Consider the following 929506-nt stretch of genomic DNA (forward strand, 5'->3'; position numbering starts at 1 on the left):
TCTCCACCTCCAGATTTATGTCCAGTAGTGCAGCCATTCTTTTTCTTTTGCTGTACTATCACTTTAGTGAGGCAAAACCAGCCACAGCAGGAGCTGGAAAGGTCCCCATCGGGATCTGGCTATGACCAGCACTGTCCTCGTATTGCTGACTGACACTGGTGGCAAGAAAGGCACCACCCATACCGACCCTGGCATACCTGGGTGTGTTTGTGGGCTCAGGTGGGGAAAGGGGGCAGTCCCAGTGTGAGGAAAAAGCCCTTTTTCATAAAACTGCCCATTGCAGCAGCTGCTAATGGGTCTAACCCCAGTGGCAGTGGGGGCTGCAGGAGTGGGTGGCTTGGTGGGCCCACTGGGGAGCCCAGCAGCTCCACACAAGCAGCACGTCTGGAGGGCAGTGTGTGGGCAGGGCTACCTGTTGGGCACAGGCATTTGCCCTGTAGGAGCTGGCACCTCAGTGTGATGAGCCCCACAGCTCTTGAGGGGCTGTAAGGGGTGCAGGGGGCTCCTGAAGTGGCTTGCTGGAAAGAGAAGGCCAGGGCAAGGCTCTGCCTTGCTGGCCTGACTCCTTGGTGCCACTGTGGTACACCCAGGGGTGCTGGTGTGGCTACAGATGGGGATGGTACAGAGCTCAAGGTGAGACCCTGTTTGCTTCTGTAGCTGTGGCATCCCTACTCCTGGCATGTACCCCGACAGTGCCAGGACACCCAACCTGCCTCAGGGTGACAGATAGCTGTGGGGTGCCAACGTGTGCACTGCATGGCCAGAGGCTCTTCTTCCAGTACCTCTGGTAAAAACAGTGACCAGAAGCTCTTCTTCACATCCCCGTGAGTTGCCAGCATCTCCCTGATTGATGGCCAGGCCACTGCAGCTCCATTTGCAGTCTCTCTACTCACACATTCTCCCCACAGGTCTTGCAGGGAGAGGGGTTTCTGGAATGTAGTGTAGGGCTGCAATTCACACCAAACATGACATGATGAAGCTTAAGTATCTATTTAAAATATGCCATATATTTGTTTTTAACAAGATGGTACGGAGTAGTTCATACAAAAAAAAAAAAAAAAGGAAAAATGGGTGCTCCCCACCCATTGTCCATAAAGCTCTGTGAGAAACGGCCCATGCCCACCAGCCAGGAATGCCAGGCTCAGGGCAGGGGGCTGCTTGCCCTGGGACAAGCAAGGACAGCTTCAATGAGCAGGGCAGTGCTGCTCCAAGGGGAAAAGTGCCTGTTTCTTAGCTGCTTCTGCAGTGAAACTAGCAGGCAGTGGGCAACATACCCCCTTCTCAGAGGTAAGTTCACTTCTAGACAAGAATCTGGATGCTGTGCTAGCAGTGTTGTGAGGGATCTCCTCAGCAGAGCTGGCATTGCTGCAGCTAACTAGTCAAGTCCTGCTACTTCCCATCGTCCAGTTGTGTGTCACACTACTGCAGTTCAAGTTAGGTGCCACCATGTCCTGCCCCTGTGGTCCCAGTCAAGGACCACCCCTGAGACCAGGAGATGCTGCCTCCCTGCTGGGAACCACTGAGAGCCCTGTTCTGGCAGGGCTGTGCCTGGGCTGCTCTGGTCCTGGGTGCTCAAAATCCTGGCAGCTCCCACTGAAGGACAGGCAGACAACAGACTGCTCTCCTAAGGCCAGATCTGCCCCACCAAGCCCTGTGCCTCCTGGGGTCAACTACCCCAAAGTGGCTCCATGGGAGGCAACATGATGGTAAAATCCAAGCCATGCCAACAGCCTTGGCCATTGAGGCTGGGTGCTGATGGCTGGAAGGAGCATCTCAGTAGGTGGTGTGCTGCAAGCCGACCCTGCCAGTCCTTGCAGAGGCCTTTCGCTGAGGGATTTTGAAGGAGGAAGCAGCTTCCATGGTTGGCGCCACGCTGGACCTTGTGGTGAAGGACACAGGACATGCTGCGCTATGCTGTTAACACCTTGTCTTCCCGTGGAGCTGCAGTGCGCATCCTGGAATGGCCTGTGCCTCCATCTCCTCCTCTCCTGCTGCTCCAGCCAGCGGCAGCCCCTTTCTTCCCAGGTCTCTGCCACATAAGGCGCGTTGCAGGCAGTTTCACCATCGCAGGCAGTGTCACCGTTGCAGGCAGTGTCACCGTTGCAGGCAGTGTCACCGCAGGAGCAGCGCCAAGGGCAGGAGAAGCAGTGTTGGTGAGACGGAGACCTCGGCAGCGCCACCACAGTCTTGCGCATTTTCCTGGCAGATGGGAGAGAAGGCGTCAGCTTGCTTGCAGCCTGGATGGCTGCCTGCAGAGGGAAGGGAGCCTTTGGAAGGTGGGACCAATGCCTGTGGCAGAGGGGCAAGAGGAAGGATCACCAGGGCCAAAGGAAGGGACTGGTTTGATGCCCCTGTGCCATGGTGTCCACCTGTGAGCCAGGAAGCCTCTCACCTTCTTGGTTTTTACCATGCTGTGCCCCACACCCTGAAACACATCCCTGGGCCTGGGAGGCTGCAGCTGGATCAGCTCATGCCTGCAGGTCCCTCCTGCAGCTCCTTCCAGAGTCCCCTGCCTGTGAGTGTGTCCCCATGCCTGCTCCTGGCCATGTGGTGCAGAGACAGACAGCTGGGCTGCCTCACGTGCTGTGTTACGATGCCTGGACCAAACTCCTGCCAGCCCAGCAGGCATGAGAGGTGCCTGGCTGCACCAAGCTTGGGTCACAAGGCGTGGTTACAAGAATCATGGCTCTTCCAGCAGGTGACCCCCCTGAAGAAACCTAGCAATCCTCTGCCAGCCAAGCTGAAGCCCTTCCCAGGTTTCACCAGTATGACCATCCTCCTGCTGGGAACCTCTCTGGGCTGCATCTGGGTCCAGACAGAGAGATGGACATGCCACGTACACAACACAGGGGTGCAAGAGGGGATGTGTGTGCATGGGCACAGGCATGTCTGTGGTGAAACCCAGCTGTGTTCCTTCCTTCCTTCCTTCCTTCCTTCCTTCCTTCCTTCCTTCCTTCCTTCCTTCCTTCCTTCCTTCCTTCCTTCCTTCCTTCCTTCCTTCCTCCCTTCCTTCCTCCCTTCCTTCCTCCCTTCCTTCCTTCCTCCCTTCCTCCCTTCCTCCCTTCCTCCCTTCCTCCCTTCCTCCCTTCCTCCCTCCCTCCCTCCCTCCCTCTCTCCCTCCCTCCCTCCCTCCCTCCCTCCCTCCCTCCCTCCCTCCCGTGTTGTCCTGGGGTACCTCGGGGTGAAACGCGTGGCACGTATCCGGCCGCCGCCTCAGCTTCTGGGAGCGCATCCGTTCACACTTCACTGAAGCGTTATGTGCGAGGCTGTTAAGGACACTGGCAGCAGCAGGGCAAGGGAAAAGGGGGATGAATGCTGCATGGACTCACAGGGCTCTGATGCAAGTTGTGCAGGTGTAACTGCACAGCCTAGGGGACAGAGTGGGGAGGACAAGTCAGCCTGCATGGGCTGGAGACATCTCCAGCACTAGAAGGTGGCAAGAAAAAATGGCAGTGGCCAAAATGCATGGAGAGGGCTCACCATCACAGTGACAAGCTGTGCCGTATCACTGCCCTTATGAGGAGTAAGGGATGAAGACTCAGCAGGGATGAGTGAGGGAAGCACCTGGGAGCACTGTCAAGCAGCCAGCCTGGCTGTGCTCACCCCACCACTGAACCTTTCTCCTGGCCTGTCCCACCCTCACCCTCATACAGCACATCTGACAGCCTGGCTGGGGAAGACTGGCTTCCTCTTCGGAGTCTGGAGGGCAGGACCATCAGGGAATGCACAGACCCACTGTAGTCCCTCCCACAGGACCTGAAGGAATGGCAGGAAGATGTGGCAGGGAGGTTTAGGTTGGACATCAGGAAAAGGTTCTTCACCCAGAGGGTGCTGGAGCACTGGAACAGGCTCCCCCGGGAGGTGTCACGGCCCCAAGCCTGACAGTGTTCAAGAAGACACTGGACAACACCCTCAGACACATGGTGTGAACTGTGGGGTTGTCCTGTGCAGGGACAGGAGTTGGACTTGATGATGCTTGTGTGTTCCCTCCAACTCGGGACATTCTGTGATTCTGTGTTGACTGTTACCCTCTCTCCACCACACCTCAACCCTGCCTGCTCTGTGTCTTCCTTCCTGGCTGTCTCACAGGTCAGGCCATGCTCTCCACCCCTGTGGCAATTGCCACAGCAGCAGATTTTTCCACCCTAGCAAAGAGGGAGCCATGCATCCCTGCTGCGTATGGAAGGATATATTTGACCTCTTTCGCATCCAGCAGGACGGGTGGGAAGACACTGCAGTCACAGGTAGCATCCGTGACGAGGAGCAGGAGGTTACTGCTGGTGATCTGTTGTGCCACAAACATCCTGCAAGAAAAGAGTGGGCAGGAGAAAGCACATCCCTCCAGCTGCAGGGCCAGGGCGGCTGCTCCCGCATCACTCGGCCCACAGCAAAGAAATCCAAGGAAAACACATAATTGGAAACAGGATCTCAGGAGGAAATGGGAGAGACACAGCGAGCAGCTGTGCACATGGGGAGGAGGCTTTAGCACACCTTTTTGTTTTTTGGAAGCTCTGATCTGGCTCAGATTTACAAATCCATGCTGGGCACAAAAGCCAAAATCAAACCCACAACCCAGCCTACCAACCAAAAATACCAACCAGCCAATGAAACCCAATACATGCCCTCCGCAAACTGGGCAGCATCTTGCAGCAGACGATACCTGAGAACACCTGGTTTTGTCCAGAGGTCTGCCAATGTCCATTTAGCATACACTTACACATATGCTTATACAATGCAAGGATGTATGTACTATGTGGTCCTGTAAGGGGCAGAGTTTTGCTACATTGCATGTTGCTGGAGTGAGAGATGGACGATCCCAGTAGCATCACACCTTACTTTGGTGTGATGGGACTACCAGCTGGTGCTTGGTCTTGCCCACCACCATGAAAAACATGCAGCATCACTTGGCAGCCACAAGTTCGCGTGCCCCTTCCCCTTCCTGTCAGACAAGGGTGCGGTGACGAGCACTGGCACGTGCTGGTGGGGCTGTGTCTGCACGTCAGCATTTGCCCCAGGATGTGCACGTGAGGGTTTGCAGAAGCGTTGCTGCCCGGTTATGCAGGTGGTGGAAGGCTTGCGTGGGCAGAGCAGGCTGAGGGCAGGTACGTGTTCAGGCTGTGTGCAGGGGTTTGTGCACATGCATGTGTGTGCATGGGCAGCTCTGACGTGGCTCACAAGGCTGCATACACCCGTGGGCTTGCTCACTGGCACATGCTCATCTGCAGCCCCACCCCAGGTGAGCATGAGGGGATGGCAAGGCTGTGCTGCCCACCCTGCTGTCCTGCCTGCTGCCAGGCTGCGCTGCCACTGTACAGCCCTGGCAAGGAGCCAGCAGGCTGGCCTGGGGCCACTGGGCGCAGGGATGGCAAGCTCGGTGTGCCTGCGCTGGTGGCCCAGCTGCAGTACTGCAGCCAGTACGTGGCTCTGCACATTCCTGGTCCTGTCAACCACCAAGGAAGAGGCCTTCTGGGTTACAAATACAGATTTGTGAGGATGTGTCCACTGCACCAACCAATCTGACTGCACTAAAGGCCTGCCATGTCTCCCTGGTTATTCACCACTGAATCTCAAATCTCGTGCCTTCTCGCCTCCAGGGATTTCTGTATTCACTTGTAGAGCTGTTGAATGTCATACACTGCAGCTCACAACCATTTCATTAGTGTCTCTGGCAGATGACTGCTTTGGGAGCTTTAACATGCAGATTTTAACCCATGCAAAATTCAGGAACCAGGACAGAGTGTGGACCGTGCATGAATCCACAAGCTATTTTTTTGCCCAGGATGGAGTACCCAGCCTATCCTTGCTCTACTGGGAACCACTTGAGCTTGTGCAACATGATGGGGAAAGCCTGCATGGCCAAGCGGGCCACTGGCTAATGCTCCACAGAGGCTGTGTGGGGGTGTATGTCTCTCCTGAGCATAAAGATGCACAGGAGATGTGCCCAGGGCCCAGAGGCTGCAACCATGCCTGTAACTATGAAGGAGCTGAGCAGCACTCAGCGGCTGCTGCTGATGGTACTGGTGAGGTGCTGCCTCACCCCTTGTACCACATGGCAGTGAATCAAGTGGGATGAGCAGTAGGAGTCTATTCTGTAGTAGAATACAGTCACAAAATAATTTTGGTTGGAAACGACCCTCAAGATCACAGAGTCCAACCATTAACCTAACACTGCCAGGCCCACCTCTAAACTGTGTCTCTAAGAACCTCATCTATGCATCTTTAAACACTTCCAGGGATGATGACACCACCACTTCCCTGGCGGCCTGTTGCAATGCCCAACAACCCTTTCCATGAAGCATTTTTTCCTAATATCCAATCTAACCCTCCCCTGGCACAACTTGAGGCCAATTTCCTCTTGTCCTATCACTGGCTACTTGGGAGATGAGACCAACCGCCTCCATGCTACAACCTCCTTTCAGGTAGTTGTAGACAGAGGTAAGGTCTCCCCTCAGCCTCCTTTTCTCCAGGCTAAACAGCGCCAGTTCCCTCAGCCGCTCCTCAGCAGACTTGTGCTCCAGACCCCTCACCAGCCTCGTCACCCTTCTCTGCACTCTCTCCAGCACCTCAATGTCTTTCTTTCAGTGAGGGGCCCAAAACTGAACATGGGATTCAAGGTGGGGGCTCACTGGTGCTGAGTACAAGGGGACCATCACTGCCCTAGTCCTGCTGGCCACACTATTCCTGATACAAAGAAAAAATGCTCATCACCCTGAGATTTTTCAACACCCCTCCTAGCTCTCACCACTCAGGGATTGCTGTAACCACAACAGTACAAAATCCCTGGGGAGGAAACCTCTGCCAGCTTTCACGGGGAGGGCGGACGGGTGCCGGGCTCCAGTGGGATGGAGGCACCGCAGCCAGGAGGGGTCAGTCCCAGGCTGAGGTCTCTGCAGCGACATCTTAACCCACAAACAGGTCAGAAACAGGTCAGTTTGGGCCACTTATCTTCTCCATATCCACCCCGAGCTCATTGTACCTGCACAATCCCCTGATGTCACCACTCTGCAATCTCTTCTTCTAAAACAGTGTTTGGCAAGGCCTGGTCATGCTGAGTAGTGCAGGCTGTTTTCCTAACCTTTAAGTCTTTCCTGCAGTTGGTCCAAGACTTAAGTCAGAGTAGGTAGGATTATTATTATATATTTTTTTTTAAGAGGGATTCCAACGAGATCTGTTTGGACACCTCGTGTTACGAAAAGCTGGCCCAGTGGATATTCATCCTTCTGTCACCTTTCCACACATGATATGCAGGTGCTGAAAATGGCCTCTTTTCCCACTGACTTTTCTGTTATTTTGGACTGTTCATTCTCTTAAAATGAAAACAGAAAATTGGATCCGTGTTCTAATTTCTTACAGTTTAACACTTCTTGTTTTTTCCCTCCCTACTTTTCTTTTTCTTTTCTTTTTTTTTTTCCTTTAGAAAACAGAAAAGAGGGAAAATTTTAAAAACAGGAAAAGGAAAGGTGAAAGCATTGCAAAAATGAAAATTTTCTAAGGAGGAAACTTTTGCCAGAAACATGAAAAACCAGAAAAAGTTCCTTTCTGAAATCTGTGGAATGGAAAGAGATAGATATAGATATAAATATAGATATAGATATATTTAAATGCTCTTTCCCTCATTCTGCAGCCACCTGTGTTTATTAACAGATGTTTTTAATTTTTTCAGTCTTTTATCAATAAGTTGTAACCCAGTCATTTCACCTCTCTGTTGTCCAGCTGGCTGTTTAGCTTTACTTTGTGGCCAGAGCTGTGGATGCAGCACTGGCCACACCATGGGGACAGTGGCAGAAGACACTTTGCAAGTTACTGCCAGCCCCAGCTGGCTCATGTGCTGTCACACCCTGGGGACAGGTAGCTCCCAAATTAAAGAGAAGCTGCAGTTCTTACTTTTGGCAATCTCCGCACTCGATCAGCCCGTTGGTCTCCTTGATGGCCGGCTCGTACACAAAAACAGGGTACTCCGTGTCGCAGGGCTGCAAGGTGTCGTGCTTCTTGTGCTTGTGAGCTGTGGTGGTAAGGAGACAAGATGAGAAATGAAGGGCAGGGGATTGCATCGGAGAGGGTTTGCACTGGGATGGAAGCATTTAAGACTAGAGGTGCAGGTTGGAGGACCAGCCCTGCGTACCTCCTCAACAGCAGCCAAGAGCAGGTGCTGACCAAAGAAAGGGAAGGAGATACGGCAGTGAGCAGCATGGCAGTGATCTCTGCTCCCACTAGGTGGTGTGGGAAAACCAGCCTATGTGAAAAATGTGCCTGCTATTCCCTCTCACCTCCCCAAAGCAAGGCTGAACCCTGTCCTGCCCAAGCCGCAGCAGCTGCAGCACCCCAGGCACCCCGGTGGTAAGTTACGCAGGAGAATTTGGGCACTGGTGCCCTTGTGTTTGAAGTGGGGGGCAGGAGCGAGGGTCACATCTACGGAACCAGCAGCATCAATAAAATCCCTCCTGTCTAACCCAGCCCATGTTCATGCACTTTTTGCAATATTCACAGCTGTGACTGGGTTGTTCTTCAGTGCCCATGCTGAGGGACCTGCCCCTGCAGGGACCATGGGTGTCAATGGTGGGGTTCTCCATCAACCGCTGATTATTCCCAAGCCCTCGAACATGTCAGAGCAAGCCCGCAGCAGACAATTTGGGAGGTGAAATATGTGTCACAATAAAAAAAAAAAATTGCTGGCAAACAGATCTTGCCTGAGACCACAGAGAAACTGACGATAGCTCTTGAGGACCAGCAGCGACCTGGCTAACTCATGGCAGTGGCTGGGGAGAGCCATCCGTGCAGAGGTAGGGACCAGCTGCTCCACCACTCATCACTCACACTCTGTGGGACTCCCAGACTAATTTGGGGATGAGGGGGAGCTGAACCGCCTTACTGAGCCTCCCTCAAGAAGCAAGGGCATCCTTTCTCAGAATTCAGCAAAGTCTGAATTGACTGAAACTACTGCCTTGGGCCTTTCTGGCAATTATTTTCTGCAGTTGGAAGTAGCAAAGCCAGCTCCTGCCTCTATAAGACACAGGGGAACGTCGCCGATGGAAATGCGAGGCTTTGTTGCTAGGGGAGAGGTGGCTGCAGCTCAGCCAACAACAAGTACGAGAAATGGTTTCTACATCAGCTTTGGGTCTGAGCACAAAAGACTCGCTCTGCAGCCCTCCACCCACGCAGCGGCTGCAGGCAGCCCTGCCGGGGGGGACAGGCAGGGCTCCGAGTCCTGATTTGGAGGACAACCAACTTATCCCTTGCAGCAGCAGTGCTGAAGATGTATAGGAAAACCTCAGGAACGTGGGCTTTAATCAGTGAATGGATGGTAAGAAGGCACCCAGAGGGTATCGATGATCCTGATTTGCATCACTGTAAAACCCTCCCTGAGATCTGTGGTCTCCTCTCCCCTGACACTGTCTGAACACGCAGAACAAGGCAGGTGCCACTCTGCGAGACTTGCCATCTGAACAATGTGGATTATGTGAGAGAGAGAGAAAACCTGTATGATTTTCTCTGATTTTTGTCTCCAGTGCCACAAGACATCCATTTAAGAGCCAGGAACTGCAGCCCAATCTCTCCCGTCTGACGCCTCACCCAGGTAAATATGACGGGCACTCAAACACCTCCCTGCAGTCCAGAGTCTCCTGTAGTTGTGCCTTGTGCTTTTCTTTGGAACTCTCCAAAATGTCACTCATGAGGCAGCCTCCCACTTAAACCCTCCCAGATGGTGGGATCCACCTTTTGGTATCATGGTTAAGTTCATTTTGCACAGATCCAAAAGCACACAGGGCCTGATTTCAGCATGATGCCTCATTCCGTGTTCACCCTGGATTCACACTAAATTAATCAAACTAAACTCGTCATTTCAGGGTCCGGCAGCAAATCTACCACCAGCCAGGAGCTGCCTGGCTGTGCTCTGTCACCATTTGCTGTCCCCCTCTGCAAAACCCATGCTGCACGAGCATGGAAAAGCCTCTGCCTTTTTTTTTTTTCCTCTGGCTAGTACCTGTCACAGGGGTGAACAACCCTGAGGACATTCGGCATGAGCAGAAGACCCTGTTGCTGAGGTGAATTTCAAAGGCTTAAACATTTCTGATGAAACACACAGAATAAGGAGAGAAGCTGCAAATGCTTTCTGGCTCAGAGCAGCTCCAGGCCTGGTAACCATATTCTGAGCAGTGAAGTCCTGATGGACAAAAGGAGTGTGAGGGCCAGAGCGGGAGTTCTTTTCCTTCAGCCTTAATTCACTGTACTCGTAGCTGGGAAAACAGTTCCAAACTCTGAAACAGGTGGCCAGACAGTTGTAGTATGGGCCAGGGACAGACCTTCTTAGGGACATGCTTGCAGCAAGACCACGCATTGGTCCCTCAGCCATGAACCATCCAAGTCCTGTTGTGTTACCCCTGGATTTGAAGCACTGTGTGACCAGGGCTGTCATTGCAGCAAAGCTGTTGGCAATGGACTGTGACAGTTCTCGCTCAGAAGAACATCTGTGATGACCACAAAGGTTATCTGATAAAACTGGGCCACAACGGCTTGCAAGAATTCAGCGTATTGCTCATGTCAGGAGCGGCAAAAGGTCCTGACATAGTAGACACTTCAGCCAGGTCCTCATTTTTCCCCTACTCCTGGCAAAGAATTACATTTTCCACTATCTCTGTGTTCCTGATGTAGTGCCATCAAAGCAGACGGAGTTAAAGCCATATAAAAACCAATGGTGTGAAGGGAGGGTGTGAATCAGATCATTGGCTTGGAAAACATGGGATGGAAGGAGATTTGAAGCCTCCCAGTCCCAGTCAGTGTTGAATCAGGGTCATTACGTTGGACTTGCTGGGCTTGGAGAACTGGGCCTCAAGGGGAAAGGCAACTACAGAGCCTGCACAACCCACATCCAGGACAAACCCGGCCAGCACAGCCTCCTGGCCTGACCCACAGACATGGGCAAGAGCTATACCTCGGCTCTGGGCACAGGACTAGAGAGACAACCTTCCAGCAGTAATCCTGGGCCAAACTGTGCCATGATGGCATTCACAGGAGCAGCCTGGGCATCCGGAGGTCAGGGGTGGGAAGTGTACGGGGTTTAGTTCCTTCAGGGGCACTTTTGCCACTGGCAGTAGGGGCTCGGTCTCAGACAGAGGCTGCGTTTCTATTGGAACCTTTCATGAACATCTGCAATTTGACTTGCTCTGGGTTAACCTCATCATGTGCACGAAGATGTATTTTTAAACTCTGCTAAATTGGCACAAGTCCTCTGCACAGACCATCTTAAATCAGTTTCTTGGCACAGGCTAAATGAAAAGAAGCTACTTTAAAAACCTCCTAACTTCTGCACAGAGACAAGACCTATGACAGAGATTATGCTTAAGCCTACTGCCACTTAATTTGCTTGGAAGCAAAGCAGCTGCAGCAGTATTGAGAAGTTCAGAGGAGCCCCGTGGCATGTACATCATCAGCAAAACGCTTGGGCTGAGCCTCTGTGGGCACGTGCTGGACATCAAAACCTTATCAGCGCTCTGAGAGAGTCTGGTGGTCAGGGATTAGCAAACAGTCAGAGGAGTCGATAACAAATTGCAAACTTTATAGCAAAGAGTGAGTTAATTCCAGGCTGTCGTTGCTACCATCTGCACTTCCAGAAAGACTCTGTCAGACATTTGGCAACCGATCCTTCTGAGTAGCAAAGGCAGCCGCCGCGCCTTGTTATGAACCACACAGGCCAGATTGTGAACTCATTCCCACCAGCATAAGTCATGGATAAATGCACCCAAGTCAATGGATTTACCCTGGGACACATGAGACAAAATCTGCCGCTTAGTTACAAATACAAAACACAGAATTTAATCAATTACCTTGTGAAATATCCTTTGTGTACAGTACCATGCAGTCAAAAAGAAACTTTTCTGAGCTACAGAATTCTAGAAACAGTCTTTTCTGGGCTGCACGCCTTGACTGGAAGTATTTTTGGTTTAATTAAAGGCTTTCAAACCTGTTCTGGTGTCCATAAAAGCAGAAGCCCTTACAAACACAGAGAGGAATGAGATGCTGAGAGCAGTGAAAAATCTGTGTAAGCAAACATGTCTTCTCACCACCTCTGAAAAGCAGGTTTGTGTGATGAATGCAGGCTGAATATATCATGTCTGTATTCCAATGGCATGTCTTGCCTTCCCAGAAAGCAAGAGAACTTGAGGGGCAGAAACAGGCTCTGCGCTGCAGAACCAGAGGTGTGCAGCCAGACAAGGGTGAGCATTAGATCCCCTACCATTAATTCCTTTGCGCATATCCCTGAATAAATGTGTGCTCAGTTTCTCTCTCACAAAATGTCTTCTTCTCTCCATACTTTTTGCATACACCAGCCTTGGCAGGCAGTCAAGAAAATGTTAACATCTCTGGCAAAAATCTACAGCCCATTCTTAACAACATGTGCAATCCATTTCTTCCAGCCCCAATAGTATTCTTCCACCCTGCTACTCCCTCCCCCACACATGGACACTGATTTTTTTTCATCCATAGCCACACTCTTTCTTTTCCTCTTCTTCATACAGTAAGACACATTCCAACTGTCCCTGCTTCTCTATCTCTGTCTCTGCTTCTCTATCTCTGTCTCACACATACGTCTTGCTGGGCAGAGGGCAAATCAGCAAATACGAGCTAGATATGGAAGCAGGGAGATATACAAATATAGCCACAGTCTGGACTCTGTCTTGGAGGGATTTCTAACTTGCCTGTAGGAGTGGATTTGTGAGCTAGAGCATACACTTATCAGTTGAACTGCTTGAAAGTTAATTCTGCATTATCCTGGAGCTGGGCTGGAATTCATCAGAAGGAGCTAAGCCATGGGGTGTGGAAAAGAAGACTTAAGTTGCCTCTTAGTATCTGAAGTCTATGAGACTTGTATAGTTTTTCCTGCAAGAAGGCACGTGTTGGTCTTTAGTTTTGGCATAACAACTGAAAAGAATGGTGCAGCTGGGAAGCAAGGTGAAGAACACAGGCTACAGTCCCATTTATGCCATAGTATTGAGTGATAGTGCTGTCTGTGCCCACAGTCCCTGAGGAGGCTGGTGTGTCACTTTTATTGATTTCTCAGCGACAGACCTTCAGTCACCAGCTCAGCCAGCCAAAGGAGCAACAATTTTGCAGTGCAGGGAAACAGAACCAGACACTGCCTTGTCCCTGTCACACCTTTCTGCAAGTCCCCCATTGTCCAAGAGGTGGAAAAAAAAATCTTTCCTAGCCTGGGATTTCTAGCTAAATCCTCCTCTTTTAGCTGCTACATGTTTCTACTTACAGTGATGGAAGACAGCCTTGGCTGGAAAAGTCAGATGACACACACAGACACACAATGAAGATGGAGCCACGCGGCAGTTTCACACGATGGCAGTGCAACGAGGAGATGAATTTGCACACAGCAGTCACGGAGGTGATGAAGGAAAGAGATGAAGAAAGCACAAAAGGAAATGGTGATGAGCGGGTCAGCAGTGAGAACCTCTCCCTCCCTTTTTCCTTACATCTCCTCAAGCAAAGACTAAAACAAACTGCGGTCATTTAGCATCCACAGCAGCTCCCAGCAGGAACACCAGGTCGGTCTGTCCTTCAGAAAGAGCAGTCCCTCCCGCATTGCCACAAGTTCTGCACTTGCTCATCTGACTCTTCCTCACCACTTTCTGCATGGGGCCACTCCCATTATCCTGATGCCTACTGAGCAGCAGCCAGGGACACGTAGAGGAAAGCTGCAACTTGTGCTGCCATCTTTGGGGACCCTCGTTGGAGGAGGTGAGTGGGATCTCAGCATTATCCAGACATTGGGCTGATTCTCCAACTAGAATGAAATCTTGCTTTCTAAAAATGACTGTTTCCCCGTTATGCCAGGTGAGTTCAGTGCAGAAGACTCAGGTTCACAGTTAGCAGGGAAGGTACCACTGTCTCCACTAAAAACACCATTAGCACTGAATAATTAGTGAGGATGTAATAACAGCACCTACGTGGCTGTGCAGAGCACTCCTCACCTTTCCTTTTGGGTTGCCTCAGGGTCATTATTATCCCCCCTGCCTGCAGGGGCAGGGATGGGACCGCAGGGACTCCCGGGATGTTTTTAGCAGGGAGCACTGCAGTTGCACGGTAGGTCACTGGATTTCAGGCCAGACATACCCCTTGCTGTACTCATGTGCCATCATCTCCTCTATTCTAGAGCCTGGTGGGCAAGTGAAAACCTTCAATGTGTTATTGAACCTTACTGTTTTCTGGCTAGCTCCCTGGGACCCCTGCTAGGCTCTGGAGAGCCTGCTGCTCCAGCCCTGCCCTGTCCCATCCTATAGGCCACCCTTGGGAAAGACTGGAAGGGGATCTTTCCAACTGAAGGCCTTTTCAGCTGAAGGTTGCTCTTATCCCACTGCACATGGGGTGGAGGTCCCTGGAAAGAAGAGCTTCCCCTCATGCCAGTAGTTACCCTGAGGAAAGCAAGTGGTGTGCTCTGAGCTGCACACACCTCACCCCAACCTTGCTCTTGGGGTGCCTGAAATGGGGGTGGGAGTGTGGGGAGATGGGTAGGGGCAAGATGTGGAAGCTGGATGCCAGGGTCCATGGAGGGAGAGGTGGCAGAGCGGATGGTTGACTCCTCGTACGAGGACAAGCTTCCCTGTACAGCTTCTTCTGCCACCAGCGGCCGTAACACTCACATGCTGTGGGGTGGCTGGACTTTTGTGTACTCACCATCTGCCAAGTTGTCTGAGTGCCAGAAGCTACTCATGTTAAACTCCAAAAGTAAGCTGTCAAAAGAGCAAGAACAGAGGATGCTTTTTCAGCAGCCTGGAAGGATGCAGGTGTCAGGGAGATGGCCCTGTCGCCTGGCAAGTATCAGTTCTAATATGTTTACTACGAATTCACTGGCAGTGGAAGTCTGAGGTTTTTTTTAATTCTTTTTCTCCCCTCCACATTATAAGAGTGTAGCTCTGCATCATGGGATCTGTACTGTGGAATAACTGAATGGGCTTTTACCTGAAGTGCATACTGTGTGGGGCCTTCGCCAGCCAAGAAAGGACTGCCTACGGCAACCGCTGAGGTTGGGAGGGGATTCAGCCACCATAAGTCCCACCTGAGGAGCAGGCACGGATGGCCATCAGGGAGCCTGTACACTGGCTACACAGAGGTAGCTACACATCACGTTGAATTATTCTGAATAATATTTAAGCATGAGGAGCTGGATCTTTGCCATACCTTGCCTTTTGCACAGCCAGCAAGCTGAGCAGCGGCACTTTCATCCTCATTTGAACTTGAACTCTGATTCCCCCCAGCAGTTTGAGGTGAACCCGAATCCAGAGCTTGATTCATGGCCTCCTCTCCCTCCTCCCTTGCCTATCACTCAGACCTGAGCTCCCTGGCTTCCTTCCTTCAGCCTTCACCTTCTGCAAAGCAAGGTTGTGCATCTGCTCACCACGGGTGAAGGAGACAGGCGAGAGGACTTCGCATCAAGGATCTGCACGGGGCCCCGGGAGACCCGAGTCCTATTTCTGACTCTGCCACTTTGTACTGAGTGACTTCAGGTAAATCCCAGACCCGCTCCGGGCCTCTGCCTCTCAAAATGGGAATAGTAATAGGTTTCTGTCTCCCGGGAGCAAGGCGCTGAGCTGAATGTCAGGAGAAGGCTGAGAGCAATGCCCTACGCAGGGGCCTCGGCTTGTAGCTTTCTCAGTTCTCTCCCCCATTGGTCTGAGCCTCCCAAACACCCACATCTTTTGGTACTCACATGAGGAAATCACTTATCAGCCATTTCACTGCAGCTAGAAAGGCATATATTGGCTGGAGAACAAAAGAAGAAATGAGAAATACTGTAAGAACCTGGTCAGAGAGTTTATAATTTTTATGCAGGACCCCATATTTCTGACCAATTCCCTCCACTGATCAGAGCTCTTCAAGACAGGCTGGAAATTCAAGGCCTGAGCATCACTGGAAAATGTTCAAAATACATCAAAAGCCAGTGGAGCTGCCTTGCTACTAATAATATCTTCTCACTCCCACCCTGTCAGGGTCAGGGAGTTTATCACAAATGTATGAAGGACTTTGAAGATGTAATTGCTTGATGATTTCTCTCCAGTATGGATGACCTTGAGAGCTCAGAGCAGAAGAGAAACACAGCTAAATGGGACACCACCAGTTTAGGATGCTTTTATATTCTGATAGCAAGTGGTATTTCTGGGACAAGCAACAGCATTACCCAGGATTTAGTATTATCTGCCATTGATTGATTATGCTTAACTGTGCTTTCATCCAGCTTTTCCTCAAGATGGCATGACTTCTGTCATCTTTTCAGCTACAAATTGGGAATCCAGCATTGTCCCAGGGACAATTTATCTGCCAAGGATCCTGCTGCTTCTTTTCTTCATGGTAACCATGTCTTATTTTCATCTCTCCCTCTCATAATCATACCCGTATCCTCAAACCCAAAACAGATGCAGCAGTCACAGGACACAAGATAATGTTCCATTATTACTAACTGACTTATCTTCAACCAAAGTAAGTCAGCAAATAGTAAAATGCATAGATGGCTGGGAATTTGACTGATTTTTTTCTTTGAACGAGGCATATGAACAATGGACTTTTTTTGATTTTTTTCATTTTGGAGGGCTTTGCTAAGAGGGGAAAGGAAGAGATGAAGGCTGAATGCTCACCCTTTTATTCTCTTCCCAATCCACCTGTTTTTTTGGCAGCTCAGATTTTGTGACATGTCTTTCAGTCATCAAAATTCTCAAGGATATGATCAAGCAAATATTTGCACTGCAATCACAATATTTTACCTATCCAGCTTAAGTATAGCTATTACCAAAACTAACATATTGTTAATATATTGTTAAAAATAAAACAGATTATTGAAAGTTAATATTTTGTTGAAAATTCTTTGACTGAAAAAAAATGACCATGTGATGCTGTAGGACATACTTCTAGCACACCACATTTTAAAGTATCAAACAATCACAACAGCAAGAAACACATCCCTGTTTAGGGTTGCTTCAACTAGTCTGAAGTGGCCTGAGTGCTGACTAATTACTTAGTTCTACCTGTTCGAGGCCAGTTTAGGATGGTAGAGTGGGATTAGACTTTGCATCACACTAAAGAGAGATTGCATTTGGGTACTGGCAAAACTGTTCACTCTGATAGCTTGTTCCCTGGGTTATCAGCATTTCTCAGCAGCTTTAGCCCCTCTCTCTGTGGCTCCAAGCCCACTCACACTTCCCTGAGAGGCTGACAGCTTTCTCCCAATGCTCTGCTCCCTGACAGTGCAATTTTTCTTTTTGAGCTGCTGGGTAAAACTATGCCCTGTAAAAGCATTTCTGTTCATTTCAGTTGCAAGCTGGTTCTTCAGCTTTTAGGAGGAGCCTGGCATAGTCTAGATCGTGTCCTCTCCCTGGTGCTTCCAATTATCCGTGAGATTCTACATGCCAACAGAGTGCCAAACTGGAAACCACTGGCAGTGGCCACCAGTGCCTCAGAAACCTGCCTTACTTGAGTCTGGACATTCCCACCACTTCAAAGCAAACAGCTACTAAGCTCTTTTGGGGACTGTGCTACATCAAGGTGTTGGAGATGTCCTAGGAGAAAGCTTCCAGAGCCAAGCCCAGATAGGGCTGCATGCCGACAGATACGTACGCTGAGCAGAGGCCGGGCACCGCTGTGGTGGTGGTAGGGTACTTTGCACATTGCTTGATAGTCATACATGGTCACCCTGTAATCAACACAAAACAAGCAAGCTGTCAAAAGCAAACAGTGCAGCTGCCTATGGGATGAGCACATCGGCGTGCGCTGCTTTTTCCGGAAATGTTTCTGTGTGGAAGAACTAAAGCACTGGTCTGTTCACATGTGTCTTTGCTGTTTGGTTGGTGCTGGATTTTGCAAAGCGAGAAATACAGGCCCTGGATTAATGTAACTGGGTCAGTACAGGAGGAAATATGTCCCTAATTTCAGATGGTGAATAAAGCAGGCTGCAAAGCATGAGAATTATAATTGTAGCTATCTCAGGTCCCCCTAGTTGCCATTTTCAAGCCACTGAAACTCTCTTTCGACATGGACTGGGGGAGTGGAGTGAGACAGAGGTATTTTTAGGAGAGAGAGAGAAATGTGCTCAGCCAGCTGCCATGCCACATCTGGGAGGGCTCTCAAACAACTGCTCATAGAAAGGCTTTCCAAGTGGCAGAAGGAACTGAAGCACTTAACCCAAAACACCAAGAAGTGTTTCCCATAGTGTCTTGCCCTGAAAAAGACAGAGGAGCAGCTGCTTTCTGTCAAAACAGAGATCAGGACTTACAGTCTCTCTCGGTGCTTTGCAGCAGGTGGAAGAGCAGGAGATGAGGAGAAACAGGGTGTGTGGTGATGGCTGAGTGAGTCAGGGAAGAGGGCAGGTAGCTAAAGGAGCTCTTGTAGCCAGAGAGCCACGTGCACCAGCTCAGTGGTGCTGCTTATAGGGACCAGTACACTCTGACCCACACACCAGCTGAAGAAAGAGAAGTACAGCACAGGGATCCGCCACTTACCGCCTGAACATGCCCATGTTTAGTAGCTGGGTCATTACTGAGCCTTCCACTGCACCAAAAAATTTTCCAGTCTGCAAGCACAAGAAAGGAAAAAAAAAAAACCGAACAGAGTGTCAACAGCGAAATTTCCAAATGCTCGATGGCTCTAGCTGATCCAGTCTGTCTGTAGGCCTGCTACACATAACGAGTGTTTCATAAGGAGGTAAGGCTGAGCTTTATCCCTTGGCTGGCTGGAAAGCTTGAGGGAGGACTTCCCCCATCACCAGCTGGGCATCCTGCACCATTCCTACTGCGCTCCGAAATGTTTTAGCCCACGTAAGTCCCTGCAGCTTGCAAGAGAAAAAGGTAGATTCTCAAGCTGCAGAGACCCCGCATGTTGATTCCCTGGCAGCCTGGGCTCTCCTGTGAGTTTTTGTGAATCCACATTTGCTGAATCTGAGTGCCCGAGTCTCCTTCCGCTTGAGTCTCTCTGCCCGCCTGCGGCCACAGCGGCTTCGGAAACCTCTGCTCTCCTGCTGCCTGAGGCGAACTGACTCACCGCGCGTGCACACATTTATTTAGGTAGCAAACACAATCTGACAACTCACTGCTGTGCAAGTTTGGAGCAGGCAGTAACCCAAACCAACACAACACATGCTGACCCATCCCTTTAGCTGACAAACTACACCCTGGCATGGCCAGAGCTGTGCCAGCACAGGCTCCACCCTAGCACAAGTTGCATTTGTGGGGGTAATAACCCCCAAATCTCGCTTGCACGCCTGGACTAAAAGTGGAGCTCATGGCTCTCTGGTCCCATTTACGTTTTAGAGTCAATAACCTCAAATACAGTCTTAATCTCAAATTTGGAAACCACTGCTTGAAAGATTTGTTCAAATAAACAACAGCTCTGGCTTTCCTGATTACTAAGCCATGACAAATCTATTACAAAAAATGCTTTGAATCTGCCAAGTCCACTGCTCTGTTTGCAAGCAAGTAAATAAAATACTCGTAAATAATAAAAATGCAGATATGAGCTGTCCATCTATTTTCCTGACCATGGGTCTTGACATAGTAAATAGCTTCTATATGTTATGGAACTGCTCATGCAGTTTGAGGGGCATTTTACATTTCCACTTATAGGCTAGCAGCCATTTAGCACGTATTAGGAGATGACAGATGACTTCATTTATCTAAGTGGGGCATTTCCACTAAAAAACCACACACACAGAAAACTTAGGCAGATTTACTTAAAATCACACGGTAATCATCTAACAGTAGTGTTACATGGTTATGAGCCTCTTCCCAACAGGCTTTCGAAGGCATTTCACTGTATAAATTGATACATAACAGCAACTCTGCTTTGAGCATTTATGTTGTAATCATCTCAGACATATAGCCAAATGTGTCTGAGCAAGCCCTAACTTTTTTTTTTATCTCCCTTGCTCTTTCAATCTGATTAGGGTGGTGAGGAGGCCAGCTGCTTCCATTTAATACCAGTCTGCAGCCCCAGCAGGAGCTGGAGCTGTGGGATTTAATGCAGTGCAAGCTGCAGCTGGTGTGGCAAGGGCAGGGGGCCACTGCAGGACTGCAAGTGGGCCTAACCCTGTCCAGAGGTGCTGATGTTTGACTGAATTTATCCAGGTAGGATGCCATTCCGATAGGTACAAGTATGAGGAGCTATTAGTGTAATTGCAAGTAAGGCCTAGGGAATGTGCTCAGAAAAGCATCAGCAAACTGGCCTTTAACATTGAATCAGACATTGAAAGCTTGCTGCTGTTTTAGGTACCCTGTGCAGGTGGTAACACAGGAAAGCATCACTTGGCAGAAAACAAAATGGTCCTGTACTGAAGGGACACCTTGCAAAGCAGGTGTCATTACAACCTGCTTCGTCCAGTGACTGGCTGCTGCTCTCCCAGACATGCCTCTCCTGTGCTTTTCCTAACTCCCAGCTCTGGGCAGATTTCCACAGGCCCTTGCAATTCCAGAGGTTCACAGCACAAAGCATCACCTCTGTCATCCTGCATGACACACACTGCAACACATCCCCCTGCAGCTGAGAGCGTACAGGTACATATGCAGGCTAAGCATGGGAAGGAGATGCATCCTGGAGCACATATATGGCTCAAAAGGTACATCACCGCTCACAGACATATATATGTCACAGAATCATAGAATAGTTTGGTTTAGAAGGGACCTTCAAAGGTCATCTAGTCCAACCCCCTGCCATGAGCAGGGACATCTTCCACTAGATCACGTTGCTCAGAGCCCCATCCAGCCCAGCCTTGAATGTCTCCAGGGATGGGGCATCTATCACCTCTCTGGGCAGCCTGTGCCGGTATTTTACCACTCTTCATGTCCATGCTTTGCTGGCTCATTGAGCAATTTGCACTTTTGGTAACACAAAAGCTGTAGACAAACAAATGGGCCAGGCCACAAACAAAGCCAGCCCTTACTCCTCCAGAGCCTGGGTCCAGCCATGGCAGGATCTTGGCTTTTTAGCTGTCACCCTGCACCCTGTCCCTGCAGTCCCCCCTGGGCAGAGCTTGCAGACATACCCTGTGAGATGCCTCAGGCAGAAGGCAGCATCCTAGAGAAAGAGTTTTAGTGAGTGAGGGGGCATCTGGATGCAGCATGTGGAGGGAGCTCCAGACCTGTGATGTGCAGCTGTGTCTCCATCTGGCAACAAAACGCAGTTAAAAACTTGGGGGTGATTGTGGGGCCACAGCTACAAACATCAGCAGAAACGTAGGGCAGAGAAGCCCTCACTGCAGCACAGCCTGGGCCTATTACATATTTTCCCTTCCTCCCCTGCCCTAGATTGCCTGGTCCTCCTCCTCACCCACTCCCTTCTCCTGGCCCTGGCTAGTAACTCTCTGGTCCCGTTGTGATGAGTTGGATAGGGGGGATTAGCCCGAATTAAGAGATTTACTCATTCTTTCACAAGTAATCCTACCGGGAGCTTCCAACTCGTCACTCATTAAAATCCTGAGTCCTCCTTTCTTCTGCAGTGGCTTCTGGCTACTGGTAAGCTTCCTGCTGCCTTCAGGCAGAGGATATTAGAGCTGATCCCCCATCCCAATCCCCCATCCCAAGGGCAGAGTGGAGCACAGCCTGAGCCAGGCTGTGGGCTGAGCGCACTGTAAAGCACCACAGACCCAAATGAGCAAGCAAGGAGATGAAACAAAACATCTCAGAGTCCCCACACCGGGTCTCTGGTACCAGCTACTTGCCCAGGGGCCCTAAGGACACAAGTACTTCGGCACCTCTCTGCTATTCTTAGTGGAGCCACTCTTGTTGGTCCTGGTGTCAGGTACGAGGCAGGAAGGGAGGGCAGCAAACTAGCTGATTTCTCCAGAAAGGCAAAAACCCCACAAAAATCCAGGTACGGGATTTTTTTTTTTTTCATTAAGTTAAAGGATGCACTGAGGGAAGAGTGTGGCATGGGGGCAGGAAAGACCATATAGCAGCAAGTGATTCTGCACAGCAGCATTCAGGTAGCAAGGTTATTAAACCTGGGGTATGGATTTAATGCTGCTGCTGTCTTGAATTCCCTGTAGGGTTTAACAGTCTGGACACTCATGGTACCACTGGGAAATAAAAGCAGTAACTGGAAAAAGATAAAGAAATCAGCAGAAAAGTAGTGGTAAACTCTCTGAGGTCAGGGGAGGTAACAGCTAGAGGAGATGACAGCTCTGGTGCCTGCCAAAATTCCTGATCTCGGAGGCATGTGGATGATGTTTATAATTTAACCAAATCCACTATAATACCATGTTTTTGCTAGTCAGGTCTTTCAGAGACGAGCTTTTTGAAAAACCCATTTTCCATAAGATGCAGGAAAAATACAAAGATAGAACCCAGGAGGCCAGTGCTTCTTTTTTTGACGCACCTAGTCATTGCAGGGGCACTTTTACTGGAATATTCATTGAGTGGGGTAGGTCACTTTCCCGACAGAGAAGAGGCTGGTTATTCCTTGCAATATGCCCTTCTTGCTATCTGTATTACCCCTTGGTGCCAGTATGTTGCTGATGCATTTTGCTTTGTGAGCCTCAGCAGTTCTTATCTTGGCCCCTCTGAACTCACGGTGTAGTGGCTGCAGAATTCATCACCTCACCTTTTTCTTTTGCCAGTCTATTCTGAAAATGCTAACCAACACAAGTCCAGATGGGAAACCATGGCACTTATATTGGTGACGTTCTCTGCCTAAATATCCACCTAAAAATGTATTCTTTCTTTTCTGTCCCAGCTGCTTTGAGATCAATGCCACTTCATGCTTCACTCTTTAACAGACTCTTGTAAAGGATGCTGTTAAAGGCTTTTAGAAAAACTGAAATGCAATAGGTCATCCATTCTCCCTTATCTCCTGATTTACTCACACTTTCAAAGAACAACAGCTGATAAGATAGGTTTTCTTCCTTTATAGAAGCTGTGCTGCTTGTTCCAGTCACATCCATCGGGTGGTTCTGTTACTTTATATTTAATTGCCATTTCAACCTGCTTGTCACATCTTGAAGAAAGTAAGTTCTGGGATCAGATCTACTGCTTTTTGGAAATACGCATACAGTATTTGTTACCTCCAGTACTAGGGCAATTTCAATGAAATTCCACACTTCTGTCAGTAAAAAAACTGCTTCATTTCCCATTTCTTCTATGAGCCCACTTTTGCTATTGACTTATTGCTTTGCAGTTTATGGAAGTGTTCCAACACGTTACTTTCTGACATCCAAATCTATGGCCTTTTATTATTTTGAAACAAATAGCTCTGTGATGAATTTACTGGAGAGCAGAAAAGTATAGCTAAACCGTGCAGTGGCTGGTAGTGTTGACTTTACCCAGGCTGCAGGGGATGTCACATCACAAACTGTGCCACTTCAGCTCCCTAAAAATGGTCATGGAGGCAGTAGCAGCAGGAGGAAAAGGAAGCAATTTAAGTTGCTTTTATTTTTGTCAGTATTCCGCGTCTTTTTCCTTACTTCTTTCACCTCCACAAATCCACTAAATCATCCAGTTCTTCAGGTGTGCTCCTGTTTCCAATTTGCTTCAATGATTTTGTCTTCATTTTTGCCTTTGGCATTTTGCTCTTACCATCCCATAAGTTTTCTTTCCTGAAGAATGCCTATCTCAACTTCAGAGGCGTCCAAGAGTGCTGCTCCGCTCCCTTCCCTTCCCTTCCCTTCCCTTCCCTTCCCTTCCCTTCCCTTCCCTTCCCTTCCCTTCCCTTCCCTTCCCTTCCCTTCGTCAGGTCACACCTGCCTTCTGGGGCTGTCTCAGATCATCTTTCAGTAGCACCTGCACCAAGGAAAAGGAGTCTGATTTCCTCACTTCTGATAAAAAGATATTTTGGCTAGTTCTTTCCTTTATGACTGCAAACTCCTTCCTCACCTAGGATGTGCTGTCACTCTGCTGGGAGGTTCCCCCCTCACCACACAGCTGAATTTAAATTTAAATACCATGGCCACCCTTATTACACAATTGAAGTTCATTTGTTTTAACCAGCTCTGGTGGGTTATTTAGGAACAAGCCAAGCACACTCTCCTTCTGCTCTTATGCTCTCTTACCTCTGCAAGTCTTTTGGAAACAAGTATAAAGCCATTATTATCAATGAGGAAGCAATTCAGGATCTGCAGAGATGAAAGAGAAGCAACATTAAAGACAGTTTTTTTCCGTGGTTGTCTGGTATGTATCGCTGTGTGCAGGATAGAGTGGTGTGGGCTTGTGCTTATGGCAACAGCCTCAGCATTTCCACACCTCGCCCCACGGCTCACCTACCACGGATTTGACACAATTGACTTGTCCTTCTCTGCCTCCATTTTAAGGTATTTAGTTTGTGAGCTGACTATGACAGAGATTGCCTCTTACCAGGGCTGTGTGCAGGCCTAGCAAGCTCTGAGCCACACTTAAGAAGACAAGACATCCTGCAGGAAGCGACAGGATATTTGGAGAGCACTTCTCTTTAGTAAAATGCTACCTAATGCATTCCATCTTTAGATTTCAGAGTTTTATAACCACTCATGAAATAACTCTTTCTTCACCACTGAGTATCAGTGCTGGTCTTTATTTTGCAGAGCAGGAAATAGAGGCAAAGGGTTTAGATGAAAACTTTTAGGTCTCACAGGGGAAAACAGGGGAAATCCTACATGAATAGAGAAGGAAAATTCTCTGGTGATCCCACTCTCCAGAGCAGAGGAGCCCCTGTCCCAAATATAGCTGAGACCAAGGTTGAAGCATTAGAATAAATGCAAAGAGGGGTGTCAAGAATGCATGCCATGCTGACAGACACTCTCTGTGGCAGCCTTGGGAAGCCAGTGAGACAGCCTTAGAGGACATGGACTCGCCTTAGAGTCACTAGCTGGAATCCCCACAGCCCTGCCCAGGCTCAGCTCACAGCTCATAGCTAAGGAAGATCTAAATTGCAGGTTTGTCTCAACAGCATGAGGTTCTGCCCCAGCTGTGCAGCCTCTTGTGAGGAGATAACAGGCTACACCTGACTTTTGGGGAGACAAAGACCTCCAAAGAACAGGTGATCAATCACACCCATCACAGGTATAGAGAAGAAATCTGGGTAACTTACCTCATCCTGACAGCTTAGCGGACAGGCACCGTCCAAGGCACTGCACTGGAAAGGAAAAGCAGGGCATTAACCATGGTATGATCTCATCTTATTCTCCTTCTTGGGACTGCTGAGCTAAAGTTCTCCATACCAGCATCTCATGAAACTCTGCAATTTAGCTGGCATTTCCAAGACAAGCTCTACAGCATGCATCAGTACCACCTCTTGGGTCGGCCACTAAGTGGCTCTGCCAATTCCCCACCTCTCTGAGCAACATCCCCTTTGCTGAGGGCTGTGATCCTGCACATGCCTCCCTGGTGTGCTTCCAGCAGCCCCTGTGCACCTCAAGCAGAGACTCACTAATGAAGGGGCAGTGTCGAGTTCTCTGGCTGCGAAAGCAAAGATTATTATGCACCATTGAGAAACCGGCATGCATTCCAGCCTCTGCAAGTATCTGGACTGAACACATGGCGTGATATTTCAGATTCTTCTCAGGCAGGGATTTTTGTTGTTGTTGATGTTGGTTTCTTTATTCTGCAGATAGCTAATGATAAAATAGGATGTGAATGGTGTTCCTGTAGTAGCCCAAGGCACCATCCGTTTGTTTCATTTAGAATTTCTGTGTACTGGACTTGACATGTGTTTCACAACATTGAACCGGGTGGGGATGTGAAGGGTTAAGTGGTGAGTAACAAAGCCCTTCAGGTGCTTATTGATTTCATAATTGTTCTGAGTTTGCTGTGGCTGTGTGTGTCTGTCTCTTTGTGTTATTTTTTAATGCTATTTTCTCCAGCAGCAGAGGCAAGAAAGCTGACATGGTGTTGCCATTTCTGTACACGGGGTCCCTTTCTTGCCAGAGGTTTTCTGGGGTCAGGGAAGGACGCTGACGTGTCATGTAGCCTGCCTGCTCTCAGCCAGCTGCCCTTTATTTCTGCAAAACCCTTATAAATAAGCCTCAGCCCCCTTTCTGGATGATTCTCAGTAAAAAAAGGTGAATTTGCCATGTCAAACCACAATAAGCCATTATTTTCAGTTAGGATTTGTTTCTCCTCTTGAGTTTTGCAGACCAGAGCCAACAGATTCAGGGTTCTGTCCCTCTGCTCCACTTCAGAGGAGTCTCAGAGATGCCTGAGCTTGCTTCAACCCCTGTGGCTTTGCAATTTCACATGCTCGCACTCTAACTCCAGCTGTTTTTTTGAGGGTCTAGGGATGATGGTTTAAAAACAGGCTTTTGCCCACAGTTGCAAGCATCGTCTCACCCCTGCCTCACCGCAAAATAGCATTGGGTTGTTTTGTCTCCCTGGATGTACGCATAGAGGTGGCACTGTACTTCATCCCTGGTGTGTTCCTTCCTTTGGTCAACAGAGAATTATGGCTACACCGAACCACTATTACAGCCTTGGGGGTTAACAAATACAGAGTCCAGAGCTCAGAAACCCAAGTGAACCAGAGTGGTACCCCGTAAGAAGGGCCCATGTCTCACAGCATCTGCCTCAGCAGTTTGAGGACCGAGTCTTGCTGCCACTACTCTTCCAGACCTGGAGAAGCTCCAGCAATGCCCAGTGCCGTGCTGGACATGCAGCATTGGGAGTGCGGTGAGGAGACTGATTTGGGAGTACCACCAGCTTGCAGGGAGCCCCTGAGAGGGTGCAGAGCTGAACCTGAGCTCCCTGGATCCTCTGAAACCACATCTACTGCCTTATGGGCAGTAGAGACCAGCCTACCTCACAGCATCCTCCTGCTGTTGATCAGGTCTCCGAAACACTGCGACCCAGAGCCCTTTCAGCTTTGCCAAAGACCCTTAATTACTGTGAAGACAAACACAGCCTATGACAGGCTTGGACTATCTCCAGTGACTACAGACAAGGGACAGTGCCTATAATATGCTGGCACACAAACGACACAATTATGAAGCCACGCTGCACTGAGCATGCTGGGATGCCTCCCCGTCCCCAGCTTTTGTCTACTTACATCACTGTCATTGGGCTGGGAGACGGGAAGCACAGCATGGACATCCAGAGGGCCACAGTATGTGGTGAAGCAGGAGAGAGAGAGAAAACAAAATCTGTTAGTCATTCCTCTGTTAAACAGTGGTCATGTCCTGCAAAACCATACGCAGGCTTTTTTCATGCCAGCACCTGCCAGGGCTGTGGCGTGCAGGCACTTGGTACACAGGCCTCCTTTCAGCTTCTTTAATAAGCCTTCCTAGTCTCACTTAACGCCCATGTGGGCTTGTTTGTGTGAGAACTGCCTGGGTATGGCCCTCAGGAGATTTTTTAAAATGAAGCTCTCTGCTGATGCTTCAGGATGTGCTCATGTGTTTTGCAGAAGTATTTTTAGCTCAGGTTAGGTTTATGTGATCTCCCACCTGTGAGGATGCTCCCAGCAAGCAGCCTCCTGCCTCCTCCTCTCTGTTACACCCATCTGATGGCAGTTGCCTCTCCTGACAGCAGAGAGCCGCTTCTGCCCTGCGCTGCTTCGATTCTTCAGTCTCACCTCTCCAGAATACCTCCTCGAAAGCAAAGCCCGGGGCCAAAACCCCTGGGTGGTAAAGTGTTTCACTTTTCCTGCCTCTCAGACTTGGTGGGGGGCTGTTTTAATTATTTCACTTCTCTCAGTCCAGCAAGTGTCCAAAATTAGGACAATACTGAAAGCTTATCCCTGAAGCAAATAATTTTTACTTTGGCAAGCTGGTAGCATTTTGTTACCATTAGCAAGCTGATAAGAGAGGGCAGGGGATTTTTTTTTTCCATGTACCCAAAATTGCAGGTTTCCATGAGGTTTCTGAAAGGCTGAATGAGCACAAACATATTTCCACAATTAAATGTGTCATGTGCAGCAGAGCTAATGCCAGGCCAGGATGCTGACACCATCAACATGGCATTTGCGGAACAGACTCATGGCTCACACAGCATTAGTGCCGTCAAAGGATTACGGAAATGTGTGACTTCAAACTAATCTACTTCATAAATCTTTTAATATGAATTCCACAAAAGCCCTCATCAAAATGTCATCGGATATGATGTAACATAGCAGTGACCTAGCTGAGAAAGAGCATTAAATTGTTTGTGTCTGATTGCTGATGCTCCTACCTGTTGCATGGCCATCCAAAATTTGCGTTGGAGCAACTCCAGCTTAATTTGCACACCCACCGCTATGAGAAACAAAAAGGGGGGGGGGGGGGGTTAGACGAATGTGCAAGAGAGAGAAAAGACAAGCACAAGTTAGGAAAGGAGGGGTAAATATTCACCCAAAGTAATGGGATGGAAATCCCAATTGCAACCTGCTTCCAAGTATGAAGGATAAGCATTGGGGGATCAGCGCTGAGTCAGACTGCCAAGTGAGAGTCAGAGGTTTAACAAAGTAGAGGAAAAGGGGACACTGGCTGCTGTGCCAAGGTAACGACATCCCCCTCCCACTAACCACTACAGAGCTACAAACAAATTAACAAAAAAAACCCCAAACCCAAATAACAATACAAACCACCAGAAAAACCTCAGGAGAGTGAGCATGTGAGCTTTAATCTTTGCCTTTTGTAGCTTTGCCTGGCCAGAACAGATGTTGTTGATCACCCCAGCCTCACCTCCAGCACCACACTGCATCAATCAGAATTAAAGCAGGTCAGCATGAGGAAGGAATTCAAAAACCCGCCTGTCTCAAGGAGAGACCATAGTGATTTAGATTGCTGCTAAACCACTACGGAAGTACAGAAATATGAATGCCACTTGATGGAAAAGCGTCGATTAGAAGTAGTGCGTCGTTACCCAGTCCCAGCCCCGTGCATGCTCCACTAAGCAGAAGTGTGTGTGTCTTTCTTAATGAAGAGCGTCCTAATTTCTCGGCTTAATTTCTCTTCTATTCCCAGCATCATGTTCCTGAAGCAAGGCATAGCTCCACGTGAGAAGAAATAGTGCAGGGTCTCCCTGACAGAATAACCTGGCTGTCCCTGGGTAGGTTGCCTACAAGTACACATAATAACCAGTGCAGTCATGCACAGCCTGGCATGGCGACAGGGAACAACAGGGCTGTGTGTCAACTAGTTGAATCCAAGAGCTCTGCAGGAATTGCAGCCTCAAGCAGGACTTTGAAATAGAATATAAAGTGCAAGTAGAGGGAGAAAAAGGAGTACAGAGGGAGAGTTAGAGCCTTTTTCACAACAACCAATATCAGGCAGATGAAGTGTTGCTGTTTCTACAGATTTCCTCTGAATTAGCAGGAGCTTCAAAGCCTGGAACAGATCCTTTAAATCTGAATCACACCGTGTGGGTGCTTTTAAGTTAACAGTATGATCTGGTGCTCTAATTCAGATGGGTATGAATTAAAACCAGAGTATGCAATAGTGTATTTTTTTTTGCAGCATGAACAGAGATCTTGGCACCTGGCATCGGCTCCGCCTTTTATACCAGTGTCAGTGTCCTTCTTGTCACATTCTCACTGCTAGTACATCTTACAAAATTCTGTTCACAGATGCATTTCTCATCCAGCTCTCCCTGCTGTAGACTGAACCTGACTGCCTGTACGTGGGGGAAATTAATGATTTTGTAGAACTGCCTTGCCCTAAGCCTCGCAGAACACAAACCAGACACAACAAGGAATGCAAACAAGGTAGAAAGGATGGGGCTGAGTCCAGTCCAGGTGAAGATTCATCAGCTTCAGTGGGGCTATCGCAGGCACGGCTTGGCTTGGTGCCTCTGCTGACGAACTGGCAGTCCACAGCAGAAGGTAAATGGTGCTGTTACTGCTGAGCCCAATGAGATTCACGTGTCTGATTTGGTATGCAGCTTTAAATATTTTGTTGTCCTCTAAAACCACCTCAAGAAAGAGTTATTCCTCTTATGACAGCAGATCACACCAACGGGACTGAACATCATCCAGGACTTGGAGTTTTTATGATACCTTCAGAACTACCTTATGATACCTTCAGAACTAACCTTGCAGCGCAGAGCCCTACTGAGTCCCCCACGTTTGTGCCAGTGAGAACATCTGTCCTCACATTATTCTTCAAAGGGAGCTTTGCCCCTGGTTGTGAATCCTTGCCTCTGCCCAGGAGGCATGTGTAGCATGTACCAAACTTGGACACAGCTGACTGCAACATGACGAAGGAGAGTACCTGGGGGCTTGCAATAGTGGCTGGTGGCAGGGACAGAAAGCAGTCTCTCCCAGCTCTCTCCTTCTTCTTTCCACATTGCTCACAGCCATGTCTAACCGGTCTGTGCCATCTGTCAACAAGCCCCATCCTTTGGATGCAATCTTTGCAGCTCTAACCTCTCCAGAGGGCTTGAGCTTACTCACCTTCTCTGCACTAGTCCTTTCTTTCCTTCCCAATGGTCCAGGACACATTTCTAGCTATTTCCCTATGGAGCTGCATAGAGCACCCCTCTCCTCCTCACATCACATCACAGCACAGTCTGAAGAGGACAATGAAAGCAAAGCTGGGGCCTTGCCAGACAGGTTTGTCTGTCTGAATGGTGCCCATCACAGGGAACTGTTCAAGAGGGATTGCTCCATGCTTCTGCCTGGCAGCCCCACTCCTCACCAGTCGTGGTGAATTGGCAGCACCTGGCAAGAACTGTAAGAAACTTCCATGCATTCAGGTGACCCGCGGAAGATGTGTATGCTGAGGAGAAACAGGCCACAAGCACCCTTCCAGTGCTAGTAACAAAGAGTTTTGTGAGCACCTTCAGGTTGTTGGTGAGGACAGGCAGAAAGGAGGAAAGCAGTGATTCAGTCTGAGGTAAGGATGATGCTATAGCTCGGGTGGGAGTGAGAAAATCAGAATAACCCTTGCCTCTGCTTGTTCCAAAGTGCAACTGATTGTTAATCAGCCTTTTTGCTCTGGTGTCAAAGAGCATGCTGCAGGAGCAGGAAGATCTGAGGCCCGTGAAATGATGTGTGGCCCTGGGGTGCAGCACAGCAACAACCGTAGAGTCCTTAGAGAGACCGTGGCTAATAGTTATATTCCTACTAATGTGCAAACAACCTGCGCAACTGCAGGATCCCAGCAGTGAAATAAAACACAAGGACAAGCAACGCTGCACACCTCGCCTAGTCAGACATTCCTTCATCATGTCAGTGAGCCACCCAGCCCTGTGCATGACTTCTCACCAGCAGGCACTCTGCCTGCAAACCAAAGCAGCGCCCGCTGCATGGCTGCAGCCACTTTCTCCGGACTCGTGTGCTGCCATTCACTGTGGAGATAAGAGTCTGCCCCTCCACCTGTTCATCCCTCCGTTGAGCATGTCTGCCTCATTAGCTCATCCTCTGCGTGTCTCTCTTTCTGTCTGCCTTCCCTGGCTCCTCTCTTTGATGATCCATATGCTGTTCTCATAAGGAGCTTTTCCCCAAGATTTAATTCTTGGGCCTGCCACACGACAAAAAGGCACAACGAAGAGTCACAAGATTACATCCTGTAGAGTGCTTATCAAGATGTACCTTGCCATTCATTACCTGTTTGCATGGCAGCCGGTCCAATGGCTAAATAAAACCCATCATTCAAGGGAAGAAGGTGCCAGAGCAGCAAAGCAGCCCTGCCTGTACTGTCTATTTGCATTCCCCATTCCCTGTTTCTGAAATATTCCCATTTTCCCTCTTGAGCCAGCAGTGGAGCTGCCCTGCTCAGAATTTTACTTGAGGTGTCCTAAAAATTTTACTTTAAAAATAACTTTCAGGCAAATTAAAATTAACAAAAGCCCAAACCAAGGGCAGTATGTCTATGATGAACCTGACAGAAGAGGCAGTTCAAGTGGATCAGTAAAAGAGAAATTATTGCAAATGTGAGCTGCCAAGGTCCTCAGCAAGCTGGAGGAAGGCAAGTGAGGGGTCAGATTTTGGGGGGGCAGGCTGCAGGAGCCCATGGGAGAGCACAGAGGGAAGCCTGACAGAGGCAGTGGGTTGGATTCAGGTGCTTACAGCACCCCTGTACCAACAGGCTGTGTCAGGGAGGGCAGGGGATGCCTTTGTCATGGTGTGGATATAACCACACCCCACACTTACGCTGGACTTAGGGGCTGAGCACACCAAATCCAGGGGAGCAAACTGTGGGTGCAAACCCATTCCCTGTGGCCCAGCTACCCCCTACCAACACTTCTCAAGTTTTCCCTGAATCCCCAAGGAAACTGACACTGGGTTGTGCTGCATCCAGGCAGGGGAGCATTACAGCAGCCCCGGTGCTCAGCTGCTGGGGATGCTTGGCGTGGCTGGGCAGGATGCAGCCAGCCCTATGTCCGCCGGCACCTCTAGCTTAAATCTCTGTCTCAAACACAGTGCTTCCCCCCGTCGTCTCTGGAGCACCAGTGAGAAGGGGGTGCCCTGCTCCCAAGCCCCTGGCTTTCTCCCCTGCCTCCTTGCCTTGGCTGCAGCCGCACGCCTAACCCCGAAACTAAACGCAAGGCTCATCTCTCCTCCTCCTCCTCCTCGTGCCTTTCTCTCTGAGTTTATTGTCATCAGCCATGCCAGGCAGGGGAGAGATGGAAAGAGGGGAGGAGGCGTTCAGCTCGGTGCCTCCTCTCATAACCTGTGCCTGACCAACCTTCCTCCCAGGGGGCTGCGAGGAGCTCCCCCCATCCCAGCATCTCCTCACCCCTCCTCTATCCCCTTGGCTCCCTGCACCCTGAGAAGGATGGCGGCAAAGCGGGGAGGAGGGAGAGAGAGGGACTGACAGCAATTGCCCTTTCTCCAGGATGGGTTGAGAGAAATGAAATCCTCCTGAGCTCCTTCCTCTGGGTGTTTGGGAGCAGATCCTGCCTGCCTGGCGGGGTGACTCCTCAGCACTGTCTGTGCGCGCTCCTGTGTGTGTGCTGTGCCACCGCAGATGTACCCCCAGCTGTCACTTCCCTGCGCGCAGTCGCTCCCTCTCCCGCCTCTCTCTCTCTTTCCCTCTCCCCCTATTTATTATTTACGGAGGATTACAGTCCCTTTCCCATGCTGCCATCTCACCGTGCGGCTCCTCTGCCCTCCATGCGGGGCGAGTAGCTGGCTAGGAGGGGCTCCTGGAAAGTAGGAGAGCCGAGAGCCCAGCTGGCAACCGAGGGACTTACTGCTGGATTTGCTTTGGGATTGTACCGGGTTCGCTGGAAGAGCTGCTGTTCTCACAGGAGGTTCCGTTCCACACAGAGAGAGGTAAGTGGAGATGTCTCCCTTTTGTATTTCCCCCACCCCCTCCTTGGCTATGCGAGATCAGTGGGGCTGCCCCCCAGGAACCGGCTCCCCTGGGGAGAAAAGCAGTGGTTGGGGGTAGCACTGTGTGCCAGACGGCACGGTGCAGGAGTCTTGGTTGTGTGAGGCTGATGGGCAGCGAGCTTCCCGATTAGGCAGAATGACAACCCTGCCGCAGAGGCTGCTGGTACTGGTTCCAGTCCAGTTTCAGCACGGGTAACTGGGAGCAACTTCTCCCAGCTGTCAATGGCACCAGCGCTTTTTGCTGCAGCTCGGGCAGCTCAGGTGCTGTGGTCATTGGGTGCCTGGCAGCTCCCGGAAAGCTCTGTCTTCTGTCCCCTCCTCAGGGCTGTGAGAGGGGCCAGCACACAAGGTGCCACTCACCTGGCCCATGGTGGCTTTGCTAACTCTCAGCTGTCTTAGTAAAACCAGCCTAAAATAGAGAAGGGAGGATCAGAATTGGATAGGTCCAGCATTCAGTAAACAGGCTTTAGGCTGAGGAGTGTGTATATATGTAGCTGTGTGTATGTGTGCATGTACAATTTCACTCACAAAGCTCACAGACATGACCACAGGACATGAAGTGAAGGATATCGTTTCACAAGTGGAGACAAAAATAAGTCCCAAGTTGCTCCCAGCATCCCTGCAGGCTGAGCGTGCGATTTCTGAACTTTTGGGCAGAAGGTACAGCACTGAGGGTGGGGGTGAAACACAGCACAGAGAAACTTCACAGCCTTTTCCAGCACTGCCTGGGACGCAAGTGGGAGAATGAGGTCCCAAATGAGCTGATGTGAAGCCCCCTATGGATAGGGATATGTATGTGAGCATTAGTGTGTGTGTGCATGTATATACATGTGCATGTATACACACGCACAGACACGTGCAGACATACATCCCACTCAGGGCATTCTGCCCCCCTTCTCTTGCTGCCTGCCCAGTATATTACTGCCACTGCACCTCATGCTAATTAAGAGAGACATGTAAAATTGGAGCTCTCCCATTTTGGGGAGAGAGGATGCCCCAGGCCCACCAAATGGACCATCAGGTAGCCTAAATGTGGCATGTCCAGTGCATCCCTGATGGCAACAGTGTTGAGCAGGGTACAGCACTGCTCTGCTGTCAGTGCCTGATCTGGCATCCAAGGATGCAGGAAGAAATGAAGATGTCATTTGGGAAGGACTGGAGCAGCTGCTATTGCAGGGTTTAAAGAAGAAAACCCTTAAAAGACAGTGGGACCCTTAAAGGCACACAGAGACTTGTCACAAAGCAGGGGACATTTCTGGCAGTGAGGAGGAGGGAGCGCCTTTCCAGAATTGCAGACCATTTTTCTTCTGAGCTTTGTCACTCAGGTCTGTTGGGGAGCGGGGGGTGGATCCCCCTCTAACTGCTGTGGGCAAACAACATTTGCAAGGGAATTATTCCACATGAGCGGAAGGCTTGCGGGAGTTGTCTCCCCGTCAGACATCAGTGTTGTCTCTGTTAGCGTATCTTGCCCACTTGGGGGAATTATGGTAAATCCTGAGTAAAGGGGCTGTTTGCAAAGAGAAAGGGGGGAAGCCCTCTTATGCAATTTTCATACCAGATCATAGATTTACCCTTGCCTCCAGCAAAGTGAATGCCACATGCTAGCAAGGTGCACCCCCAGCTCGGATATCTTCATCAGCTATTCCAGCTCCCTGCCCTTCCTCCGGCTTTTCTCAACCTGAAGTGGAAAGGATTTTCTAGGCTTTTCAGCACCACAGAAGGCTGATGAAGGCAGACCCACATCTCGGTGCAGCAGGGAGGGCCAGCAGCAGCACAGGGCCATGAGGATACCTGGAGAGGAGCACCCGGAGAGCAGCAGAGGCTGTAACAGGGTGGGGACAGGCTTCAGCCTGTGTGAGGGCATTTCTAGGCAGTTCTTCAGTGACTCTTCAGCATTTGCCTGTTGCTGATTCAAAAGAGAGACCAAGCAGTTTCTTTCACTTGCCATGTTTGGTTACAAGCAGCTGCTTACACTGCTTGACATCTGTCCCAGCCATGAGTGTCTCAAGCCATAATTCAAATGACCATGCTGGGATTCTCCTGCCAGCTGGGTAATGCTCCAGAGTGCGACACCATGACACACACTCCAGTTCTCAGTGGGAAGGAGCTGGAGTTGGAGTCCTGGGCTGTTTCTGTCCCTACTGCATGGAAATACATTGTAACACATACTTTATTCCTGCCATGGCTTTATCAAAATGCTGGCTCACAAAAATGCTTTGTGTGGCTGAGGGCATCCTAATAGCAAGAATATTTTTTTTTCTATAAACCAGTCCAATTCCAGGCTGGAGAGATGGAAGGAAAAGTTGCTCCACCTGCTAGGGGTGGGATTACGTGAAATAGGGTTTTATTCACATTGCAAAAACAAGCACTTGAAAGTTAGGAAATGTTGGGATTCAGGGCAGCGTGCCATCTGCACCGGGTTGCAGCCCTCACTGGTGGGATCACACGCTGTATTTTCAGAAGCTGCCTCATTCAGGGCACCAGCTACACAATGCTCATGGAGTGAAGGAGGGGGCTGTTGTTTTTCTTTTTTGGTATTGCAAAGTGTTTGCCTGTTTTATTTGTTTACTGCCTGCCATCCAAGCCCTGCAGGCAATACATCATTATTCATTGTCTTGTGGTGTTCTGAAGATGTTCGCTGCTGCAATTGCCTCGTAGCTGATGATAGAGAATTTACGCTTTTGATGAGGCAAAAGAGAGTAGTTATTTTCCTTGGTTTTGAAGGGAAATGAGACTTCCCATTTAGCCACACGGGGAAGGAGCAGCAGGTGCAGGACCAGAGCTTGGGGCCTCTTGGCTCTTGGTGCCACTGAGCTCTCCAGACTGTACCAGTTTGCTGGCAAAGCTGCCAGCATTTTGGAAAACAGCTGTGAGCACTCAGCAGTTCTGCAAAATGGCCCCTAGGGTCTCATGTTGGGCACCCACAACATTAGGAATGTATAGACTGTGGCTACATGCCAAAACTGAGGGTTGATATTTAATGCTGACCATATAAAAATAGCCTTATTTATTACAACATCCTCATTGTAAGTAGAAGTATCATGTGTCCTTTGCACTGAGTATGGGACGTGGTCTGGTGAAAAAAAGAAACAGGACCTGCTGGGGTAAGCAAAGGCTGTGTTGTAAGGCATACATGCAAGTGGCTGAATTGAGATTGTGCAGGTATTAACTTACATTTAAATGCTTGGCTTTGCAAGCCAAATGGCATATTTTATCATATGACAATAAAAAAACCAAACCAAACCAAACAAAACACTTTCTTGATTATTTTTGGATGAATGGGAAAACTAGAGACTTTCCATTATTTATACACTGCAATGTCCCACATCCACCCCAGGAAGGACTGAGACTTAAATTTACAGCAAGGCCATACAAGTCTGAACGTCAAGACTGACTGCAAGCAAAGGCTGTTACTTTGAAGAGAAGCCCTGCTACCACATTTGTCCTCACTCCAAGGAGGCTGGGAAGCCGGGGAGCTTCCTTCCCCATGGACCATGCCCTCAGATGAGGAGTAAAAAAAATACGACCACACCCTCAGTCTGGAGAGGAGCTATTACAGGCAGCTTAGCACTCATCACTCAAGTTCTCTTTCCAAACCCGATGAGGGTCTCAGCTGCTGGTGCTCCCCAAAGCAGGGTGTGCTGCTGCTGTGGCTGTGAGGTACCTGAGAATTTTGCTGTGAAGGTACCTGAGTGGGGGCAGAGGGGCTGAAGGTGTGCCCTGCTCTCCACACCACTTGCATTTACTGATTTCGATGAGATTTGAACATTGCCCTACCTGTATCTCTTCTGTGGCTGCAAACCCTCCAGAAAACTAAAGTCACATCATATGTGAAGACCCTCCCCAGCCTCAGCAAGCTCTGCAGCATGGGCTGTGGTGTGCGTGCTAACCCAGATGCATCCAAATAGCCTGGTGGGAGCTCTGGGTTGTGAGAGCTGTCACCACATCTTGTTGAGCTATAGGCAATGTTCCCAGCTTGTAAAGAGCATGTGTCCCAGAGATACTCAGGCACCCCTGGAGCTACAGGCTGAAGCCCAGACCCCAGGCAGTTTGTGTGGACTTTACAGGGATGCCCCTCTTGGATGCTCTGGGAAGGTGATGGGCATCAATGGAGAAGGGCAAGAAGAGCTCCAGGCTCTCTCTTACAGGCAGCGTCGCCAACTTCATGCCACAGTGGCAACCAAGTGAAACAGATCTATGCAACTTAGGAAGGCAGAAAGAGGTCTCCTTCAGAGTTCAGTATAAATGCATCGTGTGCGAACAATGAGAGTCAGCCTTTCCTTGGGAGGTTTGCCAGGAGCTGTGTGCGTGCTGGGTCGCTGATCCCCTTATGATAAGAGGCAGAGAGGATTTTTACTGCTGGCATCTCATTCTCTGCCCCACCGCTGTGCATGCATTGATGATCCCCGCCCCTGTGCACATGCCTGGGGCTCAGGCTTATGAGGTGAGGCAGCAGTGAAGTTCTTCCCTTGTCCCACCACGTTTTCTACCTCCTTCATCTCCTCCTGCTCCTACTGCCAAAGTGGCAAGTCACTACCCTCGCAGCCAAGGGTCTCATCCTGAGAGGCCTGCAGCTGAGAATGAACAGCCAAGGTGCTGGGTGAGGAAGAGAGGAAGGGACTCTCTCAGCAGCTGCGGTGACAGCAGTTCTCCAACACGTTGGCTTCTCCACCAGAAGCAAAAGTAACAAGTGTCAAGCACTAGGAAGGCTAGTGAGCTTGCAGGCCTGGTGTATTGCTATGAAAAAAAGCAAAGCCAGTTCTTGGGCTAATGCAGACGAACGATGGCAAACAAGCAGGTACGGGACATTTTGTGTGCAGAGGACCACCCAAGCTTGCAGAAGCTCATCTGATTCTAGGAATGAGGAAGCACAAGGAGAAAGGCTTATGGCTGAAGTGCCTTGGCCCCCATAAGATATAACAGGGGTTTCTTGGTAGTGATCTGGAAGCCTCTTGATTTGGCAGTCTGGCCACACTGTTTGACAGATGTCTGCCCTAGCACCCCAGGGAGAGAACTGTGAACTGGGAGCTTACACTAATAAAAAGCTTACGTTTTCCTGTTTCCCTGCTAAATTGATGCACCTCCATCTACTGCTCTGTGCATGTAAATGTATGTCTCATCTCAGACAGGCCTGCACCTTCCCTCTTACAGACCTGCTGCATCCTTTGCCCCTAATAGGAGACCCAAGGAAGGTGCTGGGTCATCTCAAAATTTCTGAGCCCTCAGAGAATCCTTCACAAATGTGGGCCCATACATACCCTCCTTCTTGAATATCACCTCAATAAAAACAAGAAAGAGATTACTTTGGGATTCAGGGCACCAACCAACTAAGAAGTGTGGAAAACACCTGTGTGTGTGTTGGGGAGGGGAATGAGGACCACAGAACAAGGATTCTCACTCCAAGCCACTTTCTCTGCCCGGAGCCTCTCCCTGGGCTGTGCCACCCACCCACACCCCTGGGGTAGGCTCAGCAGGAAGGGGGGAGTGGCATTTTAAATGCCAGTGAGCTGAAGGATACTCGTGAGGTGTAAAGGAGAAATGGGGAGCAGAAGTGTGGCTCCCTCAGACCTGCTGGGTCAGGAGCGGCCACAGTCCTTCTGTCAAGGATTAAGGGCATGAGCTGCTGTTGACCACAGGATTAACCCCTGCAGGAAATTAAAGTCATAGAAAAGGCTCTTCACTCCACAGCTGAGAGAATGAGAAAAACTGGGATCTGGATTAGAATTGGCAGGGCTGGTGACAAGCCACCACCCACAGCCAACTGTTCCAGACTGGATCAGAAAATGTTATCTCTGTCTTTATGTAGAACCCCCATCCACATCTCACTCAGTCACCAGTTTTTGCCAACAGAGTGAGAAGAATGACAACATCACTCTGTGGCAAGAAAAAAGAGCAGGAAACTGGGTAGCCAGCTCACATGTCCCTCCTCTGAGCCCCTCTCCCACTCCCTCACCCACTTCACTTCTCAGCTGCCTTCCTTTCACACGGAGGAAACATGCACGTGGTCTGTCGCGTTTGAAGAAGATGCTGGCACACACATGGCTGGATTTCTTCCTGTCAGCTGCCCCCTCAGATCTCCTCCTGCTGCTGCTCTGGGCCTCCTCCATCTGCCGCACTCTCACTGTGCTGGGACTTTCCTGTCACTCCTGTGTTGGATATCCCACTGTCCCCACCTGCTTCCACAGCTTCCCAAGGAATCCCACATCTCCGTGGCAATCTGGGTCTTTCCCATCGGTGCCACCCGCCCTGGCTTCCCTTCAGATGCCCTGTGCTTTCTCAGAGGGTTTGACGGGGCCTGATGCCTTTGATATTTCCAGCCCTTCCAATATCTCCAAATTTCGCTATTGTGCATTGGTCAAGGAGGTTTGGCATGCAAATAATGTTTCCTGCTTAAGGTACGAGACAAGGAATCAAGAAAACTGGCTTCTCTCCTGATTTTGGCACTGGCCCATCAGGAAACTTTGGGAAAGCCCCACCAAAACTCCTTTATTCTATGTAACTTCGATAAGGCCTATAAATAATCACTGCAGGACAGGAGAGTATTTACAAGCCCAAGTGATCCAGTGCAAGCCCTGCACTTGGCAGCTTTGAAAATCTTGAGTGGGGAACTGATATGGGCTTCTGACAGGGTATCAAGAGCTGGGGAGCTGAAATTTCAGCCAGCCAAACTCATCAGCCAGTTTTACCTCTATCGTAGTTTACCTCTCCATAAAATAGGGATAAAATTGATTTTTCTTGGAGGGGCTTAGGGCAGAAGCATTTCTAAACACCAATCACATTTGCATTTCAGAGGTACCTACACATTGCCATTCCAAAGATCAGAAGCTTTTTGACCTCTTCATATCTCAGAGAACAGGGTAAAGTTTTTATTCACACCAAGTCAAGAATGTGGCAGAGTCCCTTACAACACCAAGGAGATTTTGCACGCTTTCTACTTTACAGCTTTCTATACGAAGTGTTTTGCATAGCTGTGATCGATCACTGCAAGTCAGATGCCACCATTTCTTCTGCAGCTGGGTTTCTCGTGTGAATTTAAAATGTGCTTTCCATTGATTGTGACAGCACAACACTAATGAATCCTGAACACATGTTAATCAGCAAGTGCTGGAAATGAAGCCTCCAGCTATTTAGCTTAGAAGCTCACTAGGGCAGCAACACACACTGTATGTTTCTACAGAGCTGCTGAGCTTGGCTGCCACCTCCGGGTGCTTTTGCAGTCCAAATAAACAACAAATGGGGAGCTGAAACAAGGTGACCTCTTGTGGTCAATAATTTGCTAGACTGACCTTCCAAATTGGGGGACCAAGAATGGGCATCATCTCCATGTCATCTAAACACACTTGTGGTACTGTCAAGGGCACAATTCCCCACTAGGACTCAACAGACAGGTTACTTAATTAACTTCGGGTTGCTGTGGTCAGACCCTATGGCTGCTGTGTCTCCCTGCCCTCTGTGTGTCAACTCTTCTCCCCCAAGGGCTGATGCAGGAACTAAATACACAACAACACACTTTAATCACTGGACTCTGGAGTACCACTGTCCCCCTAAATTATGGGTGATTTTAATAAACAGGAATCCTAAAAGCAACAAGGAAAGGGGAGGAAAAAAAAGAGAATCTCCTGAAAGTGTTCTCCCTCATCCTGCTACATTTCTGATAAAGGCTAAAGCAATTCAGCATTGGAAATGAGAAAGGGACTTTGCCACCTCTTGTCAAGGAAGAGTGTGGGAGAGGGATGAATGTCAGCGTATGCTTCCTGATAATTTATTGCTGGCATCTGTTGCAGCCTCTGGTACCTACCCTTTTGTAATATAGGTCACCCGCATGCCCTGCCACTGCTCATAATCCAGGCTGTTAACGGGGAGTCTGATCCCTGAGCCATGATCCAAGGGTTAGTGCTAGGGACTAGGAGAGATAATCAGAGACAGAGGTTGTTGGGCTCTGTTTCTGACTGCGACTCATCCAAGTGACACAGTCACCTGTCTCTCTAGCCTCAGTGTCCCTGTCTGGAAAATGGGATAGCTTTATCCACCTACCTAGAGCAGAGACACTACTGGTTACAACCTCAGCCTTGCTTCTGGGGGATCATTAAATATAAAATAACACAACCACCACCTACAACTGTGATAAGGGCCATTCGTAAAGTAGATGGAAATCTTTGGATGAAAGGTATCACGAAATTGGGAAGTGTAACTAAAACAGAATGTGGATGCAGGGAACCGAAACCCTCCCTACCCTCACAGTGTGCTCCTTGAGACCTGGCTTATGAAAGCTTGGGCTTTAGAGTGATGCTGCAAACATTACTGGTATCTGGGCAGGGGGAGGTGAAGCACAAGAGAGTGGTAGTGCTTGCTGTAGCTTTTATGCCCTGGCAAGTGCAGTAGAGTCATTACAATCTCCTCAGCATCTCCTCCCCAGCAGTAAAGTTCCCTGTTCAAGCTAATTAGGGGAATCCTCATTAGAGAGTCCTCTAGAGTCTGTCAGCAGGCCAAATGTCCAAGTGGCACTTCAGCTCAGTGTATTTTTGGCCACCAGAGCCCATGGGCCAGACATTGATGATTTCATTCTGTTGCTTTGAGCTGAAATTAAAAAAGTTGTCTTTTACTGTCCTATATCAAATGGCAAGAAGAAAAGGCCATCACCAGCCCCACAGGCTGCCCTGTTCATTTCTCCAGAATCTGGGAAAAAGAATCAAATCCAAGCACATGGAGGAAAGCTCAGGACTGTGTGTCCCATGGATCACAGGGGATGCAGCTGACACTGCTTCAGGGAGAAGGAACCACCTAGTAAGCCTGGAAAAAGACTAATGCTTGGTTATGGAGCCCTTGGGTGACTTTAGAGCATTCTGAGCTTCTGCGATGCAGATCAGCCTTGAGCCCCCAAACCCAGGCAATGCCACGTTAGTTCAGAATGGATGGCATGGTGCCTCTCCTCTTGGGCTGGGGGTGTATGGGGGCCACTCCTAGGTCTGGCAGAGTCCTTGCTGCTGGAAAAGTCCCTGGCTGTCGGGCTGAAAGCAGCTGGATAGATTCAGTGGTGCTCTGGAGAGTCTGGAGGTGTGGGCAGGTGTTAGTTGCCCCAGGACTATTGGGGTTCCCAGTGCTGCGTTGGCAGTGAGCGCAGCTGGCCTGGTGCTCTGCAGAGCAGAAGGTATCTCTTGGGCCACAGTGAAACAGCTAATTAAGTCAGAATTTAAGACAAGTCAGAGAAAACCTTTTATAAAGACACTCTCAAAAGTCTTTTCTGTCTCCTTGCTCTCTCCTGGCTGCAGAATATTAATCTCTAAGGGCCTAAAGTGCTTATGGGTGATAGATGCATGGGAGAAACTGTTTTTTTTTCTGCATAGTTGGAAATAAAATTGCTCATAAACTTACTACTTCAAGGCCTAAATGCAGAAGCTTATTGTCCCTTACACTTCAGCAGTCAGGAACCGTTACCTATCCCAAATCTACTGTTCTACCACTTGAACTTATTATTGGAGAAGCAGGTAGTTTTGTGCAAGTCATGGAAGTCACAAAAGAGTTCCTGGCATGTGTGCAGGCCCAACTCTTTGTACACGTTTGTAAAAGTAAACTAGATTTGCACCTCTATCTGCATCCGTATATGAAGATAGCTGCTTTAAAGTCTTATAAACGTGTATGAGTGCACAAAGGGTGGCTGCTATCTATGGGGCGGGGAGTGTTGTGTTTATGTGACATGCATTTAAAATAATCTTGGGTTTATCAAGGCGCCTCCATCTTCGTGTGTGTTGCAGCGCAGGAGACAGCATTAAAGCCTGAACAGGTGTTAATCACTATGCACTGTAATAAATTCTAAACATAGGGAAAGGGCTTATTTATACACGGCTGCTCCTCCCACCCTGCACTTTGTGCTTGAGCCTTGGTGCTGCTTGAGAGGGAGAGGCGCCAGTGAGGTACCAGAAACCAGTGCCAGAGCTGGACTTGCCCTGCCAGAGCACCAGGAGCGAGGGGCAGAGACCCTCACCCTGTCACCATCCTTGCACCCGGGTATGCTGGTCCTGCTCCAGCCCCCCACTGTCCCCTGGGGATGGTGTGGCCAAATTGCAGAGAGTAGCAAGAGGAATGGGGACACCAGCCCATGGCCTGAGTGGGGGCCTGGGCTGAGGGGACCCCACAGAGGCAAGCTATGTCACAATTCACCCAAGGAAGTTGTTTTGTTTCGTTTTGTTTTAAAGCTTAGCCCCCGTGATTGGAGCCAAGCCAGCTGATACAGATGGGGTGTTACAAAACAGAGCCAAAAGGCAAGAGTGCAAGGAACAGAGCTATCTATAACCCTGACAAAGTTAGACGGAGTGAAGGTGGGGAAAGGGGAAAGACAGAGCATGGCTGGCAGCCCCTGATGCCGACAGCAAGGACGCGATCGTTTGGCGACGGGATTTGGAGCTGATCGACTCCCGCTATCCAGCAGGCAGATAAGGCTCTGTGGCTGTCAGCTTAACTCTGCCGTTTATTCCTGTGCTGTAGGGAGTTAAATAGAGCACACTGAAAGCCTGCAGCCGAGGAGAGAAAGTCAAGGAGGGAGAGGGAAGGAAGAGGCTGTAACTGGACAGTGCCCAGGCAGGCGGGTGGCGGTGGCTGTGGGCAGAGCCCCTCCAGGTAAGTGCTCGCGGCTTTTCATCCTCCTTGTTGATACTGACAGCCAGGGACAGGAGACTTGAGGGGTGGCATTTATGATGGAGGCATTGATATGGGGGAGGCTGAAAGTCTCCTCCTCAGCCAGGGTGAGTGCAAGCACCGACTGGGGACAGCTATTTGTTGCGGCTTCTCCTTTAGCAGGGACTACAGAGAAAGGGCTCCAGCTCGGTTTGGGGAACAGGGGGTGCAGTAGGTGAAGGTTGGATCAGTTTTAGTGCCATGAGAGGTATTAATCTACATGGTGCACTGGCATTCAGGTAAATGATCTAAATAGCCTTGCGAAATGTACTAGTCTAGGCACCGAACCTACTTGTCTTTCTCACTGAGATGCTAATTTAAATATATGATTTACATTCCTATATAATATAAATCAGTCACGGGAGCCTGGGGGAGGGGGAGCAGCTGGCACGTGTGTGGGGAGAGTGTCCCGGTGGGAGTGCAGCGCCCAGCTAAAATAAAGGCTGTAGATGTTGTCAGAGCCCCACAGAGGGGATGGAGGATGGTTTATTTCTGTATCTTGGTTGAAATGTGTCCCTCTACCTGCTGCTGTGTCTGTGGGTGGCATGTCAAAGAGCAAGCAGGGGAACAGGAGGGTCTGCGGTGTTTTCCCTTTTCCTGCTTGCCTGTATAAAAAAGGGAAGCAGGAGAGAAGGAGGAACCTGTTGTCAGTCTTTTATTGTCAAGGGAGAGTTTATGGTCTTTGGATTTCTAATTAGATTGAGCATTTTTCCTTCTTCTAATTAAGATGTAATTCCTCTCTTTGCAACACTCCCGTTCAAGTCTCCCCTGCCCCAGGTCCTCCTTTCTCCTCCGAGGCTTGCTTGCTCCTCAGCTCCTGCAGTTGCTGCAGTGTGGAATCCCCAAGCTGGAGCTGTGTGTTTGCTCAGCCCTTCTCTTGCCATCACATCCATTTTACCTTCAAACAGAAAGGAAGTGCTGGTGGGGAATTCGGGGAGGGGGGAGAAGTGGCTTCGCAGCTGCTGGTGCCCAGACCTCAGAGAGCCTGAGCCGTGCGTCAGGGGGAGGATGCACAGGTGGTATCAGCCTGCGTTGCGGTGAGAGGGAATAAGCTGGAGTCTGCTGCCCTGGCAGCAGCACCTCAGCAATTCATCCCGTTAACCTTGAGCATGAGGCTAATGTAGCTCCTCTAGCAGGCGATTCAAGCACAGACTTGTCTCTTCGCCACGTAGGTGAATCAGGTCTTATTTCTGTACTGCAAGGTTCAGAGTGAATTAACGTTGAACCTTCATCATGCTGCGCCTCCTGAAACATCCCCCATCCTTCCTCCAAAACGCAGCTGATGCCTCAAAACCAACACTCTAGTTGAGGGGGGGGGAAAGGCAACACTGAGCCCAGCCCAGCCCCATGTCCTGCACCCAGGGAACTGAATCCCACCCGCTCTGCTCTGCTCTCCCCCTCCAGGACTCCGCAGGCAGGCTACAAGGTCATTCCTCCTCCCTCTGAGGCCGTGTGCCAGGCTGGCTGGTGGATGTGAAGACACGGTGGAGAAGACAACAATGCTGCCTACAACTGCTGGCCACCGGTGGAGGAGCAGGTTTCTCATGAGGTGGCAAGAGGCTTGTTGTAAGTAACACTTGCTCAGGTACTAAGTACAGTGATTCTGTATGTGAAGGGAGTGGAAAGAAAATAGGTCACATCAGGGTTAAGAATAGGGGAGAGGGACAGCTAAGAATGGAGATGTTTGAACTAATTCCTGATTCCTTTAGAGGCCAGGCTAGCTGGGAGGGAGAGCGAGACTCTAAAGATGAAGATGGGCTTAAAGTGGGACAGTGAGTGATGATTGCTTCTGAATTCCAGTGGGCCTGGCAGGTGAGAAACAGTGAGACAGATACCACCGCACAAAGATCCACCCCGAACACTTCTCAGATTGGCATCCTGTAAGCTGCAGACTCCTCTCTGTGGCAGGGGTTTACACGTAGGCTGCTGAGCAAGGGTCACGGCTCCTCACAGCAGAAGTCATGACAGATTTTAGAAGGGAATGCAGGATGCAAATGCAGAATTCTCCCACTGGGCACTGCCACATGTAGTGAAAATCAAGGAGTAAATAAAGAAGATCTCTTTTAAATTAAATTGTAAAAGTTCAGCCTATGCATCTTCCCAGTGGACTGGGGTATCTGCTACAGTATCCCTGAGCACAAAGCAGAGACTGCTAGGGTGGGTGATGTGGGCATCAGGGAATGTACCTGCACTTCATGTGAGCATCTGGGAACCGTAGCAGAGCAAAGGGAGCACTTGGAGGGTGTCCATCCATACTGCATGCCCAGGTAGCTGAGCAGGTTTTCCTTGTTCCTGCCCCCTGATCAAATTTGGGACTGCCACTGGGGAAACTGTTTCCTTCCTCAGAAAACAGGCATCCTCACAGACTAGACTGCTGTATAAATTATTTATAATGAATGCTACTGAGTCTTGACTTACTCTGATATACCTGGATCAGCTTTCTGCCACCTACTAGAGTCACCAAACACTCCACAAAGTAACTTAATCTTCCCGTAACACAAAAACACATGCTACACGTCCTTCTGTAGGGTCGGAAGACAGTTTCAAGTTCTGTCTATTACTTCCCTGCCTCTCTTCCCTGTGGAGCTGCATCCTAACCAGTGCAATGAATTCCTTGGTCTCAGCTTACATCCTAGTGGATGTAACTCTTGCAGGGACTGAAAATGAAATCAGACCATCTCTCTATGATTTTAGTAAAATATTTCCAAGAGCATAGAGCAATATATGGGTAACAACAAGACGTTTTTGGCACATCCTACATGGCTGCAGAAACTTGGCATAAATCCTGTTCCTGAACATAACCACAGCAGCTGCCTGAGACTTTGTTCCTACCAGCCGCTGCCAGCATGCATACTGGTGGAACCCCACAGCCACCCAGTCAGGGCTGGTGGTGGGTAGGCATTTTGAGAGATAAGCCCTGAACAGAATGCTACCCGTATAGCATTACACACAGTCTGCTCTTGCGTTTCTTGGTGTACAAAGCAGCTAAATGTTATCTCATCATCACAGCTGTCAATCTATTATTAATACTGTACTTTTGTTAAGCATCCAGGAAAATACGAGGTCACTTGAGTGACTCACGGCTCTCTCTCTTCCCCACTCTAGCTCCCATTCTTTTAATTCTCTCCCGAAACAAGAGTGCAATGTACTCTGAATGGAACTAAATATCAGTCAGACAGACAGTACCTGCACTGGGCCAGTCCATGGGCTATAAACTGCTTTCATGGCAGTCTCTGCTGTTGACCCTAACCCTTGCATGACAAGAAAGCACAGAGGTGCTCAGGGTAAAGATCTCTTTTGTATTCCACCATAAGGATCCGTAATTATCATTAAAAGAGCACAAAGACTGGCATAGCCTGGGCTGACATACACCTGACATCTCAACTGTAGGAGAAAAAAAAATCTTGAAGGAATTATAAAAGCTGGATGAAACGAAAAAGAGCTGACACACTCTCTCTGAACACTTATCCCTTGGTTCTCAGTAAAGTCGTATAGCTTAGGATCCAAACTGTGTAGTTCTCCTTAGGTTACCCATCCACAAATTCAACAACTCTCACAAGGATCATGGGAACACAAAAAGGCCCTATGAAGGATGACAGGGTTTGAGTGTGAAGGTAGCATCACTGACAGAATCCAAGTTGCTATAAAAAATTGGGCTATGGGGCAGACTAAACTCTAGAGAGAGTGGCGCAAGGGAAGAGAGGGAGAGCATGGCTGACTGCAGAGATGTTGCAGGCAGAGCTTCTCCAGACCATGGGACTCCACTGGCCCCCCCTCCTATGGCAATCCTTTCACAATTCCTTTTGGATTTAAGAAACAAAACACCTACTTGTTGGTTCTCTGGAAAACAAAAAAAACACAAAAAAAACCCCAAACAGGACAGAACAATCTGGTTTGCAGTCCAAGAAGGAACCACAAGATGATAAAGACATCCCCTTTAGCTACCATTCACCCCTAAAAAGACTCTACCAACCCCAAGTGATTGCCTTCTCCCAAGAGAAGTGAGAAAAGGAGAGGACAGGGCATGATGTACAGGCAAACCTGCTTCAGTTTTAGTCAAATGCTCAAACTTGTCACCTTAAAAACAGCGAGGGAGCTGAATTTACTTCCCACATTGAAGAAACTAATCTCAGTTCCACAAAAGGAATTAAGATGAAGGATGAAAATGTTTTACATAGTCTGCTTAAACATAACTCCCACTCCTCTAATGACAGGAGGCATAAAGCTTGCTTTCGTGTTGCTGATACTTCTTTGTCACAGAATTGAGAGTTTTAAAAGCTACTGGCTCCCAGGGAGGGTTGGGAACGAGCGTCCTGATGCTGCTCACAGGATCTGGACCCATGTCTGCAATGGTGATCCACAACAACTCTTAAAAATGCTGTTTTGTCGATTGTCTGACCTTGCCTTTGAGACACTGCAGGAGAAAGGGGGAGCGTGCTAACCCTTTTCCTAACAGCACTTTCTTCAACTAACAACCTGCAATTTTTTTCCTCATCTCCATTGCTACAGGCAGTATTGGTTAGAGGAGATACTTGCAGGGCTGTTGCTGTGGTATTCAGAAAATATCTTGAGAGCAATGGCAAGTACCAGGTGTCCAGTTGCTTAGGGTCTCCTTGTCACTTTTTAACAGCTTTCTTGGTCATCTCTTTGTAAAGTAATCTAATTAAAAAAAAAGCCTCTTGCCACAAGGCCCACGCAACGCACTGTGGATACGGAAAGCAAATGATACCCTGATTTAGAGGCTAACTTAGACCTGGGTCTGATCTGTCACAAAGATTAGGATTAAAATTGCAGGAGCACCACTGAGATGTAGGTTGTTTTGTTTTATTTTTTCTTAAAAGCTTTTCATTAACACGTCTATTTCTGAAAAAAAATATAGAGCTTCTTAAATACATACCAGTCCCTCCTCTCTCAACCCTGACTGTTTAGAAAGAGCTGTCTTTTATCAGAGGTGACACTTTCCACCGCTCTCTGCTCCATTCTCCTCTGACAGGTTCCAGTACTCCAGTATCTGGCAGCAAAGTCCCCTTGGATGCACCCTAACTTCCTTGTGAAACTGGAAGGATATTTACCTGCTTGCTCATGGGAAAATAAAAACAGGCTAAGAGGAAAGTCATCCTGCCGGGGTGCAGGCCAGCAGTAAAGGGATGTAGCTGTGTAGAAGCTCATTACAGTGCAGGACACTGCAGCGTAGAATCCCGCTGTGAGGGTAATGGTGTTGCTGTAGTGGAGCTCCAGGTGGTGGTGGGTGAAGATGGGAAAGCACGGCTCTAATACCTGCACTCTTTCTCCTCTGCTTTTCGCCTACCAGTGCTTGGCTGCTGGCTGTCGCTGTGTGCTGCCGAGTCCTTCTTTGCGTGTCCTTCCTCCTGCAAGTGTAACAGCCGCAACCTGGAAGTGGACTGTAGCGGCTTGGGCCTCTCTTCCATCCCTTCAGACATCCCCACAAACACCAGGACCTTCCTCTTTCTCAACAACAAACTCAGCATCCTGCCAGGAGCAGTGTTTTCCAACCTCTCAGCCCTACAGAGGCTGGATCTATCCAACAACTTCTTGGACCAGCTCCCTCAGAACATCTTCAGTGACCTGGGGAACCTCACAGAGCTCCAGCTGAGGAACAACAGCATCCGGGCCTTGGACAAGGACCTGCTACAACACACGGCGCTGCTGCGCCAGCTGGATCTCTCCATCAATGGCCTGGCCCAGATACCCTCGGGCATCTTTGACGACCTGCCTGCCCTCCGCTCCCTCTCTCTCAGGTCCAACCGCCTGCAGAGCCTGGACAGGGTGACCTTCGAACCGCTGACCAGTCTGCAGCAGCTCCAAGTCGGGGACAACCCCTGGGAATGTGACTGCAACCTCCGAGACTTCAAGCACTGGATGGAGTGGTTCTCCTACCGAGGTAGGTGCTCACACAGCGGGAGCCAAGCACAGAAGCGCTGGTTTTCCACGGAAAGGCAGATAAAGACAGGCAGGGAAGAAGCTCAGGCAGATACATCTGGCAGGTCTGGCTGACCCAGATGCCTGATCTTAGCCAAGGAGCATGAGGACTGTGCTGCAATGTTAAGAGACAGCTTAGTGCCACTGCACTTTCATATGGCAACACTACCAGGCTGAGAAGTCCTCTGCAGCCCCATATCTCCTATTTCCTTATTTTGTTTCTAATCTGAAAGATCACTGCTTGGTAAATTGTTGTTGGTTGTTTGGTTGGTTGGTTGTTTTTTTTGTTTTTTCTTTTTTTTTTAATCGGAAAGAACTTCCCTCAAGTAACATCAAAATTTTAGGATTATGGATTCCCCTCACCCTTTCTGCCTAGAGAGAAGAAATACTTTTCATGCTTGAAAATAACCATGACATTCTGTTCCTTAAGCCAGAAGAAGTAAAAGCTGTAAAGCATCAGGTTTGTTTTCAATAGAAGAGCCGTAGGAGACAGTGCCACTTGGGAAAACACTGCATCTAATATTAGCAAACTCACACTAAAGCTCCAATTAACAAGCCAGGCCTTATAATCTGGCTATAAAATCAACATTTCAAATGAAGCAGGTTTTGACAAGTTTGTGTTTCCAGCTTTTCCTCAAAATATGGAAGGCTGGAAAGGTGTGCATCATTTAGGAGGAATGTTGATGGGATGACACACTTTCAGGTGCTGAGACTCAAAGAAAGATGGCACTTCTTACAGGAATGACGACTGAAGGTCTGACCTTCTGTTGCTGGAGCCAATGAGTAGGAAAGGGTCTCAAATCATGCGGATAGCAACAGTCAGCTGTCACATCGCTGCTGATCACAGCCATGCTGCAAAGAGATTATCTACGCCTATGGCTACACTGCAGTCTGAAATATGAATTTGTGTGAGCAGAATCAAACAAGCATGGGAGTCCCACTTTCCTCCCCTCTCCTTTTATTTTTTTGGTTTGTTTTCTTTCTTGACTCTTATATCACAGAGTCGATGGAATGCACACGGAGTTCAGTTTCCTTTTTTCTCGCTGTCCAAAGAAATTGCCCAAACTTGCTCAAACATTTGTTTCAACATCTGTCACTATTTTCACGGAGGAGGGATGGATTAGTTGTTAGAAGATGGGACTGTGTGTCTGTTGTTATATTGAGAAGATACAGTCCGGTCCTATCTTTTTGCTTTAATTTCTCCTTTTCTAAAACGGTTTTGCTGACACATAACTCACTAAACAGTATGAGGCTGACTTAATAGATGGTCTCAGAGGGCTTTCATGTCCTGGCCTGGAAGATGTCTATGCAGATATCATACACTGTGAGCTCTACTGTCAAACTCAACATAAGCAGAAGCATACCAACCAGCTGCCATGGTTGAAACTGTCCCAGCTGTGGAGGGGTAAGGCATACAAAATGTCTCCAAGTTAGGCAAAACAATCATTTTAAAGGATACCATGTGCGTTCCTTCTGCCTTGTGCATGGAGGTTCCTCTCTCCACTTTTGACAAGCACTGAGGATCTGTCAGGCTCTCTTGAATACTCTCCCTACTCAGCAATGCACTCATTCATGAGGGACTGTATCTCCTGACCAGTTCTCCACTTGCTAACCATAATGCCGCTATGCCTGACTTCTGTAGGGCAAATGCTTAGAATCATAGAATCATTTTAGTTGGAAAAGACCTTGAAGATAATCCAACTCTTAATCTAACACTGTCAAGTCCACCTCTAAACCATGTGCCTAAGAAACTTATGTATATGTGTCATATACCTCCAGGGATGGTGACTCTACCACTTCCCTGGGAAGCCTGTTCCAATGCCTGACAATCCTTTCGGCGAGGAAGGTTTTCCCTAATACCCGATCTAAATCTCCCCTGGTGCAACTTGAGGCCATTTCAACTTTTGCTATCACTTGTTACTTGGAAAAAGAGACCAACCCCCTCCATGCTACAACCTCCTTTCAGGTAGTTGCAGACAGCAAGAAGGTCTCCCCTCAGCCTCCTTTTCTCCAGGCTAAACAGCCCCAGTTCCCTCAGCTGCTCCTCATCAGACTTGCGCAGGTGTGAATGAAGTGATAGGCACTTAGCTGTCACTGTATCTAGATGAAGCTGTGGTTCACTCCTACTATCTCTGTTGGCACAGGTGGGAAAATCGATCAGCTGGCATGTACCCTGCCCAAGGAGCTGAAAGGGAAGGATATGCGAATGGTGCCCATGGAGATGTTTAACTACTGCTCCCAGCTGGATGATGAGAACAGCTCCACAGTGCTGGACAATACTGGCCCACCTTGCACTAAAGGAAGCCCAACTCCTTCCAAATCTAAATTGGGCCCAGAAACAGAAGTGGAGCCCAGCGTGGGATGCCCTCAGAAGCAGCGATATAGGCCTGTGAGCGTGCGCCGGGCTATTGGCACTGTGATTATCGCAGGGGTGGTTTGTGGCATTGTTTGCATCATGATGGTGGTGGCAGCTGCTTATGGTTGCATTTATGCCTCCCTTATGGCCAAGTACCACCGGGAGCTGAAGAAGAGGCAGCCACTCATGGGTGACACAGAAGGTGAACATGAAGAGCAGAAACAAATATCTTCTGTGGCATGAAACTCCTCTAGGAAGGAAGGACAGCAATGAACAAAGGTACCTGAGAGCAGTCAAGCATGGGTTCTCCCAAAATACATCTTCCCAGACAGACAGACTGTGCTATTGCTCCACTCACTCAAGTAGTACAACATGCTTCTGGGGGGTCAGGGCACCTGGCTCAATTTCTGTTGCTCTGCCCCAGGCCCATTTTATGTCCTTTCACCCTTGGGCCCTCCCAGACAAATAAAGTAGAGTCAGACCTTGAGTGCTCGCTGTGCCTCATGCCCTTGCACAGAGCTCCCCTCGCATATCAGCTGTGGAGGCAGCTGGCACCTTCTGGGAACCTGTGTCATCCTCTCAGCTTTGGTCCTGAGTCACCTTGTATCCTGTCAAGAGGTCTCTGCAAACAGAGAGCAGCTCTGTGAAAGCTTATGATGTGAGGAACAGGACACCAGAAGTGTCCATGCCTCACTTTTAGGGTCACTGCTGTTGTGTGACAGTAAGTTGTTGCCTACCCTACAAGTCAGTGCTGCTGAGAGCACATCAGAAGGGAGGGAAGGTTCCAAGGGGATGACAACTGTCAGGGAGAGATTTCCCTTCTCACTTTTAAAGGTGGAAAGATACCAGTATTACCCTAACATGCTGCCAGAGTGCCGTGTCCCTCTTTTTGCTCCTGGCCAAGTCCAAATCTGCAAGCTGACACACACATCATCAGGTGCACAGATACAGAGCCGTCCTCCTGTATACACACAGCCTGACTCATTCTGATCCCACCACACACACAGAATCAGCCCCAGCTCCAGACACCCAGGCACCCCACCTGCACATGGAAAGCCACACGTGCTCAGACTGATTTGCTCTCTGCAGGCAGCCATGAATACGTTCAGCCATTTTATCTTACCCTCACCATAACTGTGCATAACACTTTCTGGTTCAGACAAAATACACGCACCCTGCCATTGAGGAGTTAATAAAAACATCTCAGCCATAGTGCAGAGGCAATGAAAATGGACAGGAGAGGATGGAGAGAGGCAAAGTTATTAAGGTTACAGCAGAAGTCTGTGGAAATGAGTACACAGCATGAAAAAAATAAGGTCTGCTCTTGTTTTCTATTTTACATTTTCTATGATAAATGGAGAAGGTATGGAGATAAAGCCTCCATTTGGAAATGTTTGACTGGCAGAGCAGAAGTGGGTCATCAGGAAAGACTAGAGGAAGAGGTGGCTTACCAGCCTCAGCGTTGTAGGGCATGCTAAGGAGCAGCATGAGCCTAGCGGAAGGTAGTGGGAGAAGACACACAACCCAAGAGCTGGTGTGGCTAGCAAGAGGGGCAACAACAGTGTTTGGAGTACGGTTATGCAGCTGGGGTGACAGAAGAGAGGCAGCAGAATTCTGGAGGTCCTTGAGGTGAAGGCTGAAACCTGGACCACAGGTGGGAGAGCCCAGGAAAGGTCCGGCATGGTAGGCAGCACAGCCCACATACTCTCCCCTTACCATCACTGCTGTGGTCACGGCCATTCACAGCTGCACATGAGTGTGCCCCCACACACAACTGCACACACTGCCAGTGTCACGTAGGGTGACTTCCCCCAAACCGGATTTGAAAGCCCTCAGACTGCAGCACCTCCTATTAGTCTCAGCTCTTTTCAACCTGACAGTAAAAAAAAAAAAAAAAAAAAGAAAGAAAAAAATTGAAAGGAACTCAACATAAGGACTCATTTTGTATCAGTGGAAGTGGGATAAAATGCTGTCTCCAAGGGAGAGCGCACATTGCCATGGTAACCTGCTCTAACCCGTCACAGTGGGTATTCCTGGGCAAGGAAGATGACACCGGAGGTCGTGCATCCTCATTGCCTGTGGATGGTGTGATCCCTGCCATCAGGAAACGAGCTGGCAGCCAGCCCAGCTTTGCAGGGTGTTTCGCTAGCAACCTGTGCTCAGAGCCGAGCACGCACTGCAGGTGGACCCTGCCAGGGCACTTCACCTCTTCCCCGTGCTCCAGCTGGATCCCGATGCCTTTGGATGTCTCACAGCTCTCCTGCTTACTGCTGCTGGATCCCCGTGGAAGTGATGCATGCCGTCTCCTCTCCCGCTTCTGGTCCCAGACAGGTGGTTGTCCTGACCCATGGGCACACAATTGTGAGTCGTTAATCAAAACCTGGAGTGGCAAACCCCCTCCTGGCCTACCCAGGGTGACCAGAAGCAAAGAGACAGGATGCTCTGGGTTGTTCTGGCATGACATCCCTTTGATGCAGGGATGCATGGGACAGAAAAGGACTCTCTTCAGGAAGCAGAAGACCAGGCTGTCCTGGAAGAAGGACTAGGAGAAGCAATCCACCCCCAAGTGTGCGCACACATTGTACCCCCACTCCCAGCTTGTGGGAAAGAGGAGGAGGAGGGGGGCGGTAAGATGTGAGGAGGAAGGACTCTTCCCCCATGCACTGTATAGCTACTCCAACCATCCCATCTGCTGCAACTGTAGCCCGCTCTGAAGGGCAGAACTGGTGCAGTGCAGACTCTGTACGCGTGTTACTGCTGCTCCACATTCCCAGCAAGCCAGGACTAGACTCTGCCTGCTGGATACAAACCTCTCCCCAACCTCCCTCTCAGGGGAACTTCTCCCTTTACCATACCGGACTCCGCGGTCATACTTGAAATGGGACTTGAGTCAGAGCGGTATATTTATAGATCTATATTTTACTTGCGTCAAATAATGGTGAGACATTGCACAAAACAAATGGAATCTATATAAGTGTGTGTGTGTATATGTGTGTGCGCGTGTGTGAGTGAGCAAGAGAATGAGACTGTTTTTAAGGGGACAGACTAGAGGTAAAATGAATGGGAAGGAGGCAGGGGACAATGCAAGGGTTGGGGCAGGGGAGAAATCCTCCTTTCCCTCCACTTTCCCTGTGACCTCCTCTGGCCCTGATCAATTTTTCTTTGTTGCTGATAATATTTTCTATATCTTGTGTCATGGGGCTGATTATGACCTTGCCCATCCTTTTCTTATTGTTTTCATTTATAAGCAGAAAGTTTGGATTTATCTCAACCCTAAACAAGGGACTGCTACATTTAGAAACCCATCCAGGAAAGGAGAAGAAGGGAAAGGGGAGAAAAGAGAGTTGCTGAGAAAGATGAAGGCTGGCTGCACTGGAAAGCAAATACTGTGCTTGGAACAATAAGGACCTGTCCTCTTTCACGCAGACCAAAGTAACAGGGTTCACTGGGAAATGTGCTCTTTACACTGCTGCTGGCAAACAGGCTCTTACCTTTTTCTCCAGCACACCTGGAAAACAGGCTGCCCTTGTGTGACTGAGCTGCTGCACCATCCACTGGCGCTCTGGGGAACACGGTACCCAGCCTGGTCAGAAACAAAGCTCTCCTGTGGGATGCTGGATACAGAATGTGACCCAGTGCTCCCTGCATGCCCAGGCAACAGGTTCCTCTGGTGTGTGGGGACAGGGGCTCCCACTGTCCCTGAGGCCATGGCTAGGCATGGGGGGACCCCCCTGAATGCACCCTTTGCTGCGGGCAAGTGTACTAATGCCATGTGCAGGTGCCTGCCCTAGGGAAATTGCCATCTGGGGCAGGAAGGTGCAACACATGCCAGGGCAATGTAGGGGCTGGGAGAGCCACCAGAAACACCTCTTCTACTCCCCCTGCTCCCCTAGGTACAGGCAGGCATATTACTTGCAGGGAATCGATGACACTTGTAATTTCTTTTTCTTTTTGTTACTGTTTGAGGGAAAGCAACAAGATTTTCTAAAAATGATTGAATGGAGGTTTCTTTGGCACGAGGCAGAAAATTTTTAAAGGTATACTATATTTCTGGCTTGTTGTTACAGAAGAATAATAAAGAATGTATTTTCCTATGCTCCTTCTTGTTTAAATGAGATATCTGACAGTAACCGTCCCTCTCCCCCTTACTCCCCACAAAAGCAAACACTGCAGGGATACAGCCAGTGAAACAAAAAGCCCCTGAATTCCCACATATGTGTATGCTTGTCTACACATGGTGTTTGAACTTGGAATGAACATGTACATATATACACACACACTATATCAGTGTCTAGGCAAGAATGTACCTGTAGTTGGAGTGACGCTGTAGGACTAAATACACAGTCAAGGTGAGACTCTATATGTAGAAACACAGACACACAGAGCTCCAGGGACACAGCCAGACAAGGGCGATTGTGTAACAAGGATAAGATATTGTGGCAATCAGTTCATTACATAAAAGTAGAAAGGGCCAAATTAATCCCTAGTGTAAGAACTCAGAAGCCAATGGAGTTATATTCAGGTCAAATTTGATTTCAAAAGCTTTTTTTTTTTTTTTTTTTTTTTAATTAGCGCATAATGTTCAATAAAACTTACAGTAACAAACAGTGAGCTATGGGTTCCTACATCTCTAGATTCCTGACCCTCCTGAGCAAGGTTATTTGGAAACGGATGGAAATTGTTGTCTAATCCTATTGCACCCCCAAGTACACAAGCTGTCACTCGTAGAGCTAAAAGAGTCTCTCCACCAGCTGTTCACTGGCTAGGTCTATCACACACAGCTAAGAAGTTTAAATTCCCCAATTCTCCACTTTTCACTGCAACATATACACAATTCATTGCATGCTCTACCTGTGAGAAAAAGCTCATCCGGATGCATGTGGAACCACAAAAGATGTTAAACTCCATCATGAACAAACCCTTCTGCCACCATACTCACACTGATATATTCAGTCTGATCTTCACAGGGAAACTGGGAGCAGAACCCAGATACTCCTAATCCGATAATATCTGAGGCATCTGTTCTGCTGAAAAGGTATGCACTGTGAGAGAATCACCATTATTGCTTAACAGTATGGTGCCTATGACACATAGTTTAATCTAATTTTGCCATGTAGGTAGAAGAGTGCACACAGATACTACTAAGAAGTTCATATAATACCAGAAATGTAGAGCAGAAAAATGCAAAGCCAACACACTCATTCGATGACTCTAGGCTTCTTCAGCTCATGAATTATCTTGGAGCAGGCTGTGATTTTCTGCAATTTGATTATCTTTCATTTGGCAAATGTATTTGCCCTGCATATATATCTGCTCATGCACACATATAACTCCGTATATATAAACACATAAACGTATATATGCACATATAACATGTAAAATATATAAAGTAGAATTCCTCCTCACTATCTTGTTCATTGGGAGCTTGCTGTGCCAGCTTGAAAAGCATTTGCTAGTACTGATTGGAAGCATGGGTCAGAGGGTCAGCTTCTATCCTCTGATTAGATAAGGGCAAGTCCTCACCTGGAATTTTTGAGGACTGAAAAGCCTTCCCTCCCAGAATACTGTGCAATACAGACAAAAGAATAAGCATTCCCTGACAAGTGTAGTTACAGAATGGAGTGGAATAAATAAAGATTTCCTGTGTCATTTTGGGGAGCTCCCCACATCAGTAGCAGCCCTGGAAATCCGGGGACAAGGCAGCATCCTCGCAGCTTTTTTTTCCTTTAGAAGGTGGGGAGAAGCAACCAACAGAGGCTAAACCTCTCCTTCCCATGGTGGCCTTGTGCTGCAGCCGGGCAGAGGCCATGTGCAGGGCACCTGGAGCTGAGGAGAAAGCAACGTGTGATTCTAAGAATAACTCTGCCTTGTGTGGAGCTTCTGGGCCAGGACAACAACACGCTGCTCTTTGCTTGGGGCTCCAAGTTGAGCTGTGACCCTTTGCATTTGTTTTTTCTGTGCCTTAACTTGGGAATAAACTTGTTTGTTAGAACAGCTGCAGAAAATCAACTCGTAAAGGGCATTGAATGAGTGATAAATGCAGGTATTTCATTTGAGGAAAGAGGCACAGACGATACACTGAGATATTCACCCAGGTCTGCATAAAGCTCAAGGGAAATATCCAGAGTAACAACAAGGCTTTGCATTTCTGTAGCACTTGCCTTTGGCAGCTCTCTGGGAGCTTGCAAACATTAATGAATTCACAGAGGCAGAGATTCAGAGAGTATAAAGGCCAGAAGGGACTTTAGATCATCCAGTATGACCTTCTGCATACTGCACGCTACTTGGAAAGTGTGTGGAAAAGAACCACAAACATTATTTGAGGGTAGCAGAAAAATGCCTTGCTGTGGAAGGCTTAAAGAGCTCAATCTGCTTAGTTTATGAAACAGAAGATAGAGAAGTTATCCTGTAGAAAGCCCAACAGTGAGTGTTTACATGCAGCTAAGGTGAATTTTCCAGAAAGGCATCCACTTTTGATTTGAAAACATACAATAGATGAAAAAAACTCTTTTTCCCTTGGTACCTTACTTCAATAACTGTTCAAGTTCACTGTTAGCATTCATGCTAAATATCTTATTTGAATCTGTTTGATTTCACTTTCCTGTCATAGGTTTTTGTTATGCTTCTCTCCCTTAGATTAAAACAACAAACATTCAGTAACCAGCATCTCTCCTTGTGAAGGTACTTCATACTCTAATCAAACCATCTCTCATTCTTCTTTTTGGTATAATACACAGATTGAATTCATTAAGTCTTTTGCTGTAAAGCATTTCCTCACCTCTGGAACGAGATTATAGCCTTTTGGCTGCACTCTTTCCAACTTTTCCTCCTCCTTTTAAAAGTATGCTCCTCATCCATCAAAATCTGTCCACTGTATTGTAGGTATTACCTGACTATTGCCATACACTTTACACCTCCTCACCAACCATGTCTCACAACACACTGGCTGTGTGAGCATTGTTCCTACTTTAAAGATGGAGGCATATAGAAAACACTGGGGCAAAACCCTAACAAGTCATTTGGAAGGAGTCAGATTACGGGAAACTGGTTCTGATCCCACCCATAAGCACATTTATAGTAGTATAACTGCACTGGATTTTAAACAAGGGCCTCCAGATTTCTTGTCAAGAGAAAAAACTAGCCCTTTATTTGAACTGATGGTCCCCTTCTAGCAGTCTCCACTTTCTGACCCACTCGTGGTGTCATACGGTTATCTTTCACATATCTCCCATCACACAAAAAATGTCTTTGATTCTCTAGTTATTCTTTCTCTCTTCTTATTTTCATCCTCTTGTGACTGATCATCCCCTTTTCAGTGACTGCCTCTGACCAGCTGCTTTTCAGATTCTCCCTTCTCTGATCTCCTCAACTGTCACTTCTCAGCTGCCACAAAACACACCAGCCCCCACATCCCCATCTGCTTTTTAAAGGCTTGTTGTCATAAGCAGGGGCTTCTCCGCTCACTCTTCTTTACTTTGCAAAACCCAAATCAATCAACAGAAACCACCACACTGTGAAAGGCTGAGAGAGGAGTTTAGGTCAGCCCTGACTCTTGGCCTTCTGGGTTCACTGAAGAGAAACCACCACACTGTCAAAGGCTGAGAGATGGGTTTAGGTCAGCACTAACTTGTAGCCTTCCAGGTGCTGCGCTGGGGCATTCAGCTGCATTAAAAAGCATATTTTTATTCAGTCATGCTGAAAATCATGGAGTGTGTGAATCACACCTTAAAAAGGCTCAGCCTCGTATCCAAAGGGACTGCAACAGGTAAAGGGGGAGAGCTCTGAGTGACTGCTCTGTAGCTTGCTTGCCTGCTGGTAGTTGTACTGTGGCATGGTGAGACAGGGGACTTCAGTTGTTCCCTGGTGATGCAGAAGGGACTGCAGGCTCGCAGAGTCTCATCTCTTTCTATTCAAGGCACCAACACCTAACAGACTTTACGAGCTCCAGCTTAAACCCATTTGCCTTTTTACCTCAGATTCCAGCTAAAGCTGCATTACATTAATGGCTAGAAATACACTTCTAGTTTTGCATCCTAAATATTTTCATGGCCTATATATACTACATGGGCTTCATACAAGCTGTGTCCCTTAGTTTAAATGTTTCCTCTACAATGCATTTATTATAGGAACCCTGTCTGCTGAAGCCTTGTTTCCATGTGGCTGAACAAGCTGGGTTCTCCCAGGCTCCTCCCATGGAGACAGGCTTCCCCCTCCTCTCGCCATCTTTCTGTCTAGTCTGTCCCTGTCCCAGCCCATACTCCTCTGGCCAAAACTGTAACACAAGCTAGAAGGAGAGGTCTCAGCGGGCTTTGGGCAGGAGCACTAACATATCCCCAGCTCCACAGGGAACACCTCTCCAGTTATATTCTAAGACAACTTTTGCTTCCTCCACAACTGCATCACACTACCACTTGACATCATCCTACTATCACTGCTCAGCATTTTTGTCCTCAGCTTTCTCAGCATATGTTTACAAACTCTATCTTGATGAGTTGGAAAAAAAAAAATTCCTTAATTTGGTAAACAGATCCTAAGAACATGCACATTTCAGAGCCAAAGGCTAGTGAAGAACAGGGTGGAGCACAGCAGGATGTGGCTGAGAAATGACCAGAGCTTCTGGGGACTGCTACCCAGTGTACCCAGCTGCCTTTCAGCGAGGATCTCAGGGCTGAACTTGGCAGAGAAAAGTTCCCTGAATTTTATGTAGGCATCAGGGGGCAACACAGCCTACACTGAGGATCTTCACCGAGGCTTGGCAAAATGGGCCCAAGAGTTCCCAGAAGACGAGGGCTGCCTCTAGTCCTGCTTGCTGTGCACTCCCCCTTATCTCACAGAGTTCCCAGCTTACAGAAGACTTCTAATATTAGTTCTCAAGCAGATGACCTTGTCTGTTGTACTACTGAAATTTGTTCTGTTTTGGGTACTCCTGCCAAGGTCAAATAAGGCTTTCTCTATGATATCCTGGCCCATCGTTGTACTAGCGGTGCCTTCTAGTGTTGAATCATCAGAGCACTTCTTCACTACCTACTGCTGTCTGTGTCAGGGTCTCAGATTAATGCTAGCAAAGACCAATCCATGACTGACCATGGGGAAGTGCTACAAGTGATTTTGCTGCTGCCACCATCCCACACTGATTTCTATATCTCCCTGCCCCTCACAACTCCCCCACCTTTCCCAATCTGCTCCAATTCAATTTATTGTTTCTTACATGGCAAGTACTTTACTGAAATACTGAGATGAGACCTTTGAAATGTCTTTTTCTTCTAGGAAAACAACCATCTGACAGGAAATGATTGGGTTAGCCTGGTTAGTCTAATTAGGTCAGCCCTAACTTGTGGCCTTTCAGGTGCTGTACTGTGGCTTTCAGCTGCATTAACTAGCGTATTTCTATTCGGTCATGACTGAATGAAAAAATCTGGTTAGTCTATCTATCTAGCATTGATAAACTAGTATTGTCTGACTCCCTTTTCCTCCAACCGCTTGATAATAATTATATTTTCCTTCAAGATCTCCTGTAGTGTCCTGCAGACATTACACTGGTCACACTTCCTAGTCTGAGACTGACAAACTTATTTCTCCCTCTATTCCTTAACTCTAACTGCTGAATTCTCAATTTTCCAGCTGGCATGGAGTCACCACTGCTGGTAGAGCTGAAAAAAAGATCATTTCTATAAGCCTGTGTTTCCATGTGCCAGCTCTCCTGGGGCTGGAGAGCACCCAGGCCCAGCACTGTGAGCGCACTAAGCAGCTTGAGCTGCTTATTCCCAGTAGTCAGCTTGTTTCCTTTCCCAAAGACGATATTGCTGTCCTTATCAACAACTTGGGTGCAGAGTCCTCTTTGCTTTTGGCTCAGATTATAGTCTCCATCATCTTGACTTCACTCTTACAGCCCAGAAGTAGACCCACTTCTTATAACTTTTTTTTTTTTTCCCCCAATAGCTGAAGAATCTTTTGCTGTTTGTTTTAATCTCCTTTGCAAGGTCTAACTCAGCTTGATTTGTAAGCAATTCTCACTTTATCCCTATATTTCCTGACCTCTAAGACACAGCTTTCTTTGCTGTCTGTTCTTTTTCCATTCCACACAGGCTCTCCACAGAGCCAGCTTAAGCAGCCTAAGTAGTTGCCTGTGGTGGCAGATGGAGGGCAACTGAACCAGGCATTGCTGTTTACAGACTCTTCCCAGAAACACTGGCTCCCCGGTGTCCCCAGAAGCTGAACTTCTCCTTCCCCAGTCCAAATTTTGCATTGCTGACTGTGAAAGGGGTGCCGAGAGCCAGCAGCAGACCACCCCTCTGCATGCCCTGGGTAAGCAGTGTTGTCCATGGCTTGTCTGTCTCTTGTACACACATCACCCCTGTCTTGCTTTGGGTAAGTGTAGTGCTGCTCAGGGCTTCCAAGCAAGAGCTCCCACCAAAGCTCTCCCACAGGCAGAAGCAGGACGGCCATCTTTCAACTCTCCTCTCACATCCTCTGTACCTCACCACCCAAAAATGGGCTCATACACACTGCAAACCACCTTGCATGAAGATTTGCTGATAGTCCTTGTACAGAGCAAGGATAGGGAGAGAAAAAGAGGATGGCTATCAGTACACCCTCTGCATGGTATGGACAGTGAGAGCACAGTGTATGAGCATTAGGAAGGAACAAGGAATATTTCTGGGAATATTATTGCAATAAAGCACTAAGCAAACTGATATGATCTCATAGTTGACCCTGCTTTGAGCGGGAGGTTGCCTAGAGGCCTCCTGAGGTGCTTTCCAACCAGAATTATCCTATGGTCCTAGGATCCTTCTGTATTCCAGTGAGGGAAAGAGGAGAAGCAAAAGGTCTTACGAGAGGAAAGTGCCAATAGTAGGAGTCCCATTACATAGCCTTATGATGAAGAGATTTGTGCCTTAAGTGCATAGGTAGTGAAGGAGAAGAGGAAGGAAACAGGCTAAGTTTGGCAGTAAAAGGAACATATCCTAGGAGCAGCCTGGAGCTGTCCTCAGGTCTGCTAAGTTTCTGTGGTTCTCACCCTGCAAAACCTGTCTGCTTGTGTTTTGGCTGAATTTAAACCAAACCATCTCACAAGATATTTCCCATAACCTCCTCTGCTGTAATATTTACCACCTTCATTCTCACATCTGCAGACTGCTGCTGTTATCCCTTTCAGCATCTTCTCAAACGACTTCGCACCTCTGCTGAACTATAGGTCCTAACACAGGTCATGACATCAATTATATCTATGCTAAGGCTGTGGTCCTTGCATGGACAACACCACTTTCCACTATATACCTTAGATGAATAGATGTGGGCTGTTGTGGGAGGACACGTGAAGTGAGGCAATGAACTGGCCTTGCAATCAAAAAAGATTTAGGTTTGCACCCTACTTGGTCAGACGTGTTAATGCCACTTGCTTGGCAACCGGTAGATCTTCACACAGCTCCAAATGGGAGGTCCTGGCCCATTCATGATCCTCAATCCTCCTGAACACTCAGTGCATATTGACAGATTCTACACAGCCACAACAACTACACCCTGGGTACACCTCCACGTCCACAGGGATTACTCATGTACCTACCTGTGTGCACACACAGAAAACACGTCACCACAGACAGGAATACATGCAAATTGCTCTGTGAATATATGCATCTGTGCACACACCTAGTTATACTCACAGATCGGTATCACAGCCACACAATACACTGCAGAGAAACTGTTTGCCTATGCAAATACACACTCATATGCACAAATTCCCCCACACAATGTGCATCTACACATACCCCATATGCAATGCACTCCTAAGGGCCCCTGTGGCCACAGACAGAGATAGAGGTCCCTGCTGATGCTGGCTCAGTAGGAGTTAATGCAAGAGAAGCTTGGGAAGGAAATTAAAAGAAAAAAAAGAAAAGTTGAAAGCCCAGCACATGATTCTTCTCCTATCACATCTGTGAATCCTGGAGCGCAAGAGTAATTGTCTGCAATGAGTCAGACCAAAAGGCACAAGGAAATGGTTGCTATGGCAACCCGCACACTGCTCTAATTCGGCTCAGAATTAGAATGATATCAAATAATTTGCACGCAAAGGGAACACAGCAAAGGCTCCGGGTGCCAATCTAAAAAATCCAGCTATATGCAAGCCTCTTCTGAGCCAGTGTCAAGGGCTCTTTTCCCTTCAAGCATGACAGCCGTGGCAATCAGAGGAGCTATAGAGACGGATAGTGACGGATAACCTCAGGCTAGAAGATTTCTGCTACACATGGGCAAGAATGGGCTCCTGGGCTGGAGCTCCAGCCCGGAACAGGCTCCAGGACTGGGGACGTCCTGGAGAGATGCCTTGGCAGACCTCACAAGAGAAATCCCATTGCTCACAAGTTGCTATGGTGCCCCGTTGAGAAAATACCCCAAAACAGCTGCTGAGTGCAGGGTCTGGGCACAGGCACCTATCCACAGTAGGGGAATTCGCACTGTGCTGGGCAAAGCACTGCCTGCACGGGCTGAGAAAAGGAGGGCTGATTCACTTAATCACTGGGTTTTTATTTTGTTTTCGTTTTGGTGGGGTTTTTTTGTTTTTGTTTTTTTTTCCCAGTAAGTGGTGCAGCATGCAAACGCTGGCACTCAGCTGAGACTGCAGGGAAATATTTATTATATAGAACCACCTATTGTCTTTGCTTTTCCCCCAACCAAGGGCTCATCCCCAAGGCTACAGGCAATGTCCACGCACACAAGGTGGAGGCATGATCCCCAAACTGAAGGTCTTGCAGACAATGCAGACAGCAGGTGCACCATGGAAGAAAAGGAAATTACTGATGTCCAGCAAGGGTGTGCAGAATGCTATGGAAGATGTCTCACATACCTATTTTTAGCATTCTTCTGAGGATAAAATAAACGTATTTGACCCCTTTGTCACAAGTTACTCTCTATGCATGGAGACATCTATATGGAGTTTTGCAGGCAGATGCTTGCTCTTTCTGCCTGTTCACTGACCTGGCTGGAGGACAACCAGCTCTGAGCAGGGAACCATGTGGCCCCAGCATTGATACCAAACCTTGGCAAAAGACAGAGTTTGTAAGATCAGAGTCAGTGCAAAATAAGGCAATCATCTCACTCATTTCTGGCTCATAGAACAGCTTGTGTCTACTCCAGGAACACCCCAAAAAGCAGCCTTTATGCTTGCAGGTCTCTCCCCCGAGGCTCAGCACATAAAGTAGAATGCAATGAATGGCAGACACATGGATGGATGAAGGATGCAAGAGACACTGGTTCTGGCACACCAATGGCATCATGTAATGTTGATACCCAGGCCTGTGGAGTATTGGCTCAGGTCTTAGGCCAGCCAAATGTGTACTGGCTGATAACAATGTCCACACAGATGTCCTGAGAGGTGGAGCTGCCACGGCTGCTATTAGTACTAAAATCATCAGCATTTCTGCCTTACCAAGTACTGTTAACAGTTTCTATGACTGAGCTCCAAGGCACAGACCCTGCAGATGTCTCTCATTTTCTCAGATAAAAGGGATGCCCAAGAAACTGCTTGGTCTTTGGGGACTGCCAGGAGGGAACGGCATCAGGCAGAAACCAGATGTAGCAGGTGATGGGCTGAAAATGAATTGAGTCTTCCTTCTTTCTATCCATGCTACCACTGGCTGTAGGGGAGGCTTTGATTTCCATAAAGACACCCAGCTGATGCCTCAGGAGCTCACAGAAGTCCCTGCACTGGGACAATGATGTTGGCACAACCTTCAGCACTAAAAGAGGGGCAGCATTCCTTCTGAACACCGCAGCACACATTCAAGAGATCAGGTGCTCTCAGGTTTTTCATGGGTAACATTATTGCTGGTTTCCAAGCCAGTCTAGTGAAATCCTTTTAAATTTCCAGCTTGGACACAGCTATTCCCATGAAAAAGGTGCTTATGCTATTTTAGCTTATTTCCTTGCATTTTAGCAGCTTCTACAGGTGCAACTGTAACTTTCTAGAGAGAAGGTTGAAACGTTTTATCCACCCAAGCAACAAAACTGTAGGAATACAGAATTGTGCATAGATTAGTTCGAAAAGATGCCACAGCAACAGAACTGCTGAAAAAAACACCTGCACCTCCTGTCCCTGTTTACTGGTAACAGACAGGAGGTAGCCAAAATTTGGGACTAAGGAAGAGGAAAGAGAGATGTCAAGCTGGCCAGTAATTGCTTCTCAAATGAAGAGCTTCCATCGGACTGATAGAGGTTGGTTGGATTTTACCCAGCAGTTTAAAGGCAAAATTTCTTCCCATTATCTATTTTCCAGACTGTTTGATTTCAAATACTTCTGAAAAAAAAATAAGCTTTTAAAAAAGTCTGTTCTTGCTGCAAATACAGAGCTCTTCTGAAAATGCTGGCCTTAATAACTCAGTGTCTCAAAAACCTCTGTAAAATAGAGACAACATTTCTCTCATCCTTGTTTGAGCTTGCCTAGGACTCTCCCCATACATGCCCAGGTGGTCAAAAAGGCCAACAGCATCCTGGCTTGTATCAGGAATAGTATGGCCAGCAGAACTAGAGAAGAGATTGTGCCCCTGTACTTGGCACTGGTGAGGCCCCACCTTGAATCCTGTGTTCAGTTTTGGGCCCCTCACTACTAGAAAGACATTGAGGTGCTGGAGAGAGTGCAGAGAAGGACGACAAAGCTGGTGAGGGCTCTGGAGCACAAGTCTGATGAGGAGCAGCTGAGGGAACTGGGGCTGTTTAGCCTGGAGAAAAGGAGGCTGAGGGGAGACCTTATCGCTGTCTACAACTACCTGAAAGGAGGTTGTAGCATGGAGGGGGTTGGTCTCTTCTCCCAGGTAGGAAATGATAGGACATGAGGAAATGGCCTCAAGTTGCACCAGGGGAGGTTCAAACTGGATATTAGGAAAAAATTCTTCATGGAAAGGGTTGTCAGGTGTTGAAACGGGCTGCCCAGGGAAGTGGTGGAGTCACCATCCCTGAAGGTGTTTAAAAGGCATTTAGACAAGGTTCTTAGGGACATGGTTTAGTGTTAGAGTTAGGTTATGGTTGGACTCGATGATCCTGAGGGTCCCTTCTGACTGAAATGATTCTATCCCTCCTTTCTGTTCTATCTGCATTTACTGTTGGTATCACGGGATAATGATTTCACTGTGGTCCCATCATTGCAGATAAGAGCTACCAGTATCTTTCAATATAAACAGAGGAGAGATGTATTGTATAAAATAAACGTGCATCTCTAAAGTGCCCATTTGTTCTCGCCTTTTTTTTTTTTTTTCAATCAGGTACCACAGAGCCTGTGCATGCCCCATGGTTGGCTGGTATCGGCTCTCTCCCATTCCTGAGACACAACCACCATGGCAAGGAACATAATGGAAAGAAACCCCGATGTGCTCCTGTTGGGACGGGCAGGCAACTAACAGCCATGTGAGTTGAACAACGAGAAGGTGAGGCAATGAGAGAGACATCACACACAGCCCAAAGTGACAGCTAAACTCCTGCACAGATTCCAACAGCTTCACTGGGGTTTTAAATCACTAAAAGCTTCTGTCAGCAGCTACATGTGATTTCTGCCGTGCACCCCGTGAGGACTAGAAAGCCCCAGGCTACTGACTCATGGGAGGGAGCAGATGACAGTGCTATCTGGGGCAGGACTTGGCTTGAGGAGAGTGTCACCACAATTCCTTATTTTTCATTTCCAACAAAGTTAGTGTACGTGAAAGGTACTGGACTGACATCCCAGGAGACTAGCTGCCTTCTAATTAATTATAATTAATCATCCAGGCATTACTTAATGTTTGCGTAGTGCTTTGACGCTCCAAAGTACAATATAGCAGGTAGATATTATTAATTCAAAGAAATGGGTATAGCCAAGCTAGGGGCAGGTTTGCCTGTGTGGATTCCCACCTAAGAGACCACACCAACTCAGCTTGCTGGAGCAGGTGCATTCCCCCTGCTTTTTTTTCATACATCAGGAACTTCTTGACTGATGGACCCTGCATGGTGACTCCAGCCATGTACGCACTTGGGTCTGGTGCTAATCATCATGTGCACACCTGGGTTTGGTGACTCTGGTCACATATACCCCTTGACTGATGGAACAGGAAAGGCAGGACCCCTCGGTCAACAGACAGGGCCCTTAGCCAATGAAATGCCTCGCTCAAGAGAAGTTTCTAAACTGCTAATCATATATGACCACAAGTCAGATTTGACCCAGGCTATAAGTGGAGCCCTACTGGAGACCCAGTTTGAGTTGGTCCTCCTGGGAGCAGTGGGTCTGCAGTCAGGGACTCTCCCCTTGGGTTGGGATGCCGCCCAAGGAAACTCCTCAAGGACTGAGCGCCCTTGTCTTCTTGGTGAGTGATCATATATTCTGGATTATCCTTAAGCGCCCTTGCCTGATGGGTGAGTAATTGTACCTTGTGGGTTACCCCTGAGAACCCTCGCCTGACTGGTGAGTGACTGTGTATTGTGGGTTGCCCTTGAGAGTCCTCATGGAGTGAGTGTACATTTTTAATTCCTGTGTGTTCATGTGTAGTAATAAGATCCCAGCTGAGCCTGTGGGTTGCTTAATGTTACTGGAGTATTGAATGATTTTGGATAAACCCCATTTCTAGCTGTTTTTCTGCTAAGCAATTTTGGTTAGAATAAAGTTTGTTCTGAGTTTATCGTCTGTCTGGTTTGGTTCTGGTGTGCCTTCCGTGACACTCGCACAAGTGGACCCTGCCTTGTCTTCGATATGTCCTCTGAGAGACATGCAGGCACTTCGAACCCTTTATTCGTCCCCCTCATGCCCTAGATCAAGGGCTTGTCCCACAGAGGAAGGAGTGGGATGGGTGAAAATGGGGGAGGGTAGGGCAGAGGACACTGCTTTTCCCTCCTCAATTTGGTGACCTCCCCCTATGTCCATCTGTGGAGCAGCATCTCCAGCGGTGAGAGGTACATCTTGGCCTCCCCTCCGACTTGTTCTGGGATTCCCTACAGAGCTAAGCCAGACCAAAATGGGAGGAAGGAGGCCCTTGTACTCCCCCTGGCTCCATCCCTGCTCTCAGCCCTCCAGCCTGGTTGCTCTCTAATCCCAGCTGACTGCTTCCTCATTCCCTGACAGCATACAGGTCTGTGTCATCTTCTGGACATTTGATTTTACCAGTTTGCCTTTCTTCACATTGGCTGGGGACTGCCATTCAGCTGCCAGAAGACAAGGAGTCCAACGCTCCCTGTCACTGGCGTCCTCCCCATGGGGGCACTGGGGGTGCTCCCACCCCACAGGCATGGCTGTAAATCCTAGAGCTTAATTTTTCACTGCATGCATAGTGAACATTTCAGAGAGCTTACAAATCCCTCCCAGCACCATCAAGTCAAACAAATGACAGTAACAATCACTGGCAGAATGACAGGCCAGTTCATACCACTTGCACTTTTACAGGGGCACTAGAAAGCCTTTGTTGTTCCTTTTTTACGGAACTGTAGCAGCATTTACCCAGAAATTATAAGCCTATCCAGATATTTGTCTTTCTGGGAAGCAGTACTAGGTACCAAACTGACTACTGGTAGTATCCTAATTCTAAACGAATATGTCATCAAGCCCACTAAGGGCTGACACCATCAGAATAACAACAACAATCTGCATCCCATTCTGCTCCGACTGCCTCTTGCTGCGTCTCCGCTCACTCACCCTCCTTTACCTCCCTCCTGTATCCAGGATTATGTTGCAGTACTGCCCAGCATCATTCATGCTGCAGCCTCTGCTGGGGGCTGAAGTTCCCTAGAACCAGGTCCCAGCCACCCAGGGTGGCTATATTAGTGTGAGGAGGGGTGAAAAGAGATCTACATCCTTACTTTTGAAGCTGCTGTCCTTAAGATCAAACAGTAGTGCAATAGGTAGGGTGACCACAACTATTTTTTTGTTTTTAGCCACTACTTGTATTATGGAAGATTCCAATGATGAACCTAGTCACTAGTGGAAACAAAGCAGATGATAATATAGATATAATACGTTTTTGCTCCCTGAAATCCGCAAAACATGTTATAAACATATGTCTAAGCCAGCAGATGGAACACACATCAGCAAACCCTTGCACTCCCACTGAAATCAATAGGCACTACAGCTGGAGGCCTGAAGGATTTTGGATCTTTTAGAAGAAATTATTTCTCTCAGTGCTGTCTTGCAGTACATACTTGGGATGAAATATTGGTAGTTTTCCTCAATGCATAAGAAATATGGCATGAAGAACACCCAGCTGAATGTACTATGTGTGGAAGTACGCAGGAGATACCCGTGGTCAGATCACCTAATGTGCCTTCTAGTGACAGGGACTGTGGTATCTTTAAGGAACAAATGTGACTGAGAATTCATTTCTGTGTCTCGACTTCTGTGGTTACCAGAGAGGAAACTGGTTTGTTCTGTATCATTTCCACAAATGACAGAAATTTTACCTTACTGTTATTGTTTTAACATGATTACTTTCCCTGTCCTCTGCTGGTTTCTTCACCCTCCTCTTCCCTCTGCAGGGGACCCTGTCCCTTCACAGCATGTCCACACAGACAGTTGATTCAGCATTCAGCATAACTGAGGGGGTGGAAATCTCCACAGGGGTTGTGAAAAGTGCTGCTGACAGAAGAGAATAGCTCTGTCAGGGGTAGATCCTCCTTCCACTTGTTCTTGCCCTAGCTCTTCCACCCAGAAGTTTCCCTCCTCGTATTATGCCGAGTGCCAGACAAACTGTGTGCCTCTGCTATAACCCTCAGGTCAGGAAATAAAATGAAAAGAAACATGAAAAACAACCTTGAAAAAAAGAAGATTTTTCTCCTCCCAAATTCTTGCTTAGGAAAATCATCTAGTGCTGCAAAGAGACCCTTTGAATAGTTTCAGTGCTATTTCATCCTCTGCTGAGTGTATTCATAAGTGCCAGCTAGTATCAGTTTTGGGAGCAGTTTGTATGACCCAAGCACCTGCTTAACGTGAACTTTATTGAAACCATCTCTATTTCACAAGGGTCTCTGGATAGTCTACATAATCATTTTCTGGCTTTGTTTGGGTTTGAAATGGTGGTATATTAGTGAAAAATGCTATTTCGTAACATAGCTTCATCCCTTAGCTTCAATACTTTCTCAATGCCCAGGTGATACGTACAGAGTACCACTGTCAACTGGGAGTTACTGAAAGCCTGGAAATGAAGGAATGCTTCATCAGATGAAGTGAAACTGCCATAGTTTTACTGACTAGTAGATTGAAGACTGTTCATTGTGTCCTACCCAGCATAGGCAAAAGCAATGTTGGACTCTCTGATCTGAAGGTATTTGCAATATGGCCTTCTCTGTACTGGGTATTCCTATAACAACTGGCACAATCTCATGATGAGATAAATATGGCACAATTTTTCTTTAGAGAACTAGACATCTACTATAATGCTACTCAGTACAGAAGGAAAATGTAACCGACTTTACTGTTAGAAATCAAAAGACATTACCATATAACTGGAAACTCAAAGTTGTAGTTCAGTATCTGTTCTACTCAGTCTTTCCTTCTACTATATGGGACTCCATTAACACTAACCTTTCTTTCACAGGAAGCTTTATATCGCTGCATGTTTCTAGTGATAATTACTCCATTACCTGTTCCAGCAACCTCTTCCCTTAGTCAGTGTTTCCAGTCAGTGCTTCCACTGAGCTACATCTTCTCTTACCCAAATACTCCCGCAAAGAGAGTTTAAGTTGGATATGATGCCAACATTATTAACATTGCTCTGTTTCATTAAGTGGCTGCTCTGTTTCACTTCTGAGTTTACTGTACTTCTGCAAAGGCTGAAGCAATTGTTGCAGAAAATGGTAAAGCTTTACAAGCTTTGGGGTTCTGTTGGAAATAATGTGTTCTACGAATTTTCCAAAAGTAAATGTAGAATCTAGTAAAGGTCTGCCAGAGCGGATTCAAAGCTCACATACAAGGACAAGTTTGGTGCTCTGTACGTCTGAGTTCAAAATTCAGCAACAAGCCCATTTCAGCAGCAAAAATTATTTTTCAGTGGAGATAACGATGGAGATGCAGGAATATGCTGTTCTTCCAAAACCAAAAGCGTCTCTTGCAAATGGCTCAAAACCTGCATGGACTTCTCAATCTACTCATGCTCCAGGGAAACAGACTCAATTCACAAATTCACCAGCATCAAAGATGTGAAGCTTCCATTGAAACAGCTAGTTTCCTTTTCAAAAGCATATCAGCCATTCAGTGCCTGTTCTAATATTCTCTGTTTAGTCTAGTTTTCAACATCACAAGCTATTGTGGCTCCCGTCACTTCCCTTGAATGACAAGCTAACAGCTCTCAGCTCCCACTCTCAATACAAGATGCAACCATTTCATTCAAGATAAAAAGAGAAACGAGCATGTCCTACCTGCAGCAATACCCATCTTCCCATCCACAGACACCGCCACAGCCGTGCTCACTGTCACCACTTTTGGCAGGCCACCTCCCTCTGTTAAGAAACAAATGCAGCAGGTTTGGTTAGCTTACTGCCAGAGAGGAGTAAAATGCAGTGGGGGCAGCTTGCTCATATACTTTCACATCTATGCCTCGACCCTGAAAAATCTGCAGGTTTGGAGGACTGCATCTTTCAAGACACATAAGCAACCTAAGGGGCTAATAAGTAGATTTTTTTTTTTTTCCTAAATAATGCTCCACGATAAAAGCAGCATCCTCAGTGTGACTTATAAAGGACTGGCCTCCTCTGTTTGGGGCATGTAGAACTTCTCTTACGCCAGAAGGCTGCTCTGCTTTGTGCACCAGCTAAACTTATCAGACAGAGAAACCAAACAGGTATTTCTGACACTGACTCTTGCAGAGCAAAGGCCAAGTTCACCTCTAGCTCTGTTAACCAAGCCAGGTCAGCGCTACAAACTGGAGAGACAGTACTTCCAGGTACTTCCAGGGTACGCCCATCTTAGAAATAAAGTCTTCTGGGATAGATTCAGCTGCCTAAACTCTGTTATGCCCCAGGGTCTCCTGCTTATCCTTTAGTTGCTGCTTTAAGCATCCTGTAGGTCCTGTGTCACATCTGCCAGCCCTGTGCAGATCTCTTGGCTCCCACAGGGCATTTAAAATAGCACGGCTGGATAGGTTCAAGCAACTGAACCCCACCTCCCCTCTCTTTGTTAGTGCAGTTGTTTCAGCCTGCAATTGCCCATGTGACAGGTTCCATTTCTGTATTTTTTAAAGCGATTAGATTAGCTTCAGCTGGGGCACCTCTTTTGGAACTGCCAGGGGACAGTTTGAAGGTCAGCATGATCGATTGAGCCTGCAGATGATTCTCTCCTTGCATGCTGTACAAAAATCTCCTGCTCTGACAGATGGGTCAGGGATTCTTTCCTTCCCAAGAGCTCCAGCATTTGTTACTGCTTTCCATTTCTGCCTTCATCATTCTAGATGGTACCCACTGCGTCCAGAGCACAATTCGGTGTCTACCACAGTCTAGCCTAGAGTGTCTCATTTTTTTTCTTTTTGACTGAAGCAAGGATATCTGAAATAGTCAAGCCCTTGTGAAACAAATACCCAGCCAATTTAAGCTCATGTGCCTTGAGCCTGACCCTGCCTTTATGGTGAACCCCAAATGTCTTGTTCTTCCTAGAATGGAACAAAGAAACAAAATACACTTAGCCCCTCCAGTAAACAAACCAAAAAATACTAAACACATGAGAGCTCCGGGCTGCAAGAACAGTTCTACTTGACTTGCAGAGCTTTTTCTTTTGGACTCTGGAAGGAGGTGACCTGGATAAATTATCCTAAGGAACTGCAGCCATTCCTGCTGTTTTCCTCCACAACTGGGAGGTCTATGGGCTCTTCCCTTTTATGTAATGGGAAGTGCATCTGCCATGAAAACCCCTTGTCACAAGGCAGGCATGTACTGAGTAACACAAAAAATACTAAAGGGGGACTTTGGCATCAAAGTATCAGGTATTTCTTTAGAAACTGCGTGGCCCGTTCTGGCCAAAAGGTGGTGCACCCCTGCTTCAGTGCATCTCAAAGAAAGGCCTGGACTTCACTCTGACAGTGAAACACTGTGTGTCAGAGGCACAAGTATTATTTCTTGTGTCTTCACAGGCATCTTGTGTGATCTCATGGATCACAGTCTCTCTAAGCCCAGCTGCTCACCTCTAAAGACACAGTCTCCCTGACAGCTCAGAGCACATAAGGTTTCCAGGCCCATGCACTACTTACAGTGTGCCTGTAGGGTTTTCAGGTGAATGGGGTCCTGGACTTGGTTGAAGCTTCTGACCAATAGCCATGTAATCAAAAAAACAGTGGCAGCTGCTTGTCTTTTGTCTTTATCCCTGCAGAATTACCTGTGACTTCTAAAAAAGTCACATCAAGCCACAATTCCAACGTTCAGCCAGCAGTGACTACTGGGGCCAGGGTAATGGCTGCCTTAGGAAGCTCCACAGTGTGTCACTGACTGTTTTTCTAACTTATACTCTATTCCAAAGAGTAAATGCCATGGCATGCAGGGGACTAAAACGTGCCTCCTGCCATGCCTCTGCTTCTCTCCACATTTGCCTTTTAAGTGAGATGGAAGGATACTGAGCAGAGAGAGGCTTTTGTAGAAAATTTCAAGTATTTTCTCTTTCCATCACTTTCCTGGTTCATCTCTTGCCTTCCAGTCTGGTTTTCTCCTCTTTGCTACTTGCTTTCGCACCCACCAGCCTCCCACCACTGTGCCACAAAAAGCTTTAACAGCTAAAGCGCTGAGCTCCATGACTGAGATGGAGTGTTAAGGGCCAGGGAGGAGCGCAGAGGGGATTTCTGCCTTCTATGTAGGAGTCTCACATGTGTATTTTGTTTTGATTTTTTCTTTCTAGGCTCTTCTGCTCTCTTCCAGCCTTTGAAGAGGCCCTGGTTGGCCCTAAAATCTCACAGGAAGCAACACCCTAAGCAAGAGAAACTGAAAAGTCACTCACTCCTTGCTTTCCTCTTGTGTTTGAGCTCCTTAGCTGGGCAAGAGATGCCATATTCTAGTAGTATGATGGGGAGGACACAGGGCATCGATGAGACACCCTCACCAAGAGGAAGCTATGGAAAAGCCTCCCCCTCTTTTCCTCCACTGCCTTCCATAACAAACCCATCCTTTCCTATCATGGAAAGTGGTGATGGAAAAAATGATCTAAACTCTTACACTGTCTGTTAGTGTCATCCAGTATGCCTGACAGTCACACCTGCATGTCTAATCCTTCTGTAATACCTTTACCTACCCCTTCCCACAGTCCATGATGTCCTCCAGGCCTGGAAGTACCTCGTGTTGTGCCATGCCCTGCATCCCTAAATCCTTCAGCCTACCAAAGCCCTTTGTTTCCATGTGTCCACTATCTCCTCTGCAACCTGATGTTACACAGCCCTGACTGCCTTCTCTACAGCTTGTAGCTTTGTCTTTCCACTGTGTGCAGTTCCCATATCTTGGCCATGACCCCTGTGCAAAGACAATGCCAAGAAGCCAGGACTCAGCACTTCAGTAGGAGGTGGCAATAAAGGGATTGGCATGGCAGGGGACACAAGATATGAACAGTTTTCTCTGCTCTGGTGTTCAGGCTGGGGTTACCTGAATCATCTTCTGAAACAATGCTGTAGATGAAGCTCCCAGGGGGATGCTCGGCCGCCCGGCGGTACCACAGAGGGAAGTGGTCCATGGTGAAGATGCTTTCCTTGTCCTTCCGTGTCAGGAATTTCCTGCCACGACAAAACCCAGGGCAGCCTTTTGTACGGGGTGCAGAGGAGCAGCATCCCTTCCCAGGGCTGGGCACATCATCTGCATCTCATCACCTGGCGCTTCCCCTGCCACGGAGGGAGCCCGGGGACGCCCGGGCGCGAAAGGGTCTCCGTGGTGCACCCCTCGCCCCGGGAACTTTGGGAGGGGGCGGGGGGGTGTGAAGCCTCCTTCGCCGCCGAAACACGGACACCGCCCGGGCTCAGCGGTCCCACCGCCAGCCGGGCGGGTCAGGACGGACCCCACCCGCTCCCCGCCGCCACTTCCCGGCGGCGCCCCCGCCCCGCTCCCCGCCGCCCCGGGGCCGACGCGGCCGCTCCTCTGCCCGCCAGGTGCCGCTGTTGCCCCGGCCGAGGCCCTCCGCGCCGCCGCCGCCGGACCCAAGGGCGGGCGAGGGTCCCGCTGGCGGCCGGGCCAGCGGGGAACTTGTGCCTGGGGACGGCGGGAGGGAAGATGTCTGCCAGGTCCGCCGGAGGCCGGGCAGGTTGCGCCGTGAGGGGCAAGGGGCAGGGCCGGGCACGGTGGGTGCGAGCGGGTGGGCGAGGGAAGCCAAGCTGGCGTGTGGCCAGTCGAAGGCTGTTAGTGGTCGTGGGAGAACGGGAAGCAGGTGAGAAAAGGGTATTAGTCTCCTACAAAAGGAAACAGAACCCAACAACAAAACCCAAACAAAGAAACAAAAACCCCAAAACACATCCCAAACCGAAGATGATGCTGGTGTGGCTAAATAGAGAACTGGAGATGCAGGGACTAAAGTACTTGAGGAAACAGGTGCTCCTGAGGGCAGGAGGATGAGGCCCCAGGAGAAGGCAAGATGCACAGTTGGTGCTCAGGGGACACCTCGTGAAAACCAGGTCACCGGCTTCCCTGGGGGTCCCTGCTGTCTTGCTTCGCAAATCCACTTTGCTTTCAGGCAGTTGTTTTGCTATATACTTTGACGTAATGACAATTACTCATTTATACTGTTCCTTCCTTTCAGGGGGTTCCAGAAACGCCTCTCGTGTGACACGCAAGGGGTCTGTCACTGCAGTGTGGTGACTGCGGCTGCTTAAAAGCACTGAACGATGCTCCTGATGAGCAGTGGGGGAGAGGGAATCATCATTTTGGCTTCCTGCAGCACACATTATTTTCTTCCATGTTGCCTGAACCTGACTACTCTGACTTTAATCCAAATTGCCTCAAAAACATGTCACCTTTCAGGCACAGCAGAGCTCTCTGGCTTGAATGTATGACTCGTGTTTGGGGAGCTCAGAGACTGTGAAACAGCTGCCAAGAAGCTAAGGACCACCACCAACACTGTCCCCTTCTGTTCCATCTGCTGGCGGGCCTCTGTGACCTGTCCTTTCTTACAGCAGCATGCACCAGCCTGCATATTCAAAAAGCAACAGAAATGCAAACTATACCCTTTCCATGTCAAAACCCTCCACTGAACACACACATTTGCCTTAAGGGAGAGGACAAGAGGATGAATCATATATGACAGATGTCAGTCACATCACTTAATGCCTCACTGGAAGGCACTGGGATACTACTGTGATGTGGTCTATGTAAGAGGTAGAACAGAACAAATCTGGAAAAGGAGTTGAGACAGAAATATCAAACCTAGCCAAGCTGGAATGTCACTGGGGCACTGGAGAGCAGAGCCTCTGCACTGCAAAATGGTCCTGGGGATATATGGTAACTGTGGACATTTTCTCTGTTAGCTGACAGAAGTAAGGGAATGATTGGAGGTTTTCATTGGAATGAATGCACTTTGGGACAGTGTTTTAAGAAAAACTCAAAAGGACAAGAGCAAGACAAAGGACCCTTACCCTGGCTCTGCAAATCGACACTAATACTATCATGTTGCTCCCTTCCTTTCTGTTTCTGTTTTCACAAATACATTTCTAAGGCTGGTGGTGATTTCTTGCTTCCTTTTCAGAGTTATTGAGAGAAACCCCTTAATGCAGTTTAGGGACTTACCTGTTGGAAATTTTCTCAGATCCAACATATAGGGCACTCCTCATAAGTCCAGCCCGAGTGCCCAGAAATGCCACCTCGACACCTGACTCAGTCTCCCTGTGGAACAGAAACACACAAGCAGAAGCAAATGGTTCTCAGAGCAGCAGCCACCTCCCTGCCCCAGGGTGAAGACCTTTCAAACCAGTAGCCACAACTGGAGGTGTGGTCCCAAGTTCATTTGCAGTATAACCCATTTACACCAGGAGAAACACTGGCTCCTACCTGCTAACAGCAACAGATTGTTACTGGCTAAGAATTGTCAGGCTTAGACTTGTACCTAGATTCACATCTTTAAGGTTTGCCCATTTGGCTCTCTTGTAGCTAGGCCATAAGCTCTTCTCCTCCTGCTAGCCCTGCTCCAGGCTGCCTGCATGGAGCTCAAGTGAAGGAGAGGGACAGCAGAGAGAGAAGGACTGTCTCAGACATGTGCAGGGTGGGCAGGGTAGCAGACTCACTCTGAAGCAGTAAATTGATTTGGACTCCTGTTGCTGGAGGCATCAAGGGCACAGATGTGACAGCCCCATGGTGGAGAGCTGGCTACAGCATGGTGGCCTTAAAGCAAGAGTGGAGTTGATTGGCGTAGCTGTTTAAAGATGTGCTGATAGTTGGGTGTTCTAGCACGATTGCTGCTGGCTCACGTTCTGTTAGTGGCGGGGGTGCTGGTAACCAAAATGTGGGCAGGAGTCCCGTGGCCATACATCTAAGTAGCGTGTTATCTGCTGAAAGTAGATCTTGTGACGTGATACCAGATACTACGAGCAATACGTGCCTCACTGGTAATTAGAAAGTAGGAAGTTGTTTACTGAAGCCAGCCTGTCCACTCCCTTCCTGAGGCTCAATGTGAAAGCATCACCAACAGAGACAAGATAAAACTCCCTTCTCTTTGCTGCCAGTAAGGGTGCCCTGAGACACCAAACTCATGCAGTGCATCTGAGTTAGGTGCTGCAAAGAACTGGTGCTGAACACCCCTTGCAGTGACACACCTGGTTCGCTGCTGTCCTGCAGTGATATTCAGACAAATTCATCAAACTAAAGGCTCCTCTGAGAAGGCCCAACTTACTGGAGTCCACTCCTAAGAGACATTTTTGAGTTATTTCTAAAGTTATTGAGCTACTTCTACCAGCTCTTTAAACTATTTCTGAAGTTTCTTATATGCTATGCAAGCATCTGTGACTGTTTCAGGCACTGCATAAGCCCATAGCATCTGGAAATGCATCTTCAGTGGTGTTTTACTCCTATTTGTTTCTCATACACTTACGTGGACATATTGAGAGCTAGTGTTGTCCAGTAGGCCTCCATGGGTGCAGTGACCACTGCATCAAACAACACTTCCTGGACCAACTCCTCATCACCTAAGAAGAAGAGAGAACAAGAATCAGGAGAGAAAGACATGTCCTTCCCTAAATGTCTTAGGGAGTTCCTTATTATGGAGCATCTGGCTGACCCAGGGCAGTGAAGCAACACAGCACAAAAAGAGGCGTCCCCTTTCAGGCCTGAGCATAGGATCTGCCACCCTCGATGGCAGAGAGCACAAGAACAGATGTTACTGCTAAGATTGTTAGACTGGTACCCCTGCAAATTCAGGGGAGGGGGTTTGGGTTTCAGAGTGTTGGCTTCAAATGAAATTATTCATCAGGCCTTCACTCTGACCTTCTTGATTGAACAGGCTGTCCACAACCATTGCCTCAAATCCCTGCTTTGACCTTTCTTCTAGATGCCCTGTAGAAGGGCACCAGACACTCCATTCCACTCAAGAAGCTTCTTCAAAGTCCCTAGTGACTTCTTCATGGCTTCTACTATGTCCTTGTGTTCATTGACTTCTCTGTTACCCCTCTGTTATTCCTGTAAATCTCACAAAACACTGCCCTGTCCTGGTTCCCCTCAGATCCTCAAGCCAGTCTACGCTACCAGTCTAGTCCAGCCTGGACTGGGATGAGAGGTGTTAGGAAGGTTCAGATATGCCATGTACTAAATAGCATGTTCTAAGATCCCATTTATTTGACCTGCTTCATTTCTGTTTTACCCTGCCTGCATTAATTTCATGCTGTGAGAGTGTTATGGCCACTGTATTGCAGATACACTCCTTTTAGTGCTGTTTGAGATGGAGCCACCCACCTGCCCCATTTCAGTGTTTCTGCCTCCACTTACTGGGCTGAGGTCCCAGGTCTCCTCTAATATTTTCTCCCAAGTTCTCCCAACTTTCATTCTCCTTTCTTTGTCAGGATCCATTTCTCCATCCTTGCTGTCATTTAGACCTCAAAACCAGAGTTCACCAGCAGATCTTTCCCTCCCCAGGCCCCATGTGTCTAGGATGTATCCCAAATCCTATTTCTTTTTCCTCCACAGCACTTCCTAATCTACATGTTTCTCATAGTCAGCTCTCCTGGAACTTTCCTCCTCCACCCTGGCCTCTTCAACTCATACATCTTCTCTTTTCAACCTCCTCCAAAGACAGCCAGGAGGGGTCTGCTTACACTGTGCAAGAGATAAACAATTATTGGATTACATTTGGGTTTAGTTGTAAGAGATATCCCTCTTCATGTGAAATGTTTGTGCCTCTTGGCTGGAGCATTACTTGCAAAAGCTTGTACTTGGCACAACTAAGGGATCTGATGCCATAGAGAGTGAAGGGGCTGAAGGACATCTTAAAGCTAAATTGCTATAGGGAGTTCCCATGCAGAGCTGCCCACCTCTGTTCCCTGACAGAGATCCCACTCTGTAGTGGTGCTATATCAGCTGCTTGTGTGGCTACACGTGGCTTGGAGAATGGGACGTGGTGAAAGGGATGAGCAGGAGGGGAAGCAGGAAAGAGAATAATTCTATATCAATTTTTCCCCCAAACCAGTTACCAGTTGTGTTTGGAAAACAGAATTAACAGTCCTTGTTCTGAAGAACCCATCTGACTGGATGACACCATGCAGCCCTCAGAGGATGTTGGCTGGGGCCCTGTGGAGCACAGAGTAGTCACAGCAGCTTTCTTGACTCCTCCTGCCATCACTCCCTCTAGCCCAGCAGGTCAGCCTGTCTTAAATGTGGTGTGCAGCCCCCACCAAGCTCCTTTCAAGCCTTTCACCTTTCAGTATTTCCTGTGCTGAGACCTTCAATACGGCTGAGTTATGTGACAGCTTTGAAATGCAAAAAAAAAAAATCCTCTGATGGCGACAAGAAAGTGGAACCTCAGCTCATTTCCACATGTGAATTAATCTGGGCTTGAGTTTAGTCTTGCCTGTGTGAGCAGGTGCCACAGGAGCTCAGTCTGACACCAACCAATTTGTCACTGTCCCCTCTCCCCCGTGATGGGTACAGGAAAACCCCAGCAAGGCCCTTTTGGTGCCTGGGACTCACATTCCAGGTCAGGTTCCTCTCCGGTGAGGAAACGGATCACAGCCTCCAGCTGGCTGAGCTTCCGATGGTCCGGATCAATGTCGGTGATGCAGTAAATCCTGGTGGGGAGGGGAGAAGAAGCCCACAGGGGCAAAGAAAAAAAAAAACCACAATCAAGCAAATGGCTTCTGGGAAATAATAACTGCAAACAAATTCATTGAGAAAGCTTGGGCTGCAAAGATTTTGCTGCTGCTGCATGTTGTACCCACTCAAAATCTAACAATTTGGCTATAAGTCAAACCCTACCAATAAACCAAACACCAATTAGTCTGACTGCTGCACTTAATGGGGCTGCTGTTGCGTTCTCCAACATAAGCTCACAACACAATGTAGCAGTCCCAAACCCTTCCAGCAGTCATTTGTATGACATGTTGTTTAAGATGTGTACCCGTGTCTGTATAAATAATAACAATGTGATGTAGAAACCTGAAAAGCGTACGGTCACATGGAATGTGAGTAAAACTGGATCGAGAACAGATAAATAAAATGAGGAATGAGATTGCAGTATGACATGGTGGCAACAAAAGCCAAAGGGATACAGCTGCGGGAGCCTCAGGACTCAGTTTGGGGATAAGTGGGAGAATGTATTACAAATGTGTTATAAAGGAAACTAGTCTTCTAATCCTGCTTCCAAGTTTGACCGCTTCATTGTCAGGACAACAGAGAGGAAGGGGTTATAAGAGAGAATTACAACTCGTAAAGGAGCTGAAAGAAATGATTTATGAGAGATGTCTAAGAGAAATGAATATGTAAAGTGTGGTAAGCTGACACCCCAAGTTAGGAGTGGAAGAAGGAGAAGTCACTGCTTGTGTCTCAAATGCGCTGCCTGTGAAACTTGACAGTGTAATGAGAGGTGTGAAGGGCTGCGTGGCTTCTTGAATATAGTTATTTTGGCACTGATACAAGCTGGGTTCATGTGCCTGAGTGTAACTGAATGTTGGGTTCATGAAAATCCCAAACCTCACAGCAATAAATGGAAAGTGCCATGCTTCACCCTGTTTCATATCCAAACCAAGCAAAACCATAAATTATGTTTGCTATTGGACCAGAGGTTATAAATCACCTCCATGTTCCTTAGAAATTAGGTCTAGTCTCAGTTCAGAGAATGCCAACCGAAAATAAGCTAGGATTTAAAAAAGCATTTCAATCTCTCACTAAGCTTGAAATGAAATTTCCTGACAGGTCTGACATACTGTAGGTTTTGTAGCACAATTCTGAGCAACATGAGGAGGAACAAAATGAGTTTGAGTACAGAAGACTGAGGATAACTCTCAGGAGATGTTTCCTAGCAGAGGGTTGTGCCAGGCCTAGGTGAGATCTTCCGAAGGAAGAGCTGGAACTGAAATGCCTGGAAACAATCAGGTCTTTGCAAGTACAGCCCCTGAACAACTTTTTTTTTTTTCCTCTAGGCCACAGAAGGTGGTGAAGTCAAGCCAAATTGCTGGGAGTTTTGCCAAAATCTCATGACAAAGTCCTGTGTCATAGACAGGATTTCTTCCACTTACCATTCATTTGCTAAGGACAAGTCTGGCTGGAGCAAGTCGTGCAAACCTGAAACCAGATAATACGCAGAGTATTCAGGTAGGTAGCAGACAGGCAGATACAGGCTGTGATGATGAAGTGAAGCAGCAAAGTGCAGAGTAGATTCCAAGTCACTTGGGACAGCGTGGCTGTTTCATATTAACCTACCTTCTTCCACTGAAGTGTTCCCCAGCAGAATGTACTCCCCGTGTCCCCTGGACAGCACAACACCCAGGCTGCAGGAAGGAGGGAAAACAGAGGGCTCGTCAGCAAGGAGAAGTGTAATCCCTAAACATGACACTGCATTCCTTGCAATTACAACCCTTAAAGACATTAACTCCCTCCACAGCTATTAAAGAAAAGAACATCATCAAAAGAGGATTAAGTGAGATCCAATTTTAGCACAAGAGGCTAAGGAACCTGTCCGTAGAGCTATGAGGCATTTTTGGTGACAATATTTTTGGGCAATGTTGTAGGTTCAAGTCAAAAATAACATTTCTCAAATCTGTGCCAATTTCAAACCACTTCAGCTAAGAAAAAACACACAAAAAATTTTGCTTGCTTTCTCATGTGATGTTTTATAATTTTCAGTTTATAACAAGGTTTTGTTTAGAGCCATACACCAGAACATAAAACATATTCAGTAGAACCCCAAATTGAAGATGTCTCATTTCTGTGAAATGAAACAACATGCTTCACCTAAGGTACAGATTTTGGACTTGGAACTTCAGGTAAATCATAATATTCCTTTTGAGTTGACCCCAAACAGTATTTTAATGTTCAAAGAAACAAAGAAAACAGTTATTCGTACTGCTATACTTCTGAGTCATAGCCACCTTTATGAAGAAAAGGGACCGATTTGCTGTCCCTGGTGGCAGACTCCTGATACACTGCTTTGGTGTCACGTAAGTCTTTGCTCACCTGAAGGGTGTGCCACTGATGTCCGTGAAGAAATAATCATTGGTGAGGAAGAGAACTCGTTTCTGGAATAAGAACGTGAATAAGAAAGTGAGAGAACATCTGACAGACCAAAGCATAGCGATGATGGGGACCCGGGATATACGTCCCCAAGGCTAAGCAAAAGCAACGGATCATTACCAGCACTTCACACCCTGCTAGGGCTGGCTGGAGGCAGGGATGAATGTGCAGTGTTCAGCATATTCAGCAACCTATGACTTTCAGGATCCAGGCAGCCACTCTGTCTTTCCATCTAGAGCTTCAGTCAAGCCTTTCTTTGCTCTAGGGCTCCTGCACAGGCTGTGGAGAGGGGTGGGGGGAAGCCACTGTCCCACTCTTGCACCCTCTGAGCCAACATGCTGGGGCCCTGCTGGTCTTTTGCTATACAGAGCAACCTTGATGGCTTTGCACATCATCATCATCCTGAGCAAGAGAATGGGGTTCAGTGTGGCAGGTAGGAAGGAGAGGTGGGAATCGGAGGAGAGGCAGGATGGCAAACCTACCCACTGCGTGGGTGGGCAGCTGGGGCCAAATATCCCCACTCCTGTGGGAAATGCTGAGATTCCTGACATTTGCTTTCATACCAAACCGGGACAAAACAGTGACATATTCCAATTTGTTAAAAAACATCAGTGAGAGGAAAAAAAAAAAGTTTTCAAACTGAAAAAAAGTGCTGATTCAAATCCAAGCTGTTTTGATTCACATGAAAACATTTTTTTCAGACTAACATTTCCACTGAAGACATTTCAGATTATTGAAAGCTGCTTCAGAACTTCAACTGTTTGCCAGATTGGGCTTTTCCTGTAGGAAAGTGTTGATTTCAGTGGAACACTTTTCCAAAGGAGAAAAGTTTTTGGAAAATTTCTATCCAACCTTTATGCCAGTATATGAACCCTAATATGTTTAAAATCCCAGCTTTAGTCTGAAAATGAGGTGAGAGGATGTGTGTGGGAGACAGGGAGTGAACACAGAAAACTCAGTGTTCCCCAGGGAAAGCCATGCCTGCTGTAAACTGCTGGAGCTGTGCAGCGGTGAAAGTGGAGCGAGGCACAAAGGGTGAACCTGCGCCAGCTCCACAGTGTGCCCCAAGTTTGTGCACACAGCAGATGGGCTGATGGGGGTTATTAGTGAGGAGATGGCAGGCGGCTCAACTCTTCCATCTCTCTCCATGCATGGCGATCACGTACTACTGGTCAATAGGGTCTTTTGCTGGGATAAGATATTCCCAAAGTGCTGTGATACCCCCCAAGGAGCATGGCATTGGTGATGTTTCGGTGGCTGTGGGAAAGATACAAGAGGTATTAAGCCTCCCTCTCCTTGCCAGTCTGATCTAATGGTGGAGAGGTTGAGGCATGGGGAAGGAGAAGACCAGGGGTTGTAGGCCTGCCCCTGAGGGAAAGGATGCAGTAGAAATTAGTGCCACTACTCTGAGACCCTTTCCTTCAGCAGGGCTTCTTCTGCTTCTCCTTTGCTCCCCTGACCTGCCCCTCTTCTGTACATGCAGCCACTCAGCATTGGTGGCTAGTGGGAGGGAGACCAAATCTCCTTCTGGACAGAGGGAGGTGTTGGGTGGCCAGCCCTCCTGAAGACAGCTGGAGGTATCACCACTCGTCTGTGGGAAGGGAGAGAAGCAGAGGCACTCTGGAGCCAAGCAGGGCTGAGGAAGATCAGGCAGGACTGTGCCACAGAGCAAGAGAGAAGACAAGACCATGAGCACTTTTGGTGCAGGGTAGGATGGCGGACTACCAGCACCTGTGGCCTGAGAACACGTGTATTTCCAGTTTTGGTATTGTCGCTGCACTAGACTGTCACTCCTGGCTAGTACCATTATCAGTGGTTTGCCACAGCTCCTACCCACATCCTTGCTCTTTTGCTTTCACGGCCACAACCCATTTGTACCCTGGCTGCAACCAAAGGCATTTCTGCCATCAGATATCTCTAACAACCGCCCCTTGTCTTTGGTCCTTATTTTTCCCTTTCTATCTCACTCTACTCTCAATGCCCTCCTGAGATCAACCTGGGGAATCAATGTTTGTGGCTGACAGAATAATTGCTGTCCCCTTCACTCAGCCCTTTTCTCTGCCACCTGACTGCCTCATTCTCTTTGTTTCAAGGCTCTGTCAGCACTTCCTTTGTTTTAACCACTGCTCTGCTTCACCATTTAGCAGAGTACAAGTGGGATTTGCTAAGTTTCACTTCTGGTCCCTGCTCTGTGGGTATTCTGATAAAAGTGAGACTGTCACATTCTCAGCTTCAGTCTACTATTATCCTTCGTAACACTTGCAGAATAACACAGGTGATATCTTTTACCAAGGCTACTTTTTGTTATCATTTTTTCCCTGGGTAAGAGAGCATAAGGATGTGTCTAAAATACAGAACTAAAGAGGGATCTTTGGATGACTCAGAAGAAATGTTATTGAGGGTGTACAGAGACAGAGAAAGAGGTTAAGCTACAGAAATAAGCAATCTAGACTTACAAAGAGTAGATCTTGCTGGAAAATCCTGATTGCTTTTCTGACAGAATAACAAAGATAATGGATGAAGAGAATAAAGGGCATATAATGTATCTGGATTTATATAAAACACTTAAAACAGCTTCTCAGGAAATTTTATTCTAAAGAGTCAGTTAAAATGGGCTTAAATAAGATGTGGAGCGAGAATCAGCTGCAGTACTGTAATCTAAAGAAACTATAAACAACAGGGCATGGAGGGAAAAAGATCTAGTGAGAGAGACAGACAGACTCTATCTTAGGAGCCCTGATGTACAGTGATCAGTAAAGACAAAATAAAACAGTATTTCTCTGCTTACAGAGAAAAAGTCCCTACAGCCCTAAAAATTAGAAAGACTGGACAAAAGAAGTAATGGGATTCATGTAGGAAAATGGCAACTGGTAAAAATAGCTAAGAAACATCGAAACCAAGACAGCCATTCCAGTGCAGTTGTGGGATGAAGAGAAAGTTGAAGGGACAGTGGGAAGGAGATTTGGGGCTCCCTGTTCAGAAATACCCTGCTGCAGAGAACAGATGCTCTCTACAGAGTAACAGGGAAACAGCACTCAAATAATTCACTGAAGCTTTGGTATTTCTGTACCAGAAATGGTACAGGAGACAAAGGGAAGAAAAATAGTTGCTGACCTGCTTGGACTGAAAAACGTGCAAGTATTTCAAATGCAGATGTTGGCAATGCCCGGGAGAGGAAGGGCAAAGCCATTGACTGGTAGTTGCAAACATCCGGAATAAAGATAACTTGGTTACAACATCTTGCAGTACAACCATTCAGAGGAAACAGAGGGGTGTCTTCATGAGGAAATGGCATCATTTCAGCAGTGGTTGTGAGCAGTTGGTTTGTTGGAATTGGTGTTGAGTGTGGCTTAGCATGGGAGCAGTTCATATAGCCTGGTTACTGAAAAAAAATGCTTTCTATGGAAGATGGAAAATTTTCCTGAAATATGGAAGACTTCTGGGCAGTGTAACTTGCAGGACTCTGGAATACTTCCTAACAGGAAATGATGAAAGCCAAAACCTTTACGAGAGTTAAATAAACCTGAATGAAAAAGTACCAGTGAACATAAATGTACATGACAATTTTGCACTGATTCCAAGGGAAGATGTATTACCCTACATTAGAGTTGGTAGGGAATGTTCTAAAGTCTCCATTTCACTAGAATTTTTCATAAGACATTTGTAAATATTTGCATAGAAATTTAATCCTGGATCTGGATGAAGGAAATCATATTCTGACAGTGAGGGACAAAGCTTTTGTAAGTGCTTTTGGGTAGGGAAAGAAAATTGCAAAATAGTCTTCAAACCTCTTTCTGTCTAGATCAGCTCAGCATAAACTCTTGAAGATCTCAGTTTCATTTCACAGCCCTATAAACAGCAAACAACATGGGTTTTGGCTTGGCCTGGACAATGTAGGGAGCTATGAGGCCTTTCCAATAGCTTTGTAAGAGTAAAATATCAGTAGGTATAAAGGGCACTTCTGAAGATGCTCTATTTTATGTCTTTAGCACATGTGTTTTGTATGTGGTGAAACAATAAAGTCCTCACACTCAGAAATGCTGAGCATCAAAACCACATCCTTTGTGGCTCTACAGCATTCATTTCCCATCCTCTCCCTCCTGTGATCTGAACAGAAGGATAATTTCTTACCCCTTTATCCACAGGGACCTTCACATCCATAGAGAGGTAGCCTGTTTCCCCATTGATCATGGCAGTTCTCAGCTGCAGAGGTTAAGAAGATTAGTATTAGTGTCTCCAGGCATTCCAGGAACTAATAGAGCCACTTGTCCTTAATGTACAGGGGCTGGCAGAAAAGAGTGATTGCAGGTTCCCCCCTCTCTTTCTTGCTTCTTTTAAACTGAAAACCTGTTCTCAGTGGTCAGGATGCTTGTTCAGTCAGGTTGATAAGTGACAGAAAAATAATGACTTATGCTGAAAGCTTGTTGATATGTCTTTTTAGTGAAAGGAAAGGATCTGGAAGCTATGAAATTGCCAGTCCAAGTTTCAGACTTCACCTTTTGGCAGACAGGAAGTCATTAACACCATGCTTTTAGAGCCTGGAAGGGGGGACACCTGAGAAACGCACTAACTCCCCCAGACTGATTCCAAAGATCTTAAACATTTTTAAAACTGATTTATAAATTATAGGCTGTATTCAGCACCACTTCTGAGGTACAGCAAACCAGCTGTTTAGCACAGCAAAGCAACACTGGCAAGAGTATACAGTGAGAAGACCACTTTATTCAACCCAGGTTCCAAAGGCAAAATGTAATTTTCACAGTGACTCCCAGTCCCTTCCAAGACAGAGACAGGGAATTTTTGCACAAGTGCAGAGGCTTTAACTTTACGTCCAGCCTGCCAGAGTGTATCGACCTATTGCTTCAGCCTGCATAGAAAAAAAAAAAAAAGGTGGGAAGTAGCTTATTCATTCACACAAATTGCTTCCTTACTTCCAGAGACAGGCCTCCATTCAGGTGCTGGCCAATCTCAACCGCATTTGCTTTACAAGGCCACAATTCTATTTATTACGGCTGTTTGATGTGGATTATTTACAGACCTAGAATATAAAGCTTGTGTTTCCCAAGGCCTACGTCTTGGAAATCAAAACACTGACTGGTACTATTACTCCTTTCTGGCTAGGAGCATTTGATCGCCTGCCAGAGCCACAGCATATTCTCTATTCTAGTCTGACAGCCTGCAACATTTTCTATGGGTTCTGGGTCTAGTTCAGATATTGTTATTTCATCCATATTTTCTTCTTGAATGTCAGGCATCTTTTGTTGCCTCAATAAGACAGCAGAGAAGTTAATTAGTGGATATCTGAGATCTCTTTGGAACTCCTTAGCTCCAGCTAGTCTGCAGACACACTACTTGTCCTGTGCCCAGCCCCCAGGTGGCAGTGGCTGTAGATTGGTGCCACAATCCAGGCTTGCTGCTTCTTCCTCAATAGCTTTTCTGGTGCTGAGAAGTCAATTACAGCCCTGGTGTCTGGGAGCCACCATCATGCTCAGTTCTTTTGAGGCAGCGGAGCCTGGACAGAGGGGTTGCCGGGTGCGTGCTGAAGCACTCATTCCCAACACCCCAAACAGCAAACTCTCCTGCTCCATGGCAAGAAGTCTGTGCTGTCCCTGTCACTGACAGTGAGCGCTTCTGACTCTTTTTCCCTGTCTGCTTGTGTAGTTTCCAACCACTTGTGAGAGTCGGTCCGAAGATGGAGCAGTATTTGCCTGAACATCGCCATCAAGAACTTAGAGAACTAAAGCCGAGACCAAAAGAACCCATGGACAATGACTTGGAGAGAGGCCCGAGGAGAAGCATTGTGTTGCACTGATTCTCTGATATGGGATGGCTCCTGCTAACAATGGCTGTTGTGTGGACTTTGCCTGCTTCTCCAGCCAAACCAGCCCCCGCCTCCTGAAAGCTATTGTTATGAGGGTCTCTTCAACCCAGGAACAATAGCTGCCATCCAGAAGAATGTGTTCTTACCTGCAGCCTCAGTTACACGTGTCCCTCACCTGCTCCCTCAAACAATGGCCAACAAAAAGGAGCATGCCCAGAAGCTCACCAAGGGTCCTAAGGTCACCCAATGGACCAGAGAAAGACCCCTGAATGCCGGACACATAAGCGTTGGCAAAAGAAAGCATGAATCTTTCGAGCCTGCACAGTATGAGCCTGGGTTGCAAAATCAAGGCGGAGACTGGCCTCAAACAATGGGAGCAAGCGGGGGGATGAAGAAGCATAAAAGGTGACTCCAGAATGGACACCGTTGAAGATCTTCTCGCCAGAGGATCCTGAACCACAACGGAGGACGGGCAGGACTCCATGGGACCGGAGACCAGAGGGATGCCTTTGGAACTCGACTGGTGATAAACGCAACCTCATTTCTCATCTTTACCTTTACTTTTCCCGTTTCTTTTTCTTTCTCTCTATCGCGTGCCACTTTACAGGCAAATTAATAAAGTAACACTGCTTGATTGAATTATAACTCCTTGGTATTTTGGTTGCCTTAATTTTGTGCTCTGAGATCAAGGTAAAAGAATCATCATGAGTCCATTGCCGAACAGACCGTGACACCACTGCAGGTACACAGTTTTCCTGAGGAGTTTCACAACATCTAGGCATTTTCATACTCAAGTTCAACATCCTTGCAGGCTAATTTCTTCTTCAGTGATTCTGTCAAGGCTGAAGAAGATCTGTTTGGGTGACAGCTCTTAAACTGCTGGGGAGAATCCATCAAGCTTTCCTTTTCCCCTCACACTGGAAATATCCCTGTGTTGCTTTCCAAGCAAGCCCAAACTTCCTTGCTGCCCAGCTGTAGTTAGTACTGTTGGTATTTTTCCAGACAGTGCCATCTTCCCTTCTCTCGATTTCTTTTTAGCAGCTGGCTGTAATACACATCATTAGCACTTGGGCATATTTTTCCAGTCTGAATTTGCTGCTTATCAGTGTTGCTGAGATTATACTGCAACTGATGTTCAGTCTGTCATTGATCTAATACCATAGCTGCAAATCTGAGTGTTGAAATGTTGGCAGCTTTCTGCTGCAGTGGGTGTATCTTGGGAGTCTCTAGACTTGCTGAAGTCACACTGCAGATATTGGTCACGTCACTGAATGTCTCTGTACCCTCAGGGACTGCAGCCTTTCTTTCTTCTGGAAGATGCAGTACAGGAACACAAGGTAGCTCTATTTTTCATGCCTCTTTTTGGCATTTTTCCCTACTGGATAGTTTTACAGACAGACACCTCACACTTAGCATCTTATTTACATTCAGGTATCAATATTATTTGGTCAGAAGGGAACCTGCTGGTCAAACAAATAAAACAGCAAATAAAAATCCTCTCATTTCCTGGATTTTTTTTTTTTTTTTTTGTAGAATAGCAGACTGGGTGAAGAGGAGCAGCTCTAAAAGCGGTTCCAGTGAGAGAGAAAACTACAACCATAGCAGAGGTCCTAGAAGACACCAGCAAACCCACACAAAGCCATTGGCAACCTGCATCTTGGTCGTTCCACTGCATGTGAAGCCTCTTGTTTTAGTCTTGCTTTCTACCTTACACGCCCAGTCCTGTTGTGTTTCCTTTCTCAATTTGCGGCTCTTCCACTTCCCATATTCCTTTGGTGTGGCCCTTTGTACTTGTCCTGCACTAAGGACAGCAGCTACTTTGATCCTCTTGCTGGGCAGTACATTTGCCCTACCTGTTTAAGCGGATATCTATAGCACCAGATCCGTTCATCTCAGCAGTCTCCCTTGTAATCCAGAAGCATGTGTCCCATAGCTAATTCTATCTTACTCCAAATTCAGGTCTTAACCTAGTAACTTAAGTATCTCTTCTCTCCTAACTCTTCTGAGTAAAAGAAAGCCAGCCACAGAGGAACCTCTCTACCTTCTCATTATATGTGGGTTCCTAGTTGTGCAACGTGGCAATGTGCAGCTGTTGAGGTGCATGCTGTTTCTTGTTTATCACTTTTTAATAATTTTGCTCAAAAGACAGTAGAAAAGGTATTTTCTAATATTTTCTCTCTGGTCAGCTATTGTTTTCAGCAGCTCCATACCTGTGCAATAATGTGGTTTCTGAATATTTGTTTTTTCCAAGTGTCTAAGTTCTTTATCTTATCCTCTTTGTCTATTATTAATAGTGACTGCAAACTTCAGCCTCTTTTTGAATGCACTTTTTTCCTTGTTGCAGATCTCATTAGTTGAGTGATTTCAGCAATCTCTCTCGTACTACATGTATGGGTAACATCATGGGATGCTGCCACACTCCTAAGCTGTCTTGGCTTTGTATTATGGCAGCATTTGGGCCATGTACACACAGACCGGCTCCCTGCAACATCCTCCAAAGTGCTTCCTTCCTCCTGCCAGCGCTTTCCCTCCCCGGTCCATGAGAAGGAAAACTCATACTGGGAAAGATAACAGACACTTTGAAGGGGAGCATCATCTTTGTCCGCTTATAGACCACCAGCCTCTCTTAGTCAGGGCCAGTTCAGCACAGAAATGAACAGGAGTGCATCCTGCCTGCTGCTCTCCCACCCCTTCTGTACAGGCACACACAGTAATAAAAAGGAGCAGCTACAAAAAAGGCTAAATTCACTTTCTGATACTCACTATTTCGTCCTGGTCTTCCCATTCCACTTCTGAGAGGTCTACACTGTTGTAGTTTGGCTTAGGCTTCAGTTTCTTTCCTTCTTTGTACTGGTGTTTATTAAAAACAAACAAACAAAGAAGTAAGCAGCTAGATAACTTCCTAGACCAGCCCTTTAAGGATTTATACGTAATTTGAAAAACAGGGGTGTTTTTTCTCTGACTAGTAAGGCAGTGTTTGAATGCAAGTACCTTCTTGGTCCCATGCCATGTATTTCTTTATAGGGAGAGTGTGGGGCTGAGAGACTCCTGGTGGGCGAGGCTGATCCAGGACCAAGGGACAGGCAGGAACACAGATAAACTTGGAGGTAAAGGCTACAGCCTCCTTTATGAGAATACTCTTCAAAATAGATCAATACAGTACCCTTGCCTCCGGGAAATCAGGTTTTTCCCACAACTGAAAGTGTAATCCCGTTAACACTGTAACACCAGCAGGAGATCTTCTCTGATGGGAATTAGGCTTTGGCTCCACTGACAAAAAGGCAGTCTTTTCACTCAGGGCTAACTGATGCAAGAGGCCCATTTCCCTGCAGTCTTCTGGGCGAAGGAGTAGGTGTGAAGCAGACTAAGAGAGACCAGTTTTAGGTGGCAAAGCAATGCCCTTGCAAAGCTTTGCCTTGCCCCATCCTGCCAACACTATGTGTCCCTTCTCTTCACCTAGTGAAGTAACTGCCTATGCTCATGGGTCTCCCTGTGCCTTTTTGATGACAGCTGCTGTGAAGCCCTGTGGTGGCACCGTCTCTTGCCAGTAACCACACTAGTGGTTCTAGCTGTGTGCAGGTGGATTTGTGCCAACAGGCATGTGTATGAAATGTAAAATCATTGCCTGCCTGAGTATCTGAGTAATGGGTCCAGCTGTGTGTTTGCAGACAGACATGCAGTCTGGAGCTCTGGGTGGCACCACAAAGGAGAAATCTTGTCCTTGTGTCCACTCCCTCAAGTCCCAGAAGGTCTTTGTAGCCTACTGGTCTCTAAAATGTTTCTGACTTGCCACACTAAGATTAGTGGTGCTGGATCCTGCTAAACTCAGATTCCCAAAATACCCAACACTACAGCTGCTAGGTAGCTATTCATGGGGTAGCTGCTAGGGTGTTATTCATGATGGATCTTCCTGCAGGAGTGTCCTGGTTTTGTTAAAAACAAGTTTCTCTTTTAGCGAATTTTTGCCTGTCAGCTAAAGCCTTCATATTAGCTGCATTTTCCTGGAGAACCCGACACATGTTTTGGTTAAACCTAGCAATGGAATGCAAACTTATTGATAAGCACGGATGGACATCTCGCGAGAGGGGCAACGAGAAACTGATGACCGAGAAACTGACCAACGGTGTATAACATTCCATTCACGTGAATACTTCATATAAAAGTGGGAGATCACGAGGATCTCGTCCCTTTTTCCTTTTGCCTTTTCCCTTTTTTCCTCATGGCTGACATTAGGAGAGGACCTTGCTGGTCGTCCCTGCGAACTGAGGCCTAGTGAGAGACTGAATCCAGCTCCGATTGGCTACAGAGTCTAATCCAGGACTTTGGGTGCTGGCTCTGCAGTTGCTGAGACTTACAAGATTGGTTTTGTATATTTTGTATTATTTTCTCTATTCTTATCAGTAGCATTAGTAAAACATCTTTAACTTTTCCAACTCTTCTCTCTCTGTCCTTCTTTCCCTCCCGATCGCCTGTCCTGAGTGGGAAGGGGGGAGAGGGAGGGGCAAAAGGGGGAAGTGGGGGGGAGAGGAGGTTAACAATACATCTGCCAGGGTTTGATTGTCACCCCGCAATCCTAACCCTCGACAGATAATTGGCGCCCAACGTGGGGCCAGAGAAAGGGGTAAATTTGGAGATTTTTGGCTTTTCTACTGCTCTGACGTACCTTTCAATTTTCTTGGCACGGTGCCAACTCATAGAGTTGTGATACTTGTGTGTCTGTTTACTTGGGATATTATTTAGTGGTATTAAGGCAAAGTGAATTACATTGATTTAAAGATGTTATGGCAAAAGTTGTATCAGTTATTTTCTACATTGTGCTCGCTGATCCCATATCTGTGTTGGTGTTTCTTTCTGAATCGAAGTATTCATTATATAACAACAAGAAACTGGACAGCGGTCATGATGATTCTGTGTGGTATGGCACTGGTTTATTTCATTATACTGCAGCCGCTAATGAATTTCTACTCGCTTCTGCTTTACCTTGAAAAACCTCCAGGAGAGATTAAAGAGCAGAATGGCTCTATATTTGCTAATTGGTCAAGCGAATCTTTAGAAAGGCTGACTAACAATACTTTTGTGATTTCGCTGGGACAGTTTGCAAATGTTTTAGAGAACTTTGAATATCCTTGGAGCTTTGATAGAACTGTGATGGTGTTATCTGGTTTGCTGAATGTGTGTCAGTTTGTGTTACTGTTAAGAGAAATGAGGTTCAATAGGAGGTTTGCGTCTCTTCTTAGTCCTGAGATTTGCGGTGCGTCTTCGGAAGCTTTAGCAAAAAGCACTCCGAGCCGCTCGAGAAAAGGCAAAACAGCCAAAGCTGCTGCTGCAGCCACTGCCCCCCCAACCGCGGCTTCACAGGCTGAAGCTACAGCTCCTACGCAGAGCTCCTCTGCCAAGGTCGCTGCAGATAACGTTACTTCTCCAGCCTCAAAGGCTAACAAGGCAGCCCCCCCGCCTTCACACACTGGGCACTGTTGCTGCTGTAACCACAGCAATCACTGTGACAGTCATTCAGACTCTGGAAATGAATCAGATGATGGTGAACCCATATCAGCATCAGTTGCTGGTTGTAAGAAAGTCACTAGAAAGACTACCCGTGCAGCAGGTGATGGCACAGGGCCAACATCAACCCAAGAGGCATCATCATCAGGACAGGGTGGAGATGAAGTGACCACCACTCGGTCCTTTTCTCCAGGTGAGCTGAGAGATCTGCGAAAAGACTTTAGTCGTCGTGAAGGCGAGAATATTTTAACCTGGCTGCTGCGATGCTGGGACAATGGGGCAGAAACAATTGAATTAGAAGGTGGTGAAGCCAGGCAGCTGGGATCTCTGTCAAAAGATTCCACCATTGATAGGGCAATTTCAAGAGAGTCTAATGCCGCTACTCTCTGGACCCGACTCCTGGCAGCTATGAAAGTCAGATTTCCCTACAAGGAAGATTGTATATCCAAGTTAGGGAAATGGAATACTATGGAGAGAGGTATCCAGTTCCTGAGAGAATTAGCTGTGCGAGAGATCATCTATCTAGGACCAAACAGCCAAGAGGGGACAGACCCAGATAGAATCAATTGTACAAAATCTATGTGGCGCAGATTTGTACAAAGTGCACCACCTGCATATGCTAAGTCATTGGCAGGAATGGTCTGGTCGGCTAGAGGTGTACAAGAAATTAATGAAGTGATTGAGCAGCTCCGGTACTTTGAGGACAGCCTTGCTGGTTCTCTACGGGCTTGTGTCTCCGCTGTGGAGAAACTGTGTGAAAAATCTGATGACCGGTTTGAAAAGCTGTTGCAAGAAATCAAAGAGCTCAGAGGAGACTCGTACCGTTCACGACCTGCACAAACCTATGTTTCAGCTGTTAGGAGAAGGCGTTTCCAATCTCGAGAGAGAGGGCAGAGACAGCCCACAAAAAGAGGTTCACTGTGGTTCTTCCTACATGAGCAGGGAGAAAACATGAATAAGTGGCATGGAAGGCCTACCTCAGAACTTCAGGAACGAGTACGTGAGATAAAAGGAAAAACTCCTAGGAAGGTGGCTGCTCCAGTTTACAAAAGGAGCAGAAGAGATTCTGATGCTCTTGAAGGAACCTCTAATTCACACTCAGAGACTGTGCAAAACAGGAATTAGAGGTGCCCTGCCTCCAACCAGGTGGAGGAAAGGGATAACAGAGTCTATTGGACTGTACAAATATTATGGCCTGGTACAACACAACCCCAGGAGTATAAAGCTTTAGTGGACACTGGTGCTCAGTGCACAATAATTCCTTCTAATTATAAAGGAACGCAATCCATCAATATTGTTGGAGTGACTGGGGGATCCCAGGAACTGACTGTTGTAGAGGCTGAAATGAGCCTAACTGGAAAAAACTGGCAAAAGCATCCCATTGTGACTGGTCCAGATGCTCCATGCATCCTTGGTATAGACTACCTCAGGAGAGGGTATTTTAAGGACCCAAAAGGGTATAGGTGGGCATTTGGTATAGCAGCTGTGGACACTGAGAAAATTGAACAGCTGTCTGATTTGCCTGGTCTTTCAGATGACCCTTCTGTTGTAGGACTGCTGAGGGTTGACGATCAGCAGGTGCCAACTGCTACCACGACGGTGCATCGCCGGCAATATCGCACCAATCGAGATTCTTTGATTCCTATCCAGAAGCTGATCCGTCAGTTGGAAAGCCAGGGTGTGATCAGTAAGACTCGCTCACCTTTTAACAGCCCAATCTGGCCAGTGCGTAAGTCTAGTGATGAGTGGAGACTAACTGTAGACTATCGTGGCCTGAATGAAGTTACACCACCACTGAGTGCTGCTGTGCCTGACATGCTAGAACTGCAATTTGAACTGGAGTCAAAGGCAGCCAAGTGGTATGCTACAATTGACATTGCTAATGCATTTTTCTCTATTCCTGTAGCAGCAGAGTGCAGGCCGCAGTTTGCTTTCACCTGGAGGGGCATCCAGTACACATGGAATCGCTTGCCCCAGGGGTGGAAACACAGTCCTACCATCTGCCATGGACTGATCCAGACCACGCTGGAGCAAGGTGAAGCTCCAGAACACTTGCAATATATTGATGACATCATCGTATGGGGCAACACAGCGAAAGAAGTCTTCGAGAAAGGTGAGAGAATAATTCATATTCTTTTGGATGCTGGTTTTGCCATAAAACGAAGTAAGGTCAAGGGACCTGCACGAGAGATCCAGTTTTTAGGAATAAAATGGCAAGATGGCCGTCGTCAGATCCCAATGGATGTGATCAACAAAATTGCAGCAATGTCTCCACCTACTAATAAGAAGGAGACACAGACTTTCTTGGGCGTTGTAGGTTTTTGGAGAATGCATATTCCTGACTACAGCCACATTGTGAGCCCTCTCTATCGAGTGGCTCGTAAAAAGAACCAATTTGAGTGGGGCCCTGAACAACGACAAGCCTTTGAACAAATTAAGCGTGAGATAACTCATGCGGTGGCCCTTGGACCAGTCCGAACTGGACTAGATGTTAAAAATGTGCTTTACACCGCAGCCGGAGATAATGGACTTACCTGGAGCCTCTGGCAGAAAGCACCAGGAGAAACCCGAGGTCGACCCTTAGGTTTTTGGAGTCGAGGATACAAAGGATCTGAGGCCAACTATACTCCAACTGAAAAGGAGATACTAGCAGCATATGAAGGAGTTCGAGCTGCTTCAGAAGTGATCGGCACTGAAGCACAGCTCCTCCTGGCACCTCGACTGCCGGTGCTGAGCTGGATGTTCAAAGGGACGGTTCCCTCTCCACATCATGCAACCGAAGTTACATGGAGTAAATGGATTGCACTGATCACGCAACGAGCTCGAATTGGAAGTCCCAACCGTCCAGGGATATTAGAAGTGATTACAGACTGGCCAGAAAGCAAAGATTTTGGGATGTCTCCAGATGAGGAGGAAGTAAAACGTGCTGAAGAAGCACCACCATATAATACGCTTTCAGAGACTGATAAGCAGTATGCACTGTTCACAGATGGATCCTGTCGTCTTGTAGGAAAACATCGAAGGTGGAAAGCTGCTGTGTGGAGTCCCACACGACAAGTTACAGAAGCCACTGAAGGACAAGGTGAATCCAGTCAGTTTGCAGAAGTGAAAGCCATCCAGCTGGCTTTGGACATTGCTGAACGAGAGAAGTGGCCAATACTTTATCTCTATACTGACTCATGGATGGTAGCAAATGCCTTGTGGGGGTGGCTACAGCAATGGAAGAAAAGCAACTGGCAGCGCAGAGGTAAACCCATTTGGGCTGCCACACTGTGGCAAGACATTGCTGCTCGGCTAGAGAGCCTGCCTGTGAAAGTTCGTCATGTAGATGCTCATGTGCCTAAAAGTCGAGCCACCGAGGAACATCTAAACAACCAACAAGCGGATCAAGCTGCTAAGATCAAAGTAGCTGAGGTGGACTTGGACTGGCAACATAAAGGTGAACTTTTCCTAGCTCGGTGGGCCCATGATGCTTCAGGGCATCAAGGTAGAGATGCAACATACAAATGGGCTCGTGATCGAGGGGTGGATTTAACTATGGACACTATTTCACAGGTTATTCATGAATGTGAAACTTGCGCCGAAATCAAACAAGCAAAACGGTTAAAACCTGTATGGTATGGGGGGCGATGGTTAAAGTATAAGTATGGAGAAGCTTGGCAAATTGATTATATTACACTTCCACAAACACGTCAAGGTAAGCGTTATGTACTTACAATGGTGGAAGCAACCACTGGATGGTTGGAAACATATGCCGTACCTCATGCTACAGCCCGAAATACTATCTTGGGCCTTGAGAAGCAAGTCCTCTGGCGGCACGGTACGCCAGAAAGAATTGAATCAGACAATGGTACTCATTTCAAAAACAGTATTATAGACAATTGGGCCAAAGAACATGGTATTGAGTGGGTATATCATATTCCATATCATGCACCAGCCTCTGGGAAAATTGAAAGGTACAATGGTTTGTTAAAAACTACACTAAAGGCACTTGGTGGTGGAACCTTTAAAAACTGGGATTCACATTTAGCAAAAGCCACTTGGTTGGTCAACACCAGGGGATCAACCAATCGAGCCGGGCCTGCCCAATCAGAAATTCTACGGACTGTAGAAGGAGATAAAGTCCCTGTAGTACACATGAAAAATATCTTAGGAAAGGCAGTCTGGGTTACTCCTGCCTCAGGCAAAGGCAAGCCCATTCGTGGGATTGTTTTTGCCCAGGGACCTGGCAGCACCTGGTGGGTGATGCTTAAGGATGGAGAAGTTCGGTGTGTACCTCAAGGGGATTTGATTTTAGGTGAAAATACGCAATGCTGAACTGTATGATGTGAATTGCCGCACTAACAATGTTTAATAAGTGTCTTTCAGATCAAGACAATGGTGATGAAACTAGAGCTAGCTTCTTCGAGTGGCGCCCGACACCTTCTTCGAAGTTGGTGTCCTTAACCCACAAACAGTGGTCATGAGATGCACTTGGACCATTTTCCCTGCCCTGGGAGACTGTTGTGACAAAATGAACTTCATGAACTTTTCAAAGGATGGTCCACTGATTAATTACTCCTGTGTATATATGTACATATGTATATATATATATAGTAGTAGTGATTAATTAGATTGTATTGATAGATTGTATTGATAAGGTTTAAGTATTCAGTGAATGTCATATTATAAGGGGTGGAATGTCCTGGTTTTGTTAAAAACAAGTTTCTCTTTTAGCGAATTTTTGCCTGTCAGCTAAAGCCTTCATATTAGCTGCATTTTCCTGGAGAACCCGACACATGTTTTGGTTAAACCTAGCAATGGAATGCAAACTTATTGATAAGCACGGATGGACATCTCGCGAGAGGGGCAACGAGAAACTGATGACCGAGAAACTGACCAACGGTGTATAACATTCCATTCACGTGAATACTTCATATAAAAGTGGGAGATCACGAGGATCTCGTCCCTTTTTCCTTTTGCCTTTTCCCTTTTTTCCTCATGGCTGACATTAGGAGAGGACCTTGCTGGTCGTCCCTGCGAACTGAGGCCTAGTGAGAGACTGAATCCAGCTCCGATTGGCTACAGAGTCTAATCCAGGACTTTGGGTGCTGGCTCTGCAGTTGCTGAGACTTACAAGATTGGTTTTGTATATTTTGTATTATTTTCTCTATTCTTATCAGTAGCATTAGTAAAACATCTTTAACTTTTCCAACTCTTCTCTCTCTGTCCTTCTTTCCCTCCCGATCGCCTGTCCTGAGTGGGAAGGGGGGAGAGGGAGGGGCAAAAGGGGGAAGTGGGGGGGAGAGGAGGTTAACAATACATCTGCCAGGGTTTGATTGTCACCCCGCAATCCTAACCCTCGACAAGGAGATATGCTCGAGTGAGAGGAGGTTTTTCTTCAGCTCAGTAGCCAAACCTTGAGTGGATGCAGATACGTGTATAGCAAGTGCACACAGATACAGCCCTCACATGCACTTTTATGGAGGACAGGCAGGGTGCCTTACACTTCATACATATGTATCTATATATCTCTGTATCTATGTATGCATATTGAATTAATTTATCTGGCCCTCACGCTCCTGGGTGCCTATATATCAGGGCCTGATAACCTTCACAGCTCAACAAAATGCGAGAAATCCCTGAAAGGCACTGTTTCCAAGTAAGCAAAGTTACTCAAATTCTCTAATACATACCAAAGGACGGAGGTCTGGGTGTGAAAGGATGTAGCCATTGTTGGTGTTGAGAAAGGCATATCCATGGACACCCAGCTGGAGAAAGAGGCATTAGAATAGTTAGTGCTTTAAGTAGAAATATTCCTGTGTAACAGGTGCCACCAATACCTTGGCACCACCAATATTCAGAAATATTTTCCTTTTAAAGGTATTGGCCAGCAGAAAATAGGATCCATCCCAAACCATTTATTTCTGGATCTCTGGCTGCTCTGTCAGAGCAGGCTGACTATGCTTGGAAGCACAAAAGGATGGGCAGGTAGTTGATTTCAGTACACATTCAGAAGAAGATGCCCTCCTAGAGTCTGATTGTCCTGGACAATTACAACCCAGAGGCAGAATAAGCTCTCTGCAGTAGGCACAGCAGTGCTGCACAGAAAACGGGCAACGATGGGAAATGTCGTAAGCAGTACAGAAACAGTGGTGACAGGTCTGTATGCCCATCACTGCATGTGCCCAGCAGCGAATGAACAAGTTAGTACAAATCTCACAGGTGGCTTCCCTGGAAACCCAGTTGGTCTTCAGAAGAGCTCTTCTCTCTGTTTCAGTGTTGACAAGAACAGACCTAGCCTAGGCCAACTGTACAAGCATGTAGTCTTAAAATGCTTTTTAAGGAACAGCATAATCTAACAAGAGCAGACACTGGCTGACCTGATCTGCAAGAGATTTCTGAGAGAGCAATTTACTCAGATCGAGCCCTTATATAACACAAATTCCAGGACTACAGCAAACTTCCTTGTTGGCCTATTAAAGCTGAAATTTCCCAGCCCAGTGAGCATGATCGTAAATGTATGAGCTCTCAAGGGCTGTAACTCTGGAACTTGCCCTTTGTAATGTGTATGCCAGGGTATTCAAGTTGAGGATCCTAGGTTTCCAAACTGGTCTTGAGCTGGAAGAGCTTCTGGGAAGCTGTCCTCTGCCCCTGATGTAAAGAAATCCTTCAGATAATTTTCTTTCCTTCCCTGGCACCGCTTGGAGGAAAGACCAGTGTCCCTCCTTGTCCCAGAAGAAAGATTATTGTCACACATGGCCTTTGAGTGACATGGAGGAAGATTAAAAGGTATTAGTTCTACAGAGAAAACAAATGTGTATAAAAATTGAATTTCCTAGACCAGGTTACCCCAGACCCAAACTAGCTGGCCTTTACATGCTGAGTGTATGCACCCCAACACTCATAATTCCTAGGTTGCCTGAAGGACCATTTCCTACAGCTGCATGTGAATGATCTGCCCGGCATCCATGTCTGGAAGCACCACACAAATTCATAGCTTCTGACAGCACTTTCAGTCCTGTGAGGCTCCAGCAATCATATTTTGGACAACTGCCTAACTGCTAGTAGTTGTCTGATAGTTATTTAAGTGAAAATGAAAACTTGGAATGATGGCTTAAGTTGCCTGATTTTTGGCAATCCTCAGATGTGCTTGCTGTCTCCTGGTGTGCAGGCTGATTGAACAAAAGGTCACTGCACAGAATTTACAACAGAAATCAAACTAAACAGTGCACCTCTGGGGAGTTTCCTGCAGATGAGTGTATTTTTTTATATCTATTGAAGACAGAGCTAATAGAAAGTTGTTGGACTAACAGTTCTGGAGGGCAAATACTCTATCTAGTTACAGCACAAGTGGGTGAGAGCCAGCTTCCTGTATACTGTTCTGCCAAGGAATCTTCATGCTGATCTGGAGAAAGGAACCTCGAGGCATGTCAGAAAAGTTGACTCTCAATAGTCCATTCAGTCCTTAGTTTTTCTGCTATGAAACCAGTTTAATGTTTTGCCAGTTGGCATGGCAGCTTTTGTCTACTGGGAACTGGGTATAAAACTTCAATTCTTCTGAAGTAGGCTGTCAGGTCTGTATCATCTCTGAGGGATCTAGGCTGGTGACCATCAAGATGCAAACGCTCCATGACCTCTTGACAATCTACTGGATCATCCCATCCTTGTGTTTTTGAGGCAGCCTAAGAGCTTCTAGTAGGGAATGATTTCCCTTGTGCTGTATAGAAACCACACATCACCACATCTCTTGCTTTATGCTCACAGTTCCTCCTATAGGAAGAGGAACTACTTTTTAGTCATGCCCATGGAAGAATGACTACTGACTTTGCTGTGCAAAATAATGAATTGCATTATCTCAGTCTTACCTTATACCGTGGAGCAAGTTTCAACAACTCCCTCAGTGGTACATCAGAGCCCACCACACCCAGGAGAATACCATGGGATCGCTTAAAACCAAAGGAGAATCCATTTTCAGAAGCAAAACGTGAGTAGCTTTCTACCTGAATACACATTATTGCCTTCCTACTAGTCTCTCACGTAACCTCTCTAGGTTTGTGTGAATATGTTCATTCAAAATCAACTAACATACCTCAAAAAGTCTAAAGGGATTGCTTCAGTGTTTAGGGAGAGGAGAATTTCTACCCAATACTATTCAGTGTTTGTTATGATTCAGAAGTAACGTAGAATCACTAAAAACAAGTTTTAAGAGCAAAAACCTGCATACATTATGTGTAAATAACAGAAAGGGCAAGGCAATAATGCAAAAGGATTGACTGATAACTAAACACCAAATACAAAATTGTTAAACTAGGAAAAAAGAATACAGGAAATCCCCACAAAATGAGGAACTAGTTGTTTAATAAGCATCCAAGGAACATGATGGAAAAATGACACACAGGCTCCCACTGCAGTGCTGTGCTAACATGGGTTAAAACCAGCCTCAGGTGGAAAAGGCATACAATTCTTCATAGGATCTAGTGTCTTGTACAGCAATGGTGAACTACCATCTGCCATTTAAAAAGGGTGCTGAGAAACTGGAAATGGTACAGAAGAGAGTGTCTAAAGGGTTTCAAAGCCCAGAGGAAATGCCCTTATCAAAGACGCCTAAATTGTTCAACCTTTTTCTCTTATCAAAAGATGGACAGGTTTGACTTTATTGCGGTGTAGAAGATGCTTCCCAGGAGAAGATACCAAATAGTACAGGCTTTTTAATCTAGCAGAAAAAGCCATTATGACAGGAAGGTGAGTCCAGACAAATTGGAAGTGGAATTTAAACACCAGTTTTTAACAAAGAGTGAGAAACCACAATGGAGAGCTCAGGGCTGGATGCCTGTCTTCAATGACACTTTTGCCAAGCACAGGTTATTTGGCTCATGAAAACCGTCTATATGAAATGTAAAGGTCTGCAATAAAATGCACAGACTAGACAAGGTAATGATCTCTTCCAGCCTGAAACTTTATGGGTCTGGGAATTAGTCTTAGTTTGAAAATACAAGGGATAAACCAGGGAGAAGTTGTCATATTTAAGGGCTATTTTGAAGAAATAGCATTCACAGGAAATGACAGACTATAATTTTGACAGATAAATATCAGCCACACATCCTGCCAAAGGTCCCTAAAGGCCAGCTTTTCTTTCATAGACCCATTGGCTTTAAAAACCCCTCAGAGGTTCGCTGCATCCCTTCACCTCTGCTGGCTGGAAGGAAAACAAGGTCCATGTTTCACTCACCGTCTCGTTCTTTTTGCTGAAGACTGGCATAGCCACTGTTGTCATGAGCAACAGACTTTGAGCTTGAGATGCAAAGAGCTGCCATAGAACAATGAGCCGCGTGTTAGCAAATGCAATATCACAGATAACCCGAATGAAAGGTGCTGGAATTCCCAAGGACCCCAGATGTTGATTACAATTAGCCACCTCCTTGCCTCCCACACCCTTCCAAAAACAGATGGCAGCACTTTTCAATACTCCGTATCCAAGAGGATGGTGGGATGGATGCTTGCTTGTGTGGGGTGATGAGGATGGGATGAAAGCCAGTGAAATGTGTTGAAGCAGGAGAAATTAAAGTGTTGTTTTAATGAAGAGACAGGAACCTGTAGAAGTGGTGGCACAATTTATACCCACCATACTTTGGGAGCATAGACGTGAACACTTATGCATCAAGTGTAAAAACCGCCAACACAAAGAGCACAGAACAGAAAAAAGCAGCACAAATATGCACAAAATCACAAACAAGACATCATCTATATTGCAAACACATGAATACAATGAATGAGAAACACCACATACAAATATCTGAAAGGCACAAATACAGAGCCTGCTCATGTGTACTTGTTACTCAAGCATCTAAGCTTAGGAAAAACAGAGACAAAATCATGATTCAAACAGATATAACGTGGTGAGCTATCTCTACAGGCAATACAGGACGTGCACATGTAATGAGCTAACAGATGCTCCCAGTACTGCAGAAGAAAGATGCTCTAAAACACACAGGAAAGGAGGTAGCACAGGCAAGACACATGCAAAGGGATCTCCCAAACATGCCCAGCTATCAAAATGACCTAAACTCCTTGATGCCAGTAGCATCCCCCTTCCATCTCTCATTTGGTCAAGTAAGTAGCAAGGCAAGAAATGACCTCCTGTCTCCATTACTGTGTACGCTATGAGCCATAAAGGAGCCAGTCAATAATCTGTGGAGTTGCTTGATAGAGATTTGAGCCTGGTATCTTGAGTTACTGGTCTGGATGATTCTGTGTGGAAATTTCCCATTCACAGCAACACTCACACCAACACACAGCAAGTAAACTTCTCTGGCACTTACTGGACATATAGAAAAAGAGATGCAGTGAACTAAGCTACAGCACAACAGAGACACCCCCAGCTACTCTGAACCAACAGCACAGGTCCCCAGTACATCCAGCATCTCCTCTTCTTGTCAGTGTAAGAGGGCTCCTTCAGCCCTGCAGCCTCCACCCCCCTCCAGATGTACAGGCCAGCTGTGGCTGTGGGCACTGACACACCAACTGGCACAAGGGAAACAGCACGCTCACAAAACACCAGGGTGCAGTTACCTCCTCAGACTGTGGCAGCTAGTGAGAGACAGGGATGAATAGGTGAATGAATACATGCATGGAGGAATGAAACAAATATGGGAGAAGCTGAGGCAGAGGAAGTGAAGAGCAAGCAAAGTGGTAAGAAATGAGATGGACCAAAAAAAGTGAAGCAAACAAATCCCTGTGGCTACCTTGGGAAGAAGGACACTACACATCAGTACCAGGGGTGGAATGCCTGCTATTAGAATTAATTTGTAGGGTAGCTAGCAGAATTTCTGGAGGTTTTGCTTAGCACACTCAAGTACCATGTCCCCAGATCTCACTTGGCACAGCTCCTGCAGCAGAAGACATGCCCATGTCACCCTCACAGAACTGGTGTGCCATGGCTGCAGCCTCCCTGGTCAGCCACAGCACTGAGGTAAGGGACAGACTCCTCCCTTAAGAACACAGCACCGATGCACCATGATGGTGCAAGCCTGGCTGCCTTGTAGGTATTTCCTGGAGTTTCTGTGGTCTTGACTCTGAACACAGTATCAAGCACTACCATGTGTGACCTGGACTTCGATGTTTCCTGCTGCAAAGCTAGGTTCAGTACCCCTAGTTTTATTTCAACTCAGAGAGTTCGGGTTTCTCACCATGGATCTTAAATGCAAAAACTATGGATTCTCCCCAGGGCTGTGGCAAACACCCTAAAGTTGCTGCTGCCCAGGCCTGGGCTAATAACTTCAGTCTCACAGTGGGATTGTGTATGGAAACATTCTCCATGTTTCTAGAAGATTTTTCCCCTCAGATAGAATAAACAGTCTTGAGACCTGAGTTATGTTTCTGGAAGAGGAGAATCTGACTTTTGGTTGGCTCTTTCACACTTACGTAGACATGGGGTGAAGAGTCCGGTGTAGGAAAAAACCCCTTTATCTCTCTGAAAGCAGAGAGAACCCCAAAAGAACTGTAACTTTCTCTTTTTGCAATGTAGAAAGGGATGAGATGAAGATTGAATAACATCTATTTTGGGAAGTGAAGGGAAAGGCTTCTTCAGTGGTGATGTACTCTGTTGTCCTTCGTTTCACTTCTCTGAATTTAAAGCTGCCTTGGCAGCACAACACTGTAATAGTACCTGCTCATGGTCCAAGTGTCTCAAGTCTTCCTGTAGAGCAGGCCTGAGACAAAGCAAGGGGTGTTGGGAAGGCTGCCTGTCTGGTCCTTTGCAATATGTCCTTTACCCACAGGGCTAGAGAGAAGGCCACTGTGGTGACATTAGGTCTTGCTAGCCTACAGAACAAAAGGGTGAGCCTGCTTCCCAAACTGAGGTCTCTATGAGTGGCAAGCAGTGTGCTGTTAGTTGCTGGGTTGGAGGAGATAAACCTATGTGACCTGTGTATATTCTTTCCTGTGAATAATCCTTTAGAAGATAACCTGCTTTCACGGAAGCATTGCTTAAGTCTTGCTGTGCCTGTGCGATTAGTCCTGGGCCCCCGGGTCACTGCAGATTCAGTCCTCAGTCTACATGTGCATCTCAACTCCAGGAGTGAGAAAAAAAGAAATTTTGTCTGTCTCAGCAACAGAGACCAGTAAATTCTATCAATCACCCAGCTCCCAGTTTTACATAAGTTTCAGGACTTTATTTGGTTCTGATACACGTAAGATATTTAGATGGAAAGCTAGGACAAGTTATATGCCTAACATACTAGCTGGGTGTCTAACACCTTTGCCAGTTTGGCCCATAGCCCCTACTGTTTGCTGACTTAAGTCTTGTGCTGCAGGTCCTTACCGCACTGTCCATGTAGGCTTCAGTCCAAATAATGTCATGGTCATGGTTGATGACCATGGGACGGCTGAGTACGTGCAGGTACTCCATCACATTTTCCTGGACATCCGCCAACGTGGAGATCTGAGTGTAGTAGCCTTCACAGAGAAACAGAGGTGTGAGAAACTCTTCTAGCACATCTTTGTTATTTTTAAATGAGCATTTGTGTGAAGCTAGAAAACTGAATGTCAAAGACTGTATCTAAGTCACCTGTTTCCAGAACTTTCTTCCTGCAGATGGGCCCATAACAATCCAACACTTTATCAATGAATACAGGGGAAGAATGTCTTCAAATTATAAAAAAGTCTTCTAAACTAGCTGCTTAGAAATGCTAGCACAGTGTAATGTCATGAGGACTCTTGTCCTACTTCTCACCACATGGAACTGATTGGTTGTACTTAGTACAGAACAGAGCATGGCAGATAGATGGAAAACTTTTGTTATCACTAGGAAAACACTGCCATGTGGAAAGGCTCATGGTCTGATAAGTTTTGTGATGTAGAAACAGATTTAGTGTACTTGAAAATTAGGACTACAAGAGCTATACAATGTGTTGAAACAGAAAAATCAAAACCAATGAGCCTTCTGCAGAGCTCAAGTCTGGTAAGTGAAAATTCAAGTGCAAAGAGCATATTTTTGTTTTGTTTGGTTATTCAGGAGGAGCCATTCTCACATTTTATGGTGAGCTAACAGCAACATGATTTCCCTGTCACTAATCTTATAGTTGAACATGCAATCTGAAATCCAGGAATTTTTTTTTATCTAACAAAACCTGAAAATGTTACATGTGATTCATAGTGCTAATAGACAAACATTTCAGCCTTGAACACCCGTAGTTCACATTCCACAGGCCAGCAACTCCTGTCTGTCAATTATCTTCAGTAGCACATGCACCCGTGCATTTCAGAGATTGCTGATGCAACTGGTCAGACAGGAAAAGAGTTGATACACCTAGCTTCAATCTTCCCTTCCTTTCCTTGTTTAAGATGGATACTGTTGGACCAAGCCTGTCTCCAGGCACACTAAGACCAAGTCATGTCCAAACAGGGAAGACTATTTTTTTTTTTTCCCCATCTCTTTCTTTCTGTTGTACATTCTTGTAGAACTAACTGGATGCTTTAACTGGCCCCAAATACAAAGAGGTGACTCACCTACCCTGAATGGATTTTCCCATTCATGCCATTTCATGCCAGCTAGAGAGAATATTGGTTTTGGGGTGTGATCAACAAGCTATTCTGATACCTCAGTGAAACCAGTGGCACACAAAGAATTTGGCCAGGATACCGGGATTAACCCACAGATCTTGTGAAAAATGCTGTAAAATCTTTAAAGAAGAGATGTTTTACATCCAGTCAAAAGATGTAAGGCTTTCTGAGAGAGGTTTAGACAGATTGTCTAAAGCCAGCAACTGGGACACAATAAGCACAGGGGCTTAGGCGGACAACAGCCAGCATGAATCTCGGTCACAGTGTCCGTTGGCACTGTGACAGGAAAATGTGGTGGCTCAGCATGGAGGACTTGTGTTAGTTGGACACGGGCATGCTTCATGGGGACTAGCAGGGTCTGCTTTTTCCTTATATTGTCTTCCAGCTGAGGGCTAGTGGGCCCCAGCTGTAGTGAGGAGGCCTTAGAGGGCTCCAGGGCCCTGTGACTGCAGCCCAGGTGTGAGATTGGGGATGGGAATCATTCCTGTACAGCACCTTTGTTGTTGCAGGCGATCCATTTCACATTGGGGGCAAAAGTGACCTCCCGTCCAATGAGGTAAGTGAAAACCCGGACCTGGGAACAATAATGCAAAGACAGAAGAATCAGACTGTAACATGCTACCAAACCCAAATAACCGAGGTTTGGCATCCTGCTCTACACTGGTGTGAATGCCTGTTTGTGGTGCACAGCAATAGCTCTGCTTTCACGCAGAGACAGGAGCCTCTTGCTCCATTTGTTTCACATTTTGTGGGCTGGAACTTCATTTCCAATTACAATAAGCCCTGAAAGCCAAGTAGCACCCAGGATCATCTGAATAACAAAGCAGAAGTGCAAATTCTGTTTGATTTTATGATAGCAGCTCTGCCAGGCAGTCAGCAACCCCATGCAGACAGGTTTATAGCTCACAGGAATCCTTTACTCAGGGGAACAGCTGGCCCCATGAATCATTTAGAGAAAGCTTCACCATTTCTCCTGTGTTTGACCAATAACAAGAGCCAATCCTGAAATAAACTGCTTTAACAGCCCCGTGCTCTGGTCTCTCAGTAGCCTGCTTCTCTCCCCCTTTGTGCATTGCTGCTAGCTGGGATGAGGTAAACAAATAAATCAAGAGGGTTTAGGATAAGCCATGGTCTATTCTACTTTCACAGTCTGCTCTGCTAGTACAAGCCTGTTATCACAGACCTCAAAGTAAATAGGACTGGAAGGCACCTAGCGAGGTTGTCTGTGTCATTCCACTGCCAACCATAAGAACTGGGAAAATTATAAACAGTTTTTGATGGGATTAAAATACTCTACTTTTTTAAAACTAAGAAAAAAAACACCAAAAAACCAAACCACAACACAGTCTTTATCATCTTATCAGGGGGATGTTTTGATTCCCACACCTTTGGAAAATGAGGTGTATGAAAAAAACTTCAATCCGCACTGACATACAGATATCCATTTGTGACCCTGCTACCTCTAAAATCACCATAGCAGGCTCCTGCCAGGCTGTTTTGTGTTAACAGCAGGATGCACGTGGGTATTGGAGAATGTGAATTCTCTACTCTGCCTGTCATCCTGGCTCACACTCCTCTATTCCCAGTGTAGCAGCATAGGACCTTTCCTTGCCCTTTCTATTTATCCCTTTCCAGACAAACCTTCCGATCTGGCCAGTTGTATTTTTCAAACACAGCTTCATAATCCTCCACTGCTCCATCTGTGATCAGCATGATAGCTTGGTTACACAAGCCTCCTTGACCAGCATCTCTGAACTACAAACAGAGAAAAAGAGCATTAGTTTGCACAGGCCATTTCTGTATAATTGCAGTGTGTTCATTCATGATGGGCCAGATCTTGACTTCTTCTTGCAAGTCTCACACTGTGCTCAGAAAGAGATCTGTTTAAATAAAGACTGTGTTTGTATAATGCTTATAATTTTTTTATTTGTACAGCCCTTCCTAGCACATGTGGACACAGAAGACTTTACAGTAAAGTATAATAGTAAGAAGAAAAAAAAGTGCTGTAGAGAAAGGGTGTGACTCCCTGCTGTCTTACATCTTGAACAGTCACATTCATTTATGCAAAATGACTATAAACTGACCATAAACACCGCAATCCTGATTTGACAGCAATAACTGTCACTTTTTATGACAGAAAATGTGAGAGGCAGGGGAAATCAGACTCATTATTTCAGGGCAAATCCATCAATCTGCCAAAGAAATAGCAGAGAAAGGCAGGAGCACATGAAAAAAAGATGGCTACTGCCACCAGTGCTGAAACAGGTTATGAATGTGCCAGACAGAAAGGCCATACACTGTAATGACAGACGACGTGTCATCTGTGCATAAGTGACATTTAAGGTAGAGTGGAAGTATGGCTGGGACTCTGAAACAAACGCTCCCAAGAGCACATGGAAAGGTGTTGAACAGCTGCACTTTTACAGGCAAATCAGACCCTGCCTGTCCATCAGCAAGGAAGACCAGCCCTTGGAATTACAGAATCACAGAATGGTTGGGGTAGGAAGGGACCTCTGGAGATCATCTAGTCCAACCCACCTGCTAAAGTAGGTTCACCCAGAGCAGATCACACAGGAATGTGTCCAGGCAGGTTTTGAATGTCTCCTGAGAAGGAGATTCCACAGCTTCTCTGGGCAGCCTGTTTCAGTGCTCTGGCACCCTCAAAATAAAGAAGTTCCTCCTTACATTTAGATGGAACCTTCTATATTTCAGTCTGAATGCTGCTAGTGTAGTGCTCCTGCCTGCAGAGCTGCTTGCCTCTCATGCCCTCAGTTACACTGGCTCTGGAGGAGAACCCAGTGCCTCACACTGCACCAACACAGCTCTGGAATCAGCAGTCACCAGAGGACATAGCAGAGGACATCGAGGCACAAAAAATGAGCATTTACTTTGCTGTGGTGCCCAGCTCAGTGTCAGTACGCGCTTCTCCTTGCACAGCATCTCACTGCTTTTATTGTCTGAGCAAGGAAAAATCTAATCAACAAAAGAGGATACAGAAACTCATGCAGAGTAAAAAAATATGGAGATGGAGATATGGCAACTCTGCACAAGAGATTAATGAGAGGTAATAGCATGAGATGGAAGGCATACAGGAGATTAACAGAAAGGAATCTAAGGTTATATGAAACACAGCAGCAATTTTAAACTGGAGAGTGTAGTTATATCTTCTAAATGAGGAAAAAGGTATCCAAGTAGCAAGGCTAATTGCATAAAATAAAATCAATCACCGGATGAGAGAACAAGAGCACAGGGTGTGAACTGGGATTTTTTAGATGCTTTAGGGTTCAATTCACAAGTCCCTTCTGGTTTGGTAAAGCTATGTTAGGACAGAAGGCAAATGCCTTTACTAACACGGATGGCACTGTGATTCCACGACAGGTTGACATCATGACCGTCAATACCTGGAAGCCAAGTTCAGATATCCCCTGTCATTTCACCACTCCCACAATTACCTCTGTGTGTATTTCTTATTAGGAAATTACCAGGTTCAGTGCTAATATCGCCATGTCTCCTTCCAGCACCATTTATGTTATCAGTGCTGCCTCCTTCAACATTACTCTTAATGTTGTTTGAGTACCTGTTACTTTACTGCAGTAAGCATGGATTCAACAGCTTCTGAGTGACCACACATATGAACACATCTCTCCCTGTTTCTTGATAATCCCATTACTTGTGGCAGTGACCAGAATCAGCACAGATGATTTTTGGGTCCTTTTGTGGCTGGCTGCAGCCGTAGCAAATGATCTGACAACATTCACATCAAGCTCTGAGCATAATTCCCTGCTCTAGCTGAAGTCTCAGGAGAATGAAAAAAGGGGAGATGAGGAACAAGATGTCTGAAAAGATGTAGTCTACAGCTGCGGTCAGCAAATGAGGCATGGAGCTACATATTATCCCATATAACTTCGGTCACATTGCCAGGAGTAACAGGCATGTTTTAATTAATTCATGGTCATGGTATTGTGTACTCTCTTGTTTGCTCATTGCCGTTTACTTTGCCATTGTAGCCTGACACAGAATTACTGGCGAAGCTGTAGGAACATCAGCATAACTCAGTGGGGGGCAGGCACGTGTGCTGATTATATACACATCTGGCCAAAAGTCTGAGCAGCCCCTCTGTCTTCTCCTGCCCCATTCTTATGCAGACCTGTCTCCAGAATTACTGAAAATTCAAATTCAGTGGAAAGCATCCCATGGGGAGAGAATTAGCAGCAGAGAAGGAAACAAAGACAGTGAAGACGAAATGAGAGATGGCATTAAGTAAAATAGCATAAACTGGTAAAAAGGAAGTCCTGAGCTTTGCATATCCTGAAAAATATGCTCCAGAATCCAGGTCTATAAAAATGTGAATGGAATCAAGAAAATATGTATAAAGATTTAGATAAGAAGCAAGAAAGGAAGTAAAATTACTGTGTTGCCAGATGATAAAAACCAGAGGGAAATAGCCAGGCAGAGATGCTTTATAACCTCCATATTCATCATCAAAAGGACAATATTGTAATGGTTGGGTACACGCTGAAGAGATAAGAAACAAAGAAAAGCATGAATGAATTACAGACAGGGTCACAGAGTGTTAGGATTAAATAAAAAGTTAATTGAAAGCATTTGAATAGTCTGTAGACAGCAGGGAGGGACAGAATTGCAGGAGGTGTTGCCAGACTACTTGCCTCATGGGCTGAGACTTGACTGGGACTATACAAGATCCCAAAGGATGAACAGGAAATAATCAGAAAACATGCTTTTCAAGAAGGGAAGCAACTAGATGGGAAGATTGTCCTTGAATATCCAGCATGTTGACAGAAGAATTAGTAACAAAGTCCTCTTTGAGTGCACAAAGGGAATGCATCCCCACACAGATAGGGCATAAGAGGCCACAAACTCCTTTGATTACTCACAGCACCAAACGGGTTTATTCTTTGTATGATACCAGTGTGCTCAAGTTATGCAGCATTTTACATCCCACTGAAATCCAGTTTGTTACCAGTTTCACCATTTTTTGATCACCCATTGCCATTTTGGAGTAACTACTCATAATTAGCCTTGAAATTGGTGTAATGCCTGAGTTCAACAGTGAGTCAAAATATCATTAAACCGTCTTGGTGTTAAGATGAAGTATCATTCCCAGATGGCCTCAGAGAGAACAACCTGGGGTTTATTTTCCTTCATGGGGTAAGAAAAACATCAGCTTTCAACATACCTACTTATTCTGAGTGGATCCTGAGAAAGGAGGATCCATAAGAGTCACAGATTTTGTACTACCTAATCCTAAGAAAGTCATATATATAGAATAGGATTAGGGCTTTGTGTTTGCATATGTATTTATATACACACATATATGCGCCATGCCTATGAAAATATATAAATATCCTTACAATTGGTTTACACTGGAAAGAATAGGTGGCTTAATACTGGCTAGAGAGGAATAATGCAGAGGTAGATCAGCTGGATAGGAATTAGCAATGTGACTGAAGAAATGTAACTGTTGTCTTATGCTGTGTTAAGAAGACTATAGTGTGTAAAACAAGGAAGGTAATTATTCTGCTCTGCTTAGCACTTGATAGCTCTCAGCTGCAGCACTTACATGCTGTTCGGAGGATGGTGTTTCTGGGAAGGCAGACAGCCTGCAAGCAGCCAAGAGCAGAGCAGTGGCCAGAACAAAGGGGTATAAATCCTACAGGAAAAGGGTGAGAGGACAAGATGTGTCAAGCTTGTTGAAACAAATAAGAGAAGGCAGCAGCAAGATAGGCTAAAACATGATAAACAAGAGCTCAAAAGATAGCACTTGATGTCTGAGAATTGTGAAGCACTTTCTAAATGTATGCTTAACACCGTAGTTTCCCTGGGATGCATATTTTACTGAAACCACTTTGTGTGTGGCTAAATTGAAATAGAGAGTTTAAGTGGTTTATTGAGCATGGCAGAGAGGGGTAGGGAAGGCTCTGACTAACTGTTCTCCTGAAACTGTTCTGCAAATTGCATCACGTATTAAAATATGCCTGTCTACCCCAGAACATAATGGAGGAAAACAAAGATGGTGCTCTTCTTCAGCCTCTCTCTGCTACTCATACCTCATTGAGTAGGTCTCTGCTGGGCTATTAAGTCTACGAGCAATTGGACTCAGGAAAATTACCAGGGAAATTTTGCAGTCACTTTCATTACAGATATTATTATTGGTTGTCTATTGTAATCAGCAAAGCCTGTTTCATCAGTGTGATGTAGCAATTTTCATTTTCATTCTCTTGCGTATGCCCCTGTGAACAATAACAGGACAGTCTGTGAGGAACGGCTGTGATTACAAGCTGAGAATGTGAATTTTGTCTGATGGGAAGGGGGTGGCCAATTCCACCAAAATTCCCCCTTCTCCCACCTGCATGACTGCAGCAGCACAGATTTGTTTTTCAGGGCACAACAATGAAAACCATTTTCCTCCCCTATTACTGACATAGACCTAAAAATCTCTAAGAGAAGATTTTGGAGTCCTTAAAGCCTATGAGCACTTGCAGGTGGTACACTTTTGCCTTAAGGAGCTTAGCTGTGGTACTTGCAGAGCCTGGGGTCTCTGAGCTGGTGATACCAAAGCACACTAGATGAGAAGGGAAGCTACAGTTTGGGGAAGACTGTTGCAGGACAACAGGTCTGATCCTCTACCTGCCTGCCTACGTACATGCAGCCTCTTGGGCTGCTGTGTGGGCACTGAGATACAATCTCTGTCTCTTCTGAATGTCACCAGGTAGACAGAAGTCCTGGGATGAAGCTGCAAAGTGACTGCAGGTTGTCCTGCAGGCCTCCTGCTGCACATACAGCTGGCCCACAGCTGGCTGTCAACAAGGTGCCCAGCTACTGGCTTCAGTGCCCTTGAACTGAGGTCCCAGTTTGCTGAAGAGAAGGCAATTATAGTCCATGGTATAGTAAATGATCTCTCTTTTGTCATGCTGCAAGAAAGCTGCAACCACTGTTGCTGGGAAAGGAAAACTGGGTGAAAGAGATACATAGCCCTGCTTCATACCTTTCTTTGACAAGAAAATCACTGTTTCTGAACTCCTGTTTCATGGAGAACAGTTCCCAAGATGCAGAAGAATGACACCAGCAGCCACACAGTGTGCAGCCACCTTTCCTCATCTGCAGATGCTCAAAGGAAAGATGCACAAATGGCTGATTCAACTACCCTCTCCCCAGATATGAGGTGATAAAGAAAGGCATGAGGCAAGCAGCGCCTCACCTTGTGAATCAATAACATCAGAAGGTTTTATCACCACTGGGTGCCATACACTCTAAGAGCAATTTCAGAACCATTTTGACCTCATTAAGCCACGGAAGAATCAACAAGGATCAAGATAAGTGATGACTACTTAAGCTGTTGACTGCATTTTTTATGCCAAATAGAGGGGAAAAATATTTTCTCTACCTGCCAAATAGCATTCTCTCTGTTACTGCAGTGGAGTTATTAGTCCACTGGGCTGCATGAGCACCACTCTTTTTCTCTGGAGGTATTTTTGGTCCAGCTGTGTTAGGACCAAAAACGAGGACAGTTTTTTCCATCTCAGCTGTTCCACCATGCACATGTACCTTCTATTTCCCAAGGGCATGCCTGACCCAAAGTACGCAGGATTTTTCAAAGGTCCTACCTCCTGGAGTCTTGAGGATTGCATAATGTCTAGTGAGTGAGCCATGCCTGCCAGAAAGGAAGTGTGAGGTCTCATCATTAGTGGAACCACCCCAGTTTTAGCACCTGTGCCTGCATGACTGGCTGTGCTGGTTAAGAGAGTCTGCAGTTGTACTGCACTGGGCTTCTTTAATATGTTGTCACTGTACATAACCAGTGTTATATTAGATATTAAGAAATACTTTTTCCTCTGGTGGAAAAATCATTTAAATATTCTGATTCATACAGTGGAGACACATATAGGCTGCTCTGGATCTTTGTTTTTAAAGATAATTTTGTCATAAAGTGCAAGGATACATATAGATAAATCTAGCAGCCATCTAGTCCATGTAATTGTTGTAGGTTTATATCATTACTGCTTCCCTATTCATCTTGGTAACTAATGCCCCAAAGACGTTGAACCATTACCACTAGCAGTGCTACCATCCTATTACTGGCAAGTCAAGACTACACTACGCTCATCTCAGGCTACCATGAAGGCCATCATGCTTCTACTACCACAGACAAGTCAGCTCAGCTACCATCATCCCTGGGTTCAGCACTGATCACGCTTGAATTGTCATAAATTAGGAACGGCATTACCATTGACAATGAACTTAAACTTTTAGTTTGTAAAATAAGTAAGAGTGGAGAATCTTTCCCAGGATGTTAATACCTCTAGCATGCTACCTTTAGCATCAACACCATCATTATGGCCGCTAGCACTGTACTACGTCCACATCTTTGTAAGCACCAGAGCCATTGATGCCAACCCTCTATGGATGGTACAGTGGGGGTGTTCAGTTGATTCTTGGTCATTTTTTGGATAATATTCCTTAAGAAACAGAGTTAAGTTGTACGTCTACCTCCAGGCTATAAGTCCCAATTGTTCACATAAGGCAATGAATCATTTATGATTCTTATCACAGGACATGATCAGACTGATTAATTCTCCTGTACCTGTGATTTCTCCCCCAAGCACTGATCCTCAGCAAACTGACATTGAAATAAATCTGGAGCCTGAGAATAATCTTTCATGTCTTCATCATAATCTACTTACCAAGGCTCACTAATAACATTACTTATGTCCAGAATTATTGCCCTTAGCTGATCAGTTATATTTTATTGCCACCATCTATAACCAAGGTGCCTAGGCAATGCCCAGTTATGGGGCTCATTAAAGAAACACAAAGCCAAAGCCTTGCTGGCTCCTGCAAAATTACCCCTGGGTTACTCCTTGTGCACTGAGGGGAGCAGATCCCAGCCCTTATAACTCTCACAGAAATCGTGAGACTGGCAGCAGGAGGAAATAAAAGCTTCACTCCCACTGAAATCCATGAAGTTTTTACACAAGAGCAACTCATTTTAGTCCAGTGAGGGCAGCTGGGTCAGTTGTTGAGTCATGTCAAGGCTTCTTGGGCTGCTTCCCTCATCTTGCTCAGCCAGCAGTCAAAATCCTCCTGTTCCAGGATGAGCTGGAACAATGCAGAAACAAGGAGGAGAGGCTGATTTGGTGGGGCCAGCCAAGGAAAGCGGGAAGGCTGCCGCTGCCCCAGCACCCCATCAGCAGGGCCCCCACACCTGCAAGTTCTGCTCTGCTCGTCACCCCACTGCCCGTCCCTGCCTGCGCTGCTGCCCTCCTGGGCAGGAATCGGCAGCCCCAGGGCATCACACACAAAACAACACCTCAATGAAGCCATGTCACCCCTGCACACTGCTTGTCACAAATTTGGAGCCCTGTGAGATCAGGTCACACAGCCTCCTCCCTGCAGGACCATGGCAGATGGACTAAATTGTTAGATGCACACATAGAGGGGAAAGTAGGGATGGGTAGGGACACGTGTGCCCTACACAAGCATTGGCACTGATTTTCTTACCTCCCTCAGGATTTTGAAGGCCTCTGTCAAAGCCTTGTTCACAGTCCCGACTCCTTTTGCCTGGAGTTCGTCCACCAGCTGCTTGAAGTGCTGACGAGAAGAGAGGCAGAAAGGCAGCAATGAGTTGCAGGTGGCAGGCAGGGCACACCCTGGGACCAGGGCGTAGGGGAGAGTAACCTGGAAAAGTCTGTGCCATTGGGCTGCTGATCCTTCACTGCTACTGGCAGGGCAGTGCTTTAAGTGGCTGCTCCATTGGCAGTGCCATCATGTTGCACCTATGCCCAAGCAGCCACAGCAGGACTGCACTTCTCAGCCTGTGGGCTGCGAACCATTGTTGGTCCATGGAATGTCACACAAAGGACAAAACTATTAGAAATCTCAATTTTCCTTATCTACCCTTTCAGGAAAAGAAAAGAAAAATAAAAGAAGTCATTCCTGTGCATGCAAGAAGAGCAGGATTGGGGAAAATGAAAGTAATGAAAAAGCATTCAAATTTTAACAGGCATTGATCTGGTTGTAAATGAAACCCTCAGAAAGTGCTCTCTGTAGGATGGACAGTACCCAAAAGACTAGGGGTGACTTTGGGAAACACTACAGGAGACATCACCCTGGAATCATACTCTGTGATGCAGGGTGAAGCTGGGAAAGAAATTTGGAGAGAAAGCTGGTTGTTGAAGACATGAAGGGATGTGCTACCTCTGTGTTACTAGTAAAAAGAGAAAAAGGAAGAAAAGCAGTAAGATCAGCTAAAAATACAAGTCAGGCCAGATGGTGGTGAAACAGCCTGATGCAGGCTGAGCACCTCAGGGCTGCTGAGCCCTCCTGGATCAGAGCAGCATAAGGCCTCCTAAGAGAAAGACTACTGGCAGTCCACTCTAGTAAAGGATAAGAAAGCATTCACCAGGAAAAGGCTGATTTTTCTCCTTTGTGAGGGCTGAGGACATGGGATTTCAAAGACGGAGAACCTTTGCCCCCTACATGCTGTTTTTCCACAGCAGTCTGGGACAGGTCCCCTTGTGCTTCGGCAGCGTGGTGGTGCCGAGTCTGTTGTGACACAGGGAAGCTGGTTGCTGCTGTTTAGCTAACCAGCTGACCTGGTGTTACAGAGGCTTCATGTGAGCAATGTGAACCGTGGAGCCAGCGTGAGCCACTGAACTGGTGCTTGTTTTTGAAATATCAATGCAAACCCGCAAACTCCTGGGAGATGGTTATTCCTTGTCACTGGAGTTTCATGACACAGAATCTTAACCCCCTGTACTTATTACATTAAGAGAACTACCTGAGTAACATCAATAGGAGCCTGGTACTCACCTCTCTGTTATCTCTGTCTGCTTGGACCAGGATACCCTTAAAACAGGGCTCAATAAAATGAACATAATCATTGTACTGCAAAGAGAAAATGAAAAGAAAAGGGTTGTGATGGGAGAAAATTCACTAAATGGATTCAAGTCCTAGGTGGATGTTCAGAAAACAGTATGGAGCAATATACCACCTATTCTGCTCAAGAATTGTTTGCACTGATTTTGATGAATCTTGTATTTGTTTAAATAATTTGTTAATTATGGTGTTTTGCTGAGTTCTATCTGAGCATATCTACACATACAAAGTTACCTTTTTTCCACTCACACTCTAGATATTTTCTCAATACTCTATTAGGTTGTGCTCCTGGTTTAGCTTCTAGCACTATTTGTACATGTTTTTGGCTTCTGGAGACTTTGAGCCCCATGTCACCAGATGAACCTGTGTAGCTTAATGTCTCATGCCTTTAGTGCACAGTCAAATGATAACACATTGAGTTATTGCACAACCACCAAACTGTGGTAATTAGTGGAGTGTATGCTTCTAGCCTGATGCATATGTGAGGTAAAACATGCCAGTGTAAACCTTTTCCTACAAGGTTCAGAAGAGCAGGATTCATAAGAATATGGTTAGGAGGTCACTGATGCGCAGCTGATCTTAAGAGCTTAGGTCATGCTACAATGTGTCTGAGCCAGTAGGTTCTTCCTGTGACTACAGCAAAGGAATATGTATTATGTGTTCTTTTTGAGATTGTTATTGAAGAACAGATGATATTTCAAACTCTTTAACGGCTTCCCTCAGTTTTCCTGCCAACACTGTTCACTCTTCCATCTATCAGCCATATAAAGACAGAGCTGTCACCGCTAGAGTTTCCAACCATCTTACATATTAAGTAGCTATCAACAAAAAGTAGACTTTATATCTCAGTGACTGTGCCCTGGCAAACTTTTACAGAAAGGAGCCTGGGGAAAGAAATGGTGCTTGAATTAGCTTTGAAAATTAGGAGGTGAGCAGCCACTTGCCTTTAACCTGGCAGCAAACCCCCAGTCTTGGCATGGATCATGGAAAAGTTTTGCTTTCTGTGGTTAGTGGTGCTGGTTCTCTGTGGGTAACTGGCCCATCCTCATCCTGGCCAGAGCTTAAAATGGGAGAGAGTAACACCAAGGCAACCTGACCAAACTCCATGCAGGCCTGTGCAGACTGACCCTGAACTGGATTGCACCCTTAAAAGATGCTGACGCATAAAAAAGCATATGGCAGTAATTTTCTAGACTAGAAACATTATCCTGAGGATTATACTGCTGCTGGGCCCAAACACAGTATTATGCTAGGCTCTTCTAGGTAGATTTATTAGCTCAGGTCCCTGTTAGCTCGGGTGTCTCTCTACAGCACATTGTTATCTGTTGCAGTCACATCCCAAAGTAAGCAAAAAGATGCAGTTGGCATCCTCCATAGAAGGGAGTGAGATGACTAGGCAGCCACCCTGCTGACCACACAAATCTCACTTCCCAAGCATAACTGATTTTAATCCTCTCCCCTACCTGATACAGGTACTAAGCATTGTAGTTACGCTGCTGTAATATCTGTAGTTTGTCGAGGGGACTGAAAGGTTGGTGTGAGGCACAAAAACGATAACTCAGGACTGGAAATGGGACATACTTACTGCAATGATGTTGACAAAGTCATTTTCTCCCAGAGTATCTAAAATGGTGATGATGGTGTGTTTAGCAATGGTCATCCGCAGGCCCTTCATGCTCCCACTGACGTCCACAATGATGACAATGTCCTTGGGAGATGTGGCCGCTTGGATGTACCTTTATAGAAAGAAGAATTCAAGGAAGCAGGGTGAGAGTATGGGGAGGAGGAATGCTGGATGTGCTGCTGTCACATGATGCTAACTACAGCATAATATGCACCATGAGCACAGCTATCCAGAAGGGTCAGGCTAGACATCCAATGGGTCCTGTCCTACCCACCTTCCTCTCCCACCAGCCCCAGTATTTCGCTTCCCACATTGGCAAGTGCTGGGCCTCCTGCAGACATATGTCCATATTCAGCAGAGAGTGAAAATTGCTAAAGCCTCCTTTAGCCATGCTGAGTAGACTGAGTGAATGCCCTGCATCTCAGGAGTCTGAACAGCCCCATCCTTCTGGTCACAGATTTATAAAGAGGAAGGAGACATTGGTGGTGATCTCCATGTGGTATATTTTAGATGCTGTGTGGAAAGCTGGTGCTGGCAGGTGGTAGGGCTTCCCAACCTGCTATTGCTTTTGTTTATGTACCACTCATCTCTCTCAGGAGCAGTATGGGGCAGCACCTGCTGATCAGCAACTCACTGAGGTGTCACCTTGGAAAAGAGGGAGAGAAGAAGACTGAAAGGTTCTTTGGCCAAGTCTGTCCAAAACTCTTACCAGCCACGATTCCTGCAGTCGAAGGAGATGACTCCGTTCTCATCTGGTAACCACTTTATTCCTGAAGGGAGCAGCAAAAGGAGCAATCAACACACACAGACAGGCAGACATCTGCTCCCTGCTACCCAGGCACCCTCACTTCTGCTGTTCACTGCTGAGATGTGGATACCCCACGGGGACACATGAAACTGGCCAGCAATAGCGGCAACCATTCTGCACAAATGCAAGCAGAGCAGCCATCTTTGGCAGTTCTCAGTAAACTATCTATTAATTTCTATTAAAAAAAATGTACCTAGACATAGTCTGTTTGAATTCTATGAGCAATTGCACTTATTTTGAACTTTCTGCTGCTTTGATGTAGTTTTCAACAACATCTTTTTCTCCCCAAGGGTTGTTCAGAGCATCAAAAAGCAGCAGCCGTGACAAGGACGTGTCCCAGATTCCCTGCTAAAGGCTCTGTTCACAGTCTTCTCTGCTTTCCTCTTCTGCAACATGCGACAGGTCACAGAACAAGGGCATGCAGTTGTCTGACCAGGCCAAGCTACAGCTGCGGAGGAGCTCGTGGGTTCCTCCGAACATGGGGCCTCCCTCTCACACCGTGACCTTATGTGCCACTCACAGCTGGCAAGTGGATAACAAATCAGGCTGACCAGCTCCATCTGCCATGTGTGGCCTCAGAGATGAAGAGAGGCTGTAGCTGCCACTAAAAACCACAAGGGAGAACGAAGCAGGGAGCCCTGCTGCAGCCTCTGCACCCCACCTGTGAGATTCACAGGTCCTGCCATGGGGTTTTGTGAGCTTTTTGGAGAAGTCTACCTGAGGCACACCCCTGCAAGCAGACTCCTCTGAGGTTGCAAAGGCAACATGTCTGGAGAGCTGGTCCACATGAGAAAATGGGGTTTATGCCTGCTGTGCACACTATTCCTTCAGCCTAAGTGGCAGCAGTCCACACACTGAGTATTTTGCTTACTGCAATCTTGCCCTTCCTGAGGCCATACTGGCCCCAGCCTTCCCATGGAGTTCTTCCATACCACAGACTCTGTCCTGCAAGATTTTTGCTTTGCATTGAAAGAGCAAAGCAAATCTCTGCTCTTTTACCTGGGTAGAGCCTGAAGAATCCAGTGGAGCTGCCAAAGTACTGCCAGGTCAGCGTGGGATCCCTTTCAAAGTTGTCCACAAAAATAGGATTCAAGGCTTCTGACATGTAAACGCCATTCAGGATGTCAGGGTCTGTGGGCAAAAGAACAGAAAATGGAGAAGAAAGTGTGCAAGAAAGGGGAGGACACCCACCAATGCCAATGGAGGAGGGGGATGGGAACAAAGGCAGCACCAGGAGGCATGCAGCCTTGTCCAAAGCTTTGACATTGGGCAGGAAACTGAATGCATCAAGAGGAGTGTAGCCATCAGGAATAGAGAAGTGATTTTCCTTCTGTCCTCAGCACTGGTGAGGCCCCACCTCAAATCTTGTGTTCAGTTTGGGGGCCCTCACTACAGGAAAGACATTGAGGTGCTGGGGGGAGTTCAGAGAAGGGCAACAAAGCTGGTGAGGGGTCTGGAGCACAAGTCTTATGAGGAACGGTTGAGGGAACTGGGGCTGTTTAGCCTGGAGAAGAAGAGGCTGAGGGGAGACCTTATCGCTGTCTACAACTACCTGAAAGGAGGTTGTAGCATGGAAGGGTGTTGGTCTTGTCTCCCAAGTAACAAGTGATAGAACAAGAGGAAATGGCCTCAAGTTGTGCCAGGGAAGTTTCAGATTGTGCATCAGGAAAAAATTCTTCATGGAAAGGGTTGTCAGGTGTTGAAACAGGCTGCCCAGGGAAGTGGTAGAGTCACCATCCCTGAAGGTGTTTAAAAAAAATGTATAAATTAGGTTCTTAGGGACATGGTTTAGCACTAGGGTCAGGTTATGGTTGGACTTGATGATCTTGAGGGTCTCTTCCAAGTGAAATGATTCTATGATTCTAAGTAAGTTCTGGAGGACAGATCACCACTGGCCACTACAGGTAATCTCAGCTTGGTCATATGCTGTCATCCTCATTTCTCTTTTCATCCTTGTCTGCCCTTGGGCTTTATGTTTGGTTGGAAGAGGGCTTCGAGAGACCCAGGAAAATCAGCACTGTGCTGAGCACAACTGGCGCACCACACAGACAGGGCTCAGCTGCTGCTGAGGAGGGGATATGTGGCTGTTGTAAGGCAGCTGCCTGATGCACCACTCAAAGGAACAGCCTTTCTACAGAGAGTGTTTAAATTTGTGCTAGATATAATCACCCAAGACAGAGCAGCTCTAGGATTTACATGCTGTTTGTCTCTTTCTCCAACAATTCTTTCTGTTCTTCTTTGCCTGTCCTTTCTTTCACAAAGCCTGAGCTGTCCTCCCCTGCCCCTGATCTCTTCAAAATCAATAGGAAGTTGCAGACTTGCAGGGAGCCATATGAGGCAGTGTATATTTGGTGTCTGTGTAGACTCATTGCCTCAGGAGATCAAACAGAGCAGCAGCAGTAGAAACAGGGAATAAGAAACCTGTCATTGTAGGATTAACTGTATTAATGTCGAAAGGCATGGAGCTTTGACCTACCACTTCCTGTTTAGTCACTTTGCTAAAGGCGGTTTTAGCCACAACAGGGGAAAAACTGAACTGTGGCTCCCCAGCCACGAGGCCAAAGTAACTCACGGAGGAAGGGAGCTAAATGAGCTGTGGAGAGCCAGGCTTGCTGCTGTTTGCAAGAGGGGGAGTGAGTTCTGCCAGGCACTGCTCTCAGGAGGAGGCTCAAGCATGGAAGAAGCCCTCGTCCTCCTCCTCCATCTTCTGCTCATCCTCCAGCCATAGGCAGAGCAGCTAGATGGTTTGTGTTGAGCCGTTGCAGCTTGGCAGTGCCTCTCTGCTGCCTCTGACAGCAGCCATTTGGCCACCTCTTTCTGTGTGCTGCTGTATGCTTGCCCAAAATTATGCAAGGGGAATAGTTGATGGGGAGGCAAGGAGGGACCCAGTTCAGGCAGCTTCAATTGTTGGCCAAAAAGAACAATAAACTTAGAACAATCACAACTGGTGTCTCAGCCAGCAGATCAGCAGTGTGCTGACCAGCTTGGACTAGTTTCTGGCATGTAACTGGAATGGTGTGATTGTGCAGGGGCAGAGGATATAGAGGCATAGACAAGGCCATGTGAGTCTCAGTACCTCCCTGGGCTCCTGGAGGTGCCAAACCGCCAAAGGTTTGCTGAGAATGGAAAATAGCCCAGAACAGTCATGCCCCAGTAGCAGCTGTGAATTACCCCCAGTCCTCTATATTCACTGGGACTTAGGAGTGTCCCTGAGAGGTGTCAGTGCCTCATAATACAAAGGTATTTGTGTCTAAATTCTCAGCTGAAATCAATGAGATCCTTGACACCTAGAGACACTGATAGATCTGACCCTTTGTAAAGAGTAAATATTGCCAATAAATTCACATCACAGTTTATTTTCACACCATCTTTGATTGGGTAGGTGAACTCTAGGAGACTATACTGCCTGCCTAAGATGGAGGACTGTCCATCATTGGAAGTCTTCCAAGAGCAAATTATACCTAAGCCCTGTCACAGTGAGGGACTGCAGCACAGACATGACTGTGCCTTGAAGCAGTATCTTTTCAGTCCTTTTTTCTGGCAGGTGTTTTTTTTTTTTTTCCTGTTTCCATCCTTTTTTTTTTTTTTTTTCAGTATTATTACTGGTAGTTTCCACAGCAACCTATTAGTAGTGAAAAAGTAGAGGCCAGTACCGGCCCTTACCTTTGTTGTAGACATTGGTGGGGAGCTGGATATCGCTGTATGTTGTGTTCACCAGCAGGTTATTGAAATGTTCATTTGGCTCCAAAATGAATTCATCTCCAAGCTCAACATAATTGTCATTTTCATCTTTCTCATTAATCAGTAGAGAGTTGTAGTAATCAAACTGTTGATGAGGACAATGGAAAAGAGAAAGGCAACGAGAGAATAAGACAGACTATTACCAGTACTGCCTGGAAAAACAAAACAAAACACAAAAACAAACAAACAAAAACCATAAAAAAACTACCACCACCACCACCACCACACAAGCAAACAAAAAATCCCAACAAAAAACACCACACCCCAAAACCAACAACAAACCACTTTTAAAACATAAAAAAGGATGTCTGGAGAATGCAGGCTTCAAATAGGATCAAGATGAGCAGCGAACAAGAGCCGTTACCAATTGAAAAGCATCAGGCTTCCCAGGTGATGTTTTCTGCCCTATTTCTTATTTTCAGGTGCCTATGTAACTGAAAGCATGGTCATAACCAGCAGCAGAAGAGCCACCTGAGAGCAAAGAGACACAGTGGCAGAGTCCTGTGGTCCTTTAGGGGTATTTAAGCGACTAGCCAGAGAGGTGGAGTGCCTCCCTGGGTCTGGTTCCCAGGTTTGCTACAGGGCATGTGGATGCTGACCTTACTTGCCCTGTCTCTACAGCTGTCAGAGGTTGCTAGAGTTAACTCCTGATGTACATCCAGCCAGGATTATCCCCTCACTCTGTCACGCCAAGCAGCAGGCACTCAAGAAGAGCAAAGGATAGAGCAGAAGGTGCTCAAAGATGATGCAGTCTTCTCCCTGTGAAGGCCACTGGGGCTTTAGCATCTATGATAACTTCGGTATCTTCAGGACGCTCCTCACCCTTGGATAACAGATGTTTTTAAGATGCTTTTGTTGACTTTATTTGAGGCCAGAGGTTATTTAAGAATTTATGTTCAAGCAGTAACTGTGCTTAGGGGGTGTGAACTGTGTGTGCAAATACAGGGTGATGTATCTCGATTCGCCCATGACCTTTACCATGAATGCAGATAACCCAACTAGCATGACTGTAACACGATTCTTAAATAAATACACAGGAGAAGAGAACCTGGTAGACAGCTTGATATCAAGAAGCATATTTATTCCCACCCTTTTCCAGCATGGAGGGGTGTTCTTGCAGGGGTAGCCTGCAGAGCTAAGCACTCTGCTTGTACTGTGGACTTTCTTCATCAGAGGTTTCACTCCAGCTCCCTTCACCAGCAGTAATCCCATAGCTTGGCTACAGTTTTTAACAGAAAGCCAATTATTCAAATCGCTTGGACAGCACCAAGCTTTCACTTAACAGAGTCCTGACAAGTGGGTGTCTGCATGGTGGAGAAAAGATTATGGGGGCTGTTGAGAGAGTTGGTGAGAAACTCAGCTCATTGGGATTAATGGTTTGCTGTGGGTATTTGCAACAGTGTCCTTCTCATTGCTAACACACACTCAATTTTCAGCTCATTTTCCAGTCAAGTAACCCACAAAGCACCAACTAATTTGGGCTAAAATGTCACATGATGACAGTGTTGGTGTGCAGTAAATGTAATGCTAATAACATCACACCACCCCCTATCTTCCCAAATCCTTCACCTCCTGGAGCCAAAGTGACTGACCCCCTAGGTGTTACTAGGCTTGGGATATGCCAAGAAAGTCACTTAGTGACACTGGTTTATGGACAAGCTGAGTGTCCTGAAGACACGGAAATTCCCTACCTGCCTAGGAGCCTGAGGTGGCTAGGTGCTGCTAGGCCTGCCTTTTGGCTAGTCTCTCTGAGGACGTGTGTCATATTTTGTCACCGAGGGGGATAAACTTACCTCCAGTGAGGAGTTGTACTCATGGTTCAGATCTGCATCTTCTGCTGCTTCCACCAACCTCTAATGCAAGCACACAGAAAGAAAGATGAGCGGCTGCTCTGAAGACCCCTCCAGAAGCTCTTCCAGCTGTGTCAGCCATTCATACATTTAGTGAAAAGACACATGGCTGCCTCCTTCACCACAACACAGAGTCACAGGGCTAAAAACTTCCCTCTTTCCCGCTGACCTGTCATTCTGCACCACAACTTTGCAGCTTGGAAGGTATATTCACACCTACTTATTCCAGAGTCCCTGCTAAAGCTGTGAGCAATCTTAGCTATCACAGGACGTATACAAACAGAAATATGTCCATTTAGAGAAACAGCAGCCAGAGATTTAATTTCGTTTTCCGTAAACTCTTCCAAAAAGCCATGGGAAAGGCATTTCAGACCCAGTCTGATGTCAATACCTCATCAAAGGAAAAGGCCTTGTGGGAGTCTCAGTCTGGTATTGTTAAAGAAGACAAAGACCATGAGTAGAGTTCATAAAGGGCTCAGCAATGCTGTGGCCATTTATAATCTCTTACCATTTATGGAAGGCAATATAATCAACTAGTATTCTCCAATATGTTGCTTTGGGGCATTAATTCTCAATTGGTATGGACTGGGAAGGAATCCAGCTAAACATGTACATGTTTTCAGAGTTGCACAATCAGCAACAGTCTCAGCAAAACTACTTTTTCTCCTTCACAAAGGATAAGGCAATCCAAATATTGGAAAGGTCTGGCTATGAATTTAAAGTTATGGGCCAGAGCTCTGGGTCTAAATATGTCCACATTTCACTTTGAGATTCAAATGATGTGTTTCTGGATGACTTTTCCACATTAGACACCTTAAACAGTCAAGGCTCTGTGACTACAGAAATATGCTTTTCATAGTGGGTAAATATAAGGGAATATAATAGATCCTTAGATGCAAGAAGTAAGAGGGGCCATAATGATTACCTGCTCTGATCTCCAACACAGCAGCAGCTAAAGACCTCTTGCCACCTCCTCCACGCTTCCTCATGTACACAGCTGGAAATCCAAGCACCTTCCTTGCAGCTCATGTTCAGGGGCTGCAGGAATTTCCCTTGAGCCACACACACAGCTGAAACAAGCTACCAGTCTTCAGTGGTCCAGAGGGCATTATGCAAGGATGAACTTTATTTTCACTTGTGAGAGGTTTTTTTTTTTTTCCTCTTTAAACAGCTATAGAATCAAAACCTCTTTGCTCCTAAAAGAGTGTTCCTTCCCTCATATTTATTCCTAGACTTTGTTTTTGTCTTATTTCCTACTTCGGGCTGAAGGAGAAGCCAGCATTATCTTGTCTGAACGCCCACATCCTCCCACCAGTATCTACTTAAAGCTCAAAGCAAGCCAGCTGCACCAGCAGGCATTTGGTTCAGCAAGGAAGTCCTCATGCAACCCCTGTGCCCACACACTCCTGGTATAGGCAGGAAACCAGTGTCTACTGCTCTGGGGCTGAAAGGAGAGGACTTCCTTCTCATAGCCCCCATGGTCATACCTCAACGGCTTCGACCTTCCTGCGGAGCATGCTTTCCATCTGCTCTGAGAACTTCTTCACCAGCTCCAAGCCATCCACCTCTTTGATCTTCAAGGTTGGCTCCACATCTTTGTACTTCTACCCAAGCAAAACCAGAAAACCCTGCTGAGCTGGAGGCTTATATGGAGAGGGGTGAATATGTATTATTGTTAGCTGGGTATTGTTTTTGGTGAAGACAGATGTGTTGAAAGAACTGGTCTGATTTACTAGCTGATTTACCACCTTCTCCCATCTTTGCCTTTCCTCTTTTTTTTTACACCATAATTTGGTTATGTGCAGATCACTGACCATAACACAAAACATTTTGACCAAGTAAAAGCAACTGAATCAATTGTGAGCTCATGGCTTTTAACAGCAGCAATGTAGCTGAAGCTATTGGTGCCTAAAATAAGGGATAAAAGCAGAAGGCTGACTTTCGAAAACCTAAAATTAACATTGTGCTTACATCCATAGTCGCATTATATGCATTGCATACCTGACATGTACTTAAGGCAGATGGAACTGCAAAGGAATGGAACTGTATGCTGTCATTACATCATCTCCTACGTCATACATGCTCTGGGGCACTAGTGGCAGAGATGTAATGCTAATATCCTGTCCTCCCACAGTGCCACCATATCTGTAGGGTAACCTGTCACGAGAAGGGTCTGCTCAGTGCTTAGGTGGGAGACTGCCAAGGGAAGGTTATCTAAACAGTTATGACATTACTTATTCAGCACATGTGAGCATGCTGTGGGCCAAGAGCAGCACAGAAGCAAGTCCCAGAAATTAGGAATTACAAGCATGGCTACTTAGTGCTACCTCAGCTGGGAGAGATGCTGTAATGAGGACGATCTGGATCTGACAGCTTTAGATATAGCCAATTTCTTCTGACCATGTTTCATATAATCTAGGCATTAAAAACCTCAGAGTAGTCCCAAACTGGGTAACTGTAATCTGCCTCCCTAAATCTGCCCTTTCAAGACAGGATACAATGGTCTTTATTTCTCCATTTCAAAAAAATCCCAAAGCTAACAGAGATAGGCAGAAAGAAAGAGTAAAAATGTTGAAAAAGGACAAAATACAATTAATCTATTTCAGGAAACATGGAGACTTATCTCCCTGACAATGTGGAAGCACAAAGGCAACCAGCTGAATTTCCCTCATTGTCATTTCTCTCTGAAGTGTACATACATCCCCTCCATCTTCATGTTGTATTAGCACTGCAGCAGCAATCTCAGCCAAGGCTGGACTTCTTGTGCTGATACAAAATGAGGGGGGTGAAAAGGGTAAGGGGATGGCAGAGGCTTTAGTGGCACATTTGAATTAGAAGGAATTGTGGGGGGAAGGAGTTTGCATGTCTTTAGGGTGAGCAAGCGGAGCTCTTTTTGTTCAAGAAGCTCATTGACTGTCCAGGAGGGTGGCTGAGCACAAGCGAAGTAAGAAATGCCTCAAGGTTGGGGCCAGCTGAGGAGGTCAGACAGAAATAGCAGCAGCATCCAGCCTGCAGCAGGCATGGCGGGGAGGCTGCTCGCTCTGCCTGGCGTGATTAACAGCGAGGGTTTTACTGGATTAAAAACGCCAGGCCTTGCATCCCCTCTGCTGCTCCTGGGAAGCTGGGACGGGGCGGGGAGGAGGAGGAGGAGGATGAGTTGAACACGAAGGTTTGCGTAACCACGCTGCCAAAAGAGGGATGTGCAACAATCACCCCCCTCCCCCCCACTGACTGAGGTTCCTGGCTGCTGACATCCCAGCTGGTGCCTGTCCCATTTAGCTCCATGTCATGGTTTCATCGGGAGGTTAGTGATCTCTGCCACGCTGGGCTTTAATCAGGCCCTCCTCGGGGGGAGAAGGGTAATCTCTCCTGGGAAAGCCAGCGACAGCGGGGGGGAAACAACACCAGCATGGGCAAGCACGGGCTTTACAAAGTGACCTGCCATTGGTTACCTTGGGTTGTCCCTTGAATTAAAAAGATCAGGGCTCTTTACCTCTCAATTATTTTTTAACGTGCTTTGGACACATTGACAAGTAGATGCTATTAGAGTAAAAGTAATCATGAGCAATCTGCTAATACCATACACACGTCTCAGCTCTGGGAACTAGCCAGAGCTGGGAAGACAGAAAACCCCCAAAAGACTTTCTGCAAAGTTTCAGTTGGCTGCAAGGAATTCACCATCTTTGCGCTCAGATCCAATTTGAGTTTTTTTCTGACAAATGATCCAGCAAACCATTTCGTATCTGTATTACTACACCTAAATTCTCCTACTATTAATGAATATTCCCTGCAAGAGTTCCCAAAGGTGGGAAACAGAGTAGTACCTGTGATTTCAGTACCGTTACCAGACATCATGTCTGGAAGTACAGAGCAAATGTCAACACAGGTCCTTGGAGCTGACCAAGGTTAACCTGCACAACCTGAGTCTAGGGTTCATGTTATCAGATCATCATAATTTACAGAACAGGCATCAGCTACAGGCTTGGGAGAACTGGCTGTAAGGATCTGTTGTTGAAAGGGATTGAAAAGTTAACTCTGATCTAATGAAATATTTTCATATTCGTCCAGTTTTTAGTGTTTCCTTAAAACAACAGAAACAACTCATTAAGATTCTTCTTCCACAGTGATGGGGGTGGCAATTTAGAAGTGGAATATCCAGGATTCAGTATCCTTAGTTCTATCTGTGAACAGAAATATGTCACCAAATATATTTTCTTGTTCCCACCTCCAAGAAATTTAGCCCATTGAAGTATACAGTGTTGCATTACTCACTGCTAGTGAAACTATATTAAGAGTGTGAAAGACATTCCTTTCATCTTCACCCAGGAAAATGTCTTGACTGAACTTCTTTAATTTGTCTGTTACTTGCCATATAGTTATTTGTCTTACTTTCTAGTAATTACATAGCTGGAGCTGAGCCCTGCTGTCCTTTCTCAGCCCTGTCCACCGGGGATGGCAATCAGCACTGCAGCTACAGAGGGAACCAGGAGGTAGTTCTCAGAAATGCTTATAATGCATCACTGACATAGTAGAAGAAAGAATAAGTTTGGGGTCTGCTGAAGCTGCTGGCGCTTCTGGCATTCAGAGGCCAGCCCTGAGAAACCCAGAACCACCATGGCATCCCCTCAGCATGGCTGCAGTCAGTGGCCCCAGGCCTTTGGTCACTGCCTGGCCAACTGCAGCAGCAGGGCTGTGGCAAACAGACCAAGCAAGCCACAGGTTCAAGCTTGCTTTTCCTTAGCTCTGGGAGATGCTACTGCCCTCCATCCTGCTAAGCCTTTCGTTTCACTTCTGGTCTGGCTGTATTGCCCTCAGCTGTCCTAGACCCTGGCCAGAATTTTAATACAGATCCATCATCTCTGAGCCAGGCTAAAGAAACGGGCTGAGAGAAGGACTGAAGAAATGGTCCTGGGAAAATGAGATGAAATGAAATTGCTGAAGGAGTAGGACTTGAGGGGTGAAAGGTAAACCTGAGCTGTTTAAACTGCTTAAGTGAAGTTAGGGCAGGACCTGCATTTACGAGATGGGTCTGCTGAAGAGTATTGACAGAGCAAGCTTGGATCAAGCTCATCTGTAGCCCCTACTGGAAGAGGTGACAGTGACTCACTGAAGGACAGTTTTGCTCTGAGCCACAAGTGACACTATGCCCCACTCAGGGGGGTCTGTGCTGCATTCACACCCAAACATGTGCAAGAGCAAACCAGACATGTTCACCTCTCTGAGAACAAAACCACAGGGACATGGGCTGGGACAGGTCAGTGTGATTATTTTACAAGGCTGTCAGACCACTGGAGAAATATAGCTCTGCCTTGGCTCCCCTTGACATGAATGCTCGATTGGTTTTGGTTATATTCAGGCTCCTTTTTAATCAGAAATTAGTTTTCTTTGTTTCCAGAGAATTACACCAAAACCTGATAGAGTTGTGAGTTTGTGTTCACAGTCTGGTTGTCATGACTGTCATTTTTAGTGGTACTATAGTAGCATGTACAGGTCTCATGTAACCTCTACCCCAAAGAGTTCAAAATCACAAGAGTCAAAACATAGTGTGGACAGAGGGAGATGAAACAACATCTCCAGAGGACCAACACAGCACATCTATCTTGATACCCAGCTCAATGCTGCATCTGCCATCCTTGACCTCCATTGTTAACTTTTACAACACTGGTATTTTCAGCTAAGCCCTGTTCTGCTGAGTCACACTGATATTTGGACGTTAAGAAATGTGTACTCCCTTAATATGTTAGTAGAAGTCGCCACAGAAACACCACAAGTTGGCTGTGTTGAAACAGTAAGAAGACATAGTGGCTGCAGTATGGCTTCACACAATAAGGGGACACTCTCATTTTCCAGAAAGAACTGGTGTCTGTACACTTTCTGTTGGACAGCAAATACCTTTACAGCATCAGACACAGATACAAATTTGGATTATCTGATGGTCAGGTATCTCCTGCCTACTGGAGCTCCAGCACCCACCAGAGATGCTGTAGCATGTCACTTTGCCTCTGGCACTACCACTTGGGAACCCCATAGAAGAACAGGCAATGCAGAAGCAACATCAGAACTTCTAAAAGCCAAACTTTTGACTGCATTGATATCCCACTACAACTGCGTCAATGATTAGGGCATGAAATACCTGCACTAGTGCTAATCATTTTTCATTGCATGGTGTCACATTCGTCCTAAGAAGAGCTGAGGATCAGTATAGACTTCTGTGATGGATGCTGAAGGTCTTTCTTGGCCAAGCCTAGCAAAAGTGATGCTCTCTTCCTCCAGACAGAAAGCAGGACTGTGGCAACAGGGAAACCAAGGGCAAGGCAAATGATATCCAGATCCCTTTTTTATACAGGGATAGGGATGTTATTACTAGTCAGAAGACAGAAATCAGACACCCAAAAGGCCAAAGAGTTAATGTACAGCTTGTGTTGAAGAGACTAATCAGAGAAAGAGTAAAGAAAAGGAATCAGACAGCCACATGAGGTGGAGAGGGGACTGGATCCCTTCAGATGTACTGAGCAGCCACCAGGCACCCTGAACAGCATTTGAGAGGTGCTGATCCATGAGCCAGCACTGTGTCCTTGTGGCCAAGAAGGCCAGTGGCGTCCTGGGGTGTATTAGAAAGGGGGTGGTTAGTAGGTCCAGAAAGGTTCTCCTTCCCCTCTACTCTGCCCTGGTGAGACCACATCTGGAATATTGTGTCCAGTTCTGGGCCCCTCAGTTCAGGAAGGACAGGGAACTGCTGGAGAGAGTTCAGCGCAGGGCAACCAAGATGATTAAGGGAGTGGAGCATCTCCCTTATGAGAAAAGGCTGAGGGAGCTGGGGCTCTTTAGCTTGGAGAAGAGGAGACCGAGGGGTGACCTTAATCATGTTTACAAATATATAAAAGGTGAGTGTCACGAGGATGGAGCCAGGCTCTTCTTGGTGACAACCAATGGCAGAACATGGGGTAATGCGTTCAAACTGGAACACAAGAGGTTCCACTTAAATTTGAGAAGAAACTTCTTCTCAGTAAGGGTGCCAGAGCACTGGAACAGGCTGCCCAGGGGGGTTGTGGAGTCTCCTCTGGAGACATTCAAAACCTGCCTGGACACATTCCTGTGCAACCTCATCTGGGTGTTCCTGCTCTGGCAGGGGGATTGGACTAGTTGATCTCTTGAGGTCCCTTCCAGTCCCTAACATTCTGTGATCTGTACATCCCTGCTGCCACAGTGCAGAGCTCACAGAGCCTGAAAGAATCATAGGATCATTTTTGTTGGAAGACACCCTCCAAATCATCAAGTCCAACCATTAACCTAACTCCGGCACTAAACCATGTCCCTAAAAAAAGAGAAGCAACCTGACTGAGTTGAAGATGTCCCTGCTCATTGCAGGGGAGTTGGACTAGATGACCTTTGAAGGTCCCTTCCAACTCAAACTATTCTATGATTCTGTGACTTCAGGAATCAAAGGTACCACAACGACTTCTCTACAGCTGCAAATGGAAACATTTACTTAAAGCACTTGGAGCCTTTAATGCTGGTGGAGAGTTAAGTCCAGTGGTGCCTGTTGTTTGGTGATCAAGCCAGGCACGCCAGGCTGGGGAGAGAGGCAGAGCTCTGCACCTCTGAAGGTCACACCTTCCAGGGCATCTGCCTCAGAGACTCTGTCTAAAGAAGAGTTTTAAAGGCACAATTCAAAGAACTGATGAGTTACTGGAGGAAGACAGATGAGGAAGCAGTAATAAACAAGAGTGCCAGCTGGAGAGCTGCAGGAGGGGAGGATGAGCAGGTGAGTGATGAGCAGGAGGAGAGGGACTGATATGCACTTGGGAAGGGAGGAGTGAGGGGTCAGTGTAGAAGGGCACGAAGTGATCATCAGAGGGGAAACATGATGAGTACTCTTAAATTTATTTATTTATTTTAATGGGACAGTTCAGCTGACATTTGGCCATGGCTAATGAAAGAAGAAAAGGCATTAGATGTATCCCCCTCTGCAGTTCAAGGGGAATGGCCACAGGGAATCACTCTTTGTGTATGGATATGAACCTGCATGGTTTTGCAATTTAGCTGGAGACGTGTGTGTTTTGCTTTTTGCCACCCCAGGGGAAAACTTTGGAGGACTACATGGGGAGATGACGCAAAGCCAAGGGAAACCTTCACAGCTTTTACCTACCTTCTGCAACAGGAGAGAGCCTGAATACTTAGTCACGATGGAGTACAGCTCCCCACCAAACGCATCTGCCCAAGACTTCACCCTAAAAAAAGGGGAAAAAAAGGAAAATCAGTGTTGACAATTCAAAGTCAGCAGAACTGTTTACTTCCTCGGACAGGGAAAACTCCATCTTCCCTAGTATGACCCCCCTCTATATATCTCTAAGCCACTGTAGTGATAGTGATGATGCTTTCTCCCCAGTTTGCTAGCCAGACAAGCAGTAAGGCAAGTAATGCTTCTGGACATTCTGCCCAGGACATCAGTCAGCAAGGAGAAACACTGAGTTCTGCTGGTCTTGGTCACTGCATTTTGACTGAGGGTGGAAATCATTTCATCTAACTTTAGAGGCACAAAAGTTGTATGTTTGGTCTTAAGTATCATCTGTTTTCCTCTGTTGTTAGCAAAGTGAAATAAATAGCTCTGCAAACATATATTTATCTTCACTGCTGGCAGACAGAGCCTGGGGTGAAGGGCTAGACAGTGTCAAGACTGCTGAAGAGAATTAAGTGTCAGACCTGAAAGGAATTGTCAAGATTCACCCCTTGGATTCAGTTACCAGATCTGCATGGGGCAGAGACTAATGAGCCATAAGAATTCACTGCTTTCAGTGAAGATACTACAGCTTGATAATGCCAGAGTAGATTATGCACCTCATAATTGTAAAACACCACTCACATTTTTGCCATCCTGTAAATAACTGATGATAGCAATACCACATGGAGAACATAAGGATGTTGAAGAGCAGCCTGAACACTGAGCCATCCAAATCAAAATAGATGGCTCTTGTAATTGACAGAGCACTTCATCAGAAATCTGTTACATGATTCACATTAGGCAGTTCCACCTACATACAGTTCCTTCAACGAGGATTCACTTAGGAGAGATTTATTTAATGGGATAAATAGCCTGCTCCACTTACCAGAATACACTACTTATTTATGGGGTGCAGAGTCTTACCTATGGCTTCCAGCAGATTTCTTCCAGTCCTAAGGAGACTTTAACCCCAGGGCCTGATTTCCTAGTGCATTGCAACACTTTTTTTATAGAATAATATGCCAACACAGAGACAAGCTCTGGAGTAAAGCCAGCACAGCAATGGTGGAATAATCAAAACAGCTAACTTTAGCCTAAGAAAGTCTGTTTAGGCTCCCCTCTTGCAATCAGAGACAGATAGGCAGCTATAGGGGATGATTTAGATCATACACAAGGCTTCTGCTCTAAACTGAACCTCTCTCTGCTGCCTAGAAAAGGAGTAAAATGAGAGTGGGTGTCCTTTTTAATCACTCCTGAATTGCCAATGAGGCATTAATTTCGAAGCACTGAGTGTGATCCAGCACCAGCTGAACTCAATCAGACCAATGCTCTGCATCTTGTTTTGACAGCCAGAGCTTTTATCTCTTCATTTTATTCTTACAGAAAAAAAGAAAAAAGTATTTTCTAGGAGACAAGGATTCATTGTCCTTATCAGAGTTGTGCTAGGGAGCCTAATATAAAAGAGGAAACCAGAAACAGGGACCCCATGGGAAGCTTTCCTGTTTGTTGTGGTGACTAACACATTCCCTGAGGTGTGTGGATCTCTGAATCAGCATTTAACTCGATGCCCATCTGCAGCTGCTGATTTTGCAGCTTTCATGTATAAGATGTTTTGTGCTGATATTAATGCATATTCTTCAGTCTCCTCACTTTTTACTGTAGAAAGAAAGCACCTAAACATGGAGTTTGGGTTATTGATGTTAGCAGGGAGGTTTATTTTTACCTCATTTCCCTGACAAAAAAAAATGAGGTACACGTGATCCTGGTCTTTCTGTTTTGTGTTGTGTCTGTAGCTGTGTGTGTGCCCCTATTCTTCCCAATTATTAACTTCAGCCGAGCGGGGCAGGAGAGTCGGTATATCAATTTCTGATTAGCGGATGTGGTTGGGCAGCTTCAGCAGGAAGATGCTATTATTGAGGTAAAAGGTCCACAATATGAGCTTTACAATGATCAGCCAGCAGAGAAACCAGACATAGACACAGTTTCATAGTAGATTCAGCCCTGCTGCTTGTGGAACTGCTTGTTTGAAAAGTCTTAAAGTCCATGATGACTGGGGATTCTCTGCTTTCATAAAAACAGGAAAAGGGGAGGTCAGCTTTTAGCCTTTGAGGCTGTGGAAAAAGAAGCCAAAGTACATCAACCTTGAAACTTTCACTAACAGCAGAATTCAAGAAAAAAAAAAAATCAGTATTTGTGTAATTTTGCGATTTCTACATGGGTGCCCTCGGTGTGGGATGCTCAGCTGGGGAGAGCTTTCCCAGCCTGCCTGAGGCAGCAGCCCCACAGCCACATCTGAACTGCTGCTCCAACCTGGGGGCTGATATTTCTGCTGATCTCGAAGCAGGTCTGCAAAGTACCATGCTGCAAAACCTGCTCGCCCTGGGAAGAGACAAAGGGTGTGTCGAGGGTTTAGATTGCGGAGTGACAATCAAACCCTGGCAGATGTATTGTTAACCTCCTTTCCCCCCACTTCCCCCCTTTGTCCCTCCCTCTTCCCCCTTCCCACTCAGGACAGGCGATCGGGAGGAAAAGAAGGACAGAGAGAAGAGAGTTGGAAAAAGTAAAGATGTTTTACTAATGCTACTAATAAGAATAGAGAAAATAATACAAAATATACAAAACCAATCTTGAAAGTCTCAGCAACTGCAGAGCCAGCACCCAAAGTCCTGGATTGGACTCTGCAGCCAACCGGAGCTGTATTCAGTCTCTTACTAGGCCTCAGTTCGCAGGGACGACCAGCAAGGTCCTCTCCTAATGTCAGCCATGAGGAAAAAGGGAAAGGCACGAGATCCTCGTGATCTCCCACTTTGATATGAAGTATTCATGTGAATGGAATATTATACACCGTTGGTCAGTCTCTTGGTCACCGGTTTCTCATTGCCCCTCTCGCGAGATGTCCATCCATGCTTATCAATAAGTTTGCATTCCATTGCTACGTTTACCAAAACATGTGTCTGGTTCTCCAGGAAAATGCAGCTAATACGAAGGCTTTAGCTGACAGGCAAAATTCACTAAAAGAGAAGCTTGTTTTTTAACAAAACCAGGACAGGGTGTGAGGAGGAGGAGAGGAGGAAGGAGGTGCAAAGGCATAGAGGAGCAGAGAGAGGAGCAGAGACTGGCAGTGTCTGGCTGGCTGGAAAGTTAGGGAGCACAGAAGAATGAGAGGGCACAGAGGTCCCAAAGCCCTGTGTGACAGGGCTGAAGAGTGGGTAATTAAAAATATATGGTGGCATTTCAGGGAAGCTGAAGATGTGGCAAGTGAAGAGGCAGAAATATGCTGGCATTTCCATATTTAAAAGACTATTATTTGTCAGGAAAGGGAGTGACCTAAGGGTACTGGTAGATTAAGGGCAGCCTGCTAACTTTAAAGAGGTTTCTTTATTTCATAAACACGTGAGAGAAAAAAGTCAATCTACAATTCATCAGGTTGCAGAGAAATTTCACCTAAGCCTGCTGGTTCCACAAACTCAGGAGCAGATACAGTGAGGCAGTAGGGACAGCTTGAAGAGGCCATACCAGGTTGACCTTCACGTCTCCCACCAACATTTGCTGATGTTTCTGGAACCACAAGTAGCAAAGGCTGAGCAGCCAGCCCCAAATCCTCACCATCCTCATAGCTGCCAGTGCTCTTGCCCATGCCATGGCCAGCTTACAAGCAGGACAGTGTCCAGGAGGAAAGAGGAGGTGGTTTCTGTACTGAACCAGCACCTCAGAAGTGTTGCTAGTAAGTGGATGTGCAGATTTTCACACTGCTGGCATTAAAGCAGAGTGAGCTTAGCAAAGATGTGAATAAGTTGGCGACGAACTGAGGGTGGTGCAGCAAAGCCAGGCACGACTTTGGGAGCAGCACAGGCTGACTGGGCCTTGTGTCACTTAACTGTGATTGAACCCAGCTGGTGTTTAAAGGCCTCAGATTTTGTGTCCTCAAAATGCCCCTGTGTAATCTATGGAGAAGGTCCATTTTCTACTGATTTACTCCCTTTGGCCCTCTCGCCAGTGTGTTCTTCTACTGAAATTTCATTCAAAAAGGGCAACTTTTATGTTTTAGTTAAATTCATGAGCATATTTGAAACACCAGGAACTAATTCAGCTCTTGGTCTGGTTTCGGTACCCCGGGAGAAAAGCTCTTTTTCTATTGTTTATTCTTGTACATGAATAAATTCCAGATCATACAAAGTGACGTAACTCTTTCCTCAGTAGTAAAGGGCTATCACATTATAAACAAACACATCAGAAAAGGATTTGGTCAGAGATTGCCTGCCTTTAATCCCCGCACTTGTATTCAGTGGTGAAAACAGCAGAAAGGACAGGCTGTCTTCTTAATGCCACAGATTTCAAGACCTAAAGGTATTTCCATGCAGTATTTACCCTGGGCACAGAAAGTTGATTTTTATTTTTTGCAGTTTGAAATTATCAGAGGTTGGATTTTTTTTCTTTTTCCCCTCTATAACCTCTGTGTCCTTTTTTGTGAAACCCAAATCAAAAGCACTTTGTTGAGGAAGGGTTTGATAGTGCGGCCAAGAACAAAATCGATGGCAAAGTTTCCTGAGATGAAGTCAGCACAATGCTTGGTAATCACATGGGCTGCACTGGTGAGCACATCTGCAAGGGTCTTATTGGCACTTTTTGAATACAAAACATTTTCTCAGTCTCAGGAAAGGGCTTGAGCTGACTCTGGTTGGTTTAGTGGCCATATCTCCTCCTGAAACTCCACAGCAGTGTTGTCTTCTCTCCAGACCAATCTGCTGTCCTGTGCAGACAGAAGCTGCCCCACAACAACTTTTTCCAGCCACAGTGCTGCCATTTTTAATCCTTATAGGATTTAACTTGCCTAAATCAGCTTAACAAGGTGAAGTTTCTATAAACTGGGTCTGCTGAGGGCTGTTAGCCTCCTGCCAGGCTGCTGCAGTGGGCTGCACTGGTGGTGGAGACCTTCCCAGCAGCAACCATGATGGGACTAGCACAGGGCGGGTGACCATGACGGAGGAGCCAGTTGCACACACCAACAGGCATATAGGCGCCCTGCAAGCCCACAGCCAAAAAGTTGCATCAAAATTCCTTATGTGCACACTAGCACCTGTCCCCAAATGCAGTGCCAGCACAAAACACAGCTGTTTAGGCTTTGTATTGCAGCTCAGATTTTCATTCCTATGCTCCAGAGCTCTGGAAAGAGCTATTGAGCCCTTTGTAGTAAGGTGGAGCAGGAACAAGCAAGGAAAAGTACCATGGCGTCTTTCTTCTATTTAGCCTCCCACCACTAACATCCACTGACATCCACACACATGAATAAACATGTGTGTGTATTATCCAGGCTGCATATATACACAAAAGCCTTTTTTCAGACTTCAGTATACCAGACCAGTGCACTGGATCAGCGCCAGTGACACATAATGCTAAAAAAGAGCTGCAAACCTTGCACTGCACAACCTGGATTTCCTGGAGATACCTTCCGAGGCCAGGTTCTGACCAGGGCTATGCAGTCCCAGGGTGCCCCTGGCAGGCTACAAACCAGCAGCATCTTCTGGAACTGCTCTGCTAAACTGAGGAGCTGCTAAACTGGAGCCATTTAAATCTGCCTCCATGGCTGAATCGCCACAAGTTGGACCAGCAGTGGGGTTTTATGGACGTGCCCTTAAACTTGTTTTGCCTTTTGCCACCCAGTGCATTAAGCAGAGCATTAATAGATGTCAAAGTGCTCAACTAAAGCAGATGAGCATCATTGCCTTGCTTGACGAAGGGGGGAAAATGGGGCATTGCACCCTTGCTAGACCTGAGAACTGAATTTGCGGCTCCCGTGCTCGTGTCTTCTTCCAGAAGCCATCACCACCATCGTAAGGAAAAGCCACCACCCCCCTGGCAGCGATGTGCCCATCAGAGGAGCCTGCATTCACAGTGCCTGCCACCACTGGGGAGGCACTCCCACCCACTCATGCCCACAGCATCACCCACCCCACACCAGAAACACCCCACGCCAGAGAGAGGGGAACACTCACGTCTCCAGCGGGATCTTCGTCTGGGCCCTGGTGGAGGGCAGGAGGCAGAAGAGCCAGAGCATCATCCACGGGACGGCCCAGGGCCCCATCCTCCAGCCGCCAACCATCAGCAAGGGGACTGGCTGGTGGGGTGCGGGGGCTCCATGCCCTTCCTGCTGCCCTGGGGGGAGTCCCACGCGGCCCCCGCCATGCTGCCGGGCTGGGTGCCCTGCTGCTGTGGGGCCCAGCTCCGGGGTGACCCCGGCTACCTCTGCCCCGAGAACGTTGCTCCTGATGCTGAGTGCTGTCAGGGGTCTCTGGCTCAGCGCAGGTGGCCAAAAACCCACCAGGGTCCTTCGTCAGCGGGGACCCATGGGTGCAGTGTGTCTCCGTGCCCTGAGGAGCAGCTGCGCCAGGAGGGAGCTCTGCGCTGGGAGCTGCAGCGGCTACGTAATCCCCCGCCAGCCCTTAATCCCCTCGCCGAGCAACAGCAGCCACAGATTTAGGGAAGTGGAGTGGGATAAAATCACCCAGGATTACTCTGATTCCTGAAGACGGGTCTGGGATTCTCCAGCTGGAGGTCAGGCCATGCCTGCTTTGAAGGGTTGCACCCAAACCCTTGAACAAAAACTCCCAACCTTTGATGTCTGTCTGGCAGGCTTCCTGTTGTGCTGTGGAATGCTGAAGGGTCACCCTGGCACCACCCCTTCCACTGGGGAAATGGGGTTGGGAACAAGAGCGTGGGGCACATGGTGGGCTCCTGCAGGCACCAGTGTGTTTGTGCCATGCTGTCACCTCATGCTGAGGTTTGCAGGGGACCGAAGAGACTCGGCAAGAGCTGGTGCCTTGGCAGTATCCAGTCCAGGTCACAGAATCTCAGAATGGTTGCGATTGGAAGGGACCTATGGGGATCATCCAGTCCAACCCATCTGCTAAAGCAGGTTCACCCAGAACAGATCACACAGGAATGTATCCAGGTGGGTTTAGAATGTCTCCAGAGAAGGAGACTCCACAACCTCTTTGGGCAGCCTCTTCAGTGCTCTAGCACCCTCAAAGTAAAGAAGTTTTTCCTCATATTCAGATGGAACCTCCTGTGCTTTAGTCTGTGCTCATTGCCCCTCATCCTATCACTGGGGTCCTGCCAAGGTGCTCATCCTCCAAGTCATGTCTGGAGACCTCACACAGGTGAGAGGAGAGGAGAGAAAATGGGCAGCGGGAGATAAAACCAGCATGAAAAAAAAGGACTCAGACAGTTAACTGATTGCCTCCTAATGTAAGCAATTATTTATTAATAGTTGAACCTCTCTGTTTGGGCAACATTCGGTTGAGATTGCCATCCCCTCATCTGTGTCTGGAGACCAATGAATCAAAGGAGCCCAGTGGCTGAACTTGATGAATAGCAGCAAGTAGCAAACTGCATGCTCAGATGAGGGGCACGCTATATAAGCTCATTATCATCATGAGAAGTATGAATTATAAATAACTATAGATACAGCAGTGTAAAGATTATAAATGACTAGAGCAGCCTGTTGAATAGCTTGACTCTTTGGGCTACGGATTAACTCGTTTATTAGAGTATCTTCCAATCACCTTTTGCACTTTTGCAAATGGCTTATTTAATATAAAATGCAAAGCTGTGGCAGATCATTAGGTTTCTCATAAGGATGTGGAGAAGAAAACTGGCTGTCAGAACACTGAAGTAAAACTAAAGCACATATTAGAGATGCGCTACTGAGTGCAGCATTGGTGCTGCACTTTAAATGGGATAATAGAAGCAGCGGAGGAAGTATAGAAAAGGGAATAAAACTGTGAAATGTGGAATGGAGGTTAAATTGTATGATGAAGAGGCTGAAAGCCTGGGGTGAGCAATTAAGTAGTTACAGTAATAACTCAACTCAGGATAGGATGGTTTCATTATTTATTACAATCTTTACTCTAGACTGAGTATCTTTTTAGAACTTATGATCTTGTTCAAGCAGAGGTTGTGGGCCTCAAGGGCGGAAATTTCCAGATGATGCTCTTAATCTGTGCAAAGGGTTACACGGGAAGGTTGAAATGCTTCTTTCTGACTTGAAAATCTACAAAAAATCAATTTCTACGCACACAAACACTCCAGAGACAGTGCCTTCAGGGCACCACATGGCTGTACAGCAAATGTCACAGTCAGTATGTGAAGGCAACAGGCAGAGCAGAGCTGGATCACAGTAATGCATTTCTCAAATGACCAAAATGCGGTGTGGGGGCTCTTGCCCTGGTATGTACAGACCTGGATGGCCACAGGGGAGTCTGGGGGTGAGGGCAATACAGAGAAATATCTTCCTTCCAGAAATGCTCGTTGCAGATAAGGGGTGAAGCATGTTCCCCATGAGAACAAAAGGGGCTGATCGTTCTTCCTTGGCTCTGGCCTCACTGCTGGGGCCAGGGACTATGGGGCTGGGCTTCTGCTGCCTCCTCCTTCCCCTGAGCCTGAAATTAGGAGAAGATTGCTCTTAGAGGGGCTAGGAAGACTGACCATCAAGGTTGCATTTCTCTGTGTTTACCGGGATTAAAAACGAGGGGTAGTGTCCAGCGCACCAGGCTTCCCTGTCTGGGTACTTCACGGAAGAGATAATAAAAATTCATGTTCTGAAAAAAAATCTGAAATGAGATCTGAAGGCAGGAGAATCAACATTTTAGATAGCATTTTCTCACCGCTTTGCAAGGAGTCATAAGCAAATAGTTATTGTGAGTGATTTTTGCAGGCTCTTTTCACTAACCCTTCAGGCCACTGTATGCTATTTGTAGCTGGGACCCAGTTTAATCAAGATGGGCTCTGGCAAGAGCCCTTGTCTGAGTACGTTTGGAAACGCTTGAAACACTGATAGAAAAGGCAATGAGACACAGCAACATGCTGAGCTGGGAGATCCAAATCCCTTTATTTGGATTTATCTCATTTAGTGGATATATCTCACTTAACCTCTTAATGATCCAAAGTTGGAAGGGAGTGGGATTTGAAGATGAAAACAGCAAGGAAAAGGGAAAAATCCCAGGTGACTAGAGGGTTTCTAATGGGATTAGTGTGCATCCAGTTACTTCTCCAGAGCTCAGCCATCACAGCGTGCAAACACAGTTGGAGCACAGGGAGGAGATAAAAGATGGCAAGGTCTGACTGGGGAAAAAGAAAATTAATCCCATGAGAATGAAAGCAAATACATAATGAACAGTGAGAATTTGAGGCTGCAAGAGATATGGGGTAAATACAGCAAATTAGAGCTAAATTTGCAAAGCCATGGGGCAATAAAAAATGCCAGTGTGATTTTGTGCTGTGTTTACAGGTGAGGGAAGACTTAGCACCTCTATTCATTTCTGGTTTGACTGTAATCTGATTTTAGTTTGGATTATCTTGTTATGAGAAGACACTGGCAAATGTCAAGACCAGCCAAAGAACAAATATAATCAAAACACTGGTGTAAGCAGTGGTGAGTTTATTAAAGGCAGTGGAAACCCTCATTTGTAAATTGCGTTCATGTGGTGACCCTGACCTGGAAATGTCTGAGCAGACTAATATGTAGTCTTACAGTGGGATAAATATGAGAGTGGGGCAAAATGAAGAAAGGGGATTGCACAGCCTCTTGAGGCAACTTGTCTCCATGCAGTATTGGTCAATAAGGCACATTTTGTAGCCGGCAAGTGTCCCTTTGTTAGAAAGTCAGCTGGAACAAGGAATATGGCAACAACCTTGAACACAACAAGGAGAAGATTATGCAGCTTAATGGAGACAAAGAGCAGTTGGGACAGTGTCTCGGCTTCCTTGGGCATCAAGCTCACTGTGATACCACTCCTGTTGCCAGGAGGTTTATCAGGCTGGTCACCGGAGACACTTCTTCCTCATGGCACCCGTGGTACTGGTATCCAATTGGCCCATGCAGAGAGGCAGGGGTGCTCTCTCCTATTTTCTGGGTACTCTGGAGCAGTGTCTAAGGGCCCATATGGAGGGAGCATCAGGGTTCTTTTTGCACTGTAGGTATCGGGACTAGGGAAGAGTTTGAAAGAGGTCAGCACTGACTTGTTTTTCATTCTGGAGACACTGGGATCTTGCTGTGTGCCTGACACCACCACATGCCTCAAACAAGTCTCTGCTCCATCATCATGTTGAACTTAAAACCTCTGGGACATAACCACTTAATAAGAATATTTTGCTTTGATTTTTAACAACTTAAAACAAGGCATGGTGGGAATAAACTATGTGGTCTTGTTCCTAGCAGATACATTTATTTGAGATCATAATCTTCTGTGTCTCATCTCTTGGCAGGACTCAGATGAGCATCTAGGTAAAAAAAAATCTCCTTTCTACCCTGGTCAAAGATTCTTCTTGTGAAACTGCTCTCTCAGCAGTGTTTGAGCTTGTGTCCTGTTCAGGAGATATGAGGTTGATGTCTCTGGCCTGCCTTGAGTAGATTTAGCTGTTCCTTGGGGTGGTTTGGAAAGCAGGCATGCAGTGTTTTGCCAGTACTAGAGAATATGATCTCCCTGTCCCAGCATCCTCCAGCAGGAGGGGGGCCCTTGCCAGAAGCGGCAATGGAAAAGCACTTTTAGCCGTGGTTTTACTGGCTGGGCACGCAAATCTCTTCTGATCAGGTTTCAGTGCTGTGGAAAGTTAGCACTCACAAGCCGAGTTTGCAGAGATGTGGATTTAATAGCTGAGCGGGGATGGGGAAGGGGCTGCAGACTCCCTTCTGCATGAGTGCTGGTGCTGCAGGCAGGGCTGGGCTGGGGGTGTCCCCTCACAGCTGAGTGCTGCCAGTCTGGGGCATGTGCAATCCCAGCTGAGCTGTGTGAAGCTGCATGTTTATAAATATCTCAAGGGTGGATGTTAAGAGGAAGGGACCAGACTCCTTTCAGTGGTGCCCAACAGCACAGACTAAAGCACAGGAGGTTCCATCTAAACAGGAGGAGAAACTTCTTTACTGTGAGGGTGACAGAGCCCTTGAACAGGCTGCCCAGAGATGCTGTGGAGTCTCCTTCTTTGGAGATATTCAAAACCCGCCTGGACACATTCCTGTGCGATCTGCTCTGGGTGAACCTGCTTTAGCAGGTGGGTTGGACTGGACGATCTCCAGAGGTCCCTTCCAACCCCAACCATTCTGTGAGTCTGTGGATCTTACTGTTTGGTCTAGGACTGGGTTGGCTGTGTGACCAGCAACGTGCCTTGGACCTGGGACATTTGGGTGGGTGAGGCCTGGCAGATGCGCAGAGCTGGGTGGTGCTGGGTGAGCTCAGCCTCTTCGAGTGTCCCTTTTCACCTCAGCCATTGTGGGAAAATGATACCTCCCTTACTCCCAGGTGTGTTTTGGGTTAAATTAGCTGCTTTTAACACCATCTGGGTGCAGAGGAAATGTTGAATACAGTCTGAAGCTGTGTGTTGAAGGGTTCTTCTGCAATCAGAGAGCAGATTGATGAGTGCCTGTGGTCACAAGGAGACTCCGTAGAGGAGGCACACAAAAGTCTGTTTACTATAGGAATGCAGCTAATACCTGAATTCTTGATATCTCAGTAGGATCTCTGGAGAGCTGGACAGACTCACCCCTAGTGTAACATCAGGGGAATATCCAGGGAAATATACAGGTACACCAACTGACATGTAGGCAGGTATTATGCCACTGACTTTCTTCATTTCAGGTTGCCTGAAATAATAATGGGTGAACACCTGGCCTGCAGAGCATTATGAAATGTCAGCAGGATGACTTGGACCAAACGTGTCCTTCTAGACCCCACATTCCACTTGGGTACTCTGTAAATATCTGCCTACAGACCCATTCATCTGTAAGCCACATGCATTCCCTGTTGTTTATAGAAGCAGCCACATAGGTGTCATATTAATTAATGCCTTTGGCTGGTTACTTTGCCCTTTTTCCTTTGTTTTTTTTTTCATAGCTCTGCTCTAAATTTAGACTTATTCAAATACTCCAAGATGAAAACCCTCATCAAGCACAGTGTTCTGAACAGCAGGAAATTTAGGGCACAGAGGGAGACACCAAGGGAGAGCAGAATGCACAGAAGACAAGGAGTACTGAAGCATCTTCCCACCATCTCTGAAGGGAAATAAAGGAAAAGGAAAGGAAAAGGAAGGGAAAGCAGATGCCCAGTTTGTGAAGAACTGTGAGCAGACAGCAGCTTTCCTGCCTGCTGTCACAAAGGCACCCAGAGAGAAAGCCAACTTCATCCTTATCTCTCTACTACCAAAGGGTTAAGCTTAATCTTTTCCATTTCAAGTCATGTGACCTGAAAGAATTTGATTAGGAGGGAAGGAACCCCTGTTTTAAAAGAGATTAAAGCCTTTTGTGATAAAGAGGCTGCACTAGAACAACTTTTTTCGAGGGAGGAGGCTTTGCTTCAAGAGGAGCCCCAGGAATTGTGGTGCCTCAAGTGACTACATAAATGATGCCACTTATTCTGCTAATCTCCATGGCCACAGAGACACTTGACTTCGTGTATGTCTAGCTACATCATTTATGTTGCCAAATCCTTCGTATTAAATGCATGATGCAATGACCCTATTCAGAGGACATGCTACAAATACTTGCTTCTCCCTACTCAGTGTGTTGATAAGGATTCAGGACTTTGCAAGGTTATCAGGACAGAGGTATTTGGGTCAAATTAGGGTTGCTGCAGCCCGGCTGTGCTAGAAAGAAGGAAGGTCCCTCCTCCCTTGTGTTCCCCTGCCAGGGTCAGTAGATGTGCAGGGCACAGAAATGAGTTACTTGCCTTTGTGATCTGACTTTATGGCCTCACCTATTTGCTGAAATCCTGATGAGGACTTATCTGGCAACAGCTGTAGGATGCTTTGGAAATCCAGGGTGCTCTCGAATTATTTGCATTCTGGCAAAGGGAGACAGCAGAGCCACTGCGGGGGGGCAAGGACCATTTTCTCCCTTATCAAGTGATCTACAGGGGCAAAGCAGCAAACCTCTCTGCTTCCTTCCCTTTCCCTGATTTATTGGGATCACACTGTCAGTGGTCCAGGGGTCTGACAGCGCCCACGGGGAGGTTTTATCTGTTCCCTGACAATGGGGGTGGGTCAGGGAGCCAGCGGAGCTGGGCTGCAGCACTTTGCAGACCTCTCTGTAGTGATCTGGGCATTAAGCATCTGCCTGTCAGGAAAAATGGCATCAACACAGATGAGCTGACTACCCCCAGTGCAGCATCTGTGGGCCACGGGCTCTGCGGTTGTGGATCTGCACAATATATACAGCAGTTGTGCCTGGGGAAGCTACTGCATGCTACCATACCATAAATGAAGGGCAATGTCTAGGCAAAAAGCCTTTATATATATATGTATATATGTATATAATCTATTTTTTTTTTTTATCTTTCAAAGGTTTTCTATTAATTTTATATTTTTGCTGCAAATACTGAATGTCCAGGCAAGAGCTATTTTAGAAATGCATATCAGCATTGCTGGAATATTCAGAAATCAATTAAAAATCTTAAAAGTTTGATTTCTTTTTCCCCTCCCTCCTTTTGATTTCACAGGAGGAAGCAGCTTTGTCAAAATTCTAGGTCACATATTATAACATTTCATGCTTTTCTCCTTTGAAAACAGGACTATTTTTTTCCCCACAAAAATGAGAGGCTATCAGTTTCAGTGTGATTAAAGATAAAAGCTGGGCTTTGGATACATTTTACCACACATTGATGTAGGTGTAGATAAAAACAGTCCATTCTTTCATGAATATTAATGAAAACATGTTTTGTGATTTTAGGCAGCCATCAATTGTTATTAAAAATATCCTGACAGTTTTGAAGAAGAGAGAGGATGGGGGAAGGGTCTGCAAGTCTTTCCACATCCCATTAACACTATTTTTGCAGGAGCTTGCTTTTTGCTCTGCAATGACCCTGCAGAGAGTGTTAAAGGTGTTTCCCTGACCTATGGCTGCTCAGTGGGCTGATGGGGAAAGGTCTTCAGCCCATCTGAGCACCGCAGCTCCCGCACTGTCTCCTTTTAACCTCTGGTTACAATTCCAGTCACTTCCCATCACCCTAAATTGCCTCTGAGTCGGTAATTAGCTCAGTCATCTGCCAACTTCCATAACACACGCTCACTCTTCCGCCCTTCAACATCTGACAGCATCTCGCACAGCGAGCAGCTTTCAAAGAGATTCCCCCTCCACCCCAGGGGTTTTTGTGCTGTGAGCTTGCCCTGAAAGGATGAAAATACAAACCGTGTTGTGCCCAGAAGGATCATTAAATGCCTTCTTTGATTTCCTTCAAGCAGCACAAATTAGCTGAGGAAGCATTTCTTGCTAGCAGTTTTTGCTGATGTTTTTTAACCTCCATCGGCGCGGGGTGATAGAGCCAGGAGAACCCTGCGCTGGGTGAGGTCTCTCCAGCTTGCAGCCATCTCCTCCTGACATGGGTGCTGGCCAAGGAGAATGTCCATACCCCAGGAAAGAGTGGCTCACGAGGATTTAGCCTGGTCTAGATACATAAGGCACAAGAGCAAATAGTTTCTTTCCTGCTGCTGGAAGGTGTAACTGCTGGGAAGTGTATGTCTGAAGAAATCAGTTTCTAGCAGCATCTGGGCAGCATGTGGGACAATTGGTAGAGAGATGGGGACAACTGGCAAGCCATTTTATTTGGTTGGGGATGGAGCAATCATCTGAAGCACTCTTGAAACAAAACTAAGAACTGCATTCACTGTCCATGACAAAAGTGGAATTTGGGATCACTAGCACAATAGATAAATAAATAACACATGCGTATGTTGCAAACAAGAAAATTTCAATTCCATTTTAGGATCCATTTTAGGATTACTAGCACTATAGATAAATAAATAATGCAAGCTTATGTTGGAAAACAAGAAAATTCTAATTCCAAGTTGTGATGTCTGTCTAAAATCATCTGCCATTTGCTAAAGCCCTCCAACTGCCTGCCTTCTGCTTGGTGCAGAGTGGAGGTTGAAGTTAACATCTTTCTGAGCCAGAGGCTCCTGAAGTTTCAGACGGAAGCCAAACAGCTGTGCCCCGAGGGATTCCTTCACAGGAAATCTGATGTGCATAAAGTAGGCAGAGCGGCACTGAAATCTCATTAGTGATGGTTGCTTGCTGCAGCTCTGACCTTCGCTTAATTCGTTCAAGTGATGCTGGAGTTAATTGGCATTCTCAGTTTGGAGTGATTCGCTTTTCTAGCTGCAGTTTAAACTTAGATCTGCTCTTCTCACCAGGCCTGTAAATCCCCTGGAAAGAAAAAGCTTTACCTGGCTCTTCTTGTACTCTAATGTACAGTCTCACATCTGACAGCCACTAAGCTACTGTATATCTGTGTAAGGGCCAAAATGTCATAGCAGGCAGTGGTAAAATGGGTGTTGCAGCTTGTATGCTGGTAATTCTGGTGGAGCACTTCCACTCTGAACACTTGCAACATCCATTAGACTGCAATGTTTATGTCCATTTTCAATGCGCTATGTTGCAAGAAATGAAGACCACATCTGAAAGACCGTGATGGATGGAGTCAGCAAAGCCACTCGGGCAATGCCAACCTGGGAGCAATGGCAAATGCTGGTTTGAAGGGGCAGGTCCCCATGGTGGGTCTCACAGGGTACACGGTACCTGCACCACACTGGGAAGGAGAGGGACAGCAGCCTCTGCCTGCACAGAGCATCCATCACGCTGTTGGTGTTGTGTCTTAGGAGAGCCCTAGGGAGATACAGGTGATGTTTCCATTGCAGGCCACGACACAAGCGCTGTCACCTGAACAGTCATGGCTGTGCAGAGGTGGCTGTGACCCGGCAGCAGTGCCATGTTGTGCTGCACCAGGACCTGCCTTTTCAGCATTAGCAGTGTACGTAGTCTGAATTATTGTATCAGGCAAGTCATGCTCAAGTTTACCCCTGCACTTCCCAGCTACATAAGACTCCACCAGATGCAGAGTGTCACCTACCCATGTGGAGCCCAGTGCTGGAGAGAAACCACACAGCAGCTGGGTTTTACAGCAAAGGCTGTTACGCAGCCTTATGGTTATCTGCTCTGCACTGCTGAGGCACAGGGCTGGCAGCCTCTGCTGGGACACTCCACCTGCTCTCTCCTCTCCCTGAAAATTCCCTTTACTCGGTTTGCACCTCCACTTCACAAGCTCCAGCTCACTTCTTAGGTGAATTCCTGAGACTGGCTGCGGTGGAGCAGCGCACAAGGCCATAGACCCAGTACTCATCACACATTGGAGATGTAAGAGTGCCCAGGATTAGCAAACAGTGCTGTGGCTGTTGCCACAGTCCTTAATTTCTCATCAGCTTTGTCCCATCTTTAAAGTGCTGTAAGCTCCCACTTGGCTTCTTGAGGTTTCCCAGAGCTCTGCTGATATTTTTTCCTGTGCGCTAATATCTGACTTCACATCTACCACCAGCTGTTTTCTCATCATCTACGCAGGCAGAAACAGAAACTGTAAAGGTTATCCACTTCCAGAGCCTCCCCTTCAAGAATGGTCTCCAGCAGCAAAGGGCAGGCTGGCGATGGTTTCTCATCTCACTGGCACAAACATGGTGATTGGGAGGGTGATCAGGAAAGAAAGGAGCTCAGTGCTTTCACAGTCCTTCCAAAATGCTGGGGGTGGGGCTGTGGGGAGGTGGTGGGGAGGTGTTGAACACTCCTGGTCATACCTGGGCTAAAAGATACTAATAATTAAAAAAAACAACCTAACACATCTAGTATGAAAGAACATGGAAGCAGAGGAGGCTGATGTAACCAAAACTCCTTAGACTTGATTGCTGAGAATGGCTAGGAGAGCTGACAGGCTAAAATAGTTGTGGAGCCCTTTTCATGCTTTTTGGCAGAGAAAACACCTATTAGCTGGATTTAGTAGGCTGCTGCACATGTTAACCAAGTAGAAAATTGTTATTAGCACCAGAAAATTGTGAGTTGCACACATAAGGGCAAATAAGGTGTAGAAGCAAATGTAGATAATGTGAGAACACACAGCGAGCTCAAATCTCTGTACAGGGGCTCTATGCAGATGAAGGGAAGAGTTGCATTCAGAAGTGAAGATGTTTCATCATGCACAGAAGTTTTTGGCATTGCTGAGCAGCGCTGTGCTGGGCCATCTCTGAAGCATGAAGACTGGGGTGGCAAAGGACAGGCAGAAACAGATCTTGATAGCTCAATAGTCCAACTTGTTCTAGCAAATTTGCATTTCGGGGAAGTCACTAACACATGGGAGGCTTTTCCTTTTCCTCTCCCACTGAAAACAGACTTTTTGTTAATTCTGGTCTTTTCTGAAATGCCAGTAGCAATTGCTTACCTCTGGACGGACCAGCAAGAAAACCTTTAAGACTCCCATTAAGCTGATGCAGTCATCTGGCAGAAGAAAAACATTTCAGAGGAGGAAGCGCAACAGCAGTTTTGTCAGCAGCACGTCGCAAATCACATCAGAGACTCCGAGAAAAGAGCTGAGGGAAGAGCAGATGCTAATGAGACAGGAAAGATAATGGGAAACTTGCACCAACTGGCCTCTTTAGCATGGTCTCTATTACACAGCTGCAGACAGTACATTTTGGAGCAAGAGTAATTTATTTTTTGATCAATACAGGAATTGCATATGACAACACTGTCGCTGTTCCATTCATTCCTTCTGGGTTTGTTCATTCCTCTGGCCCACGACAGGCACAGGGCACACCGGGCTGTCACACACCAGCCCGTGGGGTGCAGGAAGATGGGAAGAGACTCCTGGAGGGTTATACAGCATCTGCAAAGGGAAAAAATATAACATCAGAAATCCCGCATTTGTCAGGACCCTTTTTTGGTCGCTAGGCTGCTGCTGTTGCTTCTATCTGTTCTTTGCTTTTTCCAGTTTTCCCCACCTACACAACATGCTGATCTCTTATGAAGTGCTGCATCTTAGAAACAGAGAGGTTTGGGCTGGACTGAGGGATTTTTCTGTTTGCTGCAAACAAAAACAAAGTGATGGAGAAAGAAGAGAAGCCCCAGTGAGGCACAACTGAGCATCAAACTCTGCCTTTGCCTCTTGACTTCTGTGACCTCCATAGATCCATTATGGAACGACTCTTCATGACCATTTAAAATGGAGATAATATCTCCTCCTTTGCAAGGGTAATTTGTATAAAAAACACTTCTAGATACTTTGTATCTGTCTAGCTATTTTTGTAAAAGCTGTTTTAGAGCAATGCTGAAGATATAGAAATATATATGTAAAAGACATAGAAATCCTTTAAAATCATATGAATTCTCATCCAAATAAGTTTAAGTGGATTATGAAATCACCACTATTTTCATCCTTAAAAAAAAAAAAAAAAAAGGCATATTCCTTTGGGTTAAATATTGATCAAAATGTGTCCCTCCCTTCTGTACCTGAACCTGCCCATCTTCCCCACCCCGCCATCTGTATATTCAGACCTGTCCCCTCAACACCAGTGTAATGAAACATGTTGTTTTGGTGTGACAAGAAGAGCCCCCAACTTTTCTCCTTCTGTCACCTCCTAACCTGGTATTTTATCTCTGAAATCTTCCCATCTCCTGAGCTGATTTCTTCAAGTTATGCACAGTAGCACTTGCAGAGCCCTCTGCTCTGTTTGAGTGCCTGCTTGCTGATGTTCCAGAAGTGAGTGCATGTGGTCTTCAGCTTTGGTCATCAGCTGGTTCAATGCACTTGACACTGAAGAATGTTTGTTTGATGGATTTAGAAGTCTCCCCTGCAGTCAGGGATTCACTTAGCATTTCTTCTGAACTTCATTGTTCTCCAAATTTCAGCTTTTATACAAGGAAGGGAAAGTTTTCCTGAACAAAATGGTGTTGCATTTGTGTTTTTCCATCTCCCTGCTTCCTCTTCCAATTGCCACATCTTCACTGATGTTCCTAGAGGTGAGGCGAAATTTCCCAGCTTTCAATTCTGTTTATAATTATTCCCTATTCTTTCTTTTCTCACTGTATGTAGCCAGTGTTTCTTCATACCTCTCAGTCAACCAATTTAACTGAAGATCTTCATCTTCACGTTTTGACTCATTCCTTCTGATCTTCCCTTGATGAAGCTCATGTTTTCCTGCATGGACTTTTCTCGAAGATAACAAAGCTTTTATTTGTTATAGGAGTCATCATCTCAGCTTTTTGTTGCTGTTGCAACATTCTTGAATTGTGGCACACATTTTTGGTGGGATGTGATCCACTTGAAACTGGTACGTGGTGATGGCTTCTGCTTGCATGCCAGACACGGGCAAACATCCCTGCCAGCAGCTCCTTTGGAGGAACTGGAGGTGGGGTTTGTAGGAATTGAAGCAGTGGTAGGAAAGAGAGGACACATTACCTGGAAGTTTTGGAGATAGGAAGAGAAAGGTATGTGACAAGAGGGTGAGACAGCAGGGACAAGCAGTCGATCCTAATTGCAAATATAGCCCTGAAAGAGATGGGAATTAGACCTCTCTTGCTAGACAGCAAGTGTTAGATATGGGACCCCTGAATTATGTTATGATACCACAGGCTGATGGACTTCTAATTCAAACTCTCAGCCGCAGCTCGCTGCATCCATGGGAGAAGCCAGGACAGGACTCCCCTGACAAGAACGTGAGAGGGGAGCCTTGCACATAAAAAATAACTTACTTAGACGAATGAGAAATGCAGGTACTTTTACTAAGTGGTAGGTCTGGGGCTACTGCTCTAAGCGGAAAGAAGGCAGCTGGTAGTGAGCCAGGCTGCTAAGCAGCAGTAAAAAATGAAGGAAAACAGAGCTTTTGTTCCCAGCCTGAGTAGCCCTACGCTGGGAGGGCTGCCAAGAGCCTGCATGCTCCTTCCCTTTCTCCCTCTAAACATTTATCTACAGGCAAGTGCTGAAGAAGATCACACGGGTGCATCAGTTTTTGAAGTGACTCAATAATCATCTCCCTCCCTTTTTTAGTGTCTTTCACACACAGATTTCGGGTGTGGGCTGAAGAGATGCGGAGCAGCACGGCTCAAGGCAATGTATAGCAGCTCTGCATTCAGCACCTGGGCCTATGGAGCAGGCTGCCAGGCCTTGGCCAAGAAAAGCGTTAATATTTATCCAGGATCTAACAATGGAATTAGCATCCCTCTATGCATGCAGTTGCAGCTGTAGGACTTGGCCATCAATTCCCATACGTCCCTCATAGTTTGAAAGCGGGGTCCAACTGAAACACTTCATTCCACTCCATTCCATCCCATTCCATTCCATTCCATTCCATTCCATTCCATTCCATTCCATTCCATTCCATTCTTTCCTGATAGTAAGATGTCAACCTTTCTATTTCATGACTTTAGTTTAGTCACCACATGCCAGGGTTTTTTTTTCTTCTGCTTTTATTAGCGGGTGGTGTTCGCGAAGACCCATTGCTCTGATCTCAGAACTTAATCTGCTTTTTGTGGAATTTGTGTCCAAAGACAGTAAAAAGGCCTTTTAATTAATGTATGCTCCAAATACATTAAAAAATACTTTTAATACATGTATGACTGAAGCTGCTACTCTCAAAAAATGTGTGATGACTTCCTATTGAGTACATCAGATTTTTGTGCTAAATTTGTTCTCCTTGAAAGCTTCTATGATGTTGCTTACCTTTTAAAAGGAAGAAGCATGAAAATGAGTTGCAACTATTAATTTCCACAATAACTCTGTTTTTTTCTTTCAACAACAGCTATAGAGTAAAGGTGTTCATATACGGGACTTGCTTTCTCCTAAAGCTATTATTTAAAATGACCTAAAAATTTCCTTTTTTTTCTCACCCCTTTATCTTTCCAGTGCTTATTTCTAGTAGTTTTCTCAGGTACACATACAAAAGCAATCTTGTTCCAACATTTCACATTTGCTTCCATGCTGGGCAGATTTATATCTGAACAGTCTGTTCAGGTTTGATGGTAAATTAAAAAAGAAATAAAAAAGGAAGGGAAAATTCACCCAAAATTCTGCTGTATTGTGAAGAAAGGTAGGAGCTGACTCCAATGTCAGTACTGGTTCAGTACAAGATGGTGGTGGGGAAGGTGTTTGCAAAGCCTAACTTTAGCCCAGTCAATCTAATCTCCCAGGCTAAATTAGGCTTGTACTGAGACTTTTCCTCAAGAGGATCCCGTCTTTCCAGCGGCTCTGCAGGGAGAGGAGGCTCCTGCACCGTGGTTGCCCTTTGTGGAGGTATCTATCTCAAATGCTTTCCTGTGTTTCCACATAGAGCCAAGGCAGGGGATCACAACGAAGTCACATTCTGACCTTTGTGGCATCTTCTGAGTCTTAATGTCAGGAAAGAGACAAAGGTCTCTAGATCGCGATGTCACAGAAGCTTCATGTCAGGTTAAGGCAGCGCTGCAGCTCCTGCCTCGCATTCCTCTCCCCACACCCAAACCCACTTATCCCCATGGTTGCACCCCCTGTCCACTCACCACCAATACAGCTGCTGCCCGCTGAACTCCTCTGGGTTAAACCCAGCCTTGGCATGGAGGAAGTCTTAACCTGGACTAACTGTGCTGCAATACATTTTACCACATAGCTGTCTTAATTAAAATTAAAGAGCAGAAAAATAAAGGAAAAAGAAGGAAAGCCTGGTGTGAGGGCTGGGATGAGCAACAAGGAGTGTGTTGCTTTAAGTGTTTCTAAAGCCACAGCTCTTGTTTCTTCAGTATCTTGCAGAGCCACATTTTCCTCCTCCTGTTTGTATATGCCAAGCTCCCTCCTCCTATATTCGCGACACCGCTGTGCACAGATTTACATGTGGAGGCCAGAACAAGCTTGTCAGAGATATCTGTAGCAGCTCGGAAAACCCAACGACTTGTAAGAGTCTCTTAAAAGTCCTTAGGATTAGCAGTAAAGTTTACTGTAGGTTGACTGAGGATTAATTTTTTAGTGCATTATTCACCTCCAAGATTAAAATTTTGCCTTTTTCTAGGATTCAGGAATCCCTCTGGGTAAAACTGACATCTCATAACATTTTCTACATTAGAGCCTCAAATGCTTACTGAAAAACATATTTTAATTTTGCCTTCTCTTCAGCAAAGATCTCCAAGTTTGCTAAAACATTAAACTACAATTTTAACATCCCAAAGGGACGAAGATATCTAGAATACTCATTACTGTTATGACAAATTTAAAGCTCAACATGTTCAAAATAGGCTGTCAGAGGAGATGAAGCATCCTGCCTATTCAGCTGCATCCTGCTCCTGGAAAATTTTATTTTGCTGTACAATTTTAATTAGCCCCTTTGCAACTACAAGAAGCAGGAGTAAATAGAGAGCAATAGAGAGTTAATGAATAAAAATCAAATAAAGGATTTGAATTCTCTGTGAGAATGGCCCGAGGAAAGATCTGGATGCCTTCATTGAATAATATGGATTTTCATGATAAACACTGACAGACTATGCTTCAGTATTTCACTGACTTTCTACTCTTCATCTTCTAACTCTAGTTTAATATGTGTGGAATTTTGTAAGGAAGTGGGCAGTGGTTAAGTGAAAACACACTGAACACTAATTCAATGCTGAGAGTGGGATTAATGCATAAAGCACTGCTGCAACTTCTGGAATTCTTGCTAAGCCCCAAATTACAATGTATTTGTTTCACCGAAAAAACAAACAAAAAACCAACCCCAAAACTTAGCGGTATATTAAGGAATACACAGACAATAAAAAAAAAAATATTACACATGCATACTGTGGAAGCGTCTAAAGCAGAGTTTATATCATCCTTCCTTACCTTCAGATTTTCTGCTTGGTAATTTTATTTTCCCTTTTTCAGAAAAAAACCCCCACAAGCTCAAAGAAAGGCAATCCTATAGGCTGTGGCCTTTACCTCTCCAAAGGCCTTGGTAGCTTAAGGGTTTTCTAGTTCCAATAGTGTCTTAAAAAATAAAACAAATTAAAACAGGGGAATGGAGTGTTCAGAACCACTCTAGTTCAGAGGTGATCTATCAAACCTGAAATCAATGTTTTGGTATCGTGCACAGATCTGGCTGCATAAAGCGACAGTCCCAGCTCATAAAAAGGCTATCGAACAAAACACAACACCAAAAGGCAGACATGAAGTTTCCAGTATTATGTGAGGATCCTCCAGCTTTCCCACAGTATTGGAAGCCTACAACTATATATCTGGAAAAAGCCTTTTTTTCTGAGACAGATACTTCAGTCTGCAGAAGAAAGAAGACAGAAAGCGGTGCTGCACAGTTTTACATTCCAGTATGACTCCCAACGCAGTCTCCAGTTCCCAAATGCCTCTGAAGAAGCAGATCCTGCCATCTGAAATGGAAACCTAGACAACAAGCTTGTTGTCATTTCTCACTACTTTTCTGTTCATTGTCATAAAATTGAGAGTTTCTTTCTGAGCCTGCTCTATCTTCTTACCTCTGTTGTTCTTGGTAAGCATGCAAGTCAGCTAAAAGAGCACCTCTCTTCTTTAGCAACTACCCTCCTCTTCTCCACCCCACAAAAGGCAGGTTATGCCTCCTGAACAAGTGCAGGAATCCCTTATAGCATAATACAGTGAGAGAAATCCACCTCCATCAGTGTTACTTGGTATAGATGTAACCAGAAGAGAGGGTAGCGAGAAGAAACCCTGAATCAGCTCTGTCCTTGTCTGCTTTAAGATAAGTCGCAGTTTGTCAAACACAGAGCCAATACTATCGTCATAAACACTAAAAGTTAACAGATGTTTTAAAAAATTATGCCTTTAATTTTTGTAAATGATATGTTTCTCTGAAAAGCAACAAATAAGGATGCTTTTAAAATTTCTACTTGCCTTTTTTGTAAATAAAAATGTTTCTCCCATGACTAGAAAACCTACCACAAACACAGCTTGAGATGCTTAATGATTATTTTTACCTACCAATTACAGAAGTTCTGCAAGTCAAATCAGGTCTTTATATGTGTCCCCATCATCTTTAAATTGCACTCTCTGATAATCCAGCATCAGACACCAATTATTCATGTATTTAGCCTCACACAAACTCTTTTGTGTAGATTCCAATTTCTCCCATGCCAGTTCATTCAGAAATAATACTAATTAACTCAGTAGAAACCCTAAATTATAATGGCTACATAAATTATAATGGCTACGGGCTTAGAACTAGGACTTGCTATCGTTAAAGCCTGCCTTTCCCGATATCTGCTCAACATGTTCTTTTCACTGAATCCGCAAGAACTGTAAGCAATTGGGTAACAAAATGGAACTAGAATACAACTTGCTCTCTATGAGTTTAGGAAAAGTCTGGCAGTTTTGTAGGCATGCATCTCTTGGGGTTATTACCTTGCGTATAAAGTAGCTCTTGACTCTTTTTTTAATATTGATTTAGAGGCTTTCCCAAGGAATGTGAGCAAACCCCTCACCCCTTGCCTCCCCCCCAGTCACACTCTTACACTGGAGAAAGGCCAGATGTATGGGGGTGGGGGGCAGCTGTTGGAATCATTACAACTATACTAATTGAAACCTGCATCCTAATTTACACTGAAGAACCTTCGCAGATGAGGCTACTGCGTTGTGCCTACATCAATGCCCACAGTAGAGTGTACACTCATTTATGGGTTACTGATTGGGTTCTCTGTGCCCACAAAAGAAATGCCTCCTTGGCAACAACTCTGGGTTCCTACACTGTAGTAAACTGGCACTTTAGCAGCAGATGCCAATACAAATATACATAAAATTTATTTCAGTCATTTATTCTAATTGATTTTAAACCTCATGTGTCTTCTGCCAAGTGTAAAAACATTTTAAAGTCATACACATGCAAGTGACCCAACAATTCTAAATACATAGTTCATGGTACATAAAACCAAATTCAGCACATAGTGGGGATTATCCATTTTATTTTCTTTAGAAATAGATCAATGAAATCACTGTGCTCCAGGAACATACTAAAAAAAAAATTAATGGGAGTTTTATACCAGGTAGCCTTCCCCCGAACCAATTGTGTGTTGCTTATAATAATGCAGATTGGATCTGGAATATTAAAAACATGAATCCAGTGCCCCTCCAGAGCTATGATGATAGCAAGTACATTCACAAACAAACCCTCCCCACCCAGTTCTTCAAAACACGTGCAGAGTCCCATTTCTACAGCTAAAAATATTCTTGTTAAAATAGAAAAAGATTTTTCTACAAAAATGTGAGGGAAGGTCATGGCATTTAATCTAAACTGCTTTGCAGACAACTAAGTACGATGGTAGGTCGGCCTTCCCAAGACTTTCCCTTCCAAGATTTCACCCGGATTTCCACGTTCCTAAAAATAGTCCAACATTGCCACCCTGCGGTCAGAGATGGGCACGCTCATCGTGACAGATGATGCGACGTCTCCCGGCGAAAATCCACAAGAAATAGCTAGTCAATGAATCATCACTCTGCAAGTAAAAAAGGAAACTGAATTCTGACAACTGGGTCCTTATGCAGAGAAAGCAATCCTAAGTATGGAGCAATATAAGAAAAATAAGATATTTTGTGATTAAGTCTTCAGTATCGTGATGCTCCTCTCCCTGAAGGCACAATCCACTTCTGCTCCCTTCTCAGTACAGCACGCATTTGCCAACAAGCAAAATCTATGTGTATGCAAAATGCCTAAGACCATTCATTTCTTTAAACGTAAACGTATTTGGAAAATTTGAAACCTTTTTCCTGGAGTTCAGGAAGCAACAGAAACTGAATTTAAAAATCATCTTTCACATAGACTTTTTCATTGCCGCCTTTCTCACGCTGAAGAGATATGCTTCATAAATAATATTTAAGAAGTTGTCATCATTCTGAAAAACAAAACAGGTAATTGTTAGTGCACGATAGGTGTTTTGAGTACAGAGATTAGAAGGATTTTCTATTTCATGGACCAAATACTTTTCAACCTTACAGTTTTAAAAAGTGAGTAATAGGAAGGCTGTTTCCTTTACAAAAAAAAAGATATTATTTCTGAGCCTTGCTAGTAGCCTTAGAAGAGCTGGATGTGAATATAAATTTTACTGCAGCAAACAGGACTGTATCTCTATAAGAAGTAATGATGACAGAGAAAGTAGATTGTCCAAACTCTGGATTTAACTTGAATCCACTATTCTTGCATGACAATGCAGTGACAGTACAACCCTGTAATTTCTTCTCTTTGGCCTCATTTACCAAGGGATTTCCTTAAGTAGTTTCCACCATTAGGACAGTGATAATTCCAAGCATGTCCAAAGGAACAGTGAAACACTCTGGGTTTTGATCCTGTACTAAATCCTACCTAGGCAAATCTTTATATCTTCTTTAGCTCTTTCAGACTTAGTGCTTCTAACTGATGCTGCTCCTTTTGCTCTGATGCTTCTTTTAGTTTTTCCTTTTGAAGATCGTTTTGCAAAAGTGGGTTAACCCACATTAAGAAAGAGTGTCCTAGGTAACTCACATAAACATAGGAGGACAATTTAAATCAAGATATTACTTCAGGAAAATCAGGAGCATCCAAGACTGTAGTTTTATATAATGGAAAATAAGAGGTAAGAAATTGGCAGTAAATCATTCCCATGTAATTCAGTTAATCCTAACTACCACCAAGAACAGCAGGGTTAAATATACATTTTACAAGTACAGTTTCAGAGGGTAAAATCCAATTTTCCTTGACTAGTTTCCTTTTTACCTTCATATATGGTTTTACTACTGTCTAAATTCTTGAATTATGTAAAGACAGGATAATGTGATATTCTTACTTTTTAATCCCAAACTAAAAATACAGGCAAAAATGAGAAAAGTCTCTAATTTGTTAAAGATGCTATTTTATTTCTGGGTCTATAACTTAAACCACATTTTAAGTAATTCAACATTCCAATAATGACTTGTATTTTTATTTCAAAGCCATAAAGACACATAGTTTTGGTCTAAAAACTGGACTCCTAAGAACTTGTGTCTCTATTCCTTGTGCTTTGTAGCAAGGTCTTTAGTTACATAAACTCTCAACTTCTACTCTTCAGATATTAATCACATGGCAACTTAAGGAAAAAACCATTCATAACCACTCACATCACTCTAGAGCAGTAAATAATCATCTCATACATAATGTTGTTAATGCTTTCTTATACTTAAACCCGTAAAACTATAGCAAATGGAATTTTAGCGTTTGAACTATGGAATTACATTGTATAAACTGAGCTGCTATATTTTTAGGTTATCTAACCTGCATTTTAAAGTTGCTCACGCTCATCCTGCAATTTTAATTTCCCATCTGAGCTCCTCTTACTGCTAACACACATCGCTGAAACATTTGGCAGCTAGGATAATCACTCATTATTTATCCTCAGCTAAAAGTATAATAGATGTCTCTCTAGCTCATAGGCCAAGCTTATGAAGCTTTCAGTCATCTTTGTTCTTTTCTGTAAAATTTATTATCTTTCCTGAACCCAAAATCAGATGCATTAATCAAAACCCAGCTAAGCCACCATTGTGCAAGAAGAGGCCATCACATCCCCAGTCTATGTCATAGCACCCCGTTAACATGCAGCCGTACTTAGCACAAATTTCAACAGATATTTTAATTATTCATTTTAGCCTCTAGACAGACAGATCATACGCTGCTTATATCAAAATGGGAATCTGGATTTTAAGCAAAGTAGGAGAATTCTTGGTGCTTTACCTGGATCAGGTGTAGAAGCGTTTCCTGCAGCTGCATCTTCGTCATCGAGCTGCTGTTGACCACAGATGTCTCGGGGGGTTGCAGAGGCAGGAGAAGGGCAGCTGAGCCACCAGCAGGTTCTTGGTTTGCTGTTGGCAACCGCCCACTTTCATTCGCTTTTGGTGGAGCAGGTGTGGACTGAGTGAACACCATTGGGGACATCAGCAAGGTTGGAGTCACAGTGGCAGGAATACGTTGAGGTGAGATTACCTGTTCATATAAAAATAAAGTAATCAATTAAACCTAACTACTTAATTCTATGGGAATAAAGATGATGAAGACCGCGGACGAATTGGCAACAGAAACAGAGGCTGCTGGAGATTGACAGAATTCTGTGAAACTCCAGTTCAGGACCACCCATATGATTTATTTCCAGATTGAAAGGTTTTCTCTCCAATTTGAGACTGCAGCAATGGATTCAAGCATGATTAAGTAGGCAAACAGTCTAAGGTTGAGAGCATTTTATTCAAGAAATCAGACTACTATTAAATATCAATACTGTTAGAGAGTACAGCTATAAAGTCTTCTACACGGGAACAGTAAATTGTTAAATTTTATCTTGGAGAACATGCAAATACCTCTATTAAAGACTAATCTTTGTACCTAATACTATAAAGTATTGTCCAATTATAACTTTCAAATTACTTTATATATGTACATATCTTTTTGTTCACATTTTACTTGAGGAGAAGGAAAAGAAAACAGAGATTAAGTCATTTATCTAAAGAGCCACAGTGAGCTAGAACCAACCCCTAACCAACACGCAGCTGACAAAAACAAGGCGGTTCTCAAAGAGAAGAAAAACCTTGTTGCTGCACTAGTCCTGCAGGTTCCCTCAATATCATAGCCATGTCAACCTGCAAAGATAGGTATCAAAGAATTTTTACTTTTAAATTTTGTAACGTATCTCAGAACACGAAAACATCCAGGAAAAGCAAATACTATCAGATACAATATACAGCATAGCAGAAAGTTTCTTCTCTCTGTTTGCAGATATTGGAGCTCTCTCCAGATAATTCTAGTAATAAATCTTAATCCTAATCACCCATCTTCTTGCTATTCAAGTATCCGATCTTTTTTTTCAAATAATAGAACATACAAAGGAATTAGTATGAGTTCACCAAAGCTCCTTTCTTTTGGGCTGGAGCATGATCTACTGCTCCTGTGTGAGGGTGAAAGGCTGCTGCATCACTTCACTGCATGCCCTGGCTTACATTTGAATTTTGAAGAAAAATTTAAAATAAGTAAATAAAACTGAAGTTTATCTCCTAGGTGTGCAAAACAATGTAGTTTAATATTAAATAACACTCATATTTTTTGTAGCTTTTCTTCTTCCTACTTATGATTGTTCTAGCCAAGACATTTCTAAACAAGAAACAGAAAGAAATGAGGAGGACTGAGATCTCATGATATTTTATGCAAAATTTAAGGAAGCAGAAAGACTAAGGGTCAGGAAAGGCTCACGGATATTAGAAAGCATGCAATATGCACCTAATGCAAAAATATCCCAGTACACACTTTCGGTAAATGTTGTTTCAGTTTCTTAAATACAGAGTACTGCTTAATAATGAAACTCCTGACCTACAGCTTTTTTCTACATAATCATAACAGAAATCGTAAAGTCTGTGTTACACACTCTTGAATGAGTTAAGGTACTCCTAACTCATTGTAGCTTTGCTTCAAACAGTAAGGGAGTGCATATATTTGTGCACCTATGCTTGAAAAACAATGCTTATTTTAGAAGAAAAGCCATGTAAGGTCCAAAGTGACACCTCTATGGAGCAAGACCTTCAGACTGTTCTCCTGTGAGAAGATTGTTCTCCGGTCTGTGGAAGATTGACCAAGTCCAGACACAGCACTTCTGCTCTACTCCTCCATGCAGCTGAAGTAACTTGTCTTTAATTCAAGCAAAACTGGCAGGGTTTGCTTAAATCAGATGATTCTTCCTAATGCGATTTAAAGAATGCATACACAAGCTGCTCCCCGAGGGAAGGAACCTCCTGCAAAGGGATGGTGGTGAGCAGCTGGAGGAGATAAACTGTCCCACCAATACGGCTGAATTTACCACAGACTATGTCAAAGACCAAGATGACATGTCCTTCGAAATCCAAAGACATTTCTCTCTGGAGTCCAAGTCAAATAAACAAAACTCAAGACAAACTGTGCTCTTAATAATATACAATTACTACTGTCAAACACGTACAAAGTTGTGGTTTAAAAGACACATGAAAAATGGTGTTTTCCTGGGATAGAAATGGCTTTTTGGTAGGACTTGCCAAGTATATGGAAGCTATATGGAATGAGCAATATTGCCATCTACTGGTGACACAGCTAATATTTACAGGCTACTGCAAAACTTTTGTGTCAGAAGAACAGAAAATAAATGCATCATTTTTTTTCAGGGCATAGCATTTGTTTCTGTATGCAAACATTAAAATGTATTTTTTGCTAACAGTTTGTGCTCATAGCTTCTGCCATTTAACATTCTTTTACATACACTTTTTTTCAAAACACAAAAGGCAAATTTTCATTTTAGGTTTAGTCCATCTCACCTTCAGTCACTAGGAAAACTGACACCCACCCATAATTGGGATGCTGATCTTGGCATTCCTAGTGGAATTCTGCAGCACCATACTTTTGCCGAAAGCACTGAAAAGGCTCTGTAGGGACATAACAGCCTTTGGGGCAACTTTTAGCTTTAAGTAATTTCACACAAGGAATAACAGCCCTTCCAAAAGGCTGTTGGTCAACTTCTTTCCCACAGAATCTAATCGGAGTTGCTTGTTCATCCAGCCTCTGCTGAATTATCTCCAGCTTTATCAGGTCAACACTTAAATCTCTGAGACACTAATAACAGAGTAGAGGGTCTACCATCAGCAACGAAGTACAAACAATGAAAAAATGTGCAAAATAATCATTGCAGCATAGAGTATTCCTTCCCTGAAGCACAGACACTCACTAAGATATCTGTTTGATATTCCGCATGGCTGCTGGCAGCTACATGACAGGATAGCTGGCAAATTCACATAACACCATGAACTAAGGAATGTATTGGATCTCCTGTAACGCAAACTGACACCCTCCGTTGCTTCCAAGGCTTGAGGAATCCCACGTGCACCAAGTGCTCGTCTGGAACATCTAACTGGTTTTAGTGGCATTACTTAAAACCGAGAACATTTAATCTAAGAATGGTTCAAGAACCTTGAAGACAGTTAGTACTAAAATAAAGCCAGTTACAATGCTAACATTGCTTTGTCTGTCAAGTTTAATTCAGAATTTTTTAATCAATGTTTAACTACAGAATCTTAAATTGCTTTTCAAAACACGTTTATTGTACCTATTGCATTCCTCCTGTACATGTTTACAATCTCATGTCGGAGGACAATTAGAGAAGTAATGGTGCAATGCTCACGTCGAAGATATTAGGTACTGTGCATATATTCAGAAGAAGTAATGCTATGTACAAAAGACATTCTTGATGGAATATGCTCCAAGAAATGAGAAAAATGGGCTGTAAGATAAGTGGCCTTCTGAAGAAAAGATAAATTGGTGTCAAGGTTATTAGAAGCACTTTTAAAACCATAACTCTGATTAACATAAACACTTAAGCGTGCATGTATCTATAATCAGGATAACTCATGCCTAGCACTAAGCATATGCTTAGAAGCCCACTGCAGATTAATGCTTTTTTATTGCATCTTAAGCACACGTTACTCACTGTCTGCATTAGGAATACTTCACAGGATAGGGCTGGCACCAGACCAGATCGAATGCTTCCATGTATTATTCTTCAGTTCCTTTTTTTTTATTTGGTAACTGATCTCTTCCTTTCCATGTGGGAGATAGTTCTTACACCATATGGAGATGCAGCAGAAGCCAATTTAAACTTGGACTTGTAATGTGTCAATTGTGGAAAAGACTATTGCTTTCTTTGTCTTAATGCTGCTGATGGATCTAGTGTGTTCCTTTAATATGATTTTTCCAACAACAGACACTGTCCAGATACCTTTCTATTCCTGTCAGACTTTTTGGAATTTGCTTTTTCTCTATGCTGAATTGTAGTAAAAGCAGCAACACTGAAAGATAAATAATTACAGAGAACAAACCTTTTGCTGCATTTGTTGTCAGAATCTGCTTTGATCAATTTTGCATGAGCATGTGCAGATATATTTGTGCCAATTCAATTTCACTCGAATGTCTGTGTTTGTCTGCAGGCACGGCAGCACTTAAAGCCTTTGGTATACAGCAAGGATTGTATTATAACAAGATTAATGTTGGTTTAAAAAGTTGTTTCAAATTTTTATTTTGTTATTTTATTTCAAAAGTAGGAATATCTCATGTGGCTACTTCATGGCATTCTACAGGAGTACAGACTCAGTCCTTCATTTTTAGCCCCCTCCTCTTTTGTTGTTGTTGGCAATCTGCTGCACGTAAAAGAGGCCATTCCTTCCAGATTATACAGCTCTAGGTGTCCTAAACAATAATTAGCCGTATTTTCATTACCATTTTTATTCTATATACTAAGTCTCATTAACAATACTAAATGTGTCAGAAGAATTGCATCTAAAACTGTTTTGACAGCAGCTGTTGCTGCGTCAGCCCATAAAACCACTCCTAGGCAGGCTCAGTCTACCCAGTCTGCTCACAGCCACGCAAAGTGAGACTGGGAGTCTCCTTAGTTGCCTCTTCTATTTTTTTTTAAGGCAAACTTGCAGCAATAATTGCAGTGAATGAGACTTGTTCCAGTGAAGGTTTTTGTCTTATCTCAAGCTACTGTTCTACTCGTACTCAAGCATAAAATCATTGAAATTGCGTTATATCAAACTTCAGTAATGCCCTTCCCATATTGCAAGTAATGCTGCCATCATTTTCTTTTCCAAATATACAGAAAGTCATTAGCCATATCAGTATCAATATGGATTTTTCATTTGAAAATATATCAGCATATTTGCCATTTTCTATTTATGCATACTGGCACTTGCCTCATTTCACTTTTACCTTCAAAGCAGGAATGCCTTATGTCTCCAAGCTATCTACATCTACTAGTGAAACCAGAGAATTTAATTTATAACAGGCAAATTCCATTCCCAGTGAAAAGACAAGCACATTTTTTGTGACTCTGGATTCTCTTTTTATTCATTAGTACTCCACTGGAAAGTCAGAATACCATCTGTAAACAACTGATCCTGAATAATTTCAATGACTAATCCCCCTCAAACTCTTTCACACAGATTCAAAGGCATGCTGCTTTAATTAAAATAATAAAAATAATGATGGTTATTTGCTATATCAAATTCATCTTCCTTCCAGAATGAGAAATCTTGACCTGTCACAGTGTTAGTGACAGATATGGCCCTTAATTGTTAAATGACTGTTTCAGCCTCCTCACGTGTAGGACAACTTTCTAGAATAAGGAGGATTCTTGGAGCATGCTGAAGTATTCTGTAGTCTTTCGCTCAGCTTTTAAAGAAATCGCAATACAAGAGCGGCTTTTGAACTTTACACTGAAAAGGTGAATGTTATATCATTTGGATAAGTAACTTCTAACTCCAATACAAGTCAGACTCCAGTAGAACACAAGTCCCGTGGACAGTCTGTCCACACTAAAGGAAGTTAAAAAGGGCTGAGATGCTCACTCATCCCCAAACAGGACATTTAAAGATGTTCAAGTGCAGAAGATCCTACAGAGAATGAAGCTGTTAACAAAGACAGCACTTGTCCAGGATGGGACATTTTGAAATTGCACATGATGCTTTTCTGAGGAACAGAAAAATACACTCATGAGAGAGACAGAGTCTCCTGTTATCTCCTGAAATTTTAAGAGACCAATCTGATTTTTAAGGTCACAATTGCCAGAGTTAATGGGTTTCGGTTTTTTGACAGCATTCAGGCACAAAATATTTATTTCAAAATAATAGATAGCAAAAAAAAAAAAGCTAATGAATGCTAGAAGTAGCAGTTACAGTACAAGACAATTAATTCAGCAATATACAAATACTGCTGTTAGAAAACAAGTGACCTTTTAAGCACCTTTAGCATCCAAAGGAATGCATAGCTACACAGAGAGAGCTATGACTAATTTTGTAATAAAAAATAATTATGAAACCCGAAATATTACACTCAATAACCAGCAATTACACAGAAGAACTTGAGACCAAGTACAGCAACTGAAAACTAGGTGAAATTTCAAAGTCTCTGGAAAAACCCAAGACTGCAGTATTTTTGGTCATTATTGATATGCGAGAGATGTAGCCTTCAGTATTTACAGTATCACAGCGTGGTAAATCATAACCCACTTGATGTTATTAAATTATCACCCGCAAAATGAATTAGGTGCCAAATGTAGTAATATAATAACAAGAATATACCAGTCAAGACCTTATGAAACTCTGAGTTCAAAAGATTGCTAGATTTTTTAAAACTCATTTTAAATTTGGAAGTTGCCCATTTACCTGAAAGAGCGAGCTCTGTTTTTCTGTACCCGGTGCCTTCTCTATCCAGGAATCCAGTGGTTTCAGTGTGTTGGTATTCTGAGTAACAACAGGAAACTTAGCTGCCAAGGTTGGTCTGCTGGATACGTGCAACTGTTGCTCTTGTTGCACAATCTGGAGTTTTTTCAATAACTCTTGAGGTGAGATCACCCCAGAAGTAGCTGCTTGATTGCCAGAGAGAGAAAGTGGCTGTCTAGGAAGTTTGGATTGTTCTTTACCAAGTGTTTGAGACTCTAAAGTCTGGCCCGGTAGGGAACCATTGAAATACACCAAAGGTGGCTGGTTCATATTGTTTACTGGTGCTGCCGGTGCTCCAACAGCAGCCGGAGTCCTGCTGAACACAGAGGCTGTCGAGTTCACAGATCCTGTTGCACTGGGGTCCATCTTAGTCACTGACCCTGACTGACTCTGTAATTTCTGCAACAAGCTCTGAGTGCCAGCAGTATCCTGAACCACGTGAGACGTCGCAATGCCGTGAGAAGTCACAGGTTGGAAGAGCCCTGTGAAAGCCTCACCCACAGGGTGGATATTGCCATTTTCACAGAGTCTGTTCTCGGGAAACTCAGCGAGTGGGTGAAGGTCTGTCCCACGCACCATGAGCTTCTGAATGGCGGGGCAAAGCTGCTTCTCGGCAGAGGGCGAATGCCTGCTGGGTTCTTCGTAGGACAGGGACCGTACCACACCCTGCCTCACAGGAAGATTCTCTTGATGCTGTTTATTAAGCGGGTCTGAGACATCTGGCTTTTCTTGCTTTCCAAACAGTGCTGTCAAAGACAAGTGCTGCGGTTCAGGATCCACATTCTGTGAGGGCACAAATGAAAAAAGTAAACACAGTTCCCTCAGGCATAAGTTACATTAAGCAGTGATAATATTTAGCCAGCAGAATTCACGGAAAAGCCAAGAAAACAGCTATGTTCTTTTCTCCCAAGAGAATTTTTAATAGTTTTGTCACACAGGAAGGGCAAGAAGACAGTTGTCAAGTTGCTAATGTGAGAGAAAACCAGGGAATCTGAGATTCAGCAGTGGCTTCACTTTAAATGCCATGAAAGAACATCTTCTCTTTCAGCCATGCATACGATATTAGCGAGAGTCAGAAATCTCCCGTTGTGTAAAGCAGGGCCACTTCTTGTGCATCTTCCTGTCACAAATTAATTCAGTTTCTAGGATTTTCCAGTGTGATTTCGCTTAAATATATATCAAGATACTTTTCTTTATTTAGATTAACTGAATTCACCTAAAGAAAAATAACACAAAATATGTGGTCCAGCAATTGACAACTGACCAGCAGCTCTTGGTTGCATCAGCATAGTATGCCTGCAATTCACATGCTTCCACATCATACGGTGGGGGTTGGAGGCTTTTTTAGAAAACAGATTTGTTTTTTATTAAAGTAACTCCTTACGGTGGTTCCTCCTCAAATTCTGGCACTCAGCTTCTGATTCAAATAAATATTCCTACATGGCTCCTCAATTACAGCAGCGCTAGTCAGAAAACACACAAAGTATTTTACCTTGCTTTGCTGAGATATTCGTTGATGCTGGTTTTCACTTGGCTTCACTGGAATTGGTTTAATTAGGTTGGGGTTGTTATAGATTGCAGAAGAACTCGTTATTTGTTTTGGTTCTGAGCAGGTCTTACACTGCAATAGAAAGGAAATATTTTTTAGCAAGCAGGACACTATCTTTTCCTGTAGTTCTCCGCTATAGTAAAATCCAGACATAGCCAAGTACTCAATAACTAAAAATATTAGTTGCAGCACTGATTATGAAATGGTATGCTACTGAAAGAACTATAAGAACTACAACATAATTTTCTAAAACCACAAGGCACACGTAAAAATAAACACTTGATTCCAAGACTCCCTGAGTATAAGGCCTCCTTCTAATTTAAATCTCAGTTCTCTTTCTTACCTTCTGCTTTTGCAGCACTTAAAAAAAAATAAATTTAAAAGCACCATAGAAACCAAGCAACAGACATGTTTTTCCCACATCAGTAGGCAGCTAGGAGTAGTTTAGATACATGGAGTATTAAAGTGCCCACAAAGAACATTCTAAATGCTCTTTCTTAAAAGCTGGAATTCTAACTCAAACTCTTCTACATAAATATTCCACATCATGCGGACTTGGAGGATGCATTTATCTGCACAGAAAAATAATTAAAGTTTTAATCAGTTTGTAGAATCAGTAGATCTTCTGATTAAATATGACAGGATTAATAACAATATTTATAAAAAGATGGGCAGTGACCGATGACTAAAAGTGATCAAGGACATGGAATGACTAACAAGAAGAGAGAAGTGCATGACTTAATTCAGAAAAAATGCACAGAAAATGCTGCATGAAAGAGAAAAGAAATGGAATAGGAAAATGTCTTATTTACACTGTACAAAAAATAAGAATATACTCAATGAAACTAGAAAAGCATTGTGTATACAAGGAATGCTATTGTCAGTAGGAAACAAAACAGTATATTGCAAGTCATTGTCTCTTGATACAACTAAAACCAAGAAACCAGAAGGATTTTTTAAAGAATTTTCAAAGAAAAAGTTAATCCTATCTAACAAGAATATTCAAAGTTAATTACCTGAATTTGATGGGCCTTAAATTTTATGATGCAGGACTAATGGTTGCATAATGAATTATTACTTTTGGTTTCTCATTCTTTCCTCCCAAGGTCTCAGTCCTGCCCATTACTGGGGACAGAACTCTGGACTGGACAGGCTGACAGCAGGACACACAGTGAAGTCACTGCTGTGCAATTGTGAAAATGTCAGTGTCCTTTCCAGAATTTTCTGAGACAAATTCATTAGGATGCAAATGTGTTAGGTGAGAAAATAACCCCAACTTTCAACTACACAAAATTTGTCATTTAATCCATTTCTGGCACCTACTGCAACAGTGAACAGAAACACTGATTCCAGGGCTGCTCTGCATAACAGAACTTGAGCTCTCGAGGGGACTCAAGGAGGTTCTCAATGCCTTCTTTGCAACACTTGTCTCTGTCCATGGCGATATTTAGACCTTGACATAACCTGGCCCTGAACAACCCACTTGAGCTAATATGCTGTAAACAGGGAGGCTGGACTAGACTATCTCCAGAGGGCCTTTCCAATCTCAATGATTCTTTGAGTCTCTGCTGAAAAATGATTTGGACAGCCAAAGGCTTCTGCAAGGAATTTTTGAAGACACAATCTTGCAAAGTAGAAGTGTAGTCCTGTAAATGGCTTTCTTCTTTCGTATGACAATTTTTGGTTCAAATGTTGGTCTTAGAAAGAACTTGAAAGCATGCACAGGCAACCATGCCATCAGTTGGTTAGCTATTCATTTTGAAGAAAGAATAAGCATATGTCTCTCCTTTCCTGCTCTACCCCTACTGCATAAAGTGAGAAACTTCCTCAAGCACTAGATTGGAAAAAACATGAAGAACAAAGTACTGACTTTGCCAACAATGCAGAGCTTCACAGCAAAACTGAATTTCAGTTAAATATAAAACCACATAGCAAGCACCTCATGGCTAATCTCAGCAGGCCACATTCACCATGTAAATATTTTTAAACTCAGCAACTTTTTTTGCCCTCTCTGGAAAAACTAAATAACAAACAAACAAATAATTTTACTAGAATGTAGTTTCTCATTCACCAGAGCCTTGCTACCCATCTCACAGTGCAGTGCAAGTTTGATGGCTCAAGACGTCCCAAAATTCAAATAATGAGCTAAGTCCAGAGAGTACTCATGGTAAGCCAAACAGTTTTCTTTTAAAGCTAGTCCATACTTATTGCCCTTCTCTATGATTCAAAGCCTGATTAATGGAAATCCTCAACTGGAATTCACACTTTAGTTTCACTTTCTCTAAGCAATTCATATTTAAAATAGCTATGAATGGATTGCCTTGAAAAATCAGAACACAAAGAAGTCATGATAGTGTAGAAGACAAGCCTGTAACACTAACATAACTAAAGCTTTTACGTTAAGGAAAAGTTTTCTTTCCATTTACTAGCTCTGAGTTAAATTTATCAATGCACTACTCAACCAAATTTTCTTTGGTTCTTCTGAGCTTGAATTTAAGTAACTTGATTTTTTGTTGTTGTTCTCTACAAGCTTTATTTTCACATCATTTCAAGGCAGTTCATATGGACTTTCAAGAATGTATTGAGACTTCTGCAACCTTATCAACCTTTTAAAAATTTTAAATACACTGGGTCAAATGACTGAATTATTCTTAAATCATTTTCCCATCCAGTTTCTGAGTGGTGACCTAGCTTGTCCTTCATTTACTTAATGACAGTTAAGCATCTTGCCTAGTTAATTATCAGGTGGAAGTTTTGTTTTTTTTCATAGTACAAATAAGTGCTTACTATAGCCCCTATTTTATCTATACTAAAACAAGTAAAGATAATTTTCTTTTTTAGATTGGACAGATCCTACATGATACTACATAGACCAAAACCACATGGCAGTAAGATTAAGTAGCTTCTTTTTCTCCCAAACTTTTCTCTTTGTAATGATGCTGTCTTCAATATACCTCCTTATTGATATTTTTCAGCATAGCTTTTTGGGTAAAAAACATATAAGCACATACTTAAACTTTTTTCTTTAACATGATAGATAATATACTCTTCTATGTTTCACCATGAGTTTTGCAGAAATTAAACAATATTCGTATTTCCCCAGGGTATTTTAATAGGCTGAATTCTTCAGAAACCATGAGAACCTTTGATTCTACTGTCCTACACTGCCTGGTCACAAAAGCAAGCATTTAAAAATTAGGCAGGAAGCAGTAGAGTTTAGAGAATTATCACTATATAAGCATTTGTCAGATCAAATTTCTCAGCAAAATGTACAGCAGCATACATAAAGGCCTATAGAGAACAACATTGACCTGACCTGGTATCATTTCCATGGTTTGATAACATGGCTAGTAGGCTGGTATTGAATACAGAGAAGTATGCTGAAGAGAAAAAAAGCCTGTGATGGTTTTGAAGAAATCTGTAACTATTTGAGCTCAAAATATAAGGTCATTTTGGCAGATGGGTAGCTCGGCCTTGCCGATGAGTAAGTTGGGAGCAGCGGCATGACATTTTAAGCAACTGTCAGGTGGACAGGTAAAGAAGATTTCAGATGCCATCAACATCAAACATGAAGGAACAGCATGAAAGAAATGTCACCATGCTCTTTAGTGATAAAACCAGAAGGGTACTCATCAGCTACAACATTTGATGATTACTACATCTTGCTTCACACGGGTTTGTCCCTTAGTCATGTGTCTTGTTCAAAGCTATGCTCCTGCAAAAGGTGCATCAGAAATCAAAAGGTTCTAAGATCAAGCCAAAGAAAAGCTAAGCAACACTGGAAAAATATACATATGTGGTGAATGTCAATGAAAAAGAACAAGACCATGACAGGATGTTTTAGCAAGTTTGGTATAGTCAGAGACATTTGAGACGAACAACTGTTCTGTGTTGTGAGATTTTTCACAGCCTACCTGCACAATGCGAAGTTCTAGCTGAACAGAACATTGTCCAAGGAAACAGATAGCAGACAAGTGTCAGACCTCAGTATTGCAGCTCTCCTGAAGCAAATACCATGTCACATCCCAATCTCATGCTCTGTAGCAAAAACCTGACTTTGAGTCATATAAGCTGCTAAGATCTGTTAATTACCAGGAGGAGACGCTAGAAAGTCTGTTACAAGGAAAGAAGGTCAGCCAAGAGCTGATGGAACTTAGAAGAGCTTTGTAGATAAAAGTCAATACTGAAAGAAATGAAGAGGACTTTGAAGTTGTTAGAGCTAAAAAGCCCCGGAAACTGGGCATTTCTACCTAGCTGATGTAAAGTAGCCACACAATGACATTAATGAACAGTCGCATGAAGATGTCCAAGGTGCTTTGCAGAAGAGAGGAACTAAGGAGGATGAGAACTTTCTCAAAGAAGATCAGCAGCAGCATGGATTTCCAGTCAGAGCCCTACTGAAGTGAGACATGCAAAACCAATTCAGGCTGCTTAAGAATAGTAGAGTATACCGTGCATTGTCCAGTCTGTGCACGACACAGTGCCCTTGGGAAAGCTCGGCCTTCTGGGTCTGCTGTCGAGTGTCTCATGCAGTTAACAAATCAAAAGCTAAGGTGCCATTGGAACATTTTGCTGAAAGAAAGTGAAGAAGCAGAAAAAGAAGAGATATAGAAGTCCAGAGGCCATGCTTGTTTGCTACCAGAAATGACATTCTGATCAAATGGTTGTGTGTCCTTAGTAATGATGAAGGAAGCTTCAGTTATTTTGGGCACATCAAGCAGACACAGGACACCCACCTAATCTGATCTTTAATAAATCAAATATGGTATAGTAACGGGTAGATGATGTAGAAGAACTGTGCACCTAAAACAAAAGCTTGTCCTGTAGTACACGGCAAGGCACAATGGGTAAGAGAAACACATTTTTTCATGCTTGGTTCTGTACCCTAGCAGCTCTTCAACTGTTTATCTCCCCCGCTATTATTATGAGGCCTGTTATCACTTCTTCTCACCAGAGATCAAGAGAAGACAAGAATGTAAGTAGTACATTTTTCAAAAAATACTTTAGTCATTTAGCAACTTAAAGCTCCATTAGTAGTAAGAAAGGGAAGGGGGAGCCCATGTATTTTCTTTTACACATAACCTCTAAATGTGTAACTTAATTTGGGAATAAGATATACCCTTCAAAGTCAGTCACACTCTTAAATTCTCATCATAAGACTTTAAAATTGAGCAAAATTCCTTAGATGCTTTGAAAATTGATGTTCTTATTCTACAGTTTCCAACACTTTAAAACACCTTCTTCTCCAAAACCACACAGAATTCAAAAAGAGAACAACATATTTCGTAACTGATTTCAGCACATCAGCATTGTAAGTTGTAAGACATACACTGGCAAAGAAGTAGATGTCATAAAGCAGCCAAAAAGCATGACTGCTCTGAAACATACTGGCGTTACATACAAAAATGGTTGTCATTGCCTTTATTTGTCATACCCTTCTTGATTTTGGTATTACTAACAAAGCAAGAAAAAACACATATCCAGTTCTTAAGAGTCCAGATACTCCTAGCACTCATGTCCCACATGAAGAGGAAGTTTTCATGTCATTTCCTTAGCAATCCCTTAAATACAAGAAGATTAAAGATGAAGTGAGAAGCAAATTTGCAAAAGATCTTATCTGGAGGGAAAGAATTCAAGAATATTATTTAAACAGCAGGTCTTCTAGAATTTCCTCTTCTTCATCTTGATTTTCTATGTGCTCATGTAGAAATGGAAGGTAACCTTTTTTTTAGATGCATTACCTCCTACTCATAGAATCCAAAGACAGTCTAATACTTCTCCAGTTTTCCATTCACAGTATTTTTAAGGTTATTCATTTAAAACTGCTTAAACATTTCACAATATCTCAAATCACACTCTTATGCCAAGACTAGGTACTGATTCAGTATTACAACATAGAAAAAATACCAGGTTTTGGAGGTGTTTGTCCAATATAATACACTAAATCCCTACTACGGAAAATACGAAGGTCCTAAGCTTCAAAAGAAGCTAGAGAACAACTAGAAGGGCTACACTTCACCATAACTCAAATAGTTTGCTTTTTATTTCTGAGCATTGTATTAGTAGCCACATTTCAGAAAAATAACATTTTCTCTCTTTAAATTGCTTCTGTTTATTTATTTCTAGACTCAGAACCCTTATGAGCTTTATTATTGCATGGCAACACATAGGAAACAGCAGTAGGAACCTGCAGGCTCTGTAACAATTTGCAATGTATATATGAATAGTTAAATTTATTAGAATTCTATTCCCCAAAGTAAAAAGTTTTTGATTGCTCAATAATAGAGAACATTATTAGTCCATTAGTTACTTCTTTATTTAGAAGCCTCAGAAGACCAAAGCTGCACATGGGCTGAAATCATACTACATTTCAACCTTTCCATTTCCTTCCATTAGTGTTTGAAAGTAGCTAACAACCACAATTAAAAGCAGTAACTTCACTGTTAAGGGTCTCCTCTGAAGTCAGTAATTTGTACAAACCACAGAAACTATTAGCAGGTTTGAATACTTCACGGAGAAAGAGGACGCAACTTCCATGTGTTACTCAATAAGCAAGAAGCAGAGGAGCTCTAAGGGTCAAATTGAAAGCCAATTTATACTTGTTCTTACCTGCTAGCATCCAACAAATAATCAACCATATATGTGTTCTTTCAGAAGTTTTTATTTATGGCATTAATTGCTTTTGAATCTTTAGCAAACTCTGACAAAACTTTTCTACCAGCAACTTTTATACAAAATAAGAAAGCACACGGTCCAAAATCCACTTCACTTTGAGTAAAAGTATTTAAAACCAAACCAAACCCTTTTATGTTTTAAAATGTGAAATGTGAGCAAGCTGGCATCGTAGTATCACCAAAAAGATGCATCCTCTTTTTATAAACAGCAAGTCTCACCTTGGTATACTCATCTTTGGCCTTGGTAAGCATCCGTAAGATATCCACTTCTTTATTATTAGCAGAATTCATGATCATCGGGGACAGTCCTGTTCCTGTGCCCTGCTGTGCTTTGAATTGTTCCTGCTGAGTTAGGCTGAAAGTTGGAGGTAAAAGGAGAATATACAAGACAAAAGAGATAAAACACAGAAAGTTTAACCACAATTACTTTAAAATAATGAATCAAAACTCAAATATTTTCTTTTTTTTTTGCCTATCTACATTTAAACATCTGTAAAAAAAAAAAAAATAAATCTATATTAAAAGATAATTTGACCAGGCATGAGGTTCATTTTCTGTATTCTTGAATACACTCAGCTATAGACTAAAATTTCTGTAACTCAGTCACAATTTTTATACCCAAAAAGGCCAGGAAATTTATAGTGTTATTCAGTTCTGCTGGTGGCGGAGAATGGCAAACACACACAAATCAGTCATTAACTACTAGCAAATGACCGATTTCCTGCCCCAGCTGTTTTATTATTATTGTAGAATGCTGAGAATTAAAACATGCAGCCAATTGGCTGAGCGACAGGGTATTTTTTATCTATATGCAACACTGCCATTATAAGCCACTATATGTGGTTTACAATTGCATGAATCCTCTGAAAACTAGTTTTTATTGTAGTAAATTGCCAGTTTGAAAGTACCTAATCACCACCAACTGCAACTTGAACTAGTTAACTAAAATTAGCTGTCAAAAACCTGGGTTTTCCTAGGGTTCATTGCTTATTTCTGTAAATTCATCCCCATCAATTATTTCTTGGGTCACAACTGACTCATTTTAGAGCTGTAGGATACACAGCAACACCAACAAAAACCCCTAAACAAACCCCTACCATCGTCACAGTTTGTGTTTCACGATGTTTTGTCACTGCAAAATGAAAAGCAGCAGGTATTACTTGAAACAGAGATACAGAGGAAATATGTATTTTGTAACAAATCCAATCTGGAACATTGTGGTAGAAGATTTTAAAGCACTTTGCCATGGATCGAGACGTGTGAGGATGAGCCTTGTTTGAACTTGTATTGCAGGGCACATAAATGGGCTTTTGGGCACTTGGTAACTTTGGCAATCAAAATTGATGTCACTTCCCCAGCATGCTTCTGGCTACAGAAACTGTTAAGATGGGGATAGACGACCCGAAAAGGAGAGATTCACAGGTCTGGCAGTGCCTTTGCATTCCACTCTGTTAGTACCTAATGCTGTCAGCTTGACTGTATCCGCCTCCCATGGCTTTTCTTGGGATGAGAGAGACCTGGCTCTATGTCAGCCCTCTTCCTGCCCCTTATAAGAATTGTGACACAATGATGTGTCCAACCCTACATACCACAGGAAAGCACTATATCCAATCTCCGCCTGTTCCTATCAGGCCCTTTTACTATATCCTCCGCATTATACCTCTAAAAAAATTTAGAGTGCATGTGTTGACAAAAATCTGTAAGACTTCAGCTCCTTTGTCCTCCAAACAAACAGGAAAACCTGCAGAATATAGTCATAAGGCAGGGATCATTACAAAACAAGCCCATCACTAGGCCAAACAGAGGGTAGAGCAGAAGAATGAGCCGTGCCCATCCTGGACATGTAAAGAAAGCAGTGACTGTGAAAAACCTATCCATGATATTGATAGATTAAAATATAGCTGAGAATATAGTTCTGTTTAAAATGGTAATATCCAATTTGACTGCAAAGTTAAAGATTGTATAATGTACAAAATATTATTACTACGTAGATAAAAGCCATGAATTCATAGTCTTGCTTTATATTCCAAAAACAAAGTGAATTTTGTACATATTGGTAAGAAATGAGAAAGCAGGAATTCACCCATGATGTAGAAACAGGATAAAAACCACAGAAATCGTATTTGTACAGTATGGCTTCATGACTGCCTGCACTTACACTGACATAGGGAAAAAACAAACAGAAACATTAAAAAAAAACATCTCCCGAAACTGAAAAATATACTAAAACTCCAAAGAATACAAGTCTTCAAAACAGATCTCTGAGCCATCAGGAAATAAACCAGATGAACTGTAACACTCTGATGTAGCTGGAAAGCTGTGCAGCAAATTATGAAAAAGTACTGCAATACAGTAACTTATTTCTGATTATGAAAAGCAGGTTTGTGACAATTTTATTTGCAACAAAGTCTATAAATATAGGTTTAAAGTAGAAAGGTATGACCATCCTAGTAATATAATGTGCATGTATGTACAGAAATACATACATAAAAAAGCACAAAAAGTCTTGTTTACCCATCACTTACTTTTTCATGAGCTCTGCAATTCTTTGGCATTCTTCCTTATCATAAAACCAAATCCCATATATGGACACTGTAAATGCACATCAAACACAAACTATGAGCATCTTCTCAAACAGCAGTTCTACCTGGTACATCTTTAAAAGTGACCTGTAAAGGAATTTTTAAATTTATTTCTGTCTTATGTTTTCCCCATCTATAAACCTAGAAACGACACCTCCAAAATCAAAAACGATCAAAGGCATATCTCTAAGGATGTAAATTACAAGCTCTTGAACCTTCAATAAAGGCAGAGGTATTTGATCCTTCAGAACACTAAACCAGAGGGGTTTTTCTTTAAAATCTTTTCTTCTTGCCATTTTTTTTTCAGTTGCTGTATCATATCTGTTAGACTCCAGTGGCCATTATAATGCAAGTAGTGTTGCACACACATGTAAGGCAGCAAGATCTGTTTAGTTTTCAGCAACATTCAGGTCTATCTTATGTATCATCAAAGCTGTTAGAGTAGTATGAACGCACCTCTGCCTCCCTGTAGATTTCCTATAATGTTGCCCATTATTTTCCCCACCAAAGAAGTAATTGTCTGTAGTCAACCCCAGGATTAGAAAATCTATATCTAAGTTCAGACATCCACTAAGGTAAGTGCCTGCAGCTTTGCCCAGCAACAACAGATTTAAATTTACTACTAGTTCAAGATTCTCAAATGTGCACACCGCTAATGAAGCCATCATGATGGTAATAGCCATAATGGAACTGTAGTTAGTGCAGCTTCCATAATCATCATAAACAGGGAGCTTTTTTCCACTCACAACCATCTTATATAGCTCTTGTAAAAGCCTGGGAAAAAATATCTACAACACTGTCTCAAAACAATCTGTCCACATTTGTTGGGGTAACTGTCCTATTTTTAACCTCAGGCGCAAACTTGCCATGAGAAAAGGAAGGGAGAAACACTTAAAGGGTTAACATGGATCTTCCCTTCTCTATCACTGCAACCTTGAGTAACATTCATGTTCCCTTTACGTTATATGGTAGCAAATAGCAGTGTTCCTTCCCCTGCCCCCTCCTACCACACCACAGGCCAGAAATCTCCTTTTATCTTACTAAGAAATGGCAATTCCTAACATGTCTTCAAACACCGTAGGGGCAAGATTTTACTTAAAAGGAGCAGAAATGGATTGAGTACCTGTCTAATAGCAACAGCAACACTGACCCCAATCATGTAATATTTCCTTAAATTGGCAGAATCCAAAAGCAATCACCACTTCTTCAACTCCACAGAACCACGGCATACGAAGTATATGTTGGCTTTGTTAATGTTTGGAGCGAAAACAAATGTACAGCTCCTTCTAAGACACAAGTGTAATACTTATCTCCATTCCCCCTCAAATTTTCAGCCATGTGTTGTCTTTTATATAGCTAAAAATGGTTCAACTGTTCCATATAGCATACTGTTGAAAAGCCTAAAAAAACCCCAAAACCCAACAGCCACCATTTAGACATACAATAAATAACATTTAAAAGATCCACAGTCCTTTTTATGATTAACTTTTAGAAAGCATGATGATGATTTTTACAACTCACCTAAAAAAGGCAAGTAACATAGTACATTTGCAACACAGATATTAGCATTAAAATATGCGTTTAAAATAGACATTAACATTTTGACATATTGCAACAAGTATATAATAATAAACTGCAAACCTGTAGAAAAGTGTCCAAACAATTCACAAGGTTCCAAAACACTGACCTATTTGGCAAAACTATGCATCCTTCTGGTGAAAAACATTTGAAAACCATATTACAAGTAACCCTATACTCTTCAATGTGACAACATAGTAAGCAGACTGAAAACCCCAGACAAGTCAAACCTGTTTCTTTGTTATAAAAAAAAAACCTCCAGTGTAGAAACTTTGACCATCTGCTCCATCCTCTCTCTTTTTTTTTTTAAATGTCTGCCACAGCTGGTGGCATCACCAATATGCAAGACAGGCTGAACAGATTCACATTTTGGCCAATTGATCAAACTTGTCCTGGACTATTTATGAATATCCAACAAATTTGAAAGCTGACAGTCCCATGGAAATACCGCAGTGCTTCTGGCCATTAAAAGTTGAAAGGTGGGAATCAGCAGCAGAAGCAAGGTACTTCAGCTCAACTCAGTGACACACACAAGTAAACTGTCTGATTACCAGTATCAAAGACCATTTCTGATTTTACAGAACTACAACTGATACTTTGAAATACAATTCAAACAAATGCAGACTCACTTCAAATCGCAGAATAAGGACACTAATTACTGTTTGTCCCACCAGACCAAACCACCACTCGGCAATATATCACATCTTAACTGAAGCTTTAAGCCAGGATATTGCAGATCCAGAGACCTTCAGCCTAGATGTTACCTGAGCTTCGAACCCACCCCCACCTCCTTTCTTACCTCAGTTAAATGGTACTTCCAACCCAGCCTAGGCAGCACAGCTGAACATAAGCTAAAACCCAAACCCAACATCCTCTGAGCTTACAGCTCACCCATTCAGTAGTGAAATTTTTCAGAAGTGGACGGTCCTCTTCTTCCTCCCACACTTCTCCCATCTGTCCAGAACACATGAACACCTCAGAAATACACTGACAAATAATCACACAGCAGCTCCATTTGTCACAGCACAACGTACTGCAAGCTCTTTCATGCATGGCAAGAACAATGGACCAGGGAGAAGGACATAACTCAGTGGAAACTGGAGAAACCAGGTATGCAAAGTACATCAGTGTATGTTTTCATATTGAGTGCTCATCACCTGGAGTAACCATGCTGGAGATTCATACTACGGTAGCATATTCTGCTATAATCTATATTTAATGAAACCAAAATATAGTAATAAAATATGTATTAATGGCCATCTTCTTGATTAAAGCTGAACACAAAATGGCAAAAAAATGTTTATGTGTATGACACCACACAAAAACCCAGGACCAGGAAAAGAACCTAAGATGTTTAGAAACTGTAGCTGTCAAGCTAGGAAGCTGCTTAATGAAAACTAAATACGCACACAATATAAATTCCACCACAAGCTTTCTACTAGCATGAAAACACCGCATGTTTTATCAGGATTAAATCTAAATAGATTACTTTTATCTGCCCTCCATCTCAATCAGACTGTTTGACAGAAAGGAAATCCTGAATTAAGTATCATCTGTAGAACGGTAATTTCACTAAAATGTTCACATGTTAAAAATGAATCATCGAACAGCGGAGGCACAACTGAATCACTAAACAGCAGAGGCACAAAGCAAACTCTACTGCAGCATAAAAAAGGAAATATTAAGTCACTTCTAGGCCCAGCTTCAGAAACCAAGTTATCCAAGAAGAGATTATTGTAAAAAAACTCAAAACAAAACAAACAAAAAACAGAAAAAGAAAAAAACAAATCGAAGTCTCTTCTGATAACCCAGTGAGCCAGTTACATGAAAAGTAGCTAACAAAAGCCCAATAAGGAGAACTAGTTTTATACGGATAAGTCAGTACACATCTATTCATCCCCTTTCAACAGTTCCAAAGTAATTTACTAAAATAAATGGGACTTGGTAATGAATTGATTACATTAAAGAAAGACACCAAAGTTACGATGTTATTAACAAGATTACACAAGACTAGAAGGACATAATGCAGGTATCAAATCAACAAGAAAATCAATATTGAACAGAAATAATCTATACAAATTACTTCAATCATCTAATTGAAATTATTAAATATTAAGGGATATCAGTCTTTGGCATTTTTAGAATTTGAAAAAGGTAAGTTATTCATAAATCAAACTGAAAAATTTTAACAAAATCTGTGAAACTCATTTAATATAGCTCAGTGCTTGAATTTCAGGAAATATAATACTTAATTTTGAAATCACAACTTCAGAGCTAATTCTACAGTTTCCGCCTTACGATTTTCATTTTTTGGCTATGGATTTCTCCTGTCCTCACCAACACCAGAGCACTTGATACTATTTATAAGCAGAAGCTGACAGCTGCTATCTACCAGAATTATAGATGACAATTTCTAACCTCTCAAAATCTGAAACATTTATTTATTACAATGATCAAGAATTTCTTAACAACTTCCATAATTCATGCCAAGTATCCTATTAGAAAGGAAGGCATTTGCTCTAGGATTGTTTATTTTACTCTTCATTTGCCTAGCTTCGACTTCCAGCTATTAGATTTTTGTCTTCTGGATAGATGTTTCCATTATCAAAGTTTTGGGTTCACTGTATCTGCAACTTTGTATTTTTTAGATGTTGCTCTGCAGACTGCATACAGTATTGAAGCTTGGTAAAAGTAAATACAGAAATATCAACTACCGACTAGAGACTGCCCTGTACCTAGAATCTGTTTTACACTTGCTGGTATTAAAAATAAATACATAAATAAAACAATTCTTTAATTTTCTTGGTTTATTCTTGATATCACGCACCTTAAGGTACTTTATTCCCTACGTATGGCCTAGATTCTTGCTCCTAAATATATAAATCCACAATTTGCTATATTAAAATGCAGTTTCTCTATGCACATCTTACAAGGTAGTAAGACTCCTTTATGTTGTTCATCTTTTCTCTTGCTGCCTACCATTCATGTAATATTTGACTATTCGGCAATCTATCAAAGCTTGCATCTCTTTTTCTAGTACTTTCTAGACTATTGGAGCCTCCATTTTGCAGGATCTACTGAAAAAAGAACCAAAGTAGGTTATATCCACAAGAATAATTTTTAATGTATGAGTTCTGAGCTTAAAACATGAATTAAAGCATGTCTTGTTAATTTTGTGCTCTTCTACTCCAACGCAAATGTGATCCCTTTGTCCAAGATGCTGCCTTTACAATTATGATACAAGTCTACAATGCTTCTTCCACTTTGCTCAGGGTTGAGCAGTGAAGATTTGCCTGTTGAAGCTCCACATCCTGTTCTGCAGCATAAAGCAAGAGAGGACTGGAACAAATTAAAGTAGATATACAAACCCTGCAGCTGCACACTACCTTGGAAAGCTGAATTCCATCTCTGACGCTGTCCCAGAGATATTATGCAATGATACACAAGTTGTGAAATGTCATCTTAAGTGGCTGTCACTGAGTGTGTTCGGTTTATTTCCCAGTGTTCGATTTGAGGTCCTAGACCTGGGTGTAAGATTTTATTGCAAGGCCTGCAAAAACAACAGCTACTTACAATCACAACTGAAGTCTGTAAATGTTTTTGGACATACAAATAATAAATATATTGGAAAAATTAGGCCTGAGAAATTTAAAGTCAGACATCTTGCATTCAGTTGATCTCTGTAATTGTAACTACTTTGCCCTATGATCCTAGTTTGTAAAAAATGGGAAGAATACTACTTCTAATCTGAGCAAAGTACAACAGTTCAGCTTATTCACGAGTTATCAGCTATTATACTGATTTACTAATCACCAAAACCAAGAAAAAAACAATTAATAGTTCTGTTCCTAGTGCAGAACTTCAGTGGTATCTAACAAAACAAGAGGCCCACATACCAGTAATGAGATAAAAACAGAATACTGCGTAGCCACATTTCCATGAACGCTATTCAGAATATTTGATAACTGAAGCAAAATCCTTATTGCAAAAGAACATGATCATGTAATTTAAAATTCCATAAGCAAAACAGAGAGATCACACAAGCAACCTTAATTTTGGTATTTGCTAGTTTAGGAGCCTTGAGGTTCTTTTAGTTGTTTATAGCTTTAAAGTTCTTTCAGACAGAACATGTTGCTTAGCTCTTTAGGTATTTAATACCAAAACACTAGAAGAAAAATAATTTTCATCCTATTATACCATATTGACAGTGACATGGGTCATTAACAGGATTGCATCTTTCAGGTCTCCTACTTCTCTAGATTATGTAAAGCAGCACAATGCAAAACACATATAAACCAAATGTATTTGTTTATAAACAATGGAAATTCAACATAGATATATCCTGTTATTTCTGGAAGTTCTTAGAGGGGAATGAAAAGTTTTATGATCTCCCAGGCACAAAAATGCCAAGAAACTGAAGCAAGGTAAGAATTTTTCAAACAACCGAAACCTGTATTTTGATACGAGCTTAACTTAAATTCCTAAAAAGCTGGTGAGAAAAAACGAACCCTGTAAAATCACCAGACACTTGGTCTTTCATTTAATCATTGGTAAAGCTCCTGATCCACTTGCTTGGGGAACTTTTAATATAGACAGGGAAAAGGATGACTCAGTATTTTCGTTATTTCAAACATTATGCATGAACAAATAGGAAGAAAGTCAGTTATTAAAGAGAAAAGCATCCTGCTCAGAGACACCTTAATGCAAACTGACGATAACACGTAGAGAGTGAAAAAGCTGAGTTTGACCAGTCAAATTCAAGTCAGGAAGGAACTGTTCAAGCAACTTTCTTAAAAAAGAAACCCATGCTAAAATAACAAGAAAAAATACAACAACAACAACCCCAACAAAATGCAAAAGTCCCTCAAAACTCATTTCCCCAAAAGCAGATGGGTTGAGAGTGGGCAATGACTGGCAACACTATTGAAGACAAGAATAAGTTCCTTACCACCATGTGTTTAATTGTGCCTGGAACTATGCCTTAAAGCAAAGCAAGAAGCAATTTTTTGTTAGTCGGATGGACCCTGAAGTATCCCTGCCATCTCCAACCAACATGAAACTTCGGTGACCAGCTTGCAGACTGCCAGATACAGCCAGCAAATACTTCTGATTTCATGAGGCAAAAAGGGACAACTAAGAGATGGTAGATTATTTATTAAATCATATCTATGGCTCTACTGGGATAGCCTGACTTCAGGCAGATTTTTAATCAGAATTTATCAGAAAAATTTTAGGAAAAAAAACAGCTTTGTAGCAGACATTATCAACACTGTCTTACTAGAATGCCCCAAAGCTAAAGTTATGTTAGTACCGTAGGAAACTTTAAAGTGCATTCATACATGTATTTTCATAAAGCTCAGGAGATGTAAGTGTCCATAAGCAGGTTCTTTACTTGAATTTGCAAGAATTCTCTTAAAATTGCACTCTGTTGATGCTACAAGAAATTTTTAGTCATGACACAGGAATAGGATCTATGTTACGATCCATCTGGCTTAGTAGGTTTATATTTTCCCTCACCACTGGCTTTCCAGTCACATTCACTGCCGTTGCATCATCAGTTCCAAATAATTTTTAAATCGTGATGATGTGTGACACTGAAATTAAGGCAGGAAGTCTGCAGACGCCAGACTATCCATTTCTTAAATAAAAAGTTGTTCTTAATAATCCTTTATTGTTCTTATTTATAAGTTGTTCTTAAATAACAAGTGGTTCTCATTACTATTTCACAATAGACTTCTGAAACGTCCACATCAGATTGGAGCTCCATTGCCTTGTGTAATGGAAATGATTAAACAGTCTCACTCCAGGAATGCAAAAGCTAAGTGAAGTGGTATTAAGATAAACAAATGGTAAGTGAAAGTACTGTTCCATTTTTGATGTAGAAGAATGATAGACACTGACTTTAGAAAGGCAAATGAAGAAGTCTGCAGCAAAGCTAAAAATCAAATCAAATATCTTGAGTCAGCAAAAGCACATTTCCCAAGAAAAATATCCCATCAGAGAATGGCTCAGTGGAAAAGAAATGTAACACCTCAACATCTGAAACTATTACCTATATTAGTTTACCAGTTCTCTACATTCTCTGCTTTCTGCAGCAAATCATAAAACGTCTACTATGCACTGAAATGAAGTCAGGCCCTGATCTACAGGAATCATCTGAATACAACACAAAAATGACATCAGAAAAATCTAGGTTAAATATATATCCATGAATTCTATTAGCAGAAAAGCTTACTCTAACAGAACACTATCCCATGGAGAAGTGGAACTAGAAACCACAGTCTTTTCTTGATTCTATGCACATCACATCATACCTCATAGCTAAAAGCACTGAGAAGTCTCCTCAATCAAGGAGAAAGGGACAACACTGCCTTTCCAACCTGAAGACAAAAAAAAATTGCTTTTGTTTTCAATAATAGGAAGTAGAGCTGTGTTCACCTTCTCAGTTTCCAGCCTTTTTATTTCCACTCTGCCTTCACTAGGTTAAGACAAGCAGCAGCTTCTGTTACGTTTCTTGTGGAGTATCTGGGCTTCTAGTCCTGTGGGGATAAAGTTACTTCTACTGTATGTGACATACACCGTTAGTAGAGGACTCATTAGGATTAGAACATCATGGTTCTCATTTATAATTTAGTCAAATCTAAGAATATGTTCCCAAAGATTTTTAAAGTGCATCTCTGGGGTACCTGCCAAAGGTCAAAGTACACTTCCAGTTCCAGAGCTATGGTGAAGTCCAAGGTCAAGTTCTCCAAACTCTGACGATGTCATTTTTTTCAGTAAAATACGAAAGAATGGAAAAAAGAAGGAAGAATATTTTCATCTCAGATAGGTGTTCAATAGCATGTTATTTTATGTTATTTTTTCCTGAAACCTGAATTTTTACTATAATCAGTCTGATGACCTGTCACTCCATATGGTTTAACTCCCACAAAATTATGAACAACTTCAAAAAGGGCTTCACGAGGGAAAAAAGCAACCTTAACTATAGATGATGTTTCCAAATCTGACTGCTGTGATCTCCTCTCTTATTTCTTCATTGCACACCTTCAGATCCTACGTAACAGAAATATATTTGCAGATCTGGACTAAGTTCTAAACACGCAACAACAAAAGTTTCAGTTGCTTTTATATATATACATATGTATATGTATACTTCTTCTTATAACAAGTAACACCTAAGAAATAAGATAACTGAATTAAAAAAAAAAATTGTATTTTTTCATTTGTTTACTTTGTACATGCCATCATTTTTCCTATACATATCTATTTCTGAAATGGTTAGAAAAAGAATTAAAAAAACCCACACAGAAACAGGCAAAGGTAAAGTCAACTAGTCTTCCTGAAATTTCAAATGCTTAGTCCATATTTACAGCATATCTTATGCATTTGCTTTTATCGATTTGCCATAGCTTGTTAACATGTTATATTCAACACATTAAGAAGTCCTTTTATTCTAGTCTGTAGCCATTCCTCCTCTTGTCGGCTGTGAGATTGCCTTCAGTAACATCTGCTTATCTGCAGAGTTGCCGCTGTGAATTTCTATCTATGTACGATTTTTAGCCATACAACACAATTTCATGGGCACAGAAAGGACTTTCAATGTTCTGATGTAGTGACAGGCAGACAGTAATAAGTTTAGTCCAGTTGTGGGTAGGTTCATGCTGTGCTTGCAAGATAAATTTCAGTGGATGGCTGCATTTTGGACACTTTAATCACTACGTTTAATCTTAAAGTATTAATTAAAATAATAATTAAAATAATTAAATGACCTACTTTCTTCTTGTGAAAGTTGCAATTTCATAATTTCTTTAAGAAGATACAAATACCACCTCTTCAAACTACCTTACTGCTTTCTTTTGATTGCTTTAAATCTTTTAGCATATTTGTATATATTTTTAAAAAATTATTTTAACTATTGAAGTTAGTGTTTAGATTACTACGAATATGAACAGTTTACTGACTTTCCTACCTTCTCACACAGAAAACATTATGTGTGGGTATAAGTACATTGGGAGAAAAATAATTTACTCTTGAGATCAAGTTTGTCACCAAGAAAATACAACTTAAGCAGTAAGCATTTCCTAGTTTCAAACCTGTAATCCAACAGGAGGAAAACCAACAACAAACACACACAAGTAACAACAACAAAAATGCCACCCCCCCAAATGAACAACAACAACAAAAACCCAACCCAAATACATTTATCAAATTCATTTTACATTAACAGTTTGACATTGCACAATAGCACTACTGGGAAGTACACTGCAATTTTGAATCCCTGAATATGGAACAGATATACACTTAAATTCATATAAAAATCTGGAATTTTGCATTGAGTGATTTTCATTACAGCAGTTGTATTATTTTCACACAGAAAGTTAAAGTGTGTATTTCGTTTTGCTTCAGGAGTCAGCAGTATTTTACTAGCTCATGGATAATCCTTTAGGAATAAAACATATCAGTAATCATCTTCTGCTCTCCTCTCCTTCAGCTTTTAACTATCTCAGTGAAAATTCGAACCTCTACTTTGTTTTCTGTTTGAGAGAGATATGTACAAAATATTCATGTGAGATAAAACCAGAATAAAACCAGAAGAGTGATGACAACAACAAAAACGAGGTGAAGCACTGCAGGAAGGCATATGATACCTTACATAAAAATCCAGTGTTATTTCTCTCCTTTTCTAATTATGAGTTTTCATGAACCTCATTATTGTGAGAATCTACATGTGCCTGTGCAGAGGATTTAACACTCTATGTTGTTAAGCAAATAATACTAAAATTTTGCAGAAAGGCACTTTGTTTGACAGAGACAAAAAAATTGTTGGAGCTCATCAAACTGAAAGTCCATATCCTGTCTAAGACAATGACCAGAACCAGATGATTCACAGGAAGAATCTTCCTAGTCCCTTTATTGTTGACTTCTGACCTGAAGCATGTGTCTTACATCACTTACATTTTTTTTCCCCTGGCTACAGAATCCCTGGTTGTTTTTACTCATATAAATAATATTGCTATGCAAAGGGATTACTGTAACAGGCTCCAAAAGACCTAGGAGTATCTATGTCCAAATAATGAAGCTAGCAGGTCAAACCCCCACTTTTTAAAGACTGGTTTTAAGCAATACATTACAATACGAAGACAATATATTTTATTACATTTTATTAAAGCAAGCTCTGCATTGCAAACCCAACAACTAGGCTGCAGCCACAACCATTAAAGGACAGCAGATAGCAAGGAATAAGCCCAACGCTGTTACTAGTTTGTACGCCAGTTAAGACAAAAAGCAACACTGCATTTGCAGTCTTAGAGGAATTCCACTGGAACAGTTGCACCATGTTTCTGTATAGAACACATTCCTTGTCCTTTAAAGGGTATGCTATCTTATACTTGAGAAGGGTTTCTTTCTTTTTAACTCCTGTAATTGAAAAGTATTGTTTACTGCCGATTTAAGGCTTGTTTTGACGAAGAGAGAGCTGATGAGGCACTCAAGAGCTTGTATTAAATCAATACTAGTCAGAAGTGAGCAGCTTGTATATGCGCTGTGGGATACACTTGCTCACATATTTATCTTCCATGTTTTGAGAGAAGGTTACAAATATTTTTATATATATATATACACACATATAAAAGAGTGCCAGTGAGCAAGCTCACATTCCACAAGAAGTTTTCTGGCTATGTCAGGAGTGAAGTCCACCCCCTACTAGACAAACCTATTTTTTTTCAAACAGAAGAGGATATTATCAGAGAAGTCCGTGCTGATATACAGAAACCAGAGATCGTCAGGGCTCGGTGAGGTGATGAGCTGACGGGTGGATGGCGCCTATTATCTCCACTTCTCAATCCAAGTTTTCCTAAAAAACCACAGGGGGAGGAGAAGGCTCCAGCTCAGCAGAAGGCACAGAGGACAAGAAAAGGATTAGGAGTGAAGAGCAAGGAAAGGAAGGATAATGCAAGAGATATTGCAGAGGTTTCAAAGAGCTGGAAAATAGTTTCTAGATTAAAAGACGAACTTGTCAGTAGTTTAAAGCAACATTCGGGTTTTAACTTCTGCATGAGGCTACTACATAAAATAACTCTGAAGCAGGAAACTATTCACCGAAAGGAATTTACCTTTACTATATATAGAAAATATACTCAGGTTCAGTTGTTTCAACGTTTCTTGGAATTTTAAAATGTTTCAAGCCTTAGTTCGGCAAGCGTATCACCCTCTACCCAGCCACCAGCCAGGGGAACCCGAAACTAAGTACAAGGGGAAGCTGGTGCATGAAACTCAGCTTAACTGCTTCTACATCAAACCTGGAGGTAAGACAATATTACCTAGTTCTGTGCACACAAACTGTACTGGTATTTCCTTGCTTGGATAAGTATTCCCTTTCTATTTAAATAGAAGAGTTTATATAATGTATGAAATGATACTAATAACTTATAGTTGTGGATAATGTACTGTGAAGTCCTGTATGTGCGATCACACTACCACAGGATTTAGATAATTCTGTTAATTCTCAAATCTGTGGAGTCAAAAGATGGGTGGCTTCGCTTGGCAATATATTGTCTTTTGAGTATCTCATGAACATCGCTTTCCCACTTCTGCTTTGACATGAGAGAAAAAAAAAAAGGCAAGTAAGTATAAGGAATAAAAAAAAAAAGTTTTGTTTCATAGGCGATGAGGCTAAGAAGATTAAAACATACAAAAGCTCAAAATATTAAATGCACATGTGAAGGGAGTTATGCAAGAGGTTTCTAAAAAGCAACTAGCTCTGTAATATTTTCATTTGCAGAAAAAATATATATGCATTCATGTACATATTTACACTGATCTGGAAATATCTACCATTTTATACTATACAAGGAGGTGTGTATGAAGTAGAGGGTATACAGGTAGTCACATGAAAAGAACCTATTTAAAAAAATAATTATCTGTTCCAACTTGAACTCTTGAGCTTTACTGCATCATATGCCTATCTTATCTTGAAAAGATGTCCGGAATTCTCAGTGCTGGCAGTACACACTCAGCCCTAAACGTCCAGACAAGCTAATATGTTGCTTATATGCTGACATCCATAAATGGGAAACAAAGACTGTGTCTAGTAGATACACACAGTATTAGACTCCTTTCGTTCTATACAGAAACTCATCCGCGACTGCAGGATGGTTGATACATGCTTGTAATTCTATTCGATATACTTTTCCTACCAATTTGTTTGCCCAGGCAGGAATACAGTTCCACCACGCACAAAATAATTACCAGCCATCAAAAAACTACATAGCTTTGTTATCTTAGCTCCTTAGCCTGTTTCTTCTCACGTGACATATAGTTTCTCTGACTTTCAGATTGGATTCCATCATTCCACATAACTGAAAACCTACGTTAGGATTACTGCACTACTTTTCCTTACACCTTTTTTTTTTTTTACCACCTTCATCACACAACAGAAACACATCATTAGAGCAAAAAGGTGGCTGCAGTCATCATAGTTACAGCTGCAAAAAGCCACAGGACAAATGCAAAGCATTCTAAGCCCTTTGCTTTACTCAGGCTTCCACAACTGCTAACAAATCTGCAGGGCAGGAAGGCTGAGGAAGGAACAACAAAAATACCCTTTTAGGAAAGGCTGAATAGAAGTATCTGTGCTGAACTGGGTGGGGTGACAAGGGATACAGTTTTATGCATCAAAACTCATATCTTAAGGCCTTCACAACTGGCATGTACAATTCACACTGAAAACATATATTGTATTTAAAGGAAAATATTAATAAGGCAGCTGCAGAAAAAATAAACCCAGAAATACTTACTAGTACAAAAAATTTTGCTTTAAGAAAAACAAGCAAAAAAGGGATAACATAGTTCTTCCACTGCATTGTTTGTTTTACTTGAAACCTTAAAAACCTAAGTCATTTACTCTCCACAATAAGCACAAAAAAAATCTCAAACACTCTAAAGTAGAACTAACCAGTACCTGCTAATTCTAGAATCACATCAATGATTTAGTGTGGTTCGGGCCTTTGCGTGTCATTTAGTGCAGCCTTCTGCCCAAAACAGGGCTAGCTTCAGTGAGACAGACAGTTAGGAAAAGAAGAAATTATGATCAGCTACAAGTTACAAAAGAAGAATATATACTAGGGCACTTTTTCAATTATTTCTTAAGGTAATTTGCATATATGTACACTCTACAACAAATTATCCTGTCCTTTTCACTACATTAAAAATCCACTCCTGGTTCTATAGACTCAAGCAGAGCTTAGTTACAGATTTCAAAACCAGGCATATCAGGTTGTAAACTCTAGAACAGGGAAGCCAACTAACCACGAGACAGCAAGATCACGATTTCCCATCTCAAACACCACCTGCCTTCAGCCAGCCCTGCTGCATGTCTGTCCACACCTGACTGCAAAACAAGGTTTAGTTATGCCATCAAGTTACAATAATATTTTTATATCTCAAAAGGCAAGCATGAAAGATTTTTTAGGTATTCTTGAAAATTAAAATGAGAAATAGAAAGCATGAAAATATAATAAAACATAAAATATGTACATTTATATCCTTATAAAAATTTTAATATCTATAATAATTTCCAAGGGGCAGTTTATTATTTTTCTTGACATTCTGAAAATATTTATACCATCTTCTAAGCACACTAAAATCATTAGTGTGTTGAAGTATAGACCACAAAGTGAGGAACTATATGGGAAACGCAGTAGGTAATTAGTAATGCTTTTACATATGCTTTTATAAACTGGTCTAAGAACAGATAATTTCTGAGTGTAGGTACAATGAAATCAGTAAACTCAGTGCTAGACAGCATCTCACGTGAAAAAAAAATCATCACTGTGCATCTAATAAGCAAGTTTCTTCCTGCTCCGGTTTATTTGCTTCTCTCCAGAAAATTTACACATAACAAACTATAAAATAGTTTGTGGGACACAAAATGTAAAACGAGTTTCCAAAGAAAATAAGGCATGCAACATGCCAAGGCTCATGCTGCAACCTCAATTTTTGGGGTTTAGAATAAATTCTTATTACAAAATTTAAGTATTTTCAGTATGCATATTTTCCTTTTAAATTTTAAAAAGGAAAATATTATCTCTGCTTGGCACTGTTAACATTCCAATAGCCTCAGCAAAACTGAGGTTTCACTTTAAGGTCGGTAACATCCAGGGAAGGTAATTTTGACCGATGCTGCTGTTTTGTCTTGCTGGATACATGATGAATTTTTATAATGCTGATGAAAGGAGAGAAAGTGGAATGGGAAGAAGGAGGAACAATTTGTTTATTTCTCTGAGACAAAAATGTCCCCAAGGACAGAACCTCAGGTAAACCACAAGCATTTGTATTCTGAACAAATGGCAGTAGTCAGCCCATGCAGGCTTTAAAAAAAGAAAAAGGCTTTAGCCAAATCTGTTTAGCAAACAACAGGCTGAGAAGCACATACCTACACTGAGGGCAAGGCCCTTGTGCCAAAATTACTTTGAATTTCTTTAGTTGGAGCTTTCACTTTTCAAACACTTCTGTTCCAAATTAAAACTCTGAGAAATGTTTCTCAAACTACATAAATATTTTCTTCAACAAAGCATGAAGGTTCTAGCAGGCCAGAATAATAATTTTGCAATCAAACTTAACCTCAAAAAATTGTTCTTAAGTTATTCAGCTGTAATAAAAACAGAGTATTTTGTTTAACGATGCAGCAACAGAAAGCCATGTAATATTTCTGAACAGCAGACCACTGAGTTTAGAGAAATACAATACAAATTGAGTGAAGTTAAAAACATTTAAAGGTATTTGTTTCAAAATTCAAAGAGACAAATGTGCATTTGAGGAATAGTCATTTGAATACACAGTGTTCACCCTGTTGGGTTTTTTTCTGTTATTGGACCAGATACTGTATGTTGGCAGGTAGGAGGCTGATAAATAAGGCTCTCCATTTTAAACTGACAATTTTACTGAAACCAAAAACCAAACAGAAACTCTATTATATCATAAAAACAAAGCCTTGAATATCTATTTTGCTGTCTCAATGGAAACAATTGAGCAAGTAGTTGTTTATTGGTCAATATGCAGAAGGCTGAATCTAAATATATACACAAGTAAATTTAATCAACAAATGCTGTTTTCACACTTGAATAAAAACATACGTCAGAAGGAAGAAAATATTTAAAATACTGAATTACAGAATATACAGCATATTTCAAGGTAAAAAAGACACTATAGTATCCAAAAGAAGATTGTTTTTAATGACATATTCATTTTTACGTATCACCCAAATTCTATTACTGTTGTATCCTGCTTTCTCTTCGGAAGCAAATTTCTAATGGTCTTCAAACCAAGATGTTCTTCACAAGAGAAATGCTACTTGCAAGGTCAGTGGGTCTTTAGAAATGCCTACAGAAGTGGGACACTTGTTATCCATTTAGAATTTTTTACCAGGATGAATTTACTTAGAAGAGTGACCTGATATTAGCCACAACTGGTCTCCAAGAACGTGAGTTGTTCTGTTTGAGAGGGCTTTAGGACACTGTTACATAGGGTTTAAGAACAAAAAATGATAGTTTAAGAAAAATATACACCATTACCTTTTCCTGAACATTTTTCATTCACTTATCCCCAAGCATATATTTGGAAAAAATTTCACATATAAATGAATATGACCTACCGGGGAAAAAAAACCAAACAAACAAACAACAAAAAACAACCAACCAAACAACCAAACCAAAACAAAAACTCCCCAAACAAACAAAACCAAACCAAAACACAAACAAACCCCCAAACTTATGCTACTTCTTTAGAAACCTGGCAATCTTCCTTCTCCCTCCCATCCCATCTCATCTACTGGACATCGTTGCAGTGTGGGAATGTGCAAAAATGATACCAAATTTTCAGGGTTCTGGTAGACATATGGTGGCAAGTTAAACTGGACAACTGAAACTAGTATGAGGTTATGTACATATCACATGTGTCTAGACAGTTTTACCAAAACTAGGCATGCCTGGTCTGCTTTTGTACCGCTTCCTTAACCTCTGCAAAAGCTCAGATTCAGTAGAATATGCCACATCTGATAGGAAGCTTCATCCGGCTTCAAACCCAGGAGATGACATAATCAAAGGCCTTGCTACAAATGTAGCACAGAAATGAAAGTAACTTCTATGCCCAAATACGTATAGAATCTAGTCAGATATAAAATATTTGTTGACCTGTCACACAGTTTCTTTCTCCACTTGCTATATCACAAAAGCACCCAATTAACCTGCATCAGATCATTGTCATAATTAGCACACTATTTTTTTCTGGCAGCTGAAAAGCTCAAGCTGAAGTCAGCTCTAAGATATGCAACTTAACATTCACCAAATTCCCTGTGTCTATAAACATGAAAAACAATATTCAGTGATAAAATGATAAATCAGTCAACATCAGAAATAATTCAATGATCCAGCATACACCCATATACACCTGGCACAAAATACAGTTGAGAACAGTTGTAAGTAAATTATATAGTTGACCAGTGCTAAAAGGAGAAAATTAAGTTAGTTTAACCAATAATTTACAGTTATGCATTTCTTCTGAATTATCTCATATAAACCAGCATATCAAATATTAAGCAACGGGCTCTAAACATTAGTTTTCCCAATAAATATCACCAAGGATTAAGGAAAAAAAAAAAAAAGTACTAACTATGTAGTTAAGATTATTCAAATATAGAACCCAGGAAATTTTTTAAAATCCTTCAAATCACTAGATGATCTAAACAAAACCAGAATTACTGTCATGCTCTCACAAAGCAAGCATCTAAAAATGCAGTTAACTACGTAAGTTTAAAGGTCACATTGAAAATATCAACTTGACCCATAAACCTTCTGTTTCTTGGTGGACAAGGATTTCTGCTGGCAACAAAAACTGTAATTTGAGCTTCCCTTCCAGCTTTGAAATGAATAATCCTAGCTCTAGCCTAACAGATTTCCCAAACTAAACTTTTCTGTGAAACAGTGGATCAGTGGAAACATTAACTGGCACAGATCCCCAAATCCAGACTGAAAAGTCCTGGGATTCGACTGTAGGTGTCTGCAACATGGTGTTTAGACAGTATTTCAGCTTTACATGACCAAGATCATATGGAACAATAGAAGATATATGAAAACCAACAGAGCAAAAAGATTAAAATATTTCTTTTCTTATTGTAAGTAATAATAAAGCTTACATTTATTGTGCATAATTTTGGGAAGCTTTTTCTATTGTAATTGCAAAGCAATCTTTACAAAATGATAGCTAGAACATGACAAACTGTTGGCAGACTTGTCCAGAATGCAAGTACCACCTTCTGCTGCCAAGAGCATTTATTTAGTGTGATACAACCAGCCACAGATATTTAGCTGTACTGAAATGAAGTTGGTTTCAACAAATATTCAAAATATTGGAAGAAACAAAACACTGGGCAGGACTTCTTTATTTCTCCAAATGCTTGCATTTGAATTTTTTTGAAATTTACAGTCACAAAACCCAAAGGTATGTCCTGGGAAAGCAACCAGAAAAACAGAGGAAACTCTGCTAGCTTAGTTACATCTAATAAAAAAATATGTATGAAAAATAGAGTCAGAAGTAACCAACTCAAACACAAAGTTAGAAACAGATAACTTGTTTCCAGATCCTGTTAAAGTATTACTGCCAAACTGTCTACTGTTTTGCCAAGTAAACAACTATTACTGAGTACTCCTTGTTAGTAGCTAGAAGCAGGAGATAAAAATAATATTATAAGATTAGGACCTCAGAAACCCAGTTTTGGATGAATACTCCATTTATTAAGGAAGAAGTGTGAAGCCTTAATTTTGCAAAAATTATACAGGCAAGTTGTGAAGTCCATCAAAACACAAGGAAAAAATTCATACAGAAAATTCAAGACAGATATTCAGAAGAGTGTTTAGATGAGACCATAGGAAAAACAGATACTTCTATGAGTCTATGATACATTCTGTGATTCTATGATACATTCTATGTATTAATGTTGATGAGGCTCCTTAATTTTATGTAGCTTTAAAATAGAAGGAAGAAAGGGCTATAGTTATCTGCATCTTAGTGGATAAATCACCATGTGAACAATCTGTAAGGACCTAAAGAAAACCTGGAAAAGTCAAATTTTGCTAAGTAACTTTTCTTCTGTGGGTCTGTAATGCCGGCTTGCTCTGATAACATCCATATTTCTAAGAAAATCTGAGAAAACAACAGTTTTTCCTTTGAAGTACCAAGACCTCCAGTTTTCTTAGAGAACTTTGCAAGATTAGTTTAGGAAGGTAAATAACGAGGAGCAACATACCGCTAAACCTGGAGCACATCTGACACTAAAAGAAATACTAAACTAGTAGATTTTTTTTAGTAAAGCAAATATGAATCTTGTCTCAGACTAGAAAATTCTCAAATCAAATAACATATATATAGATAAACTCATGGGTAGATCAAACGGCTTATTGCAGTAAAAATCAGACTCACAGACCCAAGCTGAATATGCCTTTATAAAACTGGGAGTACCCTGGCTGAGGATCTTGTTATTTCTTTTTTACGGTTGCACTCAAGGGAATGATACAGTAAAGGGCACCACGAGGTCCAGAAGCTCTCAGATCTTGCGGCTGAGAGATCCTAAACCAAAAGAAAGGTGTTACTTTCATGTTGCCACTGGAAAATTGTCAGTGTAGGTGCTATGGGCTCACCCCAGCCAGCAGCTCAGCCCCATGCAGCCGTTCACTCCCTCCCCTCAGTGGGACGCGGAGAGAATCAGAAAGGCAAAACCAAGAAAACTCGTGGTTTGAAACTGAAGAGAGGTTAATAGGTAAACCAAAGCTGTCCATGCAAGCAAAGCAAAATAAGGAATTAATTCACTGCTTTCCATCAGCAGGCAGCTATTTAGCCACTTCCAGGAAACCAGGGCTCCATTGTGGAGGATGGTTACTTAGGAAGACAAAAACTGTAGCTCCAAACATCCGCCATTCCTCCTCCTTCCCTCAGCTTTTATTGCTGAGCACAACACCACACAGTGTTGGGTATTCCTTCAGGCCGTTGGGGTCAGCTGTCACACCTGCGTCCTCTCCCAAACACTTGTGCACCCCCAGCCTATTCACTGGCAAGGCAATGTGAGAAACTGAGAAGGCCTTGATGCTCTGCAAACACATGCTCTGCAAACACAATTCAGCAGTAGCTACCCTAGAAAAACCACACATTGCCTAGACAGAAGCCAGAAAGGAGCCTTCTGCATTTTGCTGTTGCACAATTAGGCAAAAAGCCCCAGACGAGTTACTTGAACATAGGTCCACTGCTCAGAAGCACCTTAGTAGTTATTTTTGAGACCCCGCAAATCCATGATTCTGACACTTCTTGGGGAACAAACAGCCTACACCTCCCAAAACTCCTATTTTTTTCTCCTAATAAAAAACCCCAAATGAATCACAGTTTACATGCAGTAATCAGACTAAAGATGATCTTACTTCATGTCAGCACAGTTATGACAACTTCTAGTTACTCTTTCTACACCAACCATCTCAACAAAAAAGAAAAATTAATATATTGCATTTCAAAAGGTAGATATTAGTATATACATAAATAAACTCCTAATGGAATTTCAAAAGGAGTTTAAAAAAGATTACATGTACATAGGAAAGGATCTTCAAAATCAGATGGGAAAAATAGGTCTCATGGTACATAAAATCCTAGCGTCTGGTCTAGTCTAGATTAACCTGGAGGTGTCCAAATGTCTTTTCCATTTCTTTGGTCATTTCAATTATTTGTCAGAATATTAAACAACCTAAACGAAACTTCAATTTTTGAGAGGATTCAAAATGTTGTTTCTCTATTGTTTCTAACACATATTGTGTGTGAACAACAGGATTCCCTCTTGATATACTTTCCCATGCCAAATTAGTTTATGAAGTAAAAAGGTCCAGGAGATTATCAAACCGGGCTGCCTTCTATGTCACAAATTTCCTCTGCTTTTACTTCATCCAGAGGGAACACTTCTGCATCACAGTTTACACAAAACATTTTTGCGACCTGATTCTATGCGTCAAGCAGAAAGTATACATCATACTACAGCTCTGCTTCCAAGTACAGATATAAACTGTATATTTAAACCTGTTCATTCTCATATAATTGCACACTGTAACAGTCCGTTAGTATATCTGCATGTAAAAGTACAGCTTTCTCTCGTCTTCCACTTATTTCTGAGTTTGCCTGACACTTGCTAATTCTTGTATAATCATGCAAGATAAACACAGAGCCCAAAGTAATAACTTTGTCTTTCGTCACGATTTAAATTAGGCTCAACACTATGTTGTCAAGAGTCACTCCTCATAATCGAGAAGTAACCTGCCTTCCAACTTGCTGCAAGGACAGTATTTTGTAGCTGAAGCAGAACACGGGCTTTGAATTGGCTCCATTTGTCTATTTTGATGCAGAAAACCAAGACTACAAATACCACTCCAGCTGTCAGTAGATCTGCTTTATGGTGAGACTTCCCAACACTGACTGGGGTATATTTAGAACAGACAATATTTCTGTGAGTCTCTACACCCATCACATACACAGGACCATAAAAGTCTACTATTTGTCAGTTAAATGAAGAGATTACTGTTAAGCACATTCTAATACTTTCTTTAGAAGGGTGGCATTTTAGGAAGCACTGAGTGACTCCTTCAGCATGCCAAAAAGCAAACTGTATTCCTTCAATTGTAACTGTTAACCAGCTAGTTTCAGCCCTTGAAAGCTGCAGTCTAATAATTTGGACTGCCTTAACCAAGAACACACTCTAAAGAGGGCCTAACTTCTTCAGTATTTAACCCAACATATCACATACTTACATCTGGCATTTCTGTATAGTAGAAAAGGGTCCTGCAGCTGGAAATCGAGGTCTTTAGTAATAGGTTCTGTTCGATTTTCCATGCTCAGTCTGTTCATAATTGTGAAGCCATGTCTTGGAGAAGCTGATCTAAAAATTATCAATTAGAAATCACATCAACTCAAGGAAAAAGAAACAACTACAATTTCTTCACCATATAGTTCTCAATTTTTTTTTTTTAATTTTATTTCTAAGAGATACTATGAAAGTCTAATTTTGTTGCCAAGGAAATAACAATTGACTCTTGCGGTGTTTTGTGCAATCCTTTTAATTATTTCAAACCCTTATATCATGTATGAGAAATAAGAGAAGCACCATTAGTCACACAATAGCTACAAAGAGTATGCCACATTGGTGATACTACCATTGCAGGTTCAATGATTTAGTCACAGCATAATCATACCTGCATGTCAGGTTTTCACTTCAAGTTATAAGGCTTGCAACTTCCAAACAGGCTAAAACATTACAAAACACCACTTCGCCCCACACCATCTGTATCACGTTGTCCAACCACCACCACCATCTACCCTATAGTTTCTCATGGGAGTAGAAAACAGCAATTATAACAATTCAGTCATAGGCCAGAGCAATTATATTTTTTTAACACTCAGGTTAATCACTGCAGATAGTAACAGTCAACCCAGGTAAGATTTTCCACATCATCAAAGCATAACAACAAAAGTGAGGGTGGTGAGACAGTGGAATAGGTTGCCCAGAGAAGTTGTGGATGCCTCATCATTAGAAGCGTTCAAGGCCAGGCTGGATGGGGCTTTGAGCAACCAGATCTAGTGGAAGATGTCCCTGGTCATGGGAGGGGATTGGGCTAGACAACCTTTAAAGGTCCTTTCCAACCCAAACCGTTCTATGATTCTAGGACTCTAAATCATTGTGCTTGTTCATGAGGGTTACACTTCAAGTCAGTTAGATAATTTTATAATGTGAGCTGTTAAACCTATCATGGTCCTGACAGGAGATACTACTTTCAAACCAAGTATGACAATAAAGAAATAGATGATAGCTAAATATTTGGGAAAAGTGTCATCTCTGGTAATTTCTGGGGAGTGGATTTCTCTATGAAATCCAACACACAGGAACCTGCATTACAGGACTGCAGTCAACAGAAAATTAAACAAAAGTGGAACCCTTACCAAGAATCCTTGTTTGCAACAGTCAGTACTTAAAAATATCCAAACGAAGAAACAAAAAAACAGCCCACTTCCACTGGTGTTATCCATATTGGAAGTCTGATTTTTTGACCATTCCTCAGAATTTGCAAAGATGTGACAGGCGATAAATGAGTCAGCTCAAGTAAAATGGTCACGTTACTTTACATCATCACAACAATAATAAGAAGTAACAAAGGCAACAGCAGTGGTCTCCAACCTATGGTCTTTTGGCAATGTTTTTACCATAAGACATCATGACTTGGAAATTTAAGTTGAAACTACTGGGGAGGCCAATGTATGATGTTACTCATGGCTCACAACCTGTTCCATACTGTTGCCTATAGGGCAGCCAGGGTAGCAATCTCTGCTGTAAATGGAAACTTCCTCAATCAACAAAAAGAACAGTGAAAGATCACAGATACTAGAAGTGCCAGGTTACATGTTGTCAGTTACAGAGTTTTAAAACCAACATACTAGAGAAATACTACTTCTGTTGTGCAGTCCACAACTAGCCACCTCCACCTATTGCTAGGACATCTAAGGGCCAGTTCTTTCTTCTTGTGGTGGTAATTATAACAGCATCTTATCTCCTCTTACCTGAAAGCAGCTTAAAAAAATTACTGATGACAATTTCCACTGCTGGTACAAAAGAGCTCAGAAGATTAAAACCTGCATTCCCACTTCACACAAAGCTCACAGTCTCTTGGGCCTCCCTGGCACTTCACACACACATCTCTTGGCTTCTCAAAACAGCCTCTTGCTTTCTCAGTTCTTCTACCAGATCCTCATAGTCATAAATGCTGAAGGAGAAAGTGTCTGTGCTGGTGACCCATCCCAGCAGCTACTGCAAAATCTGCTTACTGTATTATTTCCTGATTTTAATAATAGTCACAGGGCACACTAACTTGAAAACTCAAATAAAGGGAAGGCTGCACAGCAAATGTAAGGTACATGCTAGAAAAAATGATGTACTCAATGCTCTGAAAAGCCACAACCAGAGCTGCTGCTAAAAGAAAGCATTAAAAACATCCAAAATGTTGGATGAGATATGCATGAAAAATTAATAATCAGAAACAAGGAGTATGAAAGTACCCTAAGTAGGGAACATAACATTTTGTAAGTTCTACCATTTGCTTACTTTAAGGAACACAATTATTTATTTCACTATTTGTTTTTTGTTCAGATATCTTTTAAACTGCAAATGCTACCTTCTGTTGAAAACAACAGCACAGATTTATATGGTTTACCCATATTGAGATTTAAATCACATTTGGAAGTCTTATCCAAATACAAGGTGGTGCCTCCTTCCCAGCATTTTCTTCACTGCATTTGCCTCTGCCAATTTCAGTTTCTTTTCACCCTTGAACAAGGAGAAGCATTTAATTTCATTTCATCCAGCCATGCTCCATCCCAGCTAGCTTTTCCACATCCATGGGTTTCACCTGCAGACATTAAAACACTATGTCCTCACCTTGTGTAAACAAACAGTGTTCCCTCCACATCAGTCTTCTCCTGAAGAAAAGGAAAGTCAAGAAAGTTGTAATCAGGGCAGCGTTCTGCTAGCCATCAGTGAGACCCCTTTTATCTCTCGTTTTACCAATTCCATTAGTCACATCTCTCTCACCTAAGCCATGAAATATAATAGTAACCTGGTGGCACAAGACCAGAGCTAGCACAGCTCACCGTGCAGCTGACCCAAGTTTTATGACAAGATATGAAAAGGCTGAAGGCTCAACACCATGAGACTAAACACTGTGCTGGATTAACACTCTGCTATGGCCAAGGGTGAAGCACAGGCCAGATTCAGGGAGAGGATTTTCCAGCAGCTCCTGCCCTCAGGGGTGACGCACATGATGGGTAAGGGGGAATCACACAAAAGGCAGAATGTGCAGGTTCTCCAAACACAGGCCCTAGGCCCCACCACTATACCAAACCCAGAACCACATGCAAATAGCCAGAATGTTAAATTACTCGAAGATACCCCAGGTGAATTAATTTTAAAAATCTTTAATAGCCTTTTTAGCATTGGTAACTCCAATACACTTTTGCACATGTTTTAGTTATGCTATGGTTGTTCGGATAGCAGACGAGGTCCCAAGGCCCAGGTCCTGGTTCACACACTGATCTCCTACGGCCCTGCCCAGCAGGACAAACTTTTACAGCCCTGTGCGCCTTTCAGCACCCACTCGTGAGGCACCACAGGTCTTCTCATGCTCCCCACAGCAGCTGAGCCGGGCACAGCCCCTCACCCAGCCTGGTGAGGGGAGGGAGCGTCCCAGGACACCCTCCTTGACCGAGACGCAGGGCAGCCCCTTAGCACAACCCTCACACCTCGGCCACGGTGGCGCCCCCTTCCCGCTGCCATTCCTCATAAGGGGGGCGGGGCCTCATCGCCCCCGCCCCCTTTCCCGACGCCACGCCCCCAGCTATGGGCAGGGCCGCCTCTCGCCCCGCCCCCACCTCTCCCGTACGGAGGGTGCGGGGAGGGGCGGCCGCACGTACCCACTCGTTGGCGCGGTGCCCGAAGGTGTATAGCGCCACCTGGCTCGCCACGTCCACGATGCTGCTGATGTAGGGGTCGTGCTGCTGCAGCGCCGCCAGGCTGATGTCCAGCCCCTTGCCCAGCAAGGCGGCCCCGGACACCGCCGCCGCCATTTTGCCTCTCACAACAACACAGGGTTCCTAGTAGGCGCGACTAATCCAACACCGAGAGGAAGGGTGGCGGCTCCCACACCCCGCCCGCCCAGTCGGAGCGAGAGCGAGCGGGAGAGACAGTGTCCAGCCACCGTAATCGAGCGCCGAGCGCGGCCGGCTCAGGATTGTTGCCGTTGGCGACGGGGCAAAGCTGAGGGGCGGCATGGCAGGGCCAGGGAGGCAGTGGGGTACAACAGGCATCGCAGCAGCTCCTCTGGCAGCGACTCGCCTGCGCTGGCTGGTTTTCCCTCCGTGCTGGCACGCTTTGTTTTCAAGCCTCTCCCTTTCACCGGGGAGGCCACTGACTGTCTTCCTTTCCAGAGTGGCAGCTGCCCGCCCAGGAGACAACATGGTTCCTGCGGCTGGAGGCCAGAGAGAACCAGCAAAACTCGGCGGGATGTGCTGAGCAGGGAGTCCTGTGCCCACGCCACTTGTCCATTAGCCTCAGTGGAGAAGGTGTGTTGGTGTGCTGTGGTGTGCACCGCACAGTGTAGAGAGCCACGTCAGAGCAGGAAGCCACAGGCCAAGGTGGAGCTGAAGCCACTTTGGCTCAGGCTGGCGTAAATACAGGAGCGTTTGAGTGCACTGGTTTGCCTATGGAGGAAATGTACGGCTGGGACTGCCCAGAGTTAGCACGTCTGTAAGCACATGTATCTGTAAGGACGTCTGTGCTTCATGTGTGCTCACATGTGCACCAAGGCAATGGGTGCACGGCACTCCCAACAGGAAGAGAAGTTGGTTTGGAGTGATGAATATACAGAACCTGCATTTGCTATCGTACACTCGCAGACTTCTGCCTAGAACTTAAGCGAAAAAGAACACAAATACAAACTAAGCCATCATACAACCCTGGTGTGTGTGTATATATATATATATATACACATACATGTGACAAGCAACTGAAACACAAACAAGCATACTATGATATGGAGTTACCCAAACAGCAGAGAAACAGATGGACAAGAGCATGAATTTAGTTACCATATTTTCCTGTCAGACACACATATTTATTATTAATCTATTGATATAAACAGTTTACAGCAAATATATGAGCTTTATGTGGCATGCAGATAATGTTAATGCTTGCTTACATTTATAAGATTTGCTTAACTGAGCAGCCTGAACCCCCTGCAAGAGCAAAATTTTTTTTTACTTCATCACCTCAAGCTGATGTAGCAATTCTAGAAAGACCACCTTCTGTGTATGGAAGCAGCAGGGTGATATATGTTCTTCCAGAGAATGGGATTCCCTTGAAGAATGGAAGGCAGAGGTAAGGGATGCTATCATCTTGTTGGTTTGCAATCAACATTTTTACAAGCTGGACGTAGGGATGACGGCTGCCATTTTGTTTTCTAGCTTTTCAAATGGAGCCTGTGGGATAGAGTTCGCAGTAACATCTGCTCTGAGAGCAAATAGGCAAGCCCTGATAAAAAAGCTTCCACAGTGTGAAGTGGGGATAGGAGAGAACAGAGAGAAAGCAAGGCAAAAATTCGTAGTATTACATGTAAGGACAGTAAGTCTTTCAAGTGGAGTTAGGAATGGCCATGCTCTCAAGGCAAAAAGAAAAGCTGTTCTTTGGGACTCAGGAGATAACATGTAGGTTTCATTGCAGCCCAGAAGGCCACTGAAGACTGTATTGCTAAGAAGGACCTACAGCTTGCTCTGCAAGCATGTAGTGGGAGAGGAAACCTCTGTACATACGCTTTGATTATAATCTGTCTCTTTTTCTAAGGCCACCGTGTTTCAATTGAGGCTGTAATGAAACACAGCTTTACATTTAGAAGGGTTTAAGTGGTTTTTGTACTCTTGTGGTAGGAAAATGGCTCTAAGCAGTTCCATTGCAAAGCTCCAAATGACTTACAGATCCTATAACAGCAAGGAAGATATGTGGGTGCACAGAGGGCAGGGGAAACTGCTGTCCTTGGTCTGGAAATGACCAGAGTATAATGGCAAAAAAAAGAGTAGTAAGTAGAAAAGATAAGTCATGTCGCTCCAATAGTGAACAGATGCATAAGCATCTCTTTTTTCTGATTAGTCCTCAGTTCTCAGTTTCAAGGCACACCTGAAAGCACTTCTCCTCATGTGCTGGAGTTTCACATTATCATCTCATCTCCAATTCTTTGGCAATTCTCCTGCTTACAAAAAGTCCCAACTTGTCACCAAGGCATAGAAGCGTCAAACTCTTGGAGTCCCACTCCTGGAGTTTTCTTTTTCAGATGCCTTTGCTCCCTCCAACAATAATGCCCACAAAAAGGTGCCCTGTTTCTTTGTTGCTGTTGTTGTTGGTTGTGGGGTTTTTTTGGTGATGATGGGAACGGAGTATTGCAAAGTCCCATAAGGAAGAATATGTCATAGAAACTATATTTCAAAGGCTATTCATTTGAACTGAAAACAGTTACTCATAACTGTTATTGGGCAGGAGAAAGCAGTATGCAGAATTTAGACGTATTGCAGCCCTGTTCCAACTGAAAAATAAAAATGTTTGAAGCCCCTTTTGTTAGGTCAAGCCTTGCACATTTGTTATGGTACAGAGACACACTGACTAAGCGTGGCTCCTGTGCTCTTCTCTTGACATAAGGAGATTGTAGTGTCCTGTTTCCTTGAGCTCCATGGGAAAAAACTCAACTGTCAGGTTAAATGCCTTGAAGTAGGCTTGTCAAATTTTTTGCCTGGTTTTGGAGCCCTGTTTGTAGATACTTCTTTAGAACTACCTGCCTCCTTGACTACTGTGTCCCTTTTTAATATAGCTGGACAGACGGTTCCCTAGGCCTGTGTTTTGAGTCAGCAAGTGTGTCAAGCTTCTGATGAGGCGTTTTTGTATTTTCTCTTGCACTGTGAGGTAGCTTCTGATGGTTCCAGCTGTTTTGCTACATAAGTGGGATGTAATTGCTCTTTCCATTTAGCCTGAAGTAAAGGTACTTAATAAGGCCATTAGTTCTGCCCCACTTTATGAGATCACTTGATAGTAGACTAAAATTTTTCCCATGCAACAAGATCTTGTTAAAAGGAGAAACACTGAATTCTCACTGCATCTAAACAGTTAAAAGGACATTTTGGCAGAAATGTCACTGTTTAAAAAGGGTGATTCTTTAAACTGCTGTTATTTGCTTGTAGTCAGTAATCCAGTAGTCCATAGTAACTATCAAATTGAGTTAGAGTGATTTTGCTGTAATTTGTTTATGAAACAAAGTAATTTTCTAGCTTCCAAAATGTTGTAATTTCATGAAGTATATAATTAGAATGTCACATTTTTGTCTTCCACCCACCTGGATACTATTCTGTTAAAAAAAAACTCCACACCTATGCTCTTGACACAGAATAAAAGGGATTTTATGAAGACTGATTTAAGGCAAAATCCACACAGCATGACATTCCTAAGGTCTCCATTAATAATAAACATTAACATGGTTAGGCCAAACCTTTTCACAAGGATTGTTCACACAGATACTGTTTGCTTCACATTCAAGAATCTATGGCACTTGTAAAGACTAAGCTGTGCCTCTGACAGCAAATTATCGACACTGAGGATATAATTTTCTGTGACTACATTTGATGGCACTGCTGGGCACATACAGCCCCTGTCTCAGGTTCCAGCTGTTCAATCCTGCCATTCTGGCACCTTGGTACTGTACAAGGGCATATGTGGCCACAGAGTGAACCAGTCAGACTGGGGAAATGAACTGATTGAAAAACAAGTGTTCATACTGATGCTGAGATCACAGCCTCGACTGGCTGCTCTCTTGCCTGTTCACATTCAGGCCTTTCTCTAAGCAGCAGTTTTTTTAAGAATCAGCAGGAGTCACTTGAGAAAATGTGGTGTTGAGCACCTCATTTCCTTCACTTCCTCATCTCCAGCCCCTTTGGAGTTTTTGTTGCATGATAGTTGCCTTTTTATTCCTTCCCCAGGACTACCAAAATTTCTTCTCTGGTGGCACCACTGCTGGCCCAGCTAGCAGAAAGGGTGCTCAGGCAGTATTAATAACCTCCTCTTACTCCATCCAGGGCCATGCAAATATCTTTGCGTGGTGCTTTCCAGCATGATGGCTTCATGGGGAACACTGGGTTGCTCTTTTGGAGCTGGGATGATCCCACAAGGCTTGGTTGGCCATACTCAATGCCTTTCTGGGAATATACTCACAATACTGCAGTGTGGTGCCTCTCACTACTTGGGAACCAGTGCTCCTGTGGTTTGTACTGGAGGCTGGCTGCATCCCTTCCCAGATGCTGTTGAAATGTATGTCCTTTTCAGACCACATTTATTACAGACTTTCAGTAGCTAGCTTTAGAGTCCTTTCCTCGTGCTCAAAAGTTGAAATTGTTGTTTGTGCTGTTGGACTACTTCTTAACTCCAGTCCTAATGGTTAAAGCAATTTCAGTCTTCTTGTTCATAGTTTACTACTTGCTAAAGGTTCCTTAATGAATATAGGGTCCGAATGTATAGTTTCATCTGGTGCAGTTATTAAAAAAATCTCTCTCTGAGCTAAAACTAAATCTGGTTACTGTCATTACAATCCACAACAACTCCCCCTGCCTCCAAATAAACCCTGTGCATTAAATTATTTGCATGCTCTTGTGTGTCTATAGTGTTTCTCCCTGGTGAAGTTTATGAGACTGTTTTGAGATTTTCTGCAAATGTTAGTCCACACAGGAATAGTATGCTCTGGTATTGTTGGTTTTGAAATTCTGATAATATACATACTGTGTATGGAATAATTATCTATAATTTACTATGATTTTCTGTTGGAGGTTGTTTTGATGGGATTTTTGGGGGGTGTTTTTTTGTTTTGTTTTGTTTTTCTACATGTAAGAGCCTGGGTTTTTACCAAAAGACTGTTTATTTCTTTGACTTACATTTTGCTAAGTGATTCTGGAAATAACTCACTCTACACATTTTATTTTGCTATAGACATGTTTGCAAAACACAGAGCTTTACCTCTTGTATAGGCCCAGCTTCTGCCAGTGGCCCAGCTGGAGGAGCAGTAAAGAAAAGATCACTACTATTGTTAATTGAACTACAGGCTTTTTCTTTCTATCTTCCTATGTAGATATAATTCTTCTGGAGTTAAGAATTGTTTTTTATTTAACTTTAATCACTTCTCAGAGGGCATAATTTGACCTGAAAAAAATTGTAATACCAGGAAAAGACTATTTTAAGAGGAGAAAGAGAGAGGCTGTACCAGTATAATTACATTGGATTATAGTGTTATACAGAAAAAAAAATCTTGTGTACATTTAATCAGCAAAAAATCTGATTTTTGGTGTTTTAAGTGACTATATGATTTCAGTATCTTAACTTTCAGTAGAGTAGAAATGAGAAAATGATAAACCTAAAAAATAATTTTCTGTGTGGAATATTTTTTCCCAGTTATACTAGTTGATACGATAAAAGGTGTTATCTTTGTTCATAAACTTTGCGTGACTTCTTTAACTATACAATTGTGATTACTATTCCATCAGATCTCTTAATAAAATTCTAGATTACATCCTTCAGTCTCTCCCTAATGCTGATAATGTTCCAAACATACATTGTTTATTTTCCTGCTCTAACAAAGAAAAAATACTGTCAAAACTTGTTGGGTTTTTCCACCTTCTTTATTTATTTAATGTAGCAGAAAACACTGACTTCCTTCAGTAATATTTCTCATAACATTTAACTTCACAAGTTCCTTTACTTTCAAGTCTAAGCTACTTTAATTACAGTTTAAAAAAAATAAGACTGGATTTTATTATGAGAAGGCAACGATTTTGGGCCAGTATTTGAGTTTTTCAGTAGTTTTGTTACGACATGTGCTTATAATCAAGAAAATATTGTTGATAGCCATGACCTTATTGCCATCCTGATAAACTGCTATGAACTGATTTGGTCCATCAGCTTAATTCTTTACACAGTTCATTGGCTAGACAAACCACCAAAATGCTGATGAGGATAGCGCATTCCTGCTATTTCCCTATTTCCAGCAGGTTAATAACATACAATAGTAGTTATATCTCATCTAAGTTATAATAATACCTTTACAACCACATCTTTCTGGTAATCACCATTTAATTTAGCAGAATGAAACACCTGTAGCTCTAAAAGAGCTATTTTCCAACTAGTTACAGAGAAGACAGCCTCATTGAATTAATTCCTAACATGAGAAGTTCCATTAGATAATTACATAAAGTCAGGACCTCATTTTCACACCTCACCTGGCATAGGAACTCTTGCTATATTGAGGAGATGGAGTCATCACAAAGGTGTGCTGCTGCTGCTGCTGCTGCTGCTCAGAAGAAGCTGGGAGCAAGGCTGGTGGAGGACTTGGGCTGAGTCTGGTCAGATGCTGGGATGGGGTACACAGGGACTTGTACCGGTGGTGCCAAAGTGTCTTTTTATGAAAATTCTATACATTCAAATCAGCTTTTTTTTTCTTCCCCTTTCTTTTTTCTTCTTCCAGTTAATTGACAAAGTAAGGACAAGCTCTGAATAACTGTTATACCTGTAGTTGTCACAGTGTTACTTTATGAGGAAAACTTGCATTTTTGCCTTCTCAACTAACAGAAGTATATTGGGTTTTTGTTTGTTTATTTTGTGGTTTCATTTGGTTGGTTGGATTTTTGTGTTGTGTGTGTGTTTTAATGAAGAATGTTGGCGTTTATTAAAGACTGATGAAGGATTTCATAGCTTTAGGTGCAGCATAAGTGAATGAAGTTAGTGTTGTACCAGTACTGAAATTCCTAAGAGCTAGAACAGATAAGTTATGATATAAGGAAGAATCCTTAAAGTTAAAATAACCAAGAAAGTAAAGTGGGGTGCTTGCCTCAAATATTCCCCCAATCTTTTTGTATTTTTGATAGCTGCTTATGAAAATTGCCATGGGCAAATTCTTGTGATGCTAAAGACTATTTTGTATCTGGTCTCACAGATGTTAAGAGCTTGTGAAAGTTCTCACAATTGTATCTTCTGTAATTAAAGTTAGGCTTAAAAGCTATTGTATGTGTCTTTGAATGTGAGGTCACTTCATATAATAGCATGGTCTTTTCATTTTGGTATAATGCTTTGGGTGAGCATTTTTATTTGTTGGTGACTTATTTGGGTAGCAGATGTCAATTAGGTACTTCTTTTAAAGTATACTTCCTTTCAAACTGAAAATTATGTTTTTTTCTCTTGTTATGCACCATGTTGCAATAAGGATACACAATTACCTCTATGCTTTAAAAGCAATTAGTTGCTTCTTCCTGAAATTTAAGAATGCTTCATTTTGATTTTATTTCTTCATTTTGATTGTTGTTTGTGTTGCTCTAGGGTTTGTCAGTATGGGAAGAAAGGCCTGCATAGAAAAAGGAGCTCAGATTTGTGTAACTGTACCAGAAGATAAAATGAAACGTTTGAAGTGTTGCCCTTGGAAACAATGAATTCAGTCTGTCCCTGTTTTTTAGGAGGGATGGATTTGGGCAAAGGCACCTTCCAGCAGGCAACCAGTAGAAGATTTAAGCACTTTGAATGAGATTTTGAAGTGGAAACTAAAGGTATTAGCACCACAAACCTCCAGTGGGTATCTGAGTCTGGGTTTATTACACTTGTGTGAATTTGTTTCCCCTGGTGAATTCTGAGAGCTGTGAAGGCGTTTGGCAGTCCCTCTCCTACAATCTGATTTTGTCATTTTCTGGTGACACTGTGCTATGTCTTCTGTCAGATTAAATTTACAGGCTTATTACCTTGCTTGACAGAAACATGAACTATGTGGACTTTTCAAAGGAGAACTTCCATGAGCAGTAACAGGATGAAGTTTCTTTCTTCCTTTTACTTTTCCTGCTCACTTGCCTGTATTTGTTGATTTTATTATCATCCTAAATTAATCTTATAATCTTCAGATGAAGGTGCTTTGTGATCTACAGTGAAATTGCTCTGTCATTTAAGCAGTAGTAAACTTAACAACACTGTGTAAACCTAAACCAGATTCAGGGTATTTTTGTTAAGTGCTTCTGGTACTCTTGACTTGATACTCAACTTTAAGGGGAGATCTTTCTGAAACGGTTTTACATGGCTTCTGAAGGAGTTCAGTTACTAATAGATCAGATAATACATTGTATTTCATGGTGCTCTCAGAATCACAAAATGGTTGAGGTTGGAAGGGACCTCTGGAGGTCATGTTGTCCAGCTCCCTCAAGCAGGGCCACCTAGAACAGGTTGCCCAGGACCTCCAGTGCTCCAATGAGGCAGACACCTCAACCTCTAGTGCTTGGTCACCCTCACAGTTAAAACAAAACAAAACACAAAAAAACCCCCACAAAACCAAAACCAACCAAACGAAACCAGACAACCAAACCCACAACCAACCAACCAACCAAACCCCAGTGTTTCTTCATGTTCAGTAGGAACCTCCAGTGTTTCAGTTTGTGCCTGTTACCACTTGTTCTGTCACTGGACACCACTGAAGAGAGCCTGGCTTTGTACTCTCCATTTTGGTATTTATATATATTGATAAGATCCCTCCTGAGCCTTCTCCAGGCTGAACAGTCCCAGCTCTGTCAGCCTTATCTCATGAAAGAGATGCTTCAGTCCCTTAATCATCTTTCTGGCCTTTCGCTGGATTGTCTCCAGTACACCCATGGTTCTCTTGTTCTCCAGGTGTGGCCACCGTGCTGGGCAGAGGGGAAGGATCACCTCCCTTGACCTGCTGGCAATACTTTGTCTAGTGCAGCCCAGGATACCATTCAGCATCTTTGCAGCAAGGGCACATTGCTGACTTACGTTCAACTTGGTGTGCACCAGGACTCTCAGGTCTTTTTTCACAAAGCTGCTTTCCAGCTGGGTAGGCCCCAGCATATATTGGTGTAAGTGATTGTTGTTGCTCAGGTGCAGGACTTTGCACTTGTCTTTTTGAACTTCATGAAGTTCTTATTGTCCAATTTCTCTAGCCTGTTGAGGCCTACTTTGTGTCATTTGCAACCTTGCTGAGGATGCACTCTCTGAAACAGGAGTTCAACGTCTTAAACAATGCCTCTAGTCCTTATTCTAATAAATATGTTGGTGTGGTTCGTTGTGTTTGGTGGTGGTTTTTTTTTTGTTTTGTTTTGTTTTGTTTTCTGATGCAAGAACCAGCATGTTTCGTTATATCTCTGACTCAAAAAGAAAAGGTATGGGGTGTGGAAAAAATGCATGAAACAACTTGGAAGACTGGATTGTAAAGGAGAGATAAGGATTGGAAAAGAAGTAGTTATAGTATCTATTATTGTTGATAGAAGAAATTAGCATGCAGACTGGGGAAGCAGGATGCATGTGGAGTTACAGCTGATGATATGAGGGGACAGAAGACAGGATGGAGCACAGGAGGCAAAGCTGATGTGGGACAGTGGGACAAGGCTTGCCATGATGGAGTGGAAGACAGGATTAGCATGGGGGCAAAACTGGAGGGAGCTTATGGCCAGAATGAGATATCTGCTGCATAAAATGAAATGGAAAGGACAGAATTGTGTAGATCTTGGGGCAGAAAAATTCAGATAGATTTTATAACTGGAAGGAGAGTAAGAGGCGTGTTTTGAGGTTTTGATGGAATTAAATGCTGAGCACAAGGATGGGTAAACAGTGCGCTGTCATTACTGGAAACTGCCCTTCTGCCATGACCATTTTTTAGGTCACTTTAATCACTGCTTGTGACATGACCTAGTTGGAAGTGGTTGCTGTTACAGAACAGAATGTATGGAAAGTCTCTTCTCATGCAGCGCTGAGCAATTAGGAACCAGATACAGCATCACGTACATTTTTCTGTCTCTTTGTCTCTGAGTGGTTCCTGAGGGAGACAGAAAAACAGGCATTTTATCTGCCTGCTTGAGAAAGAAAAGGACATAGACTTGAGGGTTGTAGAAGTTAGTTGACAATCAAGAGAAATGTTTTAATGATTGAGGAAAAAATTATTAAAGGATAAAGCCTGCTAGAAAGCATCTCTGTTTTCTCTATGCTTGGCAACAGTCACCACAAGATGTAAAATCCTCCTGTACCATTCTGAGATGATATAGTCTAACATTTTCAAATGGTTTAATATCATTAATTCCAACTGATAAATAGCGGTTACATTTTATCCTAAAAGTAACTGTATGTCAATAGAGACTACTGTTTGAAATGTGGTTTAGGATATAGAGGGAGGAAAAGGCGTAGGGTACTATTTTTAACGTTCTATCTTGGATGTTGCTGTGTGTAAAAAAATTATGTAAACCAAGCTGTTTTATCTGAGCTTTAGGTAGTATATGTATGTGTGTTTGTATACAAAAAACCCCAAGCAAACAAAAAAACCCTAACACCACAAAAAAACAAAAATCAAACCCAAAACCAACACAGACCTGAAAGGGGAGATGGGTTCATTTTACTTGTCACTGAAAATTTCAAGCAATGAAATGATGTAAAGCATTTCTGAAGTTTGATTTCCTCTAGCATTTTGTTATCTGCATTAACTCTATAAATGATGCCTCCATTTTCATTCTGTGTAAGTGAATAAGATACCTTAGCTTATGGGTTTTTCCTTTCCCATGGCAAATCTGTATTGCTCTAGAAGAGCATTTTAACTATGTTAAGTTTGTATTTTCATTGATTCTCAAGTGTCCTGTGATGCTGAGGAATATGATCTTTGTTCTATGAATGAGGATACTGTACTTAAAGTGCTAAAGTAACAGAAAAATATCCCAAATTTCCTTTTTCCAAAAATGTGACTCTGAGCAGATCTTTGACTTGAAGCAAAAGTAGTAGCAACGGGAAGGGAGGTTCCACAGCGTTTCTTGGCAACCTATTCCAGTGTTTTACCACCTTCATAATGAAAACAATTAATATTTTCCTTATGTCTAATTTGTGACTTTTCTGCTGCCTCTCATCCTTTCACTATGTACCTCTGGCAAGAGGCTGGCACCAACTTCTCTGTAGCCTTCCCCTGAATACATGAAGACAGCAACAAGTTCTACCTTAATTATCTCCAGGCTTAACAAGCCCCGTTCTCTCAGCCTGTCCTCACAGTTCATGAGCTTCACCCCCCTAATTTTCTTAGAGGCTCTGGACTTCCTTCAGTATACCAATATCTTGTACTGGGTAGCCCAAAACTGGACAGGGTATTCCAATTATGGTCTCACAGAATGACTTCCCTGTGACTTACTGGCAACATTCTTGCTAATTAGGTCCAGGATGTGGTTGGCTTACTTCACAGCCGGGGCGTGTTACTTCCTCATGTTCGGCTTATTGTCTACCAGGACATCTGGTCCTTTTCTGAAAAGCTGCTTCTTGGCCTCCACTTATGTATGTGGGATTATTTTAACCCAGGTGCAGGATTTTGCACTTGCCATTGTTGAACTTCATGTGGTTCCTGTCAGTCCATTTCTCCAACCTGATGAAGTGTTTCTGGATAGCAGCCCTGCCTTCCAGCAACCCCCCAATTTGGTATCATCCACAAGCTAGTTGAGTGTGCACTCCCTCTGGAAATCAAGATTGTTAATAAAAGTGTTACACAATACTCGCCCCAGTTTCAATAGCTGAGGGACATATGTCACTAGTAGCTGGCCACCAGTAGGGCTTTACACTGCTGATCAGAACCCTTTGAATATGCCAGTCTGGGGAAATTTTTATCCTTCTTAGTTATCCAGTCCATATCTCTACAATTTAGCTACAAAATATTATGGCATACTGTCAAAGGCCTTGCTAAAGTCAAGGCAAGTGACATCCATTACTCTCCCCGTTTCCACAGAGCCAGTCTTCTCACCATGGAAGGTAGTCAGGCTGGTCTGGCATTGTTTGCCTTTGGTAAATCCAGTCTGGCTGTTCCTTTTTGTCTTTTGTGTGCCTGAATATGGCTTCTGGGATGACTTATTCCATAATCTTCCCAGGGACTGAAGTTAGGCTGACTGTGCTACAGTTACCTGGGTCCTTCTTGGAAATGGATCAGAAACCTCCACTGATAGTCATGACTTTTCAAAAATGAGTGACCTTGCAGTGACATTGGACACCTTTCTCCACACCTGCAGATACAGTTCATGTCATTCCAAGGTTCTGTGTACGTCCAACTGGCTTAAGTGCTCCACTCCCACAGACTGCAACTGGGCTGAGACCTGGAAGGCCTAAAGACAAACCTTACTAGGAGGAAAAAAAGCCCCAACAAAAATGTGAAGTAAACCAGGCATTGAGTATCCGAGCCTTATCCATGTCCTTTGTCACTAGTTTCCCTGCCAGACTGAGCTGTGGGTCCACATTCATCTCAGCCTTTTCTTTGCTGCCAATGTGCTCACAGAAGACCTCCTTGCTTTTTGTATCTCCCACTATTTCCAACTCCCTCTGAGCTTTGTTTTTCCTGACTCTGTCCCTGCATTCATGGGCCATGTCTGTGTATTCCTCCTGGGTACCTGGTTGCTGCTTCCACCCTCTACATGCTTCCTTGTTCACGTTTGAGCTCAGATGGTAGTTCCTTGTTCATCCATGGGAGTTTTCTGCCATGCCTGCTTCACTCCTACCTATCAGAATGGCTGTTCCTGTGCACTGAAAAGGGGTCCATGAGGACCAACCACCTGTCCTGGGCCACTTTGCCTTGCAAGGAAGTCTTCTGTGGGATCCCACACAGCACATTCCTAAACAAGCTGAAAAATGAAGTCCAGACTTGTGATTCAAATATTTCCCTTGTTCACTTCATTCAGGATGTTGAACTGCAGAATATCGTGTTTGCTGCAACCTAGGCAGCCCTTGACCTTCACATTACCCAGTTCTTTTTGTTGTTTTTCATGAGTAGCATGTTGAATGCCTCTCCTAGTTATCTTGCTGAAAATCTGCATCAAGCAGTTGTCATCAACATCTTAACATGATTATTCATGAGCAAGATTTGATTTCATGAAATGTCTAGTTCAGAATTACAGACTAAAGGAGTTTAAGTAAGTTTCCAAAACTACTGGGTGATTATCCAGACAGAACCGTTTAAAGCTCTCCCACTCCTTATATTAATAGGAGCCACAATATTCCCATGCTGACCATGAGGGGAAAAATCAATATCAGCAAACGCACATTCATATTGATTTATCTTCCCTTTTGGTTTTCTAATTTAGTAAAGGCTACTAATGCAACGTTACATAAAGATTCTCAGGAGAGTAAAAAGGCTAATGAGATCAGGTATCACTGTTTGTTCTCTGGAAGTGAACTGACTTTACTGCCTACAGTCAACTGTTGAGTTGCCCAGTACAGGAAGGCCAAGGAATACTTCGGAGCCATGTATCAGAGGGACTGAAAGGAGCCATCAAGATGAATCTTTGGGATGCAGGCCTGGCATGCTGTTAGGATATGAACATTAGAGAAGATTGCTCCAAGGAACAAAATACTAAGCATTTTTCCCCTATAAGTATTCCAAGAAATGTGCATGTATTTGAATGTCCTACTATACATATCTGTTCAGAGCTTATGCTGGTAACCTTTGTCAGACTAGATTAGAAAAGGGTTTTCTAGTCATGCGCAAGTTCTTATGCAAGTATTTGATTTTTAAGGTATTATTTCATGTGTTGTATGAATTAAAAGGAATGCTTAATGAAAATGATCAGTTTGCTTCACTTACTCATTCTAAACAAAGGGTAGCAAATATAGGCAGGGATGTTTTTATTAATTGAAAACTGAAGTTCCTGACTGTCCAGAACACCAGAAAATTGTCTCATGGGAAAATAAGTCAACTATATACATACATATTATATAATATTTAGAGATGAAATTAGGACATGACATAGTGCGAGCCATTGTGTGTTTGAAAGGATCTAAAGCTTCAGAAGCAAAACTTGTTCATTTCACAGTGTACACTTAACATAGCCATATCAATCTTTTATCACTGTTTATTGCACTGAATATTAAATCTCAAGATATCCAACCTTAGAATTAAAATACCTACTACTTGTTATGTTACAAACATGAAAGTGCAACATTATTGAAATCAGAACAGCATTATCTGTGTTCTTACTGTACATCATCTATATGCACGGATTCATGATTGGAAGTATTTCCTTCATTCCACATAGTTGGGTAGTTTTTCCCCCCCTTTTTGAGGACAGGACATTCATAAGGGCACTGTCAAAAAGTAGGACACTTCCTTATCCTACCAAAGGACAAGGAATACAGCAGATTACTGAAAAGTAACACTGAATAATTAGGTCACCGAAGGCCCAGGCTCATAGAGGTATTTAGTGTCACAGAAGAACAGCTGATAATCTGCAGCTGAAAAAAAACATTTTCAGGATGATTGTAAAAGTTGAGTTCTGTCTCCCAAGCCCCAAATTCCTAATATTTTCAACTTCTAATAAACTGGGCCATCAAGGCATTCTACTAGAGATATAAATACAAGAACAGTATTTGTCCAACTATAATTGATGGAAAATGAATTTTCACTTGTCACTTTCATTGGACCATCAACAGGTTATTGCTTATGAAGAAGGATTACGTCTTGCTTTGGAGAACAAATGATAAGGTCGTTAACTCCAAATGGCCATGACATAGTTTAAAAATAACTGTGTTCAGACTGCTCTTTCCCAGTTGTCCGTCAGCAAAGACTGTGACTCCTGCCTGGAGCTACACAAACACTAGTTTGGTTCAGTATAGAGATGTGTCGTTTTCCTAGGGACAGAGATTTTACTGTAAATATGACCTCTTTACTCAGTTCTTTGCTTCCAAAAGTAAAGCAGATAAATAACTATCACAGAAGGTATTCCAGTGGTCCTATCAGAAGGTAGTACTTGGACATAACTTAAATATTATAAGATATTACTCCATGGAGACAGAATTGCAAGGTTACTCAGCCAAGCTTAATTCTTGTTTCTTTCATGTCGTCTTTTGAATATAAATTTCTTGTAATGCATCTCCTGAAACACACACTTTCACTCACCCCCAAATTTAAATATATAGAATGTTATTACTGTACAGTTTATTGAAATAGCTGGAACACTTCTATTCATAGCCCTTATTTTGCCATTTGAAAAACAAGAGTAACTGATCACAAGTATAAGTGATCATACTGGAGAGAAAACAGGGACTATGCCTGCAGAAGTTGTGGAATCTGTTCTCTCTGAGCGGAAGAGTGCTAGAGATCCAGTTGTGGACTTCAGTCTAGCTTCTGAGGTCAATGACTCTTGTGGTCTGGGATGTTTCTGGCCCTATAGTTTGTTCTTTTTCCATACTGAGCACATGGAAGTCACAGTTCTTTTATGGAACTTGAATTTTACAAGATTCAAGTCATGTATCTTCAGGATACAAGGCCTTGAAATCTGGGCAATTTTGCTTGTCAGGTTGCTAGTCCTAGCTCTGAAGCATTTATTCCTTTATTACTCATTTTCACTGATAATTTCTAGTATATGATTTTTTTAAATATTGTAAGATAAAACACTTCTTACCCTTCTCTTAGAAATTACCATTGCTGTTGATTAGGGTTTTTTTTTTTTTTTGTTGGTTGGGTTTTTTGCTCGTTTTTGGGGTTGTGTGTGTTTTGTTTGTTTTAGTTAAATCTTTGCTATCAAAAACTGAAAAGGATCGCTTGTGGTATTGTTTCTTTGTATTTATGACGTGTAAAAGAGGGCCATTTGAAAATGAAAATAAATTTACAGGATACCATTTAGTAACACCATAGTTCACACATAATAATACGGATTTTCAGTTCTTTCAATATCTCAAATAACTTCACAAATATTATCTCAGTGAGGTGTAGAAATACTATGTTCATCTTATTTTTAAGTAAAAATATGGGAGAAAAAGACCGCAATTGGTCAATATGAGTAAAGAGACAAGATACATTTGAGGTTAGAAGAGAAATAACTTACCATGTCCTTCCTGTTAACCTTTGAAATGCTAGCTCTTCCTTCTGAAAGGTTCTTTACAAAAAACTTAGTCTTTCCATCTTTGTTTAGGATGGCTGCATTATTCACTGAAGTCAATGTGACCCTTTGACTTCAGTAGATTTTGAATTAGGTCTCTTATTGATGCTTGCACAGTCACAAAATCTTTCTTAGTGACAAGAATCTCTCTATATATTTTTAACCTCCGTGTTCCTTTGTAGGTAATGCTCTCCTTGTCCTGCCCAGGTGCCTGGTCAGTGAATCAACAAGTATTTTAAGTATTTACTTCTATCATTTTGGCCTGGTTAGTGCAAAATCATGAACACCTGTGACATCCTGTTGTCTAGAAAAGTGCTAATTTGGAAATAATGCTGGATAGCTCATAATATAGGACTGTCTTGGTGCCCTTTCTTTAAATAAAGTCTATTGACTGTAAGTTAAATGGACACTATCAAGCAATAATTTATATGGAGAATTTTTTTAATGTATTTTAGCCATAGGCGTACATCTTCCAGAAATAATTTTAAAAAGTCAACACTGATATATTTGTTTATTTTTTGCTTTTCATTGTTATGATTAGCGCCATTCTTCATTTGTAGTCACTTCCACCTTTTGTTCCTAATGCGCTAGTGTCCTGGTTTTGTTAAAAAAAACCCAAGTTTCTCTTTTAGTGAATTTGCCTGTCAGCTAAAGCCTTCATATTAGCTGCATTTTCCTGGAGAACCAGATACATATTTTGGTAAACGCAGCAATGGAATGCAAAGTTATTGATAAGCATGGATGGACATCTTGCGAGAGGGGCAACAAGAAACAGGTGACCAAGAAACCGACCAACTGTGTATAACATTCCATTCATGTGAATACCTCATATAAAAGTGGGAGATCATGAGGATCTCATCCCTTTTTCTCTTTGGCTTATGGCCGACATTAGGAGAGGACCTTGCTGGTCGTCCCTGCGAACTGAGGCCTAGTAAGAGACTGAATCCAGCTCCGGTTGGCTACAGAGTCCAATCCAGGACTTCGGGTGCTGGCTCTGCAGTTGCTGAGACTTTCAAGATTGGTTTTGTATATTTTGTATTGTTTTCTCTATTCTTATTAGTAGCATTAGTAAAACATCTTTAATTTTTCCAACTCTCTTCTCTCTGTCCTTCTTTTCCTCCCGATTGCCTGTCCTGAGTGGGAAGGGGGGAGAGGGAGGGGCAAAAGGGGGAAGCATGAGGGGAGAGGAGGTTAACAATACATCTGCCAGGGTTTGATTGTCACCCGGCAATCTAAACCCTCGACAACTAGTCAGTAGTTCTTCATCTCGTGTAGCTTGGTGAAGTTATTAACCTCTTTACAATCAAGGATTAATGAAATAGCTCTGAAGAGATCTGATATAACACTTGTCTGGACAGTTTTCTGCTGTAGATAAAATAATGAGAAATTTTTTCAAAAATATTTCCAGTATTCAGAAAGTTTGCCAGTAGAAATATTGCCAGTATTGCACTTTCCTTCACTGAGATGTCAGTGAATTATTAGGGTTTGTGGGGACACTACTTTTCACAAATCATCCTCAGGCTTCTTCAGAGGTTTTAGAATGTACGTTACTTTCCTGAAAAATTTATTTTCTGATCTTTAGTTTTCTAATCTGAGGAAGGGAGGCCTATTTGTATGTAGCTTTCCCTGTCACTGTTTATCCAAATGCCTGGGTCATATTAGAAAAATATATGAAAAAGATAATTCAAAATTCAGTCTCAGAGAGTAGAGAGGAAGGGATGGACAGAAAAAAAACAATGCAAAGAAATCGCGATGCACACTGTATCCTCCCATGAGGAAATCTGCCTGAAGATTAGAAGTGTTGGCAGCCTTGTGTTCTCCTAGATCTTTCATTGCTTTCAAAAAGCAATAAAACTTTTACTGCTAACCAAATCTTTTCCACCTGAGATTAGCAGGAAGACAGCATGTCCTCATGTGAAACTAAGGTTTAGTAATAGAAAGCCATGTGCATGCCATGGTCAGTTTTTTGTGTCTCCCTGCTGCTGTCTTTTCCTGTGAAATGTGGAGAATAGAATCTTTGGGAAGAGGAACACAGAGCATAGAGAAGAAAGATCAATTTGATTCTTAGTGTTACAAGAGGCTAAAGATTTTGGGGTATACCTAGGCAGAGATACAACTAGAAGTCGGCAAGGAGATGTCAAGTGTCCCTCTCCATTTTTGCAAGTTTCAGTAATAAATTACTCTGCGTTACAAATCTGCTCTTCCCCTCTCCCCAGAGCTGGAAACACACTGGCTTCCACAGTGACTCACAGATGGAGGGGAAAGATGGGAAGATGTCAGTAAAAACATCCTTGCTAACTGTATGTGGGGGTTGGGAAGAGTAGAGGACATGAAAGTTTGGCTAAGTCAAGATATATCTTGAAACAAATATTAAGGAACAAATTGTCTTTGTGGTACTTTAAATGCTATCTGAACCCAGGAAGCTAAGTAGGGACAAGAATGAAAAACTAAGAAGAAAGTATGCAGAAGATGCAATGCATACGTTAAATAGTGCAAAGTATTGAAGAAACAAAAGTAAAATACGTTACATGGTTTGGTTTTGGTTTTTTTTTTAGAGGCGGAGAGGGATAGACAGCAGGTACATCTCTTTTATTCAAATATATTGTATTTTAAGTTATAGTCTGTCTTATCTTCTAGAACTTGTGCAGTTTTCATGTGTTTAGTAAGCTACTGAATAAGAGAAAGTAATAACAAAGGTCTTGAGTAATGCAGAGGTCATTGATCTCTGATTATTCAACAGTCATTTTCACTTGGATATGAAGAATGACAACAGTCTTTTCCTCAGTGTTTTGTTATTATGAGAGTAAATGACTCAGGAGCACCTTCTTTATGTACCACTTGTAGTAACTTCCATGTGTTGGCCCCTCATAGGCTGACATTTTACTCAGCGAGTTCATGATACCCACTATTTTTTTCCCCCACCATGTAACCCATGGCTTACTTCACTTGGTGGGTGTTTTTTCCTTTCGGAGCTGAAGATAGTTTATTTAGAGAGGGGAGTGCAGAGTGCTTTTTGCTTTGTCAGTATTCTGTGACACAGATAGCTGCAGGTAAGTGGTACCCTCGGTTCCTCCTGGAATCCCTTCTTACGTTCAGAAGAAACAAGGTGATGGAAAATGTCTTTGTTCCCACCCTGCTGCACGTGGGTTTTCTGGTGGGAAATGATAATTCAATTGGTGACACATTCATGATGTGTGTTGTAGTTTTTTCAGGTCCAGCTCTGCCAGATGTGAAGACCATAACAGGCTAAAGGCATTATTTTACTTTTGTCTACAAAGAGCTGAATTTGGCTCTGGAATTAGTTCTAATTGTTTAAAGTTACAAAAGCAACTTTTTTCTTTTCTTTTAACCCTATACAAAGGAGAGGGCTGCCAGTGTTGCAAAATAATTGAGTCAGAGCCTGTCGCAATCAGAAGATGATTAGTTTCTTGTGTTTATGTGTGTTCTGATGTGAATTAAACCAATCTATTATGTCTGTTTTGTGTTCCTCGGGATGCACTATTTTTATGTGGAACTTGCAAAAGCACACACAGTTCACTGATGTTTATTAGTGACCTTGTCCTCTGAATTATGGACGGTCTGCTTTGAACATGGGGAAACGCTACTAGCAGTCATTATGTGGATGTTCGGGTTTTTTGTAGTTGTTTAACCTCTCCAAGGCCCTGCTGCAGTTCTAAATGTTAAAAAAAAAAAAAAAAAAAAAAGGAGAAAAACTGAATTATGGGTGTTTAAAGATGAAATATTTATAGACACAGTTTTTATTTAAAAATAGCATTTGTGCCTAAGATGATCAGATGTACTAGTTCAGTATGAAAAACAAAACCAGATTTAAGTTGATATTATTAATAGAAATTGCATGAGATTTGGTAATGTAATTTAGCTGAAAATATTTTCTTTGAGTCTAGATTTTGGAGTGGTTTTCTGTTACTAAATTTTATAAAGGAAAAAGAAAATAATGTTCTGTATTTTTTTATGGTTAGAGGTTTCAAAAACAAATAGTCGAATTACTGTTTATTTAAGAAGAGAATATAGCAAGTATCACAGCATACACTGTAGAAATTAGATCTTTCAAATTAAAACAGAGGCAAGTGATAGTAGAAACATAATTTTACTTGCTATGGGAAGATGGGATTCCTGTCTATCACCAACAAGGTGTTATCAATTAAGATGGAAATGTGTTCTAGAAATATATTAAAATTAAAAACTGGATTATTTAGGATTAAAATTTCCCTTAATTGCCTGTGAGAGCAGCTTACATGGACATTCAAAATCCATCCTTATTAAAAACAAAAAGCCACAATATCTGGAATCCTGAAGTCATTATTGATTTGAAGTCACTATTTATGTTGATTAACATTGTATCTGAATGAAGTCAAGTACTGCAGGATGTGGCCCAATTGATTTTGAGCTAGCAGCAATCATTAGTGCTCAGTATCAAAACTGTATCCAAATTTGGGTCATTAGGAAATGCTTCCTGATTTGAGAAATCATATACTGATGGGATTGAAAGTGTAAAAATGTATTATGTTTCTCTTCTAAGGCTCAGATGAAGAATGTAACATACAGTGGTGTTTTTCAGCTCAATGGAAGAAACTCTTCCATGTCCTTTGTAAAACGCTAAATTGTGACAGTAAAGTAAATGCCTATTGTGAGTTACTGCTTTGACTTTTTAAATATTATCTTGGAGCACAGGGAGAGGGGGAAGAGAGGTACCCTCGGAGCAATGATCCATGACTCCAAATAAAAAATGTAAATGTTAATGTGTTTTGAAGATGGGTTTTGCTCCACTTTCTTCAATATTTGAAAATATTCCCAGTGCTGTAACAACCCTCTTAATAAAAATTTGAAGAAAAAACTCTGTGTAAAACTTTGGGTACCACCTATAAAAAAAACAAAGCCTGTCTGAAAAAAAGAGAAATTCCTGCTTCATGTTTCTTTAGAATGACAGATCTCCTTGGCTTTGCAGCCTTCTCCCCCAAAACAGCGTGAAGCAGCACTCTTGATTAGTCAAGAGAAGGCAGCATGCAACCATTAATATTAACTGTATCACATCACACCATCTGGCTCCACCAGCTTGGAAATGATGGCCTGTATTCTTTAGTCATGGCTGACAGGAAACAACAAATTAATTGAAAGTACAATTGTGATTTACCTTTTACCCCTTAGTCTTCATTCCCCATGGTCTACCACTCATTTTGCCTTTGAAAGACATAATACTTCTAACTGTATTGGTTTATCTATTAAGAAGAGAATATTTATTATATACTAGAGCACTAAGTATATAAAGAAAACCAAAAAGTAGGTATAAGATGGTGGAAAAGTTAAGTTTCCTTTTCAAAGCACACAAAATTTATTTTTGTTTTTAAACTACAGAGTTGAAGGAATGTATTCTTCTGCAAGGGTCCATTTAACGTTTATTCTCAGAGGTATTTAGGAACAGAGAAAGGAATGTTAGCATGTAAGAATACTGCTAGGCAGACATCTACTCACCTTTTATTTCTTAACACATAGTTGACCTGGTACCCTTGTTTTATTTGAAAATGTATTTGATCTTACTTCCATAAGTTTGGTTTTGTTGCAGGCAAAGTTTCTAAGACCCATGCAATTTAGTCTAGTTCAATCTGAGCATAAAGAACAAGAACTTATGCACCGTCTTCATAGAGCTCTAAAGCTAAATTGGCCCGTGCTTTTCAATGCTTTAAAGAGTTAAAAATGCTATATAAACACTATAATTTGGTTGTCTCTAGCGTAGCCCAGCTTTTAATTGCTCTGCTTGCCATATTACCTGGAATTCAACTCTTGCAAAATAAGCAAAATCAGTCATAGTTATTAATTGGATGAGACTTCAAGTAGAGTTTAGAGTGACACCAGATGAAGTGAAGCTTGTGAGCAGATTGCATTCTTCTCCTGGAATAAGTACTAAGCCAACAAAACTATATGCTTTGGGTTTCACTGTGCTGTCTAATATGTTGCCTTTCTGTAACCGTAACATACATCTGATAGCTCAAGAATTTATGGTCATTATAGATGTCTCTGAACCTTTTTGTAAAGTTTAGAGGACCAAGCTAATTTCCTGTTCTTACAATTATATTCTGACCAAATTCTTACAACAGCTAAATAATTTCACATGGCATTTTTCATTTCCAGTCTCGAAGTACGGTGCGGTCTTAATCCAAAGTGAAGCTTAAACTCAAATGTCAATTCTATCTTTGTGACTAGTAGAATTATTTTTAAACAATTTTTGTGTGCTCTGAAGTTTTTTGGATGCAAGGCACTCTGAATATCATCAGTGACTGTATTTGCTGCTGCAGACTATGGGAGCTTCATCTCAAGGACTGAGAAACTTAGAACACAGGGAGTCATGAGTATGTTTTCAACTGGTGCCAGAACATCAGCTCAAGCTGATAGCTCCTTTGTGTCATTCTTAGGGCAAGAGTGTGATTCATCACTTCCATTTTGCTGAATACTGAGGTGCAGATGCATCTTTGAGGGTTAGATTTTACTTCCATTGAAGACTAAATGGCATCCTGATCTCATTTGTAATAATGTAAGTTGGGAGTAATTTGGTAAAACCGATTGACCTACATCAGTATAATTCTTGTGTGAGATCTTGTCAGATTCAACAGCTTCACTGGAAATAGGTTTGATCTTAGCAAATACATATATTTAGTGCCCTTGAAAAGTACGTGGATTTCTCATGCACCGGGGAGCATGTCGGGATTATGATTGTCATTTACCAGTAGAATGTTTGTAAAATAAATTCACTGTACATGTTTAAGCCATGTGCTTTCCTGTATGAAAGTTCAAGCATGATGTAGCTTTCAATGAATGGTTAGACTTGACCACCAGCCCGCTTCCATTTTGACAATAATACCATCTGCCATTCTTTCATCATGTGCTTGTTCCTCTATCTTTGTAACTCTCTTGATGACTACATTGTTTTGATATGCTAGGCCAGTTAAGCTGCAAAAAAAATCTAGTTTAAAAATAGCTTTATGATTTTAAAATGGTTTTAAAACTGGAGAAGCACAGAAGAAAAATTGTTTATACATGATTATGGATCTATTTCTGTAGTTCTATTTCTGGTAAACTGAAGATATCTGGTACACTATAGTAGCACGAAAATGAAGATTTATATAAGTATAGATACAGAGTCATTTTGGGCTGTGGTCAGGGTGATCTTACTGGCATGTCTTTGGGTCACGGGGCCAAACAGGGGTTGTTTCTTGTTTGGTTGGGATTTTTGTTATTTTTTTTTTTTCACTGTAGCATCCTTCTATCAACCAATTTTATTTTGAGAACAGAATTTCCTTGCTAGTTTCTTCCTCCTTCAACTAATTGCTGTCTTTCACTTCTAGACATCAGTTAGGCTGCAAAACAGCAGTACAGTAATGTACAGCTAAATAGAGATATTCAAAATGTGAAAACTGTCAGTCCATCCCCTGGGCACAAGTCTGTGCCTATTCATGTTAGAACAACAGTCACATGTCTTATTAAATCAGGTACTCTTTGTGCAGCCCATGTACTGTGGATTTACTCTACTATATACTGCATGAGCTCCACTGTTGTGCTTGTGCTGATAAGAGTTCTTTCCTCAGGCTGCAGTGAAAACCAGCAGCCCCTGTTGTGCATGGCAGCGATTGCCATAAACACCACAGACTTGAATGGAAGAGAAATAGAATCAGAGGGTTGTAATAGTCCCATATAATTTAAATATTCATTTTCTAAATTCTTAAACTCCACCAACCTGGAACTTGCAGGCTATGCTTTTCCTTTGGGACTGACAGGCAGCACTGACCAGTAGAAAGCTCAGAATGTCGATACCTCCATTTTTCTCTCTTCCTCCACAGTTCAAGCTGCATTTCTTCAGGAGATGGCAGCAGCCGATACAGTGATTTTAAAAATCATAGACTCTCCTCTGAGACTGAAGAAGGGAAAAATATCAGTTACTCAGTTAAATAAAAGAATGATCAAGCCTTTTACATTATGTTGATACAGATGGAACTGAGTAAGATTTTGAACCTCTTGTGTTCCTTTGATGCAAGAGAAGTACCCTCCACACTAAAGGAAGATGGTAAAGTACAGGTGAAAGTGAATGAACAGGTTTTTTTCATCTGTTCTTGTTTCACAATTGCAGAATATCAATACACATTTTATACCTATTACAATAAAAGACACACCAGCAAAGTCTCATAAAAATTTTGACACTTTACCCCTTTCAGTCTTAGAAACAGAACAGCTAATGTTGGTTGGAAAGGACCTGAGGAGGTCACCTACTCCAACCTCCTGCTTGAAGCAGGGACAAGATTGCTTAGGGTTCCGTCCAGCTGGCTTTGAAAATCTCCAAGAGATGTCCTTCTGAGAAATCTGGTCCAGTGCTTGACAGCTCTCAGGGTGAAGAAAGTTTTCTTTATGTTGGACCATCCTGTGTTTTAGTTGATGACCATTGTCACTTGTATCTGTTGTAAAGAGGCTGGCTTTGTTTTGCTCTGTAAGTCTAAAAGAAGAAACTAAGGAACTGGATAGAGAGACTTCTTCAGGGATTTAGTTGTTAAGGAGCAAGATCTGAAGTATTCATCTTGCTTTTACTCATCCAATCTTCTTCTGAAGTCAGAAGACTCAAACTGTCTCATGGAAACATAAGTAAATGACTTATAAAGAACATCTCCTGAAAAGACGATCAGAGAACAAAGTGAGAAGTGTGTCCTCTTCTGTTCTCTTTACAGCCTGTTGCCTGTGTAACATTGGGTCAGACATTTATTCTGCTTTTCCCAATTTGTAAGATTACTTATGATAAAAATTATTATAATTTATCAGTTTGTTAGTTTAATATCCAAAATTCTGGATCAAGATAGAGGCCTGAGTTCTTTACAACTCCTGTGTTTTGTTTTTTTTTTTTTTGTTTTTTTTTCTGGCTTAAGAAAACAATGCAGAAAGGTGAGGAGGACAGGACAGGAAGGAGGGATAATGGCTAGGAATGAATTATGCAATTGCACATGCTTGCTGTATGTGTAATTGGTATGAGCTTTCAATTCTCTTTTGATTTCATTTTTTCTTATTAAAAAAATGAGTAGTTTTTTTTCCCACAGTGGAAAAGAGGAAATTAAATAAAGGCTGAAATATTCCATGGTGCTCTGAAAAAGGGTGAGTTATGAATAACTGCTCAAGCAGCCTTAGCTGGTGATGTAACCTATTCTGAAACCTACCTATTTTGTTACTTTTCAGAATAGTGTAATCTTGATTAGCTGGTGAGAAGGCAACAAGCTTTCCCCTTGGTGTAAAATTATTACTATTTTCAGTTCCTGCAAAAGGTGGTCCTCCTCTAGTTCTTGGTTACTGTCTCACCCTAAATCAAAGAGGATCAAAGCTTACTTCTTGTAATGCATTTGTTTTAGATAAAACTACTTTTTCTTTTTTTCCACTTCTGGTGTGTGTGTTAGAATCTTAGCTTGGTCGTTCTTGGTCTCTTGGAGTTCTTGAGAGGCAATTCTTATAAACTAGTGTACACATTGATGGGATTATCAAATAACTCAACTCAACTATTTATGTTAAGGAAATACAAGTATTTCCTTCAGAACATGTGGAACTAGTGAGTATGGATTTTAGAGTTGTTTATTTGTTTCATTTTTCTCGTCTGCATGTTTAAGCAAAGATGGGAAGAAATGAAAGGGGAGACATAAATAAACTGTTGTGATTGCATGCTGGAGGGGTAGTTTAAATAACAGCATAATATTTTTCTGAGTTTCTAAAGCTACAGATTTTTTTTGAGAAACTGCAAACATAATGAACATTTCTTACACTGTGTTGATTCAAAACCTACCCCATTGTGTTACCCCCAAATCAAATAATGCTCTCAGCTTCACTGCCAGTCACTTCACCTATTTTACTACTTCTGTTCCACCAAGGTTCCATGGCAGCTAAGGAAGCTTTGGAGGACACATATTCAGGAAAACACCCATTACATATTTCTGCAAGTATTTGGAATATTCTGCAGCAGCTGTGGAGTTCACGAAGAGTGACAGCCACACAACCATTTTTAAATTAAAGCTATTTGAATAAATGTTGTGTGTAAGCTCAAATCCATGCAATTGGAGTGGATTTAATTCATACAGGAACATTCAGGAACATTTCCAGGATGCCGTTAATATCTCTCCAGCAAAATACACTTTGAAACACTTTGTTTCCTGCTTCCATAACTTCTGTAACACTTTATTAAAGTCCCACAAAATGAGCTTTGGATGTCCTAGGAGAAAGATTAGTCAAAATGGAACCATAATGAAATGCACAGTTTTAAAGTTGGTGATATAACCAATTCAATTAGGGTCTGTGCAGCATTTGCTTGTAGTATTTTGATGACGATTTTTATGAAAATTGAGCTATTTTGGGCAGTCTGTTGGAACTAATTGTGTTTTAAAGGGCTGTTTGCAAAGAAGGATTTTAGATCACTTGAATGCAAGGTTTAGGTGATACTGAAATAACTGTGGACTGACTACAGCCTCTAACCATATGATTCTGGAACCTGGAGTTGAAATCAGATGTTGCTACATGTGGAAGTTCTCTTTAACTTAGCACCCATTTGAATGGAACACGAAATAATTATTTAGCTAAACATAATTACCAGTATTTTTAACAGGAGGCAGTGGGAGAACTGCAACTTGTAGAACAGATTTTAAGATTACGTGAAATAAAGATGCTGCAGTTCAAACAGAGGCTGATTACTAGGTGAGTTGTGATTTTATGTGTTTCGGAAAGAAATAATGATGAGAAAAGCCAGAAGAACACCACAAAGATTACATTATAACCAGATACACTTACTAAGCAAGCTTAGTCCTTCAGTGTAGAAAGACTTATTATTCAAAATGAGATGTTGACATTGTGCGTAAGGCAAATATCACAGTAACTGACTATACCAATGAATTAATCTCACCATCTTTCTTGCGCCTGTTACATAAGACCATGTATTTTTTAGACCATTTTATCTCATTAGTGATTATTGTAGATGCCCCCAAATCTGTCAGAATTCCAAATTGTTGGCTTCCTCGAGTTTATCAGTAATTTTCCATGTCGACAAGGCGGATTTAGAAGTTCTGAGACTTGAAATGCCAAAAGAGAAGGAAGGAACTTAGTCTTATAGCCCACTCATATATTTAATTTGTTTTTCTTTTTTTGAGCTCAGTTTACGACTTTTATACGTGGACTTGGTTATACTAGTGAAACATATTTTTCTGCATTGCCTTCTTATTTTGACTTTGTGTAGTTTTCATTGTTTAATAATTAGATCCACTGAGGCTTCCAAATGCCAACATCCTGTAATCCTTCCAGTCACTGTAAAGGCTTCCTTAACACTTGGCAAAATTTACTTTTTGAAGAATGCATATCTTAAAAGAATCTTTGTACTTGCCCTAAATCTCAGTTTATGTGTGGTGCTTAGTTATGAACAAAATACAAACTACATGTTCCTTAGAATTTTGTAGAACTGTGTGAGATTAGAACGGTAATAATTTCTTCATCATTGTTGTGTAAGCAGTGGCAACTATCTAAGATACCCTCAACAGTTTGCCTGATGATTTTTTTCACCACAGTGTAGGCTGATTGGATTTAAAAAATAATTTTTCATCGTAGATCTCCTTGTATACATTATTAGGTCATGTCTTTTGTTTGACTGGTGATTTTAGGCTACTATAGCAGTAATTATTTCGCTTTTTTTTTCTCCTTTTTTTTTTTTTTTTTTAATTGGCAGTAGCTAATGATGAACTGCTGAGTTTAAATGTCTTTATATCAGTATATATCCAGTCTAGATTGGCCCAATTATTTCTTATCTAAAATAGAAACAGTGCAATGCTTTTTTTAAGTTTGGATCTTCCCCTTAAGCTTGTATGGCAAAGTCAACAATTGACCTTTTCCCTTCTTGAGGAAAAGTGACTACTCCTGTATTGTAATTCTGCAGAGGTGTTAGACCTTCCTGAGTGTGCTAATTAGCTCTGTGGCCGAGTGTCTGTGATGGCGATGGCATAATGAAAGCTGCCAGAAGTTCTCTTCAAGCCTGATAAGAATACCTGCATTTATATCTTACTTGGGATAAATGTCTGTTGTGTTGTTTCAGTGTGTTCAAGCATTTGTTAGCTGCTACGGTTCAAATTTGTGCTTGAATTCATACAATGCTACATAGTCATCATTAAATACTAATCACCTGTTTTCAAGTAGAAATGGCGACCTCTTTCATTTCTGCAGCTGGAATTAAAAAAAGCACCACTACCACCACCCATTGAAATAAGAGATCACAGCTGAAAGCTAAAATAGCTAGAAAGGTTTGAATAAGACCACACTTTCAGATACTCAGGTTACTTTCTAGAAAATTCTGCAGTCTAGAAAATCAAAACCTACTTAAAGGCTATCAATTTCTTCTACTTCCTTCTCTTCTGTGTCTAATGAGAGTTTACCCTAATTACTAGCTTCTTTCCTACCCAGTTTTCAGTTATTTCATTCTTTCCTTTTTTTCCCCTCAGATCAAATATTTTCTATTGTTTACCAATACTAGGCTTTAATATGCTTTAGTAGACCATACGAACATCTTGATAAATCTTATCATTTTCCTTGTAACTTTTTTCTAGTTGCTTGTTGACATTTGAATGTAAATATAAAAGCTAATGACTGAAATATCAAAACCAAGTAAATGTTCCTATTTATTTCAGTGTGAAAAATATAGCTATGTTTTCCAAGTTGACTTTGAAAATCAAATTTCAAAAGTTCCTGCGGATATGTCATTGCTCCAGACTTTAAGAAATGAAATCACCTAGACATCCTGATCATCAGCCTTTCTTTTCTCTTCCATCCTGGATTTCTTTTTCTTGAGAAAGTCTCCTGTGTTCTAGCTAGTCGGTAGTTTTGAAAGATCTGCAGTTTCCTGCCCACACTTTGAAGAGCTTTAGATAGGACTGTCAATTGTTTTCATTCCAATTAAAATTAAGCAACCAAAAAAATTAATCAAATAAAGAACATTTTTACAAATCCATATTCACAGATGTAAACAGTTATTGTTTTTTCAGTAACAATTAGGAAGATCAGATGGAGAGGATGATACTCACATTTTTAGATATGTAGTTCAAAAGAATCAAAAATAACTCTGAGAATAATTCTAAACAAAGCAGTCCCAAATCATGAGAAAAAATTGCAATAATCAATACTTGTTTAAGAAAAAAACAATATATATATATTTATATATATACATATATAGTAGTCATGCAACACCAGCAAATACCCAGTGTTTCTATTATGCTGAGTATGGATGAATGATGCAGCATTGTCAGAAATGACCGAAGTTGTTAAGTGTATTATGTTATTCATGCATAGTGATTATTTTAATGTACCCAGGACTGATCAGGCTATCACTTTAGGTTTGAGTATGCTGAAGGAAAGAGACACTAGACAGAAACCAGAATTATTGACATGGTTGTCTTTGAAAAAAAGAAAGTCAAAGTCTTTGTGCAAAGATTACGCTGTGTTTAGATCTCGTTTATTTAAATTGGGGACAAAAGAAACCCCACAAGACTACAGTTTTCAGTGCAAGAAAGTACTGATTCTGATGGGAAGCCTTCTCTGTCGACAGAGGTGCAAAACCTTAAATTTGTGGTGAAAAAAGTACCTTTCAGCAAAGTAATAAAGCGCTCTGGCACTGTTTCTCTGAGCGGGCCCTGGAAAGAATCACGTATGTATAGTGAGCCATAATACTATTTCTAGATAAATACATTTATTTCACACTTTTGAATAACTTACCTTCTTAATTTGTGGTAAAATGCATTATTGCCAGAATAGTGTGAACATAATATACTGCAACTAGATTGCTAGATAACTTATGCAGTAGGCCAAATGAAAACCCTAGATAATTTGAAAAGTACTGAGACTGCTTAAAAGAGCCTTTCAAATAATAGTTCAATACAGAATTATTGTACGCTTTTGTCTGTTTTCATCCCATTACTTTCTAACTCCATGTTTAAATACACCCTGACAGTAACTCTTCCTTTCTGAATCCAGGAGATGTTCTCATGTGCAACCTATTTGGGCAATTTCTGTGCTGAAGATGGATGTAGGTTCTGATACTGGATTTTGAAGAAGCTGTTGTGCCCAGTATATTCTATATATGGCTGGGTAAGAAGGAAGGAATACTACGTTGTACACAGAACAAAAAATTCCTGACATGAAGAATGGACTGTTGCATGTTCACATTATGCACCCTACAAATCATCTTTGACACTTTGCAACTTTAAATAGCTGTTTCTCAAAAAACTCTGTCTTGGTGCCTTGCATAGCCTTCATTACTATTGTTCTCACAGCAATTGGAGAACAATATTTCTCCTCGTAGTATTCCTGTGGGGTAGAAAACTAGTATCTCCACTTTAGAGCTGGTTTAAGGCTGAACATTCATTGGATCATTTGTCCAATCTATAGTCATCTGCTTAGAGGAGGTCTACAAGCACAGATTCAGCCTGGTGTGAGATAACTCTTGTGTCTGATCATTGTGCTGTTTACCTCTAAATCTGCTGGCTGCCATATCTGGCAGGGACTAGGAGCTTTCTAATTGGTTTTCTATTGAAATAATATTATTTCATAAATCTTTGAAGATTTTTCATTTATATACTCCTCTTTGGGCTGCATGTGTGGGCAGCTAACTCTGAAGAAAGCAAAGTGTGCTTCCCCCTTCAGAAGGCCTTAAAGCTTTTCAGAGCATCGGTCATTCAAAAGTAACAGAAAGCCTTCTAATTCACTTAGGCTGCACACTTTGCCTTTAGAGTCCTGGCTTAGAACGAACCCAATCAGAGAGCTCAGGATTCAGAGGGAAGGGCTGTTGTCATCCTTGAAGTCTCCAAGCTGGTACTCTGGAACATCAAATAAAATCCCGTTGCATTACTTCTAAGAAAAATGGAAAGAGAGAGTAAATGGAAAGAAATAAATGTTAGGCCAGTTGAATTTTCCTGGTTTGTGTAGAGGGTAACACCTCAGGTTCTTTCCTGAGGGAATTATTATTAAATGAGAATTTCAGTAATTACATTATTAATAAAAAAAAAAATCTTACAAGCACCTTTACTTCAAATGCCACCTCTTTACCCAACCTGTTTTCATGGACTACATCTTCTTGGTGTGCTTTGACAGTACAAATGCTTTAGGGGAAAGTGCCATGTTCATTCTTATGCCACCTTATTCTCCTTCCTTAGCAGGATCTTTCCATCTTAATCCTACAATCAGTTTCTTTCCACTTCTCTTGTTTGCTGAGTAAGGAAACCTCAAGTTATAGTAGAATTTTATTTATGCTGAAGAAATTAATTCCAGCTAATATTCTTGTTTCTTGTTCTATTTTTCTTCTGTATTTGATTTTTGGTAATCGGCCCAACTTGTGGCCCACTGTGGGAGCTTGGCAGAGAGAGAGGGATAAAGAACGAAGAAGAAGATTTGTAGGTGGCAGGGACAGCTTGTGTATGCGGCTGCATATGTATGTGAGCTGGCATAAAGCAAGGCTATGTGGATGTTAACCGTTTAATACTGTATATAAATCTATATCTAGCTGAGATTGCAACACAGGAAGAGCAAAAGAAATATTTACAGGTGTCCCACTGGTGTTTGACTTCTGTACAACAGTGATCAGCATGCACTTAGTTACTTCCCCAGAGATTATGTTCATGCAAGGGTAAACCATGCAACTCTTGGTCTACTTATAGCTGGAAAAAAAATGAGTTAGCACAATCCAAAATGGCAAGGATTTGTGGTCACAAGGAGAAAAATAAAATGTATATTTACACAACAAATGTAGGCAGTGAAGGCTTTGGTGTTCAGTCCTTTGTAAAATGGTGAAGAGATGATATTTTTAGGAAAAAGGCAACTTGAATTAAAAATTAAAGCTAATACATTGCCGTTCCACCTCTAGTTGTGATCTTGCTTGATCTGGTAAGTTAAACAGGGTAAATGCATGTGACATTATTAGAGAAGAAGTAGGCAATAGAGGAGAGTATTTTAATTGCTCAGAGGAACTCTTCGTCTTGAGTCAGAGATAAAACTGCGTCTCTACATGCTGTCAATGGCAATATGTTGTTGGTGAACTACCCTTTGAATAGCATGTAACACAGAAGTGGTGATGATCAGTGGTTATTAGAAACCAAAATGACCTTTTTTTAGGACAAGTGCTTTGGCTCCATCCAGTTTTAGGTAAGTGCTTTACATCTGTTCCAGTTTTTCTTGTAGTTCCGAGTGGATGTGTTGTTTTCTTGTTTCTTTGCCTAAAACTGTTAGGTGGTGTTGTTTTCTATTATATTTTGAGTTCCATCTGAGAGACAGCTCATTTAGAGTGGTGAGGGGAAAGTCTCAAAAAGAGACAGATATTTAATACATCCTACAGAAATCCATTTGTAGGGAAGGCACTAAGTTCATTCTAAAGCAATTCCTTTATAGGGGTATTACCCACTTTAGAATACTCTCTTTCTTGTTGAAATGGAAAACCACTTGAAAGAACCACTGTGTTTTAAGTTCCACAAATAGTATTGCATGTATGGGATGTTAAATGGATACTCTGTTAGCATGAGGATTTACAGCCACAGGTTTGCACATAAGGACATGATGTTCTGGACATTAACCTCCATGTATGTCGGAGTGGTTTAGTTTCTCAGGTTGTGGCAGTTTCTGCAGTGGTTCCTGAGGGGTGTTTTTGAACTCTGCTTCTCTTGTTTAACATGGCAGCTCAGCGAGTCCAGATGCATTTAACATGTCCTGCATTCAGTTCACATTTCGTTTTAAAGAAGTAATTTTTGCTCTCTGCAGAGGCTTCAATTATAGAGGGCCAAATGACAGGCATAATTAAGGCAAGCGGTGGGATACCAGCAGAGCACTTTGGTGTTTCCACCAAGGATTTTGCAAATCCTAGCTTGATTAATCTGTTTAAACATCTGTGCATCCTCTCGTCTGTACAATTTATCCCTGGGTATCTCTTTCCCTTCTGCTGCCTGCCTACCCTCCCTCTATCTGCTCGTAACGGATCAAACGCAACCGCAGCCCGTTCTGTCGTTTCGTTAAACGCATGCACACGATGCCGGCTGTAACGCTTCAGCAGATGAGATTGTCCTCCTTGAAATGCAGCTCACAGACGCATTCCGTAGTGGAACCGCAGGGCAGAGCCCCACAATATTGAGAAACCGGATCGAAGCGGGGCCGGAGGACGGCGGCGCCGGCTGCCGCGGGGTGCTGGGGGCGGGCGGGCGGGCGGGCGGGCGGCGGGCGCGGCTATCTGCCGCCGTGCCGCCCCTACTACCGTGCCACCGTGCTGCCGTGCCACCGTAGTACCGTGCCACCCTGTCACCGTGCTGCCGTGCCACCGTGCTGCTCCCCGGCCCGGCCCCGCCGCCGCTCCCCTCGCCTGTCCCCCCACTTCTCCAGGCAGCCGGCTCCAGCTCGCCTCCTTGACGTCATGTCTGTAGCAAGGTTTCAGCAGGCGCAGTGAACGGCAAAGGCAGCGTGCGTTCAACTTTCAGATCAAGTCCGGCGGCTCCTAACGCCGTGTGCAGGGGGGCTGCGTGCAGTCACCGCAGCTGGAACATCTGGAAGCGTTCAGTGTGTCTGTCTGTCGGCGAGAGGGAGAGAGCGGGGAGCGAGCGCGCTGAGGGAGGGGAGGGAGTAAGGGGCTGGGACTGTGCTCTCTTCCTCTGCAGAAACAGCTCCCTGCCAACACAACGCGCTCAGAATGGCTTTGAAGAGGAGGAGCAGCAGCGTTTGAACATCTTTTTTTTTTTTTTTTTCTTTTTTTCCCTCCTCCTTTTCTTACTCTGGTAGTTGGTGGACTTTAAAGGGACATTTAACCCTCAGAGCTTTGTCCTGGATGGTTTTGCATTTCGTTCTTTTTTTTTCTTCTTCTTCATTTTTTTTTTTTCCCCCTCTCTCTCGTTTCCCCCCTTCCTGTTCTTTTTTATGGTTTAACAGCCAGAGGTGCTGTGCTAAATTCTTGGAAGGGGCCCGGATGTACTGAGGATGCATTGCAATTTCACTAAAGGAGGCAGTAGTGGAAAGGATCAGTTTTTGGTGTTTGATGCAATAATGGGAATCAGGTAATAATAAAAGGGGAAATACTGCAGCTCCATTCTTCCTTGAATTTTACCAAGCCGATTTTCAGAGGGATTAATCTGGACTCGTTTTAAATGGTCAATGAAAACAAGAGGATGTACATTCCAGAAGAAAACCATCAAGGTAAGCCTGAGATTTACCTCTGAAGATCTAGCAACCATTCTCTCTCCTAGCCTTTGTCCGTCATCTCTCGGTTCAGTTCAACCGCTGCCGCCGCTGGCACAGCCAGCGGCAGGCGGAGAGGCCGGGGGAGAGGGACAGCCTTTGACACCACTTTCCATTCGGAGACCCTCGCAGCCCCTCGAGGAACGGGTGTTTTATAGGAAACCCTGGGCAGAGAAAAGTTGTATTAAGTCGCCGTCGTCGCCTTCCGAAGCGGAGGGGCGAGAAGGGGCGGCCGGCAATGGGCTGCGCGCTGTGGCCGGGGGCGAAGTGAAGGCGCGGAGCAGCCCGCTCGTCCGTGTCAGAGGAAGATTAACTCGCAGTGCGGCCAGGATTACGCGATCTTTCCCAATTAATGTCGTCCCGGTCCTCATAACCCTGGTCTGGGTACGGCTCCCTAAAGCACTAGGAGAGGAGCCCTTCGCTTTTCGTACGCTATTCTTAATATCTCACACTAAATGGGAGGGGAAGGGGGAATTATCTATTTACACACGCACGCACTGAGAGACTGAGGGACACTGGGGGATGCCTATATTAAAATTAAAGTTGGGGTTTACTTCGGGCAGCGATTTCTCGCCGAGCTCCTCTCAGAATCGCCCGCATCATGGATACCCACCCGTGCTGCTGCTCCTCGTCATTAGCAAACGTCCCCAGCTATTCCCCGTAGTAAAACTTTGTTTGTCCAAACTCCAGAAACCTTCCTTCCCCGCCCAACCTCGTTCCTGAAGTTATTTTTATCCTGTTACCTGCGTGTTGTCACCCCCTCCCCTCCCTTCCCCACTAGCCCCGGCTGCACACACACGTCGGGATTGCAGAGCAGACAGAGCTATTTCCTCCCCTCGGCGAGAGAGGAGCAGCGCTCCAGCGGCTGCGAGCCCCCGAACTGCCTCTCCCTCTCCAGCAGAAACCCCCAAGCCACCGCCAACTTCTTCCTCAGCTCCCCCCACTCGCCCTCGGCCTCGCCCTGCGGGGCAGCCTCTCCCTCCGGAGCCAACTTGCCCGCCCGCAAACGCGCCCCCGCCCACTGTCTGAACACCTGGTCTTGGTGCGAGGGTGCCTGGGGGGTGGTGGGGGCCCTCACCAGGCCGGTGCCCCCCCCCCCACAGGTAAGCTCCCTAGGTGCCCTCTACCCTTGAACCCCTTGTAGGGATGGCCAAGAATGCGACTGGGGAGGTGTATTTAGCCCTGTGGTAGCCCTGAACGGTGGAGGGGCAGTGGTTTTCAAAAATAACACCCCACTCCTTCTGACTTAATACAGATTAAACAGGAAAAAAACCCATCAACCCCACACCTCAAGCCGCTGTTGAAATAAGGTGGGAGGGGAAAGGAAGCAGACCCCAATCCAGAGTGTTCCTTCCAAGTGGGAGCGAGTCCACAGCACATGCAGGTGTAATTGGGCTGCTCTTCCTGGACCAGAGCTGATAAAGTGGACGAAGAGCTCAGCCTCCATAGCAATATGCCAACGCTATGGCAACCTAAATCCAGCTCCCTCCTTATCAGCTGCAGTGATTATATAATTGGAGGAACAGTTTTGCATCTGTCTCTTGATGCAGATTGTCATTACTCCAGGTGAAAGAGCAACTTCTAAAGCAAACAGAAAATCAGCCAGGTGGAAGAAAGTTCTGTTCTCTGATAGTGCTCAGGCTGCCATTTATTTACAATCTATTTTTATTTTGTGCAAACAGCACCTGAAAGGTTAAATTGATCAGTAGCCAAGAAAACCTGGTGGCAAGGAGATGGGAGCAAACCAATCACCATGTGGAATGAACTAATTAAAGCAACCACAGATGCCCAGTTGCATGGTAGAGATAAAAAAGACAAGGAGAAGGCAAAGCTAGGTCTGTGATCCTGATCCTCTCCTTGGCTATAAGTGGGAAGGTCCATTTGGATAAGTCCTTACTCTTGCATCCTTCTCTGTTACTGGCAGCAAGGTGAATGTTCCAGGTGCTACTGATGCAAGACAAATTTTTATGCCTATTCTTGAAATGTGAGTGACATGACTAGGCCTCTACTAGCATCTTCTTTTTGCACATGTCTGTTCTTGGTTAATCCCTTATCAGCCTACCTGAACAGCCTTATGCTCAGAAGTCTGGGCAGCAGGGGAGCCGGCATCATAGTGGTGTTATTTATTTATCTTAAGAAAGTATGCTCAAGGCCATTAGCTAGATTGTGAGGACTGTAGGGAAGAGAAATTGTATTTGAAAGTGCTTTGTTGACTTCTTAACCAGTAATTTGGGTAGGTTTGTAATAGTCTTGTTGTGTGCTTTTGAATGTGACTTGGTACACTGAAAATCTTTTGCCCCAAAGTAAGAATTTCCTAATTTTTTTTTCACATTAAAATGTAAGTCTACTGGGTTTCATTGCAGCTTCCTATTGCACAAAGGAAGGGGAGCTGGTGATATTTTTTGTTGATGCTGAGACACTTTTCAATGTTTATTTTTGCTATACAATGTGCTGTATTTTTATAACAATTAAGTATTCATTATTACCATAGAGCATACGCTTATCTAGAAGATTAAAACAACCCAAACACCCCACAAGAACCAGAAAAAGCTTTCAGAACTAACTACATCACATTTAATGCGCATGTGGGATTGGGTGGAACTCTAGATGGGCATCTTTAATGCGTTCCCTCATAATATTTTGAAAACTTGCTCTCATAATATAAAATGGAAAATCAGTTTGCAAACTCACGTTTCACAGCCCTCTCCAGGGAGGGACCAGAACGAATCAACCTGGCCTCTGGTTTTGCAAGTTTGATTTTCAAGTGTAGTTCAACCATCTAGTAAAATTGTGCTGCTTGCGATCCTGGCATTAGATGGGATCTTTCCTGGTGAGATTTGGTGAGCAGCCAGAAAATGAAAGAAACCCAGTAGTTTTGCTGTGTTTTTCAATTCCAGGGCTTAGGGAGACGGGGGAGCGGGGAGGGTGAGCGGGTGGGGGTCCCGGGCGGTGCCTCTCCCAGGAGGTGGCACTACAGGGCTGCAGAGCCCCAAGGCGTTCCGGAGGGGTTTGGCAGCAGACACTTCTAGGTCTGCTGTGTCCGTCCTCTGCTTTTCAGGAGGAAAGGCCAGATGTAGCACCGATAGATACATCTCTATCCCGGTATAAAATTCATTAGGATTGTAGAGCCCTTGGTAGGTCATTTATTCAATACAGTAGTGATCTTCTGAGTGAAAAGCCATTTCTCATGCCATGTCTGAACTATCCTTCCTTCAATTCCAGGCAATGCCTTTGGGCTTTGTCCTTATTGCATATTTTGAACAGATTTCTACCTGCTGCTTGTAAAAAAGAACCCCCTCGGGTATTTGTCAACCATAATTAGGTCTTCCTGCAACCTCCTTTCCTAACCTGCACATATTCTGTTCTTGAAATCTCTCCCTGTAAGACACTCTTTTTGTAGTCCTCGTGTCTTTTGTATCTGTTAAATTAGGAACTAATTAGTATTCCTTTTATTTCTCAGAAGCCTGTTGATAGTGAAACGGTCAAGTAGCAAGCATAGTCCCTGATGCATTTTCTGAGCTGAAGTGATGGTCAAACCCACAAATATTCCCCTTAACTTTGCAGGTATAAATGCAGAGGTGATTGTGTACACTTCACAGCTGATTTCAGTTGAAGGGGTTGAAATCTGTTTCATGCTGTGCTACAAGGCAAAACCGATGGGGATATGGACTAGAATTTGCTTTAATTTTCTGCTCTATTTTCAGAATGCCATTTGTATTTCCTGTAACTTTTTGGGACACTGCTTTTATGTGTAGGAGAAACTGTGCTCTTTCGAGGGTGATAAAGTGATCAGATTATCAAACTGAGTCTTCATTTTTGTGTATTTGTTTTTGTGTTCTTGTTTACCTGTAAAGGTTTGTCAGAATAGGCATTAGTAGTAGGGCATGAATAATACTCCTAAGTGGTTTGAAATGGCTTATCTTCAGGATTTTGGGGGAAGAAAATCTGAATCACCACTCTAATGCAGCACTAACATTCCAGTGCCCACTGACTTACCAATAAATGCTTGTATTTATAAAGTATGATCTCCTGTCTCAAAGTACTTGGAACATTAAGTAAGCATTAAGCATTTAATTCAATATAATATGAAATAGAAAAGTAATATAAAAAGTATTTAATATGATGTTAAATAACACTATTTAAAGATTCTGCATAATATGGTACACTGTGTTTACTTGTGGTAGTTGCCAGAAGAGTCTTCAGTAAAATAGTTAAGTGCTTTCAACCATTTCCTATCCTTAAAAGGAGTATTTAAGTATCCTGCTGAAGGCATGGAATTTAAAGAATATACTTTTCAAAGATTTTCTTTGACACGATCTTCAGTCGTAGAGTCCAGTTAGGGCTAGGTCGTCAGCAGTGTTACTGCTGCTGATTCTTCCTGAAGTTTATGAGTGTCTGCCATCCTGAACACTTTCTTGTGAAGACCAAGCTGGTGCACTCTCTGCAACCAAGACACCCTTACGAACCCACTCTTGGTTGCATCTCTGTTCTGCAATTGAGTATTTTTTGGGGGTTACATCTGTGTAATTCACTGCAGCAGCTGTGACACACCCTTACCATGTGGAATTAATTTATCCTACCGGATATTTACTTTAAGTTATTTGTCCTCACCTTTTTTTTTGTTTCCTCAAAATACTTTAGAGAACTTGTTGGATAACTGCAATGTTACCATGTATGCCTAGGTTTGGCTTACTTTTGATTTTGTGGAACATGGGTCTTGAAATGCTTAAACTAGGATTCATCTGAATGGCACTCACCCTTAAATTTACTTTTTTGGGGGGAGGTTGATGTGTATGTGTGTGTGCAAATTGTGATCATGGTCTTTTGACTTGTTAGGAACTGTCTTGTTTAACCCTTTCTGGGAATTAATTCAAGGAACAGACTCACTGAAGTTTGCGAAGAGCAAATAAAATATTTCCTCTGAGCAAATATTTTTTCTAAAATTATTTTCTATCAACCAACATAACAGATGTGACTATGTGCAGTAAAAGTCTCTCCTAAATTATTGAAAACAACAAATCAGATCAATGCTGAAGAAAGCTTTTACCAGTGGCAGATATATGCTTTACAAAACATAATGTTATTAAATGGTTCAATTACCTATTTGCTTTTATTTTTAAGACTGTAGACAATACCAATATATTTTTCGAGTAATTCATTTATCTGTGGCACTGTTTCTATTTAGATAGTGTGGATGAGATGAATCTGAATGAAAGAATACCAGTTAATGTTTGTTACTGGATTTAAGTATCATTAATTTGAAGGAAATAAAGCAACATTAGGCATTTAGACATATTTTTATGACTGAATTTTTTTTTTTTTTACATAGTTCATCTATTACAAAACATAGAATTGTCTTTTTTTTTCTTGTAATTTTACCAATGGAATTTTTTTGAAAGAATATAATTTTTAGACAATTTTTACTTTATTGGAGTAAAAACACCTTTGTGTGTTTAAGCAACTTAAGGATTCTTTTTCTCATCCTACCCATTTTTTTCTTATGGGACAGGAAGTCACAGTCAGTCTTCCATGCAGAGAGTATGGTGATGGGCTTATGGTGCTTCTGCCAGAGAGCCTGTGTAGTTTCAGGTGGTAGAGTGGTGCTGCTGGAAGCTATGAAACATAGTGATGAATTTGTATGATCACAAGAACACCTGTTGCTATTGCAAGGTTGTGAAATAAATCAGGCTGTGGTCAATAGGATATATAAGTCTTTATCTGAAAGAGTCCTTGAAATAGTTTCAGTTTCCATGGATGGGACATAACGATGAGAGTAATATAAACTTCATTAAGAACTTGTGAGGGATTCAGGGTAACCCTTTCGCAACTGCAAGAGTCACAGGTGTCTCTGTATTGTGTACAGAGATTTCCATTACAAAAGCTGAATTTCTCCAAGGAACCTAAATATAATATTAATAAATCTTATTGTTTGGATTATTTAAATTGATAATCCAATGGGATGTGGAAAAAAAGAAAATATTAATATATGTATCATAGAAGGTGACAGAAGATTTGATGGAATAATTTTGTTTTTATGTTGTCATAGTGGCAGTTATCCAGATATCACAGTGAATTATTGTGATATATAAGATCAGAGATTATTAGCATGGTTTATTCTCAAGAGATGCGTAGATTGAGGGCAACCCAATGATGAGGGCTTTGAAGCTGGTCTGCTCTGCATGTTGCCTTCCCAGGCATCTTTCCCAGAAAGGGTAGTTCAGGGAGACGCTGCTCTCACCGGTACTCATTTCACTGCACAGAATTGTATTTCTAAGGAGTGGGGATTAAATAAAACCATAATGTAGGGTGGAAGGGACCTGCAGTGGTCAAGTAGCTCAACACTCCTGCTCAAAATGGGTCTAATTAGATGAGATTGCTCAGGGCCATGTCCAGTCAAATCTTGCATGTCTCTGAGAACAGAGCTTCCACAAACTCACTAAACAGCCTGTTTCAGTATTTAACTACCCTCATGCTTACAAACAAACAGAAAAACCCAACACATTTTTCCTGGTGTCTACTCTGTATATTTAAATCTGTATATTTTAAGATGGAGAGCTAATTTACATATATCAGCCAATAGCTAAACTTACAACCATGTTTCTGTGTTTAATTGGACAGAGGGTTTTCATGTGTTGAAACTCTGAGATGGAAGACTTGAGGGACTTTTGCCTCAATGCATCACATCAGTTTTAGAATATGTTTTGTTTGTTTGGTGGTTGTTGTTGTTTTTGTTTTGTGTGGTTTTTTTTGTTTGTTTGTTTATGTTTTTGTTGTTGTTGTTGTTGGTTTTTTTGTTTTGTTTTTGATTTTGTTTCTTAATTTTATAATAGTTTATAGGTGGCATCAGACAGCCATGGAGTGTACATTGTTCTGATAGACACACAACGAGTTTGTGAGTGGGTTGTTTTCCTGCACTGTACTAGAATAGCTTTCATGCAGAATTGTGGCTAGAGGCAGAGACTGGCATGAGGTAGCAGAAATCTATGAGTAGTTCACTTTAATGTTCCTACACATGTCAAGATATCAGGTCGATTGATGAACCCTGCTATAATTTACGAATGTTTGGCTGAATCTAATTACTTACTGTTGATATATATATATACTGATGCATAAAATCGCAATGGAAGCGATTACTATAGGGCTTGGATCCATCCTAACTTCGATTTAGATTTCTTTTTCCCTACTGACTAAAGGCAATTGAGATAACTGTTAATGGATGTTCTATGGGAATGCTAAAGCTATATATATTCGTAGAGGATGTAATTTTCCTTTTTTTTTTTTTTCCTGTCTGTGTGTTTTTAGTCCCAGATGTTAAATTCTAAATCTCAGTGATTGTTTTAGCAGGCAAAAGATTCAGAATCCATTAAAAGAGACCAGCAGGTTGAGGAGGAGTTATCAGAATACCACTTAAAGCCTTGTTCATGGGGGTGGGGGAGAGGGGAAATAAAAGGTTATTTAATCTGGGACCTATAAAGCAATAAAAGAAATTAATGAGATTCATCAGTCTCCTGAGAAGGACACCAACAAACTTAGGACAGGAAGGACTTAGGGAGGAAAGACGTGCTTCTTTGCTAAAAGGCAGAAGATTGAAATCAAGTAATTCTTAAGGATGAGCAGAGATTTAATGGTTTTCAAACCAGACCTAGAAATGAGACAAAAATCTGGCTAATCCCATGGGAACTCTCTTTGCATCTTGTACATAAATTTTAAGTGTTTTAAGGAAAACGTTGTCTGAGATCCATCTACTGTTAAAGGGTGCTTTATCATATGTTTAAAATGTGCTTCTCTAAATGGTATTGTTATTTATTTGCAATTTTTTGGGTTTTCAGCTCCATGATGTGGAAGATGGTTGCCTTTGGGTATTTTGGAAAAAACAATTAAATATGACTGAACATGACATTACAATTACAAAGTAAATATGCTCTAATTGAGTAATTAACTCAACATTTCTTCCTAAAGGCATTGTAGGAATGAATTCATGTTACTGATCAGATTTCAGATTCTTTATTCCAAAGGAGAAGAAAAAGGCTTCCATTCTACAATATGGCTGGCTGGATGTAAGACTTCTTGAGATACTGGTTTTTTAAAATGTAATATGTATTTTCAATATATCAGGTGTTCTTCTAACACTTTTTGTCAGATGAAATAACCTTTTGAATATACAAAAAGAGTACCTGTGTCTTTTTGCTTGCAAGTCAGTCCCACTCTGTTAGGTACCAGCTATGTTCTGCTTCATGCATTAGAATAATAATTCTGAAATTTAAACCTGTATGATACAGCTGTTAATAGTAGAGTTCATGAATTTTAGATACAGAACACTACAAGGGACTGTGTGAGAAGCAGTGGAATCCAGGTGAATTCAGGAATTAAAATGGATGTTTGAAGACAGTGGAAAAATGAATTATTGTATTTAAATACACTACATAGTGTATTCATCTTAAAATTTATGTTGAAATCTGATACAGATTGACAGCTATCAGGGATCTGAAAGTTGACTGATATGCAATGCCACATGTCGCTGTGTTTTCTGTCTTGCAGCTTTCCTATAGTTCAGACCTTATGTGTAAATACTAGAAATTTGGATTTGGTTAAGTATCAAGGTGTCTGATTTCCTTGGGATAAATTTAGCATATTGACAGCAAACTTAGCAGATTAAACCAGGTAAGCCCAAGTGCCATTAAACAAACAGAAGAAATCCATACTATTCATTACTTTGTCAAGTTTTAAACAGACTCGTATGTAGAGAGGAAAGCTTCACCTGCATGCTGAAATTCCCATATGGTGGGTAAATTGTGTATTGTTGATTTATAAATTGTATAGATGTTCAGAGTGTTTTCAGGTGTAGTTTAAATTTGAATTGGTGTCTTTAGAGAGAATTAGAATGCATTCATGGAGTGAAAATTGAAAGTGATCAGGTATAATTGTAGTTTGAATGGAACTTTTGTATGACTGTATTCAGGAGCAACGGGTAGGAGCGGACTATAAAATTTTTACGTCACTTTTACCCGAATGAAAATTTTAAGTGAAAAAAGCAGAGATTTACAAATGTCAGTTAGATTTGGTGCAGGCAGCATCAAAATTGAATTCTTAAATCAGTAAATGGCCTGAGTGATATAACTCCAATACCTTTTGTCTGTCAGATTCTCACTGGCTTTGGCTCAATTGCACAAATTCTGTGAGTGTGGAATGTTTGTTAGCGAGTGTTTGGGATGTGGTAATCCTGTACAGAGCAGTACACTCTGCTGAGCTCTGAAAAACTTTACTCCCTAGTTTTCTTTGAAGATACTTGTTTGTTATTTGTTAAATGTGATGGAGTTTATTGTTTAAATCAGAAATGGGGGAATTCCAAGTTCCTGGTAATTTCATGAGGGACTATGTTGAAGCTTAATTCTTAAATCTGTGTGTGTGTGTGTTATTTATTTATTTAGGTTATGACCAAAAGAGTTATAGATTAATTTTAATTTTGGATTTGAAAATAAATGCAATGGTGAAGTAGTGACTGGAATAAACAGAGTATCTCTTGTCAATTTGGCCATTATAGCGAAAATCAGAAATAAAAGTACAGAGTGAAAGATTAAGATGAGCATGGCTTGAAGGCTTTTATCTGCTTTAAGGCAAAGGGTGTCAAGAAGGATCATAAGAGATGAAATCTTGTGTCCTAATTCTCATGCAGTGATAAAAGCGGTTATGCATGCCAGGAAGTCAGTCAAAAAATAACTAGAGGTACTTGGTACTGGGAGTTCCTAAAACAGCTTCTGAAGTGTTATAAAATAAAGAAAAAGTCAGATATCAAGTTTCAGATAATTAGAGCATGGAGCTCTACAGGTGTTTGGCAGAATCTCCAGAGAAGTATTTTAGCACATGGTCAAACTCCATAAAGGATCACATCTTAAAACACGAATAATTCAACAAAACATTGAAAAAAAAATAATGCTGATAATGCAACTTCCATTAGCAGTATGCTTAGACATCCTCTTAAATGCTTTTGATTTGCAGTGTGAGTTACACAACTTAAGAGTATTTCTGTCAATAGATATGTATTTGACTAGACCATACATCCTGCTGCCTTAATGCAAAGGTTATACTGAAATAAGTTTTCATTTGAATTTTATGGTACAGACGGGTCGGCAGCTTTCTGTCTATTTTTCTAGGACTTAACATTCTTGTTTGAGAACTTTGCGGTTATCTTGCTTTGCCTTAGTTTTGCTCTTATTTCACCAGAACACCTTTTTACTTTATTTTGGGGCATGCCTTTTGAGATTTTGTCTGGTGTATTTTTGAAGATGGTTTCTCACAGAAAATATGAGTGCATAGAATACAGAGCTGGGTTTGGGTGAACGTTGCTAAGGATGTTGGCATGAATGCTATGGAACAGAGAATGCATTATTTACAAGAAATAGGGATGCGGAAACCCTATGTGGAGTCAATTCTGCAAATATAAGAGGGCAGGAAATTTTTCCTTATAGCATCTATGAGTGAGATTTTGATAATTCAAAAGAAATGTGATGTAGGCTCATCCAGATGGCTTAATATATTGGTGAATTTTACTACTTGTCTCCCTGTGTCGGTGTTGAAATACTATTTAAAAAAACCCTAAAGATAAAATTACTGTAGAAGATGGAAAGCCCCACTTGTCATCTTGGGATTTAAACCTCTAGTTCATGTAGCTAGTTGTTTTAGTAACAGCAATAGAAAGTACCTAAACCTAATTCTGCAGATACCAAACACTGAGAGATTTGACAGATTGTCAGGTGCTATTTGGGAGATTAATGTAAAGACTAAAGTACAGAAATTTAGAGGATCAGACTGTATTTTAATTTATTTCTGTGTTACGATGTAGACTTCCAGAAAGTCTGTCATACCTCCACAAACGCTGTATTTCTTTCCTTTTCGAAGGCTGGCAAATGAATGTTTTCTGTGAAGTTATCTACCGATGTTCTTATGTATTTACACAGTCATGATCCCCCTAGTATGAACATCTGCCAGTGTTAAACATTTCAGTGCTCTTCCCAACATGCTAGGTCAATAGGCTTGGAAAATTAGTTTTCTTTTTCTCCATTAACTGTGTTGTGAGTGTAGTATGTGAAGATCTTACTTTGGGAGGTTCAGGCAAAGAAATTAATAAGACCTCTAATTCTAATGAGATGAGTGTTATGAAATGGTATGTAGTTACTGATGTTTTCAAGGCTGTAACAGACACTGACATGGCAATACTGGAGTGCTCAATCCATCTGTCTGGGTGTAAGCCAAGGAGAGCAACCCCTGCCCTGGTCCTCCTGACTGCACAAGCAGGTTTGAGTCTTGTGGTACGTTCAGAACAACAGGTGGGTTTGTTGTAGTGGTCCAGCTGTGGTGATAAAGTGCAGGGCTCCTGCTGGCTACCCCCATACAACTCTTGCCCCATGATTTTCACTGTACCTTTTAAGTCCTGCTGACTCTCATTTTCTCTGCCTTTGTGGCTGCCCTCTCTGGCCAGTCTTCTCCAAAATAAACAACCCATTCCTAGTTACATTTTTCCCCACTAGTCACAGCTTTTCTACATCCATACCCAAATTTGGCATTTCTGATACTAGTACTTGGTAATCTTGGCCTTATTTGGCATTACTGACACAGTTACGTGGATGCTGTTGGCCTTGCCATACTCCACAAAAGGACTCCAGTACTTCCCTTCAGCTAAATGCAAAGTTTGCTCATCTCTGACTCAACTCCCACCTAACCATGTATGAAATCTGGCCAGTCCTCACAATGCTACCCATAACTCTTGTCAGCTGCTCACTCTGTTGTCATGTCTGGTAATTTCTCATGTCATATCCAGTAGTTTTCCATGTCCAGTTCAGTTACCCAGGCCAGGACTGAGTCATCTGCCTGCAGCCCTAATACCGAGTCTTCTGATTAATCTTAACTTTGTCAAGTGAGTCCTGTGTGTTAATAAGTAAAGAGGATTCCCTTCTGTGTACTTACAATCTTTCCCTGATGATCAGTAGTTTTATAGTTCAGAGATGTAACGGTCGTGGAAGGAGTCCCCTATCTTGGGTAACTGGAAAGAAATTATCGGACAGGTTTGGTCAGAGATCCACAGGTTTATGAGAAATCAGTGCCGAGATCTTGGTATGAATTTTGGACCAGATACTTCTCATCAGTATGTGTGTGGTTTCACTCTGGATGTCAGTTTTAGAGATAGCGCACTTCTCTTGAATGTAGGAGTTGCCTTGATCACATGTTAACCTGATAGAAAAGGGGACTGCTGTCTGGTCTCTTTCTGGGGACTGCACATGGTAGCATGTGGTGTGCACACAGTGTACTTGGTGCTAATGGATAAGAGGAATTATGCCTCTCTTTTCCTCTCATCTCTACACACACTTTTCAGTAGGCAACACTGAAGCTTGAATAGCAATCTAACTATACAAACAATACTGGTTTTATCTGCCATCTTTCTAGTGTGTGTGCCATGAGACATTCATTTTTTGTTTTCGAATAGCTGGAAAAAATCGTCTACACTCTGTCTCTGAGATGTCTGCAATTGCACTATGCCTACACAGTTGTGTATATATACACATATATAGGCAGCCGTATAATTTGCTTAGTGGACCAGAATGAATTAATGACTGTGATTGGAAGGGATCTAGCTGTGTTATGAAAGATTTGGAAAGAAATAGAATAGTATTCAATAAGAGAGAAATGGTCTATGTTTTCAGGTTGTCATTCTTCATATAGTAAAACTAATCATTTGGCATAGATTTCATTTTACCTCTCTGTAGGTGTTTAAATTGTCTAGTTGGATCTAATTGTCTAGAGTCCATGTGTAGACAGTGGAGAGGAAGGCAACCATGGCCACAAAACACTACAGACATCTAAAATAAGTGGGATGGACTGCTTTTTTGAGGTGCTTAACTGTGCCTTGACTATATAGAAAAGGCTCTGAAGACTAAGTTAGACTAAATGTCAGATTTTAGATTACTAGAACTAACAAAATGAATTCCATGTTCTGCATGTGTTTTGAATTCTAATTTTGGTTGTCAGCAACAAAAATGTAGTATGAAGAAAGGAGTTATGTGCCTATAATAGATTTTAATAAGTCACCTCTTTCAGGTGACTTGTGTGAATGCAAATATGTTAAATGGATGGTTCCTGCCTGAATGTGTGCCATTAAATAAAATAGTTAAAGAAAAGTGTGACAAGAAAAACAATAAGACAGGAAAAATTAATTGGAAATTCAGGGGGGCTGCTACTTGAAGAATATCACTGTCTCTGTCTGGAGTGAGAACAATTCATTTTTCCCAAGACAATGTTTAGGAGTCACAAATACTGTGAATGCAAAATAGGTAGCCTCAGAAAGGAGATGGGGCTTTCCAGGCAGCATCAGCGAGGGATGGCAAGCATGCCAGAAGACACAACATCAGAGAAACCATGCTGTAATCACTTCAATCAACTTCTTGTAGCTAGCAAGTGTGGTTAGCCAGGCTGGCTGGAATGTACAAAATTTACAAGGAAAGATTAACAGTTAGGTAACGTAGAGACAGTTCTCTGCGTTAACTCTGTGTGTTTTGTGCTTGTGGATGAACAAATACAACGTGCCTAATTTCCAAAGTGCCAGAACAATTGCAAAATGGTACAGTAACAGGATCCGAAAGAGAAGATAAACTGAGGTGCTGATTCATTTGGTCTTGTCAACTTGGCAAATTTGTCCAACTTTGGACATGTTGGCAAACAGGCTCTGCCTGCCAGAGCCTGGAGTACCAGGTGAAGTGTACTGGGTCTGTGAATTTCAACCAGAGGGAGAGCCCTTGTCCCTTCAGGATGCAGCCAGAGGAGGAATAGAAAGGTATGACATTCTGGTGACATCAAGAAAGAAGGTTAACCTGTGTTGGCAGGACAAGTTTTATCATGGTAAATGGAGGGTGGCAAACACAATTTCTTTATATCTTTATAATACTATATAATCTCAAAGTACACGTCTTTTCAAAATTTGTTCCTCTCACTGCCACAAGCAGGAATACAAAGTTTTTATGTATCATCCTGTTTGTGTCTTCAGTGTGTCTTTTCCCAGAATTTATAGAGAATCACAGGATTGTTGGGGTTGGAAGTGACCTCTGGAGATCATCTAATCCAACCCACCTACTAAAGCAGGTTCGCCCAGAGCAGATCACACAGAAATGTGTCCAGGCAGGTTTTGAATATCTCCAGTGAGACTCCACAACCTCTCTGGGCAGCCTCTTTCTGTGGTCTGGCACCCTCAAAGTAAAGAAGTTTTTCCTCATATTCAGATGGAACCTCCTATATTTCAGTCTGTGCCTGTTGCCCCTCATTCTGTCATTGGGTTTCACTGAAAAGAGTGTGGTCCCATCCTCTTGACACCCATCCTTGAGATATTTATAAGTATAAATAAGATCCCCTCTCAGACTTCTCTTCTCCAGGCTGAACAGACCCAGCTCTCTGTCTTTCCTCATAAGAAAGATGTTCCAGATCCTTAATCATCTTTGTAGCCCTCCACTGGACTCCCTCCAGTAATTCCTTGTTCTTCTTAAACTGGGAAGCCTAAAACTGGATGCAGTACTCCAGATGCAGCCTCACCAGGGCAGAGCAGAGCAGAGGGGGAGGAGAACCTCCTTCTACCTGCTGGTCACACTTTTTCTAATGTATCCCAGGATACTGTTGGCTTTCTTGGCCACAAGGGCACATTGCTGGCTCATGGTCAACCCGTTGTCTATGAGGACTCCCAGGTCTCTGCAATGCTGCTTTCAGCAGGTCAAGCCCTGATCTGTACTGATGCCTGGGGTTATTCCTCCGCCGGTGCAGGACCCTACACTTGACTTTGTTGAAGAGGGCACCTGGACTCTGGCATGCTGCCCTTTGCATAAGCTATATAGTGACCGGACACCTGCTGAGCCCTGGAACAAAGGCTGTGTGGTGGCAGCTAAGATACATGAAGCAACTGTTGTGTAACAGCTTCCTGAAGCCCATCAACGAGAAATTCTCCTCAGAGAAATTGTCATCTGTGAAGGGGTAGAGCAGTGCAAAGCAACACCCTTCTTTTGAGGTGCTGATAAAATCATTGAATTCTTTGAACTCAAATTTGAAAACTGAATTTTGAAAATAGGAAGTTAGGGGAATTTTTGCTGAAATTAACAATTTTTAAAATGTAGCATTTTTTATCAGTGGATTCCAGTTTAAACTTTCTATAGAAATCACAAACATCTGCTATGCCTCTATGAGAAGCTATTCTATAATTTTGCATAGGGTTGTTTATGATGCTATCTGTCATCATTTCACCATTTGCTTTGAATGCTCTTTTACTGCCTGTGCCTGGTAATGATACAATGACTCAAAACTTGAGACAAGAGAATGTTTCAGGAAATGTATAGATTTAAGTGGGAGTAGTTTACTTAAAATAACATAACTGTTTTTGTAACACTACTTTTCTGATTAAGCCATTGTGCTGCAAATAGCTTGAAATAGAGACAACAATGGGGATCCCCAGTTTACGTGTGAAAACATTGCATTTATCCCACCATAGGCCTCAATATGTTGCATGTTACAGAGAAATTTCCCATTGATGGATTTTAAAAAATCATAGTAGCATTGTCTTTCTTACTGTCTTTGGGCTATCTGTGGAAAACAGATTTTTGAAGGTATCTGCCAAGCTGAAGAATGTTGCTCAGTGGTTTCTGCATCCTTCTGTTTGAGCCTCAACAGGGTCATAAGCAAAATACCCAGGCTTGACCGGCAGAGACAAAGTGGAGGTCACCCGTGAGATTTCACGGTTAAGTTTTCCACTGGTTAGGCCTCCTCATTGTTAGCAATGTGTACCTTATTAAACATCTGAGTTTACTTAGTTATAGCTATGAAATATTTAATCTCATAAGGTTTTTTTCCAGTTAAATTGAAGAGTCATGTGGTGTCAAATCTTTCACATGCTCATGCTGATAAATGCTGATCAATTTTTTTAACCATCTCTTATATAAGAAGACTAAATGATTCAGATGTATTTAATCTCACAACGTAAGGTATTCTCCCATCCCCCATTTTCTGCTACATCTTTTTCTGTGTTCTTTAAACAATTTTATTATTATTTTTGAGATTCTAGACCTGGGGCCTGCAATGTTTGATTCCATAGTAATGCTCTGTACTGCCACATTACATGGACATTCAGGCTCACATGTAGATTTAAACTCCTTGAGGATCATATTGTCTGTCAGGTTCACTTTGACCTTCAGATCTTGTCAACTGCCTCTCAGAACAAAGCAGCTCAGTCATGCAAAATGAGCTAACTTGCAAAGAATCATAGAATCATTTCACTTGGAAGAGACCCTAAAGATCATTGAGACCTAGCATTAACCTAACTCTGGCACAAAACCATGTCCCTAAGAACCTCATCTACACATCTTTTAAACACCTCCAGGGGTGGTGACTCCACCACTTCCCTGGGCAACCTGTTGCAGTGCTTGACAACCCTTCCAGTGAGGAAATGATTCCTAATATCCAATCTAAACCTCCCCTGGTGCAACTTACGGCCATTTCCTCTCTCCCTGTCACTTGTTACTTGGGAGAAGAGACCAACCCCCTCCATGCTACAGCCTCCTTTCAGGTAGTTGTAGTAAACTGTAAGGTCTCCCCTCAGCCTTCTTTTCTCCAGGCTAAACAGCCCTAGATCCCTCAGCCATCTTCATAAGTCTTGTTCTGTAGACACTTCACCAGCTTTGTTGCCCTTCTCTGAACTCTCTCCAGCACCTCCATGTCTTTCTTGTAGTGAGGGGCCCAAAACTGGACACAGGATTCAAGGTGGGGCCTCAGCAGTGCCAAGTACAGGGGGGCAATCATTTCCCTAGTCCTGGTGGTCACACTATTCTTGATGCATGCCAGGATGCTGCTGGCCTTCTCGACCAGCTGGGCACACTGCTGGCTCATGTTGAGCTGGCTGTTGATCAACAACCCCAGGTGCTTTTCTGCCAGGCAGCTTTCCAGCCACTCTTCCCTGAGCCTCTAGAACTACCTGTGGTTGTTGTGACCCAAGTGGATGATGCAGCACTTGGCGTTTTTGAACTTCTTACAATTGGCCTCAGCCCATTGATCCAGCTGGTCCAGATCCCTCTGTACGGCCTTCCTACCCTCCAGCAGGTCAACACTGCCACCCAATTTGGTGTCATCTGCAAACTTGCTGAGGATGCATGCAATCTCCTTGTCCTGATCATTGATAAAGAGATTAAACAGATCTGGCCTGAATACTGAGCCCTGAGAAACACCACTTGTGACTGGTCGCCAACTGGATTTGACTCCATTCACCACAGCTCTTTGGGCCTGGCCATCCAGCCAGTTCTTTACCCAGCAAAGAGTATGCCTGTCTGAGCCATCAGCTTCCAGCTTCTCCAGGGGAATGCTGTGGGAAACAGTGTCAAAGGCTTTACTGAAGTCTAAGTACACAACATTCACAGCCTTTTCCTCCTCCATTAAGTGGGTCACCTTTTCATAGAAGGAGATCAGGTTGGTCAAGTAGGACCTGCCTTTCGTAAACCCATGTGCTGACTGGGCCTGATCACTTGTTTGTCTTGCGTGTGCCATGTGATGACACTCAAGATGATCTGTTCTATGACCTTCCCTGGCACTGACGTCAGACTAACAGACCTATAATTACCCAGATCCTCCTTCCGGCCCTTCTTGTAGATGGGCATTATGTTTGTCAACTTCCAGTCCACTGGGACCTCCCCGGTCAGCCAGGACTGCTGATTAATGACGGGAAGTGGCTCTGCCATCTCCCTCAGTACCCTTGGATGGATCCCATCTGGCCCCATAGACTTGTGGACATCTAAGTGGTGTAGCAGGTCACCAGTCATTTCCCCTTGGATTATTTGGGCTTCATTCTGCTCCCCATCCCTGTCTTCTGGCTCAGGGGGCTCTGTACCTGGAGCACAACTGGTCTTACTGTTAAAGACTGAGGCAAATAAGGCATTTAGTACCTCAGACTTTCCCTCATCCTCCGTGACTGTTTGCCCTCACTTCCACCAGAGGATGAAGATAATCCTTACCCTCCTTTTGTTGCTGATATACTTATAGAAACATTTTTTGTTCCCTTTTACAGCAGTAGTCAGGCCCACTTCTAGTTGGGCTTTGTCCCTTCTAGTTTTCTCCCTGCATGACTTCAAGGCATCCTTGTAGTCGTCCTGAGTAGTGGACCCCTTCTTCCAAAGGTTATACATTCTCCTTTTATTCCCGAGTTCCAACCAAAGCTATTCTGCTGGTGCCACCAGTCCCACAGCCAGGTATTGATCTGATGGGTCTTCCTGTATCTTTCCTCATTGTACCCTGAAACTGGGGGGACAGAGAGCACTCCACTGCATATATGCTGTGCCTCCAGACAGGGAGGGCACAATACTGATGCCATACTCCAGACTCCAGAGGTAGTGAGAGATGCCTTCTCCTTGTAAATAGACTGGCTGTATTTTTTGTTTGGTTGGTTGGTTGGTTTTTTGTTTGTTTTGTTTGTTTTTTTTTTTGTTTCCCTAATGAGCAAGAAAAATGTAGAATCTCTTGCCCAGTGTTCAGATGGTATCAGAGTAAACAGTTTGTGGGAAATTTCTTGCCTCTTTTGTGATGCTGATCTGATGAAGTGCAGTGTCCTAAGAAAGGAACACAAAAGCCTCAGCTTTCGCTGACTTTGGTGTGAGCTGAAAACTATCACAAAGATGAAGCTGGAGCTCTAACTCAATGGCAGTGCATAGATATTGGCCACTGACTTCTAAGCAAGTGCTCTACAAACCTGCTGCCTCCGCTTTTGCCACCTTTGCTTTGGTACGTGTAAATTCAGTAATGAATAATGAATCTGCTTTTATATAGCAGGATTCTTTATTTTTAGAAAGAATCTATAAAGAAGACTGTCTCAAACATTTGTCTGCATCTGCTGCAGAAAAGGTCACAGAGAAGCTGGTTGACAATGTTTGTATAGACAAACAGTGACATAAGAACTATTTCAGGGCTATGTGTTACAGTGTTCAACCTAAGATGTAAGCCAGATGCTTTCCCCTTTCTCTCTTCTCCATCCCCATACAGGTGCTTACAAAGCTTGTGTCTTGATTTTTCTCACCTTGAATTATACATGCTCCCCCCTCCTGTTTTTGCTACAGTTGCGATATTCTGATTTAGTGCCTTATTTGGTTTGGAAATGCTCTTAACTAGCAGAGCAAGTCGAGAGTGCTTGTTTTTGCATCTGGATGTTACATATGCTTAATATTCAGTCTTGGAACATTCTCCAAGAGGATGCCAGTAAATAGAATGTTAGAGAAAAGTCTGCATGTTAGAGATAGAAGGTACCAAACAACTCAATGAACTCATTTTCATCTCTGTGAAGTAACTATAAAAATATGATTAAATCTGTTAATGTTGTGATGCCTCACAAAAGTCTAGTTTGTGTAAAGGTGTTTTCTTTTTTGTTGTTGTTTTTGTTTTTCTTCAAATTGCCTTTTAATATCAACTTGAAATGGAAACAAGACACTGTTTTCCTTTGTTGTATAGCATGGTTTATGTTCCTGCGGTTAGTAATTTTCTGTGTTGTTTCTTTTTTTTTTTTTAACGGAGGCTCATAGGCGCTTCCTTTTTCTTGCTTTGCAGAGTACGTTGCATGTGGAGCATCCTCTTGAGATCTGAGGATGAAAGGAAATAGAAAGATAGGACTGAGGTAGAATATTTTGCCATTTTTGAATCAGCTCTTTCTAGCACCTTAATGGTGCCAAGTTACAAAGAACCCACCTGTTTGAATGCTTTTGTCTAAAATCATTAAAAAGTAAGATAACATTTATCAGATTATGAAAATAAGGGTAGAATCCAAACTTACCTATTTTCATGTGCTTAATTCTTAGGATTTGATAGAACTTCTTGTATAGTCTCAGAAAACTTTCTACTTCAGTTGCTTTTCTGATGTTTTTTTGGTCTCACTCCAAGCAGCAGGGTAAAAAAAAAACCCACACCACAACACACTGCACTTTAAAAATAGAAAAATGTGGTTTTTAGAACCCTAAGATTAATAGCTGAAATTAAAGTCAGTTTTGACACTTGAAATACCTTTTAATACCTCTTCCTTTGGAACTACCTGCATTTCAAGAAGTGAGTACATCTTTAATTTATTAGGATATTGCATGCATAATCTAAAATTAGGTAAATGAAGTTTAAAATAAGTTCTAAGCTTTGCCTTACTGAAAAGCAACAAATAGTTTTTAGGTGACTGTTTTGTGTGGGTGCTAATGATATAATTTACATATGTCTGGTTTTCACGAAGTATAATGTAGTAGGTATCTCTTAAAATTAGGTATATGTCAAGTGGTATGGCCAATACCTGAATGAATCTTTGATTTAGGTGCCTGCTGTGATCAGTCCTTGCAACCCTACCCACAGACTCAGAGACAGAAGCAGTGATGCCAGGTTTCGTGCTGTCTAGCCAAAGGAGTTGATGAATTTTGACTACTTTGAATGAGTGGGCTAAAAAGGAGGAGAGGTGTGGACCAGGTGGCTTTCAGAGATCCCTTTTAACCTAAATTACTGTATGATAATGTGGGTTAATGTCTTCCTAATGGGGGTGTTACCGCTTGGAGGGAGGCCTGGCATGAAGTACTTATGGCTCGTGTAGGACGGTTAGACATACACTCTCCTTTTATGTACTTGCTAAGCACTTTCCAGCAAACTCTGCCTGCCATCTGGGTTTCTGCAGCTGAACATCGGCCCCATAAGCCACAAGAGGAAGCAAAAAACTCAGACTATAAGAATTGGCACTCAGTCTTGTTTATCAAGGCTGATCTGTATTTAGATATGGATATTAAAGGGTTTTTTCTTTGTTGTTGTTTTGGGGGATGTGTGTGTCTTTATTGAAATTTGTATTGTCTGTAGCTCAGATACAGATCTATACAGTGATCTCTTTGGACTCTTTAATGATCATCTGCTTGATGTAACTGGGAACAGACTGCTATTTCTGGACTGAGAATACTATGAGTTGTGAAAGAATTGTGATTGATTTTTCTAGGATGAAGAATCATTGAAATTGCAGGCTTTGAATCATTTAGACATCATACATTTGCACCTATTTTCCACTTTTTGTCAACTTTTGTGCCAAAAGCAGCTATAGAGTTGCTCTCTACCTTGTCCACAAACATGTGCGTGCATGTACTCCCCACACATAAGCGGGAGTCATCTCATCTAGTCCACTTAAAGTTGATGTGTAACTAGATATATGTTTTAGGTTACTTCTGTACAATCTGAAGAGAGATTGGCATTTCCAGCAGCTGGTTTTGCTTGTATTTCACACATCTCTCTTAATAATGGAAGAAATGGTCCTCTGTACTGACTATAGAGGGAGCTTAGATAAGATCCCTTTTTTAAAAATGGTTTGAGTAGGGTGAGGCAAATCACATTAGCAGGTTTGTTTATTGATTTCTATCTCACTCTGAAAAGAAGCTGCCTTCTCTGCTTTCTCAGACAAATAATCTGGACACCATCTAATACAGTAGAGATTATTTTAAACCTGCAAGATCTTAATTTCTATAAAGAAGTTACATTTAGATTAATCACTAAGTGAAGAGTAATCATTCACCAGTAGGAAAATAAATTGACAAGTTTGTCAGAAGAATCCAATCCATTGAATTACAGTTAATCTCCAGAGCAATTTTACTGAAGTCAAGGAAATTTTACCAAAGATGTGCTTGATCCAGGTACCCTTAATGACAATGACATTAGTTTATATGAATGGTGCAAACCCATATATTTAAGCAAGAAAACTCTCTCTTGGTGTCTCTGTCTGAGGATCTGTGCCTGGGAGGTGTCAAAGAAACATGTTCTTCCAAGAAACGCACCATGATGTGTATGCACGTTACTGCAAAGGTTTTGTACTGATAGGTTTCCTAAATTTCTTTAAAAAGATGTGTTAATGCACCATACCATGAGATGTGCATCTACAACTATCAAGTGAGGAACCTTGTTTTTTAATTTATGTGCCATTTGGTGTCAGAAATGCCTTTGTGCTTTGCGTTCTGTGGGGGACTGCATTACCACAGTAGAACTATGGTTTTAGGTAAAAGCTGTTGCTAGCCATTTCTTCGAATAGATGGCTAATTTGGTTCTCTAAGACTTATCTGAGATGAATACAAATACTGTTATTAGTAAAGACTATCTCTACATCACTGGTCCTCTGTTGCTATTTTTGAGTTTTATGAATGTTTCAGTGAGCTGTAGTTCAAGTAAAGTGTTCCCTGGTTTGACTTCTGAGAGCTTCATCTAGGTGCCACCAGAAACATGTCTCAAGAAACCAAAAAGGATTCTTTGTGAGTTTCTTTTTGTTTTCTTGTAGCTTGAAAACCACAAGAAAACACAAATGCTTCACAGGAAATTGGCTTCTTATCACCTTCTACACCACCCCCCAGCCTAATAAATTTATCTCCTAATAGAATTTGTAGTCCAGCTGAGTTGTATTATAGACTTCTCTGGCTCTTTTGATATCTACATCGATCATCAAACTTTTCATATTAGACACTTGCCTCGGGGCTTAACATTTTGTAGACTCCATAGTTTTTGCCTGTATTCCTCCTCTATAAAAAGAGAGACCAGTCTAGTTCTCTTGAATCCATAGTTACAGAAGAGAAAACCAGAAGCTAGGCAGATTTTTGCAACTGCTGAGGATTTTCAAACTTGTGGCTTTCTAGATTCTTCCAAGTAAGATTTTGACAAGGTGCCTCTTTGGTGAAGGAGGCAGAACAGACTGTTGCTTTACTTTATTTTTTTTTTTTTTTTTTCAGAATGGAGAGATAAAATTAGAGAAATAAAAGAAGAAACACTTGAGTGATTAAATCTTAGATGATAACTTGCTATCACCTGTTAATGAGAAGGGAAAAGAGAGGGGGATTCTATCATTTGTGTTGTATACTGTGCTGTAAAAACCCCAAATTTATTAGTAAATAAGAATATAATTTACTTTTACTACAACTACAGGATTGTATCTCTTATTAAAACAAACAAACAAACCAATGCAACCCAAGCATCCCCTGCCACAAAAAACAAAAAACAACCCACCAAACCCAAGCAAAACAAAACCAACAAAACCCCCCACAAAGCAAAACGAAACAACACAAACCAAAAAACCTCACCAAAAACCAGAACCCAAAGAAACAAAAAGCCTAACCCAGCCCAAACACCTGAACTGTGTTCATTGAAAACCATGGTATTTTCAAATAGAAAAGTAAGAGAAATTTATATATAGGTTCCTAGATCTTTTACATGCTCAAGTGTACATGGAGGAAAGGTCTTATCAGGAAGCGCTGGGTTTCCAACATACTGTGAAACAAGCTGTTTTTGCACAGAGAGAACTGTATACATAGTGATTTTAAGGGAAGAGTTGTTCCATGATTTATTCCAGTGTGGACATGGAATTATTACTGCTTGTATTCTTGTTGTGCTTTACCAATGAGCTAGGAATCTGTGCTGGATGTTCTACCAAAAAAGAATAAAAATCTGTCCCTTTCTCAGAAAATTCAAAATGTAAATAGTGTTGGCAAAGTTACAATAACTTACCATGAAGTGTCCACAGTTAATTTTCAGGTGTAAACATTTAACTTTGGAGTCATTCAATACTTGAAGTGAGAGGAGCTTGTGCACTTGCTCTTTTTATTGAAATGGACTTGTTTCTTCGCATTGCTAGTAGCTCATTGTCTCTTCTTATGTTTATGGCATTCAGCAAAAACCTTTCTGTTTGGAGGGGGGAGATAAAGGAAAACAAAGATCTAGTTGCAAATGAAGCATGGTCCTTGAATAAGATTTTTTTGTTTAGATTCAAAAAAATGTTTAGTCTCAATGATGGCAAATGAACTGTCCTAAATCATGCATCTCGTACATGTGTGTTCTGAAGTCCCCAAACAATTTACAAGAAAAATTCTTTAACTCTCTTATCTGGGCTAAAAACTACATACCGAATTTTAATCTGACGTGATGTTTAAAAGTGCATGTATATACTATAAATGTTGTTATAGAAACAGCCATAGTTCAAGTTGCAATCCAGCTTTCATTATAACTCCTATCTCTACTTACAAATTACCTCCAGAAAAATCTTCTTTTTGGAAAAAAAAAAAAAACAAACTATTGTCACTTTAGAAGTTACTTGTCAGAATTAATGTCTTGTCAACATTTTTTTTTTTTGATAGGCAAATAAGCAAAAGTATCCAAACCATGCTTTAAAGAAAGTGAGTTTTATGTGTGTACTACCCTACATTTGCCAGGGGAAATTTCCAGGGATGTCAACTGGAAATTTAATAAGGATTTTCAGAAAAGACTGTTTTCTCATACAAAGAAATGGATTTATGTAACTCGAAGATTTTAAACTTTGTGTATGGATATTTGTTGTAGTCCTGATATACTGAAAGGTCAATCATTCTGTGGTCTCTCATCTTTTCCACCGTGGAGTGATGAGCATGCATATGAAAGTCTTACAAAGAGCTGATGTAGCTGTGATGATCTAAAGGTCTGAATGAAACGGGGTTAATGCAGAGAGGTCGCTTTTGATAGATTAGCTGATGGAAGAAATACGTCCACTTTCTGTGCAAAGGACTCCCTTCAGGTCAGACTTGGTTCAGACTAACAAAAGAAACTACTGCTGACTATAAACCTTGCCTCGTGTATGTGATCCTGGAGAAATGTTTTTCTGGCCTTGTCTAAAAGAACTGGAGTGCAGGAGGTAACTGCCACCAATCCAGAAGTCAATAGATGTGCTTTATTGCAACTATGATTAGAAAGTGTTTTCTGAAGGTACATCCTGAATTTTTCTTACTGCAAAAGCTGTTGCTTGTTCTTATTCACTAAGGATATGGTAATAAATATTCCCTTTCTGTTGTTTGAAATAACATACACACATGTGTAGTTAGATATTTTAAACCTATATATAAGTGTTATCATACCCTTTTCCCCCTCGCATGTTCAGGAGCAGCAGTCCAAGCTCTGGCATTCCCATTTCTGTAACTTTGCCTCATAGTTCATGTCTTCTAGGCCTTTGGTCTCCTTGTTCTCTTCTGGGCAGCCTGAACTGAGCCACATCTTTCCTGAAGCATGGAACTTGAAACTGCCCGCTGTGTTTGAGCTGAAGCCCTACCAGTTCTGAGCTGAAGAAAAGCGTTTCTTGTAGCGTTGCGTAGATTTTTATCCCTGTTTATGTGCTACGTTGCGACGATTGGGAAGAAGGCAGTATGACAATATCTACTTCTGTTCTGTTGGGGACCCAGTATAAGCCTCAAGGCTTTTCTGAAAATAGTTTGGGTGGATGATTCATTTTGCTTAAATACTTTGCGTTTGTCCCTGCTGAACTCCATTCTATTTTTAAGACTTTCTCCAATTCATGAAGTTCATTTTGAATTCAAATCCTGTCCTTTAGTGTATTTGCTTTACTTCCCAGCTTCATAGTTACCTGCTTGTTTAATAACACCATTCACCATTTCATCATCCAGGACATTAATGAAAATAGTGAACAGAATCATATCCAGGGCAGGAACTTGGGTACCTGCATGTGACACACCCTCCAATTTAGACTGTACCAGTGCTCTCAGACATCCACTGGTTTTGTACTCGTTATAGCATTTTATTTTATATTTTTTTTTTCTTTATCATATGTGCCTAGCATCCTCATGAAATTGTCATACAAGACCTCGTAAAACTATTAATGAAGTCAGGAGACACAACAGTTACTGCTTCCACCTGGCCTGTGAATTCTGTTACCTGGTTCTAGAAGGAATTAGTTTTCTTCGACACAATGTATTCCTGGTAGATCCATATTATTTCCCCTCTTCCTCCTTTTTTTAACTGAGGTCTCCATTCACCATTCTGAGACTTCTCCTTCATGAGTTCAAACCAGCAGCCAACAGGTTTGAGATTACTTCAGAAATATTTTTAAATATTGTAGGATATTGTAGGGTATGGTACCTAAGTAGCTGAAACGATGGACATTATCAAAGTACTTTCTAACATGTCATTTTCCTTTTACAGTATGAAATGATACCTATTTTGGGGACTAATTGTGCTAGTGACCTGCTCTTGATAGATTTTTAGTAAAAATTAATGCAAAAAGGTCATGTAACACTTAAGCCTTTTTGCAATTATCTATCAAATTATCTCCTTTTTCCATTGGTTAATGGATCGATACTTTCCATGTTCTCCCTCTTATTAAAAGATGATCTCATACACCGACTTTTTTTTTGTGTGTGTGTGTATGTGTGTGATTCTTCATGTTTCTCATTAGGTACCTCTCACTTCAGTCTTTTATAACTTTTTCTCCTATGTGCTTGAATTGGTCTTATGTGACCTTAGTAGTGTGACCAGTTTCCTACTTTCTGTTTGCTTTCTTTCAGTATTCAGTTAGGACACTATGATTTAAGATTTAACCAGTTTTGTCTTTTACTGTACTCATCTCTCCTTTGCTTTGAGCAAAAATACAGCTCTGCAATGCAGTTTCAAGGCTTGTACTTTTATGATTCGGTTGTTTTTAAATTCATGGGGGAAAAAAAAGGTGACACTCCATGTTGGCATAGTTCTATTTTCATTTAAAGGATGAATCTAAGCACAAATTCCACTAAAATATGTGTGTGGCTAACTAGATGAAGTCAAGAAAATCAAAAGTTGCAATTCCATTATGTCATTAACTTGCTCACTTCTCATATTAGAATAGTCACTGCTTTTGAGGTAGTTAATATGCGGCAAGACAGGTAGATGTTATTAAAATGCAAATAGCACTTGTAAAGGTATTAATATAATCACCATATATTTTAATAGCGATTTTGGTGATGACCATTTTGGTGGTTTAGTTATAAGCTTACAATATCAGGTATTTCGTGCAACATGGTTCATTTCCTGTTGTTTAGCAACCTTATCTGTTACTTTTCTGATCTATTTCTGTTTTTGAGACCTGTATTTCTGTTGTTTTTTGTAATCTAAGTAGTTCTGCAAATTTGCATTTTGACAGAAATGAAGGTCTCCCTCAAAGACTTTGTCATCAAATTTGTTCACTCTTATTGAGTTTTACCTTTAATTACGATTCAAATGCTTCAGCACATGATCTATAGAACAGAACTACTTGAGAGATAAGAGGTTTTTTTTCACCAGCTGGACATAGTCAACAGTACAAATTCTTGCTAAAGGGTGGTAGGGATTAGCAGGGTGATAATACTGTGGATCACAGTGCTTAGTGAGTTATTGCAGTTGGGTAGGGGCTGAATCTCAGTTTCCCGCAGCTTAATAACAGTATAAACAAATACGACAAAAGTGATTTAGGTATCATGAAACTTTATTTGTAGTGGGGAAATCGAGGGAAGTATTTTAACTGCTACAATGCAGAATGAAAATAGCAAATCCAGTAACTGCAGCTCTTAGGTTGCATCACAGTTTTCTGGTGGGGGAAAAATGAGTGCTACAGGTGAAATTTAGCATGGTGCCTCACAAGTTCAATATGAATTGTGTGCTGTTTACTTCCTAGGAATTAACATTAAGCATTTAGATTATAGGGTAGAATTTCATTCTCCCTGAAACTTTGGCTATGCTGGCTTTGAAAATATGTTGCTCAGTTTTTGAATGTACTTTCTGTGAAGCTGTGTGAGCTTCACTCTTTAACTTATGCCGTTTCTATAAACTACCTGTAGATCAAGTCATTTGCCACTGCCATTTGTTATTTAGTACAGATAGAGTCTGCAGTCTCTGAGCTTCATAAAACAGACAGATTCTTATCTGTAATCAATATTTGTAATATTTGTTAATATAAATCTGTCATTACTGACTCATCTTTTGAAATTAATTTGAGACAAAGCACTTTATTATGGGACTGATGATCATGGTAGAAACAAAAGCAATGAAACCACCAGAAGTTGTATCCTTAAACTTGCTGGCACATCAAAGTCAAAATGCATAGACTTGAATGCTCATGTGAAACTTAATTAATAAGCAATAATAATGGTGAAGCCTGACACATTCCCAAGTTGCAGAAAAGTCTTCATTAAGATGCAGCAGCTGTTTACTTTCAGGACCACATGGTCTAGTCAGCATGATAAGAACACTGTGGTGATGGATCAGCAAGTTTGCTTTTATTGGAAAACACACATCTTTTTTAGCTGCTCTAATGGGTCAGTATGAAAGAAGAGCTGGAGTCAGAGTTGGAGAATAATTAGAATTAATTTTTTTTTCTTCTTTCCAGCGTGCCTTAGGGTAAGGAGGTCAAATAGAAGAACAGAAAAACTGCATCTGGAACTAGTATGAGAATAAATATCTATCCCATGAGTAGCGCTGTGTACGATTTGCTTAGTCTTAGAAAACTAAGTTTGTCTGCCAGCTGATTGCCTGCTTCATTGAAGGAAATCTGCTTAGCCTGTGCAATTCTGAAAGCTTTTTTCTTCAGTTTCAAAATCTGAGAGATGTGAATTAACTATTTCCCATTTCTTGTTTCTTTCAGCTTTCCCTTTCACATCAGAGTCGTATTACTCATCAGCTTCCTTTTGGCTGGTTTGCAACTAGGAGGTTTTTTCAGAGAGCAGAGATAAGCTCTAGATTTTCCTGCTATGCAATGAAACTATAACAGCCCAGAAATCTTATGGCGATGCCTGACACAAAGTAACATTTGACTCTGTCATGTCCTCCTTTGCAATTCAGTGAGATGAATTTCAAAATCTTGCATCCTTTCTAGGTAGAAGCATATCATGGTGCACTCTGTGCATCAATGTGATTGTATTTATTTTACCTCCTTTAATTCATCTGTAGTGCAGTCATTGCTGCCACATCTTGGTGCTGCACATCCAGCTATGAAATATACATCTACATTATTTCTGTTCAAGAACAGTTCACCAGTTCCTTAGTTATGAATGTCTGTCATCCAATATTTTAAAGAAAACAGAGTGTCGTGTTTATCCCTTTGTTTTTTCTAGTAGTGTATACAAGTCCATCTGATCTATTTAGTAACTATATTTGTATTAATCTAAAATTGAACATGGTCAGTAGTAGACTTCGAGCTTGCTTTGAAGTAAAAGCTGATCTAACTCCTTTACTGTGTTTCTGCTCTCTGTCTGTGGCACGTACACTCTTCCTGAATCAGTCATTGCTCACCAGATGTAAGGGCAAACACAATCTCTTGAGTGTGCAGTGTTTTGAAACTGAACACTGGTTTCAAAGCCTGTGAAGGAATAAGATCTGCAGGCTATTTGGGCTTCCTTTTACCTCTATCTCAACATATGGGCCACAGGCAAACTCGCAAGTCCGTAGAAAAGATAAGTAGTCTCTTAAATCTTATATAGGACATATCTAAAGAAGACATTCTTCCTAGTTGAAGTTTGCTGTTGTGCCTTTGTGTAGATTTTATGTTGCACGTTTCTAACATGGTTATATTTTCTTCTATGAAGTCTGGGTTAAAATTCAGTTAATCTTTCTCAGGTTCTCACATATCTCAGTTGAAACCTACTCCAAAGAGCAAGGGAATCTATTATGAAGTTTTAAAATTCACTCATTTTGAAGTTATTTAAGTTTTAATTCCAGTCACTGAAAAAACTTAATTGAAGAGGCATAAGTGACTTAACTGTCTTTACTGAAACAGTGGATCAATTGCACTAACTTGAAAGGGTGACTTCTACTTTTGTACCACTAAGGCCTTCTAAATATCAGCCAGATGTCACCTGACATATATGCTATTATTATGATCGGGCAAAAGCATATACTCCCTCAGTTTTGGCTAAAAGAAGTGCAAAACTTGGAACTGCTAGCTTGTAGCATTCTTGTTAATACAGACTTTTAAAGTAAGTGTTACTCCATTGATTTGAATAATTCATGTGTCTTAAAGTTGGATTATCAAGATCAGAAATCAGTCCCAGTTTTTAAATATGTGTTGTTTGGCCTAAACTGTCCACAAAGCATCCTACAGAGCACAAAAGCCATGAACTGTGTATTTGTGTTTGCATTTCTTCTTCAGTGTACCTTTGAGTCAGGCTGTTGTTAAGCTTATACCTATATAATGTTTGCAGAGAGCTCTTGTTAAAATTTTGCTGTACCTTGAGGTGATCTCGAAAATGTAAGCATTTTCATGATAGCACTTGAGAACCTTGTTTGGGTGCTGTGTCATGTACCAAATGGCATAGGGCTGCATGTCTGTGTGATAAAGTGATGCAGACTAGTCTCACCTTTTGAACCTTCAAACAATCCAACTTACAAAATGTGTGGGTAAAAAAGGGAAAGGACAGTACTTTTCTGTGAATGCCTGGAGACTCTATTGATTTGAGGCACTTCCAACAGCTCAGTATCCATTGGGTCTTGTTGGGAGGCTGTTGCAAGACAAATTATTGCGTAGTAGTTTTACTTTAAAATGAAGAGTTTGAATTGGAGGAACAAGCTGGTAGTAGGTGGATATCCTACACTTAACCTTAGCTGTTGATTTTACTCATACTTAAGATTTTAAAAAACCCTATTTCTCTTTTCTGCTGTTTAAAAAATGTTTTCACAATTAATTTTTTCTCTTCTTTTTTTCCTCCTTTCACAGGTTCCAACTATGGGAGTCCCCGTCCAGCTCATGCCAACATGAATGCCAATGCAGCTGCAGGGCTTGCCCCAGAGCATATCCCTACTCCAGGGGCAGCTCTCTCCTGGCAAGCTGCAATTGATGCTGCCAGGCAAGCCAAACTGATGGGTAGTGCTGGCAATGCAACAATATCCACAGCTAGCTCCACGCAGAGAAAACGGCAGCAGTATGGGAAACAGAAAAAACAGGGTACCACCACAGCTACGCGTCCTCCCCGGGCACTGCTGTGTTTAACACTGAAAAATCCCATCCGGAGGGCATGCATCAGCATCGTCGAATGGAAATATCCTTTTTAATGTTCTCATTTGGAAAACAGCAAATTGTTTGTGCCCATCAGGCGCTATTCATAAGTGTGAAGAAATCAATACACTAAGCTGAAAGGCACCACTGGGAATGTAAAGTACTTGAATAGTTTTTGGTGTCTGAACAGAATTTCTGCTGGGGAAAAAAAGGTTAGGACTGAAGCTCTAACAATACCTTCGTGTAAGAAACCACTGGAAGTTTAAATTATAAAGGTTAGGGGTTGAATTTTGCTCTTTTAAAAACATGTGGCCCAGGCTGAAATCAAGGGGGCATATGCAAGATATGAGGCCAGAACTAAACTGGCTCCAGGGATTGATATAATAGCAGCTGCTGGCTTTCCCTTCTTTTTCTTTGCAGGCACTTAAAGAGGTGCCATCAGTTGAACAGCTCTGGTACTTTGAATCATACACACTTTTTTGCTGAACACTTGGCATCACACTTTCTACAGTATGGGGACAAGAATGGGACAAACAGAAGAGGAAAAAACCCCAAGCTTATGTGATAAGACCTTGAAAGAGAGCTGAGGTCTTTTAATCATATTGTGATTCCTCTTAAACTAATAAGGCTTACTAATGTATGGTAATAGATACCGGTTATCTGGAAGCAGGGAAAAAGAAAGACCTACATATGCAGTACAGGGCCAGATCTAGTAGTTTGAACAAGAGACAGACTGTGTCACAGATGATAGATGGTAACCACTGACACAGAACTGCAGAATGTAAGGGTCAGCGCTGCTTCCCTGGAGAGTCAATGAGATTTTGGCCATTGGCTTCATCATGTGAAAGGAGCAAAGGCTTTTTAGTCACCCAAGTCTGATCAGCACAAGCTGGAATTCAAGAATCTGGTGTGAAACACAAACTGAAATAAAATATATCTCCCTTGCCTCCCCAAAGAGAAACCAGGACTAACACTGAACAGTAATTGTCAGTAAATCCCAAGCTAATGGGGTTCTTCAGTAAATACAAAAGAAAAAGCATGTTGTTAGGGGTAGGTAAGCACGTCAAGGGAAGGGAGTACAGAACTTGCCAGTAGTTAGTATGATAAAAAATGAATGTTGGCATTCAAGACAATGTGATAATATTGTTCTTTTGGGGGTCTGGTGGGATATAGAAGGATCAAAACAGAATATGAGTATATTAGGTCTTGCTGACATGGGCATATTTTTTAGATGACGAACATATTAAAAATGCTCTTGTCAGTTCTTACATGTCCTTAAATTACCTGCCTGCCTATTTCTTTTCTCTTTGGATGCTAATTTTTAATCCCTGCGATTAAGTTTGCTACTTTTTATCCCTTCTGGCATAGCTCTGATACTTTAAGCATAAGATGATGGATGATGACTAACAGGATGAAGCTGAATATTGGTTTACTTGCTAGCGCCCCAGTAACCACATGTCTTTAGAAAAAGAGCACAGAATGACATTTGATAAATGAATAAGATCAGCAATGAATGATGGGAATGATGTGTTATAAAACAGGACACAGCACTGCTGAGATCAAGAGAGGACCAAACAATGTGATTAAAGGATTAAAAGATGCTGATACTTGCTTTTTTTTGGTTTTGTTTGGTTTTAGGTGAGTTGATGGAAGTTTTTTTTTTTTTTTTCCATCAGAACCTCTCATTGGACATCTGGTGTTTATAAATGTGGAACACTTCAATGACAAGTAACTATATCAAAGGGTTGTCATTAGGTTTAATTTTATTTTCTACTCTGTCTTTTCCTAATTGCTAAAAACTACTGAGAAAAGTTTAGCTTAATTTGCTGAACCACCAAAGTCTAAGCATAGTAGATATTAAACAAATATCAGATGGTACTCCTGTGGTTTCTTATGCAAACATTATAGCATTAAGGGCCTGAAGGTGCAATTGCATATAAGAAAATATGAAATGAAGTAATTACTTATTTTGCAAAGATTTAGCTGTGAATTTAATTTACTGCTGTGTGTGCAATGTATCTAGATTTTATAGCATAATATTTTTACAGTATAAAAAGAGAAGCAAAAATGTATAAATAGTGATAATTTAATATATAATAATCCGGTGAAACCCAAAATCTAGGAAAGAAAGCGATTAAGAAAAGGAAAGCCTATGAAAATTCAGGGTTTTTTTGCAGTAAACACTATATATACAGCCTGAGAGATCTGAAAATTCCTGTTGATTTCACAGGTAGTCTACCTACACTGATCTGCTCTTCTTCCTCCATATTATTGCACATCTCCTATTATTCATAGTCTTAAGCATGGTAGTCAGGCAAGTTTGGAACCCCTGGACTTTTCCATATGTGAAATGCAGAACGTATCTGAGCATATACATCGGTCAGGTGACTGGGATTTGTGTATATCTTGCAGTTCAGGCTGCTGCACATCCTGATCTCCTGTTCTTTCCTGCTAAAACCTGCCAAGAACAGTAATCTGCTGACCAAAATCACACACGCTGTGTTGACATTTGCCAATGCTGCAAAGCCAGTCCCTTGGTAGATCGATTCATGCTCAAATGTACTCTGTGGCACAGGTTATACTTGGTATTCTCCTTGTCCTATTCTGCTCTTCACTTCCTTCCAGAGTATTGGTGAGTTACTCCAGACCTAGCCTCCAGTATATTCTTGCAGGCAAGTAGATGTAGACAGAGCAGAAATCTGGGCTCTAGTCTGAGCTTGGAGACACTCGGCAGCAATTAAGGTTAAGGAGTCCATACAGGTAGATTAAGTACAATGCCAGCAAACTGGTCAGTAGAAAAATGCTTTTTGATTCCAATGGAAAGTCAGTGGGGCATCAACGTGGTGCAGGATTTGTTTATTGAACATCCCAATTTCCCCCCCTTTCTCCCCCCCTTTCTCCCCCCCTTTCTCCCCCCCTTTCTCCCCCCCTTTCTCCCCCCCTTTCTCCCCCCCTTTCTCCCCCCCTTTCTCCCCCCCTTTCTCCCCCCCTTTCTCCCCCCCTTTCTCCCCCCCTTTCTCCCCCCCTTTCCCTCCCCCTTTCCCCCTGCCTTTTCCCCCCCCTTTCCCCCTTTCCTTTTTCTTCTCCCACCAAACAAAATTGATGCCAGTCTGAGATACCCCTGCATGGGTGCTAGTTCCTCTGTCATAAGGAGCTCTTAGCTTCCTGGAGTCCCCAATATACTGTGTAGGCATTTCACCCCCTGCCCGCCCCCAATGATGCCAAATGAAATGGAAAGAAAATAAATTAAAAAAAACCAACAAACAACCACCACCACCACACCCCCCCGCCTTGAAATATTTTTAAGCAAATCTAGGATATGTGGCAGTGTCTAGTATAAGCACATTTTAGACAAAGACATCTCTTCTTTTTGCCTTAAACTGTATCATCATTTACATGCCTTCTAACTAAACGTATGCATGTATTTTTTGGGCCCTTGCATTTGAGATGAGAAAGATTGAGAAAGGGGAAGAAAATTACAACAACAGCAAAAAAACAACAACAAAACTTTTGTTAAAATTGTTTCAGGATTTGTAAATGCAGATGGAAAAGACTGAGAAACCAATTGTAAGAGGAAAGATGACATTCCTTCTAGAACAGGCTTCTGCTATTAAAAATAGTACAACCACACTTGAAGGAAAATAGAGAAAATGCAATCTAAATAAATAAAAGAAGAAAAAACTTTAAAGAAATCTGTGTTTACTCTGGCACGCGACTGGCCTACACTGCTTTTGACATATTAGGAAGATTCTTGGCTGGGAGCTCCTAAAAGCACTTAAAAAGGCATATGTTTCTTTTCAGAATACAAGGGGCTTGGAATGTTTTCTTTAAACAGAATTCTTATAAATCTACTCTTTTTGATTTTTTTTTTTTAATTTTATTTGTGTATGCACGTTTTGGAACAATTCCCTTAACTCCATTCCTCAGACCATTTGAAATAATTATTTTACTGACTATTTTTGCCAATTGTGTGGCCTTAGCTATCTATATCCCCTTTCCAGAAGATGATTCCAATGCCACCAATTCCAATCTGGTAAGTCCTTGATGGTGTTTAGTCTTACTATTTTGAAAATCCTTCTTAAAAGTGACCAGAGAGACTGTTGAAGATAAGGAACATAAATATGTCCACCAACGATGAGAACATAATAAACTAAAAATTGGTTTTGAGTTCTACGTCTCCTCTATTCATGTTAGTACCTATTTCAGTTGAGCTGGCTTTAGAAAAGAATGTTCCAAAAATTGTGTGGGTGCTGTATGTGATGTTTTCATTAACAAATTTCTGCATGCTGCAAAAATGCTTGGTAAGTTCTAAACTGCAAGTATTTGCAGAAGAAATATTTTAATCATGGATTATATGGTGTTTTTTGTCTTACAAAGTGCCATGGTGAATTTGATACTGTCTTATTCTCAGTGGATATACGAGAGCACAACTTGACTGATTTCTAGGAAGTACATTAACGCTTAGATTTCACCGACACATGTTTGGTTGGACAATGTTTGTGGATTTGGGTTTGTGTTGGTTTTTGTGGTGTGTGGGTGTGTGTTGTGTGGGGTTTTTTTTGTCTTCTTGGGGAAAGCTTTTCCTCCGTCACCAGTGATAATGTCAGTGCTTTGTGATAGAGCTGTCCATGTAAAAAGGTGAGAGTGCTTACTTTTGGCTTAACATGAAGTCACAGCAAAGAATTCTGTTCAGTAAGGGCACAACACAAAATAGCTCTGGAACACGATTCACTGGATTAGCAGAAAATATTTTTTTTCCTCTCATATATGTGAACAAATCTCCTACTTGTCTGGTTGAATCGGGATGAAAACTTGCTCCCATAGTTTAAGAACTGGGATGCTATTTCCTGATTGAAATTTACTGAGACTCAAGAAATTTTAGACCAACAGGAGGGGAAAAGAAAAGCCATACTTCCAAAGTAGGGATAATTGGGATGGCTGACAGACATTGTAGTCAAAATGATCCATGCTGTTCTTGGAAGTCAATCGTTTGATTAAATATCCTTTGAAGTTGTGTAAAACAAATTACATACTTCAGAAGTTTGCTGGAACAGTAATTCTGTGTTTGTGGTTTTTTTCTTTGCCATATATATAAATATATATTTTTTAAAAAAAAGTTAGTGTGGTGCTTTTCCACTGTAACTCCTTAAAGAAGTTTAAAAATAGGAGCAGATAAGGACTGTTAAGCTTTAACTGTTTTCTGCATTTACAGAACACGAGTTGGTCTTTTTTCTCTTTTGCTGTTATCTCTTTGTTACCTTGATTTAGTGTTTAACAACGGTGATCTGTGGTGTGTATGTTCAAAACACTTCATTATAGCACCTTTCAAAAGTGAATATCTTTTATTTTTAAAAAGGCAGGTCCAATTGATCTACTGGTTATAAAAGATACTGTGTTGTTTGTTGTACATTCTGACTTGCAAGGTTGAAAGAGGAAAACAAAGCAGAGTTGAAGGCTAGAGACTCTTAATCTTTCTTGAATTTAATTGGGTGTAGGTATTTGCTTTATTTCAGTGATGAGGTTGCTGGCTAATAAAAGTTAGGAGTATATTCATGACGGAATGAGGTATATTTAAATGGCTCTACTATGGGAAAATAGATGCAACTTGTGAGATGAATTGCTATTCTGCATTTGTTTTCCAAGACATTTTTTACATCATTTGGTCAATCTATCAAAACAGTCATGTAATTCATGAGTAGGATTTAAAAAATTCGAGTCAAGCAAGAACTATCATCTTGGGAAAATGTAGAAATGTAGCAGCCTCGATGATGAGGAGGCATTGCTAATTTATCTAAACTGCTTCAGAGAAGTAAAGGGAGAAGAAAATAAAATGGGGAGTTTGCCTATTTACACTTTGTTCTTTGGGTGTTAAGGAAAAGAGTAGTTAATAATGGAAAATGTGATACTCACTATCCCATGAGTGGCTTGCACTGGTGGAATTAAGACTCTGTTTTATACTACAGACGAAATCCTGGAGCTCTGACTACTCAGTAGCCTTTTTTGGTGTTATCTCCTGGTAGTCCCTGTTTGTGGTTGTTGTTCTTTTCTGTGTTTTGGTGGTGGCGTTCTTCATTGTTTCCTGAGGGTGATATAGATATATCTTGCCATGTATATACTGCAGTTGGGAAACAAACTTTTTGAGTATATGTCATACATTGCATTCTGAATTTTTTCACAGAATTGTGACAAGTTGCATGTCATGATTAGTGAGTAAAATACTGAGCAATAGGGAGGGGTACTGGAGGAAAATTGGTGATAAAGGTGAAAAAATGTATTACTTGTGTTTCTTTGAATGGGATGAAAAAATAGATAGAACTCAGAGTTAAAAGAAAGATATTCCAGATGGCAAGAATTGCAGAAGAGTGGGACTTAACTCTGAACAAGCCAAACTGTATGTGGAAGTGACTAGAAAGAAGCTGGGTTTAACATGTTCATGTAAAAGCTCATGTGTTCACTTGATTTTTTATTTTTTTTCTACCTATGAGCATATATTTTGCCATGAGATTTCTTTTGTAGGCCTGAAATCTAGAGCTTCAAAGGCTATTATGTGAAACAGGAAAGGAGCGTATGTCTGCAATATGTGCACGTAGGTTAACAATGTGCACAGAGATGTGTACAGTGTGTACAGCGCAGAAGTGTGAGTCTGACTGAATGCATACAGAATCTTCCTAGCTGCTCAAAGTAATTTTTCACTTGTTTAAGAACTCTTAATTAATTTCTAATTTGCTATTTAGTTGATTTAGGAGTCAGGCTGCCACAGAAACTCCCACATCCCTGGTTTCCTGAGGCATCCTTAACTTCCTGAGACATGAAGAAACTATCTACAGAAAACACTTGATGGATAGTAACTGTTTTACAAGGTCTCAAAGTGACACTACAACAGTTTTCCAATAAGCTGCCACTTTTCCCTTAGGGTCCAAGCATTCTTTCTCTAGGTTTCATCATAACTTTCAAGCAATGTTTTCTTTGGGAGTTGAGGTAAAAAAATCAATCAGTTTTTAACAAGCTAATGGATTAAAGAATGGTGAGAAAAGAGAAAGAAATTCTGAATTGTGTGACAGATTTCCTTCTCTCTGTAAAAGTGGAAAAACGATAGCTAAATGATGTTTTGATAAATACTTGCACTGTATGAATTTCACAGATGTGATCAGCCATTGGTCAAATAGGTCAGACTTATTGCTGTATCTCTTCTACACAAGTCTTGAAGAGACACATGCCTCATTTGCCTGTACAAAACCAGTAACCCATAGTCATATCTCCAGTTTACTAAGCCTTGTCTTTAGGTGCAAGACCTATTTGGTCTCATACCACAGTAATTAGTATGAACACTGGAACTAAATACAGAAAAGTCTAATAAATAATTTCTTCCCTTTTGTGTTAGCAAGGAATTGTGACTAGTTGATATGAATTACGAGTTTAGGCCCCACACCGCATGGATGTTCTGACTGGTTCTCTACAATCTGGCTTCCTATAATGATAATTCCTGTAAATCCTCAAGCCATTTTTACCAAGTCTAGGGATAGTATTTTCGACTGTGAAGCACTTTCATTTTTCAATTGCACATTTATACTAAAAGCCAGATTTTGTATTTTTATGATCAATACAGTGTCTTTGTCACTGGTTTTAAGAAAAATGCCAGAGCAATATAATGTAGTAATAACAAATGCTTGAAGTTGTCTTCAGCAGTTTTTATGTTTTACTTCTACAGTGTGTTCACTGGAAAACTGTTGAACTAGCATGAAAGGAGGGTGCAAAATGTTTTTGTATTAATGAACTCTGCTGAGACTTTGCTTAAATTTACAAGTAAAGAAAACTCATGCATGACCCTCTGCAAAGAACAATTATGCATTCTCTCGATGCCGTCAGGAAAGTTGGAGCTAGTTTGAGTGGAATTAAAGTTAGCCTGCATGAGAGGCTGTAACTGATATGGAGGCTTTCTGCTTGTTATCCCTGCAATTATGCATTAGAACAGAGATAACGTGCATTTAGAAATAAAACTATAGACTGTCTAAGATAGGAAGCTGAGAGGAAAATGCTTCTGTCACTTTACCGGCAATTGTGAATGGCATAAGCCTGGTCAATGTCACAGCATGGTGATAACATAATGAGGTTAAGACCAAGGTTTACAACACGTCCTATGGATGGCGACTCAGTCAGTTGTTTATGCTTTGGATAAATAGCAGAAGAAGATTCCTTGTGGTGCTTCGATAGCTCTGCTTTCCCTACCTTGTCCTTATTACAGGAAGGAAATTCTGTTGTACACTAGTTAAATATAAAAAGTGATCTGTTGTGTTTATATGTGAGCTCATAATAGGATGTCACCTTCAGACTAATCTGTTAAACCTGAAATAGGACCCTGTGAAAAGGAAAGATGGGATTTCTGCTTGTTTGTCAGTGTTCGTGGGAATGCCTGCCTATGGAAAGGGGGCTTGCCTTTCAGGAAGGTATGGCTGCTTTATTAACTGGTGATTATGGTAGTACCCAGCTGAGCAGGTGATTCCTGTACAAAAAAAAAGAAGAAACTGTTTTTAATCATCTTTGCATTTTCAGCAGACTGACACAATGGGTATGGATTTAGCTATATATATATTACATTTCTAGATACTGGCATGACAAACTCAGCATTTTTTTATATCAGCGAATTCTGGAGTCAGCATATTGGGCAGCCTCTCAGTTTTTCCTGTGCAAAGTCAGAAAATGTTAGAGAGCAAAGTAGGGGTGAGGGGGTCAGGAAAAGAAAGTATGGCTTTTCTGGATAAGGATAAGGAAGAATACTGCACAAAAGCTTTTGGTTGTCTTGTGTCATTGCTATCGTCCTCCTGTGTGACAGTTCCCAACTAGTAACTGAACACAGTAATGAGATATGCTAACATTAGGGGTGAGGTACAGGGCGGGATAGACTGGATACCAAGCTAATAAGCTCTGATAGGTTTATTAGATTGGGCCTCTTGCCAGCACTGCTATAGCTGGAGGAAGTCATAGAATTTGAAAAGTGAGGAGTAAGTGACAGAAGCTGGCAGAGAAGAGCTGAGGAGGCCTGAAAGGAACTGGAGTCAGGGTGCAGAGAAGAAGAAGGGAGATTGTTCCAAAAAGTCTTTGAGGACTTCCTCCAGAAAGATTATGAATCACTGACCTATGTGATGCTAAGGAAGTCGATTGTGATGGAATTCAGGCTTAACCTTTCTCAAAGTCCCCAGAAGCCCTGCCTCTGGTAGGGAGAGACTGATACTCAGAATCTCTAGCAGCAGTGAAGTACAAGGTAGAAGAACAAGCACTGGGTTTGAGAGCAAGACATTCAAGTTTGTCTGCTGGTTCTGGTGTTGATAAACTGTGTGGCCTTAGGTAAGCTGCTGCCTCAATTTCACTACCTGTAAAGTGGGTTGTTTTCTGCTTTCATCATGAAGGTAGTCAGTGCCTTACATCACAGACACCATTACAGGGAATGCTGTAGAAAAGACTGTAAAGAAAAGCTAAAAGGCTGTAAAGAAAAGACTGTAGCAAACAATTCTAAGCCAGTGGTCACTAACTGAACAAGGATAAAAATGTGGGATAGAGGCCTCATTTCTTTGTGCTGATAGAGGATTTAATTTCTGCAGAGAAGAGCATAGGACTGCATCATCCCATTTTACTTGTGTGTGTCGAATTAATTTGATGGCGACTCTTAACTTTCAATACTTGCAGCCTTTAGATCTTTCGTTTAATGTAATAATGTCATTTCCTAGGCTTTGTGAAGATGAAACTAGTAAAGCAGAAATTAACGCCTATATGCGTTACTAGGAGGACCTGTTGGGTTCCTGGGCAGGCCTCTGCCGCTTGAGTTGTCTGGGTAATCAGTAGTGGTAAGAGGTGGTTCTCTGTGTGTAGCAGGTAAAGATAGGATTGGGAAAGTTTGGCAGAGCCATTCAGAGGAGCTCGCCCACAACAGAGGAATGCTGAGTTCTATTCCAGGCTCTAGAAGTGAATGTACTTAGAAGGCTCTTCTGTATCTTTGGAAGAAGGGCATTTTTTTCTGTCTCTTTCTTGCAATAATACCTCCTTTTGAACCTCCCTCCGTCTCGGCTATCATTGTCTTTTTCAGTTCTGCCATGTCTGTTTTCTTTACCAGACTTAGAGTCCATGCTTAAGGTTTCTTATCTTTCTACAATTTCATTAGCAGTTTTCTGTCCTACATAGGGCTTGCTGTTGAGTCCAAATCAAATCCCAGGCTTCTGCTTCTCTTTATACCAGTGGTCCCAGTGTCCTCACCCAGTCTGTGCTTGTTGTTTACCATCTCTTGATCTGATCTGAGATCTCTCATGTCTGCATGTGCGCATGTTTTTGTTGTTTTCCAAATTCATTAAATTCATTAAATACATCTTTGCTTTACCAAGCAATTTTTCTCCTTCCAGCACAGCTTCCATCAGACCTGTCTCTTTTGCTTTCCTTTTTTACTCGTAATTGCAGTCTTCTCCTCTATAGTGGTTTCATATGTTACTCATCTGTTTTGCCATTTGATCTCAGTACTATCCTCACTCAGCTTTGGCTCTCTGACCACTTCTCTTGTTAATTCTAGTCTTAGATTCCTTTCTGCTCCTAAACCTGGTTTCTGTAAACAAGGAATCCTAGTGCTCCTTTCAGCTTCTTATTTCTTATTTTCCAAGTCCATTCTCAACACATTGGTCTCCCAGTCTGAGCCTGTCCCTGGTTTGCCTTAGCCCTTTCACTTTTAAAATCAGTAGTGTCCTTCCCAGTGATGTCTGGATTCCAGCGGTAGAAATACTGAGAGGGCAGCCCCAGCTCAAAGTTCAGTTGCTTTATTCTGGCTTGGTTCAGACCAGTTGAAAACTGTTATTACCTGGGTTCTCGAAAGCCTTTGTAGCCCTTGCTCAGCTCTGTGGTTGAGACACATTTTTGTCTGCAGAAGCTGTAAGATGCCTGATTAGTATTTGTAATAAGAGTTCAGGTGTTAAGTCTTAGCAAGTCTCTGTGAAGCCTATGCAGATGGAGATTTTTAAAAGCCAGTCTGGTCAAATTTAAGTGGGTAGGCAAGGCAAAAGATGAAACCCTGACATAGAGACCATTAATTTGGCGGTTCATATGGCCTCATTGCGAAGAACATGATCGCTAAAGAAAATAATTGTTGAGGCTTATTTTTTTTTGAACTGGGATAAATCAATGGATATTGTTAAACTGTTTTGTCTGAAATAGTGCACAAATAGCCTGAGAGAGAAGCAAGCCTAGAAAACCGTAGTGTGCAATCACAATTAAAAGCAGCTGAAAACAGTATCTTAATAATGGAAAGTGTTGGGTAGCTTTAACAGAAGTAGTGCTAGAGATTCACCTCCTTTAATGTCTTCCATATTAAAATGTAGCACAGTGCTTCACTGAATCAGTGGCATAATAGGCTTTCAGAGTTAAATAATGAATTACATATAATGCTGTAACGATATCAAGTACATTTACCTTATGCAGTATATAATGTAGTAGAGAAGAGGATTAAGAGATACAGGCCAAGGGGGAAAAAGTAGGCTTCAGATAGGATTTGAAAGTGAAATGTGTGCCTTTGAGGCAAAATTCAACTATTCAAAAAGGGCTGTCCTGGTTTGGAGGATCTGCAGAGGAAGGACTTTTGTACAAACAGCTACAGAATTGGTAAAAGAAAAGGATATTCCTATTTGCTTAGAGCCAGACTGTAAGTGTAAGTTGAGAAAAAAAATGGCACAAACTAGTCCAAGTCCATGGAAACAGTAACTTGAAATTTGCAGATTGTGTGTTTCTGCGTAAGCGATTTGGAAATTTTAACTATAATTGCATGATGTAAATTGATGTCTTGATACTCACGATGAGCTTACTAATGAAGACCTTAGGCTCCAGTGCAGAACACCTGGCCAAAGCAGTGTACCTGCTCTTTGAAAACTGTTACACTCCTGTGGTTGCTGGTATTAGAGTTTCTTTATGGTCTCTCTAATAGTGGTGCTGATACCTTGAGCCCTGTGCACTAAGTTTGGCAACGTCAGGAGCAAGATGCCCAACTCCCACAACATAAGCTTTCCAGAAGCAGCATGGATGTGGTTCCCCAGCTCGCTGTGCTGGCAAGTGTGCAACTGGTTTTCAGGCTGTCCTGATGTAGTTACACTGATGGGAGAATTTGGGGTTTTGGAATTTTTCCTGTTCTGCTGGCTTGCTATTGTCTGTTGCTTGTAAAATTTATATTTAGGTAGCATATATTAGAAACTGAATCAATCTTTTGTGTATTATTTTCTTCATCTGGTATGTTGATATGTTTTTCTAGTTAGCAATAAATGTGCTTAATCTCTTAGTATTACTTTTTGATCTGAAGCATGGCGAATGCTTTTGTGCAGACATTTTGAAATGTTTTCATTCTATTACATACCCTCATCTAAAACTTCACACGAGAGTGTAACACACATGTTATTTTATTATATTTATTTTTATCCATTGAAAACTACTTACAGTGCTGTTATGCTTGTATGGCCTTATTGTTTGTTAGCGTCACTTTAAAACAATAATCCCTGTTTGGCTGCATAATCTCTCTTAAACATGTGGTCACAAAAGATTTTTAAAGATCTAGTTGCATAATTGTTTCACAATCTAAACTTCTATTTAAAACCAAACAAACAGAAAGCTTCTCCTTGTTATGGTCACCAAGATAATGTTTAAATTTGAACAAAAGGCACATCAGTGCCCTTCAGGAGTAGCTGGCTGAGATGAAAGACTGCAAGATGAAATAACATGGAAAAGAATGAACAGCTCCTGTTCACCTCCTTTAACTGTTAATACTAAATCATAACAGTGACAAACTAACGTAACATTTCTACCACGGTAGTGACAGATATTGGGGCATTTAACTGTTAAGGATTGTTTTTCTGTAGAACAAGGAAATCTGCTGCCTCTGCTCTTAAAACTATTGCTGTCCTTGCAACAAAGGGAAGGAAACAGAGGATTTCCAGCTTCCCACTTCTATTAAATGCCTCAGGTGCCTCCTGAGTTCAAGAACATAACTAAGCATTTTCTTGCGTAAATACTGTGTAAATCATACACTATAGTAATGGAGCAGCACTATACCTCCATCTGGATTTTACTATAAAATCCAGTGCTATATGTCAAAGTGGGGAGAACAGTAGGTAGAAGTTGGCATCTGCATGTAGGTATCTGGGATGAATGTGCAGCTGTGGTGTACACCTGATATTGCATTGATTTCTATGAGTAAGAAACTGATAAATCTCCTTTAAGACAAACAACTTGTATCATAATTTAAACCAAACAATTTGTATCCTAATTTTTATAAGTCATTAACCATGATTTGTTCTTCCCTTATTTAGCCTGAACCAAGTGTTAGCTGTGAATCAAGTCACTGACTTTTTAATAGCTCTTATCTTATTTAACATTTTTACTGTATCCTACTTCTCATTTGACAATTATATAACTTTTATCCATCTCAAGGATGTGATGCTTTCATCCTGACATAAATAGGTTCTGGTTTATAGCAGTTCAAACTCCAGCATTACCCTTTACTCACTCAAATTAAATGTTTAACACATTTTACAACACACTTAAAAATTACATTCCAGTTTTGGACTTTTTTTTTAATATTGGATATGAATATTTGTGTCCAAATATTTATGTCCAAATATGTTTTGTCTCCAGTTTTCATTGTGCTTATGATAAACCAAGCACTGCTGCTATTTTTTTTTTTCCTTTCAAGGCATCAGGCTGTTGCATGCAAATATTTGACAATCCATAGGACAGAAAGTAAGAAGCAGACAAACCAAAATTGAATGTTCTAGCCTTTCAGAGACCATGAAATATGAGAATGTGTTTGAGTCTTTTGGATTATCTTTAGGTACTGAAATCTTATGGAGTGAAAGGAAAAGAGGAGGAAAACATATATGCTGAAATGCATTTGTCACTCTCAGAAGGTCTAACTCTGCTAAGTTTTGAGCATGTACATAGCTGTCACCTTATAGAGAACATGGCTATGTTTTAAAGGTTCGAAGAGCAGGAGTTAATCTACAGAAAAGCAATGCATTTGAGAGAACTAAGTGCTGATACAACTATGGAAATATTTCTGATAAATATCTGTTGAAATAAATTCAGTCTTGGCTGACAGCTCATTTTGGAAATGTTTACCTTTGCTTTCACATTTCAATATTCTATTGAAAAAGGATGTCACAGAGATATTGATCCCCTTTTCAGAGGAAGAGAGATCACAGCTTGTATTCAAGCTGCTGCTCATGTGCTTCTCCACTCTATTCATCTTGGCTATTCAAGCCATTTTCCATGGGAGGCAGGTAACATTGTTGGGCTCTGGCATGGATCTAAAGGAGCGTGTTTAAAGCAGTCAGTGTTTTTTGTGGTTCATTTCCCATCTTCACTATCCAGATGTGAACTAACATGACTCCCAGGCTGTGTGCCTGTAGCTGCACTTCAATAAAATACAAAGAGAGGTTTCATTGGACGTTAACTTATCGTAACTTCTACATTTTTCTTTTTCTTAAAAGAATAATAGTTTCCAAAGAAGGATTTTTGAACCACTGGTTCTTCAGTATATCTTGGCTTTTTTAAAAAGTCTTGAACTAATACATTGAAGCAGAACTTACAAAGAGCCTGGTTCCACCTCTACTAAGTTCCACTTCAGAGATCTTGGAGGCCAGGGTTATGGATGTTTCTCAGTTATTCTCATAGCAGCTCACACAACCAAGAGGTAGCATGATTGTCAGAGCCTGGCCTTGTCCCTGTTGTTCCCCGTCTTTAACAGAAGTAGACACTCATGCTGACACAGATGCTCAGGGTAACAGGCACCAGTCTGGAGGCTTCTCCCTTGTCTCTGCAGGCAGACAGAGCAGCTGCTGCGTGTGTAGGAGGAGTTGCCTCTTCCCCTTCCTTGCACCTTCCCTCCTGTCTCCCTGGGGTGGGTAGCAGGTCCGTTTGGCAGCCTGTGCAGGAAAGGAAGATAGTGGCAGAGCAGGGAAGGCCTTTCACTGCTCTCCCGTGGGTGACTGTTTTAAGCTTTGATCGGGCGAGTGTTGAAAATTACCTCTAATCGATGCATTTGCATGTATGGACAGAGGGCTGAATGCAGCTAAATACAGTGACAACCACATTGCTCTCCATGCCTCTGACCATAGAAACTGCTGTGTTTTTACTGTTCCAGCCCAGAAGGCAAACTGGGCTGAGCAGAGCCTTTGACCTTTTGAAAGCATGAAAATCCATAGGGAGCTGAAAATGATTCCTTTTTCGTTGAACTGCTTAAAATAAAGTGGCCTATGACCTCTTGAAATTATGTCTGACCCTGTGGGACTAGGGATAGGCCAAATGAACTAGACTATAGCATGACCTAGAGATGAGCACAAACTCAAATTTGGAAGCAAACTCCATACATCAGACTATAATGTAAAGTGGGAGGTGGTGAATTCAAGCATTTAGTCTTGATTTCCACTGGTCATATATATTCATGCAGTAATTCTTCTATCGAGAAAAAGGAAGATGCATATAGCATATTTGTAAGGACAACCTCAATCCTAATTTAAAGCTGTTTAAGAATAATGTAACCTGAAAAAAATATAGTTTTTTTCATTGCTCCCTATATTCTTCTACTACTATGCAAACTGACACCAAGAAAGAAAATTGATTTCCTAACACCATGTAAATTCTGTCAGATTATGCTTGAGTTATGGCTTAATTATCCCTTTTATAAAGACTTTAACCTTTTCTATGCTTTCACTGTTTTCTGATGATTCTTCTTTTTTCTCCTGAAAATACTCATTAGCACCATCTTTGAAGGATGGACATTGGAGGTAGATAAAGTTTTCAGTAACGCTCTCACTAGCACAGCATAGAAAGTTAATAACTCTTCTCTGGTTCAGTTTTTCTCCTTGGGCATCCTAGATTCTTATTAGTCATCTTCATTAGTCATCTTCTCCTTATGCTTGCATTCAGTTGACCTTGGATGTGATCTGGAAGCCACCCTGAAGAACTATTGCTCTTCACTATGTAATGACAGTTTGATAAGTTTGGCCTACATTCCTTGATCTCAAACGTATGCCTTTGTTTTTGGCTGAAACACATTGTTCAATAGTTTCCAGTTCTCTGATGAATATACTCCTAAGCTTACCCTGCTTTACCAACATCAGAAGCCTTCAGATTGATGTCAGTGATTCTCACTTGAACAGCTTGTAAACAACATGTTGCTTTTCTTCTGCTGTTTGGCTACTGCTATCATTTCTCTATGTCCTCTTTCCATATTAACCTGCTGGAGCCATACATTGTATACAAGTAATTACGTAGTTATTCTGTTTTGCTATCAGTAAATATTATTTTACATCCCCTGCTCTGAATCAGAAAAGCAAGAACTGAAAGCTTGTAAACAAATCCAAGTCTTGCTTCCTAAGACACAGATGAGAACATATTCTCCCTCATCATATGTGAGAAAAGTGGTGATAAAGCAGACACTGAGGGGAAAATGGCTCATAGAATAATGTACAGAAGAAAAGCATCAAGTGAATTTCAAAAAGCCATCACATTATGCCTGGTCAACAAGGACTGCACAACGATTTTTTCAGACACTTAATGTCAGGAAAAGAAATCGTTTCTGCTTCAGGATATTTGCCGTTTTTTTAATAATAGTGAAATACTATATACAGCCCCAAATGTTTTGGAATCTAATCTCATCATGTCCATCAAATGACCATGCTTGAGGTATTTATTGATGAGGCTGGATAAATCCTAGCTGAAGAGAACATCACTTGTCGTGGAGTGAGTAAAATCCTGGGCATGATGCCAGACTCTCAGGGACAATTTTGCCTTCATGGTGTACAGTGATTTATACTTGTCTTTGCTTCCGTCACTGGGTGCTAGAACAGGGAGAAGGGGGAAGGAGGAAAGCAAAGGCACTGTATTCTCACAGGGATGTTATTTACTTAAAAATTAAAGTCTTCTCATTGCCTCGCTGTTTTCAGGCTGGGGGGAGGGGAGGAAGTAGATTCCTAACTTCGTTTGAAATGATATCATCTATGCTAAACATGAATCAGATATGACAGTTGTGATGATTCTTTCTCACCCTAAATTAAAAGTTTTTTCATGCTGAAATAGTCATAATCCTGTGACAACAGGAGCTAGTTCATGTTAAGTAATGTTATACTGGACTGCTAATAAATAGACTGATTTCTTGGTAGAATTTTTCTTGCTACTCAGTGATGTTTTGTTTCAGTGAGCAAAAGCTGATTTTCCAGTCTGCTTTCAGTGAAACATAGTGAAGTCTATACAGTTTAAAGATGGAAAATGACCAACATGACTTTCAGTAAAGCTTTTGGTTTTGCTAGCTTATTAAAATGAATTTTTGCACTTGGGAGCTGACTGACTTGTTCAAGGAACAGTAGTTTCCTCCTATTCCCTACAGCCTCACAGTTAAAATAGCATTCCCGGACAAAAGTTGAGTCAGGAGAGAGAAATGACTCATTCTCTGCACTGTTCCCCTCTGACATTACTTCATGAACAATCAAGAGGTTTAGTCTGAAGTATGACTGTTGTATAAGAATGCAGAAAGTTTACATTAACTGTAGGGGAGAATGGAACAAGAATTTGGAAGAGATGTCCACTGAGAGTTAATAAATGGACAAACTACATCAGGCTGAGGAAATCCCCTGAGCTGAAAATAATTGAAGGATGGGAGAGTATGCAGGAAAGGTACATGCCTGTCCTGTAGTTGTTCTTCCTTTGGTTTTTGAATATGGCCACCCTTGGAGGCACAATACTGAGTTAGATTAACCCTTTTTTGAGGTGGTAGGGAAGCCTGAAAAGCAAAACTTCAGGATTCAAAATCCAGAAAGAGTCCAAGACTTTTAGTTTTATGGTTTTGTGGCCAGCCTTCTGCTGGCGTGGAGGGGAAGGAAAGAAAAGGAATAAATATGCTTTGAATACCTAAGACTCATAATGCTGAAACTGTCTTTTAAGGTCAGTAGTCGTTGCCTCTTAGTGAACTTGGTTTGACGGAACATACTTGTAAGTGAAGGTGAAGATTTGCAGCTTGTTATTGTAATTAAATCTGAGGAAAAAGTGAGGTTCAAAGTTGTCAGCTGAGAAGCTCGTCCTGAGACAGTAATGTAGGAGCTGCCAAGCTCAAGTAGATGTCTGAAAAAGCACTTTTACCTAGATTGCTAATTTTCTTGGTAATAAGCTTTGGCTTCATACACATTGTTGACTTAGCTCTGAATGAAGCTGGGAAATGAAATCTAAATGTGACTGGTAAAACTATTCCGAAAGAATTTTCTTCTTTCACATCCCTTCACATGAGAGAACTCTTCCCAAGAACATCACTTCATTTCCCTCTTATTAGACTGCTCATCAAAGCTGTGACCTGTAAACCCAAAGCATCAATGATTCCTACCATGAGATAACACTGTCCAGATATGTTTAACGTGGTCTCGCTAACAGCAAAACTAAATTCTCTGCTTTCCTGAAACTTTCAGGATGCTGTCATGGATTGTCCACAGCACTGAAGGTGAAACTGGTCTTCTTGTTACGTGAAGAAGTCTTTGTTTTGGGAGTTCAGTAATTGTGAAAGAGTATTCAGCAAGAATTCTTCATCTCAGGGTGGTACAGAGAGTTGGAAGAGTGGTATTAAGCTGAGATGGCAATCTCAGCTAGGAATTGAGGAAGAGGGAGGCAGATAATATCACACTGTTGGTTTGTTCATTTGTGATACAGCGCTCAATTCAAAACATATCTTTTAAAATCCAATTTTGTTTTCATGTTGCAGTTAAGCAAGAAAAATTGGAAGTCTGTGAAGTGACACCACGAATCCTGCATTAGAGTCCTGGCAATGTAGTGTCACAAAGAAGCTGACAACTCACCTTCAGACTTGTGCCACTTTTTTCTTTTCAGTAGCTTTATTTCAAGGAGTTTTCAGTGGAGAGTCACACACAAGGACTATAAAGGAGATAGCAGGACCCAAGACATTTCAGGCTCTCTCCAAGGAAAACAGACCTAGCAGCACGGTCTAGATACTGTCCCTATTTTCATCAATTCCCTAGCAAGTGTGAGTCCAGATATAAGTGTCCTAGATATCAGAAAAATGGATCTGTCTAAGGCCTCAGAAACGTTGCCTGAACAGAATCCTCTCAGTCTTTCCAATAAAGTTCTTGACCAGGAAACTTTCTTAGAAGACAGCTTACAGAAACAGGTTATGCTTAATACTTAGGCACAATATCAACAAGTGCCAGCCCTAATCACATAGAGGTATTCTACCCATTTTTAACAAGGTTTTTGCTTCCCTTTTAATCTTTTCACTTCCTACGCAGGGGAAGCACAGCACCTGTTTGACATTTTCCCAAGGTGGCTTAGCCAGTTTACCAGCTGTGCAGACATCATGCTATAAACCATTCAAAGCTGGGTGTGTAAGGACTTTGAGGCAACTGCATTCACTCTGTATTGGTAATGAAAGGGAATTTCTCTGGGCTCAGGAATTAACCTGAGCTGGGTCAGTCTCTAGTGTTGTTTGAATCCAAGGTCTGGATGCTGGCTCTATGTTGGAAAATATCTTTGTGGTTTTGCATTTGTTTTTGGCATTTCTCAGATTCTCTAGTGAGACAGTTCAGGAAGATTATTCTGGAAGCCTATTAAAAAAGCTGATTTTTTTTTTTTTTTTTAAACACTCCAGTGTATCACCAGGATGCCATTAGGATCAAGACATTGATGTGTTTCCAAATAGAGGACCTTTGCTCTATGCAAACTTTTCTGTTAAATTATGCTGTTAAATTTTTCTTTTGTTGATAAGATTTCTTTTGTGGACCACTGGTGGTTGCTACTGATGTCCTGAGGATGTTACATAAAGTCATTTAGTAAAATTTGGAGTTGCAGTTCTGAATTTCTAAAGATGGGCAAAACTAAGCTGCTGTGTTACATAACCTGTGGCTGGATCTCCTTGAATGTTGCTCTCTACCAGTAGATGTGGAGGGTGATTAGCACGAACCATTTTCTGGATCAGTGGACTTCTGGGAAGCTCACATGCAAAACAGGACAGAAACATAGGAACAAATCGCATAGGATCAACATGATCCTATATAGACTCTTCAGGTCACCAGGTCATCTTCCCAGACTTACCCTAGGTTCAATTACTATGTGAAAATGTTGATGAAGCTGCTGCTTATTTTTTTATTATTATTTTAATGGCCTAGAAATCCAACCAGAACATTTCTTGTTATTTCGTTGCCGTTTTCACAACTTCTCCAATTATAGAACTGTCATGAAAAAAACAAACAAACTTCCAGTCACAACTAATAAGGAAATAAGGAATATGCTAATTGTTTTACTGCATTTACTTTAGCTTCCAGTATTTGCGTTAGTGACCTGGATTTAGGGCAGGCATCAGCTTCTTTTTGACTCTTACTTCTCAGAGAAGGTCACAGAGCCCATAGAAGTATCATCTGCGAGGTGTTACAGTATTTTCCACTTGTAGATTATAAGTGTTGTACCATGACAATGCCTTTGTCATTTTAATAATAGTTAATACAATGATTGGAAGAAAAGCAGTTCAGTTCTATTAGGAACACTAATTATACACCTTTGAAAAGACTCTGATAGTACATGGGACAAAAGAGTTATAAAATGGTTATAAAATCCTTGAGTTGAAACTTTCCGATAGGTGATTTAAACTGATAGTCCTAATTCAACCAGCAGAAATAAATCCAGCAAAAATATATATGACCTAGATTATGTGAATAACAATTACTATAGTCTTTGAGAAAGCTCTGAGTATAAATGCTGATAACCACTATTTAAAAGACTAATTTAAAACTGCAGAAGAAGATGTTTTTATTTTATCTCCAAATTATGTCATTAGCAGAAAAGTAGTCACTAACAATGTATATTATGTGTTTGTTTCTTGAAAGAACTTTACTTGAAAAAAAGAGGAAGCTGCATTTACTAATATTTATCTGGTTTGGTTTTTTTTTTTTTTTTTTTTAAGCAACATGGAACTATATCAAATAACACAAGCAATATACTGTGTAAATACTGATTTTTGCATTGTTACTGATTCTGAGTTGGTTTATTGTTTTTAAGTGATATCAGTGCTCTCAGAGGTGCTATGTCCTTTCCATTAATGATATGAACGTTTGTGGTAGGGTTGGCAAGATATGAGTTCTGGATGTATCTTAGTGCTTGCTGTTCAGGACAGCACGTCTATGTGTGTGTTTGGGAGGGTTGAGGAGAGTGTGGTTGTCACTGTTCAGGTGAAGGTAGTAGAGTAAATAACAGTCTACTTCTGGAGGGCGTTTCGGAATTGGAGGAGTGGGTTCAATTTCAATAGGCTGGAGCCGATTCTAGAAGCATTTTGTGTATCATTCTGAAAATATCTTCAATACAGATTTAGGTGAAGCTGTCTTCTTGGGTTTGCTATTTTGAGTGAGTGCAGCCACATGGTGAAATAATACTTGAGTAGCACATGGCATTTGCATTAGCATCACAGAGTAGCACACAGATTGATCTGGGCCATCTATGCCATTAGACTGCAGGAAAATTTAGAGAATCAAAGCCTCTAGGAGCTTAGGTGGTAGGCCAGACCCCATTGTGGTAGGCATTATAGAGAATAAAAGATGATCCCTGACACAAATCTTTCAGCGCAGTGCTTGGAAGAGGCAATTCTGTGTAAGGCAAACCATTTTCTCTAAGTGCTCCTTTTCCTGAATGTGAACAGAGAACATATATATCAGTACAAGCTGATATCTGAGTTAGTTTATCTAAGTATCAAGAGCCGTCTCACAGCAAGACATGTACCGTAGCAAGTGACATGTAGCATAGTGAATTACTGCTTTACATGCTTATATTTAATAATATGTGAGTTTACATAGTATTTCCAGTTCCTTAAGTTGTGCAAAGTTACCAAAACAGGAGGACGGTGTCTAGGACTACTCGGTCATAACACTATATCTGTCAATGTAAATAGATTTTTTTCTTTTTTAAAGCTATGTTTTCTTTAATGGTACAAATGGAAGAAGAGGTGTCTGTTGTCTCTTGCATGTCTAGAAGTAGGATAAAGTACCATTGCCTCAAAGAAAAATATATAAGAATATGAGAACGTCACTGAATTTTTTTTTGTGCTTTACAAAATTAGATCTGAATGATAGCTATGTTTTCACCTGCATCTAATGAATGTAAGGTAAAACATATGGAGAAGAAATTTTTAACTGAATGCGCAATATGATTCCAATGATCTTATAGTATTCTCAATAGAATAGCTTGTAGGCCATGTCAGATTCTCTGTCTTGTGACAAGCAAAAAAAATGGTGCTAGTGTTATCTTCAGATCATGTTAAATATTCATTTGCTTTTTTTCTTTACCCCACCAGAAGATGAATCTTTAATAGCTGCAACGTCTGACAGCCCACAGTAAAAGTTTTGTGACACCTTTACTGCATGTCACATTTAGATTTAAGGCAGCAGGCTGAGATTCAACAGACGGTATTGCTTCCATGCACTGTTAGGATTCTTGCTCCTGAGGTTCCAACCAGTGGCAAGTGCAGGTGTTCCTTCCTGTCTTGTTGTGAATAAAGTGAGTGAGGACTTTGAAATTGCTGCTATGTAGGTGTGGGACCCTCCTCTCCTATTTGCTTTCTATAACATTTAATATTCCAGTTGTCAACCATTCTGAAAGGTCAGCACGATGCACATGACCACTGGCTTAAAGTGGGGTTTGACAGAAATGGGCATGCTTTTATTTTAGAATTTCCTTATACTTATTCAGCTTCTGTATGGGTAGGGCAACACAGAATCATTTTGTTTGGAAAAGACCCTCAAGATCACAGAGTCCAACCAAAACCTAACACTATCACTAAACCATGTCCCTAAGAACCTCATCTACACATCTTTTAAACACCTCCAGGGATGGTGACTCAACCACTCCCTGGGCAGCCTGTTCCAATGCCTGACATGAATAAATTTTTCCTAATGTCCAATGTAAGTCCAGGGAAGAAAAAATGTCATTTACTTTTCAGAGAGGATGAGGTAGATTTAAAACAAACTAAACAAAACTGAAGAAACAAACAAAACCAAATAGAAACACACACAAAATGAAAACAAATAAAAAACAACAACAGAAACCAACCAAACAAAATCAGACCATAAAGTGGCATTTTGCTCGGGCTTTACTGATCCTTTCTCTTTGCCTGGAACAGACGTCAGGAGGCTCCACTATGTTACATTGCTGGCCAAGTTTTCAGAATGGGTGTATCTAGCCCCATGGTGGCTTACTGAGGTTTGGAAGAGAAGAGCATTCCTGCTATAATTGCCCAGCCCACTTCCTACAAAACATCTACTTAGATTTTGTATTCAGGTTCTCCTTGTGCCCCAACCTCAGTTTTCGTGATTTAATGTTTGAGAACTGTGGCAATGAGAACTGATAAAGCACCAAGAATCAGGGATATTGCCACAGTATTTTGAAATTAATTAGTGAGTGCTTGGTTTGAGACTGTCGTCAAAGGGTTATGTTTTTTAATTTAACAAAAGTTTCCAGTCTGGTGCTGGAATTAAAAATAAATCAGAAAAGTGATTGAGGTGGAAAGAAGGAACAATAGGCATAAGGACAGTAGTCTGTCATTGCCTTCACATACTTTACAGGATAATAATTGCAGATTGGATGGAACACAGTTTCTTATGAATTATGTGTTATGATAACTTTATTAAATAATAGTAAATGTGCCTGTTAAAAAAAGTGGTTTGTGACTAGCAATTCGGAATAAAGTCATCAAGATAAGCTGCATCCTTATTTCGTGGCCCTTGCAGTTCTGCTTTCTCCTCCCTTCCTCAACCTCTTCGAGCAAATGGGATGTATACACTTTATATCCTGCATTTCATTCCTGAAGTCTAAAACTTAGAAGTAGATTTGTTATTACATGTTGTTTTAGCACCAGGACAGAGAATGAGAGCTTTCTGCTAGATACAGAGCAATTCAAATAAAATTAAAAAAACATAATAATTCAGCTTCAGTCATTGTAGTGAGTCACTGTCCTGAAGACTTTGTTCTGACACAGTAGTGGATTAAGACAGACTCTTCCATCTTTTCTTCATGCACGACAAGTCATTTGGAAGAACTGTGCAGCTGGCAGAGAAGAGGTGTGAGCATGTCTATCTCCTTGACAGGTCTGACACTCTTCCAGCTACATTAGGTAAAATTAACTGTTTGACTAGGGGCAACTTCTAGTTTGTGCCAGGATAAGGAAGAACACCTTGAGTGTGACTTATGACTTACCTTCATTTTGTTTTCTGTAGACTTTATAATATGCAATTTTTTAAGGGCAAACATATTTGCTAGCAACACAGGTACGTTTTGTTTTCTTCACATGTAACTTTGAGCAGAAATTTGTGAAATGCTTATAAAGATGTTAAACTGTAGGATTTACTGATAAAACAAGGTGGTAGCTAGACTTCAATGCAATAATGTGATGACTATCACATTTTAATTATGCCACATGCTTTGACGTAAGAGGTGTGTATGTGGGACTCAGTGAAGTTCCTTGCACCTCTATACTTCCCATATATTCACAGATTTCTAATCTCATCAAAGGGTATGATGGAGATTTTGTGCTTTCCTATGAAATTTCAGAAACTGGCCACTGCCCTATATAGGTTATCAACTACAATAATGATTTGACTCTATTGGATATTACATGAGTTCTTAGGAGAAGTTTATTCTCTTCTCTGACTTCCTGCATATTGGAGGGGTGGAGCTTTCATCCTATGGTTGTGCTTGGAATTCAGTAGTCTGAATATCGTTGTCTTTGATCTGGAATGTCAAAACTTGTAATCTTGATAAACTCTCAGCTGTACATTGGTATTAAGACCACAAAGGAAAAATGTATTTATTTGTATGTTTGTATATGGTACAACCTAAGAAGAATTTTTGAACTTCAGAATGGGAACACAGGATTTTAAAAATGAGCATGGAGTAGTTCTGTAGTGAGCTTTAGAGTGCTTCATGAGAACATTGCAATTGCCACGTTACAAAAGATATTGGCTTTATTGTTTGCTGTCCTTCCTTTGGTAGAGGACTCTAGTGGTGTCTAAATAGAAGAGTGGAAGAGAAAAAGCCATTATGATGTGCAAGCTTATCTGAGAGGGAGAATATTTTTCCTCATAGCTATTGGTTTAGGCTCTAAAGACATTTTATTCCTGTGCCTTCTTTCTAAAAGCTCTGTGAAGTTCTCAACTCCCTAATATTTTTTTCGTGGCAATGAATTCCAGTATTGATATAAAAGCTTTTGTGTATTTAGTCAAGCTTTTCTGCTTCACCTGTCAAATTTTATAGCCGTATCATGAAAAATGAAAGCAAAACATGTGAAATAAACTTTGAAAAACATACTTTCTTAAAAAGAAAAAATAAAATCTAAATTTCAGTGCCCTTTATTATTAATCCTGAAAGTTAAAGTAGGAGCTGTATGCTCAGCTCTTTTGAAAATTAAACCAAGGCTTTAGATGCATAAGTATAGAAATAGAACGCTAACTTCAAGCAGTGACTTTACAAATTCTTGGCTTTGGTTACAAATGTTAGTGAATACAGGTAATAGCACAAGTATTCCACATCATGTCAGAATCTAAATAATGAAAAGATTTGTATGATAACAGATTAAAATCTATTATGAAAGCATGAAGGAACTATTATAATTAACCCAATATTAAATGACTGAATAACACATGAGGACATATTTTAAACAAATATATTTTTACAACATAATAAGTATTTGGGATTGGAGCACACAAAGGAAGAGGGAAGACTTAGAACTTTGTTATTGGGACTGATGGAGGCAAATAGGGCATCACAGAAGTTACCAAATGGTGGCAATAATGTGCCATTCCCTTGGCCACCCCTTTCAGCTTGGAAGGTAAACTCACCTGCCCTGGGAATCCTGCTGGTATGCTAGATGGTGAAATGTGACTGCTGAACCTCTGGCAGACACTCTGCGCGCTGCTGCACGAGCTCCGGGAACAGTTATCCAGGGCCATGTGAATTGGCAGACCAGATCACTTGATGCAGCAGCGGCTTTTTACATGGGATAAATTCGAGTTATGGCCAGAACCCGAGGGAATGTCAGGAAGATGTGCCAGGGGAGATTTAGATTGGACATTAGGAAAAGGTTCTTCACCCAGAGGGTGGTGGAGCACTAGAACAGGCTCCCCAGGGAGGTGTCACGGCCCTAAGCCTGACAGTGTTCAAGAAGAGACTGGACAAGCCCTCAGACACATGGTGTGAACTGTGGGGTTGTCATATGTAAGGACAGGAGTTGGACTCGATGATCCTTGTGGGTCCTTTCCAACTCAGGACATTCTGTGATTCTACTCAGCTATCTCCAGGTTTGCCTACGAAACCAAACTCTTCTTCCTCTCCTCCTGGGGCAGCAGTGAGTACAAGGCACCCGTCCTCCTCCGGTTGCTCCAGTCCATGCAGGTCCCAAGGGATGTCTCCTGCCCCTCTGCTGCGCTCCCCTGCCTCATTACCTTCTCGTTTTCTCTGTGGTAATACTGCTCCTGCCAGGATCACAACTCAGTCAAAGAACTGGTTGAAGAGCTGGAGATAGTAGGGTGACAACTATTTTTTAGAATTTTGGTAATTTGTACCGTTTTATAACAGCAGAAATTCATAGATCAACCCTCTCTACAGAGGTCTACAAGTAGTTCAGCTATTAAGTGAGGGTACTCAAATTTATTAGCAGAGGTGTTCTGAAGGCAATTTACCTGACTTTGTTATTGTGAGGCTTGAAGGAAAACAGTTAATGTGGTTGAAAGTTAGAATAATGAGAGAAAACTAAAACTATAAAATCATGCTCGAGAAGGCCATTTAAATGTGTTTTGCTACAAGAATAAATAGAATAATGAAATAAAGGTACTAAATTTGACACAATAAATCACAGAATAGAACTAATTCATTAGAGCCTAAAAAAACCTTTAAAATCCCTGAAATTCTGTCCAAACACCATTAGTAGATTGGAGCACAGGTTATGATACAATCTGAAAATAATATTTATTAAAATATAGGAAGATAAATACAAACGTGCTCTGAAAATATGATGTAAGGCAACCGATAATATAAACAGAGGCTTCTGCCCTAGTAGCAGGTGATCTAGAAAATTCTCTGTATCCCAGAAAATATTGAGGAAATTCTTTGTTTAAGAGCATTATTAATAGAGAATTTTAGTATGGCCTCAACCGAAGATAAAACTTTTGGAACAGAGTTCATATCTTTTTATGTATTTGCCATTTGATCTGCTCCTTGACTGGCTCAGGGTTGTTTGGAACTTTTTTATTTGGGGTGATGGCAGTTCGTTGAGTTTTAGTTATCTTTTATTTAAGTACCTATAGTAATAATCAGAATATAGGAGGAAAATGAAAACACCAGAATCAAGTTATATTCACAGAAGCATTTTGAACAGATGGACAACAACTGAGATGTTTGGATCTATATTCCATAATCTAGGATGATTTAGAATATTTTTTTTTTTCCAGTCAGTCTCTAGATCTAAAGCATGAAAGAAATGGCAGATATAGGTGAAGAAATGTCATGCATCCACAAAAACAACTGCGATCAAAGACTTGAACTTACAAAACAAAACAAAACAAACAACTAAAACAAACAAACAAATACCAAACTGTTCAGACTTTGAATCTATTTAAGGACAGAATTGTATAAAGACCTGAAGTCTGCTTTGAGCTCAGAGCCGATCTTTGAGTGGGAGGTTGGATTGGATGATCCCCAGAGGTCTCTTCCAACCTAGATTATTTTCTGATTCTATGATTCTCTCTGGTCTTTTTTACAGTAGGCACAGAGGGGTACATTTTACCATGGACTTGTGCTGGGTGAATTTAAAGGCATAGCAGCTCTCCTGGCAGTGCCCCTTTATATGGTACAAGTTAGCGCACATAAGCATCCCTCTAAGGGAACATGCTGGCTGGCATGGATGTCAGCGGTAGGCTCGATCACCCCAGCAAGGCAGCACAGGGTGGGTAGGCTCCCAAGATGTTTGGATGTACAGCAAAGAGCCGTAAAGATGAGAATTGCTTCCAGGAGTGAAGTGAGGATAGGTAGGTTCGGATTTGGATTCTCATGCTGCAGCAGATGCTTTGCAAGTGAAACACTGAGCTTGTGCTCAGTAGGAGTCTTGAATGCTGTTTGTTCTTCCTTTATTTGGGAATTAAGTATGATGAGTTGTGTGTTCATAACTGTCAGTGTGTTCACCTACATGGGTATTGTATTTGGTTTTGAAGAGTAAGCCAAGATGAAATAATTTTCCTTTTTGAATAGTCTGGGCAAAATTGCTTAAATCAGTCCTTGGTTTTTAATGACACTCTATGTTCATTAGGACAATATCTAAATCAGCTTGAAACTTGGCTTGTTGTAGTCCTCTCTGCATTGCTTGGTGCCTAGCAACCACCATCATCAGGGCCAGTATTTTCATCCACTTTCCCTCTGAAGTGTTTTCCAGTTTCTTCTAGCTAGGGTATGAAATAAAAACAGCCTGAGAGACACTTACCTCTGCATGTAATGGCAATAGCTGATTTTAAGTACTTCAGGGCAAGCTTACCATGGTAGGAAGCCCTCCAAATCATTCTTTATTATTCTAATATTATGATTTGGAATCCTTGCACTTAATCTCTTGGAAACCCTTCCTATGCATGTGGTAAGAAGATGCAATAATTTGTGTGTTCTTTATCATTTAGAAAAAAATCACAGGTCATCTGCAGGGAGGAAGAGAAATCAAAAAATAGTCCAAAAGCTTCATTTTCACAGAGCTGTTCTTCAAATGTATTATCAAGAGAAACAGTCTTGAATGCTTTCTAAATAAGCAGACAGCTTGCAGATATAAACAGTTTTTCATCTCTGTGCTGTTCAGACAATAATCCCATTTTCTCAATATTAATAACTGCAGAGGCTTTAGGGGAAAATCTACTCTTGCAGCAGATGTTAAACCAAAACTGCATAGCCTAGACCTTATGTGCAAACTACTCACTTCCTTTGCCAGGTTTCAGTTGGAAGGTATGTTGGTCAAGTATCATCCTTTTTCCCCCCCTCAATTAGGAAAGTATTGTGCCTGCATTAGTTGAACAGTATCATGAGACATATATGTATTTGCAAGTGTAATTTGTCTATTGCATAAGGCTGCTTTCCTAAGTAGCGGCTTAGCATGATTATTTCTCTCAGCAGTAAAGTGAAAGAAGGAAATAACAACTATGTTTGCTTTCTTTTTAATCAAGTAGCTTTAAAATTGACCATCTACATTGCTAGCTGTGTAGCATTTAATTTCTTTACAGGATAATAGCTCAGCTGGGGTATGCTGGAGCTTGTAGTTCTCATAGGTTCTGCAGAGGCAGTTCAGGGCATACTGCAAAACTTGCAGCTCTCTTGGACAATAGCAATATTTGCTTTAATGAAAACACAATTAAAACTAGGCAGGAGCCTCTGGACTCCCACTATAAGTTATTTAATTACAAGTCATGGAGAGCTAGTGAGATGAGATTATTTTCTGCCCGTATGAGACTCTAATGGTGATGAGCTATTTGTGGAAGATGAAATGGTTTACAATTAAAAAAAAAAAAAAAAGACCAGTCTCAGAGCTACATCCTCAGACTTTCAACTGGTGTAACCCCACAGATTTCAATGGGGCTAGGTCATAGCTGTTCAAAAACATGGCTGTCATGTTAAAAACAAACTTAGATGTGGCGGGGATGGGGAACAACCTGCCTATAAGCTCCTCTTCTCTGGGCCTTTCCTTATTTTACTACTTTCCTGCAGTCTTCCCACCTACATGGTCTTTTCTCTTTAACAGTCATACCAAGGAACAAAATCTATTTGTGTCATTACAATACATTTCGGGAGACTGTCCTCAGAGACTGGTTGATGTAGCACAAACATAAACTAAGGGTGTATTACCTGAGTCATATGAACTATGCTGTTTGAATGAGAAAAGATCTGCAAATATTCTTTCAGCTGGTGCCTGAACTTTGCTTACTGCAGGTTTGGGGTTTCTTATCTGATTACCACACTTTCCTGAAACATACTCCAAACCAGGGTTCAATAATTTTTTTAACAAATTGAGTGCTTACAGCTGTGAAATTAAATGCTATGATTTAAGATCTGGGTGTTTTATCCAATGAGAAATAAATGTATGTTATCTTTTACTGAGCCAAGGATTGTACTGTTTCATATGCACATACATTGTCCTGCCAGTATGTATTTGTAATTCATTTGGTATTTACAGCTGCTCAGTAACATCCCAGCTAAAATTTTAAAATAGTAACCCTAGGTACATGGGAGTAAAAGGTCAACTGGGCCATGTGTTTATTTTCCTTGAATTACCAGTTCTGCTCCAGAAGCACCTTCAAAAGTTAAGAAACATTGAAATATATAGCAAATTATATATAATATATATATATTTGATTTGCTTGCAAACTTTATTTTTTTAATGGCCTACTGTCCCAGTTTTGGCTATAGAGGAGAAAGAATTTAATGGTAAGAAGGACAGATTATTCCTTTTGGCAGTCACATAGCTCGTGTGGTCCTTAGTGCATGTGGAGCAAGGAGATTAGGAACAAGGTTGACAGAGCATCCTTGAAGGAAGGTGGATCATACTATTTTCCACCATATTTGTCATATGTGGCATCTTTTTACTTGGAACACCTACATTGTTGTGGTAGTCCGTTCACACAGAGATGGAGGAACCAAGGCAGCAGGTGAGAATTTTTTTATAGAAGCCTCATTTTTTAGACAGAGGACTACCAGCAATTTTGTCTTCTAACTCAGGTCCAGCCTGGAAAACATCAGTTTCTATCATATAGGCTACATAAATGTCAGACTGGAATTTTTCTATTAGCATTTTGTGTCACAATAGGCACTTTTTATAGCAATGTACATTACAAGTTTCTGCAGGAAAAGCTTTTCAGATTCAGAGTGGAATTTATAGTGAAGATGAGAAAACACACAACCTGAAACAACCTCCGAGAGGTCATTGTCCAGGGCACTCACTTGATGAGGGTGATTCAGATTCAAGTCTTCAAAAAGCTCAGCAACTTAAGTGGTGATTTCTCTACCCAACAAGTGCCCCAGCTACCAGGTTACAGAATTATTTATGGCTTTTTACTTGTCAGAGGTATTCTTGGTGAACATAATTAAATACAGTGAGGAAAAAGTGAATGGGATTGAAACCATGTCCTCAGTTAGGACAACCACTAGAGATGTGCAAAAGAGATTCAAGCCTGGTCTATGAGTCAATCATTTATATATGATATCTCCAACAGGAAACTGTGGGAGACAATAATTCTGTCATCTAGCTGCTAAGACATTATTTTAAAAAATTTAGAGTTACATCCTTAAATAAGCAGCGTAAAGATCTGTATTGGGATTTCCCAAATCCAAGAAGAATGCTGTAAACAGCTGCAGAGCTTCTGGTTATGCAGTGGATATGGGAGTTCTGTTTTTTCTTGTAGACTCCAGAACACATTCATGTTTAAGAAGAGTTTGTTTTGCTTAATTTCAAACTCTTGTGTTAGGAAACCAGGGACATGTTTCACATTTATTCAGTTGTTTGGGTCTAGATGGAGTATTACATGGTGCCTCAGCGCTGAAGATGACAGCTGGCTACACTCCATTTTATATGTATGTTCTTCTCTTGCTGCTGTTTCATTATGACTCTCTGTGGACAAGAGATGTGCATCTATGTACCAAACTACTTGTAGATGGCTCCTCTTTGCAGTTCCCCGTGTAAATGGTCAGAAAGAAAGATGAAAACCAGTAATAACAGCAATACAGTTTGCATTATTAAACTGCCTTCGTTGTTTTGAAATGCTGCAAGTGTATAGCAAGAGGAAAAATTTTAGAAATAGGCCTCTGTATGTTTCAATTACTTTAACCCTTATTTAATGAACTACACAAAACTAAGTGCTTAAAAGCCTTATAAATAGTCACAAAGATTGTAAGCAGCCTTTTTGAACCCAAAGCAGGCTAATGAGAAACATTGATTTAAAGGAACTGTACAACTTTGGCTCAAATTAGTAAGAGACAAGAGAACATTTTACTGCTTCAATAGCTTGTGTGAAATGAATTGGTGGCCCCAATCCAGTTTCTAGTAAATGTTTCACTGCTACAGTAATAGTCTCTCTATAAATCATGAGTAGTGCCCACATCAGAAAAGTCATCACTGATATTTGACCATAATTGGCTGAACAAACATGTTCATGCAGGATTGTCCTTAATGCCTTTCAAAGGAGTTTCTCTGTGCTTATGTTAAAAAGCATTGGCAAAGAATTTGGGGGGATTGTTAAGTGTTGCTGCAGATATTCTTTGGATAAAACCCTTTGATTCCTAATTCTGCAGAAGTTTCATTTTTGTCCAAACTAAAATTTCGTGAAAATGAAGTAGAGGAATGTAAAAAAAAAAAGGCATTAGACTATACAGTTCTGACTTCCTCCTGGTCTAATAGCTGATGTTCAATTATTCTTATGCTGCTACCTTTCAGTAGTACGGACAATAGTATCAGTAGTAATCCTGCTTCTGAGTGCTCACAGAAAACGCATTCTGCAGTTCTGTACTTTGTCCTAGCACTTTCTGGTGTTTTCTTTACCTTTAATACAGTAAACCTGTTGTATACTCTAAGAGTTGTTCTGAACTGGCTGCTGGTTTAAGTTCTCTTTATGAGGCATACTATTTTGCCTGCTTTCGTATTGCTCGCCATAGGGAATCTCCATAATAAGAACCCCTTAATGGGAGCTAGTAAGATATCCTCAGTCAAACTGTGAGTTTGTCAGTGAAAAAAATGCTTCAGGGTCTTAAGAATCTGATATCTGTGTAATAGCGCAGGACTGTGTTATTAGAGCACATAGGACAGCCATTACCAATAGGTGAATCAGTCTGGTTAAAATTAGAACTGACTGCTCTTTACCAAGTCCTTGAACTGAACCTAGATCAGATTACTTTTCAAGTAACTGTCAAATCTCTCAGAGATTTTTAATTGGAATCACTAATTCAGGACTCTGATATTTCCATTTTGTTAAGCTCTTAAAGTCAGTCCACTTTTGTCCATTTTCATGAACTCTTCACTTCCTTGTTCTAGTGATGGCCCTTTGTGCAAAATCTGCATTGTGGAAGGGTAGCTCTTCCAGCCACACCAGATTTGGGAGGGACCAAAAACTTCCCCATGGAAAAATAAAAATGAACCAACCAATTGCAACAAAGCAAGAAACCTACATTCCCCACATCTGCTCTTGAAAGACTTCCTTCTATGTTAAAAGACAAAAGGGTTTGGTAAAAGTATGAGGAATCAACCATTTGGTGTACTTAACAGAACCTTGACCATCCAGCGGTTTGACTGTCACTGTTCAGCCTTAAAAAGGCTTTCCTTGCTTGACTGTGCTATGTATACTTAGCAGCCAGTCTCTCTTTTAGTGTACTTTCAACACGGTAGTATGCTATTAGCATTAGCAGGCATATCTCTTAAAGGTCAGATGAAGTCAGAGAAGCATGTTCCTCAGTGATCATAAAATAAAGCCAGAGCTGACATTTCAGCAGTGCCAAGGAAAATGCAGTCTCTCTTTGTGTGCATGCATGCATATGCACCTGAATCAGAAAGCCGGTCTCTGCACTCTTTTAGAACACCGTAAGAACTTCATGAACAGTAGGTTCCTCAAAGAAACATAATACTGCTTCTTGAAATGAGGATTTTGTTTGTTTTTCCTGAAACGCTAATTAATAAGCATCAGTAATTCACACGCTGTGTCTAGGAAACTGTACAGCAAAGCCCATGCCTGTTGCATTTGTACGATGTTTTTGCTTTTGGCAAATTAAAAAAATAAAATAATTGGAGATATCAAAAGACTAATCCATCAGGAAGGAGTTTGATAAAATTGTGGTACTTTATATTTTGCCTCATGCTACCTTATTGACAGATGTTGTTCAAGATAATTAGTGAGTAAGACTTCAGAGTTGCATGACAGACAATGCTAGGAATGGTACTTTGGATTATTTCATATTTAGTCTACAAACATATTTAGTCTAATTGGAGCACTCAGGTAAAACTCAAAACAAGCAGGAGAATAAGAATGGCTCAAGGGCACTCCCTTCACAACAAGTCCTTAAAGGTTTGAATTTTGGAAGGCTGTTTTCTCACTCATCACTACTGATCACAAAGTCCTAACTGGAGTGAACTACAGCAATCCAACTCAGCAACATCTACTGGGTTATACTATAGCACATAATCTGGTTATGAGTTAAAAACCATAGGAGTCTCCTGCAGTGTAGAAGAATGAAGCCTAGGAGGTGCACAGAACTGGACATGAATTGGACACCAACTGCACAGAAGCATCAGTGGAGCGGAAGTAATCGTGTGGTTTTTCTCATTTGGAGGTAGGTTAGCAGTTGGGTGCCCATTGACTGTTTAAGAGAAAAACTATTTACTTCAGAATAAAGTTTGTTTACATTCCCCAGAGTGATAGTTAATATTATCTGCATTATTATGTGGATGATAGTGTGTACCTTGCGATCTGTTCTCCCTTCCCACCCACATCTAACATATTGGCAAATGATTATCTTCAGAAATTAAAGCTGCTTCCTAATGAGGCTAATCTTTGGAAACTAATGGAGTTTCTAGAACATTGATGATAAAATATATTATCTGTGTATCGTTCCTGCCTCTTCATGCATATACCTCTTATCTTGCATACTTGTTTGTGACTTCTTCAGCCAGGTTCAAACTGATGATTTTCTGATTTCTTCGGCTACACATCACCCATTTGAACCATAACACAGAGACATCTGTTCTGCTTCCGATGCTGGTGCAGATGCAATTGGCTGAATGGGACAGAAGCTCCCCGTTCATGCAAGGTTCCATCAGGGTCCCTCCTCCTTCAGGGCTCCAAGGTGTGTGAGATGATGGGTGCTCACAGAAAAGGTTAGAGAGGTTGGAAATATGTGCAAGCCTGGGTGATGACTGGCCAGAGAGAAGTGGTCATGCAATTTAAGAGCTGCTTTGAAAATAAGCCTCACAAAAAAAAAAAACAAACAGCGAGTGGAACTCAGTGAAGAATCATCGTTGTAGGATGGTAACTGCGGTCGTTACTCATGAGAGCTGTAAGATGCTTCTGTCCTTAACCCAGAAAGCTTGACTCAGAGAATAAATTTAGGTCAGTAGGGACTTCCTAGGGTCATTTGGTCTAAGCATTCACTCAAAGCAGAGCCAACTTTGAGCTTAGACTGAACTCCATAGTTAGATCAGATTGCGCAGTACCATGTTCAAGGTGAGCTTTGATCATAATCATGGATGGAGATTCCACAGCCTGTCAGTTTGGCCACATTTGTGACAAAGTGTTTTTCCTAATATCTTATTGGAAATGCTGTAGTAAGGTTCTCTACATATGTAAAGTCTGCTCTGAGTTACACCCTGCTATGACAGAAAGGATATATTCGTAGTTTTTTAACTGTTTGCAATTTATTTTAATCATTCAGAACATTTCAACACTTCTTTTTTTTTTTTTTTCCTTCCTCTGGTAAACTGCAATTATAAAAGTAGAGGAACTACTTCCATTCTAAATAGTTGTTAGTCACGTAGCTTTACGAGAGAAAGCAAATAAGGTATCTGACCTCTGAGGAACTAGATAGATGTTGAAGAATGAGTGAAAGCCAAAGCTATTAATACATGTTTCTGAGGGGCACCAAAATGGAAGCTATTATTTGTTAAAGAAAAGTCTGGTTCCTTTTTATTAGCATGAGTTTTTTTATGAACATATAAGGTCATGCAATCCCAAAAACGCACTAAAAAGATGAACAAAAAATAAAACGCTTAGATTTAATATTTCTATGCTAATAGATACCTGTGAAAATCATACTGTTCTCTGCAGCAGCAAAGCCTATAGAGAAAATCATTATCTAAGTATCTTTTCAATGCACCAGGAATTAAATATCAGTATGTTTAATTCCCTTATATAGGCAGTGAAGAGATTTCACGAGAAATCAAATTTTCAATTTTTATGCCGCATTATTCCTTCTTAGTGGTTTTTATACCAAAGGTTTTAGACAGGTGTTGTTTTCCATTGCAATCACATATAGGTAAGAAATGCTAGAAACATCTCCTTTTTCCCTGTGGGGTAGATATGTTTACATTATACAGATATTTCTTCCACGTTTTTGCTTTCTTGACTGCGATTCTTGTAGCCAAGTAGCTTTCCTTCCTATGTAGGCACCTTTTGCACTGGCTCCTTGATTTGACCTTGGATTACCTGTGCGACTGCTTAATCTCAATTTTGCTAAAATGTGCCTTCTCACTTTGCCCTTCCTTTAGGGAGCTAAGCATTCACTTCTTGTTAGTTTTATTTCAGTTCATAGCCACAGTTGTTCTTGGATGGTGTCCATGTCCTGGACATGCTGCACTCCTCCTTTCTGCAAACCTTCTGAGTAACAATAGTGTGGCATTTTTGTTTTTCCTTGCAATGGAACTGGTGTGAGTTGCTTATTATTTGAATGATCCTGGAAGGGAGAATATTATGATGCTAAAGTGACATTGCTTTAGGAATGAAGATGAAACAAATAGTGTGAAATAGAGCATCTGAGATGATGGCATTCTAGTTATGTGAGGAAAACCATTTCATGGTTAGAAACTGTCTCATAATCTCAGCATAAATACATTCACATCTTGATTATTCCCATGTCTTCCATCATCTCTGTCAGTTCCTTAAATCTCATTCAAGGCTGTTTTAGATGTGCCCTAGAAACACAGAGAGCATGAATGTCTCATCTAGATCTGATGAAATAGCAAGCATAATTAGAATGTTTTAACATGTTTGTGGTTGCCAGCACGTCATTAACCAAAGATTTAGCAGGAGTCTGTGGGATGTGTGTAAAAAACCCAACAAAGCCTTTTAGTGCTTTTGACTTTTGTGATTTTTTTTTTTTTTTTTGAGTGACCAGTGAAGAAAACATGCAGAGATCTGAAAAATCTGCTCTAGAAATCGAAATTTTATCTTCCTTTGAGATCTCATATTTAGTTAGGGAACAGTCCTAGTTCCATGGTAAAACATCCACAAAACAGGAAAGCACTTTCAAGATGGATGTATCAATTAATTATTTCTTCCATCAAACTGAAACATAATTTATTGGTTTAGAGAAGTCTACTGGCCTCAGAGATCTGTTTCACCCTGGAAATTGCTCATCATATCCGCAGCTCTTTTTATGTAACATGTTTTTCAAATCAGATGTTCTTTGCTGGAAATACCTCTTGTCTTTGTGGAATTTGTAGGTTTATTATGATTTTATACCTAAAAATACTTTCATTTAGAGACTAGCAAGGACACTACTCCCTTCACATTTGATAGTGCATAACATACCCTGGCTTGTATATAATGATTTGCACCAACCACGTGTGAGTTAGGAGCTGGGAACTGGCTGCAGGGCTGTGCCTGGCAGATATGTGGCAGGTTTAGCAAGCTTGTGTCATGCAGATGGGCACTAAAGGCATGCTGTTGCTACACTAAAGTGTAAAGCAATGAGCTTTTATTTTCAAGGTGATTAAGATTAGCAAACATTTCTCACTAGATGTACATACAGGTGTGGATATCAATATAGGTACACAGAGCTAGTCAGAACCCTGGATTTCTACAACAAATTTTGATTGAACTATGAAATGCATTCTCCACATCAGCATGCAACAAGAAGAGGTGTTGATTTGTTTGTTTTTAATTCACATGATGGAAATTGCCTGAAAACTAACATGTTTTGTTTTGTTAAGTATTTTCTTTATCATTACTGACTTTGATTTAAAACTCTAATAACATGCTGAGGAAAGCTTCTGGTCACTAAAGTTACGAGGCATTATCACTACCAAAGATGATCTGATATATGAGAAGAACTTGATGATTAGATTAAAGTAGTAAACATCAGATGTAGTCCTGTAGCACAAAAAGCCAGGTCATGCATTAAGAAGATTTCTGTTATCATCTGGAAGAGCATTTTTTGGAAAAAGCTATGATAGTTACAGTTTGTCCAGAGGATGAGTATGAATTTGCACTGTAACATAGCTGAGAGGAAGGTTAATGTGTTACTTGAGTCAACAGAAGTCTGATAGATTGAATGAGGCATTAACCTTGTCGTACATGGCACTCCACAGATAATGATCTTTAATGTTACATGTGAATGGAACAGAAGGTGGGGAAAGACATCATAGGAGGATTAAGGGAATGGAAGCCACTATCCACCAAGTTGACTGAAGTAGTTTCACTAGTCCCACGTACCAAAACAAAGCTGGAGAGAAGGTACAGTTACTGACTGCAGCTTCTCAGGAAAATACTTTGTTTAAAGGATAATTTGATGGTTTACAACATTTCTGGGGAAATGTTTATCACACTGTTCAAACTCTTTTTAAATTTATTCATTATTTTATATAGAAAAAAATAGACATTTCTTTCCATTCCTCGTTAATACCCAACCAACCACCACTTGTTTTTAAACAGAGAGGATAGTAACTCAATCAGACAGGAATAGCAATGTCTTCTATGTAGAACTGTGGGATTTCTAGTGACTGTAAATATTAGGGGATCTCAGCTGTAAAATGGTGCCTGTTGCCAATAGCACAGCACACACCAAGTTTGTGAGATCAGCCATTCAATTATTGGTTTATCGATACTCCTTGTGTAAGAGAAAGCCATGTGGTGAATCATGGATGAGATTTTCTGCAAATATCTCTCAAAGATTCTGCTGTCTGCTTTCCCACAGTTCTCTTATACAGCCAATAAAACCCCAGACAAACTTGGGAAAAGAATTTTTCCCAGATGCATGTTTCAAGTTGCACTATTGTGCAAGGTCATTGCTACAAGCTCTAGTACAAGGGGAATGGTGGAGGCTGAGATGAGCAGAGGGTGAACAGCTTGAGGAAGTGAAAAGAGCTCAGGTCTGTGGGTACTGAGGAATGTTCTGCTGTTATGTACAAGCGGTGACACATTTATAGCATTTTCACAGTCTGTCCTACTTAAATTGATGACCATGTTTCTCTTTAGAGCATCAGAAAGACTAATAGTATAACATCATATATTTGAGGTGTCCCATTCAAATATTGTGAACAGTACAACTGCTTTTATATCCGAATAGAATCCAAAATCCATTGCATTTGAAGGGATTAGAATAAATTGTTTATTGGTCACAATTGAAGTCAGCTCATCTAATAGATGTTATAGGTCTATAGGTTTCAAAAAAATCAGGCTGAATATGTTCTCCAGTATCCCCTTCCTTGCAAGCAATGATAGCATCCCTGAGGTACTAATACCTCAAGGTCACTTTGAAATTTTATTAGACTTTCCTAGTCCTCTCATTTGACAAACAAATATGGCCAGTGTTACAGGAGTACCGAAGGAAATACGAACTTAGCAGAGTGCTGATAAATGCTTGCTTTTTGGAGACTATTTTTTCATAAGGGTCTACAAATCCCTTAAAAACTATTGCATAACAACTGTGAATAGGGCTGCTCAGGACGTTGTTGTTGTTGTTGTTGGCTAAATGTTTCCATCTGAGTTCAGTGAAAAGAAAGCTTTTGTAGGAACTTAGCACTTCTGATGAAGCTTAAACCAAAAGGGGGTCTGCAATCTTGGATGGGATTCCTGGCTGACAGCACTTCAGGCATAGCCAGTGTTCTGGTGGATGAAACACTGATTTGGGACAGAGCAACCAGGGCTTCAAGTTCTCTGCTGTTTCCTACTGGGAATCAGAGACCGAGCTTCAGCTGTAATGGCTCAACTGCCAGAAAAGTGCAGTTCTGTTTGTTGCAGTGAGCAGGTGAAACTGGGTTATCCTCATCCCAGAAGAGACTCTTAAGGACTGAAGGCTGTATTTTTTTCTGTCCCTGCTATTACTTATTAATACAAAATAGAACTATTACAACAGGAGGTGCTAGAAAGGAACAGCTGTGGCTAAGTCCTCAGCTGAGTTTAGACTATCTAGGATTAAAACCTTTATTGCCCTGGCTATGTGTAAGGGTTTTAGTTCTTGCTTTCTACATGTCAGAGGCATTCTCTGCGCAGTACCTAAGTAGATCTTACAGTATAGCACTCTGATTCTTATTAAATGAAAAAAAAAAATCTGAAGTATTTTGCATTTTTAAGGCAAACAAGTTTTTAAATCTTAAAAATCATATATGGCAGGAAAGACACCTTAAAAAATTAATCTTATAAAATTTCTGTCATTCTTTACAGATGAAGTGTTACTTCTTGAAGAAAGAATATTTTACTCTAGGCCAATAAAAATGTATAATAAAACAAATGTTATACTGAATCTGAGATGAGTTTTATGCTGAAAGAATAGCACTGCGAATGACAGATCTTTGAACTGTGCTTTGTCATAGCTTCTTCAAGAAACAAAAAAGAATAAATTATAATCTTGTGCTAATAAATTTTGAGTTTGTTAGCAAATTTTAATCAAAATTAGCATGTAGACATCTCAAAGGTGTTAAGTTCCTAAAACAATTACCAAGAAGGGAGGCTGATTAAAAGAGAGAAACCCCGTTACTGGTTCCACACTCAACCATTATCCATTGAGTTTGGCAACAGCCAGTTGAGCAGTATACATCAGACAAACTCATGCTATGCCTTGCCCAAGCAAGAAAGGTCAATGAGATTTGGAGCAAATGAGGAGTATCACTGCTAGGAGATGGGGTAAAGGAATATTGAGAATAGTATGGAGAAATAATGTGAATATGGTGAGGAACAGAAGACCTTTTGTGGGTAGCTGGTATTGCAGGCATCTTTTTATTTTTCAGAGTGGAGGGAGTGGGGTGGTACACTGCTCCTCCTTTTACGCAGGGCTGCATATGGCAAAGGTGTAGTGCTTGCATCTCTGCATAAGGGGCCTCATCCCAAAGAAAAAATTGAGTTATACAAGTTTTATTTCAAATATTGTACATGTTTGCAGACTCCGTTATTGAGAAAGAAGATAATTTTTAGGTTTGACTCTGTTTTGCTTGTCACATTCTAATTTTCTTTGAAGATTGTAAATTAGAGATTTGTGCTATGTCAGAGACCTTTCAAAAGAATCAGAAATATCCATATTCAAGAACCTCATGTTCTTTGGATGCTGATCAACCTTGCTGTTTTTTTATCTTTGTGCCTCTTATTAGTTGAAGGAAATGGATGTGTCATGCTACCTTTAGTTTCCTTTTTTAATATTTTTTTTTAAAATTTTTTTTTACATCTTTGAGGCTCTGCTTGGAAGCCAGTGTTTAATCTATCATTTCGAGTTGGTTTATTCCTCACTTAAACTCATAACTAAAGCTGATTAAGTCTTTCTCCCCAAGAAGTAGGATGTTTCAGTTTTGATGACAGTTACATAAAATCTTGGATAGAATTTCAGCAAAACAAGTACAGATTAGTGTAAATTAGTGCACACAAAAGGCATGAGAGATGTGTGATCAAGTACTTTATCTGCCAGTTAAAAAAACCCACAAATAAATCAAAACTTCAAACACTTTCAATATGTAAATTTGTTGTTTTCTTCCCATCCTTACCAATATTCCATTCAGATAACACAGTTTGTTGTTTGAAGGTGATGAGCCTGTTTCAAAGAGGTAGTCTAGAATCATTAAAAGATAATAAACAGTAGAAAATATAGACCTCCATGTGATCTTAGGCTTTCAAAATCATCTGTTTGGTTTTCAAAATGTGTTCATTCCTATGTAGTAGCATCCTGAATAATTCAGAGAAAAAAAAAAATAGTGGTGGATCACTGTGGATGTTGAAGCAGTAGGATGGAGAGACAGGAATGAGGCTGGCTGGAGGCTGGCACATCTCCTGGCCTCTCTTACAAAGTAATCCTCAGGAAGAAAATGGTGCAGAACTCCTGCAACAGATCGACAGGCTGATTTCTGGCCCATTTTTAAGAGCTTCCCAGGAGGTGGGAGATGGTGATCATTCCCAAAAGACAAAGTTCCTCTTAGTTGTCCTGTGCATCTCTGAGGGAAAGCTACTCTTCCAAGGGGCATATAAGCTAATTGCCTTGAATCTAAAGATACCTGCTAGAACTTTGCTTGTTCATTATGCCCACTTTCTGCTTTCATAACTGACACAGACCTCAAAACTTGAAAGACTCCTTAAATTGTATTTCATCTTAGAAATGTGACTTTGTTTAAAAAGAAAAAAAATGTGATAGGTTGTCATGTTTCTCTCTCTATAACTTCAGATCAAATATATTTAGATTACAGATATTTTTGCTGTCAGCCTTACAGATTTAACAAAGACAGAGAAGCCTGATTCTTTCTTACTTGTGCATCATCACCAGCAATATTCTGCAGCATAGATTTGACTCACAATGAAACTTATACAAACTCGTTGTTTCAGTGTAGTTTTACAGGTGCCATAAACTTCCAGATCTAGCGCTTCAATGGAAACTTATGAATTGATTTTTAAGTCAAAAATGAACCTGTCTGACTTTGTTCCTCTTAGCAGAGTTATTTTTATGGGTTGCTTGGTAGATGAGAATCCGTAAAGAGAATAGTGAATCTTTCAAGTATATTTGAGTCAATTAGAAATTTTTAGTGGAAATTAGCTGCAATTCAATGATTCTAAGGAGGATTTTACTTCAAGTTTTAAGTTTAATGAGAGTTTAACTGGCCAAAAGTTTGTTAACACCAAAATATATATGTTCATGTAAAACCATTTTAGATGTGGATTTTTTGACCAGGAATTCTGCAGTTCTTGCCCAGTCAAGGGTCAAGAGTAGAGTATCCTGTAACTTACTGAATTAGTTACAACTGAGCAAAACCACAAAAGTCTCTGGTGAAGGAAAAGAATAAATATGTCCTCATGGGGAGGGTATTCCAGTATACCTATTTTACTTTAAATTGATGCTTTGCTGTTATAATCTATTTAACTTCTGTACATAGATAAGTGGTGACATATTAAAGAGATTGGGCCTTCTATGTCCAAGAGGTGGTCATGTTATAATACTTACCGGTTCAAAACAGAGAAAGTAAATGCAGGTGGCAATTCCAACAAATTTAGAGCAAAAGGTACTTTCTCGGATGACATAACACTTCTACAGTGTATTTGAGATGGTGTTTTCTCAAACTGAACAATGATCCGGTAGAATTTGAGAGATGACATCAGTGCATCCTGATTCTGGTGCTGCACAAGGAGGAGATCTGTGTTCTGTTTTGGATATGGGTTTCATCATCAATTCTTCCCCCAGTGTGCAATCTCTAATTTTTGAATTAATAGAGACCCACCTGTTGTTTTGAATGCTTCCTGGTGTGGGATTCCAACTAGATGCTTTCCCCTGTTTCTCTAGTGCTATCTGAATGCAAAACTTTTATTTCTGTTTTGAAGTTAAATAGGTTGATAGTATGGCAGCTTTTTTCATGTCTTTCTGGGGTTACTTGTTGTTTTAACTGTAAAATAAAATGTGGATGCAAAAAATAAAAAACAGAAAACGCTTCTTGAGGCTAGAAGGAGGATAGATACAGATTGATTTTAATTGATATTTTAATGCCAATATTCTGGAGGTAAATTAATAACAACTTTTTCTTGCATGTATTCAATTTAGCTAATGCTCCTGGGCTGCAGCTGTATTCCCCAGAAAATTCATGTGAATGTGTGATAATAATTTGTATCTAAAATTCTAGGTTTTCTCTCCCACGGGAAATTCAAAATTTGAGTAGAAAATAATGTCAAGTTGGAATATACATGCAATATTTTCTGAATGAAGATTCAAAATATAGCAATCACTTCAGTGGTATCAAAGCATTTTGATTGATTAATTTCATTTCCACTTTTATATTGTACTATCTCACTAAGTATGATACATATTACTTTTACATATACAGTTTCAATTAATAGTTTAATATGACAAGGAGTAGACTAATTGCTATCTGAAGTGGAAAGCTTTGACAATTTTCTGTTAAAGATTTAGTTGATATCCATGTGTCTGCAAAACATTGCAATTTTGATAAAATTATTTTTATGTGAAAGAGAACTTTTCTGCCTTTGTGGTTTGTGTGGTTTGTTTTGTTTTGTTTTGTTTTGTTTCGTTTTTTTTAAGCTTTTAAAGATACCAGAGGAAAGACTTAATATACGTAACAGAAGTGCAGCAGAAATAAAATGAGAAAGACATGATGAGACCACTTGATGATGGCTGTTCCTTTATTTTCCCTTAGTACTGCACATGTTAAAACTAGAAATAAGAGTTCACCTCTCCCTTTCTGACCCCCTGCCCCATCCCCACCCACTACTGCCTCTGTGATACCCAGTGAGGAAACTGCTCCAGCTTAACTTGTAGCCATTGCTGGGCTTTTCTCTCTGTACCCAAGGCAGTGTTCAGGCCCCTTGTTTAGGATGTTGCTGAAGGATTTGCCATGGAAGACTCATTGGGGTATCACTTCCCCATAACTAGTTAAGCTCTGTGGAGACTCATGCATGGCACAGAGAACAGAATGTCTTCGTAAAGTCACACCACTTTGTCCTCCTCTTCAAGGGAGCTGCTAGCTGGCACCTCACACAGAATCACAGAATGTTAGGGATTGGAAGGGACCTTGACAGATCATCTAGTCCAATCCCCCTGCCGGAGCAGGAACACCTAGATGAGGCTACACAGGAAGGCGTCCAGGTGGGTTTTGAACGACAGACGTGCAAGAACTTGGCTAAGGAATCCCTAATTATGTTTTAGAAAAAAAACTGAGAAACTCAGAGTTCAAAATAACTCTTTTGAACTTCATCTCTGGAAACCATTCCTGGATGAGTATTTGTGTTTCCCAAGGAGATGCAACAACAAGAGAAAATTAAGTCAAATTTTTTCAGTATTTGAGTTTGCGGTTTCCTTATAGGTTATCACCATATACTGAACACATATTGCTTTGTGTTTTTGTGGGAGTTGAAGGCCATCCAGACAAAAATCAAATTCTAGGCTGAAATCAGCAGAGTTAAGATACAGTTATATTAACTGTTCTATGTGTCTGGCTATGTTTGTATAAATTAATCTTATCTGATATTCAGTGAGTCAAAATGTATAAAATTCAGTGATGGGTGACAAAGGGAAGGGGATAAGAGTCATTTTTCTAACTAGAAGAGACATTTTAATTTAAGTCCTTTCTGAAAACAGTCACTAGTAAGAAATGCATCTCTCATTGTTTTAGCTTTCTTTGTATTGTTCTTGTTCATTTTTGGAAGTAATTTTCCACTCAAATTTGGCCTTTATTTAGTGCCATTGTAGGGTGTCTAAAAATTTATTTTTAGAATATTTTCAGTAAATTCGCTGCTACTTTATGTAACTGTTTCAAAGGTCCCTGTGCACAAGGAATATTATTTCAGTTTCTCAAATCCAATGTGCAACTCTTAAGTGTTTATTGTGACATTTTCCTCTTGTCATTGATTCCTAATATACACTGAAGAAGATTTATGTTTTATTGAAACAGGAAAAATAAAAGGCTGAAATGAGAGAATCAGTTTCATCATAATGCAACTGATGTGTCTCTTCTTTCTAAACATTGGGCCATGTACAGCATAGGATTTAGGGCGAAAATATTGTCTGGGCTGGGTGATTGAGGTAGGAGAGAACTAAATATTTTGATCAGACTTTACTGCTACTGAAGCATACAGATTTTGCAACATCAAGATGTTTTAGAAATTCCTTTTTTGTTGCCAAGTTATTCATTTGAAGCAACACTGTTCAAAACCCACCAAATGTTTCACTTTAGCATCTTAAGCATTGAAAGTTTACATATTTTAAACTGAAATAACTTTCCATTTCATAATTCCTTTTTGGATTATGACATTACATCTTGTTTTTAGTTTACAAAAAAGAAGAAAATAGTGTTTCCTAGTAGAAAGAATTAATGCTTCTTCAGACTTTCCTTACTTGAAATGCAAAATAATTCCTTATTTAGTTAACAGAAAGGAATTATTGATTTTGTATATTGAAATGGATTCAGACACGATATTTCATTCTTAGTCTGGCTTTTCTTGTGAAAGGAGGCAGCTGGACAAGCAGTTTGGCCCAACCCTGCTGTATTTCTGCCATGGTCTTATCCCTTGAAACCTCCAAGGAACAGTTCTGAGGAATCCAGTAGCACAAACCCAAGCAGATCTTGGAGTCAATAACTGGAATACACTGCTGATTACGATCAGACTTGATTCTGGTATTTTATTCTGGTATTTTAGTTTACAGAGGTTCTTACAGTTACCTGTCCTCTAAAATGATTGCTTCTGGGAAGTAAGGTGCTGCAGATCTGTCTTTTAATGTGACTTTGGGGTGAGTTGTGGTTGTCATGGGTTTTGTTTGTTTGGGGTTTTTTTTTGGTCGTGTCCATGTAGTGACCAGGAAGAAGCAGTGAAAGCTGCCTTTTATTTTCTTAGTTGAAAATTTTAGTAACTTCTGTTGAAGAATTTTTCACTTCAGTATTCTTTCCTTCCTTGGTGATGGGCCCTTGCAACATTTGCTTTCATAAACCCTGTTGCAGTTAGATGTGGCATATCTTGCATTCCCATCATGTCTTCAATCTGAGAATGCCAAAGCCCTCGATGTGTTCGGTTACACAATATTCTAAGTCGCATTTTCTGTTATTTTATAGGGCTCATGTGCATGAGGAATGTTTAGGAATGGAAATGAAATTCTTTTTTTTCCCCTCATCCCTTAAGTACAACACAGTTACTATAAAGATGATGTAAACCAGTAGAGCTGCCATAATTTCTGGGTCTGCTGATGTAGAGATTTGGAAGATTTTTAGTCTTTTATCTGACAATTTCTTTGAATATTCAGAACAGTTTATCTTTGTTTCTGCTTTTTAGTCTCGTGTTTTCATTGATTTGGAAAATCTTGCCACTGTCATGTTTTAGTTGTTTTTGTTGCTTAGAAAAATGTGCTAATTTTAAAAGGTGATCAAAGACTGCAGAATATAAACACCCTGTAACTGCCGAGCTCTTGAGGGAGTTTTATTATTATTTTGCCTGTTACACATGAACATCTAGGAAAAAAAGCCCGACATCTGTATTTTTAGGCCTTGCTAATTCTCAGTCTTCTCTTAGCGGCAGGCTACCTGGCAACAGCTCGTCGCCATGGCAACACCGTGCTGATGAGTGGGGCCCAGCCTGTCTGTTCTGTCTGGGTCGCTCTAATGGATAGAGAGCTGCAGTAGCTTTCTGGCCACCAAAGGGGATAAACCAACAAGCTCCTTGCTCACGCGAGGGGCTACAGTGCTGCTGGGGACCTCCAGCATGCTGTAGAGGTGGAAAGAGAGGGAAGGAAGGAACTTGTTGCCTGGAGTTCAGATTTTTGTTGGGAAATAGGGAGCTATTCCTGTCAAATTCTTCTCTTCTTTTGAGGCATCGTCCAGACTTTTGATGCGCTCGTTGTCTTTGCGCAGTTCACAACTGCAATTGCACCAGTACCTGTTTGTGTTCCATACTCTGCTTACTGAACATGTTTTTTCTTTTACTGTTTCTGAATTCTTTTGTCAGCCACAGGCAGCCAGCCCATGGTGCTAGAACATGTCCTGATTGCATTCAGATGGTTCATGTCCAGCATTGTACCTTCTGCAAACACCAATGGTAGTTTTGTCACTGATGCTAGAGTTTGACCTAGGATGTTAGTGCCAAAGCTGTAAGCCAGAGCAGAATTTTGAACATTTGATCTATTGAGGTTAAACTAGCACATCAAGAAAGAGCTATTAGTCCTTTTGTAAGTTTATGTAATACTTAGTGCTAATTCAGTGGTTAGATTTCTTATTATTGTTTGCATTAATTCCACAGAACACTCAGATCATAAAATTTATGATTTTCTGACTTCTGGAACCTAGACATGAAAGTTTGCCAGAGAAAGACTATTCTGTCCCCTGGATGTTAGGACACATTGCTAGCCTTGCTACCAGCTTTGGATTGCTCCAGCTTCCATATCTTGGTTTTAACTCAGTGCAGTATAACTCAGACCTGATTGTCCGTCTTTGCAAGGTTAGTGCAAATCAGAAGTGATTGGCATCTCTGAATTAGAAAATATTTTTTATTGAAATTCTCCTCAGTGCTGCTTGAGGAGGAATGGGTGGATCCTGCAGGTGAATAACAGGTCACACAGCTGATTTTGACAACAAGGATTCTGCTTCTGTGACCATGGGATCCTCCTTGAGTATCAAGGACTGCTGGGGAGAGATGGGATCCACCTTACTGAGGGGGTCAAAAGCATCTTTGCCAACAGACTGGCCAACTGGGTGAGAACTTTAAACTAAGAGCGATAGGGAAAGGAATGATGATCCACAATCAATTAAGGAAGGAGTGGACTGTGTTCTTATATGAAGGCTGCAGGGTTTTACAAACAGGAGAGAGCTCCTAATGCACAACACTGAAGGGGGCCCACATTGAGCCTATGCCTGCAATAGGGAAGTGCCTGTAGGACAGCATTACAAGTAAAATTTTCATACCTTTTCTGGGAAATCAGCATGACCAAGTACCTGTCTGTCTGCTAATACACATAGTGTAGAGAACAGACAGTAGGAGTTATGGGTCTGTGTGCAGTTTCAGGGATCTCCCGCAGATGCTCTGATCAAGACTGAGATGTTGATGAAGTCTTCTTCAGACAGTTGAAAGAAGCCTCATGTTCAAAGGCTCTGGTCCTCATGTGGGACTTAAACCACAACAATATCTGCTGGAAGGGCAATACAGGAGGCTACAAGCAAACCAAGAATTTTCTGGAGTGCGTTGCTGATAAATTATTGCCAGAGGTAGTTGAGTAGCCAACAAGATGAGGACACTCTGCACCTCATAGTTACAAAGCAGGAAAAACTAGTCAAGGATGTTGATGGGGGTCACCTTAGCTGCAACATCCATGAGGTGGTAGAGTTCAGGATCCTGAGAGGGAGCAAGATAAATAGCAGGATCACAAGCCTGGATTTCAGGAGAGCAAACTTTAGTCTGTTCAGGACCTGCTTGGAAGAATCCTATGGGAGACAGTCCTAGGGAGCAGTGGGCTCCAGGAGAGCTGGTTGATTTTTATTTTCTTTTTTCCCCAAGAATCACTTCCTCAAATCTCAAAAACAGTTGATGTCAGCATGCAGCAAATGCAAGGTGGCTGGAGGTCTGCATGGGTGAAAAAAGAGCTTCTGACAAAACTCAAATTTTGAAAAGGAAGCATATAATAGATGGAAACGGGGTCGAATCTACAGAGGCACTGTCCAAATATGAAGTGATGGGGTTAGAAAAAACAGAGTCTGCCTGGAGTTGAATCCAGAGAGCAATGTGAAAGACAAGAAGTGCTTCTGCAGGTACATTAGTTGCAAAAGGAAGAGAAGGGAAAAGGTGGGCCTGCTGCTGGTTGGCTTGGTCACAAAGGACAGGAAAAGACCAAGGTACTTGGTGCTGCCTTTGCCGAAGTCTTTACTGGTAAGACCATCCTTCAGGAATCCAAGGCCCCTGAGACTGATGGGAAAGTCTGGAGTGCAAAAGACTTAGCCTCGGTAGGGTAGGATCATTTTAGGGAGGATGTAAAAAAAAAAATTGACATAAACAAGTCCATCAGACCAGCTGAGATGCACTCTCAAGAACTGAGGGGGCTGCCTCTGTCATTGTGATTATTTTTGAAAGGTAATGGGAACTGGGGGATGTTCCTAATGACTGGATCATGCTGTGGTTTTTTCCTTTGTAGTGTGAAAACAGAGGATTGTACTAATCATAACAATAGAAGAAATAGTAAACTCAAGAATGCCCTCAAACTGGCAATCAGAATCCAATTTTCTTTTGGTTTTCCAAAAATCCGAACCCACAAAACATTGTACATGAAAACTAATCAGTGTTACCTACAGAAAAGCAGACTTTTTTTCCTTGAAAGTTTGCTGGTTTCAAAACTTGGCTTTCCTCACAGAAGTTTCTGTGGGAACTGAAAGGCTACTCTAAACAGCCTCCATTTAAACACATTACCTACTGGTTTGCCATTCCTTTTGGGTTGATGTCAGTGTAACTGTATTAATAAATAAGCAATCTGTTGAAGTTTTTTGATGTTGTCACAGCTTTTTGGAATGTGTAAGGTAGCTGTGGAGCAAGTTTCCTTAGAGCAAAGGGAACAGCCTATGGCAGGTGTGCTAATGATTGAACACAGTAGGTACTAAGTGGCACAGGGCAGAGCCAGCACAGAGGCAGATCTAGGACACCAAGCACCCTTCAAAAACATTTGTGAGGGCAAGGGCCTCCCAGGGCCTGCTTTCAGAACTCAGTGGGAGGCTTTGCCTTGTACTCATGAAGTGAGTGATAGCAAAGTCTCTTGGGTCCTGCTAAGTTTCCACCAGCATGTTCAAATATTCAACATTTTACCTGGGAAAGAAGCATGCCACTGTTCCTGGCAGGTAAATCACTGACGTTTGCCTTAAAATTTCTCATCTCGAATCTGGATTGGTAGGTTCGGGATTTTTTTTCTTTCTTATTGTTTGCATTTTCATGTATCAGTTTTTCTAAATGCTACTATTTGTTAGGTTCAGCAATACTACTTTGAGGGTTTTGGTAATGTACAAGTGAAATGTTTTTCATTTTTATCCAACGATAGCCAAATATACCCTATTAAAACCCAGATGTGCTTCCTGTTGTGTCACTTTGAGGACCTGTAGTTGCCCACAAAAGCACTGACTGATATGCTCATTTCCCTTACCTGTCAGTGGAATAGAATACTCTGTGACTGGTCTGGTATTTTAGTAACTGTCATCTTATACCTTTGTTAGCAGTAGCAAAACACCAAGTGCTTATGCTCATTTCTGTACTTAAACTTGAGTGAAATTCCCAGGTTGGTGCAAACTACAGAAGTAAGGAATTTGTAGAATACATGTCTTGATTTAGAAAATTTTGGAGTTATCTCATTTTGACATTTTGGGGGGAATTTGATTGTGCATATGTATATTCAAAGAAATGCTGATATCTGTTATTTTTACCATTTACTTTAGTTTCTACAACACTCACAATTGACTGAAATGCCATATTATCTTACATGTGACATATGTTGATGATTATATACATCCTAGAAGCAACTGCACTTACTAATTTGGATTGAGGTTTTTTTTATTTAAAAAATATTTGCTGTAAAGCTACAGACAAAATTCTGATTGATACTCACTGATTGAGAGTATTATGTTTAGCATCAGTGGGAGTTAAAACAGTTTCTTGGTGTCGGTGGGCTCTGCATTGTTGAACACTGTGAGTTAAACGATTTCCTAAATCAAGATAGTGACCTACTTAGGGGAGATTACTTTTTAAATAAAACCTTTGGAAGCAAAGTGTTATTGCAAATTCGTTAGCTATGTGCTATAGCAATCATTGCAGTCTAATTCCATCAGTAATTGGTCTTTACTCTGAGTGTAGATTTCACTGGTAGATTGCTGAGGTTCTTATATAAGAATTTGTGGAAGTCATAATAAATAGGAATTTTAAAAGAATTTAATTAGTACAAAAGAATTTAAAAGGTTCAATTAAATATTTATAAAGGGATTTCTTTCCTTTTTGATCCAAAAATTACAGTACAATTTGGAGCTACTGGGTGGTCTTTGCAATCCTCAGTAACGATTTTACAGCTCGTTGGTCCTATTCAGGCCACTGGAAATGTTAAGCTTATCTTCTGTTAAAGGCATATTTTACTCATTACATACCTCCAAGAGTCTTACCATTTAAACACTTAAAAGCTGAGGTTTTGATTTTTGTTGCATCTACTTCAGTTTCAGGGCTCCGGAAGTCATCTTAAGTCCTTAACACAAGACGTGGGAGCATCGAGAATCTTTTTGTTTATCTATAGAAATTGTCACTGGAAGCCTTAGGAAAACTTTGTAGTGGAAAAAATGTATTTGTTCTAATATTAAGAGTGAGGGAGCTATCAGAAAGAATACATAAACAAAAGAGAAACCTCTAATCATTCAAATGCTCTTCCAGGATAAGAAGTTGTCAGTGCTGGGCTGCATTGTGTGCATAGTGATAAGATAGAAGATGACTGACACCTTTGGAAGAAAGGGAGGAAGGGATAGGTTGCTGTGAGCTTTGCAGGAGAATATTTTTTTAAAGTTGAGATTATTCATACAGCCATCATTCTTTATTTTAGCACATAATTCAGTTTGGGGGAGAGATTTTATGAATGTTCATGTGGTTTTTTTTTTTTTTTTTCCTGGATGTAATTACCCTGCTGACATAGTAAACACTTTATTCTCTCAATAACATAATCTGTCCAACAAGCTGTTGGCAGGATGGGAGATTCTTCAGAGTACATCCAAGCTGCAACTCTTTTTGCAATACAGCATTGTTGCAGGTGGCTGTTTGTAGTTCATTATTCCTTTAGGAATAAAATCTTTGAAAATTTTAAGAAAAATACAACCATTACAAGGAGGACTGTGTTGTTGAGGGGGAGGACCATTCTCTATGTAGGCTTTTAGAAGTATATTCAGAATTGTAATTGTGGCTGAGCCACAGTTTGTTCTCTCTTAGCTCCCCAGTTCTTTAAACTGGATGCTTGAAAAATAAGAAATGCTGCTTCTCTCTCATTTCTATGGGCCTGGCAGTACCTTTCTGTTCAGAGATTCCCCTGCCAGCCACATGAAGGTTCCTACCAGTTCTTTCTGAATTCTGCTTTTTACCTCTCTTACCCTGAAGCCCCTAACCAGTAGCTGGGATATAAATACACCTTTGCAAATGTACAGCACTTCAAAACTGTGGGGAGCATTTAGGAGAGGAGAAGGGCATGGGAAAGTTTTGAGCAGAAATGGAACCTGAGGTGCATTCCAGTAGTAGCTATGAGGGGTGTACTGACAGATTTGTTAACTTCTCATCAATTGTATTTAAGAAACAAAAGCAGAAAATGAGAATACACTAGGATTTATGTTTTTTATTCCCAATCCATTGAAGTTCCTGGGTGTGTAACTCGACTAAAGAGACAGCCAGTGGGCCTTTATGATTCACAGTGCTAAAAAGAGGAATAAATACTGAAATTCTTTAGGAGATTGCGTCTATGCAACTCCTCATTGTAAACTACAATTATGGAGGAGAGCCTGAATCCTGTAATTTTTAACTGTGAAGACTTGACAATGTGTTATGCAACTTCAAAATATTGCCCTCACACTTTCCTTGAACATCTTTCTTAAAATCCAGGAACAAAAGCATATGAAAAATAAAGTGCTTTGCTGTGTTGTATCATCTGTACTGTGTGCTCCATAAGCATTGTCAGGCTGGACTGAATATGCAGTGCTGTGTACTGTTGCTACCACAGATGCATTTTGGCAATCAAAAATTGCCCCTTTCACAAGATGAAAAGATATTTTCTTAATGTTCATTACAGCGTATTAAGACATTAGTGCTCAGATCCTTTCAGTGCATTAGACAGAGCATTGTCATTCTTTTTTTCTCGTCAGATGAAATCGGTTATCTGAAATTGCATTACCTTCAAATAAACCAGGGGAGAATATGGGCTCAAGCTTCGACAATCAAGGCTTACTTCAGATAATGCAGTTAACCACTTGAAATAGCAGAGTGAGACATCTGAACCATTGCCACATAGCAAACCAGCAGAAAACGGGGCAGTGCTTTTAACTTGTTCTACAATACTGCATAGCTATTTTAAGACAAAACCTGAGGCAAAGGTCAGTCTACCTGTGATAAACTTTCAAGCTCACTTTCCATTAATAGGTGAGAGAAAGATGAGAAGCTGTTAAGAAAAATTAAGAACATTTTATTTTCATTAACTTTTAGATTTTATACAAAGACATGTATGTTTGTGGCACTCTTCAGGCAAATAAAACAACAGGTCTGGACAGTGAGGAATTAAGGCTATGGAGAAATGTTACTCAGTAAGGGACAACAATATTCACAGGGAGACTGGAAGTAAACATTTTCACAGGGGTGAAGTATCTTGAAGTGTGTTTATGACACACATTTTAACATCTATCTAATAAAAGGTCAAAGCAAAGCTATACTTAATACTGTAAGATTGTAACTGGTGTCCCAGAGTGAGAGTTGAGCTGAAGGTAATTGATGAAAAAATGCCTAAAAAATTCAGAGCCATCAGGTGTCTGAAGATAAAAGACGGGATGTGGGAGAAAACTGCAAGCAGTGGGGAGAGGGCATGGCAGAAGAAAATTGTATGCTGCTAATCAGCAGCAATTAAAACTCAGACTAGTATGTGACCCTGAAATTTTAATTCTGGTTGCCATCCCAACCTGAGGAAATGGATCTGTGTCTTGGTGCATGGTCCAAGGCTATTCAAAGACCCCATGCACTTCCACTCTCCCCTGAAAAAGTGTCTGTTTTCTCTCCCAGTTTCTTGTGAGTGAAGGGATAGTCTGTCGCAAGGTGACAGGAGTGACCAGGCAGTCAGTGGAGGGAAGAGCAGGAGACACCGATTATCTGGATTCAAACAATGAATTAAGGGAGCATTTAAACCATTTAGGCTCTCTGGATATATACACATTAAGCAAAGTGGGAGAATTTTCTGGTAACAGCCTGCTCGGCTAATCAAATCCCATAAACTTCAGAAAACTCTGGTTTAGGGAAAATGACTGTGTTCTTTCTGCGACATTGTAATGGGGCTTTTTTCTCTATGTGCTATGGAGGTAAACATGCAGAATTTGGTTGGAGTTGCTTGGTTGAGCCTTCTGTGAGTTTTATGAGTAAAATGAACTTGCTATCTTTCCTTGTGAAACAGAAGGACAAGAAAATTTGAATTTTACCTCTCATCTAGGAACTGAAAGACACTCTGTTCATAGAAAAAAAAAATCTACTGCAGAGATCTGCTGTTTCTTAAGAATCACTGCTTCCTGTTTGATAACTGCAGTGTTTAATGTCTTAAAAGTGATTTAATGGTGACGTGTAGTTTGTGTATTCTTTTTTATCCAAATGCATGAATTCAAGGCATTTCTGCATAACTTGGACAGTTCTTGAACTTGGACAAGGAAAAGAGTGGGATTATCAATTTTATGTACCATGAAATTGTTGGAGTTTGTTATCTTCTTAGTAGTACCTCTAAATTGAAGTGAGTGATGGGGAATGGAGTAATGACTGTATATTGCAAATGAAATTCTGAATCTAAGTGGACTTTGAAAGGCATTGAGGACTGGCTATCAGATGTAGTTTCATCAAAATAAATACATTAATCAACTTTAAGGCGCTGTGGTTAAGATATGTGGGTTTTTTTCAGGTAAGATCTTTTGGAACAAAATGGAAACATCATCCTGGATGTGCTTTCACCGCATGTATTTTGAACTCATGAATCTTTTAATCTTTATTTTAACTTTTTAAAATCAATCTGACTAGAGATGCTTCTGAAGATCTTGGGAATAAAAACATGTGTTTTGTTTCTTTGATAAGCTTAATTTTCCAAGTTAATAATTTTAGCTGTTTTAAAACCTATGTAAATACATTTGGCATGTGAAATGGCACTGGAATGCATGTTGTATGCTGCCAAGAGACGTACTTCTTAACTAAGAATAGTAAAAAACTAGGAACTTCCCTAACAATTGCACGCGAACAAAGATAAATTCTAAGGAAGGTCAATCCCTTCCCCCTCCACGTGCACAGGAAAATGCTACTTTCCTGGCTCAATTCCTTAAAGAGTTTTGACCTGGTTAGTATTTAAACAGACACTTTACTAACATCACATTGGCTGAAGAAAGAACGAATTAAAATGTGGGAACTTGCCTCTGGAGTCTTCTTTATGGTAATTTAATACAATGAAAGCATATTTTGGGATTAGGAGAGAATTCCATTGGAAGAGATGATGTGTTTTTGAAGTGAAGAAAGTACAGTTAGCTGTTATTCTCAATAACAGTTTGCATAACAATAAATAGTTTACACCTCTATAGGTCCTTTCAGTCAAGAACCATGAAGTATGAAAAAGGCCACATATTGCTATCCACACTTGGCAGATAAGAAATTGAATTAAATACTATTTAAAGTGCAGGTCCCAGGTCTCAAATGAAGGAGGCATATTCAAGTTCACAAACAGAACTTCGTTTTTAAACTGTGAGACCATCCTGCCAATCCTTATGACACTTCTTTTTAGCACACAAACTTCAGCAGATTGCAGTGAGATTTTTCTCAAGTAACAACCATTTGGGCTTTATGGTGGCTGTTCTTAATTATGCAAATTTGCAATCATTGCCTAAACTGAGATTTAGGACTAGTTGGCAATTATATCTTTTTAAAGTGCTGCTGGGCAGTCATGAATGCTTTTGAATGACTGAACAGATTCACACTTGGGCGATTGCTTGACCTCTAAATGTGAGGTTTTTCTTTCTTTACCGTCCTGATAGTTCTTAAGGTTACTCAGGAGTTTTCCAATTTGTCTTTTATAACTTTGGTATTTTCATGTACAATTTAATTTATTAAAATATTTTCATCAATAATTTACACATGAAAAAATTCATAAATTATACTTTACCTAAGAATGGCTGAAGATGAATCTGTCAAGAAAAGTTAAATTCTTGTTGCCTACTTCCACATGCTTCTAAGAAACTACACAGCACTACATTTAAATGGAAATTTTCAGATTCAGGTTCATGGTTCAATATTAAAGACAGGAGATCTAACTTCCCAAACCAGCAAAAAGTAAGAGCCAAAATTTAAGTCTAAGCTCTCTGGTACAATTTGTTTGAAGTCAATAGGAATGCAGGAGAGCAGATTACCCTTCCCTTTGCACTATTAGCATCCTTCAGCTCCACTTTCTTCTTTCAGCTGAAAGCATATTATATGTCTTTGGCTTACATTCTCTCAGTTCTCTTTCTGTCTGTGGTTACTGATACTGTTTTATTGCCCATGGTTATCTTGCAATTGTCTTCCTTGTCTATTTAACACTGTAATATCTTTGAGACAAGGACCATCTCAGCTGATGTAGAAATATGATTTCTGAAGAGATGGGAATTGAACTTCCATAACCACTCTCAGTAGGAAAAAGATAAAGCTTCAGGAAAAATAATAATTCCTGCATCTTAGATGCTATGGAAAAATATTATACAGACAAAAATGTCTACAAAACCTACTCAAGAAAGTACTTAAACATTGGTTTCAATGTCTTTGTAGAACTGCTGCACAGGCCTAAAGTTAATTGTATTTTTAAGCACTTTTCTGAAGCCAGAGCCTGAATTACATTTTGTTACTGTGTGATTATTTTTTTAAAAAAGAAAACCTGCATTTTAATGCAAGTTTTCATTACTCTTATCCTTTTTTCTTTGGCAAATTGCAAAGAGAAGTCACTGGAGAAATAGAAGCCAAAAGGACAGGTAAAGTGGAATAATTGACAAACACTGACAAACACCGAGAGAGCCCCACTGAGACTAAATCTCATTAACATTGTTGTAGAACCAAACTGGGTAATCTCTTCCCTGATTTCCATTTTGCATAGAGAGACAGTCGTCACATATGTTAGTAGCAGAGAAGAATCCCAACTATGCAGTTTAAATATTTTCTTTATTAACCTTTGAGAAGGTCTATTTATGCCCTGTATTGTTCACTTGTACCCAGCAAAGTAACAATGAGGAAATCACTTCTTAAAAACAACAAACTTCAAGCAACAATCCCTCCCCATCACTGTGGAGGTTTTTGAAGTTTGGAAAAGCTTTGTTTTGAGGCCAAACTGAACTGCATTTGACCTATGCATCAGCAATGGCTCTTTTCTATTCCTTTGCTGTTAGTCTGTTATTTTTATTAACTTAATAAAATTATTTTATTGGCTATAGGCAGGCTGTGTGATCCAACATCTTGATGTGACCATGATTGGCTAATCTGGGTGAGCTGATCTGATGGATGACAATTTATGACAATATGATAGTGATTTGTTAGATGTTTTGACATCCAGCCAAATTCTGCCATGTAAACAAGGCCCTCGTGGTTTGAAATGTTAAAACAAAATACATCAGTGTGTAAAAGATCAATGACACATTTGAATATCATCTAGATACACAGTTTATCACACATATTTCAATTCTATATATGCTTGAATGTAAAATACATATGATGTATCCTTCCAGACTTGTAAACACAAAACACTTTGTCATTAGATAAGCATTAGCAGCCTGCATTCAATTCAGAATGAGATTAGGTTATTCTTAGTGAGTTGATAGCATCTGGGATTAGGCATTCTTTTTCATTCATGGAAAACTGAAAAGAAACTCTCATTTGTCATCAGAAAGGATGACTTCTGTGCATCTGTATTATTATATAAATCTACCAGAAATTAATTGACAAAGGATGCCTGCAGAATGCTGCCACAGGAAATGAGGACCAAGGAGACCTTCTGCATGGTTCTTTAACATTAGGGGTGCCAGGAATCAAAATGTTGCATGCTTGTTTTCGTGGATACAAATAGAGAATCTGATGAACAGACCTTTAGCTTTTAATATGATCTCTCCCAGCTTTTATTTATCTGTTGCTCTTCAGTCTGCAGGTAGTGTGTTGAATTTGCTGCTATGGTAACTTAGGATCTAAAACCAGCAGAAATGTTTCTATTTTATAGATTTCATTTTGCCATTACCATTCTCTTCATACTTTTACCAGGGTCAAATTCTGGGATTATGGTAGAAAAAAAAGCAAAAATAACCCCAAATTTTGTTTATTCAAGTGAGAAGTAAGTAGTCTGAGAAACAACTGGGTGAGTGTGTCCAGACTGATGAAGCTGAGGTATAGAAATGCTTGCTGTATGTCTTCAGTGATGTGTTGTGACATGATTGGAAAACAATTCATGCAGGGTCCTTTCAAAGTTCTGTGGGGAGAGGCTGACACTAAGAATCATGTTTGCAGATCACAAGGATATCAGTAGGAATGGTAAGGTGCATGTACCAAATGGTACAGGATTGATTTGGACTAACCTTTATACTTTATTAACACAAAAAGCCTAAAAGCAACTGTTAGCATCTCCTTGTTTGATTCCCTTTCCTAGGAGAACAAGTAAGTATAGTTCAGAGATTCCTTTGCAAAATCTTTTCAATTAAAAAAAAAAAAGAACTTGTATTGGAGATGGAAGAAGGTCCTAGACTTTATTCTAACCTAATTAGTACACAAACAAAACGAGTTTAAAAAACAAATAAATTGTATATACATACATATATATATATAGATATATACATATATATATATCTCTAGTGGTTCTGTGATTCCCTGGGAGCTGATAAAAAGGAGGGAAGAAATTAAACAGAAGCAAAAACATGCAAAACACTACTGAACACATTCCCTAAACAATTATGTTTTAGGGGAGAACAGATGAAGAAGAATAATCTTAACAATGTATTTATTACTTGATAATTTAAAAATAGATACTGATAAATTTAAACCTGCAATTTCCAGTACTGTATGCTCACATTAGCATGAAATTGAATCAGTCTTTTTCCTGCCTCTATTCTGTCTATATTCTCTATGACTAAATTCTCTTAGTCAAAAATAATCCCTGTCTTATAATGATTTCCTCGCTGTTGTACAAACCGTATCCCACTTCACAGTGAGGTACAACTTGGTCTCATTCCGATCCGGTGTTGGAATACTTGCTGGAGGAAATAAGCCGATTTTATTTTGCTTTTTTCTTAATAAGCTTCATAAGACATAAGACAGGACTCTTTGTCTCTCAGAAGATGTTGTTTTCCCTGTGTGATGGAGATTGTAACACATGCCCGCTGCATATAGAAATTGTGAGGGTGAACACATTTATGTTCATGCCTTGGTAGGTGTTCTTCCTAAAGTTAGATGCTACCTGAAATTGAGAGTCCTGACCTTGAAATTGGTTGTAGTACTGTTATAGGCAAAATTTACCACAGAGCGAATGTGCCAGCCCTCTATTTATCACTTACCCAGCTGTTTTACTAAATTGCAGCTCCTTTAAAATTACACTCTGATTCATCAATAATTCAGCAGTGAAGTCTGATGAAGAAAACACTAGATGCCATTTTGAATAGCTCCACTATCAGATGATAAGCTATTCAGAGAAGAGAGTGGGAAATCTGCTGAGATACTCTGTTACCAAGGGAAATTCACTTAACAGTAGAGAAAGCTACAGCACAACAGGGCTCAGGAGATTGTTTCACAACAGACCTTTGGTAGACACGTAACAGAATGACGGGAAGGGAGAGGGAAGCCTGTGGGGTAAATATATCGATGTGATCTTCTTGCAGCTTTGCAGGCTTATCTGGGTATTTAAATCCCACACAAGAAAAGCAGATCAGTGCATAAACCGGCATATCGCGCATAAGCGCAGGGGATGGCAAGCAGCCACACTCTGCAAAGGCTGCAATTAGTGTGTGTGAAAGATGTGTCTGTGGTTTCCCTTTAGATCAGTGCGAGGCTTGACTTTTTGGGGATGGCTGGCACAGCACAGGGCCTGAGCACAGGGTGCTGGTTCTCCGCACTTGTATGTGGGTCTTTCCCATCTCCTGAATGTATCTTCTCATCGTACAAAATGCTGCAAAGGGGGTGGCTGCTGTGATGTGTTTACTTTTTCAGTTTTGCTATGGTAGAGTAATTTCAGTAGGACTTATTGGTATCTTAGAACTCTGTCTTCTCTCCTACTCCTTTTTTCTGCACCTTTTACTTGGGACAGACTTTTTATCAGGGCCTGTTGCAATAGGACAAAGGATAATGATTTTAAAGTAAAAGAGGGGAGATCCAGACTAGATGTGAGGAAGAAATTTTTTACAATGAGGATGGTGAAGCCCTGGCCCAGGTTGCCCAGAGAGGTGGTAGATGCCCCATCCCTGGAAACATTCAAGGCCGGGCTGGACAGGGCTCTGAGCAACCTGATCTAGTTGGAGGTGTCCCTGCTCATGGAAGGGGGTTGGACTAGATGACCCTTGAAGGTCCCTTCCAACACAAACTATTCTATGATTCTATTCTATGCCTCTACTGTGTGAGACAACATTTGTAATTATGTATCTAGATACAGGCACAGATATGCTATATGTATGCATTAATGCTCTAGTAACGCTTAATGGATAAGACAGTCCATGTTAAATCATGGCTAGATCAAATGGATTGAATCATGGGAAATTATTTAACTTGTACAGTAATTCACATGCCTTCATTTTTGGTTTGCACTGAAGTTCTAGTGGACTTTTCAGAATAAGTATACTTTTGAAACACATTCCAATGTATTATCAATTTTCTTCTGTTGAAAACATATGCATGAGATTATGAGAGGGCTTCAGTCAAACATACTGTATGTTTGAAGCTTCAGTCTTTTGTATGACAGAAGGTGAAGTAACCTTCTCAAAAAACTGTTTTCATGCTAAGTATATGAACACTGGAACCTACTCACAATTCCCTGCAATGCTGCAAAATCAGCCCCAACATGGAAGCTGCACCATCCATAGCATGTACAGGCCTGCGCACTCTCATATGAAATTTAAAGTCTTATGGAAGACAAAGTCATCTTATTTTCCAGTTTTGGTTGTGCTTGTGTGTTCACTTGATCCTGGTGATGCCGGTCTTTTGTCAGACATATTTCTCTCCATACTCTCTTCTTTAGTCCCTGAATTTTAAAATTTTTTCTACCTCTTTTTCCCTTAAGCTTCCAAAGGGATTTGCTTTTTCTTCCATGTCTTAGAGAACAGCCCTTAGAGTCTCTTGGTAGAGTAACAGCTGCTTTTCTTTTTCAGGGACCACCTTACAGTTATGGAATGAGCTGCTCTTTGCAGGTGCTATTTAGCTCTTCATGGGAAAAAAATCACCTTTGCTTCGGAGACTTGGGGCCACTACCAATGTTAACTGTGATTATTTATATACAGTAATCCCTTGGAACAGCGGCCCCATCCTGCCTAGACTATCATTTTGATGCCAGCAGAATTAGAATAGTGCTCTTATTTATAAAACACTCCATTTCTTGTTTTATTCTGTTTGCTTAAAAAAGAAATAATTAATTTAAAAATTCAGATTCAGTAATGCTAAATAAATAACATAGTATTAAAATGCAAACAGATTAAAAACAAAGGCAGCATCCCACTATCCCTCTCTCTCCTACACATTCACAGGCTCAGAAGGGAAGCTGGGAAAGCCATAGCGTTAATAAACATAAGGCCAGCAGCAGTCATTAAATAAATATAATTTAAATAATCCCCTTGATATTTAAAAAATGCTGAAGGCTTTTGTTTAATAAAAAATGGGTAGGAATATAAGATTAAATGGGTGCCGTAGAGTGTGAATTCTGCTGTCAAGAAATTAGCCCTGATAAAGTACCAAGACCGACCCCTTCAACAGGCAACAGTGGGATCCCTGGAACAAGGATGATGTCAAGTCAGTGCAGAGGTTTCTGTGTTAAATAGGGTCTTTCCAGTTGGGGTTTTAAAACTTAATGAGATCACCTTCAAGTCAAAATACCACTCTGAGCAGCCCACAGAAAGCACTCAGGGCACACTAAATCAAATAGCTCTTTGGTGAACAGAAGAGCAGACAGGCTGATGTTCTGAACAAGCTGCAAGCTTCAGAGATGCTCTGTAAAGACAGAATTAAAGCACTTCCAGCCACATGGTGACCAAGGCGTGTGAGGTTGCTATGGGATAAGTAAGCAGCATAAGCAAACTATGTAACAGTAGAAATATTTTCAATCGTGTATTCACATCTCTTTCCACAGAGAGTCAAAACTGATGTCAGGATTCAGCTCACTTGCTTTCAGCTTCTGTGAAATGTTGGAGGACCAGAACAGAGGGAGCCAGGAAGGGATTTGCTAAATTGCCTAGTTCCAAACTGAAGTGGTGACCTGATATGCTCTAATCACCAGCAACTTTAAAGAATACCTGTTTCTACATGTACTGAGGGTTGTAGAGTGGGAGGTATTTTCCAAATATACACAATGTGAAGACTCTTAGGAGTTATGAGACTCAGAAGAAGCTTCTTATTTAATCTAAATAGCTGACAGATCTCTGAATGATGATGTATATAACAGCAGCTTGTGCAAAAGTAGTGGAGCTAGCTTTAAAAATGAATAGTTTGGCTAGCAATAGCTTTTTAATCACAGCAGCACAGAGTTCAAGTCAAGTTAACTCCTAAGTATTTTCTGAGCTTCTCAGGAAAGCTTTGCAGCTCTTTTGGCATTCTGGAATTGCATAGCCATGCTGGGAGCTGAACATCTGTAAGCTGTGTTCAAGCATAACTCTGTGAACATGGCTGTGCGTGTATCTGCATACACGAAAACTAGTGCGGAGATGTGTATTTTGTCTGCTCCTGAAAACATAGTTCATAGATTTAGCAACACTTAGGAGTGGGATCTCTATACATGCATTCATTCTCTACAGAAAAAACAAAGTGGTTTGTGTTGTTCATTTCTCCTCTTGTGAAAGATAAGTTGGAATATTTTGCAGTTACTGTGAGCTCATGTGTAGTGAAAACTCCGAGTTCTTCCAAATTAATGTGTTGGTGGTATTCCTGGTATCATACAGGCAATGTTTGGTAACTAAGAGCTTTTTTGCTCATAGATAGTGTGAATCCAGACCATTAATTTATGATAGACCTTTTAGATCTAATTGACTTTTATTGTACCTACAAAATGGAAATGCATTAAAGAGCATCTGCATTTCACTTATAAGACCAACAGCCAATTTTCTATTCTGTGTCTTTTGAGAATCCGTAATTGTCTTCCATGATTAGATATTGTGAGTGTAAATGATTATATGACATAAGAGGATTTTTTTCAATACAGAGTATTGTATAAAGATCTAGGATTTAAGTTGCTGCAGCAGTGTTTCCTATTGCATTTCCTTTGCATTGATTTTTACTTCAGAATTCCTATTTTGTGTTCAGTTCTGTGTAATTTCTTAAAAAGTAAAATATTAACAAATATAAGAATTTCTAAGGTTTGCAAATTATGTGGTCATCACAATTTTTAATAAGTAGATATCAAGACACTCCAAAGGGACATCACATTTTTTAATGTACGATAGTTAGCGTTTCATAGCATCTGGAGACATCACAACCCATGGTTTTCCTGGTTTTTTTTTCTGGTTTTGGCTTCCCCTGCGAAAATTGCACTAGCAAGGTCGCACTGCTTTGCACTTTCCAGAACTATTCTGCTAGTCAAGGAACATTCATCTTACCCTCCAAAGCCAAACCTGGTAAAAGCAGAACTATCTCAAGGTCTTTTAAATGAAATGCAGATTTCATACTATTTGGTCTATTTGGATGCATGCAATATTTGAACTCCATAGCAGTTTGCCTTGAGTATTTGACTGGAATGACAGTGGCTCTCATTAGTATCTGAGACTCATTATGCAGTTGGTAGGAATTGCATTATATCCAACCTCACACATAACTCCTTAGATGAACTATCTACTGGAAGGCTTGGCTACAAGTCTTATATTCACCCTTATTCATCTCGGCTGGTTTTGAGAGACTAGTAATCCGTCAGTCCATCCTCTTTCACACTGAATAGATCATCCAAGCTGTGGAGCTGTAGAAAAGTTACTCAGGTAGAAGATCAGATAACATTTGGACAGCCACATGATATCACTTTGCTCTGAAGGACATACTCAGCTGTAGGAAGGAACAAATTAGTTCAAATAAGCCTTAAATTGGACTTGATGGACCATAGAGAGATCTTTGTCCCCTGGTACTTCACGTCGCTGTTGCTTTATAATGCATGCTGAAGTATGTGTTTTTATCAAACTTCCCCTTCTCCCATTTGCCTCTTCCTCCCAGTGTGTAGCAGCTGATTTCCACAGCAGTTATTAGGGCATGAACAGGGAAGACTTTGTGTCCCATGATGGATGGGCTGGTGCAGTGTGCAAAGCACAAGTTATATATCACACCTCCTCTTTTTTTCTTCCCACCTAAGCTCCTTACTGCTGTCTACAGTTTGTCCATATTTCACTACAGTTAATAGCATACTTTAAATGCAGCAGGCCCTGCTTACATCAGGAAAAAGACCTTTTTTTTTTTTTTTTTTTTTTCTGGAATGGCAGTTTTAATATTAGCAAGTGGCTGCTCCTGCGATGTTTGCAATATGTTGCTAATCTGTAAGTACCTGCTCCTGCCAGTGACTGAGGGCCTCCTGTGTGGTGGGTAGCGCGCTCCCCTGCCATTGATTTCAGCGGAAGCTGAGAATAATCAGTTCCCTGCAGGACAGGCCATGAGTGATCCAAGCAATGGGAGCACAGAAGGGTAATCACAGTGCTAACGAAAGCAATAGGTGGCTGTCTGTGAAATTTAGTTTCTCCTATTGAGTTTGTATTGAGAGATCAGGAAAAGTTTGGCTTGAATTAAGTGTGTGTACAAAAAAAAAAGGCAGGAGAGAAGACTACTTTAATTTCAATTTTCTGTTCTCAAACAGCCATACTCGAGTTACTCAAAGGAAAAGCCACTGGAAATTTTAGACACGGATGGAAGAATATTTTCCCACAATTATTTCTACTGAAATAATTTTAAAAATGCCCCTAAACTCAGATTGAGGTAGGATTAAAGATTTATATCAAGACAGTTACACATCAGTAATAAGCGGTGGAAAAGACTGTCTTTTAGCAGGATGTACTTAACAGCCTTAAATGAGATGTTACTGACAAGGATATTGCCACCTCTGGTAGCTTGTTTGTCTAATAGTAGAGAGCAAGTGGGGACACAGTAGAATGATGTAAATCTAACACTAAAGAGAACATTTTTAGGATGGAACTTAGAGAGTTAAACAGAGATAATGACAGGAAATTATAACAGGGTAATTTTAGACCTGAGGGGAATAGATTGTGGAACAGAGAAATGGTAGAACTCGATTGTTGACACATTTAAATATAGACTGGACAAAATGTTAATAAATGTACAATGGGGAACAATTTGACATTGTACTCAAGGAGATGGAAAGGATGCAGTAATGAGTCTTTTAAAAAGGACTGTCAGGTTATCTAATATACTTTATTTAACTTTAAACATGTTTATATTTAGTACAAATACAACTTAATTTGTCCTATTTATCAAAGAAAATGTCTCTCTTTTTTTTTTCTCTCATTCAAATGTTAAACATTTGATTTCAACCCATTGTCCTTAGTTGTCTTGTAGGGCATAGGTCTGTTTGCTGACTTGCACCTAGTGAGTGCATAGACAGTGATAATTTATTCTTTTGTACCCTAAAGGCCCTAATCTGTTCATTTTCAGTAAATCACTCAACAAGTAGCTCCAGAGAAGGGCATCCAAATATGGCCCTCTGAATCTGAAAACCCACTTTAACTATGAAAGAAAGGCATGTTTATTGTAAGCAGTCAGCAGGATCTGTGAGATATTGGTATTTTCTGAACCTCCTGTCAATATCCCACATTCATGAATCACCAATACTAAACTGTTGAAAACAATCAGCACTACCAAAGGTCATTTTTAATTTGCAGGCAAGACAGTGTGAGAGTGGGTGTAGTCGCCATCTAAGGAAAAGTTATATTCATATGAATGGGTTTTTTATGATTGAGTTGTGCTAATTTAGCTTATCCTTTCAAACTCAAGTGAATCTTCAGAAAATTGTGCTTGTTTTAGTATAACATGTTGAAAGATAACTAATGGTCCTTGACATCCAAGTTGTAGGTCAATTGTAAGAACTTACCATAAATCTGTGGAAAAGTGCCTTTCCAATGACATAGGAAAATAATTTATATTTGGTACTATTTTTCATCTTGGAGGAGGTCCAGGTATTTTGCAGCTATTAGCTATGTGATAAGGTCTTCACTTCTCACTGATAGGAATTTATTGTTTATAAATTGTTGGTATACAAAATGTCCTCTACATTCTATAGATACAGGAGAAGTCAATTGTTGTCCAAAGCGTTCGTATGGTAGTAACAAAAATGGTATAGCAAGGGAGACATACTAAAATGAGGCCACCCAGTCTTAAAGTTCTAACATAGCTGAGTAAATGTTTTTCATGTAGAAGTCTAGTAAGAAAATATTTCTCTTTACTATATTTGTCTCAGCTTGCTAAAATGATTTAACTTGAGGATTTCCTTCTTACTGATTCTCACTACTCACTCTGACATTTCACTTCTTGGCACATTCTTTGTACCACTCCCCCTCATTCTGCTAGCCACTGAGTTTGCTGCTTCCTTTGGGACACTACCACAGGTCTTTTTGAGTGAGGAATGTTACGTATCGTAGGTAAAATCCAGAAGTGAGGAGTTCAGAACAGATTATAAGTTATCCTCGTTATTTTAATGTACACCAGAATACTGCTGCCTTTCTGCAAATACTCAGCTTGGCTTTGCAATTGGATGACTTCATGAAAGAGCTAGGAAATTATAGATCATATTTGAGAACCTTATAACAAATCTAAGGGAATTGCCTTTCTGTGATACTGTGTTTTGAGATTCATAGTCATAGTGCTTAGGAGGAAAATGTGTTCTGTTCATAGGTAATGTTCATTATCTCTAAATTTTATAGGGCAGAAATGTTTTTTTTAATGCATCTTATGCATTTAGGCTGATGGGAGACCTTGTCGCTGTCTACAACAACCTGAAAGGAGGCTGTCGCATGGAGGGTGTTGGTCTCTTTTCCCAAGTAGGAAGTGATATGACAAGAGGAAATGGCCTCAAGTTGTGCCAGGGGAGGTTTAGATTGGATATTAGGAACAATTTATTCACAGAGAGGGTTGTCAGGCATTGGAACAGGCTGCCCAGGGAAGTGGTGGAGTCACCATCCCTGGAGGTGTTTAAAAGGTGTTTAGACAAGGTTCTTAGGGACATGGTTTAGTGCTAGAGTTAGGTTATAGTTGGACTTGATGATCCTGAGGGTCTCTTCCAAATGAAATTATTCTATGATTCTATTCTATTATTCTCTCTTTCTTAAAATATTTTACTAGATTACATGGTAGAAAACCTCCTTGAAATTTTAATACTTATCAACGAGAGAAGACTAAATAATTCTTATCAGAGGTGTAATAGCATTTATTTAACTCAAAAAGCAAAATAAAGAAACACAGCATGCCACTGAGTTTATTTTTTAAGAAATGAAACACTGACATAGTTCCACATATTGTTCCACAAATAGACAATCTCATGGAAACAGACTTGTGGAAACTTAATACTCTGTCTCTTATTCAATTTTTTCTTTACAGTGCTCCTTACCTTTCTTAAGGTCATACATTTTTATGAGAGAATATTACATGAGATCATGTGATTAAAAATAGCGGTAATGAGGAGTTTTTCCTACTTTTAAACAGAATTGAGCATTAAGACATGATTTGCTCATCCTAAATGGAAAATAGTGAATATTCAGCTTTTCTTGCTTCTCAGGAAGCACGAGCATCCCATGCATCAGTTCAGAAGTGGAAGGAACATTTCTTGTGCTGGAAGGGCTTTGCATCTCTGAACATTTAATCCATGGCCTCTTCAACAGTTGAGGTCCTAGTTGACATGTGTTTGAGATGATGGCTCTTCTAGGTATGTTTTCACCTTAGACATTCAGTATCAAGGGCTGAAGGAGTATCTGCCTCACCAATGTCATGTTTACATGGTATGATTGCTGTACTAAAGTGCATGTTACCGTGAAGTGCACGTTGGTTTGGTTTGGTGGGTTTTCTTCGTTGTTGTTTTTTTGTTTGTTCGCTTGTTTTTCCTTGGGGTGTAGGTGTTTATGGTGATTTCTGCCTTGGCAAACATGGAAAGAGAGGGTATGGGGCAAGCAGTTTGACCTGCTCTTCAGCAAGTCCGATGGAGCCGAAAGCAAATCTGAGAGTACGTACTTCAATTATTTCGATTCTTTTCTAGATTCACATAAAGAGAAGGAGGAAGGCTTGAGGATGGCTCTAGGCTCAGGACCGGTGACTGTCAAGTACGAAAGATATGCAGGAGGGAAAAAAACGAGTGGTGAAGAGCATTATGTAGGAAGAGGGAAAATGCTTGGGATGGGTGAGTGCTGGTAGCTGTAGTTAAGGAAGGGTAGGAAATTGAGGGCATCCTGAGTTCACAGGATACTGTATCAAAGAGGGTAAGACCGAATAAAAGGTTGTCTATTGCTAAATAGGGATTTCCGTAGCAAGGACAGAAGCAGGTTGAGAAAAGAACAGACAGGATGTGATGTTTCTTTTATTCTGTACCTTACATTAATTCTAAAAATGTGTGAAAGTGACTACGTAGCAGTCAATTCTTTGTGTCACCTCCTGTTCACCTTCCCTAGGAATATTATTTATTAAATGACCTACGTAAATTAATAATATTAATTAGAAGGAGAGGGAACATAACTGTACATGTGAATTCCTTAGCTGACAGAAGGAGAGGGACAAACAAACCTACAATGGATACTCAGCGTTGTTTTCCTTTTTGATAGCATAGTTGCCATTTGTAGTCTTGTTTGAAAGAACATCTGCTGCTCTTGAGAACCTTGTGATAGCAGGCTTTTTGTAGCATGGTGGTTAGACACAGCTTTGTTGCGTTTGTGTTTGTGTGCTGGTCGACTCTCAGTTGAAGGAGACAACCTCAGTCTGTCAGAGCAAAACCACCGTATCTCACTCTCATTTGCATTCCACATACCATGTTTCAATTTTCCATCATTAAATAATAATTTGTAGCTATGTAGAATCTTTTATTAGGGATCTCAGAAAGCTTTATGAATATTGTATGAATGAATGGAGCCTTGCAACATGCCTGTGAAGTACAACTAGGTAAGAATCATTATCCATGTTTTCTGCAGGAGCAAGATAGGACTTTGAAGCACAGGCAGATAATGGTTCTGAATTTCATCCCCAAATTGTGAAAGCACTGTCTCATAGCAAATCAGTCAACTGTTGAACATGTATATTTGTAAAAGGTTGATTTATGTATATGCAAGTAACCCGGGTGCAGTATCAAAGTAAACCCTTTTTTCTTCAAGGTCACATAATGAGTTTAGTCAGGCTGAGGAAGAGAGTTGATGTTTTAAGTCTCCCTGTACAGTGTTTTAAACGTAGAACTATTCATCCTCCTTGAAAGACTGAAATTAGCAGGGAAGTTGATATATCCCAGTGAGGATTAATCCTACTCGGGGGTTCATGTGGGCTTCTCTGATTTATTTTTTTTTCTCTCTTTTTTTTTTTTTTTTTTAATTTTCTCACATTGTCTTTTCAGTTGAATTGTTCCCCATTGAGTTAAAAATAAATGTCAGAAAATATGACTTAAAGAAAAATCTTTGTGTCTCAGAACTGTCTGCTTTCCATAGGAAATACAAGCCAATTAATAAAGCAAAATGAGGGATTTTGTCTAGGGAGCTATCATGAAATAAGAAGTGTGTATAAATACGTGCACATACGAACCCATTAAAAGAGCATTTCATTTGGGCAGGATCTACTTATCAGCCTGGAAATTTATGAGGCACTGTAGAGCATGGACAAACACAAATGATGGGGAGGATACTATTTTGAAAGGCTGATGAAGTTCTCCATGTATATCTTTTTTCTTACTGCATCAGGAAGCATGATGAAGACCACAAAACTGTTATTAGTTAAGTCTGTGCCACAGAGGTTCTGAAGCAGTTGTTTTTCCCCAAAACACTTAGGAAGATGTTATAATTCATTTATATACTACTGTTATCTGTACTAGAACTTTCCCTTGTCATGAAACTTGAGTCTCCCTCTCTCTGATTGCCTTCAATGACAGTTTTAACTTTCTCTGTGGAGACGTGCTTGAATACCTGGCTGAAATTCAAAACCAGATTTTATTTATTGACTGTGTACATGCTGCCTGTGATGTTTCTACATGATCTGTCCATGTTATGTGCAAGACATATTAATCTTCAGGTTACCCATCCTTGTCTTAATATTTTCCACCTAAAGGCTGTGAAGTACTCCTTGATGGAGTTATCACAGCCATGCCAGGTAGCAAAAAAGGCTTCTTAAAAGAAAGACTCACCATTACAAATGCCAAACTGTTAAAAGGAATATCTGACTTTCTGAAATGTTAGGGATTGCTTGTGGCAGAGGTAATAAAAATCATCTTTAAAGCGATTTGTGAATTATTAAATAAATTTCTCTCAAACTGCTTTATTACTCATAGGAATTGTATCAATCAACAGTGAGAGCTAAATTACTAGATCAGTCAGAAAATATTGTTGCTGCTGAAGAATCAATGCTAATTGAATCATTAAGGCATTATTACATGAAACACAAATAGCTACAGATGATAACTCTTTGCTCTGCTTGATCTATAGTCTACAAAGAAGACATAATACCAACAATTGTAATGCTTGATTGTTCTCCTCCTCAGCATCATGTTTCCTCAAACAGTATTTTTCACTGTCGGTGTCATTTTGCTCATAAATCTCTTACTAATGAATTTTAAAAAAGTTTACTTTAGATAAATGCAATATACATTTTCTCTGTAGTTCGAAGGCCAAACTTCCTTCAGCCAGACTCCTAGTCATTGCAATGAAGTTCAGAGCTGGGGACATTTTTTGCGTGGAGTATTTTTGCAATTTTGAAGAGGCTTGTCGGTGCTGCCCTTACTACGCTGGTTGAAGCAAGGTTGCGTCTGATAGAAACTTTTGGCAATCAGTAGGAAGATTGACACTGATTAGCGAACTCAGTGCCTTGGGTCTCCTCTATGTATGTGTTTTTCTGTGGTTCACTCTTCACTGGCAGCCAGGAAAGTTTGCTATTAATGCAGGAGATGAAGGATGTGGGTGCTGTCAATATCCTTGAATTTATCACGCTACAGTCATATAGGATCAACAAGGATGGTGTGGTATTTTCTGATTGCTGCCCAAGCCCTCTAACACATAAATAACTACGGTCAATTTGCTAGAGTTTACTCTCTTGATGTAAGATTCAAGGGATATTTTTCTGTCTTCTAGCTATTGTAATATCATTGTATCATTGATAAAGCATAGTGGCAGACCAAGAGCCCTTGGGTTACATGTGTATAAGCGAGAGAGAAAGTGAGTATACGTGAGTGTTGGTGCATATGTACTAGTAGCGGTGATGAGGATAGGATTTAGGTGGGTAGATGGAGGCTCGCTGGGGTAGATGGGAATAAGAGCATCCATGTGAGAAAGTGTGTGAATATGTAGGTTGGAGTAGGTTTGAGGTGGTGTTTTTGTTTTGATCTTCCTACTCCCTCTTTTTTTTCCATGAACAAAACAACTTTGGGCTTAACATATGTGCTTGTAGTCATAGCAGGATTTTGATATATAGGGTGTGCTTTTTTACCCATCTTGTCCCAGCTGAAAACCCTGCATCATGTGAGCCAAAGAAACATAGGGTATTTCCAGCCTCTTGATTTCTCATTTGTCTGGATCAGGAACATCATTTTAATGTATAAGATAATTTCTTTTGCAAATTGACATCATCTGCGCTCATCAAAGGTTTGGAGTAGTGTAAGTGCATATGTGTGTGTGTGTGTGTATATACAGTGATCAACTAAAGAGCTCTACAGGAGCTGAAAAGAATAAGGAATTGCAGAACCCATGACATATTACTTAAATCTGAAATTCATTGGTTGTGTTAAGAAGATGGATGACTGAAAGAGCTTGGTGCCAGCAAAGGCCTGGAGTGCACCTTTTGAATCTGTGTTAATGTAATTTAATGGGTAGAACAACACAGCTGCATAACTTTTCTGGTTTGTTTCTTTCTTTTAAAGTAAACATTCTGTTTTGTATTTATGCTGATGGCTTTTCCACCACCTTTCCAGGTGGTTTGCCTGCTAGTTCAGTGTATCAGTTGGGAAATTTATGAAGTGGGTTTTTTCTTTCTCCACCCCTTCTACACTTCTGCTCCTCATCAGTGCCCCAAGTGAGTGGTCGCCATGTTCTGTATTCACAGCACTGCAGATGCTCATCTCAGGCTGGTGTAATTTGGCACAAAAAGCAGTGGGGAGGTAGCAAAACACCACAAAATCATTTTCATTCAAGCCAAAAGATATCTGAAGATTTTTTCTTTTTCTTTTCTTTTTTTTTTTTTTTTTTCCTTCCCTTTCCCCACTCCATTTTCCAGGCCTATATAATGTAAGACAACGTAGTATGATAGGCACACATTAACATTTCACCCAACAAAGTACTTATCTTAACCACTGTTTGCAAAAGCTGGGTTTGTCTGTTTGGCAAACAAACAAATCCATGTGAAGTCACCTCCATGGTTGAATAGAACAATTGTTTTAAAGTACCCACAGTTACAGAATAATTTTAGAGGAGATCTTTCTGGGCATATGAGATATGAAATAATTCCCCAGGTTGAAATTTAGCTGGTGTGCCAAGCCAATGAACATGGTCTGTGAATATATGGGGCTTGTTAGGGAAGAGAGAGGTCTGATACAAAGCCTCCTGCTGCTACTGAAAAGTGGTCCCTACCTAAAACCACAGAATGCTTCAGATGTGGCCACATTCTTATACTAATGCACTAATGCTTCTTGCAGGACAGTCTCCATTAGTTAGTGACCTATTCCCACCTCACTGGGCTGGAGGTACTATTGGCTGATAGAGTGAAAACATTGTGACTGAATTGAAAGATTCACAGCCATTTGAGGTACTTAACAGTGATTTACTAGCTCATCTGTTTTGTGCATTTATTTTTTGGCTTTCCAATAGGGACCCATCAGCAGTTTCTTCAGACCTCTGAAGTTTACTGCTTGGGTTCTGTGGCTAAACCTACAGACATTATTGAGGTTTATTCCATGTTTTTAGTAGGGACACGATTTGATCTATAAAGAGCAGGAAAAAATAAGAAGGAAAAGAAAGAATCCTAAGATCTCTTTCAGGTTAGTTACAGGTGAAAAGCTCTAATACATAGAAAAGTGAGGCTGAGGATAAAATGGAAAGAAGGTCCTGCTCATGAATACTGAGGAGCCTAAAAATACCATACACAACATCTAAAGATAAAGACACAGAAATCAACAAAATCTTTTCCATCATTGGTGATTGTGACAAATCACAAATCCCAGGTTCCTTTTACAAGGATGATTCAAAACCTTCACGGCTCTAAAGCTTACAAATTTCTTTTATTAAAATAAGTATATTTCCCAGTTGATTTTAAGAGGGCTTATTTTCTCATGCAGTCTTCCAGGTTTGAATAGCAGGGCTCAGAAATACTTTCCCTGTTTGTACACGAAAAAGGAAAAAACAACTAAGAGGACTGAGATGTGCTTACCAAGAACAATGAAACAAACCAAGTCCTGTTTTGGAGCTGCAGCTTTAGAATGCTACTCCATGCTCATGTTTGAAATGTGGTGCTTAGTCCATCCTTAATAACATTCATATGAGAGCTGCTGGGAGGATTCAGTCTTCACACTCTGGTAAAGCTAGAGATGGTCTTGCCTCCTAATGAAGTCATACTTTGTGAACTTTATTCTCCTTGCTGCCTAGGTTCTGTTCGATATATGTATCATCTGCTTATTCTTGCCTCTAGAAGTGTACACTCTACTAGAAATGGGTTTGATACATAGCTGGATGATAGCTAACAGAAGACATACAAATCTAAGAAGTGTTCAGAACAGAAAAAGGCCACAGATTTCTCTGTTTCTGTTTTTATCCTCCATTCCTGATTTTTCATTCTGTCCCTTGCTTCTTCTCCAAAAATAAATTGGACATTTCTTCAGTTTCTGAAATGCTTTGATTTTAAAGCCCTCTTCCAGTTAGTTCCCTATAGTAAACCTTGAACAAATTCTCAAAGAAAACAGGTGATGAATTTTTTTCATTATTGAATTCTCAGAATCAATTTGACTGCAAACAGATTGTCTAGGCCATCCAAACCAAACCTGGCCTGAATACAAACCTAATTTCTAGGTAGTTTGAAAACAGTGGTTGAATTCTTCCACCACCATTTTTATTTGGTATCATCTTCTGGTCAGCTATCCCATATGGCCTTGCATGTCTGTCTTCCCTGCAAATTTTATCCCGCTGTTAAAAGAGCTGTTGACTGGGATCAGTGGAAGCATCAAGCTTTCTGCTCAGTCTGGTGCCAGTAATCAGCTCCATTGGGATCTGATGAAATTCAGTGGAACATAATGAGCTCTGTCTGAAAAGTGTCCTTTGGATCAGAGGTGTGCAACCTGTTGATGATGGTTCGAGAGGAATGTTTTGAATGGATGACAGGTGGAAAATAAATTTACTGAATTAGGCCTGATGATTTGTTAATGTTCAGATCAGCTTCAGTATTAAGGAGAGATAATAGCAAGCACTGACTCTCCATTTGTTTCCCATGACTGCCCCATGAGAGATCTGTGCAGCTTTGTCCCTTCCTAGCTGCAGCTGTATTACAGCAGCAGCAGAGAACAATCCATCTGCTCTCCATTCTACATCCTACTCCCTTCCCAGGCTGTGGAAGTCAATGGGAGAGCATCACCTACCTCTTCCTTGGGGCAGTGGTACCTCTGTCAAAATGCAGTCCACCTTCTCTTCCGGAGGCACCTGGAGCATCTAGGAATAGAGGACAGGAGTAGAACAGACTGATAACAGAAAATATGAGATATTTGAAGCAGTTCAGTTTGGTTTAGTCAGACAAATAGCTGTATGCTGGTCTGCATGCTGTATGCTGAGTGCTCTACCTGCTGCTGCTGGCCCTGGTCTGCAGAGGTCTGCCCAAGTGTTCAAGTTAGTAGGGAACTCCTCCATCCGCCCCACTTCAAGCTCAGCTCTGTGTGTGTGTTTGTCTTTGCAGGCTCCCTCTCTCTGCCCTTTCTTTCTGCATCCTTCTCCCAGACTGACTGATACTGTGACACATTCTCTATGTCCCTGAATCTTGGAAGAGAGTACAGCAGCATTCATGCTGCTCTAACTTGACCCTGTTAGCTGTGATTTGCAAGGGCTCACAGACTATGTGGTATACAGCATGCTGCAATTATTTTCTTCCCTTCGGCTTGCTGCAGTTCAGACCCCTGGTTGGCTGGACACTGGCCAGGGCAATTCTTTGCCTGCTGGTGGCTTCCTTGTTTAAATACTGTTCTCAGCAGAAGAGCAGTTTGGTGGTAGAGAATCTTTCCTAAAGCATTTACTGTGAGCTTTCCAAATCAGTTCTTTCAATGCTCACTGTGAAATTATTAACTTCTGCTTTTTACAGGATGGTATGACAGTGCATCGTATTGATGTTGGGACAGTGAGATTCTTCATTATGCAGAGCTGCATTTGCTGTCTTTGTTGCTGCATAAATATGTGGTTGCATAGAGGTCACAATCCTCAAACTCTCCAATAGTTTTTGCTTTGCTTGAAAATGGATCCTGTGACAATATTAATTAAAACTTATAGGTTTCAATAATTTAGGTACAGATTCTGCCTTCAGCTATCTGTGTACTTTTCACAAACAAGTAAGAGCTCTGTGTTTATTTTAGATCCATCTGTCCTCATCTCCTTCTGATTTTTCAGAAAGGCAGCTGCTATTGAAATTCAGTGCAAAAATAAGGAAGAGAAAAATACAGAAACCTTCTTTAAAATTCAGCTCTGGATAAGGCCTTGACTTTTCTCCTTCCCAGGTTTTACCAGGGCATCCCTTACTCACAGAAGCTTAGCTCCTACAGTCCTTTCTCAGGAAAGATTCACATTTAGACACTCCTGAGCTATTTTGAAACCTAGAAGCACCTAAAATGGTTCAGCAGAGTCTCCATTTCAGGATAATCATCCACACATTTCGCATTCCTCCTCAGATTGTTTATGCTGAACATTCTCTTAATCTCACTTGCTGTAGTGCCGTCTTCTTTGTAAGAAATAATAAATCAAGCTCATAGTGTTCTCTGCCCCTCACCTTTAGTCCAAGGCCTGTGCAAGAGTGAGCAGATCCAGCCGCAGCGATGGTGCAGGAATGCCTGGAATCTCTCTGATCTGTTTCCAAAGAACATTTCCCCATGGCATGACCAAGGAGCAAGAAAACTTTCCTTTGTAACAAAGCTGAAGCCCTTCCTCCGCTCACACTCCTCAATATATTTAGCTTCTAGCTGCAAGCGAAGTGTTGGGTCCCTGGTACCATAGAAACTGACAGGTGATATATGTTGCTAGTTGGCATCTTACCTAGGAAAATAGATCATAAGGGAAAGGTAGTGGCACTACCTGATGGATGAGAATTGTTTTCTTTTACTGGCACAGATTCTGTTATCTGCATGCAGGCTTTACTCTGTCCGATGAGAGTTACCGGGGATGCTCAGACTGTGCCTGTGATCCCTGAACATTCATGAAAGGGGAGTGTGAGGTAGGAGTAAGGGCAGATGATACTTCTTGCCCATTGCATTAGAGTCAGAAAGTAATGCTGTGTTGTGCCTGTGGAGGAGGGAAAGACTAGCTGATTTTTGAATATTCATCTGTACTTCCACGTGAAGTAAAATATTGGAGATACTCAGATGATGGAAAATTCAGTTGATCTCATTAGAAGAAAATCTAGGTCTGGGCCTTAAAAAAGTTTAAAGGTGTGATGAAAATTAGGCTGCTGCATCTTTCTTCATCCCAGATGGGGAGCTACCGAGATCAGTGCTTTGTAAAACCACACTGTCTTTCTGAATATTTAAATATGAGTTAGAAGCTTATTTTCAGAAACCTGGTTATTGAAACATGTAGCACAGTGATATAAACATTTTTCTTAGTCCTGCTTTTAATAAAGATGGCACTGCTTTGCAGTTGTTCAAATTATCTATAATGTCCAGCAGTTTGACTGCAAAACAAACTTCCTCAAGTATTTCACTGTCTTTAATACATAAATCTTTATCACATTTTGTTAGGCAAGCTAATATTATTATTTCTGTTTTAAGAATGAGGAACAGAATGATTAAGTTGATTGGTCGAAGATGCTGAGAAAGTCTATGGTAATGTTTTGAACAAGAAAAAAATCTTGGCTATCTTTTTTTGTTTGTTTTTTTAAGCCTTTGGTTGTCTCTGGTTTTAGAGTATTCTAAATGGTAGATTTTTTTAAAAAACACCTATTGCTTGTTTTATTTTAAAGAACTGCAAGTGAAATGATTTTATTCCTTTGCTTCAAAAATGAAATTTCAATTGTATTTATGAGTACAAATCGAGGAATATTTTAGGGGTTCCTCCTTATCCTTGTTATGTACTGAACAGTTTTGCTGTTAAAATGAAAGGAAGTAGAAAACCAAGGTTAGGAATTTGGCAGCAAGGATGGGTAACCTCTCATACTTGGCCAATAGAAAAAATCTAGGGGAAAATTTTAAAGTTTAGCAAATTAATTACTTTCTCTTATTCCGTTTGCATTCTTCTCACAAAAGAAAGTTTTAAAAGTTGTTTATTGTTTGTTTTTTTTTTCCTAGAAGCAAACACACTAAATAAAATCAGATTTTTCAACCAAAATAATGGATTTATTTTAATCAAACTTTTTTTTTTTTTTTAAAATATAAAATTAGCTGACATCTGAAGCCTCTGTCTAAATTGAGTCAGGAAATGTTATTTTAAAGTTACAACTTGTTCCAGAGAAAGAAAATTTTAACTAAGCATTGCCTTTCTATCAGTATTTTATACAATCGTAAGCAGCTATATTGTTGGGTATTAGCTTTAGTGGGTAAACGTTCACATAATTAAAGAATGATATCCAAAGATATTTCAGTAAAAAGCTTTAATTTATCTGCACTGAAAGTGATTTATTCTTGTAACAGATCTTCAAAATCAAGTCGTTTTCAGGGGAATGAGGGACCAGTGTGTTCTGTATAGGGAACTAGCTGGAAGTACCAGTTACATGTTTGAGCTACAGTAGTTAGTTTTCCATATCTAAGTTCACTGGAGGAAACAGTAATTGATATAAATTGTTGAAATTCAAGGCAATATTAGCCCCAAACAATCTAGATTCAAACTACTGAAAAATGTATTTGGTACATAATTTCAATTTTAAGAAACGAAAAAAATAGTGAAAGTCAAAATATTTCATTCTTTTCAAAACAGACTGTATGTATTTTGACATGTAAAATGATAGGAAACTTTTTACCTAATTTGAAATAAATTTTCAGTTCTTAATTTTGCTGGGGGAAAAAGAAAAAAGTTGTTTCTCAAGCTGAAAAAAAACGATGTTTTCAGCTAATATCAAAGCTAAAAAAAAAACCCATAAACATTTTCTAGGCCTAAGGAGAAGTCTGCTTTCCCTATACTAAAAAGAAAAAAGGTCAATTAGGATGCAAGGTCCACAGTGTAAACTTCACTGTCTCCCAATACCTCTCTTCTCCAGCCTTGTTGAGATTTCCTTCCTTGTATACCTGTCCATGCTTTCTGCTTTCCTGTGTAACTCTACAGAGTTGTACATATAAGCAACAAGGCAGCTGCCTGCAGGGCACCCAAAGGCATCAAAACGAGTTTTTCACCACATCAGATCCTCAGCGTCTTCATTTTGTGGTCTGTTGTGGCCAGTCAGAACTTCATGGCAATGGCTGGGAACATCTTGCAGTAAACCTGACCACTGTTCCAACGGCACAAACCAAATGAATTAAATGAGGCTCTGTTTCATATCGATGGAAGTGGAAGGCCTATCGCACACCCGTAAAGAAATTGCATTCTATTCAACAGAAAGCAATGGTGCAACATACACATTGAGAGCCAGTTGAAGACAGCGTCATTATAAGCAATCTTCTTGTTGGATACCTAACGCAGCTCTGTGACTGTGTCTTATCCTCTTATGTTATATTGAAAACCTGATTGTTCTGCTGCCAAAGGATAAAATGCTCTGGAATTTAGTCTTCCACCTCTTCTGTGATATTTGGAGTATCAAATAGCAGTATATAGACTATTTCAGAATCAAAAACATGATAGAGTAGTTCCTAGGGCTAGGTAATTGAAATGCTCTCCCAGCTTTAGCAGTTCCGTTTTACACACATCTAAAAATAATGTTAAATAAGAATTTATTAAAATGAGTTAATAATCATTTCCAAGAATCGGTGTGCTCATGCCACTGAAGTAGTGAAGCACACGTCTTTGTACCTGGCCATACAGCTTTCTGAGCAGGAACTCAGCTTCTCCCAGCTTGCTTAGGTGAAAACCAAAACTTGACGGGGGGGGGTGTAGGAGCCATATCTTCCCTTGTCATCAATTTTGTTTTAATTTTGTTCATCTTAATTTGCATCTTTATTGGGAAAGGTTTCTGGGGGCTTGCATGGAGCTTCCAGACAGGAGAAGAGGGAAACTACAGATTTTTTTGTTCCATCTCTGTCTGCTAAGGACCAGGTACCCAAACCTGCATCTCTCATATGCATGTGGCTGCTGTAATCACAAGAATTAGGGCAGGAAGGGGCTGTGTTTTGTTCTAATCTGGGACAGAAAAAATGAAGAAATAAAAGAAGTTTCCGTTAAACGAATTTATACTTTCTGTCTCTCCTGGTTAGAAGGTAGGAGAGAATGTCTTATGATATTAGAAAAGTTCAGTTATATTAAGCGTGACAGATATGGTGTGGAGGGAGCATCACCAATACCTTGTGTAAACATGGACTCTACAACTAGTTTTTGTTGCTCTGAGCTGTGAAAGTGTCTAAAAAAATTCACATATGTTTTTAGTTCAGTAAGAAAGTTCCACTGTTTCTCTTAGGAGAAATGAAAATGTTTGTTTAGGAAACAGAAAAATAGGGAATGAGATGGAATAACAGCCCTTTCAAGAGTCAAAAAATAAATATTTCTGTTCACTTTGCTCTCAAAAGGCATGTGCTCACACAAACTAACAAACACTCCTTTGGGAGAATGAGCTAACGAGGACATTTTTATGGCAAGCTAGTATTTTTTTGGCCCAGCTTCTGCTTTGGCACCTGTTTGACCTGGCAATTTAAGTCCTTTCTGAAAAATGGGGTTTGTCTGTTAGCTATATTGGAAATTGGAATTTCAGTGTGAATTTGTGATCCTGGCCTCTTCTAAACAGCCTTTGTCCTTCCATGTAGGTCTTCCTAGCCCCTGCACAAGTTAAGGTGTACTGAAGCCTCCTAAGTGATGACTTGTGCCATTTTACTGTCTTTTCTTCTGTCACCACAAGCAACAATAAAAGCAGGGAAATGAGAACTGTAACAAGCTGCCGCTTTGGCATAATAGCTTGGAAGTACTTTACCCGTAGTTAGTATGCACCTGGTGTGCTGTCAGATAAAAACCCCAAACAGGGACCAGAATAAAAAAATATACCCAAATATGTAACCAAAACCACCATAAATTGACATTTATAGGATCCTGGCTATGCTGCATGTGTGTTCCCCACTTCTGGAATGTGTTGGCTGTTGGTCATACTGCTCTGAATGTCATTTTACCTAGAGATTTGTTCCTGCAGCTCTGTTGGAAGGTAAGGAAGAGGAGGGATAATTGTTTCTAGATGAACAGATAGTGAATGGATTTGGTGCCGGGGGTATGGATCTCATATCTCCTTTACATTTTAGTTTTCAGTTACTCTGATAATTAGGAGCAATTTCTGAAGAACATAGGGAGAGTATGTTTGGATTTGCCACCCTGAATCAAGTTGTTGGTTCCTTAAGTCTAGTATCTTAACCTGGGAATAGCCTTTAATTGAGGCATCAGAGAAACAGAAAACAACCAACCAGCCACAATATAATGACTAAGCCAACCAACCAACAACAAATAAAGCCAAACCAACCAAACAAAAACCACAAACAAAACCCCTAGTAACAACAACAAACAAAAAACTCCACCAACAACATTCAAGAGATGCGGTGATCTTTCTGGGGTGAGGAGACTCCCATTGCCACAGAAGTACATTTTGGTCAATGATAATAGCCTACATTGTTCCAGATGTTATTGATAATGTTATCCAAATCTACTGCATATCTTTTGGCCTCCTCTTGTGACAAATAAATTTCTCAAGTTTAGTATAGAAAGAGTAAGAAAAAAATACTTTTAAGTTTCTGTTCAATTTATTGAGTTTTGTTTATAAAATGGTGCTAGGAGCTGTATAGTCCCTCTGATTTTTCTCATGTCTGCAGTAAGTAATACCTGTCTTTGCATCCTCTACTTCAAAATACAATAAGATGAGCTATAGATTTAGATCAGTTTGGATCAGAACTATGGATTTGGATTAGCAGTTTTTCTTCCTTGTATACTTGCATACTTTGGTCCAAGTTTCTGTTTTCAGTGCCCTTCCTGACTGTACTTTTGAACTGGTTTGTCTGTCTTGAATTATTATTAAGTCTCTGTATTTCAGCTTATAGTTCTAATTTTGGTACCAAATAGATTATTTAACGCCTAGAGACCTTTAAGCTCTTGGAGGTGTTTATTAGCATTTGGTGTAGACCACCTAACTTTGAATAAGAAAACCTCAGCTGGATCTAAAGTGTAGCATAGTCATTTACAGTTTGGTACTCTGTTGCTTTACCTCTCTTTCCTCCTTCTTGGAAGGTCATATTACACTGTTAAGTGCAAATTTCAATTTAGTGTTTTGCTAGTAATGTTTTTCAAGCTGTTATGTTTCCCATATTGTCCTTTGTATAGTGATTTGGTTGTGCTCTATAAACAGAATGACTCAGATTTCTTGTATTGAGCATAGACTTGATTGTGGCAAAACTGTCAATATGAGAAGTTCAGCCCTTTTTGGAAATATTTTTTTCAGACTTCTGCAGATTATTTGTTGAGCCAAACAGAAGTGGCTCGCTGATTTACAGAATCTCCTCAGCCAGTGTTCACAGCCAGCCTAAGGTCTGCATATCACATCCATCCCTCTTATAATGCTTGTAGTAGAGCTAAAGAAGTGCAAGGGCACAAGCTTCATGCTAAGCTTCCACACATCTCATCATCCCACTCAAAAGGAAACCTGCATTAGCACCTCCAGTAGCCTCCTTAATTACATTAATACACAGGAATTAATTTAAAAAGATTTAGAAACCAATTTTCTGTTCAAGTGAATGTGTCTATGGAAGGATGTGTTAAGCACTGTCTCATCTGAATTATGTTTTCTCCATCCTGCAGAATCACTGTGAGTCTTTTGAGAGTATAAGAATACTGTTTACTTAAGTTTTTCTTCATTCATAAAATCTGATAACAGGAGTTTTGACTAACATTTTAATATAGAAATAAAGGGTCAACTTGACCTCAGGTTAAGAAAAAAAAAATCCATGTTCTCTTTATTGCTATAATTATTTCTAAAAAGAAATAATTTTGTATTTCTAAAGATATTTTTCAAACAAGAATATTTTTGATAGATACTCTCTTTTTTGTGCAGACATCTCTTTTAAAATATTTTGGCAGTTAGCAATTCCCAGAATCACAAATCACTTCCAAAACTCAGCCAAATAATTTAGCTCTTACATACCACAATGTTTCAGCCCATCAGGGTTGAATGCCCTTAGCAAATATTATGGCTTTGTTGGACTGAAAAAAATGAACAACTTGGAAAACAAAGAGGGTTGAAAACTGCTGGATCACAGACTGGGAAAGTAATATTCCCATTAGCATATTCAGGCAACTACAACAGTTGGGTAAACTTCCAGGTCATAGAAGACTCTCTTTGATCATAAAATGATGCAGGACACATATATGTGAAATTTTGTTTGCATCTCCTCAGATAGTACTTTTGCAGCTGAAAAAATGGGTCAAAAAAAACAAAGATCGGAGTTCACTGTCTGCAATGTGACAGACAAAATAAATGAACCATAACTTACAATGAAGTGATGGGTCCCAGGTTTCCCATGTGACATAAATAAAGCCATGCAATAGTCACAGTGCTCAGGCAGAAGTCCCTCTTTTCACAGCTCTACGTTTTTTTATGTTCCTTATCCAATCCAGACATATTTCTGTTATTCAACTATTTTTTTCAGTGCTATTTTTTAAAATTTTTGATTATGCCATTACAGCCAAAATGAAAGGTGGCTCTATGTTAGCATTTTGATACAGAGAAGCAGGGCATTTTTTAAATGAGTCCTCTGATTGTCCCCACTTAACCATCTCTTGGTACATGCCTCTTGTGTGTTTTTAGTTCATGGTAAATAGATCCTCTTAGAAGAGCTATAACCAAAACCTCTACTCTGAGTATGTATCCAGAGGACTCCAATTCCAGAAGGGAGCATGGGTGTCTGAACCAAGGATCAATCTGCTAGAGAGCTTTACACTATATATATAGTGTGGATGTTTTGATACAGAAAAACAGATTAAATTCATTCTGAATTAACAGTGCAACTTTGTATGGTAGGGGCCTGAGTACCAACTGCTCTGACCTATTGATCTTCTTCTGTTGCTTTAGAAAACTTTCTCCTGTAAATGTAGTCAAAGAAAGCATTTTTTGAATCAGCAGGTTTTCAAAGTCTTGCTGTAAAACTATCACCAGCCATTCTCTTTCTAATTCTTCTTTCTACCTTTAACCTGATGGGATATTGTACTGTGTTCTAGAGCCACACTTGATAGTTGAAAATACGGAAAGCCATGGAAGATCAAAATGGAAAATATTGTCATAGGACAATAGTCTTTCAGGCTTTCAGCTCTGCAGGCAAAGAACAGATGTTATCTGCCACTATGAAACAAAATTAAATGACATATAAAACGCTAACCTGTCTTCCTAGTGAGAGTGCTCATAGTAGTAACACGTAATTGCTACTACTCCTGCTCTGGAAGGTCATTCAAGATTGAAAAAGAGATGCTCCCATCTTGTCCTTGGTGTGAGTACAGTTACAGCAGGAAAAAAAAGCAGCCTGGTTTAATGGAAGCCTGCTGGTACTGAACACCTACTAAAGGAAATTCAGGATAGTATGTTTCTGAGTGTTCTGCTACTGTGAAAAGAAGATTAAAGGATAAGTGGCTTATCCTGTTACGTTGACTTGAGCCTGCAAAACAAAGTGGCAGAATTTTTTTCTGTGGCAGTTTTGATATGCTGTTTATCAGTAGTGTATGGCTTCCATTTGAGAATTACAGTATGAAAGAAATAGATGGGAAAATGTATTTTGCCCTGTAAAGAGGAATGTATTCCAATGCAAGAAGTGAGAGAAACATAGAAATCACTGTTCTACCTAACTTGCTCTGTGACTTCTGGTAAATCATACTTTCCAGAATTAAAAGAAAAAAATGCCTGAAATTAGGTAATTGCAACATTGAAACTTGGCTAACTAAAATGAAAGAAATGAAGAAGGCTCAGAGCCATGCACACTGATGGAACAACTTCCTGGTTTACAACTTCAGTTTTGGGGAATTCACACCATTGCTGCTTTCAGAAAAATCAGTGAGTTTATGTTGTTGTCTGCTAATGGAGGCACTTTGAATCATCTGTTTGAAAATCCTATTACAAAAATGCAGCAAGTTTCCTGTGTGAGATGTGAAGAAATACTAACTTCCTAAATCATGCAGGGAGCATTTCTAATCCAGGGCTCTCATCAGCCAGTGGGTGGAGGCACACCTAATTGCCCCAAATCACTGATGATGTACTACATGGGTAAGGGGCAGCATGCACAAACAACCTGTAAATGATGTTGCTAAAAAGGACTTTTTTGATATGCAACATCAGCTTCCTCTTGCTATGATACAAGTGTGCGATTTCTGTTCCTGTCTGCCTAGTTCTGCTCTGCTGGAATCCACTTATAAATCCCTTGCTGTTTTCCTTGCAGGGGCAAGGTAGTTTCTTTCTGCTAAAACCGATACATGGACTCTCAAGGTCTCATTCGCTGAGATACAAGAGTGCTTTTATTCTTCTTCCAAAGATCTGATTTGTCTTCTGAATATAAACATTTATTTAATTCTTAAAAGACACATGAACTCCCTTCTTATCCCTGATAAACTCAATGCTAACTACAGTTCAGTGAGACTAGACCTAATGCATCAAGCAAAATTCTTATGGAAGCTACAGTTTTGTGTCTCTCTGGACAGCAATGGTCTGACAAAGTGGAAAGTCACCCTTCCAGACTGTGTTCATGTAACACAGTGAACTGGAACATTCTTTCTACCTGAACTTTTTGACCCATTTTTTTCCTTGCTGTGCTGATGAGTCGTTGGCCAACATGCTGCAGGCTAGTGAAAAAGTTCTCTAGGGTAAGAACAGAATAGAATTAAATGCTCATGTGCAGTCAAAATCTGACAGTTACAAAATGCTCCAGACAGTAACATGTTGGAGAGCAAGCAATGAGCAAAATGACTTCAATATGCAGAAGAAATTTAGATGCCCTGAGGGAATGCTAATTCAGAGAGATAGTGATAGGGATTACTGCTTGATTTATAATGTGGCTTGAAAGGAATCAACAAGACCAGATCTTCTGCCTGTGTGTGCTCTTAAGCACACAGTAAAAATTCAGAAAGGAAGACATTAACTGTTCATCTTGCCTTAATGCTGCCTTGTCCTCTGACCTCTTCTGCTCAAAGTCCAGGTGGTTTAGTTTCTGTCTCTAATTAAACAACTTCTCTGTGACTTCATCTGTCCCACTCATTTCCACCTTGCACCTTTTTTTTTTTTGCTTCACCTGAAAAGTTAGCGAGTTAATAATTTGCAGCTGTTGCCCCAGCTGCTGCCTCCTGTCTGATAACACACATAACTCACTTCAGTCTCTCTCCTTCCTTCTCTATTCTGTAGTAAGTGTACTCATTAAGGTCTAGAAAAGTTCCTTTGCAGACAAATCTCGAGTCCTCTTTGCCACCCAGAACTCTTTTGCTTGGATGTATCATTCATTTTCTCTGTTCTCCTTCCTATTCCCTCTGTTGCATCTTTCAGTTACTGCAGAGTTTTGTCTGGGCCAAATAACCTCCAATTTGGAAAAGGAAATTGCACTTTGGCATGTCAGCCTGGAAATACTGCTGACCTCTCATTTAATTTCAGCTGTCTGACATGCTTCATGCTCAGCCCTCTGTTCTTTTGCTTTGCAATGTTTCTTCTGCCACATTTTATGGAAAAGAGTCAGAAGATGGAAGGATAATCTGTGAGTCACTTGTGCAATGATGACTTGCAGATTTTCTTCTTTCCTTCCTTATTTTTTTCCATCCTGTCAATCTTTTATTTCAGTTTCTTCTTTAAAAGGGGGATAATTCATTTGTGAAATACATCGAATGCCTCAGCTCTTACTGCAAAGCATTTTTAAAATATTATCAATGCTTAGAGCAGAATTTTTCAACTTTCATCTGCAGTGTGTACCCATCGGATTTTGGGTTTTTTTTGTCAGAAAACATAAGCTTATCACAGAGATTTTAGAGCCCTATTCATGACAGCTCAGACAGGGAGATTATATACCCTTTGAACTCTGGTTCACTTATTAGAAGTTAACAGGAACATTTTGCTTGTGTGCTTATGCTTTTTTACCCCCCCCCCCTTTTCCCCTCCTCTTGTTGTTTCAACTATGTTAGACTACAGAGATACTGTAATATAATGATTTAGGATACTGAAAAATATTAGATTTGTTATTCGGGACCTGAGATGTATTATGTAAGTGGGTGGTTGAGTGGGGACGCATGATTTAGTATTGCTCTGGACATTTTTGTAGTGGAATGACTAAATATTCTGGAAGTCATCTTAAGTTTCTGCCTGGGGTACAGAGTTTCTGCGCTGTGTGTATTTATTAGTGATTGTCTAGTTGGAGAAGAGAAACAAAAGAGAAATGAGAGAGAATATTATATAGTTTTATTTTAATATATTTGCTGATAGCTTTGTTTTGAATGTATCTTTTGTTTTGATTTATTTTGATCTGCCCGTGAATTAGTTATTACCATATGTTCTATAAGTAGAATTTGTGTCACTGTTCAACAGTCATCATTTGACTATGAGACTTAAAAACGTTTTCAGTTTTTCTTCTTTGACATTTTTAGGGTAAATATGTTTTTGCAATGACTTGGGTTGTCATTTAGTCAAAGCTGCTGTCAGATAGAGTTGCCCAAGCATCTCATCTGTGGCACATGACATCTCATTACTTTAGTCCTGTGACCTTCACCTAGCTCTATGACCGTGTCACATTCAGATTTCAACCTTCCTCATTTCTGCTGTCCCACATATGTGCACTACCTCTACCACATGTGATCTTAAAAAGCCTTTTCTGTTCCTTTTAGAGTTTCTCACCCTTTATGCCTAAAGCGTTTCACTTCTGATCTGTGTAGTAGCTCTGCTATTTGAATCTCAGGCCTTACACGTAGAGACATTGTCACTCCTGTCAGGTCCTGCCAAACCTGGTAATAGTCCACAGTCATAAAGAGTGCATCCTAAACCACACTTCCGTAGCAGAGCAATTCCTGTCATACAGCTGGATTTGAAGCTGCCTCTAAAACATGGAATTTGTAAAATTAATAAATGGAGACTAAGACAATACCATTCCAGTCTCTTTCCCTTTCAGATATGATACATTCAAGGTCTCGGTAGAGAAACCATTTCTTTTGGTCTTGTGATGTTTAAGTAGAACAACAAATGCAAATTCTTTTCATCCTTATGAATGTTTTAAAACACTGAGAAGAAGCTGTAATCTTCTTGAGGTTTCCTGGGATGGTACAACAGTTCCATGCAACACGGGTTCTGACTTCTCTTAGGAATGCAAGAGCAGATCTGTGAACCCACAAATAATTGAAAACTGTAATTAAAAAAAAAAAAAAGGTCAAGAAATTAATGTCATTTTTAAAATAAAGGGGATTATTTGCAGGTTATCTCAGAATTTAATATGTAAAGAATCCAGGTTTTAATGAGGCTAACTAAACGGAAAAGATCTTAGAAATATGGATTGAGAGTTAAAAGTTGTTAGATAACTGATCTCTTTAAATTTTGTCATTCTCTAAGAGAATACTGGAGCTTTCACAGCTCATAGAGCATAAATCTGAAAGGCTGCATAAGGCTTTAATATTTCTTTAAGAAAGCAAAACACAAATAATAAAGGACACATTAAATCCGCTATTTTGATTTCTTTCTGAAATGTAATATATTTTATGAAATTCCATAATGCATATTGCAGTTGGAGTGAGTTACTACTTTTTTTTTTTTCTTTTTACAGGCTAGCAGTATTAGTCACTATCATAAAAATGAAATTTGTAACTTTTAATTAAAGAAGCTTAACACGTTCATGTTGCTAGCAACATGTGTTTGCACGGAAAAGTTGCTGAAAGCTGACCCCATACTGGGAAAGTTGCTAATCTCCAAACAGAATCCTAGACAACTTAAAACAAACATTTTACTGCAACCATTTTTAAGGTCACCTCGTGTTCTGAGACAGTATTTTATTGCACATTGGCAATGTGAATGGACTTGTGCCTTCAAAATATTGGGTTTTTTTTCCCAAGGAATCTTCTTGTCCCTATGCCTTACTACATTGTCCCCGTTTAATGTTTTCTCAAATGGAATACATCAGCCTTCCTTTTTGTGTTTCTTTGGTGATTTTTCATTGATTAATCAAAAAAGACATCGGCTGTCATTTACTTGATGAAATTTGGTTTTAGTATGGCATTGAAAGGATTTCATCATTTAGAATTAATATAATCAAGTTATAACTATGTTGTTATAATACACACTTAAATGTGTTGCATGGATATATATATATACACACTTACACTTCAGAAGTAGTGAATTACACCTTATATCTTGTGTCAACATGACTAGTATAATCTGCAGCCTCACAAGATTATTAGAAAAGATGCCTATCTGAAATATTCCATTGTAAAAAGCATCAATAGCTGAAGTGGAAATATTTTTCCACTTCAGGCACTTGTATGCAGACAAATAAATGGAACAAGCTGAAGGCCAGATTTGATACAGGTGGGTGCCCCTAAAGTAGGAACAAAACTCCAGTGAGATACTTCCTACAGGGAGAAGAGAATCAAAAACGAAGTGTCAGCAAGCCAATGGCAGTGAGAAGCCTCTAGCTTAGAAACAAAACAAAGCAGTTTGTTGTCTTCAGTAATTATCCCAAAGTCATGCTGATTTGCAACTCCTCATTATGTCTTTGGGAAAAATGTGCTCCAGTTCATCCACAAGAACAGATCTGATTGTCATAAAAGTCTCTTCTAGCCTCACAGTACTTAGTGAAATCCTAACTTTGAATGAAATTGGTGACAGAAGTTCAATACAGCCATGGCTTCTTCACCTGAATCTATTGTCTTTATATATATAAACTATTCTAAAAAAACAGTGATTCCTTATGTCTCAAAGGTGTGATGGCCTGATGCGTCATCTTCAAATATTTCAAGTTTCAGATGAAGGGTACTTTGTAGACATGAAATATTTACTCTTAATACTTAAGTGCATGTTAAAAATGTCTGAATTCCTCTTGTATTTGCCTAAATGAGCGTGATGATAAAGTCTCCTTACAGCCGTGGTGAGACTTCAGCAATCACATCTTCCCACAACAGTATCCTGGAGAAGGTGGCAGCTCATGACCTCGATAGGTGTACTCTTCTCTGGGTAAACAACTGGCCTGGATGGCTGAGCCCGAATCGTTGCGGTGAACAGAGCTAAATCCAGTTGTCGGCCAGTCACAAGCGGTGTTCCCCAGGGCTCAGTATTGGGGCTAGTTCTGTTTAATCACTTTGTCAATGATTTGAATGAGGGGATCAAGCGCATGCTCAGTAAGTTTGTAGACGACACCAAGTTGGGTGAGACTGTTGATCTGCTGCAGGGTATGAAGGCTCTACAAGGGGATCTGGACAAGCTGGATCAATGGGCTGAAGCCAACTGTATAAGATTACAGAAGGCCAAGTGCCGGATCCTGCACTTGGATCTCAATGACCCCAGGCAGTACCACAGGCTCAGGGAAAAGTGGCTGGAAAGCTGCCTGGCAGAGAGGGATCTGGGCGTGTTGATTGACAGCCAGCTGAACACTAGCCTGCTATGTGTCCAGGTGGCCAAAAAGGCCACAGCATCCTGGCTTTTATCAGGAATAGTGTGGCCAGCAGGACTAGAGGAGAGATTGTGCCCCTGTACTCGGCACTGGTGAGGCCCCACCTTGAATCCCGTGTTCAGTTTTGGGCTCCTCACTACAAGAAAGACATTGAGGTGCTGGAGAGAGTTCAGAGAAGGGCAACAAAGCTGGTGAGGGGCCTGGAGCACAAGTCTGATGAGGAGCGGCTGAGGGAACTGGGGCTGTTTAGCCTGGAGAAGAAGAGGCTGAGGGGAGACCTTATCGCTGTCTACAACTGCCTGAAAGGAGGTTGTAGCATGGAGGGGGTTGGTCTCTTCCAGGTAGCAAGTGATGAGAGGAAATGGCCTCAGGTAGCACCAGGGGAGGTTTAGACTGGATGTTAGAAAAAAATTCCTCACTGGAAGGGTTGTCAGGCATTGGAACAGGCTGCCCAGGGAAGTGGTGGAGTCACCATTCCTGGAGGTGTTTAAAAGGCACGTAGATGTGGCACTTTGGAACATGGTTAGTGGGACTTTCACAGTTGGACTCAGTGATCTTAAGGGTCTTTTCCACACTATATGATTCTGTGCTACCCCTTCCTTTCTGTATCCACTTGTTTTCATATTTTTGTGAACTGTATTTTTTTTTGTAAAGAAACTGTTTTCTGTGGTGTGTTGTGAAGTGCCTTGCCTCGTGAAAGTCTGAATCCAGCTGAGACGTCTGGGTGTTACTGTACTGTTAATAATAATTAGCAATACCACATTTTACTAAATGTTTATTTAGTTCTATACTAACAACATTTAGCACTCACGTTATATCATTGACACAATACTTCTATGAAACCAGTTAGAAAATATTCTTAGCTCTACAACATAGATAGAGAAATCAAATTGGAGAAACAAAAAGGTGTGGCTGGTGATAGAGCTGCATTCTCAAATCCTGTTCTGCTTCCAGGCTTGTGCTGGTTTCATAGGGCAGCCTGCAGAAGGAACTGTGCCACTAGAGTTTTCCTTTTAAATGGGAAGCACTCCATTTATAAAATAATACTCGACTGGTCTCATGGTCTGCATCTGGATATTAAGCTAATTAGGTTTGCCCATCCAGCGTTCAGGTTACAGTGGGTCTGGAGTTCGCTCTAGCGCTTATCGCCTCTCTCGTTAGCACATTAAGACTGGTTTTAGATTTCTCACACTTTAATTATATTGACAGATAGCTGTTTATATGAAGCCCCCAAATGGATTTGTTTTCCAGTGCTTCTCCTTTGTTGCATATTAATGTTTAATTAGCAAAAAGATCCCATTACCTCAGCACTAAAAGTGAGAATAGCTAAGGGACCTGGTAAATATAAAATTAGATGCACAGTCAACCTTTAATCTGGTCATAATGCTGTTACCTAAATATTATTATAACTCCTATGATAAACTATGATTTGATTAATTTTGAAATGTTTATACCCAGAGTGTCTGGCACAACTTGTTTTTGTGACTATGCTAAAGACAAAATGTCTGAACTAAAGAGACAGCTACTAACAAGCTTTATTTGGGGTTTTCTTTGGTTCAAGTGCTTGTTCTGTAATGTCCTTTCTTCAGAATGGGAACTGAGCTGGAATCCAAGTTGAACTTAAACCAAGAAAAACAATTATCTAAGCAATACTTTAGTCGCCCATAAATGTTCTCATGGCTCTGAGGACCATCTTTCAGTGGAATCTGTTTCTGAAGGAATAGCAGGTTTTCCCTCATCATTCTGGAAATTGTGGGTGCATAACTAAATGTAGATGTAACACGGAAATATATAGGAAAATATATTCTTAGGTTCCATTTTTGTTTTGGTGTGAAAGGTGTGAAGCCAAAGATTAGATGGGAGTTTTCACAATGGGATACATAAGGAATGGCAAATCAAAGTGCTCCTGTCCTGTCCTTCTGTGGCTTTAACAAGAGCTTTGCTATTTATTACAACTATTACCACAACAGTTTAAAAGGCTTTTGGCACCATGTCCTCTGCAAAATCTCTTGACTATTTTTTCCACTTAGTTTTTGTTGCTAAGTTGTGTTTCCATACATGAAATCTTTGTGTTTTGTTTTGTATTATGATGTCTCAGCAGCAGTATTTCATCACGGACAGTTGTTTTCATACTCGCATATTAATATAGCAATGGGCAACTAACACATTGCTCTGTTTCATATTTGGGTCTGCTGTTAAAAAAACGTTATTTGAGAACACATAGTAAGGTTGCTGGGATGCTGTGTGGTAAGACATACATCTGAATTTTTCTGAAAGCATAGATGTTTGATCCAGCTTAGAAAAGAGATATTTTTTTAAACTAAAATTTTGATTATGCTTGCCCTTATAGCTTCCAATAAGAAACTATCTTTGTTATTCTGATTTGAACTTTGAAGCTAAAATAGTTTGAAAATTGCACAAGTGATTTCTTTTTGTAGTTTAGGAACGAGATTTCTTCTGAGAGGGTTATGTTTTGCCACAGTTTTGAGCAGTTTGCAAATGAAAGAGGATTTCTTTGGTATGTATTACTATTTATTACAACATTTCCTGCAAACATAATTTTAACAAAAAACTTGTCTTTTTAAAAACTTACATTTTCCTTCAGAAAAATTTTACCAATGTGTTTTCTTTTTCTTGGGAGAAAAAGCAAACAAAGTATTTAATTTCAAGTCTGGTTAATAGGAAACAAAGTTTTTCATTGTGTTGAACTGAACAGGAACATCTTCCCTTTGAGTCTATTTGCTGTTAATTTCCTGAACTGGTTTTAACACATCACAAGAGAGGCAGTTGAGGAACCTGCTGCCTCCCTGCTTCTGTAGGGACCAGCCTTGGTCTACAACACACTTGAAGCCTGTTCTCTGGTTGTACACTGAGTGTCCATCACGGGAGATGCAATGCCTGGAGCATGGCCTATCACGTGTGACTGACATGAAAAACCAGAAACATATCTAAGAAGCAATATGACAGGTTGCAAAGGGTCACAGTAGAATCAAATGAAACTTGAAGAAAGTGTTTTCAGTGGGTAGTGTTAAAGAGAAATAGTCCTACAATTCCAAACAGTTTTTAACATCTTCCAAGTAATTTGAAGCAATTGCTGGAAAAAAAGTCTTAAAGCCTTATCCTTTAGCATGTTTTACATAATAAATTGTCTAAGTGGCAGTTCTTGGTTGTCATTGCGAGTGTAAAAGTATGAAAAACTAAATGTAAGAGGAACCACATTTCTTGATATGAAAGCTTGCAACACAGACTAGAACACCTATTAGAAAACTATAAATAAAATTTAAATTCATTTGACCAGCCTTCCTTGGCCGGTAGGCTACAATTTCTGAAGCACACAGTTGCTGTTAGTGTATTGATTTTTGTGGTTAATTCAATGACTAGATATTCTTGGAACTTTTCCAGATATTTGCCAACGTTATTTTTATTGTGTATTAATTAAGTTCTCACATTTGTTAACCTCTTCAGTGATGTTACTGGGACAGATCTAAAGCTTTTTCGGTAAGCACCAAAAAGAAAGCTGAATGAAACTGCTCATTCCCTGAGAATATGTTTCTCTCTGCACTTTACATGTTGTTTTGAGGTCTGGCTCAAAGTTAAAACTGCTGACCAAACACCCAAGATGCATTCAAGATTTCATTGAGGGTGAACCAGTTGATATTCAAGGGGGAAAACACTGAGCATGGCTCACCATGTGTTTGCCTGCCATGTGTGTTAACAGCTATGAAAAGCTCCCTGCTTATGACCCAGGCAACTCCACGTTTTCCATCTGTCATCGCCATGCCGTAGCACCACTGGTGTTAGTCATAGGAGATGTCCTGTGGTCATCTGTAAAAAAGCCAAACTCACCTGCTGCAAGGACAGATGGGATTAGTAGGTAACCTTGTTTGGACACAGGGGGACAGATTTAAGGAGAATACTCGACAGCTTCCAGCTGATCTCAACACCAACCAGCTCAGGTACAGATAAGCAGAGCCTTCATGTTAAAACACCAATGGCTGCAGATAGGATGGTTCCCTTTCTAAAGCATATATGATCTAGCTTGAATTACTTTTGTGTGGTACAGTATTCCTGAGTTGGTCATGTGTTTGTCAAATTTTCCTGTCTTTCTTCACTCTTGTATGACTTTCACTACAGTTTTCAAATTTGTCATGTCTGGGTTAGCTGTCCTGATTCCTGCTAGCACAAAGTATGTTTTGTACATTTGCTTTTTTTCTGTTTCAGTGCAATGTGGACAGTGATTCTGTGCGTATAATTTTAATTTTCCAGTTCTCTTGCATGAGCTGTTGTTGAGCAGTTTTCACTGTCATGGTGACCTCATTCCATCTTTAGTGAACTAGACTTGTTTGCAAAACTAGAATTTGGGGACTAGGACTGTATTCCTCTTCAGACAGGTTATTTAGAAAACAAGAACTTTTTTCTGCCACCCTAAAGATTTAAGAAAAGGGGAACTCACTGAGAAAACTCTTCAATCCACAGACAACAAATCGTTTTGTTCCTTTGTAAATGCTGTGTAAAGATCAGATTTAATTCAGATGTTTGGAATGTGAACATAATCTTTCAGGATAGTTAAGAAACAGTGTCCTCTTTGATATTACAGCTCTCCAAATGTTCAGGTTGAGCAGAAACACCTGGGAGTATACCACAACTTTTCAGACACTTTATCTGAGCTAAACAACTTGAGTTATTAGCCCTGCTTCTGAGGGAAGCAATTGAAATACCTGCTAAAGTAAACAAAGCAGGTAGCAAGGTGGAGATTTTCAAAGTTGCCTAAGGGATTTGGAGTACCAGAGGTGGCTTTGAAAAAAGTTATCAAAAAGAAAAGGGGGGGGGGGAGGGTGTGAGGGAGGAAGAAAAATAATTGTATGAACATCTGAGTAGAAATGGTCCTTCAGGCTTCACCTTTCTATTCCTAGCTCCCATAACAGATCCTTTCTCCATTTGGATCAGTGCTGCAGCAAGACAGTTGGCGTTGGAGGTGAAGCAGGATCCAGGGAGTCTCCTTCTGTCCTTTCCCACTGTGAGGCCTCTTCTGGTTCATCGTCTCCCCCCTCGCTGTGGTTCCTAGCTGAGACCTGAGCTGTTGCATTGCAGGAGCTCCCTCACTGTTCTATTACTAATTTGTGTGTGGAGTCCTAATTACAATTTACCAAAATGTTTTTCCATTTTCTATCTATCATGTTCTAAGTCTATAAAAGAGTGGGTGAGAAGACTTGTCAGTAAGTCACACCTCTTCCATTTCTTAAGCTTTATTTTTAGTTGACTGACTCAGATGGACTTTTGCTGTCAGAATATAAAAAAAGACTTTACCAGCATGTGTGTCTCTTCCCATGATCATTGATTTTGATTTCAGGATTTGAGTTCATGAGGGGATGTATTTGTATCCTCAACTTAACTGACTAATTTCAACTTACATGTTGCTTCATTCTCCTGAAGAAGGAGGGTAGATTTCATGAAGCTGTGAATGTCACATGTTGCAACCTAACAGTTGCTCCTTCCAATAAATAATTTCAGTAGTAAGCATACAGTATGTGGCCTGATTGCTGTTGATATGTAACCTGAAATTTAGCTCTAATTTTGTTGCATGTACTGATGATCTGTGGTCCCTGCAATGGCAGTGAACTTTTTATTGATCAGATGATTTATCTTGGACAGTAAAAGAACTTTGATATGCAATAGGATATGGAAGAGAGAGCAGTCACTACTCTTGTTTAATTGCTGTCATCATTCCTCCATGTCTAGCACTTTTTACAACGCTGCTAGGTTTTCATTTGTAGTATTATGTGACATTCTTTAACAATGCTCTCCTTTATTGGCAAACATCTATAATTGTTTTCTCTACTAATAATATTTTTTTCTTATATTTTACTTGCCTACTTGCATACACCCCCAATCACCTATGCATTTTTACACCCACCTGTTTACAGGAAATGCACCTGCATGAGCACACACACAGTTCTTTTTGTGGAAGATGAAAATGCTAGAAAATCTTCTTTAAATGCCAGTCATTCCGCATAATGGTGTACCAACGTTTTCCAAAGATGTGTTCTAAAGAGCTGCTTCAGGTTGAAAGCTCAGCTCTGAACATGCTGAATCTGGAAAAACTCAACTTTGCAGCTAATGAGGTCTTCAATAAAGAGGTACAGGGTGAGGCTCTGTTGTGAGGAACTGCTGCTTCCAAAAGTCTATGCCAGTCTTAATTTAAGTCACTTCCATTATGGTCAGAGTGCCTTAAATGTTTCATGCTGTAAACATCGCTAACAGGAAACAATTCATTCCTCATTGATCTTTCCTGGCAGCTTGCTTCCTCCCTCCAGTGGAGTGCACAAGTACACCTTTGGGTTTGCCTGCCATAGAGCTGCCTATTTCAAAACCAGTATTGACATTGCTGAAGCTTTACAGAGCCCATCAACCAAGGGGAGTTAAAGCCTAAGAGTTTGATGTCTCCTTAGCAGTTGTCACAAAGAGGAGCAAAACACTGATTGAGTGATTGCGGGGACGGGCTTGACCCCAGCTGTCCCAGTCAAGGACAACTGTGTAATATCACCATACCAGCTTTGTTTCTTCAATCTAATATTTTCTCAACTTCTTGCAGAAAGCCAGTGAATTTCCCCTTTTCCTGTTGTTCTGTCTTTGGTACCAAAGTTGCAGTAGATTTCTGCCCAACTCTATATTCTCCCTCCTACGTATATTTTTTTTCTTGTGTTCGTATGTGTTAAGAAATTCCTGTTACTAGAGTCTTTGTGGTCATCTGCATTTCACAAGGTTCCTACAAGTACATCGCTAATTTCCATGTCTGGTGAAATATGAAAGTGTAAGTCCATTTGCTACCCTTTGTGGCACAGCATGGCAAGTACCAAAAGGACTGAAAACCATGGTGAAGAAACTTCTGTCTTCATTCCTCTGGTTCTAGGACTCACAGAAGGTCACTGGGGTGACCTTCAGTGGGTATGTTCCCTGCAAAACCAGCCTCATTTCTAAATCAAAATGAGCACACGAGTTTGTGCTGATTTGGCCAGCACAGGTTGCTCTTGTCAGAGGAAATTGTGGCTGAGAGGGGCCTCCTGTGGCAAGTTCCCCCCAGGTGGGGGCAGGGGTAACTTAGGCTATTGTGCTGAGGGTCAGAGGCTGCCCAGGTGCTCTCCAGTCCCATTAGAGGTGTGAAAGAGTCCTCCTTGGGGCAGTGGTACACAAGGGTGGGCTCTCTTTTCTCTTGGTGTAGAGATGAGCTTCTTTCCTCTAAGACAGACAAGACAGACATCTATCTGCTAAGCAGCAGCTCCCAGCCCTCCCTGGCCGCTCTGCAGGAGCACCCATGTGAGTGCATCATCTGACTGGTAATCTATGAGCTGGGACATTTTCTGCAGCTTGTATTCCTCCTATTGAGATTGCTGATACTTAGCCTGTTAGCAGCGTTTGGTTGTTATCTGATATATGCATTTCTGGTGTATATTTAGTTTATGGAAAGCCTATATTTTTCCTGTGTTATGTTCCGTTTGCAAGTATTCCTTTGCACAGGCTGCACAGTGAATGTTAACACCACAGCTGCTTGTGTATGCAACAAACGGGTAGGGGAGAGGACACCGTCCATACTAATGAACAGACTGCTTGATTTGCTGCTATCTAGTGGCTCTCACAGCCTTTGCTGTGTAGTATTTAGGATATTTGGTTGGAAGAATTGTGACTGACAAAAGGTAGTGCTAATAGATACATCTGACCTGAGAATTATATATAAACTGCAGGGCAGTATATGTAGTATAGATAATTTTAATTAAACTCTGTTCAAAAGCTGTGTAGTTCATTAAAATGTGGGGATGCTAAGTTGTCAGCTTGCCAGTCAAACTAAAAGAGTTTGTATCTAAAAAGTGGACCAATTTGAAAAATATGGTTTATTGAAATTCCACACCTTTCAATAATTATACACTGAACGAGTCTGCCCTGTGAAGCAACACCACAATGGATGGAGTTGTGCCTGGCAGAATGAGGCTGAGAGACAAGTACGGTTTGTGTTTGAGGGCAGAGGGCAAGGCAGGAAATACCCAGTGGGCTGGATGTGTGAGGTCACCGTTGTGTGGGTTTCTGCTGATTTAACATCTTTTCAGCTCATAAACTTTGTGATTTCTGTATATGTCAGGGACTTTGTGCAGGCGTGACTGGATCATTTGAGATCATGTCTATCTAATATATTTGTATTTCTTGCTGAGCCATTTACATGAGTATGACTGTGCTGTAGATTTAAGGTAATACAATGGGGGTGTTTGTAGCAGATGCATTTTAATTGTGGCATGAAATTGCAGGTTTAACTCATTACCAGTTATTTTCAGTTTGCTAGTTGCGCTCTATGCAAAATAGTCTTAAAGGTGATTTACAAAGAAGTCTAAGGAATTCAACAGCATCATTTCCAAATATAGTTAAACTATTAGTAATGGAAAACACACTCTTTGTTCTGTTTTGGTTTTCCAAGGTCAAGGTTATCCTTAGGTCCCATGTTAACAGTTGTATCCAGAATTCTGAACATTTTGATGTATTTTATCTTTACTGCACAACTCTGAAGAAGGGTAATGCTGTGTACTCTGATAATCTTGAGAGAAAGGGGCTCTGGAAAACTTGTTACTGATAGCTTGGAAGAAGAATAAAAGAGCAAAATGCCACTTGTACTACGGTAACAACATTTGCTGTTGGCGTTTTCATGTGAAGGATGTTCTTCGGTATACACGATCCTACTGTTCGTTTTACAGACAGCAGGGAAAGCCAGTGAGCAGTTTTGCACGGAAGGGCTCTGATGTAGTAGAAAAGTGTGTATTTGATATCCTTGGTTTCCGACTAGCACTATAACTGCTGGACTTTCCTTCTTTTCCAGCAATTCAAATACCAGCTTATTTTCAGGTCTTTGGTCTGAAAATGCTTATGAGACAGTTTCAGGCCATCAAGAACATCTGAAAGATGTCAGCCTGCTCAGCATTAGCTAGCTAGAGCCATTAAAGCTGTGCAAAGAATGAAGTGTGGAAGAATCCAAGAGCAGTATGTGTTCAACTTATCTCGGTAGGTTTTGGATCCTTTTGTCCTTTTAACCTGTGTCAAGTAATTTAAAAAAAAATAAAAAAAATACTACCAGTATCTTTCAAATCTCAAAGGAAATTATTTGAAACACTTAAGAAGCTGTTTCAATTTGGTAACCGCAGGATTTCCCCCAACATGCAACTTCATAGTGTAATATTGTTGGGTCAGACTTCTTGTATTTACAAGCGAAGTCAGATCCTTGTATGAACTACAATTCATGGGTAAAAGGAAGGCAATTCTTCTGCTTCCCATGGTGATGGAGAATAATTACCATCTCCCAGAAGGGCCCAGAAGTGGCCATGTAGATGCACAACAGCTGGGGAGTTTAGCAGAGATTAACACATGTTCTTCTAGAACAGTGGTGCTAAGGTCACTGTGTGTTGCAAACTCTAAGAAACACTGAACAACAAAAAATTTCAGGATGTGGGGGGTACGGAGAGGTTGAATGCTCTAGGGCTTTTGTTTTGTTTGAGGATAGCAGACAAATAAAAGCAGAATCATAGTTCAGTGATATTTGTGATCCTCACCAAAGAGGTATGTTTGCCCTTTTCTGGCCTCTGGCTATATATTTCTGCCACATCTCTTGTGCTGGCTATAAACGTCTTTTGCAGCTCTGTGATGAGTTAGATTAGGCTGAAAGCTGAGCTTGTAAGAGAGCCATGACTGGTTTTCAGCAGAGCTGATCACTGCTCAGGTAAAAGGGAAGAGGCTGGGCAGGAGGAGCTAAGAGGACAGGGCTACCCCTTTAGATACCAGTGCGTGCTTAGATATTGGCACTGAGCTTCACGAACAGTTGCTTAAAAGCTACAGCATTCAACCTGGGTTTGATCATGAATTGCACTTCTTTGTAAGATTTGGAATATTAACCTCTCTAGGAAATATAGTCCACTTTTCTAAATCACCCTTTTGGCTGGATACAGTAAGCTTCACATATTGTCTTTTAGTGTTGTTACAAAGACTCCCTTTTCCCTGAATTCATGTGGGGACTGCTCTAGCAATGAGTGAAGTAATGGGGGGTTTTAGTATCTTTCCTGCTTCTCGGTAGGTGCTATGATACTCATGATGGAAGAATACTCAAACTGTTGAATCTAAGGCAGTGTGGGAAGCCTGAGTGCTCTTAGAAGATGGAATGAACCCCATTAATATGCCTTTTGCTAATTCACCCACAGAAAAATGATGGTTTCTCTGCCACATTTAGTAAGAAAAGTAATAGCAGAATGCTGCAGTGAGGTTTTCATATTTCTTAAGACTTCATTGTTTTTAGAAATAAACCACAGGATGTTTACTATTACATTATGAAGTATCATAAATAACTAACACCGTAAATGACATTTGGAAAATAAATGATTGAAGTACTCTGTGTGATACATTGTGCTTGCTTTTGTGTTGATGTTGTTCATTTACTTTGCACTTAAGAAAATTCAGGAATTTTCCATATGTTTCATAAAGAAAGAACTGAGCAATGAAAATTTAGTGTATAAATTTAGAGACTGAAGGCGCTGGTTTAGTCAGACAGACAAATAACTTCCCTACTTCTGTAAAGTTGTACTTAGGTGTCACACTGATTATGAAAACAAGCAAAAATATGAAGAATGTAGTTTTGTGTGTGGTTAATAATGTTTAGGTAACAAAGAAGAAACAAAACTTGTTTTTTTACTTCCTCCAAAAGGGATAATTCTTAATTCTAAAATATTGCATTATAAGTATAATAGGTTTGATCTTTTTTTAAAATGCTTTTTAAAAATTTAATGGTAAACTGAAATATTCTATTCTGAACACAAGTATTTTGACGTAATCAGTTGTTTGTGTTTTTTTTTTTTTTTTTTAAATTATTCTTTCAACCATCAAGGCGTTGATTGGATTAAAACAAACCATATTTGCGGTGTATTTTGCCACAAACTGGTTCTACCTCTGTCTTCTGTCATGTCTAATTGTTTTTCCTCCTCTTTCTCATTTCCTGCCAACGAGAGTTAGTTTCTTCTTTTGTGGTACACAGCTTACATGAAGATGTACCTTAGTCTTGGCCTTATACCTACATAAATATGTACCTTCCATTTCTTGGAGAAAAGATAAATAAAATGAGAAGACATCTAAAAATAAGTGAATTGGATACTAGTTTCTCCTGTTTCATGCATTCCTCAAGAAGCGAGTTCCCATTTCAATAAGATGTTACAATTGGAAGATGAGAAAAAAATCTGGTGCCTTGAAAGAAATAATATGATTTCATTTTGGCAGGCTAGAGATCAAATTTTGTAGTAGTATAGAATTTCCTTTCACTTTAAGGAATAATGGGCATATGCAATAGCAGATGAAATTTGAAAGTAGAGTGTTTGCTGGTATATGTGCAGGCAGCCACATACAAGCTGATGTTATCAGATGCATTTTTGCTGAAAACATTGGAGAATTTTTAAATCAAGGAACCTCAGTCATTTCAAAGGAAAGCAACAATTCTAATATATTAAATATAAGTGTGGTTTAGAAATCTGGTATTGCCAGAATATTTGGTTTGGTTCTGCTTACTGGTTTTATTATTATTATCATTTATTTAGAAATACTTATGTCAGCTATTTAGATAACTGGAGAAATTGCTAGCACCACCTATTGGCTGAGAAATCCTTCCGAAGTCTAAATTGTTCCTGTTAATTTCTGTTCAAAAAGGTGTGTATTCATTTGAAGCTGAAATATCTCTTAAACAGACAGCTTTCAATGGGCCATTTCATTTAGTCTGCCTTTCAATAAATATAGTAATTTAATAATTAGTTGCCAGAACTGAGAAAGACTAGGGTTTCATTGCTGCAGTATGAGGGCTTTCTTATGCTGGGAGTAAACCTAAAGCTGCTGATCATTTAGAAAATCCTCAGGCAGAGCAGACTAATACTATAGCTGTCACTTTGCGGGATATGAGGAAGTACTCAGAGCTTGGTGCATCCATTATTTTTGCCAAAAATTGCTTGTTGTTAAACCATTTCTACTCATCTTCTCATAAATAAAAGGTATTCAGGAAGGGAAAAAAAACCAACCCTCCTGCCTGAGCTGATTTATTTGAAAAATCCTTATGCTGAGCTAAAGCTTTGGCTCTTCAGTAACTATATTTAAAATAGAGATATGTTTTTCAGCCTTCTTTTTTTTTTTTTTTTAATAGATTATTTATCCTTCCATATACATGAACACAGTAGACATGAAAGGCATAAAGAACAGTTATTTATTTCCACTCCTACTCTCCTGCCTTTTCCCTATTAACATTATCTCCTTGGTAACACATCCCATGGATTGTGTCTATGATATGCTGGTTACTGCAGTTTGTCTAGTATCTTGCTACTTAAATGTATTTGAATTTTTTCTGCGAGGTCTCACCCTAAATGGTGAACTACTTAAAATTTCTTCCCTCCCCCCCATATTTCCTAAGTATGCTTTTTCTTTATTTTGTGACATTTTTTTCTCCGTACAGTACTTTTGTGAAAAAGCCTACTGATTTTTGTTTTAAATATTTGATAATGTGTAACCAGAATCCATCTCAGCCTAAAGTGTTACCACTTTTAATACCAATTACAGCCGATAAGGTTTTTTCTTTTGCAGGGGGCTGATCAGACAGGTTTATATGAAATTTTTGGAAAATGATTGAGGTCTGCTATATTTCTATAATGTATACATTCTGTATTTCATCACAACTGCTGAAAAACTAGTTCGTTGTTTGGAACAGGATCATATTAATCTCTGTGAATTTCTAAATGTGGGCTGCTTGAACTTGTTTGTTTTGGCACCAAAGAGAGAACCTCTTTAACTTCCTTGTCAGAATAATATTAAACTGCATCCTGGGGATCTATCTCTCTTATCTATTAAAAAGTTATTAAATGGCTTCCCAAATAAATACAAGGACATAGAAGTTACATCCAGGCCCTAAAAGTCCATTTGAAACCAGCCATCTTCTGTGAAAAATTTTGGCTTCATTAATTCAGAATTTTCTAGCAATTAGAAACTACGTTGGCTGGTTAAAAATTAATTTAGCCCTGCTAAATATCTCAGTGGCTCCCTCCCTTTTATAGTAATTAATATAGGCAGAGAAGTCAGGATTCTTCACTCCTGGTTCTGTGAAGCAGGAATTCTGCCTTCTGTGGTAGACACCTCCTTTGGTGCACCCCGTCCAGCCATGCAAAGCAGAGACCTCAGAGATGGTTTTGGACTCCACTGTGATACAGTCCAAATGAGCTCACAAAATTACTGGTCACTAGTAGTAGTGCTGTCTTTAATATACGTTTTATAATGGAGAATGGAGCTGATAATGGAAGTAATCTTTGTAAATTACATAAACACTGATATTTGCAAAGAGAAACCTTAACCAGTATGGACTTAGAAATGCAAAGTGTCGAAAATACACAGTAGTGAGCTGGAGACATTGCAGAGGACAACTTCTGTAATTTAATGCCGAGATTATTCTGGTGAGATAACTGAGTACTGGCTGTGTTAGGGGAAAGAAAGCTCGGCATGAATAACCCGCTAATAGGACTTGTATGTCTCGAGTGCTAAAAGCAGCTTAACAACCTGCAACTTCATGCCTGGCTGTGCCTCTGTGTGGGTACTCTGTGTGTGTCCTGGTGACAGCTAACACATCGCAAATATAAATGAATAGGCAAACTCCCTTTTTTGAAGAAGATAAGATTATGTTGAGCTGCTCCATTTGTCTTATCTAATTTATTCATTGGTGATAAAACTGGTTCTTGTCTGTATGTGAAGCGTCCAAAAATGGCTATAGTTTCTTGGCAAATAGACGAAGAAGTCACTCCAACTCCAAAATTAAAAGATTGGGAGTAGTGTTGTTGGTCTCAGGTGTCTGAGAGGTTCACTACTTGTCCACGTAGAAGTAAAGTCGTTGTACTTAAAGGTACAGTTTTGACAAACTAAAGGGTTATGCATTTATTTGCTTTGTCATTGTCAACACTCTGTGCCAGATGGTGACAAGATGCCTTATTCCAGTAACTTGTACAATGAAACTTGTGGACACTTTTCACTAAGTAATGCTTAATTTTCTAGTGAAATAGGGTTTTGTAAAATAGGGATTTGCTTCCAAGTTGGTAGAAGGATTTGCCCAAAACGTGGGTGTTTCAGTATGCAAATATACCTTAATATTCAATTATCTTTATGCTTTGTGACTGGTGTGGTGCTGTATGTACATGGGAAGCAGAGAAAGTGAAAAGAGCAGGATTGACAAAGAGAAGAAATTATTATTAAGCTTTTAAATGATTATTCTACCACATAGCTTAGAGGATATTAATAAACCAATCGAAGGAGAGGTATTTAAGTAAGCTAGCAACCTACAAACCTGCGCTTCTAAATAGCTAGGGACCCCAGTATTTTTGCTGCAGCAAAGCTGGTAAGAGGAATGTCAGATTCTTTTGTTCTCAGAAGATTTTTGAGATGTATAAACTAGGCTTATGCAACTTGGCTGCTCTGAACTTAGAGGAAAGAGCCTGAGTCTTCAAAGTTTCGAGTAGGATGCCCAAAATCTGTGCCAATACTTCTCAGGAATGACTTGTGAATGGCACAGTGATCTCGCAACCAGGGAAGAAATGGGAGTGGAAAGAGACATGTTAGTTTCTGGGAGAAAAAATGTTGATAATGTAATGAAGGCAAGTTGAATTTTGATTGTATTTGCAAGTTTTCTGAGCTCTTTTGTTTCTTCTTGGTTGACATGTCTAAATTCTTATAGTCAATTACTCACAATGATGAGGAGGGCGAGAAGGGGAAATTACCCTGGCTGTCAGCACAGAAAGCTGCACTATTGACAAGGAGCATTTACCAGATGTGTTTAAAGGTTGTTTGCTTTATCAGCCGCATTGGCTGTGTTATAAAAGAGATACAGTAATCTTTCACACAAGCTAAAACTGACAAAAATAAAGCCTCTGACAGAAACAGACACTGTTATTAGGTTACACATTCGTAGCAGGATTTTCTTATTATGATATCACCTATTTCAAGAGCATAAAGACTGCCCAGACGGCAGACGTGGGTTACAGGCTTTACTTCTTTTCCCCTGCCAGGGCAGGAAGGTGGTGGGCAGAACAAACCCTGAGGAGCTGGGGTTTGGCTAAGGAGGAGCACTGATGTAATGTGCTACTTCAGTACACCTTCTGGATATGACAGAAATCTGACCTCACGTCTCTGTAGGAGCCCTTATGATTTATGTTTTTTTAGTTTTTTCTTCCTGAGAATAAATTGCCCTCAAATTTCAGGAAACCCTTTTGGTACAAGATAAAATTTTTTGTTTTATCATTAGTTGCAAGTGCAGTTATGAATCTGGCCTTTGGGCTTCATACGTGCAAATGACTTGCAGTGTACTGAGCTGTGATACTTTCAAAAGTCTTGCCAGACTTCGCCTGTTTTATGCTGCACTTAAGTTCAAACCTCAGCACAACCATTCGAGTTAAGCTGTTGGGTATTATCATTGAGACAATAAATTTGAACTATCATAATTTTCTCAGAATATAACAGGAAATATCCTATGGACTTGGGTATCATCACTCTGGCAAACAGCATTAGATCTATATGCGCAGGATTTAGCCTCCAAGCACATATAAATTTGGCAAACTGTATGTGCATGTGTGTTATCCATGCAGAATTTTGCATGTGTTTTTATATTACTTTAGAGGTCTTTGGATGAGTGAAAAATATTTGCCAAGAAGCCTGGGAGGATAAGCTTACAGGGATACCATAAGATTATAGTTTGCATGAGTGGCAAGTGAAAGGGCTCATCCAGGTGTCAGGGAGGATTTAAAGAGCATTAATGGGAATGAAGAAATTGGGTCAGACAATCTGCAACCCAGGCAACAAGGACAAGACGTTTTACTGCCTTCCAGCTTCAGGAACTATTCTGAAAGTAGTACTTTTAGAAACAGGGATTTAATTTGTGCAATATAGTTATTGTTTTTCCTCAGGAGTCCCATCAAGATGCATGTAAAAACATGTACCCCTAGCAGTAATTGCACTGATACTTTGCAAGAAAATACCTAACAAAGAGTGACAATAGAGGCTTCACAGGAGCCCGCTTACAAGACTACTTAAGGAAAAATTTGGGTCAAGTCTGAAGTTGTGCTTAGAAAAAGCTTATATAAGAAATACTAGTGTAAGTGAAATACAAACACTCTTGGTTTTTAGTTTTACAATATTTCTAGCCACATACAATAAAGCAGTCCTAATTCCTGCCCTATTCAAACCTTTGCTTAGAGGAATTCCCCTGCTACATACCTGTGGCTGAGCAGAATAAATTGTCCAAGGTCATACCCTTAGTGGACTAAAATAATTGTTTTTTGTAAATTTTTAAAATATAAGCAGAAAGTTCCCTCTGGATCACAAATTGTCCTCAGATTAACATGATGACATGTCAAATAAATGTTCAGAAACTGTCAAAGCAGAGCTGTGTAGGCCTGTGTATTGCAGGGAATGCAGGCAGGCAATTAATTCTCTTAAGCACAATAAGAAACTAAACGAGAACTTGGTTTCCAAATTTTTCACTAGGAACAGCAAAATGAAGAATTGCACTGTTTGTCTGTTATTGCATTGACTACAGCTGTATCAGTGACAGTTTCCTTGATAGCTTTAAGTTAATACTAAATTGATGGGACTCTTTGGAAATCTTGAGTTGCTGGAGACCTAATAGTATGTAGAGATGCTTTTCTGGCCGTCAATGATGCCTCAGAACTGTTCGCGAGGATAAGAGCTTTGTACATATAAATGTACGCCAATCATGTTCTAATTCAGGAAAGTAAATTCCCCTGTCTGATTTTTTTTTTTTGTGAAGTTACAACTGCATACTGTATTCCCTTCTAGTCCTAAAATGCTATGCAGCGTTCATTCCTTGTGGTGACTTTGTCTGTCAGGACCTATCTTCTGAGCACATGCCCTTTCTGGGAAGGTCCACATGCCTGAATGTCCTTCAGCAGAGAACCCTGCAATTCCCCTCTGCCCAGACTCAGCATAACAGAGCTTTGGTTGCTCTGTTTCCTGAATTTCTGACCCTTCTAATTCCCACTGTTCATATGTTTCTAACATCCCCTTTAATCCCCTTTACTATCATCACTTTGTACCCTAGGAGTGATATATTTCAAGGAAGAAAGCAGTGTTTTCTCGAAGTATGCTTTGTAAGGTAATTTAAAATACTTTTAAGTAAAAGCTGTTGTTTACTCTGCAGCAAGTGTTATTACTAACATGAGGCATTAGAAAAATATTTTTTCTTCTCTTCAAAACACCCTGGTAACTCTACTATCTAAGCATTACATCACACCAGATTTTATCCAATACAATTACTGTTTTCTAGGGGAACTATTATGGTCTTTTCACTTTTGGCTATGCTGCAAATCGATTTGGTATGAACAATACTTACCTGAAAGCATGCAAGATGATCTGAGAATATCTGTAAACCCTCCTCTTCCCAGCATTGCAAGTGGATCTAGAAATAGAAACTGAGAAGATGAAGAGTGTGGTGTACTAATGTCTTTGTCACTTGGAGAGTAGTCTGCTTTGGTGTACTCTAGATGAGGCTGCATCTTAAAGCTGTTTGGAGATTACAGAAGCCCTTCCTGCCTTCAAATTACTGCAGTTTTTTTAATGAACATATTAGCCCTGTCCTTGTCAGTCCAAACTCTCTGTTTTTCAGATATATTTGTACATATATTTTTTGTGCAACTCTCTTTAGTTTGGGTCTACTGTCTAAGAAGCTCTCTTTCTGTAATGTTTTGTTATTATAGGTAGCAATAGTATAAAGTGGGAGAGAGGGAGTAAGTAGGTAAAGAAGCTTGGCTGGCCAGACTTTCTCAGGTTTCTTATTCTTCAGTGTCCAGAGTAAAACTCCTTTTTTTTCCCTCACTAGTGAGGTAATACATGCAAGTCTATCACATAAGTTCAGAACTCTAGGCATTGTATGATGGGATATTAGTCCATTATATTTATATTCACAATTGGAAGATTAGGATCCATTGAGAGTATTTCCTCTGACCTCTGGAATTACATGGGCTGCAGACTTTCTCTAAGTGATTTGATTTATCAAGTCAGGCTTAGATTAGAACATAGCTTCTAGTTTTCTAGAAAGGAAAGCCCTTGCTTGATGTATGACAACAAGGCACAGCAAATCTGTTGTGCCTCAGTAGTTTGAAAGGGTGTCAAAGGCAGGGGTTGAATCCTCTATTGAATTTTTACTGATCTAAAGGAATAATCATTTCTTCCAGTTTCAGGTCACTATTCAGGTTTTCATTTAAATAAGATTCATTCATACCTGTAAAGGTGTTTGTAAGATGCTTCCTTTTATTGACTGATAACCACAATGTAACTAGAAGTAATGCCTCTAAACTACATCCAGAATTTTACATTATGTTCTGTGTGTCATTTGTTTGGATTTTTAAAGCATTTTACTTCTGATCTTGCTTCTTTTTTGACCGTTGATACAGTGACACTTGTTTCCTTGGGGAAAAACTATCATTTTGTATCCAATGGCATTTACATATCAGGTAGTGAGCTGTAGATCTCTAGCCAGGATCCTGCTTAAATCCTTAGAAATATTAATGTTTTCCAAACTGTTATGAGTCAAACAAAAGCTGCAGGAAGTAGGCAAAACATTGCAAGGTATTTAATGGGTTAAAGAATAAAACTCCAAAGAAATATTGTGAGTTTGCTCACCAAAGGTTTTCAGACCTATTTTTAGTTGTTTGAACATGTTGATTCTTATGTAAGATTCATTCAGAATATATAAACTAGTTGGTAAATATTCCCAAATGTGAAAGAATCATATTTTCACCCATTTTGTTTCTGTCTTTCACATTCTAAAACAGGCCATGAGACCATTTGAGATGTATTTCTGTAATAGTTGCATGAAATTCTAGAATTGATTCATAAACATACATGATGTGTTCATACCGTTGCAGGAAGTCAGGACTTGGGCAAAGAGAGAGAGATATACTATTTGGTACATGTGTATATATTTAAATAGGTTCTGTGTCTTGATAAATGAGTGTATTGCTCTTTTAAAATCATGTCTGCTTCACTGCAAAGCTATGACTGTGCTGGTGAACCTTGCAATACAACTACTTGATCACTGAGTTACTTCATGAGGTATTTAACCATAGATATATCTATATTGGTTTTGGTAGCTGTGCTGGAGTTCAGGCTTGGCTACACAGAGTAAAGTTGACTTTTATCTAACTGCCCAGAAAGGTAGAGGTTGTGCTTAAATCCAGCCTTATGTTCCTGAGTTTCTCTGTCAGTAGTGGAAAAATCAGAACTTGACTAAAACCTGTTGAGGAACTTTGGTCTCAGGTGCAAGACTGATCTTTCTGGTAACACAAGATAACAATTTTATGTCACTGTTCTTACAAGGTGTTGAGGGTGCAGTAATGGCACTTGACTTTGCACAAGTGTAGCTCAGTCTCCTTAGGTGGACAAATTTACAGCTTCCAAAAGAGAATTTTTTTTCACTGACCACTGAAAACTACTGAACACTTAAAAGGATATACTGTGTTTTATTTGGTTTGCTACTTCTTAGGTCCTACTAATTTTAGGTATAACTGGAGTGTGGTTATGCATACTACCTGTCGAGGGTTTAGATTGCGGGGTGACAATCAAACCCTGGCAGATGTATTGTTAACCTCCTCTCCCCCCCACTTCCCCCTTTTGTCCCTCCCTCTCCCCCCTTCCCACTCAGGACAGGCGATTGGGAGGGAAAGAAGGACGGAGAGAAGAGAGTTGGAAAAATTAAAGATGTTTTACTAATGCTACTAATAAGAACAGAGAAAATAATACAAAATATACAAAACCAATCTTGAAAGTCTCAGCAACTGCAGAGCCAGCACCCAAAGTCCTGGATTGGACTCTGCAGCCAACCGGAGCTGGATTCAGTCTCTCACTAGGCCTCAGTTCGCAGGGACGACCAGCAAGGTCCTCTCCTAATGTCGGCCATAAGCAGAAGGTAAAAGAAGGCAAAAGGGATGAGATCCTCGTGATGTCCCACTTTTATATGAGGTATTCACATGAATGGAATGTTATACACAGTTGGTCACTTTCTTGGTCACCTGTTTCTTGTTGCCCCTATCAAGAGATGTGAATCTGTCCTTATCAACAAGATAGCATTCCATTGCTATGTTTACCAAAACATTTATCTGGTTCTCCAGGAAAATGCAGATAATATGAAGGCTTTAGCTGACAGGCAAATTCACTGAAAGAGAAACCTGTTTTTTAACAAAACCAGGACACTACTGAAGACCAAGAGTCCAAGAGAACCAGGGGGGTTGATCTGGGAACGGATGATGTTGCGGCAACAGATTTCACTCTGTCCTTTAATGGCATGTTATGTCTGAAAAGCTGCAGTGTAATTAGGATTAGCCTGCTCTTTTTAGGTTAAAGAAATAAGTTTTGCTATACTTTATTATTCAAATGTAGCACTTTAAAGTGAATAGAAAAATAGATTGTCCTATCTCCCTCTTGTTTACAAAAAAAAAATCATCAGCAACTATTTGGTGGCAACCCTGAAGAAAGGTAAAATAAATGCTCTGACACCCATACCTTGAATTTTATCACTGTCTTCCCTAAATTCCACTGATCTGGAGAGTTATATGAGTGTCACTGCTGTCTCCAGTAAGAGAAAAGAGAGGACATCCGAGATCCTGTACTACTTGTCTCATGTGCTGCTTCCTCCAGGCAGAATTAAGAGCCAGTCTGACATAGCTGTTTCTGAGCATACACAGAATAAATAATAGGGATGGGGAAGTGTTGGAGAGATTTAAAACAAAACAACCTTTCCAGCCTTGCCAAGCTAAATAATGTTAAATAGTTTTCCTTTCAGGAAACAGAGTTAAAGACCAGCATTGCAAATGAGCAAATACCTCCTGAATATTAATCCCTGTTCCTACTCCTCTTTACCTAGGAGAGGGAGGGGGGAAATTACTTCTGCTGCTGCTTCCCCTACCCACCTACTCTGGAAGTGATTGCAACTCAATGAATAAATCCTGTTCTTTGACATCTGCATGCTTCCTCACCTGGTTCTGCAGGGTACTGCAGAATATGGAAGTAATCAAAACTTAATTTCTCTTTCCTATGAGAAATTGCTTTATTGAACAGCAAATGTCCTCGGCCAGGTTCATGATGTCCCCCATATGTTACCAGTGGTAGTCAGTGCGACTGCATGGTTCCCAGACATCCACATACCGTAATTGTACTGGGGATTGCACAGGCCCAACTTGAAGGTGATTTGCAACCTGATCACTGCAGGGCATAAACAGGATTTAATTAGTGCTACCACCACCACCATGAGGCCTGTAAGCCTGCAATTAATTGTTAGTATTAATACAGAGCAAGGTAAATCAACTGTTAAAAAGAACAAATGCAATTGAGTGACTTTGTTCCTTTACCTGCAAGGGGGAGGGAAATCACTGGTGTTCTGCTATCATGTGTCTTAACAAAAATCATCATATGTTTTCCTTGTTACCACAATAATTTTGACTGTCGCACACTGGGGATGGAGTGCTGCTTGGAGAAAACCCAGGTGCTAAGATATTTCACTTCTATTATGAAATCAAGACATGTTCAGTATGTGGGCTGATATGATCTGAGATTACTTAAAGGGGTCACGACTGGGCAAAAACCACTAAAGCTAATTCTTCTTTAACATTAGAGGGACTTGCAACATCATATTATGTATCCTAGAGATGAAAGAGCATAGCTTAGGGAGCCACACAATCCCAACAAGTAGTGTGTTGCACAGAGGAAGCAAAACGCAGGGTTTCCACAGAAATGAAATGCAGAAAATCTTCCAGGGGAAAAAAAAAAAGGTTAAAATATTCTTAAGATGCAGGATAAAATAGCTTCTAATGAAAACAGTGAAAAACAAATGTTGACAAAAACCGGAACTTAGCACTAATTAACAAACATCAGCCTGCTCCTGAAAGTCTACAGGAGGAAACATAAGCTGCTGTGTGACTCACAATATGCATCAGATGAAGCAAATTCCAAGCCCATTTTGCTAGTGCCTGGAGATAAACTATTTCAAAGATGACAATTTTGGCAACAGCAGTTTTGAAGTCACATCCTGCATAAAGGAGGTGCTCCAGACAGCAGCCAGATTTTGGGAAAGATGCTGGGCCTGGAGCTGGCAGCAGCTGTGGTTTGGGTTAGGGCTGCAGGGCGATGCTGCCCCTCCACTGTATGGTGAGGTGCTAGGCCCCACCACGGGAAGTTACATCCCCCTTAATGTCACTGCCAGCCCTGCTTGACCTTTCTCTGCCACCTACTTCCATGGCAATCGGGAGACTATTCTACTCTGTAGACTTTGGGGAAAATGATAGGCTATGTCAGGAGATTATATTATAAAATGGATATTATAGATGTAAATATATGTATATACACACACTTCTTTTTCCTGAGGCATTAGCAATTTTCTACTAGTATGTTTTCTCATGAGGAAATCCACAATTTTGCCTGTATTCCCTGAGTTTTGTTTTTGGAATTTGAAATGATGTTTCACTTTATAGATTCATGCTATTGAATCAACGTGTTTCAGGTCAATTTGATGTTAATCTTCCTTTGTCTGAATTGCTGTGATTCCTTGAGAATGCTCCAATTCAGGTGGTCCATGTCCCTGTTTTCCTCCTGGGCTAGGCCTTGCCTTGGGGCACTCTCTGTTGTGATATCTTTTGTTTGACCATTGCAGTATTTTATGAGACTCAGATATTCCATTAAAACCAAAATCCTTTTATTCAAAGTATAGCTTTGAGTTTCAATCTGACATTAAGGTCTAAACAAAAAATATTGGCATTTCTAGTTGAAATTTTCTGGTACTTCATGTTCTACAAAATACGCATGATGTTTTGGCTTTTTGACTGAGTTTTGGCACACTTCTTCAATAAAAAGCAGTGCTGAAATATCAAATGACAGTACTGAACTTCCCATTTTTTACTTGTTCTAGGCTTTGTTTACACTATTCTAGCTTTAGGGTACTCAGTCTGCTCTGCAACATTACAGAAACCCATATTTCATATCAATCAACTCATCAAGACTTCAATATGTCAATAATAATTTATGTATACTCCTACCAGTCCTACTGAAACAGAAGGAAACATGCATTGCCGAACTAGTAGTAAGCAGATAGTAGCAAATAGTGAGTATTGATAGTAATGGCGTGACAGCATCCTCACCGCAATGTTACTTAGTAATGTGCTCACGTGTGTAACTTATATCACGTGTGATCTCTTTAATCAGAAGAGGTCATTTCATAAATGTATCTGTTCAGATAGGTCTATCCACATCCTCTCTCTTAACTCTTAAACGAAAATTTTTTCATCCCCGCCCCCCCCCCCCCCCGCCTTTGGTAGGATTTGCCTTGTATTTTCTTTTAATCTCTGTGTCCATCCCTGTATGTGTATTTACGAACCAAAGGCCCAAAGATGAGCCTTCCATGCTGGAGTCATACATTTTCCTGAATGAGTATCTGCATGTTATCAAATATTTCAGTCAAGGTCACCAATCTCTGCTGTAATTGCCACCAGTGTTTTTGAGAAATAAGAGTTCTGCTCAGATGGTCTTATATTTTGTGACCAGCACATTTTCTACCTTCCTAATTAGACTTGCAGTAGTGAAATAACATTCAGCTTCCAGGTCTCTTGCAAAATACCCACAAGATACAGCTGCACATGTGGTAAAACATGAGACATACATGTTTCATTCCAAGTTCTTATTGTATCTCTTTATACACTGTCAGTCTGACTGCAGCATGGTTCTAAAATTGAGATCCACTCCGGTGGTCTTCATGCTATTGTATGAGTTTCAATTAAAATGTAACTTTTCTGGACAGTCCAAACTGTCTTTTGATGCTCATTCATAATTTAGTTGACCTCACTGTAGTATAAGAGACCAGTTTAAAATATTAATAATACCAATATAAAAATGCATAATAATAAAAACATGTACATTAAAAATATAATAAATATAATACTAATACAAAAATTGTAATAATACGAAAAAGCTACCAAAACCCAAGGTAATATCTTTAAAAGGTTTTATTCCTGAATTTTCTAGAAAATTAGCCTTACATACAACAGTTGTCCCATAAGACACAAAAGTTCAATCATTCCAATGAGCCACTTTGAGTTTTTTCTGAATGATTATTGAAATCTCAATCTTTTAGCAGTCTCATCAAAACAAACATGGATGCTTCTGTAATTCGATGTACCCATTTGTACTTACTTTGTTGACTTGTATAGGGTAAGATTCAGCTGTCTATGTCTGAAATGAGATTCATCTACTTAAAGGTAAATGTCTCAAGTATTTGGTTGAATTTTAGCCTGGAAGTGTTTATTACTTGCCACTGATTTTAATAATAATAATAATAACAATAATGCTAGTTGGCTAGCTCAGTTACACACCTGCAATAAAGGTGATTCCTCTCATCCTCCTAAAAAGCTGGGAATCTCATGATGTATGTCATGTAATCTCTTTTGAGGAGAAGAATACTTTCTCCTGAAATGGAAGAATACTCTCTCCTGAAATAAAACAGCTCTGATCATATATGCCAATGGACCTGATTGCTGGTTGAAAACACTTCCATTCAACTTATTAAATTTTACTCAAAGGAGACAGGGAATAGCTATTTGGGCAGAATATGTTATCTGAGCACTTCAACACCTCTCTACCTGCTTGAGCATGCTGGCTGCTGCTGCTGCTGCCATTTCTGCTGCAGCTTGGAGAGAGAGACTGAAAAAGAGAGGGCAGATGCCACTGGGGAAATGATACCTCATAGCATCAGTAAGCATTCCCCATGTCCCCAGTGCTGGCAGAAGTGGCAGAGCTCTGCAATGTTGTGGGAAGGGATATGTTTGGCAGCTGATTGTGCTTGGCACAGATGGGAATAGGCTTGGGAAGGATGGGTTGGATGCCACCGGGAGGGATTTTTGGATACTGCAGGGATGAGTAGGGGGAAAGGCAAGGCCCTCAGATCTGTCCTCTTGTGGCTGGAGGACCCTGCTGTATGCTGCAAATGCCAGTCACATCATTGCCTGGCCTTCTTTTTCCATGTGAAAACAACACAGTACTTTTTGAGGAAAAGAGGTGGCTGGATGACTGCAAATAGGTCAAGTATGAGCTTATCTCTCCATTAAGTGAAACAGAGAAAATATTGACAGCTTCCTGCAGATTGCTTCTGTTTGTTTCTGTGCTGTGGCAGGCTCGTGTTTGGAAGAGCAGGACTGCTTCCATTCAAATTACCTTTGTCTAGGGACTCAGTTTGCAACTGTATGGATTGCTAGAAAAATCAGACCACTCAATGAAATTATCCTCTTCAGCTGCTGTTAAAAGGAATGGACAAGCGCATTCTTCCCCCTTTAAGCATTGTTTCGCTTAAGCTGGTCATGGATTTCTGACTTGTTTAGTAGTTTGTACTGTAGTTTCTTAAAACACGCTGGTCTTTTTTTTTTTTTTTTTCCTTTAAGTTCAGTAGGGTTTTTGGAAAGAGTTAAGGGCTATTATTCAGGAGGATATGAAGCCATAAAAGGTTTTTGTGGATGATGGACTGACAAAAAGGAAACTGAGAGTATATAGCCATGAACAGTGTTTCAGCTATGTGCCAAGACTAAAAACCAGCCAACACAACAAAGAATGAAAGAAGAATTCTCGAGAAAATAAAATATTTTGCTTACATTGGGCATTTCGTACAGCTGCTTTTATAGATTTTCCCCTCTTTTCAGGATTTATAGCTCTGACTAAACATTATTTTCCCTGCAACACCTTTTTTAATCTTTTTATAAGAACTCTATAACAGAACAGAAAATTTCCTGAAGCACAGGCAGGATTGTGACAGCACAAGACCATACGGATCAAGTCTTGACTGCTAATTGTCTCAGTCAAGAAAGAGAAAGGAAATGATAGCTATGAGGTCTTGGATGTTAGAAGCCTAAGTCCACTTTGACTGAATTCAGTTGTTTGTTTGTTTGTTTTCCACTGAATTCTGTGCAAGAGAAACCAGGCTCCAGGTGAATGACAGTCTGTGGATGGAGATAAATGTGAAAGTCTTTTACTTTGGTCTGACTTCCTGAGGGTTTTCTTTGTTTATCTTACAGTTGTCTTGGGGGTTTTGGCAAAACTAAACTGTCTGCTGCTTAACATGGTGTGACACATGTTTTAAAAAGTGCATCATAGAAATAAATTATCTTATACTGTCACGTTTACATTAAATGACATAATAAGCCTTTAGTATGTCGTGTTGGGTGTTGGTTGGTTGGGTTTTTTTGGTTTTGTTTTTTCCCTAAGTGCAGGTTAGTTTTTCTAAAGGCCTTGAACATTAGACAAGGAAATAGATATTCTAACAGCATAGCTTTGAAATTTTGGCTAAAGGTGATCATTATTTCTGGAGATTGGGTAAAACTTATGGTTTTAATGTAGGAAATTGATTTTTCTTTGTGTGTGTGTGAAGTGGTTAGATGAAGTATTTATTTTTTTAGTGTTTATAGCTTTGTTATACATACAATTAACATATGCTTGTACCATTTATAGGTAATATCTATAATACCACTGTCATGCTAATTACAAGCAGTAAAAACACCAATTCTTTTAGTACCTTCTCTTTGCCTTCAGCAAGTGAGAGAAACAGAGATTGTGCATAGGTATAATCAAAAGGGCTGGGAACCAAAGGGTGTTTTGGATTAGCGAGCTGGAAATGCATTCTTCCAGCTCAAAAATAATGGTCTTATAAAAGGTGTATTTGCCCTTGTTCTTCGAGGTCAGTAAATGCCAAAACTCATAACCTTACCTTCTTACCTTAATAATAGGATATAAGGAAGCTGCTTGCATATTATTTAAATATAGCCAGCTGTCTGGGTTATGAAGGAAGATGAATATGAAAGCTCCAAAACAGGACAAAGCAATGTTACCAAAGAGTTTGGGATGAGAGGTAAGGCTGAAAATACCATTTACAGCTGAAACTGCAGTGAGGATTTGAAAAGGCACCCTCTAATCAGCTGAGTGGGAACGGCGACCGTCCTACCGTATACAGAAAATATTGTCACCTCCTAAGCTGCCAATGCTAAATATGTTCTTTGAAGGACTTCCATTAAGGAACCAAGCTAATACAGCATTCTTCAGTTCCTAATGTGATCTAGCAGTGTCAGTGGGATGGCTGTAGGCTGTCAGTGGTGTGCTGAGATACTGGAGTTCCTGTAGCAGGGGAGGTGTGTAGCAGCTTTGCAATAGAAATCCGTTGCACTAGGATGATATAGGAGAGGTAAGAGCTGCCAGGGCCCATGCACACATCAGAGGGAGGCAACAGAGAAGGGAAGGAGCCCTTGGTCAGTAAACTGTGCACACATTCCCAGCAAGTCTGCTCTGCTTTCATAATTTGGTATTGTTTTTGCAATTCATACCCGCACAATCAAAGTAGTTTCTTTAATGCTGTAGAACATAATTATAGGCCTGACAGGCTCTGACAAGTTGGTAGAGACATTTATTCTTGCAGCCGGCAGATGCTTAAATGATTTTGTATTGGAAAATGCTGCCTGTGAAATGTTCTGTCTTAGTCTCTGTTACTAAACCCAGATTCATAATGAAGTCTAGCATCAAATATTTATATAAAATTACTTTAATCTGTAAATAGTTATATCTATAAAAGATAAAAACAGCTGAGAAAATCAGTCAGGGCAGTTTCAGAAGTTTGTGTTACAAAACAATGATGTGTTTCTTTTCTGGTCTCTTAAAATTGTTACCCAACTGATACTTTACAGATAGAGAAGTCCACAATATCCATTACTACATGAGAGATGTTCATGTTCTGATGTATTAATAGTCATGTTACCTATCCCTTTTGGGGTCACTATGTATTATTAAAATCCTTTCACAAGACCCATTTGGAAAAGCAGAAGGCTTTATATAATAACCATGAATCAGTCATAAATAAAACACTTTCCTACAGAGTTGTCCCAAACCGAAATTTAATCTCAGCAGGAAAAGACATCATCGTATACACTGACTTGTACCTGTGTAGTCCTCTCTACCTGCTAGTTTAAAAAACAAAACCAAGTGAGCAAACCCACATTTGCTATGAAGCGACCTCAAGTACTTGGAAAGCCACAAGGAAGAGAGGGATGTATTCAGCTATTTGAGATCTTACTCAGAGGTTTTGACAGTGATTGAGTTTCTTTTAATGTGTTGAGTCATTATTTGGAAACTTCAGTAGCTGGCCGTTCATCCACAGCATGGTTGAGTCTGAAAGTGACTGCAGCCTGATCATATGGAATTGCACATTCTCTAAATATTTTAATAACAGCAAATCTCCTTGGGTACACTTTTTCTAGCTTACACGCTCTCAGATGAAGGGCTCTGTGGAGGCTCTGCTTATCCCTACCACGAGGGACACATAAATCTCAACCACTGACTCTACTTACAATTTTGTTTTTCATAAGGTTTCTGAAAGTAATCCCTTCCTAGCCACTAATCTGACCTAGTTACTATAAACTGATTTCTCTAGGATGAAAAGTCCAGTGTTTCCTCTGGGACTACTGTAGTGGGACTCACACAGATTACTTCATGGGTCTTATAATCTCATCTATGACTGAGTGATTTGGAGACCATCCACCAAAGTGTTTGTGTAGCCTATGTGAATGTGATATCTGTATATCTCAAAAATGTTTTAAAAATAATGGTCTCAGTTGATTCCAGTTTGGAGAAAGAAATGGCTTGTTTCATTCACAGGAATTTGTTGTTATTTGCTTACTTGTTCGTGCTTGTGGGTGGGTAGAAATTTGTCAAGGGAAAGATCAACAGGAAAAAAAAATGGTTCTGAAACTAATAAGATTGTGATTAGTTCCCTGTCTTTGAAGTGTAATCTTACAAGATAGGCTTAGCTGATCTGAAAGTTGTGACATCATTAGTTGGTATTTAACTGTGTCAGTGAAAAGTAGGTGTTGTAGGAAGGCTTGGATGGAAAACGGTAGTTTTACAGTGGCCAAGAATAAACCCAAGAAGATTTGTTTTTCTGAATTGGGGACCTTCACCTCTGTATCTAGCAGACAATTGGAATACGAAGCAGAATATTGCAGGAAGTGCCTCTGTGATTTGTGCTTCCAACTGCATAAAGCTTCAAGATAAGCATGGCAGTGTTTCCAGATACTTAGGTGATATTTTTCTCTCTGGTCCAGTTTCTTTCTAGACAGGCATGCAAGTGGGCTTTCTTGCTACAATGGCTATTTGGGCAATGTCTTAAGGAATCCAGATGAGACTAGAAAACTCTGAGGATGAATGCCTTTGAGAGGAGAGAAAAAAAAAGCTGCTTCTTACCAGTGTTACTCAGTCTTGTGTAGGTTGTTCAGCTGTAGGTAGATACCATGCCTCCACATGCTGTTTTCATAGAGGCATGGAGAAAGCTGAGGGATGGTGCTGTTTACATGTGATGAAAAGGAGATTTAGAGCTGTGGGTTGGCTCACAGACTGCCAGCACAACAGTGTTTGTTATCTTACTGGCTCTCCCTGCAGCTTCATATAGACAGTGGCTAACATGGAGGAAAGATCTGGTTCTTGAGGGCTACTTCAATGAGGACTCTGGAAGTGATAGAGCAATTTCCCAGACCTGTTCAAGTGAAGCAAAACAATATTGGTGCTGACTGTTGTTTGCTCTCTCCGGCAAAGGTCATGGATGACCTTTGTGTGTGAGGTGTAGTGCTTTGATTCCTTTGTCAAAGTCTTAGAAGGATTAAAGATATCAAGGTCTCCTCTACTGATCAATACATTAGAAGTAAGCCCAGAACAGTTCATCCAGAACAGTAATTGTTTTGTTTTGGGGGTCCTCCATATAGTGCTTATTATTCATACACGTCTCATAAAGCTTTTGGTAGAAGACAAATTTTACCCCAAACTCAGTTATTGGAGTCAATGCTAGCATTTCCTTGCAAGCTGGAAGTTACCAGTAAAGAGGAAATAGTCCCTTGTGGATTGTATAGGAGAAGAACGTGGCTTTCTTTTTTTCAGAAATAAAAAATTAACAGAGACTTGAAAGGAGAGTTACAGAATACCACTTCTTGCAGATAGGAATAAAGTGTGTAACTGCCAGGTTTAGCCTAGCTTACGTGCACAATGTAGAAAACTCTTCCTTCTTATGCTTTATTGCTATACCTATTGCATGTCTTGGAGTTCTTGTATATCTGTAGGCACATGAGAATTAGCTCATAAAGAACATTTCTTTTCAGGCATCTGCCTTTAGTGTCTATGAAATTCACTGACAAGAACAGGACTAGACAACTCAAGAAGGAACAGCAGAATTATTGTCATATTTGCTCATAAAACACATGGTTTGGATTCCCAGCATTACTTGCAATATGCAGACATTCTTGATCCTCATGCACTACACAGTAACCTCCTGTGAGAATGTTTACTTGCCATACAACTCCTTATATCTTTTCAGAAACTTAAAAAATAATGATGTGGTCATTTCATTGAATGTGTACTGTATGAAAATTGTTCTAGAGTATGACAGCATTCATCCCAAAGTCTTGCTCAGGGCTATTGAAGTGTTTCCATTTCTGATGGGAGCTGCAGCTAAACCTCTTAATGTGATAAAAGGCATTAAGGATATAAAAAGGCAACAAGGTGCGTAAGGCATTGGAAGGTCTGGTTTTATAGCCTGTAATCACGTATTTACAGTGCTTTATTACTCTAAATTAAAGGTGTGTTAAGCAAAGCAACAGACACTTTCTGTAGAAGTCAAGCAAGGGGAGGGCTGCCTGCCTTGACGAAGCAAGTGACTATATTGTTCAGAATAACTAGCTAGAAAAGATGCATTTGTTCCACCTTCTGGGAAAAAATAAAGGGAATGAATTGAGGATAGAGGAAAGGAGGGCAGGGAACAGTGAAGGGAAAAGGAGGAGGAGAATGTATGTATCTTGCCAAAGCTCGTGTTAGGATTCCATAATTGAATACAGCAGTTAAGGAAACAGAAGTTTTCTATGTTATATATCAAGCTTCCTGCACAGTACAGACTACATACTAACTTGCATATTTCACTTAATTACCAGTTATGCAAAATGAGACGTGTGGTAAAGGTCAAATTACCTTAATATGGTTAACAACTGTATTTCCTAGCAAAGGAATGTTTAACATTGAAAAGTAAGATTGATTATAGCATTCTAGATTTTTGTATTTAATTTCCCAAAAAACAAATTTAAAATAATTAAGTGCAGAAAATAATTTTAAAAGGTTTGCAGCATTAGTCCTGGGAATTTACAGAATCATTGTTTTGACAACTGTGTAGCCTGTGTGCATGTGCCTACTGTAGATACGAGAAGAATACAACCAACCCAGAGCTGTATGACTTACTATTTAATTTGCCTTGCAGCTAGAGAAATGCATGATGGATTAATGTACCTAGAAACCTGTTAATGCTTTTGCTGTTGATGGTGGCTACTTACTCAAGATTAGGTCCTCCACTGCATTCTAGGCTGTGCTTGCTCAGTGCTCTTGGAGAACATAGCTACACTGTGGTGGAGGCTGGGAGCTGCTGTAGTTCCCAGTGTAAGCAGCTCACAGTAGGAGTAAATTATACCCCTGGTAGCTGGGGATGCAAATGGCTGTTCTGGCATTCAAAAGTTGTTGAGACGAAAGCAAGATGCATCTTTGACAGGAGAAGCAAGGAAGCTGATATTAGGAAACCAGCACAGAGCTATATAGCCCATTACGCTGTTGTAAATAGAGTAGATGTAATCTTGGATGCATGAATAGGAGAATGGGTTGCAGAAGAAATGGCAGAACCCTTAAATCTTATTGAGCATTGACAAGACTTTAGTTGAAGCACTGAGCCTAGTCCTGGGTGATACATGTTAAGAAAGGTGTGCAACAACTGCAGAGAGTACAGTGGAAGAATGATCCAAGCATGATTTGCAGCTTAAGAATGTTTAGTCTAGAGACAGGAAGTGCAGACTAGATATTAGGAAAGAAATTTTAACAATAAGGATGGGGAAGCATAGAAATACATTGCCAAAGAAGGCTGTGGAGTCTCTTTGATTGGAAGTTTTCCAAAAGACTAAGCAAACATCTGTTAAAAATGATGTAAGTATTTTTGATTCTCCTTTGGAACACAAAGAAGGAGTGAATTATGCTTAAAGAGATGAAATAAACTAGCGATTTTCAAACTCTGGGTCATGCTACTCTTGAATTCAAAGGAGTCTGAAAGTGTTAGCAGTGGCTACTTCTAATGGCATTTGACCTTGAAATTTCTGGCCCCTATTCACATAATTGTTGCGAGAAGATACATAACCCGAAAGGGAGTTGTGCTTTTCAGAACATGAAAATCATTGCAATAAATGGCTTTTGAAGCTTTGTCTTGGACTTCTGACTCTGTGATCCCACACAACTGCTACTAGAGCAATGCAAAACAAAGCGGGCAGAGCAGATCTGAAATTCAGATTTCAGTTTAGGTTAATCTCTAGCAGTCATTTTTAATGGATAAAAATATATAACGGTTATTGCTGTCAAAATTTAAGCTAAATAGCCATCAGTGTTTAAAGCTGTAGTAGTTGTTTATTATAGCTATTCAAAATATTTCTGCAGAAAGACATGCAAAAATATAGTATTTTTCTCTTTGTGTAATCTATAATATGTCCAGAAATATTAGCTCACTTCTGTGGACAAACAATAATTATAAAATCTTGTACCATACACATATTTCTTTAAAAATGTATTTATGTATGACAGAGCATGGCAAAACACAAGGAATTTCGAAAGTCTTCCATGAGTGAATCTCTCTTTTAGTCTTGATAATACAGGAAGGCTGCTAATTCTGAAACTCACACGCAAATGAAAATGTCTCTAGAGTGCACGAGTGAACCACAAACTAGTCAGTTTGTCTAGTGGAACAATGCCTGAGTGAGAATCACTGCCCATATCTTAGGAAATGTCCATGTATTTAGATCATTTAAACCTGGCATTTACAGTAATGGCTCATCTTTAGTACTGGCTTTTAATGTATGCACAACAGAAGAAATCTGCTTTTCTGAGAGAAAACAAACAACCAAACAAATACCAAAATAAAACAAACCACACACACACAATTTGTTAGTTGTCCTTTTTCTTTTTATGTAGTATAACAAAAGCACAGAATAATTTAGGTTGGAAGGTTCCTCTGTAAGTCATTTTGCCCAACCATGTGCTCAAGGCAGTGGTGACTTCAAAGTTAGATCAGCTTGCTCAGAGGCTTCTTTCATTTGAGGTCTGATTATACTCAAGGATGGAGATCCCACAAGCCTCTCTAGACACCTGATACAGTGTTTGATCACCCTTATTGGAAAAAAAAAAAAGTACAAAACCAAGAAGCAAGCAACCAAACAAAAATACCCTTATAGCAGATTTTTTTTCTTGCTATAATTTGTGTCTGTTGCTTCTTGGTCTTTAGTGGTGTAGCTCTGAGCAGAGTCTGGCTCCACTGTCTGTCCACCCTCACATTCAGTAGCTGCAGCTGAAGGCAGTAGCTACATCACCCTCACACCCTCACCCCAACTCCAGCTTTCTCCAAGCCTAAGGAAACCCAGTTCTCTCTACCTCTCTTCATATATCATCTCTCCAGCCCCCTAATCGTCTTGATAGGTCAGTATATTTCTTGTATCTTTGGTGGAGAGCCTGATGTAGCCTCACATGTGCTAAATGTGGAGAAATGACCACTTTCCTCTGATTTTTGCTGTCATTCCTTCAATTGTGGCATCTAGATCACTTTGACATTAGTTAAATGATTCATACTGTTAGTTCAATACTTGCCATGCCTGGCTGTGTGTCCAGGTGATGAGGAGCAGAAGGCTTCTTGTTCTCTAATGATTTCAAGGTAACTGAATAGTGGTCAGGGCTCCTTTTAAAGAGCTGTCTGTTTTTAGCACCAGACATCAATGTCTAGTTATCTCATTTTACCGCAAGGAAAAAAAAAAAAAAAGAAAATGGTGTTGAGAATCTGCTTACATTCTGACATGTACAACTTAGGTTTTGCCTAAGGGGCATGGTTACAGCTTCTGGTGTAGTCAGAAATGTGGAGTTTAAGATAAGTTTAAGTGTCTTTAAAAACAAACAAACAAACAAAAAACCAAAAACCACACCCCCAAAAAACCCACAAGTTCTCTCATTTTAAGTTCCTAAGAGTATTTCTGAATATAAGAATCTTAGAATGGAATTGTAGAAACACTTTAGTTGGAAGAGACCCTCAGGATCATCGAGTCCAACCAGACTTATCTGCTCATTAATCCTTAGTACCCCTCATCTGCTTGCTAAGATCAGAAAACTCTATATGTAGTTCTAACCACAAAGACATTGTGTTTTTTCAGCACTTGAGGTGTTTGGATCCACCATTACTATTTAGGCCTCCATATTATATTTTCAAATGAGATTTTAAAAGACTGTTTTTGCCTTTTCCCCCATCCTTTCTTTTGTCTGTTAAGAAGTCTCTTGATTTATTTTTTTTCTTTCTTCTTCTGAGCTTATCCTTTCCATTTGAAAGAATTACTGTAGCCCAGTATCTTAGGTACATTGTTTGAATGTTGCTGTAGTCATTAAAAAGAATCATGGCTTGCTTTATGCGTATTGATACACAAAATGTCCCTGAGAAACCAGGACAGATTTTGTATAGAGCAACTGATTAAATTATATTCTCCAGAGAAAAAATACTCTCTAAAAAAAGCTGACATGGATAAAACTGATTAATGAGTTCTTTTTTGCCTTTTTTTTTTTTTTTTTTTAGTGTACCTACCATAAGGTAATTTTGCTTAGCATCTGTGTAAGGTATTGATATAAAGTCAGACCCTAGCAATGTCTATTTCAGACTTATCCTAGGCAGAGAAAGAAAAAGGTTTGGTTTTATCTAGCTGAATTAATTTTTTTTTAAAACCTCTGTTTTATTGCAGGAGACTTTCATATCCATTCAGAAGGGAGGACAATATTTTTGTTGTGGCTTTTTGTTTATTTTTAAATACATATATGCTTCATTAAGTTTTTGTCACTTCTCTATTGCATCAATAACAAGGAGACAAAACAAGCAAAGCATTACTGCACTGCATGCTGGGCTTCCTCTTTCTGTGTGTTCCCATGTGCACATGTATACAGGCAAATTCAATAATTAATTGCAGCTGGGACTTTTACCAAGCTAATTATGGGTCAAAGTTTCTAATAGATGTGATGAGAAGGAGTTGGAGCAGGTGTAAAAGCTACACAGGGCTTGTCCCAGGTGTAAGTACTTGAAGTGTGACACATTGCTGACGACCAGATCAGTGCTGCTTTAAATACAAGATGTATAGGTTTTTTTTTCAGAAGAAAGCTAATAAAGTGAGATGGCAGAAAAAAACTTTTATCACTTCAGTGCTATAAAACTATGGTCCCAATGAAGATAGCAGAAGCTGTTTTATATGTCTTGGGACACAGGAAAGTCTTAACAATTGAACCTAGAAGCTCTGGTGAGTGGACTAAGAACTGATTGCATTTTATATAGAACCTAGTTATAGCCTTAATCAAAACATGAAGCCCTTTAGCTGCATTTGATTCTTGTCAAGAAAAGAGGTTCATGATTTCATAGATAAATGTTTAAATCTTTATTACTAAGGGTGTGCTTGGCATAATTATGTCTGGTTTGATTCTTTTGCAAAGAGGTTGTCTGGAAAATCTTATCTGCATGATGGTCTGATTCTGTCATTATTTGGATTTGTACGCATACAGTGATGAATACAGTGAAAACTTCATTCTAAAGTGTGTGGGGTTTGTTGTTTTGTTTGTTGTTGTTGTTTTATATATATAATAGTAAGATTCCTTAAAGATTAAAATATATTTGAAAAATATATTCTGGAATATGCTTAGTACTGGTACTTGACATGAGTTTTTCACACTGAACATATGCTTTTGATAGGATGAAGGGCCCAGGGCAAGTATGCAATAGTACAAATTGTTTCAGCATAAATTGCAAAGAAAGTATCATTACTGGCCTAAGAAGTCTGTCTCTTGCTAAGATTGCCAGGAAGAAGACCGGTTGGCAATAATAGTGACTGATAAATGGATAAAAGTGTGGTAGGAACAGAAGTGAGACCAAGAATTCACCTTATTTCTTTATAGTAATACCTCTTTAGACAGACTCTTTGTAACAGATAAGATCTCTTGGATTCATGATCCAAACATAGATGATTATAGGAAGTAGCTCAAATGTCTTCTTCCAAATACAGTGTAAGTCATGTCGGCAGAAAGATGGTGCTGCTTGCTGTTTCCAGCCATCAGTTTGTTTTCTGTGAATGACTGAGTAAGGATTTTCAGTGGACTTCTGCCCTTGTCACTTTTGTATCATCCCTTCATTTGACCAATGTGAAATTTGACAAATTTGACACTACCTAGTAATTTCTACAAGTGCCTTGTCTCTTTTTCTTAGTTGTAATTTCAGTCTTCTCAGAAGACAAAAAACAGGACAGAGAGGAGGGGAGAAAGAAGAAAAAAAAGGAAAAGAAATATTTCAAGGTCATTTAGATACCAGGTCTCCTGTAAGTTTCAAAATCTGGGAGCATGTTCTCAAGTGGTAACAAGGACTGTATCAGAATGAGCAAGCTTTAATTCTTGTGTTTAATTCATAGAATCATAGAATAGTTTAAAAGTCATCTAGTCCAGCCCCCTGCCATGAGCAGGGACATCTGCAACTAGATCAGGTTGCTCAGAGCCTTGTCCAGCCCGGCCTTGAATGTCTCCAGGGATGGGGCATCTGCAACCTCTCCGGGCAACCTGGGACAGGGTTTCACCACTCTCATTGTAAAAAATGTCTTCCTCACACCTAGCCTGAATCTCCCCTCTTTTAGTTTAAAACCATTACCCCTTGTCCTATCATAAGAGGCCCTGCTAAAAAGTCTGTCCCCATCTTTCTTACAGGTCCTGTTTAAGTACTGAAAGGCTGCAATACTTAAATAAAAAATTCCTTGAGTTCCTGAAAAAAATTGTGGGTTAATTCAGTGAGTTTCAACCTAAATTCCATCTAAAGATGATGGAAAGTTGATGTTCTAATCAACTATGAATGCTCTTCACAAATGCGGCATTCTTGTCTAGGATAGACCAATGCCTTAAGAAAGAGCACCTCAGTTTTGTTACTTGTGACATAAATACGATACCTTCTGCTGTTGCCAAAGGTTCTATGTCCAAATATCTGTCTACTTGCATCTCTCAAGAGCCAGTTCAATGGTGCACTGAAGAGAAGCAATTTTAGTCTGTTAGGCAATCTTTGATAATTTTTGGCAGCCACATGGAGTTTTCGGCACTCTTTTACAAAGCATTGTTGCCTAGACTTGACAGGAGTTAAGAAAACAGTCAAAGACTGGACTATTTGGCTTGCAGAACTCTCTTCTGGCATTGAATCACCTTAATCCCTGCCAATATCATTTCATTTTTCAGAATTCTATGGATTTTTTCCCACCTTTTCTTCAATATCTATTTTCCAGCTTGCCAGCTGTGCGTGATCACATTCTTTCTCTTTCTTTCTAGCTTAACCTCCTTTAAAATGCTACTCCAGGGGCCAGCAAAAATGGGTTGCCAGATAGAGCATTACCTCCAATCACAGCCAAAAAATACTCCTTGAAACAGTGTGAAATAACTGTTTTAAAAAGAAGCCTGCCCATTTGAGGCAGTCATGAGCACAGGTGTGAGTACTCTAGATAGGATAAGAAAAAAATTAAATATGTTTGGACAATGTTTTTCTGCTCTGCAGGTCTTTTGGTTGTGTTGTTTGGATTGTTTTGTGGTTTGTTTATTTTTTTTTAATATATATAATTTTTTTCAGATTACATCTGAAAATATAGAACCTGATTAAAGCACTGCTTTCTGAATTCTGACAATTTTTAAAATCTCTTTTTCAAGCCTAAAATTTTAGTTCCTAAGACTGGCAGTTTGGTAGGATTCTATGGAAATTTCTTAAATTCTTATGCTGAATTTTTCTTTGCAGATAGTAATACTCTAACCTTCCCAACTATTAAGTTGATCACTCATACTGTTTGGCATTGATAATAGTAGTTTCTAAGTAACCCATGCAGGCCATTTGACAAGATAGGAGTATACAGCTAGAGTCAAGGATATTGAGGCTGGTCTGCAAGTAAATGTGCTGATGCAGTTTAGGCTTTAGGAGTTCCTTATGATCATATGCCCCAGTTCTGTATTTGAACAGGATTATTTTCTCCTGTCAGTTCAGAAGACAGTTGCAGTTTCAATTCTGTGAAATTATATCATACAGAAAGTCTCTTTTCTGTTAATTAAAATGACTGTAATTGAAATACTAATAAAAATCCATCATGCTTATGGACTCACTATCGACACCAGATTCAGAATAAAAGATGATATATATCTGTGTATCTTTCTGAACTCTGATGTAAGCCAAGATATTTCTAATACGTTTGAGCATTGGAATGTGTATTCTGAGACACCTGTAAAAATCACTGAGGTTTAGGTGACAGGATAAGGTATCACTCCATTATAGGTTCAGGCATTCTTTCTTAAACATAATCAGGTTACTTCCAGTTATACAGGTCAGAAAGATAAATCGTCATTGTTTCTTGAGCTGTCTCTTCTACAATTGCAGAGGCAGATTGAGATCTTGTTTTCGAATAAAATTAATGAAATACAAGTGAAGAAACATAATGCAAACACTTTTGTTCATGTTTCACTGGTTGCACATATTTGGAGGAAATATGCTTGCATTCAGTTCCAGGGTCTACAGATCCTATTTTTAGAAGCCACACTCTATTGTTAATCTGAGATTTTTGACTATCCAATGAGTCAGAAGGTCTGACTGCCCAGAGATTCATGAGTCAGACAGGCAGGAATAGTCTGTTCTTCTTCAAGACACCAGGAGACATAGATTTAAAAAGGAGGTTTCATACTTAGTGAACAATACAAATGGAAACATGAAGTATAAATAGAAATCCTTTTACCCTTCACATTAGATTCTTTTCCCAGGAAACTCTTGTCCCAAAATTGCTACTTTACTACGCTACCTATTTGTATATGAAAAAGGGATAGCTTGCCACCCTTCTTATCCTTTTCATCTCTGTCTACTGGTTAGTTAATGTATTTCTAGGACACATAATCCTCTCACTGTGACATAGCTATTCCCACAGTAAAAGACGGAATACGTCAGAAACCTAGAGAAGGGGTGTGGGTCAGGGAGGAGAATTTCATAATCATTTAAATTTGTCTTCTGGAATTGTCTTTGGGAAGGGCAAATTCCAATAAACCACCAAAGACACAGGGGTGTTTGTGGTCCTGAAGTTTCCTTCTGCAATGTATTTTGGTTTTTATTCTCAGTTGCTAATACGTGAACTTTTCTGACCCTATTCATGACAGTGGAAACTGTTAATATCCATAGGGCTACATATAATATGTTATCAAGGTATGTAACAGTAGCTTTTAAAAGAATTAATGTTATGAATGGATGTTCACCCTCAGCCTCTGCAGACTTTTCTTGACGAAGGTGGAAACATCCAGCCAAATATAAAATTTGGTGGATTCTGAGCTGAGGATCAAGTTTAATAAGTAAATAGGAGACACAAATCCACACTGGAATGCCTACCAATGGAATAACAGTTCTTTGGTGGCTCAGCAGTTCAGGAATGAAACAAGGATAGTATTACTCAGAGGTAAAGGGTTTAAAAGCTACCTGAATTACAAGAGACTAAAAGGCATGGTGGTATTCAGAGGAACAGACATTGGTGATCTTCAGTCTAATTAGATGAGCTGGGAACATGAATAGCATCAGCTGGCTGCCTTTTGATCAATTTTAGCAGAAAGACATAAAATAGAGATTAAGGTTACCTACTGTTTGGGTGAAGAAAGCACATGAATCTCTAATAATCCAGAAATTATTTATCAGAATGAACTACGAAGTGATGCAAAGAAAATGCATTTTCTAGTTACTGTATATTTAGAGAGAGGTTCCGAAGACCTCTGTGGGCTTCTAAGTTAAGTGAGAGCTTAGAATGCTAAGAGATTTGCTAAGAATACCCTTCAGATTTGGTCTAAGACAAAGAAGTCTCATGAAGTTATTTGGAGAGCTAACTCATAGAGCTATTTAAAGAAATAGTGGCCTGTAAATGAAGCGGAACTGGATTAAATGCATAGTAAAATAGTTTCAATTATTAAAAAACAAACAAACAAACAAAAAAAACAACAAAAATACCCAAGAACAGTTGGCCTTTTAGTTAACCTGTAGTTTGATTTCTGTAACATTCATATCGTTTGTTGAGCTCTCTTAGGACTTGAAGTGGTACATGGTTTCTTTTGAGCCAAATATCTTCCACGTGACTAGGAGGCTAAAATAGAATAGTTCAATTGGAAGGGATGTACAGTGATCATATAGTCCAACTGCCTGACCACTTCAGGGCTGATCAAAAGTTAAAGCCTATTACTGGCAAGAATACCTGTTTGAAGTACCCGTATTCATGGAGTTGTCTGTTCTTAATGTCTTCAAGAACTACCTCCTATTCTGCCCCATGGTCACTTGGGTGTTATTTTCAACAGCATAGTTAGCTTTGCAACTGACAGTGCGGAAATGTCCAAACCGAAAGGCTGCCTGAATAAGGACATTGTAATGAGTACAACAGTTTTTCATTGCCAGAGGCGTCAAGATGTATGACAGAATTCATCCAAGTTTAGTATTTTCCCACATAACAATAGGGAACACACATCCAGACTCCAATGGATATGGCTCATCTGAATTTCAATTGTCTCTTCCCCCTCAACAAAAGTTTTAGAAAGCATTGCCTTTGTCAGGAAGACTCATTAGAGCCAACATTTTCACAAAGATATTGCCGACTGTGCTAAGTCAAACAGAAGAGTATGTACAACAGCTACTGATGGATGTCTGTATTGTTCCCAAAACTTAAACTTTTGTGCATTGTAATGCATGTTTTAGCATGAACTTGTTTCATGATAAGTGCCTTTAAATGTGGTAGTCATTTCAGTTCTTCAAGCTAAGGGTTGCCTGTTTCTGATGTTTGATCAACACATGGTATGCAGAGATTAATAAAGGGAAATTATCTTTGGATCCAGAGCTGAAATAGAATTCATACGCTAATCTACAATTGAGTATATGGTTATAATATTAATCCAGGTGTTCTAGAAATAGAAACAACACAAGTTGGTTTATACAAAATGGGAGGATAATTTTAAATTGAATTATTGTGTAGATCAGCAAAAATAGTTAACCATCAATTCATAAATTTGAAATAAAACCAACTGTTAGGGAAATTGTAAATATTGTAATCTGTGTGGGGCACAGTTCATAACAACTGCTCAGTTTCTTGAATATACTTTCTGTAATACAGATCTACAGTCACAAGTGTAGATTTGGAGAAACAGTCAGATTGGTATCACTGTGTTTTTCAATAAATGGGTGATTCCAAGCTATATTACATTACGTAGGGATAATAATGAGTTTCTTAAGTTAGAGAAGCCTCTTGCACCTCTTCAAAAGAGCTGTATACTTCTGTCAGCAGAGCAATATGGAACAAGGGCTGGAGAAGTAGAAATAGTGAGTTCAGGACGGTGGTACTTTGGAAGAGGTGTATGAAAGCAAGGAGTTGGAGGTGTAAGAGTGCTGGTTGTATATCTCTTGACAAATTTTCATACTAGCATGATATAGCATAGCAAAAAATGTTAGAGGAACATCATGTAGATGGCCAGAAGATCTTGCATGTCTTCATGAAAATGTTCAGAGATAAAAGTAATGGGTACAAGTTAGTCCTGGGGAGATTCCAATTGGATATAAGAAGGGAAATTTTTCATGATGAGAACCATCAGCCATTGGAATAATTTTCCCAGGGAAGTGGTGGATTCCATAATATTGGACACCTTTAAGATTCAGCTGGACAGAATGGTGGGCCATCTTGTCTAGACCATGCTTTTGCCAAGAAATTGAACCAGATGATCCTTGTGGTCCCATCCAACCTGGTATACTGTAAGTTTTTAGAAATGAGCCATTGCTGACCTGTGCAACAGTATGGCCCCCTTTTGTTTCTATGGGGAGCAAAATGTTTCTCAAACCAAACCAAACAAACCCAACAACAACAACAAAAGAAACCAGGGAAGGAATATGTACAGGAGAGGTGAAAAAGAGAACAAGTGTGTCCAGGCTAGGTCTGGAAAAATGAAAAATAAGGTCATGGACTCCAACTCAAGACATGGAGGGAGTACCTCTCCTCTTCCTTTGGGACTCCATCAGTTTGGTCCTTTGGTCTGTCTGGTCTAGTGCGATTGTACTGCCTGCTCTTTCAGTAGCAAGGTGCCTGAATCCATTCCAACACCCACAAGTTCCCCGGACAAAATGATTCTCCATCCAACGGGAAGAAATTCGAGCTGTGTTAATAACAGGAACCAATATATCTGCTAAAGAAAAGACAACCTAACAGATTATTTTCAAATATTAGACAAGTAGAGGGTTCCTTGCTATTAAATATTATCATTTCTGTCTCTTCTGTCCATCAAGCATTAATTTGTGACAATCTGTAGCTCAGAGATAATTGTTGTTTTATTGCAATTACATTTCTAACCCTGTAACTCATACAGTGTGTTATCTTAACTATCTAAAATGATTCTGTGGGAGGGATGGTTTTCAATTTGAACCAAGATTTTAACCTTTTTTTCCCCTCTGTTGTACAACATTTAGCATCAAGTTGTAACAGACACATCAATGATTAGAGATAATCAAAATTCTTGCTAAAAAAAAAAATCACTTTTCCTCTTCAATATGCTGTTCTAGTGTTCTTTAGAAATTGTTAGCTAATCTGATTTGGGAAAAGCATCTTCTGGAAGTTTCATTATCACTTGGTTGATGTTAACTTAGTCTTTAACTACAAAAGCATCTACTTTCCATAATTTTATCACTGTATGTAATTTCTTTTCCATGCCTAAAGATAAGAAAGATTTTAGAATTTACAGTTATGACCATTAATACTATTTTCTTTTACTGGAGCTACAGTCTGTTTCATGAGCAAAAGAAATGGTTGCTAAATTTCTCTCATGATCTGCTTGCCAAAAAGTTATAGTTTCCAGCTGGACTTAGTCCAGATTTTCAGTAATATAGATAGAATTAGAGTGAATTGAGAATGTTTCAAGATGGAAGAAGATCTTCAAAGTTTAAGTCTGAAATATAAAATTCTGATTTTTGTCTACAATGATGAGGCTTAGAAACATCCCTAATAAAACTAGCAGAAATAACACTAGAGACAAGTCTATGCAAACGATATTAGAATCAAGTGGAATGGAAATAACTCTCTCCTATCAGATCTAAAATCTGGTTTAGGCTTAATTTATGCCTGCGCTAGAAGCCGAGAAGATCTTTCTGATGAATATACAGACATTGATTCTGGGTTAAGGAAAGCAGGGGGTTTGTTGTCAGCTGTTTAGCAACAGCTACCTTGACTGTGAGTTGCTTTTAGTTAATTTCATAAATTTGTCCAAATAGGGTAATTTATGTTGTGATGGACAATATATATAAATCTATACAATTATTATCCAGTTGCTAATCTGGAGAGAATAAGATGGAAGCTGCAGGCAATAAGGAGGCGTGTGAAAGCAGCACATCCACATTCAGCCCCACAGAGATGGAGTAAACAGAATAAACAAATACATAAGAAGTATGTCTGATGGAAAGAGGTTTGCTCTACCACTGATGATGTAAAAATCGGAGTGGGATTTTATCCTCCATTTTCTTCCACTTCTACTATAGAAAGGTAAACGATAGCATTATTTTAAAAGTGACATTTTGTTGTAAGCCTTCATAAATATCAGCATAAACCTTGTCTGGAGCATTAAAATCTTTTTATAGCAAGAACACTTAGGATAATTTGATAAGGCGCACTTACTCCAGAAGAGCTTGAATAAAAACTTTAGAAAAAAAGGAAGCCAGGGAAGAATTGACACAGGGCCTACTTATCTACTGTGCTTTATTTCAGAAACCACTTCAGTGGTCTGACAGCTTGCACACATTGTTCATAAATCCTGATAGCCACATGGACTATATTTGTAGAAGGATTGGTACCATATGGAGAAGATTTAAAAGTGTCTGCTAAATGCATATTCTCATATGATATTTCATAACAAAAAATGTAAAGCTTTTACAGGTAGGGAATGAGAAAAATGTTACTCAAAGCCCGCTTAGAATATTGCTGCTCTTACTCCCATCAGCAAATGGGTGTGACTTTGACAGAAGTCCTTTACTTAGTCATTTTCAGACAAACTCCTGCTGACGGCAAAAGTTGGTAAGAACTATTTAAGGTTCCATTTAGTTTTTATTCTTCTTTTGCTTACTAATGAGGATAATTTTATCAAGTGTCTTATTTTAATTAATATATTTTGGATTCTGCATCCGTATCTGAAATTTGTGAGGTATTTATTATATACTTTTGAAATGAATGTGGTTTCCCAGAAGTTTCTGATCACAGTGAGGTTAAACATGATTAAAGGAGCTCCTGAAGAGGTAAATGACCATTATTTAAAAAAATTAACTAGTTATAGTTCTCTTAAAATCAAGCACATTTTAGTTATTTAAAAATTTGATTTAAAGATGTAAATTTAAAATTGTATTACAACCAGGAAAACCTAGTTGCCAGTTATATAGTTAATCAACTAGATCACGTGGTGGCTGAGCTCTGCTATTAAGAAATGTGTGTCTATGTAGCCTCTCTGAAATGGGACCTCCTGATGAGATAATGTATCAGGGAACAATGACGGGTTGTTACATAATGAAACCAAACTCCCTGTAATCTATGGCTGTGCTGGTTAAACAGGAAAAAAAAATTGCTGTTCGATCTGTCTGTTCAAGAGGTGTTGTTCTGTGTTTAGTTCCTCCTTAAAAAAAACATTGTAAAATAGCTTTCCAGGATCCCTTTTCCAAGGGAAAAAAGCCTACTGCATCTTGTTGTGAAAGTCTAGATATAAACAAGAGTAGGAAACGGGTAGGTAAAAGGTTGAATTGTCAGAGAACAGAGTTTCAAAATACACAGGTATCTGAAGATGCAGATGAGATTTACTGAAGTGCCTAAGCAGGTTAGGGCCTGAGAGATGTATACCTTATTTGGTTAGTTGTGTCTGAAAATCTCACTTGTCTCTATTAGCCCTTTTAGTGTTCTAAATAACTTTGAAAATTTGGCTAAGGCAGCTGAAAATCTGCTTTATCTCTTCTAGAAGCCTGGGAAGTCCTTTATGCCCTGGCTGTTGGGGAAGTTCCAGTGATTTCTAATGGGTAGATTTAGCTATCTGTCCTCTGGGTTTATAGGCATGTGTTCCAGACAGTGCAAGCAACTACCACAGCCAATAATTCCTCTTTCTTTTGTGTTTTTATAGTATCTGCTCAATGTGGTTAACTGTTTGTGAGGTACATATGCTGCCATAAGAACCAATGCGCAGGCATAAGAAAATAATATGTGCTATTGGTTCAGGAACACTCAGAAAGTGTGATGCATACATGTGTTTGCTTTCACTTGATCTGCACCTCAGCAGGTCACAGGGAGTCTAAAACCTGGACCTTTCCAAGCTACTTTTTTCACTTTCTAGGGAGCAAAGGCAGTCATACTCCTGTGTTTGGCTTCTCCAGTTCCAAGGTTGCTACCTGGTATAAATTAGTTCTTTTTCCCTATTTTTGTAAATCACAGATTCCATTCTGTCTTCCATTCCTAGCAAGGACTTCTACTTGTCACAATCTCCTTATAACCGAAGGAGACCAACTGATTTTTTTTTTCTTTATTCTTTTCATTAATAAGGTAAGACACTGCATGGTCTTGGTCCAAGAAAACTGGTCAGGGCTATCACTTTATAAAAGAGAATTACATGGGTTACATGAGCGCTTAATCATTAAAAATAAAAGCCACTAAATAACGAATGAAAACTGGAAGATAAAACCAGATCACTTTTTATTGGCCTTTCCATGAGTTTGCAAGTCAGCAAAATTAATGTTGTAACTGCAGAAGGCCTAGTGATAAGACAGGCCTTTCAAACCTCCCTTGCTGTTTCATTGTGCTGCACTTCTCTAATGCTAAGTATGTGCTTTTTCCATAAAATGTAACTGATCAAAGAAGACAGAGGGAAAGAAACAGAAAGTAATCCAAAGCCAACTCTGCTTTTTATATAGGATTTTCTAGCTGATTGGATTTGTATTAAAGAGGACTAGCGAGAGAAAAAGAAACCATTTAGTAACAATTACTTTTAAAACATTATTTTATGGTGGGGTGGAGACCATCGAGGCAAGAAGTCTATAAAATTCAAATGGAGAGAAAAGCCAACCAAACTCAGAAAAAGGCACTTGATTTGTGAGGGTCGAATGTAATTATACAAATTCTGCTCAGTTCTAGTCCTGAGATAGTAATCATATTATCTTAGCTACAGAGGCCTTAAGCAAGAAGGTAACAACAATAATATATCTGCTCTTTTACCCCGTTTTTAAAAATCAACACATATGGCTTAAATGGGTCTTTGGGTTGTTTACACTTAAATTTTCCTGAACAACACCGGAGATGGCTATTTCTCAACTGTCTGGGGCATCTGTTTTCACATACTTCAAATACATTAAAGATTTCCGTTGCATGTTTTGTTTGTTTTGAACTTCCTATACAACAAAAGTAGGAATGAATGTGAGTTTATAATTGGGTACCTCTTTTGGGTACAGACAGCTGGAAGAAAAACTGCATGAAAGAAATTTTGCCCTTAATTATTTTTAGATTATCTCATGTACCTTAAATTCTACAAGCGTAGAGACGAGACAAAACTATTCTTAATCATTCTATGTAGGGCAGATGTGTCTTCTAAGGAAACACTGGTTTAGTAATCCTTAGTCAAAATAACCTGGGTTTAGTATCTTCTTTCAATCTGTCTTGCAGTCAAGCTCTGTCTCTGCCATTTGTCATAGAGTTGGTGTCAAAATATTTGATTTGCTTGTTTTTTCATCCCTCTTTTGGAACTTGAATTATTTTAACTTTTCAATAAACTGCAAGTTGCTTTGGTAACAGGAAAAATACCCACAAAGTAGGGACACTAGACCATTAACTGTTTGGGGAGCTAAAAGCTCTTAAACTTTTGTTACACATAAACTCATACCAGTATCACAGACTCTTTGGGGGTTTTTTTGCTGTTGTTTTTCATAAGCTTTTCTTGGTGCTTGGAAACAAAGGCTTTTCTTCTCAGTAAAGTCATCTCGTATCAAGATATTTGTCTTCATTTTGCTAGTCAAATAGAGCTACATTTATTGTCTATTTTACAGTAACTTTGAGCTTCTCATGTTAAATCAATGGGAGGAAAAACTGTGCTATTATACTTGAAATGTTTCAGCAGTATTGCAGCCTATGTTTTCTCTTTCTGCTTCTGTAAAAGGTTGTAGTGAGTGTAATTAATTTTATTTATTGTGAAATTTGGAAAATATATGTTATGAATGAAGCAACGCTGACCATTTGAGGAAAATGCCCAACAGAAGCACGATGTTACCACACAGCTTGTTTTTAGTTTGTTTTTCTACATATGAGAAATCGTACTCTCTATTACAGTTTTTAAATATTGGTTTAGCGGTTTTCAGGAGCTTCTCTCTTTTTAGACTTGTGCCACTATGTGGACTATTGCTTCAAAAAGTAAATTTTAGACTCTAAAGAGAATATTTTTTCTTAGTTTGTAATTGTGATAAATTGCAAGGATTTGGATGTAACTGCAACTTTTCAGCCTACATAGCCCAACTTAGCTACAAACAGAACTACACAGAAGACTACACTGTCTGTGCTTCAGATAATTTTTTTCTTTATTCTGGATTTTCCATGTAAAATTCTGTCATTTTAGGCAGTTTCTAGATAAAGAATAATTTTAAAACTTTTTTTTAATTTGTGAAAAAAAGCAAGACGCCACTTTTCAAAGACAGATCATTTTCAGATAAGCTCAGCAGATCTTTTACAAGAAATAAACGGAGTGTGTAGAGAAGATAGCAAACTGGATGAGCAAGTATTTTTAGTACTGGGCCTAGTGCAAGGGGTTAAATATTGCTCCTATAAAATTTTTGTGGCTCCATTCCTCGTTCACTGTGAGTTCATAGAGGGATTGTCTTTAGAAACACATTAATGGAATAATTTCTTGTTTTCAGCAGAATTGTTCTTTTCTTTCCATTGTCTGGAACAAAAAATGGAGCATAGCAAGGTTTTAAATTAGAAACTTTCTTAGGAGAAGATGACTGGGTCTGGTATGATAACTCTTTTCTCTTTGCTTCAGTATTGTATTCCTTTTATTTCCCCATTAATATATATCATTGGACCAGCTCTGGTTTGAAATTCCACTTCATAATATGGAATGCTCCAGGACCATACACATAAAATCTCTGTCTAGGAGATAGATCTATTAGGGTCAGAGACTTTTTTTCAGAACTTAAATAGTTTTCTGAACTCATGGTTATCCCCACATATTTTACATAATGTTTAGCTTGTTTCTCAGATCCATGAGCATGGCTACAGTTTCAATAATCCATGGATAAATATACCCATGCTGTATGTTTCTGTGAAGCCTATTTTGCTTGAGTAATCTTTTGAATATAGTCCAGTGGGTGAAATTTAGTATGTGAATGGTGTAATAAGAATGGTTACTATTATATTCACTTCTGTGTCTCTACGCAAAGAGCTGTAGGCTGTAGAAGTCTTTCTGGCTATTTCTCATTTTTCTTATAATCAGAAGTTGTAATGCATTGCACACAGCAGTGATTCTTTCTCTCGATTCATTGCTATAAGACTTATTATTCCACTATACTTTTATTCCTAAGTTAAAAGAAAAAAAAAAAAGCTAATGATTGTTTGTGACCATTTTCCCCACCTTTTCCCAAATCACTATAATTTCTCTGACAACACACAGAAAAATATATGCGCTTTTATTTTTTTCTTTTCTATTTAAAAATGTTCCAAACTGTCCTGCCATGAAAGCAGTTTAGGATATATAAGCCGGTTTAGGTAGAATAACAGCTAACTGAAGTCCTTCCACAGAACTCGGATGGGGCTCTTTTTGTAATTTGAAAATGTTCAGTCACTTTTTTCTGTTAATTTTTTGTATTTTTCTGAGCTTTGTGCAGAAGCATCAAGAAACTGCAATAAAGACTATTCTGCAGCTTCAAGGGAATACGATAAGTATCATCCTGAATGTCTGCCTGAACCTTCAAAGTATTTGCGGTTTGCCCATGACTAATTTCTGGCTGGCTCTGGAGGGAACAGCTCAGAATGACAATTTTTCCCTAGTAATATACCTGGATGTACTATTTTTTCACCAAACAGGCCTTTAAGAAAGTTTTATTCCTCTTTCTGGGATGTTAGTTTGTGAAACATTCCTTTGATTTTTTACCACAAGATTACGAGAGGGGGAGAAACAAACAAAATAAAACAGAACACCTCCTCACCCCTCTAGCCCCACAAAAAACCCATGCAACAACAAAACCAAACAAAAACAACAACAAAACCCCTCTGTCATTTATTTTAGCTGATGCTGCTCATTTGCTTGCTTGAAGTGATGGTAGGGATTGCTGATGCATAATACAGGGTCTGCCAGTTGCCCTTTTACTGTTGATACAACTCTTAACAGGCATTTAGTGTAAACAGGTAAAATGTCAGGGTGGCTGGAAAGAAAAGAGCAGTAAAGTCGGTTAATTGGATGAAACACTACAAGGGAAATTCTACCTTTAGTCATACCTGACCCAGCTTCTGAGTGTCAGTGAGATGTTGGGTGTAATTTGTGGCAGACCGTGCCTGGATGTATTTTGCTGAAAAGCCGAATAGTAATAGCAGCTTCTCAGAAGAGACTATAGTTACAGGCTTCTGCCGTTGACATAGTGCTCGAAATCTCAAGGGAACACACTTCCCTGTAATAACGTGGGAAATCATCTCTTTTTAAGAAGACTAGTGTGTTTTGACAGTAGCATTTCTTATGGTATTTTGAGGATTAGTACAAAGTGTAGCAACTTGCAAGTGGCTTAAATGCGGGGCTCCTGACTGATCAAAAAGTAGCTGAGGAAGTTTTGATACTTGTTTTAGATGAGAAGAAAGGTGCGGGTAATTGCTTTTTGGTTAGGACGGTGTTTGCGTATGCCAAAATGACAGCTATTTAAACTGAAATTTCTGTGTCTTCAAAGTGAGCAATATTTTCATCCAGCTGTTCCTGACCATCAATTGACATTGTATTTAGTCAGTGGAGAAGGAAATGGAGGTGTGGTATTTTTTTAATTATTATTAACCTCCTGGTTGGTCCTTTATTTTACATCTGGAAAATTTCCACTTCTAGAATATTCATAGTACACAAAGAACTTGCAGGCAATTCCCCACATAGCTACAGCATTTCAGGATGCGGGATATTTTCAGAGGAGTATGTTTGACTTTATAATATGATAAAGAAGAATGGGTAGCTATTTTCAGGGACAAGCATACTTCATCTATCTCCGTCTGTTATTTAATTCTGAATCTCAAGAAATATAATCTGTGGTACAAAATAAGACTTGGTTTCTCTAGGTTCATTAGTGAAGCACAGATCCAACCTCCTAGCCAATATTTCAGTCTGTACTTCAGTCTGACATGTGCTTAAATCTGTTATTAATCATTTTGGTTAAGACAAACTTAACTAGCATCCTAGACAGAGAACAGAAAAGCCACTCAGAATGAAAATTTCCTCTTTTTAAAGAATTGAGAATGTAGTTACACATAACAGGGTATAACCACTGAAAGTTGTCCCTGGAGTAATAGTGTACAAGTAATTCAGATAAGACTACATTTAAGTGTATTCAGACCTTGTGTTTAAACACTGTGTTTAGACCACTTGTCTCTGCAATGTGGAACATCTTTGAAGAATCTGTTCTAACACCAAATGCCTATTCCACAATTTTATTTTCAAGGAAGTGTTTAGAAAACCCTTTAAAAATAAATTGTGCAGCAAATATAAAGGAGAACAGAGTATCAGCTGGAGACAGGAGTGCATTCTTACTTAGTTCGCTTCTGCTGGCTTCTCCTTCAGAAGTTGACTATAACATGTTGTGATTTTTCCTCTTTTGTTCTTGCTTCCACTCGACTAGCTGACTGGTTTGGCATCTTATACTCATGAGTATTTTTAGCATCTCTTGAAAAACTCTGAGATGGATTCCTGCTGCTGATCAGCCAGTGCTGTGTTCTCCGGTAGCTGCCATCAAAATATCTTCTGTCTGTTTCCTTGCCTACTCTTACTTGCTATTTTGCTTACTCTTTCTTTACTCACCTATTTTTTTTCTGTTCAGTGTCCATAATATTTGCACCGCAGTTAGGGTTTCCTCTTTTTGGGGAAGGAGACCTGCAAATTCTAGCTTGTAATCTGGATGTCTTTTGCCCAGACTCTTGACTCACTGTGTAAATACCTGTCAAAAACTTTAGGGGTGTGTTTCCACAGTGATTGCAACATGTTTATTCTAGCATTTTCCTTGTATTTTTCATGCATAAGAGGCCCCTTTCTCTCTGTGCATGGTGTTTTGTGAGGCTACAGGAATGTGCCTTACCTTAATTCTGACAAAATAACCTTTCTGTGTATTTAATGTAATGGAACTTTTTCTCTTTTAATTATTGCAGAATAACTAAAACTAAGAGAGGAATTGTCTTCTGAACAAAGACAAGGCTTCAGGGGTGGTTTTTTTTTAGACCTAGCCAGTACGTCTTTTCCTGATGCAATAACTGCCTTATATAGAAACCTGAGTTTGCTCACTTTAAACTCAGATAAAATGTTCTTAGTTATTACAGGCTGTTTATTAGCAATGGCATTTTGCATATCAAAACTCCCAGATTCAGTATCCTTCTGCCTGGCCTCTCTCATAACACTTGCTGGGAGCCCAGAGTGACTGTGCAGTGTTTACTGCTGTGTTCTGGGGACTTTTCTTGCTGAAGCTTTTGCTGAGGTCAAAATGAGTTTGAAACACAGGCAAACAAGTAAAAGGCAAACCTCTAAGTGAGGCAAGATTGGGTTCACATCTCTCATTACCTGGAGTGCTGTGCAACTGCTACTGCACCTGCCCAGTTTTCGGTCAAATGACCAGGTATTCATTTACAACTGGGTCAAACAAGGACAGTCTTTTACACAGTTTCAGTAGGACAGCTCTGCCATCTACATCCCTGAAATGAACAATGTGTTATTGATTTCTTCATAATTCTTCTCACTTTTGAGGGCCAGATTTCTAATCCCCAGAGTACATTAATTGGATTCATATCAAATTTCTGAATTAGCAGAATTTTCCGGGAAGCACTCTGGGAGGCAGGGGAATGTTACTGTTGACGTGAGCTCTCTTCACTTTAGCTTAGGGAGGCAGCATTGCAAACAGTTCCTGTCGCACTGGCAAGTATTCCTCAGGTGTTGCTTAGCCTTTTCAGCATTAGCCTGAAGAGTGTATTATTGTAGATACATTATTATCCCTGTGCCTGTCCACTTTGGCTGTTTCCTAGTCAAGTGAAAAAGATGAAGCCCTGTTATATTTCCTGCTCACTAACCTGAAGCAACAGCACCTACACACTGCACATTTGTCATGAGAGGATGGAGCAGCATCTTGGAAACTCCTGGTTTACCAGTAGCAGCCTCATGCAGAAAGCCCTGGATATCAAGTTTTACAATAAGGAGCATACATTTGTGATGCATGTGCTCAAAACAGGAGTAAAAAAAAAAAAAAAAACCCACAGAACCAAACAAACAAAAAACCAACCAACCAACAACAACAAAATGAGAGAGAAAATAAAGAATTCAAATGCATTCTGATGATATCTAGGAGTTTTCAGTCCACTGATATGACAGGTTACTGTAGAGAGAGGGAAGAGTCACTGAGCACTAAAGTGGGGAAACGGGCACAGAGAAGTCAAAGGACTGACTGATAATCTCCATTCTCACCAACCTGGCTATATATGCAGCTGATAGTTCCTGTATCTTGTCCAGCTGCCATCACAGCTTTATGATGTTTATCTTAAATGTTTTACTGAAACCTTGTTTATTCTTCTCTAGAAGCTTATTGCTTGTCCATTCAAAACTTGCAGTGATGTCAGACTTGGACATGCAAGGAATACAGCAGTGTGCCCCAAGGGAAGCTGGTTTAGCGCTGTTCAACCCTTTCCTTCTTCTAATTCGGTATAAATATATAAAAATTGAATTTCTTATGTGAAAAGATAAAGCTTTTGATTTTCAAAAACAATCAAATGGACCTCAGTAATAGCCTTAAGGTTTTGTTTTCTTCTGTTTTGCAAAGAAAAAAGATACCAACTAATACATATTACATTTTGACAGTGCCTTTCTTTAAACAGAAACCAATTTATCTGAACTCTCAGTTAATTGGTTTAAAAATATGAAAAAAGCTCAACTAGGGTGTGCAGCCAGCTTTTCATAGCACATCCCGGAGTCAGTTACCATGGCACTGCGAAAGATTTTTGGTCGCCATGGCAACCTCAGGTCGGCTTGTTGCACCTTTTATCTTATGCAGACTGAAAGCAGGAGCTTGTGGTATCTGGAGTTAATATGTCGAGGAGGAGGCTGATACGTTACCAGAGAGGTGTGGGTTGTGGTTTGTTTGTGTTTTTTTTTTTTTTATCTCTGCTTTAAACTTGATCAGTCTCTTAATTATTGCTGATCAGGCTAATGGCAGGAGCTGGCAGTAAGGGGTGAGTGAAAGGAGCACTGCCCAGTGGGTGGTGGGGAAGCAGGGTGCTCCTGGGAGCCCTGCAGCAGGGGGAAATCTCCCCCCTTCCCTGCTGGGGAACAGCCTGCAGAGTTGCAAAGCCATGGCTCCATGTATTTCTTGAGACACCCTTTGCAGCCAGTTGCTCCAGGCGGTGTTTTGCTAACCGCACAATGAGATGGGCTGTGTCTTCGGTCTCCTGTACGCAGCGTGTTCAGTCAGGTTGCTTTGGCTAAATGGACCCCACTGTTAGCATCCCTGGCGTGCAGCTGTGTCTCCTGGCCATTGCTCCATCCTCTCACCAGCAGCTTCAGCTCTTGCTGCATCTGTGATGCCTTAGGGCATTTTCCTGCAGCTTGGGCACAGCAAGAGGAGCAGGCCAGCCCAGCCAGGGGAGGGCTGGGGCATGGTTTCCATGCATGAAGCAGGGCAGGACAGAGCGCAGGCACCAGCTGGGGCACTGGGAAATTACGCTTCAATTGCTTTCTCAGGTACTAATCGTGTAAGTGCTGAGCGACTTACATGGGGAGGTGGAACAGGTGGTATCCTTCAGCTTTGCGGTCCAGCTTTGCTGGCTGTGGTGAATGGCTTGTAGTGGATTTGTTTTGCTCATGTTTGCTTACCCCTGTCTGAGCTAAGCACCTTTAGCCACAGTTATTACTGCTATTATACAATAGGCCCTTGGTAGCTGTGAAATCTGGGGCTGGAGGGAGAAACTGCCTTCTTGCTTTTCTGGCCCAAGCAAAGTGCAGGAACACAGTCTCAGCACTTCTGACTTCCCTTGTACCCTCTGCCTTCACACGCATTTCACAAGCATCGCTCTGGTAGATTGCCACATTCAGGCGACTGTTGTTACAGAAGATAGGGTGACATAGGAAAGTCATAGGACCACCTCTGTTCATTAATTGAGCTTGTTTTGCAAAATCTTGGTGGCAGCAGTCAGGCCCTGGTGCTGTAGAGCATGGAAGAGTTCCTGGAGCTGCAATTAAGGAAGTGTAACTCTGGCAACCCGGTGCTCAAAGCTGCTTCAAATGAACTTTCATACTCTCACTACTTGTTTACCTTGAAATTGTAATGGCTGTGGTAGTGGGCTGGCGAGGAAGATTGGCAACAGAGGCAGGAATTCACAGAATCACAGAATGTTAGGGATTGGAAGGGACCTCAAAAGATCATCTAGTCCAATCCCCCTGCAGCAGCAGGAAAATTAAGGCAATATTTTCGAATTCCAGAACAGATTTAAAACTCTTTATGTTGATCTTTTCAGGGCTTCTGTGTGCTCTCAGGGCGGAGAAGCACATGCAACCAGGAGACAGTTGTTTCACAATGGGCGTGTGTGATGTGAGGTGAAGCCACTTTACTTACACTGTTGACTAAAAATGGTCAATGCTTAACCCATATTAATAGTGATTTCTGAATGTCTGGTCTACCAGGACCTCCCTTCTTAATAGTCTAACACAGAGCTTTCTGACTGCCTGTTTTTTAAAGCAGAACTTACTACAAGCTGCAGAAGCACATAAGTTTTGCTTTTGATTATGAGAAGATTGTCTTTCTATGGAGCTGGCAGTCCTGAAAATCTTAGGTAGCTGATAGACAAATGAGCATTACAATACATTTAAAATGCCCCTACATTTTTCACACATATTGCCTTCTATTTACGCAGCTGTCTCCAAGATGCATTTATTCTTCCCCTCCCTCTGTTTGAGCGAGTGATGAAAAGAACCTCAAGAGGCCCATAGATTTATTCAGTAGGCTTTTGTTAAACCTCATTTGGGCTATAGAGTTTTCTGCTTCCTTAATGTGGAAAGGAAAAACTTTCCCCCCAAATCAAATCTTTTCGCAATTTTGCTTCTAGTTCAAGACCAATGGAATGAAAATCAGGGCATATGGAATATTTTGAGGTCTCAAAATAGATTTAGATTTCATATGGACACAGGCTTTAGCTAAGTTTTATTTTATCATCTGTTTTTAACCTAATGATGAGGCCAAGGAGCAAAGTTTGGATCCAGTTTTGGAGGAGGAAAGTATGTGTTGCAATGAAGACTGTATTTGTGATGGTGTTAAACTTTCTGGCTAAATTTAGAAAGTCTGTTTTAAGACTCAGAAATGACATTTTTGTATAAAGCATTGATACATAAATCCGTATGCTTTTAAATGTATGGATTTCATTTAGAAGTCTGACAGCCAGAATTGAAAACACTTCACTATGACAGAATATTACCCTGTTAAATAACAGGGAGAAAAGAGAGAAGAATTAGCAAAGATGGGAACCAGATGTAAGAGCATGTTTTAAACTGATCCCTGCATTAGAGTGGAGTGCTTGCTTTCTCGCCTGTGCACTGGCCATTCTGCACTGGAGTCGAGCAACTTCCCTGCAGCTTTCCCAGCAGACAGCTGCCCTGATAGCATCACAGTCCTACTGCCTTGAGGAGGCAGAGCTGTAAGGATAAAGTTCTTGTTTACATTTTAAACATTGCTCTGCCCAATACATTGAAAGACCGAAATATATACCCTTGTAAAAATCCAACAGCTTTTCAGGTTGGTCCTGATGCTGGAAGCTTCCCTGTTTATTTTGCCATAGCACTTGTTTTTGGGAGAAACCGGTGACTGCTGCAAGGGGCAATTACTTGCTCTGACTGCGGTGGTTTTCAGTGCTTAAAACAATGCTTAACAAGTGCATAACATGCCTGTGCAGTGTTTTCAGGAATTGGCTCTGTAGCTACAGAGCGAAGTAACAAGGAAAGGCAGAGTACGCTCTGTCTTCTGCCTGACTTGAGATAAATGACAGTCATCACAGAGACAGTAATGTGGCCTTTTCTGCTCTGCCCACCTGCTGCTGCTGCTGCTGTCAGGCTCTGCGCTCTGCTGCCATCCGCCGTGACAGCGGCGCCTCCAGCTTGGCACTGCTGGGAATAATTAGGGGTGGCACAACTGCTGCGGTGGGAAACAGGAGTTGGGGGGTGCAGGCAGAGGTGGGGGTGTAGAGAGCTGGTTTGGAGCACATGTAGCAGGAAATCAGCTGAGCTGTCATTCCTGCAAATGGTGAGTGTTTCAGCCCTGGTATTAGCTGAGGGCATGAAAGGGAAGTTTTTCTATCTGGAGGTCTGACTGTGTCACAGAGTGGAGGAAGGGGCATAATGAGAAATCACCCAGCCATAGTCAAAAGTGTAGGTTACCATAATGTAGCTCAGAGGGTAAGCCTTGGCATCGTTAAATTCAGCCACGGTCCTTCGAAGTTTCTCCTGTCCTTCCCAGGGCAGCTCTGGGCTGGGCTTCAGTGGGATTGTCCAGGGCAGAAATCCTCCCATGGACAGCAGGCTGTTTGAAAGGCCAGGCACTGTCTAGCTTTCAACACAGAAATGGCACGTCTTAAGACAATTTACCACATCCCAGCTGCACTTATTGGAAAAAAAAAAGTAATCTTTAAGTGTGTATTCTTTTTATTTAATAACTGTCAATGGTGAATTTAAGAATGCAAGCCCTACTGGATGTAACTAATTGAAAAGACTATGCGGATATGGAGACCAAGTAATGAGTGAGCTGGCGAAGGGAGCAGGGTAAACAGTAATGAGTTGTAGGACACAGAGGTCTCACTTAGCTCTGAGTTCATGGACTAAATGTAGATGTGATATTATGGCTAAGCAGTGGCTTTTAACCATGCAGAGGTCGGGGGACGAGGCAGAACCTGTTTCTAGAGATTTGAGGTGTTCCTATTAGTGGCATGTATCAGTACTCATACTGGGCTGCAGCATGTGAGGTCCTTATTTTATCCCATCTAGCTATTTTAGGCTGACCCTCTATAGTTCAGCATAAATAAGGACAGTTCTGAGAAATGTAAAAGTATTAGGCTTCTTCTGAGGACATAATAACCTACATTGTTTTGTGTGTGTGTACATGCATAAGTTTTTATGTATTTATATATATATACACACACACATATAGCATAAATTATAAACTGCCGTGACAGTGTCTCATCCTTTCGGGATGATTGATTGAAACATGTGTAACACTGTAGATAATCTAGAATTGATCATAAAATGAGAAATAAATAGGAATAGTTACTGTTTTTCTGCATCTTTATTGAAAGAATTAACTTGTTGCTATTTGGAGACATCTGATGTGGAAGATGCTTAGGAACTATCATCAGTGTCTTTGGTAGGCCTTTGTGCACGATGGTTTTGGGCCCTCCCATAGTTTCCATTGCTGCCTCTAGACTTTCTTCAGTCAGTCCCTATGGGGTATCCAGAAATGGGCACCCAAATCTGGTCTTCCAGTTGTTCAGTAGAACAAAAGAATAATTTTGCACATTAACTTTTCTTATTGATATTTTACTGTCAGTGACAAATATTCTTTGTATATTGGGAAGCAATCTCTAAAATAATATTTCTATCAGTTTGCACCTATTTTCATCTAAGTCTAGTTTTCTACATTTATGTAATGTAAAAGCACGTTATATACATTACTGAAGTCGAGTTGTACAGCATCTAATGTCTTTCCTCTCTTTCTACAAAGCCTGTTACAAGGTCCTAAAAAGAAATAAGATTGGTGTGACATGATTTTTTTCACAGTCAATCCCTGCTGGATGTTGGTAATTACCTTCTGTACAGCTACAAACATTTCATAATTGGTTCCAGAAATTGGAGTTAAGCTGACTGTTTCCAATTTCCTTGCTTCTTCTTTTGTGTTATTTAAAAAATGAAAAACTAGAGGAGGGTAAATATGATGTCTAGTACCTTCTCTAGTCTTGATGAGTTCTCAAAATAACTGCAAAAAGCTCTAGATTTCAACAATGAAACCTTTAGGTTTAGGCTGGAATGAAGCTCATTGGGTCTGGGCAATTTGAAAATAATTGAATTTAATACCTGTTAATCTGTGGAGTCTTTTTCTATTCCAAGACTTCGATCTTGCTCTTTTCTGTCTGAAATTAAATGTGATAGCTATCTGATGAAAGCTTATCTTTTGTGGTGCTAAACACACAAACAGTAAACAACTTGACGTTTTTGACATCATATATCAATAGCTTTCACTCAGTTTCATGGCAGACTACTCTTGAGCCTACCTTTATTGTGAATGTCTTTACTGAATGATTTCATGTTTCTTGCTGGTTACATCCAGCTTTGTAGCCTGAACACTCTTAGTGAATAACGCTCTAATATAATCTTGTTGGGCTTTTGTACTTTTGCTTGGCAATCTCAGTTTTCACTGCTGGTTTGCTTCCTTTTCATGCTTCAGGTCAATGAAGAGCTCACAGTCTAGTCAAGATTACTATGTGACTTTCATTTTCTCCATGGTGAATGAGCTGACATACAAGGCCATAAGAATTGTTTCGTTAAAGAGCTTCCATCTCTCCTTAATGCCTTTTTCCTTAGACCATTCCCTGGAGGTCTTTCCTGATGATCCTCTGGGTTTACTGAAGTGTCCTCCCTTGATATCCATTCCTTTGACTTCCCTGTTGTGCTACCTTTCCATCCTAAGAATTCTTTTAGCCTTTCCCTTTAAGTAACGCCAACCAGCTTTTTTTTCCTCTTCGTGGTTTGGTTGGTGCAAGTCCCCTCCAATTGTCCCAGATTTGACACACACGTGTGTAGTCATTCACGTCACCTGCCTTACTCAGGTGCCCAAGTTCAGAGGTTGATCTCTGTGTAGGTTCTTGGAACAGTTGATGTAAGAGTTGGGGTGTATATGTGTGTGTGTGTGTGCGTGTTAGCAGAATGTGATTCATGGGCCACTTCAGCTCTTGCTCTGAGTTGCCATCTAGCATGGCCCCTGTTTTTTCTACAGAATGTAAATGGAGACTGATAACCTAATTTAGGCTAATCAAGTTTGGTGCTGAAAATGAGGTGCTTTTCCATGTGATGCCTTTCTTCACTTTCCCTCCCAAACACCATTTTAGCCTTGTGCTGCATTGAATTGTCTCTTTAAGACAGAAATGGAGGACCTGTGGGGAAGAAGTGTGATCTGGAGAGTCACTGTGCACAGTACAATTTTCTGTATTCTGACTGATAAATTATTGTCTTCAGTGTGCTTTGGCATGCAGTGCAATTTGTCCATGTAGCAGTGATGATAGGTTGTCCTGAGCTAATAATCAAGACCGCTTTGTTTAGATTCCTCAGCCTTTTAGGGAAGTCTTAAAAAAGAGTTCTTATCTCTCAGTTTTTATTCACATTTTATCATAAATGAAGCAAGCATTTAGCCTTGAGAGTTTAGCTGTGATCATATTAAGAAGCAATTTAAGAAAAGAAAAATAATCAGCTCTGTTTGCAGTGACAGATTGTCTTTGTGCATCGCAAGAGGATACGGTTAATTGAATGTTGCAAAACGCTTAGGAAAGGAAAGCTGCTGTTCTTGTCGTACATCTGAGATATCTGTGCCACTAGAAAGCAACAATCTGGCTTTGCCCTGGAGTTCCTTCAGCCTTTCAGCAATGGCATGTGATTTCACACTCTATGTTTGTAGCATGTACCTAATCATCTTCATTCCACCTTCTCACCCAGAACAGTATTCCAGCATGTGCTCCACAGCCTGGTACCCTGTCTCCCACTCTTCATCTTCCATAACGCTTGCTTATTGTACAAGCTGAAAGGTCTCTTTCAAATCAAAAATTGGCTGTCAGGGTCGCAGGGGCAGTGCAATTAATTTGCAGAAAAATCTTGAAGGGAATTCATTTAGCTATTCAGCTTTAAGCCTGCATTACTACCTGCTTGCATCTGATTATTTACACCAAAACTATTAACGGGTAGTATCTCGTTCTTGAGGGACCAAGGCTGTTTCCTCATGGCAGAGGGATTATGGACAGAGCAGGAATTGTTCCATGACTATCCAATGGCAAAATTAAAGGAGGTTGAAGGTGGGTTGTGTCCTCTTGAGTGCTTGTAATAATAGAATGTTTTCACTTGCTCAGTGTCATCTGCAGCTCAGCTGGGTCGTCTTTCACTGCAAAGTGTAAGACGCCCTTGCTGATGTTTTAATTCAATTTAAGATGGTTCGTAATTTGTTTTCTTGATTTTATTTAATGGCAGAGATGTTTGGCCTTCAAGATTCCCTTGCTCTTGTTTTGGGGATTTGCTTGGTCACGTTAGTCCAACTTCATGATCGTTTTGAGATCACTTTTAAGTAACCAAATTAATATAGAGGCAATCCAACTTCTCACTCACCTAGTACTCTTAAAGAAGTTTTCCAACCAATTTCAATGACATTAACCTTTCAGTTTATTGTGAGAGGCCAGTTTAGCAAAAGCATTTTTGTTTTCCAATATCTTAATCCTTTTTTTCCTATGTCAAAAAAGCTTAGCTCACCAAGACTGATGATTCCAGCTTTGTGAGACATTACTATTTGCAACACCATGGAGCTAGTAATTAATATTTCCATGAAAACTATTTTTTTCAGAGCAAGTAGATTCATCAAAACTGAACCAGTTAACAGTCACAAGTTAGTTTTGATTAGTTTTTCAAGACAAATATTTTTGGGGGAGTGGAAATTTTCCAAATGTACAATACATCCACTTTGACCTTTTTTAGATTTAAAAATAGTGCTTTTTCATTTCAAAAATGACCTTTCGTTTCGAAAGCTAAGCTAATTATCATTAAAAATTTTCAAAACTAGAAAGTTTAGTATTAAATCTTTTCAGTGAGCTGAACTTTTTGGGTTTTTTTAAAATCCTCCAACTTCTGAGACCTAAAATTACCTTTCTGCACAGTCACAGATGTTGCCTGCCACTGACCATCATGGAAGCTAGAAGCTTGCATTGAAGCAGAATACACATTTTGGTGGGGGTTTCACGGAGAGGAACCTATAGTCTTGGCCTATTCACTTATATAATCTGGAAAAAGAAAGTAGTAGTCACTACACAACAAGATAACTACTGTGGCCTTTTTATAGTTGTAGATCAGCCACCTGTTTAACACAGCTAGCAACTTCTTGAGAAACAATCCTGACCCTTAAATCAGAAATTATGCTTGCCATAACTGCAGCACACATATCCAAGAACCTTCTTACTCCTCTCCCCTGCTTTCTTATGAGATTTCATGTGTGTTTTGTGGGTGCTTACCAAGCTGTGGACTGAGGGGGTGAACTATCATGTTAAAGTTTTGAAAAATTCCTGTGGGAGATCCAAAAGAAGAGCTCATAGTCTGTAGAGTAAATAAGCATCAGAAAGATGTGCAAATGTTTATTGCAGAAAGAGTTTTTCTACATGAACTTAGCTATCTTACAGCAAACACCACAGCTATTTTTATGCTTTCCAAAATCATGTACTTGTCAACTAACAGCTGCCAGAGTGAAGACTGACATCAGTTTTCAAAAGCGCTATGTCTAGATGTTATAAAACTTCCTTAGCCCATCAAACCATGGCTATTCAGCCTTGTATTTTCTTACCAAGATATGATACCCACATTCTGTTTAAGGCCTCAGCCCTTGTTACAGCTTCCTCATGTGAATGCTTGTGAGACTGCTGTGTTTTGATCCTACCACCTAGACCAGGAGTAGTTACATGTATACAGTCTTAAAATTACATTTGGCCCTTTGAAGGCAGCCACAAGGCTGATGTGGCCCCTGGTGAAAATGAGTTTGACACCCCTGACCTAGAGCCTACTTGTTCATGCACTCTTACTGCTCCTGATACAGAGCTGACTAAAGCTGTGAGCTCTGCGTTACTTACTAGGTACATGGCTGCTGTCTACTCCTGCTTGTAGACATGTTCCTTGTAACGTGCAGCTCAATTTGCCTTCTCTCTACAGGATCAGTGCTGACCACTTATTCCCTACCTTAAACCCAGATATTGTATGTCTCATACTTATTTATGCCCTTTCCTGTAGATCCACCTTTGATATATCTGCAAGTTCATGAAGGGCTTTTTGAGTGACATATAATAACGAAAGCATAGAGTCTCTCATAATATATATGGATTCTTCGTTGTATCTATCTGGTCTCTTTCTGCCCTAACTGGCCAAACTCCTTTCTCAGTGGGTTTCTTAGCTTCATGAGACCTCTGAGAGATGAACTCAGGTCCAGGCCTGCTCAGGATTTCTTGTGGATCATTTTATGTGTCTCACGTGTCTCTTGGGCCCCATGACATTCAAGATAAAGTCCCAGGTTCTTACCTCTTTATCTCTTTGTGCAGATGTTCACCACTGTTCACATCCCAGCATTTTGCACACAGTTTGGAGAAAGCTTCTTTCTGCCATTCCACCAAGAGAGGCATTGAGTTTTAATGAGTGTTCATTTTTGTTGGCCTGGGAAGCATACACAGTATCGATGACTCTGTGTGCTGAAGTATCCCCTGGATCACAAATTACAGAATTAGTAATCTGTACATAGATAGATTCCTTAGAAGTCCACAAGGTCCTAAGCCTGGAGGAGCCAAGATTGCTAATTATATACATAGAGGTCTAGATCTGTGTTCTGGAGTCATTACTAGGATCCTGGAAACAGTATGAAGAGATGGGGTTGCTGAGGACTGACAATAAAACAAACAAACTGGTAAAAACTGGTAAAAAACAAACAAACAAACAAATCCCCCCAAAATCCACAAAAAACACCAAACAAACAAAAAAAACCACCAACGACAAACAAAGAAAAAAAAAAAAGGAGGGAAGGAAGCAACTGCTGTGAAGTTCCCTTTCAACAACGTGGTTAGAAATCATGACTATAGATTCTACCTTTTTGCTCCCTTACTAAAGCCAGGCAAGTTTGATTTATGGACTCTAGTCTGCATTTTCTTATCAGCTATAGTACATTTGCAGTGATCTTATGAAATTAAGACAAAATCACAACATCAATGTCAAATAACAATGTTTTCTGTATTGCCTTTTTTGCATGTGGTATTCTATCACAGTTCATACTGTCCCACCATCTACTTTTCATTTCTACAGCATACTGCCTTCAGTGATAACTCTGACGTACTCTCTCTGTTATATTAAAAAAAAAAGTGAAATCACATAAACTATATTTTTCCTGTCTAATGCTTGCCAGTTTTTCCATTTAGTTCTCCATGCAACTTTCGTACGAGATGCTGTGTGCAGTGAGAATCTTCGTGATAGGGACAGGCAGGGACAGCAGCAGATAAGGCTTTAAGCCTTCATAAAGTTAAAGGAACTACAGAACTGTTTGGGGGACTGAATAGCTGAAGTCAGTGTAAGAGGAAGCCCAAGGGGGAATATGTTTAAAGCAGGGACATGGAATAATGCAGTCAGAGTAAGTATCTTACCTGAGAAGATAGTTGTACTGAAGTTATATGTCGGAAGACTTAGGAAAGTAGGTAGAGGAGCACCTGCTGCAGGTACGCACCTTAATATGCAATAGCATGTCTGACAACAGTGCTACTTGGGACAGATTCCTGCATTACTGAGGGGATCACACAACTTACGATGTCCAAAAATTTTGTCACAGCACTCTGGTTTCCAAGAGACATAAGATTACTTTACTGGCAAGAGTCTGGTACTGGAAAAATCAAGTCCTGGGTTTCCAGTTGGTTGGCTTTGTGTGCTAGGATAACTTCCCTGAACCTATGTTTAACCGTCCATAAATGAGAATAATTCTTATTCATCTTCCAGGTTGCTGAAATGTTTAATTAATTAGTAGTTTCAGAACTGTTCTGGACTACGCACATATGAGGCACAGTGAAGTGGTGCTATTATTTCTTAAGACTATACACATACCTTCCTTTTTTTTTTTTTTTTGGGTAACTGTAAAAACACCCTCTGCTGTAAGCTACTGAAGCTGCATGGTGTTTTGTCTATCACGCTATGCTAACCTTCCAGCCATAAAAAAGAACTGAGCCAGACATTGAAACGTTTACAGACACTTTTCGGTAATCGCTGCAGTTAATAGAAACTCCAGTTGCTTAAAGAGAAGTCTCAGTTTATGGCTGCGTTTGAATTTAACGTGCCATGAAACCATTCTGACATGTACAAAGCCTGAAGCTTTTGCTGCTCAAACCTTTCTCCGTGAAGCTGAGAAACCTAATGAGAAATGAAGGCCTCAAGCTAAGGATCTTGCAACAGGCTGTTGCTGTAAACAGGGCAGAAAATGCACCTCAAGGTGAGAAATCCTCTTTAAAAGATGACTCTGCTGTGAAGGTGGAAGGATGCCAGAGCTTTCTTTAATGACCGAATCATTTGGAGCTGGGTAGATGTTTTGGCAGCTGCTGTTTGATAAAGGGGGAAAACCCCACAGCACCCTGGAATATTTCTGCAGCCATGCTCTGTGGTTGCTACAGAAGATTGAAAGAAAAGCCTCTCCACTATCAGAGCTTCTCTTTCCTGATAGTTTATTTAATCCTCTCACTCACCAACCCTTTTTTCCCTCCTGAGTACATATCGACCCACAGGTGGTTGGATGTGCAGTGTCCTTTCTCCATCTTCTTTCTGCCACCTGCACCAAATCCAGACCAACCAAGTTGCACCCAGTCAAAGTCTATTTCTGGTATTTGGGTTATTTACAAAGAGAGATTCAGTGCAATGCAGCAAATCTAGCCTAAATTCTTGGTTTGTTAAGTTCCTTCACAAAGCTGGCTCTGGTCTGTGAGAGGTTGTTTTTAGAGGGATGGCTGCTGCCAACCAGGTGTACTGGTGTGGTAATGAGGTGCCTGTCCCAGCAACACCAACTCCATGTTTTCCAGAGGAATTAGTGTGAGGTTCTCAGATTAAGGGTGAGAGGGTTAAACGCAAAAGGCTAGTTAATTATAACCTCTGTTACCCTGCACAATATAACCTTGAAACAGATCTACTTAGTAGTATTGTGGAAGTAAAAAATTCACATTTAGCTAGAATGGGGTGTTTCTCGAGGCTGTAGCAAAAATCTTGGGCTGTGTGTGGATACGGCTAGTGCCAATTTAGTGAGGGTGCAGAACAGCTAACTTACCCCAGCTGCTTGCTGCTTCACATCAGAAACCTTGGGTATGATTCTGTCTTTGCTAAATGAAAAGGTTTAACAAACTGACATGTGTATAAATATATATATAATTATGCACACAGATAAATATTTAAATTAATGTGTACTAAATACATACAAAAGATCTGGAGGGAGAGAATTATTTCATATTTGTGTTGATGTTGTTGCCAAAACAGAATGAACACAGTAAATTCAACAATGGTGTCTGATCATTGTTGTAATCAAATTGAGTGTAAATATTTTGGCAGAGACTCTGATTTCTGTCAACAATTATTAGTCAAAAATATATTTGCTCTTTTACTGAAAACAATTTTCATTTATGTCACCAAACTTCGCTATTTCAGGGCATGTTTTCCGTGTTAGGTGTTTTTATGCATTACGCCTGCTGCAAAACTCTCAGTTCCCTTTAATAAGTAGATGTGAATTATTTAACAGTTGTTTGAATCTTTGTACCTATCCTATCTGATTGCTCACTGTGGAAATGTCCTTCTTGTTCTGTAATCTTTTTCATTTCTTGCCACGTAGTGGTATATTTGGGAGGAGAGAGAGACATACGTAATGGTGTTTGTCTGGAAAAGGGTTTGCAATCTATCGATCACCTGTTTGGGGGGTTATTTGTCCATATACTCATGTGTTGTTTACTTTGAATGCAAATAGCACAAATAAGATAAAAACTGTTCACCGACGTTTTGGCTAATAAAAATGAAAATTATTAATAGTCACCTGCAACCAGAGAGTGTCCATATAACCTGGGACTCCCATTCTACCATGCTGCCTGTTCCAGAGCTGCTTCTCTACACTCTGCACTAAGAGTTTCCTCAGTCTGGCCTTGACTGTTTTCAATACCTAGATGATTTAATCCAGCTGACCCACAACATATAATCTCCTATTATGTCCTCCTTCCCTGAGTGTCTCAGTTCTTGGTGGAATAAACGAGCTCATCAAAGACATGTGAATTCTTGTTCTCTGGTATAGCTGGCTTATTGCAAACAGAAAACATTGTTATCTCAAATTAAAAAGATTGCAGATATTTTTTGTCAAATGTGTTCTCAAAAAAGAACACATTGCAAAATTAATTCAAATCCCTTTACATTTGTAGGTTATTTCCAGTCCACAAGGAAAGTTTTCAGTTACAGAGTCGGTATTACCAAAGGCTGTGGGGTTGTCAGTAACATCCTTGTCTTTCTGAGAGAGGAATAAATTCAGTAAATCAGATTACCCATTAGCTGGGTAGAAGATCACTTTTAGAAATTGTTTATTTTCAGCCTTTCTCTCATAAAGGGAGAATGAGGTTTGGGAGGTGGTAGCTTTGAATACCTATGAAAAGAGTCATGAATCACCTCGTCATTGCTCCTGAACAGGGTGGTTTGGTTGGTTCAGGTATGTAGCTTGGCTATCAGAAATGATCTTCGCTTGTCAAAACTGTTCTAGTATCAGAGCTTTCTTCTGGATTTAGTGACACTGAATGACAACTTGCCACAAATTCTCTGTAATCCAGAGGGTACTTTTAGCCTAGTTACAAGCTATCATAGAAGTTGTAGGAATTTCTTTGGAGAATCTTTGAGTTCATGTGCAACAGAACTTCAGAGATTTTTGGTCTGTTGAGAAACCTTAACATGACAACCAAAAGGGAATGAAAATGCCCTTTTTCTGTTCAGCAATAGGAGTTTCTTACAGACATAGCAGAGCAGTACTTCAAACTTGCAGCAGTTTCTACAGGCAGAGCATTTCTTTTTTGCTGTTTTTTTTTGTAATGGCAACAAGCACTAGTCTGTAGATGTGGAATGGACATTGTAAACAACATTGCTGAATCACTTGGTAGGACATCTCCAAGAGAAAATAAATAAATAAATAAATAATTATCCATCACTTATCAATGGAAATGGAAGACTGTTGCTAATCTGAAATGCAGTACAGAGAAATTGCTGAGCTCTAGTAGCCCATTGGCTTTGTTAGCAACAAACATATAGCAGATGCCATGTTGTTTGTTATTGGTGACACCTTTAGAAAGCAGAGAATGGCGAACAGATTTTCTCCGTACTAGTGGGATTCAAAATCAGTCTATTGCAAGGCTGATGATAGCAAAGTGTGTATTTGGCACATATGAGAAGAAAAAGGAGTGTTCTTTATGTGCTGTCACCACTACCTCATTGAGAAATGCTGACAGACACAGGGCGGAGTCTGCAGTGTACATAGAAATGGAAGAGAGCACGTGAGCCTGGCTTGTGTGAAGGAGATAGTCAAATGGCTGTAAGTCAGCTGCAGAAAAAGGGGCACTAGATTTAACTCTGTAAGACAGCGAAGCAGAAGAGGATGAGCAGGTAGGGGAGATAAGATACTGAGCTGAAAAGTGTCTGGGGGAAATAGAAATATTGGGGCATCTTTAGTTTTTTTTATATGACAGACTGTAGGCTTCATTAGTAATTTTGCTTATTGTTAAATTTTTCGGAGGGAGGTTAAGACATGTCATTGTTTTAAAAATAATACAGTACTAGATTAATCATGCAATGCACAGTGTCCTGTGCAAACACTTGTTACATAGAGCTGGCCCACTTCCTCCAGCATTTTCTTTGGTTTTTTTTAGAAATTATACTATTGTCTGTGTGACAGTTATTTTCCAGAGTATCCTGAAAGGGGCAAGCAGTGAAAGTTTGATTTGGATTCCTTTCTGGTTTGGTTTAACTTTAGTCCATTCTGTGGGCCTTGGTTCTGCATTACATATGACATCACGTGGCAGCAGCATCACTGCCAGCCTGAATTAAAAAATACTTCATTTGATATCAGAGAGGCTTGAGAATGGATGTCCTGAATGGAAACAAATTTGACACACTAAGTCAAGATATTTTTCTGTGCAGTGTGCAATTTGACCTATGTGACAAATAGTTTACCAAAAGAAGATTGGACTTGGGTGTGAATAAAAATAGTGATTAATCTGTTTGGGTCAAGATTACAAGCATATCAGCTCCCTGAGTTTTAAGGAACTTTCAGCTGGCATCAGAAAGCAATCATGCATGTATGTGGCTGGTTTATAAGTACCAAGATATTCAAGGCTTTGTGTAGGTCAAGTACTTTGGATTATCTATAGCTCTTTCATTGCATTTGCATATGGAGTAGCTGACCTTGTTGTTGAAGAGTTTCTGTCTGTATTAATTTACTTGTTATTCTTGCGAAAGAAAGAGTGAAAACGAAATTTGGGAATATCGCAGGCTTCCATGATCATTGAAGCCAAGTCTTCTAGCGCTGCAGGCAAACCCCAGTGTAATTGCTTTTATAAACCGATCAAACCTCATTTTATAACAGTTTTTTCTTGACAGCCCTTACTTGAGAGGCTGTGCTAGAACCCCATTTATTTTTCTTGTTAGAAATCTTCTAATTTCTGCTTGAAATATAGGCATGTGCTGTTGCTTGAGCTACTGTGTCCTGTTGGTTAAACAGGTCTTCTCCCTCCCTAGTATTTACCATGATTTGTGTACAGGCAGCAATTACATTCCCGCAGTAAAATGTTATTACTGGCTAGCCTCAGGTGAAGAGATTACATACCAAACTCACCCCAGCATTAGTGCAAATGTGTTCCCTTACAAGAGAACATAATGTAGCCCTATAATTTGGAACTGTATGTTAAAGAATTTGAAGTGGTAAAACTTTCAGAGTTGATAAAGCCCATGTTTATTTCATTCCTCTAATCAGAAGTGATGAGTCATTCTGCTGAGCAAACCCAGTCCTGTGGCCTGTCAGCAGCTTCTAGGAGAGAATAATTTCTGAAGAAATATTGTCGCTTCTGTGGCGCTGCTTGTCTTGGCAAATCTAAAAGAAGTTTCCAAAATGATGTTGAAACTAGATAGGAAGGTTATTTGTCCACTCCTGAAGTGAAGCCGCATCTCTGTGGTGGGATATGGCGGTTCCTTAGCAGAGCGTTTTACTACTATCATGAGAGCAAATGAGGTGAGGATCAAATTTACTTAAAACTGCATGGCAGGCTTAGGTATTTTGAGGGAGATGCTGGGTCAGCTGGTGTACCTGCTGCTGCATTGGGGCCTGCGAGGTTTCCTCTTCCCTTTTGTTATTTTTGTCTTAATTTTGCAGCTCCCTCAGTCATGTCTGTTATACCCGGTGGAATAGGAAAAAGCCTTAATGGTAGTGCTGGGTCTGTTTTCCTTTCCTTTTGATTAATTTAGGCTTTTTGATTAAGTGACAGCTTTCATCACTTTCAGCAGTTACTCTCTGACAACACAATTTATAGATGCATTGGCATTATATGATTAGGACAAGAACAGTAAACAACAAATGAGAGTGACTTATTTTGAAATCTAAACAGATCGTCCTCCAAAATTCAATGTTCATGCTGTTTTAATATAAAGAAATAGATTTTATTTGTTTGCTGAGCATTCTAATACTCAGTGCACCTTTCAGGGATAACGACCGCTATGCAACAATGAACACAAAAGGCAAGATATTTAATATCACTGTGAAATTTGGTCTGTAATTCTGCAAAATCTGAGCTAGCTAGATATAAAGAAGTTAAAGTTCAAACCGCTCTTTGGTGTTTCCATCTTGCACCAAATCAGCTGATAATTAAATGTCATGCTCTGGTTAATCAACAGCAGTTAATCTCCAGCTACCAATGTAACTATCTCAAACTCATGGCTTACAGCCTCTCACTGGGTGCCTTAAGCCAGCTGTGCAGAGACAGACAAGTACTGGTGACTGACACAGCTGCTGGAATTGATCAGACATTTTCTGAAAGTATTTCACTTCAAAAAAAGTGATTTCAGCAAGCTCGAAATGCTTGAAAGATGTGTGTTAACTTAACAAAATAGATAAAACACAGAAGGAAGCGAGGCACCACATTCTAACACTTTATTTCAAAGTTTTTGGAGAAGAATATTTTGATTTTTCATTTTGTAATGTGTATTTGTTTTCAATAGCTCTATTGATGTTATACAATATAAACCAAAAAGATGAAATTGGAGTGAGAGATTTTATTTGCTCTGAAAATAGTTTGACAGGTGTAGGAAGATGCAAGAGTTTTGGGGTTCCTTGCTTCTGTTGAGAATGTGGTTAAGTGTTATGGACTAGGATGTCTCTAGATGCTGCCAGTAACACCAGCACTAGCTGCAGTATAGTTAGGTACAGGCCCATGGGGACAAGCTGAAGGATGTCCAAGATGAGTGAGGAAGTTTCTGGGATTATGTGACGCTACAGTCACTTACAAAATTGTATTTGGATGTGATACGTCATCTGGAGAGGCAGTAATATGAAACACACAGGTCCCAAAGCAGTACATTTTGATAGGTCTATTTTCAACCAAATGTTGAGGAGAAGGGAAGACAAAAGAGTCACTTCAGTAGTGGATGTTGTAGGTGCACTTAACAGAGCATGACCAGTAAATTGTCACGTATTAGTGCCTGATAATGGACTAGTTGCACCTCTTGATACTCTCTAGCAGCTGCTGCTCCAGCTCTCAAACTGCCAGCCCAGGACAAATTATAAGAGTTAGAAGCTCATGAAATTTTCAAGACTGAAACCAAAACATGTTCACCAACCTTTTATTACCTTCTTTGGGAATATTCTGAGCAGATCCTGTCCTTGTCCTTACTGAAGTGATTCCCTCAAACGTGATTTCTTTGCACTCTGCTTTTCTAGAGGTGGATGTTAGAGTGTAGTTCTTATTTGGTAATTGGTTATAAGAACAAATCTTGGGTCTTCTCATGCCTCATGAGAGACTCCTGGAGGGGTTTCATTTCTGTTCTCACTTCTGTTTCACATGTATTATACTAATTGCCTCATTTTGAAAAAGGCTGTTTGGTCTATTAGTCTTCTATTGGTTTGTTTGTCTCAGGCCTTGAAGCCTGAGATGAACAGGCAGGTTTCCTTATTTCATTTGATAAATAGGAATGAATTTGAATAGAGGATTGAAGAGAAATAATGAAAGGTTGCTACCAATCAAAAAATGAGGGTGTTTTAGTGTTTTTGAAAAGGTATGGTAATAGAACACTGAAATATCCTTAAAAGACTGGCTAAGACATTATACCCAGATGGCTGTGCATGTTTCTCTGCAGCCAGCTACAAAGGTCACCCAAGCTGCCATGCATGGATCCAGGGTTCTGTAATTCCAATGTATTTAAGCTGATTCATGAATTAGATTAATTTCTTTGTGAAATTCCTTGAGATCTCTGTTAATGATAAATTCTTCTTAAAAGCATTTTTCTTCCTCCTAGATAGCTCCAGCTGATACAAGACTATCTCTCAGGCCAAGTAACATTATGTTTTAGACCTTGTTCAGCGTATCTTTAGACCTCTCCTGTTCAGTCTTGTTCATAATCTACCCTCGATTTGCAGCCACAGAACTGGGGAGCAGAATTCATCTTCTTGTCACAGGGAAGTGCACGGTGCAGTCAGGAATTACTTAAATGGATATGTGCAGTTTCTATTGATTGAGAAATAGTATTTGCTGTGCAGTGTGGTGGGAAGTCATGGTATGGAAGATTACAGATCACTGTGGGATTTAACTCTGATTCACTGAAGGTGAGGGGAGGCACAATTCTTTGATAGGACAAGAAGAAATGGCCTCAACTTGTGCCAGGGAAGGTTCAGATTGAATATTAGAAAGAATTTATTCACGTAAAGAGTTGTCAGGCATTGGAACGGGCTGCCCAGGGAAGTGGTTGAGTCACCATCCCTGGAGGTGTTTAAAAGACACATAGATGAGGTTCTTAGGGACATGGTTTAGCGCCAGAGTTAGGTTGTGGTTGGACTCAATGATCTGAAACCTCTCTTCCAACCAAAATGATTGTTTGATTCTGTGAGCCACGAAGATGATGGAGTGGAGCATCTCCCTTATGAGGAAAGGCTGAGGGAGCTGGGCCTCTTTGGTTTGGAGGAGACTGAGGGGTGATCTTATTAATGTTTACAAATAAATAAAGGGTGAGTGTCACGGGGATGGAGCCAGGCTCTTCTCGGTGACAACCAATGATAGGACAAGGGGTAATGGGTGCAAACTGGAACACAGGAGGTTCCACTGAGAAGGAACTTCTCAGTGATGGTGCCAGAGCACTGGAACGAGATGCCTGGGGGGTTGTGGAGTCTCTTTCTCTGGAGACATTCCAAACCCGCCTGGACACATTCCTGTGTAACCTCATCTAGGTGTTCCTGCTCCGGCAGGGGGATTGGACTAGATGATCTTTTGAGGTCCCTTCCAATCCCTAACATTCTGTGATTCTCTGACTCTAAGTTAAATAGTTCCCTGTTAGAAGTGGGACTGATGGATATGTAAGCTAAACCACAAATGTCAGGATTCAGTAACACTGTTTAAGTTGAAATACCATGAAGGTTAGTAGCTGACTTTCCCAGAGTTTAAATGCAAGGGATCATGTTGAAACTTGTCCCTTTTTTGTGCCTTGATACATTGTATGCTGACCTTTTAACCACAAAACATAAATTCGTGCCCAAAGCTCCGTGCCAGACCCAGTGATTTCTAGGGAAGATCTATGTAGAGGCTTCCTTATGACATGTAGGGAAGGGAGGAGCCCACCCGCTGCCAGGAGTCAGCGATGCCCTGCAGCATTCTCGCAGCTTCTGACTCAACGACTCAGCCAGATAATCCTCCCTTCCTGCTGATGTGAGGCTGCATCACCACTCAGAGCTCTGGCAGTGGCTGGAGCTCAGCTTGGCTGCATGTCTTTTCCTCTAGCACACACTTCCCTGAACAACTCTGGGGCCTCTAAGACACTTCACAGACCTAATACTTTTACTCTCAGGCTAGCCACGATGGCCAAAAGCCAAGTGAGCCCTCTGTTTTTCCTGGTGGGCTGCAGCCCTTGCTAAGAGCAGCCATAGCCCTCCTGCTTGGAGATGCAAACCTGTCTGAGTTAAGCATATGTTTATTTGAATTCTCAGGAAGCTGTGAGTTGAAGGATGCATTTTTGTCCTGGATTCTGTCTGCCTGTCTTCATGGTTTTGCTTCCATGCTGCTGCTGTTGCTGTATGTGTTGGTTAGAGGCACTCAGACACTGGGACATCCGTGCTTGAGAGGAGATTGTGGGTGTATTGACAGAAGTACCAGGAGGTACTATACATGCTAAATCCCAAGAGGCTGGAATTAAGACAAAATTGCCTCATGAGGGCAAATGAGTTGATATGGGTGTGCTTTCCAGATGGGTATGCTACTTACAGGGCAGGCATAAGGATTTTATTTTTTCAAACTCTTTTCACATTTCTCATTCCAATGTGCCTTTTTCCTTTGTGAAGAGAGGAATTAGCTACAATCACAAACATTAAATTTATAGTGAGCATAAATCACAATCAAATTCATGGGTTTAAAAATCTGTGTACTTGTGGAGTTCTGGATACATTGTTAGCAGCTAATTCTTTTCCCTTTAATATATAGCCACAAGCCAGGACATAAAATAAGGATATATGTAAATCTGGACCTTTCAATCCAAGTTCATTTTTGCTTTTGACACTGGCTTTTAAAAGTCAGATTTTCAGGTAGCTGCTAAAAGTGTGCAGAATGTCACGCTTGCAGCACAATGCACAAATGCATTCAAGTGCACATTTGCACATGAAGATGCAATAACTGTCTCTCCAGATATTAGGTAGGTGTAAACAAGTAACAATTTCTGCACACATGAACTGAAAGGATTTACAGATAGTGGAAAAAATGAGTTTTCTGGAGGCTATTAGGAAATGTGATCTCAGATACCTCATTAAGCCAGCATCAGTTCAGGTTACATCTTCTGTCTCTGTGAAAGCTTAGTAAGAATTTATTCCAGATTTTTGGATCTTTTTGTTTCTGCTTAGAAGGATTTGGTGAAAATGTCGTTCTCTGTTATCCTCTGTATTAAGTAGCCTTGAGTATTGCAGTGTCAGCCACAGCAAGTGAGCTCTGCACCTCCCCGGCCCCTGAGAAGAAGGAGGTCTGAGAGCAGGAGCGTGGAGGCAGGCATCCAGTTCTTACTCTTGGTTTCAGCCCCTCTATTGCTAATTAATAATCCCATGCACCTCATTTTGCCTGCCACTGACTAGTTTTAAAATACGCTTTCATTTAAGAAAAGAGCCTGGGTTCTTAGAGAGCTGCTTTCCAGCTCTAGCTGTGCCACAAACTTCCTAGGGCAGGTTGCAATTGGAATCCTGATGGGGAAACTTGTGAGTTTAGCACTGCTGCCTTCTCCTGGCAGCATTTTTGTACACGTCATGTTTCTTAGATTTGAGAACTGACTTGGCCCCAGTACATTCAAGTAACGATTTCTCCAAAGTTGACAGGAATTATTGGTTCCCGGTAACCAACATTCAGTCCCTGTTCTGTTGATGTTTTGTACTGTATTTTGAAGAACAGCATTGGGTAGTATTTTCATATAAAATGAAAAGGATTAAAAGTTGTATTGTGTGGGTTCTATGTTGTCACCACTCGAGATCAGATCTTCTGATTTATAAGTAGAGAAACATGTTTATTTGTTTCTGACATAACAGCCAGTTCTGAAAATGTCATCTGAGAGCCAAGATGGGGTCTTCCTGGTTAAAGTAGAAAGTATTGTTCTGAAGCACAAATAGACCTTGGTTAACAGTTTTGTTGCTAGTTCTTAAGATACAGAGTACAGAGGAATGCAGCATCTTTTTGGGATGCTAACAAATGTCCTCCATTATATTTTAACAAAAATATTTCATTTAGACTAATTTGATTTTTTTGTTTGTTTGTTTATTTATGCATTTATTTTTACTTCATTTCACTTTTAGGCAGCTGTTTTTCAAAGTGCTTTGCTAGATCAACTAGTGTCAAGTATGGAGTGAGCCTCTTTGCAAACCAGTGCTATTACTGAAGGCACGGTCACCTACAGCTTTGTTAATGTCAAATGAGATTTGTAAGTGCTTAGGGACCTTGTAGTCAGTTCAGGGATATTTCTTTTTCTATTTTCTACCCAAGGTGGTAGGTAGACTTGTACAAGCTTTCCCTGTTGTGGTCCTTAATTAGGCATATTTTCTACCGTGGCTAGAAGTGGTCTAACCACCAAAGACCTCAGGTCCTGGAGCTCAATGTTTGGACCTAGCTGCAGGTTGCAGCCTCCTCCCCTATATAAGGAGCTGCTTGCCTCCTCCCCTCACATAGCAACAGCATATTCCCACCAGAGAAAATGCTTTCCTCAGTTGCTGGGCCTGCTCAAGTCTACAGCCATCATGTGGCTTTTTAGATTGGTGCAAAAGGAGGTAATCTGTAATTTGAATAGCCAGCTGCATTCAGTCACAGCTGAACTGTGTTTTTGAGAGTTATGCTGCATAAGCTACTGTGAGGTTTCATAGATTCTGCAGGCAACTGTGTGGAAAAGGGTTTTTTCGTTTGGTTGGGTTTTTTTTAATACTTCTAGGTAAATTTCTGTCTGTGTTCTGGCACCTTTAAACAGTACATAGCAGTTTATAGCCCATCAGGAAATGAACAACTGTGACTTAGGTTGGTACATATATCTATGGAGAGCTCTGACACGCTTTTCTACCAAAATAATGTTCAAAGCTGATGTAAGTCGGGCTGGTGAAGTATATTGGAACAGCGTTGTGCAAGGGAGCTGTGTAGGACAATGTTTTACAATGGGAGAATCTTTTTCTTTCTTACTCTTCTTGGGGTGAAATGCTAACCTATAGTCACTTCAGGCATTACAGGTTCATGTTTTCATCTTGTCGAAGCTATTACAAATAAGGAATACTTTGAGCAAGGAGACATAAGTGCAGATGGGACATGCAGGTCTTTGATGACAGTGTCTGAGGAACTGGTGTGCTATTTCAGCCTCAACAAAAGGACTTCAACAGTAAAAGTAGACCTTTGTATACTTTACCACTCATTTCTTCAAAAAACATGTCGGGTATTTCATATTGATTTATACAAGTTCAGCAGCTTTACAAAAAGCCAATAGGCCATATCTTGCCACAACCACGTTTCTTGACTTCTGTGCAGTCAAAATCTAATCTTTATGCCCATAGAGATTTTTAAACTGTCACGCATCTAACTATTTTAAAAGGTCTTCCACAGACTGCTTGATGTTTGTTTGGCTTTTGCTTATATTACTACTAGTAGTAGCTGACTGAAGATATATCAATGTCTTCTGGGGAGGCTTGTCCTTTATGCACATATGTATGCATGCATGCATGCGTAACAGTATACTTTCATCTTATTTTATAACACTTAGGCTGTTTATGTTGCTGCATGTTCACACCCAGTCTTGGTTTAAAAGCATTAAAAATTATCTCCTACTATGATTCCCCAAACTTTGAAAATAGGCATTGAGCAATACTCCTGATGGATGTTTTTAAAGTTATTTAAAAATTTTTAAAATTGTAGATTTCTTAGTAGTGGGGAAAAAAAAAAAACAACTTTTCTAATCCCAAGAAAATCCAGATTCAGTTACCGAATCAGCAGCTATAACTTCAGCTCCAATATGCTGCATACAGTTTGTCTCAGTAAGAGACTGTTTAGCGGATGGAAATGATTAGCAATGAAATGTATTGTAATAACTGAGCATGCTAAGGTTACATAAGTTCAAAAATACACAGTAAAACCACACTGTCATTTGCCTTCTCATGCAGGTGACCCAATTAAAAATGCTCGTTGTGTTGCATCACATGAGCAGCCATCCTCTTAGTTCACTCCACTTCTCTCATTTTCTTCAGTCTTCTTCCACTTCCATTCTTTTTCCTCTCCTTCCCTGATCTATCAGTTCTTCTCAATAAATGTTTGTATGTCCCGTCTTAGCCCCTGCTCCTCTGTTTCCACAGGAAATACTACATTCCTTCTCTGTGGTTCTCTGAGAAGGGACATGCAGAAAAGACAAATGCCTGGTAGATTCACCTCAAGGTGCAGTCCATGCCAACTAAGGGAGCAGTGCTGCCGTGCAGCATTGGGAACACATGTACGTTGGTACGGTGACAAGCGTGAAGGTTGTCCTTTGTATTTCCTTCAGGAACGTCCATACAACAAATGAATCAGTGCAGAGGGCAGGCTCAGTTAATGATAAATCATAGTTTTCCATTCCCACCCAAGACGTAGTAAAGCAACTTTTCTGCCAGAGCAGGAAACAGGCAGGTGCAAATGCTGGAACTAAGATCTCTTTTGTTTGGCAGTGCTAGTAGCAGCTGTTCCCTTATCTTCTCTTCAGAATAGCTGCTGGGGACAAGAATATACAGGTACTACAGACTGTGTATTGCATTACAGTAAGCCTGAAAAAGCCATTTTGAACTGGGTTTTTTAAGTTACAACTAGTACCAGGTGGGGATGTAGGGAAATAGCTGTCCGCCATCTTTGCCTATGCATGAATTGCGTAAGACAAAGGATTATGTGGAACTAGCAAGTAGTAGCACACGTTCAAAGCAGTCAAAAGATCTTGTCTTTTAACATGACCTGGGCTTGACCTGTGAAGCTCCTTCATGCAGGCTTTTGTGGATATTGAGAGTTCACAGAGGTTCAAGAAGAGACCTGGCTCATTCACAAAACAGAAACCCACCAAAGACCATTAGGTGCAAAGATAGTACTTGTGGCTTAGAAAGTTCTTCAGCTAAGAAGCACTACTGGGCTCCTAGCTGAGCAGATGCTGTTGGCCATCATAAGGGCCAGGCAGATCTTCCACTGAACTGCAGCCTAATATGGTTGCTGTATTTTTATACTCTCCTTATTGCTCTCAAGTATTACTCCTGTTATAAGCAATATGAACCTGTGCTTAAAATCAGGCTGCTCCTGATTTGAGTTGACATTTTAATAATATACCAAACCTCATGTGGCAGGTAATTGATCCAAGTATGTCTTTTTTCTTTGATGGGTTGCCCACCTTTGTACAGTAGAGGCTACCAATTTCCATGCAGTTCAGGCTTTATCATCTCACAAGATTCACAGAATGTTAGGGATTGGAAGGGACCTCAAAAGATCATCTAGTCCAATCCCCCTGCCGGAGCAGGAACACTTGGATGAGGTTACACAGGAATGTGTCCAGGCAGGTTTTGAATGTCTCCAGAGAAGGAGACTCCACAACCACCCTGGGCAGCCTGTTCCAGTGCTCTGTCACCCTCACTGAGAAGAAGTTTCTTCTCAAATTTAAGTGCAACCTCTTGTGTTCCAGTTTGCACCCATTACCCCTTGTCCTACCACTGATTGTCACCAAGAAGAGCCTGGCTCCATCTTCGTGGCACTCACCCTTTACATATTCATAAACATTAATGAGGTCACCCCTCAGTCTCCTCTTCTCCAAGCTAAAGAGACCCAGCTCCCTCAGCCTTTCCTCATAAAGGAGATGTTTCACTCCCTTCATCATCTTCGTTGTCCTGCGCTGAACTCTCTCCAGCAGTTCCTTGTGCTTCTTGAACTGAGGGGCCCAGATTGCTGGAGAATAAGATTTGACTCTGCTACTGTTCTCCATTTTCCTGATTCTCTCCTTTTCTTATTGAGTGTCTGACTCTGGTTTGTGGTCTTCAACATTTAGAGTGCAATTCAGTTTGGGCATGTTGTGTCATTCTAGGTATCCAGGGGATCCCATCTGGCCTCTAGGAGAGATTGGCTCTCCATTAGGTTCTGTGTCACATCTGCCAGCCCAACAGGGATGCCTCAGAAAATTTAAGTTTTTCAAAATGTCTCTGTTCAGAAAAATGAAACCCATCATTAAAACACTTGTGGGGTTTTTCTTAGCAGCTTTTAGTACATCTGCATTGGCTGTATGCTTTGAATTCTCTATCTCCTTCCTTCTTCCTTAATGTCTTTCTCTGTCCTTTTATTCTTCATACCCCTTTTATACTTTGCCCTCCCTTCCTAGTTTTTCCTTTGTTCTGTTCTTTTTATCAATTTCTCTTCTTTTCACTTCTTATCAATGTCACCTTCTCTTCATGCCCTCCCCCTTCCCCAACTTTGTTAATGCACTTGTCCTCCCTTTTCCACCCATGTTGTCATCTTTCCATCAGAAAGGCATTTTGGAGTATGGGAGGCACCTTCAGTTTGTGTGCTGAAATTAGCATGTGGATTGTATGGTGAGATCTAGGTGCATGTGTGTGACTAGAAACTGTTTGGATACTGACACTTCCCTAGGAGCTGAACTACAGAACAGAAGATAATCATTTCAGCTTTAAACAATGACTTTGGGCTTCTCACATGCCCACTAGCTAAGCTGCAATTGGGATAATTCATTAATTAAATCATCTTCCAATAATAGCTGTTTGTATTGAATCAGCTGCATTTCTGTACCTCTTCCTTCCGTCTGCCTTTTGTTTAGAGTATGACTCAAATGCTGGAGTGCTGGGGCTCTTCAGAGTACCTAGCCAAGTGTATCGGCTCTGTTACATGGTGGTGGTAGTGTCAAATGTGCGGTCTCTTCAGCCCTGCCACAGGTGAGTTCAGGGCAGACTGGTCCACGAGCAGTCAGGAGCCCAAGTCTTCCTATGAGGCATACCCAGCAGCTGCCCCTTCCTTGCTCTCTTCCCTCCCATGCCTCCTCCACCCTGGGAATCACAATAGCAAAGCAATTTCAAATCCACAGCACCAAGGAATGGGTTAAAACCTTGTTGAACTCCGAGAGTGAGCGTGTGTGTGTGTAGTCCCTCCTCAGACACCCGCTGCCTGAGCCCCAAAGGGAAAATCTTAGATCTCCTTATATGGGGATCTTCTTTTCAGAAGAAAGTGGTCAGAAATTCAACAGTGTCTGTGTTCAGTCTCCATGTGTGCAGTGCTGTCATCTACTGCATTACAGCTCCGCAGAGCTCAGTATAGACTTTCTCAGAAGCGGGGGGGGTCAGGGCAGCTCAAATACTACTGCTGTTAGTAGTATGGCACTGTTACAAAGAAGCGTGGTGGGTATGATCTTTACTTTTGCAGATTTATTTTTGAGACCGGTACATGACTTCCCTAGTTGAACCTAGTGGTATTATAGACTCGCTGCTCCAGCACTACTGCCCCAAATTATTCTTATGTTATTGTCTTTATTTTTTTTCTTTTATTGCTCTCCAGGAGTGAGTACATGTGTGTGTAAGAACACCCACACACTCAGCCCAGTAAAAGTGGCCCACTCATTAGCTCAAGGGTATCTGAATGTGCAGGGGGCTTGGGGTGAATATTTAAATTTCCTTATATGGGGATCTTTGTAAATGTAGTTTTATGGTGATTCATATTTTGGCCAGGGCTTGGTCTTGAGCCTTTTTCAGCTTTTTCATTAAAAAGACTGTTACATTTAGTTGGTACAACTATCAAATGAAAAGTAATGCTTTGCATTTTTCCCCTCCTGCCTGCCTTGACCTATGCAGTGCTGCATGTTGCACTGGTGGAGAGGAGAGAAGGAAAAGTGAGCTAGGACATGGTGGGGGGCTGATGAGTGCAATTAGGATTGTGGACCAAAGACCTGCTCAGTCATTTCCCAGCATCCTTCCACAGAGTGACAAAGCGGCTTCCATTCTCCCTGCCTGTCAGTCAGAGCCCTGGGCTTCTTGTTTAATTTCAGTGCTGTACTCAGGGAGAGAGAGGCTGTGGTCTAAGCACAGGCTCATCTCAGAGACATGGCCACCCTCTGCTCTCTCTCCTGTGACCCTGCTCCTCATCCTGCTACCTGGGGTGGCCGTGGGGTGCATCCTGGCAGGCAGCCACAAGCTGAGCTGGAGTTTGGCTTATCCCAGTCTGGTCTGCACTGGAGGGAGGTTCCTGTGGCTGCACATTTACAGCGTGTTCCTCTGGATATGCATTTTCAGTATATTCACTTTGGAGGAGCTGTGTGGAATAAAAGCAGTGACGTAGCCGGTCCTACAGGCTCAGCGTGGTGGCTGCCTGGCCCCATGGCATTGTAAAGAATATATATGAATGAGCATGCTTTGGAGGGGAAACTGAGGGTGAGCACAAGATAAGAAGGAATCAAAAAGGAGCTGGCAAACTGTGTAGCACACCTATTGCCAACCATGGACTCTAGTGAGTTAATGACTCCCAACAGCTCATGTGCTTCCTTTTCTGTGTATTTGTTGTATGTTTTATGATGTAAATAATGCTGCTCCCTCCACCCCACATTCTTTCAGCTTCCCTGTAAAAAGTGCTAAATTGAAGGAAAAGGCAGGTTTTGCAGAGACCAGAAATCCTTTAAGCCCAAGGCCAGAGATTCTTTCCCTGGGAGAAGTGAATTCTACTTTGCAAAGCAGAAAGAGCACTATGAGGATGGACTCTGGGGAAATGGCAGCATTGTTCATCCAACAGCTGGTACGACCACATTTTCCCTTGTATTCTCAGTCTCATGTTTGGACAGGAGAGTCAGGGAGCCATTTCTGCCCATGAGATAGCAGAGCGTTCCCATTTCTAAGGTGTGAAGGAGAGTTACTGCCCCCACACTGGTGTTGTGACTGGAGAAGCCATCAGAGAAAGCCTCATCTTGTGGAAATGCATACGCCACACCGTGAGCCTGCAGTCCCTGTGCCACATACCCACCAGCAATATGAGCACAGCATCACTTTGCTGTTAGAGATACAGGCACTAAGTTTAATTTCTAGGTGAGGTTACAGTAGTATCCTGTCTACTCTGTGTCCCCTTTCCCTAGAATCCTGCATTAATTTTCTGCTGCCTTAAGCTGCAATAGCTTCAGTAGTGTCCAGCAGCGGTACTTGGACAGCATCACGTTTACTGTGGAGACTTACACCACATGAGAGCCACGGGAAACTAGGAAGTGATCCAGTGGGATCCAGCTGCTGCTCTTCATTTCCATCAGTGAGCAGTGACTTTCAGCTGACGCTTTTTATTTGCATTGGTGATGCAATTGCTTCATCCCTTTAGAAGGTCTTGAATTAATTTTTGAGGGATTGGGCTCTTCTCATCAGCCTGCCTGTGCCCCTGACAGTACTAATACTGAAAAACCAGACTTGATTAATCATTAGGCTTTTAAAGGAGATTTCGAAGTCTAGCTGCCTGGATTATCTGCAGCCATTGCCAACACTGGCAGGACAACCTTTAGCAGAATGGGACATGTTTAAAGTTCATTGGCACATACAAGCATGGTATCTCTTCTCTATGACAATAAGGTTTGGGAAGTGCTTTTTAGGTACATTGAGTCTATTTTCACTAGTGCAAAGAAGAAGTTATCTCACTGAAGGTCAGAAAGGTCTCTGTTCAATTCTCCAGCATGTATAAAAGTCACCCAAATGCTTTCAATACTGGAATGTGAACATGCTTTGTGGATTCAAGTTGGGTCACACGAAACAGGTACAATTTTTCTACTATTGACCCTTCAAGCCATCAAGGTCCTGTTCATTTGAAAGCTGCTGTTATTACTTTTAATATAAAAATGTTCGTACTGCAGTTATCAAATTGCATTAATACAGCTAAATATGTCTGTTCCGCCATGTGACTGCTTTGGAGCTGAAAATGTATTTTACTTTCTGTGATTGTCAGTGTGCTTCTTAGTACTTCTTATAGCTTAGATATTGACCCAAAGTATATTTCTTTTAGCAGGAATGAGCTTTTAGTCATGACATGAGCAGATATGATACATGTCCCATAGATATAAGAAGAGAACCCAGAGTGCCTGAGTTCTCAAGAACACTCCTGGGATCAATTATTTGCTCTACCATTGTCTAGTTCTGGACTCTGAGGAAGTAATTTAAGCTGCCATTGCTTGAGTGTGTTTTTATCTCTGATTCCTTGTGGTTTATATCCTTCAGATATTAAATATCTGTTGAGTTCTCTTTCATTGCCTCTTTGCCAAGGTTTGTATATTCAGCTTTTTCTTAGTCTTTCCTTTTAAATCATTTACGCTGTGTTTAGATGTGGTGATGTCAAACAGTATCCAATAAGCAAAGTATAATACTTTTAGAATCTGTAGGATTTCTTTACCAAGAGAAGAAAACATTCACCGTCTTTGCGAGCTAGAGAATTTCATTCTGTTTTGTTTCAGAATAGATATTCAGAGAAGTCACAGTAAGAAGCAAACTTACTAAATCATGCAACTTCTCTGGCTCTCGGTATGGAATATTTTCCCTACAGAGCACTTTCAATTATTTGTCCAAAATCCTCCTAACTACTCAAAGCAATGGATCTTCTGAACTTTCTGTTGGAAGACTGCTTGATATCATCCTAGAACTACTTGTAAAGACAAATTGATGTTTCAGTGCAAGTTTATCTTTTCTTAATTTAATGTCATTACTCATAGGTTTTCTACTTCTTGCACAACCCAAAATTCCTCTCCTTTCTTGGTGTTTATAGCCTTCAAGTATTTGTCATTTCTTGTTATATTATTTTTCTTCATTGTCTCTGAGCCAAGGTCTGTGTACTTCATTTTCTTAGCATCTCCTTTTAAATCAACCCCCGGATGTTCTTGTTTCTCCTTCGCTTCTGCTTTAGCTAGACTTTTGTTTTAGTTAATGAGATGTCTCCAAGTGAATGAAATATCCCTGAGTGTTCTAGAAACAGGGACTGAGTCTCCTTGTTCTCTGATGTGCTGGCTCCAAATGCAAAACAATTTAATGGAGTTTTGAGAAGGTCAAAAGATCCCTGAACCAATGCAGGAATTCCCAAATGTCCTATTTATTATAGGATTTCCCATATACATAAAATATCTGCTGTAATAAGGGACTTGAAATAATTTTTCCTCTCTTTCATGGGAAGCCAGCACTCACAGCTTGCAAAGGCTGCTAATGTGCCTGTGCAAACAAATTGTGCATGCAGAGCAAATCTGGTGTATTGAATTTAGCGTGGAGGCTCCTCCGAACTGTCACATGCTGTGTAGTCAGACTTGCTGTCTGCACGTGTCTGTCTGGAGTTGTAAAGATGTTTAATCACAGTTGTGTCATGGGCCACCAAAATCCTGAAGGCAGTCCCACCTCACCCTCAGCTATGCTGGGGTTACTTTGCATGTCTTGAACCCTGAAACTATTTTCCAAGGTTATTAGAGGGACAGTAACATTCTTGCAAGGTTTTTGGAAGATAACCTGGCAATGACATTTTTGCACTGGTGCAATCCACAGCACCAGATACAATCCTCACAGCCAGTCTGTGACAGTGGCTAATGCTGCTGTATAGAGTTTGTTTCAGTCTCGTGTTTTCTAGTTGTGGTTCCAGCCTTTAAAGCTACCTTTCTTTTATTTTTCTGATTTAACTAATGTTTTAAACAATTTTTAGGTTTATAACTATGTCATTCTTTATTAATAGGCATTTTATTTTTTCTGTAACAGTGATGAAGACAGTAGGCAAATAGTGGACTAATATATTTACATATAATATTCCAGTAAAGTAGGTGTGCAAACTTGACGTAGTGCCAAAACCTGGCTTTTGTTTACTGCTATTCAGTCTGTTTTCACCTCGGTTGATTTTGTTCCCATTGAGACTGAAGTGAATTAATTCTGTAAGTAATATTTCCTGAGGTGCTCTATCACATGCTTGTAATTCAGGTACATCATGTATACTGCATTCCCTACAGCCACTAATTTTACAATTCTGTAGTAGATACTCAGGTTTTCCTGACAATCTTTATTCTTTATAAACTAGTGCAGCTGAAAAAAGTTCTTCTATTATTCTGTATATTAGAGCTGACTGACTATGATCTGCAAACCCTAGTTTTGTTTCATGTGGTCTGCAAAGAATTGTCTGATCAAAAAGTGCAGTCTCTTCCCCTAGACATTAAATTTCGTTACAGGGAGTTAGAGTACATTAAACACATTTCTTAATACTAGTCATGTATATAAGCTGTTCTTCTGTTTGCTACAGTACTGTGATCACCAATAAAAGGGAAAGTAATCTGTATAATAGCAAGAGGAAAGGGTGTTGTGTATTAATTAGCTTGCGTTAAACTGTTGACCTTCCTCCAGAACAGAATATATGCTCTATTAAGAAAGCTCAGCATCTCTTGGTCTTTGAAGATTTACATGGGGAACTACAAAGGACTTTTCTACACCTTTTATACCCACTGCCTTTGCTGGGAGTCACTGCAGCTCCAGTTCTCTTATGCATATGGGAACTTCTCGTCTGCATGTTGCTAGGCTTACATATTCTTCTTGGGGGACTAGAGAGCAGAGAAAACTGTGACACAGACCACTGTACTGGCCTCCTGCTAGTTGAGCTGGAGATACCTTGCTCCTTGAGTTATCCTTGCTCTGCGTGTGTCCTGTTGTTCCCTGGTGAGATGTAGTCCTTGTGATTGTTATTACCTCTTTTATTTTAGACTTTTTATGTTGATCTGTTCCAGTTCATTGCCATACAGAACAAAACAGAGTAATCATCAGTGCAAGCTGCATAGCTTGTGCTTTATAGGTGTGTAAGTACACTGCACACTTGCATTCATGTGTTTTCCTGCCCTGTTGAGCAATCTGTGTTACTTGCCCATTTCTTTTCAGTGCTGTGACTTTGTTCCCTTCTTGTCACAGTCTCTGTGCATTGTTCCATACCCTTTCTTCCTATGTCTGTAGTTTTTCACCCCTGGTTTCCTTCAGAGACCAGGTTGTTTCTTCAGTTTCTCTGTGTTGGGGCTCCAGGCATTCCTTCTGTCCAGGGGCTCACAGCTCATTTCTTCCCTTCTTGTGCCCTCCAGTCTTCAGTGTGGAAAGTATCTTTTATTCTCCCAAGTACTTATTTGCCTTATACCATCTTCCTCTTTCCCCTTGATCCTTTTTCGTCATGGAGACAAGAGAGAAGCCTTGGAGAGAGTCAGTGTTACCATGCCTAGATAGGAGACAGATAAAGGGAACAAAATACTGACTTTGGTGGTTCTTTGTTTTTCTGGAGACAATTATTGAGGCACTAAAGTGTGGGCTCTCCTCAGCTGTAGGTATTCTTCATTACCCATTTTTGACTTTGACTCATTCTCTATTTTTTTCTTTTTCCTAGACCAATACCTTTATTCCAAAAATGCTTCCTGAAACTATAGAATCACATTGCTCGCTCAGTCAGAAGTTCCCTTACTAAGGCAGGGCAGCTTGAATGTGAGATCTCTTGGTCTATTTTTCTACCTTTCCAGAAATCAATACTAGAACATTAGAAGTTCAGACACTAGAAGTTTTGCTTTCTCGTACATTTCTACATACTCTGCATTTTTTTGAATGTGTTTTTTTTCTATGTCACTTTGCCAAAAAAGTTGCTCTTAGCTTCTCACGTTGCAGAACATAAACATGTTTTCTTTGCTTCTCCACTTCTAATATTCGTACTTACAGTAGATATTTTATTCCGTTTCACCCGAGTGGGACAGGGGTCTTCTTTTGCAAGGTCTGTCTCTTGCAAAGAAATAAAGTGAGATTTGTTTTACTTTGTAATCCCTCATTTTCTTCGTTAAATATCCTCACATGAGGAGTCAGTGAAACTCACTGTTAACATCAGTTCTTTAAATCTCTGTTTAGGACATACATCAGTAAATTATTGACCTAGGAAAACTGTTGCAAAAGAAACTAGATAAGTAAAAAAATCTTATACCATGATGATAAATTTTGGGACACAGAGAAAAGTGTTTCTTTGCAAATCTTTGTCTTCCATTAACACTAGTAATGCACAAATTCTTTCACAAGTGAAGGCAAATAAGATAGCCACATAAAGCATATCTTTATATGGCTCTGACCCAGTTAGCTTCCTCAGCTGGGAGCCAGAATGCTTTTGTCATATTTTTTGCCGGCCTGTGTTTTTCTCGGTAAATTTTTCACCTGCTGGTATATCTAATTTTGTATTATTGCTCCTGTTACTGCAATCCTAAGAGATTTATCTAGCGCACATTAGCGTCCTCTCCTGTTGAACTTCAGCCCCTGCTGAGTTCTCACTGATGGAGAGAGCCATACTTCCCCAGGTTGCATTTGGCTTGTAGCTGCCCTATTTGCTTAAGCTGCATGATAGGAAGGAATTGCTCGTCTGCTGTTTGTGCACCAGTAAGCCAATTTCTCAAGTTATTTGTTTATACACCACTTTCCCATTCTCCACAACTTTCGTTGTTTCATGCACATATGTCACTGAGCTGTGACTTGTAAGGAGTTAGTGAAGTAGGGAGATATTGGGGAGCTCTTCCAGCTGGCTGGAGCTGCAGAACAGGATATTGTAATGATAGGGGTGTGGTATTACAGGAAGAACAGAAAAGGGGCCTTTTGTGAGACAAGAGGGAGCAAAAAGAAGCAGACAGATAAGAAGATCTCAAAACTGTAGTTAAAAAAAAACACCCTCATTTTGTTTATGTGCTACCTCAGAAGATATTTGTGCTCCTGTACGAGTTGTTTTTTTCTCGTCATGCTAGTCAGGATTTGAGGAGGAGAGGACAACTGATGCTGTCAAAAGTGTACCTGTGACCAAGCAACTGCCTGGTGTCTACTATCTAAAGGCTAAACTGAAACCTTCCAGCATCGGGCATGGCCAAGATGTCTCAGATTAATTGTGAAGGTCACACGCGGGCTTCGGACCAGGCAAGATGGAGTTAAACAACTTGGCGCATGAAATGTCCTAGATCTGTTCGAACAGTCCTGAGAAAATTCCCTCTGTTACCAGACTGACCGCGTTCACCCAGCCACCTTGGGACAGCAAAAGGAGAACAGCATGCCAGCGTGTTCTGCCAGTGCAGCTGCTGGGGTCTGGTATCTCTTGCTGGGAGGACTGGCTTGGAGCTTTCCCAGGATTAAATTGCTGGCACTCGCTGCGTTAGCAATGAGCCAAAGGAAAGTCCAGGTTGTCTCTGCTTTGTGCTGCTTTGTTTAGATCACCTGAGCTCCCTCTCTCCAGGCTGCACCTTTTTTTCATCTAAATGTGGAGATTCTGCATATTGTATTTTGCTGTCCTTGCACATGGTTGTTTTGTCCTTCCTCCTGCTGATGTAGGTGCGGGTGGTGGATGAACATGCTATTCTCCATGTGGGTCACTTTATCTCATCAGGAGCTGTGATGATAAGCCACATTATTAGAAATAATCTTCCTGCCTGTCAGCTGCCTATTAAGAAAATGCTGGTGTGAGTGTGCTTGTGTGTTATTGTAGAGAGAACATCGATGTATTATACTTGTAGCCAGGCCACATTGGAGAGTGAGCTCATCAGCTGTGACAGCCCCAAAGAGTCTGTCCAGAGGCTTCAGATCCCCCAACACACAATTTTTGCTAATGAGAGCCACCAAACCACCTACTGAAGTTGGTGAGAGACTTAATGTGGTTGCCTACTTGCACGGAGGTCATTTCAGAAAATGTGACCGTAGAGCAGGAGACCAGCAGTTTCCAGCCTCCCTGGCAGTCCTTAGGTTGAGACCTCACATGTGGGTCTCCACAGAGTTTCTTCTTCTAACCTTGAAAAACCACAAGCAGTGTTTCAGTTGAAAACAAAGTAAACTTCATCCCCAAGGCAAAATCAATTTTCAGAGCTGTGTACAAGATGCCTCCGCTTGTCATGGGAAAATGCACTGCTTTGACAAATGCAGCAAATTTCACATCACTACTGGTGCTCCCCCTTCAGTGTGCAAATGACACATAATGGTCCTCTCTGGTTCATTTTTGCCCCCATCTGAAAGCCATAATGACTTTAAATACAGCTTCCTGCTTCCTTTGATGATTGAGTGTCCAGAACAGTCCAGCTTGGAGAGGCTAAAGACAAACCAAATAACCAAACCCTGCCCATTTTTATTCTCCTTCCAATCTAGTAGTAGCCATCTCCACTGTGGTTAGTTGTATGACTTTCTCCAACCCCATAATCTTCAAGTCCCAAATTAAATGTATTTAATATAAATTTATGATGGACAGCTGTATTGAAAATACATTTATGGGCTGAATATCTTTTGTCCTTTTTGTACAAGTTGTGAGGTGCGTATACCCAAGACTGATTATAGTTTTGAAATGCTCATATTGCCCGCTTCAGATAATGCCATTTGTCTCCTCCAGGCCCAAGCTCCTGCAGTTTTTGAAGAGGAGGGGTTGGCTTCAGAAGGAAAAGGTTGATGCACTTGTCTATAAATTAATGTTTTCATCTGTATATTAAAAAAAAAAAAAAAAACAACAAAACCAACTTGTACATTGTACATAGCAGGCTTCATCTGCAGCTTCATGTATTTTCCACTTAGGAATAACCCAAAATTACAAGTTCTTAGCATGCAAAAGTACAGAGTAATACTTTATAGCATTACCACCACTCCAGACTGCACAAGTGTTGATCCAAAGGACTTGTGTTCTTTTGGGAAACAAAGGGAGAGAGGAAACGCACTGGGCAGAATCCCGGTCCTCAGGATGTTGCTTAATGCACATCCATTTTTGTGTTCATGCCAGCTATAAACAAACACTGAGGTCCAAGTGTGCTTTGCACTGTTTGGGTCTAAGAAGTGCATTTCCTGACTGCTTCCAAATCGTATGCTTGGAGGCATGCAGTCTTGCTCAGGGACTGAGAGTCCACCAAGGTCTGACGTGGACAACAGAGGACCAGAAGACTGAGTTGTGCTGCATAGTGCATCATGATTTCGCTATAGCCCAGTGATCAAGCCTCATGTGCTGGATCAAGGCTACTCTTCCATCCTGTCTTGATTGCAGCCCCGTGTTTGGAGTGTGCTTAGCTTCCTACAGCTGCAGTAGGGGTATCACTTGTGTTTGGATCTTGCTTATCCTGTCACTGATTTCATCCTTACACCAGCTGATAAACCTTGAGCCAAGATGCAATCCTGCAGCCCCGTTGCTTGAGCAGAACTGAGATCTTCCCTTAAAACATTATTCGCTCTCCTCTCTGAGAGGTGGTCTGCCTGTTTGAACATCTTGGGGTCAGCTGCACTCTTTCCTGTAATCTATCAGCCTGATAAGACTTGGACTGGCCCATGTAATCAGTAGCGCTCTGTGAGTTGCAGCTTGCATATGTGGACACTGTTTTGGGTATGTTAGTACATCCGATATAATATCCATTCCTGGTTACAGGTCTATTTTGCAGGGAAGCATGCCGTGTTAGTAAGGGAATGGTAGTTTCTAGTTAGACATCACAGGAATGCATCTCTAATTTTACTGCAGTGTGTGACTGTCTAATTTGAATCAAGGTGACTTTATTTGAACCTAATTCACTTTTCAATCTCATCTCTATTTTGCATACTCTGGGGATGCATCTGTCCTCCCTTTCCCACCCCAGTTTAAAAAATCTCCAATCCTATTTTGGTAGAGTTCTTTTTGCTACTAAGCACTGAATTAAACAAGGAGTTAATTTCTTAATGTGGAAAAAAAAAAAAAAAGCCACACTTCTGAAGCATTTGGTTAGTGGTTTTTTTTTTTTTTTCCCCCAAAGACTAAAAGGAGAACTCTTGGGTTAGGAAGCTCATTTGGAGGAAGGAAATGGAGTAAAAACTAGCAGTATTTGACAATCAAAATGATAACTCAAGTATTAGGAAGTATTCTAACTGTAAGGCTGCCTGGCTTGTAGAAGAGATTTGAAAGAGAAATTGTGGAACCTCCATCTTTAGAATATAAGAATAACAAAAGTAGACTGGACATTGTAGGGGAGAATACACTGTAGAGCTCAATTCTGTTTCTTCATCTGTAACTATTCAAATCTGAGTTTCCTTACCATGCTATTAGTAGCTTTTCTTCTGCCAAGACAAGAAGTGTATGTCTGTGTGTGGCGTTATCCACTAAATGACAAAAATGGGATTCCTTCAAGGCTAGAGGTGAAAAGAATGGGCAATATCTCCTTGTTTTCCCCGTTCATCTCTGAAGGCATTCCACCTCCCTCTTGCTTCCTCATTCTTCTCTACTCTTTGTCAACAATAGGAGCAGAAATGGAAGTTTTATATATAGCATTTGTGGGGCCCCGGTGCTCGGCAGCACATCCTCCTGTGGTTTTGAGGCTGGAAAACAATGGTTAATGGGGCATTGTGGAAGTTTTTCTGTCCGTGGCTGCCAGTGTTAATGTCTGTAAGAAATCAATCTTGAGAGAAATATACATATCTCAGGTCGTTATGACTGTGGCACTCAGGCTGAAACATAAGGGACACAATGGCTATATTCATTAGGTAGAATAAGACTTTATTAATGAAGGTGAAGCTTTTAAAAGTTTATATCATGAAACGTAAGAGTCTTTCTGACTCTTTATCACATACATGTGTTGTTGAGAGAGAAGTTAGAACATTGTTTTTCTTGCTCCAAAGGGATTTTTTCAAACATAAAAGTAGTGTTACTGACTTAAAATGAGCCTGCAGATGTGGGGGGCTCTGCAAGTGTCACTATTTCTTTCCAAGGAATCTTGAATGTTGGAAGGTTTTGCGCCAACTGTGAATAAAGCTCCAACTGTGTGCTTGCAGCAGTGTTTTGTGGATCTGCAATTTGTCCAGCTCTCCAGCGAACATACCTCCAAATTCTTGGATGTATATGTGTGCAGTTCACATATTTTAGCAGCTGTCACAGGTCTTGATATATGACCTCAAGATGTTTGGTAAAGCATTAGCCTTTAATATTCATTAGTTAGTCCAAAGGTTTGTACAACTGAGGGAAGACCAATTATTGATAGGTTATGGAAGTGTCTATAAACTAGATTTTAAAAGTGTTTAAGCAATAAAATGTTGTGTTTGTGGCCACAATATTAACTAACCATGAGATACTTGAATGGACTCCACTCTTACTTTGTAACTTCCCTCCAAGATAAAAAAAAAAACCAAACAACAACAACAAAACAAACAGACAAAAACCCCCAACAACAAACCATACTTGTGTGAAAGTGGTGCAAGGACGTGGAAGCTTGAGACTCGTGCATATAAGTTCACTGCACATATGTCATTAATAAACTGGAAAGCTGTGAATTGCAGTGATATGAATACCTGAGAGCAACTTTCTTTTCACATGATACCACAGCACTTGAAATTCACTGGAATGCTTTGATAATCACCTCAAGGTTAAGGCAGGATGAAGCTGATGGCAGGTTATATTTAGCCCAGGTCCTTGACTCCAGGGCTCACTTCCCTGCTGGTGCAGTTGGACCCATCTCTAATGACCTTCAGTTCACATAGCAAGATGGATTCAATTTTTGGGACCTTTGGAAATAGGAACTGGTTTTGGATGAATTCCCGTGGGCTATGGTGGATGTTGCTTGCATGCTTGGTCTAATCTTCATATCTTACTAAATGTCACAGTTTTACCTTAAGTTCCACAGTTGTTGATAATTTTGTAGTAGTCCAGTCTTGTGCAGTTAAGTTGCTCTCAGGTTTGATCTCAAAACCAGTAAAATTCTAGCCTGCATAGTATTTTTAGTAAAGTTTGAAAATGTGTGGTAAAGCCTCAGAAACTATGAATCAAAGAAAAAGAACTGTAAACATGCTACTGCTGTTCTTAATAGGTCCTTTTAAGGCAAACTCAGGGTTTGCGTATTTATTTCCTGCTAGTTATAGTATTTACTAGTTTGAAATAGATATAGAGTTTATAGAAAAAATCCTTTGCAAAAGAGCAATGAGCAACATACAAGAAACTGCAAAATGGAGAGTTTAACAGCTTATTTATAATCTCCTCTAAAATTTGCTTGACAAGGAACAAAATAGGGGACACATTACTGGGCAGGTTTTTTAGTGGCTGTTTGTTATGTTTTATAGATATATATGTATATAAAAATTATTCTTCTTGTCCGTTAATGTAGCTGGACATAGTGTTACTGGTAAATTTAGGAACTGTGCTGATTGGAACAGAATTGGGAACAGAATTCAGCCTTTGGAAGGGAATGAAACTGTAGATATCCTACAGGCATCTCCATTCTAGGCTGTCTCTCATGAAGCACGCTGGAAGAAATGCGTTGTTTCACCCGATTCAATGCACAAAATGTTTGGCTCCTTTTTTGGTATTATCAAAGACTTTATACTTTTCCTGTTGCTGTTTTCAAAGTGCTTTCGTAGTGTGAGCTGTGGGGTACCAATGGTGGAAGGGGCTTCACGTGTGATAGAAGCTTTGTTCTGCTGTCGCTTTAACTGGCAAATGGAGGTCTTAAAACCATGCTCAGTTAAGCTAGAGTGACTGGGTAATGTGTGTTTCTCAAATTGTAAGGCTGAGAAATTGAGTAAAAGTCTGAGGAGGCCCAAGTCCTCATACTGTATTGTTTCTGCATCGTTCATCTCATTCCCTGCTGTGCCCCACTGGAAAGGAAGGATGAGTGCCACAAGTAGGACCTGATATGGGAAATGAATAGCAATATTCAGAGGTACATCATGAGTGGGATCACATGGTTTTCTTTATTCCTGCTTTGCAGTATGTTCATTTAAATAAAATCTTACTGGGATTGCTGAAATCTGTTGTATGTAACTAGTGTTCCTTTCCCAACTGCTCTTTCTACCGCCGTATAAGTGTAGCCAGATCAGTTATACTAATGATAATGCGGCAGAAGCTCAAAGCCTAGAGTCATGGAATTTTACTTCCCCATTCAGTGTACCATGATATAAGCAAATAATTATGTTTTTATTATTTGGTACTGTCACCCAGAAAAATAATACTTATAAATTTCGTGACACCAAAATCAAATGCAACCCACTTAATTACTAGCAAGTAAACAATGATTCTTTCTCCTTAAAATACCCAAACATGTTCATAATTAGCTAATTAAACTACCCTATAAATGATTACTCAATATAAAAGAGCGATCGAGAGGCAGGCAGAGGAGGAAAAGCAGTGAAATCATTACCCACAGACACCCTTCTTTCTCCAAGGAGCCTAGCGAATTGTTACAGGAGAGATGATGGGTGGAAAATAATAAGAACAGCAGCAATAATTAACTTGACAGCAATAATTAACTTGACAATATCCACAGTTCGAAACCAACCAGTATGTTTGTTTTGCTGAGAGAAGACCACATGTGAGCAGATGTTTACCTGTTTCTCAGCATTTTTGCAGTGCGTGTTGCAGATGGCGTTGGCAGAACTGCAACTGACAGGGCCGTTTTGGGTTGAGCCTCAGCTCACCATGCATGATTTAGGTAAATCACATTGGCCAGAGTTTTCATTCTCGAATGCCCAGTTTTAAGCAACGAATTCCACGCATGTGCGAAGCTTTTGAGTGGGCCTGAAAAACTGCAGAAGGGCTACTAACAAAATCAGCCTTGCAGTGCTATTTTCTGCTGTAGACACAGTAGTTGCCCTAATTCAGTGCTTCTGTGGGCTGAATGGCCGATTTTAAACATTGCTGTGCCTGATGAGCCTTCACTTATCTATAGCCTAGGACAGAAAAAATCCCCAGCTTCCCCCTTCCTCCTTTTTAATATAATTTGAGAAATCCTTGAAGTTATGAAATATCCTAACATTTTGCTTGAAGTGGCTATTAGAGTGGAACTGCAGTTTGGTGTACCTTCTGCAAATTGGTAAGATTTGTTTAAAAAAAACCAGTCATTTCTCCTTGGTGACTGGATGTCAATGCTGAGTTTTTAATGACACCACTTCTAATATCTAGGCAAACCAGGAAACTTCTGCTGGTGTGTAATTTCATCTAGAAAAATTTGTTCATTCAGGTACTCATAACATACCTGCATAAAAAGTGTTTTGTTGTAAGGAGATCTGTTTGTTTCCAAATGTTACGTAGGTTTAATTTATACTTCTGTGGCATAGCAAAGCAACATTTCTTAATTCCTGAATCTTTTCTATGTTCCCATAGTCCTTGCCAGTCTGGTACCTGATCATTGCCTTACAGCTTCAAGATGATAGTGTTTCTCTCCTCTTTCCCTGCAGAAACCAGGCAAAGGGGATTTCAGTCTCTTCCCTCCTTCATCTACCCCATGTAACAAGCATCCTACATAGACGTTCTGGTTATTTCATGTTTCTTTTTTTAAGCTGAATGACAGTTGAAAAACAAAAAGACTAAAAGGACTATTTCTGAACAAGGCAACGAAAGCAAAAGTTGGTAATACTGTTCAACAGGATGAAAAATGTAGGTGCCTACCAGATTATGGAGACAAATGTGCTTTAGTAACTGTATGAGTCAGATTAATTATTTTCCAATATTGTAAACCAGTCTACTTTACTCTTTTTCCTTTAGCAGATTGGCAGAGGACATAGACGTATCAGTTGTCGTTCCTTCCTTAGATTTAATCAGTTTTTATAAGGTTCCTTTGTATTTTGGTGTTGGAGAAGCTTCTGGTTTCATGATCACTTGCGATGTACTAAAGTCGTAACATTTCTGGACAGGCATTGCAGAGATGAGGTACAAGTTTTGTGCCCTTCAAATTCTGTTTTCTGAGAGAACTGCCTGAAGTATGTGGACCTTGATAACTTGAATCAAGCAATAAACTGAAGTGATATCTTAATCACTGTTTTAGCTTTTCTGCCTTGGCACTGAGACGTCTGTAATGTTGGAAGGAGAAACATGCATGTTGTTTAGAAACTGCTTAACAAGAAAACTTCTTGGTGGCTGAGGGAAAAAATAGAAAAAAAAAAAATGGAAATGAAGCTTAGGGATGGGGAGTAGACAAGAGGGATGCCTGCAGAATTGATCGGTCTTCCCCAGGGCACCCAGCAAGCAGTTTCTTCTGGGCAATAAGATGAACAGCTGGGTTTAAAACAGGTATCTACCCTCTGTGTGTTGCAGAATCCTCTCTCAGGCAAAGTTGCCTTGACTCAGTCTCTGCAGTAAACTGCCTTCAGGCCTTTCAAAACCCCATTCAGCTGTCAAGTGCTTCCAGGAGAAGCTAGCCAAATAGTGCTGCTTTTCTTTTTTTTGCTTTCACATATTCCTTTTCTTAACTATCCTGAGTTCAAAAACCCTTCTGTATATTAAGCACATCTTATTTCTGTTTTCTTCTTCCATATTGTCTGTGTAGCTTTGTCATTCCTGGGTAAGTTTCACAGACAAGTAATCTTATTTATATTTTTATTGGTTTTGCCCATGAAAAAGGTCGTGATTCTGCAGAGTGGAACCCTCAGACTAAATTGTGTTTTCGTCTGTGTGCATGCACCACCACCCAATACAATGCTACAATCATCTGCTTCACCTTGAGACAGCTTGGCTTCCTTCTGTGTGCTCTTTCAGAAGCTGTGTTTGCAGTGCTGACTGAGAGCTGACGGCAGGAATGAGAGGGAAAAGGGGAAACCATATATTTTCATATAGACTGCCCCTTTCCCTATGTATTATACTTGGAGGCAGATGTCAAAGCTTTTCAAAGCAGAGGCAGCAAAATCCGCCCAGGTGGCTGTTCTCAGATACTAAAGGAGTTTTGGGAGTGTGTGGGAGCTAGGTATTTTTGAGGAAAATCTGAGGTGTAGGAAGGTTATCTACTTTAGGGTAAAACTAGTCAAGCACAATGAAAAGGAAGTTACCCTGAGCCTAAATTAGTATAACCAAGATGAGACCTACGAGTTTCCCATAAGAAAAATCTCAGTGTGAATTCTTCCTTCCCATGCCCTGGGAGTCTGTTTCTTATTGTGCTTTGGTTTAGCTTTTCTTTCTTTCTCTTCATTTGCCTGTAGCACTTTTGTCTATCATTCTTTGGCCTTTCTAGCCTTAACATCCCGAATTAATATAGCACAATGTAAATATCATGCACAACTCTACCTAATAAACAAATGTACATGCTAAATATTAGAATGCAGTTAAGCACCTCTGAACATGTCCTCTGTCCTAGATCTTGCATGACTCATATGTCATGACAGTTAATAACCAATCAGCTATAATTGAGTAAAGCAAGAAAAAAAGGATAATACCATAAAGGAGGGGGCTTGGGCTTTTTTTGTTTTTTTCAATAGTACAGGGATTCTTTTCCGTTAATAAAAGAAAATAGATTTTTGTGTCACCTCCATTTAAAGATCTGGGAGTGCTCTGCATTCCTTTCAGGCAGATTGTGAGTATACAGAGGGATTAAGACACTCTCTGCAGGAATGCAGGCATGCTGAGCAGAGATACAGCTTTCAAACGAGGCAAAACCACTTAACAGCTCAGGGTACAAAGTCAACAAAGCCTCTCCAGTCCAAAAAAAATAATGCAGAACATAGGAATTTCTCAAATCAAGGTGGGCTGTATTTATCTAGCAGAAATTAGTAGAAACGGAGAGAGTGACACTTCTAACTCATGAGGGAAAAGCCATTGGGATGTTAACATCACATCTTATTAAATTTTTCTGAAAGGAAAGTTTCTGAAGCAGATTTGGGGTTTCAGGTTATGGAACAGTACAGATGACGTACATTTTTAGGTCTTGCTCAGAGGTGGAAAAGCTCAGAGGCTAGATATAAGAGAAAAATGTATCAATTAAAATATGTTGATAGGCTTGTGTATGTGACAGCATATGTGTTTTTTTCCTTCCTAACTGTATTGAATTTCAAAGTGAAAATCAGAAATTGATAGTACCTGTTACTCTTGGTTCTTTTTTCCTAAGCATCAGCATATTCTTAAACAGTTAAGAATAACTGCTAAAACTGCAGTATTCTTCTCGGAAATTATTGCCTGGTAAAACCCAGCCCCATAAAGACTATTTTAGGAGGCTGTAAAGCTCCACTTGGGAGAGTGCAAAGTAGGAGCCCTGGTGAAGGAAGGGCATTGCGGACACATGTGGGGCTGGAACAACACAAAATCTCTTTCTGGGGACCCACTGCTCTTTTTGATGCACCTACCACTGGTTGCTATAGGCCCTGCTTTCTCTCCTTGTGAAGATTTTCCCTGCTCACACTGCAGTGGCCATGAGCACCAGCCTTAGTGAAAGCTTACTGGTACAGATTTGTAAGGAGTGTGGTAAGTTTACATTGGGGAAGAATGCTTACTGTCAACAGAAAGCCAATATTATCTCCTTTTATTTATGACCTGCTTAGAATTTCATCTCAGATCTCCATTTTAATCAATCTACCCACAGCATGAATTCTTCTGATTGCTTCTAAGGACGAGTGCCATGACCTTAGCAGTGAGCTATACTGCACCTATTTTACAAGAGAGATCTAGAGATGTGGGCTTTGTTGTGCACTCAGTAGGTACACAATCTTTATATATAATTGGTTTTTGTTCTGCCATTTAAAGAGCAGAGGCCGACTGCTTTACTTTGTCGCAGTCCTGGAGTGTGCATCCTGTCAGATACTCTTTTAGTTGAACAGAATCACAATTTTGCAAGGGATGTTTTGGTTTTGCAGAGAAAAACAAACAGAAACACCAGACAACATAGCAACAGGTAGGAGGAGTGACCGGTTGATGCACAGGGTCTAATTCAGCTTCATTAGGACCCTGGCAACCAGTCAAAGTCTGCAATTTATAAATGGAGCAGCAGAACTCTATTGTGCAGAAAGTATTACAGCTTCCTTTCTGGTGAGTGTAAATGCAGCTCATCTCTACCATGAGAGGAGCTCTGCAGCCTTCTGCACACAGGTCAGCAATTGATTGCAGGTTAAACAAGAGTGGTTTTAGTAAAAGAAACTACTTACTAGCTGCAATGCAATAAATTCATTATGCTGTGCTGTGTAATATCATGTATCATATCATATCCTCCTTGGTTTTAACCATTGTGGTAACAGAAGGCTACTAGGCTGTTTTTGACAGTTTTTTATTCAGACGTGATCTGCTGGTTGAGAGAGATTTTTGGCACTTCTGGTCCCCATCAGGGCTGTGGTTGCAATTGTGATGTCTTGGTATCATTTTGATGTTACAATGAAAATGTCACCGAATTATATATGTTGCTGTAGCACTATGTATCAGAATAGTTTACAGAAGTGATGCAAAAAGACCCATCTTAGATAATGACGTTTCTTTGGTACCTCATGAGCATTGCCTGGTATGTACACCTTATCTATGGCCTGAAATAGGGTATTATCCCCCCTCAGGATTCCACCATCCCACTCCTTATTTTATCACAAGGTGGTAATCAGGTAGGTCCAATTTCCAAACATGTCCCTCAGTTTTGAACAGCTTGGGCTTTGGAGTCTGAGACACAGTCACCTGCAGTTTCAACTAAACTTCTGGAAATCCTTGTATAAAATGAGAAGAAAAGTGGAGTGCAAAACAAATCAGCAACGACAAAAAAGAACAAACAAACAAAAAACTTGCAAACAAACAAACAAAACAAAAACACCACAAAAAAATTAGACAAAAGATAGAAAGGTGGCAAAAACAGGAGTCAGGAGGTGGAGTGGAAGCAACTGAGTGGGACGAAGAGGGGCAGAGACAGCCACATCTCAGTTTTCATCCACCAGGAATTAATCAAAGATTTCTAAACATTTAGACAAGGTCTTTTCATGCTTGTCAGAGGTTCATCTTCTCTAAATTGCTGTTAGCTCGTTAGCTGGTTAAGTCAGCCAAGTCAGTGTGCCAAGATCCTGTCCCTAGAGGCATCATTGCTCCAATTAGTCAACAAACCACTTGGTGTCTCTGAAAAAAAAATAATCAGCCTGTCATTGTCCTAAAATGGGTACTTAGAAACTGGCAGACCTCAGATCTTCAAATACTGTTATCCTATGTATTTCTCATATTTCCCAGTTGTGAAATGGAGGCAGTTTCTCTTTTGCTCATGTGGCATTCTTTGTATTTTAATTCATTCATTACTGTCTGCAAAATCTATTGCAGTCCTTGGATGAAGGAGACTGTATTTATTCAAGTTACTAGTATTGGTGCTTTGAAGACTACTCTCATCTATGGAAATCAGTAGATTCAGTGGCTTAAGCCAAATTCTCAACAAATTCTGACTCTTTCTCTGCTCCTTGTAATAAGGGAACTCCAGCATTGCTCCAGAGACATAAGGAGTTCAGTGATCCACTAATCCCCAAATTTCTCTAAGTCCGGGATTAATTAAAAATATGCTCAGCAAAGCTCACAGATTTCTGCTACAGGGCCTCTGTGGACCTAAAGAGATCAAAAGAAGGCTAAACATTCACAAGGTCACGTTCACAAATGCCCTTCAAAAGCAGATCTACTGAGGAAGAGAAACTTCCACCACAAATATCACCAGCCCAGATAAGAATTGGCCAGAACATTAATACTTGAGAATTTTCTCAGAGAGGGGAAAGTCCCTCTGCTTAACATAGCTTCTACAGTGTAATCTTAGAAAACCCTGAAACTACACCATCAGTACAGAGAGACACAATTGCAGTGACATTTCTAAACTGATCAACCCTGGGGAGAAGCTTGAATTCTGTTTCGCCCAAGAGAACCATTGAGCTCCTTTTCCAAATTATGACATACGGAGGCATTGCTTGAAATCCCAAACGGCTAACAGATTTCTTGTGGAGAACTGCTTTAGCTACATGAGTGTCAAAGATGTTTTAAAAGGCTCTTCACTCATGAATACAGGAGGACTGTCCCCTGGTGTCTTTCTGCCCAAAACCAATAGACAGCTGCCTCCCAGATGAGAGAAATCTCGCTGGATCTTGTGGCCATGGACATCTGGAATAAAAAAGCAAGGACTACAAGATACCTTGGGAGGCCATTTAGGTATTCTGCCTCACAGGAGGATTTAACCTCTAGTGATATAAAGTCTGTAACTTCCCAGGCAGTGTACTTTGGTGTGTGTCTCACCTATAGCGGCATCCCAAAGAAAGGTTTCCTTATTGACCAACGTAAACCTTCTTTGTGCCCATGTAAAGCCATTATCTCCTGCCATATTCAAAGTGAATGCAGACAAAGGGTTATTCACCACCTCTCTGAAGCAATCTATAGCCTTGTCTTACCTTCTCTATGCTGAACAATGTCACATCAGCCTTTCCTCTCAGGTCATTTTTCAAAGCTTCAGAAGATCCTTGTTCCTCTTCCCTGGTCCCTCTCCAGTCCCTCCACGTATTACTTCATTCACAGAATTTCAGCATAACTTTCACCCCTGCTGTGTATAGAGGAAAGATTTCTTCTTGCCTCTTGTGGTTTGTACGTTTGTTTACACATCCCAGCATGTTGTTTGCTTTTTTTTTTTTTTTTCATTTTGCAATAGCATGACATTGAGTCATATTCAGTCTGTGATTGACTATAACCCCTGGAGCCTTCTCTGCACATCTAAAGCACTAAGGTGATGAGACAAACTTATCCCTGGCAGTATCATCCTTTCAGTCAGCTCTAGAAGACTCGTGGGATAATTTAGCTCTACTGGTTTCACATCTGACAAGTCACACGAGAGATTTCACTGTCATTTCCTTTTTCTGTGTAACAGCCCAACTAAACATAATATAGTATAGTGAATCTAATGTCATCAGTTCTTGGTAATTGAACGTTTCATGAAGGGAACGGTTGCAGAAAGAAAGCTAATTAAAATTGAAGAATTTCTCTCAATTATTTTATTTTATGGCCTTTGCTATAGACCAGTGGATTCATAGCCCTCCTTACTTATTTTTTTTTTTTCATCTCCTTGTGAAAACAAATGAAGTTTGAAATAAAGCAGAGTTAGACAGCATGGGAGACCGAAACGGAGGAGTTACAAGTAACGGATGAGACTGGAAGATAAGTTCTGGAAAGCAGCTTGTGGAGTTGTGCTCAGGGGCTTGAGACAAGTCCTTGTGCCATCCTACCTTACTAATATTTTTATACATTTTCATGAATCCTGATGGATCCTATAAGGAGGGAATGGTTATGAAAGAAAAAAATTGCCTTGGAAAATTTCAGTTTAGACAGACTAGAACAGGACAATTTCATCAAAACATGAAAGTGTTTGCAAAAATTCAATCACAAAGTCTTTTTCCATCCATAAAATAGTAAATTTAAAAAGTTTTAGGTTGCTTTGTTTTGTTCTTGCAGCCTTTCAAGGGATCAGAACAGTCTCTGGACTGAGCAAAGCTTATTACCTGCAAAACTTGTTCTTTTTTCATCTGTGTGTAACTAGTGATACCAAAGATAGTCAAAACAGAATGAAAGAGTAATACTGAAATTATTCTTCATCATTTTTACATTCGATCATTTTTACACCCTTTTTGCTAATCTGTAAAGAATAGCAGCTTTTTCCATTTTATTATATTTTTCAGTTGATTCCACCATTGAGCTCAAACATTAACACAATGCTGCCTTAGCACAGTTTGTAGGCAGTTAAAAGAAAGCACTAAAATCCACCAAGTCTGCAATTTGATTTAATGTTACTGTAGGAGAATATTTCTGGTATCACTGGACTGAATCTCGCTGTACTTACTGGGTTTTTACTCAGTTCTTGCTCATGCAGACCTTCTAGAAATGGGTGGAAATTGTGTCCAAATTAGGACTTTATTTGAAATCTGTTCCATAAGAGATTCTTTCAAGTGTTTGCAAAATCTATGTTTTACTGTCTTTTTTTTTTTTTTTTTTTTAATAAAATGAGTATAAGTTTATTACACAGACATCTTAAAAGCTTTACCTGAAATGCCATACCATTCGTTTAAGGTATTACTTTTTGCTGTATTAAATATGTAGTTTGATTTGATGTTTGTGAATTTAATGTGATAGTCTCCAGCTAAACACAGTAGCACAGTAATCATTGCATATTTGACTGGGATGTAACAATATGATGGAAGAATAATTGTCTTAAAACAATATCTAGGAGTTCATCCAGCTCCTGCCACATTTGTATTGGCAACAATGAGCCTAACTTTACTATGCGTGACCTAAAAATGTACCAAAAGCAGAGTGGGGGAATGGAGGGGTAAAAAGCCAGAAAATGTCAGGGGGTGACACTGTGCAGTGTCTGCGAGGCTATGAAGAGTATGTCCTCAGCACAAGAAAACACTTGTGCCCCACCACAGCTCAGGCACAGGCATCAGCTGTCTCATTTCTGTGGTGTGAGCTGGGGCTTGGCCAGCAGCGAGGCAAAAGTGATAGGTATAGTGTTTCACAGATCAATTGGAACAACTAGTCAGGATGAAAAACTTGGAAGACATCCAGTGCAGTAGCCTATAATGCTAATAGCATTAAATATAATTTTCAGGCAGATCAATATGAATCCTGTTTGCTTAGAGGCTGATTAAGGAGAGAGGGAGCCTTGGGAACAGAGTAAGTGAAAACACGAAGTGTGTAACATCTTATTTTCATCGAGTGAACATGAAATCTTTGAAATCCAAGTCCATTTGGTAAAACGCTTGCCAGCCCCACAAGGTAGTCTATCCGACGTAAGAGGAAATGTGGCTGAGTTCTTAGAGATCACTTCACCAGAAGCAACCTCCCAAGTGATGGGTGTCATAAGGATTTGACTGTAACTGATGAACGGGAATTCTGGTTGTGGGTGGGATTTATATTTATTGGGTTTTTTTTTTCAGGCAGCCCAGCTGAAACCTGATTTTCCCTTTAGACAAAGATCCCGCAGCCTGTAATGCTTGCAGGAGATAAAGCCACCCCTGAAGCCAGGGAATGTAGGAAGAATATGCCTTTTTGCAAACTGGCCAGAAGCTAATCAAGCAGAGTTTAATTAAAGAGCATTATAGGATATTAATAACATTCCTGACCTTTCTTTGCCCAGAGACTAATATTTTTCTTAGTTTTTATTTTAAGTTTATCTACATGAGAATAAATATTGTCCTAAGGGTTTATCATAGTAAGAGAAAACACAGGTACACTGGCTGCCTCTCCCCTCTTCTGGCACGAAAATTCATAGCTCACTGTAGCTCTTTACGGACTTTTCACTTGCAAAAAGTGGCATGGGTGCAACATTCATTCCTTATTAATGCCTGAACTTCATTAGAAATCGTTCTTCCTTGTTTTTAGTGAATTAAATGCATTAGCATGCATGAACCCATTTCAGAGCTGTTTCTCTTCTTTCTGTTTTTCCTCCTGCTTGTTTGCCAGTCAGGCTGTTAGAAATCTGAGCATTGTCTGGGAAATTACAGTATGTCAAAGCTTGATTTCATTGAATATTAGAATGAAAAGTTGAGGTATTCTATATGTGATATTTCCCCTCTCTACTGTCTCTAAAGGAAAGTTCTCAGAGTGTTTCAGTGCAGAAATAGCAGGGCATTATGTTTAAACATTTTTACTGAACAAAAATGTTTTTACATTCCCAGATTCATGTGTTTGGCTTGCTTGAAGCAAATCCAACTATTTTGTTATTATGTGACCTTACATTACTCTGCACCCACCCAAGTGCTGCTGTGGGCTTTCTGAGGGTGATCTAGTGTCCTGCAGGCTGAGGTTACACCAACTTGACGCCTTACCGCAGCCTAATGGGATGAAAGGTGGTGATGTTTGGAAAGGTTAATAGTTTGCCCCTTTATTGCTGCAATATGCTCACATATCAGCATGAAACACACACTTGTCTTACAAGAAATCAAAATACATGTTTCAGTCTGATGGCGCGGGGTTAGGGGGGGGGGTGGGCAAGAATCCAAATTTGACTTTCCATCTTCTTGTCCCTGGGTCTACTTCAACATCAGCAGCCACTACAGTGAGGGGTGGCAGAGTGGCTGATGGGAGTTAACCAAGGAACGGAAGAACTGGCATAGAACACCAGGTTGTGTGGGTTTTTTTGGTTAGCCTAAATTAGAAAAGCCTTCTAAAACCTAAAACAATTCTTTTACTTCTCCTTGCCCAGAAGAAATCTTGCTGCTCTGCAGAGCTGCAGCCTTGTGAGCTTCATCTGTTTAAAATGAAGTCAATTTCTGTTCTCTGGGTATTGCACAGGTCGCAGTCCTGTTTTTAATTACCAATTAGACTTCCATTAAGGAAATAAAATGAGTTTTATGTGCTGGTTGTTGAAGGTCCTTATAGCTGCCTCATTTCACGTGCCCTGTCCGTTCAAGCAGCAAGAAATCGAACAGAAACTTACTCAAGGGTAGTATACAAAAACGAAAAAGCTTTGCCCCACAAAAGGAAGGAGAGAAGCTGAGATGAAGAAGCTGCAAGGACTTTTCATTTTCCATTCCCTTCAGTTGTTTTTTTCCTGTCTGTCATGAGCAGTGTGAACAGAATGTTAAATATGCCCTTAAGTTACTCATGGAGAGAAAAGGTCACATGCACATATACACTCCATCCCTTTCTTTCTCTCATGTGTGTGTGTACATCATGTGTTTGTATGAATGTGTATGGAGAGACCCCAACCCTAGAACATTGAACTGTGGGACCAATTATTTGCTTAGAACTTTCAAGAGGGTGAGGTTATAAATAGTCATCAATTCAATTTATTTATAAAGCATTCACTGTCAAGGCGTCACTGCACAAACAATTATAAAAGAATTGTAGTAGATTGAAAACATAAATTAGAGCATCATAAAATGCACGAGAGTGACTGGATTAAGATGCATTTGACAGAAGTGTTTTAAAAGTGGGATTTGATGAGTTCTTCTGGGTGGTCAGTCAAAGAAAAGTCTGTGCTTAGCGGCCCATTAAGAGAAAGATTCAGGGCCAGATTTCTGCAGGCACTCTCTTGTGGTGCTCAGGAGTTGAGGGTAATTCACAGAGGGTCTAAATTTTGCTGGATGTGGCTGTGGTTTCTTGAGGAGTCCATGTTTGCTGACATCTGATCCTGTGCTAGCTGCCCAAATACTTCTTCCTTCGGCTGTTCTCATCTTTCCCCTGCTAGCCATGTCCTCTTCTAAGGACATGTCCTATGTAAAGGACTCATGTCAGAAAGGCAACGCCGGTCATTTTGTCAGCTCAGTACATGGGGGTGCCCCCTTCAAAATGGGTTTCCACCTGCAAGGCAATTTAGGGAAGGTTTCTAATTCTTTAGTGCTACCTGAGGAGTTTTAAAAGGGGAATTCAGCCTGTAGACATTTACTTACCTAGTTAGAGGATAGCACTTTCCATGTTAAAGCTAGCAGTGAAATTCTTCCCAATTTAGCCTATGTTTTAGTCTAACCTGGCATGTACTAGAATTACTCAAAACCTTGTGTGATTAGACCTTTTTGTTGTCGTTTAAAAAAAGCCCTTTTTTAATTTAAAAAAAAAAAAAATTGAGAAAAAAGTTACTTCATTAAATTAAAAGTATAGAATGCAACTTCTCCACACCCCTTATCCATGAGGGGATTGTAAAAACCCTCGGCACACAAAAAGTCTCGTTATGGGCACATTTCCAAAGGAACTCACTATCCACATGTTGAGCTCTGTTATAAATTCAGTCCTTCATTTTGGGACCCAATTTTTGGTGATCTCTTAGAAAAGATGACTCAATACCAACATGAATGTTCTTCAGCATGCCTGTCTGTATGACAACAGTCTAAGCTCATAGGACAGACAAAATACAGTTGTGATAATGTCGATTCCAAGTAATTCAAAAATCATCAGCTCCTGAAATCATGTGACTGATAAATCTGATGGGGACAGGGTTAATTCTTTTAAGTAGTCAGATGCTTGGGGTTCACGTTCATTAAGCTTTGTTCGTACAGTTAAGTGTAGAGACTTGTTGAAAACTAATGTACTGAAAGCACCGATTGTGTAATGATGATCAGAATTAAACAATATAGTGAGAAGAACTTTGTACCTGTGACTTTAGAAACCAGGCCATAGATGGTGCAAAACAGTAAAATCATTAGAACAGTTATTGCTGAGGTCATGTAGCTTGTTTCCAAAAGCAAGCATTCCCATGTATTCTGCTTAGATGATACGCTCTAAAGATGACCTTTTAGAACTGTCCTAATGAGTCAATATTTAATTAGATAGGGATTTTTTTAGAATTCCTCCTAAACCGGGATATATATTTACTGTTCTGCCTGGCAACAAAATGCTCAATATTTAACACTAACATGGTTTTGAGCACAGAAAGATTAGGTTATGCTAGAGTGAACTGGTTTTTAATACTACTAATAAAGAAACATATTAGTAAAATGGAGCACTGAAATGTTTTATGGCTGATAGACTTGTATTTCTCATTGCGTACCTGATTGAGTTCAAACACCTGATTGTGGTGAACAGCCAGTTTCTAACTTATTCGAGTCATTTTGGGAGCTGGATGAGATACGCCTTCTGATGATCTATTAGATGTAGCTGTCATACCGAGGCTGCTCTGATTTAAATGGATGCTTCTGTCCTTAATCAGTGGTTGATAGACGGACAATTGACTGCGGTGTTTCAAATGGTTGTGTTAACCTTGGGAGAAGACACTGGACTGCCTCACTGCCTCTGAAACTGCATAAAGGAAACTAGTAAAAGCTTGCTTCTAGGGGTGTATTTAATTCCTAGGCATGGTGGCAACACACCACCTACCCAGCTTTTAATTTCCATCCAGAGATCCTAAATGAGACTCTCACAGTCATAAACCTTATGCTGTCTTCCCTAATGTTGCTTCCTCTTAGAAGGGTAATCTCGTATTGGTCTGATTGGAATACAAAGTGACAGTTCATTTCCATTTAATCAGCGTAGTGGACCAAAACAGAAGACACTAGGATACAACATTCTTTGCCTCTTCAAAGCTCTTCAGGTTGAAATGCTTGTACATGGCCTGTTTGAATGGCTTCAATTCTTGGTCATGCCAAAGAAAAACTGAACCCATAAAGAACATATTATCTGGATTTAATTAATATACAGGCAGGATCCTATTTTTCTATTTGAGTCCAAAAAAGAAAAAATCTTGAGCAACAATGCCCAAGAGATTTCTGCTACTGATAGCCAAAGACCGTAAAGAAAAATCTTATATGGGTTAGACATTATCTAATCGACACCAGAGTCCAAATTTTAAGTCCAAATGGATGCTTAATCTTTTATATGGATCCAGAAAGGTGCATGCTTGACTGTCTCTGTTGTGGAGAATGAGGTATCCCACTGGGAGTCATTGATGTGCAATGAAAAGGAAATACTGAGTTTTCTAGATTATTCTGGGGACTAGAGGTACATTTAGAGTGATAAAATATGCATACAGAGTCTCAGACAAAAATATAGGTTGAAGGGAACTTCTGTTGGTTTTCTAGTCTAAATTCCAGCTCAAAGCTCTAGTATACGGGTTTCAAAATAATTTTCCTCTCATATTGTGGTGCAAATGATATTGACATGTCAGCCCCTTCTGAAATGTAGGATTTGCAATAATTACATTATTCTGTATAGCTGGAGCCTCTTTCTCCACCTAATGTTAGTAAAAAACGTAGGTGAAATTACGATAAATCAGAACAGTAATTGCATTTATCATCCGTATTTTGATTTGAGTTAATAAGGAACATATGGCTCACTGAAGGGGAAGGTGTGTTTGTACAAGGTATGTAGCACAGGGAATTAACCCCTTGTGCCTTGGCTTTGTATTACAATTGGACTCGGACACAAAATGTAATTCCACTGAACCCATAAATAAATTCAACTTGATCCTTGTCAAAGCGTTGTAAGAAAAATAAGGAGCTTAGACTAGATCCCGCAAGAGAGCTATGCATGAAGGATTGGTTGATTTGCCAAGTCTTGAATACAGGATATGTGTATTGGATCTGTAATCATTCACAACTATTAATGCCCTCTCTTTTATTCATTTCAGTGGAAGTTCTTTAAATGGATCATGGGCATGTTATGAATTATCATAACTTACTGAAGGCTGGCTTGCACTATGTTCCTTTTTTATAATTACTCAGATTAGTGAGAATTCTGCCTTTGTCTGGTTTATTCTTTTAGCATTGAACACCTGTAAAGTAGCTGCACATGAGAGTATCTCCTGTTTACAGGTGTTAGTTAAAAGGTGGTATTTCTGCATCTCTCGGTAGGAATTTAACTCTGCTCATTGTAAAACCTGATGTTGTATAGACACTACCTTTGTTTGAGGCAACGGCAATACTAGTCATATTTGGAAATCTAACCTTTCAGCTGCTCTTCTGACTTCTGTTTACCAATATGGTGAGTTATGTTTAGTTGAATGATAGTCACCTACTTCCTCCTTTGGGCTTCTTTTATCCTTGCCAGGATTGATTTTTGAGAATACTCTTTTAGGGGAAGAGGTGGGACATTGTATTTTAGGACCAGCAGTAACAGTAAATGGAGTTACGTTCAGCAGTGTGCTATCTTATCATCCTTTTCTCTTTGTCAAATAAATGGATATGGCCACTTGTTTCTGCAATGACGGTAATTTTAAGGAGAAGGAAAGACAAAAATCCAAACAGGTTCCATCCTTTAAGTTTCATTCCCTCGTGTGCTTGCGTACTATTTTCACGCATACTTAGCTGGAAATGTCTCCTGAGTAACTGAATATGTTCAGAAGTAACTCAGTGTCAACAAACTTGTGTTAACATCTGCTTTATTGAATTGATCCTTCAAGCGCACACATGTGGGTGGCTCTTCCTTACTGAAGGTCAGAGATATTTAATGCTAACAGTAGCCTTCAGGTCAGCATATTTGCCAAGTGAGAATATCCATATCTTGGATGTGATGATAGGTTGTAATCCAGAAACACAAAACCTTTTTTCATGAAATCTCTGGGCCATTTTTCCCAGTGCTGCAGTTTAGTCTCCCTACCGCCCATCAGAAAAGATTGTTGTCCCTACTAGGAAAAAGTCTGAGTGCTTCCACTCTGACTTGTATCTTTCATAGCCTATTTATGCAGTTAATGCCAAAATATCCTATATGACATGGGTCCTTGAAATATTGCTGTTTTACTTGGAGTACTGAGTATTTGCATTACTGAAGAAATGTATTCTCTTGATGTTTAAGGAAGCACTAGGGAATAATAATGCAGACACTGACGTAACTTGGTCTAAGGTCAAACAGACAGATTCGTAAAGGTTCTAGCTGAGCAGTGCTTGCTGTACATTACTTCAAATATAGAAGATCTAGTTTTTGAAATGTGGCTTGCAACAAACAGAGCAGAATGCAAGCAGAGAGAGACAGCAAAGTTTGAGAAAACCTGTGGTGGCTGAATTTTAGGCCATAAACTGTTTAGACTGGGGTGTATGAGATGTGAGGACCTGATTGTGATCTGAGCCTTAAGTAACTCTTGCAAAGAAAATGTTATAAACATGTAGTACTGCTGGGTGGAAGGGTTTTGGAGAGCTAGGATCCAGATCCAGTGAATCATTGAGGACCATTTCTCAGAAATATCACTCCTCTCCTGATGGGAGAAAAGCCTTATGGCACTCTCCAGTAATTTGTTTGGATTTCCCGTTTTCAGACTCCTTTTATGAATGCAGGATGTCATTAGGTACAGTTCAAAAATTATAAACAAAAACAAACACATGACGTTTTCAGAAGGCACTTGGGATTAGAGGGGTTTTGTACTTAATACAGTAATCCTCTTTTGGAAATATATCTTAGAACCTTAAGAGTAAGTTAATGTTTGTTTCTTCGTTGAGAGGAAGATGATGTATGATCTGTTTCTTGGCAATGTTAGTGCCGGCTAATCCATCAGCTAGGGCAGCTGAGGCTCATGTCCTGTATCTACCCAAGAAAACCAAACCAACCAACCAAACAAACAAACAAAACCCCCAAAAACAAATAAAAACAAAAAAACACACCACCCCAAAAATGAGTGGTAGAGCCAGCCCCAGGATATCTGTGTATGCTTCAGAGACTGGCCAGTTTTCTAAAACTTTTGTCCTTCCTCTTCTTCCACTCATATGTTATGTTTTTCCTCTGGATTTTGAAACATTTTCATCACTATTTCCCAAGCAGGAAGTTCCTGTTTTATAATTCTGCAGCCTGCAATATGCTTCATGTGTCTCAGCTACATCAGCATGGTTCCCATTTCTAAGGCAGAAATGAAAAAACCCTGTTCTGTCTTTCTTACAGCTCCAGAATAAGTTCCCTCACCTTTGATGCTGTGGTTTCGATTTGCGTTTCAAGGGGCAGTGCTGTTGCTCTCTCCTTTCTCTCCTGTGAAAGCAGCGGGCAGATCCCTCCCTCCCTGTCAGCAGGGTGCGCTCTCATAGAGAAATATCAGTATTTTTCTAGCTTGGTTTCTTTTAAAATGGCACCAAAAGGGCTTCTCAGAGGAGTGGGAGTCATGGATACTTTGCAGTGCTATGTCCCTTGGAAGCTTGAAACGCTGGGGCCCAATCTGTCTGACCTGTGAGAGCACAGCTTCAAATGAACAGGCAGAAGTGTAGAAGCCCATTTAGCAGAGGCAACTTAATCATTCTATAGGTGCCAAGGGCAACAGGTCCGCCTTTCCTTTCCAACCTGAGGCCAGGAAGCAGTTGAGTCACGTCTGTGAGTTCACCAGGCAAGGTGGCATCAGAACTGGGACTGCAAACCAGGTTCTCAGGAGCCCTGTTATGCTGCATCACTACTGAGTTATGCTGTGTTCATAAAGACTCTTTAGTTTTATAGTATAAGGAGAAAGGAAACACAAATTAATTATTAGACTTTTCAAATTTTTCTTAAATGTAAGCAGGAGTAGCTTCCTGAAATGGTCTTGGAGTAGCTACACTGTTTGATCTCAGCAGTATTTTTCCTTCAGTTTTAGAACCTGAAATCATTAATTTAAGTGAAGAGGATCATAAAATCTCTCTCGTCTGCTCAGCATTCTGTATCTTATGTTCATTTTAGGGGCTTTTATAGAACTTTATTTTTTATGGATCTTTACACCTTAAGCAGAGAGTTGTAACGAATTTATTCAAACAGCTGGTAGTTGTATATGTGTATATGCATTTATTTATGTATAGGTATATATATTCATGTGTGTGTGTAATATTTTGACATATTATTATGTCAATAACATGGTTCAATAAACAGCATTATTACAATAACAAAACAGGAGTCTTTAGTCTCATAGGCTTCTTTAGAGGCAAAAAGATATGAGGCTTCTAAACCCAACCAAATGGAACCTGTTAGTTGTTGAAATACTGGCTGGTCTGTGCAGTATTAAATATTAAAAAAAAAAAAGTTCCAGAATTTTCGCAAGTACTTGATTTCTTGGACTTTGATTGTATTAGTGCAGGTATTTCAGTGAAATTCATGGAGTGGAATGGCTTTTCTGGCCAGGCAGGCCTGCACAGCACTGTGTCTGCAGAAGCAGCACGGATCCAGACACAGAGCTGGCAGCAGCATTTGTCCCAGGGCGCTGGGAGGTCAAGGACAGCATTTGCTGTTAAATTACTGGGCATGGGGTCAGCTTTAGGCCTTCCTCTTCTCTTGTTCTGCCAGTCTGCTTCAAACTGGACCTGGAGTTATTAAGCAAGAGGGCAGGCTCCTCAACATCCCCTTGATATCAATCTTATTTGTGAACTATTAAGAGACATTTTTGGGAAGGTCTATTTTTTAGGGCCTACAGCATTTTTGCATGAGCCTGTGTCTCTGTTTGCAGAATGAGATGCTGGATTTATTCAGTGCACAGGGCAACCTCAAAGACAGTCTGAATGAGAGAGTTGTCTCGGACCCACTGTGGCTCTTCTAGTGGGAAGGGAAGAGAGCTTGCTTACAACTTTGTAAAGCCTTTTGCTGAAATAGGGAGCAAGACTCAGTAATGGACAGGGTTGCAGCAAGAGAAATCTTTGTTTCCATCCTAAAATACGTTCATTCATCCCTAGTGAGGCCACATCCATCCCAGGCACAACACTCCCAACTCCTATGCTTGGTTCAGAGCAGGTTCTTCCCCTGCAGAGCACATTTCCATCTTCCTCCAGCCTCTACACAGGTTTTACCTTGTCTTTTCAGAGGTAGAACATCACCTCCCAGGTAGAGCTGCCAAGGCTATCTGCATGGGATGACATCTGGCCTTGCACCATTCTGGTAGAGGGATGTAGCAGCAGAAAGGTGCAGGACAATCAAAAAGACACTGCACAGACTTCCATCACACAATCATTTTGTGTTTGGTGGTTGTTTTTTGTGCTTGGTGGTTTTCTGTTTGTTTTTAGGTTTCATGATAGCTTATTTTACTTTACAAATGCGTGAACAGAGTTTGATCATTTGAGTCTGTTTGATTTGTACATCAATTAGTACCCATTCAACTGTCGGCAGCAGTAGAAGGAGAAGGGCTGCCAGGTTAGCCCCTTCTAGGAGTGTGCAAGCCATTATGGAGCTTTTTTCTGTGGCCAAGCCCACATGATGATGGACAAATTCTGTGTGGTGGTTGTGTTCAAAAGCATTATGACTGGTTCAGATAACTACAGAATTATACTTTTTCTTTTTTAGGTAATTCCCATAGTAAGCACTGCAAAATAATACTGCAGGCATTGTGAAAACATTGTCTGAGGGAAAACCACAATATTTTAAAGCGCAAACATGTGCCTGCTACTGTCAGATGGAATTTCTCAGTCATGTAAAATAAAATGTTAATGTAAACATGCAGATGAACTGGAAATTACTTTTTTTGGATCAATGGGTTGCTACTGAGTTGTGATTAATTACCTGGAGCTGAATGGAAGAAGTTCAAATGGGCAGCTGAGTCAAATGATGGAATGATTTTTTTGTGATCCTGCACCTTCTGTATTGCTCTGTCATATGAAAATATCATACGTGCATTCAGCTGGATAGAGGATCAGGGCACTTGCAGGTGGAGCTGAAAATAAAAATGAAGTAGTGACCTTCCTGATTGCCTTGCTGGGTACCCTGTAAGATATGACCAAGAATGCCTAGGCTGTTTTAGTTTATAATTATCTCACATTTTTATTTCTTTAATAGTAACTTTTAATAGCTTACTTTGTAGTTTAGCCTTGCAGGGACCTAATCTCCTTTTGCTGTCATCTAGTTTGCACACATTTTTTTCACACTCAGCTTGCCATGCAGCACTTTGGTAGTGATTACCTAATGCTGTAGTTTCCCTCCTACTCAGATGGAGGTCCCTACCATTTCTGCAATACTGCTGTTGTTATTCGACATTGGGGCCAAAAACCTCAGAGATGAGAGACAGTGAGCCTGTGTACTGACTCCAAAAGCCTGCTTGCTTGTCCTGAATCAGACTGTACTGTCACTGGAAGTGACTTTGTTTGGATGTGCTTAATTGCAGCCTGTATTTCACAAGGACATGTACATTCCTGACGGAATGACTAAAATCCTCCAGTATTAGTCAGCCTGATCTGTAAATCGTTTGTCATCAATATTCAGCCTACCTATTCCCCAGAAACAGAAAAGGGAATCCCAAAGAAGGCACAGTTTGACACACAGAGTCATAGAATGTCCTGAGTTGGAAGACACCCACAAGGATCAAGTCTAACTCCTGTCCCCACACAGGACAACCTCACAATTCACATGACATACACACATCACTCTTGGGAGGGCCCATCTATATTTCTCTGCATCTGTCTCCAGAAGTAGAAAAGGATTGGATGCAGTTCTGATGGCTGACAATATTTGGCAATGTACTCCACAGTGAGATGAGTGTTAGGACATGCCTGTGTTAATCCTCTCCTTCACACAGGCCTATGCAGCGGCTGGTCCCTGCCAAGGCAAGGGCAGCAAATTTCAGAGCCCAACCAAAATTTACTGCCACTGTCCTGTCAGGCTGGCTGCAGACAATGCCAGACTAAGGATAAGGGCCCTGTGGCAAGCCATGCATGTTAGATGTACCGAAGTGACAAGTCAGTGAGTTGGAGGCTGCATGGGTGGACTGTGACAGAAAAAAATGTCCTTATCCACAGTTATCACTCACACTAACCGTTGTCTCTTTTTTTTCTCTTGTCTTCCCCAGGAACGAGTGGAATATCTCTTTCTCATAATTTTTACAGTGGAAGCATTTTTAAAAGTAATAGCATATGGACTTCTCTTTCACCCCAACGCTTACCTCCGCAATGGCTGGAATTTACTAGATTTTATAATTGTGGTAGTAGGGTGAGTACCAGCATTTTGTCTTTGAATGCAAGGTGCACATGGGAACACTGGCAACATTTGTTAGCACGAAGGAGGTACATTACCTATGAATGATGTTAGAGGTTGTTGTCTATCATGTTCCTCCTGCAATCAGCATTTGTCCCTCCTGCGTTAGTCCCCCTACAGACTCTGTGTGTTTTGACAAGTTTTATTGTGTAACCTAAAAATACAGTTAAGTCACTGTTCTTCTGCAGGTGTCTAATTTCAGTGTGTAGCAATGATTTACCTGGAGGTAAGTATTAAAGACTGACAATCCGTTGATATACATATTCTGTCTGGTGTCCCTTGCTGCTTAGTCTTTTCCTAGGCTTTTAGTGGCTTGCAAGATATGGAAATTAAACTGGTCTTTGGGAACACGGATGAAAATAGGAAGCAGTGCAAGACTATTGGATAAAGTCAAATGCCTGATAATACTTAACTGGAAGAAAATCCCTTTGTAAATCTGTATGCACATTAAAAAATATCTAGGTAGGATCCTTTAGTGAAGATTAGAGTTAGATGATAAATAAATTCTGCCATCTTGTGAACTTTTACAGATTTTTCTCATTCTCAAAGATGGATGAAAATATTAAATCTCAGGTTTTCATACTTACAAATAAAAATAAGTTCTTCAGTTCAATTGTGTTGTTCTGCTGGTGATTTCAATACTTTTGATTCTGACACTTGTAATGTTTTAACCTTTTTAAATACTAATTTTACTATTGTAAATCAAATTGCCACTTTGAGCTGAAACCTTTCTAATCCCCTTGTTCCCCTCAGTGTTTTTCAAGCTTGGCATTTAGTTTGTTTGAGCAAAAGCAAAATAAAACACCTTCTGCTTTTTATACCTAAGGGTAACAGATAAGGGAGTTTAATTGTGGTTGTTGAAGGGAAGAGGTTGAAGGATAAACTATCCCTGAAGACAAAGAGAATAAGTATTTCTTTGCCTGAGTAATTTGTCCCATCCTCCCACTACTCCATTGTTAGAGAGTTTCATCGCCCACAAAAACTTAGTCTTTTTACCTCTTTACCAAGGAAATCATGTGTCAGCTCCTAGGGAAAATGTTAAAAGGGACACTCTGACATCAAAAACCCCTCCTTATTTCTACTCCAAACCAAAGTCCATCTAGTTCCTTGACTTTTTTTGTGGTGGCTCAAAAAAAATTATGTTAGCAAACTGCTGTGTACTACCCAATTCCTCCCACTTTCCATCATGGAATCATAGAATCACTTTGGTTGGAAGAGACCCTCAAGATCATCAGGTCCAACCATTAACATAACTCTAGCACTAAACTATGTACCTAAGAACCTCATCTGCACGTCTTTAAAACACCTCCAGGGCTGGTGACTTAACCACTTCCCTGGGCAGCCTGTTCCAGTGCTGGACAACCCTTTCTGTGAATGATTTTTTCCTAATATCCAATCTAAACCTCCCCTGGCACAACCTGAGGCCATTTCTTATTGTCCTATCACTGGCTACTTGGGAGAAGAGACCAACCCCCTCCATGCTGCAACGTCCTTTCAGGTAGTTGTAGACAGCGATAAGGTCTCCCCTCAGCCTCCTTTTCTCCAGGCTAAACAGCCCCAGTTCCCTCAGCCTCCCCTTATCAGACTTGTGCTCCAGACCCCTCAGCAGCCCCATCGCCCTTCTCTGAACTCTCTCCAGCACCTCAATGGCTTTCTTGTAGTGAGGGGCCCAAAACTGAATGCAGTATTTGAGGTGGGGCCTCACCAGCGCTGAATACAGTGGGACAATCACTTCCCTAGTCTTACTGGCCACACTATTCCTGATACAAGCCCAAGATGCTGTTGGCCTTTTTGGCCACCTGGGCACACTGCTGGCTCATGTTCGTCTGGCTCTCAACCAGCACCTCCAGGTCCTTTTCTGCCAGGCAGCTTTCCAGCCACTCTTCCCTGAGCCTGCAGTGCTGCCTGGGGTTGTGACCCAAGTGCAGGACCCAGCACTTGGCCTTGTTGAACCTCATACAATTGGCTTCAATCCAACGATCCAGCCTGTGCAGATCCCTCTGTAGAGCCTTCCGACCCTCCAGCAGATCAACACTCCCACCCAACTTGGTGTTGTTTGCAGACTTACTGAGGGTGCGCTTGATCCCCTCATCCATATAATTGATAAAGAGATTAAACAGAACTGACCCCAATACTGAGCGGTGGGGATCACCACTTGTGACCGGCCTCCAAATGGATCTGGTTCCATTCACCAGAACTCTTTGGGCTCAGCCATCCAGTCAGTATTTTATCCAGCAAAGACTAGAGACATCCAGGCCATCAGCTGCCAGCTTCTCCAGCTTCTGCTGTGGGAAACAATGTTAAAGTCTTTACTGAAGTCTAAGTACACAACATCCACAGCCTTTTCCTCATCCACTAGGCAGGTCACCTTGCCATAGAAGAAGATCAGGCTGGTCAAGCAAGACCTGTCTTTCAGGGAAAAGTGGGTGGAATGAGAATTCCCAGTAAGGAGAAGGGAGGACAAACTGGAACCTATTCTTAGTTCCAAGACCTCTCTGCCTCCATATGGACATAACGCTTCTCCTTATGGCAGTGCCTGGTTGTCTTTCTCCTTCATTCCTACTGGCAGCCAGAGGATCCCACAGGAAATTAGTAATTGGAAAATCCCCAACCCCTTCACTGGCATTGATGCCCAATTCTGTAGCTGGTTCTGCATTTGAATGCCCTTAGCTATCTCACCTGCTTGGGAAGTGCATAAGTTGAAGAACAATTGGAGAACAAAAGTCCTGTGAATATATTACAATTATTCCTTTTTCATTTTTATGAGAGAGAAACTTTTTAAAGGGAGGACACATTACCTCTTCTTCCATTGGAATATGAAAGAGCGGGGCTCCAGAAATCAGAGGGCAGCATTACGTCTAATTTAACTACAGTCCTTTTCAGTTTTTCTAATAGGATAGTTAATCAGCAAGATGGTGTTCAGCCTGAAATTAATTCCCTTGCCAATGACAGAAGCTGTGGCTCTCAGCTTGTCTATCCGTTCTTGCCTCCAGCAGCTCTCAGTCACTAGATGGGGAACAAAAAAATGTAACTGGGGAGGGATTACACGAGTATAATAAACATGGCCAAGACCCCAAGGTCTCTGTTAAATAGTAACAATCTCAAGTGACGGATTCCACTTCAAGGCCAGATGGGTTCCTTTGATGTTTATCTGTTTAAATGCACTCTACAGTACGGCAGCCTAGGCTGGTGTGCTGCTTTTTTCTCTCTACAACCCCTCTGCAAAATGTATATGGTGATACCGTCTGTTCCTGTTCTGCCCTATCTTCTTTTCCTAGGGGCAGTCTGAAACCCCTCAATTATATTATGTTTAAATTTCAGCGCATTTGAACATTTTGTCAAGGAGGAAGTCCCGTAAAAAAGGTTTAAAATAAATTTTAGAGAGAGAGAAAGAGGAGGAAGAAAGCAAGTGCTGGTAACATTTCATTTTGGTGCCTTTTTCTGTCTGTTGATGGAGCTATTGGAGAAAGCTGAGTAGTTTAGATACAGCTGTAGCACTGGCCAGAGGGATTTATTTGGTATGTGGGGCAAATTATGGTGTGGGACACATATTGGAAGCATCAAGACCACACCACCACCACCCCCCCCCCCCCCCCCCAAAAAAAAAGTGGTAATTCTCATTTGTGCTTGTTCTACCTTAGGAATCGTCTTCATTTCCAATGATGATTGCCCTTGCTACAAAAATTTGAAAGGTTAGGTAGGAAGTACTTCTTCAAGTAATGTTAAAATTTAAAGGAGAAAAAAAAAAAGTGGTTTAGATAATTCGTTTGTCTCTAAATCCACGTAGTGTATGATGCTTGCCCCTTATGTCTTGAAGAGATAATACAGCACAGCTAGCTGTCTTCCTTTGTGTTAAAACATACAGGTCAATAGAGTAAGAGGAAAATGGACATGTGTAGCACCAAGCATAAATTCTAGAGGGAAGTCTCGGTTTTTATAAAAATTCATATAACAGTGTGCCTCTATACTTTTCCCTGCCTTCTGAAGATAGATCCCCTGGTATCCAGAGGGATTTTACAGTCAGTGGTTCTAACAAGGCCATAGGAGTACACAGCAACAGAGGGGAGCACTGAACACAACTACTATGGTTTCTAGAGAAAGGATGCACTTCACACCTGTAGGCATTTAACAGCTTATCATTCCTGCAGTGTGGGAGATCTGCTTATTCATCAGCTAGGTCTTTTAAAGCTTGACTCTAGCTTATCTTTAAATAGCCTATGACCCTGCTATAGCAGCACCATTAAATGCTGCTTTGAAGAAAAATGGGGGGGATCTCAATCAGAGGCTCTGTGGATAAGAACATTATTAGTTAAGAGTAGCGATCTCACCCCTAAGCTGCCTAATGAGGCACAACCCACAAACACTAATGGGTAGTCAAATTGTTTTCTGCTTCCTTCAGTTTTACTGTTCTTCTTTCAAAAAACATTAAAACTTTCAGATATAACAGTGATGTCCTCTAATATTAGGCCGTTAGAGGAAATCTCTCTTGAGAGAAGACCAACTTGAAAATGTTGTGCTAGAAGGATATCTGTCTTTCCTGGCAGTGCCATGGTTTGTCTGCCAAGCACAGTCATTCTCCAAGGACCCACAGCTTCTGCCAGGAAACAAGAAACAGAAAATTAATTTGAAAGGCAGTCTAACTTGGGAAGGTAAGCGGTGAAGGTATTTGGAAAGGGTCTGAAATTCAGAGCAGACTGGAAAATGTGGTCACAGTACATGTCTTTCTCAAGACTTGTGGGGAGTTTCTAAAGGGCCCACACAAACACTTTCAGAATCACGAATCACAGGTGAACTGTAAAACACTTCGAAAAAAAATAATTGTATTTTACTGTTTATACCTGTGAGGATTCTTTCAGCCATGTTTCTCTGCTGATTTTTCACCTTAGAAATATCAAGCACTCTGTTTTTTCTATATATTCTGGAGGCCCTTGACAAGTTTTTTTTGTTTGTTTGTTTGTTTGTTTTTTTGTGCTATAAAAATCCGTGTGTCCTCTCCACAGAGGAAGAGATGAAGAGCTGTAGAACAGGTTACAGCCTTATCATGCTGCTGTTGGGCTCATCTAGCAAAGCAAAAACCTTTTGGATATTTCAGATGTCAAAAGGGAAACAGAAATATATAAAAAAGATAAACAGTGAAGCTGCTTCATACTTAACAACTAAACATTAAAAAAATAAAATAAAATAAAAGAGTGTGTCCATACATGCATGAGTGTGATATAAATTTTCCGCTTTATAGTCTGTGTCTGTCAGGTGATTTTAGTTTAGGTGTAGTCATGTCATAAGTGAAACTCAGAAATCAAGATGCTGTTAATTGTGCTTCATCAGTGGAAAGCACTATATGCAAATGAAAATGGAGCATGAATTTAGACTGGCAGAAGGTAGTTAGCTAGAAGAAAATAAGATTGATTTCTATATTAGTTTTCTGAAAAAATGTGAGATTTTCAGCAGCCACAAGAGATTATCCCTCTTTCGTTTTCATACTATCCATACTTTGATTTCTCTGTCAGTGTAATATTCTCTCACATGATGCTTGGTGCATGCATTTCAGCTAACTCACCTGTTGAGAGGAGAAGGAAAGAACTGCACCTCTCTCCACCATACCTTCTGTCAACTTTTCCCAGAGGTTTAAATCAAAGAGCAGATTTTCCCTTGTAAATATAGGGTAGAAAGACTCTGGCCTCATGTTTTATGTCAGTATCTTAATATCTGTAGTGCTTATAGAAACTACAAACTGTATATGGGTTGTGGGTTTTTTCCTAATGGAGAGTAATGAAATGAACTGCCAGAAGTCTTATCTTTCTTTTGCATCTTATTGTTGGTGCTCTTTCTGAACAGAACACTTTTTCACCCTCTCCTCTGGGACATAAGAATTTACAGGCAGTTGAAGCCTCCAAATCATAGATGTCTGCCAATGTGCTAACTCAGGAGGTGATAGGGACAAGGAAATAGGATTGGCATGATGTACTGTCAGTTTGAAGAGTTGAACAGAGATTCAGTAGGCCAGATTGGGCACAGTCCCCAATAGAAAAGGGGCAAGAGAGTGAAATAAATGAGAGAAATAAAAAGTTGTATTGCATTAGTAAAACAAGGATTAATACAGGGTAGATATTAAGCACAGAGTAAATTCGTTAAAGCAGGACTAGCAGGAGTAATGCAGTTAAAGTTTAAATGTAGGTTTTTAAATGAGGAGCAGTAGGAATTACTGTAAATTGCTCCTGAAGTACAGAACGCTGGTGGCTCTGGGTACCTCAGGGTAGCACGTTTAGCACGTCAATGCTGGAGCACACCAACGTGGTCAACTGGCCTGCAGTGGAGTTGCATTAGTCTGAGGAGGGAGGATCTTGCTCCAGTGGAGTGACCTGTCCTACTCGTAGAGTTTCTGCTCATCCTGAATTAATTTAGGGCAGGTATAGCTTTTCCCAGGATGCAGAATTCTAGAGGGGCCTATGGTTTGCTCATTGTAGGAGTGGCAGGAGAAATGCCCTTGGTGCCAGCTGCCAAGAGATGCTGCTTGGTAAAACATGAGACCAGTGAAAATGGGGACCAGCAGAATGGACCCACAGTTTTGGATGGTTTCTGACTCAGAGTTCCTTGAGTTTCTTGTCTTCAACATGGCAAGAGAACTGAAAAACATCATAAGAAACCTTTTGCAGTGAATTATTTTTCCTCCAGAGGATCCCAGGAGACTGGGACTGTTGTATAGGTATGTCACTCATCATCTAGTATGGGAATTGTGTTGACTAGGAAGATAGAAACATTTGAATAAGAAATAAGGCATGTTTCTAGAGCTTAATCACTAGCTTACTGAAAATACATTAGCCCAAATTTGACCTACAGTGTTTCTATTATGAAGACCAGCAGAAAATTGCAACTGTATAATTTGTGTACACAGCTCAAGAAATACATACATTCCAATAATTCAGTTTCTTTACATCAGCCCTTGTTTATCTCTCTCTGTGATATCTGCAGTCAATGCTGTACTTCTCTTAGGCTCTGGTTTTGTCTTCTCTGCATCCTGCTTCTCAGTCTGCAACACCTACAAGCTCAGCATCCAGCCTCCCCACACACAGTTTTTCCCACGCTTGTTACCTAGTTGTTAAATCTTTCTGCAGTGCTTGAAGTTGAGGCTTTGAATACATCCAGTTAGGAGTTCCTCAGTCACAGCTGACAGGTTTTGTAAGACTCTTCATATGAAATTTTTTAAAAGTTGCTTCAGAAGCTAATTTTGCATTTGCACTCCCCTAATCCATGTTTTTGTGTGGATTTGGTGCTGGGGAAATGTGTTGGCTTAGATACTTCAGTAAATGAATCCTCCTTTTTGTATTCAGGGCAAGCTCTGTATGTTTGTGACCCTATCAGTAGGTTTTAACTGCAGACTGCAGGCACTGGAACTCCTTGTAAAGAGATCAGGCAGCTCACTTTCTGCTTGATAGGCAGTTTGGGAGTTCTCTGTGGAATACATCAGAACAGGCAGATGAGATCCCAACAGAAGCCCTGCAGACTGCAAAATCTGAGAGAGAAATCAGTCAGTGCTGAATTGAGGCTGCTCCAACTAGGCTGTTTCTGATATCCCAGGTGGCTATTTTAAAGTTGTCTCTGGCACCTTCATGGTACGCTATGGGCCATGAGTCTCTACCAGTCACAGGCAAGCTTTTTCTACAGACCACCGAACATCCACTTACACTGGAACAGCTTTTAACCTGTACTGAATTTGGCTGGCTTCAAGCTGACGACTTCAAGGCTGAGAGCAATGTAATTAGTAAATTCATGAGAAATCTGTCTTCCCCCAAAGGTACTAATGTTTTACCAGAAAAATGGAAGCACTTCCTGAAAGCTAATTTATTAAATCAAGTTCTTATTAATACATAGTGTGAGCCTTCAGCTCTCTCACAGAAGAACATTGTCTTTTCTGCTTTGCTCTGCCTTTTCAAATGTGTTCTGAGTGAGACATCTTCTCCTTAAAGCAGCTACTCCTACTAGGCAAGATAAAGCATTAAGATTAGTATAATAAAACATTCTAATAATAAGACTCCTACAGTTTTGCGCTTCCCCTAGCCAATGCATCAGGAGATTTACAAATGGGTACACCAGCCCGTTATCTGAACATACTCCCTTATCGAAAAATTTGCACCTTGAAGGATCCCTGAGTTTTATACCTGCAGTGACCTTGGTGGATCTTAACTTCTTGTAAAACAAATGACAGACAATTAATGACTGGATTATTTATGAATGGTGATTTTTTTCTGCCTGCAAGTTGAATTGTTGGTTAATAAAGATAGCAAAATATTGGCAGCAGAAAGGGCAAAACATAAAATTTACGCTTTCTAGCCTTTCCACTCAACTCCTGCTGGGTTTGTCCAGACCATCTGGTAAGCACAGCCTGGGGGCTGCCTTTGAAATCTCACCCAGTTGCTCTGCTGTTGATGACCCGTTAAAATGGGCACAAGACATTGCTAAAATGGCCCTTTTGAGGCACCCGGCATGCCCCAGCACACGGGGCAGGGAACACACCTCCATGTGCCACCAGGCAGGCTGCTCGCAGTGGGTAGCCTATAGCTGCTGCAAGGAACCATTAGGCTGAAGGAGGAGCACATCGTGTTTATGTCTGCTCCAGAAACAAGTGTTTTGCAAATGGTATAGACATCACCATTAAGCTGTTGCATATGGGAAAAGTCTGCCTCTCCTCCACCATATGTCAATGTCGACCAAGATGTGTGACACCCTTCGCAGGTTTGTGAGATAGTTTGGGTGATATGATGACGATGATCTCTGTTCCTGTTTAGCCCAAGCCTGGCTGTCTGCCTACAGATTGTTTCTTCTTTCTTTTTGCAGGCTTTTTAGTGCAATTTTAGAACAAGCAACCAAAGCAGATGGGGGGAATTCAATAGGAGGAAAAGGTGCCGGATTCGATGTTAAAGCACTGCGGGCTTTCCGAGTATTACGTCCATTACGACTGGTGTCTGGAGTTCCTAGTAAGTAACATGATTGTTTTTATTTTATTTTATGTATGTCTGCTGTGTGGCGTGGAGAAGTGATTTGTGTAACAATTTTGAAGATGGAGAGTGATGCAGATTATTTTTCATGTGTGTGGGAGGCCTTTTTTCAAATTAATGTGTATTCATTATAAACATGATATTAATCAAAGGATGACCAAACCAGAGCTGAAGGGGAGCGGAAGTTTCATAGTATGTCTATCTTATTGTGCAACCTTTGTAAACAAAGAAATTGGGGGATCCAAGTTTTTCATTATTTCAAGCAAAAGATCCTTTAAATATTTGTGAAGTCACAGTGCATTGTTGGTAGTAAAAACACGTGACCTTGAGAGAAATGCTGTATGGTCATTTGTGTTGATTTCAGAAGGAGAGGAGCTTTTTCATTAAAATTGAATTTTCTTCTTTGCATGTAATGTTCTGATCAAGAGCGCTGGGAACAATTTAGAACCAACAGGACATAGGGCAATGACACAGTCGCGTTCTCTGTTAGTCTTATTTACTTAAATTATTTGTAATGCCTCTGAGAAAGTCCTCAAGCAGCTTTTGATAGTCTAACATCCGTTTTCTTATTTAAAAAGAAGGTATGAGTAACTGCAAGTCTGGTAATTCTATTGTGGAGGTGGAATATGGACATCACAGTATGGGAACGTTGTATCATTTGGCTTGAGAGTTTGTCACTGCTGGGTCCCACTGGTCTTTTTGAAAAAGGGTCAGTTGAAAGTTGTCATTATTTTCCAATGAGAGATGTAGTCAGCTGGAAAGGAGTTAAACTTTTCCAGAATAGCTGTGGAGAGAGCTTTACTTATTTTTACTTGGGGAGCTTGCTAGTTTGATACCTAAAAGTACTTCTAACCTTAGTCATTCAAAAACCTTGAGCCAAGTTACCATAAACTTTGTGAGATTAGCTTCAAAATTATTACTTATTTATTTGGGCGGGGGGGGTGGGGAGGGAGAAGGGAAGCGAGGTTCTTTCTTTTTGGCTTTTCTGACCCACTGGGTTGTATTAGAGCCATGTTTGCAGGCTTTTCTTTTCTTTCATAAAAGAGTAGAAACTTTTTAAATGAAAGATGAGAATGTCTGTTGGAGGAGCTGAAACACTGATAAAAGCAAGAAATATTAGGCAACTGACAACACTATTAATTTGGGTTCACAAAAAGCCATGTTTGATAACCTGTCTGCTAGGCTTCAGCTTGTGCCTGACTTGGGGTTACTTTGGGCATCTATGGGTGAGTAGAAAATATTGAAAAGTAAATGCTGTCTGTTAGGCAACTAAGGACCTTCCCCTCTGATACAAATCTAACATCCACTATTCTTGCTGCCTCTGTTAGGTATTACTGCAGGGGATGGTTTCATACAGATATGTGTACCATGCAGTACCTTCAGTTCACGCAGACCGCAGTGGCCAGATTTGTCTCACAAAGTCTTCAGTCTGCACTGACACTCATTTAATTACTGGCTGTAAATTAAAGTTTTGTTGTTTTTCCCTAGTCCTTCTCTGATCTAAGACTTCTTCTGGCACTTTCTAGTTGTGTGCCCAATGTATGGCAAGGGGAAGATACTTGAATTTAAACATTTATGAACTGGAGCCTTCTTGGTGAGATACAACTTAAGCTGGGGCATGTCCCAAGAGTTGTTCTGGCATAGGCTGAGCTTAACTGTGCTTATAGTTCTCACTGTTCTGGAGAACAACGCGTGTTTCCCAAGACAAAGTATTTGTTACTACTGTTACTACTACAAGTCTCTTGACTAGTTCTCTTAGGAAACTAGAGGAAGCTGTGGGAACAAAATCTGACACAGTTCATATCCCTATGCATTTCTGATCCCAGCATAGACTAATAGCACTTGTGTGGATTTTCTCGTTAATAAAAGTAGTTAATTTGCACCAGAACAGAGCCAGGGATCCTGGTGCATACAAGCAAATATTTGGTCTAGACAACGAAATGCCCATCCACTGTGAAGCAGGCAAACCATCAACTTGACCAGACAGACATTCTCCATTAGTCTTTATGGTTCTAAGGACCTCTTTATTGAACCAGGCGTCTTTGGGGCTGATGTGGCTTTTAGAAAGCCTACCGAGGTCTGCAGCTAATACAACCTCAGTCTTCACTGTGCATTTTTGTAATGTACAAATGCCTGTTGATTGGCCTAGATAGATACTATTACATCCATATGTATTAGAGCGTAACTTTTCTCATGAGGCCCTTTAGATAAGATTGCCTAAGCCAACCATAAATAGTACATTACAGGATTACATTGTTACATAATAAGTTAGTGCAGAGATTTAGAAGTCAAATCTCTGGGTCTTGTTCAAGTTCTGTCCCTAGGACGTTATAAAGAGTGCGTGAGTTACCAACATTGTATTTGCTGGTTTTTGCCATGCATAAAAAAATGCCTTTTGCTTCCTTTCCCCTTCCAAAATGTAGTAGACTTTTCCACTGTGAGGAGATGACCCACACAGATTTGTCCTAAAATTGCATGTATGTAATGTGCACTGCAGTTTCTTCTCAACAGACTCTGTAAGTGTATGGAAGCAGCATCTCATTATTAAGAGGAGATCCTCCAGGTTATTGGCAGCTGCCTTCTGCTTGGGAGGCTCAACATCTGCTGCTTGGCTTGAGGTCCAGATCTAACAACCACTATTTGGGAAAACAACAACAACAGCAACAAAAACAACAACGAAAACCAAACCAAACCGAAACAAAAAACCAAAGCAGTATAAAGTGCAATGATTCTTATAAACTAAATTCATGAAGCATGTGGTGAATTTTTGCATGCAAATCTTAAACTAACCAGGACTGGGGTTGAGAAATAGGTTGTCTGAGGTGGAGAGTTTGGCTTGCAGCATGGAATAATTTTTTTCTGAGTTGAAAGGAGTTTGTGTGGATTTTTTTCACTCTGACTCAATCTATAGAAAATAATCCAATTTAAGAGGTACATATTTTGTATTCAATGTTGAGCATTTAAAGACCTGTTTCAGAATACAGAGAGTTTCCATATAGGTATGATTAAAAGTAGGGGAAAAACATATGAATTGCCCTCTGAAGTAAATTACTAGTGTCTGCATTTTGCAGATGGAGAGACTAAAGCAAAAGTTCAAGGTTTAACACTTTCAGAATTCTAATTGGTTAATAATGGCTGCCAGTACTAGACACCTGGGTCAACATGACTATCTGAAAGCTTCAGATAAACAGAGGACATTGACCTCAGAGCTGAGAATCCCTTTCCTCTGAGTCCCATCCATGCTTAGTTCCTGGGATTTGTCTGTCCCTTGCTAGAAAACATCTCATCTGTCTAGTGAAGGACTCAAGGACCATTCATCCGCAAGTAAAGTTGGTGCACCCATAGGCAGACAAGCAAAGGTACCTTTGACAATCTTCGTTAGGATTGAAATGTCCCAGGCCCAGAATTACTTTATTGCCTCCTGAAATCAAAAGGGTTGGAGGTCGTGAAACCAACAAATCCTGAAGATTATGTCTGGGTGACTGTCATTGGCAGATGAATATTTCATATTCTTTAAGAGAACAGATTCTTTGTGGTTCTATGGACGTTCACAAGACCACTTGTCATAAGGAAGGAGATAGAAATTTTGTTTAAATGGTGAGACAGACTTTTTTTTACCCATGTCACAAAACAATTGTAGCGTCATGGAAGCAACCTTCAAAGTTACATCATTTAATGTATTTGAGTTCCAATTAAACCTTCAAAAATTGGTGCTATGTATTTATACATTTCCAAGCAGTGCAATAGGGATTGATTGGTGGGTTTTGTTGTTTTGTTTTTTTGGTTGATTGGTTTGGTTTTTTTTGGTGGGGGGGGGGAGGATGGTTGTTGTGTGGCTTTGGTTGTGTTTTTTTTGTTGAGTTCGTTTGTTTGGTTTTGTGTGTATGTGTTTGTGATTTGGTTGGTTGGTGGTTTTTAGAGGGGGTTAAAAAAGGTTGTTTGAGTTTCTTTCTTGAAAACTTTTTTGGAGCACCTTCTTTGTGAATAAAGTGAAATTTAAAAGGGATAATTAAGCAAACCATTTTTATTGTTATTACTATTATTTCTAACTCTTTTTGAAATCATATTGCTTCTGGAAAAATGAGCCACTCCCAGTCTGTTTATCCTGGTATTAATTTGTAAGTTAATGGTGAATATTTGCAAATGCACACAGACTATTTAGGTTGCAGTGATAAGTCACTTTTGCAAATTAAACATAAGCACTGTATGTCATTGATACAAGGGCCAGACTTCAGTGTTCAGCTATTGTTACTGGCATACTAACCTATTTCTTGTACTACATACTGTATTTCAGTTTCTGAAATAACTTTACTGCTGGTGTATCAAAGCATTCTCCTTGTGAAAAAAACAAGCACAAACCCCAAAAATTTCACATGTGCATTAAAACACCCATCTTAATGTAGCATTAAGATCAATATATTTGTTTCAGAAATGAGAAAGAAGGAAAACTATTCCCTTGACAGACGTAAGTAGGCAAGTGCGAAATCAGCATGTATACCAAAACTTAATCGCTTTAGTGTCTTGGAAACTGTCACCTAGTATCTTGTTTGACAGGAGTAAAGCATTGCAAAGCTTCCTAGGGTCAGAATCAAGTTAGCCCTTTTGTGTTAAGAGTTTTCTGTTGATTAGTCTTCTATCTCCGTTTTACATTATTAAACATTTTAAAACTCGTTTTCAATATTTTGTGCTTAAGAAGGGCAAAAAGAAACATCCAATTCAGTACCAAAGAAGCATAATCCAATTAAAAAAGAAAATCACCCCTGACTATTGGAAAAGGCAACCAGTTACTCCTATGCATGCAAGTTCATGCCTATTTAACTTATTAAATTCCATTTCTATCTCCCTTATTCATGCTGCTCATACCACTTCATATCTTCTGTCCATCCTTTTAATGTTGTACTTCATCTTCACGTAACTACATGGTGGCCACTAGTTATTGCCTATCTGATATTTGCCAAACTTAATTTATAAGCTTTTCTAATTAACTTGAAATCCATATAATTTGCATAGATGTCGTGCTCCATACTTGTATTTTCAATAAGATTCTCTGCTGACCAGCCAGGTTTCTGTGGGCAAAAGACTGTGATATGATCTAATCTAATTTTAAATCATAGGAGAATTCTGGTTTTATGATCTCATAATTCAGAGATATCTCCCACTGAAAGAGAAATATAAGGGGACTTGTATAGCAAAATATAGAGTAACTTACAGAACTTATGACAGTAGGGACATGTCAGACCCTCCATGGCAATCCTCCTAATGTTAGACTAAGCCAATCCTCTATTTCATGTTTGATTCCAGGACACTGAATTTGCTCTTCAATGGTTGGTAAAAAATGGGGGTTTGATGCCTGTTGCCTATCAGAAGGCCTCTTAGTGCTATGAACTAGAAACTGGTACTATGCTGCAGGCTTAGTCTTGAGCTACACCTGACATGGAGGTAGTGTACCTAACCAAGGGGGAATAGACATAACATTTTCTCTCTTGTGAATCCTTGTAAGCTGAATTTTTCTAGAGGCCAAACTGAACTCAGGTGTAATTGAAGCATCCTCATAGCCACTCTCTACCCAGTGCATGGAGAAGGCTAGGCCAGTAAACAAGTATCAAGCACCATGCAGAGAGCCCAGTTCCTTCTGCAGCAGCTCCTCTGCTGTATAAAGGAAGGAGAATGAAATGGTGATTTTAAACTACCTTCCAATGCTCTCTCCTAGGGGAGATTCACTGCTCTCATTTTCAGCACCATGTCAATTTGGATGTGCCAAACCACTTTACTGGAGGGTGAGAGTGAGACCTAGAGTAACTCTACGTGTTGTCAGTGCTTTCTCTATTTCAGTGTGCAGTGGTGACATTCACCTTATTCCATTCTCAGCACTCGACTCTCTGGCCTGCTATCGTCATTCTGCTTGGGCTTATGATGCCCTTCCCAGCCACTGAGACAACACAGCTCAATCTATTGCAATGATTCCATTTCTCAGCTGTTGAAATAAACACACACGATGCCATTATTTGGCTTGCATTTGAGATTTATATGGGGTGAGTTTTTTAGTGCATATTCAAATTTTTAAACTATATTTTCTCATTGTTTTCTGCACAGCCCAAGAAAATTAACACCGCTTTATATAGCTGAGGAAATAATGTGATTGAGAATTCAAGAAATCCAAAATTACATCTCTTTTGATAACCGTGCATTTTTGGAATATGGCAAAGAAATGTGAGCCGTTGCCTCTTTCTATATGTTGAATAGCACAAGTTAAGTTTTAAGTTTTAAGCAAATACTATCTGGCAGTCAGGAAGACAATTTTTTTTTTTCAAAATGTGCGTGCTTCTGGCAAAGTATAGTTGACAGTCATCTGTTTTGTACTTGGTTCATGTTTATACAGTGTCACTAGTGGAGCTAAGGGCTTAAATTTACCCTCCCGATGTATGTGAAGTTATGGTATAAAACAGCACACCAGTGGAGAATTCTGTCTTGCCTTCAATGGGAGGAGATAGGAGAAGTGACCTCATCAAGGCTTCCAAATTTAAAAGGTTTGTGTGTAGGTATAAAAGAGTAGAATAAGCTGGAGGAGACAATATACTTGGCAATTTGCTGTCACCAAACCTATGTGATGAAGGTCAATGACAACAGAGGGAATTGCTGCAAATAGATTTGGGCAAAATTTGGCTTCCAAATCTTAACTCTGCATTAAACTTTGTTGTTGTTGCATTTAATATTGTCATCTTCTGTCAAGTCCAGTTTTCCTTTTCTTTTGGGCTCTAAAAGCTGCAGAAAACATGCTTTCAAACAGATTTCTTACGTTTTCCTTCATTCTCAAACAAGACTTCTCGACCACTTGTGCCATCTCTCTAGCACATACAGCACCAGGCAAGGACAAGTTGCACCACCTTTCCCATGTCATTGCCTGGCTGTCTTTAATCTCAGCTGGCCAATTTATTTTGTTTTCATTACAAATGGGAAGGGAGTGGAGAAAAAAGGGGAGAACAGTCTGAACTAAATGTCCTCATTAAGCTTATTTCTTCATAGTTAGCTTAAAACGCTACACATGCTTGCAAGTCCTTTATTTACTTAGGTCATTGTTACTAATGGAAATAATTTTACTCCAGCATAACATCTCCCATAGGTAAAGATCATTCCTATGACTTAGACAATCAGGATCTAGAGCATGTTTCTTCGAGTGGTACAACCTGCAGAATGATGAAATTTATAGCAGAAAAGGCTAACTTGGTGTAGCAAAAAAGGGGTTTGTCTTAGTAAAAAAAGGTTGCTCACAGAAGCATGGACTTCTCGTTATAATAAAGATTTCTCTCATATTTAAGGAATGGCAATGAAAACACAGAAATATTTATTACTTGATCTTGGCCATGTAGCTCTTTTAAAAATAGCACTAACTACAAATGTACCCAGTAACTGTGTCAGCCTTTATCCTACCAATTACTGTGCATGCTGGCATGATTATTCAACATGTCTTCATGACAGAACAAAACAAAAAAAATCCCAATACTATAATGTGGGACCACATGAGGGTGTAGGCATTCCCTTCCAAATGAAGAAAATAAAGACCACACTGACATCAAAGTGCAGATGTGGGGATATTAAAACAATTCTAACTTGACTTACTAAGAGGATGTTCAGAAGTGCTCTGGATGGATCAGACTTTATTTCTAGCACCTTTTTTCATTCTTCAAGTAATTCTCAGAGCTTTCATTCAGAATGTTGTAGGGCATGGCTCTGAGAGAGAGCCCCTGCTGTCAAGACGTTTGTCCTAAAGCATCTGAAAATCTAAGAATGCCATCTGTACTCTCCTATGAACAGTGTACATTGTTGTTAGATATGCTTTTGTCTGGACCATAAAGGAGCAGAAGCACGTATACAGATTGTCACTAACTGGTATCAGCAGGAGTGTGTTGGGTTCCTGGTTGCTCACTTGTAGTTGTTGCTTGTTGCTGTCTCTGTGACAGGCAAGGGAAGATACTGCTGTTCCAGATTGAAACAGTGAGGATATGATCTACTCTGTTTTAGTCTTACATTCTCTCCCACATGACCTTTCTACTGCATCTGATGTCATCCCAAACTTACATCAAATATCATTTCATACTTTGATTCCAACTGGCTACATTTTACATTGTTTATTAATTTAGGATCTTGTAAGGAATGACTTGAAGTGCTTTGTTCATTTTCTCTAAAATGAATGTGCTGCTGAACTGTGTGGACTTTTTAACATGTCTGAATCTCTCTCATCCTCTCTCGAAGAGGTGATAAACACATGCTGGGTAGCATTTGTCTTGGAGGTGGGACACAAGATAGTGCATAAAAGCGTGTATTGCTCAGAACACAAGGTGGATGCTCTCTGACTCTAGCATCATTTGAATTGATTCTACTTGTCCTGGCCTTCCAAGAGCATTGGTAGGTGCCTGTGCTCATTGTTGTGATTTTCACAAAGCATTATAAAAGTATTAGCAAAGCACAGAGTGTTGGACCAGTCAGTTCTCTCAATGAGGGAATGTATTTTAAGTTTACCGTATAGTCTCCAATTTGGTTGTTTTGGTTTTTTTTTTTTTTTTATGTTCTGAATTTGTAATAATTCTGCATCTTGTGCAAGTTCTCTAGGAGGAAAAAAGTCAAAGCACACTGAATGGAGAGGAGGCAAATCTGAGGAAATTTATTTTAAAATTTCAATGGCTACATAAATCTCTTGGAGGCCTTCCCTCTTCTCTTTAATCCGGCTTCTCCAAAAAGAGCTACTTCCTTCTGAGTTACATCTACTTGATGTTACTGTGCTAGTTGAGAACATGGAAATATTTTCTGGTATGAACAACTAATAAACTTTTCTATGCTGAAGTTGCTCACTGACGGAACACATAACTTGTTCTGATCACAGGGAAGCATGGACCAGAGGCAGACTACAGCCCACCTAACTGGCTTGGTCTCTTAATATTTTATCAAAGTTTTCTTTCTTCCACGGAAAAGGAAGAGAGATCAGACATCTCTCATAATCTCCCTTTTTTCCAGAAGCAAATCCAATTCCTGTTCAACACATGTAACAATAACCTAGCCCATATGTGTTTTGCCCTTTGTTCCAACTGTTTTTTCTGAGTCGTCTGAATAGCTATGCCTCTTATTTTTTCAGTCTTATATTGTTTTCTCCTGGTTTGTCCTACCATATCAATCACAAATCAGAAAACATCTGCTATCCCTCTGCAAAGAATCTGCTAAAGCTCCTCAACATTTTTACATCAGAAGCATTTTTGACAGAAAGTAACTCATGGAATAAAAGAAAGAAGAAATTATTAAAAATCTGGTTTTGTCACTTTTTCCATAAGCCTTACTAAATTTTATTTTCCTTAGGAGTGGAAAGATCTATAGAAATTAAATTCATCAGATCACAAAGCTTCCTCTCTAAATTTTCTTCAAGTGTCTCATCTTTCAGTGAGATGCCATTCTTGCAGAGAGCTCTCATTTTTGAAAGTTGCAGTACACACCTGATATGAGAACTGGGAAATATCAAATGTCATGTATATTAGAGGTGTAACAGGTTGTTTTGTTTTCTTTGTATTAGTTGACACATTAAACTAGCAGCCTGGCTGACATTTCTGTCTTGTTGTGCATTGGCTGTTGGGTTTAGTGATTTATTATTTTTTTTTTCTGCAATACCTGCTGTTCCTTGTTGTTCAGCACATTTGTGCAATTGACTTTTTGTCATAGGTTGTTGCTGTATGATGTGTTTTAATATGTATTGGAAGTTACCAAAAGATAACATTTCTTTTAATCATGTTTGATGTCTCTGTCACAAATCAAACCAATATGTCCATGTATCCATACACACAAGCTTTACAAAGGCCTGCTTTAAATCTAGCAGTTTTGCTGTTTATTATAAACAGTGCCTAGTGAAAGAATTTAGGGTTGAGTCTCACCGTTGCCCTCACGATATAGGTGAAAATTTAAACTCAAGCTTTAGTCCATCTTTTGCTTTTCACATTCCAGTGTTGAGCTCACTATTTCACTTAAAAGCTTTACTTTGGAAGGGGCCAAATTCCCCTCAGGCTTTTATTTGTAGATTTCTGTACCTGTAAAGAATTTAATTTAGCTGTTCAGTTTGCAGCAGGAGAGCCTTATGAGCCCTTGACAGCATATTAAATGTAAAAAGAAATTCAAAATAAATAAATGTTTAGTTCCAGTACATTCCAATAATATATACACAGTCTGTACAAAAATCTTTTGAACTGTGCCAGTTATAAAGACAGTAAATATCAATAAAGAATGGTTATTTTGACTGATACATACGTCTTTGCAAAAGCTGCAACCATTAATTTTTATGTCCAAACATATTGGAACCTACCTAGTGAGGCATTTTCTTCCCCCATTTTCTATCTAATGCCTGCAAGCAGAATTTTAAGTCTAATCAGATTAAAAAAAAAAAAAATCAAAAGCAACAGTGTTACTAGTGTGGAAAAGAAAAAAAGCTGGAGTTTTAGATATTCTGAGATGGGACTGATTAACCACTGAATAGATGAGTCCCTAAATCCAAACTTTCTACTTAAAACTAAGAGGCAAAATTATTCACATATGTCTAGCCATGTCTTTTCAAGGATTTTGGCAACCTACCATGTGTTTTTATTAACAGTGTTTTTAGTAGTTTAAACAGAGAAAACAAATCCCACGTGTGCATCAAGACAGTAACATATCAGTGATCACATATTGTGTGGTTCGCATAAATTTATTCATTACCTGGCCATGTAACTTTCTATTTTTAGGTTATCAAAATACTCCTGAAAACCATGTACAACTGTGATTTTGAAAATACTGTGCTATGTCTCTCCAGAGCTTAGTCCCCACTATTTCCATTAAGCACTATCCAAAGTTAAGATGTGGAGTGAGTTTTCTTCAACAGGGCTATACTGCCTGTGTTTGTCACATATGATGCTGCACATCTACAGAGATAGCCATCTAAAGAGAGAGTTTTAGGGTCGATCCAGCATTTTGTTGTACTTTTTCTGTCATGAGAAGGTAAAACTTAGTGTAGCTCATGGTATGCTAGTTGTGATAGACTTGGAGCATTTAACCTGCAAAAAATTGTCTTTGTCATCAGTATATTTTTCTCAAAGTACTATAAGACTGTACTATTATCATCCATGGATGCACTTTTACATTTGCAGGATCCCTGGTAGCATTCATTACCTTGCTGGCTTTTACCTTTTCTAAACCTGTTCATGAGTGGTAAGTTAGGAAGAACATCAGGAGGAGCTCAGACAACTAAAAGACTCTCTATTGTTTACAAGACAGAAAGTATTATTTAGCAATGAGCATAAGGGGCTAATGTCCACTTACCTAGGGAACTATGAGAAAAAACAGTTAAAAATAATGCTATTCATGACCCTGAGATTTTGGCAGCTTCACAAAGTCATTTGTGACCCAACAGTCATTAGCCCTCCACTTAAATGCTGGTGCAGTCACAACTGAGACCTAAGTGCTCTGAGCCCATTTCTGTTACTGTCATGCTTTAGCAGTTACAGGTGTCCACAGTTCTTTGTTTCAAAAACTACATCTTTAGATCACGATAGTCTGTGTAGTCATTCCTCAGAGCTGTACATAAAAAGAATTTGGCATTCTGAAACACAGCTCTTTCATCATTATCTCAATTCAAAGGTTTCTTAACTGTTGGTTTGGGGGTCTCCCTTATAAGGAAAGGCGGAGGGAGCTGGGTCTCTTTAGTTTGGAGAACAGGAGACTGAAGGGTGTCCTTATTAATGTTTACATATATATAAAGGGTGAGTGTCACAAGGATGGAGCCAGGCTCTTCTCGGTGACAACCAATGATAGGACAAGGGGTAATGGGTTCAAACTGGAACACAAGAAGTTCCACTTAAACTTGAGAAGAAACTTCTTCTCAGTGAGGGTGACAGAGCACTGGAACAGGCTGCCCAGGGGGGTTGTGGAGTCTCCTTCTCTGGAGACATTCAAAACCCACCTGGATGCCTTCCTGTGTAACCTCATCTAGGTGTTCCTGCTCCAGCAGGGGGATTGGACTAGATGATCTTTCAAGGTCCCTTCCAATCCCTAACATTCTGTGATTCTGTTTTTATGCTCACTTGACCAGAGGAACAGCATTACAGCATTTTGACACATTCCTCTACAAGTTTTCTAACTGAATCCAGTGGCACAGGATTAGACCAAAATTTGCTTCTGTACTGGAGCTGGAAAGACTGTTCTCTGTCACAGCTGTGCTTGAGCAAGAAGAAATTTTAAAAGTGTAAGTGTAATGGATCATTTCACTGAGAACTGGTGTAAGCTTCTGGCCAGACTGTCTTTGGTTTTGCATAGCTGTGCAGTGTGAAGGCAAATAAAAGTTCTCCATATTTGTGATCCTTCACAGTAATTAAGCATAAACAAAACTTTGCAATGAACACAGGAGTGGTTTTCTCAGAGAGTCTATGAGTGTCTTGTCAGTAGAAAATCAAAGCTATTTCATGAGAAAAGGTGACAGCTGATCCTTGTTGGCCTGAGAACTGCCAGGGCTCCTGCATGCCCTTTACCTGCCTAACTTTCAGCCCATCTTTAGGAATCCTTGTCCAGCCATGAATACCTGACCTTGTTACCAACACCTCTATCAGCATAAGACTACATTACAGAGCACTGTGCTCCTTGCTCAAAATGGCCTCAAAGTTAATTTACTAAACTTCATTTCTGATTTTGATAAAAATAGTCGTCTCTTTTTTTTTTTTTTTCCTGTGATATGCAATTTTCAGTACAGAATTGCTGTTTTTCTCTCCATGCTCCTTCATTATACACAGGTAGCTGGATGGGAGGGACACAATTGGGGTGGTTTTTTTGGTGTGGTGGTTTTTTTGTTGTTGTGTTGTTGTTGCTGTTGTTTACATTGAAAGTGTGTAGATCTTGCCAGGATCTCAGCTGAATTGAACTAGGATCAAATGGCTGGAGAATAAAGATGAGCTTGTAGGAGCTACCTAATGTATTGGGACTGGAAAAATGTGCAAGATCTTCTGATCAGCAAACAGCCTTCTAAGAAAGTGAACACTTACATACTTTCAACAAAAAGCTATTAAAAAAGGTTAAAGCTCCCCTAGAGGTCAGAGGGACACTTGTACGAGTGGCAGTAGAGGTTTCTTCCAGCAGAGAGGCAAAGAGCCTAAGGCAGCCTGTACATTTATCCAACCATCCTCCTCAGGCACCCAAAAGCTGGGGCTGTGTGGCTATCATGCTGAGGGCCAGCTGCATCGTTTGTCTTAGCTGGGTAACTGATAAGCAAAGGATACTGAAGATCAATTTCTTCCTAAGAGAAAATTATCCAGAAGGAAGAGCTGAGGTTTGTTGTGGCTTTTGGTTTTGTTCTGCTGTTCCTTTCTCACCTCAAAGGATGAGGTATGGGTGGTATTGCAAGACTTGACAAATATAAAACAATTGTGTTGCCATACACAAGCCCATTTATATGAAGCTCCTTTTGTGTGGGTCTGTTTCAGTTTGAAAACTCAATGAAAACATTGTTTGAAAATAGAGGAATGAGAACATTGGGACCAGATGCCAAAACTTTATTTTTCTATTCATTCCAGCAAAGCAGATTTGAATTGTATGTTCATATATGTTTAAATAGCATTACTTACTCAAAAATAGTCACTGTTCACTGTTCAGCTTGAAAAGTGTCTTTCCTAGTTTTTCTTTCTTTTTAATTCAGCTAGTTTTCTCTCCTGTGACTTGTCTTTCCTTCCTGTTCCAAGACCTTCTCTATTATTCTTGAAATGACATCCGCAGCCCCAAGAATGCTGCACTACACCCACAGATTTTGCTTTATCTGGCAATATCCCACTAATATTTTGAGGCTCCAGAAGAACAGTAAAGGACGACCTCCCTGAATTGCTACTGTACAGCTGTCCTTAACTGAACTGTGCCATGTTATTTCCTTTTGCAATACTGGTGAAGAAAATCTTCAATGTTTCCCCTCACAAGTCCTTGCAGATGTACTTATCTAATATACCGTCCCATGACTGTAGACTCTTTTGTGATAAAAATGTATGTCATTTTCCAGACTTCCTTTAAAACTGGTATAAAACCTTTCATGTTTATGAATATTTAATGATTTTCAATTTTCTTAGCCAATACTTACATTTATAAAATTATAAACATCCACTTTGGGGAATATTATTGGTTATATTGCTTGTGCTTTGGAAATTGAGAGAACTCTAGTGGCAATCTTTTAGCGTATCATCAGAAATCTCTGTGATTTGTGGGTAGGCCTGGCTCATGGCTGGGGTTCTTGCACAAACTCCATCACTTAAGAGTGGTTCCCAGAAGTGATCTGACTCAGGCACTGTGCTGAGTCACAAATCCTCCCCTGTTTCCTCCTTGCTTGCAGAAGTAGTAGTTTTCTTCTGAACTATATTAGCAGAAAAATAATTACCTCCCACACCCTTGGCACCGGTTTAAGTACAAAAGTCTGTGTGTGTATCAGGAGGCGGAAGACGGATGGATGGAGTTGAAAGTCCTCTCCTTTCCCTTTTTTTCCTACTCGTTCCCAAAAGGTCATTTGTATGAGACTGCGCCTGTTCATGCTCCTGGTTCAGGCAACGCCATGGCCTTGGCAAAATACGGTGCTGCAAGAACAATGAAGGAGTAGGCTCAGGATACTCTTTCTCTGAAGATCTGGACTACTAACATGATTAGAATAGGAAACAGCACTGTCCAGCAAACCAAGTTTTGTCCAAAATTGAATAGACATGAAAATGTTAGAGTATGCTTGAAAAGGCCCCAATGTTGTTGGTTTTGGTGTTTTCTTGGTTTTTTTTTTTTCATTTGTTTGTTTGATTTTGTTGGTTTTGTTTTGGTTGGTTTTGTGTGTGTGGTTGTTTGGGGGGGTGGGGGGGCTTGGTTCTTTTGGTTTTTTTTTTGTTTTTTTCCTGAGACCAACCTACACATAGTTTCCTTAGATATGTTTCTACAGTGCAACAATGCCAAGTGCATTTTTGGAGCTGGGTCCAGTGCACTTTTTTTTTTTTCTTTTGATGCTATATTGCTGAGCATTGGTTGAAATCCAAAAAGGCTTGTAAGTACACAGTGAGGTATGCAGCAAATCCCATTGCTTTAGGTGCAGAGACTCACATGCTTAGAGATAAGCACATTCTTCAATAACTGCCTGCCTTGTTGAAACAGCAACCAGCCCCTCTCATGATTGTCTTCCTGAGAGGAAAATACAGCATCATATAATAGCTGTAAAGCATCTGTGATGTCCCTAGCAGTGTATTGCTCATAGCTTTGAGAGAGATCAGTGTCATTTGGTATGAGCTCTTTTTCTTCTGTCTTCCATATTCTCTTTATTCCCCAGTTGTGCCCTAAACCTTCAGGTTGATGCAGTCCTCTAGAGGCTGAAAATGGCTTGACCTGATATAAAAAGCAATGTTGTTCCCATGTAATAAATATTTTAAATGTTTTATCAGTGTAAATAAATGCTAAATTCTGTGAACCCAAGGAATGGCATTCAGGTATTATGTTTACTGAAACATTTATGGAGTCAGTGTCAGCCAACAGAATGCAGCCAAGGGTTTTCTCTTTTAAAAGTAAACAGAAGTGCTTTTAAAATAAATACTGAGAGCTGTTTAAGATCTTCAATTATTAACAGAAGAAAAGCATGGGCTGAAAACCTGCAAACAATCCCTTTTGTGGCACTTTCCCTACCCTCTGTGCAGTTATCTCTTTGTCCAGCCTGGAGTGAGCTCCTCAAGGCAGATGCTGTGCCTTCACGGATGTCTGGAGAGTGTCTAGCACATGGAGAGAGCTTTCGCAAATGAATAAGTGCATTTGAATGCCAAATATTTGAAACCCATTTAGTTGCCAGGACGTAAGTTCAGGGCTCTGCGTTAATGGTTGGCCAATGATGACACTGCCAGCCTCTGTATAGCAGTGTAAAAAACTGTTCTTCGTACTGCTGTGGGAAAGCAGTTATTGGCATTGCCTACTTGAAATCGAGAGGCCAGCTTTTCGGTCTGATCAGGTCACCAGATAATTGTGATTTAATTATGGTCATAAGCTGCACAGCTCAGTGCTAGCAGTGCAAGCTTTAACTTCACAAGGGAGAAAATGCCAAAGACGTGCAGTGGTGTATTAGAGGGGGGATCAGGTGAGCGGGACTGTATTGCCCCTCTGTTGTGAGCACCCATGCTGGGTGATATCTCTCTGTTGCAAAGATTAGGAGCATGCATGAGCTGGAACAGATAAGTCTTTTTTAAATAACTTCAACTGTCTTTTCTTCCTCTGTGCAGAGAAAGACCACGTAAAAGTGTGTGGAAGTTCTCAACATTGATTAGAAAAAGCTTTGTGTCTTCATGTAAGGGGGTGATTCACCTTGACATATCCAGATTGGAAATGCATCTGATCATCCACAGTCACTCATCTCCACCTGCAATATTTCAGAACACAGATTTGATGTGTTTTGAAGTACATGTTTCTTTATTTAAAAACTGTCTCTGTTTTACTTACCCATGGCTCTCTCCCAGTCCTTTAATCCTTCTTTATCTGCTCTCCCTGTTTCTTCTCCCTCGTTATTCTACTACACTAACTTTTCTGGTTGTCCAGGCCTGGTTCCTCATGACATTCCTTGCAACACCTGTTCATGCTGCAAGTGACTGCCTGAACTGAGAATAAAGTGACTTCCTGGCGTCAGCTATATTACAGCAATGCCAGGAGCATGGCGGTGTGCATATATCCCTTGCATTTCTACAAGTAGCATTCATTACATCTGAGAGGACGTTTCTAAAGTTGCTACATAGTTAGTGGTTTTAAACTTTTAAAAACTCTCTAAGTACTTTAACAGTAATGTATGGGAGCTTGCTAATTAGTGAAATCATCTGGATTTACAAAAATACTGCCCTAGCGGGGTACTGCACAGTGCACACATCAGTTCATGCTGACAAGTGTTCAGTGGCTCATCTCTTCCTCAAAGGTGGTTTATTATTCTCAAGAAGCTTTTTTCTAATTATGCTAGCTGAAGTTCCTGTAAGTCTTCTGGTGATATATGTTCTTCTTGACTGTCTAAACCATAACTATTAAATGTAACGAGTAGTTATATGTAGCTCCTCCTACATTTATACAGTCCTAAAATGACATTCAGCCCCTTGAAGGCAACCACAAGGCTGATGTGGCCCCTGGTGAAAATAAGCTTGACACCCCTGTGCTAAGCACTTTGTCATCTCATGTTTATGGTGCAAGCCTTTGATTTCAGAAGCACAGCTTTGTTAATGCAAAGACCATTGGTTTGTTGCAGATACTAGCTTCTCTGGACATCTCTCGTACATTGACACACTTTCATGGCGAGGCTGATAATGAAGCTACATTTAAAATGAGAGAGCTTTTTGTCCTTTATTGTGTCTGTCCTCAGTACCCTCTCAAGAGCACTGAATCTATCCTATGATGAATATTAAATCAATTAATAACAAAAATTAAGGGTAAATTATGTAAGACCTGGTATTAGATCTCTTGACCTTGTAATCCTGGTTACATTTTGGATTAACAAGGCTCCTAAAAACACTAAAAATGGAGGCCTTTATTTGATTTTGTGTAGATTTATTTGAAGCTACAAATATTTCAATCTGCAAAGCTTGTGGGCCTTTTTAAGGTTCATAGCCATCTGTAGTCTTTTAACTGTCTTGTATCATTGTACATTGTTTCGGAGAAGGTGGGACATTGTTTTAATTTTCTGGTGAATGTTTCATTCTTGATTGCTGTAAAGCATTGGAATGATGTTGATGTGGATTCTAATTCATTTTCTGTATAAATTTAGAATTATTAGACCAAGTGAGGCGAGCATCTAGGGGGAAATGTTGAATGTCTCATGTATCACAGCAATATTTTTTCCCCAGAGACATTACTTATCCAGAGTAAGTACCTAGAAGTAACTGAGTAAGAATGCCCCACTCTTGTATAGGATGAGTTTTGATCCTGTCAGTATTGTTCTTCACATAAGGTTGTCTTTGTGAAAACCAGAATGTTGCTTGCTGAATATTACTCCCTTTGGATAGTAGAATGAACCATTAACAGATAACTGAACTGACTCTAGACACCTGAAAAAAAAAAGGCTCTGACTGAAGGGATGCTAGTAGCCAGCTTTAGATTACTAGGAGGCAGTGAATGACCTTGCTGAACTGGCAGCAAGAGTACTTCTGCTGTGTTCCATCATGGCTGGGAAGGAAATGCAGAGTCTCAGCCTTAGCTGTGAATTGACAAGCGGAGTGCCTATGAGTGAAAGTGCTTGTCAAGAGATGTGTCATCCTTATTAGAAAGTATTTAAATTAGTAAAAAAAAAAAAGTAATAAAAATTAAAATCTAAGATGATAGATTTTTAGAAGTTAATGTTTATCACTATCTCTCTTGGCAGATGTATAAGAGACCTTTAGAACTTGTGGATCACATTTTTCAGAAATCACAGTTACTATCAACTTCTTTGAGGAGATGACAGCATTTGCAGGAGACATTAATGGCTTCTGGCTCTCAGTCATTGCAAAATCATGAGCTTGTAATTGTTCTGATCTGGCTGTTTGTAGTCTGTAGAGTTCTAGAGGTCTCTCAATACTTCCAACATTAATAACTTGCCTGTGACAGTGGTTCCCATCACTGCCGCTAGTGATAATAACTTTAAGACCTTTGTAAATGCAAATCCTTACTAAGGGCTTATGAGACTGGCTTTGTTATGCTGATTTTACAAATGAGGAGGAGACAGAGAGAGGCCCATGAATCTGCAGCTTCAGTTAACTGTATCTGAGGGCACAGCTGCTTAGTGCTTCAGCGAACTCAGCTACATGTCACCTTCTCCAAGCCATTCTGGGACTGTTTGGCTCACTCGTGCTTAGGACTTACACCAGTCTCATGCCTCAACAACAGACATTTAATAATATTGTGTTTGTGCTACTTTCTGAGGACCTCAGCAACCTCTGTTATAGAGCGATCTCTACACCTTGGGGCAATACCAGCACTATTGGTTCTGACTCTGTCCCTCCATTCAGACTGAAGTAAGGTGAGGTGGATTTGGAGTGCAGAGAGGAGTGCAGGTCCTAAGAGGGTGAGGAGCTCTTAATATGGGTTTGGTTGTCCATCAGCAGCTCAGGCTCCATCTGATCCTGGTTTGACCTCTGGAAAGATCCGGAACTGGAGTGGAAATGAGACTTTAGTTTGCCATCTCTCCCCATGCTCTGGGGTGCACCTCTGTGGTACCCCAGAATTTGGTCTCTTGAATGTCTCATTGTTCTTGTTCTGCTTCAGTTCTTGTTGTTCTTTGTTTTTCTTGTGCTTTAATTCTCCTAAATATGGTCTCAGGATTAGCTTGTGTCTGATTTTCTAGAACAGGCAAAATAGCTAAAGTGTTCCCTCCCCAAGGTGATGGTATTTCAGTGACAGGTAAGGTGATACCTGTTTTACTTTAGTCTGTGATCCAAGCTGCAATGGTTAATTTGTGAAATGTTGGGGATCTTCTGGAGGGATGACATCTGTAAATGTACATTTTTACATCATCAAGATAATAAGTTCAGGTGAAGGGGAATGAAATAAAAATGACATATTATTGTGCAGTTTATGGCCTCTCTAAATTTTGTTCTCTTGTTGATAAGTGCTTCCTTCTGTTCTCTCTGCAGGTCTCCAGGTGGTTTTAAATTCAATTATCAAGGCCATGGTCCCTTTGTTGCACATTGCCCTGCTGGTGCTGTTTGTCATTATTATCTATGCCATCATTGGACTGGAGTTATTCATGGGGAAGATGCACAAGACCTGCTACCATGTGCAAGGAGGATTGATAGGTAAGGGGAACAGTATATCATGCATATAAACCTTCTCTGAAGGAGGTTCTTTCCTTATATAATGGAGCTTTTGTGCTGGCACATGAGATGTGTGGCTCTTGCTCCCTGCTGTGTATCTGTTTGGGGTTTCACAGTGATGGTTCCTCTGTGCTGCTTCTTGGATGTGAATCACTATTGATGGAGAAAGACTGTCTCTAATGGTGAGAGTTTAGCTTTCTCGTCTTGGGCACACAGTTGTTGTGTCTGTAAAGGCTACAAGCAAAACTGCCTATTCCTGATGAACACAGTAGTGGACTTTTTAATGTGGACCTTTGGCACTACGAGCCAGCCTGAGCTCTTAAATGAATCTCCCAGAGGCTCAGGCAACACTAAAGTAGTGGTGATTTCACCACTAGCAGACTGAGCTGCAAATGGGATGACAGCACAGAAATTAACAACTCCTATATTTTATTATTAATCTTGTACATAAATACTTCTTCATTTTAAACCACTATCGTTGTAAAATATCTACTTGAGGCCCAGTAGCTTTTTTTTTTTTTTTTAATCACAGGCTGTAGCTGTGGTTAGAAGTGCAGCTAATGAGAAAGCAAAATTATATTAATGGGAAGAAACTTTTTGCACCAAATCCATCAGTAAAGAACTTTCAAATTATTGACAGAAAGATTAAAATTTTAAAATAATTCACTTTCATTGTCACTCACTCATCTAACCATCTGCACTTTTTTCATTTGATTTGTTCAACCTGAACAGCAGTGATTCCCCATGTGGTGGTGGGTGCCAATGTCCAAGATGCACTTCAGCTTGTAACTAAGAAAATATTGTACAGCAGGAAACTGTTTAAGAAGTTCTATATTTTCTGCTTGTATAACATGGGCAGATTTCATTTTCTGGAAACAATGCTAGAGCGATAATGAATTATCAGTCTAGTTTGCGTCTTTAAAGTGTATATGTCTTTCTCCATACTCTCTGTAACTATAATATGTTACAGCATTCAGTTCTAATATTGTTATTTCTGGGTTGCTTTAATGACCAGAATGTAATCAGAACTTTTGGAAAATTGCATTTTTTGCCATATAAGATAAGAAACAAACCTAATTACCTGCTCCCCCACAGATGCACACTTGCATCTGTTATAAATGTAGCAATAGGTGCTGAAGCCATATATTTAAAAAAGTCCTATTGCAGGAATTTTTGTGCTTATAAAAGTGTTTTCCGTGGCATTTTACATATACCAAAGCATCTGGGCAGGTTTGTTGTAGGGGTTCTCAGATCATTGGAAACACCTGTACAGAATAAGGGATGGATAATCAAGCAGCAGAGGCTTGTATAGATTCTGAGTGCCACTGGGCTGTTGAAAAAATGCCACACAGCTTCTAAACTCCAAAAGAGCAGAGATTCAGAGACACTCTGCTGCAATTTGTCAGTGGCCCTGGACTATACTGACCTCTCTCCACTGAAGCCTGTCTGCTGCAGGGGTTCAGTCTCCTTCAACAGAGTTGCCACTCAGTGCATGAAAACACTGGTCATAACATGCAGCCAAAGGAAATGTAGTAGACTTGATGTAATGTTCCCTCTCATGTTGAAAGACATTTCAGTTTTGACTGCAAAATTTGACAGCTTGGCTATTATTTTTACAAAAAGAAAGTGAAGCACAACAAAACATCCCTCTGCTCATTAAAATTAACACACTTTCTTATGTATTCCTAGAGAGAGCTGTCAAATTCACTGCAAAATGTATTTGTTAAATCAGATATCCTTCACTCACTTATCTGCATGTCAAACAGCAATTAGATCTCTTCATCTCCGTTTTCTCCCCCCTCTCCTTTAAGATACGCCAGCAGAAGACGACCCGTCTCCGTGTGCTCCCCAGTCTGCGCACGGGCGGCAGTGTCAGAACGGCACCGAGTGCAAGGCGGGCTGGGAGGGACCTAAGCACGGCATTACCAACTTTGACAATTTTGCTTTTGCCATGCTGACTGTGTTTCAGTGCATCACAATGGAGGGCTGGACAGACGTACTGTACTGGGTACGTATCTGAAAATGATAAGCTGAAAAGCCTGCTCATGTGCTCCAGCTATGTTAAAATTTTGGGGCTTTAGCCTTCTTGCTTTTTCTGTGTAAGTGAAGGCATGGTTGCTAGCATGGAGCTTTAATTAACTCAGAATATTAGTGGGTAAAATGGGGGGGTTTATCAGGCGCATTTAAATCAAATGTAAATGTTGACTTCCCATTGATATTTTAATGTTGAAATATGGCACATGGTTTACTGGTTTGAAGATTTGCAATGTACCTTTGTTGAGCAGAATGCCATGTGAAGACCCTCTCTGCAGGAGTGAAATATCTCATATGCCTCCAGATTACAGATAGCAGTGTGCCCTACCCATGGCATTAATGTTACAAAGGCACTACACTGATCAGTTTGTAGGTTTTGTAGGAAAGGCCTCACAAATCCCTTTTCATGCCAGCACTACTCCTAATTATTATTTTCATCATAATAATATTAGAATAAGTCTTCCTAACTCAAATGGTATCAGTCATGGTTACATGTTTAGCCAAAACATAATATTATCTTTAATCTAAATGCAGTCTCATCTTGTCCTTTACCCTAATTCTGTAAGTTTCAATAGCTTTAGTTTTTACCTTGCAATTCCGAACATGTTGGGAAATTCAGTGACAATATAGTTATGCTGTAGGTTTGAAAATCAGATTTAACCTTCACCTGTAAACCAGTGTCATGGTTTAACCAGAGCTAGCAATATAATCACAATAGCTACTCGCTCACTCCTCCACCCCTAGATAGGGGAGACAATTGAAAGGGAGAAACTTGTGGATTGAGATAAACACAGTTTAATAAAATAGCAAAATAACACTGACATACCATTACTACTACTACAACTACTATGTATTAAATAGAAACAGAATATAAAATAAAAAGATACTCAATGCAGTTCCTCATGAACTCTACCTGCACTGTGCAGCCAGTCCCAGGCAGCAGCACCCTGGTCCCAGAGGCCTCTGAAAAATGGCAGGATGACAAAAGGCTGAACTAAAGAATATCCTGAACAGAACTCCTCTGAACGGGTCATTGTCCTGACTCCAAGCTGCTCCCAGACTAGGAAGATCCCTACTCTCCTTAAATATGAAGCATGACACTAATAAGATGGAATACTTTTATTGATCACACTGGATGTCAGTCAATGTCTGCCCCATCTGTGCCCGGCTTCTGAGCTGCCTCACTCCTATGGGCAGAGCTCAGGGTCCTTGGCTCTCAGATCAGAGCAATTAAAAACATTAACTCTGTCCCAGGGTGTTATCTTCTTGTTCTCAAACTAAATCCAAGCAACAACCATGCTAACTATGGAATAATTAAAAAGGAGGTTTTTAACTGCATGAAGAATATTAACTCATTTTCAGTCAAACCAGCACAACCAGATATAAACATGGTTCTGGATTCAGCTCTTGCCGCCAACTTTCACAGCAATATGTTATGATCCAGGAATTGAATTCACACACAGCTCAACCTGTCTGTATAAGGCTATCCTGGACAATGACTAACTTTGAAGTCTGGCATTATGATACCTAATTCTCCAAGATGGTAGAATTTCCAGTGAAAATAAGGCTTGTGCTACTATGTGTGATGGAATTTAACTCAAGATGACCCAAAGCACACCAAAGGATAATCTGAACTGAAGCAGCTTGCACTCTGGATCAACATCAGCTTCTCTATTAATCGTGAGCCTAAAGCTGCATTCTACCCACTAACAAGTTAAATTTTACAAGATTTCCCTTTGAAGATTTAGCTTATCTGCAATAGCTGTTCTCTATGTGGAACAGCTAGCAGTTGTCTCTTTATCCTTGTAAATTTAGATTAGAATTGTGACTCTAGCTTCCTTCTAATGCCTGAGATAAAGGGCAGAGATCAAACCACAAGGGGAGTCTGGGTCTCGGAGCACAAAAATTGCCTTTACTTGAAAAGAGAGTATAGATTAATAAAATAATGAAGAACAACAGAAGTTAAGTCAGAAAAGGAACTGGGCAAAACTACTCCACTGCTCAGCTCTGGCTGTATATAATACACTTGTTCTTTTACCACATTTAGCTCACATTCCTCCAGTCTTTGTGTATTTGAGAGGATTTATAGTTAGTTTAGGAGAAAAATAAGAGAGTAAAACATATCAGAAGTAAACATGAAGGTAGCCTTAGCAGTGCATAGAATTTAGTATTGTGAAACCTATCCACAAGTTATCATTTTCTCCAAAAGCCCAAATTATGATAGATCCCACTGAGTCCCACACCTCTGTGTCCATGTGTAATTTGAATGACTAGATGTGCATCATTCATAACTAAGATATCAGTTATCTAATAACAGGACCCAATACCATATACTCACTGCTGAATTATTTTCTACCATGACTGCTGCAGATGGTCTGATTTGTTTTGTCATAGCCCTGTAGCAACCTGGATTTTAGCCATTGGATTTTGCTTGGTATTCAGCCAGCTTTTTTCACTGAATTCTGGAGCTTTTCTTTTTTCTCTAGAGACAGTGTGGTGAACTGAGACCTGATGCTCATTATTTTTAGGGTCATTCATATAGTTAGCCTTTTAGACTGTGGCTTTGATAGAATGCTTGCTTTGGAAACAAAAGAAATGTTCGTTATTGTCAGTTGTCATTTATTCCTAGACAAGAGTACAAAAGATAAGAGTTAGCAGTGCAGGTAAAATTTCAGGAATTGAGGAAGACAGATTTTAGTTTGCAAGCAACAAAAAAAAGCGCCTCACCTCTGTTTAAAGGCCATGAAATACAGAGTTTGAGTAGATTCCTGAACACCTGAGATGACAGACGTACTTGATTAAGCTCCTGCAGACAATCCTGAGAGTACTATTGTCCCATGTGACTTTTTGCCTCTTTGTGCTATATTGACAAAGTGAGATACAAGTCAGCACTGATCAGTGTTTGCCATATAGCAGGGGAAGGTGTTTGAGATGCAATGGGTATTTCCTTCTGCAGAGGGGTCTGTTCCACTCGGAGGGCAGATATTAACTGGGGAATTACTACAGGGCACACCTGTGAGAAGCATTATGGTTTTAATATTTATCTGTAGAAATAGTCTCTAAAAATTCACACTGTAATGTCATATGTGGATATTTCAAACCATATCTTCCAGCTTAAGGTAGCCAGATCAAAGGGAAGAGTAATTCAGGATAGTAAATAATAGAAAAGATGCAATATTTCAATTGCTGAGATTGAAGGAAGAATTTTAGTGAATGGGGTGGGACCTAAATATGTTTTAAATTTTGTGTGAGCCACTCTTTCTTTAGTGAGTTCTGACTCATATATAACTCTACCCCCCGGTCTTTGCCTTTTCAGCCAAGGAAGAGTAGACTTGGAGTAGAGAACTCGTTGGGGGTTGCATCTCCATTAGAGAGCAGGGATAGGAGGCTATACTCTTCTCAAGTAGATAACACTCTGAAAGATCTGGATCCATAGTGAGGTCATGGAAATTAAAATTTGCTATATTAGGAAATAAATATGCGTAGTTAATTAAAAATCCAGACTTTAAGATTCCCTCTCTCCAACTACATCCTGAGATAAGAGACCTGGTTGTCCATTTTATGCTGAAAGGAAAGTAAAGATTAAAGAATGTTATAAGAAAATGTTGTCTGTGAATTGGACAATGTTGAGGCTGAAAACTTTAGGTGGTGATTTTCAGAAGTCTTTACTTAATGATGTAAGCTAATGGGTTAATGTTAAAAGTCCTGAGAATTCAAAATTCAAGCAGACTGATAGGTTCTTAACTCCTCTGCAACTCAGGATAGATACCAAGGTTTGAATCTGTTGCTACTGAGGTCAGTAGCAAAATTCCAATTAATTTTGAAAGGTCAGGATCTCACCTTCCATTTTGCAAAATTTTTATCATGCTGTTGAGATTTTCCACAGGTAGTCACATGTGAAACCTGAGGACTTAGAGGTGACTAATCAGGACCTTAGTGTCTATTATGGCAACTTTCCAAGGGCATACATGTGGATGTAGGGAATTTTCTTTGCCCCCTCCTTAAATCTGAAAATAAGAGCCTCACCTAAAACTCAGCAGAACAGGTAAAGCTCTAAGCTGAATTACTTGGCTGGAAATATTTAGCCAATGGAGCAATTCCCTTGCTTTGAAATTTTCTGCAAGTGCTGTTCAATTATGTATTCCTATTTTCTGAAAAAATAGCTTTTGAAATGTACCTAGATCTCTGCATTCTTCTCAGTGGGAATGGAGGGACCTTAGGGCATTTCAGCATGTTGCCCTGAAAAATACGCTAGTAATTTCATGAAACCTATGTCTGTCTTATGCCACACTTTGCAAGGTTAAAACCTGCATGTTCAAAAGTTAGAAAGCTGTATGACCTTCTGCAAGCCCTGGACTCCTAATCCACTTAGTAACTCTTCAAATTTTACCTTCAGTTTCTTGCTTCCTTCTTCATGCTTCCTTTCATGCTGTCGCCAGCTTTTCACCTCTGTAGTGAAGCCTGTCTCCTCTCTCATGAAGTACTACTTCCCAGCCTGTGATCCATATCCTAACAAAAAGATAATTAGAGACAGGAAAGCAATGCACTTTTATTCCCTGGAAGGGCTGGACATCAATAAGATTGATACACTTTCCAGTCTCCTCTCTCACTCAGCAGATAAGACTTGCGATTAGATGAGGTTCTTTTGAAATGTGAAAGAAAAATGTTAGGAAAAACAGTTTGACACTACTATAGTGGCAGGTAAGATAATTACTTATAAGGAGCCAAATTATTAATGTAAAATAACTATACTGAACTCTTGGCTGAAGAATTGATCTTCTTTGAAAAGAGCATTAAGTGTTCATAGGAGCACATCTCACATACTGCCTCAGTTTTATAAGGTTTACTTTGTCCCGATATAACTGCCAGCTGTCTGTCTCCCATGCAGTCAGTTCATAGAATCATTTCAGTAGACAGGCACCTCTTATGATATGTGACATAATAATTTTCCTATGCATTGTAGAAAGATTGAGCTTATTATTCTCGAAACTCTCCTTCATGTATGACAAGCCAGTGTTAGCAGCTCGCTCCCTTGTGCAGGCACTAAGGCCTGTTTCTGAAGACTCCTCAGTCGCGCGAACTTCCAGCAGCAGATGCAAATCCAAATGTTACAAATTGTGTCATTTGATATTTTGTAACTGTGGTCTGTTATTTCGTATTGTCTTGTTGACTAAGGAGGAAAATTAATCCCTGTGCAGCTGGTAACATCTCATTTAAGTATTTGTAGGCATTTGTTGTCTTCCCTTAATCTTTTTCTAGTCTGAGGAGATTCAGTTCTCTCAACCTTCCCTAATGGGGCTTCTTTTTAATTATTTTTAATCAATTTGTTACTGTCTTTCAGGGGAAGCTTTGGTTCTGAGTTAAATACAATTTGGACAGTGCCCTGTCTCTAGAAAGGCTTTAATCTTTGTGTGAAATCTGCTTTCTGCAGCTGGACCCCTGTGACACTGCATGCAAAACTGCCCACTGCAGCCTCAGTTTTATGTGCCTGGTCTCTCCACTCCCCGGCATCTAAGAAATTGTACACATAAATTAAAACAGAGTGCAAAGCAAGTGCAAAATGCAACCATACATTGTGGTATTGGGCTATTCATACTGCTGGGTAGTGGAGAACCCGGTCCTGAGTTGTTCTGTGTACAGCTTGCCCATTAGAGCTTGAATTCTAGGACCAAGTAATTCTACTTGATCTTTTTGATGTAATAAGCAGCCTTGAGCCTGCCATTGTTTTTGGAGTATTGGCTTTGTCCCATGTCATTTGAACAATGTTTCAGAATACTCAGTTGAACCTCTGAAAATAACATGCAGTGCCTCCAGGGGCAGTTTACCTCACGGCTCTAACTGTAAACTAAAGAGTGTGGTATTATTATAGATGGACTAAAGCCAGGTCTGGATAAGGTCCAGGACAGTAACCTGTCCCTGGAAGAGATGCCTGAACTGGCACATAATAAGTTGAGTCCCTCAAATTTGACTGAACAATCCTTAGCAGGCAAGGCAAGAAAACATTTTAGTAGTCTAAAACAGTGCAGTAAAGCCACCGCAATATAGTGAGAGCCACAATGTAGTGAGATTGGATCAGTGGAAACATTCAGTAGCCTCACATCCTCAAGGACAGCATAGAGTAGCATATATAGATGCAGTGGGTCAAACAGGCTGTCCTGGAATATCCTTCCATCTCAATATGTGAGATCATACTTGCAGGAGTTACTAAATGAGTTTGAAACTGGAACTCACAGTCACCCTTAAAACAGAAAAAAAAACTGGACAACAGAAATAACTTACTCTGCTGACAGCATTGTCATATCTCATGAGCCTGTTGCAGCTAATGAGGAAGATGATGTGAGGAATACAAAGATATTGCCACAAAGTGAGAGATGTTAAATGCAGAGCTGCAACCCCCAATTTTCACCAGCTGTGTTTTTCCTTCCAACCCTTTATTCTTGCAGCACTTAGGCTTGAATTAGTAAGGCTTTCCACACAAGAGAATGATCTGATTCTAAGAATATATCTGTCTACATGTTTCCATGGTGTTCATTCCCCATCCACCCCCAGCCCTCCAAGAAAATGCTGGGCTTTTATTGTTGTGTGGTTGAGGTTTTTTAATCATCTTTTTGGCAGGGTTTTGCATGGATGTGAAAAATATACAAAGAATGAGCACGCAAGTATGAGCAACCCATCTCTGTGGTTGCAGAGGTTATTTCATCTCTATCTGCTGTAGCAGTGGTGGGTAAGGGGAGAGGGCACATATTACAGAGCACTGAAGGGCCACAGCATTAATGCACTGAAAAAGCAGTGTCCACACTTAATTTGCATAAATGCTGACATAAATCTGGTTTCCTTTTTCTCATGAACAACTTCATGTGCAACTGTCATGGTTGCCTGTACGGCTGCCTTGAAGGTAAGTAACAGCAGTGACTTGCTGATTGCCACCTGCCACAAAAACCTGCTGCTGAACATTTATTCAATGAAAAATAGGCACTTGTTGCGTGAAATTAAGCTTTCATGGGCCCTTCAGGTCTCAACTTTGGACCTCTCATCCCTCTTCTATATAGAAGTAAGATCTCCATCAAAAATAAGCTTTTTCAGATTGGTTATGGGGAGGTGTTAGTGGAGACCCTCTGCCCAGTGTTCCTGCATGGGAAGGACCTCTTTAACAGCCCTGTCTTTTTGTTGCCCTTTCTCTATTCTTTCATCTTTTGTTCTTCCTAAGACTGTTTCCTAATTGCTGCTGTCTAATCACCACAGAGACTTTTCTTGTCTTTAATCTTTTATCCTAGAGCTATAAAATGAAGAACTAAGATACTGGGATATTTCTGTATGACTTAGGATTTTGAGTGTCTCTGTTTGGGCCCTACTACCAGTTTTTCAAGAACTGATGATCATTGCCTTCTGAAACAATAGTTTTTGGAATTTTTAAGTTTGAACCCATATCCAGTAGACAGATTCGCAAATAATGGGCTTTGGTTCACTATCTAGACCCTGGGAAAAATAAAGACTGGGGAATATGCCCAAGCCCAAAACACAAATGGTGGCTCTATAACTGCTTTTTTATAAAACTCTTGTTTATTTTGAGTTAGATTTCTTTAAACACCTTGTTTTTAAGACAGAGGGAAATACAACCAGACCCTCATCAATCTTGCTGTGAGTAATAAGCCTTTCCTGTCTGGGAAGAGAATTGGTCCACTAATATTGGCTTTATTCATTGATTTCAGTGGGATTTCTGCCTGAGCAGGACCTGAGGACTCAGTAGTCGTACCACCATAAGCATATAGTTTAGCTATGTCTCTGACTTCCTCTAGAACTGTCTCCAATCCTCTGAACTACACCCAAATTGGAGGCCTAAAACCACTATTGAGCACATCTCCCTAAAGATGCAAAGTGTCCAGAAGTAGAAAATGAAGGTTTTAGGACTCAGTCAAGGGAATATTTACCACAGAACATACATGCTGTGAATCTTTCAAGCATATCTAGAAGTCAGTCCTAGACATTGTCCTGATCGTGCCTACTTGATGTTGCTGGTCTTATCAGCAAGAAAAAGCGAAGGGGCAGTCTTGTCTGCCAGTAATGCAGTTGCACCTCATTCAGGCTCTTTGATAGTAATTTATCCAGTGAACACCTAGTGCTTATACAATATCTGTGAGTGGCTAGTGTGCCTGTAAGATGAAGGTTTATTAGCAGTGTGCTATGAGTTCTAGATATTGTGCATTTTATTTGAGACTTTTAGGTGTGATTTCACAACTGAAAACAGGGTTCATAATCTAAAACGTAGACTGGACTTCTAGGAAAATCATAGATTGGGAACTGGCTAAAAAGGAAACTGGGATATACTGATCAAGTGTGAAGAAAGAATTGACAGTCATGCCTCCACTTAGTAAAGAAGGTAGTGATTATCTACAGCTTACAGTACTGTTTTTCATTATCTTTATTTTTAAGGACTTAATTGACTATGTAAATCTATGAACAGTATGTGCTTGTGTATTCCTGCGCATGAGGCAATCAGTGCTGTTCTGATATACTTGTGGTAGAATTTGCTATCAGTCTGCACTGAGATAAATAGAAGTGGTTATAAGACAGCGATACAGTAAAACAGGTAGAAAATCCTTTCTGGGTAATCAGCCATGCAAATGTAAATACAAAATAAACAGAGATGGGAAGGGAAAGCCCAGAGTTCTAAGATAAAATGAAATAGTTAGATTTGGAAACCCACCATCCTAGGGCATATTTTCATGCTTGAAATCAGCATTTTATTCTTTTGCAGTGAAATTTCCAAAGCCTTTAAAAGATGAAAGGTTTTTAAATAACTGAGCAGCAGTGAAAGATGGTACTGCTGCAGTAGCTGTAATGAAAGAGCTATCAGCCCTGTGGCTAAATAGCCTTTGGGCTTTTGGATTACTTTTTCAAAGATCAACCTTTTCCTTTTAAAGGGAAAAAAACCCATACACAGATACGTAGGAACAAGGCAACTCAGGTAAAGCACTGTGACTTTTGCCTCTGGAGGCCTGATTTCAAATCCTGATTAAGTCACACAAGTCAAAATAATTTTTGGAGGTCACTACATGATATTTCCGCAACTTGCAAATTCACCCAACAAGATAACCCACTTGTGTAATGGGTCATGTGAGAGAATGGAGACCCTTAATGGGTGCTATTATCTGCATAGGGACCTGACTTTGGCAGAACATTGAAGATGGATCAATGACATGAATCTCCTCTAAGTAGATTTACTGTTCAGTATCCAAGAGTAGAGATGTAATAAGAAGGCAAAGGTAATGTCACTATTTATGACAGCTATTGAGTAGTCAAGAGGTAGGGAAAATGTCCTGTCAGTCACCTATATCAACAAGCAGAATGGATCAAGAGCAAGGGCATGGCATACTAGACACCAGGCTATGTTTGTGGGAAGTCCTGAAGGCCCGCTCAGTCTGGACCCAGAGTCTTTAAGAGCACTGCCTAGGTCAGCATATGGCCTGCTCTTTCCCAGCTAGTCTGCATGACACAGTCAGCCTCAATGCAGACAGAATGACCTGAGCCAACATTTAAAAAAAAAAAACAAAACACACACCAGAAAAACCCGAAAACCACAAACAAACAAAAAACCTCACAAAACAACAACAACAAAAACCCAGTCAAACAAACAAAAAACCCAAACAAACAAACAAAAACTTTTGAGGGAATAATTTAAATATTTTAGAGGAAATTATTTACAACCTCAAAACGGAACAGCTCCAGCACATTCCAGAATTAGTTACTTTATCAGACTTCAGGGACAAACTTTTTAGCAGAGCCTGTTGTGATAGGATGATGGGTAATGGTTTTAAACAAAAAAATAGATTTAGACTAGAAATAAAGGAGAAATTGTTTACAGTGAGAGTGGTTTAACACTGAAACCTGTTGCCCAGAGAGGTGGTAGGTGCCCCATCCCTAGAGACATTCAAGGCCGGGCTGGACGGGGCTCTGAGCAACCTGATCTAGTTGAATATGTCACTGCTCATGGGAAGGGGTTGAATTGGATGACCTTTAATGGTCCCTTCCAACTCAAACTAGTTTATGATTCCATGATTGCTTCACAATAAATGAATTTCAGTATTTCACTTCGGGGTAACAGACCCCCTCAAAATCACATCCAAAATGCATCCACGCAAATATATGGCTGAGATTCCTACACAGAGGGATTCCGATTGCAGTTAGTTGTCTATTTGCATTTCTGTATTGGAAATTGTTTAGGTGTTTTTGGAAGTTTGGTTCCAAAAATTTATATTTTAGTCTACTATCATGGCTACAGCAGTGACTCAGAGTGAAGGGCAACACTGAAATCAGTGGGTGATTTCATTCAACCCTTACTTTGTTCTAGGAACACAAGATTCAGCTTAGACCTGCACTCATTTTGTTTCATTCATCTCTCTCCAGTGTTGCCCTCAAGGTCTTCACTGTACTCTGTATGCTGAAGGATGAGTCCTGATCTTCCACTAACATAGATTCTGTTCTCTGCCTTTGATGGGGTTAGTCTAGAACTAGCACCTTGGCGAAAGATATTTGAATTGGTCATGCATGTGCAGGAACACAGATACAGAATGTTGTGAATCTGCCTGTGTTTTCCATGCAGTGCTACAGGTTTTATGGGAAATTATTCATCCAGCTGAAACTGGAGAGGATAGCTGAGATGAACTGACCAGGACACTGATGCAGCCTAAATGATGGCAAAAAATCCTTCTTGGGCTTACATTTCTGAAGGTGTTTCTCCTCTAGCTTATTTTGTTCCTGCAACATCGAGACTTCTACACTGCTGGTGACCGATACACCAGATAAAATTATTCTTTCTGGGCTAACTATGGACAGAAGTAACCACAAGCATTCAATTATGATATCAATAATTCTTCCTTAATTCTCAGTGAAAGACACAGTCTAATTGATCCTAAATTATATGGACAATTGTCCTATACTAAACTGAATTATATTTATTTTTTTTCTCTTTTACATCTTAAACTTGGAGAAAGAGACTGAGGTGGCAAAGCAGGAGGCTTATTGGAGCTCAGAATTTGTCTATGATGTAAGGAATTCTTGGTGTGTAATTGATGTTTTCAGTGGGAGTTCAGAATCCCTGTATTGCCAAAATACTTCAGAGTTATGTAGCCCCCCTCCAGTTTTCACAGAAAAATAGAGAAGTCCAACAAGAAACCACAAAGAGTACAGGTAGTATGAGAGGAGGTGTAAATGGTAGCTTCCTGATTATTTCTGGTTTCCCTCCTCTAGTATAGTTGACTATAGGAGTTTCCCAGTGGTACTTGCACTAACAAAATTTAATATGCTGAGATTTTGTTAGCAAAATCCACCTTTCAGACAGTTGATTTGCTGTGGTAATCCATGTCCTTTTGGAACATTACTAGAGCTAACAAATCTTGCAACTCTGTGAAAACAAAACCCAGTAACACTGCTATTTTCTCTTAGTCAAGGGAGAGCCCAACTTTTTATTCCTCTGTTTTGAAATGAAAAGGGTGAAGTCAAATGCCAGAGTCCTTTGCTTTCAGTTGAAGTTGTACAGTAAGCTTGTGTGAAGGCCAACTAAAATTACACATTTAATTAAGACAGTAATAAACACATCCAAGTCTATATTGCCCCTCTAACCCTCTGGAAAGCACAAACTACCATGCCCCAGAAGTTTGGATCAGTAAGCATTTTCAACAGGAATAGTTTGTAGTGGAAAAACAGTTCAGCTCAATCACTTTGTTCCACAGACAATTTGACTTGCTGGTATTAAATACCCGTTATAGATCTCCTCCTACTCTCAGACAGAGACCTTCTATTTCCTGTAACAGCTCAGTCTGTTAAAGAACAGCTGACTGCAAAAAAAACAATGTGCACCCAAAGTGAAAACAGCTGAAATATGAATATAGAACTTTACTAAAGAATGAAATAATGTTGTGGAGTCCAATGGTTCTACATTGGGGGCTAAAAAACATAGTGGAAGGATTTAGTGTCAGCATACAGTATCAGTAACCCAGGACTAGGTGATTGAAAGCTGATTTAGTAAGTGTCTCTGACTTCATACAGCCTTTCCCAGTTGAGGAAGTGTGCACATCCTTGAAATGGTGGGGCCAGTATTTAATAAGTGATGAAAATATGACTCGGTGCTGTTATAAAGATATAAGCTTGGCAAATTCTACTGGTAGCAATGCACTTCCCACATACTGTATGCAACAGAAACCCAGTACAGTTTTCTTCATATCTTTTATGTCTTCTTCACCAAAGGGAATTCGTATAACAGCAAAATGCCATTGCATTGTGATTGTCTAGTTTCAGACAAGGTCAAACAGCTATTTTACATGTTTTCCCTTTGTTCTCAAGCAGCAGACATGGTTATAAGGCAGTGCTTCTAAATTTCTGCTCTAACCTTGTTCTTGCACAGGTTGCAGCAGCCTGAAGTCACACAAGTCAAAATAATTTTTGGAGGTCACTACATGATATTTCTGCAACTTGCAGATTCACTCAACAAGATAACCCATTTGTGTAACGTGTCATGTGAGAGAATGGAGACCCTTAACGGGTGTTGTTACCTGTACAGGGACCTGACTTTGGCAGAACACTGAAGATGGATCAATGGTAGGGCTCTTCTGCCAGACTCCTGCCCTTACACAGTCTCCCCAAGAAGTTCAAGACAGTCAAGACATATCTTGTGCAGGAGTGTGTGCTCTCATGGCTCTGAGGTTGAGCCTAGCACTGCTTTCACTTGGGAATCTTGATAATTTCTGGAGATTTCACCCTCTTGTTAGGGAGATCAGGTAGCAGAGCAATGAACTGCAACTATACCCAAAGTTTTTCTAAAATAAACTAGGAATTGGGAATCACCTGGATCAGAGCTTGGGTGAGGATATCTACAGCAGATTCAACATAGTCTTTGTTAGCAGGGCTGAAAAAGCAACCTCTGCAGACTCTGTCTTTTCAGATCTGTCTGCCCGCTTCCCCTTCTCTCTTCTGGACTCACCTTCCATTGCTACAGTTTCTTTGATTCTTTCTCAAGCGTTCTCTGTTGCAAATTAATGTCTTCCCTTGACGTTTCTGTTGTCCTCACCGAGGCAATCCTTTCTCAGTTATTGGCTCCATTTAGCTCCTGCAGAGAGTTCTGTACAAATTGTCAATATTTTTAGATCAGGATGGAATTTTAATTTGCTCTTTCTATCACTACCCCAGACACAGCGCAACTGGGCAACCAAGGTACACGTGGGAATCTTATAATTCTTCCCACTGCCCACATATGATGAATCTTGATGACGTTATTTGCTTTTATCCTGCAGTGACCATATAGAAGAACAACCTATCTGGAGCATTATCTGCCCTGGTACAGTATCCCTGTGCATTTGCCTTCATCCAGCTTGGTCTTGCCTTTCTCATGAAGAGACTGTGAGAAGAGGTTATAGATGTGAATGTGCACATGCAGAATAAAGGTCTATATGTACATATAGAATGCGCATATGGAATTTGTAGAATTTTGTGATTGAGGTAATACAGTAAGAAGAGCCTTAAAAATAAGTCCTTGCAGGGAACAAATGAGCTTAAAATTTGCCACCTTCTTCAGTACTTTAAAACAAAAGAAACGTGATTGTCAAAACAAATTATCTTTAGCAGGAGCAACTGATCAAGTGCCACGCTTTCCTTAGTCAATAATTCAGACTAAAGCTGAGTTGAACACTCCAGTCTCTCCTTTGCATCCATCTGATCGTGCCAGCTACAAAATGGAGAGTATTTCAGCACAGTCATAAGGAGCAACTGTGGCTTAGAGTCCCTTTAAGATTATAAGAATGTTGATGTTTAGAAATTCTACTCAGAATAAGAGCAAAGGCATCTGGAGTCCTTTGCTTATATTTTAAGCCATTCAGGAGAAATTTTATTCCATTGTTCCTAAGACGATAAAAGTAAGTCTAGTTTATTTTAGTGTTTACAGTTTGCTAATGAGAAGGTTTGGAGTTTTGTATTTTTTTCTCCCATCTCTGTCCTTTTGCCTTGAATCAGCTCTGAGACCTCAAATTTCTGCTTCTTATCACCTGTCTTACAAAATCAGGAAGGCTGAGAGATCATTTCAGGTCACGAGATAAATTATAATACTTCTTGTGATGCACTAGAATGTCTAGACTGAAATGCTTAAATCTCTTTGTCATTTCTTAGTCACTATGTATATTAAACTTCTTATTTTTCCCAGGGAACTTCAGAAAATGAGCTCCTTATTATATACTTCTCCCAATCTGGTGCCCCATCCTATTCAAGCAAAGCACTTATGTGTATTAGTTCATTTCTGCTGGTAACAATAATATTGACCATTGACTTCAATAGAATTACTTGTATGCCTCAAATTATGCACATACGTGAGTACTGGATTAAAAACCAACCAAGCAAAGACAATTAATTAGATTTTAAATATTGAAAGATCTGCAAGGTGGAATCTTCAACCTTAGGATAATAATGCATGAAGTCTAAATTCAGCTTTATGATTGGTAACAGGAAACATGATCCTTTTCTTGCTCCTTCTGCGAATGCTGAAGTCAGATGGATACATGCTGTATATAGACTTACTTGAGGTGTATGTGGAGACCAGCTAGGGATTTCTCACGTTAAAATGTTCTCTTTTCATATGTTTATTGACATGACATGCAGCAGCCTTGCATCATTGAGGTTCCAAACAAATCAGCAGATTCAGGACATGTAGGATTTCAGTGCTATAGAAGCAATCCCATAGTTTGCCCCACAGGTTGGAAAAAGTGTTTATGGAGCCTGACATACACAGGAAATCAATTTCAGCACTGTGTGCCCTTTTGCTGTACCTTCAGTTTTGTGCCCCCTCATTGTAATCTTTCTGGGGCTTCTTTCAAGCATTTATAGTTTTGCAAAAAAGTTAGAAATTCTGAAAAACTGTAAGTAACTTCCTTGTTAAAAGCAATATTAAAGACAGTGGGGAATAATTAATGTATTTATCACAAGTATTGCATGAAAAAAAAACAGTATAACACAAGCAGTGTGCTGCTCAGAGGTCAGAGAAAAATACAGTATGCAGGATTTATTACCAGAGCCAACCAACAGTTCTAAATTTTTGCAAATTTTGGGGTTGGTTTATTTGTGTCGTGATCTCAGTAGTCACAGTCCAATTACTTAAGAGTTGTTTAAGAGCATGACCGCTAAAGAGAGAGTTTTCAGGTATCCTTAGATCTTTAAGGAGAAGATGAGAGAAAGAAAGGAGTCAAACCTTCACATCAAAAGTCCTGTGCTTCTCTGATTACTAGCAAGAGTTTCCAAGGCAAAGACTGCAAGTACTGCAGAGCCAAGTTGTTCCTAAGACAAAATCAGCTCAGCAGCTGAGAAGTCAACCAGCAGAGAATGATTCATTGAACAAATAGTTTCTTTTTTATTTGCAGAGCAGCCTCAAAAATCATGCTATTGCCAGTTACAGTTGTTAGTTAGATGCTGCCAGCAATACCCATTTTTTCTTTTGGGATGAGTATTTTGTTCCTCAGCTATTTCTGTTGACATAATATATCTAGCAAAAGTAAAGATAAACAAATAAATATTTTGAAGTTTTGCTTCTTCACTATACAAATTTACTTGGACACTTTCTTGGAAATGCACCCTGCCTTAATTACTTCTGAAGGGTTACACTGGTTTCACGAGACCTTTTTTGTTCACTGATGGTATGAATGAGAGGCATTTAGTCAGTCTGTGAAGTTTCAGAAACAAAACAAAGTTTTAAGTATCATGAAAGTACCGTGAAGACAAAACAATAATTGAAGAGTAGGAGTACTTTCCTCTCTAGGGCACATAGTCCTTGCCTAAGATGTAGGATTTACTGTCTATAATGTAGATTATTTTTTTATTATTTGATATTGTAAACAGAGCTGTAGCTGTGAATATTGAAGTTCCATCCTCTGTTTATCTTAATTGTTTTTATACCTGAGTTCCAACTAAAAAATTTTAGGGAAAGCATTTTTCCCTTACATTGCAAAACAGGGTGTCATCCTATTTTAACAAAAAAAAAAATGTTTCTAGTATCATTTAACATGGAGTTTAAAGTTGTACTTCTGTGAGTACATGTGTGAGTGAAATGCATTCACCCAAATGTTCATGGGAAGAGAAGGAAAGAGGGAGAGAAAAACAGAAATGTATATATCAACCCAAACCTCTTTACTTAGTAATTGATCAGTAATAAATATCTAAATCTCACATCAGTGTATGCATGGCCCTTTATATATCACCTGAACCATGCCTGTCAGGAAGATCACTTGATCTTTGATCTAAGCTGAGGAAATAATTTCTATACATCCTTAAAGTTAGGAAAGTGTTTTTTCTGAAAAAAGCTGGTTTTCAAAATGAAAACTTCAAGCAGGAAGGTATACTCAGTGGCAATTTAGTGTTGGCCTTTTCTTTCTGCTGTCTCCTTCTCCCAGTGTTCTCTGATTTTGTTTCCCCATATCGTTACAGCTAGGTTTTAGCTAGAGATTTTGCTACTGGCCATAACCATTACATTTGGCCAGATCATCTCCTGAGGCAGTGAATTCCACAGATTGGTTGTAGGCTGCATAAAATAGCATTTCTACACAAAATTTCCAAATTTACTGCCCTTTAGTTTTATTGAGTACTCTGCTCTTCTTGATTAATGTTACTCTGTGAAAGGTTATACGCTTCATTATAGAATACTTGACTTGTATTTAAAGAAGGCTATCATAACGTTCAATAGTAATTAGAAATCAATTAACCATTCATTCAAGAAACAGAAGACTAGCCCTGGTGTCCTAGCTAACTTTCCATCAACCTTCAGCTCTCCAGTATTGTGTACTGAACAAGACAGGCTTCATTTTTTAATTGACCTTGCTGCTTTCCAGTGACTGCTGCTCTTCTGTGATGGATTAAACTTTTTCTTTAACTTTCAGTTATTTTTGAAAGATGTTTGGCACAAAGTGTCAGGGTGTGGATGTGTGAATTGTAAAATCAGAAGAATTTAGTGAATTGTGTCCACTCCTTCCATTAAGAGACTGAGAGACCTCCACTATGTCCTTGGTGGTGCTGAACCATTATCTTACTAGATAATATGCCTCTAACATTATCTGTGAACTATGATGCCTGTGTAATGAATGAGATACTTGCAAAATGTGCCAGACTATTTCCCCTGGGGAAAAAAAAAAAAATCTCTAAACAAGTAAAACATGCATGTCTCCTGTGACTTTACTAATATGTCTACACCTAGTTCTGAAGATCCAGAAGACAGAGGCACAAAGGTCTGTTTATAGAAATAAACAGACTTTTTATTCTTTGGCCTCTACTGAAACTGCTGGTTGTAATTGTAGCCAGCAAACTACAGAATTAAAAATCTTGGTGTTGTTTCTAGGACATTATCTGTATCGAGAGAAAGGCCTTCAACTGGAGCTTGAAATGCGATAGTCATTGTAGCAATTAAGGATGCTTGACAAAGGAAGAGCTCTTCCCTAGTACACAAGGTCCATCAGACCTCAAATATGCTGAAGTACCATTTATTCATCATGATGCTGAGTGGTTTCTTTTCAGGACCCAGTGAGGCAAGGTAATATATGTACCAGAACATGAAAAGGAATCTAAGACCCTTATCTCTGAGGTCTCTGAGAGATGACTTATTAATGTTCAGAAATGTACCAACTTTCTCACTCTTGAGAGTAGTGAGCTGTGTTGAGATGTGAGCTGAGAAAGGTTAGGCTGTTTGACTCAGAAAGCAGAATTATTTCCATAAATTGCAATCTGCAGATTCCAACCAGTGCTGTGCCTCACAGTTGTCTGATACGTGCTTAAGTTGACATGAGGTTGCAATCTCCTTGACTACTGTAGCTGGAATATTATAATTCAGAACTACACTGATAGTCTTTGTTCAGAACTGTATATTTATTGTAGGTGATGATCCACCTTTTCTGTTGAGATTCATATTGAGAACAGGAAGCACTCAGGGAGAAGAAGTGCAGTCGGTGACCAGAGAGCTGAACTGTGTATCAGGAGTTGTACTTGTCTGTCCTAGAGAGGTAACCTATAACTGAACCCTCTTGTGTTTACTGTAGACAACACCACAAAATATATGCTGCATATCTCATTTTCTGCACTCAGTAGTATGTAAATGGTAACACTCCTTCTGATCTTGTCATGACCCTCTGCAGCTTCTCCACTTCAATAGCATAATTAGGAGAAAATCAACTGTACCACCTAAGTTATGTTTGCAGAAAAAGCCTCCAGCTGCAGTCAACAGGACATGTGTATGCATACACACATGATTAATAGCTACATATTCACAGAATGATAAGTTTCCAGTAAACAGTTTCAATCAAACACAGGTGCAATGTTTTTAATGATGATTCTATGGGGAGCATTGTTTAGTTAAGGACAGTCTATCCTGGACTTCTAGGATACTTCCATTTTGAAGGACACATTTCCAGATATTTGGAATGATGCGATCTTAGCCAAGAATTTAGTGTTTCTAAAATGTTGATGTGTTGCTATTACTGTTCCGAGTAAATCTGTAAATCTGTTTTTTGTTGAGGTTTTTTGGTTGTTTTTTGTTTGTTTGTTTATTTTACCCCAACTTCTGCCAGGCAGCCTGTATCTCTGCATTTCTCCTGCAGATGTTGTTCAAGAGCAAATAGTAAGCTCACAGTGTACTGTCTCCTATTAAAGATATATTTTTAAACACTATTTACCAAATATCTAATGTTATATCAGTGTACATATTCCCGTCACCTGTGGCTCAGTCCCACAATGTGTGAAATAATCTCGTCTTCTACTAAGGAAAATGAGATATGAGAGCACCAAACACAGGGAGTCCAGCAACAGAGAGACAGTAAGTACTCAGTTGCCTGATAAATACTGATGGCTTCTTGAGAAGCTGTGACTGTCTCCACCTCTCTGTTATGTATTTGACTGGGCAATAAAAAGGAGATGAAAAGCTGACCTCCTAAATGTTCAGTTTGAGAAGTCCCAAATGCTCTGCTGTAGCAGAATGCAGGTCTGTTTTTCAGGACTAATTTGTGCTGATGCTAGCTTGTACAATTGTTATGCAATTGTACAGGCATTGGGAATAGCCAGAGTACACCATAGTCTTTTTATATGTTTTACCTGGCCATGATGGAAGCTTCTTGCCATGTAGAAATTTCTTGATGACAGATTTGTACAAAAGGACAAGCACTTGAATTCTTTACCCTTCACCCTGACATTTGCTATTTAGGATTCACTTGTACCACAGCTTAACAAAGTTCTGCTTTCCCAGCTGATGAAAGACTTGTCAATAGATAAATACTGTACAGCTGAGGCTTTTTTATCACCATCTATCATAATTAGAGGGAAGTCACGTCATCATTGTGCCTATGCTGGTAAATTCTTAGTTTTTCAGTCATCCATACTTATTGTTTGTGTGGATTGCTTTATATAGGTAGGGGTGTTCTTTACAGAAAAGGCAGTATGTTAGGTCTCATTTCTTTACTCAATTCCAGCTTAGGTAGTTATGTTTGCCTGCCTGACTTCTCTCTGATTTCAGGTGAATATTTGCTTTCATATTCATACACCGTGATGTTTTGTTCTCTATAAAGCACTGATGTGTTTCACACTAGAGGTGTCTACTTTTTGGTCATGTGGAATGAAATCTGGCTTGCCAACGTAAAGAATAATCAGTATTATTTATAAACCAACTGAACAATTCTGTGCAAGTATTCAAAGGGAAACTGGACAATATACTTAGGGAATGATTGAGGGACTCCTGAATTCCTGAAGGGAGTTGTTCAGGCCCCCACTTCTGACCACCAAATGTATTAATCCTGTGAGGAAGGAGCTGATTAACTGTTTTCACAGAGGCAGGCTTTGAGTTTACTTTTTAATGAGTCTACTTTAGTTCAGTCACAGCTGAAGGAACTCCAAGATAGAGCTCTAGATCAGCCCATTGACTGTGTACTATTGCCAGACAAGGACTTCGGTGACAGTACTTTGAAGGAAAAATCAGTAATGGACTTCCATCCACAAAAAACTTATTATGTTAGTGTTACTCTCCTGCCTTGTCTTACTGAAGGTCTGAAATTCTTTTCCTGAGTTGCTATGAATCTTGAGTCAGATCGCCTCCCCTGAAGTGTGTCTCAGTGCTCATGTATGGAAGAACATTTCTTCTGTGATCACAACAAATGCTTAGGTTGCAAAGCAGAGTGCATTTTCCTGGAAGGAGAGGACAACATAAGATTTTCAAAAGCCTGGAAAACAAATGAACCTGGGCTGCTTTATGATTTTAGGTACTTTCTAGTCTGCAATTTATGTTCAAAAACCATTGATAGTGCTCCTGAAAATGTTAGCATCATTAAAGAAGGAAATGGTGGTTACGTCTGGCTCAGGAGGTAACTGTTTATGAAAAGTAAAGAAGAGACTGATATTTTTGATACCTTCATGAAAGTGACATTCTATTACAGTATTCAACAACTTTCCAATATTTTGACCTGTGAAGGTGATTTCAAGATAAAATCATGTTTATGTACAAGATGCTTTTAGAATATATACAAAATGCTCTACACATAATACAGGTTCTGGTGCTAAAACAGTAATCTAGCTGCTTCAAATGCAGATTCCTATTGTAGCGTGAAAGCAAGATCTATGCTCATGCCATTCAGTTTACCTTCTCAAAGCCTCCGAGTATTCAGTTGTGTAGAAATCACATTCTGAAGGAGAGATTCATCCTTCAAAGGGAGAAAGGAAGTTTGTGAGAAAGCTTTAGAAAACATTTGAGCAGGTCAGGACATGGTGGGCCTTGAAAGAATCTTCCTCAAAAGCACACAGCCACTGCCCTCACGGTGGGAAACTGTGAAGATGACCAGAGCCTTGCCAGGGAAAGATTAATATTTTCCCACAGTTACCACATGCTCCTCTTCTAAGGTACATGTACCTGTGCTACAGATGGGAAGTAAATGTGATCTGACAACACATTCTGACAGTGCTTGGCAAAAAACAGCGATATTTTCACTGGCAGCAAGGAATCACATGTGTGTGCAGTGGTTAGAATAGAAGTTTAGAGGTTGTTGGGTGGACCCATGTGGTGCTGTGCCTAAAGTCCAGAAACTGACAGTCTGCAACTCTGAGCATCCAAAGTGCTGGTATGGCACAAGGTTATATCTCAGCTTATATTAATCACTGCCTGTAAGGAAACCGCTAGAGGAAAAAAAGCAATCAAAGGAGCGGTCACATCAGAAAGAACATACAGAAACACTTGCTATGATTATGTATAAACCAACCACAGGCTCTGTTTACAAACCTTTCCATCTGTTCCTTTGCCTGATCATTTCTGCTTTCCCTCTCTGTCTTCTAACTTTCCTTCATCTTTCCAGATGCAGGACGCTATGGGCTATGAGTTACCATGGGTGTATTTTGTCAGTCTGGTCATCTTTGGATCCTTTTTCGTTCTAAATCTGGTTCTTGGTGTGTTGAGCGGGTAAGCTGACAGTTTTGGTGTCCTTTTTCCAATGCTACAGGGCAAGACTCCATAATAAGGGTTGTTCCCTGTCACCAGGATTCTTTCAGAAGAATTCAAAATCTGAATCCAAGGAAGCTTCGTATCAGCTCTAAAATATTTTGAAAAAATGTTCAAACATTGCAAATAACAATACAGGTAACAAACGAGGTGTTGTTGTCTGACAAAGAAATTCAACCTCAGGGCATTACAGATAGCTAACATTAACCTGTCATAAATTTCCAGAAAACTGGCTATTGAAAATCTTGTTGCTGGTGACTTGGGATCTCTTTGGCTGGAGCCTTGCAATGCTCAGAATCTGAGCTTGTCTCACTAATTATCATTCCACTCTTCCAGGTCAATGATGCCATAGGAAGGGACTGGCCCTGGATCTATTTTGTTACACTAATCATCATAGGGTCATTTTTTGTACTTAACTTGGTTCTCGGTGTACTTAGCGGGTAAGCAGTACCAGGAAAATGTTTTATTATTGTTTATTTTTTTAAAATTTGTATTTCTATTCCTACTTTCCGGTTACTAAAACAACAGGCAGTGGCGGGTTGGTATCAGGAGCCTTAATAAAAGCCTGAGGCTATTGCTGTGCCAATAGCAAAATACGGCATTCCTAATGGCATGGAAGGAGTCTTTTGACTAAATCAAAGCAATGTAAGACAACTCTTTGCCTTTAACATGTTCCTCTACCTAAAAGCTCTACCTGTACTCTGTGGGAAGAGGACAACACTTTGCTCCCCTGTGGGTGAAGCACACCATTCACCCTAGGAGGGGCTCACAGTAAAATCTCTGGAAGAGTCAGTGGGACCGAAGGAGGAATGAGAGCATGAAACTGTGAAATTCACTTCACATTTGTGGGATGAGAATTCTGCCAAATTATGTCTTCCCACATGAGAATTTTTCACATTGCTTAGTATCTCTAAAGCACAGCCTCATGGGAGACTATTTTCCCTGGAGAGTGTCTTGGGCACATTTCTTCTTCAATAAGCAGAAGAAACTGTTGTGCAGATTACAAGCCTAGCATGGTGCAGGGAGAAAAGGTCATTTCCCTCTGACCTTTTCTAAGGATTAAGAGAGAAGCAGGATAGTTCCTTCTGGTGTTTAATCAACCCTAAGACATCTAGACATTTAGCTGTATTTCAGTTCTGCAGCATAACCATCACTGAAAAGCATCATTTTAGTATCTTTGATTAAAAACAATTGATATTGTCCCCAGTAGCTGAAAACTTTATTGCACCTGGGGGGCCACATAATTAGAGGAATCAAGCCAGGAAACGTTCCTCGCAATATTTTTTCTAAGTTCTCCTAGAATTAGGCTTCTAATTCCATATTTGGGCATGACTGGGTGCCTACAGCCATTCTGTGTACCTGGATAAATATGGTATGAGGACATTTATGCATCCTCTTTCTCTTTGTTTCTAACATCCTGCCTCTTAATGAGCTCTAAATGAATTTGATCAGAGTATGTACCTGTTGCCTGAGCCCTGAGTCCCCTGTCTTTTAATCATAAGAAAGGGAAAATGATCTCTGAGCAGAAGAAAGAACTTGATGCCTTACAGAAATTATGTCCTCAGTACTTGGACCAACAACATAGGAAAGGGCAGTAGTAGGACTGGAGAAGAAGATCCGCCATTGGCCATCCTGCAAAGGCACAGGTAATAAGCAGATCTACAGGAGGTGTTAATACTGTCTTCATTGCTCCGTTGAAGGAGACAAGCAGAAGAGAGCTGATGCAGAGAGAAGGGTTTCCAAGCAGTAACTGGAGAAGGAAGAAATCTCCGGTAATGAAGTGTGAAGCAATAGTCTGTGTTTGGACATCTGGAGAGTGATAGTCTCAGTACAATTTTAAAACATAAGCTACTAATTTCTCCAAGTGGATACTCTGATCAGCAGGTGAGGATGTCAGCAATAATGGAGGATGATGACCAGCTGACAGAGGGAAAGTGATCTGTTGTATCAGAAGTTCACTTGAGAACCATATAAGATAATCATTAAAGATTATATAGTACCTAATTGGATGAACCGTGCCTATGAGCCCAGCCCTGATGAGTGCGTACTGTTAAAGCAGTGCCAATTCAATTTACCCACACTCGGATTTGTGTCTGTACATATTTAAGAATTGAATTTCCTCTCTCTTTCATTTTTCAACTCAAGAAAGTGTGTTGGGGCCTCGATTTTCCACCTCCTGACAATACTGCAGCTAGACCACCACAGCTAGTGGTAAGAGATGGAAACAGTCTGTAGAGAGAACTGAAATCAAAGATGAAGTTCACCTTGCTTAAGCTGTGAGTCACTCTTTCTGGCTGTATTCACAGTGTTATGACAGCTGCACTGTTTCTGCAAATTTTTTCCCAACTGGAGAAAAGTAAAAAGAAGCTTAAGAATCCATGAAAAATAACACAGAAATGGTGGGAGAAATGTTCCAAATTTTCTTTGGACTAAATAAGCAGTTCTTAAACAATTAACTTTCTAAAGCAGTTCTAAATTCTGCTGAGTTGCAAAGTATATTCACTTTGCAGATTCAGCTTATTTTAGAGACTTGCTATTAGTTTGATCTATGTAGATTATGCACCTTTGCATTCTATGTAGATAAAAAGCAGCATTCCTGGGTATCCTTGTATATCCATTCTGGGCATCTGTGATTTCTTCCCATTTATTTATTTCAGGAGCTTCACTGAGCATGTTGTGTAGGTAGACTTCATCAATGACAGATTAGCTTAGTTTTTTTTAATCACTTCTGAATAAGTAAGTATAATTAATTGTACTCACAAAGACACTTTGATTGCACCTGCAAAATTGAATGCTGAGTTGTGCTCTGCCTAAGGAGCTCATCTGTAATTTGTTTTTCCTCAGGTATGTCATCCATTCATGGTCCTTCTGGTGAATTTACTAGTCACATGCTAAACTAAATAGTATGACAGATTATTTATGTGTAGAGCTATAATCCTCTTCTTGTCTTCACTGAGCCCAATTTAAATGTATTCCGAAGGAAATACCCAGTCAGAAGATCACACATTTCCTGAAGTCCATGCAAAAGGATTTCAGATCATTGCTGTGAATAGTGAAGTCCCTCTTAGAGGTCTCTTGAGATCAGAGATGTTCACATCTGTGTTACCTGTTTCAGTCAGTTACTGAGGTAAAAAAAAGGACAGTATGGGTTCAACGTTCAGAGCTGCTACCTAAGCATATTGATTCACATGTCTTTTGTATTTTGCCTAGCAGTGATCCAAATCACAGGACACAAGCCAAACAAGCAGTTACCTAGTTACTAGTTGCCTCTCATGGAGTCAGGAGAACAGCCTTTCCTTCTTGTTAGAGAGGATCCTGGAAAGCTCATTTGGCTGCTTTTGATGCTCTTACTGCCAAGGAAGAAGTAAGAGTAAATGGGAGGCTGTCTATTGTTGTATCTCCTCCTCGAGCAGTTTTTGTGGATTTTCAAGACTTTTTCCCAGTCTTCCATCTCCTCTTCCAACCTTCCCATTCCTTGGTGTACTTGCCAGGGTAGATGAAGTTTGAAGCCTTGCATTGCACTTTTAGTAGTCAGGAAGAGTTTTGTACAGCTAGACTTCTGCTGTTTTGCTCTATTTCCATCACTCCTCTAAAAGGAAGGAATCATGTTGAGATCACATATAGACAAGAATTACCGATATTTCATCATCAGGATGGGCACAAGAAATTTTCTTGTGGAACAGCATAGAATACAGAGCTGGGTGTTTATATTTATAATCTTGACCCACTCTAATCCCACACAGAGAAAACATCTCTCCAGAATACTCTGCTTTTTGATACTACCCTTGGCAGGTGTCTCTTATAATTTCCTATGAGAGGCAAAGGGAAGTGTCACAAACTGAATTCTGGTAAAAACAACTAGATTCACTGGCTCTTAAACTGATGTTCTTTTGTTCACTGACAAGAGATAGATTGCTTGGTAGTTCTGAAAGCCTTTGTCGACCTTATCCTGACGTGATATTGCAATCTTTTTTGAAAAGGCCACGTCCAGACTCAAGATGGCATTTCCATTAGGAAGCTTATTGGGTCCTTGGCCTCCCTGCTGAAGCTGCAAACAATGACCATTTATTGCCAGCTGTGATGGTGGCAGAAGTAATGTGCACACCTGCCTGCAATAGGAACTGGACTGAGGTCACAAACTCATTTCACATGGGATGGTAAATGACCATTGGTAGTAATTCTTTATCATGAACCACATTTGCCCAAGTACAGGCTGGCATTCCACATGGGATGTGGTTTAAATTGCACAAGCAATTTCCTGAGCCACCTGTTCTCAGTGGTTTAATGTTAGTAGAGCATAGGAATAGATAATTTAAATAAGTTATCTTCTTTGGAGAGTTGTCTGAGATGTGGAATATCACACACTGTACAGAGGAAAGAGATGTGCAACTGCAGATCATTTAGACTAGATGACCAAAGTATTTTCAGTTGTGCTATTAAAAAGCTAGGTAACAAGTTACCTCCTGTGCAAATAGTCAGTGCAAAGGCATCATGTTAAAATGTCACACTCGTTTAGTCAGTTCTCAGCCCAGCCCGAGTCCTATCTGGGAGAGACAGTAAGTGGGGACTAAAAAGACCCAAGTAGACACAAAGCTTAGATGCATCTAACATAAATGATCCACTTCAGTGCACAGTAGGAGTTTCACTTTCTGTAAGCTGGGCTGTTTCATGATGTTTTCCACTTCGGTTTCTAAAACAACCCTTTCAAGTTAAATCCATGCAAAGCTAAATAGTTCTCACTTGGAGTTGAGAGCTCAGTCCCTTTCAAAATTGGCCCCATTTGTTCTAGAGTCTAAAATACCATTTTAGGAGCCAAAAATTGAAATATTGGGAATTGATTTATCAAGCAGGCTTAATAATAAAAGCTTCTTCAGTGACTTCTTTTTTTGAGAGAGCATCAATTCATTAATTTTGATAAGGCACTAGGTCTGACCCAGAGGAAAGATGTAATCAAAGCAGAAAAAATAACTGGTATTGACTGGATTTTTAAAAATTTCTTTTTACAGTTTTTTATTTTTATTGTTGGGGAGTTGTTAGTTTGTGAGAAAAAAATATTTTTCACTCTTGCTGTGCTTGCAAAGGCTGTTTCTGCTTTGTGACTAAGTCTGGTCCTATGGTTGACTGTGATCTACTTCAGGGCATTGTGACAGGGTGATGACCACATAAGCATACTTTGTCACATATTTTGGCTTGAAATGAAGGCATCATCCTACTTTCATTCTGCTGCAGTGCTGGTTTCGTGCAGAACTCATAGTAATAAAAGCCTGACCCAAAGCCCATGAAGTACATGGAAATCTTTCAGTGCGTTTTGGGCAAAACAGAAGGGAAGTGAAGTACTTCATCATCACTGTTAGAAACTTACCTCCACCTCAGTTGCTTCAGGACACTTCACATATCACTAACATTTTGGGTAGGATTTTCATAATCCTAATATTATCCCACACAAGTTAGTAGTAGTTGGGGTTTTTTTGCTTGTTTTTGTTTGTGTTTTTTTTTTTTTTTTCCCAGGAGCAAACCTAAGGCAAGTATTAGGTGTTTTGGGTTTTTTTTGTTAGTTTTATTTCATTTTTTAAATCCAGTCACTGTTGACAGTCATCAGCAAGGGTAATGGATAATACATTGCAGAGAATGACTGCACGTTTCATTTCTATCTGCTGTGCATGCCTTGTATAGCAATCTGTTTCAGCAGATATAAGACTTAATGCTTAAGTACTCTTGGGCCAGGACTTTTTGCAATCATTAAGCTTAGTTTTTAAAATCCAAGCACTAAAACCTGGCCTAGAACCACATGAGAATCTCTAAACGGAGGTAGGTCAGCATTTCTAGAAAAAAAATAATGCAGTATAGGTGTCTCTGAAAGAGAGGGAAAAATGGCACCACAGGCAAAAAGAAGGCAAAATGAGCACCCAGTTTCATAACTAAGCAGCACAAAATACTTATTTCTATGCCCTCTATTTTAAGGCTATATTCCCAATAGTAGTCTTTCACAAAACTATCAAATGTCTACCCTAGTTCACTTTCTGGTAGAATATGTCAGGTTCATTTACCCAATTTAAGATTTGGAAAATATGTTTCATGTCAGATAACAGCCCTGTATACTGAAAGTCTAAAGTAACACATTGAGGTCTGATTTTTCAACTGTATTGTCCAGTACTGTGGGTGAAATTGCCCATAACTGTGTACAGAATTGTGAGTACCATTAATTACACTTACAATTAGCCCGGTTTAGTTATGATGGCACGTATAATCATAAGAACAGATTGAAACCTGGCTAAAAGTTAGAGCCACCATCTCCCTCTCCAGATGTCAGACTATTGTCAAACAGTTCATCATCGAATAATCATTATTCGTATAGGTATTGATGGACAACTGTTGGAGATTATCAAGTGGTAAAGAATATTAGAAACTGTATGGTATTGTACATAAATGTTACATGTGTGTTTTATTTGAACTGTCAATCAAATGTTGAGAATGAAAGGATTAAAAAAAAGGTATTCGTCTCTTCCTAAGCATTGGTAAAAATGTGGGCACTCCAGTTGTTTTTTACATGTGTATCTAGCAAGGATACTTCACTCATGTGTCCATCTTGGAAAGAATAGAGAAAGCTGGGTGTGCTACACAGGATGTGGAGACTTTCTAATGGAAATCAGTCTAACCCATTGTTTTTCAATCTCTTCCTTCCCTCTGCCCTTGTCCTGTCCCTCCCTCCCTCTTGCTAGGGAGTTTTCCAAAGAAAGAGAGAAGGCTAAGGCTCGGGGCGATTTCCAGAAGTTACGGGAAAAGCAACAGCTAGAGGAGGATTTGAAGGGATACTTAGACTGGATAACTCAAGCAGAAGACATTGACCCAGAAAATGAAGATGAAGGCATTGATGAGGAGAAGCCTCGAAACAGTAAGCAATTTTCTTCTGTCTCTCTCTGTCTCTCTGTGCTTTTAGCAAGGGAGCCTGTGCCCACCTGCTGTAGTGCTGAGATGGCTTATAAAGAAGAACAGGATCTTCCTGAGACATTCACTGTGCTTATACATTATTCCAGTTTAATTTCTGTAGGAAACTATGGGAGGGAGAAACACATGTACAATATTTGATATTGTTGTGCAGATCCTCAGTTTCTTGTCTGTGCTACTGACGGAAGATCCTGATATTAAACAGGAAAAGGATTAATACTTGCTGTTAGAAGTCCACTACTAGGATAAGTTTAAAAATATACATCTGTCTTCTGTTCATTTATTTAATTGCAGTTCAGTGTTGCAGGCTGTTGACACATGGTTAATTACTTAGAAAGCAAAGGTTTCTAGGCAAATCAGTGCTACAGTATGGGAGAAGGGCCAAATCAACCCTGTTGTACATTAAGTGAGCCATCTGTAACTCCATTGAAATCAGAGGACTTGTGTTTGCTTTTGCCAGGCTGGAATTAAGCTCTCAGACATTTCTTGTAAGGGAATTATCTCTTACTCTTTTGTTCTGGAGTTGAGAAGATGTTTGCACAAAGTGAGAATTCACCAACTATCTCTTCTATTAGAAACCCTGGAGAAGGAAGGGCTTGAAAAAAACAGTGATTCCCCACATTTCATTACCTGCACTGAATCTCCTCCTTCCACCTTCTCTTTTACCAACACAGGCTATGTAACATTTCAGAAACACATAGCAGTTGCCATTGCAGGTCCCACACTTGGGAAATGTCAGAGTTGTAACCTTTAGACAGTTACACAAGTAATGAACACTGGCTCTACTCTTTGCTTTCATTACTGAAATGTGCATTTCCTTAGTGTGATTTTGGAAGACATGTAACATTTCCTTGGAGATCTCCCATCCCACCAAATAAGCAAAATCCGTTGAATGATCCAATCAGAAATGTATATTCTAGTAACAGGAAAATTGGACATGGTAAAATTGTGTCTAAAGAATAAAGCACTATTAGTATCAGGTGTTCATGATCTTTTGGGGAGGAAGCACTCTTCTTTGTTGCTGACAGAATATATAAGTTACTTTAGAAAAGAAAATGTAAAGTCATTAATATCAGGTGATACCCATGACACTCAGGTTTCTGGACTTGAAGGGGTCACCAGGGTAACTTGCTCAGACTTTCCCCAAATTTTTATTACTTTTATTTTTATGTTGGTACTTCGCAGGGCATACAGATTACTTACACAATTTAACCTCAGTAATCACTCAGAAATTAATTTATTATTCATGGACAAAATTTGCTACTCTGGCATGTAATACATGGCAGACGATGTATGGTGATTCAAATTAATTTATTTGTAGACAGAATTTCCTATTTAAAACAAACAAACAAAAACATCACTGTGATGGTCTCTGGTTGGTTTACTCTTATGTCATCTGAATGGGGAGGCCAAGGACTGGGTTGACACACAACTCCACTGAAGTCACCAGAAGGCTTTCCCCTAACTTCAGTTGGAGTTGAGTGATTTTTATCACATCTCTTTTTAGGAACCTGCCTCCTAAGGAGAAGTGTAGCTATACTGCTAAGGTAGTGTGATGAGAACCTGCCTTGGTTACTAGCAGATTTGAAGTTTTACCTTTTCAATTAATACAGACATAATGGTGCTTTGGTAAAAGAGTTGTGGGATGTGTCAGCTGTAGATTCATTGCATGTGCTGTGGCGTGGGGTCAATCTAGATTTGAGCTAATAAACTCCTTTTATGGGTGATGATATTAAGAACTGAAAAATATCTTCAGGTTGCTTTGAGTTCTTCCTGTTCAGTTTAATAAGGTGAGTTTTGTAAGACATGGTTTATAAAATTAGTCGTTTTACATCTGACAAGTTCTCTACAGTTTTTCACCATTGGCTGTTAATGACAGAATTACATACTATTAGCAAACTGACTTGTTACCCATTTCTTTTCTGAACTATTAATGAATACACTGTTCTCAGTGCATTTGGCCCCAAGTGCCAGGTCTAAGTGCAGTGGTTGCAAACTAGTCCCTAAGTATCATTCTCTATGACATTGTGGCTTTGAATCACTATATCAGTTTTTGTTACATGACAGACCAGGCTTGGGAACAGATATCTGCAATGCATAGTGCTATACATTGGAATTACACAGCAATTAGATTATGTGGTATTCAAGAAGAGACCAGACAATGCCCTCAGACACATGGTGTGAACTGTGGGGTTGTCATGTGCAGGGACAGGAGTTGGACTCAATGATCCTTGTGGGTCCCTTCCAACTCAGGACATTCTATGATTCTACGCCTCATTGAGAGGAATTGCTCAGGATGTGAAGGAAGGCTGTGGGCTGATTTTGGCCATGTACTGGGATCAGTGGTCATGCTAACAAGTCTCTGCACAAGATAATAGCAGAGACAAGCAAAAAAGTCACCCTATGCCTGTTTTTCTGACGTGTGTGCTCCATCTAGAGCACACCGTTGATAGCAGTATTTGTCTTAGCACCTATGGCCTGCACCTATGAATGCCAGATTAATCCTTCTTCTAGCTTTGGTGTGCTGTCCAGTGCTAGATACAGATGGTAAAGAGCAGTGTTTTCCGCCCCCCCCAACCCCAAAGCCAATCAGAACACCTGGATACATGCTGCCATCTAGCAGAGTTGTGAACCTTACTTTCTGGCCCTTTGTATTTCATAAATTACATTCATTTTTCCTTTCCAGTAGGTTGTTGTAATTTACTTTTGCACAATTGCAGGTACCACATTGTTTAAACTTTATTGTATTTATTGATACTTCTGAATTTCAACCTTTATTCAGGTGAAAAGTGAGAATGCATTTTCAAAGAGCTTGCAGATGTCCTCTCCTAAGATGTCATATTCACTGTTTGACATGCTTATCTGTCATGTATGCCGCATGGGAAGAAACTCCTGATATACTTACTGTACCTACCTGTGTGATTCCACATCTTGCTTATCCTGCTACCTATGAACATACCTTCTGCAGAGCCATCTCAGCCAACTCGGGTGCTGGAGGCTAGTTTACTAACCAGCTCTGAAAAGGCCTCTCTGCTCTCCTGATGTTGAGTTACATTCAGTTGTGTTGCTCTTGGGGCTTGGTAGACCTGCTAGAAAATGACTTGAATGAACACTGTATAACGAAATCAAAAAGAGAAGTTGAGGTCTTTTCCTTTATATAATAGTGTCAGCTTAAGATAATACCACAGAAAAGCTGCCATGGGTAAGTGGCAGGGTGTTTTGCTTGGGTTTTTTTTGTGTGTTATCTTCTGTGTTGAATATTTTGGCATTCATGCCAGCAGTTAACCACCAGTAGGGTTAAACTGAAGGGAGAAAGATGATACTAATTCTCTTCCAAACACCATCTACAAAACAAGCTCAAACTATAAGGGACAGATGGTGCAGCTCAGGCATGGTTGTAAATGCCTCAGGAATCCCTTTGGCTTAATTGCCCCCAGGACGTTTAAACCCCACCTACTAGTTGTGCTGAGCTTGCATTGCTGACAGTCCAATGTCTTCCTTGTGTTCTTGTGTTTAGCTATTGCTGAAAGAGCTCAGATGCTTCGTATGTGGCTTCAGTGTGCTTCGCCCTCAAGTAATCTTCAAAGTTCATTGTCTTCTTTCTCAAGTACAACATCCTGAACTTCACAGAAGAGTGTTACTGCCCTTTCCAGAACACTTTGTTCAGTGACAAATTAATTAATAATATTGACTTCTAAGGTGTGAGTTTTGAGCCTTTCAGATAACAATTCGCTGAAGTACACAGCACAGTTCAGACATCCTAAAGCTGTTGTTTTAGTTCAACAAACTTCAGGAGTTGCCTTTACATCAGTTATGCTACACTAATGCTCAGGAGATGTGGGCTTCTGCATGAACTGACAGTGACTCACACTGTTACTTCAAAGAAGTCACATTAGTTTTTCCTTCATCATTTTTCTCCTTGGAGGTTATTTGCAGGTTAGGAGTTTGGGTTTTCTTGTAAAGGGTATCAGAAAAGTTCAGAAGTTGAATTAAAATATACTTATTAAACTATAGTCTCAGCTAATGTAAACTCTGAGATTCAGCAGTTTACACCATCTGGGCCCTGACCCAGGTAGTCTACATAAACTGAATCATCCCAAACACAGAGAACATATGTTTCCAGTCTCTGTCCTTGTCTGAAACGGCAGGTTTGCCACCTTCCTTCTCTGTAAAGCAGGCTGCTGCCTGCCTGTTAGCATAGGAACTGCCACCTGTAGAGGAGAGAACATAAAGTGCAAGGGAAGAGATATTCACTTGCATCCCCATTTGATTTGTCTGCCTATGCCAGTTAGGGTATCATCCATCATATTTAGTATATGCCACTGCTTTCCTGAAGCTGTCAAACCTTGCCCTAAGTCTACCTGTGTGTTTACAACGCTTAATGAAATGGTCAGCAAGTTCAGGGACTACAACAACGAGCATCTTAGTGGAGGAAAGGGTGAGAAAGGAAAAGAAATGCAGCCATATCTGGACAATCTATGCAGCCTTTAGCTGATGCTCTCCATAGCAGAGGTCTGGGCATTCTTCTCAGGCAGTTTCTTACCAGTTTTCTCTCACATGCATTGAGGGGTTTTCACAGAAGAGACTGAGTTCATTCTCTGCATTTTTGGAAGTGCATGTTTAAGGCTATTTTTCCTTGTTGTTTGCAATTATGGCAGATGTGAGGTGGGAAATGTGAAAAGGCTTCTGGGGGCTGTTTGTGTTGATGGTTTTCTTCTATATTCTTTCCCTGATAGGCCTTCCACATAGGAAGAAAACAGTAATTCAACAGTGGAGAGAGACCCATGTCATGGCACAAAACAGCTACTGAATTTCAAAATTATATGATAGCAAAGAGAACTGTCCTCCAGTTGCCACAGTAACTGGGAATTTGCCCTTTGTTTTCCTTCCTGAGAGTGGTCTGGAATGCATCTGTGTTGCTGTGGGCAGAGGCAGGAAACCTCAATCCAACCCAGATTCTCCTCCTATTGAAATTAATTGGCAAAACTCCTTTTGACTGCACTGGGATCAGAAAAAAGCTGTGAATGGGCAGGGAGAAGTAATTTTGTGTTTCTGACTGCTTAGAGATTGCCCTCCCTCTGTTTTCCTCTATTACAATCCTATCTGGTGCTGCCATCTGTAACACATGACCACATTAATGTCAACAGAGTCTCTAAGAGTTGTAGACCCCACTGTTTGGCCTGGAATCTGATAACAAAGGTGTTCTGTGATTCAAGACAACTCTTTCTTCTAGTGAAGTCATATCCAAGGCAGTACTGTAAATTCAAGAGCTGATTTGCAAGTAGCTTACCCTACAAAAATTTAAGCTCTAATCATACTCCAGGGGTCTATCATAGTGGGCCTGACAGCTGTAGATAATTAGGTTTTCATGTAACACAGCAGAAAAAGCAGTACAAATCAATGTATTGCTTATCAAAAGCACATAGCAATACTTCATACAATACATTAAATAATGAAAGGTATGGGTGGAGGTTTATCTCTATGTGCAGAATTATGCCTCAGTTAAAGTGGGAATAGAAATTGCCCTACTGAAGAGAAAAACTACAGAAATACAGGCAGGTTCTAAAATATGTAAAAAACCTAAGCTGTTTAAAAAGAAATAGTTTTGAATCTTCACCTTCAGTTTGTTAACATCTGAGTTCACTGCCTCTAAGGAATCATCTGCAACCTAACTTTTTGGTGGACCACAGATTTTACCTCAGTCCTACAACCAGTGTTACTTGTGAACAGCACTAGTCATGACTAGGCAGTAGAGTGCATTTAAACACAGGCTAACCATGTCTTCCCATGGTGTAAATTATTTTGAGACAAGGAGGAAGTTTTCAGCTGCCAAACTTAAACTTTTAGGAGAAACTTGGGCCTCATGGACCATTAGAACTTTTGGAAAATCTGTGTCTTTCATGGAAATACTTTGTGCTTCTGAACAGTGGGCCAGAAAGGAGAACAGGGGAGCTGGTGGTTCAAACAAGAGAAAAGAGTTTGAGAACTCTAGAAATAGAAGCCTCAGTAATTTCTACACAAACAGGGTTTAATTCCCAAGAGCTCCAACAGTAATTTGACTTTATTATATAACAGGTATCAAAGCATGACCACCTTTCTCTAAAAGTTCCTGCTTTTTAAGATTTATCTATCCAATTTCTCTTGAACTGACTTCCTTTTCCAAAGTCAGCTTTTATACCAGAAGGAGACATCGCTGGCTTCAGTGAGGCTATGTACCAAACATTTTCCATTGACTTCAATGAAAGTTGTCACTGACTGCTGTGCACCCTTTGGAAAACTCAGTGGTTTTAAGCTGTTTTGTGTACAGATCTAATCAGGATTCCAAGATAGAAGAACACCAATTTGTTCAAATTTTACATGTAGTAATTTCATATGTTAGCTTGCTCTGTGGTCTCTGAATCATGTGCTCAGTGTACTGACAAGGAAGTAGCTTATTACTTTCATCCTGAAAAAATAGCATGGTGCTGTGGGATAATGTCTAAGGCAGAAAGTACATGACAGGATTTTCAAAGGCTTAGTTACAGGCTAAAATCTCAGGGTGGCCTAAAAAACTCTTGGTCCACTTTATATGATGAAATTTAATAGGGAAATGCACAGCTAGGGAGTTAACATGGAAGAATCAAAGTGGAAAATGAGAGAGAGTATATTTACAAGATGTCTATTTTAAATTCAGTCTTGATCATCACTGCCATAAAACTCACATCTTTTCGTTCTATAAGCAAAAAAAGGTAGTGTTCTGGGTTAGTTTTTGTCTCCTCTTTAACAGAACGCACTTGAAACACACTTGAACTTGTCTGTTAACAGCAAATCAGTTCACCTTGATTTATTCGAGTTTCATCTGCAGAATTTGCCCAATGTATTTCACATACATATGGAGGGACATGGGCAAGCACCTCTTGATGGGCACGTGCAGCTTGATATTTTAGAAGATTTTTGCCTGTTGTCAAAAAGCAATTAAGAAAAAAAGCAAGGTGCTCGCATGGGATCTAAGATCATCTAAGCAAAAGCTGTGAGAGTCACAGGCTGGAAAATGAAACCTTTATCCATTTAGCTGCTCCAATATCAGTTGGTGGTTTGAGATATTATACAACTTGGTTTGAGACATCATACAAGCTCATTTGAGACATGCAACCTGGTTGCATTTTGCTTTCTATGCGTAAGTACAAGGGAATAAAAGCCAGTGTTGTAAAATGATTTATTGTCTGTCAAAACTTCATCTAAAGAGGAAGAAAGCACAATGTCATCTACTTTTATCACTGTCCACTGATGTGGAAAATAATCATCTGGTAAGAAAAGATTAGCTGCAGTGCCAACAATTGTAGGCATTTCACAAGGGCACCTGATAGGTGTTTCACAAGGAGTTAGGGAGCTGTGATAGATTTATTCTCTTTCACTTGGAGACAGAAGGACAAAATAATTGCTTTCTGGTGCTCACTGCACTTCCAGTTTCTTTTCAGGGAAGAAAAACCTACATGTACCCAGCTTCAGAGGTTCCAGAACATGGTTTGCTTGGACACAAGTGACAACTCCCAGCTGTGTGCTGTGCTCAATGCATGCTCTATAGAAAACAGCCCCAGTGACATTTTTCTACCTTGCCATCTTTTGAAGTAGCTCATCCACTGGTCTTAATATAAACATTACAGTTTAATGACACTTACTAAAAGACCTTTGTAAATAATAAGTCAGCTTTGTTTTTGTTGTGTGGTTGTTCTCATCTTCACAGAGAAGCTCAGGTTGCAAAATGCTGCATGGGTCTGTGCTACAGATGTCAAGCTTGAGTCTATAATTAGCATGCTGCCTAGAAAAATCTTCTGGGACATTAGTTCTCACATTGGGCTGAATCACTCCTGCAGTCCTCAGGCAAAAATCCTACTGAAGTTGCTGGGGATTTTGCCTGGGTAAGGACTTGGGCCTCAATCTGTTTCATCTGAGGTCAGTAACAAAACATGCAAGTGTCAGCACTTCAAAATGTTGCCTGATGTGAGGTCTTGATGCGCCAGAAACTTCTTTGTGCTCACACATTACTTCAATATTGTGTAACTGTCATCCACCAAAGGGAGAGCGTGAGATATTTGGGATCTGAAATTGCTTACCAGGGCTGAATAGTTCAGCTAGTACTGTTTTCCCAGTGCATAATTCCACTAGCTAAAATGCAGTTTTATCTGGCATAAATTTAACATACCGTCATTACAAGGGTTCTGCTTCCATACCTGTACTTAAGGAAATGTGGGATCGAATCCAGATAAACTTTTATATCCTAAAAATGGAAAACCACATATATCAGGAAAGAATGAGGAAGCATTTATGAGGCTTCACAATGGTCCTGTAGGTAGCTGCAGTAACACAGTACCTAGGGCAATGATATTGAGTGCTGCTGAAGTAAAGCTGCTATTTAAAAGCATCCTTCTCATTGTGTGAGTTTCTGTGCAGGTGAAGTAACAAAAGAAAGATGATTTAGAGTGATTCTGCTTCCACTTTTGCCTCATGTTCCATCAATGTCAACAAAACTATGATACCAACAAGTGACTTGTTTTTCTGGGCTCTTTTGCCTAATATAAAGGCACAGAAAGGCTAAACGATGTTTCCAAGGTCACCCACCCACTCAGTGTCAGTGCCAGAACATCTCACACCTCTGTTCTGCCCTCTAGACCAGAATTTTGACCTTGGTTTGTAACATATAAGGCATTTACTGGTTTGATGACGTGGTTTTGAACTATTTCCTTCCCTCAGAATTCACAGTGACCATCTTGATCACTTTAACAGATACAATTTTGTTGTTATCCTGAATGTGTGGATGGTTCGTTCTGTGTAAATTAACCAACACGTTTGTTGTTTTATTAGTAATATAATTTAACGACTCAGCTTTTATCACAAAGCAGCATTTAGGCTCATTGTTCTGTAGATTTCACAGCTTCACAGTTTTTTCTTTCTGGCTGAAAGGAAGCTTTGATCATAAAACAAAAAGCAGGTACTCTTTTGAAAGCCTTCTTTAGTTCTCTACTGATAGTTACTGCTGAGGGTAGGTAAATCCCATCTAACGAAATGAGATGTAGAAGCAGTTTAGCTCAAGCCTGCATTTTATGCCAAAGCACAATATGGAGAAAACAGTTTGTTTGAATGGAGACCAAGAGAAGAATGAACTGCTGGTATTCAGGAAGCCTCAGAACAAAGCTATGGCCAATGTTACAATTTATAATTCTGCAGTAATTGTTCCAACATGGTATCAGAAGGCCTGATACTGTTTGGTGAAGTGGGAAAAGCATGTCTAGAAAGCAGAGCAGAGTAACTCTTCAGTTTGGAGGAGGCGGGCTGAATTCAGGCATGTGTCTGACTCCAGCAGCCAGCTTCTTGAGTGAGTGCTGGTGCATAGTGACAGCTCCGAGATAATTAACTGACCCTGAAAGGGTCACTGCAGTGAGCATCTACCATATCTCTGTGCCACTTCTACTACTGTTGCATGAAAGAAGGGAGGGCGTTGTGGAGAGTAAACTCCAAAACTGTGCTAATTTCTGCCTGCAGGCTCAATTTTTATTCTTACTTCCCTTGGAGGCTTCAAAAGCTACATAAATTAGATAAGTTCCCAGGCTGCTGTAGTTCATATCTCAGAAAAAAAACCCCTCTTCTTATAACATCCCCTGTGACTGAGGAATGTTTGTGGGGATTTACACAGTCTTTTGTTCTCTTGCAACTGAGGATCTGGCTTGTTTTGTCCAACTTACAGTTTTTTACAGTTTTTCCTTTCCCTGACTCTTGTAACCTGGAGTGCAAACAACATTACAGTGAGAACTGCAGCAGCAGTGATGTGTGACCAGTTACAGCATTTGGAAGCTGACATTAATGTTGATAGGGTTTATCTACTATAAAAGCTATTTCCCTAGCAAAGACCTGTCTGGTGAGATAACACCTCTGTTTTGCCTGCTGGAAGAGAGACTTATGTTGATGTAGGAATCCTCTTATAGCACTAATATTTTACAGAGAAATATCTCTGAAGATAAAGCTTTTGAGAGAATCCATTGTTTATGTAGCTGGGGAAAACACCTTTCTGCAAATAAATTTATCTCCATCTGCCCTGTTGGGAAGTACTTCTTGAAGCTGTCAAGATTTATCCACTGACACCATTATTCCATTTTTCAAGAAAAGACATTAGAGGAAACAGTCTGTGAGAAAACTGCTATGCCATACCTTCCGACAAACTGAATGTTATTTCCTATGGTTAGAACAGCACAGAAAGTATTCAGTGCCAGGATCTCCACAGAAAATTTTAGGAAGAAATGCCACAAAGCTCCAAGTAATTTTTCAGATGCCTAACATGTGCCCTTAAATCTTTATAAATGGATTTAAAATTGTGGAGTATTCAATCAGTGAGAATGACCCATGATCAGTGTTTGAAAATCAGCTGTCATTGCGTATGGAGCCTTAAGAGTCTCTTTGTCGAGAAGAAAACATTGATGAGCCAGACTGATAGCCGCTGACACTCCGAGGATTTTTTAATGTGGTGTGAAGAATTGTTAAGAGAGAGGTTGTGATATTCGGTAATGGCAGCTGGGGGACATGGAACATGTGTTTGGAGTTAGAAAAATTATTTGGGGTGAGAATTAGTTGTATTGCAGTAATGCCAGCTGAGATCAAAGCCACAGTGTGCCTGGGACTGTATATACTCAAATTAAAAGTATGTGTATGTACTTTTTACAGGAAAGCAAAGCTAGTATACATGGGGTTCAACTGCCTAAACATACTTATCTGATGCCAGTTTAGACAGTTCAGCGTACCTAATCCCTTCATTGTGGACTGACAGATAAAACATAGCAGCTGGGGCTTGTACTGTTGTGGTGTGATAGTTGGAAGGGCATATCCCAGGTGGGATGTCAAAAATCCAAAGACATGGAGGAAAAATTTAGTGCAACTAGAACCTTCAATATGGATCTTGTAAGCAGAGTGTCTTAAACATGTTCTTAGCAGATAGAAGAATGCGATAGGACCAACTGTAATAGAAATTGTTCTGATGTGAGTTTTTTTACCCCTTGGCCTAAGCGTGTAGTCACTGTGACTTATCTACCTGTTATGTATTATATATTATAACTTGAAGATTCTTGTGCAGAAAGATAAATACTGAGGTCCAGACCTTTTATTCCTTGGCCCAGACCAAGAGCTCTGTGTGGGATAGGGTCAAACTGGGAAGCCTCCAAGAGACCAGGACAGGCTGAGGGATGCAAGAGGTACACTAGTAGAACTTTCCTTGGGAACCAGTCACATTCTCCACCTTCCCTGCTCCTGACTACAAGGTAGCTTGAGTAGCCCATGACTTTCTTAAATGGATTCACAAGCAAGCACACAGAAAGGCAAATATAATAGTATTTTGTTTCAAATGCAAGTGTGGTTAGCAAGCTGACCCTGCTGTTCTGAAGGCAGCACAGCGCAGCCATGCAGTGAGCTGTAGCTGACAGGAGGTCTGTGACGTTGTGATGTCCCTGTGGCAGAGCTCGGAGACAAGGAGTCTGGGTGACATTACACAGCTGAACTTGTATGTATATTACTGAATTCAGCCTGGAGAAGAAAAGGCTCTGGGGAGACCTTATTGCAGCCTTTCAGTACTTAAAAGGGGCCTATGAGAAAGATGGGGACAGACTCTTTAGCAGGGATTGTTGCGATAGAGCAAAGGGTAATGGTTTTAAACTAAAAGAGGGGAGATTCAGGCCAGACATGAGGAAGACGTTTTTTACAATGAGCGTGGTAAAACACTGGCCCAGGTCACCCAGAGAGGTGGTAGATGCCCCATCCCTGGAGACATTCAAGGCCGGGCTGGACAGGGCTCTGAGCAACCTGATCTAGTTGAAGGTGTCCCTGCTCATTGCAGGGCTTGGACTAGATGACCTTTGAAGGTCCCTTCCAACCCAAACTATTCTATGGTAGCCAGTGCTGGTGCAGCTGAGAAGAACTGACAGCTGTGAATGGCACCCAACCCTTCTCAGAGCTTTGGTGGGAAGCCTGGGATGCTTGCAGCAGGACCCCAGTAGAGGCACGGCTCTGGCAGAGCAGCAGTCACACTCTTGCTCTGTGCCCACTCACTTCTGTTTATGAGGTGAGAAACTTCCCATCCACTCCAGTACAGCTGCTGATAGGATAAAAATCTCTCGTTGTTTTTGCTCCTGGAAAAAAAAAGCAGGTCTCTCCATCCCAGCTATCTCATCAACAACATCAAACCTGGAGAGGTGGCGGGGGAAGGAAAATGTTTCCAACTGAGGAGAGGAACTGAAAATAGCTGTGGCACTGAGTCTGCCTGCTGATTGAAGCAGCTCTTCAGTTAGGAGGATTGTAGAGATAAATCAACAGATTAGAGAATCGGCCTTTCAGGTCTTGAGGCCTAAATTCAAATCCAACTTTGGCGCCCATGGGTGTTTGTAGCACTGCTCACACCCTCATTTCCATTTACAAAGTTTGCATATCACAGGATAATGCATATAACTTCTCCTTGTCCCCTTGAGGAAGGACTGCAGTCAGACATGTCCCTCCAAGTGCAAACTACAGAGGTCTTGTAGTGGACTCAAGGACAGGTAACATGGGAATCACTGGAGATCATGTTGAGGATGTTTCTGACTACATCAAAATCCCTAGGCTGAAGTAGCAGAAGGGTTAAACATCAGAACAAGGATGCGGTGGCAGATCTGTGTGGATCCTCACAGATGTGCAGATCAAAATGTAAGTGTATTATGTAGTTGTTCGAAGAACCACGAGCAGAATAACAGGGCTATGCCAGGTCACGAATGACTTGCTTTAACACAGCTGTGTGAGGGAAGCTTGCATAACACCTGCCCACACTAAGCTTAGCTCAAGCTGTTGTTATCAGTCCCTCACTCTCCTGCATGCTACAAGTATTTGCAAACTAGGAATCTGTTATTTCAAGGCCACTGTAAAATACCTGTTTCTTTGGCTCAGGGTAATTAACCTGTTCTCAATGCCCTACTCAAGAGGTGTGAAAGCTTTAATTACAGGTTTGACAAGCTGACTGTAAGGGCAGAACTCTTTAACTTCAATTCTTTGCTTTTCTCCTGGCTGCACAGTAACACACAGCCTGCCCAGCTAGCATGTCTCATGCTTCTGACTCATGATATTGTGATAATAGTGTCTAGTATCAGACTAGTCATTATGTTAGCAAAAGTGTCTGAAAGAACACCACATGCAGGAGCAGCACACAAAATCACAAGAATTTTATTTACTAGGCACAGAAGAAATGTAACAGACTAGGGTTTCAAAACAGAATTTTATGCACATTGCAAAAGAGGAGAGGTGATTTCCATTTCAGATCATGAAGCTGAATAGAATCATTTCACTGTGATCCATGAATGCAACTACAGGGGTCTAGCACTTTCACACAGCCCTGGCTCTGAAGTGACCTAGATCTGATGTGTGCGTTGCTGTACCTGTCGATCAGTGAATGGAATTGATTGGTTGTTTACCATCAGGGAAGGCCTTCCAGAAGCCTTCTCACACATCTCACATGAATAATGCTATCAGAAAATGTCTGCACTTGCCGAGAATTAATCTCTGTCAGGCACTACCTGTGCAACAGGACTGCTCAGGTAGGGCCTTGCTGCCCTCTTTTCTTGATAATATTAATGCTTAAATATTTTAAGCAAGTCACTCCTAAATTAAGTCTTCCCAGATGCAGAAAGCATACACTGCTCTTCGAGCTCGCAGAGTGGTATTTCAAATGAAAATATTCAGTCACTTGTTCTTTCCCACAGTCCCTTCACGTGTGGCCCAGCCTCTGCCCAGTTACCCTGCCTGCCCTTTGAAATTATACAGCCTGATTTCTCCCTTACATTCACTTTTCCTTTGTTTTTGTGATGTTCTGCCAACAAGGGCCAGCTTCCAGGAGAATAGTTTCCTTCTTCATTACCAGACATAGTCCTCAGAAAGACCTAGCACAATTCCTGCCTCAGGTCTCTGGCTGCAGGGTTGTGTGAGCTCCCTCCAGGAAAGATTTCCATTCTGAACTACCAGGGCATGACTTCCCACCCACTGCACCATCTGAACAGTCCCTGCTGTCCTCCCATATCCTGTTATGTTCTCTAGCTCACAAACCATAGGTCCCTCACCAGGTTTTCAGGCATCACACACCTCGAAATGGCTTGTGACACACAGGAATGTCATAAAACAGCTAGAGCTGTGTCTCAGTCGCTTTGAAGCATAGCAATCTAGGTGGCAAGCAGCACTCCCTGGAGAGTTTTTGATGACCAAAGCAGATCAAGTTGGAACTAGCTTCTGTAAATTTTTTTGCTTCTCTTGGGCACTGCAGAGAAGATAGATTCATAGGGCTGTGAACCAAAAGAACTGAGCTGCTTTTGCTGAAGTAGAGACCTGCATCAAAGTTAATGATTCACCACACAGGGTGTATATTTGTCTGGGTGGGCAGATGCAGAAGTTCCCCCATGCACAGGAATTTCAGGAAATACGTAGTCTGCTTTAAAACCACAATTGTGCTTGAAACTTGGATGCTGGTTGTTTTCTTTAATAACAATGAGGAAAATATGAATAGAGGCATGATTATTAGAGGGACAAAAGCCATCAAACCAGGAGGGATCTTTTTCTTTCTGTTGTCAGTTTTATTGTCTTGAGGGCACTTTCTTTGTGGTTAGGTATTTTGTTCATAATCAATGTTTGTATTACTTCCCAACACACCATATACAGTGTTTGCATCTCTCATGCTCATTTCTAAGGCGCCTGCCAGACCAGCATTCAGTAATAGAATCCTTCTGGTTTTCAAGTGAGATGCTCGCGTTTGTTGTTTGTGGGGTACACTCAAGCATGTATTTGGTGGCACTGCTGCTTGTCCAGCCTTCCTCTATTAAAAATCATAAAGAAAGAGAGACAAATATTGGAGAACCATTCAGAATGTGCTGTTGTGGTGTGTTCACTATCACAAAATACTGTTGACAGTGTCATAGATCCTCAATTGTTTTGCCTTTTCTTAATTTTTTTTTTTTTTTTAATGAATTGCTTCTGAATTCTGCAGGGAACTGGAGGGGTTGTTTAAAAATATTGGACTGACACCAGAAACTTACACTATAAACCATGTTCTGGCAAGTAAATGCCTTGCACTTTGGCACATTAGTTGTTGCTCCTAGTGAGGCAAACAATGCAAGTCATTTATCAGACAAGAAAGCCAGTTTAGGATGCCATAGGAGGATCCGGATTCAGGAGAGAGACATCTTTCAAGATCTGTTCTTGTAGCAGCTCTGTCACCCTGTGACCCAGCCCATCTGTCCCTCTTCAGCCCCAGGGATTAAGAGAGCTAATTGTATTGCACTTGCAGGCAAACACTGCAGCGAACAGACTCCTATCACGGACTTAGATGCTTGCTCAACAGGGCAACCAGGTACCCAGGGAGACTGCTTGGTTTGTCCTTTTTAGCAGAGTTACATGACTTTCTGTAAAGTCTGTTTTTGGATGAGTGCTATATCCTGTGTTTACAAGACATTTGAGATACCACAGGGTTTGCAAAGAATACCTTTGCCCTTCAGGAAGGAAAGTGCGAAGAGGATTTTAATTTCTTAATTTCAAATACAGAACAGAACATGTGTGAGGCATCTCTTGGCAGGACCAGGAGTTTGACTGTGCCCGTTACGTGATCCTCTGGGCAATGTGCATTCCCCTCGCTGGCTGAAATGAACAAATATTTCTGGAACACTGGGTGTTACTGTCAATATTGCTATAAAAAGAAGAAAAATGGCAGCTGTTTAAAGTCGCTGTGGAGTTTGTTATACTAAAGTAAGTCCTAAGAAGATTAATTAGTCGCAAGGTAATGCATTCATAGGTGCTCAGTAACCTGCATGTGATAATGACAGATCTGTTAATCACATGCCTGCAGAGTTGATACATATTGTCATCTCTTCTGTTCCTCTTTGTGTGTGGTATAAATTCACTTAGATATTTCTCCTCAACATCATAGGATGTGTATGTGCATATGGTGACACTCTGGTAGGGGAGAAGGACATGTAAAAGCAAGTCTTTATATATAAAAAAATAAACATTACAATTTATATTGTAAAATATATAATTTATCTATGAATGAAACGTTTGGTCATACAACACTCCATCTCAGTGTTGGCAATGTTTCTACTGTCTACTGCTCCATTCAGTAAAGTGTGCTACACTGCCTCAGTCTTCCTTGATGTTTCCAGCGCCCAGACTGGTTTTACTGTAATGACAAGCCTTGTAACATCTTTGCTGTTGGTTTACTGGTGTGATGATCTTTTTATCGAAAGCTTTTTTCTGTTTGACTGTAGTGAATACAACTGGCAATCACTTGATGGCTCTTCACTACTATCCTACATTCTGTGGCTGACCTTCAGTGAAAGTGTGAATCAAGCTCTCTCCTTCCAATTGCCTCACTCGTACATAACCCAAAATTAGGTTATACAAACCCTATACATTTCATGTATTTAATGTAATATTGTGTGTATAATACTTGTCTGTATGAGCATTGGCCTCTGAGCCCTTGGTAAGCATTTTCCAAGTATTTTCCCAATTTTTCTGGATTCCCAGTTTTCTGGATTTTTTTATTCTACTAGATTTACTGATGCGTTCTGTCTAACATTGGAAGGTATGTAACCACCAAGATCATACATATAGTTCACGTTTCCTTTTCTCTTCATCTGTGGAAGCGTTCCTATTGCAGAGCTCCTTCTTAAAACAAAAAAGGCGAAAGAGTTCCCCAGTCATATCTAGTATATTTTCCTGACAAAATCAGGTGATCTAGAGAAAACTAATCTTTTATCTCTGCTGTTTACTTTCTGCATGCTGCTTGCATTAAGAACATACTCATTGATTGTTCCCAAGACACTGTATGCATATAGTAGAATGAAAGCTGTATCTTATTTAAATTAACGAATAAGATGAATGAGTGCAGCGTTTCAGAAACAGGCAGTGAGAAGAGGAAAGCTAGGCAATATTCAGGTATTAATTAAAATGAGAGCTCTCCACTGAAAATATGAGTTGATTGATATTCTGACAGCTGCCCATAGACTCATTCATGAAATGATGGGCATGAGAGGCACCACGGGAAGCAGGGTTTTTACTGGAGACAAAGTCATTCACTTGATGCACATTCTGTTAAAGGAAGCAGCCAGGATATTGCAATTTATTCTTGTTGTGCTTGATGGAAAAAGAAATCTTAAATCCCAGCTGGAGAATTCACAGGACTTCTTTGCTCTTTAGATTTGCTTTATAGTTCTGCAGTCTCACTTGGGAGACATTAGCATCAGTAATAACTACAGTACTTAGCACTTATTGTAATGTGTTTCATCTGCAGATCTCAGAGAGATTTGCAAGGTGAGTGCAGAATTATAATTCTCCTTTTAGGGAAACTGGACAGATACATAGAAAGGCTTGGTCATATAGCCAAGGTGACACAATAAGGTGGCATGATGGTGGAGTGACCTCAGGTCCTTCTGACCTCAAATGCCAGCGTGGACAAAAGGGGTGATTTAGACTTATGTTTTGCAAAGTAATTCAATACCTATAGAAATTGGAGTGTTGGAGAACTTGGAGTCTAAGTGAGCAATTAGAAAACACAATCAAGTGTATTGTTGCTTTTTTTAATTTGAAAACCAACTACAGGTCTTTTTCAATATGAATGGGCATACTGCTGGACAGTCACACTGTTTCAAGTGAGCTACTTAACCCAAGGGCGTAAGGTAAATGCCCAGCCTGTCCATACAGTTGAGGGACACACCAGTATGACATTCAAAAAACTGGTGATATGAATCTGTCTGCCTCTGTGGCCTAACTCGAACAGCTAAACTGGAAACGTGGAAGTCAGGCAATGTGAATAGTCTCTGACATACACAGTTCTAAAACGAATGCCCAGATCTGCAAAGTCATGTAGTAACATGTCCCATTAAAATCTGTGGAAAATTTGTGCTTTGTCTATGTTTGTGGAACTGGGCACCCTTTGCCCAGGCGTGATCTTGTCTGACTATTAAATTGTCATGGTATTAAAGTGGGATTCAGCAACAACTGTAGCAACATACAATCCATGGAGATAAATCCGAATATTGGAATTACTTCCACTGCCGAGATGACAAACATGTCATAAATGCAAGATGCAACAGTGGTAATGATATTTCTGAACTCGGAGCAAATTATTCTCCAAGTGTGTAAAGGAAAAATTATCTCAGGGCTACACAGAAGGGTATTTACTTGTGCCAGCTTTCTGTTTCAGAGGTTGGAAACCTGCCGTCTAATAGTTCATTGAATGTCCATGGGGCATTTTCTTGGAGGAGGGACATATATTAGTACAAGAGTAGAGCTGGTATCAATGCTTGGTGCCAGTGACATGGAACAGAGGCTCTCAAAGGGTCTTGCACATCTGTCTAGCCAGTCACAGGCTGCAGACTCTGTCCTTACTTCTCTCTGTTGGATCTCAGAGGTAGAATTAACGTAACAAGAATAATTTCCCTGATTTATTTTTAAGGGAGCTGCTACATAGTTTTTGTTGTTGCTTTAGTCACTGCAGGAATGCTATGTAAGTAGTATAAAATTGGAGTTTAGGTAGTCCAGGAGAAAAAGGTTACATTCAGAGATAAGCCACACTGTGGCAAGATAAAAGAAGTGCAAAGGCTTCAGAAGCAACTGTAGTACTGGTGCTTATGGTTTGCACTCTGTTGAAACCATGAGATACTTGCATGCCTTTTAAAAGTTTTTTCACTTTCTTTTAAGAAAATTTCTGTGCTGTGCTACCTAAATAATATGTCACTAATGGGAAATTTCGTCAACCAGAGTGAATTTATGGACACAATGATAAATTTAAAAAAAAAAAAAAAGAAAAAAAGAAAAAGAGATTGTCATATAAGCAAAGCCACCATGATTTACCCCAGGAACAGATATGCTGGAACAGGCTGCCCAGAGAAGTTGTGGATGCCCCATCATTAGATGTGTTCAAAGTCAGGCTGGATGGTGCTTTGAACAACTTGATCTAGTGACAGATGTCCCTGCTTATGGCAGGAGGGGTTGACTAGATGATCTTTAAAGGTCCCTTCCAACCCAAACCATTCTATGTTTTTGTGAAATACGTAATATCTTCTGTGGCACCTGTCCCTGTGTTGTTATTAGTGATTCACTGTACTGGTTCTGTTGAAGTGAGCCACTCAGTCGGTGTGCATGTTGCCCTGTTAGCTGTATTGCTGCTCCTGCTGTCATCCGGCAAAGGCCAACTGCCTGATGGAAATGCCTTCTCTCGCCTTTGACAACCTGCAGTCACTTAGGATGGAGGGGTGAGGGGGCAGGCAGAGTTGTTCTCTGCTGTCAGGAAGTCACCTATATAAGACATTGGTATTTAGTTGCTTGACCTTAGGCTGTTAGCTGGGCAGGTGAATAGTATGCACAGGGATCAATCGCTGCCTTGCCCATGCTGCAGTTTGGACACTGAAGCATTTTCAATGCAAAGTACATGGTAGTGGAAGGTTTAGTGGTCTTCTTGAAGGCTGGGAAGTGTGGGGGACCCACAGAGAGGCAATGTGTCCTTTACGTCTGGCAGAACCAAGCCCCTTGGGGATCACTGATTTGGTTACAAGCAGTGGATTTCTTGAAACTGATGTGGAACCGCTCCTGTAAGAGTAGTCAAGTCACTGAACACACGTGGCACAGGAGGTGAGGCATGAGGATTTCCACTACTGAGATGCTCTGTGCCCAGGTGGGAGGAAATCTGCTTTTGCCTTTTTTTTGCTTTTATCTCAGCTCCCAAAATTACAAGGAGGAAGTAGCCAGTGAAATGGCATAATCTGTATACCATGGTCCCAAACATAACTCTAGTCTGGACTAGAACCCACCATTTAGAAAAAAACATCTCTTCCTGATTAAAACATTCCTGTGATGGATTTACCACCAGCATTCCTGGTACATGGTTCCAGTAATTAATTACCTGGACTGCAAAAAATGCCTGCCTGCTTCCTAGACCAGATCTGGGGTGTGGGCACAGGGTCTGTGTCTCTGAGAAGTGAGTCAGATAAAAAAGCCATCTGGGCAGTATTTGATTTATTTCCTCTCATGTTCAGTCCCAGTTTATACACACCTCTTGTGCAGCATCTTCGATTTTCAGGGTATGTTAACTGGCCTGAATGAGTGTCCCAGCATCTGCACTCATGATATCCCCTGATATGGAAGGTGATGCGAGGTGCCAGGTAAAATAAGTGATTGCCCTGCTGAGAGCATACCATGCTGGGGATTACAGTCCTAATCTCCTCTCTGTCCTGACTTTAAACTTCTAGACCATCATTCCTCTTATACTTGATACCATCTTAATACTTTTTATTGTCCTTAACATTTTCCATCAGTGCAGTGTAATGAATGCCCGTGAGCCAGTGCCAGCAAGCTAGCCTGAACCACAGGAGTCTGTTCAGCCCCTGTGCCGCTGCATCTGCATCCCTTGTTTTAACTTGGCTTTCTGCAGCAGTAAGATTCGGGAAGTGTGAAGTATGCTCTAAGACTTCTCTGTGCATGCACATCTGATCTGTGCGGACTGAGGACCTTCGTGCATAATAGGCAGAGGATCAACATTAACTATTGCCATGAAAAGCCACACAGGACATCAGAGGGCAAGTGCCATGTGTAAACTCAAATGGAAATTATTAGACGTAGTCTAGAGGTATCCTAGTTTGGGTAAGGCAGTGTACATCTGAGTGTTTGATGAAGATTATTTATCTCCAGAGAAGTAGAGAGAGAGAAACGTGATTACCCCAACAACTTTCCTTTAGGGACTCTGACGGTTGTGAAAGAGTTTCTAGGTATTGGAGCAGTTAAGGAGGGAAGCCAAGGAACCTCATTCAAAAACTGGCTAGTCCTGGTTCTGACCACAGGGGTCTGGAGATAACCTTGTGATAAACTGTGATCACCTTAGTCTCATCAATTTCAACAGGTCAGACAATCAAACAAGATGAGTTTTGCCATTGATATCACTGGAAAAAGGATTTTACCCATAAACTTAAATTCAATTTCATGTTCTCAAAAGTCAGTTATGAAAAAGAGCAGAAACCAAGGAAGAATTATCCTCTGATGATCTGTTATAATATTACATACTTCCATATACCTTTGGTTTTAATCTTGTACTTTTAATTCACGTTATGAAGTTTTCAGACAGAAGTGGATGTCATGTGTAAGCTGAGTTCCTTGTTTTTTTCTTTTGCCTGTCACTGGCTGCATGTTCTCTATTGATGTCTTGTTCCTGGTACTTGCCACTGACCCTCTTGTCTATGAAAGGAAGCACTCCAGCTGGCTTGCCTGATAAGAAGAAAGGAAAGTTTGCTTGGTTTAGTCACTCCACAGAAACCCATGGTAATGTTCCACTGCACTCTGTGTCCACACTGCGTATATCTCTGTGTTCGTGTCTATATATCTCTACACAGACTGACATATAATGTACTTTTTGCATACTTCTGCATGTGTGTGCCTTGCTTTTTCTGTTGCTTGTGCAGTGTCCTCTTCATGCACTCAAGATAATAAGCCGCCCTGCAAATCAATCTCTTGCTAATGTCTTCAAAATTGTTTTCCATTTGCAAATAAGCTCAAATACATCTTGAAAGTGCTTTACCTCATCTTCAAAGATGACTTGCGAAATATCAATGTTTTGGGTTTTTCCTGAAGGGTTTAGTCTGGACTGAAAATTTTAATTATGAATGTTGTTTTTTCTTACAGCTTACTTAACTGTTTCATGCGCATCAAAATATGAATTCAGCTGACTCCTTAATTAGTCCTTCCAAACAGATGAGATTATGAAAACATCTAGTCTTTGGAAAGGAACAAACACTATTGGAGTACAATATTTCGTAGTTAGGTCAAGAGTACTTGAGAGTCCATTATTTCATATAGTCCTGAGAGCACAACAGAAGAACTTTAGATTTCCCAGGACATATGTTGTAGGCATGTGAATTGTTGCGATGAGATAAAGGAAAGATAGTTCATTTTGAGGGGCATTACTACCATAATGCTTTCAAAAGCAGGAACCCAGGATGTCTTTGGAAGAACATTTTGATATCTTTCTAGCCTCTGGAAGAAGTCTTGTTCCCATGGCCCATTAAGCGTCTGCCCAACTGAAACGCAGAACCGATTTATTACTATCCTTTTGTGCCAAGGACCCACACATAGATATGTTCTTAATATTAAGTAACGTATTCTCACAGGCTGTTAGAAGCCTCTCCAACAGCTAATAATGCATGCTCTGAAGTCTCATCTGAGATATATATCAAAATTCTGATACGGGTCATGTTCTAAAGTTCTACCAGGCATATGAGAAATCTGTTTAACTCCTCCATCATTCAGTTTTAAGTATAATTTTTTCATTTGTTTTATGTATCTGAAAAGGCAGGGGGAGGAAGACACATATTGAATCCTATTCTTTGTCCAAACTTATGCTGAATGATTATATATTAAGGAGTTATTAGAGCTCATATAAGAGCTAGGAGCAACCAGTGGAATGGAATTGTGAATTTTTTTATGATCTGTAGGAAAAAAATTTTGAGGTTTGATAACAGGTAAGATATGTGACAGGCCCTTGAATCCAGATGTGATAGGTTCACACCTAGGGTTGCTTTATTTTGATGTTTGTTCCACGACACCTCTGTAAAAGCCTAAGAGATTCTGTCTGGTTCTTAGTTGGTGGGTGCCAACTTAAAATCTCCACCATATTTCATATTCATTAGCTCCTTTGTTGGTAGAATCTGAATGGGTCAGAGAGTCTGAATTCCCCTCTTATCCCTATAGATCAAGTTTATAAACATGAGGTTGAAACACATTAATGGTTAGTATCCATCAGTATTATTTATTTGGTACTTGCTAGCGGAAGCCATTATTCTGAATACCTGTCAACCTGGTACTTTTAATTTGCATTCTACTCATCACTCAAGAGATTGGGGAGGGCAGTGAGATGGTTGGGCTGGTGCAAGTAAAGGGGCATTTTTTTAAATGTCCCATTGAATCAAGCAAAAACTTATTTGTTGGTTTTGCCAGGTTCTCTGATTTTGGTTCTCAATAATAAAATTTCCAGGCACTAACTCTGAAAGAAAGAGAGCAGCTGCTTCTTTCCTTTTTTTTAGCCTTTGAGCAACCTATGTGTATTTCTAAAGTCTACCTGCCCAGCCTGGCCTGTGCAAGGGGCCACTAGACTTGGCCGGCAAATTGCTTAATCCTCAGGAGCTGCCGCTGAGGGTCTTCTCATTAAACCAGATCCTTCACTCATGTGATTCATTAATAGATGTGCCACATTCTCATGGACAACCTTCTCTTTTTCTTCCTCTTGACTCTTACAGTGAGCATGCCCACCAGTGAGACAGAGTCCGTGAACACAGACAACGTTCCTGGAGCAGATATGGAAGGCGAAAACTGCGGTGCTAGGCTAGCGTGAGTACATATACATGGATATATGTATGTAGGGATTGGATTGAGCTTGGTGGGTTAAAGCCAGGGCAAATGTCAGACTTTTTAAGGGGAAAAAAAACCCACAATGAATGAAAGGAGAGAGTGCAGAAGATCTGTGGATCCCAGTTCTTATCTTAATTGCAATGTATAGTCTCTCTGGACAGTGGTGGAGATCCTCTGGGTTTACATAGATGTAAATAAAGTATAGAATGCCTGGGATAAACAGGATAAACAGATCTGGGTTTACATTATAGCTAAAATTCCTCTTTGGTGATAGATAATTAAATCCAGGATAGGTAGACCAAAGAGTGGAAATGACTGGTCTATTAAAATTTCTCTAATGATACTTGTACACTTTACAATGTCTTGTAATAGAAATACACGGATGATAATGCCCATCCTACAGCCTGAATTACACCCTTCAAATGCTGAACACAATACTGTAGTGACAACGAAATACATGTTGGGAGGGAGTAATTCCTCCTTGAAATTGCATCATTGTAGTTAATGGAGATGCTCAAGAATGTGTGAGATAGCATGTATGGAATACCCTATTATATGGTGTATTTTTTAGCATCACAGAGAGCAAGAATAGGCAAGAGGAGTACTTTCTTCACTTTTGCACAAGTTGAACAAAAACAGACTTTGTGCTGTGGAGGGGATATGTTAGTCCCTCCAAATTTCCTTGAAAATTGGGCTAAGCCTATCGGTGCTATAACCTGTACCACTCTGGAGTATTTTGAGGCTCTGTCCTGTCCTTGGGCATACTTTGAGCCCTTCAGTGTTGGTCAAATGCTCCTCATAAGTACATAAAAAATGCTCTATGGTCCAGCTGGCTCAGTGTTCAGGTCTTGACAGTAACAGGAGGACAAGTGTGCAAGCCTGGCCATTTCCTACTTTCCAGTTTTCTTTTAGTGTTCTGTTATTCGTGCTTCTTGGACTAGAGATGTTAGAGGACACTCTTCTGCTTCTGCCTGTAGTGGCCATTTGTGGACTTGTCATCTATGGATTTATCTGAACCCACTAATGCTGTCTGCCCTCACAGCCTCTGTGGCAACAGGTTTCAGAAGTTCACTACCTGCTGTGTAAACAAGTACTTTCTCATCTGTTTCAAGCTGATCTACTACTACTTTCAGTCAACATGCTCTCCTTCTACTACTGTGAGATTTGGTGATCAGCAACTCCACATTCAGCTTATCTATCATTCATGATTTGTAAACCTTGATTGTATCTCCCACACATACCCTTGGCCCTCTCCTCTACAAACTGAAAAGGAAGAGATCTTATCTGCACTACAAGATGTGATGAGTAGAATATGTTGTAAATTCAATCTGCTTTCCTGTGCGTGTCAGCCAGCGACTTAGAAACCCCAGGAGAAATTCCTTATGATAGTTTTCCTTCACTTGCCTGCTGTTGCCTACATGCTGAGTCTGGCATTTTAGTATGGATTATGAACTCTTTTCTGAAAGAACAAGACTAGATCTATTCACAGGGCTGAGGCAGTTGTAGCCCTCCCTTTAGCACCCCACCAAGTTGCTTGTGCTCTTGTCACATTACAGGAAGCAGCAGCTGGGTGTGTGACCACTTCTTCCAGCTGGATCCAATTTGGAGAACTATCTCTATTCTGCAGTTATGGTTCCCAGCACAATGGGCCCCCTGGTGCTACACAGTGCCAACAACAATGGCAACTGTTACTATAAAGTTGCATATATTTTTAATATTACAGCTTGCATTCATTTAATGTCCTTAATCCCAAGGGATCCTAAAGCACTTTATGAAATTTAAATGCAGGGATTGTTTTCACAACCTGAGAGTTCAGCCACTTTCAGGGTAAACTGTGACAGATGTTTAAAAACAAAGGGCACAAGTGTATAGGGAGATGTATGAGGGATAGCTTGTTTTGCACTGAAACTGCATGGGGAATTTTGGCAAGCAGAACATAATTATCTTAGCTGGAATGTGGCCAGGAGAACTCAAGTTAAACACAACTCTAAACATAATCATGACTTAGAATGGAGTTTAATTAAAATAGCCCAAGGTGCCCACAGGAGAATGGAAGTACTGTGGTCTGGCACTGCAGTCACTATGTTCCTGGTGCAAGGAGAAGGGATGGCTGTGTCCAACACATTTTAGTGAAGAAGACATTGGAAAATGACAAGGAAAGAGAACTTCATTTCTTCTTCCTCTGTTATAAATGTTAAAACAGGGCTCTAAGTTTCACCAGAGCAGGACATGTAAGATTCAGGGACATAAACAGTTTCTTTGCCACTTGCCGCTTCATTTGAAAATGCATGATGTATAGTAGGGGAATTGAAGTCTGTTATTGAGAAGGTTTGTTTACCCCTTACCCAAGGACAGTTAAGATCCTCAAGGCCTCACTCAGATTGCTTTTAATCTCTAAGAGATGGATAGGCTTCTTCATCCAGGAAAATGAATGGCTGTATGATTGTATTTGAAATTCTGGAGTGAGATACAAATTTTGCCAATGCTTCCTGCTGTTGCAAAACGTTTGTTTCAAACTGCAGATTCCTTAGTTAATGGTAAATTCAGATCTGCCATTAATTCTGAGGCTTGGAATCCTTTCTGGTTTGTTTTGTTCCTGCATCACACACTCAAGCAGAGAGATAAACTAGTTTACCTGGTTTCAAGAAGTATTAAATCCTCTTCTTCTCACTGAGATCCTCATTTAAACCTCCCATAGGGGATTATTCCTACAGGAACATATAAAATGTAAGCAATAATTTATTTGAGTGAGCATCTTCTTGTATTGCAACCCAAACAGAGAATCAGAATTTGGCCTAGTATTCGTGAATAGAGATAATTCATGTGAGAAGTCAGTTGAGCTTTTCTAATAAGTTCCTCATCTAGTACTAATGACTTTGAGTAACCATTAATAATTAGAGTCATGCCATCCTGATTTATTCTAGCTGAAAATTAGGCCTGGACCTTTGAACAGTCATCTGCCCTCTGGGTTTTGGTTTTGGAGTTGAAACGGCTAGAAAAGGTTTTGTTAGATTTTTGAGTTTCATCTATTGCAGATGAGTCTTTATTTTTACTAGCCTGCTAAGATCAGCTAATGGCCATGAGTCCCCATTGCCTTGCTATAAACACATTTTTTCCCAGAGGCAGCACTGGGCAAGTCAAAACTGGGCATAACTGAAGCAATAGGGAGATTTCAAGTCAAAGGTAATATATTTATTTATTTAGTGGCATCAGGCTGCTAGGGTATTTAACCACCCCAGCACCACCACCATGGTGACAGACTGACCCTGCCATCAGAATGCACTCATGATAAAAGGAAGAAAAGTACCCAGGAGACTGAAAGAAAAAGCATTTTTACTGAGGGTAACTTAGAATTACTGAGTTTTCTCTCTGCTCTTATAAAAAGCTGTAGAGCTTTGAAACGTTGGGCCTGTGAATGACAGAAAGATCTGCTTGAGAAGCCAGGTTCAGGCACGTCTTTTGGAAAAGGAGATCTTCGCTGACAGCCTTTCTCAGCTCCACAGAGACATATGCTATGTAAGATCAGGAGAGTACCTCTCAAACACAAGCTATCTCCTATTGATGAATTGTCTCAAAGAAGCTTTTATTTCTATAGTATATATACTATAGAAACTGCCTTCATCAGCTGTGCTGTCTGGAGTAATGCCAATCTTCAGCAGAAGGAGTTTCAGGAGGAATCTGACATCTAATCTCTTTTTGCTTGTTTTGTACGTCCAGTTTCTTAGAACTAAAACCAAACAAAACAAAAACCTCATTCGTATTCATTCCTGGTGTAATTCTGCTGCCATCAGGAGAGCTGTGGCAGGGACTAGTTCCTTTCCTAAAATGGGTGTTAGCTTTATCAGGCATCTGAATCTGAAAAAGGTTTTGTAGGGTTCCACAGGACAATGAAAAGCATCCCACAGCTTTCACAGTCTATCATCCTTGTCATGGTATTGCCTTGTGCTACACTGACATCTGCCCTGCAGTAGAAACACAACACCTTTTATCCTCAAGGACAGCATTTGGAAGTGGAACTTATCTTACTTCTGATGTGTCACCGCTTTAATAACCTGTTGTCTCTGGGTACAAAGAAACATGCTTCCTCTGCAGCGAGCACTAGCAGGATAAACCAGAACTAGTAGCAATGAGTTTCAATTTACATGATAGCCTTATACCCAGGACTTTGCAATAGTGAGTAATTTCCTTGAGCCTCTATGGTTACTACTGTACAGGACTTAGATTCCTGAGTACAGACTATTGCTCATAATCAGTAGTAATCTGTTCTGTGCAGAATGTCGGCATATATAATCTTCCAGTACAACCAGAATGTTGATTTTCTAGTACAACCAAACAGATCTGGAGTGCCATAATAAAGCTTACTTTTATACATATGTATTAGCTTCCGTTGTGGGAACCAGTGTTCCATAGAGCCTCAATAAAAAAGTGAAGCACTTGAGCTCAAATGGGAAGAGAGCTTAAAATTATCTACTTTTACTGAAACAATAAGCCACTTGGCATTTTCACCTTGGCCAGGACTTCCATACATTTGAGGGACAGTTCAATTGCTTTTCCACCAAAGAGCGTTAAAACAATGAAATAGGATAAAACAAAATGAACAACCTACCCTGACTTTTCAACCGAAAACAGTGTGTCCTGAAAATATTATGGACAATAGAAGCTTTCCCTGGCAGCCGAACCATCAGTGATTTTCCCTTGGTGATTTTCTCACTGTGAACATAATTCCTATGCAGCTCTTGCAATAATCAGCCTAGGAGCCAGTGGTAAAGGCGAGTCTGTTTGCTTGGAGGTTCACTAGAGTAGCTGCTAGTTTTCACCTAATGAGAAGATAGCCACCTTCCATGAGGACCAAAGTCCCCATCATCTCTGCCAAAAGCTTCAAAACCACTCCTGACTTTAGCAGAAAACACACAGGATCGATCCTTATGTGTCAGCCTCAGCTACTGCTCTCCAATTTATTATGAGCAAGGTGGTTTTGATATTCACAGTCAGCTCTAGATATGTATCTGAAGGACAATAGCATGCCCTTGTTGAGGGGGAGTTATCTTCCTCCTGTGACAGGCCTTGCCTGTGACTTGCCACAGGGAGAGCAAGATTATTCACTAAATGCTGAGGTTCCACTCTGTTTTCCCAGCCTGTTGAATAGCAAACAAGCTCAATTTTAAGCTAGACAGACCTGGTTTTCTTAATTATATTCTATAGGTTCTAAATGCTGCTGGCCAAGAACCACCTCTCTCTTAAAACCAGTGTTGCTTCCTTCAGTGCTTGTGCAAAAAAGGGCAAGAATGGAAAAAAAGAGGCGAGACATTGCTGTGTGGACTCTGCTGAAATTCAGTGATTGCCTCAGCAGAAGGATCTCAGTCCACATCAGAGCACGATTTATCCATGGCCAGTCATCTGTTTTGCTGGAAGCTTTTAGTTAATGGTCAGAAATGAGAAATGGTCATTGCATGTCCCTGTACAACTCCCCAGTGTTAATTGTGTTACACAGAAGGTAGCGGCAGAGGGATGGAGAGCCATTGCTTCTGTGTGAGTTGCAGAGACGTAGCTGAGGGTAGAACTTAGCCCCAACACTTTATTAGGCTGAGAAATTACCAGGTATGCAGCATGCATTCCTTAAAAATTTCATGTCACTATATGGTCTTGTTCCAGTAATATGTGAAAAAAAGGCCCCTGGGGTGGGCATCTTCTCTTCAGGGCTGCCAGAATCCTGACTAGAAGGAATGAAATGTCATCAGCAGGAACAGAGAGAAGGGAAAAATATGGTGCTGCCTGACCAGTAACTGCATGAATACACGGTATTGCACCAAAACAGAATCATTATCACACCACGACTGTGTTCTCACAGTTCTAAAATCTGTAAGATTTGCACAGTGCAGCTCTTTGGATGTTCCACAAAGTTGTGTATGACCCAGAGGCATAGCAAGTAAATTTCTGAGAACTTTTACTAGTATCCAAGGACATTTTTAAGTCTTCATGAAGATAGTTGCCTATAGGCGGGATCATATAGTGTAAATGTAATTGTGACCAGCATGCCAGATAATTTAATGGTCATGTTTAGTAATTTCTACATCAGAAAACAACTATAACATGGCCTTTGCATCATGCTTGGAGACCTACAAGATTTTTCTAGAATTTTTTGTTGTGTGTACAATTATACAAAATCTTCAATCCGTGTTATACAACAGTGTCACATCCTTCACAAGCACATCATTCACAAGTTTCTCTTTTTTGGTGTCCACCACAAACAGAGAAATGAAGACTTTATCTCTCAGACTGCAGGATATCTTACTGTGTTTGAATTGTGCTGATCATCCTGAGTTTATATTGACAAAATATTTAAAACTATCTTATCTGCATGTGGTACATAACTGCGTAAGGTTAGAAGAGTTTTAGAGATTTTAAAAGATTGCTAGACAGACAGCAGAGGTTTGATTTTTGTGTTTGTCTTTCTAAAATATAATCTGAGTTACACAATTCCTACAATAAAAACACTCAGTAGTGATCTCAATTGGTTTTCAAATAGGCTCCTATACCATGGTTTTAAACACTAATTTCTCAAGACATTCCAGAGCTGGACACAAATGGGGATACTCACTTTCTCCCAATGACATAAAGCTCCCAGGACACAAGGGATGCAAGAGGTCCATGTTGAAACTCAGCAGAGAATCTGGTCCGCCCTGAACCCCTGGCAAGTGCCAGTATGGAACTTTCACAAAGAGGCCATGGCAAGGCCCAAATCCAGACTATTTGACAGCCCCTAGTGAAACCATAAAAGCATTTTTTATATGACATTGTTAGCCCTAATTCTGAAATATAAAATATTCTTAATCATAAGGGCCATTTGGAAAATGTGTTTCAGATTCAGGCATAATGTTTTCAGAATCAGTTATTGTACAGTTTGTGTTTCCAAAATTCCATTTCACTCTTGGATTCTGCCTCTAAATATAAATCTCTTCCTCCTTCCTTGTCCTGTTCTATATATATAGCACACCCACATGTGATAAAGCCTTCTGCCATAGCAGTAAGGCAAGGGGAGGGGGGTGGGGAATACTGTAGCTAACCTGTGGGAGCACTGAATGCACTTGGCTGCTGTTCATAATGCTCCAAAGATATAATTATCACATGCATGATGAGTACTACACCTGCTATGTCTCCTTTGCTTAAATAAATAAAAGATTCCTTAAATGCCACACAACTCCCTTACTGGGAAAACACTAGCCAGAGAGGTCACCAGAGGACTTCACACTCCCTGCTCTTCACCTTTCACAAGGCAGGTTCACCATGACGTCTCTCTTGCTCTCTTTTCCTACCCACCCCCAGTCTCTTCCTGTGAAAGTCCTCACCATCTCCTGTTCAGTGCCCAGCTTTCTCCTTCATTGTGATTTTTTTTCTTCTTTTTCTTTGCCCTATCATTGTCTGAGCCTTCTTTCCTGTTGCCTGTAGATATGATCCATTACAGTTTGTATGGTGTGCTTATCAAGCAAGAATTCTCAGTGAGAAGTTGGGATCACTTTAACGCTAAGGCTATGCTTTGTTTGGTACTTCACTCTTCATCCTTGTTAAAGCTTGCTTTGTCTTTGCAGCATAATTCAACATTCTGTTCACCCAGTGCATTATTTCTCCTTAGATAAAGAGTTCTCGTGTGTGTCTGTAACCACACTGCTGCCTAGTATGTGGCCTAGACAAACTGCCTGTGACACAGCGGGAATGATGTATTCAGTGAAAAGGCTTTTTTTTAATTATTTTTTTGGCTTGGACCATCTGCTGGTGAAATGTTCATATCATTAAAATCTCTTCCACATAAGGAAGCTGACCCATCACTGATTACTTGTCAGTGACCAATGTCCTCAAACAGGGACATGACCATTTTTAAGACTGCTACAGAAAGTAATGTTACATGCTTTGAGAATTACTTTGTCCCATGTCTACTAACAGTGAATCCATTTTTAAGCCAGTTCAGTAAGACCTTTGCTGACTGTTATCAAGGATGAATCACTTTCCTATCATAGAGGGAACCTTAGGAAATTCTTCAACTCAGCAGAAATATCTTGTTCATAGTCACTCCCCAGATTCTCATTTATTCTGTTATTGGTAGTAGATTTTGAAGTGTTCTGAATCACCTCTGACTCATGTCATTGTATCCACATACCTTTATTTCTCTCTGTGCGCCACTACGTATGTACCAAAAGGTAGCCAAGGACTCAAAAAGCTTTATAGGACATGTGTAAATCAGGGCAAGGTAGTGGTTGAGGAATTGTGGTCTATTTCTAGCTGTGCCTGTGACTTCTCACAAAAGGTTGATGAGGTGAATAAATCCAAGTGCAGGGAATTAGATATCTAAACACATATATAGTGGGCACATGGCCAAATTTTCAGGAATGCTTAAGTCCCAAAATTTCATTGATAGCAGCAGAATCTACTATTGTTCAGACCCTTTTGAATTCAAGCCAATTTATGTAGATAAAAAAGACAAATAAGTGTTAGTATCTAAGTTTGGAAATATCTACCGTGCACTGTTTTTCTTTCAATTGATGGGGGGAAAAACAAAAGGGCATTATTTTCTCCTATGGTTTCATAATGTTCTTATATATCCTGAAGTGACAGGTGATGTGTGAAATCAACAAGTCTGTCTGTATGAAGTCACACATATTTTAATATAAGAAAAAAAAACTAGTGACTAAAAGAAAAAAGAGTCATACTTGAAAAATGAATTGGGTAGCAGATGTAGAGTGCCCCTAGCATTAGTCCAGACTTTTACCCAAGAGAAAAGCCAGTTAGTTCACTTATGTCTGTAGGTGGTAGAATCCAATCATGGGATGACTCCTGCTTTGTGACTCCCACTGAAAAACAAGATTTGTGTATCAGGGAATTCTAGCCTACATTGACTTACAGGGGATTCAAGAGGAAAACAGCATCCATTACAAATTAATTAAATTTATTTCTTTCTATTGCTATTTTCATAAAAGCCTGGGAAGTATGAGACAGCTTCAGAGACTTTAATGGCAATTCTTATCTTTCAGGCATCGGATCTCAAAATCAAAGTTTAGGTAAGTAAACCTGACTTTCGCTTTTCCTCCTTTCCCCTAGTTTTACTCGTTACTGTGTGAAGTGGTTTACTCCTGCATCTGTGGATCGCAGTGGTGATTCTAGGAGATACTGCCAAACTTGTCAGATTTTAGTCAGTCATCTAACAAAAATCAAGATACTTCTTCTCAGTTTCATACTGAAATAAGGCACAGGGACTACTGACAGTATTTCACTCAGATGTACCTGATTGCTACCTACATATGTCGAGCCATAAAATGTAAAAGCAGAAGAAATAAGAGTTCAACCACAAAATTATACTACATCCATCAACATCAACCCTGTCAGCTCAAGGTTCTCTTTCCTGCACTTTGTTATACTACTCTGCTTTGCTTGATTGCAAATCTTTCAGTTGGCAAGGTTTGCATCTTATTTATGAAATTCTCCCTTTCACTATGGGACATGTGAAGTTTTTCTGGTGATATTTGTTTTTCTGTTGACTTTAAGCTTTTGAAAATGTGAAGCAGTCCCCAGGTGGTCATCTGTGGGTTTCCATTGGAAAGGCTGACTGAACTTGCGGAACTTGGTTGTTGAGGTCCCAGTTCATTTCTGCGTCTTCAGTAGGAAACCAGATGCCCCCTTTACACTGAATCCAAAGTCAATTTTATTAAAAACTAAATTAATTTTCAGAATAACTTGAACAAGTGGGCACCTAAGTCCTTCAGCTTACCTAAATAATGAACAATAATGTAAATTCAGGAATGCACATATGTGTACATACTGTGTATATGCATCCCTGTACAAAGAGTTGCGTCCATGATCACACTCTTACTGTCCATGGATTTATTTCTATGTAGATGTAAGCACAAAAACCCACTTGTATCATCACATGATCATGTGCATGCACATTTGTGCACAAGTACACACAAAAGTGTGTGGGATTGCTAATGATCTAATGAAAACATGAGTGTCTAAGTTTTGTGCCCATTTTGAAAACTGGGAAGATCATTTCTTGTCCCAAATCTACTGCAAAACACACAACCCTTATTAAATGTTTGTTATGGCTAGAGTGGGTGGCTTAATAAATTGCATCTCTAAAACAGCCCGGATTTGATTACCTGTTAAAACATTGTTCCAAAATTCTTGGCCAGTGTGCGATGTTCACGTTGCCTGGCTTGGTTGATATGGATACTGAACCCTGACCTCAAGCACAGCCGTAGTTTATCACTGGAAGTAACATATAAGAGAAGACTAGCCAAGAAAAGGTCTCTTTTCCTCTAATGTCATACATGCGTCTGTCTCTAAAGACATGCACACATACACATATACACGTATATAATATCTGTATAAAACTATTAGCTTTATTATACAGTGGCAAGTGTTGCCTGGAAACTGGTTGCTATGTAAGTTAAATTCTGAGGAGTAGGAGGTGTGTAATTAGCTTTAAATATCTTCTGTGGTTAGTAATTACCCTCAGAAATCAGTGACACAAGGGGATGTGTTCATGGAAGGCAAACTTTAAAAGGTCTGTTGATTAGCAAATGGTATCCTTCGTTCCAGGCGTGAAGGTGAGATGCTGAGGTCCCCTAAGTTTTGTTTTCCTGTTCAGAGTTAGTCCTCACATTGGGCCTACTCCTGAATATTGCTGAATGTTGGAAATGTTCCATGGATTTTATTTGATCTCATCTCTCCAAGGACTTAACCCAAAGGTCCATGGTATATAGTGGATTTCCTTTTGTTGACTACCCTGAAACTGGGTAAGGTCCCATTGCAGGCCACAAGCATCAAGTACAAGAGTAAGAAGATTTTTTGTGGGAACTGGGCTAAAATCCTCTCAGGATAGCTGTGATGGATGTCTTAAGAAGATTAGGACATAGCTTGAAGAAGTTTATTCACCCCTAAATGTTGCAAATTGTCTTAGGACTAGCTTTATTCCTGTGGCTAAAGGAAGGATGATCACAACTGTCGATTCAGATGAGAATGAGGGAATATTTCTCAGGGCGAACTTTAAAGGTATTCTCTACCACTCTTATACAATAAATCAAGACTACAGTCTCTCTCAACAGAGATTTGCAATAGCCTAAGGATTCCTATCTGAAAAGAACTTTCCATTTTCCAATTTTTCAAGTCGTTACTGGCGCCGATGGAATCGATTCTGTAGAAGAAAGTGCCGCGCTGCCGTCAAGTCCAATGTTTTCTACTGGCTGGTGATCTTCCTTGTGTTTCTCAACACCCTTACCATTGCCTCTGAACACTACAACCAGCCAGACTGGCTCACAGAGGTCCAAGGTGAGGAGAGGCGGATGGTTCTGTTTATTGTTGTCGGTGTTAAAAAAGGGGACCAAGGGACGAGCTGATGCATTAGACCACACAATGTAAAAGGAGCATACACAGCTTCAAATAGTCCTCTGTCTGTGCAGGATCCTAAATAATACAACAAAATACCTGCCTACAATGGGAGAAGTTTCAGGGAAAACATAAGTCAAAGCAACGTTCCACTGGGTGTAGGTGAAATCAGGAGCTTCTGTTAAATATATATTTGCAGTGACTGTATTTCCAATTTATGGATAGCTACTGGAGCCAAGGTTTTCCCTGAAATGGTATTTGTGATAAATTCTAGTTAGCAGGGAAGTGAGGAAGAGTGATTTGTAAGGTTCTTCTGTCTGCAAAACAGTTGAATCCTCACTGGAGGTGAGAGCAGCTGAAAAGCTTAATTAAGCAACAGTAGGTAGCACAGCAGCTCTTCTATTCCCACTCTCATCTGCAGATGACAAGCGTGATGGGAGATTGTGCACAGGAAGGCATGTTCCTGTCATGGAGGTTGTCTGGTTGTGTAATACATTGCAGCTGTATGTGCAATACATAAGAATCCCTGTAAACATCTTTGTAAAACATTTGCGTGAAAGAGATGCCCATGCTGATCCAAGCTTATATGGAGTTAACCTTTCAGACTGATCCCAGAATGGGTTTCTTATAGGAAGGGGTTGATGGTTAGCTGTGATAATCTTTTGACTAAGTTTCATTAATCTGTTTCTGTTTGTTTTTCATGAGACACTGCCAATAAGGTGTTGCTAGCTCTTTTCACGGCAGAGATGCTGCTGAAGATGTACAGCCTTGGTCTCCAGGCCTATTTTGTGTCCCTCTTCAACCGCTTTGACTGTTTCATTGTGTGTGGAGGAATCCTGGAAACGATTCTGGTTGAGACAAAGATCATGTCACCACTGGGCATTTCGGTGTTGAGATGTGTTCGACTCCTAAGAATATTTAAAATCACAAGGTACTTCTGTGCTTCTTTGGGAATGAAGGAGGGCTACTGCTCAATGTATAACATACATAGGTACAAGTCACTCACTTCCCTGTTTTTTTCACTTTTTCTACCACTAACTGGGTAGTGAGAATGCTAGGTTGACAGTCCTCTTCTTCTGAAATCTCTAGCAGGATGAGGAGGGCTGTACAGACTGCGTGGTGTGAGTGATGTGAGTGGTAAGGATTGGTGAGAAGTCTGACATAAGGAGATGGAGACACTTGGTACCATGCAGATTGTTAAACTGAAATCTGGAAGGATAATGTGAGCTGAGCTTGGGCTCTTATGGTTCCCTGCAAAAGACAAAGTGAAAACAAAACAGCAGATAGCCTTATAACCTTTTCTGTTGCTTTATGGTGACAGAGAGGAGCCTGAAAGTCTGCTTTGAGCCAAATCAACATTTGACTGAGAAACCTATGCCAGCTGCAGTAGACTCAACAGTGGCCTGAGTGATAGTGTCAACACCAGCAGCTATAGGCAAAGGATGTTGCCAGCCCTCCTTCTTCAGAGGACTCCAGCATGAAGCAGCAGCTCTACGAAGAAATCAGATTTTTCTAAAATCCAGTCTCATCTTTTTTCCTTTTCTTTCTTTCTCCTCTCCCTCTGCATGAGGACACAATGGTGTCTATTAAACAGCCGCTGCTTCCTGCAGTCAGGTACTTCCAAAACACCAGCTTGGTTTGACAGGAGTTTTTCAGCTTGAAGGGAGGTTGTAAAAGAGATCAGCTCCCAACTTAAGCAGATGGGAGCTTTGGAACAAATCTGTCCAAGGGCTCACCCAAAGCAGCACAGAGTCTGCCTTTTCCCATGTGAGCACCAGTCAGCACCTTATAAAAAGCTTGACTGAGGTGGTGAAAGAGTGCATTTTCTGCAAACCCAGCTATGAAGATGTCCCTAGAATGGGACTCTCCCAAAATAAACTCTCCCAAAGGAAATTTCTGACAAATTTGAGATAAAAAACACAACACATGAGAAAAACAAGACCAAAACTGGAAGGCAGTCAAGATGGCAGAGCTGAGAGGCAGAAAAAACAACAGACTTGGAATTGTGCGTTGTCCAAGATTTACCCTTAAAGCTTCTAAACCTCAGCTCTCTGGCAGGGTGGATGGTTTTCAGGGTTAGATAGCAGAGACAGAAAATCAGCTTACAGTCTCAGAGAAGCCAAAGCAAGGCTACACTTATTAAAAAAAAATAAAATAAAATAAAATAAATAAAGTGGTCTGTTTACACTTGTGATCATAGAAGAGGGAAAAATGTTCCAGCTAATAGGAGCTTCCAGCAAGAAAGGCATCTTTGCCCTTTCAGAAATAGTGGGGATCTCTGGTCTGGTGACTGTTTTTCCTGGATCTTTGGGTTTGAAAGCTATCATCATTGAGTCCCAGGCTTGGTTTCTGAGGAAACCAGTAGCTGGTTTAGGCATTGAGTAATCAGATACACCCAGGGCAACATACCAATAGCTATAAAAGCATAAGTTTCAACATAGCATCCTGGAGAGGTCATTGTTTTTTCAAGACATTTCTCCACTCCTACACAAAATATATACCCTATCTAAAAGAATTCTCTAGTAGAAAGGCAAATGCTGAGAGATTATCATTAATACTTGAGGAAGCTTGGACTACTGGACTACTCAAATATTCTGAAACCTTCTGGCATAGATGTAATGATGGAACCAACCAGCAGTAGGACTAGTTAGATTTACCTTAATTCTGCAGCAGGACTAAAATACAATTTTGCACAGAAGCAAATTTTACCTGGAATATATGTCCCGCAAATTGTAAATGGGTCTGTATGTAAAGCACGGAGCTGAGGAATAACTTGTAATGAATAATGTATTAATTGGATTTTGCTTTCTTCCTTGTTCCTAAAATATTGGCAAGTAGGTTGCCGTAGTCTCAGATTTATCTGTCATTTTCAATTATTTAGAATCTTCTTCATGATTTTTCCCCTCCGTGAGTGAAGTTCACCCTCATGTGGAAGGCCCTAGCACAAGCCTTCAAAGCAGTATTTTAGGCCCACTCATGTCTTACTGTGGGAGAAAATAATCTGGCATTAGAGAAAAACTTTTACGTCTGACATTCTCCAGTAAAATACAATTTGTATGTTTTTCACTCAGCTCCAAATATGATTTATTGACAATATTATCAATACTGGTGGAATACACCACCTGAGTGCAATGATAATTCAGAAAGACACAATCCTAGAAAGCTGGGAAGGGTAGGAGGGATAATAGTATAATGTTTTATGTCAGATATCTAGTCATGAGCAGTGACATGGGGACATACAGTGGAGATGGAAAGAGTGATAATCAAAGATACTAAAGAGGCACAGAGCAGGAAAATTATTCTGAGGAGAGCAAATCAGTAGGTAGCCTAATCTTCATATATTTGTGTGGATTTTCCATGGTAAACACCAAGCACAAACAAATTCTGGGTGCATCAAGATGATACACTTCTAGGAAAATCACAAATACATTTTCTTAATATAAAAGAAATAAATAAAGACACCATCAGATGAACAATGCATCATTTTGGGAAACACATTTAGAATTTCAAGAGCAAATGTTTCTTCCAAAGTTATAAATACTCTTCAGAATCATTTAGTCTTGTACATTAGACAAGCAGATAATACAATCTGTGTGTTTTATTATCCCTGTTTTTCGCAAGACTTTGCAGAAAATCTCCCTTTGCTATGAGAAGGCGAATTATTTTCTCTTTATAAATAGGCCTTTACGGCTTTATAAACCCCTATATTTAACCTTTTATAATTTTTATATATATATATATATATATATGTATTTGTAACAGCATACTGAAATTTGATATTTTATACCTAATCTAGATATATCACTGTTAACTGTAGGGAGGAGAGACAGGGCACCTGTTTTTTGTACCTGCTTTCAAAGTGGTTGTATATTAGATGAACAGTGTGGGAAGCTCTCCTATGATGAGACTGCCAGCTGTTGCTACTGTTTTAAGCTCTGGATCTGTGAATACCAGTATCATAAAGACATAGTGGAAGGCAATGGAGAGGAAAGGGAAGAGAATAAAAAGAACACATTAAGTTCTAATCCCATTCTGCAACTGATTTTTTGTGTGAGACGTTGAACAAAACATTTAACTTCTCTGCATCGTTCCTCCACTTTGAAAACAGGGATCATAACCTTGTCCTGCTCACTGGGGTTTTGAAGTGTCTCCTTGACTGGCACCCCAGTTCCAAGATCTGCCAGTGGGAGATGTCAAGAAGCACCTTCATTTCCCTCTAAGTCTGACACAGCAGCAGTGCTTTTTCTCATACCTCCCATTACATGCTACCTGGTCCAAACCCTCTGATTCCACCCAGCAGTGCCATGAGATTTATTGTAGCTGTATTTTCTTTGTAGTATATTAACCAAAAAGGACAAAGTAGTGAGAGACTTTTTCTTTGTCTGGGCTTCAACAATTCCTGCTTAAAAGCCTTGAGTGACCCCAGATCTCACTTTGAGAGGGTGTTCATGCTAGTTCTGCAACCACCTAATGTGACAGATGGTAACCTCAGGTCAGGCTTCTAGAACACTAAGATAATTGTTATTTTTCCTATCATCTCTTTTTTTTTTTCTTCTTTTTTTTTTTTCCCCCACTGATTGGTTTGTTTGCTTTTCTAATGGTGCTGTATTTCTAGCTGGCACTCAGTACACAGATAAAACAGCACTAATCTTATCACTGGGTCATCTCAGTTAATTGCTTTAAGTTTGATAGTTACCTAAGAAACTGAATCTCAGGTATCGAGCCATTTGTAAGAAATGCAGAGCTGATAAAAGTCTGTGCTCTGAGATAGCAGGGCATTAAGCTTAAAGTGAGTCCCTGAGACTATTCAGATGTATAACAGCATTCCTGTATGCCTCTAAAGAGCACTGCTAGAAAATGTGTATCCTGGCTGGCATTGGAGGACCTGGAGAGATGTTCTGGACCCCATCAATTTCAGGTTTAAGGATGGTAAAGTCAGTTGAGTTTCATCAGAAATGAATTTTTCTATTTTCCTGTGTCACTTTTCCTTCCTCCCAAAGTGTGACAGTATGTGAGCTGTAAGCACAAACGCAAATACAGTGAGCTGTTACATTGCACATTCAGTGCAGATATTTGGTGGCACTAAGCCCACAGTTACCATGCCCTTACCTTTGCTCTGTATTTTTTCATTGCTAATGTCTTTAATTGCAGTTAAACTTTAAAGCATTATAGTTTCCTCTGAAGTGCTGAAGCTGGGCTGGAGGGAAAACATCACAGTTCTCTTTGAAGCTCAGCCCTTGGAGATGAACCAGTTGCTGAACTTCAGAGGACATGGTGGTGTCCCTCTGTAGATTGGATTGCTAACCTTCATAAAGTGACTGGGCTGCTCAAACATTCCTGACTTCCATGAGACAAGTCTTCTTTTTACACTGATATTTAAAAAATATTAATTTAACTGGGATTGTAAGAATCCTTGTCTCTAAAGACCACAGCATCTTCAGAAAAAACAAAACAAAAACAAAAACAACACAAACAAACAAACCTGTATGCTGAAGGATCAGGCTTCCTCAAAGGATCAAGAGCACTAGGCATGTCTGCCATCCTTCTCAAGTGGAACTTTTGTCTCTGAGGAAAATGTGGCTAGATATTCAGAGTTCTTTAAGGAAAGAAAGGTTCAATGTTAAGGGCTTTGGCAGAAGGAAATGGAGGACACTGGCCATGGTGGAATCTCAAAGTATGGTGGTGGACCACAAGAGATGGTACTAGAAGGAAGACTCGGAGATCAAAGGCCAACATTAGTGGCTTGCTGACCCGTGAAAGTTGTTGAAGTTTGCTAGTAATGTGCATTCAAACTGGAGTGATTAGAACACAACAGCTAATCTTCAGCCCAGTCTGAATGCTCTGTTAGACTCAAAACTGCCTAAAAGAGAAGTTGTCATGACTAGTTAAGCAGTACACAAAGAGTGGTTGAGCAGATGCCAGACTGAAGTGGAAGTTGCTTCATCGGTAATGTGGTGGAGCCTTTGGCAGTTTTTTCTAAAGCTTTTTTCCAACACATGGCTACTCTGCAGGCTGGCAAAGAATTCAGGCAAACTGACATGCCACAGCAGAGCATGCTGCTGGCATCTCTCTCTTTGAACCCTAATGGGAGACCACAAGGGCGAGAAGATTCTTTCTCTGCGTCATACATCAGTCTGATGTGGGCACAAGCCTGAATACACTGGAAGAACAGGTCTTAGCCATCCTCCCTCCTGAATGAAGCCCTTCCAAGATGTTCTGCAGCGTGTTTAAGGAAGTACAGTGGATTTGATACCCAAAAAGTTGTGATGGTATGCTCTTCCAAGATCAAAGGAATCTCTGGACTTTACGGATGTAGAGAACTGAAATCTCTTTTAGGGTCCACGTAAAAGGACCTTTAATGTCTTTCTCATTCCTCACAATTCCAGAAAGTTTAGCAACCTCTGCCTGTGAGTGAGCCCAAGCACGTACTCACACACCAGATTTTGGACAACTTTGTATTTGCATCCAAACTGTTTACCCATCTGCTTTTGTTAGCTATTACAGGCCATTCTCTGGAGTGAGGTATTCTGGCTGCCATAACATCTGTGAGCGTTGTAATGATGTTGGTTAGAATGTAACTCAATGAAGCAGCAAGAACTAATCACTGTATATTGATATAAGATTTGCAGGGTGTGCATATGAGGTAGGGGGTGGAGGGAATTGTATAAGTACACGTGGGGTAGTAAAATTACTCATTAGCTGCAGTAGGTCTCATTATCTTAGGGAAGCACATCAATGATTCACTGCTTAACAGGGTGTTTGGAAATGCCTGCTTAGAGCAGAAGGCAGCCTCAACCAATATCCTGTGCAGTCCATGAGCACCTGCTTTGGACTGAAGGAATTTTAACTGCCTCTGTTTTGTCTCCCAGATACTGGAACTCCCTGAGTAACCTTGTGGCTTCGCTCCTGAATTCAGTCCGCTCCATTGCCTCCTTGTTGCTGCTGCTTTTCCTCTTCATTATCATCTTCTCACTCCTGGGAATGCAGCTCTTTGGGGGCAAGTTTAACTTTGATGAGATGCAGACTAGGAGGAGTACATTTGACAACTTCCCCCAGTCCCTCCTCACTGTGTTTCAGGTAAGCACAAGAGTGGTCCCAACGGGGCAAATACATTATGTTTACATGGGGCAAGACAGAGAGCAGGTCCTGCACCGTGCCCCTGCAGCCTGGCAGTCCCCAAGACTGACATCAGGCTAACAGCTCCAAAAGCAAAGTGCCACACTGTGCTGCTGACATAGAGGTATTCCTTCCCAAAGTGGGAAACCGAAGCCAAACCCCCTGTATGTAGCAAAGGCCACTAGGTCTTAGCGGGACAGGACAAGAGAATGGCCATAACCATGCCCCAGGGCAGCACCTGCACCACAAAGCCCAACCCTGTAGTCGCTTTCCCCCTTCCCACAGTACTGGGGGACAAATATTTGCTCATAGCACCAGATAGGTGATCAAATGGCCTCTAAACTGACTGCAGGCTTGGGAGTCATCAACCAAGAGCATCAGGATCATGATTTCATGCACAAAGCAAAGCGAAGTGGCAGGGAGGGCTGTAATGAGGGCTGTCTTCTGCGCTACAAGCTGTCTGAAACAGACACATAGGAGGGAAATGTCTGCGAGAGGCTGAGATACTTGAGAAGTGTTCTCTGGGAGAGCTTTTGGGCTTCAATCATCATCTTCAAGGGGACATCTGGGGTTTTTTTACACTTTGAGCACAGGCCCTCTTTGCATTTTCCTTGTTCTGTTGTTGTTTTGCTTTTTTTAAGAAAAAATTTGTAGATGGACACAGCCAGACTCTCCAACCATCCTGGGGGAGGGCATGTTCTCTGGGATAGCAGATATCTTTGTGTTAATGGGGTTTTCAAATTCTTTGTGTACTCTAACACTGTATCCCTTATTGGTGGGAATGTGTCATTTAGATCCTGACTGGGGAGGACTGGAATTCGGTGATGTATGATGGGATCATGGCTTATGGCGGCCCCTCTTTTCCAGGAATGTTGGTCTGTATTTACTTCATCATCCTCTTCATCTGCGGAAACTGTATCCTTTGATGCTACATTTTTCTCCAAGTGGGGCTAAATTTAAAGCCACTCTATACTGCTTTGTTATGTCAGAAAACAATGAATTTCATACCTCACATTTTTACCTTTTCCCTAGGAGTGAATTTTGGCTTTGCACTTCCAAAAGTTTAATGAGTTTGTTTAGTTTTAGCTAGTGCTAAGGCATAGAAACAGTTGGAAGAGCCAGTTATGTGCCAGTTTAACATGCTAGCTTTTTTTTAGTACCTTTTCACATTCAGTGCTTTTATTTTTCCTTCCCCTTAATCCTCTCATAGGTTTTTCCTTCCTGCCTTCTCCAGAAACTAGTCTCTGTGTGTACCTACTGTTCTTATTGCATATTTTTACTTTAATTGCCTTTTCAGTAATATATTCCGAGTGCTTTCATCCCAGCCTTATGTGGAATAAAAATATGTATAACCTACTATATGCTATATACAAATGCCGTAATAGGAGTAACATATGTTTGACATAATTGATTTATGTGAGATCATATATTAATTCATATATAGACTAACAGGAACCATGTTCTATTTCAGTTACTACAATCTGTGTGTTCTTCAGACACAAAATTGTGTGCTCTGTTATCTTCCAGCCTGTGCTGATGCTAACTTCAGTTCTCTCTGGCTTTAAGGTGAAGTGAGGCCACTGTACATATCCCAGGAAGTACAAAGCACATTGTATGATTAGGCTATGAGTGTCTTTTCACAGGAATTTGCATATAACACAGAGCTATGGTTCTGTTTCATCTCAGTTTGCTCCAAAATTGTTCATGTTTAGTTTTTGTTTCCCTAATAAATGGCCCTCCTATGTCAGAGGTGACATTTCTTTTTACGCTGATTCTTCTATAAAGCCACCTTGTAGTCTCAGCCCAGCTCTTCTGGCCTTTCCTCGTAATTCAGATGTCTCAAACCCTGTTATTTGACATTTCAGTTGACCTGCATGCCCTGTCTTCAAAATGAGATGGTGCAATTCCAGTTATCTGAAGGTCGAGGTAGGCAGTCTGCCTGACAGCTTAAAAAAAGCTACAATTTGGATTTGTTTGTGAACTGCAGAGGAAAGTGTGAGCCAGCTCTACATGCTGGCTGACTTTGGAGCCATTAGACCTTGGAGCCAGGGGAGGGTGGTGGCTGTATTTCCAGACAAAGCCTTGAACTGGGGTTTGCTTAAAAGTTATCATGATGTAATAAGACCCACCCTCAAGAAATTTATAAAATAAGCTGATATTCAGATTTGTAACTCTGACTGTCAAGGAAACAGTTGTGGATGCTTGCTCTGCAGTTACACGGTCATGACTGGCCATCCATGGGCTCTTTGCTAGGAGATGGCAGAGTTGTCTACTCAATCCTTCAATGCCCAAACTAAATTCATTTCTTTTTGATTGTCTCAGAAATCCGAATGAGAGTGCAGTGTTTGCCACCCATAAAATCCACTCGTGTCTATGGGAATACCTATTAATGAGGTTATTCAACTCAAGTACATAGGTCAAAACTGGAAAGCTTCGGTGTCTTATAGTACAAGGCTCCTGAATATGAGTGCTTTAGTAAAAGTGACCTAAACTGTCAAAAATGCAAAGCATTCAGTGCTCCATTTGTCTTCAGTGGGATTTGTTGCACAAAACAAGACTCTTTTGGGAAATCAGAAAATAAATATGAGTCTGGATATAGATGTTTTATATCAGTCATTCTGTTGTGAAATTGTGGAAACCCCACACAGTGTGTTAGCCATTTGGATGGAAGGTGTTTGTTTATGCATGCTGGATATGCACATCCTGAACATTTGTGTGAAATGGAAGTTTGGAAAATCCAAGAGATCTGATGACAGGTTGCTAAAAAATTTCAATTAAGAAACCTTCAGTGTAATGTTGTTCTGCAGCTTTTAAAGCCCATTTTCTTTAATTAGCACACAAACAGATATCCTGCTGAATGTATTTTTGGCCATTGCTGTGGACAACCTTGCTGATGCTGAGAGTTTAACATCTGCACAGAAAGAGGAGGAAGAGGAAAAAGAAAGGAAAAAGCTAGCGAGGTAAAGACATTTGCATACACCCATCTACGCTCATATGCATGCATTCCTGTGTGTATAATTACACACATGCACATATATATGTGCAAGTAAGTATGTGTGTATAAGTAATATTTCTGTATAACTTCTCTGTGTGTATAGATTATACATAGTGTGATTAATGTAATTATATATGGAATTATGCATGTATAATTTTTTATGTAAAAGAATTCAAACTCAAGGACAAGAAACTGTCATGAGCTGGGAGTCCCCACAATTGCAGTGATGTGAGCAGAGGAAAGGAAGCCTGGGTGACTGATGAGCTTTCAGGGCATTAGCAGAGAATGAGCATGAAATGATGTTAATATTGCAATCCCATTTGAGTCTCCCTGTTACCTTCTGATTGCTTTGGACCACAAGGCATATCTTCAGACTGTCATTCCCATTACAAGACTCAGCAGCTTCCTTCTCTTTCGATGCCACACGCTCTTCTTCTCTTGTCAGTCTATTTAGTGTTTCTGCAGACTTTTAGGAGGCACGAGCTGGATGTAGAGCTTCTCTGATAATCCCAGCTTCCAGCAGCCAGGAAGCCTCTCCTTACTGGTTATTCCTATCCACTGTCCTCCGAGCTGCTTGGAGGGGATCTCTTGTGCAAATCTTCCTGCTTCATCCTGCATGCTAGTCAGCAGGTTTCCTTGGCCCTGGGAGTGCAACGAGGGGCAAACCTTTGTAGGCAACCTAGTGGAAGTCCACAAGATATGGGTTGAAAATGGTTCATAGCTTTGTCATTGAGCGAACAAAGAAATCTCTACTGACGGGCCTAGAATATGCATGTGCACAAACACACAGGCACATACTTTCCCCAAATGCCCATGCAAACACGCACACCCCAACCAATACGCAAGGACATGCCATTGAGAAAGCTATAAAATAAAACTGTACTATATACAATGAAATCAGACTCTTTGCTTGCAGATGAGGATGAGATGAAGCCACTGGTATGTAAGCTGGACTCAGAATGGAAGTGCCAGTCAGCTGATCATTCTCCTGGTGTGTGCTGTACTACATGAAGTTCCTGAAAGGGAAAAAGCTTTTCACCTTTGTAACTCTTTGCTTTTTATCTTGTAAAATTGCCAGGACTGCTAGTCCTGAAAAGAAACAGGAGATAGAAAAAACAGCTGTGGAGGAGGAGACAAAGGAGGAGAAAATTGAGCTGAAATCAATCACTGCTGATGGAGAATCCCCGCCTGCTACCAAGGTAAGGTCTGCTGCCAGCCAGCACTATCTGTGCAGTGATGGCATGAACAGCTTGGGTTTCTGAGGGAATGAAAACCCTCTGCCTTGTCTGATAAAGGCTTTGCTGCTTCTCCTTCCATTTCTGTCAGATCAACATGGATGATTATCAGCCCAATGAAAACGAAGAAAAGAGCCCATATCCCACAACAGAAGCTCCAGGTATATGTCTTCTTACTCTTATCCCTGATTCAACAGAGATAATCTCCAGTTTCTAATGCACATAAAGCCAAATTCTGGTAGCAGGTGTGCTGAACGTGTAGTGCTTTCATGACAGGACAGGATGACGTGCTTGCCTGTATTTGTACAGCTGTGGACTTGGTCCTTTGCAGTCCCTATACTGATCAGTCATATTTTATTTGGTTCTCTATAAAGCTCTGTATTTGGAAATATGAAATAATACACAAATCTTATACAAATCCCTGTATCTGAAAATACACAAATCTCTACAAATCAAAATATATGTATGACTGTTTTCAGTCTATTTTTTCAGTACTCAGTGGTCAGAGAAACTCACAACAGATACTTACGAAAGGCAAAACGCTGAATGCTTTTTTGCAATTTTTTTTCTAATCAAAAAAGAGAGTGTGACTTCTTAACATAATTCTAAAGGCATAAGATCTCAGCCTAGAATTGGAAAAAAACAAGATATAGCATTAGTTAGGCTAGTTTTCAAGTCAGTTGGACCTAATTAATTTCACCCTCAGATACATAAAAGGTTCGCTGAAGAAATCACGGAACTTGAAACAGTTTTTCTTCAAGAGGTCTTGAACAGGGGGTGTGACTGGTGCAGGAGAATTATAAGCTAGTCAGTTCAACTTCCATTATTGGAAAAGTGCTGGAACAAATGATTAAACAAACTATATGACTACAAGATAAGAAGATGACTAGCAGCCAACATAGATTTGCCAAGAACAAATCACGTCAAACCACCCTTATTTTCTTCTAAAAGAAGCTGACAAGACTTGTAGACGGGAGAAGAGAAGTAGATGTCGTCATTGGCTTTGCTAAGGCTTCTGACTGTCTCTTATAACATTCTCATATGCCAGTTAGAAAAACATGGTCTAGATGACTGTGAGAGAAATTGGTCAGACCCTTTATGTGCAGAGAAGTGATGGCCCAAGTGAGTTGTACAACCCAAGAGCCTGTTCCAAGTTCAGTTCAGTTCATTGTTAATGGCCTGAATGATGGAAGAGGGAATATGCTTATTACATTTGCAGATGACATAAGCTAGGAAGGACAAGAAGCATGCTCTAGGGCAGCATTAGAATTCAAAGAGCTCCCAAGGAACTGGATAAATGGTCTAAATAAAATTGAAAGTGCCAGGCTCTGCACATGGACAGGAATAAACAACTCACAAATAAAGGATCTTAGGTGACAGCTAATTAGGTAACAGTCCTTGAGAAAAAATATCTGAATCTTGTGATCACAAGCTCAACAGGTGTCAGCAATATTTTGCTGTCTTTCAAAAAGCAAGTAGTGAGATTTATAAACAGTGAAAACATGACCCTTTACTCCAGTTATGAGTTTCTTCTAGCTGGCAAGTGAAAGCTAAGCAGAGCAAAGCAATTGTTTTATTCTGTTCACCATTGATAAGATCTCATCTGAGATATCGTATCTCATTTTGGGTGCTCTGCTTAGAAGAAGTGGGGCTGAGTTGGAAGAAGTGTAGAAAAGCACAGTGAAAACAGTGCTAGTAGGAAGCAAGAACTAAGATTGAAAGAACTATAGTATTTTGAACTAGGAAAGGCAGGAGGAACATCTTCAAATGCATAAAAGCCTGTTATATGTAGGAAGGGAAATATTTTCATTATGAAGAAGTAACAGATTTAACATTCACACCAGAGGAGCATTTTCCAATGGTAAGGCTAGAAAAGATCACAAAGGTGGTTGTGGAAGCCCAGCGTCACTGAATGTTGTTAAGAACAGGTCAGAAAAACATCTGCCAGAAAAGGCTTAGGAGAGGCATGAACCAGAGGGCCTTTTGTGATCCTTTCCTGCTCTGCCCTTCCACTTTTCTACAATTCTGTAACAGGCTGTAATAAAATACATTCTCGTCTATTCCGTGATTCTTAATAAATGTTTGACAGTAGATTGGTGTAATAGGTTAAAAAAAAAAGACTTAACAGTTCGTTTTAAATAGGTGAACAAGGATTTCAGACAAGCAAAAAGGAAAACTGTTCATTGCATTTGCTTTTCAGTATAAAAATCCCCTCATTTGCTCTACTTGTATTCATCCGTATTTATAGCCCATTTATCAGGAATAGTGTGTGGTTCCAACACCACTCAATACTGCTTTAACATTGCCTCGAGCACATCACTCCATCTTTAATCTTTCCAGAACCTCTGTAGGCACAGGCACTTACTGGACACACATCCCCAGTTGCTAAGGGGTTTGTGGGAGCCTTTAGTCAGAAGCACAAACTAAAACAGCTTGATACAGTCCTGTTTCTGCTTCTCAGCTGGCTTGATTTGCAGACCATTACATTTTTTTGAAGGTACAGTCACCTGTATATCAAATTTAAGCCTACTGACAATAGAATTTTGTTTTAGTTACATTCTGTGGACAGCTTATAAATAGTCCAGCATGTGAACTTTATGACAAAAACTGCGTCTACAATTAGTATCATGGACACTTTATCTGCAGCTGTGCATAGGATCGGAGTGTGGAAAATTAAGTAAAAACACTTTTAACTCCTCCCTTGGGGTGACAATCCCTGTTTTTGCATACTTTTGAATAGAACCTAAAATCTGAATGGATAGTCAGGTTTTCTCCTGTCTCCTAAAGTATCTGAAATGTAAAGGGACTATATCTTGATTATTTGCCATTTCTAAACAGGACTTTTCCCTGAATTGTTTATCAGTTCTTTGTGTATAGTGAAGCTTGTCTCTAACAGCTCACAAAATTACCTGACCCCAAAGTTCATGGAAGTCAACCACAAGGCTCGGATACAGTCAAGTTTTGTAAATCCCTTGTTAGTTTGGATTTGCCATAGTCATCTATTCCATTCTGCCGTATAAACCTCAGAAACACCAAGGCTCTCTCGTTGCTGATGTGATATGGACAGGCTGGAGAGTTAGGCGGGGAATAACCTGATGAAATTTAACAAGGGAAAGTGTAGAGTCCTCATCTGGGCAGGAACAACCCCAGGTTCCATTATAGGTTGGGAAATTACATATTAGAGAGCAGTGTAGGGGAAAGAGACCTGGGGGTCCTGGTGGACAAAAGGATGACCATGAGCCAGCACTGTGCCCTTGTGGCCAGGAAGGCTAATGGCATCCTCGGGTGTATTACAAGGGGGGTGGTCAGTAGATCGAGAGAGGTCCTCCTTCCCCTCTATTCCGCCATGGTGAGACCCCATCTGAAATATTGTGTCTAGTTCTGTGCCCCTCAGTTCAAGAAGGACAGGGAACTGCTGGAGAGGGTCCAGCGTAGATGATTAAGATGATTAATCAAAGGTGATTAAAGGAGTGGAACACCTCCCTTATGAAGAAAGGCTGAGGGAGCTGGGTCTTTTTAGTTTGGAGAAGAGGAGACTGAGGGGTGACCTTATTAATGTTTATAAATATATAAAGGGTGAGTGCCATGAGAATGGAGCCAGGCTCTTCTCAGTGGCAAACAATGATAGGACAGGGAGTAATGGGATCAAGCTGGAACACAAGAGGTTCCACTTAAATTTGAGAAGAAACTTCTTCTCAGTGAGGGTGACAGAGCACTGGAACAGGCTGCCCAGGAAGGTTGTGGAGTCTCCTTCCCCGGAGACATTCAAAACCCGCCTGGACACATTCCTGTGCGACCTCACCTAGGCGTTCCTGCTCCAGCAGGGGGATTGGACTGGATGATCTTTCGAGGTCCCTTCCAGTCCCAAACATACTGTGATACTGTGATCTGCCGTGTGTATTCAGTTTGGGGAACAAGGCTCCAGGGCTTTCCCTGGCATTAGCAAAGAAGAATTTCCAAATCTCCACACATATACCCTGTCCAATTCCCTTGTGGCCAACTGACCAGTCCAGAATCCTTCTGCTGATTGCTGATCAGTCTGGCTGTGGCACAGGAGATGGCATGCAGACATTTATGGCCCATCTGGGAACACACCTTTTCTTGCCCACTTGCACGTGGATCCATTTCAGCTGTGCTTTGAGTGAAGCACCCTATTGCTTCTTAGACACAGTCAGCTGGTTATACCTGTTTTCTGTTTATGATTTCAGCTGTTGATGCCTGTGCCCTCTCGATGACTCTGTACCATTCCATCCTCTGAAAACACCCTTTACCCTAAACCAGTGTTCAGAAACAATTTGAAATGGTTACTTCATTTGTTTTCCCTTTATTCTTTTGACCTACCTTGCTCAATATCCTATTTGTTTCCTCTGTCTCAGCCAGTTTTCTCAATAACCACTTCCGACTCTATTTGCTACACAGCGTTGCTCTTAGCTCCCAGAATAGTCTGTGTACTTGTAGCTCATCAGATCACCTATTCCCTTTGTTGGAGGCAGGGAGTAGTTCTTCCAGAGATTTGTGTACACTAGAAGGATTATTAGGATGATATGTTTATTATAGGAAGACAGGGAGCTAGTCTTGCAGTCTAGTACAGAAACGGACAAAGAATTCAGAACGTCAGATGAAGGTAAAGCTTGAGATGATTCATGGAAGCTTGAAGCAAAGCAATGTCCTTTAACAAGAGTTCTGGTCTTTGTACAGTAAAGAAAAAAAAAAACTCATAATCAAATGTTTCACTGATGCTGCACTGTAGCCTGTGTGTGCTTATAGCTTCTCAACCAAAGGACATCACCATTCTAATGAAGTATAATTCAAGATGACAGTCCCAGATTTGAATTTCCTTGAACTTTAGGAGAGTTGAAACTTAGAGGCAAACTTGGCAGCTCTGAGTCATATTTCTTTAGGATTTTGTGGCACGCTTGACTAAAAGGGTGACTTTAAACACAAATATACCTTAGGTACAGAAAACAGTCAAAGAACAAGTATTGGATTGCAATCGATGTACTGCTCACCCCATATGTGAACACCATGTTGGCCTTTGCTTCTATGGAAGCTGGCAACTGTGCAACATATGGTTCCTATATGCAGGTAGATAGCTTAGGTAGTGACATAAGCTGAGGCTGCAATCATGTTATTCTTTTCATATTTGGGCTTCACTGTTTCCTTACTTACGTGCCCTAGACCCTACTTTAAACAAAAAATATTTAGAACTTTTTTTTTTCTAGTGCTAGGGAACTGGACATGTTTTCCATTCTGAAGGTACATGTGGTTGCCAGAATCATTAATATATTTCTTACTGTATGGCAGACACAAGAAAAAGAGGAGAGAATCAATATTGTTTATGGTACTGATCCTTCTGCTAAGACCCCATTTTCCTGAGGTGTTGTTCCATACCCTTTTGAAAGTGTTTTTTTAAGCATTCCTCCAAGTAAAAGAATGATCTAATAGTGAAGGCACAGAACAGGGACTCAGAATGCTAGTTTTTTTTTTAAGAAAGGGCTCTCAAGTATTGTATGTGATCATGGGCATTGGTATTTTGGACTGTTAAAGAAGAAAAGTAATTTTCTTACTTCGGTCATTGTCAGCCCTTTCCAAAATCTACAGATAAAAAGTGCAAGTGCAAAGTATAGTAATATTGTATAAATATGAGTGTTAACATTAACACCAATTTTACAAGTACCATACAAAAAAATACTTCTGAAAGAATGCTTCTTTGATACAACCTGTAGAAAGAGTATTATAAAGTATTAATGTATTACAACAAAAAATTGAGCTGTTAAAAAATAGATTGGCTTAAAAAGTAAAAACTCTGTATACTAGCTCAAACATTTATCCCCAAATCTGTCAAGAATATTTGAGCTGAACTCTTGCTACCAGAAGTGTAAAGAAAGACTCCTATTTGCACGCAATAGTGTCACGCATTGAAAAGGCCAGTTTTCTCCTGTTTCCGACATCTAGATTAAGATCTCTGCTGATTCATCTGTTCTTTCTGATGTGTCCATTACTAGATCAAGTACAGTACCTGACCCTAAAGGAACAGGCTCATACTGGAATTTATCTCACTTTATGGATTCAAGATAAACCTTTTAACTACAGTTTCCTCCTTTGCATTGGCTGGAAAATGAATCAGTTGCATCTAAATTGTCATTCTCCCTTCTTAAAATATTTTTTCCTGTCTCGATGATTAAGTGAGAAGATTGGGATCTTTAAAATAGAAAAATTGTATCTCGTCATGTACACATCATGTACATCTACCTTCTGACTTCAGAAGGTAGAAGAAATCCCCAAAGGTGGAAGGTTCTCTTTCACGTACCACTTAGCCCATGCCTCTGTGGTTTTTCCCTTGGGGGTGCTCAGTGCCTGGAGATCTGCTCCATAGGCATCAGGTTTGAGAGTTTCAGCCTTGTTCCTGCCCTTTCAATTTTCCCCCCACAGAAGGATGGAAAGGGACAATGTTAAGAATTTCTGGTTGGTGTAGTCAAAGTGCCAATGCCCCGCAGTTGCTTTGTGGTATACATGCATTCAGCCAGACAATCTCAAATGGCCAGTGACTACATGGAAAGACTGTTGTTTTGCTCTAGGAACCAGAAAATTTAGCAGAGATATAATGATGGTCATGAAGTATGTAAAAGCCTTCTGAAAGAGGAAGGGAATTCTCTATTTTCTGTGCCCATGGAAAATAAGAAAAGAGATAATGGCTTTAGACAACAGCAAGAAAGATTTTAGTCGGTCATTAGAAGAAGCTTTTTTTTCCAGGAGTGTGAAACATCTGAAAAGACTGTTGTGAGGATATTGTGGGTTTACCAGCATTAGTGGTTTTATGTAGAGACTAGACCAGTATCTGCCAGGGCAGTGGATGCTGTCTTGAAGAAAGGAAGTGGACAAGGAACCTCAAGCTTTCATCATACTATTTCACTGATTCTTAATTTTTAGCTCTAGTTATGACGGGGACAAATGCCCCAGCACTCAAGAGTGGGTTGTATTTTGCATTAAAATACAAAAATGCTTCTTTGCAGCAGAGGAAGATGAGGAAGAACCCGAGATGCCTGTCGGCCCTCGGCCTCGCCCGATGTCTGAGCTGCACCTCAAGGAAAAGGCTGTGCCTATGCCTGATGCTAGCGCTTTTTTCATCTTCAGTCCTAATAACAGGTATTTAAGAGACTGCTTAGCTGGAACAAGGAGGTGGACAGCAGGTATCCCTTTCACATTGGGCCCCAAAGGTTATGTGGTGCAGAGTTCTCTTCCAGCAGTTCATACCAGAGACCCTCTTGACCAGCCTCTGCTTCAAAGGCCCTGGCACGCAATCCTCACAAAAGCACAACTGTAGGGAGAACCCTGACAATATTCAATGGGAGCTCATTGCACCTGCAAGCCTGATTGAAGACACAAGTCATTAAAGTTTTGGAATTAAGGGACTTGGAAGCAAGTCAGTAACTGGAATTACCCAACATGGTCAGGTCCAAATTACAAGCAAGTCATCATGCAATCAGTCACAGATGAGGTAGGAGCTTCCTGTCCTAATGGCTGCTCAAAATCCACCCCCAGTAGGGAGTTTATGTGTCTCTGCTCATTCCTACGCATCAAGAACAAGCATACAGGAGAATGGAAAAGGAGGTTAAGAGCCCATAGCTCTGAGAGGAGACTGAAAAGAATCATTCTCCTCTCACACTCTTCCCTCAGGCTCCTGAGGGAAAGCTGTGGCTTCACATTGCCTCACCTGTCTTTCCAACACAGATGTGTGAGACCAGTACTGTGACTGGAGGGCTGAGCTGTGACACAGAGGGGAATATATCTTTCCAAGGGTGCAGAAATGACCTCACAGCCCAGTGGTCTGTGCAATTCCATGTAGCCAGGCATCTCCCTTGAGGACTTGGCCTCCCAGCACAGTCCCAAAGTAAGGCAGGGCTGTAAAAGCACAATTGAATTCAGAGCCGGTGTTTCCACAGCAGGGCTTGTGCCACTCCTCCTTGGAGATGTGCAGGAGGGAGGGACTGCTGATGATTGGGACTCATGGACTCTAATGCCAGCTTTGCCACCCACCCACTGTCACTTGTTGAAGAAGTAAATTAACCTCTGCAATCATCTGTAAAATTGCTATAATAGGAACTTGGAGGCTTTACAGCCAAAAGTAGAGCTAAATAGATTAATGAAGTGCCTCTAGAATTATGCATAGGACTGTTATGAGGTTTAACTCCTCGCATCCTGATACCAACATACAGAAGGTAAAATGGTCTCCAGTAAGCATACTGCTCTTTGATGGGAGACTGCTACTTCTTTACCTGCTAGTTTCCCACTAAGCACACCTTACATGGTGTGATGTGCTCCCAGAAGCCCTTTGCAAACACCCGTCTGCCCTATATCCATTTGGCCAGGTCTGTGCCTTGTTAATAAGGTAAATCCCCCATAGCTCCTGTTCAGTGATGCTCCAGCCACAGCTCAGAAAGACACTGGCCACCCCAAAGCCTGTTTCTGCTGCTTTTCCCCTAAATGAATGGGGAATGGTTCTGTGAATGAAAGCAAGGGATATAATTTTGGATTGGCAGGTTTCAGACCATGTCTAAATCACAAAAGGCTCTGTCAAGAGGGAGTGACTGGTCTCCATTCAAATGCACGGAGCGTGAGTCCTGCAGGCCGCCCATCACTGTGTCACTACGTGAGGTGGAGAGCCAGGGCCGCCCAGCACCCAGGAGGGCCAAGCATGGCTGCCTGGGCCATCGTTCTCCCAGCTGCTGGGGTGGACAGGAGCTGCTCTGTGGAGCAATCCTCCAGGGCCAGTCCTGCTGGCAAAAGAGGAGGGGGAACTGTTTCCCAGGCCTTGCTGTTCTCTGAGAGATAAAGTTGTGCCTCTCCTCTCTCTTGCAGGTTTCGTGTCCACTGCCATCGAATCGTTAACGATAACATTTTCACCAACCTGATCCTATTTTTCATCTTGCTCAGCAGCATCTCCCTGGCAGCTGAGGACCCCGTCCGACACCTCTCCTTTAGGAACCAAGTATGCTTCCCATCCTGTGTATTGAAAGTGTGATACAAACAGGTCATGAGTTGAAGCCAGGAAGGGCAGAAAAGACTGCATCAGAGGTTTTGGGAGTGACTGTCTCCCCAGATCTGTGCCTTTTGTAGGCTGCGTGTGAAATCACTGGGTTTTGCAGGGAACATGAGTCAGTGCAGAATTTGGCCTCTAGTTCATTTCAGAAGCGTGTGTAGGGGAAAGAATGACAGGAGGCTGAAGCAAAATTATTGTTACCTGGGATTAAGGCATTAGAAATGGCCTGTCAAAACATTGATTGGGATACAGATAATTCTAATTTGGGGGATTTACAGGTTCCCTTTGGAACACTTGCTCTCCTGCCACGTGCTCTCTTTTGAACTAAAAAGCCCAGGGCCTGATTTCACTTTGTTTGCACTGGTGTAAATCAGGAGTAACATTCTTGAGTTTGCTGCCGTCAGTTTGGGGGAAATTGGTGTCAGCAAGGTTAGAATCAGACTATTTGAATGCAAGCTGCAAAACTCTCATGAAATTTGGGATAATCCTCAGAAAACACACTGTGCTCCTCTCCTCATCAGCCTAGGGGAAGGAGAGGAAGGCATTCAGCACACAGATACATTCTTACCATATTTCCTGACGGTTCTTATTAGCTTTTTGAAACGTTTAGTACTCCCTTAGCTATGCCAGTGGTTGTTTCTATTATTCTGGGGTCGTTGCGGAAGTCAGAAGAGTCTGCAGCCGTATGTGAGACTTCTGATCTCTACTGTGTGCAGTGAAATTCTGGTAACTTTATGCTGGGAGAGCTTGCTAGGCTTAAAGAGTAGGAAATTTTGTTGTTGTTTAATAATGAAACCCTTATTTAATGCTCAGTGTTTTACCTCCCTGAAATGTCCTGTCCTGGGCATACATTTAAACATACATGTGCATGCAGAGGAGGTGTTAATAGGGGTTTATTTCTGAGCTTATCTCATAGCTGCTTTGCATTTCATCCTGAAGGAGGGTACTAAATAATACAGTAAAACCTGTGTCACCAATGACCCATTTGTGCATGGCTGAGTATGCTCACCACATAGGGATAAATGTATGTCAATATGTGTTAGCACTATAGCATGTCAGCTGGCATACGGGCTTCTGACATGCCACAGAATCTGTAGCAGAGAGATTTGAATCAGGGAAAAAAGTAATCAAAGCTGGTTGTCCTGGATAATAGAGCTGAAGGCTTGGGGCAAAGTGTTGTCTTGTGTATTGAAGCCACTGATGTTGCATGAAAATCTGTGTTCAATTTTTGCAGGTCCAGATGTTTAAAATGTGTCATACCAGGGGACACTGACAAGATGTTTAGGTTGCAAATATGGGCTGCCTTTGCACTTTGACAGTAGAACAATAAGATTGTGTCCTGCCCTGTGCCCACATAGAGGCCTAGGAGGGAAAAAAGCAAACTAACTGCCTCTGCCTTCACGCTCGGACAACACAATCGGGCATTAACCTGTGCACAAGGACTCATGTGGACTAGTGCTGCTGTTGACACAAACTGTTGCAGAGCAAGAAAACAGGAAAAGAGAGAACCTCCTCCAGCAAGGGCTTAGCAAGGAGTCTTAGACACTGCTTCTGTCCCAGGGTGGGCTAGTGGCTGCATCTTTCTTATGTCACACAGGGCTAAGGCAGCAAGTTTTTGGAAGTACCTCCGCAGTCTGATCAAACAGCCTTCAAAGTCTAAGTAAATCCTAAGGCTTTATGTTCTTGCAGTATTCTCCTGTTTGCATCTTGGCAAGGCGTTAGTTCCTTTTAGTATATTGTAGACTAAATTCATATTTAGTTAATAATAAATAAGCCTGCAGATAAATAATACTGCCTGCACAGGAGGAGTGATGACCATTTTCATTACGGGTGATTTCATTTATAAGGGACCGTTTTACTAGCTGCAGCTTTGGGGCCACATTCACCACTATGCTCTAGCTGCTTTGCAGTGCTCTGGTGATGTAAAGCAGCTGCAGGTACAGCTTAATCATCCACTTTAATCAAGTTTATGGCTGCTTTATGTTGGTGGAATCAGGCAAAGCAGCTTGAGAGTACCCATGAATCTGGCCTATTGATTATAAAAATATTCAATTGTTATGATAACCCAATGTGCAGACCTACAAGGCAGCAATGCGAGGGGACATTTTCAGTTATAATATGTGTAAATTAGTATGGGATGAAACTGAGATCTGTCCATCATTGAAATTGCCATTTTTTAATTCTCGAAGTTGCGAAAATTAATAGACCCCAAGACAGTCTTGACGTGAAAACAACTTGGGGTCAAAAATTGAGCAGTGACCTAAAGAATTTTAAATTACACAGTAGCACTAAGTGATACATCCTCCCATTTGATACTTGGTGTTTGCAAATTAGTTTAGATTTGAATCATGCTTAAATAATGCAATCTAAAATAACCCTGTGGTTTGCAGTAGCTACCTCACTGCCTATAGCATACCAAGCTACAGGTATCTAGCCACCTATAAATCTGAGTTAGAGTATGGGCATTGAGATACAATAAACACTTGTGAGATGGAACAGGGGACTTAACTGCTGTATGTTTATTAGCATTTTAGCAATTAAGGTTTAAATTTCACCCATGATCTGTTTTGCATAGCTACCACATATTGGCCTTCCACTTTAGAACTTGGTTAAGCTAAAAAAACAGTAATCCAAGGGCATGATACTTCTGATTTTCACCATTTGTAGTGTAGGTAATGTTAAAAATGCTTGAGATATTGGAATATGTTGGAAACAAAGACTTCAATTCTGGTCCCATTAGTCAATGAGAAAGTTCCCATTTGCTTTTGCGGGACATCAATTGATCGGCAGTGAAAGATGTTTCTGTCCTTGATGCTGTTACTTTGGAAATCACTTTACACTTCCAGAGTTGCTGTTGCCTTTTGTGACACTCTAGGGCCACTTTTTGTGGTCTGCTATGCATGCCACCAGCACCCCCATCACCAGGTCTAAGTTTATGGGAATTATGAGTGTTTCAGCTTGCCTGTTATCCAGGATGCCAGTAGAAAGATGCAAGATCTAAGTTGGGCACCTTTAGCACACAACCAAATTATGCTTGCAATACAAGTGCTGGGATTCTGTTCAATTGGCAGAGTCTTTGTTATTCATCCTAATCCAGGGCAAATCAGGATAGAGGAAAAAAAAATAGCTAGAGCATGAATTTGCAGTTTGCTTTTCTTCCTTTGTGAGAGGCACAGAACAAGCCTGAATGGAAGTTAATAAGAAGGAATCTCATGTTTTCCACTGAGAGATCAGGCGTCCTTATATTCTCAGTTTGAAAGCCTATTTGGGAAAACCCTGGAATTGTCTGTTCTTTATCAGATTAAAAAAAAAAAAGAAAGAAAAAAAAAATCACACAGCAACAACCAAAAAGTTATTTTGCCTCTAGTGCCCTCATGGGATTGTAACTCAGAAAACATGTAATGTGCTGCTTGTCCTCTGTGCCAGGACCTTCACTGCATTCAACAGGACATTGTTACAAAACCATTTCCTATATAGTCCTCCTTGTTCCCTTGTTAAAAGGCATATGTATTTGATTTTGAACTGTGATTTTCCCGTTCAAGTGATCAGTCACTGATCTACCCTCCCCGCTCCTATTCCCTTTTGTTTTTACAGATTCTTTTTTATTTTGATATAGTTTTTACTGTCATTTTCACCATTGAAATTGCTCTGAAGGTAAAGTGCCCATCTTCTCTACCATTACCTGTTCAAAAGCTTACTAGTTTTCTGCCACTATCTGTTGCTAACACACACGCCTGTTTGTTCCTGGGTCACACTCAGTACCACTAACCCGATTGTGCTTATTTTTCAGATCCTAGGCAATGCAGACTATGTCTTCACTAGTATCTTTACATTAGAAATTATTCTTAAGGTAACCAATCTGAGCAATGCACTCGTTTTCTTCTCTTTCTTTCTTTCTCTCTCTCTTTTTCTTTTCTTTTGTGTTCTTTTTTTTTTAACCCCATTATTATTTCTACACAAAGGATTGTTTTATCTTTTGATTTTATTGTTTTGGTAGTTGCTTACAGAGTCTTCTGTGAAATTCTGATATTCAAACTTGTAATTCAGGACCTATATCAAACAGTGCTTTCTAGGGAATCACAATGAAAGGATGATCTTATTGGAAAAAACAAGAGGGGACCAAGAAAAAGGCCATCACCCTATAAATTTCAGAAACGGGATTTGTTTGCTGTGCAAGGAATCATGAGCACATACACTTCCTCTTACACATGTTAACACCCAAAGAGCAAATATCTTTTCTGCACAAGTCATGAGGCCAGACCAGACTTCAGCCAATGCCTTCTGTCAGGTTATAGGATGCACAGTCAAGTAAGAAGCAGGGAACACAGTGCAGGAGCTCACTTTTTAGGTGTGGAGAGGTAACCACGAATATAAATCACTGACACACCGATGACTGTAGCTGTGAATAAATATTGTTGCATTGCCTGTTTGAAACCTGGTTTTCCTTTTCCAAGGAACATGCTCTATACAAAGGGAAATGTGCAGGAGAATGGTTTAGCTCGGAAGAAAATAAAAATAGGCTGCCTTGTTCTTAACTCTAATTTTCCCAAATTGGTAGGCTAATAATTTAAATAACAGTAATTGAGCTAAGTTCTGGCTTTCTAAATGCTAGGTTCACTTGGCAGCTTGATTTTTTTTCTCAGCAAACCAGTTTTAAGTGCTGGCAGGCAGTACCTTAGAGTTGCTCAAATCTTGCAGCTCAAGACCCTAATAACAGTATCCATACTGAAGGCTGGCAAGCAGGGTGACCCCTGCACATTTTTGTAGAGAAACATGCTTTTCGATATGACTTAAAATCACTGAAGACATAACGTTCTCCAAAGAGTTGTACATATTATGCTTGTGTCAATGTGCATCTGTGTTTACACAATAAATCTGAACATGCACATATGAAATGGCTGATCAAAGAAGCCTGTCAAAAAAGGAAAACATCTCAACAGCAACATTTACAAATTAAACCACGGTTCAAGGCACATGTTTGAACTTACGATTACTAATTCTGCTCCCACTGAAGCAAATGGTAATGCTCCTAATGACTTCAGTGGAAGCAGAACCCAACCCAACCAATTGGCCTATTGCTGTTTATATCAGGAACTGCATAGTACCTGAGCCTTCCAGATGTCCTCCTGTTAACTTCAGTGGACTTACGTCAACACGCCTGGATATTCTCTGAGTTCAAGTGGGAGAGGAGTCCAAGGACTACAAATGTTTAAGAAATTCTTCTGTTCTTATCCTGTCAGTTCCTACCTCAGGAGTTGCTTCATTTCTCGGTGCGTTTCTCCACTGCCTTGCATTGAGCACAATGTTTTGCACAACAGCAAAGTTAGTGTAAATTATAAGAAAAAAAAAAAAATGTTCAAGGCTGTAGAGAAACAAGCATCACCTGCCCTTGTGTTGCTGATAACACCTGCAAGCCTCACACTGCCATGGTGGAGTCTGGCAAATGTTAGCAAGGTGACCACCAAGGTTTTTTAATGGGCATCCTGAATGCTTATTCAATGTCCCAGTTGGGATGCAGACATAGATTATACACTCTTTGAGAGTCTCTTCCAAGATAACAAAATCTCTCAACAGGCTTGAGAGAACAACAGTTTGTATGGAATTTAAACTCAGCGGAGCTTCCCCTCCTGATTTCAATGGTGTCTCCTTTCTTTCAAGACTGCCATACAAAATCTAACCAGTAAAGGGTATCTTTACCACCTTTGTTATGGCAAGAACCCCTCCCTTCTTCCCCAACTGAATGTGTCTATAAGTATAAATTCTAACCCAAGACCAGAGTTTATACTTCCTCCCCTTCTAAGTTCTGTCCGACTGATTAATAGTCAGTTCCCTGATGTCATGGATGTTTGGTGAAAAAAATAATCTGAAATACCATGTGCCCTTCCCCCCTCCTCTGAATAAAGTCGTCACAAGTAGGCATGGCTGGAAATCACTAGCAGGCACACCATCCTGAGCTATTTGCAGGAATTGGAAAACTCCAGTTTGAATTTCTAGTTTACACTTCTCAGCTGGGAGTCTGGCTAGAGCTCGTAACTGATGAACAATCTCATGGTGTCTGCTTCAAGTTATAATACTTCAGACATCTAACTTAGACAAAATCCAGAGGACCAACTTTAGAAGCCTATGTTCCTAATCCAGGTAATGGAGGACCATTAGCAGCTGTGGGGATGGGGTTTCTCCAAAGCAGCTACATTAGATTGCTCACTGAGTCTAAGGTAGGTGGTACAAATATCCCCATCACCTCATCCTCTTTAACCATGCCAGACTCCTTAAGTCACATTCTGTAACTAAGCTCAGTCTAGAATTCAAATTTTTAGCTCTGTTTAGGTCTGACATTGTGGCTGAGACCCATCTCTGTTTACACTGTCACTTAATCCAATTCTGGAACTGTGACATCCTCCTCAAGGCCAGCAGGTATTCAATACCTCCTCATACCCAGATGGGGCCGAGAGTCACTTGTAAAATATGCAACATTTCTCCCTTCCTCTGCTGTTTGATGTTCATAATAATTACCTTCACAATGAAACCATTCTGTCTCAAGGAATCTTACCTTGGGCTTTGTGAGGAAAATTCAATTGCCTCTAGAATAAAAGTGGAGGAAACTGGATAGGAAAAGGGGTGTAGGATTGAGCTGAATGGAAGGAGCAAACTGAAGAGAGCAGGAGTTTCTTCTGTTGCTTCAGTTCAGATCTAAAGCATCAAGTTCCTGAGGGATTCTGCTTTTTCTTCACAGAGGGAAGAGAGCTCAACTGTTCACTGCAGCTGGTCTAAGCGTTGAAAAACATTACAAAAGAGCCTTTTTAATGTTTTTTTAATTCAATTTAGCTAAAGAAGCCTTTATATAACACAAGCATCATACTCACAAGTGTCCTCTGCCATTGAAGAAAAAGGGAAAAACATATGATGCAAAGAATAGTTTTTGCAAACAGTCATTCTGCTGCTTTGCTGATTCTAAATATTACGTACTTTATGCACTCAAAGTGCTCATTTTCCCCACTGAACCTAGTATTGGCTTTCCCTAGTTAGGTCTTTCATGTTTATCTTACTGTTTTTTTCATTCTCTTTTCTTTCAATGGGGACTCAACTTCCCCTTTGGGGTCTGGGGGTAAATTGTCTGCTATGTTAGAAATACTGCCCCTCCTCAGTTATAATAGTCTGAGCACAACCAGATGGGTTTGGTTTCTGAACAGATGCTAATGCCAAAGTGTGGTTTTGTCTTCATGTGCCTTCCTGCAGATGACTGCATACGGGGCTTTCCTCCATAAGGGTTCCTTCTGCAGAAACTATTTCAACATCTTAGACCTGCTGGTGGTCAGCGTTTCGCTCATCTCCTTTGGGATCCAGTGAGTGCACTATTTTCAACTGGCTGTTTTTTGGGGATCGTAGGGCCAGGTTGGGAGGTGACGCCTCTGGGTAAGATTTTTCTCATGAGCCTGGAGGTATTTTTCTCAAATGAATCAACACCATTAAAATTCATCCCCAAGAGGGGAGGTAATAACTGGGAGATGCTGCACTAGTGACCTGAAGGGGGGACCTTCCAGAAAGAGCAAATGAGAACAAGAAACTTGGTCCGTTGGGAATCATGACACTTAGCTTTGTTCCAAGATCTCTGATTCACTGTATCTGCTCAGTACAGCTAAGTGACTTATTGTTCCCTCCTAGACCTCTCATGATCTCCTTGGAAAATGGAGTGATAATCTTTTGCTACTTATTAAGATGTTGTGGGTCTTGGTCAGTGGATGACCATCAAGTGCTTCAGGAGCTATGCAAGGATCTGCAGAGCAGTGGGGGCAGCAACAGTCAATCCTGCTTCTGTCCTACCACTTTGTCTTGGTTGATCTGTTAATTTGTTCAATAAGTTTATAGTTTACTTGACTATGTGGAACTCTGTGTGTCAGATAGGGAGTTTCCTAAGTAGTATCACATCTGATAACAAATAAGCTCCCAGTTGTTACCATGACAGGTTAGCAGCTCACCTATATTATGTTCCAGAGCTAAGTCAAGAAGAAGGATTTGTCAGGTCCATCAGGCTTTCAGTCGAGGTCTTGAGAATGGTACAGTGCTTGTTTTGACCTGCTATTTCTTTCTTGCAGACCTAGCTGGACTCTTAATATGTTAGCAAAAAACTGTTCCCAAAATCAGTAGGAGGGTCTGATGTCATATGGCATGGAGAATATTCTCAGAGTTTTAATCTGTGAAGATGCAGAGAACTCTCTTGTAGCACAGAAGTTATGTTCAGCACTAAAATTAAGTACCTAAGTCATCCTAATCAATTCAGTGGGAGTTTCCACATCCTTAAATTTATGTACACACTTAATTGATTTGCAAAACAGAGGCCAAACACATTGCAGGATCAAACTGAAAGTGGAGGGTATACCTTTAATGCTGGAGTCACCTGGAGTTTCCACTCTTCTATGAATATTTCAGTAGAATGCTTCTTTGAAGCTTATCTGAAAGTGTCTTGTGGTGACTACATCTTGGCAGAATTTCCATATCATAGACATATACAGAGTATTTGGCAGAGTACTTGCTCTGCTTAAAAAAAAATACCCTGCCCATGTTCTATTGCCCTCATTAATACAGCAGAGATAGTGAAAGCCAGGGGAATGTATACTTGAGCCTGTCTAGATCAGGAAGCAAGACCAATGAAGTTAACATCAGAGAGTAGTTTCCTTATTCCTGAAGTGCCATAGCAAAGAGTTGCCTCTCTAACTATCCTAAGCACTCTAAAGCTATGTAAGTTTTCAAACAAGAAAGAGCGTGTAAAATCCATCTGCCCTCACAGCACATCCCCTATATCCTGTATTTCTCAAACCTTCTCATACTTTCTTCCAGGTCCAATGCCATCAATGTGGTAAAGATCCTGCGTGTTCTGCGAGTCCTTAGACCACTGAGAGCCATCAACAGAGCCAAGGGACTAAAGGTTAGAAGAGTTTCAATGCATTGTGTAAATAGTAAACTCAATGTATTTCAGGCTACAAGGATTTATGTAGTGGTTTGAGTAGGGTTTCAGCAGAATCACAGAATGTTTTAGGTTGGAAGCAACCTCTAGAGATTGTCCTGTCTGACAAATGTGCTCAAACAGGGCCACCGAGAGCACGTTGCCCAGGACCATGCCCAGATGGTTTTTTAATACCTCTAAGGAGGGAGACACCACAGCCTCTCTGGGCAACTTGTTCCAATGTTCCGTCACCCTCACAGTAAAAAAGTGTTTCCCAATGTTCAGATCAACCTTCTATGTTTCAGTTTGTGCCCATTGCCTTTTGTCCTGTCGATGGGCACCACTGAAAAGAGCCTGGCTTTGCCTTCTCTGCACCCTCTCCTCAGGTATTTATATATATTGATAAGATCCCCCAAGAGCCTTCTCTTCTCCAGGCTGAACAGTCCCAGCTCTCTCAGACTTACCTCATGGGACAGATGTTCTAGTCCCTTAATCATCTTTGCAGCCCTTTGCTGGACTCCCTCCAGTAGATCTATGGCTGCCTTGTACTGAGGAGCCCAGAACTGGACTCAGGACTCCAGGTTTGGCCTCACCAGTGCTGAGTAGAAGGGAAGGATCACTTCCTTCAACCTGCTGGAAGTACTTTGCCTAATGTAGCCCAGGATACCATCTGTCAGCTTTGCAGAGAGGGCTCATGTTCAACTTGGTGTCCACTAGGACACCCAAGTCCTTTTCTGCCAAACTGCTTTCCAGATGGCTGGCCAGACATCACCACTAAGGTTAAATGATGAAGCTTGCAAGGTTTACAGATGGGCACACAAACCTATTTTAATGTAGCATTGCTGTATTAGATAAATTCTTTCCTGTGGGGCTGGTGGGTGCCCAGCTATGAAAGTCAGTGATGCTGGAAGTTTCAGAGAGCTGAGCTTTGGTATTTTGCTGTCCCTTTCTGCCTGCTTCTAAGAGTATGGTGAGGAACATAACAAGTTGGTTTTCTCTCCCTTTTCCCGAGACATTACTTAATGGGCAATAATTAAATGAAATTATTTTACTTGTATTTTTAGTCTTGAGCTTCTCCCTTAGCCAGAGCAGCTCAGAACAATCCTGCAAGTTACTTTGTTCCTATCTTCCATTTGCAGCATGTGGTCCAGTGTGTGTTTGTCGCCATTCGAACCATCGGAAACATTGTGATTGTCACCACCTTGCTGCAGTTCATGTTTGCCTGCATTGGAGTTCAGTTGTTTAAGGTAAAACCATTGACCCATTCATTCATCCATTACCCTGAGCTGTATTATGGGGTGGGAAGAAAAATAGCATGAAGAAACATGAAGGGGGATGGAGTCTTCTGTGTAAAACATTTTGGGGCACTATTAGTGTTACCTGGGCTCCTGCTACCAGTAGTTCACCAAAACTGCATGAGGCATATTCAGAACTCCTGGCCTTCATCTGTAATCATAAGAAATTATCAGTAACATCAGTAATTTCTTTCTTCCCTAAATAGCTTGTGGCATGACTTAGTGCCAGGGAGGTGAAGGGGGTGCTCTAAAGGATTAGTACTTACAGGAATGGGCATGCCAGATAATCATTGGAGGTTATTAATTCACTTATTTATGTCTGCTTTTATTTCTTTGCCCTTCACCACCCTTCTGACAACTAGTGTTCTGCAGCACTCAGTGGTCATGCGCCTCAGGATGTGCACATAAAAGTACTGTCCAAGCAGATAAAAGCCTGTGCTCTGAGCTACCCAGATGCAGGCAACTCTCAATCCAGTTTTCTCACATCTACCTGCAAAAGAGCATGTAAACATACTCATAGTCAATTAAACAAGTAGTAAATGCAGTTCCCTTGCTACATGATCTGCCCTAACCCTTGTACTGTCAGGAAAGGAAGTTTCATTCCTCTTTCTTCCTTTTCAAGGGCAAGCTGTACAGCTGCACTGATAGCTCCAAGCAGACAGCAGCAGAATGCAGGTGGGTGTGACCTTTCCCAGCTAGCCCCCCTCACTGTCCACCCACTCTCAGGCCCTCTTCCTGGAAGTGCAGTTCTACCATGTTCTCTCTCTGCTCTCCATCCACAGAGGATACTACATTACATACAAGGATGGTGAGGTCAACCAGCCAATGATACAACCTCGGAGCTGGGAGAACAGCAAGTTTGACTTCGACAATGTCTTGACTGCCATGATGGCCCTCTTCACTGTCTCAACCTTTGAGGGATGGCCAGAGTGAGTGCTTGTTGGACCAATGCAACACTAGCAATGTCCTCATTCATTTCAAAAGAGAAAATTCAAATGCAGAGCATAGTCTTTCTCATTCTGTGTATTTAAATAAGTCTAAAGCATTAAATATAGCAGTAGTAGCATTGTAGTATTATGTACTTTGTACATTCCTCAGGGCCTGCAAGAATTGCTGTTCCTGTACTTGCAAACAGTGCACAGCACTGTCACTAACTCCTAAAAAAATGATTGCCAGTAGTAGCAATGATATCAATATTTGTTACAAATTTTACGTATACAAATGGATATTAAATTTTTGTCAGGCACTTAGGAGTATTGCTAGGTATTGCAAGTTTCCTGACGGAGCCAGTAGGACAATATGAAACACAGCAGTGCTATCTCTACCATATTGGCAGACATAGGATATCTTACCAGGCTGTGCTGTCTGTGCCACAGGGGCCAAGGACTCCCACACCTCCACTCTGTCAGAGTGACATGTGCACACAGCATGTCAGGGGGTAATGCCAACAGCAGCGTTAACCAGTGTTAAAAGAGCTGAGATTCCTTTTTCTTACAAAATGCACTTCCCAACAACACAAACTCTCCTGTCTTCTGTTAACTGAAGGGCATGCTTTTGTTTTAGATTTCAATTGATCAACTATGGAAACATTTCACCTCTGAGCAGGTTTGAATGTGTAAAGTTGGTAAGAGCTATGTCTTCTCTTTTGTAAGAGTTCACATTCGGATCAATGCAGGTCTGCTCATCTGTGAGTGAATTAATCATGATACAAGTAGAAGAAAATCACAAAGTTAAACTTTATAATATCATCTATAAGGCCTCAAGGCAATTGCAGATTTCTCTGCATTGGGCTCCTGTTTGCTTTCAGGTTGCTGTATAGGTCCATTGATTCCCACATGGAGGATGTGGGACCCATCTATAATCACAGGGTTGAGATCTCCATCTTCTTTATTATCTACATCATCATCATTGCTTTCTTCATGATGAACATCTTCGTTGGTTTCGTCATCGTCACATTTCAGGAACAAGGAGAACAAGAGTACAAGAACTGTGAGCTGGACAAAAACCAGGTAATTTACAATGCCTTGTTGCCACTAAAAGTTGAAAATACATTGAGAATAAGCATTTAAGAGAGAAATACATACAGAGAGGAACATGTGAAGATTACCAACAAGATACAACACTATACAGCACTAAGCTGGCTTCACTACCATCTTTCAGGAGTCAGGTGAAAAAAAAAATCTTGCTGTAAGATTTGATGATGGGACAACATGTACTTAAAATGTGTGCTATTGCATTTGGTTCACTAAGATTAGATGAACATGACAGCATTGTCTGGCCAAAGTAAATGCATATGGAACTCTTCAACAGGTAGAATATGCGTATTCAGATTACAACCTAAAAGAAATTCTTCTACCAAGTATTTCCATTTCAGTAAAGAACTTGAAATACATTGTGTTCTTATTATATTTGGGGTAACTGACCAACTTTGTATTTTGTTTCTTATTTTTAAATCTACGCTGCCTCTTTCACAGCGCCAGTGTGTAGAATATGCCCTGAAGGCCCGGCCCCTGCGGAGATACATCCCTAAAAACCAGTACCAGTACAAAGTTTGGTATGTGGTCAACTCCACCTATTTTGAATACCTGATGTTCGTTCTGATCCTGCTGAACACCATCTGCCTGGCCATGCAAGTAAGTAAGCAAGCATAAAACCCTACAGGTGATGAATTATTAGATTTTATTGGGGAAAATGAAGAAATAGCCTAGTCTGAGACCTACTTTCACCTTCACACCGTGTATTGAGGTGGAGGAAGGAGAAGAACATGATAAAAACCATTGTACCGTGTTCACTCCTGATGATTTTTAATTAAAATAAGGAATCTGCCTCTCCTCCTCTTCCTGCTAATATCTGACACTTGCAACAATTTTGTTTTAACTCCTTAAAAACAAATAGATTTAAAAAAAAAAAAAAATAAAACCACAACACACAAACAGTTGCATCACAGACCAATTCAGTGGTCACTATAATAACAAGTGACTTTTAAAATCTGACTTGTCCTCTATGAAATGCAGGAATAAGCCCAGAACTGCCACTCACCTGAGATCTGAATTTTAAATTTTGAGTTTTTCTATGTTAAATAGTAGAAAGCAATTAGTTTGGCAAACAAGGCAATCAAGGAAACTGGGGATAGGGGATAGGAAGGTCCTAGTATTTCCTTTTTTTTTGCTCTGTGAAAAACCATAGAAACCATTTAGAAAGAACCTCTAGAGAGGGTGTATTGTCTATCCTGTCACCTAATGGTGGTATCAGTTCCACCTAAAGCATTTCTTGGTAGGCGTTTGCCTAACTTGCTTCACTACTGGTGCTACTGATGGCCTTACTACCCCCTATGCTGTGCATTCATTTTCCTTACTGTGCAAAGGTTTTTCAAACTTCTAATTTGAATCCACCAAAGAAATATTTACAGCTGGATCTGCAACAGCTAATAGAGGCAGTAGATTAACATGTGCAGATGGAACAGCAGTAAAGAGGAAGGAGTCAAAACCTTTACTAAGTAGCTAGCTTACGAAAAAGAAGTCTTACATTCCTTTCATTCGGGAAATGGACTCTCATAGACACAAGCTGTTCTGTACATTTCCCCAAGTCTGTACTTTCCTGGTTTGTTCCTTCCAGCTCATTTCACCTCAAAGCCTCCTTCACCTCCCTGTCATTTTCAGTCAGTCCCAGACTCCACCTGCTAACCCTGTCTCTGGAGCCCCAGTTTCTTTGGCCACTCAAGCCCTGTTCTCTTCTACACTCTGTCTGCTTAAGAAGTGGTCTGCCTGTCACTCTCCTCCCTAAAATCAATACTTTCTCCTCACCCAGTCCGGCTCCGAGCTCCCTTCCCTGGTCTGTGGCCTAGACAGTCCAGATCCCCACTCTTCAACCAGTCCTTCTCTTCACTCCACAGACACCCAGTTGCAGTTATTCCTCCACAAACATCCTTTCTGGTCTTTCTGCCCTTTCTATTTGATTGTCTGCTGTACTTTGTTCCCTTCTCTAGTTTGTCCCTTACTGTGGGTCCAACTCCCGATGCACTCCTACACCAGCTTCCCTTTTGAGATTAGCATCCCAGCACTACATTTTCCACTGGCTCAATTGCAGTCTGTCCAGCTCTCAGCCTCCCCTCAAGCATAGCTTCAGCCTCCTATCAGTCACTAACAGTCTAAGTCTGCATTCCTGGTTAATTTTCACCTTATTTTGTCTCACTGCCTCCAGTCCAATCTCAACAGATTTCTTGATCCCCCTACTTTTTCTGGATCTGGTCTAGCTCCTTCCCATCTCCATTGAAAAGGCTTCCTCTGCAGTTTTGACTTAAGGTACCAACAAGGGAGTGAGGCAGCATGAGCCCAAGAAAGCACTCAGCTCTCGAACTGAAATATCAACTGCCCTGCTGTCCTGAAGCAACAGAGAGGGACTATTATGTTCACTCTAAGGCTGTGAAACATGCTCAATTTCTGTGAAAATGGCACATACCCAGGGCAGTAGGGCTAGAAACTGTGAGATGTTTGTGAGCCCACAGGCAAGACAGCACCTCTGGAGATTCTAGGAAGTCTATATCCATCTTGAGAAAAGTACAGTTTTTCAAAGGCTTATACTGTGGCCAGATTTGGGTCAAACATTGTAAGGGACAACAAATACAAAAGCCACCTGCCAGTAAAATTCCAGGTCTTTAAGTAGAGTCCTGCAGGTACTAAAGCCTTTCAAGGAAAATGTTACGAGAGAAAACACTTCAACAATATATTTTTCCTTGGGCTGTCTTTCAGCTGCAGCTGAACTGTGTTAACTGAAACTACTTTAAATAAATTACCCTGAGCCAATGCAGACTATGAAAGCTCATCCCAGCTGGTTAAAGTTTATCAAAGTTAAGCAACTACAAATGGGGTCTTATAAAATGAACTGGAAGATGACCTTAGTCAATCAGTCTCAAGTATAATGATCTGTAAATGGGGTTATGAAGAGTGAGGTGGCAACATCTGCAGAAGACACTATTTGAATTAATTAGTAGAAGACAGAGAGTAACTTCATAGGATCTTAATAAAGTTAAGTGAATAGGCAGCATGATTGCAAATTTAATTCAGAGTTGACAAATGCAAGATAATGCATATTGGAAAGATATGATTTGAGCTGCTCATGTACTTTGCAGAATCCTGAATTAAGTGTAATTACTTGGGGAATGACTTGGTATAATTACAAACAGCTCAGTGAAACCCCTGTTGACTGTGCAGTAGCATCAAACAAAAAAGTAATCCAAGTGTTATGGAAGGATGAGATAGCAGACACAATTGGAGACTGTCTTGTACCATTATGCAAATTTATAATGAACCCTCAACTGGAATGGCAAGTGTGATTTTGGTAACCCTCACTCAAAAACATTTTTGAAAAAGGTAGGAGATCCAGAGCCAGATGGAAAAAATGGCCAGAGGCATGGAGGTGCGTGAAAGGAGATGGGAATTCTAAACTGAAAAAAAAAACTGGAGCGTGCTGGGGTTTTCTTTAGAGAACACCAACACGGAGGGGCTGCTGTGTCAGTTCCTCACGCTGCTGCCGGGATGCTATTTTTCAGCACTACGGTCAGAGCTGCATGTTCAAGGAAGCCATGAACATCCTCAACATGCTCTTCACTGGCCTCTTCACTGTTGAGATGGTCCTGAAATTAATCGCCTTCAAACCCAAGGTAGGTGCTATAGGCATAGAGTTTCCTGGCCTCTGTGTGTGTGTGCATGTGTGCGGGGCAGCTGTGAGGAGAAGGAGGAGGTGAAACTTTCTGATCTATTACCCCACCAATAACTGAGCTGGACAGTTGCTCTCTGGATTGGAGTCTCACATGTATTTAATAACTTTTTCACTGGAGAGTAGACACACTAAAAACCAAACCAACAAAAAAGAAAAGCCACATCTGCTAATAGAGAAGGTTTCTAGTTCTGTCTTTTCATTGTTATAATAGTGACACTATGTTATACTAGAACGTGTTTTCCATTCTGAATGTTATTCTAATGCTCTCTCTGACTTTTCATAAATAAATTATAAATAGCATCCCATGATTAGTCTCCTGGCCCAAGTGAAGTTAATCAAGCGTGACTCATGTTGAGTTAGTAGCTTTGAAAAAAATGTTTCTTCTGGGAGGGCTACATCTCAATGATAGTTTGGATTACTTTAGTTTTGAATTTAATGCTTCATTGATAATATTCAGTATCTCAGCAGGTCCTGACTGAAACTATTGTCATGTCCATTGGGCCATGGCATTCTAGTAGCATGGTTGCACCATGGATATGATTATAACCTTCAAGTTCTTCCAACTAAGTTGGCACAGCTACTGGAGGACAATGACAAAGATTCTGACCTCACATAGTTGAAGATTACATAAGGTTTTCTTCTTTGGGGTTTAAATTCAGTGATGTGTCATAAGGAGTGGAAGCCAGACACTTACGCACAGGTACCTCGTGCCATTTCGTATCTTCAATGATACCTTGATACATGGGGTTGTATCTTGAATGATACCTTGATACATTGGTATTGGCATATACCATCTGAAGCATCAGTTTTAACATCCATAAAGATGAGAAGAATCATGTCTGACATGCTTATCCTTTGTGTTAAACTTTTAGAGGATCACTGTAGTTAAGAGTTCCTCATAGCGCTAACCTAACATCTTCCTCATCTCAGAAGCTTTGCTCTTCAATTCTACTGAATTCAGTCTTACTTTTTCTTTTTAATTCTGTGTTGACTGTACTCCCACCCAGCCACTCTCTCCTACTTTCACACTTTCTAGGGCTTTTTCTTAGAGGAGTCACAACTTCATTTTTCTTCTGAGCCCAATATCACTATCCTTTCTCAGGTGTAGTTCTCCTGGAAGTTAGAAGCATCTTTTGCAGTCCTGGTGATGAACTGTGGTGTGGTTTGGTTTGGTTTGGTTTGGTTTTTTTGAGAATCTCAAACACTGTCTTAGGAAATTTAGAAGTGTCATCATCTGTTTCAGAAGGGATCATAATTTTCAGGAGGGATTTACCTTTCACTTTCGAGATTTTGCCATGTCTATTAACAAGCAAATCTTCTGGCACTTTGTCTCATCTGTACATTATATACCAAAAAATATATTTCACAGGCTTTGTAATGTTCTTCTGATTTTGTGGTTCTACTTTACAGGAGATTTTTGACTTTGAGAAAGATGAGGTTCTCAGCAGAATTTGTTTTGATAATTTAGGGAAAAAGTTCAACCCACTCAAATGTAGAGCTCTGTACATATACAAGGAAGACTTTACCTGACATGGTTGCTTCTAATTGTAAGGAATTGGACTTGGTGATATTGGAGGTCCTTTCTACTTCCTGTGTCTTACTTTTCTGTGTTCAATCTCCTTTTCAAGAACAACCAACTATTAGGTAGGGTAAACATGTATCCTCTGGATAACAAAACATTGGAACACGTTGCTTAAAGAGATTGTGGAATCTCCATAATTTGACATTCTATGATTAATTTAGAAACATTTTAGAAACAGTTTACGAATGTATGATCTGCCTCGGGACAGGGAATGGACTAGACCATCTCACAAGGCCTCTCTCAGTCCAATTTTCCACGATTCTGTAATTTCCAAACTAAATCCTCAGCTACTATAGTAAAAGTGTGATCAGAATAGTGGAGTATTAATAAATTCTTCTCAACAATAAGACAACAGACAATAACCTCAGGCTGGGTCTTGCCCATCTTAAAAGAATAGCCAGGGAAAAGAATAAAGCTGTTTCAAATCCTAGTCTTGCATGTATGACAAAAATAGTACTAACTCTTAAACGTCTATTTTAATTAAACACTTTCACAATAAATAAATAAATAGGAACCACTGGATTTACAGGGAAGGAAAACAGGAATGAACTTGTGAAAACAACTAGTACAGCAAAAAGACTTGCCTCCATCAGTATATTCACACTGGATTATGTTGAGCACCAATTCAGTGATTCAAGTTTAGAAACATCAAAATTCCTTGTGTAACTTGCCATTGGCTGTTCAGTACAAGGATTTGGCCTGCAGCCTTCATTGTCTGCTCCATATTGACTCAACCTGCTCTCCAGAGAAGGAAACCACCTCTCCCAGATGACCATTTGGACTGATGTGGACCAATGTTGGTGGCACAATCTGTGTCTCTTTAGGTTGCACATTGGGATTGAAACTGAACTTGCCCAGAACATGTTCTAATGTGGGAGTCTCCTGGCGTGGAGCAAGTTGTTACCTCAACCCTCTGCTTGGCAAGACCTTGTATCCTCCTATCACTCAAGGTATGAAAACACGCTACATTTGCAGATGGAAAGTGTCCTCAGGAACACCAGCTGGAAAAGTCACCTGGGTGAACATCACTACAGCACAACCACCAAGTCCCCCAGACAAAGAAATGAGATGCTAGGTGATATTAGTGTTTCCCAGATGTGAAATGGCAAGCTTAAATGCTCATGAGATCTCTGCTGAAGGCAGATTTGTCTGCCATTTCCTGAACAATAAAACACAAACCAGCCTTTGTTTTAGTTGCTTTGTCTCATTTTGAATTTGTGCCCAAACATCATTCTTTTTTATCTAAAGAGTACCCTAAAATGAGGGAGCTGTAAGCCTTATGAATGACAAGAAGAAAGCAGGAAACTTGGGTAGCTGAAGGTGTCTTGTCCTTACCTTAGCCACCAGCCCTAGGAAAATGTGGCAGAACAGAACTGGACACAGAACTGAAACTGGCAAAATCCTCTGTTTTCTCCAACTTGGTGGTGTTTAACCCAGCAGTGGGTGCTGCAGCTAACCTTCAGCTGCAGCAAGCAGTGCAGTGACTGACTTGTAGCTCTGAAGCAGCCGCCACAGAGCTCTCCCTTGCAGAGTCACTTCCTAAAGGCACCTTGGAAGGAATGGTCTGCAGCAGCAAAAGAGAATCACAGTTTTCTCCATCTGTGCAAGGTGAAACAAGCTCCTGTTTATTCATACTTTTGCCAGAGAGAATTGCTAAGGGAACTGGGAAAGGTCTCTGAGGTACTCAGAGCTGCTATCACCCCAGCTTCTTACATCACAGGGATGTACCCATGCAGAACAGCTTTGGGAGGAGTTCCTAATATGCAGAGTTCTTCCTGCAGGCAGTGGTGTGGCAATCACTATTGTATGAAGCAATGTAATGCACCACAATGCTACCTATGTATTAAACACTTAACAATAGAAAAGGTGGCAGCCTCTGACCAAATAGATTTTTTTATTGTATCCAGTTTTTGTTTCTTCACTCCTCTTCTGTGAGGAGACATGTCCTTCTTATTTGCTAGTCTTGTTAGTAAAGGTGAAAAAAGACAAACACAGTCAGTTGCACAGACATTAAGTACGATCGTATGTGTGCCTGACTGCAAAGAATCGGCACAGATAATCCAGCCCTGCAACTAGTTCTTGTGGTAAGAGCAAGGATTTACTCATTGAAAGGATAGCTGTAGGAATAAGAAGGCAAGTCTGAGTCAGGGCTCATCTCCTAACATTTACAGAAAGTATGTGAAGGGGGTTAGAAAGACAAGGACTTTCCTAACTAAACATACTGTCACTGTTGAGATTGGTTGCTCTAGTCAGCAAGTCCCTTTTTATACCTTTTTATTGGCCATCTTCTGTGGCCAGTGTTTTGGTTTGTTTAGTCTCCAGGGAGTCTGTAGAGAAGAGGGGTGTGTGTTTGCTGGAGCAGCTGCTGCTGGTATAATGCATGCTGGGCAGGGACAAGGCCAGCCTTCAAGAGCCTCTGAATTTCTGTGTGGTGCATTTTCTGAAGGAAAGGATCAGTTATCCCAGGTTTTTTGCAGGAGAAATCCAAGCACTGCGTAAGACAGCTCATCTATATCTGATGCAGCCTTGACAGAAGGGTATGCTAACAATGAGCAAGAGAGATTCAGGATGATTAGGACTGCTGATAAAGAAAACATCCACTACATGCCCTGCATCTCCTTACAGAGTATTAATGTGCTGCTCTGAAGCAAAACCCCCAAATGGACCTTAGTGTTTGTCTTGGCTGGGGCTCATAGTCTGATTCAAGACTAGTCACTTCAAAGAGTCTAAAAGTAACGCTGTTGAGCCAAGGCCTTTTGCTGCTTTGTTTTTCTAATTTTACAAATTCTCCAGCCAGTCTGGTGGGCTTGTTTCCAGTTCCTGCATGAAGAAAGCAGCTGCTGCTTCATGCTTTTTCCAGAGAAAACTACTAAAGGGAATGAGAGGTCCTGTGCTGTCTGGGATGCTCATAGCTACCACTGTTGTAGCTTCTTAAAGAATAAATCCCCACAAGCACCAGTCCATGAAGGACCAGCTGCTCTACAAAACCTGCTGAAGGTTTATCTTTTCAATTCAAAGACAATGACTTCAAATTCCTATTCATATGAAACTGCACCATCTGTCAGTGTATGTGCTAACATGGGTACGGATATTCCTCCAGGAATTTCAGATCTTTACAGCTCCCTGGAATATGCTGATTTACTGAGGAACCACATCTCCTTTTTCTTTCAGGAGACTTTGCATCTCTCCTCTCATTAGCTAGGAAAGGACTAGTAATCCAAGAGCTAAGAATTTTCTACCACTGTCCTCACCATCTCAAACTAGGGAAGGCATATCAGTGGAACTATTCCCATGCATAAAGTAAAGCACATGTTCATATATTTTCTCAAATCCAGGTCTGCATGTGGAAAGGGAATCTTGGGGACTCCCTCCATGGAATTATGACTGTCAGAGGGACTATGGATCACAGATCTATCCCATTCACCAAACACTGTCAGCAACTTTCTTTCCTGGGTGTTTTTGGCAGTTACTTGTAAAGCAGCCTGTAACAACACCATCTGTCCTGCCTCAGATAGTTCGTTCAGTCCCTCCTTTGTGACTGCTACTTTACTCTGAATTCTTGCCATTCTTTAATGTCATTTTCATGTAGCAGAGTTCAGGCTTCTGTGCACTGTTTCAAACACGTTTCACGTTCAGTACAAGGCATATAATCCCATGTGATCCCAGGAAGAGCTGTGACCCTGTGAGTAACAGAAGTCATGACTGTCACCCATGGTTATTTCTTAGTCTCCATTTGCTGATGGATCTACACATCCTTTGCGTTTCTTTCTCCTGTAATATGCTTGCCCTTCTTTACTCCTCTTTAAGCTCCTCTCAGCCAGCATTTATCATGCATTTGATGCACTGATATCTCTTCTCAAACCTGCAAAATGACTCATCCGTTTTTCTCCCCTTTTTACTACTCCATTTCCAGTACATTTATGCCTATAAACAGATCTGTGAGCAGTCTCTCCCTAAGTCACACTGGCTGCTTCATACTACTTGCATTCTAGTTTCTCACCACAACCAGAACTGTCATTCCTTTGTCAGGAATAGACATTGCTTCCAGCATTTTCATCAACTGAAATTTATGTTCAATGTATCCCCTTGAACCACAGGAACAAGGCTGGTTAATCTTGGAAAACTAATGGTTTTTGCACTTCTTCATTCTAGTCCCTTTAGAAATACTCATGTAGCTTACGTTCTGTCCTGGCATCATTCATCACAGTGTTTTATTTCTCCAGCTTATACAGAGAAAGCAAAGACATTCTGCACTGATACAAAAATGTCAGGAAAACTGGTTACAATCGAGTGATCTTTTGCTCAGCACTGAAAAACGCTTCAGGTCCATCCAACAGACATAGGAATCGTATTTAGTTAAAATCATATGGTCTGGGATGAAGTATAATGGTATAAATTGATAGTTCAGGTTGTCTAAATGTATACACGAGCCCATGGTGCAGGAAGCTGCCTCCATCTCATGGATGCCACACAATTGTCATTGTCATATAGCTCTTACTTTGGAGATTTTCTCTGCTGGTTTTGGCAGGTTCATAACCTAAGTAGTCACCTAAATGTTTCCTCAGCTTCAGTATTAACCCTTTCTGTTTTGTAGGGACAGCATCTTCACATGGCGCATTTGCTGACTGAGTTGTCTAGTGCAAAAGGAAGGGCCATTTCCACCCACCACCCTGCCTTCAGTTGGAACAAGTGAAAAAGTGGTGCGAGAAAGCTAATATGTTTCAGATTCTGTGGGTGGGGAAAAATATATACCTCATCCAACAAAAAGGAAGATTGAAGTCTGCATGTTGTTGGGTAAAAAATAGTGAGCATGGAGAGAACTAGAAATAGGGAAGAAAGTGTATGAACTGAAAAATGAGAGGAAACTAAAAAAACTGGAAGAACAACGTCTGGGGGGAAAAGAGAGAAATGAAACCTGAAGGGGAAGAAAACCACACCCAGATAATGAAGAGTGAGGACAGACAGAATACACTTAAAAGCAGAAAGAAAAAGAAAAAATAAACTGAAGACCCTGAAAGAGGAAAGCATTAATAAAATGAAGAAATGATTGGACAAAAAATGATGCAAGGAAAAGAAAAACAGAAACAGAATTGAAAGGAAATGTAAACACGGAAAGGGATTTTTAGAAAATTAAAACTGATGGCTTTTAAACTAATTAACATCTTTTTGTGCTTCTTCACTTTATTTAAGTTCCCTGGCAGACATCCCAGGTCACCATATACAAACACATCAGTATCTCAGTCACAGAGTTTCCCTGTGTACTGTCTAATCAGAATAATTTGCAATAAAAGTTAAGTGCAATGTATTACCCTACTTCTGCGGATTAATTTCAGCCCTGTTGCAAAATGCTTCAGTGTGTTTCCACAGAAATGCTTCCCTTTTTCACTCCAAATTTTTTCCTGGGTGATGTCTGAGTGCATTGAATATTCCTCTAGATCTTCTGTACAGCCAGTAGCCCAACTGGAATTAATCTCAGCTCCTCCAACAAGCCCAGCAGCCATCTGATCAGAAATCCCTGCCATCTCTGTAGCACACGACCAGACACTGTGCTGTATGGGTGCAGGCAGTCCAAGGCTCTCAAGGAACTGCTGAATCAGGCTCGATGGTTTTGGAAATATGCCAGAAAAGGGAAAAGCAAAAACTTAATCCCTCATTAATCACACCTCTGCTTTCTCTTTACTGTGACTACTTGCCTCCCAGGTGTTTCATGCATTTTGCATAGCATGCATGTCATGTGGAGATTTGACCATATGGTTTTTCACGTCCACAGGTCTAGGAGGAAGAATGAGCATCTTTTATAAGCCCTTTCTGCAGAAGTAAATATTAAAAGTACTCTATATCAAAGTAGCATATTTGGGTGACTTTGATGTGAAGAAATACTTGGGATAATTATTCTGGACGTAAACAATCAGGTCATTCCCATCCTTTATAACCATCAGTGGGTTAGAACAGAGGCATCAAGTAGACTTGCCCCTGGATGCTGCTTTCCTGACGGAATTTCTGTCTCCCTGTACATCCAGGAGAAAGAAGAGAACAGAGAGGCTAAGAAAGTAACTGAAACTCTTGCAGCACGGTCTGTGCCACAGCATTCTCACAGCAGCTCAGCATTGAGACTTTCTCACAGAACATGGAATAACATCTCACTAGCCTAGGGCCAAAGCAGCTGGTATGATATTCCAGGCCTGAAACTAAAACTAGTCAGGAGTCTCTGCTGCTGACGTGTTACAAGGCAGTGACATTAAAGGGAAGAGGAACCACATCCTGGTGTTCTTGAGCGCTGGCCCATGAAGTTAAACAGTACACCTGATACGTAGAGACTCATGCAATTGATCTTCCAATTAGTACAGCAAAAGAAATTTTGCAACAGAACTCTCAGGCATGAGGTTGAGGCAATTTCCACAAATGAGGAGTCAGCAAGTGAATAACTGCCTCCTCTGTCATATGAAAGTATGGGGAATCCTCTTTGATACTTCTAGATTTCACTGAGCTCCTCACCAGTTCCTGAGCGTGCGTGGGAGGGGAAGTCTGGCCGTTCCTGACACTTTGAAGGAGAAGAAAGTAGTGCCAGACTAAAGTTTTCTTATTGTGCATATGCTTATATTCTGAGATGGCATAGCGTGACTCCATGTAAACAAGTCATGCAGTGTGAAAAACATTTGGTAGGTGAATGTAACAGAAGAAACTAGGCAGATGATGAGAAATGGAACTTTGCAGTAAATCCTAGCTCATACCTCTAGTTGAATTTGGGTCAGGAAATATCAGTGTCTTCCTTCTGAACATTGGTTGACATACTCTACAAAGTATACTGGTCTCCCATTTCCTCATGGAAAACATATGTTGCAGAAAGTCATGAACAGAGTGGTTCTTGATTGGTTCCTTTGTTGGTATCCCCCAAAAGGAGGCCAAGAATGAAATGAGTATACAGAACAAACTTCCCTCTTCGTGAAAAAAACTTGTCCTTTCATATTGCAGTGGAAGCAATTTGTGAGGGACAAAAAGGCTTATTTGATCTGCTTCTTCCCATGTTACATTTGTTGTTTAAATGCAGGATGTTCTCCTTCCTGGAGGACAAGACCAGCAATTTTCTGCACACAAATAGATCATCTAATTACCATATAGAATGTGTGAAATTTCTAACACTGATCAGCCAGAGCTATGCAATCCTACAGCTTCCTGAAGGATCAACAGGGAATTCAGTACACAGAAAAAACTATTAAAGAAGCTGTATAAGAGCTTAAATGAGAGAGGACCTGTTCCTTGACAGCAAACGTAACCAGAGAATTTGCATATTACTGCAACATTGTGACAGATTTATTTTCAGTCTGGCACTTGGGGGTTTTAATGTCGTTATAAATGATCAAAAATAATTATATGACTGCACAATGCAACAGTGTGGGAAGTACTGTATTAGCTATTACACTTAATTATTTAATACAGAAAATTATTCACACAGTGTTAAAAGCCCAGTGGGATGGTGAACTGGGGTCTCATTCGCAACGGCACCGACAGCGTCAGCAGCAGCCTGCAAAGGGAACAGTTCCAGGGAAAAGTGACTTGCTCTCACTCTCAGAAGAAAAATCCCAACCCTCTATCACATCATGTGAGGTTATTTTAAAGGGTCAAAAGTTTACACAGATGTGAATCTTCTGTTCACATAAGAATGATACTAGATAAGAGACTGTGATACAGCCCCTTTTAAGGGCTGTTCATTATGTTAGGAAAGAACATTTCCACTGCCAAATGGTCACCTGGCTGAGGTCTAAGAGAACTGATTTCTCTGTCATGCATCTGGCTTTTGTAGGCCCTTGGAAACTTTCGTTTTCTGCATTTCACAGAATGGTTGGAGTTGGAAGGGACCTCTGGAGGTCATCTGGTCCAACCCAACATTTCTGCTTACCAAACTGTATAATCCTTAACAGCAAACCCCATCTTTTTGCTCCTTTCATAGAACTGTTTCATCTTGCTGGTTTGGTTTTTTGCCTTCAAGAGTTATTTGTTGGCTCTCATCAAGACCTGCTTTTTCTAGACCTTGCAAGTCTTTGAGCATTTGCAGCTTCTTCCTAATGGAATTTGACAGCAAAATTCTCACAGAATGCATTTTCTGATAAATTATCTGTTCAGACATAGCAAGCTATCACATTCACTTTTCAGTTTTTCTGGTAAAACTGGTGTTGATTTCGTTTCTCTTTGCTGAGAACAAGTCTGGTTTCTGACCGCAGGACAGTAATTGTTAGATGATTGCAATGTAATTACTGCTCATGACAAAAAGGGGCAAACTGCTCACAGGGTATCACTTTGCCACGACATACATGTAGGAAAGTAAAAAATGTTTATCTTATTTTTCTAGGTGGACAGCATATAAGAGAGCTTTCTGTTACTCTGCCTCCATTTTCATGCACTTCTATCAAGGACACCTCAGGCATTACCCTCCCTTCAAAGGCAGCTAAGAGGAATCCAGGCCAAAAATGACACCAGGGTCAGCTAGTCAAATCATCCAGTTTCAGCATGTTTTACTCTTATAATTTCCTCAGGCCTTCTCAGTGTGTTACTTAGAAACGCAATCTTTGCCACTCCTAAGAGATGCTTCCACAATAAATGCTTCCACATTGCCTTTCCATGCCTCTTTCCCAGTCTTTGGAGGACCTGGGGCCATAACATTGCACTTCAAGCCTTCCACATGGCTGAGCGCTTGTGGACTACCAGCCACTATACAGTAAATGAAATACAACAAGGTGTAAAATAACTGTACCACCATGTAGGTAGGTATGGAGGGGCTCACAAGACAATCTGGAAAATACAGTTCTGGTTGCAAGATCTGGAAATGGGAATTCTCAGTTCACAGAACAGGTACGATGAAGACTTTTCTAGGTTGTCTCCACGACATTGTCTATTATCAGTGGGCGTGGAGAGCATAAAAAAGGGTCTGTTGTGACACAAAAGGTTACATAGTTCCGTTCTCTGTAAATGTTTAAGTCTATCAAATGTTGGCTTGAGGACCTTGGTTCAGGCAGTGGGTTGGTTTTTTTTTTTTTTCTCTTTTTTCCTATGATGGAGGTATTTGTCCACTAGAAGCACAGGTGAAACCCGTAGTTTGCTTTAGGACCTACAGGATCTCAAACAATAATCAGAGGGTTGTCACTTTTAACCTCAGTTATCAAGCTACCTCAGTTTTATACCAGTGACTTAGAAATAAACATTTGGGGTATTTTTTCCAAATCACAGAGCCATTAAAGTCCTCCAGTTCCTTTGTTTCTGTCAAGCAGAGTGTCCAGTATGTTCCAGTTAGGCCCTCGGACCCCAAGGGACACCACTCTGCTTTCACCAACATCCTCATTGTGAGAGGAAGCGTGAAGCAGAGTGAGAGAGGGTAAAGGAAAATGTCAAAATTATTGAGCACCTATCTTGGTCTACAAGTTGGTCTTGTTTTCTTACGGAACAAGCAAAGAGAGGTGGGAGCCTTCTGTGGAAGTGACCAGACCTTTGGGAACAGTCTGGGGAGTCTCTCCTCACTCCCGGTCTGCAGAGAGATTTGATGGAGGACAGGGGAGCCTTATACAATTCCATGCAGCAGTGACTCATTACAGAGACTGGTAGGTGAACAGCAGGGAGTCTGTGTCTCAGAATCAATCCATCAATGGGTGAGAGCTGATAGATAGTATGCAAATAGATGCTGTTTTCCTGCAGCTTGTCAGGAGCTCCAAGCAGCTGCATCCTCCACTTTATTCCTTCTCTGTTAGGGTCTGTTAATTTCCCTGATTGCTGTTATGGCTAAATGATATCTTAGCATGACAGAATTTGCATCTGACACGTATCTACATTTGGTGTCAGGAACTATTGTAGCTTTGTAAGGTTGCTCAGGATACAGGCAAATCGCTCAAATCTGCTGTGAGAAGGTATGCTAAGAGTCACAGTACTGTGTAAATGTCATTTTATTCAATACTGTTTTCCAATGAAACTGTCTCTTTTGCAAAAATACTTTCAGGGAAAGCCTCTTTTAAAGAAGTCTGAGAACTGACTCTTACAGCTCCAAATAGCCTGCAGCATTTTCAGAAGTGAATTCACATACTAAGCAACTATCAACCAAACTAGTAGCTCATCTCATTTTGCAAATCCCCAACAAAATCTGCTTTGGTGCCCTTTACAATCAGCAGGCAATTTTTGCTAAGAAATCACACTGAATATCAGAGTATCAGCTCCTTTCTCTTCTTCCTATATACTCTTTCCAGCTGACTAAGGTTGGTGCTTCTTTTTTGTTGTTTTGACATGCAGGTTTATTTCAGATAAGTACTAGCAAGGTTCTTCTGTAGTTTGCTTTCCTTTTAGACTGTGTAGTTATCGATATGTCTTATTTTCTCCTCCTTGATTCATCATTTCTGTATTCACGCATACATACATACATGTGTGCATGCATGTCTTTCCCTTTCCTCCTATGACATTGCAGTATCTTCTTCTACTGGAGACCATCTAATCGACCTTCATATCCCACCCACTTAATAGCCTTGACCCTTGCTGTGCTCTTCTCTTTAGAGGCTTTTCTCTCAGACGAGTTTGTAATTTTTGCCAGCTATTTTATAAGAGCTAAAAATGAAAACCTGGGACTAAGCAGATAAATAACTGCACCTCAAGCAACACACAAGTGACCCTGCAGCTCCCACAGGGCTGGATGCTCAAAACCCAGCTGGTACCATGACTCAACAACACCCTTCCCCTGAGGATTTCTGTGCTTCAGCGTAGATCCATAGCTCTCCAGCCACAACACATTCTTACTGTGAGCCCCAGGTAACTCTGAGCTCAGACAATTTTCCTTGCTGTTAATGAGGCTTCTTAGATGCTGCTTTTAGGATCTTATATTCACAAAATCTAAAAGAAATGTTCCCCAGGGGTTTCAGTGGCTCCATGGGTACCAAAACAAACCCCAGCTTCTTTGATAATTAATCTCAACAACTAGGAAACCTACAAATTATTGGCATTTACTCATTCTGAAATGCTACAGTGTCTGCTTCCCTGAACAAATGAGATTCCATTCCAGTCAGCTACTGCATATTTATGCTCAGCCTTTCATTAACTTATTGATCATGTGATGATACACTATCCTTTGCTACCTTTGGGGAAATAAAAAAATGGGGAAAAAATGTGCTCTTAATGGTGGGACTATTTCGTGCTTCTTGAATATTCAATCCAATCCTCCTGGTCTCTTTCTGTCCTCCTTTCTCCCCAAAAGCTTCATGGATCTCCAAAGACATCCCACAAGAGAGGGTGACTACCATTGCCCAGTAAGCCCCTGAGGCTGCCATTATGTGACACGTAGTTATACAGCTGAATCAGGGTCAAAGTCTCCCTTTAAGGGTAAAATATGGTATTACACTCTAAATTCCTGTACTGCAAAAACAAACAGTGCCATCAATTCATTTCCAGTCAGACCTCCACCCCCTTGGGAAAAGTATACAGAACTTTCTGGTGGGAAAAATAGTTTGGAAATACAACCTCTTTATTAGAGTGAAGGCCCTTCCTTCATTCAGCTTGTCTTTCATTAGCCACCCTGGTACACTCCAGTGAGGAATGTGGCTTGAAGAGGTACTTGAGGTCGCAAGAGGCGAGTCCCCAAGGGGTGTAGTTCACTCCCAGTACGTACTCATAACTCCTGACAAGATTATGAGGTCTGATTCAAAGCTTAGTGACAACATGGCTGTTTGTAGGTAAATGTTTCTAAGGAGGGTGGCTTTTTAAGGAAGGATTCCATTACCTCTCACACAAATGAAGCATTCATGTTCTCTGTTCTCTTTGAGCTCACTTACTGTGAATAATATCTTCCTGTTTTTCACCCTTCTGTTTGAAAGACAGAGGGAGCAGGTGAGGAGGAAAGGAAGGTTTTTAAGTTCATGTGTTTCCTTAATCCAACATTGGCATATTGGATGTGGGGTTGAGTAAAACTGCATTCATATCCATGCTTCCTCTCTATCACTCATCTAAGAGCTACCGGAGGAAGAGAAGAGCCCTCTGAGTCCACCTTACAGCCACACAATAACGTATCCTGATAATGCTCTTTCTGTGATCCAAGAGCAGGGCAGCTCATGACTTTCAAGCAAGGAGCTGGCTGATAAGACTCAGCAGAGCCAAGCAACTCCCCAGAAGTTAGGAGAGTGACTCCAGATATGCTGTGGTGTCACAAAGGTCCAAAGCAGCAATTTGTGATAGCAATGAAAAAGGGTCCTTTTCTTTCCAGGCCTAAGTCTCTCCTGAGATGTGTCAACTGTGTCAGTGCAGTGTCCTTGCTTCCAGTGAGGTTACATTACTGCAACAGGGAGCAAAGGTTAATTCACTGACATCAGTTTTCGCCCAGATTTTGTACCAAAAGAAAATGCTGTTTTACCAACAGTAATAACTTTGGACTTTATGTCTGGAGTTGCTCAGTAAAAAGAAATTGTGCATTTGGTTACACCAAAAACGTTCTTGCAGTATGATGCCAATCATAGTAAACAACCACCTATCCATCATCAGAGATTTAAAAATAGTCATCATTTTCATGGGCAAAACCTGAACAACATTTTTTTGGATCTTCAGCCTTGCAGCTGCCCAAAAGCAAACTCCTTTTTTGGTGTTTTTTTGGAGGCTTGTTTGGGTTCCTACTAAAATACTTAATAGATCCTAAACTATGCAATTTGAGAAGGAAATGGAAGATAGCCATGCTATTGAATGCATGTGTTCATCTGGCATGTGAGCAGTGCCATTGCCTTCAGCAGGACTGTGCACATGAACTGGGGCAGGAGGATTGGGTCTGTTGTCTTCTACTCTGTTCTCTTTGATCCTGCGAGTGTACTCTCTGCCAAGGTCGCATCAGGCTGCAAAGGCACTTTTTGCAACTCTGTATGATCTGTGTCTGTCCTTTATTTATTCAAAATGTGTTTGCCTCTACAATTTAATCTGCTGTTCTCTCCCTCCCCTTCCTCTTGGTGAAGTCTAATTACAGTTTTATTCCAGGTCCATCTGGTTGCTAACGCTGGACATCACCACTGAATTCATTCTAATATTTGCTGTGTATTTTCTAGGCTGGACGCTGAATAATAATATTCTCTGAATTTGCTTTTGCTCCTGTTTCCTTCCTCCCTGTTGTAGCTAATTGTGTAGCTATGAGATTATTTTTCCTCCCAGTGTAGATCTGCTAAGGGTTGCCTATTTCAGGCTGCAGAATAAAGGTTGGGTTTTTTTCTACTTTTGAGAAGAAGATTTCGAAGTCCACTTCACCAGCTCCCTTCACTGGTGTGCAACCAGCTAGACAGTGGCTTTCTCTGCTTCATCTCTTTTTTTTTAATCTGCCCCAAACATAATGCAGTTTACAACTGTGAGTCTCAAAGCATTCTGGAGGCAGTGATTCAGCATTTTTACCAGCGCCTGCTCCATGTGATGGCTGAACCCACAGTAATTTCAGGTTCCCAAGCCTGGCTTGTGCAGTGCCAGTGCTGGGATTTTAAATTCTTTTTTTTTTCTTTTCTTCTTTTTGCTTTCTGCAGCACTGCCTGGGAACACAGACTCACACTTTACCCATGACCTGACTCTCTGGCTAAGAATAGCAGTCACATTGCAACTTGGGTTCAGTCTCACTGGAGACATGTTGCAGCTGGGAAACAGGGAGGTCAGATTAGCCCATGCTCACAAAACCAAACATACAAAAGGAGTACGGAGAATTTCGTATGCTCGCCTCCTTTTAGGACTGCAGAACAAGGGGAAGAAGTTGGCACAGGTGTTGCATGAGCCAAAATAAGTACTTTACTCATGACATTGACTTGAGCAGGAAGATTGCATACGGAAGCTCACCTCCTGGGCTGAACAGGACTTTTTCCAAAAGGGTCCTGTATCCTTACAGTCCCTCCAGCCAAAAATCATGCAGGATGGGGACAGCAGGCAGTATTGATTAGCATCTCCTGAGCCCTGCTGAAGACAATGAGATGTTTGAGATAGCCCCTGAAGTAATTCTGCACAGCAAAGTGAACGTATGAGTTTAGCACATGCTAGTGGATCTACCATAGCTTGTTCTAGACAGCTGGTGTTGCAGTGATGCTATGGCACAATCTTTAGCCTAAGTGAGCAACAGGCCTCTCCCTGAGCACATGCTAAAGCCAACTTCACTCTCGTTCTTACTCCTTCTTGGTGGGAAGCACCAGCACATGCTACGTTCATACGTTCATTTTGTGGTGCAGACATGCCTTCAGAGTAACGAACACACCAGTCCTGCTCTGCAGTTTTAAGACAGGAGCTAAGGCATTAGTAATAGAACCTCTTAGGCTGCTGACTGTTGTAATACTCATTGTGACTGGGTAAGGATAAAGGTGAAAAACAGTGAGGTTTAAATAGCACATCTGCAGTTTGACTGTGCCCTCTGCTCCATCGTGACGCAGCAGCCAGCTGTTCCCAGCACCAGCACAGAGCATTACATCTGGAACATGGACCGGGGGGTTGATATCCACACCAACAGAAGCACAGCAGTTTTGAGAGAGAACCCTTCCCCCAGTCAAATCTAAGCTAAGTGGGGAAGGGTGCTATGTTGCTAGGAATTGGAAATGTCTGGAGGAGCTTGTCCTGGAAGCCCCTACTCCTGTCAGAAGCCACGCTCAGCGTGATCCTTCTCTTCACCCCCCCGTCCCAGATTCAGAGGGGAGGTCTGGCTGCTCTGGGACCACGTTAGCTGGTTAGGGTCTGCTCACACAAGTCAGGGATCCCAGGACTAGGCTACATCTTGAGACACAACAAGGAGACTTAAGAGGAAAACCTCTTGAGGTATCAGGGCAGTAATTCTAATGGTAATTTTGAACTGTTTTTGTCTGTCTAACATTCCTTTTTAATCCCCATCCTGCCTGCCCCTTCCTTATGTAGGGTTACTTTAGTGATCCTTGGAATGTTTTTGACTTCCTCATCGTAATTGGCAGCATTATAGACGTCATTCTCAGTGAAACTAATGTGAGTATTACTCTACCCTCCCCAGGATACCACCACCTCCTCCTCCTCTGCTGTTCCTTCTCTCTTTCTCACTTTCTTTCTCTCTCTTTCTTTTTTTTTTTTCTGATTTTTTTCCCTTTAGTCATGCTTTTATTGAACTTGCCGTCGTCCTTCTCCTTCTCCCAGGGAAAAAAAAAGGAGGGGGGGAAAATGCCTCCTTCTTTTTCACTTGTCATAGCTCGCCCCAAGGCTGTGACTGGTGAAAGCGCACAGAGTTTGGGGTGTGTGTGCTTTTTTTCCCTCCAAAAGGTAGACATGCTTGAGTGTAACTTTTTGACTAACCAGGCTTTTGTTGATACCCTCCATCATGTGAAACGTTACAGAGGTTTTGAGCAACCAATACTGTAGAGTGGTAAGAGACTATTTAATATGCCCACGTAACCTCTTTCTTTTCTTATTTTTTTCCTCTTCTCTCCCTCTTTCATGCTTTGTTTTGTTTTGTTTTGATTTTTTGTTTTATTTTATTTTACTTTTTACTTTTTTCCCTCTTTTCTCCCTTTCACTCTCTCTCTCCCTCCTCTCTCTCATTCTTTCTTTCTCTTCCTTTCTCTCTCTCTCTTTCCTTGGCTTCTCTGCCACATGCAGCACTATTTCTGTGATGCATGGAATACATTTGACGCCTTGATTGTTGTGGGTAGCATTGTTGATATAGCAATCACCGAGGTGAACGTAAGTAGCTGGCGTCTGTCCATGATCGTGCCTGCTCTAACATTCATTTGTCTTTCCCGGGTTCTTTTATTTTTTCCCTCCTCCCCCTTCCTCCTTTCTTTTGAGTTTGTTTTCAGAGCTTTTCATTTAGTTTTTAAGTTCTCTCTTTTGATTTGTTTTGTTTTCTTTTTATTCTAATTTTTGGAACGACTTAAAGGACTTTTTGACTGTTGCATCATTTTCTTCCCTTCATAATCCGCCTGGCATGAATTAAACTGTATAGCAGGAAAAGTGATGGGAAATGTGGAGTGCAAGTGAAAAAGCTATTTGTACCATGGGAAGCTGCTAGAATAGTTCCAGGCCAGCACTTTGGCCTACCCAGTGTTATGCTTTGCTTCCCATGGCAGTTCAGTACTCTCCACCCCACAGAGATCTAAAGGTCAGTTCTTTCGAGGTGGAACTGCGGGAACCAAACCAGGAATCCTTCCTGTGCCTCCTCACTCAGGCTTCCTCCAAAAGATATAAAGACCAAATCATCTCTGTTCAGAGGAACCTGCTCCTAATGTTTAGCTTCTAATTTGAAAAAAAAAAAAAATGTAGATCAAATGAAAACAAAACAAAAAGCCCCAAGAAAAACAAAGCGCCAGAGTTTCAACCCAGTTATTTGGGTTTGCAACCAAGGTTGCTCCATCTTACAAATCCCACCAGCACAATTGACATTGATTGGCCCCACTAGTGCCCATCTCAGCAGACAGGTAGAGGATTGAATGAGCCACCGAGACTGAAATGAGCAGCTGGTGTTCAAGGAATAAATCACTTCAGACAAACTTTTTCCTCTGTCTTTTTTTAGAGGTGTATGGATATAGAATTACAGGATAAAGAGCCAAAGGACAGGCAGGAAGCACACGGATTCCCAAAAGAAAGACTACGAAGGACCCACTGAGTTTCTGAGCATGGCCAAAAATTGCACTACAAAATGCAGCTTAGTGAGACCAAGAAAACAGAAAGATTGAAAGAAAACCCCTGTAAATATGTTAACAAAGAGCACATGAATAATGAATTTGGAAAATTATGTGGCTATTCAATAAACATTCCAGCTTGGTATTGTTGTGTACTGTAGAGCAAGCAGAAAAGTGACAGCATAGTTTTCACTCAGTGCTGTGTTTAGGAAAAAATGTAGGCAATATTTTGAAAAAAATCAAAATGCCTTACTTTGAACTTTCCAAACAAAACATTTTCATATCACGGTTCTATTTTAATTTCTGTTCAACTCCTTCTTTTTTTTTTTTTTTTTAATTCTGAAACAGGGACATTCGTCCATGTTGCAATATTTTAATTTAGAATAAATGAAATATTTTATACTAGCCCATTTTCTTTGGTTTTTGAGAGAATGGAAAACAGTTTCTAACAAAAATTGAACTTTTATTTTACATCTCTTGAATGTCCTGCTTTCTGGACACAAAAAAATTGTTTGCTAGAATTTACCCTAGAATGTGGTAAACCATTTTGGTTACACTTTTACTAGAGAGATATTCGGATTGAGCTGACTTTGTAGAGGAAGGCTACAGTGATCAGCAGGCTGAAGTTGATAATTTTAAAGAATGAAGTGAAAACCTTTTTTATGCCACCCTTGTCGGAAGGAAACCAAATGGGGAACCTGGCAATAGCCTTCAGATTGTGCAAAAGTTAAATTCCCCTCCTTAGAGGCAGAACTGTACATGGTAATTGAGGAAATAAGTACAGTTAACTGGAGGTGAATTACACTAAACATCAACAAGACTTTTCTGACTGATGTGTTTGAATCCATACAAAAGTCTTTCAAGCATTCTTGAGTTTTGATTAATATCTGGAGGTCTATCATAGTCAGAAACCCTGTACTGGAGAGAAAAATCTAATGGATCCTTTTGAAGAAATTCACAGTAATTTCTTATAAATTAAAGAACTTTTTACATCATGGTTTAAGACACTTTAATATACATCTTATTAACTTTAGTCATCTAAGAGGAAGACAGATAGTCACTCAGGCTTTCTCTTAGTGGAAAGAAATGAATCGCTCCCCATACCAACTGATGCCTCTCTGTGCACATCTCTGACAGGGGAAATGAATTGCTCTTTGGAGGTGCCCATCCAGTGACCGGAGAGTGTCTAGGTTTGTTAGGTTTGTCTAGACACCCAGCTCTCAGATGCTAAATTTAAGCAGGATAAATCGCATTCGTTCTCAGCATGTTGTCGAGAAGGTCACGCTGCTGTTAATTGTGCTGCGTTCAGATCTTCAGTCTCCAGGGCTATCCATACTGGCATGTTTAATTACTGCTGACAAGGCTCCCTCTCCTTTCCATTCCCTGTCTAAATTTAAGTTTTTGTTGGCCAAGGCCCAGAAGCCAGTTTTTGGTTGCAGAAGTCTATGAAAAATGAGGGCATGCCTCTGCCCAAACAGCCATCACCTTTCTTAGTTGAGGAGGCAGCAGGAGCAACCCTGAATGTTTTAGTCAGGGTTATGAACAGCGTTTCGTGATGGTCCCTCTGTTTCCTCTAAAGAATCCTTTCCTTCTATACAGTTTTTACAGATTTCTGCACACATCTTTTTGTTACCTGGCATGTTTAAATCTTCTCTTTTTATCTAGGCAAGTACTTTGCTACTAGTTTCCTAATGTTTGTTACTAAAAACTTGCACAATCTTTTCATGCACTGGTAAATGAGCAGCAGCTATGAATGGAGTTTGTTCTGAAATGTTCTGAAATCCCTTTGCACTTATAACCCTTATTGAATAAGAGAATGTTTTGTATGTTGGTTTGTCCTGTCAGATTCCCTTCCTGCTAGCAGCACTTGATACATTACATCTGTAGCAGATGGGCTTTGGAAATAGCAGCCCATCTTGGATGGACAGTTGTCACCTTCCCAAGCAGTGTGAGGCAGTTTGTCAGATACACTTCTCCCTTTCTCCTCAGGAGCTTGTTGCTTTCTTGCTGTTTGTGGGTTTGAACAAACCCTGCCTTGTGTTTCTGTACACTGTCTTGTCTTGTTCCAAGAGACCTGAAGTCTGAAAAAGAAAGAAGAAATAAACCCTAAAATGCCAATAAACTCCAATACTTGGAGATGTTTAGCCTGGTCAGGTGCAGGTAAGATGTTTCTGCCCAACTCCTTAGAAGCTGAAGAACGTTTGTGGTAGGGTCTTGGAAGGTGCTGCTCTTGGGGCTAAGGGACAGTTGTCATTGTGGTCAATTAGGGAATCTGGAGACACCTGGCACAGGTTAGTTGGACATGTGGCCATAGACATGTAAGCCTGAAATCTCTGTGAGGTTCACCACACGCTGGCACTCAGGGGAAGCACACTCAACAAGTGGCTGCAATAGCCATAGTTGTGGTGGGAACCCTGACTGACGGGCTCCACTCTGTGCGTGTAGGTATGTGCTTGTGTTCATTTGTGCAGTTCCCCGTGCTCTGTTTTTTTCCTTTGGACAATTATTTTTGTTTCTTGAAAAGGAATTTCCCAGACCAAAACCTTCGTTAAGATAGATGTGAGCGTGCATGGGTGGGCTTTTGTGTGTGCGGTCCATTGATTGTAGTATATGTTCTTGAACATGTTTGGACACTTGCGTATTGGCTACAAATCCATGGGAGAATGTACAGACATGAATCCCTGTGTGGAGGAAAGAGAGTGTGTATGGACGCATACATATTTCATACATATCTGTGTTGTGAATGGTTGTTGATGGAGACACATGGGTGGTTGTGCATGTAACTGAGTCTACGAACATGTTTTCTGAGCCAATGTGGGTACCTTATTGTGCAAGTTTGAGCTGCTTATGGGTGGGTGTTTATATGTGAGAGTTTCCTGTATGCAGCCATGTTAATCTGCATGCCTGTGGGTGAGTGGACACTTGCATGTCAAGTTCAGCATATTTTTGTTAGCATCACTGTGCATTCAAAAGTAGTGAGAAGGCATGTACTCATGAGGTTGGCCCCTAGGTTACTTTCAGCATTTCAGCATTACTTTGGGAAACCTCCGCTTAAAACACCTCCGTGGCGTTGAGATACAACAACTGGTAAATCCAAATGCATCACATTAGGTCCACTTGCTTACTGTAACTTGGGAACATCTCGCAGGTCCCCTCAACCATCTCCACAGACATATGGACATGAATCTCACACCACTGAATAAGTGCAAGGGGCACAGGGCAGTTTAAAATCTGGAGGGTATGAGAACTTCAGAGAGTGGCACAGTTTCTGCCAAATTTACTTTTAAATCCCCTTACTTTTAATCTGCATTTTCAGAGATTTGCTTTTCAGTAAGTGTTACAAAACTAGCTTCCTAGCCAGAAAATTAAGATTTTTTTCAAAATTTTCTGGAAATATTCAATGTTCCTATTTTGGGTCACTGTTAAGCTACTTCTTAAATAAATACAGAGGGAGAGGAAAACATTTTAAATGTGCTATTAAAAAAAAGAATTTCCAAGACAGACACCACATCTACCATGTGTCAACTCTCTTTAAGTGCTAAGACCAAGAATGACTCTTGGGGAATAAGATAAAAGACTGTAATATATGGGGCCTGAGAGGTAGGGCCTGTGGGTTGTATTCCTTGGATTTTCACTAGATCCCTATACCTCAGTCTTCCCATCAGTATATTGGAGGTTGTTATTATTCCCTACATTAAGAAAGCATTGTCATTAGTGTTTACAAGACACTTTAAGTTCATTAGGAAAAAAAATCAAGGTGGCAAAAATTATTACTATCTATAATAATAATAATAGGAAAGAAAATGTTACAGGAGTTTAATGAAAACCAACAAATTTGGAATATACCAACCCAGAAGCAGCCCCAGGCACAAGCTTGCATTTCCTTCCTTTCCACATCAGCAGATACACCCTGGAGTTGAGCACTGTGAAGGTGACTGACAGCCTGCTGTCCCCTCCTCTAGGAAAATAAAGTTGCTCATGACTATTTGTTGTGCTGTATCAAAGGGGGAAATCCAGTTCGATTTGTGCTCTGTGCTACTGCACCCAAAGTGACAAAAGGAAAATGGTCAGATCCTGAGTCACTGGGAAAGCTGCTAATGTAACATCCTTCCTCTCGGTCGGAGAGAAAAGCTGGCACCTCTCTGCTCCACAGGGTCCTTTTTTCCTTCAGTCTTTCCCAGTGTAAGACCAAGGATTCAGTGTGGCTGAGTCTTTGTCTGCCACCAAAGTGATGCTCACAGCAGTGCCCGCTCAGCTGGAGGAGCTGGCCAGCTGGAAGGTTGGCCCCATCCAGCTGCAGTGGGCAGATGTGTGAGGGTGATGGAGACAGGCTCAGGTGGGAGCATGTGTGTCTGCAGAGCACCAGTGTAGGTACCAGTGACAGTGGGGATGTCATGTGTTTGATTCTGTCTGTCTTGAAAGTATGTCAGGGAGGGAGGGTTTACACCTACTTGTGAGCCTGACGAGGGATCCTGCTGGTGCCTCTGAGTGTGTCTGCATGTGTGGGTACCCCTGTGTTCATCAGCTGTGTCTGGGAGTACATGAGGATGACTGAGCAAAACCATCTGGACTGGTATCCATCCCACCTGTTCTATTCAGTGACTGTACTTGTGTGTCTGAATGTGTCTGTGAACACTGCAGGAGGTAAAGAAGAGGAGGAGGTACCTGTGACAGGTATGCAACATGATACAGCAGGTGTGACAAGCCAGGGGCATGTGCATGGGTACATGATGTGAGCTATCAGGGACAGAGAACTGGTGACTTGCAGGCTTTTTTGAAATAATGGAATATTTCCCTGAGTAAGTTGCCCTTGTGTTGTAGCACTATATGTTTTTCTAAGAGTGAGTGTTGTGACTGGTCTGAGGGTTGATGGAAATGGTGAGGGTTTTTTAATGGGAGAGGTAACAGGAGGAGAAAAAAGGAAAGTACAGCATTGCATGTGATCTGATCCACGGTGGCCTCTGGGATACCTAGGTGCTTCAGGAAGTAGCACTCCTATGAAGAAGGTCAGGGGAGGCCCAAAACCATCTTGCTGCATTCCTTCCACTATAAAATGTTGGTCGGGTCTTTTGTGCTTCAGCCTGCTCTGTAGTGGTTTGGTGTATATTTTGCATTTCTGAAAAGTTTTCCAAACTCCAGTAGTAAGTCAGCAGAGGGTTGCAGTTTGGTTGATTCCTAAGTAAGTTTAGGAAGGCCAGAGAGATACCAAAGCATTCAGCTCCCAAGAATACTTGGAGATCTGTGCAGTGATTTCTCCTTTAGTCTTTTTTTATTTCTCAAGTTAAGTAACTCAGGCTTAAACCAGGCGCATGGGGCCTTTCCTTACAGTCATCTTGCTTTTGGTGTCAAGAAGCTTCATATGATTTGTCATGGGCTCCAGCTCCCATTCTTTGGAATATCTGACAGTCTATACTCAAGTCTCCCTCTCACCTTCTCCTGCACTTCTCCCTTTTAACCCACCGCCTCCCTTTCTTCCTTTTCTCCCTTGCTTTCCTCTCCCTCGTCTCCAGCCACACTTAACCTCACGAGTTCATTTTCACCCTCAATCAATGTGTCTGAAGGCAGAGAACCAGTGGCTTAAATCCTGCAGTCCTTGCTCAGGCAGAACTGCCCCCAGGGGCATTTTGCCTGTGCAAGGACTGGAGCGGTCGGGCCCTGCCACACAGCCCTGTACACACACCCCCCCGCCATGGGAGCAAGGATCGGTGGAAGGACGACATACATCTTAGCCCACACCTCAGTTGGGACTGGCATTCATCTCTGTCGCTGCGTCTGTCTGTCTGTCTTTCTGTCTCTGCCTGTCTGGTTCTCTCCGCTTCCATGCCCTTTGCTGCTCAGATTTTGGCCATCAGTTGCCACTGGAAACAAATCTTTGCAATTGCTAGAACTTTCAATTTCATTTACCTAAACCTTCTGGAAGAGGCAGAAAACATCTCCTTCCCTCTCCCCTTCTCTCTCTCTCTCTTTCTCAAATGCCATCTGGGTAGCAGAGGCCTCCAAATTATGTAGCAAAGGGCTGGAGAAGCACAGTGGCTTCTTTTGACATCTTGTGTTGTCATATCCTTACTGCTGCCATCCTAGAAGTTGTATGTAGTCCTGAGCTATCCCTGTGTGTGTGTATATGTATGTATATATGACTCGTTTTCTTTTTTGAAAAAAAATGCTGATAAAATATATGGAGGGGGGCGGATTTGTTTGTGGGGTTTTTTGTTTTTTGGTTTTTGTTTTTTTTGTTTTAAATATCCAGTGGTGTTTTTATCATTAGATAATGGTGGCCTCAGCTTCTATACGTAGGAAACCACGTTGAAGCATGGTTGTGAGCTTTAGCAATGGCAAATGCCAGTTCACCGTGCTTTATTTTTAGTTTGGTGGGCTACTCTGAACTCTTCCTGAAATTAGGCTTAGATCAATTCGAATTTGATCACCTCTTATGCTTAATCAACAATTCTAGGGCATGTTTTTTCTCTGTGTTGGTGAGAAAGAAGTACGGTAAGACTATCCGACCACAACCATGTTTGAACAGCTTTGTTTTGGTTTTATTTACGTATATTTTTGTCAGGAAGACGGGGTCTCTTTTTTTCTCTCTTTTGGCTTAAAGATGATGATATTCTGAATGCATTTCCAGAATTCACAATATGATTTGCCCGTTCAAAGAGGTGATTTTGGTAACTGCACAAATTTTTCTGTAAGGAAAACTATACAAAATATGGGCAAATAGAAAAAATGTATGTTTTGCAGAAAAGAGAATGGTGAATGCAAATGACTCCTTCCTCAGTTTACCTGAGTATTTGAGCTGTTACTGATGACCAGCAATATTAGCACCATAAGAAAAAAGAATGTAGTTTCCATGGGGAAAACTGATTTGAAAGACTCTCCATACTGCTGTTTTGAGGAAATACCCCAATATTGTGGTTTCCACAAAACTACTTGTTATACTTGGCTTCTGACATTATTCCAGGTGCATGGAATAATCAGAATGTATTTTGATGTGGGGATTTAAGAGCAGCATAAAAATCAATTTACCCTACTGGATAAATACAGCCACACACATGCTAGTCAATTAAAATATGAGAAATGGAATATGAAGACTCCAGGAGAACAAATCCTTAAATCCTAATTGTAAAAGCAGCAAAAGGAAAGTTAGATAGCCCTATAGCTGTTAAGACTTGATGCACAAACCTGTCTGGAGTCCTTCTGAATGAAAATGGTTAGAGTTGTCTTCAAAATGCTGAGGCATAATATCTCAATGACTGCACTGAGGAGTGGATCAGGCTTTTAATCAGTGCAGGCTTTCACATACCCAAAACCCTGGTGGGTTTTAAGGCTTTTAGAGAGGGAATCTTGATTTCTTATTTGACTGTGAATTATTTTTACAATAACAATAATAGCTAATAGTAGGAAGACAAAGTACAACAGGCCTTGTCCTGTGTTGGTTAAATGGTAAAGTAAGTGTGTGACACGTACATTTCTGTACAAAGACTTATTTTAAAAGTACACATCCGGATTGTCTGAGCAGTATTTAATTTTCCCTGTCATTTTTCTATCACATCATTAAAAAAAAAAAAAAAAAATCTGGCATCAACATTTGTGATATAATACAGTTATATTTAATTTTCCTTTCAATTCAATATTTTTTTGCACAAAGCTCAAAAGAAAAAATCATATAAAAACATCAGAACTACCCCAAGCTGGTTACATTTTCCATGGGCTTCCTAGCCAGGATAAATCATTCCTTTTGCCTAGTAAAAGTTGCTTTTAACTTTCCCTGAACTCTGTTAGAGATTGTATCTTCATAAGAATCCATAGAAAAAATCTCTGACTCTGAATCCTTAGATAGTCTTTTAATATATTAAAGTTAATTATGATAGCTCCCTAAGCACTGTAAGTTAGATGGTCAGGCGCTTGGGTGAGTTCAAACACAGCTGGTTCTGCCATCTAAGGCAATTCCTTGAAGCAGTGAAAGATGTCTTCTGGCATTTAATTCCTTTTTCTAAGATCTACTTTGCTGAGAATGCCCAAGAATTTTCCTACATCGATGTTCTCCACATGCAGATTGCAGCAATAAAGGCTGCACAGTCTCCCATATTTCACTCACTCAGTTTTATTGTAAAAGCTTCTGTCCTTCATCCAAATTACAAGAGCTTTTAACATTGGTCCTCCAAGACCTCATTCCCTGCACCATCTCTTACTATTATGCATATTTAGAGATCTGCTAATTGGTTCCAGATTGCACTGCCAGTTGCAATGAAAGCAATGTAAGTGACAGAAGAAGGGAAAACACACACAAGTATTTTACTTGTTTTCCTCCTCAACTTTCTCTTCTCTGCCATCTTGTCCTCAGTCACTTTCTCCCAATGTTGCTGAAATCTTTGGTAGCAGAGATCACATCTCCCATTCCCAGGAGCATTAGGGGCAGTTTTAAGCAAGGCAGTAATTAGTTCCCCTCTGCTTACTGTGTCAGTGATTTTTTTCCTGTCTTTCTTCAGCCAAGATACCATCAGTCCAGGGGAAAGGCTGTTCCCCCTTGTGAAGGTTTTTGTGCCAAGTACTCAGCAGCAGTTCAGCATGGTGATGGGTACCATTCTGCAAACTCAAATGCACAGACTAACAGGAACATTTGAGGTTCCCATTAAATAAAGACCTGATTATGGGGGTTTTTTGCTGGTAGGCAAGACGATGCCACCTCCCAGCCAGATCTGTAATCAAAGGTACAAACTAATTTTACTCCTTCTAATACAGTCAATACAGCACCCTCATTTAGCTCCTGCCCCCCTCCCTCTATACTCATAAGAGTTTTTAAAATTTTTCACTAGATAACTGTTTTTAAAATGGCTGGTCTGTTCTTCATGGAGACCATCTGGCACAACATGCCAACAAAATGATTTCTGCTTCATGTATCTTCATAGACATCTGCTAAATGGGACCCATTCCCAGTTGCATCCAGATGACCTAGCTGTAGAGGCTGGTTTGCTGCTTATGGTCAGCTGATTGATAGCCAAAAATGTGGCTCTGGCTCTAATTGCTAGTAAAATTGACAATGTTGCAGAGCAATGGGACATCCCACCTGGTCACATCCCAGTTTTTCTCTCAAAATCCACTTTCAGACTTGGAGATACCAGTCAGTGGTGCTGCCTGCTGAGCCTTGTCTGAGTGACTGGGAGAAAATCTGCTTCACTCAAAGCCAGATCAAGTGACATCTTTTCCTAAGCTGAACAGACATGAAGGCAAAGAGACCTCAGCAGTAAAGAAACACTTGTTAATAGAAAGACACTAAAACAAATTGATATTTAGAGCTAGAGATTTTGAGGCTTAACTGTTTGCTCAGACTTGAACACAGTAAATCACACACAGCGAGTATAACATATCATCCAAACTGCCCTACTGTTTTTTTTTAACCAAAGAATTCATCAAATCAATAACCATTTATTCTTGAAAAGAGGTATAGAACAAAAAAGTGTTGCTTGTTAGCTTTTTAACAGCTAGCTTCAGTCTCCATACGACAACTTCTAACATGCTCTGATAATGCCTGTGTTTGGCATTTCCAATCCCAGAATGTGTCATAGGCTTTATTGTATCCCATATTAACATATAGAAATCCAGTATGACTCTGTAGGCTGTTGTCTTCTAGGAAACATTCTGAATCAAAATTAAATAATTTTGTAACTGGGCAATGAAAAGATACAGCCTGGCAATTAAATACGAACGGTTACAAACCTCAGATGCAAGTGGTTCATCACAAACTCTCTCTTTGGGCTGCTGCTATCTCTGGCTATCCTCTCTTGAGCAGAAATCCATTACTCAAAAGTAACAGGGGCTGCTAGTTCACCTGTATCTACTGTCTCTTGCAATCCACAGTCCTGTTGCATTCGAACAAAGGTAGATTAGGTTTTCAATGTGCAGTTTCTTTGAGCCCTTTCATCAAAGCATAAGATGGCTCATTCATCTTCACCCTCTCCCAGAGCCTTTGGATTTACCAAAGGAAGGGTCCTGGCAACACTGCATGCAGAGTCTTAGAGCTGGCAGCCTGCCTGCCTTCTTCCCTGGAAAAATCTGCTCATGATCTAGTCTCCATCTGGCTCCATCAGTGCCCAGAAGAGTTATTGTACTGAGGAGTGGGTATTTTGCTACAGACCACAGGTCTGTTTCTGACCTTGACATCACCGGTATAATTCCCCATCAGTTATAGAGGAGCCACAAAGATGCTACTGAACCTTCCTTCTGGATTCACATGCTCCTGCCAACCACATCACAGTAAACCCTTCACACTGGGCTCCCAGCAAACCTCTTCACAGATGGGGCCCAGCAAAGCCTGAAGGTCTCCAGCCTCCTTTTGTCCATAGGCAGGTGAGGCTGCCCAGAGAAACCCCAGTAACACCAATACACAGAGCGCAGCAAGTTTCAATCTGTTCTTCATTTTTCCTTCTTGCTTTTCCTTTTTTGACATCATGGAAACGTATCAGCTAGTTAATAAGTAATTAACAAATAGCTGTAGAAGTGCTCAAATGTTCAATGCACTGAAGACAAGCACAGCCACAACAGAAGGAAGATGTCCTTTTGGGAACTTGCTTATTTCTTCAAATCATCAGCCCCAAGGGAGGATGAAGCCAGTGGATCATACTCACCCTCTCAGTACTAATGGAGTATTGCAAGATGTTGGAGACAAGGAAGGTTCCTGCCAACCTATGGCTCAGGAAATTCATCTTAGAGAATTCTGATGCCATTATCCTTTTCAAGACTGGCTGTGGGATGGTACAAGGAATGGATAAAACTACCCCTCATACAGCACACAACAGCATGTCCTTAAAGTAGCCAAGACTGGTATGAATGCTCTGAACAGCCTCTTATTTTTCATTTCAAGATCAAAATCAGTGGCATGGTCTTAGTCTATGAGAACCTTAGGAGGCCAAGACATGTCAGATACCACCTCTCTATTTGCAGCCCACCAGAGAAGCTGTGCTTTCACAACCTGGCTACAGATAAGAAGTCAAAATTATGGATTTTGGGGTGTTTGGGATTGGAGAACCTGGATATGAAAAGAACTTTCATTAGGAAATTTTGAAAAGCAGCCCCACAGATTTCCCTCCCTCCATCTCTCACAAACAATGGGAAAAAAAAAAAAATAGAAGAATGACCAATGTAAGAGAGAACATTAATCTTCCTAAAGGTGTTCAGAAAAAGAAGACTGCGCTTTCCAGCACAGTGCTAAAGACACTGCTGGGTTTGGTGTTTAAAAGCCATAGTAATTTTGCCATAGGAAATAAAATGAGGCACGTTGGACTACTTAGGAACAGCAATGAGGAAAACATTGGCATGGTTGGTAATAGAGTTGAGGAAAGATGGAGACTTGTGAACTCCAAATTTTCACACTTGTTCTCGCTCTGTCTTGCTCAGGAGTCTGGTCTGGTCCCAGGGTCAACCCCCTCAGTCTGCTCTAGGCTGGGAAAGCCTGATTACCTCCTTTAGTAGCACTTGCCCTGACGTGGATCAAGAACTGGGCAAGTGAAAAGGCAAGTTGAATGAAAAAAGTCCACTGTCACACATGGCTTCTGGCAGAGATGTCCAAATCAGCAAAACCTCTCCTCAGCCAATACTCAAATTGGAATATTGTTAAAATCACTCCACCTGTAAAACAAAAGTAAAAGGTCCTGCACACAAGTGGCCTTTCAATATTTATTTGCATGGCTCAGTATATCTCCAGAGCCTTCCTATCCAGATGTTCTAGGGCACTTTTTTTGGCTACTTGTCCCACAAAACACAAATAACAAAACACAGGCAAAGCTGCACCTGCCTCTCTGAGTCAGACCAGTAATTGTACCTGAAAATGAGCAACACATCTCTGATGGTGTTTAATATCTACTTGTTCCTCAGGAGCCAGCCAGGCTTGATTACCATAAGACTTGAACTCATCATTTACCTAGAGCTAATGAGAAGGATTATTAAAACATCCTGAAAATTAAGAATAATTTGCATGGATATACTTTACCAATTGTTCTGCTTTCATGAAAGTTATGGGAAAAAATAGAGCTTTCAGCTGTATAAAAAGTGACTCTCATTAGCTATCCAGTAATTGTCAATCTAGGGTAATCTGCATAACCAAATTAAAGCAATTGACTTTCCTTATATTTACCTTAAGCACTTGGAACCATAAGATTACTGTCTGACAATTTCATGGATATATATATGAAATTAATTAATAAGCTATTCAAATTGGTATGATTTGCATATTTGAAGGTAATTAGAAAAGCAAGTTCTAGAATTTAAAAATCTTAGAATACATAGGAAATGAAGCAAAAAAAATGATAGCTGCAGGACTCATTTGCTTTAAAAGTTACCTTGACCTTATTAACTGTATTCGAAATGGGCTTTTGTTGCATACAGGTATGCTAATATGTCCCCCAGTATCTGAGATCATGTGGAATCTTTGTGAAGTATAAATGCGTATCTATTGCATTTATATGAGCTGGTACTTTATGTCTATTGACCCGCATGAGTTGGTGCAGGCAGAAATGTAATGGCAAACTTCATTGCAGGTGTCACATTTTTCCTAATTCTCCTTATTGCACCAAATGAAAATTTACTTCCCCAGTGCAAGAGATCTCAGTCTCTTCTGCAAAGCTACCTGAGGATTAGGATGTCACATTGCATTGGAACAACTCAAGGTTTTTTCCAGGGAAATCAGCAGGGTGTTCACCATTTGCCCCAGTAAAAGCGGCATCATACACCTTGATTTCGTGTTTTATTGTAAGACTGCACCCTTTTCTAATAGGCACTAAAACCAAACCTCAATTTATTACAATTATCTAAAAAAAAACCTCTGGTGCTTTACCCAAGTTAGGGTCATAGGAAGGCTTGACTATTTGTTTTGCAAAAGCTCCTTGATATGGTAATTTTTTTTCCATTTTTAAATGGAATCAAAATTTTAAATTGCAAAATTTTCAGTAAAAGATTAGTCCAACAGAAAGAATTGAGGAAAAGCAAAATATTTGCTTAAGTAAAACCAGATTAGTCTAGGCTTTATTTTTGTCATAGTTATATAACATTTCTAATTGAAACAAAAAATTAAATTGAAATGTGCGAGAATAAAATGTGAGATTTCAATCTTCCATTTCTTAAACGATTTTTTCAAAATTGACATGTTTCTATGGGACATTTCACTTTCAGCATCAGCATTCTTCTAACGGAAAATATTTTTGTAGAAAAAAAAATCTGACTAGTTTTATTCAAAATATTGCTAGAAATTCTCAAAGAACGGCACACTTGATTGCTTATTTTTTTCCTGCTAGTAATTGGATTTCACCATTGGGTTGTGGGAATTGAGAATTATGCCCTCTGCAAACCAGCAGTATTCTCTGTTAGAGAGACACCAGATACACTTCTGCCTGATTTTGTAATAACTTCACAGACTTTGGTGGCAGGTGGATTATCTCTTGAGCTCTTGTGATTAAAACCACACACAGCAGTGGCAGACAGATGACTGTGGAGGAGGTTGTGGTAACTCCCCAGTGCTCCCCAGGCTATTACCTGCCAGCAGCCAGGTTGATTTGAAACCCTGACTTTTTTTCAGCTCTCCACAAAGACTTGTGTTACTCAGCCAGCCTCGTGAGGTCACTTCAGAATTTTGACACTACAAACACCAGAAAATGTCTAGTGGGTTTTATCATGTTTCCATGGCACTGACAACCTCTAAATCTCTTTTTTTTTTTCTATACCTGGATAAATTCTTGTTCTTCTTCAAGTTATGTCCTTGCAGATCCCATCTCAGTTTGTATGTGACCCACATGTGTGAAAAAAAATCTCCAGAACAGTAGAAGTGTTGGCTTGCACTTGTCCTATTTGTGTCCCTTACATCCAGCCAAGATGGAAGTGGCCAAGCAACTGAAACAGCCCTTCAGTTCTTTCTCACTACCTGTAGCAACAAAAAAATCAGTGTTGCTTGCAAGGTATCCCTTAACGAAAATGCCTTTAACTGCCATCAAAATCTTATATATGTATGGCAAGTTCATTTCCCCAGAATGTGTCTTTCTGCCCTTTATTTTGTGCCCAAGAAAGTCACAGATGCGGTACAGCTAAAGTAGGCAGGACTCTTGAAGGACTTCTAGATAGAAAGAACTTGAGCTGGAAAAGACCAATGTCCTAGAACTGCAAAGGAACTACACAGCACTGTAGCCTGCTCAGGCCAGCTCTACAGAGTGGATTCTCAGAGGCATCCTTTCTGCAATGAGTAGAAAAAAGCAAGAAGTTAACATCTATCATGCATTCCTCATGGAAGAAGGCTAACAGACCAATGGGAAGTTTCCAACAGATACAGCATCTTTATGGTGAACTTTTCATTCTCCAAGTGTCAACAGCAATCAAGGAAACATCTTAGATATCCATCATCAACAGCCAACTGCTGCAAGTGGTCTCCTAAGGGCTTCATCCACAAGCCATATTTTCCTCAGTGGAGAAATGCCATTATAGATTGTCACAAAATGCAAAATAAGCATCTGACCATTTGTTTTCTTGAGAAATATGAAGATATTCTGTCATATTGTGGTGCCAAAGTCTCGAACACAGATTTCCTGTCATGTCTTCAAACCCAGGGCTATGAGACAAAATTAGAAGCCTGCCATTGTACCACTGCATTGACTGAGACAGGTCTGACTAACAAAGCAACCATAACACTGTACATTCAGCTGATTAAATGTTCCCCAGATCAAGCCAGGCCAAAGTTCTCCACAGCATAAAGGTTGGATTCTGTCTCACAAAAAGAGATTCTTCCCTACGAATGGAAGAAGTCTTATTAGAAAGTAAAAAAAACTATCATCAAGAAAGTTTTACCCATCAAATGTCAGGAGAATTCAGTTTGGATTTCCTAGCAAAGACTGGATCATCTGAAAGAGTTGAACTCATCATCTTGAGCATGTCCTGTAGTGTTGAAAAAAATTACTGCCATCAACAGTGCCGGTAATGGGAATGCCACCTGCCTGTACTGCCATCTCAGTGGCAGTCAGGCTTCTACAGCTACTGGAACATGCTTACTCAGCAGTCAAGCAGCCTCTTTGGATATATTTATTAAGTACGTACTGTAGAAACCTAATGGAGCTCCCCGCCAGGCATTTCTAGGTGCTGCTCTTCTGGATAGCCAGTATACAGGGTGTTTCAAAAAGATGGACCCAATTTTAAATCAGGTTGAATTTCAAATCAGGTCCATCTTTTTGAAAGATCCTGTGTAGTTGTAGCAGACTAGCCAAAAACCCCAGGGAACTCAAACCTCTCAACATGGTCCTCCATCTCCAGTGTTCCAGAGGGATGAGGTGGGATTGATATCTCTTCTCAGGATTTTTCTACTGGAACTTTCATTTGAATCTATCTATTAACACATCTTATTTTTTTTCTTCTAAATCTTTATCTATGCAGAAGATATTCTAAGCCATGGATATTTCAAGGGGCTTTGATACTACCATGATGGTGCAAAGTGTTTAGTCGTTTTGCTCATGTTTTTGCTTCCATCTTTACAGCTCTGAAAAGCCAAGTCATCCCTTCTCAGGATTTCAGAATGGATTATGTTATACTATAAACATTATATCATATTGACGGTTACATATTGCCCTTGGAACATAGAAACTGGTTCTCGAGTGCAAATTTTATTGTCTCCTAGCTTTCAAAGCATTTGTGCAGTAGCCAGGATTTGGAAACCCATAAACACGACCTGTTGCAAACTATTTCCTTGACTTGATGGCAAGATCAGACACCAAGTTTGATATGTGAGTCAGTATGGAGGTTCAGGAGACTTTGATTCTCTCTGTACCCATCTGGAGGTTCTTTGCAAATAGCCACCAGAAAGCCTCACTCTCACCTACCCACGTGGAGCACGATTAGCAGGAACACAGTGTTATCAGTTACCTTATTTGGTGCTGTGGTCTCTGAGTTTTTAGGTATCTCTCCATTGAATAAACCTGTCTTCTTTCCAAGAGACCTCCTCACCTGGGATCCAGAATTCATGGTAGGCATAAGCTGTGCCTTTCACTTTTGTGCCTGTAGAGCAGGGGTGTCAAACTCATAGAGCAGTTACATTTATACAGACCTAAAATTACATTTGTCCCTTTGAAGGCAACCACAAGGCTGATGTGGCCCCCCAGTGAAAATAAATTTGACACCCCTGCTGTAGAGGCTTTAAGGATGCACACAGTTTCGCAGCAGCTCAGGTAATGCATCTGTTTAAAATGTTGGTGCCCTAGTAAACATTAAACAGTTAACATGAGATATATGCAGGTAAAAATATTCTGAGGAGCTTTTCAGATGTGCTGTGGGGATCCCTCAGTCTTTAGCCTGTGGAATGTTTACTTTGGCCTCCAGAACATGCTTTTCTGTTTCTTGACCTCTTCTGCTCTTCAGCATTTCTATTACCTTTTTTAATATGGTGACATCAAGATTAAAAAAAAAAAAATAAAATAAAATAAATGGCCCAAGCAGTTTCATTGCTCTCATCTTCACTGAGTGTCTTTACATAGATGCAGCCTGCCTCAGACATTTCTCTTCCCACTCTTAGCATGCATGTTCCCTTCTGTGTCATTCTTAGTACACCCCTGGACTTGGTGGTGGTTTACACTTCAGGTCCCTGTTCTCTATGATGGAAATTGCACAGAGCATCATGTCTTGACTGATCTTGCTGTTATTCTTGTTGCCCTTTCCCATTCAGTAATGTGTGTGCTGCTGTGCCCCACATGTCAAGAGCAGGGTAGAATACTTGAAGTTCCTTTGCAGGTTAGACCACAGGCAGGTAAAACGGAGTACAGCCAAAGCTGCCTTCAGTTAAGTGGGGTAGATTTTCCAAAGGCTTCTTCAAAGACATCAAACTGATGAGGACTTGCTTTTGTACATTGTTCTGAGATTTCTAGAAATAAAATCCTCTCCATTTCAGATGGGAATTAGACACTGGATTTATTTCCAAGTACCTATCACCATGCCTCAATCCCTGTGAACTGATGTGACCACTACATTTTCAGGTGCCGAGTGCTTGTCCTTCTCCTGAAATCAGCATGCCCACATTACTTGCAAGGCTGAAGATTCTCAGAAAATCTAGCAATAGCTCTCAGCTTTATAGTTAGGAATGGCCACATTTAAAAGTCCCAGTAGCAAGTTCTCAGATACTTGTGCTCAGGTCCATATGGTGACTTTTTGGCAGAGGTGAAAATTGGTAGGATTTGGCTACTCGATGAAAGCTCTGTGGATAACAGAAAATGTATTCAGGAACCTGCAGCTGGGGGTTGATTTCCCTTCATATACTCAAGCACAAAATATCATATGCACAAATATATCAGGAACGTCAGCCAGCAGTGCTACAGTTTGTATCAATACAACCTGCAAGCATCAACAGAAACCTTCCCATGCTGCTTTTGAGCTTTTACTGTAGGTAGTGATATAATTTGCCACATATTTGACCCCAACTTAAAACACAGGCCAGTTAGCTCTGGGAATAAAAGAGGAATAAGTCACCCTCTGCTTCATTCTCTTAGCAGTGCCGAAGACAGCCAGAACCTTTGGTTTCTAGTTTTTCAATGTGATGCCAACTCCTCCAAGTTGAGCATCCCACATCAACAGTTCCTTGTATCGTGATATCCTTTTATATAGCTTTTTTGACTCTGTTACATTACTATTATCTGCACTTTCTGATTAAATACTAACAATATCAAATTAAGGTATAATATTCCACAGTAATTTACAAGGCTTCTTCAGCTGGTCAGTCACAGATGAACAAACACTGTCAGCCAGGGAGGATGGTGAATCCTGAAAAGTGCTGAAAATTTTTGGGCTTACTTCAATAAGTTTGAAGAGGCTTTGTACCTTCTACCAGGAATGCAGCAACTAACAGAATAAGGGTCATTCTATTGTTATAAAAGATGATTTGTAAAACTAGAGAGAGGAAGGGAGATGGGACAGAGAAACTCTTTGCTGGAAAGATGTTTGCCCAGCAACACAAAATCAAATTCTATGCCTGGTCTGTATGAAATGTCTCTATGGGCACCACTCCTTTATTTGGTATTCAAGCCAATTTTTGCCTGGATGTGATCTGAAAAGAAAACACAAGAGCAAACATGTCAAAGAGGAGGATAAAAGCAATGAAATCTGACACTGCCAAAACGAAGAGTTAACCCAAAAGGCTATTATATGATTAGGTGTACCTAGGGTTTTTAATTGTTCTCATTTGCCCACATCAACAAATAGGCTGTGCATCAAAACTACATTTTTGATTTAGGTAATACAATGCCAGATTGGTTACTGCAGTGTCCTTGGAGAAAAGGAGCACACTTCAGGAGTCCTCTGTGGCACTAGAGGTGAATTCTGCCATTGGCAGAAGAAGAAATTCATCAGTGTCAGCTTTGCTAATGTAGGCACAGGAAGTAATGACAGACAGGTTTGGCATATGGGACATAAGATAGAAGTTAGGCCTTAAGGATTATGTTACTGTTGAACTGAAGGACTCCCAATAAAGCTGGTTTTATTTGATTTTCAATTCTGCTGCTTACACCTAAGGGTATTTGCAGCCTTGGGTGTTTTTCAGAATTGTTCTCAGTATTGGAAATGGCCCCAGAAGTTAATCAAGCAATGTCAGGCAGAGTGTTTGCAGCAGCTAGGCTTTTCCAGGCATGACCAGGGCTCAGCTCAGCTTGGTCTCCAGTGACACATCCATTGGGTCCCTGGAGCTTTGCCATGAGGTGGGTAAAGGTACAGCAAGCTAACCAGTTTTACCAACCCATTTTCCACAGCTGGTGGTGGGTGTTGTAGGGTTGCCAAGAGCTGATTAGACTGTCCCAACCCATTGTCTTAGCAACAAGGATATTGCCCAGAACTATGTGTAAGGGAATGGGGATATAAAAATAGAAAGTGTTGCTTTAACACTGGGATGTTATGGGTTTACAAATCAGACTGATGCACTAGAAGCTGGCTGGTCCCTGTGCAGACATGGCCTGGATCTGAGCTGACAAGCTAAATCAGCCCCTGTATGGAACTTGACAGTAATCATACAAGAAATCTTTTAACAATATGAGTACCTGCACTGCCTGGATACCAGGATGTCTAAGACTCAGGAGATACTGAGTGCAATTCATATGTGGTGGTAGTGGATACAGCTTACATCAAATTCAATGGGAGTTGTACCTACCTCTGCCATGGCCAGCTTTGATCCTGGGCATCCTAGGGAATAAGCCCAGCCTCTTGTGCATTTCTTTCAAACTCCCTTTTGCCCTCTTCTGCCATTTTGTTGCTCCTGTATTAGCCAAGACCTAGTTTACTAGGGCTCTTGATTGGAGACTTATTACAGCTTATTTCTGTCTGCCTTTCTTTAAAGCCAGCTGAACATACCCAATGTTCTTCCTCTATGGTAAGACAAAAAATACAGACCACCCTCCCAGCTTCTGTGACACTCTTTCTAACACACTCCTTTATTCTCTTCCCCGTGATCACAAGTTCTCTCTCCAAGTCCAGCCTAGTTATTTGTGCATGAAGCTGCCATGTCGTGTATTGGTGTGAGTCTGGTGTTCACATGAGCTGTGAATATGCTGCACATATGTATTTCTTGTGCATCCTGAGCTTTCCTTGGTCAAGTTAACTGTCGTTCTGCCTTCTAATGAATCACCAAGAGAGAACTAGACCTGGTAAGATTTCTTGTTAGCAACAAACTATGTCACTATCAGGATGACACTGAATCAGTTTGCAATGTGACTTTGTGTCCAAGCCTCCATAATGAAAGGGATGGGAACTCTGACTTTCCTCTTCAATGAGGTGATGCTCTGTAACATTACAGTTCTTACCTTGCACACAAAAAAAAGCTGTGCCATGGTGCACAGTGTTCAAAGGCAGTTCCCACGCTACCCCAACAGAGTTGCAGTAACTTCCAGTCTCTCGATTGCCACTTTGCAGAACCTCCTTCCTCGGGCAAGGAGATGCCCTCAAAAAGATGGATGAAAGCCAGGGGAAAGCAAGCAAAGCTACTCAAGCACTGGCTAATCTGTAGCCACCTAGTTGTAAAATGATCATAATCTCCCAAGGCATTACTGAGTGTTTTTGGCTAAGTGGTTTGATGCCAGTAAATTGTAGATTTGCGTCAGAGAGGAGTCTGTTCTATTTTATCCACTGCTTAGATTTTGCCTGCTCCAGGACCCTAGGAGTGCAGGGATAATTTTCTGCCTAGAGCAGCTGCCTCCTCTTAGCAAGGAAAGACAAAAAATGCTAAAACCTTTGTTCAGACCCATGTCTCAGCTTGCTGCCATTCAAAGGGCCAAGTCAACAAGAGCAGCAGCAGGTAGAATAATAAAACACTTTTTTTTTTTTGTCACAACCACAGCAGTACTGCTGTCCAAATAACTTTTACATTTGGACCTCATCTCTCTTTTAGGTGCTGTTGGAGTTTAGCTTCTTACAGAAAGTGTAAGAGAGAGAGGCCATAGGAGTTCTGTAGAATTGGGAGAGGTGTGTGACCTTGTAGTTAGGCCTCTAGGACTGTGGTGCTCAGTATTGAATGCCATGATTTTTGATTTCTTGGAGGCTGTGTTCCCTCTTTCACCTCAGAGCAATTCCCTCTGATTCACTGAAGCCCCCAGTTTGCTGTCCAAGTTAGAAAACTAGAGTGATGTGAGATGCAAGGAGCACTCTGGCTTTTCCTTGACACAGGCTGTTCCCCTAATTTTTTCACCCAGTTACTGCACAGGCAACAAGCGTCAGCCTTTGCTGCAGACTGGAGGAAGCTACCCAAAATATCCACAGGTGATTCGCCACAGATAGACACACTGCAGCTGGGGTGCCATCCTGAACTATTGCACATAGCACTAAGCTTTCTGCACGAGTGGGGTCCACACACAGTAACAAGCAGCCTTGGCCCCTGTGTGTCCCTATGGCTGCACAGCAGGAGCTGGGGCACGGACCCGGCCGGGGGCCAACAGAGCTGAGCTCCAACCTGCTCATCCCGGGTTGGAAACAGGAACACACCCAGTGCACAGGTACATGTCCTCATCTGAACACTTAATCCCAGAAGCGTATACGCTGGCCTTGGGTTTCATCAGGAGCAGACAGACTAGCAACTGCTGTTTTCACTGCCTGGTGACAGGAAATCCAAAGGGTCTGTTCTCTCTTGGTTTACACAGTGGTGAGTAGTTAACAGCAGGGGTGATCTGCACTGTTTCTTCCTCCTAAATGTTGCTCTTTTGGTGGTGTTCAGACTGAAACTGTGGTCTTTGCAGCCTGGGTGGGGACAGAGAGGGGGGGTTTCTGTGCACTTCTTTGCTCCAGGATAGGTCAAGTGGCAGGGTGACAGTGTTATCTCCCCCTGCGACAGGAGGTCACATTCCCACAGTACTGCTAGCAGAAGCCAGCAGCACCGCAGGCTTTGCACAACATTTTAGGGGGGTGATGAACTGGGAAACGTGGCATTTTCTGTGCCTCATCTCCCCTCAAGCTAGGTAGCGGGTCCTCCACTGAGGTGAGCCTGCTGCTGTGGCAGCCCTCAGACAGACATGGCCTTCACACATGTGAACATCAGAGCTGGTTGGAGGCCCAGGGGAAAATGCTTAGGGACAAAGCAGATGCTGTGAGGGAAAAAAAAAAAGAAAAAAGAAAAAAGAAAAAAAAGGCTCAGAAAAGACTATTTTAAAATACTGCACGCTTGAACAGTAGCAGTGAAGCCAAAATAAAATGTTTTTAAAAAAACAAAAGTCAGTGCGCAGGCTGTGGGAAATACAACGGGGTCATGAGAAATGCGAAAGGCCTAAACAGAGAGCAGCAGGAGCGAGGGACCGCGGCCCCATCCCCAGAAGCCTGGCCACAGTGGCGCAGGGACAGCAGGGCTGCCAACAGTGCCGGTGACGCCAGCAGTGGGGAAGGGGCAGCACACACCATGCCCCCACAGGGTTTCTCACCCCAGGGCAGAGCTGGGACCTGCTACTGTTTCTCAGCAGAGCAAGAGGCATGCAGCTGACATCTAGCACCAGATTAACCAGAATTGCTGGCTGAGGCACTTGCTGGGGTAAAACATGCCAGTCAGGTCAGAAGAGAAAGTATCTTTCCCTCCCTCATCCCGAAGCACCGTGTCAAAGGAGAATTGCATCTTTCCACTGTAAGGAGGAGATGCAATGGAGGGGTTTATAGCATAACACATCCCTAATCCCCAAAGGCCCAGGCAACCTGAAGGGAGAGGCTGATGGCCACGAGAGCCCCCATAAAGTAGCCACACCACCATGGGAGAGAGGACAGGCTTGGCCAGTGTTGGCCCCTCCCTGGGCTGCTGGAGCAGTGCAGGCTCAGGGAGTGGTACCAGGACAAGGAACAGTGCAGTGAGCTCTCGGCGTAGCATCCTCTGTGGCCCAGGGCCCCTGTTCCTCCCGTGCTGTTGTAACTCCTGCCTCTGTGCCAATGGCTTCCAGAACGCAGAGGAAAACTCTCGCATCTCAATCACCTTCTTCCGACTCTTCCGCGTGATGCGTCTTGTGAAGCTCCTGAGCCGAGGGGAGGGCATCCGGACGCTGCTTTGGACCTTCATCAAGTCCTTCCAGGTATTCCTCCATTTATATCTAAGACCTAACTCTTTTCTATTTCCCCTTGGTGGCCCCTCAGGGAGGGGTTTCACCCAAGTGTCTGAGCTGAAAGGCTGCTGGTTAGAGCTGTGCGCAGCCATGACACGTGGCACAAATGAGAGTAAATGGGGCTTGCAGAGAATGACTGTCTGGGTACGAGTTTCATCTTTAAAGCATGAGTAATTGCTTGAGACCTTCCTGAACAGCCTTGATAGCTCAGTTCAACTCAATTACTGCCTGTCTGTAACCCTCGAATCTCCTTTTTTTTTTTTTTTCTGTTTTAGCTGTACTTTATATCTGTTGCTTTAAGCGAAATACACAACTATAAGGAAGGCCCGGGTCTCAATTAAGTTTCCCTTAAGCCTTGTTTTGAGGATTTCCAGTGAGTAGTAGAGGTGTGTGGCCCCCATGCTTTCATCCAGGAAGTATTTCACCTTTTCAGCCCCACACCTTTGGCCCTGGTAATGATGCCAAGTGATTAAATTGCTGCTGCTTTTGCCCTGGAGGAAGGTGCATTTCAGTGGTAGGTAAAGTGCCAGAGCAGAGAGGGGAAGGCGAAGGAGACCAGACTGGATGAGAATCATTACCTCTGGGGGAAATAAACACCAAGAGATAGCTACTCACTAGAAAAACTGCCTCCGAATCACTCCCTAACCAAGCCATGTATAGAGGAATGGTAGTTAGAGATGAAGCATGGCATGTTCCTGCATTTTACAAGTATTTGACCTAGGCTTACTGGGCCAGCATAACATGGATGTTAGCTGGGGCAGGTCCAGAGGAAGTGTGAGGGAAAGCCAGCACAGGACTACAAACAGTTGTCTAAACATGAGAAGAGATACAGGATGCATCACTGGACAAAAGCATGAAAGAGCAACTTGCACAACCCGGAAGTCTTGAAACAGCAACCGCGTATCCCTCAGACTGAGGCTTTAAATGGTCAAAAGCATTTGTATTCACTCAAATGGGAAAGAAGCTGATCCACACTTTAAAACTTAAACCTCATCAGCTACAACACAAGCTGGGACTAAAGCCTGCAGTGCTGTTCTTCTCTGCCTCAGCAGGAATAGCATGTGTGTACACCAGGGATCAATCTGGACCTTTTCCAGTGCAACTATCAGGTGGTCTCAGTAGCCAGACCCCCGGGCTCATGCAAAGGGCTCTGACTTTGCACACTCCTTGACGGTTAGAGAACCTAATATTGCACAGCAGTTTTCTGACACATCTGTACCACATGTGACTTTTTCCATTGCTTACGCGGTTGCTAACTTCCAGGTTGTTATTTGAGCGGCTCCAGTGGGAACCATTTTGTCTGCAGGCATAGGAATGAGATTCCCTTGGCACAGCTCAGCCACACCCAATGCAGGGGACAGAGTCACACTTTCCAGTGCCTGCCTCTCGTCCGCTCATCCCTGTGCCCCTCCAGACTCTTTAGCAATAGCTTTCTCTTATCCTGAGCTTAGCTTGCCACAGCTCTTAGCTGGACAGGATGAGATGGACGGGAAAGGGAGTGCCTGGTACTTCCGTTCAGTGACCTTCAGACCTCTTTGACTGGAGAGTCACTTTTAGGCAGAGTTGTAGGGTTATGGGAGAAAGTATCAAGGGAGGTATCTCCCACAGCAGGGAAAAAATAAATTAAAAAAAGCACTGCAAGCGAGTGCCTTTTCCCTTGAAAGCCTTTAGCCATTTGTAATACAGTATTCTCTGCTCCAAGCTCCTCCTCTTGCTACTACTGGGAGGCTTCTTTGGTAGCTAAGAATAGCCATAGCGCTCTTAACTCAGCCACTCCCACTGTCAAAAACTGGGTTCCCTGCAGACTTTGTTTGGCACAGGCTCTTCTCTGTGTCCCCACATGCTTCCAGGAAACATCTTTGCTCACACGGGGCAGCCTAATAAGCAGTGAACTTGCACTGGTGTTCAGTTGCCATCATAACTACCATGTGCCCTGCACATGGCTCATGGTCGTTCCATCCAAGTTGGGACACTGGTCAGGGGAGCATGTGGTGGGAAAATGCTCAGCGGGATTTCCGCCTGCAGAGATAGCACCAGAGCCCAGGCTGGCGAGGGGGAGGAGTAGGAAGTGAGAGGGGTGCTGAGGGCAAGGCAAGGCCGTGGGAATCACAAGAACAAAGTGATAAAGCCAGGGAAGGATGGAGCTGGAGGAGGACAGAGCCAGAAGAGTGGAGTATGGGAGGCAGGGAGCTGAAGGAGCAGTGGGGAATAAGAGGTAAGTAAGAAGGCGCATCAGTGGAGAGGAGTGGGCTGAGCAGAAGAATATGGAAAGACAGTGGAGGGCCAGATGACCAGGAGGGAAAACACTTTTCCCATCTCCATTTGAAAGACAGCAGAACCAGTAAGGTTATGCACCTCACATCCTGTCTGGACACTATTCCAGGGACTCTTCTTAGTGTGTTTATGAAGTCCCAACTAGATTCTCACAAAATGTTTGGAGCCCAATTCTGAGCTGGTGTGTCTCCACTGACATTGTCGGGTAACCATACAGATTTGTCTGACCCAAAACAACACAGAGGTATCAGTCCCTGAGCCTCAAGATGATGATTACAGACATTGTTTAAAAGTTTGAATTTTTGCCATTTTAATATTCAGATCTCTTTGAGATGACTTGTGCACATCTTAGTGAAATCTCCATAGTGGTCAGTGAAAATGTTTCCTCAATTTATCCTGTAGGATTTAGCCCTGTTGAATTTAGGCATAGATTTAGAATGCACAAATCTTATATTTAAAAATAATAATGTTGTAGGCTTTTTATGCTTTGTGAAATGGGGTGTTCAAAATCCAGATCAGGGACCGTACTCCCATTTTCGGGATGAATGTGTCCACCCATTGCCTCTGAAGTAAGGTCTGGAAATGTCTGGTCTAAGCAATATATGCTTCAAAAGCAACAGAGTAGAAAATTCCTCCTCAAAAGCCTGAGTCTGTGAGAACCCGAGCTGTGCCCTTGGTTTCTGCTAGTGACAGAGAAAACCCGATAGCAACTCAACACTTTGCTGATTGCACAGACCTTTTCCTTACCAGGCAGCTGTGCATATCAGGGCTCTGCATTTCCTCTTCAACAGCTGATCATGGACACCCGGTGCATTGTGTACACCATCACAAACACCTAACGCTGAACAGGGAACAAAGCTGATGCTGCTTTAGGTACTTAGGATGGTACCAGCCATTGTAGCAGGAGCCTTGAATTTGGATCTCAGCAGCTGTTGCTTTTTTTATTTCACCAGACTGGGTCCAGAAAAGAAATCACATTGCAGTCAGTGCCAGAATAATACTGGTTGTGAGGGTTTTCTCCTCCTGGTAAGCAGCTGTAGACACTGGCAGGACTGCTGTGGAGGCAGCAGAGCGACACCATTACGAGTGGGAGCAGAGTCAGAGCCGGCCTGAACTGGGTGGCAGCAGGGCGGGTGGCGGGGAGGACAAGCAAATGTGGGCCTGTAGAGGCATCTAGTGGCCACTTGCCCAAATTACAGAGTCCACAGTATCACAGTATCACAGTATGTTTGGGATTGGAAGGGACCTCAAAAGGTCATCTAGTCCAATCCCCCTGCTGGAGCAGGAACGCCTAGGTGAGGTCGCACAGGAATGTGTCCAGGCGGGCTTTGAATGTCTCCAGGGAAGGAGACTCCACGTTTGGGGCCAGTTTCCCAAAGCCAGGAGCAAGACCCAGGCTCCAGTGTGACCGGCTCTCTAGAGACACGGCGATTTTCTTTTTTCGTTTCTAGGCTCTCCCCTATGTGGCTCTCTTAATAGTGATGTTGTTCTTCATCTACGCCGTGATCGGAATGCAGGTAAGTGATGCTAAAGAGCTCAGCCGTGTCTGTCTTCTCCTGTTAGAGTTTTGGGATCTGACTTATAAAGCAACTAGATCAGTATGTGGTTGTAAAGGCTTACAAGAATGTTTTCACCCAGTAAGTTAAGATGGCAACTAATCTTGGTTAAAAAACATTGTTTACCTACGCACTTCCAACAGAAGCACAACACACTCCAGGGAAAAAATCAAAACAAAACAAAACAAACACCACAAAACTGACCCATTAACTGACCCATTTAATGGCAGAATGCAATATGCAAACAACACAGGATCATGCCTGTGCTCCACATTCTCAAAGGAATACCCAGCAGCAGTGGCAAAGCAGATTTGCTGCCTCACTCCCTGGTTCAAAACAGTTGCTTCCGTGGGCTTGTGGCTGTGCTGCACTGAACAAATCCAATTTTTGTCTTGCATCACTTTCACCCTGGTGTAACTTCCACTGAATTGTAAAAAGCAGCTTTTGATTCACACCCACGAAGGTAAATACGGGATCAGACCCAACGTACCGACTCTGTGTTTGTGCCAGCTCTTCAGGAAGCTGCGTCAATACAATATCCTATTCAGTTTGCAAAATGAACTTGGAACCCGCCTGAGCATTCATCTGTGCAAGGAACTGATTTTGCATACAGACCATTGAAGAAAGCATGTGATATAGGCACAGTCTGTGGCAGTCCCAGTCTCATTTGCTATGCTGCTTTTCAAACCAAGCTTCTCTTTCCACTTCAGTGTTAATCAAAGATCTCAGACAAGTCAGCCATCTGGGACCAGAGACCAAAGTATAGAAAGGCATGGCATAATTGCTTCCAGAGGTCTTCAAACATGACAGGCTTCTTGGTTTCACAATGCTGGCAGAATTTGTAATGGAATTCATCTGACCTCTGTGACCTTATTTTGTTTCCTGTTATTATAATGACATCTTTTCACAAACTCATCTACCCTCCCCCAGTTCGAAAAATAAAACTAATCTTTTCTTGAATTATCATAGGTTATCTCAATTGCCTCCAGTAATTACAGCTGTCATTTAGTCTACTAGGCTCATACTGTAAGTTGTCAGTTTTGCCTTTAATACCTAACTAGCTCAAATGGCCAAGATCTTAGAGGATTACCTGTACTATACAGAAAATCACTTGAGAGTATTACACTAGTGTTCTGTAGCTACACAAAGCATTAAAAATGGTTTCCAAGCACCCACACAGATCGGGTCTACAATGATCAGGGAACTGGCAGGACTAGATATTTTATTCCCTTTTCTGTCAGCTGGTTCTAAGTTGGCTATTTAATCCTTGGCTTACATTCAAGCCTCTGTTTTAATCATCTCAGCAGCCTGAAGATCATGTATCTGTCTTTCACATTGATCTAGATTACTAGATCTCTTCCTGCCCTCGTGTCTTCCAGTGAGAAAACCAACTTTTCTCATCTTCCCTCTTTGCTTAGAGCCAACAGACCTGTTATCATCTTTGCCCAAATGGCATCTCAGACATTTTGTGTACTGCTCTCTTGAACCTGCTGACACATAGAGTTCCCTCACACACAGGGACACATAGGAAGGAAAATCATCCCTCGCTCCATTAAGCAGCTACCTTGAAAGACTAGATGTACCAGATCTGATGAAAATAGAAGTATTTCCCACATAAAGGAGACCTACCACTTTATCTCAGCTACTGCCCTGACTTGGAGCGTAACAACATTCAAGCTTCACTGCCTCATGTGCCGAAGTGGAAAAATCCAAACTGATGCTGATGGATGAAGCCACTCATATCGTGGCCCAGGAGGCACAGTCTGGAGACAGGAACCTCTACTTCCAGTAGGTGCCTAATGCAAAGCACCCATAGCAGCTGCTGCCAGTGCCTTGAGTGTGAGGGAAGCTGCAGGGTCAAAAGGCAACTCAGACTTCCAGCATGGGAAGTTCCCTTGCCTACACTTGCCTGAAGTGAAAAATATGGGCTGTCTCAGCTCACCCTGCCTCTGAACATTTAAACTGTCCTCCTGCTCCTCCTCAGTGCAGCTGAGCTGTCACTGCTGCCCACGGGGTGGGGGCGGTCAGGGCTGGGGAAGGCCCACACACCCATGAGGAACCCCTGCAGAAAGCCTGCCACATACAGACCTTGCCTCCCATCTGGCACGGTGTCCCCACCATTGTCCCTGCACTTCTCTCCACGTCATCATTTCTCTTGGGGTGTTAATTATCAGTGACATTTGCTTGAAAAGAAGCTCCATGTTCTCTGGGAGCTGCTCTGCTCCTGCTGCTCATTTTGGCTACAAGATTACAGCTCTCAGTCCTTGAGATCTCTGTCACATTGCTATCGATGGGGAATAAATAGTCCTGACTGACTATGCTGTGCAGAGGGCTTTCTGACAGGTGAGGTTTGTTAAGCTCTCAGTCCTGGTGCCTGAAAATACCAAAGATATATAACACTTTTTCAAAGAAGCCTGCAACTCTTGGTTTCGCTTGGGACTTCACATCCAAGGACAGACCTCTAAAAAGGTTTGCTGATGGTTGATGGCTTCAGCTGGTGGCTGGATTAACTAGTTGGTGCAGCAGCGGTGATTGAACGTGGAAGGAAGCTGTTAGCCATCCTTGTCTGGGCAAATCTAGTCATCATCTTCACACTGCTTCATTCTGGGGGGCCTGAAACACCTCTGGGTGTCAAGCATGGCCACTGGAAGGGCAAGCATTTGGACAATCTCCAGATCCAAGGCAACATACTTTACATTTGGGAAGATCCAAGGCTCCCCACAGAATTGGAAGCTTAAGGCTTTGCAGCTATCATTTCCTCCTGGTGAAGGCAGATAAGCAAGGAAGGAGCCTTTTCTTCTGTGTTGTTGATTTCTTTCAGCTGGACCCCCACCCCGTATGACTACCTGTTAAAATAAGGGCCCATATCACATATTCAGTGTATGAAATAGAATGTTGTGTTTTAAAAAAATATGTCTCTTGTTACAAAATGAGTGCTTTTCCGGTGATGAAGCACAAACAAGAGAAGGAACAGCAAATATGAAAGACCTGTGGAAATGATCTTTTTAAGAGAAGAACAGATTCTATTAAAATCACAGTCAGGGTGAGGCCAAGAGCTACAGGTGACATGAGGTTTGGGGATTTTGCAGGGCTAACCTGAAAAGACCTCTGCTTTCTGCCAGGTGTTTGGTAAAATTGCGCTGAATGATACCACAGAAATCAACCGCAACAACAACTTCCAGACCTTCCCCCAGGCAGTGCTGCTGCTTTTCAGGTGGGTGTCTGACAGCTCTGGATTGTGTCAGTCTGGGAGCACAATTCCTCTGCTCTTGGGCACAGCTTATCTCCTTCTACCGTGACATGCTCGTGAGGTGAGTAGAAACATGTTGACCTTTAGTGAGTGAGCCTGGGAGCTGTGTCAGATGAAACACCCAGTCCCTGGAGCCTTATACCCTGCCAGCTGACACTGGTCGACACTCAGTGCTGGGGAGGGTAGCAAGTCCTCCTACTCAGAAGGAAGGTAGCCAGTTTTCAGTGCTCTCCAACACTGATATGCATCGCAAACTCCTCCTTTCGTTCAAATTGAGCCAGTGTGACTTCCAGCTTATTTTAGCAGGGAGAGGAACATGAGCTCCCACTCATGTTTTGGTATGGCCATGCCCAGCTCGGCTTAGCACATCGTACTGCTCCACCTGTGGCCAGGTGTGCCAGGGCCAGGGAGGGGTGCTGAAGGTGTGGGGAGTTGGCACAAGTTCCATACTTTCTCCTTATTTTCAATGAGTTTTTTCTTGAAATCCATGGCCATGTCACACACATCCCGATGACTCCCGCTGCTTGGAGCATGACAGCCCCATACCCAGACTAGGCAAAGCCAGTCAGGAACAACATGCTGATGACAGTGACCAAGCCAAAAAGAGGAGCAGAGTATGCCAGTGTATGTCAAAGAACAGTCAACAGCCTAACTTGCTTTTAATTGACCTCAGTGGCAAAATTCCCATTAATGTTAATGAGAGCAGGAACAGGTTGCTAATGTGCCAGTCCCTCTCACATTGAAGGTCACTGCTGTCTTCCCTTGTCCTTTGCCATGCCCAGGTGTGCCACCGGTGAGGCCTGGCAAGAAATCATGCTGGCATGTCTCCCAGACAAGAAGTGTGACCCAGAGTCGGAGCCGGCCAACTCCACCGAAGCCGATAACTCCTGTGGCAGCAGCTTCGCTGTCTTCTATTTCATCAGCTTCTACATGCTCTGTGCCTTCTTGGTGAGTCCACCCCAGCAACCAAAACCTGTCCTCTGTCAGACTGAGCCCCTGCTTCCCCAGACATCAGCACTGCACAGCAGAAGAATGATCTGAAAGAGGGAAAATGTCCTCATGCGGTGTTTTCCAACAGCACCCTTTCAGTGACAACACCTTCTTGGTCACTGCCACTCCTGCCTCCCTCCAGCTGTGGGGGATGCTCTGCTTCCAATCCCAATCCTTTGTGCATAGCAAAGGAGCACTCTTCCCCCCTCCTCAACAATGAGAAAACCAAATTAGCATGTTGTGGGCTGTGCTGAGGCTAGCAACGCCTCAGCCGCACATCCCACCTTCCCTCCTACCTTCCTTCTGGCTGCTGAGCAGGTTTTTACTCCGCTGCCAGCAGCGATGACTGTGAGAATACACATATCCCACTTGCATCTGCTCCGTGTTGGCAATGAGGCATTGCTCAGAGCAACAGCACATGCTCTGCAGCTGGCATCAGTGCGCAAAACTCTCCCAGTGAACAGCAGCAACAATTAAAAAGTTTTGGTCTTGGGTCAAAAGAAAGGACTTTTATCTCAGCCCCACTACTTACGGAGGATAAATCTCAGGTTCTTCCTCCACTACCCTACTCTGCTGGGCAAAAGCACAGGTAAATAAAAAGCCATCACAGCATGCCTAAACGTTCATCAAACTTGGGCCTTATCTATTCAGTAGAGAAGGGAAAAATGTGACTAGCTGAGAGTATCATGCCTCTAGGATCTTCACATTTAAACTGGGGGCTAGCATGGAGGAACAGAAAACCTACCACCAATGGCTTTCTAGTTTTTTGAGTCCAAATCCAGACCCTAAAGGAGAACACAGTAAAGTCTACTGTTACTTGCCTCATCCATCAAGTCATCTCTGTCCTTGTTTGCAGATCATCAATCTTTTTGTAGCTGTTATAATGGATAACTTTGATTACCTGACACGGGACTGGTCCATTTTAGGACCACACCACCTGGATGAGTTTAAAAGGATCTGGGCAGAGTATGACCCTGAAGCCAAGTAAGTAAACTTGCCTGGATATCAGAGCTCCTTGGGAGAACAGGATCATTATTTTCTGTTCTCTAAACTCAGTGCAGTAAGTGCCATGTTCCTCTTGCAGGAGCATTTTTTTTCTGCAAAAATCCTGAAATAGATACATCCACAAGATATTGCTGGTGAATCCATAAGCCAGCAGTGCAAGGATACACACAAAAATCTCAGCATTTAGTCTGCACTGTTATCTGGCAGGACATTGCTTCACTTTCAGTTGAGGGGAGATAGAGACTTCAGAGAGGGGCAGCAGGAGATTGAGGAAAGGAGGTTAGAGGGTTGTTTTATTGTTGCATGTGTTTGTGACATTGAGCAGTCACTCTTCTGTTTGACTTCCTATTCACAGGAGAGCTGCTGTGCTCAAGTCTCCGTTTTGTCATGTGTCATATAGGCCCATCACAACCTGTACCTTCACATGGCTGCATTACGTTGTCTACAGGGTTATTCACATCAGCAGACTTGCAGGGATTTAAAGTTACACAAGAACAACTCACGCAAGGGCTTAGCTGACATTCAGTATTATATGCTCTGTTTGACACATGCTTAGGCTTAAAGTGCATTTAGATCCCCGTGACATTACATTACAGCACAGTTGACAATTGTAATTGCAAAGCCCCCTTCATAATGCAAAGAGTGTGGAAAGAGATCTTGGCGTAAACTAAAAGCAGACCTCTTTAGGAGACACAGTGTCAAGATTAATTTGGGCTCAGTTTCTGCAATATGTGAGGCCATGTCACATTATCAGAGTGACACATAAATTGAAACTCTTCCATGGTGGCTGCCCAGAGAGACTTTCAATATGGATAGGGTATAAGCACAGAGTTCTAATAAATATACTGTTCGTTAACAAAACAGATGCTATGATACAATTCATGCTTGTTTAAAGGCAAGTCTACAGAGGCTGAAGCCGTATCGCAGATAGCTGCTCAATCCAGATGACAACCTGGTCCTTCCCATCTATAAATGGGAAGTTGTTTTTTTCCTCTTCCCCATCCCTGTCGCATGCTTGAAGCCCCACCTCTGGCTCTGGTAGCTCTTCTCCCTCCATGAGAGAATTCTTCTTTTGAGATGCCCATTTACAAAACTTAAAATAAACCCAACTGCTGCTGTGGAGGAAGTTCAGCACTTTGTTTTGCACAGGCTCCGGTGACACACCAAAGCATAACTAAGTATCAAAAGACAGTGGCTTGGGGCTATTTATATGGGAGGTAAAGTGTCAGGAAAATAGACCTTTTGCACTTCTAAGCCTGCTATAGCCCTGAGACTGACAGGTAAACAAATAGCCATAGATGGTGGGGCACAGTTGTGCTGGGGTGACAACCCCAAATTGTCCATTCATGCACTGAGGAACTGGAACATTCGAAACACTGGCATCAATTCTTGCAAGTGTTGACTCATGTATAACTGGTAGCTGGGTTTTCTGTACCAGTGGGAGTTACATAGTGCTGGGCAAATCCTGAGGAATGCACTGAATGCAAGATGCCTGAAATAATACCTTCAGCTATTCACATCCTTCAGTTTCACATCCTTCCACATTATACCCGGTCCCTTAGTTTTGCAGCTTCTACACAGGCATCCAGGACACATTGTAATCAAATTACATCTGTTGGCTAAGGACATGAAAACATTGTGCGTTCAACTACAGGTATTTTTCATATATACAGTTACAGTCTATTTTGGGTAAAGAAGAAATATGACAAAAGGACAAAAAAATGTTATACTTCCTATAACTTCAGGTAAATAAATTAAAAATCCTTCCAGAGTAAATGAAAGGAATAATGTTAGAAAGAACCATTACAGGAAAGGAGAAAACAAAAACAGAAGACCAAATGAAAGCAGAAAGGTCAAAAGGAACAGAAGCTGAAACAGTGATTTTTGTTGGTTTTTTTTTTTTTCTTTAATTGTTGTTAATGGTTTGTGTCATTACTGGGATTATGCTTTAAATTCATGTGGGTTTTTGCTTTGTTTTGGGAGTTTTTTGTTGTTCTGTTTGTTTGGGGAATGGGGTTGTTGTTTAGTTTGCTTTGATTTTGTAACTTGGCATTCAAAATGCCAATTTCACCCAGGCTACAGGGAGCGTGGGGCTGGAAAGGTCTCGCTGATCCTTCTAGCTGCACCCGCACTCCACAGGCGGCTCAGCAGGTCGCCCCATGCTGAGGATGTGACCCTCACTGTCTTCTCTTCTTCAGGGGACGGATCAAACACTTGGACGTGGTGACCCTGCTCCGGCGAATCCAGCCCCCCCTGGGCTTTGGGAAGCTCTGCCCTCACCGGGTGGCTTGCAAAGTAAGGCACGCCAGGGCTTGGGGGGAAAAGGCTGTGACTCACAGCGGCTCAATAGCCCGCGGTGGCATTCCTGAGCCAAGCCCAGTGCCATGGCTCCTCTGGGCAGCAATAAGCCAGCCCAAGGGCGAGAGAGTTGCCAGTAGGTGGGTTGTCCGCTCGTCAGAGACATCAGAGCCCAGCCAGCCTGAATCAACCACACGTATGTTTGTGGTATCAGACACACATCCCAAGACAGATAAGGACAGACAGAAATAACAGGGCAAGTAAAAGTATCTCTGAGATTTTCTTTGGGCTAAGCAGTGCACAAAAAGCGCAGTGCTATCTCTCGAGAGATCGAGAGAGGTTCTCCTCCCCCTCTACTCTGCCCCGGTGAGACTGCATCTGGAATATTGTGTCCAGTTCTGGGCCCCTCAGTTCAAGAAGGACAGGGAACTGCTGGAGAGAGTCCAGCGCAGGGCAACGAAGATGATGAAGGGAGTGGAGCATCTCCCTTATGAGGAAAGGCTGAGGGAGCTGGGTCTCTTTAGCTTGGAGAAGAGGAGACTGAGGGGTGGGGTGACCTCATTAATGTTTATAAATATGTAAACGGTGAGTGTCATGAGGATGGAGCCAGGCTCTTCTCAGTGACAACCAATGATAAGACAAAGGGCAATGGGTACAAAATGGAATGTAGGCGGTTCCACTTAAATATGAGAAGAAACTTCACAGTGAGTGTGATGGAGCACTGGAACAGGCTGCTCAGGGAGGTTGTGGAGTCTCCTCTGGACACATTCCTGTGTAACCTCATCTAGGTGTTCCTGCTCCAGCAGGGGAATTGGACTAGATGATCTTTCGAGATCCTTTCCAATCCCTAACATTCTGTGAGTCTGTGATTCTTGCTTAAATAACCAATAGGTATTAAACAGCAAGGTGTGCGTGGTATTAAAATACAGGAAAGGCAAGGACAGATTTTCTGTGAAAACGTCTCGCTCATTTCTCTGGTTGCAAGACTACAGATATGAAGAAGTACTCTCTCTAGTGAATAATGACATGTTTGTAACCTTTATGCTTCCTTCACTTGAAGTTCTTTGTTAATCTCCTCACAAGTCCCAGCGTTTGTATGTGACACTTGTAGTTGATTTTATATCACTCACAGAGCAAAACACAAAGCCTGAGGCCTGTACACAGAAACATATGACTTTTGTGGCACACTGCCGACCCCTTTCAGTCTGCTGTCTAGCAATTGTTTGTTGTCTCAATCTGGTTCAAACTCCCCAGTCTATGATTGCACTGGTAGTGATGGGGGATGACACCTTTTCCTTCAATTTGGTGCTAAACCAGGCCAGTTACATGAAAGTGGCAGAAGACATAGCTTGAACAAAATCAGCCCCTGAAAGTGTAAGAGTTCAACCCAAGTCTCTGGTGTCTCTTGCCTCCTGAGACAGAAGTAAGGACGTAAGAACTGGTGACTCAGCTACATCTGTTCCAGACATATGGTCTTGGTCTTACTGAAGTTCACCCTGCAGTTGCAACAGTACTCAGCACTCACTCTCTCTCCTACATGGCTTTACAGAATTACCGCAGGCACAGCCTAGTTTTAAAAGGGAGAAGGGGAACAGTTGGGAAAAGCAGACCAGTTTTCAGGTTCACTTAATCCCCTTTCTTCAAGCTTGACACCTAAAGAAAGACTCTGGCTCTCTGTTTATATACATTTGCAACTGGCACACCTTTAGTGCAGGAGAGTTTGCAAGTGCTTTATGAGGCATGAAAAAATCACTTTGTTCCTGATAAGAATAAAAGTTGTCATTTAAAAGCCAAATGTTTTGGGGACTGGAATAAATTTCTGTCCAGGTAATACACTGTGGGCAAATGCCCACTGGCCGCTGGGCAACACAAAGGTTAGAAAGTGATAACCCCATTGAATAAAACAGGGTATCTATTATAGCAATGTGAGACAGACCCCATGATAAACACATCATAGTCAAGATCATCAGTGGACATGACAAGCACTTATTTATAATTGTGTAAATAAATCCACAGGCTATGGATGTTCACATAAGAGGGATGGCAGGTCTGGAGGGCATCATGAGGGCACAAGGAAGAGCACGCTTCAATCCACGTATTGGCAGTATCATTGTTGTCTTTCTTCTTACTCCACAGCGTCTTGTCTCCATGAATATGCCACTGAACAGTGATGGGACTGTCATGTTCAATGCCACTCTCTTTGCATTAGTCAGAACAGCACTGAGGATCAAGACAGAAGGTAAGAAGCTTGCTGACTGCAAGGGTACAGAGGTAGTTGAGTGGTGTTCACACCGAAGTGTGCTGAGCTGGAATGCAATAAGGACATCTTGTGTAAAATGATCCCAATTCCTCATATGCAGCACATGGCACATAAAAGCAATATGAAGATGTTTGGAGGAATAATACCTTCTAGGGACTGAACAATGCTTCCACTTACTAGAAATCTGGTGCCTCACATGGTAGCATCTCAGATTATTGATCACGTTCTTTACAATGGTCTCAAAGTTAAAAGTTTTAGATCAATGTCTGCTTAAACAGCAATCAGGGGAAGGAAGAAGGGCAAAGAAGCCTCACCTTGTACAAACTGGTTAAAGAGCTGGGGCACTTTTTGATTGTTGCCACTTATCTTCCAATGTAAGGGAGGCAAAAGAGCTTGGACTCGGGGGTCTCACCTCACTAAAACTCCTCCTGTGCTTTCGTTAGCATGAGTTAACATCACATTGTAGTGACGGTGGTGTTGTAGGCCTGAAGACAGATGAGAAGCAAAGGGACTGTGAATAGCTTTGCACAGACCAGCAGGTGTAGTTGGGGAAAGTATACAAGATTTTGGGCTCAGCTTGTCCTCTTTGTTGCACTCTGTCACCTGCTGTGATGAAGGATGTTGGTCCAGAGTTAAAATGTGGTTTCATGTATTCACGAGATGCTCTAAAAGAGCTTGTAGGTCTGTGGTTCACAGCTAAACAACTTTGCCTCAGGAGTGGCTGCATCACCTTTCAGGCATGGGAAAGCAGAGACCAGCAGAGACCAGCTTATTGTGCCAGGGTTATAGTGACAGCTGAGCCAAAAAAAGTTGTAAAATTTAAAAATTGTATTAAGGCCTTGGTTGTCGTGCTAAACAGAATTTGACTATAGCCAAAGAGGCTTTCCTGAGGAAAAAGCCAACCCCATCCATTGTAGAACATCTTTGTGCCTTATGAAACAAAGACCCAAGAAGGACTTATTTTTCTGGTCCATCTTAGCCTCAAACTCCCAGAGTCATTGCCAGTGAACTCCTGGGAAACCACCTAAAGCCTCAAACTGCTTTCTTTTTTGCCTTAGCAGGGTCTTGTATGTGGTAAGAGCAGTGGTTTGGAATTAGCCCTCCTGAGTCAGATTTCTGCCTTTGATGCTGTCCACCTCTCTCACCCTCAGCAAGTTCCTTAGTGTCCCTGTCTTTACTGCATCCTATTCAGAGAGAGTTACTGCCACACACAGCAGAGGGAGAGCTTCAATTATAAAGGGTTTGAATGTATATAAATCAAGAAATAAAACTGAAAGCGAGTCGTTTGGGAGGAAATGGGTACCTAGAAGGAAAGGATATAAATCAAATCTGCTTCACTCACTCTCAAAGGGGTAGTGTGTAATTAATGCTTCATTTAGCTCAGAGCCCCTTAGAGGAACATGTAAAGTCTAAGTTCAGACAGTTACAAAAAAGGCTTGTTATAGCCTCTGCTATTCTTCAGAGAATAAACACAAACATCTTGGGACAGTCCTCTGAGTCAGATAGTGAAAGCCTTGCACATGCCTGGAGTGCCTTGTCAGGGTGCTATGCAGACTCCCCAGGGCAGACTCTTGGCATCATGTGAAGAACTTGATACCTGCTGGGAGGCAGAGATTGCAACAGGTAATTCTTGAGAAATGCTGCAAGCAGGCCCAGGTCTTTGTAGATGTATCTTCACCATCAACTACTAATATTTGCATTCTTCAGACTGTAGTTTTCCATTAACTGACCTCTATTCTCATCATATTAAACCTTCACTGGATCTCAGTTAAAATCTCAAGTGTTAGATGAGATCGTTGCTTTTGGGAGGAAGTAGCACTGTAGTCCTGTTGTTTCTGGCTGCTGCAGACTGTGACACAGTCACCTTCCTACCCTGAGATGACTATGCATATTTAGGAAGAAGACCTCTTGCTGTGAGGGATCTTTAGCAACAGTCAGAGCATTTCTTTGCCCAAAACTTTCCACTACTGAAAAAGCTCTGATATTTTCCTCCTAAGATTGCCATGCCAGACATGAAATTGCTCCTCTGCAGGGTCTGCTTAATTCCTATCTCTAATGATTTTTCACCCTGCAGGTAACCTGGAGCAAGCCAATGAAGAGCTGAGAGCAATAATTAAGAAAATCTGGAAGCGCACTAGTATGAAGCTGCTGGACCAGGTGGTGCCCCCCGCAGGTGGTGAGTGCAGAATCTTGTCCCAGTCTCTGAATCTCTTTGTCTTTTTCCCAACCTGACATGTCCTACCGCACCTCATGATCATCAGGTAGAGTATGGGAGACAGGCTTTCTTCTACAAGCTGTTACTTGCATTTCATCAGGCTAAGATCTGGTTTCGCCTGTACTAACATGACTACCATGTTCTTACTGCTAAGAAATCAGGGAAGGAAGAAGAAATGTATAAATAGGAGTTAGAAACCTTCATTCTGAGATCTTGCCCGAGTTTGATCATAGGTATTTGCTCACCTGGACATTACCTAGTGCCTGCTGGGGGCAAAGAAAGCAGGCAGAGCTAACTAGCTCCAGGGAGGATCTGACTGCACAAGAGATCTGACTTTACACTCAAGGATATAGCCCCTTCCCATAACCCCTTTGTATGTAGCAGATCTGCCTCTACTATGGTATATAGCTTTTTTAATGTAATGTTACTACTTTCTACTATGATACCTGTCAAAGACTTGTACCTGTACTTGTATCTTCAGCCAATCTGAACTGATGTAACTGATTGCTGTGGATTTCTGTGCAGTGTAGCTGATGGGCTGTAATTACAAGGCCTCTATGTGACCCATTTACTGACCTTCTTGAGAGTCCAGATAGATGGGCATCCGGTGTGACCTTCACTAGCCTTCCAGGTGGTCCCAGGGGCTATAAAACAAAACACAGTTGCAGCCACATCCTGAACCTTGCTCAGCCCACTCTGAAGTCAGTGGATCATGTCTTATAAAATTTCCAGTGGGTTTGGAGAAGGGAGGAGAGTTACCTGGATAAAAACTCAGTGTACATTTTGCCTCATTGAGAGTTCATATTGAGTGAGAACACAGCAAGGACTGAGCCATGACTGCATTTCTGGGGAGAGGTCATAATTTAAGTTCGCTCATACCCATCCTAGGCACAGCCAGGTAGAATTTTAATGCAGAGAAAGGCCAGATCGGGTCTGGGGTGGATGGTCAGTCAGATGCTGTGGGTGAGCCCAGACTCTGAATACCCGAGGCTATCACAAGACAGAGCAGCATGCATTGACGCAGACTGGGAGGCTGCTGCTAGCAAGATCCTACATAGTAAATCAGTACCAGAGACTGCAAAGGTTAGAGGCACTTCACCATAACCACTGTACATCCAAAGGTGCATAGCTATAGGCATTCTCTGCCAGCAGAGCCAGTCTATCCAGATGCTATATGCACCTCTCCTCCAGACTGTTTACAGCATGCACTGACTCTGGAGAAATCCCTTCCTTCAGCCCTGCATCCTGATACTAAAAAAAGCAGAGATGTACTGCGGTACCTAGTGTTTCTGCTGAGAATTGTGAGCCTCACATTAGCAAATACACTGTTAAAAATCAGTTGCTTTTTTAGTTAACATTTTTTTAATACCACTTTCCAGATGACGAGGTGACTGTTGGGAAGTTCTACGCCACTTTCCTGATTCAGGAGTATTTCCGAAAGTTCAAGAAACGTAAAGAACAGGGCCTGGTGGGCAAGCCCTCCCAGCGCAACGCTCTCTCCTTGCAGGTGACAAACGGGCATAGGATGGACAGGGGTGGTACAGTAGAGGCATTAGACCCCACTTCCCTCTCAGACATTCTGGGGGCTGCAATGGGTTATCCCTACTCAAAAGGAGCTTGTAGACCCTTTGAATTACCACATCGATCCTTTTGGATAAACATGTATGTACCACAGGCTACATCCCATAGCTGGAGGTAGAAGGCATGAGTGAGGTATATCCACAGTTTATCAGTCTGCTGGTAATATTTGAAATTTGGGTTCCTTTCAGAGAACTGCTATGAAGTGTTCAGCAGACACTTGGCTGATTACCACATTCATTCTACCCTTTCTGAGGGGAGTCAATATAACAGGGTCAGGGAGAGCATGTTGCCAAGAAGAAAAATCAGTTAAAAAGCACAAAGCATTACTGGATGCCAGGGCCATCCAACAAACAGGACATCATGCTCTAAGACCTGGGATTTGTTCCCCACTGTGCTACATGTTCACTGGGTGGCCTACCAGGCTATGTGAAAGAATGAGAAAGCCCCATTGTCCCTCGAGTCTAGAGTAAGAAAGAAGGGTGATTCTGGAGCTCCAGCAAGCTGAAAAGTGCTGCGATGCAGGCACAGATACAGACTGAGGTCTTGGCATACCCACAGCTTACCTCCCCGTATGAACTCTCTGGAACAGATTTCAGTCAGTGAGGGGTTTGAGGACTGTCCAGGTCCAGATGCCAGAAGTTTAGTTATTAAATCCATATTTAAGCTACTGATTAAAAAGAAGAGTACATGGTTCAGCTGGAACTGTGGCTGCTCTAGGGCTTCTGGTTGTAGATCTGAGAACCCAAAGTTGAAAGCATGCAGACTTGCTTAATCAAGCCTGTGGATTTATGTCTATGTCCTGTTGTGATGAAGCCAAGGGACTAGCAACAAACATTCCTGGGTTGGATTGCTAAAGGTTTCTCCCTCTGTAAGCTGGAGATGAAAGAACGGAATTTGTTGGTGTTTTTCTAGGAGCTGAGGATGCTCTATTAAGTAAAAGGACCCCACAGTGCTTAGAAAGAAAAAGTACTGCTTTTATTTCTCATATACCCACTCGGAGATATGAAGCTCTACAGTTTGCTGTTTTGCAGGCTGGTCTGCGCACACTTCACGACATTGGGCCAGAGATCCGACGAGCAATTTCAGGAGACCTTACAGCTGAAGAAGAGCTAGATAAGGCCATGAAAGAAGCTGTTTCAGCTGCCTCTGAAGATGATATCTTCCGGGTAGGTGCTGAACAAGGTTACACACTGAGGCTAGACCAGTAGCTGAGCTCAAAGAGTGCTGTATTCTCTTTTATGCACTCTGTATTTCAGCTGAGTCCTCCTTCTTGTTTTCTAGACCCTACTAGAAAACAGAGTGGTGGAGTCAGTGTGCCAGGTCCTGAGATCTTTGCATAGTTTTTATCCCATTTTCTTTCCAGTGGAAGTTTCCTTCATAAAACCTAAATAAAATCTGAATGAGAATGGCCAAAGACTTCCAAAAAGTACACCAGAATCCAACAGAGCTCCTATGGAAGGAAAAATTTTTCTGAGCAAGTTACCTAAACGTTCTCTTTCTTATTTCATTCCTATTCATTGTAATTGTCTCCTCTGGTAATATTTCCTCTTCTTTGGCATTTTCCTCCTTTCCTTACAGAAAGATGCTGTCAGACCTTTTCATTACTCATCATCTAAACAGTAACATAACTGGCTCATTAAATCTTTCTCCATTTGTTCCTTCAGGTGATTAATAGTTTCTGATGCTCTTCTTAAATTCCCTCTCATGCCAAAATGTTGCTTTCCAACCGCACTGTGAAAACCAGACAGCAGTTACCTGGTTCTTGCATCCCTACCCAGTCCTGCATTTCCAAGACTGGTGGGAGGTGTAGAGACACTGTTGCCTCACCTATGCACCTGGCCAGTCCTCTGAAATATCTTAGAAAGCTAAACCTTTCCCAGCCTGCATGTTCCCAGTTTCTCTGATAGAGAAGTCCCTGCACTGTATCCTGGCAGAGAGAGGACCAGTGCCATCATGCACACTTTCGTCCCCACATTTTTTTTCCTCAACAACAGGCTAAGCAGGAAACACCAGCACCCTTGCACATCTTCTCATGCACAAAGGGAAAATCATTTATGTTCTTTTGACAGAGAGCTGGAGGCTTGTTTGGAAACCATGTCAGCTATTACCAAAGTGATGGCAGGAGTGCGTTCCCCCAGACATTCACCACCCAGCGACCTTTGCACATCAATAAGTCTGGCAACAACCAAGGCGATACCGAGTCTCCATCTCATGAGAAGCTGGTGGACTCCACCTTCACTCCCAGCAGCTACTCATCTTCAGGCTCCAATGCCAACATCAACAATGCCAACAACACTGCCCTGTGCCGCTTCCCCAGCCCACCCAGCTACCCCAGCACCGTCAGCACAGTGGAAGGCCACGGAACCCCCTTGTCACCCACCATACGTGTGCAGGAGGCTCCTTGGAAACTACCTTCCAAAAGGTAAGCTTCACAGCAGACAGTGGGTCAAGGGACCAGGGAGAGAAACGTGCATGCAAGCACCAGCCTACTGCTGCCTATCTGCAGTTACCCACCAGACATTGACCCACCTGCAGCCTGGACTGAGCCTTCTGGCTCTCCACTTGTGCCCACGGTGCAACAGATATGCATCAGCTGACCACTGCAAAGCAGCAGCACTCTCACTGACCCACACACTTGATTTTGTTGGGCTTTATCGTGAAGAAACCTTTGTAAGAACCAAAAGGAGCCTTATTTATCCCTCCTTCACCCCAGGGAAGTGTTTTATCAACTGGTGACTGACAGAGAAAGAGACTGTAATTCATCTCTGAAGTGCCCAAGGGGGAGCTTTGTAGAAGTCAGTGGTTTTTCAGTCAGTGGGTCACATCTCTACAGAGGTCACCAAAGGCATTCTGGGAGGAGGGAGGCAAGGTTTTCAGAGATGCCATACTGTTCAAAGCAAAGAAAATCCCCTTGTCTGTATGGCTTTCAGCCTGTCTGCACACAGATAACTAATATGAAAGGAGTATCAGTTTTGTCAGTGGGGAGCTTTTTAACCCTTTCAGTAACAGCAGGAAGGAGCTGGATTTTTTTTTTTTCAGTACAGAGGGTGGACAATGTGAAAAGCTGGAGAAATGCTGCCCCAGTAAAGGACAGAGGAAATTCAATGGATGCAGGATTGCCCAAATAAACAGTCCAGTGATTTTTCTATTTCATGCCTTCCTGAGGGAGGCCACAGGAGTTGCACAACATGTTACCATCTGCCTTCCCCCTTGTTGACCTGTGCTGATGTGACACTGCTAACATGGTGTTCTTTTCTCTCTTTGCTTCCTTGGGCACCTTCCTTGAATTAGGACGCATTACTACGAAACACTGGGACGGTACGTGTTCTCCCTCATACTTCTAATGCTCTCTGGGTGTAAGACCCATTGTTCATCCCGCTAAAAGTCCAAATCCCCATAAATGCTGAATAAAGTTCTTTTTGGTATCAGTAGACCTGAAAAAGAAGTAATGATCACCATGACATCTCCAGAAAATACTCCTAACTCAGAGCTTTTCTGCCCACAGGCAGGTAGTGATACATGGACTGTTTCTAGCTAGTTTCTAGATTTTGGGGTAGCTTTTTGAGTTTCTAGCTGGGCTCACACATCTAGGCACTCTCTGATCACAGCACAGTGACTTAAACCATGGCATGTTAATACAAAAATCCTGTATGATTTTGGCTAAACAGAAACTGTTGAGTACCTTAGCAGTTTTACTTGCCTCCCACCTCAGCAGGAAGGTCACTCCCGCACTGTCCTACAGGCCATTTTATACCATGCATATGCACATTTCTCCCAGTGCTTTTTGCCTAAACTAAATAAGAAAATAACATTTCTTACCCAGTCCATGGAAGATGAAAAAAACCTGCCACACTGTTCTCTTCTGTGAATGCCAGTAACAGGCTGACATTGGCTCCAGTACCTTCATGTCAGTATTTCAAAGACTCACACTACCTTCAGTTTTTACGCTGCTCCCCAGAAAACACAAACTCAGAATGGCGTTAAATATGAGAGCTGAGACATGAAACAGAGAGACAAGGAGGAGGCAAGCGGGGATTTAAGGGCTGTCACACTTCAGGGTTTGAACTGAATTCAGCAGAAGAACTCTGCAGTGAGTGAGAAGAAAAAAGGGACCAAAGATGGGAAAGACAGCAAGGAACAAGAGCATGAACAGGAGGCAGAGGGGAGAGATGGTGCAGAGTACAGGATGTGGGAGGCAGAGACCATACAGCACAGACCTGACAGGAGGGTTACTGGTAGTGTTTAGGAGGCTTCTCTGAAATTCATAACCAAGGCTTCTCCAACAAGGGAAAAAGCTGTATTTCCAAGACTTCATCTCAGATTTTACTTCAAGTTCAGTGGGGTATATCTTTGGAAATGTGGTCAGTGCGATGTGCACATGTATAAAGTACATGTAGTCACAAATTACAATAATGTGTTTACGTTATTGTTCAGCATTGATTTAAGAAACTCTCCCTCTGGAAGAGGACACAGACAAAGGTGGTTTCTTTGTATTTGTGAACTCTGCAGCTCTGCTCAGTCATTGGTTTTTCTACGATAGCTCTTCAACATTATAATAAACTAAGACAGATGGAGCCTGTCATTCTTGTCTTTGTAACAGGTTGTCTTTACCATCTCCATATCTTGACTTGTCTTTTTTGCTCATTAGCTCCAGTTCCAGAGACAGCCAGCTGGCAATTGTTTGCCAAGAGGAAGTGTCTCAGGATGAGACTTATGATGAAAATTTGAATGAAGACATTGAGTACTGTAGTGAACCAAGTCTGCTCTCTACCGAAATGTGAGCTTTGCAGCTTTAGTCAAGGTGTTTGGGTGGTTCTTTAATTGAGGGGGAGAGGTGGGAAAAGGTGACATTTTCCTACAAAAATTTCAATTTATGGGTAAGGCCAGAAGACTTTAGTCAGATAACTCATACATCAGATTTTTTTTTTTTTAATGCAGTTCAGCCCTGAGAAGTAACATCTAAAAGATATTTCACCTAGAATTTTCCTTCTTCTCTGAATGAGACATCTGGATCTGCAGGGCCTGCCCCATGTTCCCTTCTACCATCTAATGTTCCCACATCTCATCTGTAGAGTGGTGTCTCCCTCATGGTCTCTTATTACTGCTCCTGGATCAGCTATAGCTTGAAGCTAGCTCGCTACTGCATCCATTTGATAGCATGATCTTCTGTTTTCCCTGCTGGAAGAGGGGCTGTTCTGTTCAATATCAGCTGCTTTTCTAGAATCCCTCTGTTCTCCTTTCCAGGCTTGCATACCAAGATGATGAAAACAGACAACTCACTCCACCAGAAAACAACAAAGGAGAGGACACCCGACACTCTCCGAAGAAAGGGTTTCTGTGCTCCTCGGCACTAGGTAACCTCCCAGCACAACACATGGGCTGCGCTTTCCTCTGCCTCTGTTGAGTTCTCACCCCTTGATGAAGGAATCCCAGTGTCTGTGGGCACTGGTGTTGCTCTTTGCTGCATGTAACTCATGAGAACAGGAATCCCATGGCGTGCATATGATCGCGATCATGCACATGACTCTCTTGACTGTGTGCTCAGTCAACAGATGAATCTGTGGCTGTTTGGATAGTCCATGGCTGTTTGGATAGTCCACGTGATCTGTTTGATTAAGCCCGCCTGTGAATTAGGGGAGTTTATTAGAACACCGGAGGCTCTCCAAACAGTCACCAGGGAGTCACTGGATGGGCTAACATTGAGCCTATGGTGTTCTACTCTGTGTGTATTCAGCAGGGAGGAAACAGAGAGTGTCTCTTTTGTCTGCTATAAAGAAAACAGTGACTTTCAGATTAAGTTAATACAATACAAATTTGCTTTCTGTTGCGTTTGTACCCGGAGATTTTCAGCTGTTTAAGTGTGCAGACTATGCTCAGGCGAAATCCATGAATCACAAGACTTCATGAAACTACCAGAACAAATGTGAGAGCCTAGAAGAAAATGAGCTCTTTTATGCAGAATATTTTGCAGCCTTTTTCCTGAGTACTGGGGTGGAGAAAAGGAACATCTCGGGGAGAAACTACAAAGAATCCTGTATATAAAAGATACATAATATTTAATATATAAAATATATTATAAAATACATAATCTGTAAAATATATTCATACCAAAACTGTGACAGACTAGGTAGTGTGATGCTTAAAGTGAGGCTACTGAGTCTTCACTCAAATCCTTCAGAATGCTTGTACAATTGAGTATTTTAAAAGCATTTCCTTTATTTCAAAATTTAAAATATTAGGTAACAACAATTCCTATGTCTGTCTGTAAGCCCGAATTTGCAGTCAGTCCTTGATACAATGCTTCATTAACTACATGCTAGTGAATAATTATGCAGTGATATCATACTTGTTTTACTAGTTTTTTTTCTCTAGAAAGAGGAAATACTTTTCATCTGCATTGTACCTTTCATTCTGTTGGTTACAACACATTTCCTCCAACCTCTGAGAGGGCCTTTTCTCAACAAGTCAGTACTATAGATACCTACTATTTTCAGAATCCTAATTTTTTTCCTTCTTTAGAAAACTGGCAGTGGGATCAGGAAGTCCGCAAAGTATTTCAGTGTGCCATGAAGCTCTGTCTTTAATACTGGATTTATTTGCCATTCTTCAGAAGTAAAGCCTGTGCACTTTTCATAAACATATTTTGCAGTATTTTTAAATGCCTGCATAGGAAGTACCTTTCTCATATTTACAGAAGTAAAGTTTAATTTTATCTCAAGTAAACAATGCGACTATTTTAATAGTTCCCCCTAAAATGTTGTGGGCTTTTTTCTCAAGAGAAGAGAAGCTTTTTTCACTTCCCTTCTTTCCAAATTTTGAAAATGCTTCATATCTATATAAGCAGCCTTCCATTCACCAGTGAATTCAACCATTCATTAATTCACTGCCACTTGACCTTAATATAGACACAGCCTCATAAACTGTGGGATGTCTGGCAGCTAAGGGACAAAGATCACACACAAGCAGGAGGCTGGTGTCACCTGAGCAGCCTGACATCCCCTCCTGCACATTGTGTGCAGCCAGGCACAGCACCAGAGCCTCAGCTGCCATCATCAGTCCTGCTGGGGGCTTTACCTGGGCCAGAGAGGTCTGAGAACATGGCCACTGCTTAGGAAGGAAATGAGCTGCATGGTGTCTACCAGGACAGTGTTTTAAAAGAGGAAAAATTAAAATAATGGTGTAGAATTTTATCTTGCAGCTTGCTTGTAAGGTAGTGCTGGTTGGCCTGTGATGCTTGACTGCTTTTTGTAAATACAGTTGCTTTCAGAAAGGGCAAGGTGTTGAGGAAAAGTGGATACAGCATAAAATGGGGGTGTCTTTGCTATGTCTCCAACGGGATTGCACTAAGAGAAATTGAAAACAGATTACCTGTCGTATATTATGAGTGATGGACACAGTTGTGTATAATTGCTATTTCAGGTCGAAGAGCATCTTTTCACTTAGAGTGTCTGAAAAGACAGAAAAACCAGGGTGTAGATGTCTCGCAGAAGACAGTTCTGCCTTTGCATCTGGTACATCATCAGGTAAGCATTAATAACCACAAAGTACTCAGCAATGTAACTGGGACCCTACTATCTGCAGTGCCCCCCATTCTATGCCAATCAACTTTTTAAAAAACATTTGGGGTAGTTTCTCACCCATATCAGAAGTTCCATTTTTAGAAATCATATTTGCCATCATGCTCATTCCTGCTCCTAGGATTTTTATCATTCCCGGAAGAATGCTACAGAGACATGTCCTTTGGAGCCAGCAGTTATCATTTTCTGATGTTCATTAAAGAGTTTAAAAAAAAAAAAAAAAACCACCAAGCAAAAAACAAAACAAAAACAAAACAAAACAACTAACTAAAAGGTAAAAATAACTACCCAAATTGCATGGGCCATTGAAATTACACTGACTTTGATGGTAGTATGCACATGAATAAAATGTGCAGGGTCTACTTTAATATTAATTAAAGGTAACCGGTAACTGTAATTAATCACTTTAAAACATAAACTGATTACATGTAATTAATCAGCTTATTAAGCCCTTTGTAACTGCATTCAGCAGCCTAGCAAATGTATGCTTAGGCACAGACCTAAATGATTAGCCGGCTCTCATAGTCCAAAGTAGATTTGTGTCTTTTAGTTTGATGATACCACTTTTTGTCATCATAAAAGAAACAGGTGCAGATGGTGGTGCCAGCCTTGTAAGTGGGGCATCCTACTCTGTGCGGCCCCCCAAGTCAGGGCAGAACATCCTTCCCACCTCCTTAGGCTGCCACAGGGGCAGAGAATGCCACGTGGCAGGGGCTAAAGGAGTGAGAACTCCTAGCAGAGGAGTGAGAGATGAGTGCGCTTGAGGCTCCCTGGCTTTTCTCACCTCCACTCCCAGCCAGTTATCCTTTAAGGAACTGAACATAAAGCGGAAAGATTGGCTGTGCTGAGCACAACAGATTCAGTTGCTCATGAATGCTTGAAGGGGTATTCTCATTAAATACTCATACATCACGATGTGTAAATATATGCAGCTGAATCTCAAAGCAATCCCTAAGAGCTTCTTTCAACCTCCTCGGTACCATAGATTTAGGACAAAACACTTTATATATGTTCCTGCCAACAAGCTGAGAAACTGGTTAATTTGTCCTGTCTGACAGATCCAGGGCTCTCCTTGAAGTCCCAGCAGTTTAAGAGATGTGCTGAAGCCATCATATCTTGCAAGGCGTGACTTACACAGATGAATTTTAACAGCTTGCTTCCTCAATTAAATTTGATAGGAATCTGACATCTAATTCCTGAGATAATCTTGGTGAAGCTTGTAGATAACAAATAATTGATTATTTTGTTCATCTGTCATTGAAATCATCAGCGCAGTATGGTTATCAGTTCCCAAGGATTTCAGTGGCAGATGGACTGAGCTTCACTTAATTTTAGATACCCTAAAGTCAGCTGTCTACATAGTTTTAACCAGCCAGTTCAGTCTCACTGTGGTCAACAGAGGCAAAGAGCATCTTCAAAGGGCAAGTGTAAGTCTTGTCTAAGTCTTGTCCTCCAGACAGCATTTTCAGGTAGATATCCAAAGGAGACAGGAGACTTGCTGGTGTCTCTCTACACCAGGGGTGTCCCATTTCTTTTCACTGGGGCCACGTCAGCTTCGCAGTTGCCTTCAAAGGGCCAAATGTAGTTTTAGGGCTTTATAAATGTAACTACTCCTACACTCCCCCGGTGAAAATGAGTTTGACACCCCTGCTCTACACAGTCAGCTCAGACTAAACACATAGCCTTCAGATATCTGAAGCTGGATAAGACTAACCCCAACCCATACAAGAGGATTCTCTGCGACACAATCCACATGCTTTTGTATTTTCTATGCATTTATTCATTTGCTCATACTAAGCAGTAGTGAGCTCTGTGAGATGAGCTTATGACTCTGACGGCATTGCTTGGAACAAGGCAGCAGTCACCATGAATAAGGCATCAGATCAGCCCTGTGCAACAAGAGGTTTCTTGAGAAATTTGTCATAAAAGGAGGCCGGATGACTCAGAGGTTGTGTATATGATTACAGGAAGGACTGGATGGCTTGAAGTATAATCATCATTGATCCTCCCACCAACAGCAGATACCTTAAAATCCAGTGGTAGATTTATAGTTATTGCCAGCTGCAGACACATATAAATTTCACATCTGGTATCTGCTCAGGTTCCACAGTAGACGCTAACAGAAAACACAGCAATTGGCAGTAAAAGCTAGCAGCATGGGTGGTGGCAGTGGTGGGAAAATGAATTGCTGTCTCACCCACTGGAGAAGAGGTGGTGTTTCTGGCAAGGCTGTGAGGAGCAGGCTGCATCCCTCCTGTCGGTGCAGTGGCTCCAGGGCTAAAGAACCGCAGTCATGCGAATTTTCAGTCTGGTGCTTGGCACTAGTGCAGGATACGCCATTTAAAGGAAAGCTTACAAAATGAGTTCGCAGGAAACATCCAGACCATTGCAGGAGCTAGCAACTGTTTTCACAAGCCTCAAGATCCTCCAGGCTTTTCTCGGGTAGTTTCTCCAGAACCTCCTTATTCCAGCCCTGCTGCTAAGAGCAAATTCTCATCTGCATTGTTCCTCCTCTGTCCACAGGCGTTAGCGGTGGCCGGCCTGAGTCCCCTCCTCCAGCGAAGCCATTCCCCCACCATGTTTTCTCGGCTGTGTGCTACACCCCCTGCAACCCCCTGCAGCCGTGGCTGGCCGCAACAGACCATCCCGACTCTGCGTCTCGACAGGGCAGACTCCAGCGAGAAGCTCAACAGCAGTTTCCCATCAGTTCACTGCGGCTCTCGGTACCCGGATGACACCGGCTCCAGCAGCCCGAGGAGAGCCAGGCCGGTCTCCCTCACTGTCCCCAGCCAGAGCGGAGGGAGCAGCAGGCAGTTTCACGGCAGCGCAAGCAGCCTGGTTGAAGCGGTAAGACTGCAGAGCCACGAAGGACATGTGCAGTGTCATGGTCAACTAGAAACGTGGCCCTCAGAAGAGGAGGGCAACAGATATATTGCTGCCCACAATGCCAAGGGTGGAGAGCCCATCTCCAAGCAGGGGTTAGCAGTGTGCATGGGAGGAGAAGGAGTGCTGGGGAAAATACAGCGGTGAAGAGGGTTGTGTTGGGGTGCAACAGGGTTGATGATGCAGAGTACTAACGTATGTCTTTGTCTCTGGTTCCCTACATGCTTTTGAAGGTCTTGATTTCGGAAGGACTGATGCAGTTTGCTCAAGATCCAAAGTTCATTGAGGTCACAACCCAGGAGCTTGCAGATGCCTGTGACATGACGATAGAAGAGATGGAAAATGCAGCAGACAACATTCTCAATGGTAACAGCAAGCAGAGCCCCAATGGCAACCTCTTGCCTTTTGCTAACTGCAGGGACCCAGGGCAGGACAGTGCAGGAGAGGAAGAGGAAGAGGTGCAGAACCCGGATTGTAGAAAAAGTCAGGAGGAGCTCAAGGACAGCAGGATTTATATCAGCAGCCTGTAGTTGCCAGGGCTGGAAGCGATGCTGGTTTTTTATTTGTTTCAATGTTCCTAATGGGTTTGTTTCAGAAGTGCCTCACTGTTCTCGTGACCTGGAGTAACCGGAACAGCGTTCTTCATTCATTTCTGTTGGGACGAGTCGCAGAGTTGGGTGGTGTAAGAAAGCTTTTCAGGAGCGGATAGAACCCCAGCACGTGTCCATGAAGGAAGAGTGAGGAGGAGGAAGAGGAGGAGGAGAGCCAGCTCCCTCTTTTTTTCAGTCCCTGCACAAGGAATGACGGCTGCCTCCCGAGTGTGAAGGGGAACCTCAGCCTCCCGCCGACAGCCCTAGCCAAAAGGACCCTGCCTCAAACGGGTGTCTTTCGACTTTGCTTGTAAAAAAATCATTTTGCACATATTCTGTATGAGCCTCACCGTCTCCATAAAGCCAAGGCCCTCTGACGCGGGAGGAGAGGAGGACTTCTGCTCTGGATTCCCGCATCGCCCAGGGAAGGAGGAAGCAGAAGCCCCAGGACGCCCGCGGGGCAGGTGTCGGCGCTGCCCATCCCTGCCTAGACTCCCAGGCAAGCGGTCTCTGCCAACCAATCTGAGCTAAGGCAGCAACTCCTGCCAGCCAATCAGAGCTCGAGCAGTCACTTTCCAGCCAATCTGAGCTCAGGCAGTCTCCTGCTGACCAATCGGAGCTCAGATAGCTGGCCATGCCAGCCAATGGGAGAGTGAGGAGCAGGCTCTGTGGCGGGGCTGAGCAACCTGCCCTGCACTTGCTGAAATGGTGGTGGGCTTGCGTAGATCTCTCCTTGTTTTGCAGTTTGATATTTTCTTGAAAGCATGTTTGATTTTTTTTTTTTTTTATTTTTTTTTTTTTTTTTTTTGGAGGGAGAAGGGAGTGTTTACAATGTTTTGTAATCACCTACCTTTTTGTTTTGGTTTATTTTCACCTTTGCAAATGTTAAATTGGTTTGACCATGCTGTATTATTTAAACTGTTTTATTTTTTCTCCATTGAAATTTGGTAGAAATATAATGATAGACGAGTTTTACCAAGCATTATGTACACCAAGAATTTGTAATTTTATTTGCTAGTAATTGAAACCTCCTTTTTTTGTTGTTGTTTTATAATTTAAAGATAGTAGGCGATGCACTTGATATAGTCTTGCACATTTGAGTGATTGATTTGGGTTCTTTATAGTGCTAAGTATATCTGCGAGTGTGGGAGCAATATGGAGTGAGTGTGCGTGTGGGTGTGTGTAACTGCATGCAGTTCTCCACATCCTGGTTTGGGCTGCAGGAGTTCTGTATCTGGGGCCATTTGAATGCAAAAACAAACCACTGTCTCTGCTTTTGAAAGAGGAATCAGTAACTCTTTGCATTTTCTGTTCCACAAGATATGCAAAAACAATGCAATAATATTAATTTTAAAAATATAATTGTAAGTTGTGTTGGCATTAAAACTGTATAGAAAAAATTGGGGGGGGGAACAAAAAAAAAAAAAAACACCAAACCAGAAGGCGTTACGCTTCGATATATTCCGTGTGATGTTTTATTGCATTGATAATGTTTCTGTTGAAGAAACCGTTATACTTGAATTCAGGTCAGTTTCAGTATTTTCCAAATATTTTTTTAAAATGAATTGCAATTGTGCCAAGCAAAGATAATGAATTAAATTAAATTTGTTTTTAAAAAAGAGGAAAAAAATAGAAAAAAAAAAAAAGAAAAAAATAATCACTTCTTGTATATTTTGCTGCATGTCAAGTGAATCATTTCGTATTTGGAATGTGCCAAGCTTTATCTTTGAACTTTTAAGTGCTTTTCTACGTGTGGTTGGGGAAAGGGGTACTATTTTTTTTTTCCTTTTTTAATTTGTACAATGAACAAAGTGTACCTGGTGTAAGTAACTATTCTGCAATCCACTGACAGGTTGAACGTTACTGATTTTGCATATCTTGTGTTCATTTTTGTTCTTCTTCACTCCCTTTAAACACGCACGATGACTTTATTGGTAGAGAATCTTTTTTCCCGAGAGCGGGACATTTTATTCAGGCTTTGTTCCCTTTCCTTTTGTTCAGTTTCTCCGAAGGTCTCATCCTACTTGAGGGTGGCAAGACCCCCGAGCCTATTTGGCAGATCCATCCTACATATTCAGCTGGCACCAGCAATTCAAGGAGCAAGGGAAATTAAATCTTCTTTTGAATTTATTTTATGAAATAGTTAACCCTGATTGATCATAAGAGGATCCTGGGATAAGCAAAGGCAAGAGACAGAACTGTTAGCAAAGTAAAGTTATTAGACTCTAGTCTGGACTGAAAGCAGAGGGCAGGTGAGGGAGGGAGCTCTGGATCATTGCTTAGGAAAATTGCTGCAGTCTGGTCGAGATGAAGATGTTACCTTACTTTCTTGTGTTCCTGTGCATGGCCTAATCCCTATTCCCAGCCTTTAGTGGATGGGTCAGATTCTAAGTCACAAAACATCTGATGGCACAGCATGTCCCAGCTGTATTTCCCTCAACAGAGTGTGAACCTCTGTTGACTTTCCCCACACCAATAGATGGCCCCAACCTGTGAGAGAAGCTGAAAAACCAGGCAGGTATTGTTAGATTTTATGCAACGGATTTTTGTCTAGACTGCTGCTGTTTTTTCTCCCTTCTCAAGATGCTTCACAAACTTGCAGATCAGTGCTGAGCTACGAGGTGTGATCTGACTCAGAGCTAAAGTTTCATTCAAATATTGAGCTTCTGCAGCTGGCTGAGAACATCATTTATCGCATATGTTGATTACACTATTTTTGTAATGCCCTCATTTTCCTTCTCAATTCTCTGGGGCACAAAGCAGAAATAGCAAAGGATATTTTTGACAGTGCACTTTTTTCTGTGGCATTTTGAACCGGCCAGTAGCAGCTCAAGATACCTGGTAAACAAATCCTTCTAAACTAGGGAAATATTAATCAATTTATACAACCATCTGGCATCGGAGTCCTAATTCAGGACTTCCCTGGAGAAAGTAACCAGCTGATGTCAGTGAGTCTCATTCTTTCCATCCCTCATGAATGTACCGAGGTGGGCACCCAAGCGCATCTCCCTTTGAGAATTGGCTGTAGGTAGTACTCAAGTGCTCCAAAGCTACTTGAAAGGAAATAATGCTGTGCCCAGCTGCTCCTGAAAACTAAATCAGTGCAAGGGCTCCCTATCTCATCTTCTTCCACTAGAAAGTCCATCTGACCCTCCCAATGGGAGACAGAGGTCTTCTCTGCTCCTGAGAAACAAGGTACTGATCTAAATTAGTGGTGGCAATGGGCGGTTTGGATGCTTGACAGTGCATGACATCTTTTAGGATTTTTCTTGATGGGAAGGAAAATGGTGGAAAGGATTGTGCCCCACATGTTCCGGGTGAAACCTGTGACTCCTTTGGGGGTCAGAGCCTACAATGACCACAGGAAGTCTTGCTCTCTGCTGGAAGACCCCTTTAGGTCCCGCAGAGTGACAAACACATGGCTAACAGAGAATGCAGATGACTTCTGTGTTTTGAGGGGCAGGCGTTGAATTTAGTAATTGCTGATGCCAGCTGTCCAAATTTCTCTTTCTGGGGAGGGCAGCATATTTTATTTTTCATTTGAGGTACTTCAAATGTGCACATTGTGACAGGCCTGAGCAAAGAGCTACTGGCTCCTTCAGGTGAGTTGGAGTCTGGGGGACGATGGGAAGGTGGGGGCAGGTTTAATTCCTGGACTGTCCTTCTTTCCCTGTGTATGGGAGTGGATGGTGGGTACAATCACTGCGCTGTGGATGCAAGCTTTGAAGCAACTGATGGCTGAGGAGTGGCATGGAAGGAATGGGGAAAGCAATCTGCTGTTCACCACTGGGCATCTCTGACTTGCAAGAGTAAACTGCAGACTAAAGACATTTCTTATAAAACAACAAACCTCCTCCTTGTATCACTCCTGCTCATTATTCCAGGCAGTACTGGGCCAGCCACACCAGGTGCATTTCTTTTTTCCTTCCTTATTTCTGTGTGGCTGATGTGACGGGGAAGAAAGTGGAACTTATGATCCAGAGCTGGAGTTGCGTTACCCACAGACCTTTTCTGCATCATCTGCCTCTTCAGCTGGACACGTGAACGATGATGGTGTAGATGCTGCTGCTACTGTATGGGTCCCGCCTGTTTTTGTACCCTGCCCACCACACCCCAGCGCGGAGGGACAGCCAGAGAGGCACCATGTACAGAATCGCATCTATTTCTGCTTTGTTTTCTGACTCAGAACCCTGCCCCCAATGACTACAACAATGACGACAACAACAACAACAACAACAAAAAAAGGGCAAATGCATTTTTTACATTTCTTGATAATTTCCAAAGCAATGTATCATTGCTTTCTTTAGACTGACGCCAATATAACAGTTGTATGGGTCTCAGCCAGGCTCCTGTGTCTTTTCTGCCTGATAGTTTCAGATTGGTGTATGAAATGTATGCGCGTTTGCACACAGACACAATCATAAGAGGTGACGGCAGCACCAGCCCGTGGGGTTGTTCACCTGCGTCACAGATGAAGTTGAAGGCCTTGCTTCACGTGTATAGGTGAGAAACCCCAACCCGTCAGTCCAGTGAGCTGAAGTGAAGCAACCCTACTGGGACAGAACCCAGCATCTGAAGATACACACATGGTCTCGTTGCAACTGTCCCCATGACAGGGGCAGCATGGGGGAGAGGAACACTAAACAGGGAATCTGGAGCACAACGAAGGTGATAAAACAAGGAAAATCCATTCAGGAGCTTCTGATAGCAGTGAGATTTTATCAGTTCCCACAATGAAAATTCTAGTGCATATAAAGAAAATACTAAAGGCTGTCAGAAGCCCCAGTTCCCATCTTGCTAACAAGAGGATGGAGGGCAGTAGAGGCCAAGGAGATTGTATTCATGCCGAGAATGTTGAAAACAGATCTGGGCCCAGAAAAATTTGATTATATCTTTCCTCCATTAATTTTCTTCTCCAAAGAAGCCTCAAGAAATATAAATTTAAATAGCTGCACAGAGTTTCTTTTATTCTTCTTTTAAATGCTGTGAAGTTTTAAAAGTTTTATTCTGGGTTAGGAAACCTTGGGATCCAAAAGGTTTCCAGTGGGACCTCAGTCTGTAGTGCTTTGTTCTCTGTTGCTGCTTTGTTTCTGGACCGCTGAAACCCCTATGGCCTTGCTGCTACAGCACCCTGAGATGTGGCAGGTGAGGGCAGAAGCACAGAGGAGAGGTATGTCCTGTGCTGAAGACAGACTGGTCTCCAATTGCTTTCAGTAGCATCACACTGGAATGAAAAAACAAACAAACAAACAAACAAACCAAACCGTTTTCTGACACAAACTTTAGTGTTCTAGTTAAATCCTCCATTCTACCCCTGCCCCTTGCAGGGAACTTGACTGAACTGTTAACACTTGAGCATTAAAAAATAGGTCTTCTTTAGGGGCACAGGGTTTGACTAAGTTGCTAAATGTGGGCATCTACTGCCACTTGAGATACCCTACAGCACTCTGCCCAGCCAGCAGCAGCTGGTCCAGAAAGACACAGCTCTTCCCCAGGGCTGGTGTCACAGCTTCCAGCCTCAGGTGGATGGCAGAGACCTCAGGTGGCAGGAGACAATGAGGCAACTTAATCAAGTCCCTGTCTAAAGGGCTAATTGAGAGAAGCAGCACCAATGACTGATGTAATAAGGGAATCTTCATTAAGCATTACCAAGGGCTTAGATAGGCACCATCAGGAGATCATCTCCATGCTCCCATGCTGTTGTTTTTCTACCCCACATCACCCAGACAGCCTCTGCTCCCGCAGCCTGAAGTTCAGGGTGGTCTGCCCAGCCTTGAAGTTAGGCCAGGGTTAGCGGCTGCATCCCAGGCCCAGCACAGCAGGGGCAAGCCCAGGCAAGAGCAGGCATCACTCCACCCACAACAGATTTTTTTCTGCCAGCATTCAAACAGCCCCTTTCCAAAGCATTTTCCTATTTAAGACAGTCCCACAAACTCTGACACCACTCATTAGCCTCACAGTTCAGATGATGAAATCCCTGTATTTTTCTGCTCCATTTTGCCCAGCCAGGCAAAATGAAAGCTCTTTCCCAAACAGGTTGTAATGCTTTTAGTATTTTAAGCATCCTAAGCCAGTCTGCTCCCATCTCAAGCACCTAGGTAGGCTGGCAGCCAATACTACCTATACATCATCAACCTTATGATCGCTCATAGAAGTGATTGGTTCAGGCTTATTCAGTCTCGACAGTTTGAATGTGGGATGATTTCAGAGGAGGAGGAGTGAGATTGTAAATATCTCTTTAACAAACATTGCTGCATCACACACACACACACACACAAAAGGGGGAGATACTTTTAAAACTGCCTTAAAAAATCAATTCTGAATGATGAAATCTCCCTCCAAATGATTGCTGCTCAACAGAGCAAGGGGTAAGTTGCTTTGGGTGAATTCTGGCAAGAAGGTGTCAGAATCTAATCCAGTTTCAGGAATGAAAGTGTTATTTAGGAGCTGATCTCTCAGTCTGAATTCTCATCAGCGCCAACGACTGAGCACTGCAGGATCAAAACTGTTTAAGTTTGGGGAGGTAGAGGTTCTGATCTGTATCTGCACAGTTTGGGTCTGGCCCAGCAAGGTACTGCACACCTGTGTTTCCCAGTGACTTCAGGGAAGATGGGGTTCCTCAGCACCTCTTAAGTTCAGGCCCTGGAGCACCATTTCCTGCTCCTGCTCTCATCAGCTATAAATGTTGATAAATATAAGTGTTTTGCCTTCATTTGAATTGCCCAGAGCTGTAAAATGACCTCTCTCAAGTATAAATCAGTCCAGATATGAACCTCCTCTCCCACTCTTCCCTGCCCATCCTCCCTTGCAACTCCGCCCAAGCCCTTCCCCGTCTCAATTCTTTACCTCCTTCCACAATTTTATATCTAGTTTTCATGAACCCACAGAAATGCTTTTGTAAATAATGCTGTACAGTTTGTAACCGTCATGTAAGCCTGTCATCAGTGCCAGAGTCCGTCTTGCCCTCTCGCACGTTTTAAAATCAACAGAGGAAAGTTAGAGCGAATGGCCCGCCAGTGAGCTATAGGGTCATCTCTGTGTGGGACAAATGTATATTCCTGTAAGATTGCATTTTTATCTAAGGAATGATGTTATTTTAAAATTGCTAATAAATTTCTAAACAATGTCCAGATTTGTTTAATATTGTAAGTGGTATCAGAACTCCTTTGACATTGCTCCCTTCCCTCAGCAGTGGCTGAAAAATAAGACAGTTTCCTGCAGACCCTTATTTCCCTTCACCAGTCTCATCACTGCCGTTCATTGGCTCTCTTGTGTATTTAAGGACCTGCAGAACAATCTTGGACAGTCACAGCCTGCCCCGTTAAAGAGTAACTTGCGAAATCCAACCACGCTTTGTACTGTTGTCACTACAGAAATTCTGCCATGTCATGATGTCCAAAGTGTGACTCATGCCTAACCACACAGAACATTTTCTCCATAGGATTCTTCTTTATTTTTTTTTTTTACCAAGCATATGCATCAAAATATGACTGCCCACAGCCTAAATACGGTGTACTTGTTACATACATAAGCAATAAAGCTAATGGGACAATAATAAGTAACATACCACACATTTACTTCAATCAAATTTATTCTGTTGTGTTTATCAAGCAATTACACTGCAGTGCCAGCTGAGCACTGTATTTCCTGTTGCAGCACTATAAATCATAGTGTACTCCAAGTGTGTTGGTATAACGGTGAGCAAAATAGAGTCTAAAGAAAAAAAATTTTTTTTTTTTCAGTTATGTGTGTATATTTTTTTTTCCTGCCTTGCATGCAGATGTGAGAACTGCAGGCTTTGCTGCCGCTATCACTTAGTGGTGTCACAAAATGGCAAAACCCAGGAGGTGATTAAAACCTGTGGATGTCATCAGCGTGTGAGACCGATCACCAGATACTTCATTATCTCCAGACTCAGACCAACCCTCAGTTGAACATTTGTCGCCACAAAACCGTCTGAAACTGTCATGCTCTCAGCTGTCAGTCAAAGACCAGCAAGCGGTCCAGTTTTGCTCATAACCTCACTGAGCGGGAAACCTGGCCGAGCTCTCCCAGGCCGGGCTACGGCTTTTTGTGAAAATCATGACGTGAAAACCACAGGGGGAAAAAAAAAAAAACAACACAGGTGAAAGCTGGTTGTGGGTGTCCTGCAGTGCAAAGAACAGTGTGAAACCTGTGAGACAGCTGAAATGTGGTGAGCATCAGGAACGAGCAAAAGGTTTGCACAGCCTCCTGTGCATTAGATGCATTTAGAATAGGCCCCCAACAGGGAAAATACGGTATAGACCTATAATGCTTTTTATTGGGTAGTTGCAGACGGCTGCTGCTGCTGTTGATTTTTAATACTTATGGTATTTACCCAAACGAGAGAGCACACTGGGGAAGACAAGCATGCAGATCTGGAGCACCCCTTCGCACACTGCTGAATGCAGAGACAAATCCCGGGTAAAACCAGGTTGGGCTCCTTGACCCCGACCTCTGCCCACAAAGCAGCCTCTAGCGGGGCTGCAGCCTCTAGCAGGGCCGCAACCATCGGGACTCACTCGGGCTTCACAACAACCTGAACCGGGCGGAGGAGGATGAGGCGGCTGCCGCCTGCCCGCTCCTCACTGCCGCACCCCCCCCCTCACAAAACAACGGGCGCAACGGCCCGTTGTGGTCGGGGAAATCCTGCCCACTGCCCCGCCTCAGTCCCGCCCCGGCTCCTCCTCAGGTGAGGGCGGGCACCGCCCCGCGCCCAGGTCGGAGCCCGGAAGCCCCGAGGCCCTGGTGGTGGCAGGGTCATGGCGGGCGCGGGGCCGCGGCGGTTGCTTCTGCCCCTGCTGCTCCTTCTCGTCTTCTCTGCCTCGCCCACCGCCGCGGCCCTGCGGCTGCTGCTGGGCGCCGCGCCGCCCTTCACCTGCTCCCAGCCGGTAAGCGCGGCGGCGTTGAGAGCAGCGGGAGTTCGGTGATCGCCGGCCGGGCGGCAAGTGCTGGAGCCGGGCACGGGGTTGGTGGCGTTCCCGCGGTGCCCGCAGCGAGCCGGGCCCGGCGGCAGGGCTGGGGAAGTGGGGGTTTCCCGCTTACTATGGTGTGCCGCGGGTCCCACGCGTGGCCGTCTCCGCGCGGCCTCGGACAGGGACGGGGAGCCGGCGGGACAGAGGCGGGGGGCGGCCAGAAAGTTGGGGTGAGGGAGCGGATTCCCTGGTGGAGGGCCGGGGGTCAGCGTAGTCCCACTCGCCTGGGAAAGGGCTTGACGGGCGCGATGCCTCCGGCCGAGGCCTGGGACCGTCCCGCTCCCTCCCGGGCAGCAGCGTCCACAGACGGTCCCGGCGGGCAGAGCCGCTGTCCAGGGCGCTCTCGCTGGCGGCGAGCGCCGGTCCGAAGCGGCGTCTGGACGTGGGAAGGGACTGCCCGGGCAAGCAGGAGGTGACCGCGGACGGGACCCCTGCCCGGCTCTCAGCTGGCAGCGGGTGCCCTCGGCCGGTCCAAAGCCCGTGGCCGTTATGGCCCTGCTGGTCACCTCATCTTCACGTCCACGCTGCCTTGCTCAGTTAAGGACTGGTGATTGTTCTTGTAGGGGTTTAAGGAGCTTGGTTGTGGTTGGTGTGGACTGTGTGTATCAAAGCAACTGTACACAGTGCACAGCTGCATTCGTGTAACGCTAAACCAGAATTTTTCAGTACGGCAGAATCAGCCTGGCCGTGTGATGGCTGCCAGGAAATGCCTGTCACTGACATCTGTGAGGGGCCATGATTGGGGCTGAAAGTTCCTAAAACTGCATGAAAATTACTGAGCAGGATGTGAGTCTTTGCTAATAGCTGAGGTTGCTTAATGTCTTAAATGTTTTAACCTGTTCCTTCCAGCTAGGGGGTTTTGGGCAGGCAGCAGGGTGTCTCTGCTGAAGGAGTAGGTAAACAAACATTATGTGTACTTGAAATTTTGAAAAGGCAGGTTTTGGTTTCTTCTCCCTGCAAACCTAGTCAAAGAGGATATAGACTGAGAGCTGCAGATGTGTTGTCTATATAAAAAGTGAATTAACCAACCTGAGCTAACTTTAGCAGACTGAAGTACAAACCCCTAGCTGGTGTCTCCCTGGGAATTTCGGGGGTTTGTTTCAGTTTTGTTTGGCGTTTTGTTTGGGGTTTTTTGTTTGTAGGGTGTTTTGGTTTTGTTTTTTTCATCTAAGATACATGCAAAGAGTGTGTGGAAGGGGGAGGAGATCTGTTTTTACTTTTTTATTTCTGTTAATAATAGCAGTGCATGCATGAACAGAATAATGGGCAGCTATCTTTTAAGCAGGAAAGTTTTACATGTCATGATGCATTCTCAGCAATCTAGCAAAGACAGTTAAACAAATGTAGCTATAGATGTATGTAAACCAAGATGTGTCCTTTGGGATGAAAGCTTCTGTAATCTTTTCCTGCATGTGTTTCCTATTCTTTGTCTATTCTGTCTCCTTTTCTAATGTTTGACCGTATAATTACCCCTGTTTTACCTGATCTCTGCTCTGCTGCTTTCGCTCCTATTTTTAAAAATACCCCAAGAAAACAGTTCACTTCTGCAATTATACTTTAGGTTAGACATTGTGAAGTTACGAAATGCAAAATCTTGGTAAAGGGGAAAGAAGACGTTATAATATTGCTTAAGCATCTAACATAACTGTGAGTATCCCAAACATTGCTAGTCACACAGAGCTAGAGATCAATATAGCAGAGAGTTTCTGAGAGTCCTTGGATGCTTGGCTTTTTTTTTTAGCGAATGTGAACCACAGTAACTCAGTGAGTGTTTCACCAGTACCTCACCAACTTTCACTGAGGAAATGTGTTACCCTGCACTCTGGGTGTGCTCATAGTTCAGTGAATGTGTAAGCCTGCTACTTTAGCCTTTTCTTTCGATAAGCTGTTTTCTAAAATGCAGGCAGGCTTAGAAAAATGAGTTGGCTTAAGCCTGTGAGCAGCCTTTTCAGAAGCAATTGTGAAGCTGCTGACACATATAGGAAAAAGTATCATCAACTGAAGTTATGACAGTTGAAAACGGTTTCCCCTTCTCTTTCTGGTGGTCACACTGTTTTCAGAGGATGATTCAGTAACCCTTCCAATGAGTGACTGTTGTGTGGTTCAAAAGAGAAGCTGTTGCTGAGCAGGGTTGGTGAGACCCACTTCCTTTTTCTAACCCACTACACTCGTGCTGCTGTCCCTGGGCTTCAGAGTAGCTCACAGTGAGCAACAGCAGTTTTTTTCAGCATAACTCTCATGTGGCAGAGGCTGTTTTGAAGATGGAGTGATGGAGGGAAAGTGTCATACCGGTATCGGTAGACACCTGTAAGTTGCGAAAGTAAAACTAAATGCTCGTTAACAGCTTGTCGTATTAAAATGCCAACAAATGCACTTAATGGGCCTTATTCATCAGCACTCAATCAAACCTGCTCAGCTGAAAGACTGAATAGCACAGCTGCAAATCTAGTTCCTTCCAGTAGCTATTATTTGAATATGTCATCTGCAGGGAGGTGGAGTTCAGGATGACTTTTTTTCCATGCACAGGGGAAAAACATCCCACAGTTTAAATACCCATCTGGTTGTTCACCATCAAGTGTTTAATCACTACATTGAGTCACTGGGCCGTAACTGTTACACTGCACAGCATGCCACAGTGTCCTGGAGGAATGCAGTGTTTATAACCCAGCCATCTTTAAGGGGCTGAATAGGTGTATGTGGTTTGGTCTTTGAAATTTGTCTTTCTAGCTTGATGGTTATTCACTACAAGTCTCTGGAGAAGATCTGATGTAACATCTCTTATGAAGATAAGCCATGGTGGTACATGTGAGGAAGACTCTTCCTGATCCTCCTTTACAAATGTGTTCATTTGGCCTTCCCTATTGACTGACTTTTCTCATTCCTCTCTGTGACATTTTTTTGCTGTGTTGGATGTTACCATAAACCAGGGGTGTCAAATTCATTTTTGCCTGAGGCCACATCGGCTTCATGGTTGCCTTCAAAGGGCTGAATGTAATTTCAGGACTCAGCCCATGGGCCTTGTGTTTGCCATGTGGTTTTGTACATTGTACTCCTTTATCACTGGCACTGTCTCATAACACAAAAGGCACACTGTTCTTTTCCTTGAAACACAAACATGTATTCACTTTCCCTTCTGTCATTAAATTGCCTTCCTTCTGCATCAATTTTACTCGACATTTTGGGATTCAGATTGTTTCACCAAAGATGTATGGTGTGCCACTTAAGTAAAAGACCAAGATGTCCTTTAGGACCAGGTTAGATAATATTCAGGTCCCCTCACAGAGGCTCACCTTTTGTTCAAACCACCTTGGGCAGTGGTATTATCCTTAGTGCTGTTCCCCACCATGAACATTCTCCTCGTTCTTCCGTGGTGGAATAAGGAGAATGTTCCTTCAGGGGTGGACATGCCTACTGATATTCTCCTTTATTAGCCCCCACCATGAGGAGCATTATCCTTATTCCACTACCACACGTGCGCCCTCTCCCCCATTGAGACATTTGCTTTATTTCACCGTAACAAATCCTAGCCCACACTTTCCTTCTTACCCCATCTGCTCAAGCCATCCCCCCTTAAAGGGGTATTCCCAACTGGGCAGTGATGTTTCATTTGATAAATTAGCCAGATACATGAATTTTAGCAAGTGGCCAGGACTGTATCTAACTACTGCTCATGCCCCAGAGCCTTTCTGTTATTAAATGAAATATTATTAAATGACATTAGCATGTCATCACGCAAGCATGGCCACCACTGCTGGACCACAGATCTGCCCGTATCCGTGGAAAACAATGCAGAATTCATGAGTGGGACCCTGGCTGCTGGTTACAAAATATCTTTTTACAGATACTTTTAAAAATAACATATAATTCCTAAAGTTTGCATGTCTGGCTGATTTATTAAAAAATTAAATGAAATGTTTGCCCAATTGAGAGTAACCTTTTAAGCACACAGCCCCCCCACCCCTTGTAATTCTTGTCTGTCTTGTCTTTCAATGCCCAAGGCAGTCACTAGTGTCCCCATCAGTGTCACCTATTACTCTTCTTACACAGGCTCACCGCTCTCCTGTAGCTGTGGCCGCAGTTCCCACTGTTCCCTGCTCCTGCAGTATAACACGTGTCACACATGATACACATGTGGCCAGTGCTGGCAGGAACCTGAGGACAAGGAGCTTGGCACTGCCGCCAGGTAGAAACAAGGTGCCAGGCCAGATAAAACAAGGTGGAGGGCCAAATTCAGCCTGCAGGCCATGTGTTTGACACCTGTGCCATAAACTGTGGTCCCACTTAGTGCTGCTAAAATATTTCTGGACTTCTTGGAACAAAAACAATTAGTGATCAAAACTACCAAACTTCAGCATCGAAAGGATTATTGATCAAAACTACCGAAATACAATAAAGAAAACTTTAAAACTGATTTTTGTGAAAAAACTTTAACTTTTGAGTTCGGATTTGATTTTGCTGAGACTTCGTATAAGGGCAAGAGAAAAACTTAGAAACTATAGAGAAAAGTGCTTAAAAAGTCAAAACAATTTTGTAGAAGATGGTTGCTTCCTATCAGCCTTAAAACAATCATCTTTTAGCAGTTATTCGTGTGATGTGTCCATGTCCTAGTGATCTCTGCTTCTTTTAACGAAGGAATCAAGAAAGGAAAGCTGTAGTAAACTTCATATGGGCCAGACCTCAGAAGATACATAGAACGGCTCATAGGTGAGAAGGAGATTTTGGAAAGCTGGAGCCTTTCCCATTCAGCAGCTGCTCTTTAAAAGAAAACTGGATGCTTGCCCAGCTCATGGCAATTTCTTGCTCGTTACCACAGTGTGCTGCTGGGAAATCTTGGCTTCCTATTAATTTAATTGAATTGGCATGGCATGGTGCTGTTAATCAGTTTCCCTTTTATTCATGTGATTCTCCGTGGAATGTGGTCTGTTCTTTTTTGGTGTTGAAAGCGAGAAAAATCTTGGGGAAAAAAAAAAAAAGTGAAATAAACTGTTGCGTAGCTTTCTGTGAAAATATGGCAAATAAACATGAAGAGTTGACTGTGCCTGTCATCTTCTGCTGCTAATAGTTTCAGGCATCACCTCACAATCATCTTGCTCTCATACTTATGCCTCCCTTGTCTGTAGCTGTTCTTGTTGGACCTGAAAGGCAATAGAAACCTGGTGAGAAGAGAGCATCTCAGTTTGAGCGCCTTCTTCTATAATAATGTGCAGATCATGTTGCCTGGCTGTGGGCTCCATCTTCAGCTTTTCTGCAGAGCTCTTCAGTGTCATTTCTTCTCTTCCTATTTGTCCACTTGTCTGTTGTGTGCAGACACAGCCATATGCTTCAGTTCTGCCAACACTTCTTAAAACGCTGCTGGCTTTATGTGGGCAAGCAGAAACGACCATCACTGTAATTTTATTTCTGTTGTGCCTTTAAAATTGTGCTTGCTCAAGTAGGGAAACTGGGTTAAGTACTTCTGCTGACCACAGCTTTGTTAATGCACTCTGAGTGACCCAGTGCATCAGATAACATTTTGGATTGGTTGGAATTTTACAAAGGAAAACCAGCAAGTATTCCCCTTGGCGCTGAGGAGGTAGCCAGTGCAAGTCTGGAAGTGGTTGACTGACTTTGTTGCAAAACTGACTTGTCTTTTCTTTAACTGCTTCCTGGCTTTTGCATGGCATTCTCTGGAGTTACACTTCCCTGGTATGAAAGTATGACCTCAGCTGCAGCCCAGTCCAGTTCACCTGGGCAGTATGCAAAAAAATATATATATTATTTGAATGGTGATGGGCTTTCTGGGTATCCTTTGGGATTGCTGTATCTCTGCTTGCATTGTGGCTTTATCTTCTCCTTTTGCTACCTTTGCTTCCTTATGCCAATAGCAAGGACTTCCTGGCTGGATTAATTGTTCATTTGAGACTGTTAGGTCATCCCTGTAGCACTTTGGCAACTTGGAAGGGAATGGGAAAACAATTGAGTTGGTACAAGCTGCCATGCGGTGGGAGAATCCTTCCCCCTCCCTTGTGGTAAACCTGCTAAATTCTTGACTGACTGATGGCAGCTTACAACACTCCAACACAGTCAGTTCTGAATCCTTACCAATCAGTTGATGGTTCCTGATTAAGCTCTTGTCTTCTCCATGAACATCAGAAAGGGCACAGCCTAGTTGATGCTGGAAACATCACTGCAAACACTTTACCTGGGGAAATAGACCTGGAGGAAAGGAGAATCTATTTATATGCTGTGCTGGTTCAATAATCATATTGATCATAAAACAAAAAAGGGGAAATGCAGCACCTCCTCATTTAACCACATCTTATCTGCTAATAAACAAATGAAACACCAGTGTTCAAATGAAAGCAGATGTTGCTGCTCTTAAGGCAAATAAGGCCTTATAATTTATATAAGAGCTTTATCATGGTGCAATTTACAATAATTACTAATGACTGCAACAGCGCAAGGACAAAATTATGGAATATGAAGTGATAGTTTTAACAGAAATCATTTAATTACACACAAAACATGGTTAGTAGCCAATTATTTTTGTTGCCTGTTGTGGGCTCACCCAGGCCAGCAGCTCAACCCCACAAAGCCACTGTCTCTCCTCACTGGGATGGGGAGAGAATTGGAGGGCAAAAGCGAAGAAACCTCTGTATTGAAATAAAGACAGATTAATAGGTAAAGCAAAAACCGTGCATGCAAGCAAAGTGAAATAAGGCATTGATTTCCATTGGCAGGCAGATGTTTAGCCACCTTCAGGGAAGCAGGGCTTCATACCATGTAACAGATACTTGGGAAGACAAACACTGTAACTCCAAATGTCTCCCTTTTGTCCTTTCTCCCCAGCTTTAATTGCCACTCACAACGTCATATGGTCAGGGCTATATCACTTTAGTCAGCTGGAGTCAGCTGTCCCACTTGTGTCCCCTCCCGAATTGTTGTGTGCCCCCAGCCTACCTGCTTGGGGGGGGTTAGTACAAGAAGCATAAAAGGCCTTGATGCTGTGTAAGCACTGTTCGGTAATAACTAAAACATTCCTGTTTTATCAACACTGTTTTGGTCACAAATTTAGAATATAGCACCATACCAGCTGCTGTGAAGAAAATTAACTCCATTCCAGCCAAAACCCCTGCACCTGTTTATGCAAAGGGTATTGTCAGGCTAAATAATCTACCTAAGAAAGTCTAATTAAGCATTTTAAGTGTTAGGAGTAATTTTTTTCATAGCTTAATCTGCTGTTCCATTCTGGTAGTTACAATTTATATGTTTGGTTTTTTGGTTTTGGTTTTTTTTTTTAGTTATTGTAGTGTAGCTAGTTTTGGTTTGATTTAATCAGTGTTTGCTTGCTTGCTGTCTAGGTTTTTTCCCCATTATCAAATAATTTAGGTTGAGGATGCTCCATGAGAGTGTTCTGGTGTGAGAGGGAATGAAACCTGATTTAGGAGGTACAAAGTTGTACCAACAGTTTTATTAACTACACTTGTAACCAGTTTTTCTTCAGTCCAGCAGGATCTAAGTACTTAGTGGAGGATTTGTCTGGATATTTGTCTGCAATAATTAGGTGTAGTATAATTGTGAAAGCACAGTTCAGACTAAATTGTATTTATTCAAAGTGATAAAGTTAATTCCCCTCATTGTGTCTGGTTTGACCTTTTGAGTACAAGAAAAATAGTGAAAAGTACCTCTTGTTATTACTTATTGACATTAAATTCATAGATTTATATAGCTCTTGGCTATGTTAGAGCTGCTCTGGCCCATGCAGGGCACTGCTACACAGCTTTTGGGGCTTCTTATCCCAAGACTGATGTCTAGCAAGACCCTGTTTGCGTGTTTCCAGAGTTGTTAGTGCTTCAGCCTAGCAGTGAGGCTGGGAATCCAGAAGTGAGTTGAAAACTTCGAGAAGATCCGAAGATAAGGGGGAAGGCAGGTTGTTTCTGCAGCTGAGCTGCTAATATCTGGGGCTAAGAGGAGAAAGGACACTGTTTATCCCCCTTCCCTCCTCATTTATAAAAGAAACTTTGTTTAACAGTGAAAAGTAATCAGAATCTTTGTTCTGACTGTGGGATGTTGCACCAAAGTTGATTTCATTTTGAAAATGCAACGTTGCTAGCTGTCTGTTAGGAAGACAATTCTTCACCAAAGTTCAGTTCTCAGGCAGTGTTATATAATTTGTGTATATTTAGAAGTTCAGGCCGGCCAATTAGGCAGATTCCTTTGTTTGACTGAAATGTTTACAAAGTGATAATAAAGTTGGTCAATATTACTTGGGTGTTGCACTGAACCTTTTTCAATTTATCTGTACCTTGTGTACGTTTTTGGTACTGCTTATTGGAGTGTGGATGTGTTTCTTGTGAAGGGTATCTGAAGACTGGATTTATGCCTGTGTAATGTTTTGACTTCTGTAGCAAAAGCCTGGAAGAGATTTTCAGGCTTTATAAACATGAGCACCCTAATGCTGAATCTTCTTGCTTTCCCACAAGGTTTGTAGGAACACAGATGCATTAGCTGACGCGAGCATTAATGTCGGAAGTATATTTTCATGGTCAGTAGAACTCTGCTCATCCTTAAGACTGGCTGTTCAGCACAGCTTGTATGTGTATTTATAATCAATAAAAAACTTATTAATTGATGTGATGTTTTGCTTTCACAAGGGCTCCTTCAAAGGCAGGATGTAGTTCTGTCTTGTCACAAGCAGACAAAAGCCAGCAGTGACAGGGCGGTGCCCAGAGTGTTTGTTCCAACCTCTCATGTACAAGCATGAGCAGAGGTGCAGATATGCAAACGGTGTGGTTCACAGCTGAGCTCCCTTCTTCCCCTGGAATTGGGTTCAAGCTGTAGCCAGGTGCCTGTATGGTCACACACATGCGTGTGCCAGCACAGGACAGGCTGTGGTGCTGTGATGGAAGTGAAGGCATTAGGGTTCCGCCTCCGGCAGTGAGGCTGTCTAATGCCAGCTCAGTGATTGTGAAACTTGAGCTTTCCATGCCACGCTGGAGAGCATGTTCACTACCGACAAGGCACAGTTGGCTTTTTTAAGCATCCACCCCTGAAAATGTAAATAAAACCTTGGATAGCTATGGCTACACAGCGTTAATAATCTCAGCCCCAAATATACTTGGAGCTGACCTTAATGGTTGCAGAGAGATTAAAAACCTGCTGCCTTGCCTCCCCTACTGGAATTAATTATATTGTGGCAACAGGGTGACAATATTCATGTTTATATGCCAAGGCATAGGGCACCTAGCCCGCATCTTGATTTACTAAGTCAGTGAAAACTTCAGACTTCCTTATCAGTAGGATTTTGCATGACATTAACCAAGCAAACTGCCATGCTTTTTCCTGGTGACTGTGGGGTCTTCCAGTATAAACAAAACATACCTGGGGGAAACCAGGCGGTGCTGACGTAATTCCTGGTGGCTTCTTTATGTTCAGGACATCTTTATCCTTAATATGAAAGAAGCAAATTTCGACTCTTTTTTTTCTTAAATATATTTCTAGAAAGCAGAAATCACCATTTCCTACTTAAAGGCCTGGTACTTCCTAAATGTTGTCTTATCCCTTGCCAGCTTCTTATGAGGCATCAGGAAAAAGACCAGCCACAACTGATGCAACCTTTCTGTTCAGGCAGTACAGGACTATTCATCACTGTGTGCCACTAGTCGTCAATCCAATTTGAGTTTGTAGAGTGTCATTGTGTGGTGCTTTTGAACCCAAACATCAGATGAACGGTAGCGCCCTGCACAAGGCAGCACGTAGCCCAGTGCTTCAGCGGGAAGCTTGGCTGCAGAGAGCTCATGCTTTCAGTCTGATGGGCTTACACTTTGCAAGCATTACCAGCAGGGTCATTGCTGGGCAGCAGTAACTTGAAGCATTAGTGTTTAAAAACCATACACATCTACTTCAAGCAATCCTGCACGTCACACTGGTTTCTGTTTTCACAGTCTGGGTTTTGGAAGGTTTATACTATCATCAGCTTGCATTTTTTCCTCTCCAATTTCTTTCTATTATTGCAACTACTGCTGTCACGTACACAGTTCAGGCATGCACAGGTTTCATGCCCTGTGTCCTTTTGTTTTCTGATTAACAACTTTGTGCAATTTTTTCTGATTGTTAATTCTTCTAGTTTGTACGTGTTGCTATTCACTGAATTGTTTTCTTCCTGCCCCTCTCCTGCCACCAAGCAGAAGCAAATTACTGTTAATCCAGTTTCTATTCTGAGACTAATATTCTTGTGTCTTTCTCTCCACAGGATTTAAACTGCCATGTAAGAAATAGTAAGTAATTTTTTTCTTTGCAATTTTCTCATTAGGTCATGCAGGTTTTGGTTTGGTTTGTTTTTTTTAACTGGGTTGATACAGTAAGTTCTTCCTGCTGGAATCGGAGAGATGTAAAGTGAAGCACTGCTATCATGCCTTCATTGAGAGTTTTCAGTTTGATCCATAATCAGCTTCAGCTAAAAGAGGAATGGGAAGTTAAGTCTTTTTCAGGGTGGAGTTGAGGGGGTAGTTTCCATTTAAAGCTGAGATGGTCAGTTTTTAAAGAAATGGGAATTTTAGGACAAGTTTGTTAGTAAATGTTCATTATAAGCTATTATATCCAGGATGAAAAATTAATGTATAAAGTAGAATTTTAAAAGGGGCATAAAGCAATGCAGCTGAGAGCAATTAGTATAAATTACTTGACATAAAGTCGAATGAATTAACTCAATGATCCTAAAGGTCTCTTCTAACCTAAATTATTCTATTATTCTATGAATTGGAAAAGGAAACCGGAGTTACTGTAAGTCCCATTGAATAAATATATTGGACATATCAGGTGTAAGTGGTCAAGCTGTACCAATTGCGTGCATCTGGAACACTTTAGTATAGTTATGGGTAATGTTCTTTAAAAAAAAAAAAAAAAGGAGAACATTCTGCATTTATCTGTTTGGTCCATGGAGGCATCTGGATGGCATTGCAGAACTCCTTGGCCTTTCTTTGCAGTTGTTTTTCTAGGCAGGCTCATTTCTGCCTCAGTGCCCAGCCCTGTATCGTACTGGCACAAGTTGTTTTTTGTAGCCATGCTTGGCATGCAAGATCAGTGAGATGACTATGTTGAAAATAACCAGATTTTAAACTTTTTTTGGCAGGAGAAGGCTTGGGTGGGATTGGATTGGATTATATTTCCTATTGGAAGATGGCCATTGGAATACAGCTTGACAACACAGCTAAGCTAGACTGCAGCTTCACCATTACAGAATCACAGAATGTTAGGGATTGGAAGGGACCTCAAGAGATCATCTAGTCCAATCCCCCTGCCGGAGCAGCAACACTTAAATGAGGCTACATAGAAATGTATCCAGGCGGGTCTTGAATGTCTCCAGAGTAGGAGACTCCACAACCCCCCTGGGCAGCCTGTTCCAGTGCTCTGTCACCCTCACTGAAAAGGAGTTTCTTCTCAAATTTAAGTGGAACCTTTTGTGTTCCAGTTTGAACCCATTACCCCTTGTCCTATCATTGGTTGTCACCAAAAAAGAGCTTGGCTCCATCCTTGTGACACTTACCCTTTATATATTTGTAAACATTAATTAGGTCACCCCTCAGTCTTTTCTGCTCCAAGCTAAAGAGACCCAGCTCCCTCAGCCTATAAAATACTGCCTTATTTGAATATTTGGTTTAAATTCTGCTTTATGATCTTGTTTTGGTTTCCTGCTCTAGGGGAATTTTTTTTTTTTTTTTTTTTTTAGTGCTTAGTATGCTCTTTTCTGAAAGGTATTTAATCTTACCAGGTTTTCTAGAGATATTTTTTGATAGAATGAGCATTTGAGGATTGTCCAATTACTTCCTAAGCCTAAAACCATGCTATCACAAGAAGGGAGAGTGCGCACTTTCCACTGTTCCCATCACTGAAAGTGTACTTCAGTGGGGGTGGGGGGGGCTGATTGTACCCTGTGTCACAATGAACTGCTGGAGAAAAAGTGCTGCTCCTACCCATGTCCCTGCTACGGCTCCCCTCAGGGCCATGCCAGCAGTGATGAGCCTGCAGGCTGAGCTTCTTCCCTGAGCAGCCCACCAAGGAAATGGAGAAATCTTTGTTTGACAGATCATTTTTATGAACCAAATTATCCCACAGCCCTATGATAGTTTGAAAATGTGGAAAATGTAGCCAAGAGAGCAGTCTTCCATTAGCAGTGTTGATTTCTATCAGCTGAAACTGGTAGCAAAGCACGTTTTGCTTTTGAGGAGTTCAGCCTACAGATTTATTCTCTTGCTCTTCATTGTTCTCTTTTCAATATTAATGATTTGGTGTGGATGCAACAAATACCTAAAGAATATCGTACAGCTCTCTCCAAATGCTGTATAATCATCTGACTTCTTTTTTTCCCCCCTCTTTTTTGCTATATTCAGTAATCACACTAGCCTATTCATAAGATTCATAGATTGCATGACAAAGCTCACATTCAGTATTTTTTCTGCTAGTTTTTCAGCAGTGCTGTTGTAAATAAATACCATCATAAGTTCTCATTAGGTAAATATGGCCTACGCTATGTGTGCTTACATGTGTATTACAGTGTGTCAAGAAATATTTCGTCTGAATAGGTCCAGTATACAAAGTGCCTCAGATTTGTTTTTATTGACAGATCTGCCTTCCCCTGCCCCCAGGTCGGACAGTTATCATGTGCTCTATCATCCTTTACTTCTAGATTGATCTTTTTTAGAAAAATGCATTGCATTTGGCTTACGCTCACCCCCACAGTGCTATTTAAAACATTTGAACAGTAATAATTTCCCACTTGCCACTCCTTGATTTGTCACCCTAGTTCTTCTTGCATTTGTGCTTCACTGATATTCAGCAGAGCTATTTTTAATATGCTCTGGTAAGTCAAATGTCTTACAAAAGTCTAAGTAGATCATGTCTGTCTAATGCCTGTCATACCTGATTTCATTTTCTGATGAGATTACAGGACCAGTTTTCTCTAACACTATATTGACTAGCATAAATTATTTTTCTGTCCAGAGAGCTCATTAATTTAGGAAAGGGTGTCTGACAGACTTGTTATCATTGCAAAGTTAGAAATTAGTGCTAGTCTTCTAACTAGCCGTTTTCAGCAGCAAGGTATGAACTTGCTGCAGGAGATCTTGAGTAACCTTACTTGACCTGTTTAACCTGACTGCATTTATTGTGATAATTACTAATGGATTTTAAGGAAAGGGAAAGTGTAAGTTTCTAGAATGAGTTCAGAATATTACAGGTAATTTATAAAGTATTTGCTTGCTGAAAACTTTCTTTCTGAACTGTTGAGCAGACTGTCACCCAGTTTTGCTCTCTGAGTAACCTTGATCCAAAGGGCAGACCTAAATGGCTGCTTTTGTTTGCTGGGCAGGTACCTGCATGGAGGAGAGCTGGGTGCGGGTTCCCATGTGGACTCCTTCTGCACCAAGCAGTCTTCATGTCTCTTCTGATGTTTTCCATCAGATGGATGGAGACCTCCTCCCTGTGATTCGGATAGAATGGAAAGTGGCCACTGATGGTAAGTTGTGGTTGTTTAATGTGGACATGGAGCAGAGGAATTAGGTGTGATCTGGTAAGGACAGGGAGGAGAGTTATGACTTGAAATCTTTTATTGATCTAGTCATGAAAGTGAAGCTTTGAAATTTGGGGGTTTGGCTGCTTCATTTTGTTTGCTTTGAGGGATGTTTTTCTTGGTGACTGAATCAAGGCTTTGGGTGTGCTGGTATTCAAGAATTTAAAATGTTTCCACTGCTGTGGGATAATGACTCTTAAAATGGGAGAAGCGGATAAAAATGGAATGAAGCTAGTCACACCTTTACCATGGCAATGAGAGGATGAAGATTTGCACTGCAAGCATTGCCGTTTTTTCAAGGCATAGTAATGACTGCAGCAGTCTTGTGCAGGGGAATTACATCTGTGAACTGAAAAAATGAGAATTAATTCGAGAGAGCACCAATAGCTTATGTGCTGTTAACCCAGTGCAAGTTCCTTCCATCTGGGTAATCTAGTCCTTGTAACTTAGGTTTCCTATACACAGATATGTCTTGATAAAGGAATAATTGTCTCCTTGTTGAAGTTCAAATGAGTACCAGTAAATCAAGTTTTTCCAGTCTCCAGATATTTTGGATTATTTTTTGTTTGCATATGTTTCCCTTGCATACTCTTGTCCATGATTTTGCACTGATTCAAGACAGAATTAAACACATTCATTTCTTCCTGCTGCGAGCCCTGTGTCTGAGAACTGTGTAGGGTTATTATCTCAGTGCTGTACTAGTGCTACAGTAGTGTAGAAGTAGGTGTGACACAGGTAACCCAGTTGTTTTGTGTAACTATGGTTATAAACTTTCTCGGTGGAATTGTACCAAAATAAAAGCATATTTGCTCTGGTGCCCAAACTGCATGAAGCAGCCTTGAGAGGCAGAGCTAAACACAACACTGAACCTGTGGAACTGCCAGGATGTCTGGAATAATGAAGCTGCCTTCTATTCTGCCCCTTCATTTGCACAGATGGAGCTCTTGCCATGCAGGATGACCTTTAAGCTGAAAGTGCAGTTAGTCAGCCTTGCACGCTCACTTTTTCATGGCCAGTTATCTTTGTGTTGTGATTCCCCAGCACTTCAAAGGAGTAAGGCTGTGACAAGACCAGGCACGGTGGTAATGTCTGGGGTACTTGCAACCTCTACACATGCAGATGACAGGAAAAGACATCTCTCTCTGTCCCTGTCCCTGCAGCTAGCATCCGCTATCTCCGAGGGGCAGAGCTGGCTGTGATGCAAGTGAGCAGCAATCAACAGATCTGCGCCCAGTTTGACTTTCAGAACAACTTGACACTTCAGGTCCGTCCAGATGGAGGCCGGGTGAGTGCAAAGGGCTCTAAACTACTGCCTCTAGTCCATGGGATTGTTACTGCTTTCACTATCATACAACAAGGTTATTGATTAAAAAGTACAGCCCGTTAGAAAAGTCAATAAAACAATCAAGATACTCGGCTTCAGATATTATGTCATTTCCAGTTTGTTTTACACTTGTGTGTAACTGTGTATAAGCTGCTTGCTTATCTTGGTTTCTCTTTCACTCTTCTCATCCTTCAGGTTTTACAAATTGGTGCTTCCAGTGCCTAACACGTCATCATTCTGGATGTTGCTTAAAGGAAATAATTGTAGAAGTTTTTGCATTCTGCTTGGCAGCCATGGCATTTATAGCCTTCTTTTTAACTCAACCCTTCCTTTTACTTCCACTTCTTTCTTGTACTCTTTTGCTATGGAGGAAAGCACCAACCTTGGGGGTGGTCCTTCATGTTGCACTCAGTCTAGGAAACTCATCAGAAAAATGCTAAGCATCCACAGCGCCCTTTATGAACAACAAGAATCTGGAATTTGTTCCTTACCATGCAGAACTGGGTCATAGTTGGCTGACCATCTGAAGCCAGTGCCTCTCCCAGAATTTCCACAGCATTGCTGATATGTGGAAAACAGTATAGATTTTAAAATTTGTGGAGTGGCCAGGTACAGAGCTATGTATGTCAAAGTGCAATTCCAAATGCTTAGTACTTGCACAGCACTGCAAGATTCATACTAGACTAGAGTTTCAGTCTCAAAACTGCATATTTTAGCCTTATCTCCTTTCAATTCAGAATGTAAATATGTGGGAACTCCACATGGTTGTTTGGCATCAGAGATCCCAAGAAATAACTGTGCTTTACTCATTCCAAACAAGATCCTGAGATAGATCAAGAGATTGGTACATTTAGTACCCCTGAGTTCCTTTTTTTTTTTTTTCATAGTCAAGCTTCAGAAGAAGGGTCATATGAGATGAGGAAACACAGTGGAACAGGACCAAGTCAACCATTTATTTCAGTGTGTTTATAGGACAACATTCTAGTGTTAAGTTCTTGTGAATATGTTTTGTTTTCAGTGGAATTTCACTTTTGACCGTTTTGAAGTGGAACCTGGCCAGACTTATCAAGTGACTGTCTACCACCTGCCCAAACTGGGTGTACCTGGAGACTACAATTGCAAGTCCACATCTCTCACAATGCCTGGTAGGAGATGCTCTAGTTAGGCCTTGAGCTTAGGACTGTGATGCTTTGTAGACCTGTTGTTGGGTTTCTCGGGTTTTTGATTGGGTTTGGTTTGTTTGAGGTTTTTTTGTTGGTTTTGTTTGTTTGGGTTCGTATATGTGTGGTGTTGATTTTATTTGTTTGGTTTGGTTTGGTTTTTTCCCCAGAACAAAGCCATGAAATGTGAGAAAGCTTGGCAATACGATGACAATATTATAAAAAACTGTTGCCCTTTCTCAATATTACTGTTGAGAAAGTCCATGGTGCTAGCCTTATGTGCAGTACCCCTGCAGTATATATCCAAAGTGCACGTATCATTTGTGCTACAAGTCACTATCCTTGTTTCTGGGATCCTGCATCCAGTAGTGTGTCAAATCTCTGCTTGTAATAAGGTACAGGTTGAGGGACTATTTTGTGAAGGGCAGACTCTTTGCTTCTGGTTCACTGTAGTTCCTATGTGGAAGATATTTGTATAAAAAAATTTAAATGCTCTTCAGAAAGCCAGACAAAGTCTTGGACTTAGGCCTCTGATTTCCGAGAAACTGCATTTGTATCTTGTCAAGAATTCTGCTACACCTGTGGCTAAAGAGCAATTCATAATGAAACCTGAAAACTAGTGTAAGTGCCCCTCTGTTTGAAACTAAGTTATGTTTCCTGGATTTTTGTTGCTGACATGTTCATCACTGGAGCAGACACAAATGGGGCCGTAGAGTAACCTTTCATGCTCTTTGTAGACTATCGCTGTAGCTTTTACTTAATTTTAAATCTTTCAAAGTTGCTTCTCTGCTTGTGGAAGATGGAAGTACAGCATAGTATTTTCAAATCAAGAGTAAAGTTTAGCTTCTAATATTAAATTTAGACAGGTGAAGTTTGATTTCAAAGGCACAGTTAGGCATAATTTACCAAGAAGCTTGATAGACCTGCGTACCTGACCTTTTCTCGTGTGTATGAAAATTTTCATATAACTAAAAAGAACTTTTGTTGTTTTCCCTGAAGATGCTGAGCATATGCACTGCCCTCTGGCTGCACTGACTAGTTTGTAAATATCTGGCGCTTCAATAAAGCTTGAAAACTGGTTCATAATTTTCTTAACTTGCTTACAGTTGTCAACCTGACTTTGTAGTTATAAAATAGCAAAGTATGTGGTTTTTCAGTCAATGCAACCTGGAAAAGGAGAGGGATGGACTTGGTTTTCAGCCCTCTTATCCTTTCTTATACCTGGTCATACTGAGAAATTTCTGGCTTTTATTCTCCACTGTTCTTCAGAAACCTAGTGCACTGTGTCAGACTCAGCAGTTGCAGGGAGCTTTGCTGATTAGAGCTCACATGTGAATTGCAGTGACACTATGTATTTTGCAACTTTGAAAGTCAGAAATTATAGATATGCAATGTTTCCTTTCAGCTGTTTAAGCAGTGAGTTGTTCCTTTTCCTTTGTGTCCAAACCCTGGAGGAGAGACTTAATGTACACTGAGACTTGTAAATACCACATTACTAAATGATGAATATGTAACTCTAGATTTGACTCTGAAGAAAGTCCCAAAGAGCAGCGCCAATCTGCTAAATGAAGCAAGGAGAATTATAAATGTGGAAGAGTGTTTGGGGATGAAGAAAGATTCCAACCTCCTAGTTTTCCTGGGGCAGAATGATTTTGGAGGAATCTACTGCTGTGGCACTCTCAAAGTCAAGAGATCAATATGAAGTTTTAATTCTGCTATGACCCTCTCTGCACAAGTCTTACATTAGCAAAGGTTGTCATGTATTACTGTTATGATAGTATTGTATGTTTTTAGTCTCTTCTTACTAAATGTTTCTGTTCTGGGAAAAAGAAAAACAAAACAAAACAAAAACAAACTTTCCATAAAGTCAGTGGAGGGGCTATTTTTACATTGGAAGCCAATACTATTCTGCTGCAGAATTTTGCTACTGCTTTGGAACAAAGGTTTCTGATCATCAAGGAGGGCTTAGCTAGGTGTCTGGCTTCTGATAAGAAAATGAGTGTTTTTCTTAAATGGAAGTACAATGTTTCTGACTAGTCACTGATGGTCTTTCTTGCAGACTGCAAGGACTCTCTAATGAAAAGAACCATCCCATGTATAAAAACAGGTAAAAATTTTTGTTCGGGTTATGTAGACATGGGTGCCCTGTTTAAATATTTCTGACAATTGAGAAACTTGGGAATATCTGCACTACTTACAGGCAGTTTGTGGGAGCCCAAGATTCAAGGTAAAATTCTAGATGATACAACTCTGCTTGTCAGCTTTAACCCATGGATGGAGTCAGCCCGGTACCAAATTCATGTGGCCAGTTTCTTGAATGAGAAGAAGTGTAAAATGATCACACGTGATTTCACTGAGGTAATTGCTTTAATAAATTATATTATCTGTGGTAATTTAGACAAAGATTTCTTTAACAGTTGCTAAACAAGGAGATGGAGCCATGCCGTAGGAGATGTAACAAATGCACTTGTACAGCAATTTTCAAGGAATTCTTTTCACAGATTTTTAATTATCTTTGGAAAAGGGAACTTTATTTCAGGAATTTGGTTGATAAAAGGTCAGAAAGAGGTTTAATAATGCACCGAGCAGTCTGTAAACGTCTGCAGAGAAAACCAAAACTTGGTATTTGGTGCAGAGTTTCAATAAATCATTGAAGTAGTTTATCAAATGTGATAGTTTGGGGGTGTTAATTAAAATTTTTAAATCAAAAATTAGTGGGTTTGTAACAATGTTTCAATTCCTGTAAGTCATACAGCCTATATTGTTGAGAAGCTCAAAGTAGATCCAGAGCGTCTTGTGCAATAAGAAATGTTCCACTTCAGGCATCTAAGGGAGGAAAAACACTGAATATTTGATACCAGTCCCACCCTTCCTTGGGGGAGGGCAGATATATTGGCATTCAGTTTGCTTGATCTTTCCATTCCTTCCACACTCGAAACCATTAGTACTGCATGCACTAATATGTGTTATCACTGGCACAGCTGTGTCCGTGTTTCCCTGGCAGAGGGGAATATGCCAGATTTTGGAGTATGTATTTGCTAATCATTATGAAGAATATATTTAGATTGTCATTATACATTATTGTATACAACCAGTAACAAGGACAACATATCTGTCTGTTCTACTGTCAGAAGCAGCAGCGTTGACAGCGTTTTTTAATTAAACGAGGAAGCTTGTTAATGTTTACACATTAAATCACTGAAGACATTTACATTGTTAAGAAACCATAAGTTTAAGTTAACACGTGAAGTTACAAAATGTACATCCTTGATTGTTTCCTGTTACCTGTGCAATATTAGCCTGCTGTCTTGATTGTATTATCATATCTGTCACACAGGACTCCTGCAGTGATGGTGGTCAGACCGTTTATCCATTTTGTTCTCTCTGGGCTTCTTTTTTTTTTAAAAAAAAAAAAAACCTACTTCTTTAGACCACTCCATATTATCATGTGAACCGCTTGTCTTTTTTCTTGCTTTCGTGCAATTTTCTTCCTTCCCTTTTAACTCTCATCTGGTTTCTGCAGGGTGGACTGCAACAGCAAGTGAATGTCACAATCAAAATAGAGAAGAACATAAGAGCTTGCTGCAACTACAAAATACAGGTAGGATCTCACTGTTGTCCTTGTGTCCTTCCTTCACCAACAAGGCAAGGAGCAGCTTAGGAGTGTTATGGGGTTTTGCGGTGTTTTGTTCTGCGACTGGCTAATCGCTAATCACCTGTATCATGGAAATCATTATTATGGCTGCAAGAACAACTCTTTTATACAGGTATTCTCTGTAGACAGTGGCTTTTCCTTACCACAGGGTTGCCAAGTCAGACTATGGAGTGGGAATGGCAGATGTGCAACCTCAGGAGCTCACTGCCTTCTTAATGTACAATCCAAGAATTCTTGATAAATCTTGTTTTCTGAAGTGAAATGGGAATTCTGTGTCCCTGTGCTAAAATACAGGGAACACAGAGGCAAGGGGAAAGTAAAGCAGAGGAAAAAAAATGGTTTTAAGAGTAGCTTCTGTTTTCTGAATTTATTTCCGCTGCAGATTCAGCCATTCTTTGCAAACTGTGGCACAGACTGTATGAGACACTCCACTTTCATCCCATGTTCACCAGCTCCAAGTGAGAACTGCTTTTCTGTAAATTAGATCCCCATTGTCTTACAGATGAGAGCTGAATTTTCAATGTTACTCTTGTCTTTTTGCAGGTACAGACCCATCAGGTAAGAAGTTCTTCCAATACCCTGAAACTTTCTTTGCTGCTCTTTTCCTGTCCTATAGAATAACAAATGATCCTCTCTGGGAATGACCCGATGGGCAGAAAATGTCCCCATATAAGACTGAATTCAGAATGAATTGTGTTAAGAGTTACTTCACCATGATTTAATGAGGCAAGTATTTGTATGCAGTGTGAACCTTAAAGAGCAATTTTTTTAGAGATACTTCACTTGCATAAAATTCTTTGAGAAACAGTTTTGACAAGAAGAGTCTTAATATAAAATACTTTCTGTCACTTTGCTCAGTGTTAAAAAATTTGCATATTATAAAGCAGCTTTTGGAGATAATAGCTTGCATATATTCATTTTTATGAATGTCAAGATAAATCATGTGCATAACGATTTGACATCTTTTTTTGGCTTCAACAACACCTGTAAGGAGCTAATTTGCCCAAGATTTAAAAAAGAAAAAAATAATCACCCAAAATGGTGATTTTTTTTTTTTTTTTTAAGATGGATTACATGAACAGGCAGCCCATGGGTGGCATGCCTGTCAAAGCTAGATAAACACTGATGTTTAGAGGAAGGTTATTGATCTATGTTTGCAGAGTGCTGCACATATGGTTCTTTGTTGGAGCAAATTTATGGTGTAGAGCATCATCATGAAAGCAGGAATTTATTTTGAGAAGTGACTGGTATGTTGTAAGGAGGAAGTGCTGAACTGTCCGTGGTTTTGGGCAGAGCCAGGGTCGTCCTCCTTTGGCCCCTGCTGCTCAAGAAACTGCTGTTGTTTGGTGAAACTCTTATTTGTGTAAAGCAATGTCTGAGTGCTATTTTTGTACTGCAGGTGATATGATTATATGGCTCTACTGGTGTATCACTGGGATCTGTGTGTTACTGGTGGGATCAGTCATAGCAGGTGTGATTTGTATGACCAAAAAACGAGCGGGTAAGATTCATACCAGCTAGGAAGACTCATTGCTAAAACTATAATTTTTTCCTACTTCTGTACCTATTCCTATTGCTGTTTTCTTCCTTGCTGTTCTGATATCTTGCCACCAAGATAACGCCTGTGTAAACACCTTCTTCTGTTTTACATCATGAGACTTGTAACATCCTAATACCATCCACCTACTTAAATAAAGCTTTATGCTGTCTGATATTCTGTTTTCATAGTGCTTCAGAGCTCATGAAGGGGAAAAAGGAACTTCATAGTTCAGCCCTTTGTTTCCTGCATATTGCTACAGATATCTTTTCCATTTCTTTTTCTCCTGCACTAAATAAGAGTTTTGCAGGACAGGAGCTTCCTGTTTGTCTACACTGTAGCCTTTCCTCTGTCCCCCAAAGTCTCTACAAAAATCATTTTTAAACTATTTTGAGCCAAGTAATGTTTTTTAATTAAGACAAAAGAAAAACAGAGCAGAGGTTGACATTGAGCTGGTTGGAAAATCAGATACTTTAGGACTTCTGTGCTGCAACCATGAAGCAGTTATTAAAGGGCAACTGTGCAACTCGCTTGGTTGGGGGGGTTTGTTTGTGGTTTTAGTCGGTTTGTTTTTACTTGAGAGGAGCAATTGGAAATCTTTTGGGAGATTTCTTAACATCAAAGGTCTATAGAGTATAGCTAGGGATATTGTAGTTGCCTCTTCAGAGAAGCCTCTTAAGAAAAAGCTATCTTTTAAAAAAGCCTCTTTTCCTTCAGGAGAGGTAGTAGAACCAGTTGGAGATTCTATACTTCTTGAGGCTGACCAGATCTGGGGAAGGTGAAGAAAATTGGTTTTGAGTGCATTCCTTCTCCTCTCAAAGGAAAAAATGTGGTGAAGTACATGGCAAAATTGGCTGTAGAAGAGTCTTTATTCATTTAGGGTTTTTTTTAATTAGGCTTCTCCCTCCCCATGGTTTTAGCCCTGCACAGTTAAAGATTTTTTTTTAACCTAGTCTTTGGAAGGTGGTGTCTTTTTTAAGTGTTTAATCTTATTTTGTGTTTTCAGAACTGATAGTGACTTTGTTTCTCTTCCAGGACACCGACGAGGGAAACGCAGCCACAATGACTTACAAACTGGTAAGATGTCCTGCCTCTGTTTTACCAAGCACATGTAATGCATTCTGAAAGTCTCGCAGAATTGTCCAGAAGGTGCTCTCATAGGCTCTACTTCTCTGTAGGTGCTTCTCAAAAAGTTTTTAATATCCAACAGTCTTGGACAGAGAAGACAGAAGTTGAAATGCCACATTTGGGAGATGGGAGATGATTGCATTGTAAAGTGGTGAGGCTTTTGGCCAAGCTGCGGCTGTACTGGCAAAAGAACCTTTGCTAATTGTTCAAGCCATAGCAATAGGAGATTTTTGTGGATGCACTCAGCTCTCCAGCAAGAGAATATAGCTGCATGTACAAGCCTCTTGAAGCTGCTGTATTATTTTTGTGTGGTGAAATTTCATGAACCATCCAGGCATTATTATAAATCAGAGCTCCACTGTCTGGTCTTTCTTATTAAATTTAGGCAATGAGATGTTGCTGTAATAGCTTCAAAACTGGGAGATGCCAGAACCTTTTGTTAATATTCTCCTGTGTTGATTGCTGCTGACTTGCACCATTGCAATTTTGGGAATGTGACCGGGATGAATATTTTTCTGTCTTTCAGCAGCACCATATACCGACCTTCCTCTCCCACCCTTGAAGCCCCGAAAGGTTTGGATTGTATACTCTGCTGATCACCTGCTATACGTGGATGTGGTGCTGAAGTTTGCTGAATTTCTGATGACAGTTTGTGGCACTGCTGTAGCCTTAGATCTGCTAGAAGATCAAAACATCTCAGAGTTAGGGCCATTACCCTGGCTTACTCGACAGAAGAAGGAAATGGAAGACCTGTCTTCAAAGATCATCATCTTATGTTCGCGGGGCACCCAGGCAAAATGGCAGGCCATGCTTGGGAGTGAGCCTGTGTGTCTCAAGCAAGATCAGCAAAAGCCAATGGGAGACCTGTTCACCCCTGCCTTGAATTTGATCCTGCCGGATTTCAAGAAGCCAGCCTGTTTTGGAATGTACATAGTCTGCTATTTTGAGGGGATTAGTAGTGAGAAAGATATACCTGACGTGTTCAATGTCACATCCAGGTACCAGCTGATGGACAAGTTTGAGGATATTTATTTTCGGATTCAGGACTTGGAGAAGTTTGAACCTGGGCGCATCCATCGAATCCAGGAAATCACAGCTGAAAATTACATCGATACCCCTAGCGGGAGGAAGTTGAAAGAGGCAGTACAGAAGTTCAAGAACTGGCAGATGGAGCACCCAGACTGGTTTGAGAGTGAAACTATCTGTGTGGATAATGATGAAGAGTTGCAGTCCCTAAGCAAAGAGAGCCAGGTGGATTCATTGCTAAGTGAACCAGGTGGAATTGTGAAACACCAACTTCACCTGCGGGAGCCTGACCCTAACTGCTGTTGTGTCATCAACCTCCACATGCATGAAGGTGAAAGTAGAGGCTGTAAACTGCAACCTCAGCTTAATCCGTGTGGAGATCCAACTTCTCAGACTATGATCCTTACTATGGATGAGGCTCCTCTAGTTCAGGTGGTGGAGCCAGTCTCTTCTATGGAAGATGGAGATATACTCAGTCATCATGTGCTGAGTAATGAGGATTGTATGGTAGGAATTCCTCTTCTGGAGACAAGTTTTCCAATGAGGAATGATATCATTCTCCGTGATGAGTCTGAAGTTTCAGTAATAGATGATGAGAGTCCTACAAACCTCTCAGGTGAACTCAGGCACCATCTGAATGGTCTCATGTACTCTCTTTATCAGCAGAGTGTCATTCCTTCAGAGCCATCTCTCTGCCAAGAGGAGGCTGACAAGCAACACCAGTTGGTCTTTGATGACCAAAACAAAGACCAAAGACAGTCAGTGCAGTCAGACCAAGGCTACATCTCTAGATGTTCTCCTCTGCCTCCTGATGACCTTGTGGAGGAGGAGGAAGAAGAAGAGGAAGAGGAGGATCAGGAAGGACAGGCAGTCTTCCATGAACTCTCTCCAGAGGTCCTGAACAGTCTGAAGAGCCTCCAGCAGCAGCTATTTCTCCAGGACATTCAGCAAAGCTCTGACTGGGGGTATCGAGTGGAGGTGATGGACATTGGCCAACCTTTGGAGGACTGTTAGGCTCTATCTTGGACCTGCTCTATTTGAAACACAGAGATGGAAGATGGTACAACACACAGTGCTGAAACTGCATTTCCAACACCATCCTCGTCCTTGTATTGTAATTGACTTACTGGTGGGATCTTCCTGTCTGCTGCTAGGAGGCAGGGTTGCCCCACTGACTGGTAATGTTGCTTCCCATCTCTGTGGAGAGAAGCAACAAATATCAGCCACCCCTGTGAGAGAACAGGCAGTAGTTCTGTTCCTTGGGGAAATGTATCACATTGCATCCTCGCTGACGGATGGCAGAAAAATTAACATGGCTCATCCACTTGTGCCTTCAAAATACTGGTTCTGTTGCACTGGATAAAAGTCATGGCCAGGGTTTTTTTGTAAAATAGTTTTAGATAACATGGCAAAATTTACATTGCCATTTTAAATATTTTGTTGTAAATGCTATGTTAAATATGTGTGCCTTAAACTTCAGCTACGTTATGGCTGTCTAAACTTCAGCTACTTTATGGTTGTCTTTACCTGGTTGATACATGTATCTGGAGATTTTTTTCTTTTGACACTCATTCATTCATTGGCAACTACATTTCCATGGCCATTCAGAAATCAAGTGGAATAACTGAGCAGTTAAGTGGGATAAACTTCCAATTAGGGATGTCTTCATAACTCTCCCTACCTGGCTACTAGAGGATACGTTCTTGAAAACCAGCAATAGGAGGAAGCAGGGGGAAAGGGATAAAGGACCAGAAAATGGGATTTGGGTTTATTATACAATTATAAGAATCTGCAATTGGACACAGAATTACTGAATCAGGGGAGTCTAGTGTATTCTATAACATGCTGCTGTTTGCTTTTGAACATCATAGCACCAAGAAGACTTGGACTGAAGATCTAGGTAGTGTCACACAATTTATGGAAATCAAAGACTCTTTTGGAGGGGAAAAAAGTGTAGCTTCAGCAGCTGCCATTTTAGAGTGAATATCATAACTGAGTTGGGGAGGCTGACCTGAAATGGGTCTAAGATGTACTTACGTGGCTGGAAACTCAAGCACAGGTAGTCCAGACTAACCATTGTAAAAAACTGAATAGACTAAGGGGTTCATCTTCCAGGAGCAGTAATGGAAACTCTATCATTTCCAGTGTTTTTAAAAGATTGGGCTTGATGCGCTATAACAAATGGTTCACTGCAAGTGATTGCATGTTGGCCCATGTGACTCTAACTGGGTAGTGGACTAGTCAAGGCTGGTATTTATCCTATTTATCATGGTTTCTGCAGTCCAGCCCTCTGGGTAACAGCTTGTGAGATGTAAATACATCCAGGCCTCCTTCTTTTGTCCAGACAAGCTTGTCATCTTCCTGTCCTAAGTTTACTTGTCAAAAAAATGTTAAGAGAATTTTACTTTGACTTTTTAAAAATCTGGTATCTTAGAAGATAATCTGCTCTTTTGACTTGCAACCAATATTGTATTATGTATATTTTATAATTTTATTTGTTTATAACTTGTGTTTTATTCCTTAAATTAAAAGAATACTTTTGGATATATTTACTCATGTCCGCAATTCTGCTTAACTCCTTATGTTAGTATTTCTTACAGAAATTCAAGGCAAAACTGAGAAAGAGAACTGAACTGGTTGGCGGATACCAAAACATTCCTGCAAAGCATCGTGCTGCTTGATACAGCTGAGGGCCCTCCTGTGTGGGAAGTGCATGCTCCTCCGAAATGGGTGTTAGAGAAGTGAAATATCTGTAATTTCTATGCAGGGCTGGCTGGTGAGGCAGGACTGTTGAGTCAGGTTGCTTTCGCTGCAGCCAGATGCCTAGGAAGACTAAGAAAGGGCCAGTCCTCACATGGATCCAAACTTAAGACTGGGCACTACCTTCCGTTCCTGTCTGTATAGGACCTAACCCCACAGGAGCTAAGCAAGAGGCAGCTGGGATCTCAGTACTTCCAGTGAGAACCCATTTCTCAGGTTATGTGAATAACTGTCATCTTGATGATCCCGCTTCTTAATGTTCCTTTTATCTTACAGCAATTAACATGTAAATCCGAGATTTTTTTCCCATCAGCCTTTTTCAAGTTGTATGAATTCCTGTAAATTGCTTAGATAGGAAGCTCAGAAGTGTCATCTGGATTTTCTTGGCTTAGTCATTCCCTTCTCAAATAACACCCTTGGTGTTACAGCTTTTAGAATTTGCTTTCATTTGCAAGAAGTTTGTTTGAGGGAAAAATCCAGATACTATTTTAGCAATCCAACATGAGAAAATCAAGTAACTTTAATGCATCTGTTGGTCTCTGAATGCAAAATTGAATAGCCCATCAAGACTCAAAGGAGGGGGGAAAAAGAGAAAGATCAGTCACAAGTTTCTAATTTTATTTTAACAATCTTGCTTTTTTAAAAAATACAAGTTTTGATTAATGCCAGGGGGATGCCAAGTGTCCATTTGCCACAGGCCTTATCACTCACTTCCGTTTCCTCTCCTGGGAGTAGTCATGCCTTTGTCATGATAGCAAACAGAGCAATAAAATCCTAAATAGCTAAGTTGTGTTACAGGGCTTGTAACAGAATCCCAAGGGTTGTATGTCTTAGTATGGCACAACTTTGTTTAGCAAAGTGGTATTGACCTGGACCAGTAATTTAATGTTGGCAGAACACACAGTAGGTGTGTGAGGTACATGGGGTGAGGGGTTGTTTGCACTTTAATGGTACCGCTATCTATTTCTTCTGCAGACGGACCTATTGTGCAGCAGAGGGGTTTAAATGGAAGTAAGAGCTCAGTTACCAAAGAAAAGAGAATTCCAAAGGAGGAGCAGGGTTATAAAGAAGACATTGAAGAGTTTTAAATGTTTCTTTGTAGTAATTCAAGTGGCAGCAGAGCTGCCCTTTTAGTTGCAAGGGGGCTTCTGTACAGCCAACTACAAGAGCTTTACGCTCTCCAAACAGCACATTTACTAACAACCTGGAAACTATGGCGCTACAAAGAACCACTTTTTCTACAAAGGAATTCTATGAAACAGAAGCATTGTTTTGCAGGGTCATCTGTCCCAGGCAACATTTGCATCTATGCACAAATTCGAACTGTGATTTCAGTGTTAATGGTTTAAATATGCCATGGCTAGATAAGTTTCAAATATGCCATTTTCTGGATAATGTCTTAAATGGAAAAAGGCACTTGCTGTTGAAACAGCAACTTTAGGTGCTATGAAGGGGTACTGAAATAAGACTTATTAATAATTCTGCTGTGATACTTCTCGTGTCTCAGCTATGCTTACACTTCAGTGTATTAAGGATGTTCTTCTATGCGCTTTGGTGCTAGTGTGAACTCGGCTGCAAAAGTAGCAAAATATAGGTGAGGGTCAATAGCTTTTTTTTCCTTTCACCTTGTTTTGGCAAATTTTTGTGGTCTTGTTTTTTTTTATCATCTATACCTAGGTATAGGTATTTTCTAATTATTTCTTGAATAATGCTGCAGTTCTTTCTGAGCTTTTACTCTCAGTTTAATGCTGAAAAGGGAAGGCAAAAAGAGAACAAGTATCTGTACAACTGCAATAGACCTGTAATTACACCTCCTTTGACCAGGAACTTAGCATCCCCTCGACACATCTCACATCACATAGGAAAAATTCACAGTACCAAGTTTTACAATCACAGTCACTCACAGCACCAAGATTGTCCAGACAAAAAGAAGTTACTGAAGAGAAAGGCCACTGGCCAAAGTTCACACAATTGCCCACCTAAGGGCTTGGATTAAAAATAAAGCACTGGTGGGAAAGTTAAGCCTAGCCTTTCTTGACTCTCCATTTGGCAGGGGGAGAGCAGCCTGTCACCCACCTCAGCCGCAGCTCTGAACAGGAGAGCGCTATTGCTCCTTCTTTTCTAGGAGCTTTTCTAACCCCTCAAAACTCACCAGCCACCCAAGAGCTGGGGGAAAAGAGCCCCATGGCACCCCCACTTCTGCCACTGGGAGCTGGAAGTTACCAGACTGTAAACATTTTGTTGTAGCAGTCCCCTGGAGCAGGCAGTTGATCCCACTCTGTGAAAAGGGAGGTGGGACAGAGGCTCAGTCCCACAGGAGCCTGAGCCCTGAAGGAGAGACTGGATGTATGTGCAGGAGAAGTCTGGGCTGCACCTGCAGTCCTGCTGATGGCTCTGGGTAGTGATTGTGCTTTATTTCCCCTTCCCAGCAGTACAGCCTGAAAAAAGGTTCAGGATGGAAAACTGGCACTTTCCCGATGAATGCAGCCTTTCCCAGATAACAAAATAAAAGCCTGGGAGGGGTAAAGTCCTTCCTCTGAGCATGGCCTCTGTGCTCCTGCTTCCATTTGACTGGTTTCAGGAGCAGCTGTAGTCAGACAGAAGAATGGGTCTTAACCCCCACCAAACATTCATGGAGCTTAAAACCAAAGATAATTTTTAGTAACCTCTCTTGGAAACACAAGTTAACATCTTCCCCACCCACCCTTAACCACATGCACATGGAGGGCAGGATGCTGGTACATGGGCTTTCTCCATGGCTCCTGCAGCACTGCTTTCTGTGCTGAAAAGTGAGGTTCACCAAGCTCAGGGCCCACCCTGAGCAGCACAGATACCCTTTCCTGTTTGAGAGAGGGCAGTTGGCAGGCCTAGCCCCATCTCTGCTCTTTCAAAGAGGGAAGGGGGGCAGAGGAAACCTTTCCAGGCTTCCCAGGCTGTGTAAAGGAAGACCCTACGCTCTGCATAAAAGAAAACCAACACTGAACCCATAAACATGCATATTCACAGAGAAATGAGAGCGCCAGCACTGGAGGGCTGCTGTCCGAAGCAAGCAGTAGGCTGCTGTAAACCCTGTTCTCACCAGAAATAAGTGTCTTGGTGGTAGTGAAATGGGGTCTAAGCCCCTGGATTATGTCCATGCCTGATTCACGTGTTTCTTTAGAGTGTGAAGTCAACTTAAGATGCAAAAGGTTGAAGCACAGAGGTAGACATTTTCAGCTCTGAGAAAGTGGTTCCTAGGCTTGAAATGACCAGATGGCTGGTGTGCCCCCAGAGGTTCCCCAGCTGGCACACTGAAGACCCTCTGCAGCTCTGCTGCTGCAAAACGGAGGTGGCAGCTTTGCAAGACCCAGTGAAACCAACACGTGTTTCCTTCTGTCCTGCCTGCATCCTGAAGGCACAGTCTCTGCTGGTCAGATCCCTCTCACATCTCGTCGTGGTCAGCAGGAGTTCTAAAAGAAGGCGACAAAATCCACTGGTCCCTGTTGTTGAAGAGGAAAAGGAAAAACTAAACCTTTATGGTCACAAAGCAACACGATGTCCTGGTGGGGAGCAGGAGGGAAAGAGTGGGACCCTTCAAACACCGTGGAGAGGCAGAAGCACTAGAAGAAGACTTTTTGTGAAGGGCAGGTGCATTTTCTAGTGACAACCGTCTGCCGTAGGCTCCTGCAGGTAGTCAGGTTCGCAATGAGCTTCCGCTGCGGGATTTGCCCGGGGGAAACAGAAGAGGAGAGCGAGAGTCTGACAGGGGAGCCCGCGTCCCCTTCCCCTGCTCGGCCACGGCGGCGGGAACCTGAGCAGAAACGCAGAGAGACTCTGCCGGGAGCGGAGCCGGAGGCGGCGGCAGCCCGTCCGAGGGCGGCGGCCGGGAGGATGTCAGCCCTGGGCAGTGACCGCCAAGGCGTTCACGTACCCGTGAGGACCCACGTCGACGTCGGAGAGCCCGTGGGCCATGGGGGCGGCGGCGGCGGGGGTGGCGGCGGCGGGGCCGTACTTGGTGGGCGGTGGGGCGGCAGTGGGGCGGAGGAGGCAGCAGGTCTCCAGCGCCTCCAGGCCGCGGCAGGCCAGGAAGAAAAGATTCTTCAGCATGAAGAGGGAAAGCGGCTGCTGGTAGCGCAGGAGGAGGAGGCAGCGGAGCGCCAGGAGCGGGGCGTCCAGCAGCCCGGCGGGCAGCAGGAGGTGGAGTGCGAGCCGGGCGGCACCAGGGGGGCGGGCGGCGCTGAGCTCGTAGAGCCACAGCACCGGCGAGGCCAAGCAAAGGAAGTAGACGGCGATGAGGAGGTAGCGCAGCGGGGCGGGCAGCGGCGCCGGCCGCCCGGGCTGCAGCACCAGCTCGAGCAGGGAGAAGCTGTCGAGTAGGTCGAGGCAGGTGGCAAGGAAGGCGGCGGCGGCGCGGTGCTGCGGCGGCGGCTGCGGCGGCAGGAGCAGCTGCCCGGCGCCCTCGGTGCCGATAGCCCGCAGCAGGCAGTACAGCAGCGGGGCGGAGAGCGCCAGGGTGATGCGGAAACCGGTGGTGCCCAGCGGCAGGCGCAGCTCGATCAGTTCCAGGATGGAGGTGCCCAGGATCAGCGCCGCCTTGGGCGTGAAAGCGATGGAGTAGATGAGCCAGGCGAGGTGCGCGTAAGCGAAGTCGCCGCCGCGGGGGGGGCCCCCGGCCCCGCGGACCCCAGCCCCTCGGCCGCCGGGGGGACCGTGCAGCAGCAGCGGGTGCGGCGGCGGCGGCCCGGGGGGCGGCGGGGGCCGCTCCCGGCGGCGCGCTCGGCTGTTGCGGCAGAAGAAGATGCCCCAGCCGGCCGCCAGCACCAGGTCGGTGGCGATCCAGCTGCACCAGTATAGGTCGGTGACGGCGATCAGGTAGAGGTCCAGCAGCGCTCCCTGCCCCAGCAGCAGCACCAGGGACAGCGCCTGGAAGCCCCAGCGCCGCCCGCCCGCCGCCCCGCCGGGCCCCAGCAGCGTCCCCGCCGCCGCCCCGCCGCCCGCTGCCCCGCCGCCCGCCGCCGCCGCCCCGTACAGCTCCGCCGCCGTCATGCTGCGGGCCGGGCTCCCGCCGCCGCCGCTGCTGCTGCTGCTGCTGCTTGGGAGCGGCGAGGCGGCGGCGGGCAGCGAGGCGGTGAGCGGCGGCACCAGGGGCTTGCTGATGCTGATGCTGTCCTCCTCCTCTTCCTCCTCCTCCTCCTCCTCCTCGGTGCTGCTGCGGGGGCTGCGGGGGCGGTGGGCCCGCGCCGAGCCCGAGCTCGACCCCGAGCCGCGCCGGCTGCCCCCGCTGCTGGAGCCCCCCGGGAAGAGGGGCTGCCGGTCGGCGGCGTGCGGCAGCGGTGGCGGCGGCGGCGGCGGCTGGAAGGAGCCCGAGGAGGAGGAGACCGAGCGCTGGTTGGAGGCAGCCCGGTGCATGGTCCTCCCCGGCCCCCGAGCCGGCGCGCCGGGCCCGACGGCCGCGCCGCGGCCCCCGGCCCGCCCCTGGCCCGCCCCCCGCCCCCCGCGCCGCCGCACCGGCAGCGACAGAGGTGGTGGCAGCGGCGAGGAGAGCCCGAGCGGCGGGAGCCGGCGGGGCGCGGCGGGGGAGGCCGGGGGCGGTGCCGAGCCGCAACCGCAGCAGCTGCCGGAGTCGGGGCGGGCGTCTCCGCTGGTGGCGGTGGGTGGGCTGGGGGTGGAGGAGCGGAAAGCGGCTGTGCGGTCGGGGGGGGAGGAGGGGGACGAGAAGGGGAGAGGGAGAAGACGCCCCCCTCCCTGGGGCTGCGGTGGAGCCATTTCTCGGGGAGCACAGCTCCTTGTGCGCCAGACCTCTGTGAATGGAGCCGGCCGGGCCTGGGAGAGCCACCCATGGACATAGTGCACCTCTTGAACCCACTCTGGAAAATCAGAAATACTTCAGTCCACCCCAGTCACTGCAGGCTGACCAAGACGATGGCCAGTGGCCTGGTGCAGAGCTCACAGCAAAACACTCACTTTGTGGTCACTTCTGTGCGGCACAGCATGTTTGGCTGCCCGTATTTTTGATCTGTTGTAAGTAAATGTAAATCAAAGCAACCGCCACCTTTTTCCTGAGTTCAGCCAAGCCATGTACTGAGGCCTCTGCCCAGCTTGCCATCATGGGGCAGTGCCTTTAAACTGATATGAATAGCCCTAAAGTTCCTGTGTCCAATTAAAGCATCAGTCAGGGCCTTCAGTGACCTGCTAGCAATGTCCTCAAAATGAATTTGGCTGTGTGGATCTGTCACAGCACCAGTGCTAGTGACTTGGCACACCGTGTTTCAAAGTGGCTCAGCACTCTGCATCACCAGTCCCTCATCCCTACCTGTGGCCACCAGTGATGAGCCAGGTGCTGCCTGTCAGTGGTGTGAAGCACACTGAACAAGCCGTCTGTATGTCCAAACAACTGGCTGTATTAACTACACTGTATGATAAAGACACAAAATAGCTTGGCTTTTGAGGGTGTTGCTAATCAACACATAGGGCTGAGCAAAACTCAGATGCTTAGTACTGGGAAAGGACATTCAGGACAGCGGTGACAACTGTCTAATACATGTTGGTGTCCCTGAGGACTCCTACTTCAGTAAATGTCACTGGCTGCTCTCGACAACAACGAGAAATTGATCTGGGGTACCAGGAGAATTCATGCTTAAAACCGAAACAAAGAAATACAATAACTGAGAAAGAGAAGGGGAGAACTTGGGGTCGGTTGACATGAAGATCTCTTTAGACATACAGCAATAATCAAGAGGAAAAGCAGTGAAAGAAGAATCACAGCAAAAGCATTCTTGTCAGTAGAGGCTGGAGTAAGGGCACACAGATAAATTTGTTTTCTAAAAGCATGATCAAAACAGACTGCAGGGGAGAGATAACTGGAGGCTAGGCAGGCTTTAATGTAGTTACTTGGGTAGTGCAGTACTGAATTGGTACAGCCTCTAAACTGGGGTAGCAACCCACAGGCATTCTCATGATGTCCCACACTGGTTGCTATCCTACCTACTGCATCTGCACTGCCATTACCTGCATGGCTGCAGCACAGCTAGGATGGGGGACACCTATTTTCTGCTACACTCACATTGTGTTTTCAGTGCTAGGATACACTTGCCAAGGTTCAGCCTTGCATCAGCCCTACTTATGTTGTGTTCCTCTAACTCACCATGTCATGGTTCGCAGCATCAGATGAGACTGAGCATGCCTGTGCTCTCTTTCTGTTTAAAAGAACCCTTTCTCCCTAATTCCACATTTCAGTTATCAAATAAAAAGACTTTGTTAAGAAGGTCAACAACTATAGCGTAAAAAATATGTGTGTTCAAAAGAACAGTCCAGCCTGGAGGGCAGTGAATTGGATGATGCATCCTATCCTGGCACTAGGATAGAGGACATAAGTCTTCACCCCAGGGTAAAACAGGCAGGACACCTGTGCAGGTGCTCACAGATTGACTGAGATGCAGCAGGCAGCATCACCAGCCTTGTAACTGTGAAAAGCACCACTGACATTCACAAGTTTAAGATCAGGTAGGTACAAAGAGAGCTGTCACCATTTATCTGCCAGCAGGTGACTGCAAGGCGGCCTCACACTGAAGACCTCTCACAGCAAGCTCCAGACAGCTCTATACAGTGGTGCCTGCATTTAGTCCAGGCAGCTTGTGTGCCTCTGCTGAAGCCATTGTCCCAGGCATCACAGCTTCAGCATCCCCTCTGCCACACAGCACCAGGGGGCTGCCCTTCCCCATGGGCTGCTCTCTTATGATCCACATCCCATTCCAAAGCCTTAGAGGAGCTGCCATGTTGCTGCCTCCACAGTGATGCACAAAACACTCTTGCCTCTGTGTTGCTGGGGCATGATGCTGCCCACAGCCACCCAGCATGGGAAAATGGTGAGTTTTTGCATGACAGAAGCAATGCAGCTGAGCAGCTCAGACTGAAGTTATTCAAGAAGAGAGCAAGAAGTGAGCCACCTCTCCTTTCCTTGCCAGATACTCTCACATCACGTTTGCTTTGCTCTCCAGCCTCTTGAAGTGTGTGGATGTCAGATGGTCTCCGTTATACAAGGAATGTGAGGCTCGAGGCAATGGCCAGGATGTTTACTGTCTGTGTTGCTCTTTCAGCTTCGAGCAGGGCCCAGTGCAACTTTGGTGTCGGGAGTTGCCCAGTTCAGGACCAGTTCAGAGTGGCACTGAAGATTTGTGAATGACACTGGCTCTCTCCCCTAATTTGGTTTGCACAAAGGCTGGGTTGGTTGGTGGTGTGTGTGTGATCAAAGGTAGAGGGCAAAATTCCATTATTACATACTGGATCGTGGCCTTCATCTATCCTGGCCTGATCCTTCTCAGAGTAGAATCATACAATGTAGAATGTCCTGAGTTGGAAGGGACCCACGAGGATTGAGTCCAATTCCTGTCCCTTTTTTTCTTGTGGGGTTGTCGTATGCAGGGACAGGAGCAAGCCAACACTTGTGTCACTGGCATGATTAATGTGTGGTCAGTCCTGACCACTAGCTAAATTGGTCTTGCTCCTAATACATTCACCTATTCCACTACAAGAGAAGTTTTCCACTTCTATGAGAGGATGTGGAATGAAAACCGAGCATCCATCTGGGCCGCTCAGAGCAACAGCCCTCACACAGAGAGGGTTGCTCCTGCCCTACCTGAGCAGCAGATGGTGACAGCTTTGCCTTGTTGGCTCTTGTGCTCGAGGCTGCCCTGGCAGCCTGCCCAGAGGCACTCGCATCTCCTCTGTTTTCAGTCCACAGGCTCGTTTCACAAAGAAACCTCATCTTACAAAGGTTTGGCTGTGTTTCTTGCTGGATTTGTGTCTGCCTCACCTGCTGGGGCAAGTGCAATTGGATGGTGGTCCCTGGGCTTCAGGAGGGATGGGCTGTCGCCCACATCTGGCCTGCCCACCTGGGGAAATGGGCTCTGACATGCCGGCCAGGTGATGTGGTGACCTCAACCGTGGGGAATGCAGGAAGTGAGGGTACCTGGGAGGGGGCTGGGTATGAAATGGGCCTGCTTGGGTGTGAGCAGGGCAAGAGGAGCCTTCTGGAAATGGTTCTCTGGAAATGGAGACATTCCTGCTGTGGATGGGGAGGCTCCTGTGTCCAAGGTAATATAGGTAGGTGGGAACAGGGATCTGTGGCTATAGAGCAAGAACTATGAGCAAGGATGGGGGGAGGGGGGATCACTGGGAAGGAGGATAGAACCTTATGGGCTTCCTTGGTCTGAGCAAGGGCTCCAGTAGGGCAAAAACAACCCAAACAAACATGAGAAAGTAAGAAAACAGCTTATCTGTGTGGAAGGAAGCAGAAATTGAGCCTGTACCTTAAAATGGGAGTGAGGGGAGAAATGTATTCTTGAGAAAGCACTGAAGAGCTTTTTGTAGCACACTGTAGGATGAGATATGACAAGCTGATGTTTCCTGTGCGATCCAGTTATTTAATGCAATGTGCAGTCACTGGAAGTGTTAGTACTTAACCATTACTGTTAAAACATTAAAAGGCTAAGCTATAAATAGCTTCCCCTCAGCAGCTCCAAAGCTATGTTTCTGGTTTCTTTATGTACTTATGTGTATGCATAGATATGCATGTGTATACATGTATTTAGAGGCAAGCAGCAGACAACAGAGTTTTGTGGAACAGTCATACTGAATATCTAAAATTCTCCTTTTTCTAGTTTATGCTAGTAGAGGAAAGAAGCAGTGTCCTCTCAAAAATACCCCTGCTGGGGGAAAAACAAAACTTCATTGAGGGCAGAACTCAAGAGGAGACCAAATAATGACTCGGTTTCTTGGGGGAAGAAGAGGAAAAAAAGAAAAAGGCAAATACATGCCTGAAAGAAAGACCAGAAACTAAATCCCTAATTAACCCTGCAGTAAGCTGTCAGAAACTGGCAGCAAGTGGGAGGGAAGGAGGCAAAGCTGATCTCAGTGAGTTTGAATCTAATCTGCTCTAACCACACTTAAAATGCCTTTTGTGTGAAAAAGGAAGGTTCTGGGACTCTCTGGCACATACTTTGTACTGTGCTTATCTGAGACATTTGAATGGTCAGGGTTGTGGTTACAGCCAAGTGTAGAAGGGTTTCAGCTGGCCAGCACCAAAATTCAAAGCCGCTTTGGTTTGTCCATCTCCAAACACTGAGTATTTATAACAAAACTGCTGATCCAGTTTTGGGAATATAGTTACTCTTCAAAAAGGTATAAAAGTGTAACAATCTATTGCTTGCGATTACAAGTCACTTCAGAGGGCTTTTGATACCAGTATAAAATGCAAAGAGTTTTTTTTTTCATGCTTGTAGTGGGGGGGTAGGGGTTTGGAGAGTGAGAGGATTTGGGGGTTGCTGTAAGTCTTAGCACATAGTGTGTATTGGAACTGACTTTGAGGAAAAAATGAAAGTTCTTAGCAGTTGAAATGACTGAAAGGGAAACACAGGTTTATTATAGTGAATTAGAGAAAAGTGCTTTTCTTGATGGAATCGTTTGGCTCCTAGAGAACATGTAGCTGCCTTTCTGGTGTGGGGTTTTAAACTGTTGCAGACTGGATCAATAAAGGTCTTTAAGCGCATGATTTTCATCAAATTGACTGTGTGGCTGCAAAGATCCATGAAGGCCTGTGCTTTTATAATTGAGGTTAGGTAGATTCATTAAAGGATGGGTTTGAGCATGTTCCTGAAGGGCCAAGGTCTATACCAAGGTGAACAGGTAACTGCTTAGCTTGTGTTCAAGGCCCAGAATCCACAGAATAAGCATTTCCCAGGATTTATCCTGGTTTGTCATTTCCCACTGCATCTACCTGGGAACAAACTCCAACTTGAACAGGGTTCTCAATCCTTCTCATTCAAGCTGTTCCTTCTCTGGTGTTTCATGATGCCACTGTTGAATTCTTCCTTATCTTGGTTAAGGATTTCTGTGGGATTCTAGCTTCCAGCTAAGGCTGTCTCCTCCAAGGGGCACCTTCACCCTAGGCTGTCCTTTTGCTTTGACAACAGTGTAGTGATTAAAAGCATTTGAGAGGTTTGGGTTTCGATCTCTTTCTGCCTAACTAAACCTTGATCTGCCCTGTCTTGGGCAAGTGCTCTAACTACTGGAGTACTGGCTGAAAGGAGAAGCCTGGTTAGTGCTTTTAGTATCGTTTGTTAGAGGTTGGGGCCATAGGTAATTTCTCCAGGATGCAGACTTCAACTCAATTTCTCTGTCTGCTGAGAATGGGAATTTGTCCAGTCCCTGCAAAACTGTTTGTGCTGCTTTATCAATTGTTCCTTTCAACATCAAGTTCTTTGGACTCTGAATTGTGCTTGTTTTGCTGTCTAATGTGGCTCCTGTGAACTTTGTAGATGGAAAACCTTCTGGTGGAATATCTTGTAAGAACAGTGCAAGTGAATTGGCTGCTTCTAGGTGATTAAAGCTGATGGTTTCTGCCTACCAGGATCTTTACTTTTCCATTTGCTTAAATTGGTGGAAGCTTTTGACTCTGATCATTAGTTTATGTCTGCCTAACTCCAGTCAGCTTTTCCACAGAATCACAGAATGGCTGGGGTTGGAAGGGACCTCTAGAGATCATCTAGTCCAACCCACCTCCTAAAGCAGGTTCACCCAGAGTGGATCGCACAGGAATGCGTCCAGGTGGGTTTTGAATGTCTCCAGAGAAGGAGACTCCACAACCTCTCTGGGCAGCCTGTTCCAGTGCTCTGGCACCCTCAAAGTAAAGAAGTTTTTCCTCATATTCAGATGGAACCTACTTTGCTTCAGTCTGTTGCCCTTCACCCTGTTGTTGGACACCACTGGAAAGAGTCTGGTCCCATTGTCTTGACATCCAACCTTGAGATATTTACAAATGTTGATGAGATCCCCTCTCAGCCTTCTCCAGGCTGAACAGACCCAGCTTTATCAGTCTCTCCTCATAAGAAAGGTGGTCTAGGCCCCTAATCATCTTTGTAGTCTGCTGCTGGACTCCCTCCAGTAATTCCTTGCCCTTCTTAAACTGGAGAGCCCAGACCTGGATGCAGTACTCCAGATGTGGCCTCACCAGGGCAGAGTAGAGGGGGAGGATAACCTCCCCTGACCTGCTGGTCACAGTCTTCTTAATGCACCCCAGCACCTTTTTCAAAAGGTACCAGGGCTCTTGTCAAACAATCTGGGTTTCTTTTATGATCACCAGGAGTTTAACATAGAGCCAAGCAAGCTTCTAGTGGCAAGGTTGGCTTTCCATGTGCCCTCAGGCTTGATCTTCATCTGCAATAGTAAATTAAGTTGATGGGATCTAGCTTGTGGCTTCCCCACCCACTAGGAGTAATCATTACAAACAACTGTTTAGGTCAGGTCACAACTAAATGCTCACCCTGAAAGCATCTCATACACAGGTGACATCCCAAAACTAGTTTTGACTCTGAACAGTCAGGGCATCATAGCTTGTGATGTGTCCTTCCCCCCTACAGAATGGGAATGGTCAAAGTTGCACTCATCTCACCCAACTATGGCAGATGCAGAGCTTACAAAGAATTGCAGTTTAGCTCAATCAAAAGAATCACTGGAGGGGCATCTTTCAGGGTGGTTGTCTCAAGAAAACCTAAGAATGGCTTGATGAACAGAACAAAAGACAAAATTTGTCCTGAAAATCTTCTAGGGCAAAGACATGAAAGAGATCAGGACAATAATCATGAAACGCACACACAACACCCTAAAATTTATTTCAAAGAAAACATCCTTTATTTTTTAATATGTACTAGATCAAAGGAGCAACTCTGGAACTGGATTGAAATCAATATGAAATCTAAAAACAATCACAGCTTGTGATTTCTCTGTATGATAAGTAATCACTCTGCTACAGTGTACATGACGTAATCTGAAACATTACCCATGTATTGGGGGGAAGATGACACACCAGGATTAAGATTGGAAGAAAGGGGACAGTAGTGATATACTACTCCCTGAATTCCAGGCTAGTGGTTGGATGCATCCTGTGGGATAAAGGAGTTGACCTCTTTGGCCACTATGTTATTGTATGGCATAAAAGCTTCAGATCCAAAACAAGGTCTACCCCTCCTCTGGTTCCTCCCTGCTGCTCTCAGTTGCCTCACCTCCCTACATACTCCCTCTATGTTTGACTAAAACCCATCCATCTGTAAAAGATGGAAGTTGCTAGGATCTGTTCTTCACCATGTTTGTTGTTCAGGGTAGTGCACCATATAAATATTAAGGTATTAGATCAGCAAAATGAAGTCCCCTCTCCTGCTTGGTCCCATAATCTGCACAGAAGTATACTTGCTCCAAATGACATAAATACGGCTTCAGAAACACCACTTCTGTGCAATGCATGAGACAAAGGAAAACTTTTGTTCCAGCCATGCTTGAAGCTAATTTCAGGAAGCTGCAATTCCAAGGAAAAAGGATTTCACTGAATCCTAGCAATAACAGGTGTCCATAAATAAACTGCAGGTAAGCTAGAAGCCTGCACAGCACGCTGGCACAAAACACTTGGAACAGAGGAGACAGCAGCTGGAGAACCCAGATTTCCTATTCCATCCACTGTGACCATGCAGTTCCTAGGCAGTGACTTGGACAAAGAGCAATGTTTCACAGAGCTGAGCAGGGGAAGAAGAGAAAAGTCTCAGTGTTGCTCAGACAAAGGACAACCCATCTGACTAATCAGTGCACAGACCAACAAGCAGAGACTTTTATGCAACCTTACTTGGTAAGAATTGGGGAAAGGGTATAAGATCCTTCTAGATTTCTTCTCTTCCCTTCTGCTCAATTGCAACTCGCAAGCAAAGCATTTCTTAAACTCCTTATTGCTGAAGTTCCTCCTACACATTTTTAAGACTCCCAGAGCACTGTTTCAGCACTAACATGGTGGGGAAAAAGAAATCTGGAGCTAAAATCAGATTTGAAATCTGAAGCAGATTCATGTCAGTCAGCTCACCTCCACTGCTATTTCAAAACCAGAGATGCCTGGCTCACTCTCTGTGCAAATGCAAACCTCCTCCTTTCTTGAAGGAGGTGCTACCTCCTTCCCCTGGCTACCTACCTCACTTCTGGCTGAGGTGGGCTGTGCAAGCTGACATGAAACTACAAACTGCCTCTGATTTCTCAAAATTCTTTGCAATGCTACATCCCTTGGGGAACACTGGTTCAGCAGCACCTTGTCTTTGAGTAACTGGCACCACAATCTTAACAAGTAACAAGAATGAGCTCTGCCAAAGCTCAGGGCACACAGATGGCCAGACCTTAGTAGTTCTGCAGATAAATAACTACCAAATTGAAGGTGTTATTGCCCGCAACAAGCTCTCTGAGGTCTGTGTAATCACACCCTAGAAGACAGTTCTTATTTAATCTTATGACGGTTATCACCCAAGTTAGCAAATATTGCAAGGAAAGGGAGCATTCCTCTTTCTGCAGTGGACGTCACCTCTGAAAAGGAAGGCTGAGGAACACTGGAGCTAGTTTTAGACATCCAGTTGCAGGCCTTGCACACCAGGTACACAGCAGAATTGACTGTGGAGATGATCTGAAAGCTAGAAGACCTTTCCTATGTTAGATGCAAAGTCCTTCCTGGTACTCATGCTTCTGGAAATAGAGACAAGCCCTTGTCTTGTGCAAGTAAATGAAATGGTAATTTCTTTTTCTCTCCACTGAAAGGCAAAGGATTCAAATCTAAGACTGTTCCTCATATTATAGCTGCTTTTAGAAGCAGCCAAGCAATTCTTGTTCTGATAAGACAAAGGAGAAGAACCCCAGCTAGTGCTAAGAGAGGGAGAGATTGCTTCACACTACAGATTTCACAGGAAGGAAATTCACCCAAAGGTATTTTTCTGCTCCTATTCAGAAAATAAGGTAGAGAAAGAAGCCACAGAGAAGGACCTCTTTGCCTGGGTCACTGAGAGAGCACCCAGTCCTGTTCAGATGCAGAGCCTGTCATAACATAAAAACCAGAGACTGCTCTGCAGCGTGACCTTCCTCAGACGATACGTTAGTCCCGAGACGATGGAGAGGGGCTGAAGCAGAATGTCAATGCACATGGATGTTAACATTTTAATTAAGAACAACCCAAACTTTGGCACATAACATCTTGTTTTTACCCTGTGTATGAGGCTGCCTGGTAAAGAAAGAGGGAGGGAAGAGGAGGCAGAGCAGATCTACTTCTGATCTCTGTGTGGTGTGAGCTAACTAGGAACACCAACTCGGCTGTCTGGGCTCCAAAGGCTTACCATCACATATGCAGACTAGTTTATGCTTCTAAAATCACAATGCTGCTCTGGAATTAAGACACTCCTTGCTGAGCCAATCTTTCACATGGAGTTTCTGAAGCAATGCTTGCTAAGTTTCTTTGGATCCTCTAAGGAGACACGAGTCTTGATCTTTCTGTGGAAACCCTGAACTAGGAATACGAGGCAACAGAAGGTGGAAATGCTCCTGAGCAGGCAAGTCCCACCTGCTAATTCATGTTAGGGGGACTCTACCTGCATAAAAAAGGAAGAGGAAGGAACAGGGATCAGACCGTATGGGATATCCCTGATTTGCAAACCACACAAGGGAAGAGAGGAAAAAAGGAAGTGAAGGACAGAAACATTTGTACTTTAAGGATGAAGATTGGGGATTTGGGGCTCAAGTACCATCCTGACTTGACCTCCTCTTTCAATCCTTGCATGCAAAGAAAGAGCAAAGGTGGGCTGTGACTCTCAGGTTGGCCCTTGTGGCAAAGAAGGGCCCCTCTTTGGAAGCTGTGACAGCTGGAGCATGGGGATGTTCCTTGCAACAGCCGGGTCAGGGTGGAGCAGTGCTGCAGCATTGAGTTCTGGGCAAATACACCTCTGAAAATTCAGGCTCTGTGGTGGTTTCCTTTGCTATTGAGAGCAGGCTGCTGGCTCCCTACTGAGATGCGAAAAGGCAGAAGTGTTCACAGAATGCTAAATAGGGGGCAGGGAACAATACAACTTTCCCCTCAGTCATGCAGCAAGTTGCTCTGGCTACTGCAGCTTCCTTTGAGGGGCCCTGCCTCTCCATAGCTGCCAGAGGGCTGCAAAATGGGACTTTGTTTCAGAGTGACAGTGATGCAGCGACAAATCCCCAAGCAAATTGCATTTGTTAAAGTCCGTAGGCACTTACTCTTCACAAGGCAAATGTTAAGACTTAAAGCCTTTCCTTGGCACAGTGCCACCACCACAGCTTCTGGTGGCTCCCTGCACAGGAAGAGCTTCAGCCTCAAGCACATGGCAAGGAGGAGGGTGGGCTTGCCTGATCTTCACGCAAAAATGGTAGGGAAAAAAGAACTCTGATGGATGAACAAAATTGGGATTGCTGGGACAAGCCTTCTCCTTATACCCTGTTTCCATTATGGCTCAATTATTGATGGCAGCAATGTATGTTCACGGTTGAAAGCCTGCTGGCAGCTGTCAGGATTGCAGATGAGTAGCAATAAAAGCAAGGGGCCTTTAGTGCTGAGACAGGGAGTTTTCTTTCATATTGCCTGGATCAGAAGATCACTCCAGGTCCCTCTCCATTTTTCCTCTCCTCCCCTTCCAGTACATAAAATCCCTGATGGTAGATCTTTAGACACACCTGTCTTAACTCTAGCTCCAGTTCTCCTTCTTGAAAGCAAGCTGTACAGCATCATTCACATCCTGGACTATGTAAGATGCCTCAACCAGGCTGGGGTCAAAGCAGAAGTCCCGATGGCCATGGAACACGGTCTCTGTTGTGCACTCCTTCATGCTACTGGGACCATCTGCATTGTGACGGTAGACCCCAGTGCAGACCAGAATCGACTCACAGCTCTCCACTGAATTGTTGCAGTCCTTCCTCAGCTCAAGATGATCCTTAGTTTGGGGACTGGCTGCGCACAGGCTCCTCTTCACCCCAGCCTGGACCTGGTTCTGGTGAGCTGACTTGAGGTAGTTGTTGTAGAGGTTTGCCCCATAGACATCTGACATAGGGTTATCCCTGAATAAGGACACAGTGCGAAACAGTAATGAGAAACTAGCCCAAGCATCAGTTTCTGACTCTGGCAGACTGGAATTAAGTGAGTCCTGTTCAGCTGTGGTGAAGGCCACATGCTTTACAAACATCCTTCAAAGGGGAAAAGACACAACCAAAGCACCCATAGCAGTTGCAGCCATTACTGTAGTACATTCCCTACAATCCCAAAGTGCTTGGCCTAACTGGGCTAATGGTACTACATCTGAGTCTCTTAAATTTTTCCTTAATCCAACTATGATATGTGCACTCTGTATCCTATAGTAACAGTTTCACTAGGCTGATGGGCCCTTCAAATTATTAAAAGTGTAGGGTGCAAAAGGCTAGTGAGCCTCTGCTCCAGGATGGGAGGCTCCCAAGGTGCCATAGGGATTTTGGGATTAATTTTAGAAACATCCATTAAAAAACAAACAAACCAACCCCAACAACAAAACTTAAAAGAAGTCAGTATGCAACTCCCTAAGGAAATCAGAAGGAAAAATCATCTCTTACCCAACTGCATAAAGGCGTCGGATGGGAGACTTCCAGCCCTGTTTCTCTGCCTGTTGTTTTATCAAGTATTCAGCATAGCGGTAGGTGACTGTGCTGGGTTTGCCAATCAAGGCCTCGTACCTCAGCTCTCGGCCTGTCACTTTCTTGTAGATGGTCTCCAAGCAGAGAAGGAAAGTACCATGGCCAAACCTGCTCCAGAAAGGAGGTCATCAGTATCCCCAGTCACACCACTTACGCAGCAAACACGCCTCAGTGAGGAGGAACATCTGCTGTAGCCAGTGTACCACCTAGTTTGGACACAATATCTACACACAGACTGCCTCCCCAGGCAATGGTCTGCTTTTTGCTTCTTGGAAATTTTAGTCTTTGTTTCTCATGCAGTTTGCATATCTGTGGTTAATTATGCCATACAGTCAAATTTAAACGCTGAAAACTGTAGTAAGAAAAGACCACCTGTGGGAGAGATGTATGAAACAGGCTAAAACAAAAACCACACATGCTTTTCACCTGGGCATCTTGGCTTCAGCCATCCACAGGAGATCCATGTTGCAGGCAAGGACAGGCAGATGGGGGTATGGTACACCGTGCAGCTCTGCCCCAGGGTTCCCATTGCTCAAGAGCACATCAATAATAAGTTGCAGGCTTGTCTCCCACCTCACTGGCTCACCAAACAGTATCACACCTGGAAGATGTCAAGAGACACTTGCAAAGTCACAGCACCCAAGTACAGGACTTGCTACCAAAAGCCCACCCTCTAGCAAAAGCACCCCTTTCTTGGGATGCCCAGGCTCATTCAGCTACTGCTGGAACATGGCTGTTGCCAAGGCTCCAGTCTGCATACCACAGAACAATAGAATAGTTTGGGTTGGAAGGGACCTTCAAAGGTCATCTAGTCCAACCCCCTGCCATGAGCAGGGACATCTTCAACTAGATCAGTTTGCTCAGGGCCCTGTCCAGCCCTGTGCCAGCATTTTAACATGTGCACCACTGCTTCCAGATGCTGGGGCATGGCACTCAGAAAAGCTGGCTTTGCTCTTACCAAGATTGTGCTTCATGCTGCATGAGGACAGCGAAGCTGCCTTCGGACTGCATCCTATGAAAAAGCTGCCTACAAATACCGACAAGCCAACAGCATGTCATTAACTCCCATCCAAGCTGGCTTGCCTTGCTGTTATTTCTGTTCATATGTAAACAAAGGCAATTGCTTACCTTCTATAGTAGGGAAGCCAGTGGTTGGAGGAGGCTGCCAGAAAAAAATCAAAGGCTGTGTTAGTAATGCAAAACCTAACGTCATCTCCGAAACAAAACTAAAAATTCTTCATTTGAACCTGCCAAGGCAGTCCCATAAAGAGGCAGGACAAGGCCACCTGGAATCCTGAAGAAAGATTTCCCCCACTCTGTCATCCCAGATTGGATTTCACAGATCTTGCATTCCTGTCTCAGGGCTGGAGATGTCAACCAAGCCGTCTTACCACTCACTGCTAGGAACAGCAGTGCAAGACAGGTGTGGCACAAGAAAGGAGAGGGGAAAGTCACTGCCCTTCTTGCAGGAGCCCAAACTGGAAAGAGCAGAGAAATGCTGGCTGCTCAGTACCAGTCCCAGGCTCCCGCTGAAGAAAGTCACTAGCAGCCAGCTGCTCTGCACCTTTGCAGCTTCTCCACCCCATGCTACAGACTGTAAGTACCACCACACCAGGCCACCTGTTCTACCAATGCATCAGGAAATTACCATCTCTTTTGGCCTCCGGCTCTGATCCACCATGTCTAACAGAGGATATGCCTTCCTCAGTGCCTCGATGGTGACCACATGCTTGAATCCCAGGCTATCACAAACCATCAAGGAAAGTTGTGGAGATTGATTTTTTTTTTAAGTGACTGGGTTTTTTTAAGCTATTTGCAAAAACATCTACAGGATTAAGAAATACAAGTGCTAGTAAGAGAGTAGTTATTTAACTTGGTAATGTATAACTTTATGGATTTCAGTCAAACTGTATGCGGTGCTTCAACCTACAGGTGGCCTTAAAGTTTACAAAAAAAAAAAAAAAAAACCACAAAACAAACACTGGGGTGATTTAGTTTGTGATCAGCAATCCCTGTAATTAGGCAGAAAGCAGAGGCTGTCCCAAGACAGAAAGGATGTGCTTTGGGACACCTTCAAGGCCAGAGTTCTCTTACTGATACACCGCAAGGGGCTCGTCAGGCTTCACAGATAGATGCAGAATCAGTGAAGCTCTGGTCAGCTCAGCTGGTAAAAGAAAACGTTCTGTGCTGATAGAACTACGCAACTGAAGGATAAGTTGCACTTCTTTGCAGAACACCTTGCCCTTAGCTCACCCTAGTGCCCTTGGGGAAACAGAGATGGGCCAAGGTTTTGTACCAAATGAAGTTAAATGCTAAGTACAAGGTGTGACTCCGCACGTAGCTGCTGAGATGTCACAAACACTACAGGTAGATCTTACCTCTTTGCAGATACAGAATATGTCAGATCTGTTTTGCTGTCACCTCAGCCAGGCAGTATGCATGTGGGATTGTCATTCAGACCACATCCCTGCACTGGGATGCTCTGACTCTACTGATATTTGAATACCTTCAATTTCTGGCAGATTCCCAGGAAAATCTTAGCTGTGGGATAGTTGGGAGTGATCTCTAATGCACTTTGGTGTGAAAGAATAGGGTGAGCACAATTTTATCTCCAAAGTGACAGAGGCTCAAACCTGATGGAGTCCTCATGGTGACATCCCATCAACAGGAACTGCAATCACAGATGTAATCAGCGTGAGAAGCCAAACACAGAACAAGGAGAGCCAGGAAGTGACCAAGATGGAGATCAACAGCGAGTGCCTGCACTTGAATATCTCCACAAGGCTGCCTCCCGATAAGATGAGAATAAAGACCTTTCTGTCTCTTTGCACTTCTACAAACTGATCAAGCAAGTGCTGAGGGTAGGGGCATGGCAGGAGCAGCGGCATTTAGCTGAGAAGCTGTAGCGGAACATGCAAGAGCATCACAAGACACACAGAGCAAAGGATACTTCTGAGCGTTCTCCTCCACGGGCCCCTGCCCCGCCACCAGCATGCACTTCTGGTGGAACTGGGTGAAGAGCCGCAGGGGGCTGTGGGACAGAATCACCTGCTCCGGAGACACCTGCGGGATGAAGGACATGTGGGAAAATTTCCCCCCTGCTCTCTGCGGTCGGGTCCCATCCTTAATCCCGGCTGCCACCTGCCTCCCCTCATCCCCTCCGGCCGAGACAGGGCCGGTCACTCGCTGGTGCTGCCACCCCCGAGCCCTTCACCCCTCCAGAGGAAGTTGCGTTTGTGGGCTCCCTCCTTCTCCTGCCGGTGCTCCCCTCCAAAGCAAGGACCCCGAACGGCAGAGCCGTGAAGTCCTCGCTTCCCAGCGGCGTGGGCTCCGTCTGACCCCACCGGAGCCGCTTCGTCCCGCCGCGCCTGGCGGCCCGACGCCGACCCGCCGCCCGTACCTGCAGCCCCAGCGCCTGGGAGAGCTCCTGGGCCTTGGCGGATCTCAAGCAGTTGCCGGCGTTGGTCAAGAAGACGACGGGCACCCGCGGCCGCCCGCTGCTGTCCACCAGCCTGCGGAAGGCCTGCTGGGCGGCGGGCAGGGGCTGGCTGCCCCGCACCAGCACCCCATCCACGTCGAAGAGGAACCCGAAGGCCGGCGGCTGCAAGGTGAGCGCAGGGGACGGTCACCGCCGCAGGGAGCCCTTCCCTCTCCCCACCCGACCCGCGGCGCCCTTCCCGGCCCGCGGCAAGGACGCGGGCGGCGGGCCCGGCCCCCCGGTGCCGCCGTCGCTCACCTGGCCCCCGGCGCAGCCCCTGTGGGCGGGCGGTCCCCGCGGCCCCGCGGCGCGCAGCAGCCCCCGGCCGGCCCGCAGGCAGCCGCCCAGCGCCATGCCGCTCCCGCCCGGCCACAGCCCGCGGCCGGGGCACGCCGGGGTTCGTAGTTCCCGGACTACAGCTCCCAGCGAGGCGCGGGGCCCGGCGGGGCGGGACCGGGGAGGGCGGAGCGGCAGCGCCGAGGTCCGCCCGCTCGCATCCCGACTCGCCCGCGGCCGCCGTGAAGGGTGCTGCTGGCTTGCAGGGATGTGGTGTCCCTTCTGCTTCGGAGCGCAGGGTTACGGGTTTGGGGAGAGCTGGGAGAGAAACTGGGAACGGCGAGTGGATGGAAAAGCAGGTGTTGGCGACAGCAGGGAGGCTGGCGGAGAAACGGATATGAACAGCCTTGCGATGGGACAGGTGTGCAAAATCAAGAACGAGGAGAGATCATGGCAAGGGGGGAGCTACAGGCATAAACCCATCCGAATCAGTTACACAAGGCCTGGCAGGGGTTTATCTAACCTGTTCCTAAAATCAAGGGAGAGGGCACACAAACCCATTTGCCATTCCAGTGCTCTCGGTTTCGTGAGTGAAGCTGCTCCAGTACCATACAGTCCAGTCCTTACTATACAAAGGCATCTTCCAGGATGCAGCCTGGTTTCAGTCGAAGGTGGTTGCAACTTACCGTGCTTGCACTGCACACACGAAGTATCTTCACTGCAACTTTTTACCTGTGCAAACTGCTGTCATTTCTACACAAACCCAAGTCTTCTGGACTTTACCTTACAAATCATAAAGTTTTCTAAAGCTCTGGATATTTTTCTTGCTCCCTGATGAACTGTTGTCCCAGTGGCTCCCTCTTTGCTGCAGCATGGGACAGATACCTTGAGGCTGAATTCAGCTGAGGCCCTTCCAGACCTAAGGAAAGCAAAAGGTTCACTTCACCTCCATGGAGATGAAACAATGTTTATTTGCTTTCTGGCTAGGCTTACCATCTCCTGATTCCCGCGATACGGCAGGTTTAACGCCTATGACTTTAGTAATGAATTACACAAACAGTGTAATTGTTTGTTTTTATGCTTTCATTGCCATGAACACAAGCCTTAATTAATTTTTGGCCCACTTTAACGCCTAGAGCCCTTTCTGCAGAGCTGTTAAAGCACAGACAACACAGGGTTATACATTTGTACAAGTGGTTATTCCTCCTTACGTGGCTTTGCCTTAACTGAACTGCCTACTGTTTATTTTAGATAATTTCGTCAACCTGCAAGGATCACTTTTATTTCTCAGAAGTGTTTGCAGTTCCTCCTGCTCTGGCAAAACATGCTGGTCTTGGAGATACTACTGAAAGTATTTAGCTCCAGCAGGCACTGCAGAACTGGGCTTTAAACCTTCTTCTCCTGGCAAAAGGGAGCCAGTTACGGGTACTTTGAAACATGTCTTCTCAACTGCTTCTATACCCCCTTACAAACTAGGCACAGCCAACCTGAAGACCTCATTTCCCTTAGCTGCCAATGAAAAAATACAGTCAGAGAGAGAGAGGCAAAGGCTTTCTAAACTTATTGACAAAGGCAGGAACCTTGTCTTGATGTTTCTCAGCTATTCACTAAGGTGAGGAAAAAATGTGATTGATGTACTGTGATTTATGCTGAAGTATTGGCTAAATGGATTTATGACCTTTTAACTATATAACCACTTGCGAGTTAGATGGGTTATTTTGGTTAGTGGCTTCTAGTCGCTGACATCAAGCTGATCAAGCTGGATTGCTGAGGTCCCTCAGTCACTTCTTTTTAGCTAGAAGGATACTTTTGTACTTTTCCTGTTCCCAAGACTTGAGAAATAGCTGTGAGAGACATCTCGCCAGTTCCCTACTGTAGGATTTAATTTTGAAAATGATGAGTGTATCTAAATATCCTCGAGTTCGGGGCTCTGGGGAGTGGTTTTTGTTTGGTGTGTTGTCGTCCCCCGCCCCGTTACAGCCAAAGTTCTTACACTTTGATGCCCGCCGGAGACGAACCCGCCGATTCCCCCCCCTCCCCACCCAGGTCCCGATGAGGGATTTTTTTGGTCACCTAATTTCGTTCGTGCGCGGGAGCTGCGCGCGGGGGCCGGCAGGGGTCGCCTCTGCTCCACGGCGCGCGGACGGGGCGGGGCCGGGGGGGGCGGTGGGCGCAGCCGTTCACCTGCAGCTGCGACCCCCCCCCCGCCTCCTCGCCATGGGGGCGGCCGGTGCTCCGCTGGTAGCGGGGGCAAGGTCGAGGTCGTGGGTGGGGAGGGTCCCAGCAGCGCCGTGCTGGAGAGGGCGGGGCGTGTTGTTCTGCTCCAAAGCAAACTTTTGGAGATGCGGGGCGATGGCGAGGTGGTTTCTGACCTTCCTCCCGTCCACCCCCTGGCTGAGGCGCTGTGCCTGCTAACAGCGTTTTTGTGCTTTGCTGCGTTTTCCTCCTGTGGAGCAGCCGTAGCGCAAAGCAGTGGTGTGGTTTGGGCTGCAACAGCACAGGAGGGATGTTGGAGGTGGGGCCTGGGGTCGGCGGGGGATTTTGTGCCCGCTGTGCCTCTGAGACACGAGGGCTGGCACAGAGGGTGGATGGGTATAAACTGGAACGCAGGAGGTTCTGTTTAAATTTGAAAAGAAACTTCTTCACGGTGAGGGTGAGAAAACACTGACACAGGCTGCCCAAGGAGGCTGTGGAGTCTCCTTCTCTGGAGACATTCAAAACCCGCCTGGACGCCTTCCTGTGTAACCTCATCTAGGTGTTCCTGCTCCAGCAGGGAGATTGGACTAGATGATCTTTCAAGGCCCCTTCCAATCCCTAACATTCTGTGATTCTGTGGTTTTGTCCCCACTGTGCCTCCAACACATGAGGACTGGTGGAGAGGGTGGCTGTGTTACCAGCCAGGGTACCCACTGCTGAAGAGGTGCCCCCAAAGCCTGTGTGTGCCCCAGTGAGCATTCCCAACAGGCTGGCAGAGCTGTTGTATTTATTTTTACACGGAAGACTGCCCAACAGGCTGCTTATTTTTAAACTGACACGGAGGGAGTTTGCCAGCGGTCGGACACAGGCTGAGCCTGGCACGAGCAGCAGGGATTGACAGCGATGTGGCTGCCAAGCACAGCACCCTGCAGTGCCTGCCTTGGCTGCTGAACCCCCATCCTCCCCACACCAGCAGACAGACTTTAGCCTGCTCATCCCTCTGCTAAATGCCCAGCCATGTAATTTTCCCTTCAAGACCTGAGTCTTTCTCCATAACACTACAAGGTGCGCCCCATTTTGCATGTTATACAAGGATGGGCTTTATGATTTCTTCTGCAGGCACATCTAGCAACAGCCTTATCCCCTAATATCCCCAGAGATGGTTTGTCTGCCCTTCTCACACTAGCCCACAGGAGATTCTCTCTTCTTCCCCCTTACACTGTGCTTAGATGTTTCCCCCACCCCCTTTTGTAGCTGCTCTTAAAGACAAACAAAACAGGCAGTTGCCCACAGCCTTCTCCCGTGAGCTCCTATGCAAACTTTGCAGCTCTGTTTTCCCTGGACTCATAGCCCTGTCATCACCCACCCCGCTTCCTGACCTTCTAACACTCCCGTCGAACGCAGCAGTACCTTCAGTCTCTTACCACAGAGGCTCTAATGACCTGAACCAACCCTTCCCCCACTCAGTTTATCTCTTCTCTTTCTCTGCTGCAGCCTGCCCATGAAATGATGGACAAGCTAAAGGTTGAGAAAATACAGCAAAATGCCTTTCTTATCCTGTAATGACCAAGGGGGAGGACACAGCCTGATAAAAATGACAAGCCAGAAGAATCAAGAGCCAGACCCTTCACCTGCCTGTCCCTCAGCAGACAGAAGAGGCTTGATAGACCTGCCATGATTGCAACGGCCACAAGCCTGGAAAGAAAGGAATTAAGTACTGAGCCAATTAAGAGCTTCAAGTTTCTGGCTGAAGAAATGTCCTTCTGCTACTTGTGAAGAAATAAATTCAGAGACTTATACGAGAAAAACCTGAAGCAGGCTGAGTGTCGGGGAGCTGGTGGAAAATGCCTCTAGCCCTGTGCTTTATGGCTTTGCTTAGCATCTGGCAACTGTGTAGTCCCACTGCAGTGATGGAGGCTCACATGATATATAGATCCAGCTGCTCACTTGAGCCTATCTCTATTTTCAACCAGCTACTTTGCTCATCTGTTTTTATTGGCATGATTTTTGACAGCAACCACTAGTGCTGGATCAGCCATTTCCTGATGGTGAGTGACCAGGAGGCAAACATTTCATGTGTTAAAGTGCCCCAAAGGTGCTCTGAGCTGCTGTGCAACAGAACACAGATAGACCTGTGATGTGGTGTGCTGCGAACAAAGCTCCATCCACCTCCCATTTAAACAAACAGAACCTGAAGAGGCCACAGGGAGAGACTGATGGGGGAGATAGCAGGCATAAGGCTTGATGTATTCCTATGGCTGCTTGAAGTAAGCAGCACAGAAACTTCCATGGGTTTTCTACTCCTTCCTTGCCCCTGAGTCTGGCTGGAAACCAAAGTGGGAGCTCTTTCTGCCCCTTTAGGTCTGCCCTACTCAGTCTCCCACCTCCCTTGTGGCTGTCTCCAGCCCAGTTTGTCCAAACACCTCCTTTATCTCAGGTTTTCACGTTCTCTATCTGGCCTTTTCTTCCCATGCCCACCACCAGCACTTTGGGCAAGGAGCCTCAAGCCGTACCATGTAGTTAGCTGGTGCTCCACAACACACTAGCTTTGAAAAGAATGGGCTGGTCACATAGCATTTACTCTTCTCTGAGTTTCCCTCTCTTAAAATCATGCTAAAAACAACTAAAATGACCTTCAGTAGTTCCTTTTACTTTCCCATGCTGTAACCACCACAGAGATGGTACAAAATTGTGATAGGAGGAGAGGTAGCACAAGCAAATTGTGTATGTCAGGTAGTCTCTGTATGAAAACGTATCCCTGAGCTGGATGCAGCTACTGTGTGGTTTGGGGAAGATGGGGCTGGAGGACCTGCGTAGTGTCTCTGCCAGGTGGCTCAGGCTTCACTCCCCAGTGGTTAGCCCCCTGGATCAAATTGCCCTTTGCGAGTCCTGTGAAGACCTTTCAGATTCCCTGTTAACTATACTTCAGGCTGAGTCATGTGAAACATCCCCCTCCACTGCACATTGCAGATTTAAAACCACACATCAAATACAGATATCCTCCGTTCTTTTTAACAGAAAAAAAAAAAAGGGAGGAGGGGGGAAATTAAAACCCCACAATGAAAGCAGGTTTAAAAATATAAATATATACTATGTTCTGAAAGGGACAGGCAAGAAAGCATTATATGCAGTATATTTGCCCACAAATGTGAGCAGGGAGCCAAGGTATTGAGCGTAAGGGAATGGACTGGCAGCAAAATCCTTGAAATGTTACTGCAAATGCCAAGAGCTGAGTCTCAGTGAAGCCCCGTAGCCAAAGTTACTTGAAGCTTTGGGGGTATCTGAATAGATTGATCTTTCTTAACTGCTGCGGTCCAGCCTAAGTCCCTTGTTTTTTGCACACCTAGAGTTAGAGAGGTGAGGATGAAGTCCAGGTTTCTCAATTTGCACCTTTCTTCAAACTAAGGCCCACTCTGTGGAAAAGTCGATCCCCAGCAGTAAAGCAGGCCGGAAATCTTCCTGTCAGACTTGCTAAGGCTCTGGAAATGGTTAAAGCTCGTCTGTTGCCAGAGGACTCTTGGGAAGCCCCAGACACCATACATGGCAATGCCCTGTTCAAGGAAGGATCCAAGGAAGGCTACACCACTGGAATCAGGCTTCTCCATGTGGCTCAGGTTCACCTTTAAACATATGTGACCAGGACAAGAAAGTGTCTGCTATCTGACCAAACCCAAGAGGGATACCTGCAGCAGAAGTGGAATCACTAGGCTAGTCACAAACATAAACACAGCCTTGTAGAATCAAGTTTCACCTTTCGGGGGGGCTTCATCTGAAGATCACCTCAGACCTGTACAGTTTTAAACCCCTGGTTATGTCTGTGCTGTAATCCTGAATAGCATTACTCACTGGTGGCTCCAGACATTGGACCACATCACGTCATAGTTCCTGATGCCAAGTAGGTAAATGACCAAGTGCACAGCAGGCTTTTCCTAGGAAGGCAAGAACAAACTGGGCACAACAGGTAAACTGGTCCTAGCAAGTGTCTGGCAAACAGAAAATCTCACCTGCAGGTAAGGACAGGGGAGGGCTACAGGTAACCAGAAGTCCATCAGTGGTTCAAGCCCTCAATAGAGTATATGCAGGAAGAGCTGAAACCTTTCCACTGTGGCAGAAAAGGGACATGGGTCAACATGTGTTGAGGACCTCAGCTCCTCCCACACTGGCTCTGTGACGGTTAGCTTCACGTTGGCAGCAAAGAGGCTCACTGAACTCATGGCAAATAGAAGACCTTCCTCCAACCACATATAGTAAAGCTGAAAGATCAAGGGGCTCCTTGGAGGGACACAGCTTTGGGTCACTGGTTAGTGGCCATTCCACCTGTTTGCAGCAGTTTTCCTCAGCAGCATTACAAATAAGGCATTGCCCAAGTCAACATCTGACCATGACCTCAGGGACTTTAGGCTGAGCTCTGTAAGCAACACCCATGGAATAGGAGGTGGAAAGGTGGCTCTACTCTGGCTCCTCCTCCAGTATAAAGCTTGCCCCAGGACCAAACCTGCACCAAGGCCCAGGAAAGGCCAGCCTGCAAAGAGCAGCTGCTGGTGCTTCAGAGGAAGGTGTGGGCAGAGAGAGCTGGAGGAGAGGTAGCTGTGGCTGACAGGGGCTGGAGGTGTGAGGCACTCAACCCCCTTGGTTAGCGAGGTGTGTAACTGGGTTCTCGCTTTTTGCTTTCTGTGGTTTGCGTTGGTGGTTTCTGCAGTGTAGACACTTTTGGTTTGTTGTGGTTTCACTTAGTTTTTGTTGTGGGGTTTGTAGTGTGGTTTTTTGTTTTGTTTTGTTTTCCCTGGGATAACTAGAAATGAACTTGCAGCCTGTGAAATGTGGGCAATTTAATATGGGACACGTGGGCTGTGCAGCTTGATCCACTTCTGTAGTAAGTATATTTGCTTTCTGCTATGGTGTTTTAACCAAGGTCAGTGGAAATAAACACTATGGCCAGACAGCTTGGGGTAATTAGCAGAAAACGTAAAGACAGCCAATTTGCCCAAGCTGGTTAGATTAGGAAACAACAGCCCTCACAAGTCTGTGGCTCAGAGGAGGGAGACGTCTTCCAGCAGGAACTTTTGTAAATTCTCCCTTGGCTGATGCAAACCAGCATAATTCTACAGAAGTCGGGGAGAGACAGTGGTTGATCCCAGCTGCATGACTGGGGTACATCTGCTGAAGGATTTTGCTGAATTTATTTAACATCCTGATTAAGATTTCTTTTTTTGATCTCCCTTCATCTAGTTCTCCTGATATTTTTGATCGTGCTAAACAAGGGAATCTGCTTGTCCAGACAGTATTTATTCTGTAGTTGCTGCAATACTTTTTTGCCAAAGAGCTGGAAACTACAAAGAAACACACTGGATATCCACAGTGTGAGACTGGTTCTCCAGCAAGGTGGAACTCTGTCTGACAGACAGAATAAGGCCACATTTACATTCTGAGTTACGCAACAAAGGCTGGTAGTGGAACCTCTTGAACTCAAAAATGCTTCCTACAAATGGGAAGCCTTGTGTTAACATGGCCCAGTGCAGGGGGACACTGTTGATTAAGCTGGATTAAGGTGTTTTTTCTCAGATGAAAAGTGATTTAACTTCCTTGTGACCAGCAAACAGGAAAAGACTTTGAAGGGGAAAAAAAAAAAGAACAAACAACAAACTGTTGTCAGCTGAGGTACCTCTTTTTGGCTTTATGATCACTGTGCAACCAGGCTTAAATGTTCTCAGAGCAAGTTCCATCAGCTTGTTTCCAGACGTGGTAGGTCCTGAAATAGCAGACATCAGACCTATGACTGGTTCTTCGACCTAGCAGTGCTATTTTGGCAGCAGGCCCAGGGTTAAACGTAACAAGAGTCATTTTCAGTCCTTGCTCTCCTGAAGGTCAGTGGCCCAAATGGTTGGATGTTTGTCTTAGCTGTTTCCAGACAAGGTCTGCATTTTGTAACAATAAGGCAAAATTCAGAGATCCTCATGTTGGCAACCTCTCACAAACTCTAATTAGAAAGTATGTTTTTCCTGAATAAGAATGTCAGGATTTGGTCATCAGTGATTTTTAACTGTTTTGAGTGTTTTGTGTGGGATATTCTTTTGTTACTGCTATAAAGGCTCACTGCTCCATTTTACCTCCAGTGCATGACTTTCACAGGATAGCGCAGCTCATTCTTTGCATTAAGCCTGACTTACTAGAATCACCCATTGCCAGGTGAGACTTTGAGGTTCGTTCATCTGCTTGGGTCACATGGAAGAAGTAGTCTCCATCTTAGCAATAAGGCTAGCTTGCTCTGGCTTGCCAAATGTCTTCTGAGATGAGTCTCCTCCACTCTAAAGCTCCCTTAAAAAGCTATCAGAGAGGTCAGCCACAAATTGGTCCCATTTGTTCTGCCAGACCTCTTTGGCCTTGGCTTTCTCATCCGGTAGCATGGCACTATATCTGTGAGGAGCAGAAAAGTCAGTGTCAGACAGGAGACAAGGGGGCAGCTATTTCAAGATCAGTGACCAAAATGAAAAGGCAGAAAACAGCAACAGATTAACCCTTGCAGGATGTGCTTACACCACACAGAGTAACACAGTGTGAAGACCCCTGAGCTGCTGCTGGCTGGACTCACACTGGGATGAGAAGCATCACAGCTGTATCAACAGCTACTGAATCCTGTGCCATGAGGACCAACAGCTCAGTCTGCAAAAGCTGGTGACTCGCTGGGCAGCACGCAGTGACTAGCACAGAGGAGTCAGCGCTGATGTCACTTTCAGATATCTCCTGGGCTTGGTCCAAAACAGTAGGAAATAAGAGTTATTTGTTGTCTCAGTGGCCAAGCAGTGCCTTGGGATTAGCATGAGGACTGGCATGGGATGCGGCAAACAGTCAAGACTCTAGGAATGTGTGGAAATACCCTGGGCATCATATCTCCAGACTATTTTGGGACATAAATAGTTGTCCGGATAAACAGAAAAAGTGGTTAAACGCACCCAAACTACATGCTGGTAGATGGTTCTCCTGTGTTTCCCCAGTGGGCCATGGCAAAGGCCGGAGCAAGTCAAATTTGGGCAGGAATAGACAGGTAATACAAAATCATAGCATTTCTCCCATACCAAGAACCAGGCGCTAGAAGCAACTTTGCAAAGGATGGAAAAGAGAGGAATAAACTGAGACACTGAGTTAGAGAAAGGCACTCAAGGGCATGGGCAGAGGAGCCTCTGGGATCCCTGTGTCCTGCCCTTGGAGGAGACACACAGAGGAGACTTGGGATTAACAGAAGCCCACTTCATGTGGCAGAGGAGACTCTGGGTCCAAAGTCCATACACAGGGGGTTTCCAGGGAGCATTACTATAGCTAGGTGAGGGAGGTGAGTAACTTACTTTATGGAGTTGAGTGCAAGTTGTTTTAAGGTCCTCAGGTCAGCATTCATCCCTCCAATGGCCATGAACGCTTCATAGAAGTCATAGGAAACTCCCTTTGCCCCAAAGATAGGGGGATCATCAGGACTTATCACAATGGGGTGCCCTTCAGCCATGAGGCTGGCTGCGGGGTGGTTCCGCAAGTCAGCCACCAGCAGCAGGACCTTGGTGGGGAAGAGTGGGAGACAACACCATGTCAGGTCATTGCCATGGCTGTGTTTGCATTGTGGCACCTGTTGCACTGCATACCAGCTACAGCTGCCTGTGTCAGCAGGTAGTCATCAGGAGGAGTCTCCAGAGGGCTGATCAGAGCATGTTAGGTGTTCTGCTCTGAACTGCTGCAAGAGGAGCCTGCTTGTCTCCACTGACTATCCAAGGAGATTGGTTTCTATAATTAGTCACGTAAATCAAAGCCAATGGGGTGAGTAACTTCCGCTTATTTACAACAACTTGACTGTGGACATTTCAGGAATAGTCTTTTGGTTATGTATTTGCCATGACACTTAGCCAAGGGCACCTGGAGCTGGTAGCAGGGTTCTCTTCCTCAAGGCTCACACTGGTACATCTCTACCCCAGAGCATCCTTTCTGCTGCGCCCAGAAGATGATGGGCACTATGCTAATGTGTTGCAAAAGAGTTCCCCCTGGTTATGAATTCTACAAACCCCAAAGACACCCAGTTGCAGTCTCAGCTTCTCAGCCTCTGGCCCTCCTGGCTTTGAAATATTTTCCATTGTATCTCTTGAGGGACCTCCCTGGCTCCAGGCCTCATCTCCACTAGGGAGGACTGCTCTCTCAGGTTCCTCTGGATAGGAATTTAAATGATTTTGAGCTCACTGCATTACAAGCAGTATCTATAAGATACCCATCATGTGTTTACATAGCATACTGCAAGGTAATGTGGTACAAAGGAAACCGAGCCAGCGTGGGTGCAACAAAACATCTAGCTGACCCCAGCTCCCTACTGCTCCTAGCTGCTATGGTAGATCCCATTCCAGTGTCCCAGCCTGAAGACCTAAGCTTTTACCAACATACCTGGTTGGAGATGGGACAGACTTCTACAGGAACATCCCTCTTCAGAGACAACTTTTTGGCTACTGGGTGTTTAATGAGTGCAAGTCCATGGCCAATCCGGCTGGTATTCAGTAGCAAAGCATCCAGCACATTACTGTCTACAGAGGTGCCCTGCCAGTCTGAGCAGAGACAGGTAAGAATCATCGCAGTGCTATAAGGAAATACATCTTCTCAAACTGCTAGATGGTTTTGTTAATAGGTGTCTCAGCCGCAAGGTGAGAGGGTTGCTTATGATCTGAGTTTCCACTTTGCATTTTCAGTGAAATAGGGATTCAAATTTGGCGTGGACATTGCCAAGCATAGAGATACCCGCTCATCTCAACCACCTGTGGATGTGTACAACATTGCTCTTACAGCTAAGCGAATCAAGCTGGTCTCTGTTCATAGTCAAGGGAGACAAGCAATCATTTATGGGGAATGGCTTGTGCATTAAGATGAGATGTATCATGCTTTAGAAGTGCCTGTTTCTGTCTATAGCTTTAAAGGGAGCCTAGGATAACTGCTCCACCTGTAGACATCTTCTCTGTAGATCTCAACATGTAATAAGCATGATGCACTAGTTAGACAAAACTGTCATGCATGGTTAGGATAAATCCCATCCATATGGACTGAATAACATATTTGGAATAATAATACAATGCCCAAGAAATGAAGGGCAGCAATCAGTTGCTTTGATGAGTGTATTCACTTAAGACTGAATTCAGTTAAGGCTGGCTCAGACATTCCTTCACCTTAAAATGCAAAACAATGGTTGAAGAATTCTGCTACTGCTGTGGATGGGAGGTGAGTACTGCTCTGAGGAGGAAATACCTGCGTTGCACCAGCAATAACTCTTGAAGCATGACTCCATGTTACACACAGAGCAAAGATGCTGAGCGACATGATCTCTACAGACAAAAGCAGGGAGCAGGTAGGGGAGGTGCCATGTAGGAATGCTACATCAACAAGCTGATATCGGGAGAAGCATAGGGAAAATTGTTTACACACGTGCATATATACACAAATATCCCTCCCCATCATCTTGATACAGTCAAGCTCGCTGCTTCTATGCTTTGCAAGACTTCTTCCCTCTGCAGACAATAACAGGCCTTGAGTCCTGACACTTACCAGTCTCCCCAGCGTGGAAAAAATAAGGCAAGTTGACCCCCAGAGAGTATGGCATGGTCAGGGCATCCTTCAGGTCCCACAAAGAATGACCTTCATCCTCATCACCAACCTAGGGGAAAGAGGAAAGGTATTTTTGAGCATGCTCTGGAAGATGATGGGACATAAAGCAATGTATCGCTGAGGTGCCAACCATACTGAAATTATAATGCTGATTTTTTCAGGGAATTTTGTCAATTACCCTCAGTAAAATCCTTGGCTGAAGGATTTGCAATTCATTTACAGTGATTTCAGTACAGCAGCAGAGGATCTGGCTCTGGTATAAAACATATGCCTTAGTATACATGTCGTTCTATCACACCTATAGGGGTTAACTTGAAGCCACAGAAGAAATACAGTTACCAGGTCAAAGCCTGCCAGGGTGTCTGGGAAGTGGGTTCTGAGTGCCATGGCAGTGACGACGGCTTCTTTAATCTGGGAAACATTCAGCATCCTAAAGAGCAAGAGAGAGAAAGTAGTGCAGAGGCTCACTCCCATGGGCCTGCCTTGTTTGGGTTTGAGTTGTGAAATGCGACTCTCAGGGGTATTTCCTAAATGCAAGTCGCTCCTGAATCTGACAACCAGCTTCAGGTCTCGAGAGTAACAACAGTAGAAAATTGATATTATGAAAGGTAACCCCTGAATGATCAGGAAATGCCTGGCTAGATCCTGGTCTCCCTTGAGTTGTGACACACTTGTCTAAGATTCACTGGCTTTCCCATCTACCAAGCAGGGAGCACAACAGCATGGAGAGAAAATGTTTAAATGTTTTTTTTTTCCTCTCAACTGTCTTGCTGGGAGGTGCGACAGTAGTTGCTTTTCAAGAGAGTTTTAAATTCAGATTTCTTCCAGCCCTATCGGACTTAAACATCACAGTGCATTTTGTAGACAGACTCTGTCCATACCCAAGCTGGCCAGAGGCAAGCCAGCTCTGAACTGGAAACAGCATCGTGCTGAGCTGGAGTGAGTAAGTGCTGCTGAGAGGTTTGTTATATTTGCTCAGGATCACCTCACATGACTTGGTGGCATCTGGCTGACTTGGAGAACTGCCTTGCGCTCGCTTGCGAACAGCAGCACGAACATACCGTACAAAGGCTGCTGGGAGAACAGCATTTGCAGGGTCCCGCAAGGACCTTTGCAATACCGAGTGCCCATACTCGGGCACTGCTGTCACTGCTTCAGCTTCCACAGAGAGGAGGAGTGTGTCCAGGCTTGGAAAGAGAGCACATGCGGCTCGGACACGCATGCACACAACTCTCCCCTTGCTCATGCCTGCACCCAGGGCAACCAGACACTTGTCTCCTCAGCACACGCCATCAGCTAACCCTGACCACTTTGCACGTACACAGACTTATATAGATTATTTCTCATCCTCAGCCTCTTACACCTGCCAGGGGATGCTTTGGGAGTCAATAGCCTAAGTCTGACAAGGCATGTGGGCTTTGCTAACCAACTGTGGCACTTCAGCCCAGCCCTCAGCATCGCTTCTCCTGGCACTGCCTGGAACCCTCTCTCCCCACCACCACCATAGCATAGCCAGCCACACATAAAACCTCTTAGCCCCACTCAGCTTCTACCTGTGTGCTGCAAATATAATCTTGGCTCCAAGAAAGTCAGGGTGTTCCTTCACAAACTGCCTGGTCACTTCCCGGTAGGTTGCCACAGACCATGATTTATTGTGCTGGGTGCCATCCAGTTCATACACCTGCAGGATGAAAAGCACATGGCAAGCAAAAGTTGGAAGAGATGTTTTCTTGGAAGATGGGAGAAATGAACTGAAGAAAACCTCAGGAGAAGCAATGTGCTACAGTTCTGGCAAAAGGGCAGAAAAAAAACAGTTAAATCTGTGCAGAACATTTTGTTCTTAAAGCCTTCACTGGCTGGCAAGAACCAAGGAGTGGTTTTCCTCCCTTCCGCATGATTCAAGAAACAAGTTTCTCCATGTTCAGACATGGCAAGCAAGTGCCTTTTAGTACTCAGAGAAGATCATGACCTATCACTCACATCTGTATGAAATGTCGGAGCAATTTGCCCAGCTCTATGGCAGCTCACACACACTCTGTGCCTTGTGGTGGCAGACTGTCAGCCAAGGAAGGCTGAAGGCATGAGAGGGCTGAGCCCCCTAAGCTATCAGCTGGACTGGGCTTCTGCTCACCTCTGCCAGAGGTTTGCTCTGTGACCTTGAGCCGTTTCATTTAGTCTTGCCCTGGTTTCCCAGTTCTCTGGCTGCAAACTGGGAAAAATAATCCTTTTGGCATGCTCAGTCTCGTCAACTTACTTTGTGAGTTCCTCATGACCAAGGCTATACACAGGGCTTTTGCCCTGATTATTGCAGAGACATAGACCGTATGTTTCCTGGTTGATACTGATCCATAAGGGCCCTGCCTGGAGTCACTCACAAATGGTGGCTGAAATAATTCCATCCATTCTGTTCTGTTGCTTCTCACCTTTCTTTTCTCCTTCACCCTTCTCCTCTACCCTGTAACTGCTCCACTCCACCTCCTTACTTTCTCTCCAGTGCTGCCCCTCACTAAGACTTTGCACCCCATCACACTGTGGCATCCCCCTTGCAGGCATCAGGAGCTGTGGGGTGGCTACAGATGCTCAGAGGGATTTTTTTTTCCCTGCTGCGACCCATGGGAATGTGAGACTTTACACAGCTGAATTTGCAAACACAGCTGGGTTTGGGGGGATTTTCCACAATGTTTGCTGTTTTGCACTAAATCTCGACTTTAATTTACTTTACTGCAGGGGCCGCTCTTGGTGGACTTTGCTGCAAGGCGAGCTTTTGCAGAGAGTCAGTGCTGTTGTCCAAGCCTTGTAAAGGATCTCCAGCCACACAAGCATCTTGCTATTCCTGTCGCACCCTGCTCACCTCATCTTTAATGTCAAAGCGTTTCCCTCCCCTCTCATCCCAGTTCCAGCCTAGCTGGTACTTCCCTGCCTGCGCTGCCCATCAAGCAGCAGCCTAGCATACTCTAAGCTCCTTGCAGCGCTAAAGTCATAGAGTAGTTTGGGTTGGAAGGGACCTTCAAAGCTCATCTAGTCCAACCCCCTTGCCATGAGCAGGAACATCTTCAACCAGATAAGTTGCTCAGAGCCCCATCCAGCCCAGCCTTGAATGTCTTCAGGGATGGGGCATCTACCACCTCTCTGGGCAACCTGGGCCAGTGTTTCACCAACCTCATTGTAAAAAATTTCTTCCTCCTGTCTACCCTGAATCTCCCCTCCTTTAGTTTAAAACCATTACCCCCTGCCCTGTCTTAACAGGCCCTGCTAAAAGGTCTGTCTCCAAACTACCCGGGCTGTAGGCAGCCCTGCCTATACCTCACAACATGCTGAGCTGCCAGGTGCCAGCAAGCCCAAGGGCTCAGGAGGCTCCCATGCCTGGAACCAGCACTAGCGGCTGGATAGGAAGCAAATGTCCTCTGCCAAGCCTCTCTTCAAAAGGCGTTACAACCATGCATAAGGACTGCCGGTAAATGCAGGGTATCTTCCAGTCAGGCCCACGCACTCCTATCATTGCAGATACTCTTGGCCCGGAAACCTCTGTGACCTGGGGGGATGCCAGCACTCACGCTGTCTCACAGCACAGGAATTTTGACATTGCTGTTGTTTTTTCTTTCTATGTACCCCAGGGACAGATGGTGACTAAGTTCAGAGCAACTGTCTAATGACCAACCCCCAACAAAGTAAGAGGCATATAAGCTGTGTGGTCTTCTCCCCCTCCCTTTTTTTTTTTTTTTTTTCCCTGTTTCAATATACCCTTCTCATCTCAGGCACAATAGAGTGCCAGCCTGCAGCCCTGTCACTGAGCCCTGTTTCTCTATGGGGCCATCCCAGGTCACAACAAGGCAGGGTTAGGCAGCCCTGCTCTCCAGGTGTTGGGGTTACAGTCACAAAGCCAGATAAGCCTCTAAATTTGTCCTATCACCAGCCTGTCTGTTGATGGGGTGGCTGCAGATGCGTGCCTAGCAGCAGCAGTGGTTGCTGGGGTGCAGACATTCATCTGCAGGTGACTGGAACCCACCAGCCATTGCATGTGATGGCGATGATTTAAGGAAGTTGCTGGCAGGCACATTCAGGAGTTGGGCAACCAGTGGGATGTCAGCATGGCTGCTCCATCCACTGGATGCTGTGGTGCCAGCAGCAAGCTGGTACCCACATTCCCATGTACAACCTTCCACTACCACCTGGTCCTTCAGGTGCTGCTGGATGGACCTTGCACAGCAGCTTCGTTTCCACTGCAATGGACTGTTAAGAACTTGGAGATGGATGGGGTAGTGAGGTGCAGCAGCCCCAGTTAATTTCTTTTGGCAAGGAATCTGCCTCTCTGACAGAGCTCATACTCCCATGCTGCCCCGCTTGGAGCTGGTCTGGAGAACTGTATGGAAAAGGTACACCTGTAGGGTCAAAATTGTCACTGGGAAAGTGGGAACAGGTGAAGAACCGTGGTGGAGTCTGCTGGTGCTTGGGAAGGCATCAGGGCAGTATGTGATTGTAGGACAGTCTCACCATCTCCAGATGACATGCAAGGAGAAAGGTCTAAACTATTAACAAGAGATTTTAGTGTTAGTGGTGGTGAAAAGAGCAGTTCATACTTCACATAGCCAAAATTTTAGGTTGTCTGCAAACTGTGGAAGGCTGTGCTTTGCCAAGCAGCTTACTAGCCTGTTCGGATAATTCATTCTGAAAATAGCTGTAGATTCAAAATAACAGAACTCTTCCAGAACAAGTCCCTATTCAAGATGGGAAATTGTTCCAGAAGAGCTTCCACAGAACAGGTGATTTTGGTGAAGACTAGCCAAGATGCATCTTCCCAACCAGCAAGATTTCAAACCAGCTGCCAGTCAGACTGTACAATGCAGTCTTGTGCTGTTGCTGCAGTAAGAACAAAGTATCTCTCCCTTTCAAGCCCTTGCCTATGCAAATCTCAAACAAAGACCTTTGAATATGATCAAGGTTTTCCAGCATCCTTAGAAGGGCAAGTATGCAAACATCCAAAAACTGAATTCAAGATAGGGCTTGAGAAAAGCTATGGAGAAGTAAGGATTTAAAAGAATACTAGAGAAGCCAAAAAATACATACCGGAGGCAGGATAGCTCTTATCTCAACATACTGTATGTTATCTTCATAGAGCTCCAGCAATCCCTGGTAGAAATAGGCCTTGAAGACGGGTGCATAGCAGATAAGTCCAGAGGCAATGAGAAAGACTTCTTCAAATCTTTTCCAAATGAAAGTCTGAGAAGGGTAGGCCAGCTCGGGGGCATCTGTCACAAGGGTCAGGTTTCTCAGCAAGCTGTAGAAAAAGGTAAAGGGAAGAGGAAGAATGAGGATAAAAACAACTAAACCAGCTTTCAGCATTCAAAGAGACACTGGCTGGCAGATGGGTGTTTGTTACAAGAGGAAATAGGATTCCTCCAAGACAGGTGTGAGTTTTATTTTCAGAGACCAAGCTTTGCGGATGTGGGACTCTGACCACATGCTCTGGGGTGCAGCAGGGCAGCAGCTCTGCTGAAGGAGGCACGTGGGTTTTGGGCAGGACCAAGAAAAGGTGCAAAGCCATTCCTGCCACAATAGGAGCCAAATACCTATCTTTGAGCCTGTTGACACTGCAATACATATAGGCGTAAAAATGACTGGTGCAACTAGGAAGCATTCAGGTCATTTTTCTGCCACCTCTATTTACTCCTCTAGTGGCTGGTACACATAATGACTGTACCCTTTGACAGGTAAAAACTCACATGCTGCATATTCAGCTACAAGCTGGGTAAGACTAGATGTTCAAAGTACCCATCTCTTCCTTTTTTGAGGGAAAAATCTAAAGGAGTAATGGAGTTATAAAAGGAAGTATGTTGGTTTTATATGATTAGAATTGTTTTATCTTACCCAGGGGTATCCTTAATCCAAAACCAGACTAGTACATTACTCCTGCAGACTGTATTTTCCCAAACATCTTCAATGCATGTAAAAAGTTACGACTTTATCACTACCTAAAGGCCGATGGAGTCTGTGGGAGATGCCATGCACTGGGCCACCACCAACCTGCTTACTAAGCCTGTAACTTGCCCTGGTACATTTGTGTTGTCAAAATATGTAATCTAATATAAGCAGGGGGAAAATGATTGTCAATCAGAAATCCTTTCCTCCCTCAGAGAAACAAACATGATATCCTGCCTGCCTTGCTGATAACTTCTTCAGAATGCACTGGTGGGAAACAACTGATAAAAATCACAGGTCCTGGCTTTTCCTTAGTGGGACAGAAACATATTTATTTTCTCCATAGACTCAGCTGGCGTATAAGCCTCTTTCAGAAATGCAGAGGCGGAGGGTGGTTTTATCAAGCAGAGTTTAAGGGAGCCAGTAATTGCAAGACTATCTAGTTGGAGGTGATGGCTTGCATTTAGGACAGAGCGAGCATCTGCCACAACGCTGTCCTCTGACAAGCTGATAGCCTTCATCCCACCCAAAGCCTTGCCTCAGCAACAGCTCGCCTCCCTCTGCCAGTGGCCACCTCAAGAAGAGTTTGTAATAAATTTCTTAGGCCATGGGTGGGCAAACTGAAGCCATCACAGCAAGCTGTAGAGCCGGCTGCTTGCACATAGATGGGTTTACCAGTCTGACCATGCCTGATGTTTATCTAGTACTGGAAGGCTAAGCAGGTTCAGACAGAAATACTTTTGACCGTGCTTCATCCTTCAATCAAGTATATTGTTCCCCTCTATAACAGCTACAGATCTTTAATAATGTTTTGTATTTGATGTCTTGCCCCCCATCCTCACACAGCAATCTGCTCTATTATATGGGAGAGGTGAGTTTGATTTGTGCTCTTATTATCTTCTTCCAGGAGGCTTCTGTGGATGGAATTAAAAACCTCCCTCCCACAGACATGAAATGTGATCTGGTCCAAACTCATAAACTAAGACATGAGTCCCTCCATCCTGCCCATAAAACAGACCCTGTTCCCCCAGCATCTGCCTGCTCTTTTGCACTCTAAGGACCCTCTTCCAGTGGCTGCTGTTTCGTTTCTTCTTCACTCTCTTAATTTCTTTGCTTGAAACAATTTTAGAAAGCAAAACTCTACATAAAGAGATGCTCTTACCACATTAAGGATGAGATTTTACATGCTCAACAGTCAGAAAAACTCAGAGTTAAGGTTTCCACAGCAACTTGGGTTCTGCCCTCATGTGCTTTACAATAAGGGCTGTGGTGCCATTTTCACAGGACACTGGGCAACCCCAGCTCCTGTTTAGTAATCCGTGCAACCAAAGGCGATTGAGCTGGACCATGGCAGGGGTGGGCAGCATTTCAGGAAGGTGGTGGGGAGCACACGGAAGTGGGAAACACCGTAGCATCACCCTAGAAACCAGGAATGCAGGGAGCATCTTGAAGGTGCCGATCCAGCTGCCAGAGCGGAGATGGTGTGCTGCAGCTTGGTGGGGAGGGGAGAGGAAGTTTCGTGTGGGAAGAGCTGGGGAAAGCAGACTTTTCCACTCCTTTCCTGGCCTCAGCCCTGGCCGAAGGGCAGCTCCCACCAGACACACACGCCGGCGGAGAGCACCTGCCTGAAGACGAGAGCCGAGCAGGGCTGTTCCCACCAACCCTGCAAGCACCAAGGGAAAAACCTCCCCATGGATCAAAAGGCTGTGCAAGCCTGTTCTCGCCACCCTGCACAGCATCGTTTCAGATAAGGATGGGTGGTTAGTCAGGCTCCCACCGCTTTCTCCCATTGTCCTGTGAGAACTCGGCTCCTCCAGCAATGAGTCCGCACAGGGCTTTGCTCCCTGCCTTTCAAATCTAGTTGTACAAACTTCTGGCTGTTTACTTAGCCTATGCTCTTGGGCTAGAAACAGCAATAAATCCCCACACCACCCAGCTCCTAAAAGCACATAAATCAAATAGTGGGGTTTTTTTTTTTTTTTTAATCATCCCCTTCCCTTTGAGACTGATTATTGATCCCTGTAACTATTGAAGATTTATAGCATAATAGTGATCCATCCTTGATAACTGGATAATTCCTACAGGTTCAGGGGCTTTTGCCATCAGTAGCTCATGCAGATGAAGCAAAGCTTCATAAATGCATCTTTTGCTTCTTTTCTGGAATGGGCCCTCACCAGTGATCAGGTGCAGACTACAAATAGCCTTCCATGTCATGTCATATATGCACTGAACGATGTTATTGCAATGCATATGCCCAAAGGGGCACAGCTAAAACGACCAGCTAAGGCTTATTTATTTTCAACTGTGGTTTTGCTTTCTCTTTTCCCATTTCTTTTTCCCCCATTTTGCTTTCTCCCACTATATAATGCAGAAGCAAACGGTTTTGTCACCTTGTTTTTAAAGAGATTCTTTTTCCTGCTTCTCTTTCTGTTCTTGATGGGTAATTATACCCCTCTCCTCACCGTAGTATCTGAATGTCTTCCAGTGGTGCATTAAATAGTGTGACTAACATCTGTCACATGTGGTTCATTCACTTTCTCTCTCTCTGTCGTCCCCTCTTCTTCTCCCCAAGGGGAGACTTGTAGCAGGAGCAGAGTGCTTTGTTTCTGTAGTGGGTTTTTATTCTTTTTTTCTTTTTTTTTCCCCTTGTAATGCACACACTGCCGTATTTTTCCGTTAGATAAGGCAGTCGGAGGACACAGAGGGGAAGGTGATGGAGGTCCAGGCAGCCCTGAGTTCCCAGGGGAGTTGTCCCCGCAGGCTTGGCCATGGTGTCAGCTCCCTCACAGATGACTTCATCCTGGTGATGGAGAGCTCGGCTGGGCCGCTGGAGCTGTGCTGCCGGGGGGCACGGCCTTAATCCCCGGGCTGCTGCTGGGAGGGTGTGGGGTGGTATTTTACAAATATCTGGAATGTCAGTGCTGTTTCCCTAAATATCTAGGGACATGCTTGTTGTGAGATCTCGCTTTGGAGACAGTGGCCGCTATGTTGCATCTTGAGGAACAAAATGGTATTCTCCTATGTCATAATTGATTGTGAAGTAAATAAGCAAGGATTATTTTTTCTTTTAACTCTCACGGCAACATTCCTTTCTTTTCTCCGTCTCTTGGCCCACGATCTCCTGACTCTCGTAACAGCATCCTTTTGGAAGCTTACCAGGAAAAGAATACTCCAGGGTCTTGGCCTATAACTCATGTGTTTTGAATAGGAATGATTAAACCTTCTTTTGAGGGAAACAAACAAAAAGACTTCCTTCCAACACACTCACACAGATGTATATGTACCTAAAAATGCAAACAGCAAGAATGCAATGCAGATACCTCTCCCCCTCAGCCCTTCCTGGTCAGGAATGCAGTAAGGTGAAGGAGGTGCAGCCTCTCGGAAACACTTCCATTGTTCCCTTCACATTCGCTGATCCACCCCGTCTCACATGAGAGCCCTTCCCTGCTTGCCATATTCCCTTGATACTTCCTTGAAACCACCCAACTATCCATCCGTTCCTTCCTCTGACATCTGCTTTCCCTCAGCTTGTCAGTGCTCAAGGGCAAAGAGGAGTGCAGGGAAGAGGTAGCCTGGGATGCACATGTTCAAGAGACTGGGAGAGTTTCCAGAAACTGAGAAGCAGAACAGATTGGGGCCTATTCCTGGCTAGAGACCTATTTCCAGACGGCCAAAAAACATTCCTAACCCCTAGACTAGTACCCGGGGATTAGAAGAAAATAGGAGGGGAAGTACCACAATGTGGCTGTTGTTTGTGTGTTTGCACATTATGTGCAGTGGCTTCTCTGCAAATTTGTGGTCATGAGCACAGAAGGGCAAGAAATGAAGGACAACATATTAAAATGAGTAAGTCTGAGCACCCAGGATTCAAGAGTTTTACATTTGTACTTGGCTCTGGCATGTGTTTGCTAAGGAAAACACTTAATTGGTCTCTGCCTCAGTTTCCCCTCTTCCCTTGGGGACACCCTTGTAGTAGGGTCTGTCTTGTGTCCCTGTGCCTGCCACTCTGAAGTCTTGCTCTGACTTGTGGCTGCTATGCTTGGTTGGACAATTAATACAAAAGAAGAGGAACTTGATAATACTGCCTCTGAAGTCGTGTTCCCAAACAGGACCGTAGGGAACCAGATGATACACAGCTCCACCCTCCTAGGTGTATAGGATGCCATGGACCCTAGCCTCAGCCAGAAGGGGATGTCATGCTACAGAAACACCACTGAAAACAAATACAACAGAGGGCTATTCCTGAGACAGTTCCGAAATACCCAGTGCAATTGCTCGGGCTTTAGGGAAGTGAAGCTGCTTCAAAATCTCTTGCACATTATTTATGGGCCTCCTGGTGTTTTTTTCCTCATCATCACTCCCAGTAGAAATGGAAGGGAGCTAATGGGGAATCAGTTCTATCTGTGGAAGATGTAGATAAGTGACTTCTCACTGGATCTTATTTCTTCCATCGCATGTCGGGGCATTCGAGCCTCAGGTTATAAAAGGTCAAGAGCACTGGGTCTGGCACTACCTTCTCTTTCCCTTCTGGAACTGCTCAGACCTCTGTAGGAGATGGGTGGTAGGTGCCCTGGAGACTCAGCTCCCTCTGCTCTGCCCCTGGCTGTTGTTGGGGAGGGAAAGCAATACCATGCTAAAGGTCTGGCAGCTCCTCAGCTTCCCAGCCTGACCTCCTTCCCAGATCTGTAGGGCTTAGAGCCCAGACAGCTTCCACATGGAGGCCATACAAGCTCCCAAAGAGTTAAAAGGTCTCTATTTAAAAGCACACACCCTCACTGAAGAGCACTACAGTAAAACTCATCAAATTTCACTTAGGAAATGCTGTATCTAGGGTCCACCTCACCTGAATCCAGCCTTCTCCTCATGTGTTGGCATGGAGATACTGTCTTTAATTACATGACACCCTACACAATTTTTTTGCATGGGACCCAGCCCCTGGAGCGCCATGGATGACAGTGCCCTGTGAATGGATCATTACTCAATATTTTCCTTTGTCCTCATCACTCAGTGTCTGACTTCATGCATTATTTAGTGTGCTCTCTCCAGCCCCCTGCACACCATGCAGAACTACATGCTTCCTCCTGGCCTTTTGGCAGGACTTTGTCCCAGGATCAATGGCCCCGGGTTGAGGAGAAAGGGCTTCCTCTTCCTGACACCACCAGCTGGAGGGGGAGCTAGGTTATTCCCACCCGCCTGTAAGTGATTAAATGGTAGGTAGCTGCTGAGCAGCCAGCTAACACCTGGTCCTGATAAAAAGTCTGCCAGCAGTTGTGGTAGGAGCTGCCTGCAGGGAGAGGAGCTTGTGCAAGGTGGTGAGTGATGCCTTGGGGAGCCATCTGAAGTGTGAGTTCCTGGGCAGCTATAGGAGGCCTTGCCTGCAAGGGGAGAAGCTCTGTTAGCAGCCTGGCATTGGTGGGGAGGGAGGTGCTATCGGGCAAAGGACCTGTGTGTAGGGTTCATTGCCTCAGCCAGTGCCCAGGCTGAGACCAAACCCTTTGCATTAGGGCAGGAGGGTAAGTCATGGTTCCTTGTGTCCAAGGGTCCTGTTGGGACTGAGTCCTTCATGCTTCAGTGTGGTGGGTACCAGTGGGTTTCGAAGGGAGTCCTCAGAAAACAAGGATGGTGTTTAGATGAGGAGGCTGGGTTGGTTGTGGTTTTGTTTGGTTTGTTTGTTTATTTTGCTAGTGCAGTAACTTTAACATGATTAGTTTGCCCAGCTTCTTGCTCTGAGGCGAAGTAATGACTTTACAAATTACTTCTCTGCTGTTGAGAAGAGCCTGTTTCTCAGCTACCTGAATTCCTTGTCCTGTTCATGGGTACCTCAATGGATGAAATTAGGTCTTTCACTACAAAGTTTTGTCCCTTGCTGGAGGTACATTCAGCCTGGATGCTGAGGAGAAATAGGGACAGGTCACATAGATCCGCTTAAATTATTGTCTTCAACATATCTGTGCAAAGGACCAGAGTGAGGGTACACAGAAAACTTCAATTTTGGTGATCTCTGACTCTGGTGTGCTGCAACCCACAAGCTCTTATATTGCTATGTGCTTGCTTTAGGTACACAATGATTAGGGCTCTGGAGCACCTCTCTTATGAGGAGAGATTGAGAGGGCTGGGTCTGTTCAGCCTGGAGAAGGCTGAAAGGGGATCTTATCAATGATTATAAACATCTCAAGGGTGGATGTCAAGAGGATGGGACCAGACTCTTTTCAGTGGTGCCCAATGATAGGATGAGGAGTAACAGACACAGACTGAAATATAGGAGGTTCCATCTAAATGTGAGGAGAAAGTAAATGAGAAAGTTGGACGAGAATGATCCTGCTGGCTAAACAATGCTGTTATGAAGTGTTGTCAGGCTTGCAATCCCTCTTCACTCACCTGCTATCAAACTCAGTCACATTGTGCAGTTGTTTTCGGTAAGTCTCCAGCAAAATCCACTGGGAGCACTGGGCTGGCACTGGGTGAGGAGGGTGAGGCTTGGAAAAGCGAAACCGAACGGTGCCCATGTGTGTGAAGCAGATGTAGCAGTCAGGGAGGTAGGTAGCATTGTACACCAGCCAGTCCACGCTCAGGATGGCATAGTCATGCAGGTGTAAGACAGCACCTGGCGGGAGGAAAAGTATATCCTAATGAGACAAGGCAGCTGAGAAGAAGGAACTGAGGCTTAATGTGATAATAGTTTGAGTTTGCCCATCCAGGGGCATCTGGAAATGCTTCTAGATGTCTGAGTGACCTCTCCCAGCAGAGACTGTGCAGCTGCTCTGCCTCCCCTATGCTGGGGGATGTGGCCCCCTCCACATCAAACGCGGGGCAGGCAGAGCGTGACAGCTCCCTGGGAGTGGAGGGAGGTGGGAAATCAATAGGGAGCTCTACTTCTCCACTGGGATGGAAAATGCTCTGAGTTATTAAAGGCTGTGAGCTGGCTCAGGCCCCACTGATTTAAAGAGGAACTCACACAGTAGGCAGCAGTTTACAAGGCATGCTAGCTGACTGGCAAACCTGAAGCAAGCCTCTGTATCCAGTTTCTTTGAACCCCAGCCTCTTTTTTTTTTTTTTTTTTTTTTTTTTTAAACATCTAGACTGTGTCTCTTCTTTTATCTCTTTGAAACTCTTGCACACATCCAGATCCCAGACCATGACACAATGGGGAATTGCACTCAGGTGCAGAAGTACCATCTACTTCTATCCCTTATCAAAAGCATGCTCACTAGCATTGTACATCTGCTGCTGGCTGGCACCAAGGGCCTTTAGAATGCTCCGTTATTGTGCAGTATGTTGGCAACTGCCTGTCTTCCTGGCAGAGGAAGCATCCTCTGCATGCTCACCTTCTTCAGCCCATCCTTTTGTTTTGCTAAATCTCTCCTTTTGCAGAGACTTCTTACATTATTGGTGCTTGAACTAAACTTCACAGTCGTTAAAGGAAGATACTGTGAGAGCTAAAGTCTTACAGATGTGTATTTTGTTAGTCTAGGGGAGACCTCATAGTCAAAATAGTTTTGATGCCCTTAGGGGTAAAGGGAGAATGTGAGTAGGAGGAACAAGACAAAAGACTGGTATGCATGTGACATTAGACAAACTTTGAGACTATATAGTGGGCTAATATAATACAGACTATAATGTCTATAATATCTCACTACAAAGAATCTCACTGTTAAGATGCTGAGCAGCTATTGTTACTGCTCTCACCAGAGCTAGTGTGACAGAATGGGCATGGTGCAGATATCTAGATCTTACACTCCTCTGTCTGGCAATGCCACCCTCTTTCCTATGTGAGCAGCAATAGAAATTACAATAGTGCTTGAAGCATCAAACATTTCCCAGGGGCTCTGATCAAGACTGAGGCCTCTAAGACAAGGTCCTACTCAAGTAGTTGCAAGGATATCTGTCATCTTAGCCCTAAAACCTTACAGCTATTGCAAAGGATTCTGAGAACCCATTTTAGCATCTCCTGGATTGAAAAGGGGTTTTTTTGTTTGTTTTGATTCCTCCTTGGTATCAAAGATACTTCATTGAAGAGAGGGGTACTTTAAAATTCCTTACTATTCAATTTAGCAATGAAAGGGTAATGGTAACTCCGACATCCCAATCATTTATGGTAACAGATTAGGATACTGCAAGCCAGGGATCCCCATCCCACACCAGAGGCTGGGAGGGAGAAGCTGGGAGGTGATGAAGATGGCTCTTAGCCATGTGCCAGTGTCACAGCCTTACAGGTGAAAAATGCTTCTGTGGAGATGACTCCCAGATCCTCCAAAGCAGGCAACCAACCTGTTTTCAGGCAGCCACATGAGCAAGGCCATTGGACCCTGCATCTAAAGGGGGACTGCCTGGAAGGGTGGACACAGCGATCAGAGACACTGGAATATTGGCAATATCTGCTGCGTCTCCTATCATGCTTAAAGAAAGCACCTTGTTCAAATGCTTCCTTATTGAACCAGAGATGCAGGGGAAGAAGCTAGTCAGGTAGAAGTCAAGGCTTTCCTTCTGGGATCAGCTCAGCCTCCTGCTTCTCTACTGAACTGTCAGCAGCTCAGGGACATGGAGACAGCAGGCTTCCTGCTTCACAGCCTAGGTGGCTTGGATTTCCACTTGACTAAAAATACCCTCCACTCCTTTTCATCACAACCCGTAGTATTGAGCTTTCAAATGCTGCCTTGTCCCAGGCTGCTCGTCAGAGGATAAACAGGGTGATGTGACAAAGGTATTGGGCAATCTCATGCCATTAGATAATCTATAATGTTTCAAATGCCTTAAAAACTATGCCTGTGCTGCAGTGTGCAGAAGCACCTTTTGGTATAGGGCATGGCAGCCCATTAGAACATAACTTGCTGCTCAACAAGGAAGAAATGACATCTCTAAACTGAAGACAAGAGGAGACAAAGCACAGACTTTGACTTCAACATGTGAAAAAATTTGCAGTGTTGGAGGTAGTGCTTTCCCCCTTTGGTGTCCCCAGACTTTCCAGTAGACTTCGAGGCCTGCTACAGAACCACATCCACAAACATTTTTTGGGGAGTACAGCACTTTTGACTGAGAAGTGGACTACAACAAGGTTGGTAGCATCTCTGTAGTATGTGTGAAAGAAGCAAAGGCACTGGCTGCAACATGCTGAACAAATATGAGTGTCAGTGACGTCTTGTTGGCTTGGCTTCCTCTGCCATTTCTCCACACTTGAAAGGCTGAAGCATCCATATTGTAAGTTATAGCAAATGCTACAATTGCTGGAAGTGTGTATTCATCCAATCCATCCCCCTCTTCCTCTCTTCCCCTGCCCTGTCCCCAACCTCAGAGGCAGGGTTCTTCCTGGAACCCATCAAGGACTGTTTACAGCTCTTGTAAGCATGCCTGCAACCAAAGGTCTGCCACGTTTGTCCCAGCTCTGGCACAGAAAGCAAAAGGCGAAAGGAGGATGAATAAGATGAGCAACCCTTAGGCCAAGCCTACCTTTTGGCATGCGCTTTAAGATGCTGAAGACCATGCTCTGATCAATGAGGCCTTTTGCCCGAAAGAAGTGCATGCTTGGAGGAAACTGTCCTGTACTCATGGCTGTTGCAACCTCCTTCTTCTTGAGGTTTACGAGCTTTGTACTGAGCTGCTGTTCCTGTGTACTCAGCACCACATTGCCACCAGTCTGATGGGCTTTCTCCTCCTGCATTAGGGAATCCCGGTCATGCCACAGTGGAGTGGGAAGGCAGACGGGAACCAAATTGAGGAGAAGGTATGCCAGCCTTATGTCTTGTCCAGTTGGAGGCTTCATTGTGGTGCTGCACCTGAGGGGGAATAGAATCACAGAATATTAGGGATTGGAAGGGGCCTTGAAAGATCAAGTAGTCCAATCCCCCTGCCAGAGCAGGAACACTTAGATGAGGCTACACAGAAACATGTCCAGGTGGGTTTTGAATGTCTTCAGAGAAGGAGACTCCACAACCTCCCTGGGCAGCCTGTTCCAGTGCTCTGTTACCCTCACTGAGAAGAAGTTTCTTCTCAAGTTTAAGTGGAACCTCTTATGTTCCAGCTTAAACCCATTACCCCTTGTCCTATCATTGTTTGTCACCGAGAAGAGCCTGGCTCCATCCTCGTGACACTCACCCTTTGTATATTTATAAACATTAATAAGGTCACCCCTCAGTCTCCTCTTCTCCAAACTAAAGAGACCCAGCTACCTCAGTCTTTCCTCATAAGGGAGATGCTCCACTCCCTTAATCATCTTTGTTGCCCTACGCTGGACCCTCTCCAGCAGTTCCCTGTCCTTCTTGAACTGAGGAGCCCAGAACCGGACACTATTCCAGGTGTGGTCTCACCAGGGCAGAGTAGAGGGGAAGGAGAACCTCTCTCGAGCTACGAACCACCCCCCTTGTAATACACCCCAGGATGCCATTGGCCCTCTTGGCCACAAGGGCACAGTGCTGGCTCATGGTCATCCTGCTGTCCACCAGGACCCCCAGGTCCCTCTCCCCTACACTGCTCTCTAATGGATCATTTCCCAACTTATACTGGAACCTGGGGTTGTTCCTGCCCAGATGCAAGACTCTACACTTGCCCTTGTTATATTTTATTAAATTTTTCCCTGCCCAACTCTCCAGCCTGTCCAGGTCTTGCTGGATGGCAGTGCAGCCTTCTGGCATGTCAGCCACCCCTCCCAGCTTGGTGTCATCAGCAAACTTGCTGATAGTACACTCTAGTCCCTCATCCAAGTCATTGATAAAATAATAAAAGAAAATTGGAGCACTAGCAGAGGTCAGGTGACATCTTAGCTGTGACTCACTGGGACATTAAACTGCTGGCCCATCTTGCAGAACTAGTGGGTTAATTGGATGTTCATTACTGGGGGAACATCTAGTACCCATGTCCCGTGTATTTAGGATTGTTTACTCATGCACTCACCATAATGCTGTCTGCACAGAACAAGATTGTAGGGAGGAGATACTACTCCCCAGATTGGGCTGACAGCATGTCACGCAGACCTGCATTGTGGTGAAGGTCTTGTCCTGGAACAGGGGATTGGCGAGGTCAAGACTCTGGCTTGCAAGATGGTGTGGAGCCCCCTCAGAATAAGAGGTGCTAGTGACAGGGTGGCAGCCATGCTGCCAGCATCCCAGGGTGGGAAATAGGGAGGCATTGCAGTTGAAGTGCTTTGGGTTGTGCTTTGAGTTTTTGCTTGAGCTAAAATATCCTGATTTCTGACACTTAAGACATTGTTGCACCCCTATTGCATATTCCAGCTATTGGAGGGGTTAAGATACAGGCAGAAAACCCCCCTGCAGTGACAAAGATATGTCCCTTCCTTGCAATCCCAGAACAAAGAGGGCAGAAGGGGGACTGTGGGAGTAGTGAGACATCACAGGAGACAGGCATATGTGAACTTGGAGAACTCTGCCCTTTCCCAAAAAAGCACAGCTGTAATATAATCCTTCCACACCAGGCTTTAGTGACTCTCCACACCAGCCTTTACAGACCAAAGCAGTCTGGGGAAAGGTTCACCATTTGAAATTGAATTATTTTATAAGTCCCTGCCTGCACATGTGCCTTCTGCTTCCAGCCTCTCCTCCACCCCTGAGTCCACAAGGATGCCCTCACCCCCATCAGTGGGTCCCAGGAGATGAAGGCATTCTGGGGGAGCAATCTGCTGAGAACAGAGCAAGGGTAGACACAGCTACACATCAGGCCTGAGTCTGAACTTAGAGAAAGAAACATCCTAGAAGGTGCTATCTTATCCATGGTGAGACTGACTCACTTACTGTTAACTTTCCTCCTCCTTGCATCCAGAGCCCATCCAGCTGCCGTTTGAGAGAGCAGGGAACAGTTATCTCCCCTGCAAGCCGGCACTGTCCCAGCAAAGATAAAGAGGCAGGATCCGTCCCGGCGATGCAGAGCGAGGCACCCGCCAGCGCAGACAGTTCCTCTTCCTGTGCCGCCGCTCCAGCTTGCTCGGCTTTTATTTATCCGCGGCCCTACTGCTTCATGAATATATAAAAAGGAGGAGGAGGCAGGGGAGGTTATGAGAAAGCAGGACATAGGCGCCTGGACAGGTGGCTGAAGGAAGCTGGGCTGCGAACAGGGAGGCGAAAGCAGCGGGGTCTGCGATGTGAACCTCTCCAGCTCCCACGCAGAGTAGAGTTGGACTCTTTAACCCGTTATTGCCTGCCTGTGAGGCGATCTGGGCATGTCTGTGCAGCCCTCCCACATACCCTGATATGCATACACAGCTTTTACATGTCCTAGAAAAAATGCTTGGGCACACATTCCAGTATGGGGAAACTTTTTCAGGCTGCCCCAGGAATACGCGTGAGCTTGGGTATCTAATCTGATGTAGAACACTGCGCATTTAGGGCTAACAACACTGCAAACTGTACTTAATAACAGCTTCTTATCCAATAAAACTGTAATATGTAAAAGTAGTTTAAACTAACTTTGCCTGGCTGTACCAGGGATGCATTGGGCAGATAGAGCTAAACTTGTTCCTGGAGACTAAATTAGGTAAAGATGGGTATGATCCAAATTTTTTTTTTTTTTTTAATCACAACAAATATTGTAATTTCACTTTTTTATTTTGCATAGCTGAATGGGCTCAGTTTTGAAGTTATCTAAAACAGATGTTACATAAACAGCTTCCAGCAGAGAACAAAGTACATTTGGCTTAATTTAATCAAAATTTTAACTATTTAGATTTTTTTTTAATAAAAAAAGTCTCGTAAGCCAAGAGCTATTGAAAACAACCCACAGCAGTCACAAAGACTGGTTTTGAGGCAGATAAAGTAGATTCTGGTTAATAAGACATTAAATTTCATTAGCTGGCAACACTGCAGCAGATTGAAAGGGGGGTGGACAGGACGCCATTGAACATCCCAGCTGGATACCTGCCTGCTTCCCCACCTCTCCTCATCCCTTCATCATTTGCTGTCACGAAGATCAGTGCCAGCATCCATGCAGGGATCAGCCTAGGTTTCCCAGCTCTCTTGGAGCCCCAGCTAGGGCAGTGTGTCTGGAGGGTGGCTGTGGTGCCCTACCCGATCCCCCGCAGGATGAGGGTTTTCTTAAGTCCTGAAATCATCCTGTTCCCAAAAGGAGATCAGAGGAGCAGAAAGATGACTCAGCTGTGCAATGCTCTGCAGAGCTGATTAAAGCAACCTGAGGATGGGAGGTGTGGGGAGAGACCATAGAGGGAAGTGTGTGGAGTGGAAGTGGTTTCAGTAGGGACAAGCGTTCTGCCTACAACTACCTTCAAGGGAGCAATATAAGCGAAGGAAGGGAATTGTTCTAATTATCTTGGAGTAGTAAAGCCTGGTGTTAGGACCATAAAACCAAAGTCAGGCTAGACAGTTACAAAACTGCCTCTGCAGTGAGTAATCAGGTGCTAGAGACAGGTTCCCAGGGAGGCGCATTGAGAGGGGTTAAAATGCTGTGCGAAAGACCCCCAAACAGCAGCTCAGAGCCAGGCAGGAGTCTTGGAAATGCCTGCCAGAGGGCCTCAGAGATTTGCGGTGCTGGTTCATCCCATCAAATCAAGTTTGAAAGCCAAACCCAAAGTCTGGTGCTAAAACACTTCTTTCATGGGACTTTTCCACGTAAGCAATCGCAGCCATTGCCAAGAGAATGCTGTACAGATGCTGCAAGAGCTGAGCTAGGAAATAAGATGTTTGAGATGCTTTTCTCTCTACTGAAGTGTGGTCCATGCGCTGAAAATGAAAATCACTGGGGGCTAGCACAGGTGATGTAAGACCATAGCTGCTTCTAGATAGGACCTGTCTGGATGCAGAGGGTAGAAGGACAAAGAACCACAGCCAGGGTATGGTTACCACCAGCCAGGAGCCTTGTTTGTGGGAGGACCTGGGTTCTTCTAGTGCCTGCAGGCATTCACAGCTCTGGCTTCAGGTCTTCCTGGGAACCAAGGCGTGGTACTTTCCCCATCTAGAGCACGGACAAGGAATGTTATAGGGGTCATTTCCACACTGACACATCTCTTAGCTAGTTTGAATTCTTGCTGTGAAGTGGGTAGCCTGGCTGGAGGTTACATAATAGCTCTGTGTGCCTCTCTACATGAGCATGATTGCAGTTCCTATCCGGTCTTGACTGGCTCCTGAGATAATCTCTGGTGCCAGGGTTGATGGAGGCACCAGTCATGCCCTGCTCCCTCCTCAAATGCTGTTCCCTGTTTTCTTGGGTGGTTTCTAGCCCATGCTGACCTCCTGGCTGCTGCAGTTGTACCTAGCAGTGCTCAAAAGCCCTGTTTTAAGGCAGTCCTGGGTATGCCTGTGCAAACTGCAGAGACACCCTTTCTTCATGCCCAGCTGCACATCAGATGCATGTGAAGCTTTAAATAGCTAGTGGCCACCACTTGGTGCTCTCAGTGAGTTCCTCTTGCTTCATTTTCAGTTCCCTGTGAGAACCAGAGTTTTTCTGAGCTTCTTGGAGGCAATGACTACTGTCTCCTCCAGCACGTTTCCCCACCTCTCCCTGCCGCATCTTCCCTGCTGCCACCACAGCTCCATGTCTGCTCCCAGTGTTTGGTCCCTTCCAACAGCAGCAGTGCAAAGGAGAGCATGGACACCATCCCCAGCAGCAGGGTGCCGGAAGGGGAGAAGGACCACAGAGGCAGCACCATTGGGATTGCAGATGTGCATTTTTCACTTCATCTTACAGTTTAACGGCATCCTATAAAGTCCGTCTCTCTGCTGCAGCCTCTGCATGGAGAACGAGCTTGCTGTGAGCCACTGTGGATCCCAGCCCCAGAGTAAAGACCTGAAGCACGTGTAGATGACAGCAAAAGCTATAGTGATGGCAAAGCCAAAAGAGGCTGGACCTAAGAGTGGTCCACACCTGGCTGTGTTTCCTGTGTGGGCAACCCATTTTGCACAAGCCAAATCCAAACTAAGACCATTTCTGATAGCACAGAGGGTTGGAGTGTCTTTTAGCTTCCTAGCCTCTCTGAACATTCTGAAGTCTAAGACAAACTCTGGAAATACCACTGTAAGGCCAGGAAGGGAAAGCTGGAGCCAGGAAATGCATTCCCAGCTCTACCAGTTAACTGTGTTTTCTGTGCCAGCTGCCTCATTTGTGAAATGAAACTGATTCCCTGCCTAGCTGCCCTGCTTGACAGTGGTTATTATTTACAGTATCTGCTGGTGAAACAGCCACACTCTGCGGGCCAGCAGCTAGATAACTGCAGTTTTAAAGCAGGTCTGCATAAAGGGCGTACTCTGGTTTTGAGATGAAAACTAGGAGGTGAGACAAGGGGCTGGAAGACAGCCTGTAGGTGGGCAGATGTGGCAGTGAATGAGGGCAGGCTGTGGAAAGCCAGGTTCTTGAACCCCTGTCTCTCTGCTCGGCCTGGGAGAGACCCCAGTGCCAGTCCTGGCTTGTGAGCATTTCGCAGCCCCTGGTTAACGCCTGCAAAATGCTCACAACGTGTGAAAGTGCTAAGTGCTGTAAGTTATTATTAAGAATAGACCGGCCCAAGATGTTTGGGATGATTATTAAAACCTCCCACTGACCTGCTAAATAACCTCTGCTTTGGTCTGGCTGGGCACAGGTTGTTGGTTTGGTTTTTTCTGTTTCAACACACACACACACTTTGTGCCCAGCCAGGCAAAAATATGGGTCATTTTCCAGCCAAGCAAGGAGGTCAGATGGAGCCCTGCAGCAGAGAGGGTGCCAGTCTGCCATGGTTGGTGCCAGCAGCATTGGTCCCCAGCCTACAGCGACAAGTTCCCCTCACCCTCAAGATGCTCCATTTCTATTCAGAAACCTTCCTTCCCCTTAACCACCCAACCATGCCTCTGTCCATCTGTCCTTCTTCTCCTCTCCAGTGACATCCATGGCTTTCTGATGATTTAAAATAAAAAAGACCCTTGAGGTGCTACACGAACTGGAGCTGGGAATAGAGAGAGCCAGGGAAAGCGCCAAACTCCTAAGTTAACACTGAATCACTTGGGGAGTGGAGTCATTGATTTGTAATCATTGCCTGGCTCCCAAATATAATAGCTGTGAGTTCCTCTGACCAGTGACTGAGACAAGGTGCTTTGGGCTATTCCCAGCACACCTGCAAAAATTCAAATCCATCTTGCTCACAAGAGCAGGGCTTGTAGCTCCAGGAGCCAAACAGCTTTGTGGGCGAGCCCACAGCACTCACGGGCAGCAGCACCGCACACATGCCAAGCTGCTGCTGAGCTGAGCTTGCAAATAAATAAGTCAAACTGCATCGTTTCCTTCAAATACCCCCCTCAGGGCTGTTCTCTGCTGCTGTCACCCCACAGTAGAGGGCTGGGAAAAGGAAAGACAAAACAAAGTAAGCGGGTGTGTATTAGCACCCTGTCGCTTTGGGAGCAGTCAGCAGGCTGCCAAGGGCTCCCAGGGCAGGAACTGAGAGCCCAGGGTATTTGGGGACAATGCTCGGTGCCATCCAACACAGGTCTCAAGCTATCTCCAAGGTTGCTATGCAAAAGCTCCAAGACAATATTAGGAGAGCCTTGAGTTTACTATTTGTATTCTTGTATTCTCTTTCTCTCTTTCTCCTACCTGCTAGGGGCAAAAATGAGAGCAAGCTAAGCAACCAAAACATCCTGGATTAGCAAGAGTACCTGACTCACTCTCCCTAGGGAATGACTTCAGGGAAGGAAGAAGCCTAGTGCTAGTGAATGAAACGTTTTCTTGTTTTTTGTATTAGTCACATCAGGTTTTCTGCCTGCTCTGGAGGGTATATCTGTCACCAGGCTGTGGTATCTCCCGTGGATTAGCATGGTTTTGGAGGGGTTGGCCCTAGTAAAGCAAGCAGGGCAAAATTCCTGTATTCCATCTAAACATTCCCCCCTCATCCCAGCCTCCTACTCTACCCACCTTACTTCCCCAACTAGAAACTAAAGCAAACCACGTTTCTACCCAAATTCCCCTGCCTCTGCCCTGGGAGTCCATCATGCCTTGATACAGAAGATCTGAATCCATCACTGGTCAGTCATTTGGCAGCTGTGAGCATCCCCATAACCTCTGCTAGAATACCCTGTGTCTCCACTCCTCATGTCATCTCATCTCACTGGCTCCGCATTTCTCCACATCTACATCACCCAGGTTGCTCCACCATCACATAGACTTCAAGGCCGATGAGTAAGAAATACAAGGTCTCAGCAGTAGCATAGCACCATAATTTCTCTCTCTCACCCAGAGGTCTCATAGAAATCCCACCAGACAACACATTCGTTACACTGAATCCCAAAGCTATGGCTCTATCTTATACATTAAGGCTCCAGAAATGCTTTGGGAGAAAGGATAGCAAAGCCTGGGGAGAACACCAGCAGCTACACCCAGCCTTCAGCTGCTCAGAAGTCAGTCTGTTGGATGTAGTTTCTTTTCCTCCTCTGCATGAGGCAAGCAAGTTGGCATTTAGAAAGTGTTTATACTACAAAATTAACGGTAGTGAGGAGCACTTGAGTTAAAACCTGACTGCTCGCACCAAAAGCGTCTGTCTTATAGCCAAGCTTCATCCTGCGTAGGCAAACCTCCAAACTTTATTAAAGCCTTGAGATGTCAAAACAAGGCTTCTGCCTTGTCCCCTTTACAGGCACCTCCAAATACCATCACTGCAAATGCAGACACTGGCCTCAAGCCAGTTAGCTCTAGCAGCACTGCCAGCAAAACATCATTTCCCCCAAGCATTCCCCAGGTTCTTAGGCAGGGCTGTGCTCTGCAGGGATTTATATTGTTATCAACTGTAGCAACACCTGAGCAACAGAGCTTCAAGCAAGGTTAAGGGTGCTCATCACAACAACAATAATCACCTGCCCAGGGTACACACTCAACAACAGAGCCCAGCTAGTTGGGATCATTACAGAAAAAGCTCAGGGCATTTATGGCATGCCTAGACTTGTTCATCCTGTTCTTCAGACGCATTTCAAGCCAGCCCATAACACTTTGCCTCTTGTCCCCTGGCACCTCCCAACCCCATCCTGCAGGTAGCGATAGGTGTGATCTTACCTTCACCTAACTAGCTGCACTGCCCCAAGAGATGCTTTTTCACTAGAGCACTACCTGCATCACCACAGCACGCAGAGAAGTTCTCAATGCACCCACCCCAACCTGGGTGATGAGAAAGGCATGAAGCACACAGTCAGTGTCACTTTTGCAAGTCCTCCAGCAACAAGCTGCAACGTGATCACTGATCTTACAAAGCGAGGCACAGAGGCTTTAAGGGTTTGGCTTGTAGCGTGTTCAAGCCCAACAGCCCATGTCTTTTGGTAGCCATGAGGATACAGCCACTTCTCAGCCCACCCTGCGAACAGATAGCTCAAGCCCACCTTCTTTCAGTCACTGATGAACAAGCCTTGGTTCTTGAACCTCACTGTCAGTTCTAAGAATGGCTCCAGTGTAATACACCGTGTGACAGGAGGAGGAATGGGCTGTTATGAGGTCCACTGTGTAACCTGCATCATCAGCTACAGGAGGAAGCATGGCTGCAGGGACCAACCCCTCTGCGTTACCCTGGGCTCCCACTCCACATCTAGCATAGCCCCCCTCCAGAGTGGCATGTTAGGAGCCCTGGGAAAGCCATTATCACCATCTGCCTAGAATTCCCCGTTCCCATGGCCTTCTTCAGTTCGAGAGACAGACCTCATGGCTCTGGCAGACATTAAGATTTTGGTGTGTGGCACGTACGTGCAGGAATGCTGCCCATCGCTGCTTTGCATTATAATGTGTGAGAGCTGCTTCCTTTATGTTCGTCCTGATCAATATGTCTTCTGCAGATGGACAACTCTATTTCCCGCTGTGGTTTCACTCCATTGGTGACAGCCAAAGCAAAATCACAAGTGACGTCAGGGATATAGGCATCAATCAGCGTGTCAGCTGTGAGGAAGCAGCAAGGGCTGGCTGCTCCGTGAGGGAAGGTGAGCCTGGAGCTGGGGGCAACACCAAGGCAAGCACAGTGTGGTGGCCATGCTGGCAAAGGCACAGTCCTGCAATACCTGAGCAAGAAGAGCAGAGCAGGTCTGGTGACGGGTAATCAGGTTTAGTAAAAGAGCAATTGCTGGGCAAGTCTGTGATGACAAGACAGATATGAGGTCAAGTCAGGGACTGAAGTTCATAGGCCAGGATTCACATATACAGGGTACAAGGCACAGTCATGGCTGCAACACAACCATGAGGTAGCCCAGGTAGAGACTAAGTGCAAGAGCCGCAGCCTGCGAGTGAAGAGCAGAACAGGCCCTCACTGAGGCTTTTTAGCAGTGCTTTCTCAAAGAGCTCTCTTCAGCATTGGACACCTGCACGATTACCTGAGTTAGCCCTGAGCCCAGGGAACCAAACCCCCAGGGGATGTGCTCAGGGCCCTGACACTAGCTACCACAGTGTGTGAGCCTTCTCAAGCCAGGTATAGATGCCAGGGATTAATATAACCTGCTGCCAGTCTCCAGACTCAGCACCACACGACCACAAATGCCCATAGTAAGAGCAGCTCCTCACCTATATCCCAGGCTCTCTGCCTGGTTGGGATGAGCCTAAGTTAACACTGGTGTTGGTACAGCTGTCTAATCCTCCATTCTGCTTCCTTGAACACCCCCAAGCTCTGCCATAGTACAACCTGAGGCAAACCATGCAGCAGTGCCTGTTCACTGTGGTTTCACCGAGTCTTACCTCTGCCTTTTTTACCCTCTTGTTTTTGATATGACAGCAAATGCCACGTAAGGCTGGCTGCCATTTCTTTTTCCATCACTGTAAGTTTTCTACAACTTTGAGGTCTGGTTTCCCTCCATGTTTGTGGAAGGTGCCCTTTGCCTCTTCCCTGGCTTTTCAGGAAGGTTCAGGGCAGTGGTTTGTAGCATTACAACCAAGCAGTGGTTTGACATCCCTGTGCCTTCTGCAGCAGTGAAGTTGTCCACTCCTATAAAGATCTTGCTTGCATGGAAAGGATGTGGCAAGTTGCTGTTAAAAAAAAAAAAAAAAAAAAAAAAGAGGCAATAGAGGAATTGCCAGCTGCACAGGAATAACTGTGTTTTAATCAAAGATTTTGAAATTATGCTGGGGACAGAAAGCAGTGCAGAGCATAGGAGGGAACTCTGCCTCAGGGGTAATACCTGTGTGCACACACTTTCTTATGCTGAAAGGGTATTTATTCACTTTTTCACTCTGGAGAGGGAGAACTATAAGCCAAACTGAACTTCTAACTGACTCCAGTGACTCTGGTAGTTTCTGCTTATTCACCCTGTTGTGAGTTGGACCTGAACCAGATCCTATCTGCATCTCTCTCAGGTGTTCAAACCCCAGCTCTGGGAGATGACAGGAATCACAGAATGGTTTGGGTTGGAAGGAACCTCTGGAGATCATCTAGTCCAACCCACCTGCTAAAGGAGGTACATCTAGAGTAGATCGCACAGGAAAGACAAAACATTCAGCATTCGTTCCATCTTCACCAGTCCCTGAAGGGAAGAGGGGCTAGCAGCCACCAGCACCCTTTCTTGACTCTTCTGTGACCAAGCTGAAGATGTATCAAGGTAGGGATGTAGGAGGGACAGTAGTGTGATTAGGTTCTAATGTTTGGGTCTAAACTCTGCATCCAGCTTCTGCCCTGCTGAGGCCCTACTGCAATAGGAGAAATCAAGGTTAATAAAACATATGGAGGGCTGTGCCACAGGCACTGAGACACAGCCAGGCTGCAGCTTGTTGGAAGGGACCGTCTCCATTAATGTGAAGAAAGAAGATCCAACAACTGCATTTAGTCTGTAGATATCTTAATGTCTCTGACTCTGCCAGCTTGCCTCCTCCTGCCACCACCCAGTCCAGTGTTCATTGCAAATCGTGGCAGTGACTTGAAGCCGTGATTGCTAGCACAGGAACTGGTGCCGAGGGGAGCTTGCTGAGACAGTCGGGCTCTCCGGCAGCCTGTCAGCTCCTGAGTCCGCAATGGAAATCAATCACTGAAGCTCAAGGAAGCGCACCTTAAACAAAAATCCAACAGCTGCACTGAAGAGACGGGACACGTCCAGCCTGTTGAAATGACATTGTAATTAAAACTTAATAAAAAGTGGCATTTATCGATGAGTTGTATTAACCTTGTCTAAAACCATTCAGACAAATTAAAACTCCTCTCAGTCTTTTCCTGCCACAGTAAAAGCAGCAAGGCATGAAACAGATCAATAACACTAGCCACATTGGCTCTTTGTTCAGGCCAGAAGAAAGATCTGCTGTTGGAAAGCTTCAGCTGGCATGGCTTCAGCCACCGAGATGCTGCCTCCTGGCCTCTGCCAGGACCCCTGCTGGCAAGTCCCAAAAGAGATTGCCAGGGTACTTACAAGGGCACACAAAGAATGCTCCCAAAAACGCTGCCGGGGACCAGCTGTCCCACTCCGGGGGACACTTCCAGGTTATTTGCATGAGCAGATATAAATGTATGCCCTAGAGAGCGCTGCCAAGGCCCCTCCTGGCACACAGCAGGGGCTGCTGCCCATGCACAAAGCAACACAGGCCTCAGGGTGAGGCTGTCACAGCTCTCCTGCATGCACATCCCACCCCTGCAAGGGTGCTTCACAGTACAGCCCCTCCTGGGATCATAAGTAGCCAGGGCGCTGTGTCCCAGCTGGGTCGCTCGCCACTGCTTCTGTGCCGGCTACAGACCTGTAAAGCAGAAAGACTGCCAGACCTTGAGCTCTTTCCTTCCCTCGCCCAGCTGCGTCCGTCTCTCTCCAGGCACACAGCAGCTGAGCAGCTCAGCACCGCGCCACCTGCTCCCCACCTCCAATCCTCCCCTCCAAACCCCATGCCCGCTCACCCTGGGGGACGCTCAGTGCTCTGCCCCTTGGCTGCAACCTCCTCCCACAGGGCAGGGATGATCAAGCAGCATGCAGTGGTGAGGAAATGAGAGGACACCTTGGAAGGAAACTCAAAATACACCCAGCCAAGGCAGGGTGAGCAAGTCAGCCCCACACTCCTCCCCATGCAGCCAGGCAGGGTGGGCAGGAACAGGCAGGAGAAAGGCACAGGGACAAACAGGATGCCTTGGTCTTCCACCCGCTGTTGGGGATGCTCACGGTTAGTCACAATCTGCTCATGACAAGCAGTTACTGTGGCTTCTGCTAAGAACTGCCCCTACACACACGCTCACATTTGCTGTGGGGTTTGCTCAGGCTGCCACCCCGGTGCTTCCCCCTGCAGTTCTGCCGTGGCCCAAGTGCTGCTCTTCTCCCTCATCGCTCATCTGCTGTGCCTCAGCAGCTGCTGGCCATCACGCATGAACACCACTAAGTGTGTGGAGATGGTGGTTTAAATCTGGTGGTTCTCATATCAAGTAGGCACCAGGCCTGTCCCTGTTTTGGATGCTGGTAAGTCCTTGGTCTTTGTTAGAACTCACAGCAGCCAGTGACACAGGGGAATCGTGCTCTGGCTGCCAGCAGCCTTTCAGTGACTGAAGCTGATACATGGACACTGCTCGTGCAATGTGGGCAGCCTTCAGGGATGCTTAAAACAAGTAAAATACTTTTAGATATAAAACATTTGGTAAATTTCTCTGTGGAAATGCTAGTGCTGCAGCATGGCCAGGGAAACCAACTTCTGGGAGAAATAAATGTGATAAAAAGAAAGCTCGCTTCTCTCTCAAGTAGGTAGTAGAGAAATAAAACCAATTAAAAAAAAAAAGTTTGCTTGTTTGCTTCCTGCTCGAGTGGGTAGTTAAGCCATGGAACTCAGCACCCCAAGGTATTTGTTTAAGGCAAAGGAATCTTTTCACAAGCTCCTGGCGTAAACGCTTACTGGAGTAAGAACCCTAACGGCATAACCCTCCAGCCATGCCTCCAACCTTGCATTGCCCTCAGGGCTGTTGAGGGTTACAGTGGGCATATTCAGTGCTCAGCAGTTTAAGCAGAAATAGAGGAACTGGTTTGTGTTGGACCAGACTAACTCTTCCTCTTTTCTAGGGCCCTGTCTTTGCCAGGGTTCAGCATCATAGGCAGGGACGCAGAAATTTCCAGTAGGTAGGAACAGGAAAACACCCCTACTTACAAAACCCTTCCCAGACTCCACAGGCAAAGGTTGCATTCAGCTTTGGTAAGCAGGGCTTATATCACTAGAAGCTTTTATTGCTTTTAATATAATCTATAAAAATGTTTGACATCTGCTGAACTCTTCTCTGACTCCTGCTAATAGCTCTGGGCTTCACCACACATGGCAGAAGCAAGTTCCACAGGTAGGATGTGAATGGTGTGAAAAAATATCACCTTTAATTGTCCTGATATGATTCCTAATGTAATTGAATATTTCTGGATTTCACAGTGTGTAACAGGGGGATCAGCTCCCAGTGAATATTTTCAAGCTGCCTATTCTTCTATGGAGTTTTATCAAACTGCAATCACAAAGGAGGGAAAAAAAAGACTTTGACTCAATCCTGGCTGGGGAGGAAAATGCATTTGTTTTTACTGTGTGGTTCTGCTTTCCATTTGCATTCAGAATTAAAACTACTGTGTGTAGTGGCAAAAGTAAGTTCTTGATGCTTTTCCTCATCCTACACCTTGGTTTTGCCTGAGCTCCTTGCAAAAGTAATGCCAGCGTAGGAGACTAATATAAAGCATTAGCAAGCAAAATCTGCTGCACTGATAAAGGCATATTAAGAGGAAAACCCCACTAAAGCCTCAGGTCTCCTGTTTGGTTTGCAGGGTTGCAAAACATAAAAAATTCCCTTTTTAGTACACTGGGGAAACGTGCTCCAGAGTAACTGAGAGACAGGTGTGGAACCCCATGATGCCAGTGCTACAGACTCGCTTTTCAAGCTAGAACAATACTTTAAAATGAAAAATTCATTACCCAGATCTGTGAAAAGCAAATGAAGCTCAGCCTTTCCTAACCTTGACATTTTCCAGACTGCTGGCCAAATCCACGGGTAGGACACATGCACTCACATCCACCCCCACCCTTCAAAGGGCTAGCTGGCCCGACAGAGAATGCCTTTCAGATGTGGCTTATCTTCTCTGAATGAGCTGTGACACCACCAAGTCCCAGCTTACACGGCGCTGTGCATCTATACATCTAATTACTAAAACTGGAGATAGCAAAGGCTTCACAGCTCTGACTGTGCCCTATTCTGGTGTTGTCCCCGAAGACACAAACCAGAGAAAGAGTAGGTGAAAGCAAACTGCGAAAATTAGTAAGTTCATTTTCCAGCAGACCATTTGCATGTGCTACTGCCAATTGCCGCTCCAGTTAGCCATCGTGAGCTGCTTTGGCAACCCAGGTCTGCTCGCTGACATGAGGCTATCCTTACACCTCCCTCCTTGCTGTGTGTTTTGTCCCTCTCCTCCCCCCCGCTCTGTCTGTAATGTGACAGTTTCTGCCAAACAGTGTTAGTGCATTAGCCACTTCTCAAACGATCGCTTCCCCACTGGGCAGGGTCTCTTCTGAGCCAGAGGACAGAGACCGCAAGCCTCTCAACTCCAAAGAGATTTTTCCCGTCTCCAGTTAGTGGTATTCCCTGAGCCCTTGCTGATGAAAGACACAGATGTGTCTGCAGAGGAGCAGCTCTCAGTGTCTGCCTCATTCCCCAGAGCCCTCTTCAGCCAGTTTGATGTCTAAGTGGAAGGGAAGAAAATAAGCTGACAGTGGGGTTACCACCCAGATGATTTTCTGAATTGATTAGATGCTTTTTCATAGGTCTCACAGCCATACAAATAGCAACCTCGTTGGATCTTGCAAGCTAAGTAATGACCTCGGCTGGGAGAGCTCCAGAGAAAGACCAGCCATAATGATGTGCTGCTTCCCTAGGAAAGAAACAAAGGAAAACAACATGAAGGGAACTAAATAACAACTAGAAAGAGGCAAGGGAAATGCAGCTTGCAAGAGCGAGAGGAAAAATAAGCACCTTTCAGCAGCAGCTGCCTTTTTACTCCAATTTGTATGTAAAGGGCTGGGTAGGAAAGGAAAAGAAGAGGTCAAACCACAACTTTCTGAGATCAAGCCTATGAGTGTGCGGCAGGCTCATCAGCAGCTAAGGGCCTTCTTTGGGTGTGTTATGACAGAGGTGATGCTGTAACAAAGTCCAGATCCCTTCCAGCTGTCATATGCTGGCCAGCCCACTGCCACCGGTGGGGTGGCCAGGAGCCCCGTTAGCAGCTCCGGCCGTGACCTCCCTGCCAAGCCGAGCCATGCAGGGCAAACATCATCCCTCACACCAGGCTCCCGCACCCCAAAACCCTCACGGCCGCCTTTTTATGGGCTTGAGCGAGCACCGTCCGTGCCGCGGGTGTACTGCCGGTCCCGCTGCCCCCGCCTCTCTGCCCGGGTGCAGGGGGAAGCCCAGACCGGGCGCGGCAGATCGGGGCGAGGCGGCGGGGGGCGGCCCCCGGCAGGTGGCAGCCTCGGACCCGCCGAGCCCGGTCCCGGTGCCGCTGCCCAGGTCGGGCTCAGCTCCTGGGCCCGGGACCGCCCCGCAGAGCGCAGGTCAGAGCGGCGGGAGGCAGTGCTGGCTGTCGGTGCGCTCTGTCTGTCTGGGGTCTTGCACCCCAGCGGGAAAACCTCTGGGGTGTGCAAACGGGAGGGCTGACGAGCTGTACTGGGGCTTCCTCGGTTTCTCCCAGCGTTTCTGAAGGGAAGGCTCTCCTTGAGCGTCCCTGGGCAGCCCCACTTGTGCGGAAGCTGCATGATGGGCAGAGCGAGTGGGTGAAGCTCTCTCTGCCCGGACTGCAGAGCACTTTGGAGTGCCACCAGGGCAGGGTTTGCTAGAGCCAGAAGAGGTGATGGGTGGCATCAGAGGGGTGAGTTGTGGAAGCAGGGAGACTTAGGCTGGACTCCAGAGGACTGTGCTAATTTGGATCAGATACTGAAAATCTATCTTTGAAGGAGAACAAACAGTCCGGCCTTCCTAATCTTTCACTCCTGCCTCCTCCTGAAACCTCAGAATAATGCGGATTAGAAGAGGGAGGGTGAGAAGGGTGTTATGGAGCCTCATCTCATTGCTCTTTCCCATCTGTGCTGTGCTAGTCTTGCCAGAGGTTTTTATCTGACAAAAAAAAAAAAAAAAAGCTGGAAATAAAACCCACATACTATATTCCCTCTGCAAATGCCCCACGCCTAGAACTGCAGTCTGCTGCTCTCAGCGCCTCTAATTAGCTAAGCAAGGCAAGCACTCATTAACCCCACCTGGGTCACTCTGCAACTGGGAAAGAGGAGCATTAACCCCCACATGGCTCCAGAATAAATAGGTGAAAGGCAGTTTTATTCCTTGTGGCTGCCTGTCCTGGCAGCAGGGCCCCAGGAAACCTGGCCCTGGAGCAGGGCACCTTTGGGTGTTGGGAAGTACGTTGGTGTGGGGGTGCTGGGCATGCTGACAGTGTTTCTCCACAGAGTCAGATTCCCCTGTAACATACAATTAACTGCAGATCTGGAGGGGAACTTGAAGAGAGGGAAAGATTTGTTATAGCACCACAAAGCACAGAGCTGCGATTTTAGCTGTTCTTGTGCCATAAATGCTTTGCTGGTAGCATCTCCCAGAGTGTATCTGCGTGGGAACAGAGAAAGGCTCTGGCATGATGGGTGCAACTGCAGTGACAGAGTTTGGCTTGACACTTATCTAGTGTTTCATAGCCATAACTTCAGAGAGCTAAGCAAAGCCAGCTAGCAGCTTAATTAAAAAAAAAAAAAAAAAAAAAGAAGAAGAAAAAAATTAAATGTGCTTTTTTGTTAAAGTTAGGGCACATGGGGTAAGTGAGTACCAAAACTATTCCCTGTGCTGTCATAAAAGTATTTATTTCCTTCTGTGTCAAGGCTTCTATCAGATCAAGTATTCTTCTCAGCTGTGGTAGTGCATCAGGCCTCAATCTAGAGCGCAGGGTGCCAGGTACAAGTCATACATGTGAGACAAATCAGTCACTGCCTCGCACCATTTGTAGTCATTAAGTAAAAGTCCTTATACACTGGATTGACCCAAAATGCGCAGGCAGAGTAAGTCAGAGAATAGCAATAAGTGTGTGGTTGCTTGTTCGGTAAAGTTCATTATTATTTTTAGGAAATCCGTGCTAAACCATAGAAGGCATCTGTCTGGAAAAGGACGAGAGGAATAGGAGCAACTGCTCTGCCTGCAGACAGGAGATGATGAAGAACACTGAGCTGCAGTAAGTGCTGAAAAGAAAATATGCCTCTGTCCTTCTCTCTCTGGTACAAAGAAACAGCATGGGGCACAGCAGCTGCTGAAGCCAGCAGCAGGAAAAGGATGCCGAGTGCTTAAAATACTCTGACTGAATCTTGGGACTGGAGAGAAGTTCTGCCTTCCTCTGTGTCCCCCCACCCCACAGGTGGGAGGAAATTCAGGGCAGAGAAGGCCAGTAGTGTAGCCTGGCACCCATTCCAAGACTGGAAATTATACTGGGTATTCCAAAAATATTCTACTCTGCCTCTCATTCCTCCTTTGCAATCAGGGCAGAACAGTTAATTTGAAACAGTACAAAGAGTCACTAAATCGGCAAATGACCAGCGACTTCAAGTGACCCCCCAGCAACTGCTCACAGACTTCTTTTTCTAGGAACTGTTTTTCACTGAGCATTGATCCCCGGCATGGAGATATCAGGTATAGAGGTAACAGGCTGAGAGTCATCAACCTGAGCTACTAGCAGCCTTCTGGGTATAGCGAGCAAGTAAAATATTCCTTCCCAGACCCTGTCCTCTCCCATTCCACTTCAGATGAAGGGCCAAATGGTTGGCCTGAGCTGCTAGATATATCCTTGCTAGGCAGCTTGGAGGTTTCCATGCCATTTCCCAAACAGAAAGGTTAAAAAAGGACAGTCTATACAGACTACATGTGTACTCACACACATATATGTGCTTATGCGCACACACAGGCCTCGTCACGTTAAAAACATTGTAGGAATTTCTTGCCTATCGTAACCACAGTGGCTGTCAACACAGGCAATAACTCCAAAGCAAGGCTATTAATGTATAGAGTCTGTAACACACAGTTAAGCAGACCTTGCAGCAAATAGTAATGTATTTGGCAGTTCATTATAGCTCTTGCTGTCTCTTTATGTAATTTTCCACATATAGAATCTACGGGCATTTAACAAAGACCTGTTGATAAAATTGCATATGACTACAACTATATGTTAACATCTTCATTTCGCAGACAATGATCTGAGGCATAATGGTCACTTGTACTAACAGCAGTTTGAGGTGCTAAAGCCAATAGCATTAAAAATAAAATTTTAAAAAAGGTTACTATTTCTGCTAGTTTTTTTCCCTCCTGTATTTTTTCTCAGCTGGATCAAATAAATAAGTTTGGCTGGTTTCTCTTTTATTTCAAGTCATCTTCACTTTTCTTTCTGTTTGTTAATCTTTCCCAGCATGGTCTTCAAAGTTGGGGTTGGGAAGACTGCAGGGGAATTTTGGCTGTCAGTTTGTTTTATATTTAATATCACTGTTGCAATGGTTCCAGAATGTTTTGCTAAAGGAATTTTTGCTTGGTTTTGCTTTCAACTTGACTCCTATCATGCTACTTCAGGACAATGGGAAAGAAAAATCAGTTGAGAAAAGCATTTGCTTTGGAAAGGTGAGAGTAGAGTTGTGATGGGTATTTAGAGACTCTATTTACATCAGAAAGAGAGAGGAGGAAAAGAAAAGCAAAAGTAGTGAAGTTTTGCCTCTCCAAGCAAAGAGACTCCCCAGGAAACAGTGGCCTTATGTAGGGCCCCTTTCTGAGGCCTTAGAAATCTGGGAACACAAAGCCAGAAATCATTTAGGTAGTTGCCTTGGTCTAGAGCTCACAAGCAACCTGTTTCTTGCAGCCACAGGGCTGATAGGAGAGCACAAGCTAAAGCTGGATGTTATATGCCAGCAGACCAGATGATGGACTCACGGAGGAGAGGAGCTGGGAAGGGTGCTCACTCCTATGAGATGCAGTGGCTGCTGAGAAGCTTAAACAAGAGAACACCTAAGAGATTGCACATATTATCATCCCAACCAAAAAGCTCTTTGAGTACGTCCCACAAAATATCAGCTCTTCAGGTGTTTGCAAAGAGCAATGCTTTATCCTCCATTGGCATCGTTCCCACTTAAAACAAAAGTAGCAAAGCACAGTGTTGCCTGCAAAACGTTACTCTTTGGGCCAGTGGAGACTGGAGACCGCTGATGTCTGGCGAGCCTACCCAGCCAAATGAGAGTGACTGTGGCAAGGCGAAGCACACCCACACTAGCTGCTAGCTCACCAGAAGTGGTAATGACAGGATTGAGGATGCTTGTCACTGATAAACCGAATTCATGCTTGAGTGGGCTGGTCCAGTTCGTGCTGAAGCCTATGCTGCTGCCTCTTCACCACTGCTCAACACATGCTGGCTCGGAAACACGCTCCCCATCCCACTTCACTCCCAACACACACAGGCTTTTGGCAGGTGGTGCCTGAGCAGGGTACAGATCAATAAGTGCACCCAAAAAACAGCTGCCCAGCTCCTGCCTCTTCACAACCCCTAGATCAAAATGCAGCTGACTTAAACACGAAGCATGACTGGCAGCTAGGCAACACTTCTTGACAGATGATACTCTGCAAAAAGAAGGCTGGCTTTTTCCCTGATCTTTGTAGAGTTCTGCCCAGAGGAGCAGCAGGATGGGCATGATCTTGTGGTGTGTGAACTGTGCACCATAAATCTCCCTGCCATGGTGGGTAAGAGACCGCTTCTCTGCCATGTCTGCCTCATGCTGGTGAGGATTTTCTCCCACCTTATTGCTCCACAGAGAATACATGTGCCCAAACAGTGTGTTCAGTGGAGAGCAGGTGCTGGAAACCACGTGGACCTGAATAAGGCAATATGCCCTGTCTTCGTGTCTCGGAACATCAGAGCTGTGTGTTGCCACTTCCCATGGCAACTGTGGGCTGCTGGACCTGTCTTGCCCCCAGAGACTTTCCCATGTCCACTCTGACTGCTAATCAAATGTACAAAACATGTTCCATCCACAAGCATCTCTGGAGTATGTACTAACAAGCCGTTTTTCCACCTCCCAGCAGTCCAGCTGCCTCTAGCACAGACCATGCACAGCAGGGCACATTTCACTGGGGAAGGGGAAGATTAGTTTCTCCTACAGCTGAAGCTGTCTGGAATTGCTTTAAGAGCAGTAAAATGCAATTGCTCAGGTTGCAATGTCCCCGGAACACACGCGCCCAAACAATGCCAGGGGATTTTTAATCATCAGGACTGGCTAGGACCTGTATACCATATTACTTCATAAAAGATAGGACCTTTGGAAATTCTGTCCCACTTCCTTCCCAAATGTACACCTGCCCCACCAGCACGCTATTGCACCTCAATAGTGACTCGAAGGGAAGGTCGCAAACTCTGGATGCGCTTCCCATCCTCTCCTGGGTCTCTCTCAGAGGCCTCCCATCCCCTACAGAGCCAGCCCAGCTAACAGGAGCTTGCACAAACGCAGCTTTTTCCCCATGGAGTCCACATGCTTGCATGCTTCATGTCACTGATGGACACAGGCCTAGCTGGGTGTTTGGGGTGACAGGAGGCAGTGGGAGGATTTGCTATTTGCCTGACATGCCAGCTCTCTGATTTAAGTTCCTTAACCCCCTCAGGCTCAGCTGTGACTCACTGCTGGTATTTGATCATATTTTCAGAGCAGGATTAATTACGCATTATTGCTTGTTCACATAATGGATCAGTATCATCTTCAAAGGCCCATTCTTTGGAGGAGGAGGAAGGAGACATGCCCCATAATTTAGTGACCATTGCTTCTAAATGAGAAGGTTAATAGCTTGACCACTTCATATTTTAACCCTCCAAGTCTTTTTCTCTCTCTAATTGTAAAGCATAATGTTTTTTTTTTTTTTTCCATACAGCAGTTCCCTGTGGGGCTTTGTCTAGATGTATAAATCAAAGCCTTGCTGCTGCCTTTTGGGGCTCAAGGGCAGATTCTGCCCTCACTCAGAGCATAAAGTGGGTTCACCCCCACAGCTGCCAGCAAAATCACCCCATTTTGTCTCCATATCGCTGGGAGTGGCCCCTGGGAACAGGCAAAGGAAAGATGACCACCCAGATAACACGCAGGATGGTTGGGTGCCAAGTACTTTTGCAAATTGAATTGTTTATCTAGGTGATTACATAGAACATTAACTTCAAGTGGCTGATTTTTTTTATGCCCTGGTCTAGCAGGGCAGACAGCATCTTGGAGGCTGAGGTGGACAGACAGAGCTGCCAGCATATGTCCCTCTCTTCCCACCAGCAAAATGAGGCTTAGATGTGAGGGTGAACCAGGGAGGCTGGATGTGGAAACCCAAACCACAAAAGCTTTAAAGTGCAGAAGAATAAATCAGCCAACCCTTCTCCCTCTCACGTATTTCCTTGTATTTTCATCAAGTCATAGGTTTAAAACAGTTCAGGTGTTTCTATGGGAGCAACCATTCCACCACGGCTAGGTAATTTGTGGCAGGACTCTCACCTTGAATTCAGGGGAAGGTGGAGGTCCATTGGTAGAGCTATTTGAGGAGCTGGGAACCGAAGCCTAGAGGTTTCTTTAGCCAAAACTGTGATATATTTCTCAGATCTCTGTTCAGAAGCCTCCCTGCCTAAAGCCTGACTGTAAAGAGTGCTAGCAGCTTGTATTGACATCCTATTAGCATGGGGAACCCTGGAGCTGAGCTTCAAGTGTTTGATGAGAGGTAGTAAATGAAAACCAGATGGAGGACTCCATAGATGTCACTTTAACTTACAGCACAAGCAGGTCCTTTTTTTCCACTTCTACAGTGCTGGTTTAAACTGGACTAAGTGACCAAGAGAGGTGACCAGCCACTGTCATTGTGTGGCCTGCCTTAAATACATTCCATGGCCTAAGTCCACACCTCTGAAAGGCTCTGAACAGTAGAGTTGCCATGGAGGACACAAGGGCTCCATCAGACAGGCAGGGTTACTTCCCAGCAGACAGTTAATCCATCAGTAAAGAAACCACTGTCATGCAAATCATGTCCAGGAAGCAATCCTTTGGGCAATTTTGGAACATTGATTTTCATGGCAATTGCAGCCAAAACCTTGCACATGCACGTGCAAAACCATACTAGTGGCCCGAGCTTCCTGGATTTAGTATTAGTTGTGTCTACAAAACATTATGCTGAGAGGAAAGGAGAACCAGGGGTTCTAAGGGGACAGCAGCACCCCGTATCGCTCCTTGTACAGCTCAGTGCACTCTGTGCACTGCAGCATGTCTAATGGAAATAGCTGCACTGCCTTGCAGACCCCTACCCCCATTAACAGTGTGGTGCTTGGCTGTGTCAGAGCCCAGAGAGGACTGTTTCTGGGCTGACTACCAACCTGAGGTACAGGGATGTGCTGCCAGTGCCTTGAAAGAATGAATCAGAATCATAGAATAGTTTGGGTTAGAAGGGACCTTCAAAGCCCATCTAGTCCAACGCCCCTGCCATCAGCATGGATGTCTTCATCAGGTTGCTCAGAGCCTCATCCAGCCTGGCCTTAAATGTCTCCAGGGATGGGGCATCTACCACGTCTTTGGGCAACCTGTGCCGGTGTTTCGCCATCCTCATTGTAAACAATTTTTTCCTCATGTCTGGCCTCAATCTCCCCTTCCTTTAATTTAAAACCATTACCCCTTGTCCTATCATAACAGACCCTAATAAAAGAATCTGTCCCTGTCTTTTTTATAGGTCCTTTTTAAGTACTGAAAGGCCTCAATAAGGTCTCCCTGGAGCCTTCTCTTCTCCAGGCTGAACAATCCCAACCCTCTCAGCTCGTCCTCAGAGCAGAGCTGTTCCAGCCCTCTGATAAGTTTTTGTGGCCTCCTCTGGACCCTCTTCAACAGGTCTTGCCTGTACTGAAGCTGGTGTCTGCAAAATGCAAAGTGTAAAACCACTTCCCAGCCCCTGGGGAAATGCAGCAGGAAGAGCAGCCTGCCTTGTCTGGGCTGACTGTCACCCCTTGGCCAGCCAGGCACCCCTCGCCTCACTAGACACAGCGACTGGAGAGGCTGGGGTGAGAAGAGGGGAAGGCAGCTCCTCGGCCCCACTGTCAGCATCTCAGATCTGTTCTAGTGCACATTTAGCACTAATGGAAATGGCTCCGAAGGTCAAGACTGTGCTCTGTGGAGAGTCAGGCTTTCCCCTTTTCAACAGAAAAATCTGAGTGTCTTAAAACTCCCTAGTTAGCAGCAGGACTGTTCTGGGAAAGGTCTGGAGATGACTAACCGGATTAGTCACTAGCTCTTACCCTTTGAGGCTGGGCATGTAAAATCCCTTCACGAATCTGCCAGCCATCCCCCACTTCAGGCTGCTCATAATCACTTTTCTCTAAGCGACTTGACACCCAAACAGGTTTTGATATTCTTTCATGGACCTTGCTCTGATTGAGACCTGGCTTTATTATTTATGTCACAGGAAGTGACCCTGGCTCTTTTCCTTACACTGGAACGAAAGATGTGTCTAAACCAGTTTAAATTGTGTTTATGCTGCGCAAGTTAAATTATATTTACTGAATTAAGTAAACCAGTAAAAGTGCACCTTAAACTAGTTCAAGAGAAGCTACATTAGGGGGTCTAGAAACAAATAAATTTTGTTATATGTCAAAGAAACTTTTCTCCAAGTAGGCCAGATCTCATATCGAAGTCATTATTAGGAATGTCAACTCCCTGCCTTCAGTATTTACAGAGAAACTGGATTAAGTCTCTCCATCTCACCTAGAACAATAATGTTTAGCATATAAGTAACATTTTACAATTTCAAAGCAATAAATACTGAGATACCATGGTAATGAGAGCTGACAAGGCACTAGCATTAACTAATTAAGCCTTGCAACTTCCCTGAAGTATCTAAATATGACCATTCCCATTTTATAGATGAGGAAAATATATATTAATTTATTTACTCAAAGGCACAGAGCAATTCAGTGCAAGAACTGGAACCACAACTCAGTCCTACTAAAGTCTGGATGGCTGCTCAGCTCCCCATGAGGCTCTGCCTTACTTCTAGACCCATGTGTCAGTGTAACCTGGTATCTCGTTCTTAGCAGGATTTAGAAATAAAATACTTTTAATTTCTGTTGACTGCTATGGAAGGAATGGGATTTGAACATCTCCCTAGCCAAATGCAGTAGCAACAAGCAGAGGTATCGGTCAGGTTGAAAATGGATGCTGGTGAAGTTGCAACAAGTCGGCATTTGGGAACTGTGCTCACCACAGAAGCAGCGTAGCAGGAAAAGCAGCTAACACATGAGTGTCAAAGTGTTGGAAAGGACTGTGCTAGCTTGAATCATCCCAGGTCTTGCCTTTCCAGCCCCCGCCACAGCTGCAGTAATCAGTGTGCATACAACCATCCCATTTTTTAATTTGTATGGACTTAGTGGTTTACATCAACACTGAATCTGGCCCAGAGACCTCCATGGGGAGCACAGCTTGGGCATCAGTTCTGAACGGGAACCCTCTTGCTAGGCACAGGCAGGTACCCAGCTAAACTTCTCGTAGCAAATGAAATCAACGACTTTAGATAAGGAATCAAGCTTTTCCTCACATTGCGTCTTTAGGTAAAGACTATGGAAGACTGGTTACAACAAAGGAAATTTCAGCTCTGCTGCCAGAGCTGCTTTGATACCTCTAATCCCCCCTCTAAGAAGGTGTTGAAACCAAGAACTGAATCATTACGGGTTGTAAGCAAAATGGACCTTTAATTCCCCTGCAGGAATGTAGTTTTTCTCTCCTGGAGTTACTGATGCGGAGCTCCTGGACACGTGGGGGACTGCCCTGCCATGAAGCATCCTCTGGAATTTGTCTAAGGTTGCTCTCTTGGACAACCTCGGGCTGTGGCGGTGAATCCCAATGAGCCTCTCACTGGGTGTTGGGAGGCAGTCTATAGGGACCAGTGTGCAGTATGTATATCGGCACCATTGCTAACCACTGGTCTGGAAACAATGAAAATAACTCCTTGCTTATGCCATGGCACTGCTGCCTGTGGAAGAGCTGCGGATGACAGAAGCAGAGACAACAGATCTGGAGAGACATTAAAGCATTTGGGTTTGATGTGTCTCTCTGCTCTGCTTCCCCCAAAGGTCTCCAGGGCAGATCGCCAGCTCCACATCTTGCTTTGCAGACATTCAAGCCAGCCTGCGTCTGACTCATCCCTCTGCCAGATGTAGGGACCATCGCTCAGCAGCAGCTGTGAGCACGGCTGACCACAAACACACACACACAGTGGGCCCCTCTCAGTGCTACTCTTTGGGGAAGGTTTGGGAAGATCCAGATTCCCTGGCTCTAAATCCATTGCCACAAATTTCTGTTTGTCTGTTAATTGCTCTCTAGGGGTCAAAACATCAAGTTACAACCTGTGGTTTTCAGGTCCAATGCATTGAGAGTAGAAAATCTGTTGAGACCTAAGGCTTAGATCTGTTGGTTTGATACATAGTTCTGTAAAGCACATAGAAGAGGAGCCATGATGAAGGATGCTTTGCCACATCAGTTCTTGCCAAACTCAGGGTAGGCAGGTGTTTTTTGGCTAAGAGAGATGATGCAAGCTAAAAATGGCACGATATTGCTAATTTTCTGCGTAAACTAATGGTGCTGTATTTTGTCTGCTGTTATGCTTCAGGGAAAGAGTGGCTACACCTCAGTAATGTGAAATTACTCCTACTTTCCAATGGTTTGCTCAGCTGAAAATAGTGTTGTGAAATAAATAACTGGGAAATTACAGAAAGCATCAATCAATTTTTTAAATGCTAGGTCAGGTTTGCAGGAGTGACTGTTTTCACATTAACTTGTGCTTCAAGCAAGTTGAATGTGTACATCCAGGAGACAAAACAAACAGCGCACCACACTTTGGCAATTGCACCCTCTGTGGTGTAACAGCTCAGGCCTGCGCATGAGAAGTTGGAGGATATATCCTGGCCAAGCAACAGGTTCTTGAGCAGATGAGCCTCAAATCCGTGTTGCCCATGATGCAGGCTGCAGGAGTCACGGAAAACCTCCTGGTTACTCAAAGCTAAAGAGGTGTTTGTGTCCCAACTAAATCTGCAGCTCTGCTTGTCTTAGTTGAAGTTTAAGTCTATCTGTGTTGACACTATATACCCGGCTTCAGCAACAGACCATGTGCAAGCTGGTTCACTGCAGCACAGTGAGAATGTCAGTTTTATCTTGTGCTACTCCAGTTTCTAACTCCTGTGTCCCACACTTTCAAGCATTGTCCAGGCAGACCCTGTTCTTTCTTGTGCCTCCACTCAGCAGCTATTGTCTGTGCCCACCCACCTCTTCCCCATTCATTTTCTGCCTTAACATCTGGCTCTCCTTTTTATTGACTCCCTCATCTTTTCTCTTTCTACATTTTCACATTGTTAGGCTGCTCAGACCCTACAGTTTATACCTTCCTCATATCACCTTCGTATTCAATCTTGCAGCATCCCACTCACCAGCCCAGTCTCCTGCTCAACCTTGCCTTCTCTATGCATTTATTTCATTTTCTCTATTTGGATTCTCCCTTCCTGACACTTTACCATCCCTTTCAGCTACTCCCTGCTCTTTCCCTTTCTTCCTCACAGCATTTCTACTCCTTCCACTCCCTGAGATTTTGTGATTACAAACTTTTCCATACTCCCTCCTAATTCGGAAGATGTATAGACTCTTCCACTTCCACACAATTTACCACTTTTCTCATCCTCTTCTTCCTTTGACTCTCTCTCATCCTACACAGTCTCTCGACTATGCCCATGACCTCTATTCTAAATCTGTTTTCCTCTCCTTTAGCGCTTTCTAGTCAAAGAAACGTGACTTTTCCTGTTGTTCCACTCTTGTTGGCTTTCATGCACCTTATTTCAGCACCTTGTGTGCCACTGTTGACCCTACTTATAAAATCACAACTAGTGGCTCAAAATAAGTGAATATCAAAACCCAGCATGGATTTCTTCTCTTGACTCTCCTGGTTTACTTACAGGAAGCAAAGTTTCCTACCTGCTTTCACACATCTACTGTGATTGCTCCAGCTACCTCCATAACTCCAGTCCCACTGACACACAGAAAAACCTGGACCCTCTTCCTCACCATACGTGCCTCAGTTTACTTGCTGTCTGGGTCAGAAAGACAAGGGATTAAAGGCCTGATGGTAAATACTCCAGTCTTCACTCTGTTCAGGAAGGCTGTTGAACTATGCCATGGAAACCACAAAATCTCTTTGCTCAGGAGGCCTTTGAAAAGGGAAGAAGGAACTTGAAGGTGGATCAAAATGCAAAGAGTCCTAGAAAGCAGATGTGGTTTGGGGTGAAAGTAGGAGGCTAAATCACAAGTGTCTTCTACTTCCTAACTCAGAGACCAAAAAGAAGCAAAGATAGTGAGATTTGCTGGTGCTAGACTTTTGAGGAAGGTCAGCACAAAGAAGGGAACAAGAACATTCAGATGTGCAGGAGAAGTGAAGCAATTTACAGAGTGAAATGCAAAAGTTTTGTTTTGAAGAATCATTGGGTTTAGTCTATTCGTAAATTGTTTCCCCTGAATTAGGAAAACCTGAAGCCACCCTGAAGCCCTGTGCTTCTGAGAATGTGTTGCCAGTGAGAACAGTCTGCAGTTTGGCTGGTCCTTCTGCAAGTAGTTTTGAGACTTCACGAAAGAAAACCACAGGTCCTCTTGTACCTAGCTTATAGAAATTTAGTCAGTAGGGCTTTAGCTTGAAGCCATGAAGTGGAAATGCAAGGAAGTTAAGAGGTTTATTTTAAAAGAGATCCTTATTCATGATAATATCACTTCAGCTGGAGAGGAACAGACCTGTACTATCAGTAATCCATTCTCTCGGAGTCGGACTAAAAGAGATCTGCCTGTCATTAACCTAATATTGCATTTAAGCTTTGCCAAATCAGGCACGTATTGCAGGTCTGTCTGGAGAAAGTGGAAAGTATTCCTCCTCTCTTTTTGTTTCCAGGTGAAACAATCTGTCATACAGGAATGGGCACATTCAGTCCCTGCACTTTCAACAACATTTTTATTTGTTTTTGGCACTTTGAATTTGGCTTTTTTTTTCCTCAAGGAAACGAGCTCAGAAATCTGGAGATTACCTCGAACAACAAAAACATGAAGCTTTGGTTTGGTCTATCAGCCTCAGAATTCTTGCTCAGTGTGGCTCTACATGATGCAAGCACTCTAACTTATAGAAAGTTTGGGAACAAAGGAAGAGGAAAAGCAGAGAAGGGAAGAGTGTATGTATGGAGTGAAGTGAGCAGCCAAGATTGGATATTGAGCTGAAAAGTCAGTAGGTGGGTGTCATCTTACCAACAGCCTGGAAAAAAGAAATGATTGAGAGAAAGAATACAGCTTACTGGGAAAGGACACTGGTCAGAACAGGCTTTGGTTTTGTTAGTTATGAACAGGAATCTCGTAACTAAAAGTGGTTTGGAAGGGGAGAAGCACACAGATTTGTGAACAGAGATATTTATCAAAGAAAAGGAAATGCTGTATTGTATTCACCAAATCTTTGCCTACTGTTGAACAGCAATGGGAGAACGGAGATATTTTGTGCTTGAATAATAAGAATAATTTAAGAACAGTGTAAGAATCCAGCAAAGTGAAGCAACCTTAAATGATCATGGGCAGCCCACAGCATCCTTGCATAAAAGTAACACCATAAGAGAAAATACAGTCCGACAGAAACAATGGCGACAATAGAGGGAGCCAAATGAATTCAAAAAAGTGAGGCAAAATTGGGACCACAGCTCTTCTGACAAAAAGAGAGATTAGTACTCTTCATTAAAGTTCTTGGTGGGATATAGAGAGGGGATACTACAAAGCTATTTGGCCTAGTGTCAAGAACAAGCAAAGATGCAGCAGTACAATAAGCCATGGCGGGATATCATTACAGGAATTCAGGGAGGAATGTTGTGATGGAACAAGATAGAAATGCTACATAAACTCCCATTACATGACAAGTGGACAAAAAGTTTGCTCCATGGAAGAATCAGGCATTAATACTGTAGGGTTCTGTAACTGGCCCAAAGGAAACTGCGTCTGAGGATTTGTCACTCCAAGATTTCTCACGCACATCTACTCATACTTTATAGTGATCCTGTATGTTGACAAAGTACTGTAAGTTAGTTTGCACTCTTCTCTTTCGCTGTTACCGTATTGTAGCTGGAGCTAGTTTAATCCAGTGCAGGCAAATACAGTACATGAGAGATCAGATCCTGCCTTGCTCAAGATCAACTCTTGAAGTCATTGCGCCTTGAAACACAGTCAGGCTTTCAGTATAACATATTGGTCTCCTGCAAAAAATGAATTAACTAAGTCAAAAGCTTTTTTAGGAAAACAGATGCAAAGGTTGTACTTAGGTAACTAACAAACCAATTAAACAGTACACCTTTTGGCAAAAACCATAGTGGAAAAGGCCTTGGAAATCTATGCTGTGAGTGCGAAATTTACAGCAAGGGAGAGAGAGATCTGTAGCTGAGGAATGATATAAGAGGCCTGATGCTACCTCGTGTATCTTGTCCTCTTTGCCACTCCATTTCTCAAGCGACTCTCACAACCCCCCAAAAGAACACAGCAGCTGCCATACCAGAGCAGCCCAGTAGCCCTCCTAATTCAGTCTTCTCACTTCAACAGTTGCCACTCTCTGATACTTCAAAGAAAGGTGTGAAGAAACAGGGTACTGGACAATTATAGAATAACCTGCCCACAGGGGAAGTTTCTCCCTAATCCCTCACCATCAGTTAGTGGTTACGTTGTGCCTTGAAGCTCAATGTTTTATATCCCTTCTAAAATTTATTTATATCCTGTCTAATGTGACCGTGAATGTTCTCAGTATCCATATAAATGTCTAATCCTTTTCTGAATCCTGCTAATCTCCTGGCCTCAATGAAACCTCATGGTAACAAATGCCATGTGTTAATTATACATGGTACGAATATTTCATTGCACCATTTTAAATTTGCTTCCTTCCAACTTAGCTGGGTATCCCTTGATCCTGCAATATAAAAAAGGGCAATGAAATTAGAGCTTGCTCATTCTTGCCAAGCCGCACTGCTGTCTCTTGATTTGCTTCTTCTCTAAAATTCTCACCCTCAGCCAAAGTGTTCCCAGGTCGGACTGCTCAGTGGTGGCCGAGGGGACAGCACAGAGCTCATGCCTTCACCTTATTCTCTGTTGCCAAGCTAATTTTTGAAAGGAAACAGGGAGAGGAAATCCTGAAAGTCTCAAAAGTAAATGCTTGAGGTTGCAGACTCTGAAGTCATACTGCTCTCTCGATGTCAGCTGTTATTAGCTCAGCAGCAACACGATGACATTGACGATGCCACTGGCCTTTCCCTCTCTGATGCCTCCAAGTCGGAGGCAGAGCAGTACATCCGAGACATGATTTCCCCTTAGCCTGATCCAACTGCTCTTCAGGCTGCTCCTGAAAGGGGAGGTCCCAGTTCTCTTCCCACCTTGTCTCAGGAGTTTCACTGCTTCCCTGCATCCACGCTGCTGGTCACCAGGCCATGAGATTTGTCCAGTCAGTTCTGGACTAATCACACTCAGCCCCAGCCTGAGCTCTGCATGTCTCCACTTTGCTGTCCTGCGCTGAGCCCATGCATTCACAAGCTGCAGCCCGTGGGGAGGGGAGAGGAAGAAGAGGGAGAGGGAGATGAGAGCGAGAGGGAGAGGGAGAGGGAGAGGGAGAAGACAAAAATGGCCCTGGCCAATGAAGGCAGGAAGGAGTGGAAGGAAGTTCTAAGCTGTGGTTAAACACCACCTTTGTGATGGTTTCACTAGAGGTAAGACCCCAAGATGATGTGGCTGTGCACAGCGACACTTTGCAACTGTTTAAAAGCTGGGCAAGGAACACAGACTGAGAGGTTGTATAGTGATGCAGTGACAGCATGCCAAGTTCTACAACTTGGTGTTTCACTGAAGCTCTGTGTCCAATGACGGTAGTCCTGCAAAAAACCCATCCATGATCTTGCTGGATATTTTTCCGCGTTATATTTCAAAATAGGGCAGTTTTAATCTCTTTGTTTCAGAGGCAGGAGAAATGGAGGTACTGGGTGTACAGGTGAGACACTGAAGTGCCTCAGGGCAAAGGAGGATGGCCGGCCCCTCACAGCAGCAGTGAACAAATGCCTCTTGGGCTCCTTCACGCAAAACTACAAAGTGAGAAGCTAAACCCTGGAGGGTTCCCCCTGCGCTGCACCCAGGGGCCAGCCCCAGCAGCCACAACCACCTCGGTGACCTGCCAGAGGTCCCGGGCTGGAGAACACAGGTCTGGCACCAGGGCTGAGGCACTGTCCCGGGCAGCTCGATGAGGGGCGGAGCCGGAGATCCACCCACCCTGAAGGAAGGGGCTGAGGCTGGACACCAGCAAGGCCCGAGGGGCTGAGGCGAGGGGCAGAGGCGGGTGACCCCTGGGGCGAGGGGCAGGCGGCAGGCGTAGGCTCCGCGGAGGGCGGGGGCTCAGCCCCGGGGCGCGCTCCGTCCCATAGCCTCGCTCCGCCGCGGGAGCGGGCGGGCACCGCCCAGGTGTGGCCGGGGCGCCCCGTCCCTTCCCTCCTCCGCGCAGGGAGGGGGACACGGAACCGCCGCGTGCCAGGACACAAGGGCCACCGCCGCCCGTCCGCCCCGTCTCCAGCAGCGCCTGGCCCCGCCCGCCCCTCCGGTGGCCCCGCCTCGGTAGGCGTGGCCAGAGGGGCGCGGGGTCCTGTTGTTGTGATGAGCGCCGGCTCCACCCCCTCCTCGTGCACGGCCGCACAGCCCCCCGATTCCGCCTCGGCCCCGCCCACCCCACCCTCACGCCTTTTGTCCACTCCCCGAGGCCCGGCCCGCCCCCAGACCCGCCCTCCGCCCGCTATCACCTCCCCATTCGCCCTCCCGCTCCTAGTCCCGCCCTCCCGCGTGGGACCCCGCCCCTCCCCCCCGGGTCCCCTCGCCCCCCCCCCCCCCCCCCCCCGCTCCGCCCCGGGCCCATCTGTTCCCGGCGGCGCGGCGGTTGCTCTGCAGGGTGCGGGCGGTGGCGCGGGGAGGCGGAGGAGGATGGGCCCACGCAGCGGCGGCCGCCCGCGACAGGGGCAGCAGCAGCGCCCCCGCCGGCCCTAGTGCCCCCGCGCCGGCGCCGAGCCGCCCCATGCGCGGGCGGCAGCGAGGGGGCAGCGCGGGGCCGCCGGGGGGCGGCCGCTGAGCGGCGTGGCGCCGGGGGGCGGGCGGAGCCGGAGCGCCGAGCGGCGGCGGCACGCAGCCGCCCGCGGAGTGAGGCAGCGAGCGGGCGGCAGGCAGGCAGCCGGCGGTGGCCGCGGGAGATGTGCCCGGAGGAGGACGGCGGCTGCGGCGGTGGTGGCGGCGGCGGCGTGGCAGGCACCGGCGGCCCCGAGGCGGCGGTGGCGCTGGACGAGCTCCGCTCCTGGTGGGAAGTCCCTGCCATCGCGCACTTCTGTTCGCTGTTCCGCACCGCTTTCCGTCTGCCCGACTTCGAGATCGAGGTGAGAGCCCCGCGCCCGCCGTCCCCTTCACGGTGCGCGCCCCGCCGGGCACCCGCCGGCCGGTCTCGCCGCAGCCCGCGGGCTGTTTTCGTGCCGCGGCACCGTCCCCGCTGTGTTCTTCCTGCCCGGTGGGTCCCGCACGCCGCTCCCCATGTCCCCCAGCCCCGGTGAGCCGCTGGATCGCGGCGTGATGCAGCGCGGGGTCCCCCCTCCGCTTGCGACAGATGCAGCAACTTCCCCGTCCCTCTCGGGTGCTCTCGCAAACTTTCGGTGCGCCCGTGCCGGTGGGCGGCTGCGGGCAGAACCCAGTGCCCGGCTGCGGACCCGGCGGAGGCAGCCGCGGGCGGAGCGGGGCCGGCCGCAGCCGGCCCGCATTGTTCCGCCGGGCCGGTGTCCGCACACAAAGATGGGGGGGGACGGACTCGGCACAGAGCCGGCGGTGGGTCCCCCGTGCCCAAAATGGTGGCGGCGAGAGGCGGGCCCGGCCCGGTAACCCCCCACCTCCCCCGGGAGTACCCGCGGCTGTTGTTGGGGGGGGGGGGGGGTGTCTCCAGCCCACTCAGCCTGTGCCCAAGTTAGTCCCTTTTGTTGGAAGGTGGGGGGGGAGGAAGGAGGTCCCCACCTGGCCGGTGCTGGTGCGGGGTGCGGAGGGTCGCCGCCGAGCCGGGAGGCGGGTGCTGCAGCGTTTCCCCCGCACCCCAGCGAGGCCGGGCCGCTCCGCGGGGCACCGCGCCGCTCATTGTGCGGCTCCGGGGGAGCGACGGTGCCTTCCCCACAGCTGCTGTCCCCCGTGAAGGGAAAACGCGGCTTTCGTACCTTTTTACCCATTTTCCTCTGTAACTTTTTTGTGCCTTTTTTTTTTTTTTTAATTCTTATTTTCGCATGCGTGGCTAATGTTCCGTAAATATTTTGTGCTCTGGCTACAAATGTTACAAACGAAGTGTGCCCTGGTAGGAAACCTTTTGTGCTTGCTGTGAAAAGCTATTCTTGCCAGCGCGTTGGCAATAAACCGGGTGAATAACGTGGTGGCGTGTGTTTTTTAAAGACAGTAATTGCCCCGTGAATGAGAATTCCAAAGATGCTTAAAAGTTCAATGGGATGCGCGAAGCTCTAAAGAGCAAAACTCCTCGAGCAGGATGTGAATTTCTGAAGAGGGGGAATCCCTTATGCGGTGCGAAATCTTGAAAGGGGATAAGGTCTCTCAATGATGCAACTTCTTGCGAAAGGGAACTCCCCTCCCCCTCCTATTGATGCCAAACCATTAAAGGGGGAGGCTCTCCGGGCCCAGCAGAGCAAAGTCTTGAAGGAACCTGAATTTACAATGATAAAAGGGCCAAGGCACTAGCCTTTCACCTTTGGAGGCAATTAGCATCTGGCTTGCTTCACAAATGAACTAAATGTGGGCTCCCCTTTGGTTCCCGGAGCACACTTAGGGTGGGGGAGTTAACATCACTCGGAACAAATTACCTTGCTTTTTTTGGGGGGGGATGCCCGGGACGAGGAGTGCATGCACGTTGGTGCTGGGAGTGTTGCAGAGCAGAGGCAGCACACTGAAAACATAGCCAAAAAACTCTTGTGCGTGTGGATGGCCTGCAGCACTTGGCAGAATCGAGTTTTAAAGGACGGTGTTTTGAGGGATGGTGGGAGTCACAGTTAAAATCGGGATGCTGCGAGAGGATGGATGTGGCTGTCAGAACTTGGCATCTTCAGGCGCACAGAGTAAACCTCCTTCCCCGGCATGGTGCTAGCAGCCTAGTGCAGGCAGTTTCAAAACTTGCTGTTCCTTGAAGCTCACTGTCTTCTTACCCCTTGCCTGGTGTATTTGTTCCAGCCTTGTCACTGGTTTGAGGGATATCTGGGAATGGCTCTCTGCACAAAGGGCTTCCCCAAACAGTTAATGGTGTGAAAGTGGTGGCTGGCGATGGGACTTGTACTTTTTTGCTGAGTACTGCTCTGTGTGATTTTTGATGTATACTTTATTTGGTTGTATAAAGAAGGCTCCCTGCTTGGTTTTGGACCTGGGAATGTTGGTGCCCATTCTGGCCATCTCACTGCTGTCTCTGAGATGGGCTTTGAGCTTCAGGGGTGTCTAAATAAAATGAAGGTGCCTGTTTTTCTAGCAGTTTGGGGAAACACTAGAACTTGAGGCACATATTAGGGGAGATAAAACCATAGCCAGCCATCAAAAACCCAAACTGCTAATCTACAAATGATGTTTTCTTGCTTTAGCATTGGTGGTTGTGGGGACTTGTTCTTGTGGCAAACACAAGTGGTTTGAGAAGTTACCACCCCTTCCCTCAAAAGTTACTGCCCTTTGTGGGTAACCCAGGGTTGAGTGCCCTGGTCCATTTGGATGCAAACTAAAACAGGTGGTTTGAGTCAACCTGTTTTCTTGTGTGTGGAAGCAGAAACTGAGATCTTGGGCTCAGAGGGTTTCAGCTGGAAGATGGACACGCTCAAACTCCCTTGAGCTTCACAGCAAATGTTTGTCTGACTCTGCCCAGTACCTCTAAGGGATGGTCTTGGTCTGGATGTGGTTGGCTCTTCTTGGAGAATATTCTCTTCTTCCTAGGAGGGCTGAGCTCTCAAGTTAAATCCTGGTTGGCAGTTTTGTGGTGTTTTGGTGGTGGTGTGTTTTTTTTTTGTGTGTGTGTGTGTGTTGTTGGTTGGTTGGTTGGTTTTTTTTGTTTTTCTGATACCAGCATATCTCCACCTGGGAGTTTGGTGCTAAACTCTTAAACGTTGTTACACAAACTGAAAGTTTTAAACAAACCTTAATTCTGCTTGTAACAAGTATCACCTGCTTTCTTCCTCCCTCTGATTTTAGTGAGTGGTGAGGTTAAGGTTTCGTCGCTAGTCTCTGCAGTCCCCAAACAAGACAAAACCTGATCTTCCAATATGGTTTTGGTGGGTGTTTCATGATTTTTTTTTTTTTTTAGCCATAGTTATCTTTTGTTTTTCTCCCTCCCTCACTGTTTTTTTGTTTTGTTTTTTTTCCCTCTCCTCTCTTTTCTTCTGGTGGGGTCTGCCCATAGCTAACTGGAAGGCTCTAATGACAGGCCATCTGGACCCGTCCCTCCTGTGCTGAGCAGATTTGCTGATGGTATTTGAGAAGTTTGTGGGCTTTAGTGCAGGGAGGCAGCACAGAGGTCCTTTTTTTAATTTTTTTTTTCTGTCTTTTTAAATGCAAACCTTTTGCCCTCTACTTATTGACCCAAAATAAAGTGAAGCTTCCAGATGCGGGGCTGCCATCAGCATCTGGATGTCAGAAACCTAGGAAGCAGATGTCTTGTTTTCTTTTTGCTGGACCAGTGCGTACCCAGAGACTATGGGAAAGGGTGTCCAAACCAAAAGAAAGAAGTGCATCCATCAGGCTGGGCCCTGGGCATTGTTCAGGGAGGGGGTGAGCGCAGCCGGCCCCCATGCTGGCTCTGGCAGATGCAGGCGCTTGACGAGGCACAGGGCTCCTCTTTTCAAATCTCCGCCGCAGCATCACCCGGCGATGGACTCGGGAGGGGTTCAGCTACCGACAGTGGGTCAAAAGTTCAGTGGGCCAGGAGCGGGTGCTCCAGGATGCGTTTGGCTTCACGCCGTGTTTTTACGTGGCTCTCTGAGGATGGCAGAAAGCACTTCTGCCTTCTGGGGGCGGGGTGGGGTTTATCTTTCCTACCCCCCCCTTTAAATGGCTGCCTTGTCGGCCATCTGCTGTACCAAACTTTCATGCCATTTCGAAAGTGGGGTTTGAGTTGTGTTGGTTTGGTTGTTGTGGTTTCTTTCTCAGCGGTTTGTAAAATCAGCTTTGAGTACATTTGTCTTTACCTCTCTAACAGTACTCCAGCAGGAGAATGTCTGTCCATAAGGAGCACATAGTTTTTTGGTAGACCTTGCCTTGATGGACAAAAAGGATGCTTTCCACAGCCAAGTTAGTGCAGGTGATGATGGGGAGTGATTTGTTTCCCTCTTCAAGACTGGACTGTAATGTGTGACACCTCTCGTGACAAAGTCTCTCCTGGCCATGTGCCCTCCCTTCTGTGACCGAAATATCCTCCTGGCAGCTGAAGGGATCGTTTGCATCACAAATATTAGGAGAATATTAAATATTTTTAACTGTATTTCAGTATGACTTGAAAACACTGGACAGAAGCCAGCGTGGCATGGCCACCCAGCTCTTTGGCATGTGCTCCCAGGAGCTGTGGGCTAAAACATTTAGGAACTTCTGCTTGGGTAGGTCGATGGGAGGTGACTTTCAAGAACGTGCTTGAAAATAGTCAAAACATTGTTGTTAACTTAGTTTATTTGGAAAAGGGGGAAAAGCCACATTACACAAGGAAAACATAAATCTTTTCCTGTGGTTTTTAAAAGCGCCTTTGGGCAAATTGCCTCTGCTGTTAACTTCACTACAGCTTTAAGATGCTTTTCCTCTTTAAGATGCTTTTCCTTGCCTCTTGCCCCTTCCTAGCGCTTTGGGCTCTGGCTCTACCTTTAAGTACATTCCTCCCACCCACAGACAGGGCACCACTGCTCTTGCCCACCTTTTTTCCTCCTGTAGTGCTCTATCTGCCATGTCAGTTCTCGAACAGGCTCTTTCTGTCAGGAATATTATGTGGCTGTTACAAACCAGTGGCTGCTACTGCTCCCATGGGTCTCCCCGGAGGAGGAAGAGTATAGGGAGAGGGAGAGCTGTGCTCTGGCTCTGTGAAGGAGAGAGCAAAGAACAGGAGTCCTTCTATCTGTGCAAAAAACCAGGTAGACCTTTAAAAGCAAAAATATTTTTTAATGTGTTAAACTCAAGGACTGTTAGAATTTTAATACTTTGAAAAACATGTTCTTCTTAGTGAGTACAGGATGGTCAAATATGAAGCTCCACTGTCCTGTCATGTTGGATGCTGCTAAAATTTCTTTGTGCAGCCCATTGCTCTGTGCCCTCTGAGTGGATCCCTTGTAATCTGTGACACTAAAATGGCACAGCCTTCCTGTTCTGTCAGTGGTTTGTACAGAGTTAATTCCACAAGCAGTGTGGTACAGTACTTGGGTGCTAAGCCTTCACTCTTCTGTAGCTATTCTGGTCTGGTACTGCACCATTATTTATATTACAGTAGCATGTACAGCACCTACTGATGCCTCATCATGTTGTATGATAGCAGAGATGGTCAAGTAGTTTCTGATCAGAAGAATTTAGAACCTGATTAAGATCAATGCAACAAGTAGGTGTAGCAAGCTGACCAAAATGTCAGTGAATTCATGCAGGCCAGCTCTACTCATAGAGGGTAAGTCTGAGCTACTTTAAATGCTTTTTCAGTAGAATAGTGCAGGCATTAGGATGTCTGTCGCTCTTGCCATTTGCCCGTTGGCAGTAGGCAATGTTAAAGTGGAAGGCACTGTCTGAAACTAGAGCAAACAATAGATCTATCTGCTCACTAAAACTTAACTCTTGCACAAAGCTCCTGGCTTTCAAAAAAGCAAATTATCTGAGGAAAGGCAGAGTAATTGGCAGTGCAGGGAGAGATGCTGTATGCTGAGTAGACACGGTTGAAAAAAAAATGGACTTGATACTGAAAAGAAAAAGTGTCCACCTCATTGTGTGGAGAAACTCATTTATGGACCAGTGTATGAATTTGGGTTGTATACCACAGTTGCTCCACAATGCCTCTGCTTCCCCTAGGCAGCATCAGCTTCATCAGAGCAGAGGGCGCAGACTGAGTATTTGTTGTTTGAAAATCAGGTTTAAAAACCAAGAATGCAATGGAGGGTTAGTATTGTTTTTACCTGTCCCATCCCCACCATATTTGGTTTTGTTGCTTCAGCAGTGCCCCATTCTTGTTCCCGTGTCTGTTCCAGCAGCAGTTCTCCCTTTGCTGGTCTTCACTTTTGCTGCCTTAGTTATTCTGTTCATAATAGAATCATTAACACTCTACATGTCAGTATTAGGCTCTAGGGTTCATTGAGATTAATGGAGGGGGAGGAAGAGAGATACTTCTCGGTGCTGTTGTTTCAAGTGGTCTGCAAATTGGAAAGCATTATATCAGTTTCCATTTCAAATGCAAGTCACATCTCTGCCAACTGTAGATCTTAAACTTTTTAACAAGTGTTTACATTATATATAATGAGACTCTAGTGTAATTGGATACAAAAAGAAGGAATAGGTAGTTCAGGAAGTTGATATGTGAGTTAAAACATTATCTTAAGCCTATGAAAAGAAACAAGAAGTGACTGCATGCAGCCAAGGGGTGTCTGAACAATGGATGCGAAAGGTTATTTTGACAGCAACATTTTGAATGGATCTGAGTTAGGTGACAGGAAAGCTGGGGAATGACTGTAGCAGTCAAAGGCTGAAGAGAGAGAGGAATGCAAGAAGAATTCTAGAGACTTGGATGGAGTACTTGCAGGTTGATATTGTAGATTTTTTGTGGTGGTAGTAGTTGGTGGCAATTGCTGCTTCTGCTAGCACAGCTGACTCTGAAAATCATGTCTGGCATTAGCTGATGTGTTTGTGCACCCACAGGTTTAATGATTTAAGCTGAACTTGCTTAAGAAACAATTTAAAGCCATCAAGTCTTTCCCTGCTAGGAAAAAAAAAATACTCTGTGTAGTAACTTAAATATGACTTTGCAGTTTGCTTTGTCTACAAAGACTCGACTGCCACAAACCTGTACCAATTCAGTGCAGCTGATGTAAACCTCTGCATAGCGCATCTAAATTAGGCCTTAAAAGTTTATTCCTTTTGGAATCTCCTCTAGCCAAACCAGCTAAAAGTAACACCTTTAAAGTGTTGCAGCTTTATATGTAGACCCGCTTAACTGCGGTTTTTCTCTCCCTGCAAATAATGCCGGCATAGCTGTGCCATTCTGCCCCTGGCATCTGTTAAGTGCCTGCGTGAAGGGTGAAGAATTAACTTTTGTAATGGCAATGGATGCTTTCATAGACTTCTTTGAGGCAAAAATCTCCTCAAGAAAAGGGCTATAGGCAGAAATTACAATAGCCAGGGAGTTAAAAGTTCCCAAATTAAAAGTTTGTCTTGTAGGTAGGTATGAAAATATATTATTATATTTTTTTCCCCCCCTCCTCGTTACCAGAAGCAACAGCATCTGCTGTGGTGGTGGGAACAATGCAGCCTAGTGATTCCTCCTTCCTTACAGTAGAGAATCCTGTTAAACACACAAGGCAGTGCCTCAGAGTGTATCCTTTCAGCAGGCTTGTTCCTTTTAATGGGTGCCCATTCCTGGGGTCTCCATTGTTTCACCAACAATAGCACTAGGGGCAGCTGATTTGGTTGACAGAAAATGTGTTAATTTAACAGATCTATTCCCTTTAGCTGCTCTCCTTCCTATTGTGCCCCAGTTCTCCCCCAGTTCCTGGGGAGGAGGGCCCCGAGAGCAGGGTCTGTTAGGTGGAGGGCTCCTGCAATTAGGAAGGGTTTGCGGCCTTTTGTGTGAGGCACAGAAAACAGCTGATGGGGAAAAGCAGTCCTAGTGTGGTTTGCTTAGTGCCAGAATGTGCTTCTGTGCTTTTTTGGGGGTGGATTTTAAGTCTGCCTTTACTTGGGGACAGGGGAATGACGTGACACTCGAGTGGTGGTAGTCAAGGTCTTTGCTTTGCTCCAAGGTGGCCTCGCAGCCCAACATGGCAACTCTTTTCAGGGCTGGCTCAACTTCTTGACAAACTCTTCATAGATGTCTAGATAAAACTCCAGCTTTACACTGAAAAAACCAAACCTGCTGGTATCATCCAGGGTAGGGCTGCTGAGGGCTGGCTGGAGAAGGCATTACATGAAGTCAATACTGGACGACTTGAAACACAAGGGGCATCATGGTCCTCAGGCCACTTCTGCCTGGGCCAGGCCACCAGTTTAACATGGTCCTGGGACTGATCTGATTTAAGCAGTGCAAGCTCTTCACTCTGGGTGTGCTTACACAGTGCCATAGATGTACTTTCACTGGTTCAGCTCTTCCCTCTATTAACATAGCTTAGTTCAACATCAGGGTGGTGGTGATGGGGGTGTCTGGTTTTTACATTGATGTGGTTGAGCTGGTGTCTTCAGTCCGGTGGGAAGGAGGACACACGTGCTGCCAAAGGAGCAGTGAAACCTGAAGCTTTGGTTTTGGGAGATGATGGCTGCCAGAAGGAATATCTCGCTCCCTTTCAAGCCCTCGCCCTGGTTGTGCTTCTGATTCTGTGGTCAGTCCTTTCCCCAGTGCTAACCCAGCTGCCTGCTGGGTTCTGGCTGGACTTTTGGGGCAGTTGTAGTCCTGTGGTGGCACTGGGACTTTGTGCTTTCTTGGTGGCTATAAGCTGCTGGGTCAATCCACTGTGGCTCTTGAAACTCTAGTGTTAGTTTAGTCCTGGTTACTGTGGCTGGTGATGCAGAAGGAGTGCTGGAGGGTCTTTTTCCTCCTTATTGGTAAAGCTGTTAATTCTCTGGCCCTGTCTCTCCAGTTAAGCCTGCTGTAAAGGGGCTGGAGCTTCACACAGCCAAAGGGTTGGAAGGCAGAGCTAGTTCCCTCATTTCTGATGAAGACCTGTACACAGGGAGTTGTGGCAGCAAAAATATTTATATATCTGTAACACAAGGCAAAGAGAGTTGTGGTTTTAAATTTTTTTTTTTCCTTGCTTGGTTTTTTTGTTTGTTTTAGGAGGCAAAGGGCGAGAGTTCACTTAAAGAGCTTGACTCTTAATAGAGCTTGTCATTGTTGCTAATATAAAACAAATGATGAGCATGGGAGAGGAGTCAAAGGCTCCCTCTTCTGGTGTGCTGGGAAGGTTCAAATGCTGAAAAATAAGCAAGGAAAAAAAATCCAGAAAGCAAGACCCCTTCCATGCTTTCCTGTGGTATTTAAGACCTCACTTAGGCCCTAACCTTATCAGCCCAGCACATAAGTTGCTTCATGACCCCTGAAAAAGTAACATTAAGAGTGCTTTGTAAGAGCAAAATGCATTTTCAAACGCAAACTATGTTGTACTTGCAAGTAAAAGTGAGTCCTGGTTTCAGAAGGGTTTCCAGTCTGAATAGGGAAGATGGCAGCCCTTCATGTTCCTGTGTCTGGTATTTTTCAGGGCTTCTCTTTTTCTGCATCCTTCTCTCAAAAAGATTATGTCTTGTCCCATGCAGGTCCTAGGCCACATGTGTGCATTGGCATGTTAACATGTTTGGGACGATTGCAGAGGCCAAGTATGGTGAGCACTCTCTATAGAAACTGCATGTCCAAGACTCCAGCATCCCTGTTGCCTTTGGTTGAGTCAGCCAAAAATTCAAAACTTGTTAATGGGTCATTGATGGAGAAATGTGCACAAGGAATAGTGCTTTCTTGAGGGTTTTTGGATGAGTTTTCTAAAAATTCTTGTATAAAGTGCAGTTGTGAGTACCTCTGAAATTAATAGGATTTCAGGGCCCTAGAGAAGTGACATTTTTTTTTTTTCTTTCTGACTTTTGTATTCCTTATTGGAGAGTTTGACATCACGTGGGCATTTTCCCTGTGTTGTTAGTGTGGACTCACGAGCAGCGTCTGGTGGAACCCAAGGACATCAATTCTCAAGCCATCTTCCCACGGCAGCTCCTGCCACCCATCACGGATGGCAGTAAAACTGCTCACCCGGATTAAAAACCACAACACTTTCTTCTTTAAGTGATCTATGTCTAACCAGGAGTGGTTCCCCCCAGCCAGCTCCCTCCACATCTGCACAAAAGGTTGTACCAGCATGGCTGAAGCAGTGGCATGGGAATGGAAACAGGCAGCAGAGAGGGGAAGGGCTTTTTATAGCTGACACTTCGGCTGAAAGAAGTGCTTATCGCACTGCAACCCTGGGTAGCAGGTGGAGTGAGACTGCACAGGTAACAAGAGGTCATGCAGCAAGGGGGGGCATGTGGGGAAGAACCCTTAGCAGCTTCTTTAAAAGGATTTTGTGGGATGTTTTTTGGTACTATATCAAGGCTTGCTATATATTTTTTTTAAGTTAACATTCTGGTTAAAAAAGGTTTAAATTGAAGTTGATGGTGATCCTTTTAATTGTTTCTTCCAAAGTCAGTCCCAAACATGCAGTTGAAATCAGTCAAACTTCACTCTAGCTCGCAGTCTTGCACAAATACAAAATAGTGCAAAATCTTATAATCTGTCTCAGAAATTGAGGCTTTAAAAGAAAAGAAAAAAAAAATGAAAAGAAAAAAAAAAACAACCCCACATTTTCTCTGAAAAAGTTTCCCTTAGGCTCTGGTCACCCAGCAATGCAGGTATCTATCCATCAGGATTTGCTTGCCGGTGCTTAAGAGGGTGTAGCAGCTTGCGTTGTTGGACTGGGCAGCCATGTAGAATAAACAGGGAATAGCAGTCTCAATTTCCTTTCTTTCAGCCCAATACAAGGTGCTGAGGCACAGAAGACTATTTTGCCCTTAAGATAATTGTGTGTTGGAGAGGATCAAAGGGCTTGAGGGTGGGTTTTGGTTTTTTTTTTTTTTGGTTGAAAGGGGATTTTCTCCATAGACAGCTGCAGTAGTGCCTTAGTAGTACAATGGATTATCTTTCCATGATCTGTAGGATCTCAACCAGCTATTGAGGGGCCCTGCTGAATGCTGCTGCTTGGGGGAGGCAGAGTGAAAGTCTCCTGTAACAGGGGAGACCTGTAATGCCTGGGAGATCGGACCACTTGACTCCCCCAGCCCCAGCAAGGAGGGTGGTGCTGGATATTCTTAGACTGTAGATAGTGCCACAGAGCCTGGGGAAAGGGAGCCCAGCTCTTGGTTATGATTAACTGCAGCTGATGCCCTGCATCCACCCTGCTCTCTGATGGAAGTGCTTATTAAGGAATGTGAGAAGGGAACCGATTCCAGCTGCTGCGGCATCCTGTAAAGGGCAATGTGTAATTTGGGAGGGTGTTACGAGTCCCTTGGTGGAACAAACTACTCACTGTAGTAAGCGCCTGACCTGCCAAACACCCGGACTTTCTCATTTTGGGAAGTTTTGGATCGTGGCTGATCCGCAAATAGCCGTGGCATTGAGAGGGAGTCCCTTCACGTGTCTGGATGGGTATCTGTGTCTTTGCTCTGTGCAGGATGGGGAGGCAGCGCATGTGGCCTGACTGTGGCAAGGGTGGCAAGAGGCGATGGGACAGGCTTGGTGCTATCAGAGGTGGAGATCAGGTCATGTTGTGCCTCCCTGACCTGGTTTCAGGGCTGGGGGATGAGGGGACTGGAATGCGCATCGTGGAGCTGTCAAGGAATGCGGGTCCCCAGGTAGCCACTTCAGTCGCTTGTACTTAAGTCTGGCTCCAGTTGCATCTGCTTGCTGGTTAATGAGTGGTGGGGCAGCTCTGCTGTGTCAGGTTCTCCTGCTTGTGCTTCCTGAGGTAGCTGCCAGAAATATGGGGGTGACAATAATGTTTTGGTAGCTAATAAACTCCCCCGCCTTGGCATTTTTACAATTTTCTGTTAACTTGAATGATGCCAATTTTTTCACTTTGGGAGGGTTTTTTGTGAATAATGAAGCACAAGGCAGGAGGAACCCAGCCTTGGGTTTCAGGGCTGTTTTCAGAATGGGCAGTTAGATATGTAGACTTGTGTTTTTTTGTAAACAGGACTGGTTTTAGAATTAAAGGATGAGCATGGACTGCCATATGATGTTGTGTTGTTTTCCCTTGGAAGAGTAACTACTTTTTATAATCATTGGCTAGTCCATAGCCAGTTGGCAGCAAGGCTGCTGTGAAAGGATTGATTATTAGCGGATACTTCATTGTGCTGTCCAAGCCTGAATTTCTTGATCCAACTGGTTTTCTTCATTTGGAACGGCTGTAGTCAGCAAAGAGAAAAGAGGGAGATACGTCTTCCATCTCTGCAGTAGTGTTTCTTGTTCATGGGATGTGCTTAGGAAAAAAAAAGGGTCAACAAAAAGTGTCAACGCTTCAGCGTTCTCATAGGCGGCCAGCTGGCTGGCCAGCTGGGGGCTGCTCACAATTTTTCTGCTTCCTCTGGGGATTCTCTCTGTTTGTTTTCAGAGTGGTGACTTAAAACTAGTGCTGTTTGGTGTGAGCATCCTGAAGGTTCCACTCATTTCCTGGGAAATATGCTGGCAGTGTGGAAGTATCACCAGAAAGGTGATCTGCTGCTCAGAAATGGGAACGCCCACCCTGAGTTGCAAAGGCACGCTGGCAGCTGCAGCAGTGGGAGCTGAGTTAGCATTTAAACCAGCGGTAGAGGATGTACAGATGCAGCAATGCAGGCTTGAGCATGGACAGCAACATCTGTTGGGCTCCTCAGATAAATGCTGGGATGGTTGGGTTGTGCTGAACCACATCCTGCTGAGGCTCTTCTGATAAACCTGGGCTAGTTAATTAAAAGTTTATATGTGCATGGCTAGGCAAAAAGCAGCCGTGCCGCTGTTGCTCAGTAGAGTAGTTGGTACTGCTCTTTGGGAAAAATGTTTCTGAGCTGGGTCTGAGCAGGAGTGATCCTGTGGGTAAGGGGCTGATGGAGGAGATGGTGTGGCAGGCTTGGGCTGGGCTGCACACCCTGGCTCAGCTGCCTGAGTATTAGCAGTTGGAAGAGGACAGCTGAGCTAGTACTTAAAAAGCACAGGGGTGGGAGACTCCACACCAGGTCTTGGAAGTACAATCCTAACCCTCTGCTTATCTCTTCCTTTCCTCCCCCACTATTGAAGCCCCTCTCTGTATGGAAGTGTCCCAGTTCTTGCAGCTGTGTTAATTGTAATGGGTCATTTAGTCCTGAAATCCCTGTTTAAAAGGGGCAAGTCCTTGCCTCGTGTGACAGCTGCTGCCTTGCACTTTTCCCCAGGCTGGAAATAACTGCATATGACACAGGAGCAGAGTGCAGTGTGGGGGGAGGGAGGAGGGTTTCTGGCTTCCTCTTATTGCTATAATGGCTTTGCTGTGTGACTCTTCTCCCATGTGGACCATAGCAGAGTCATGCCCCACATATTTAGCAGAACTCGCAGTTGGCAGTGCCTAGGCGATGTGCTAACGGCCTGACGCTCTCTGGTTGACTGTAGCCTTCTTGGGCATCTGGGAGCAGGAGAGAGGGGACGTGTGGTGATGGTGACACAGGACACTTGCCTGGAGCATCAGAGAGCCTCTGGAGACTCACCCCTCTGGGAGGAGGAGCCACACTGTTCTGTGCAGCAGAACAGAGATGATGAGAGGGAAGGTGGAAAGGTTGCCACCCCTTGCTCCCATCCCTTCTCCAAAATCCAAAGCTTTGAGCCCATGGAAACCTGGCCAGCTTCTAGCTGAAGGGCTGTCTCCTGATTGGAGTGACAGCTTTGAACTGGAAGACATTATTTCATTAGCGTGCTAATCAGATACAGAGATTACCTGATTGGCTACTTAATAATTAAATGAAGTTGCCTGTAATTCTTTGAGCACACAGAGAACTAATTAAATTAACCCTTCACTGCCCTGTGTGCCCGGGGTGCACCTGCATGAAAGGGAGAGGGCAGCTTCCCCAATGTGGGGACTATGAGCAGAAGTGGGTGATGGCTGCAAAGTGGCCAGTACAGGACCGTCAAGGTGGTCCTTTCTTATTAAGAGCCTGGAGTGGAGAAGACACACTGTTATACACTCCAGTTTAGGTGGTGTTTGGCCTACCTGGTAGGTGATCAGCATGTCTGTGAATGCTCTGCCAACAAATCTTGCCCCCAAATAGACTGGGGTGTCATAGTCATTTTCACTGGGGGCCACATCAGCCTCACAGTTGCATTCAAAGGGCTGAGTGTAATTTTAGGACTGTATAGGTGTAGGAGTAGTTACATTTACACAGTTCTAAAATAAAATTCAGCCTTTTGAAGGCTGATGTGGCCCCCAGTGAAAATGAGTATGACACCCCTGGCCTAGAGAATGCACTGGGCTTATGAAAGTTTGTGTCTAGGCATGCACTGTAAACCAGATGATGGCTTTATATCACTTAATGAAGAGCAAAGCATTATGAAAGAAAGATGCACTTCACAGTTCTTCAGGAGAAACTGTCAAGTGGAGATGAGAAGATGTTCTTGTGTACCTTCTCCCCCATCCCCACTGGCACACAGCCCCAAACAAGCCAGGGCATCTCCATGCATTTGACAGGACTCCACTAAGTAAACTTGGCGTTTACCACTTGTCTCTCTCTACTGCTTCGGTGGCTGCTCGAGGAACTGCATTTGTACATGCTTACAGGAATACCAATGTATTTCCTACACTTCGAGGAGGACACAGGAATCATATCAGTGCCGTAACTTTCCTTTATTATAGAGTTTTAAAAATGTGAAAAGAGTAATAAGGAGAAAGTTTCCCTGTTTTCCATCACAAATGCTGTGCCCAAGCTTTCATATCCTGTGATGCTAGAGGTATGGCATGGAGCTTGAAATTTATAGTAAAGGGCTAATTTTTATAACTTGTGAGAATACAGTTACCTGTAGAAGACAGGCTGTGTTCAATTATTTCATTGCTAGGGTGAAGAATCAGCATCTATAATTTTTTATTTCTGTTTTTAGTACTGAGCACCGGGTTGCGGCAATAAAAAAGCTACCTCATCATGATCCAACTCTGCTCCATGGCTGCTGCTGCCTTCTCCTTCTAGACTTTGCCCACACATGTTAAAATCAAACTGTCAAATTAAGCACATTTCGCTGTCATCCAAGACTAAACTTGGCAAAGAAGAGCCCTTGGACCTTCTGGCCTAAGTTAACCACAGCTGGCTTGAGCTACTCCAGTAAGCAATTGCCTCCCCTCCGTTGATGGCATGTAGATCGACTTTCCCATTACCTGTGGTCCGTGTTGCTGGATCTGCCCTCTTCCTCTGCCCTGAAAATCAAGGATAGCAGGCAGTGTCCTCAGAATCCGCTGATCCTCAGTGGAGGGATAAATATCTGAGGGGCTGCTTTGTCTATAAAATCTGGCTTCCACATGCCAGGCAGCCTGAAATGCTTGCAAAAACAGGTCAGGAGACAGAAGAAAACAGAGAGGAAGGCAAACAAAAGGGCAGCTTTCAGGGTAGTTAGGTGGTTGTGGTGCTCTTGTCTGGTAGGGAGTGTTTGCTGGTGAGAAATGATCTGTCATGTTGACTCTCTACAGATGGGGGTGTCCTGGCAGGGTTTGCAAGAAGAGCAGCGTAAGCAGAGAGAAGGGCCAGCAAGCCTTGGGATTGCATGTCCCAATTGATCCCTGAGATTTAGCATCTCAGTTTCCAAGGGAAACCACCAGACCTGTTCTCCCCACCAGCTGAGCTATACACCCCATGCCAACCTGTGGCAGACCTAAAGCTACAGGAACCACCTCCTACTCTTGGCCAGGATCTCTTGGAAGTTACTGTTCCCATTTTGTGAGCAAGTGGGCAGACATAGGCCTCAAAAGTGTGAGTCTGGGGGGGAGGTGGGGAAAGTCCATTCAGCACACACAGAGTCAAGGTTGGGCCCAGCTGCACAAGCCAGTTAGCTTTTTGTATTATTAATATTTGATGGTGTCCAGTTGTAAAAGGGCAATAAGCAAGGCTAGCAGGTCTGTGCCTTGTCTGTTGGTGCATTAAAAAGCTATTTTCTGAGGAGATTTCTGAAACAAAAGATATTGTAGCATGTGGTAGAAGTGGCCATTTAAATGCATCTGACCATAAACACGCTGCCTGCCAGCAATTTTGATATTAGAGCTTGTGGGACTCACTCCTGTGGGCAAAATCATGCTCTGCAGGACAGAGACTGAATGCCGGAGATTCAGTTTGGAGACACAGTTCAGGGAGGCTTTTTACCGCTTGTGTTCTCCTCTTTGTTTTTGTTTATGGGTTTATGAAGTCGGATTAGCATTTCAATGTTGGAGGCGAAGGCCCTTGGGGTGTGGTGGAAGGCGGCCTGGCACAGCCGGTTTGGGATTACTGCTCCTTTCCCAGCAGCCATTCTACCCCGGGGCTGGTGAGGAGCCAAGCCAGAGGCTTCTCCCTGTTGGGAATGTGGCCAAGCTGCAGATATCCCTCCAGCTGAATCTTAAGGTAGATGGGCAGTGGCATTACGTAGGGTAATTAGACATCTTTACAAGCAAGGCTATTTTTTTGTTATTATTGTTTTAAATGGTAGCACAAGTGCTGAGGGAAAAAAAACCCAGCTCTGAATCCAGAAGCTGCTCACTTTTTCCTGCTGTAGCTGCTGGTCTAATAGGAAGTGTTGCCTCTCCACAAACTTGGCTTTGGTTTAAATCCTGGGAATCTCACATCCAGAGTCCTATTATTTTAATAAAACAGTATATTGAATAAAACAGAAACCTCTGCTCCTGTTCTGTCCCTGTCAGCCATAATGCTGTGTTCGGTCACAGCAGTGTTAATTTGGAGCAAGTCCAGTGGGTTCAAGTCAATGAACTTCAGATTTATGCTGCAATTGCAGAAAGCAGTGTCTCATTTGAGACCAAAGTTTTATCTTTGGGATATCCCTTGTTTGTTAACTAGAGCTGACTGCTGCTCCATGTGGTACCCAATCTGTACGCTGAATATGGAGTGCTAAAGAAACAGTCTTATGTGCTCCTGTAATACAAGGCTGTTGCATGTGGTTGAGCTTGTAAACTTCAGTTCATACAAGAAGCTCAAAGAGGTAACTTAAACATAAGAACTTGTTTGTCTTTATTGCTGCTTTATGCTGAAGAAAATCTGAAGGTATGTTTTAAATTTCCCCCACTTTCATTAAATTGCTCCTGTGGCTTTCCCCTCTGTGCGAAGAGAACAATGTATTATTTGGTGAAAGGTCGATCTAAAAAAATCTTCTGAACTTTTACCTATTAATAACAAGCGAAGAAATTATTTCTCTATACTAGTTTCACCCTCTTGACTGTCTCAAGTCAAGTACTAATTTTTCTTCTAATGTAAGATTTTGACTGCTAGTACTTTGCACTGCTTCTCTTATGCCTAGGGCGCTGTGTACACCTTCATTCCTGTCTCTTCTCCATGTTACTGTTTGTCTGCTGTCTGGGAGAAAAGCCATTCAAGGTGCCAATATGTTAAGCTGTTGAGAGAATGGGAAGAGATGAGATGAAGGTATTGTTATGCTGGAAGGTGTTAATTGGTGCTATCAACCACTTGTTTGATTTCAAGACAACTACAGCAATGCTTGAAGTTCTGTCTGAGCTAAACAAATGGCAGGGGCTGTGCAGTTCCCCATCTTCTTCTTCTTTTTTTTTTTTTTTTCTTTTGGTGCTTATTTCTCACCCCCAAAAAACAGCAGGGCTATACCCAATTGAGCCAAGAGGATGTGCCTGGATGTTGAGGATTTAGTTGGATGTACTGCATGAAAGTTACCACACTGCGTGTGAGCCCTGGCCAGGATGAGGAGCAGGGGTTGGGTAGGAGATGCTGAACTGCGTGGTGATGCTTCTGGGTTCCTCAGAAGCACAGGAACAAAGTTACTTTGGTGATGTTTTCTTCTGTGAGATTTCCTGGTTAACAGGCAGATGCTTGATATCTTGGGCAGAGCCTGATATCTTGGGCAGAGCCTGATATCTTGGGCAGAGCCCTCTTGTACAACAAATACCCAGTTCCCAAATAAACCCTCTTACTTGTTTGTAATCTGAGACTCCTGCCTAGTGGGAGGGCAAGTGAGAATCTCTATTCTTCTGTCTGTAGGAAGGGTGTCCAAAGTCTGACCTGTGGCACCAGAAGAGTGGATTGTTTCTCTGCAACTGAAGAGGAGTCGTCCTCTCCTCTGCTGCCCTTTTGTCTATAGGTAGGAAGTAAGGAACCATCCTGATTTATTTTCCTACTTTTTCCAGGATAGAATAAGAAGCGAAATGACAAATGGCACCTGCTGCAACTTGGAGACAGGTTAATTTTAGCCTGGGTACATTAATGCCTCTTCCTTCCATCAAAAGGTCCAAGGTGTGTTGAACATTACTCAACCATGCCTTTGTGTGGACCTCTTAGTGTTCATGTAGACACGTGCATCCAGCCTCAAATGCTTGTTCATCACCTTCCTTTGATCATGATGGGGCGAGCATTGCCATGTTGGTGTCCTACCTAGGGTGCAATGACTTTGCTTGTTGCTTTTCCAGACTGTTCATGGCATGCACCTGGTTTTGTGCTGCTGTACATGGAGAACAGAGTGAAAGAAGGCATCCAAGAAGAGAGAGGTGATAGTGGAGGCTGAGACCTTTAAAGTGTAAATGATCTGTGAAGACCGTTATGAAGAGAAAGGAAATAAAGACTTGATTTCAGGAAAGATTGATAAGGAAACCCTGATATAAAATCACAAAAATATATAGTCAGCAGGAACCTCCAGACATCTCTAGTCAGACCTCTTGCTTGGATTGAGCCTGTTGCTAGCAGTAGATGGGGTTAACCATAGTTTGAAGAACACACTTTTCTCAGTTCTTTTCCCACCCCTGAAAAAAGAGAGCAGATTTGTCAGAAGTTGTTTTAGGAGAACATTTAGCAATGCATGATCTAAAACTGTTTGCTGAAATTCAGCTTGAGCAGGAAGAGAACGGGGAAGCAAAGGTGTGTAGTTTAGACAGGGATACACCTTTTGCAAGTGTTTTTTTGAAACTCCACTTGAACTGTGACTGGTAATAAGAAAGGGTTGGAAACTACCAGTTCTTTTTCTCATTCTATAGGGAGTAGTTTGCCTTTGAGGGATGGTTGTTGCCTGTGCACAGACACCTTACTTCAGGAGTCATTAGGTAGGCACGCTAAATGGGACCTATGGGTAAGGAGCATGCAACATAGCAGCTGTTGCCTTGCCAGAAATCCTGTAGACCAGACAGGAAGGGTTTTAAAATTATTATTATTGTTATTATTATTATTGAGAACAGATAGCCCAAGAGTTCTGGCCTTTGGTTTTTTTTTTTTTAAGACTTAGCTCATTTAATCTACTTCCATGTGCCCAAAAGTTAGGTGACTATCTAGTTCCTGCATCCCTAGCAGCACTTTTTCAGGTGTGCCAGCAAAATTCTTTGTGGGGCCACACTGACATAGGTCAGGGAGCTGATCTGGCCAGTGGATAAAAGGCAGCAAAACACCTCAGCTCCCCTTGCCTGATGTTATGTTTTGCCTGGGTTAGTTTTATGAACTGGCTTATAGGCTTGCCTGGCAAACAGTAGTACCAGGCACACCGTGGTGTAAGAGTTTGAATGAGGATGAGAAAAGGGGCAAGAATAATTTAGTGTTCAAAGTGGACTGTCAGGTCAGACTGATCATGCAGGGGTTTGTCACTGTCAGTAGAAAGGAACTCATCTTTGAGAGATGAGAGGAGTCTATTTTAGTCTGGTGTGGATCAATACGAAGGTGTCTCTCCCTCCATGGATGATGGAGAGGAACTGAGTGCACCACCTCAGACAAGATGTCAAACTTACACTTAATTTTTTTTTTTTTTACTTTGATATTTTAACAATGAAAATAGTAGCATGCCTAATTAATGTTCATAATGCTTCACCCTCAGTGCTCTTGTAAATACAGAAAAAATCACTATCTACAAGCTGAATCTCAAACTTCTTAACAGGGCAGGTGCAAGCAGTAGCTTTACCATGAAAATGCAATGGCTAGCCATAATGTAACTGGTTGAAGAACTATTAGCTCTGGGGCAAAATACCCACTTTTAACTGCTTACCTTTGGGTAGGCTGTCCATAAAATTGGTCTGTTCCTGCATGCTTTTCAGTGTTTCAGTCCTGCAGTTAGGGGTTCAAAGAGCAATATTCACTGCCTGCTTGCTGATGTAATTTGTACTTGAGCTCAAGTGGTGGAGAAGGTGTCTGCTTCAAACTACCGCCCCAACATGGTAGTGAGGGGTTTATTGTACATTATTGTTTTCTGGGTTGAAACTGATGCTAAATGATTACCAATTCAATTACTTGATAGGAAACTATAGATTTACAGTTTCCTGTGCAGCCTTTAGTGCATCGTCTTGTACCTGCAGATGATGATTGTTTTTAATTATGGGGTCATTTGCTTTTTCCATGGGAGAACGGCGGTGCTCGCTCTGTGGGGCAGATGGTGCTGAGAGTATAAATCAAGGCTGTGCACCGAAGGAAGCTGTTAGCTATGTGTTTCTCACCTCGTTTGCTTAAGAATTTTGAAGGTGGGCAGGACATGAGAGATGGGAGCTGCTGCAGGAAAAGAAAAGCTGTCTTTTGGCTAAGTGAAGGTGTAGTGTCATGCTGGTCTAGCCCATGGCAAGGCAGGTGTGAGGTCTTTGGCTCTTTCTCTGTGATTCTCTGTTTAATCTTACACTTTTGCTCCTAATCAAGGAGATTACAGCCCCTTTTCACCTACAAGTTCAGTTTTGTGGAGTTATGCTTGAAACCTGGACATGGTCCAGGTCTCGGAAGCTAAATTTTGGGATTTTATTTTTTAACTGAAATTATTTTGCTTGTCTGGCTTACAATGAAGCCCACAACTGAGTGGAAGAGGTGTAGGAACAGAGGAATAAGGATGGGTTTTGCCAACAGAAATATACTAATGAGGAGTTGCCTATTCAGTCTCAGTACTCATCTCTGTTAGAGGGACCCAGACTGACTTATGGCTCTGGGTGAATCATTTATGCCCCATTTCTCACAAGAAACCTTCATCTACCCAGCTTCATGCACTCGAGGGTGTGTTCCCATGTGCTCTCCCCAAGCTGTGGCAACACAACAGTTTATGAGCTGTTGTGGGAGCTGGGAAAGAGCGTAGGTGAAGCCAAGGGAGACAGGCATGGGGTCCCAGATCGTATCACGGATGAGCCCCATGAGTTACTGTGTTGGCCAAAGCACAGAGCTCTTGCGCTGCAGAGCTTGGATCCATGGTTTCTTCCACATGTCTCCTCCATCCCTGGCTGCTGGTCATCCAGATGATCCAGATAAGGGTGTGTTTTCCATATCCTGAATTATTCAACTGAGGAATGGCTGTGGGTGCCAGCCAGTACAGAGCTAAACTGGGGAGATGTGTCAGAAATGGCAGAGGGAGTTTATGCTTGGTAGCGCTCTGTGGCATTTCTGGTTCAGTACTGAACCCTCTGAAGCTGCCTTAACTGTATTGCCCAATTCTTCAGCTTGCCGCTGAAGTTGGAGTCGGTGCTGGTGCTGCAGGGAAGAGCCTGCCTCTGCCATAGGTTCTCTGAGAGGCTTTGGCCAAGGCACCTTTCTCTCTCTTGCTTTTTTCCCTGCCTCTGGGGTGTATTGCTGCTGACCCACCTTCTCACAGTCCTGGGAAAAATAGCAATTAAAACTCTGTATTTTAAATGCTGCCATAAAAATGCCAAGCATGGGGCTTGCAGGATTTTTTTGGGAGTGGAGAGCAAGCTCAAGTAGAGGTGCAGCCACCGTCTGCTTAAATTGAATTGTGAATTTTGCTAGCGTTGGTCATTTTTTTTTTCCCCTCCAATTTCTCATTTGTCAAATCAGATTAAAAATCATTAACTTGTAAATAGGTTGAGGAAAGAATTAGTGCTTATTGGATTGAGATACTACGTGGAGGCCACCACAGCAAAAGGTCTGTGAAGCGATTAATAGCTTATTTGGTGGCTGGGCTTAGAAGCTATGTAGCAAATTAGGCATAGGGATACATAAAGAATAAGAAGGATAAAAATCAATATTGAACAGCTGTCTTTACTTCCTAGTCTCACACTCTTATGTACTGAATGAAGTGTAATGGAGATGTATGTGATTACTCATTTAATAACTGCCATAAAGGGTTTGAAAAATGGGACAGATCTCAGGTTGTTTTTACAGTCCTAAATGTTGCATTTCCTTTTTAACATGCTGTCACCTGAACTGTTAGGGAGGGTCAACAGTCTGCATAGATTATGTGAAGCATATAGTAACAAGTGAGTCCCTGTGGCAGTGTAAAAAAACCAAAATACTCCAGTTAATAGTGAGCAAAGAGTGAAATGAAGCTTTGAGTGTCCTTGTTTTAGAGAGGACAGAAGGGAACGGGAAAAAAATTGAGCACTGGTACAGAATGTGAATAGAGGCAATTGTCTGGATCAGAGACACGCAGAGTTATCATACTGGTTATAGGTCTGAACTGTCCTGGTATGAGATGGCTTTCTGACTGTGGGATTACCAACAGACTCAAAATTATAAGATATTCAGCTCTGACTCAAAAGACAGGTGATTTTCTGACAGAGGTCTGTAAGATCTAACTTTTTAATAACCTAAGTATTGTAGTCTTAACAGATCTGTGGTTTGCAAAAATGCAAATTTCTCTATGTCTGATGAGGTAGGCTGTATGGAGTGGATGTTGTCAACAAGCTGGCTGGTGCTGCTTGTCTCTTCAGGGATAATAGAATCTGGGAACAATTAAGAGGCAGTGTAATCAGTTCCTGGGGGCAGGAGCATACCCTCTTGCTTGTCAGCATTCCCTTGGCTGACTCATGAACTCTGTTGATTGACTTGGGAAGCAAATGAATCCAGCTCTCCTCCACAAGGAAGAGTTATAGAGGCAAGGCGGTGAGAGGAATACATCAGATCTTGGGCAGCTCCAGCCCTCTGCTGTGAAATGTGTGGAATTTACAATGGCTACTTAGCTGCTAAACAAGTAGGATTTTTTTGGCCTTGCAGTTCTGTCCATCCTTTGAGTTAAAGACTATAAGAAACTATAGCTGGGAAATGCTCACACATGAGTACAGAGGATGGCCGTCCTTGGCAGCTTGCTAGAAAACATACTAGCTATAGTTGTCCAAAAATAAATGCAGCCGTATGATTTGCAAGCACTTCATATATGTTGTGGTAAATGAAGGAAATGATGTGTTTGGATTCACAGCTCCATGGGCCACCCTCTCTTTATCCAGCCATTCCCAAGCAGGTAACTAAGAACTTTGCTTTGGGGTGCAGGTGGACATCTCTTGGTTTAACGTAGCCTGTATTTCCACGTCTCCTTCCACCCAGGAATCCTATGGGCATTAGGGGCTGGTTAATCACTGCAGGCAGGCAGGATCCCCAGGAGCTGGGCAGCATCCTGGTCCTGCAGGTGAGGCATGGTGTGGCACAGAGGGGTTAGCTGACCTGCCACAAACTTCCTGCATGAGCATGGGCAGTCTGCAATGCAAACCAGATCATCTGCCTTCCAGTCCTACATGTGGAAAACACCAGAGCACTTAAAGCATGAGAGCACTCAATGTTTCTTTTTTTTAGTGTTACTTAGTTCTTTTGCCAAAAAAGTCTCTTTTTTTTTTTTTTTAATACTGTATTTTGATGGTGGTATTCTCTAGGTAGTTACTCATCTCCTAGGCATACAGAACAGGAGCATAAAAGGTTGCAGTACACCAAAACGCTTGCAAGGAAAGGATAGGCTGCCTGAACAGGACTTTCTTTTGACCCAATTTGATTTGTGATATCTCACATTCAGGGAGGAGAAAAAGGCCAGTGGTGAAAAAACACTCACAGAGGCTGAGTGGGCTGGTGACAGGGGAAGCTGCGGAGTGGGGGGAGAAGAGATGAGCACATGGAAAATAAGCTCCTGCTCCCTTGAAAACATGCATGCAGAATGATAGCAGGGTGGGTGTGGGGGCGTGTAAGCAAGTAACATCCCAGAAGCTGGAAGAATAAAATGAAAAGGCATCAGGATCAGCCCGCAGATGAAAGGCAGCCCCTTTAACATTTGCTCCCGGACTCCGGCAACTCTCAGCAGTTGGCTGGAGACTAAGCTGGACGGTCCTGTGGAGCTCCAACAAAGGGACGAAACAAACCCCCGTCCCCCGGGGCCCCCCTCCCCGACAACGCGTGAAACAACTTGATAAATGATTGCTCTGTCAGGGGACCAGGGGATGGAGACGTCTGGGAGTGCAGGGGGAATGTATCTAATTCAGGCGTGAGGGGAGCGTGGGGTGGGAGTGGGGAGCAGGCAGAAGGGTGGTGGGATGGGGGTATAGTGGTCCCCTGCCTTGGCAGCAAAATTAATAATTACGGAGGAGCAGGAAGGGCCAGGTGGGTCTCTGTGGGGTTTTCTTGCATGCAGGCTGGTGTGCTCCCTGTGGCTCGTGGGACTGGGCACTTGCATGGGTTCTCCCATCCTCCAGCCCCCCCACCCCGAGCTGCTTGGCCCTTTGCATTACCTCATGTAATGGGGATGGCAGGAAATACAAACCTCCCCCCGCCGCTCCCAGTTCAATAAGGGCTGCTGATAGCATTGAAAGCTGCAGAAACGGGAGCCCATGCCCTGGCTCTATTCAAGGGAACATTCATTACCCTAAAACAAAAACAAGAGGAGTTCACAGCTGGGGCCCAACACTTCAGATCCCACTCCCTCCCTCCCTGCCTTTCCTTCTGCTCCTCCACAGTATGTGCATGGCAGCTATTTATACAGTGTCCCCTCCCAAGCACCCTCAGTGTCCAACCCTCCGCCACTGGGATTTACAGGGATGGTGTTGCGCGGGCATCTTGAAGGCAGAAGTGATCCAGGGGCTGGATCTGCACTGGCAGAGAAGCCACATGCCACTGTTGCCAACCAAGAAAAGGCTATATAGCTTGTGGAAAGTCACAGCAGCTGGAATAGCGAGTGGTCCCCTGTAGTTCAGAAGGCTGCTGACAGAAACCTGGGCTGGAGCGGCTTGTTTTGGCAAGGGTAGGAGGGAGCAGCAGGGAAACTTCAGCGAGTCCTGCTGGAAGCAAATAGGGACTTGGTGGCAGCGTGTTTTTCTCCCTTCCCCCCCTGTGGGAATGGAACAGAGAACTTAATTTAGAGCCCTCTCGAGCTGCTGGTTAATAAACGCTTGATCCAGGAGGCAGCTGCTGCCACCACTTACAAGGTGACCCAGAGCCCCATTCCAGCATGTCCCAGGCCACTATGTCATGAGCACCAGTTGCCAGGAATAGAGAGTGTGACAACGTGTATAAATAAATAAAATGGGGTTTGAGTGCACTTCTGAGTTTGGCTGATGAAGAGCAAGGGCCTGGCTTCAGGAGAACTAAATGCTGAGGTTTTGTTGCTTTGGTTATCTGTCACCCAACTGAACAGAAACCATCCCCAAGCCTCGCTCTTGTGGCGCATTGGCAATAAATATGTAAAAAATAGGTAAAATGTGGAAGCTACCCATGAGGAAGAGTGCTCTGAAACGTGCCAGCTGACAGCTCCAAGCGCATCTTCACTGGAGAATTTGATCTCCCCTGCATGTTGCCCTTCTTCTCTATTTCCCAGCCCCAAGGTCTGTGATGAGCTTAGCAAGTTCTTTGGCACAGGTCAGAAGGCTCACATGCAGTGGAAGCATTACATTCATTTAGATCGCCAGGCCTCTGACTTTGCTGTAAAGATAGAGCCTAAAGCACCTGAGTGTTCAAAGCTCTCTCGCACCTCCCTGAATTAATCCTGTGTCTCCACAACATTAATGAGTTCTCCCGTAGTTCAAAGGGAGACCATTTTGGAACAGCTACACATATGGTGCGAGAGCTGAGAGATGTCCCTGGAAGTGTTGTGTGAGCAGCCCCTGCAAGAATCCAGCAACTGCTGTGTAACACTGCAGGGTAGCCCCTTGTGCTTATTTTGGGCTAAGTGAAATGATGTTCAGCTGAGTTAAGTAGACCTATTTATAATGTCAAATTGCTTGGTTGAAGCGCTGTTGCAGATTAGGAGGGCAGGAGATAGGGAATAAGTCAACCTTTTAAATGCTCTACCTAGCGGTAAGGAGGAACTGCTGGTGCCCATGGCTGCTCTGGTAACTTCCTTTCACTTTTGGAAAGAGGGTACGGTTTGCCAAATTTGCCCTGTATTATAAAACCCCAATGTATAGAAAGACTCTTTGTGCTATTTGTTTTGTATTATTGGAAAAGGAAAGTAGAAAGAGATTTCATATAATATTATCTTCATATACTTTCTCTGTACTTTGATTTATTTCTTGTGGACCTGAAAAAGTGGTAATAAATAACCACTAAACCCACAGAAATTAATAATAGTACAGGCAAGGCGAAGAATTGTGTTCTTTATGATCATTTGCAGCACCTAAATTATAAAAGCATGACACTGGAAACTTCAGAAGGTAGGCCTTTTCTTGTAGTCTTGCAGGGAACAAATCTTGTCTTGTAATGGTGGATTTTTGCAAGCGCATACAACAGTCAGTAATGTAGGCAACCCATTTGTTTTTTGTTTACTGCAAGTTCCCAACTCATATAGGACTCTACCAACATTGTGCAGCATTTCACATTTTTCACCTGGAGCCTTGCTGCACTTTCCAGGCAGTAAGTTCCTATGGAAGGCCAGAGAGGACAACTGAGTGCAGTGATTTCTTTTAAAGCCCCTGCCATCTTTTACCAGAACTTGTAGTCTTACATGGTAGTAGTTGTTGGTCGTGTTCTGTTTTTGTTGTTGTTTTGTTTAAAGGAAGTAATTTCCTACACAAAAGGGAAGTATTTTTTCATGCAAGACACAATTAAACTGGAATTCATTGCCACAGGATGTTGTGGATACCAGAAGTCGAGATAGGTTCAAAAAGCAATTAAACAAATTCATGGAAGAGAAGTTCATCGAGGGCAATTAAGCACAAAGATACAATCTCTGGCACAGGAAGTCTTAAGCCACAGCTTGCTGGAAGCTGGTAGGGGGGAAGCCTTATGGTATGCTTGCGCCATTCAAGTATTTGCTGCTAGTCACTGTCTGGCAGGATATTGGACTCTGTGGACCTTTGGTCTGACCCAGTCTGATGGTTATTTTCATCTGTTGTGCTTTAGACAAAATGTACGGCATCCAAGTTTTGCTAAGGAAACGCTAAGATCATGTAGAGATGCGTGAGTCCCTTCTTTTGTCTCTTTTTTGCTTCTCAAGTAAAAAGCAGACTCAAGACTAGGTCTTGTGGTGGCAGAGGACAGCACTGGCCTCACAAGGAAGGAGGGAGGCGGTGGGGAAGAGAAGAAAACCGGGGGGGCTCATCCACTGTCCTGCTGGCACATGAGGTGCTCCGCGGAGTGTGTGGTTTTCATGGATGGGCACCAGGAGCTTCATGTGCTTCCAGAAAAATTTGTGTCTCCATGAGTCCTGCCGTCCAGCAACCTGCCTTCATCTGCCAAATGCTTTCTCTGGCATTCAAAACACGGTGCCTGTTAAAGTGGACTCAATATGAGACTTAATGCTGATTAAGAACATGTAGGTACATAAAGCGATTCTTCAGATGGAAAATAACGCAACTTCTAGCCTTTTCTTTAGTGTTATGCTTCCTGCAGTTTCCTTTGGTTCAGAAATTTAGGTGAAGTACCATTAACATGACATTATATTAAGTGCTGTCACTCAAGCTAGGTAATGCAAGGTACTTTATTATTGAAAACAACTTTTATTGGAAAACACTTGATCTATCTCAATAATGTTGGTTAATTCATATCAAGAACTGTAAAAGCCATAACAAAAAAATCCCTCAGGTGCTCCCTTCCTACCCTGGACAAGCCTGTAACTGTGCTGCTAGAGGATTTGTATCAGGGTGCCACAGGGATCAGAAGTAGTTTCTGCCTCAAATTCACTGATGATTTAGAGAAGGAAATAGGCAGTGCATTAATTAAATCCATGGATGTTAAAAATGCTGAAGGAGTACCATTCAAAACTGCAAAAGCATAGATAAATGAAAGATGGAAAGCACATGCTATTGCATCTGGACATAAATAGAAAGACTCAAGGTGTGAAAGCAAATGTGCCATCCCATGTGACTTTTGGTCAAAATCAGCATTTCATATTTTACTTGAACCTTCAGTTCTTGAAGATGCTTTAATAACATGATCCAAGTATATCTCCAGTTTAGAGAACGAAATTGAGCCCAGTGTTTATTATCATTTTAAAAATCTTGCTAATCCAATAGGTTGTGTTTGTTGTGGACCCAACATATTGTTCTCAATGTTTTAGTGCAGTAAAGCAGACCACTAGTTCAAGAGAGGCTATAAGAGCATAACATTGCATGATGTTTTCTTCTGAAATGCGTGTTAATACAAAGGAAAGCTACTGACTGTATAAAGGAATGTTATACCATAAAATGTATTAAGACTGGCAGTAACCTCTAGCCTTTTGTGTAACCACACTTGTGGCATGCCTGTTTCTGAACACCTTAATACCAAAGCAGATTGTGTGGAAGTCATAGATTATCAACCAGAATAGCAGTGGGTGAAGGATCCTATTGTAAAGAGAGATTGAAAGTCCTCCATATACTGGATGCTTACCTGTATCTAAAGGGCACAGACACCAGGGGAGCCAAAGAAATTGGGTAGTAGAAATAATAGGCTGAGCTGGAGGAGGAGGAAAATGGTTCTGAACACAAGGAAGGGCACCTGAGCAAAAATAGGGAGCTCTGCTCTTTAAACACTTGTCTTATATGAATACATTGGAGAGAGAGTGGTAGCAGGTTTAGAAATAGGATCTCACATTCCTTTTTGTGCCTGTGAATTTTATGCTCATTAAAATGAACAGGAAAGCAGGGAATGGTTAGTACCATGAATCAGTAGTGAGTTCATCTCAGTAACCAATGTCAGGGTTATTTGGCAAAGTATGAGAGTGGGGTCACTTCAGACATACTTTGTTTTTTTGGTGGACTTGGGCTAAATACTGAACAAGTGACTCAGGATTTACAGGAAGGAATTAGATGGCAAATATACAATGATCTTGCTGTCTGAGTCAGTGCTCTGTATACTAGCTGACTGTTCAGAGATCAGGTTTTGAAGATGATGTTTTCCCTCACTGAAAAAAGACTGAAGATTGGCATGTCCTCAAGTACTTTTTTTTCCTCTGGTGGTGGATGTCCTTCAGGCTGGTAATCTCACACCCACCTTTCTCTTTGCCTGAAATGATGTGATGTGGACCACATTATGTGACCTGCAGGGCAGATGTGCAGCCCTTCTCTCTTTCAGCATCACAACAACATCCTCTCTGAGTTTTGTCTGTGCACGTTACAATTCATCAGCAGCTATTCTACTTTTAAGTCCTCTTTCTAATCTGAATAGATACGTAGGTGTGGGCAAAACCTAGGCAAAAAAACAAAAGTGCCTCCTATTTGTTTTTTGGATGAAAGAGTTGATGATAGTAACTGTAGAATTGATAGTCTCCTACCAGTTTTCAGATAAAGTTGAATGTTTTAGACATAAAAAGCTCTGTTTCTCAGCATTTTTTTTCAGCTATTCTTGTGGTGAGTTAAACCATCTTTTCCTTGAATGCAACTCTCACAATGAAGTTAAAAACATGTCTTCTCCGTTTCCTTCCTCTTTCAACTACTTTAGTGTCCAGGGTTTTTCCACCTCCTTGCATTGAACCTTCTGAGCAGGTTCTGAATGAGGCCACTTGCCTGGCTTGTTCTTGTTTTTTTGTCCCCAGTCATGCCTAATATTAGACACCTTGGCAGAGAGAGTAACATCTGGCAAAGTGGGAAAACTGCAAAATTCTCTTGACTCCAATTGCTGACATTGTTGATGTTTTGTGGTTTTTAATCTTATTAGGATTATTGCTTCAATAAATACCTTGCAGAGAAGAGTTCCCTGGATTAGTTCTGTCTGCATGGGTGCAGCAGTATTTTCTTTCATCACTTCTAAATCTATTTAGTTGGATGATTCCTTACTCCTGTCTTATTGGGAGAAAAAGAGGGTGGGAATGGAGAATAACTGCATCCAGATGACCTGTGCCTGCTTTATGTATCACATGCTTGGATCGTTTCACCTCTTATCACTTCTTGAATGTAGCCCAGAAATTTGAAAATCATTAGTTCTTATTCAGCAGATTTTTTTTGCAGATTTTTTTTACAGACTGTAGGCTGTCCAAACTCATGCTAACTAGGGTTCCGCAAGCCTCAGTTTTGTAATGTGTGTATTTTGTAACTGAGTTCTTAGACAAGCATCTTTCTGGAGCTCTAATTTATGTCAATGCTTTCTGGACTTTTGAGTTTCTGATATTTTGCTTTGTTACAAACAGTTTGAACACAGTGTTCGGGACTGAAATCGTGTTTTCCATACTATTTTTTTATCTCTCTTTAATACGAAGCCACACATCTGGTTTGTGGTTTTGACAATGACTGGACACTAAGCAGATGTTTTCCCTGTGCTGTCCACAAAGGCACTTAAATCTTTCTCTGAATTGTTACAATTAATGTGGAACCCATCCATGTCCACAATTAGTTCAAACTCTCCTTGACAGTTTGCATAACCATGCACTCGTGTGAACTAACATTTATTTGTAACTTGGGTGCGTCCTTCAGATTTATTTTTTTTAATTCTTCCTGGTTTTAACTAACACATAGAGCAGTATCATCAACATTTTTTTTCCTATTTCACATTGTATGTGCCCCTTTCCAGATCATTTAATATATTAAACGTTGATCATAGTATCCACCCCTGGGACTTCCCCCATTAACCCTCTTGAAAACTGGCCATTTATTCATGCTGTTCATTTTTCCTAAATTAGCTTTAATCTATTGACAGATGTTTACCTCTCACCCCATGATTAGTTTCCCTAATAGGCTGCTGTGATTAATATTACCAAAGGCTGTTTGAAAATTCAAATTAATTACATCTACCGGTTTTCTTCTACCACTATTTTGACTTTCCTTATAGAAAATACAGAGGTGCCCATTTTTCTTATGGAAACACCATGCTGATCTGTGCCTCCTGTATGGCATTAATCTAACTTTCATAACTACCCAGTTGAGCCATTTTACCAGGTACTAAAGCAAGGTTTACAAGTGGCTGTAATTCCCAAGCTCGCTGTCGCTTTTCATTCACCAACGCATGGTATTGCCTGCCCTGCAGCTTTGCCACTTCCTATTTAATTTTAATGATCGAGCTGCCAGCAAAATACGTAATACGCCACTTCACTCTTAACGTTGTTTGAAACTCAAGCAAGTGCTACCCCGGCCAGTTTGTTTCCAATTTAAATTAATTTTATGTGACTCCAGGCATCAGTGGCAGGCTGCCCTGGGTTTTTACAGTGCCTGTTCTTGAGCTGCTTGTTACCGGCGCCTGTCAAGGGCTCCTGCAGGGTTCAGCTCTCTGCGCTGCTCTCCTATACCAATGTGTTTGGTGTAGCCAACGCAGCATCTGACTCTGGAGATGGACTTTGACAAGGTCTTCCGTGTATCTTGACAAACCCTTGCCCTCAAACGTTTGGGAAGCTTAAACAGGTTTGTGAAAATGGGAGATTTTCACTTTTTCATTCAAACAGGCAAGCAATGAACCATCATTTAAATGTAATTTTAGGATTTTTTGCCTTTTATGTTAGTAAAAGTTGGATTGTCTCTGGATGTTGCTACGGTCTCAAGATTTACAGCCAAATTCAGTCTTTACATTCAATTCAGTATTTTCTTCTGTACATGTTTAAGCGATTTATAGCTTTAATGCACATATACTTGGATTCGTTTAATGTTTCATGTTATAAAATCATAACTGTTTTATCCTGTTTACAGAATAAACTATTTGCTTATGACCTATATTAAAGTGCTTTCAGTTAAAAAAAAATTTAATGAAAGATGCACTGAACCTTTTAGTATTAAATTGCGTTAAATGATATGCTTTGCACCTAAAACTGATTTACTGCAGTTAGCTGATTGACCCAAGTTGTTTCTGATCCCTCAGGTCCTTTAGGGGTCTGTGAAGTCAACATCTCAGCATCTCACATAAAAGTTTTAATTCAGAAATTGGAAGAGGAAAGTAAGTTTTTGCTTTACAGTTCAGTGCACTAAGGGTTGTCCTCAGGTTGCAGGTGGGTGCTTGGCAGCAGCAATGTCCTCCTACATGTTGTGCTGCACTGCCATCACGGGATGGGTAGAGAAAGGCTGATCCACCTGTAAAATACCACAGCAAAGAAAACTCAACCAGCTGGTTCATTTTAGGATTGAAAATCCTAAAACCTCCCCATGCTTGGCCATCGGTGATGGTGCAGGGGCTGCTACAGGGCTGTGAGTGCAAGACAGGGGGGGAGTGCAGGTAGGGGAGTGGGGCACCAGCCTGGCAGTGTCACTAGGAAGTTACACCTGAGATTTCATCTACAGTGAAGGGAATAAACAGAAATGAAATGCATGCTCTTCTCTGCTTGCAGGTAGGGTCCACATGTGTCAAGGCTCAGTTTATCCTACCAGTAGGATATCTTCTGGGCTCTCCTGTGTTTTCTGCCAGTTCAATCTGGGAGTCATTTTACCTCTCTTGGCAAATATTTGGTTTGGATGGTTTCATGTACAATTTAAAGGACTGATTAAAAGTCAGAGAAAGCTTTAGCTCTTACTGCTTTTAATTATTTCAAATGTAGCTTTAGATAAGTTTAAAAGGTATTAGTGTATCTTAAGTATTTGACTGTAATGTTTTAGTGGATCAAAACAGCCCATATTGCAGTTCTTGCAGACTTTGCACTGGTGCTGGTATCCCAGCCAAGAGCCTATTTACATCTCCTTTAGTAATACAGTTAACATTCAAATGATTTAAGGTTTATATTCCCAATCACGGTGGGAAATAATTTGGTAGAAAGTACCGAAAATTTTAGCCTAAGCTTTGTTCATTTCTAAATACTCAAGTGCATCTTGGATGTAGACTCAGATATTGTAATACTTGGGACATTATACCAAATCATCCTACTGATGTCCCAACTTTGCAGTGTCATGCTGGTTCTTTCCTATACTTTGCAGCATTGTTCTTCAGAGGCATTGCAAACTTTTCTGCTCCTTAAACACGCTTTCCATGTCTTACACTTCAACTGGTTTTGGTACCTCTTCCCCTCACACCTTATGAGGTTTAATTTCCCTGAGCCGCTTTCCTGCGATGGATTTATTTGCCCTGTCCCTGCCGCTGTGATTGCATCCCACGCTGCGTCTGGTCCCAGCAGCCTGCGAAATGTGGTCCTTGGCACGCGAGTGCCTGGTGTTTGCTGTCCTAACTCTGCTGCTTCAGACACCGCAGTGCATGTCAGATGTTTAAAGAATTCAGCCTCACAGCTTTCCTGTGCATTAAGAAAGTATTTTCTCGGTTTTAAGGAGCAACAAAGTGAAATGCGCAACATCATGAAGGAAGTCTGTGGCGCAGCTGGGAAATGAACTCTGATCTCCCTGTGTCTGTCCAGTACCTTAATTACGTGATCATCTCCACTGCCTCATCTCAAATTCGTCTCTTGAAGTTGAATGAGTATGTCAAACTGCATTTTTCATCTCTTCTCTTTCCTCTGCTTATAGCTTGAGGCATTGGAAGGGAGTGGAGCTTTTACATGTTGGGAGCCTTCTTCAATACTGTTCTTTTATCCCCTTGTTTTTGCCTCCTTCTTACATCCCAAGCCATGTGAAGTCAAGTCTATTTCCTTCTACATGTGAAATGCAATTTTCTGTATTCATACACATGCTTGCCATCAAAAGCTTCGTCTCTGTCCTCCGTTTTAATGCTGTAACAAGATTTTATTTTTTTTTTTTTAGGACTCTTACATTTTTCTTCCTCTATGACATTCAACTCTAGGCAACCAGTGTTTTCTGCATTTGCCATCTAAATCATGTTCTTTCCTGTTCAAATTTTACTATCCCCAGCCTGTTTCAGCGTGAAATACAAACCCTTTTCTGCCCTCTATACAAAAATGCATGTATAGGGTTAGATCAAAGGTCTGTCTAGCCCAGCATCCTGTCTCTTGTTGTACAGCGGATACTCAGGGAACAGTGTCAGAATGGAGCAACTGAGCAGTGATACTTCCCTAGACTGTACTCCCAGCTTCTGGCTCATATTTGCAGCTCAGAAACTTCAGTTTGTATTTAACAGCCCTTGAGAGTTTATTTTTTAATTGTTAATTTGCCTGTTTCTTCTGTGAACCTATGTACATGTTTAGCATCTATAATATTCCGTGGCAAAGAGACAGGCAGATTAATTATTCCTTGTGCAAGCGTCTCCTTTTGTTTGTTTTTGTCCGGATAATTTAGTTTGATGTCTGTCCATTCTTTTTCAGAAGGGACTATGAGCACTCATTCTCCGTGCCGTTTCTGATTCTGTAGTCTTTTATTGTTTCGCATAATTGTTTTTCCTGCAGAAGCTTTTATGTGTTTGATCACTGCTGTTGCCCTGCTCCAACTTCTCAGGTCTTTTTTTTTTCTCTCCAAATGTGGGGACCAGAACTGCATGTGATGTTCAAGGTGTAGATACACTCTGTGTTTATACAGAAGTATGAGGATGTTTTACGTTCCTTTTCTCAGCATGCCTACTATTATCAATTTATTTTTGGCAGCTTCCACTATATTACTTTCAGGCTTCTGCACACTGCTGCCCAAGCTGCATCTCTGCTGAGCATTCCACTTGCATTTTTGCTTGTGCTCTGGACCCTGAAAGTTACTCTTGCTTCACCAGAATTTCCTTCATCCTCTTGCTTCTCCCTTTTTATGCTTCGACCATATCTGAAAGAGCTTCCTTCCTCCAGTGCTCCTACCCACCTTGATCTCTAAAGTCCTGCCAAAGATTCATAGTACAAAGCCCTTCAATGCATATGCTCTTTTTTCCCCCTTATCTAGTGTACCGGGACTGTCAGGCAACTTTCTATTAGGCTGGAAATAAAAAACTGCCTCTAAGATTTGTGCCAAGCTTACGGAATGTAAATCCACATATGTATATCCAATTCACTCTTCTTTTTTCTCCTTTCCTCTTCACCATCTGTCTTCTAATCTGGTTTCTGTGTGCATTAAGGTGCAATTTTACACCAGCCTGGTTAATTCCAGGTTTAGTTCTAGTTTACACTGTTTAGAAGTGTCTTACGTTAATAGAGCTTAATCTGCTCACACTGTGTGCAACATCTCAAGAAGAGCAGCACTGCAAGTTTTCAAGAAGCAGTTCAGGGAAGTCTGGTCTCTATTCCTGCCTGAGAGCTTTTGAATAGAAATCATTCAGATGATCTGTGTAACTTCTGCGTTATAAGCCCGATGCTCCCTCTCTGTGTCAGACCTGCTGCACCACTGATGCGCAGATGTACAGCCTGTTTGCCTTCCAGACGCGTTGGATCGTTCACAGACGGACTCTGTGAGCGGCGAACACACACGCGTGAGGTTGGAGACGTACCAAGCACGTTGTGTTTGCTGCTTATGCTGGGCTAGCACGTAAGCGTTTGTCCAGAGCTGTCCTGGATGAGCAGCCCTGGCTGGATCTTTCAGAAAGGAATCTGCTATCGTGTGCCTTCCTGTGCAAGTCCTAGTATTGCTGTTTTAACCACGACCAATATGGGGGAACTCTGTGGTTTTATACCAATATAACCTATAGTTGCTATCTCATCACTACAGTTTATTAAATTACCTTGATGGGCTCTCTCTCCCCTAAAAGTGTAGAGTCAAGTTAGTGTCCAGTTCTGGGCCCCTCAGTTCAAGAAGCACAGGGAGCTGCTGGAGAGAGTCCAGTGCAGGGCAACAAAGATGATTAAGGGAGTGGAGCATCTCCCTTATGAGGAAAGGCTGAGGGAGCTGGATCTCTTTAGCTTGGAGGAGACTGAAGGGTGACCTCATTAATGTGTACAAATATATAAAGGGTGAGTGTCATAAGGATGAAGCCAGGCTCTTCTCGGTGACAAACAATGAGAAGACAACAGGCAATGGGTATAAATTGGAACACAGGACGTTCCATTTAAATTTGAGAAGAAACTTCTTCTCAGTGAGGGTGACAGAACACTGGAACAGGCTGCCCAGGGGGGTTGTGGAGTCTCCTTCTGTGGAGACATTCAAAACCTGCTTGGACGCCTTCCTGTGCAACCTCATCTGGGTGTTCCTGCTCTGGCAGGAGGTTTGGACTAGATGATCTTTTGAGGTCCCTTCCAATCCCTAACATTCTGTGATTCTGAGAGTCCCGTACAATTTCAACAAAAAGGGGCTGTTATGGGCCCTGAGCATTTTTTAAAATTGGGTGTTGTGCTCAGTTGCTCCTGTATGGACTTTGGGCCTTGGTCTGATACATGATTCTGCAGAGGCAGTGAAGCAGGATCAGTGTCCTTCTTCCCCTGTCCTCTGCAACCGGAGAGTTTAGCTGTAGTGTGGTTTTGAAGGTCAGCAGCATTTCAGGCCCTGAAGTTGTGGAGGTGCTGAGGATGACCCTGTCCTTCAGGTTGCATAATTTCATTTACATGTAGAGATGTGATTCACAGAAAAGTCTGAATCTGTTCCTCTAAGGTATAGCTCCACACCATGCAATAGTGGGTTGGAATAAATTTGTTAGCTGAGTGTTAAGTTCAGTTAAACTAAATTAGAAATGGATTGATGCTGCAATGGTCGGAGGTCTAGTCTGAGACTTGTTAGGCTCGATTTTAGTGCTCTGCATTTGGCTTCCTGTGTGATCTTGAGCAAGTCACTGAGCTTATCTGTGAGAAGCCCACATGGTTCTTGTGAGGTTAAATGCCATAAAGATGCGTGAAGTCCTCTTTTGTATATGTTACTGGGCTTATACAGAGGTTGAAGATAAAGTTAACAAAACCAGTCCCTCTTTGTCAGCCCTTTCTGTGTCCTCTGTGGTTGAAAAAAACCCACACTTAAAAGTTCCTATATAACCAAATCTTACTAATATACTTGCACAGGCTGCACCTGAATAAATGATGTTGCACTTAAATGATTAGCTATTGAATCTAATGTCTATGATTATATTGGCAGTGTGATCCACTTCTGTAGGGAGCGTGGCTCTGAGCCATTCTGATAAAAAAGGGACAGAAACAATCAGTAACCCCTGCTGCCAGGCGAAGGAGGGATGAGGGCTGGGGCAGGGGTGGACAAAAGCTTTATCTTTCTCTCTCTCTGTTTTTTCTAAGAGTTTGAGCAAATTGGTGATAACCAACACTAAAACATCTGAATCATAAATCTATTCAGCTACTGCGTGGCTCCCAACAAACAGAGTATGAACTGTTGGTGCCTTAGCTATTCCTGTCCCTGCTGAGCCATGGCTTTGCATTTAACTCACATATAACCCTTTCCCAAAGCCTTTGCAGGTTTAAAACAAAATCCCATAACACTTCTTACATTTAAGTTATCAGGGCACCCTTTCCTTTTAAGATAGCTTTAGGCAGGAGATGAAATCACTGCAAGGAAGCCCAAAGACCAGGGATGCAGCCAACGTGTTTGTCCTTCTCCCCTCTCCCCCCACTCACCACCCCCAAGAGCCAGGACTCCTGCTTCTCACTATTGTGAGAATTAATCCTTTAGTGCTCCTTGCTGCTCTACCTTCTATATAGCCAATAAGCACCGAGTGACTGAAGGCGGGGGTGTGGCGGGGGGGGCTACATGTGTGTTTGAAGGAATGAATAGCAATGGATCAAACTGCTCTAGCTCTTTTGCAAGTGCTGTTAGGAAAATATAATCAATTACTTTTTATTTGAAAAATAATTCCAATACCTCAGTTTACATGAAAATGTGTCTGGGCATTCGGGGATTTTTCTTCTTCCTTCTCAGATCAATGGGCAGAAAAAGCAAATTCCTGACTTTGCACCCCAGCTATAAATTGATACAGAGATAGTCCTGAGTGCTGTCCCTTGATTGCCGTTCCCTTGTGCTCTTGTGTTGACTAAGGCCACCTGCAGCAGATGCATAGGTGGAATTTTTTCAACACTTATTTTGCAGGAAAAGGAAGTGACATTACATTGCTGTGGTTCAATAACTTTCTTCTGTATGAGTAACCTTGGAATGAGAAAATTTTGTAGTCTGCAGAGTAAGATGTGGCTTTATGAGGTTTTTTTGTTTGTGTTTTCTTCTTCTGTATCGACTGAGTGGAAGTGGCATAAAGGTTACTGAGTTAAAATTACTTCCTGAGATTTCTGCATGCTAGAAGTGAACGAGTTGGGAAACAGTCTTTGGAGCTCCCCTTGACAAAGCTTTATTAGTGAGGCTGAGTCACAGGAAATGTTACTGCCCATCAACATGGTGGGATTAAGTCCTCTGGGAGTGACCAGTTCAGAGGCACCTGTGCTCAGGGGCAAGTAGGTATTTCGGACAGCAGTAGGATGTGAGTGTATTGACCAAAATGCTGGGGTGTGCAGAAAACAGCTGTGCTTAGTCTTGAAAGATGTGAGGCTTTGAAATGTTGTAGTGCATAGCACAAGTAAGGCTCCACGTGCCCTCTTTTCAGGAGGTTTGGAAATCATGGGATTGTTTTATACCCATATGTTTTGTACTCATTTTATTTCAAAGTTTGAAAGAGGCTAGTATGTGGAAACTGAAATATGAAGAGTATGTAACTACAACAGTTTGGGGGAAATGGCATGCACCTTCTGAGAGGAGACTCTAAGCTAGTATTGGTTTTCACAGTGGAGATGTCTCGGATTAATTTATTCTTGGAAGGAAAATCGTGATCCTCATTCCCAGCACTGAATGCTCTCCATCATCTTGCACTTTTGCTAGTTTTCTGTATTTTACCTTTGAAATCCTTGATTATTTATTATTTTTTTTTTTATTTTGTTGTCTTTAAGTTGTTTTTAACGTTCTTGCAGTGAAGCCAGATCCTGTAGAGAGGAAGGCTGCTCTTTGAAAATTTCCTAGCCAGCATGGCTTTCCCTAAACTGGAATTTTTCTTAGTTCCTCAGTTTTGCTCCTTTTGAGCACCTCCTTTGGACAGAAATGGCGGACAGGATGAGACATTTCTTTCACAGCTGAAAAACATGTAATTGATAATGTTGTAATCTGGGATCCTTGCCTGGATGAAGTGCCCAGTGCAGCTGTCCTTGCTGCTGTGGGACTCACTGTTTGGAGAGGTTTGAGGAAGGCTGCGTACAAAAGGGCCTGCTATCTTCTGCTGTGAGGGATCTGTGAAGAGTTCAGCTGTTTCTTGTTGTCTTACAAATATTGAGCCTCATGAGAGCTTTAGGTGTTTGTCTCTATTTCGTGCATATTGAAAAACAGCAGAAGATAGTCAAGTGGGTTGCCTGAAGTCACCTAGCCTGACAGAGCTGCGAATAGGTTTCCTGGCTCCTAGTACTGTACTTTAAACCACAAGATTAGTCTTTTTTGAAAAGGATAATCTGTATGTTCAAAGAAGGCTTTGTAAAGCTCCCATTAACCTCAGTGCCATACCTAGTGAGGAATCTAATTTATGTTCTGGGAAATGAAAGCGGTTTTGAAGACCTCAGTGCTGCAGGTCACTGTCAGACCTTCAAGGTCCATTGCCACCAGTTTAATTTTTCTCCTGCTTGGATTCACCTCTGTCATTCCTGAGAAAGGAGGCGCAGAACTGTACTCCCAAGGAAAGATTTCTTGAGACATCCAGTTGCGGATAACTGAGAACAAAGTCTACGTGTGGTTTTTTTTGCTGTGCTTAGTTAATGTACAGAATGGCCAACATTCCCATTCCCTCCTTGAAAGAGATACGTGCTGGCAAAGCTCTTTTTTTATTGCATTTTATCACTTAGTCAAGATGTGAAGATCTGAATTCCAGTAGCCAATGACTGGAAATGTCCTTTCAAACTAAAATATTGAACTTTAGAGTTTACCCCTGAGTACTCGAGCTGCCTTATCTGAACAGCAGAGGAAATTTTTTTCCAGTTTTCTTCTGTTATCATGGTAGAACACAGCATCTGAATGTTAGAGAAGAAGTAGCAGTATGTTAACCTCAGCCCTGCTTTTACTCAAAGAATGTAAGAGTTTTACAGGGTTGGCTGAAGATTATCTAAATTTGTGGGGGGGAAGGAAGAGAGATGGACAGAGATTTAGCTCTCGTCACTGAATGCACGAAGTGAGAATAAAAGCCAGGGCTGCTTTTCTGATCCCATGCTCTACTAATAACACTTTTACAAGCTGGTTATATAATTATCTGCTACCGTAATTTTTTCCCCACTTCAAGCAGATCAGCTATTTCTTCCAAGGGACACGTTTTGTGTGAATCTTTGGATAATCCAGTGTTAACAGTTCTGCATTGAATTGCAGAAACAAAACTGGCTATTAAGTTTACAAGATGTAACAGCTTTGCTTTGTTTTTTAAAATGTGGTGAAACAAGCCAGGGTTTTTTCCTTTTTGTTATTTTGGATGGCATGATAGAATTTAGGAGAAAAAGTTACTTGAACTAACGTCTGTAGGGTAAACATTACAGCAGTAGACCTGGTTTCCTTGGTGTCTGGGCAATAATTTTACTGCCCTTCTCTCAAATTACGATGCTGTTTCTAATATGTGTTATAAGAGTGTAGTTAGCATTAACATTTATGAACATAATAATCATTCACATTAATAATAATTTACAGTTTCTGGCAGATGTAACTACTGTATAAATAGCCAACTGTTTGTAGCAATCTGGAAATTTATTGGCTGTAAAGACAATGTTAAATTAAGCTAGAGAACAATTCCTGTATGGCGTATGTGTTGAAGAAGATATTCATCCTGTGCTCTGGAAGGAGAGCTACAAGCACTCCATCACCTTTTTTATGGAGCAGCATTACCAGATGTGGAGTGAAAAACAGTGTCCTTCTCCTGAACACATGAAGGGGCCTGTATCATTTCCCTTGGCAAACACATGTGAGCTGATCTCCTTCCAGATGCAGGCAGAGGTGGTGGTTCTGGCCAAAGGGCCTTAGTCAGGACAGCTGCACCAATGACACTTGTGTGAATGCTGAGTTACCCACAGTATGTCACAAGAATCAGCTCCTGAGATTTTACACTTTACTTGACAGCCAAAAAAATCCTGCGACTGACAGTTTTTGCATAGTTTTTCTGAGCAGACCCTTCTCCCCTCTGCCTTTCCCCAGCCACAGGCCAGGGAACGGGAATTCAAAACCTGCCTGGGCTGTGTAACCTCATCTAGGTGTTCTGCTCCGGGCGGGGGGATTGGACTAGATGATCTTTCAAGGTCTCTTCCAATCCCTAACATTCTGTGATTCTATGTAATTCCCGTAGAGCTCCTGGATCATCTCCTGACTGCTCCCAGCCCCGAGAGCAGCCATGTTGGTCACCAGGTAACCCTCTTGGGGCCTCTTTGGGTTTTCCCAGCATTCTGTGGAAGATGAAGTCTCAGCAGAGGTGGGCAGATCTGTGTCTTCAGCAGGACAGACAAGGAAGCATGGGATTCCTGTTGGAGCCAGGAGAAGACATGCTAGATAGCTATCACTTGGGAATGGAAGCTCTGAGCCTCGACAATAATTTAAAAGCTCTGAGGAGCATTTCCACTTATCCAAAGAAATACAGATTTTTTTGGACAGACCTGAAGGTAGAGTGTAGATACTGGAAGAGGTAATTTCTTGTATTTATTTTGACATTGGATCCTGCAGTGACATATGTTACGAAGCCAGAGCTGTGTAAGGAACTGTGACTAGCATTACAATATTCGACAGGCTTGAAACACCATTTCCCTTGACAAGCCTGTCTCTTAGTCTATACATCTCTCATTAGGGTGGCAGCATCTGTGTTTCCTATACTAATTAAAAAAAAAGATGTATAGAAGCCATTGATTTCTGTATTGAAGTATGTCTGGACTCAAAGAATCTGACATATTAGCAAGGTGATGCATACTGTTATCTAAGAGTATGAAAAAGACCTGTTGGTTATGCTCCTACAAACTGTTATGCTGTGGAGTAGATTAATGTTTTTAAAACTTATTCTTAGGCTTGAGACTAAGCCTGTTGCAAACAGGCAGTTCACACATCTGAGTGGCTGGCTGGCTGCATCATCAGGGTTGATACTGGTAGGCAGCTATTTCATACTTTTGCAAATCCTTTGTTGGTAAATTATTAGAAAAAAATGCTGGAACTTGGATTTCAGTGTAGCACTGCAGGGCTATTCACTCACCATTCATGTTGTCCACACACAGTAGTAGAAAACTGTGAGGCACCTGTGTGTGGCTGCAGACCCTCTTGGTAACTTTTGTTTTGTCTGACCTGGAGTGAGAAGGAAGAGGTTTTGGTGCCAATAGGACCTTATCGGCCAGCCAGGGTTTGTTTGTGGTGGGTAGGCTGTGGGCTGCACTGAGTGTGGCATCAAAATGGCAAGGAGAAGAATGGCTGGCTGTGGAGATCAGATTAAAGGAAAAAAGCAAGGCTTTACAGCTTTTTAAAAAATCTTAATATGTTTTGCCGTTTCCTCATGCTTTTTCAGTCAAGGGTGAGCCAGAGACTTTTCCTGCCCCATTCAAAAGCCAGGTTGTCATTTTTGTTTGAGGGACAGAAGGGATGTGAGGGAGTCACCTGAGCCCTTAAGGGGTGATCTGGACTTTCTGTTTATTTCTGTGCCCACGGAGATAGTTTTTCCACGACTTTCTTATCAACTGGCAGCTAATAACATCCTGGAGGGTAAGGGGGGAGCGGTGTAAATGCCAGAGCATCATCACTGCCACAGAAGTTTCATGGCGTGAGTGCAAACCAGCTGCATAGCTTGCATGCCGTGTTGCATCAGCAGTGCATGATGGCAGGGAGTAAATCCCCCAGGAGTGTTGGCCTGTGTGTGAACTAGATAAGCGGAGGTTGGCTTAGATGGGCCAGTCTGAATGTATTGAGAGTGGTAAAAATACCTTAAAAAAACGTTCCTAATAAGTCTTGAAATCTTTGCAGAAACTTTAGCCAAGCAATCCATTCCAGATTTTGGCGCTCATCCTTTCCCTTCCCCGTGCTCATGCTGAGCAGATGAGTGCAATGGCCAGACCTAAAATGAAGAGCATCTACAGTCTGATCTCATCCTCCCTCGCTGCCTTTGGCTGGAGAGGAGGAGGAGCTTTGAAATCGGATTATTACTTCGAGCCTCTTGGCTTTGGAGCTACAGACTGTTCCCCATGTTGCCAATGGGCTTAAAAGCTTAGCAGAACTCCCACTAGGTACCCAGGAAGCCTCTTACCGCAGGAGATGGTGACACGGCAGGATCAGCTGTTCTTTATTTATCCTGCAGCTGAATCGTCTGGGGAGGGACCATAGCTCACCCGGTGATGTTGTTTCCAGAAACAACATCAAGAACAGGTAGAGCCGTGTTGATGCTGTTCCCCACCGAAGTGACTGCACTTAATCAAGGCGCAATGTAAAACGGTTGCTGAAATATTTAGTCTTTAGCTGCTGGTAGTATTTAGCCTGTAAATGGGAATGATAAATCCAGTACTTGTAGAGAGAGGAAGAGTTTGGGGTTGTTTCTACCAGCAAAGAAACTACTGGCATAGGACTACAAGAGTTTAAAACTGTATAAGGTTTACAGTATTACGGGTGTCTTCAGAATGGTACAAATCTCTAGCTTTCTGCTGCCACATTCCTCACTTTGTCTCCCCAGTAAAAAAACAAACAAACAAACAAAAAACAATGGAAAAAAACACAAACAAAAAACCAAACCAAAACCACCAACAAACCAGAACAAACAAACAAAACCACCAACAACCAAAATATAAACCAGTGCAAACTATAAGGAATTTAACAATCTGAATACATCAGATACAAGTGTGGTTATCAGGAGATATGCTTTCTAGGTGATAATAAATGATATCTTTCTGAGGGTGAGGCAGACAGGATGCAATTCAAGCAGACTGGGTTTCCTCTCATACTGTTGTGTTTGTAGGTTATTTTCAGCTAGAGGAGTTGAACTTGTGGCTTGGGCAATAGTGGTCAGCCACTTTAAGGTGTTTTGGTTTGTTTTGCTGTTTGTTTTTTGTTAGTGTTTTGTTTTTAAGGGCATGACCCTAGTACTTTTCCTGTAAAAGCATGAACCCCTGATTAGAAATTTAAGCAGACTGGTGTTTAAGATTGATTTTCTTAACTGCCCTTCACAGGCCTTCTAGAAGTCTTCCATGGGGTCTGCCAGAGGTCTGCAAACCACAGGCTGGAGACTTGGTTCTGCTGAGCCTGAAATTTCTGTCTTTCTCCCATGTAAAGCCAGTTCAGTGCCCAGTACGATGCTTCTCCTTCAGCCAGCGTAACTGGCTTATGGTAAATGGTGTAGATTATCTGCTCTGAAGGAAGAGGGGATTATTTTGAAAGGGAGAAATGATCCTTTGGAGGGAAATAGCATGATCACCAAATGCTTTGGCTGCTAATAAAGCTGCTGAAAAAGAAAGATGATGGCAGTGGTATCGAGTGTCAAGCCTTATGGGTTCTCTCAGCCTCGCTGCTGAGTGAAGTGTGCCCCTGGTAAGGATGCTGGGGCTTGTGTTAGTTTCTCCATCTGTAAAATTGCTCTGCATGTGGGTTTGTGCCTCCCCTTCCTTCACAGGTGCTGCAAGGCTTTACTGAATTTTCTTTAAATGCTTTGATGCTCTAGGATGAAAGCTGCTCTAGAGGCATAAAGTACTGATGTGTGACTATTAAACAGAAACTAATCACTTGCTACTTCAGAACTTCAGATGTACCCTGTCCATCTGAAAAGGTGTTTTGCAGGGGAAAGAAACAGAATGAGCAGCAGTTTTAGATCTTTTAGATGCTGACAATCCATAAACTTCATGACCAATGCAGTTTTTTTTTTTACTCAGGGCAAGATGAGCTAGGAGAAGAGGAAAGCTTTATTAGCACCGGTATGCTGCTATGGGACATGAGGGAGACTGGATTGATCAGTCTGAAATCTCTTTTCAGTACAGTTTAGCCATCCAGCGTGACCTGCTCGTATTTGTTTGTATTACACAGTAGTGAAAAATTCCAGTTGGAGAGCAAGCGGCAACATGCTGTGCAAACAGGGGAGGGTCCCTCTCCCAAAGGAGAAATCAGGCAGCAGGTTAACAGAAATGGAGAACAAGACGACACAACCATTCTGGCATGTGGGATAGAGGGTAGATAATACAGTGGTCTCAGATCACCAGTAGCCTTGTGCCCATCCCAGATTTTTAAGCATCCTGATAGGCTAAAGAAAGACAAAACCTGAGTGTGCCTAGAAAATTCTAGCCTGACCATAATGTCCATCAGCGTTGCACAGAGTTTGCATTTTCAAACATACTTGGGCTAAATTGAGCAGAATTCAGTATTTCTGCTCTCATAGCTGGTGGAAAGTGCTGGAGGGAGAGGATGGTTGATGTTACCCATTGCACTGCCAGCACTGGGCAGGGGGTAGCACGTGGATTTGTTCTTTGCAAACAGCCGTAATGTGGAGGCAATACGACTAATTCTCCCTAGCTTTCTGTTTATAACCATCTCTCTCATACAAAGCTGTCATCTCACACCTCTGCTTAGCCCTGGAGTAACATTATGCTCCTATTTACAACGTGCTTGAAATAGTCTTCAAAGTCTGCTTGCAGAAAGTTGAGGGAGGTAGAGATGTCAGAAGGCATTGACAGACATTAAGGGGGGGACCTGAAGAAATGGGAAACAGGAAGACCTTTGCTGCTCTCCCTTCCCCCCCCCCCAATGATGGTCCCCTTCTGACAGGGTAGTTTTTCTCCCTTGGGTGTTTGCTTTTCATCCCTTGCCCTCACACACACCGGTCTGACGGCTCAGATAAGAGCTGGGACTGCTGTTCTGCCAAGCATCGCTAAACCTCTTTACTTCGCACCCCTGAAGCTGCTGCAGAAGGCCAGCTTGGCTCCCCCTGGAGCTTGTGGTCCCCAAGGGATGAGATAAGATGATGACGTTTTCTTGAGGAGAGCTGCTGACTTGGTCTCTGCTGTCAGGTGTGTAGGGAGGGTGTTCAACATTCACTTTTCCTATGATGCAAAGGCAGAGCACAGAAGATGGGGAGGTCTTTTGGCTAAGGAAGCTGTAAGGCCATGGAACATCTTACAGAGTGAGGATGCAGGACTGTGGGGAAGCTGGGAGAAACACATCTGGCTGTAGATTCAGGCAATGGCTGATGTCTCCAACAAGCTACTGAAATTAAGATAACGTGGCTGGGAGACTCAATCAGGATCCAAACCCTAACTTCTTTCTGGTTTTAAGGCAGCGATCTAAACCTACTGTTGTTTGTGCTTCTATGTTATTGGGGCCCTAGGAATACCCTTAATTCCCTACAGTGCCCTCCCAGTTTGTCATACCAAGTGGGGCAGTCTCTGTAGGTTTCATATTTTGAAAATTATTTCCATATGATGGTAGCAATCTCAAGCCAAGAGAGAGTGGCACTGGGCCGCAGAAGGCACTCTGGCTGCTGGGCAGGGCTGTGTTTTTTGTGGGCATGCTAAGTACACCCCAGGAGCTGAGCACACTGACAGACCAACAAGCTGAGGTGGTGTAGCTGGATCCTGTCACCTCAGCTTTGGGACCATGTCTCGCTTCCCATTTTGTTGACCTTCTGCTGCTGCTTCTGGTGAATGGGCTGGGTGTGCTCTGTGGCTCAAAGGAGGGGGCCACACCTTCCTCTCTGGGATGTTTTGGGGTGAACAGTGGTTCCTCAGAGTCCCTGCATACTCCTTGCAGCCAGGGGATGGCTGGCTCTTCAGTGGGGTAAACAGCTCCTAACTGGAGATGTGAAGCACCCACTCTGGCTTCAGGCAACACAGGGGTAAATGATGCTCACTGGAAGCATTTCAGACCTGCAAGTGAATTTCAGTCTTCCTGCTCAGTCCTGGTAACCATACTCTTTTGCATGAATTTGCCTAACTCTTGCCCAGGTACCTGTTGTCATTAATTATCTGTGAGGGGAAAAGAACGTCCTGACTCAATTCAGTGACAGTGTCGCAATTTGAGCACATGGGTTGGGGCTGGCTCAGCAGAGCCTACTGCTAGCTTTTGGTGATCTCCTAAACCCTGTTGAGTCGCTTGGGAACATTGCAATGGAAATCTGATAACAGCAGTGGTATGGAAATAGAGCTGAATGGACTGGGGCTTTTTAAACTGATGGCTAACTTGGACAAGGCTTTGCTGTGCTTAAACTGGTTATGTCCATTAGATTTGGTTATCACAGAATGTTAGGGATTGGAAGGGACCTCAAAAGATCATCTAGTCCAATTCCCCTGCTGGAGCAGGAACACTTAAATGAGTCTAGATGATTCAGGTCCAGCACAGAGGAGCCTTTTGAATTTCAGTCCTGTGTCTCATAACCCAACTTGCTCATGCCAGGCTCTCACAGGTGCTGGGCTTTCCCTGCAGCCTGGGAGGAGCCTGTCTCCTGAAACAAGGGCCCCAAACTTTGTGATGCCACCCTCTGAGCAAACAGCTTGTAAGGAGCTGGGCTCTGACTGGCTGCTTTCCATACTTCAGAAAGCCAGTGTGTGCAGCAGCCCCACCATTTCTCACAACGTGTGCTGATATCGGTGACAGTGGTGTCAGTGCTGTCATGGTTGTAGTCTCATTTGTTCACTTTTAACCAGGGAGTCACAGAATCATAGAATTATTTTGTTTGGAAGAGACCCTCAAGATCATCAAGTCTAACCATAACCTAACTCTAGCACTAAATCATGTCCCTGAGAACCTCATCTATGCATCTTTTAAACACTTCTAGGGATGGTGACTCAACCACTTCGCTGGGCAGCTTCTTCCAGTGCCCAACAACCTCTTCTACGAAGAGCTTTTTCCTAATATCCAATCTGAACCTTCCCTGGCACAACTTGAGGCCATTTCCTCTCATCCTACCACTTGCTACTCCGGAGAAGAGACCAACACCCTCCATGCTACAACCTCCTTTCAGGTAGTTGTAGACAGCAATAAGGTCTCCCCTCAGCCTCCTTTTCTCCAGGCTAAACAGCCCCAGTTCCCTCAGCTGCTCCTCATCAGGCTTGTGCTCCAGACCCTTCACCAGCTTCACCGCCCTTCTCTGAACTTGCTCCAGCACCTCCAGGTCTTTCTTGCAGTGAGTCTATCATCTTTCCTCTCAAAAGTGTGGACAGACACCAAAAAGCAGTATACTTTGGGCAGCCTGGGCCTGGGTTCACCACACATACAGAGGCCACAGCGCTTGGGTGCCGTCAAGAGCAGCACAAAGTAGCAGTTGCAACAAAACACAGGTGTGATACTGGGGCTTGATACACCTTCACAGCAGCAGTGTTTGTTTCGGACTGAAACCCTGGCCAGCAGCACACTGGAAGGGTTAACTGTACCTGCCAGCCAGCCATGCCCTCCCAGTCCACCCCTGCCAGCTGTTGTCCCAGGGAGCAGGGACGGATGGATCGGTTCCCTCCTGCCCACCCAGGCTGACCCTGCTTTGGGCCAGCACTCCTCCTGGGCGAGATGGTCACCCTTGCTCTGGCAACCGCCTCTTCCCGGCAGCCCTTGCCTGACTCAGAGGGGGATTTAGTCCCGGGCTGGGGGGAGGGAAAGACGTTAAACAGGCTTTTCCCTAATGAGGTGTGACGCCAGCTGGAGAGGGGGAGAATCCTGCTTTTCTCCTGTCTGTTGCTCTCTCTAGCTAGAAGAGATGTGTGTGTGTGTGTGTGTGTGTGTGTCCCTCCTTCCTCTGCTGATTTGCTGCCTTTTCTGTTTCCTTTCTCTGCCGTCCCCAAAGCGTTTTGGCAAGGTTCAGATTTCTGTGCTCACAGCTCAGTGCTCAAAGAGAAAAGGGCAAAAACAAAAGGGTTGGAGGCGTGGGGGGGATGGTGGCAGGGAAGAAGCCCAGCAGCTTGCCGCTCGCCCTGGCCAGGACAGAAGAGTGTGGGGATGGGTCCTGGGGCAGGATTTTGGTGTCTGCTGTCTCCTGAGAGTCCCTGGCATAACTTCGGTCACCTCTACTCAGATACACTGCTCCAGCACTGTGCCACTTGGCTGGCCATCCCTTGTTGGAGAGGAGGGCTGGAAAAACAAAGTTTATTCCTTCTCCTCCTGCAAAATGTGGGCTGAAGCATTAGGTGAAAACTTGAGAGGATTCTAACTCTTCATCACAGTCCTGAGATGTTAAGATTTGCATTGTGTCCTCCCAGTCCCTGGCATTCCCACAGCACCCTGGGCATGTGGGAAAAGTCCAGGGTTTAGCTATTTTGGGGCAGAAAGCTGGAGAATCTGTCGGGATAGGAAACTGTGACATTCAGTGAAACAGAGCAAGTGGACCCAGCCCTGGGAACTTCAAGTGCCTCTCGCTGCTCTTGCCCCTATAGCAAGCGGTGACAGAAAAAAAGTAGACAAAAACTTTACAGGACAATGTCAGTATCTTTTTTTCCAAGACTAATAGTCACAGTAATACTACGACTGTGCTGGCATGGGGTGTGGCTGTTAGTGAGGACCAGAGTGGGTTACAGGCAGCACCCATGACATTTGGCAGCATGGTGCAAAACCCTTTATACAGAAGCACTGACAGCCTTGCGCCTGCTAATGATGGAGCTTCATTAGCTCCATGCTATGTGTGCACTCATTAATCCTGACTTGTGCCAGGATCCTTAACCCAGAGTGGCACGGGGACCCTGCACCCAGCCATGTGGCTCTGTGTGCTCAATGCCTGTAGTAAATGGCTGCAAGATCCATCTGCAGCCAACTCAGGTTCTCAAATCTGCTCTGCACCCTCCATGGCATCAGGGATGAGGGGCAGCTGTCTGGAAGAGATGTGGCAGCAAGAGAAGGGGGGAAACTCCCCAGTCAGGTGTTTTGGGGAAGACTCATGGGTCCCTGCCTAGGAGACAGCACCTTGCCCAGTGCCTGAGGAATGTCCCCCAGCTCCTGCGGTGACCTGTTGGCTCCAAAAATGTAAAGGTCACTCTCAGACCTGGGAAACAATGGCTGCAGATAGGGGCTATCCGAGCAGGTTGTGGCCGCTGCTTAAGGAGTGTTAGTTAAACAGCAGGCTGAAAAGGCTCACGGGAAGCAATTTAAATATTCCTTCGTACAAAAGGCTGTCGCATCCTAGCAGAGGCAGGCTGCTGACTGACAGCTTTAGTGCACAAGTGTACGTGGATGAGGGAGAGGCTGAATCAGGGCCAATACCTGGAGAATTCTGTGCCCTCCCCCCCGCCCTGCTTTATTCTGGATCCTAACATGTCATTTTTCACAAGCTGCGTGTTCACTGCAATAACATACCTGGGACGTTCTAACACATCGTGTACTTTTTGTTAGAGGGCAGATGTCCATTAAAGCGGTTTACCAATAGAATAAATCAACACTTCCAAAATACTAGCTGCTTTCCAAGTGAATTCACTTGATAATTGTTATTTATATAGCATGATTACTATTTATAAAACTAAAATATTACTCTCTCCCAGGGATGGCAAGCAGCAACTGTAGTTTTTGTACTTGTCATTAAGCAGGGTAGTCGTCTAGCGGGCAGAACACAGATACTTGGGACTTTTCCTAGCTCTGCGGCAGGCACGCTGTGTCAGGCTTTGGCTGCCCGCCGCCGTTTCCGCATACAATAGATGCATTTAATACATTCTTTGTGGGACAGGTGTCAGGCTTCCTCTCGTGAAGCACTTTGGCTGTGGCACAAGAGGTAAATAAGAGCAGTGTTGATAATGAAAATATGCCATTAATACATTTCCAATAAAAAACTACAACCAGCATTTAATCTGCAATCTGTTATCAATAATTTTATTACCGCAGTTACTGTGGTCTAATAAAAAAGCACTTTCTCTTCTTTATTGGGTAAGTGCCAAAACGTTTATCCTTTATTCTCTGGCCATTAACCTTTATTCTGTAGCCATTAGCTTAGCCATTTGTGTTAACAGTCTGTTGAGAAACATTCAAGTAGGAATTTATATTCAATCCATTATTTACTCTGAAACCCAAAAAGGATACCTTCTTATGCCCGTATTGTTTATCCATATTGCAACTTGTTAAGAGTTATATCCTACTGATGATAACTCTTATAGGAAGTGGATTTTTCTTACTGTGAATGATTTTCTGGCATATAAATAAAACGGTAGTTAACATAGTAATATTTTGAAAACAAAGCCTGAAATTCCTAGCTGAAAAGAGATATTTCTCACAACATGTATGAAATTCATAATAACTGCATTTCAGAAGTTTATCCTTTTTTATGGATCAATTCCTGTGTCACACCTTTACGTGAACTCTGTTGTGCTGAAATAAGCCATGATGCTTTCCAGCTCTACATCAGGGGTTGAGGGTTTAGGTCACAAGGTCTGTCTTCCCTCCATCCTTTCTCTTTTACTGGAGGTAAAAAAAGGAGAAATAATTATTTGATTATTTAAAAATAACCAAAATGCTTTATTTTCTTTGAGGCATTTTCTCGCTAGCTTTCAGCCATTTCTGGCTCTCCACCTGAAACTGCTACTTCTCTGAGTAAGTGGCTTTTAGAGCCACGCGTTCAAAGCACATCTTTTAAATGAACTCACCAGCCTCAACAAGTGGAAAGCAAAGCACGAGGATGAAACACTTGAGTCCTGCCCGTCAGCTGAACATAGGAGGAATCGTGGGTTTCTTATTAGGCTGTAGTATCTGAGCCTCACAGAACCCTATTTTTCTGTTTCCAGACAAAAGCATTAGTCTTCTGGCTGGAGAGTGACATTCAGTAAAAGCCTTTCAAGGTCTTCCCATAAACTCTTGCAATGAAGAGGTGGTAGTAGCAGTATTTTTAATTACGAGGAAGGTTGACTTACCGAGTGAATGCTCTGCTGCCGTACATGTACTTAAGGCTACTTTGGTCTTTTTGGTCCTGATCAACCATCAGTAAATGTTAAGAAATTAGTTTGATGGCTGGAATTTGTTTTTTCTCCTTTCTGCTCAATAGGAACTGGAGGCCGCTCTTCACAGGGATGATGTGGAGTTTATCAGTGACCTGATCGCCTGCCTTCTTCAAGGTTGCTATCAGCGCAGAGACATCACGTGAGTTACCTCTCTCTATGGCTTAAGCGCTTTGCAAGGGGAGCTAATTAACACGGTCATGGGGATGTTTCACAGCTTTAGAGTGATGACATGGCAGTGATTGGCAGCCACCAGCAATCAGGCCAGATGCTTTATCTATCGAGTGGAAGGGAATTCCAGCTCTTCTTGGGTTGAGTTGCAGGTTTTTAATTTTACAGACTCGCTGTTAAGCAAACTTTTGTTGAGACCCTGCGAATTCTGTTTCATGCTCTGCTGTAGCACTAGAGCGTACAGTGAACATCCTCAGCGGGTGTTACACTCTGCATTCTGTTTGGTCAAATTAGTGATATCACAGTAAGTCTTTAAATCATCACGTATACCATGTAGAATAAAACTTGTACCATGTAGAATAAAACTTACTGCTCTGCAGCCACCTCACTTGCATGGAAGATCCTGTGACAGTTCAAAGGGACAGTTGTAATTATTTGCTTAGAAATAAGAGGAGCATTGGAATCATTCAGTTGAAGCACACTGGAAAGTGATTTGACATGTTCTCCTGATGTTTCAACATCCAGAGACACTTTTTTAGTGTCCACCAAGTTAGCCTCGCAAACTGAGACATCTGTAAAACGTCATTCTTTGGAGGATCACCACTCACGCAGTGAAATGTGCTCCCAGTTATAACAAAGGCTTGTTGCAGTGTGTTTTATTTGTTTTTCTGTGAATCATGTTAATAGCAAAGCATAACTGTGGAGACAAAGACTGCTTGGCATAATTTGAAGTTGTTTAGGAGAGGTGTTGAGCAATCCTGCACCCTAAGATTCCCCTCTTGTACAGAGGCTTAGATTGGTAGGTCCTCGCATTGAAAGCTCTATTTCTAATTAACTGATTATGCTCAATGTAGTTTATTTTAATGTATGTGTCTGCCACTTAAACAGGTTCTCTTGCACTGCTGGGCTGACATTCAGCATACGTATTAGGACATGAACGAGGCAGCTGCACTGCATTTACTGTTGCTGATTGAAACTGATGTGATGAGAAGCTTGACTGTTAAAGGACTGTAACTGTGTATACCTCCTTCATCGAAATAGCCATACAGCAATATAATCTTGCTTATAAACATGCAGCAAGTTTGTTTCTTCATACCAAAACCACCATAAAGTACTGCCTTAAGTGTTTTGCCCACCTTAACCAGCTCACCCTTGTAGAAGCAGTGGAAGATTTGTCTTTGATAAATGTCATAAATTCAACATTGTGAGGTTCTCCTAAACTCTCCAGATCTAAGAATCTCCACTTAGCAATAGCTCTGTTCAGTTTCCTCCCTTTTCTCAGTTGTTTTAACTAGCAAAATCCAGGGATGAATCACGGCTGAGTCGTTGGGCACTGGCAAGTTGTCTGGGGAAGGTTACATGTGGACACATGCGTATACACTCACACGCAGCTACGTGATGCACCTGGCAGCTCAACAATGTGTAGTTATTCGGCATTGCGTGTACGTCCCGCTTTGTGCCTGTGTAAATACAGCTTTGGTTAGCTCCAAGATGCAAAAGCTGTGAGGAGGCAATGTCATTGCAGAAGGAAGAGCTGGTAACCCAACTGTGGTTTTGTGCAGCCCAGTCAGGTTGCGTTGGTACTTACGTAGCTGTTTCTGTGTGTCTGTCTGTGTATGAGCGGTGCGGTAGGAAACGAAGGAATGCAAAATCATGTAGTGAAATTGTGAGAACTTAACACCTCACCTGAACAGATGCCTGAAGGAGGAAAAAGCTGTACCCTTTCTATAGCACCTCTCATAGAATGAGGCTACCTTGTGGGCAGGGGAATACCAACAGAAGTCTTTCCTGCTGACAAGATGAGGGAAAAGAGCACAGCGGGAGCAGCTCGCTGGACATGGCTGAAGGAATATATCAGGAAAATGGCCTGGAGCCACTGGCATGTTACAGAGGCAGGCCCTGAAGCACTGCAGAAGAAGCAAGGAGGAAGGCTACTTGGAAGTACAGGGAAAGGTGCTGTATGCAGAAGGAAGTCACAAAGGAAGAAGCATCAAGATGCAGTCTAAATATGGAAATCTGTAGATAAATGAGAACAAAACTGATAGCTCGGGTACGTTTCTCTGAAACAAGTTTGCCCCAGTGTTTGTTTTACACTTCCAAACCAGATGTGGAATATTTATCCAAAATGAACGTGTGTTTTTTGAAGTCTAAAAGCCTCCTTGTTCCTTACACATTTATTTCCAACACCTTTGTTCTCTCTAACCTGAGTTCAGCAGGCACAGGCCTTGGCTAAGGCACAGCTTCTCTACTGTACCTAGTTTGTTCCCAGTTAGCGGTGAGGATTTGAGCCTCTAATTAATTTTTTGAGTGCTTGGTGGACATAGTCATGCAAATGTAAGAGGCAGAATTTGCATAGAGTTTAGATTTGGCTTTTTATGATGGGACAGGACTTTGTATTTTTCTGTTGCAGACAGAAAGTAGGTATCTGTCTCACACGGGAAAAATGACCAGTTTCACAGACCATAACAGTGGTGTTACAGCAGTGATTTCTTCAGTTTGAGCTCCGTGTCCCCATGCCAAGGCTGTGAGCTGTTAATCTTTAGGTTGCAGACTTTGCTCCCTGTTGTGCCTTGGAGAGGAAGGTGGAAGCTTGTTTTCATCCTTGTCCTTGAGCTGGAGCACTGTGGCTCAAGCACAAGATGCTCTGTATAACTTAATATAAAGTACAGTTCACCTACTTCTCTGAGGGGCTTTCAGGTTCAATTAGTTTTGTATTGTGTATTACCTCTTTGATGGCCAAAATGTTATCTGTCTATGCTTGCTCACAGTCTGAGAGTAGCTTGCAGTTCTTGCCACATCTGTTTTGATGGCGTGCAGAACTTGCGGCAGAGCTGGGCTGCCTGGCTTTAATCATGCATCATAGAGGGGTATAAAACTGTCACATACCTTTGCTAATTATAATGTGCTCTCAAGTAATTTTGGAAATGGAACCTAGCTGAGAGCCCTTTTAATGCACAATTTTACATACTCTAGCTTGATTTGCTTGTTATTCTTTGGGGGGGAAAATAAAAGAGATTAATACTTTTGTAGGGTTCTGTGATCCTTGGTTTTGAAGTAGAGCAACTTTACCTTGGCTTTGATATTATTTATGACAGACTTTTTTTAAGAAAAAGAATTATATACAAAAGAGAACCTGTTTTTTTACACTGCTTGATGACTAAAGAGTGTTGAATGTCTGGTAGGTTAGGACTTTGTTTGAGTTATGGATATCTGTATTTAACTACAGAGACTGCTTACAGGGATACCACATGATCTTCTCGAAACTCTTATTTATCATAACATATCATAGCTGTTAGGAACACTCCTCATTGATCTGGTTCTTGCTGTGTTAAGCACTGTAGAAGTACAGAACAAAGAAATGGGAGTCTGCATTTCTGGCTTCCAGCATCTTTAGCAATGACCCCGTAGCTGTCCTTGCCTAGCACCAGATAGTTTGAGCACTTGGCCAGGACAGTTTCCCCATTCCTCCCTTCTTTTTGCTCAAAATACTTTTCTGATGTGATCTCTAGCTTTTGTTGTTTTATAAATACCCTTCATAGTGTTCATATACTATCCATACCGCCTATCTATTAACAATGCAATAACTAAATCCTTGAAGCTTTTTGTTGATTTCTCTGCCTGGTTTTATGCTATAGGCACTGTTTGGTTTGACGCCGGTGAGGTTACCCATAGGTTTTTCCTTCCTCTGGCTTTGTGCTGAGGCCTTGAAATGTCTGTTTTCTTTTAATTGTTTCAAAATACGACTGCCTGGAAAGTCGGGAGTGATGAGGGAGAAAACCCTTTATAAAAAATAAATAAATAAAAATTAAGCAGTTTGAAAAAATACTGGTGCTTGCTTTGGGTTCTCTCTGATATAAATTGGGCAGCTGCATAGTCCCTAGGGGCTTCGACTTTAATTCCAGCAGGAAATGTCACTTGATGACTTGTATCAAGACAGGAAGATCAGAGCTTCAGCTAACGGCAACAGCCGCAGCAGGAGCCTTCTGCAGCTGTTTTTAAGTAAGAAGTGATGGTGTGACATGGATGTGTACACTCAAGTAAAATAATGCCGAAGAACTCCTGCTGTTCAGCATTTCTTTGGGTGAAACTCATTCTTCACTACTCTGTTATTGCATTTTTGCTATTTTTCTAATGTGATGGCATAGGAAGTTTCAATGACTTTATCATATTTCTCATTGGGAGATGTTTCATGTGCTTCTATTGTCTCTTGAAAAACATTTTAATGGCCTTTTCTTATAACATTTTAATTTTTATTTTTTCAACATGGAGAAGTGAGGAGGAACAAAAACAATATCTCTGCAATTGCCTGTGCCCCATGAGATTTTTTTTTCTTGTACCTCAGGAGACTGGTCCATCACTGTAGCTGAAAACTAACTATCTAATTGAACTCTGTGGCACCACAGACAGCATTGGCTTCCTTAGGTACCTCAAATATTTTTTTTTTGTCTTGTTATTTCTTTCCTTAATGTGCTGGAATTTTTTTTCCCCGAGTGGATAATCTGTTTTGTGCCCACCTTAAGTTCTTTCTAGATCTGTGAACTAACCCTGGAGTCTTTGGCTTATAGTTTGTACCTGCTTTTTTCAAGCTGCTTAATTATTTGTTGTTTATTTGTCTCATACCCTTACTGGTGGCATTGATAAATACTGTTACTAATCAAGAATACTGCTTCTCTTCTTCTTATTTTCTGATGCTTGGTCTGTAATCACTTATTTGAGCTTTCATCAGAAAGAGATAAATCTGAAATCTTCTAACTCATAGGGGCAGAACGCCCATTTCTGAGGGCTGCATTTAACATCTCTGAGTATTTAACTTCTTGCTTCTGCTATGTCACTTTTGTCCATCCTTGTCCTTTATTCTGTGTGGACTGTGTCTTTACAGGCTAATTGGGGTTTACTCATGTTTTGGTAAAAGTGCCCTTAGTAAAACACTTAACATATTGAAATTGCTCTTATGCACATGACTGTGTGAGCTGTGTCCTTTTAGGACTGCTGTATGTTGGTCTGGTCCAGGGGATAAAGTTGCAGGTTGACTGGGATAGCTGGCAAACCAGTGCCAAATTTTCAGTCTTGTGGATACTGTGGTGAATGGAGCTGCAGGAATAGCTAAGCCAAGGGAGCAAGACCACCTGAATTAATTCAACACTTCAGTCCATGCCATAACATATGGGATAGCCAGCCTAAGCTCAGTCGCAGCAGACCTGGGGACCACCACCTTTTGGAAAGAGATTTAACAGCTGCCGCTTGCGTTTGTGCCACTGACCTTGATTATAACACCTGTATCAATGGCCCAGCCACAAAGCTCCTCACTAACTTGGAATCATATTCATGAATGCCAAGTGAATATCAATAAGATCAGCATTATTTACTGTCTGACTTTTAAGAAGCGCTGCCATGCATACATCATGGAGATCGGTGGATGGCCTCTGGAATCGACCCAGTATCATCGACACAGGAGATACCGTGAGGGGGCAAGGGAGATGAAGTGGCTACATTGCTCATCTTGAATCTAATATTAATATTTATTATAATAATAGCCAAACCATGCAAGGTGAGCCTTTTAAAGGGTAAAAAGTGAAAATGAGGCAGCTGGCAGGTGTTGGGAAAGGAAGGATGAGATTACAGCAGTAAAATAACACGGTCATTCAGAGATTAATGAGAAGCACAGTGGAATAAAATGATAGAGTTCAAGTATAAATAAAGCTAAGTAAATGTCTTTGATTCTCAGATGGATAAAATGAATCTTTGAAGAAGAATTTGAAGAAAAGTTGGTAGCAGGTTCTGGAATTACTATTCCATAGGTGTGGTACAGCATAAGGAATGAAAATGGTGGAAGATAAAGAGAGCGGGTAAACTGTGCTGTTATTGTCAGGCCAGATGGATGAGAGACAAATAGATTGGATAGCTGGGGAGAGGGAGTTATGCAAAACATTGACAGGGAGGAAGAGGTTGCTAAACTTAAAAGGATGAACAGAGAAGATCCAGTGGAAGATCTTGGAGACTGCAATGATGTCATCTTGCCTATGTCAGAGTTTGAAATGTGAAATGGACAACTGTATTTTTAAGTTATTGATGTTGCAAACTAAGTACTCTAGAGAGGAGGAAGAAAGCAACGATGAAGAAAGAAATTGAGCAGGCAAGTGAAAACATCGTCTCCTTTGAAGGAAGAAGACAAAGAATGATGGAGAGAGAGGGACAGGATGTGGAAGTTCTCTCCGTGTGGAACCTTTGCCCTCACTTTCAAGACTTCCGTCCCAAGACAGTCATGCTTCAAACCACATATGCAGGATTTTTGCTCCAGCACAGTTGCAGGCCACGTCCCAGCACCTCAGCCACGTTCAGAAACCAATCTTTAGTACAAGTGTGAATATCGGAGAAGTTCTGAAATTATTTTTTTGGAGGCTTTTAGCTCCAGTGAGCTTGCTGAACAGCTGGGGTGGCTGGTGGCCAGCTGCTAAGCCACTACAATGATTTGGTGTTGTCATGTCAGTCTCTGTTCTAAGTCACCTATACCTTTAGTTTTTAGCTTATCTTAGCTTTCATCCTTCCTCAGTTTTTTTCTGGCTCAACTGGTGTAGTAGCTTAAACTCTGGGGAAAAGGAAAAACCTTTTCTGAAATAAATCCTGAAAGGAACTTCTTTAGGACCCATTTATTTATGTTTAAAAGCTTGGTTTTATCCATTGCCCCCAGAAATTTGTGATCTCTAGGGCTGGTTCTAAGCAATGAATTTGACAAGCTTGTTTGCTTCAAGGCAACCCCACACTAGATATTTTTTGCCTCAGAAGATACTCTCTTCTCCCACATGAATCATATCTTTCTATGAGCAGCAAGGCACTTAAGGTCTTGTTTCATATGGATTTGTGCCATATTACGCGCATGTGTCTTATTTCCCCATCATCATCAAGACAATAACTCTAGCTTCTTCCCCACAGTGCTCATCATCACTGTAATACCCTCAGGTCCTCTCTACAGCCCCTAAACAATCGGAAAAGCTTATGGCACAGCAATGCTGTTGTGTTTCCTTATGGCTATGAATTGGGAGCATGCTTTCTGTTGATGGGCACTAAGAATGAACAATGCAGCATTAAGCTGGCTTCACTTTTCTTCAAGGATTCAGGAATGAATAGTAAATAATGATCCTCTTCCAGTCTGAATGTGGGGCATAGTGAGCCTCATTCCTATTTGCTCTTTTAGAATATAGGAGATGTATTTGGGTCTTTTGTAAGTTAATCAGCTCCAGCTCCCAAGGGCTGATCTGCTTCTCTTCAGAAAGAGTATCACCATCAATAACAGTAGTAGAAAGAAAGAAAGAAGCGTGTGGATGAAAATTGGCAAGCATGAATTGAAGCCTGGTTAGATTCAGGTGAAGGTAATTGATGAGGGAAGCAAAGCGCCATCACAGACCAACCAAAGCCATTGCTATCTTACCAGGTCAGCTTACAAATTGAAAGTTGGGCTATGGGTATGTTCCTTTATTCTGTACCATCCAGAAGATTCTGTTCATTCCTCCTGAGACAGACTGCTATGGCTCGATCATCATTTTGTCACGTACAGAGTGGCTGCTTGTTGGGCATACCCTGTGTGACTGGTTGTCAAGGTTGCACAGAGTAAGACATGAAACTAGGTGTGTGTGTGGGAAAACTCCGTGCTTTAAGAGTCAAAGTGTGCACATGGAGGCAGCATGTGGCAAGAGCAGAGCCCACAGCCGCGGTTCTCACACTTCTCAAAGGACCAAGTGTCTTTTCCAGGTCAGATCCCTATGTGCTGGCTGTGCACCCAGTGTGCATGAACCAAAGTATTCCTTAGCAGAGCCCTTAAAAGCATCTTACCAGGCCTCTTAGCCCACACCAGCGTCACCCAAATCCCCCCCCCTCCCCGCCCCCACTCTGACTGACGAGTTGGCTTCCACCAAGGTACTTGTTTCCCTCTTGAGCACCCAGATCCTTCTCTCTCCCTTTTTATTTTATCTAACAACCTGTAACTAGTTCTTGGGTTGGTTAATAAATAGTCCTAACACTGGTTCTTTTTGTTTTCTTTTTTGATCCTTCAAGAGATTGCCTTTTGTTATTCAAAGCTGAAGGTACTTGACACAGAAGAAATGCAGAAGCCCTTAGGCTTCAAACACTGTCTGGGTGGTTGCAAGATTGTTATGCCCAGAGGTGATTCCCATTCTCAGTTTCTGATAAGCCTTGGGGAAGAACCAGGCAGAGAAGAATGCAGCTCTCTGAATTCCTGAGGGGTGCTGGGAGGCATCCATCCATGTGGGGACTGGAGGAGTTTCACCTGAATCTGTGGTGGGGCAAAAGGTACCTCTCTTATGTTAAGTTGTGCTCAGAAATGTCCAGGTCAGATGGTTTTGTTTTGAGGCCCAGGAATTGCTCCTTGAGCCCAAGAACTGACCCTGGGAACTGCTGTATCTCAGATTTATTGCCTCATGAGCCTGTGCTCTGAGGAGAACCTAGGTTCTTTGCTTTTCCATTCAATCTAAAAAGTGACATAATTTAGTGAAACTTTTAAGACTATCAGTGTCATCAAGCACAAACCTGGTGTGAAATCTCCAGTTTGGCATCAGTATTGCTCAATCTTCTCTTGGTGATCTTACACTTTACCAGGGATCCAGCTGTGCCCTGCAGATCAGTGCATTCCTCCTTCAGCTGGCTCTCCTACTCTGCATCTGTCTTGTGCACCAGCACCACCAACTTCTGTACTGATCATCATGACATCTCGTTACCATTATTTTCCTGTTTTTCAGTACCAGCATACACTCCAAGGCCTTCAGTATGCACCCTCATGTTGGCTCTTAGGCTCAGGAGCTCTCTTCTGCCTCCTGCCATTCTGCCATTGCCAGTGGCATCTGTTGATCATTTTCTGATTTTGAGCCTGACAGAAAACTCTGCATGTCGAGGTCTCAGGCGATTCTTACCACTTCATCTGAACATACTATCAGGGTAAAAGATGTGACTCAATAACTCCCTAGGCTGGCAAGGTCCTCAGACTATTACCCACTATTGGTTCTTCATGTTGGCAGTAAAGAGGTAGCAAAGGGAAGCCTAAAGGCAATCAAAAGGGATATCAGAGCCTTGGGGCAGTTGGTTGAAGGATCAGGTGCTCGGGTAGTATTTTCTTCAATCCTTTCAGTAGCAGGCAAGACTATAGAATGGAACAGTCAGACCCAGCTGATCAACATGTGGCTCTGAGGCTGGTGTCATCAGTGGAACTCTGGGTTTCTTGGCCATGGGGTGGTCTATTCTTCACCAGATCTACTGACATCCAATGTGATGCACCTGTCTCAGAAGGGGGAAAGGGTGTTTGCTCAGGAGCTAGCAGGGCTGATTGACAGAGATTTAAACTAGGTAGAAAGAGGAAAGGGGACAGTACCAGGCCGGTCAGTAATGAGCAGTGGGATGGCACACCAAAGCTTGAGGAGCTGCATGATAGTGAGATTCTTCAGACTGCACCACGAGGTGATGAGCACAATGAACCACGCTTGAAGTGCTTCTACACTAATGCATGCAGCACAAGGAAAAAGCAAGATGAACTAGAAGCCTTGGCCCAGTCCCAGGGATATGATATCATTGGCATTAGTGAAACCTGGTGGGATGAATCCTGTGACCAGTGTGCCATGATGGATGACTACAGGCTATTCAGAAGGGATAGGCAGGGTAGGAGAGATGGGGGATGGCACTGTATGTAGCGGAGGGTCTGAAATGCATGGAGCTGGCAGTTGGTGACGGAAAGTTGAGAGCCTCTGGGGGAGGATTAAGGGTCAGACAAAGCGGATGTCATTGTGGGTGTCTACTATAGGCCACTCAGGATGATGATGATACTGATGAGTTGTTCTTTAAGGAACTACAGGAAGCCTCTAAGTCATGGGCCCCTGTCCTTGTGGGGGCCTTCAACTTGCCAAATGTCAGCTGGGAATATCATACAGCTAGTACAAACAGGTACAGAAGATTCCTAAACCATCTGGGTGATAACTTCTTGGTACAAGTACTAAGGGAACCAACCAGGAAAGGTGCCTTCCTAGATTTGCTACTCCTAACAGAGAGGGTCTCGTGGGTGAAATATCAATTGGCGGCTGCCTTGGCCTCAGTGACCACAAAGCAGTCAGGTTTAAAATCTATACTAATGGGAGGAAAACTGCCATCAAGACCTCAACTCTAGATATGAGGAGAGCAGACTTCAGGTTGCCCAGAGAACTACTCAGTAAGGTCCCCTGGGAAAAAACTTTTGAAGGTGCCGGGTGCATCAGTCTTGGTCGGTTTTTTTAAGTACCACCTACTAAAAGCACAGGCCAGGCAATTTCATTATGTCAGAAGTCAAGCAGAAGAGGCAAAAAGCCATCTTGGCTGAGCAGGGGTCTTGTTCTTGAACTACAGTGAAAAAATAAATTATATGGTCAGTGGAAGCAAGGTCAGGCATCATGAGAGGACTACAGAGATGCTGCTCATCACTAGGGAGGAAACTGGCACAGCTAAAGCTCAATTAGAATTGAAGCCAACCAGTACTGTGAGGGAGAATAAAAAGGGCTTTTAAAAATATGTTAATGGCCAAAGGCAAACAAGAAATAACATTGGCCCATTACTCAATGAGCATGGTCACCTCATAAACAGGGAGACTGACAAAGCCGAGATATTTAGTGCTTTCTTTGCTTCTGTCTTCAACATCTGGAGAGGTCCCAGATGAGTGGAAGCTGGTGAAGGTTTTTCCAATCTACAAGAAAGGCAACAGGGATGACCCTGGCAACTACAGACCTGTCAGGCTCACTTCCGTGCCTGGCAAAAGAATGGAAAAGATTGTTCTGGGAGTTATGGAAAAATACCTGAATGGCTATGCTGTCATTGGTCCCATCCAGCATGGGTTCATGAGGGGAAAGTCTTGCTTGACCAACTTAGTTTCTTTCTATGACAAGATTGTCCACGTAGCTGACCAAGGGAAGCCTGTCCATGTATCCTCTCACAGTATCACAGGCCGACTTGACACCAGACTTTCTCCAGGCGTGAAACAGAGACGTTTTCAGTTCCGTCTTTAATTTATCACAGGTGCTTGGGGTGAGAGAACCTCTTTCCTTAGTCCTTTCCTCCTTGGACATTACGTGTGATGGCATCAGCACTGGTACCACCCTATTCTAATAATAGCTCTGCATCCCTTTCTGGGTAAAGCTTTGGTAACTGATATTGCCTCTCTTTTGGACTCCTTCAGCTCAACAGATTGATTCCTCAAGGCAGGAAAAGAGCAGCTGACACTGCTGGAGACATGCATGTTTTCTCCCTATGGCTGATGGACTATCCAGTGCAACCTCTGATAAAGAAGCAGAAACCACTTATTGCTTGATGGACGCTTAAGTCTCCTTCCATTCAGACAGCTTGTATATCTGACAGCCTGTCTTACCAGGAGTTTTTTGGAGGTTCTGATGTATTTCCAGATGCACAGTATTTTACAATTTCAGCCATATCACAAGGAACTGAGGTGTCTCTTTTTAGAGAAAAAGTAGCTGCAATATCATCTGTTTTCTTCCATGGTGGAGCTCTGGTACATGTTTCAATGCGATGGTAGGTAGGAAAGGGCGTGTTAGCGGCTAATACAGAGCTGGTTTCCTTTGGAGTTTGTGTCCCGTTGCTGCTCTCATGAGCTGTACATCACACTGAAAGCAACTGATTTGTTATTTGGCCTTTTGACGAATGGTTTCAGGGTAGTATCTTAAAGGGTAAAATTGAATAAACAGTGAAGTACAGAGTGTCTGTGGTGTTAGTATGCTGGCAAAGCTTGGCAGGTGTATTTAAACACACCTTTGGTGTGAACATGGTCATCCTGAGTCAAACCAAACAATGCCCACAGAAAACACTTATTAATTGTATTTATGCCATTACAATTAAGGAAAAAGACAAATTTAAACCTGTCTCGATATCTTCTTTTTTTTTTAATTCAAGATAAATAATCCTTTCCGCTCATCTATTGCTGCTTTAATTTATGTTTTCACAAATATATATAGCAATATTGTTTGCTCACCACAATCATGTTTCAGGATCTTTTAGCAGAATTATTTCCCCCCTTCTTAATCCAGTTATCCAACCCATTGATTTGTCGTTACCAGTTTTCACTCAAATTGCAGCTTAATTAGCGGGGGAGGAGGTTCCTGCTTCTCTGTCCATACCACTACCCTAAAACCCTGCATGCATTGAGAGTACAAATCTTCACTTCATGGAGACTGTGCAGAGGCTGCATAGAGTTTGAAGGAAGGGTGGACCTAGCATTGAAAAACAAGCAGAGAGTCATCATGGGTTTATATTTATTTTAATCCCATTAAAATTCTCTGAATCTGTCTGGGCAGTGTAAGCATCTTCCTACTCATCCCCTTCGTCCCCAGGACTTTGTCTTCCTTTGTTACCATACTCCTTCAGCTGTCTTTTGGGGTGTTTCTGGCTGCTCTGGTTTAATTGCTGCTCATATTCCCATTTCTTCTTAATCAAGCAACAAAAATATGCAAGCAGTCTTTACTCCTACCTAGAAATCAAATGCAGTCCCCCTCACTTGGTGTGCATCTAGTTAGCCTTATGTGTCTTCCTCATCCTCCAAGTATTGCATAATCCACCAGGGTTGGCAAATCCAACCCTTCTCTCCTCGAGTGCTTCACATCTTCACACCACTTGCTTTCCTCCTCTGGCTTACTTGGCCAGATAGACTGCTAGTCTCTTGAGATGGGGAGATGGATGCTGGGCATCTGCTGGTTTCTTCCTGGTGCTGTGATAGGGCAGGAGAGAGGAGGGGCAACAGGTAGGCAGATAAGGGCAGTGAGGAGCAGCTTGGTGTAGGTGGAAGAAGGGCCATCAGTGCCTTCAGATTGTGTTTCCTTCACCAAAAATCACTTTCACCTTCTTGCAAAGAAGGAGAAGCAACAACATGCCTCTTTGTCGCCTCCCTGTACCTTGAACTGTTAAGAGATAGGACAACCACATGAAACACTTGTGGCCCCTCCTGCTGATCCTGGGGATGGCGATGAAAATAGAGCAGCCCTGGCTCACAGAAGGGTGCATGGAGCTCCTGCAAGCAGGAAGACAGAAAATGACAGGACAGTTCAAAGTAACAGGTATGTGTGATTTCTCCTGCCAGTGCTGCCTTTCTCTCACACAGACCAATTAACAGGGGTCACAGAGCACTGATTAGCTGCCTTGGCGTTTTGTGAACATAAAGCAGTGAAAAATCCAGGGTGAATGGGGGAGAGAAGATCAAATAGACACTTATCTCAGCACTCCTGCCTGTCCCCGGCATTTGCCAGCCTAAGGGAAGAGCCTTTTCAAAACAGGCCAATGCGGGACTGTGCTGTATCTGCCGATATCTCTGCTGCTTTTCTGCCTTCTCTCAGCAAAATAACAAACAAGTCACCCCCAGCAGCTGTGTCATGCATAGGGTGGTTGCTAGATAAAAGCCAAATCGCAGGAGAAGCATGGACCATAGGCAACTGGGGAGGATGCGAGCATGCCCTTTTGCTACACCGATGTGTGAGATGAGTCAGCTCACAGCATGTAAAAGGGCATCTCTGTCTAATTCAAGAGTTGGTGAATGTGGTCTAGTAGTACTAAAGAGCCCAAGCTGGAAACTTCCCTGGTTGCTCAGTTCGTCTGCCGTGGCTGAGGGAAGACGTCTGCATGAGTAGACCTGGAACCTCCCTGAAGGGTGGACAGCTGTAGTGACCTTGTGGCTGCTTCTTCTTGCTTCATGCTCCCCTTTTTTGGAGGTAGCAAAGCAACGCTCTCACTTCAGCTGTCATACCCAGGTTAAGTGGCTGCACTTGCTTCTGTCAAGCCAGCACATGCTCCTGTGGTGTGATCCCTTATTAGACTAGACAGCCCACATCAGCTCTCCATTCTCTCTGCTTCCCTGGAGACACTGCCTCGCTCCATAGCTGTTCCTATTCTGCTTCTCTGTGGGATACAGCATATCTGCCAGCTCCCATTCCAACTTCCCCAGTTTGTATTGTATAGAAGATTGCTTGAGGTAAGATGGAAGAAGACAAGGAGCAGGAATGGAGTATTTGTAGCTGCTGATAGCTTTGGGGTTTTTTTGGCTAATTTCCTTCCTCTCCCAATCATGAACACATTAGGAGTTCAGCTGAGAAAGCAGTGGATTCTCTGGCATCCAACCATATAAATTAGATTTCCTTAGCAAGATCAAGCAGCCCTTCTGCTGGGGAACCTCCTGTCCTAACTTTGTATTATCATGTTGGAGTAAAGGTCAAGTACCCCAATGTCTTCTCTAAACACCTCTTCAGCATATTCTTGGGAGTGATCTCAGTACTATGTTTGAGCTCTGGAAGCAAGTTATGGGGTGGACAAGTGAGGGTCAGGGAACAGAAATTGCTAGGGTGCTGAATTTATTCTGCTGTTGTGTACTTGTGCGGAAAACTTGGATGTACCTTCATGGACATGGAAGCCTCTGATAACTCATGTTTCAGACTCCCAAATCCAAGAGTTAGACCAGACTACTTTAGGGAGAGCTGCTGCTACTAAACACTTGTGAAACAGTTGGGAGTTTTTTTGTTGTGTTTTTTTGGTTAGTTGGGTTTTGTTTGTTTGTTTGTTTGTGTTGGTTTTTTTTATTATTTTTTTGTCCTTATGGTTTGAAACGAAACCATGGTTGTAATGCAGAAAGTTCAACAAGGCTGAAGACAAAGGTCATTGTGTGAAGAGCTCAGTGCAGTCCACACTGATTCTTCAAGGGTCTTTCTCCTCTCCTTCACTGCCAATGCTCCTGAATTGGCCACACAGGCAAGCCACAGAACTACTTGAAGTTTGGTCAGCATCTAGCTAGAACTAGTTCTCTGAATGGAGAGGTGGAGGACAAAGAGGCAGGTCTGTATGTGCCTTGTGATGGTCTTGTAGTCCAGCAATCTCTGCTGTCTTTCTGATTCTCAGAAGAGAAACTTCACTTTGGAACCTCGACAAGCCCAGTTTAATTGTTTTTCCCTATTTTATGGTCTCATTCAGTGTCTATTAATGAAAGCTCTCAACCTTTGGTTTACAGCCCCTTGTGTGTCAGCTGGTCTTCTCCAGGCATGAACCAGAGAATGGCACTGAAAATTAAGGATGAGCCTGGGTGTTTGTTTCCTCCTTCACAAGGCCTCTGACAGGGTTGGATGTTGCTGAGATCTTGTCACCAGTTTGCTGAGGCCAGGAGTTATTGCTGCCTCCGAGACTGTCCCTGGCTGGAATTTGTGAAGTCTGTCCCTGCCAGTGGTGCAGGACAGTGCTGTAGCTAGTGGCACTGACAGTTGAATCAGAAATGAAATATGGATGTTAAAGCTTCAGGTCATGATTTCTGAATCTCCAGCTCCTTGGTCATTTTGCTCTGCTACAGTGAAATGTTTTGAGGAGAGGCCCCTCAAGGTGCTTGTTGCCCTTGAGCCTCTGCCAGTTGGATTGCCCTGATGACAAGTTGGCCTATGGTCTGAGGAATATGTGCTTTTTCTTGGCTTGCACACCTTCTGAGTGAGCCACAGACAGAGGGCTTGGAAGGAAATGGGGAATATACCTGTTCAACCCTTTTCTCCCTCGGAAGGATGGGATTGTATCTTTTTTTTTTCCCCTGCATCATGCATGACTTAGATTTCAGTCAGCTAAATTGTTTGAAGGTAAAGTACAAGCTGGTCCATAAGGCTTCCTCCCCCACCTCAGATAAGAAAACTCATTAATATAGTAAAAAAAAAAAAAAAAAAAGAAGTCCCCATTGTTGCATGAGAGCTCAAGGTCAGGCTGGTAGTAGTAACTCATATTGCTTCTAAGGTCAGCCTAAGCTTTCTCTTTCTGACAAGCCACGATAGATTGATCATGGGGGCCCTTACATTATTTTTTTCTTCTGAAATAGGCTTTGCTTCTCCTGACCCTGTTAATGATGTTTGACTGAGGTCATCCCAGCAAACCCTGAATCCTTCCCATTACCTTCTAGAGGGCTTGCCTTTGTGCCAAAGCATTGTACGCTTGTTAAGAATTAAGCTTTCCTGATCTCTGCTGTAGCAAAGAAGCTGTCTTCATTGGAGAAGGGAGAAATATCTTGAATGCCATCTGTCAGTTAATGCTCTCATTAACACCTGAGTGACTCACAACACCAAGCTGGTGCCTTTTTGCCAATTCAGAACTTAAAAGGTGCCAGCCCATAAGGTGAAATACCTTCAGTCCATAAAATTAATTCCGTGATAAAAAGTCTGTTCTGATAAGACCTTGACTTTGCTGTTGTTGTTTCTTTAAACTAGAGAGATCACAGAGGCAAAACCAATCCTCTTGTGTGCTGTGAATTAGATGCCCAAGAAGTCTTTTTCACCTATTACTGAGAACCTTGTAAAAACAATGCTTGTGCTGGGTTGCTGAGGGAATCCAAGTTTTTTTCAGCTTTTAAAGCTTTTACCAGACAGAAGTATCACCTCTATTGTTTTTCTTGCTCACTAACTCTGTAAAAGAAACTACAAGAGTAATTATATTCCTGTTTAAATAGTCTTTTAGGGAAAGGCTGAGCTCTGCCTGTCTTGTTTTCCATGTTTCTCCCTCATACTACTCTTGGGCAGGAGTTGGAGGTGGCCTATTGTTGTTCCTGCTCTCTGTCATCCTCTGGTTTTGTCAAGGTTCTTGGTTTGAAGCTTAAGTACAGAACAATATTCTGTCTGTGATTGGACATAGATCACGCTTGCCATTTTCCCAGCAGTTTCAGCTTAAGAGTGTTCCAGTATTTATTCTTCCCTTGCATTTTGTAAATTAAATGAAACAAGAGACTTAAAACACTGTCAACATGACAGATATTCCAGCTAGTGGGTCCAGGCAATTATTTGGCACCTGAACTTTCAGAAGGCTTATCTGTGTGTGCCAGCAGTATCTGAGCATCACTGAGAGATTTCTGTCTCAAATATTTCCAACTCCTTACCCTAATGTTTCTTTTAATCCAGTTTTTATTCCTACAGGATTGAGGGTTTTGTGTGATGGTTTTTAGGTTTGTTGTTTGATTTGTGGGGTTTTTTTTAAGGGGAGTGAAGAGGGGGAGCTTGTAACAAACTTGGCAGCAATAGAGCAGATAGGGAAGTGTGCTGTGACAGTAATTCCACACTCGGGCCATGGCACCCTGCCTGCGGGAAGTGCAGATTGACACGGGGACTCTCTTACTGAGTCAGTGTTTGTTTTTGCTTTTGGTTTTTTTGGCTTGATTTTGTTTACAGTTTCCCAGCCAAGGTTTGATTTACTTTGGAGACTTTAAAACTAAAAGCACAAGTCGCTCTGCTTCCTCTGGGCACAAGGATTTAAAAGAAAACAACAAAAAAAGAAGTGTTTGTGTTTACACATAATTCCAGCTTCAACAGTGCTGGACTCACCCAGAAAGCATTTCACACTGAGTTTGCTCTACAAGGTGCCTGTGGGGCTGGGGTCTCTAGATGCAGCTGTCCCAAGCATGCACACCAGAAGCTTCAACAAAGTTTTTCCATATATTCTGTCAACCCTGCAAAATTTTTACTCTCTCTTCCAGAGGTCTCCAAAGGAACCCCTCTGGGAAGCTGGGCATGGCGATGAGCAGCAGGATGGGGGCTTGCTCTGTGAGCTGGCCAAGCTTCTGTTTCCAACAGCAGTGTGGCTTTGTGCATTAAAACCCTGGGAAGGGTGCCTCTTCTGTGAGCAGGGGAACCCACCACAGAGGCAGGCTGCTGAACTGGGACGTGCAGGCGGGGGGAGGATTCCTCAGCCCCCCTATCCTGTGGCACAGGGAAACCCCCCTCCTTGGGTGGCAGGTGTCGGGGGCTGTGGCACTGGGCTCTCAGGGGGGTGCATAATTTCTCTGACTGTTCTGGATACTGATACTCATGTCTGGGAGATGCCTCTCCTTCAACTTGCTCCTATCTTCTTTATGCTCTGATTTTTTTGCAGCTGCTACTAAAGATCACAGGCGACTTGAGCTGTAACCTCACTGGTACTCTTGTAGATTGTCTGCAGCTATGCCTTCCCTTGGACACTGATGTGCTGGGTCGTGTCCTTCCCTGTGCCTCAGATTTCCTTTTGTATATGTAGATGTCTGCAGTGTATGGTTAAAACTTTCAACCACAGGTGTGATTCAGCTTTGGCCTCCTTTCTAATAATTGCAAAAAAAAAGGTAGGGACCTCTGACAATGACCCTGTGGTTTCAGAGCACAGTCAGGGGCGAGATGAAGAAGTTGGATTGGGCTCACCTGCATCCATCTGGTGTGTATCATACAGATGCACATGTGCTATTCCACCACTTCCCCACTACAACTATCCAAATTGCTTTGCATATCTGGTGGCATCTGCAAAACAGGGGGACATTGTGACAACCAAGGGAAACTTTGTCTCAGTTTTCTGAAATATTAATGGTGCGGAGGTTAGTGAGGTTGAAAGAAAGACAGTCTGTGGGAAGGCTGAAGTTTTATAGTTACTGAGTACTCCAGGGTAACTTCTCTGACATCTTGCAGGTGATCTCTGTAATGGTTTCCCTTGGTTAATGAGCTGTACAGAAGATGCTTCTGCTGTATGACAGGAGGTGGTAGAAGTGGTTGAGATACAGTGACAATCGTTGTGGCCTGTGGTCTGACACTTTTGTATTATTGTTTCCAGAAGCCCCAGTTTACTTTCAGGGGAGAGTTGATTTTCCTTTGGATACATGCCCTGAGACAGAATGTGTTTGTGTACCAGTCCATTGTCTGTAGGAATACTTCAATTTGTAGAGAAAGGATATTACTGACTTAACATCGCCTCTGTTGATCAAGTGTTGTTACAAGTCTCAGTTATGCTGAGAACCTCGGGAGAAGAGCTACTTCTGTCACCTCAACTCAGTGATCTCATTCCTGCCTTCTTCCCACCTACAGAAGGGTTTTTGGATGTTCTCAGGTGCAGCAGATGCTGTAGGACTTGCCATACCTATAGGTATATCACTGTCCTGATTGTAAGCTTGAAAAAAGGATATTTGACAGAGTGCATCCAGGTCTGCCTGTCTCATTCTTGGTTTTGAATGGTATGGATAATGCTAAACAGTTCTGAGCATTTCTGCTTTGCACAGGGAAGAACCCCAAGGGCAGATCTTGCAGATTGATGTGCTCCCTGCAGATTTTCTTATGCAAACCAGGGGGCCTGTTAAGGAAACCTTTTTCAAAAGGAAATTTAATAGAGACAGGCTAAGTGAGACCAACAGTAGGTGTGGCAGCCAGGTTGAAGATGAGCACCCCAAATTGGTCTGGAGGAAAGAGGTTGGTCCCAGGGAAGAAGGAAAATATAAATTGGGTAAGACTGAGAGTGATTGGGAATGCCTTGAGACATCTGGTTCTCATTTCTATTCTTATTCAAAATGACAAATGCACAGTAGCTGTCTTTGAAAATTGATGTGAGTAGGAACTCAAAGTACTCTTGTGGACAGAGCTTGTAATGTATTGGACACTGGGTGGACGGCGGAAATTTCCAGTGTTAGCCACTTACGTGAAAGTCAAACTCACACCAAATCGGTTAAGTCAACAGAGCCAGTCCCCAGGGGGAATGAGAGTTACATAGGCAAAGATTTCAAATGGTCTTCTGGAATTGAAGGGCTTCCGGGTTCAGTTTTCTTTGAAAGCAACCAAAATGGTAGAGCAAGATAAGTCAACTCATGCAAGTGGTAAAAGTGCAAGCCATGCTTTTCCCTTTTTTTGGTAGAAAAAAAAATTAACCAGAAAAGTAGGAACAACTAAAGCCCTGCTACTTCTGTTGTTTGTTCCTGGCATCTCATGTCACCCACGAGTTTTTCAGGATCCTAGGAAAACTGTCTTTTCAGTCAATTTTACTGGAAATAGCCAGAGCCTCTGTATCAGATCTGATGAAATAATCTTCTACCTTGAGCTCTGACAGAGCTGAACAACCAAACTTGGGGGTCTGAAACTCGGATGTTCTCTGAGAGCTTACAGTCATTGACATTATGCAATGAATGTCTTTTTATGTTTTAATCCAATGGCTTCAGTAAACATCTAGCATTTTAGCTGTGTATGATGAAATAGCGCTCCTAAAGATAAGAAGTCTATAAAGAGAAACAAGAATCCTACTTTTTGACAAGTTTAAATCCTTGTGGGAAGTTGGATTGGGTCTTAAGGTACATGAGGAAGGCACTGTGGGAATGCACAGCCAATTCAGGTAGGTGTGCTCTGCACAGAACGTTTCATTTGTAAAAAAGGATAGTTGCTGTAGTTTTTACCCTAAAATTAGCACCTGTGACAGTACAGAAATTGCTTCATAAAGCAGTCCTCCTTTGTTGCATTGACTGAACCTTATGAGTGTAAGGGACCGTTTCAAATTGTATTTCTTTGATTGTGATATTAGTGGGGCAAAACAATGACACTTGGAAATACTGATGCTTTGCTTGTGTCACACAGAAAAGATCAAATTCCAGGCTGCAGAAGGTGCATTCAAGCATCTGTTGTTAAATACAACCGGATGGCTGGTAATGCCCATCTGCTGAGAGGAGTTATCTCTGGGAGGTCAGCTTGCGTTTGACGTCAGAAAGAAGGAGGCTGGTGGGGAGTGATCTGCAGGGTGGTTGCATCGACTTTTCTCTGCTCAAGGAGGAAGGGGCATGCTGCCAGGTGGATGTGGCTTGAGGAATCATTCAGCATCTATTCTTGCAGTCACTGTCCAGTCATGGTCCATGCAACCAAGTCCAGTCTCTACCAAATGAGTGAAGCCCCCTGTGTAACAGCCAAACTTCTTGTTGGCTTTTAACAATCTTATTCCAGTTGGACCGCACTCTTCTATCTATTTGTTCAAAACTAATAGCTTTTGTAGTAGTTAGCAATTTCTCAGGCAAATGCAATTCTGTAGCACTGGCATGGTTCCATTAATCATACAGAGTAATCTGTTTGTGCCAAAAACCTATCAAGTTGAGCTGCCTTTTTGAGAGCTGGTGGGAATGTGTACCCAGTGGTGTTCTTGCCGGCATATGGACTTCCCGTGTGTGCAAGAATGGTGGGGGCACAGGGGAGTCTCCCATTGCTGCGCTCAGCGTACACAACTCCAGCAGGCTGAGAGAGCCTGGCAAGGCTCAGAGCTCCAAGTGACATGGACAGATCTTAAGAAACTTCTATATTTAGGGACACACAGCCTCACCAGCACTTTTTTCATTCCCTCACCTGAGATTTTCATCAGTCAGAATAAGGACTGCGGTCTCATTAAAATCTAGACAGGAGTTCTTTTAGCCTTAAGCCCCATCAGCAATCTAATGTGTGTCAGATGGGGACATTTACCCTCAGTGCCAGATGATGGTAAGAAATGTGTGTTTCCTTGGAGTTTATATGGTGAACTGCTGGCAATGAGAGGAGGACTTCATGTGGCCCAGCTAGCAAGTTGGAAAGACAGTTTTAATAGCAGTGTTTATGAAGAGTTCAAGTGTTCAGCTTCGTCTTCTGGGAGACTAGAGAGGAGAGAGTCCTTGAGGCTGAGGTACACTCATGATGGGAATGAGCCTTGTCATGGAGCAGGGTTCAAGCCATATGCACTAATCGAGCTGTGCAGATGTCCTGCCAGAGGTACTGGTGCAGGAATGAGCAGAAAGTGGCAGCACCTTTGGGGACAGAGAGGGAGGAGAATTTGGGCCACAAATTGGGAAGCACACAGCAGTAGAGCAACAAGGAGATGATGATGGCAGAGGCAACTATGGAAAGTTTCAAGCCGCTGAACTAGGACAGAAATACTGCTTAAGAGGTAGAGAGAGGAGCAGGGCTTGACAGTGATGGATGTGAGAAGCAAATGGAAAGCTGAAGAGAAGGGTCCATGCATGAAATGGGGAGAGGTGGAAAGGAATCAGACTCGTCAGCATCATTCCATCGTGGTTTATTTAAGAGCTGATGTCTGTGCTCGCTCAAGGCACTGTCCATTGGGATAGAAAGGGGATGGGACTTGAGGCAAGATCATATTGAGCTGCTTCTTTCAGCTTGGAAAGAAATAACAGTAATACAGCATCCCGTGAGCAGTACGTGTATAATGTGCAATCCCACTGTGTTGCAATGAGATACTGGGTTTTGGGAACCTGAGTTACAGAGCTGCAGTTAACCATAGCTGTTGTGGGGCACAGATGTCCTTCGCCAGCTCTGTAGTGTGTGTTCAAATCACTCGGTCACATCAGGTGCATCTGCCATGGTGAACTACAGTGAGTGTTTGGGACTTTGTTTCCTTGGTTAGATCCCAGACGTTTCACAGCTACCTGGAAGACATCATCAACTACCGCTGGGAGCTGGAGGAAGGGAAACCCAACCCTTTGCGGGAGTCCACCTTCCAGGAGCTGCCTCTACGCACCCGCGTCGAGATCCTGCACCGCCTCTGTGACTACCGCCTTGATGCAGATGATGTCTTTGACCTCCTCAAGGTGCTTTGGGTAGCAGGGAAGGGGAAAATGGGGTGGCTGCAGGGCTAGATCAGTGAAGAGAAAGGTTGATGCTATTAAGTGTATTTTAAGGCCAGGTGCTCAGTGGCAGTGCAGTGGGTCGGCAGTTCCCCATCTCCTCCCGTGCCTTGCAGAGGACTCAAGGCAAGCATGCAAGACTGCTCATAGGGCCCTTGCCATGCGCAGATGCATTTGTAACACAGGAGCCGCAAAGTAAATGAACTTCATCGGCTACTCTTCCTTCAAAGAGTGAATTTGGAGATGCTCCAACTGTAATGGCAGGGCTGTGAGAGCTGAGACTGCCTTGCTGAGGGATGGTGCGAGATGAAAGGATGGGGCTGCAGTGTACTGGGGGAGCTGGGGGAAGGGTGGTGGCAGGGAGGGGGGAGGGAGCTTCTCAGGGCTGTGTGTGACTGTTGCTGCACTAATTAGACCTTCCCTGTCAGGAGCACCAGAGATGAAATGTTAAAATGAGAGAGACCATTCAAATTAGTGATGCCAATCTTAAATCTCTCCCTGGACAGAGAGCAAACGTCACCTTCCCCTAGAGTAACATTTTCCCAGCTCGGCCTGGAGGAGCAGCTGTACTGCTGCTGTGGCATGATGGGAGGGTAGGACGGAGGGAGGTGTTCGCCGAGGGGTGTCGTCATGTCTTGTGTGACAATGTGGCTGCTTTTCAACTTGTCACTGTCTGTCGGGGGGCTCTCGGTGGGCGCAGGGCTTGGACGCCGACAGCCTCCGCGTGGAGCCGCTGGGCGAGGACAGCAGCGGTGCCCTGTACTGGTACTTCTATGGCACACGGATGTACAAGGAGGACCCAGTGCAGGGGAAACCCAACGGAGAGCTGGCTCCAGACAGGTAACACTCCCCCCTCACCCCATATCCCCCCGTGTCTGGGTGCAGGGGGTGAGGGGGGGGCACAGCGCAGCCAGCCTGGCTGGAGGGGACTCCGTCTGACTGCTGTTGTGTCGGGGACGGCAGCGGGGGGGGGGGCCTGAGAGAGGGCTGGGGTGATGCGGGGCGAGACTGGAGTTGCCAAGCAGACTGCGAGCTGCCCCGTGTCGTGCATTGTGTGGGAGCCAGCCTGCAGCCTTTGTGGCACCAGGAGAGCCTGCTGTGGGAGCGATGCTGCCTGCCCCACCGCATTCCTCCCTGTCTGCCCCGCACCGTGCCGGCGGCTCCCAGATCAGACTCCCAGAGAGTGGGAATCTCTCCTCTCCTCCCTTCCCCGTCCTGTTGCTGCTCTGATTTAATCCCTCCTTTGGTTGGGTTCCTAGCAGCTGTTCTGATTTCCCTGCTCTTCTCCCATACTGTCAGCCGCAGTTCCCTTGCTCAGCAGATACTTCATGGTGGTTTTGCCATTTTACAGGGGATGCGGGGGCCAGACAAACACCTCAAATGTTCCTGGCAAAACAGGCAAGAGAAGAGGGCGACCCCCAAAGCGGAAAAAACTACTGGAAGAAAATATGCTGAGGTATGGAAAGGTTGTTCCTGCAATAGGCATAAAACACATATGTTCCCAGAGGGAAGTATAATGTACTCCTGGGGTTCCCCCAATAAGTATGTATATATTGTGCAGCCATAATTTCAATGCATCTCTGAAGTGAAGCAAGCTCAGACTTGGTGGCTGCTTTGATCGCTCTCCAAAGAAAATTCTGACTGAGCTGGAAGCAAAGTTGGGTGAAAGAGTGGGTATCGGTCTTCCAACTGCCTCACTGCGGATGCAGTTCCCCCGTGCAGCGTTGAGGGATATGCTCCTGATAAAGAAGGCTTTCACTGGATAACGCTTGAAGCCAAAAATCCTGGCCACTTGAGTCAGTATAGATTCTGGGATGCTTCCCATAAGAACTGAAATACAGTCCTTGCCCAACACCAGCCTGCACCTTTCACTTCTTAGAATTTTATAAGGCTATGATAAATATATATGTCAATATATATATTGAACATGTGTTCTTCATGCTGTTTTTTTCCATGGCTTTGCTGTGTATTGGATCATTGCTGCATCCCCCGTTCTTCTCCTCATAAGCACCTACATTTTGATGATGTGAAGTAATGTATTTATTGTATCACTCCTCTTTCTTTTTTGTAGGGAGAAGGCAGAAGAGAACTTGCTAATCCATGAGACTCAGATAAGAAATGGTAAAGAGATTTTGCTGGGTCAGGGTTGATACCATCAGCTAACATGGCTCTTAAATTATCAAAGTCCAGAGAAATGCCTTTCTCAGGAAAGGGAGAGTCTTTCTGCTGGTGATTGGGGCTGAGTTTGGAAGGAGGGGTTGGCGTCAGAGGCTTCCTTGCAGCTGGGAGCCTGGGCACCTGTGGGCTTCCTATCTTATCGTGGATTAGTTTGGGATGAAGAAATGTAATGTATTGGATTACACTAGGCCTTGGGGGCCCACCTACTCACTGAAGTTGATGGAAATGGGCTGTGAATGGCCCTTGCTCGTCCAGGGATGAGGTGAACACAAGCCCCTGTTTGTAGCAAGTGTATTTTTTTCCAACTGGGAAGAGAGTGGGCTGAGTGATGCCAAGACAGGGAAGGAAGAACATTTTTGATTCTCCTCACCTCTCCTTCCCAGTGATCACTGGGTGACTGAACACTGTGAATGATGGCTTGGGGATACCCACCTAAGGATTACTGAAGAAAGCAGAGAAAGAGAGTTGGCAACATAACGGGAATCTGAGTCTGAGGGGGCTGGGACTCACTTCTCGTACATGAGGATGCATTGGCTTCCACATAACCCTGAGGTTCAGCCCACAATTCCTTTCCTGTGCCTCCTTCCCTACACCCTTTCTCTTCAGATTTCCTAGCAGCTGCTCCAGAGCTGGGCAGCAAAGCAGGAGTGGAGTGAGTGAGGGGCTGGGGGTTTTATCAGATCGCTCACCGTCTCAGTTACCAGTCCCCAGTATGTTAACTGGAGGCAAAGCCAAGGGCAGGTTAAGCTGTACGCTGGCCTGTGACCTGGAGCTGGCCTGTGCTTGCTCTGGGCCACAACCCTGGCATGGAGGTTGCCAACGAGAGGGGATGTGGCTGGAAGGAGGCTGCAGCTCTTCAGCCTTCCTGGGGCAACCTGAGAGCTTGTGTGCTGGAGCTGCTGGTAGCTCAAATCCACAAAAGGGTCAGGGTCAGAGAGAAGAGGGCTCTGGCTTTTGCTTCTTTATATTTTTCATAGTTAATTTGCTTGAAAATGTGGTGAGAAGCTATGTGACATTTGCCAGTGGGGGTGTTGACCCTTGCTTTCTTTCCAGTAGCCTGTGGTTAGCTCTAGAAAAGTGTAGAGGGAGCTGAGAACCCCTCAGCCTGAAGGGATTTGAACCAACATCTTCCCCCTCTCCAAAAATGGGCCACAACATTTTTTTGCTTACAGAGCGTCCCAGGGCAAAAGCATGCAAGTTGCAACCCATGAGGCTTCTCCGCTCTGTGTAAACATTTGCGGAGCAGGAACCACATTCCCCCTCTCCAGGTGGGTGTTCCAACCACCACACGAGAGAGTCCTTCCTCCGCAATTAATATTCAAATGTTTCACACAAGGCGGAACAGTTCGGAGTGTCTTGGTAGTTGGGACATGCTTCAGAGCAGTGGGAGATCTGCTTCAGATCCCACTCTGGATGGAGCAGGGATGGGATGTGAACTTTTGGAACTTCCCCCTCATCTGGCAGCCTGATGAAGCCCATCCTTCACTTCCTCTTCTGCTCTTTCAAGTGCCTGCAAACAAAATGTTTCTTTTGGGGAGAACAGGAGGTTTTATTCACTGCAGCAAAGGTTTTCAGTGCTAAGAAAAAAAAAAAAAAATTGGCTTATTTCAAATAACATTAATTTGCAATGTTTTTATTCTGCTGCCAGACTGAATCAGACATTTGCGTTACCCTATGTCCTGCTCTGGCTAACAGACTCCATTACAAGAAACAAGTTAAATCCTTCTCTCTGGTCTGTCGTATCTGGAATGGAGGCTTGCTACAGGGGTGTCACGCTACCCATGTGTTGCAAAGTGCCACCATTACTTCTTTACCTGTGTACTTCCTCTGTCTCTTGGCATCCCTCTTGGTGTCACATGGAGAGTCAGCAGTGCTGCTGGTGGATCAAGAGAGCTTTGGGTCTACATGAAGAACATGTTTCTCATAGCAGCAGTCATTGGCCGTATCTGTTGCTCTTCCCAAGCCCTGAGGAGAGGAGAAGGGATAAAGAAAAGTTGTTAGTCATAACTGCTGTGGAGATAACATCCTTTCATGTTGTTGAAGGGTCCCAAGGGCCTGGCCGTGGGACATGGTGGCTGCTGTGTCAGACGGAAGAGGAGTGGAGGCAGGTCACAGAGAGCTTCAGAGAGAGGACTTCCCTTAGAGAGCGGCAGCTCTACAAACTCTTGAGTGAAGACTTCCTGCCGGAGATCTGCAACATGATTGCGCAGAAGGTGAGGAGACATGACATCCTGTTTACCTCTCTTTGACCGCTTCCAAGAGCGTGGACATTTGCTGATGGAAGGAGAGCTAAATCCAAGCAGTCTGTCACCCCGTCCTGCTCCCCCCAGGTCCAGCCTGCAAGTGTTGTGGACGTGGGGGCCGTTCAGCTTGTGTATGGGGAGAAAGACTCTCCCCGATGGAGCTGCAGGGCTAGAGTCGATAATTAAGGATCTGGTTCATGATTGCGCAGCAGAGTAGGTAGGATGTCTGAAGGGGTTACTGTCTTCAGCCAACTTCTGTGTCCCTTTTCTGCTAGCAGGGAATCTCTGTCTGCTTTTGAACTGTGGTGATTTACAGCCTAGCTTTTCTATGTAAACTGCCTCTGATTCCACTTTTACTGCCGTTTCACAGCCGGCTCTGCTGAAGGGGCAGTGGCTCCTTCAGCTGTCCTAGCTAAGTCCACTTCAGCTGCTGCCTCAGAGCCCTGAAACTCCAAAGGGCATTGTCCGTCAACTGAATGTTTTCAGGTGGGACAGATTTGGAACGGGATCCTTCGGCTAGATGGCTCTGTAAAATGTACTCTGCAATCAGCATGATGTTCTTGGATTGAGTTCAGTTTGCTTGTTTGCGACCCTTGTAAAGCTAATAGGGATTTCATGGTCACTTCTAACCCCTAGAGTTTCTCCTGCCACTATCTCTGATGTGCCCTAATTTCCTCCACTCTCTTTTTCCTTCCCTCAACTCTCAACCCTGTTTCAGGAGAAGCGTCTGCAGCGGACAGAGTTTTCTCCCAGGTGGATGTCTGACCATCAGCCCATCAAACCAATCAAGCAGGAGGTGAGGGGGGGAGTGTGAGGGGGAGGACGACGGAGGGAGGTGAGAGCAGATGCCTCCTGGGGGAAAAAAAAATAAACCGCAGCATCGCTATTCAGTGGGAAGGAATCGGTTTGAAAGTGCTTGTGCTGAAAGAGAGATGGGTGGTAATGCCCGTCAAAGGCAGGCTAACACTCAGGGTTTCTATGGCGAGCAGGGAGGTGCTGCCCTCTGCATCGCAGAGGTAACTGGCCTCGCTGCCGCCGCAGACTCCAGTGCAGCTGCATATGGAAATCTGCGCTCAGTCTGGGGAATTCCACTTCAATGAAAGTGCTGGCACATTCGAGGCAGTTCAAAGAAAAGTTGAAGAAGGATGAGAGAGCTAGAAGAACCGGCTTACAAAGGGAAATGACAGAAATTCAGCCAAGGGGAAAACGTGAGGCTGCAAACACATGAGGGTGTAGATAGCGCGGAGGGAGAGAAGAATGACTGATGCAGTATGGAGCTGAGCTAGGAGGGGGTCAGCTGGAAATGGAAGTCACAATTTAGGCTGCTTAAAGAAATGCTTATCAAACTGCAGCCTTGTCGACTGAAACGGCTCTTTCCATGCCTCTTCACCCTCATCTCCTCTTCACCCGTCAGCATAACAGCACTGCTGCTTGTGGGTCTGTGCAGTGAACCAAACCCAGGAAAATGACTAGAGTTAAATATAACCTTTTTCTTTGGTCGGGGTTATTTTTAACAAAAGATCAGCTTTCTGATCCAGCTCACCACACAGCCCCCAACAGTCACGTTGGCACAGCCAGAGGCACGGTATGGTGGAGATGGGGGGTCTTTGAACTGGCAATTGCTACCCAAAGCAATCAGTCAGGCAACACGGGATTAGCTTTGGAGGAAAAAATGGGTTTGATTCTATCAGGCCGTGGCGTAATCTCTTACTGTAGATGTAATGAAAATGTAGTTACCTGGTGTTTTGTCAAACCCTTGGAAATTAAACTGCAGGGAATATTCTACATGAGCCAGGGTCAGGGGTTCCCACAAAACAAAGGAGAAAGTACAGTTGTCTGCAATAAATATAATTACTTAGAATAGATAAATAAAAGGAAGGAAGAACCTCTCATCATACTGCAGATGAAAGCCTGCTGAGAGGAAAATAAGACCCTAGCAATGGTCAGTTTGGGGATAGAATTGCTCTCTGCAAAGCCCACCATGCAGGAAGCACAGGGACACGTGTTTGTTCACAGGCAACAGAAATCCCAGAGGAGGAGGGGAGTGGGAAACACATGGAGCCTGAATGATGCTAATCAGTACCGCAGGTGCTCCAGGTCTGCAGCAGCAGAGGGCTGTTAATTGCTGCCTGTGGGCCAGTGAAATGTTTCCAGCGAGTGGGGGGCCCTCCCAGCACCCGCTGTGCTGAGGTATGGGGAGCCAGCCAGCATGAGCATGGGGACGCTGGCAGTGGCTCTCCAGCAGGACATGGCAGTCATCCCTGTCACAGGGGAGCCAGGGAAGGTGCCAGCATGTCTGATGGCTTGTTTGCCGAGCAAGGAGTGGGCAGCAGGCGAGTCTGGAGGAGAAAACTTCAGCCCAGTGCAGAGGTGACCCCTTCCTCTCGGCTCCACGAACTGGATGCTGCATCGGTCCAAGATATAACTTCTCCGTAGGCTCCTAATCCTGTGGAGGATTTCTCAACAGGTGGTTCAGATTAGCTCCTCATTAAAGAGCCGCCTGAGCAGCACCCTCATTAGGGCAGTGCCGTGGAAACCGGAGCAGGGAAGGTTTGGGGGGCGAGGGGCCGGGGCGCCCGGGGCACCCGCGCCTCCTGGCCTCTTGCTCCTGAAGCCCGATACCCACTGTCTGGAGAGCAAAGCAAAAGGCAGAAGTTTGACCCTTTTGGGGTCCTGGGGGGGGAGAAGGCAGTGATGTTGTGTCCTGGAGTGCTCTCTGGCGGAGGGAAGGAGGTGGTGATGCCACGGTCGCAGATGCAAGGAGTGTTTTTCATCCTTCAAGTGGAGAGGAAGCTGAAGAAATGTCTCTTTGCCACCTCTTGGGTTAGGAAGGAAGTTTAACTTGTGTTTGGTTCTTGTTCTTATTGTCCCAGTAGGCATCTGCTTCCATCACATCTAGCAGGAGTTTGTGTTTGCTTACTTTATTAACTGAGTTGAGAACCCTCATCCTCCATAGGTTTAAGTGGGATGCCAGGCAGTTGTTATCTCTGAAAATCACATTGTTTCTATGCCTGAAGCGTCTCGAAAAGCCTGTGCCAGCATTGCCGCTGCCCTGCAAGCGCTGCAGGGAGAGAGTGCCATTGTCTTGGGCACCTGCTGCGGTCCCTGGTGGTTACTGCACTGTGCTTGTGCTTTCTGCTTTTCCTTTGTCTTATCTTTATGGATCTGCTAGGATGATATCCTCTCTTTTGCTTCAAATTGTCCCGTTGCTTTGTCGATGACGTATTTGTCGTGGGTTGATGGGGAACGTGCTGTGGATTCTGTGTTCCACCATTCCAGTACAAGGTGCTGAATGCACCCAGCAGGCTTGGAGAGGTCCTGGTGTGAGCACTGTGGCTTGGACGTTGTGTATGTGTTTCTGTAGGACATGAATGATGGAAGCTGTGTGAATCCAGGGAAAGGGAAGGACTAACCTGGGCACCAACCATTGAAGAAATTAGTGTGGCACGCCAGTCTGGCTTAGATCTATGGGCTGGAGTATCGAAAGGCTGATGGTCACATCCTCAATAAAATATCCTGGTGTATCAACTTCTGGTGGCTGGTTTCTGCTCACCTCTTTCTCTTCCTAATTGCTGCAGAACCTGACTCTTGATTCCTACTGCAATTTGAAGATTAATCAAGAAAGTTGAGGGAAAACTGACAATGGTCAAGATCTGGCCTGAAAGGAAGTAGTTTGCAGTGCATGAGTAGGAAATCAGATGGCAGAGCAATTAGAGAAAGGGATATGAAAAGAATCAGAAGTGGAAATGTAGAACGTGATTCTGTACATTCTTAACCTCTTGTACTTGGCATAGCAGTTTCAGTTCTGGGCATCCTGGTGTTTGGATATTGATCAATTGGAGGAAAGATCTGAGAGAGATAACTGGAATAATTAGGGGGCTGGAAAAATTGCTTTATAAGGAAACATTTAACCTAATTACAGAAACACAGGAGTTTTGTGTAAGTGTCTGAGAAAGCCCATAAAGGCTGGAATGTGGCTGAAGAAGAGGAAAATTCATGCTTGCCCAGAAGAGCGTAACTAGAAATAATTGGATGGAATTAGGGGATGAGAAATTAACTCTAGACCAAATGTGAGGAGAAGCTGGCTGATCTAAAGGCGTGTGGACTCATGGGATGGTTTCCCTAGGAAAGCAGTAGAAGAGTGAAGTACTAGTATTTGTCAAAGATCTGAAAAAGAAAAAATACATGGGCAGAGTTCCCTTGTGCTATTTGGGTTTGCCTAAAAAGGATCAGCACACAATAAGTGCTTTTCTGTCCACTGTGTCCCAAAATGCAGGGTATGGTCCTAATGCCATCATGGGTCCCATCACGCTTTTTTGGACACTTCTCTGTGGCTTTTGGTGGTTGAAACGTAGTTGTCTTAGCATATTGTTGCTGCTGGAGACAGGGAGATAATACACGATGCTCATCCACGGAGAGCTGCAGGGGGAGATTGTGGGGCAGTGCTGTGTACAGGAAGGGGAGGCAGAGGAGGAATGAAGGTACACTGAAACCAGGCAGCGTCTCTAGGCATTTATCGAAACACTCCGAGGTGCTGCTTTTATGGAATGAAACAAGGACAAAATAGTAATCATGGTGCCAGATTTTTTTCTGGGGATTAATAATGGGCCTGGAGAAGTTGATGGTCTGAGCAGCAGTCAAGGGACTCCAGCTGATTGCTAATCCTCAGGAAATGCCTTCTGCCTCAGTGGTGGTTGCTGGTTATTCCCTGGAAATGAAGGTGGAGAAAACTGTATGCACATTGTTCTTTTCTGGTCGATACTCCCTGCTGATAAGGCACACGTACCTTGGTCTTGCAGAAGTCAAAGAGGGAGTGGCTGGTGGATGATCAATTCATTTGTCTTATAATTAGACTAATCTAATAAAGGTAATACCACACTGCCGGATACACACCTGGCACTTTACTGGAGAAAGAGGAGCAGGTGATCCTTGGTGTGGGAAGCGTGCAGTCTAAGTGGGGTCACACAGAGCCTTGCGGGCTGCTGACAGTGGGGAGGTGAGGAAACGTGGCAATAAAGAGCCAGGCATCCTTCAGTGAGAAAACTGGTCAGGGACCCTAGCAGGAAAACTGTCCAAACAAGCAAGTGAGAGCTAGTTTAGGAGAGATTAGCATGTAGAAATATGGTGGCCAGTATTTAAAACAGGAAAGGAAAACACTCCAAATGATACCTCGGTATAAGGCTGTACCAGCGTCTTTTACTATCCTAAGTCCTACATGTTTCATAGCAGAATAGTCCTTTCTACTCATGCTGGCAGCTCAAGACTCCACTAGCTGGAAGGGATAGAGGTGTTCTGTGGGAGTGTCAACAGCCCGAATCCTTTGCCCAGAAGGGAAATCCACATGGTGTGATCCTGGCAAAGCAGCAGTTTGTCTAACCCATCGCTTCTCCTTCCTTTTTCCCTGCCTCAGTAGGGTTTCATCGCTTGACAAATAACTTTCCTGTACATGTTGCTTTTCATCTGAGAATTCATATATACAAATGCTGCTTTGTTTTTTCTTATTTTTTCCTCAGCCATTCATTATAGGTCTGCTTTCATACTTGCTCAAAGTAAACCTGCCTCTGCTCAGACTTGCGTAAGCCAGTGCATTACATTTTTTTGGTGCGTCATTTTGTTGCAGGTGAACCCGAATGTGCTGAGTTCAGTGGAGAAGCAGAGGCGCAGGGAGGAAGAAGAGGAGCGCCAAATCCTTATAGCGGTGCAGAAGAGGGAGCAGGAACAGCTGCTGAAGGAGGAGAGGAAGAGAGAGATGGAGGAGAAGGTCAAAGCGGTGGAAGGTATGTGTGACCAGTGTGAAGCAGGGGTGGAAGCTGTCAAAGCTGAGACTGAGATCTGCCGTTTCCATTCCTCCCCTGCCAGACATGCTAATGGGAATATCTTTTCTTGCACTTACCTCAATAAATTGGTTTGGCTGTAGTTTCTTTTACTTTGTCCACCTCTCGGTGCTGGTGGCTGTTCTCTAGAGCACCCTTCAGCTATGTTTTCTTTCTCAAATCACAGTTATTTTCTCCCTTGCCCCAGCTGTATTTTTCTCCTGCCATTTATGGTGTTCCTCAGTTCTCTTCTTCTGCCTCTCCACTTGCCTCCTCATTAATTTCCCTGTGTGCAGAATTAGCTGGGTTTGCTCTTGCTGAATAGCATTTGGCCCTTTTGGCCTAATCCGTGATAAGAGAAGGGTTCCTTTTGCAGAGAAAGGGAGGAGCAGAAGTAATATTTTTATATTGCTAGTGGCCTCATTAGTTGGAGAGCTAAAATGAGGGGACCAGGCTAAACAGAGCACCAGAGGGGGCAGTTTCAGGTGTTGGTCTTGTTTTTTCGTGGTTTTGAATTAAATGCTGACTTAAGCTGTTTTGCAAGAAACGACTGTTGTGTTTAATACATCGGATGGAGCCACAGGCAGCAGGTGTTCAAATAGTACACATGATGTCTAAGAGCAGGCTCATTTCTGACCACTTTCTCTCTGTCAGCCTCTCTAATGGGGATTCTTTTATATGCTGCTTTTGCCACTGTGGCTGGCTGGGCTGTCGCAGTTCCAGGGAAACACTGAACATCTTCACAAAACTGTTCTGGTAAAATGTGGTGATGTCAGTATCAGGAATGGATAAAGAATCAGAAAAGGAAAAAATACTAAGTACATGCAAGCCTTGTAAACTTTCCAAGATGAAACAGTTTGCTACCAGATGTTGCGTAGCAGACCAGATGTTATCTAAGAATAGTTTATTTTACTTGCTTACCTTTCTAACCTTTAGAAAATCCAATTACTTGCTTGGCCTTTGTATATTCCTGGTTGCCAGTCCTGGCTAATCCGGTGCTTTAAACTCTGAATCATCCAACTTCCAGATCTGCCAAAGATATCTGTTTCACCTTGGCAAATTGCGTATTCTCCGTGCTTTAATTCTCCATCTCTATAGACAAAATCAGTCTTGAAGTTCCAGAAAAAGCTGCAAAGATAAATGTAGTATTCAAGGTTGCTCAGGTGTTTTGATATAAGCCGTGTCCTTTTCTGGGTTAAGACAATCACTATATCAGCTGATGAAAATGCACCAGAGCCACTGAAAGAAACTGGCATGGGGTTGAGCAGTAAACTGTTTTAAGACAATTTCACATACATTTGTGCTTTTCTTGGTAGAGATGCTTTTATTTTGGTTTGTGCAGTTTCTTTCCATCCAGTTTAAACTTGTCCTTAGTCAGTTTAACCTAAATCAGGAGAAGTCTCCTTTTAAGTTGGTGCAAAAGATGTTTGGAAAGGGTATTTACATGTCTGACATTCAGTTAAATCACTGCAGTATTTTTCATCCCTAGAAACAGCAGCTATCCAGGTGAAACTTAGGCTTCTTCACCATCTTTCCTTATTGTCAAGCACACCCTCAATTAGCGATTTACTTTCATGACAGTTCTTATGATGGACAGAAACTGATTTGAAAATGAAGTAATTTGTTTTGCTTGGTTCCCACTTGTTAAAAACTGGACATGCGTTGACAGATTTTATGGCAACAAAGACTTTATTGTATTTTGTAGTCCATTTGGGATTTAACATGAATTTGGGTTCAGTTTTGGGCCCCTCGTCATAAGAAGGGCATTGAAATACTGGAGAGAGTGCAGAGGAGGGTGATGAACCTGGTGAGGGGCCTGGAGCACAAGTCTGATGAGGAGCAGCTGAGGGAACTGGGGCTGTTTAGCCTGGAGAAAAGGAGGCAGAGGAGGCTGAGACCTTATCGCTGTCTACAACTAACATAGAGGAGGTTGTAGCATGGAGGGTGTTGGTCACTTCGAAGTAGCAAGTGGTAGGACACAAGAGGAAATGGCCTCAAGTTGTGTCAGGGGAGGTTCAGATTGGATGTTAGGAAAAAATTATTCATGGAAAGGGTTGCCAGGCATTTGAACAGGCTGCCCAGGAAAGTGGAATCACCATCCCTGGAGATGTTTAAAAGGCGTTTAGATGAGGTTCTTAGGGACATGGTTTAGTGCTAGAGTTAGGTTATGGTTGGACTCTACGACCCTGAGGGTCTTTTCCAACTGAAATGATTCTATGATTCTATGAAGTGATATGAAACAGGATGGAATATCTGCTCTGAACTTCATCAGAATTTCACCTGCTTCTTGGTTTTGGACTGTGTGCCTGTTTTTAGATCACGTTCCTGTTTCCAGTCTGGGATTTCACTTCCTCCCCATCCCAACACATGCCCAGGTAACAAGTCTCCTGATGGGCCCATCTGTACGTTCCTGAATTTATGAGTTAAAGCAGCTTTCTAGATTTCTACCACAATAGTAGGTTAGAGTTTCCCAGTTCTCTTCCCAGATGCTGTTCCAACATTGTCTTGCACACATGACTTTCTAGCTGTTTGAGGTACTTTTTAGGGCATGGGTTAGATTTTGAAAGATGCTGGGTAGGACTCAGCCCATGCCGCCAGCATGACAGTGAGCTCTGCCAGTGATCTTTAACATGCTATATTAATCACTTGCTGTGGTAGGTAGAGGGAGCTTCCATTAACCCTGATTGAGCTCCAGTCTGGTACCAGTGTAGTGCTTCCTGATTCCTGTCAGTTTACCAGGTCAGGTCCTCAGCAGGCCTTGATGGATTTCTAAAATCTACATCACCTTGCTTCTTGGTCACTGTTGCCATGAGGTTTTCCTTTTGCTGCCCAAATCATCACCACATTCTCAGCTTTCCCACTCAGATGACATTATTACGGATGTCTAAGTGAAGCTAATTTTACAAAAGAAGCATACAGTACTGAACTGTGCTTGGACAGACTGCTAACTCTAGTTTGATGTTGGACTTCTCACCACTAAATGTTATAATGGATGCTGATAGATTCTGTAGGACATATCAAATGCACGTCTTGTCCTCCCAACTTCAGTGCTACCCAGAGCCTTCTAAAGGGAAATTTGGGCTGTCTTTTAACAGTTTTTGACATACCTGGCCATGGAATGCCCTGGAAATACCCACCTTGTAGCTATTCCTAGTTTTCTGATGTCCTCAACCCCCATTCCAAGTTTGGTTTTGACTGACAGAGTAAGACAGTAAATTAATACTCTTCCACCAGAGCTGGTGCTTCTTGAATCTTTGGCATTTTCCAGAGATGGAGCCTCTGCTAAAGGGTATTAGCCAAGATTTCCTCATCTTTCACTCTGGGTGTTCCTCTACTGTGGCACTCTCCTTGAACATTACTTTCACAGAATTCTGCTCCTACAGAAACTTGGTACAACCACAGGTGTTTAGCAAGTCAGACGAATTCAGATTTCCTATAAGAAAAAGGAAATGAGGTTCATAAGAGCCCATAAACTTTCTATTATGAAACAATCTGTTAGCCAGCTGTCTGGTTGCAAACCACAGGTTATATTACCAGCGTTGCTTCTTCCTGTCTCTCACCTCTTAAACCAAAGCTGTCCCAGTGGACCTCCTGTGTGGCAGCTTGCTCCCTCTGGCTGCTGGCCATGAAGGCCTACCTGAACAATCTTCCCAAAGCTGGCTGTGGTGGTGGAGGATATCAGTGACCCCACAAGGACCCCAGTTACTCATTGCCACCCGTCTGACAGAACCTCAGCATTGCTCTTCATCCACTTCAGTGCAAAACCAGCTGTTTTGCCTTCACCTGGCTGAGGTGAAGCATCTGAAGGGATGGTAACTTAATAAGCCAGCTCTTTCCATATTGCTGATCTATGCCTAGATCTGTGTGCTGAACTTTTCTCTTGGTACCACACTGTGGTCAGGTATTTGTCTGGAAGCTGGGTAGGGCAGCATTTGTATCACAGTAATGTTTCAAAATCAGTGATAGTGAAGTCAAGGGGAAATGAAGATGTGTGCTGATGGTGCGCTGTATTTCCGCCTCTCTGCTCCTGTGCTGCTGCGACATTTCCTGAAAGAACACCAACAATTCACTGGAGTTCTAGAGAGTTGCAGGAGCTGCCTTCGTTTTCCCTGCAGGATCTTGTTGACAGGGAGTGTTGAATGGTTTTTCACCTCTCTCCCCTCTTCACTGCAGAACGAGCCAGGAGGAGGAAGCTTCGTGAAGAGCGGGCCTGGCTGCTGGCGCAGGGGAAGGAGCTCCCCCCTGAGCTTTCCCACTTGGATCCCAGTTCTCCTGCGAGGGAAGAGCGAAGAACCAAGGACCTGTGAGTATGCAACTGAGCATGCAGCTTTTGAGTGCATCAAAGCTTAGGCAGGGGTACAGGGAGGAGAGGAGTGTGGTCATTCACAGGAATGAGGAGGGAGAAGCGAGGCTGGAGAACAGCGAGGAGTAAGATGAGAAACATCTGGACTGGGTCCACACTAGAGTGTTTGTGATGAGGCCTGATTGTCAGCATTGTGGCACTGTGCGTGGGGTGGAAGGGAAGATAAGGTGAGAGAGCATGTCTTACATGTCCTCAGGCTGCATAGTCACTGTTGCGTTCCCTGTTACAGCTTTGAACTGGATGATGAGTTCACAGCCATGTACAAAGGTTAGTCCTCCGGCCCCAGCTTCTCCTATTGCATGAAATGCTCCTCTGAGCGTGTGTGTGTAACCATTCACCTTTCTTTTGTTCCTGCCAGTTCTAGATGTGGTAAAGGCTCACAAGGACTCTTGGCCCTTCTTGGAACCCGTTGATGAATCGTATGCTCCCAACTACTACCAGATCATTAAGGTATGGAGGCAGAGTGGTCCAGCCAACTTAGCGGATGCACTTTGTTGACTGCAATGAAGTTTTTTGGAAGTGTTTGAAGTCTTGGGGGCTATGTTACCCTCACAGTCAAACTGCGTGACTCCAGTAGTCCCTTCTAGTCTAACAAGTCAAAGAAACCAAAGATGAGAGGCTGTCTCTCAGGAGAGCAGCCTCTGCCCCCATCCCCTGCTATGCTTGCTGTAACTGGAGGGTTTGTTGTGTTTCAGGCCCCTATGGACATCTCTAGCATGGAGAAGAAGTTGAATGGAGGTCAGTACTGCACCAAGGAAGAATTTGTGGGCGATATGAAGACCATGTTCAGGAACTGTCTTAAGTACAATGGTGAAGGAAGTGGTAAGAGCAGTAAGATACTGTTTGTCTCTTGGCAGTGCTCAGTCAAAACAAGCAGTGATCATCTTCCTACTAGATGATTTGTGCTTATTCTCTTTCAGAGTATTTTTGGAAGGCCAGACAAAAGAGTGGGAGCTTCTGAGTAATAAGGCCTGGGGTTTTAGTGAGGTTTTTAGGACAGTTTGGTCATGCTGGATTGGGGGATGGCATACTAAGGGACTCCCATATTGGTAGAAGTCTGTTTCTTTCTGAGCTAATTCCTTTGTTTGCTTGTGTGTGTCTGTGTGCCACTTTTTCTTCTAATATCTAACACAGACTTTGAAAAGCATTGGAATCTCATTAGCTCTCAGTGTCTGTTGAGTAACACTAGAAAGTGAAGAATGAATTGGGCTTGTAATCCTTTGGATGGAAAATGTGATTTTGAGGTTCCTTGGCTATTGAATGAACAACATGAGTCTGCAAATGGGAAACCCTGGGTTTACTGGCCATACCAACTAAAATTCTGCATGTGGCTTAGGTAACAAATCAGATCACATATGGTGGGTCATCACTGCAGTCTGTGTCTCACTAGCACCACCTTGAAAGGGAAAATAGTTAGAGCTACAGGGCTTGTCACTGTGGGCCCCAGGTAAAAGCATTCCTGAGCGCCACTGGGAGAGCTCCGTTTGCCAAGGAACTTCTGGGTTACTTTAGTGGAAACAACTGCAAAGTCATTTGCCTCAAGCCCTTGTCATTAACACCTCTTGCATGTCTTCTCCTTCTTATCCACCCTTCTGAGCAGAATTGTCATGTAGAAATGATGCTGGTGTTGGCAATAGCTTTCATGTTAGGGTCAGCAAGTGCTTTAGAAACCATACATGGAGGAATATGTTTGCTGATTTTCCTCTGTCCACAGCAGAGACTTGAACAAGTCCAAGAAAAACCTCTGAATGTAATTAAACAGCATTGCTGGAAGTTCACATTTCTTCTCTCGGCACTCTGCTGGCTAACTCCACAGGTCACACATCTCTGCAAGCAGAGGTGGTGCTTCTCCTAATGCAATTCTTGGCACTATGATGGAACACTGGGTTAGTGCTGACTGTGCAAGCCGTGCTGCTAATGGTACTTTGTCATGCCTGTGTGCCTGTCCTCTGGTGGGGTTACTGAATGAATCTGATGCTGCATTGCTTATTGACTTTAAGAATGTAAACCAAAGTCAGCTAGTTAAAAATAAAAGTCCTTCCTCAAAGAAACTTCATGGAGGGGAGATGATTTACCCGATGGGGCAAGTCTAATGTTGCTTAATTGTTTCTCTCTATAAGGCTCTGTCCCTGATGTTCTTGAGTTTTTTTGGCTGCAGAATATACCAAGATGGCTTACAACTTGGAGAGGTGTTTCCACCGAGCAATGATGAAGCACTTCCCTGGGGAAGACGGAGACACGGATGATGAATTTTGGATCAGAGAAGATGGAAAACGGGAGAAGAGGAGCCGACGGACTGGTCGCTCCAGCACAGGCAGCGTTTGGACTCGATCACGAGACTCAGAGGGACCGGGCAAGAGGCAGCAACGCCTAGAAAATGGAGGAAAACCTCCACCGTATCGAGCTACTTCCAGGGCTCCAGCTTCTTCCTCCTCTTCCTCCTCCTTCTCCTCGTCCTCTGCAGAGGATCCAAGTAGCAACCCAATGCAGCCTCCTCGAGAAGTGGGCCCTTCCAATGGGCGAGGTTTCCCTCGCTCTCTGCAGTACGGTGGCATGCCCAGCTCTGTGACACATCCCAGCCAGATGGTAAGGAGTGGTTTCTGCTGTTTTTCACCCATCAGGCCTGTGGAGGGAGGGATGTAAATGAATGGAATGAAGCTCTTCTGTGAAATCTCTACCACGTGGCAAGAATCCTTTCCCAGAGACTGAGGGTCAGAGCTATGGTTTCTGCAACTGAAACTTTTCAACCCTTAGATTTAAACTGGTACGGATCAGTCTTACTGGGTGTCCATTTAGCTTTCTAAGGAAAACAGTTTTAAGAGCAGTTGGGGATGGAAAAGTAGCTACTTTTTAAACTGAGGCTGTTCCACATCACCGCCACACTAGCTAGGAACAGTCTTTTAATGTTTTCCATGGTCAGCATGTCCCTGTGTGGGCTTGGGCCAGCCCTTGCTTCCCCAGTTCTCTTCTCTCCTTGGAGAGTTACCCCATTGTGCATGGAAAACAGTCACATTCCCTTTCTCAGCCTCCAGATTATGATGCTGAACAAGCCAGTCTTCTTTTAACTCAATTGTTAACAGATGCCTGGTAACCTTATGCTATCTGTGTACTACTGCATTTGATTCCTTGAGTATGTATAAAAGCAGCAAACGAAACCAAACACAAGGCCACCCTGGACTAAAGCAGTGACCTCCCTTTAGCCCAGCATTTCTCTCAACACCACCTGTTCTACCTCTCCATTGGGCTCTTCCTCACCCATCCTTCACTGTCTTCCATTTTAACTGGTGATGTCTTGTGGTGTGCTATATCAACTGCTCCTTTGAGATCCAGGCTACCCCTCACCCTTTTAGCTAGAGATCAAACAAAATTTTTTGAGTGCTTCTTGTAATGCAAATACTGGGAGGCAGTAGGAGAGCTGGAGGCAACAAGTATTTTGAAGGAAATCCAGCACATTCCCTGGTTGCGCTGCTCTCCTGCTCTTCTGGTCCACTCCTCTACTTGGAGTGAACCACGGCTCCAGCTAGTCTTCTCGGTTGCCACCAAGGAGTTGGGTGGCAGGTGAGTGTATCCATGACCTGAGTGCAGGGACATGGGTCTGGGGTGTAAGGGTGGCTTTGGCAGGTGAGATTTGTCACCTCCTAGCAAAAAACTACATGTTTTTCCTGGTATGTGCAAAAAATCTGTCTGCTCATCAATGTGCTTCCTCCAGCTTCATCTTCTCCTCACCTGCAGCAGCTCTGCTGCTTCTCTGCGCTTCACAAAATGTTTTATTTCTCCCTCCTGCACCCTTCCCTGTCCCTCAGAGACCATCCGTGCCAGGAACATTTGGTCCCCTGCGTGGATCAGATCCCACAAAACTCTGCGGCTCGCCACGAGTGCCTGAGCCCCATCCCGGAGAACCGGTCCAGCAGCACCAGCACTTTGCCATGCAGGTACGAAATGTGGCAGCCAAGGGGACATGCAGGTCCCCTCCACTCCTTGGTGCGACGGCTTTCACCGAGACTCACCCCATCTCTCTCTCTCTCTTTCTCCCCCTCCTGCCCAGCCGACCGTGGGACTGAACGAGCACCGCGGGCACAGGCTGGCTGCCCCAGAGAAGCAGACATGTGCAGGACCGACCCACGTCTCCAGCCTCGGCCCCCGGCCGGGCACCCTGCAGCTGGGGCACGTCAGTGGCCCCCCACCTGATGCTGTCTACCCACCAGCCCAGTTCCAGCAGGGCTTCCTCCCCCCGAGGCACAATGGGCCCCCTGTGAGGCCACCGGAGGGCTCCGAGGTCCCCCCGGGGCACATGTACCGGCCCTACAAGTACCTGAACCGTGCACACCCGGCTCTGTGGAATGGCAGCCATGGCCCTGCTAGCCAGGGTGCCATGGGGCCAGAGGAGAAGTCACCCATAGGGCCAGGGCCATCGCTCCAGCCCCGTGGCATGGGTCATATGATGGACCCCCGGGCCATGAGGCCAACACTGCCTCCCAGCCAGTGGACCGAGCAACCAAATTTCCTACCTCACGGGGTGCCTCCCTCAGGGTATATCAGAGCGCCTGGGAAAGCCACCAGCCAGAGGATGCCGCAGCCGACGGCCACTCTGTTCGGGGGACAGCCTCAGGTGCAAAGAGGGTGCCAGGGCGGGGACTCCATGATGGACAGCCCGGAAATGATCGCCATGCAGCAGCTGTCCTCCCGCGTCTGCCCGCCGGGTGTGCCTTACCACCCTCGCCAGCCGCCTCCACCACACCTCCCCGGACCCTTTCCCCAGCTGGCTCATGCTGCTTCCACTGCTGGCGTGCAGCCTCCAAAACCTGTTGTGGGGAACGGGAGCTCGCAGGAGCTGACCGGTCAGACCATGAAGCCAGAGACCAACCAAGGTAACGCCTCAAGCACCCACCTGCCAACACGGCAGCCGCTACCTGTGGGGTTTGAACTTCCCTGCCTGCATCTGTTACCTGCATCCCCCTGCTCACCCCCCTTTTGCTTGCTACCAGGCATCCCTCCCACCTGCTGCACCTTTTCCCCTGCCAGGGCAGACCCTCTGCCTGCTGGTCAATGCTTGCGAGGAGGGCATGGAGGCACCCCCAGGCCAGCTTTGTTGCTTTTGGGCTCCAGCCTCGTAGGGTCCCAAACTTAACTGTTTTGCAGATGCACAAAACCTGTGTCTGCAAATGTGGGTTTGTTTGGATTTGTGCCACTAGAAAAGCGAAAAGTATTCCCTGGCTTACTGGAGTAAATTTTAAACAGTGATTGAGGCTCAGCAACAAAAGTACATTTTTTTTCTAGGAAATAATTAAATTCTTGATTAAATACTTGCGGGACACACATTTTTTTAAGTGTGAGGGGTTTGTTTTTTAAATCTAAATTGGAATATCTTTTCTGCTCAAGCCACTGCTTAGATTTTTCTAAGATTGTTTTGTTTCATTGTAGCCTGCCAGGGGCCCCTGTGTCCCAGCTAGCCCTGCAAGCTATCAGTTTGCCATTGGGTGCAAATGCAAAACATAGTCTATAGTGCTTCTAGGGATCACTTGGAGTTAATATAAAAATGGGATCTGTAGAAGGTTTGGTAAGTAAAGATGTCAAGTGAATAAAGGGTTTAAATACACTCCTTTGAGTATATGTCAGTACGGCTTCTCCTCTGAAATGCACATGTGTCTCATGAGCTCAGCATCTCAAAACCGTCACACAACAGGACTGTCAGAAAGCCATTGAGCAGCTGTGTCCGTTCAGGTGGGGTGGCAGCGTGTCATGTGTGCCATCACAAGTTTCTTTCTAGTTGAATTTCATTCATTTTAGCGGGTAAACTGGAGATCAAAAAAGACCCTTAAAAATAAAACAAACCTAAAGTAGAGATCAAAAAATCCCAGAGATCAAAAAAAAAATTTTTTTTTTCATTAATTCTAGCTGGTAAACTAGAGATCAAAACCCTTGCATCTTTTATCAATCCCTCGTGTGCCTTGCGCTAAGAAGAAACTCATTCCTTGTGTGGCATTGCTTAAAAGTCATTATCATTTAACTGTGCAGGATATAGAACAGAGACCGGAGGAGGACGTTGAGTGATTGCAGGGCAGAGTAGCTGCATCTCCAAATCACAGTTGGTTAAAATACAGCCGTGATCGGCTCTGCAATATCTCTGTGTGTGGTAACACTTCTGCCCAAGCTGTGGGCAAGTGGGGTTTGCGGACTAGAAGGGGCAACACATCGTGAAATCTGGCTGCTGTTACCCTGGCTTCTTTGCGCGCTCTCATGTGGGTCCTGCTGTATTTCCCAACTCTGCCTCTCCATTAGGCAGTCTCTGCACACCTGTGTGTCAGACCAAGCCCACGTGTGCAATGTTACCCTGGTGGAAGCATGACTTATCAGTGGCTTGCAAACTGTAGCAGACCTGCGTCTCAAGGGTTCAGTCCATGCGTGCCATCTTTCCAAGAGAGGTGCAACCTCATGAAGAGTTATTAAAAGAGCGCTTTTAAAAGAAGGAGCCAGTAAAGATCACCTAACTTTGCAAAAAGGCGCTTCAGAATTGCTAAAGGTCTCTGAAGGAAAGACTGTGTGATAATTGTGGGAGGGAGTCTGCAGCCCCACAGGAAGGGGGATTGTGTTGCCATGCTGCAACAGTCCTGCAGGGAGTTTTGAGTAGAGGATGGGACATTGTAGGCTTTGGAGTAGTTACAATGGAAAGACCTTTGTGTCTTCAGAAAGTCACTCCTTTTTCTCTTCCCTTTGTACACAAGTGGGGTGCTTTCCCCATCCACATGTTAGGGACTTGTCGGACAGAGCGGCCCAGCAACTTTGGGTCAGAAGTAAAGAGGATGCTAAAAGGTTACTTCGGTAGTCCTGAATAAGCTGTCAGGAATTTGAGTGAGCATGATTAGACGTGTGCATGTCAGGCAGGGGGGGCTGATTTCTGAAGTTAGGCTGACATGTGACCTTTTCCCCCCTCTCTCTCTTTCCAGTGGAGCCGCCGGCAGGCGTGGACGAGAAGGCTCAGTGCATCGGCATTCCCGACGGCGCCTACGCCAAACTCCTACCTCATCCCAAGCCCCCGCTGCCCATGGAGTGCACCAGGCGCGCCTTGCCCCCGGACGGAGAGGGGGACAGCTCCGGTGTGAAGGCTGACCTGAAGGGAGGGCAGGGCAAAGGCACGTGGTCAGTGGAAAGCAGCTACGCTGGTGGCCCGGGCTGCGCGAGGGACCTGGTGCCCACCTCAGAGAGAGGGGGTCCCCTGCCTGAGAACGGGGTGGCGAACGAGGGGACGGCAGGCAGTGCTGAGGGGAAGGGGCTGGCTGCCAACCTGCTGGAGAAGCCCGTCTGCAGCGGGGGGAAGGTTCTGCCTGAAGCAGCCGTGCCTTGCATGGGGCAGGGCACCGGCCTCCCTGGCATGGACGCCAGCTCCATGGGTGCTGCCCCCAACCAGTTCCACCCTCTCTACATGCCTGGCCTGGAATACACTAATTCAGCTGGGCGGTACCACATCAACCCAGGCCTGCAGGGGTTTGGCCCCATGATGGGAGGGAAGCCTCCTCCTCCTACCTCCCACCCCCAGCATTTTCCCCCGCGGGGTTTCCAACCGAGTAGCGCCCACCCCAGCGTCTTCCCCCGGTACCGGCCCCCCCAGGGCATGCCCTACCCCTACCAGCCACAGCCTCAACCTTCCTACCACCACTACCAGCGACCACCCTACTACGCCTGTCCGCAGGGCTACGCGGACTGGCAGAGGCCTCTGCACCCCCAGGCCAGCCCCAGCGGGCACCCCACCACCCACCCACCCCTGGCCAGACCCCCTTTCCCGGATCGGGGGTCCACCGGTGGCTTGCAGGGCTGCGAGGCGCTGAGCACCGCCCTGGCCTCTCCCAACCGCATGGACGTAGCGAGTGCCAAAGAGGTTTCTCCGAGCGACGGGCAGGAACTGGGGCCTGAAGATGAGAAGTCTGAGGAGTCCCAGGAAAGACCGGAGAGTCCCAAAGAGTTTCTTGATTTGGACAACCACAACGCAGCCACGAAGAGGCAAAGCTCGGTGGCAGCAGGGGAATTCCTCTACGGAGCCCCCCCACCGCATCTGGGTTCAGGGATGGGATTTGGCCCATCAGCTTTCCCTCCGCATGGGGTGATGCTACAGACTGGCTCTCCTTATGCATCCCGGCATCCCGGCAGTCATTTCCAGCCCAGGACATATGGATCACCCATGAATGCTCACCTGTCTCATCATCCAGCCTCTGGCCAGGCCAATGGCCTCTCTCAGGAGGGACCCCTGTACCGCTGTCGAGAGGAGAACGTAGGTCACTTTCAGGCCTTGCTGATGGAGCAGAGAGGCAGTGGAGGTGGCATGGGGGGGCCACCCCAGGACTTGTATAGACCCTCGGGGTAAGATCATGTTTTCTGCAAGAAGGCAAAGTGGGAGGGGGGTGATGCCTGGGTGACAATAAGTGTTGGATGTCCTTGAAAGGATGGCTTGAAGTCAGAGGAGATGGCAAACGAAGTTGAAAGGCTAACAGGTGATTCTTAGGCCCTTGGAGTAAGAGGTCTCTTGAACTGGAGAGAGAATCTTGTTGCAGCTCCTTTAAACAAGTAGCAATTGCTATCATGGAGACCTATTAGCCTGTCCCATCCATCCCTACACCAGTACTTTGTTTTATCTGACAGTGTTTTGTTAATATGTCATCCAGGGTTGTGCATCTCTTAAACAAATGGACTCTTGGCATTTTATTTGCAAGAATTTTATTGTATCTTTCTCATAATGGGGCAGAATAGCTAATTGAAGTGGAAGTTAGCCTCGTTATGAACTTCTTTAATGTTACCCCCTTTTTTCCTCTTCCTCTTGCTTTGCCCTTCCTCTTGCTTTGCCCTTCCTCTCTGTCACAAATTTCCCTCACAGAAAATTACTTCTCACTGAGACTGTGAGAATCATATTTTATTCCCAAGTGGAAAACTCTGCTACTCCGAATGTTCCCTGTTCAGATTTTATAAATATGCTTTGACTGTTACTGTTTTGTCAATCTCAGTATGACAGTCCTCCTTCTAGTATTCAGGGACCTCAGCTTACAACTAAACAATTGGGGGAGTGATATGGATTAAAGGATGTATTTTGGGGGGAAGCTGGAAAGAATACATGAGATGCATGCTTGTATGCGAATGATGTATGTATGCATTCAAAGAAGCAGACAGGATTTGCTCTTGATGTTCATGTGCTAAAACTCTCTCCATTCAACCTGGCTCCAGAATGCAAATGCATCAGGCTCAAGTTCCTTTCCCGAAGATGCCTACGGCAACCATGTCCCGGGAGGATCTGACATCACAAAAACCATCAGTGTTGCCTCTGGATCAAGTAAGAGCTGTTAGAGCAGAGTTGAAATCCAAGTCTTTCCCTTCCACTGGTTAAAGGAGTGAAGGGTTTGATGAGAGTGGGAAGCACTGGAGGAAGCTGGGATGTCTCTGTAGACTTAGCTGGCTATAAAATGTAAACTAGGCAGAACAATAGTACTAGCGTTCAACTCGCTGCATGCAATCATGAGGTTATTCCTTTCTAAATTGAGAGCCTCTAACTCTTGTTCTTCCTCTTCCAGAGCTAGTCCAAGGAAGGAAGGACCTCATGAAGACTAAAGCCACACGTGATTTGGACAAGGGGGAGGAGGGGCAGGCCTTCCTCCCACCCTCCCCTCACCCGAGCAGCATGTAGCTTCCTGGGTCCATGGAACACGGTGCCGTGATGGCTTTGGTGTTGGAAACCTGGAGCGGTGCGGTGCCCCAGCAAGCCGAGCAGCTGGCTCGCCACCACAGGGCAAGCATCGCAAACTAGTGGCTTTCACTGACCGGAGACTGCGTCTCGTTCAGGGTTTGAGGGATTTTTTTTGGGTGGGGAGGGTGGGGGTGAGGGTTGAAACTTTCATTGACTGCTAAACTCAGGTATATTTTTCAGGGTGGAAGAGGATGATGATGGAATTTTACTTGTAGTATTAACGTGTGTGTTTTGGAGCTGGATCCAGTTTACAGAATTTAACCTGTTGCCTTTTTAAATAAATTTCTGTTGTTGGTGAATGTATTGTACATAATGGGGGAGGGAGTGGGCCCAGCTTGTAGTGGGCTTAGCACTGGAGGAATCCTTAACTGTTTACAATCATATCACACTGAAATCTTTCAGGATAGGGTGAAGGTTTGGGGGGAGCAGGGAGAGGCGAGGGAACATGTGATGGATGACTCGCTGTCCTCCTTCCTGTCCTCTGCATCTGAAACACAACCCAACAGTTGGTTGACTTTATAGCAGGAATTGCTCAGGAGCATAACGTAACCTCCTCTTTCCCTTCTTCCTTCTTCCCCTCTCACTTCCACCTCCACTGCTCTGGATCCAGGGCCTGAGTGCACTTCCAGCTCCTGTCATCGTGGGGGAACAAGGAAACCAGGACCAGGAATTGAAACTAGGGCAGGACACTCATGCCATTGTCCCTTCTGCTACTATAGGACCCTTCTCCTTGCCTTTCTGATAGGAGAAATGTATGCTCTAGAAAAGAGAAAATGGCATAACTGGTCATCTTAGACTTCTTTTGATGAAACCACTGGAGCAGCACCTCTCCAGTAGAACAAATATTGTGTAAATCTGTATTGCCTTGCTGCCTGGGGAGGGGAGCCAAGTCCTGCCTCCCCCACCACCACCTTTCTTTCTCTGTCCCTTTCTCTGACCCTTAGTACCCCAGGTTTCCTGGCCACTCTTGGTTGCCTGTGGAAGAGGGCCATGAGGCTGCTTTGGGGGGAAACAGTTGTTTTGCTGCAATGCGAGTTGTTTGTTGGCCTCTGGAGCTGGACTTGGTGTTTGCAGGTTAATTGAAAAGCAACGATTCAAAATCAGATGTTGAGGTGGCGTGGCTAAGGGGCGAGGGATGAGAGGATCATGTGCTTGAGTTGACTTGGTTTACGTTTGTTATGCTGCCGTAGTAGCAAGTTCTACAGGGTTAGTGGTAGCTTCCCTCGAAGGCTGCATGCGATCTGCAAGGGCTTTCCTCCCCAGTTGCAGTTCTGCACTGGGGAACCCCTGCGTGCTGGTGCTTCTCTAGGCATTGACACCAAATGCAGGTTTGACAAATTAGTTCAGTAGGAATCTCATCTGCAGATGTTTATTCATGTCTTAAAACCTAACAAGGAAATGCAGCTGATTATTCTTGGAGGAGCTAGGGTAAAACAAGGTGCAGTTGCTACACTACTGTGGTACTGTCTATGTTACCAGCCAGGGAACAGCCTTTGTCTCCAGATTTCTGGAGAATTTTCTGGCTGCTTTATTGTCTTGGATGGTGCCATCACCCGTATCTTTAGCTGGATTGCGCTAGCTGCATCACCTTTGTCCTGCTGTGTAGATCCACCACGTGCTGGCAAAGCTGTTTGAGCAAATGGCAGGTAGCATCTGATTGATCTATTATTCCTTCTGTCCTCAGCTCTAGGAAGCACAAAAATCCTAAAAGATGAGAAATACTCTTTCTTGAAATACTTAGAACAATGGAAGATGGCCACATTAGTGGCCTCTTACCAATGAGCCTCTCTACTCTGTTGCTACAGTACTCTCGCCTCTGATGCCTCTGATGAGCTGTGCAGGGCCAAGACATTTTCGAAGCCTAGCAGGAGTTAAAGTTCTTCATGCTGTTACTACAAGCTAGTTTATTATAAACACAGTTCTTCTTACTCACTGCAGCAGCTAGCCTGGGAACTATAGCTGCTGTATGCTTAGTCCAGTGAGTTGCCTGGGACAGATGGCTCCTCTGCAAAGGGAGACTTCAATACAATGTGAATTACTTACAGTATGTATCTATAGATGCCATTACATTACAAAAGGGAGATTTGTTTTCTTTTGGTTTACATTTGTGTTCATCTGTCAGGAAGCAATTGTCACTGGGGGACTGGTATAAACTGGAATAGAAGACCCTGAAGGTTGTCCTTTGACTGAGAAGCATGTACCTTCTCTCCCCAGCCAAGAACATTATGCTACAGCTCATCCAAATTTGTCCCTGATCTGAAGGTCCATTGCTGGCTCATCAGTCGGCAGTGGGTTTTCAGAGCTGTCCCAGCTGCTCAAAAGTGCAGGTCTGAATCCCTCCCTGAATGGAGGTACTGAAGCAGTAGTAGGTATTTATGAAAAGCTGTGCAAGTGTAACTGCTCTTCAAGACAATAAACCTGGGACAAGTGAAAATACATTCTTTAGTTCATTGTATATGTAAAAATAATTTGAAATAGCACATTTAAAAGTAGAGGAACTGTAAAATAGAACTCGTAGCAAAGTATTCAAAATTCTGGAAAAGTAAATGTAGATTTTGCAGAAAACCCCTGCTGTACTTCACCCTATGTCTTCTGTATCACAGACAGTTAAGTGAATATTTGAAGTGCCTTTCATTCAGCTCATGGTGAATTTTGTGGAACAGGACATTTTTAGAAGCTATTGAAAAAACAAACAAACAACCAAAAAGCCACTAAGCTGAAGCACTCTTGGCCTTCAGCTGGAACTGGCACTGAAAACGTGGTTCTAGTGGTCACGGAACCTGGCTGAGCACCAAGCCCAGATCAAAACAGGCGAGAAATAAGAAAGGCAAGAACTGCTTGACATCTGCCTGGAGAAGGGTAGTAGAGTGTTAAGACAGTGACAGATACCCTGAGGATCGTATATGGAATATGTGACATAAAGATGTTATCCCTTACCTGACATAATGCAAATCTGGGAGAAGGGTTTATCGTGCAGATGGCAGACAAAACTGAGTAGTGAAGCTGACTTCTCCTGGGAGGGTTTCTAGCTAAATGGCTTTTGATGTAGTCAGTAGTTCTTATTAAAGTGACTAACAAGCTGCTGTTGTGAGGACACATGGTTTATATTAGAAAAGTACTGATGTAGCGCAGGTGGAGCTATGGCTGGGCCGCAGGGACAGGGCAGTCCTGGGGACAGGGCACGCTGAGGGAGCGAGCTGCTTGTGGAATCTTAGCTCAGAGTTTCCAGACTTCCAAATGCTTTAAGTGTTTTTCTTTCTGTGATGACATCTAGGGATGCCCCAAAAATCAGAGGTCTATCTCACTAAGTGCAATTTGAGCAAATCACAGAAAATTGGTACCCCTCAGAGAGCACAGGGCTGGAAGAAAATTGCTGGGGTGGAACACCAGTGAAAATGTACAGGGAGAAGCAGAAAATGTGAATTTTATAGTTTATGGTTTCCCAACCCATGCTGCATAGGGCTGTTTGGTAGAAATTGTGAAAGAGATGGGTTTAAGGAGGGATGTAGAAGGGAGTAAAATGGTGGCTCTTTATGTACAGAGCGGTACTTTTTGACATGAGTTGGCATACAATGCAGGAGAATTGTAGCTGTATTTTAAAATACTCTGGCTTTAGAGTGCCATCCTTGTGTCACCATGTTAAGCAATATTTTAACACAATGCAGAGAAATTCAGGACTCTGGTTGGAAGCCCTCTTTCTCATCCCCCAGCACTGTTGCAGTATAGTGTATTACCAGTTGACCCTTCTTCAGCAAGCATCTTGAGCTAGTGACTTTGCAAACTTTCCTGTAACTATTACTTTCCCTATAAGGAGGATGTGTTTTGCTGTAATTATGGATTTCTTGTTAAACAAGACTATATAATACATAGAACAAATATGATGTTGAGCATGCCAAAATTTTCCAATATTCTTGGAAGAGCTGAGTACACTGAGTACACCCTTTATAGTATCTTGCTCTGCCCACCACCTCGCCCTTTGCAAGTGGTGTGTGGTGTTCCCAAGTTCCTAAGATGTTTGATTGCCATTATAAATGCCATTGTATAAACTCCCACTGGGACTCTGGAAGCTTTGGGCATCTTAAGTGCTAAAGGCCCTGTCAATTCAACTAAGCATTTTAAGAAGGCCAGTCACTGAGGCTTCGCAGTGATTTTTAGCTGTGTCCAAGCAGAAGTTTGTAGTCTACAAAGTTTGTGGTGTGACCCACCAAAACCACTCAGTAGCAATCCAAAGCACCAGCCTGCAATGAGGAGGACAAAAGAGGAAAGTAAATTTGAAGCTTCAGGGCCCAACTGGCTTGATTTGTGACTTTAAAGTACATGGAGACACTTTTCTTGGAAGAGCTTCTGATCCTTTCTTGTCTGCCAAATGCCTGTCCCATGCAGCCTTTCTGAAACAAATCTCCTGTGTATATTTTTGTAAGTGTGGTTTCTCGGGGTCTTGGAGAGCTATCAGCTTCTTGATGTCTTATCTGCAAGCTAGTCACAGAGGCTGTCTTTCATTCTACTGACTGAGGCAGTTCTCCTGCAGCTTCTCACCCCAACACTTCTCCATTTAAAATGAAAGTGTAATTAGAAAAACAACCTTTTTCTTTCCCTCTACTGATCTCTGTCAGTCTTCTGTTCAGTCAGGGCTGTTCCTTTGCTCTCGATGGCTTTGTTCTGCTTTCCTTTTCAAAGGACATGGTGTTGCCATGTGCATTGTGGAGTTTTGGAGGAGGTGCTGAACTGAGTGATGAGGAAGAGCCATCCCTAGGGGTTGGCTTGGAGAAGACAAACAGGGGAATTGGTGATGGTGTGGTTACCCTTCGTTCCCCTTGGTGTGGAGCAACCGTGCAACTCGGTCTGTGCTTAATCAGAGCTACTCCGTAAGAAGTTTTTACTGCAGTGCATTGGCGGTAGAGGAGTTTGCTCATGCAGAATTCCTGTTTGGCTTTAAGTCCGGTCAATGCCGGTGGTGGAAGAGCAGGTGTGTGAGTGCTGTATCCTTTCTGTAAGGCCAAGACTGAGATAGCTGGTTGTGAAAGCAGCGTTGCAGCTGCAGGCCATGTGACAAGCTTTAAGAGCATGTGCTTATTGTAACCGAGAAAGCATCTCTAACATTGACCTTCCAGCCTTTCCCCATCTGTACTTGTTTAACATACAGATGGGGGTAAAGCACATTTGGGCTTGGCAGGACCCCTGCCGCCCATGTGGAAGGAAAACGCTTTTAACCAGCACATAATGAACTATGCTGTCTGGGTTTCACTCTCTGCTGCCCACCTCCCTCTCTGAGAAAGAGCTGGGGAGAATCCATTGCCAGCTGTCTCCAAATAGGAACTCCTGGGATGACAAGAGTGAGGCTGGGCCCACCCCTAGGCAAGGAGATTCAGGACAGGGTTGTATGTATTTGAAACTTAATAGTAACATCCAGGTGTACCTTCAAAGTGCAGGTGGAGTGAGCTGTGTGGTGCCCTTCCCTTTTTGATTCCTCTCTTGCCTCGGCTCATGTGGTATTTGAGAGACCATGGAGCATTTTGTAGTTTTAACACTGCTGGTCTTTCACCAACTGAGGTGGTTTTTGTTTTCCTTAATCTGCAGCAGTGGCCTAGATTTCTTTTGGCAAAGGTCGTCCTCTTTTTGAAATGTGCATGTCAAAGTGGATAGTGCATCCTGGAGAGAGCAAGAGCTACATCCACTAGTGGAAGAGGAGATGTAGGATTAATTAGGGGTGAAGATTAATTGGGTTTTTCACCAACTCCAGCAAGTCCCTCTGTCCTTTGTCTATTTGGAAACGCATGGCTCGCTAGCAGAAGGGCAGTGAGTGGAATTTCTTCTGAATAAAAGTGGAACTGGCTCTGTGTGGAAAAAAATCCCTTGTTGTGGACAAAGTTAGACAAGATGGCCATTAGGAACTCCTTTGGACTTCAGATAGGTAAGAGGCAAACAGATACCTAGTGCACTGAAACACTGTTGAGTGCGAAAGACGAGCGATCTCGCTTTCTAAAGCCAGCCAGGCAGCTGCAGGAGCTCAGGCCTCATCTTTTCAGTCTGGAACATCCCCTGGTCCCCTTTTGTGTCATGCACCAACGCTTCCCCTCTCCTTGCTTCCTAGCTTTCAGGTTTCTTTCCCTCTGCTCGCTTTGCTGCAGTCGGTTCCTGTCAAGCGCAGAGATGAAAGCTCACTGCCTGCATGAGTAGAAGGGCAGAAGGTTGAACTCACCAGCTGCCTCCTCTGCACGTGTGTATAGAAAGCAGGTGGGGAGTACACATTTACTCTCCTCATGAAATTAAGGTGTCCTCAGTGGCTTATTTGTGTTCTCCCGTGTGCCCTTGGGGTTTGCTCCCATGGCACGGTGATGTCTGTCCCTCTGCCAGCACAAGGATTTGTTCCTGGCCCCTGGCGCAGGGTTTCTGCACATGATCCTGGTGTGTCTACCTCCAAGGGGTCTTAGGTTAAAAATATATACTGTGTACAACCATGAAAACTGTTGCCTCTCTTCCTTGATAGATCAATGAACACCGCTGCCTGATTTTTTTCTGAGCAATAATAATGTGCAGCAGTGCAAGTTTGACCTTCTCACATTGTTTCAGGGAGCAGATGGCTATGAAACCGGGGGCCTTCACAGTTTGCAAGACGCTTTCTGTGACCCTGCATTTTATCTACACCACGTTCCTGCTTTCCCAGCAACTGTTGAATTGATTTAGGTAGCCAGGATAGAGCTGGTTGCTTCCTCTGTTTTGGGGAAGGTAGAAAGGGAAAGGAGCGAGTTGGTAAAGTTGAGCCTCATCCATGAAGCAGAGCACACGGAAGAGGGGTGCCTGTTGCTGCTGTGGAGCGAGGGGTGGGTGAACAGCTGATTTAATTCCTCTGGGGGAGGAAAGTGACCCCCTGCTGCTTGGCTTGACATTGATGGGGGAGGTAGCAGGAGAGCCTATGCCACTACGTCCATTCTTCTGAAGTTGGGTGATGTTGGTTTGTTTGGTTTGTTGGGTTTTTTTTGTTTTCTTTTTTTTTTTTTTTTGTATTATTGTAAGTTTGTAAAGAATGTAATCTGTCTATTGGGGGCACAAGGAGAAAATGGGGGCCTTTCTCTTTTTGGGTGAGGCTGTTCTTATGTTGCTGTGTTTTTTGTTATTGGGTGGGGAAGGGGTCTAGGGGCCATAGGGGCAAAAGCCTGGCCGCTGTCAACTGGTTGCAACTGTCCCAGGGCTACGGGAGGGTGAGGTGGTGCTGCAGCAGAGACCTCCCACACCAAGCTGTGAAAACAACCCCTGTCTCCATCCTTCAGTGGGGGGAATCTGATCTGCCTGATGCTCAGAACTGGGGTGTTTTACTGAGTTGTGGGACCTAATGCCTGAGGGCTGGTCCTGCTCATCTATGGCTCAGTTAGAAACTGGGCTGGCCAGCTGCCCGTGCTGTTGAGGAAAGGTTGGATTTGGTAAGCCCGAATTTCTCAGTGCTGGAGTTGCTTGCCCCAGTGCTCCTCTCCCTGGTGGGGGCTCAGGTCCTGCACCTCTCCATCACCTGGTGCCCAGGAACCCTGGCTCTCACCCCTGCCTCCCTCCCCATCCCGCAGAGCACAGTGTCAGGGATCCTCTTCTCTCTCCTGCTGCTGCAAAGTTGTGTTAACTTTCCTGGTCAATACTGGAAAGGGGAATGCTATTTATTTTTATATTGTGTATATTTTGTCTTGGTCTGCTGATTACCTTTGTTCCCCAAGAGCGACAGTTACCTCAATAGTTAGTTTAATACTGTGTGTTGGGTAATTTTTTTAAAGAACTTTTTTAAAAGCTCGATCCTTGGAGGTCTGTAGATTTTATTTCCATATGAATTGGTTATTTTGTATAAAGTACGTTCTTAAAATAGCAATCACCCATGCTGTATGTGTGTTTTCTTGTCTCCTGGATGGTGTCCCTCTTCCTTTGTAAGGGGGGAGCAGATGGGGGTGGGAGGGGATCACAGAGGGCTTTTTTCAGAGACACAAAGCCCTGGACTACAGTCAGACACAGTCGTACCACCTGAAAGCCATTTACAAGAGAGCACCTGGAAAGCTAATCGGGATAGTTTCCCCTTCTGAAACACAGCTGTCTGCTATGAACAACCCAGTTGTGGAAATGAGATGGTGTCACTGCTTTCCTCCAAAGTCCCTGGTGGGCTTTGGGTTTTTCTGCAGGCCAGGTGTGCTGGAAAACCTGTCTCCCTCCCCAAAACACCATGCTGTCTTGAGTCACAGGTAGTCCATTCCTCCACACACCCCAAACCCTTCTTTGCTTTAAAAAGGGTGACTGCCCTTGAGTAAAGTCGATGGTGTGATGCTGCTATGAAAGAGCAATTAATGTAGCCTACATGATTCTCCTTTGTGCTGCTTTAATGGTAAGCAGCACAGGGTATGGCAGCCCTCAGGGGCTTTTAGAGGAATGGGAAGCCTTTTGAGCTCATGTGCAGTGGTTTGAATCCATATTGGACCCAAAATAGCACTTGTCATTTGCTGTTCATTAAATCTCCCATGGGAGATGAGACAGTGATTTCAGCCCTCCCAGCAGAGAGACCATAAAATTATAGAATAATTAGAATAGTTTGGGTTGGAAGGGACCTTCAAAGGTCATCTAGTCCAACCCCCTGCCATGAGCAGGGACATCTGCAACCAGATCAGATTGCTGAGAGCCATGTCCAGTCTGGCCCTGAACGTCTCCAGGTATGGGGCATCTACCAGCTAGACTTTCTCATGAGGGTTTCAGCAACAAAACTGGGAACTGGCCATGCCATTGCAGGTGAGAAGGCACCTGCTGTAGGTAAATGGGAGCAGCTTGCACTTGGGCCTTGCTCAGCTGGTCCCTGAATAAAAAACTTGCTCAGTTTTGCTGATTCAGCAGCTTTTCACCAGGACAAAATCAAAGTGATTTTCTGTAAGGGCCTGCCAAAGGGGACATGGGGGGTTAACAGCATAAAGCTGGGTCCCCAAAGGGTCCCAGGCACATGCTGTGTGCCCCTTCCCTTTCCTCCCCAGCTCTAGCTGGTGAAAGCTCCCTCTGCCCCCTCCGGGGATAGTAACAGATGCTCTCGCTCACATCTCCTTCTCAGAGTAGCCTGCTTACCTGCTTACACCACAGGCTCTGGTGGGAACCTTGCTGAGGCCAGGGCTGCTCCTGAGCCTGTTAGCAATCAGGACACATAACCACGGGCGTAGTTATATGCGGTGCTTTATTTCAGCGCTGGGAAACCAGGGGTTCGCACCCAAAGCTGGCGTCAGCGGTCAGTTTAAGTTGCACAGTATTTATACAGTCCAGTCACATACATATTCATATATTCATTTAGGATCATTAGAATATGTAATAGTTACTCAACATTTATTGCAACATCGATTGCAACACCGTGGAATTACTTTGATCATGCGCAGTGTCCCCTGGTGGTCTTTCAGGGCGTCTTCAGGATGAAGTAAGTAGTCTTCATCGCTTCTGTCCTTTTCACCTTTTGATGCTGCACATCCGCACTACTCTATAATTGCACAACTGCTGACTAGCTTAATTTCCAGAGATACTGTATATATTTCTCCTCATTCTAAGCATATTTGGGCTAAGATAAACGCTAGGTTGATAAGATAAAAGTATGCTCAAATCCCTTATTAGGTAAAACACGGTATGCAAAGGTTGAATCAGTCTTGTACCCGTCCCAAAAGAGAACATCTTGTAAAATTGATCCTGTTAGTCTCCTGTTAAAATTGACTGTATTGATTGTATTAGTATAGTCCCGTATAAAATTGATTCTAACAAGCCCAGCGCGCTCGCCCAACTCTCGGCAATGAAGCTGCCTCTGCAAAGAGAAGCTCATGAAACATTTATCTGTGAGGCCATAGCCCACACTTGTTGGCCAGACCAGGAGCCTCATGCTGTCCCTGTAGCTCTTCTTTCCCACTGTGTGCCCTAAGCAGCATGTTCATGCCCTCAGGCCGCCACCATTTTACAAAGGTGAGTAAAAGAGCCCCAGTGAACTAATTGTTCAAGAGCTGACTGTAAATCCCCAGCAAAACTCTGCTTCTGTGGCCCTTCAGGGACTCACTCCACCCTCTATGGCTTGATCTGAGAGTGACTTATCCCATCACATACCTACATATTTTATGTGCAAAGCAGCCCACAGAAGTGCATGTTGGCACCTTCCCGCTCCTGGGTATTTGGAGGACCCTGAGCTGTGATCTGCTGCACCCTGACACCTTGAGCACCCCAAAACCTCCCACTGGGTGTGGGAACTGCCCCTGCTGCCTACGTGTGGCAGATGCACTCCCCCTTCCTCCCCACCCCAAAAGCAATAGAAACTTCTAGGCTGATGGACCACTATGGTCATGCACATGTCCCTTGGTCAGCAGACAGGGCCCTAGACCAATGAAAAGTCGTGACTGAGAGAAATTTCTAGACCACTCCCACAAATGACCACAGCTCAGATTCAACTAGGGTATAAATGGAGCCCACCAGCGACCCACCTTGAGTTGATCTTCCTCAGAGCAGTGAGTATGCAGTTGAAGACTCTTCTGCTCAAACAGGCCATCTGAGAACACTCCTTGAGTGCTGAGGCACCTCGCCAACCTGGTAAGCAATCTTCTGGGTACCCTTAAGAGTCCTGACTTTGTAAGAATTGGAAGATGTGCATTTTGAATAATCACTCTAAAGTTTTGGGATCTGATCCCTTGAGTTTGAATCAGCTGTGCAGTTAACTGAACTCCTAACAAGTATCCAAACCTGTGTTTCATTATGTTATTAGAGTGCTGAATAATTTTGGATAAACCTTATTTCTAGCTGGCTTTCCACTGAAGAGTTCTGATTAAAATTGAGTGTTTGGTGCTAATCACCTGTCTCAACTGACTTTTGGGGTGCTCTCATGACACCAGGTGAAACCAGGCATCCTGGTAGGCGCTTCCCAGCATGGCCACGGCTCCCAGCCCTGCAGAGACTGAGCCCATCAGCTCAGCTCCTCTGAGCTGGGCTGAGGTGAGCTGTTCCTGGGGGCAGCTGAAGGGCTGCTCTCTGTCACGTATCCCCCTTCCTCCTCTCCCCCCGTGGAGGCCAGAGTTCAGAGTGATGAGAGCAAGCTGTCCAATTTAGGAAGAGGAGGAATTCGGTCACCCCATCAGTCCCAGGAAGCATTTGGGTCAGAGGGGATTGGCAGAGGGAGATTTTTAATCCTGGGGCTAAGCCGGCACTGAGTGGAGCCGGTGTTAATTGGAACCAGTCTCAGGGATAGGGTGGAAAGTTGTTACTTTTAGAGCTCCCTTGCAGCCCAAGTGAAGACAAAGCTTATCTGTGCTATAGGGAATGCCACATCCCAACCTTGACAAGATGCTATCGCGAATGTAACAGGCAGTATCAAGGCAGGCCATGTGTCCCCCTAATTTTTTACTATTTTTCCTACTTTCTGCTGTCCACAATTCTCATTTCTTCTTCTCCTTCCCTCCCTCCATGGATTAGCAAAGCAACCCCCCCTGTACTCTTGACTTTCTAGCCTCCTCCTGCCTGAGAACTGGGATGCTGCCCACCTCTAGTTTTTTGTCTATCCATCTCAGAGCAGCTCGCTAATCCATGAAAGCCTGAACCAGGGATGGGTGGATGAATCAGTTTCAATGGGGACCAGTTTAGTGCCCAATTTGCTTGTGGAAATAAATGGCAGCCCCACACCCCCATCGTGGGGCAGCCCCTGGGGGAGCTCAGAGTTCAAGAAGGCTCTGCTAGAGTTGACAGATGATGTATCTTTAGGGGTTGCCTAACAGCAAGGGAAGAACTGGAGTGCCTCTGGCACCCATTGGTGTTTTGGGAAGGGTTTATTTGTTTTGTATATTTCCCTAAAAATAAAGAATCCTGCAGGTAAAGTTCCCATCTTGAATTTTCCTATTAGTCACCACGCTTTAGCATGGGAGATACCACCTCACACAGAAGGGACTAAGGCATTTGAGGTAGCTCAGGAGGACTCACATGTAGGCTGAAATGGAGGATTTCTATTAGCAGAAAAGTTTAGATATAGAAATTAGAAAAATATATCCACTCATAATTTAAAGATTTTGATTTTTGTCCCATGCTGAGATGTAAAATGCAACTCCTCCAAGCAGCTGGGGATCTCTTGAGGGGTGGGACCCCACTATATCTCCTCCAGCTCTCAAAGCTGCAATTTTTGTTTGGTGGAGAAGGCACAGGCACAGAAATGTGAAGCAAAGCCTCTTGCCTGGTGGGGCAGCCCGCAACGCTGGCAGGTGGGAATGGAGCCAAATGCTTCACTCCTACCCATAAACTCAGTTTGAAGGTACAGTGTTGTTGTATACATTTATACATACACATAATGAATGTTAGGGTCTCCTAAGTGCTAACAAAAAATGCAAACTTGTTCTGGACCATAGCAAGAGCCCTAAAGGCTGGCCCCCAAATGGGGAGCCCCAGGGGTCCTGTGGTTGCCCAGTAATGAGGAAACAAGAGCAGCCTTGCAGAAGGAGGAGGAGAAGGTGGGAAGTGGCAGGCGCTTGCCGTGGGTCCGGAGCAGCATCTCAGGGCTGCCCCCTCCTCTGTCAAGAGGCCACATGTTCCCTGCCCGCTTTTCCAAATTCTTTTCCCAAAGAGGCTGCCAGGGTGGAGAGATCGTAAAAAGTTCACCCCCCTTGTCACAAATGTACCCGTTCTTCCGGGACTGGTGGGTAAAAGTTGTTTGCAATTTCCTCAGGCCATGACCTTTGTTTTGACCATGGTGGAGGAGGATTGCAATCCATCAAACCCTTGCCTGGCCTGTGCTGAGGTGGGGGAAGAGGGCTGCCTTTGGCTTGTGAAGGGGGACTGCCTGTCCAAGGGGTACAAGGACACTGCTTTGCCCCTTGGGTTTGGTCAAGAGGCAGGGGGACGCCTCGCTGCTGGCTGAGGTGACAGTTCAAGCTTTCCAATGGGGGATTCAGTGTGGGAAACTGCACTGTGTGTGCCACACCATAGGCTCCTCCCAGAGAGATTTGAGAAAGTATGGGTGAATTTTCTTTCCTGAGAGGGATGCTGGATGGTGATTTGCTGCATCAGCAGAGTGGGGAATGATGTCTTGCAGGGCTTGAGCCTAGAGCCAGCCCTGCAGAACTGCCAGCTGCATCAGGACCATGCTTTTAGCAGGAGCTTGGACAAAATGGGAGATGCCAGCAGATTTACCACCTCCAAAGCCCCAGCCACCAATAGTCCCTGATATTTACAGGCTGCACAGGCTTTTGGAAGATCCTGCACCACTACGTTTTGTTAGGAAAATCAGCGGCAAACGAGAACCATCCCCTGGGAAATGGCTCCCAAAAGTGTTTGCCTCTCCGCTGCAGTTCCCAGTGGGGCAATTCATCCCAGGAGCACATGTTTCCCCTGCACCTGAGTGTCCCCTTTGAAGACATACCTGCATATGAAATGAATCTCCCCCGAGGAAATGCAGCCTGCACATACCAGTCTACCCCGCTTCCCTTGGCCGCCTGCCCCATCTCCCCTCCCTCTGATCTCCGCTTCCCCAGGGAAACACATCCTACTGCACTTCCCTGCCAGTAAACACAGATTCCCCTGGGAAGTTTACTCTGTGAGGAACCTCCTCTTGGTCAAGCCCTTGGAGAGCCCTAGATTTTGGAGTCAGAGTCTCAGTATTTCACCTGGTCCCTTGTGTAACACCAAGCACGGCCTTGCAACACCCAGACCACCCTTTTCAGGCTGACCACTTGCATGGGAACTGGGGTATTTTTTTTCCTTTTTCTAGGAAGGAGCCATGTGCTGATTTCTGGGCACAGCAAACCACTATGTGGAGAAATGCGCTGCTTGGTTACCTGTTTGATGAGGATCCTTTGAGATCAGGGAGGAGAAGAGACAGACCTTTTACATCTTGAACTGAAAACCTCATGCTGGAGGGGGAGGCAGCCCCTCAAACTAGGAGGAGGAAGAGGGAGCGACGCACAAGGTCCCCAGAAAGTCTGTAGGAGACAAACCAGACCTCTTGGTAGGCATTGCCCTCCTTTCCCACTTCAGTCATCATCACACGTTGTAGCCTGTGGATGCTGATGCTGCTCCTCTGCAGCTCTCTTCTCACCCTCTGGTTTCCTCCCCTATACCTGTGTACCCACTGCTTGACTTGCACTGACCCTCTTCTCTGCCCTAGTCTGCCTGAGGGCCAACCCACCCCACTAAACCCCACCTCCCCTCCTCCAGCTGACCAGCCTTCCACCCTTTGTCCTGTGGGTCCCACTGGTTCCTGGTGGTGAGAGCCCCAGGTCTGACAGCTTTGAGGGTGTCCAACATCTTATTGCTTTTCTCCATCTCCCAGGAGGCTGTGATGGACCAAGCACAGTGGTGGCATCCCCTGAGAGAGCTGAGCCCCCTCTCACCAGTCTGTCCCATTGGGCAGGGCCAGGGGCAGCTTCTTCTCTAGAAACAGAGGAACAAAGCCTACCACTGAAACCACCTTTTTGTAGGGATCAGACTAGGGCTTTGTTTTGCTGGTGCAGCCCACCACAAGCCACATGTTGGTTTGGAGGAGGAGATGGCGGTGACCATCACAGGGGTGTGCATGCTGGCTGCTGTCCCATGTGTGTGACCGACAGGCATCTCCGTGGGCATCATGCAATGGAGATGCCTGCAGTTCGGTGGCATGGGGGTGGGGGAGGCATGCTGTGCTGCAGCAGTTCAGGGAAAGCTGCCCTGTAGGGGGCCTTGTAGGGTCAGGACTGCTCTTCTCAGCAGGGGGGAAAGTACCCAAATTCAGCCCCCTGAAAGGTCAGAAACATGCCAGCAGTTCTTACTGCCAAAGCTTGTGATTCTGGCATGAATCCAGGCAGGGTTGGTTTCTATGTTCGCCAAGCTGCACGTGATGTTACTTGACAGTCATCTTTCATTTTAAAATGTTGCCTGTAAAGAAAAGCTTGAATACCACCCCTGCTCACATGGCAAGGGGAAATAAACCCTTTTCCATTGTAAGCAAATCTCTTGGGGGAGAGTTTAAAGCTCTTGAGTCAGTAGCACTGGGGCTCAAGGTCTTTGATGTCCCATTACATGGCGACCATTGCTGCAGCTGCACAGGCCCAGCAGCTGCAGGCTCAGGCTTGTCACACAGGGGATTTTGTACCCTGGTCACTGGGGTCTGTCACTGCCAAAATACCAAACATGGCCCCTCCTCACAACCCTGATCTGCACCCTGTACCCATCCCAGAGATTATGATGTCATGCCATGCAGGCTCAGAGCACCTATTTTCAAGCCTCACTGAAATTTAATCCAGTGCACACGTCTTTTCCCTGGCCCTGCTTTAGCTGCTCTCCCTCCAGCCCAGGAGATCCTCCATGCTGCAGCCACAGCTCCCACGTTGATCAGAGCATTTTTGGGGGCCAAGACTGGGCACCCTGGCACTCGCCTTGGGGCACTGGCAGGCGTGGGAACAGTGGGGAGCCGGGGCTGGACCCTGCTTGACTCCGCCAGCACCTGCCTTTTCTCCAGGGCTGATGCCTCACGCTTGTTTTTAAGGAGGGGATGTGCAGAGCATGGGAAACAGCAATGATCTTGCTTTGTGTTTTCATCCCCCTTTCCCTGTCATGCATGTCTCTGGGCCTGCCCTATAGGCAGATGTATGGTGGATGCCCACATGCCAGATGTCCTGGGAGATCAAAGTTGCTGCTTCCTGCATCCTTTGCTCACGCATGCGTGCACACACACCCCTGCACCTCCCAAAAGACTTATAACTTATGCTCTCTATCTTCTCTCCAAGATATTTCCCTTTCCTTCCTTTGTTAGCTTTCCAAATCCCCTTTTGTCTTTGGCACTCCCTGCAGCCCGGGCCGTGCCAGCGGGAGAAGGCACCCTTTGCTCCCACTGACAGCATCCAGTGGCGGGGGGGTGAGCGTGGGGTGCCTTGTGCGTTTCCCATCCCGCTTCCCTGTCTTTGGGATCTGCCACTTCTTGGGCTTGGAAGCAAAGAGACCTGTTACCCAGTGGGGGCTGCTCTGTGATACCCCTGCACCTCCCTGCATGCCTGAGGGGAGCTGAGGGGTGTCACAGCTCTACATTGCAACTTGGAAATGCCGTCTCAGGTACCCACCTTTGCCCCTTGCAAATTTCTGCAGCTCTCATAATTTATAAGCATGTGTGTGTGTATATATATATATATATATGGGGGGGGGGTATGTCCCTCAATGTATTTATTTGCTTTTGTCAATTGATGTGCACAATCAAAAAAGTTTGGAGCCCACTGGCCTAAATCGCAAGCCAAAGGTTAAAATCAAAGCAAAGGTGGATGCCTGGATGCCAGCACCTCACTCAACCGCTTTACAGACATAAAGCAACTGAGTTTCAGTCAGCTCCAAGGGTTTGCGTCTCTACTCTTTTCCTCTGCTGTTACCTAATGAGGGTTCAGGAGGCTTATGGGGACCTCAGGCACAGAACCAAAGCAAGCACAAAGCTCACTGCTAGGTGCTGAAGATGGGGGATTCCCATTTGGGGTTGTGTGGAGGGGGGAAATATGCACTTTCCCCATCTTCCCACTGCCAGATGTCCCCTCCGCCTGAGCCAAAGGACAATTCAGAAGTCGAATTGCCTCTCACCCAGTTCTTGCAGAAAAGGCTCTAATTTTTTCTGCCCATATTTCAGAGAATTGCTGTGTGCCCAGCCATGGTGCAGCAGAGCTGCCTCCTGCCTGGAGGAAGCACCCGCTCCCCAGCCATGGGGTTGGAAAACCACTGTCCCCCTGCCTGCAGCATATGCTGGTTATCTACAGTTAACCTATAGCTATAGTTGCCAGGGGGACACAGAGGGGTGAGTGCCCTCATGTGTCTCTCCAGCCCATTTGAAATGAAAGCAAAGCAGAACTGTGGCTGCCAACAGGCACAGCTATGTCCCTCCTGTCTCCCTGATGGTTCGGGGTGGTGTTGGTGCCCGGGGTGGCCAGCCTGTCTCTCTGGGGAGTTTGAGGAGCTCTAGGTGAATGCTCTGGTCCAGGGGATGGACACCAGGCAACTCCAGCCCAGCTACCCCATCAGAGCATGCAGCCGTCACTTCCAGTCACGCATAGCTGGTGCTTAATGAAAAAGGGAAATGCAAGATGAAAAAGGAATGATTAGTGCAGAGCAATAATAGTGATCAGATGCAGTGAGATATGGTAGCAATATATTAAATAAGGAACAGAAAAAAAGCCAGATGGTTGCTCCGATTTACTTTACAACTCCAGATGACTTTACAAGAGGTCATTTCGTGGAACTGAAAGGCAAATGTTTCAGGTCAGATGAGAGTAAGCATTTAATGCCTGCCAATATAACATGTAAGAGGCCAAGGCCGCAACTCAAATCCTGTGTTCAGTTTTGGGCCTCTCATCACAGGAAAGACACTGAGGTGCTGGAGAGACTTCAGAGGAGGAAGATGAGGCTGGTGAAGGGTCTGGAGCACAAGACTGATGAGGAGCAGCTGAGGCAACTGGCGCTGTTCAGCCTGGAGAAAAGGAGGCTGAGGGGAGACCTTACTGCTGTCTGCAACTACCTGAAAGGAGGCTGTAGCATGGAGAGTGTTGGTCTCCCACGTAGCAAGTGACAAGATGAGAGGAAATGGCCTCAAGTGGCACCAGGGGAGGTTTAGATTAGATATTAAGAAAAAAATTCTACCTAGAAAGGGTTGTTGGGCATTGGGACAGGCTGCCCAGGGAAGTGGTTGAGTCACTATCCATGGAAGTGTTTAAAAGATGCATAGATGAGGTTCTTATTGACATGGTTTAGAGGTGGACTTCGCAGTGTTAGGTGTACCATTGGTCTCAATGATCTTAAAGGCGTTTTCAAACAAAATCATTCTTTGAGTCTATGATGTCTGTACAGGGACTTCTCGCACTCCAACCAGCATTTCCAGGGTTGCCAAGGGGTCACTGCAGGCATTGTGGGGTCTCCTGCCATCAACCCAAACTTCTCATTGCCTTGTTCTCCCACCACATCATCCTGCCAGCAGCCTGGGAGGGCTGTGAGAGCTGCTGCTGCTCTGGAACAGCACTCATTTTGCAGAGGCTGCACAGTGAACATGCTGGTTTTACATGCAGACATGCTGTGCATGGCTTTGGGGGAGCTGGTATTTCTATGAGGTTGCCCGCATTAATTTTTAGTCGCTCTATGCTTTTGTGCCATGAGTGTGCCACAGTGAATAGAGGTAAATATGCCCATACAGCCATGGGGACAGCAGCATATCCTTTTATATGCTGTGCAGATGGTGTGTAGGTATCTCAGGTGTCACATGTCTGGTATTTGTGGATCCAACAGTATCACCCCTCCAAGGTGTTTGATTCGCACTGATTGTCAGATGAATGGGCAGGGAGTGCAGGGCGCTGCTGGCTGTACGTACAGGATGTATGCAGTCTTGCCTGTCAGGGCAGCATTTAGCCCTAAGTAAGGAGGATAACTGTCAGAGGGTAAATGATTAAATAGTTGCTTTAATAATCCAAGTTTAACCTAGTGGTGAAAAATTATGTGATCTCAACAGGCATATCTATTATAAAGCCTTTTTAACCAGTATGTAAGTTATCCGTGGAGCTCACCGCAGGATATCTGAGAAGCCACTTGACTTTTTTTTTTTTTTAATTGACTAAGAAAATACCTCTGTGTTTAAAAGCAGTGTGAAATAGTGCCTCAGTTCTGAGTGCTAAAGAACCCTCCCAGATGTACGTTGAGCCCTGTAACTTAAAGCTGATCACCAGCTGAACTCAGGAGGGAATTTATTTTTCTGACACCGAATACTTGAATTCTCTACAGAATTTTTGGCTCCTCGTGCCTTGAGACAAGAAACGCTACTGCTGTCAGTTAACTGTGGCCAAGTTTGTGCGAGTGTGTTTTGGGAACAGGGAACCAGGGAAGAGACTTGTGAGCACAGCAGTGGGTGTTACCAGTTTGGCTGGGAAAGGGGTATCTTTGCAGTCGGTGTGTCAGTGTGTGCACGTGTGTCCGTGTCCCCGTGGTGCAGTCGTACCTGGGCTGTCCTCTGCAGAAAGTCAAGATGGCAGTGTTTGGGAAAGGAGCCGGGACTCACTGACTGGGATTTGCTTGTCCCCTGAAGATGCTGGAAATTCAGGATCCTGGAGGGTGGGGTGAAACGTGCTTTGGACCAGGGAGGTGCAAAGCAACATCCAGGCTGTCACTTGGTGCTGTGTCATGAATCCCTTTGGTGTGGAGAATCACCATCCTCGATAAGCTCTTCGTGCCTCAGTGAAGGCACATCCTGTCCCACAGAGCCCAGGGGTGGTGGCCAGGACGCCTGGGAAGTCACCCAGGCAGTGGGTGAAAGGAGCCTCTCAATTCCTGCTGTCCCAGCCCAGCCCAGCCCAGCTAGTGATGCTACCGTCTTCCTTCAAAGTGTTAGGAGCTGAGAGCAGAAGTGTGGAACAAGTGGCTCTGCTTAAACTGCTCAACATCATCTGCATGGGGGAAAAATACTCATAATTTCATTTTTAGATGAATTAATCCTTTTTTTGTGCTCCCACTCAGGAGTTCCTTTGTGACTAACTTCTAGCATTTTGCTGCTGATAGTGAGGTTCTCCTCTTCTTCTGGAGCCCTCTGAGGGGAAAGCACCAGCCTTTCTTCAGATGATGTTCCAAGAAGGTTTTGTCCGTGGTGAGTCCCCCACTACAGGGTTGTTGTGACCATCTGGGTAAGACTGAACTTTGCTGGGAGAAAGGAGTTACAATCACACTGCAGGCAATGGTCCCAAGGCAGCCAGGTGGAGGCTGTGCTTGTGTGGATGAAAGAACGGCTCTGCAAAAGATAAGTGCCCCTGCAAATACTGGAAACACTTCAGCTTGTCCATCTCTCCCTTATTTGAGTTCAGTTTACCAGTTAAGGTAAGCTAAGACAGTTGTTCCCTCCTCCTGTCCACTTCCAGCTAGATGTCAAGATGCTGCCCCCATATTTGTTACCCTGCATCCATGGAGAGCATCGTGGAGCTGTAGATACTCAGGGGTGGCAGCTCTGTACCAGCAGCTACCTGCTAAGGGGAGAAGGCCAGAAGGTGGGGAGAAAAATGGGCAGTGAGGAGAACAGAAGAAGGAAGAAGTGTGCTTTGGGAGGCAGCAAGTCTTTTAGACCTTAGGGACTTCTGCTATAAAGCCAAAGCCTTCCAATACCTCCGTTAAAAGCCTTCTAACAAATGGTTTCACGTGAAAAATAAGGATGTTTCTGCCCCTGGCAGATGGTAGGATGAAATCCAGGATCCTGAACAGCCACTGGGTTTGAAGCTGGTACTAGGTTGGGTACATGCAGTCACTTGGTGTTTAGGTAGGGGTTGTGTGGGCCAGAGACTGTCTGGAAAAAAAGGAGCTGATGTCATGCCAGCACTCTTGGACACAGGATGGGAAAGGGCCTGCAGAAATACTGTGAGAGACCACCCTTAACAGTTTCGCTACACAGTCTCTCACAACACATCAGCCTTGAACTACCTAAAATAGCCTTGATTCCCACAGCTTTTGATTTCCATCATATAACGTGGACTGGGAAATGACATTTTTTGGCACATTGTCAGGATGATTCTTAACCTGAGAACGCTCCTCTACAGATGTTTTTCTTGCTTTCTCTAAAGCAAAGCCAAAGAAGTGGTATGGGATGCTCTGAGGGAAGTCTAAGACGACAGATCTGGGGTTTCCCAGCCAGCTCTACCTTGGCTGAGAGCAGCAGGAACTTCCCAGCCCTGGAAGAGCCTTCTTGTCACGGCCTGTTCCCTACAAACATGTTAGAGAGGAAGGATGGGGGCCCCCACCTGTGTTGGTGAGCTGCCTGTATCAAACGGCAAACACAGCCAAACCGCGCTGCAGCCTGTCTGGGCTCTCGCTCAGGGCTAAACACCTTTTGCCAAGTTGCTTTACTGCAGTCTCAAGTCTTCGCCCCCCCCCGAATGGTAGCTTAGAGTTCACTTAACTGAGGAAAATTTTTTGCTTTGAATTTTCCTCTGGGGTAGCTTGCTTTTACTTCAAATTTATTCTGTTCCTCATTTACTGCTATTCATTTGGAATTAGATAAATGGCTAATTTTCTCTTAATCTCCCAAACTGTTCCATGCACAGGTTGAGTCTTTAGAGGAGGCCTCATTGTACTGAGGTACAGTATAGGTCTATGTAAGATATTATCTAACATTCTCCCATCTTCCAACAGGGATGCATGTTCTTCCATTATTTATTTCCCACTGCTCACTAACATCAGCAGGCAAGGACGGCATCTCACAATAAACAAGGCACCCTCCTTCTGCCAGCTTGCCTCCAGCTGCAGGCTGGGTTCTGCGAGCTCTCTGGACAGCCAGCACCAAGTGCCTGTAGCTGGGCTTTCGGGGCAGAATTCACCCGAAAGCCGGATTCTCACCACTGGCTTTTAAACAAGGCTTGTTACGGAAACCACAACTGTGCTTTCCTCCAGATCTGGCTCCCAGCAGGGAGCAGGGCACTTAAACAGTCCCCATGCAGCACGCTCACCCTGTCACTGACGGGTTTCTGATGGGTAGCACTCACCCCTTGACAGCCAGCTCACAGCTTCCTTTCAGAAGTTACAGCTCTATCCCCTGTTACTGCCTTAATAAAGGCATGGAGGTCTCAGTTCTTGGTACTTTCTGGTTGTTTTCTTCTAGTCTTTCACCTTGACACTCTCGCGCGCCTCCAGGGATTGTTCATATGGCGTGTGTCTCACTGATTAATGTTAATACCTCTCAGTGTGAGAACTAAGTACTAAAAAAGGGGTTGTGACTCAGATGTGCAATAACATTTTAAGTCCTCTGCTGATCACTTAGTGTCAAACCCGCTCTTAAATTTTCCATTGCTGCTCTTAAATTTTCTATTGCCAACTGTGTAGAACGAGTGCAACATTATCTAGTTCCCTCTTTTTCCAGCACCAGACAGAAGCAGCTCTGCACTCCCCATCAATCTGCAATGCTTGCCTCTCCCATCACAACTTAATTCTTTTACCTGAAGCCTGATTTAATGCCTCCTTTGTTCCCTGTAATTGTCCAGTTTCTTAACATGCTGATCTGGCTCAGCACTTGTTTACTATACCCAACCAGAATATTTTCCTGCTTATACAAAGATCAATATCCTCATTGATTCACCCTAGGTCATCAGGTAAATAAGTAAAAAAAAAAAAGGTGTGCATCCTAGTTCTTTTGCTTGAATCAGCAGTACAGTTCAAATAATAAGTGCTGCAATGATGCTCTGGTGGGAACTCTGCAATCCACCTGAAATGCTGCTTTTGTTTCACATATTACTTGTAAAAGCCTGTGTCTACATACTGAAAAAGGCTTGGATGAAAACCTAACAAGATTGCTAACTACACTAGGTAAACCTGGATGGGATATTTCCATTTTTCTCTGCATCTCTAAGGTAATCAAATTTGGTGACAGCCCCTTTTACCTGGGATGAAGGACAAGGATGTTCCAAGTAATGCAGATACTTTCTGTAATTCAATTCTCTCATGTGGTTGTCTCAAGATTAAAATTAATTAGTGCTTTCTGTAACGCACATGCAGGAAGTCCCTGTCACAGCTGACACAGCTCAAGCTAAGAGTGTCCACAATTCCACTAATAAACTGAGGAAGCATTAAGTGTGCTTCAGTTACATTGTAGTGGGGCAGGGGGTATTAAACCACTAGCCTCAGACTTCAGATGTGATACACATAAAGCATTCTGACCGTTTCTTGAGGACCTGCTGTGAGTCACTGCAGCCCAAAGTGACTGGCTAACAGTAAAAACATTCTTGACGTAATTAATTTTTGTATACAATTATAACAGTACTTATTTCTTTCTCTTTTTTGCATAGGAAGATAAAAACTAACGGAGGAAAGGAAATAGTAAAAACCAACTTCAATATCTTCTGCTATGGGGTCCACAGTCAGAGAGTTGGGTTTTTTTGCTTTTCAAGATATACAAGATCTGGATTTGTGAAGGTCTTGCTACCTTCACGCAAGCAACAGACCACCAGACCCTGTACAAAGAATCCCTTTTTGTCACAGCCGAGCACGTTTATGTTATTGGTATCAGAGAATGGTTTGATAACTTCAAATGCAATTTTTTTCACTGAATAAAACCTACCTGAAGATAGCGTTATAATACAGCCGATCACTGCAGAATGATGTACAACAGAGCAACTTGTCTCTGTGTCCCAACCTTTAGCTTATTCTGCCTGTGACTTCATCTATATGCACTACACTGTTGCCTTTGTCAGTCTTCCAAGGGAAGCAATAGCATTATGATAACATAAAAGCTACACTTCGAATAATGATGGTCCAATGATGGCCATTCACTTCTTTAGAGATCATCTTATGATCTGTTTGAAGTCTTTTCATGGAGCACTGGAGCACATTCATAGTGCATGTCACATACCAAAGACTGGTAAACTCCAGTCTCACCCCCTCAGTATTTTATTTCCACATGCTACACTGTTTCAACATTCAGAGTTTCTGTTCCTAGCCTCAGCTGTACAGAAAATAAGGGCCCAATTACGTTCAACTGCATTTCCAAACCACTGGCAGAGAGCCTACTGATGAGCTGGATGAAAGCATCAGAAAGAACCAAAATAAATCTGTTCCAAAAAATTACTATTTGAACAAAGAAACAGCACAGTTAGGCATGCATGTGCAAAGGCTTTCCCTTCACTACAGGTGTGTCACAAAACCAGAGCCCAGTGCTTGTCAGGAAGCTTGATCACTGACAGTTGCAAAGATTAAAGCTGTAAAAGTGATCCAGAAACCTCAAAAGTGTAGGACTTCAGTCCAGATATATTTATTGCCCAGTCACAGAACCACATGTGAAAAAGCTAAGCACTAAAAGCACAAATACCATAGGTCATCTACGTGGAAAATAAGAACTACTACCTAAATGCAACAGCAAGGAGCAGTAAAACAAACAAACAACCTTGCTAAAGATTCTTATTTTGCAAGAGGAAATCAGAAGATTAAATAAGTTTGGATTCAGGATTTTCTTAGCAGTCAATCTCCATTTTAGAGAAACGAGGCAGTGAAATGCTCATCTAGCATTTAGAGTCTTTACTTTAGACCAGGGCATGCACCTCAGCTGGAGAAGAAAGGGCCTCAGGTTAAAAACACTGCATAAAACAGTGTTGCTGCAGCTTGGCAAGTATTTTTCATGGCACAATGTAAAATTCCTTCCATTCCTGAATCACTGCAATATTTAGAGAAGATTATTTCAAAATATATTCTAGCAATAATTCATTGGAGGAGTTTCTTATTTCTGTGAAACAAGTTGCAGAATCAAGCACCAGCTGAACAGTCAGTATTCTGGTAAAGGCTTGTAGTATGGAAAGAATTTTTCTGTCCTATACCACAGAACGTGGAGACAATACTAGTCATCACTGCAGAGGCAACTGAGACGTGTTAGTGAAACTTAACAGTAATGTAACTATATTCATTACTTAATCTGTTATTTAATTTAATAGTTACTAACAACAGAGTCAGCTGTTGTTCCTTAAATCCTGAAACACAGCTACTACAGGAATATGGTTTGGATCTCCCACAAAGAGGCAATAAACATGTAACTGGAAATGGATTTTTTTTGTCATATCTAAGTAAATACACAGTTGTGTTACTCCAGTTCTCTTTTGTGAGAGTATTGAGGGAGCAAAACTACTGACCCATTTTTTAGGAAGCATGAAGCTCATCCCAGTGTCCTATTCAAAAGGCTTGCCTACAATCCAACATTACTCAAGCAAATAGCTTGACAGTACTCCAGGCACTTGAATTCTAGCTTCACAGAACAGTCACTACATAGAGTCCTTATACACACAAACCCACTTTACAAAGGTTGCTGCCAACCCCCCAGGCAGAAGCTACAAAGAACTCCATACACACACACATTTTTATTTTAATAAATAAAGTTTTACAGGCTCAGGCTTTTTTTTAAATCACATATACAGAACAGAAAAAAGCCTGACCAAGTAACATGGATTAAACTGCTAACCCTGGGAAGGAATGCATGCCCTCTATAACACTGAAGACCTTAACTGAAAAGGGATTTCCCATCGGCAGCATAGTAATTTACTGCACTGATTCGACAACTTGAAAGAGATGCGGCCAAAGCAAAGAGAGTGACCCTAAACAGACCACTTGTCTTTATAGAGTCACAACAGTACAAGGAAAGCCAAGAGCCCAAACGCCTCAATTTTCTAGTGTTACTGCTGGATGAATATGTATGTCTTCACATCCTTTAATCAACACATTCTAACCACAAGCAGAGAGGCTAAGCACAGCAGGTATGCAAAATTATTCCACCAAAAAGCAGATATTGGATGACAAGGTAATGTTATATTTCAAGATTTCAGATTAGCAGATGCTTTTGCATCCCCTTCAGTATGGCAAGTGGAACAGATCCCACCTTCTCTCATAGGGGTTTAGTCCAAGAACTTCCTGTTGGCATTAGCACCAAAGAGAGCCACTCTGATTTCTGGCATCATCTGTTGAAAAAGAGTACACCAGTTATATGCAATGGGCACTACAATTGTTGGACATTCTTCATCACAGGTGCTGTGTGATAGCTGGGCTAGGCTTCAAAATTAAGAAGTCAATTCGTTTGAGTTTTCTGCAGCCTTTACTTGATCACACATTGCCAGCTACTCTGTAGATTTAAAGGATTGCCTATACTGCAGCATGAGAAACAGATGCCAAAGTTAGTTATTTCCACTAGGGTATAAGAAGTCTCAGCCAAAGTTTCCAGTACTCAAGCTAGCTTCAGTAATTCAAGTTAGCCTCAGCATTTCAACATTTGACTGCAGTATAGTCATAACTCTGTCAGCATCATAATTTCTAGAGTTTTATGCTCATGCTTAATTCAAAAGTCATCATTCTGGGAAAAGCCATGTTTGTTGTAGGGAAGCACACATAGTAGGTAACTTGCTTCTTTCCATTCAAAAATAACTTATTACTAGTCATGCACATTGAAATCTAATCTCACACGCTATTGTGACAATTAACACTTTGGAAACACTAGGACTTCAAAGGCAAAACTATTTAATTATGTCTTGTTGCCTGTGGCTGTTACAGAAACTCACCTGCTGGGCTACAAGGTCCAGCCGACTTTCCAGAGTATTAGAAACCTTAATTTTACCATCACTGTTGTAGATTTCAACACCTCCAGCACTAGAAAGGGGAAAAGATAATCAGTGAAATCCATGGTACATCTCAAAGTTAAAACGCGGCAGAAAGATTACCCCAAACCAACACTTATAGGCAAGTCAGAATCATAGATAAGACTTTTATTTTTTTTTAAATAATGATGTCTTAATAGGAATCAGCACAAAGTGATCCAGTGAAGCAGAAGTGCTAAGCATCTTTGAAGCTACCAGAGACCACAGCTACATACGAGGGTCCTCATTAGCACAATCTAAATGCAAGTGGAGCTATGGAATTTGTCACTTCAAACCAGCTTCAGATGCTGTGTAATAGACAGTTTTCAGGTTTTAGTAAGTGAGGAAGAGTGTTGTTGGCTGGCTCATACATGAAGATCATGGACTATCAAAATATACAGTTTTGTGCCATGTTTTTTATCATACTACATGGAAATAGAGCCCTGCAAACACAGGAGACACAAACCCCATCAAGTGATCATCCTGCGGCACCTTATGACTCAATTTGCTTCATCTTGAATGAGAAAGCACGGCTACATCCATATTCTCTCTCTTTAAAATACCAATAGTTAGTTAAGTTTCCATCTACGGTTATTCTCGACTTTAGTACTGTGAATCAGGCTGGAGGCTGCACAAAACTTTTGACATTTTTGACCGAGATGGTGCTTGTTCGGAGGATGCTGCAGGGTCTGTGCTTGATTAATACCAAAAAGTGCCAAATACCACTAGAACAGCAGCAGACACACTGTGTCTTACTCCACATGTAATTTTCTGAGACTGTTCTAGTAGGAGCCATGGCTTGAAAAGTTGTATTAAGTTAGTGCTCTGTATAAAAGACTCCCATTTTCCTTACATATCCTCTGGCAGGAAGTTGTCTTGGTCAATGTGAACATCCACATCCCTTTTTGTGGCATTTTTGTAGATGGGAATGCTCTTCTGTACAGCAGTCTAGGATATAAGATAAACTTCCAATTAGCATTGACAAATGCTAGCACGTCACTTGGGTTTGGCAACTTAATCATTTGTAGTAATAAAATGAAGGGATTGAGGTATCTTTTTTTTTTTTTTTTTAAATTTAGTTAATGTATTTCAGTATGGCTTTTGAGCCAAAACCAATTATCTCTCTTAATGCTATAGCAATGTCTAGTTTTCTAGGTAATATCCAAGCAAGCAAATGATCCCCAACTTGAAAAGTATACATGTTCTCTTGCATTGTATCTGCAGCAGAAGTGCAGGAAGAAAAATTTGTTTTCATGTCACAAAGATGGGTACTGAGCAGCAGATATTTGCAGTCAGGTCCCAGCTTTTGTAAGCAGGACACTGTCAAAGTGTTTTAAGTGTCTTACCTGAACCATATGGAGATCCTGTTTCCTGCACCGAACAACTATTCTGGGCTCCAGTAGCTGGTAGAATCCCTGCACAAGACAAACATTACAGTATCAGAAAGTCAGCATTTTAATTGTCTTAGAATTATTTAACCGCAAGAAAGTAAAGGAGCAGATCGATTTGAAAATCAAAACCTGACAATATTAGCCTCTTTTACTCTGTTCTTCGCTCACAAGTTCACCTCATACAGACATTCTGAGAGGACAGCACCAATATCTGGGAAAGAACCTACAACTATGGATTATGCGTTTCTTTGTTAGCTTCAAGTTTGGAACTCAAGTGCAACTAAACGTATGTATCATAGGATTGAGCTGCTGAGACAGTGCACATGTATGCATAAGAATCATGGCTGTCTGAGTCGACTGAGCATGCAGTCAAGCTGCCATTCTCCTATGCAGCAGTTTCAGGTGCCTGTTTTAATAATTCCTGTGTTGCACTTCCTGTAGTAACACACGAGACCAGAACAAGTTTAATTCCAGTTGGAAGGGACCTACAATGATCATCTAGTCCAACTGTGAGTACTGATGACTACAGATCCCTCACTGGATCAAACCTAATATGCCAAGGCAGATGTGGCCAGCTTGTGAGAGTGAGACAGGTTTGTTTGATGTACAGCAATACCAAGCCTAGATGTGACAAGGAAACAACACTGAATTGGAAGCACAAGCTGGTAGAAAACGCTGTTCAGAAAACTCTGCCATCAGACTGCGGACAGGAGAGCTTGTGGCCGGCTTCTGCGAGTTTATAGTGACAGGACCAGTTCGTACCAGAAGGTGGCACCAGTGGCCACACCACTGACCCTGGGCAATGCTCATTGGAGTTTCGGCAGATAATTTCTGGGGCTAGAGGATGGTACTCACAGTAACCAAAGCTTTGATTTCCATTTCATATGTCTGTCACAGACTCACGACGTGCTTCAGTAAACGTGTCAAAGCCAGGATGTAAGTCTCAAATGCCAAAAAAAAAACCAACCCGGGTAATTATTGACTTCTAGGTCTGGAGAAATAGCTTTTGATAAATGTGCATTTGATCCAATTACTACACAAGCTTAAATTGTGCATCCTAAAATATGCGTTACAATGTATGTGTGAGCACCTGCAACTATTCTTATAATGGAACTACTCCCTGGTATACTAGGTTTTGCACCTCAAAATAAGCTGCAACCTTATCCGTTCAGAATCCAAGATTGAAATGTACGGCAGAAATTATAACTCAAAGATCATCCAGCAACATTTGATCAAGGCTCCAATGAAACTTGGAATTTCCAGTGGATTATTTTTGAAGAAAGATACCTAGGAGGATATGACTGCAATCACCTATTTATTACAATTTAAATATTTACCTGTAAAACTAGTCCATCCAGCAGTGTCTGGTACGTGGCACTATCCTTCACCACCTTGGCAAGTCTCTGCTTGGCCTCATTCAGCAAATCCTACGTTCAGAAGAAATCAGATCAGTAGAGCCCATCTGTTTGCTATTTGGTTTCATGCCTACCAACTTTCTGTACTCCTCTTACAGCTATCACACCCTGCCAACACGTAAACGTACACTCCAGCTGGTGTTCATCCAAGCTAGACCATCTCTGTGCATGGCACAATATCCTTTGCAAAGAGTTCCCTTCTCCCTGCCCTGATCTGAACCCATTATAACCTGACAGTAATTCCTTTTTCAAGAAAAAGGATGACTTCAGTAGTAAAAGAATAGCATTTTAAATTTTAATTCAGAAAAACTAAAATATTTTGTAAATCATTGCCTAATGTAAACTAATAAACTTGTCCAAATAACTCATTTTTTCAGCTTTGTGGTGGAGCAAAGAAACCTCATCTATCTTGTTATCAAACAGTACAGAGGTTAGTTAATTGTAAGTAAATGCAAGTCAAAATTTTAAAGTGAAAGCTTATTTTTATTTTCAAGTAGCTGGTTTACAGTATCTTCATGCAGCAAATCAGTATTAGATGATACTGCATTTTTAAGAAATTTTGAGTCAATTCAAACACAGCTCCTAGAACTGAAACATCATAATTACTTCAGATAAATAAACTGCATGATTTGGTATAAGCCTCTCTTTACTGTTGTGCCTCATAGTGTTTAAAAGAAGAATGCATGTTAACACAATCAGTACTAGGATATGAGACTATCACAATCTGACATCATGGTCAAACCTAGTTATACTGTGCACCCTAGAGTAACAGCATTTCTGAAACTGCTCATCCCTCGTGTTCATCAAAGAGGCCAAAGATCTGATAAAGGAAGAGCAAGCTAGCAGCATGTGAGTTTTCAAATATTTTAAAATGAGGAAGAGTGTTATGCATTACTCAGAATCATGAGGGTGAGTCAGCTGACAAATGAGGAAGAGATTACCCACCACGGACTATCACAACAGAGATCTTTAGCTACCCACCCTCCTCCTCTCTGTGAATACAATCTTAAGTTTGAAACTAGGTTTAAAGAATAAAAAAAATGGTGATTTCCTTCCACTAACTCCCCTTTTTCATGGTAGCATCAACTTGAGCTACATTACCCAATTTTTTTATTTTTGGTCTCTGCAGGTATCACAGCCTTTCCAATAGCTCAATAGCACCATCTAGTAGAATATGCACAATCAAACTGTTTCTGAGACCAGGTGAGAGATGGAAACCTGCAAGCTGTATAATGAGCAGAACAAGAATACTATGTGTATTGTACATGACATGTAGTGTAAGCCTGAACTAAGACTAAACATAGCCTGCTCTAATAAATGATCAGTCACCCTACATGTCAATACACAGATTGCTCACCTACTAGAATAAGTAAACCTTTTCATATACTAGGGGCCACTAAAGGAGACAGAAAAACAAAGTGAGTGGTATTTTAAGTCTACTTGCTTAAGCCATGCCAGCTTTAATGCATAAATGTTGCTTCAGGCAAACAGAACTTCAAAGTTCTACCAACCATGCAAGAGACAGTTCCTGCTCTTTAAAGAAATAAGCTATTGTCCAAATGATAGATGGAACGCTGCCTGCAATGCTCCTGGCAGAGAACTGTATTTCCCTAAAAGAGAAGGTAATAAAAACAGTGAAAATAGGCTAAAGCAGATTAGCGAAGCTGGACTAAACCCTTAATGACTTCTCCGAGCAGCTGGGAAAGCCATTTTTGTATGTTGACACAAATGTCACTCAATCACAAACCATATTTTTCTTTAGAGAATGTTTGGGAACATTTCCTAACAGATGGTAGAAATAGAACCTGTGTCTTTACTACAGAGATACTCACTGCAATAAGGTCATCCCTTGCCTTGAGGACCTTCAGTCTTGCTTGATTCATCAAGTTGGACATCTGACTGCAAGTTGCATGATAAAGTTGAATCAATTCACCAGACTTCGACAGACAAACTGCAACATTTAACTATATACTTTACATTTAAAGATAACAATACTACAATGTTTAATAACAAAGCCTGCTCACCTGTTTGAATCTGTTTCTGAACTTGCACAGATTATTACAGTGCTGCAGTAAAGACCTACCAAAACTAAATCTGACATGATCTTTGTCCCAGAGTAACAGACCAGGGGAGAGTTCTAGATGTTAACTACATAAAGAAATACAAAAGCTTCTTTCACCAGACTTACTAACAGTAATACTATCGTAGATCATGTTTGATAACTTCTCTCCAGGAAAAACTAAAAATTCAAAATAAACTAAATATATTGGCTACAATTTGCCAGGGAAAAGAGTTTTATATAAAATGAGAGCTCAGACTCTGCCGTCAGCTGTCTAACCTAAGCAACTTACATTTTCTTTTGTTGTTCAATTTGTTTCTCCTTCTTTTCATAATACTCCATTATTTTCAGCCTCTGTGTCTGAACAAGGCGACCCTTCTCAATGTTGAATTCTTCTTCTGCCTATAGTAAAAATTAAATAACTGAAGTGGAACTTGATTTCATGGGCTGAAAAAAGCAGAATCAAAATGAAATAGCCATGCTTTCAGAGCACATTCACAGATAAGCTAGGATGATACAATTTATGGCTCCATTTAAACAAAACACTTCAACCAATACTCAAGTCAAAGGGAGTTCCAGGTGTTCTGCTGAATTAAAAACTTGCTAAGATACAGTTTATTTTATCAATTGAGGGGCATGTTTCCTTGCAGTATTTATTCTTCAGGCAGAAAATAAATACATTTATATATTATAAACTGTTAAACAAAACTTATTTTACCTAAACTTCAGTTCTGATTTGTTTTTGTGGAATTGGTCTCCTTTCTGACTACGAGAGCTTGTACCTAAACCAAGCTACCCAGCCTTTCTTGTCCACAAACTTCCTTACTTTAAGCAATTCATACACAACGAGTGACAGTATAGCTATTACTTCTTTTACAAAGGCTGGCCAGACAGCATGTGAAAACACATGGCAAATTTCCCTATTTATACCTCAGAATCCAATCTCAACTTCTGACTTCTGTTTGCAAATCATCAGAATTACCTGCTTTAGTATTGATTAAGTATTTGCGTAGATCTAAATGTTTAAGGAAGATTAAATATAAATAATAATACATATGCTGAGTCCAATACCAACAAGATATTTTGGTATTGGTGTAATGCAGATTGTTAGGGTTGTAAGGCACCATTAAACTTTCTTTAGTAAACACTTATCCTCTCTCACCAGGTTAATATTAAACTCAGTCTCTTGTGGCTTAACCTAAGTGAAGAATCCTATAAGTAATTCAACGCATGCCTTAAATATAAATTTATGTTTTAGTTCTCCAGGATATCTACTAAATCACTTCTGGAATTGAGTCTACAGGTGGTTACACAGTTTTAGGTACAGTTATGAACCTGCTTCCAAACTTTCATCAATAGAATTCAACTAGTTTAACTATCATCTTTTATAATTTTGGAAAACATATGAACACTTGTGCAAAATTACTAGCATGAATGCTTTCATTTACTAGTTATTTTTCTGCCTGACATGCTACGGAAGTCAAGCAAAAATTAAAATTAAACCTTCTGGTAATGGCTCATTATGATAAACTTTAGCAGAATTCATAATTATACAGAGAACTCTTTCAGTCTTCAGTGATGTCAAGTTATGTGGGCAAAGGTGTTCACTTAATCCAGTCTATTCACATTACCACTCAGCTCTACTGATTGCCTAAAAAAAATGAGTGAACTTGCATATGAATAAATTTATATTTAAGAATCACTAAGAAAACTTTGACCAAAAAATAGCTGATTTGTTTTCATTTGTCAAAAGCTAACAAATGTTAACTTTATCTGGTAGCATAATCTTTTGCTATGTAATAACTAAAAGTGAAGTAAGCTGTAGCTTACAAAAGTTTTCTAGGACTGCTCCGACTGCAACTATCAAAACAGGATGGCAGATGCAGTTTTTCTTCTACAGTTACTGACATTGTACTTCCATTTTTACCTTTGCATCTATTTCTTCAGCCTTTTCATTGGCTTCCTGCTCAATGAAAGCCATCATATGCTTGATCTGTAACAAAAGAGGGAAAAAGAAGTATTTTCTATTAGAAAGGACTTTGATGAGAGGAAGTATGTATATATTCCTCATTTGTACAGTAGGCCCCTCCATATCCACTTAATAATTCTTATAGTGTTGCTTTTCAAGGACATTAAATTGGATATACAGGTCAAAGAGTCAGTTCAGCTTAACACAGATTACATTTTTTTTTTCCAATATTTCCATATAGTGCTGCTTCATGGTTGTCATTAGAAGAATGCATTTTAGATACGCAATGACACAAAATCAAAACAAGAAACCAAATCCAACCAAACTCCAAACAACAACCAACCAACCAACAAAAACAACACCACAACCCAAAAGTAAATTTGTATAAATGTGAGGTTGGGTATTTTCATTCTTCACTAGTGAGAACAACTTGCCCCCCTCGCCCCCCCGAGATCAGTAAAAAAAAATCCAACAAAACAATCTTCACACAGTAAAACTGAAGTAGTCTGTTTGTTATGACATCTACATGAAACACAAAAGATTAACATAGAGTCCCTGCTCTATGCTCAGGCACAGATGGCATTTGAATGAAATTGGGCCTTCCACACTAGGCTGGTGAAATGAAGCAAAGGGCTACTGGCGACTCTGGTCAGATCTGTGCAACCAGAAGTCCCTTTACACATCGGAGAAATCTTTCTTGAAAAAAAAATGTAATAAATTCTGTAGAGACTTACAAGGTTATTAAAAAATGCTGCTATATGTTCAGCTCAAAGTGACTTTAAAAAGTAGTTGCCTGTTAGTTTGGAGGAGCTGGGGAAGAAAACAGAGACAGCAGTGCTAGTTGATCAAGACCACATCAAGTATAGCACATGCTGCTTTAGCGCCTGGCACGCACTAATATATTCTAATTGAAGAACCTTTTTGAAACCACCTCAAGACACTATAAAGCACAGGTCCAACAAGGAAAACAATTATACTGAGTCCTGCTTGTTTACCATATGCCTCTCTGTGACCAGGCCTAAGTTTAGTCACATTTGGGGCAGACTGTAAGGACTCAGGCCCGATCATACTGCAATTTTGAACAGGTATAGCCGTTTCCAAGGACAAATGGGATGGACCATAAAAACCGACTTTTTGTTTGCATTCAGTGACGAGACACATTTTGCACATTTTGTTCTGAATAAACTTGCATGAAAGATTCTATTTATATAATCTCATGTTAAAATGAAAGATTTTCAAGGGAGAAGAAAGGTGCCAATGTAAAACCTGAGCCAACATGCAAAACAGCACGCTGCCCATACAGATGAAAAACCAGAAGTAAACAGACAAGTGGAAGATTTTAAGCATGTGCAGTGGAAGAAGTGAACAATAATACCTACATCCTCAAAAATCAAATGAGCAATTTTTATTTTAAATCCAGTTATATATATTTAATTCCAGTTTGCGATACTTCCAAGTGCATACCCACCTACAGCATCAGTTTTCTGCCCTGCCCACCTAATTAGATGAGTGGTAAAATCAAGCTTTAGATCTACCTGCATTTCAGAAAGGACAAGAGAGGCGTATAAAATAAGGAAATTATGTTGCTAACTGGCCTATTGGTGAAGAAGACTAAGAACTTCTATATAGCAGTAGTAACCCTTACATTACTGAGTCATTTCCTCCAATTTGGTTTGGTTTCTGAATTTTGGAAAAGCATCTTGAACAGTTCCGGCTGTTCAAGAAACATCCTCTGCATAATGAGGAGGAATAAGATGGACGCAAGCTAATATGGCAACCATTTCCCCGTGTCTGATAAGACTCAATAGCACTATTTCCTTAAAAATCTGTTGTATCGAAATATCTTTCTACTTTTCATATCAACGTAAAGAGATTCTAAGTGAGACTTTGACATCTATAAACAGGATTAGTTTTAATAACACTGACAAAAATATGCATTTTAAATGAGAGATTAATTTTAAATTAAATTAATAACTTTAGGATTATGGTATTTCCTGTAGAAAAGGAGGGGTTTTCCCAGCAGTAGTAATGTGATTATCCTTTCCATGGGAAGTTCTAGATGTTAGACTGTATTTGGCTAGAAGTGACTAGCCAGATTAGGTGGAACAATCTATTTGACACCTTCGATAAAATAAAGCTATCAAGTCTATCAATGGGAAAAGTTCTTAATTAGAGATTATTTTCAAAGTTAAAATTATTGAAAGCACCATGGCAAGTAGTTAAGAGTCCAGAGGACCAGTTGGCAAGTCCATACTAGATTTACACACATTCAGAACTGTCATGCCATCAACAGCATTCTCTTTTCCAGTTAACAGGATCACCCTTGGCTCAGGAGTGTAAAACAATGACAGGATGTGAAATGCTATTAGCATTACATGCTCACTCTATCAACAGATCCTGAACAGATCCTTTGAAGTTTGGGCCCATGGTGGCTGAGCAAGGACACCCCAATGTCGTCTTCATTTTTATTATCTTCATGGAAGAGGCAGAAAAAACAAACAAGCTTTGCAGATAAATGGCAACAATGTATTGTTACAATTCCCCTTTTGGAGAAAGGCAACCCAATGATTTTACTTTCAATGTGATGCTTCCTTGCCAAGAGACTATGTTTACTGAATGAGATACTGAGACACGAAGCACTTATGATGCAGAGGACAAAGCAAACTTGGCTGATCTGCTCATCACCTGCAGAAAACTCCACGGACCAGTGCTAACTGGATCCATGCAGTCTTTAGTATGGCATGCCATTTTCAACCCAGCTCAAAGCAGCTTTTTTAGGCAAGGGCAGTGTTTACTGTCAATAAGGACAAAGTGTCCTGCCTCTGGAGGAAGTGCCCACAGTCAGACTTCAGGGCTGTAAGTTTCCATTGCAAGCAAAGCCCAGGTTGCGCTATTCTGCTTAGGATATAAAAATGAAAAAGTCATTTGAGAATGCTGAACAGCCTACCCAAACACTAAGTTACAGCTAATTTGATGTAGTATAGCTATAAGAAAAAAGAAACAGAAAGTTCTTAGAGAGAGACATCTAAAAAGACACTGCTTATCTGGGGTGCTGTATTTATCTGCTTCAAAGTGCAATTAAACACTCTAAATAGCATAAAGGCTACTCATGATCCCTTTCATTATAATCTGGCATAATACGTCATCAAAGTGCTTCAACAAAGTTTCCAAATGGGTGGCAAATCAATTGCAGCAGGTAAAAATTCTCTTTCTTCAGAGACTTCTCTTTCTCACTAAGATTCCCAGAGAAGACCTTTCCATTTCACCAACCCTTGCTTTCGCAGGAGTGCACGACTGTTCCACCCACAGAGCAGCAGTTCCTATTCCACAACTACAACGTGAATCAGCTGCAGCCACTTCTGCTGTTGCAGGGTTCAGAGCTGTTGCTATCCCTCACATTTTACCAGACAGATGGCCCTTCAGCTCAGGCACACCTGAACCCCACACCTAGAAGCACAGAACAGTTTGGGTTGGAAGAGACATTCAAAGGTCATCCAGTCCAACCCCTTGCCATGAGCAGTGACATCTTCAACTGGATCTGGTTGTTCAGAGCCCCGTCCAGCCCAGCCTTGAATGTCTCCAGCGACAGGGCATCTACCACCTCTCTGGGCAACCTGGGCCAGGGTTTCACCACCCTCATTGTTAAATATTTGTTCCTCATGTCCAGCCTGACTCTCCCCTCCTTTAGTTTAAAATCATCACCCCTCGTCCTATTGCAACAGGCCCTGATAAAAAGTCTGTCCCCATCTTTCTTATAGGCCCCTTTTAAGTGCTGAAAGACTGCAATAATGTCTTCCCGCAGCCTAGCACGGCTTCAGGGCAAAGAAGCTGCCTGGAAGCTACCTCCGCCGCCCCGGCCCAGCCTAGGCAAGCCCTCGTTGTCTCTCCGCAAGCTGAGCCCGTCCTTGTCAGCTCTCGGCTGGGCCGGGGGCACTGCGGAGGAGGCAGACCCTGCAGCGACCCCACGGCCGCCGCGCTGCCCGCATGCTGGCGTTCGGGCTGGGACCCGCGGCCATACCTGCTTCTGGACGTCGGCATCGCTGAGCGCCATGGCGGCGGCGTTGGCGGCGGCGGTGAGGCTCGAGGGAAAGCAGTTAGGGCCGCTGGGGAACCGCGAGTGGAATCAAATCCGGTTCGGGTCACAGCTGGTCCCGCGGCCGCTGTGTCACGTCGCCCCGCCCACCCGCTCCTCCGACCCAATAGAAGCTTGAGCTCTGGCTGGCGTCATGGGGTGGGTTTTTGTGCGCGGCAGACTGCCACCTTCCGGTCGGACCCGCGTCTTGTCCTTTGCCCCCTTTGCGACGGGAGGAGGCGACACAGGCGGCAGCTGCCTCTGAAGCCGAGCCCGGCAGCTGGGGCGGCCCAGCTCTCCGCGGGGCGAGAGGCTCGGGCGTTAGAACTCAGCGGCGCTGCGTGCAGGAGGTGAAGTAACGCGTTCCCTGCACGTAGTGTTTCTAAAGGTTTTCCTGAGAATGCTGTGTTCGGGTTCAAAAAGAGCTGAGCTGCTTCCAAGAAACCCTGTAATGTGGTCAGCTCGCAACAGTGAGAAATTAAACATGGAGAGAAATTTGCTTGTAAGGCCTTGATAAGAGGAGCAAAAATCTTTTAGAAACCCTGAGGCATAATGTAACAGGAACCTAACAGAGAAACAAGAGCTTTATAGAGACTGGACATCAGGCAAAGCAGAACGTCCTTGGCTTGCAAGCTGTGAAAGTCGAATGTTTCATTAAATGAAGAAAGAACTACATGACTTTTGCTTAGTAGCAGCACAAAATGACAATATGCACAATCAAGAAATGAGCTCAAGAAGCCAACGCCGGGTGGGAGGAGCAGGTACCAGGCTGTGAGGACACCAGGGGCTACTGGAGACCCCTGAGGAAGACTCTAGAATATCAAAGATGGATATCTGGCAAAGGGTGGGGTTATATATACATTGTATGTTTAATGCATTAACTAAGTGCTAATAAGAAATGAATATGCAAGAGGTGTATGTAATAAGTACCAAGAAGTGCAAATCGTGCGCATGCTTGATTAGAGGAATGATCCTCTGAGCATCCAATGTGCTGCAATAAAAGTGCCTGCTTCTTAACACTTTCAAAACAGCATTAAAGAGTCTTTTTGCCAACTTTTCAGTATCAGCCCTAAAGTGGATTTCTTTGGGTAACACTTTGGGCTTCCATATTGTAGGAAGCTTTGATACCCCAAGGCCACTTTCAGCTGTCAGCTGTATAAAGCTGTGAAATGCTGTTTATAAGATCTCACCGTCTTTTCCAACTTTGGACTGATGAGATGAAACTGGCTTTTTTACTTGCACCTGGGGATGTGGGGAAGGTGGTAGAGTTAAGGAGTGGGAAGAGAAAAGCGGAAGGAGGTGGGAAAGAGGTGGCAGAGGGCAGGAAGAGGTCAGGCTGTCTGGGCGAGGTCTTGGGATGGGCCCCTCAGCTTGGCTGTACAGTTCTGGCACCAGCATTTCACTGTAGGAATACACGGTGGGGATCTAAAGCCGCATTATTATTACTGTTACCTTCCGCCAACTTGTGATGCAGAAATGTTCAGGAGCATTTTGAAGTGATGTGCTGATTCTTCAGGAGCTGTGTTACTGCTTCCACTGTTCATGGCAAAATTCAAAGCAACCTCCATAACCTATAATAGCATTTGTTTATTCTAGCTGGCAGGAAGCTTCTATTCCCATTCTGCAGGTACATTTGCTGGAAAAAAATAGAACTGTTCCTTATAAATCTGTGTGAAATGTGGTATTTTGTCAGATCTGTGGTTCTTCCTGGGCTATTATTTCTGTAATTTTTATGGTACCCCTTTTTTCAGTGTGAAAAAGCTCATTATAAGCACTCGTATGCCCTTTTTTAATGCATACATTGTAATTATGTTACAAAGCAGGGAGTAAACTGGTTAGTTTGGAGCCTGAGAACACCTTACTATTATTTCAGTCAGAATCTAAATGATATTAAAACAATCGGAACTTTATTTACACGCTCTTTTTATCCTCCAGCCCGGGAGCTCTGTGACCGCTCCCCCAGCCTTACGGGCGGCTTTGTGCGAGGCTCTGACCGACTTCACCGACACCTCTAAGCGTGCGAGGCGGGTCAGGGCCGCGGAAACCAACTACCAGCCGTTAATTTTCCTCAAAACCCGTGAGGAAAACGCGAGGAGATTTACAC

At 42.6% G+C, this 929506-nt stretch overlaps 10 protein-coding genes and 1 pseudogene across 49 annotated transcripts; 5 read left to right on the forward strand and 6 right to left on the reverse strand.

Moving 5' to 3' along the window:
* Positions 1-1026: 1026 nt before the first annotated feature.
* CACNA2D4 (calcium voltage-gated channel auxiliary subunit alpha2delta 4) lies at positions 1027-142099 on the reverse strand. Its single transcript, XM_071817636.1, has 38 exons — positions 141751-142099; positions 135686-135767; positions 129024-129140; positions 127480-127539; positions 125609-125771; positions 122945-123076; positions 121847-121907; positions 121099-121249; positions 119448-119522; positions 118137-118226; positions 110259-110372; positions 109113-109191; positions 107377-107510; positions 104287-104364; positions 102923-103003; positions 100751-100825; positions 92337-92423; positions 87884-87955; positions 83696-83757; positions 82943-83010; positions 82759-82804; positions 81215-81312; positions 79128-79221; positions 77831-77926; positions 75707-75834; positions 72515-72595; positions 28110-28171; positions 25039-25083; positions 24026-24088; positions 18492-18562; positions 17611-17686; positions 15713-15765; positions 14680-14735; positions 13259-13279; positions 7885-8002; positions 4192-4304; positions 3176-3258; positions 1027-2199 (listed from the first exon to the last, which is right to left on the reverse strand). The coding sequence occupies exons 1-38, from the start codon at positions 141855-141857 to the stop codon at positions 2113-2115; spliced, it is 3279 nt and encodes a 1092-aa protein (XP_071673737.1). The 5' UTR covers positions 141858-142099; the 3' UTR covers positions 1027-2112.
* LOC136105655 (uncharacterized) lies at positions 11766-12756 on the forward strand (annotated as a pseudogene).
* On the forward strand, positions 32487-56261 carry LRTM2 (leucine rich repeats and transmembrane domains 2). Of its 2 annotated transcripts, XM_065856680.2 has the most exons (5): positions 32488-33135; positions 43678-43809; positions 45271-45432; positions 49178-49768; positions 51951-56261. In XM_065856680.2, the coding sequence occupies exons 3-5, from the start codon at positions 45366-45368 to the stop codon at positions 52403-52405; spliced, it is 1113 nt and encodes a 370-aa protein (XP_065712752.2). In that variant the 5' UTR covers positions 32488-33135; positions 43678-43809; positions 45271-45365; the 3' UTR covers positions 52406-56261. The 2 variants fall into 2 exon arrangements, with proteins under 2 accessions (XP_065712761.2, XP_065712752.2); XM_065856689.2 differs by lacking the exon at positions 43678-43809 and having other exon boundaries at positions 32487-33135.
* Positions 142100-159348: 17249 nt separating the features above from the next.
* On the reverse strand, positions 159349-205931 carry DCP1B (decapping mRNA 1B). 2 transcript variants are annotated; one of them, XM_065841320.2, is made up of 9 exons: positions 205740-205931; positions 204709-204749; positions 202034-202161; positions 180570-180636; positions 178264-178399; positions 171314-171442; positions 169765-170604; positions 163274-163522; positions 159349-161426 (listed from the first exon to the last, which is right to left on the reverse strand). In XM_065841320.2, exons 1-9 carry the CDS (start codon positions 205890-205892, stop codon positions 161346-161348), a joined length of 1824 nt encoding a protein of 607 aa, XP_065697392.1. In that variant the 5' UTR covers positions 205893-205931; the 3' UTR covers positions 159349-161345. The 2 variants fall into 2 exon arrangements, with proteins under 2 accessions (XP_065697392.1, XP_071673897.1); XM_071817796.1 differs by lacking the exon at positions 204709-204749 and having other exon boundaries at positions 205740-205833.
* CACNA1C (calcium voltage-gated channel subunit alpha1 C) lies at positions 191805-680217 on the forward strand. 34 transcript variants are annotated; one of them, XM_071817786.1, is made up of 50 exons: positions 191807-192508; positions 270538-270859; positions 274744-274849; positions 476092-476231; positions 485109-485248; positions 504895-505056; positions 506886-507082; positions 528929-529032; positions 535312-535484; positions 558838-558928; positions 567973-567999; positions 570105-570265; positions 571028-571253; positions 577192-577399; positions 578233-578353; positions 580284-580398; positions 581512-581632; positions 581760-581829; positions 588682-588814; positions 590528-590657; positions 594303-594362; positions 594499-594558; positions 597945-598051; positions 599544-599631; positions 600789-600896; positions 601567-601619; positions 601727-601873; positions 602752-602953; positions 603419-603577; positions 606493-606603; positions 623113-623196; positions 623821-623904; positions 644173-644205; positions 647240-647368; positions 651124-651189; positions 654351-654442; positions 655261-655426; positions 656325-656452; positions 658672-658768; positions 660908-661010; positions 663106-663207; positions 664626-664753; positions 665859-665993; positions 666897-667249; positions 668119-668145; positions 669476-669604; positions 670072-670181; positions 672247-672350; positions 674928-675251; positions 675521-680217. In XM_071817786.1, the coding sequence occupies exons 1-50, from the start codon at positions 192379-192381 to the stop codon at positions 675815-675817; spliced, it is 6663 nt and encodes a 2220-aa protein (XP_071673887.1). In that variant the 5' UTR covers positions 191807-192378; the 3' UTR covers positions 675818-680217. The 34 variants fall into 34 exon arrangements, with proteins under 34 accessions (XP_071673871.1, XP_071673751.1, XP_071673887.1 ...); XM_071817769.1 differs by lacking the exons at positions 528929-529032; positions 594499-594558 and adding an exon at positions 528450-528553 and having other exon boundaries at positions 191808-192508; positions 665844-665993; positions 675521-675653; positions 675883-680217; XM_071817650.1 differs by lacking the exon at positions 594499-594558 and having other exon boundaries at positions 191806-192508; positions 665844-665993.
* Positions 680218-684579: 4362 nt separating this feature from the next.
* On the forward strand, positions 684580-710801 carry IL17RA (interleukin 17 receptor A). 3 transcript variants are annotated; one of them, XM_065855973.2, is made up of 13 exons: positions 684580-684789; positions 695105-695129; positions 698219-698365; positions 699580-699704; positions 700762-700888; positions 702963-703010; positions 703104-703261; positions 704427-704504; positions 704941-705016; positions 705102-705116; positions 705958-706059; positions 707131-707172; positions 707750-710801. In XM_065855973.2, the coding sequence occupies exons 1-13, from the start codon at positions 684661-684663 to the stop codon at positions 709261-709263; spliced, it is 2586 nt and encodes an 861-aa protein (XP_065712045.2). In that variant the 5' UTR covers positions 684580-684660; the 3' UTR covers positions 709264-710801. The 3 variants fall into 3 exon arrangements, with proteins under 3 accessions (XP_065712045.2, XP_065712052.2, XP_065712059.2); XM_065855980.2 differs by having other exon boundaries at positions 707753-710801; XM_065855987.2 differs by lacking the exon at positions 705958-706059.
* An 805-nt stretch (positions 710802-711606) lies between these two features.
* On the reverse strand, positions 711607-716443 carry TMEM121B (transmembrane protein 121B). Its single transcript, XM_065857903.2, has one exon. It carries the CDS (start codon positions 716395-716397, stop codon positions 714883-714885), a length of 1515 nt encoding a protein of 504 aa, XP_065713975.1. The 5' UTR covers positions 716398-716443; the 3' UTR covers positions 711607-714882.
* Positions 716444-723652: 7209 nt separating this feature from the next.
* On the reverse strand, positions 723653-732379 carry HDHD5 (haloacid dehalogenase like hydrolase domain containing 5). Its single transcript, XM_065849938.2, has 8 exons — positions 732248-732379; positions 731912-732112; positions 731462-731574; positions 730160-730253; positions 729640-729673; positions 728938-729112; positions 728431-728619; positions 723653-727905 (listed from the first exon to the last, which is right to left on the reverse strand). The coding sequence occupies exons 1-8, from the start codon at positions 732341-732343 to the stop codon at positions 727536-727538; spliced, it is 1272 nt and encodes a 423-aa protein (XP_065706010.1). The 5' UTR covers positions 732344-732379; the 3' UTR covers positions 723653-727535.
* A 7728-nt stretch (positions 732380-740107) lies between these two features.
* ADA2 (adenosine deaminase 2) lies at positions 740108-762043 on the reverse strand. Of its 2 annotated transcripts, none has more exons than XM_065845439.2 (10): positions 761730-762043; positions 759440-759765; positions 756374-756599; positions 749144-749354; positions 745633-745760; positions 744419-744509; positions 744020-744128; positions 742874-743031; positions 741802-742004; positions 740108-740875 (listed from the first exon to the last, which is right to left on the reverse strand). In XM_065845439.2, the coding sequence occupies exons 1-10, from the start codon at positions 762008-762010 to the stop codon at positions 740767-740769; spliced, it is 1842 nt and encodes a 613-aa protein (XP_065701511.2). In that variant the 5' UTR covers positions 762011-762043; the 3' UTR covers positions 740108-740766. The 2 variants fall into 2 exon arrangements, with proteins under 2 accessions (XP_065701511.2, XP_065701503.1); XM_065845431.2 differs by having other exon boundaries at positions 761734-761870.
* Positions 762044-792096: 30053 nt separating this feature from the next.
* Positions 792097-898279, forward strand: CECR2 (CECR2 histone acetyl-lysine reader). Of its 2 annotated transcripts, XM_065829311.2 has the most exons (19): positions 792097-792351; positions 843590-843684; positions 865890-866073; positions 866810-866949; positions 867461-867565; positions 868181-868230; positions 870331-870500; positions 871249-871326; positions 876151-876307; positions 880517-880646; positions 880936-880973; positions 881065-881156; positions 881402-881528; positions 882865-883292; positions 884510-884638; positions 884752-885574; positions 887651-889058; positions 889914-890019; positions 890258-898279. In XM_065829311.2, exons 1-19 carry the CDS (start codon positions 792172-792174, stop codon positions 890261-890263), a joined length of 4446 nt encoding a protein of 1481 aa, XP_065685383.2. In that variant the 5' UTR covers positions 792097-792171; the 3' UTR covers positions 890264-898279. The 2 variants fall into 2 exon arrangements, with proteins under 2 accessions (XP_065685383.2, XP_065685384.2); XM_065829312.2 differs by lacking the exon at positions 871249-871326.
* A 16935-nt stretch (positions 898280-915214) lies between these two features.
* ATP6V1E1 (ATPase H+ transporting V1 subunit E1) lies at positions 915215-927506 on the reverse strand. Its single transcript, XM_065862699.2, has 9 exons — positions 927349-927506; positions 923289-923354; positions 921654-921763; positions 921135-921201; positions 919225-919314; positions 917843-917911; positions 917350-917444; positions 916422-916509; positions 915215-915827 (listed from the first exon to the last, which is right to left on the reverse strand). Exons 1-9 carry the CDS (start codon positions 927379-927381, stop codon positions 915765-915767), a joined length of 681 nt encoding a protein of 226 aa, XP_065718771.1. The 5' UTR covers positions 927382-927506; the 3' UTR covers positions 915215-915764.
* Positions 927507-929506: the final 2000 nt, after the last annotated feature.

The sequence above is a fragment of the Patagioenas fasciata genome, chromosome 1 (genome assembly GCF_037038585.1).
Source record: "Patagioenas fasciata isolate bPatFas1 chromosome 1, bPatFas1.hap1, whole genome shotgun sequence".
NCBI classification, from domain to species: domain Eukaryota; kingdom Metazoa; phylum Chordata; class Aves; order Columbiformes; family Columbidae; genus Patagioenas; species Patagioenas fasciata.

What these genes read in the sequence shown, in the direction of transcription:
- LRTM2 (XM_065856689.2), top strand. Translation starts at nt 45,366, where the DNA reads ATGCTGCCTACAACTGCTGGCCACCGGTGGAGGAGCAGGTTTCTCATG. An exon ending in GAGGTGGCAAGAGGCTTGTT is followed by an intron (nt 45,433 to 49,177) that starts GTAAGTAACACT and finishes TTCGCCTACCAG; the next exon opens with TGCTTGGCTGCTGGCTGTCG. An exon ending in GGAGTGGTTCTCCTACCGAG is followed by an intron (nt 49,769 to 51,950) that starts GTAGGTGCTCAC and finishes CTGTTGGCACAG; the next exon opens with GTGGGAAAATCGATCAGCTG.
- CACNA2D4 (XM_071817636.1), bottom strand. Translation starts at nt 141,857, where the DNA reads ATGGTTGGCGGCTGGAGGATGGGGCCCTGGGCCGTCCCGTGGATGATG. An exon ending in AACTTGCTCCACGGTATAAG is followed by an intron (nt 100,826 to 102,922) that starts GTAAGACTGAGA and finishes CTCTTTCTCCAG; the next exon opens with CTGGGTGTCCATGGATATGC. An exon ending in CGCTAAGCTGTCAGGATGAG is followed by an intron (nt 24,089 to 25,038) that starts GTAAGTTACCCA and finishes TCATCTCTGCAG; the next exon opens with ATCCTGAATTGCTTCCTCAT.
- CACNA1C (XM_071817786.1), top strand. Translation starts at nt 192,379, where the DNA reads ATGTTTCAAGCCTTAGTTCGGCAAGCGTATCACCCTCTACCCAGCCAC. An exon ending in ATCAGCATCGTCGAATGGAA is followed by an intron (nt 270,860 to 274,743) that starts ATATCCTTTTTA and finishes TCCATTCCTCAG; the next exon opens with ACCATTTGAAATAATTATTT. An exon ending in CCCTCCTCACTGTGTTTCAG is followed by an intron (nt 577,400 to 578,232) that starts GTAAGCACAAGA and finishes TGTGTCATTTAG; the next exon opens with ATCCTGACTGGGGAGGACTG.
- DCP1B (XM_065841320.2), bottom strand. Translation starts at nt 205,892, where the DNA reads ATGGCGGCGGCGGTGTCCGGGGCCGCCTTGCTGGGCAAGGGGCTGGAC. An exon ending in CCAAAGATGAGTATACCAAG is followed by an intron (nt 171,443 to 178,263) that starts GTGAGACTTGCT and finishes TTTCTATTGCAG; the next exon opens with TGTAAGACCTGCTCAGAACC. An exon ending in CGCTTCTACACCTGATCCAG is followed by an intron (nt 161,427 to 163,273) that starts GTAAAGCACCAA and finishes TTTGTTTTTCAG; the next exon opens with AATGATGACAACTTCTTAAA.
- IL17RA (XM_065855973.2), top strand. Translation starts at nt 684,661, where the DNA reads ATGGCGGGCGCGGGGCCGCGGCGGTTGCTTCTGCCCCTGCTGCTCCTT. An exon ending in TCCGTCCAGATGGAGGCCGG is followed by an intron (nt 699,705 to 700,761) that starts GTGAGTGCAAAG and finishes TTTTGTTTTCAG; the next exon opens with TGGAATTTCACTTTTGACCG. An exon ending in CACATCTCTCACAATGCCTG is followed by an intron (nt 700,889 to 702,962) that starts GTAGGAGATGCT and finishes TCTTTCTTGCAG; the next exon opens with ACTGCAAGGACTCTCTAATG.
- TMEM121B (XM_065857903.2), bottom strand. Translation starts at nt 716,397, where the DNA reads ATGCACCGGGCTGCCTCCAACCAGCGCTCGGTCTCCTCCTCCTCGGGC.
- HDHD5 (XM_065849938.2), bottom strand. Translation starts at nt 732,343, where the DNA reads ATGGCGCTGGGCGGCTGCCTGCGGGCCGGCCGGGGGCTGCTGCGCGCC. An exon ending in GGGGCTGCGCCGGGGGCCAG is followed by an intron (nt 732,113 to 732,247) that starts GTGAGCGACGGC and finishes CTCACCTTGCAG; the next exon opens with CCGCCGGCCTTCGGGTTCCT. An exon ending in TGGCTTCCCTACTATAGAAG is followed by an intron (nt 729,113 to 729,639) that starts GTAAGCAATTGC and finishes GACATCTTCCAG; the next exon opens with GTGTGATACTGTTTGGTGAG.
- ADA2 (XM_065845439.2), bottom strand. Translation starts at nt 762,010, where the DNA reads ATGTCCTGCTTTCTCATAACCTCCCCTGCCTCCTCCTCCTTTTTATAT. An exon ending in CCCTGGCAGGCTTTGACCTG is followed by an intron (nt 744,129 to 744,418) that starts GTAACTGTATTT and finishes TCTTTCCCCTAG; the next exon opens with GTTGGTGATGAGGATGAAGG. An exon ending in TCTGTCCCATCTCCAACCAG is followed by an intron (nt 742,005 to 742,873) that starts GTATGTTGGTAA and finishes TTCCCCACCAAG; the next exon opens with GTCCTGCTGCTGGTGGCTGA.
- CECR2 (XM_065829311.2), top strand. Translation starts at nt 792,172, where the DNA reads ATGTGCCCGGAGGAGGACGGCGGCTGCGGCGGTGGTGGCGGCGGCGGC. An exon ending in CTGGAAGAAAATATGCTGAG is followed by an intron (nt 867,566 to 868,180) that starts GTATGGAAAGGT and finishes TCTTTTTTGTAG; the next exon opens with GGAGAAGGCAGAAGAGAACT. An exon ending in TGAGACTCAGATAAGAAATG is followed by an intron (nt 868,231 to 870,330) that starts GTAAAGAGATTT and finishes ATGTTGTTGAAG; the next exon opens with GGTCCCAAGGGCCTGGCCGT.
- ATP6V1E1 (XM_065862699.2), bottom strand. Translation starts at nt 927,381, where the DNA reads ATGGCGCTCAGCGATGCCGACGTCCAGAAGCAG. An exon ending in CTGAAGAAATAGATGCAAAG is followed by an intron (nt 921,764 to 923,288) that starts GTAAAAATGGAA and finishes TTTTTACTATAG; the next exon opens with GCAGAAGAAGAATTCAACAT. An exon ending in CAAGGGATGACCTTATTGCA is followed by an intron (nt 919,315 to 921,134) that starts GTGAGTATCTCT and finishes TTCTGAACGTAG; the next exon opens with GATTTGCTGAATGAGGCCAA.